The following is a 1,153,433-nucleotide window of genomic DNA, read 5'->3' on the forward strand; positions in this document are numbered from 1 at the left end:
TTATTTTCCCCTCAAGGGAAAAAAAAAAAAAAGAAATGTTCATCTGTTAATTACATTCCTCTACACAAAGCAATCTTTGTGTTTCCCTCTTAGGTTCATACCTATCTCCCAGCACCAGTGAACCCAGCCATTCACTGGGAACAAAAGCACCTGCAGTTCCAGCTTTCATTGGTGGTTTCTATTTTCACTTGGATACAAGCCAGGATTCAACTGTGTGAGCAGACACACATAAGCCACTATTTATTTCCAGCCCTCACCCTCATACAGGACACCTGATACAATTCAAGATGAAGAAAAATCCAAGGATTCAGTGTCCAAGCATGGGAACTCACAAAAACAAAAGCTGGAGAGATGGCAGAGAAGGAAGGGTGAGTGAATGTGCTGCTGTTGCTACACAGAGAGCTGGGCAGCTCAGGTGTTCTGTGCTTAAATCACATTGATTTTTAGCTACCCAGTTCCAGAAACAAGACGTTCCATCAGGAGAATTGACCACAGCTGGTGAGCAAGCATTTCTCATTCTTGACTTTCTTTTAGTACAGAAATGAGGTTTGGTTGCCAAATGCATTACAAGCCTAGTTTTATATATATATATATATATATATATATATATATATATAAAGATTAAGAAAATAAATGATAGATGCCTAGAGAAGCTAGAAACAAAAATTAATTGTTCTGACAGATTTAGGCAATCTATGTGGTGTTGGCTGTCATTTTTTCCCTTTTAATCAGTTAACTCATATTGCATCATTTAGCAGCAAAAATTCAGAATTTAAACTGCCTCCAGCTACACCTCCATAAATTATCCTTCCAAAACCTTATTGGTTTTTCAATAGGATAGCAATTAATTATTTAAGCTTCAGATAATTAATCCAGTGACTTGGAGAGGTTTGCACTTTGACTTCTTTATGAATACGCCATGAAAGAAAGAAGTGATTGATGCATTCCTCACCTGCTTTACAGGGACATTACCTGGTGAGATTTTAAAGGCATAACTACTTATGTTTAAATAGCATTTATATTTGTTAATATAAAATATTCTATTTGTTAATATAAAAGCATATTATTTGTTAATATAAAAGCTTATTATATTTGTTAGTATAAAAGCTACATTTCATCACTAAGAAGTAAAGTGATACTGAAGATAGTTCCTAACTTTCATATAGAGTTGCTGCAAATACTCATTTGTCACCAATACAGTACTGTGGTGTGATGACCTGCTTTTGCTAACTGCATTTAGTGGGCTGCACAAACATGGGGGAAATTGGAATGGAATTTTTGCTGCCAAATAGCCCTCATCCCACAGATTTAAATGAAGGTTATTGCAGCCTTTCCTTAGGAAGCACTGAAAAACTTCACATTTTGTTATTAGCTATCAAAAATCTCCAATGTGCATAATTTGTAAGCTCCAAATGAGGCTTCTTTCTAAAACCCATTCGACAATGGATAACATGAACCAGCCTAAGGAAATACATGAGTGGTGATGCCATGTGAGGGACAGGAAATCCTTGTGGCAAGGCTGAGGAGAAAAATGTTATAGAATCATAGAATCAACCAGGTTGGAAGAGACCTCCAAGATCATCCAGTCCAACCTATCACCCTGCTTATAGTTAATGTATTAATTGTTTTAGCAACCTGGGGAAATTCTTCATAAATATAAGGTGCTTACTACAAGGTTTTATTTATGTGTTCTAAAATGTTGCATGTTTTAACATGCCAAGTGTCTTCCAATCCTGGTCCAGTGTGAAGTGTCCCTGCTCATGGCAGGGGGGTTGGAGCTAGATGATCCTTGGGGACCCTTCCAGCCCTGACAATTCACTGATTCACTGATTCTATGAAAAGAATGTTTTTTTCTTGCATTGAGACTTCCAGTGCTCAGAAGTGGAGTTCACTAGAAATGGCACTGTTAGCAGTGATGTTAGCCATGTTGAGGGATTTATTAAGGTGAGGACAAAACTTGCTGCTACACTTATTAAGCCTCTCTGTCCTAAACATCCTCTTTTGCCTGTGCTCAGGGCTGTAATTCCATACCGAATGCCACTTTTAAATTCAAGTTTGTCATTTTCTTTATCAACACAGGCACAAGTGCTTTGGGGGATTTTGTTGGGGGGTTGTTTGTTTGTTTCAATAGATCCTCAAGATCTGTCTGGATGTGTTCCTGTGTGATCTGCTCTAGGTGAGCCCCTGACATTCTATGATTCTATGATTCCTGATAACACCTAAAGCTCAGCCTGTGTAAGGGGGAATCTCCAGCAAGAACTGGGCTACCTGCATTGTTTTTCTGAACTCCATGCAAACCACCAGGCATTCACCTGAACATCAGAGCTGTAATGCCTGAGGATGGTTATACTGAGCAGAAAGAAGGCTTAGCAGCTTAAGAAATTCATCTTTTAATGCTTTTCTTCAAATGTTGCTTTTGTTCTCTGATTTTTATCAAGACCAGAAGTTACTTACAACCACCTTTGTCAGGAAGAGAAGCAGATATCTTCAGAATACTGAGACAGCCAGGAGCACAGACAGATTGTTTCATTTGACAGGAGATTATCTGGAAATGAGTTTAAAATGCCATGAAGAATGGGAGAAATCTTTCAAGTGCTCATTGTGAGAAGCATCTGGAATATTCTTTGATATTTACCTCAGTTTTTAACATCCTGCTTCACAGAGAGTAGGCTTTAAAAAACATTGGGAATTTCAACGTTGTGGAGGGATTTGTCACTCTAAAATCTGTTATACCTAGAGGGAAACATTTGCCAGTTTTCTTGTTTAATTAATGAGGATAATGAGACCATTTTTGGCCAAAACAAAAATGAACCCTAACATCCAGAAAAAAGATCCCATGCTTTTACATTTCACTGGCATTAAAAGTCTAACAGAACAAACAGCCAGTAGCACTGCCTTGAAATTGGCATGATCTGGTGTTACAACACTGCACTAGTTCATAGGAACCAAATGCTGGCTGGCCAGAAATGAACTGAAATGAACTTCGTCCCCCTGATCACACTGCAGTGAGAACCGTTCCTTCAGCCCAATTTTAGCAGCTGAAAGGAGTGCTGCATGATAGAATTAAACACCTTCATTTTGCACTCTTCTCACACACACACACACAAAAGGCCATTTTTAGAAATGACCAAAACTGTCTCTGTAGCATAGATTGGTTGGGTACTACTAAGATATGAATTTAAACATTGCCAGGTGACTAATCCATGTGACTAAAGCTGCTGCTTTGTTTTCCAGATTGTCTTGCTGCACTGAAAGGGAAATAATGCTCCATTCAACACTGGCCTTGTCCCTCCTGCTAATTGCAGTCTCTTCCAACCTTGCAATGGCAATCAAGAAGGAAAAACGAGCACCCCAGACACTGTCAAGAGGTACTGTACACTTACAGCTTGTAGTTACTGCTGTGGAGGCAGGGAATCAATGTGGCTGAGTCAGGAATAGATACAAAAATGGAAATATTTTATTTTCCTGAAACCCACCCCCAAAACAGAAATTAATTTCATTTTAATTAGCAGATTCAGTTTGATTGAGAAGATCTTACAAGGATACCATAGATAAATTTGTCTGTTTTGGAAGTCAGGAGATGGAAAAGGCTAAGCTACTAAACATGGCATTCTCCACTATTAATCAGGTTGAGCCAAAAGTTTACTACTCACGGGTGAGTTAGGCTGGCTGAGAGAAAGGGCAGACCAGATGGGTGTCAGCTCTCTCTCTTTCAAAGGACATCCGAGGCTCATCAGCTTGCACAAAGGGTGCAAGCAGGGACGGTCCTGTCCCTCAGGAGCTTGTTCTTCAGAGCGCCAGGGGACTCTTTCTGCAGGAACTATTCAGGCAGATGAGAATTCTAAGGTGGGCACCCCAAGGTGGCAAGTCCCCTCTTCCTAGACAAAGAGTCGAGTTACCTTCCAGGACACTGAAGTGTGCTAAAGTGACTCTCTAAGTGGTGCATCTTCTTCTGTGTCATTTCACTCCATCAGTTTGTTCTTAAGGATATGGCCGAGGGTCTCATATAACCTAATTTATACAACTCATAGTGACCTAGTAAGAGCAAATAACCCAAACTGAGTCTCTCAAGTCAGGGCCACCATTTGAAAGATACTGTTTTATAGTAACTAACTGCTGAAAGACAGTTTCCTAACTTTGGTTGCTATGGGAACAGACCCATTTTTGTTTTCCATACAGAGCTGTTCCTTTAAGCCTCTGTGTGACGTTTTTTCCCTTTTGCTTTTCATCAGATAGTCACAGTCATGCTTTGCAGTGAATAATTCACTTCCTTGCAATGCATAATTTTCAACCTGGGTGTTAACTAAAGACTCTATTTTAAGATATTTATGTCTGCTCAATCCTTAGAAATACAAGCAGAGAAATATATTACCAAGGTCTTTCCCTCTTCGGTATCTCCCCTCTCCCTTCAGGCCTATTCACCCCAAACAATCTCCAGTTCCTGTCTTGACCTTTTCTGCAAGTAGTGCAAAGCCTGCAGACCCTACAGGTCATATCTGAAATCTTCCCACAGAAAGCACTGGCAAAGTCCTGCCTATGACCAAGTGCTTTCTGACCCTAACTGCTCAGGGAACACTTAACAAAACCATGCATGTACCAAAGAGAAATTGCAAATCATTTCTCCTAACTGGTATCCTTGGTGAAAGGTTAGAGTTAATCTTGTACCTGTTGTCTGCCTTGCCTAGATCAGGATTATTTTTCCAACTAAGCCTAAAAGCATAAAAAGATTACAAAATCCCTTCAATTCTGGAAATTTTGGGGAAAAAAATAAAAATCACAGAAAGTAAGTGTCAGTTCCCTGTTCCTGATATCAGATCTTTTGGGATGCTTTGCAGTTTAACTGTGATTTTCAGAGATCAAAGGAGTATACTTACACCTGCTGCAAAATGGCTCTTGCTGGCTCCTCTGTGCAGTTACCTACATCAGGAGTTGACTTCAATCAAGGCTGGGAACACACTGGTCAACCAAGCACAAATTTCACCAACCATACAGCTGTGTGGTTGGAAACACTCTTGTGAAAGAAGAGATGAGTTAGTAGCATCACAAGCAATTGTCCCATGAGAAAGCTAGCAGCAATAACCATCATAACCATGCTGGTCCAAGCACTGTCCAGACAGCAGAGCCTTTAACCTCGTGCAGATTCAACAGCTGTTCTACAACTCCCATAGGAGCTATCATGGAATAGAGCAATGCTACATGGAAGGCAGAGCTCTACTGCACAGGCTGGCACCTTTGGGATGTGAAGGCACCAAAGCAACTGGACAATCTGCTTTTTGAGATCAGTGTATCAGCAGCTGTGAATGAGCTACGAAGCTGATGATGCATTAGCATTTTGTTCTGGTGGAGATTTTTATTTCACAGCCATTCTTTTAGTGAGATTTTTAATTAAATGTTGTACTTGGAACTTCAGGGACTGAAATTCATTACTCAGAGTAGTTTGCAACTCAAGACTCTTCTGGCAGCATCCATATTAAAGTCAACCTTATATGAGTTGTCATATTTTCTCTTCCTCTCTTTTCTAAGCCAACTTTCTCTTTCAGCCCTAGGGTCTAAACAAAACTTGCAGCAGACAATATAAAGATACAAAGAATTTCAGTGCTCATTTAGGGACTTCTGATTATATAGAAAGATGTCTAATAGGCTTTCCAAACTATTTAAACTGGATATGCAACCAACTGAGGGGTTTTGGGGGGAGATGGTTGATTGGGGTTGTTTAATCCTGCATTGCAGCTGTTGGGACATGTAGAATTAGCACATGCACAAACTTTGAGACTAAAACCCCAGATCACATTTGTATACAATTACTGAGAAAGATAAGAAATGGTATTTGGTGTGAGTTATCTGCCTGGCCACCACTTAATCCTTTTGTTATATTTCTAGGGTGGGGAGATGAAATTACCTGGGTACAAACTTATGAAGAGGGGCTTTATCAAGCAAAAAAAAGGTGAGAGGTTAAAAATATGGTTTGGAAACTGAAGATGTTAATCAGTTATGCCTGAATAGACTATGGTGAAAGAGAATAAAGGAACACTACCACCCAGTTAAATAAACCAGATTTTGTGTCTATAAATAAAGGCTGTTGTAGGGCTCTTGCAACTCTGAAGCAACATCATGGGCTGATAGTTCAGTGCTGTCATTTCTTTATCACGATAGTCGGATTGTCATTTAGGTAAGAAACAGTAAATAGAGACTATAATTTCCAAAAACACAGCTGCTCTGGAGTTTTTTAACTATCATGGACATCTGATCCATTCCTCAATCAACAGCTGAGAATGAGTTACATTTGGTCCTGCATGATGATCTACTGTCTCTGATGTTTTCCCTGACACCTCATTAGCTGCCATATGTGCAGTTTCTTACCATCTCGGCAGAAATGAGAGTTCCAGTCTGAATCTTTTATGGGGCACAGATGAAAACGTATCTGAGAATCCATAACTTAATAAATAGTATCTTTGCCAGTTCATTTTAGATCACAGCACAAGCTGTGGTTAAATTAAAGGCAAATGATTTTTAAAACAAAAGACAATTAATTTCATATACCCCATGTGGAAGTGGCTAAGAACTGAACAAATCTTGTCACCGATAGCAGATCAAACAGTAGTAACTCATCTGCTGAAGAGTAGCTCTGAAAAAAAAAGTATAGGAGAAAGTGCACAGAATTGTGTTATGTCTTGACATCCAAAAAATACACATTTAGATACCTTGCCAAACTATTTACAAGGGGCGGGGGCGAAAGCCAACAATTTCTTGTACATCTCTTCAAGAAAGCTTAAAAACCATGAAATTTCATGAGAAGAGTGATGGAGCTGGTGAAAGGCCTGGAACACAAACCCTGTGAGGAGAGGCTGAGGGAGCTGGGGGTGTGCAGCCTGCAGAAGAGGAGGCTCAGGGCTGACCTCATTGCTGTCTACAACTACCTGAAGTGAGGTTGTAGCCAGGTGGGAGTTGGTCTCTTCTCCCAGACAACCAGCAATAGAACAAGGGGACACAGTCTTAAGTTGTGCCAGGGGGAGATCTAGGCTGGATGTTAGGAGGAAGTTGTCAGAGAGATGATTGGCATTGGAATGGGCTGCCCAGGGAGGTGGTGGAGTCGCTGTCCCTGGAGGTGTTCAAGAAAAGCCTGGATGAGGCACTTAGTGCCATGGTCTAGTTGACTGGATAGGGCTGGGTGCTAGGTTGGACTGGATGATCTTGGAGGTCTCTTCCAACCTGGTTGATTCTATGATTCTATGAAGTATGTGACAATCAACTCAATTCAATAAAAAGTCATTTAGTCAAATTAGTACATATCATTAATCACAGAAAACTTCACCTCTCAGCAATATTCAATACCCCTTCAGCTTGATTCTATACTAACAAATTTAGATATAGAAAGCCTGTTTCTCTACTTCTTTCTTCTGTGTCTTTTTCCCTGGCTAGAAAATGTCTGTGGTGCTTTCCAGAATGTCTGCGTGGTTTTCCTGTGGGTTAACATCAGATTAAATGTGATTTGTCTTTTCTAGTCCACCTGTAAAGTCACCCACTTGCATACCTGTCAAATGATCTAACTACCTGTTTTATTATTGTTAATAAAGTAACAAGCCACTGATGGTAATTCATCACTTGGAAGACTGTCAGTACTGCCAAGGTAATTCTGATATTTTGAGTGTGTGCTCTTTGGTGAGTATCGTCATAACACTCTGTACCTGTCTGTATATTTAACTTTCACTCGCTGAAAATCATTTAAAGAAACAGGTAAATGAACATACACTTGAAAAGCTACAACTTATTGCTGTTGTTTACCAAAACTCCACTATGAAACCCAAGAAAGAGCATGAAAAATACTCAGTGCTGCTGCCTTGCTGTCAGTTTGAATTAAGAGACACAGATTTGCTACTGACTCATTGCACAGATTTGATATTGTTTGGCTCTCCTCGCTGGTAACCGAAGAAGGAGGCGAGGACAGGGCTGCTGAAACTGATCTAATAAGAATTTTCTGAGCATAATGTACTTTTGTCAAGCTGAGACATGGTATCCATTGTGATGATGGGCTTCATAAATAACAGATGAGAGCTCCCACTTTCATAGCCAGGAGGTTATACTGACATGGGTCAAAAAAGCCACGAAGCAGAGATAGAGCCCTTAAGTGGTCCCCCTCAGGAATGTGAATCAGCAGAGACAGGAACAATGTGGCCAGTCTCTAGCCAATGCAGTACCCAAACTCAGAAGGGAAGGCAGTGTTCAAGAAATGCTCTCTCTTTGTTTGGTGACCTTATTGTGGCCTTTCAGTATCTGAAGGGGGCCTACAAAAAAGCAGGGGAAGGACTTTTCGGGATATCAGGGAGTGACAGGACGTGGGGGAGTGGAGTGAAGCTGGAGTTGGGTAGGTTCAGGCTGGAAGTGAGGAGGAAGTTGTTGAGCATGAGAGTGGTGAGAGGCTGGAATGGGTTGCCCAGGGAGGTGGTTGAGGCCCCACCCCTGGAGGTGTTTCAGGCTAGGTTGGATGAGGCTCTGGCCAGCCTGCTCTAGGGTAGGGTGTCCCTGCCCATGGTGGGGGGGGTTGGAACTAGATGATCCTTGTGGTCCCTTCCAACCCTGACTGATTCTGTGATTCTAAGATGGAGTTCAAAAGGCTTATGTCTTTTCTAGCACTGAAGAAAGCTTTTGCAGAAAGTGAAGAGATACAAGAAATGGCCCAAAATAACTTCGTCATGCTGAATCTCATGGTACGAAGGGTTTGGGGCAGTTTGGCTGCTATCTGTTTTTTGCCTGTATTTTCTCTTTCTTTGTCTTGCTTTTTCATGTCTTTTAAGTAAACATCTCTGGCATTTCAGTTACATGTGACTACAGGCATTTGTATGTGTGTACACACACCAATAGTAGCTTTTTTGGTGCTGGTCCTCTGGTAGAGGATTGCCCACAGGCAGTATTGCTTTAGCAGAATTTACAGCAGTATGTCAGTAACCACCTCTAATTTCTCTGCCAGCATGAAACCACAGATAAGAACTTGTCACCTGATGGACAGTATGTGCCTCGAATCATGTTCATAGGTATGTAAAACATTTATCTGTCTTCAGAGTTGTAAGAGCTGAGCATCACAGAATCACAGGACTTTAGAGGTTGGAAGGGACCTCCAGAGATCCTCGAGTCCAACCCCTCTGTGAAGGCAGGATCCCCTAGGGTAGTTCACACAGGAATACCTCCAGGTGGGTCCACAACCTCTCTGGGCAGCCTGCTCTGTCACCCTCACTGTAAAGAAGTTTCTCCCCATCTTGAGGTGAAACCTCCTGTGTTCCAGATCTGAACCTATGCCAGTGTATTCTTTTGGGAACCTCAAAATGATTCATTTTTCAAAGCAAAAAAAAAGCTCACAATTTATCACTACCATGGCATCAGTTGGAAGATTACCATGCAAGTTGGGAAATCTGAGTTCTCCCTCTGTCATAAGCCTTGATCCTCCTGCACTTCCTCAGGTTACAGATATGTTCTGCAGTGTACCTAATCGGTGCTTGGTGGCAAGAAGCTTAAGTGTCTGTTAACATCTGGGCTTGTGCTCTCTGTGCTTCATACTGTGCCTTAATAGGATTAAGTTTACTGACAACAGTTGAATATCTGACTTCATGTAGATGTCTACAGTTTGGACATTACCACAGAGCTAATCTATAGTCAGTTGCATCTAAGGAATAACTCAGCCCATTGTAAAGCTGACACCTGGAATGCATCATGCCCCAAATTGCCTGTTCCTTTTCAATGACAGTACAAGAGCCTCTGGTGGCATCCAAAGTTAGGTGGGATGAAGCCCACACTCAGAGGGAGAGCAAGGCAGTAATAGGAGTCAGTTAATTAATAAAAAGCTTGGAAGGGGAAACAGGAGAAGAGATGTCTACAACAACTTGCTGCCATGACAGAAACGTTAAGAATCACAGCATTTTCATTCTGAAGGCTCGATGTAGGTCATGCTAATATTGCCTCGGGTGCACATGACCCTCACTGTCTGCACATCCACTCTAATTGGCCACTCCTGATATAACCAGGGTATTTTTCTTTAAACGTGGTTGAAAAGCTGTGTGTAATGAATCACTTTAAAATAGCTGCTTTAGTTTCTGTTCAGGATTTCTCCAAGTAAAGGAGCAGTTAGTTAGAACAGAGCGTAACGGCCCTGTGGTTGCCTCAAGATGAAAACAGAACACCTCAGAAACAGGGCTGTCCATGTCGTGCCAGGGACATCACCCTCAGCTGCTGTGGGAACAGAAAGCAGCGTGTAACGTGATGACCTTTTCAGATCCATCTCTCACAGTAAGAGCTGATATCACAGGAAGATACTCCAACCGGCTCTACACGTATGAACCACAGGACATTCCCTTCTGTAAGTGCCCCCTTTGCTGGCTTGCTTTGCATTTCACCTTGCAGGCAGCCAGATACACTCTGTCCCCCTTGTTTGTGCTTGAGAATTCACTACAATCTGAGAGCAATGAATACAGGCTCTGTGTAAGCATTTGCAATGAATTACAGTAGTCTAACCTGTTCCAGCAAAACACTTAGGCGCACCTATTGTCCCAGTGAATTTATTGGGACTACTCAGGTAAGACAAATTCAGTGATCACGGAGGAAAACTTTCAGGTTCAAGATCTGAGCAGGTTGCTGGAGAGCGGTGAAAGTCACCGTGCTCAAAGGTATCCAGCTGCACAATGTGAACAGGCAGTGGTGGGAGGGAGCCAGTGAAGGAACGCTGGTGATTACCTGGGTACCACCTAACAGCCCTGTTTCAGACAGGAATGTGATTTTTCAGGTTGAACTCGTCGTTATTCTATACCATTTACTTGACACCGAGGCAAGCCTCGCCACAAATCTGCACGCCACATCTGATTACCAGACTCTCTGCTGGGAAATGAGGGAGCTCAAAGGAGTCCTGTCAAATCCCTTTAAGTTCAACCTTTTGATTTTGCCTGAACTATCACAACAGCAAGCTCTAAAATGTAATGCGACCATACATTAATTTCAGTGTCAACAACTTACTAATCGAGCTTGGTGGGGGGGGGTTAATTGCACAAATGCCCTTTAAGCACAGTTTTACAGCCCTCCTTTTTTTTTTTTCTTTCAGTAATAGAGAACATGAAGAAAGCACTACGCCTCATTCAGACTGAACTGTAACCCTAGCCTCTATGAGGTGAAGCTGCACTAGGAAACCCAAAACCTTCACACATTTTAGTTAACTTCTCTGTCTCTGCTGGCACTTTGAAGTTCTACCAAGCAGCTATGGCAATTCTGATTTCCTAAGAAACTTTTTGCACCATTTGAAGAACAAGCAGAGAAAGATCATAGTGTCCATTTGGGAAATAAGAGGAGAAATTTGTTAAACACTGAAATTAGTTATGGGAATAAGTAAAAGTGGTGGTTTAAGGTGCAGCAGCTTTGAGCTGCATTTCATTAATCCAGCTGTGATCCTGTTAAGCCAGGTATGGCTGCTGACTGAGAGTTATAGAGAGTATTTTTGTGAAGGTTCCTGCAGCTGTTTGTAGAATTTAATAGCTGCATCTCAGCTCCTAATTTTTTAACAAAAAAGCTTTTAAGGTGATAGTTTTGTTGTGTTGTAGTTGTAGTGTTGTAAAGCTGATATTTCTCTTAAGTGAAAACACATTTTGCTGTCAAATCTTCCTGTAGATTCAGCTATAGCTTATATAGGGAAAAAAACAAGTAAATCAGTGATCTGAGCTTAGTTTTCTTCCTCATAACTCTATTATTTTGTCATCTGAAAATAGAGCAGACATTTCTGACTGAGCATGTGGTCTCAGTGAGGCAATAATCATCAAAGAGCAGCTGCAGGTTTTGCTCTGACAAATATACAGTGAAGCAAGATGTTAAGTCCCACAACTCCACTCCTAAGGATGAGTGAGGTTTGCAAAGTCTGACACAGGAGAAAATGAGCAGGCTTGTTCCTAGCTATTTTCATGTAAATGGCACTTGATTCATGTGAGACTCACCCAAGGGCATTCTCTCATTTTCTGCAGTAACATCATCACGGTAGCAGCTTAGTGAGAGGATCTCCACATACAAAGTCTTGGCAAACTTTCCTAAGGATCATCATGTGAAAAAGCAGATATCAAATCTGAGCAAAAACCTGAAGTCACTTGAAAGCATTTGTTATCCCAGCAATCTGCTTTGTTAATTAGAGCGAGGCAGTAAGTGACTGGTTTGCAGTAAAAGCACATATCTTATGTTACGTGCAAAGCACCAATGTCACTTGTTTGTACCATTTCCATTTCCAACAATGCTGTCTGTATATAGTAGGGAAGGAAGGGCTTTTGCAACACCTCTGAATGAGTTCTATTGCACCTATTTATGTTTTCATAATCATGTAAAATTTGGATTTAAGCATATATTCCACCAGAGGAGTGACTGTGATGGTTTGGGTGTTCCCTGCATCCTCGCACTTAGGAAAATCGCCCAGACTAGACTCAGCTGCTGGAAACTTAAATGAAGCTATATTTACAGCTTGGCACAATATACAAGCAGATATTTACAGCATATATACAGCTATAGACAGAAATATACAAGTTTAAAAGTAATACAGATACACAACAGCCCTCCCAGAAACCTGAGTCCCCAGAAGGGGGTCCCAGCCTTCTCCCCACCCCTCTACCTTACCCCAGGCTTTGCCTTACTTTCAAGGTAGTTTGGAGGGTCGGTCAGGGGATAGGGAAGCAGATGGATTAGTCACACAGGCAGAAGGTTAGGTTAGAGAACAGTTCAGGCCAAAGCCCAGAGAGAAACACCCTTACCTATATTTGTGTTCTTGTCCTCATACATCTCAGCAAGGCTATGAGAGCAGCAGGCATCACCATTCTTTCCTTTCCACAGCCTATCATCTAATTCTTCTCACCAAAATATCCCAGCTAGGCTCACACTAGCACAGTGACAAATGCCCTGTACACTAATAAATAAATAAATAAATAAATAAATAAATAAATAAAAACTCCTGTATTGGTTATTAATATATTGTCTTCATTACTAGTTAATGATGTCTCTTCTAACCTGTGGGAGGGTGCTACAAACAAAATTAAACTGATAATCACATTCCTTTGGGTTGTGTTTATCACTTATGTCCATACCTATTCCAGATTTGGCAACGCTTCTCCTGCTGTGGGCAGATTCTCTTTCCAGCAAGCCCTGATTTTAATGGGGATGGCACACATACTCTCCACTCGCTCAACATCAAAATTCATTCATTCTTCACTGCTGATGAGAAATGCTAATAAGATACACACTGATACATACTGCCTGGTGCAGGTTTATATTAAAATGGGTAGTTCTGTCATGCTTCCCTTTTAGCATCTATGATGGGTATTAAGTTAAAAAACTAGATACTCAGATCAAAGATACCCTGGTCCTTACAGAAACACTGAACTCCTGCATATATCCTATGCTCTACTCAGCTGTGAGCAGATGAGTCTCTAATCTAGAACACTCTTCCACTGCACAAGTTTTGACAATGTTGACAAACCACTCACCCAGGGAGACAGCAAGCACTTTTCAGAACCACCATGGGCACATAAATTCCTCTGTGTCAGAGGAGATCTCTTTGCGTAGTGACTAAAGGGGATTTCTTCCTCTACCTTCTCACATCCCCAGAGGTACCAGGCTGAAATCTGTTCTCAGCCATAGCCTTGAGAAATAGGACTCAATGTTTCTGCTTCTCAAAGATTCAGATGCAGCCCTATTGGTGGAGCTAGATATTCAGGTAAAAACCACCCAGTATGTTGCACACACTTTCCATTCACAGTTTAGTTCAACACCCATCCTTAATTTTAGAGCTGCTGCTGTATTTCTGACTTCTCTTTGAAGATTATTTTGCCAGGTAATATCTCCCCTGATAGGAGAGAAACTCAGATCCCAGGTTAAAATGTCATTGCTCTGGGATAAGCTAATAAGCCTCTAGCTTTTGCAGTGTCAGACACAACATGACTCTTTTTCCCTATGAAATGAAAAGTATGAGACACTACTCTCTCTTTTCTTCCCTTCTCTTCTGTGTGCCATGCAACTTTATTCACAATATCTATGGGCAGATATTTATTCATCCTCTACTTCCCTCTCTTAAGAAAGAGTACAAAAATATTCCTTCTGTTCCTCAACTGGAACTAAACCAACCAGCTTTATTAGACCTCTGCTGTTTGGGTTAGAGCTGAAGGAAGAGAAAATAAGACTGAAAATGTGATCTTTTTTCAGCAGCAGTTGTTTTACACACAATAAATTCAGTACCAATATAAAGATCACTACCTGTGCAGACTATGTGCTTTTACAGAACTCATAACCTGTGTACTATATGTATGGATACTATTATTAACATGAGCATGATACAGCATCACTTGTGGAAGCTCACAAAAGGCCTCTCTGTGTTCTGCCTGTGCTATGAACATGAGACATTCTGGGAAGCAAATCTTATTGCACTTGTTCACATATCCATGCCTGTTTTACAGTCTGGACTTATCTGTTGTAATCAGACCAAGGGTAGTTAAACAAACGTGGGCTTAACGTCAGTGAGGTGAGGCACAGGAATCTGAGAAGTGACAGAACAGGATCCTCCCCTATGTATCCGTCTCAGCGCAGAAAGGTGTTGGCTTTTCCAGGCAGATGGCTGATGGATTGGTCTGCAGAGCCAGAGCATTTTCCCATGTGCAAATATTTGCTCTTGACCAGAACAAAAGGAAAGCCACCATACCTTTGTGTACCCTGGAGGTGACCGACTGTGGGACACCTCAGCACTTAAAAGGCAAAAGCAACCTTACCTTGCAGAGTATGGCTGATAGACTTTGGATTGTTTCATGTGCTACACATGCAGGCTGACACAGAGAGATTTCCAAACGCTGAGGTGTCCTCCACAGGATCGACCAAGTCACTGTTCTGCTCCCTTTCATTTCTTCCTTTGCTCAGCTGAATGCACAGATCCACAGCACGAGTCAGGTGGAAAGAAAAAGTCTCCATGGCAACTAAGAAGTGCCAGAACACAAATTAGAAAGGGAGGAATATTTATTCTTCTACCAGAAAATCCCCAGAGTTTGCAGTTCATATATTCAGACTTTTTCCTTGCTCTTTGGGGTGCTCTTCCAGGTTATCATCCTGGATTGCTACTGTGTGTTGTAAAGTTACTGAACCACTAATCACTACAAGTGGATCTATTTCAGCACACTTTTCTTTTAAGAGGTAACAGATATTTGCTTATCCCTTAAGAATAAGGCAAAACCCACCAAAAAGTACTCCTTCTTTACATAATAAGAAAGAATCCAAATAGAGTTTAGCTCACACTGCCATATCAAGCACTGCATTTCAAAAGTGCCCTGTAATTCCAACCCCAACTGTTCTTTAGATGGCCATCAAGTCACCTTTTGTACATGTGTAAGTGTGACCTGTGGGAAAGAGAAAAGATACCGTATGAAATAATGTTTCAAGGTTATAATGCCCCTGAGACAAAAGTCCTTAGTGGTTTTTTTGGTGTTTAGGCTTGGCTATTGCTTCTGGGAAAAGCCTAAAACTTCTTCAAAAAGATCTACTGTGCTTTCTGCTGCCTTTCTCTGCATGCTGAAGCTCATTCATTACTGCTTTGCACACCCTGGCTGCATGCCCCCAAGTGATTGTTTGTGAAAGGTTGGCACACCTGAACCCACCCTGCTATTTATCACTCAGCCAGCTGGGGAGAGCTGAGTTCATGGGTACATATGAACCACTGGCTTCATTGCCTACATTCACCTACACAGAAGAGGAGAATTACTACCTGGAGAAGAGCCTACACCTTAAGGTGAGGTGTGCTATACAGGACAATGAGAAAAGCCTTCATTTGGCATTTTGTGCTTCAAGCATACAAGCAAGTGAGGCAGTGATTAAATACAGGTCTTGGGCATTTGTATCAGCATTCCTGTTTGTACTCCAACAGCAGAACAAGAGCTCACATCTCCCACACCAGCACTGCTTCTCTTGGAAGACAGCTCCACTTTCAACATATGCTACTACTATCAAGTGTTTTCACATAGGCATGCCCACTGAGGAGCAAGCTCACCCTAAAGGAAGAAAATATTCCCTCATGCTCCCAGTGGCTTTACTTTTAATTAATTTTCATACTCTGAACCTTGGAAGAAAAAAAATCCCTAAATCCCATAATGAATTCCCAGAAGGGGATTTAAAGATGCAGAGCAGCAGTTAGCCTGGACCTGGAAACTCAATCTTTCCTTCCCTTTCCTTCAGGAAAAGACTGGATGAGGCACTTAGTGCCATGGTCTAGTTGATTGGCTAGGGCTGGCTGCTAGGTTGGACTGGATGCTCTTGGAGGTCTCTTCCAACCTGGTTGATTCTATGATTCTGTGATTCTGATTCCCTGGAAAAACAACCTTTCTTATTTCCTAACCAAACATTCATACCATCCAACTGGTATGAATGAAAATAAGCACAAACTAATCAGTGCTGCCTCTTTCTGTGAAATGCTTTCTATTAAGAGTTTAAGTTCTTGAAATTGGGGGGAGGGGAGGGAGAAAGGATTGTGCCAACATAAATGAAAGAGAGCACCCACTTTTTTTTAAGCAATGCATAAACCTTAAAGCACAAAGCCTTTCCTTCCTGTGCTGAAACAAAGCAAATGGTAAATGTCCCTCTAGAGAAAGGATGACCCAAGATGAAAGCTAAAGAAAATTCTTCCTGTGCTGTACAGTTTCTTAATGTGCTCTACTGAGCCATAAAAAAAACAAACCTGAACAACATCTCTGAGAAACAGTAAATTATAGAAATATTTGTGGTAACCAGACAATTGCACAGTCTTAGCTGCAGGGCAAGAAGAAGTCTTGTGTTAGATCACATGTCTCCAGGTAAAGTGAAAATTAATGGAAAGAAGAAACTGTGGTTCCAACTATACCAATAGCAAGCACTGCCAGTGCCAGTAAATACTTTGGCATTGCTCCATGTGTGTATTTCAGTCATGTAGACCAAATAAGTTTGTGGCAGTATGCTGAATACTCATGGAAGTGTTCAAGCTACAAAGTGACAAGGAGGAACTTCTTTATTGTAAGGGTAACAGAGCACTGGAGTAGACTTCCCAGAGAGGTTGTGGGGTCTCCTTTTCTGGAGCCTTTCAAGGCCTGTCTGGATGTGTTCCTCTGTGATCTGTGTTAGATAGTATTGTCCTGCTCTGGCAGGAGGTTTGGACTTGATGATCTCTTTGGGTCCCTTCCAACCCCTAATATCCTGTGACCCTGTGACTGCAGGGGCAAGTCACCAGGAAGGTGCCAGGTTGATGACCACAATTTGAAACAGAAAAGTTGAAAAACAATTAGAATCTCCCATTAAAAAAATGATTATTTTTAAAGGTAGAGTATCCACTCCAACTTGTGGCAGGCTACAGAAGGAATAAAGGAATGGCACTGCATCTACCACATATGGAGCAACTTCTATTTAGAGCTTTGCACTTCAGTGAGCAGAGAGTTACCAACCAAGTCTTGAAGTTTTGGGGGTATTTCCTCTTATGTTAGTAATGTTACTCTACAATCAGAATAGCTGCTAGGATAAAATGCCTCAGATGGAACAGCTGCATTGAGTTTGCTATTTGTGCCTGAAGGTGAATATACACAAGCATACGAGGACCTGTCACACCTGTGTGCTCCACTTACACATCAAGTACTTCAATGCAGTCTAAGTACACACTTGTAGCACGTTGTCTCTCTTAGAATGGGTGGTGGTATTTTCAATTGCTGATTTTATTGCCTATATGAGGGATATAAACGTATTGCATGAGACATCGAACACATTGTAAGTGTGTTTCCACAGTTAAATTATAGGGGTGGTTATCATCTCTTCCTATAAAAGCCTAATAGAGAAAGGTTGTGCCCTCCTGTTATACAGTAGCTTTAATCAGCTCTTTATGCACCTCTCAGGGGAATAAAACATATCTCCAATTCTCCACATCGTTACCAAGGTGATTACCATGCAACGATTACAGATCATTTTGAGACTCATCTCCTGTATAAGCTAAGCTTTGTACAACCAGAATAGAACAGCAGAGACTAGCTTGCTTAACAGAGAAAGGACAACTTGCACAGTTGAAGCCATAATGCTAGGCGAAAGTAGATACTGAATTAAACCACGAATTTTTGGTGGGGTTTTGGGGTGGATTTTTTAGGTGTAAATTGATGCAAATAAGTGGTTTCTTATAGAAGTGTAACTTATATAAGTAACTTGCATAAGTGTAGCTGCACTGCACATTAAGCAAGCTTGGAAAGTGTATTCTCTTTCTACATCTTTATTGTTTCTTTCTTTCTTTCTGTTTCATTTTGACACAGGAAAAAAAAAGGGGAAATAGAAGGAGCAGATTTGACAGAAAAACACAGCAAGTTGGAATTTGTAGAGCAGATTTTGATGATACGTGGAGATACCCGTTTAAAACAGGAAAGGTAATAGGAATTAAAGTAAACAAGATTTAGAACAGGTCTGAGATTCAGGACTAGTTACCTAAACATAACCAACCTATAAATAATTGCTTAATACCAAAGGAAGTTCTTTGCAACTTAAATTAGCAGCAGCCTGAGAAGCGGACACCTTCACGGATAAATATAGCCTGAGAAGCGGAAACCTTCACGGATAAATATAGCAGGTGTGCATCCCTGAAATGGTTCTTGAAAACACCAAGGCAGTAAGGAACTGGGAAGCAGCCATTCACAGTCTGACACGTGTTATCTCCTTCAGTAAAAGTGCTTTGAAAGGGATTTGCATGTGAGGAATTCTCAACAGCTTTGCTATCGCTCGGAAAAACATGCAGCAAGTAGAGCGACATTCGCAGCAGACATTATCTGACCTAGGTCATCTCCTGATTAAACATATATAGATTGGAAGATTAGTCATTAAACCAAGTAGAAATACAAGCCAAGCTACAGCTTACACGGAGAAACTATATCCAATTAGCTTTGCAAGTGAGCTACAAGCAGGAATTAAGAGGAAGGTGGTTCCAGGACACTTCTGCCAGCACATCCGCTTCGGGATGCCCGAACGCAGGCAACACTTCATCACATGTGTGATTTATTTCCACTTTCTGTGCCCCAGGATGAGTTTCAAGGGCTGGTAAACCTTGACATCTCCACAACTGGGAAAGGTGAAAAATGAAGGAATGAATTAAAAATTTTGGGGCAGGTAACAAAGAAGTCTCCCTGCTGTATTATTTTAAACTCAGGAGTTCTCCTCACAGATAGATTCAGGACATTCAGGGAGTGGGCTGAGATCTCGCTCTAAGCTGGTAACTCAGTTCAAAGCCAATCCTTGGAAATGAAGAGGAACCAAGACATAACTGAGCATTAATGCATAAACACAGGCATACCTCAGTGGTGCCATGTCTGGCAGAAGTAAAACTCTTCACACGGTCCTAATGAAGGAAAGGGTCTGCAGCAGTACAGCAAAGCTGACACAAGAGGAAAGGGGAAACTCTCCAGTGACTGAAAGAAAAGGACCATGTAGGAATTAAGGCACCTGGCTAAGCAGTTACATAACCACCTATGAATAAGAACCCGATGCCCTCTGACTGTCAAAATGACAGTATGATCACTGCTATTTTCCAAATAGCTGCAGTGCTTCCCAAGCTGATTTTATCCCTTCAGGACATTTCATGGCATTATATCACATAAGCCAAGATTTCACACCCAGCAGCAGATGTTCCAAATATTCAAGTAGCTATCCTGTGGCCTGCTGGCTCCTTCACTGCCCTGTGCATCTACAGCATCACTCTTCTCCACTAGCTCTGGCATAAATGACACCAGCAACCTCTCAAGCACTCTGTGCTCTCACATCTCCGTTTACATTACTTCTCTTCCTGATATTATAACAGTATGAGTTTCATAACTGAATTGATCCACAGTAATCATTTTAACTGTTTACAGTCGTTGGTTATTTGGCTTCCTGCTTGGAGCCATAAATGGTAGAGATTATAGAATCATAGAGTCAACCAGGTTGGAAGAGACCTCCAGGATCATCCAGTCCAACCTAGCACCCAGTCCTAGCCAGTCAATTACACCAAGTCTTTGCTTGAACACCTCCAGGGATGGTGACTCCACCACCTCCCTGGGTAGCCCATTCCAATGCCAATCACTCTTTCTGGCAACAACTTCCTCCTAACATCCAGCTTAGACCTCCCCTGCCACAATTTGAGACTGTGTCCCCTTCTTCTGTTGCTGGTTGCCTGGCAGAAGAGACCAACCCCACCTGGCTACAGGCTCCCTTCAGGTAGTTGTAGACAGCAATGAGGTCTGCCCTGAGCCTCCTCTTCTGCAGGCTGCACACCCCCAGCTCCCTCAGCCTCTCCTCCTAGGACTTGTGTTCCAGGCCTCAAAATAGACCTAGTTTGCAGATATTATATTGAGATACACAACAAGAACTCTAGAAAGCCCCAAATTCACATCCAAAACAAACTCCCCAGGCAAGGTAAAAACCATAGACATTGTGCAGAGTTAAACATCTAACCCACATTCAATAAAGTGTTTCTAACCAACAAACACCAGGGTAACTGAGCAGAGAGTTCTCAGTAAATTCAGTAATAGTAGGCACCAGATGCAAAACTGCGGTGTGGACTCAGGCGCTGAGTCCAAAATTGCTCCATTTTCAATGACATTCTGTCCTGCAGTTACAAGTTGGACAAACAGAACTTTAAAAACTGACTCTTTAGCTGTAGCATTCTCAAAAGGCTCACTGCCCTTGAAGAAGCACTAAAATTCTCCATTTCACCCCACAAGGCAAAATTCCACTACCTGACCTCCAGCCTGCTCTATCAACAAGGTAGACAAAGTCATTGTTTAGACCTCTCTGCAGAAGTTTAAATGGAATGAAAAATAAATGAATGAAAGTGCCCTGAATCTGACTCCACTGCCATCTGGACGTTGAACATGGTGCAGAAGCTATGAATATTCCATGGGGTGAGGAATGTCTTCAGTTAAACAAAGAAGTGATGCTATTATTGCAGTATTTCCAAAATAGCAACACTGGCACATGAAGGTAATGGGAAATAAAGGTTGTTGGATCTTGCAACAATATCCTGGTTGGGGGCAATCCCAAGCACAGACTGGGCTGTGACTGGCTTGAGAGCAGCCCTGAAGGAAAGGACTTAGGGGTACTGGCAGACAAGAAACTCAACCTGAGCAGCCTAGAAAGGCAACCATACCCTGGAGAGCATCAAGAGAAGCATGGCCAGCAGGTTGAGGGAAATGATTCTCCTGATCTACTCCACTCTGGTAAGAACCTACCCGCAGTACTGCATCCAGTTCTGGAGCTCCCACAACAGGAAAGATATGGACATGCTGGAACATGTCCAGAGAAGAGCCATGAGGATGATCAGAGGGCTGGAGCACTTCTCTTATGAGGAGAGGTCAAGAGAGCTGGGGGTGTTCAGTCTAGAGAAGAGAAGGCTCTGAGGAGACCTTATTGTGGCCTTCCAGTATCTGAAGTGGGCTACAAGAAAGGTGGGGATGGACTTTTTAGGATGTCAGGTAGTGATAGGACTATGAGGAATGGAACAAAACTAGAAGTGGGTAGATTCAGGCCGGATTGGAGATTCAGATTGGATTGGAAATTCAGATTGGAAGAAGTTCTTCTCCATGAGGGTGGTGAGACACTGGCACAGGTTTGCCCAGGGAAGTGGTGGAAGCCTCATCCCTGGAAGTTTTTAAGGCCAGGGTGGATGTGGCTTTGTGCAACCTGATCTAGTGTGAGGTGTCCCTGCCTGTGGCAGGGGGCTTGGAACTGGAGGATCTTTGAGGTCCCTTCCAACTCTGACACTTCTGTGATTCTGTGATCTTTAACACTGACTTAGCATGAATTGGAGAATAAAGCAATCATAAAAGAGGAGAATGATATAACATACACCCCAAAATCGTGGGGTGGAGCTTTTATTTGCATTTTCTTTTCTATCCAGTTCACTTCCTGTCAGTGAAATTGCAGTAGCATTCTCTGGACAACCTAGCTGCAAGCTATTGTTTAACCTGTGCGATAAACTTTCAGCCATCTCAGATTTGCTGACTGAGACCTGCATTCCTGCCCTCTCCAGTATGCTCAGAATGCATAAAACACATTATAAAGCCAGGAAAAGATAGCTTAGCTCATGGCCAGAAAGAAGGTTTTGCCATTTATCTGCCACAGCATTTAAACATTGTTACTGTGGTAAGCCACCAGTTCATCTTTTCTCTCTTTTCTTCCCCCTCCCTCCTCCTCAAATAAACCAAAAGGCAGCAAGTAGAGTATTTTGATTATTAATTAAACAAAACCACTCCCAAATTGCTATGGTACCACAGAGCAGAGAGCCAACACCCAAGGCTGTTGCTATTAGAAATTCCTGTTCACCAGCTCTCTGCAAGTTGTCCCAGGCAGCACTCACTCATCAGGCAGAATTCTTATCACTAATGACCAAGAACAGAGCTTGTCTTTAACCTATCCATTTTTAGAAGTTGTGTTAAGATAGATTTAGGAGAGTTGCATAGAGCAGTTGGAAGCTTAAGCCTCTCTGCTCAGTATGAACCGGATCACTGAATGAACTCAGAGGTGGTTTGTTTGCTCACCAAACAGGCAATAGGAAAATCCATGTCAACACGGTGTGCTCTCACGAAGGCAAAGCTGACTTTCTCAGAGTGGTCTGTGCTAACAGATTCACCCTGCTAAATATATTCACCTTGCTAATAGAATCAGATGCTGCAGAGCCAAAAGGGTCTTTCAGCAGCGTTCTGTGAGCAACAGCAGTGACAGGAAGAAAACCTCGTGAACAGGCAGTAAAAATAATACATCTGGAATAGTTTTTCTCTTCAATTGAAGTTATCTGTTAACACAAAGTGCCAGTTTTGTTTCCTTCACACTTGTGAATTAAACACTTCTTCCTCTAAATGAACATCTTTAATCTTTTAACATGAACAACTTCTAAGTATCTTCAGTTTTCCAAGACATGCCATTTACCTGGAAAAGATTTGTTAAATTAAACTCTTTTCCCCCCTGGATTAGAAGGAACAGTAAAACGCCTATGATCAGTTCAGACCTGAGCTCTGCTAGCCAAATACACACACAGCAAACGGTCCCTTTACCTTCACTGGAGCCCCTCACTATGTGTGTAGCACCACACATTTTCAAACCATAGACTCTATCAGTCCAAGCTCATACACACAGATTCAAACAATTCAGCAGCTCCCAGAATTTCTTTCAGCCTCCAAATGAAAGGCAGAATTGATTGCATCAGGAGATTTATATCCTTACATTTCCTGAAGAAGAAATGGAGTGGGTTTATTTCAAAACCAATCTGAGTGCCTCAGAGGGACAGTCAGAAAATCCATATTATTATGGTGCACTCATGCTTAAGCTTCATTGGCATAGCAGCGACGGCCACCAAAAGGCTGGTCTTGTAATTCAGGATGCAGCCTGCTACTGCTTACATCTGTTCTTAGGTTTTTATGATGACTCTGCTGTAAATAATCAGGTGTAAGAATGTTGTTTATTTGGAGGGCTGAACCAGGACAGTAGGAGCACAAAGCAGGGCTGATTCTGCATAGCACCTACAGAAGAGACAAAGACAAGCAAACTGGGTGCACAAACACCAGGAAGTTTGCAAGGAAATACATGTGTGGCAATCTGATTGGCCAGTCGGAGGAAGAAACCTGAGTTTAGTGAATGCCCTTAATAAAAGAATGACAAAGGCATCCTTGGTTGGAAACACCATCTGATACACTCATTTTCTTCTCAAATAGGAGAGAAAGATTTCACAAGAGACCATGACAGAGATGATGACTCCTAACTCCAGAGCACAGCTTCACATGTACACGAGGAGGACATTGGCAACCTCTGGGTGTCCACATCCCATTCACCTAAAACTACAGGTAATTTTTGACTCCTAACTCCAGGGCACAGCTTCACACATACACAAGCAGGATACTGGCAACCTCTGGGTGTCCACATCCCATTCATCTAAAACTACAGGGAATTTTTGACTCCTAACTGCAGGGCACAGCTTCACACATACACAAGCAGGACATTGGCAACCTCTGGGTGTCCACATCCCATTCATCTAAATCTACAGGGAATTTTTGACTCCTAACTCCAGAGCACAGCTTCACACATACACAAGCAGGACATTGGCAGCCTCCAGGTGTCCACATCCCATTCATCTAAAACTACAGGGAATTTTTGACTCCTAACTCCAGAGCACAGCTTCACACATACACAAGCAGGACATTGGCAGCCTCCAGGTGTCCACATCCCATTCATCTAAAACTACAGGGAATTTTTGACTCCTAACTCCAGAGCACAGCTTCACACATACACAAGCAGGACATTGGCAGCCTCCAGGTGTCCACATCCCATTCATCTAAAGCTGCAGGTAATTTTTCACTTTCAGAGGACATGATTCTCTATTTCTTTCAGGATTTTCAAATGGAAAGTATAAGGAGGCACTGGAGCCTACCAGCTGTTTACAGGTTAATATCTGATCATCACATGAGACAGGTGAAAGTAACCTTTATCATCTAAACTTTTAATAGTAATACTTGGAGGCTTCCATCTCTATGGTCTGTTGGCACATGGCCCCCACATATTTGTGCACTGCTGAAGAGTACAGCATAGATTATTTGCTTCTCTCCAGGCAACTGGCCTCATTTACGTGACTGCTCTTTGTTACCTTCTGTTTCTTTGCCTTTTTTTCCTTGTCAGCAAGATGTTTGACATTTAAACCTTACAGTCAGTGTAAGGAGCAGCACTGTGCATTGACTAAGCAGCTTGGGCCTCAGCACTGGTAGCCAATACACCAAAGTAGCAGGCAACACAGCTTCCCACTAACCAAGTAAAGACATTTCCCCCCATCCCTACTGTGCTGCAGGTTTATATCCCACCCCCTCCACATACACACACACTGGTGGATACCACCAGTTGGCCTCAGGTTATTTCTATCCAGCAACATCTGCAGAGTCAGCAGGCTGCTGGTCACAAGCAGTTCTCCACTCGCTGCCTAGTATCATGTAAGAGCACAGGAACTGGCGTCCCAGTATGCTGGGAGTTGTAATGACTCAGTGTACTTGCCTCTGAAAACCTGGCTAATCTCAAAGGAGGATAGCAGCAGGTCCTTGCACAGAAAATAAGACATGACAACTTATTTCACATTTTCTTTTCAGACATGTGAAAAGCATGAGTGGCTCCTAACAGACCACTGACATTGCAACTGCAGCATGCACAGTTCTACATATATACAGCTCCTCGTGAAGATTTAAGTGTTCTGCCTTCAGATCATGCTCACATCTCCATGTCTCCCATGCAATTTTATTGACACATAGGGATTAGACCACCTGGGACTTGACTATGTGGGAATTCCCTGCCTCCCAGGGAATCCCTAAGTGATACAGCTGCATATAGGGAACAGATGAATGCAAAAAGGCCACATTGCTCAAGCCTGCTTCTACTTCAGCCATTTTGAGCTGCCAGAATGATCTTAAGGGGAAGGAGGAGAAATGAGAGCTGAGTGTGCTGTCCCAGCCTCTGAGCCTTCTGAGTTACCCATAACTGAAACATGTCTCAGGCCTTGGAGCACTAGAAGAACTTAACCAAATATGAGATAGTGTTGCTTATGCCAGCTACCAAAAATATGCACTTGTAAAGGAGCTTTGTGCTTTTCAAGACCAGGAGAAAGCCAAGGCTACCATCATGCCACTGTCTGGAACTGGGCCAGCAGGAGAGCAGGAACACCCATCCTCCTATCAGCTCCCAGTGACTGATACTGCTTGTTTAGTGTCACCACCTGCGGGAGTGTGCTCACCACTTCCAGGCCATAACGTTTAAACAAGACTTTAAGTACACGTTGCCTTAAGTCACTCTGCTTGCCTTACCTACCAGCTAACTCTTCAGACAGGGGCATTACAACTACATTTGTGCATTCACTGACCTACAAGGTGGTGAAACACGAGCACCTCATGAGTAACAGTTAGGAACCATTCATTACTGTCCCAGCAACAATACCCTGATCTGTGACCATGGTATGACATCTCCCACTAATTTAACCTCTATGTGGTGACAGGTCAGCTGTAGCTGAGAGTAGGACATGTCTGGGTTCAGTTATCAGTTCACCTCTGTACCATTTAATATTTCTTTTGTATACACTACATATGCAGAAGCACAAAATGACAGAATTGCTGGACTTGGAAAGCATCTCTGAAGATTGTCTAGTTCAGTACTGCTGTTCAAAGTAGGCTCACCTACAGCAGGATCCTGTATCCAGTTGGGTTTCGAATCTGTCCAAGGATGCAGATCATACAACTTTTCCAGGCAGTCTGTTCCAGTCTTCCATAATCCTCACATCACCAAAAAAGAAAAAGTTCTATCTTCTTTTTGTACAGAATTTCCTGGTTCCTAGTTTGAGCCCACTGCCTTTGAGCCCACTTCCTTTGAGCCCAAGGAGATCATCAAGTCCAACCCCACCTGCCAGAGCAGGGGCATACAATCTAAGACAGATCACAGAGGAACACATCCAGACAGGCCTTGAAAGGCTCCAGAGAAGGAGACTCCACAACCTCTCTGGGAAGCCTGTTCCAGTTCTCTCTAACCGTTACAGTAAAGAGGTTCCCCCTTGTGTTGAGGTGGAACCTCCTGTGCTGCAACTTACACCCATTGCTCCTTGTGCTACCCCAGGGAGCAAGTGAGCAGAGCCTGTTGTGTGTCCCCCCCACCCCTGGCTGGTACTCAGATGTCTATAAACACTTATAAAAAGAGGAGGAAACAAGATTAAGTATGTAAGAATGTGAAAACTGAGGAGTTTAGCACAACTCTAAATCGGAACAGTCAGGTTTATAGTTTTGTGGCTGAGGCTCAGCTGATAGGAACAGATTGCATGTAGGGTCTGGAAAATCCACTCCAAAGATGAGATTGCAAAGTCTCAGGTTTAACCTTGTCACAGCAATTAGAACTGTTCAAGCAAAGACTCTCATCCCACTCAGACTGGTGCAGTACCAAAAATGGTACTGTCAAGTGGATGGTGGGGGCATAGTAAAATATCTAAGGCATGAAAACTGTGAGACCTTCTGCAGAAAGGCAGCTGAACCTCAAAGAAGTGCCTTGAAAACTGTGAAGTCTGTGTGATTGACTGGAACTGCACATTCTGTGACAAACACAGAAGGCAAAGAGCTGACCAGAAGGTGTCAACACCACTGGAGTCTGCACAGCTTGGGGAAAAAGACCAACACACTTCGGAACAGAGAATAACTTAGCAAAGCAAATAAGCCTCATTGCAGAGGTGATGCTGATTAGGATATTGGTCCAGAAGCAAAATCAATGTTTATTAGCCTGGGGCAAAAAAAACCCAGTGGGTTCAGCAGGAACTGAGTGGGTTCATCTTCACTGAGCAGATGGATTTACTGCCCATTGATTCAAAAATAAATAACTTAAAAATTAGAAACAAAGCAAAACAAACAAAAAACAACCAAACAAACCGAAGCACACACACACAAAACCAAGCAACAACATAAACTAAGAGAACCAAACCAAACCAAACAAACAAAAGCAAAACAAACCACAAAACCAGCAAAAAAATGCCACCAAGGTGGCATCTTTTCTGTTTGTAAACCTTCAGGTAACTTGGTAAGGATAGAGAGGATCCTGTCTCTTACTAGTTAGGGACCAATTCTGGGAGTCAGAACTGACATCTTGTCTCTAACATCTTTGTCCTATCACAGGGAGCAAGTGAGCAGAGCCTGTCATCCCCCACCCCAACCAGCACTCAGATGTTTATAAACACTTATTAAATCCCCTCTCAGTCTTCTCCAGACTAAACAGCCCCAGGTCCCTCAGCCTCTCCTCATAAGCCATGCCCTCCAGTCCCCTAATCTTCCTCGTAGCCCTCCACTGGACCCTCTCCAGCAGATCCCTGTCCCTCTTAAAATGGGGAGCCCAAAAATGAAGGCAGTATTCAAGATGAGGTCTCACCAGGGCAGAGTAGAGGGAGAGGAGAACCTCCCTTGATCTGCTGGACACAAAACAAAACACAAACCCATCAAAAAATGCCACCAGGGTGGCATCTTATCTGTTTGTAAACCTTCAAGTAACTTAGTAAGGATAGAGAGGATCCTGTCTCTTACTAGTTAGGGACCAGTTCTGGGAGTCAGAAGTGACATCTTGCCACTAACAGTCCCTAGAAGCCCAAGCCTTCTGGTCTTTGAAGTAAAGCACTACGAGAACTGAAAGGATCTGGGCTACAAATAATAAACCATACATCCAAAATAGGAACAATGACTACCAGGGGACACACAGAGAGATCACAGTGAGGTGGCAGCTCTGGGAGAGCTGCTGAATTGTGGACATTGTGGTTCAGCTGCTTGCCCATAATAGAGTTTACCATCAGGTATATCACAACTATAAATTATATTTGCTTTGCTACCAGTTTGGTTGTTGCATTAAATCTGTTTTAACTTCAACCCGTGGGTCTTCCCTCCTTTTCCTGATCTCCTCTGCTGAGGAGGAGTCATAAGGTGGCAAAAACAACTGTTATAGTTTAACCTCAGACACAAGCTACATGCAGACAAAAAGTCTTCCCACCATCCTCATATACTACAGCCCAGTGAAAATAGGACTCAGCTGGCTTACAGATTTTGAGCAATAGCAAAAACTGAACATCAGCTGCTCAGACAGAGGAGTCATTTGCTTTAATCTTGGGGTACAGGAAGGGTTTTTTGTTTTAAACACAGAAATTTGGGTTTAAACAGGGATGCTTGTTTCAATTCATTAAAATGTATTTCCTTAAGTACAAGAGTTTCAGGCACAAAGCCTTGCCAATTTTAACCAACTTGCCCAGCTGAAAAACTAAAGTGTCAGTTTTCTCCACAGGCTGTGGAGAAGCCTCAACTTCCCAATCCCTCTCACCAAAGAATCCCTCACTTAATCACTGTTTCCCTGTGGGACTGAAAGAAACATCTCCAAGTTAAATCTAAATGCTGTCAGGATCAGGCTTTGTCTTACCAAATACAAGATGAGCAATTAAATCCTACATAGGGTGAAAATCTTGAGACTCCTTAATGTAACAGGCCATGGTAGTTTCCTTACTGTTGTGGAAGGGTCACTAACCAATACAAAAGTGATAGGACAAGAGGGAAAGTTTTTAAGCTGGGAGTGAGTAGGTTTGGACAGGATCTTAGGAAGCAGTTCTTCAATACAAGGGTGATGAGACTCTGGAATAGGCTGCTGAAGGAGGTTGTAGATGCCTCCTACCTGAAGGTGCTCAAGGCCTTTGAGAAGCCAAGTCCAGCTGAGAGCCATCTCTGCCCATTGCGGGGAGGTTGGAGCAGATGATGTGATATCGGTCCCCAAAGCTGCGCTGGTGTCTGTGGAACAAAATGACCACAGGTGCCTTCAGACCAGAGAAATTAAAAGCAAAGTAAAAGCCCAGTGGCTAGTTTTGTAAAGATGTTAAACATTAACAGCAATAGCTTTAAAAAAGGGGAAATCTTCTGGAATAGCACCAGTGTGTTCCAAGCTGAGATACTGGAGTGTGTCCACAGGAGGGCGACAAAGCTGTGAGGGGCCTGGAGCACAGCCCTGTGAGGAGAGGCTGAGGGAGCTGGGGGTGTGCAGCCTGCAGAAGAGGAGGCTCAGGGCAGACCTCATTGCTGTCTACAACTACCTGAAGGGAGGCTGTAGCCAGGTGGGGGTTGAGCTCTTCTGCCAGGCAACCAGCAACAGAACAAGGGGACACAGTCTCAGGTTGTGCCAGGGCAGGTCTAGGCTGGATGTTAGGAGGAAGTTCTTGCCAGAAGAGTGATTGGTATTGGAATGGGCTGCCCAGGGAGGTGTTGAAGCAAAGCCTGGCTGAGGCACTTAGTGCCATGCTCTAGTTGATTGGCCAGGGCTGGGTGCTAGGTTGGACTGAATGATCATGAAGGTCTCTTCCAACCTGGTTGATTCTATGATTCTAAGTTATCTCGGGGCAATTCCTGCAGGATTTAGTCATGCAGAGAAAAAGGATAAATAGTCAGAAGCTAAGCCAGTGGCTGGGGACAGTCCCAGGCCCTGAGCAGGGAGATGTGGGAAAGAAGAGCTCCTCACTGTTTAAAAAAGATGAAAACCAAAACGAAATTAAGACCCAAGTGTGATCCAAAGCATTACCTTCTCCTAAGTATGTTCTGAGTAAAATAATGGGTCCTGTTAGTAGCCATCAGAGTGTCCTGTGCATTTCATTGAATTACAAAGCTTGGGAAAGACCTCTGTCCTGGAGTCCTGTACCCCTAAATTCCTCTCCAGCCCGGACTTCGGGGGGAAAGGGGGAAAGCCGCCTGGTTTCCCTCCCCCCTCGCCTGCCCTGCAGCCGTGAAGGGGGGGAGGGCTGCCCCGTGAAGGGGGGGAAGAATGCCCCGTGAAGGGGGGGAGGAATGCCCCGTGAAGGGGGGGAGGAATGCCCCGTGAAGGGGGGGTAGGGCTGCCCCGTGAAAGGGGGGAGGACTGCCCCGTGAAGGGGGGGAGGAATGCCCCGTGAAGGGGGGGTAGGGCTGCCCCGTGAAGGGGGGGAGGGCTGCCCCGTGAAGGGGGGTAGGGCTGCCCCGTGAAGGGGGGGTAGGGCTGCCCCGTGAAGGGGGGGAGGAATGCCCCGTGAAGGGGGGGAGGAATGCCCCGTGAAGGGGGGGAGGGCTGCCCCGTGAAGGGGGGGAGGAATGCCCCGTGAAGGGGGGGAGGAATGCCCCGTGAAGGGGGGGAGGACTGCCCCGTGAAGGGGGGGAGGAATGCCCCGTGAAGGGGGGGAGGAATGCCCCGTGAAGGGGGGGAGGAATGCCCCGTGAAGGGGGGGAGGGCTGCCCCGTGACGGGGGGGACTGCCCCATGAGTTCCCGCGCTGGAGCCAGGCCGGGACTGGCCGTGCGCTTTCGCGCCTGAGGTGTGGTAACTCTGCCCTTTGCCTAGCGAAGGTTATAACTATTGGGGGTCTTCCCGCCTTTGGGGTTCCCGCTTTGGAGTTTGCCTGTGCCTGGGCGTATGTGTCTGCCTGAGCTCACACACTCCCCTGTGCCTGGACTGCAGAGACCTTCAAGCATTCGCTATTGACACCTTTGTGTGCCTAACGACCCTTAACGACCCTTAACGATTCCACCTGCAGCCGCTGGAAAGGAGAGGAAGACAGAGCGCAGGAGTCAGCCTGAGGGAGTTATTTGGCTTAGCTTCATTTAGTAAGAAACCTCTATTAATGAATAGCTGAGGCCTTTTCCAGCTTCTGACTTCCAATATGGTCAGATTATTGATGGTATCCCTGTAGGTTAATTCTCAAGCAAGTGAATCTGCTTATCAAACTAAATTAATCTTTGTATCTATAGTTGTGGGGGCAGGGTTTTGGGGAAAATAAAAATAACTCTTTTTGATCAATTCCCGACTCGGCCACATATTAATTCCTGCTCTCCGCAACAACCTCTGAGATCCAACTATCCAACCATCACCCCAACATTATCATGACCACTCAACCAAAGAGGAAAATCCCTATCTGATGGATTTCATCTACCCAGCTGAGCAGTTAGGAGCTCGCTGCCCGTGAAGATGTGATTTTAATCTCACTGAAATACATGAGGCATGCAGCAAGGAGAACACACTGCAGTTTTAGCACATATTGTTGAGGACAGAATAGAGCTGACCTCTGCGGAAGGGCCATCTGCAGTTAGTGCAACACTAGGGATGGTCTTCCAGCCACTTGTGCACTGAATTATACATGCACCTGAAACATTAAGCGGTTGATTTACACTTTGTGGTTAAAAATAATTGCCTTAGACATCTAATGAAACATGGAGTTGGAATGGAAGGTTTAATTAGACCTCCACTTACAACCACCATTTATTGTTGCAGCTTCCAACAATAAGCTCTTCACAAAGTTTCTTTCGGGCTTTGTTGCAGTTTTGCTGTGTGGTGTTCCATGGTGCATGTGTCCATGTACCTGTGTAAGGTGCACAGCTGATCACCTAACATCTGAAGTTCTGACTCATCCATTTAGCTTTTCCAGAGGACACCAAGCCATACTGCTTCTCCAACCAATCAAAAAAAGACAAATCACTCTTTGGGCAAATCAGGAATCTTGACTTAGGCTTACCTGGACTTGGACCTTTGCCAACAGTTTAAAATCACCTTTTAATTAATGTCCCCAGACCCTGTGGAAACATCTCTGAACTTTAGATACAGCACCTGAGAGGAAATTGTAATGTTGTTACTTAATTACAGACTTAATCCTAAATGTTTTGGTGGGGAGAAAACTGGAAAGTTCAGTTCTTTGGAGGCAGTATTCAAATTCAGAACTTGTGGGTGGAGTTGGGTGTGTGAAGGTGCATAAATAGGGCAGAAGGAAGGGCAGCATTCACACTTCGCACCCTGGCAGGTGTCTGGGACGCTAAACAAGGTAAGGCACAGCACGGCTGGGCTCACTTGCTGCTTGGGAAAGGATCTGGGGGAGCTGCAAGCCCAGGTTAGCTGTGGCTAGGGCAGCCCATCAAAGGAAAAAGCTGCAATCATGTAGCCACAACCTGGCACAGCTTGCTAGGAAGCAAAACCAACCGTGCAGAGAAATGTTGGCTTTGCAGGTTAAAGCAACCAGAGGAGGAGGACTTTTGGGGAGGGTGAGAAACTTAACTAAAGCACACAGAGCCTTTTGGAGAAAAAGTTTGGAAAGAGCAGGTTCAGTGTCTTGGTTTTCTGCATTCCACATCAGCAACAGCATAAAATTTGCCTGGTCTTTGGCTTCTTTGTCTTTCTGCTGTTTGCTGGTTTCATTGTTTGCTTGCTTTTTTCTTCTCAGAAGCATTACTTCTGCCATACTGCTCTAGCAAAACAACTCTTGAGGCAACCCTGAAAATCCACTGGGTTTAATTTAACTTTATGCAATTTTCTTCCTTGCCAGGGAGAATTTTCTCGGAGCAGAAAAGCAGTCTGATGCAAAAATCATAGCTTTTGCCCTTGAAACTGACTCTTTGGATGTTTGAGGTCTGTTGGTAGAGATCTAGGTCTATAGTAGCTAGGAGCACTGTACTACTAAGCTTAGGTCTCCTCCTGCAGTTCCTACCCAGCAAAATGCTTCTGCTTCCCTGCAGTTTCATTTCCATTGTTAGAATGTTAAAGCTTTCAGCCTGTAGTCATCTTTGCATGACCCTTTTGAATTGTCTGTGCTGGTTTTGGAGGATGTTAAGTTTTCTTGCTGTACTCATTACATTGGTGCCCTAGTTTCTAGGAGGAAATTTAATGAGGACACATAGGGTCACTTTGCTAAAAAATCTTTTGACCCCTCCAAGAAGCATCCCAGCTGAGGAGCTTCCCATCAGACCTGTCTCATCTCCATCTACATGCTCCAGGGTTCAGCTCATGAAAAGTCTTCTGCTTTGGGGAAGGGCTTTTTACAAGAATTTGAGTGATAGGATGAGAGGCAGTGGCTTTAAGCTGGAAGAGGGGAGATTTAGACTGGATGTTAGGAAGAAATTCTTTGCAGTGAGGATGGTGAGACAATGAAACAGATTGCCCAAGGACAACGTGGTTGCCCCCTCCCTGGAAGTGTTCAAGGCCAGATTGAGCAGGGTCTTAAGCAGCCTGATCTAGTGGAAGGTGTCCCTGTCCATGGCAAGGGGTTTGGAACTAGATGATCTCTAAGACCCCTTCCAAGATAAACCATGCTATGATTCTATGAGTTGTTAAATCAGCAGAGGGCATTGCAGTTCTCACTCTTCTATACAGCAACTCCTCCCCACTCTGCTTATTATAGATTCTACTCGTTTTAAGGGTTAGATGAGAAGAGGGAAGGCAGGATTGAAAGTGTCAAGAACAGCATTAAGCTGTGCCTATGGCTCACTATAAAGCCTAGCTTAAACTTCTCATTTCTCACTTGAGCAGTGTCTGCTGTGCAATGAAGGAAGTTAATGTTTCATCACCTGCTGCTGGGTTACTGTTAACAGTGGGAGAGTGAGGTAGGAGTGTGAGCTCAATAGGACTTGCAAGTACTTTTGAAATTGCCAAAACTCAGTTGTTCTTCTGAGCAGATTCAATAAACCTGAAAAGAAGAGAGAGAAACTAACACCTAAGTGTGCATCTTGAAAGGACCACAGTCCAACGGCATGAACAGAGCAGTAGAATGCAGTCAGGTCCATTATGGCACTTTGCTAAGCAAACTTCACCCTTCCTGAACATTCCCCCAAGCCCTGGACCTGCCTAAAGCAGCTGCTTTCAGCCCTGACTCACCCTGCTGCATACTTGTGACTTGGCCCGCAGCTTTCCTTGTCCTTATCTGCTGTGTGCCTCAAGGCAAGCCGGGTGTGCGAGGCACCACAGCCTGAAGCTTCTCTCATCTGTTGCAGGAGCAGCCATGGAGAAGAGTTACATGTCTGTGTTCCTGCTGCTCATTGTGATCTCCTGTACTCTGGCAAAGGATGTGGGCAAGAAAGAGACAAAGGAAACTACAGCTAAGCCAAAACTGCCTCAGACACTCTCCAGAGGTAAGAACAAACACAACACACACACACACAATCCCACATCCCCCACCACCACCACCAAAAAAAAAAGACAACCAAAAAACCCCAGCAAATAAACAAACAAATGTTGAAGTTTTGACTCCTGTGCTGCTCTAATAAGTTAATCTTCCTGACAACTCATTTTGCCAATACATTTTCTAGCATCCCTTTCCCCTTTGCTTCAAATTTAAAGCCCTCTGGCAGCATATCTGCTCAAAGCCCTGCTGCTGGTCAGTATCCCCACTTATGCCATCTGTCCTTCCCCACAGGCTGGGGAGACCAGCTCATCTGGACACAGACCTACGAGGAAGCCCTTTTCCGTGCCAAGCACAGGTACAGCACCCTACTCTGCACCCCCAAGGTCCCCTGAGCCTCCCCAGCCCCTAACTAGGACTCTTCTTTTCCAGCAACAAACCCCTGATGATCATCCACCACTTGGAAGACTGCCCACACAGCCAAGGTAAGCCCTCTGCACTGGAAAAATGAATCATCTGGTTTCCAGTTCCCAGATAACTGCTGCTTAAAAACCAACCAGCCACTATTCTGCTTGCTGGGGCAAGCCTTAGTGAAAGCATAGAATGGGTTTGGTTGCAAGGGACCTCTAAAGGTCATCTAGTTCAGGCTTCCCTGCAAGAAGTAGGGACATCCCCAACTAGATCAGGTTGATCAGAGCCCTGTCAAAGCTTCATCTTGAATATCTACCAGCATGAGGCCTCAACCACCTCCCTGGGCAACCCATTCCAGTGTTCCACCACCCTCACAGTAAAAAATAGAATCATAGAATGGTTTAGGTTGGAAAGGTCCTTAAAGATCATCCAGTTCAAATCCCCTGCCATAGGCAGGGACACCTCCCACTAGAACAGGTTGTTCAAGGCCTCATCCAACCTGGCCTTGAACACCTCTAGGGAGGGAACATCCACAACCTCCCTGGGCAACCTGTGCCAGCGTCTCATCACTGTCATTGTAAAGAACTTGTCCTAACATCTAGTTTAAATATCCTCTCTTCCAGTTTAAATCCATTGCCCCTAGCCCAGTCATTACAAGACCCTGTCAATAGTCCCTTCCCAGAAGCATGGGGAGTCTTTTTCCTGCCCTTGTCCCTGTATGTGTTCTCCAATGTGCAGAAGTAAAATAGAAATGGTAACTAAGTATGACATGATACAGCTCAGCAAGGCTTGCCCCGTGACAAGCCTCATTTTATTTCTCATCACAATCAGCCAAAACCTATGGCAAGACTATGAGTAGTAAAAAAAACCAGTATTTTACTCAAAAAGGACACATAATGGCTGGAGTAGATGGTCTTAAAGGTCTTTTCCAACCAAAACAATTCTATGATTCAATTCAGCTCTCTGTGTCATTGATGACTGAGACTTCAGCCATAGACTCAATCCAGCTAGGATGAAACTGAGCTTTTATGGGATTTCTAGAAACTGGGACCACTCTTTTCCCAGTGTTTCTGAGTTTACCTGAAGGCCCTTCCTCCTGTAAGCCAATTCAGACAGCAAGACCTTTGTGCTCACTCATAGCTCCAGGAACTCTAAGAGAACCTTGGTACAAGCATCAAAATCCTTCAAAGCTTTCAGTGTGAAGTCCTGCTGTTGCCAACGCCTTAAGAACTGGAGCCAGAAACTGCAGCAGTGGAGTAGGAGGTTTGAAGGGTCAAATGCTCAAATTCAAGCTTGAGCAGACAAATCTGAGTGAGCTGCATTATCTGAAGGAAGGAAGAACATTTTGTACCATTAGAATCACATTTTACTGCAGAATATAAATGAGCTGATCATCTTCCAGTGGAATGAAGTCCTCATTTGCTCTAATTGTAACCCTGGGAGTCTCATTTTTGTTCAATCAGTTGGCTCAAATTACTTTTTGAAGGGCAGCATGTTTCAGGGGCATCTTTTCAATTTTCATTCCCATTTGTGTCCACTTTAGCCCTCAAGAAGGTTTTCGCTGAACATAAAGATATACAGAAACTGGCTGAAAAATTCATTCTCCTGAATCTTGTGGTGAGTTTCCCAGTTACACTTCATTAGAAGTGAAAGCAATAAAGTTCTATTTCTAATTATGCCTTCTCTAGCTATAATTAGTTAGTCAGATAGCTGGGGCTGGCTAGGAAAATGGCCTTTGCTGAAGCATCATGGATTTAGTGGTAAGACTTTTGCATCTGTAGCTATCACAAACCCAAAATATGAGGGAATTTCAAGTTTAATTACAGCAGCTGCTGTGGTCAGTTTGCAGTTCCACCTGTTAAATGATTGCATCCCAGACAGCAAACCTTTCGAACTGCAAAGTGTATTATTTGAACTGTATTTTGTAACATGAAGTAAAATAAGGTTAAAAAAAAAAAATCACATGCCCTCCTTGACCAAGAACTTTCTCTGTTTTCTTTCAGTATGAAACTACAGACAAGAATCTTGCTCCCGATGGCCAGTACGTCCCTCGTATTATGTTCATAGGTGAGTTCCTCAAGCACCAAAGCTGATCTCAGGTGGAAGTCACTGCTGTGCCATGCATCTCAAATCCTCAGGTTTATTAATAGGAATTTATTCTGTGAGAAATATGATTTCTAGTGGGTTTTGTTAGATGAAATTTCAAAGCAAGGCCAGCTGGATCAATAGCTTCACAGGTTCAGCATTCTTGTCTCATAGATTCCATGAATGTTATAACTCTTCCCATCATGTCATTGAAATAACCAATGCCAGTGTCACTGGAATAGGTAGGCACTGGCTCAGCCTTGCTCATTCTCCTCACTCCAGAAATCCTATAAACCTTTCTGGTCAGTTTGTGACAGCTTCTTGGAGACTGCAGGAACAGCAGTGAGCCTGGAGGCTCAGCATTCAGTTCTCTGCTTCACAAACCCCTCTATAGCATGTGTTTTGGAGATAGATTAGTGGCACACACATTCCCTCTCCCAAAACAGCACACTGCACACATTCATCATTAACACATGCCCTTATAAATGGCACAGTCACCATTGTCAGTGGCAGCAGCTGCTGTGTTATCTCTTCCTTTATTGTTTCTTTGTAAATAAAATGCATAGCCTGAACGCAGCCTCAGCTTGCAGAGGCAATTCAGGTGCCATGCAGTAGCACAGGGCACAAGGCTGATCTACACTGACCAGAATTAAACCCACCCCCTTCTTAATAAACCTGCAAAGACAACACTTAACATTGAAATGTCATTGAGTGTGTCTAAGAACCATCTCTTAGTTGTTAGAGGAAGCAGGAATGGCTTGCAGAAGCATGTAGGAAGCAAGGAGAAGGGCAGAAAGTTTTATTCCTTTTTGCTTGGGGTTAATGCTATTCTCTACAACTTCTTTCACCCTCTTATTCCAGATCCTTCCCTGACTGTGAGAGCAGACATTACTGGAAGATACTCAAACCGTCTGTATGCATATGAGCCCTCTGACATTTCGTTGTGTAAGTAGCACCTTCTGAAATACTCTGGAAGCACTCACACTTTTCATGCAACAAGGAGCAACGCCAGGCATTACACACTCTCACAATCAGTACTTGCTAAAAGATAGTTAACTAGGATTAAAATCTGACGGGAGGCTAGCCTTAAACTCAGCGAGGTGAAGAGAATGATGGTAGAGCCCTGGAGCCTTAAGCATCCATCTGTTTTAAAGGACAGCATACGTCAGGAGGAACTTGCATAATTCAACAGCCCTCACAGCAAGCACTGGTGAGAACAAGCCCGGCCCGGCCAGGTCAGGAAACCCTCTGGGAGCAGGGAAGAGCTGTTAGCTACAGCCACACACACTGCTGCACAGCTCCCACCTCTGCCCTCTAAAGGCCTATTTGCACTCACAGATATGTGTTCTCACCAGCCAAAATTAACCAGATGACATTCACAAGTGCTGGGAAGAGCAGAGTGCATCAGAATCCAAGTAGCAGTAGGCACGTCAGCAAAAGCTTGTTAATAATAATGACCCTTTCTCTCCAGGAGCTGCAGCTGCTGGCAGAGGAAGCTGCCACTAGGAAAAAAAATAACACATATGAATATTTCATTTCTAGTGTATTCAAATATGCAGAAAGCGCAGAAGCTCCTGAAGACTGAGCTCTAAGGGGAAGAAGGAAGCCCTCAAGTACTATGAAGTCTGATCTTCCACCTCCTCTCCACTCATTGAACCTGGTGAAGAGACTATTTAGTGATACTTAGTGATGCGTAGTGCTGGTTTATATACACAAACACTACAGTTTTACATTAGCACTTTTGTACTGGGCAGCGTTTTTAAAAGCTGGGAGCTTTTAATTTAAGGCATACAGAAGAACACTGTATGATCCCACTGTAAAAATGATTTTTTTAAAATAAATCCATTTCAAGTGTTTACATACAAATTATTGGTGTCTTTCGTTGTTGTTTTCCTTATCTACTGCTATTAGAGTGAAATTATTGTGTTAATTGACACCACAGGTTCCAATTTCATCTCCAAGCACTGCAGAAGGAACTGAGCTGTTGTGGGTTAACCCTAGCCAGCAGCTGAGCTCCACACAGCAACTGCTTGATTCCCTCAAGAGGGATGGGAGTGAAAATGGGAAGGGTAAGAAAGAGAAGGTCCATGGGTCGAGATAAAGACAGTTTAATAGATAAAGCAAGAGCTGCACAGGTGAGCTAAGTCAAGGGATCTGTTCACTACCATTGGAATGGGCTGCCCAGGGAGGTGGTGGAGACCCCATCCCTGGAGGTGTTCAAGAAAAGACTAGACAAGGCACTTAGTGCCATGGTCTAGTTGACTGGATAGGGCTGGGTGCTAGGTTGGACTCGATTATCTTGGAGATCTCTTCTAACCTGGTTGATTCTATGATACTCTTCATCAGTCATCTCCAGAAAAGCAGGGTCCCATTCCACCTAAGTTATCTGGAAGATGAAACACCATCATTCCAAACATCCATGTCCCTCCCACCTCATCCCTCTTTTCCCTCCAGCTTTAGATAGTGAGCACCATGGCATATGGTACACATTGAGTAGTCAGCTGTCCTGGCTGTGTTCCTTCCCAACTTCTTGTGCAGCCCCAGCCTAATTGCTTGTGAGGCCCTGACTCTAAGCATCAGCAAGCACTAAAACATGCTTTTGCTAAAAACAGTTAGCAACACTTTTGGGTCACAAATCCAAAGCACAGCACCATACCAAGCTACTATGAAGAAAACTAACTCTACCCAGCCAAACCCAGTACGGGAAGGCAGTATTTTATCTCCAGCTTCAGCAGCTAGCTAAGCTCTGCAGTGCTCAGCCCACTTTATCTCTGTTCGTTTTCTTGTAGCACCAGCCTATGTGAAGCTGTTATCAGCCCTTTCTTTACAGTTTGATAACAAGACATGCAAACCTTTAACAGAAAAGCTCTGGAGCCTGGAGGACAGGATTTTTTACATGCGCGTGGGGGGGTTGTTTCTTTTTCAAACTGGCTGCATTCTGAAGCAATCAAAGGATCACCTTACCTACATCTTTTTAAAGATACAGCCTGCATCCCTTGAAAGATTCCTGTTTACTTCAGATTTCAGTAAAGCCTTGTGATGATCAATAGCAGGGAGACCATATTGAGTACACAGATGGTTCCATGATTGCACTACAGCTCATGATTGCTAATTTACAAGCCCAAAAGGGATGAGCCAGAGCAAAAAGCTCTGCAGCTGAACACCATGGCAGTACACACCACCTTAATGCTTAAACCAAAATGAGACTTTCCAACCTCAAATAAAATTTCAGCAGCAGCGAGAGAAACTTTTCCCAGAGCTATACCTCTATTATCTTCTCAGCTTTTTGGTAATGTCAGCCATTACTACCACTACTAGTTGTTATGAGAACCACAAGAGAGGATTTTGAAAGTGAATACACACCTCTGATATGAATTTCAAGGGTTGTGTTGGGTATTTTTTAAATCACAGTCTTGAAGAGACAAAATATTATCAACAGGATAGAAAAACTTTAATCAAACCATATGATCCACTGATCTGTCTTTTGACCACTAAATCAAATTCACATTATGAGATATGAGTTTCTCAAGTAGTAACGTGTTCAGTATTTTCTCAGTGATGCACATTTACGCTCCAATACTACCTACAATATTTATGAAACCAGATCTACCCTGAACTAAGCACTAACAACAATTAGGGAAAAAAAAAGAATCAAAATTGAAGCAGCAATGTAATATTATTTTAACCTTCACACACTCTCTCCACAAGATCCCTCCTTTAATTTATTAGTTTACAAAATATGGAACTTGTCTAGACTAGGAAAATTGACTGTTGCTAAAGACAGCCATAAAATGACCACTGTCCTCTTGACACTGATTGACAATGGCTGGTTAGTTGCTTAAACAGGACAGCACCTGGCGGTGAGAAAGCTGCATACATTTACTTTATACTTCAGTAATGGCCTGAAGGCCCTCAAGATGTTTCAGAACACGAGTGGGCTCTTACACTGAATGTACAAGTACCTGCTTGAAGCAGACATCAATACTCCACAGAGCAGCAGCTATTCACAGAGCAAACACCAGGAGATGGCGCTGGCAGCAGATGTCGAAGATTCAGCTACACCTTGACAGAAGCTGCCCTTAAGTCTTCACGTCCCTCTGCAGTCAGGTTCAGCATTTAGCGTTTAAAACCTCGAAAGAATTCCCCCTTTAGGAGCACTGGACACATGGAATTCTGAAAGTGAATAGGTATTTCAACTTCTTTTTGCCTCCTTTGCAGGAGCAAGGAGGCATCTTCCTAGTAAAAGGAGACCGTATGGGAACCCACTTTTCTCTGTCCTCACTCAGCTGCTGCATTCCTTGGCAGAAGGCATTAATACTGGTCTTACTTTCCTCCTGCAGAGCAGGCATTCAGGCTACAGCAGCTGCCTATCAGAAGAAATCGTGCAGGGCAAGTCTGCACTGCAGTGTTACTAGAACCAAATGTAACATTATGTACCTTGGGTGGTTTAGATGTCTGCTGTTCCATTTGATGCAACACTTCTATACTACAGGCTGGAAGAGGGATCATGCTTTCCTTCAGCTCAGACAATACTTTCTACATAGATAATGCACTTTAATCCTTTCCTTTAAAAGAAGCAAACAAAGCAAAACACAATCAAACTACTGGAAACCATCACTTCCTTTTTTTCTTTTTTACAAACCATTTGATCTCTCATGAACTCAAAACTGTTAGCTGCATGGCAGAAGAATATACACTGCCAAGTTCTTACAACAATGATTTTACACCATCTGAAAAATTAGCTGTACAACAATTTCCCAGGCATCAAGTTTCTCACATTAAAGACAACAAAACACTACTGATTCTGATGTTGTGTGAAGACCAAACTTCATTCACTTGTCAAAGAAAAAAAGTTTCAAGTCAATCATCAGCAGACTACATTCTCCTGGTTTTCTTCATTCATTGTTCTCATCATGAAGATATCCATTAAGAAGCAAAGAATTATTTTTAATCTCAACAAAATTCTAAAGCTACCAGAAAGCCAAAACAAACAAAGAAGAGAAGGGGTGAAGAATATAGTAGTCACTGACATATATTTATGTGCACTTTAAGTTTTACCTTAACAGGAAAGTGGGAGCTCACCCTAAAGCCTAAGCAAATCATACATTCCAACCATCCATTGTATGTTTTCATCATTTTAATGAGAAATCTTCTGAATTTTTGTAATCAACAAATACAACAGGAAACACTTCTGGGTTGTTGTTTTGGTTGTTTGGTTTGGGCCTTTTTTCGAGAAGCCAGCAGTGCTTATGAAACTCACTGCACAGAGTTCACCACACTGATTACCAAAGTCTTAGCAGAGTTATTTAACCAGCTCAGAGGAGAAATCTGACTCTGCCCAGCTACTGAATGCACCAATGTACTTCAAGACAGAGACTCTAAGAAGAAAAAAATGGGATGTTAAATATGGAAAGTACAGATTGCTCATGGAAATTAAGTTTTCTTTTTGGGTACATTGGTATTTCTCTGTAATAGGGATTCCACAACTACAAAGAATCAATATTTTGAAGTAGAGAGTGCAGAAAGAAGATTCAGTCCTTCATAAACTCAAAGAAATGCACTGGGGTTTGCACGAGGATCCTTTTGGTTCCTGTATCTGTATGTCAGCCACACTCCCAGAATCTGAAAACAAAACCAGGAAGATATTATTAAGCAGAAAGCCCCCACCATGTCTTCCAACAGTTTTACAGTATTTGTTTTAAACATAAGATCCTTACAATGAATACCCAGTACCTGAGCTTAGGGTATTTTGCTATTGCTAAAATCCCTCAACCACAAACCAACTTTCTCAATTAGAGAATGAAACCTTCTAAAACCAGAATTCTTATCTAGCAACAGAGAGAAGGAAAAACACACAACAACAAAAGAAAACAGGGGAAAAATCCTGTCTTCAACATACTTTCATAGCCACATCTAGCACTGAATTATTCTTTGCCCTCCCCAAATGATAAATATTCAAACACCTGATTTTAGGGTGGTGATAAACCTGCCAAATTGTTTCATTGTACAGTTACCACTTAAGTAGTAGACTTTCAAATCCTGTTATTCCTTCCAACCACTTTCCTCCCTCCAGCAGATTCCATATTTTTAGTAAAGAAATTGAGGGCAGGTGTCAGAGTGATTCTGTCTGAGCTGCTGTATCCCTCCTGTTGCTGTAATACCTACAAACCTTCTGAAAAACTGCACTAAGCAGCAGGAGTATCTTCACATGCTCTGTTGTGGGGTTATGAAAGACCTGTTCTGAGGATTTTTATCCACTGATCAATAAAAGAAGTATATGTATCATCTGGATACTAAAGCACAAAGACCTTTCTAACCTCATGTTTAAATACAGTCGACTCATCATGAAACTACAGAACTTTGCACTATGGGAAGCACAACAAAAGTCCCCAAACCCCCAGACTTGGGGGGAGGAAGAATAGCTGGATTCTTGCAAAACTTAACACCACCACATTTTCATGTGGTATCTGGTTGTGGTAGTCTAAAGGACAAAGTTGCATGAACTTCCAGTGTTGAGTAAAGATTAGTTCTCCTTCTGCCAGACTTAAGCAAGCTGATAGCTTGAGAAAATTTAACCTCACTATTTGACTCCTAAGATAGTGCTGAGAGTTCTTGTAATAAATAACCTAAAATTAATAGCTTCACAAAACCAAGCCTTAGAAGAGGGGGGAAAAAAACACTCAATTCTCTAACCTATTACTCACCTCTGTGAAACTGAAGAAGAGTCCTATGCCTCCAACAAATCTCAGCACCATCCCAGAATATTCTTCTATTATTGGTGCACATGGCTGACACTGGTGACTTCTAAAACAATCCTGCAGCAGACACAGAGAAATTCACTTCATTTTCCAATGGCACTTGACTGACTTAAAGAAAAATCTAGTCAGCTCCATAAAAGACTGTTAGCTATGGAGAAAACTTTGACATCTTTAGAAGACTCCAAAAAACCAAGCATAGAAATGACAACAGAGCACAACCTTTGCAAGGTGCTGTGTGATTATGCTTCCAGTAAATTGTCTAAAGAGCTTAGTATCACTGTAACAACTACCTTACACTGCTCAAAAAAACTCTGCTTTCTGCAACTATGAAAGCAGTTCACAGAATACATCTGGTTGGAGAAGAGACCTTGGAAGTCATCCTGTCCAATGCTTGACTCGGCACTGAAGGGTCAACACTAAACCACTTCTCTAAGCACCAGGTTCACACACTGCTTGAATACCCCCAGGAACAGTGACTCCATCACTGCTCTGGGCAGACCATTCCAGTGGTTGATAACCCTTTCAGTAAATAAGTATTTCTTAATATCCAGCCTGAATCTCCTCTGCTGCAGCTTGAAACCATTTCCTCTAACTTTGTTGCTTGTCATCAAATGGAAGAGGCTGGTCCCTTCCTCATTCCAACCCCACTTTGTTGTAGATAGAGTAGTACAGATATGAACAAACCCAATGAAGCTGAAGAACTTACAGAGAAGCAGGTTTCATTTGGATTAAAAGCTCTGAACCCACAACAATTCAGGTTTCTCTCAATATCTGCTCTTGCACTGTTAGTGTTATTCCATCCAACCTCTAGAAGCTGACTCTAGAAGGAATAAGCAAATACACATTATATTAATTGAACAGTCTTGTTCCATTGGAAAACAATACACTAGGCCAAGTTGATAATTTCCCAACTAAAACCTTCAGATCCTGAAGTCTGACAGAGAAATATATTAAAGCATGACTTGAACATTTCAAACTGTGCATGTAGCTAAAGAAACCACAGCACCTACCAAAAGCACATTTGCAGTCCGAATTGATTTCCTTCCTTTCTTTTTCCTAAACCCATGAAGGCCACTAGTACATGGGACATGCAACTAGTCTAACTGGGACTGCTGACTCTTTAAATAAAGTACAGTTTCATGTAGCAGGGCAATTACTTAGTCCCTGTACCCTTGCCTGATTCTTTTGCTGTAAGAATGAGCCTCTGTATCCCATGGAAACTGATTTTACTTTCACAGTTAAGGGTCACCTCTGCTCCAAATGTAGTGACAACCTTCTGCATTATGCAAGAACAAGTCAGTGGCTTTATCACCTTTACATTATGATTACTGTAAGATTTCATCAGCTTATCTGAAATTGCTGAACACATGATATGGACAAGATAACACACTGCTGCCTTTGTGACCAGAAACCCACACAGGAAGCTTAAAAAAAACCAAAACAGACAGCTGAAAAGAATTTTAGAAGGCAGATGTATTTCTTTCTAGTTACCACAGCCAAGCACTGCCCAAGGTCTAGACCTTCTTTAAAAGGGTAATGCTGATCTTCTTCCACAAAATGGAGAGAGCATATCTTAAGACTACACAAGTGTTGTATATGTTTCACACTTAACCTTCGAACATATGAAAACATACTAATATACAATAGATCACCTGAGAAATCAGGACATTTTTCTTACCTGCTGTTCCTTGTTTAGTGCCAAACAGGCACAGGAGACAGAAAACTGGACAATAAAGACAAGCAAAAGAATAATCATGTACTACAAATGGTAGTTAAGGATATGCACCCACATTAATTATGCTTTTATACCACATATGCCTCACAGTATTCCTTATGCCACTGGGTAACCAGAGGTTCTTTAAAACTATCAAAGGAAATTCTGACTGCATATAGGGAAAATGACCTAAATAATGTCTCCAGAACTAAATCACCATATATTATCTCTTTTTGGCTACTGCTATACATAGCTGGTATTTCTGGGTTAGATGTATTTTGCATAGCAAGACAACATGAGAAAAAAAAAAAGTTGAAAGGAGTTTTGGGTGGGAAAAACCTACAGCCATTTTCTCCAGTTTTAGAGACTCATCACTCCAAGATACTGCCCTGAAATAAAGCAGTAAAAAAATTATTTTCTCAGTATAGAATCATAGAATCAACCAGGTTGGAAGAGATCTCCAAAATCATCCAGTCCAACCCTGGCCAATCAACTAGGCCATGGCACTAAGTGCCTCAGCCAGGCTTTGCTTGAACACCTCCAGGGACGGACAACAACTCCACTACCTCCCTGGGCAGCCCATTCCAATGCCAATCACTCTCTCTGTCAACAACTTCCTCCTAACATCCATCTTAGACCTCCCCTGGCACAACTTAAGGCTCTGTCCCTTTGTTCTGTTGCTGATTGCCTGGCAGTAGAGCCCAACCCCACCTGGCTACAGTCTCCCTTCAGGTCGTTGTAGACAGCAATGAGGTCTGCCCTGAGCCTCCTCTTTTGCAGGCTGCACAACCCCAGCTCCCACAGGGTTGTGTTCCAGGCCCCTCACAAGCTTTGTCACCCTTCTCTGGACACGTTGCAGTATCTCAGCATCAATCTTGAATTGAGGAGCCCAGAACTGGAGACAGTACTCAAGGTGTGACCTGACCAATGTTGAGTATAGGAGAAGAATAACCTCTCTTGTCCTGCTGGCCACACTGTTCCTAATTCAGGCCAGTATTGCATATTCTGAGTTGTGGGGTTTTTTCTGCAAAGATAGAGCCTTGTAATTAATTACAAATTATAACTTCAGCCTAGATTTTACCAAAAAAAAAAAAAAGAAAAGAAAAAGAAAAGGTGAAAGTTGCTATTGGAACACAGCCTCACACACTTTTGGGCTAATGCATCTGAAAACAGTATAAAACAAGAAGAAGAAACTTTGACACTAGAAGATAACACTTTGAAAGCTGGTCACTGACCTCACAATTCATCTGCTGTTTTCTGAAGCAGGTATTTACCTCACACAATTACACTGTTTGTGAAGTGGAGGTCACCACTTATTCAAAGACCCCAAAATGAAAAATAGGACTTTTTTATCTGATGATTCTCTTTTCTCAGATCAATTTTGTTATGTAAGACAGCACCACAGTCCTGCTCACAGTGTCAGTAAGAACAAAGGGGCAGCAGAGCACACTGAAGAGGTCTGTGCTTGCTTGTTGTCTGAGTTCCCAAGTAAAGACTAGGTTTGAAAATAAAGTGCTTCCTTACAGCCTGCATTACCCACACTGCACTCCCCTACCAGCTAGATATCCGCAAGTATCAACTTTCTCTGCTGTTAAACATTAATAGTTCACACATTCTAGCTTGGTGCAGGGTTGAACACACAGCAAGAGGCACCTGTGATACAGTGACCCACCATAAAATGCTCAAATTGCAGTATTTTGATTTTTCAAAAGAGGAGATGGGAATACTTGTGTCTTCAGGGCAAAAATGAGGGAGAAAAAAAGGAAGCTGGAATAAAGTTAAATGGGCAGGAGGTTAAATTAAGACATCACTTGACCAAAATAAGACTGGATTTCTGTTCTCTTTCTGAAGCACCTCCCACATTAGTTTCAGCTGACAGAGCAGGTTGTTTACATGGTTGGAACCAAACTGCAATCCATGTAATGCATGAGAAGGATACAAAGAACAGCAACACTTGATGATGTTTCACTGCACCAATCAATCCGACCAAGGCAATAAGGAAGAGGAAGATTCCTACTGCAATGACCACTCCAACGACTCTGAAACTAGAGATGAGACCGAAGCCGATTCCCCATGCTGCAATTCCAATTAGCAGCAGGCTGACCAGCTGGAGGGAAGAGAGAACAAAGTTAGTCAGCATATTAAAAGAGGCTAAACCCTCCCACATATACATTATTTAAAGCCATTGGAAAGGTGTGGGTTTTCTTCCCAATGCAAAGAGAAGCACAACCCTAAACAAACCAGTCCTCTACCTCATTGTAAGGGCAACTTCGTTTCCAGGTGTTTTAAGGCACACACCCTGTTAACATGAAGCTGTTACAACTGAATCTACCTACACGTCAAGCCACACTGCATTCTCTGTGACTGACCACAGATACTGAAATGTAGATTATAACAGAAGTGACCAGCTAAAAATCACTGTCCCTTCATTCCCAGAATGGAAAAGGAATGCAATGTCCAGATGTTTTATGAAACAGAGGCAATGTATTTAAAGAAAAACAGGACAAATAGCCCCACAGCTCTGAACAGGTTAAAAGGTGCCCTTTGCTAAAGACTACTGTAATGAGGAACACAGCAATTACTAAGACACTGGAGAAGCTCCCACATTACTGATGACATAGGCCAACAGTTAACAAGGTCACATCAAAATATTTTTAGATCTGTTTCTTTCATGTAGTTAAATAATAAAAAGGTGCCCTGTCTCTGCTGCATGTTTCTTCAAGAAAATAGGATTGACTTCACCACGGAGTTATTCCAATGCTCCAAACACTCTTATGCTGTTTCCTTCCTTTTAAAGATGGTATGCAGGGAAAGCAGGCAAAATCTGTCCCCGGGATTTATTGTTTACAGGGGCAGGAAGCTCCAGCCTTTCCTGTTTCCATGCCAAAAACACACACCACCAACAAAAGTTTCATCATGAAAAGCTGCAGAAAAATCTGTAATGAAGTATAGCAGACAAAGCCAACACACATGTCCAGTACACAGTACCTAGCACCCTAGTTTGAATCAGGTAGACCTACAGTGTTAGACACTGTTTAGCCACCAGACACAACTACTCTGCTGAGTTCATTCCAGCGTTTAGAAATGCAAGCATTTAGATGCAGTATTTCTAAAAACAAAGCTGCTAAGACTTCATAATAAAATGTACTTGGAATTAAATTAGTGACCCTAACTACTTTCCAATGAGTAATATGCACATTCTAAACTTCAATACTTTATTTGCTTGTAATTAAGTAATCTATTTCTGTTGTATAAAGGGGAAAGGACTTTCTACAGAGCTTCTGAACGCCACATTATGTTTAACTGAAACCACCTTTCACAGCAGCTGAACTCCCCCAGAGCAAACAGTATCATCCTTGGAAGACTTAAGTCCATGTGAAACCCCATTTTACCTACATGAGTTTACTTACATAAAGCTAGCCATGACTAGCAACACCTCAGGTATTTGCTTGACCAATCTGCCAGAAATATATGAAATCACAATCCAGTTTGTTGTGATTTAGACTGATCTAATTTCCCCACAGTAGTCTCATTAGCCAGCTGAGAAGGCATGGGTTGCAGAATTGGCCTGCCCGACTGAATGACAACAGGCTGGAGTGATGAATTTAAAGGGTACCCATCACTGGCTCACCATCCATCTGGTAGCAGGAAGGAGGATGCTAGGGGCTGATCCTGGGGCCACTATTATACAACATCTTCATCAACAAGCTGGGTGATAAGACAGGATGAATGCTCAGAAAATGTGTGGATGATACTACACAACTGACTATCCAAATAGAGAACCAACTCAGATGGGCTTTGATAAACTTGAGGAACAACAGAAACGGTGCAAAATTCTGCACCTGGGCTGCTGCAGTGGAGTCAGGGAACAGACTGGTTGAACGACAGTCTTACCAAGCTAGACCTGGGGATCACGCTGGTTGCCAAGTTGAGTAGGAGCCAAGAGTCTGCTCTCATTACAAACAGGAAAAGCCAAGTGGAAAGCAGTCAAAGGAAACTCAATGCTGGTGAGACTGTAGCTCAAGTATCACGTCCTATTACAAGTCCCCGAGGTTGAAAAGGAATTTCAGATCCCGGAAAGAGTCAAAAACATGCCTTGAGGATGGTGTCTGAGCAGCAGATGAAGGGAGGGGAGTTTGTTTTGTATAACAAAGAGGCAGCCTATGGATAATCTAACAGTAAGCAACCTGAGGGTGCCTTACAACAGTGGAGACAAACACCTCTCATTATTTACCAATCACACAAAAAGAGGCAACAACAAACAAAGGCTTGGGAGGTTCAGAGTGGACAGGACGTGAAACACTTGCAAGGTCGTTTGGTACTGTGTTCAAGAGAAGTGACAATCTTTCTTCCGAGAGGTTTTCAAGGCTCAGCAGACAAAGCCACAGGTTGCAAATACTGCTCTGAGCAGGAACCTGGACAGGTAAGCCCCTGAAATCCCTTCCACCCTCTACTCCCATACACTACAGCTAGCTCCTCCACCACAGGAATGTCACTACTCTCCACACCACAAACCATTAAGGGGCAGATTTAGCAGTTCCCAAGGACTCTTCTGTACCACTTAGCTCACTGAATCATGAGCACCACCAGCTCCTAAACCTCATATCAATTAAATACCTTCTTACAAACAACAAACAGTTTTCAGGAGCACTTGAACATCACAAAAACCCAAGTACAAGCTTTGTTCTGAGAAGTGATTTAAAAGGTCCTATTCACTTGAGGCATGTTGACACAGAAAGCCAAAAGGCATAAAGTGTAAAAGAATTTATTACAATCTCAAACTGGAGCAATCTGCCTCACAGAGAGATGCTACAAGCACACACTGTCCACAAACCAGAAAAGCAACAGAGAGAAACAGATGTGTGTGAGTGGGGGAGGACAGCCAGCACTGTCGATTTAACATCCTCACAGGTTAACTACTGCCTTCTCCATCAATTCAAACCTGAGCAACCTTAAAATGCACACATACAAACACAGACTTAGCATCATCCACTATATAAAATAATCAACTTGAAATTATGTAAATGCTTTACTGGAACAAGCCCATAGGTAGCACAGTTCCCAAGTGAAGATCAGTCATTCTCACTATGAGATCCAAGAGCCAAAAATCCCCGACAAGAAAACACCAAACACCACCAACCAACCCACCCAAATCACCTAAAAAACCCCAAACATCCCAAACAACAACAAAAAACCCAACAAAATCGAGCATACTACCAACAGACAAAATGCTATTCCCAATGGCAGCATCTCTAGAGAAAAACATTTTAGGAACTGTAAGTTCAAGATCAGTGGAACAGATCAGACTTCACTTTAAATTACTTCCATTGTGGTTTTTTTAACACACACAGACACCCCTGTAAAGCAAAATGATGTTTCACAAGTAACAGCTTCTAGACAAAGAAGAGTTTCTTTGTCACAGAGGTAAAGCCATCACAAGCTTGAGGGTATCCTGCTCTCGGTTAACTTATTAAAACGATTAAAGCTTTAGCCTTCACAGTACTTTTGAGTCCTTTACCCTTACTGCTGCATAAAACACTACTTTTCCTACAAAAGAGAATCCCACAAAAGAACCAAGTTAAAAATACTTAAGTAACAAAACCACAAAACTCAATCGACCTTGTAGTTTGCTCTATGCTTTAAATCCAAGTTCTCCTGCGCACATAGCTGCTCCTTTCCCCCGCTCCTGTACTGGAGAAGTTTGTCTTCACACTTACCCCTTGTAAACTGATCCACATGCTGCTGGTCTACATTATGAAAAGAAACCAAGGTACCAAGAAATTGTTTTTCTAGAAAGCATCACTGGCAAACAACTCAAATACCAAACCCAACTCCTCCTTCATTCAACAGCAAGCCGCAAGCACATCAGCTGTTTTGACTAACTAGCAACTTCTCAGCACTTCATTTCGCTTGGACTGCTCACTAGGAAGGAAGTCATAAGCAGAACTTAGCGTTCCCACTGTTTTCTTGAAGCTTCAGCTGAAAAAGGAGTTAGCAAAATCTGCATTTCAGAACTTAAATGTCAAGAAATACAGCCTCACCATTTCTGGGTAGAGCCTGTACAGCATTTACAGCAATATCAGCAAAGGAAATATTTACAGAATAGCTGTCAGGTTGGATATGGAACAGGAACTAAAACCAGAGAGGCTACACACAAGATGAAACACCCTCTCCATATAAATTCATACTCCACTTTAAGGGGCCTTAAAATTTTAAGCCTCAAATGGTAAATATTTTGAAGGCAGAGTTTTCCACCACCCTCCCCTTCAACTTGGCCAACCCTTTCTGCACAGCCATAAAGAATCTAGAAGACATTTATTCTGATTCCCTGCACTTCAGATGAAAATACCACCTTAAGCAATAGGTGGTACACAGAGGTGCCTCTTCAGCGAGGTAAGACTAAGCTAAATTGATTTCCATTGCATCTGTAAGCCAGCCAACCTGCAAGCAGCTTTCGTCTCCTTACAGTACTCCTTCAGCTCTACTGAAAACAAAGGTCGTTACATTAAGGACACTGTATTTACAGTAAGTAAAGCTCTAGGCATCTCCAAAGGATTTCTAATAGATACCAGAATCTTCTACCTTTAGGTGAGTTATTTAAAGAAGTGAATCATAGTCTGGTTACTGACACAGCCTTGAGACACAAGATGTGGAACTAGCAATATAAGTGAAAGGCAGCATTCCTAGCTCTTATCACGAAAGCCAGTTCTTTCAGTCTGACAGCCTAGTTCAGAGTTTGTCACATTACTAGGTTGGTTCTGACCACGTTACAAGCTGCTTTCACAGTCAAGTGGCTGTGAGATTTAACCCATTTTATCCTCCTTGATTTCTGAAATGCAAGCTTTCTGCTGTGTAGCAGGAACAACTAACTTCAGAAATGATTGCTTTTGCTTCCTTGTTTGTTCACTGTTTAAGAAGTTGTGAAACGTTTTCAAGAAGCTTGGTGATACCAGAGATCTCTCTTCCACACCTATCTCATTCAACACAACAAACAGGAGAAAAAAAAAATCACTATTAATGATTTAAGATATAAGGCTATTACAGGGCTTCTCAAATAAATGTGCTGGTTCCAAAGTGTCCACCTGCACCACTCAGATGGCTGCAAACATCAGTGGTACCAGAATACACACACTTCATGTAGCCTTCTCCTCCTGTGCTCCATCATTGTCCAGCTCTTTCACTAAACACCATCTGCTTTCTCCACTCCAAATGTCAATATGCAGTCTGCACAAAACAAGTGAAAAATCAAAACTCACTCATATCTGGTCTACAGAGCTGGCACATGTCTCACTTATAAACTACAACCACAAACTGCTGTCACTTCGCCTGCAAGCTGACACAAAGTACAGCTGAAAGCCTTTCCAAGCACTGACAAAGTCTTAAAATATTATTTTACTGTAAGTCACTCTTCTTTGTTCTCAAGTGAGCAAAGAAACCTTCCCAAAAAGCTAACGCAAACCAATACAATCACAAACTAAGACTAAACTGACATGATCAGTATTAACCTTCTTTACTACCTACCTGGGAGCTCCTGTACCGCTGATTCACATGTCAAAACTATACAGCACCACTTATACAGCCACCTTTAAAATGTCCTTTGGAATGGCATAAATGGCTCCAAGGCAACCTGCTCCATCTACTGAGCATCCATTTCAGACAATGACCTAGATGAGCACAGCACAGGCTTGTGCTGGGGCAAAATCTTGATGCTGCACTGCTAAATGCTGACTGGAGACTGTCAGACACAGCAACCAGCAGGCTATTTACTGGTCGTTTCTTACAGCTGAGAACAAGCTTATGCACACCAAAATGAAACAGAGCTCAGGGATCACGGGTTCATTTCCCACTGTGAAAGAAACTGACGTGTAAGATAAGAATTATGTTTCTCTAATACCTGTGTGCTAGCACCTGGGCTACACAGAGCCACTACAGCAGTCAGGAATGAACAGAAAATATGGAAGACAGTCACATTGCCTTTGCCTAGGAAAATCCAATGTTCATCCTTACTCAAACACCAGGTTTCCCTTATGCAGACAGGAGGTAGATTGAGCTAGCAGATCTACATGAAGATGCAATATGCTCACCCCCTGCATCGGGAAAGCTGCAACTACCACAAGCACTATTAAAAACCCTACCATGCCAAACGAGTGTCATCCAAATCTGAGAATTCCTGTACTCATTTCTGTATACTTCTGTAACACAACAAAAGCAGTTTTGAGAAAGAAAGCAGAAATGCACTGATCACACTTTCAATAAATACTGAACTCAGAGAATAACAGGCAGCAATAAAAAAAACCCAAACCTTTTCAAATGCAGCGCTTTGGAAAAGGATGCAAACACTAAGCAGTCTAGAAAACACCCTCAGAAAGCCAAGTACTCTGAAAATTAAATGATTTGGATAAAAGCACTTTCTAATGTTAAAAGGAAACATGGATGCTCTTGCAGAATGAACTCTGTGCTACTAAAAACTACACTTTTAATGGCAAAGGTCGATATTTTGTTTTAAATCAAATGGCCGCTCTGGGTGTAAGAGTAACTGAAAGCCTGCTTATCAAAACAAAGCAAAATGTTTACACACTGGCAACAAACAGATCACATCATTGCTGCAGCAATAACTGAAGAGCTGCTTGGGTGACAAAACCAGCACACACCATCCAAATAAACAAATGGGGGTTTTTTAGCTAATCTTATGGTCCAGCTACCACTTCATCCTTTCATCAGTAGCTAGGGTTTAACAATTTCCCTTTCCCTTCTGAGAATCTGATTGGAAGTACATATATCAACTGTTCACACTTCAAGACAATTACTCAAGACGTCCTTAAAAGGAACACTGACTACCTAAGGAAATCCTTGTCTGGTTAAAGAGAGCAAATATTAGTGGAGACAGCATCTAGGGTTCTCATACATGGAAGATTAGAAGTCCTGAATTGCATACACCTCCTCGAATTTGTCTGAATACTGTGGACAGGCATTTTAAACAGTTTGTATGGGCTTGCCATTTGTTGAGAAATGTAAATATGACTGAATAAAGATAAGATTGGTCAGATATCCAAACCCAGCATTTTAAAGGTCTTTGTATGCCAATAGCTCTTCCACGTAAGATTTTACTTCAGTATTGCACGTCACTATACACACACACTGAGTCAATAGCCTCACTTACTTTTCTCTACTCTTCCAATAGCCATAAGGAAGCCTACTGAAGTCAGCAACACTCAGCACAGATGCTAGAATTACTCACATAAAACAAGGCCCAAGGACATCAGCTTAGTCCAGACAAGAACCCAAAATCATCAGCAAAGTAGCACCTACTAAGAATAAGTAAGCAATTCTGGTTTCTTGTACTAAATCAGTAACTGATTTAGTACTGCCAGAAAATACATTATTCTTGGTGCACTACTGCAAAAAGTAAAACAAGACAGCATTAAACAAAACCCTCAGGCTCCAATATCCTATTCTAGAAGTGTTTTAAAGAAAAGCAGAATATGAACTCTAACCCCCAGTACACAGTTCTGAGGGTTAACTCATTCCAAGCATGTGATAAACATATCAATGCCAGCTGGAAAAGGTATTTAAGAGGCATTACTTATTTGACCTTATACTACTTCTTACACCTTTCCCATCAATTATTATTGCAAACTAACATTGTTTTAAAGGGTGATGATTAAGTTCTTGCTCTTCTGTATTTTTTTCCACCTGGGAAAAAAAAATAAGTCTGTCATGCACTGTGTTATTGCAGTCCAAGTATTGCATTGCCAGGTTTGTGTCTAATCAAGGAAGTGAGAAACCCACACATTTGGCTAGATCAGTTGATGTAATGCTAATTCTGCAACTCAGTTTAAAAGCACTAGTCCTACAACTTGCCTAGAACTAACAAGCATCACAAGCAGTAATAACTGGCTATTCCAACTAGCATAAGTCAAGGAAATCATTCCTTTTCTTCAGAAATAAGAAAATATCTATAGTCTGTATAGGTCAGATGAAATACCAAAGTGATACCCACAAAGTATATTCTACTCTAGGAGACATCAAAGGAAGGTTAAGGTCATAGGTTCACTGTACAGGTATCACAAGCAGAACTACAAAGGCTCCAAAGATCAACCCATCCTTGCTGAGGCAAAAAACTCCTAAAAGACCTACCAGACTCCTTACAGGTTGATAATATGTGACTGTAGGCACAAATGATGCCTTCAGAAGAAACACCTACTGTCCATGACATCAAAATGAGACTCACACATGCATTATGTTACATACAGATTTCTCTCTTCTTTCTATGGAGAGGTAATAGCAACAACAACAATAACAAACAGAAGTCTTGCATTAACCTGTGCTTTACTGAAAAGAGAAACAGGGATGAGACAGTTCTCCTATAGCACAATTCTGTTCAGGAACAAGGGTCAGCTCATACACCAAAGAACACAATAACAATCGACCCTGGCTTCAGCACAGGCACTTCTACAACCATTTATGTTCCATCCTGGTGATTAGCATCAGGTCCAGCAACCTCCAGCTAGAACTCTTTGTTCTGATGAACAGCATTAGACCTGCTTGCTCTCCTGTTTTGCCTTCAGTGGAGAGCAGGCAGTGCTTTCAGGACAGCAAGGATAAAACTGCCTGCAAGCACTGCCTGACCCCAATTTCAGTCTGTCCAAAAGTCAGCCCCAACCATGGTCGTTAACACAAAACACGAGAGAACACAGTACCTCTCCAGAAGTGCTGCGAGAGGAGGCCAGTAAATGTCTACTTCTTGCTATTTCTGTGCCATTTTAAAACAGGTAGCATGAAGAAAACCCCACAGCTATTCCACAGCTGGTAACTTTGCTGTTCCATGTCGGCAATAGGTCCCACAACTTGCCCAAGCGAAGGCATGCACCTGCCTGGACTCCGCAGCAAGTCGGCTGTCCCTCAGTGTGGCTCACTGTGCCGTTTTTCCCGCCTCACGCATGTTCCCACGACCCTGAAGCAGCAATACTTTGTCGCTGGTCCGTCCCAAAGAAGAGCAGGGAGGTCTGCTCGTCAGCGGGACTGCGGGGCTGTGCAGCCCATCCCCCGACTCTCCTTGTGTGCTGTGGTCTGCTAGGGTCTCCTAGGACCCAATACACCGACACGGTACTTGTCCGTTAGTGAACCGCTCTTACTCCAGAGCCGGCCCTTGGCTGACAAATAACAACCTCGTTCACGCGTGGGCCAGAGCTGCGACCTTTCCAGACACTCAGAAAGGCTACCTGCGGGCCGAGCCCAGCGCCATCACTACCCCCGCCTGGGCCCGGCGGGAGAGGGGCAGAACAGGAGCCATCCCCCCGTTCCCCGCAGACGAGCAGCGTTCGCCGTGCCACCCGCTGCCACACCGCCCTGGATTTTGATCCTGGGGAGCCACGTCGCCACGGTGACAAAGCTCAGCCTGACCGATGCCACCTTCCCCACCCAGCCGCAGGCCGTGACCGAGCGGCAGCCCCTGCTTGTAGTCCCCCGGGCCCTGAAGCACCAGCCTGCCAAGAGGAGGCTGCTGCTGGCCGGGACCAGCCCCACCACCTCCCCTCCTCGCCTGGCAGCAGAACTCGCAAACCGAGGAAGACCAAACCAGGGCAGCCCGAACTCTTCCGCCGTCGCCCCTTCAGCGCGGCGGCCACGCACCGTGTAGAGCAGGTTGAGGGCACAGAGGCAGTTCTTGGAGCAGGAGAAGCCTCCGCACACCATCGCGACGCCGTAGCTGCCGCTGCCGCCGCCACAGCCGCGAAACCGCTTAGCAGGAGGAGGCCGCCGCCGCCCCGCCCCGCCCCGCGCCGGCCGCCAGCGAGAGGGCGCGGCCGCAGCAGGTGAGCGGCGCTCGGCGCGGCCGCTGATTGGCCGCTCCGGGGCGCAAAGGTAAGACCATGCAAATGAGCAGGCGCGGGGGCGTGTGGGAAGGGCGGCTGTGGCCCTCAGTGGCGGCAAGCCTGGGTGGCTGCGCCTCGCCCCGGCGCCTCGGTAGTGCTCGGCGGAGGACAGGACTTGGCAGCCTCCTTTCGCCCAGTTTATTGTTACACAGGTCGCCGAGGCCTCACCCGTCCTGCAGGCCGCAGAACACGGCCAGCTTGGTAAACACTGCCCGTTGCTCTGTCCCAGTCCAGACCACTGGCTGTAGGGCTCCGGCTGTGGGCTCACCTGCTCCAGGGCCGCGTCCCCAGGTGCTGGAGGCGGCCGAGGGGCAGCCTTATTCTGTGTGCTCTAGCTGCGGGATAAGCTGAGGAAGGGAAGCTTGCTGGGGCCTTAGCGTAGGGGTGAGTGGCGAAGTGGAGGAGCTTTGCCATCTCCTCGGCTATCTTCTTGAAGACGTTTCTCCGAGCTGCTGCTGTGATGTCTGTGATCGGTGCCCAGATCCCCTGCGTAACCGAACGGAAACATCCAAGGTTTTACTTCTCTGAGGTGTCATTTTTTTAGAGTACTGTTAGAGTTCTACAAGCTATTCATCCATATAGTCACTTCTCAGGTTTCTTACGTTTTCACTGCGCCTTGTTACGTACTTTTATCTCCATGTTTCCTTAGCTTCGAGGTTAAGTTTTTGTATTGAGAGGTAATGAAATAAAGTCCTTCATCTCTTCATAACTTCCCACTGGCCAGTATTAAGGTTTTGTTACAGTTTTTAATTGGTTTGATCGGAGTATACTGGCTCCACAATCTTGTCTCCAGTCGCCTTGGGCTGGCCTCTGCTCTGTGATGCTTTGTAGTAAATGCAACAAATCTTAATAGTGGTCAGCATGTACATGCTGCAGGATTGGTGTCCGAGGTGCTTACCTTTTGCTGTGCTTCACTAAGAGATACGGAGACACTTGTTTGTCCTCTGGGATGTTTCTACGGGTACATAGTGCGACGTCCTTCGGCAGGGTTTGGTGTCAGAGGACGTGGTCAGTCAGCAGAGGAGGCTGTATCTACGTTCTGATGAATTCACATCAATTCTCAGTAGGATCTTGTCATCAAAACAATGTAAAAAGGCAGTTCTGAGAGCGTTTTGGTTTATGTAATTTGGCTGTCTGCCGTCTGCTACGGGAAGCCCCAGCAGGCTAATAATCCTTGCCAGCACTGAGACGGAGAGAGGCTGAACAGCAGCAGGCTTTGTCTTTCCTAGTCTGTCACTCAGATTTCTTTTATTTAACAACTATTTTTCTGTGCTCTTTGATATTTTGCCAGAGTTAAATATAATATGCTTCCTTTTTTTCGTCATGCAATAATGAAGACTCGTGACTATTTTTTACCTCTCAGCTGCTAGCCAGGCAACAAATTAAAATTCTCAAGTATTTGTGACCACAAATTAAAGCTGAATGCTCAACAGCTGCTGAAGCTTTCTCTTTGTTTCTAAACTTGACAGGCACAGGCTATCTCTGCTGATGGAGCTTTATGAAGCAACAGGATGAGTGAAAAATCTGTTGAGTGTTTTTTTTTCCCCCTTACTAATTAAACTGGTGGTGTTGTGGTTAATTTGGTATATTGGGACTGCAGATTTACTGACTGGAACTACAGCCTTTACTGGACATGCTTCTGATCTCCTGGGCAGAAGTCTGGCAGAGCATAAGCCCAGTATAAAGTCACTTTCTCCACAGTTTCACTAGCTGCATTCAATTTTGTTGTGAAGACTGATTTCAGAAACTGATGCCTGCTCAGTAGAAAGGAGTATTTTGAGCGTGTGCACTTCCCTGAACACAAGGAACCATCAGTGTATCAAATGTTTTTGTTGGATTATGTTACAAATACATCTAAAGTTACTGTGCCGTTGTTCCTTTGGTTATAGTGCTAAATTATTAATATTATCATCTGTTGCCCTTCTTCTTATAAGGTCTGCTTCTCTGTATTAATTATTAAAGGGCATGCCTCCATTTTCTTAATTAATGATGGTGTTTCTTATTAAGGGACCCAGCTCTTACAGCCTTTTGTGAGCAGGAAGTACCTGTTACAGGTTTACTTCTTTGGTTTGGCATCTAACCATGTCTAATGAAATCTGCTTTGTACCAGCCTCTGAGCATCTGAGGCACAGTTCATCTGGTATAAATAATCAAGGCCTCCAATTAAGTTGATAGTTATGATGAATGTAGCTGGGGGTCTAGTTCTCCCACTCCTGCATTCCCACACTTCTGTTGACAAGAGATAGTACAAACCTGGTATAATATGGTTTGGATTTGGAGTAATACTTTTGCTGTTACAGCATTCAGCTGCCCATACTGCTGTCATTTCTGGTAGTGGTCAGGAGTTTATCTGTGCTCCTATTCCATACTGGGTTGCAGAATTCAGTTTGTATTCTGGCTAGAACTAAACTGGTGTCATTATTATAATAATTACTTTTTTTTTTTTTTGTTATAAAAAGGCTCTCTTGCAGTTGGAGAGAAATCTTCTCTGCTGGGAAAGCACAGATAGTGTTTATTTGTTGTTTTGGGGGGTTGTTTTGGTTTGGGGTGTTTTAAGACTATTTAAATAGCTGATCCCAGTGAGGCTCGTGTTTGTCTGCTCGCTCTTTGTCTCTCTAGGGCACAAATCTTGCACTCCCACCTGTTGCACGAATCGAGAGCTGGCAGACATAAACAAGAGCAGAATACGCTTTTTACTTTTCTTCCTTCGCTTCTAAAGGTTATTCCCCGCTTCCTTGCAGAGTCTTTGTTCTCCTGCCCTTCTTTCATGCCTTTCAATGGCACTGCTGACAAGAGGAGGAGCTATGGACAGCGTGAATTAGTTGTTCTTTCATGGGAAACTGTGACAGGAGGAGAGTACACTGGGCACTTGTAATGCTGCTGACGTGCACCAACAGACAGTCCAAATGCGTGCAGGGAAACGCTCATGTAAGGAAAGGGAGGAGTGAAAACTCAAGAGTTACTGGGGCCTAACGCCGAGATGTTTCTTACTAGTTAGAAGAGCTTCCAACCGGAGCCATTTGGGAAGATTACTCTTCATTTTCCTGTTAAATTCACAGCAGCTGAGCTGTTTCGAGGAGGTTTTCTGCATGGGGCCTTTTGCTGAAACACTGAATGCAAACTCAGCTTGTCGGCAAAGATCTTCTCAATATCTCACATTATTGCTACTGGTTTACCTTGTTTATTATGTGCCAGAAATCTAAAAGTCTGCATCACTTCTAAGGCACAGCTTTGAAATCTGAAGGCTCAAGTATATCTTGAATTTCTCTTAAATACATACTACTGTATTAAAAGGCAGTGTGACCTTTTTTCCTTAACTGTCTGCTATTATAGGGTGTCTAAAACATTTTAAGTGAAACATTGTTCGAATGAATTGATTTTTATCACTTTATTTTTCCCAGGTTTACAATGAGCTGTTAACAGCAGTTTAAGTAGTTCGTTTCACTCTTTGTCTTGTAAGGTCATTTTTCTTCCCCTGTTGTTTTGGTAAAGTCTCTCATGCACATCAAATCTGGGGAGGGGAGCAACAGGGCTGAGAAAACTGCCAGGTCTTCGTGGGAGCAGGAATGCTACCTGCAATCTCTGTACTTGTAATTATTACAATTAGACTTTGATTTTACTTTCTCTTCTTAAATGTATAAGCAAAATACTTATGATAGTAGGGAAAATACACATTGTTAGTCTAAATTGTATGAACTGCACTGCAAGGCAATCAGATGTGTTAAAACCGCTGCTAACTCCATTAGGGTTTTAAAGAAACATGGAATACATCTTGCACAATTTTCTTCTTTGGTTACATTTGTCTTGGTATTTCTTTTAAAGTCTACCACCAGTCTTTTTTTCTTCCTTTAGCACACTATAGGAAAACTGCAAATTGACAGTGTTAAAATCAGTGGTTTTGTACTTATTGCTGTGATGATGCAGCATTGGGAAATTTCACATTTTCCTTTTATATATGCAGAAAGGTCCTCAAGAATTGTTTTTAAAGCTTAGTGCATCCACTCCTTAAAAAAAGCCAAGCATCTGCTGTCTGCCTCTGTTGTTTTCTGAGTATTTATTGTATGCAATAAAGAAAAATTGGTGTTTTCAGATGTTAGGATGGAGATGAATAATGTATATGCACAAAAGGACAGGGTTTCAGCTAGCTTAACTTGGAGTAAATAAAGGACTTATCCTGGCTTGGTGCTTGGACCGTAAGCCTGACTGAAGATTGATGGTGGGTGTAGGATTTGCATAACAGTCAACAAAGTCTGTGCAGTAAAAGGCCGTTTATAATATGTGTATGATCAGCTGTATCTCTCCATGGAAAGCAGGTTCCAGTGTCCAGCAGTAAAAGAGGGTGGATGAGAGGAGGGTCAGTAACATAAGTACACTTTGTTAAAATACCTTCTCCAAGCTTTAAAGAAGTTTGTGGTTCTGATGCCTGCGCCTTGGGGGAGTATCTGTATTTCCAGTGTTTTCATTTTATGGGGTGGAGTAAGAACTATTGGGAATTACAGAATATCTCTGGGTTCCTGATGTTTTAAGTGACTTCTTGTGAGAAGAGTTAGAAACAAAATCCTAGCTGAAATGTCATGTACAGCATGATTCAGACCCACCCACTGTTGCAGGACTTCGACTGGAAGGTTGTTGTTCTGCTGTAACTTTCTCATTTACGTTTGTAGAAGGCAGTGAGTCTTTCCTCTGGTTTACTTTTAGGTTCCCATGTATACTATTAAAGTTGTTCCTACTGGGCTCTTCCCTTTTTTTCTTTACCCTCTCTGCAGATTGGTATTCCCATGAAGACCACACATTTCCTCTGTGCCTTTTTCAGGTTAAAAATAACATGTTACTCTGTGCCATCAGCACCACCATGTGTTCCTCTTCAGTCACTTGTCCATGTATCAGCTTATATGTTTCAGACCTTTCTCAACCCTGTGGAAACCATATGGAGTTGAGGGTCATGAGAACCAGTTACTTTAGGACTTCTTTAGTAGATATATCTGCATCTTTGATTTAGCTATGCTGATTCTTCTTGCCTGCGTCTGCTTCTTGTATTTTATCTCTCCTACTTAAGTTTAGTAATGTATAAAGGTGAGTTTGCACACAGGTAGGGCATGAACAAGTGTCTGTTTGGGTTTTTTTAGTCCTTGAAGGGAGGATTGTGGTGTTCAAGTTTAAATAAATCATCCAGATGTGTGCCTGTATCATTGGAGCTGTGTTTTGCCCTGAGAATTCTTCAGTTAAAGGAGCACCACCAGCTTCTGTTTGAGGAAGGTTTCTTTAAAGTAATTGCAGTTGCTGTAACAGCCACTAAATTATGAGAGTAACATAAATATAACAACACAAATCAGTCAGCTATAACTAGTTGTTATAAAATGTTTAAAGCTCACCCACACAGATGAAACTAAGAAATGGTATCAAGGAAACTGAGTATGATTATGCACGAAGGGCAGCTGAAGGCTGAAATTAAAGGCAAAACTAGTGAGAAAAAGCAGTCTCTGCTCATTGGTGATAGGGACCTGGATACAACTAAGAGCAGCATGTGGGGGCAGTACATATATGCTGTCTGATGCAGAAGTGACAGTCTAGGACCTTGGGTCATGCAGTTACCCTGAATTCATTTTCTGTCCTGTTTTTTTATTCTGTACTTCTCTCAGGCCTGGGACTCCTTTGCACTGGTTCCAGGTGCTGGTGTTCCACCTGACAAGGCCTATTTGGGATCTCTGGAGACTACATCGCTATAAATCTGGACACTGTGATTGTTTTAGCACTTGATGCAGAGTCCCCTGAGGAACAGAGGAACTGTGCCAGCAGATGTGGTTCGTGTGCTCTGCTTCCCCTGAGCCCAGTGGGGAGGCTGTGCGGGCTGGAGGGGGACCAGGGTGAATCTGAAGCAATGGTCCTTGGTCCCTGCCTCAGCCCTTGGAGAAGATGCTCAGGATTCTCCTAGGCAAGTGGCTGCAGGAGGTGCTGCTGCACAGTTCCTTCTGCAGCCAGGACTGATGACTCATTGCAGCCACAGAGGCTGAGCTGAGAGTGATAAAATATCTTCCCAGTCTTTTTGGAAACTTGTGCCAAAGTGCAAGAGGAAGGTGAGATACTGCAGTAAGTGAGAGGTGATCTGTCCAGGAGCAGAAGGTGTTTCCCTGTTGGATTTATTGAACTGTATATGTTTTGTGAAGGGAGAGAGAATTCAGGATGTTCTTATCTGGGTACAGGGTGAGATACCAGTAAGCTGATTTCCAATCAGAGCCTTTCTTCTGAAACAGCTTGACAGATTCAGAGAGGGGTTTCTGGATTCACTAACAATTTAAGATCAAACGAAAATACAGAAGATATGAGTTTGATAGCAAGAAGAAATATGATGTGGTTTCTGCTAGCCCCAGAATCCTACTGTCTTGGTAAAACCACAGAAAAATGTTTTTAATTTTCAAAGGATGGGGAAAGTAGGATCTTCCAGGTCTGCTGATGCTCTCTTCTCCTGACAGGAGAAATTAAGTGCAAGTATAGTTTCATCTCCAGGCTCTTTCAAAAGATATCTTTGCATTGGCTTTATCCCAAAGGCCTGGATTGTAGGGACAGAAAGGGATAGACATGATGCAAGGATGAGCATTGATATGGGAAAAGTGGGACAGAAAGTACAGACTGTAGCAATCTAGGTAACCATTAACTGTATAAGGCATCATCAATCATGTGTATGCAAAGAAAGGTGGTTTAAGCATGAGAGGGCCCAGAACCACTCCCATGGAGAAGAAGAATACTGTATTCAAAGATGAGAACATCAGACACTTTGGCCAAGAATATGACTCGTGTCTGGTGCCAGATGGGCAAAAGGTAAGCAGGACAGACTGAGGAAGATGTTGAGCCTTCATCAAAAAGACCCAAAAGACAACCACCAGGTGGCAATGAGTGTGCATGAAGAGGCAGGGCATTATGGAAATGAATTCCAGGAACTGATTGTAATACCTCCACCCATTCCTAAAACGAATCGTACTGGCCCTACCCATGTACTGAGTATGTATGATTCTGCAGCATAAGTGCCTTACCTGAACAGGGTGCAGGTGTGCAGCGTTTGGTGGAGTGATCCCCCCCATCACCCCCTTCCCTACAGCATTCTGAGTGCTGTGAGGGATCTTCCTGTAAGTCAGCACCCAGTCATATGGCAACTACCTCTTTTTTTCCCCCAGCTACTGTAGTCCTGTCTTTGACCCTTGAGAAAGGTGGTAGAGTCTGAAGCTCCTATATTTGAACAACTTCTTTAGGTCACCAGCATAATAGCAGAGAGATTGTGGTCTCTTTTAACCTTTTCTTCTAGTGACTTGTCCTACTTATCCCACAGGCTATAAACTCCCAGCCTGCCCCCTTCCCTGTTCAGAATGTCTTTTAGTATCATGGATACCATCTATTTTCTCTTGGGTGGTCTGACTGAATCAAATCTAACTAAATTTTTAGAGTTGTTCTCAATTGGTTTTTATTTTTTCAAGGCTGCTACTTCTATTTTAGACTTGATGTACTTGAAAGCTTATTGATTTTTCCCAGCTAGACTAGTGGGTTTCTAATAACATAGGTCTGCCTACAGCCCTTGTTTTGGTCATATCCTTGAATACATCCACAGTACTCTCTTGTTATTTCTTCTGGAGTAGTGGCAAGCAAATATCCCAGCAATAACCTAGTAATGATATGCAGAGAATTAGAGAGGCCTGTCAACAATGTTTCTAAACTGCATCAAAGAAAAGTAAACAGAAAAATCTCAGGCAGCTGCTGTGCTGGAAGAGACTGCAACACAAATGCATCTTAGCATGGTGAAGTTGCCATGATACAGTCATTTATTAGTTCTAGGCCTTATCTTTCGTTTGGGTTTGTTTGCTTGCTTTTAATTAATTTTAATCATGTGCTTCCCTACATCAGAGGAATTTGGTGTTCATGGAGGTGTTTATTGCTGTTAGTGAAGTTCCAGAGCAGCTTGCAGTTTCCCTGCAGTCTTGCAGGGTGAAGGGTGCTAGACTGTATGGAAGCAGACATTTGGGTCTTGTAACACCATCAACAGAAGTGCCAGTGATGAGTGTAGGATGCAGTGGCAGTCATTAAGGCTGAACTGTTAAATGAGACACTTGCACTGCAGTAATTGAGTTTCTAGCAGCCAGCAGCCATGGGAGTGATGGATCCAAGTACTAAAACGTTACCTGTCAGTCTGCAGCTGTGTCACTTTAGCAGTTCCAGCCTCTTTCCTCATTCTGACTGGGAGAACGTGGTTGATCTTGGCATATACAGTCCAGCAGTGCCTCTGCAGTGGGTAGGGAATATGTCCTGTATGTCTGCAGAACTGAGCCATCTGTGTGGCCCTGCTCAGTGACAACAGAGACTGACAAGTGCCTTTCTCTCTAGCATCCTTTATGGGAGAGGCAGGGGGGAAAAGAGCACCTACTTTGCACATATTCTTCACTCTCCTCATCTGGATCACCTCAGACAGATACTAAGGGTGCTAGTCTCTCAGTATGGCCTCTGATACCCCAGGACAGCAGGGAGCAGTGGTGGGGTGAAGCTCCTGTGGTCTCTTAGAAGTTTGGGGCTTTTTTCTTGCAGACAACAGCACGGTTAAGGTGGAAAGGGGAGGGACAGAAGGGGCCAAGCATCTGAAAGCCCTGCTAGCGAGGGGTGATGTGAGCTTCCAGGCCTCCATGGGAGGAAACTGCAGCTACTGTCATGCTGGTAATCAGATTTCTATCAGGAAAAAATAGCAAGTGAGCAGGCCATCTGGGACACCAGGGCAGCAGCTCTGTGCCAAAGGCCAAATATAGCTTACATGCACAGCCTGGGAGTACTTGCCTACCCAAATTATGTCTTCTGCAGGTGTGGGCATAACTTTCCCTCTTGAGTTGTTTCCATTTATATGAAGCTCTAAAGGCCTGTGTGGCTGGTAAGGAGCAGGAATTAACTTTTCCCTAGCTATCATAGCACAAAACAAAAAAGCCTGATGGAGAACTGGAAGAAACCAACCCTTAAGATTTGCCTTCCCCCACACACAGTTGAAAAATATGGGGTCTGTGGGGAAAAGAGATACTTGAGTAATTCATCCTCATTTTGGTTCTTAATAACTGGCACAGTTCAGCCAGCACTGAGTGGTTAGCTGCAGTTAACTCCTGTAATATTATTTGTGGTACTTGTTGAGAAGGGGCTGGTTTGTCTTGACCCACATGCTTTATTTTAGATAATCAAACCCCCCATTTTTATGTGCAAATGTGATTATATAGGCAGTTATTCTTGTCCATGAACATGACAGGAACTTAAAGTATTTGGAAGGCCAAGTGCTATTACAATTACCAGGCATCCCAAGGAAGATGTGATCCCTTTCCTGGAGAGCACCTGCATGCTAGAAAAATGTTTTAAAGCAGTATGAATGTCTCTCTTAGTTAAAACCTCAGCATGACTTCTGAAGGGAGAGGCCAGAAGGGAAGAACCTCCTTCAAATTAAATCATTCCCATTTAAAACTGCATTCTCTTGCTATTTATTGTGGAGTAAAATAGATGTGTACACTTCTGCCATCTATATTCCAGTGATGTTTCAAAATGAAAAAACATCATTGCTTCAAAATGAAAATGAAGCAAATGTTCTGGGGATTATCTTTTTATTTAGTAGGATAACTGATTCCATGTATGATTTAGCATTGACTCCTAACTTTCACTTGTGGAGCATAGAAATACTAATTTGAGGGTTGTGTTAAAGAAATGCCTTGTTTGGGACACATTTTTAACTGAAATGCACTGTGAAGGCAGTGAAGAGTACTTTGAAGAGTCACATCAAAAGCAGGACACTGCTTCTAAACCACAGGTTGCTTGAGAAGCCTAATTATTAGAGGCATTTGTACTGGAATTCAGTCTGGTGCAAACAAGGGCTATTTGTCTTCATGCCCTTATCCAGTTCAGTTAGGAGTGGATATGTGAAATGCTAGATTGAAATACCACATGGGTGTGACAAATGCCCATCTGAAGTGATCTCAAAGATTAAGTGGGGAAAATCCCTGAAATCTGGATTCAAAGATTATTAGTGCCTATGTAAAATAACAACTCTTGTTGCTGGGGTTGGGGGAGGGCAAGCTGAGAAGGGCTCCCAGGAGCTAAACATTAGATCCAGGAAGATGCTAGGTTTTGGGAACTGTGTGACTAAAACAGGGCAACTACCACTGACCGATCCAGTGTGAAGCTTGCCCAGCTCTAAATCACAAGTCTCAGCTTAGTCAGCAGCCCTGTCCTAAACCCACCTGTTTCTCTCCAACACAGCATCTATAAATGGAGCCTGGGACAACTGCATCAGCAGCCATAGAATATCATGATGCGGAAGGGATTCCCAAGGACCATTGAGTCCAACTTGAGAGGTAGGTGGTTTGCAGGTACCTGAACTTCAGCAATGCAGATCCCACCAAGCATGGGAGTCAGCTCTGCTCCGCTGCACACCGAGGACGCTGATGCAGCAAGTACCCAAGACTTGATGCTTCCGAGTTTTCTCCAGCAGATGGCCCAGCCAGCCCGCAGCCAGCCTCTTTGTGCCGTGACTCAGTGCCACCGCAGGTACCTTTTGTGCTGTCCTCTCTGCTCTACTCTTCATCAGCACCTTTTGAAACCAGTCTGAGTTTTACATTATACAGAGAAGTAGTTTTAGCTACACCCAGATGAATATTTATTAGTACCTTAAAAAAACCCTGCAATTTTGAATTTAAACCCTTTTTAGCAATCAGAGGATCACAGGATGTTAGGGGTTGGAAGGAAGCTCCAAAGATCATCAAGTCCAGCCCCCCCCCCCCCCCCCCCCCGCCAGAGCAGGACCACAGAATCTAGTTCAGGCCGCATAGGAATGAATCCAGATGGGTCTTGAATGTCTCCAGAGAAGACTCCACAATCACCCTGGGGAGCCTGTTCCAGTGCTCTCTCTTACAGGAAAGTTTTTCCTCATGTTAAGGTGGATCTCCTGTGCTGTGGTTTACATCCATTGCCCCTTGCCTTATCACAGGGCACAAGTAACCAGAGACTGTCCCTTCCTTCTTGACTCCCAGCCCTCAGATATTGATGTACATTTATTAGATGCCCTCTCAGCCTTCTCTCCAGCCCAAAAAGCCCAAGGTCTCTCACTAATGGTTCCCTAGCAGTAACATCTCAAAAGCCACCTGACAGCCACAGTTTGTGAAGAGGTGGTCTCAGGTCACTTGTAGCTGGGAAATTTATTTGGTGTCATATCAAAGACAGTGACCGAAGGCATATAGCTAATGCATCACTTTTGCTTTCTTACTGTCTCCTCAGAGTTACTGGAGGTATCTACATGACTTATTTCCCCTTCCAAAGATCAACAGCTGTTACAAAAATAAATGCTGGCACTCAAGAGCATTTGATTGCCACTTGCTCTTTGCTGTTTGCAGTGAAGCCAGATACAGCTGGAGACAAGGCATTTGCCACTTCTGAGCTGTGGTTTATACAAAGGCTTGATTTTCCCATAGAACAATCTGTATTATTTGCTAGGTTATTGGTGCCTAGTGACAAAATAGCCAACTCCCTCAGTTAATTATGCTCTTTCAGGCTTCTCTCCCAGAAGGACATAAGCCCAGTTCTTCTAAACCTTACAAATCCCACCACTGTTTTTTTTCACATGGATTTAACTCAGGTTGAAGGGAAGGATGCAGTGCTTACAGTAACATGCTCTTAAAGAGATGGGCTGGACCTAGTCTTTCCAGGTCACCAGCATAGTCAGAGAGGTGGACAGCAAAGCTGGTGGGGAATAGGGCAGAAGATGACTACTTTCAAAGGTACTGGACTTGTGAGAAATAAAAGGCCAGCAACTTTTACCTGACCAACTGTGTGAAAAATAGTGTAAGTCAGGAGACAGTGTTGAGTTCACATCCACAAGGTACAATCTAGATTTCAGGAATTCTGATCCCAAGTGCCAGCTCAGTATTCCCAGAACTCTAGCTCTGGGCTTAAGTTTTGAGACTGATATGCATGTACAGGCCTACACTTGAGCTCTAGGTATGTAAGATCCTAGCCAGGTCTCAGGCATCAGAATTGTAAATGGCATCACATCAAGGCACATGGGGAACATTAAAGGAAGTAGGATGAGTCTTGAGAACTCTACAGATCTATGGATGTATTTCAAGTATCTAATTGAAACACACTGAGATAAACACATTTCAGATGTCAGATGTGAGGACTTCTCATCATAGGTTCCTAGAATGGGTTGGAAGGGACCTTGAAGGGAAGGAAGGGACCTTCCAACGCCCCTGCCATGGGCAAGGACAGCTTCCACTAGAGCAGGTCGCTCAAAGCCTCAGGCAGCCTAGCCTTGAACATCTCCAGGGAGGGGACATCCACAACCTCCCTGAGCAACCTGTTCCAGCATCTCACCACCCTCGTTGTAAATTTCTTCCCAGTATCTAGTCTAAATCTGCTCTCCTCAAGCTTAAAGACATTCCCTCTCATCCTATCACTACAAGCCCTTGCAAAAAGCCCCTTTTAGCTTTCTTGTAAGCCCCTTTCAGGTACTGGAAGGCTACTATAAGGTCTCTCTAGAAATTGCTTCTCAGCCTTCTCTACATTGAACAATCTCAACCTTCAGAACCTGTCCCCACAGGGGAGATGCTCCAGCCTTCTGATCAGCTTCATGGCCCTCCTCTGGACTCACTCCAGCATTTCCATGTCCCTCTTGTGCTGGGGGCACCAGAGCCAGACACAGATTGGTTCCTGTACATTTTCTTTCTTTAAGTGGATTGAATGAATCAGTATTTGCTATGGAATGTGGTTAATCTATCTAAAGTTATATGGGAATATGGCAATAAAGATTAGGCAGTGATCTCAAGTAACTGCAGATGCTCATTTAAGAAGTACAAAAAACAATCTCTTGACATCTTCACTTGGAAAACTGTAAAAATGACAAACCAAACGGGTATGTACCTGGCAGGTAGTGGTGAAGAGGGCTACTGGTGTGGCTCTTCTAAGCAGCTTTAAGCTCCCCCAGCATCAAGTTGGACTCATCTCTGGCCAAGACAGTACCTCTAGGGGAAAAAAAAACTGTTGGGTGAGTTCTGTTTTGGAAAGGGGTGGGAGGGGAGAGAAAGAAGCATACAGACCGGGCAGTGAGGGAACAGCAGCTCCATCTTGGCCTACAGTGAAGTGTTAGGCTGAGACCCTGCAGCTCACAGAGGGCAATGGTAGAGCAGATTCCTGTCTGTAGCCCATGGAGGACTCCATGCTGGAGCAGGGAACTGCTCTTGAAGAGGGATGTGACCCTTAATGAAAAGTCATGCTGAAGCAATCTGTCACTGACAGAGTTGCACCCCATTAGCAGAGGAGTTTGTGGAGGACTGTCTCCCATGGGAGGGACACCACAGTGCAGCAGAGAATGACTATGAGCTTTCCCACCCCTCCTTAGAAAGGAGCCACAGAAACAATGTGGAATGACAGACTGACCACAACTTCTATTCTCTGCCCCCTTGCACTGCTGTGAGGGAGGAATTAGAGAACTGGGAACAAGCTGAGCCCAGGAAGAAGGGAGAGTAGGGTGTGTTTTTTAAGATTCAGTAGTATTTATCACTGTCCTACTCTTACTCAGTTGGTAAATTGGTGGTGGTTTTGATTTTAAGTTGTTTCCCCAAGTTGAGTCTATCTTTTGCCCATGACCATAATTGGCAAGTGAGCCTTCTCTGTCCTTTGTCTCAACCCTCAAGCCTTTTGTTGTATTTTCTCTTCCCAATTCCACCAGAGAGAGACAGAAGTGTTGTGGGCTGGGCGGGCTTAAACCATGCCACCAGATTTAGAAAGCACCCTGACAGCATGAAACTAAGATACAAAAGCCATTTATTCAAAAAAATGTGGTGGTGTCAAATCACGTACACAAGCCAATACTGAGCTACAAACACAGACCAAACAGTTCTAGAAACAAAAATTGAAGTGTTCATATACCATAGTACCTGAAAAAAGACTGTTAATAAAAAGGAGTCCATAAGTATTTCACTTCACTTTGTTTTTGTTTTCTATATGGCTCCTTGCTGAATGTCTTTGCCTAAGTTAGTGTACAATGAGCCAGAGGTAGAGTCCCAAGTAAAGCATCTAAATGCCTCAGGGCTCCATTAAAAAACCTTTATTCTTCTAAACAAAAGGAAAGCCTAGCCTATAGTTTTCTGTATGACACTGAAGTAAAGCCTCTTTGTTTGAACAGTAGGGCATTCCCAAGCGCATTTGGCATTAACCTAGATTGAGACTGTGCTTTGTCTTCAACTGCCTCAGTTCTCCTCCCCTTCAGACTCCGACTCTAGAAGAGAAGAAAGTAAAACAGCATGTGAGTGCTGCTCAAGGACAGTGCTGTGAGTAATCCTACAGAATCAACAGGATGTCCTTCCAAAACTCACATGGAAGTCTTCATCACACTCAGTCATTCCTAGGAAAGGTTGGCAGATTAAACAGAGCAAGCCAGAAAGAAACACACAGCTTCAGAAGACCAAGATATACTCTGGTTACCCTCCGTGTTGGAGCTCTTCATTCACACATCTGTTACTAGAATAATTGTAACCAGATCATGATGAATTATTACATTGGTCCTCATCTGCAGAGCCAGGCAACGTGGGGCTGAGCTGACATAAAGGTTCGGCATTATTTCCTTACTCCTCTAATCTCCATGAGCAGGTTGTACCAGCATGGTCCAGGAAGCATCCTTTAAACTATTTGCTCTGCAAATACAAATCGTCATCATCCCCTAGCCTATGGAGAAAGGCATACCTGGTGTTACTCCACAGCAAGTATAAAATCTGTACAACTAAAATTCCCTATGGTCTGTGTAGCATCAGATAAAAGCAATTTAGAAGTGGAAGCAGGAGAAATAATTTAGAAACAGGAATACACATGGGAGGTTTTTTATCAACAAAAGCTACTTTGCATCATACTGTGTTTGTCTGTGTGCACCTGCCAGCAAAGGGCTTCCTGCCAACAAGTATTACACGTTAGATCAGATCTCCCAGAGCAAACATGGGCTGCGTGTTCTCACAGCAACATTTTCTCTCCGTTTGTACTGGACTTTGTAATTAAGGACAGCTGGCAGAGGGGGCATGCAGGAAGGGATAAAAATAAAGACCAACAGAAAAGCGTGCAAGCGGAAGACTGAAGGAAGAAAAAATGCTTAATTAGACCAAGATTACAAGTTCTAAGGCTCAAGTGTGAAAGGAGCTAGCATTTTTGTACTGCTACTTGCCCCTGTGAGCTGCTGCAAAGTCTTATCTGCCCTTCACCTTACTACATTTTCTTTCCAGATTTCAAAAATCAATTACATTAAACAGATGTAGTAGAACCTCAGTATTGCTATCCCTATCTATTACATATGGATTGAGCTTTCTAACTGACTTGTCTTTTTTGCCTTGAAAAGAAATTCCAACTTACCTATTCAGTACAAACAAAAGCAACTTCTTATACAGGACATGAGAAAAAATGTTATGGACTAAAGCAACCAGTTCCCCTCCCCAGTAACTTTGTTAGAGCAGTAAATATGGAGCATACATCTTAGCCTGATTGCTCTGCTACAAGATGGGGCAGCAGCACAGGCAGGTTTATGCTGTGTTCAGTTCCCCAGCACAGAAAAAGACACTGATACAGGAAACTGTTAGGCCACTCATGCTAACACCAAGGTACTACATGCTGTCATCACTGCAGCCTTCCTCTCTGCAAGAGCTTCAAGAATTTATCTACAAGGAAGTGGTACCTGATAGCTTAAGGACTTGATAAGGAGACACCAGAAGCATTAAAAAGCAGAAAGGCTTGTTTAGGCTCAGGCATGGCTGGAAACAATCTGGAGGAGCCATGCCTGCTGTTTTCTATTCAAGCTCTATATAGTTTACACCTGGTACAACTAAAATCTGGAAAAAAAAAGACCTTTGGTTTGCAAAGACACTACCACAGTTCCTTCAATGAACTCATACCTTCTTCAGCATTTTGCAGCCACTCCACAAATTTCTTCATCTGGTCAAGGAAAACACTTTTGCCTTTAGCAACATGCGCTTCTTTATACCACTTGAGGATAGCTTCTTCACTCAGAACATCAGCTGAAATGCAAAACCAGTTGATAAAAAAGTACATTAGCTTTTAGAGGTCAGAAGATTTGGAACACACAAAAGGGTTTTTTTTCCCTTTTTAAAGGCAGCATAAAATACCTTAATAGGATCAGAGTGGAACAAGCTTTGCATGAATTGTGTTAGGTTACAACTACAGCATATCTGGTGCACAGAAGGGATTCCAGATGTGATAAAACACATAATGTGTTAGGCTTAAAGAGCCAAACATTGTGCTTCTGGAAAGGAGAGCTCTCTCTTCTTTTTATCCCAACATCTTCCAGGATGTATTGAAAAACACAGTAAGAAATACCATGCTTTGTCTGGCTGTTGCATCACACAACCATGCATGGCTTTAGAGATCTGCAGTGAAAGACACCTCCTGATGGAACGGTTAAACGACAGCCAGTGGGGACTCTGTGCAGTCATTTTTCCCTAGAGGCTTTTTATTGTTCTTAGCTAATGAGTTTTAAGGTCACTGTTCAGACCACCCATTTAAGGGACTGGCTCAGATGCACAGCGCAGCTGACATTTTGATGTCAAGGATCAAGAATAAAACAGCTGTCAGCAAGATCCAGAATAAAGAAATCCTAGTAAACAGCAAGGACATTTATTTCTAACAGATGCAAATTTAGGTCTAGCAACAGACCTCTAGCCCCAGGAACAAAGCTTCTGCAGTCCAGCCAAGCCAAATAACTCTGTAATTGATGGCAATGGAGGCAAAATCTGGGGCCCATAAATGGCATTTTGGCCGTTACATAACGCAAGAGGCAAGAATAAGAAAAACTCCAACCCCAAAACCAGACAATCAAACAAAAAAAACCCCAAACTGTATTTGTTCTGTAAACCAACTAAAGACAGCTTTCTACATCTCATTAAAATTTCCATTCTTAATGTCTGTGAACAAACTACCCTCCCTTGCTCTGCAAAACCAACACATTTATCTTGAGCTCTTCACTGCTTCCTTGAACTCCTTGGTGCCATCCCACTCATTTCACATTCACATGCTGAAGCACTGACCCCGACTGGCACCTTCTGATTCAGCCTAAAGGTTACAGCAGATGTGGCATGGAAGAGAAGGTGGCAAATTGAAATAAATGACACCAAAACCCCAAAGCATCTGATAAAATGAGATGAAGTAGACACATTTCACATATGCTTTTGAATAACAAACAGATGGAAGGAACCACAGATACATCTGAACTTAATCAAAACTATCTGAAGACATGCAACAGTAACTGACTATGAAAGTCACCCTGCAAATTTGGAATTCAGCAAGTGCATGTAGCTGAAAACTACCTTATCTCAGACACTCTTCCAAAATAAAACCTCTTCTGCAGCTCACTGCAGCTGGCAGTAAGATAAAAATGCAGGGAAAACAAGACTCTGCTGGCTCTGGGCTTTCTTCAGTAGATATGAAAGCTGTGCTTAGTGAATGGCACCTGAAGTCCCATCTTGCTGCAATCACAGAACATCACAGCAAAGTCTTTCTCCTATGCAACCAAAATACCAGAGCTGAGGAAAAGGTTTCAAACCTGTCGCATTAAATACTTCTCAGCAGTCTCCAGCAGCAGGTCAAAGGCATTTCAACATTTAATGAATCAAGGATTTTCATTTAGCAAATGGGAAAATATTTCATGTGGACTCTGATGAAACTGCAGTTTAAGCCCTGCATGGACAAGGCTTACGTTTACCACAGAGTCCTGAAACTGACGCAACCCCACCTGCAGAATTACTCATGGAGAGACACACATTGTGATTCTTTGGCAAAGAAAAAGATTTCATGGAAAACAAACCAAAACAAGATAAACAAAAACACCTCAACAGGGCAGAGCAACCCATTCCTGAGACTCAAGTTAGCTCTTGGGCATTGTGAACATTTAAAGACACAAAGTTGCTGTATACAAGAAACTCCAGAAGACTGCTGCTGTATTACAGTCTGTATGATGATCCTAAACAAGGATGCATCTCCAACTAAGTGCATCTCAGTCCAAGAGCAACAAGATTTCTTTTTCTGGCTGAAAGCTTAATGGGTTTGTTGCTAAAGAGGAAGAGGGAACTTCTCTTTCCCTCCCCAAACCTCCGCACACAGTAACAGCAGCATGCAATCTCACCGCGTGACTTGGAGATGAAAACACCAGTCTCAAGTCAGAAGGATGAAAATTTCCCTGTATTAACTCCACAGCAATAATCCTCCTACACTAACAAAGAAGAAAATGCATTCAACGACAAAAAGGACAACTGCCAACTCCTTTCATTTCTGAGCAATATTATTTGCAATATATTCATGCCTCCAGTGCTCACAAGAAAAGATAAGTCTCTTGTCAGCACAGAGATGCTCAGCTGAACAATCATGCAGGACTGGGTGTAGTTAATTATACCTCCAGGTTGCTTTGAAGCAATGAGAACACTGTAGGGGGACAGGAGGAGGAAGAGAATGATTCATTTTGTGTATAGATAGTTATTCCTCGTTGAAGCTGATTATAGATAAGTTCTAATGGTTGAAGTTGAACGCTGCAGTCTGTGAATGTGTGCACAGCATTTTCACTGCAGTCCCAGGTGATGCCAGCCTGGAAGAGCTGGCTTTGCTGCAGGGGCAGCCAACTGCCACTCACACTGGTGATGCTAGCCTGGAAGAGCTGGCTTTGCTGCAGGGGCAGCCAACTGCCACTCACACTGGTGATGCTAGCCTGGAAGAGCTGGCTTTGCTGCAGGGGCAGCCAACTGCCACTCACACTGGTGATGCTAGCCTGGAAGAGCTGGCTTTGCTGCAGGGGCAGCCAACTACCACTCACACTGGTGATGCTAGCCTGGAAGAGCTGGCTTTGCTGCAGGGGCAGCCAACTACCACTCACACTGGTGATGCTAGCCTGGAAGAGCTGGCTTTGCTGCAGGGGCAGCCAACTACCACTCACACTGGTGATGCTAGCCTGGAAGAGCTGGCTTTGCTGCAGGGGCAGCCAACTACCACTCACGCTACCCGTGGCCAGAGGCTCCAACAAGGTCCCTTGTCAAAAAGAGAAGCTGCAGAGCAGATAAACTTTTTCTTGCAAGGCTCACTACCTACTTGAAGTTCAGGTCTGAACTTTTTACTACATCACCTGGTTCTAATGAATTCCTGCTCTCAATCAGCAGTCAAGGGAAAAGCACACCCTGTCAGCTGTCTCCGCAGCCAATCTATCAGCAAAATTCAACGCTACTGCAGCTACCTCAGTCGGCAGGACACAGCCTTCAGGCAAAGGCCCTTTCAATACAGGGAATGTCACCCACACTTGTTATGGACTTCATGGGAAAATTCTGCATCCAGTACCAAAAGAAAGCACTTGAATAATGAAGCTAGTTCAAGGTAATTGTGTTCCACTGCAAAACCAGAACCTGAGTATCAAGTGGAACTTGAAGATTCAGTTCTTCCAAGCACAGGATTCTTGCAGCACTGGAGGAGCCAGTCTGCGTGGCTCAGTTACATCTCTGCAGGGCAGAAAAGTATCTCTATGGCCAAACTGTGCAGCTGCAAAGCAGAGCACTATTTCACAGGGACTCGTGGTATTTCATTTGATTTTTTTTCCTCAACATTTTGTAACTGTCTTGAATTCTAATGCACAAGGCACACAGAGGCTTTGTGCCTGCTGTTTGAAGGGTGAAATTCCGATCCTTGTCAAAGGAATGGTTATTAATTTCAGCAGCATCAAGATACCACATTTGAAATTTCCAAGGGGGACAGCAACAAGAAGAAAGGAAATTCTGCAAATGAGTATGGTAACACATAATCCAATAACAGCAATGCTTATTTTACTCACACTTAACAGACAAAATTCAACATGGAAAATGCTGAAAACCAATACACAGTGCGAGCACAACAAGGCTGGCAAGCTTGTGAGGTGTCACCGGGAGAATTCAGTAATTCTTACTCTGGAACTAGCTTTTAAGATTATTGGTCAAAATGCAGCTCTCAGATTTACAGCTGCACTGGCTTTAAGTGACGAACAGAAAAGTAACATTGCCAAGGATCAGTACAGAGCTGCTCAGCTTCTTTTCTTCTATAGTTTATCAGGAACACAATGATAAAACATCATAGAATGGCTTAGGTTGGAAGGGATCTTAGAGATCATCTGCTCCAACCTCCCCACCATGGGCATGGATGCCTCTGAACTAGACTTAGCTGCTCAAGATCTCATCCAACCTGCCCTTGAACACCCCTAGGGAGGAGGCACCCACAACGTCTTTGGGCAACCTATTCCAGAGTCTCACCACCCTCATACTGAAGAGCTTCTTCCTAAGATCCAGTCTAAACCTACTCTCTCTCAGCTTAAAACCATCCCACTTTGTCCTGTCTCTAGACACCTTAAGAAAAGTCCCTCTCCAGCCTTCCTTTAGGATCCCTTCAGGTACTGGAAGGCAGCTAAAAGGCCCTCTCAGAACCTTCTCTTCTCTAGACTGAAGAACTCCATCTCCCTCAGCCTATCCTCATAGCAGAGGTTTTCCAGCCCTTGGATTAATTTTGTTGCCCTCCTTTGGGCTCACTCCAACAGTTCTGTACCCTTCTTACAATGGAGACACCAAAACTGGACACAGTATTCAAGGTGGGGTCTCACAAGAGCTTCTCATCAACCAATACACCCAAGTCTATTTTCAGAGCTACTCTAAACCCACTCAGCACCCAGCCTGGATTTGTGCCTGGGATCGCCCCAAATACCAACAAGCTTTAAGTGACTACAGAACTGCTTCTGCAGTTCTAGAAGCTGGTAAGAAGATGCTACCACGTAAAGGAAAACAGGGTTTGGGTTTTCACTGGGGGAAAAGTAAAGCAGGTATTCCAGAATACATAAAAATCTAACAACACAGGCTTTCGGGACAACCCAGGTGATAATGAGCCCCATCATTCCTGTTCATCCATTTAGGTATTCCCAGAAAAGTAATCCAAGGGCTACTTTATGACAGAAATATGGGGAAGGGTTTAAGTATAAGATGTTGGACATGCTGATGAGAGTAGTCACACAACTAAATCTGTCAAAGCACGAGTGACTATCATCTCTACCTTCATACCCAGGAAATACTCCCTTACAATGAGTAATAAGCAGTAAGTGTCCACATTCATGCTAATGGGTAGCTGCAGTTCTCTCTGCCCATCCATAGCTACTTCAGATGTCTTCATCTGTAACCAGAAAATGTTCATTAGGTACCCTGAAATGCCTCCAGATTCTGTGCTTCAAATGCAACCTTTACAGAAGCACAGGAGTCTACTGTTCTCTCACCACTGACAAAGCCAGTAACAGCTTCTGGGAGATGTTTTCCTTGACTATTAGGAAACAGAAAACAGTGATTTGTTTCTAGTGGGCAGATTCGAACTGCAGAGAAGGACAGGGAGAGATCTGCCAGCACTGAAACAGCAGCAGAGGCAGGCACTTCAGTTCAGTAACACGTGAGAGAAACAACAACTGGAGGACTTGCTTCCCCAGAATCTTCACACTCTTCTGTGTGGTTAAGACAGTAGCCATGTTCTCAGCTGCTGGCCACTCTAACTGCAAAGCTGCTTTAAGCAGATGGAGCTGATGACTTCCTTACTGTGACCAGTGCTCGGAAGGACTCTGTGGCTCATGGCTGTCGACTCAGGCGAGCAGCTGCTAGCAGACAGCAGTAAGTCTGCCAAACAGGGCAGACCCAGCTCCAGCCTAAGCAGGGCCAGGAAAGGCTGGCAGCTGTGCCATCAGATGGCAGAGGCGCAAGCGCTTTGGCACACCTGCCCAAGTTATTCCAGCCAGGAATATGGGCGAGGCGAGTACTGAACATGTTGGACACTGAACTCACAGCTTCCACCGACAGGCCAGGTGGTTGCTCCTAACAGTCTTCTAGATATCACACAAACCCTAAACGATACTGTGGCACCTGAAGTGCTGAGGCTGAAGTCTTCTCATGCTCCCTAACCAGTCTGCCTCAGTGCCTTTCCAGAGTCAGAACAAGAGGATATGGGGGGAGCAGAGTAGATGGGAACTGGTAAGTTGAACCTTAACATGCTCCAACAATTTAGGGATTGTTTCCTTTTTCTAAAAAATACTGATGCTGCAGGAATGAGTTTACAAAAATTCCAAAGGGAACCCTACACAAGACTACTTCTGGTTTGACCATCAGCTGTGGTCTGAGTGCACAGCAGTTATGGCACTCAATCCCCATGTCCAAAGTGAATTTTCCTTTCCAAAGAAACCCAAAGAAAGTTCTTGCTGCAGACTGCAGCTTAAAATCTGTCCTTGGTCATTAAGAGCATTTACAAATCATAGATTTTGAGGGCAGAGGGACAAAGTGTATTGCTTTTTCATTTGATCTTTGAGGCCAAGCTACACTGACACAAGGATGGAAATAAATCCATGCGATTTACTTACTTGAGCTTTCTGAAGCCATTAAATGATTTTAACAGTCTGAACTTGTTTGCCTTGAGCATTTACCATGTACCTGGGCACAACAAGGTGAACAAAGATTGATATTGGATTTCTGCTCCTGCTGATTTTTCTCCTTCAACTATTTATAGCAAGAATGCCAGAACAAACTATCTGGCACCCAACCATCAAATGCAGTGCAAGATCATTAGTCTCTATGACAACCTGATGAGAATAAACTTGTGAAGAAGTCAACTTCACAATAAAAATTAAACCTCTCAAACTATGGCACCTGCAAGAAAGTGGCAGAGAAAGAAAAAGGAAAAGATAAAATCCTTCTGGCAAGGAGGGATTAACAAAACAAAGAAAAAATCTGAACCAACAAAATTCCCAAAATCCCAACCTGCTAAGAGGGTTTCTTAAAATCAAGACCTAATCTATTTGTCAGATCTGCCAGGAATTTATATGAGTGTCTTCCCAAAAATGGCTTTCCACAAGGACTACAGTGCACTTGAACAGAGTGTGGACGGCACTTGGATCCTGTTCATGCTTCTTGACTACAGGATAAACATAACAGAGGGAGAGAAGGGCTTGTTTTGGCTCTTCCTGCTGCCACATGCTCCTTTGAACTATCAGAGCACAAACTATTTCAGTGCTCAACTGCAACAACCTTCCCGTAAGCAGTACCCAGAGAAGATGCTTCCTATTGCGTGCTAGGCGCCTGGTTGGCACAGAGAATCCACACACAGTAGACAACCACAGATAAAGCCTTTTACCTTTGTAAAAGAGTACCACTATCTTCTGAAAGGCTTTCATGAAGTGAATGTTGTCATAACAGTACTCCTGCACCTTCTGCAGAAGAATCAGCTCTGACTGGCCTTGAGTGCTGAACACAGCAAGCAGGGGGGCATATTGCTGAAAGGAAAAGAAGGCAAAAAATAAAATACATGGCAGTATACTGAAAACAGAAATAAATCACTTGGTTTAGATGTATACATCATCAATCCCAGCCTTGAAAATATTTCACTGAAGCTTAGGTTTACTTGCCAATAACATTTAACCACAAGCTTTTGTAAGAAGTGCTGTATGTTGCGAGCAAGAATTCAGCAGCACTTACAGATGCTGAATTTTGTAAGCCCCATTCATAAAGTCCACATCTTGGAGCACTGCTGCTCACACATTTCACAAGGCAGCATGCCGCTGATTCAGGAGTGATGCTTTACTGCTGTTTGTATCATAAAGCATCCAAGAAGCAAGACTATGAAAACGCAAATTTCTAATTTCAGAGAGGTTTCAGAAGTCCCAGGAAATGGACTTAAATTAATTCATGTTAACTGGTGATTGAGTTGTTACCTTTTCTCTTTATCATCATCAGAGTATCAGGACAACCTTTGCTTTGGTAACCAGCAATGTTATCAAAGCACAGCACTAACTGCCAAGGTTATTCTGACATGACAGCAGCAGTACATTCCACTCTCTTTTCATGGAGTTTATTAATATAATAAGAGATAAACCTTTTGTGTGTAATTTAATCTTTTAATTTCAGACTTTAACATTAAAAAAAATATGTTAAAGGACCATATATCTTCTTCACTCCTTCCTTAAAAGCTACAGTCTTTATCTCACTCCAGTTTCCTTGCCTCTTAGCCACTGACAAGTCCAACTAAGACTGCATTTTTAATTGTAAAGCAATATTAAGAGCATTTTTTCAGAGCTGAAAGGAAGAGAAACTACCCTTGACCCTTCAGAGACCCCAGCCAAATATATATATTAAGGTTACTAATTAAACTGTTCTTGCTCAGCCTTTCTTCATTGTTTGCAGCAGCACTCTCAGTTCGGCATTTCTCATCTGGATTTACAATGGCTTAAGAATAGAGAGTTATGGTCTGTGCAACCTGGGCTGCCAATGAATGTGGTCAGGTAAAAAAGCCACCCATCACCAGCAGCACTGATGGACATATTCATAGAATCACAGAATCAACCAGGTTGGAAGAAACCTCCAAGATCATCCAGATCAACCTAGCACCCAGCCCTAGCCAATCAACCAGACCATGGCACTAAGTGCCTCAGCCAGGCTTTGCTTGAACACCTCCAGGGATGGCGATTCTACCACCTCCCTGGGCAGCCCATTCCAATACCAATCACTCTCTGGCAAGAACTTCCTCCTAACATCCAGCCTAGATCTCCCCTGCCACAACTTCAGACTGTGTCCCCTTGTTCTGTTGCTGGTTGCCTGGCAGAAGAGACCAACCCCACCTGGCTACAGCCTCCCTTCAGGTAATTGTAGACAGCAATGAGGTCTGCCCTGAGCCTCCTCTTCTGCAGGCTGCACACGCCCAGCTTCCTCAGCCACTCCCCATAGGGCTGTGCTCCAGGCCTCTCACCAGCTTCACTGCCTTTCTCTGGACATGTTCCAAAAGTATGAATATTCCAAAGTATCTATATACTTCAGGCATTCTCCATAAGAGGCCAACACCTGAGGGGTTTTCTCAACTTCATCCATGGAAATAACATTAAAACATATTGACAAGCAACTGACATTTGAAAGGTTGGTCCATGACATCTTCTGCAAAATCATTTACAGCTATTAAAGAAAGAGAATCCAAGAAATCACACAGCAATCTTAACAAGAGCAGCCAAGCAGGCAGAATGGCTATTTTAGGAAGAAAATCCCTTACAGGCTAACTATGACAAATGGCTAGATGTAGCTAACACCAGAGGGTGAGGGTTTTCCTCCTCTGGCAGGTAAAACCATATGTTTAGAAACAACCTGCAGGCTTACAGTAGCAAGACTCCCTCCTCTTTCTCTCCTTTTAGCCCTTGAAGCATTCAGCCAGTAATCAGAAGTAAGATGTAGGGAGGCAGGGCAACAGAGCTTGCAGTTTATTTAATAGCCTCAGCAGAGCCCACGCCCACACAGTTTTGTAAGTGCTGCTGCCTGTGTGATTTCTAATAAGAATCCTCTCTTCTCAGTCCACAAGAAACCTTCATTTCTGCCACACCTGACTGAGTCCCTTCACATTCTTCTCTCTCTGCTCAACTGCTACAGACAAAATTATGTTTAACTAGTGTCTTGACTAAGGAACCATAAAATTAGCTTCCTCCCATTGCTGGCTGAGCTAAGTGGCATTATTTTCCATGTGCCTTAGGTTAGGTAGCAGCGGGTCAGCAGCTGCAGCGCCACGAAGCTCACATCACAGTCTTGCCTGCAGGGCCAGTTGTCTGGAGGATTTCCACCACCCACAGAGAATGTCTCTTCTCTGCACTGGAGGAGGCCTAGAGGCTAAGCTCCAGGGTCATAGTGAGGTTACTGGGACACTGAGGAGCTTATCCTGCAAGATTCAATGTTCAATAGCTTGCCCTATCACCCCCTGCCATACAGAGGGCACACATGACATTTACTGCACTGTCTGAGCACACTGGCTCGTGGCTGCCCATCACCTCCAGTAGGAAGCCATCCGTCCAGTAAGGTTTGTTAGGAACTGTAAACTAGGTCAGTATTCTGTGCCTTGCTACATCTTTTCAAGGGTGCCATGCACACAGCTTACTAAAAAAGAAAAAGCTAATAAATTAAAGAGACTGGTACAGAGATGTCCAAGCTTTGGGAATTGCTTTCTGAAAGTGACCTGTCAGGTACAGCCACACCAAGTCAGCCCCACCACTTGGTACGTCCCACAGGCAAGATGATTTACAGAATTCACAGAATTAACCAGGTTGCAAGAGACCTTTGAGATCAAGTCCAACCTAATGTGGCAGGGTTAGACATGCAACTGATAGCTTGTGTCAGTCAGATGATCAGGACTAAGCAGACAGTCAATAACATTTGTACAAAGCCTCTCTTCCCAACGTTCAAATATTCCACAAAGTGGTTTTTAATCTGCCCTGCAGTACTAGACAATAAATCTCAATGGACACTCTGTTACAACTCAAAGAGATAGGGCCAATTTTTACATCAAAAGAAAAGGGAAGACAATGTCCCTCCTCCTTCTGGAAACTGTCTCATCTTTCTATTGCTATTTGAGACGCCTGAGATGACTTCAAGGCATTCAATTTTACCATCAAAGACCACAAAATCCCAAGAGACTAGGATGACTGATTAGGAAACCCAGTTCAGATGACAGGACAAGCCTAGCAAAAGCTGAATCAACATGGGAACTCCAAGTATATAGAGGCATGTAATATGAAGAAGAAAGGGATTCACATCAAGCTTAAAATCCACTTTGCCATAAAGAATAAAGCACAGACTGCTTCTGTCCTAAGGCAAATCCTTGCAGCCCTGGCTATAGGGCAGTATTTGCTTGCTCATGGTTTACCAGCTTAACAGGACTAACTGCTGAAAACCCTCTCTGCCTCTGTTCTCAGTGCAAGTGTCTTGCACCACACAGTTACATCCCCATTCAGTGGGGAATGCTGCCCACAGCAATGGCTCTGATGCCTCTGCGTTGTGTTTAGGTTTTGGGTTTTTTCTCCCCCACACCACCGTTGTCAAGAGCTTTTGTACCAACGTGGCATGGTGACACTGCATTCTGTCATCATTTGGCAAACTACAGTCTGGCTTCCCATGCATTCCGTTCTCTCATCCACTAGAACAGTACCTGGATCAGAGTGATCACATGGTCTCAGAGCCAGCTTCTGGCTTGCTAGCTGACCAGTTGCTGAGTATCCATCTCTCACTCAACATCAGCAACAGCCATTTCACAGATCCTGAGCCCAGCAGTCCCGCTGGGGTCCAACCAGCTCTGTGCAAAGCCAGCACAGGTGCTGCCTCACCATGTTCTCAAAGCTCTGCTTCTGGCAAAGACATTGCAAAGGCAGTTCCTGCAGGCTTACTAGACAGGTCTAAGCAGGACTCAGTCATGGCATTTGCTTAGCATTGTCCCCAAAGTGAGAAGCCTCTCAGAATCTGGCATACTACGAAAGCACAGCGCAGAAGCACTCGGACTGTGAGCACCTCTGGTTGCCCTGGTTCTCTGCACTGTGTGCCTCAGGGCATTCCCAATCTGAACTTTCTCAGTTTTGCATTCATTTGCCTAAAGGAGAAGGGACTACACACACTGGTGTGCTCAGTGTCCTCCCTCCAAACTAAATCTCCTGGATTTGAATGTGTGACAACCAGAATATGTTCTGTTAGTTCACAGCAGTCCTTCCTCTATGCACACACCTTTAGATGTTTGAGGGCTTGCTCTGCAACCAGCTCTTCTTTTTTGTTCCATTCCACAGCATTCATGACACAGGTCCACAGCAGACCGATCACTGCCGGCTCTGGCAGCTCATTTCTTTTCATTTCCTCTTTTACATAAAGGACTACCTGGAGCAGGAAACAAACTGCTGTCTTAAGCATCATCCCCAATCAAGCAGAAACAATGCTGATTAACCAAATTGTGGTCATTTACAAATAACAACACAAATAAGAGAAGAAAATAGAACAAGAATAGCAAAATGGGAAAGCATTTAGCATGTTACTATTACTTGACTACACATTTTGCCCTTCCCCTCCAGCCTAATAGTTAAAGCAGTTAACTGCAGTACTTTCTCTTCAAGTATAACTGATCCAAAAAATCCCAAACCCCACTATCAGATGGACTTGCAAATCCAGAGAACGTTTTGTTGCTTTAGTCTTCAACACAGAGTGAACTGATGAATAAAGCAAAGCAGATTAAACCTCTGAGGTGCTCATATCTGTTCCTTTGCACCCACTGCTAATTTAAGTCTCTGAGTATTATCACATCAATAAAAATGGAAAAAAAACCCCACTCTTTACCTCTTTGATTGGGCATTCCTGAGACAGACGTTCTTGTAGCTCTTTTTGAAGCTCTTTCCGAGTCCCCAGCGACTGCTGAACCCTAAGGAAATCTGAGAGCTCTTTTAGACCTGCTTCAGTAAAATACTTGGCAAAATGGTCCACATTCTGCCGGTTGGCTGGAAACAGTTCCTGAAAAGAGAGGAATGCTCTCTGTCAAAGACACAACCAACTGTGGCTCTTCACAGAATGGAAAGAACATTCTTTTACCAAGGAACACTGGGAATCACCTGGTACTGCACTTAGAGTCAATGCTTGTCTCACCACTGCTCAAGTCAACAGTTCCTTCATATTGTTGTACTTCATTAGAGTGGAGGGGAAAGATGATGGCCAGTTATGCAAAAACCCCTAATAGCCACTCCACACAACATGTACTTAGGAACAGCCACAAGCTTCACATGTTGATCTAAACAGTCCTCAGAAACTGTACCTTTTTGAGATCCCAAGAGTTGTAAAGTCCAAAGGGGCAGATGTATAAACACATTTACCATGCCCTTCCAGCATGTCTGACCTAAGCTGCCCAGGCATCCTGGTCTGGTGTCACTACTCAGCTGAGCAACGACTACCACTTAACATTTACCATTCAACAAAAATCACAGAGTCCACTATGCACTGTTAACTCCTGCAGGCAATTCTCATTCAAAAGACATTGGCAACCTGTGATTTATTAAAGTCCAGTTACTTAGGGAAGCTAAAATTGTTCTTTTGAATTGCTGCAGCCAATGCCCCCCCTTGGCAAAGATTCCACAGCATTTGCTTCCCATCCAGCTTCTGGTGTCTACCAGTGATTTGTGGCATGAAAAGTACTTCTTTTTTCTTAACAAAGAAGTGAGAGACCCTCAGTCTGTTTGCTTAATGAAAATTATATCAAGAGGAGACCTTCATGAAGGCATCTGTGCTAGACAACATCATCTGATAGTTTATAGTTGTCTAATATAGCAGCATAATGAGAGGCAACATCGGAAAAGCTTGTAAGTTTAGAAATAGAAATAAGATGCAGTTTGCTTTTTCCCTCTCAAATAAACAGGGTAATTAGTCCATTTCCCAGCTTTATGGCAAATTATGTGTGACTTGGATTTTTAAAGCCAAATACAAATTGAAGAGGTGTGGGAGGCTGCTTTACTTTTCAAAGATTCTTGCTTAATCATAAAGAAATAGAGCTGAAATACTTCAGACCATTGCTACCAACCCAAAACACAGGTTTTGAGTCCAAAGGCTGAAAGCCTTCCTGCATTGCTCCTACTGGGTCTTGCTGTCATCACTGCAGGACCACTTATGCTACCCAGATGGTTACTGCTGCAAAACATCAGCTTACTGTGCTTTCACTATACTACTGAAACACCACTGCTTTGGAAACAAATTCTGATTAGAATCCTTTATATTTTATTTATAAAAGTAAAAAGTATTAAGAAAAATAAATTTCTCATGCACAGTTGCTGGTGGTGTGTTTTGCTAGCAGTAGTTAGGGAAAATCCCAACATGTCATTCATTCCCAAGCTCCATGTATCCAGGGCATTTAACTATAGGAAAAAGAGAGACCAAAAGTAAAAAAAAACACGTGGTATTTCATGTTCTTGAACCTGTATCAATGCTACAATCATAACAATACTGCCACAAATCAAAATATTTTAAATGCTCAGAGAGCATGAGGAGGAGTTAAGGTACTTATACCAAACCATCTGCACTTTATTTCCTTTTCTTTTCCCAAGGAGAGGTAAGGATTATTGAAAACAGATTGTACTTACTAGCAATCTCTTATCGAGGTTGGCTTTTCTTAAAGCAGAGGTAACAGAATTGGCATCTTTCTCTGCCATCCACGCTTTAAAAAGCTTTACAGCAAAAGAGGCTGCAATCCCTTTTTGAGGAAAAACACAGAACATGCTTCAGTCATCTTCAACACGAATTAGAGATGGCTCTGAGAATTATGAGGTGACAAAATGACTAGAGGAATACAGAACTCAGATACATTTCTGACAATGGGACCAACTAGGCAGAGCTGAAACGCTCTTTTGCTTTAGTGCAGCTCTAATCTTCTGAAGCGTGCTAGATTGCTTGAGAATCTTTTCATTCTGTATCACCCATCTCCATTCAATTGTTCAAAGACTTCCCTTGCAATTATGTTTTTCTTACCTCCCCAATTTGCAGATCAAGTTCAATGCAAAAAGGAAAAATTGCATGTCACATTGGTTAGGCAATGAAGGCACAATAGAATAATGGCCACTCAGGAATAAGAACTGGAAAAAGAAACACAACCCCCCAGCCAGTCTTCAAAGAGCTTTTGCAACTCCTAGAATACAGTTAAGTACCTATGCAAGATTGTACCCCACCCTCCTAGCAGAAATTTAGTAGCTAGTTGGACCAGGAACAAATACCAGCTTTAAGTGGAAACATTCCTTCCTCAAGGCACAATTTGTGTATTAAATCAAATTCTACCTTGACTAGCTGTAGATTTCCCATGGGAGCTGACACCATTAAGCCCCACACCTCCTATTTCCTTCCAAGCCTGTGTTCCTAGAGCAGCACCACCAAGGCTCTGCTCTAGCTTCTTGGCTGCAGGTGCCAAGTGAAGGAAGGTGAAAGGTCTCAGAGATGGAGACCCAGCTCATCCTTAAGGAACGTCCTCTGCAGGTCAGTTACATTGCTCCATGTGACACTCCTATCCACACTTAGACTGCTATTGAGGACCATGATAATGTCACACTGTTACAGCCAGTCATTGTAATTGTCTGTTTCACCTCCAAACAGTCCCGAAGCTCTTACAGTTAGATGGGACCTACTGGTAGGAAGTAGCTTCATCATTCTTAGCCACTTTATAATTCTAGGATGCACTGACTAAATGAGTCATCAGACCAGAACAGAAGAAATTACTCCTGGAGCAGTGTAAATTTCATTAACATTCATTACACATCTTGACTGTTACGAAAGTTTTGGCAACTCTGTTATAAAAGCTGAGTCATAAAGCATGATCCTTAAAGAAGGAACATATATGGAACCATGGATGCACAATATCACACCAAGAGAGAATTTCAAACACTACTTTAGGCTTGTTTTACACGTTGTCTAGCAGGTTCTCTGTGAAATCAGAAGCAAGCTTCAATACTGCAGGCTGTCTAGTCAAGACTGACAAAGGCTGGTCAAGAAACGGGGGACCTTCATAGCCTGGATTTATCAATGTGAAAACACAGTTCAGCACATCCAACAAGTGCTTATGTGTTCAATAGCAAAAGTGGATGGAATGATCTCTGCCACCAAGCACTGCCCTAAACCCCATGTGTCCTAAACTCCTTGGCAAGCTTCTAGAGAAGTTTTATGCCAGTCCTGGTATTAGAGGGAGGTTATTCTAAGACTTCACCACCCACATATAATTTCAAACTTATCTGTACCTCACAGCTCAAATTTTCATTGGCCAGTTCTTATTCTCTATTCATGTGCTGTCACTGTCTTTTCCCTTTAAATAGGGAGAGAAGTCTTTTTCTTATTCCCCTAGTTACAGAAACTAACTTCAATCACTCATTTTACTGATTAATCCCATAGCTGCTCTTTGCATCTGCACTGTTTTTCTTCTGCACAAGTGACAAGGGTACACTTAACCCTGACAAAGTTCCACTGTTGCACAGACTGTTCTCTCTGCTAGAAATACATCAGCCATTGCCCAAAGGTATTTTTCCATCTATATATCACAGTAAAAGTAATAACAACACTGGAAAAGGAAAACTCTAAAACGAACTAGGCAATCACCCTCGGACTTGACAGATCTGTCCACACAATCTACGCTTATCTCACTTTCAATTCTTTGCCAGGGTTGCAATTCCCATGCTGATCAATAATTCCCTCAGCTCATCTTTCCTCATGTATTTTAATCTCACCTGCCTGCAGCATTGCTTTACAAATCAAAGAAAGTATCAAGTTTCATTCTTCTGTGATCTAGCAGTTTTAAGCCTTGCTCTTTTTCCTGTTTTTCTATTATCTTCCTATCTTTAATCATCCTTCTGTTTAAATATCTGTTCCAGGAAATTGACTGAATAATCATTTCCTTATATGCTGGCAGAGGTACTTTTTTATTTCTATATAAACTCAAAATTGAAAAGTATAGTTAAGCTCCTGACAAAAGCTTAGGATTCCTAGAAATGCAGGTTCAAAGCACAACTTTAATTTGTCCTAGAACTTGTAAGTAACAATTGTATTGTCCTAGAACTTGTAAATAACAATTGTATTGCCAAAATGTTACATTTAAAAATACAAGAAAATCCTTGGAATTTCAAAACTTTGAGTTTTCAGATGCCTCTTGTCTTCCCATAACCAGGAACAGGCTTTGATGCAGGCAATCAGCCTGCATTAGTGCTTTTGTTTGAAATTTTCTCCTAGTTTAATTCTGATTCCAAAAGCTGTGGGTGATGACAGAGCAAAGCTACAGCTGGGACTTTTCTTTCTGCAGCACTTAGAGAAAAATGAGAACAAAGTTAGAACTTGTTGTTGCTGCTTTAAGGAGTGAGAAAATACATTTTAATCAGTAACAAAGAGACATCATGAAAACTGCATTTGCAGTTATTTCAGGTAGATATCAAATGGCAGAGAAAGACATTATTGAGCAAGTCTCTGGAAAACCAGGACTCCAAGCTAGATGCCTCTGAACAAATAGCTAATAAAAGCTCCCTAAATAGCCTAATCTCAGAAAGGTGTTCTACCCTTACTAATGAAACAACAGTTACTCATCATATGGTAAATACAAGCCAATGGGAAATTGTATCAATCACTGACCACCACTGATATGAAGGCAAAATGAGCACTTGGATTTATTTCTTGCCTTCTATATACCCTCCTGTTGGCCTGCCAGGAGCTCTCCGTCCTCCTTCACAATCCCATGTGAAGGATACTGGCAATGCTTGAAAACCTGTTAGTGGACTTACCTCAGGAATAGATCACACTTGTAGAGTATCACCATAACACAACTATTCTACAGGGGGTTGGGTTTTTTTTACACACATGCATAACTTCCAAAACACACAAGAGCTTTGTGTTTGCTTTTTGTTGCTTTTGCCTGGTTTTGACTGCCCTTTCATTGGATTTCACAAAGTATGGTGGCCACTGCTGTCTGGTAACTCTTCTGCTTGGAAATACTGATTTTGGTTGTACACTTACAGAGTTTCCAAAATGTGTTGTGATACAGAGAATTGTCAGGGCTGGAAGGGACCTCAATGATCATCTAGTTCCAGTCCCTCTGCCATGGGCAGGGACACCTTCCACTAGATCAGGTTGCTCAGAGCCTTAAAAACCTCCCAGGATGGGGCTTCCACACCTCCCTTGGCAACCTGTTCCAGTGTCTCACCACCTTCATGCTGAAGAACTTCTTACTAACATCCAATCTGAATGTAGCCACTGCTAGTTTTGCTCCGTTCTCCCCAGTCCTATCACTACCTGACATCCTAAAAAGTCCCTCACTAGCTTCCTCTTAGGCCCCCTTCAGATACTGGAAGGCCACAATAAGGTCTCCTTAGAGCATTCTCTTCTCCAGACTGAATAGTCCCAGCTCTCTCAGTCTGTGTCCAGAGGAAAGGAGCTCCAGCTCTCTGATCATCCTTGTAGCCCTTCTCTGGACACACTCCAGCATGTCCATATCTCTTCTCTAATAGAGACTGCAGAACTGGATGCAGTACTCCAGGTGGGGTCTCACCAGAGTGGAGCAGAGGAAGAATTATCACCTCCCTCGACCTGCTGGCCATGCTTCTCTTGATGCAACCCAGGACACAATTTGCTTTCCAGGCTGCAAGTGCACATGGATGGGTGTTGCTGAGCTTCACATCCACATCTCCTATTAAAGCTCACATAAGAAAAATACAGAATGTTACCTTCTTTGACTATGTTGTCAGTGAAGAGGCTTGTTAGAATTGTGGCAGGTAGAGTCCCATTAGCTAACAGGATGCCAGAAAGCATTGCCAGCTTTGTCTGTTCTGTCTCAGTAAAGGCTTTAAGAAACAGCAGAAGCTGTGGGTCAGACAAGGGAGAAAAAAAACAATAAACATTTCATCCATAGGCAATGATAACAGGTAGAGACAAACAGCAGCCTACAGCTAAGATTCTTATTTCTCAAGGATTCCTGCTATAATTAATAGCAAATTAGTTATGTAAAAATGTGTCCTGAAGCAAGGCAGTAACATTTCACCCATCACTTGGAATTTCAGTTTTCATAAGGCCATGAGCTCATGGATATGGCCTTGCTCAGGGTGACAAGGCCAGTTGTCTCCAAATATAAGTGTAAAAATAGAAGTGCTTGTTAAAGGCCTGAGACCCACAAAGATTACTGGATCACAGACTTGCTGATCTCGACAGGTTGACAAGAGCCTGCTCATTCACATCTTCAGACTAAGCTCCATAGAGCTGTGGTTCATTTTCTGGCTTAAAAAACTATTAGTCAAGTAAACAACAAAAGGATGAGAAAGTTTCCTGTTTTCCTTTTGGGAAGGGAACACAGCACAGTTACAACAGATTTTCTATTGGCTAAAATAAGAAATATAGTGCAAGTTCAGACATTCTTGGTAAAGCTAAGAGCAAACAGGGGGAAAAAACAGCTGCTTTAAGACCTTGCCATTTTCATTACTAATTATAAGAGGAAACAAATAGCTTGAGGGGAAGAAAAATTACAAATCCCACCATCTTAAGTGCTAGAAATTTGAATGCAGAAGCCTAAAAATGGCAATTGAAGATCTGAATACATTTACCTCTTAGAAGTCTAAAAATAACAAAGTCTATTTTTAACAACTTACTTCCACATGTTATAATTAATCACTTTAAAGCATATTGATGAAGGGTGTTACACCTCTTGGCCTTTCCATCAGGAGAAAAAGAAAAATGAGGTTTTGTCAATAGCATTACTGTTAACAATAATGTTTCCTTAACATGTGGTTAGCAATCACAATGTGGGTGGTAAGAAAAAAGGAGATTAAACAGCAAACGGCAGCTTTATTCACTGCAAAAAGTCTTCCAGCAACACAGCTTACAAATTGACCCTCATCACAAAATAAGAGGGGAATAAAACCAACCCTGCAGACATCCATTTTTAGAGCTAAGAAAGAATTCTCATTTCCTCCTTCAAATACCAGCACTTTATTCAGCTACCTTCTGCTGTCATGACACCCTTTTTCCTTCTCCAAATGAGCAACAGATGCAATCAAAGCAGAACAGTTCATCCTGATGGAAAATTCCCATCCAGTTTCCAAACTGGGGATATTTCTTAATTACCAAATCCTACCCCTACAAAGGGACTGAATATCCCACATCACTGTGCTTGTTACCACAGATGTGAGAGCTCTCCTGCAGGATATCTAAGCAGCCTGTCACTGACCAAAAGCTTTCTGAATGTAGTGACATTTGTCAGGCCAGGTAGCTAATAAAGTGATTACAAGTCAGGCAGTGTTCTAGGAAGAGCTCTGCCCTCTATCAGGGAACAGAACAGGAAAAAACTCGTTCATACAGTAGCACTTTCAGCATAACACCAGCTTTAAATTTCTGGTTACAGAGGACTGAAGGATTCAACCACAGACAAATCGTCTGGGGTTTTTCAGTGGGCTTCAGCCAAATGGTTGCAACACAGTCACAGAAAGGGAGAGGTTGGAAGGGACTTGGAATATGAACTAGTCCAACGCCTCTGCTACAGCTGGTCCACAGAGAGCAGGCGGCGCAGGCAGATTTTGAACATCTCCAGGGGGAGACTCCACAACCCCTTTGGTCAGCCTGTTCCAACAAAGTAACAAAGTATTTCTTTTAACAGTAACTTTGTTCTCAAAGTAGAAAAGCCTTTCCTCAGATGGAACTTCCTGTCTTGCAGACTGTGCCTGTTGCCCCATGTCCTACTGCTGGGCACCACTTGAAAAAAGAATGTGGCCCCATTCTCTTGAGACCCACCCTTTAGATATTGATAAGCACTGGTAAGATCCTCACTCAATCTTCTCTTCTCCATGCTAAACAGACTCAAACCTCTCAGCCTTTCCTTGTAAGAAAAAAAAATAAAGGAGCTATAAAAATCTTGAGGTGTAATTTGATTTCAACAACCTGTGACTCACAACAAAAAATGTACACACATTTGAGCTGCAGAGGAATGGAATTATTATTTCTATAGATGTGGATGACAAGCAAGTGGTGTGCTGTGCTTCTAAATGCAGCAATTAACTGGCATATATATATATAACACTGCAGGTAAAGCAACTCCAGGCTCACATTTAATGGGAAGAATGAAAATATTTTTAGAGAACTTCAATATAAGCTTAGTGTAAAACAGAGGCCTGGGGATTTAAAGCTTTCTTTATAGAAGCTTTATCTACAATGCTGCACCAAAGTGGGATCTGCAGAAGAAAAATCTCTGCATTTGAGCTTCTGCTCTTTAAGCACTGAGACGGTTAACAAAGAGGGCAGCTCTAGATTTCTGTGTGGTCCACTTAACTTCTTCTGCCATATAAACAACAGATGAGGATTTTGATTACAGAACAACACAATTGTCAGGGTTGGAAGAGACCTCAATGATCATCTAGTTCCAGTCCTCCTGCCTCCTACTAGATCAGGTTGCTCAGAGCCACATGCAGCCTGGCTTTAGAAACATCCAGGGATGGGGCTTCCATCACCTCCCTGGGCAACCTGTTCCAGTGTCTCATCTCCCTCACGGTGAAGAACTTCTTCCTAACATCCAATCTGAATCTACCCACTTTCAGTTTTGCTCCACTCCCCCTAGTCCTATCACTACCTGACATCCTAAAAAGCCCCTCACCAGCTTTCCTGTAGGCCCCCTTCAGATACTGGAAGGCCACGATAAGGTTTAAGAGTAATAAGGTTAGAAAGTGGTCACACTGCCTACTCTAACATGAAAGACCAGTTCTGACACACTTCTGAGCTGTGACCTCCACTGAGTTCTCAGTAATGTGTAGATCATAGACAACTAGTTACACCCAGTCATGTCACATTTCAGTCATGAAAGCAACAACAGCAGGAGACGCTGCTGAAAAGAGTTAGGCAGTCCAAAGTAGAGAATGATCCTCAGAGAAGGAAATCCAAATATTTATCAACCCTAGCTTTGAGCAGTCTGTATTTCTTCACATGTTTTGGAAGGTCTGAAATCATCTCTCTATCAAATTCACAGCCTCATCTTCTTCCCAGTCTTTCAAAATATGATTCTTAGACAGCTCAGCACAAATCTGAACTAGGGTGCTCTTGAACTGCAGTATGTTTTGAGCAGGAACCTTGTCTTCTACTTGTGTCCCACTAGTTAGTGCCACTAGCATAATTTTTGCTTTACTAATACTTCTGAAAAGCAGCTGAAATAAACTTACCCTTGTACAGCAGAAAATGACATGTATATTATTCTACACTCCCAAGCAGTTGTGAAACAGTTTAACTTAAGAGGAGACTGGGTGAGAGAAGAATCCAAACCTTTAATAAACCCACTTAAAAGCCATCAAAAAGAACAAAACATTCAGTTCAAAGCTGTTGTTTCAGCTTTTTATTGCTGATTACCCTAAGAACTCTTCTTTTACCATCACTATTACAAACCTCATCAGGGAAGTCACAAAATGTCCAAGTCACTTCTGAAGAGTACTAAACCACCCACAGAAAGTTCTCCAAGCTGATGCTTCCCTGCTGTCAGCCAAGCATGGCATTATTGCTTTTGTTACAGATACAGGCTGATTTCAGGCATTAAATGCACAGCTCTGGCTCACAATTTTCTATTGCTATCATAGCTAAAAGAACTCCCACCTATTTAAGTAGGAGTTCAGAATGCCTAATAAGCAGACCTAATGTGCTGTTCCATGCTATTTTTGTCTTTAAAAAGTCCTTCAGGTACAAATTCTGGGCATAAAAGATATGTGCAAGTAAAGACAGGCATACAACATTAAAAAGCATACAACCAAAAAACAAGTGCTTCTGCTCTCCTCTTGCCATTTGGCAAACTTAATAGTGAACATTAAGGACTTCTGTCCACACAAGGAGAGTGGTGTCCTTTTGTATCTTGATTATCTAAGGTGGCTTTGGTACCTGACATTTTGTCACACTGATGGGCAGCACTGAACTGTCAGCATTGGAGAAGGCAGCTAATGGAATGGGTTGGGTTGGAAAGGACCAACCTGTTCAGGTCAACTCTCCTTCCACACCTTCCACTAAGCCCTTTCCAATCCGGTCTTGAACACTTGTAGGGAGGGGGCATTTACAGCCTCTCTCTAGTGTCTCACCACCTTCACAGTAAAATATTTCTTCCTAATAGCTAATCTAAATCTACCCTCTTTAAGTCTGCAATCATTACCCAATCACTACACTCCCTGATAAAGTGTCCCTCCTCATTTTTCCTGTAGGTCCCCTTTAAGTCCTGCAAGGGTTCTTGCCAGATTTATCAAGACCAAACACCCCTAAACTCTCTTAGCCTGTTCTTAGAGGGTACAAGGTGCTTTGCCCCCAGCCATCTTCGTGGCTCTCCTTCTCTGGACCTGCTCCAACAGGGCAAGGTCTGTCTTATGCTGAAAGCCTGAGTTGAATACAGTACTCCAGACAGGGTCTAACTACAGTGGAGTAGAGATGGAAAATCATTTCCCTCAACTAACTGCAGTAGTCTTTGAACTACTAAATCTTGCAGAAACAGCTTCTGAAATGCTAACATATCTATCTTCTTGACTCTTTATGAACAGCTACTTTCATACTTGATACCAAACACAGGGATTAAAGCAATAAATAGTTTAAAACCCAGTAGCCTCAGCCGTGAGAAGATAGTCACTTGGGTGGTTCACACAAGCAGGGGGAAAGAGAAGGTAGGTAAAAGGCATCTATGAATAGTCCTCAGGGGTCTGAAAGCAATGAAAGTGCAGGTGTGGTACAGAGGCCCCAAAACCTTTCCAACACTGTCCTAGTTTCTAATTCTCAAACTGCATTAACTGAGGAAGAGAGCATGCCCAGCACCCACATCAATAGGCCAGGTCTCCAAAAGCCACATCCAGATTCACACCAGTGGCAAGGGTGACTACACAAAGGCAAACAGCAAAAGTTCCCCTCAGCCTAGCACCACTATGCAAACCTAATCTCATGATTTGTCATTTAAAATGTAATCTGGTACTGGAAACTACACAAAAAGCACTGACATAAAAGTGGTGAATAAACCCACTCTGACCCCACGCTACCAAGCCTAGAACGCTTTCAATGACCTCAACAGCGTGATTCCTGCCACACTGTACCTGAAGCTACTGCTCTCTCTCAAGCTAGCATATGGGCAAACTTGCATTACAAGCACCTGTTCCCCAGCTGAAGAGTTAAATTATGTGTTAACCACAGTCTTATCTTGGCATTAAGTGTGCAAAGTGAGTTCCAAGAAACTTAGTGGATTCAAAGCCCAGCAAGTTTCAGAGAGAGGGAGGAGGTGGCTTGAATTGACATGGCATTTGCTTAATATGCTGAACACTCTCTGAAATTTCAATGCTATGAGTCAGCGCTTCTCATGTCAATGATTATAGTAATTAACAGCAAGAACATTGGATTTGTGTGGGAACAGAGGTAAATTTAGGTCTTTAGAATGATGTATTGAGCAATCAGCAGCAGTTAATAGGCATGCTGGCCACAAGCGCAAAAATAATTTCCTATATGAGCAAGGGCGAATAAATCAGAGCCAAATTTATTCAGCCACAAGAGATGGTAGCGAGGCATCATGCTCCAGACTTACCCTCACTTGATCTTTGCAGCAATCTTTTGAATGTTTAAATAATACAGAAATACACTTTTAACACATACACAGAGTATTTCAGTTAGAGGACAGGTTTTGCCATTATCAGCATGCCTGTCAACTTACAGCACAGCAGTGTTTATTATTCAGACCACTAGAAAAAGATATTTACATCTGTTGCTAGGAACACAAAACAGACAAAAGAAATGTGTATTTTGGTTTTGAAACAATTTCTACCCAGGTTTCTCCTGTCTCCTTAGAATTCAGCATCACGAAACAAAACAGTACCCACAAACATGCACTACAGTCTAAGAGGCAAATCCTGAGTGCTCTTAGCTGTAGCCTCAAATACAAAAATCTTGTGGTGAGGATTCGTTCCACAATGCAGGAGTGTTTTAATGCTCATACACCAAGTGACATTTTACACAGCAGATTCATGCTTTTTTAAATGGAAGAAACACAGGAACTGTTGTATTAGCAGGATAGCAATACTACTTCTCATCAAGAGCTGTATCTCAAAGCACACTGAAGTTCTGCACAAGAAAAGCTCAGGGTAAGAAGGTGAGCTTGGACGAAGCAATGGAAGGAAGCATTAACTCAGAATCACTCCACATCAACTGCTGCTAGCAGTATTCCCACAGAGCCAAACTTGCTGCCACCTGCAGATGCCACCCTCTTGTCCAGTAGAGCTGAATGAAATATGTAACAGGACCATATTTGACACCAGACAAAAGAATATGAATGCTTAAAAAGGAGACTGCCACCAACATTACCTTTTTGATTTCATCTTCAAATGCTTTCTCCAGATATTTGTATCTCCTGATAAGTTTATTGAAGACCTAAAGATAAACACAGATTAACTTTAAAAAAATGTAACAATTGCAATCATTCTTCTTCATAAAAAAGGCAAACTGGACTGGTACTACTGAATCCATGAAGAGTACTTTTAACTTAATCCATTAGACAATTTTTTGTTAGAAAGAAAATGTAGGAAGCACTGCTGACTTCTCACACTCTAATATTCCATTGCACAGTTTTCCCTTATCCATTGTTTCCAGGAAATAGGCAGCCAGCAGAATGCTATTTCTACAATTATTTGTTGCACTGTGTCATAATGGATCACAAAATGGCCTTTTCTGTGAGCTTGTTCACATGTGGAAAGCACAAGTTTTGCAATTCTTCCTTCCTAGAGCAATGCTTGAATCATAGATTCTATCACAGATTCTACTGCAGTCCAAGAGTCATCTTTAATGTGTTAATCACAATTTTATTCCTACTCTACTTTTCACCCTATCCACTAATCAAAAGCAGGAAAGAAGGAGGAGAAAGAAGAGGCTAACTCTGCACCTTCCCCTGGAAATGCAGCTCTCTGGGGTAAGTTGTCAGTGTATGCTGATGGAATGAGGCAGTCAGGTAGCACTGCTGGGCATCTTAAGTAGATGCAGGATCACTGTCAAATCCACTAACGTGAACACTTAGATCAAAACACACTACTGCCAAGGAAAGAGGAAGAACACTTGAGAAAGCTTTTAGCACAAGTATGTTCTTAGAGACACTTGTCTCCAGTTTTCACCATTTGTTTCCCATTATGCAACCACAGACTATGAAAGCAGAAGCAGCACAGGTACAGGGTGCACTCAGATGGATAAAGGCAGAGATAAGAAACTAAATAAATCACTGGTCTCACTACTGAGCAAAGGGCACAAAACATGACACACTCTCATAGGTAAAAAGGTTTATATGGGGAATAAATATCTTATTTTCAGGTTGGATGGTGGGGAAGGTAGAAATCTAGTTCAGAAAGTTTCAATTCACTTTCCATAGAACACAAAATACATCCAAACATCCTCAAATGGTAGCACTTTGGCTCAGAACAAGTGAAAATCAAGTTGTGCTCACGCTGAGAGGTGAAGAGACACAGAATTCTACCAAAATAAGGTGCAAGATGAAAATGTAAGATAGCATCATGTTCACACACCCCAACAACATTCTGCAAGGTTTTTTAAGTCCTTGTACATGACAGAAGTACACCTCACAAGCAAATAATCTGCACACACACACAAAAAATCAATACCAGCTTTAGTTTGGTTTTGCAAGGTTTTTTTGGGGAGGTTGTGGTTTTTGATTGGATTTTTGGGTTTGTTATTGTTTGAGGGGTTTTGGGGGCTTTTTGTTTGTTTGCCCTTTCCCCCCACCCTCCTCAGAGTGTTCACTTTTTGCATTGTTTCCATGATTCAGACAACAGAACCCAGCCACACTACTGTTTCATTTGGGAGTCACAGTAAGAAATTATCTCAAAGATAAGGAAGCTCTACAACACTATTTTAGCCTAACTCTACTTTTCCATAATACAGCAAGAGCTCTATTGCTCATTATGCATGAAAAAAAAGGCTACATCTTCAGGTATCAGCTACCAAATATTGACTTGGGTGGCATTTGGTTTAAAATTGAGAGAATGAGGTGCCCAGGAAGGTGGCTGAGTCACCAGCCTTGCATCCTGGTTTAGGGTGAACCTTACAGAGTAGAGTTGTCAGTTGGACTTGGTGACTCTGAGGGTCTTTTCCAACCTGTAATTGTGTGAAATTCTGAGCCCTTTCTTTCTACTTTCCAACGAGCAACCTTTTACTTTAAATTTCTCCTTGTAGGGCTGGTACTACCAATTGTTTGTTTTTTTAATCAGACCACAAAAACATTAAAACTCAAGAAGACAGAATCAATGTCTATCAATAACAAAGCAGAATACATTGGTTTTAAGAGACAGTAATGCTGATATATAAGATATATTAGCTCCCTTTCCAGAAATGTGGATATGTCACTTGATTAAAAACTGTGCTTTTCAAGGAGCTTTCTGCTATTTAGCAAACTTATTAGCACTGAAGACTCTGATCCCAGCACTTTTTAAATCAACCATGTACCTCACCCACAACACTTTGGCAGGCAGAGTGGTTTTTATGCTTTCACTTACAGTCTGCAACATCCCAATTTAAAAAGATGAATATGTCAATTAAGTAACAATGGACTTTTGACAAATGGGGCTCTCAGTAGTATTGCATTTTTATGCCACACTTGTATCCAGAACTGCATGGTGGCTTTGAACTTCAAACAAAATTCTTACTGTATTTCCTTATATAATTATTATCTCCCATTAAAAAGTTACACAACATTAGCTTCTCCTCAAATCGGTTTCAGGCTTCATTGCTTTTTCTGTCTTAATTTCCATTGGGTTATTTATGCAAGCATTACTTCTATAAAAATGAATTACTTATCACACATGCAGAAAAAAAGGAATGCTCTTGGAATATATGCCAAATTTCTTACAAGTTATACAACTAAAGGTTGGAGGTGTGAACTTCGTAATTTTTGTCATTCATATACTTCACCTGTTTCATGCAAGCATTTTCAGGCTGCATACAGAAAAGGTCAACAGAAATAATAGCATAGTGTCCAAAAATACACTGAACCACCAGCAGACTGAAACAGGCAAGACTGCTTTCTGTAAAAGAAAGCCGCGTCAGTTGACTACTGATTCTATTTTCCTACATAAAAATTACACCTCAAGGCAGATTACCTGTTAAATGGATTTTCAATTAGCCTATAACTAGCCTAGTGCCCGCCTAGACAGTCTGCAGAGTTCCACTGTTATCCCTCTTGATAAACAAATGAAAAGCAACCATGTCTTCACTGACCTGAGCATAGTTTCGGATGGCATCATGATCTTCATCTGCAAAAAATACACAGTGGCTGGTCATCTTGGTCTTGTCATTGTCATCTATGCGTGTGCCTCCAGGAGCTAAAAGAAAGAGAACACGAAAAACAGTATGAAAATTTCTCCCATTAGAGAGACAATCTAATAAGTCTCATGATCTTAACACTGAGGCAAAAGGAAGGGGTAAGAGCTGGCATTAATTTTTTGTGGTATTTGCATAATGTCTCACAGAATCCAGTCCTTAGGTACCGCTACAATACAAACAATCGACAATACAGATGCAGGAAGCATCTAGATTAAGTGAAACTGCAATGCAGTTTATAATCTCTACTTTATAAAGGAACACAGCATCTCAGAAGAAGCAAGGCTAATCATGAAAGTCTTGTTTCAGGGACACCAAGTTACCTAGCATGCTGCCAGCTACCAAAATATCAAAGAGTGTGTCAGCATAGCGGCGATAATCAAGACGCGAGCCTGTTGCATCCAGAAACTTGGCTATAGCCTCCAGGTCATTCCCAGCTTCATTGAGGCCTTGGACAATTGTATCCCTGAAAACTGTGGGTTCAAATTTCTCCTTTTCATCTGCAACAGAGAAAAAGAAGAGAGGGCCAGTTTTAAAACCACTTGTCAGCCAGCAATTGAAATGATCATGGCATCTAAACATCTTCTTCCCATTCTGGTCAACACATCAAAAGTCGATTTGGCTCTTCTGGCCTCTGGAGATTTTGCAGTGTTTACCCTTGCTGTCCTCTCCTCTTCATCACACCAACACCAAAACACACACAAATGTATGGGAACAAATAAATCAAGGGGAGGAAAAGCAACTGCTGAAACTGTTCTCAGATTTCATACTCTTATTTATCTTACTGGAGATACTATCAAATGTGCCTTATCATTATGGGTTGCTAAATCAGAGAGCAGAGCAACGGGAACGTCAGTTATGTGTACATAATCTTAGTGCAGGAGTACCACTTTTCTTTTCTTGCTTTTCTTTAAAGAACCATGGTCAAACATCTACAGTGTTTTCAGAAAGACAAACCTTCAGGAAAAGAGAAGATCAAGGTATTAACAAAAACAGGTTTTGTGCAAACATTTAGGACCTGCCAAGACAGCTTAACCAAGTCACAAATGTAAGCAATCTTAGGAACACAGAAATGCAGCACTCACGTCACATTCTCTACAGCTGTCCCTGTTTTAACTCGATTAAGGCAGTCTGGCCCCCAGACAACAAACCTTTGTCAAGACCATTAGCCACAACAGACATGACTGCAACCTCCACACAAAGCTAGGTAGATTTAGCCATACCTCCTGCCGCTGCTGCTTCTTGCAAGCTGTTAACAGCTTACCCACAGATACTTGAAGCTTCTTAACAAAACAAGTCCTGGCTTTATTTAAGGGTGTTTATATAAATGCTTGTTACTGTCAAAGTAACTGAACTTCAGAAACAAAACTGCAAGCTGTTCTGTGGCACTGGCAAAGCAAAGCTCGTTTGTTAAAAGAGGCTGACACAAATGTTGATAGAAGCTCCAAAAAACCCTGCACATGTTATATCCACAGGATAAATGCAGAAACCTACCTGGACGAATGAGGAATGGTAAATTCCTTGTTTAAACACATGCCAAAGCAGATTGAAAGGCACCAGCGGCGACTCCAGTGGCCTTTTTGGGAGCAGAGGTACTGGACTTTACAATGCAGCCTCTCACTGAAGGTTTCCTTTCCCTACAACTCACAGTGCAGTTTTTTGCCTCAGTCATTAACCAAAACTGCCTGGTTTCTGGTAGCCTTTCTTCTCCCAGTCTCTTTCCTCCTGACACAGTTATGGCAATCAAATATTCCACACACAATGAGCACTCCTATTGACTTCACTATTTCTAATATAGTTTAGTTTCTCTCTCTTGTTGTTCCCAGGATGTACTTGGGGTGCACCCGTGCTGCCATTTTCAGTGCATCACCCTGCAACATTCTCTCTCTCCCAAAACATTCCCTTCTCCTGTAGCGACTCTATCTGGAAGGCACAAAACGGTCCCTTCTACTCGGTGTACTAAGCCTCTGCAAAGCTCAGGGAAGTAATCAATTGATCCTTCAAACACATCAGGCAGCACACGGCCAACAGCAGCTCCAGGGCTGTCTGTCAAGCTCTCAGAAGCACTAGAAAAATGAAATATCCCTTTATTTTCCAGAAATCCCTTACTAATCCCATCTTTTAATGGCTTGTTGACTCTATTACTCATCCCCACATCTTGTTGCTTCACTCCCCCTATCTGACCTCCTCAGACCAAAGCTGAGGATTACTCAGTTCAATGGAAACCCATATATACGCTCACGAAAGCATCTGCTCCCAAACCTAGCTCATCCTGAAGTGATGCACACAGCCATAGTGCCAATCCAGCATCTCCCCTACTGTGCTCCTTTCATTTAATAAGCTACTTAATCTGCAAGCAACTTTTTCCCAGGGTTTTACTTCAACTCAGATCTTGGAGACAGTTAGGCTTTCATCTGTGGTGAGGGTGTGGAGCCTGCTATTTAAGTAATCACCTCTTGTATCTGCAGGGCATGCTTGTGGTGGACAAATCAAGAGAAAGCTGAGCAGAGACACTGAAGACTATGCCTTTGCTCTGTTGGAAATGCCTACAGAGAAGCATACTTCTGGAATCCCACCTGAGCTACCACATCAGTTAGCAAATACTCGCAGCTGTCTTCCAACCTGAAGTACTCAACTCAAAGCAAGCAAACTCAATGAAGTCACTAGCAAAAAAGACTTTTACTGCAATAAGTGTAAGGAACTTCTGTATGTGTACTTCAGGTGGTTTTATTTACATACAAGTAACCTTGCTCCACCCATGAACAAGTATCTGAGTAAAATGATTCTATTTTGGGTCACTGAGTGCGTATGTATTATTTGGAGGGTTAAAAAAATGAACATATGTATATAACAAAATAAAAAGCTTGATAACTCATTAACCAGTAAGAAGATAGAGTTCTGTCTTAAGAGAAGAATTTAAAAAATAATCCTTTTCCAAATGCATTTTGTCTAAAAACTGGAGATGTTCTTGTCTAAACTGAAAGGTGTTATATGCTTGGTGCCATGGGTACAGAGCGCTCGGTACAAACACAAAAGCTGTGATTAATATTTCTTAGCCGTTGTAAAGAGACTCATTTCCTGCCCCAGAAGTCCTCCTCTCATCTGGAGTGCCCTCTTATTTTCTTGTCTAGCACAATCTAAAAATTTACACAGGAAGAGGAGGTGAATTCATTGCATGAGAAAAGGATTTATAATTTTATTGAAACATTCTCCTACCAAGCTAATGCACTGAAGAGGAATATGCTGATGTAGTACAACAGGGCGAGTAAGAAGCCATCAGCAAGAAGTGGTGACAGCACGTTGAGCTGTCAAGTACACAATTACTAAACAAGCAGAGTTTCAATCATGGGCCAGCAGAGGCAGGTGTAGCTTGCAGATGTGCTGCATACAATATCAGATGCAGCAGTGCTATACACAGCTATTCAATTTCATCATGTTCCCAGATCTTTATTTCCCTTCCTTTGCTTCTAAAGAAATCACACAGTACATTTATACCCCTCTTCTTAATGCAAACTCCTCAGCAGAGGGCCCACAAATGTATTTCCATGGCAGCAAAATGAAATGGCCTGTTTGGGACCATGGTGGTAGAAGGTTAATCCCACTAATTACTGGAACATTATGGCATTTAATTATGATCAATATAGTGGGTTTTTTTTATAATTAGTTTTGGCTACAGACGTTGAATGTGCATCATACATTTCCCAAGAGACTGCACCAATCAAATGACCCGAGGAAGTGATGTGTGCAAGGGAGGAAAGCTGAGGGAACGCCGGCACTGCTTTTTAATATGACTGAAAACAAATGATTTTGCAATCCTCATCCAAACTTCATGATCTTAAGACACTCATGAAGTTCCTTCCAACTCATGACAGAATTTGCAATTCCCTAAGAAAGGTTACTAATTGTTTTTAGTGTTCTCATCCACACAGAGAAAAAGCTCCTATTTTTAACAAGAGCTAGTCTTTGATCAGAAAAAGGAAAGTCGAGATGGTGAAAGTCTGTTACATGAGAGACAGGAGTCCCAGCTGTGTGCTATAATAATCTGTTATTTTAACAACCAAAAAAAGAATAAGCACAGAAACCAGACTTTTTTTTTCCCCCTGGAAACAAATGTACAAATCATTATGTATTTTTGCTCTCTGCCTCAAAGTGTTCATCTTAAGACACCTAAACCACGATGAACTGCATATAAGGAGCGAGCATGTTAGGCTGACACTCGCTGAACAGACTACCTGGATGGTCAGGATAATGAGCACCTTTTAAAACTGATGCAACAGTGTACAGAAGGGAAAACGGTGTTGGTCATGTGATCCTGATTTTCTGTAAAGAGTGAGTAAAATGGGACATGAGCAATCATAACAGGTTTATTTTTAACAACAATAAAAACAAAGCTACACTCGCACAGCAGAAATAAACACTTCTGACCTCTGTTGTCAAAGAAAGCAGGGCCAAGGAGATGAACTGACCATCTTATGGAGAATTAAGGTGAGAGAATTCTTTTTTAGATGTGAAAGGTTCACTACTGATTTGAGCCAAAGAAATAAAAGCAAAAATCAAAATTGAAAAGGCCAGGTAATTTTCTGTGGCAGTTTGAGCTGATTTTCTAGCTCAGACATAGGGGAGAGGTGAACATTCCAGGGACAGGCCACATAAGGGCAACAAAGGATAAGTTAATTAATTTCATTGGAGCATCAAGAGCTTTATGGCTAGAAGCACAGCTTGTTCTTTCCCCCTTGCTGGCTTCTGCTGCTTGAGCTGTGCCTGCCTGCTATCTTCCCCTGCTGCTGCTTTTGCTGCTTCGTCGCCACTTGACCTCTTCCCCATCTTCCTTAAGGTTATTATACTTTTTTCCTCTAGTAGTTTATTTCTCTTTATACTGTTAAACTATAAGAAATACAATTTCATCTTTCCATGACTTCCCAAAAAAAAAAAATCCATGTTGTGGTGAGTTTATTCTACTGGGGCAGGGATCCACCCTAACCTGGGACATTTCCTTTATACAGCCTTTCACCAAAAGCTCACATTTTGCTTTCTTTGCTGAAAAGGACATTTTAAGAAACAGAAATAAACGTCTAATAAGTTTTCTTTCACATAAATAAATACACCATAAGCTCCCTTGGGATCTAATTTTTCAACTGAGGCTTATACAAGACTTACCAGCTAATAAATCCAAGTTTTACAGAAAGACCTAAGATTGATCACCAAAACAATAACATTTGTAGAGCTTAGTTAAAAATAACATCTGCACTCAGAATAGCTGAGGAGAAGGGGAGAAAAAAAAACTCAATCTTGAATTTTCAGTTATTCCACCAGCCCTGTTTCTAGTCACAGGATCACAGGATTCTGTCATTTCAACAAAGAGGAAAATGAAGTTAAAAAAGGTAACATAACCTACCCCTCTTCCTAGTTTTGAACCGCTGGCCTGTTAGTACCGGCTTCTGATTCTTATTCATAAAATTTCTGGAGGAACAAAACAAAAGAAAGAGGAAAAAAATATTTTTAATATGGCATTTACAGACAACAGGTTAAGCTAAATGCAAAATAAGCATTAAGTGTCATAAAATCCCAACATGGGAAACAGAAAGAGTTCTTGATGTATATTCAAAGAGTGATTCATGCCATCTTAAAGACCAAGAGCGCTACAATCCTCAAATAGCTTGAGTGAGACATGTTTCTCTCAAAACCTCTGGGAAAAGCCCTGAAGGTTCAAATCCAACCAGGTAGGTAATGTAGCCTCTCTGCCTTTGCTGCTGGGGCAGGAGTACAGCAGCACTGCCCATGCAGTGGGGCACAACTGGGAATATTCCTCGTATGCGATACACCTCTGACCAACTCGGCTCAGCTGCCCTGGCTGCCTGGCCTGCAGCCTATGGCTGGTCTATCATTCTGTCTCAGCAAATCCAGGGCACTTGTATTTCCTCACTGTGGACTCTGCAGGTTTAGTTTATAGGTATGTACATTTGATAACACTTCCTCCTTCTACAACTGAAGGGAAAACTCAAGCTCTGTGACCAGAAAGGTGTCATCGATCACAAGTTACAATCCAAGTAATGCTCTATCTACCCTGGAAAGTTCATTTAATAACTGTGGTAACAAGCCCCCAGCTAAACAACATGCTCCCTTTCACCAGACTGCCTCTTCTAGTTCCAGCACCATTAGTTTACCCTTTTTGCAGCATTTCAAATGTTTAATTTGGCAAGTCACTGCTTGGTCTACCACTTTTCCACAGTCAAAAAACCACCCACATGCACTGGAAATAGCCAGTGAAGTCCAGAGTCAAGACTGCTTTTTCTTTCTGAGAGTCATTAAAAACACAAAGATGAAAAGCATTTAACTGAGAGGTGCACATTCATCACCGAGATTTATAGTTTTAAGAGACTAAGTAGCATTTTGAAACAACTGCAACGCTGAATAGCCTTCTGGGGGAAAAAATATTTGTGATCATCAAAGAGACTTAAATATGGCCAACCATGATGTCAGGGGATCTTTTAAAGCACTGTAGGATCCAAGCCTCCCTTCACAGCAGAGCTCAAAGGTCTCTTTCCTTCACTTAGCTGTCTGGTGGCAGAGGAACAGGAGGTGCTTTAGAAGTTAATTAGGCAGTTAATCTGGCAGTCAATAGGGATAAGCAACAGCCCAGCCTGCAGCCAGCGACCAGACAGATCTGACGTGTTTATCTGGTTTGTCATTTTGACCTCCGTTGTTTGAGCAATTTGTATTACACAATATTCACCTAGGTATTTTTGGTTGGTTTTATGCTTGACCCCAATACTTTACACCTTGCTCTGGGTCTAAAAATGTTCATTTTAATAGACTGCAGAAACAGCCCAAGAGGTATGGAAAGAAAGTGTCATGCATGCCACACAGCAGGTAAGAATTGATCCACTTGTCCTCTTTCTGAGCACAAACATGCCACTAGGCTGGGATCAGTAACAAAACATCCAGGAGCCTGAGGGGCAATGAAATTAATGACACTTGACCCTCAACCTAGCCATACTGGTATGGTTTCCCATGTGCTATAAAAGATAGAAATGTATATGGCCATTTTCTAGCACTAGACTTTTCATTTCCTTTGACGCAGTCTTTTTAAACTGCAAGGGGAGAGGTACACACCTTGAAGCTTGACTATCAGATCTTAAAACTGCTCCTTATGAACACAAAATATGTCCTTTAAGACATCTGGGAACAAGATTTTTTAATTTGTTTGTTTGTTGTTGTTTTTTTTTATTTACAGCAGTTAAAGTAGGACTCTCCACTCATAGCAGATTTAGTGACTACAGGTTCAGTGCAATAGGAGAGAATCTTGAGTAATTAGCAGCAACACAGTACCTGTCTTCTTCTATATTTAGCTTTAAATGCACTGCACTCATCTGCTGGAGTGAGAGTCAGGCTAAGACACTCCTCTCAAGCACTAGCCAAGGAGAAGCACAAACACTTTGATCAAGAAACTGTGGCATGAGCCTGCACAAAACCAGCCCAGGGATCTATAGGACAGCCCAGGATATATCTACACTACAATGACACCAGCTAGTGCAGGTGATATTTTAAAGTGCTGCTGACACAACAGGTGCAATGCAAAAACCATTTATTGTATTTTTTTTAATCAAGTATGCACCAAAACCAGCACACAGGTGATGGCTGAAAGTTGTGAATTTAGGGTGGCAGCATATAGCCTTGCACAGCACATTTGATTGCATTGCAGTGCAATCTGCCTCTTGGGTGTTACACAGCTATAAAGCCTTGAAACCATAAAAGACTTTGAACTACTATTTATAGTGTTCAATTTGAAAGCTTCTGGACATAGGTAGGTCAAAGCCAAAGGCAAACTTTGAAATGCAAGCTACAGAAGTCATAATGGTTTCAGAGGAATAAAGACCTTGAGGGTGGGCACATGTAGGAACGAAGTAACAGCTTAAACCAGCAGTCAAACTTGTAACTTGTAGCTCAACATCCTCCACAATTCATACAAATCACCACAAGGAAAGAGAGCAAGAAAGGTGGAAATGATAGCTCCTTAGCACACTCACAGATTCAACTTTACAGAATCAAAGAATTATAGAACTGATGAAGTTGGAAGAGACCTTTGAGATCATCAACTGCTACCACTTGCCTAGAGCTTGCAATCCCACCACTACTGCCAGGCCACTGCAACTAAACTATGTCCCCAAGCACCACATCCACACATCTTTTAAATACCTCCACAGGCCTCCACAGATGGTGACTACACAACTTCCCTGGGCAGCCTGCTCCAACGTTTGAGAAGATAGGACAGGCTCAGCAACAGATGCTTTACTCTTGATTCTCCCTTTAGGATCCAGAAAACATTCATGTTCAAATTCCACACCCAAGTACTTAATAATAAGCAAGTAAACAAGAAGCTGAGCTGAGCTGCCTCAAGGAGGAGATGTCAGAAAGCAGTACAGAACTAGGTACTACACTCCAGACTGGGCTCATTTTCCATACAAAGCTCAAAAAGTCTAAGCCTGCCGACACCTAACTCCCAGCTACAAAATTCATCAGAAAAAAAAAAGCTTAAAACATTTTCCCAAATTCCACTCCTATTTTTGTAAACAGGCTTCTACAAAACAGATTTGTATTTTAAAGACGTGCAAGTTTAGTTTGTACATTCTCCCAAAGCCCTTTGAAGTTCACAACTTCATCATCCTCTACAGCTGCTTCTCATTTACATGCTGAACAGGTAAAACAGAGGGACATCTACAGTTGCAGTTATCTATAGACATATATGATGATGAGTTTCTATAATTGACCAGTCCTTTTCACACAATTAATAAGAGCCATAACAGATTTAATTAATAAACCAAACATTAATTAATAATTCAACCAACAACAGATGAAGTAAAAGTTACTTCAGAGCTTCAGCAAGTCTGAACTTGCTTAACAAGTTAGAAAAATGCAGTCTTTTATCCATACCACAGGGAAATTCTCATGATGATTAACTCCTAAATTATTTAAAGCCTTAATAAGGCTGAAGTTTCTACCAAGCTAAAATACTGGTCATGTTTGTTTTTGGAAGCATACTGTTTGAACTGAAAGCAGAAAGTAAATATAAAAATACTGAAAACCTTTATCCAAACCCATACTATTTTTCTAAGCATCATTTTACATTTCTTTCAACCACAATCTCAGAATCATCTGAGATTCTTCAACATTAAGATGAATTCAAGAACAGTGTCTTCACAGCAGTGAAACTTCACTGCCCTAGTTAGGAAGAGAGGGAAATCAATGCCAGGCAACATCAAAAGAAGACCAACTGTTTAATGAAACTCCCTACCAAGATGTTATGGCTCTGCGTACACAAAGCACTGTAGCAACTGAAGAAGCCCACAGGGGCAGCTGGCAACCCTTTGGGCAGTCCACCAGTGGGCTCCAGTGGCACCGCTGGTGCTACTGAGGGGACTTGCCCCAATGGCATTTGACAAGGCGCTGAAGAGAGCTGCCAGAGCACCACCAACACAGCACCACCAGCTTTCACAGGAACAGATGCTTGGCAGGAATTATTTCCATCTCCTCCTCTTGCTCAGACATCATGCAAGACAGGAGCACTCATCACAAAGTCAAATAAAATAAAAGCACAGACGGGAAGAGTTTCTATGAAGGAAAAACTACCAAGGTCAATCTTTTTCTCCCCCCCCAAAAAGTGGAATATCCAGGACATTAAAAGTCTCTCCTGGGCCTTTTTCATCCCTTATTGTTAGCAACAATAAGCGTTTTCATCTTCTCACAGTTCCAGGCTTAGCATGAAAACCTAAAGAGAGTTTTCCTCTTCTTTCAGCAGCAAGCCAAACTGTTACGTTAAAAGCAAATTCCCATATTCCAACAGCATGGAGGAAGAGCTGCCCCTGCACTACTGCTGGAGAAGCAGCATGTCACCATGTAGCCAGCAGCTGTCTGCTCCCTGGGAAGGCACCAGGCAGCTAGATTATGAGCCCAACAGAATCTGTAGGTGGAAAACTCATAAATCATCACCAGTACAGAGAAAGAGAGCAATATAAGGGAACAACAGGACAGAGCGGATGCAATGCAATCAGCAATTGCTGGCATTTCCTCCTCGGGCTTCTCACTTCCCACCCAGACACTGAGACTTGCAAGGACTCTCGCAGCTCTTCTGTTTCCATAGGCACTTCCCAGCACCCGGGTGTGGTGAGAGGAAAGCAACCGCAACGTGCATTGGTCACGCAGCCTGAGCAGTTGCTGCAGCATTCGCTGCTGTGGCAGCTGTGAGGCATTCTCTGCTTTAACACTTTTCACACCCTCTATGGCTATGAGATCCATCTCAGCTGCTGGTGTTTCCCAGGTTGGGTCAGCCTGAAGGGAAAATGCTTTATTTGCACATCCAAGACAGAACGATGACTTAGCAACACGAAGAGCAGCAATGATGCTCACTACCTCCTGATAAAGCTTACTTTGATTCTGGTGAAAAGTAAAGAAATAAGCAGCTCTATTTGCTATTTCCCAGGGTCTCCAGTGCTGTGAATATGAGCAGAGCAGAGCTAAGAAGCCACTTTTCCTCTCTCCTTCATTCCACACCTTGGGAGCCATCAAGACCAAGCCCCTGCACTTAGTGAGACACGTTGGGTTTTCTTTCCACAGATTGACTTGTGCTGTTTCATCACCAATTTTTGGCTCTTGCCTCCCATTTGTAAAGCAGTTGTGTTTTGTAGTGAAGTGACTAATAACCTGGAGGTCTGTAACTTCAACCACAGTAAAAAACAGCAGGAAGGGCAGAACTGGCAACTAGTAGGTTTATCTTGTTCTTTTGCCCAGAGGCCACCAGCAGCACTACAATGTCTGAAACCTTTATCCCAAAGGACTCACTCATTCCAAAAAGTAAAGCCAGAGCCAGGCTGATTTTACTGCACTAACAACCTCAGTGGCACGGTGCCACAACTAAGCAGTCACTTAAGCATGTGCAGGGCAAATAAAACATGAGATTGATTGTAACATTTACATGGATAAAAGAATATTGGTAATCCACATGCTTATGGGTGAAATAATGGATTCATTTTGCTGATGACATTCCAGTACACGAAGCAACGAGATCCCAACCTTTGATTTCATACTTGGAAGCATGCCCTTAGTCATCAGTGGCTATCACATGTAGTATCTTAAGACAGTGTCATAGCAAGCTTCTGACATACTGAACACCCTGTCTTTCCTTGAAGAGCCTCCCAGAAGCTCTTAAAACACTTTAAAAAAATAGAGAGAGAATTAATCACAGAACAGTGTTTTTCCACAATAAAGAGCAAATGTCCACTCCAACAGAAGTGCTTGTCCTTTATTAGTATGCCTAGTGGGAGGGAGAAAACAAAGAGATCAAACACATGGGATTGGTTTTGCTCTGCAGTAAGTACAAACAAATACCAGCAGAAAATTAAACTTACCACACATTAATGAAAAAATAAAACCTTGTACTCAGGCGAGACTCTCCAGCCAAGAATTGTGTAACCTGTGAGCAGTTACCCAGCTGAGAAGTAAGCAAACCCAGACAAAAAACGAGGAGACAAACTCAAAATTTGTACAATAAATCTCATCACCCAACTGCTAAACCGGGATGGATAGGAAGATGTTTCCTGAAAAACAGTCATAATCTCTACTGCTACCAATTGATGTACACAGACTGTATTAGAGACCCAGCTCACCGTGTGCATTTCAGACCAGCAGGTCTTCAGGTCACTAACCACAAGTTCCTACAGAGGCAACTCAGCTGAATAAGATAAAAAGAAGACAGAAGCCTCTCACAACCAAAGCACTCCAGATGCACTTCATAAGGTCAAGAGCACTATAAAGTGAACCACTGGGGCAAGGGATTTGTGTCTGGTAATCAGCAGCCATATGGAAAATGCATGACTCATGGAGGTCAGTGGGAACAAGAAAAAACCAGGAGAAGAACATTCTTAACCACTGACAGGTGAAAACACAACTCAAGAAAATAACATCGTACACTTCAGTTGACACATATAAAAGTCATCTTTTCAAACAAGGTTTCTTTCAGCAACTAAGAGGAGGAATTAATACAATTCCTCAAGGGCAGGGTATTAGTATGAGCTTTTCTCGCTGCTGAGAGCTCTCTTAGGTTGCTGTGCTTCTAACTGGAGTGCCCGGAGATAATGGAGATGGTGTATTGCTACAGATCGGTTCATGCCCAATTAACACTCGTTTTAAGCTGATGGCTAGTCATCCAACTCCAAGCTTGCTTGCTTTGCCAGCAGGAAAACCTCTTAATGGAAGAAGAAGAAGATAAAAAGGATCAACAGAGTTCAGAGTCAGGTAAGCTTAGAAAACGAGCAGAAGGCTCTTTCAAGGACTGCAAGGCTTTTTTCTTTCATACAAGACACCAATTTCTATAGGCTGCATATATTATTACAAGACTCAACTTCAGGACACTTCTTATCCTGAAAAATAAAACCATCTCAACCACTGTAAGAGATGACACTGCTAAAGAAAAACGGTGAAACTGAAATCACAGAATCCATGTCAGGGGCTGGAAGGGACCTCAAAAGCTCATCCAATCCAACCCACCTGCCAGAGCAGGATCACCTACACCAGATCACACAGGAGCACATCCAGAGAGGAAGACTCCAGAACCCCCTTGGGCAGCCTGTTCAAGTGTTCCATCACCCTCACAATGGAAAAATCCCTCCCCATGTTTACATGAAACTTCCTATGCCTCAAATGCTGAAAAAAAAAACACCAATAAATAAATAAAGATACTACTGCAATTTAGCTCAATCCTTCATTAATGTTTGGCAGAGACAGCTGAACCAGCCACTGCTCACCGTACACTTGGAAGAAGTCATTAATGGATATACTTTGTAGTGTCCCCTGAACCAGGTCTTCAGTAAGCCAATAAATGCAAGTATATGAAAGAAAATGTGTTAAGAACCTTTACCAGCAATCCCTAGCAATGTCAAACACAACCCAAACCAGCTCAGTACTGAAGGCCAGTGTAGGAAGAGCAGCTTCATCATGTAGTGCACCATTCCTCTGTTCACAGCCTACTCTGCTTCTCTTTTTTTTAAACCTATCAGCCCACTGAAAGTTTTTACATTGTTGACCCTGCTCATACAATTCCAATACCACAACAACAAAATCCAAAGATGTCCTGCTGCCATTCTTTTTGATACCTCAAAGCCCTAAGCAGCAGCAAAAGCACAGATCACCAGCTGTCTCCAGGATATAATGATGTAGCTTTTCAAACCTCATAAACTGTCTTCAAAATTAAAAGGGCTAAGCCAAAAGATCATAATTAAAAAGAGATAATATTAAGTGGGCATTCTCCAGAAAGCAATGCCCCACAGTTGGTTACAGTTTATTATTTCATGAACTAAGAACAGTAATCTGAGGAGGGATGTATTAATAGCCAGCACTTCCTACACACTTGCAAGCAGTGAAGGCCTTGGCTATAATGGAACGACAACTGCTGTAAGCAGAAAAGCAAGTTTTAACTTAGAACTCCCATATTATTTCTTCACAGCATGTGCAAGAGAAAGGAGTTCATCAAGTTAACACATGAGAGGAAAGTGAATCAGCTTCCAGATACTTGAATTTTGATATTTCTGACTAAAAAAAAATGATGGCACAAAGAGCCAGCAGTGGAAAGGCACAAAGCTTTGCACCATGCCAGTTATTCCAAACATACCAGCTAATACTAGTTATGCTGTTAGCAGCATTCACTTGGATGGAAAGGGAGGCTATAACTAGTTTCTATCACCCTGCATCCCAAAAGTGGCCCCATGCTCCCTCGAGCTGTCTCCTCCTCCTCAGAAGAGGTTAAACATTTTGACAGAACATACCAGTTTAGGTGAACAAATTCTTGGGAGCGTGGGATAAAAGTAGCCAATGCTCAGATTGCTTCAACCTGCTAACAGCTCCTTTCTAGGCAGTGATGGATCCCAGTCCTCTCAGACCACCCTAAGGCAATTTTGTGGCAACAGTATTGATTCATATACGTGAGTTGAGTGCTGGGTTAAAAAAAACCCAACAACAAAACCCACCCAACAGTTTATGCCAGAGGGTGCCTACACAATCAGTTATTATCCTGGATGAGTCAGAAAAACAGCTATTGCAGAGCGAACATGCAGAGAAGCAGCACACACTTGCCATCCTACCAGTGCTCTCAGCCTCACTTCAGAAAGGCATCTCTTCACCTCTGTGCAGAAGCCTGAAAGCTCTTAGATGAATTCATGGAAGAGTCCATTATGGGATATTAAATACAGTGATGATATTTCAAAGCTGAAAATTGCTGTTAAGTATGACAAGAAAGAAAAGTAGCACTCCCATCTACCTACATTTTTCCAACACAGCCTTTTCCTTCCTTCTCCCTGTTGTGTCAGAGGAGGGGTGAGGGGAAGGTATTGCTTTTGCCTTTGTGGCTTTGCCTTTTTTGACACCTACACAACTCTGCAGGCTGCTTTCCTACCCCAAACTCTAGACCAAAGGCAAATTTCTCCCAGTGAGCCAAGCTTTATGGTCAGGTAACTTAGTCATCACATAACCCACACAGCTCCTTCTCACTCTCTACCTCCAGAAAGGCTGTCTCTTAAATCCACAGATGCACAAGACAAGCATTACTCACCTATGACAGCATAGTCCACTTAGGTTTACTAAGAAAACAGCACTGAGAGTTGTGTGTCAATCCTGTTCAGGCCAGGTGAGGAAGTAAACAATGATTCCAAAAGGAATGACCTGGGTCAGTGTGTTCTGTTACTAATTTTGTAGGAGTAATTTTTGCTTCTTTTAAGAAGAATGCAACACTTATCTGAAAATATAACTGCATAAAGCCAAGAATGTGCCTTTGCTGGCAATCCAGATTCAAAAGACTTTAAAGCCCATCAAATTAACCAGAAGAATTCAGTTTCATCTATAAATACAGCATGGCAAGCAACTGCTATTATGAATGCTATGAATGCAAACAGTGTTGCTCATCAGAAAGATATATTTGTAAGCAATTTCGATCAAAACTGCAATCAGATGAAAATTCAGTTCTCTAAAATATATTTATATACACAGGTGGCCAGAATCTCAGAACTAAGAAATGCTGTCATGGAAGGAACTAAGATAAAGCAGCAATATAAACCACCCAAGCTAGAATAAATTAGCCTGATGCTTCACTAATTTCTATCTATTTTCCAGTATTAGCATCATATGCTAACAGCATAGTCGCACCAAAAATTTATTGGTAGAATAAATTACCAAACTACCAAAAATGATGGTAGAATTTATTGAGGAATACACATCTGTTTCACCCAGATGCACACCAGAGCAGGTATGTAGTATTTCACCCCACTCCATCACGGAAGGAGCAAAACCCACCCAGGGACAGTTGCATTTACACACTTTCAGTGCACGGGCACAAGGCACTTCAAGAACTGCTAAAAGGGAGCTGTTGATCAGCTCAGTTGAAGGCAAACCCCCCCTCAAGTGGTGCCACTGGTTGTAAGGATCCCTACCTTATTTCAGGAGGCAATCAGCTAAGCTACAGTCAGGAAAAGTGGATAGTGGTTGAACAGCTAGCTCTTGGAATTCCAAAATGAGGTGCACTTGACCTAAGTTTAATGACAAGAGACACCTAAGCCTGACCCTGTGATCCTTCCCTCTTTTCAACATCCATGGAGAAAGGTAAGTATTTCTAGAAAGCAGTTTATCTAAAATCTTCCTCTTGCCCATCTTAGGGCGAGATCCTAAGACAGTTTCTTGTGAACAGTTTCACAGATTCAGCTTTAGGCATTTTTGACATATTTGAACTACTCCAAGCTTCCTCTATCAGTTTCTACAAAAAAAATTCACACCTACAGACTAGCACAGTCTGTTTTAAAGTCTATAGCTCAGTAACACCTAAAAAACATCTCTGCCAGAGTTGAATTACACACCCAAAACTGACGATAGGACAATTACTAGTGGTATATTATTCAGTTCTACAGTTAATTCACTAGATCTGCTTGTTTATTTTTCTGAAATGATTCACAGAATTCCCATTGTTGGCTGAGAAGTCACAAAATCCAGGACACCACAAACACGCTGAGAGAACAGGCTCGGTGCCACACCACAACCACCCACCCACACTCAACCCAGTTTCTGAAGCAAAGCATTACTGCAGGAGTTATCGATTTCAAAGCAGCAAATGTTGAGTATCTTTTTAAAAGAACAAAAAGCACCACTAGGGCAGCCAGACTGGCTTCCTCCAGCAGAAAAAGCAGGCATCTGCTTGGCAGTTGTATGGGCTGTATCAATGGCAGCTCAGCACAATGATATTTGACACTATTAATAGGGAAATCTATTTTTTGTTTTGTTTACAGCATCACTGTTCACGCACTGGAAAGACCAATACCAGCAACCTACTTCTGCAGATAACCTAATAAAGGTTCCACAGGATATCTATCTGTTGGTGTATGCACACATATATACATACAGGAGAGTGATAATGCTCATAAAAGCTACATTGGTTTTCCTCAACTCACTTCTTATGAGGATGAAAGATGTGACAAATTTAAAAGATATACTAGTGAGACAACTGAAAGAGGGTGGTTTGTATTGGGGTTTTTTTCTGGGGGGTTGGGAAACAATGAAAGGCTTGGCTGGGGACTTCATAAAGACATACCCGTATAAAGTCCCTCTGGGGACTTTATAAAGGCATACCAGCTAACCTAGAGCTCTTCATTGTGGGACCCAGAAAGAATTCTACATTAACTTTAAACAAAAAAAGAGGCATACACCTTTCAGGGTTACACCTCCTGTCCTTTTGAAAGAAAGAGAAGCTCTTCAATAGACAAAAAAGCAGTTACTGGTTTTAAACAATTTTGTTTCTTTTAAAGAAGTGAACTGATGCTAAACCCCAAAACATGAATCACTTCAGTTATGGATACATCCAAATTCTAAAGGTCAATAAGCTGACTGTTGAAACCCATGCAGAACAACACATCTGCATCTTGAACGTTCCTCTGCATGGTTTGATATGCTCTATAAAGTTGAAGAACTAAGAAATCTGGCATAGGTTCTCTGCTGATGGAAAATGTAAAGGTAGCAGAAATGCCAATCTCAACTTAAAATATACTCCATGTAACTCTCAATGAGGGGCTTTGCAACAGGTGGCATTTTTCCCTCTCTTCTTGTTGATGCTGCAAAACTAGAGCTGATATTGCCAATTAAAATATGTGGATACCAACCTTGATTAATAAATTGTTGAGAATGCTAATTAAGGTAGCTATTCAGTAATCCAACAGCCCAGTTGTTAACTGGAACTGAGTAATTTACACTGAGATTACAGAAAAAAAGAAAAGTAACAAGGATATAGAAAAGGATAAATGTGAAACACTGTAGTAAGACAGTGCCCTTTTCCCCAGTATGGACATCTTGCTCTCCCTCAGCTTCAAAAGACTTCTCTTGTCTCCTCATACCACAATAACACTGCTTTTGCAGCAGCTACCAAGTCATACTGAAAAGGTCAACAACTGTTTAAACTGACAAGAGGAAGGAACATGGGTAAAGAATCAGGCTTCCCTATAACCCAGGAAACAAACCACTCGGGGAGGGCATTATGCTGCTGAACTAATCCCAGCTTCAAACAGGCTACCCATGAGATGCTTTGACTTAAGGGAGGTGTGGACCATGTTCAAGAGTCACACAACTTCACCACAGGAAAGACCTAAAAGTCCAATGCCTTGTGATTTAACAGTGTAGGCCACTAACAACCAGTCCACTATCACAACTGAGCATTATGGCAGCACAACAGCACAGTGATAGCAGGATGCACTGGGAAGAAGGCACTTCTCAGCTTGCACCAGTAAACATTAAGAGGAATATAACATTCTTTGGCTCCTCTGAAAAAGTAAATGACATTTTCCTTTCTCTAAGTCAAGGAAAAGCCTTCTAATAATGTTCTGCAAAACACAGCCAAACTCCAAACCTGCCAAGAGACCTCATCCATGTACTTGAGCAGAGGAGAAACAGGCACATCTCTGTGCTGACTGGTGCCACTTCTTGCCACAAAACCGAGACAGAACATGGCATTCAACAGCACAACACCTAGTTTCTACAGCACTGGCTGATGATTTGGGTATCCTCAGGTCTCAGTCATACCAAATCATGCACTAACATAATATAGTCAAAGCAGACCTAAAGAGATGAAATTTCACAGCACAGGCCTCAGGACTAAACTGAGAGAAGTGCAGACACATGGGACAAATCCATCACAAGACTCTAGCCATGTTCATACCAATGTTAACATACACAGATCAGGCTGTAGATTGAGAAGAAACCCACCATCCCCTCCTCTTTCTAAGGGGTTCACTGCTTGAGCATTTAAAGCAAGTAACATGCTTGTTTTTTCCAGTTTTCTATTGCTCGAGGCATGAAATAGTTGTGAAAATAAATGCCAAGCCCTGTACCTGCTAATGCTTAGTAACACCTTCATGAGAGTCCACTTATCAGAAGAAAAACGGCTAACATGTAACTTGAACGCACTGAACCAATCATCCTTCCCCAAAACACTTCTGGAGAAGTAGAGCATTTTCCTTAGGGAAAAAAAAAAACTAAAATGCAAGCTACAAACTCTTGAATTGCTTAGATTTTTTTCTGCATGAAAACACATGTAAGGAAAACACATCAAATAGTGGTTATTACAATGAAGCACAACCCCAAAGCCACATTTAATTGTTCTGCCTTCAATAGCTGAAGGAGTTGTAGAAGGGTGTAACTCGCTAGGATTCAAGACATCACAGAAGATGCTTCCTTCCTGTGTCCCTGACCAACCTCCCTGTTCCAGACAATGTCTAGCATTTTCCTTGCCTGACCTGTCTGTACTCAGGTCTAATTCTCACCAGAGGTAATCCATCCCTCTTACAAGCTGACTAAAAGCAATAATCTTTTTCCACTACTATGAGTTTGCAATAGCTGCAAGCAATCTCCATACAAATCTTCGCCATCTGACGCAAGAATAACTCCCAATTTTGCAGAGCAACTCCTCAGACAAGACTCCAAAACATGCCTGAGTATGAAGTAGTCTACAGAAAACTCCACAGTTTCTGTGCCAGGAAAAAACACGTTTGTAATTTCAAAAGCTCTTAGATGCATAGCAACTAACAGCTCTCAAAGTCCCTACTACAGCAGGAATTACTACTGCTTTACTTCCTGTAAATATTTTTGTGTATTCTGGTTTCTCCAGAAGTCAGATCTTAGCAAAAGATTATTCAATTTGTATATGGCAAATGCGAGGATTTTTATTTACTACCTTAAAACATACTTAGTGATAAAAGCATATCTAAAGATGGAGTGGGGACAGGAGTGAACAACAAGCATTAAAAAAATAAAGCTTTCACCACGTTTATCAGCCATTACCCAGCTTTCAGCTTCTGTACTGGCTCACGACCAGCTTACCTCTTACTTTCCCTTTGCCTAGGAAGCACGCACCAGGCACATCCTAGACTTGGAATCTGATCTACACAAGCTACCACTTGTACCTACCCAACCCCACTGCAAAATTGTGATCCAAGTTGGAAGGTTTACTACCCATACACCACAAACGCATGACTTCCCTTTATTGTGCCTGCACTATACAACCACACTTCATACAACACCAAAGCTGTTAAACCCTGAAGCTCTCATGTTTCATTCTGCTCTCAGCTTTACAGCACATAAAATCTTGAGGAGCACTACAGTGCCATAAATATGGCCAGCACACCATTGTACCCATTCCTTCAGTCTCTGGACTCTTTATTTTGCTTTTTGTTTTGGAATAGCTTTTATTTTGACTTCTGCAGTCTCTTGCAAGATCTACAGCTAGATTTAAGAAGCATGTTACAAGAAGGTCACAAGGGTTTTCAGGCTTGGTTGGCATATTATTGCTTTCCACAGACTTATCTCTAGGGAGAAGCAATAGATTTTCTTCAATCTATCAGTTTTCCTTTCATACTCCAGTGTAACCTCTGAGCGCTTCTCAAGTATTTTAGTTATCTTTGAACAGAAAACTACTATATTAAATTAACAAGCACACATTGCTCTGCCTAGGAGAGAACTAATACTTAAACAAAAATGGATAACATGGAAAAAGAAACAGTATCAGAAAAAAAAAAATCCACAATCTTAGAGCAACACAGCAGTTCACAGGTGGCATTTAATACACCAGTGATACCAGAATTACTTTGTCTGTAGGCTCAGACAGCGAGACAGATAGAGGTGACAGCCCATGGCCTTATGTGCAACACTGACATAAGAATTCTTCAATTTGACAAAAAACACATTTCCCCAGAACACACTGTAGAACCATATGAAATGGCTGTTATATAGGAATCACTAAACAGACCTAAGATTTCAGCCTGGCAGAGACAGTGACAGGGGATAACACAGGACTGTAGAAGCATGAAGGCACAGTGAGGCTCTTCCTGCCTACAAAAAAAGCCACCCCATTGTCTCCTAAAACAGGAACTAGAGGCTGAGGGTGGGGAATCAAATGAAACCATGAAATAGCAGGTTCAAAAACAAATTAGCAGAGGGGGTTTGGGGCTTTTTTTTCTTTGATCAGCTGTGGAAGTTATAATTATAGGGTGCTGCAGACTCAAAGTTTACATAAATTCAAAAAACCCACTGCAGCCTATCAAATAAAAAGCTAAATACAAAGACACCACTTTTTGCTGAGGAAGTCCTTAGCTGGGAGCCAGGACAATATGTCATAGGAAAATCAATACTTCTTTTGCTTATGCCTTTTTCTCTAGCAAAAATGCAGTGGATCAGACCAAGCTTCTGATGGTGCCAAGCTTAGACACAGAAAGAGGCTATAGGATCTTTGAGCTAAGCTGCCATTAGCAGAGTACATGGCCATAGTTCAAGCAAGCCTCTGAGACATAAGTAAAGGTTACTCATTTGAAAGAAAACAGCTTGAAACCAGTTCAGCATTTCCTTTTCCTCTCTTCCATACTGAGAGTTTCATGTTGCAGTCTCTAAGGCATAAGGCACTATCTTCCCCCCTTCCCAGCTTGACCCAAGAAGCAGCTTACTTTATTTTTACACTCATCAAAAGTCAGTGTTACTCAACTGAAGAAATCCTTGTTATTTTCTTGCACACATATTGCTCTCAACAACTGGAGAAAACACCAGGTAAGTTTACGATCACCTACACATCCATTACAACAGCTATCATAAATGCCCACAAGCACACCTACTCACACTAGAACCAGCAAGCCCCAAGGGAAGAATGGTGCCTTCTGGTACCTGCTTCATGAATCAAAAGCACAAGAGACATCACCTGATGAGCAAACAGGGGGTTTTAAAACATGTAATATTTATAACTTGAGATCTAAACAATATACTGAGTCACAGCAAAGTAAACATTTCCTTCTCTCTAATGTCCCAAATGTAGATTACTAATTATCAGATAGCAATACCCACAAATTAATCACGTGAAACAGATACAGTAGATATAATGCATTAAAGGACAAGACACAAAGACACAGAACCTACATTCTCAGATTCCCTGCCCTGACACAGGCTCCCTACACTGCTTTGGAAAAATCACTTGCTGCCTCCATCCTTCAGTTCCATACATAAAATGGAGGCAACACTACTGCATTACCTCATAACAATCTCACAAGGAATAAACCAAAGACTGTGAAGCAACCACATACTAAAGGACTGAAGGTCACAGACAAGACTTTCAGAGACCAGAGTAAGAAACATTTTTAACTAGTGTTCAAGTATTTTATTACCCTTGCAGATGGAGCACTCCAGCAGCCTTAGTCACCAAGTGAGCTCCAGTGAGGCTGCCAAGGAAAAACTGTTTGGCTGTTCACTCTGTGAACTAGGATGCAGCAACAGTACTGACATTCTCACATTAAAGAAACAGGAGTGTAATATGCATACTTCTTTACACTGAATGCCTGACAGGGTTTTTTGAACATGAAAAGAAACTTGTAGCCTCTTGTTATTTAATAGTGCCACAGGGATTATCAGCATATTATAATATCAGAATATTTGTTCACAGCAGGAAAAATGCACACCCTGCAGTGAACCAACAAAAGGCCACTTAAACCCTAAATTCAGCCTTCATGGTTAAGCCAGTGACAGACTTCTGTTAGTGCTATATGGAGGCATCTTTCTGGATCAGAATATTAAACCCCACTTTTCTTGAGGGCATTTCCTACGAGACGTTTTTGGTTTCCCACCAAAAAAAAGTCAATGGAATCCGTTAACAAAGCCTGAAGTCCAAAGCAATATCTCTAGTTTACACTTGTTGACTCAAGTAAAACTATACTGCGGTGCAAACCCTGTATTTCCATGATTGTTTAAAATCAGGAAAAGACAGAGAGTTTGCTGGTTTATTAAAATAAAGTCATATCACGATTTGGGTTTGTACTCAGTAAGTTCTGCAGGTATCCTACATTCATAGAATGCAAACTTCTACTACCCAGGAAGCAAAAAAAAAAACCCAAGACTTCACCCTTCCTGGAAGTCAGTCATGAAATTGACAGTCGTGAAACTAGAGACCAAGGCTAGTATGAGAGACAGCGATTCCAATACCTGCAACTACTAAGCAAAGAAAAAGAAATCTGCTTGCTAATAAAGCTACGCCTTCAAAAGTCAATTACGGGGGAAACAGCTTCCTTTAAACAAAAAAAAGGCAGCACTGAAGAACAAGACAAAGGAAAGCAAACAGTCAGCAGCAAGTGCTACGGCTCTGCTTTTCCCTCCCGTACAAACACATGCAGAAATGAAGGACGTTAAACCTCCGTCTCCGTTCCTTGCTGCGGATCTGTGGGATCACCTCCCGTGCCTACAGAGAGCTTCAGCCGAAGGAGTGGAAAGTTGGATCCGTAACAAAGATCATTTTTCCACCGATGGTTTAATTTTAGAAAGGCGCTAACAAAAGACACGGCTCTCAATACCCTGAATGCGCTATTTCCCTTCCCAATCCATCAAAGTCTGCTTCCTTTTGGACACACAACGCCGTGACACAAACAGGGCTTTATTCGGTCCCTGTAGTCGAACAACCAGCTTTTCCTGACTACCAAAAACCCACCCCACAAACCGATGGCATAAAAAGGCAAGAAAGCAGCCCCCGCGGAAGCACGGGCCGCGGGGCACCGGGGATGGCCAGTCCCGGGTCCCAGTCCGCACCGCACAGCCGCCCGTTCCGGGAACCTCGGGGCTTCAGACGGACTCCCCTCGCCCGCAGCTGACGCAGCGGTCGGGGAGGCGAGAGTGGCCGTGGAACGCAAACCAGCGCACGGCGGCATTTCCAGGCGCTGACTCCCTCTGTGGATATCTCATGCCCAGACCTGGGATGGCTGCCGCACACAAGGCCCCGCTCCTCGCCAGCCCGAAGCTGCCCCGCAGCAGCCCACGGACGCCGCCCGCCAGGGCAGCCCCGCTGGGCCGCCGCTCCCGCCCGACAGCGGCCGCGCTCTCCGCGGGGCGAAGCGGCCCGGCCATGAGAGACGCCTGCTCGCCTGCCGCACCTGTCGGGTGGTTGCGCGGTCCGGTGAGCTGAGGACAAGCGCAGCAGCAGCGACGAAGGCAGCAGCAAACAATGGAGGAGTGAAGGACGGACACATTGACACACGGGCGCCCCTACGGCCGCCTCCTCCGCCCAGCCGCACCAATCCTAGCACCGCCCCGGGGGGGCACGGATGAGGAGCCGCAGGGAAGTCAGAAAACCGTGGGGGAAAGAAAGCAAAATCCATTGCCTCACTTCGAAGCAAAGGCAAGGGAGAAACGATCTCTTTCTCTACGGCAGCGCCGAGCTGGAAGGTCGGCGAAGCGGGACAGCCGGCACACAATTCCCCCACGCTTGGGCAGGAATGGTTTACCCTGCTCCCGGCCCCGGCAGGGCGGAGCAGAGGGAGGAAGTTGCCATGAGGAGCGGGGTGGGGGTGGGTGCTGCTGGGCTCGCCGCGGGGAGGGGGTGTCTGGGCGGCGCTCTCTGGTCTGGGCTGTCGCCGCAGCCCGGCTGAGCTTGTTTCGTCGGGAGGTACCTTCCCAAGTTCGCCTTACCGTTTAAGGGAGGCAGGGGGGCGTGATGGCTCCCCCACGGAAAGGTGACCTGAGCCCGGAGGAGAAGGATTTACTGGGAGTGATCGCCGCAGGTGAGCCCGGCCTGGCCCTCGCCCCTCGGCGGCTGTCGGCGGTAGTGCTGCTCCGGCGGGCCTGGCCCTGGCACCTTCACCTTCTTGTCGCCGGCACTGCTCTTGGCGAAGGGTGTGCAGCGCTGTGCCCTCTCCTGCCGCCGGCTGGGCCGTGTTGTGTCGGTCCAACGGGCCGGTGGCGACGTGCAGGCTGCGGCCCTACGGCGGGAGTGCTGTCGGCCGTTACTCGCCGTGCTGTCGCCTCGGCTCCGGCGGCGGACACCGTCCCGTAAAGGGAAAGTGGCTGTTGCCCTGGGAACGAGTGTGCGCTTCTCTCGTTGCGGCCCTATGTGGGCCCGGCCTGTGTCACCCGAGAGGGCTGCTTGCCAGGCGTGGAGGTGTGCGCGTTGCTGCACAGTTCGGGCTGAGGAGGCCCAACTCTGAGGGTTTAATTCTGCCAAAGAAAGCTTACATCCTTCCTATGCGTATTTATATTAGTAATGGACACTGACATTTATCTCGCTGCTTGTGTTGCTGTGCTCTGCAGAAAAGATGTTTTCTTGGGGATAATCCAGTTCTCCATAGACTTAGAGTGCTTCTGCCAGAGCAGGATGTCCTTGCAGACAGGATGCTCTTTAATGAGCAGAACTTGATCTTGTCCAGATATTGTGCACCTCTTGTCCATTCCATGGTTTTATTTTGCAGTTTAAGGTGTAGTTTCACCACGTTGTGTGGTGCATATGCTTATTGCTGAGGGGCTTTAACGCTTGTAACAATTAGGTTTCATGGTCCACCAGTGCCGATTTCGCAGCCCTGTCTAAATGGTTATACTTCAAATGGTATTTGAAAATGGTTAGTGGTGTTTGTTGGAGGTAAACTGAAAACGCCTGATGTGCTCCATGCGTTTCTACATGTAGTTTTGAAGCAGTTTGAACCCGTATAGAATTCTGTGTATAGTTTTGGGGCTTCATTCTCTATTACCTTAAAACGTTCCTGTGTGTCAAGCACAAAAGCATGGGGCAGTCAGCAGGAAATTTATTGTGGGTCAGAATCTGATTGACTCACTTCAATTAGACACCTCTATCTAACTTACCTAATGCTTCTGATTAGGGTCATGGGATAATTCAGGTTGGAAGGCACCTCAGGAGTTCTCTAGGCCAAGCTTCTGCTCAAAGGAGGTCAGCTGTGAGGTAAAAAGATTGCTCAGGGCTTTATCCTATCAGGCCTTGAAAACCTCCAAGGATGAAGGCAGCAGTGTCTCTGGGCAACCTGGTTTGCTGCCTGACTGGATGCATAGTGGAAATGTTTTTCCTTATTCAGTCTGAAGCTTCTTTTTTTTTTTCAACTTCTCCCTCTCGTCTCTTAGACTTCTACCACAGCATCATTATGCAGAGCCTGCCACCAACTTTAAGCTTTAGCCAAGTCTCACTTCCATCAGTGTAGTGTCTTATTTGGAAATCCTTCAGTGTTTTGTTGTACAGGAATTTGTAAATGCATTTTTGCTTTGCTTTACTTGTGTTAAAATTTACGCTGAAGATCACCCCTTAGAATCATAGAATCAACCAGGTTGGAAGACACCTCCAAGATCATCCAGTCCAACCTGTCACCCAGCCCTGTCCATTCAACTTTTCTGATGTTTGTTCTTTTGCTGAGATAGTCTTCAGAAAACTATTGTAGGTCCCGAGAAGCTTCTCACATGTAAAATATAGATCTGTTTGGAGCAGTAGGCTAGTTGGCAGTGTCCTAACTGTCAGTCACTGTTTTTCATTGGGGCTGTCAAGTGTGTGTGCTGATTCAAAGTGACTGGTTTTTTTTTCCCCAAATATTTTTTAAAGGGGAAAAAAACTCTGTTGTATAGTTAAGTGACACCAAAAACTTTATGAAAAAAACTATTTCTAGTATTTGTAATGGGTTTTTCTTGAAATAAAATGATCCAGAACTGCAGTTGCAAAAGGTACTTTGATGAAAAATTGCGAGAAGAACATCTCTTTGTGATTTCATGAAGGTAAACACAAAGCCTGTGTATAAAGTGAGATCTTGTGTTAAATGGAAGGATTCTTGTTGCAAATTGAAAATATAAAGTTATTTTTCCATGCCCAGATTTTTTTCTCCAAGCTTAGTCTGCTTATGCATTTGGCAATTTTTTGAAATGTCAATGATCAAGCTGCTTCAGTCCATGTCCTTTCCACCTCTATATTAGCTAAAGCATCTTCCTTCCACTTCCATGGACATGGAAGATGGAATGTTGCTTATTTTAAAGCTTAAACAGGCAAGGAGATGTGAGTAAATTATAAAGCAAGTTTATTCAGATCAGAAAAGTCTTTCAAATTGGATATTTTCCTTTTGTGAGGATTTAGATAGCTCTTGTAAACATGAGATGCTCCAAAATAGGTGAAGGTACAGAATGTGTTAAAATCATTTAATTTCTCAAAATTGTTCTGTTGCTGTTATGAGCAGACATATTAGTGTCCCATTCTTGAATGTGCTGCTTACAAGAAATTGATGTTTACTTCTAGTGCAAACTCTCAGACTGCTCTGATGTTGTGACTTCTTGGCTTTTGGCTTCTAGAACACACTACTATTCATTTCTAAGCCTCGTCACTAAGTGTGATTGATTTATTGGTGGTTATCTGCATTGCAAGTGATTAATCTACAAAGATTTTGATTCTAATTAGGAATGGAACTGGTCTTTTTTTCTTCTTAGTTCTCAATGTATTCACTTTCTCACCCAACATTTTTTCTCTTTTTGTGTCTTGTTCTGTTTTTAATTAAAGGAAACACCGAGGAGGCTGGGAGGCTACTGGGCAGCAAGAATGTCCGTGTCAATTGCTTGGATGAGGTACAGTGAAACTGTACAAGCATTATGCTGGGTTTAACAAGGAAGACACTAGGTCTGAAGGTCATCTTGTTATTAAGTTGCTACACAGACTCCTGGAATTTAGTGTTATGCTGCAGATATTTCCAGTCTGCAGCTGAATAATGAACCTTGGAACAGCTCTTAATTATTTGTTTATTTTTTAAAGGAAATGTAAAGATTAATGCTACTTAAAGTACTACACTGTTCGTGTTATCTGCCAAGTTCCAGTATGAACTTTGGTGTAAGATAAGATGAACCCTCAGCAAGACACGTGACTTCTTGTCACCTCCATCAAGCTATAATCCCTCTGCTTAAATAGCAGCAGACAGCATGGGTAAAGACTACTTGTCTCTATCTCATGCCTGCATCTCATCATCCAAAGCCTTGTCTTTGCAGAACTATAAACATACTCAGAGAGGGAGCAGCCAGGTCAGAAGCAGAAAACACACTTTGTTTTGCAGAGGCAAATGTGATGGACAAGTAGAAGATAAAATCCTTAAGTACTACCTGAAGATAGGAGGAAGATTGTGAAGGAAGGAAGCACCTTTGCAAGTGTACTTTATTATGTGGACTTGAAAAGCTTTTCTTTTAGTGTAGTTGCTGAACTAGTGAAGAAGAGAAATTGTTTTCTTCCTTGAAGTGAGAATTTGGAGAATGAGCACAGATTTAATGTAATTCTTTCTTCTTCTTGTGGAAAAGCAAACTTGCAGTCACAATTGAATCATTTCCACAAGCTGGACAATCCATAGCATCCAGAAGTAGAATTAGATTCTGCACTTGCTGATTATAAGAAATAAACACATAAGGTGTTGCTTTAATTTTCAGTTTGACCAGGTGTTCTAACTGCTTAGGTGTGTCTTTATATACCTTTACACAAGAACCAGGTCACATTTTAACAGCTTCCAAATGCATTAAGTGTCTTGCATAAAGTTGTGTTTCTTCAGCAGCTGAGCTATAATCATGTTTTTTTCCTGAATCCTTTCCAGTTGTTTCATTTGTTTTCCTTGGGGATAATGGGCATGAACTGGACACAGTGTTTCAGCATTGCTTCTGCTGTTACATGTATTCAAAAAATAAAATTAAAAGGCTCCTCTAAGTTGGTTTGCTTTTACTGCCCATGTGCCAAGACTCACTCACCCTTCACCTCTGCCTATGCAGTGCTCTACTGGGAGCAGTAGATCAGTTGAAAGCAGAATATTGAGATTAGTTTCACAGATGCCCAAGGCTGTAGATAACCAGCAGAAACAATCCTATTTCTATCCCATCATCTTTTCTCACCAAATCTGTTTTTTTTTTTTATGAGGTTTCTGTATGGATATGAGGTAGTTGAAGAAATTAAAGGTATTTTGAAGAAATTAAAGGTATTAAAGGTATTGCTGTCTTTATGAAAACAAGGAAATAGCTCTTCCACAAAACTTTAGTTTGACACTGGGAACTTGAAAAGGGATTTAAGATCAAGTGCCCCACAGTATTGTGACAAATAGATGGGCAAAAGAAATACCTGTATTTGAAAGGCACACTGCTTTGTTTTGGTTTGGGTTTTTTTGGTCATATTTTACATGGAGTGGTGACTAATTTGGAAATGTAGTATGGAAGAAGGTGCTTAAGAATTTTCTTTCCCCTGGGAAAAGAACAGTAAATGGTTTTGTGACTTCAAGTTGGCAGTTTGCTGACTTCGACTCCATTCATTTGCAGGGTGTGGCTAAGATCTTGCAGATTATTACAGAAAGGTAATCTGGAGAAAGCACATTAGTTTTTTGGCAGTGGAAGTTTCTTCCAGTCTCATTGGTAGTTAAAGAGAAGTCCTGTAGTACTACAATCCTCCATTTTCTGCAGATCAAGCAGAGGAACTTGACCTGGAAAAGTCTTCACAGTTTTTCTGTATTTAATTTTGAAGTCGTTCATAATCTCCTTATATGCAGAACCATCATTTGGCATTAGCAGCATTACTTTTATCTCTAGTTGGGTAATTCAGCTGTTCACTTCTGTAATAATATACATCTTTTAGAACCAGTCCACGTCTGTGCTAATTACAGAATGAAATACTTTGGAGGAATTACAGCAGCTGCCTGCTTATTAGTGTAGGAGATATGTGTAGCTTTACTCATACTGATTATGTTCAGTGGAGGATTCTTCAGTTAATCTGTCTTGCTATTCCAGTGTGGATTTCCTGCACTACCAGAAAATGCCCAGATCCTTGGCCTTCACTGAGGAAAAAGTTGTGCCTTTGGTGGTTTTTACATACAATTTCAAATTACACAAACCAAAGAAAATTCAACAACTATTAAGAATTATCTGGTTTCAGTTCAGGTTGCTGATTGATGTGGACTTTAACTTTTCATCACTGCAGATGAACAGAAAGATTATCAGAGGAATCTAATATGTTACATATGTGAAACCAACAGCTCAGCAGGATGACTGTAAAGGAGAGCTATGCTGTGATCAACATTCACTGAACAGTATTTCATATCCTAATTAGCTCATACTTAGCTATAGCTAAAAATATTGATGCATGTATCTGTTGACTACCTTTCAAATCATGCTTGCTGCAGGTTTAAGATGGGTAAGGGCAATGCTACTCAAAAGCTTTAAAGATTAAATTTGTAAATGTTTTCATCCAATGAAAATTGAAGTCATTGGTTTCTAGACTAATACCATTTCTGCTAAAAGTCAGAGGCATTTTTACAGTCCAATTCCAAATACCTACCTGAACCAGTTGTAATGAGTTGGTCTAAATTCAGTAGTGTTCTTTCTTTTAATTTAGGAGAGTTGATTTTGAAGCCTTAAAGGTGCCTTGTGGCACCTGCTCTTTTTGCATCACTTGTTTCTTTTTAAAATAACTTCCCAAATACTGTCACAAATAAAAGCCAAACCTTCAGTCTGTGTTTAGTTTGTAATTTTCTGGATGAATAGAACTGGTATAGTTGCCTGAATCTAAAGAACAGTATGAGGCACTCTTGCCATGTTAATGTGGGCTGGATTCCTTCTTGCAGAATGAGCTGGGAGAGGGATGTGCTTTAGCATTGTCAGCATACAAGTGTCTACAGCAGTTCAACTAGGGTTTCTACAGCCCCTCTGCTTTCCCAGTCTGTTTAGGTAGCTGCACGTGCAATGTCATGTTGTAACCCAAGGTTAAGGTTGCTGCTCCAGTGTGTTTCAGCCTGCATCTGCCACATCCTGTCCAAGTTTCCACAGCTGAGAAGATGGATGAAGTGAGCATGATAAGTGTAAAGCACTTGAGAATGTTTGGCCTGATTGGATTCCTCTTTTCTCATAACACAAGTAAACAAGAAATTGGCACCTGCTCATTTTTTTCCTAGGGCATGAGGTTAAAAGACTGGATTTTTGGTCAGAAGAAATGGCTAGAAAATGGACTCTTCACCCTGCGTTCCATACTGGAATAATGAATAATGTTTCACTTGTATGGTTAATAAACTGCTAGCTTCATCTTCTAAGTAAATTGTATTGTCAACTGCCAGAAAACAGACCATTGCTGGGCCTGGCCTTGATGTTCAGCCTAAGAAAAGTATTTACAGTCAGTTCAGCTTCTGTATAGAGACATAATACAGGATTCCAAGCTTTTCTCGGTTAGCTTTTGTCTAGCCTGTCCCTTTTCTGTTTGCTGTGAATGTGGAAGGCTGACATTAGGCCAATTTTCTAATAACTATCCTCATGTTTTCTGCTTGGTATGATTTTTTTGATGCACACTGCAGCCTGAGACTTCCAAAATTCAATCAAAGGCCTTTAAAAAGGTTTTCAAGGAGGAGGAGGAGACAATGACCAAAATACACAAATACTTTTCTTTTGTCCTATAATCTCCAGACAGATTTTTCAATTGAAACAGCTGGTATCCAAGATACTTAAAGTCATTGTTTTCTTAAAGTTCTTTCTTCAGTCATAAACCTCACTGTGTTCATACCCCTGTGCAGCAGAACTTTAATGCACTGCTAAAGGAGGCAAATCTCTGACTGATTCCAAACTGGGACTGGCCCTTACAAGTTGCTGTCAACATAAATATAACATTATACACTAGGATGCAAAGCCTTTACTTACCTTTATAGGATCACAAATAAAACCTAGCTAAAACAATCACAAATTCATTTCATGTTTTTTGAAGTGATCTCTTCAGATTTTCCTTTAGTGGCAATTTATGTTACAGTTTACACAGTGTATTTTGGGTTTCCAAAATCAGGTCACAGAGTCATTCAGGTTGAAAAAGATCACCAAGTCCAACCATTAACTCTGCTCTACAAAATTCACCCCTAAACCGTATCCCCAAACACCACATCTAAATGACCTTTAAACACATCCAAGGATGGTGACTCAAGCACATGCCTGGGCAGCCTGTTCCAGTGTCTGACTATTCTTTCTGTGATTTTTCTTTCCTGCTGTCCAGTCTAATCCTACCCTGTTGCAGTTTGAGGCCATTCTGTCTTGTTCTAGTGCTAATTACCAGTGAGAAGAGACCAGCACCAACCTCTATACAATGTCCTTTCAGGCAGTTGTAGACAGCAATGAGGTCTCCTCTTAGCCTCTTCTTCCTCAAACTGAACAGCTCCAGCTCCTTCAGTCACTCTTCATAAGATCTATTCTGCAAGTAATCATTTTTCATTATTTTCAGTTAGGCTGAGGAACAAGGAAAATATAGTAACAGTTTTGAGCATTATAATTTCAACTTTCTCACTTTTCCTTTAGTTTTTTTGAAATGATATTGATCAATTTAACTTACTTTTTTTCCTATCCAATTGAAAAGAAAAAAAAAGAGAAATGTATTAAGGCTCAAAGTGACAACCACATTATTTGAGGGTGTCACATTACCATGCAATTATAGAGCTGCAGTAGTGGTGTACAGGAGTGCTGCCTTAACCTGTAAAAAAAGAGAATGTCATTTCCTTCAGGGATAAGCTAAAGCATGCTCCCTTCTATTCAGAGCTGGAGAATGTTCTTGGGCAGTTACTGTGTTTTGGCAGATCATGTGAATCCTGCCTGGGTGTTAAGTGGAAATAAACAGCATACTGGAAAAAGTGTATCAAATTCTCAAATTAGAATGTCATGCAATTTTCTCACACACAAATGTGATTCTCCCTGCCCTTGGAGGAGGAGAGAGCCTGCACTAACAAGTTACTCTACTTCTGAAAGTTTCTGCTAGGTTTTGCCCAGGTTTGCATGTGTAATTACACCAGTACAGCTTTAATAAGAGCTCAGTGCCTCCCTTGCTGAAGCTAAACCTTTTGGTACTGGTACAGATTAGTAAAAGACAAGGTTTGAGACTGCGGTTGTTAAAGTCTCGTTAGAGCTGTGCATCTTTACAAAGGGCTTTCAGAGCTCTGTCTGAGATCACAGACTCAGTACCAGAAAGGATGGATAAGGAGGAGGATAGCACAATTACCAGTTATCATGACATACCAAGCAAGATGGGTTTCAGAAACTCCAAATCTTTGTAATGGTAAAACCAGCAAGAGCCTATTCCTGATTTTCTTGTTGCTTAGCATATAATGCAAAAGAGAAAGGAAGCAACTTAGAAACGTAGCAAATTCTCCAACCCAAGCTTTGTCCTGCATTAGTTGTCTTTACCATTAAAGACAAACGACAGATTAGTGATAAATAGTTTCCAATTATTCAGCACTGGTCTGCTTTCAAATGTATAGCACAGCACAATCAGAAAAGTGATGTGGAAATTGAAATTCTGCTGCATTTTGGTAACCATTTTGCTTCATGAAGATTTCATGAGGTATTTTGTTGTTGTTGCGTACTTAAATATTATGCAAGGTTTTGATAGTTACACTGAACATGCTATCGTTAGTATAAGGAGATATAACTGATTTTTTTTTTTTTTTGTTGATATGTTACTTCTGTCCTCTTTATTTTGTTAGCATGGCATGACCCCTCTGATGCATGCAGCCTACAAAGGGAAAGTAGACATGTGCAGGCTGCTCCTGCGACACGGAGCTGATGTCAACTGCAATGAACACGAGCACGGATATACTGCCTTGATGTTTGCTGGGCTTTCAGGTAACTGCACTAAACGTAGCTCACTGATTTTTTTCATAGCATTGGTGGGTGCAATTTGCCCTAAATCAATGATCTAGAGAAAAATACTGACATATTTTTATTGTTTGGGTTTACTGTTACTTCTCTGAACCACATGAATATGACAAGACCAGTAGAATCATGAGGACAGTGGAACTGTTGTTCAGGCTTGGGTTCCTTTTTCATATAAAAATGGATTTTTGCAGCAGCATTTTGACATATAGTCTGTCTCTACTTTGAATTCTGAGATCTCTAACAAACAGGACAGTCTCCTGTGACAGTGTTATTGTGCAGCGGAATACTTTCCATTTAATTATGCTGTGCACTGAAAAAGGTGCTGCACCAAACTGCCTGTTTTGGGACTACAAATCAGTAGCTTGTAGTAGTATTTGAGGCTTGTCAAATCAGTTTTCAGATTTTGCTTGTCTCCTGTGTTAGTTTTGCAGTTATCTTGTGGGGTTTTATCGTTTGTAGGTTTTAAAAATGTGTTTTCTGACACTGATTTTTGCCCTCCTTTTTCCTTTTTGTTTTTGGTTTGTTTTTTTTTCTCATGAGTGTGGTTTGCAGCTTTCATCTTGATATTCTTTTGCCCTGGTGAATGAAATGTTTCCTTGAGTTAGAAAAAGACACTACATATGTATTGGTCTGATTTAAGCTTCCCAGAGACTCAAATACCTAACATAATAGGATGCTCTCCCCTCTGCCCCTTTTGGAAAGAAAGGAATTAGATGTGGAGAGGAAAAAAAGGGGTAAAACACCCAAAAGATAGTCCAGCTTCGATTTGGAAGTTAAAAAACTTTAACAATAAATAAAGGTATTTAAGGTAGGGGATTTACAACAGTAAGGGAAACAAGATACAAAAATATATATACACCCAGATTGATGATGATGGATGGAGATAGATTCTGGAAGGAGTTGTCCACCACTTGGTAGGGTGGCCATGTGGCAAAACAGGAGCAGCAGGAACAAGGGTGGTGCTATCAGGCAGGCAGGGAAGGCAAAGACAGAAAGAGAAACAGGAAGTCCTCTTTCTATAGGGGGTCTAGATGGGAAGTGGGCTAACCACTACACCTGGAGTCAGGTTCAGACCACCCCCAGGGAGGAGTCAGGAGGACCTGGGGTCAGGTTCAGGTCACCCCCAGGAGGGTTAACCCTTGACAATATAAAAAAAAATTTCTTCAGGGGAAAAGATTAGGTTCCAGGTATATTAGGTTAAGTATCTTCTTTAATAGGCTGCTTGCATCTTAACAGGTAGAGTTTAAACTCTATGTTCTTTTATCATAAGTATGGAAAAAGAAAGGCATGTGTGTGCATAGGAACCTTAACTGGATCACCAGATTTTTTTTTTCTGCTAAAACTTTGGTAAAAGGATTTGAGAAATTTCACTCCTCAGTGCCACTGAGCAGATAGATGGGAACAAGCTTCTAGAGGTTGGTAAATTACTGCAGTGTTATGGAAAATGCTGGATTTTTACCATGATAGATGGGAACAAACTTCTAGAGGTTGTTAAATCACTGCAGCTTTATGGAAAATGCTGGATTTTTACCATTTTCTCACAGCTAAGCTTTTAACCTGTCATCCTGGGTGTGAGTGCTTCTGAATGTTGACTTTAAGGTCTGTTATCTGTGAGTGCAAAAGGTACACAAGCACTACTGACGCAATGCTTTTGTTTTTAAATCAGAAACAGTCATTTCCATCCACCACCTCCTTTTTTTTATATTCACTTTTCTGTACTTAGCATAGGCACAAAACCTGACAAAGTAAGAATACCTTTGAAAGCAGAACCAGCATGAGTGGTGACAAGTGTCCTTATTAGTCTCTGAAGGGCACCAATTAAATCATCTAATCTTCCCATCAAATTTTAGCTTCATTTTACTTGGTATTTAGCCCAGTCTGAACACCCAGTTCCCGCTGTGGAGAAAGGAACAATCTGTTCTCTTCACTATGCTCCTGCTTCATAATAGTACTGGGTTTGTTTTTCTTCTTAGAATAGCAAATGTTGAACTGTCAAACTAGATTAGTAGAATTTGCTTCTATACTGCTATCCAGAGGGACCAAGCCCTGGTGTAGTTACGTGCATATGACTCCCATAAGCTCTATGGGGAGAATTACAGAGAGCAGAGTTATACTCAGCCTCAATTTAGTTTTTACTTTGGTTTGACCCTCTGGCACCATAAATTAGGAGACAGCACCATGCCTTTCTGTTAATCCATTCTTAAAATAATGTCATTAAGAACATTCTTTTCCCACAGTGCTGTTCCTGGTCTTTAAGAAATTCACTCCTTGTTTCTCTGCAGCATAATGAATTAGAAGCTCTGGTTTGCTCTCTTTCATTCCTCATACTTTACCCCCAAATTCAGGAAACAAAGAAATCACCTGGATGATGTTAGAGGCTGGAGCAGAGACTGATGTTGTCAACTCTGTGGGGAGGACAGCCGCTCAGATGGCAGCTTTCGTGGGTAAGGTGGAAGTCTTATCATCTCCTGAATTCCTGAGGAAACAAAAAGTTAGATTCTGATGCTCTTTACTGGAAAAATGTTATTTAATGACCTGCTCTGAAATGATGCAGTTGTTCAGCTTTTTTCCAGATCTCATCCTGCAAGAGAGTCAATTCATACTCTGTTGCCATGCTTTGTTTCATAAGAGCACAATTGATCTTATTGGAGAGAACAGATGCTGCTCTCCTCCGAGGCCGCAGGTGTTTGCAGTGTCATCTCTTTTCAAATAGCAAGAGGAAGCTGGTAACATTCGAGGTGTCTGATGTGCAGTACGAAGTGCATGCTTGAAGCTGCCTTTGTGGGAAGCAATGAACGCTAGGAGTCAGGAGCTCTCATCTGAGTTCTCTACCAGCATACTGTGTGCTTGCAGTGAGTCACCTCCTGCCCTTCTCCTTCTGCATTTCAGAGAATAGGAGGTCTCGGAACCAGTTCTGAGGCAGGCAGTACTTACTGGCCTGAGCTTGACTAGAACACAGTAAAAGATTTTGCCATTCCAGTATGCTGGGTGATCCTGGGCAAAACATGCAACCAGGCCTGTTTCTGTTCTTAGGCTTCTTTTCTTGTCTTCTTTTTTTTTTTTCTTCTTTATCCATCTTGACACTCCTGGGAGATTCCTGGATTAATGTTCCCAAACAATGCCACTTTTTCTGTATTTCTGGCAAGGAGAAAAGTGGAGTAATTTAAATGACTCGGCTGTTGCTGTCCAGATGACCTTCCCAAAACCCAAAAATTAAGACCTGTACTTCAACACAACCATCTCATATTCTTTAATTGCATGAGAATTCCCTTGCAAGGTGTTCTGGATTCAAGAGCCTATCTTGCCATTTAAGTTTACTTCCTTGAATAGTGAGTTAGTGCAGTTTCAATTTCTATCCTATTCTGTTCTTTTTAAAGAGGAAAAGTTTGCTGTTGCTCACTTGAGCTTCAAGCAGAAAACCCTTAACTATTAGCTTAATATGTCAGAGAATTCCACTCTTAATAATCCTGCTTTGGATTTGGAGACTCTTTTCCAATGTGATGCTGAGTTATTAGTAAATGGGATATGTTGTTTCCAACATAACTTTGAAGAATTGTTTAAAATCTCGGCATGTCACCAAGGGAGAATAGATATTTTCAGGCATACCAAGATACACTGCTCTGTGAGTCTGAACACTGGAATCCATTCCTGTTCCTTTCTATGCTCTGTGCAATAAACATGCATTCATCTGTCTGTGTGGGAAGTGAGGATACTTCTTCCCCTGTCATTTGTCTTAGGCTGTGCTCTATTAGCTTGGAACAGACTCTTCTAAAACAGTGGAGAGTTTAAAAGTGCTGGATTTTGGTTGGCTGAGTCTTCTACTGATAATAGGATTGGTGCCAAGATAAATCCATCAATTTAAAGAATGTGGTCTTGAACTAGAGAAGCTAAATTTTACTTTCCCTTTAGCCAAATAATCCATCATACTGTCAGATGTAGAAAACAAGAAGGGGGTGTAACTTCTCTCATCCTGTTACTTTTACCACAGTCTTTTTTTTTTCTTTTTTTTTTTTTTGTAAATTTTAAGCATATTCTGTTCTTGTAATTTCTCCCACTTCATGTTAACACACTAGTGTCTGTTTCAGGTTTGAAAACTTGTGTCAAGGCAGACATCACTGATTTTTGAAAGTGCAAAGTGGAGAGAACTTCTCTCAAAGAAGTCTTTTACCCCAGCGTGAGACTCCTAGTGCAGTGTATCTTTGCAGATAAATACCTGCTCTCTTTGTCTTGTCTTACCAGGGAAAGAGGATATGGGAGTGGGATCAAATTCTCAAAATTAAATTCCATTAAGTCATTCCCTGCTGAGAGTATTTTAGTCATTTTTTACTGAACATTTCCAAACAAAAGACTGGCAAAAGTTGCCTGTTGCTAGTGTAAAGCATATCTGGCTAAGCTACTTTGTGGGTAATTCTCACCTATCTTGAATCATAGAATCATAGAATCAACCAGATTGGAAGAGACCTCCAAGATCACCCAGTCCAAGTTAGCACCCAGCCCTATCCAGTCAACTAGACCATGGCACCAAGTGCCTCATCGAGTCTTTTCTTGAACACCTCCTGGGATGGTGACTCCACCACCTCCCTGGGCAGCCCATTCCAATGGCAAATAACTCTCTCTGTGAAGAGAGTGTTTATATTAGATTTGCATTGGGGATTTTTGTTTGGGGGTTTGGTGGGGTTTTTTTTGTTAGTGGGGTTTGGTGTTCTTTTTATTATTATTTTGTTTCATTCTTATTTGGGTTTTCTTCCAATTCTCTCCATTCAGGTCAACATGACTGTGTGACCGTCATCAACAACTTCTTTCCACGTGAAAGGCTGGACTACTACACTAAACCACAAGGCCTAGACAAAGAACCAAAACTGCCTGTGAAATTAGCTGGGCCTCTTCATAAAATTATTACTACTACAAACATGCATCCTGTAAAGGTGGAGTAATACTTAAGTTGTGATTTTTTTTTGCATGGGAATTGTTTTGTATGTCAGAAAGCATTCACCTTTTCTGAGAGTCCATCTAAGACCAAAAGCATTATCCACTATTTCAGATGCCTTTGAAAATTAGAAAGAGTCAGGCTCAACATTTAAACGTGACTTAAAAATGAAGCTATTTCAGCATTTATATAAACCAGAATCTTGACCTAACACTTTTTAAGTGGCAAGATTCTTATTTTTAACATCAGTAACCATAAGTAACTTTCATTTTGGCTTTGTTTTTTTTCCTAACCCCATTTGAAACAGAAGCTCAAAATAATTTGTACCTTAACAAAATCTCAGTCTTCTCTTGATGCTTCTCTCGGCACGTTATCTTCTTAACCTACAGCATTGGTTCACCACAGTAACATCCATTGCTGCTGCTCTCTCTGAAAGTGTGTGAAAGAGATGTTTACTTCCTAGTATTTGCTGAAAATAATGTCTTTTATTCTCCAGTATAGTTCAGAGACATAAATACACTTAAATTCAAACACAAGTTCCTTGGGCTTGCCATTCAAAGGTAGGAGTTTGTTGAGTTGCCAACCTAGTATCTGTGGTACATAGAATCTGTAATACAGCTGATTTAGTGAGTAGTGTATAAAGTTTCCTCTTAAAATGGTCAATCCAGTGATTCAGTAGTCTGCCTGAAGTACTCCAAGATTATGTGAGGTTGATGTGTCCCTCCAAACTGCTTAAATCAGACAAGTCCAATTTATTTTAGGCATTCAAAAGGGGAGAGATTTCAGGACAGTGTATGGTGGTTTCTGTAACTGTTTCCTTTGAGATGGTTTTGCTTCTTCAGGTTCTTATTCTGAACAAAATCCTTGCTATTTTTAAAACCAGTCTTAACTGTAAATGTTTGTTTTATGGGAATTGTGAATTGCAATATACTAAATAATGACTGAAAAAAGAAGGGGAAGGCTTTGTAAGGTGGAAGGAGAGAAAATACCTTTGAAGTGTAGCTACAATGAGCTGTGTAACCTTTAATGCACAAGTTTAAAAACATCAATCTCTGATTGGGTTACATTTTCTTCAATCTTTCTCATAGATTGTGTTGCTGGTAAAAGAGAACCCTCTGTTGGCTGAAGTGGAAGCACTGCAGAAATGTTACAGGGTTCTGGATCTCATTTGTGAGAAATGTATGAAGCAGAAAGATATGAATGAAGTCCTTGCTATGAAGATGCACTACATCAGCTGCATCTTCCAGAAGTGCATTACATTCTTAAAAGAGCGAGAGGATAAACTAGATGGATTGATCAAGAGGTAAGTATTTCTACAGAGATCTGAACCATCTTACAGAGGGCAGAAGATAACAATTGTAGTTGGATTGTCTTGAATAAAAGCTATGCCAAGTAAATGTTGAAATAATCTCAGCTACAGTCACTTTAGGGTGGCACTAATGTTCTTTTTTCTGCCTGAAGTGACAATGTCCTTTCCTGGGGTACGAAGGAAGCAATCCTAGAGCTTCAGTTCCCTACTGGAACTTGTTAGAGCTTGGCAGTCCTATGTACAGCAGCAGAGAGCAACATAGGAGTAATAAACTTGGAAACAGAATTTTTCTGTGTCCAATATGGGTCGTCTGGGAACATTTCTCTTGACATTTTGCTCTCCAACAGTCAAGCACAGTGAGAGTTTTTATTCCCAAAAACACTTAGGCATCTGAGAACTGCAGATCCCACTGGCTCTGAATGAGACTTGGACTCTTCAATCTCTTAACTCTTCAGAACCCACTCAGAGTTAAAAAACTTAAACACCAAAGCGGCTTGACTTTTTGAAGGATGATTTTCCTCACAGGCAACTGTGGATTTCTATGTGATACTGAAAATAAATTCTGAAATAATCTTTCACTTACTGAAATTAGTGACCCATATTAAAAAAGTAGGAGCTAACCAGCTAGAGACATCAGGGCTGTAACATCTTATTATAAACAAGTAAAGCAGAGTTTATATTTTTAAGTATTGTGTATACTTTGGTGTTTATTTTTACAATGCTCAGTTTTATACACAAGAAAGCATTTTGCTGCTGCAGTCTGATACCTGTAGATGATTTTACAGGTCTGTCTGTATATCTACTGGTCTGTCTGTATTCTGCCAGTCTGTCTGTAGATAATTCTTTTTCTCTGTGTGGTTGAATTAGTAAATAGTGGTTTCAAAATTTAGCAATTTGGTACTTCAAAATGATTGTACAATAGAATGAAAATACCTTTCTTTGCATTTTAACACTTTTATTTATTAAGTTGCCTGATTATTTTGAATCTTAATTCTTCTCTGTAATTTGAAAGAGGACAGAGTCTTCAAAACAGAGTCCAGCATGCTGTGTATTTGTTCTTGAACACTTACTGTGTGATTTCTTATTTTGATTTTTAATATTTTAGCCTCTTAAAGGGGAGAGAGAAAGATGGTTTCCCTGTATACCAAGAGAAGCTAATTCGAGAAAGCATCCGAAAGTTCCCTTACTGTGAAGCTACATTGCTGCAGCAGCTCGTCAGAAGTATTGCCCCTGTTGAAATAGTAAGCTTTTCCTATTAACAAAATGCTTCCTAAACAACTGGCAGAGCAAAGTCACTTTAAACTAAGTCATCTTAATGTTTCTCAGCTTCTGAAGTGTGTTACAGTAGGCAAAACTGAACTCTCTGACAAACTACTGTTTTATTTTATTGCAGGAAGGTATTCTGAACTACTTCAGTAGTTTTTTTCCTGTGCCCATAATGAACCTTTAAATATCACAGTTTTTAAAGAAAATGCAAACAATTTGTTTCTGTGGCAGAGCTTTCTTTTTTTTCCCACTTTGGGATGTCTGTTCAGTTTTCCTTTGCCAATTCACTTCTACAAATTGGTGATTCAGAAACAGATGAAACTCATTTTGGACTCTTTTTTTTCACAATGCCGAAGTTCAGTTTAAGATGGAATCATTTCCTAGGCTTAATGCATTCACAATTTCTACTGCACATGAAGAGTTAGTAACCCAAATCATCACATGAGGGTAGAAAAGCAAAAAAGCATTCTGTGGATCTGCTTTAATCACAGGGAGAAGCAAGATAATGTCATGTAGAGCATTGTATATCTAAATTAGGAAATCAGAGTTACAAGCAGAAAACTAACTTCATTTTTCCTCTTGTGCCTTTGCTAACACTCTTCATGATAGTAAGATTTATGATGAGGTAATTAATAGTACCATTCTTTTTTAAGAATATTCTTCCAGGTCTCTGAGAACTGGATGTTGTATGCACTGACACAGGGGAAGTGGAACAATTTTGTGACATGTTTGGATTATGCTGAATGAGTTAAAAATAGTCTTCATTTTAAGTGGCTCCAAGTCTACTAAAAAGTCCTGAGGCTTAATGCAATCCCTACTGTTTGTCTAAGCTCAGTGTGAAAACATAAGCTGTCATGATGCATTTAAGACCTGTTTTAGAGCAAACATTTTCCTTTCTGTCCCTTTTTTTACTTAGAAGAGCTTGCAGTCTTTTCTGCCTATAAAGAAACAGTTTGTTACGTTGGATTTCTATACCTTACAAAGATCAGGAAAGGAGGAGATGCTATAAATTCTTATTTCTCTGGAAGCCTTTGACCTTTGGCATGCACAGTTGGCTTGAATTCAGTCTGGGCATCTCAATATAGTCATAGTAGTTATGAGCACACATATTCCATGGCAGTCTTAACAGTTTAAGGATTTACTTAGAACTGGAGCAACTTGGTGATTTTTCTCTCTGATATTTACATCATTGCCCAAAAGAACACTTTCAGTTTCTGGTTAACCAGTAAAATATACTAAATCTTACTGCTTGTTGTGCCTGGGAAAGGTGCTGCAAATAATATCTAAACAATTGTATACAAATAATTGTTTTGAAGATTCTGAGTTCTGTAGCATCTGAGTACACTGGGCAGAGTAATACATACATATATGTGTGTGTGTGTGTGTGTGTGTGTGATACAGTGCATACAAAACACATTAGTACAGAGACTGATCTGCAGTAACCTCCTACATATGATCTACAAGCAGGTGACAGTGTGTCAAGAACACTGAGTTCATTAATAGCATTATTAATAATCTGCAGAGTAGAAAAATGGTAATTTTTATCCTCCCTTCTACAGAATCTAAAGGACTAAGTTAATTTTATATGCAAAAGTAGATCTAACTATAATTGTTAAGTTGTACATGTTAGAATCATAGAATCACCCATGTTGGAAGGGACCTCTAAAGGTCATCTTGTCCAATCCCTGTGCAGTCAGCAGGGACATCCTCAACTAGATTAGGTCCCCCAGAGCCTCATCAAGGCTCACCTTGAATATCTCCAGGGATGGGGCCTCAACCACTTTTCTGGGCAACCTGTTCCAGTGCTCAACCACCCTTATTGTAAAGAACTTTTTTCCTAACATCCAATCTAAATCTGCTTTTCTCTAATTTCAAACAATTGATTTAGTTTTCTGTTCTCACTGTTATGACATTTGCAGTGAGACTGCATCTGGCTGGCTGGAAGCTTGCATTGCTTGTTTTGCTTTGCTCTTGCAAGTCCCTCTTCATGACAATGTTAGGTTTTAATCTCATTGCCACCTCTTGTCATACCTTGCAGGGTTCTGATCCTACAGCTTTTTCTGTACTTACACAAGCTATTACTGGCCAAGTGGGTTTTGTGGATGCTGAATTCTGTACAACCTGTGGAGGAAAAGGAGCAGGCAAAAGGTGTTCAGTATGTAAAATGGTAAGAATCCATAAATAGCTCTACTGAATCACAAAATACAATGCCACTGAGGTGCTGAAGATTTTGAATGCTTCACTGTTTGCTCTGTAGACTCAGGAGGAATGGCATGCATGCCTACACTGAAAGTGTGCAAACTGTCAGCTTCTGGGAGAGATGCCTGAAATTCAAGTAGGAGCTCTTGGATTTCTAAGTGTCTGTTTTTAAGAACGAGAGTAAGATTTCTGTATGTTCATCATTAACCAACTGGGTTTTATAGATATAAGTTAGAATCACTCTGTATGACCTTACAAATCACTTTATAATACCAGAAAATGCTTTATATAGGAAAGATTTAATTTTGCACACTAGTAAATGCAGTAGTGCTGTGTATTTACTTTAGAAGATCAATTGATAGCTCTGGTAATTTTCAGGTGATGTACTGCGACCAGAACTGCCAGAAAATACACTGGTTTACCCACAAAAAAGTCTGCAAGACCCTGAAGGAAATTCATGAGAAACAAGAACTAGAAGCTGCCAAAGAAAAAAGGAAACAAGAAAAAAGGCAAAAGAAAGGTTAGAATTTATAATTCAGTTGTAAGAGGAACAGGTTACAGCAGAGGTTGTAAAAAACCTGTTTGTAACACAGTAGCACACCTGTGTGGGTTGGAATTCTGGTCTGCCAGATTCCAAATGCTGTGTACTTTTGTCTGGGGTCTATTCCACCTTTCATCGAAGGTGTTGGGACAAGTTGGGTAATAAGCAAGCTGAAGATAAATTAATGAGAGCTTTGTCTAGGGTTAGTTTCAGAGTAATCTTACACCAACTTAGAACTCCTCTTTTGAGCCTTTTTTGCTGAAGCTTGGTTCAATTAATCATTTTTGTAACTGATTCAGTTTCCTAGTGTTTATTACTCTCAGTAGCAAAAATGTCTGCTTGCAGATGAGTTTTTACCAATGATGCAATTTCTCCTTTGTTTAGAAGAGGCACAACTAGCAGAGGGTGGTTCTACAAGGGAAGAACAGTCAGATCCTGGTCCAAATGCTACCAAAGAAGTGGACCCAAATCATGCTGCTGACCAAAAGGAAGAACCTGAATGTACCAAAGAGGTGGAAGCACTATCTGTGAACCCTGAAAGTCCCCAGGAAAGTGAGACTGGCTTAGATGACATTGCTCTTCAGAAAGCTCAAGATTCTGAGGAGTAAGAAAGAGGGTAGGAAGGGACTAAAAGCACTGGGAAGCCAACTGTCAAACTGCTTTTTTACACCATTTTAGGAAGTGTTATCTGAAGGAATTCAGTAGCAGTTAAATTTCTGAAGGGACTCATCTGAATTCTGAACTTGTCGTGACATTACTGTAAATCTTTTTGACTCATGGGTGCCCCACAATAGTGTCCATTTCGTGGCAGTTTTATTCAATGATACAGCTGTTTCAGATATCTCAGGCCAACTGTGAAATGTGTGTTTCAGCAGAATTAGGTCACTTTTGGTTTGGTCAAAAATATTCCAAGTTTGTCAAAGTGTAATGAAGGGAAGACCAATATTACTTACAGTATTTTGAGTGAGAATAGTTATTTTTCAGGTAAAGATGCAGAGCACACTGGGATTTTGCTTATGAATTATTTCATAAACCTAAAAACTGCTTAATATTGTTCATGCTGAACCTGGTCACAGTGAATTAGATGGGAAGCCTCATGTGCAAATTCATGTGAGATTTCACTTAGGCCTCCAATTAAGACCATAGTTAGAAAATAGCTTCCTTTAACTGTGCTGTTTTCACTCAGATTTGCTACTGTCTTATGAAATCAATGGGAATGACATAACCAAAAGCATCACTTGCTGCATTAGAAGGGAAAAAGTAAAAATTCTCCAGTTGTTGGATGAATACTTGGTGTTTTGAACATGCCAGTCTTCTTCAACTTAGAGGAATCAGGACCATCCTCAGAGGGAAAAATACTATTAATTTTGTACTATTTGCTAGACTGAAAGTTTTTGTTTAAAGTGATGAAAACTGTAAAGAGTGAGGATACATAAATGCACCTGTGCAGGGAATGTTGCTGTGTTTTCACTTCAAGGATTAGCAATTGGTGAAGAATAAAGGGAAGTTTTTTACAAGAAAGGAGCTGTGTGGCAATTTTGTTGACTGTACCTGTAATGCCCCTGGGGACACAGTGATGCTCTCATCTGGCATGCATGGGCCTCCCGGAGCTCAGGTGGGTAAATTCCATTTTGTGACAATTGGCAAGCAAAAGGTGCATGCCTGGAACTTGGATATGGGACTTCTTTAAGAAAGCATGTTAGCTACAGCTTGATTTGGCCTGACTTCTCTGTAGACTGAACCTGAGAGACTTCACATAATGAAAATGAGGGTCTTGGTCTACCTTTAAAGCCACAAGTATGAGGCTAATTTAAGGGCATTTACAAAGAGCACAGAATTTTAATCAGGGAAGAGAGGGAAGTTAGAATTGAAAAGGAAAGAGTCAACATAAAAAGGTGAAAGGAATTAGGAAATTTAATGAGATAAATCCCTTGTCTAGGATGGAGTAATCCCAAACAGCACTAAATACTGGGATTTGCCTGCATTGGCTGAACACCACCTGGGGGTCCTGGTGGGCAGCAAGCAGACCTGGAGCCTGCAGAATGCTCTGACAGCACTGAAGATGAATGATGTCCTGCACTGGTGAAAACAAAAGTATAGTACAGCCAGTAGATTGAAAGGGTCATTTTTCCACATGGTCAGCAGTTGCTGGGCCACACCTGGAAATACTATGTTCTATTTTGGTCCACTCAGTTCAAGGAAGACATTAAAAACAAGAGTATTCCAGCAAGGATGCCACCATGAAGGTCAAAGGGTTGGAGGAATTTAGGTTGTTCAACCCAGGAGAAAGAAGACTTGAGATCTGTTCAGTCTTGGAATACCTAGAGGTGGTTAGAATATGGGGGATGCACAGCAACAGGGCAACAGCTCAAGCTGTTGCAGGTGAAATCCCATCTGAATATAAGAAAAATGCTATGGAATCCAATTAAACACTGAAAGAAATTGCCAAGTGCTTGTACCTCCCTCACTGGAAACATTTGACTCGCCTTGATAGGGCACTGGATAGCCTAATCCCAGACTTGCATTTGATGGGAAACAGTGACTAGATAATCCCCAGAGATCACTGCCAACCTAGGCTGTCCTCAGGAGAGAAAGAAGGGACTCAGAAGATGAGCCACAAGTTGAAGAAGGGCTTTGATAACACCAGATATCATTGACTTTTAAGTCTTTCACCAAATGGAGGGAGGAGGAAATTGATTAATTTCCATCTATAGGCACATGTCCCTCTAGCTTCTTTAGTGGTAAGAGGCTTTAGAAGCTGAAAGTTCTGCAGCACTGTATGACTCATGTGGTTATAAACCAGGGTGTTAAAGGCAGTCAGCACCGTGTATGGCAAGTCCTGTCTCTCCAGAAGGACCAGTTAGCAGAGGCCTGCATACTGGGGGAGTACCAGCAGCCACAGGCAATAGCTAGGTATCAGCATACTTGAGAGTTCATGGTTCCACCGCATTGAGACCAAATGAGTATTCTCACAAAACAGGAGTTTCCAGAGTGTTCATGCAACACACAAATTAGCAGATGGAAACTTGAATCCCCCTCAGAAATAAGAAAAGCTAGTCATTGTTTTCTCATCTCTGTTTTGATGGAGGAACACAGGTCACTGCTAATTCTCCAGTAGAAACTAAGGAATGAAATCCTTTAGCCTAGGTGTTTCTAAAAATTCACTTGCAGTTTAGCATTAATCATTTCTGGTAACAGAATTCTCTTAAGAATTAGATTTCAAGCAATTTTAATTGTAGCACTGCTACTATTTCTCATTGGGTAATTACTTCTTTCCCCATATTATATATCTGATGATAAAAGGAGTGTTACACTAATGCTCATTTTGCTGGAAGTTCATTTAATGAGGTGCATGTTTTAATGCACGTGTTCTACAGAGATAATAACCTAGTTAAGAGGCTTATCTCCACTCAAGAGAGAGGATTCATTTTTTTCTTAGGGAAGAAAGCACTCATCTAAATTGGACAGTCAGCCTCTCATGGGGTTCTTCTGCTTTGCTTTCAAGACGTCGTTCTTGACAGGTGGCTACTGAGTTCCAGTCAACAGTGGAAAATTCCATTAGAGATCTTTTCATTGCCCTTGCTAAGACAGCATCTTCAAGGTTCTCAAGTGGTACTCTGCAAAGGGAACAAAGAAATGTGCATTACCTGAGTGTTTCTGAGCTACTTTAGAGCTAATTTACCACATGCACGCTGTAGAAAGTTAAATTAGAAGTCACAATCACACTAACAGCGAGGGTTTGAACAGTGTAAAATGTTGGAAGGTTTTCATCTTTTACCAAATATAACAAAGCAAAACAAACTGATAAAAGGTCAGGATTATTAAGGGGGAAAATTATTAGGGAAATATTAAGGGGGAAAATCATGCTAAAAATTATTTACAATATTTTTATGGTAGACTTAAAAATTTTGTTTTCACTGCTGTTTTTTCCCACAAAACTTATAATTGTTGTATACTTCTAATGCTTTGCTGCAATGGAAATCATAACAGTAATTTTGTGATTTCATAGTGATATGATGCCCACTCGTGTGCATGCACATTCATTTCAGCAGGCAAACAGCCCTTCTCCGAGCTCCAAATGCAGAACCTTGTGTTCATACATCCTACCCCAGCTGCAGTCTGGAGACAAAAGCGACAGACACACAACTTCAGTGCAGTGCTGACAAGAACTTCATGTTAGACAAAAACCTTTTAACCCTGCTACAGTATCATTTATTTCATAAAGATATACCTGTAGCAACAGACATCCAAGATAAACAATATGACTGTTTCCAGCAAGGACAGCTACACTTTGTCACATGCTCAGATACCTTGCAAAGCCTAAACACCTACATAAATAACATAGAGAGGAAATTGTGCTTCTACTGCATCAGTGAGGACAGCTAACCCCACTGAAAGCAGGAAAGAAGTCATTTTAAAACAAAAAATATCTTGATTGTAAGGAGCTGTGCTCACAGAATCACAGAATGATCTAGGTTGGAAGGGACTTTCAAAGGTCATCTAGTCAAGTCATCTCTGCAGTAAGCAGGGACATCCCCAACTGGATCAGGTTGCTCAGAGCCCTGTCAAGCCTCACCAGGGAAGGAGCCACAACCACCTCTCTGGGCAACCCGTTGCAGTGTTCCACTGCCTAACATCCAATCTAAGTCTGCTCTTCTCTAGTTTGAAGCCACTGCCCCTTGTCCTATCACTGCAGGCCTTTGTAAACAGTCTCCAGCCTTCTTGTAGGCCTCCTTCTGGTACTGGAAGGCTGCTGTTAGTTGTCCCTAGAGCCTTCTCTTCCCTAGGCTGAACAACCTCAGCTCCCTCCGCCTGTATTCGTAGCAGAGGTGCTCCAAGTCCCTGATCATTTTCATGGCCAAAGTGCTCCAAGTGTGTAGCTATATGAAACCACATTGTTAAAGGATATCATCCCATGTAGACTTTTATTATTTCCTTTAATAAATCTCTGAAATATTTGCAGAGGTAGAACCAGAAAGTACAAACAAGCCTGATAGCTGAAGTCTGCGAATTTACAAAGACAGCATCTAAAAATGTCATCACATTAAAAGGCAACCTTTATACTGCCTCACTCTGGACACAGATAACACAGCTAAGTTTTACATTTCTTTTCATGACTTTGAAATCAAACAGAATACAGAATACAAATCACATGAAGTTCACACTAAAAAAGTTTCATTTTAAGTCAATAATAGCTTCCAGAGAATATGTCTTTTTGAACAGCCAGTCAGGAGAAAGTCATCTGGGCCATAATACAGAACAGCTATCCTGATGCTCTGATACTTAAAGTTTAGGGCTTTTTTTCTAGTGATGAGCACTTAATCTTACAAATAAGTAGGATTTTTATATGCCTGTTTCCAAATGTGAGGAATACCTTTCGATACTACATTTCAGACAGCAGCAGGTACATTGTCTTACCAGAATGGCAGAGAGTTGAAACTATGTTAAATATAAAAGAACAGGACACTTGTCAAAAGCTCATTTTGGCTGGACATTTTCTCTGGGTAGGGTAGTTTTTAGGCTTGGGAAGAGGAAATTAAATACTTCAGAGATGCAAAAGAAAAAAAAATACCCCCATACTTACTTATTTGTCTGATTTCCAGATTTACTACCTGCAACAAAAGTTCAAATTAAGACATTTGTGGCTCTACAGCATTTTGATTAGTTGAAGATTACCATCCTGACCCAAAACTACTTGTTTAGACAAATTACCAACTAGCAGATGATTTGAAATGTTCAAGATCATCTTTTCCTACATGACTGTGCAACAAGTATCTGTCGTTGGGTTTATGTAGTGCTTGTATTTCATTTCCTGTATACTTACATTTCCATGCTTATTCCCCCCTTTCTTTCACTGAAAATTATGCCACTGCCTATACAGGTGGATGACTGCATGATACAGATCAAGGCAATTGTATGCTTAATTTGATAATAATCAGTAAAACACATAAATTATTAAACAGGATTACATTATCCTTTATTTCCCCCAATATGACTAAACTACATTTTTTCCCCAAACCTTTAGATTTATTAAATGCACTGGATTTGCTAAATGCACTGATTTCAGGTTTACTGCTGTGATATATACATTAAAAAAAAAAAAACCAACACTTATTACTGTTCCAACTTCATTTGGACTACCATTTAAAATGTTACCATTTCAGTCATCTATGCACAGTATTGATTTTTCTTATCTTTAAAATGTCAAAAAAAGCAGATGAGATCGTATGGACTGCAAAGTTTGTTCTAGATTGGCAGTGCTAGGAATCATAATGTTCCAGGTGTTATCCACCTGCTTTCTTGTGCCAGCATCCTGCTGTCTTCCAGATCTGAATCTTTAAGAACTCTAAAAATGACTTTACATGGTATTATAGGACCTCATTAAAATACCCTCAGCTTGTAAAGCATGAAAAGGAATCTGCTTACAAAACTAGGCAAGATATGTAAAGTCTGAAGCACTACTTTGTAGGCAATGCTTTCTTTTAGAGACCATATTATAAAGGCACTAGAGGGCATCAAAACTCTATGATGCTGATGACTCTCTGAGAGCCTAGAAGTCTACTGAGATGTTTTTAATTAAACTAAAACTAAAACTTAACACTCACAAGACATATATTGGAAAAAAAAACAACAGTTTGTTCAGCTATCTTGATGTTTTTAAAGACAATCCTGTAGCTATTATTTGCCACAATACTCTGAGCAGAAAGATTCATTTGTTGTGTGTTGCTGCTACTGCTACTACTAATTTATGAAGCTATTTGTTTGATTTCCTAATGTATTTATACTAATTTATGAAGCAGTTTGGTTGAGTTCCTGATGTATTTGTACTTTATTACTAACACAAGTAATTTTTTACCAGTTACCTGAGGGCATCATCAGTTTTCTGGCTGGTTGAGTGCGTTTGCTATATCCCACTGTAGTCCCCAGGGGTGTTTTTATTCTCTTTCCAAAAGCTATAGACTGCACAATCCGAGACCTTTCGAAGTTATACTCATGAAATGCTGACTCTCTTTCTCTTTGTGTAACTGCTGTGAAAAGGGATATACAACACATTTTTTCCATGCCACCTGAAAAGGCTGCTATTATCTATCTGTATGTAGAACAGGAGTCACCTTGTGTGCTGAGTTTTGTAACAATAGTGGTGTAAATCTCTGTAAATTCATAGAGTCGTAGAATTGTCAGGGCTGGAAGGGACCTCAAGAAACATCTAGTTCCAACTCCCCTGCCCTGGGCAAGGACACCTCACACTAGATCAGGGTGCCTGGCCTCAAAAACTTCCAGGGATGGGACTTCCACAGCTTCCCTGGGCAACCTGTTCCAACGTCTCACCACCCTCATGGTGAAGAACTTCTTCCTAACATCCAATCTGAATCTCCCCACTTCTAGTTTTGCTCCACTCCCCCTAGTCCTATCACTACCTGACATTCTAAACAGTCCCTCACCAGCTTTCTCATAGGCCCCCTTCAGATACTGGTAGGCCACAATAAGGTCTCCTTGATGCCTTCTCTTCTCCAGACTGAAAGTCCCAAATCTCTCAGTCTGTGTCCATAGGAGAGATGCTCCATCCTTCTGATCATCAATTCACAACTCAAAATGTGAACATAGGAATGATACTTTCTAAGGCTTTAGGGTGAAGCTCTCTCCACTAAAATATGTATTTTTATCTTGTAGGTGCAGTGGGATCAGAAGTTTTAGACCAAGAAACTATTCTTAATGCTTAAATGAGAGCTACTGCAGAAGTCAGTAACAATTTGGTTGTTCCTCTATGAAGAGCAAAACTAAGTCTTTGTTCAAGGCCAGTTCAACTCCCATTGCTCAGTTACAGAGAAAACAAAAGCTTTAGATTTTCCTGCTTTGCATTCTAATTAAAAAAAAAAAAAAGAAGAAGAAGAAGAAGAAGAAGAAAAAACAACTTTAAATTTTAAACAAAGACTTTGAGACTGTTAAATCAAATAGAGGCTGTTAACTTCAATGACATGAGCTGTATACTAATCTAGCACTTGGCTGTGGAACGAAGTGAGCAAAAGGCTTAGACCAAGTAACTCCAGCAGAAGCATTTTGAATTTAGGGCAGTTTTTAAGCCATGGTGTCTAGGGGACCAATTAGAAAGGAACTGCAGTAGTCATGCCTGGAGGTAACAGAAGTGTGAGCACATATCTTGAGTAAAGGAGACAGCCAGGGCTATGCTGTGGTAATGTTCCACAGATGGTGAAGAAGCTTTGTAATGTTAGAGAAATAGTTCAACAAATACAAAGTCCAGAGTACAGCCTGATACAAATTAATGCCTCAAGCCTTAATCCAGGACTGATTGCAGTATAACAGTATTCAGGAGATTAAGTCCAGGAAGGTTCACGGAAGTGTTTCTAGAGCTGTAAATGCAACACATATTTTCCAGCACATTAAGCTTCAGTCATCACTCCCTAGTCAAAAGAAGTCATTAGTAACAGTCTGGCAGACGTGCTAAGCACAGGTGTAACACAAGACCAAACATCCAAGAGACTGGAGGCACCAGTGAAAATGACTGTGTAGGGAAATGACCCTGCTGTCAGATCCAGCAGTTCCTCATCAACTCCTGACACACTCCACCCACCTGCTTCCCTTCACGACAGAACTATGAAGCCTGGCAGCACCTGAAGATGTCCTGTGGCTGCCTTCCTCAAATCCTGCATCCTCCTAGGGACTGGGAGCAGGTTTTCAAGAAGACATTGTTTTTCCATGTCACTTATACAGCAGAGCTGGGGCAGGAATCAACACCTTACTCAGTGCTTCCTAACAATTTCCAGTCCTCTGTCAATCACATAGCTCTCCAACACCCAGAGACAAAAACTACCAAAGCTGATATCATAGGTCCACTATGGTGGACTGATTAATCACCTGTCCATTCTTAAGACAATTTGGGGTTGTTGGCTGGGTTGGGTTTTTTTCTGTAGAATTTACACAGGACAAACTGTGAAAGATCTCATGATGATTTATGAAGATTTATATCTGAGACCTTGGTCAGAATATCTCTCACCTAGAAATGTGCATGTACATGTTTAAATTGTACAGAAAGATGTATACAGCTGAAGCTATTTTTTTGTATCTAAATAAGCATGCTCATTCAAGTGACTACATCATTTTGAATGCACAAGTGTAGGTAGACATTGCTAAGCACAGGGTTTGTACCTGTCTAACTCCAAAATACATACACCAGGATACAAGTTAGCCATACTCAACTTAGAAAGACAGAAATGAAAAGTATTTGGCAAAATAAACTCTTTATGCCATGCAAACTCTGTTTGCTTGACAAATATGGAGAAAAAAAGAGCTACCTGTTCATCACATCTTTTGCTATTCAACAAATGCATGTAAAAGAACAGGCAAGATTAATTAACTTCTATTTACAAATGGATTAAAATCAAAGGCAACTGCCCATGCTTTGTGAGAAGAGGAATCAATCCTTACACTTCCTGTCGAGGAGCTGTACTGAAGGAAGGAAGTATATCACGTGAAGCCGGTAGCCTGGGTCTTGCACCAGAGGGTTATGGAACAGGTCTGCAAAAGGTATACAACAAAATCAAACAACAGCAAAAACAAAACAAAACAAAACAAAACAAAAAAAAAAAACCAAACCACAAACCCAGCAAAAAAAACACAACTTAGCAAGGCAAGAAATTTAAAGATCTCAGGGAGCCAACGATTTTGTACAAAGTATCATCAAATTTAAATTGTTCTTATGCAGGGCAAGCAAAGCACAGTTTCTACACATGCAGCGTTACCTACACATGAACTGCAAGAACTGGTTTACTGCAGAGCACATAAAGTGCCACAGACAAGAATTGAGTCAAGCTGCCCCTGTGCACTCCAATCTTTTGAAGGTATTAGTAGTAGTAGTAGTGTTAGTATTATTTATGAGTCACTAAAGCTTGAAGAGCTTCAGAACACCTAAGCTCTTCAAGCTTTAGCAACTTTTTTCCCCTGTGTCTTAAGTTGTCACATCTAAAATACTACTCTTATTCAAAATAGAAATCGCCTAAAAATACCTAAGAAAACCAAAGACAAAATCTTAGTGACTCATAAAACTTGATGGGTTTTAGCAGTTATTTTAAGGGTGCAATAAGGCTGGAGTGGGCATTTGGTATCTTCTACACAGAAAACATTTGTTCAGGTAATCAAAGAACTTAAATTCCCTGTACTCAGAAGCAGTAAGAGGCCCACAAGGTGGCAGCAAAAGAAAGTTCCACTTTTACCAAACCAGTACACATCCATCTTTTCTAGAAAGTGTTAATCAGAAAGCATTTTAGCTCTAAATCTGATAAGTCTGTTCTTGAGTAAAAAAATAATTATGTGATAGCATTCCAGAGAGATAAAAAAGTTTCATACAGATCTCTAAAAGCAGGTACATTTAGTAGTGGAATGGAATGAAAATACAAGAGATTTTTTTTTTTTTTATCCAAGGCACAATTCAGGGTTGATACTAAGTACTTCTGAAGCTGGATGCTACTTGGAGCACATCCCTCTGCATCAACACTGATTTGTAGGTTTGGTTTAGAGTATATGAATTTTCCTGCTGCTTGTCCTTACAATAAATCCCATCACTGTACAGATCAAGATGGTCTCACTTTATGGAACACCTGAAATTATTTCTTAGTTCTGCTATCTACATTCTTGTCAAGGTTATGCAATTTTATTTTCCCAAATTAAGGATAGTGCTTTCTTCCTTCACAGCTTTGTCTGGTTTCTCTGTTTGGAGCATAGGAAAACAGTGGGCCTATCCCACCTGAGGCAGACAGTAGCTACTGTGGTATAAACACAGTGAAGAACAAAAAGAGTTTTTTGAGGTCTAGCAGCAAGATGTTATCGGCTATAGATAATAAATCACTTGAGGCAATTTACAGAGTACATAACAAAAAGCTTGGATTCCAACAGGGAGACGTAAGCACAAAGTGAGCCTATAAAGGAACCTCCTATATATGCAGTTGTGAGCAACCAGACAGTAAATCCAGAAGCTGAACGTTTTCCCTACGTGCCTGATGAAGAATGGCGTTATGCTGCAAATCCAGCGCAGGGCAGTGGCTAAAAATCGGAAGAGAGACTTAAGGAAGAGAGAAAAATGCAGCATTTTGCCAGCTGGATGCTGCTTCCGAAGAGAACAGTAACAGTGTCTTAGACCTCCCCATTTTAATGTCCTCAAAATGCTACAAAGTAATCAAATGTTACCATGCATCCGGAAACTCTGTTGAAGGCTACCAAGAAGAGTTTTTTAAACACATTGTTCCAGACCTAAAAAAAGTTCTACTGCACAACAGGAGAACGTCCCCATTCCCAAAACAGCTTCTCTTTTCTTAAGATGAGTTAGAGGCACAGCCCTTTCCTAAGCTATAGGGTTCTCTGCACCCATCTCACATTTCTTATATTATAAGGAGGCATTTAGATGATATAGTAATATGATATATAGAATATGACTTTGAAAACTTACTCTGTTCATTTTGTGCTGTAATTTACTTCAAATATGACAGCATTTTTTACTGGAGCAATAGAGAGTCCTGTTAATTTGAGAATTCATTTAAAACAAACACATTGACAATCTCTTCATGACTGAAAAGGTCCAAAAGGAATGACTGTAAACTTACAGTTAGGAAGTTTCTTCCACCCATCAGCATTTATCCTCATATCTTTGAATTAAAGAACACTTCCTTTTCTTTCTCAGGGTAGATAAGTATACTCTATATATCTTGACAGTTCTCTTAAACACTTGCATCTTGATGTTGGTGACCAGTCCAATGCACACTCAATTTTCACTATGGCTTTTGTGACTGCCACGCACAAGAACTCAGCAGCATTTTAACTACCTGCTATTTATCTTTATTTCCTTCAGATGGTTGCAACAAGTACAACAAACTCCTTATGACTGATGAAGCTCCTTATATTATTTTGTAGGACTGTAAAATCCAATTCAAGTAGCTGCACCATTCATAACACAAGATACCTGTCTGGACTTTGCCTCATCACTTCAAACAACTCCACTCTGAAATGGACCATTTTATCAATCTTGCATGTAATGAAAGAAATTACAATAATTGGCTGGCATATTGTCTTCTAAAAGACTTCATCTGGTTTTTAGTTTTGGCCCAAGGTTAAGTTCAACTAACACTGTACTTTCCAAGTCATGTTTTCCTTTCTTGCAGTCAGACATTTTGTTTTCTGAATTGATAAGGAAGGTTGACTACATTCACCTCCATTAACTGTTTTCTCAAAGTACTGTTTGGCATGACCTATCGTGGCATTCCTTCAGGAACTATGGAAAAAGACTGCTTAGATTTTTCACCTTCAAGAGGTCAGCAGCATATACTCTTATCTTCCCTGGTGGCTACTTCTTACATTGTAACTTAGTGGTGCCACTCCATTTTGTATAACTTTCTTTGAAATTTCAGAGTCCATGCTACTTCCACTTCCATGCAGCATTTTAAAAGGTATACTGCTTAGCAAGTATTGTTATAATATCTAAATTATATCTGTTCTTAGACTCTAAGTGATCCACTAGGTGCCAAAAAAAAAAAGATGGAGAAAGTAAGTTCTATGAGCAATAGAATTAACAAGGTTGAAAGGTGGGTTCTATAACCTGTAACTCCCAGTCCTAACAACAATAACACCTATTCCTCAACTCCACCTCTATGATAATCCCACTGTACTTCCATGTTGCCTTACAAGAAGGCAGCAGCAAGTTGCTTTGACTGCCTCCAAGGTACTCAACCAGAAGACTGGTTAGCCAGCAGAAAGAGTTAACTTCTGAAACCAATTGGCAGGCTTTTTTCTTAGTTGAGGTGCTATCTGAGGAATTTTCATGTCTTAGAGATCTCTTTCTTCTGTCAGATTTAGCTGAAATGGATAATTAGCTTCAAAAGCCATTGGCAGATGATGCGGAAACAGACAAGAAACATCCTGATAAGAAACATTTAAAAAACGACTGCTTGCTGTTCTGCAAAACAAAAATAAGGTATTACTTAGAGTCTGCAAACTTCTAATTCCTTTCAGTTCCTTCACTGTTCTGTCAAGTGATTTTAACTGGTTGTTGTGAAGCAACAGAATCTGTAATACACATAAGTGCTTCAGAGCACCTGAAATAAAATGAAATATAACTAATTATTCTCACCATACCTGGCTGCCTTTATTAGCTAATTATTTTGCTATGCTGCACACAGAAGTTGACATTCTAGTTATACATCTATGTCTTTTAGTAGCACGAAGTTTTCCTCCCTCCCTTTCTCCCTTCCTCCCTCCCTTTCTCCCTTCCTCCCTCCCTTCCTCCCTTCCATACTTCCTTCCTCCCTCCCTTCCTCCCTTCCATACTTCCTTCTTCCCTCCCTTCCTTCCCTCCCATGCTTTCTCCCTCACTCCCTTCCTTTCCTTACTTCCTCCCTCCTTCCCTCCATTCCTTCCAACTTTTCAACCAATAAGTTAAATACAGTTGTCCACCTTTATAAATCTGAGTGCCCATACACAGAAAACGAAGTGCAGCATCTGCTCAGCATCTAAACAGGGAAGAATGGTACCTGAGATATCTGTCAGTTCATTATTGTTGAGATAGAGTTCAGTCAAGCAGTAGTTCTTGCTCAAAAAAGTTAAATCTTGAATCTGAAATTAGAGTTGGGAAAACTTTTATAAGTGAGTCTAACTTTGGAAAAGTGTAAACACTCTTGAAAACATTAACTACAGGTAGTTTCTTATATCTAAGACTTCTGGTGTAAGGATTCTCTTGACAGCAGAACCTTCATTAGAAATACTAATTACACATCAACTACAAGCAGTACAGCCTTACCCTAATCTTTTGAAATATGAGTTTGTATTTGGAAGCAGATATCACTGAATTGTGATCTTTACATTTTTTTCTTCTATTCACATGTGAAATATTTTTAATTGTGAGGACACCCTTGCAGGATCTAATCATTCTCTGTTGATTTAAGAATATTTCTGAAATATATCCTTGGAATGAGAACAACATAGTTTTAAAAGTATTTCTTCACCAGCAGATCTAAAGAGAACATATTTACTCTAAACTTCCAAAAGTTAATCAGATTTACAGAATCAATTACTATTAGAGGAGAGGAGAGGAGAGGAGAGGAGAGGAGAGGAGAGGAGAGGAGAGGAGAGGAGAGGAGAGGAGAGGAGAGGAGAGGAGAGGAGAGGAGAGGAGAGGAGAGGAGAGGAGAGGAGAGGAGAGGAGAGGAGAGGAGAGGAGAGGAGAGGAGAGGAGAGGAGAGGAGAGGAGAGGAGAGGAGAGGAGAGGGGAGGGGAGGGGAGGAGAGGGGAGGGGAGGAGAAGAGAGGATAGGAGAGGGGAGGAGAAGAGAGGATAGGAGAGGGGAGGAGAAGAGAGGATAGGAGAGGAGAGGGGGAAAGCATATATGGTTACATTTATTTTCAATCCCTATGAAATCTCATCTCACCTGACTTCAGTGCCAGGTAATGCCTGTGTTGTGGGATACCAAAGTGAATATTACAGCAACTGCCTAAGTATTCACCCCACAGATTAAATGAAAACCCAGTTAATTGCAAACAGAATTTTATTCCTGACACTACTTCGATTTCTATGATGCAGAGTCATTTGTTAGTGGGGGAATGACTTCAGCCCCTGCATTGTGCCACCAATTTTAAAAGAGATGTGCTTTGCTCTCCGTATTTGCAATACATGATGGCTGCAAGGAGAATAAGACAGAGGTTTTTTTCCATTCTTAATGTTCTCTGAAATCCTCTGAGAAAAGAAACTTCAAAACAATACCATTCTCTGAGTCTTGCCTCACCTCAGGACAACCTGGTTCAGTGAAAACAGCAATATTCTACACATTAAACAATCCTATTCTTCACAGTCATTATTGTCTCTTGTGTAGTGTGAAGCTCACACATACTGTATATAGAGGCATTTCTCTCCACCTGATAAATTCAGAGGTTTAAGAACCATCTGAATTTTACCTTTTGTGTGTGTGTGTGTGTGTGTGATAAAATTATTGTAATGCATTTTTAAGGAAAGAAAACAAAACCTCTGACACAAGTTCAGGAAAATATGCTTCTCCTATTAGAGCATTTAGCTGATACTCCTCCTTGAGAGCCACCAAGTGGCTTCTCCACACAAGTTATATTAAAGACTTACATTTCCAAACAAGTTATGCATAACAACAGAACAGCAATTTTTGTTACTGCTTAGGTAGGCGAGTGAGATGTCTGCAAAAATCAGATTTATTTGTCTCTTATGGTTAGGAAAACCAGTTCTACTTAGTTACCAGGCCATTTTTTCTTTAGTGACCTTTAGAAACACAAGAGAAAGCCTTACAATACCTGTGATTTTAGTTGAACCTTTTAATGGAGCCATATTTTCACTCTCTTTGAAAACAGTTGGATAACCACAGGTCTTTCAGTTAAGATGCTTTATAATTGATGTTAGCCTGGGGCAGCAGATACACATGTGCTCCTAAGTGACATGGAATGTAATTTTTTTTCGTGCTGCTCACAGAGCTACTTATTTACCTGAGCAAACAATTCTGTTGCTCTAAGAACCTGGGCCCATTGTGAAAGTCATGCAAATGACTGTACAGCAAGATATTTTTAAAGCAGGTTAGAAGTGTGTAGGGTTTATTACTTTCTTGCTTTTCCATTACCAGTGAATGCTAATGGTGAAGATTTGGAGTGAATTCAGACATTTAATAATGGTTAGCTGCGTATTTGGAGATTTCTAAGTCAGACAATTATCCTGTCAAGCAGTTGATTTTGTGCAAAACCTCCTGTTTCTTAACTACACAACATTTAGAAAGGTGAAGTGAATCTAAAGAAGAATATATTCATACACTCTGTAATGCAAATCAAAATACTGTTTCTTCAAAGCTGTTATGTTTAAATCAATTAAGTTAATCTGGAAATTAGAAACTATTTATTACTTTGACAATTTTATAATACTTCATGTTAGAAAAAACATGGAATAATGATCAAGGAACATAGATGCATTGTTCTGCTCTTTAAAGGAATACCTAATTACCTTATTGTTGTTAATCCACAAGCACCTTAACCTACGAAACTGTGACAGACTTGGGATACTTCTTAGTTCTCTGGTGGAAGGGAGAAAAAAAGGAGTAACAAATATCTTAACATTAATGGTGCATAATTATATAAGCACTGAAAAGTCATATTTATGTAAAAATCACAGCAGAGAAAGATGCAGAAAACAATGAGACAGAGGCAATGTAAGCATTCTACACACCCAAAAGTGAAACAAAGCAGCAGGTGGTAAAGAAATGAGAATGAACCAAGTGGTAAATTGTTGTTTGGTTTTTTTTTTCCACAATGGCATTTCTTTTCCTAGGGAGTACAAGTCCCTTATGGATGATGCAGCTTTCAAAAATCCTGTTCAGGACACAGGAGGAGATGTTGGCATCCTGGGGACACAAACCTAAAGACAAAATGCTTTGAAGGTGCAGTTAGGATTGTCCAGGCACCATACCAGAGAAGCCAACAGAAGACAGACACTGAGCACATCAATGTGCATTTCTTATTGTTTTTCATATTAGTGCATAGTTTTATTTTTTTCCCTACTTTTTCATCCCTCTTCTCTCCTGTCCTCATACAAACTTAGTATTTACTCATATTCATTAGCAGTTTTGTTTTAAATCAAAGTGCACACCCAATAAAGCTGAAACAATCTCCTAAGTGCTGGTAGTTCTTTTGTTTAATTGTGTGTCTAGCAGCGCTTTGAGCTTTCCACTCTACTATAGACAGCAAATTACCTGCTAACCAGAGAATATCGGTGAGGTGCCAAGCAATTTTCACTAATTGTTCCTCCTTACTTTCAATTGCTTGAAATAAACATTCTTGATTTCCACTAGAATAATCACAGACAGCATCTACATGAGAAATTTTAATTGACATAATAAAACTTTCCTTGTGGATTTACACGTGTTGCAAGACTAAGGACAGTGTTTCAGACAGGACTATTGGATTGATAAAAATTAACCTCACACTATCAGCCTAAAATGGTCTGTTTGTCTTCCAGCTGTGAAGACTAATTTCCTATGACAGGCAGGTCACAAAGATACAGACAAAGAGGCAGTGGGCACGTTTTCTGATTTTGTATTTGAAGAAAAAGTTTATCAAGAGCAAACTCTACAAAGCTGAGGTGCTGTCCTTTTATTCTTTTGCACTGCTGAGAATCATGTAGATTGTCCCATGCTGCTACTTTGTTAAATTTGGTTTTTGGCTTTCTCAAACAATCCATAAAATCAATCCCTGCAAGTACATATTTTCATGTTGATAGGACACTGAGAGCTCTTACAGAGCTACTGTCCAATTCCTCTGTATTTCAGGTAGCAAAGCCAAAATTTCCCTCATGTTCTTAGGCACTGCCATTCTATACCTAGTTTACAGGTTTACATTTTAATTGGCTCTACACTCTCTGTAGTAACACCTTCATCTTGATTATCTCCAAGCCTTGATCTGTTGGTTGTTTTTTTTTTTTCTGGTATTAAAGCATTTAATTTGCCTCAGGTAGAGCTTAATTCCTCTAACATTTTGAAAGAGCTTGGCCCTGTCTGTATGCCTTCTAGACTTAGCATGTCTCTTACAAACTGATCCTCCTTGGCCTGCAGCACTCTTTTCCTACCTACTGCTAAGTTAATCAGTTTTTCTAGGATGACAGCTTTCAGTATCCAAAAGTACATTTTTTTTCATGTCCCTTCAACAGTAGTAGTCTAAAAATATAAACTCATTCCCTCTTATTTGATTTACTTTAATTTTTTCTTCATTTTCTTATTTAAACCAGGAGAAAATTATATCAAACTAACAGTTAAGGAGGCATGATCTGATACTGATACTGTCTGAGGTTAAAGGCTTATATAAACTTGTATAGAATAAAAGTAATTCACTTTTCTCCAGTCATCAAAGAAGCCAGCATGCATCATCCTTCTCAACATGATTTCATGAAAAGGCATATCACTCCTCTGTCTGCCATCTGAACATCTCTTTTTATTCCAAACCAAAAAAGAATACTTCAAAGCTAGTGAGGGCACACACCTAAGTATTTAAAATCAGAAAATGTCTCTGTTAAGGCTATATCTTAATTCTTCTACACACACACATGACAATTTTCTTGTATTGCTTAGAAAATACATTAATGCATCTCATAACTTTCTTGTTGTTTAAATTTCTCCCTGAGATTTCATGAGTGTTTTCTTGTTTTTACAATATATATTTTCAATATTTGACAGTGACTATACAGCTTGCATTGTCTTTTCACAAAGAGTTGAATGTGTTCTTGGTGTGAATTAGGAGATATGCTATGGAATTTAGGGACATGAGTGGGCACACAGATTTACAAGGCCATCTGACTTCCATTAAAACCAGGCTAGAAAACAGGGAAATCCTCTGACACCGTCTCTTCTTTTGCACCCATATGACCTAAAGACCTTGAAAACCTTGCCCCTGGAGTTATTAAGCTACACTAGCTCTTTATACATGATATCAGCTGTACAAACAGTAAATGCAGTTGTGAGGCTGCAGACAGGTATGCAACACTTGGAATTATGCCCTGGCCAGAAATTCAAAGTATGCTTTCCAAAAACTTTGAAGTATGCCCTGTCATGTACCATCTATGGTAGCCTCTCAGCATGTTCATCCTACAACATACAGCTCTATCAGCCGAGATCACCCACAGGTTCATGAAAGCTTTGCCTTCCTTCACTTAGCATGGTTTCTTCTTCTCATCTGCCCTACATCTTAAACTGTTTCATGAAGTTCTCAGAGATCGGTTTTGTGATCGGTATTGCCAGACCCGAAAAAGTGTTCTTGTACTCTCTTCATGTTGCCCTGCCCTCCCTTCAATTCTTAATAGCAGAAATGAAAGCAATTTGAAAGCTGCTACCAGTGAGTTTTACTGTTAAAAATAAGAGATTCCTTCAAGGAGGTGAGAAATTTGGCAGGTCTTAAGATTGGGCAGATCCTATGTTTTTTGATTTATCACCTTGACACTCTTTCCACCCAGCCTTACAAGTCAGATAGGCAGAGATCAGTCCATTAAGCCTCACTCCTCTGCTCTTGTGGTAGAAGTTCATGTGCAACTCCACGTTACAGATCCTGGAGCCATTCTGGATTGCTGGATTAGGACTGTGCACCTAGGGCTGATGCTGTTAACTGGGTATATCTCCACTATTCCTTCCTTGGCAACATGTTTGGACTACATATAAATATGATTTAATAATATTTCTCATAAAAACAGTGTTCAGAGAGTAGCCAATACAAAGCACTATGAAATGTTACCATTTGCTCTGTGCTCTACTTTTACTAAAAGCCAAACCAAGCAACACATTTTACTTACTGTCCAGCCAGATACAACACTAAGACATCCATGTTCCTCTTAAAGCCACAGATCTTCAGCTGTTTTTCCATTGCCTGACAGTAAACAGTACATTTGTCAGCATAATATGCTGTGTAATTATGAATTCACTACATTATAACATGTGTATATTCAGTGTCCAAATTAATATGCACAAGAAAATCTTAGCAACCTTGCAAACTGCAACACATAGCCTTAACACAGATAAAGAGATATTAAATTAGCAATCTCTAGTTTAAACTGATAAAAGTACTCCCAACAAATATGTTACATTTACACTACTTTTTCTGTGGAGAATCATAGTTCATAGGCATGAAGTGAAAAAGAGTGTTGACTGAAGAATGGGCTTCTCACCCAGGTCAGCCAGCCCAGTGCAAGGGAGTTGCAACTTAATTTCAGACAACTTTACAGATAAGTTTTAAAATTATATACCCAGATATCTCTGCTAGTATATTTAATGTTGAAAAATGTAGACATGGTTTTTCAATTTGCAGATTACACTACTGATGTGCTGCAATGGTGTACAAGAAAAGACTGGATGAGGCACTCAATGCCATGATCTAGTTAATTGGATAGGGCTGAGTGATAGCTTGGACTGGACTTTACTGTGTCTGGTTCTGGGCTCCTCAGTTCGAGAGAGATGTTGAGATACTGGAACGTGTCCACAAGAGGGCGACAAAGCTGGTGAGAGGCCTGGAGCACAGCCCTGTGAGGAGAGGCTGAGGCAGCTGGGGGTGTGCAGCCTGCAGCAGAGGAGGCTCAGGGCAGACCTCATTGCTCTCTACAGCTACCTGAAGGGAGGCTGTAGCCAGCTGGGGGTTGCGCCCTTCTCCCAGGCAACCAGAAACAGAACAAGGGGACACAGTCTCAAGTTGTGCCAGGGAAGGTCTAGGCTGGATGTTAGGAGGAAGTTGTTGCCAGACAGAGTGATTGCCATTGGAATGGTCTGCCCAGGGAGGTGGTGGACTTGCCATCCCTGGAGGTGTTCAAGCAAAGCCTGGATGAGGCACTTAGTGCCATGGTCTGGTTGATTGGATAGGGCTGGGTGCTAGGTTGGACTGGATGATTTTGGGGGTCTCTTCCAACCTGCTTGATTCTGCTCTATTCTATTCTATTCTATTCCATTTGTAAAAGCAATGAATCCTAGTAACATAAGGGCTAGAGATGTCAATTACTAGTGGTTGACAAGAAATAAAATATCTATTAAAAAATAAAAGCTTTTGCTACATGAGTTTACTGTGCCCAACATCATTAAGATCACTATTATTTAAAACATAAAAGTGATAGAACTTTACGAATACAAATTGACTTGGGAGTGCTGACAGGCAGGTCTAGCGTGGCCTGTGCTGGTTGCACAACCGCTCCAGCACACTGTAGGCATGCTCACTATATGTCAAATAACTGTGGGCACACTTGCAAACATGCTGGATCTAGGTCTCTTTCCAAATGAAAGAAGCAAGGAGCTTGTGAGACTTGCAGTGTGCAATGAGCCCCTTATTCCACACAGCTGATGCTGGAGGGGGTGGCCATCTGCTCAGAAACTTGATACAGCCAACAGCCATTTGGTCTCAGCCAAACTTGGGACAAGTGGCCGTGGTTTTCTTTCTATACAGAAAAAAATCTGCAGATGACACAAGAAGTGATATTTGGAGCAAAGCAGCTGGGCAACAACCCCAAGCGTGTTAACGTCTGTCCCTGGGACTGCAGAAGGCGTACAGTTGCCTGCCATGCCAATGGGGAATGCACATCCACTGCAGAGAACAGAGAGCCCAGATCCTGAGCTCGACAGTCGAGACAACTGTGCCCCCAAACCTGTGTTTCTCAAACGCCACGATTTGAGATCTCATCCTTCCCCCACGGCGAGAGCTTCCCTGTCAGCCCCCGCTGCTCAGGTGTGTGGGTTCTCCCAGATCCTTCCAGGAGGGAGAGGTTGTCCCGCAGGGGCTGAGGCCGGCTCCCTCCAAGGAGCAGTGGCTCTGGGCTAGACCTGAGCTGCCGGGGGGCGAGCGGGGGAGGTTAGCTCCTTCCGCCGCCGCGGGAAGCCCTCAGCACGCCTTCGCTCGGTACGCGGTAGCGAGCTTCCCTCTCTCCTCCGCACCCCCGGCCCGGCAGAGCGAGGGGGCGAGGCCGGCGCCGCCCGCCTGTGGGGCTGGGCCGGGGGCGCTGCGGGGGCGGGCGGGATGCGAGGGGCCCCGGCACAGAGCGGCGGCAGGCGCCGGCGGAGCGGTGCGGCAGCTGGCGGAGCGCCGGGGCGGGGTGAGGGGAGAGGCCGCCGCTCCGCTCACCTGTTCACCGGTGCTGGCGGCCGCCGCCATTTTAGAGTCCCGTTCCTACGTGGCCGCGGGCGAGGAACGCGAGCTGCGCGGGCGGCAGAAGGTGGCCTGGCCTGGCCTGGCCTGGCGGGGACGGCGCAGTCCCAGCGCCCCTTTAGAAACGGCCGTGCCACACAAACACCGATGTGGGAGCCCCAACCTGAGCGGCCATCAGGGCAGGGCTTCCCGTAGGGGAAGGAGGTCAAGTGAGAGGGTCGCCTCCCCGGAGAGCTGAAGCTCAGGAAGGGGTCCGAGAAAAACGTCTGAGGGAAACTGGGAGACCTGTTACTATCTTTTTGTAAAACAAAACAACCCAACATTCATATGTAGCTCTGGTTGGGGTTTAAGCACAAATCCTACGTGCATGAACGCATAGATGTCGCTTACAAAAGAAAAACACGTGTGACTTGGCTTTACAACTAATTACACCCGCATGTATTAGTCGTTTGTAACCTGCAAAACACCTTAGTGCCTGAGAAAACATCCTCCATGCCTGCTCCTGGAACAGGCACACTGCCACCGTGGGGCGTTTGATTGAGCTCGGTCATAGCAGGATGCTTATGACATCCACATGTGCAAACAACTGTTGCTGCGTTATTTTTATCGCCATTTTACTGCATAGCACAAGCTGAAAAGTACCAAAAAAGTCGTTTCCAGCATGTGTGTGTATGCATGGGCACTTATATCACAGTATCACAGTATCACCAAGGTTGGAAGAGACCTCACAGATCATCAAGTCCAACCCTTTACCACATTGCTCAAGGCCAGACCATGGCACCAAGCGCCACGTCCAATCCTGCCTTGAACAGCCCCAGGGACGGCGACTCCACCACCTCCCCAGGCAGCCCATTCCAGTGTCCAATGACTCCCTCAGTGAGGAACTTTCTCCTCACCTCCAGCCTAAATTTCCCCTGGCACAGCCTGATGCTGTGTCCTCTCGTTCTGGTGCTGGCCACCTGAGAGAAGAAAGCAACCTCCCCCTGGCCACAACCTCCCCTCAGGTAGTTGTAGACAGCAATAAGGTCTCCCCTGAGCCTCCTCTTCTCCAGGCTAAACAATAGGTGTGTGTATGTGTAGGACAATAGAAGATGTTTGATCGAGCTACCACAAAAGTACACCTGAAAACTAAGAGCTTTATTTAGAACTTGGTTTACACAGTTTAGCAGAAATAGTCACTGCAAATTATGTGCAACTGATAGACAAAGAGCAAGAGCTGTGTCTGTGAATGTATGAATAAGCTGTCCCTCATGGAATTAATTATGTGCGTGCCTTTGCTTGCTCAGACCACTGAAATTAGATGTAATGTGTGTGATGGGAGGAATGGAACTACAGTACAAGTATTACATTGCAAACATCTAATTTTCATGGGGGGAAAAATGTGTGGGTGGCTTCCATTTCAGCTAGGTAACTTTAAACAAATAGAAACCTCAAGTAAGAAAGACATGGCATCTTAAGAGTATAAAACTGGCAGCAGAAATGTCTTTAATCACTTATTTTAGGGTCTGAAATTATCTCTAGAGTATTCTGTGAGAAAAAGAGGAAATGTGCCAGAGAAGAAGCAATTGGTATGCAGAAACGCCTTTCTCACTTTACATTCGAGTTGTGTCTTTTCAATCTACACAAAGCTATCACTTCAGAGCTCTGAAAAGCAAGATGACAAAAGAGTCAACTTTAATGATAAAATTGCCTTCTCAACTAGTCCAGTTAGAATGATATGACAAGCAAATTAAGTAATCTAATGCATGGAGAAGGAACCTCCAGAAGATATGGTGTTGCATTCCAACACAGGTGTGTGACATAAAGGTGAGGAGAAAGTTCTTCACTGAGAGAGTCATTGGACACTGGAATGGGCTGCCCGGGGAGGTGGTGGAGTCACCCTCCCTTGGGCTGTTCAAGGCAAGGTTGGACGTGGCACTTGATGCCATGGTCTAGCCTTGAGCTCTGTGGTAAAGGGTTGGACTTGATGATCTGTGAGGTCTCTTCCAGCCCTGATGATACTGTGATACTGTGATAAAGTGGACTGAAGTTTGTTTTGATATGTTTGGGATTTTTTGAGGTGCTTGTCTCTATTAATAACTGGTAGCTACAAACTCAGCCTAGATGCCTAAACAGAGGTTGTTTAAAATTCAATAAAGTTAATTTCTTTTTCTTTCTGCATCAGAAAAAAGAAACTAGGGCAGAAAATGAATATTTTGGTGTTCAGACTGAGCTGTCACCATATCTTACACTGATTTGATGTTGTCCTTTTCCAAAATACATAACTTACCACCCATTTAATCCCGTTCCTGGATTGCTGTGCTTGAATGAATACATGATCACTTGTCCTTTGGGATGTTCAGAATAATTACTGGCTATACATGTTTGTTTTCTTTTAAAGTTCTCATTATACTTCTGCTCTAAAAACACTTAACTTCCTATGTACATCAATAGACAGTTGCAGCAAGACAACATCATCTTACAGGCTGTGGTAACATAAAAATAAGGGAGAGCGTAGATCTGGTTTTATGGACACAGGTGCTAGGACAAAATGCCTTGTTTAGCCCCTGTACATCATAGAATGGTGTCAGTTAGAAGGGGCCTCAGACAGCATCTACTCCAATCTCCCCTCCACAGGCAGGGATGCTTCTCAACTAGCAGCCAATGCTCAAGGTTTCACCCAGTCTGGCCTTTAATACTCCCAGGAAGGAGGCATCCACAATTTCCATGGACAGCCTATTCCAGAGTCCCACCAGCCTCAAACTGAAGAACTTCTTCCTAAGATCCAGTCTAAATCTACTCTCCCTCTGCTTAAAACCCTTCCCCCTTGTCCTATTGCTAGATGCCCTTATGAAAAGTCCCTCTCCAGCCTTCAGGTATTGGAAAGTCCTCCCAGAGTCTCCTCTTCTCTAAGCTAAACAACCCCAGCTCCTTCAGCCTATCCTCACAGCAGAATTGTTCCATCCCTTGGATAATCTTTGCAGCCCTCCTCTGGACTTGCTCCAAGAGCTGAGTGTTCTTATGATAGGGACCCCAGAACTAGACACAGTTTTTGAGGTGAGAGTCTTACAAGAGCAGAGTAGGGGGAGGAATCACTTCTTTTGACCTGCTGGCCACACGGCTTTTGGTGCAGCCTAGCATATGGATTAGAATATGGACTTGACTTGGATGTTCTGTCTCACATATTCTCCATCCTTTCTGGGGAAAATATGGTGGGAAGAGTGTCATCACAGTCTAGCAAGTGACACTTGGACAATAATTAGATGATGGGATAAATCATTCTATTTTTTTCTTCCTTTAACTTCCCAATACGATAGGGCTTTACTGAAAACCTGTTAGCACAATGGCTCTTCGTACCTTAACCCGATCAATAGCTGTGGAAGATGCAGCATGCTGAAATCAATGACTAATACACAACATTTTTAACCACTAAAACCTATTATCTTCAAAACTCAGTTCTTTGCTTATGATTTTAGAACCACATTCTTTGTCAGGTCTTATATTCAACTTCTATTTTCCAAGTCCTTTATAATGTCTGAAAATTACATCTTCGAAGGTCTCCACTTCTCTCTATATTATCATAGTAAGATTTTGTTTCATGCAATATTGTAACTATTTTCATGCACTATTGTAAGTAAAATGTATTTTCATTTTCATACAGATAATTTCAACTACTTGCATTCTAGTCTTACCTTTGTAGTTTCATTGATACTAATCTTACCTTTGTAGTTTCATTGACCTGATTTAATATTGAGTGTTTCAGTGCATTTCCCTGACAAGTGCTACATTTTTACAGCCTGCTTATTTACTGCAGACAAGAAAAATATTCAATCATGAAAACCAAAACACTAAGATAGCACTGACCACTTATATGGATATGGATGGATGCAATATGCACTGCTACAGTATGGTGCTTGCACAGTGCTTTCCTTTACTATCTCCTATAATCAAATACTTATCAAAGGTACTGTGCTTTGTGGCTTTTTCATTAAGAGTATTTTTTTTAAACCTGCATCTTCATTTTGTAGAATTAACCAATTTATGCTGGAAGGGATCTCTGGAAGTCATCTCAAGCAACCTCACCAAAGCAAGTAGATGATACTACAGGATTATTTTCCATCTGACGTGTTTGTACAGTTCTGCACACTTACAGAACATCTATCAACAATGAGAGAATTATCTGGGACAAATTTTTAATTGCCTGTGTTATTACTAACTCTACATAGAAACTAGTACAATTAACTGGCGTTTGAGGTTATAGATAAATTTCATTTGGGAAAGTGTGAAGTAAATGCAAAATGCTGTAGATAAATGCATAGTTCCTTTCTTCTTCTTGTTACCGGAAATAATTTATCAGGGTTTATCAGGTGCCTGAGGAAAGATCAGTAGGATATCCCACCTGCATTCCAGCTATTGCTCCAGCAGAGTGCAGGTCTCCCGTAGGTCCAGTAGCTGCAAGCCCTGTGCAGATGTTTCAAATACTCCACCCTGTGTAAAGCATTCAGGTATTTGAATCATTTCTCTGCTCATGCTATTAATCTTTCTCATGGCACTGACAACTTCCCAGTGACCCTAACAAGTTCAGGAGCAGGATTTTGGGAGAATGTACTAGGTTTGAAGCTAGTAATCAACTTGAATGTATAGATTTTTATAAAACATATTGTGCTTAAGACTTTCAATTCTGCTTCCTAACAAAACTGACCACCTTAGCCTTTAAGTAATAACTGCTTTGTAAAGAGAAATGTCTGCAGAGCTCTCACCATGTAGAAGTCAATACTGTTCTTACTGATGCCTGACAGCAGTGTGTCTATTAATCCAGAGGATTCTTTGTCCCTAGGCTGATTTCATAACCTCAACAAAGCATTTCAAACAGTATTTTAATTGTGACAGCTGCCAAAGTGATTTCCAGATGTAAACTTGTGCTATTCTGTCTTCAGTGAGGCTGTGTTTACATGGTGCAAGGCTGTGCCATGCAGAGATGCAGAAAAGCAGTTCTAAACTAATCATCTTAGGTATTGGAAGGTGTGCATCCATTGCTGGCTACCTGCAAAAGATTACCTGTGGAACTGTGAGGGTTCAGGGAACATTTTCAGAGAGCAAAGGTATTCTTAGTAACAACACAAAGTGTAATAACTTAATTGTTCAGTTGATACAATGTGGCAAATGCATGTCCTGTGGTGAATTCATAGTGTAATATGAAATACATGCAAATGATTATATGCAAATACAAAATAAAACTGAAGTCTGAGGAAGAGTTTGGCTATACATGTAAGAACTTGTGTGTACCTTTATTCAAGGGGAAAGTAGTGGAATCACAGTAGCACATCTGTTAAAATTACTTTCTTCATCATATGAAAAGTCTTCATGTATGTAATACTGATCATGCATCTTCATCCAAATAAGGGATGCATTTCATTCATTAGCTACCTGTCGCTGAAGTTGTTTCTTCACTCTTGCCCTGAGAAAAACCCTGACTCATCTGTCTCACTGATTTGATATTTTGGGATTCTGTACCTTCTGTTTAGTCTATGCAAGGTCTACCTGTGAGAATTAATTATTTATATGCTAATCTTATTCTCTAATTATTACCATATACTCAGTACTGTATCTAAGTTAATGATACTAAAGCTGGTAATAAAATAATGAGAAGTGAATGACACTGTAACAGTATATCAGAGGCAGTTGATGGATTAATTCTTAGTTGTGTCTCAAATGTGTACATGGCAAAAGTCACCATTACAATATTGTTCTGCACAGAAAATAGGACCTAGGCCTGAAACCTTCTAGATCTGTCTAGTATTTTTCTCTTATCTTCATATAATTACACTCATAAATCTGTATTATTGTCACTTAGCAGTGCAATGAAAATAGCATAATTATGTTTCACAGCTCTTTCTGATTCTGCTTGTTATTCATATCTGAGAGGAAGGGAGCATGTAACATTGGATGATGAAGACCTGGAGAAGGTGCTTGAAGAGCACTGCAAGAGAGAACTGCAAGATTCTCCCCAACTACATAATTGTGATTGACTTTAGAGGTCATGGCTGCTAGCCATGATGATTTCACTGTCTTGTAGGAACAGTTTAATAATTTTACACTAAAGTTTTTTTATGCTCATGATATCATTTTTAATTGTATTACCTTGCAATGATACATAGAGGCATGGTATGTACAGAGATCTGTATTGGCATTATTTATGCCCTAAACCTAGTCTTATAGCCTTCAAAGGAATTCTGATTTGAAAAGCTGTTCTGCTTTTATATAGTCTTCAGTACAAACACTGCTTTAGTCCACAATACAGCTTTCTTCTCTTCTTAATATAGTTGATTATTGCTCCAGCACCATAGTAAACTAAATTCTGATGAGTTCTAGATTTTTATTAGCAGGGAGTAGTGTACTTCATGACTGTACAAACTCTGAGCACCAGCTGTAGTATTTTCAATCTATTTACTGTATTTATATTTCCCTAGGATCCCACTATTTGATTCCTTCTTAAGCAGATGTTTCCAGTAGCTGTAGGTGTCAAAGCTACCTGACTGTTTGCCTTGAGGAAACTGGAGATTTGCTGTTGGTTGACAGCTATTCTTGTAGGGAAGCTCCCTGTTTTGTGTGTCTGCTTGTTGATGAGTTGGAGTAACTTTCCACTACAGTGCGTATGTTCAATTAATGTTCAGCAATTTGACTAATTCACAGAGATTCACAATCTCTGCTTTAGGAGGTGACATTATATGATTCTATGATTAGGCCCTAGCTTGTAACTGTAGACATCTAAATAGCTTTTAAATCTAGTCTATGGGTTCCATTTGAAAGACAGAAAAAAACCAAACACTTTCTGAAACTATATTTTATATATGTAAATGCCTTGATTAAAATATTATCTTAGAATCATTTAGGCTGGAAAAGACCTTTAAGATCACTGAGTCCAACCTAGAGCTGCCAAGCCCACCAGTAAACAGTGTCCCTAAGCAACACATCTACAGTCTTAAAATATCTCAAGGGAAGGTCACTCAACCTCTTCCCTGGGCAGCCTGTTCCATAGCTTGACAACCCTTTCTGTGAAGTTTTTCCTAATATGAAATCTAAACCTCCCCTGGGACAACTTGAGGCTGATTCTTTTTGGCCTGTAACTTGTTATTTGGGAAAAGAGCCTGACACCTTGCTTTGCTAAAACCCCCTTTCAGACAGTTGCAGAGAGCGAGAAAGTCTTTCCTCAGCCTCCTTTTCCAGGCTAAACAACCTCAGTTCCTTCAGCTGCTCCTTATAAGGTTCATGACATAGACCTCATCAGCTTTGTTGCCTTTCTTTGGACATGCTCCAATCCCTCTTGTAGTGAGTGACCCAGAACTGAACCTGGCATTTGAGGTGGAGTACAGTACTTGAGGTGAATTCTGTAGGGCCATGAATAAAATATTGCCCAGTCTGCACTGGGATGGTTTTGATCAAGATTTCCTGGGTCTGCCAGTGCATTGGTGGGAGTTTACTGCAGTTGGATGTGTATCTGCAAGCTTTTTATACAGCACCATCTTAACTCTCAGAACAGTCTAACACACCCATTATTAGAACTTTAATAGCTGCCAGTAAATCTAACGGTTTTTAATGCTAGTGCTAGGTTACTAGTAAGCAGTGCCAAGCATTTAACTTTGGGGTACACAGGATTGTAGTTAAACACTGGTTTATCCTAAAAAATCCCTAGCAAAAAACCTCAGAACACCACAAATAAGAACAAGCTAAACTGCCATTCGTTGCAACTATCTTTCTGTTTGGGTTTATTTTTGTGTATGTGTGTGTTTTTTCCACCTCTCTATTACCCTGTTAACCACAAACATAAACAGCTTTGGCATACAATGTATGCACTAAAATTAACCAGCACATCCTGAACAGTTTTCTCTGATCTTTTCCCATTCTGCCTAAAAGAACCAGAGAAGTCTTAATTAGTGTTTTAGAAGTAGCTTCAATAAAGGTGGAGAGCAGTTCTGGGAAATTCTCACAGAAATTAAAAAGTGACACAAATGAATATTTGGAACTGGCATCTGAGGTGTCCCATAGTAACATTTCAGAATGGTGCTCCATGACCTCAAAGCGTCTTCGTTCACCTCATCCAGGCAGTCACCTCCTGGCCCCGCAGAACAGCCACTGTGGACAAGTGCCTTTGCAGCCCTCCTGACAAACCACAGCTTGACACTTCTACCTAAAATGCTATAATTGCTTTCAAGACTTCACTGAGCTTCCATGTTCCAGCAATTTTGACAGAACTTTTTCCCAATTTGGACTGAAAAGTGGGATGTTTTTCAGAGACAGAACATATTCTCCCTCAGCCTGTGCTTTGTCAAAGTGAATCTCTCTTCTTGAAAGATGTCTCTGTATTTAATGCTAACTTTTGAGGTAATATTTAAATGGGAGCATTGTTTTATTCTCTCAGCTTCACAAACTAAGAATCATGAAATGGTTTAGGTTGGAAGCAACCTTAAAGATCCTCTACTATCAGACTCCCTGCCATGGGCAGGGACACCTTCCATTAGATCAGGTCAGTCAAGGCCCCATTCAGCCTGTCCTTGAGTACTTCCAGGCTTAGAGCCTCCAAAACTTCTCCAGGCAACCTGTTCCAGTGCTTCCCCACACTCACCAGTGAGCAGTTTCTTCCCAGTACCTAAATCTGTACTTTTTTGCAGAATCACAGAAACATTCAGGTTGAAAAAGACCTTCAGGATCACCCAGTCCAACTGATAACCCTACTCTGCAAGGTTCACCTCTGAACTGTATCCCCAAACACCACATCCAAACGACCTTTAAACACACCCACATGCCATTTTAAACCATTATCCCTTGTCCTATCACTACAAGAACTGCCTTTATATCTCATTTTGAGAGGGCATTTAGCTTCCTGTACAAGACATACAGACTGGAAGTCGAACTGAGTCCCAAGTCCATCCTGTGAGAATGTGTTTTCACAATTCTATGACAAAGACATAACTTACACAAATTAGCAATTTTAATTGAAAAATGCTGACAATATCCTAACTATGTGGATTGTGCAATCTGTTTTTCATTTTGGACATAAAAGAGTCTTAATTTTATAGAAAAGATGGGATGGAACTACGTTATTATTCAGAAGTCTCAATTGTCAATATAAGTGTTATGATCTTGTTCAACAGTGAGGGGATTGTATTCATTCTGGCAATATTCAAAATGCAATCAACCATATTTTATGAATGCCTTTAGACCCTGTGCAGTGGTGCATAAAACCAATCAATTATCCTTTCTGGCTGTGCTTATCTGGCACTCAGACTGGAAACCTGTTCTATTGTGAGTTCTATGCACCTCAAAAATACATAGAAACTATTTTCTTGTTTCTGTTTGCTTAATTAGTATACATGGTTGTACTAGGCCTGGGAATCCTTACCATCCAATTTTCACATATGTGTCCTACTTCTATGAAATTTATCTAGGAGTTAAACAGATTCAGTTTATCACTCTTCAGAACCTTGTTGTGTGTATCTTCTTGTCTCAGCCTGATGTGGTATCTCACCATGCTATTAATCAATGTGTGCAACTGGGAACTCTCAGTTGTGTGGGACACCATGAGATTTTTGCAGCATTTTGAAATCCATGTGGAAGTAAAGGACTAACTGTGTTTGCACTATGATTCCCTGAGTAGTTACTCAAATTATTCCACAAGTTAGGTCAGTTTGGATCTTTGCCACCCTTGCTATTTGTAGTAGACAATTGTGCCAAACTGTGCATCCTGTCTATCTACTCATGTAAAGCTCAGCAGCATCAAGGAATTTCCTTGAATGCTGTACAGTAGCCTCCCATGGAGGAACAAAGGACCCAAAGAAAGATATTATATTCTCTGGGCTTTCTACACATCACTCTGCTTTATTAAAAATGTCCAAACCCTTCTCTTCTTGGCTAAATAAGCCATTTGTTTAAGACTTGATTCCAATCAGGAGTCCAGTTCACCATTACATTAAAAATGACACATCTCATTTTATCACAACTATAAGGCATGGAAGTTTGCTTCACATTCCTTAGAACATGTTGCATTTAGAGGGTGCTCTCTTCAATCACACTATTACTGTCTTGACAGTTTAGTAATTGTTATTCAGGAGGACTTCTTGATGCTTATCTGGAAATTGTTCAAAGAAGATCACATAGCGATGACCTTGAAATGAGAATGAATGAGGCCTTTGTGTTCTATAAATCAGTAACAGTCAGCACAAAGCTTGTATTTTCCTCCTGGGAGAAAAGAAGATAGCTACCTGTGGCCTTAAGCTTCTGTACTGGTAGGTAATACTTGTTAGTAATGCAAAATGAGAACTCTAACATATGAGGTGGATAAAACATCTCTCAAATGAGAGCGAAGAGGAAGGTTTTCAAAACCAGTATTCAGCCTAAGTAGCTAAAACAGGAGAAATACTGGATGTCAGTGCAGGCAATGAATATATATGGTTGAGAGTCTTTGAGGAAAACTTTAAAGACATTCCAGAGGAACCTAACGTAATTAAAGGAGCTGTAGGTAGACAAATGCATTAAAGGAATAGCCAAATGGCACATTAGAGGAAAGTGTAAGTCTTACTGAGGCACTGCTAAATGTATTAACCTACTTCAGCAAAAATAAGGTACGCAAAAATTTGAAGTTAGTATCATCACATATCAAATAGTAGATTGGAATTAGTAAAGAAGAAAAGCAAACCATGCCCTCCAGATTTTTTAAAAATATCTTGAACTTTAGAAATAAGAAATAAGTAAGCTCCCTTAGTAGAACTATCAGCCTGAGAATATGGAAACCTTCAGTTTTCTTTTCAGCAGGATGGAAATAAGATTCTAGAATTTGCTAAGAAGTTATCAACATTTCTTTTAACATCTTGGCAGTGTTTTGGTGTGTGAAAACATATAACTCTAAAGGCAACTTAAACAAGGGATTGAACAGCTACCATACGAGGAGAGACTAAATAGGCTTTGAGTCTTCAGCAGTGAAAGGTGAAGGCTGAGAAGGAAAGTGATGAAGGGTTATGAAGTCATGAAAATAGCAGATAAGGTGAAGGCAGAACCTACTTTATCTTGAAATATGAAAAGTTAATAAAAGTAACAGAATATCAGCTTGAAAGAGATAAACCAAAGCATTTCTTTAAACATGTGTTCTGGTTTTGGCTGGGACAGTTAATTTTCTTCCTAGTAGCCAGTACAGTGCTATGTTTTGGATTTAGTGTGAGAATAATGCTAATAGCACATTATACATAACACATAGCAACTGGTGTTGCAAAGTAGTGCTTATCCTAAGTTAAGGATTTTCAGTTTTCCATGGTCTACCAGCAAGCAGGTGCACAAGAAGCTGGCAGGACACAGCTGACCTGAACTAAGCCAGAGGGAAACTCTGTACCATATGATGTCATGCTCAGGATTTAATCTGTTGGGGAGCTGGCCAGGAGCAGGACATCACTGCTGGAGCATCAGTCAGTGCATGGGGAGCAATGGCATTGTGCATCACTTCTCTTTGGGATTTTACTTCCCTTTCTTGTTTTGCTACAGTCATTTTTGCTAATATTATTAGGTGTTAAACTGTTCTTATCCCAACTGACAAGTTTCACTATTTTTTTTGTACGGTTCCCTTCCCCATCCCACTGGGGTGGAGGAGGAGTGGGTGGCTGGCTGTGTGGTGCTTGGTTGCCAGCTGGGGTTAAACCACAATAGAAGGTAGAGGGCTGCTGGCAGTTGCTACCACATGAGATTGAAAAGGCAAACTGTGTCAAGAGGCTCAAAGAGAGATTAGACAAACAGGCAATATCAGCACAAGGTAGAGATGTACCTCCACATGCCTGAGACAACAACAGTGTACCATGGGAAGTCAATGGACTCTGAACACACCTAGGCTGCTTAGTCTCTGTTAATAGCCTCTCCTGCTGCCACGACTGGAGACAGAAAGCTGGGCTGGATATAGCAGTGGTGTGACCCAGTAAAGCCTTTCTTGCAATCTTAAAATACAATCAAGAGCTCTATTTAAATGCAAGCATCTACCCAACAGGCAATACTGATACTAAAGCAAATGCAAAGCTGGAACAGCTAAATTTGTTGTTAAAACAGTTGAAGAAATCTTGACTTCATGAGAGTAAAAATTGGGTGTGCCTGGTGAAGACATTTTCATTATGGGCTGTCCCTTCTTTACAGGAATACTGATTTCCCCTGAATTGCAAGAATGTGTGGTTACTTTGTTCTAAACATAAAGTATATGCATTTTAACATTCTGTGTTGCATCATACAAGGTGCAAGTTCTGCATGGCTGTGTCTGCTTACAAATCTACAGCCAGGTTTAACCCAGAAACCAGTTTACAGCAACGTATCATACCTCATGAGAGACACGGTGATGCTGATAGTAGTTCTTAACACACTGCCTGAGTTTTACACTTAGGATGTAGGAAAAGTCCAGACTATAAACCTACTTTTGTTGCATAGAAAGGGGATGATTGTGTGACGTTTTATTGAGGATGAACTCACAAAAGGTCTATAAATTTTCTGCGCATCAGCTATAATTATACACAGATTCATTTCTCTGGTCTATTTATTTATTTATGTATTGAGAAATAGAAAAGTAGCAGACAAAATGCTTTTTTTAAAGCAAATGTGTAACACACACAAAAGACATCTAGGTTGTCTCTGCTCTACACGTAGGTTCAAGTGAGCCATATGAATGATAGCTACATTAATAAGTAGGGCAGTCAAATGGGAAAGGATTTGTGGCATGAAAGATTTAGTGCTGAGAGCCTAAGATCCACACCATACATTTCAGGAAGGTTTCCTTAGGGGCATTTCTAGCCTGGTCCTGTGGCTGGAGAGCATTAAGTGTGCATCTAGTTCTATCTTCTAGTCTGAGCTCACCCAAAAGTAACCTAGTTCCTATGCTTTGAGATTTGAATAAAAGCATCCTAAGTAGTCCAGAAGCACATGCTAAAATGCTAATGGAGAAATGCAGCCATGGGTGTTATAAGCATTCAACAGTAGTTACATTGCAGTACTTAAAGCACAAAAGTCTTTTATGGTCTGGGTTACTTGAAGGCCATGCTTGTGAAGGATTTGCATCAGAATAGTGCTGCTTCCTTTAGCACAAAACTAGATAAGGCTGGGGAAACTGTCAGATAGCTGAGCAAATATGAACTTCATAGAACAACAACAAAAAGCAACCAAACAAAAACCCCAAACTCAAACTCAACCTGTTGGCAAATATAAATATTTGCTTTAACTGTCTTTATCCACCAGATGGGGTCCCACAATGGATTTTCAAAGCTCACATTTATTTTTTTTTCCCAGTACTTAAATGTTTAAGGACAAATTTAAAATTCTACCAAAATGCCATATCTAGAAAAAAAATATGGTAAATTATGTTCTTTGTTGCCACATTACATTTTGACCATTTTTTGTCTTTCAATGAGCCACAGAGGCAGGAAGCTCTCAAGTGTCCATATTTTATTAAGAGAGTAGAAAAACTGCATAGTTTAGAGAATATTGACACTACACTAATCAATTCAAGCTGCTTTAGGAAAAGGTTGGGGTTTATATAAATAGAAAGTATTCAACAGCCTACTCAACAACAAAATTTTGACAAAGAGAGGCCACTGAAAAGTGGAAAAATAGATCCTTTTGATTAATGACTCAACAGTGGAAGAATGTTCCCCATACCCATCTGTGTCCCAGACAAAGTGAAGAAGATGGTTTATCTCCTGCCAGGACAAAAGCCGGCACAAAAGGAAGATCTTACAATGGAGAATTCTGGTGATTCTTCACTTATGGTACCCCATGGGGTCTGTAGTAGTAACAATAGGGAGAGGAAACGTGACAGACTAAAAAAAAAATACACAAACCCTCCCAGAAAGCCAGATGAGAGTTTAATTTTTGTACTGAGCAGGGCTGTAGGTGTGTGTTCGAGTGGAATCTGGTTCTGTGTTTACAAAAGTATATAACATCACTTCAAGTTCTCTACTAGCAGAACAAGAAGACATGAACAGAAAATAAAATTAGACTCTGTGGTTCCTGTAGTGTTGTTGCTCATTATGTGTCTGTTGGCTGAACTGTCATGGCAATAAGGTTATAGTACTGCCTGTACAAAAAGCTTCATAAATGCTTGATATTTAAGCCAACACTTTCAAGACTTTTTCAAAATCGGGAGTCTAAAGCTGGTTCTTCAATCACTGGTCTGATCCTCAGTTGTACAAAGTGCCCAACCATATCTGCTGAGTCAGGAGGAACTATAGTGTTTGGTGCTTTAACAGAACTTACATAGCTCTACAAACGCTTCCCCGCAGCTTTACCACTGCTCTCGCCAAGATATTTTCCCCTGCTGTTCCCTCTTTCCTCTGCAGAACTGTTACCAAGAGAGAATTTCTCTGTAGCTCCATAATCATGGCTAAAGGAAGGCTGACCTCATAGCATGTAGATCGCACACTCACAGTCGCGACTGATTCAGTTAACTTTGAAGAGTGTCGATGTTTCTTTTCCTGGTGTCCTTTCCAGCATCTCTTCTGGAGCTACCACAGCTCAGGAGGTGCCTTCACTGCTCCATGGCCTCTCTGTGCTCCTGCCCTGTCCTTCTCCCAGCAGGCATCTCCCCAGCACAGCTCTGTGCCTTTCTTTTAGGCACTTTTCAAGCAGTGCAGTTTGTGGGGAATGGTCTGGCCCAGAATGACAGAAACTAATAGCTACACAAACAGCAAATAAGACCCCAGGAACTCTGTCTTCTTTCAGATTTAAGCCACAGATTTCTATGAAGTAGTTGAGCTAAAGCTCATAATTGGATATAAAAGTGATTAATAATAATGTGCAGCTATTTGGAGCCCTGTTTAATAGTAGGGTTCATTTTTTTATTGATTATATTCTGTCACAAAATTTCTAATTAGCTTCCAGTCTTTGCATTTAGGCCTTGTTGATTAGTAAAAGTTCTTTTTTTTTTACTTCACAGTGACATCTACAGCACTTCTGAATCATAGGAAGCAACAATATGATACCCTCAGTGGTTTAAAATATCAGCATTCACTTCTGTTGTTCTTTGGTATGCACCTGGACTGTAGCACTTTGCTACAGGTGCACCAACTTCCTGATGCCTCTGGCTTTAGAATCAAATATTGCACTGCTTATTCATTACCCAGGTCATTGCAATGAAATCAGTCTAATGATTGTGGAGTTTTTACTGTAAGATGTTTCTAGAAAGAATGCATAATTCTCTGGAGAAGAGCAACTAGAGTGGTAGAGGTCCTAGAGAACAAGTCTTGTGAGGGGTGGCTGAGGAAACAGGCTGCTTAGTCTGAAGAAGAGAAGGCTGAGAGGAGACCTCATCAGTGTCTATAATCACCTAAAAGGAGGTTGTTGTGAGGTGGTTGTTGGTCCCTTTTCCCAAGTAACTAGTGATAGAACAAGAGGGAATGGCCTCAAGCTCCAGCAGGGGAGGTTTAGGCTGGACATTAGGAAATGTTTTTGCTGCAAATGTCAGGCATTAGAACAGGCTGCCAGGGCGATGGTTGTGTCACCAACCCTGGATGTGTTTAAAAGTCATTTGGATGTGGTGCTCGGGGATACGGCTTAGTGGCAGACTTGGCAGAGCGGGGCGAATGGTTGGACTTGATGATATTGAAGGTCTTTTCCAGCCTACTGATTCCATGATTCTGTGAAGTAGATCTTGTAAAAGGCAAGGGCACATGTAACTGTTTTTATTTTTTTTTTTTCACTTTGATACTGCTGAAAATGTGACAGCACCATTCTTAAATTAGATTTTTGTCATGAATGCCTTGATATTTTGTACTCTCTGGGTAGTGGGCCTCATACCATATTCTTAGAGACAAAAATAACTCCATTGTGTTCAGCTGAGTAGCTTGGTAGCTGTCTGGGAAACTGAGCAGTGATAGATGGGAGAGAAATAAAAGACAACTTAGAGATTAGTGAAACCTAGTGTTCCTGTACCTTTAAAAGGGAAAGTGTCAGGTAGTGTTACAGATAAGAAATAGTTTTGTGGCCAAAAAAATGAAAGGCCAAACCTTCAGACTACAGATAAGATATAAATTCTTAACAGCAATAATGTCTAGATTAGCAGAAGAAATGGATCCTGCATCTGCTGAGGGCTTCCTTCACATTTTCGTACCTTTCTGAAACACATTTCTTAGGTTCATAGCATACAGGTTGTAGACTTCAGTACAAAAGAACCTGGATGTATTGTATAGAATCATCTCACCACCTCCCCTGGCCTTCCAATATTAAAAAAGCTTTGAGAAATGCAGTAAAAATGAATCTCAGTTTACCCTTCCATGTGAAAAAAAGAGTAACAAACATTTAAGTATTTTACCCTTTAGAATGAATATTTTGCCTATGTTTTTTATGGTTTACATAGCCTCAGATTCAAGGGCTGCAGTGAAAAACAGTACCTTGTTTTAGTGGCTCTCTTCAGATGAATGCAGAGCTGGTAGAAACTAAACCATCCCCATGGACAAACTGAAGGGGACAGCTGGTTTTCTTTGGCTCTCTTAAGGACTTCAGCCAAAATATCTTGCAAATACAATCTCAGAAACAAGGAAAAAAAATGCATTCCATACACTTAAAAAGAAATAGACTGTTTTCCCTTCTGTTTTTCTAAACAGTTATCCCTGAAACAAAAAATACACTCCTTTACAGCCTGTGGCACAGAACAACACACAACTTGGCCAGTAGACCCTGTATGGAAAAGCAAATATACTTTTACTGAACAATAGGTTCCAAAGAATAACATCAATTGTTATCATTACTTTCTTTTAAAGAGGTCCAGTTTTAAGAGAATTCCTCCAAAAAACTTGTACAAAACTAGGAAAGTATGTAGATTATAGTTTACAATTAGAGAGGGAAAAAGAAAATGTACAATTAAAAATGGTTTCTGTACATGTATATTATCTGTACCATATGAGTTGTGCTTTGTCCCTAAGTCTTTTATTGATAATTTACTAAAAATGCCTGGATAAAGACTGGCCCTTTGGCAGGAGTTGAGGTAGCATGGAGTACATAAAACAAGAATCAGCGTAAGCTGTTTCTTCTGGTGCCTTTTAATTTTGTTGAGACCTTTGTCTCAATGGACAAAAATGCAGTTTCAATTCGATGTAGTACTTCTAATACCACTCGCTAAGTCCATTACTTTTCCAGTCTTAACTAACGGCATTTCAATGGATGCTGCAGCTACTCCTCAGCAAGCTAGATCCTGCCTCACTTACGCACAATTTCTGTTGAACTCCATGAGAGTTCTTTCTTCTGAAGAAGCAGACATTTGAGTTCCAACTTGTATTGAGCATTTTTGGATCTTTCCACATGCTGGATGTCAAAGTATAATGCTAGATGACAGTTTTGTAAGCTAACGAAATGAGCATTCACTGTATCCTCCATTTTATTTGCACTGTACCAACAAAGCTCATGATCTTAACATATACATTAACTTAATCCTACTAGTTGCATTGACTGCTTGTACACAGTACTTCTTTTCTTTCCAAATTACTGCTATGCTTAGTATTTTCTATTTTTAACAGAGCATGCCAGTCTGCAAATGATTAATAGTAACATTCAGTTCTTCACCCTCTTCTAGGAAAGTGCTTTTGCTTGTCTGCAGCCTCATTAAGGCTTTGTATCCAACAACTGCCTCATCTGCATGCAAAACACAGGGAGCTGGAATTAATATCCAGATATTAAAACTGTTAGGCAAGGAAAGCCTAACAGTTTTAAGACACCTTGACTATTATTATTCCAGTTCCAACCAAATAATTTCACTGATTCTACCTTCCTAGGTACTTACTAGATAGATAAAATGTGCAATCTACTGAGTGTTCTGAAAAATTCATATTCCTGGCTGTTTCATGTAGATAAAATAAAAACCACTCTGCTTTCAGCAGTGATAGAATTTCAAGGTAGTGTTTTTAGCCAAGACTTCCATGGTCCAAGGTACATGTTATGCCTCTCTGCATGGTTGTCGCTCCCCTGGTTGTTGCTCCCCATGCAGTTTAATCATATTTAGGTGATCTGGAGCGAATACAGTTTTCAATGACTGCTGGGAATTTTCAGGATGAAAAGTACTTTATAAATGTAAAATACTGTATTATTACAGCTGCATCCAGGAGAGGAGTTGTGTTTATCAGAACATACAGAAAGAAAACTTAAGGAAATTTATTAGAAGCTTAATTTTGCTTCCAAACCACAGCCACTAGAGGTTCAAACTATTTATCTTGAATTGTACCTGCCAAATTTTGATGAGATTAAATTCCCCCCTCCCCATCTAAAAGAGCAAGATTGACCACAGTCATACTACAGACTTTAAAGTAACCTGCATTATTAGGTTTTCTCCACATTCCAACCCATCTGCCTTAGGGCATTAAACACTACTTTCATCTCTCTGAGGTTCGGTATTTCCAAATCCAAGCCATAAGGCCACGTCTAGACTACAAACTGCTAAGTGGGTTTGACTGCACACATGCGCACCCTAAGCCACATGTCCCACAAATTTTCCATCTATAGCCCACTTGCAGCTTGGTTTTAAACAATCCATACAGTTAGAAGGAAAAACAACCTCCCAGTACTAGCTGATGAACCTCTGCTACGATTGATTTTGGCTGAGTGCAGGCCAGGCAGACTGCCTGAACAAAAGCTTGGCCCACACAAAGCCAGGGAGTATAATCAGTGTTTCTGAATACAGTAAGAGTTTTCCCACCTTCTGGCACTCATGCTAAAATAATGCCTTGGTATTGGTTTAAAAGTTTGTGGTGTGAGTTATGGGAAAGTTAAGTCTTGGGAATATTCTGAGATCCACATGTGCTTGACAGTATAGATGCAAATCCTAGAAATAAAAACCATTGTATTGGCCCCCAAATTATGAGATGAGATCAATGAGCTATTTCTAAGCACACTGCCAACTTGTGATGCTGAAGCCCAAACTAGTTTGGGTTGATACAGCCTGAACTTTTACCATGCAAAGATTATGTGTACCACAAAGCTGAAGGCTAGATTTGGAGAGCAAACTTGGTGTTTGTCTACTCAGTTGTTTTCACTGAAGGTAATATGGCAAACAATGAGAAACTTCAATCCTCTACATCATCCCTAGCCAAAAAGGACCTTAATAAGCAAGTGTAATCCTGAGGTATGATTACATTAAGCAATCTCTTTATTCCTGGGACCTTCTTCCTTCCTTTAATCTTTGTGTGTGGGATAATTAAGATATTTTTAATGTTCTTTCAGATATTGTAGTTTCACAAAATGGTGCTTAGCCTCAGATGGTGATGTAGCATCAAAATAGAGAACAGTTAGTGATACAAAGAGGACTTGAATGAGAATAGAGAATTCCCAAGCCTCCCTTTCAAGAAAGACCCCAGATTTCTTACAATGGCATTACTGCATGTGGCATGAAGTTGAAATTGGAATGCTGAGTGTCCACAGCAAGTAATGCACATAGAAGAGTGCTTGTAGGGAATGATACATTCATTAATGACCTCTAAGCAAACTCAGGAGGAATGAGAAAGAGTTCCCCTTCAGATGTTTGGAACAAGGACTTGGGAAGGACTGCCACCACATTATGTGCACAAGTGTGCTGACCTTAGAAATAAACATTAAGTAATGGAAAAATGAAGAGTGTAAACTAGTTTTAACAAGCTGGATAAATCAAATGTTTTATAACCATGCTGTTCATAAATATGATCAGTTCTTTTGAACATGGGAATGTGAATCCAATAATGCTAATTAAACAAAAGCTAATAAAAAAGACCACATTGGTTGCTGCATAAAGACAGCTACAGTTCATATTGGCCTTTAAGATCTAGGGGGTGAAATATCATTTTCCTGTGTTGGTGGTGACACCATTGGTTTATTTATGTTTTAGACTCTGAGATCTCATATGCCACCTACTGGACACATGTTTTAAGTTATTTTCATGTGCATGCTATGAACAAAGTTTATTGGAACACATCCAGCTAGGATCTTGGTGGTTGTTTTACTGCATGGAGGCTCTAAACCAAACTACCTTTAAGATTTCTGTTGACTTCAACAAGGTTTGCATTGGGCCTTTAAAGAAAGTTAACGCTGTGGCAAAATCATGCATAGTTCTTCCTTCTGACAACTGATAGATTATCTAGCTTAAACAGTTTAAATGTTTTCTTAGAACATCAAATAAAATGAAGTATTTCGTGGCCATAGATACCTCTGTCCTTAGTAACCATCACATCCATTAATTTTTGTTTATACTTGATGACTAAATGAATAGTAATAAAATAACCACTATCCTCATTTCACTTAAGAACAGAGAAGGTCATTAAAGCCTTAGCAAGTAAATTAGTTCCAGTAGGTCAGTTTTAGTGCTTTTTAAAGAGACCTTATAATGATACTGAGTGTTGAGAAGACTTACTTATTGAGTTACTCAGAACGCAATATTTTAGGTAAGATATCTTTCTTTTATGTTCTCTCTATTATTTTCTAGGAGCAGAGAATATTCTAGCACAACTTGTAACATGCTACATATGTAAATACATCACAGTTCAAGTAAGAAGCAGAGGTAAAACTGGGTGCAGGTTAAGTGGGCACAACCTACAAGTTCTGGTAGCCATTTGAGATATAACAGCATTTTCTGACATTCTCTACAACTATAAACCAGAAATTATACTATAACTTCGTGTGCATGCAGAGGCAGAAGCAATTTGGAAGCAATTTTCCTCTAAGTAGTTTCTTAAAAGGAAAAAAACCCCCACCTTTACAGATACAGCTCTTTACTACTGTAAGAAGTTCTACAGCAACAGGTACTTTCATCTGTCACAGAAACTACTAAAATTCTTTTCCACTCATTTTTTACATAAACAGATATGAAATGCACTGCCACCTACTAGTTAACAGAATCTCTTCAGAATACCTATTTCAGAAAATGTACCCTTAAATTGCCTTCTGGGCCTGCCTGATCTCCCTCTTATGCTGTGTAAGTATGCTGCCTTAATAAGTATCTCAAATGCTTTTCCTCTCTTGAAGCTTCAACTGTGCAGAAAAATCTCTGGAGGGACACCCTCCCACTCCTTTGGCTTCACTGATGGTTGCTCTTAAAGGTGCTTCTTGCACAGAGGAACCAAGTGGAGAGATACGGAAATGCCAGGCAGTTGTTTTCCCACCTCTTAGGCTTGCCAGAGTTTGCAGTGGAAAAAGCAAAAGAGGGAGTCAGTATGGGACATAAATTCCATTCAACCACACAACAGATGGATAGGAGTTAGCATCTGTCATGCAGAACTCTACAGGGAATATGGAAAGCAAGATTTCATGATGCTGCCCTCCCAAGAGGTAGCAAAAGTAGCCAGCAAAAATAAAACCAACCTTTGTGCAAAACACCATCTCTTACTGGTTGTTTATACAAAGGTGGCTTGCTACATCCAGCCTTAAAAACTACACATGCATCTCCTGGACTTAGAGGAGGTCTATCTGGTTACCATCAGGGAAGAATCATGCCAGGGATTGTCACCTGAAGGATTTTCCATTTACAGGAAAAATTGTTATGTTGTTCTAATCAGGCAGGCATGGTTGTGTGAGATGAGAGCTACGTCTTAGAGTAAAACCACCAGAAGGGAGGACACTATTCTGGTTTTCCTCAAAGTGAAAATATATTGGATATATTCCTCACAAAAAAAACCTAATTCAGATGTTAACAGTTATGAAAGCTTTATTTGTATAAAGCTTCCATGTTAGGATACATTTTAGAAAAGCAGCTCTGTGAAAAGCTTTGAAGAACTGCAGAAAGGCCAAGTGAACAAACAGAATGTTCTGACATTTCCTTTCTTGAATACTGTTTATGTGTCATCTAAACCAGTTTGTAATTCTAAGTAGACTTAAGGCTGAAGCCCTAAAATAAACATCTCTCACAACCAAGTTTTGCATTGGAAAAATAATGCCTTCATCACCTGAGTGAAGTGACAAGGTTTTGAAACACGTGTTTATTATGGAACCTCTTCAGTTTTGGGACACTTGATGTCAGGTTCAGCAGTGACAAGAATGACTGTTAGGTCACTTATGAAGAGTATGGATAAAATTTAATCTTTGGAGAAATAGGCACTTAAAATTAATCATTGCTGATTATCTCTGCTGACAGCAGACTCATCATTAAGTTGTTTTGTAACCATATTACTTTAACAACATTTTAATTCTAAATGCTAATCTGTTGTGATTATATAGATAAAGAGAGCATTAGCTAAAGACTGAAATCCTGCTGCACTTCAAACTAGAGGATGGTTTTGCTTAAATCTCTCTGATGAAGCAAGTACAGCTAATATTTGTTTATTACCATAAAGGTATACTGAGAAACTTCTAAGCTTAGATAAGATAAGATAAATAATCCTTTAAAACCTCATGTCATGCTTAAGGCAGGGATTATCCTGCTGGTACTGAACTGCCATTATTAAAAGTAAAGACTAATCAAAGGAAACCCAAAAATACTAACATCTGGTTAGACTTTCTTAATTGTCTGATATTTCTTCTGTAAGGAGAAGATGTGTGATAATGTGAAGATTTTTTTTTTCTTCTGCCTAGGATTGAAGGAAAGATTTTGAAATCTTGACAACTCTTGCTGCAAAGAATTTCCATTCTTTGTTCCTCCCTGAAAGTGTTCTGTTATTAAACTTTACATACAGTCTGGAGAATGAATGGGTGGGATGCACTGAATGGGCACTCGCAGCTCTCATCTTCATGGCAACGTCTAACCAAACGGAGTGTCTACTCATTTCTATAGGTTACTTTTGTGTACATGAGTCAACAGCAACAACAAAATGTTCTCACTGTAAAAACACTTTAAAAACTGTTAAACATTTAGCCCTACAATTTTGGAAAGATGACTCTCGGTATGCATTTTGTCACTCTGTACTGTAGTCATAGTAAGTTTTACTAAGCTTTAGTTTAGTGAACTGTAATTGTATTGTATTAAAGGAGATCCTAGAGAATTCTAAAGAGGAGCTCTTTGGTGATCAGGGGTTTATCAGCTCCTTCTGTTACATTTTCTCTTACTCTTGAATTCAAAGTAACTGAAATAGCTGGATTGAAGTCTGGAATGGGCTGCAGTGTCTGCATCGGCAGGTCATCCTTGGGTCTATGTCTTAAGTTCATTCTGCCCAACTCATTCATTAATTTTCTTGAACAGTTTGGTACTTAGAATTAGATTACTAAAACTAACTTCAGGTAGGCAGGAAATATCAGCAGCCAGGACTAAAAACCAGCACATGAAAATGTTCTTAAAGATTCTTTGAGAGACAGACAGATCTCCACATTAATTAAGGTTCCCAGTGCTTAAAACTGGTTTTAGGTTGATAATGTGGAAGCATTTGATGCATTATTGCAGATCTTACAGGTACAAATAAGAGATTTTAAGTATTAGTACAAATGTGCCATAATACTAGATAGATTAATTGCAGTACAATAAACTTTATCTATTTTATTCAATGATATTCTGGTTCATGGGCTATAAGTGAAACCCTGACACCAAGTGCATGGTAAGTCTGTGAATTCATTATGCAGGCTGAGCCATTCCTGTCTCCTGGCAGGGAAAAGATTACACAGTATTACAATTATTAAAATTCTAATTTGGGGCCAGGTTTTGCCCTCAGGTACTTCCTTAATTTCAACAGGGAGTTGTGCATGTTTATCTGATGGAAGAATTTGGACACTCACATTCTTGGTGAAGGTAACATTTTTCTTTAACATGAAGGTACAGTAGCCAAATCTAAAAGCTGAGAGTAGCAGGGACAGGTCTCTTACCAGCAGACAAATATCCATAACTGCTCTGTTTTGATAAGGTGAAGTGATTTCCTTGTAAGGGAGTGGAGGATGGTGCAGAAGGAAGGAAAGAGGAATCTTCTTCCAGATACCTCGTAGGCTTGCTTTTAAATTACGACTTTGGATCTAACAACAGGTTTGGCAAGTGTTTGCCTAGGAAATCCTGACACTATGCCAGATTTTCTTTGCTGGTTTGTTGTAGAGTGTGCATTTTTTAAATACACTGTAATCATTTCAGACCACGTAATTAGAAACACAAAGCAGTTTACTGAAACATAGTGATATATTAAGAGTTCAGTTAATTACATGTAAAGAAACAAGTCAGACTTCAAAACCTTCACTCAGTTTCTATTTTATTTGCAACTGGGGCACGTTGATGGGACTTTGCCTGCTTAGCACTGAGTAGGAGTTTCAGAATTTTAACCTGAGGGTAAAATTTTCAAAAGCATTTAAGCAACTGGCTCACTGAAAATCAATAGGACTTTCACTCCTCAGGGCAGCATTTTAGAAAGTATGTAGATACCAAAGTCCAGTGTCTGTGTATATGTATATATACACACATACGTATACATATCTTGCTTTACTGCCCTAAATCTCTAAAAGAGAAGTGTTACATTTCAAGGTTGCCTAAGAGTTTCTGAAAGTGTTGCTCCCAATAAACAAACCATCATTATATTTTTCTTTTCTAAGTTGTAAGACCTCATTTTGGTGTTCTTCTGTCTTCAACATAGATACCATAAAACCTATTTTGGATTATAAACCACATCATCTTCAATCTGGTGTTAACATCTCACTACAATTGCTCAGAAAGAGGTGGTAATTATAACTAGTGCACGCTAACAATTCTTCATTCTGCTGTAAATGTTCCTAGAATTTCAAAATAAACTTAAGCATTTTCCCCATTTCAGTCTGTTTAATGTCTTTTGTGCTAAAAGTGATAAACTGCCTCCTTTGAAGCCACAGCCTGATCTAAATTATTCTGTCTACATTATGTATAAGGGCAAGTAGAAAAAAATAACATCGTAATATGAAATCTTAGAGAGACCAAGAAGACATAAATCAGAACTAATTAGTCATTCTCATTAATGAGAATATAGGTTATGTTTGCCATTGAATCTCTCCAATGTAATTTACTGCGAAAATTAAAAAGCACCACTAAGCATAGAACAGCCTTGGTATTCAAAAAATCTTTTCTTGGAGAATTTGTATGGGGGTGTAGCTTAGGTCTTCAACATGTTTTCTGTATGAGCTTCAAAATTATGCTAACTTGTTGCACAACAGCTTACAACTTCTCAACAGTTGCATTTATTACAATTTTACCTCACTTTCAGACATGTTCTCTTATCATGCTCCAAATCACATTTTATGCTGCTTTGAAGTACATTACTAATATGCTTATTGCTTAACAGAAAATAGCCTGACAGTCATCTCTGGTTTAAGGTGCAAAGTAATAGATGTCAGTTTCTTTTTTGTAGCCATTTATCTGAGCCTATGCTTACTCTCAAAGTATCTACCTTTGGAAACAAGTCAGAAGTGCAATGCTCTGGTGGCCTTCTCTTTGGGACAACAACTAACTTTGAACCTTTCCTTCTGTGAAGCTTTTGTTCTAATTCTGGTGTGAGGGTTTTTTTCCCCTGTTATTATTAAAACTGTGCAGACCAAAGTTTTATAAGAATTTGGGAATTTCTTCTTATTTTGTGCATGTTCAGTGCTCACGTGGTTTGCAAAGACAAGGCTCTATGGCAGTCATTTGTACTTGTCAGCGCATACCCCTCTATTCCCTGTGGCTGTTTTGTGCTGCTAGACAGGTGTGTGCACTCCACACAAAACTTTGCCCTTTGGACATCATTATAGTGTCTAAGAAACATGGAGGATGGGATCCTGACAGACTTATAAATGACCACAAAGAAGGGAATTCTCTTTTGGGATCTTAACAGAACACATGCCTTGTATTACTCCACATTCATTGAGAGAAGTGGGGGAGGTTTTGTCCACAGAAAATGGAGAAAGCAAGATTTAAGGTGTGGATAACTCTCTGAAGAGTGACGGATGGCTTTACTATTATGTTTAAGGTCATTCAGAAGCAAAGCTAATAAGATAAAGTAAGCAGCTGAGCTGAATAAAATGTAGCATTTAATCTCTGGGTACATAAACAAACATATGAACGAATCCAGTTAACATCCTCCCTGTGGTCACTTTCCAAGGATCTGACTAAACAGCAACATTTTCACCATGCCAGACAGGAGAACTGAGCTCTTGTGGATCCTTAGCAGCAGTGAAATCCAGTCTCCTGGGCCATTCATGCTGAGCATTCTCCAAACACTCAGGTATAGTCAGTACTCCCTGGCTGATCTTAAGCGTCATAATGGAAGATAAAGGGAAGAGAATTTATTGCCTAGGACTCAAAGCATATAGGGTTTTATAGATCAATAAGAACATCCTGAGTTATGCCCAGAGGCAAAAAGGAAGCCAGTACAGACTTCAAAGGCCTTGTGTAATATATTCCTTATGGCAAATATTACAGATTAAGCACAGAGCAATGTTCTACACAAGCCACTGAATCTGACTAGAACAAGGACAGACTACATGCTCTAGAAGACTGTTTTGGAGGCTACAAAGGTACCTTGCAGGCTTCACCTTTAAGAGCTCAGCACGATCATCTGTCTAGCAATAGCAAAAAAATGTTCTGAGCTAAGCAGAAACATCTTATGATCGTGCAGATTGCTCAGGAAGAATAACCCAGTTTGACTGAACAGCATCCTTCCCTTTCATGCAACTTCTGACCTCTCTCAGGAAGACTCAGGAAAAGTGAAGGACTGCAGTCTCTGCGCTTGACTAAAGAAAGGATAAACCAAATTAACTAACACAGTCCTCAGAAGCCTGTTTACTTTTCAAAGCAGAGAGGCTGACAGTACTGACTAGGGAACCAAAATAGTGACATTTTCACATGGTATTTGTAACTAGTGGGAAATACAAATGAAATTAAAATCATGTCAACTTTATGCCTAATGCATAAAAAAATCAGTTAATCTATATTATCTTTCCTGTGGCAAATTCAGGGGCAAATTTCACCTCTACAAAGGCTGTAAGAAACTTGAGGCCTTCCTCCTCTTAGTGACAAGACCAAGAGAAGTATGTGACAATCTCAATGCTTTCACATAGCCTAGTTTTTAAAGGATGATTTTTAACTTTCATTGAAAGCTGAAAAGGTTGAGACTTAGCAAGTTGCAGACCCAAGCTCATAGCCACTTCAAGATCTCTTTAGTGTTTCCTGTGAGATTATGCCCTACGTCAAAGAAAAAAGTTGTCAAAGAAACTTCTGACTTCCCAAGTCTTGTGTGGGGTGAGAAAATCTTTCTGTCAGGAAGAAATTTCCTGACTGGTACCCCACTGGTTCCATGCCTTTTGTATTGGCTTAGTTCAGCACAAAGACTGCAGGGAAGGTGAGAAGTGCAAAGATCTGTATGATCTGTGAATATGAAAAGAAATTAAGTAGGACTTGAACATCGACAAAGTAAAGCTTTCATTAGCTGCTGCAGAAGAAACTAATGTTCAAATAGAAATATTCAAATAGGTCTGTAATGTACCTATCTTCCCTGATAATTTGCTACTTCTTTAAAAGGGAAGATAAAATGTTCATCTTTGCTTTAGTGATTAAATAAAACATTTCATGAGAATGGAACTTGGAGCTTTATCAGGGGTTAGCTGTGATCCCACTCCTCCATACATTACTCTGCTGAAAGATCTCACTCTGCCTTGCAACATTCTTGTTATTCCAGAACTGGGTTGGGCTAGTCATAATAGATGCAGGCAATTCAACTCAACGTCCCCACACACAGCTCTGCCAGTAAAACTGACTTCACTTCGCACCACTCCTGTTTTTCCTGTGTCTTAAGCAAAGACTATCAGTTTGGCACTTACTGTGGGTGTCTCCTTACTCCTGGTGAAACCCAGGGTAACTTTCTTAGTGATGCAAAAGGACAGGGCTGCTGATACAGACAAGCGTCTTCTTATGACAGGGATGAAACAGCGTTTTCTTCTCTGATTGACTGAGACTAGGCCCTGACAATTAGAAGCAACTGACCTGTGTTCTACTTTTGCTTTCATTGCAGCAAATAAAATCCGGGATGACTATGCATAGCAACTCAGTTACAAAGAGCATAAGTGAGATTAGAGTCTAACCTTTTAATAACGTGGCCTCCTGCATGGTTGTGCTTTTTTCCCAAGAGAAAGGTTTCCTTTAATTAGAACATCATTGTTTTCAGTGTCGGTCGGTGTTTTATTTATAATGAAAATCTACAGAGCATTCATCAGGATGTAGACAAGCATTGGCCTACTGACAGCATCTCAATTTACACTAGTTTGGAGTCGGGCCATGTAATTTAATGTAAAATCAAATAAGTGTGTGACACGGTAAAAAAAAAAAAAAAAAGAGACATAATAGGCATTATTTCCCTTTTTGTTTTCTTCATCACACAAAATAGTACACTCAACATATAAGAATGCTCTAGGCAACGTCCAAAACTTTAAAAAAGACTTGGTTTGGTGAAGGAGCATAGTGAGAGGCTGTGAATATGGATATGTTTGTACTAAGGAGCCTAGAGGAGATACTTTTTATGTGTGGTGATATAGAAAGACATACTTGTAACCCTGCACACCAGGGAGAGAATATTCCCCTAAAACCAGCAGTTGCTCTAGCAGTGCTCCTTGTTGATCAAAGCTGCATAATTTAAAGCATCCAGAGGCAGCTTTAAATTATTCACAGTATTTTTATTTAAAGTGATCTTGGTGTACTGCAGACAGTATTTGTAACTAGCAGTCTTCTGTCAGTTCGAGAAACTTTGGCGTTCTTGCGGCGCTAACCCCTTTTCTGAAGGGCACGTCGGAGAAGAGAGGACATAACTTTGCCCGACAGGAGCGAGAGGACACAGCTTTGCCTGCCCCGCGTTAGCCACATCGCACAAACACACCGGGCACGCAGGGCCATGTGGCACGGCAGGGCAGACCCGGCAGCTTCTGGTTCTCAGCCCGAATGCTGCTGTGTGGTGCCGAAGAGTTTTCTGATACCCTCAAAAGCCCCAAACAGGAATCCTGCAATTAGTGCATCTAACTCCTCCTTTACTGCAGTCTTCTCTCCTATTGGTAAAAGGTCTTCGCAGGCTCATGTAGGGATCCCACCCCTTTTGTGGGTTTTCATTCTGAAGCTATCCACAACTTTACACCTGAATGAATGCCAAGCCTCTCTGAATATATAAAGGAAACCTTCACGAGCAATCTCAGAGTTACCCAGAAGCAGCAGCAGCAGATTTCCTACAGCTCTGTCAGACAGAGACTGAACCAGCCATGCTTCTCCCTGCCATTCCCTTCTACGGCTTTCTCCTGGCTTGCATCTTCACGAGAAGCTCTTTGGCTTTCAAGAACGATGCCACAGAGATACTTTATTCACACGTTGTGAAACCTGCTGCGGCGAGCCCGAGCAGCAACAGCACGCTGAACCAAGCCCGGAACGGCGGCAGGCACTACTCCAGCGCGGGATCCGACCGTAACAGTGAGTATCCCACCGGCGGCACTTCCACCGCGGCGCGGCCCGGCCCGGCCCGGCCCAGCCCCGCGGCGCAGCCCCCAGCCGCAGCCCCCCTCCGAGCGCGGGGCCACAGCAGCGCCCGGAAGCCTGGGCGAGGGAAGATGCTGCTGCCTCCGGCTGGGCTCTGCCTCGCCGGGCGCCCCCGGGGTGCGAGTCCTGCAGGACCGGCTCTCTCGGGCAGGTTGCCTCCTGAGGGAGGTCGATGCAGGAACGCCGGGTTTGTGGGTTATCCGGCGGGGAAGCAAGATCAAGGAAAAGGAGTGAGAGGCATTTCCAAAGAGCTCGCTTCCCTAATTTACCCTCTCACTCCGGGCGGGGGAGGTGTCCGGGCTACTTTTCAAGTGCAATAAAAAACCGTGAATTTCATTCCCGCTGCTCAGTTTTACTTCCTGCTGTAGCACTTTAGCTGCTCAACACCTCCAGCAAAAGTAAACAAACCAGCTCGCGATTTACCTGTGATCTCTGCTCTAACTTGCCTTTTTATAGCTAGTCTTTTCCTGCTGAGCTGTATATATACATTGTCAGATACACGGGGCTCTGGAAACCTTCTGCTGACTCTGTTCCCTCCCCTGGCCGCCTCCTTCAAATGAAAGAAATCCAAACAGACACACGCACACACACCAACCCACCCACAACACCACGATAAAAATAGCGTCATCCCTGGAAAGCAAAGGCAAACGCGACACCGATGCTTTCAGCTAAGCCAGGTGTGTCAGCTTCTATGAATGCCGAGGGTGTAAGTGCACAGGAAACATCTCATCATGATGAGATTACTGGAGCAGGCCAGTAGGTATTCATTGTCAGCGAGCTGTCACTGCAGAAACGCTGAGCCAGGGAAGACATAAAACCAGAAGGGACAAACTCCAATCTGTGGCCAGCTGCTTCCAGGTACATTCCTGAGTGCAGCTGCAGGAAGGCAAGCTTGAATCTCTTCTGCAAGGCAGGCAGGAGAACAGCCCTGAAAACAGTCCTTTGGATCAACCTGCAGATTTACAGTCCCTTTGACTGCCCATCCTGAGACACATGGGGCGAAGTAATCTAACTTAAGTGTCTCTGTTCAGAACTTGCTTCCAAAAATCTAAGCAGAAACAGAAGCAGCCCGTAGCTGTGATATGTAGATGTACCTTCAAAGCCTTTTATGATTCACTCTGAAATGTTTCTAGTAATTACTTCTGTTTTAAAGGCGTTAGTTAATTGCATTGTGTGTAGAATCTGTGCCGTAATTGTCCTTCAGAAAGAGCGAGAGCACAGCCAGTAAAGATTGCTTATTAAAATTAAGCATGCTGTGGGCGTTTATTTCAAAGTGTAATTACTGAAATAAACAGTTGTGTTTATTGCAGGGTGCAAGGCTGCACATACAGACGGGTACAAACATGCCTGTGTGAGAAGCTCTGCCTGTTGATTCTGTGTCAGTTGCCTGAGAGAATTTGCAAGATCCTCTATGTTACATCTCATATAAAGACTGCCACAGATAGGAAGATGTTGCTACCCTGAGGGCAAAACGATCACTCTGAAATCATTGCTGCTAATCATTCAAACTTTATATGCAGAACATCATGCACTGGTAACTTCAGCTGTTATCACTTCTGCAGTATCTGTCTTCAGAGCAGCTGTGCTCATGGGAAACTCAGTCCACTGTAATCGTGGAATGAGAAGAAACACTACTTGGAATCTATTTAAAAGCACATAAACAGTTACCAAAGCAAGATTTTCCCCCTTGCTAATGATTCAACATAATCGTTGTAAACATCACAGAGCAGATTCCCTAGACAGAGAACAAGCAGGAAACATTTTTTCCCTTGAGGCATTTTTTTCCTCTTCTAAAAGGTACATCCCTGAGAAGGAGAGAGAATAAAATTCCCTTTTCTACCACAACTGATGAAGTACATATCATTATGATTTCTTTATGCTGTGGTAATACCCAGAGATACCATCTGTGCCTCAGGCCCTTGTGTTGGGGGACACAACAGTAAAAAGATGTCCTGTAAAGATTACTTTAACTTCTGCAAAAGAGCTTGTTAATGTGAAAATGTCTGGTTAAGGAAACCTCTCCATTCTCAGTCTCAGTGTTTATTATTCTGTGCCTTCTGCAGATCGTGTTCAGGTTGGCTGTCGGGAACTGAGATCCACCAAGTACATTTCAGATGGCCAGTGCACCAGCATCAATCCACTGAAGGAGCTAGTGTGTGCTGGTGAATGCCTGCCTTTGCCACTGCTCCCCAATTGGATTGGAGGAGGCTATGGAACCAAGTACTGGAGCAGGCGGAGCTCACAGGAGTGGAGATGTGTCAATGACAAAACCCGCACCCAGAGGATCCAGCTTCAGTGCCAGGATGGAAGTATAAGAACCTACAAAATCACTGTGGTCACAGCCTGCAAGTGCAAGCGATACACCAGGCAGCACAATGAGTCCAGCCACAATTTCGAGGGAACCTCTCAAGCAAAACCTATCCAGCATCACAAAGAGAGGAAAAGAGCCAGTAAATCCAGCAAACATAGTACAAGTTAGAAGTCAGACATTCTATCCTCTCTCATCTCCCTCTCCTTGTGCCAAATTTGAACTCACCTGTAACCATTTGCTTTACCATTCTGACTGCTTAAAGACAAGTCTGCCATTGCTGTCTTCTCACTTGACACTACGTGCTTATTGCTTTGACCAAAACAAAAGGGGCATTCTCAGCATATGGACCTTTTGGGTGATTTTCTGAACACTCAAGATGGGGAATAACACCAGCTTTCCAAACTCACACTACGAACTTTTACATTTTCTCCAGCCGTGGAGGCAAAGAAAATTTGCCATGAATATTCACCGAAGTCTATTTTGTACAAAGATGCATTGTTGTGTGTTTTCATGAGAAGAGTCACCACATCTATTGCCTTCTAGATCATGTTTTATGAACTTCTGACAACAGCTTAAAAAATACAACACCTAGTATCTGCTTTCAGATTCATTCTAAATAAATAATTAAATTTTAAAAAAGCCTTGCATGCTGGCCTTTCTCTTATCTCAGTATACTGAAAATTAAACATATGCATGGCAGCAAAAAACAGTAAAGCTGAACAAACTATTTATTTGTTGTTGTAATTATTTAATGAGCTTTTATGTGTGTTATTTCCCTCCAACATGTTCTTATGTTTATAGCTTTTCTCATGTATCGAAGTATTTTCCTATGATTTGTGGCTGGATTAGAACATACATTTTGTAGATAATGTAAAATAGACATTTTAGCATCCTTGATATCTATTTTTTCATTTGGAACGTTCATAGACTTAGGTGTTATTTTGAAGTAGCAACAACAACAAGAAAAAATGTTTCATTCATTCTCCACTCTGTATTATTTTCGTTTAAAAGTGTGCAATCAAAAGGCAGGTCTGATGTCTATCAAATTCATTGGTTTCTTTTTTCTTTTTACAAAAATAAACACTGCTAAAAACTGTATTGTCTGGCTCTATCTACTAAAGTGCACACATTTTCATCAGTCATGATATTTAGTCTTAAGGCAAACATGATTTGGTTCTTAAACAACAAAATCTGTCATATTTAACATTAAAACGATCTTTCTATGGGGTGTTTTTGGATGTAAGAATCTTATATGGCTGTTTAACAGGTGGTGCTTATTAGCTATCCAAGTTATTATCCAATGACTTTCAAATTGTATATTGCAAAAGAAGGGTGTATTAAGGAAGTTTTACAAGCTGGTAAGACATCACCATCCCCCCCCCCCCCCCCCCCCCCCCTTTTATTAGTGATGATCAAAGCAAAGACTAATAGTAAAAAAATAACACAGTTTCATCTTTCCCATAGAGCAAACAGGGTCCTGCATATTATCTACACATTCTTATGGAATGTAGCAGGAAATGTACAGTGAGCAATCTACCTTTCAACACATAGTCCATGAATCACCTGTGCTTAATCTTTCAAACTCCATTGAAGTCCTATGTGCAAGACTTCATCATGGGATTTTGCTGTTCTTAAATCATTAACTTTTACAACCCGCTTGCACTCAAAGAAAAGAATACACAAGAAGAGAGTAATGAAAAGTCTTGCCTGATAAGGTCTCACATAAGCTCCCTTTGACTTTCTCTTTATCTCATTCTATTTTGCATCATAAAGGTCTTGGCAAAGATTTTTCTTGGTCATTAATGTAAAATTGTTTGAAAAATCACTGCGACTGCTTGACTTTGTGAATCCTAAATCGTATTGACAAAGTGTAATGATTTTTCTTCAAGGCAACATCCAATAATTATCTCTAAAATCTGCTATATGTAGAAAAAAAGATAGATATTGCAAATATAAAGTGATCTACATGGTGGTGCAGTTAAAAAACAATGGATTCATGACCTAGTTCTCTCAAGTTTAGTTCCTCCATCATGAAAATATCAGAACAACGAGATCAGAGACCATCAAGACTTAATTTCTCTGATCCTAAAAGTGCTTCTTTCAAGATTAAGAGGACAGATGATGAATAAAGGTGTTAGTAGGGAGAGAGGTAACATGACATTGCTCCTGGGCATATCAACTCACTGGATCTACCCATATCCTACTTATTTTAACAGCTACCATAGTGTCATTCAATCTATTTTATGAGGGAATTGTTGTTCTCAAATGTCAAACATCTGTCCATTTAAAAAGTATTGTCCAGCTACTTGATTGAGATGCTAAAGCACAAAAGATTTGAGATAATGGACCAAAGTTTAACCAAAATTATTTTCAAAGCAGATAATCACTACATATCAGTAAGGTTGCTGTGCCTGTTCTGTGTTTGATTCCCAGGAATAAGAATGGTGAAAAACCCCACACATCTTGCTTACGACTCTTCTCCAGTCAGTGAAGCTTGACTGTAGAAACAATATGAATATCTACTAAGAGTTTGCATTTAGCAACAGAGATAATAACTTCTAGCTGGTCTTTTCACACAGAACTACATGAAGGGCCCTCGAAAAGCTTATTTATTCAGTTTCTAAGCAATACCAACAAATCTGTTGCTTTCTCCTTTTCAGAGGCCTTGGAATCCAAGGCACCCAATCCAAGGTCAGTCATTTGTTTGGAAATAAAGCAGACATTTGAATCACACCTTTCAAAATACCTAACAGATTTCTGCTAGTAAATCATTGTAGTCCTCCTAACCTTGACCTTTATATCCTTCTTGAAGAATAAGAGCATTCATCAAGAAAGGACTGTTCAATACATTCCACAGTGAGAGTCTTGTTGCTACAGTATTAACCTGGAGGTGTTTGGTGGAAAATTAGAAGGAGTCCTTAGTGTTGGAAGGTATCCTGTTCTCATGATGCATTTCCTTTCCCCTAGGCCAGGCAAGGGGCTTTGATTTTAAGTTCACTGACATACATATCAACATTGCTCCAGGCTAAAACTGAAAATTCTCTAGAGATTTATGAGTTAAGCAGTCATTCTGTCACTGGATTTGTTAGTTTTGCCTGAGTGTCACTCCCACAACACAAAGCATGCCCGTGGATCTTTCTGAAACACATCAAGCCTTTCAGCTCACTCAGTGTATGAGTTACATGGACTGACACTAGGGACGTGGGACTTACAAGTGTTACTGCCTACCACTGAGCTAACATTCAAACAGCTACCTTCCTCAGTACTTCCAGGACAAGAAAATAATCTTCATTCTTAATTAATGCTCATCCAACTACATGTCATGAAAATAACTCTAGTAATTGCTGAGAACAACCTCTACAAACACCGGAGTGTGACTCCATTTTAGGAGACTGTTTTTACTCCACGCACTTAGGTTTGAAAACATGATAGTGAAAGAGGCAGTGTGATGTTACCTAGATAGAGTTCAGGCCTTTTTAATCCCTCTATGCAACCACAAAGAAATGCAGAGGGCAACTGGGTGTCAGGAGGGGGGACACAGGCTCTGCTCACTTGCTCCCTGTGACAGGCCAAGGAGCAATGCATGGAAGCTGCAGCACAGGAGGTTCCACCTCAACACAAGGGGGAATTTTATTACTGTAAGGGTCACAGAGCACTGGAACAGGCTCCCCAGAGAGGTTGTGGAGTCTCCTTCTCTGGAGACTTTCAAGGCCTGTCTGGATGCATTCCTCTGTGACCTGAGCTAGATTGTGTGGTCCTGCTCTGGCAGGGGAGTTGGACTTGATGATCTCTTTGGGTCCCAACCCCTAGCATCCTGTGATCTTGTGATCTTACTATCAATAACAATCAAGACCACTGACTCTAATAGGGCTGCTTGTGGGCTATGGTACTTCATGAATGCAAGAGAAAACAAAGTAATTCATCTCCTTGGAAAAGAGGCCTAAATCAGAATATACTGCAACAACAATGCAGTTCTGTTTACTAAACAGCAAAGACAGGTGCTGTCAAAAAGTGACCTGTGTTGCTATCTACTTAAGTACAAAACACTAAATAATCTCAAGATGCTTTGTCAAACAGTTTGCCTGTTTCCTCTCCCCTGCCTTATTTAGTAGTTGAGCAACAAAGTGTTACTACCTCACTGTTTAAATCCTCAGCTGCTCTGAAGTACTTCCTACAGCACACTTCTGTTTTGATACAGAAATATTTAAATCTCTTTTAAGAATGACTGGATGTATCATTTTTTAATTTTGACTACTAAGAGGAAAAGTCATGCTTGGACCTGACCTGGAAGTTCCACACTTCACTTGTTTTGCTAGACCAGTGAGAAGGAACTTAGTGAGGAAATGGCAAAGAAACTCAGTAAAAGTATGAACCAGTCTGTGAAGTCAAATGCTTTGACAGGCTAAAGAAGAGCTAACCAGGCATACTCAGCAAACTTCTTTTTTATATGAAAGCATGGAGAGTTGAGGGAGAAAAGTCCTTGTCTAGCCCTACCACAAGAACAGCCACTGCGGACCGGCAGGACTATGCCGAGCTTTAAACCAGACACTGTAGGACAAAGACTTTGTTGTAATTGCAGCTGAAGCAAGTTTAAACATCTGTTGCTTGTTAGATTATTTTATTTATTTACTTAATTATTTTTTTCATTTATTTTTGGGATGGGCTGAAGAAAGCTCTTTTAGATTCCCTATGGTCATTTAGCTGGGATGGAGAACAGAGGTCTGGATGTTTCTAAACTGTAAAGCTGCAAAAATGTTGGTTTTAACAAGGACCACTGACATTTTTTTTCCCCACTGAAAAATGCCTACTGAAACTTTTGGGTTTGTACATCTTTATTGCAGTTTTTGGGACAACAGCCAAAACAGTTCACATCAGGGGGGTACAGATTCACTGCATTACAGAATCACAGAAACATCCAGGTTGGAAAAGACCCTCAGGATCACCAAGTCCAACCTAGAACCCTACTCTACAAGGTTCACCTTAAACTATATCCCTAAGCACCACATCCAAACCACCCTTAAACACACCCAGGGTTGGTGACTCAACCACCTCCCTGGGCAGCTCATTCCAGCACCTGACCACTCTCTCTGTGAAAAAAAAATTGTGTCTTTGGTTTGCATCTTTGGTTTTCATATATTGAAATGCCTGAATCTGGGCTTGTCAAGAAGAGGAGAAAGATGAGAAAATGGATTGGGAAAAAAGGAAGAAAATGGCATGTGGAGGACAGTGTGTGATGCATGTCATTCATTTTTCCTGATCATCACAACTTTTAGTGAGATTTCAAAAGACTTGCTCTGCCTGCAGATTGCCAAGCCAAATATTAGCTAATACATATGCACGCTCCCTTGGGAATTAACAGACTGCTAAGTCTGCCTGCATGGTAGATAACCATTTCTGACCATCTCTGTATCTTCTCCTCCCACAGGAATGCAGGAAGAATGCATGGCACAATATGTCTGTACCATCTGCCTGTTCCATACTGAACCAGTACAAGTTTGAGAGATTTGAGAGTCTAACATCTTCACAGAAACTCATGTTTCACTGCATTGGTCATATCTTGGAAGCATCTACAGCCTCCTTTTTCTGAGTTGTAAGAATGCTGCCTAAGTCTCTCAGAAAGCTACCAGTCTATCACACACCTGGACTTCCTTGTTGAACAATTTGGCTCAAAATCCTGCTTACAACCTACTTAAAATCTACCTGCAGATCCCCTCTCAGTGCTACCCTTATAAAATTACAGTCATCTGCTTTTGTGGACAAGACCATTAAGAACACAAGTAGTGAGTTATCCACAAAAGTTCTTTCAGGTGTTCTGCAACTATTGTCCCTGTATTTTCCTTTGAACATTTTGTAATCAGTTCTGAATCTTGGCACTTCTGCCAGAAGAAAATGTTTGTCACATCCTTCGACAAGAAAAAAATAAACATTAAGATGGATTTCCATTTCTATTTGCGTAATTAACTACATTTTTGCATACCTCTTCCACAAAAGCCCTCATCAGACTATTCAAACCACTGTCTGAATCTTGAGAACACAGTATTGTATGGTACACTATCTACCCAAATACTGCAGGCCCTTGCAAATCTGCCTGCATCTGCCCTCCACTTTGAAACTCCTGGGTCTGGCAAAATCTAAATGCTCTTTCTCATGGTGTCTCTTTTCTTTACAGCAGTTAGGTTACTTGTTCCATAGCTCTGTTTCAACAACAAGAGGATACATTAGTCAATTTTCTTAAGTGTTCAGTACTGAAGAAACCAGCACATGTGGAAACACAAGTGTACTGGCACAGGAAAAAAAAATTAAACTGGGATTGCATTACTCAGAAAAACAGTAACAGGATATAGAAGAGCATTTTTCATTAGGTACTTGGTTTGCATACAACTAGATTAGTATGTTGGAAAATGGTTAACCTTTGATGGTTGCTCAGTGGTATATATTAAACAGGCTGAGTCTATCTAATTGATGGACAACAGGTAGCCACATTGCTGCAGTTGGAAAAAATCTGTAACCTTGATCTTTCTTAAAACTGACCAGGGTCAAAGGACTGACCATTTCCAAGCTGACGTTTTTGCACCAAAACTGGACAAGCCAGCTAAGGATGGGACAAAGGATCAGAACAGGACTACTGTTTTTTAGGGACTAACATTCCACAGATTTTGCTCACTATAAAGCAATTGTTTGAAAGAGAAAACAGATTCAGATTTTCACAAGGCAGGCTGCATTTTGAGGCACTTCCCTAACAAAATTGCCAGAGGTTAGAACGTAACACTAAAAGCTCCTTAAAAGAAGAGAAAGACAAACTAGCCCCACATGATTGTTCTGTCTAATACAGACCATACAATTACTTCATGAAGACAAAGTTCATTTTTTGTGTTGGATGGAATCTTGTCACACCTACTGACAGTATAGCTAGGACCAGCCTTTATTTCTTAAATAAAAACTCCTCCATGAACTGAGTTTATCTGTGTTCTTCAGACATTAGAACAGTGGAGAACATTCCTGGCATCCTAAGAGTAATGATCATTATTAACATGACAAGAGATGAAGATGCAGTGCTTTCAAGGGTAGTAACAAATGTAGAGCTTGCACTCCTATTCATACCAAATCTGCTAATTTTCATTTATGTTATTTGATTCTATCCATCATTTTAAGTCTGGTGCATTGTTTTACAACAGAACTCAAGGTGTGGCCTGACGAGTGTTGAGTACAGGGGAAGAATAAGCTCCCTTGTCCTGCTGGCCTCACTGTTCCTGATCCAGGCCAGGATGCCATTGGCTCTCTTGACCACCTGAGCACACTGCTGGCTCATGTTCAGCTACTATCTAGCAGTAGCCCCAGGTCCTTTTCTTCCTAGCTGCTCTCCAGCCACTCTGTCCCATGACAGTACGTGCGTAAGAAGATTAAACAATTATTTAGAGCAGTGAAAATCCCAGCTCTATTCCAAGTCTAACTTCAGCTCTCAAGTATTCTGTAATGTTTCACTATATCATTCTGTATCATTGGCATCTCTGGCTTAAAGCCACATATTTTAATCACTTCACAGACTATCTCTGCTTTCAATCGTTTGGGGAAAAAGGAAGCTATCATTAGTCTTTCCTCCAAGATAACTGTTTCTCCAGTCATGATTGGACACCTGTCAGAAAAGATTAAACATTTCTTTTTTTAATGAGATGATAGAGCACTACCCTAATGGCTAGTGCCTGCCCTTAAGTCACAGTGACAATGGAAAAGAACCTCCAGGATTTCTATGCCTCAGCCTCCATGTCTTAACCTTTGTTAGGGTCAATTTGATAGTCAGAAACATAAATTTTATAAACCAGTACAATAAATGCTCAACAGATAGAAAGCCTCCCCAGCCTTGGCATAACTCAGCTTCTGACCAATGTACCTAGAACATACAAAGACCATCCTGGAACCAAGTGTCTAAGACTACTCAACCATTTCTAATGAAACATTAATGAGGCCTCCCCTGCATCGCCCACTTGCCACTCCCCAAGGCAGCAGAAGACCTTCATCAAATCTTTAATGTTTCTGAATTTCACAAAGACTCCTGCAGTCAGGGACTCTCATGAATTATTGGATTAGATGCTATGGGGTAATTATCTTATCTTTAAATTCTTTTACTTTGTGTACACAAAATACTCATTAGCTCTTGAGTTAACCTTCCATACCCGAGAGAAATAGCCTGAAGCATTATTGAGCAGCGAGCAGATAAATACTCCAGGGTGAATATAACATTTTAGGATGAAGCTTTAAAATGCTTGTTAAACATCAAATGTAGGAAATCTCTGTCAATTTTTATCTCTAGCACTTGCACAGAACATGAGCAAGACATTTTCTTTGTGTATCAAACATTCATAGATTCCAGAAGAAATTTATCAGCCTGCGCCATGTAAAACTCTGCCAAAGATGGACATAAACCACGTAATGCAAGTGATACCCAGCACATTTTTCAATGCTTACCTAACATGAGGTGCAAACATGAAAACCTTCCACTGTCTTTGGAGAACAAACTTCCCTTACATTTACAGCATTCATATTCTCTACTTGCACTTGAGCTATTAACAAACTAAAAATCATGGAACACTTCTACCTCATTAATTAAGGCAATGGCACTTAGAATTCCCCTTAGGCATCTGATTTATTGGTGATTCTAGGCACATTCTTTGATATTTTGATAGTTGACTATTTACATCGTTTAAGTTATGCATGTGCGTAACTCCCTTGCTGAATACACGCTGTTTTGATCTCAGCTCCACATAGCAACAGGAGCAAATCAGTAGCACAACATTTTATGTATTCCACACATCTATAGCATCTCTCATCAAAGAATCTCAGAGCAAAAAAATAACCCTTTGCAATCATATTTGTAAAAATAGAAACAGAAAAAATATGCTAACATGAAATAAGATAAGATTTCCCTGAAGGTGTTCATTATGATTTGGAGAGAAAATAGTTTTGCCCTTTTCAACATTCCACTGCCTCAAGCTATGTGTTCCTTGACATAATACTGACTTGGGAACCACTGTCACCACAGAGCAAACACTCTGAAGTGGCTGCTGTGCAACAAAGGCCAAAATAGCAAAGTCAATCCAAATGGACTATGTGGAGGGGTGATGAGGTCTCAGTTACAAGCAACATGTAAAAGATTGTGAAGACATCAATAACAGCTTTCACATGATTATTTTTATAGTGATCAACCAGAAATGAAATAAAATATCTGGAAATAAAACGTTTGCTCATACTATACTTCCTCAATTATTTAGATGTAGAAATGATGATGAAAAGCCTAAAACTTTGAGATGTCTTGCAAACTGCTATAAATAGCAACAGATAAAACCTGGGGGACCTTCTAATCTCTTTAGATGTACAAAGAACCTGTGTCTGTCACTCTAAACAGCAGCAATTAGAGACATTATTGGTGACTCAAAGCCAAGAGTGCTATGCTACCTCAACAGAAAAAACTCTCTCGAGAGAACCGATATTCCACTTGCCTGCTTATAGCTCTTGATGTTCACTTTGTAGCTTGCCACCATTGAAGTAGTATCTTATATATCTAGATAAAATTAATGAAATACAAATCCTGCAAATACAAGGTTCTGGCTAAATGAGTCACTGCTCAGAATGCTGTAGACAGATGCAAGAATGGCTCTCAGATTTTAACTAGTTTTAGCTGTATGTTGTCTTTTATGGACCTTGCACCTCCATAGCAGGAAGTATTTTTGTTATGCTGTTTGTTTGTGGGGTTTGTTTTGTTTATTTTGTTCTAACAATTCACTTTAATGTTCAAAATGTTCCTTGGTTGTATGCATGCCCCTTTAAAACACACACCAGTGAATCCTGCTGCTGGTCAAGAAAGCATAAATTCATCTTGCATGCATTAAAACCAAAATACTTTAAGAGCTTAGAAATTACTTGGAAAATGGGGCAGACAATTCCCTAGACAATTTATACCACATTTACAGAAGACTCAATTGCAATTTAAAATTAAGAAATTTTACTCTTTTACTGATTTTTCACAAACCCCTTCAGAAAGATTTCTATATATCCAATAACTTAACATCGTCTGGAAACACTGTTGTGCCTTTCAGCCTTAGAAACAGATGATTTTTTCCCCCCCAGAAGTTAAATTTTTAGGTGAATTTAACCTCTGTAACTTGATTCCAATTTGTAGGTATCTTCTTTCTTCAATAAAAAAGGAAAAAGCCCTACTCTTCAAACATATGATTGGCATATTTACTGCTTAATTGCAAACTACTACTGTGGTTTCGAATGTTATTATACCCCTGCACAGAAATGATGGATTTGGCAGCTCTTTAACTTGCTTTGAGGCAAAAATGTTGCCTCTGTCCCTCCTTATCCAATTAAAACCTGTGTAAAATTGTTCTCCCAGTATGTGTGAATTTTTATCTCACTTCAAACGTTTATCTATGAACATGTACATATATGCACAGTAACCAAACTACTAGAAAGATTCAGTAAAAATGCAAAATGGACTGGAACCAAATCCCCATTTTCCTACCTCATGCTAAGACATGGCACAAATTGAAAATGAAGTTAAATCATAGAATCATTTTGCATGTCTTAGGTTGGAAGAGACCTCAGAGATCATCAGCTCCAACCCCCTTGCTTGGTTGCCCAAGGCCTCATCCAATCTCACCTTAAGAACCTCCAGGTAGGAGGCACCCACAACCACTCTAAGCAACCTATTTCAGTCTCACCCCTATACGAAAGAACTTCTTCCTAAGAGCCAGTCTAAATCTACTCTACCTCAGTTTCAAACCATTCTCTCTCATCCTGTCACTAGACACTCATGAAATGTCCCTCTCAAGCTTTCCTGTAGGATCCTTTCAGGTATTGGAAGGCAGCTATATGGTCCCCCTGGACTCTTTTCTTCCCCAGGCTGAACAATCCCAGCTCCCTCAGCCTATCATCACAGTAGAGGTGTTCCAGGCCTTGGATCACCCTTGTGGCTCTCTTCTGGACAGTTCTATGTCCTGCATATGATGGGGACATGAGAACTGGATGCAGTATTCAAGGTGGAATTTCATGAGAGCAGCACCTCTGTTGACATGCTGGCCACATTCATCTTGATGCAGCCTAGGAGATAATTTGCCTTCTGGGCTGCATGAGCACAGTGCTGGCTCATGTTGAGCTTCCCATCAATTGATATTCCCAAGTTTTTTTCTTCAGGGCTACTCTCTACTTACTCTGCACTCAGCCTGTATTTGTGGCTGGGTTTGGCCAGACCCAGATACATGACCTTGTACTTTGACTTGTGGAACCTCATATAGTTTGCACTGGCCACTTCTCAAGCCTGTCAAGATCCTTCTGGCTGACATTCCTTCCACCAAATGAGTCAACTGCACCACACAGCTTGGTGTCATCAGCAGATTTGTTGAGGGTACACTCAAAGCCACTGTCCATATCATTGACAAAGATGTTGAAGACCACTGGACCTAGGACAGATCCCTGAGGAACTCCATCTGTCAATGGTCTCCACCTGGACATCGTGCTGTTGACCACAGCTATTTAAGTGCAACCATATAGCCAGTCCCAACACTGACTGGACAAGTCCAATATGCTCTTCCTTCTGCATCATTGTTTAAGAAAACAGAAAATGAAAAGAGAAATAGTACTAACATGCTCAGTCTAATCAAGTCCTCAAGAACCTATACTGAAGGGCCTCTTGAAGAACTAACAGGTGCTATCAAGTCAAGAGAACTTTTGACTCCAGAGAGACTGTGGAAAGCATGAGAACTTCTGAAGCATCACTTCAGTGCAGCCAAAAGCAGCTTCAGAGTGCTGTTTGGCTGGATCATCAAGTCAAGATACAGTGTATTTGATGACACTGAAGTCTGAATCCAACAAAGTTATTATCACATACAATTTCTTCTGGACAGATCAAGCCTCATCCACCTGGCATAAAAAGGAAATTTGGCTTCAGAACATGAATGGAACCAGTTTTGACATGCTATTTTTCTTGCCTTTTTATCCTTCACAGAATGAATTAATATGCACAGAAGAAATAAAGTTGGGAAATACTGGCTGGGCAAGAAAGAAGGTACTAAGCACAGGATATTGGTGGGGTAGGGGAAGAAGTGCAAAACCACAATGTCAAGATGGAAGGGGAAAACAGTTCTGAAAGCTGTGTTTGTGAATATCCTCCTTTTCTACCCCTCAGAACCAACATACAGTGAGAGAAGCCACGGAAACAAGAAAAGATTTACTTTTGCTCCTGGAAAGTCAGTTACAGGTGACTAGATGAACGTCTGTGCTCTTTATGAAACGGAAGTATAAAGACATGAGTCAGGAATTCAGAATGTCTGTAACACTAAGAAAAAAAAAAAAGGAAGGAAAAAAGTGGGAATGTTGCAGAACAACTTGTCATGAGCATGTTTGTACCGAACTGCTGCAAGAACAAGTCAGAATAAGGGAACCTATGAGATCCAAAATGAGTGTGGATGCTACAGGCACCTACCTTTAGAAGAAAATTCATTTGGGGTATCTGGTAACAAAGAAGTAATGCTGAACGGGACAGCAATCTGCACAGTAGGGAAGAGTCAGGCCAAACATAGAAGTCCTGAAAAAAAGACAACAGACAAATCTATGTCAGCAGTCAGGAATTAAGTGTGAGAAATACTACCCCAAGAAAATAAAAGACACACTGAAAAGAAACAGGTTAACCCAAAAGAAATCTCACCAGATAAAGAGTACTGAAGACAATAGGACCAACACTTGTTAGGAGAAAAGCATTTCAACTTCTAGCTCATGTTTTCAGTGGTAAAAAGGGTTTTAATTCCAGAAGTCTTTCAGCAATCTCTGTGACTCATATTCTTTCTTCCTCCCTTCACATATCTGTTTCCTTCCATGTCCACAATTGTGCTCCTTACAGAAACTTTTGGAGACATCACTATCTAGAAGGCACATGCTTGCCATCAGTCCTTCTCATATTTCATTGCATGGAGTGGGCTGATGTGACTTCTGTTCATCATATTAACTATCAAGACACCTCTGCACGTAAAGAGCCTATGTTATCCACTGTAGTGTCCCATTTTCCAGGACTTTCCTGCTATTGCAGGTATTGATGGTATCTGAATTCTTCCTTTGCTAGCAGGGATCCCTTCACTCCTATGTGTGACTCCTACTGATGATGCCTCTGTGATCCCATGTGATCATGTCACGCCACTCCACAGCTGACACTGGCAAAGCAGCACAGCTGGGACATACAACACTTCCTTCCATGCTACTTTTGCAATCCGACTTGCTCCTCAGAAAATTCTTCAGATGTGTTCTACTTAGGTTCTTCTTAACACAACTAAGAGAAACCTGAAAAGCTGTAAATACATTATCTTCTCAAAGATGTAAAGAATAGATCAAAAAGATCTTGCAGACTCCAAAGGCTCTTTTCTTTTTTAGGGCAATTTGCATATAAGATGCTGATTTTTTCCCTAAAAATAATGTCAGAGAGGACAGTGTTAGGGCCCTGAGTCTGCCCACCTTCAAGAACCTTAGGTGGCTGAGTTAAGAGGTTTAGCTTGCCGAGTCCAAAGGCAGCTCTTCCGCTAATAAGAGCTGATATAAAGCAAGCGAGAAGCAAAGGCTTCACCCTCCTTTCTTCCTTTTCTCTTGGGAGCTACTTTTATGTGGAATGTTTTAAATGCTTCCTCCCTGGGCAGCCCATTCCAATGTTTGATAACCCTGTGAAGAAATTTTTCCTAGTATCCAACCTGAACCTCCCTTGGCACAACCTGATGCTGTTTCTTCTTGTCCTGTCACTTACTGCCAGTGAGAATTAAGTTTCTCCTCAGCCTCCTTTCTTAAGACTGAGTAACTCCAGTTCCCACAGCCATTCCTAAGACTCGCCTTCGAGGTCCTTTGCCAACACAGTGGCTCTTCGTCGGACACACTCCAGGACGTCAATATCCCTGTTGTAACGAGGGGACCAAAACTGAACACAATGCTCGAGGTGTGGCCTCATCAGTACCGGACAGTGGGAGGCAATCACATCACTAAAACTGCTGGTCCCACTATTCCTGATGCAAAACAAGATGCTGTTGGCCTTTCTGGTCACCTAAGCACAGCGGGGCTCGCATGAAGACGCGGGGTTCAGGTCTGCCTCGCCACCAGGTCTTTATTTTCTCGCCGAGCCAGGGCACCACGCACAGACCAGAAGGCTGACAGGCACAGGCTCCCCGCCCGTCCCAGCGACGGCCGGGCCTCGACGCGGCGGCTACCAAACGGCTAACAAGCCCCTGACAAGCCCCGCGCCACCACCGAGCTGCGCTGGCTGGCCGCGGCGGGAACCACCCGCCCCGGCTCGCCGCGGGCAGGGCCAGCCCACCCCGCCCGCGCATGCGAGGTGAGGATCCGCCTTTAAAGGGCCAATGGCGGCGCCAGGCGTCTTGCGTTAGTGTGTGGCTGTTCTCTTGCTGCGGTAGTGCCCCGGGCGGCCGGACGTCCCCTCTGGGGCCTAGCGCTTGCTTCGAGGCTGCCCGGCCGCGCCGGGGCTTGCATGCCTCTGCGAAGCCTCGCTTAGCGCGGAGTGGGCGAGAGGCAGAGCCCCTGTTGGGGGCAGGGCAGCGGGCGGGCGCTGAATTCTTCGGATTGCGGACGTCGCGGGCAAATAAAACACGCGGGCGGGAGATTGCGCCGACCCAGCCGCGTTCCTGGTGCTGGGGGCGCGGGGAGGGCAAGGAGCGGAGCGGCAGATGGAGCCCAGCAGCCGGAGCCGGGACGCCAGCCCTGCCGGCACTCTGGTGGCGGCTGTGTTGCCGGCGGGCGGGAGCGGGGAGCGCCTGGGTGGCGCCACTCCCAAGCAGTTCTGCGCCGTGCAAGGCAGGCCGCTCGTCAGCTACACTGTGCGGGCGATGGAGAGGTAATGAGGCAGGCGCTGTTCGCTTCACGCCTGCTCCCTGCGGGCCTTCCCCTCCACCCCTGGCATTTGCTGGCCTTCGCCATGCTCCCAGTCCCTGGGAATCCTCTGGAGGCAGCTCGCCACTCGTCTGAAGCCCTGAGTCCCCTTGGTGACGTTTGGGTTTCGGTGGGGTCTCCTTCCTTCCCCGCCCAAAGTGTGACAGGGCGGCCGGGAACACGTAGCTCTGGTGCAGGCCGGCCTCAGGACCCTACGCGGCTGCATCTCTGCAATCGTGGGCAGCTCTCCTCTGTGTGTGCTGCTGCCAGTGGCTTGAAGCGATGTCGGTTTCCACTGCTGCTGTTGGAGGCCTCCAGCCGCAAAGCTTGTGGGTTTCTTTAGCAGCAGCAGCAGCGGTTGGTTTGGTGAGCGACAAGCCTACCATAGCTGTTAGAGGCTGTCATGGGGCTATGTGGAGACCTCGAGAGCACGGGCTTGGAGATGGTGTTCATCGTGTCTAGAGGCCTCGATTAAAGACCCGCGTTTAATAGCATGATAACCGTGGCCTACAGTGCAGCATTATGCATCACCATTGTGCCTCAAAGAGGAATGTTCTGTTTTAGTAGGAAGCTTGACTGGCTCCTTGTCTTTGTGTAAGGTCTGTTGATTTGACTAGAAGCTGATAGCACATAGTGTGATGCTGCATATATAACAGCTCTTTGTTGATGCTGGAGCAAAGAATTTAAGTAATGGGATATCTTAGAGGCCAGGTTTTCTGTTCTGGAAGACTGCTGAGTTCAAGGCAAGTAACTGGCAGCTAATATTGTGAAATGTTAATGTAATGTAAGTCTTGTATCTAGTGTCACTTGAAGCTGCAGATAGGAGTGGAGTGTCAGATGTGTTCTGGATGTTCTTTAGTAAATAGCAGGAAAAAACCCTACATTACAGAAAGAGTAAATGGGGTGGTATAAAGAAATGGAGTTGCCAACATCTCTCAAAGGTCTTTAGTCATGGAAACTTGTACAACATCAAAATTGGGATTTTTCCATTCCCACCCAGAGAGGCTTCCCTCAGGTCACTTGTTACTTTAAGAAAGAAATATTGCTTGTTGTCTTCAACTTTCAACAGCAGCCAGTCACAAAGCTAAACACATCAGTAAGCAAAACCTTCAATCCAGTTTGTCACAGCTGTAATTTCTGCCAAAATGTCATGGGAATCTAGAGAAAATAATATCCTCACTCAGTGTGTTGGAGACCTGGAAAAGAGACCAGAGTGAAGTTTGGGAAGCAAATTGTATTCATAGGAACATAAAACATTTTTTTTTTTCTGCCAGTAAGCTCTGAAAAGTAACAGCTCTTTGAGCAACAGTACTATATCTATGTCCTAAAGCTGCAAAATATTAGAAGGTTGAATTCTTGTACAGTCCAGCTAGGCGTGTGACCCCAGGTTAATTGTGAGAGTAACAACCTAGCTTCCTTTAGGAGTGCAGTAACTGGTGCCAGTGCTCTTAGAGACAGAGCTTTATGCCATCTCTACTGAGCCGAAATGTTGGCTGGTACATGTAAGCATGGGGAGTTGGGAACAGATTGTTCTCTAAAGCTCAGAATGGCTTTCATTTTCCTCTCAACACTTCTGACTTCAAACTGCAAAGGAGGTGCTTTGTTCTTAGTTTCTGCAAATGTAGGCACATAAAAAATGTAACATTGAGAAACTGCAGTTTGTCACCTAGTTTGTCACCTAGAAGTGGCAGATTTTCTGTGTTTAGCTTGATAATCTCTTCTGATGTCTGTTTTTTTACCTGATGTAGTTGAATGAATCGACTCATAAGCCTGTAATAACTTCTACTGAACTGATTATCTCAGGTGCTGCAGCTATATTTGAGCAGTTTTTAATCTGGAAAGAGCAGTAACAACGTATAGACAGAAATGCATGAACAAATGGAGAGTTTGCAGCTGCTCTGCATGTGCTTTAAAAGCATGAGAAAAGGATTTGTTTTACGCTATTCAGCTGCAAGTAGTGAAAAATCTTAAGTATGGATGTGAAGAAACAAACAGACAAGAGCAAACATGAATGAGAAAGCAGTGCATCCTGTTGCATAGAATGACTACATGTGGAACATTGGCCTGCCAATAATCATCAAAGATGATGCCCTTAGGAAGAGGAGGTGAAAAAAAAATAGGGTGAGGAGGGTTGTCTTTTATTGCCATTGCACAGTCTTGCTGATAGGAAGGTCATGCCTTACCTTGACAATAAAAGTGTTAGAGAAATTAAATGTCTGGCCTTACTATTAGATTTGTTTCTGCCTTTGTTGGACTATGCAAGGCTTTTGCATCAAGTTCAATAACTAGAGTGACATCCTTCCTTTTTGCTTCTGTACAAGCTAGTAGGGTTTTTTCTTGGTGGTATATTTGTTTGTCTCCCGTCTGAGACAAGGAGGAATCTCAGTTCTATGTGCACATGCACACACATTAAAGCTATAGAGAGGAAAACAGACTAAAGTCAAGGTTGATTTTGAAAATAGTTTGTGGCAAGTAAGCTGATGCTGTTCTTGCTGTACTCCTATTTCACCAGTTGTTGAAAGTGCAGTGGAAGGTTATGAAAGAGGAAAGTTTACTGGCAGATTAAGGATTTTCCATAAAGCTTTCAGATAGTATTGTATACTTGGTGTAATGTAGTCTCTCAAAACAGGTAGCCTGATGAAAACAAACCCAACAACATTACCTAAGGGAAGGTTCCAAAGAATTGCTTCCTTGGCAGTGTCTTGTGTAGTTTGCCAAGTATTTTTCCCCATTGACTGATGCATGCTTACTGGCTCCATGGGTCACACACTTAGTTTTGTTAAATGTATCTGTTGTGATAGTTCTTTTTGTCCAGTTATCATTAGCTTATTCTTAAAATGGCTTATTAGCTACAAATAATCATAGCAAGCAACTCAATTGTGTAACTTCATGCAGTTACCTTTTTGATCATTGTCTGACTAATTGGGAACAGTGTCTTTAAGGAAAAAGTGAATGACTTCAGTACATGAGATGCTCAAAAGTAATGTATCTACAAAACTTTTCAGACTTAAAAGCTCCCTGCTCCCATTTTGTAGTGTAAAAGACAGGTAGATGGGTTAACATACTTTTGCATGCCTCAAAGTAGTATCAAAGCCCTTATGGAGGAAGAGGAAATTATGTTTGCATTCTGCAAATGCATGTTGTTCCTGAGACTTCTTTTTTTCTTGTTTGGTGCATGGTTCAGCAAAAGTAATATAATGATTTTTGTCTTGTGTCTCTAAAGATTTTCTGTGGCAGTGAAAGTTGGTGTCTTAGACTGCTAACACCATCTCAGTGACAGCTGGCCTTCTTTTGCTGAGACAACTGTCATGTTTCAGTAGGTTGTATGTTAAAGATGTTGTTATGGCTCTTAGAGTTGAAAGAAACTGAGTGTGAATATTCAAGCCTTGTATCATTTCAGGCTCAACCGTGATTTGAGACTGAACTGTTAGAGGGTTAAACCTCAGTCACGTTTGTACCTGAGCACATGCCATTCAGGTGATATTCAGAGCATAACTGCTTGGTTATTTCATTTCCTCTGTAGTCTTTTGGGAAGTCATGTAATAGCTTAATCTCTTGCTGGGTTAATGAACTCCTTTACTTTGAGTTCTGGCTCAGGTAATGTAAAAGTACGTTTGTTTGAAATGGAACGGAACAATACGATTTTCTACTAGGCAGCTGCTCTCCCTGTCTGAAGGTGAGGACAAGAAACAGTTGCAGGAAACCAACATGTTCTTGTTTTGCTTCATTGTTTTCTTTCTGCCAATAATGAGGTCCTCCCAAGGCAGATGCAAAGTGATTATAACTGGGGATGTCACCTGTATTTTGTTTGATCACACCTGATTTCCACTTTAGAACCTCAGCCTATCTTCTGTGGAAGCACTGAAGTTCTGTGTTTAGTGCCTGTTGAAGCATGTGGGGGTACGGTATTCAGGTCTTCATGCCTGGTGCTGATTCTCTCTGAAGCTTGCATTATCTTGATCTAATATTGCTGTTATGAAATGGAAAGGGTGTTTACTGTTTTTTAAACTGGTTTTGAGCAGGTCATGAGCTTCTTACTATACTAGTATGAAATCATTGTGAAGAAAAGGGTGTGACAAATAGCAAAGGAACAGAAAGGATCCACTTACTGCCAGGCTGAGTGTGTACTGTTATCTTTCTACTTCATTAAAACACTTTGCAACATTTCAATAAACAGATCTTCAAAAGGGTCAGCACCTTTCATGACAATTTGCAGCACTTTTCATGCATTTTGGGACACGTTAGGTTACTAAGCATAAACTCTTCCTATACCTAAGATAGAGGATACCTTTTTACTCTTATATGATTAAACTTCTCCAAATCTCAGATCTGATTATAGAACATGAGCCCAGATTGAGTTTCAAGAGGACATACTCAAGCTGATAAATGTGTTTCTCCAGACACAGGGTGGAGCTGTGACCGCATCCTGTCACTTTGCAGTGTACTGTACCACTGGAGGCCTTGAGCCATTCCACTCACCCTGTGCAGAGATTTAGCAGCAGCTGACCAGTACTGGTCTCTTCCCTTTGTCTCGGGAGGTGCTGTGTACTACCTAGTTGCTTCATAATCTGTTATGTTTAACTTCAGAATGGGAAATGTTGGTGCTTCTCTTACACAGTCACTAGTGAGTGTGCATACTGGGCAGTTTCTGGGAACTCTAAGTAGTTTTTCTGTGAGTAGAAGTGCAGAGTTGTTAGCTTAAGTGTGAGATAGCTTTTCCTGAACTTTATTTAAATGACTGACACTCGATATTTGAAGAAAAGAGATGAATTAATTAGTTCTGAAGTGCTAAATTTTGTGGCTATGCCTGTGCCATCTGAAAGATGTGAAAAATTTATGATGAACCTGTGGAGAATGACAGGTTGAACTGAAATTGAAACCATATGACTTAACATTTGAACAACTTCAATACTTAAAAAATGCAGAGAATATGTTAGCTTGGCTGTATTTTCTGCTTCTGATCATAATAAAATTAATGCAAAGACAAGTATTTTTGAAGAATGCTAATAGCACTTCTATTCATCTTTAATACTTAACCCCCCCTAATTTTCCATGGAGTTCTATTTACAAAAACAAAGGGTGGAAGATGAATGATGTGAAACAACAGAGCAAGAAGAGTAGCTTGTACCACAAGATGACTTCACTTTTGGAGTAAGGATAGTCTGTAGGCAGTGCCTTCTTGTGTTTGCAGAAGCCAATAGTTTAAGCCTGTGTATTTCTAAACTGTCTTATGTATATCTAACTGGGAATACTTAGCACCTTAGTCTGTCTTACGTCTGCAGTATTATTTTCAGTAGCTCCACTGATTATTAGTTGAGAAAATACACCATACTTACCTCCTTTGTTGAATGTGTAGGCCATGCATGAATATTTTTATTATAGCAAATTATGAATTGTTTTTGTAATTATTGCTACTCTCACAAGTTTGCCATACTTAAAGCCCCCAAAATACAGAAAATCAGCAAGCAACTTCTGTCACCTGTGAAGCCAGAAGGAAATAAAATAAGTTAAAAAACTTTGTTCTCTACATAGCATTTAGGAAATAAGACAAATAGGTGGATTTGAATTATGGGTTTTGTCTTATTTTCAAGTACAGTATGCCACATGTAACTGTAATTTGTATTCCTAGATCGTTTGTCACAAGTAGGACTTCAGCCAAACTTCAGTTATGACTGGCTTTAATGTTCTGGGTTAATCTACCTCATATCACTCCTCAGATGTAGAGCTAGCCTGTTAAATTCAACTGCAATCTGGTTGTTGGAAGTAAAGCCCTTCCCAGAATTCCAGTTGACATCCATGTAGCAGTAGAGAACCTCTCGTGGGCTGAGATGCTAATACACACATGAAAACATGGACTTCAGTGTGTTGAGAGATGCTTTATTTAGCCAGCTTGCACTTCTTTTGATACTGACTTCTTTGTTCCATGGAGATACTTGTACTTAGTCATTCATGCCAACTTTCTCTCTTTTTTTTTCTGTTTCTTCTAGGATAAGTTGGATATCTGACATAATTGTGGTGGTCTCTCCTGAGAACATTGAAACAATGAAGTCTATCACTGAGAAATATGGCCACGAGAGAGTTACGGTGGTAAAAGGTGGGGTAACTCGTCATCGCTCAATTTTCAATGGGCTGAAAGTATTTGCAGGGAGTGAACTTGCCAACCATTTGCTCCAGAAACCTGAAGTAGTGATTATCCATGATGCTGTAAGGCCATTTGTTGAAGAAGATATTCTTGCAAAAGTGGTCATGGCTGCTAAAGAATATGGGGTAAGTACTACACAGCAATGCAACTCTGCAGTCTTCTTCATATTGTACAGTGTAAACTCATGATTAGTAAGTAAGGATTTTCCAAGCAATTGTATTAATGTATTAAGTTGATTTATTTTAAAGTAGGACAAATTCTGAATCCCCTATTAGGCAGGCAGATGAGCTGGGGAGAGAGAGAATTTAAATGCCACAGGCATTATATGCATTGGGGAATAATTATTGCCATAGAAACGCACTAAGATATTGAATTAAACAGCTATTTGCTACTTGAAAGGTAGATTGCATAATGATAGTTTACATTTTTCTGTGCAAAATTCTCCCCAATGCTAGGGTAGTTGGGTTAGTGATTACTAAGAATAGATTACTGCATTACTGACTTGCAAACTTAGTGTTCTTATCTGGAACTTTGATGCAAATTCTGAGTAAGTGGTAGCAAGAGAGCTATCACTGTATTAATGATGTTTTTTCTAGAATCCATAAGCATTGCAAACTTCTGGGAAAGAGGGAAGAGTCATCATACCTTCTTAAGCCCACCCAGTTGGCAACAAAGCACCTGGCCCATGCTTGCTCACTCATACCATTCTTAGGTGGAATGGGGAGGAGAAAATAGAACAAAAGGTTTCAGGGTCCAGAAGAAGGACAGGGAGGGCTCACTTTGTGTTTTGGTCACAAAGACAGGTTTTGGCTTGGGGAGACAATTGAATTTAAACAGAGCTGGCATCACCAGTTTACTAACTGAATCGCAGTAGGGCAGTGAGAAACTGTTCTGTGTTTAAGAACTGGACCTTAAAAGAACCACAGTTCCCTCTACCATTCACTTCTTCCTGACCTCAGCTTTTAGATTTTTCTACCTCTTTTTCACCAGTGGCAGGAGGGGGAAGGAAATGGAGGGGGAAGGAAATGAAGTTTTTGTTCAGTCTTTCCTGTGTTTCTGCTGCTGCTTCTTCCTTGGGGAAAATTCCTCACAGTCCTTGCCTGCTGCAACATGGTGTCTCACCCATGGGAGACAGTCCTCTCCTAATTTCACCAATATAGAATGGGTTGTTTCCACTGACTGCAGTCATTAATTGCTCCAGCATAGGCTTCCTTCAGTGTCACAGCCTTCTTTGGAAGCAGTCTGCTGCTCCAGCCTGGTGTCTCTGCAGGCTGCAGACAAGATTTTGCCCAACTATTGATCTCTATAAACACTGCAAGGATTCAGCCTGCCATCTCACCAGTGGTCAGAAGAAAAAGGCTACTCTATCACATCTTTGGTACTGACCTCAGTATCCACATGGTTCTTTTGTGCCTCTCTTCTCCAAACCAAAAGAACTCATGTAACGAGTTTTACCCTCTTAAATGTTATCCCCTTGGCCAGAGACAGGCCCAACTTGGGAGTGGGGGAGATTCTTGAATCTTCTGACAGAAGCCATGCCAGTAGATGCATCCTGTGCTGTCAAAACCCTGCTAGATAAATCCAACACAAGTTGGTAAAAGTTGTGTCATGCAAGTAAAATGGTAGTGTTATTAAAGGTGTAGACTAGCTGCAAGATAAGCTGGTGGACAAGCTGGTTGGCTAAAGAAGAGATGTGAGAACTCATGGCTTATACACAGGCTTGTTTATGCAATTTGTTGTCTTTTACCTTGTACTTAAATGCTCTATTAATAAGACTGTAGAATGCTTCTCTTTTTCAAGGAGATGATTTGAGGTAGAAGTCATTAGTGAGTGGGTACTAGAAAGTAAAAAAAAAAGTAGAAATGAGGTAAAATATAAGCTAGCAGACAGATAGTTCACACCTTTGACAGAGCAATAAAGAGCTCAAAGGTGTTTCCTTAGAGCTTGTGTTTCTTTAGAGCTCCTCCACAATTTTTTAAAAGCTCCTAGTGCAGAGAGGATTGTACCACTTGATAAAATATTTGTTACAGAAATACAATTGTGCTAGGTCTCTCAGAACATTGTTAGAAATCTTAATATATTGACCTTCTTACTGGTAGGCCTGCGCTTTTGTAGCGAGGTTTAATGAGAAATGGCAATGAATAGAAGCTGCTCTGTAGCTTTCAGTGATACAGAACATAAACTCCCAGTCATTAAAAATTAAATTCTGTTAGAATTCTAACAAGATTTTTGAGCAGTCACATACAAAAAAGGCGTTGTGGACTTGATTCTCTGCCAAAGACTTGAAAAATATCAGCTTTGTAAGTCTGATTTTAATGAATTTAGAGAGCAGTAGAAGAATGGGTTTGATTGTGCTGATGTTGGTTGAAATGAGAAGTAACTATTTTCTAAATTTGTTTCTATTTGGGTGTCTTTGCATGTTATGGTATGTCACATCTCATTTTTCTTTGTGGTTTAACTTGTTCACTTTTTCTTGGAAGCTGTGTGATTTTAATGTTTTTTCTTGGTTTTCTTTATAATTGGGTGTAAGATCCTTTCAATAAAGCAGTAGGGAACTGAGGCAGTCACCACTGATCTCCTCAAGGTGAAGTACTCTAGTTCATGTGAACTTCAAACTAGTAAGTTTGCTTACCTAAATCCCTGAAGTGTAATTTGATCTCAAAAAGGTGATCTTACACATTAATCTTAGTCTTCTCCGCTGTGTAATGTCTGAAATGTGTGTGGTATTTATTGGCTCAGTGTTGCTTTGGATCCACTGAATTCAGTGAGGCTAGGCTGTCAGAAAACTGGACTCCAAAAGATGTTAGCTGTGGGTGTTACCTGAAAGTATCTGAATTAAAGAGTATGAAAACGTAATTTTCTGTAACAAATTGAAACAGCTTCCTGCCAGAGAGAGGCATCTCTCTTGACAATTCTGTAGCTGTCAAATGAAGAACTAAATGACTGGAAAGCTAGGACTGTTTCTCAAAAATCACTTCCATGGTTTTGTGTATCAGAAGAAAATTGGTCAAGCTATCATCTTTAGTTTTTTCTATAGTCACATACTTTGCATATCTGAAAAGGAGTTGTTCTGTCAATCAGTACAAAAAGTAATTATTTCCTTTAGCATTATGTAGAAAGGTACAAAACCTGGCAGAAACATGATACTAAATCACTAGTGTAATAGGGCTAATGCCGTATTGTTCATCTGCATACCATATAGATAGCATAATTAGGTAAAACTTCCACGTTCTTTACCATGGCAATTGATCAAGTATGTTACTGCATGTCTAGTAGGCAATTGTTAGACAAATAAATTGTTTTATTACACTTACTAATCAGTTTGTTATTTGCCTGTAGGAATCAAAGTGTTCACCTTATCCAGAACTAATAAATTATGCCTTAAATTGCCATAGCAATCTTTTGATTATGTGAAAATATGAGTTTGTAACCAATTAAATTCCATTTATGTTTTGAGGGTAATTTTATAATTAAAATTACATGTTTCTGGAAACAAATATTTTATTGCTAGTAAAAGCTGAGAAAAGGGGAAGCTTCAGAAGGCATTAGTCCAAAGCCTCTAGCAATATCTCATTGGCAACACTGCATTTTAAACAACAGAAATAAAAAGGGAAAAAAAGTCTTGAAAGAGGAAAGAAAATCAGGAAGGCGAGGAGGAGCTTGTCAGTTCTGTTCTTGAAAGTTTGAAAATAAAGGCACATACAGTCAAAGACTTTTGGTGGTTACAATAAGCTGTACTTTGAAATCTACTTCATTGCTTTGAAAGGACTGAATCAAAATGACATTCTTAAACTGTTTTCTGGAAGCTGTCTGACATCATTACTTCTACACTTCAGTAAGGATCTGAACAAAGCACACATGCCAGTATATATGTTCAGTGCTACTCAGCCTCATTGGACTTTGTTCACATAGTAATCAGTCAAAATAATACCCTTAGACAGAAAAGACTACATACTATGTTCAGTCTGTGCCTATCTGAATTTACTCAGCCTCAGTGCTGTGGTTACCAGTCCTGCTGGAGCAGAAAACATACACCAGTGCACATGCTGTTCTTCTGCCTAGTTAGATAGCAAAATAAAGTACTTAGTGTAAGACTATTGAGTTGCATTAGCAGCTGAAGGTGGAGGAGGATTTGGGTTGATAAATAGACTGAATCTGGTGCAATATACTTGAATGGGGACACCAATGCTGGATCAATTCTGCCTGCTCTGTCCTTTATTCTTTCTTAGAAACGATTATCTTTTTATGTTATTCCTTCTGGTGTTACCATGTATGAAATGTTGTACATGTGATTTTTTTCTCTTTGTTATGCTCAGAGACTGATTTTAGCCAGCTATGAATGGCCACGTCTATAGCAGACTGCTTTTGTCTCATATATTAGGTCATCTAAAGTGATCCTGTACCTGTATTCTCTGAGGTTCTGTGTTCATTTCATACTTAACACTTCATGGTACTCTTGCTGTCCTGTCACTGATGGTTGTGCAAAAGCAGAATCAAGAACTGATGACACATTGCCATCTTGGTATTATTTTTATTCCACTAACGGAATGGGTTCTGCAGTTTAGAAGACTGACTTATGTCAACTTAAAAATACATATTAATGAAGTGTAGGGGTGGTATGTAGCAATTTTAGAAGAGAGTGTTTTAAGAGCTACAATATCATGAAGATCAGAATCTGTTCACTGGCCCTGAAACTTTTCTGAAGGTGTTAAGAAATGAAGTGTGATTTTTGTTCCTCTGCTACAGTTACATAATGCATTATCCCTTTTTCAACTCTGTAGTAGTAGATAAATATCAGAAAAATCCTGATGCTTCCATTTCTTATGGCATTATTGATCCCACAGAAAATTACAGCCTCCTCACCCAGGTCACTTTCTATGTTGAATGGAGAGCTAATGTATTGTTAGTAAATACTTGAAGCTTTGTCCCAACAAGGTATTGTTTGGTGGTGGGAAGGCACTACTAAGGGAGAAGCAACTGTCTTCCCAGTTGAAGTGATTGAGATAATTTGTAGCATTCATTAGAAAGGATGCAAGTCAACTAACAAATAAATCATAGAAACTTAAATTATAGTCTCTCTAGTTTCCTTGCAGCATATCTGTGTTGTACTCAATACAGCAATTAGCGTTTACTTCATTTAAAGAAAGGTGACAATCTTAGGTTCTCATATTGTTGTGCTTCTGGAAGCTTACAATAATTTTTACCTTAGTTGTTTGGGATAGGTTTGTTTGGGGTTTTGGGATAGGATTTCTGGAAATAAACTCTGTAGCTTTCTTCACTGAAGTGGTTGCTGAGGTAACTAATGCCTATGAACTGTACCTCTTAGATTTAAGAGAAGCTATGTGTATGACACTGCTGTTGATTTGAAGCTAATTTGTGTGCTTTGGTTGAATAAACAGTGTGACTTGGGAACACAAAGCAGCCTCTAGCAAAGATGTGTCTACTTAATCACTCAGATTTCTCCTTCCTGCAGCAGATCAAAGGAGTGAAGTCCTTAAAATACTGGAAGTCTCAGCTTGTCCATCACATGTGAGTAGCAGAATAAAGGCCACTTCTACATGGCAGGATTCTTAGCCATATGGGACTAAGTGTGCATACTCTTTCACAACTGTTTTCTCTATTTCATCAAACATTTGACTGCAGAGAAATCCATTTTCATCCCTAAATGCCCTCAGCTACATTTTGGCTGATCCAAGTGTTTGTGGCAAGGGCAGCACCAGCTCTGCTGGTTTGGTGAAGCTTCTGAAAGCCAACTTGGCCTGCATCATATGGTGTAATAGTTTGCTGAACTGGTTCTGTGTTTATCCTCCTGTTTCCAAGAAAGTAAATGGGTTGTGATGCAGATAGAACTAAAACTGCCTTGAGGAGCATGGAAGCTTGTAGGAGAGAAATCATCAGGTCCATACATACATGTGTTAGAGTCACTGTTTGAGCCATATGTGCATACTAATGTATAATGATCCATTTTTCAAGGCCCTTGATAACAGAGGTCGTAGATGAAGGTTGTGTGAAGTGACTTGAAAAGTTGCATCTATTGGGCTGTAGGAGGAAGTGCAAGGATTCCTGCAGAGACAGGACCCAAACAGTTCCAAGAGAAACAGCTGAGCGAATTCAGAGGCAGAAGGCATTTGATAAGCAGGTGCAGAGTTGCTTAGGGAATTGCATGACCACACACTATAGTCCCTGTGGCTTTTGGTTGCTCAAAACTGTGTGTGGGAAAGAGTTATTAATGAAATGCTGCAGTTTTGCATTTGGTTGATTAAATTGTGCAAGAGTCCTCCTACAACATCTCCAGATTTTTATTTTCGTTGTAATGATGCAAATCATGTTTAATGATACACAATGAATTGGTAGACTTCACATCATGATACTCTTGATTTTGCAAGGATGGAAACTACCAGGAAGTAAAGTATGACTTCTTAACTGTAGTTGTAAGTCCTGTGAGAGTAGCTTCAGCTCCTCTTACTCTAGTGTGCAAAATCCTTTGTGCCCCATGGTGCTCTTCCTGATACCTTTTTGCAATATAAATCAGTACTTAAAGTATGAAAGATGGCTTGCTGACTGTGAGATGTTGCATTACTACTTAGTGCAAGTTCATACTATGCAGTCAAAGTAAAATAAATAGTCTGCTTAATTTTTGACACGTGCATTTGCAGTATAGTGCTAGGTAGAACAAAGTTTGGTGGTTCATCTTACTGCCGTTTTATGCTGAGTGCCTAACTGTAAAGCTGTAAATACACTTCTAAAGCAGTTCTAACAGTACTGAAAACTATCGATAGCATACTGCCTACATGGTTTGCTTTGGAATGTTTAAATGGCTTAGATTGACTTTTATATGGTACCAAATCTATCATAATTGTGTTCTAACATACAACAGCTACTGCTGACAACTGAACAGATTAAATATGTCGTAAGAGTCTTTTGAAGCACTACACCAGCATGTGCTGCTTTTCAGGTGGGAGATGCTATGTGTGGTCTGGATTGTATACTATAAGTATTCTAATATGGATCTTTGATGGTATTATGCAGATTTATGTGAGCTTTGAAGTACTTAAAAAGAGTCCTATCAAGAAGAAAGCAGAACCTTAACAAATGAGAACAAGTTGTTAAACATGACCAATCATCACACTGCACAAAAATTAACAGAATATGTTAGCTAAGGCAATAAGATCTCATTTGGCTAATCATACAATAAATTATCTTTCACTGAATACACAGTGCTATTGTGTTTATGGAAAACACAACCTTCTTGCCCATTCTTTTATTTCTCTCAGGGAATGTAATGTATGCCTTCTCATAAGGAATACACTACAAGAAATGCCATATAATTTGTATGACATCATAATATATATATTGATTTAATCCTGTTAGCTCTTGTAATTATACTCTTTATTAAAAGCAGTTAACCTGGTTTACTGCAGTGATTCATGACACAACAGCAACACGAATGACATTCTTGTTTTCAGTCTGCTTTTTGAAATCCGGATTTTAATTTGCAATCCAATGTTGCATAAATAAGTTTTTTGCAGTTCCACATTTTCCTTTTTCTAAGTGCCTATTTAGAGTCTTGGTTTTGCTTTTCATTTTCTCTGTGTTCCTGAGCTTCTTTTGTCTTGTGCTGAGAAACTGCAGCCTGTGATAGGTCTAGATCTCCTGTCTTACTCCACCTCGTATGTTGTTCTGTTGCAAATAACTATTCTATCTCTTTTGAGGTGGATCTTTTTTACTTTCTTTTAGAAATGGTACATTTCACACAGAAAACCTTTTAGACTTTAGGACGTTGTTGATTAGATCAAAACAGTATTTCCTGACACTGAGAGGTACATGCCTTCAAAAGGAACAAATAGAAATTATGTGAAGTAAAAAAAGAACCTAGGAAGCCTTAATTTTTGAGCAACAGTTTCTGTTTCTTGTAATTGGTTTGTTCTAGCTGACTTTTGAGGATCTGACATGTCTCAATCTACTATCCCAAGTTACTGAGATAGTATGTTCTGATAAAGGTGACCTCATTAGAAGTGCTTTCTTTTTCTTAAACAGTGTCATAAATATACATTACATTTGTTTAAGGGATCCTGTGTCTTTGAAGTCAGTTCAATGTACAACATAGTGTCAGCTCATTAATATTGGATCAAAGTGTATGTTAAATTTCTGATTAAACATCCCCGCTTTTGCAGCTAGGAATAAACACAATTATATCTTCTTCCTTCCTGGTGTTGGTTTAAGATTAACATGTGCCCAATTTTAGTGAGTTCAGCTATTGCTCCTAGCCAGCTGGGTAAACAGACTTTAAGGAAATTGAGTGAAGTTTAGCATACAAGCCTTTTTTCATGGTGTTCAAAAGTCCTTACATCTGTTCTAATTAACCTTCTTTTTGTCTGGCTGATGATTAGGCATAATATCTGTTACACCAGGCTTGTTTAACATTTCAACCAGTGCTGTCCTTGGGCAATTAAAAGCTGCCAGTACAAATATGTCAAGATAGCTGCAATTGGAGTGGTTGGTGGAAGTGCCTACAGAGAAGAAATGTCAGTTTGTATCTCACTAATGAGAGTTAAAGGTGGTGTGCCCTTAATGGCTATAGGGTTTGATTGATTATTTTTAACCAACAAAATGAAAAAAAAAAAGAGATTTAAGAATTGTTCTTGTTTAAAACAAAGTAGATAACTGACAGGAAGAGGGTAACTTGATCTCTTATGGATGTACAGCTCAAGTTGCACTTGCTTGTCAGTAGAAGAAATAGGTAAAAGGAATTCTGTCCCCACCACAGCACTGCCACGCAAACTGTGTGTCTATGCTACATGTGTATGTGAGAGAGAGTATATGTCCTGCAGTCAAATACATGTTTGTGTGTGATAATGGGAGTACAGTGTGGTCTGCTGCTCTTTATTGGTCATCCTAGTTGTCTGTTGTAGTCCTGGCTGGTCCTTCAAGAGAGGTCTACATCTGAGGTACTGGTTTGGAAGAGTCTCTGGGTCACAACAGAGTTATAGGTGAGATAGGTTTGACTCAAACATCACTATGTAGCTAGGCTGCTGCCAGGCCTTGTTGTATAGCAAATAGGTGGGTTCTGTATGCAAAATAAGGTTATGAATTGTGTGAATTACAGGCTTGACTCATTTCAGTTTGGGAGTTTGGACATGAGCATGTGTTCACATCTAACCTCAGAAAGCTTGACACATACACAAATCGTAGTTTATCAACTCTACTTCTGTAAAGGAATGATTGTGTAGTTCATGTTGTCACTTTCTCTGTGCACTGAACTTTTCAGCCAAATAGAATTGTTTTGCCAGGGTTTCTGTATGCTGGAGGGGAAAATACTTTTTAATACTTTATATCTCTGCAGTGGAATCCTAAAACTTCTCACAGATTGTGGCTTGTCATTAGAAGAGGTAAAATGTAGGCCTGAACAACAGCTAGATGGAAAACGCAGAGGAGAAAACAAAAGAAAAGAAGATGTGGTATTTTAGTGCCATACCTTGACTGTGCATGGGAAGAAATTATCCAGTTGCTTTATTTTACAGATAGTTGTATGATTTATTTTATTGGCTATTATCCACTTCAAATTTACAATAGAAAAGATTTTAAACCAGCATCCTCTTGAATATGTGAAATATTTTAGTCTTATAATTGAGTTTTGCTTTGAAGATTATGTTAGATAAATTTGAAATAAGATATCTTTCAGTAGAGACAATCCTAACTTAAATAGTAATTACCTAGTGTAGCTGAAGCATGTTAATTACTGTAGGTACAATTAGTTTGAGTGCAGATGTCTGAATAGAAGTGCGTGTTTCTACCTGTTTCATACATCACAGCTAGTGTGTTTATTTCTCTGTCTTTGTACTGGAGTTGGCTGTGAATGCCCTTCATGGCAAGTCGTTTGGTCTGTGTAAAAGTACTTTGCCTACACTAGCATGTGAAAACAATATGATGGAATAAAATAGGAAGAAATTGATAATTATTCATAACTTCTTTCCACTGGTTCATAGCCAGACCCAATTAGGCTGAAATCCTTAGGAGATGGTAGTGTTTGGTAACATAAATAGTCTTTCACCTAATAAAAAATGTTCCAGAACATAGAATCATAGAATCAACCAGGTTGGAAGAGACCTCCAAGATCATCTGGTCCAACCTATCACCCAGCCCTATCCAGTCAACTAGACCATGGTACTAAGTGCCTCGTCCAGTCTTTTCTTGAACATCTCCAGGGATGGTGACTCCACCACCTCCCTGGGCAGCCCATTCCAATGGCAAGTCACTATCTCTGTCTCTAAGCCAACATTGATTGTTACTGTTATGTAGTTGAAAAGTGTGCTTATGCAGTCCTTTTATTAGTGAAAAAGTGAGATAAAATCTTTTGTATATTTGCCAAACTCACCTCTACAAAACTGACTTCAGTGGAGTTCCAAGATGGATGTATTTGTCCTGCTAAATATGACTAACCCCACTTTCCAGCATGTAGTTTCAAAGGAGTTAGCTGCTTTGAAGTGATGAAGATCTGTTTTGATGTATTTCTATTTCCAACATATATGTGCAAGATAAGTTTGTTTTTTCTGAAGCAGAGTGATTTGGTTCAGCACTACTTTGCTTGTTGGAGTTGACCTGGGGCTGTTTAGTTTGGAGAAGAGAAGACTGAGAGGGGATCTGATCTATCTATACAAATATATGAGGGGTGAGTGTCAAGTGGATGGAGCCAATCTCTTTTCACTGGTCAGCAGCAGTAAGACAATGAGCAAGGGCTACAAATTGGCACATGAGAGGTTTCACTCAACATGAGGAGAAACTTCTTTACAGTGAGGGTGACAGAGCACTGGAACAGGCTGCCCAGCGAGGTTGTGGAGTCTCCTTCTCTGGAGACTTTGAAACCTGCCTAGATGCATTTCTGTGCCAACTACCCTAGGGGATCCTGCCTTGGCAGGAAGGTTGGACTCGAACTCTAGAGGTCCCTTCCAACCTTTAAACTTCTGTGATTCTGATTCTGTGATTTTTCAATCTTGGAATATTGAGTGAAAACCAAACTATCCTGCATTGTGTTAGCCAGGGTGCATCAGTACAGCTTGGGATTTACTCTTGGTTATATATTGACTGAATACATGCATCTATGCATTCTGTGATTCTAAAATAGCCTTTAAATGCCCCTTGTGGATAGGGATGGGGGATAGGTTGGACTGGATGATCTTCGAGATCTCTTCCAACCTGGTTGATTCTGTGATTCTATGATCTAAACTATTTTCTGTCAGAAAAAGTGTGATCAAACAAGAGAACAACCCATACATCTTAAACAGGGCTCTTCAACCTGTGTGAGAGAACAAAATTCGCAGCTCAATTCTTAGGTTCATTCATGGTGTAAGCATAACATTTGGCATGTAAGAAGATACCCACGAGCCAATTTTGGAAGCAGAAGCATGTGTGGTGAGGTCTGTATAAGCCAACTGGGGTTTGGCAGCTGTGGTGGGGTATGCCAGCTCAAGACAATTGCCAGAAGTACAGCAAATGGAAGGTTTCTTGAGCCAGAGACTCAAGTCTTGTCCCAATTGAAAACAATGCAAGCCATACACGGGTCAGTATTTTCCTTTGTTAGATCCCAGTTTCACCCAGACTGAGAGTGGCTTTGGGAACTAATGCAGCTCTTTTGTCACAAAGGTGGTAAACTAAGCCCTGTGTTGAGTCATATCATCTGGTTGAGGAAGCCTGTGTGAGTGTGCCAAGGTCCTGCAGAAAGGTGAGCTGTTAATGAGACGAACAAAAAAATCAATTACCGTATCTTGTCTCAATGTGTTGAGCTTGTAGTGCTATGCTGCACCTTAAAAGTATGCTCTAGCTCATTGATCCATGGCTTTCAGACTACCAGCTGATCATCATATGAAAGTTTTCTGTGCAGTAGAAATTTCCAGACTTTGATTGCTAGAGTTCTACATTCTGCTTTTGAAACACTCAAGGACTGAGTCACGCTTAAACCTGCTGCTTTTAATATGTAAGCAGCAACAGGATTAGTTACAATTTTTGCCTTTCACATAGAAGTCAGGCATAATCTTACTATTTGTATTCAACTGCCTGTTTTCAGTCAGTGTCAGGTATACTTGAAGTAGAGTTGCTGCAGAAGACCTTTTATTTTGCCCAACTTGTGTTTTCTTGGAGGTCTCTTCCAACCCGGTTGATTCTATGACTCTCATTGCAATGAATGGAAGACAGATGAGAAACTCTCAGCCGCACTGAGCTCAGTTGTAGTGTAAAGCAAAAGTACAATTGTTGGGAAAATTACATTTCTTAAATTTTTAGGTGCTACAGAGCTTACAGTTACTTGAGTAGCTAATGTGTTAAAAACTGCTGCGTTGGGTTTGATTAGAAATTAGATCTTCCTGAATCTTCTGAAAGGGCAGGAGATGTGGTTCAGTATTGTCACAAGGATACAGACATTCATGAAGTTTTATTGTGCAATAAATCAGATGTCAAGAAAACAATGCGTTTCAGAGCTCTTCAGAATAGAATTTTGGGCATTTCTGTTTTGTTTAGAATTGCAGTTTGGGTTTTGTTCCTTGGAGTGCGTGTTTCACTGAGGAGATTTGGTTATGCAAGTCACATTGTATTCTCTTGGCCTGTTTTATGCTTAAAATGTAACGGGACACGATTGTTAAAAACTGTAATAAAATATTTGATCAGCCAGAAGTCCTCTTGCTAACTGGTTTTCTGGAATGGTAACTTCTGAGGTGTGTGGGGGGAATTGAAACAGACTGAACTAGTTACAGAAAAGCTGTGGCTAGCATACTGCACTGTCTCTTTTCCCATGGCCTTCTAAGTTTAGGAAATTCTCTGTGTATGTGTGTGACCAATTAAAATGTGACAGCAGAACAAACTAGCATAGCCCAAATGCCCAGCAGCTGGCATACAGAGGTAATAGTCTGTGTCTTGGAATCAGGGAGGGCACAAGTTGCAGATACTTTGTTCTCTCCAGTTACACACAGCTTTCCTTCAAAGTACATTTCTTAAATGTACTCCTGATTTAATTTAATGAAGTGTTACTATAGGCAGTGTAGTGCTTACTTTTGCCAGTATGTCCTTTCCATTGCAGAAGTGAAGTTGATCCTGCCTAGGACAGTAAGTGGGGGCAGATGATCTCTCAAGATCTTACACAGACGGTTCTGTGATTTCATGGTGCTCTCAGATCTTTCTGTACTCTGTGTTGCCTTTGAATGGTAGTGTCTTGCTCAATGTAGTGTTTTATATAGATGTCTTTTCCCATGTATTAGAAAGAAAAAGTGCTTTTCAGATTTTGAGAAAGTGGTTCAGATATTTCTCTTGTACTAATCCTCTATATCTTTTTCTTTCCCATTTCACGGCCTCAGTAGCTCATTCATATTGGAGCTCTGAGCATGAGAAACTGGTTTATGTCTCTTCTCAATATGTAAAAAAAAGTACTAAGAAGCTGTATTTTAGAGCTCATAAAGTGTTCGACATGCTGACTGTGTTCCTCTTTTGTTTTATTGTTTCGTAGTCTGAAAAGAGGAGGGAGGACAAGTAGTTCTTTCTCTTCTGGAGGCTAAAAAAAAGTCTCACTTTTTATGTCTCATTCTGCCACTGTATGATTATCTGAAGTCAGAATCTTGTAAGAAGGAACAGGACTTCTGTTTTGGGGCAGGAGCTGCCAACACAAAGTGAATGAAATGAATAACAAGTGTTCTTATGTAGTGATAAGAGACCTATTTTTTTCTGTGTCAGGGCTCACTACTAGATCTCAGAAGATGCATGGCTGGAAGTGAAGTGTCAGAATTCACAGTGGGGGCTGGTTTTCTAGGCATAGCAATTGAAGATGTTGGATCATTCCAAGTGTTTTGAAACATCATCAACTAATGTTTAATACTCTTACCAATAGATACTAGACACTGTAGTGTAAGGATGCCATTCTCCCTGGTTAGCATGCTTAGGGAGCATGCTTTTTGCCCTGTGACAATGTTCTGCCATTGCATCTGGTTCTTCATTATTGTATGGACAGCTCTTGTCCCAGTTGCATTCAGCTTCACATAAAGTTTGTGCAAACAAAGTTTAAGTGGTAGATGAAATGTAGGTAACTTTCTGGTATTAAAATTGCTAAAACCAGCTTGGACAGTCCTTTTTCAGGGGTATCATAACCTTTAATACTGTCTAAGGATGGAAAGATTAGAGAGACTTGTTTAATAGGTTTTAAACCCAAGCAAAACTGAAACATAAACATGAAAAAAACCTGTTCTGGTGTACAGTACTTCTGAATACTTCCTAATGTGTATTCTGTGGTCCAAGTGATTTCACTGGTAAGCATTGGTTGTTCAGTTTTTGCAGGGTGAATTCAACACAGGAGCAAACTCTCTTTTGCTATTTCCTGATATTTGTCTTGCTGTTATTTCGGATCAATTCAGCCAAACATAAATCTTGTGAAAGCCATAAGTGCAGTGAATTGGCAAGAACTCCCAGATGTAGTATCTGCTGCTGTTAGATATTGCAGTAGGCCTAGAACTGTCCTATCAACCCCCACCTAGCATTTATGTAGAAGAGCATCTGCATCTGCGAAGATGTATTTGATTTTTTTGTGAACTAGACTTCAGTCAGTCCTCTTTTACTTGAGTCATGTTAAAGACATCTGTCTTTATGTAGAGGCACATTCAGACTGGATGGGAGGAGGAAGCTCTTCACCATGAGGGTGGTGAGACCCTGGAATGGGGTTGCCCAGGGAGGTGGTTGAGGCCCCATCCGTGGAAGGCATTTAAGGGCAGGCTGGATGAGTCTGTGGTCAGCCTGATCTTGGGTAGGGCGTCCATGCCTGTGGCAGGGAGGTTGGAACTAGATGATTCTTGTGGTCTCTTCCAACCCTGACTGATTCTATGATTCTAATGGTCTCATATGAAATTGTTTGACTTAGGCATTTTGAGATATGTGAAAGATATGTAGAAAATGTGTCTTAAAACCCTTATTTTAAAAATGTAGATGTCTGATTAATCTGACATGAATAACATTTAGGCTTCTCTGTGTTTAATTCCCCAGGCAGCAGGAGCAATTCGTCCTCTAGTTTCTACTGTTATTGCATCTGATGCGGATGGTTGTTTAGACCACTCATTGGAACGTGCCAGATACAGAGCAAGTGAAATGCCTCAGGCTTTCTTGTTTGATGTAATCTATAAAGCCTACCAGCAGGTAAGACTTTGAGACTTTCTAAGTTTTTTCCATTTACTTAACTTTTGAAAAACAGAGATTTTATTTCTCCTTTCAAAAAGAGATGCAGCATCTCTTTCAGATCTGATCAAACTGTGTGTATTACTTCCCTAGCCTTTTGATGAAAGTGCTTGATCATTCTGCTGTATGCAAGTTTTTCAGTTATCAAACTAGCAAATACAAGAGGAGGTGAGAGGTCTAACCAATTGGAAAGATAGAATCACTTCAATATTTATTGCACTTTAAACAGATTAGTTAGATTTAGGTGGTTGAAGTTAGGTGTCTCTTGTATGTGTTGACTGAAAATATCAAAATTTTTGGGGCAGAGTGTAATAATGACAATTTTGGGACAATATCAACTTGATAATTCTAGGTAAATGTTTAGCTTTTCTCGTGTTGTGTGTTGCATATACTTTAGGTAGCTGAAAAGAATATTTACTTCAGTCTCTGCTGTAATTTTCCTTTTCTTTTTCCTGATATATTGCTTCAACTTCCTCTTTATTTAAGAAAATAAAAATTGTGAGTAGTGTATTAAGCCTTGACTTATTTGCCTTTTATCCCTCTCGAGCACTGCTTTTGTTTGCCCCACCCTACATTCACGGTTTGCTGGAAACGCTCCAGCCTTTCTTCTCAGCATTCTACTTCCTTTTCATTCATCACCTTGTGGAAATTGCCTGTCCTCCAGGTATCTTCCAGACTGACTGGAAGCAGAGCATTTCTTCATTTGTCACTTGGAAGGATTTATTTTTCAGTCCAGTAATGCTGACAGTCATGCTTCTCATCAGTCTTTCATTTCTAGAGTAAACAAGCCCAAATTACCAATATCCACCTTCAGAGAGCATGCAGCTTAGAAGTCACCGATAGCAGAACAAATGCATGGACAGGCAATGAAGAAACAACAGTTACTTAATTGTGCAGTAATTTACTTGAAAATGTTGGCACAAATTCCATGTCATACCCCTTTTATGCTTGATACTTGAATCTGTTCTTGGATGCTGAAGATAAGGGGCTGGACAAGATGAGGAGCTGCTCAAGAGACTGGACTAGCTGCAGCCTCTAATTCGAATGGGAAGTAGTGGGGATATTCCTGGTGTATATTATGACAGCTCATACTTTTAAGTGAAACTCTAGCATCAGTGTAGTGGGCATACTCATAACAAAGGCAGCATATATGTGCATAGAAGACATCTCAAGAGGTACCAGATGCTGTTGGTTATATAACTGTTTGCTTCTTGTTGATGTGTATCTCTTTTGGCAAATTGCAAACCAACCAAACCCCTCACCACCTCCAGTCCGTCACCAAACCCCTGCTATTTCTACTATTTGCTCTTATTTGCCAGCCCTACTCAGTCTGCAAACTGCAGGAGAAGTTTTTGCCCTCAATGCCTTTCTCAAAAGACCACTATATTTGTAGCCCCTATGCTCCTCTGAATAGTGTTCTCTTCTCTCAATCTCATTTTTGTATCTCTGCTTTCTCAAGAACAAGCCACCAAAGTTGTTAGCAAGCAACCAAGGCTATGGTTCCTTGTCCCCAGTTCCCTTTGCATTGGCTAAATTCTGGTCATTTAAATGCTCTGTGCCTTGGAGCTCTGGGAAGGGTAACACTTCACTAAACCTCTCAGCTCATATTGTTTGGTAATTATTTATGCTTCAATGGTGCCTTGCTGTCCAAGTCAAGGATTAAGACCCTATTGTTCTGAGAACTGAACAACAAATAAAGAGAGATAATCTTTGTCCTGAAAAACCTACGTAGTCAAGCTACTGTAGGACAGATTTTTGTAGAAAGGAGTGCAGTTTATGATGTGTTTGAAGTATTGAAGTACTCATTGTTAGTTCCCACAACAACCTGGTGCAGTGGGTATGTATCATTGTATAGATGAAGAAAAATAAAGTTACTTGTGTTGCCAGTCACTCTCAAAGCTGGGGATGCAATTCATTTTGTCTGACTGGACAGAAGATCATGATCCTGTGTATTTTATATAGTTGTACCCTTCTGCAATGACAACATAGGGGAAAAGCAGCAGTCATATGTGTACCTTAGAAACTATCCATTGAAATGATTGCTTTAATTGACATAACCTTTTCAGTTACATTGTGGTTAATATGGAATACTGCTTTGAAACTCTGAAGTGCAGCATCTAATATGAGTTGGTAGATTTACATAGTTTAGCTCCAGATGTGGTCTTTTTCAGGACTGTAGCATCTCTGAGCATCTTCATCACAAAGCTGCAACATTCAAATAAGGGTCAGTTCTCTAATCCTTACACGTTTGCCACCTATAGTCTTTTTTTGCTTTTTGGTGCCAATCTGGGTGGAACACACTAATGCCCCTTCTAGTACCATTCTGAATGTTTAGAAAATATCTTACATACTACATGTATCAAAGTACTTTTGTATGACTTTATCAAACAGTCTTGACCTTCAAAATACTTTTTATCAGTAGTTTATGACCTTGAAAAATAGTTTTTTTGACAGAACATTTTCCATTTCTTGCTTGATTAAAATATGAGAGCAATGATTTGGGGGAAAATACATGCCTTGCACATAAAATCAACTGAAGTAGATAAATGACAAAGATAGGTTTACAATATTGTCTTAAAATATTTATATACTGCAGTGAAAACTCTTTGTGCTTGGTCCCACAAATGCAGCACAGATTTAGAGGACACTGAGTCATTTTGTTTATATGGATTTCATTGTGATGCATCTCATGTGTGTGTCCTGGATCTCAATTGAATTTTAACTCTTGCCTCCTCTCTTGCCTACTGTACAGAGGTCTTCTTTTTTCAGGCATTCATTGCTTTCTGATTTATCTGTCATTAGTCAAGATCTCTGACATAATAGCTATGAACTTTTCGTCTTTATAGTAGTGCTGTTGAAGTCTTCAGTTCTACTGCTCAAAAATTGCATGCACTCCATTCATTGCCTGCAGTGACTGTGAAAGCTCTCTCCAAAATGAAGGAAAGCCTGAAGCAGAGTTGCATACAGTGGTAGGTGCCCATACCTGCCAAAATCTTGCTATACTCTCTCCTTACACATGCCTGTAAGTGTTACTGCATCACCCTATATGTGCCTTCTCACTTCATTCTTAGCAAGTACAACACTGCTTTCATGTCCTTCCATTTGTAAAGTTTGTGTAGCTTCTACATTTATGAAATGTTACAAAAGCTAGAGATTCTGTTTGCATGCTTGACAGACAGAGGGCAAGTGAGAGGTACAAACTGCAAGGAGTGAAAGAACTGTATAGTATGGGTGGTGTCTTGCAGGCAGGAGCCTTACCTTAGCCAGGGATTTTCCTTGGGACATTGAATAAAAGGGCATGTGAGTAACTATAGTGCTGCATCAGTGCTCTTGATTATTTTATGTCTGCTTTGAGTTCCTGTTGCCTGCACCCTCTAGTGAACCATACCACTAACCTTCAGTACTTATTGGGTAGTGGACAAGCTTTCTGAAACTAGAAATGCAAAATGTCTTACAAGTTTTTCACAGGATTTGCTAGTTATTAAATTGCACAACTCATTAGTACTTCAGTTCTAACCTGCCTGGGTCAAAATCAGCAGTTGGATTTTTGTTTTTGTTTAGAAGTGAGTGAGGTTAATTTTAATGATGATCTTTACTATTTTTACCAACCCTAAGGGAAATCAGACAAATTTAAATGCTAACTGAAAATCCACCCTTTCCAAAGGTAGCAAATAAAGGATAAATTCCTTTGACCAGACTTGTTCAATTTTGCTTTAGGTAGTTTCATGTTTCTGTTCAGCTTTTAAAATTGAATAGGAGCAACTGTGGACATGATCTTGTAAATATGAGAGGAGGATGGTAAGGGGAAGACTTCATTTACTAGAATTCAAATTTTCCCCTTAAGCAGTGTATTTTAAGGAATTAGTGTATCATGAAGTCAGGTAAACCACGTTTTTCCTTTAATCAGTATAAGCTGAGATTGACTTCTGTACTATCAGTTTCTGGCTTGTTGTGAGATGCACATAGACTTTCGAGATGTTTTGTCATTAACACAAAGCATATTGTTGTCATGTCCTGGTTTTGTGCTAAGTGACACAATCAAAGTATACAAAGGCTGAAGTACCCAAACTTAAGAAAGCATTGTGTATTTCATATGTATCTGCCAAGGTAAGGAGGGTAGCAGAAACAATTCAAAAGCTTTGCCTTTCCTAGAATGGCAGAGAAGCAACTGAAAGTGGAAGCAGAAGAGCAGTGGTGCATAGAAGATTCTGACCATTCTCTATGTCAGAGATGTAAGCAAAAGCCCAGTGCTGGGGATACGATGGACTTGCTGATGTTATCTAACAAGTCTGAAGCCAATGGCTGAAGGAAGAGTGGGACATATTGGAGGGCTGTTCTGCAGGAATCATTGGTGTGTGTGGTGTGGCAGTGTCTGATCACTATTTAGAGTGCTAGCTTTATAGCAGTCTTTCATTTTAAGAATTTTAATACAGTAATTTTTTTTCTGGTTATCTTTTAAACATAGTTTTCTGCTTAGGATCTGCTGTACCTGGGCAAATGTGTCACATGGAGGTGTTTGTGATGCACGTGTACCTAGTTTAATCATCTGTTGATAGCAAACCTTTTGTAGGTTATGACTGTTTATAGTTGGGTAATCAGAATGATGAAGCTGAAATGAAGCAGAGAGGGAATAGGAAGCAGTAATACTGAGTGAAGCAGGATGAACTTTAGCACGTTTAGAGATGGTTCTCTGTCTATGATCTTGCAGATATCCAAGTGGAACAGACTGACCTTCAGGATTCTGTCTAAACTGTAGAGAAACTATATAGGGATTTGTGTTTTTCTCAGGACTACTTTGAATTAATATCTGTTCATAGTCAACATTTCCCACTTTTTGGCTAACAAGAACTTGCATTTTTATTGTGGGACATTGCAGAGTCTGACTACACAGGGGAGAGTTGCTATATCTAGACATAGTAATGCCATTATACAAAATAATAGTGTCAGGGAGAATCATGCTAACACTTCAGTTAATTCTGGGAGGCAGATGTTCTTCCACTCCTTGAAAAATCAGTACAACATGTCCCCAGATGAGCTTGAGATGGGGAGAAGAAATATTCTGCAAATCATACAACCTGGTCCTCAGCAGAAGAAAAAAGAAATCCCCAAACTGTTCTTGTCTAACAAACCCTTGAGAATGGTCAGAGTAAGAAAGGAAATTGGCTATTGTTAGGCCCATTGTAGAAGTATTGGCTCGGAGTATTGTTTTTACTGAATGCAATTGATAGGGAGTTGACTCCATGTGGATTTAGTAGACTTCTGAAGTGCTTTTCGAAAGGATACAACATAGTTGGGACTCTTTCAAACCTGTGAATCATTTAAATATCCTCTCTAGTAGGGAAGTAGTCAGCTGTGGCAGTTTACTGATGGTTTTGCATAAGCCAGGCAAGGCCTTTTAGGCAAAAAGTCTAGACTCGTTTAGGAATTTTTTTCTTTGGGTTCATTCTTTGTTGAAGAAATCAGTCTCTGGTGAATTAACACTGCATGAAGCAAGAGACAACTAAATGAACAGTGTTCCACAAATTGACTAAAACCTTGGCAACTTTGGGAGCAAGAGGCAGATTCAGAGAAAGGACTTGAAGAGCCAGAATGTGAGGCAGAGTTTGGAGTTTAATGCTAAAACAAACTGCAAACAACTCCTTGCTCATCTCCCTCCTTAAACTATCTGAATCTTCAGGTACCTCAACTTTTTCAGCATTCACCAAACCACAAACTTAGTGCGTGCCAAGGCAGCTAACTTGTGGTAAGGTTGAATAACTTAATATTTACCATTTGCCTGCCATTATTTGGGGAAAAAAAAATCACCTGATGCTATTCAATCATTCATTGGTGATATGGGTCAGAGCTGTTTGAATTTGTACAATAGAACAACCTGAAAAATAAATCACTATTTCTAACATGTGACAAGAATTTGGTTGAAGACATAGATTTTTATCACAATCTGCAATAGGTTGTTTCTTGGTCTTCATCTTTTGTACAAGGCTTCAGACATCTTTTAAGTGTATTGTAAGGATAATCAGTTCAGATGTATTTTGTGGTTTCTCTGTGTGTGTAGATCAACTTCATTTTCTACCATCCCCAGCTTTGGTCACTTTACTATTGTGTTTTGTAGCTATGTGTTCAGGTATTCCAAATATCATAGAATGGCTTAGGTTGGAAGAGACCTCAGAGATCATCTACTCCAACCTCCCTGTCATGGACAGGGACACTTCTCAACTAGACTTGGCTGCTCAAGGTCTCATCCAGCCTGGCCTTGAACACCTCCATGGAGGGGACATTCATCAACCTTCCTGGGTAACTTGTTCCAGAGTTTCACCAGCCTCGTAGTAACAAACTTCTTCTTAAGATCCAGTCAAATCCTCCCTCACCATAAGACTATTTCTTCTAGTCCTATCATTAGACACCCTTATGAAAAGTCCCTCTCCAACCTCCCTGTAGGACCTCTTCAGGTATGGGAAGGAAGCTATAAGGTACCTATGGAGTTTTCTCTAGGCTGAACAACCCCAGTCTCCTTAATCTGCTCTCATGACAGAGGCGATCCAGCCCTTGGCATGGCCCTCCTCTGGACTCACTCCAGCAGCTCCATGCACCCCTTATGATGAGGACACCAGAACTGGACACAGCATTTAAGGTGGGATCTTACAGGAGCAGTGTAAAGGAGCAGAAGTGCCTTTCTTGCCCCGCTGGCCATAGTCCTTTTGATGCAGTATAGGATGCAGTTTGGCTTCTGGGCTGTATGAGCTGCTGAGCTTCTTATCAGTCAACACCCCTAAGTCTTCCTTTGCAGAGCCATTGTCCTGTATTCCCTGGTTCTGCCTTCCAGGTTGTCTCTATTGATTTTCTTCTTTCTCATCAACCATAATCTGATATACTGCATCAAGAAATGATTTGTGAGGTAGACAAGAGCTAGCTAAAAGAATAGTAATCTAGTATATGGATTATTTCTATTGTGACAGTACTGCAAACCGGTGCTCTTCTATATATGGAGTCCTACAGGTTAGTTCAAGTCAAATTAGTTGGCAGAGTAGTAAAGTAGCATAGATTATTTCAGTTTGAAATTCCTGTTCCATTTACTTGGATATAATAATACAGATGTAAATGCCTCATGATAAGGAATATCTGAGTTTTTCAATATGTAATCTAAGCATATGAACTAACCTAACAAATGAAGCCTTTCTGCCAATTTGTCCATGGATCATTAGTATTTTAGATCTGATTCTTTGCCAAAGGATCCTAGTAGCTCCTAAAGATCAAAGTGGGAACCTAGTACCTCATTTCTCCTTATATGAGAAGTTTTTAGTTCATTAACAGCACCCTTTCATTGTTTACTCCATTTCAACTTGGATTTCCTCTCTGGCTTTACTGCCATCAAAAGAATTATTCCTTTGGAAGTTGAGTAGAGCATGAGTGGGGTTCCATTTCATTCCTGATGGAAATAGGAGGTTTTTTGGTTTTCATGCAAAATAGCAATGGAGGAACAATGCAGTTTTGGACATAATTTTGATCTGCCTTTCTCCATTCATCTTCAAGCTGATGCATTGAGGCTGTTGCTTAAGTTAAAGTGTTGTCAGCTTCAACTAATGGAATATCCTGATTTCTACAGTCTTCAGGTTGCAATTGTGAGATGTTTTTCCAGACAGATTTTACAGTTATTTCATCTAGCATCTTTGCAACAGCTTTTTGCTGAGATGTCAAGGAATAATTTTAGTTTTTCCTCTTCCCTTATACTAAAAACCTACCCAAATCTTTCCAAGATAAGTATAGTATATGAATTCTGCCAGTAATGCTTTCATTTATTCAAAACCTGAAGCTGGATTGGTGGTCTGCTGAAAAACCTCTGCTAGTTTAAATAGCTCTGTACTTGATTATAGCTCTTTGGCACAATGGTAGGGCCAGGATCTTGAATGAGTCCCCACTTTGCCCTGATTAATTTCTGCCACAAGAATTTTAGCAGAAATTCTGATGCTGTGCATAAGAAAAAAAGAAAGAAAATTGTTTTTCTAATGGGATAATAACTTGCGTTTTATGACCCTTCTCATCCTGTAGGATCTCAAAGCACTTTGCAAATTCACATATCAGCTCCTGGAACAGTTTGGTGCAGTGGTGCAAAGCTCCCACACCCTGAGTGAAATCTGACATCTCTGTGGCCGTGAAGAGGCATTTTGTCTTTAGATGTCATTTGGAGGGTGTATGTTTGGGAGACACACTGAAAGTATTCAAGTTGAAAATTAGACTGGATTAGGAGAATTTTCTTGCTGATTTACAGTAAGAGTACAGTATCCACAAGGATCACCCATTTGGCACAGACTCAAAAGCTGATGACTGAGCAAGAATCACTGTACCCAGCATATGGGGGAACCACCCTTCTAAATTGTCATCTGCTGCTTGAGAGAGCAAAGAAAACAAGATAGTGATGCTAGAGCTTTTAATCTCCTAGCTGCTGACAGTACTGAAAGGCAAGGAAAAAGACCATTTATGATCTTGCATAATTTCAAAAAGTGTTTATCTTAAGTAAATTGCTCCAAGGTAGAACAATCTTCTCTGCTAAATAATAGCAAATAAAACCTGCATTTTAACTTGACTTGAGTTTGGCTCACCTCTGTTTATAAGCCTAATTAAATTATCTGCCTGGTGTTTCATTTCAGAACTTGACATATTTAGAGATCTCTTTATTGGGAGATATATTTAGAGATCTCTTTTGTGTGGCACAAAGAGGAAGACTGAGCTTTGATTTGTGCTGATCTGTCACTTTTTCACTGTATGTCTTGAACTGGGGCTATGAGAAGGGTTATCCCAGTTGCCATTCCAGCTGCTAGTGCACCTTGGGTCCATGCTGCAAATAATGTGCAAAGCACTGCTGCATCTGGATGTGTCACAGCAGTGTTAATAAGGAATTACATGAGAAGTTGTTTTGGGTACAAGCTTATCTGAACTCACATTCATCTCATTGCTTCCTCAGTCATGTTTCCTCCATCTGTTTGCTGTTTCTGTTATTTCTCATTTAGCTGTGGTGTATTGCTCTAGGCTGGGAGCTCTCTGCAAGTCCACTGCAAACTCAGCAGTAATGAAAGTGTCAGAAAAAAACCACCTATATAAAATAGACCAATCCAGGTTCAGCAAGACCTTGTCTGCTTCGTTTTCAACTTAGGAAAATGTTCTTGGTGATGAATGTTCATGGTGCACTGTGGTACTACAGCTGGAAACACTTGATTTGCAAGGATCTGGAAAGATCATAAAGCTCTACTGTCAATTAGTTGTGCATTTTCATTGCAAGTGTGCTGATATTGTTATAGAATGGGTTTACATGAGAGAGTGAAATGGAGACACTGACAATGTTAAAAGAACTAAAGATGACATAGCTAGTGGTTACAGAAGTGTTAAAGGCTGGCTATCTACAGGCTTTTCAGGTTTGCTCCTTTACAGTGGTACCTTCTAGGTTTTTTCTGTCAGTTAATACATAGAACACTGTTTTTTTCCCCCCTGTATTACAAAACTAAGGAATGGTGGAAAAATAAGAAAATTATAATGCTGTAATGAAGTTCTTTTAATTCATCTGTGTTTATTCTGAAAGGATACTGATTTTTTTTCTCTTCATTTTAGAGCTAAGGAATGATGAAAAAATAAGGGAATTACAATGTTATAATTGTTTTTTTTCTGTAATTTGTGTTTGTTCTGCTGTGTGATTACCAGTTCCCATATAGCCTGTAAAAATCTGTTATCATTTTCAAGGTAAACTAAAACAGTGCATGTTAACAGTAAATGCAATTGTTAAAGTTGCATGTTGCTTCTCTGCAGTTTTACTCGTTCAAAGTATTATATTGGAAACAATTTAATTTATGGTCTATTAGTAAGTACCAGGAAGATGCAGGCTACATGGCTGCTCTTTTTTCTAACCCCTTATTCTGTATTTACAGGTAAGCAGCAACAGCTTGCATTTTAGGAAGTAATACTATCTATCAAAGCATTTATTAACTAATCTAGAGAATAGGGGAGGAAGCATTGGTGTAAGACTAAAATCTGGATCTCACTTCACCTATAGCATTTTAGGCAAACATTCACTCTTGGAAAACAAAGGGGGGAAAAATAGGCAGCCCCCCAAACGATCTATTAGAATGCTTTTCAGTGTTCAACAGCTCAAAATACTTCCTTCTGTGTCAATGAAAGAGCTAAACTAATGTGGTGGGTTTTGGTGTGCTTTTTGTTCTGTTGGTTTTTTTTGATACATTTTTGTGTCAGTATTTCCAGCTGTTTCTGTCATTCCAGACCTGTGGTCTGCAACTTAAACCATATCTATTATTGCACAGTTGTGTGCATGTCAAGTTTGGTTAACTGTACTCTGTTAAACTTTATGTTAAAGTTGATCAAAAAGACCAGAAATTAAGAGTTCTAAACAGATTGTAATGTTCAATGGCTCTAGATGTGCCATGAAATACAAACAGAAGACTTAAGATGAGAATGTTTGCATGCCTGCATCAGTAAGAATTTTTCCTCATAGATATTGTGCAACTTTTTATTGTAGGCACTCCCTGATGTTCCTTAGTTCAAATGATTTTTTTTTTAGAGCAATATGGAAGCTTTCACAGTCTGCACCGTAGATGTAAATTTGGAGTTTCACTTCATTGTCCTGGGCTAGGGCAAATCCCTCCCCTAGTGGAGTAAACTCATTACAACACAGATTTTTGGAAAGTGAGGAAAAATAAAATGGTACTAGAAATGTAACAGCATAAGGAGAATAAACCACTACAGAAAAATATAATAACCTTAAGGAAGCTAGGGAAAGGGTTGAGTCGTGGCGAAGCAGCAAAAGCAGCACCAGCTGCAGGCACAGCAGAAACAGTGGAAGCAGCAAGGGAAAGGTACAGGCTGTGCTTCCAGGCATACAGCTCTTGATGCTCCAGTGAAATTATATTAACTTGTCCATTGTTGCCATTATATGGCCTATGCTTGAATGTTCATCTCTCCACTCAGAGCTTCCACTTCTAAGTTTCTCTGTTCCAAACTTTTTCATGTCTGAGCTAGAAATCAGCTCAAATGACCACACTTCTGGAACTGTTCAGCGTATGGATAATACATACATTAAGCAGGTCTTGACTTGATACTTCCATTCCATTGCTCTCCTTTGACATCAGTGTTGTCTAGCTTCCAGAAGAGTACAATGTGACAATATGTTTAGGTTTAAACAATTCTAGATAATTAGAGTGGTAAATGTCACGATGTACAAGTGTTAGTGAAATATGTTTTTAATTATTACTTTGCTTTATGTCATATTTCATTCCTGGAAGCCAGCAGTACCCTCAAGATACTTTAGCCAATTTATGGAACTTCTATACCCCCCATTAATTATATGTAATTAGTACCATGTTAGAAAGTTGGAATTGCTTGGTCTTGTCCTAGTAGATTTTGTTAGTCTTATGTTAAAAAAAAAAATCGCAATATATTTAATTTTAATTCAAAATAATTTTTTTCACAGGTTTTTTTTCCCCCTGAAATTTTCTCTTCCACTCTGAGACAAAAAAAAGTGTTTCCTTTTTAATCTGTGTGTTATTTGCAGTAGTAGAAAATATTTAGTTCTCTCAGGGAAGATTTTCCTTAAAAACAAAACAAATAAACAGTTTGGTAACAAACACAGAAATTTACTAGGTCATTTCTAGTTTCATTGGCAGTTTCTCTCTGGACCTTCATTTTATGTAGTTTAGGGCCGGAGTTCCCTATTCCTTTGTATTTTGTGTTGACTCCTTTTGATCTTGATTGTTTAAAGAATATAAATAATTAGTGCTTGATTTAAAACTACTCCACAGTGTCTTTTTGAAACTCCTGTTTTCTGTAGGATTCTGGAATAAGTCTTTCCAAGTTGCTCATCTTCCTGTGTCTGCTTTGTTGCTCAAAGTAGTCAAAAACTAAGATGTTATTCTTCTCTGCAGAACTTTTCTAAGTGGGCTGTATAAAAGGATCTTTCTGATTGCAGTCACGACAAACTACACTGACTAATTTAGCTAATACAGAAGTAATAACTGATTTTTGTCCGAGACATGTATATGTCTCAGTATTACAATTCAGCTGTAAAATGCTGATGAATTCCTTGAACTTCATAGGTGGATTATAAAACAAGAATAGAAAGGAAAATGTCTTTGTATTTTCAATTAAGTTGTTTGAGGAAATCACTTTAAAAAAGGATAAGAAAATTGGAATTCCTACCTTCCTTTTTCAAAGCTTCAAAAACCAAAAGCAAAAAGGCATTTGAAGAGTTGCTCTTCTACAACTTATTAACTTGTTGCCATGTTCTAAAAGTTGATCACTAGAAAGGTGATGTTTTCTTTTGTCAGGGTGTCAACTCCATGGAAAATATTTTTTTTTATACATGTCACTTGTCATTGATTAAGTTAACCACATTAAAGTGTAGCAAGATATTTGCAGCACCTAATTAGAGTCATGCTTCTGAAGTGTTTGTTTATTTCTGTACCTTGTTGCTGGGTAGGTACAGTTCGGCATAGCCTTCTTAGAAGACTTTTATTTCTGATTCTTCCTGAACCTACCTACTTAATGCAGCATGTATTATTTCAGACAGGACTGTTGAATATGAGGTTCAGATAATGAAAGAAAATCTGTTACTGCTCAGAAGTGTGATTTCTTTAAGACTAATTAAGAATATTTATTATTTTTTAATTATAACAGTGTACAGACTATGACCTGGACTATGGAACTGAATGTTTGCATCTGGCTCTGAAATACTGTGAAACAAATGCCAAACTTGTTGAAGGACCAGCTGACCTCTGGAAGGTAAAGGCAATAATAATCTGTATTTTTTATATATATTCTAAAATCAATAAAATGTACATATTACTGTAAAAATTCAGATGTGCTTTCAATTGTAATAGACTCCTTCAAATGTCAAAAGTATGGCCTTCTCTTAGAGCTTACTGTTGCAGACACTCAGGCAGGTGTTTCCTGAGATAACCAATGAAGGCAGTATTTATCTGGGTGTAGGAATGCCAAGTAAGTACCTGAATAACCTGAAATTCTGTAAAACTATAAATTCATAATCTCTAAAGAACTATTATTTTGAGTTGAGTTTTCTGCTGTTATTTCTGGTTTTTTTTGTTTATTCCCTTTTTCCCATGAGGATGTTACTTTTTCTCTGGTGCCAAGTAGATGACTAACAAGTTGGATTTTTAGAGTAATTGCACTCAGTAACACTGTAATGTTAAAACAGTTTAAAGAGGTCTTAAATTGTGGTTTTTAAAACATAGTTCACATGATCTGATAATCTGTAGGTTCCTGACAACTGGCAAAGCAGCTGTGTGTACAGATGCTGAAGGATACATCGCTGCTGCTTATAAGCATCCCATGTCACTGGTTGGGATGATAGAGCATTATTCTCAGTAACAGTTGTGTCACACAATTCTAAAATGTCTCTTTTTTCATTTATTTTATTCATTACCATACTGAAGAATCTGCAAGCAGCCTAACAAGTTGTTTTTTGACACTGCCTTGTCAGCTATCTGCTTTTTCCTATTCCTCGTTGCATTATACTAGTGTAAAACTAGAGACAGTGTTCTAATGTGTTCTTAAAAATGCTTGTATTCCCTATAATAAAGTCTGCTTCCCTAGTGATACAGCCTGGTCAGTTGGACTTTGCTGCCCTGCTCAACACTGCTGACTCATGCTCAGCTTGTCTGGGGAGTCCTTCTCTGCAAAGCTGTTTCCTATACTGTGGTGTCAATATGGACTGCTGCCCGTGTGTTTTCTGTCCCAGTGCAGGGTGATGTATATTTTTGCTGTATTTCGTACTTTCCTTCAGCCCCTTACTCTGGTTTTTCAGAATCTCTATAAATGAGTGTGGTACCTTGAGCATTTAAGAGTACTTCCTCATTTGCTATCATCTACTACTTAGCTCAAGGTGTTTCCCCTTTCCCAGGTTATTAGTAAGTATATTAGATTGCTGCCAGCCTCAGCCTCTGAGGAACAGCGTAGCAGCTAGCCTCTAGTTACTCTTCAGACTTGCCTTGGTGCACCTCTTTGTTGTAAAAGGAAATTGTTGAAGTATTAGTGCTACTCCAGCATTGCTGGTGAAATGAAATCCTGATGCTGTTAAAGTTCTAGCATGTTGGACCCATTACAGTAGCACTGGATTTTGAAGAGGCCAGTAAACATGTGGAAAATGAGAACACGTGAAAATGACCTTCTTTGTAGGTACTCAGGTGCTGGACAGGTAACTTTTTTAGCTGGTGGTAGAATGGAGAGTTTCATGGACAGGCAGTTTGAGGTAGAAAAGCTGAAAATACTGTGGAGCAGGTAAAAGAGTCTAGTTTGAGTTTGTGTGGCAAGGTCTTGGTAGCCAGAGGTCTCCAAAGGTGGCTTCTGCAAGAAGCTGCTGGGAGCTTGCCCTGTGTCACACAGAGCCAGTGCCAGCTGCCTCTGAAATGGACCTGCTTCTGGCCAAAACTGAGTCTTAACAATAGTGGTGATAGTGTCTCTGTGATGACAGATTTAGGAAAGGAAAGGGAAAAACTGAATAGCAGCAAGTTTGAGAGAGGAGTGAGAATGTGAGAGAAATGGTACTTCAAATGCCAAAATCAGTGGAAGAGGGAAAGGAGATGTGCCAGGTGCTCAGGCAGAGATTGCCCTGTGTTAGTGGTGAGGCAGGTGTTTCTTTCGCAGCCCGGGGAGGTTAACAGTGGAGCAGGTACCTACCTGTGTGGGAAGAGGACCCTGCACCAGAGCAGGTCGAGCTGCCCGAAAGAGGCTGTGAGTCTGTGGAGAGCCTGCTGTGGAGCAGGCTTGTGGTAGACTTGTGACCCTGTGGAGAAGAGCCCGCACCAGAGTGTGTTTACTGGCAGGATTTGTGACCCTGTGCTGCAGGGTCACAGGAGCAGGAAACAGAAAATCAGGCATGAAATTCAGCTCAAAAGGAAGGGCGGAATCAGTGGAGGGTGTTCTAAGATTGTTCTTTTTTCTCATTACCTTGCTGTGATTTTGGCAATAAATTAACCTGATTTCCCAAGTTGAGCCTGTTGTGCACTTAATGGTAATGGTGAATGATCTCTCTGTCCTTACCTCAACCAATAGCCATTTCATTTTATTTTCTCTGCCCTGTCCAGTTGAGGAGGGGCAGTGATAGAGTAGCTTTGGGCACCTGGCATCCATCCAAGATCAAGTCTGCAGAGGTTGTTGACAGTATTGTGCAGTGTGTGACTGCAGCACCAGTGCCTGTTTGTGTGCAGCTGCTGTGCAGAGCAGCAAGTGTATGCTGTGCATAGGGCACAGAGGTGCTGGTGCCGTGTCACTGAAGTACCTGTGCTTTCTTCTATCTTGGCTTATTTTGTAGTTAACAGTCAGGATGTCTTCTATGGCTTGTGAAGACATTCAGAGTGAACAGCATAAAGAGGATGTGGAGGTTTGGCCCTGGCTGGGGCCAAATGCCCACCAAAGCCACTCCATAAGTCACTTTCTTAGATGAACAGGGAAGGGCAAAACAGAACAAACCCCAATAATAAGGTAGAAGCAATTGTATAGTGTTAATAAGCAAGAGCGAAGAGATCTGTTACTCTCTACTTCCCGTCAGCACACAGTCCTCGGTCACTCCCAGGAAGCAGGACTCTGTGTAGCAGTTTCTCTGGAGGACAGACACCATGGACAAATACCCATCACTTGCTTCTTTCAGTTATTATTTATATCTGAGCTGATGTCATATGGCATGAAATACTCCTTTGGCCGGTTCAGGTCAGCTGGCTCAGCTGTGTCCCTCCCAAGGTCTTGGTGACAGTGGTGACAAACCACTGTAACAGGCTGCCCACAGAGAGGCTGCAGAGTCTCCTCTGGACACATTGAAAATGCACATGGATGTGTTCCTGTATGACCTGCTCTAGGTGATCCTGCTCTGGCAGAGGAATTTGACTTGATGATCTTAGAAATTCCCTTCCAACCCCTAACATTCTTTTACCTTCCATGGACCTTGAATCTTTTGGAGAGCAGATCTGATATTTGTAAGAATTCAATTTATTAGGTGTACAACCTACATAACAAATGACTGAAAGCTGAAGGGGAAAAATTACTTAGATGTATGTGTATATTGTTAAACTCTATTCTACCTGAGTGCTGCCTGCATAAAGTGCCTTAGAAAAAGTATTACATCAGTCACTTCCTGTTGGAGCAAGGAAGAGACAGTTTGTTTACCTACTGATAACAAATTGCAAACTTAAAAATCTTTCTTTGTAGTGACAACAGCCAGGCAGGAACATTCAAATAATTTCAGTGTTATAAATATTTGTAACTTCTATTATAAATATAGTTATTATACAGCTGTTGATAATTCTTTTTAAGGATCAGGCTGGCAAAAAAGGAAACAATGACACTTATCAAGAGAATGATTTCAGTTTTTGTGATTGACATCTTTGGAACTGACACCCAAATACCAGGGGAGTGTGTGCCCTCAAAGTACAGTCTCGTGTATCAGAATGTAACTTTTGGAGTCTAATATATAGATGTGTGTGTATACTGCAGATGAAAACTGCATTTTCACGTGGGAAAAAAAATCATCTAACCTGATCTGATAAATTTCTCCAAGATGATCCTGATGGTTTCTAATCCTCTGAAAACTCCAAGTGTACAATCACCTCATTGATTCCCACCGATTCATTGGACTCCAATTAACAGCAACAGTCTTGCACTACTGAAAAATGACACCTGGGATGAATAACAAAAAAACAGAGGTTTCTCCCTGGTTGTCATTTTTGTGATTACGTGTCCTACAGGAAATTAATATTTCACAAGGAAATTGGGAAGTAGAATGGATAGATCCAATACCATATTTTTATGATTCTTAAAAGGGTTCAAAATGGGCTTGAGGTGAGTTCTAAGCAGATGTAAGTGTTCCAAACCAGATTTTTCTCTGAGAGTTGTAATTTCTACAACTCCTGTTCTTGTGACTTGCCAGTGATGTTTTACCGGAATTAAGAAATTGACAATATCGTTTGTTTATGGTATCTCAAATGTAAAGAATTGCCTTGGGGGCATTGTTTTATTGGTTTTACATTCCTTCCTGCTGTGTTAAATCTAATGAGGCTTGTCTGTCCTTTAGGTGACCTACAAGCGGGATTTGTATGCAGCTGAATCGATCGTTAAGGGTATGTGCTTGTCCTTGTGGCTGTCAGTTTGCATATTTCTGAGTCTAATTAACAGTCTTGTGTGCTGTACTTTTAAATGTCTTTACAAAAAGTTTTATGGTTAGTAAAATGTGCTTGGGCAAGTTGTTTTAGCTTGTTCACTGGAATATTTATACAATGCATTATTCACATTTATTTACTTAAAACAGAGAACCTAAGAAAAAAATGTGTTATAGTCAAACTGAGATAAATTTTTAATTGCTTTGTAAGGAACAAACATATTTTCTTTCAATTGCAGTTGAGTTCTGGTTGTGTACCATCTTTCTAATCAAAGGAATAGACTGAAAAATAATTAACTCTTGAAGCCTCTTCATTCTTTTGCATACAGCAGCTTGTTAGCTAAATGTGTATAGCAATTGCATGATATTGAGGTATTCCATTAATTTATAAATACTTGGAAGTGATGTTTAATTTTTTTCCTGTACTGGTAACAGTGGTTTCTTAAAGACTACATTTAACCCTTATCTGGATTTACTCAATTGAAAACCAGTGCAGAAAGAAAGACCTCCTACCTGCTATGTAATTGTAAATGGACAGACCCTGATTCTGGGAACTCTTGCTTGACTTAATGTTGAGAATAAAGGATAGAAGCCCACAAACTGATGAAGAGAAAAGATCTTCCCTTTAGATTAAAAATATTTGTTCAGACAAAAGAGTGTGATACCTGTTCAAGAAAAGCAGCTCAAAGCCCATGTGTTACTAGGGCATGATGAGTGACTTGTTGGTTGTTCGTAGATGGCTCTGTGTTAAGAGATCCAGTGCTGGTTTAGCTTCTGGCTTAAATAAATTAGATCATGCTGTGATCAGCTCTGTCACTGAGGACATGCTAGAAAGTTAGGGCTCAGATATCACCATGGTGTTTGGCATGCTGCTTCTCTAGACCTTCTGGAATGTGTCAAATTGAAGTTTCTGGTGATGGCAGTGGGCAGATGCTGCACATGGTATGCATTAATGAAACTACCTGACCAAAATTTTCAGGCACGTAGCAGAGACATAGAGCTGGGAAACCTTGGAAGTTACGGTTTTGGCAGGGAATGGGATCTCATCTCTGTAACTGGAGGCCTGCAGTTCTTAATCTTACTTCGTTTTGGATTCTTAGAGGTTCCACACTCCTCTAGCTTTCAAGTTATTTTTCCCAGGTGTATGAAAGATAAGAAGGTGGCTGGGAGTAGTTAGCACAGAATTTGTAAAGGAGAAATTGTGTGTGACCAACCTGATAAGATTCTCTAAACAAACTAGTAGCCCAGTGATGCTCTCTCCTGTGATATTCTCATTGATAAATTGAAGTACAGGCTAAAAAATGTGGACAGTGAGGACAGGTGAAAACTGGCTGAACTGCCAGCACCTAATGGTGAACTCCAGCTATAGCCCAGTCATGAAGGGTCAATGCTGGTTGAAATGTTTACTAAAGATGGGAGTGATAGGGCAAAGCAAGAACTGGGAGTAGCTGATAGGGTTCACCAGAATGGCAGCACAACCACTTGGCCTGACAGGCTGCAGAAAAGGGTGAACAAGAGTTTAGTTTTGGCAAGGCAACATGCAAACCCCCTGCACTTAGGAAGCACTGTTAAGAGACTGGGAGCTGACCAGCTGGGTATCAGCTTTGCAGAAAAATCCTTGGGCAGTCCTGGAGGATAAAATCATAGAAGAGTTGGCAATGTGCCCTTATGTGCCCTATGGGCTATGGTAAGCAGAGTATTGCCAGCAGGTCTGTGCAGGTGATCTTTCCATCTGCTCAGCAATGGTGAGGTTGCATCTCAAGCACTGGGTCCAATTCTGGGCTCCCCTATGCAGGAGAGGTATGTCACACTGGAGACAGTCAAGCAACAGGTCATGACAGTGGTGAAGGTATCTGTTATAAAAGAAGATGCTCAGATACTGTTAGGCCTAGAGAGGAGAAGGGTTGGGGAACATTATTCATGTGTATAAATGCTAGAGGGAGGGGAGTGCAGATGATGGAGTTACACTCTTCAGTGGTTTTCAGCAAAACCAGAACAGGCAATAGACACAAAGTGAAACACAGATAATTGCATTTGGACATCTGGAAAGCCTGGAAATTCTTAGGATTCTCAGATATTTTATTACAAAGCAAGGAGATTGGAAGAGAGACTGTTCTTCATTTCCTTGGAATCATTTCTTCAGCTGAGGTTGCCAATAGGAGCATCTCTTGGCTTACTAATAATGCTTTTCATCAACTGCCATTGAGTTACTGAAAAGAATATTTAATCTCAAAAATTATTTGGGTTAATATTTTCAGAATAGTATTTCTGATTTATTCAAGCTTGTGAGAAGCTTTGAAATTTGGGCTGTCATCTGAATTATACTGGAAAAACTTTGAAAATGTGCCTTTTTTGGGATGTTTCTCCACTTACTTTTGGTAGCCATTGGAAATGGACAGACTTTATGCTGACACAATTTATTCTGTCAACTAGAGCTTTTCACTAACAGAATCTAGATGAGTTCTTGAGTTGGCCCAGTGATTGTCAAAGCATTTAATAAAAATAATCTAAAATTCTTATGCTCTGGGAAAAATATTTAAAATTATCTTTCCTTGGATAAAATAATTCAGTGTGAATATAAATTTTAAAAGCTCAAATACTATTATTGTGGTTGTCATGCAAGCAAAATTGGCTTAATAGACAACAAGTGGTTAATAGAGCAAATGCCAAAGAGGGATTTTGTGGTGTGGTGCGATGTAAAATGAAGCAATAACCATCTCCTTCATGAATAGGAATTGGAACTAGCACTTCACCTTGAATGATAGATCAGTAGGAAAAAAGAGAAGCTTAATTTTTTTGAGAGGTGCAAAAATAATGATATATAAAAAATTGCAGTTCTTTTTTTCCCAGTCTAAATATAGATCCCATTACCCCATTCCCACTGAATTCCTAATTCTGATAGAATATATACATGGTTTTACAGCACAGATTTCTTCTAAGTATTATCTGTCATTTTAAGTGTATATAGCAGAGACTGTCAAAGTCCCTCTCTGCCCTTTCTTAGTTATAAAGATGACTTCTTGTATTCTTTGAATCAGTGCCATCCTTTCTTCTTTATAGATTACTGATAAGAAAAACAGGTAGGTTGGTAATAATTGAAAATAATTCAATTAAAAAATGCTTTTATAGTGTTTAATGCTGATTTTATGTACCCCATGCATACTCTTCCAAAAAAATTATAACCTTGAAACAACAGAGCAAATAAACTTCCATGCTTCTGTGCATACAGGGGCTTCAGAAATCTCTTAAGTTATTAAAGATCAGTTATAATTTATTAAAGCTTTCTTTAAAACTGCTTGAGTGCAAAGGATACAGCTTTATTCAAATTAAAGGATTATTCACTAAGTCTAACTGTTTCTATTAATAACTGGAGCAAAAATGCTGTAAATATTCAGTCTTTCTCTTCACAGATGCATCTTTTACATGTGCTTTTGATCATGTTTCCACATTTGTGTTTTGACTAAACCCAGTGCAATCTCTTCCAAGTGTTGGCTATGATAAAAGAATTATGTAGCTTTAAGTAAAAATGAAGACTTTCACTATAGTAAATCAGGTTAAGGTCTTGATCTGCACTCACCTAATGCTCAGCAGTCTTTATGCTTAGTCAGCATTTAAAACTGTACTCATCATTTAAAACTGTACTTCAAGGTCATTGAAGTTTGTTTGCTTTTTGCTGCATTGTATGAGTTAAAGAAGAGGAAGCTGTACATGTTCTTTACTCCTTATGCAAGCTGCATAAGTCCTCCATAGCTAATCAGGACACCTTCTAACAGATTTATCTTACATAATTAATTATCTTTAATGGCGTTTTGAAGAGACACTGTTAGTGAACCAAGCCTGTAGTTTCAAAGTTGTGCCTTATCTATTCTGTGCCCTTCTGAAGACTCTAAACACCGCATCTTCAGGTTGATATAAGATGATTTGGTTTTGTAGTGAGCAGTTGATCCGTATGAATTAATATTAGGCAAGCATTTTATTTAGCTTGTGCCACGCTTAGAGGAAAGCATAGTCAAGGAAGAACTTATTTGTGTCCTGTGTTGCATCATGCAGTCTTACCATTGGTAGTTGCACAGAGGAAATCTTAATAGCTATGTTCCAGTGTGTTGTGCTTTGCCTCTGGGAGACTTTCAAGGACAGGTCACCTTCCAGAATGGCAAGCATCCTGCAAGTCAAGGTGTGCTCGTTTAGCCCCTTCCTGCTAGCTGAATAATTGGCCATATCACAGTGCCTCTCCAGAGGTCAGTATGTGGCACTACATAAAGTGGTCCTGCTTTATTATTTCTCATTTGTGCTTTCTCCCACTACTTAGGTAGCTGTCAGCTGTGTGGCGGCTACTCACTGTTGTTTATGAGCTCTTGTGTTAGGGACTAGCTACTGTCACAGAAGTGTGATGGAGACTGACAGAAGCAACTGCTACAAGAAAGCAGCATGCAGTGTTTCTTGTGGTTTCAGTAGCACTCTCCACAGAGGACTTGGTGCTGACTCTGACTGGTGCAGAAATACAGCCTCGGCTAGCAGAAGTTCCCAACACATTGATGTGCTGCTGTTTGTGGCTTGCACAAGACCTTCATGGTTACTGATTTTCAGATAGTTTCTCCTTTAGGCCATCCTCAGGGACAAGTTTTCTGTCTCTTTCCTTTTCCTTCTTAGGAATGATGAGATGCCAGTAGCTCCCCCAAAAAGCATACTTACGGCAGGAATAGCTGCCTTCGCATGTGGCATTGGCTATCTTGGCATCTCTTTCTCTTGGCACTGGCTGCTAGTGTTTCTTAACTTTGCAGAGCTTAGCTGGCAGCAATCTTTTCTACCTTGAGGGAGAAGAAAGTGCCTCTTCCTAACATAATGCTTCACTTTGTATAATAATGGTGCTGTTCATAGGATGGTGTTCTGCAGGGCTGGTTCTTTGTGTCATGTTGTTGAGGAGAACGCAGGAATGAAATGTGGTGCTACTGCACACTGGGTAGTACAGCCCTGCATCACGTATTTGGGTGGGTTTAGCCTCCACGTGCAGACCACATAGAGCACCTGAAGAGCAAAGTCCTGCATGACAGAGTAAGACTGGGCTGCAAGCCCTTGTGTGCTGTGCAGACTCCCTAGAGATTTCCCAGAAGCTAACTCTGTGGGCTAGGAAGGTGTAGGTACTAGGAGCACTGGCTTCACATGGACTCCCCACTACTGTTCTTGCCTTCACCATAGATTTCTTTATTATTAGATGATCCAATTTACTTTGGATGCAAATTTTATCCTTGGATGAATTCAGCAGTGATGAGTAACTTGTTAGTGTACACGTTTAATTTAATGACTGTGATTCCAATATCATGTCGCGTGCAATTCTATCTATTAGTGACTGAAACTTGCTTTCCTTCAGCTTCAGAGAATGAGTTAATGGAAAAAAAACCAAAACCAAAGCAATTGTTAGTTTTATTTAGAAAATCCACTTAAGCTGTACACAAAATATTTACTTTGATCATCCAATTGTTCCCATTTTGGTTTAAATGGTAACTTGTTTTCTTCAAACTCTGAACTTCAACATATCTTTAAGTACTTAGATTTTTTAATGTTAGAATACTAAGGTTACACTTATGCCTGTAGACAGTTTTGCAGAGGGATGGGTTCCTTGTGGTTCAGTTAAACCTGATAGTAGAATAACATCTATTTTTTGAGGTGCTCTTGCATTTTTGTCCATTATATAGATAATAAAATATAATTCTGTAATTAAATTTGAAAATTATTCTGGTAATATGTTTGGCAATAAAATTGTCTTAAAAAATAAGTTAGTCATGTGATAATGAGGCTGTTTCTTTTGTCAATTGTATTCCAAATGGAATTATACCTAAGTAACAAGTCTCAAATGTTTTGTAGAAGCACAGCTCAATTTCATGAGGTGTAACTACTGACAAATTTGAGCTTGCTAAACTTGAGTGGAAGTAAGAAAAAATAGACAGGCATGCATACATTTTTGTACTTCAGCTCTTTATGTATACAGAGATATGATTCATATGAATAGAAGGCAATACAAAGAAACACTTCACTAATGTGAATAGACTAATGAGTTTGTTATCTTTTGAGACTCTTTTCTTAAAACATGTCTTAATAATTTGCTGAGTTTCTCAAGTCTTCTACATCTACATTAGGAAAGTCTGAGTCCTAACATGATTTGTTTTATAAACAGTAAATTTAATGCTTTCCTTAAGCAGGTATGAACTTGTGGAGTATGCAGACAAGGTGGCACATGCCTATTTTTAATAGTCTTGAAGGAAGAAAACATTGTCTTATAATAAGGGTGACTCATCTAGAAATGTAGTTAGGATCAGGCTAATACAAAACATCCTAAAAAAATTTCCATTAGGACGACTGCCCTCAGGGTAGGTATCTTTGAACTCCAGTTCCAACATGTAAACTTTCAAATGGGGCTTCTCAGGAGAAGTTTGTAACTTAGATTCTCACTCCTCCTCCTCCTTTTTCTTGTCTTAAAGGCCATTCTGATCTCTTTCACAGGAACATGCACTTGCAGGCTGGATACTTAGCCAAATGTGAGAGCAAAATAAGTATCTGTTAATGTAGATACAAATATGTCTTGCAAGTGCCAACAAAAATATTCTCATGCATTTGAACTGTTTGATTGTTGGAAGCTGGATACTTTGTCATATGAAGAACTTGTGTGACATTTTATTGGAAAAAAAATTAAAAGCCCTTTTTTTTTCCACCTAAAGACAACTTATTGAGGTAGGCTGCATTTTCATAGGCACAGTCATTAATCAGTGGCTGATCTCTGCTGTTAGGCAAAGAAATAGACTGGCAGGTGGGGAGATATTCCTGAGAATAGTTACTGTCAAGTAAAACCAGACATCTTCCTTGTGTTCTACCACACAAGCTTCAATTCTTTTTTGTATGATAGTATTGGAAGGGGCAGTGGCAAGTTTGGCTTTTGGGTTTTGTGGCTACAAAGACTTGGGGAGTGTGTAAAGAAAAAATCATTAGCCATTTCAACTCTGTGGAGCATGGATGAACTAAATGCTTGGCAGTACTTGTTTATTTTTTTCTTCTGTGTTTGGTGATGGAAACATCTCTGTTGTGAGATCCTAAAAATGACAGATAACCATACTGAATTTCCACTGCTGTACACAAAGTGAAAATAGAATTCTGATAACTCAATTGACTAATTTCAATTCCCTGCAAACTTGACAAGTATTTTGATGAATGCTATGTGCTTCAAAAATATTAGGAGTTGCAGTGGTACACCAAGAATGGCCTGGTCTGAACATGTGTTTAGAAAAACAAGTGTATGTATAAATGTATATGTGCAATTGAGAGGAAAAAAATGTCTCTAGGCTGAAATCAATTTGCCATTCAGATGTATTTTTATCCTTACAATATTCACTCACTAGGATGTAATATTTCTGATCTTTATTCAATCAAAATTGCTGCTTGTTTGTGACATGATTTCCAGGGTAGCCTTTTAAGTAATTTGTTAGGGTACACTAAATACACTACCTAGCTAAGGCACACATTTTGGTTTAGAGTTTTGGATGAACTCCTAGACTGTACCAGGTGTTACTGAATAATCTGATCTAAAGTTTGCAGGATATCAAACAAACTGTTTAGTTGAGTCTGACCCAGACAGACTTCTGAAAACCGGGAATGAAATGGTGCATGTGGTTTGCTCCACTGGCAGTCAGAGGAACTCACAAAATCTGTGGGGGTAACAACCAGCTCTCAAGCTGCAGTCAGTGGAGTCAGTGTGGTTATGCTAAGTAACAGAGAGCTCCATCAGGTTACTAGAGGTGGGACAGAGGTAGTCTCAGGAAGGAAAATTCCCTTCAGTCTGCCTTCTCACAGTAGGGCAAAGATACAGACTATCCAAATGAACATATGGATCTTTTTGGCCACTTGAAACAGTTGGGATTTAAATGGAAATTTGGTTTAAACCTCAGCTAGAATAGAACTGTTGCTTTTATGACGGTTTCTAAGGCTTTCTTTATACACTTGATTATTTAAAAGCATGCAGTATCTTTTCAGTGTGTGTGCATTATCGTGGCGTCCACTTATTCATACTTCATTAATAGACTTCCATCCTGTAACACTACATTCCTGCTCCATTCATTTTGCTTTCTTACTGAATTGAGTGTGCATATCATAGTTACTTCTTGGGTAGTTGTGTCTCTCATTTACATTATAGGAAGATAGAGGTTTGAAGGGGCTGGGGAGCGAAGTCAGATGAGCTTTTTAGAGTTGCAGCCTCTGAGCTGTCTTATGTGAGGTTACTTTTGCCGCTTGCTGTTGATAACTGACTTCTCTTTAAAGAGAATACTCTGGATGTAAGTTATGATGCCTTTTTGGGTTCCACAGGCTTCATCCACATGTGGATTTTTGTAATGGCTCCAATCTGATGTTCTTCATTGAATTACTTAGTTCAATAGAATCTGAGTTCTTGAAATCTGATATGCCAGCCTGGTTTATTATGTACATCTATCTTCTGTCTGCGATGTATTTACATCTTGTGTACACTACTAAACTCAAGTGCCTCTTGCTCTGATTTCAATCTACCCAGCAGTATCTTTCTGCTAGTGACAAATTAATCCAGTATGGTTTCCCATTGACCCATTTTTTTAGACTGTAAAGTTACTCTGTTTTAAGTAGATACCAACTTTGATGCACGTTCAGTGTATTGTTTTGCCCAGTAAATCCAGGGGAAGATAATTTCTCTCACAGTGTTGGTAATATGGTGTCATTTCCAGCCCTGTGAGAGCTGCCTTTGGGTTTTTTAACTTCTCACTTTCATCTGGTTGTGATGGTTTATAACCAGATGTTTATTGTTCTCTCTTTCTTCTCGTCTTCCCATTCCTGCTAACTTAAGAAAAAGCCATTTGCTGTGACTGTTGTTGTCACATTCTAAATACTGGATATAACGAATGCCCAGGATTCATAAAATCATTGTAGTTATCTTTTCATTTCCTCATTGGTTAATTCACTTTTCCTGCACATAAAAATGAAAGGTTTAAATATCAGAAGTTAATTCCCAATAATGTTAATTCTGCACAAGCTTTAAGTGTCCTTTTCAAGAGTTGTTGCCTATTTTTGTAAAGGAGTCTTTGAGTGTAGAACAGAAAGTGGGATGTTTACTGAAGCAATGCACCCAGTTGAGCTTATGGTGTGGTATGTAATTATAAAACAAACCTTTCCACATGCAACAAATATGCATCTTAACATTCAGCCTTGTTTGAAGAACAGCTAGGCCATATTTTTATAATTGCTTTTATGTCTTTCACTACTAATTTATTTTGTGGTGGTGTTTGGTATACTTTTGTCCCTGAGGATTCATTGAAGTCTGCTTTAAACATAATTAGCCCTCACATTTATGGAATTTCTAACTGCTTATGGAATGTCTCCCCTAAAGACACTGAAATCTTATTGTGTTGCTCTGCTTATTAATTTAACATCTAAAGTCCTGAATTAGCAGTGAGATTTCTGGACTTAATCATTTTGTTTTCTTAAAGAAAGGAAAATGCTCACTGAATCTTGAAACTTCAAAGGGAAAATACTGCTTTTCTGGGAAATTTGCTTTATGGAGCAAATTGGGCAATAACTTGAAACTATTCCTGGGACCAACAAAATACACTTTTTTTCCCCATGAGTAAAATAAGAAATTCCCAATATCAAGATATTGGTCACTAAATCTCCAGCTTTTTTGATATTGAGGTGAACAGTTACTTCTACAGTTTCCCTGAACAGTATCTTTAATACTTTCCTGCTAGTATGTTGGAGGGGTTTGAGTTTTTTGCTTTCCTTGATATTTTTGACATTTAATGGTTGAAGTCTTCAATAAATTACATTCTTGATTACCACCTAGTGTTAGTAATGTGGACCTGAATAAATACCTTTTATAATAGCCTTTTCTTTAAACAGGCTTTGGGGACAGGCCTTATGTAATATTTTCATGTTGTACAAAATCATATACACCATGTTGTTGGATTTTATATATGAGATCTCATTTATATATATGTAGTTATATTAACTGTGCCTTCATGTCAGTCATCTCAAAATTAAATTTACAGCTGTTGAAAAGGTTCTGTCAAGAGATAGCAGTATATAATATGGTTGAATGGTAATGTTTAAGAGATGGTTAATTTGGATTGAATTACCTTTGCATGAAATGCTGCAGTGTTTTTTTTTCTTGATCACAGACAACCTATCACAACAAGTTTGTGTGATTACTGATGTGAAGGAAGCTGTTGCACAAGTTGGTTTTCTCTTCCATGAATCTTTGAAAAGGCAAATAAAAGTAAGTACAACTCTATAGTTGCAAACTGCGTGACTAATCTAAGTTTTCTAGTTGTCACAACTCAAATCATCTAAATGATGTGATTAGAGGAACTGAGATCTCCTATATCTCTGGAGTATTACAGGGGACTAGCACCAGGTGAGGAAGTTACCAAGGAGGAAGCATCTTCTGCACAACTTTCCTGTAGAGGGGGATTTTACCAATCCCCTTAAATTGTATAGATGAGATTACAGGAGAAATTAGATGCATACAACAGAGAGAAGCAATTTTCTCTAGATTTCACAATTACATTAAGTGCAAATAGTTAACAAGTATGTTACAGAGGAAATGTGTTTGCTGCTCTAAAGTCTGAACCAATTAAAGAGCAAGTTGTATCTCTGAAGAGCTGTGAGTGCAAAGTCAAATTAAGGAGCTGTTTCGGAGGGAGATTGGGGTACATTTCACTCACGATAAGTCCTCACTGCAGACTTTGCTGTAGGGTATAGATGGAATTTCTGCTATTGCTTAACTATCTTTTCCTTTTTCATTATTCCTGCTAATAGAACTATCACATTTTGTAATTTTCCCAGAGGTGATTTACTTTTAGTAATTGTTCAAATCTTGACTGCTCTTGGGCTTATTCTTAATTATATCTTGTGTGATGATATCACATCTTTCTAGTACCTAGAGAAAGAAATCGGGAATAACTGTTGGAAAATACAGGTTTCCTGATCTGCATAATGTTGCTTCTGTAATGTTCTTATTCATGTCTGTTGATCTTTGGCATGGGGTCCTTAGTTAATATTAAGATATTCTCATGTAGCTTACTGTATTGCTAATTTGTATCTGGAAATGTCATTTGGTGTTGCATTTACAGTTTTTTGTTTGGAAATAATTGTATTTAGTATGGAAAACTATGGTTTGTCTAAAAAGACTACTTTGATATGTGCAAACATTAGCAGAGTTGAGTAAGATCTCTTCTTATCTGAATAGCTGTGTAATGGAGCACCAGTATGTTTCCATTTCAGTGATGCCAGATCCATTGCTTTTTCTCTTTTCCTCTCCATTCAAATTATTTCAGTTACTGGGAAGACATCACTTACCTATATTAGGAAAAAAAGAGTACTACTGTAAGTGTTTGCATAGAACCACTTCAATCATAGCATGAGAAACACTTTCAAGCCAGTAAGTCAAATCATAATGCATTACTTGGTCAGCCAACACTGTAACGCTGAATTCAGCATCTTCTAAGACTGACACCAAAACTAGTTGAATGTTGCAGTGTTTCCAGATGTTCATTGCAAAATTGGTTAGTTGTTGGATTGGTCAGGCACCTGGACCTGTAGTACACGGAATAAGATATATCTAATGTGACCACAAATGTAAGGTAATGAGGACATAAAATGAAGGAATTCCTATTAGTATGAAACTGATGTATTATGATTCCATTATATTAGTTTATTTAGTTGTTAAATTTCTCTTCAGCACTTTGAAAATACTCCTGCAGAGTGACACCTGCCAAATAACTCCATCAGGATCTCTGTCTTGATGTTTTAAGGAATATGTTAATCGTTCCTTTTCTGAACTCTTAGATGGAAAAATCTATCAAGGCTAGTGTTTGTTTTGAGTGTCTTCAATGATAAAATCTCTTGAATTAATTTTTAGTCTTACCAATATATAGAACATCTATATTTGAAGCACCTCAGCAAGAATATATCCATATATGTTGACTTGAACATCTCTACCATGAAGAAAGATTGAGAGAACTGGGGCTGTTTAGTCTTGAGAAGGCTGAGATGGGATCTTATCAACATATATAAATATCTGAGGGGTGGTGTCAAGATGAAGGTGCTAGTCTCTTTTTGGTGGTGCCTGGAGATAGGACAAGGAACAGTGGGTGCAAGCTAAACTACAGAAGGTTCCACCTCGATGTGAGGAGACACTTTTTGACTGTGAGGTGCTGGAGCACAATGGAACAGGCTGCCCAGAGAGTCTATGAAATCTTTGAAGGCTCAAAACTCATCTATATGTGTTCCTGTGCAGCTTGCTGTAGGAGATTCTGCTTTGGCAGGAGGTTGGACTCAATGATCTCTGGAGGTCCCTTCTAACCCCTAATATTTTGTGATATCTCAAGTGAAGCACAGTAAACTGGTGAAACAGATACAACATCATAATGATTTTATGAGACTTAGCTCACTGAAATCTCAGCCTCTTTACAAAAGGGCCAATTGGATGGTCATTGATCTAAGACACTGAAGTTTAACTGTGGTCAATATTTTTACACTTAGAGGGTTTGGCATTCTAGTTCTTGGCACAGCCGTATTTGCTATTAAGGTATTTGTTGACTTGTGGATGAATCTGTAAAGGGTAATTCAAGAGAAGTTTTGTTGCTATTCTTACCTTCAGATTCATAATTTGCCATCTCTGCATCTTTACACTAGCTAAATATCAATTGCTCCAGTGACTAGAAGTGATTAAATAGGTCCACATACTGTATTTAAAGACTGAATCATTATGTGACAAAAACTTGTTACTGAAGTCATAGTTCTAGGTAACTTTTTCTCCCAAGTAGCTGGTAACATTGATTAATAATGATTTTAATTGTAAGAACACTTGTGTACAGTATACTAACATGCCAAATGGTAAGAATTAACTTTAGTTAATTGGTGTATTGAAATTTCTAGTTAGCTGTGCTTACTTTTTCAAGACAAGCATGGGTTTGGGTTTTTTCTGGTAGATAATAGGACTGTACAACAAAGGCTTGGTGTACTGCTTTATCAAATAAATCAAAACTCTGATGCACTAAGTTTTTAAATGTTTAGGAATACTTAAACATCATGTATTCTAGTGTCTCAAGGGGAAAAAAAAGATCTTCTCCCTTGAATGATGTTCTATTTACCAGCTGAGAAGACTAGCCTGTAGTATGCTTCTGGTCATCTAAATATCTGCCAAGTTGTAGAAGTACTGGAGATTTCTTATTTTCCTTCTTCAGGTGTTCAGGTCAGGAGGGTTATTGCAATTTTCAAAAGCATTTCTTGCCTTCTGTGACTTTTTTAAACACAATCTCTTAACACAGCCCAAAATAGTTGATTGGATTTTTTTAATCTTATTTCCCGCTCAAAATGTTTCTAAAATGTTTAATGCATAAATCTAAGCTTTTGAGTTTCAAACTATCTTCCTTTACAAGCAAGTTAGCTTCTCAAGTATTAAAAAAACAAATCAATCTAGCTTTAGCCCACAAGGCAAAGTTGTGGTTTTTTTCAATATTGTATATGATATTTCTGTGGTGGTGTGGATGAAATGACATTTTGAGCAGACAGAGCAGTGCATTGCTTCTCTTTGCTGTGTCTAATGTGTCTTCTGGGCAGAATAGAACTCATTTGAAGAGTGTAATAGTGAGGTTTGCTGGTTCAGTAGAACCAATAAGGAGCTGTGTTCATTTCCCCCCCCATTTGAAGCATTTTTTACATTGGCTCCAGGGTATTATCTTCTCTTTGGGAACAAATTCCTCTTCTACTTGGTTTGCTGTTTTCATTAAGGCAATCCTAAAGCTAATAATGTAGTAGAATCTATGTTTTATTTTAATTAACTTAATACAGTTTCTCAGTTGATGCCAAAGATTGCAAAATAATATGTCTGTGATGAAGACAGTATTTTGAAATACTCATTGAGGAAATAATTTTTAGGGGAAATTGTAAGTAAGTCTTGTCACACGAAGTATCCTAGAATAGTTGTGTAGCTATTCTTTCAACTGCACTTCTTCATTTACTTGATTTTTAGTTGCCTGAAGAGAAAATGTTTATGTATTTCAGTATTGCAGAGATTTTCTCAGAATTGGAGGTCTAAAATTGTTAGATCATTTTGATCTCTGTTTTCATCTCTGGGAAGAGTTGAACATCCTAACCCGGGCAGCAGCACTGGTGTCAAATACTTTCCAGGACTGTTGCTAAAATGGCTGTCTCCTGCATTATGCTTCAGAGAAAATATGCAGAAAACTGCAGGCTGTTTAACTCCATACTTCACTGTAGAGATACCTAAAAATTGAACACATTTTAATTCTCATAGTGGAAACAACAATTGCCAGTTTTAAATCATTGAAATGATCCAACTCAGCTTTAGTAGATAATGAAGACTGAAGTAAAATTTATGCCATAGTAGTTATTTTTTTCTTCTGTTGTTTTCTTGCCAGGTTGAAGCTGTATCGTTACCTCTAAGCAAAAATGATAGCCACCTACAAAACATCTTTTCAGGACAGTACTACAATTTTGTTTGTGTAAATGTAAGTAGGAGGAACACATGCTTTTAGTTTTCCACTTGTTAATGATGGTAAATAACAAAACAACATTGGAATAAGTTGTTTTTCTTCTGTGCTCTTGGTGTATCCATTCAGCTGTTTGATGTTTCTAGTGTGCACCAACCTAGACCTTGGAGGTTCTGATTCATTCTTTCTCTCCTGGTTCTGCACCTCTGTCAGTATGTTGCTAAACCAGTGTGATGGTTTGGGAGTTACCTGCCTCCCCACACTTGAGAAAATCACCCAAACTAGAGTCAGCCAGCTGGAAGTTAAATAATAAAGCTATATTTACAGCTTAGCTCAATATACAAGCATACATACAGTTACATAAAAGTAATACCGAAATGCAATACCCCTCTCAGAAACAGAGTCCCCAAGATGGCTCCTGACCCAATCCCCCTTTCCCCTTCCCTCTTTCCCTTCCTTCAGAAATAACCAGATCAACCCAGGTATGTCTCATGTGATAAGTCTGGAAATTTGAGGTGAGATGTCAAAAAAGATGACAAGGAGGTTAGCAGGAAAAAGGGTTAGGTCAGATTAGAGTTAAGGTAGAGGCAGCCACAGAGACCAGACCACCAGAAACAAAGCATAGCCAAAGGCTGGAGCTGAGCAGTGTGTGAGAAGCAACATCTTACCTGTATTTTGACTAGTTGCATTGCTCAGCGGAAGAATGGGTACATGTTGGGTTTTTTTCTTTCTTCTCACAGCTAAGGATTTAATTTATCTCAGTAAAATGTTTCAGTTAGCCTCAAACTGACACAACCAGTCATGAGTTCCTGAACAAGAGGGAGGCAACCGGAAGTAGTTCAAGATTTCACTTTGTAGACACTGAAGTAAATTGTCCCATCTATGTCTTCTGTGTAGTCACCTAACTGTACATGGTTGCTGTGGTCTAAATAAGTGTTTTCCGTTTTGGATGGATGCACAGAGGTACAGGGATCTGTATTTGGATCCCTCTGACAAGAAGAAGGTTTTAAACTGTGTCTGAGAGCAATCAAGACTCTTACGTTCATTATACATTTACTTCATAGAGGTGATATTATTAATCTCAGGGTTTGGGTTTGTGGTGGGTTGTTTTTTTTTTTTTTTTTAATGGCTATAATTTTACCCAACAAAAGCATTCTGAATGTATTAAAACCAACTAATGAACTTACCAAACAAAACCCCTCAACTCCCCCAAAGTGATGTTTTGGTTTTCTCAATAAATAAGAGATCTTTTGAATTCAGTTTCTGTGAAATCATAGTATGATTTTTTTTCAGTAATTACAAAACCTTATTTTCATTTAGGATAAAAAGTATGCCTTGGAAGAAACCCAGAAACTAGTGGATATGTTGGAAAAAAGAAATACTCCTCTCTTAGATCCAGTTGTCCTTATTTTGGTAGGTAACTTCTCTAAGTTCCTGTAGCAAGCATCCCATGAAATCTTTTTAAACGTTAGACTAGTTTTAAACTGTAAAGGTGAACTCTACATTGGCCCGGGAAAAACATCATTTGCATTTCAACAAGCATACTGCATGCTGTCAGGAAACAAACCACCACTAGCAAATGACAATTTGTTAGCTCTACATTGCCATGGAGGACTCATTGTGGCCAGTCAAACTCAACTGTTAACTCCTGCATTGCTGTTGGTGCTAACCTCTGTTGGGGATGTGGCAAATGATGTACTTTGCTTGAGTGCCCAGCTGAAACAGAATTAAGTGGCTTTATTATTTTCTGTGCTATGTGGTTTATTATAAGTTTTAAAATTATTACTTTTGTGGTCCAGGTACTAAAATTTAACTTGGAACTACTTTGCAAGATAGCTTGAATGCATACTTCAATTATTGAGGTTATTCTGATATATGACATAAGTTTTAAAGTGTATTTTTGGCTGGAATTCTCATTATTTGAATACTGCTGCCAGAACAGTTTAGCTATAGGCGGCAGCTGAAGGTGTACACAACTCAGTGAAGAAGGAGAAAATGTGAGTAGACTTGGAAGTCTCCTTGCTGTGTAACTGCATGCAATTAATTCTGTCCTTGTGTTTTCTGGTTTAATAGGTGGGGATGGGAAGTATTGGGTGGAATGTGTCAGTAATACCATAAGAAGTCTGCCTCTAGGCTACCTTTATTGTACAGCAACCTCTCAAGATATATTGTTGATTTTAAAGTAATAATTTCATATACTATACTCTTGTAAAAGGAATAAACAGTTATTTTACATGAGGCCTAAATAGTTTCTGAAGTGCATAGGCTAGTGATCTGGAGGTAAAACTAAGCACTTACCAGTTTTAAAGCTTAATCTGAGTTAGAAGTGATGACATTTCATTACCTAACAAAAAATGAGTTATTATGGAGATGGATTTCTCTCACAAATGACTAAAGTTACATCCCTTACCTATTGTGTGCTGGAATCCTAGAGTGAGCTGCTCTGATTCTGTGAACATCAATATTTAGGACTTCATTTCTAGATGGCCTTATTTTCTTGGTCCTGCTTCTGAGGAAGCTCAGGGTAGAGCTTTAATCTTGCTGGCTGTTCCAAGATAAATTACTTCTGCCTCTGAGAATCAAATCAGTGACAGACTTTAGTGTTCCCCTTTACAAGGCTTTTCTAGACTGAGAATGTTTTCAGAAGTCCTTCATCAAAAGCATAACCCTTCCCAATTTTTGTATATTCAATTCTGAGGCTATATAGATCAAGTTGGAACTGTTAACAAGATGATACTGCAGTATTAAAAGCATGCTTATTCTGTGCCTGATTTGCAGCTAGTCTTTACAGTGTGACACATGGAATGCCACAGCTTTGTTTTAATAATTATAGTTAAGACATTCTGGATTTAGTATTTTCTGAGAAATGAGTATGAATACAAATGTTTACACAAGCCCACCATGAGACTCAAATTTTGCCCCTAAGATGCCACATCTTGAAGTCATTGGAGAATTCAGCACCAGTTTAATGGAAGTGTTCTGAGTTGAGCAGCCTATAGCAAGCACAAGTTATTTAGGTGGACACTTTTTAAGATAGCCTCAGGAGAAAACGATACATTGAATCCTTTTATGCCTGATCCATCAGTTGTTCCTTAAATTAGCTGAAATTTCTCAACACTAAACAGTGGGAGAAAAGTCTCATAGCTAGGTGGAAGCAGTTGCTAACATTTAAAACACAGCTACACATACATTTGTTAAAAGCATCACTAAAAGACTAAGTACTCTTGCTTTGCAAAGGCATTTTGTGTTACACTTGTAAATGTTATGGACTTACCACACTGTTTTACAGAAATCCAAGAGGGGAAAATGAGAGGACTGAATATTTTAAATGATTGAATTAGCTAAACAAATCGTTGTCTTATATTAATCACTAGGAACTATTTCAGTCTAAAATTCTGGTCCCTAAAACTCATACAGATGCTATGACTGGGGGAATAGAAACTTCCTTCAACAGCCTTTAATTAAATTCAGTGTTGAGTATCATCTGCACTTGGGCTTGTGAGTGAGATTCTTCTCAGCTTTATTCTTCACTAGATAATTCAACATAAAACCCACATGCTTTGTTAGTGAAAAGTCCTAGAAGGCCCTTTTTGATGTAAAAGGCCACATTAATACATCACAGGCAAACATGGCTCACAATTGGAAGCAATTTATTGACTTGTAAATGCAGAGGGTTTAGGTACTAGCTTTATAGGAAACATCATTCTTTCTTCCTTGCAAAAGTGAAATTGTGCCTGTTAGTGAAGAAACAAAAAATGAGGAGAAGCAGCTAACTGCTTCCATTCTAACCTCATAATTAAGAACAGTCTGATGTAGACTTTTCCATAATTGGGAAGTTGTTTGACTATGGTTATATCTGGTTTTGTCTATGGGTATGTCTATGTCTTTGAATGCAGGACATGATAATTAAGAGATGGTCTAATTGATTGGACAGGGCTGGGTGACAGACTAGACTGAATGATCTTGGAGGTCTCTTCCAACATGGTTGATTCTGTGTTTTGTTATGTGTGGTTAACATGTAAAAATGAGATGATGAGAATTAATGGACCAAAATGGCACAGCAGGGATAAAGTGGCATTTTTCTTATTTGTTCCTTTGCAGGTACAATTGGATATTTCAGAAAAAGTTTCTTTCAGCATTGGCATGGAAGAAATAACTGGGATCAAGAAATTTGCAAGGGAAGTGAAAAAGAAAAACATTTTGGTTTATGGTCTCCTTATGCAGTATAAGGTATGTAGTTCTTTACATGGAAATTGTCTTTGGTGATTTATGTGATTAATGATAGAGTCTACATTTAAAACAAAATCAAGGTGAAATATGATACAAAAAATATTTTTTGGGGGGAAGATGCTTGCCTGTTCTTGTTCAAGATTCAGAAGAGCCTGCAGTTTTAGGCAAAAATGCAGGCATTTTGATGGAAGAGAAGCAAATGGTAAACATTTTTTTAAGAAACATGCAAAAATGGAAGGACCTCTTTTCTTTTGGCTTTTGTGCTTTGAAATTTGTTTTTTGGCAGCGTTCAGAAAGTAAAAAAATAGTGAAAGTACTTTTGATCAGTTCTGCATAATTTTGCATTCCTCATCAAAACAGTGCTTGGTGTTTAGGTGGCAGAAATAGCATATAGGTGGTGAAACATATAGTATCCACGTCAGCAACAGCAGCAGGTTACCTTAGCTGGAGGCAAAAAGGGTTATTTAGCACTCCAGCATCATTTTTACTCACAACAGCTATTTGAAAGAAACCATTTTGCCTGGGAAATAATCTTCTGCCACCTCCCTGGGCAGCCCATTCTGATAGCAAATCACACTCTCTGGCAAGAACTTCCTCCTAACATCCAGCGTATACCTCTTCCCCTGGCACAACTTGAGACTGTGCTCCCTTGTTCTGTTGCTAGTTGCCTTGCAGAAGAGACCAACCCCCACCTGGCTACAGCCTCCCTTCAGGTAGTTATAGACAGCCCTGAGCCGCCTCTTCTGCAGGCTGCACACCCCCAGCTCCCTCAGCCTCTCCCAGGGCTGTGCTCCAAGCCCCTCATCAGCTTTGTCGCCCTCCTGTGGACACGTTGCAGTATCTCAACGTCTCTTGAATTGAGGTGCTCAGAACTGGACACAGCACTCAAGGCGTGGCCTAATGAGTGCTGAGTACAGGGTAAGAATAACCTCCCTTGTCCTACTGGCCACACTGTTCCTGAGCCAGGCCACCACTGGCTCATGTTCAGCTACTATCTACCAGTACCCCCAGGTCCCTCTCTGCCAGGCTGTTCTACAGCCACCCTGTCCCCATCCTGTAGCGCTGCTTGGGGTGGTTGTGGCCAAAGTGTAGAACCCTGCACTTGGCCTTATTAAATGTCATCCCATTGGCCTCTGCCCACCCATCCAGCCTCTCAGGATCCCTCTGCAGGGCTCTCCTACCCTCCAACAGATGGACACCTGCTCCTAGCTTGGTGTCATCTGCAAACTTACTGATGATGGAGTCAATCTTCTTGTCCAGATGATCAATAAAGATATTGAACAGGACTGGGCCCAGCACTGATCCCTGGAGGGACTATGTAACTCCCATTTTCCCCAGGATGGCTTGCTTTCGTAGAAGACATTTAATTGTTGTTGAAATGGCTCAAAAACATGATGCAAGCACCTTATCATGGCAAAAAGTAGCACTGCAAATATTGTTTTACTTGAAGTGCAGGATTTTCCTGTTAGATTTCACTAGCTACTTTTTACAGGCATGTATAACAAAAATGTGAGACCACAAAAGAAATTCTTGTTCCTTAGTGGCAAGAAAATTCTGGCAGAACACTGCCTTCCTTCTTATTTTTATTTTTGATAGAAAGCTAGAATGGTTGTGCAAAACCACTGCAGGTTGAGTCACAAAATCACAGTCAATCAGGTTGGAAAAGACCTTCAAGATCATCAAGTCCAACCTACCTTAACCAACATTAATCAGCTAAACCATGGCACTAAGTGCCACATCCAGGGATAGTGACTCCACCTGATTTATCACTTGGAAAAGGTATTATATAGACTAAAACACTTTGCAAAGTAAACTACTTCTAGCTATTGCAGCTTAAAATGACTTTAAAACATATCCTGGCCATAAAGATGGGGTATAGTCCTGAGCTACTGCTTGTCGGTCTCTTGATGGCTAAGAGGTTGTGCAGATCAAGTGTATATATGTGATTATATGCATCAAGCTTTCTTGCAGCTGCAGATGTGCAAAGGACAGAATTGTTTCTGAGGACCTATGGTAAGACTTGACATGTACCTATCTAGATGTGACATAATCCAAGCTTTATTGCTGATCCCGGGCAGAGTGAGAGACTTTAAGTGAGAAGACATATTGAAACAATTTCTTTTTTCACTTGAAAAACAGCAAGACAGGATTTGACTCTCCTAGGTATTTTACCTTTAGTATAACCCATCAGCTAATAGGTGAATTCCATGCTTGAGCATGGAAAGGTGAGTTTCATACTGACAAGAAGGTAATAGAAACACAAAAAGCACCTGCTGCTGTAATGCAGGATACTCAGCCTGTTGTTGCAATAACTTCTGTCAGTGTCTGCTTCCGAGAAGTGTCTGAAAGCTGTAGTTTTATTTCAGGAAAAGTGATGACAGATTACTTCACAAAGCCTTCCTCTGGCTGACAGGTTGTATCATCACTACTAGACATGTGCAGTTGATATACTCACTTCTACTAATTTGAAAAGAGGAATAAGTTGTAAGGGACAGAAAACTTAGTGAGACGTATGGCCATGATCATGGGTGAAGTTTTTATGTTTAGAAAGGTTAGAGATTAAATGACTGTGGTGACATGTGGATATGAACAATTCTGCATTAGATATGAAGGTTTCTGCATTAGATATGTTTTTTTTTTTTCTTTGTTTGGGATATAGTACTTTGTGTTTTGGAACATAAGTTCAGAAGTTAAATGTTCTTGAAGCCTAGGAGCACATTTTTGAGGAGAGACTGAGGGAGCTGAGTCTCTTCAGTTTGGAGAGAAGGAGCCTGAGGAGTGACCTCATTCATGTTTCTAAGTATGTTAAAGGGTGAGTGCAAGGAGGATGGAGCCAGGCTCTGCTCGGTGATGCCCACTGACAGGGCAGGGGGCAATGGGTGGAAGTTGAGGCACAAGAAGTTCCATGTGAACACGAGGAACTTGTTTTTTTCACTGTGAAGGTGACAGAACCCTGGAACAGGCTGCCCAGGGGGGGTATGGAGCCTTCTCTGGAGATACACAAAACCCTCCTGGATGCATTCCTGTGTGATCTGTTTTAGATGATCCTGCTCTAGCAGGGGATTGGACTGGATGATGTTTTGAGGTCCCTTCCAGCTCTTGACATTCTGTGAATCTGTGATAAGGCAGCAAATGCCACCTGAGTGTAGCCTGCAGTCCTTTCTTAGCCCTGCTGCCCAGCCAGCTCCTCACCCAGCACACTGTGTACCTGCTCGGGCCACTGTCAGGCACCTTGTCCATAGGCTGCTGGGAGGGACAGGAGCTGTGCTCAAGGCTGCTCAGGCCACATCTCGAGTGCTGCGTTGAGTTTGGGGCACTGCAGCAGAGGAGGGAGATGGAGGCACTGGAGCGGGTACAGAGAAGGGCTGCTGAGCTGGAGAACAAGTCCTGTGAGGAGCCGCCAAGGGAGCTGCGGCTGTGTAGTCCACAGGAAAGGACGCTGTGAGGGGAGACCTCATTGCTCTCTGCAGCTACCAGAAAGGAGGCAGCAACTAAAGACAGAATGAGAGGGAATGGCCTCAAGCTGCTCCAGGGGAGGTTTAGGCTGGACACCAAGAACCTTTCTTTCACAGGAAGGGTTGTCAGGCACTGGAATGGGCTGCCCAGGAAGGCAGTAGAACCACGGTCCCTGGACGTGTTTAAGAGCCAAACAGATCTGGTGCTTGGGGACATGGGGGAGTGCCAGTGAGCTTTGCACAGTGGCAGTATCATAGCCAATGAGATTAAACCGAGGTGTGATTGTTGCTAATTCTGTTATGGATATCAGATGCCACATAAGAGATGTTTCAACCTCAAAGAGTGACCTTGAGAGGCATCCCTGCTAAAAGGATATACCACTTCTGTGCAGCCTGCTGCCATGCAGGAAAGTCCAATGGGCAGACCAAGGGAGCCTCACGGGTGCTGGCTGTGGCGCCGAGCAGGGCCGGCTACTAGGGGCTGTCTGTGGGCTGCAAGATTGGTTTCTGTCATGGCCTGAGGGAGGAGAAGCAGCACAGGGCTTGTCCCTGGGGGCTGAGTAGCAGAGAACACGGCAGGGCTGCCCAGCAGGAGGCCCAGCGAATGGCCTAGCAAGTGCAGGGACAGGCCCCCCACGTCTTCTGGCCATAGGGGATGCTTTGAAGCCTGCCCCCCGAAGGCTTCCTGGGCAGGACGCTGGGCCGGGGGCGGTGAGCGGCAGAGTGCCGGGCGGGGCCCTGTGGCCCTGATGTCACAGAGCCGGCACCTGGCAACGGCACTGCCGGCGTCGGGGAGGCTTTAAAAGGGAGCGTCCTGCGGTGCCTGCTGCCAGACCTGGCCCAGGGGCAGCCTGTGCACATCCCAGAGCAAGGCTTTGAGGAGCTGCTGCAATGCCTTGGGGAGGGCTGAGAGAGGAAGAGCAAAGCTAGAGCAGGCTGCTGCAGATGAGGACAGCCACCAGTTCCTGGAAGTGCCTGAGGCTTCTCCAGCTGCATAGCAAAGGCAAGATCCAGAGAAGATGTTCTTCAGAAAGCCTGCAGAGCTCACCATCGCCATCCCCTGCAGAGGCAGCAGCAGCAGTAGCAGTTGTAGTCGTAAGCAATGGGTTGGTAGAGATGTTGGAGGGGTCCCAGTGCTTTGGAGCACCCAAAGGTGTCCTGCCAGGCACGGGAAGGATTCCTGTCCCCAGAGCCTAGCAGGCCAGGGACATGTAGCCGCTCCGGGAAGCCCCTGAGATAATGGCTCTAGCTGGAGGGAGCAGAGGGCTTGGGCATCTCCTGGAGGCATGAGAAGCCTGTGGGAGGAGGCAGCAGGTCATGCCGCAATGCTCAGGGAGTAGCCGATCGCCAGCACTGGGGTCAGGAAGGAATTTTTTCCCCCGGGGCAGACTGGCACTGAGCCCTGGGGGTTTTTTGCCTTCCTCTGCAGCATTGAGCATGACCACTTGGTAGGGCTCCTCCGCTCCCTTCGGGCCGGGCTACTGCCTGCTGCTCATGCCCCAGGAAGAGGGAGGAAGGCTTTTTTTCCCTCACAAGGGACTCTTAAGTGTCCCCGGGGTTTTTTTGCCTTCCTGTGCAGCACTGAGCACAGCTCCTTGCCCAGGCCTCTTTTGGGCCATTCTGGCCAGGTGCCTCTGCTCATGCTGCACAAATGTGGCTCTCAGGCTGCTTAGACAGGACCAGAAATCTTTGTAGGCTCCCAGATTTGATTCTGGCTCTGTAGCATTGATCATAGCCCCTTGTCAGGGCTTCTGCAGGCTCTTTTGGCTAGGTTCTTGCTGCTGCTTTGGCACCTCTAAAGCACCATTCATGCCCTTGACTCTCTTGCCCAGTGCAATCTTGCAGCAGGTGCAAGCTCTGCTCCTGCCTTGCCTGGGCAGTGTTAGTGCTGACAGCAGCACTGAAAACTGAAACGGGTTTAAAATAACCTACTACAAAAAAAAGGCAACACACTTGCCCCACTAACCACCAGGCAGCACAGTATAACACATGTAAAAAAGCACTCACCACCATGCAACACAACATAACACACGTTAAAAAATCACTCACGAGCATGCAACATGCTCACCTCCATGCAATGCAAGATAAGACACGTAAAAAATCACCATCAGGCAACATGCTCATGTCCACACAACCAATATAACACCTATAAATGATCACCACTGTGCAACATGCTCACCACCATGCAACAAACACACCCACCATGCAACCACACAACACACTCACCTCCACACAACCAATATAACACCCATAAAAAAAATCACTCACCCATCACACATCACGCTCACCTCCATGCAGCCAAAACAACACACACAAAAAATCACCCACAACACACTCATCTCCACGCAACTAATATAACACCCATAAAAAAATCACTCACCCACCACACAACACACTCACCTCCATGCAACCAAAACAACACACACAAAAAAGTCACTCATTCACCAGACAACACGCTCACCTCCATGCAACCAATATAACACCCATAAAAAAATCACTCATTCACCACACAACACACTCACCTCCATGCAACCAAAACAACACACACAAAAAAATCACTCATTCACCACACAACACGCTCACCTCCATGCAACCAAAACAACACACACAAAAAAATCACTCATTCACCAGACAACACACTCACCTCCATGCAACCAAAACAACACACACAAAAAATCACTCATTCACCACACAACACGCTCACCTCCATGCAACCAAAACAACACACACAAAAAAATCACTCATTCACCACACAACACACTCACCTCCATGCAACCAAAACAACACACACAAAAAAATCACTCATTCACCACATAACACGCTCACCTCCACGCAATGCAATGTAACTCGCATAAAAAAATCAGCACCACACAACGTGCTCACCTCCACGCAATGCAAGGCATGCAAAAATTCACTCACCTCCACGCAATGCAAGGCATGTAAAAATTCACTCACCTCCACGCAACATGCTCACCTCCACGCAACCACATTGCACACTCACCCACCATGCAATACACTCACCACCACACAACACAGTGTAACACACAGAAAAAATCACTCACCACCACACAACACACTCACCTCCATGCAACCAAAACAACACACACAAAAAAATCACTCACCCACCACACAACACACTCGCCTCCATGCAACCAAAACAACACACACAAAAAAATCACTCATTCACCACACAACACACTCACCTCCATGCAACCAAAACAACACACACAAAAAAATCACTCATTCACCACACAACACACTCACCTCCATGCAACCAAAACAACACACACAAAAAAATCACTCATTCACCACACAACACACTCACCTCCATGCAACCAAAACAACACACACAAAAAATCACTCATTCACCACACAACACACTCACCTCCATGCAACCAAAACAACACACACAAAAAATCACTCATTCACCACACAACACGCTCACCTCCATGCAACCAAAACAACACACACAAAAAATCACTCATTCACCACACAACACGCTCACCTCCATGCAACCAAAACAACACACACAAAAAATCACTCACCCACCACACAACACGCTCACCTCCATGCAACCAAAACAACACACACAAAAAATCACTCATTCACCAGACAACACGCTCACCTCCATGCAACCAAAACAACACACACAAAAAAATCACTCATTCACCAGACAACATGCTCACCTCCATGCAACCAAAACAACACACACAAAAAAATCACTCACCCACCACACAACACACTCACCTCCATGCAACCAAAATACACACAAAAAAATCACTCATTCACCACACAACACGCTCACCTCCATGCAACCAAAACAACACACACAAAAAAATCACTCACTCACCAGACAACACACTCACCTCCATGCAACCAAAACAACACACACAAAAAAATCACTCACCCACCACATAACACACTCATCTCCACGCAACCAGTATAACACCCATAAAAAATCACTCGCCTACCACACAACAATCACCTCCACGCACTCAATACAAAACATGTAAAAAATCACTCACCACACAATACTCAGCTCCACGCACCCAATACAACACCCATAAAAAATCACTCGCCCCCTGACAACACACTCACCTCCACACAACCAATTTAACACCCATAAAAAAATCACTCACCACCACACAACACACTCGCCTCCACGCAACCAATATAATACCCATAAAAAAATCGTTCATCTCCACACAACCTATACAACACCCAGAAAAAAATCACTCACCCACCACACATCACGCTCACCTCCATGCAACCAACATAACACCCATAAGAAATCACTCACCCACCACACAAAACGCTCACCTCCACACAACCAATATAACACCCATAAAAAAATCACTCGCCCACCACACAACACACTCACCTCCATGCAACCAATATAACAACCATAAAAAATCACTCACCCACCACACAACACGCTCACCTCCACACAACCAATCTAACACCCATAAAAAAATCACTCACCACCACACAACACACTCGCCTCCACGCAACCAATATAACACCTATAAAAAATAATTTGCCCACCACACAACACTCTCACCTCCATGCAACCCATATAGCTCCCATAAAAAATCACTTGCCACATAACATGCTCACTTCCACGTGACCAACATAACACCCATAAAAAAATCACTCACACCCCACACAACATGCTCACCTCCATGCAACCAATGTAACTCCCATAAAATATAACCACACAAGACGCTCACCTCCATGCAACGCAATGTAACTCACATAAAAAAATCAGCACCACACAACGTGCTCATCTCCACGCAATGCAAGGCATGTAAAAATTCACTCACCTCCACGCAATGCAAGGCATGTAAAAATTCACTCGCCTCCACGCAATGCAAGGCATGTAAAAATTCACGCAACCACATTGCACACTCACCCACCATGCAATACACTCACCACCACACAACAGTGTAACACACAGAAAAAATCACTCACCACCACACAACACGCTCACCTCCACGCAGCTCAGTATAACACTCAGCAAAAATTTCTCACCTCCATACAATACACTCACCACGATGCTGCAGAATAGAACAGATGCAAAAAATCTGAGAAACTTAAAATACCTATATAGCCAAACACCCTAACTAACTTAAAAATCTCACCAAAAAAATAACCTAAAAAACCATTATAGACCTAAACAAATATAATCAAGAAGCCCTCACTTGGAAAATCGAAGTAACATTAAATTCTACAGAAAAACCCTCACCAAACTAAAATAATCTAACCAAACATCTAAACTCTTTAACTAAAAGAAACCCAAAACTTGTACAAATGGACCTTGAGCTTATTTGGAGATTCCAGGAGGGGAACACAGCTACCATATACCCTTTACCGATGGATGGTGCCATCTCTGTCAGGGAAGGCCGTCCTCAGCCAAGCAGGCAGCTTTGGGAGGGGAAAAAAATTACCAAAAGAAACTATTTAAGCCAAAAAGTGATGTAGAAAATATAACCACAACAAAAAAAATTAACTTAAAAACCTAACACAGAAAATCTAACCAGTGTAAAATTCTTCCAAAATCCCTATCCCATCCAAAAGAGTCTAACCAACCCTAAAAACTGTTAAGCAAAAGAAACCCCAAAAATGTAACAAAAAAATAGACCTTGAGCTTGTTTGGAGATTGTAGCAGGGGAGCACAGTTACTGTATACCTTTGACCAATACCCTTTGGGAGGGATGCACATGGAGCTGTGAGGGGTGAAGGGGACACCTGCCTAGCCAGTCAGATCAGACAAATGGGGTGACAGATGTTGCAGCCAGATTGCCCTCACATCCCAAACAAACAAATTTAACTAACATTACAGACCTAACAATCATATAAAGAAATCAAACAACCCAATAACAAAAAAACATAAAAAATCCCTAACATCAGAAATTAACCCCAAAAACCTAACAAACCTAAAATATCTGAATAATAAAACATCTAACAAAAAAATCTAACAACCCCAAAACACCCAACCAAAAGAGCCTGACAAGTCTTGAAAGTCTAACAAAAAAAACCCTGACACCAACCCATAAAAATCCAGCATACAAAATCTAGCATACTAAATAAATGGAGCATAAAATTAAGTAAAACTCTGTTTGTGCTTGTATCCTTCATCTTTTGTGTCCTCTCAAGTGTTTGGGGATCTGGAAAAGCCCTGGCATTTCGGGCCAGTAACAGACTCGGGGTTCCTCGATTCATGGTGAAGGCAGAGAACTGCAGGAGAGTGCAGTTCTGCTGTGTGATGCTGAGTTCTGCACAAGCTCTGGCATACGGTTGAGCGCTCCATCCAGGAGAGCAGCTTTCTGCAGTGCAGGTCCCAACCCCATCCAGGAGGCAGAAGGCAAAGCTGTAACATGGCTCAGGCAGGGACCAGACACCCCATGCTGAGCTGAGATGTCCCTTGGGCCCTTGGCAGCAGAAGGTGTGGATGGGGGTCCCAGAGGAGGCTGGTTCCAGCAATTCAGGCCTATGACCACCTCAGTGTGCCAGGAGGGACAGTGCCATTCTGAGGAGTATTAAAAGGAGTGTGGCTGGTATGTGTAGAGAGGTTCTTCTGCCCCTCTACTCTGCCCGGGTGAGGCTGCATCTGGAGTACTGTGTCTACTTCTGGGCCCCCCAGTTCAAGAGGGACATAGAACTGCTTGAAAGAGTCCAGGGCAGAGCCACAAAGGTGATGAAAAGAATGAAACATCTCCCTTATGAGAGGCTGAGGGAGCTGGGGCTCTCTACCTTGGAGAAGACTGAGGGGTGACCTCATTCATGTTTCTAAATATGTAGAGGATGAGTGCCAGGAGGATGGAGCCAGGCTCTGCTCGGTGATGCCCACTGACAGGACAAGGGACAATGAGTGGAAATTGAGGCACAGGAAGTTCCATGTAAACATGAGGAACTTATTTTTTCATTGTGAGGGTGACAGAGGACTGGAACAGGCTCCCCAAGAAGGGTGTGGAGTCTCCTTCTCTGGAGATATTAAAAACCCACCTCGACGTGTTCCTATGTGGTCTGGTCTCGGTGATCCTACTCCAGAAGGGGGCTTGGACTGGATGATCTTTTGAGGTCCCTTCCAGCCCCTGACATTCTGTGTGATTGTGTGATATAAGGAGGTCTCAGAAAAAGAAGGTATACTTTTCCCAGAGAATAAAACAGGGCAGTTATCCAAAATAAAGCATCTTGGATGCCACAGAAAGCTTTACAATATTAAAATAATATTAATATATCTTGGTAGTAGAACTATATTCATTTAAAGGAATCCTACTTTAGAGAAGCACTGACAGAATATTGGGTCAGAACAGCAAGTGTGTGCTAAGGTGTGCCTGGGGAAAGCTGGCCCCAAGTACTTTTGTCTTTGAAACTGCCATTTGATTAAGATAAAGAAACTATTCACTGGCAGCCATAAAAATCACAGACCATACAGGAGGAAAAAAAAAAAAGAGAAATGGTGCAATAGAATAATTGTTTTGAAGATGCTTGAAACTAAAAGGAAACTGAAGTGCAGGGTGATTTCTTAAGCAAACATACTGGACATTTATTGTAGTCTTTTAAGATGTTTTGAAGACAAAAGCTCCCCTGTGCTTGATTGCTCAAGAAATACTTCTACTAAATGTGTTTTCTGTCTGGTGGTTTGGTCAATCAAAAAGGTAAACATTGATGGTTTCTTTTCCATCAGGTCGCTTGCAAATAGTGTTATGTGCAGACATTAAGGCAGTGGCTCTTAGAACAGGAATTAGACCCTCAAAGGGGATTATCCAAGTGGCAAAGCAGTAGGTGATTTGGGGCTACTGGTGGATGGAAGCTGGGCATGTGGCAACAGTGTGCACTTGCAACCCAGAAGGCAAATTGAGTCCTGGGCTGCATTAAAGGAAGTGTGGCCAGCAAGTCAAGAGAGGTGATTCTGCCACTCCACTCTAGATACACCTCACCTGAGTACTGTGTCCAGCATCTGGGCCCCCCAGCACAAGAGAGACATAGACTTGCTGGAGTAGGTTCAGAGGAAGGCCACAAAGATGATCAGAGTGCTGGAGCACCTGTCTTCTGAAGACAGGCTGAAAAAAATGGGGCTGTTCAATCTGAAGAGAAGGCTTTGAGGAGACCTTATAGCTATGTTTCAGTATGTGAAGAGGACCTACAGGAAGACTGGGGAAAGATTGTTTAGAAAGGCTTACAGTGGTAAAACAATGGGCAGTGATTTTAAACTGAAGCAGGGTAGATCTAGGTTGGACATAAGAAGGACATTGTTCACAGTGAGAGTGGTAAAATACTGGAACTGGCTCTCCAGAGCCCCTGTCTCTGGAGACATTCAAGATCAGACTTGAGGTGGCTCTGGGGAGTCTGATCTAGTTGGAGGTGTCCCTGCTTGCTGCAAGGGAGTCAAATAAAGATGATCTTTGAGGATCCCTTCCAAAACAATGCAGTTTGTGAACCAGCGGTGAAATTATGAGACCAAAGAATAAATTAAGTAAAATCATAAACTAGAGACTTGACAACTCGTTGAAAACAAATCAACCTTACCCTATGTGACTGCTGCATGCTTCTTAATTTACTAATCACCATGGAACTGGTCAGTTGATTGCAGTCTGATTAGAATGATGGGGGTGCTGCCTGGAGCTCTCTCTTGTGTGCAGATGACACTTCAGGTGCAATGATATAAGAGGTTGTAATGAATATAGAAACCTTCATTATTCATAGAAGTACTTAAGGCCGAGTAAATCCTGTTTAGTATTTTCAAAAGCTAGAAACTGCATTTTTAAGTAGTATGAATCCTGCAGACTGTTGGGGCAAATGAGTGATGAGTCAGAATGATGGTGCTTGCACAGGATGAGACAGGGAAACCAAATCCAGTTTGAAACTTTCCAAGTAACAGCATTGAAATCAACATCTGTCAGGTTATTAATACAAAGGCCTAGCAAGTTACTCATCAGTAGAACTAGAAATTAATACTTATGGGGCTGCACACTAATCTTTAATAATCATTTGCAACTACTGTCTGTGTGCAGTCATGACTGCACATTTTCCATTAGGTAGTGGTGAAAAATACTTACAATGCTGACTTGAAATTAAAATCACACATAAAACCTGATGGGGTTTTCAGCAAATAAGATACAGAACTAGGGGCTCTGTTAACTCAAGAAAGCAAACATAAAACTATCCCCTTGGGAATGGCTCATAAAAGTATAGTGAGTTGACTCACAAAGGAAAAATATTCTGAATGGGCCATATTACATTTTAATGCTCCCAAAAGATAGTAATAGAATACAAAGTTTATAGGTGATACATTTAGCATGTATTAGTTTTCAGATCTGCAGTCATTTCAGTCATATGTAGCTTATTTTCATATCTGAATTTTCCAACGGGGTAACAATTACTTGAAGTAAATTCATTTGCTTTAGTGAAAAAACCTATACTTGCGCAGAAGAAAATCCTTGTGCTCTGTGCTGGACACCTTCTTCTTAACACATCCAGTCTTGGCCACAAGGGCACATTGCTGTCCCATGGATAACTTGTTTTCCACCGTCTCTCTTTGTCATTATCCATGGGGCTGCTCTCCAGTATATGACCTCCTAACCTGTACTGGTGCAGTTTATTATTCCTTCTCAGGTGCAGGAATCTGCACTTAACCTTGTTGAAGCTCATTAGGTTCCTCTTTGCCCAGCTCTCCAGTCTGTCCAAATCTTACTGAATGGCCACACAGCCTCCAGGTGTATCAGCAAAGCCTCCCAGTTTTGTATCATCAGCAAATCTGCCTGTCTGTCCCTGCATAGATGTCATTGATAAAGATGTTCAACAGGACTTGACCAGCATTGATCCCTGGGGATCTAGTAAATGTACATAAATATCTGAGGGCTGGGTGTCAAGAAGGAAGGGACAGCCTCTTCTCACTTGTGTCCTGTGGTAGGACAAGGGGCAATGGATGTTAACTCCAGCACAGGAAGTTCCATCTCAACATGAGAAAGAACTTTTTTACTGTAAGCGTGACAGAACACTGGAACAGGTTCCCCAAGGAGTTTAGGGAGTCTCCTTCTCTGGAGACTTTCAAGACCTGTCTGGATGCACTTCTGTGTAACCTGTGATAGGCTCTATTATCCTGCTTTGGCAAGGAGATTGGACTTGAAGATCTCCAGAGGTCCCTTCCAACCTCTAACATCCTGTGATCAGTATTTTCACACATATGAATAGTTACAGATAACTTTCTTACTAACCTTGATAGTTTTGTCTCTGTTGTGTTTATTAATCTCCATCAGCTCATCATTCATTCGTATGCTGTACTGTGTGAATGTGTGGAAGTCTTAACAGGCTTTGCTCAAAATGTTCAAAGCCATTGATCCATCTGGTTGATTTGATCACTGGAATTTTTTCATCTGTCACTCTTGCTCACATGAAATCACATTTATGGGAGCTTGTGAAAATAGCACAGGTTTTAAGTAGAGATTTAGTCATGCTGTTTATGACAATTGCCTGTTAGCACAACCTATTTCCACAGTTTTTACACATTAGTGTCAAAATTCATGGAGAATTCTCTTAGATACTTCCATGAGTGAAGGCTTCAGTTACTTAACTACAGAAAATAACTTCCAGATTTAATATATTTGAAAGACAGAATGAAAGACATGCTTCTGTGTGGGAATTTTTTTGTCTTGCTATGTAATATAGACTAAAATAATAAGCACTTAACTGGTTTTTTATTTTCAAGTTACATCTGTTTGACCAAATTAACCTTCTCCATTTTTTTTGATTGTCACTTGAAGCAAGAAATTAACAAAGGTCACTTCTGTGGAACATTACTCAGTTAAGAAATACATCAACTCCAAGTTTACTGAAATAGTGGCTAAACTGTAGGCTTAGAATCAGGAAAGGACAGAAACACTTGAGTGTTAAATCATTTCAGCCTGGAAATCTCTCAGAGCGCTATGGGAAGTGCAGCCACTTGCTTGTACCGTTGCTGACTTGAGCAGGTAACCTGAAGCCTGAATACATGCATGCATGCTTGCTCATTTTCTCTCTTTGTCTTTCCTTCTCTCTTGTTCCTTCTCCCTTGCCTTTCCTTGTGTCCCTCAAGCTTCTTTCCTAACCAAAGCAGGTAACAAGTTAATGGATGTATTACAATTGTGCAGCTTTAGTAAAGGCACTCAGGTGAAGCATTTCCACGAGCTGACTTCACAGAGCAATATCAGATTCCCTATCTGAGGAAGATGAGCTTTTCAGAAAAATAATTGTTAACCTTTTGGGGTTTCATTAAATAACCATACAGGTTTTTAGGAGGGAAAGGTTGTAAGCTGATCGATTTGTCTCTGCTATTACAGCTTCTAGGAACTTAACAAGCTGCACAGAAAATGGTGAGATTAGTGTTCCATGCCTTTTATACATGACCTTTTTAGACTTATTTCAGATATTGAACTTATAATTGGACAAATCTGAGTTCTCCCAGCACTCTGTCAGCCAAAATGATTAAGGCATGTAGACTTATCTTAAAGGTCATGTCTTCATACAGTGGCCTTTATACTTGCATTTATAGCCCAATTCTGTCATTCTGGCAATGTTAATGAAGGTTATCAGTTGGTTTTTGTTGGTGTTTTAATTGTATTAAATAAAAAACTCTAAAATATCTTAATAGCATGGAGGGAATTTTAGGGAACACACAGATTAAAAAGGTGAAATGCTGAGGACTCTAAAGGAAAATATGTAGTAACCTTATAGCAACTAAGATAAGTGCGTATGCATTAATTATGCCAGACACTTTAATGTGATAAGAAATAAACATTGAGGTGGACTGATTTGTAAAAACAAATGCTGTGAGCATCAGATCTGAGTTTCATCTTCAAATCTGTCAGTGTGAGTTATTCTGACTTTTATTTCCATCTTAGGAAAGCTTTGATGTTGACCTGCTATCTCTTAGTGGAAACAAACATTTAAGATGAAAGGATTTTCACACAAAATTTTGTTTGCAAACAAACTACTTTTAACTTTTTTTTTTCCCTATTGATAGCTTGCCTAAGAGAAACCTGTGAAGTCCATTTTATCTGTTTATGGACAGTTTGAAACTGTTAGAGCTGCAGTTTGTGACTTAAAGCAATGTTTGTACTCTTTTAATATCTAAGCTGGGCATCAAAAATGAATCTGCTCAACTTGCTTCCATGGTTATTTCTTCGAAGCAAAATACTCTCCTACAGGGAAGTGTCCATCTGTTTTGTTCTGCCTTAGCTCTGAGTATATAAAACAACAATGAAAAAGAAGCTTCTTAAAGTTATTATGTGAGCCTAAGAGGCACTTAGAAAGTATTATCAGGTTGCTGTTAGCTTCTTAATGGCCTTTTATAATTTTGGATGCACTGTTTAAGAGGGAATTATAGCTGAAGTTACTCATATAACCTCTTCCTGTGTCAATGCAAAGTTTAGTTTGAGAATTTAAGTATTAAATGATTCTGAAATTAGGATTTTATAGAGTCAGTGAGGGCTTGGCTGCTAGTGCAAATATTGATCAATATTTTACTGTGGACTTGGTTTTTTTGTTTGTTTGTTTCCTGAAAGTTTTGTCTGTTGCCTTTGGGGTTTTGTATTTAATCACATGGCAAAGCTATGTAACATTTCTGTGGAAATTAGGGTTTCTACAGACAAAGATTGGTAATTTTTGCTTCATTGTTTCAGTTGCCATTTGAAGCAAGAAACTAACGAAGTCACTTGTTTCCAATGATAAAGATACTTGTTTTGCTCTAATCCTTTTTCTTTTTAAGCCACGTAACTTTCTTCTTCAACAATGTAACTTTCTCAATATGTAGCACATTTTCATCGCCCTGACCAGGAAAACTTCAGAAGTACTTCAGCCATTTAAACACAAAAAGAGATCCCTGTCAAGCTGTACATTGCTTGTAACTGAAACCATTTAGTGGTTTTTTGCTTCGGTCTACAGGGTATGGAAGGTCCTAAAATTGTGCAGCAGAGACAGTGGCCTTCAAATCTATTGGGAGTGTCACTTTCTGCTTTCAATCTCTTGCTCTTTACAACTAAGAGTCAATTAATCCAACCCCCAGGCTGACTTCCAGGGGACTTCTTTACAAGGGTTAGGAGCTCTGCTTGAGATTTCTGTACATGTTTGAGAGACTAAGTGCTAAATCTAATCTGTTGCTTAAATGAGAGAGTTCATATGAAAGTCACCTGTTGTAAGACACACCCACTGCTGAAGTACATAAAAATAATACATGATATAGCTCTTGATGGCAGGAGCCCTGTGATGTAAAGAATAAAAAATCCCCTTTGCTCCTCAGCCTGTGCACAGCCTTACAATGAAATTAAACAATTTATTGGGAAGATAGAAATGTAGCAGACAAATTTTCCCAGCCTAACTGATAGAAATCTGGAAATTATGTACCCACTCCTGCTGCTCTAAGTCCTTTGCCACCTTGTGTTTTCTCTTATCTTCAAATGAGAATAGTCTTTTTGATTCAGTATTTCATGACTAAGATTTTTGTTTAAATGAAAGATCATACTATCATCCTTAGATAGGAGGATGAATGAGAGCTTTTCTTTTCACACATCATTACTACTGCAGCTAGTTCACAGGATCACAGGATGTCAGAGCTTAGAAGGGACCCAAAGAGATCATTGAGTCCAACCTCCCTGCCAGAGCAGGACCATACAGTTTAGCTCAGGTCACAGAGGAACACATCCAGACAGGCTTTGAAAGCCTCCAGAGAAGGAAATTCCACAACCTCTCTGGGGAGCCTGTTCTAGAGCTCTGTGACCCTTACAGAAAATAAGTTCCCTCTTGTGTTGAAGTGGAACCTCCTGTGCTGCAGCTTCCATCCATTGCTCCTTGTCCTCTCACAGGGAGCAAGTGGGCAGAGCCTGTCCCCTCCCTCCTGACACTCAGCCCTCAGATATTTATAAACATTTATCAAATCCCCTCTCAGTCCTCTCTTTTCCAGACTAAAAAGCCCTAGGTCCCTCAGCTGCTCCTCATCAGGCAGTGCACCAGTCCCTTAATCATCCTTGTAGCCCTCCACTGGACCCTCTCCAGCAGATCCCTGTCCCTCTTACACTGGGGAGCCCAAAACTGAACACAGTACTGTAGCTGAGAATACTGTTTTCAATCCAGCTAGCAACACTAACGTATCCTCGTGTTACATACACTGATGTGCTGCATGTCTTTGTCAAGCACTGTTTCTCATCTTGCCTGATGCTATCTGTTTAGTTACTGTGTTCAAAGGTGCAAATATGCTTTGGCTCCTTCAGCATTGCTTACCCATACTCACACCAGCAGCTCACAGACCTTGCTGCAAGCAGAATGTAACCCAGCCAACCACCAAGCAAGAGACAAGCAAATTAATTTACAGTCAATAAATACACGCTGTTCCTCTTCACTCAGGATAAGGTCAGAACAATCTCATGAACACATTCTGCTTCTTGCTTCTGGTTGCTGAGACCTATTTAATCTTTTTAGCATTTAGAGATAACAGGAACAAATCTTGTGGCATCTTCATCTTGGTAATGCTAAGTCTTTAAACATTTGTACTGTCTTTCATCTAAATATGTTTTGGAAGATCTGGGTATGAAGCTGTGTTCATATCTCAAGATTGTGAGATGCACAGCATTTGAAGTTAGATTAAACAGTACTGTGAAAATTCTGAGGCATGGAAATGCATGAATTTAGAATTAACAGAGGTGCAATGAGGTGTTTTTGTGTTTAATAAGCATTGTCATTTGGAGAAAAAACATGAAGATCATAGGAAACCTCCAGGAGTAACAACTTTCACCTGAATTTTGTTTTGAAGTGTTCCCTGAAAGTTGTTTTCTTACTGCATGCTTGAATTTAAAAAAAGGTGGCAAATGTCCTAGAATGGCTTAGGTTTGAAGGCACCTGAAATATCATCCACTTCCAACCCCTCGCCATAGGCAGTGACACCTCCCACTAGAACAAGTCAGCATCCAACCTGGCCTTGAACAACTCCAGGGAGGGAGCATCCACAGCCTCCCTGGGCAAGCTGTGCTAGTGGCTCATCACCCTCACTGTCAGGAGCCCCAGCTCTTGTAGTGTGTCCTCACAGCAGAGCTGCTGCAGCCCTCTGAGCATCTTTGTGGCCCTCTTCTGGACTCACTCTAACAGTTCCATGTCCTTCTTGTGTTGGGGGCTCCAGAACTGCACACAGTAATTCTATAACACCACCATTGTAGAATTCACAGTTTGAACTAATTATATTAGGTTTTAAAACACTGAGCTCTCATTTTCCTAAACCTGTTTTTATTCAACCACCTAAAGAGTATTTTCACTATATTCCAAACACTACAGTGTAATTCCCCACCAGAGCAGGAGAGTCATGCTTTCTATTCAGAGGCAGAGCCCATTACTTTGGAAAGTGCTTAAGTAAATCTTCTTGATTTACAACTGTTTTGATCTCTGAAGTTTCCACCAAGCAGAATCTTTTTAAAAATGGCATTGTTTACATTTCAGTTTGATTCAACCTGTGTGGTACTGGCAGCAGCATAAATGCTCACTTTTGGCAGAGCCTCTGTCTTCAGCTTTTTCCCTCACTGAATTTTTCCATTCTTATGCAGACGCATCCTCAAATATCTCTTGCCTTGTGTATTTAATTTTAGTGTTCTGTGCTTAAATTTATCAAACTTGGAGTTGAATTTTGCAGGCAAAGTTTTTAGCAGACCATCCAAGAGACAGAGGCAATGATCACTGCTTAAATGACAGCAGTAAAATGAAGTACACTCTGCAAGGCTGACTACAGACAAACTTTTGTGTCCACTTGCCTCCTGAGCTGTGCAATTTTAGAAGCTTTTTCCTATCTTGTGAAGTCTTTCAGTATCCAAAATTAGGTAGAATGGCTGCAGAGCTTTCCTTTGACTAGATCAGCTACCAGTTCCATAGTTCAGCTGTTGAGTTTTGTCATCAAAGTATATTCTGTTCTTGCAGTCTTCCAAGGCACAAAGATCAGCTTGTGGAATTAGGATGTGGCTATCTTTCAGCTCATGAAGTTTGTGAACCAGAATTTCTGATGTTACCAGAAAGGACAGCATATGTCTTTCCCCCTAAAGTCAAGAGCAACCTTCTTTCCTCTTTTGATTCTGCTGTTGTAAGGAGGAGGGATGGTATTAGTTCCTTCTGCACAAGGTAAATTACTTCTTTTGAGGACCACTACAGAAGCTCCATTTCTTGGGTTGGCTCCTGGTTGTGTGCGTATTTTCCGGGGCTTAGGGTAGGAAGGGGTTTTGTGATGTGTTTTTTCTCAACTACCTGTTTGCTTTGTTATGCTGTCCAGCAAATGCATTTTTAAGAGAGACATAAGGTACCAGAATGGGGCTATAATTCAACATTGTAAGAAAGTAGCTACTGAAAGTTTCTGATTATTCTAACAGATCTTTTCATACTTGTGTGTCAGACAGGTGTGCAAGTGGTAGATTTCAGCTGCAGTAATGTTTTGTTTCTGTGTCAAAGGACACAATTTGGTGTGCCAGCAGGTCCTTGTAACTCCATAGGAGTTTGAAACAAGTAGGTCTATTGCTGAAAGAAATTAATTTGAATGTTCAGTGGCTAGCAGTGCTTCGTCTTTGTACATAGGAAGTTAGAAATCAGAGACAGATCATCCAACATCCTCCACTCTACGTGAAAGTTTATTGCTTTAAGTAAATATTCCTGTCTTTGCCTGTGTTGGCTTTATTCATTTTGTATAGGTGCCTTGATATAGCTCATATGAAACCTGTTTGTTTTGTATGCTGTTTCAGCTTTTCGCTGCTTGGCAGAGAGCATTATGTAATTAACTCTGGATATTTTTCCTTTTCTAAGCCTTTCTGGTGTTAATTAGGCCAGTCTCCCCTTCTATTCTGCAAGGACATATTTTGTACTAATTAATATTTACAGCATTAAGAGAAACTGCTTGGAGGCTCACTGGCTCTGTGCCTAATTACTGCTTACATATTCCTGGTTAAGTGGGACATGAGGAATAGCTTTTCAAATGCAGACACACAAAAATGTCCAGTACTATTATTATAAATGAACCATTTTCCCCCTTCAGTTGTCCACCCAATTCCTACTAAAGTTGTTATTTCTTATCACAGTATCATCAGGGTTGGAAGAGACCTCACAGATCATCAAGTCCAACCCTTTACTCCTCTAACTTAAGATCTTTCTTCATGTTGCCTTTTGAGAATGGCGTTTGCTTTTCCCTCAGATCAAAGGCTATCACAAACTGAAGTGCAACAGCAGGGCAGACCTAAGGAAGCTTTTTCTTCACAGAGAGAAGGACATAGGAAAATACAGTTTAAGAGTTCTTACTTAAAAAAGTAGCAGCACTGGTGGAACCATCCCAGTGTGGTTTTCTTTCAGAGCTTCTCTACCAGTGTTCTAAATTTGATAGAGATACTGGAAAACATGTAAGGAGTTATCAAGATGGCTTGTAGGAGTGTTTGTCAAACTGGAGATGAGGGGTGGTTACCCACATAGGCAAGAGGTGCAACTGAGAAGTGTTTTCTCAATGTAATATAGCTATGATTAAGATAGCACTTGCCAGGATAATTAGAGATATGAAAGATCAGATTGATTTGGAGCAGAAACATTAGGCAGAATAGTTTAGCACTCAGACAGTGCTAATTTATAGCTTTATCACAGGATTCTTTGGTGTTAAATAGTCTTGGCCAGTAGTACACCTCTATCATATTGGTCCAGTGTGCAGTTTGTTCCTATGATTTTATCATGGGTAGCAGCATTGTTGTTATTTCTACAAGCCTTATTGAGTGCTATAAGCAAGCTGATATCCTTACACAACGTGTTTAGTCTGAATTTGCATTATCTCTAGGATTTGACTGTGTTTGGGAGCTAAAGCAAATAAGAGATGAATGTAAAACTCACCAAAAGCTTTCTCCCTGAAACTTAGGATGGTTTTTCTGGGTAAGATTAGGGAAAACTCTCTTGCCTAAGCAGAAAGATCATTGTCCAATTAAGAAAGGAATGTTATTATTTATATAGTTCTGTTAGCAGCGAGTAGATTTACTGTATGCACTGTGATTTGAGCTGTGTGGTTTGTTCACTTAGAAGATGTCTGTAGCCTGTCCCAACATTGTGTTTTGCAAAGAAGTGAGCAAAATCCTTTTTATGGGTGTTTGTTAGGAATGATTTTTTGTGTATCAGACTATCACCACCTCCTATGAAGTGTCCTAGATTCCTAACTTCTGTCCTATCCTGGGGATCTTTGATAGGTTGTGCCAATAGAGAGACTCCTAGTCTGGACTGTGAGCTGAGCAGGGATTGGAAGATACAGTAAAATACATTTTATTTACAGTTGTTCTTTCCCTCTTTTCTTTGATGAGGAAGATAAGCCCATCTTGATAGGGAGGTTCAGCATAATACCAGGAATGTCTTTTCCTTGTTTATGCAAGAGATGCGGCTATAAAAACATTCTGTCTCTTATGCACGCTGTTGATGCCAGTGAAAGCTGCAGCACCGAGCTTTGCAGAGATTCATCCATCAGGGTTACTAGACTCCAGCTTTCCCTATGGCTGTCACTTCCACAAAGCCTTTTAATAGATCCCACACAGGCATTTTTTTTTCCCAGGGAACACTCTGCAGCTCATTGCACCCATTTGGTGCTGCCAAATGTGTAATAGTGTATGTGCAGTAGTGGAGGTGAGGCAGAATGATTTTTGTATGCTCACAGTCCCCCTCAGCTTGGGTACCTGGTGTAAAGAAGAGAGGATAAGGGGTAAGCAGACATTTTAATTGGAGGAGGCGAAAAAAAAGTGCAAGACAGAAGTGAACACTGCAGGAAATAGAAAGGAAAAGTGCTGGGAGCAGGGCAGCAGTAATGAACTTAGCTTTTTGCAGCACAGTTGGAGTAGATTGTGAGATCCACCATCATTTTCCAAGTGCACATTGCGGGCTCATGTTGAGCTTCTCATCCAGCAGCACCCCCAAGGCCCTCTCCTCAGGGCTGCTCTCCAGCCAGTCACTGCCCAGCCTGTGTTTGTGCTTGGCATTGCATCTCTGGATTGAGACAAGGCTGTCCTACCCCCACTGGCACAATTTGGAGAGACTATCAATAAAGTACTTAATAAATACAGATGAAAACATTCCTCACATTTTTAATCTTTCTACGAGATCCAAAGCATTTCAATTTAAATTTGCAGTTCCGATGATGTATCCCCACTTGCCAACTGTAAAATAGGCCTTTTTAATATTCACTCCAGGGATATAGTGAGCAAAATAAGATTAAAGACATGATTTTAAAATAAGATAGGAGGTTTCTGAGGGTTGTGCTTTGTAGACATAGTTGGAAGTATGTGCTCTAATCTACTGAGACAAGGTTTTATTACATATGAAAGATATCTTAAAGATGTGATTTAGGACAATGAGCATGCATTTTCTATAAACATGTTTCATCCAATAAAGACAAGATACTATCTTGAGTCAATGAATTTATTATCATGACAATAATATAGGAAAGAGATAATACAGGAGCAGAAAGCCAGAAGGATTAATTACTGCAGTCCAGAGGTGAATGATTTCATATATCAATGAAGTTTTTTAATGCAGACTTGATTCTCCTAACTGGCTGAGTATAAACAAGTGTTGATTTGCAATCCCTGCAGCACAAATAGCACATTTCTTCATCAGTCAGCAATACTTTTATTACTATAATTATACTCAGAGGCAATAGGATTTTAGGCATCTGATTTTATCCAGATGATAATTATATATTTATTGCCCAAGTTCCTAATGTTTATTTTGAAACAAGACATTCCTACGCATGCTCATACGTGCAGGAATGCTCATGGCCTACCAGGAGCTACAAGTGCACACTGTATCAAAGCAGCCTGGTGTGTTAATGTTGTTTATCAAATGGATTGAGTGGATTTAAATTGAAGGACTCATTTTCTAAATTATAGCTACTTCCTAGGCAGATAAAACCTTCTGTTATTGCCAATGTTATCTGTTCATCATGGCATACTGAAGTAAAGTGGGATCAACTGCAAAACTGTTCTTTTTTTTTTTTGCTTATGCTGTCAAATACAAATGAAGTTATCACTGTTGCAGTTTATGTTCTGGTTACTCCATCTTTCCCACTCACCAGAGATGATCACCATCTTTCAGCAGAGAAGAAACTAGGATACAATATTTTTAGTATAAGCAAAGAGAGAAAAGGGCTCTAGTAAAAAATCAAGTAGCAGAAAGGAATTTTAAAGCTCAGAAAGAAAATAATATTCTCTTCAAAATTCTTCTGAAATCCTCAATTTCTAGGCTTTTCTCCACCATGCAGCTGACATCAGTATCAAGTTAGCAAATACTTAGTGGCTTCAGCTGAAGCATTTTAGCTTCTTTGAGTGCCCTGTTTGAGAACACAATGCAATGATGAATAGGAGGTTTTGCAAACCAAGTGAATGTCATTTGTAAATGTCTACACAGATACTCTCTTCAGGAAACGTGTAAGTATCCCTGGAAGAGTGGACTGCATATGGATTCATAGCTTTAGTTCACAACATCTTAGTGTGGTTCTGCATTTTTCACACGGTGTTTTAATAGCTTTTATGTTTATTGTGCATCTTGGAGTTGTTGTTCTCTTAATTCCATTAGTTTTTCTTTCCCGTTGACTGAGAAAGGTAAGAGTTTTCTGCATAGCTATGTATAGATACTATTGGAATTAGTAATGCTTTCATTCCAGGAGCACACTGTGTATGAAGTACTCCTAAGAGTGGTTTATCAACAAATTATCACTTACAGAAATGAGCATGTTTGTATTCCTTTCTCTGCATCTATGATCAATGACAGGACTGCTGATGCTATGCTCCATGCAGGGCAACACATTCTAGGGAATGCTGTGTCTGGTCAGATCTGGAGGTGCAGATTTTAGTCTGGGTTTTTTTTCAGAGGATCTGGGAGGAGTGAACACAGAGGATCAGATTTGAAAGAAAGAAAAAGAGGTGAGGAATTCTTTGTCTTAAGCTTGCAGTAGAGGAAAGGATCTACCTCATGCTGAGCTTCTAGGCTGAATAGGTAGAGGTTTTTACCTTATGTTATTTTGATTTATTCCATCCTTTTGATATTCCACAATCATAGTCTTTAATAAAACACTGTTACTTTATAATATATTCTCTTTGTGGACATGCAAATTAATTCTGCAATATTTCAGAATTTATTTTGGTACTTTGTTATGGGGTGGGGGTGTGTATACACAATGTGGTTAATTATATTCAAGAAAGCTGAATTTAAAGTAGACTGGGTAGAAACCTGGAGCCTAGGAGTCTGGTTGTGAGGAGCAGTGTTTAGGTGGTGATACAGATGGCCCCTGTTGCCCATAGTAATGTTACTTCAGGTTTTCAGCAGTTTTGTTTGTGGATAGCTCAGGACAAAGGTTTAAACTAAAGGGCTGTGGAGGTTTCCTCTAGTTTTATGTTTCTGTTGAAGAAAATTGAGTTCCCAAGAGCTTCTCAATTATGAAAATGATTGTGCCAGACTATTTCATCATATTTCACTGCATATGCATGTTAAAAAGCTTTTCTCAATGACTGATGGAGATGTGCAGTGGAGACCTAATTACATGAGATGCTGAGGGAAAATTCCAGTGTTGATTAACCAAGTTCTTCAGTGGCACTGGTATATCCTAATGGAAAATTAAAAAAAAACTAACAGTGGTGTTAGAGACTCTTAGAAGACATTCCCTTCTCTGACTAAAGTGCTTCTGGAGTCTAGGATATCCTAAGGGAATAGCTATCAAGGATAGAGAACTAGGGCTACATTTCCTTCTGTACTGGTCGCTGACAGTGGCGCATAGGTCAGAATGGGTATGAAACTCTTGATGACTTTATGGTTGTACTTTTTTGTAAGCAAGGATGGGAAGACATAGACCAGAAACAAAACTGAGGCTTCTCTCCATATATGAGGCTTACAAGGAAGATACCTGTCACTGCCCTTGCCACCTACCATTATCATGTGTGCCAGACAGAAGGGCAATGAAGTGCTTCCCAGAGTATCCAGTAATACGTGTATGTTTGGTTTGTTTGGAAACCAAGGTTTTATGTGATAGCTTTGCTTTGAACTGTTGAAGTGGGAACACTTGATCTGGGACTTGGATTTGAACTAGTCTGAAGTAAAATCCCCAAAATGTGTATTTTGTTATTGCTAAAGCCTCAGCAGCAGCTGCATCATTGTACTGATCTGCTCCTACTAAAAAGCCTGGAGATGATATCTTTTAGACCAGTGAGGCCCTAACCCGTCATTCTTTCACCCTCCATGCCTCTCACAGAAGTAGCCTGTCTCCCTCAAGCATCTGGTGCTTAAAGAGCTGTTCTGTGACTCTTCCAAGTAATTCTGTGCCAGATAGAAGGATCTGCAAATTGGGTCACTCTCTCTACTTGTTATTGGACTTCAACACAAAAATAATCTAAATGAAACCAGCATCAAACACTTTGCATAGTGTACCTTTTAGTTCATTTATTCTTTTGCTAATTGGATGAACTCTGCATCAAGATCTTTGTAATGCAAGTAATAATTGCCAGCTCTTACTTTTTATTGGTTTTTATTGCTTCAGGCAAATATTTTGATATTTAATTAATTGGCAACAGAAAGTTTCCACTTACCATAAAAATTACAACAGCAAATCATCATCAGACAATCTTCTTCTTTTCTTTTTTTTTTTTCTTTTTTTTGGTGGTTGTTGTTTAAAAAGGGAAAGAAAAAAAAAGAAATGAGGATGGAGATTGTAAAAGACCTCCATATGTTATTTTGTTCATGTCCCTTGTCAAAGGAGCAGGCTGTTCCAAACAGGTAGTGTTGCTTAAACACTGATAATTAGAAAGACTTCCTGAAGTATCCCAAACAGCAGTAAGCACTCTCCACTATTCCTGAAGTATCCTAAACAGCGGCAGGCACCCTCCACAATGTATGGTAATTTGAGCCATTCTGCTCACCCAAGAGCAGTGCAATCCAAATTGGAGCTGATGGCTCCAATTCAGGGCTGTTCACATACTTTTACAGTGAGACAAGCAGCCTACACAGACCTAAGCTGCTCAGATATCTGCTCATTTAGTTACAAGGAGGACAACTTTGCAGGGAGTAAAGGTACTGTGTGTTTAAAGTTGAGTACAAAGCAAACTGTGCTGGGGAATGATTCACAAAGCTCAGTTCTTCATTAAAAAAATGCTATCGTTAAGAATCTTCTCTTGGTAGGAGCAGACTTTGTCATCTGATTTTATCATGGAATTTTTTTGGCATCGACTAAGGATGAAAACTGTGGAAACAACAGGCGTTGGTACTGCTAAGTAGCATTTTTGCTTATTAAATAGGTAATGTTTTAACACCAGAAGTGATGGAAATGCACTTAGCAAAAAAGCATTTTATCACAGTACACACTGAAAGTTACAGGCAAAGGTATCAGCATAGCAATTTTGTACAGTTTTATGCAGTCTGTTTGTGGATTGTAACTCTCAGATGCTCAGGTTTCATAAAATGTGCTTTTCCTTTACAGCTTTTTCTTGTTTAAGTGTCTGTCTCACCACAGTGCATACAAGACAAATGATTGGTGACTTCCTGATTTGGTGATAAACCTCATCTGTGAATAATGTGTTCTATCAGGCATATGTGAAGTACCTTCTCCATAAGTGACTTTTAAACTTTATTACTGTCTATCATGTTGAAAGTTTTGTGGTAGCCTTGTGATGGTGGGAATTGCACTCCGTGGGCAAAGCAGTTACAGATGGCTGCCAATCTCTACATTAGTTTTACCATTGCAACTGAACACACACTGCTGTTGTGAGAGCACTGCCTCACCACTGTTGAGCAGTAGGGAAGGATCTCCTCCCTGGGGATGCTTTGCTGAATTCATCTGAGGGGGCTGTGCATCCTTCTTTGCTGTGAGGACATGTCATTGGCTCTCGTTCAACTTCTTGTCCACAAGGATCTGAAAGTCCTTCTCTGTAAAGCTACTTTCCAGTCAGTTCCCAGTCGGTGCTGCTGCATGGTGTTGTTTTTCCCAAGTGCAGGACTTTGCATTTCTCCTTGAAATTAACTTTGTCAAAGTCCTCTTGGGTCAGTTCTCCACCCTAATACATTCCACAATCAAAAAAGCAAAACCCCAGTAAAAACTCTTGGGGATGATAAAAGAGACATGTGCCTGTTTTTGTCCCACCTATGAACATGTTAGAGCATGCAACTTTGCAATGTGAAACAGAAAAATCAATAGATGAACTCAAGACTGTGTCCCTTTGTTCTTTTGCAGGCAACCAGCAACAGAACAAGGGGACACAGTCTCAAGTTGTGCCAGAAGAGGTATAGGCTGGATGTTGGGAAGAAGTTCTTCCCAGAGAGAGTGATTGGCATTGGAATGGTCTGCCCAGGGAGGTGGTGAAGTCACTGTTCCTGGAAGTGATCAAGAAAAGAGTGGATGAGGCACTTCGTGCCATGGATAGGGCTGGGTGCTAGGTTGGACTGGATGATCTTGAAGGTCTCTTCCAACCTGGCTGATTCTATGATTCTATGAATTCTGTCCATAAATACCACCAAGAAAGAAATGGTGATAAGACCTGTTCTCTGATAAGTGATGGCTTCTTCACACAGTCACTTGCATCTAAAAATTCATTTGTTGCTATAGTAAATATATATGAGTTGCTGAAAACCAGAGATGCTACAAAACAAAGGAGAGGATTCTATGCAGTTTTCAGTCTTATATTTAATGAGGTTTTTAGTGAAAGAGAAAATAATATCTTAGTTGAAGAAATTTGCTTAAAGTAAATGTTGCAAATGTGTTCATTTACAAAACTATGATCAAAATATTTATTACCACTATATAGGGTTTTCTGACCAAGAAATCAAGAATCTGATACTTGGCTTTTGCTCCACATTCTAGTCAGTATTCAGATGTGGCTTATTTCTGCAGTATATTTAATAGCCTCAGAAAACTTCACTGAAAAATGGTTCAAACTTTGAAGTAGAAGGAGCCAAGCTATGGCACAGGAGGAGTGAAATTTCCTTCCTCCGGCATGTATGCATGAAATTTGAAAACTTGACTTCAGTTACCTTGGAAGTGCTCTGCTGAATTCAGATTAGTAGTAGGGGTTGAGAAGATTGAACTAGAAAATATTTCTTCATTAGCAACTGTATTTGCAAAGAGAGTAAGGTATGATAGGTACAGCTCGGGAATGGACTCAGCAAGCCCATGTAGTCCCAGATAATGCAGCTGACATTTTCAGAGCTCTTGTGTTCATTTGTTAAATCTTAACTTGTAAGTGCACTGGCAGTGCCTGTGACCACATACAGCCTGTGTCACCCATCTGTTCCTTCGCTCTCTGCCCTCCAGTGGATCAGGCAACAGTATCTGGCAGACCCATTGCATTTTTCTCTGTCCTCCACTTGTTAAATCTGGGCATTTAACAAATGCAAATGAGATTAGTCTGATGTTGACTATCGCTGTAGTTTACAGAACTTCTCTTTTCATCTCAGTTCTGCTTAATTAGTTGTTAGGGCTCTTAAATATGGATGTTTAACTGGTTTACTTTATCTTGAGGGATTGGTGTAGCAAACAATGCAAACACAGACTTGTAACGTGCAGTGCTATCTCTGTTGGTGACCACAGAGATGATTGGAAAGGGAACTTGGCCTGTTCCATAGTTCTTAATTTGTGTTATCTCTATTCTGTTATTGAGGTGTTTCAAATTCTGCTGAGTTATTTTTAGATATAAGTAAGTTCTGCACTTTCAATTACCTTTTCTGCACATTAGTAGACTACAGAAGTTCTAAAAAGCAAGAGAATATATTCATAAAAATATATCATTTCCCTTAAGATTTGTCATTTTTTAATAAACTAAGACACTGTATATTTGAATTTGTCACTATCTCTTGTATGACTTTGTTTGCTACACCAAAATATCTTTGGAACCAAGTAGCCTGGCATTCAAATTTCCTTGTTTGCAGAGTATTCAAAGCTAGTAAAGAAAAAAAAATAGATTGAAGATAGATAATTCATCACAGGTCTTTAAGAAAATACTTCTTACATAACCTGTGGCAGCTTGCTGCTCCTTTGGGTCCTGCTCTACAAGTGGTTCTGCTCTGACAGGGCACTTGGACTAGATGATGTTTCAAGATGTCTTCTAAATGCTAACATTCAGTGATTCTAAACCATAATATCTCAGTAGTGTAGTGTCAGGAACATGTGAACTATTTGACTTTTGTGTATCCTTGAACCTTGAAAGTTACCCGTCTGAATTAGAGCAGCCTTTTCCTGTCGAAAATCTGCTGGAAGCCCAGAAAGCCCTTCTATGAGTCTGTGTCTATATCTGATATGCTTTGGCATCCTGTAATCTGACATAGAAGTGGTGAATTTAAGTAACTACTTTAAGTTTCTTGTGGATTGTGTCACTCTGGTACTCGTAACAGAATCACAGAAAACATCAGTTTGGAAGAGACCTCAAAGATCATCCAATCCAACCCTCAACCCAGCACTGAAGAGTCAACACTGAACCACATCCCTAAGCACCAGGGATGGTGATTCCACCAGTGCCTTGGGCAGACCATTCCAATGTTTGCCAACCCTTTCAGTGAAGAAATATTGCCTAATATTCAGCCTGAACCTCCTCTGCTGCAGATTGGAAGCATTTCCTCAAGTCTTGGTCACTAAATACCATGGAGAAAAGGCTGCCCCCTCCTCACTCCAACCTTTTTTTGGGCAGTTGTAGAGAGCAGCCCTCTTCTCCAGACTGAACAGCACCATCACAATACATGTTGAGAGCTCCTTCTGTTACATGAAAGGGTACTTGAAACCCTTTTGTTTTAAAACTTGTATGTCAGATCAAGTTCTTATATGAGTGGGGTTTGCCAGGGTTAATTGTTAAGGTCATATCAACTCAGTGTCAATCCTTTATTTGTAACTATCTGGTTCTTTGCTGTCCCTCCTAAATAATATTGCAAACCATTCTCCTCTCTGACATGGAATGAGTATTAACAAAGGAAATAATGGCAGCCTAGTTATGAAAAGTTGCCTCCCTTCAGGTAGTTGTAGACAGCAATGAGGTCTGCCCTGAGCCTCCTCTCCTCCAGGCTGCACACCCCCAGCTCTCTCAGCCTCTTCTCGTAGGGCTTGTGTTCCAGGCCCCTCCTTTCTGCTACTAAAGCAGACAGGCACAATAGAATCTAGTTGAAGAATTTCTTATGAAGAGGCTTTGAATATTTACTCACAAAATAGTGTCAGACAGTACCCAAAACACTTGGAGTTGTGTGTGTGCTTTGAAAGTCACTGCAGGCAAAGCAGAGCATAACAGAGCAGGGCAGAGCAGGCGTAGTGAAAGCAAAAGCCAAAAAGCCATGTGGCAGCAGCCAGTTTACTGATTGCCTGAATGTAATGGCCCCTTTGACCACAAAGGTTCACCAATCAGAATGGCACTTTGCCAAACCTGACCATATTAGCTAAAGTCAGGAGCTTGCTTTCCCTTCTTTGGGAAGTACAAGTCTGGGCAAGTCTTGCCTTCTCCTTGCACTCTGCTCCCCATCTCCAGCAGAGGGAAGGGGATGCCTGGGCAAGCCAGGACATTTATCTTCCACACAGCTTTAGGTATCTGATTCCTACTTTTATTTATGTAATTGGAGTACTAGTTAGGTACAGGGATTTATGGACTGGTTTTGTGGGATTTTGTTCTTTGGTTGGTTGTTTTTTGCTTTTCAATATGCATCTTGAGTTTTGAGCTTTGGGCCATGAACTGCACTGTTACATAAAGCTGAACTTTTGATGCAATGTTGCTTTCAAATTCTAAGGTAAACCAGATATTAGTGCATGATTTATAAACAGTGGCTACTGGCAGAATCTCACTCATGCAACACTTTAGCTTTAAAACTCTGTGCATAAGAAACATTTCATCTGAACTGTTTTTCTTTGCTTTGCAGGTTAGGAAATGGAAATTTAACTGATAGCAGTTGCATTATAAATAGCCATGGGATGCTTGATAATATTAATGTTCTGGAGCTGGTGTGCAGTGAGATCATTCCCAAATCAGTATGTAGCCTTATTTTGAGGTTTATTTTCTATTTAGTATCAGTAATACAATTCAGACCTCTCAGTCCAAAACAGCACTTCTTGGGTGGTAAAACTCAATAGGTATTTAGTCTCATGCCTTATAAAGCTACTAGAGGCAAGTTATAATTGTCCTGAAATACAATGCCTGTCATGACTTATTACAGCTTATGTATTATCTATTGTGTAAATACAATATTGGTTCCTTTAAACACATACTGAAGTCACAGCAGAAAGTAACATCACAGTGCCAATGCGTGATTTAGAAAATTGTAGGGTCCATGGCAGCTTTCTCAGGACATCATCAACCAAGCATATTAAAAGATTGCTTCTGCTGAGTGATTTGGCTTTAGAGCTCCTGGTATTTACTGAATGCAGAATATGAATTTGATTGCCACATCAGTGATGCCCATAGGGTTATAGCTGCCGAAACAGATTCCTTTACAGGGCTCTTTACTTCTCTAAATACATCCTCGTGATCTGGACTGAATCTAGAAATGTTTTGGGAAAGATGATTTTGGCTTAATTACATTGTAGTTTATAAAAAACTCTGCATTTTAAAAGGTGATCTTTCTGGTGTTGACTTCTGCCGTCGTGGAGTTGAATTTTAGAGGGAAAAAATGTCTTGATTAGTCATTTGAAATCTCATTTCAAAATCATTAATAATCTTCCTGACTGATATTTTTATCACCACCTTATGCAAGCCCTTTTAAATTCACAAAGGTTTTGAGACTGGTCCTAAACAAGACACCAAGAGTACTACTGACACTTCAAACTTCCAGCCTTCTAATGGAATCATATCAGTTGTGTTGGAAACATTTGAAAAAGGTGGAAATAAAAGTCAGATATTCTGGTATCAATAAGAATAAAAGAATTATAGAATGGGTTGGAAGGGACTTCTAAAGGTCATCCAGTCCAACTCTCCCTGCAGCAAGCGGAGACATCCTCAACTAGATCAGAATGCCCAGAACCATGTTGAGCCTCACTTTGAGTATCTCCAGGGATGGGGCCTCAATCACCTCCCTGGACAAACCTGTTCCAGTGCTCCACCATCCTCATGGTAAAGAACTTGTTCCTGACATTCAGTCTAAATCTGCTCTTCTCTCGTTTGAAGCCATTGCCCCTTGTCCTATCACTGCAGGCCTTTGTGAACAGTCTCTCTCCATCCTGCTTGTAGGCCCCCTTCAGGTATTGGAAGGTCATATGCTGCATATTCATTATCACTATGGAATAATTCACTGGGAGGTTTGGACCTACTAAGTGTCTGCACTAAAGCAAAGTCACTGTCTTCAAAGTGAGGCTTTTGGGTTTGGGGCAAACCTGAACTAGTTGCTTATCTTGTCCAGGATATTGGTAGAGAAAGCAAAGATTTGCAAACCATCTCAAAACCATCAGGAGAGTGGAAGGCAGGAAGCTTCTTTTTCAGATGTATATTGCTGTTAGAGTTTATGTAAAAATAATTGACACCACCAGTGCTTTAAGAAGAGTGAAGTAACTCAGGCATGAAGACAAGAGTGTTATTTCAGGTGAAGTTTAGGCTAAACAGTTCAGGAAATCCTTTCTGCTGATGTCAGAACTGGTTAAAGGGAAGGGTCTGTGGAAGGAATCAGATCAGTGGGAAATAATCAGAAACCTGTAACTGAGAGCATAAGGACTTTTAAGTCCCATCTTTGGACTGGAGCAAGTCCACAGACAGTCTTGAACACAAGACAGCCTGTGTTTTGTTATTGGACCTTGAAGGGAATGTGCATCTCTGTTTGGGAGTAGATTTGTTTGACTGGGAGAATGGAATCTCAATGTGAGCATATAAAAAAAAGGTATTCAGCAGCAAAAGTCAATGCAAAGTTTCAAGTAGATAATAGAAAGTTAATCTCACTGGTTACTGTGAGGGAAATGTTGCAACTGAGGATATCTCAGAGCGTTGAGAGACACTGCTGTAGCACGTACATACTGCTGCAGAGATGGTTCTGCTTACTGCATATACAGTAGATTTATGGAGGCAGGGAACTCAGGGTAAAAGCTGAGGCCAAGAGCAGGCACAAGGGAATAGCATTTGTTGAAGACAAAAGAGATACTGAGTCAAGAGAGGAATTAGTGGAAATGGGAGCTTGAGATTGCTTCTTTTGTCCAGAGGAAACTTTTCAAGCATGTCCATGAAAAAGCCAAACCACACATTCATCTAATCAGTACCGGCTGAGGAGATGAACAATGTGAAATCATTGCCCATGTAAAAAGATACATGCAGTTGTGAATGCAGCTGTGGACTTGGAAGCAAACACTGAAGCAGGAAGGGAAAAAAAACCAACTGAGTTAAAGTAGAGGAAGAGTGAAAGTTGTGCTTTCTAGTTGAAGTGCCAGGAGATTCACTCTTAGCTAACACCAGACTTCTTCGAGCAGCTACACTAGTTTTGAAGGCTTAAACAGACCTCAATTCCTTTTAAACCAAATCAATCTGTGACAGAACAGCTCTGCAGGCTGTAGTAGCTGGGCTCACACAGTGGGTGCTCAGATTCCTGTCTGTGCCATCCAGTGTTCTCACTTGAGTAACTGTGCATGGGAGCTACTTCCTTAGTAACCGTGGATGGCAAGACCAGAACCCGACAAAATTAAGCTACTGTTTCCCTTAAACACAAATGTTGTTATTACAGGTTGTTCAAAATCCAGGAATGACTTCTACAAATCAGTTTAAAGTTACATCCATGATCTGTAATGATTAACTGCTGTGAAAATTACTCTCAAATGGAAGAGTCCTTAGTGTTCTGCTTGCTTTTCAGTGACTTTTATTTCCAGGGAATAATCCAACCAGTTTAATGTCCTCTAAATAGTTACTGAGCTTCTTTTAAATCTTATTGCCACTTAACATGTTTTAAAATATGGAAGTGTATTTGTATTTACTTAATAGTCAGTGTAATGGTTCCTGCATCACTTCCAAACACTAATATTTAGCTAAATGTTCAGCTTTAATGGGGAAAGTTGGAAAACAAAAGCACTCCACATACAGGCAAATCTAGAAGACACTAATATCAGCTCTTTTACTGCCTTGAAAGAATGGCAAATCCCCTTTGCCATGAGAAGGACCAGTGCCTCTCACTGTGAAAGTAGCACTGGTCACTTGTTCTCAGCCCACTGATTTCAGTTAGCTTTGGATGACCCCAATTTTCAAGTGAGGAATAAGTGATGTAGTCAACTCTTAGGCATCATGTTTAGTCATGCTTTTGGGAACTGCCACAAATACTTTCTTAATCAAACATCTATTGCAAGAAGATACTAGGGAGAACTGAACTTATCTCTGCAGACAGTCCTAGACATATTTAAAGTTGCAAGTAGGCAAAAGGTGGGTTTAGGATATTTTGAAAGGCAGTTTTGGTAATGATTTAATTGAAGGTGTTAAATGTAAAACAGACTCTTTGGTTATGCAACTCAAGAGACAACATACCTGAAGAATAAGCTTAACACTGAGTGCTCATCTCACAAAAAGAGATGTGTTCACAGCTAACAAAATATTTCATCTGCTTTACTTTTAATAAACCCTCTTAGTTATGGAGTACAATTAATCCAGCTGCTAAAGCCAGGCATTCCCTTATTACTTTGTTCTTTTTTATTCTATTTCTTTTGAAAATGTTTTAAAATACTCATTTCTCTAAAAAGACAAAGCACTTTTGGGGGTTATTTTACAAGAGTTTTATCACCCAGAGATATTTTTGGTTTGAATGCCTTTGTATATAGACAGGCTATTGTGTTACATGGTTTGGGCTGATACTAACTGGCAAAAGAAAGAGAAGCCTCTTGGCAAACCCTGATTTTTATGTAAGAGAACATCTGTGAGCTCTGTCTTTGTGGTGTATCTGGACTTCCGTAGCATAAAAGAAAACTTGAACGTAAAAGCAAGCACATCTGGCACTGTGCAATTGTATTGGTTATACACTTGGAGTTTCAGGATGAGGATTTACTGGTGAACCCTGAGGAAGGGTACTAACTGCTTCCTTTTCTTGCTTTGTTTAAGCTATGAGGCCCTTCTCTGCCTTCTTATCACTGGGCTTAGACTTGAAGGGTTTCTTTTGGTTGTTTGATTGGGAGATGTTTGGTTGTTCTTTTGTTTTGTTTTTGTTGGTTTGGGTTTTTTGTGAAACTAGCTATTAGGCTGGAGGTGAGGAGAAAGTTCTTCACTGAGAGAGTCATTGGACACTGGAATGGGCTGCCCGGGGAGGTGGTGGAGTCGCCATCCCTGGAGCTGTTCAAGGCAGGATTGGACATGGCACTTGGTGCCATGGTCTAGCCTTGAGCTCTGTGGTAAAGGGTTGGACTTGATGATCTGTGAGGTCTCTTCCAACCTTGGTGGTACTGTGATACTGTGTGATACTGTGATTTGCCCCTGTGCTGTGTGATGGTTTAATCCTTAGCTAGTGGCAGAATACCCTTCATGTGATGGAAGCTATTGAAGGATGATCAGGAGAGGGCTGAGACTCGGAACAGCCATCACAGCATGTGCTATCAAGGGGCTGCAGAAAAGATCTGAGAAGTAAGTACACATGTGACAGTCCATGTGCCAACTGTGTCTTTAAAGATTGCACTTTACTCCTCAGGCCTGCCCATCCAGTACTTGCATGGGGAGGTAGGGTGTGCCCACTGCTCGCCATTCCTCTCGGCTCTACAGGGATGCCAGAGTAGTACTTTGCCACAGTGATTTCCATGTGTTTTTATGGCTCCTGTCTGCCCCATCTACTGGACTGGATATAGACTGTTTACTGCTGCTTCCTGAACCCAGCCCCTCTTTTCATACCAAATTTCCAGAGCAATATTTCCTCTAGGATTCATTTTTCAAAATTTATATGCTCCCTCCATTGCTTAGCTGAAAACTTTAATGAGGGGAAGTGCTCTGGCTGCCCTGGCTTTGGGCTATGAGCTAAGGAGGACAAAGAAATAGAGAATAGGGAAATTGACACTTTGGATCAACATTCTTAGAAATTATTTCCTCGTGTGCACTGGACAAGGATTCTTTCAGTTCCTGTCCTAGGATGCTGCTCAGATAAACTGTCCAGTTTTGAGTGTGAAAGTAAAGACTCTACAGGCAACATAGCTTAAAACCCCCCAGAACAATAGACAGAGGCAAATACATTCACAGACGTTTGCAGTGGTTTTGAGTACATTTGAGTGTGCTTATGTTTAGAGTTTCTTTGCTTGAAGACTTATTCGTGCTTGCAAGAAATTCACGTTCCTCTCCTGCTTACTGCATTCACCACATGAAAACTGCTTTGCAGTAGCAAACAAGTCCCTGTTCCATGCAAAGGGTGGTTGAGAACAATCAGATTGCCACAAAATTAGTATGTTAAAATGTCACATTGCTGTGAGAGACAAAGGGAATGAATCTTTATTAATAACTTGTGTGGTAACTTGTTTTTTCCCTTCCTGAATCCTCTCCTCTTACTCTCCAAGGAGAGATGTGACCTCGTGTCCCTGTAATTTTTTGTCTCTCCTATGGACACTTCATCAGTTTGGTATTCTTTAATTTTTTCAGGAGAGAAAGTAGACTAGCTTAGCCTTACATAAAAAGCTTGAAATTGTAAAGAATCTCTAGTTTTTGCCTTCCAGACAGAAAAATCAGTCAGAAATAGGACATAAACTATGCCTAAATGTGATGCAGATGTGGCCATAGAAGTGGAAATTGAATGATATGTAAGATATAGGACAGATATTCAATTGGAAATGTTAAGGTGTGATTCGAGGATGTTTTCAGATTTCAGTGTGTAACTTAAAATTAGATTTTATGATTTATTCTGCAGTCAGTCTCACAGAATGCTGAGATGATGCAACTAGAAAGACACTTGCAAGCAACTGGCTGTGCTCAGTTAAGAGTATAGTATAAGGGAAATCTGTGATATTAGATGCTTAATGAGCTTGTGGACAGTCATTCTTTCTCATTATGCCTCACTGTCCAGAACACTGACATCTCTGTTACTTTGAAACTGCTTTTGGGCTTTCAAGAGGGCAGTTTAAAACCAGTTAGATATTAGGTCTTCTGTAGCAGAATACAGAGTTTTAAGGTTGGATTTTGGTCTCTGCAACAGCAAAGTAACTGGGCTTATAATACTGTAGTTGCTTTGGTTTGTATTTCTCTAACCAAGATTGGAATGTGCCTTTTACCCCACTGAACTGATTTTATCATCCTAAAAGTTTGGAAGCCACAAGACTGGGATGTGAACAATAGCCCAGCACATGCGTATGCATATTTTGCCCCTCTGAATCTATTGGGTTTTGTTTCCTTCCCCAAAGGAGAAGCTTTAGATTTGTTTTTTAGTAAATTATAGAGTTTTTTTCTCTGAATCATCTCAAATAAATTATCCACAATCAAGAGGAATGTTTCCCACCAATTAGTTACTGCAGCCCTGTGCTTTCAGAGTATTCTGTCTGTAGGAGTTGTATAATAAAAGATTGTAATGATTGAACAGAATGCCTGTATTGAAGTGGATAGAAGCATGCCTATTCTTATTTTGGAGAGCTGCATGTCTATTGTACATAATTCCATGTGAGGCACCTGTAGGAGGGGAGAGGAGTGTGCTTTATCCTGAAAGAATGGGAAAAACACATTTCCTCTGCACTGATTTTCAGCAACGCCCAGGAGACTCGAATGCATCACTCATTTTTTCCAAAGACCTTCCTGCTTCATTACAGTTGCCCAGTCTTTCTATACAGCACTGATAAACACAATCACAAATTATATGGACTTGATGATCTATGAGGTCTCTTCCAACCTTGGTGATACTGTGATACTATGTGATACTGTGTGAAACAGCTCCTGTAAGCTGTGGTAGCTAAAGCATTTTGTGTCTAACCTTCTAATTCAGTCTAACTCAGTCCTACTCTTTGAAGATTTCCCCCCACTCCCTTACAGTGTATGACACAGTTTACCTGCCTGAGCTTTTGGCATTGATATAATCTCTCACAGTCTTTTTAGCAGTGACATGTCTTTTTATCTTTTGAGGAGTTAGATAGTTGTGTACTTTATCCTTCACCTCTGACATTTCTTCTTTCCCCTTTCATGGAATCATAGAATGGTCTGGGTTAGAAGGGATCTCCAAAGGTCATCTAGTCCAGGCCCCTCTGCAGTAAGGAGGGACTTCCTCCACTAGATCAGGTTGCTCAGAGCCTTATCAAGCCTCTCCTTGAATGTCTCCAGGCATGGAGCTTCAACCAACTCCCTGGGCAACCTGTTCCAGTGTTCCACTACCCTTGTGGTGAAGAACTTCTTCCTAACATCCTTGCTCCTAGTTGGTTTCCCCACCACTTCTCTACATACATGTTTGCCTTCTTACTTACTGCTGACCATGGCTACTCGTGAAGTGAAACTGAGCCTGAAGGTGCTGTGTTTCTCAGCTTGTGTCAGGAGAAACCCAGCTAAACCACGCTGAACTGCTTTTGCTGTGCAGCTAGCTCCTCGTCTCAGACACGTTTGTCTATGGTCCATGGCTGCGCCCTGCTTGCTTGGTGCCTGGTGCACGGCAGCAGTCTGTAACTGATTTGCATGATTGCAGTGTTATGTTTTGCAGGAGGCCAGCACTACATAACCCCTTTTCTTCCCTCTGTGTGTGTGGTGGGTCTGCTATGTATTCCTGGCTGCCTGCAAAACTTAACCCTGCAGCCCATCAAAGTATTTATAGACTCTCAGAGTGGAGCAGGCAGCAGAGGATCCACCAGGCATGCACATTGAGGAAAATACTATTATGTGCAGCTGCTGCATGGGAGGCTTAAATCCTCCTCCCTAGTGAATTTGTTAGTGCTATCAGATTGAGTCAGAGCTCTCTGAAACCAGAGGACAGACTGGCCATACCTTCATTTGATTCAGCTCAGTCTTAGACCAGGCTTGCAGTGCTGGTTGTCAGAGGAGAAAATTAGCCTGATGTGCCTCCGGAGCTTTTCACTTTTCCTATATTGATAGTAAGAAATATTTTTCCTTTGCCCTAAAAATCTTTGTGGCATGTTTCATAAGGTTACCAGAATGATATCTCTTAGGAGCTCACAGGAACATATATTAGCATGAACAGATCACATATTCTACTCTTACCTGGTAACTTGCTGTATGGAAAAGACCACCTCTAAGAAACCTCAGACACATGACATACTTTTGCAGGCAGCCACATCTGTTCAGTGGCTTATTTCTGCCAAAATTTTTGTACCAGTCCCATACAGGTGGCAGAATTGGCTGCTAGTAGCAGCAGTAGGTAGCTTTGTGAACAACCTGAAGGGGAAGGTGGCTGATAGGTGGTTGTGCTGTCACTGCTGGCAGACTCACTCTTGCCAAGAGGTTAGATCAGATAGTGGTAAGTGCTGAATGAAAACTCTTGCTTAAGCTGCAATGACTGAATGTGCTGAAAAGGCTCTTTATAACACACTCTTCAGACAGGAATTTTTATTGATTGTTCACTACGATCATGCAAACTATTCTTATGGAGCAGAAGAAAAAGAAAAGGGACAGAAAAGAAAGACTTGGAGAAGACAAGAACAAAGGAAGAGCCTGAGTCTGCAGGTGACAGGGGCACTGGCACCAAGCTCGTGTCTGTTCCAAACACCATTTGTCTATTTTACATCAAAAGGACAACCTTTTGGAGCAAAAGTTAAGATAGAACTTCCACTTCCTTGCCAGGCATTTGGACTTGTGTGTAGGCTGGAGTCTTGTCATCTTTCTGTTGTGACACAGTGACTGTGTGTAGAATGAGTAATCCTCCACAAGACTTTTAGCTCCAATCAAAAAAAAATGTGTGAGCAGAGGGGTGCCTTAGCCACCTCACACAAAGAGGGAAGCTGAATTCCACTGGTCACCTGCGTGCTACAGCACATCGAGGGAACGGAGCTGGTTTAAAACTGCTGATCTAGGAGAGTTCTTCCTGTTCCATTCATAGTGGAGAAAGGAGTTAATTCTGTTGGTTTTTTTTGTCTCTGCTGGCTTTGTTTTTTTTGGTTGGTTGAAGTTTTTTGTTTTGTTGTTGTTTTGGTTTGGGCTTTTCGTTGTTGTTGGGTTGTGGGGTTTTTTGTTGGTTTGGCTTGGTTTGGGTTTTAGCAAAAGAGCAATGTTTACCTTCAGTTTTAAACCTGTGCCTGCCTTTCAGATCTAAAGATTCATTCATGTTAGGGCCATAATCCTCATGGACCTCAGCAGATTTAAAACTAATTCTGTCCTCAGTGTATCCACACAGTTATTTTCAATGTTGGTGGTTCTCTATTTTCTTATGGCAGACTAAAAGAGAAATGGTTGATCAGTGGTGCAGGAGAGACACAGTTCAGTAGCATATATTTATGTACAGTCTATCTGGATTTGGGTTAATTGTAGCATGGGTATACAATTATGGGGAATAACTCATGTCTACATGAATGAAGTGATCTGCTAGGCTCCTCTAGCAGAGTGATAGATTGGTTCCTCTAGTGCCACTCATCTATTTTCTCAGTCTTCACTGCATCCCAAGTATCTGCATTTCTGGCTTGTTTCTGTCCCGAGGAGCATCCACTACTGAAGAACCGATTGCATTCTCTTCCTTGAGAAAGGAGGCAAGGCTGTGAACCTGCTGGAGTCATTCTGAGCCCAGCTACCTATCTGATCTGAAATGCTGCCTTTATTATGTATTACTTGAAAGAAAAGCTAAAAGTATTCAGAGAAATAGCTTGCTAATCTTTTAGAATGATCTGCATATCTTCTCATTGAGGTAAATTGCTGCATGGATGTTATGCATGAGATGTCACTTATCAATAGGTTATTTGGCACACAGATTAAAAAATGTGATTTGGAAGTATTTTGAGAAGAAAGGAGACTTCAGATTAATTTGTACTGTTCCAGAAATGGAGTTTGCCTTAATGTGTGGATGCATGCCACTACATATCTTGAACAGAAAAAAAAGCTTTTTCAGGAATCTACTAGAGGATTCCTCAGAGTAAGATTAAACACCGGATCATGCTACACTACTGATTTCTAGTCCCTCTTCAGGTCATCATTTTAAATTAAAAGCAGTCATTGAAGAAGAATATTTCAAGTATTGAGGTTTTCATGGCTAGTGTCTTTAGTCAGTTTCTCTGAGAGCACATAAAACACTAGGTCTGTGCCACCAGGCAAGTTTTTGAGGCACCTGGTATACCCTTAGTGTAAATTGCAGCATCCTGTGGAGTTCTAAATTAATAGCAGTTCCTCTTGTACTGCCAGTGTAGCCTTTTGCAAGATGCTTGCCAGGACACAAACTGTTTCAGCCCTTTTCTCTGCCACTCCGTGTCTTGTGGTGTGCCTGGTGTGCATCCAAGCCCACCCTGTGAAAGGGAGCTGTGGGCATTCTCCATGACAAGTCCTTAAGCTCGCTGCAGACTTTTCCTGTAAGGTGGCAGGAGTGTGCAGTAGAGCACAAGTGCTGGCATGCAGTGAGGTTCATTCCTCTCTCCTGTTTCCGTGGGAAAAGTGTCCCCGGAGCAGTAAGCCTACATGTGATGTGTGTTTCATTCAGGAGGTGGGGAGGGGATTATTTGATCGTTGCCCTGTGTATTCTTGATGCACTTGGGTAAGGAGAGAAAGGCACAGCTGTCACTTCCCAGCAATGCTTAGGCTGCAGTTGTGCTGGTAAGTAAAACAGACCAGGGATGGTTCTCTTGTCCTGGGGCTAAAAGGCACAGCATGCCTCAATGTCCATGGGGCTAAGCTCTCCTTTCCGAAGAGAGGGTGGCCTCATTCAGCCTGTCCCAGCCATTGTCTGAGAACATGTTAGCTGGCAGAAGCCAAAACTGTGCCAGGGAGCGGGCTCACAATGGAACAGCAAGGGCAGGGGCATGCCAGCGCGTGCCCTGGCCCTCTTTCCATTCCAAATTGATCTTGATGTTCCCTAAGTTTAGCAGCATCTTTAAATCATGTTTTCAGGTTGCCCCTTCAGCCACATAGTTGAGGATAACATTACACTTCTATTCATTTTAAAAAAAAATGCCTTAAACAGAAAGTCAAATTATATTACAGCAAAACAGAGAGCAAATAATGGAACACAGCTGCCTTGTTCTTTTGGAGGGATGCAGTACAAGGCAGAAGTAATACCTGCAGAAGAAAAGGAGTTTTTTGGGAGCTAGAAAGTGGTAGTGTGTGTTTTTCAGGCTGTGCTTAAACTGAACTAGTACGTATGTAAATTGAAATGCATGTATATGAAGTTCTAGCTGGGGAACAAAAATAAATCCTAACCAGACTGAAGCAAGGAAATGAATTGTTAGGGGAATGTCAGTAAATATTCAGATAGCCTCACAGTTCCTTAAATAAATGCACATTTGTGAAGTATCAGATTGCATATTCCAAACACATCTTTAGCTCTGTCCCTGTAGCCATTCCCGGTCTTATTCTGCAAACCAGAAACCCCTACAGTCAGTAACTCTACATCAAATAAATTCTGAGTGCGAGTTACAAGTATCACACAATATGGTTAGGTTAGAATATTTTTACTATTTAATAACAGACAAAGTGGATATTTTATTTTGGAATCAAAGTGCTGTTATGTGGATTTATGGTTTATAAGGTTGGCAGTGTTTCTGAGTGCTTTCTTTTCCAAAGTACATAAATATAAAGTGGTAAAAGTTTTGGTTTTAGCTTATAAATGTAGTTAATCATCTGTTCAAACAATAAAAAAATTCTATTTACTGACGGCCAAGAAATGTTAGGGGGTTTTGGATTTTCTTTTTTACAAGAGACTCATTTAAGTCAACTGGATGAAATGAACAGACAGCAAATATCACAATGGGTTAGGGGGGGATCATGGCACACCAGTTGATCATGTGGAACTTCAGTCATTAATCCATTAAAGTCCTTACTGCCTCCCAGTCTTCTTTAAAGGTCAGGGTCTTTTTTAAGAGTTTTGTGGGTGAGGAGAAGAGCTGTTGGGGTTTGATCCATCCAGCTCGTGCACTGCTGTGCACTCACTCCCCGGCTGGCATGCTGGAGTTTGTTCTCTGCTTGGAATTCGCAGCTCTGAGCAGTGGGTGGGCAGTAACGTGCAAGAGCTCTTGTGGGCTACACCAGGATTTGTATTGATTGTTCTATTCTTGCATCCTGTTTTTTATCGTGGTTACAATATACCCAAACACGTCAGGCAATTAGACATGTGAAGACCTGGTTCTGCTTGATTATTTGACTTCCTGTAACTAATAATGAGATTTTTGAAAGATTTAGTGCTCTGCTGTTGAGTATAAAAGAGGGTTGGAGGCCTGTATGTGCAGTGGAGTTAGGTGTGGTAGGTTAAATTTGTCCTGGCATCTTTATTGAAGCCTCCCTGTAGGCACAATCAGCTGTAATCAGCATGAGTGCCAGAAATAACATCACAGTGTCAAAAACATGGGTGTTTTAAGGGTATAGCCAGGGGACTTGAAGTGCTCACTTGTTTAATAAAGACCCACAAGATTAGTTTTCTTTCCTGGCTTCTTGTTGAACGGTGTCGGTTTAATTCTTTTACATACTCTCCATAAACACTGCTGGCATCCAAATTACATAGAACTACTTAGAAAGAACCCAAGTGTCATTGTGGCACATGCAAAATAACTGCTTACGTGCATAGGAATGGCCTAAAGCGAACTAAATTCCCATCAGGATCCAGAGAAGAGGAAGGAATACTTAACATATAATTTAACCATTGTGTCTGTCGCTGTCACCTAGACTTTGAACAATGAGTTCTCTTTCACTTGCTTTTTCTGTTATCTCTTTTGTGGTGGTAAAGAGTAGAAGTGATCAGCAAAAGTTGTGAGTGTGCACAGGCTACGACCATCAGATGTTACAATAATGATTCCTAGCACAAGAGTCAGTTTTGATTCTCAGAAAGATCCAGGATATACAATGATTTTGGAATTCCTGGAAGAGTCCACTTATTTGTGTTATTCACTCTTTCCAGTAAAACTGTGGCTGTGAGAATAAAGCAAGTTCAAATTGGCACATACTTGACCTCTGTGGTGCTGATTTCTCCTGCACTCAGAAGCTGGCTCGTGGGCTTAGGTGAAGGATGCTTTTCAATGAAGAGGTGACCCTTAGATCAGGCAGGGACAGTGTTACCAGGAAGGAGCAGCAGCATAAATCTAAAAATCAGTGACCCCTGTGATACATACTTGAAAAGATTGTCCTATTGAAAAGCTTCAGTATGTGCTTCTTGATATCATTTAGCCACCAGCTGTAACTGTATGAAATTAGGGACATCTTTTCTATTAAGTATGTTATTTAAGGTAATGTAAATTCACTTAAGAAGTACACTTCTGGTTATGTCCAAAAAGCAGGCTGACAGGGGGCAAGCCTCTCTGCCTGTTCTTTATTCCTGCAGCTGTATTGACTGGTTTTAAGAAACACAGGAACCAGTAAGTTTCCTGAATAGTGATAATGATAGTATTAATAATCAGATTATTAGAAGCAAAGTAATTGTAAAGCTTGCAGATGCCTTTTAATCCGTGTTGCTTGTGTTTCTCTTTCTGAACAAACCGCAGTTCCCCAGTTGTTTTCAGTGTGGTTCACAGACCACTTCTGCATGCAAGTTTCTGTGCAGAATACTGAGCCCTATTGCCTGTGTTAAAAATGCCACACAACATTTTTTGCATGTCTTTCCTTAAGAACATGGAAATTAGCACTCAAGCCTTAGGTTTAGCTTTAGAAATGTGTTTTTTTGAGTCTAAAGGAATCTTGTGGTGTCACTTTCAATCTCTCCCATGAAAGTTAAATTTATTTCTCTTGCTTCCTTTTATGTTCAAGAACCTAAATGATTTATTGCTGCAAAGGAATGTGTACTGAATCCAGTAACCAACAGAGGATGTGGAAAGATTTATTGGGAGAAACATTAAGAGCATTCCTGGCCAGGTGTACTTTATTTCTTCTTTTTTTTTTTTCTTTTTGTGAAATGGGGAAAAAAGTACAGACCTCCAGCCAACTTCAGATATGGCTGGGAGCCCGTTCAGAGAGCTGCATCTGTAGCTGCAAAGTGCTTCTTGAGACAAACCGAACAAAAAGTAGGGAGAGGCACTCGGAGGCTGACATTGCTGAATAGCAAGAAGTAGGTTGCTACATCTTGAAAGTGCCTGCAGTGTTTGCTCAGTTAGGTGGGTGTGTGCACATGACTTCCACTCTCCTTCTGCATATACCCATGGGAAATGAGGAAGTGGAAGCCCTACCGGGCTTGAGTAGCAGATTCCTCTTTGCATCCTCGGTCCGTGGCAAAAGGTATTGGAGGAGCAGGACCCAAGTACACTTCAGCACTCCTTACTGAACTGAACAGGAGGTGTCACTCAGTAAGAAACAGCTGGTCAAATGTCAGCATTTTTACTACAGCTTTCCAGAACACTAATAAATAATTTTACTGCATATTAGAGTACATGACATGAATTTGTGAGGAGTGTAAACCTTTGGGTGGTGACACATTGTAACAGCTCACTTGATGATATTTTAGGACAAAATTGTAGCCAAATACTAATATCTTTTCAACAATGACAAATTAATCAGGTATAAATGAACTATTTCTAATTCTATCCAGTCATGCCTCTGGCATGTTTCCTGTCATTTACATAAAGCACAAAATGAATAAGAGCATTAGCATAGTTCAGGTTGGAAAGGGCCTTTAAAGCTCAGCTAGTGCAACTGCCTTGCAGCAAGCAAGGACATCTTTAACTGGATGAGGTTGTTCAGAGCCCAGTCCAACCTGACCTCAAGTGCTTTCAGGGATAGGCATTCTACCACCTCTCTGGGCAACCCATACCAGTGTTTCACCACCCTCATTGTAAAGCATTTCTTCTTTATATCTAGTCTATGTCTACTTTCTTTCAGTTTAAAAAACCATCAGCCCTTATGTAATGGGTACAGGCCATGCTAAAAGGTCTGTCCTCATCTTTCTAAAGCAAGCTTCTTTTAAGTATTGAAAGGCCTCAAGAAGGTTTTTTGGAGTCTTCTCCAGACTAACCAACCTCCGCACTCTCTCAGCCTTTCCTCATAGGAGAGATGTTCCAGCCCTCTGATCATTTTAGTGGCCCTTCTCTGGATCCATATCAACATTGAAAGTGTTCCAGGGACACCTTTCCTTTTTCAGTTCAACTGCATCCAAGCCTTTTAGTTTTGAGCTCCCCTGTGTGTTAATCTGGTAGGTCCTTTCAGCAGTAACCTTATTCCTTGAAAAACAACTTTTCATGTTATACAACTTACACAAAAACATAAGTTGTTGACAGTTTACTCTTTTTCCATTACTCCAAGTTTCTTAAACATCCTCTACAATTTCTTCCTTAAAAGTATAGTTTCAGAAAGATACAAAATCAAAGTGCTCCATCCTCCTGCCCCAGGCAGGAAGCTGTACTTGCAGCCTGTATGTGGGTCTGCTGATGAGTTTCCATGAGCGGTCCAATAATCTATTCTTTTGTATATCAGTCCTTATTGTTAAAACAACTTTCATGGCTTCCTATGTCCCAGTTAAAATTCCCTTAACCCTATTGCTCCCAACGTGGGAAACAGCTCTTGCTTTCTCTTTTTAGCTCCCCTTCCCTATTTGTAACTCTTCTAGATTTTGCCTGGTGTTTTGTAGACCTTTCCTTTTCTCTGTTGCTTCACGGAAATTGAGCCATCCTGTTTCCTCTCTCAGGGATGTATCCATGCCTGGATACATCTATTGATATTTTCCCAGCGTGCAAATGAAAATGGTACTGGTAGCAAGAGGCCAACCTTTTATAGTCAATACAATTAAGAAAACTTGGCAATTAGACAAAGGACTCTTTCAGATGTGAGCTGGAGCGCTCACTTAGAAGCACGGAGTCAGCCTCATTTTATTACTTCTTCCTGTGTTAGTCTCTATAGTTGCCTATCAAAACCAGACTATTTCTTAAAGTTATTTGATACAGAGATCAGCCTACACTACTCAACTCCCAGTGCTTAAATGCCTTTGTGAGTTTACGTAGTTTGTGGACTACAGATGGGTTTCATTGGATGCTTTATGTTACAGGCCTTTAACTATGCTGCTCAATTAAACCCTCCACTTTATCCCAGTGTTTGCTGTCCCAAAAGTTTGACTACTTTGTAGATTATAAAAATCAATCTTCTGGTTTGGTGGTCTTTGGATAAATGGCATTCATTTGAAAAAACCCTGCTTTTGAAATTATCATGGAGACTGGAAAATGGATATTACTGTGAAATTGTGTTTCCTCAAAATACAAGTTTTAGGAGTTCTGGTGAGCACAAATAAATGTTGGGGGTTGGGGTGGTGATGTTCAGCAATAATACAGTAGTTTTGCATACTTGAAAATTGACTTGAAATACTTTTCCCACTTTTGTTTACATTCATTCTCTCTCTGTCTCTCCTCTTCTTCCATCTCCAGGACCATTTGCTGCTTCAGGAGACAGTAAATTCTGCTGCTGCTCTTATCATGGCACTAATAAAGGACAGAAATCCAGAGCTGATAGGCCAGCTGTTGGTAGCGTAAGACCGTAAATCATGTGTAGCCTTTGGAAATGTTTCTTTTTCATATCCCATTCACCAAAGGTCTCAAATCACTTTACCTTTTGATGAAAACTTTAGATTTATGACATTTACTATGAAAATCTTTTAACAATGTATTTTTGATACTTAAAAATGCAAGTCTGATATTGTGTAGAAAGTGTAACATGAAACACAAATCATTCTGAGATACACTGGGTGCATACTGTGAGGAGTGATGCTGGAACTTCCTTGTGAGGTTCTGATCATTAAAAGAGGTACAGAGAGGACACCAAAGCATTGTCCCTGGTCATTGCAGGCAGGTAAGACTCAATGACTTTTAAGCCTTCCAAGCCAAAATATCCTGTGGTTCTATGATTCATGCAGAATTGTCTTTAACCCACATAAATGTGTTGTACTTTAGGACTGCATGAATGAAATAGTAAGATGAAATAATTGTAAACCACAGCTTATCTTTGTATGAAAGTGTTTTAAAGTTGCTGCTGTACCTGATAGTTAATACAGAGCTCATGATATAGTGTAGCCTTCCTGACATCAACAGAAATGCACACTGCAAGGAGTGTTTGAAGGGCCAGATCTCCATTCTCCATGGAATGAAGGTAACCTCAAATCAAGGAACATAGGGACTTCACTTTTGCAGATGCAGTATGCTCTGGCTGTAGCTCTCCTTAGTGCCATCATTCACAACTAGCTCCAATGAGTGCTGTATTCCATATACTCTGTGTTTGCCTGTGCATGTACTTACCTGTGCTATAAGGAAAAAGGTTAAGAGCAAAAAAAAAATGCTTTGCAGCCGGAGTTGTAGGTAATGGAAAAGGAGGAAGATTCTGTTAACTTATCTATGAGAATACTATTTTCATCCCTCTCTGTTTAGGATATGCATGGTTTAAATAGTAGGGAAGAGAGCTGAGTGTTGTGAGTTCAAACATGTGTTATGTTGATACTCAAGTGTGCAAAGTTATGACAGGAAGGAGAAATGGTGAATGGTTGTGTGGAATATCTCCAGGTATCAACCATTAGAAGCAATGCAAGAAGAGGGCTAATCCCTCAAAACACCCATCCCTTCCTACACATCAGACCAGAAATTCCAGCTCTCCTGAAGCTTGTGAAGGGGCTAGGCTAATGTCTTACCTGTTGTGACTTGGATAAGGTCTTAGAGAAGTAGCCCCACCAGAAGTGTCCTGTCAGTGCCCCATTCAGCCACAGCAAAAGCAGACAGTTCAGCAAGTTTCCCTCTGAAGCCAGTATTCCTGTCCTTATTTGCACTATGTTCCCTCCCTCTGGTACTAAAAACTTGGGATCCATGATCCATGCTTGGTCTCCTTCCTCTTCCTCCTTCCCTTCACCTACCTATATGCTTTTTTTAAAGTCCCCTTTAGAGGCTGATGTTGATTGAACTTCCTTTCAGTGCACGATAAAGTAGCGAGTTGTTAGCTGACTGTTCTATATCCTTAGCACACACTTCCCTCCACACAAAAGTCATCCTAAGACAGCTAACAAAGTTCTCATGCATCATCTGCTGTCTTCATTGCTTCTTGCTCCTCTCTTCTTTGATGAATAATTTTTCCTTTCCTGACATCCTACAACACAAACATTCATATTAGCTCTGTGTATGGCTCTACAATGGGCATATTTTATTCATATCTGTATCCGTGCCTGTTCCTACGCAAAGCACACAACTGCATGAGGAACTAAAGAATTTATTACTGATATTCATAATTTAACAGGACAGTCTTCACAAGTAAGTTTTCTGAATTAGCTTTTACATTAATAAATTTGAGAATTTGTCTCACAGGCCTTTAAAAGACATAGTGAAAGATGTCTCTTTTGCTGTATGTTTTGATTCTTCTTCACTTGAAGACTGAAATACAATGTGATGTGTTTCCCTCAAGTAATAAGCAAGTGAATTTAGATAACCTTTTCTGTTTTCTATGGACTCTAATTCATACATTATAATGTTGCCTTACCATTGCTAACTTAACATTTGCTTCAACAGAACTTTGTACTTGGTAGGGTTCTCTTACTTACCTCACTCTCTTAAAAGGATTGAAATCCAATTTCAAATGGAACTTCAACAAACTGCTGTCATGAAAGTTTATATTACAGTTATTTATGGGCCTATTTTGAAAAGCCAACACAGAATGCATGATGAAAAGTGAGTTTCAAGTCATCAGACATAATACTAATCTTAAGTAGAAAATAATAAGCTTTATTAATGTACTGATAACAATTTCATTATGGATTTTTTTTTATCTTTAGCAATCTTTTAAAATATTCTACAAACACTGGAAAATCTCTTTTGCTGGAAGCAAATATACCAACAACAGAACTACTAAAACAGATCATGAAATACTAGAACTGCAGTGAAAAAAAAAGAAGGAAACTGGACTGTGATTAATGCTATTGTGTATCCAAACCAAACTGAATGGTCTTTTACATTATTGTTAACATTTACAATGGGAATAAAGATGTAAAATGAAATTAAGAGCCTGGTTGATTGGGTTTTTTTTGTCTGTGCATAGCTTCTCAGAAATAGCAATATACATGAGAAACTTGGCAGCCTTCGGTACACACATGCTGTTTTGAATTTAACTAGTGAATCAGTTGCCACCCATCTTGCTTTGAACGTTTGGACAGAGATAACACAGAGTAAATAAAAGCTCAGACTTTGCCAGCCTTGCTTACCTTATTCCTCAAGGACTCTAATGAGCGTTCCTTGGGTAATGTTCATCAAAAAAGAAGACAGAGAGTATGGCCCTAAAAATGCTTTTTGTAACTCTAAAGCTGAGTGGTTAGATTTGCATGTGGAAACCAACCCACCTCATGCACAATCTGAAAAGTAAGTTACTTGATTTGTCTGAGATTAGTTGATAGAAGATTTTTCTAGGTACAGTAGTATTCTTTTTTAATCTTTCTAGGCTGTCTAGCTTGAAAAGCGTGGCTTGGTGGTCCTCTAAACAAAGACTGAAAGAATGAAAACAAAACACAAAACAACCCAAAACCCACACCCAAAAGCAAAGACAAAGTGAGACCTGATCCTACCGTAATCAGTGGCACAACTCTAGCTCACTTGAAAATATCACAGAGAAGTGATGTAGGGTGTGGCACAGAAAGTGTGTCTGCACACTTGAAGCAGAGCCTCGTCATCTCTACAGTGCTGCTCTAGGTGCCATCCTAACAGGAGCTCACAAAGACACATAAAGTTCTCAATTACTGCTTAGCACTTTCTGATGATACAGAAACTTTTCCTGCCTTGTAGGTCACTCCACCAGAGAGGGGTCACATTTTGTTTGGTCTCTTCTCCCTGTTTGAAGGCTTGCTACTGGTGGCTGCTTTTTGTGCAGGTTATATTTCCAAAGAAAAGCACATTTACTTCTAGATAAGGCAAAAGCTTTTTTCATCACCTTTCTCCTTGTTTTTCAGCTGTAACTTTGAGAAGTGCTAGTTCATCTCGTCAAGCATCCACCACCATGTTCAGACAATGCATGCTTCCCTTTGTTCCTGTTAAGGAAGGCTTTGAGTTTCAGGAACAGCGTCATGTTATCACTGTTGCTGAAGGAGTCAGAATTCTGGGTGAGAGCTACCTTTGACCTGTCCCAGTGTGACTGCTCTGATGATTGGGAAGTACAAATGGCTGAGCCGGGGAATAGCTGTGTGTTATGGATGAATTTAGCCCTTTAGGGTATTAGCAGTGCCTCAACCTTAGGACTTTTAAGATTTCCAATTATTTTCTCTGGTCCACATGACATATGCACTAGTCCTGACTCAAACCAAAAAGTATTGAGTTGATAAGATTAATTCAGATGCATAGTTTGCTAGATGGTCAGTTTTCCTCTTTGTGTAGGTAGTGAAAGAATGGTATTCAGAGGATTTTCCTCTTGTTTATTTCAAAGATCACTTCTTAAATCTACAGCTAGTTCTCACTGAAACAGAGAGCTGCTGAGACTTGTAAAAATAATATCTTTAAGGACTCTCATTGGTGAAATCCATTATGAAATATTAAACCATAAATATATACCTTATCTTTATCTCATAGAAATACATAATAGTGGTAGAAACAGAGGCTCAGCTGTAACTATGCTATTTAAAGCTGATCTGGAAGAGCTGAATTCTAAGCTGCTATTACTTTTGCCCACGTCAATCAATCCCATCAAAAGACAGGTTTTGAGTAATTTGTAAGAGCACCTAGTTCAATGACTAATGCCCTGCTCTGGGTACCTACAATGAGATACTAAGGCAGAGTATTAAGGTGGATTCAAATCTTTGTGTCCTTAGTGCCTGCAATTTCAGCTTCAGAATTGAAAGTTTTTGTGCTGCCTATTTCCATCAGCCCATTCCTTAGCCCAGTTGTTTACTGCAGTTCAGTTTGTCTTGTGTTTTTGGCAGGCACCAAGAGAAAGCAGCAGTCACTGACGCTGCATTTTTCCCAGTGTAAGCTAATTTTGATTGGCAGCCTTGTAATGCACTTGTCAAATATACAATTTCCTTGGTTATTTCTTCCAGGAATACTCAAATCAATTTTGAGATCTTAAGAAAACACAATCTCAGTGCCTGAGCTGAGGAAACAGCCCCAACTGTGAAAATATGTTTGTGATGGAATACACTCATCTTGCATACACCCACCTGGGGAGCAAAGTAGCATTTCTTAATACAGTTGTTGCCAGGTTAATGTAAGTAAGTATCTCAGTCTTCAGATTGGAAAGGGTCTTGTCCTTCGTCCTGCATATATACCTGTCTCCAGAACTGACATTATAGCTCACTTCAAATGCCACAACACTGAATTATAACACAGCTACAAAGATAAATGATGGAATAAAGAATCAGTGACGTGAATTTAAATAAGATAGAGAAGCAAGGAGGCAAGAGACAATATACCAAAGCTCCTCCAGATGGCAAAACCCACGGGGGAGATCCCTTCAGTGCCATGATAAACTATGGGCTGTAAGCAAGAAATCCTTGCAGGCTCAGAAGCACTTGAGATGGCAGCTCAATAAGTGTTTCTCTGTTCAGCAGCCATTTTAGACAGTAACTCCTTTGGACAGTTATTTGGTGATACTTCTGCATCTCTTCCATTGCTCTGCCCTCGTTCTTTTGTGTCTTTAACTCAGACTGGCTCTGTCACTTCAGATTTCATGTTTCCATTTCAGCCATTCCTGTCTTCTCCTGCACTCTTCCATCCTTTCCCCTACTTCTGTTACTTGTTCTTTCTCTCCCTATTTGTCATCTCTTTCCATTCCTCCAAGCCCACCATCGTTGCAGGAGACGATCCCGCCCTCCGTTCCCCTGCAAGCCAGGCCGTGGTCTGGCATCAGAAACCCTTCCTCGCTCCTGGATCGAGAACTGAGGCGTTTGAGCTTTGGCACCTCCGCGCTGCTCACAGCTGGGACTGAGAACAGATGTCACTTCCGCTGCCAGCTGCAGGCAGATGAGCAGCAGCTGCCCGAAGGGACAGACCTCCTGCATGGCAGCTGCTGGGCTGACACTGAATGCCGCTTGTTAGCTGGAGCCAAGCTACAAGCCAAGCTGTCCCGCTGAAGGAAAAAGAATCCACTCCAAGGTCAGGCCCCCACTTCCCCGCTTCAGTAGCCGAACGTGGGTTTGTAAAGTCAGCACCTAGTCAGGGAGACAGATTTGCAAATCTATCAGAATGCCAGCAACAAAGAAAGAAAAGAGAGGAAAGAAGCCAAATCCAGGTATGGCTCGCAGTGCTGGCGACTGGAAAAAGTGTGTTTTCACTTACGAAGCCGTGGCTTTGCCAGGAGTTGCTCAGAGACAAAACCCGAGGAACCCCACGGCGCTGTGCTAAGCAGTTCCTTTCCACAGCACAGACACAGCCTCTGATTGAAGCCCCACTGAAGTCAACGGGACTGAAAGCTCCTTGCAGCGCAGCGCGCTAAAGAATGCCTGGCATCTCCTCCCTCCAGCCATTTTCAGCTAACTCACACATAACCATGCTCATTATGCTGGGATTTTATTACTATTATTATTATTATTTGTACTGTGTGTATTTATGCTATACTCAACTCCCTTGCCATTTGATGGGGCAAAATTATGGTCTTGATTAATGCCAACTATGTTTTGGAGTTTAGCTGTGACTCCAGCTTAAGTACCACAGGCCTATGGCACATAGGGCTATAGGGGCACTTCTAAAAGGCAGGTCAGTTTGAGATCTCTCTTTGAAGACTCACTCTGAATCCAGCAGCAGCACAGTAAGCCTTAAAGGGTGATTTTGTGCTTGGTTTAAACTGGACTGCAGCACTAGAAAAACTCTTGACCTCTCCTAGGCACTGTTTTGTCTGTCTTTCCTGTAGGCTAGCACTGAGGGTTGTGCTGCTGTGTGGCAAATCAGCTGAGGAAACTAATAATCTGTAACCTCAGTGTGCAAGAAGTGCTTAGCTTTCACCAGGACCAGCAGGTGGGATGACTTTGAGGGAGGTGTGTCATGATTCCTGTTGCAAAGGGACGTGCAGGAGATGCGGAGGGCACAAATTAGCCTCAGCTGCTGTTCAGTTCTACCATGGGGCACTAGTGCTTAACTCTGCAGTCTCAGGTACTGCCTGTGTCAAGGACGAGACAACTGTTTGTTATTCTAAGGCTGTCATGCCTCTTCTGCAGACAAGATTGTGTACTTAGGTGAAGCAGAGGAGGGTCAGATACAGTACATGGCTCCCTTCATGTCGTGTACAGGCTTAGTTGTGTGCCATGACACGCAAGCTTCTCTGGAAATGGAAGGGAGGGAAGGAAGGAAACGAGGTGTCTCTTACCTCTTCTGGGAGTCGCTGCTTGCAACAGGTCAAAGGATGAGTATTTGAAGCAAAGCTGTAGAATGCCTTGAGTGCACAGTTCAGAAGGCATGTTAATACTCCTGGTTGGGTTATTTTCACCCTTCTTTTTTAAAGGAACTGACTTCATTGATTTTTGTATTTACTCCTGCTTTATTTGTGAGGACAGCTTCACAGAAATGGAAGGTGTGGGATTTGTCCACAGCTTTGCTACACCACAGCAGGGTTATTGACGAGTTCTTACAGAATGAGAACGAACATTACAGCGGCAGCAATGCGCCCTCTGGTGGTGCCCATTCATACTTTACCAAACATCTCCAAGTAAAGATGAGCGCTTCTAGTGTGAGAAAGGGGCAGTGTTTTCCTCTCCATCTTTGCTCATTCCCAGCAGTGATAACCTGAGATACTCAGGTGGAATAAAAACCACGGAACACAGTGGAATCTACAGCCGTCAGCCCCAGTGACTACAAAGTGAATAACAAAGATGTGATTATTTTGAAGAGGAAGCTGGAAAGCAGCTCAGCATGTGAGTTAGTGGAAGAATGGGGATTCATGCTAATCAAGTTGTATAGGTGGAGGATGGCAAAGCATTTGTAATCAGCTGGGGCTGCTTCTGCCAGCATGTACCTGCCTCAGGCTGGATTCTTGGTAGTGGTTTCTGCAGAACTCTTTCATTCCTCTGAAAACACCCCTGAGAAAGAGTTGGTTTAGATTTCCAGAGAACCCTAAATACAACATAAATGGGCATGTTCAATGTGTTCAGATTATCAACCTTCACCTGCTCTTGTGACTGATAATTTATACTTCAGTGAAAATCTCAACTCTTCTTTTTAATTGATTTTTTAAATCTTAATCCAAATTTACTGAAATCTTTATAAGCATGAGAAAAGCTTTAGAAAACAGCTGCACTGCACTGGGATGGATGTGGTCAGTGACTCTAGTACCATTAATGAATGGCTGGGGACTTTAAAAGTGGCATTAAGTAGGAAACAGCTAAATGCAGCTCATTCTATATAAGCAGCTGAAACTATTTTGAGTATGAAGTAAAACTGGAAATAAAATGTCAGTAAGAAGTGACAGCCATTAGATTCAGTGAGGGTAACAGAATGTTTTCTAGTCCATGATTATCAGAATGAAATAGCCTCTGGAATGAGTCTGATAATTTATGTTACTTAGATTTATATTTCTCCCTAGGGAAGCAATCAGATGGATCCTCAGATGATCCTTCAGGACTAAAATGCAGTACTGTAAATGCTCAGCGTGGAAGAAATCACTTGTAGAAAATTAAGTTGCAAGTACAATGCCTTGTAAGTAAAACACTGTGCTGCTGTTCAGTAGCTCTTTCATGCCCTCTGCAGTTAAAATGCTGCCTTGTGCCTGTGCAGTCAAATTGTGGTTTTCCTGGTTATGGAATGTAATACTGAGGGTTAATGAAAAACCTTTAAAGCAGTAAGTACTGTTGGAAACATTTTTGGGGTTGCCTATAGGAAATTTTTTGGAGGTACTTGTGGTCTGAGTTGCAGCCTCCATTACTTGTATCTAGCAAGTATTTCAGTAAAGAAAATGATCCTGTGCTTTCATAGGGTACTGTTTATAGCAGGAGTTGAGAGGGTAGACGCCAACAGAAGTATGCACTTGAGTGAGGTCTTTGCTGGTGCACAGTAGGTTTCATTACATGCATGCAACTGTCTTTAGGCAGATTTGGATTTTCATGCATACTTGTCAGGTAGAAGTTATGCACAGAGGACTGTATGAACTACTTTAAAACAGCAGGGAGTTATAATTACATGTTTTTGGGTTGGGTGGTTTTTGGGGTTTGGGTTTTGGTTGTTGGGGGTTTTTTTGCATCACTTTCAGAGAGTACTTATCGCATTTATGCATAGAAACATATGAAGCAATTCACAGTATCACAGTATCACCAAGGTTGGAAGAGACCTCATAGATCATCAAGTCCAACCCTTTACCACAGAGCTCATGGCTAGACCATGGCACCAAGTGCCACATCCAATCCTGCCTTGAACAGCTCCAAGGACGGCGACTCCACCACCTCCCCGGGCAGCCCATTCCAGTATCCAATTCACTCTACTCAAAACAGATATAACAAAAAAGGTGACCAAAAGCATCTGATTTCCACTGACTGCACCTCAGTTGCATTCAACTGTTTTCAAATAGATGTCTAATTTTTGGTCACATAAAATTGTATATAGTGAGTCATGCCCCTTCTCTTTACACTTGAAGACAAATGTGCAAGAGTGCATAAAAATGGCATTGGGTGAGAAAAGAAATGGTCACTGAAATGGAAATAAGGACTATAAATAGTTCTGCTGTAGGTCCTACTCTGCAGTGCATTTTAGCATATATAGAAAAAAGCCTGCAATATTCATTATTCATGGAGATGCCTCATGTGCATGAAAATAAAAGTTCTTCCTCATTTTTATAGTGCCAAGGAAGGTCAGTCCTGAAGTACTGAAGAAAAAGATCAATCCTTTAGTATCAAAGAAAAGGACCCTTGGGAATGAAAAAAAAAAAAGTATGATCTAATTATGCCAAAGAATTAATAACAAAAGCAGACTAATAATAACTATGATAAAAATAATTAGAGAAAGCAAAAAACCTGCTGCTGTTTAAAACATTAAATGTGTCTTAGTTTTTTTCTACCAATGAGATTTTTGAAGAATGACTGCTGGTTACCATTTCTGACATGGACTTCAAGCATGGATAGAACAGGTAATTTCTTGCCTGTGCCTTCAGGCTTTCTGCATATATATGTGTGCATATATATATAGTCAAGTACATATATATATATATATATATATGTCTCTGTGTGTGTGTGTGTAGTTGAAATAATAATAACACCTTCCATAAGCTCTCTGGGCTATGACAGTCACTGTCATATATGTTCACTGGTAGAACCAACACTTGGACTCAGATGCTGGCCTGCTGAAAGTATTTCTGAAAAAACACTGTCATATCACTACAAATTCAGTGTATTACTCTGGATCTTAATTGGGACATTAATGTGCCACACAGTTCTGAAACAGTGCTCTTCTCCAAGGAACTTCACAACCTAAAGAAACAACACTAGAAGACTGGTTACAGGTGCTGGAAGGAAACTGGAGAAAGTGCAGAACTCCTTGAAGAAAGGCAAGGTCCCAGGATTGTGAGGCCAGTGTTAGAGCACAGAGACCACTCAGGCCCTCACTGCATCTCTCTGCTCTGTTTTCGCTCCATAAAAGAGCAAGGTGCATGTGGTGCACATGGTCCCAGATTTAAAGTACAGACTGAAGAGTCAGGAAAGCTGGGCACTAGCCCTGCTCAGGGAAAGATGAATGCTGGCAGGTTAGTAAACATCACTATGCTTTTAGTATCTCTTGCTGTGCAATATGAGTGATGGCTACTTCACAGCAGTATTTGTTACAGTGATTGTATTCATATTTATGAAGTCCTCTGTAAATTGAAAACCATAAGAGCTTAAAAGTGCTGTCTTGTAAAACTTATTACTGTTGAGATGACAGTTGAGTGGTGAAAACAACTCTGTGTATCAGGGAAGCCTTGATTAACCAGTTGAACCATGGAAATCTCTCCTTGCCTGCATTCATTTTTCAGTGGCTCCAGAGATAACAAATGGTATTACTCATGTACCTGAAATACAGGCAAGGACCCTGGGCTGCATTATTTAACAGTGTATTGATATTATCCAGCCATATTTCTCATTTGGCTCATTTGATTTTGCACAATCGATTTGGGGTTGCTAATCCCTGTTTATGTTTTGCACCAGGAGCGTGAATTGAGCTGAAATCCCTCTTTGTCAAACCTGGGATTGTCACTTACTCTGATGAATACACTGTTTAGAACTGTGAGGTTTTGAAAGCATTTAATAGAGGAAACTGCACTCCCACCTTGTGTGTTCAGTGCTGGGGGACAAGGCTGGTCAGGGAGTGGGAAACCTTGATAGGCCATGACTGTGACTGCCCAAATGAAGGCCTGGGCATGCTGGAGGCCAGCTGACTGCCTGCCTGAAAGCTGAGGGGTAGGCTTTCACTGTCTGGCTGGCAGCCACTTGCAGGCCAGGCCTTGATTCTCACACGCGTTGTGCTGCAGATACATCATACCCACAGCTCGATCCTGATCCTGGCTCAGCCTCTGCAGGCAGGTGCCACAGCCTGGCCTTGTGGAATGCTGGCTGACCTCAGGATCATGCTCCCCTGAGGGACCCTCAGTGGGGAACAGTTCCCTCACCCCCCTTCACTGCTGCCTGCTCTCTGTCCAGGGGTAAGGCCAACGTTCGGCAGGATGAGGAGGAGGAAACCCTTGGTAATCTTCCAGCTGAATGAAGAAAACAAATGTCCACAACGTTGAAATGATCCATGGAATCAAATATCAATATTTTGGGGTTTTTAGATGGTGAGTTTAAATCAGTTCTCCAAAGCCACTGCCTTGCATTTCTTTACTGCTAGGCTGACTTCAGATGAGAGTAGCTCAGGCCTTCACCCCTGTTCCCAGGGCTGTCCTCTGGCCAAGTGCCTGAAGGACACAGACTTCCACAACACAGTGCAGAGTTCCTTCTAAGCAAGGTGCAAGTGAAGGGTGGAAGCCTGACAGCTGGTGCCTTTGTAGAAGATGTTTGGCCAGGAAGACGACTCCATGGGCAAGACACAACATTAAGTGGCCAATTCCACAAGTCAGTAAGCTCTCACAGAGAAAGGTGGCAAAGCATCTGAAAGCAGCTGCATTTAGGTGCTGAGCTGTGCTTTATTTTGACTGAAAATGCATAGGCAGATGTTTCCAATTTTCTTCTTTTCTCTCTGTTCATACCTATGAATGCAAAGGCCACCGCTTGGCTTTGGTTTACCTCAAAGATATGAAAATGTCAGAATTCATACAGAATCACAGAACGTTAGGGAGTTGGAAGGGACCTTGAAAGGTCATTGGGTCCAACTCTCCCCGGCCAGAGCAGAAACACTTCGAGCAGGGCACACAGGAAGGCATCCATGTGGGTTTGGAACGTCTCCAGAGAAGGAGACTGCACAATCTCTCTGGGTAACCTATTCCAGCCTTCTGTCACCCTCACAGTGAAAAATGGTTTTGCTTATGTTTCCTTGGAACCTCCTTTCCTCCAGCTCGTACCGGTTGCCCCTTGTCCTGTCATTGGACATCACTGAGAAGAGTCTGGCTCTGTCCTCCCGACACTCAGAGCTCATCCACCTTCCTCAGCTTTTCCTGCAGAACAGAAGCGAGAGGGTACGATGCAGCGGTGTGCCCGGGGCAGCGGTGCAGGAGGAGGGGCCAGTACCCTAAGGAACGTCGAAAGGGAGAAACGAAGAAAACAGGACCCTCGGAAGCACCTGAGAGCCGCAGAGAAGCGGCGGGAAGCTCTGACAGGCTGAGCAACAGGAGAGAAGGTGAGCGATGGCGGGACTGAGGTTGTTCCTGCCATGAATGCACAGTGTTACTCCTTCACAGCCGTTTTAGCGGGACACTGCTGCGGTTAACATGCCCGGGCATAGCTGGGGACCGCAGGGGACGGAGAGCGGGGCGGGCGGGAAGCGGAGGGCGCCGGCGGGGCCGGGTGCCGCGGGCAGGCTCTCCCTGCAGAGGGAGTAGAACACCAGAAATGGCGGGCGGCGGCGCCGTGCGGTGTGCGAGCTCTCCGCCAGCGCTGCCGTGTGCAGCGCACACGTTCCCAGCTACTGAGCTGCTTAGCCACTTAGCTCCATTTCGGTATGATAGATGTGCTGCACATGATAAAGGTTAGTTAATGGGCTTAGCTAATGTGAAGTCGTTTACGATAGTATGAAGTGAATGCGTTGAAGGGGGAAGAAAAGGCTACCTACTAGCACGTACTAAGGTTCAGGATGTGGACTACCAGCAGAGGAATGTGAGCCCAAAATCCCTGCCTGACGTCGTCAGTCAGTCCCAGGCTCGCAGGTAGCTGTGTGAAGCTTGAAGTGCAGTGAGACAAGTGAGTGCATTGTTCAGCCAGTCCCACGAAGAAATGGGTTGTTAGTTCAGGATGATTTATTATTTTAGAAGTCATACAATTGCATATTAATGGCTAGGGATAAAGCCAACAAGGGTCACTGAGTACTAAAGTACTCATTCTCTGGTTCTTGTCTTCGTTTTTAGGATGGTGTTTGCAGGTGTGGGCACTTCCCCAGTGAGTGCAGCGTAGCCTTGTGACAGTCCAGAGCTAAGGCAGCTGCACCTGGTGCCTATTTCAGGGAAACCATTACCAGCCCCTCCACTGCTGCCAGGGCCGAGCAGATACTGCGGGAGCTGCACGCAACAGCTCCCTGTGATCTCTGGCAGACACTGCACGTATGTGCTTGTGCACAAAGGCGCATTCAGAGCTGCACCTGCACACGCATTAATCTGTAGGTCCTGTGTTTAAGATAGGGCCACTTGGCGTTATTCTCAGTTGCCACCGGCCTCTTTGTTCTTTTGCACTGTTTGTTGCATCCACTTGTTTGAAGCATGGGTAAGTGCCTCACCCCAGTTCAGAGGAGATTTGAAGCTCTTTATAAGTTGATTAAACTACTTTGCTGAATGTTAAAGTTGTCTAATGACTGCTTGCAAGGAATATCATCTAGATACCAGATTCTTTTAGATACTTTAGTTTAAAAGCTGACTGCTCTCAGTGCAACATAGCACAAAAAATGTTCTGGCTCTATTAGCTTGCTTGATCTCTCAGATTAAATACAAGTGCTGATAAATGAAAAAGACTCACTTTCTGCACCTGTTTGTGAGAACGCATCACTTCAGACAGGCTTTTTTCAGCTTTCACACGTTTTACCCAGATAGTCAGCTCTTTCCAATTATTCTGACCTTGAAACACACAGATTGGAGTTTTCTGCTGGTTACTGTTAATGTTGACTTAAGTCCATAATAAAACATTTAATTATCAGTGGCTCCCATGTAACACTTTGCATAGGAAGGTCCCCAAGTGCTTTATAAACATTTGTGAAAGGTGACAGCAAGCAAGTGCAATGTGTAATAACTAGGGAGAGCTGTTCCTGTTTTGATGAGAGATGTAATTTCTTAAGTCTGTTTACCAACAGCCTCAACAGTGAGCTAATATGATTGCACCTCTCCTGCAGGACAGAAGCACACACTCAAATTGCCACTGCCTCTGGCACCACCTTTCCGTAGACTCATTTGCTCCTGTGACACCCCCCTCCCCTCCCCCCGACATTCCCCGTGCCCCATTCCATAACAGCCCATTGGCTGTTTTCTACAGAAGACTGACAGTCCAAATGACTCAAAGGATGTGGCTAGGTGTTGCATTTAAAAAAGAAACATGACTAAGTTTTAACCCCAGGTAGTCCAACTAAAATCCATCATGCCCACGTGAAAGACCAGAAGGTTACTCCAGACAGTAGTAGTAAAGCAATGCACAAAATATCTATCTCTTTTTGCACACTATTCATAGAAAAAGAGAAAGCAGCTGCTGAGATTGTGACTTCTTCAGTCACTGACAGTCCAGTGAAGCTCCCCTGAAATTGGCAGTGTTGACCACATGTAGTCAGGTAAACAAATTGTTCACAGAGTGGGACCAGTCTCCATGCTAACATAGGGACATACTGAAATTAACTGAGACATCTCAGCTGTCTGGGTGGAAGACTGAAAAGGGTGTTGTTCAAAGTAATGGTTGCATATATGACAGAAATAATTGGAAGTAAAAAAAGAAGATGGTGCAGCCATACTATAGAAGGTGTTGGCTTGTGGAGGTTGTAAGCAATATCCCCCAAACAAATCAGCTTAACAGCTTGCATAGTATACTGGGCTTGCACTTACAAGCACTCCCTTCTGCAAATCTTGTTAGCTCACATGCAGCACAGGTCTGACATGACTGTGTTTTCTATTAGCCTGGCTTCTGTGACTTATGATCCCTCTGCAGCGTGTTCCATTGCACGGTATAGAAGGAAAAGAAGCAGAAAGTAAACAAAAAGCTGGTTGCACAACCCTAAAAAACTTGGAGAGATTCCTTGTGGGGAGGTAACTTAGAAGGACATTGGTGTGGTGAATGACTTGTTTTTCTCTTCAGGCAGGGTGTTAGGAAGAAATTCTTTGGTATGAGAGTGGTGAGACCCTGGAAGGGGTTGCCCAGGGAGGCAGTGGAAGCCTCATCCCTGGAAGTGTTTAAGGCCAGGCTGGGTGAGGCTCTGGCCAGCCTGATCTAGTATGGTGTCACTGCCCATGGCAGGGGGCTTGGAACTAGATGATCCATGTGGTCCCTTCCAGTGCTCACTGATTCTATGAAAGAAGGTAAATCAATTCCTTGTAAATGTACAAAATTATTGAGAGACTTATTAATTCCTGAACTAGTTTCTTCTCTTTGAAGTAGCCCAAATCCCTTGAATTTTAGTCAGTTTCTCAAGTGAAAAAAAATAACAAGAGCAAAAGTTTTGAGAAATAGTTCAAGAGACTTTATCAAATTTCTCCTTGAGACAAAGAGACCAAGAAGCTATATAGCTCAGTAGCAGCTAGTAAAAACATTGCCCTCTTGTCTTCTGAAGTGGAACAAGTCTGAAGTCTCATCTACAAGCTACCATTCCACACATTTCTCAGAACAGTGCAAGCCTTCTGGCAACTCCCAGTCAGCTGCTCTCCTTTCTAGGTAGTGTCTCAGCCTCAAGTTGTGTGTCCTAACTGGCCGAACTCCCTTCTGGTACACAGGCTGTAAAGTTCCTCTTTCCTTTATAGGCAACTACTGGCAGCCTCAAATCCATCCTCTCCAACCCCATACCTTGATGAGCATCATGTGTGCTTTTTCCATGACAGGACTCTCTCCTATCTCTGATTACCTTTTTCTGTTCTTTGAAATGAAAAATCTCATGGCCCACAAATCCATGGGAGACCACAAATCTCTGGAAATTCCCTCTTCTGTTTCCTTTCTGCACCCTTAATTTTTTTCCTTTCTTTCTTTATAATATCAGAGAAAACATTTTCTTCTCATTCTTATGTAGCTCTCCTTCACATAGTGTGGCTTACTTACCAATTGCATATGGAAGGGGCCCTGAATTATGTGGAGCTCTGAGCTTTTGGGCTCCTTTAATGTTGACACAATTCCATTGTGGTTCTTAAGTAAATGTACAAATATATCAATGCACTTACATACCTAGATATAAAATGTATGTTGTATGGATGCAAATAGGTGTTTTGTTAGCATTTTAGTGTCTATATTACATGCCTAGGAGAAACACATGTAAATGATACGCAGTTTGGAATAAAACCTATCAAAACTTAAGATGTTAATGCTTAAAACCAGACTGCAGGTGAGTAATAAAAGAGGCACCTTTATCAGACATGTTCACAAATGTAATGATAACCTAAGCCTGATTAAGCCAGATGTTGAACATGAAAGAGCAGGCAGAAGGGTTCAGAAGGCTGAGAACAAACATGAAGAGACCAGGATCTGAATGGCCACGATGGGTGAACTATGTTGAAAATTAGATAGTAAAACCTGACCTATGCTGAATAAGCTCCAATTTCTTACTTCAATGCTTTGTGGGTGGACCAACACAACATGTTTACTCTCTAGACTTGGTAGACTATTATCTTTCACCTTAGGACAACTTGCAGAGGTAACAAAGACCTGTATTGACAACACTGAACAGATAAAGTTGGTAAACATTTTTTCCCCAGTAGTATGTTTCTTTTCTCTCCCCAGTCCGTAGCGCTGTCATAGCATTGCTGAAATGGGAGGTGTGTGGTTTAGCACAGTACTGTGTTACTGAGTCTTAAGCTTTGTGAGATCTAGAAGGCCATATGCCAGGAAGGGTAAATGATAGCTACCATGGCTTACTGCATAGCTCTGGAAGGCTCTACCTTTGTATGACCACGTGCATTAAAACAGCCTGTTTATCATGCAGGGCTCTGTGCCCTGCACTCTGTCCTCCTCTGTATCCCTTTCCATTTATTCATCTGACCATATAAAATGGCTAGGATCTGAATTATTATATGCAATATAGCGTATGTATGGAATAGCTTGATTCTGTAAAGGTTTATTTGCTTGGCTAGGTGCTTTCTACTGTACTTATATGGGGGACCCAATCTAAAAACCCACCTGAGTTAGCAGGAAGACTTTTCAGGTCTTCAAAAGACAGCAGAAAAGTTCCCAAGGTGGGTGATATGATCAGCCTCGAATTTAGTGGGTTTGTCAGACAATCACTGGTTTTCAGTTCTCCTGTCTTACAGAGAGGAAAACAATTGTCATGCAAGACAAAGTGTCTTGCTCAGCTGATAAGAAAAAATTCAAATAAGTATTCTTTCTGTTCAGACCAACTGTATTTCTCTTGTGCACTTCCAAATCATTCTTTGCCCCCATGCTCTCCAACAAGATTGGTTTGCAAAACATGTTTCAGACTCCTTTTAGTGCAGGCTATGGGAATGTGTTTGCCCAGCTGGGCTCTGCTAAGAGCCATGCTGCTCTCACATGAGTGGTCACCAAGAAGGCAACTGCATATCAGAGAGATTTGAGCTTGTGAGGAACACAGGAGAAGGCTGAGCATTAGTGGAGACTCAGAAAGGCAGAAAGAAAACCAGAAAATACTGAAAATCTTTGAATGGACTTAACCAAACTTTAGAATGGGTTCATTTCAAATGATGGGCTCCGAGTCACCTAGTTCATCACCTAAATGACTTTACCCCATCTTTACTCTGACATCATGACTGAGATAATGACTTTTTTATCATTTGTTTTAATGTTTTATCATTTGTTTTAATGTTTCTGTCCCATTTCATTTGCCGAATCATCTTTTTGTGCACAATAATTGATTGAGATAGGATCTGCATTGGAAACAATGGGAGAACTATTTCTATAATTTAAATGGTGCTATTTTGCAACTATGATTTCCTTAGATGCATCCTGCCTTATTCTGAACTTAGTCTAAGGTCTTGCTGAAAACATTTAACTGCTCTCCTTAGCCATCTCCAACTGCCAAATTGGAAAGCCTTCACCTGGGTTTAGAGTTCAGCTTTTTTGAGTGCCTCTCATTAATTATAGTGGTTAGTTAAACATCTCCATTCGCTGCTTTCTTTTCTGTCTATGGCTTTCCCACTAATTTCTATCAGGAAGCTGTTTAATGGACAGTCTGTCAGAAACTGCTAATTGAAGAAAGGTGGTTCACTGACTCTAGAACACTGAGCACCAAACTGAGCAGTGGAAAGTCGGGGTTGAAAGCCACTGGCTTCACAGGTTTGTGTACTGGGGCTTAACTCCCAGTTGTCTGGAAGCCCTCTGAGTCCTGTTCCTTAGTCCTGCTCTTTGCGCTCAGCACCCCTGGAGGTTGTCCCTGGCACCTGGAAGCACTGGGCTCGTATCAAGCCCTCCATGGGACTGGAAGCTAGTCAGTTCAGAAATTCCTGCCAGGTTGCAGCCTCATGCAGAGAAGCCCAGAACGTACCAGTTAAACAAGAGGCTTTCCATGGAATACCTGCTCAGAGAGCCAATAAGCTAGCACAGCTGCTGATGGAAGTGATGTTTTTCTCAGTTTTGTGGTTGCTAAAACATCATCTTGAGCCAAAGCAGCAATCTATTTAAGATACATTCTCTGTCATTGTTTCTAGCTTATATTTTTGGTAACATGTGACTCGAGAGAATTCTGAAGAATAATAATTCATTTGTATCTCAGCTGAATTTGAGTTCTTGAAAAGTTCTGCAAAGGCAGAATCCTTTCCCCCCCCCTACTTTTTTACTGGGTGGTAAGTAATAATCAAATTAATGATTTCAAATTAGTTAAAAAATCATCTTGAACTGAATCCAGCACAACTGCAAGCAGATGAGTAAACAAGTACAATAGCAACTCACAATATAACCAACAGCCAGCTATTTTAAAACACCTCTGGATAAAGGCAAAACAATCCCAAGCATTTTTAGGGTGGTTTCAGTGGGGTGGTGTGACTGCATAATCTAGAGGCTGTAACACTACTGCAAGAGCTCCAACAGCTTTCAGGGCGATCACAGAAACAAAACCCTGTCAAGTGGCTGCTGAAGAGGGAAGCCCTGAAACGAACTCTAGACTTTTATAAGTTGGGCTTGTTTACAAATAAAATGATCTCCCTAGGCAGAGGAAAAAAAACCCTTTACCTCCAAAAGTGGTAGACTCTGCCCCTGTTTAAAATAAATCTCGTTGGTGAGAGTTGTCCAGGGCTATGGATGGGCAGCTGAGATGTTCCCAGAGTGTTCCCAGGAACCAAGGCCAACTAGCACAGAGCAGCCAGCTCAGCTCTAGTAAACATTTAACCTTCATAACGGGGCGGCTACTTGCAAATTGCCTATTGGGAATGGTTCTGGAAATCCCCTGTTTCTGCTTTGTGCCTGGGAGTGTTTTAAAGGGTAGTTGGCAGCAGCCTTGACTGTGCTATGGACTTGGCTAACCGTTTAACACCATAGAAGATCATAATCCAGTGCCCAGGAATGTTCCCAGGCCTTGCTCAATTCACCAGGATAGATGCAGACTGAGAAGAAATTAAAATGAAATATTGGATTTGTTCATAATGGAACTGTCATGTTTCCTGCTTTTCAGGACATCCATTACAGAGATGGATTGAACCAGTGTGATACTATGTGTTTGATTCCAGAACTAACTGCTAAACTCTCAGAGGGATCCTTTTAGCAGCACTCATAGAACCTCAAAAATTCAACTTGCATTCAGGACAGATCCAGCATTGTGCAGTCACAATCTTAATTTTGCCAGCATCAGGAAAGAACCAAATTCATCTGCACCACCTAGTGTGACCTATAGACCATATGAGTTAGGTTTCATTGGTGATAATGGCCCAAACTGGGAAGCATCTGTTAATTTGTCCTCATACCTTGTACATCTGTTATCAGTCCCTGGTGTGGTTTGATTTTTGGAAGCTGGATTTCCTTGCACACACACCATAAGGCTCGGTTCAGTCTCTTTTACACCGTTTACTACAAACCTCCTGATTAATGCGCTGTGGGCCAAATCTGAAGAGAGGCCATCAGTCCAGACTGCTTCTGGTTTAAACCAGGTACAAAGAAAGCTTTTAGAGAATAGATAGCAAGTGGAAACCTGAGACAGCTATTGTAAAGATTACCTGTCAGCTTCAGGCAGAGAAAAGACAGTCACCTCTGCAACCCTCCTGTGTAGTTTGGGCCAGGTGTGTGAAAGGCAATGAGAGTACAGTTGTTTCATCTCTTCTAATTCTTAATGATCCTGCCTTCCCCCAGCCGACCTACGCAGAGACATTTACAACCATCAAACACACAGCCTGCCAGACCTAGGTGTGCTGGGCTGTGCCTCCAGGGATCCCAACCAGATGGTATTTTAGGAGAGGACACAGTTCATTTCAGAGCAATCCGAACGAGCAGCTTTCTTTTCTTTATTACACCATTGCATTTGGCGGCAATCCACCAGAGGCAGATTCTCTGCTCTCTAAGGAATGATCTGCCCACTCTGTCCATTTAACAGGACGTTCAGCTCAGAAAATCCAGTTGCTGATCACACATGTGGAGCAGATGTGCGAGCATGCGTAGCAAAATAAAAAGTCAAAAATCCCAGCAGTGCACTGGGAGAAATGTAGCGTAACTACTGAAAAACAGTGACACAAAGGCCCCGATTCTCAGACAGTGCTTATTGTTGTTCTAAGGAGGATTTTTCTTATTACTCTTTCTTAGGGAGGGAAAAAAAAGAAAAGGCCTGTAATAAATCCTTTATTATTTTTCTCTTTGGAGGTCAGGGAGGATTATTCATGTTATACTAATGTGGCTTCTTTGTTCGTTTTCACAGACTTCTCCTTTCAAAGATACCATTCTAACTATTTTGACCAGACTGTCTTGGGGCCCTACCTCTCAGGAACTGAGTGTTGGAAAACTTCCACTGGAAAAAAAAACACACCCTTTAAAAGGAGAGGATATCAGAAGTATACATCTTTTATCCATGCCCCACACACTTGCATGTAAAGGGAGAGCACCAGCTGTTTTTCTCATGGTGAATAAGGGTTACTTAGGGAAATCTGACTTCCTGTTTTTACATGGACAGCTACATTGTTGCATAGCCAGTTAATTTTGGTTAGGTCAATAGAGCAAGTTTAATTATTGGAACTTTCCTTATTCACTCAAGCTTCATACTGCATAGAAGGAGGAGGGAGTACTAGGAAATCCAAACTGTGTACAGAAGCTGAGAAGCTCTTCTTAATTGCATGGCTGCTACTCAAACATAAAAAACATTCTGAGGGGGATGAGGTTTGCCAAATGGTGCAAATTGGACTGCAGATTAAATTTGTTTCTTAGTTCAGAATATACTGAATTAAAATCTTACAAAGATTTTTCTTTAAGATTTTTTTTTAAACCTCAAAATTACATATTTAAGGCATTGGGAACAGCTTTACTACTCCTCTGCATGCGATGGGAAAATAATCTTTTTGTCTTTTTTTTTCCACAGCAGCACAACTCAAAACATCAAAAAGCTGAGCAGGGTCAAATACAGAAAGCAATCCCATTTAGTTACAGGTGATGCTGTGAAAAGTAGACCCCTCAAGCTGTGGCTCTCACAACCAGGACAACTGGTGCTGGTGAAATGAAACACCAACTCATCCCAGGTAAAATCTGTTAAAAACCCAGGAGCATTTATTGCACTCTGTGATGTTCATTTCTCATTTACTTTAACTAGAACACTTAGATTTTATTTTGTTATTTTGTTCAGTGACTGGCTAAGCCTCTTTCTTCTCATATGGTGTTACAAGCTATGGTGGATTTCTAAATCCTGGCCTTGGTGAATGCATCAAAGGACATATGGGCTGATTTCCTTTAGTTTCTCATAATATACATGTAGCCAGCTGTATGCTATTACATAACTTTAGACTTAAAGCAATCAGATCATTTTAGATACCATGATCTATTTCTGTGTTTCTGATACAGTAATATTACAGTGGGAGAAACCAGTGCTGCCATAAGCAACGTTTGGGGTTTTTTAATTCATATCCTTGTTCTTAATAAACATCCCAAACTAAAACATTCAACAGCAGCAGGCAGTAATAAAGAGGCAGAAAATGGCAAAACCACAGTACTGAGGAAACCTATGTGAAAACATTGGTTGTGTCTTCCTGGTTACAGAAAACAAATAGAACTGTTCAAAGTGCTTGCCAATGAGGACCTGCCAAATAAAATATTGTTTTATGAAGTCAGGAAAAAACTAATTTTGAAGGTTATTGTAGGTTATTTGTGGTCACGTCTTGTGTTCATAAAATATGATGTCATCTTGAACCCTTCACTATTTTTATTTCATCCCTATAGGTCTTTGTCTGAGACACTAACTCAGTAATTGTAGAAATTTAAGAGTTTTTGGGAAATACTTGCAAGAGTCTGCCCTACAAATTGCATGGGGAGAAAATAAATTAGATACAAGCCAAGAGAATGCAAGAACCCATCAAAGCAGATATATTTTAGGGGACTTTGTTTCCCTAACCCAGTCATTTGGAATTTCAAGATCACACTAGCAGCATTAAATGTGAAATCAAGAGGTGCAAAATTGTTCTTCCTGCTTCCTTTCGTTTCAGATTTATGGTGACATCACAAAGCTGCCCATCTGATTCTCTGCTCTGTCCCTGTGACACTGGGGGAGTGACTATCATGGCCATGAAGGTAAACATTTTATTTGTCATCCTCTGCTTTTTGGGGGGAAAGAGTAAGTGAGTCATCCCACCAGCCAAAAGGAGACAGATAAGCTGCAAACTGATGGGGCGACAGATGTTAATGAGAAGCTGATAAGGAGTGAAAGACTTTCCCTGGCCTCCATTAAACTTTTGCCTCGTTTCTTTCTCTCTCATCTATCTTTCACTAGTCTGTCATTATGCCAGATGGAGTGCATGGGATATTTTTTTTTTTAAGAATCAGGGCTTTCTATAAATGGTGTCTTCCATTTGAAGCTACCTAATTAACAGCTGACTCATCCCTGAACACTTCCTTGAATACTGTGGCATTTTTGGGGATTTTTCCTTTTTAGCCACTGACAGCCTCTTCTCTGATGCTCTTACTGCTAAGGCAGTTTGTCACAACAAAAAAATGCTTATGACATCTTCCCATGTGCCCATTTAGGCTTATGTGCCTACTAATTTTTTCATAAGAAGACCATCAAAAGATGTGTTGCCAGCAGATCCAGAGAGGTGATTCTGTCACTTTGCTCTGCTCTGATAAGACCTCACCTGGAGTACTGTGTCCAACTGTGGAGCCCTCAACACAGAAAGGACATGGACCTGATGGAGCAGGTCCAGAGGAGGGCCACAAAGATGATCAGGTGACTGGAACACCTCTGCTACCAGGACAGGCTGAAGGAGCTGGGGGTGTTCAGATGAGAAGACTGAGATCTACTTGTGGCCTTCTACTACCTGAAGGGGCCTACAAGGAGGCCAGACAGAGACTGTTTCCAAAGGCCTGTAGTCATTGGGTGAAGGCTGATGGTTTGAAATTAGAGAGGGCAGATTTAGATTGGATGTTAGGAACAGGTTCTGCACTGTGAAGATGGTGGAATGCTGGAACAGCTTGCCCAGGGAGGTAGTTGAGACCCCATCCCTGGAGGTCTTCAAGGTGACACTTGACAAGGCTCTGAGTGACCTGAACTAATGGAGGATGTCCCTGCTCACTGCAGGGGATTTGGACTAGTTGGCCTTTGGAAGTCCCTTGCAACCCAAATATTTCTGTGATTCTGTGATAAGAATATCCTTTTATTTCTCCTTCTCTTTTTTCCATTTAGGCTTTGTTTTATGGTCACAGGAAGTCACTTAACATAAAGTCTTAAAATATGAGATTTTAAGGTAGGGGATAAATTGATCCTTTTCTTTCTGTGGCCTCTGAAACACGTGAGGCTGGACTGTCCCAACGATGGCTGAAGCACTCCACACGTGGAAGAAGCTGTGCCGTGAGGCCTGAGTTCCTTATGCTTGGCTTCTTATGGGGATGCAAGGAGATGTGTGGTGGGCACTACGGTGCTCCTGCAGGGTAGCAGAGCATGTATGCACATGCATTTCCCCAGGTGCACTTCTGACTTTACTATTATCACATCTTCTCTTAAAATGTGCCTGTCTTTAAATTTAAATTTAAAGGCAAAACTCTCAGTGGGTCTCAGTGTCGGTAAGAAAAGATAAGAGGTCACAGCCTGGGTCACCTGCCAAAGGGCATAGACCTCCTACCCCTATGGAAGGGAGAAGAAAAGGCAGTTTGAGCCCATTTCTGCCCCATCTCTAGTACAGGCTGCTGCAAGCATGGAGCCAGCCTTCAGATTTTTGCAGAATATGCATAGCCCTGAGGTCTTGTGTGCTCTGCTGGTGGCAGCCTTGCTCAGTGTGACTGAAACTCACACGGTTTGGCTCTGCAGCCCCCAACTCCGATGGGGGTCACTGGTGACTTTTAGAGGGACAAACAAAAGCCTTCCTTACAGTTGCCAGAGGAAATCCTCCTTTAGTTGTATCTGGGGCTTTCAGAGGCTCTTTTTGCTACTCAAGCCTTTTCCCTGCATAACAGAGCTGCAGTCACAGGACAGATCTCACCTAATATATCTCACCTGCAAATAGCATTTTTCTCCCAGATCAGTTTCCAATACCCTGCTGATGCTTGTTTTTCTGTTTTGCTGCCAGTTGGCATTGCTGATACTATTTCCTTGCATATCATACTCATGGAATGAATCTCAAGAGCACAGTTTCTGTTCATGGTTATCATTTGTATTTTCTGGGTAAGCTTTTCACTCTAGCTATAGCTGAGTCAGAGTTCTGTTCCCCCTATCAATTTCACTCCACCCAGATGTCTCCCACCACCGAGCTTATAAATATTTTTATTTATAGTAAATGCTGCGGAATTAATACTTGGGGAACCAAGAAATCTTTCAAACAACTTGGGCTGGTACTCAAAGATTCTTCTGTCCCTGTGGTTACTCAATAATATTCAAGTGCAAAAGAGGGAAACAAGATTAGGCAGTGGATGAATTTGCTGTGGGAAAAAATATTGTTCTGTGGTGGTAAAAATGCTTAATTGGCTGGTTTTCCTGTGCCTCAGCTTCCACTCATTGCCCCTTGTCCTGTCCGTGGGCATCACCGAGCAGAGCCTGGCTCCATCCTCCTGGCATTCACCCTTTACATACTTAAAACCATGAATGAGGTCACCCCTCATTCTCCTCCAGGGTAGAGAGCCCCAGCTCCCTCAGTCTCTCCTCATAAGGGAGATGTTTCATTCCCTTCATCATCTTTGTGACTCTGCGCTGGACTCTCTCAAGCAGTTCTATGTCCCTCTTAAACTGGGGGGCTCAGAAGTGGACACAGTACTCCAGAAGCCCCCACCAGGGCAGACTAGAGGGGCAAGAGAACCTCTCTCCACATACTAACCACACCCCTTTTAATACACCCCAGAATGCCACTGGCCCTTCTGGCACATTGAGGTGGTCACAGGATCTCAGGATGTTAGGGGTTGGAAAGGACCCAAGGAGATCATCGAGTCCAACCCCCCTGCTAGAGCAGAACCACACAATCTAGCTCAGATCACAGAGGAATGCATCCAGACAGGCCTTGAAAGTCTCCAGAGAAGGAGACTCCACAACCTCTTTGGGGAGCCTGTTCCAGAGGCATGATTTCATCAGAAAGGCTAAGAATACTTCAACCGCTCTGCATTTGGTATATTAGAGGCTGAAGGACAGAGAATGTCTTTACTATGGTCCTACTGCCATCACAGCAGAGAAAGAAGCAACACCTTTACAGCATAGGAATAGTCATAGTGATGGGAGAAGGATGCCCCTTTACTATGACAAGTGGCTGCTTCTATACAGCAGTGCAAACCCATGCATTTCCTGTATTGCAGAAGGAAGTTTTGTCCAAGTCTGCCATAAACAACCATTTCACAATGATATTGTGAGGGCTGATGTGTACAGGTTGCTCTGATGACAGAAATCTAATTGACAAGTGCTACTATTAATAATAAATAAATGCTTAAAACTTACTTTGAAAATTCACTTTAGAATTATTTATTATTAAATCCATCTGTGGAATATTTCACAAGCAAGCAGAATGGAACAAAAGCAGCCAAATGTCATACAGTTAATGTAGATTCAGTAGCACAAAGAGGAATTCAACTCAAGTATATATATGTTTGCGTGTGTATGTGTGCACCTGTGTGGGTGATCAGTTCAAAGAGAGTCTTAAAATATTCAGCAAAGCATGCAGTCACTTTTATTTAGCTAAATCACTTTTTTTAGATGCAGACACACACATCAGTGCATTTCTGTGTGTTTACTGTATATCGAAAATTTGGTTGGTACACACTTCTCAGGCTTCACTGGGATTTGCACATGTAACAAAAGTCATCCAAAACATATCTGTTTTGTTCCATTTATTGGGTAGCTGAATATTTAGCCAGTGGACAGGTGTTCAATTTGATGACAGCTGTGTTAGTGTAAGATGTTACTATGTCCAGCTGTTTGTTGCCAGTATGTTACTGAAAACCCTTGTCCATACAGCTCTGCAAGCCCTTACTTCTAGGTATAGCTAGCATTAGGCTAGTTCATAGAATCACAGAATCAACCAGGTTGGAAGAGACCTCCAAGATCATCCAGTCCAACCTAGCACCCAGCCCTGTCCAATCAACTAGACCATGGCACTAAGTGCCTCATCCAGTCTTTTCTTGAAGACCCCCAGGGACGGTGCCTCCACCACCTCCCTGGGCAGCCCATTCCAATGCCAATCACTCTCTCTGTGAAGAACTTCCTCCTAACATCCAGCCTATACCTACCCTGGCACAACTTGAGACTGTGTCCCCTTGTTCTATTGCTGGTTGTCTGGGAGAAGAGGCTACCCTCCACCTGGCTACAATGCCCCTTCAAACCATCAGCATCGGCCATTGATGTTAAGATGGGCTGGAGGACACTAAGTATTTCTCCTACAGTGTCTTCTGATGGAGGCCCAGCAGCTTCACACAGGTGAACATCAAGTCTTTTGAAGGCATTTTTAATTGACAGACCAAACCCTCCCCAGAAAGGCATCCATTCACAATCTCGTGCAGTTGCAGACACATTGTGGATAATCATCTCCTTCAGGGATCTTCAATAGGGATGAGACCTTGGGTATATTCAGGTAATGTCATGTCAGCTGCCTAAGCTGTTGCACTGTGATGTTTTTGACATTGAGGCTTAAACTGGCAGTAGACACCTATTTTCATGAATCAGACTTATTTTCTTCAGTGTTGAATAGCTCTGACTGACAGAAGGTAATTGTTTTGTTTGGAGAGCTACTAAAAAGTTTCATACAGCACAGCCAGCCTGAACCCAGTGAGCTACAGATTTGAAGATTAGTTTCATGATGTTTAAATAATTTGAAGTCCTGGATTCTTAGTGAGGAAGATTCTTAAGAGAGAGCATTATGAAAAGAATGTCTCTATAGACATAATAAAATATTTCATTATTCAAACTTTTCCTGGAGGAAGTAAAAACTCCCTCAGTCTTCCTTGGTTAGACTCCTGGGGATCTGTTTCTCATAATGTGATATTTAGGAGCAGCTAGGAAATGTCAGTATTAATGTTTGTATCATTGTAATTTTACAGAAAAGAAAAAAAAGAAGAATCTCAAACCAGTACAAAAGCTAGATTTTTTTTTCACAGTGTCTCTTACAGGCCTGGGGAAGTTCTGTATCTGATAACAGTGTGAGATAGAATCACTGAATCATAAAATCATAGCGTGCTCTGGGTTAGAAAGGACCTTTAAGAGTCACCTGCTCCAAATGCCCTACAGGGAGCAGGGCCATCTCTAACTAGATCAGGTGGCTTAGAATCCCTATCCAACCTGATCTCTAATGTTTCCAGGAATGGGGCTTCTACCACCTCTCTGGGCAATGTATTCTGGTGTTTCATCACCCTCAGCATAAAAGGTTGTTTCCTCCTATCTAGTCTAAATCTCCTTTCTTTTAGTTTAAAGCCATCACCTCCTGTCCTGTGGCAACAGGCCTTGCTAAAAACACCATTTCCATCTTTCTCATGGGTCCCTTTGTACGTTTAGAGGCTGCAGTAAGGTCTCTGCCAAGCCTTCTCTTCTCCAGGCTGAATTTCAGTGTTCCAGTCCTTTGATCATCTTCATGACCCTCCTCCAACAGGTCCATGTCTTTCTTGTGCTGAGGACACCAGAGCTTGACACAGTATTCCAGGCGAGGCTTCACCAGAGAGGAATAGAGCAGCAGAATCACCTTTAGGATTCAGAAAGCTGAGAGATAGTCCTTGCCATTTCAAACTAACTACTGAGTCTTCTTTGGTAAGTGATTCCACATGCTGCTTTAGAATCTTTGTTTTGACCCTTCTCTGTGTTAAACCTACAAATCATAAACATTTCTTTCTGGTTTTGACCTATCACTTTAAATTCAATGTATCTATTTTAGCTGCAATTTAAACTGAGTTGTCCCACAGTCTGATGAGGACTCTACTTTCAGTGCCAGAAAAGGGCATATGTCACAAGAAACAGTTTGCACATGTCTTTCACTGTTGCTTTTTTGACAGATGACCTTAATGTGAATCTCCACTGGGGGTTGAGGCTGCTCATGTCCATGTTTGGTTCAGGTTGCCTTGTTGCTATTTGCTTCAACTAGGGCAAAGGTACAAAGTTCTAATTTTTGTCTCAATGCTTAGTATCATCCAAAAAGAACAACTTTGTTTTTCAAGGGAGGAATCTGAGACCAGGACTCTCACTTACTGTACACTCAATTTCAATGTTTTACAAGCATTGAACATCCAGATACTTCAGGCTCTACTAAAATAGAATAAGACTCATGAGGTACAAAGAAACTGAGGAAGAAACTGCATATGCCCATTTCTGGCCATCTCTCTAAAACATCAACAAGAAAAAAGTTGAATTAAACAAGAAAAAAGTTGAATTAACAGTCCTTGAGGCACACCTTTTTCACTTCAAAGCATAACCATGAAATAATATGCTAATTAATGATAGTTATATAGTCCACTACAGAGTTTTAGACCAAGTCTTTATGGTACATGTTCCAGTGTCCCTCCTGCTTTAGGCACTACTAAAACACTAAGAGATTGAATAATTAACTTCAGCAGAACCATAGAGGAGTAAGCCTGTGCTATTAAGAGGTCACAAATTATGGCTGTGGACCAAGAAGTATATAACTGAGTTTTTGCAAATATTTCATATGAAGAGTTCTGTGTATTCTGCTTCCTTCTTCCTTTCACTCTCTGCTCCCTGCCTACAGACTGTAACACTTAAGAGTAAGTACAAAATTATTTTGGAGTGTTCATCTACAAATGAATAACTCTACAACTTAAATTTAAAATGAGTCAATAATGAAGACATTTTTTATTTGGGGGCATGAACACTGCAAATAATAGAGCAAAGCAGCTCTTAATTGGTAGTTCTGTGTCACAAATGTTGTTATGATTTTTTTACCTATGGCACCTATAAATGTAGGCATGAGGGTAACCATGTTAATGATGGTATTTTCTTCCAGTCCAGAACAGTGGGTTCACATTCTTTACAGGAAAAATATTCTATTCAATATGCTAAGATGGTAAAAAAAAAAATCTCACTGCCTCATAGTTCAAGAAGCTTGGGTTACATTACATTTTGTAAGTAACTTATTGATGATTATTGTGCTAGTTTGAAGCAAGCTGACTTCCATATTCGCTTGTTCCCAACAAGACGACAATTATTAATGATCTTGATGAAGACATAGAGTGTGTCTTCAGTAATTTTGCAGATGACACCAAGTTACTTGGGACTGTTGGTCTGCACAGGGGTGAGGAGACTCTGTAGAGGGACTTGGATAGATTGGATCCATGGGCCAGTGTTAATGGAATGAGCTTTAATAAGGACAGATGCCAGGTGCTGCACTTGGGCCACAACAACCCCGAGCAATGCTACAGGCTTGGGGAAGTGTGGCTGGAAGGCTGTCTAGCTGAAAGGTACCTCGGGATTGTAACAGACAGGCAACTCAATATGAGCAAGCAGTGTGCCCAGGTGTCCTGACTTGTATTAGAAATGTTGTGTCCAGCAGGAGCAGGTATGGAGTGAGACCACACCTCAAGTATTGTGTTCATAGAATCAACCATGTTGGAAGAGACCTCCAAGATCATCCAGTCCAACCTATCACCCAGCCCTATCCAGTCAACTAGACCACAGCACTAAGTGTCTCATCCAGTCTTTTCTTGAACACCTCCAGGGATGGTGACTCCACCACCTCCCTGGGCAGCTCATTCCAATGCCAATCACTCTCTCTGGGAAGAACTTCCTCCTAACATCCAGCCTATACTTCCCCCAGTACAACTTGAGAGTGCATCCCCTTGTTCTATTGCTGGTTGTCTGGGAGAAGAGACCAACCCCCAGCTGGCTGCAGTTTTGGGCAACTCAGTACAAGAGATGTGGAGGTGCTGAAGTGAGTGCAGAGATGGGCAACGAAGCAGGTGAAGGGCCTGGAGGATAAATCTTAGGAAGCTGGGGCTGTTTAGTTTGAAAAAGAGGAGGCTGAGGGGAGATCTCAGGGCTGTCTACAGCTACCTGAATGGATGTTGTGGAGAGGCTGCTGCTGGTCTCTTTTCACAGATAATTAGTGATAGAACAAGAGGGAATGGCCTCAAGCTGCAACTGAGTTGGTTTAGACTGGACAATAGGAAACACTTTCACAGAAAGAGTGGTCAGGCATTGGAATGGGCTGCCCAGGGAGGTGGTGGAGTCATCAACTCTGGATGCATTTAAAAGTGTTTGGGATGTGGTGCTTGGGGATATGGTTTACAGGTGAACCTTGTAGAGTTGACAGTTGGACTTGGTGATCCTGAGAGCACTACTTCTGTGATTCTGTGGTTCTGTAAATATATTTAGGATGCTTTTCTCTGATACTGTGTGTATGATGTTTCAGGCTGTGATGGCATTAGAGACGTATTTGGGGGTTGCTTAAATTTTCATGCAGACAGCAGCTGAAATTAACAGATTTCCCACTATTGTAACAGGAGTTACAGAGCAGGCATCTTAGAGGGCCACTGACTGTATTAAAATGCCTCTATAAAAATTGACCTCAAAGCAAGAATATGTGGCAGTTTCTAAAGGCTTTGTATATTGTTGCTAAGGTTTTATTATAGAGGTAGAAGTTCATGCAGTTTTCTTTGTTTCCTAGTGTTTACTCTGTTTCCATTTTGTTGCATACTTGTGTCGTGATTCAGCTCCTAGAAATAGCCATATTCTTTTGGGCTTGTAGTGCTTTAACGTCTTGGCTCTCACAGCAAACAAACTTATTTAGCACCAAGTTGCCCTGCCTTCAAAAAAACATTTCTGAAGGTTTTTTGAGTTGGAGTTGCATTAATCTGAAGGATAGAGTCCTCTCAGCCTGTTTAGCATTATACCTCATTCAATAGACAGTTTAATGGATGATCCACAGCAGCACATTACATTTTTGAGCTCTGGGAATTACTCTGCACAGCCCAAGACTGGAGACTGGATTTGGTGGCTCAAATCCAAAAGCTTTTTCCTTTTTTTAAGTACCAAATGTTGCCTCTTGCCAAGTGGGATCATTTTCCCATCTGTTGAAGGGGTTTCTGCCCTTGGTAACAATGTTCCATTTCTCTGGCTCCCTTAGGCTCACACTAGTATAAACTAGAAGTAACAGAAGCTAGCAGTGATGGCAGTAAGCAACTGAAGTCTAAGACAATAGGGAATCAGACCTCTAGGTGTGAAGGACCTCTCTGCATCTTGAGCGGCTTAATATAATCTCCATTGTCTCCTCCTCCTTTTAGTAAATGATGTCTCATTTTAAAATGATCAGGAGAACCTTTTCTGTGATGCTTTCTTGACTAATGTATCAGCAGTCTGAAAGGTTGGGAGAGAATTCTGCTCTGATGGGAGCCTTTGAGATTAGTGTTTATTTTGTATCCCGATGGACTGTTGAGTGCAAACCCCTAGTTTTCAGGCAGCGTGCCAGCCCCAGAGTCATCACTGCATCTTGATAATCCCTGACTCTCACAGAACAACAGTGTGAGCAGCAGGAGAACCAGCTGTAGATGGGCTGGGCTGGTGACAGCTGAGCTTGGCCAGGCACAGCTGGCTGCCCCAGAGGTGGATCGGGTTGGGACAGCAGGTACACCAAGCTGACCTACTGGGAACTGTTGAGCTACTGAACTGAGTACAGAACTTGCCACAGCTCGGCCCCAAGGGTACTGTTTTGTCTTAGGTCCACAGAGTTTAAATATCCACAGTGGAAGACAGAGAAGGACTAATGTCTATTAACACAGATATACCAAAATGTCAGAGATGCATGTGAGTATGTGAAATGTACAGGCTCCAAAGAAACTGCTGCAGTGGCTATTCCCCAATAACTGGAAAATGTATTAAAAAATAATCGTGCGTGGCTATTTTTGTCACAACACATTTCAGAGCAGCTGTCATAACACTGGCAATTTACTTCCAAAAACGTACTCAAAAAAATCCCCATCATCTAGCAGCAAATGACCTAAAAGCAGAGACAGAGAGTCGTATTCCAAAAGCACACAAAATAATAAACTTCTGGTTATGATTGGGTTAATCAGCAGTGTTCTGGAAAGTACCAAAAACTGCATGTAACTGTTTCAAAAATCATGGGGGTATTTTGAACATTTCCACTGGGCCGAAGCAAAAATAACTCTACATCCTTTTTAGGTGATTATATTCAAGGCATTGGTGTTGCTGGAATGATTTAACATCCATTATTACAATTATAATTTAGTGATAATTACTCTGTAGGATTCCAATGTTCTATTACCACAAGTGAGAGCCCACAGAGAAAGTCAGCATCCTGCATCTCCAGGGCCCTGGGATGAGTGGCTGTGATTTTATAATTGCCAGATTTGTTACATTTAGTTTGGGGAAGGCTACACCTGCATTGGGTAGGTTAAAGAGCCCTCTCTTTGCTGATTAAAATGAAGCACTCTCATTAACATATCAGATCCAATAGATCTAATTAACATGGAAAATAATTTTGACCTCCACTGGTTAAGACAAATAGACAAGTTATAAACACTTGCAGGCAGCACACCAAAACTTAAAAACAATTTGTATTTTATGAAAGTCTACTTGTTTCCCTTTTGAATAAAGAACAACCAACCAGACAAAAAAATCCAATACCAAACAAACAAACCCCAAAGAGAAAACAATCCCCTCATACAACACACAGCTTCAAAGTCCGAATATCAAGCCTCTGGAATCAAGTGTGTAACCAAATCCACTTTTGCAAACAGCATTCCTTCATAATGATGACTAAGATAAGGCCTACATTTCACTCTAGAAAACTGCACAACAGTGCAAAGGGCAAATGCACTTTAATTTCTGTATTTTGGTTTTCAAATGCAGCCCCATATAGAAGGTGGTATGCAAATATTAGGCACCTAGAAAATTAAGGAAATCACAACTGACAGAGAAAGGAAGTGGAGAAGAGCTGAGGCTTTTATGGGTCAATGTGAGGGCCAAAGCTCTTTGAGGTTAGTGGAAAGCTCTGAGCAGAATTCAAAGGACTGTAAATTCAGGACATCTCTACACTGCTTCACAGCTTTGTACCTTGTTTCAGTTGGGTTTAGTGGAGGAAAACAAATTGCCATCAGACCATATACAGCCAAATCCCAAAGAAATAGTGGGCCAAGACCTCATCATTGCTCTCTGGCTGTCACACAGGGAATCTTTAAAATACTTTTCCAAATCTGGTTTGAACAGGCAGGGGAGATCTCTAGATGGTATGAATGGATTAAGAAGCACAAATGAGTGATACTTCATTCCATGCAGCACTCAGCTGCTGACATAATGCTTTGAGGGTGTACCCATCAGTGCTATAGAGATCATGACCAGTGCAGGAATTCAGACAGACTTGTAGCCTGTTTTAGGACTAAGAAGACAGAAGCATGAGATAACAGAACCTTTCTATCTGTGTTTTGGTTTTTGAATATCATAAAGCCAGGAGAAGTTTTGCATTTGTCCATTAAGAAGATTCAAGACAGGCATACTGTATGGATATGGTACTTCTTTCAGATGCCTTTCTGGTTTTGACAGTAACAAGCTTTTGAACCAAGGAAAGAGACAAAACAAACTATGTAATATCTGTAGTTGCCTTCACAAGAAAATATATCAGCCAAATAGATCAGTTTTTCCACGAGGAGCTAGAACCTAGATGAACAGCTTCACTTTCCCCCTTGTGGCTCTGAGAAGGAGGTCTGGGGGGGGAGGACAGGCTTGTTAGCCTTTCCCTCTTACCTGTGGCTTGCCCACACCTGAAATGACAAAGACTGGCTGTTTCAGCTAAGTTCTAGTTCTTGCATGCACAGCTGCATCAAAGTGATATATGGGAACATCAGGATCTGTGTTAGAAAGCTTTTTGTTCAGTCTTTTCACCTTAGAGTGCTCTGGTCCTAGCCCCTACCCCTTTCTTGATGGAACTGACAACTGTGGGAAGAAGAGGAAAGAGTCTTCTCATCATGGCAGATGGGCTGGAGTAATACCATGCTGTAAATAAAAGAGGAGATCTGAAAGATAAAGAGGAAAGCTTCTATTGATAGCCACTCAGAATCTGACATTCTTTTCATTATGCCCTCCTCTGCATCATGTGGGAGGATCTGTTTTGCCTTCTTTATAAACTTTGGCCACCCTCAGTGTGATGTTGATGCTCTCATTGTGGCAAAAGTCAGTGTTGCCTGCCCTGATAGATTTAAGACAGCTCTGCAATAGACTTTGATTTCCAAAAACTATTGAGCTACAACACGTAGAGGGTCTTCAGGTTATCCAAAAATAACTAATAATTTATATTCAGAAGTTGATGTGCCTTTGTTCAGTGACAGATTTCTGGAGGCAAGTGCTACAGAATGAACTAATGAGCCATTTCTTGCAACACTTTCAGTTTGGGTTCCAAGCGGAAAGCACAGATCCAAGTTCTGCTGCCTTGGGGATTTTTTTCAATGTGAGGTTTGGATCCAGCCCACCATAAAAAGCCACTATACATGCGAAGTTTTGAGATTGCTGTAGGTTTGGACTCTATCCACTGTCAAAGTTCAGAAGGTTCTGTCTGGGTATTTTGATACAGGCCTGTCTCCATTCTAGTTTTGGAAACAAAGCAAACTAACCAACCAACCAAACCCCAAAACTCAAACCCAAATACATACACAAAAGAAAAGCCCCTTGCAAATAGGCATGTGCAGAAACAATTTCAGGACTCAGCAGTCCAGCCCTCATGCACTGACACCCATTGTTTTCAGTGGGCTCCATGTGTGAATAATTATGCACCTGGGAACAACTATTTGCAGGATCAGGCTGATGCAAAATAATATGCTGATGAAAACTTAAAAGGTAGCCATAACATTTGATTGGATTGGGCCAGACTGTTAGTAAAGAGGCTGTCTGGATGCAAGCTATGGTCACTGTCATCTTAAGAGGCATTTTTACACAGTTACGTTTCTCATTGCTCTCGCTTTCCAGGGCATCTCCCGCTCCCTCTTCTAGGAGAGGACAGCTTGCAAATGCATGTTAACAAATTCAAATGTTACAAATTAATTTTACAGTCCTCAGTGCTGGTTTTTCTCACCTCATGAATCCAGAAGTGTCTATGAATTTGAAGGATTGTTTTGGGGGGATGATCTCATCTCCCAGCTTTACATATTCTCTAGTTTCGTTTTCCTCTGCAGCTCCTTCCATGCACTCAGCTAGTGAGCCAGACTTTCCAGAAAAAGACCAACTTCTATTGCTTGTCTGTCTTCCTCTTCCTGTCTTTAAGTTTGCTGCTTGAGTTTATCATCTCTTTGTGGGACAATAGCTTTTTTTTAAAACAGGATTAGTATTTATTCCATATATTTTAAATATTTTATGTACTTTCTGGTGTTCTCAAAAGCAGAATTTTACTATTCCACAGAACAAATAAATTCCAGGCTTCTACAAGTGATACAATGGAAGCTTCAGCTTCACAAGCACAGCTGCAAATGAGGCTCTAATTGCCAGCTTAGGAAAAGGGCTGAGAATGTCTAGCCAGTGAGAGTGCAGTAAATTGGAGAGACCAGAGCAATAGAGAACATGCTTCTCTTCCACAGGGTGTAGCGTACAATTCCCAGCAAGCATCATCTATGTGATGTGCCACCAAACTTACTTAGAATCATAGAATCAGTCAGGGTTGGAAGAGACCACAAGGATCATCAACTTCCAACCACCCTGCCATGGGCAGGGACACCCTACCCTAGATCAGGCTGCCCACAGCCTCATCCAGCCTGGCCTTAAACACCTCCAGAGATGGGGCCTCAACCACCTCCCTGGGCAACCCATTCCAGGCTCTCATCACTCTCACAGTGAAGAGCTTCCTCCTCATGTCTAGTCTGAATCTCTCCACCTCCAGCTTTGCTCCACTCCCCCTAGTCCTGTCACTACCTGGTAGCCTGAAAAGTCCCTCCCCAGCTTTTTTGTAGGCCCCCTTCAGATCCTGGAAGGCCACAAGAGGGTCACCTGGGAGCATCCTCTTCTCCAGACTGCACAGCCCCAACTCTTTCAGTCTGTCCTCATAGCAGAGCTGCTGCAGCCTCTGAGCATCCTCGTGGCCCTTCTCTGGACACGCTCCAGCATCTCCACATCCCTCTTGTAATTTCCATTTTTCTTGTAGAAATAATGAAAAGCAAACCAGTAATTCTTCCTTTTCTTATTAAATCTTTTGTTGGTGAATGTTTTACTACCTTTAGACTTTTTATTTTGTACATTTTTTCATTTCCAAAAGTGAAGGGAAACATTTGTAAAACTTATTTGTGTTCTTTCAAACATTTGTTGTTGTTGTTGTTTGCGTGAAGCTCAAGAAAACTTCAGAAGTGTCGGGAAATAGTTCTGGAAGTTAAAACAGTTGCTGGATCAATTATAAAAGACCTTAATGAGAGTTGCTAAAAAAAGTCTTTGTGATTTCCCTTTAGCCCAAATTTCATATTCCTATTTCAAAGCATGAATGTCAGAGACATTCTCAAGAAGAGTGCATCAGGCCTTATTTCACAGGAATGAAACAACTTTTTTCCTCTCAAGAGCTTTTCTTGGGAAGAAACACAGTATTTTTAGTTTGAACAAACAAAAACCACCACCAACACCCCCAAACCTCAAAAACCCAGCCAAAAATAAGGCATCACAGGGAAAACAAAACCAGAACAAAGCAAAAAAAAAAAAAAAAACACAACCAAAAACCAAACAAACACACACAACAACAAGAAGAACAAAAAAAAGGAGGAAAATTAGAGTTTCAAATGGTTAAAGATTTACAAGCCTACAAGCAGCTGGCAAGAGGGTCAGATATTGGGGTATGCTATTGCAGTTTCAATAATAGGGGCTATTATTAGCTCAGCCTGTAACTGATATTCTAATGGGATGTCAAACTTGGGATATTAAGGAAATATTTAATTATATAGCAAACAGGCATCTCTGAACTAAATCTCTCAACCTTTGGCAGCTGACTCACCAATTGATTCTGAAACATTGTGTCTTTGAGACTGCCAAGAGCTGGATCAACTGGTGCCAGCTGTTAGGAGTAGTTGTGATACGCTGTATTCCCAGAGGGTATTTGCTTTATTTTGAGTTTCACTGTGCCCTAGTTACTTATTTATTCAGGTTGTCTTGTTTTGTGCACTTAAGGGCAATGCAGTTCAGGAAGGTTATGAAAAGAAGTGTCTCAAAAGTCGAGATAAATAATTGCATCAAAAAAACATTAGCAGGATTTTTTTTTTTCTCTGTGGCTTGTTACCTATATTGAATCATGAGCCAAAAAACCCAGAAAAAAGCAGAAAGTGACAGAGCCACAAACACCCAGACAACACCAAGGGAACAACACAGCACTGTAACAATAGTTTGGACAAACAAAAACCACCACCCCCAAACCTCAAAAACCCTGTATTCTATTATGTTATGAACAGCCTGAGTGCTGGTTTTCTCACTCAAAAGTGTTTAGAAAGGGATAGGGGAAAAAGAAATCACAAGGCCTGTAGCACTTCTGACTGTCCTCCTAAAATCTGTCAACGTGTAACATGAACTAAAAGGCCAAAGAAGGCAGAATAAGTGACATAAATTTTTGAATGTGTTGGACCAGTGAAAAAAGCTACACCTTCACCTCGTGGGATTTCTTGTCATAGAATGCCAAAACTTTATCCAGGTTAAAAACAGAGTAGTTAATTCAGGGAAGAAGAGTCCATCAAGGACTATGAAACATGAAGGTAAAAACTGTCCCTCAAGAACTCTACTTAAAGATATCATCTAAGAAGAATGTTGCGTGAGAAACGTCGCATACTTCTGTCCATATAGAGGAACAGGAGAAGGGAGAGTGTTCTTCCTAGTGCTGCTGGTGTGAGGTGGTGCTTAACAGCTCCGAAGGGCCAAAGAAGCAAAATTGAACACGATTGTGTTGGTGCAAAGAGGGAATTCATTGCATGTTCATCTCTCTGACTGCTAGGTCAATAATAAGGTCCTTGATGTGTTTGCTGCTTGTTCTTCCATCCCGTTTCCCTAGACAAGATGTACCAAGGTCTTTATTCTTTCTGTGGCACCAGTCCAAACAGCTAGTGATGGAAAAGATTGTGTTTATCTCCTTTCAGTTTGTACCTGTACTGTCTTTACGGTTTGTGAACTTGTTTCTGTTGGTATTTTATTGCTAGCTAGGCTTCTGCAGCAGGGGATATCCACAGACCACATCAAAGAAGAGCAAAATGTTACTTACAAGTGGGAACTACTACTCTAGCAGTAGTAACTACTTCTCTAACATCTGTTGTTCTTCAAAGCATGGTCTGCATTTTATGCACAACCTATGTATGAGAAGGGGTTGATTTTTCCTGAAAGTTCCTGCATCTCAGCAAAGCCAGCAAGGTGTCAGCTAAACCCTACAAAAGGAGGAGAGGAGACTCAAAAGTAGGCCTGTATGGGCATCTTCCAGAGAACAAAATGTGTTTTGCAGCTCATTACCAGTGCTTCTTGCTTCCTTTCTTCCCATTCCTTCCTCATGCTGTTTGCCTGACTCCCAAGCCCACGTGGGCCAAATGCACACACTCAAATAAAAATCAAGGGCACAACACTGAAGAAAAACTGCTGTTTTCTTTTGCCATCTGATCGCAGTTTAGCCATTGCTGTATACTGTTTTCTGCCAGTCATTAACAAAGGTCCAATTAACAACATTCATTCTCATGTTGCCTCATTGGTCATGTCTTTGGTGAAAATAACTGATCCTGTATTTCAGACAGAAGTTATTTTCAGCAACAATTATCATCCCATTTGTGTGGTAGATGGGGAATGGGAATCGACACGATTTGTTTCTCCAGGAAACAAATGGTGGATGATAAGTAAAGATTTGAGGATAGAATTTGAAATTTCAAATTCATTTTGCCTTTGTCTTTTCCACATCTCACTGGCTGTTATGATCCTGATGCTTAAATGTGTTTTATATAGCACCCTCCAACTCTCGAGAAGCTCTGTTGCATTTTTGTGACTGCATGGTGCCATTCGCTGCTTGAAGTAGATAACAAGAAAAGGAACATCCCCAAAGGCTTACTTCAAATTCTGGTTTGAGTTTGGAGCTAAAGCTTAAAATCTGATTATTGCATCTTCTTTTTAAACGTGCTTTTAAGTCTGTTCGCATGTGGAAAATGTTTTCAGTTACAAAAACATAGTTAATGTATTTATTCCTGCAAACTGCATATGTGACACGTGGTACAAGAAACCTTTATACGTATAAAAGCTAGCCATATGAATTTGATTGCTCCTGCTGTTCCTTATGTGGGCCTGCTGCTGATGTAGCTAAGTACAATGGTCTGGCTAAATACAGTTTGGTCCTTTGCTTTGCAATACTCAAGGCTTTATGAATGCATATCTTTTCCTATAGGCTTATGGATTTACTCATATCTCTTTCTATATGCTCATGGAACCACTTATGTTCACTTAAGGACCATGCTTCTTTGTTTTGTTATCATTATTACTTTCCTTTTCTTGGTCTTCTTAATGTCAGCTTGTTAAAGAGTCTGTTACTGTACATGGTATTACTCAAGTTCTTACCTCATCTTAGAAAGTGAAATCTTCATTTATTTCCTTGGAGCTATATAGAGCTTCTTCAAATTCATGACATGAAAAGGCAAATGAAAATCCTGCTTTCAGTGCTCATCTGTTTTGTTTAAGCTCCCTTAACTTGCAGAAGAAATCTGAAATCAACATTCAGTTAACTGAATGATGTTGAACCTTGTTAAGAAAGACTTCCCTTTCCCTTTTCTTTCCTTTTCCCTTTCCCTTTACTTTCCCCTTCCCTTTCCCTTTTCTTTCCTTTTCCCTTTCCCTTTTCTTTCCTTTTCCCTTTCCCTTTTCTTTCCCTTTCCCTTTCCCTTTCCCTTTCCCTTTCCCTTTCCCTTTCCCTTTCCCTTTCCCTTTCCTTTTCCCTTTTCTTTCCCTTTCCCTTTTCCTTTTCCTTTCCTTCTGTTATTATTGTTGTTGTTGATGACAACAATGATGTTATTATTTATTATTATTAGAGTATGTAGAGATAAGCTGAGGAGGCCATGGTCACATGCTCTTTTTGGGCCACTGACTTCAGAAAGCCTGGTAAGTGGATTAAGACAGAGTAAGAAAGGGGTGGGCTAGGACAAGGGGCATTCACGGTCAGGTCTGTTTTGATAAGTTCATCTTGATTCCTTGAGTCTTCTTCACTGTGGGTGGTAAATGAGTGACCCAAAGTGTTTACAGCTGAAGTCATCTTTAGACAGGTGGACTTTAATTCAATTTCTTTGAATTCCACCACAGCCCTGTTACTGCTTCATGTAGAAAGATACTTACCAGAAACATCCCTTTCCAGTAGCTCTTTTAAGATTTCCTACATTGGTGCTTTATATAAAAACCCCAGCAAAACAAGCAAAAAGCAACACACTCCCAAGACCTTGGGTTATTTGTCTAGTGTAGTACTCACGTCAGGAATAAAACCTCTCAAGCAAGATGATGAGTCACTGTGTAGATGGTGATTCTAGTTTGCATTGTAGGGTGCATCTTTAGCTGGATTAGGTGGAACTTCCCAACCTGTGAGCGATTTGGACCTGTGTGACCACTCCAGCATGTCTGTGATCCTTTGGTAGTGATTACTTTAAACTACTTGCAAAACATCTCCTAGTATCTTGTCTAGGTACAGTTTGGACTCTTCTGCTGCAGGAATTGGCTGAGGGGAGCTCCTTAGTGTCCAGATTCTCCACCCAGTGTGTTAATGAACTATTAAACCATACCAGTAGTTCCTATCTGTTGGTCTGGGCACAGTGGGAGATTCCTGGAGGGATCTCAGGACTCTCAAAAATTTGCCCCTGGAGTGTTCCAGGAAGTAATTTGTAAATGTCATGGAGGCAGCCATGAAAATAGACAGTGACAGCTACCCAAAATGTGAACTTTTGTAACCAAAATTGTTTGGCACACTTTCCAACAAAATTAAATGACAAGTTTGGATATTGGTTGGGAATAGATTGCTATGCAACCAACTCTTTAAGCTTTCTCAAGCTTTAAGGAACATTCTTTGTAGAAGGATGAACCAAAATGTACACACACTCACTTGTAAAGGGAAAAACCTCCCACTATGCCTTCTCTGGGATGGTTTGTGTAGACAAAGGAAATGCTGAGCAGCTCTGCAAGGGACTCTTTTGATATAGACAGGAATTTTAGCTGTCTTTGTACTAAAATTTGGAGATGGCTCATGCACATTCTTCTCACTGCCCAGAAGTTAGGCAAAGAAGAGAAAGGCAGTCAAACTTTAGAGCAGAAGAGAGACAATAAAAAAGGCAGAGGTTAGAAAATAACAGAAACACCATTTGAGAGAAAATGAAAACAGTTGCTACATAACTTGAAGGCATTTCAGCTTCTCAACTGGTTGCACGCGCAGACAGCTTTGACACAAATATTTGCATGCTTAGATTTATAACAAAATGTTAGCCACAAGGGTGCCATGCATTATTGTAGACTCAGGCACTGAGGTAACCAAGCCAACATAGCAGAAGTAGAAGGCATTTTGGGGGCACATGAGGAGCACATGTTCACAGCTGTGCTTGTCCACTTTCCCATCTGTAGGCAAGCACACCCACATGGAATTCAAGTGTATGTGCCCTAGAATTGTTCCCAAGCTCCTCACACCTTGCATGAATGTATATTTATAGGTGCTTATATGTTGGTTGGAAATGTATATTCATGTTCCCTGGCTGGTCCTGGCATACTTCCCAACATGTATTCCTCTTGGACCTTTAGCCTCTTTAACTGTGTGCCGGGGCAGCAGTGGCCACTGGTATATAGCCACATCTACCTGCATGTGATGCTGCCCTCTTTCACTGAACAGTACCCAAGAGACATCAATGATGCTACAAACAAGGGTGGCAAAACTGGTGAAGGGTCTAGAGAACAAGTCTGAGATTGTTCAGTCTGAAGAAGTAAAGGATGAGTGGAGACCTTATTGCTCTCTACAGCTCCCTGAAAGGAAGTTGTAGTGAGGTGGAGGTTGGTCTCTTCTATCTAGTGTCAGGTGATAAGACAAGAGGAGGTAGCCTGAAATTGTGCTGGGGAGGTTTAGATTTGATTTAGGAAAAAAATTCTATACTGAAAGAGTGGTCAGGCTTTGGATCAGGGTGCCCAGAGTGGTGGTGCATTCACTATCCCTGCATGCCTTCAAGAAATGTGTGGGCATGGCACTTCAGGACATGGTTTAATGGCCATGGCGATGTCAGGTCAATGGTTGGACTCCACGACCCTAGAGGTCTTTTCCATAAAAACAGTTCTATGATTTTTCTGGCTTCATATATTAACAAAACCTCTAGTTTGTGTTAAGGGTGATGTTGGCTGAGAGGTGTCAGCTGGGAAATTTGGAAGAGGATGTCTAATTTAATGAAATTTAAAATAATTCAAGCCCCCAGAGCATGTGGGATGGAAAGTGACTTTATAGCTTGGATATGGATGTGATATATGGCTTCCAACCTATAAGTGACCGTGTATCTGCAGGAAGAGCTGGTGCTGAGTTGGAGATGGGCCAGGCACCCAGTGCCCCTGCCATGATGTGGGGGAATGTTTGCATCTAGGGGCTTGGCACAGCCCCACACTGGGGGTTATGCCAGATGTGAAGCACAGCTCCAGGTTCAGCTTCCCCAGCTGCTGAGCTTTCTAAATCTGGAGTTCTGTTCCAAGGTCTCCTCCTGTAACGATAGGAAGCTTATGTATGTTTATGTGTGCATACATACTTATACATTTTTTTTCTATGAGACAAAATGGATTGGTACTTCTGCAGATTGTTTCTGTTTCTCTTTTTTGTTCTAGTCTTTTGGATTTGTCTCTTATTTTGGTCTTTTTGTTGTTGTTTAGAGGATTTTTTGGACAAGATTCTCAATTTTTTTCCCTGCTTTTCCATTTTCTCCTTTCCCTTTGCCTTTCTACTGTAAGGGTTGACATGAATGAGACTCCTAATACTTAAACCCTAAATTTGAGGTCAGTTAGTAAAATATTTACTGAGCCTCTGGGTCTGGTCTATTTAAAAATTCCTCTATCATGAGGACCTTAAAGCACAGATGTCATGATGCTGTTTATTAAAACTTGCTCTTGCAAAATTTAAATCAACATAAACACTACTCAACTACAACCTAAGCTTGATTAGTAATTTATTCCATGAAAAGTTACCTTAAAGGAAAATTGGATTGGCTTCAGCTCACCTTGCTTAAATCATCTACAGTGTAGCATTTACCTCAAGCTTAGCCTTACTAAAGCTTTACCTCACCATAGCCTCCTTACATGGTCAACAGAGTGAAAGAGGCACATTCTTTTTGAGATTTATTTGGCCAATTTTAGACTAAGAGAAATTTCACTTTAGAAGATCCAGTCTGTTGCATGACTTGCTGTGAGAGGACTCTTGCTCTTAAATATTAAAGCTGATGAAGATATCAGTAGTTTGAAATCTGATTCTTTAAAACTGGTAAAAAAATAGAACTTAAAGAGTTGTTTTGATCTGATTGCCATCATGAAGTTTGATTGTTTAACATTTTCTGACAATAATTTCTGTATTGTTTTTTTGACTCATAACATCAGCTACAGAGATGTAATTTATCTTTCACTTACCTATTTTTTTGCACTAAATGTATTTGGGTCCATTGTGCTCAGTGCAAAAAGCCTATCAAGCATTATTTTCCTGTCATCCAGATTCACCTCTTTAAAATCTTGGTGGAATAAGTCCTGCATCTAGGTTGGGGCAATCCCAAGCAGTGACTGGCTTCAGAGAAGCCCTGAGGAAAGGGACTTGGGGGTATTGGTGGATAAGCTCGTCATTAGCCACCAATGTGCACTTGCAACCCAGAGGGCCAACTGTGCCCTGGGCTGCATCAAGAGAAGTGTGGCCAGCAGGTCGAGGGAGGTGATTCTCCTCCTCTTCCCCACCTGGAGTACTGTGTCCAGTTCTGGAGCCCCTATTACAAGGAGGATATAGATGTGTTGGAGTGTGTCCAGAGAAGGGCCACGAGGATGATCAGAGAGCTGAAGCACCTCTCCCATGGACACAGACTGAGAGAGTTGGGGCTGTTCAGTCTGGAGAGAAGGCCTTGAGGAGACCTTATTGTAGTTTTCCAGTATCTGAAAGATGCCTACAATAAAGCTGATGAAGAACTTTTTAGGATGTCAAGTAGTGATAGGACCAGGGGAAATGAAGCAAAACTAGAAATGGGTTGATTCAGATTGGATGTCAGGAAGAAGTTCCTCACCATGAGGGTGGTGAGACACCATTTGATGATTTTGGTCAAACTAACAATGGAGTAAGAATATGCTGTCACATAGTGACAACCATTGCAGGACTACCAACCTGCTGTCACAAACAGCTCAGGTGAAGAGCAAGGCTGTGCTGTAGGATGCAGGCAGGGAGAGCATTTGGCTCCCAGTCTCTTTGATGGAAATTTAATGTCCTTCAGCTCCACTTTTCTGTGAGATGTTAAAGATGCCCTGATTATTGCAGCTGGTTGAAAAATTTTCCAGTGTAACACTTCTCTGTTGGAAAATGCTGATTTTACAGAATTGAAACATTTCACAGCAACATGTTGATTCCATTCAAATTTTCAATGGAAAGCAGGCAGGCAGGCTGTCCAGGAAGCCTGTGCTCCTGGTGACATGCCAGCCTGGGCTCCTCTGGCTCCCCACTCACCAGGCAACTGCTCATCCAGCTTCCTGACACCCCAACCCGTCCTTTACCTTGGGAGTAGGGTGGCTGAAGGGAGAGAAATTTGAAACTGGGGGGACACTGACCCTCAGGTAGGCTTTCTTGCAGTAGTATTTCTTTGGAAATTTCATTTTCTTTACAAAAATATGAATTCTGAGAGAACAATTACAACCACTTCTTCCCACAGGAGAGAAATTCTCTTTTCTAGGCTGATCTACCAGTGAGGTGGCAGTATTGTCACCCTCTGCTTTCTGTTGCTTGTGCATGACATAGTTATGAATGTGATCTTAGGTGGAATTTATCCAGCATAGTCAGACTGAAACAGGGATGCAGCTGTCAGTGCCTGTTTATGATGGGCACAAAAAGGGACATATTCTCTCTGCAGACTGTCATCACGATGAAATGAATTCAGAGTTTCATCTCTAGGTGAACTCAAGAGTTGTCCTAGCAGAAACATACCAAACAAGGATTATTAATTTACTCAGAAATTGCTTAGGTGAGGATTACTAACCTCATCCCCCTACTGCTCCCATCCAGGAAAATAGATTTTAAAAAATTAAGTGTTTAATCAGAAGTGTCCTTTAATAATTGTCATACACACCACATGAATTTCTAGGCTCAGCTGAAAGAACTATTTGTACATTTCAGGGAGGTGATGGAGTTGCTGTCCCTGAAGGTGTTCAAGAAAAGCCTGGATGAGGCACTTAGTGCCATGGTCTAGTTGATTGGGCAGGGCTGGGTGATAGGTTGGACTGGATGATCTTGGAGGTCTCTTCCAACCTGGTTGATTCTATGATTTTGCTTAATATGTCTGCTGGGTTGAGCTTTCTATTATGATCATAACTTGAGCTTAGAATCATGGTTTGAGGCATGTACAATGGGCACCTGTAGAAATCCATCATCCCATCACTGCTCATGTATCCCTTAAGACTGTGTCTTCGTGTTGGTGCTCTTGGCATATGGCAGTTGTCTGGCTATATGGTGAGACTGCTAACATGTAACTACTTCTTTTGTAAAATATTTTAGGTTATTTGGATTAAAAAAAAAAAAAAGAGGTGATATAAACCCACCTGTGGAGAAATACACAAGCTACAAATGTTTATGTGGCCATGCTTACAGGTTTTGTCTTGAAGTGAGGCGTCAGATCATTTCTGTGGTAGATGGCATACTTACAGCGCATCCAATCAGTCAATTGATAAAGAATGAAGCCTGCATATTAAGAGAAGTTTAACAAATAAGTGCTCATAATGAAAGTCAGTGTTGTACGGTTGGATTTTTTTCACAGTTTTGCTGGTAGTCTTGGCTTTTGATCTGGGAGCTGTTAGGAACCATTCCACCACAGATGAAAGGAGTTTAGAAAATTCCATATCATAATGCAGTTAGATCAGTAATTCATGGAGCAGGTAATTCAAAATGACTTGCCAGTCCTTTGATTACACACGGTTTATGACTATTAGCAGTTTCCCCTTTTAAATTTGTATGCTTCCATACTTCCTTTCTGACCTCTTTTTCATCATTTATAGTCCAATTTGGTAGTGAAAAACCATAACTGGTGCTCAAGTGCGTGGCTGTCATTCAAACCCCAATGCGTTACTGAGCAGTCTGACATTTGTGACTATGAAAAAAACAAAACATTAAGCAGGTGTACAGAACACTAACCAGGTCCCTCCAACAATGCTTTATGGGATTCACAACTTGCCTCCAGGCTATAAACCTGATTCAGCCTGAGTTTTCAAGGTAGATTTAATCTTGGTATTTACACTCCCAAACATATCTTGCAGTAGAACATAACTGCAATATAAATGACACAAACACGTTTCAAATGGAAGGTCACAGGAAGAGGAGTGTTACTGTAAGAGCTTTGCAAGGACATGTGTTTTTTGAGGGTTAACAATTATCTGTCCTCAGTTTGTAAAATCAAGGGCTTCATCCTCAGCTTCAGTAAACTGGTTTGCTCAGGAGGGGTTCTGGCTCTAACAGTTTCTAAGTAGAAGTGTAAGGGAGTCAGGTTCAAATTAAAAGAAACTGAAAGAAATGCTGTTTAATCGCTTTTAATGTAGTCATCTGCTGTACAGGTGTGCACGTATCACATTTTATTTCAGTTAGACTTACCAGCTTTCTGGAAACCAATGTTGCAGCTTCACAATGGTAGAGAGGTTTCTACAAGCTGGATGAATGACATCAGGAAATGTGTTAAAAGAAGTTACTGCTTTGTCTATAAAGGGCTGATAGAATGTTCAAGTTGCTGAAAAAGGATGCCTATAGAAGCATTGCAAAGGTGAAAGTATTCAAGTAGGAATAAGAACTGTGAGTCTGAGAAATAAATGATTCCTTAAGGTGCTCAGTTAAAATATTCTCTCTTTTTTTTCCCTGTTTTATAATATGTGAACATTAAATCTGTTCACAAAGTCCTTCCATGGTCTCCTAGCTTCCAGTAGTCAGTGCTAGGGACTTCCTTTGCCAGAGGTGCATCCGGATCACTGTGTTTAATAGCCATTGATAGACATATCCTTCATGAATTAGCCTAATCTCCTTTTGAATTCTGTTATAGTTTTGGCTTCTGCAGCATCCTGTGTTAATGAGTTCCATGATTTAATTGTGCATTGTAATGAAAAGTGCTTCCTTTTGTTTGCCTGAAAATTGCTGCTTAAAGACAGTGGGGACACTTGCCTGCCATATATGCTCCCTTTTGTGCATCAGACAGAGCTGGTTGCTCTGCTCATAGTCTTAACGAGGTCTTTGTTTCTTATGATGGCAAAATCCATAGGCAATAAGAGTCAGAGAATGACATGTTGAGATTGCTTCAGTACTGCTGCACTTAATGTATGAATAGCAGAAGATACAGGCAATCCAACTGCCAATGTTTTATGTTGGTATTACACCTGGGCTTGGCATGGCACTTGTGAATAAAGATGCAGTAGTTCTGTAGGACTGATACATGCTTTCAGCACATATGCACTGATGTACACATCAGACAGTTTCTAATGTCATGTGTGCTCATGCCCTTTGTGTACCCATTCTTGCAGAGATGTAGAGAGGAGATTTTTGTGGGAAAAATGTGATGAGTGCGTGGAAAGCTTGAAAAAGACCACACAGAAAAACCATTTGGCAAGTAAGCGCCGGTGGCAGCTTATGAGCAAAACCAGAGAAAAGTAAGTGGATGTTTGCCTCCTTCTCACCTTCTCTTCTGCTTTGTACAGGGTTGCTAGGTGGTGTCCATGCCCTCCATGCAGTTTCTGACATGTGGACTGTTCCACATCAGCAACAGAAAATGTGATGTAACTTACACATACTCGTGTGATGACATGAATTAATCTCTGTCTTTTTTGTTTCTTGGGAAAGATGAAAAGGTTTTGTTCAACTTTACAAGTAAAAAAGTGTATTGTTTTAGGATTCTAGGATATTTTTCTGGTTCCAGATGAAAGCTTCCCTGGGTTTGCCACTTTCTTCCTCTATTAATATGAAAAATTAAGAAGATGGAACAATAAATATACAATAGAAAAATCTTAAATTTAAAATCCAAAGAAACAGAATACATAAAAAGACTTAAATTGTCTTCTAGAGTCTGTTTAAAATGAAGCACAAGGCCTTAGTAAAATCTAAATGTTGATACTTTTTGGACAAATTATATATAGATTTTTTTCCAGATATAAAACATTTAATCACAAGAACTTTTACTGAAGATTTTAAAATTATTTTTCTCTATTGAGCTATTCCCATACCTCACTATATCTCTTTCTTTCTTTTTCTCAGTCATTTTTACTCACAGGCCTACCAAAAATTTACTCTGGAGCCTTGGTCTGTCCATGTCAAAGCCTTGCTGAATGAGCTGGATAGAGCTCTCTAGGTACAGATGAAAACAAACCCAGATTTACTCCCTCCTTGAGAGGAAAATAAATCCTGCAATTGTTTTATTCTTTCCCCCCCACCTTGTTACCTGATATCCTTTTAGGAGGGCATAAGTTCACTGATTGCTGTTATCAGAAGACCTTATCTGCTCTTAAAGTTATATTTGATTTCTTAATGTTTCTATACCTCCTACCATAGCTAAGCCCTAGTCTTTACTGCAGTTCTGCAGAAGAGTAAGAGGATGGATAATTTGAAAGTGACCTTAGTGCTTTGGACCTCACTCTACTCCTCTCAATCAGTTCTTATGGTCTGAAGGTGGTGAATCAGAACTGGAACGGCTGAGTAAGGAGTTGCACAGAAAGCTCATTAGCCCTCTGCCCTGGGCTCCTTTTCTGTCCAAATAAACAATCTTAGGGAGTGAACTGTCTGGTAAATCCCAACTGCCCAAAGGCCCTCAGGTTCCTGACACAGCAGAGTTAAAATTTGAGTCTGCATAAGAAAGAAATCATCTTCAGGACATAAACGAGTGACATTCCATTAAATCTACTTAGGATTTTAGTGGGTATTTTCCAGCAGGAATGAAAATGAAGGTTTTCAATGAATTATACTAAATTAAAATAAAAAGTATTATAGCCTCACTATCTTAAAAAAAAAGTAAATAACAAAAGGAGAGCTTCTGTCATAAAATGATAATACAATAAAATGTAATGTAATAAAATTGGAATCTAAAGAACAGGTAAGCAGTGCCCTTTTTTTCCTAGATATGAGAAACCTTTACTTGGTTTGACAGAACAATTCTATACTCTTGGGGAAAAAAAAAGCTTTTGTTCATGCCTTGTAGCCTAGCAAGCTTAAAGAAAAACATTTCCTAAGCCTAGAATCCAATTTTTATTTATTATTTTTTTAAAGATAAAAAAGAACCCAAAAACCAACCAACCACCAACCCAGAAGGAGTAGCCTTCTGCTCAGGGTATTTGTCTGCTCCTTGCAGGTGTTCAGGTTTTTAAATGTTTGGGCAGAACACCAATAATTTGGTTTACAGATTACGGTGCTGTCCAGTTTCCTGCACGTTATTGCAGTGTGGAACAATGACATTACAACAACCCCCGTCTGTTATTAACCTTTTCTTCTTGGTTTGGGTTTTTTTTTCTTTTCCTGGTCTTTTTAGACTGTGTGTCTCTTTGCAAAAGCGTTGAAATGTGTCTTGGCCAGTTACCTCAGCTGTTTACCTAAGTAGCTACAGGACATCTGTTTCAAGATAGGTTACAGGCACGTCACATTTCACCTTCCTGAAGGGGAAGAGGACAGGAAACTTAATTTTCAAGTTCAGCTTTGCCAAAGTCTTCTGATTTCCATAAAGATGCCAGAGAGTGACATCATATCTACTGTGTCCCGTTGCTTTATGGCTGGAACTCCATTGCGTGGTGGAAATGTTGCAGGCGAATGATTGATCTGGACTTTTACCAGTGCCATACTAAGCAAAAGTAACAAATGCTGTCATTGCTGAAGCTTGTGAAAAAATATTTGTAGTCATGGTTGTAGCTAGAGCCAAAGTCAGAGGCACTGAACCAGAACCTCCACAGAACCCAGACTTTTCCGAGGTCACATGTTGTTTTATTTATTTGTTTTAACTTGACTAAGTAGAGTTTTGATCATTTAGCCATGATCCATGTTCACAACAGTCCTGTGGGTTTGTAAGAAAACAATTCCTCAGTGTTTATAAATATGATTTCAATTAAATATAATTATTCAGAACAAATGTCTTCACTTACCATATCACCTAACTGCAACCTGTGCTTCTGCTTTCAAGTCTATTATGGTGAACACAGGTTAACTGACCACATGAAATAATTAGCAGAGGCTTTGTGGATAAGAAATACATTCAGAAATAAGGCTGCAAAATCCTCATCTCTACTGTACTTGCACAAATCAGCCAAATCCTGGCTTTTGGGCCATAACTGTGGCAAGTGTCTGTAGAACTGAACATAGACCCCTTGCTAGGGGACATTCTCAATGGAATGGTGAATGTTGGAAGTGATTATTAGTGATTTTAATTATATCATAGCAAGCACTGTAGCAACTAAATGCTTTACTTTTTTTTCAGTACCACTTCTGTGCCACTCAGTCTGTGTAAAGATGTGGCCATGTTCTGCTCAACACCTGACATGCTTCCCAGGAATGGCTCCATTTAAAATGTAAGTGAAGTGATCCTTGCACAGAAGGCCTGATTTACAGAACTACTGAACCTTCACATCTCTGACAGAAGTCAAGGTGAATTGTTGATTTAAATCTCCTTCTGGATGATTCTGGCTTGCATTGGTGAGTCTTTGGGTAGAAAGGGGCTACACGGTACATGTATGTTATCACATTCTTATTCTTTATGCCAAATCACAGTGAAACCTGTCATGAAAAGAGGGCTACATGGTACATCTATGTTACCACATTCTTATTCTTTATGCCAAATCACAGTGAAACCTGTCATGAAAAGAGGGCTACATGGTACATCTATGTTATCACATTCTTATTCTTTATGCCAAATCACAGTGAAACTCCTCATGAGAAAAGGGCTACATGGTACATCTATGTTACCACATTCTTATTCTTTATGCCAAATCACAGTGAAACTCCTCATGAAAAAGAGAAAAAACCCAAGGAATAGTGCAACTTTTAAAATAAAGCTTTCCCAAGTCACTGTAAGCTTTCCCAGCTCTGCAAGAGAAGCTGCCATGAGTCATGTTTTTAATAACCTTCGGAAATATGATGTTACAAATGTTGCAAACATATATAAAGGCACTCTAAATGTTATGTCAAAGTTAAGGGTTTGACTTTTTTAACCTCAAAACTAAAGATGATGTGACCAACCTGTATTCATAAAGGAAATGTTGATAGGCCCTTAACCAGTGATTACTGGCATAAAGAAAAGAAATAGCGCATTCTGAAATAAAGCTACATAGTTTATAGATTTATAAGTTTTAGATTAAACCAGGACCTTTTTCTGTGTTTATCAACAGCATTTAAAAAAAAAAGAAAAACAAAGAAAAACAAAGCAACAACAAACCTCAGCCAGTAAGCAAACCTGGAATACCACAAACCAATCAATAAAGTTTAAAAGCTTCAGTGAATCTAACCTATAACAGGTCCTTGTTTGGAGAACATGCTCAAGAAACACATGTGCCTTTAAGAGGTCTTGAAAGAATTTACACCCATGGACCATTACCATTTCCAAACACCCTGCAGCTTTACCAGCCCAACATGTGCTGACTGTATATCACCATGACCCTTTCACTAAAGCTCTTTTGACTGGAGTGCTTTTAATACCCACTTTCTCAGCTGAGCTCAGGAGTGATTTGTTTTACATGCCACATTAATCCTTTCCACATTTTCTGGATGAGGCAACCACAATTCCACTTGTGAGGTGTTTCTAAAACATAGTTATAGGAATAAAGCAGCAGGGTCCCAGACTTGACAACTTCCCTTCGGGCAGCTGACAAAGTGGGCTATCGAGGCTGGTGCTGGAGCTAGCAGTTGTGCCCGGCAGCGAGGGTGGGCTGCTCTCCGTGGTTAGTTGGAGGCCCAATTATTGTTGGCAATTCAGCCACAATTAAAACCCTGTAGGGATCTTTGTAGATTTAATGTCCAATGAATGCTGATGCAGATTAATAAAATCCAGTTCGTCTTTTATAAGCTTAAGATGAAATGCAACAGAGAGAAGCAGAACTGAAAGTATAAATCGCAGCTCCGTAAAACCCAAGAAGTTTATGCCTCACACCTACATGATTGGAGGAAAAGAGCTTTTCATAAATGGGCAATTAGTGTTCAGTGTACTGGCTTTTATTATGTGGTAATTTTACAGTTTTCACTTTAAAGACACCCCCCCACACACACCAGAAAAAAAAAAAGCCAACTAAAAAAAAATCAAAGGCCAAATGAATTTCTGTTGTATGCATTTATGAGCTTTCTGCATTTATAATGTTAGCTCAACATTACTAATGTAGGGGTTTGAAAATTTAGTGTTGTCAACAAGGCTAACAGAGTGGACCAACCAATTATAAAACTGTTTTTACATGTCAGCGCTGTGCACATTTTATTAACAAGTTAGTATTATACTCCATTTTTTATGTGTTAAATCGAACTGTACAAGTAACTGGAGGACAAAAATTATGTTTCTACCCAATTTAATTTATTGCTCTTCCCCCATAAATTTTACTTGCAAGTTCAATGGTCTGAGCTGAACTATAAATTAGAGTGAGGTGAGTCTGATATATAACTCGATTTACCCTGGTAATTTCTGAATGAAGTGTCTCAATCTGCATGCCTGTTTATGATTGTCTTTACAGCAAGCTATAGCAACAGAGCTGAAAAACAAACCAAATTAGTGGCTAATTAAGAGTTTTCTGGTGAAGGCTTTTCTGGTCATACGCCAGGCTACTCAACTTCAAACAACAAAACTAGCTTCATGAGTACTGATGTGCAACCATTCATAGCACATGGCAGGTGTCACAAGGTGGTGCCAGTTCTGTCTTCCACGCTAATTTTTTCAAGTGCTTTCTTTTATTTAAGCAAGCAGGTAAATATTAATTCATGGGAAGACACATTTTTCTTCTTAGCTTGCATCAGATGCAGTTTTGTGCGAAGGGAGCTGTGTTGTTGGAAGGCAAATCTGTTATTTGTCTTGATCTTACATTAAAAATCTGTTCTTCAGGTGGAATCTTGTTTGTGATCCAAATTTTGGTGATGAGCTGACATTCCTAAGTGAGGGAATTGCTTGCAAGCTGTTTGAGTATCTCTGTTCTAGTCTTATTTATATGTGTAAGTAAAACAATACTTAGAATATCAACAAGAGGCCACATATCTGATTTCCCTGATCTGCCAAGACATCTGCAACTGCACTGCAGGATGATAACAATGATATTTACACAACATCTCTCTCTAATTTGTAATGAGATATTTATTGATCTGACTTTTAAAATACACTAACAACCTGCAGATGGGAGCTGCAGGCACCCAGCATTTTTACAGGTCTCAGGCTGTGACTCTCACTGCTTTCCTGGGCATCAGGTAGGACTTCTCTGCTAGCTTCACCAGATTAAGCCTTTGCTGGCTGCTTTTCCTTTTTTTTTTTCTTCTCTCGTGGTGTGCTGCTGGAGACCTCAGAAGCACAGAAACATCAGCAGGTCTTCCCATTTTCTTCTTGAGACATAAGACTGTAGTTCAGTTGAGGAAGTGTTTAGAAGAAATGTCAGAAATCCTTCCTTTCACATTCAATCTATATTGAATGTGTGTATAGTGTAGTATTGTAGGTATAGAAAGTTTGTCCCTGAAGTTGCTCTTCCCACTTTGTCTGCCTAGCTGTTTCAAATACTTGTTGAAGCTTGTGGGTGAGGAGAGGTACGAGTGAGACACTATTTATTGCCAGTAGGATAATACAGAGGGCTCTGTGAAGTATCCAAGAAATACATTTTGCTGCCATTGAGGAGGTATTGCAGCTAGCAAAGAGAGAGGATACCACCTCACTTATGGCATTTCCCACCAATATTCCCTCAGCACACATACCATGTTCCGACATATTGTGTGAGCTGAGTGTGGACATTCATTCCATTAGCTGACATACCAAAAACCCAGGAGCTGAGCTCAGGCAGTGTCTGCATTTGAGGACAACTGCATGTGTAGCAGCAGTGTGCACCCCAGAAGGATAAGGCCCACCTTTCATGCAGTAACCAGACAGAGGTTACTGCCAGCCATGCGGGCAGGTACACTTCCTTTAAAGACTTGATTTTTTTCCTCTGGCAAAGAAATACTTCATTTTTTTTCTGGCAAAGATTCCTATGGGAACAAGTTAGACTGTGTGGCCCTCGGATCATCATGTTACTTACAGCTGTACATGTGTTTCACAGGACTTCCTCAGGCAGGCTCCAGGCTGGCTGGCACAACTCTGCAAGAGAGTGGCACTGGACAAATCTATTTGTGCCAACCCAGAGGAGTTCTGGCCATACAACATCACATTCACACACTACTCAGCCTTGTTCACTTACCTTTCATGGAGCACTGCAATGACACATCAATAGCCTGTCTGGTCAACATGAGCTCGACTTCTTTCAGAGCACAGGATTTTCTTTAGCCCTATGGGGTTGATATGCACTGGTTTGACCACTATACCCATTTCCACATCTGTATCTTTGGCTTTTGAGCAATAATATAATTCCCTGAATTTCCACTCTTATATTGTGAAAGTGTCTCTGCATAAAAAAGAGATTTCATATACAGAGCATAACTCTCCCCTCCAGATAAGTCAGAGAACAACAGAGTGGTGGGAGTTGGAAGAGACCTTTGGAGATGACTTAGTCCAACCCCCTTGCTAAAGCAGGTTCACCTGTAGCAGGTGGCACAGGAACTTGTCCATGTGGGTTTTCAGTGTCTCCAGAATTCACAACCTCTCTGGGCAGCCTGGTCCAGTCCTCTGTCAAGCCTGTTAAAAGTATTTGTAGCCACTTCTACCACGATAACATCACCTACTGTAGGTCACAGAAAATGAGTCACAGAAAATACTATGGGATGTAAATAGTATCCAGACAAATAGCTTTTCAAGATGATGGTCTAAATGGTATGAATCAAATAGAAACTTTCTTTTAGCAAGACAACTTCCTGAAGCTTTGAGTGTATGTGTGGATTGTTGTTTTGTGTCGAGTTGTTTGCTTGTTGTGTTGGTTTTTATTATCTACCCAAAATGGGAACATTTTAGTAAACAACTTGTTTTGTAGAGCAAACAGAAACATGCTTCCATCTACTCTTCTTTGGCAATTATTACTTAGGGGCTTGGATTGCTTTTCTTTTTACTGTTTTCAGTAGCCATTTAATAAGAGCTTTCTAACTGTACCTCAGGATACAGATTTTGGCTGTGAAGAAGACAACAGGAAAGAAACAACCCTTGAGCTTTTTAAAAGCCTCAGATAGCTTTTGATCATTTTTTAAATCCCATACTCCCAAAATTCTTTTATATGCCAGAAAAAAAAAAAGAATCAATTCAGCTGTATTTTGTGTTGGTATATGGTCTGAGCCACAAAAATTGCCTACTTCTCTTTTGCCTTTGGGCAGTTTTTCAATCTTAACTAAACCAAGTCCATAATGTATGCCTGCTGGCCAACATTCCAGGTAAATGAATAGCTTTTAAGGAAAAAAAAAAATGATGCTGTTTTTCAAAAGCTTGACATTTTTAAAATACAAGTCCAGAATTGAAACCTTCAATAATTTTTCCGTGCCTATATGTTGCAAGCAGAAAAATGTTACACAAATGAATACATCTGGGATTATTTCAAGCTGTTATTTCCCACTAGGGAAAATATTTAGAAATAAGGCCCAATTTTTTTGTGTGTGTGTGCTGAAACTACAAAGAGGCCAACCATCTTGATGCTTTTCCAGATTTTTTTAATGGTTTTCCTGATATTGTATAGTGACTTTACTGCCCTGTTTTGTATGCCCTTATATTCACCAACAGTATGCATTTATGTTGGGCTTATTCCAGTTTTTAAATCTGTTTTGTGGCATTTATGGCCTAAAGCTAATAAGGATATTCAGTATTTTCTTGTAAAATATTGAAAATACCTTTTACCATGAAAATAAAGGGGAAATGTTGTTTTTTTTTTTTTTAAATGAAGGGAAAAAATGGGATGAAAAAAAAAAGAACAACCAACAAGAAAAAAATCCCCTTATTTCAAAAGCTGGCAGGCTTTGCCACAGTGGTAAAATACTGTTTCCTAGGCATCAGGGAACTGGCAGAAAGTCATCAAGACACACACAAAAAAGCCTCCTTGCTGACTTCACTTCACTGGGCATCAGAGTAGAGTCCAGCAGAGGTTTGCCAGTACCTGGGTAGGAAGTACTACTACTGGACTAGGCTAGGTGGAAAACATTTAATGAAATGAATCTTTATAAACATGCCAATTGGTTAAAACTGAAACTTCTCCCCAGGAAAGGGTTTGGATGCATTCTTGTACATGAGAAATCTGGAAGGCTTGTTTCATTGATCAAAACTTTCCATTTTTATTCTCTTTAAAAGAATTGCATCCTGCTCTTCTGGCTTGAAGTTGCTTTGCATTGTGGAAAACAAACCAAGTGGAGCATGAAAAATGTAAATAGTTTCTCACATGAAATCTTTTAGGATGAGGTAAGTACAAAGTTGCTTAGGAGAGCACTTCTAGTTAAAGAAATATCTGGATTTCAAGTTGTTTATTTTCACATAGGATTTTTTCCCTCAGAAATGTGAATATTGTCCTGGAGCAGAAATCTGATTCCTGCCTGTGTGTGTCCAGTGCTTTCCTATCACGCGAGGGTCTTTCCTGAGGCTTCCATAAGGGCATGATCAGGATGCCCATTTTACAGCCCTGAAGCTGAGGTGTAGCGCTGCCAAGCTGCCCAGGTCAGTGGCAGAATTACTGTCCCCGAAGTCCAGTTTTAAATGCAGACATTGGCTAGCGCCGGCCAGGTGATGCGCAGGACCCATCCTGCTCGCTACCGCATGAAGGCATTGCACTCTGGCGTTGCCGCGGCAGTGCTTCCTTTGCAGCTTGTGTTTTCTCAGTGTAATAGAGGGTTAATTTGAATAAAAGCCTTATTTACATTCGCAACTGTAAAAAATTGCCTACCAAGACCCGAAGTGCCCCAGCGTGCGGCTCGGTGAAATCACGTAACATTGAAACCATTACTCTGACAGGAACCCAGCCAGCCAGACGCCTACAGAAGCGCCTTTCCTCTCCTTCGCTCTGGGAAGCACGGCCCGCAGCCCTCTCCAGAAAGCTCTCCAGCTCCATTCATTTCTTTATTTGCTGCATCGCCAGGTCACTCAGTTCTGCTTTCTGCGGCCCGGGGCGGGGGGAGCCAGCTGCCGGCGAGGCGCGGCGCGGCGGCGGGGAGGCCCTGCCAGCTGCCCGCTCCCGCACAGCCAGCGGTGGGGAGGGCGGCAGCTGCAGCTGGAGCTGAATCTTCTCCCCAGGGAGCGGGGGGCCATCGCCACACATCCGACACCACCAGGGCTTCCTGGCCAGCCACCTCGTCCCCTTGTTTACAAGGTATTGCATGTATTTGAGAGGAAAACGGGACAGCACTGGCTTGGCTCTGCGCAGGTCTGCTTCCTGCCGCTTCACGTGGGATGTGTAGGATTTGGGTAGAATTAGGGTTTTCAGAATTTTTTCACTTAAAGTGCACTGCAAACTAGGAAAAGGAAGAAGAATAAGTCCATAATGAGCATCACTCCGAGAGCCACGTAGCATTGCTAGCCAGTAGCTGTTCTTGCCCATCTCTCCTCCCACCCTTGCTTATTAGGAAAGTTTAGATATTAGTTCCCGTTTGCTGTTCAGAATAGCACAGATGGAAGGAAATGAATATGCCATTTGCTTTTTGTGACCTCAGGGGAGTGGAGCAAAAAATGGATGTGAAAACATTGCCAGAACCCTGAAAGTTATATTCTCTCATTCATTAGTTTTCCTGCTTCTCTATTCCATATGCCCTCCTTTCCTTTGGCTCCATGGAAAAGTATTGACGAGCCAAAGGAGCAATACAATTAGGGCTTATGTATGACCTGAATGGTCTGTATGGCTTGCCCAGCCTGTTAGCCAGCGTGGCTGCTGTGCTTCCAGAACTGCTGGGAATAGCACAGACTACAGGCATGAAAGTCCACAACTCTCTTACTCTCTAAAAGGTCTTTTGATGTATTATTTGTGGATTAGTGCATGTGAACGGTTCAATACAGCAAGAAGTCACAATGAATAAACAGAAGGGACCAGATTCTTCATAAGGATGTACACATGGTTCTCATTTTAAGGCCTGAACCAATCCACTTAAGTTAATGTAAATCCTTCTCTTGACTTCAATGGGAATCTAGCTTTTCTGGCTTGCTCCAGTAATGGACTTCGGCACCTAAGGCAGGATATAGGTGGAACAGTATCCAAAAGCGCTCTGCAGAAACCCGTGCTTGGCTGCTGCCTAATCCTGGAGGCGCCTAGGCTTGCAAGGCACCTCCCTTTTTGATTTTAAAGTTCTGTAGGTGACAGTAGTTGTCCAGATCATGTCCAGATCGGTTTGATCTGAGCAGCTCATCAACTAGTTCTTTCTTCAGACTGGTCTAAAGCCAGGAACTAAGCAGAAGACGCCTAAGATGTTTGAGGCCCACATCTGGTAGGCGTTTGCAGAGCATCCTAGCATACTCTGATGGATCAGATGCTCTTCACATCACTCTGCTTTAATACTAAAATGCCAAAAAGCATTTATTTCAAAACTGATTGGAGAGGAACAGAAGAAAGGCATTTTTTTTAATGCAAATGATTTATTTGATGTAGATTTGAAATATGTTTAATTAATGAAGGTATCTTCATATCCCGTTTTTTCTCTCCTAAGCACTTAGAATTCTGACTGAGGTGAAAAATAGTCACCTAATCCCTAAATAGTCTCGTGATTAGGAATGTCCATGTTCTCTCAAGGAAGCTGAATGGAATCTATGCCATATGATAAAATAGAGAGTTTTCCCCTTGCCCCCACCCAGTTCTGAGTTTGGAAGGAAAAGCTTCTGCTTCTATTGAGATGGCAAGTTTTTAACAAAAAGGAAAAGCATTTGAGACATACAGTTTTTTTTTGCACAGGTACAGCTTGGTTCCTTTGAGGCACAGAGGAATTCTGTGCATTATATGAACACTGCAAGGTGGAAGTGTTAACTCTCTGTCAGACACTTGGCAAAATAGAAATACAGCAACAGAAATAGAACATTTTCAACACATCCCGCTTTGAAAATAAAATAACTTGGCTTCTTAGTGGTATTTTTTCATTAAAACAGGGGCTTTGCCGTGGCATTTATGTGTCAGGAGGAGCCCATTAGGCCATGATAATATTCCTTTTCTGTTGACATTATCTTTTAATTATATCATTCCGAACCACATCTCTAGTGGAGGATCGATTTTTACAGCCCAGTTTACATATCGCTTCAGGATCTAATCCTGAGGAGGTGTTACACACTTTGAGGTTTCTGCTTCCCTTTTTTAAAATAATTTGGAACTCATGACTGCTTAAAAAGGCATCAACAAAGGTGCCTGTCTTGCCTTTGAAGTCATTTTTTGCGGAAATCACAGTCACTGACCAAAAGGTTTCAAAAGATTAAATTGTGCTTATTTTACGACATTTTAAAACAGCAGGGTTAAATGCTGGGCCAGCTGCCAGGCAGTCAGCAGCACCCATACTTTCATGTTCAGCAGCCAGACACATCTACAGCAGTTATTTCTGAGTAGTTATGCCTGAAATATGTCACTCAGAACAGCAGAGGGGTTTTAAGATTTGCGTTCTTTGATGACGGGCTAACGAAAATGTATTTTATGTATATGCCATGAGTGTAATGAATTTCAGAGTTAAAAAGAAATTACATATATATGTGTATATATATACACACACATAGTGAGAAAATCAGGTATTTGTAATTCTCTTTGTCAACACTGGCTTCTCTCTGTGGTTGGAATCGGTTTGGAGAGCTACAAAATCATGAGTATCAGATGATCCTGTCCCATAGTGTTTCATCCACATGCAGCAAAACACTTCCCCCTTTGCTGCTCTCTCCTCTATACAGGGAATGTAATGGACCAAGGCCCAGTTTAAACTCCCAGAACTGCTCAGGGAGACACATCATCTTTGATGAGGAACCAGAGGAGAGGGAGTACACTCACACACTGTCTCTCCTGGGCAGCAGCACTATGGGCTTAGTAGATTTTTTTGAAGTTTAGCTCTGTTGCAGACAGGAAGTGATCTGCTCCATTTTATACATTTTCATTCTGGTCTTTTCTTTCTAATCCTCCTGTGCTGCCTGTTTTCCCCTGCCTTGGTGTGTTGCTTTCTTTTTTCATCTGCCTTTTTTCCATTTTGAGGACATACTGGCCAGACTGCACTGGTTTCCGTCACTTTGTATTGTGCAGGTGTTGCAGAGCTCCGGATTAACTGGCCTCCGGGGGATGCTCCCTGTGCAGGGAGCCAGCCAGCTCAAGGCAGTATTAGCAGTGCAAATTCTTCTCCCTGTGCTGGCACAAGGAGTGACTGAGAGATGCACAGAAGCACAATAGAGTGCTCTCAGTTCTTAACAGGTACATCTTGGGGACTAAACCAAACTGGGACTGGTTAGGGTGTGCTTGAACTACATAAGCTTGTCTAAATTCTACTGTGACTCCAGGCTGACATGGGAGCTGCCACTGAGTTGAGTGACCATAACCAGCTCCTCATCTCCTGCTCTGAGTGGATCTTGGCACAAAGCAGAATATGGGCCTTTTATTCTTGTCCTGCTGGCTGGATGAAACCCCACTGTCTACAGATCAAAGGGGTTTGATGGACTGCCAAAAATAGTAAGCTATACGTAAAACATGTGCTCCATTTATAGCAATCATTTGGAAAGTTTCCTGCTACTGCAGAAATGCAGATTACATTGATTTACAGTCCAGCACTGCAAAATACTGAGAAGCTTTTCAATGCCTGCTATTGTATGCGTTTGCAGAAAGGCTGGGGAGATTTCTTCTTCCTTCCTTCCTTTCCCCATTGGTATGTAATACATAACCATGTGAAGTACATCTCTCTGAGTTTTTGCATCGCTTTAGTGAAGTGGGTTCCTATCTACTCTACACTTTGAGAGACACTGTCACCTGTGCTGATGTCTTAGCCTTTGAAAAGTGAAGTGCTGCCTCTTTTGCTGTAAAGAACATTCTCTTCGGTATTTATAGCACCATTTTACGTTACTTCTCAGCCTACAGGCTGATAGGTATGGAATATGTCCTGCATGTTCTTTTCAGGTACTTTGATGGATTTGTGGGAACACACCAGTGATTAACACAGCAATTAACCAGGAAGGTACACAAGTAAAGTCACTTTGTGTTTTGAGCACGGGTCTGAATCTGCACATGAGCCTAACTGTGCTGTAGTCAGCACACTGTTTCCCAGACCTATCCATGCTTTTTTGGACAAACCAGGCTACTTTGAGTCCTTCATAGAATGGTCTCACTATCACAGAACAGGTACAATGGTGCTGCATTTCTAGGCAGCCTGAACTCAGGTTGTTTACAAACATGAAGACATAATACACTGGGCAGTATGAGCTGATGTGGGCACCTGGAGGTAAACCAAGAATTATAATGGTGCCAAGTTCTCAGGCAGGCCAGCCTATGAAGATCTAGTCCCTTTGTTTACCAAAGAGGATTTGATCTAGTTTACTAACAAGGCGGGAAAGACAGTGGAGCATCTTATGACTCATGAGAAAGTTGTTATTCCAGGTACTCATATATATATATATATAGAGAGAGAGAGAGAGAGAGAGAGAGTGAAAAGAGTAAATTTACTGGAAGGTTCACTCATGCAAGAAGAGAATAAAATCTTCTGAAATCAGCAGTGACAGTAAGCAGTGTTGTATAACCTTTCAGCCCATTTGCAAGCAGTTATCATCTTCGGTGGATAATAAAGAAGATGAACTTGGCCTTCTTTTCATGACTCATATTAAGGAAGGATGTCATAATTTTCTCTCCAATAACTTATATACCCAGCAATATTCAGAAATGACTCTTTTCCCTTGCTGGTTGTGTTTTTCTAAATCCTTTTCCTTCAGAGCATAGCTGCTAATAGGCACCATAAGAGTAAAGGATTCTATCTCTGGATGCTATTAAATTCACCCTAATTCACTCCTCTGCTTCCCGTCTGTTAATGTCCTGCGGATCAAAGCTCAATATACTATTTTAGACAAAGAGTTCAAAATGCTACCATTCATATTATAACTTAACAGAGAAGAAGCAGTTGCTTTACCTCCTAATAAATAGTAACTTTTGGAATCATTATTTGTTTTTGTTTTGGGTTTTGGGTTTTTTTGTTGCTGCTTGTTGGTTCTCTGTTTGTGGGGTTTCTTTGGGCTTTGTTTGTTTAACTAACTGGTTTTTTTTCTATCTTATAGCCCTAGGATCCCAGTCTCCAGTACTGCATGGATCTCTTCATGCACCACTACCTGTCAGTTATTCGAGGCACAAATACGACTCACTTAAAAATACTAAGAGAAGGTTAGATACACTTCAGAAAGAAACGCGTGTTTAGAGTGGTAGGGAAAGCAGCCCTTCCTCAGTTCTTTTTCCTGTCCTTTAGCTCTCTGCTGCACTCCTCGCAAGCGCTCCTGCACCGTCTGCAGCCGAAGGCTTTGCAGGGAAGGGGCTGGTTTCATTGCGCGACCTCCTCAGCCGCGGCCCCGGTGAGGTCCCACGCCGCGCCCGGCAGTGCCGGCGGAGGGCTGGGTCCTGCCCCGCGGCCCTTACCCTCCGAGCGCCGCCGCCCGCGCACCGCCCGCGCCACAGCCGCGACCGCGCGCCCGGCCCCACGTGCCTCGCGCCGCCCGCGTGACCGCGCAGCCGCAGCCGCAGCGCCCCCTGGCGGGCGCGGGGCACGGCCTGGGCAGCGCCTGCTGCCTCGAGAGCACCTGAGGGCACTGAGGTGCCTGAGGCGCGCCCCGGCGCTCCGCCGCCGCTCGCCGCGGCTCTCCGGCCGAGAGCGGGGGCATGCGCCTGCCCTCAGCGGCGGTGAGGAAATATTGAGGGTTCGCATGATGTTGCCAGTTAAAGAAAGAAAAGAGGAGCTTTGCGCAGGTGAGCACACCACTGATTATGGGGAGGGTATCATTGCAGCAGAAAGTGAGGGTGACCGAGCCTGAAGGATGAGTTTAAGTGACGCCTTCAAAGTATTTATTTAAAGCTTTTCATCCTAAGAGCATATTACATGCCTGAGCTTTGTGATGTCATGTCTGTATTACCCCAGCCTTTGCTCCGAGGTTGTGGATGCGCCCCCAGAAGCAGGCCATAGGAGTGCAGGTGTAAGGTCAGCAGTTGCTAATTCCTCATTCGTTGGTGCAGTGTACAAAAGCCGTGTGACATACTTGGCTCTGTTGTTTACAAACAGCGATTGCTTTCGTGTCAGCTGGTACAGAATGCCCTCAGATGGAGGACTATGACTTTGCAGAAATCAGCAGGCACTGGTGTGGTGGTGCTGCTCAAGCTGTGTGGCGCGGCTGGCACCGCCTGTGCTGAAGGCCTGACAAGTGCCCCTGCATAGCTCACCGCTGGCGCCAGCCTCCCTTCCTCCGCGCCCGGTTCCACCCACAGCACCAGCCCTTTCCCCGTTTTAACTTGATGCCTAGGGCTTTTTGTTAGTTATATACCCCTGCTCAGTTGTGCAGCACGAAGAATGAATGTTTTCCCTTCTGCATAGTGTTGTCTTCATCAGTAAAATTTAGCTGGAGCTTGGTGTTCAGAGGAGCAAAGAGATGATGGGAAAGGGCAATAACCCAGGCCAGCTGTGTGTATTCTGTATGCTCCTTTAGACAAAGGCAAGGAAAGCAGTCTGGCTGCTAAAGGTAAAATATTACAGGCTATATCATAAGGTTTGGATATGGGAATACATACACAATGCTTCTTTCACAGGTTTCCTACTGTAAACTCTGTCCTTTACTGGGTGATTCAATCCTCTGTAATGAAAAAGTTGCCCCACTCTGAACTTTCCTGGCTTTTTTTTTCATTCTGAAGAATAGTAATAACAGAGACTAAAACAAAAGACAGAAGAAAATACACTCCAGCTTGTGTTAAAAGAATCCTTCTTAGAAAATGAAAAGCTGTGGTACCACTGGGATCAGCCATTCAAAGACTCTGAAACTTTGCCACAGCTTCCACAGCTGCTACAAAAATTCATTTGATACAGTGCTGCATTCCCTGTAAGGTTAATTCACACTTACCTGGTAGGTGACCTATCCAGCTTGTGGACAGTCAGGGCAGTAAGTATGAAGACATCAGAACCCAGGAGCAGTACAGCTATATTTCTGTCATCTATATGCCCGAGTTCAGAGAGATGCTATGTGAAAGCAACAGTGTTTTTTTCCCTCTCTGTCTGTGCTGGTCTTGTGGGTTGCTATATAATAAGTGGTGCACTGTTTTGGGCTGGTTGGAGTACTCCATTCATGTATGATACGGCCTTGGACAACAGAAACCTAACCAAGCCACAGATAGTATATGCATGTGGAAACACCAGGCAGTAATTCTCAATTTATTGCTGTTATGCTTCCAAATTTGTGCTGCTCTCTCTATTTATGTGTTCTGTGCAAATCTCCTTCAATAAGCACGTCTGCTTTTTTTTCTCCCTAGGCCTTTGTTTGCAAGGTATGCATGCATTAATGTGCATGTGCATGCAGATTGCTCCCTAACTTCTTAACCAGCTTAGGACACTTTGTTTGCTGATGGAATCCTGAGTATGTTAGATAGGTGCACAAACTTGCTGGTCCATGTTTTAACACTGGTTATCGTCATGCAGCTTGACAAACACCTTCTGAGTGAAATTATTATATCTTATGTACACAGATTCAGGCAACTCTAGCAAATCACTGTGCTGCTAGTGATAGAACCTCAGGAACACTACCTGAAACCCAGAGAACTTGAAAGTATTCAGTCAACATATCAATTTATTGCTAAAGGAAGATTATATTCCACTTGAAAAAGTACGAAAATTAATATACCAGTAGGCTACAGTCTTTTATTAACTACTAGGTGTTTTGAAATACAGCTGTGTGCAAGTTGGGTGCCTCTTTTCACTTTTGGAAGTTGAGTGTTCCTTGTATGTGATGGAGATTAAAAGATGCAGTCTAATAAATTCAAAACTTTATTTCACCACTACAGCAAATTCTACAAACATAAGTGATGCAAAAAGAGCCCAGAGTGTTTATTCTTCCAAGTATGGTGGTGTTTAGCTTTGTTTAACAGCTGTCATACAAAAGTACCAAACAGCACCAGTTACTTTGCAATTGCATTCTCACAGGATGTCCTTTTGTTTTTCCAAGGAATATTCCCCAGTGTTTCTCTTTTCCATCAGATTCCTCCAGCATGACCACAGGAAGACATTATTTCCCCCTTACTATACAGGAATATGTATCAACACAGGACCTGTGCCATGCTGTTAAACTAACAGTTGCTCAGTAATTCATTTCTGTCTTCAGTGGAAATACCTGATCCAAACCTGACTGAACTGACTGCAGGCATTTTTGTTGACTTTATAGACTTTGGTTCAGCCTCTGTCTGTGATACAAGAGAATCAGCCATGCAGGACAGGGGTGTAATTCCATCGAGGACTTCTGGTGACCTCATAAACCATGAGAGCTGGCATTGACTTTAATGGGTAGCACGTGGTTAAGTTCCCATGCATCATTTTGAAAGTGTAGGGCTTCATTTGATATTGCAGAGAGGAATACCAGAGCTACCATGTCAAATTGTTTCTCTTTCTTCTAAAGGAGTCACTAGCTTTATGTTACAGTTAGCCCTTTTTGGTAGCAGATGAAATATGCCATTCTGGAAAATGAGTATTTTCTCTGGCAAAATGAACTTTAAAAGTACATTTCATAGCAAAGCACATATTTGGGTTATTTTCTTTTAAATAAACTTTGTAAAAGGATGGCAATAAATTCAAGGAAAGGTGTGGTTTGTACAGCATTGGCCTTCCTCACAAATTCTCAAGTATGAGACATTGAAAAAAAAAATTGTAGATTAGTTAGAAAATATAGGAATGGATTTGTTTTGGATCAGTTGATAAACTAGACCCTGTTAAACCTGGTTTAAGTTAAACTAGGTAAATGGGCTCAAACCGCTAATGTTGCATAACCTTGATTAAAAGTTACTTTACCTAAAGCATGTTAAGTGTATTCAGAACACCTGCTTTAGGACTTTGTTGTTAGGAATTTCCAGGGGTCAGTAAGGTTGACTTGAAGTCTCAGTTTGTGAAATTTGTTCTATCACTTTCGTATGGCACTTTCTGATTTTCCTTTGCTTTTTCTCAATCTAGATTTTGCCTGTTGAAGCCAGTGTGCATATCTATAAAATGTGTACCTTTGATTCAAAGAAATGTAGTAATAGAAACATAACCTGTGTTTGTCAGCTTATCTTTTTTGTCATGTATGACATCATTAGGTATCAAGGAGATGCATTAAAAAATGGTCTTTGTGGTGGATGCATGCCACAAAAGGACCTGGTCCTTAATTCTGAGAGTGTAGATCAGTGAACTGCCTAATTTCTGTTTTGCTTTCAACATTGTAAGTAATTTTGTTGCTAGCTTGGGCCATAAATAAAATCTCTGTTTAACAGCTGGATAATGTTCCTGTATTAGATACATTCTAGGATATGTTATTTTTTTATTCAGCTTCAGGTAACAAATCACCTTGAGACTGAAGGGGGGGAAGAGGATACCTTCTAGACAGATTATTCAGAAACTACTTACTGTGGCCTTCCTGCTGCCTTAATGTGAAGTCCCTGGCGTTTGTCATTCTCTGGGATGCATCACAGCTCCCCATGCTGCATTACACTGAAAAGTACATGTTTTCCACCATGTGCGTGGCTCAGACACAGGGTATAGCATATGCAGTCTTCCCTGGAGCTATATCCTGTATCCTAGAGCTAGGTGGAATAATTGCATGTCTTTAATTTAGAAATCTTCTTAAAGAATTGCAAATGTGAATGTATGGAAGAAGCTGGTTCTCTGGTGTTGGTGTCATAACACAGTGGATGTAGATTTTATTCACCAAACTCCTTAATGACACTGAGAATTATTCCAGTTGTGATCTCATAGCTGAGACAGTTAATAAATTACAGGCTTTAATAGCCTTGGGATGCAAGTTGTATGGTAGTAGGTTAAAGAGTTTCTACAGGAAAGGGATCCCTAAGGCTTCTTGAATAAATAGATGGATCTTCTCTGTGCCCCCTGGAAAATTGTGTATGTTTTTGGTTTGTTTCTGCTACTTTCTCCACACGAAACGTGTGTTTGGTCCAACAGTTGTGTGGTTTCCTCACTTTGTGATAATAATTAACACCCTCACTGAAGTCTGAGCAGTGATGACATTTGTTCAGAGGCCTGACTCTGATTTTTGTTGCTGTTTTGCCTTATGGTACTTTCAATATGCAATTGAAACCATTTTGGGAAAATCAAAAGGTTCAGAAATTGTTGGGTTTTTGGTCTTACTGACCATATAGAAACTCTTTCATGCAACACATCTTCAGCTTTCAAGGATGTGCAATCTGTCCAGGACTGTGAGTCTGGATTGACAGTAACAAACTGAAACTGAAGCCAGCCATGCAAATGCAGCAGGCTGAGAAAGAGTTCCTGTATTTTTTTTTCCCTGAAGAAACAGATAAATAGACTTAATTAATACAAAAGGAAATCAGTCATAATGCAACTCATTTTTTTAGAAGGTAAATATGTTAGTAAAGAAAAAAAAGAAAAAAAATCTGAAACCTTAAAGTTCCTGAAGCTTCAGGGAAAATTTATTTTAGGAAATATGACAATGGTTCTCTGCTGCCCTCAATAATCTTGTAAAAAAGATTAATAGCTTTGGAGTAGATATACATATTTTGAACTTCCTTTCTGGACAGAGCACAAAGAAAACCTGGCTTGTGTGTGGTTGTAGAGGAATCCTAGGTGGCTTTTTGTAGGAAAGGCAGGTAGCTGCCAGGGACACACAAGCCTCTTTCCCTTCTCTTCCTCTCCCCCCACCAATAACTTTTACTTCAATATATTGTCATCCCCCCCCCCCATTTTTCCTAAATAAAGTGAAATGTCAAATCAGCAGAGAATTAAAATGTATTTATAAAAAAACAACTAAAAGGGCATCTGATGTTTTACAGACATTCCAACACCTTCAGGAAATTTGAACTCACACCAAAGGGTCTGATATTCATTTGAATCTCCATCTGTGCTGAAGCACATGTGTGCGCCCAACACACATTGAACCACTACAGTGGAAAAAAAAATCCCTGCTCTTAAATTATAGCAGCTCTCTACAATTCCTCTGTGACCACAAAGGCTTTGGTAGTTTTGAGACATAGCAGTGGCTTGGGGTGATCTGATCACAGAGTTCAGTTTTGTTCAAGAAATCCCTCTGCTGAAAGGTATGGAAAAGCTGTAGGAGAAACATGGGGAGCCACATGCTCACAGCATGAGGGTAGTTGGGAGTAAAGGGAAAGGGTTCAAGAAGCTGATGTGACAGCAGACACCCTACAGCCAGAGCTAATGCTGGAAACATTGCAGTTTCAGTTCCCTCACCAGAAATCCCCATGATTGCAGGAACGGATATAGTCATTAGTCCTCAATGGGAATATGACCTTTCCATTTAAGTATCTGTGTGATGCTTTTGATCCTTTTGACTCTCTCTAAGGGATAGATTAAATATGTGGCACAATGTCTACTCCTGAGTGAGGATTAAGCCTGGCTTTTGGAAGCAGAACTATATTGCCTAACCCATCATCATTTATCATGTTCTCTGGGGACTTGTTCTCCATTTTTCTTCCCCTCCCCCTATACTTTTAGAAAATCCCCTTCTCTGGGATTTAATATTGATCTCAGCTGCATTGGCCTTGGCTTCTCTCTAATAACTTCTGATGTTACACTCAAACAGGTCTTATGTCTCAGATACCTTGTTGAACCAAGTACTGTTCTGAGGCTCAGCTCTCAGAACCCACACTCCTCTTAGTGCCTTTTTTGTTGCGTGCATTTTACTAATAAATACCTTAAAGCAATTTAGAAGTCTGTATCACCCTGTATTTCAGTGGAATTCCCTGAGGATGAACCCTGCCCTATGATATTTGTATTCAGATGTAATGAAGCAGTGAAATGTGTGATTACCTTCAGGACCTGTGTAAATCCCATTAACTTCAATTAAGGCCAAGACCATGCTTTAACGCTTCACCAAACAGGGATACTCGAGGCTAACATGCACATAAATGTTTTTGCTGAATAGAGTTTTAGCATTTTATCCATTTTTGTTCCTCTTTTTCCTCTACTCTCTCTGATGATGTAATAATTTTAGTTTTGTGGTATCCTTGCACACTGCCTCCAAGTTAGAAGCTACAGTGGGACTGAAGGTCTCATTCAGAGGAGGATAAAATTAATCCATTCTGCAGCTGTGAACCGGAGAAGTCCCAGCAAGCTTCCCAGTGAAATGAAAAAGTGATGGTATGCCACGCTGGCTCATAAAAATGTAATTTAAGCACTGCCCTCTCAATAAAAATATCACATTTAGGACACAGTAATCCCCTCCTGAACCTTATCTTACTTTTCAGCAGCTCTTTGGACTCTCACAATTGATGCGCTTTGAATTTCCTGTTGGTCAGGTAGCAGGACTTTTGTACCTCCCTCACACAGACACAGCTTTGCGCTTCGTTTTAAGCAGGCAATATCCACACACAGCTGCAAAATTGAATCCATGGCCTAAAATTCAGTAAATTTGGGAGCTTTTAGGTGCTTAGCTGGCAGACTTCAGAACTACTAGTGCTCAGAGCTGTGGCCTTTGTAGATATTGAACCAAAATGAATGAAACTTAAAGAATGCTTTTCAGTTGTTTTCTCAAGAGTCCTGCCAGAAGCTGTGCCTTCTTTTCGTACTCTTTCTGTTTAATGAGCTCCTGATTTATGACTAGAAATCACCAGACACCTAGGTTCTATGGGCTTATTAAAATAGACAAATTCTTTGGTGTTAGAAAGCCCCTGTAAGAATATATGTTTTTTTCCATACTAGATTGAATCATTGTAGGCAAGTGCCCCAGTCCTCCTCCCAGCTATGGTCTGGAGGTTGTATTTCAGCACAATGGAAAAATAGCCCTTTCCAGCTCCTGGCTCAATCAAGGCCATGTTTTCACTGGGGGCAGGATGATTCCTTTCTTGTCTCTGCAGTATTTTGCGGTTTTTGTATATCAAAAGATTTGCCTGCTCTGCCTTAGCATGTACAGTGTAGTTAATCTTCCAAATAGGAGTCTTCTTCCTAGCTTCCATGTCTGAATTGTATTGGTGATTTATATGCTCACAGTCTGTTTTCACGATGTCTTTCCTGGCTGTTTTGCATCTCTCCCCTGTGGAGCACTGGGCCTTAAAAATCATTGCAGTAAGGACAGGCAATCAGTCTTCTTCAGATATGTGTTGGATTTTACTGGTGCCTGAGCCTATAGAACGTGCCAATGTCTTTTGTGGTTCTGGCAAGGAAGCCTCAGGAAAGTGTGGAGTTTTGGTTTGGATACAGAGAGCTGGTTAGAACTTTTTAAACAAAGTGTTCTTTTTTATTGTTCTTTTCATCAGATAATGCTGGGAATATATGAACAAATTTCAGAAAGAGTTTTGGAACTGCAGGGTGATGTTTTTGCTCAAAATCACAGAGCCATGTGTTAGCCTCTGATTCTTTCCCTGGAAGCAGCCTTGTTGCAAAGTGCAGTTCTGTTGCATTCAGGTGAGGGATTTAGGAATGTAAGAATGACCATGTTAGACAGACCAAAGGCCTCTCTAGCCCAGCAGCCTTTGGAACCATAATCAGTAGTACATGCTTGAGGAATTCATCAGCATATGCTGAAATTTTCTGTCCTAATGCAAATTGGAGTCAGTCACGTGCCATTTAACTCAATTACATGTAATTAAGAGTCTTTGGTAATTTTTCCATGAATATTTCTAATTGCTTTTCACACAATATAAAGTTTCAACACCTGCAATATGCACTAAAAAGGATTCATAGACCTTGTATATACCTTGCATGAAGTGTTTCGTGTGAAGAATGTACTTTTGGCTTGCCAACCACCACATCTATTTGATAACCTGTACTTCTTGTATAGGAATAATCCATGAGTCATTATTTCTGTATACCTTCTTGACATTCAGGGTTTTTTTAGACCTTTATTACTACTTCCATGATCTGTTCTTCAAGTGGAACAGTCCTGATCTGCCCAGCCTTCTTCATATAGCAACTATTCCACACCTTTCTCCTTCACTGACCTTTATCAGAAACGATTCCGGTACAGTCTCTTGTCTGCACTGTATCAAATGTGAGTGGTTTAACCTCAGGCTACTGTGGAGATTTTCTAGTGAATAAAGATGCAAATATTCACGGAAGCAAGGTTTGCTCTTTGGTTTCAGAAAAGGTGAATGCTTCAGTCACAGAACATATGAGTAGTCTCCTCTTTCCAGTGCTTCAATGAATGTTATTTAATACCCAAAGAGAAAGATGGAAGTGTCTCAGGTCACCTCTGTAGCCAGAAGCATTTGGCTCTGAAGTGGAAATATTTGGACTGTCTGGGCTGCATGTATTGCTTTTTGTCTGGAATGAGTGATGAGGCCTCCCTTTGCTTCTCTTTTTGAAAGGCCTTTACTTCATCCCACCATAGAGGGGTGAGGAGGGTTTTAATGATCTTAAGGTAGTTATTCAACCCTGCAGTAGATTCAGGAATCTCTAGGTCCATTCAACTTTACCTAGTGCTTAACCTTTCTGTTTCCTTGGGTATCTCCCTACATAAACATGTTCAAGTTCCTGAGGTGGTCATGAACCTGATCTTTTCTTACCATAGAAGGGACTTTGCTCCTCTGGTTCCCGTTTTGCAGTCCATCTGGGTGGGAGGTGTGGGAAGAGAGGTTACCAGTGAAGGCTGAGGTACCTCAGCTTTCTCCTCATCTGTAGTTACCAGGTTGCCACTCTTGCTCATCATGAGCGTACAGTTTCTTTCACCTTCCTTTTCTGGGTGACATACCTTTAGAAGCCTTTCTTGTTCTTTGCATCCATTGCCAAATTCAGCTCCGTCCATGCCTTGGCCTTCCTGGCTTCATCTCTACACAACTGGGCAATATCCACATATGCTTTGCAGAACACCTGCTGATGGTAGCATTCCATTTTCACTTCTCAATTTACTGTAATTAAAAGAAGGATTTGCTTCTCAGAGGTCTGATATCTCTCTTCTCTGCAGTGAACAGTTATTGATGTGCTACCTTTGCTGAACCAGGAACAAGAGATTTATAGAATTCCATTCATGGAGAGTGCTGAAAAGTTGTGAATCAAGTGCCAGAGCTAACTCTTTTTCATTTCACATCACAATAAACTTTGCCTAAATTCTTGCATTGAGCAGATGTGTTGAGCATGTGAATGTCTAGTCCTTGGAGAGTTAGGGACTTGGGACTCCTACCATTAATTGTCTGTAGGGACATCACACTTCTTTTTGGATCTAAATTCCATTTTAATAGGTTAATGTTACAATTAAAGTATTTTTCTTCTGTTCTGTATGAGACTGTCTAATCTGCTAAGTACCTAGGTTCCCAACACATATGTCTTCAAACCATGATCTAGAATAGCTCACTAGCTGACCAAGGAGGTGCCTAAAGTCAAGAGAAAAACAGTGAACTTCCTAGAGCAAGTGAATAGGTAGCACCCATTTCTTGAAGGCTGAGGGATGCCTTTAAACTGTTTTCAGTGATTTAAGCAGAGCTTACTTGAGTCTTTTGAACTACTCCAGAGTAAAAATACAGGATACCACTATCTGCTTCTTTAAACGTGGTTAGAACTGTACCGATACGGAACAAGCCATGTCAAATCCAAGGGAGAAGAGTTACTTCTGTGTTTCTCTTGGCCTTGCTGAAGACTGCACCTGTTACTGTATTTTTAGGGAGATGTGTCTTGCCAGTCTTTTACAGAAAGGAGCAGCTGCGTTGTGTTCCTCAGGAGATTTAGACATATCTGAGTGATACAGATGTGTGACAGAGCACAGCTAACAGAGGCAACCAGGAGGTGCAGCAGTCTGTGCTGATTTGGGCAGAAGAGTACACAGAAAAGAGTCAAACACTATTGAGGATGGTGTAAACAAGCTCAGCGCTGATGGAGACCTTTCATGGGGCAGCAACTACAGGAACTTCCTTAGGCATCATTTCAACCTGAGCTCCCAAGGAAGGATGCAGCTCTGCAGGTCTGTGGGTGCAGGGATGCCTCATTGAGTGAGACTGGAGCTGAGGGGGCCGGTGTCCTTGGCTGCAGGAGTTGTGTCCCCATAAAGGATGCATCACCAAGTAAAAGGGCTGTGGGAAGAGATTCTACAGACCACATAGCACCGGAGACAAGAAAAGGAATTTGATGAGGACTTCTCTGACACATTGTAGCTGCGGGAATCTGAACTCCAGCTGTACAAAGGCAGTGCCAAGCAGAGTCACTGGTGTCAGAGACCTTCATGATGGTGAAGGTTCCAAGCTTCTGACTTGGAAAATCAGGCAAATGGCTTCTGCTCTGCCTGCAGATCTGGAGCTGTAGAAAAATTGTAGTGTCCTGTTGCAGACAAGGGTTTTGGAGCTGTGTGTAGAGTACACCCTGAGCTTGCTAAGCCTCAGTCCCAGCAGAAAAAGGAAATCAATACACTGGAAGGGAAGAAATTCTGTTTAGACATAAGAAAGATCTCTTCCACTATCACAGCACAGAACAGGATTCCCAGAAAGTTTGTTGGGTGTCTATATTTGAAGGTTGCTCAGGATCACGTTCAGATGCATTTTGAACTATCTGCTCGAACTGACCTTGCTTTGAGCTAAGTTTCATAGCAAATGACCTTTAGAGGCCCCTTCCAACCTCAGCAATTTTGGTTTTGTTTGAGCTAGTGAAAGGTTGTGAAGACAGATCAAAGGAAGATAAATTAGTGGGGTGAAAAATTATGAGCTTCTGGTACTCAGACTAGTTCATTAAGAACTAGTTGAGGTACGTATGACCTGTCTATTGCTGTGCAGGCATATTCATACATGGAAAACATATAATTTCTGGATCTGGATGAGGCTTGAGGATTTAACTGTAAATCAGGTCCTTTTGGGATGATTTCTCTTTGCTTAGGTTCCTGAATCTTCCATGTATCTTCTGTTATTAATAATTTGCCATCTTCAGGCCTAACTAACCATGCACAACCAAGAGAGAAGTAAAAATGTTCACATCCAACTCCAAAAGGAAAAACAAAAAGAAATTTTCTTTTTAACAGTGTGTAAGTGTACATTTTTACCTTTGAGCCCATGTCGTTGCTGTTGTCTTGTACCAGCAGCCTTGCATTCTTCATTTGAATATGTATGTGAAATGGATGATACTCACCTTCCCACAGCTGTGCAACTGTTATAACCTTATAGCTTCAAATAATGGTTTGCAGCTGGGGCACAGGGCTGAAATAGTACATGTGGTACTTGCTTCTTTATATATGGCATCCTTCAGTTCCAGTATGTGTCTGCTGTTCTTCAGTAGGGCAAGTACTGACACAGAGTATTTTGCTCCCCTTTAACTCTTACATTTCCTTTTCAACCAGATGGAGAAACTCTTTCCTAAGCTATTCTGTCTCTACTGATATCTATGTTGACACCAATGGACTTGTGAGTCAGTCAGTCTGTCAGCAGTGGGTATTTTTCTCCTCTATTGTCATTGGAATAATGACATCTCTTGCTTTATATGGTTTTGTGTCCTACAACTCAGTAATCCAGTGCAGCCCTCAGTGTCTGACTGCAAGACACCAGTCTAATTCTCCAGTAAGCCTAAACAAAGGAAATCCCTTGACTTCAGGACAAGAATGTGTCCTGCATTCTTAGTATTTTGCAGACTAGAGAGCAAAATGGATGTCTTACTTTTTTTTCCCTTTGAAGTCAGCCATTCCACATACCTGTGTGACCAGATTTCTTTAAGTTGAAGCAAACAACACATTACATAATTGTTTTACAGCAGTGAGATTTTATTTGCTATTTTAAATGTTTTCCCTTTTTTTTTTTTTTCTTTTAAGAGGAGACGAATATAAACCTTCTAGAAGTGAACGTGCTGAGGATGACTTTCAGCTGCTGTGTTCTTAGCTGAAGCCAAGTGCCCTGGAAATGCAGGTATGTTTACATATGGGTTTTATTTCAGGCCCACCTTTAATAAAGATGCAACAACGATAAAGCAAAACACAACATAACATGATAATATATGGCACATAATAAAGAACTGCCCTAAGTACACAGGGGGCTCAATTTTGCTTTCACTCTATCTCTGTGAAACTCCATTGTTCAGGACTAAACCTTTACAATTGTCAGGGTTCCTTGTGGTTCAAAAGGAGACATTTTCCAGAATAATGAGGTCACTGGTTCCCATTTGCAGTTCCACAATATTCTGTTTATTCCTAGAATCCCTGTTCTTTCAGCAATAGCTGATGTTCTCTATAGCTGTTTTTCCTGGGGGAATTGAGACTTTAAACATTCATTAAAAAGTGAATTGCTATTGTTGACAAAATACAGATGGCCAAGCATGAACTACTGACACCTAGGAGTACACTTCCAGTGCAGTGCATAGTGCTATGGCCATGTGAATGTTCTGGCTGCTTTTACCAAACCAGTGTGTCCTTTGTTACCAGGCTGACCCTGCTATGTGCTCATATTCCTTTGCCTAAGTATGGCACAAGCTGTTAAAGTAATTTCTTTAAAAAACGAACTGAACTTATTTCTGTTTTTGAGAGTTAGAAAAGATTTGCTCTTTTGCAGCAAAACTATTAGTGGACAATACCCCTACGAGAATCAGCTCACAAAGTAATTACATCGAGTCAGAACTCTGCTTCAGGCTGCTGCAAATGTAACACTCGATGGCTCCCAGAGGCTCTGTCTGAACTGTGGGGTGTGCACCACAGCCATGTCCCTGATCATCCAGGGGGGACGTGGCTGGGCCGGAAACCGAGGTGTGGAGGCGGAGAGTGGAAGGGAGTTAGTGTGGAGCCAGGGTGCAGCTGGGGCACACACATGGCTGTAGGGGCTGGGAAGTATGCCTGGATTCCACAGGTTAGACAAAGTCATAGCTTTAAGTCAGCCATGGATTTAAATAGTTTATTAAGCCGCAGCCGCCAGACTTGGTCTCTGTAGACTACAGTTAGATGCTACACCAGGATGTAGCATGCAGCATTACACTTGTGTAATCACTTCTACTGCGCTCAGGTTAACATGGTTTGGAAAAAGCTGAGGGAAGGCCCCACTTCAGGAGTACTGTGTGATAAGCTAAGACTGAGATGTTAAGGTTAAACTCCTTGGGGTTTTGTGCATCTTTTAAACACTACTTAGAGATAGATATTTGGGGCAGATAAGTAGAAATTTCAGGTTTGGGCTGTTTGAGGCTTAAAGTTTTTTTCTGGTTTTACATTTTCTGTTAATTTTCAATGTATCTTTTTTCCCCTTAACCATATATATATATATGATTAATGCTTTTGAAACTGGCTTTACTACTGCTTTAAGAAGTCTTCTGTTTGGTTTTTTTTTTTTTTTCATTCCAAATTCTTTATTAAAGTGTTGTGGACCTCCTTTCTCACTCATACTCTCTGGCATTTTTTGTCATCCTTTTGGTTCATTCCCTTCGCTTTTAGATGTGGAAAATTGTGATTCGCCATTGCTTCTTTCCAAAAAGTTGTGGTATTTCCCATTCTATTGTGTGTGTGTTTGTGTATGCAAAAGAGAGAGAAGAGGAGATACTCTGAGGCTGCCAGCAAAAATCAAAATTGGAGGAGACAGGGGAGCAGAGGGAGTAAGAGACTGTCTTATTGAACTTGGAGGGGAATGAGGCCCACCTGGGGCTGAACCAGCCATTGAGAAGATTAAGGAAATAAAATAATTATGGAAAGTTAGTGCTGGAATTGTGAATGGGCCTGAGAGACCTGGCTGAGGCTCAGGAACTGGGAGTGGTGGCTGCATGAGCTGAATCAAATACTCAGTCACTCAAAACCAGAACAAATAAGGATAGAGCAGACACGCCGAGAAATTGCACTTTTGTACTTTGACTTGCATTTTTAGCCTTATTTGAAAAAAGATGATTTGGTTGTTTTTTTTTCTTTCCTGAAGAATGGAATTTGAAAGATATAAACCCAGGTCTATTTGGTGAACTTTTTAAAAAGCACTATGGTCAAATAGGCAGAAGCAAGAACACAGTTTGTAAAAAAATAAATAAATAGATCCTCAAATCTCTGACCTTTCAAACCGGAGCAAGGCTCTCAGCATCCATGCAGTGAAACACAAACGGGGTATGCACAGCTGAAACAGACATAGCTGTGAGCTTAAGGTTCCTACTTCTCCCTGGTTTTTCATAAAGAAGACTTAAGGTAATCTCTTTCTAACTGAGTGGGTATTGTCTGCTTCTGAAATGCATAATCCTGAAGCTAATGTTAAAATGTAAAGAACAGGACAGTAGCTTGAAAATTCATTTTTTGCATCGTTGTGACTCTACCATACACCAGGATGAGATTTTAATGCTCTGTCTCTTACTCTGTGGTTTGCCTGTTGCTATTTCTTTGAACTTTAAATAAAAAGTTCATGGAAAAGAAACGCACTTTAATAAATAAAAATATTTCCCGGCAAGCACCTTTCTTTAAAAACCCTTCCAAACACTGTTGAAATTATCTACTTTAGTTTCCTTAGACACTTTTTGTAATATCAAATAGATGTGTTTGGTAGGACATGTATTTTTAAGTCTTAAATGAGATGTGACTGGAACTTTAGGAAAAAATCCTCAGATAGCATAAGTTGTCACAGCCATTAACTAACTTCAAATTCTAGCTATATGAGTAATGGAAATAGGCCAGCCTGAAGTTGGTGGGTATGAAAATGAGATGAACAGTACATCTTTCATTATAGTCTGTGTGGATCATGGTATCATGACAGGTTGGGAGAAATTTCTTGCCTGCAAGGCTTCTCAGGCACTGTCCTAGCCTGCTCAGGCAGGTGGTCAAGTCCCCACCCCTGGAGGTGTTTAAAGGCTGTGGATGTGGTGCTCAGGGACATGGTTGAGGGGCAGTGGCTCAGCAGCAGTGGTGGAGTTGTGAGCTCTGGGTAAGTGGTTGGACTTTGTGATCCTAAAGGTCTCTTCCAACCCAATAGCTTCTGTGGTTCTGTAACCCTTGTTTTCCGTATTTCTTCATGGATATCCCTTATGAGCTACTAATAAGAAGTTAGCTTCTATCAGAATGAGTGGACTTATGGTCTGATGTTGTCTATATAAGCAGCTCTTTTAGTCTTACAGGATATAAAAAGTTTGTCAGTAATGGGATATTCAAAGTCTGGTGTTGTTTAATAATATGATAAACAGGAGGAAACTTTATTATGAATGGGAAGCAAGTTTAATGTGATAAGTGCAATGGAAAATCCCACTTTTCTATTCTGAGTATCAAGTACCATCAGCACTTTGTGACTGAGGGATCTGAGGAAATGTGGAGTAACAACAGGGTAGTAGGGATCTGAGTAGTTCTTTATTCTTCTGGAAAGAAAGAGGAAAAATGCATAAAAAGACAAACATCTCTTTTTATCACAGCTTGCATCTCTGATGTAGTAAACAAAGCTGACAGGAGAACACATCATTGTGAGGTGTCACAACTCATGCTACCAATTTTTGTAGGTCATACAGTCTTTACCAGACCACTGCAGAAAGCATGCTGTTTTGAAATGCTTGGAGGGGCCCACCAGATATTAACTTAAGAATTATTGGTTGTGGGTAGAAATAGGCTGAAGGCATTTCCTGCTGTGAACGACACTTGGAAGTTCTCCTTTTGCAGTAGTGTAGAAAACAACGGTAGAATTTATGCAGCGTTCAGAGACAGCAGATTTCCCCAGATGCTCCAGAAATCCTGTCAAATTAAAACTACTCTTCAGTAGGGCTTCATATTTTTGTTTTTATTGGCCATACACCAATAATTCAAGTGTGAATGTAACATGAATCTTATTTACTTGCTGGTGGAGCTGTGGATATTGTGGGATTCTGTAGTGAATTTCTTTCTGTTTTCTTTCTATTCTGGTGGAGGTTAAATAGTCTTTCTAAGTGACAGGTTCTGGAGGCATAGTCAGGAGCTATGGACATTAGCTACCCTGAGATTACAAGCAGGTCTCCATACTTCTCTGACCTGACTCATGACCAGATGCTGTTGAAACTGTATGTTCTCTTTCACTGCTGCATTTACCAAACACTTCTGTACCTAGGAGGTGCAATGCAAAAATCTGAAGATACATACATGGGAAGTGCTTTCTCTCTAGCTGAGTATGGTGATCACTCCACACCTCTGAATATGAGTCCAGATCATGTTTTTACTTACTGTGATAGCTTTGATGTAAATTGGCCTGTAGCCTCTGGAGGGAGTTTAATGCTACACTATCCTAACAGTCTTTACACTGGGATAGACACAGAGATGGAAAGTTATCGAGGCTTTCCTCACCTCTCTACAAGCCCAAGTGATAGCAGGTGAGTGAGCCCTGGGTACCTGCTTTCCTTTTTCTCTCTGTCAGCAGATGTTGGAGTGGGCTAGTAGCAATGGGAGGTGAGCAAAGATTTGAGTGGACAACCGTAATGACTCTAGATATAAATGAGCTAGCATGAAGATTGGTGTGCTGACTGCTCAATGGGGGAGCAGCTTAAGTGTTCATGGAAAAAGGCAGGAAGGCATTTCAAATCCTGCTCCCTTTTTTCAGTTGCTCTAGGGAAGAAGCTGCTACAAAGTGTCTGTCACATGTGGCCACGCTAGTGGGACAGGCTTAGCTCTCTGTGATGTTGTTCACATTTTTCTTTAAAAACACAGAAGAGGTTGCTAGAAAGCTTTTGAATGTTGGATCTGAATGTACTTAAGACTGAAAGTTGTGCTCCATACTTGTGAAAGGCTGCTGAGAAGTGCTCTTACATGTTTTATTAATTATGCTCTTCCTGAATTTAAAATAAGTGGGGTAAACTTATAAATGATTTTTCATTATCACCATAAGCTGTGAAGTTGAGTGGGTACTATATGGCTGGCTGGCTGCAGAAAAAGAGTTTGGAAGAAACCCTTAAAGATTGATTTAATGATGTAACAGTTGCTGGATGAATGAGTAATAAGTCAGTCATCTAGCTTTTTCCTTCTGTTTCAAGGCTGAGGAAAGGAGAAATTGCTTACCTTCTCTGTGTCCAAATATATCCATTACATGAAATAAGAAATTCTAACTTCTGTGTAACTGTGTATATTCTATAACTATGTATTTATATGTGACTGTAGACAACACTGAAACTTCACCTGGCTTATGTTAATGAGATTACTGTGCTGGATTTGTCAGAATTCCCATCTATCTCCATTGAAGTAAAAGACTCCACTAAAGACAGGTTCACTTTTTAACTAAACCTTAGAAATAGATGAATACTTTATTAATCTTAAAATGTTCTGTGCATGCAAGGAATCAGACAATTCAAATTGGTTATATTACTGATTTTTAGTGTGCCATTTAGCTCATTAACACAGGAAATCAAACTCATTTTCATTGATCTGTATCAGTTTGCGTCTTGTTAAACAGAACAAGAAAGTCATTGGTGTAATGTTAGTGCTACTTGTAAGGAGTTGTTAGAATTTACTTGATGTTACAGATTAGCATAGATTTACATTTGGTTGCTGTTAAAGCTGAGAATAAATGAAACTTTATTTTTTAAAGTACAGGGAGAAAAACACTTCCTAAGCTCTATCATAACCTCAAAACCAAGTATTCGTGATCAGGAAAAGCTAATGAACACCTTGTGTCAAAGCTGTATTGATTTTAACCAAACGAGGAAAAGCTTCTTTTATTAGACAGGTGAAAATGGAGTATTACATTTGCAGGAGATAGGGGAAAGAGGATGGTTGACTGACAATATGCAAATTTAGCTTCTGTCTCTGGTTATAAGTAAGACGGAATAACTCTTGAAGTTATGGAGCAACTGGAGGTTATTTCATGGGAGCTATTCCAACCAGTGAATCATAGAATCAACCTCCAAGCTCATCCACTCCAACCTATCACCCAGCCCTATCCAGTCAACTAGACCATGGCACTAAGTGCCTCATCCAGTCTTTTCTCTAACACCTTCAGGAATGGCAACTCCACCACCTCCCTGGGCAGCCCATTCCAATGGCAAAACACTTTCTCTGGGAATAACTTCCTCCTAACATCCAGCCTATACCTCCTTTGGTACAACTTGAGACTGTTCCCTTGTTCTGTTGCTGGTTGCCAGGGAGAAGAGACCAACCCCCACCTGGCTACAACCTCCTTTCAGGTAGTTGTAGACAGCAATGAGGTCACCCCTAAGCCTCCTCTTCTCCAGGCTAAACAACTCCAGCTCCCTCAGCCTCTCCTCATAGTGGCTGGAAAAGGCTGCATGGAGCCCTTGTCTGTCCCAAATCTTGAGCTGTGACCATACCTGCTCAATAACACATTCAGGCATTTTGCAACTTCTTGAAGTGCAACCCCCACTAGAAAAGTAGAGGGTTTCCACAAATTTTGGGGAGTCTTTGTATCAAGACCTTACAGTTACTCAAGTAGTACCTACTGTGTTATTTGAAAATGTAGGAAGGAATGAAGTCTGATGTGCTGGATATTTTTAAAGAGTAAATTAACTGACATATGTTTATACTTACTACTGATAATCTTTCCTTGGAAAACCCATCTAGCTTCTTAACTGTACAGAATTGGCATCCTATATAACCTAAATTGGATTTGAAAATGACATTTGGATAAAAATAAAAATGAAAAAAAAAGATCTTTCTAGCTATATATGATCACTTTATTATGTTTGATAAGAATGAAAAGCCAGAGGATTTGATGGTCCCAGAGCTTGGCATGTAAAATGAAATTCCTGAATGTAAATTAGACAGATTAAACTATCCTTTAAAAGACCCTTGGTGAAGAAAAGGATGCATTTAAAATCCAATAAACTTTAGACCTCTTTCAAATGGCTTAAAATAAAGTCCAGAACACTTACTAAATAGGAACTCTACTGGTTTTGATTTAATAAAAAAAAATCATATAGTCTAATTTGAAAAAAATCCTGTCACTGTAGTCACCTTGCTGAAATAAATATGAAACCATATGGAGAAGTATATTTCCACAAATGTACTCCAATTTGAGATGAATTAACTGTGTGCTCCATTTAGCAATCAGGCAACAGCAAATCTCTTGAAGTTCTCTACAATTATTACAGAAAATAATTTCGATTTCTGTATGAATTCTCCTAAGCAATGCACAGAAAATAATGTGCTTCTGGTAGTAACTCTAAATGGATGTCTTAATAATATGGTAGAAGGTAGAGGTGTCTTAAGTAGAGATGAGGTATTTTTATGTTACTGAGCTGCAAGTATGATTGGCTGGGCTGGTGAAAAAAGCACAAAAGAGCCTTTGTTATGCTCTCAGTAGAGCTATTTATACGTTGCGACTTACAGTGTCCAAGGACTGCTTCCTGCTTCCGTTAAAAAAGTAGTCCCTCCAAATAAAATAAAAGCCATAAAACCTGACATAACTCAATCCCTGTCTATTGAAACAACAAAAAAATATCACACGTGATTTTGTATTGCCTATACAGAATGTGCTCTCCTGGGTTTACTTAAATACAGTTCCAGATGAAGCACACTGCAAAAGTGATGCCTTCCATACTCACAGAAGCAGAAAGATATTTTATTTGCTTTAAAAATAGTGATAGTCTAAGCAAGTAGGTGCATCAGCATGGTATAGTTTGAGCTGGGCAGAACTGCAGCAGTTCTGGGTGTTGTCTAGAGCATAAGCTCTCTAGGCAGCAATTACTCTTTCTGCCTTTTGCTTGAACGGGCTGAGAGGAGACCTGATAAGGCTTCCATCTTCATAAAGAACTAATGCAATAAAGTCTAATGCAAGCCATATCTATATCTGCACATCTGTTCTTGTTCCCCGTGCCCATAGTGAACCACAGCTGCTTAAGAAAGCGGTGTAAATTAAAGCAGCCCTTACTCTCCTCTAAAATTGTGCAATTAATATTAGCTTCCCAATGCTCATTCTGTCAGCATAACAGTGACAGACCTCTTGTATCTTCTCCTTAGCGTTTTTAGTGCCTTTTTGTCTCTACTATGTGGCAGTTTCTCAGTGCGGCCAGGAAAGTACCTTGCTAATGGGCTTGTGGTAGTGAGAGGGGAAAATTGTGCCCCATGTGGGAAAATTTGTCTTAGCTGAGGCTAAATTCCTGCTAAGGATTGCCTTCTAATGAGGTTGGGATGTGGCAGGAAGCATTACCCCCTATTTCTTTCTCTTTCTACATTATGGCTGTAATGCATAGCCCTTCCTAGCAGACATATAGGACCATAGAGGAAGAAGTATTACACTGTGCTGTGAAATGTGTCCTCAGTTGCAGGGGCATGGAACAGAGAGACTGCTGCCCAAGTCCTGCTGGCTGCTCAGACTTGACAGGCTTGCTGGGTTTACTTAGCCTTGAAAATTTCTGCATCCTCTGTGTGTAGGAGCCACAGAGCTGGCTGCACCAGCTAAGCCTTACCTTTCTGGTAAGGGAGACCTACTTATGTCTTTATCAGGGTGTCATTCTGTCTGCACATCCAGGGGCCAACTACGAATCCCTCCAAGGTTAATTCTTCACCATCCTCTCTCCTTCCCCTATATTCTAGTGGGAGGTGTCCTTGCCTGTGGCAGGGGGTTGGGACTCGATGATCCTTGAGGTCCCTTCCAGCCTAAACCATTCTATGATTCTATATCTAGAAATGCTCACTAATAGGTTTCACTTTGATTTAGTGATATGTTTAAAGGTGATATGCCAGGTTTCCTACAGCCTTTATGTAGACGTAGGGAAGAAAAAACCCAAACCAAAACAAACCCCCCAAAAAACCAAACAAACCAACCAACCAACTGAAAAAAAACCAACCAAAACAAAAGAACAGAAAAGAAGAAAACAATCGAATAAGATTTCTGTTCTTCCCAGTTTTGGAAGACTCATAACTTTTTTGTGGTCTCATAGTAGCAGGCAATAACCTTACCAGACAGATAAGAGAAAAATCTCATCTCTTCATGAAGACTACTACTCAGTATAAGCACAAATAAAAATGAATTAAAAATATGAATTTTAGAAAGTGTCTGAAAACTTTCAGTATAACATAAAAACATTTAATAAAATGTCAACTTTTTTTATTAGGAAGGTAGAAATTCCACCATTCCAGAGTTCCTAGTCTTCTCCCTCATACTGGGAATTTTTAATTGTGGTATAACCAATGTATATCTCTGTATTTCACACACACACAAAAAGATATTGCTACCTCAGCTATCTGCCTGACTGGGTAATTTTTCTTCCAAAACATTCAAATGCGGCCTTTGATTTTTCTGTCTGTAATTATGCCATAGGGTGCCAAAAGGAACTGAATCACCGTTTCCTTGTCAGGAATAGTGTTTGTGGATGGCAGTATTGGTATGAATGGGAATGAAGTGAAAATTGGAACCCTGTAACTGCATCTAAACCAACCCTAGTGTACATAGAAGAACATGTACATCTCTGTCCCCAGAGCACCTTCAAATCTCTTATTTTAAATGTGTTAATAGCATATCTGGACTAATTTTGGCTTAATTAGTACTATTTTGTTTTGAAGCTAAAGCAACTCAGAATTTAGTGCAATCTCTGAAGAGCCTTGATCCCTTTCTACACATTTCTACACCAAGGAAAACAGGTTCCATTTAGTTGAAGCTTTCTGTAGTTTACATTGAAATGCCTCACTGATACTTAATGAAGAAAAGGAAAAAATGCCATTGCTTATATTTATGTGCTTTTAATGTGCCTTCTGATACTGTTCCATGCTTAAATGGCAAAACATACTTAAACTTTAATTTTCACTGCACTATTTTGGTAGCTTCAATTTGTGTTTTTACACATAAATCCTGAAACTCCTGGTTGGCTTTTTTCCTGCGTCAGGGTGAGCTCCCAATAACGTGAATGGAAGTTCAACTTTAGTAACGATAGAGTAATAAAAGCTGGATCCGGATCTCAGGATTTGGCACATGGACACTAGATCTATTAAGTCATCTTGTCCATACTCCTGCCAATGTAGAATTGTTCCCTTCAGCATAATCTCCAGTGCCTTATTCAATCCAATTTTAAATTACTTGGGTGAAGCGGTTTCCATTACTTCACTTGGTTGAAGTATTACTTATTCCACAGGCTAATATAATGCTTTTCAAGCTGCTTCATTCTCATGGATCACTTCCCAATCCCAACATTTCCTCCAGACGAATGAGTATGAGTAAGAGTAAGGAAAATGTGTGCAGAGTATAAAGGCCAAAAGGAAAAAGTGGCACAAAGTCCTTCCCCTCACTCCATTTTTTAAATGTCTTTCTCCTTGCTTCATATTTCTGAAGTCTGTCTCTTCACTCTCACCAGTGAGACTTGGACCAAATTCCCTGGGAGGCAGATCCACTGTAAATTTTTCCCCATTTTTTGGTATATGAATCATTCCAAAATATTCTGTGAGGTTCCCCACCACCACCACCACCTTGTTTATAGCCTATTATTTTTACTCTGTATTTTATTTATGTCTGGTAAGGCACTGACTTTTACTGCTTACTGAAGACGCTTCATTGTTCATTATATGTCACTAAACTAACGTATTAGCCTGATTAGAAGAATGTTTTCATTGAGGATCCATGGAATATATTTTTTGCAGGTGAATATGGGTGTGTGTAATAAAAATGACATTTTACAAATTAAGAGGAATGCTAAAAACAATTGCAATAGTACACAAAACTGATGACAAAATCACTGAGGAAGTGACCAAAGGTTTGCAAGCCCTGTTTTGTAGCGTATCACATGTAAAGAGATAGCCAAGGCTTTAAATCACTGTGCCTGCAGAATGAAGTTGAAATATTTGGTGGTGTAACTGAAATTCCATGCAAAGATCTTTGTTTCAGTTTTCAGCTATAAGCACAGTAGATGCTGTAGGAACAAAGACTGAATTTGGCACTTTATTGAGATGTAGAAATTCAACAGAAGGAAATAATCTTCCTTGAAAGAACCCCCTATTTCCGTCCTCTTTTTTTTTTCTTAATATATATATATCCTTTAGTAGCTGATCACTTAAAACAGGTGCTGTAATTCATGATTGGACATTAAACATTTACAACAGATAGTGTCTGTGTTTAGAGACAATTTTATGTGGCAGTGCTTGTAAGGCACTTCCTCTCAGGAATCGAGTAGAAATAAGATCATATTACACCCTGGCAGATTATAGATTCAAATATTACAGCTCCTTGAATTATTCATTGGAATTCAATTACTCAGTTACTTTTCAGAGATGGAATTATTTAGAAAGGAAACTTGATTACTGTAAAAATGTTCTTCATATAGAAGTATGTAATAAAAGCAATAAACAAAGGATGTCACATGGGTATGAAAATGCCTAAGTCTCATGTGCTGCCAATGGTGCCCATGTTTCTGGGCTGTGACAGCTGTAGTGGAAACATCTGGAAGAAGTTGCCAGTTGTTCAATAGGGAGAGCTTGGCAGGGAAAGTCTGGCCATGCTGGGAAGAAAGTGAGGGCAGGCCCTGAGGCAATGGTAAGAAATGGTGCCTGAGCACCAAAAAGCCTTACTGGGGCTTTATTTGACTAATTCATATTCTCAAACAGAAATGAACTGCTAATGACTCCCATCCCTGTGAGTCTGCTCCATGCAGCACAATTACTGTCACAAGTATGTATTCACCTTTATGGGTTTACAAACCATTTTCCTCCAAAAGAATCAGCATCTGTAATTTCTCCTTTGTAGAGATGAGGCTTCCCACTCAGTCCAGACCCTGCTGTACTGAGCACAGTCTGACACAGATTTAGTGACAGTGGTCATGATATTTTAGAGACATCCATCCATAATCATTGCCTGGATGGCATACACAACTGTCCCATGGTGTGTTTGCATTCATGTGGCTGTGCAACCCTTCTCTTTGCTCAGATAAAGGCTGTGTCTGCTCTGATACTTGCATAGCAGTCAAGAGATTACCTGTTTTGGGGAGCTTGTAATGTAGAGATAAGACAAGGGCTTTTCTAAGGAAAAGACACATATGAATTCTGAAAAGTGGTCTTCAGCATGTAGATTTTCCTCCATGACCTGAGAAATGTGTGTGTACCTGGGATGTATGATGCAGAGACAGAGACATGCTTTGATAGCTAGACATATTTTGACTGCTGGGCACAACCTTTGCTCTTTGTTGGGCCACTCTTAGTAACTAACTCATACCAGCTGGTACCGACCGTTCATCAGGCACAATGGACCTGTGGCACCTCTTCTGAGCACAGCAGAGCTAGGTTCAACTTTGCCCATCCAGAACATGTAGGTGAGCTTCCTGTTTTTCCTGTCCTTATTCTGGGTAGATAGAGCCTGTAGGAATATGCAATGCCTAGGATGAAGAACAAAGAAAACCTTAGGTTCAGATGCCCTGTGTGGCATATAAACAAGTATTCATGATGAACCATGCAGAGAGCTAGATATACTGAGCAAGAAAACCTCTAGTGCCAAACATCCTGGGTTTCTTTATTTTTTTTTATGAAGTTGGATATTTAAGAGACTTCTTTACATTTTAGTCTCAGATCTGTCAGATTGGGAAATTCATTCACTTGCTATTTAGTAGCACAGGAGATGGACAGAACATGCATAAACCCAGCATTTTTCCACCATGTAATATAAATGATCTGCTATTCTAGGGACAAAAAGCAATGAAACAAAAATGGGATATAACCCCAAAAAAGGTGTGAGAGGCAAATAGAACCTGGAAAATAGGGAACACAGGAAAACAAGACACAATGCAGAAGGTATGTCATATAGGAAACATTACATCCTCCTGAAGACAGATATCGTCAAACCTGCTATTATCAAAACAAAGACTTCTTTGACCATAATTGGTCATAAAGACATTGGGGCTTTTTCATGCTAGCCCTGTGTTAAGCTGACATTTGGATTGTTCTTTTCATCGAAACTGGTCTTACCAGTGGGAAGTTTGCTTAGAAAACATTCATGTATTATTGTTGTCCCCAGGCTGGTGTACTGCTGTCAGAATATGGTTTTGTTGAGCATGTCCTCAGAGCAAAATTCATACTGAAGTCTTTCAATTGTCCAGAAGATGAGCCCTGAGAAGAGGCTGTAAAGTACATTCTTTTTCACTACCAAATTACCCAGGGTATTGGGATGACGTGGTCTGATTCTAGATCATAGACCTGTAAAACCATAGAGTGATTTGTATTGGAAGAGACCTTGTAACAGTCACATAGTTCAACCCCCTTGCATTAAGCAGGGACATCTTTAACTAGATCAGGTTGCTCAGAGCCCCATCTGATCTGACCTTGAAAGTTTTCAGGGATGAGTCTACCACCTCTGTGGGCAACCTGTGCCAGTGTTTTACCACCCTCAGTGTAAAAAAAAATCGTATATCTAGTCTAAATCTCCCCTCTTTTAGTTTAAAACCTTGTCCTTTTGCCACAGACACTGCTAAAAGATTGTCCCTATCTTTCTCATAGGTCCCCTTTTATGTATGTTCAGGTTCCTCAGGTGGTCATGAACCTGATTCTTACCACGGGAGAGGTTTTTCTCCCATGGTCTCCATCTTGCAGTTTGTTCAGTTGGAAGGTGTGGGAATATCTGAGGCAAAAACACTTGAGTACTCAGCTTTTTCCTGTCTGTAGTTGCCAGCTTACCACTCTTGCTCACCACAGGAGTACACTTTCTTTAACCTTTTTTTTCTGGCTGACATACCTGTAGATTCTCTTGTTATTCTTTATGTCCCTTGCCAAGTTCAGCTCCATCTGTGTTTTGGCTTTCCTGACTCCATCCCTACACAACCAAACAGTATCCCGAGATACCTGTCCCTGCTTCCTTCTGCTACCTGTGCATTTCCTTCTTGCCCTTTAGTTTTACCAGCAAGTCTCAGCCATGCTGCTCTCTTTCCTTCCTTGCCTGATGTCTTACATTTGGAGATCAAGAGCTCTTGCACTCTGTGGGAAGTCTTTCAGATATGCTGGCTCTGTTATGCTCCCTGTCCCTGAGGAGTGTTTCCCTTGGGGTCCTTCTGACTAGCTCCTGGAACAGCTGGAAGTTTGCTTCCCTGAAATTCACAGTACAGATGTTACTTTGACCAATATCCCTCAGAACTGTGAACTCCACCAGCGCTTGATCACTGCATTCCAGGCTGCCTCCAATCTTGAGGTCACTGATAAACTCACTTGTGTTAGTCACCATCAGGTCCACTAATGCATCACCTCTAGTGGCAGTGTCAATAATGCCTGACTTAAGAATTTATCCTGCCTGCATTCCAGGAGTTTCCCAGACTGCCTGCAGCTTGCCCTGCTACCTTTACAGCAGATATTGTAAATTAAAATTTTGTCAGTAGGCTTATCTTGATTGCGTGGCCTGTAGAAGACACCAACCACGAGGTTATCTTTATTACCTCAATCTCTGATTCTTACTCATAAGCTTTTGACCTGCTCATGGCTGTTCCTCCAGAACAGCTTTCATGCTCTATGCTTTTCTGCAAGTAAAGGTCAGTGCCTCTGGCACTCCATCCTTGCTCATCCCTTTTGAACACTCTGTAGATGTGTGTTTTCTGCTTTTAGCTCCATGTGATCGAGCTTGCTAACAACTGTCCACATAAGCGGAGGCACTGACAGGTTTGCTTTGATAACTTAAAGAAAAAAACAATATGTTTTTCATCTGATTCAGTTATATGGTAGCTATTGCTTTATTTTGCTAAGTTTTCTTGCCTTTTTTCTATATACTTCTTGTGAAGAAAACATAAGCCAGGACTCTTTCAAGAATATACTTTAGAAGTCTATTAAAGAAAGCACAAATCAGCAACAACAAAAAAGTGCAAACTCTAACAACAACACCATCCCAAAATGTTTTTGTACTAGAATCAGGAGTGCTGTAAGCTCTCTATGCAGGGCTCTGGCTGGAAGCCCACTACTGAGCCATATACTGCAGAGGAGCTGCAGGATATCTTTGCTTAGTAGGTAGTAGAGTGCCGTCACAGATGTCTGAAGTACTTTGCAGAAGTCTTTGTTGTGATGCACAAACCTACAATCCAGAGTGGAAAAAAGATGACAGAATGTGGTAGCAGAGAAACAAACTCTGTCCAAGTCTGTTGTAGCTGATGAGTCTTGTCTTGGTAAGGGGAAATTAGACCTCTTTGATCAAAATCACACAAGAGATCCTTTCTTGTGTGTTCTCTAGAATCTGTAGATGTGGACTTTGGGAAGGCTTTTTAAATATCCTACTTGAGGTGATGGAGAATTTGAGTGACTACTAAAAATTGCAGAGGTGATATAATGCTTAAAATTTACTTGCCTGAAAGGAGTGATGGTTCCACTAAAGCCCAGCTATGCTACTGACAGCCACTGTGTTTTTGGCTTGCAATGGAGGATGCAGTGCTGTAAGTAGATTTAGAGGACAAACAGGAACCTTCGTTTCCTTTCATTCAGGGAAAAGAAAACAAGGTACAAGGAGGAATGCTGAAAGCTGCTTTGTTTCAGCTTCATGGTCTCTGAACTGCTTTTTTAAACATTTTATTATGTTGGAAGAAATCACTGAGCTCTAGCTGCAGTAAGCAGTTTCATTCAGAATTTGTGTTGTCTGTTGACTAGAGATAGCAGTGTAAACTCTGAGCAGCAGACACTCTTTGAAACAGGGTACTGTAACTTGATATAGTGCTTAATATTGGAATTAACTGTAACTATGATAAGGCAAATGCACGGTTGTCAAACTCTGCTTTTCACCTGTTTCATTGCATGCAGAGCAAAGACATCCTGACAGCACAGCATGCTGGCAGGATGATAATCTGTCTCATTTAACATCATGCTGCTGTTGTCAGTTGGGAGAGTTACTTAGTTTGGTGCTCTCCCCTGAATATCCAGGATCATTTGAAGTTTGTGGAAATGTGAGTGCTTTGTAGTGTCTGCTTTTTACATTGTAGCATTCTGCAACCTTAAAACCAGATGTCTGAAATAGTTTATTGTGCTTTTCCTCAAATGTCATACAGCACTGGTATGTGCAGAGCACAAAGGATTACCTCAATGGTATTGTGTAGGTCTTCATCTTTGGTTTATGATCTCTGTGATCTATTGTATGTAAACCTTTTTATGGGACTGGGAAGGGATGGTAGCCTAAGTAAAACTAAACACCCTGCTATGCAAAACTTTTAAGGCTCTCCTGTTCCATAAATGGACACCCTCAAAATAGAAAGCCTTTGGAAACAGGCATTTTCATCAAGTAATTTTGACCCAGGGAAATATTTTATGCTAGACTGCAGAAGATGTTGGCTTTGGTGCTGGCAGTAACAAGACTGATTTTTCCAAGAGATGGAGGAAGTGTTCTCTCCGTTGTCTCACAGCTTGTGATTTCAATAGGGAAAGCATAGCTATTTTTATCTTATTGTCTTCCAGTTTCTGCATCACTTTCTTCTGTGGAAGACAGTGGAAGTTAGAGTCAAGGATCAGTGTGGCTGCCATCCAAAGAGGGCAAGATACCTCTAAGAGAAATGAGTGACATATTACAATGTTTTGTTCAGGCATCTGTACCGTTGTTGAGCATAGTACGTTCTTGTCTTCATGCCTAACGAATCATGCCAGCAGTAAACCCTTATACTGAATAAAGAAACATGTTGTTTCCCTATAAGAAAATGCTAATATAATCTATCCAATTTACAGCTTGGTTTAATGGTCAGATCACCATTGAACATGTCCACAGTATAGTAATAACATGGAACTAATGAATCTACAGGCTGGGTTGTGCATGGTTACCTATAAGTACACTGAACACCAGGATGCAATGAGTTTTAAGGACAAGAGTCTCAAAGATACAAGGGAGATGGCTAAAAGGCCCCATAAAGGAGCCACACAGAGTTATTTGAAAGGCACTGAAGAGCAGAAGTCCATGAACTCATTCCCTTGGTTTGCCCTTTCTCAGGAGTTTATTGATAGCTGGGGAGTGGTGCAGCTCTTTGGTTGTCTGCTCTCATCTGATGAACCTCATGTTGATACATCTTTAAGTGAGGAGATAGGAATGTGCAGAATTTTCATAGCTTGTCACTTTCCTAAAGAATGGAATGCAGAAATTAAAGGTTGTACAGATTTGGGAAGAGTTTCCCTAAGGCATCCTGTACTTTGGGAGTAATATAAGCAATATGTAAAATTCAACCTTTCCTCTCATAATGAGGGTTTTTAAGAAGATGGCCTTGGCTGTGTGCCATATGAGGAGTTCAGTCTTGTATAGAAAGCAGTGCTGAGTTGAAGTGGCTTAGTGGAGTGGAGGTACAAACAGATCCTGGATGGAGTTTGGAAAAAAGCATAGTAAAAAATCTTAAGGAGTGTAAGATACGTCCTTGTTGAAGTTATCAGTACCTAAGCTCTTCTGAAATCCTTAAATAATGTATCATAGGCCACCTGCAGCAAAACATTAGAGAATTTCTGACGTGGGACTGAGCCACATGAAGCCTGGAGCCTGACTCTTCCTTAGTGCCATCTAGTTCTAGAATTGCCTAAGTTCAGGTGGCCTTTCACTGTGAATTTTAGTTTTTCCATGTGGCTAGAAATCTGGTTGTCTGTGTTGCTGCACCTGCCAAAGGTGGGTACTCATCGTCCTCCAAAGCTCCATCAGAACTATCATATAATACATTGCTCTCTCATCTCTTCTGAAAGGCAGGACTGCATACAGCTTCCAGTGCTATCTGTGGTGAATAGTCCCAAAGGACATAAAATGGGCTTGAGCATGTCCTGTCTTACTTACCTGCCTGTCTGCATTGCAGCCAGAGGCAGGAGAACAGGACAAAGGAACCCAGGCAGCCCAGTCCGGTTTGATCCGGTCACCTGAGAAGGGTTTCATAGGCCCAAAGGAACCCAGGCAGCCCAGTCCGGTTTGATCCGGTCACCTGAGAGGGGTTTCATAGGCCCAAAGGAACCCAGGCAGCCCAGTCCGGTTTGATCCGGTCGCCTGAGAGGGGTTTCATAGGCCCACGCCCCTGTTGTGTGCCAGGCGAATGCACCCCCGCGTTTGGAAGAGAACAGCCTGTGGGGTCTGCAGTGTTTGGGTCTACCTGGGTGATTGCCAGAGGTGATTGGGTGACTGTGGCCAGTGAGACCCTTAGCCTCGGCCATTGCCCTATAACTGGGGGTGAGCAGGTGAATAAGGAGCTTGCCTGCTCCTTTGTTCCTCGCTCACCTGCCGCTCGCCTCAGCCCCCTCTGCCACAGCCACATCAGCCAGCAGCTGATTCCACTCTGCAGCCCAGGTGGAATTCGCCACAGGACTTGTGTTGAGCATTTTCCTGCCTATGCTTTGGGCCACGGCCCATAGGACTGGTGAGTATTCTTAGCTCTTTGTTCAAGTTGCTAAAGGATTTTACCCAACTCACAAGCGGTGAATGAAGCTGCCAGAGTCTCTAGTAAAGACATTTTCTGAAACCTTTCAAAATTCCATTGCACAGAGACATTCTGTAACGTAGTGCTGCTAACTGCACCCAAGAACTTGTGTGGAGAGTTGGAAATAAGTTTGGGGGAATTATTTTGTGTATATTAATAAATGATTTAATAACTTTTAAATCAGCCTCATTATATTTTACCCCAAACTCAGATTTCAACTAGTCCCCTTCATAACACTATCCTACAGGGAAGAACCCATATACTATACTCACCTCACCTGAAGGGATTTATTGCTGCCCACCATATTGTGGAGTCATCTGGATGAGAATACTTGCCCTTGTCTTGTCTGTGCCCTTTTCTGCTAAGTGCAATGAAAGAAGTTGTAAACAGTGTTGTGAGCCTAGCATAAGGCTGCCATTTGTCACAGTTTACCTTGTTATCTCTTTTTTTTCTACCTGGAAACTTTGCAGTGGTCCAGGAATCCCAGACATGCATTTTGCTTCTGTGTGTCAAGTCTAGCCCTCGTGCACAAATCAGCTGTCCGCGACAAATACATAAAGTTCAAAGTTTCTTGGAAGCATCTGGCCTACTGTGCATGTGGCATACACGTTTCTTGCATGGAGAAGGCAAGGCAGCAGACTCATGTATATGCAATAAATGTTTGAGTGTATCCTAATACTTTCTTCTGGGTTAAACAACGTTGTGTTCCAAGCTCATGATCCCACACATGCAGAACTGTGATGCCAACCAAAGCTCCAGAGAGAGTGAAAGAGCTTTTGTCAGTGTGAACTTTTGTCAGCGTATTACTTCTTGGCTGATACTGGATTAGCTCTACACATAGGGTCTTTTCCTGACCCTTTCTAAAGAGCCCAGAGCCCACACTGGATCTAGACCTAGATGACCACCTGCACTTCCAGGTACTTTTTTTTTTATGCATAAATACCTCTGAAAAACTTGTCTTGGTCCCTTTACAAGCTCTGAAGAAATGTCAGGCTATATAAAGACCAAACCCAAAGTAGTCTGACTTGCAATTCTACTGATAATGAGAGCTGCAGTTCATTGCACAGAATCTCTAGAAGGTCATACCTGTATTGAGTGTTTTAATAGGGAATTAAGTTTCAAACTTTAGACATTGGAACTTTAATGCAGAACTCATGGGTAAAACACTGAATAGAAAGTCTTTTTTATCCCCTAGTTGTCTTAGAAATCATGTTTCATTAGAGCAGTGCAAAATGTTCACAATGAAACACCAGACCACACAAAAGTCACCTGGTGTGAAGTTTTGTTACAAACTAGTAATGCAAACCATATTTATCAAAAGGTTTGCTTAGCATTGTGGAACTCCTGAATGACCTGAACTCAATTTGAAACATATATGGTGTGTAGCTTTGGATCAGAATCATGCAGAATTCATAGCTTTGCATGGTTTTGATGTGAGGTGTGAATAAACACCAGGTGAAGTGCAGCAATTTCAATAGAGTTTCAATTTGATCAGGATCTGATCCTCACCCGGTGTTAATCGGTGTAGCTCCATTGAAGTCAGTATTTTGCTCTGTTGTGGAGCTACACCGATTTACTTTAGCTGAGGAGCTGATTGAAATTTTTGGTTTGCTCAGACCTGAAAGTCAAAGTCTAACTCAGTGGGTGTGAAACTATTTGGATCAAAATGAAAGAAAATGTTTGGACAAATGCTTGTGAAGTAAAACTCGTTCTATATTTTGCAGCTGTAAGGTCGCAGCCCTGAAATATATGTTCCTAATGATATAACCATAAGTTAAAATCCATCCTTACTTTTTCTGTTAACCAGTAAAATGACTTTTGCTGCAGCTACCTTGTGATATAAGTTTAAAAGGAAAAAACGTATTTCTACTCCAGTCTTATAATAGTCCCAAATCAAACAAGTTTTGGTGATAGCTAGGGAAAGCTCATGACCTTAAGTACAAAAGAATGCCTAAGAAACCTGTATTTTGGTTTTCTATTTATACATTTAATATAGAGAAGTTAAAGGCCTACAAGTACTACAAAGGACTACAAACACAATCCTAAAAATAACCTTTTCTAGGGCAGCCCTGGAAAGAACTGGAAAGTGACATCTTTAACTTGCATTTCAATTCTGCTTCCTTTTTTTTTTGTTTCCTTTCCAACAATTCCATCAATTCCCATGACAACTTTCCATTGATTTGCTCTTTTCCTTGAACACACCAAATAAAGAGAAAATAGATAGTAATGCAGTGAGCTGCATCTCTCAAATATTGTTAGTGGTTTTCACACAACTAGAAGAGTGACATCATGTATCAATTATTAATGATCTGTGTGGCTTCACTGGCTGCATTCATACTTAGAAGTCAAGGCAGTGTTCCTGGGTGCTGGCATTTGATCAATTGTGCTGTTAAACTGTTATAACTGCCCCAGCATGGTTTTAGACCTGGGCCACTTAGCACTGCCAGGCAATTTCTGGACACAGTTTAGAAGCTGGAATGCACCAGCAACCATATTCAGAGAATCACAGAATTATCAAGGTTAGAAGGGACCTCAAGGATCATCTAACTCCAGCCCCCCTGCCATGGGCAGGGACACTTTCCCCTAGATCAGGTTGCCCAGAGCCACATTCAGCCTGGCCTTGAAAACTTCCAGGAATGGGGCTTCCACTGCCTCCTTGGGCAACCTGCACCACTGTCTCACCACCCTTATGATGAAGAACTTCTTTGTAACATCTAATCTAGATTTATCCTCTCTGAGCTTGGATCCACACCCCCTAGTCCTATCACTACCTGACACTCTAAAAAGTCCCTCACCAGCTTTCGTATAGTTTCCCTTCAGATATTGGAAGGCCACAATAAGGTCTCCTCAGAGCCTTCTCTTCTCCAAACTGAATAACCTCAACTCTGTCAGCCTGTCCTCATAGGAGGATAAATCATGGTGCATGCAGTGCCATGTTTGCAAGGTGAGAGAATTTAGCAATATGATCCAGGATGTGCCAGTTGTTTGCAGCAGCTAGGATCATTCTGGCATGCTTGAATTAATAGTCCAAATAGTCATTGTGTCTCATTGTTGACCTGCCAGCCATCTTATGCATTTCAGCTTTTAATTTTCTCTCTTCTTTCACATTTTGATGTTTGTTGTAGTCTTGATTTACATATTTAACACCTTCTAGCCACCACATGGCATAAGCAGCATCAGTTCAGGTATGTTTGAATATATGTCTGTTGCAGGTATCACTAAGACAAATTTTAGGATGTACTTAAATCTTTTGAAATCTGTCAAAAATCTGAACCCAAACAATCCCCCTAAAAACCCTTCTCAAGAGACTAGCACTTCTTGCTTTTCATACAGACTAAAGAGATTAAATATCCAGATATAAAATATAAAAAATAGGTGGGTTTACAGTACATTATAAAAGAAAAAATGAAGATGGATTTCTAGTATGAAAAGAATCCTCTTGGAAATTGGTAAAATGAAGTAAGGATGATAAGGAAATGTATTTTTCTCAGTGGAATAAATGAAAGCTCCTTTAGGATTGACACTGGTAAAATGCTATAGCTGCTTTCTCACTTTGTCAATATTTAGTTTCCTTTTTCTTTAGGTACAGAACTGTTTAAGGTCTTATGTGCTGAATCTTTACCAATTTCTTCTGTCATTGCTTTTGATCCCTCTACAACTGGAGCAGGTCTCTTCTTCTGAATTTCTAATGATAGGACGATAGAAAATGGCCTCGAGTTGCATCAGGGCAGGTTTAGGTTGGATGTTCAGAGGAAGTTCTTTACTGAGTGGGTGGTCAGGCAGTGGAACAGGCTGCCAGGGAGGTGGTGGAGTCACCATCCCTGGAGGTGTTTAAAAAAAGAGTGGATGTGGTGCTTGAAGCTGTGGTCTAGTGATGAAGGATGCTGGGATGAAGGTTGGACTGGATGATCCTGGTGGTCCTTTCCAACCATAGCAATTTATAGTGATTGGATGTTGTGCTGAGGGATTTGGTTTAGTCAAGGATTTGTCAGTGTGAAACTAATGATTGGACTTGATGATCTTGAAGGTCTTTTCCAATCTGAGAAATTCTGTGATTATTAATAAACAGGAGGAAGTATGTATACACTTATCAAAACTTTTTGTGGGAAGTATGGAAATAAATACCAAAAACTTCCCACAAATTTTGAAATCTGACCGGTGTCTTGACTAAAGAAATGACTTGTGGAGAGCAACTGGTTTTGTTTTTATTATTTTTTCCTAAAATAAACAACTGACAGCATTTACCCAAACTGTAGTGTTTTATGGCTAATGAAAGTGTGGGGTGGGGGGCGAAGAGTGGCATTTCCCTGGAATGACTCTCCATGAATGTATTCCATTTGGTCACTTTTCAGTGGAAAAATAAGTCAACTCTTTCCAGAGTCATTTCCATTACAAAATTGAGAAGATTCTGTCCACAGACATAGGCTGTGCAGTGAGAAAAATCCTTTAAACTGAGTGCAAAATTGAGGTGATGATGATGAGCTAGTAAAGTAGCTTGGTGTCAGATCATTTCCAGGTGTAGAGCTGCTTCTATTTTGCCCCTATCTGAGAACATATTAGGAAAAAGGTAATGAGCTTCTTTTCCTCCCTTATACTGTTCATCCTGGCAACACTTATGTTACATGTCATGGTTGTTAAGTGGTACTAGGTTGGATAAATAAGTCTGAATGTTGTAAGTTTGAGAAAGAAAACTGTTGCAAGGCTGGGAAGTCTCAAACTCATCTCTTTTCCCTGGAGTGGGTGAGTGAGGGAAAGCTGGATCCTATATAGAGCAGTGGAATTAAAGAGTGAGGTTTTAAAGAGTGAGGAGAGTGTCACGAGAAATCCCCCAGGACATCCCATTAGAACAGAAACCACTGGTGTGGAGGGATGATCCAGTGGTTGACGAAAGGTCCAAGCTGAGAGCTGCGAGATCTATCGCAGCTCAAGGTAGCTCTCGAGGAGTTGGCTGCTTGCCTGTTTGGAGTGAGGTTTAAGCCCCAGACCTGTCAAATTCTGCAGGCAGCTCTGAGCTGCTTTGCGAGTTGGGACCGGGTGTTCTGACTCAGTGCCGAGGGCCTGTACGCTCTGCACCTACTGAAATATTTGGGGTCTTGTCAGACATTGTAAAACTTCTTGGGGTGTGTTCATGCAGAGCTGTGCAGAAATATCATTTTAAGAGGTGTTGTGAGAAAGATCACTGTCTGAAAAGTTAATTTCCTGCCCAAATGGATGATGCCTGCAAGGTAAAATAAATGTATTTAAAGAAATCAGCTATCTAAATCAGGCTGTTTCAAAAAGAGTTTACTTCTGTCAGTAAGTCAGAATCTTGTGAATCTGCACACTTCATAATTTGCACATAAAGTTGGCAGTTTTTCCCCACTTTTTGGCAATGATTTAATAGCAGAGAGCTGTAGCAAGGGCTCAGATTACTAGATTATATTATATTACACAATACACTGCAGCATATTTGCAGAAGAACCTTTTTCATTTGTATTAATAGGAACCCTCTCACTGTAAATTACTGGGGATTTTTGTTTGTTGGTTGGTTTGGTTTTTTAATGCCACAGAAAGAAGCATCCTGAACATAAAGCAAACTGATGTGATGGTGGAAGGTGGGGAAGGGGCCAGATGTGAAAAATTGTCCTGTTAGTTCCAGATGATGACAGTGCTATTAGATTAGCAGTCGTATTTTGCTCCTGAATCAGGAATTGATTTGCTGTGTGACTGAGTAACACTTAATCTTTCTTATTCACTTTTGTAACAGTCTGTGAAATGACAATGAGACTTTGATGCCTTTGATAGCCTTCACTTTAAGATCTTGTGTACAGTTTGTATCAGGTAGCATAATTTGCTCTTAAAAGGTGTCCAGTGTTTGCTCACAAAGCAGTTGGGTTTGAGCCACTGAAAACTCCACTGCTTTAAAATATCTTTTACGTAGAGTGTAAAGGGGATAAGAATTTGTGTCTGAAAGAATGTCTACATGGAATCTGAGACAAAATTCAAGTTGTGGAGGAAGTGGTTGTCTTTAGTTTAAACAAAGCGGTTCTTGAATCCAGAAACATTTCTGTTGATCTGGAAAGCGACTAAGAATAGAAAAGATCAGAACCTGGCCATGTATTACACTCCCTAATTCTAAAGAGGAGGTGATCTTTGGTCCATCTGAAAAGGTGTTTCTTGTTAATTCCATGATTAAAAATTTGGCTTGGCATTATCTGAGCTGGTATAGCAAACCCGACTTTGTGTTTTATAGGATTTCAAATAGGATTACTATGAAGTAGAGACCAACTAATTAAAAGATGGCAGGTTTCCAGTTTCCAGTTGATGACCTGCTGCTGTTGCTTGTTGCTGTCCCCAGAGTGGGTGGAGCAATACGATCCCCCTCTCCGAGATGTACAGAATGTTCTGTGGTGTTGGAGTCAGGCGCTATGGAAACTTAGCAGGATCTTGCATCCTCAGTGCTTTTCATGTGCTCTAGCTGGGGAAAACTGCCAGAAAGCCAAACCAAACGTTTTTATGGCTTTCCTCAGGCCCTACCTCCACATCTTGTCGAAAAATTAAAGCACACAATCATGGGTGGGTCTGTTGAAGCACCAGGCACTATTATTCCTGGTTGTCAAGGTTGTTTTTCAGTCTATGGATCCAGTCAGTTAAGGAGGAGCATGTCTAAACTCCTCTCTGCAGCTTCTTATGAAAAACCCCACACCAAGAATGCTTCCCAAATACCATTCAGCAACTCTCAGAGGCAGAGATTTTGCTAGAAGTATGAGTATCACAGAAATTAGCAGTTCAGTTGTATTCATGAAACAGATGAAAAGGTCCCCTAACACTCTCATTCCCTACTTCACTCCCACTGTCTGAATTTGTAATGCATTTATAACAATTCCTGTCAGAATTATGGCTAGGTAGGAATTTAAATCCTACAACTGAAATGTCACTTGTGGTAGCTTGGGGTTCAGTGCAGGTTAGCCACCTAAATATTTGCCCAAATTTCTAGGTTAAATTTTCAATCCCCACTTTGCTCTGCTAAGGCTCTATATTCATTGTCATCTGACCAGCTAGTTGCAGCATGTGCACACATCCTCAAACAAGCTTTAAATGGTACTTTTTGGCTGCCATGTAGACAGGTTTTTAACCCCTGCACAGCTATGCCAGACAGGAAATTTCCTTCTGATGCAATTTTGTTCCGTTCTTTCTGCACTCTTGTCTTTGATGAAGAAAGATCATTCTAGTTGGATAGGAGTTAGGAAGTTAGTCAAGCTGTGTGTTTACTTCATATTACAAAAGTTAGTGTTAAGCTTCTCAAGACGTTCATGCTTAAGAGCAATTTTCTTTCCATACCCTCTAAAAATATTAAACAGTAGATGCCAATTGTGCCAAAACGTTTTTCTAGTACAAACTCTGCAAGAGCCAAAAACTACAAGAGATCTTCAGCCAGAGGCATTGCCAAGTGCAAGCATTCAAAATAAAGCTGAAATGTGACTGTGTTGCATGGCACCACTTAATCTTAGGACAAATTTGCAGAATTTCCTGGCTAAAAGCCCATGGCTACATACTTCTGCATGACACATATCTCTGAAATTGCTCCATCGTGGCATTTCAAACCCTGTTATTTTGGGCAGTGAATAAGGAGGTGGGCTTACTTCCATTCCTTTTGTGCCTAAATACCTTTTTTCCCTACATATTACATAGCCCCACAGTCTTTACAATGAAACTTACTCTGCACTCTTACTATCTTACACTATGTTTTTCAAACACAGTTCTTTTTGGACTTGTGAGGTATGGACATCCTTAAATTATATGAATCTCAGAACTGCAATTTGGTTGCGCATATGACTTCAAGGAGGATCTCATAATGCTTAAGTATGTACAGGAGACAATGAGAAAGGGGAGCAAAGCGGGTTTGGTTTATTTCTGGATTAGTAAGAGGGAAGATGATACAATCTTACTCTGAAAGTCAGTCTCCCTAGAATATGCTTTATACTCTGACCACGTGAATGCTTTAGAGCCCTCAGTTTGCAGCTACCTAGGAGGCTTCTGGAACTGCTAAAGCCTCATTTTGTTCCTTCAAAGTGGAAAAGGGAACCTGGCCCAAATTAAGCTAGGAGTGCTGTTCCCAAGGCGTACCAAGCTTTATGGGACTTGAAGCACAGTATTTCAAACTCTTAATTCAGAAGTATAGGGGAAAGCAATCACAACTGCATTATGCTTCTTTTTCTAAACAATCCAGTATGTTTTCTTTTTGTGTAAATGTGATGCAGCTGGCTCTAGTACCATATTTACAGTAAATATCCTTTTTGGTAAACTAAGGGCTTATTGAGGTAGTGCAGAAATAATGTGTCAAAGGATTTAATCCACTTTTTGAATAGTTACTGAGCATGAGGTTTTTTTGAATGAATGAATGATCTAAGCATGTAGGACAAAATCTTAGCAATGTGAAAGATCAGAAGCAAGCCAATGTTTGTATTTTTAGACCCCTGCTTATAAAAGAATTGTGGGTTTCGAAGGAATCCTGACTTGCTTGCATTTAGTGAAGTAAGATCTAAAGGCTGTTCTGTGATGAGTTTCTTCAGGAGTTCAAATGAAAATATGGAACTTTTAGCCAGAACCTATTGCTTAAATTTCATGAATTAATTAGACACAGAAAAATGTTAATATGTCCGGAATGAGGATGACTTTCTTCTCTTCTTTAACAATGTTAAGGAATTCGACTTTTGTTATGGTTTCTATCATTGATGCAATCTGTTTTAAACATCATTTTGTCCTGGTTGCTTTTTTCTTGCATCTTTGTACATTTAATAATATTCTTCACTAGACATGACGGCTGTTAAGGTCTGTTTTCTTCAAAGATATTTCCTACATGGATCCCACCATGAAGTATCAAGTAAACTTGGAAGAAAATGCTTCTAGAGCACTTTTCAGTGACCCTCATAACTCTAGCCATATGCATTTATATGACATTTAATTACTTGGCAAAACTGTTTGTCATAAAAACCCACTACCTGTTTGCTTACAAGGACCTTTGTAAGGAGACAGTAAGTGTATAAAACAAAAAGTTGAACCCTTATTTCAACACTTTTCCAGTTACATCAGTATGACTCTTTAATGCTGAGTTTACCTTCATTTCAGACTAGTCAAACGCTATTCCTGAGAATAGTTTTGGTCCTCAGATTTGAATACCCTGCATCAGAGTTTCTTTTGTGAAGTTCAAATTACTGTGTGGCTGTTTGAGCTAGATTTCCAGATTGAACATAGACATTAGGAACAAAGAAACTTGAGTAGATGGAAAAGTACTGGAATCTCTGAGTGATGAGGTGAACATGCAAGAGATAGGCCATACAATGGCAACAATGGATAAGTTAATACAATTTTATTGGAGCATTGAAAAATTGATATCTGGAAGCACAGCCTGTATCTCCCCCTTGCTGCTTGCTTCACTGCTTTGCTTTACTCCATCCCTCCTCTAAGGGTGCCATACTCTGTAATAGTTTATTTTGTCGGTACTGTTATAATATTTAACTGTAAAAATACAATTTCATTTTATGACTTTCCAAATCTTGAGCTGTAGTGAATTTTCTTCAGGGCAGATTTACAAGAAGTTACTGGGGGAGGGATCCACTCTAACCCACAACATGCTGACAGCTAATGGACTTTTAGCTGCATCAAGTGGCAAAGCGGTGTCCTTTGCTGTGCAGATATTCATGTCTACTGCACAGAAAATGCTTACTTGTTTTATTCTTCTCCTGCCTCTAATTTACAGATGACTTCACTGAATGAAAAAGCTGTTTATGTAATACAGATTTTCTCCTCAGAGAGCTTGATAGACCTCTAGAACCAAAACTCATGTCTGCATGGGCACTTATGCTTCCAGGTGAATTTATCAGGCAGAAACACAAAAGTAGAAGTGAAGTTTTGAGTTATCATTCAAGTTCTTCAATATGTCTACCATATATTTTCGTCATTCACTTTTGTTGAAGAGCCATTATGGTTTTTGTGTCTTTACTCTGAAACAGGTCTTCCATTAGAAGGCTACTACAAATATCCAGCTATTTCAGTGAGTTAGCCATATCCTCTTCTATGTTGATGTATGCTTCTTTGCAGGGCCTGCAGACCCCATCAGTGCGCTCCCATGTGCTAGAGCCAGAGCATTAATCAAAATAGTAAACACAATCAATCCCTTCTGAAAATGTAATCCCACCTCCAGCCTGACCCTCTCTTTCAATTTTAATGTTACATACTGCTTTCTCCGTTTTTGTGCTCTTTCCATTTTTATGTGTTGAGCTTCATGCTAAGACAAGCTTTAGAAGCTGCACTCTGTTACTAAGCCTGGGAACAGAATCCGGATCTACATCTTTCTCCCTGGTAGATGTCTAGCACATAATTGAAAAATCCATTACAGACTTTTTATCTTCTAATTATGCTTAGTCTAAGTAGTGGATAAGTATTCCTGTTAGCTGGAGTAGCAGAGGTGAGGTCAGCATTCATGCTGGGCTGATTTTAGTTTTGGAATGGAGATTTCATTGGTTTTCCCATAAATAATTTGGGGTTTGTGTTTTTAAAATTACTGGTTTATTTAGCACACTAAGTGAGAAAACATTCAAGACACATCTTCTAATTAAAAATTATGCTGAGGCTTTCAGCAATATACAGATGTTCCACATTTTGATCATGTAACGTCCCAGATTTTGATGGATAGCATAACACCCGTCTAAACTGCAAGACTGAGACTATCTTGTACTGTCACAGGAGCCAAGATGAGTGCAAACTGTGTTTTCTTTACTCTGACTATAATTTTTTGTTAGTGGGTTTTGCTTGCTAACAGTGTGATTTCACAAGCTTCCATTTATTTTAAGGCAGGAGTGCACAACGATCCTTACTGAGTGGCAGTTTAATAGAAAACCTCCAGAATTTGGAATATTGGTTCTATCACACTCTTAATGAGTCTGCTTTCTTTCATGGTTCCATGTGTCAGAGTGTACCAACAGCTAACTGGCTACAACTACAGGTCACTTACTCAGAACCACACTGGGAAAAGCATCAAAATGAGATCCAGCATTTGAAACAAAAAAATTCTTCTTAGATCATTCTTCACCTCTGGAATCCACCACAGTGTCTATTGCTCTCTTTATTAGTACCTCAGGCAGCTCAAGCAATACAAACAGCACTGTTTTTGGCCTCATCTGAAAACAACCATAATATCGGGGAGAGTTTCATAGTGGAATCCTGTCTAAAACCAAGTTACACCTCATGTGGGCCAATGTTCTCAATCCTTCAGTCACAGAAACCAGCTGGTGGCTCCTCTGACTGGCACAAATAACTGACACAAATAACATTTCCCACTAGGGCGATGAGTCTTTGAGACTCATCAGTTCTTCTGCTCACAGTTCTGAATGCACATCAGCATTCGGATTGAGGCAGCTAGATCTGAGCAGGCTTCAGGGCCCATTAAACTTCATCATCTTGAAGTTCACTGGCATCACTGCTATTTAAAAAAAAAACCAAAACACCACCCCACACTTAAAATATGGACACATTCCACATGGACTAAGTATAACTTTCATCACTATGAATATTTCCATATTCAAAAAATGTAAATTTAAAGGGTTTGTGCTTTATGAAAGAAAGTATCATACAAAGTTTCCATTTTCTGTTGAGTAAGTGCTGGTCAATTTGTAAGTTCTCCCAGGATTAATTACAAAAAGAGAAGCAGTAATGACAAATAGATTTGTTATCTGGATTGGTTTAAAAATAAACAGGATCATAGGGCTGACCATTAGTCTAGAATGGTACTAGAGGACAGAAAAAGCTATTTTCTGAGTGACTGCATGGATTTGGTTAAACCCAGTGTGTCTAAGAAACTCTGGCTAAGATCAGCAAAGTTGAAGAATTAAGTAAGAGATTCAGTCTTTAGAATAACTGTGTCTTGTATACACAGGATTTGGAGCTCTTCAAAGATACTCTGCCCTTCACATAACCACTTTGGTATTTAAAACCAAGATAAGGGCATGCTTCCATCCACAAAAGTTGTAGTTTTAAACAAAAATCAAGTTTATGCTGGAAGTTACTTATTGAGTACTTAAAGAAGATTTCTGGGGTGTGATTTTCACAGATTTAGTTGCAAAACACTTAGGTATGATTTATTTTTATTGTTAGCAATAATTAAACACAATAATGCTTTTCCTCACAATTTCACATTCCACCCCCACCTGGCAAACTAAGGTTCAGTTGTGGTCACCTTCCTGTTAACCTTTTCCCTTGAAAACTGATTATTAATTCTGACTCTTTGTTTTTGGTTTCTTAGCCTGTTTCTAATTCATGGCAGTATTTTACCTCTCACCCCAATGTAGTTACCATAAGTTCTTTTATGCAACAAAGCAAATGCCATTTTAGAATAAAAAGAGATTGTGAGTGACTCTTAAAAGTGCCTTATCAAGCATTTTGTCCTCTCTCCCTTGTTCTCTCTTTCCCTCTAAAAAATATTTTATAGGAAGCTAATTAATATAAAAACATGTTTAGAGTATAAATTTGAGAAATTATGCTATAATGAAAATATTAATATTACTCTACTGTTTTGGAAATATAACTATAGTAGTTCTAAAGCAGTATATGAAAGCCTGAAGGTGAAATAGAAAATGAGTCTGACTAGCTCTGGGAGCCCAGCCAAGCACTGATTGCGAGGAGTTTAGATCTAAGGGGGAGTTAGGTGCTGAGTGGACATACTAAACATAACGATTAGAAAAGGAAAGAATTAATAAATACAGAACATTCATTAAATGAACCATCAAGGAGACAAATAGTGCAAATAAAGGAAAGTTCTTGGGCCAGCAGAATTCCTAGTCCACATTCCAATGAGTGAATCGGTATCATGTGGAAAAAAGCAACATGACTTCTAAAGCATCCTAGATATCTGCAATATTCACAAGATTCCTATTTATAAATGAGGAGGATGAAAGACATACTAGATGTAGTTTACCATCTGACCAAAGATATAGCACTTTTGCATGTCAGCTGATATTCTTGGATGCAAAGAAGAAATCTGAATTGGATTTCCTGTGGCACAGGAACTTGGAACAGCATGAAAGTCAAAGTTTTGGAACAGCAGTCAATCTAGAGATAGAAGGTGACATCAGTCAACATGAAGTGGCATAAAGAAAGCAAAAGGAAAAGCAGGAGGGAGCCATTTTATGTTCATACTGCAAACAGGTACAACTACATTGACAAGATGAAGGAGAATGAGACAAAACAGAGACCGGCTGAAGCCCTCAGCCCATGTATTGACAATGAGCCAAATCCTGAAGGTGACTCATTATGAAGACGTAAACAATCCTGGTCAGTGACTCAGTGGTAAGGAAGCTTGGCTAAGACATCTGTAGTCCATATAAAGAAAACAGGATGATGAGATTTCTCTGGGGTATGGTAAGATAAACTATGGGACAATAATACTGCACGTGCCTGTGATAGCCTGTAGAAAGTTGGGACATTCTTACCCTTTATAGCTCACGAAGGAATGTACATATCACCAACAAAGGAAGCTTTGATTGGCACTTGCCTGGGGAATCTGAGAGGAGCTCTGGAAATGGATATAGTGTGAATCTTCTGAGAGTCTGTGGAGGAAGGAAGAGGGTGGGTGATGAATATCATCATGTAGAGAGTGAATCCTGCAGTGCAGAGAATAGTACAGAATTTGGTCAGTTAATTTGCTACATCTTAACAATCACCATTTGAGTAGAAGGTCCAACTCCTTTCCTGTTCTAAAAAACGGCAGTGTGTGCTCACTGGAGGAGGATCTCAAAAAAGCAGAATGTGGAAAGAGCATAAATTTTCTTAGGAGTTATGCCTAGTAGGAGATAGAGATGATTTTAAATAAAAGGCAAAGTTTGTGCATCAGAAGGTGAAGATTATGCAGCAGTGTACTGCTTGAAGAAGTGTCCTGGACAAAAATAAAATGTTACCATTCATGAAAATTAGCTTGGGGGCCTAAAATAAGACCGGTGTACAATGATTGGAGTAACTAGCAAGCAAACAGACTGCACATGGCTTTAGTCTGCACCCAAAGAGAAAGGGGAAGGTGAGCATTTTATAACATTGCTCACAGTCTGTATGAAGTGTATGGAAGTGAAGCCCTTCTGTTTCTGCTATGATAATGAAACACTAGGGTCAGCAACAGCAGGCAAACCTGCAGACTGGCTCTTGTCACTATTTGTAGACCCAGGCTTGAAGCAAGACTGAAGGTTCACAAGTGCTGTGGGAGGACACAACAGATCAAATATCCTTCAAGCATTCTATAATTACTGGTGAATAAAACTAGATTTTAGCAGCTCTGTGAAGCCTGACAAACATACCACATCAAAGATGTTCTGTGTTAGACAGGGAACTTGGCACTCACAGAATCACAGAATGTCAGAGGTTGAAAGGGACCTACAGAGATCATCCAGTCCAACCCCCTGCCAAAGCAGGATCACTTAGGACAGGCCACACAGGAATGCATCCAGATAGGTTTTGAAAGTCTCCAGAGAAGACTTCTCAACCTCTATGGGCAGCCTGTTCCAGCACTCCATGACCCTCACCATAAAGAAGTGTCTCCTTGTGTTGTGGTGGAACCTCCTGTGTCCCAGCCTGTACCCAGTGTTCACTCAGCGACGACATACCAGTTTTTGAGTAGCTTGACAGTTGCCGGGTGACACTCTTTAGTTCTGCAGCCTTGTACTTGTTTTCTCTCACTAGTCTTCTACTGAAATACTACTCTTGTTTTTCAAAAGCTTCCTCATAGTATTGCTACTCTGCCATAAAGGCTACTTGATGTTCTGTCACAGCCATTGCTTCTGCAGGAGTGAGGATTGGCTGTTTCATCTGAATTTTGTGGCCAGTGTTGGGGGAAGTGTGTGCGTGGCTCATTCCCACACCTGTTTCCTCCCTGTGTTTTACTGCCAGGGAGGTTCTCCAGGGTCTGTCTCATGGAGGAACCTGGGTCAAATGTTTTTCTGTAAAATGTTTCTCTGTATGTCTATCTTCCTCCTTATCCACATGAGAGGAATAGAGGGAAAAGATCATTAGGAAGTCATTATTAAAGGAAAATGGAATGACAAGAGGTATTTTTCTGCTGGGAAGAGTACTAGTTACCCCTTTTCCACAACTCTTTTTTTTACTGTTCATAAAAATCAGAATATTTTACACTTTCTAAGATACTGTTAGGTAAAAAGTTATATACAGTGCTTAGAATTCCTCTCAAGAGATCAGGAAATGTTACCTTCTTGGCTACTGCAATGAAACTTGAAACTTCTGTTTTGGAGTTGTGTTTTGCAGAATCCAGCACTGTTTGATATGTGGTCAATGTGTCAGTTTGGCAACTGAGCACTGCACCTTCACAGCATTTTCTCCCAATGAATTCCCATTAAATGTAATGCAGGAGAGTAAGTTCCTGCTCATCATGAATAAGCGGCGCACAGATTGGTCCTAAATGAACTGGTAGCTACATACTTGCAATCCTTCCCAGCTGCTGACAAAGACCTGACTGAGCTCACTAAGCCAGGCAAAGAAGCGAAGAACTTAAATTCTCAAGAGCTTGAATCATGGAACATAAGTTTAAAGGAAAACATTGACTGGAGGTTTTGAGAGAAGTGGAGAGAGATTTTGACGGCTGTTGCTTAACAAGTATATTGTTGCCTGTACTCTTTCTGCCTTGTAGTCTATTTGAATTTTAAACTAGTTTAAATGAGACATCAATAAAGATCTGCCTTTAAAATTGCAATGACTGCTGCAGAGTACCGATAAAATTCTGTCTACCTTGACTGAGATATGGATTTCAAAGATGTAGGTTTTTTGTTGTCAGCTAAACTTTTGGGACAAAATTAATTGGATTAATTTGGTACAATTAAGTACTGTATATTTTAGTAGAAATCATTATGTGAAATGGGTGCTGCTCAAAGCTGCATGGAATGAAGAAAGCAAAGCATCTGACAGGGCACTAATAACTTAGGAAGGCTTTCTTCTCACATTCGTCCAGCTGGCAATCAGTATTGCACATCCCACAAAACAGAACAAAGAAATGAATGTCTCTTGTTCATTTTCTCCCAAATTAGAGTCCATCAATCTGAAAAGACAACACTCAAGTAAACTAGGATCAGTGAAATTGTGGGCTTGCATCATGATAAATGAAAAGAGATATATTAAGAGATACAGAAGAGCACTGAAGGAGAAAAAGGTGTCTCTTTAAAAATAAGTGATCTTAATTCTAGGAGATGTACCCTTCGTGGTTTGAACTTGTCCCAAATGCTGTTCCAGCTGCTTTCTTATTCATGGAAAGCAAACAGTTGCCATCTGCTGAAAGGATTTGTGCTTTTCAGTCTTATGATTAAGAACAATTAGCTTTGGAAATCCAGGTAGGGATCTCCAAATCATCTCAGTGACTTGCATTGTCATTAGATAGGCTCCTCAGGCACATTTATAAAAGTGAGAGTAATTGCCCAAGTTACTTGAGCACCCCTGAAGGTCTTACTTCAAGTGTGCATCTGCCTATCACTGAAGCTAGAGCAGTACTGTTCTCATACACAATAGCAGAACAGTCAGCACACTGGATATGGGGCTTAGTTCAGCCACCAAGACAGTTCCTCAGGAGACCCAGACCGTGAATAACCCTCAATAAGCCAAATTAGGTAGCAGTAAGGGATGACTCTGTAACCTGGTCTGTTGCTATGTTTCAAGCAACCCAGTCTGTTTCTACGCTTCAGGCGAATACTCCCTGTTAATACCCTGGGCCAGCTACATATTTCACAGTTAGCATCACGGGGGAAGCATGGTTACTAATCGGATGTTGCTTGCTCTGTCCCTCTGGGGTAGTTAGAAAGTAAGAAAAGGAATTTTTATACTGTTAATCCTTCAAAAAATAGTTTCTGCTCTTAGCAGAAATTTAGTGACAGTAGACTGAGAAGTATGAAACCATAAACCAATTATGATAAGTGACCCATCCTGGGGTTTCAGCTGACACCCCTTTACCCAGAGCATGTTGTAAAACATCACCTTCTATGCAAATTGCAGTTACAAGTTAACTTTTCTCTAGGACTGAGTCTTTGATACCTCCAATGTGTTCTCATTTGGACTAACTGGACAACTCTGTCCAGGTTTTAGGACTGTACCAGAGATTTATCAGTTTTGAGGCTTTTGTATACTTTAAATAATTTATGACAGGAAACTTAATATTCTGAGACCAAATCTCTCCCAGATCACGAAAGTTTCATCGGTTTTTATTTGATGATCCATTTTCATTGGATTTATCCATTTAAAACATTTGAAGGGCCGTATTTTAAAACACATTATTCTCATTTCTCTCTCTTTCCTGGCCCCGAATGCTGCATTTCTCAACCTCAACTTTCATTCCAATCTATTTTTGAATCTTACATAGTTCAATGATATATTGCTTATGAGATAATATGAAAATGCAGAGTTTTTAAAATATCCACTCTTGTGGGTCATAAGGAGGTTTTTGTGTTTTGTTTTTTTTTTTTGTTGGGGCATTTGAGTTGTGTGTTCTTTTAACAGCAGTTGCCTGAGTTGCTGTGCCTCTGCCACATATTGGACCTCACATCTCTAGGCTGACACCTGTTATTTTTGCAATAGGCACTTTTTAGTTTCTTTGAAGTTGTGACAGGTGTTGCAAAACACAGGGTTTTTTATATCATGTTGGCTTAGTTCTTATTAAAACCAGAAAATATCTTTTTTCAATTACTTGTTCTCCTTTAAAAGATCTCCTCTTCCCCTGGTACAAAGGAAATGGATATTTGTTTCAGGGTTCATATGTTAAAATTAAGAAGCCAGGTCTAATACAAACACAGAAGTAATGACCCCTGCCTTTCCTGTGGTTTATTTTGTAACTCAATTGTTATCACACTGGAAAGGAGAAGGGAGTTACTGCATCTTGGCTGAGAGCACTAGTAGAGAGGAGCCTTTGGGTTAGTAAATATTTTCAGGGGTTTTTGCACCGTGCATTTCCTTCAGATCCATCACAGCAAATTCTCCTTTATGAGATGGCTGAGCCTGTGAGGTTAAGCTCTGAAATCTTTCAATGTTTTTTTCCCCTTAGCTTATCCCACTTTTCTTTCATAGTCAAATTGGAAAGCAAAGGGGGATGAAGTGGGTTTGACCCTATTCCTGTTGCTTTCTGATAAATACTGATTTAAAAATATTTTACTTGCTATATATTTGATAGCTATAACAGAGTACTGGTTTATGAAGAGGACTCTTATCTCTGTGATGGAAGAGCATAAGAAAAGGTTTCTTTCTGACAGATCTGAAGCACAAGTAACCCAGAGGTTCACATCCTTGGCTATAAATCCATAGGCAGGTCCTTGGGGACGGAAAGACATATGACTTTTTTTCTTTGTGATTTCCTCAGAGTGCTACCCTTAATTCCAGTCTTCTCAGAAGCATGGCCTAAGAGCCCGTGGGTGCATTCCCTGGTGCATTTGCCTTGCTTGTAAGTTTTTGAAAAATTGTGCCAGATCATGTTGCTATAACATTTTAACCTTGCTCCACTCGGGAATCAGTATCTTGCTCCAAACGCTAGTTGACAGACACGGATCCTCTTGTTGCCTTGCCAGTATTAGGAATTATTCAGATTTCTGTGATAGATGCAGTTTATCTGAAGTGTAAAGTTCCAATTTAGCAAAGTACTTAAGCATATAATTTAATTTAAACTTTTGCTTTATTCTGCATATTCAGAAAAATGCTTAAATACCTGGTTAGGCACCTTCCTGAACTAGGACCATTGGTCAATATTTGGACTGGTGGATTCTCAGTACAAAAAAAAATGCAGTGTAGCTTGTTTTGGTACTGCAAAAGCTATCACTAAAGCTGTTAAGTGCTCACTGCTTTATTTACCTCTTTCATTTCATTTTATGGCACATAATATATGTGAGAGAGTATACCAGAATTTAAAAGAAATGCTGACCTAATCTCTTTGACAGTGAAGACTGTAAGTGCATATCAAAACAAACTCAGTCCATTTCAAAACTGTAACACAGTGCTCACTGAAAAGCTTTGACAGATTTTAAAAGCCATTTGTATTGCTTGACATGTTTTTAAAAGATGCTTGGATGAACTTTTGAATGATAACCATTACTTTCTTCAGTTGAATTTTTAAGCATCATTCTGCTTACAGAATGAAACTTCTAACTAAAAATGCCCTTCATGAGCTATTTGGTAAATTCTTAGCTAGCATTTTTGAAGGCTTGCTGTGCTCAAGCCAATACACCTGAGCCTACCTCTCAGCTAAACGTGCCTGTGTAGCCTCTGCGTTGGAGCTGGATTGCAGCCGACTGGGACCAGAGACACAGAGGAGTCAGGGGAAGTGCCTGCACCTGTCTGCACAGCCCTATCTGTTGTTTCACTGGGTATAATTCACCTCTCAGGGCTGGAAAACTGCCCACACATTTTTGAGATCCCATTGGAGCCTTACATTGAGGACTTAGATGATAGAGAGGTCTCGTGATACCTATATATTCTGTAATAAAGTTTATTCAGTTATGAATGCATCTCTATACCTGCATGTTGTTCTGAGGTGCTACCCAAGGCTACCACATTCCCCTGGTAGCTAAAGGGATTACACTATTAGCTAACAAAAAAAATATAGATGCCACTTAAGCAGATGTTGGCATTTTTAATCAGTAATGCCTGCTGTGTTTGCAAACAAGGTGTTTCTGCACCAGGTGATGCAGAGTGACCACAGATGAAACTGATACAAACATATACAAGAAACAATCTACACTGTGAGGTGAAATATTTAAAGTTCTGTAAAAATATCTGATGCGTTTCCAGAAGGGAAACATTGAACTTGGTTTAGCAGCTTTGAGGAGGTTGCTGTAGGGGACAGGAGTGAGGAAAACTAGGAAAATCTTATTGCTTTGGAATAGTCATGTTTGCCCTCTGAACTTTAAAAAGATCACATCTCTTAAGGCAGTGTTGTAGGGTGTGTTTAAATTTATTTATTTGTTTGTTTGTACAACCCCTCTGTTTCTACAGCACTTAGACTTCAGCGTTGAGAATATGTGTTACATCTACAACCTCATCTGGGGAAAACAGCATTTTGTGATGTAAAGACAGAAACAAGTTCTTGTATTCTTAATAGTGTGCAAACATTGTGGCCTCACTTGGTAGTGTTTAAGCAGACATTTAGGTTTTTTGTTTCTTGAATTAGTGTGGTTTTCGGTCCCAAAGTTTCCTTAGAATAGTAACTTAAGGTTGTGAAGGAAATGCTCTTTTTAAAGGTGTATTTTAACTCAATCCTGCGAGCTGCTGAGCACTTGTAGGACCTATTAAAATAAGAAAGATTTTCTGGGTTAGGCTGGCATTCATTATGTTGCAGTAAGGTTTTAATCAGGTATCATTTGGAAATGCATTTTCTCATGGCTCTCTGGATTTCTGCTGTACTGCACCCTGTTGTTTTGCAGTCTGGCCGGGATATGCAGTCAGCACATGGTATTTCACCTGTGCCTGCAGTCACTCTTATGTATCCTGACAGAAAACTGCCTCGGAAATGTACCTGGATGTACCTTTATCTTTGCTTGGAAAACAAACCTATTCAAGTGCAGAAGCTCTTTCATGACCTGGGGCATTTGTTATTTGTACTGGGAACTAAAAGTACATCTACTGTTTAGGTGTGTAATGACTTCCTCTGGCTTTTGCTGTCACAAGCAGTGGCCCAGCCATTAGGAACATCTGTTCCTAACTGCCATCTGTCTACTTCTCATTACTGGCAGGAGAAACAGTCTTTACTTACATCTTGTAGCCTTTCTGTGAGGAAAACTGTTAAAATAATCATGTGCCACTGGAAGCAGAGTCCTCCTTTTGGAGAGTTAAAATAAAGCAGAAACTCTTCAGTACTGTTATGTGGTGTTTGCTTCAAAGTATTCAACGAAAGTAGAATGTTCCATACCCCAAAACAGTAGCTAGAAATGAGCAGCTTCTGCTACACATATCCTGTAATGTTTGTGAAACAAAGATAGGCCTTCTATTTGGCAAACTAAGTATGAATTAGCTTTCCATTTAAAGAACAATGTTTTAATTTTTAAATGGATGCCAAAGCAATACTTGTTAACAGGAGAAAAGAAGAGGGTGTGAAGGGAGAGGGAAGTATTTTCATACTGGTTTCATTTTCTAATACAATGCCCTTGGAAAAAAATGCAGAGGATGACATCATAAATTTGGAATTCCAAGGTCACAAACAGGAATTCAGACAACAAATGGGAGGGTTTAGGAATGTACATTGTAAAAAGAAATCTATCATATTTAAAAAGAAAAAAAATAATAGTGTTGAAATGTGGTATTTACAAATAGATGCTTTTCTGGTAAATGCATCCCTTTCCCTAAAGGATTACTTGATAAATTTTCTCGTTTCTTTTGTGATATCCAATAACATAAATGCAAATATTAAGTTGGTTTTTTTTTTGGCTTTTTAACTACCAGTGCTTTCTTAGTCTTGATATTTATCACTCCACAGGACTGATTAATTCAGTTTTAGAGTTTCATATGTTACAATAGAATTTTCTGCATCTCTGTAGGTAGCAGCCAGGGAAATATATCTCAGTGATAAAAGTTTATTGAAAACTACACAACAGGAAGCTTTTTGAGATGTAATTTTGGAACTCTTTTCTGGAAGGGATATTAACACTTTCTCCCCCTCCCTCCTCTTTTGTACCTGGCGGTTTGGCACCAGGATGACCTACAGAAGAAGTAGGACTGCTGCTTCTTTAATGAGATTTTCCAGCCTTGTTGTTTTTGTATTGCATTGCCCCGACTAAAATCACAAAAATCTACTGTACCATGTAAACTATGCACTGCTGTTAAAATGTGGAGGTTTGCTTTGTAGGCTACTCTACCTATTTGTTCCTGTTTCCTTAATATTGTTTTCTCCAGATGTTGGAAGTTAAAACACCCTTGTTATTTTTTCCAGTGTCACTCTTTGTTACTTTCCATAGGCAACGTTCACCAAAGCCAGGCATCAGAGGAAATAACAGATGTGTTAGCCTCAAATTATGGGCATAAAAATAACCTTAATAAAATAGGTATTAAGTGACAGCACTTTACAAAAATCCAGGTCTAATTTACACTAGACCAGAAAGTAATAACTTAAGAGGACCTCAGACATGCATCCACTGCCTCTGTGTGGTGTAGAGAAGCGACAGTAGCTTGGATGATGACATTCCCGGCTTGCTGTCGGTGGCACATTCCAGGAGAGGATGTCAGGGTGTGTTTGTACTAGACACTTTTCTGCCTGTAGCACTGTTGTTTGCTTGTAATTAATATTTCATTATGGACCTGCTAATTCTGCCAGAGAAACACCCCTCCTCTTGCTTCTTAATAGTAATAGAAATAACAACACAACTTAGAGTAAAAAACATCAGCCACATTCTGACTTTGAATGCAGACAAAATTGTCACCCTGGGTTTACTCTCCTTTTACCAGGCCTTTGGTTCCTGCTGTTCACAGAAAGCTGCAGATGGCTGCCTCAGCAGGAAGCCCTTCCCCCTTCCTTAATGGAACTCGTGGGAATGAGGGGATCCTGGAACCGAAGCCCTTCTTCCCTTCCAAACCTCCTCTCCAAACCCCTACTGAGTAAAAGGAAAAAAATCCCCACATCCCTGGAAACATTTTTGCCAGCCTGTTTTTCAGTAAAAACTTAAATTAACCACTTCACTCCTGATTATAATAAAGATTTGTTATTGAAACAGCTTCTCTTTAATGTACTGAATCATTTCCACCCGCTTATTGAAGTCGTCCATTTGGGTTGAATTACAGCGTCCCGCTTCCATTATGTAATAATTTCAAATAAATGAAAACAGGTTTGAATTCTCCAACAATTAGCAAAGTTTTAGCACATTTCCCCTCCCCCTACTCCTGGCCAGACACCCCTCAAAAAATAAGATTCAAAAAACTCAAAACTTTGGTGAAGTTGTGTCCCAAGTTTTCATCTTCTGTTAAAAATCTTCTCCCAGATTTGCTCAAACACATCATATGGGTTAAGTTATGGCTGCCCTTTATATTTATTTTCAAGTGCAAAATAAAACCAGCTTAAGCATTGTGATTTGATATTAGGAATTAAAGAGTTAAATGTCTGAACAAAGCACGGCATTTATAATTTTTGTTAAGAGTTCCACACTGAGCATTAGAGTGAGGTGTGTCTTATAAAGAGGGTGTTTATATTGGATTTGATATAGTTAAGAGATTCAGCTTACATATAATAGTCTCCTCTAAGAAGAAGCATAAAACAGAATGAGTTCAGTGGGATTTGACGAAGTATAAAATATAGAATAAAGGTCTAATCTTATAGACTAGTGTCAAGCACAGAGGAATTCATCTCTTGCAAAACATCCACTGCAGAAAGGGAAAGAAGAAAAAGAGGGTCAAATCTGTAGCTGTTATTTTCAACAATAGCCTGAAGACCTCCAGTGTGCCCTATGTTTGCTTTTCTGATAAAATGAATTGTGTGAGTCAAGCCAGTGGGACAAGGTCCATAGTTCAAATGAAGTGGACTGTATTCTTCATTAAAAAACCTGCCCAGTATACTTGTGGTGCTTTCACTAATTCAGAGGGTTTTGGGTCAGACATGAAGAAATTGTGGAAACATTGCAGTGCAGAAAGAGAAATAATACAGATGTTAGATACCTTTGTTTGCTGTAAAGAGGATGGCTAATGTCTATGGCAGTACCTTAAGTAATTACCTTGGGTTCAGAATTTTGAAGTCAACAGTAACTGTGTTGTATAGGTAAACAATAGGTGGAAAACAAGACAGTTCTTTGGATTAAAATGGTGAGCAATCCAACTTAAAAAAAACCTGGAAATTCTATTAATAAAGGCAGGTTGTTCTGGACAGCTCAGCTAATTGGGAAGAAGATGGGCAAATGGGGAAGGGTGGGGGCCTAATTGATTAGATAGGTCTGGGTGATAGGTTTGACTGGATGATCTTGGAGGTCTCTTCCAACCGGGTTGATTCTATGATTCTGATATTGTAAGCTGAGCAAATGGGGAAGGGTGGGGGTCTAATTGATTAGACAGGTCTGGGTGATAGGTTTGACTGGATGATCTTGGAGGTCTCTTCCAACCTGGTTGATTCTGTGATCCTACAAGAACTGTTCTGTCTGACTTGAGAAGATTTGGCTTCAGTTCCCATCTTCAGTGTAATACCAAAGGTTTTAGTTTCCCTGACATGCCCAGAAAAAGCAAAACCTGTTGAGCTGAAATGTTATATATACCACAGAAGTTAAGAAATAGAAATTACACCTAAATGTTTCTTAAATAGTAAGGACTATATGAGGTACCCCAAAGGCCAGTGGGGATTAAAGCAATGGTTTCATTAGCTTCGCAGTAAGAACAGTTCGGGGAGGACTGTAGAGTGGAAAAATAAATATACATCTGCACTTAAACACTGGCCTAAAAAGAGGACCATATGTTAACCTCTGGGTGCCAGCTTTTCTTAATGAAGGTTGCAAAGCCTTTTTACATCTGATATAAAGTCTGAATGAAGACATATAAATATTACACAGCTTCTTAGAACCGATGGTATCACACACCAGAGTTGTTACTTGGAGTTCGTTTGCTGCCAATAGGGCTGTGATTCAAAATGCCATCAAAGGTTGAAAGTTTCCAAAACTGCATCTGTGTATGTAATTGTTAAGGAATCTTTAGAAGTACATATTAAGACTGAGAGCGCTTAACAGGAGGAACGGGCAACTTCTGAAAACCACAACATTCCTGCAGAGCAAGTGAGTGCTGTTTGGTGACAGATATTGGGGCATCGTTTAAAAAAAAAAAAAAAAAAAAAAAGATGACTAAAAATAGAAGCTCTGAAAGTGCAAACAGTAGATTTTTGTTTTTCCTTTGCCAAGTCTGAATGCTATAATCTCCTCAATAATAAGAAATCAGTGGCTACTGATGTCGTCATACTGTATTCTTGTCAAATGATCAGTGTTTGGGCTTCGTGGTTTTCAGAGACAGATTTATGGCCCAAGAGGAGGGGAAAGTTCTACAAAATCCTCTCCATGAAAAAAAACAACAACAAAATCTTTTGTATGATCTCATTCATTATGACTTTTACTATACAGCAGGATGAGAAGTGATCATAGTAGAGACACATGAAAGGTGAAATGTCACTTTAATGTAATAGATAAAACATGAACTGCATTTCAGGAAAGACTGGTAGTTACCTTGGAAATACTTTAAATGTTTGCATGTGTAATGGTTCTCCAAGACCCAGCATACTAATGATGGGCCACTGCACTGAGCTGAAAAGGAAATCCATTCCTGTACACTGCCCCTATCCAAGTCCATTAAGAAATAATGGTTGTAAGATGAAAGTCTTGTTAGGGTTTCAGTGAAAATGTTTGGCACACCAGGATGAAAAGTCAACAATCTGCTTTTAACGAGAGACACTGGAAAAAACTTTGGTTAACGTACCATTGAAAATATTAATTCTCCTTAATGGCAGGATGCAACACTGCTTTTTATAGTTTTTGATCCATGTCATAAATTTGGCCATGACAAAGGGATACTCCAGCTTTAGCTCACTGGCAGGAGCATTAGCTGTTTCCCAACATTAAAAGGTTAGTCCTTTGGATTCTCTGTAATGCAAATAAATGGCCTGAAATAAAATGACATAGAGAGGGAAAAAGAAGCACAGTCGTATGCAAGCCTTAGAAGATCTAATTTAGCGTATTTTTTATATCCATGGCCTTGCTAAGGAGTCTAAATACAATACAGTTAGGTGTGTTTAAATGCAGTGGCATAGTAACAGTATAAATGTAGATGTTCCAGCCATTTGCCATCTGTTTCAGGTCAATAGTGCAGTGGGAGGGTCTAGCTCTGCGGGCTCTTTCTCTGTCTAATTGTATATTGTCATATAGTAAAAGAGGGAAAGTGTTTCTTTTATCAGTTCAGTGCAATGACATTTAGAGACTCTCAGATCAAAATCTCTTCTCTCTAACATTGCTCCCTTTTTGCAGCACATGAAGTTAAGAGTGGCCTCTTTACTAAGGTGTTACAAAAACTTGATAATTTATTACTTCAATAGTGAAGGTGCCTACTAGCTAATACCACCTCTGGGCCTGGTACAATACAATCTATTTCCTTTACAATAAATAGAAGTGAACAATAGCATTTACACACCAGAAAAAAAAAGTAATTCTTGTTCAGCCAGATTGCAAATACAGCATTGTTCCATACACAATAAATTTCAAATACAAACCCCTGGCAAAATGTGAGTGATTTTTGCATAGACTTTCACCTCTGATGACTTTGTAACAGAAATACGTCACTTTTATGTAGAATATTGACTTAAAGATCTCAAAACACTTTGCAGAAATGTCCTGTCCTGAGACCTATTTTGTAGATTAAGAAGCTTGGGCAATCACACCAAGCTGTCTGGCAGATAAGTGGTGAGAATTAAACTGCAGATTCCTGGGATCCCAGCACAGCGCTGTTGTAACTTGTCCTTAGGGTAAGCATCTGCTGAAATGCCCTTTTTGATACTCTTGCTAAAGTTCCCTTTTTGGTTCTTGTTTTTCACCCATAGAATTCATTATCCTTCAATAATTTTTGATCAAAATTATCAGCCTCCAGTGACATCAGTCTGCCCTGCAATCTGGTGAAATGCAAAATAAGTGCTCCAGAAACTAAAACTAGACAGTGACTTCATTGTAGTCAGTGGCCTCTGTCTACCACAGGTCTCCAGCAGGAACATTATATGAGATTCCTGTGACTGAAGCTGTCTCTGTAAACCACAGAGACAATCCATGGAAGAGATTTTTACAACCCTAGAGTTTGCAAATCTGTGGGTAGCTGCCATGAAATCAAAGGACATGAACTGGTATACCCATTCTTTCAGATTTCTTCTAATTCTGACTTGAGATTTGGAAACACCATCTAAGTGAGACATGTGAAGGGGCTGTCATCTCCGTGCATTAAAAGTGCTGGGAAGAAAGCAGTCTATTGTTTCATGCCTGGTCCTGGAGTGTAATCTTGATTTTATACACTTGTTTTTGAAAAAAGGCTAATTAATCATACTATGCTGGGAGGCTTCTTTGTGATTCTATCCTCGGGGTCAAAGTACTCCCTTATTTCTTAAAGGAGTACTGGTTTTTAACAATTAAAAAAAGCTTTGTAACCTATGTAAGGTTGATAAGTAGGATCTTAGATCACTGAACTTATATGTCACTGTGATATTTCTTCTCCATGCTTGAACCAAGACCCAGAATTCTTTGACATTTTGGACTCATTTTAATTTCCACACCTCCCACATGTCCCACACCCCCCTTATTATTTTCCTTATGGGTTAACACAATGCTGAAAACCTGAGTGTAGAGGGGAAAAAAATCTATTAAATGAAATAAAAAGGGGGAACTTTGATACTGTTACAACAACTTAATTTCTATGAAATATTGGGATTTTCCTTTTCCTTGGAAATCCTGCTTTTTGATTCAGCTTTGAGTTTGTAAAATACCAGCTTTGCTTTGCATTGTGCTTTCTCTGTGCTCTTTCAAAAAGGAGTGCAGAGGGGAGAGAAGGAAAAAGGGAGGAAAACTTTGAAAGAGTGGAGATGAAAGATGGATCGTTAAACTATTCAGGAGCTAAGACATTTATTAATGGAAGTGTTATCCTGTGCTTTGAACAGAGTGGGGAACTTAGACTTGGCCTGTCTGGTGACCTCCTTCCTGGCTTCCAGTTGACATTTTCTGAAAGGTCTACTCTGCTGATACTAGTAAGAGGGAGGGAAGTGTTCCAAGGAGTGAGAATATCATGCAATAATTAATATAAGAGGTTGAAAGTTGAGTAGGAGCCTAAGGAGATGCCTTTTGGCATGTTCTGTTATTTATATGCATCTTTCCAGGTATCAGCGCTTCCAATCTTCTCGTTTCCTGTGACTCCCTGTGATTGCTGTCAAAAAAGTTATAAATTATGACTCCCTCTCACACTTCAATTGTGACTTTTTTTCCTTTTGCTTTTTAGACTATTAAAGAAACAAAGGAAATTAGATTTTAAAAGCCAAATTAAAATAACTTCAGTATTTCCACTGTGAAATCTGTCTCATTTTGCCAAGTAATTCACTTCATGTGGTAGAGTATTTGATTTTGCACAGAGATTACAAACCTGTATGATGCCTAACACTAGCCTGGAAAAATATTTCAGTGGGCAGAAAACAACTTAAAGATGGTTTATTTTATTTGTTAATTATTACTTTCTTTTATATGTTTTCTTTTTAACAAGTCTGACACAAAGATAGCTAGGGAAGCACAAGCATTTTTTTGCCACCTGTTCTCTCTGAGTACTATCAGTCTGTATTCTTGTGCTGGGAAGAGAAAGACACTACTGATATTTCAGGTACTGTTTGAAGGGTCCTGGAAAACTGCAGCTGTCTAAAGGGATTTGGAAATTGGCCTCAGTGGATGGGGTCTGGGTGAGACTTCTCTTGACAGCTTCAGCTCCTCAAGGCCAAAGCTAAAGCTGCATTTAACAAAGTCTTGGCTTTTAATTTTATTTTTATTTTAATCTATTTTTAAACAGCTAAATGGTCCCACTGAGGACTGTGAATGGCATGCATGCTTTGGACCTGCCTGGGCATTGTAAACTAAGACAAAGTTGGCCTAAGAAGTGACAGGCCATCACAAGTTTCACAATCAAATAGTTTAAACCCTACTGTTTCAAATTCCTTTCAATAACTCTTGAATTATTGCTGCCTGGTCAGACACAAACTGGCTGACTTGGTTTGTCCCTGCCACGTCGATTTCTGTGGCCAGTGGCAAGCAAAGTGGGGTCCACAACCTGGCTGACTTAGTGCTGACAGAGGATTGCTCAGAAGTCTTTTGGTTAGTTGTATGGAGACTCCAAGAGTGTCTTTTAGAACAAGGATGTTGCATCACCCAACCAACAGAAGAAAGTAACTGCTTTATACAACCAGAATGTTCTCTTTGGCTAGTACAGGAGAGCCTTAGTATCCTGTTTCTTTTCTTGGCTTTCCATAAACATCTGGCAGGGATGCCTGTGTTTTCAATCCTCCCACTAAGTTTCTTTTTTTCTTTACTTGATTTAGACACTGTTGCATTGCAAAGTTTGGTTGATGACTTCCCTAATCAAGCAAGTCAGTCACTAATGACTGCTAATCTGCAGCAGTTTTCTATGTACACTGTTTTGTTATGTGTCAGAATTGCCCCGAATTCAGCCCATGCTAAGAGAATCCATGGGGGAGTTGCTACAAACCCTGTTGCACTTCACTGATTTATGTGGACACAGTCTGACTAAAGTAGAGAGAAAAACTCATAGTTTAACTCAATGATTTTTTTACTCCAAACTTATCTGGTGTTGTGAGGGACACAAGAGGTGTGTGAGAAGGGGCAGGGAGCATATCAGAGTAAGGCATCCTTTGGACATGCACTGGTAGTGCTGACAGCCATGGATCTCACCCCACACCCATACAGCACTTGCACAAAATATTTTGATTCTCAGCAGCCAAGCTGTGTGAAAGAGGAGCTGCACAAACAGCAAATGACCTCAAATGATACTGAGATGATTGGATTAAAAATGCTGAAATGATCCTAGCAGGATCCATGAGCCACATAGAGGTCACTGTCAGCGTGCCACAGTAAACTACTGCTGGACCCAGGGTCAGGGCTCTGTGGGCACTGCCAGCCTTGACTGTCTCTGACCAGCCTCTCTCGGGGCTTTCCCATCCTATTTATGGCACAGGACCCCATGTCTGCACCTTGAGACCATCCATGTCTGCTGCAGTGATGTTGCAGCAGGATTAGTCTTCAGCTCCCCATGGCCCTGCTCAGCCATGGGCCCTGCTTAGCCTTACAAGCCCACCCATGTCTATTCCCCAGGGAGGTGCCTGATGCCTGGGACAGGAGATGTCCTCACTGGCTTGAGTGCCTGATCCCAGCTATGGTGGTGGAATAGACCCAGGCTGCCAGGCCAATACTTGTCCTCTGGGAGACCCTGGGGAAGCCCATGGCCCCTGGTGTGCCCTGACCCCCATATCTGTCACCAGAAAGAGGGTGTGAGATGAACCAGACAGGGACCAGAATATGGTTTTATTTCTCTCTTGTCTGAGGATCTGGTCTCTATCTGTGGTCTGTGACGTTTAGGAGAAAGGTGACCACTGGAGGTAAAAAGAGAGAAAAAGAAAGAAATAATGCTGTGTAAAGCAGACTTTTATTTAAGGAGCTGAAACATCAAAGCATGAAATGTATCCCATAGCCTTGGACATACAGTATGTATGGTTGTACCATAAATAAGGAGATGTAGGACACAGGTCCATCAGTTCAGACATGGGAAAGGGCTGGACTTCCATTTGGCCCCTCTTTTTCTCATTACCTCTTTTTCTATATCAGTATGCTTATCTGTGGAAAAAGAGGCCAAAGAAATTTGCCTTGAAGCCAAATTAGAGCAAACATTTTATTAGAATTTATTTCACCTTAGAAGTTTGATGCTGTAATCCCTGACTTTACCTGTGTTTAGTTATCTCCACCGGCAGGCTATTGTCATGGTGGTTAAGGCCTGAATTTTACTAAGTTAGTGTTCAGAAAATGAGTCTTGTGAAGTCTTCATCAAAAAGGCCGAAAAGCTTCTTGTTATTTTGTGCTTGAGCTTGTGTGAGATAAGTAGCTCTCCTTAAGCCTGGGCTGAGAAGACTTGTTTTCCAGACCTTGTATCATTTCTGTGACCCTCCTTTGAACTCCAGGATTTGGTATCCTCCCCTAAGAGCAGACGCAACTATGGTCAAGTACTTGCCTTGCGAGTGCTCTGCATAACAGCACCTGAATTACTCCCTTCTCATTGCTTTATATTCTCATTTTTTTGCCACTGCAGTGCACTGACATTAAGCTCTTCAGTATATCTTTTGTGGTAACAAAAAATCCAGACGATGTCAATATGACACAGACTTCATCCCTCGTATTTAGATGTTAGGCAAGTCTGCATTTTCCAGGTTTACAGTCAATGGCAATGTTGGAGCTTCTGTTAATAAAGCCAGTCTCATTATCTATAGTTTGAAACCTATTCAAAATGGATTAAAATGAGAAGTTTCAGAATAGCTATTCCAAAAGTTCTGAAGTTATACTCTGCTCATAGGAGTACTAGGTATTTCAATCATTGCCCTGGGGCTGGAAGGAAAGCGAGTCCTTCACATTCAGGGCTGCAGCAAAATGATAACACATTGGGTGATGTAAACTAGAAAGGTAACTTGATAAGTTTGCAGCTTCCTTGCCTTTTTTTCATTTTCTGTATTAGTTGCTTGCTTTCTTTTCTCACATTCTAAAAAGGAAGGAGGGCTGCGACTGAGCAGACGCCAGAAAAACATAAAACTGAAAGCAAGGAATATAATTGATATTAAGACTTGATAGGGCTAGTTTGGATGAGCTGCCAGTTCAACCACTGTCATGCTTATGTACAAAGGGAGGAAGCAGAAATGGGAATTGATTACAGCGTTGCCAAAACTCTCTCTGCTATAAACCTGAGGAAATAGCTGATGTGTGTTTTTGATTCAGGCAGCTGATAAATTGTTTGCTAAATACCTGGAGAACCACTGACAGAACACTCAAATTGTTTTTATGCAGTTTTTCCTACTTCATGGCTCTATGTATTTTTATGGTATCACTCCAGTTTATTGCAGAAATGAATATAATTGTAATCTGAACCTCCAGCAAGACCTAAGACCCACCAGCAATTTTGTACTTTTTTTTATAGCAAGACTCTTTCATGGCACCTATTTTGTCTTTGTATTGCTGGGGACATTTTTATTCCCCCATTATGGTTATATATGCTTAATATAGTGAGACTGAAAAGCACATTTTCAACTGGTGTGCTGTGATACATAAGCATAGAATAGTCCTATATACTCGTGTAGAACTGGGTGGGTCTGCAGCTTCAGGATTCCAAATGTCCAGGGATGAATAAAAAAATCTCAAGAAGACTATGTATTGTTTCACGTTCAGCTATAAGATCATACAAATGTCTGTACTGATACTTAGTATTTCAAGAAAGAGGTCTGGATCAGACCTTTCAGCTGTTGTAGAATGCTTCACATAATAATTTGGAGAAAAGTTCCCTTTACTTGAATTTCTTCCTACTTTACAAGACAATCCATCCTATGCATAACACATTTTGCACAACTTGCTGCAGCTAGAGTTCCCACTTCTTCCAATATGGGGCAGCAGTTGCCAAATCCTGGCAGAGGAGAGTCACTTACTTCCATCTGTGAAAATATAGTCCTCTTTCTCTGTGTAGGCAGAGAGAAGTTACTGAAAAAGCCACTGGGAATGCGGAGGAGATGGAGTTTATTTTGTTCTTTTATTTGCTGGCAGAGTAGAAGTAATGTGGCCCGGGAACATTTCGATTTCTTGCTTTCTTTATTCTGAAACTTCCACGTTAGTCTTTCATATGATGTAGTTTCTAGTCTGAACCGTGATTCATCCTTTATTTATGGGAGATGTTTGTAACTCCTCTGAGTTGTTTTTCTAGCTAATTCAGCGTTCAATACCACATTTGTGTTTCTTCCCAATGGAAGCTGATGTTTTGCACACTAGGTGCCACTGCGATATTTTAAACGGCTTCTGGAATGTAGCACTTCTCTCTTTTTTCTCTTTGTGGAACTGTGTTCCACCCTCGGATCGTATTTATCCCACACTCGGAGGTATAACAGATATATGTGAGGCTTCTGTATCCCAAAATATTTTTGTTCTTCAGTAGAGCAGTTTAGCAGCATTTGCTCATACTTACTGACAAAGTAAACCTAATAAAGCAAACAAAAACCATGATGATTTTGGACGAATCTTTCATGGTTTTGACTAGATTCTTTCACTAAGCAAATAGATTGTTAGGTCCAAATTTCTTCTGCTTCCTTCCGTCCTCTGACAGTCTTTTCACATACACCCTTATCATCTTTGATTTATACCTTCTCTGCTTTGTTTTCTACACTCAATTCTATGTTTCTACTTTGTTTAAGTCTTTACTCGGTCCTTTCAAAAGCATGGAAATGAAATTATGTGTGTCCCCTATTCTACATGCTGCTCTATTCTGCAATATCTTATCACTTGGATTTAGGTAAAGAGACTCTCTTATGCTTAATATTCACACATTTCCTATAAAGAATAAAACATTAAAAACACCATCATAATAATAACAACCCTGACTGTGTGCCTGCTTTTAAACAAAGCATTAGTTTATGGTGTTTTGGTTTTTTTTTTCTTTTCTCAAGTCTGCAAAATGCATTGCCACATTTTCCACAAGCTCATCCTCCACACCTATCAAACTGCAGCTGTTACACAATCAGTGTCCATTTGGTCAGCCAACAGTAGAAATGTTTTCATTGAGACCTACACTGAACTCAGCATAATAGCAAACAGGTGGTCAAATTAGAAGAAAAACAACTTTAAAAAAAAAAGCAACAACAAACCAGTGAGGGTAGCAAATGAATATTCAGGTTCTTAAATGCTGGTCAAAGGCTGATTAAAAATCAGCTTAGATGGACATGTGCCTTGGGAAGAGAACTATTGAAATGTTCCATGTCTTGTGGGGAGGGAATAGATGGGAATAGATAGGAAAACTCAACCGATAATTCAGTTTAATATTGTTTGGTCATTTATGTCTTCGTTATGCAAATGGAAAGGAGGTAAACTTTTGCAGATGTATAGAAGTATATTTAGCTCAATGCATCCAGGCTGCAGTGTGCTCTCAGAATTTAAACTCATGTCATGTAACAATATTGCTTATTGCTGGCTGGCATAGAGCAACAGGGTTTAGTGTCTGTATTTTGCCTGGATGAGCACTGTTGCTAAAGCAGAACGCAAGCATGAACAGCCTCACTTTTACTGGACAATTTGAAGATACACATTTTATTTGATTGAGCAAGCTTTAAAGTTTCTTTACTGCTGAATGAGTGAAAGAATCATTAGAAAATAAAACAAAGATATGTAAAATTAAGTTCCATTATTATAAATATCACCAAAATATCACAGATAAGCAGATTTATATCTGTAGCATATCCATGATGTAATAGAAAATCACTAACAGCTGAAAATGCCAGTGTACTAATAACTTGTAATGGTGGTGCCTATTATACATAAGTGGAAATAATGATCAGAGACTACACTTTGGGCATGCAAGTAAAATCCTTACTCAATAATTTTATTCATGTTAACAAAATGAGCAGTACTGCATCATCTGAAGGAGAGATCCTGAAAAAAAACTCACACTTACTTAGGTATGGCATTAAATTAAGAAGCTGCCATAAAACTGAACCTTCACAAAGCTTCACTGATGTTTGTTTACAGAAGAAACATCATGAAAAGTGCTTAAACCCAGGGCTTTGGCTGCAGCAATGAACCTACCTTGTAGCAGGGCTGCAAAACTTATTTATTAAGAGCAGTGATAAACGCAGTTAACTATTTATTTAAAAGTTAACATTAGAAGTGTTTAACAAAGGGAGAGGAACCAGGAAGCTCAGTTAAAGTTGCACATCTGTTCTGAAATCTCAGTATTGTTCCTTTTATTTTTCTCAGCAGCATGGGTTCAGGATGGAGCTGTTAGGTTTAAGTTAGAATTTCCTGGCTTTTTTTTCTTTTGGTTTGTGTTAAACCTCAGTATTTTTAAACATACTTTCACAAGGGATTCCACTGGTCAATTCTTCTCTCTTTTTCCTTTTCCCCCAAGGTTGTTTTATGCATATGTAATCGTTTTACAGATGGCCTACAACAATTTGGAACAAACTCTTTCCAGGCTATGAGTTGCAAACTGGGATAACCAAATGCAACTTAGTCTTCTCTGTATTACTGTTTCAGTGTTTTTCCTGTGTTCACATCATATTACCTTCTTGGGAAAGAAAATCTCACCAGGAGATCCAGCTCCAGGCTGTCTTATGCAGATAAGAAAATATCTGTCTTCCTCTCTCTTCTGCTATCTGCATGCTACTGCTGTATCATAATGTTCCTCACTGTAAGTGGCAGCATACAGCTGCTGCTTCTCTTTCCTCTTAGATCCACTATTATGAATGGTACTAGCTGAAAAAAGATGGAAGCGAACCCTCCTACCACAGAAGAGGCTTTATGCCTTGTTTAAAACTCATCAAGAATTTCTTGATTGTATGAGGGTGAATATGAAAAGTCAAAACCAAAATGTTAACATAGAAATGTTGACCTTGAGTCAAAATTATGCCACCCACTCAATTTATAAAGATAACTAATTTACTTCATTTAAAAAAATGTTTTATTGATTTGATTGTGTTATTTATTAATTATTCTTTTCCCACCTCACCAGGATAAACTGTAATCTCATCAGGATAAACTGTAATGAGATGGAGTTTGGAGTTCCCACACTTTCTTTGTGCCACCTCAGACCAACCGCCTGTGATATGTTGTGCTCTTTCCTTGTTGCTGAGCTGCCTTGGAGTAGTCTTGCAGTAGCTTATGAAATTAAAAGCTGAAGTACAGGAGAGTGACTCTGAAGTGAGAAATTTCAAACTTCATATTTCTTGAATGATGTTTCTGTTTTCTCTCTGATTCAGAATTGATGTCAAAATAATGGAACTTGGTTTTATGCATAGTCTCAGTGCAATGAAACGATGCTGTTCTTACACATGTATTGTACAGGCCCTACTTAAAATTCCATGCATGAAATTCATTCCATGAAGTAGGCAACAGTTGCTGCTCTCTCCATCCTGGTGAAGTTTTCCTTAGCGCTCCCTGGTGTTGTGAGGATGGTTGTCTTTCAAACACGACTTTCCAGGACAGGATGTTTTTCTGACTTTAATTTATTCTGATCACCTCTTTCAGACATCTTTCCTACACTGTACAGAAGAGTGACTTACTGGATGAGAGAAACCAGCTGTAGCTTTCAGGAAAATCATGAATATTTTTGAAGCTGTGGATAAAGTTGTAAGATTATAAAGTGACTCCATTCCCATGGTGTGGGATATGAAATCTTTTACACTGCGTGTTCAGAGTGAGAATGTTAATTATTTTCAGTGGTGAATTTAGTGATAAACTCTCAGCTTCAGTCAGTTGGTACAGATACCTTATTGCTCTATACAACTACCTGAAATGAGGTTGTGTCCAGGTGGGGGTTGGCCTCTTCTCCCAGACAACCAGTGAGAGAACAAGGGGACTGTCTTAAGCTGTGCATGGGGAGATTTATGTTGGATGTTAGGAGGAAGTTTGCAGAAAGAGTGATTTGGCATTGGAACAGAATGCCCAGGGAGGTAGTGGAGTCAGCATTCCTGGAAGTGTTTAAAAAAAGGCTGGATGTGGCACTTGGTGCCATGGTTGAGTTGATTAGATGGTGGTGGGTCGTAAGTTGGACATGATGATCTCAATGGTCTTTTCCGATCTGATCCTGTGACTCTGTATGTAGCCACTTCCTAGAAGTGGTTTTGAAAGAACTAATTTTAATTTTCTTATCACAAATAATAGGAAAAATGAAAATGGACTCAGTTCTAACTGCTTCTTGACTTAAAGTTTTTCTATTATTCCTCTTTTACTAGCATATTAACCATTAAAGCCAAAACTATGCATTGTTTAATATGCCAATACAGTGTAACTCAGTTTCAAGAGAAATTTAATGGTACATAATTTTTAAAATTAGAAGTGAGTTCACTATTTTAAGTTTCAGCAGCAGTTTTTACTTGAGAAGTGTAATCACATTCTGTGGTTACAGTTTTTTTGATAAAGGAATATACATATATATATAAAAATATTTATATAAGCAATCATTTGTAGAGTTAATTTGTGGAATTCTCTTGCTTTCTGTCATTCTGGTGTGTGTGCACACCATATGGATCTGTGCTTTGCAAAGAGAAATGACCCATCAGATAGATGGATAAGATTATCCCCAATTTCTGTTAAAGGGAGCTAAGTATGCAGATCATTTGGATGTTTTCAAATATTTCAGCCCAAGTGAGTATGTGGTCTAACATTATTACTCTGGGAAAGCCACAGGCAACATTTTCAGTTGTGTAAACTGATCCAGCAACTTCAGCTTTGCTGATTTCGGTTAACTGATGATCTGACTCAATGTTTAAAGGATATTAAATGTATCAGACATACAATAAAAGTAACTGTTGATTGACTGTTTCTTACAGAACTCAAACACAGAGAATGGGCATTTAAGCCTTTGGTAGTCATTCGGTATTTCAAATGATGGTTGAATGCAACAGAGCTATTCTCATCTATGTCAGCTAAGCATCTGACATGGTGGTTCTGAATGCTGTTGAGACCACTTGGCTGTTTCTGTTTACTGTAGTATAATACAAGAGCAATGGGACAGTTGGCTAGCTTAAATGGCCACAAGATTACTATAGATAAGAAGAAATATTTTCAGAGCACATAATTAACTGTTGGGTAGTATCCTGCCCCCTAATATTTTAAGGCAAAGAGATTAAGATTACACAAACACTTTATCCAGGATAAAAATATAAACTGGTCCTGAACTCCTCTGCTTCACTTCCTGAGCTGACTGCAAGTTTCTGAATGCTAGGTACATGCCTTCTGTTAGGCATAGTGTTGCTTTGTTTTCATTATGGATGAGCACAATGGTGGTCAGAGGAAGAAGATTCTATTTTTCTTTGAATCATTTGACACTTTTCCCTGTGAGAGGAAATGATTCTGGCTCAAAGGACTCATCAGTCTGACCAGAATTAGCAATTTCCAAACTATTAGGTCAATGAAGGGATTTGCTGGGTATCAATTCCTCAGCCTTTTAGGCAGTTTTAAAAGAACTCTGTTCTGGCATCTTTCCAAATTTTATACTGTGCCTGGAATTTCAGCCTCCAGCTTTTCACTCCAGTTCACTGGAGTTTACCCAGTGATCATTTGATGTTGATGTTTTGCTTTGACACGGTGCTAACATGATGTGCTGAGGATGGAGAAAATATCAAAGAGCACAAAAAACTCTTCTGCTGTTTAAAAATATTTGAAACTAAATCTAAACTTTGCTGATAGCTGAATCCTTTCTTTTTGTGATTTTTGGATCAGATAGACTTTTTATCCAAACTATTTATCCTAATCAGCAGTTGGAGGAGAGGAATGTTAAATAAACTATTTTATTCTGATTCTTTCTCTGGATGTTTACCAGGCTGTTGACAAAGGCCAGAGAATGTCTAATGACTTGGTGGGGAGACTTGAAACAGAAGTGGGGATCACACTGGATGCTCCTTATTTGCTTTCTTTCACAGTGCAACAAAAGGAAAATGATGACAGACCACCTCTTGATACCCAGTTTGATTAAGAAAATTTATCATGTTCCTTGTCATGAGTTCAAGTCTCCCACATCGAATAATATAAACATTCTCAAACAAAGCCAGAAATAGGCAGATAAGAGTCAGATGTCTCTCCTACAGAGTGATATTCAGTCTAGAAACGTGAACACGACCTCAAAATAACTCTCATATAGAACTGAGGAGGATTTAACAGTACTTGAAAGCCTTGTCCTTGTGTCATCAGCTCAGGTCTCCCAGTTTGGTGAAAGGAAAAGTGGTCTCCTCCATCTCTTAAGTCCATACATTCCTTGAGCTGACAATAATCAGACACATAATCAGGAACTCATTATTTCCTGGAACTTTGAATTTGTTTTCATTCTGTCAGTTCACATATAGAAAATTATCCCCCAAATTAGAACAGCATTCTGGCAGTCACATTACAGAATGTTACAAAGGAGATAAAAGTGGCATAGAGCAAAAATATATTTCAAGACTGTGTCATCAGATTTATCTCACCAAAGCAAGAAGATTACTTTTTGACATGAAGAATTACATATAAACAAAAAATGTACACGTTTGTTATTTGAAGAATTTGCTCTGGTTGTGGTTTTGTACACTTCTGAGCTTGCACTCCAGGACATAACTGAAAAAACATTTCTTTAGTGACTTACAGAAATCATACGTTTTAGTAGCGCGTTCCGGATGCACTTGTGATGAACAAAAGACACTTCTTGAGACACAAAGCTGAAAATCTGCACTTTTATTTGGCATCGAATGCTGTGTTTGTATGGATGTCTCAAGGAAGGAATGAAGAGGAAATCTGAGATCATGGGCAGTGTTGGTTTTGTGCCATAAGGACACTGCAGATGAAGATATCCTCTGTCTCAAATAATGGCAATCTCCACAAGTGTGATACATCCATTTGGTGGAATCCTTCCACCTGAAGCCAGAACTTTTTAGAGCTTTGGTACAACCAAGCTGTGCTTTGAATTTTGAATGACCAGGAAACAGATAAAGGATTACATTCAGTAAACAATGTGCAGAGGCAAATAGTTTTTCCAGCCCTAGAACCAGGGCTTAGTGGCTTAGCCCTTCATCTCTGGAGACCTGATTCTCATTCCAGGATAGGCAATAAATAACATGCTTGTTTGGTCAAGTGGTTATCTTCCGTTTGCCCACTTTCAGGATCCTCATTGTACATTGTAGACTGGCTGCTTCACAGGTTGATTATCTTCAATTTAGAGTAAACTCCCAAGCAGAATTTTCAGCACACTCTGGTAGCTGAATAGTCTTTATAGGTGGGTGGTAGAAAAATAACCTTTATTTTTGTGCAATACATATGGTAGACATGTGGCAGAAAACAGAAAATGACAGGGGATTTTAAACACCATCAGAGGAAATCAAAGGGATGAAGTCAAATGAAGCAGATGGGCTTATGATGTTAGTGAGAGTTGATCTGAATCTATAGACAGAAATTACATAATAATTTTGCTTGCTAGATCTCCTCTAGTCTAGATGTAGAATTTTTTAACAAGAAAAGATATATCTGGTCTCCAAAAATTCCCAATGCATTAAAAAAAAAAAAGTCAGGCAATGATTTTTAGATAAAAAGGCTCTGAAGAATGGATCTTACCTTAAATTTAGGGGACATGACTTGCCTGGTAAAACTTTACTTAGTGTTCATTCATGCAAAAGGATGTCAGAATATTTGAAAAGGTATTTCCACATGTAATATTGGATTGTTTTGTTTGGAATTTTTAAAATCTGTAACTATTCAGAACTTTGACCTTGGGGTGAGAGGTCAGACAATAAATATAATTAAATGGTGAGCATTTCTGGACTACAGATATTTCATCCCGAGATGCTCTTTGTATGAGCACCTTTGTACGTGTGTATTTTCAGATACAGTTCTTTTATCATATTCCCTACTTCAGTAACTGAGCACCCTCAGTAAGATACTGAGCAATAGCATGGACTATTTGTTTTTCAGATCTCATTCTTATAGGAGAAAGTATGTTTAGATTTGTTCTAGAAGAGCTTCTTTTGAGTTGTTCTTCTCTTTTTTTTTCATAGATACAATTATGGTTTTACAAGTCCATCTGAAAGAAGTGTGCTTTGACCTTGGAGTAAAAGGTGGTGAGATTTCTGAAGTGTATTACTTGGTGAGTAGCTCATTTCACAGTTTTGAAAGGTCTGGGAGAAAATTTTGTCTGTTGCCTAGATAAACACTTTAATTACTGTAGAGAGCTGCACTGTTCCAGAGGAAGACAGTTATTAAATGCAGTCTTCATCCCAGACGTGAAGCAGTTGTGTAAATGCCTTGAGACATGGATGTTAGAAGAAAGCCCTGAGATTGATGTAATGCTCTGTGGTACTGAGTTTTCTCATGATGACTTCCTATCCTTTGCCTTTAATGTGCTTTAAGTTTATGCTCCAACCAAGACAGCATTTTCACTATGTATTTAGATTGAAGGTTTGTTGGTAAAAGATTGGGATGTTGTAGGATGTAAAATAGAGTGGGACTGGGTAAGAGCATTGAAAATCCTGGTGAGGACGGCAAAGAGATTTCTTAAAGAGCTTTTCACTGTTGGCTTTTCCAGTTTATGCTGTACTCTCCCGACGTGACCTAGCTGAAATCAGCAAGGCTCATACCAGTGAATTTATCTTTCTTTAGATATTCATAAAGGTCTCCAAAATTTGTAAAACCTCTCACTTGTACAGTAGTGTTTTCTCTAAGATGATGTTTTGGTATATAAGAGAATGAATGAATTTTTGCCTTTCTTCTTGGCCTGCTTTGCTTGTTCATGTTCCATTTTTTTGTAGCCTGGGCTATTCAGGCTCATGTTGCCAAAAATACAGTGATATAGGCTACACTGAAAGTTTTATTCCTGAAGAAGGAGGTCGTTTTCTGATAACAGATGTTTCATGAGCCAGCAGTGACTTCTGCATTTCTCTCTTTCCCTGGGTAAAACAATATAGTCACATTTGGAGTTTTGCATTTGTTGACATCTCTTTGTATTTCGAACTTTAATATAAGGAAAGGAGTATGTTATCATAAAGAATTCATCTGGAAGAGTATCCATCTCACTTACTGACCATCACAGGAAGTGAAGGGCCTATATGCTGTTATTAATTGTGTGGATCCAAGGAATGAAGGTTGTGTTTTTGCAGGAAGTGGAAGTGCAGGGACATAACAGAAGTGGAAGTAACTTCCAGGTCATCAAAGCAAACTTGCATTGGATTGAAAATAGATTTGATTAATGTATTATGTATCAATACAGACATGTTTAGTCTCATGACAAGAAGAATTTAGGAAGGTTGCCCTTGAATAGCAATCAGATAAACTTTGGTAATACAAGATCAGTAAAAAGAGTTGGTCAGACTGCAATTTCCCACTAATTAGGCCAGAACTTGAGGATAATCATGCAATTATTAGCTGTATTAGCAGGTCCAAACTGATCAATGTGGTTAGATAAAGAATGGATGGATTTGTATAGGTTATATGGAAAAACTGAAACCAACCTATGTGGACTGGGCATCAGAATTAGAAGTGCAATGCAAAGGGAAACCAATAGGAAACTCATTTGTGTACAACTTTTTCAGTTTGACACTTACTCTACTGTTCCATACACTGTGCCTATAGCAGTAAATGAAAATGGGATCTTTTTCACTAGGTAGCAGTGCTGAACGAGAGCTAAATCACTTGTGCTGAGTACTACATTTAAGGTTATTTCATGTAGTTATTTCAGTGGAGGTATGACTATTTCTGACATGATAGTGTTTGGATGACAATATGATTTAAGTGTATGCTCGCAGATTCTGTTGACACGCACTTTAAAGACATAAGGCAAACATTTAAATCAGAGATGGGAGGGTGTATGGGAACAATTTCCAATTGTATAACACCTTGCAGATTTGGTAGTAATGTTCTTTATTATCTATCTCTGCATAGAGCTACAAGATCTGACGCACAACTGCTGAATCTACAGGGCATGGCACAGCCAGTTACTTTTGGAACTTAAGGGTGTTCATGCTGCCATTTTATCTTAAGTTTTAGATGAGATTAATAAACCTAGGAAACATAGAAATGGAATCAAACAAAGTGATTTTGATTGGTTCCAGGGAGTCTGCATCAATTGCTGAAAACTTGTGTGGTGGTAATCATCAGAAGGCTTTGGGGAGTGGGAAGTTGTTTGCAGCTTGCAGTAATTGTTACACTCCCACCAAAGTTAATGGGATATGAATAGACATAACTGTTCCTTTGCACCTTGGAATATCTTTTACACTGCTGTTTGTTTATGGGAATTCTTTTTTTTTTTTGTAATTATTTGTTTTCAATATAATTGGAGTGAGTAGGTTTAAAGGGCATTACAGTGATATTGGCATGGACTATAAAACTTATCAGATGTTCACTGCTCAGAAACACAATATGCTCCCTCTCTCACTCTTTGATCTTATAACTAGCAAAAAGAAAAGGGGAAATGACACTTAGAACCTTTTGTTTCAGACCTTTAATTTAGTTTTATAACGCACTCACATTGCATACTGCTGTATCTATTTAGTAGATCAAGAAACTGTGGGACACAGTGGTTAAATGACTTACCCAAGTGCAACAGGGAGTCAGTGACAGAACTAGAAATAGAAGCCAAATGTCTTATTTCTCATGTCTTTGGTCTAAGTCATCAGATTTAAGATTGAAAGTCAGATAAAACTCAGGAGCTTGGCTGCTGGGAAAACTGATAATTCAGGTGCCAAGATAATAAATGAGATATAAATTATAATGCAATTCATACTTTTGCAAGATTATTTTCATTGGAAAGCGCAGAAACCAAATCAAACTTTGCAAGGAAGTATGCTACTTTCAACGTGTTTTTTTCCTCAGGAGAAGCTTTGCAGGTTCAGGATGGAATTTCTGGTTTCTGAAACCCAACACAGAAACACTGGATGGGGCAATGACTAAATGGTTCTGGTGCTTACCCTCAGCTTGGGGGAAAAGGGCTCGGTCTGTGTTGCATTGATTTGGGATGACGATCTGAGTCTGGTTCTTTCATGTCATCCAGGGAATTTGGTGATTCTGGTGGTGCTCTTCTGCTGTTTACCCTCAAAATACTCTAAAAGATGTCTGTTTCATCTAAATACTGCACAAGAAAATCTTCAGAGCATATATTTTTTCCCCTTTTCTATGAAAATACTCTTTCTAACCCAGATTCTAATATGACTCTTTCAGTAGTCTGCTAGTAACATGTTTAAAGTTCAAAGCCAGCAGCAATCTAAATCATCATCATACAGCCTGTATAAAATATCCAAGCCATTGAGCCCAGGTGTTTACAACACAAAAATCGTTACAGTAAATGCAACACATTTCCATTAGTTTTTGACAGTTTTACTGAAGCAGCCAAAGCCTGAATGGACTTTGAGCCAGATATCCTGCTCAATTGCAGGAATTATCTTTTCTGTTCAGGCCAGAGGCAACAAAAGGCAGGGGCTAAGCACAGTTGTGATGTCGAATAGAGAAGGACTAGTGCAGCTCTGCAAACCATATGACTGTATGTGGCCCAGAGTCTCTGGTGTGCTAAGTGATGCTAACTGGAGGGGAAAAGGAAAGAGAGAGCATTGTAGCCCTCCCGAGTTTCCAGTGCAGTCTGCCCCTGGGAAGAAGCCTGCTTTGTGTGTTTAATGAGGACTTCTAGCCTCTAGTACTGTTGATTATGTTTATTTTTTAAAAACTTAAACTAATTTCCAAAAGAAACTAATTGGATACTGCATCCATGAATCCAACTTTGTAGTTAACAGATTGGGATGCTTGGACTGGAGCCAACTCTGTATTTTACTTTCTGATTTTTGGAGCATTATGTCATGATGAAACCAGAGAAAGTGTGTAATAGATCCATCCCCTTGTTATCTGTGATCTTACTAGTTCCACAGCTTGCAAATCCTCCAAATTAGGTTCACATATCAGCACTTCAGTAGTCTTCAGCAACATCATCTTGACACAACATAACAAGCTTTCTGATACTGAAATGAATGGTTGCCCTCTTAGCAGCAGTAGAAACTGGATTTCACTTTCTTTAATGGCTAAGGAACTTTTGACCAAGTATTATAGGAATTTCTTTCAAACCCTCCCCCTACTTTCCTCTGTGTGTGTGTGTTTATCTGTGAATTAAATTTTGTCAGTGAATGGTCTCTTTCTCTGCAAAAAGCTTGAGCCAGCTGAAGTCTGATACCAAGTGGAGAAGTCCTACTGGTCTGTATATAAAAGAACACTGCAAATTTACCTCTTCAAAAGTTAGAAAACCATCATTATGTTTTTATAGATAACATCAACTTGGTCTCCTCGTGCATGAGAACTGCAATTAGTATGGTTAATGGCATAATTGTAGATGTCACTTTCAGGAGGCACACTGAGCACAGGATGAACAATTCCTGCAGCCTTTTGCCTCATTTACTGGACACCTTCTAAGCCGTGCAGCAAGCGAGGCGAGGGACTGAAGGACAATGGGCTCATTCACTGCAGAACACTGATTCATTTCTGCATCACCTTTCACTCTGCACAGGGAATGAAATGGAGGGGGTGTCTGTGGAACAAATAGTATGTGGTTTGTGTAATTAAAGATTCTATCATAATGTACAAGCACAAAAGAACTGTAGTAGAGTGGAAAAGACTTGATTTGCAGATTTCTTAACTGTTGCATGTGTAACACTGAAACTGCTGGAAAGGGTGTTTGTGTTGTACACATTTAGAAGTTATTCTCTATGTTCATATAGTATCAACAATAATTTTAATGTGTAAGGTGATTAAACTTGAACAGGATATTCCTTGTCAGTAAAAGTAGCTTTATCAAAACAGACATTTTTGTAGGAAAGCATTTTTCCTTTTTTTTTTTAACTCTTCTCTGAAGAATTCACAGAAGATGGAAATATTTCAGGACTGCCAGTGTTTCATTTCTGCCTCAGCAGAAGCTTAGCAATGACATATAGAAATTGTTGCTTTGGATCTTTCATGCTTTTCTTCCCAATAGAAAAGATGCTATGCATCTGGACTATGTTTTCCATACTGTATGGCAGTCAGTCCCTGGGGATCCAAGCTAGCAGAGAGAATAGATCCTTTTATTTCAATGTAGAGTTGACAGATCAGATAAAATATGTTGATACATGAATAATGAAATAATTCAGCTAAAAACCTGAAAAAGAATAAAGAGAAAATTTAAACTTTTGTCTCAGTTAGTTATAAAAAACAAATATCAGAAAATCAGACTTGCCCTTGGGGTGGAAAGTTCAATTTTGATCAGCTGTGCCACTTACAGATTAGGCAAAGCAGATGGTTATATTGCAAATTCTGATGAAAACACACCATCTTATTTCTATCTTATTTCTTTTTAAATGATTTATATTCTATTTCAGGCTCTGTGTGTGGTCAGGACAGGGCCTCGGTAGAGCAGAGACTTCAAGACTTGTGCCAAGCTGAGCAATGTTTTGGTGGTCTGATACGGCTTACTGCTATTTTCTATTTTAATCATTGTTTTCTTTTAACATTATAAAGCTGGTAGTTAGTGTTTTTAATTTAACTGCCCATGAAGTGTAAATGATAGGTGGAGCTGGCAGAAAGCATGATCCAGAATTAATTAATAATATTAATAACAGAACTGCAGTTTATTTCCTGACAGAAAACTCCGTCTCTGGGACTAACCAGTAGACTCTGCGTTTGTGTGTTTGTGTCTCCATCAGCATCACAAGCCTTGATACTTTGTAGAGTCTGTTTTCCTTTAAATGCTCCTTCAGACTGGAGTTCACATGTCTTTCCTTAGCTCATACTGGTTTTGTAGCACAGCCAACAGCCTGACAGCACTTTTTAAAAAGAATGAATGGGGTTCAAGTACCCAAGTAGTGACACACACTGCTTTTACCGCTGGTCCCCATAGGTTTGACTGCCAAGCAGTCAGCTATTGGTCCTTCACAGAGAACTAACAATTGAAATCCAGATTGTAGGTTTCTTGTGGACTGCATCACAGTTTTCTTAGTCTAACAGCGAAATGCGTCCCTCCTCCTAATGTCACTGTCGGGAAGGTTACTCTAGTCTGTGCTATTCCATTCCTGCCTGCCCTAGGTGGATTAATTTGCAGAGGTCACACTTGTCTCAAACATATCTGTATCTGGCCTGCACTGTGGTGTGCCTACTGGCACAGCAGCTGCAGCTCCCTGGGTCAGCATGTGTGAGAAGGGACTGGGGAATCTCGTCCAGCACAGGCCAGTGGGCGCTCATTATCCATCCATCTGGACCCCAGATCATTGCAGCTATGACATGTGCAGTAAAGGCTGCCACACAAATACGTGTTATGAATTCTGCTCGTTTCATTTTGAGTTATAGAAGTTTGAATTCACTCTGTTCCTTCATCTACAATAAACAAACACGTGTGTATGTGTACACACACAACTGCCTTTATATGCTGTATTTACCTGCTCACCCACTCACACTCCGATTAGCTTCACTGAACTTGCTGCTAGGGAAGTCCATCATTCAGCTCCCACATGCTTCATCTCTGTGTGGTTGTTATTTCCACTCTTATTTCACACTGGCCCTTCTGTCTGTCTGACTGACTTCAGTGACATTTACAATGTTCCAGAAAGACGATTCCTCTCTTTATCTCTTTGTTAAATGAGTGCCAAGACTATGTGTGGGGGATGAAACCTGACAGTTCAAGAATGGGAAGCAATTAGACATCATACACCCCGTAGCTTTCATATTTATATTTTCTATTAACGATTGCTGTGAAACGTGACGGCAAGCCTTTGAACAAAGCAATACATAACAAGCTGGGACAAGTGTGGTGAGGCAAATGTCCATGTGGAACAAATATTTCTATAAACCAATTCAAGAGCACAGGAGAATTTTTGAGGGACTCATTTGCAGGACATAAATGCTGACCTTATGCAGTCTCTATGTACAGAACTCCCTTAATGTTATACCGTAAAGTACAGACTAGAGTTACACAGAGCAGTAGAGAGAGAATTGACTCACAGCTTCACAGATTGCATTGGGTTGGGAGTGACCCTTGGACTCCTGAAGCCTTGTGTGCTAGTTTGAAGCTAGCGAGAATGTTTTAGTGAGAGGAACTAGATTACAGGCTGTGAAAGGGGAAAAATGGTGATGTCTACTTCACTCATAGGCTTGCTGAGAGGTATAAGAACAAGAACACAAACATAGATAAGGGAGTTGCTCTCTGTCTGGGCTTTGAGCTGCAGTTTTCTCTCTAACCTAACCTGCCGTCTCTCTGATTAATCCACCTGCTTCCTAACTCCCCTGGCTGACCCTCCAATCTTCCTTGGGCACAAGGCAACATCTGGGGTAAGGTAGAGAGGGGTGGGAGAAGATGGAAGGGTGGTTGGGAGCCCTCCTGGGGACTCAGTTTTCTGAGAGGGATGTTGTGTTTCTGTATTACCTTTTAACTTGTATATTTCTGTCTATAGATGTATATACTGTAAATGTCTGTTTGTGTACTGTGCTAAGGTGTAAATATAAGCTTCATTCAATTTCCAGAGCCACTGAGTCTAGTCTGGGCAGGGAACACCAAAACCATCACACCTTTCTTTACCTTAGTCTCTGAAACCCTGAGATCAGGGATCCACTGTCTGACTTTGGGCACTCAACTGAAGCAACAGGTGAGGACTAACCTTTCCAGACACCTTACACCTACTCAGTGGATGCAGACTCATCTAAAGACCATTTCAGAAAAACTGCCTGACAACTGCCTGTCCATCTCTAGCCACTGTGGAAATACCAGGAGGAAGGCAGGATCCTGAGTCAGAAGGCTCAGATAGATGGTGTGAAATTCTTTTATGGTTCCACAGTAACAATTCTTTTAAGTTCCTCTTCTCTCAAGTTTAAGTCACATGCAAATGTAGCAAAGCAGTTTTCCCTCAGCTTGGAAAGCACAGGCATACATGGCATTGCATGTATTTTGGGTCAGACTCCTCTAGTGTATTTGTTGTACAGTTGTCTGAAGTGGTGAGGGAATGGAGGACTGAAGCCATGTCTTACTCAAAGCAGAACACAGTACAGGCTTGATCACCATTTGAAAAAATCCCTTCCTCTGAGGAGGCTGAGTTCGTGTAATTAGTTATTTAGAAGTTCATACATCATGGAGCTCTTTGCACCCTAAACTGCTAACCAGCTTTGTGACTAGGTCTCCATTCCCTGCCTCTTTGCTTTTACCTTAAAATAACTACCTTTGGGTTTCTTGCAACAATGCATTTTTTTCTTACTTGCAAGCTTTTTACTCATTTCTAGCCCCTATTCTTAACCTGGCTCTCCTGCTTCCTTTTAACTTCAGTGTGGTGCCTTCTCAGTTAACCATGTTTCCTCAGCATGTCTTTGGACTCCTTTCCCAGTTAAGCTGAATATAAATAGGTACAGACTGCCATTCCAGTTGTTTCTCTCTATAGACATTGCATCTGGTTTCATGTTATATTGAGGTCAGATGCTCTTTGAACTGGTATTGTCTCTTCACTTGTTAGGTATCTGGTGTGTTTTCTCACACTAGAAAAATAATAGGGTCAGTTTGCAGAAATTCAAACATTACCAAGTATTCTGTCTGGTAGGAAAGACGAACCTCTTGCTCTACATTTAAATAGTCATCTAAATCCCTTTGTCTCAGCCCTCCTGTGCATTGTTCTGGGAGTTTTCTTCCTGTGGACAGTTCAGCAGATTCATGTGGACCATCTCCAGGTCAGTCCCTGGGTCTTGCTGCTTTAAAACTCCTAGTTAAGGAAGATTATGAAAAAGGGTCATTGTTGTCTCTGTTCCCTCTTGTTCAATTTGGAGGATGTTCTGGCATGCAGTAAGCTTCAGTGAGTCCCGGTGATCTGGCACTGAGTCTGGGCTTTGCTTACTTCCTAACTTAGGCTTATAGGCCAGGAAAATGTTGTAATGTAGTTCCTTCTCTCCAGTAAGTCCTTGGAGATTCCTCCTCTTCAGATTCAACTGCAGACATTCATATATTATTTTCTCTGCTGTTTTTTAGCTCAGCAGATTTCTTGTAACTTCCTGCCTAATGGGTCCATCTCCTCCTCTTCACTCCTTATATGAGCATGAGGTCATGGTGAGGTTGTTTACTCATAAGTCTGCTTCCAGAAAGTCTTGTCCTTTCAGTTTGTAACCTTTTAAACTCTTGCAGGACTTTAAATGTTTTCAGTTCATTTAATTCTTTTCTTCCGAGTTTTCAGTTTGTGTAATTAATCTTTATTTTTCCATGTGTGTACTTGAGTGCTACACAGTTCTTATGCAAACACAAAACCCAAGAAATAAATATGTTGCACAAAAGGTAACCGGATAGAAGAAGAAAGGGTAAGTTCAGTTTTAGCCTAACAAAGGGAAAAAGGGAGATGGGATCAGGACAGGAAACCTCCAAAGAGCAGAAACTGGGCACCTGCTCTTTGAGGGTTTCAGGTTTGGGATTGATTAATTGGTTGATCCCAAAGGGCAGCATTATAAGGTTGTCCCACCAAAGTTTGACACTCCTGCTCTTTTCTTACATCTATGTATTTATGATCACAGTTGACAGTGGGTACTAAACTACAATCACATAATAATAGAGTCTGAGCTTAGAAAGTAACTTTTTGTCTCTTCTGTGTTCAAGAAGATCTGGACATGGTGATAGTAATTTAGAAAGTTTTGTGTGTTTCAATGGGAAAATGTTCCCTGATTTGAAGAATATTATCTAAAGCTTTACCAAAGATAACACAAGGAGAGACTGTCAAATTTATGCCTGTTTACCTTTTGGCATTTAAAAAGTAAGCACATGTGGATGACTGATCACTCTGGTACTGGGAGAGAGGAACCAGAACGTAGCAACCTATTCTATCAAGTTATGTTCCCAGATCAAAGGTAGCTAGCAGCTGTTGGAAAGGGAAATAGGATAAGGAAAAATGCAGATCTTTGGAATTACATGAATGAAAGCACACACACACACACAAAAGTCTTAAGGGGAATCCTGAAGCAGCTGATATTGGACTGCTAAGTATTCAGATTGTGTGAATTTAAAACCTAATTCCCCTTCAAGGTTCTACAGATAGACATTTTGGGACTTGTCTTCAGTCTGCATTTTAGGTGAGTTCCAAAAATGCTTGAAAATTAGGAGTAAATTAATCATCCTGTCTAGGACAGGATAAAGGTGATTTTGCTATTCACATAGCAGGATCACTGCAAGTGAGTTACAGAGTTTTAAATCATAGAATGGTTTGCATTGGAAGGGGACCTTAAAGATCCTTTAGTTCCAACATCCCTGCCATGGACAGGGAGACTTCCCAGTAGACCAGACAGCTCCAAGCCCCATCCAACCTGATCTTTAACACTTTCAGGGAGTGGGCACCCACAGCTTCTCTGATCTACCTGTTCTACTGCCTCACCACCCACTTTCAGTGTAAAGCCATTGCCCTTTGTCCTGTCACTACACTCCCTGTCACTAAGCTTCATACATACACCATTTAAGTACTGAAAGGCCGTTATAAAGTCTCCCCAAAGCCTTCTCCATGCTAAACAACCCTAACTCTCTCAGGCTCTTATCACAGGGGAGGTGCTCCAGCCCTCTGATCATCTTTGTGTCCCTCTTCTGGACCTGCTTGAGTGGGTCCATGTCTCTCTTGTGCTGAAGGCCCCAGAGTTGAACACAGTGCTCCAGATGAGGTCTCAGAATCAATGAGGGGCAAAATAATCTTCTTCAGTCTGCTGGCCACGCTTCTCTTGATGCAGCCCAAGCTGTGAGTAGCTTTCATGCCTGTGAGCACATGTTGGTGGCTCATACTATGTTTTTCATCTGTCAGTATCACCAAGTCCTTCTCCATAGGGCTGCTCAATCGAGTCATTGTCCAGCTTGTGTTTGTGCTTGGGATTGCCTTGACCCATATTCAGGGTCTTGCACTTGGCCTGTCCAAACTTCATGAATTCTGCATGGGCTCACTTCTCAAGCTTGCCAAGGTCCTTCTGAATGGTATCGCTTCCCTCTAGTGTGGTGACAATGCCACACAGCATGATGTCATCATCAGACTTTGAGTATGCGCTTGATCCCACTCTCCATGTTGATGACAAAGATGTTAAAGAGCATCGATCTTAATATAGACCAGAAAATGGGGGATCCATCTTCTCTCTGAAACAAAGGATCTGATATCCAGGATCATGGTTAATACAATTTATTTAGACTTCAGTGGGTCACACATGAAAAGAGGTTTGGGAGTTGCAAAATTCTTCTCTTTTACTTCTCCTGAATTAGGTTAAGAACTTAATTTTGAGCAACAAGAGAAGTAAACTCACTATCTCTACCCTTTTGCTCTGCTACAGAAGAGAATGGGACTGTAGGCTGATAATTATGTTGTTTGAAAAGCTGAAGTCTTTTTAAACTAAAATATGTATCAAATAGCATCCTACTTTCTGAAAATACTTTTCATTTTTAAAAAACATGAAACTGTTTCAGGAAATAGGTTGAACTTTATAGTTCTATCTTCCTACTGACAAACCCATGATAGAAAAAAACAAGTGATTTCTAAGTAAGCATCAGCAACTCCCACTGCTTGTAGACCCAAACAGTTTCAGTATTGTCTTGTCACTGCTGCCATGGTGTCATAAAGCGGATCTTGACTGGATCAGTTCTTCTTTTATTTTCAGACATATATTGATATGTTTAAAGATATACTCACAGAAAGGACTTTTTCTTAGTTGTATTCTTTTCATGAACAGTGCAGCAGGTAGGTGTTGTGTCCTCACCTAGCTGCTCAGAAATATAATGATGCATTTGCAGAGTGTGCGTAGCACACTCTTCCTCCACTTTATTAGATCAAGTAATAGTATTTAATCTCTTTGTACACTTTGGGTTGGGCAAAAAGATGAGAGACTGTTTTGTACATTGTCAGCACCTGGCTTTGTAGACCAGACTGCATTCTAGAAATTCAAGCCAGAGCTCCAGTGCAAGGTACCGACTCTCCAAACCACAGCCAGCACAGGACAATGCCATCCCATGTGGTGCAGTGTAAACTGAAAGAGGATTTTGGGGCATAGCAGCAATCATTCTTATGAAAAATGTGACATGTGGTACTGCAGATTTTAATAACAAGAGGACTTTGCCACTAGAGGCAGTTCTTACTGCTGAAGATAACTTCTTCTCTGCAGGAAAACCTTCAGGACATAGGGAGAGAGTGACTACGAAGAATCCCTTCACATTTTCTTAAATGAGAGTGGCCACCAGATGGGATTTCTGAAACTGGAGTGAGGAATATTTGGAAGAATTAATACAGTGGGGAGGAAAAGCCTGAATGCTTTGTCTGGAGGACTTTGTAAAACTCTAGGACTTGATATATCTACTAATAAGAAACTGAGAATTACTTGCTGATTAGAAGTATGGATGAATAGAACAGTAGTGACTTTTGACTTTTATTCTCATATACAGTCAGTCCATATGTTATCTTCTTTTTTTATTGATTTATAAACATCAATAGATTGAGTTACTTTACACTCAAACTCTATCACCTGCCTTTTGTTTCTTGAATTTTCTAAGTGATATAATTTAACACAGAACCACTCTGAAACTGCTTTTCTAATGGCAGGTAGGATTAACTGGGGCATGTCTACTATAATCCCTGCATTTACATATATTGGTCCTGTAAATGTGAATTAGCAAAATCTTACTTACAACAAAACTAAAACTAATACAAATGAGGTGACTTGAAGCATACTGATCACGTGCACAACTACTTAAAGCAGATAAAGGTCATCTCTTCCAGAGCCTTAATCATGGCTCTTTGCACAGGATTCTTCTCTTAGGAATTCTTACATCATACAAATTCCCTAATGCTTAAATTAACTGTTAGCAAACTATGGCCTAGATTACATTGAAAAATACAGAACAGGACCTTCAGTTCCCATGTTTCCAGCTCCTACTTTAACCACCATGACTTTGAGGATATTCAGGGCTTTCCAGCATCAGATATGCTATATGGCATTTACTCTTCTTTCCCACAGGACTCTGAATAAATACTAATTAAAATCAAGCTAAAATGTTCAACTTTTGGAATATGTATATCTATTTTTTTCCAAATATACTTTTCCTTTGGATAACCAATGTGAATGCAGACTTGTTTCCTGCCAAACTTACTTTCCCATGCCTGAGTGTTTTCTTCTTTTTTGTCCTTTTCTGTTTGAAGAAAAGAAATAGTTTTGTAGAAAGCTGGACCCACAAAATCCACTGGGTATTGTTCTGTGCTAGAGATTGCAAAGCATATTGTGCTAGCCATGGGACAAATACTATACTAATTTATCTGAAATTCCAGTTGGAATCTGGAAATTGTGCTCATTGAAGTAGTACAGAAGAACCTTACAGCAGAACTCCCAGAACGCTTCATGGAGTTCTTGCTATCTTGCTCAGCAAGGTTTCTTTATGCCACTGGTTTCACCTGGAAAGGTAATGTAGTAAGATCTGCTGTCTTAAATCTATACCAAAATGCTAATTCATTTGGTCTTTCTGTTAGTACCCAAAAGCTGGCCAAAGTCTAGTATTGTTATCTGGAATATGAGAAAGGAATCTTTCTGATTATGCTCCATTTTGGCTTACCCATACATTTTAAACTGATTGTTAACATGTCACAAACACACACTTTAGCCTTTCTGCTCTTCATTGTCTAACATGTATTAATTGGAATTAATGATTCCAATAAAGTGAGCTGAGAGTCAAACATGGAAATGTAAGGGGAGGATAAAGTTCAGGCCTTGTAAGAGTATTTATACAACAGTAGTGCCTACAGAGCTGATTAGCTCAGGGAATTAGGTCCTTAATGAAGGGAAAAGTTTGAACTGGATGACAGAGAAGAGAAGAATGATGTGGTATTTTAGTGTTCAGTAGGGATTAGGTCTGATTTTGAGACTGGTCTCAAACTTCTGGTTAACTGATGCTGTAAACTCACTTTTGTATAAGGCTGCAAAATGTGCTCTACGTAGCTGTGGAGATGGAGGTAACGGGGAGTACAAAAAGCACTTCAGTTTCTCACAAAACACTTTTGTCTATCTCAGCAGAACTTTTTCCTTGAAGCCCAGGCCAGAGTTCTCACATTGCAGTTTCTTGGAAAGTACTGCATGGAGTCAGATAGGGGTTATGGCATTTGTAACCTTAAATGTCATTATTAGTAACAATTTCCAGTTGCTGACAAAGGCAAAGCACCACACAGTTGCTCCATAAACAAATATTTATGTGTAATACATGGAAAGTGTAAACAGCTTTTACTGTGTTTCTTAAATAATTTCTCAATGTGATCAAGAAGTTAACCTACAAGTGTTTCTTCCTGAACAGACTCATGCAATCTGTTGTTATTACCATGTACACTCACAGGATGAAAGATTGCCTTGTAACATTGACTAATGATGTAAAGATGTAAAGAATCAGTACTGCCTTTGGATTTCAGTGCTTTAATAGATGTATATAAGGACATTTTTTTTTTCCTTGTGTAATCTTCACTTCAGAAAATATTTCAGTCTGTGTGGCCTGGAATACAGAGGTGCAACTGGAATTTTTTTTTTTGTTAAAAGCTGGCAGAAAAATTTTCAGTGCTTCTTAAGCCTTTCCAAAATGCTTCTCTTGTCAGCAAAGAAAGGTTTGGCAGAATCTTATAACTAGATGAATTCAGCCCTTTTTCACGACTTGCTTGCATCAACAAAGGAAAAGAACAAGTATTGCCAAACCTGAGCACTCAAACTTTGTGAAGTGCCCTCCAAACATTCAGCAAACTTTTAAAATTGATGAACTTTTAAAAAGAGAGCAAGCATTGAAGAGAGAGGTCTTTTCATCTGCTCTGTGATCATTGAGCATTTGAACTCATCTTTTAAAACTGTTCTCTGCAGCCCATGCAAACCTAAAGCTACTTAAAAGGGGGGAAATGCACTTAAATTCTATGTCTTTGCAAGATTTCAGAAGCTGGGCTTTTAGGAGTATTACCAAGTAACAGCAGTCTTGCAGTAAAGTGACAGTAACTGCTGATATTGAAAGTGTGCAGTCTGCAGCAACAGCATTGCAGGAGGTTGACAGTAAGATCATTCTTTCTCTGTCACGCAGTTTAGCCGAAACCCTTGAGCGCTTCCAGGAACACCTGTGCATATGACTAGAGCTTGACAGAAAGCAACAATCCCATTTCACAGAGTATTTAGATATTTCTACACTTAGTTTCATCCATGCAAAACTAAATTTAGACTTCTTTTTGAAATACTGTGCTCATCTTCAGACATCTTTTCTTGAAGTCCATGAAGTGAGGCATGGTGTCCTTCACTCCAAAGAGATTTGAGTAGAGTAGTCAAGAAAGCTTCACTGCACTGTAGTTTGCAAAGAATATGGTCTTTTGTCAAGATGGAAGTTTTTAGATATGGTTGGTTGCTTCTGGGGAGAAACAGAAGAGGAAAAAAAAGTATTTGTGGATCAAGATGGCAAAAAATAGATAGATCCCACTCACCTTTTTTTGTTGTTGTATGCAGAACTGTTCTTTATATCAGAGCAAGAATTTGAACCTCTGATGTCCCAGGGTTCTGTAAAGACAGCTGAATTCCTCCAACATAAATCTACCACACACATACAAATTTGAGAAGCTTTGTTTTCATTCCAGTATGGAAAAGACTTAAATGTGTGTCTGGGGGGGAAAAAAAAAGAGAGAGAGAAAGGGAAAAAAAAATTAAGACTAATTTGTTCTGGAGTCAGGAAAGTCTTCCCATCCTGGATCCTGTGGGACAAGGAATGTGGGAGTAAGGATCCTGCAGCTACTCCTTCTGGCTCCCAGTTTGTCTGTGGGGTGTTTATACTGGTCTGGATGTAAATACAGCTGAAAATGAAGACCAAGGTGTTGGTATAAGGCACAACATTGACATATGTGAATTATATCTCTAGAAATATACTGATACAGACTTCTCTCTTTCTCCCCCTCTTCAAATAAAATTAGATGTACTTATGCATATAAACTTCAAGAATTTAATTTTGACCAATCTCAACTGAAGAAAAAATAGCTTCTCAATTTTTGTGACTTAATCTGTTACTGACCAATCTCCTGCCTAACTTAGCTCTAAGCTTCTGAGTGTCTAAGAAATGCTAACCAGCCTTGCCTGCATTGCTAACTTATTTAGGAAAGGCTCCAAAATGTGTGTGTCTAATTAATCTACACTTTTCTAGCTGAAGCCTTCACTTCTGCTGTCTGCATCTGTGCAGTCACATGTTCAAAGAGAGCATGTTTCTTCTCTCCTTTTTTAGAAATAACAAAATGTTGACGTTTGACACAGAAGTTGTACAAATAACAAAGAAGCTGGATGTGTGTGTTTTTGAAAAGCACCAGTTTTGCTTTTCCCTCTCTCTGGGAACCTCCCTGAAAATTTGACTAAGTTCCAATTTCTTCAACAATTGGCAAAGACATAACTCCCAAATTTCCTTTTCCATCTTTCCCCATTGAATAATATCCTACTTCCCCTGACATGTCTGCTAAGTTTTCTGGGAATCTTTATACAGAACACAATAAACTCAATATTTTCAAGATGAAAATCTACAGCAGCTTTTCATCTGCCAGCCTCTGACCATCAGTTTTTTTTTTCTCTGTTTGACACCAATATTAATGTCAACCTTTCCCTTCCTTTGTCTGCAGGAGTTGTTACTTAGATGCATCCCACACATCCAGACCCTCATGTATTGTTTCCCTCTGCTCAGTCTTCGGTCTACATCCCTTTCCCTTTGTCCTCCATTGCCAAGATTCTGGTTCATTCTGTGCTTATTTCATATCCTAATTGCATTTCTTTTCCAGTTTACCCCTCCACGCAATTCCATTAAATCATTACATATAGCTGCTGAGAAATCCTTCTTGTACTTGTTCCTGACCACTCAGGAGTAGAAGCCAGCTGAAGATGTGAAATTCAAGCTCTGCTTTTCCACATTACTCTTGCTGAGTTTTCTTCTCCATTGCCGTATCCTCAAGCTTGTTCTGAGCAGTTTTACAGAGGTTACCCTTTTAGTTGTCTCGTTCCCACCTTAAAGTATTTTTCTTCACAAAATCTCTTCTGCTTATCTTACAAATTTGGCCCTGTGTGACCATTGCTGCCAAATTATGATATAGATAAGATCTTTTTATTGTATTCTAGCACAGCCAGTGACATCTATTTATACTCAAGTACTCAAGAACTAAATACTCAAGAACTAAGAACTCAAGTACTTAGCTCTTAATTACCAGACTGCATCCATCACCCACCCATCTCTGTATCCAGAGACATTCTGTAGCCAAGTCTTTTGCCAATGAGAAACAGTCATTCTCTCTTCTTTTTATGTGCTCCAAAAGGAATAAGAGATTTATCTATACCAAACACACTTTTAAAAGCTGAAATTACATTGCTCTCTAGCTAGTACACCAGCCAGTGAAATGACATATGTCATTACATCTCCCCAAAACAATAATGGTTTATGCCTGCTCAACTGTTATGCTCCGTGGCCTTAATTCCTAGGCAGAACCCCTGGAATCTCTTTTCTGAGGTTAGCAGTGCCCTCTTGCCTGATTTTAAACAGAAATAATTGGAAAGGCACATGTACCAGCTTCCAGTTTATAAGAGTTCATTATTTGAAATCCCCTGAGCTCCTCCAATTAGAAAACAACTTTTTGACTTAATATCCTTCAATTGTTAAAAACTTGCGTCACTGAGAGATCACAGTGAAACGTAAAGGTCCCAGCACATTGGCACTTGATTGTGAGGGGATGTGATTGTTCCACATTTAGACTGGAAAGGGTTAGGAACTCCGCTTCCCAATGTGCTTAATGAATGAAAGGAAAATTGGACCCTTGAGCCAGAGGCAATGACCTAACTGAGTGAAAAATGTTTGCAGGTTAACAAGGGCAACTGTTCCTTGCTATAATTCCCACTGGAGGTGAATGACAAAAAGGGCCAATAAAGCTCAGACTTTGGATTATTTATTAACCTGTTTTCTTCCTAGAAGAAAAGACCTTACTGTAGATCTTGGAAGACAGAACTGGAAAAAAAAGCATCCTTTTACAAAGGGTAAATTAATGATCATGTGCACTGCTTAAAGACAGTCAGGTGCAATGATTACTATCCTTGTTCTCTGTGATCAGATTCTTAAAAGGTAACTTTACTGTGACTGAAACATAAGGAGAGTAAAAATAAAATTGTGATTAAATGACACTAATTTAAGCCATATTAGAACAAAACGTAGCTGGAAATGACATAGCAGCATTTCTGACACTGAATCAGAGAAATGTGTTTTTTATGTCTTGTCTTTACAAGCAGCGCTTCCCAACATGCTGACACAGCAAGTCTGTCCCTTTCTTACAAGTACACAGAAACTAGGGTGTGGTGGGATAGCCAAATGTCCTAAAGCAGACCGGAGCCTCTCTAGTTGGAAGCCATGCAGTTCATTTCTTGCCCCAGAGGGCTGACTTGGTTTCCAGTCTAAACCGTTTGTCATGAAGTAATGGAAAGATTCCTGTTGTCTTCACTGAGATCAGGTCTGGAGCCTGACACAGAGGCGGTGGAAAGAAATTGCAGGGTAAGTGCAGAACAATGCAGAACAAGCTTAAGACTGGTAATAACCAGTAGAGCAGCTGTCAGACTACCTTTACCAAAAAATCCAAGTTATGCTTTTTCAGGAAGCATTGTGGACTAGTCAGAAGAGGATGGAATGGCACAATCCAAAGCTGAACTGTTTCAGGGGGCATTGTATTATATATACAAATAGCGTATTGCTTCCTGCATCTGAAGTGCCAAAAATGAGACAGTTGCAAGCATTCTGCAAACCATATGTCTGAATTGGTCTGAGACTGAAGCAAAAGGAAGGAGTATGTATTTACATAATGCAACTCTCTGCAACACAGCTGGATAGCCTTAATGTCTAGATGTATTTTCAGTAATGGGAGCTGCGTTTGGCTTTCGTGTCAAAACAATGCAACATTTTTCAAAGTGCTCTTTCCTCACCCTGTTGTGTAGCTGCAAATGAAAAGGTGAACACTGTATTTTTGTCTTGTTTTTCTCTCTGAATGACAGAACAGCTTTCCTACTGAGATCTCTACCTGAAAATGTATGATTGAATTTGCATGGTCTTGAGCTATGCGTTTGCAAGTCTCTTTGCCTTCAAAATGGCTAGACAACTTAGATTTGATTATTAATTCTTAGCTGAAGAAAAGATGAGAGAATCAGAGCTTTGCTTTCTATCCAAATGGCTTTTAAATGATGCAGGTACCTTTGTAAGAGATGTAACTTCAGCCAGAGTTGTTACCTGCTTTCTTGCATGAATAGAGAAATTATACTTTAAAGATGGATTTTTTTCCTATAAATCTGCTCTGTTCTGCAGAGATTCACCTTTAGGAAATGAGTTGCTTGCCTGAAGGTGTCATCTGTTCTGTGTTTTTCTTGCCATGGAGAAGGGAAAGCAGTAGTCCTCAGTAGTCTCAAGTTGTGCCAGGGGAAGTCTAGAGATGTTCAAGGAAAGACTGGATGAGGCACTTAGTGCCATGGTCTAGTTGACTGGGTAAGGCTGGGTGCTAGGTTGGACTGGATGAGCTTGGACGTCTCTTCCAACTAGGTTAATTCTATGATTCTAGGAATGCTGTTGTAGACCTTGAGTACTGTATAACTGTCAGGACTGTCTCTGTTGCAGGTAAGTCAGCACTTGCCTTCACAACTGAGCACAAGTTGAGGCCATTCCCTCTCATCCTATCTTGTTACTTGGGAGAAGAGACCAGTCCTCACCTTCTTTCAGGTAGCTGTAGAGGGTGATAAGGTCTCCCTCAACCTTTTCTCCTGAGAAAACAACCACAGTTTCTTCAGCTGCTTTTCACAGAACTTGTCCTCTAGACCTTTCACCATCTTTGTTGTTCGTCTTTACACATGTTAGTAATACAGGACCTACCTTCCAGAAGCCTGTGCTGACTGGGCAGGTGCTTTCAAGAAAGTATGATTGAGAATATTTGCCCAGGAGTGGCTGGCAGTGATGCTCCTGGAGATTCTTAGTTCTTAGGTACAGTCTTCAGTCATCCCTAGCACCACTGAATTAGTAGTTGTTAGAGGAGTTTCTCATAGCCTGAACCTCATTCAACTGTAGGGAAGTTGTAGGTAGTACAAAAGCTTTCTCCTGTCCTCTCTTTATACAGGGCTAGTGCTCCCAAGTTGGGTACCTAACATCCTTATCCTGTGTCTGTCTAGACAAACCAGACATGTTCCTGATCTTAAAAGGAAATTGAAAACTTGCCTGTTGTTGCCGAACGCTGGCAGCAAAGATTCATCTCTTGTTTCTTTATTGTGTATTCTAGGGAACTGTAAAAGTCTGCATAGTGGATCTTTTTATTTTAAAAGAGGGGACAATAAATCAAAATAATTAAAATAAGAAAATAACAAGGGGGGGGGGGGGGGAGAAACTGGTGAGTAATATTTAGATTGGTAGAAAAATGCTTCTTTGGGAAAGAAGCCAAATTACTAACTATATAAAAGGTAGGAAAAAAAACCCTTTTGGTACCACAAAAAAATTCATGAGTGAGTAGGAGGTCAGAACTACAGTGACTTGTAATTCAGCTCAGTTTGTATTGAACCTGGATATGAACTTCTGAACTTGATTTTCTACTGCCTTGTAGTTTGGAGTATTGGTAAGAATTTCCTAATCACAAAATATATCAGTTTCCTTCTGAGTTCTATGGGATATTGCAGAGTCAGCTGTACTGCACAGAGCTTTGAGAAGCTTGCTGCTCTCAGTTATCATTTATAGTTCTTTATTACTATATACTTCTCTTTGTAAGTTCTTCTATCTATATTGATTAGGGGGTAAAAAAAATACCATTTTCTACTTTAGCATCCTTCAAAGATGAATAGATAATTTTCTCTGTTAGATTCTAAACAGGACAAAACTTAATTCCAACAAAAAGTTAAGTTCCTTAATAAAATACAAATTCTGGGCACAGAATTTTCGTTTAATTATTCTTTAACTCAGTTTTTGTAGGCAACCATAATACCACTTGACTACCATTTCTAGGTGTTCTGCAGGAGAAAGAAAACTGGGCACTCAGTGGAGTTTCAGAACATAACCCATGTGTAGTAAATAAAGGTTTTGTAATTTTTCCAACAAAAATGAAATCTTATTTTCTTTACTGGGTACTTTTCCCAGACAAATAGTGTCTAAACCAAATAGGCCATGAAAGTTCACTTATACAGAATTCCATAAAGGTGCTACCATGACCCTAAAAGCCCACTTGCACACCAGTTGTTTCACACACTATCTGTAAATCTCACAGAAGTTGCTATACACACTTGCATTCACATCATCATTGGCTATGATCTTCTCTCATAAATTAAGAAAGGTTGAGTCTTGTCAGTTCTTGGATAGGAGGCCTCCAAGGAAAACCCAGATGGTGCAGGCATTGATAGTGATGCAGTGGGAAGACCACCTACTGTGTTAGTACTCATATTTCTTCTGGATTGAGAGTGCTATGTTTGGAAAGATGTTGCTGCTTTTTTTCCCTGAGGTTAAAAATTAAGAACCTGACCAAAATAAAGTATTTCAAAGTATCACAATAATAATCCTATCACAAAGCAGAGCAGTGGTACAAATATTGTCAGCTGACATCAGAAAACAATTACAGGTCAATGAAAATGTCTTTTCCTGCACCTATCCACCTCTGTGCAATATGCACTGGTAACTAAGAGTGCATTTAGGAACAATACTGCATTTCTACTCATGATCAAGAGCTGTGGACACAGCTGTACTCAGACATAAGACTACTTCCACTTCAGCTTTGCAAGATGCCACAGGTACCTCAAGAGCAGCATGACAAAGCAGCAACCTGAAGGAATTAAGTCTTATGGGAAAGGAAGTACTTTTGTGAAAGAATGCTCTCTTCCAGGGTCTTGCATGAGTCTTGAGTTCTTGGGCATCACTCACTTCTTCCTGACATCAGATGAATCATGGAATTGTTTAAGATCATTAAGTCCAACCACTAAACCAGCACTTAACTCTCCATAAGCACCACATCTACACAGCTTTTAAATACCTCCAAGGATGATGACTCCACCACTTCCCTGGGCAGCCCGTTCCAGTGCTTGACAGCCCTTTCCATGAAGGAATTTGTCCTGACCCTATCTAAACCTCCAGAGGCTATTTCTTCTTGTCCTATTGCTTGTTATTGGGGGGAACAGACTGAGCCCCCACCTCACTCCAATCTGCTTTCAGATAGCTGTAGAGAGAAAGCCTCCTTTTCTCCACACTAAACAAGCTCAGTTTCCTCAGCTGCTCGTCTTAAAACCTCTTCTCCAGAGTCTTCATCAAACTGTAGCACAGATCCTCTTATGGCTGTTAGCTCTTCCATTAACTCCCATTGGCTGAAGTCTGCAAATGATCTCAGTGTTCCAATCCTGCTGTTTGTCATGAAGTTGATGATAGGATATTATCAGATTTTTTTTATGATTTACTACTTTGCCTTTTTAAAGAGAAAACAACATACACACAAGCAATATGAAGTAATAATTCTGTGATTCTGAACTTTTCAAACTTTTCTGTGTACCAGAACTGAGGCTGCAGATAATTTCTAGTGATACCTGCTGATTTCAAAGATTTCCTTTGGTGGGGGGGAAGGAAAAGGTGCTTTGATGCGACTGTGAGGGTTTTGCTTCAGAATGAAATGCTTTGATATTTCTTCTCATCTTGGTTTTTATTTTGAATATAATAACAATGTGAAAAATGACAAAGTTTTAAAAACTGAAACCAAACCAAGCAGATCAGCTTCAGAGAGCTTTTTCTATAGACTTGTGGGGCATGTTCAAAGTTTCTTAATTGCAGAATTTCCTATGGAACACAAAGAGATAGCCTGAATTCTTTTGGCATTTCTAATTGTGAAGGACTTTGGTTGTGTCATTATCTACTATTTTAGCAGCACAAAGTGCCAGCAGTGTCAGCATACAGAATGAAACCATTAAGGGGTGAAGCAGAATTTTGTAGCAGTGAGAGTCATTCTTACCTGTTGCGGAGACTGGGAGGTGTGCTAAGTCAGAAGCTGCAGAAGGTAGAAAGGCTGTCTTGCACATACAGGAGCTCCATGGTATCCTCATGAGCTGGGTTCTTTTCCTACCTCACAGTATCACCAAGGTTGGAAGAGACCTCCTCTTCCTAGGAGGTGGTGCCAGGCAACCATATTAAATCTGGCTTCTCAAAGGCAGTCAGGCAGCATGTGCTGTTTGCTCTCTCAGTGTTTGATGGCAGAAGCTATGGAGGACCAAGCAGCAATCAACTGCTCAGTGCTCACAATTGTAGCTAAACTGGGTGGGGAAGCTGTAGAATACTTGCCATAAAAGGGATTTTTCATTATTATTTTTTCAAATCACTCCTACATGAGTGAAACTGATCTGCCAGCTCTAGCCATGTCTATATTTCTGTTATTTCTGAATAAGAAAGTATATGGTGATTTCCCCTGAGCTTACTGTAGTAATTAGTTATTACCCTAATTACTACACTGATTAATGCCATTGTGAAATCTGAGAGAATCAACACAGATTCTTTCTTCAGAACAAGACTGAGCTGGGTACCAGAATGTGACATGAAGTCACACCTTGAATTACATAAGTAAAATGGAATAGTCCCTAGGCACCTACTAAGAATATCCTCAGTGAAACAAAGACCCTAAGCAAACACAGTATGAGAACAGCTAGTGCTAGTCATGTATGTATTTGAGGAGACTTAATTAACACTGCTCCAACAGCAATATCAAAAGCTGTGCTTTCCTATGACACTTAAGTGTGCTTTCACTGTCAAGATGTATTTAAGTGCCTGTAAGTTATATGCTGCCTAGGACGTTTCATTAAAAGTACTTGAGGTTGGTACAAAGCTTTACTTACATTTCTTAGAAGCTGAATCTAACTGGAGTAAACTTTGTTTTCTCTCTGTTGCATCTTTTGCCTTTATCAGTGCTAACGAGTTTCCTTTTATATTCAGACTTACCATCAGACTATGAGGCCATTTAAGGGCTGGTTGAAGACAGTGTCCAAATAAAGAGTTCTGATTCCATAATGTTAGAAAATTGGGATTAATCCACTTATAACTTCAGTCTGTTTGGGCAGAATATCCAGCTGAACATGAAGCTCTTCTAGAACTTTGAGTTTTGATTCCAGATTTGTTAAGTCTTTCTACCTCGGGAAGATTGTTAAAAATTAGCCTCTGAGGGTAAAAGTAGACACAACATATATGATGATGCTCAGATTGCCTCTTTCTCCTTTTGAGTTTCTTGGTGAGATGCCTCTCTACTCTTAACAGAAATAGGTTTACATGATGGCTAGAATTTTCAAAGTTGATGAAAGCCTCAGAATATTGACAAATTTTGCATGTTACACATTAAACATTGTTAAACATTGCCTAATATTCAGAAAGCGCTCAACACCTCTTTTATGAAAACTCATTTCCTTTAAGCCAGGCCCATAAAACTATTGGTCACCTCAGAACATGTAGATCAGTCTTCTTTCCCACCAGCAGAAGAACTGCAGCTGGGCAAAACTGCTATTACTTCTATAACTTATGAAGAGCATCAGAGCTTGGCAGGATTTCACTATGTTCCCTTTCTTCCCCCAGTGATGCATAACATTTCTGTCCTCCTTTGAAATATAGATGCAGTTTCAACTGCTCAGAGGCAAGAGTTAGATGAGACTGAGTGCTACCTCCAAGCTTAGCCCCTTTTCTCAACCCCACTCTTCCCTCCTGGCATCTGTAGTTTCCTTTTCACAAAAGCACCTCTCCATATTGCAGTGGTTAGCTGCTTCTGATTTTGTGTGCAATATGATGTGAGGTAGCAGATTCCCTGGCCCACAGGTTATGTAATTTTATAACCTTAAAAGGTAAATTATTGCTATATTTCTGGTGCTCCAAAAATAAGTAAGTGGGATATTTACAGAGTAAGATCTGGATATAATCTTTGCTTGAGTTTTTATTCTGCCTGTTGCTCCCCCGTGCTTCCATGCCTCTATACTGACTCAGTTTAATATCCATCCCAGATATACTGCCCTCTCCAAGCTTCTGGCAGCCACTGTTATCTGTCACACTGATGTGCTACACAGGAAAATTGTGCTGCATTTTTTGGTGGAGAAATAAAAAGTTATTGGCATAGGTAGTCTGGAAGACAGAAGAGTTTTCTTACCCAGTGAGGTATTGCTCTGTTTCAGAAGCATCTGAGGGGAGTCAAGCCTAGTCCACACATATGTTCAATTTCACATGGTGTGTTGAGGCCAAAATTCAGGGCCAGCTGCTCCTAAGTCTTTGGCATGTGCTTTTCTTTAACCACGTTGAGCCTTGCCTGTGTGTATGTGCTTGCACGCTTGTGGCCTCAGCTTCAGAGCCATATAATATGTTTCTTAGCCTCTCAGTGCCTTTTCTTTTTCCTTTTTACATGAAAGAAAATAGGGCATTTGGAGTTAAGTCTAGAAAAGTGGTTTGCTGTCTTTTGGCTTATTAAAAAGCAGTAGTACCAGAAAATATAATGTGACAACTACTGCCTGACTTCTGCATCTATATGGGATAGAGTTTAATATTGTTTTTAAACTTAGACAATATAGGAAATGAAGCTTCAAAACTCATGTATTCTCACTGCATGTAAACTGGTACTTTTTTGTCACACATGAGGACAGACATTAAAAACAACTTTATAAAGTATTTATGAGGTTTTGATTTACCACAATTATTTTCTCTGGCTTTTAGAGTCTCTGAATAGTATCTTAATGCTAGATCATATTTTCTGACAACAGAACACCAGATACACTGTAATGATTTGGCATTCAGCCTTTTGGAATCGAGGCCAAAGCTGGCTAAATAAATCTTTTCCAATAGCAAGGAGCAGTGATTGCATTGTAAACTCTGGATAAATCTGTGATATTACAGAAAGCAACTGTTTTGCAATAAATTTGACTTGGGAAAAGAAAAACAACAAAACAAAACTCTATGGAAAAAATTTTCTCATACTGGAAAGATGCCAACATGGCATAATGCTCCCAGAGTCTTCTATACTGTTGCAACTGAACAGTGACAGAAGGGTTTTTTTTTCTTGATTATTACACTCAAGGTTGGGTGAAAATCCCAGAAGGGAATAGTATTTAATAGAAATGTTAACTTTATTAATAACATCTAAAACACATTGGGATTCTTAGTAGTCAGTTCTACACATGGTTGGAAAAAAGGCAGGTGGTCTGTGAAATACTTTGGGCTCATGCTATGTGAGGTTTCTATCATGAGAGGCAAAGCTTTGAGTCGCTTTATATTCAGCTGGAGTCAGTGGAGTAAAATCCTCACCGACTGCTAGTGGTGCATGTCTGCAGGTCTTCTTAGAGGCAATGCAAGAGATCAGGGCTGTTGTGCTAAACACTCTGCATGTGTATAGACAGACGTCATCCTCACCCAGAAGAGCTGATAATTTGAAATACAGATCCCTCAAACCTGGTGGAAAGGGAAGCAGACATTAAAGAGAAGCAACTCATGGAAGCCGCAAAACTGCCAGCGGCAGCAGTGGGCAGAGAAGCAGTCCCAGGGGCTGAGCCCCATGGTGTGAGCTGTGACTTTCAGTCTGTGGGAGGGTGAGTTGGTTTGTTTTCCCTTCAAACTTTTGCGCGTGCAAAGATGCTGTAGAAATACTGGCACCACCGTGCAGCCATACAGGTCCTTCAGCAGCTCTCTGTGTGTGTTGGACAGAAGAAACAAGAGGGCCCCATGGTGCTCCCCAGGTCAGGGCCTGGGAGCAGAGGGGTGGGTGCCCTCTGTGACCCCCTGCTGTATCTCTTCTTGAGAAACTACCTCGGCTTTGCTTTAAAAAGGGCCAGAACCAGCTGAACAAATTGATGGCTGTTTGGTGTAGCATTTCCATGCAGTTCAGGTTAATAGTTCAGTTACAGTGCAAAGACTAAATTCATTTTCTCCAGCTAGTACAACTTCTACCTCAAAACAATGATAACACCATCTCTAACAACTATACTATTATTACTATAAAAATATTTTCCAACCTTAATAATTCTATTGTTGTGCTTGTGATTGTTATTGTGCCACACTATAGTTAAAAAACCCCATACAGGCAAAGATTGCAGCCACAACTGTGTGGGAAGGACAAAGCAGGATGGAGAAGGCCATCTGAAGTGTAATCGATGGCTCATGAAGCACTGCCAGGGCAGACTTTAACTCCTCAGACTTTCTTATGACCCTTTGCAGTTCCATTTGTGGCTGCTGCTGCAGCTGCAAGTACAGTCAGACTGAAAGGACGCCTTGCCTGGGCTCACTTCATCGCACTGGCCGGGGGCTGTGGCAGCGCCGGCTGCTCAGCGCTGGGTCGGCAGTTGTTCAGCGGAGGGCAGTGCCCGTCCCCGGCCCACTGCAAGTCTCAGGTCACGGTCCCCGAGAGCAACGGGCAGCAGAGAATGTTGCAGCGGGGGGGCTCGGGAGGGCAGCAGTACTCACAGGCATGAAGGGGAGTAGCCTTGGAGCATATCCAGAGTGAAAATCTTAGAGTCTTAGCAGCTGAAAGAGGTCAAACGCTTGCCCTTAGATTGCAGTACATCTGGCACGCCACCCAGGAGTGTGTCAGGGCAAGACTGGCACTGTGGCGTGCCAGGGAGCATGAGAAAATGGTACAATTACAGCTGTTATCTTCCCGTGTTACCACCTTCGGTTTCAGCCCTCACAACCCATCTGAAACCTAGCGATGGCCCAGCATGATGCACTTAGCACATCTGATTCTTTAATTACTATCCTCCCCTTCACACATGTAGAATCACAGTTTCACCTGCTCATGTGGCACCCACATGCGCTGTCCTGAACATCAGCGCTTGAGCAGCTTGGGATCGCTGCCAGACTGGTATCTTCTTCTCCCGCTGTTGTTCGTGCTCTTCATTCAAACTGTTGCTTCTGCACGCTCCTCTAGATATCTAATTATAAATACAGTAACAAAATAATACTTGGGTCATACCAGCAGAATCATTGTTAACTGCTTCAGAAGAGAGAAGTGCCTTCTAAATACAAATAGAAAGAATCTTTTGCAATGACTAAACATTTGTCAGGGAAAGTGAATACAGTTTTGTAATTCTGTGTTTTTTTTTTTTAAGATTTATCATAACGTTCTGTGGATTTTAATTAAAATGCTATCATGATGGCTTTTCAGTGGGTGTTTGTGAAGTATTGTTCAATAAACACAAACAATACATTTTTATTCTGACTAATATCTGCTTCAAATATCATTGTTGTCACCACGCAAAAGAATGCAACCCACTTACTCATGTTATAGAATTTTAAAAAAGTTATAACCGAGTGCATTCAATTACATTTCCAGTACAAAAAGTTGATCTGAAAGAGGCTTCAGGAAAAAGGTGGAAGCAGGAAGATGTAGGATGAAAAAAGCTGTCCATAAATTTCTGTTCAGCAGGCAGCGCAGGTAGGAAGAGAAGGAGAATCACTAGTGAGAAACGCAGATAGACTTCCAGGAATCAAGTACTTGCTCTGTATATTAATTAGATTAACTTACTTCTGGTCCAGTTCAAAGTACACTGAACAGTATAGACAGAGGGATCAGTGACAGTAGGTTTTTTGTTCCTGTTAGTGTCCATTTGAATTGTCTGGGGAACTTGATGGAGTGTTTTTGTCGCAGAGGCTGGTTTCCTGCAGCGCTGCCCCTGGCAAGCTGGCAGCGTGGTGAAGCAAGGATAACAGCAGTGTTTACATTCTTGTCACAAATGCAGGATTTGTTCTCTGTGTTTGATGCTGCGGCTCTGGGTTCATGCAATAATTCAGACATTCGAGGTACCGGTGCCAGGGTCGTTAAGCTTTTTGCACAGCAGCCATTAACAGAGTTTGCAGTGCGTGCTTAAGATGCCACCTGACCAGAAGCTGAGTGATTTAATAAACTGAGAGCTGTCTTGGGACTTTGCATCCTTTCCCATCTCTGCTGTTGCTCTCCTGCTGAATGACCTTTTCAGCCCAATGCCTCAATTTCTTCAGATGTAGAATGGATGCAGTAAGCATTGCAGAAGCAATCAGAATAGTGTTTTTCTTTCTAGAGAGAAAACATGGTGTATGATAACATTAATTATTTATTTTTATCTGGGATGTTTTAGGAAAGAGGGCATGGTTTGTGTGGTCCTGTTGTCTTCTTCATTCTTGCAACAATGTGAGCATGATGATGTTCACATATTTTTTTGTAACTTCTGCTTGATTGTTTAAATGAGTTTGGAATAAATGAATGTCCATGTACCAGCTTTGAATGCTTATTCCTTCACACATATGTGTGATGTTGAACACATATGTGATATGAAGTGCCTGCCAGGGCACAGGAATCTGACAGTCAGGAGGAAATCAGTCATGTAGCATCAAAAATTAGAGGGAGAGAATAGGTGATAAAACTTTTGTAATTTTTGGATGTGCAGAAGGGAGTGTTTAAAAAGTATTCCAGACCTTATGTGTGCAGTGTTACACAATTAGTTACTTTGGAAAAATAGATCCTTAAACTTAATAAATTGCTCTCTTTTCATATCAAGAGTGTATGCAACATTTTGATGTCAAGAACAGTAGAAACATCTAGCCACTGTCTAATTGTGCTGACTAGTTATTTCTGACCTGATATTAAGCAGTGAATTAGTTAACAGTCTTGGTACTTCAGTGAGCATGTTTATGCTTCAAGGCTGACACTCCAGTAAGATGAATGGGGGAAGTTAACTTCGCTTGATGCTATTGTTTTAGCTGGTAAGGATGAGGACTCAACAAGATGAAAGTATGTTGGTTTACATTGTCAAGGCTATCTTCACAACCAGAAGTTAGAAACTTCCTTTATTATGAGAAAACAAACACATAAATTCTGGGAAATAGAATAAAACCCTCCATTAATCTGCATGAAAGCCTTAAATCTTTCAGATTCATAGATTTGCAACCTCTGGTAATTTTTTTCATCTGCATTTGGAATAAGAATTCATTGTGATCAGACAGCATCACTGGTTGCCTCCATTGATGGGGTAAGGAATGGTAGTACTAAAAACACATACAGCAGGCCTCTGTTTTCTTCAAAATGCATTTTGGAAATGGCAAAGAAACAGTAAGAAATGCTAGCAGAATGTTACCCTGTTCTATTGAAATCTAAAATAAATGAGGTTCTGTTCTTGGCTCCCTTTGTCTCACTGAACAATGTAGGATAACTTATTAGATCTAACTTTACACCAGCTTCCCAACTGTGAAACAAGACTGAATGAGTTCTGTATGCTTTCTAAAAATGTTGAGAAATGCAGATGAGAAATTATTATGTAATCCCTGAGCACCAAATTGGGTGACCTTTATTCATACTGAAATAATGGGGACTGTTTGCAAAGTAACACTGTTCACTGTAAGGATGACAGAATTCAGACGGGTTTTGGCTTGGCCCAAATAATCTTTTCAAACTGCAGCTTTCCTTAGGTTTTACAGTTCCATTTTCATAGGGGTAAGGGGACCTGAAAAAGAATAAAATTGCAGGTTAGTGAACCATGCTGTGGTTGAGAGATCCACACTCTCACTTAGTTGCTGAGTGTATCTCCAAATACCAGTATCTCATCCTTAATATTACTGCTGGGATATTCAGCAAAATAGCAGGTAATGTCAAGTCTATACTTAAACTGTAACCAACACACTCTGGGGAGCTATCAAGTTATCAGTCTTTAGTACTGAAAACATAACGCCAGTTTAAGTATAGCTACTCAAAACGAGTCAGATTACAGCTGGGTTATGTTTTAGTGAACTGAAATTAATCAGGTATTTTTCAGTCAAACAGGCAAATTCGTATGTGTAGATATTTGTAACCAAATTCCTGAGTCTGTAAGCTCGTTTTTATTCAGCCCTTTGACAATTGATTAGGTGTACATACACACATACACCACCTGTGAACACTGAAGTTGGCAGTTCTTGGTTGCACAGAACCTCAAGCTGGAATGCACTCTAAATCTGAATCAGACACCAAGGTCGAAAACGTTTGGGTTTGGAATTTGAAGTCTGGTGTGTTTAAAGGTAAGCTTTTTGTATTCTGCCCTGACTTGAAATATGTGGTGATTGGTAGGAAATAGGACAAATTCTTTCTTGCCAAAACTGAAATGCTTGCGTGTCAGCATTCCCCATAAATGTTCTCTCTTTCTGAAGGAGAAACAAACAAAGAAGAATTAGAGATCATCATGTAAAAGCTCAGTCTGATCCAATCACTTCTGAAGCAGTAGCAGAGCACATGTCCTTGGTGAGCTGGGTAAAACAGTCAGCATTTGTAATATGTACACTTTAAATGTGTAAAGACAAATTTGCTTGTCAGATCAGCAATGAAATCGAGGCAGCCAGGATTTCACATCCATGAATTCACCATTTGCCTGCAATTCTATAAAGATCATGGCTCGCTGTTTGCTCTGCAGTTCCTTTGGTGAATCTCCAAGAGACAGAATAGATTTGGACCCAGCTGATTGACACTTTTTTTTTGTCAAAGCACATATGTATCTCCAGGCCATTAATTCTAGGAGAATCTAATCCCAGTTCACTGTTGATTTTGGAAGGAATGAGTTGTGCTCTTCAGCCTGTTTAACAAGGTTGTCAAATATCTATCTATATTAACTCTAACGCATGCTTTGGTTAAATGGAAGATCCAGACTATGGACTCTAAGCTTGCTTTCTGTGGCACTAACTGGGAAGTCAAAGAATTCGCAGGTGCCTAAATGAACTATAGTGATACTAATAAGACCTAATACTAATAAAAGCCCTGTAGGATACATTATTCCACTTTTTCATAATGTTTTGAGATCTTAATGCAGGAAGAAAGGAGATTAAAAAAGCCAACACCTTAGTACTACTGGCTTTATGCATACAGCATACAGTATTTTATTTTGAAATTAAGAAGTTCAAAAGTGGAACAGAGACAAAAAGTCCTTTTCAAATTGTGCTTTCCAAAACACAGGTAGCAAAAGAACACTAAGCACAGTTTTACAGTGTTTCAGCACTTAGTCTTATGATGTATACAGATCCATTTACTGGTTTTGGTTTTTAATCAGAGATACTTAGGTCCTTATCTCAGCACTTTCCTGATGACCACTTAATTCTGTGGATAAGTGCAGAATATCTGTCAGTATTAGGAAATTGTTATTTCAGTCTTCATGATGGGAAACTGAGGCGTGGAGAGACTGAAGGACTTTTTTCCAGATCACAGAGGAAAGGCATAAAATTTAAATTCAGGTCAGTATGTCAGAGCAGGCAAAATGATCTTGTGTTTAGGCAGTAACCTTCTAAGTTACTCCATATCTTTCCTTAAGGACACATCACTGCAAGAAGCAGAATTTAACTGCTAAATGTTTGTTTGAAAAACAAATGAAACATTACTGATTTGAGTAAAAAAAAAACAACAATCAAGAATATTTTTGGTGGTCAGCAGCAATAAGACAAGGAGCAATGGTTACAAATTGGAACACAGAAGATTTCATCTCAACATGAGAAGAAACTTCTTTACAGTGTGGGTGAGAGAGCACTGGAACAGGCTGCTGAGAGAGGTTGTGGAGTCTCCTTCTCTGAAGACTTTCAAACTCAACCTGTATGTGTTCCTGTGCAAACTACCCTAGGGGATCTGGCCTTGTCAGGGAGGTTGGAGATCCCTTCCAACCTCTAAAGTTCTGTAATTCTGTGATATTTCTACAGTTAGCTTTAGTTTGTTGTGTATTCTGGGGAAGGGAAGAGTGAGATTGTTCCTTTTTTTCCCCTCAGAAATCTCTGTAGATTGCCAATATCTGCCTTGGCAATACTTTAATCACAATGTATATATTTTGCCTTGCAGAAAACTGGTTTCCCAAGGCTGAGAAAAACTGTGAGCAAAATTATGTGGCAGAAAACATTTAATAAAGAAAATATAACAATATAATTAATTCTTGATAAGTTCAGTGTCAAAAGACAGGCTATTTTTGCAATATTTTAAAGACATCTTCAGGCTAAAAATATGGTTTTGATTGAGAAGAAAATGAAGGCAGCAATAAAAATTCACAAAACTAAACCAAAGAATAATAGCAGTGAGTTTAAAACTGACTCTAGGGAAATATGGACAATTGATATAGGAAGCTGAAAGTATCTTTGAAAAACTCTGTGAGGATGGAGGAAAATAAGAGACAATACTTTAAGTATATGTAAAGGAAAAATGAGATCTCAATAATGGTTTAAATCCAGTACTCATGCAAGATAGTAAAACCGTGCAGAAGGCAGAGGTGCTTATACATGTTTTCCTAGAGAAAGGTATCAAGATCTACTTTTGTGCTGAAGCTAATGAAAAGTATTTTCTGCCCTATCAGTAGCTAGAAGCAATGATGAACAAATTCTATGATTTTTTTTTTCTTCCATAGTTGGCAGTATCAGATAATAGCTTTGATGCAGGCTAAGGTAGTTTATTTTAGTGGGTACTAATCATTTTTTCATTACTGAGTGCTGAAGAAGTTGCAGAAGACTTCATTAATGCTGAGATTTTGAATTAAAAATATATTGCAAATCGTACAGAAAAGTGACTAAAACTGAGCTAGTAAAGAAGTTAAGTGTAGATGGGGAAAACATAAAGTTTTTCTCCACTGCCATTCAATGTCTTTAGCAAAGTCTGGAAAATGTGAGATTATCAACTGCAAATCTTAGAGGTGACAAAGTCATTTGGTGAGCAGTTAATGATGATGAATAATGATGATCTTTTGAGATCCCTTCCAGCCCCTGACATGCTGTGACATTCTATGAAAGCGGAATGAGCTAATATGGAGCACTCATTACAAGAGATTCATTAAACCAAGGTAGTTTGTGTGGCTAAAGCAGAGGCCAAAGGGCAAAGACAAAGAATTTACATAACACTTATTATTGTGGAACTGAATCCTCTGGAGCATATAGTCTAGAAGAGACTTAACTAATAGTTTGAAAGTAAGCTACCAGAATGATGCTATGACTAAAATGTCAAATCCAATCCTTTCATGTCTAAGCAAGGGAACAGGTGATACTTCCTCTGTGCATGTCATTAGCGAGAGCATTCCTAGGATAGTTAGTCCAGTTGTAGCATTTACATTTTGAGAAGGACATTCCCAAACTGGAATGCACTCAGAAGAAAACTTCAAGACAGATTTGAGGTCTGGGGAATGTGCCTTATACTGAGATATTGAAGAAGCTCAGCTTACTCCAGGTATGAGACTTTATGACAGTCTGTAAGACCTTTCGTGAAAAAGACCCTGCTGGATAGTTTTATTAACTAATAAAGTCTTTAAAATTAATTGTTATTTTAAAATTATAATTGTTACTTGATTCTTATCCAATTAATAACAAAAGATGGAACTACTGGAAATGTAATTTTGACAATTCTGAGCTGGAAACAGAGCACAAATATCAAGTTATAGTAATTATCGTTTGGAACAAATTTGGACATAGCAATGTGCTGAATTTTCCATCTGTTGCAGTTCTTAAATTGAGCTGTAACATATCTCTCAGAAAGACACTCAGTCTAGAACAGATATTATGGCTGAGTTGCTGGGTCCTGTTCTCTAATTTATATAGCAGGTCAAGTTAGAAGACCAAAAAATATATCCAGACTATAAAATCAGTCAGGGAAAAAGTAATTAAGGTACACTGCGGTAAAAACGGCAGCACATAAGCACTCCAAATACCACTATCACAATAAAAAGTACAGTAGAAAGGGAGAAAATCATGTCACATTGACAGAATAAAAAATAACCTACAACTACTTCTAATGCATGGTTGACAATTAAAATACTCTATTTCCGATACACAGTCTGCCCCTACCTCCTTTGTTTTGTCCAATTGAAGTAATTTTTGCTAGGTACAGTTTTGTCTGATTTACTTTGTAAATTCTACTGATGAGTCTGAATTAAATTTAAAGCATGCAAATCAAACACAGTGGATTTGAAAGATGATTGTTGTGTGTACTTAAGAGGCACAGAGAGTTTTTCTTTAGCTGGTCTAAAAAGAGCTGGAGTGCAGATGGGTCTGCCTGGAAAAAAGTATACAAATATATCACATCTATGTTTATGGTCTTCTGTCCTTCTTAAATCAGGTTCTCCTCTGGCACTTCATTCTACTTCATTGTTAAATGGGTGCATTAATGGCTACAGTATTTTGTAAGGAAATACTAAAGGCATTAAGACTTTGGGGTTCTTTTGTTTCTCTTTTTCTTTGTTTTTATTTTCCCTGAGAGGAAGCATTAAGGTCTGTGGCGAGAAAGTGCTTTATAGTGGCAATGGCATGTGTGTTGATTTAAGAAACATTAAGTCCTTTGGTGTCATCTAGTAATCTTTGGGAAGGCCTATAGATTCAAATGTATATTTGAATGTATGTTTGGTGTTCTAAACATATGGCTCAAGTCCATGTGTAATGTATCCCACTGCAATGTCTTCATTTCGACTATAACAGGCAAAGTTCTCTTTAGTGACCAGAAACATGTACATTTTTATGCTCTGCTTCATTTTGAGAGTATGCTCCTGTTTGTATTCCAAGTTCTCTTATTAAAGCACATATATCCTTCTTGGGCTGGTTACCAAAATGACTTCTTGACAGCCTAAGTTGCAGACACTTTATAACTTCAACAAAAAAGATAGTGTTAAAACTGAAAGGTTCTTCAAATAGGGAACCACTTCACAATTCTCTAACTGCGAGCTTTTATCATTGCTTGGTCTTTTCTGTTTCCTTTCATGCTGCTTCTGCCAGTGTTTGGTATTGGTTAAACTTTCTTCTCTATTTAGAATACTTCTTGGGTTTGGAAACTTTCCAGGGAGGATAAAAAGGCTTTCCCTCAGTGTTGGTAAATTATTTTATTAACAGTGAAAATGTAATGCTTTAGGTTCTAAGTACAGGGACTATGTGATTTGGATTGTTTGTTTGTTTACTTGCTTGAGGTGATTTTGTGAGCCAGCAAATTATTCTGCACAGGTTTTATTCATTTCTGAACAGATTTGGCCTGGTATAGAAAGTCTTGAAGGATTTAATCTATATCATTAGAAAATACTCCAAGGGTGGGAACATCTGGAAATAAACTGTATGACCCACTTTAGCATACTTTGCACTGTGAAAGCTTGTATATTATTTCAGTAGCCCCTGGAGCTGCTGTTCTGGACAATTTTGTGCAGCCTGGCCCTCAAAATGATTCATCTCTTTTATCCCTTGCTCCCCCAAAATGAATTCATAATACTGGAGGGTGTGAGGGAGGATTGTGAGCTTATTCAACTTAAAGAATACTTTGCCCGGTATAGCCTGCATTCTTGCATTTCAAGGCTTCTGCCTCGCAGTGCAGCCATGAAGAAATTGCTTCCTTGTCTCACCAGGAGAGTCATGATGGCAAGTACCTTGCTTGTTACTGCTGTGCAGTGTATTAAAGGCATCTGTATTGAATCATTCATTTGTGCAGCAGTTTGTGCATAGCTTAGTGAATGAAGCAGTGAGCTAATGAATGAACATTCCAACTTAAAACAGACATATACATCTTTCAAGTTGTAGTCCTTCATCTCCATGGCATACCTCAGCCCATTGGCTCAGTCCAAAGTAAATCCATAACATGTCATAGCTGGACAGACCTCTGATGAGATTCTTTTCAACAAGTTAGCATACTGTTAAGTCATTATTTTCAAGGTCTCTAACACAGAAGTCCCTTGTTGAACAACTTTGCTTTATTTGGCCCACTGTGTGAAGGCACGTTTGAGTGAGATTTTTAATTCCCAATCCATGAATACTATTCCAACACAAATGTAAATCTTTGTGAGCATTGGGCTACTACTGTGCATTCTAACAGCACATGGAAGATAATACTGTGCCCATTCTTCATCACTTAATTAAAGTAATTGCTGGAGCAACTTTATGTAGTAACATAGGTTTGGTTTTGTTTGGGGTTTTTTGTTTGGGTGTGGTTTTTTTGGTTTGGTTTTTTTTTTTTTTTTTTTTTTTTTTTTTTTTTGTTTCTTTTATTTTTTTTCCCTAATAAATTTCTGTGGTTAGAATAAGTCATAGGGAAGGATTTTTACTGACTTGTCAATGGTGGTGAGTCTCAAAGCAATAACTTTAGTAACAAAACACTATATTCATTCCCAGTTGGACAGAGTCTTGAAGAGGACAGAGTGGAGTAGTAGTGCAAGCTGCTGGCAAGGCTTGTCTAGGGATCTTCTGGCTCCACACTGGAGAGGAAACCAAGGAGAGAGTGTTGGTCGGCTCCCTGAGTCTCCTGGTTAAATTTAACCTGTCATATTTTCAAAACACCCAAGCAACTGTGGCTGTCTTTTGGAGGAAGTAATTGCTTTTAGCATTCTTTTCCTATTACTCTCTGACCATCTCGCTACTTTCTTATGGTGTTGCCCTTTGTAGCAGGAATGTGAACTGTACGAGGACCTAAAGAAAATTAAAAGTGACTCAGAAAATGAAAATTATCTGGAAAAACCACATTCCTCAGGAATACAGTATCATGGAGACTTGATTATTTCTTCTTGTGGAAGGGGCCAAGGTGTTTTATGATACCATGCAGTTGTAGCCGAGATTGGCCTGTAGCCCAATCAACTACTCATACCTTTCTGATGTGTTTCTGTATTGGACTTACGCTGAAATGCCCACTAGAGATTTGGGTAACTCTCTACAAATGCTTTTGCAGGTAGTGAGTGTTAATATAATTTAAAAAATCTGTTGTTTTCCCACCCCTCTCCTACTCTTCACGTCTCTTTGTGAAAAAAGGTAAATCACTCAGAGGCTGCTTTCAGCAAATACCAGTTTGTTGAATTTACAGGAAGGGCTGCAGTTCCTCCATGCACATGATGCTTACTAACACATCACAGACATCTTAAATAAAAGCCATAAAAACACACATCAAAACAAACAAATTTCTTTCCTCCCAAAATATCCACACAGGAAAATGCTGTGTAGCTAAGTGTGCTGCATACAACTCTACCAGTGTCTTGTGTACAAAATTGTGCTTTCTGAATTGTGGATATCCTTTTTGAAAAATGAGGGCATAAGACTCCTTTTTTCTTCTACCAGTACAAGTTGAAAAAAACAGACATATTTAGCCATCAGCTGCCTAAGGAAATGTCACTTACCAATGTTTAGGATGATAAATTGCATCCTTTAGATGTACCATTCTCTCTCCTTCCTCTCCAAGGAGATCCATTCTCAATTTTTTACCCCTAAAACCTAAAAGAATCATAACAAAAGCTTCTCACTTAATTCATCACTTCCACTTCCTCCATTTTGTGAGCAATTACATAGCATAAAATGTGGTGCTGATGGCACTCTGCTCCTTGCCCACATGTCAGATTTGGTCAAATAAGCAGAACTGCTTTTTTAAAAGGTAAAAAGCCAGAAACCCAAACCTGCCTCAACTGCTCTTAGAACTAACTATATGAAAAGGAGTTTGTCCCTCTCTTCCATACATAAAATTGCTTCTGAATTGTTAGAACCTGTCTCAACTGCTCTTAGAACTACCAATATGAAAAGGAGTTTGTCCCTCTCTTCCATGTTTAAAGTTACTTCTGAATTGTTAGAACAGTTTTAGGATTATCAACTTTCAGAGATGAGACCAAGGAAAAAATGAGAAGTCTAAATAAACAACTCCCTATAATCTGTGATGGAAATGACTGAAATATTCAAAATTATTGACAAACCTACATAATGAGTGTTGGGAATCGTCTAACAGCCAAGATCAAGTGGACAGTCCAAGCGTACCTTCACCAGCTCCAAGCCACTGTGGTAAGACCCATGACTGAAGTGCCTCCTGTAGTGTACTGCACCACTGTCAGGGCTCATTATGCTAGGCAGCAACACCAGCCCCAGAGCATCATTTGCTGTGTGCATTGGTTTTGGAGTATTTGGAAGGTGAACCTTTCAAGACCTTCAATCTTACAGCACTGTTATCTCCACTGCAGTGCCAACTATGCACAGTGTGGGCGAGTCTCACTACATAGACATTTCTTTTTTCTGGTTTATGAGTACTCTCTGTAACAGAAATATGTCTCTCAGCCATCTGAGTTGGGTCTGAGTAGCTCTGGGGGTGCAGCATTGTGGAAATGAGCTTATGCTGATAGTGCTTCTGGATTTGAAGCATCCATACAAGTTATGCATCAGTGTTCACCTATGATATGCATGAGCAAATTATTGCTCAGGATCCAAACATGCCTGCCCTCATTTATCTGTCTATGGCAGGGACATCACCTGCAGACCTGCAGATAGTGATGGATAGTGATGTACTGGTATGGACACTTTGGACAGATATAACGAATCTACTCAGTCAGAAGTCTTCTATTTATCATCTTGTATAAGTAAGAGGAATACCAAACCCATCTTAATTCATCATTGCCTTTTTTTTTTTTAAAACCCTTGATGTTACATTTTCAGTTAAGTTTCCAACAGAGTTTGTGTTCTGCATGGAATACAGCAGTGTCAACCTGACAGAGCAAGTTAGTTACTGAGATTAAGCACTGCCCTGAGAGAAATAGCACTGGATCCTATCAGAGATTCTGCAAGTGTAGCACACTGCTGGAAATGGAGGCCAGCAGGTAGAAGTGAAGGAGAAAAGCAAATTAATAAGCACCTACTTGGTATTTCCACACAGTACTCAGTCTCTAACTATTTCTGGCTCAGGAACTTTTTAATTCACAGTTTTCTCAAATTTAATAGTCATTTGTTATTGCCATGAGTTCAGTTGGCAACCTTGGCAAACTTCTAGCATCCACAACTTCTGCTGTTCCATTTATATGAAGAGCTACTGCTCTTTGATCATTTTGGAGCTACTATGTGCTACCTTCATTTGACTCCCACTAGTTCCTAACCTGGGAGAGAAAAAGTCAGTCCTTGCTTACCCTTTTCACAGCACTCATGATTCCACAGGCATCTATCATACTGCTTTTTTGTTGTTGTTCTGAGACTTCCTTCTAATTTGAAAATTAACCATTTCATTCTGCCTTGTCCCTTTAACCAGTTATGGTCTGGAGACCTTCTCTCATCAAAAGCTTTTAGGGTTTTTTTAGACATTTTAGTGAAAGACATTGTCAAAAACCAAGTAAGCTTTATCTTTTTCCTTATATTTGTTTAAGGAATCCCCTATACAATTTCAGTTTATTCATCCACAAATGTTTCTGTTTACAATACATTTTACTGTTTTTCTACAGGATCAGTTTACTGACCTGCACTTCCAGAGACATCTTATTTCTAGGTATATGGTATCACATTAGCCACAGATTTTGTCCTTCAATACCCAGGCATTTTTAAGAGGAGACACTGAGGACCAATACAGGTTTAACTGTTAACATGATGAGAAGGGAACCAAACAAGCTTCTCACCTGTCATGAATGGTAGCCCTGATTCCATGCTAAGACTGTGGGTCCTCCTTCATGTTTGTGCATCATACCCTTAGTTTCTTCAGTTTGTTTTTTTTTGTTACATATGCATGAAAACAAACTATGCTGCATCAGTGGAATGCTGCATGCACTGTGTCACATCAGGCAGGAGAAAGGAGAAAACACAGAAAGAATACTTTGGTTTGACCAGAACCAGTTGTGGTTTCAGTTTTTTTTTTCCCTAGTTTGTCTTGAATTTAAAAATAAATAAATAACTCTCTAGTTGCACAATGTAACTACTTTCCAGGAGAGACAGATTATAACATTTGATTCTACTCTGAATGTGTACGAAGATTGGACTTTTTTCCCCCCCTTTAAACTCAATACAATGTCTCAGTTCATACATCTGTGAGATCAAAAATGCATAGTTCCAAAGCACTGGGTAGGAAATCTATTTAAAAAGCCCAGGTGTCTGAGGAACTGTTTGACAAGTGGAGAGACAAAAGGAACACAGGGAAAAGGAACAATGTCAGAGAAGTGTGAAGACAAAGGGTCTGGAGGCAAGGTTCGTGCTCGGTGTCATAGGGGGAATAGAAACTCCAGCGGTGTCAGCTTTCTCTCTGTAATGCATCTCTGTCTCAATTCATGCTAAATAGATTGGCATGTACTGCTGACAGCCTATTATTTTACAGCCCATGTGCTTTTTTATATATTTAGGTAATAGTGCAGTTCAGTCCCTTAGCTAGATTATCAATAGGATGTAATGAAAATCCACAGCTTTTATAGATCTGTTTTATGGTAGTGTAACAGTGAGACAAGTGTTGTCTTTTCTGGGGACTTTGGTGACAGCAGTATTCCTCAAATGGAGTGGAAACAACTGGCCTTTTAACTGGCCTCTCTTTTACTACCAAAGGCTGTTTGGAGATTGAGTCAGTGGAGCCTAGGGAGTGGCTTGATTTTATATAAAGTGGATACCTGCAATAGGTCAGAGGATCTGTGCCTCAAAGTGCCTATTCTTCCAACTGCAAGGCTACATATTGTCATTTAGGCTACAAGTGGCTTCAGTCGTGTAGGTGAATCTCAGTTCAGGTTGCCTAATCGTTTAGGCAATCGTTAGGTTAGTACCAGTGCTAACTAATACTGCTGCATTATTTAGCCAGCATAGAAGTACCCACTTCTACTCCCCAAAACAGAAATAATTAAGGACAAACTTAATAAAATCCCAAACAAGCTTCACTTACAGTTTGTCTAGCTTCTGTCACATTGCTTTCAAGACAGAGGAGGTTACAAATCTATCTCCCAGAACAGCAGTTATCATGAGAGGATGACAGCAAATGCCACGGCATTCAACATCATTTGCAACATGTCACTTTCAGACACTGTTTCGCACCCCACTCCTACCATATTATGGACAGCACCTCAGGAATATCCATACATGAGGGCATGGCTAGATGGCATCTGAAGCTTGTCTGAGCTGAGGGTCATCTCTTTCACTGTATGAAGGAGATAGTCCCAATAGTTTGCACGTGTGTAAATTTTCCACCAGAAAGGGCGGTTTGCCAGTCCCTAGGCTTTGCTTAATACATTATCTTTTCTGTCCTACACCACTTTTCCTTCACTGTAAATTCCTTGTACTGCTGCAAAACTGTCTCCAGGCAAGTGGCAATGACACAGATGGCAGCTGCAGACTTTTTTCTATTGAACTCACAGGTTTCAGCCCTTTTCACAGTGCCATACAAGAGCAGAGTTCCCATGGAGCTAAGAATTGGGCAAAGCAGGGTGATAGGACCTAGCCACATCAACATAAATTTCCTGGATTTTTAAACAAATCTAAATCCTGGACTATGAGGCTTGGCTACAGTTTCAGTGGCTTGCTTGACTAATCAATGGGGGCTGTACTAAATTAAATTTGGTTTTAGCAAAACTTAGTCTATTCAAAAGCCTGTTTTCTCTTTGGTTTTAAATCAGCTTAATTAAATCCGTTTATATTGGTGTAGCTATAGCTCCTGTGTTTTGTGAACAGACAGTAAGCTTCAGGTCTTAAGGTTACATCAACAACATTAAAAATACTATTTATGATGAAAGCTTTACTAATTTGTCCATATCCAGCTGTTCAAAAATGCTGAAAACTTTTCCAGTCAAGGCCTTATGGATACCTTCATTCCATGACTTCTTTTCTTGTCCATACTTTTTTTTTCCAAGATGCAGTATAACTCCACATTTTAGCCAAAAACTCCAATTTCATGCTGTATAGACTGTCAGTTGATTCTTTGTCTTCCTGCTTTTCTGCAGCGTGCCAACACTACTTCTTACTCTCTAGCTTTCTTTTGGAGAGCAATTTAATTGCATTTGAATGCCTGGTCCCTGGACTGTTCTGTGGAGCCAGGTAGCTGATGATCAAGAAGGCAGTCTTTGGAGTCCAAGACTGCAGCTGGAAGCTGCTGGAACAGGCTAACCAAATAGGAGCTGTTGAAAAATAGAGCAACAGCAGAGGCTGATAAAGATGAGCTGTAAAAGACTCTCTTCAAATTCTCCCTCCTGTGGAGAGAACTAAGTGCCAATCCTGGCTGTCTGTAAAATCTGAGACATCCCAGACCTTCAGGGATTATTATTATATTTTTAATTAAAATTAAAAAGCAGTTGCCTGTGAGAGCTGAGTGCTTCCCCTTGCAAAAGAGTATACTGGGCTTCTTTACAGTTTTCCTTCAGCTCCCACTGAAATCAGCTGGAAATCACAGTTGATCTGGGTGGAAACAGAATCTACACAAAGTTCAATTGGCTTTTCAGCGGAAAGCTCAAAAGGATTTTATCACTGGGCAAAGATTCCTTCCTGCCTTATGCAGAACTTTCTATTAACCATACAAGCTGTATTTTTCCACACTAGCATAGGTCACAGAAATATTAGAACTGCCATACCTAATCAGGCCAGTGGTCCATCTAGGACAGTATCCTTGGCTCCAGATGCCTCAGAAGAAGGTGCAAGATAATTCATAATACTGTATCCCAAAGGAAGTATCTTCCTAAACTGTGGCAGATTTTGGCTGGCTGTTGCCCCAAGCATGAGTCTTTATATTCCTTATATACTTTTATCCTATCTAAGTGTCATCTATCATGTATGTTCTATTGTTTGAACTATTCTCTACAGGTTTAGGCATAAAGGTCGCAATAGGACAGAGGTCATAAGTCACAGTAGATCAAAAGCCACAGCGTGTCAAATGTTGTAATATAATTCATGCTCATGTATACAGCACATATATAAAGTGATAGCTCATGCTAAGGCATTGCCTCACATTGCTCTTACAGCTACAGCTCCCCTAAGAGCGTTATAATATGCTATTGACTTTCTTGTGGATTCATCATGCTGTGAATTATTTCTGGCCAGTGGAATGCATGGAGTTACCTTTTGGGTATTACTTAAGCAGGCGTCTTGTGATTTTGCCAGAGATCTTTTTTGCAGGAGTCAAGGTGTGTATTGTTTTCCTAGATTTTTTTTGGCCTTTCTTTCCTTTTTCTTTTTTCCTTTTATTTTTTTTCCCCTAAAGAAAGTAGAAAAAAAAAAGGGGGGGGAGGGGGGGACGACACGGGACGACAGGGAGGGAAGAAACTGAAGATTTACACTTTGGCTTAAAGATATATTTGGTATAGGAAAACAACTCCTTTTTTCACTTTTTCCCCCTCCCATAAAAGAACTGATCCCATGGTCTCAGCAGGGATATGCACATGAAGCCATATTCAATAAACTTTAGGTGCCACAATTTTTCTCCATTTCCTCTCGACCCAAAGAATAGACAACAGCCACATAGCCTTTTGTGCCCAACATTCAATCTTTTTAATTTCCTATGTACACTTACTTCTTTTTTGCTTCTCTCTTTGTTTTGTTCCTCTTAGAGCAAAAAAAGAGATAAAGAATAAACCAAAAAAAAAAGCTGTAAAAGATCCTCTTCCTAAGGGCGCCTTACTCCTTCTAACTGTTTGACTTTTCACCCTTTGGGTGCTTAGTGGAAAATCCATTACTTGCTTGCTGAGGAAAAAGCATTTAATGAATCACAAAATCATTCAATTATTCCTAAAAACACTTCACATCACACATCTTTTTCCAAGTAAAGTGTGCATTTTTCACATTTAAATGGTGCATAACTGCCTCATACAATGTGTCCCTAGAGTTAGAGACGTTTTAACAGAAGGAGTCCAGGAGTACACAGAGCAGTTTGATATATATTAGCATTAAAACCCTTGCATTAAAGATGCAGAATTTCCTCTTCTCTCTTCACTTTCAACAATATTTATGCAAAGTTGCCTTTTTTCGTTGTTGTCAAGTGTCTAGCTTGCCACTGAGCTAAGATCTGCGTGCTTTGCTTCCTTCGGCGCGCTGCAGTACCACACAGTAAAAAATGAAGTATATGGTACAGCTATTTGCTAATACAAGGCAGAAAACCATTTAGAATGTTTTTGAAAATAAAATACACATTTACTTAGGAAGGGAAGTAAGAGATTTCCTCAGAAAAAGACATTATTTTCAGTCGTTATTGAGCCTGATGCTGATCTCTCACCACTTTTTCTCTGCTTTTATAAGAGAAGTGCTTTCTGCAGACTGCAGTAGCTGCCATTTCCTACACAACTTTTTCTTTTTAGTTTTCTTTTCCCTCTGAGGTTGTTTCTTAATGGACTTACATTGTAAAATGTTCTTTTCAGTATTTTATGAAAACGTGTGTGCTTTACCCAGCAGAATCAGGTGGCCGACTTGGTTTGTAAAACCAACTGGAAGGCTGCACTTTTGCTGGGGCGAATGGGAATCGGTCTGTTTATTTGAATGCCAGTATATGAACTGTACAAGCTAAGGAGCTGGCCTTGAATTTGTAAACTTTCCTGCACTTTTATACCCTTGCAATTTAAACAAGCAATATTTTCCAGAGGAGCATTTTATTTATTTATTTATTCTAAATTTAATAGGAAAGAGAGGTATTTATACAACAGCTTTAGGCGAACTCAGCTATCTAACTTAGGCACAGTTTTAAGAACTAAGCCTAGGTGTTTGTGCTTCTCTGCGCAGCTGGCAGAGAGACAGAGGTGCCGGGGGGCTGTAGACAAAGGGAAAAGGGGGAGGGGGGAAGCATGTGCTGGGGGGGGTTTGTTGGGGGGCAGCTGCAATTCAAAACACCTAAATCAGATGCCTGAAGTAGACACTGTGAATAACCCCCTAGATGACGGGAATTATTGGACCACATTAGAGAGAGAGAGGAAAAAAGTAAGGTTGGCATATGGTGAGTGTCCTACATATGGTATGTTGTTTATATGTGTTTTTTCCGTTAGCATTTCTCTTTCCTTTGTTGTTTCACCTCCTCCTGCAGTCTTTCCTAACGACAATGTTAATTGAGAAATTTCTGTGGTTGAAGGAAAGTTTTTGGACCGACGCTACTCTCAAGAGCACAAAAAGCGTACGAACTGCATTAGCTCCCCTCCTCTGCTCTGCCTCACTTAAACAGTGCTCCGTGCCTGTGTACCTAGTTTTCTATTTCCTTTTACTTCTCTGCAGCAGATAAGGTGTGTGTGTGTGTTTAGGGATTAAAATCACTTTGCCACAGAATTTACCACGTTTCACCGCTCAAGACAGTGGTTTATGTTTATTCAAATGCCAGCACATTTTGCAATAGTTAGAAATTATAGGCGTCAATATGACAGACAGGCACTCTTCATACTGTATTAATTCCTTTGCTCCAGACAAATCCTCATCTTATCCAATGTAGCTTCAGGGGGAAGCTCCCTTGTGCTGCAAAAAGCAGGCTTCACCTGGTTCTGATTAACTTTGCACTGGTTGGATCTGCCCAGTGATGGCGTAAGAAAATACGGAGCAGAGAAGTCTGCAATTGAAGCTGTAGATTCATGGCCTATAAAACTAAAAGGCTATTATGGTCATCTACTCAGTCTGCCCCCCCTGGATGAGGGGCACCAGAACTTTTCTGAATTACTGGGGTTTTTTTTTGTGTGTGTGTGTGATTTTAATGGAGAGAAGCATTCAATTTTGATTTAAGCCTTCCAGTATGTTTCTCCAACTACATCTTCTTACCGCTAGCTTCTGTTATCCCTTTGTCACCGGTCTGAAAACTCTAGTGTTATCAAATTTCTGTTTCTCACATAGTTTTTTATAAGATGTGATGGAGTAGCCTATTAAATGTCTCTCTGATAACCTACAGAGATAGAGCTGCTCGAGTCTTTCATTACAAGGAATGTCTTCCAATTCTTTCATCATTCTTGTTGCCTTCCTCTGAACCTTTTCCAGTTTTTCAACAATGTCTCTTGAATTGTGGACACAATATTTCCAGAACTGGTTGCTCCCGTGCCAAGGACAGAGGTAACACAACCTTGCTGTAAATTTCTCTGGTGATGTGCCCGTGGGTTGAATCAGATTCACATCTACCCTCTTGTACTCAAAGCTCTTTCCAGCTGATTCTAAAGACTTTTTCAGATTGTCTGTGGACAGGGTCCCTACGTTGTATCAGTGATTCTAGTAACAGTCTTTGTTACTAGAACAGTGCCTTAGTTTGTCTGGACTGAAATTTACAGTTTGTTTAACTGTGACCAGTTCCCTGAACAACCCGCGTTCTACAGCGACTTGGCTCGCTTTTTATTTACTAATCTTCCAATCATTTCAAATGCAAACTTTCTAAATATGTTTTCTTACCATTGATAAAAGAGTCACAGTCAGAAAAAAAAAAAGTCATAGGGCTGTGCATTCGTGCGTTTCCATTAAAATAAACACCACTGATTATTTTTCCCCACTTACTACATGCTTGAGACTGAGATTTGACTCCATTTAATAGGTAAAATATTGATTTTAATTTTTTTCTTCATCAAAATATTATGATTAACAACCAAAAGGCTTTCCAATATTCCTCTGCACATTTAATACTATTAAAATTACCTTTATTCTACCGAACACATACCCTTATTATATGATATCTAGTTAGCTTTGGCAAGATAATTTTCCATAAACTTCTGGACTCATTGCTTTGATTCAAATGAACTAACATTCCTAGAAGCCATTCCTTATTTTGCTTGAGATCAATGGGAGGTTGAAATGCCTACAGCCATTTAGGGCATCACATTTATTCTTTTGAAATAGTCACTTTTTTTTTTTTGCCTGGTTCTCTTGGATCTCCCTAGTTCTCCAAGACATACTAAAAATCCTCCCAATGCAGACAGGTTCCCTGCCAAATGTATTAAAATACCTCCATGCAAATTATTCAGGTCTACTGATTTTAAAAATGTCTAGTTTTATTAGCTGCTATTTAACGTTCTCCTGCACTACTACTGAAATACAGCTTCATCATAATCAGCTGATATGAATACATCATTTGACTTTTTTTTCCCAAAATATAGAAGAAAAGTATTTGAGAATGCCTTATTAAAAATAAACCAAAAAATGTTATTTCAGAAAGTGAGCAATTTCCATTTAACAATGGAGTCAAGCAACTGTTAGGGTTCTTTGTTCTTAATATAATTCCAAAATTTCTTCATATTATCCTTATCTCTGTTTTCTCTTTCTGACCTTCTGCTTTCTTTAAAAAGCTCTTTAATTCCCAGCTTCTGATTTACATTAATTGCCACACTTTCCCCTGCTCCTCCCTTTTGTTTTGCCTTTTTTCCACATACGATGTAATTTTATTATTTCCATCAAAAGTGTAGGAGGTTTTTTCTTGATTGTGACTTTTTTTGAGGTGTCCTTTACAGCATTCTTAGCAGACTGAAGTTGTCAATCAGTTTTTTCCTTTAATACTTTTCCCCAAACAACTGATTTGGACTTAGGGCCAGCTTTTAAAAGCTGACTGTCTCATATCTGCAAATATAAATATTGGGGTTTATTTAATTTGCCCTTAACAATTACATAAGCAATTAATTTTTAATTCTCTGATTTCTCTGTCAGACTGAATTCTAGTTAGGAAAATTGGCATTTTTCATTTGTTTTGTGTAGACAACGTTTTATTATGGACACTCTGAGGTTTCCAGCTCATGTTAATATTATTCCATACCCTGCAAGAATTTTTTCCATGTTAAGATATTTCATGACCTGTATGGAAGAAATACAGGCTTTAAAAATTATTATTTAAATGTGACAGCAGTAAGAATCTTTCAAGCGAGGCATAAAAAGTGAGATATAAAATGTCAGTCTGATACAACTACAATTTGAATTATTGCTTCGTAATAGAGTGGTGTGGCTTTAAAAATATTGACACAGTTACTGAGAGGTGTGAAAGATTTAAAGTACAGAAGCTGTTTGGTCGGGGTTTTTTTTGTAGGAGCAAAGTGTGAACCTGGATTCGCAGTCTTCTCTCCTAGCAGCTGTTTATTTACAGTACCCTATGAAGATTGCTTACTTCAGTGCTTTGACCATGAATACGTAGTGTACCAAAAATGCAGCTACAATTATAACAAATTATAACATGCTGGAAATTGGGTCTGAAATTCCTGCCTCTTTGAAGTCAATAGCACTCAAATTGTTAGACTTCCAGCAGTTTTCTTCTCAAAACGCTGTTCCATATTATCATGATTTTATTTGCCACTAGGTTCATGGTAAAGTTCACCAACTGGACCATAACTCCCAGTTACCTCACTCTGATTTAATCCAATTCTTTAAGAGTGTGAAACCTAGTAAAAATTGGTTTTAAATAAGAATGCTTTCAGGGAATGCATCTCCTAATTCTTGGTACATGATTCCTTAGAAACATTTTTAAAGAGGCATACTGCATTTCTGTTTGTTATGAGCAAATTAGTCTTCGTGACAGACCCGAACTGAATGCCTATAGTATGCCTTTCTGCTTTTAGATATCATTGCCTGATAATGATCCAGTCTTGTTTCTTTTACTTTTCATCTAGCCTGTTTAGATGCTCTCCTCTTCAGTGCACAGCACCTGACACAAAAGGGCAAAGATGTCCATAGGGATCTTATTAAAGTATTATTGATCATTAGCTGGTTACTGTCTAAAACTAATTGGTGAGGTTCTTTTCTATCATCAAGAACACAATATATTACCTGTTTTCAGCATTTTCTTTTGCCAGTACCTTATGAATGTGTAATACTGACTTATTTATATGGCAGTTCAGAAAGGAAACACCAAACATATTTGGAGAATGCAATCAGTATTAAATGGATTAACAATAGATTTAGCTTCAATACAATAAATCCAGAGAGACTCTGCAAGCACAGGAACAGGCTACATTTTCTACACAGATGTATTTCCTACTATTTAACGTACATAAAACACATGAATTAAATTTGCTATTGGTATTCTGTACCATGAGGAGACTCAGGGAAAAAAATCTGTATAACCAGGCGTGAGTGTAATGCTAAGTATGAGGAAATAGCATATTGTGCCAATCAGACAAGTATTCACAGCAGAATGGTGATTTGGGAACATTCACGTGAGCAGGAACACTTGTTTGATGCGGGGAAGGCCAAGGCTGACCAGTCCCAGTGACTGAGACACCCTATAACCAGTACAAAACATTCCTTGAGGCTATGGATCTGGGAAATTTGACTTTTCTGCTCATGCTCTTTCTGATCAGATTTGTCTTTTTCTGGCAGCTTGTGCCAGTGATCAGATTCACTGGAAACATAAAAGAGAAAATGACTGCTGAACAAGCGGAGTGTTATCTTCCTTCTTGCAGTTTGCCCATGTGCACAATGAAAGGAAGCTGGTGGAGGTCCTAGTCCAGGAAAGGAATTAGGGGCTTTATCATCAGACAATAAGTTGAGCAATTTGCAGATTACAAACTACTTCTCTTCAGGGTACTACTGAAGGACTCTTGGCTGAATTCAGTGCCTTAGCGCTACTAGCTCAGGAAGTACACGGAGATGGTAAAGATGAGCAGCCAGAAAATGAGGGATGCTTGTGCAAGGTTTACTGTCAAGTAGTGGGCAAAGAAGACAGGAAATAAGTCTAAAATTCTAGAGTCCTGAAATCCTGGTCATTTTAATTCCTTTCAAAAGACGCAATAAGCTATCACAACTTGTACACTGCAGCTTTTGGTCGCTTACATTCATCTTCCAAAGGTGAGCACATTTGATGAAAGATCACAATAATATACATGGATTAACAAATATATATATATATATCATGAAGCTGGTAACTAAGAAGAGGACTATTTATTTCATACTGGTTCTATTCAATACAAATAGAGGAAAAGGACTTCTAAAATAAGGAGTTAAAAACCAAAACTACTTCCACAACCAGTGAAATAAAATCTTTCTGCCCTCAGTTGTCTTTGCTGTCATGGAACCCTTCCTCAGTTTCTGATTGAAGGGGTACAGAGAAGAGGTTTTCATATTATATCCTGTAAAATTAAAGATCGTAAAGCAGAACATTGACATGGTGCCTGAACCTCTTTGAGCTTTCAAGCTGGTCTTTGGAAACTTGGAAAGACTCCAGATTTTTGCTAACTCTTTGTTTTCAATACAAAATGATCTGGAAATAATACCTGTAACAGGAATGATATTAATATATACCTGCAATAAAGACACAAAGTGGTGGAAATATTTCAGCTTAGTCTCTTATACTAGCAATACAAACTTTACCTTAGCGCAATCATCCTACGTAAATGCTTTCTAATGCCAAATTATTTGAGTTCCGTTTAAAGAAATTATTTATTTTTAATGGTAAATTGATGCACAGATAGAAGAGCAGAAAACAACTGAGAGGAAATCTAATCTACCAAAAGTCACCCTAATAATCCCTCAACCTATAAACACGTCAATAAGATATCTAGAGAAAACAGTTTGAAATTCTTACAGGCTCAGTACCTCTGAAGATGCTGCAAAGCTGGTCTGCTCACACTGGTTAACTGGCTACATAAGGAACCAGGGAATTTTGAGCACTGTTCAGTTTTCTGGAGTGAAAGTCTTTCTTCTTCTCCCTACTCCTAGCTTAAGGAACAAATTTTCCATACAAATTGGCACGATGTGGTAGATTTTCCCTCTGCTATTCCTTATCCCTGACATTCTCGCCGTGGGGAACTGCCACTAATGCCAAAGGGATGCTTGGCTCGTTGTGCTCTCTTGGTAGCTACTTCAGAAATGCTGTTAGATGAAATAGCGAGGGACAGCAGCGTTTTAGTCGTGATCCATCAGGCGGATCTGAGAGGAGCCGTTTGCCCTGAGAGAGGATAGACTTTCGAGACATATGGTGCTATAATGGGGGGGTGGGGATTTTTCAATTCCAATCCACCCATTCCGGATGAGAGAGACTGAGCTAATACCCTCGTGTATGGTGTATTGCATCTAGCTACGGAAGTAGCGTTAGGATGGAATTTATGGACTCTCTAAATTGTTTGCCAGGAAATGTTTACTAGCTATGCACAATAAATGACTGTGAAAGCGTATTCCTGTGTTTAATATGATATGCTTATTTCCTTATATTTGGGTCATACTATTATGATACCAATAACGGAAACTTGAAAAAGGGGGAAAGAAGGCAAGGAAAAAGAAAACAAACAAGCAATGTATGTTTGTATTTATGGAGCTTAATTTGAGAAAGTCTGGTTGACTACAAATTGGACAGGCTAAATTTACTGCATGCACCCCTGGATACAAGCCATGCCTGCCTATAAAAAAAAATTAAACGTATGACTTATTTTTAGAGCAAAATATTCTCATCACCAAGTCAAGGTATGTTTGTTTAAAAAAATCCTCATTACCACAGCTGCAGGGAGTCATACATAATGCAATTACTGGGCATGCATAAGGGACAGCTACCTACCTGCTTTCCAGAATAGGTACCCAGCTTTACAAGTTAGAAATTGCACAGGCAGTTCTGGACTGCAGGCTGAAATCTGGGAATTTCGCTCTGCGATATGACCCTTTCTTCCACACAGCTCACTGTTGTACCAGGGACTACTGTACAGTTTTATAGGGTGTGTTAGATTAGATACATTCCCAAACATTTTACTCTGCTAGGAAGAACTTTTGTCTGGTAATCTGCGCAAAGAGCTTTCTCTCCTCCTTCGTTTGCTTTAGTGCGAGGCATTCTATTTGGGTGTAACGTATCTAAGAACTCTCCCTGTTATTAAAAGAAAGCAGGCACTAACCTAATTTGTTTTAATCGTACATTCAGGATTTGAGCCTGGAGGTATGTTGGCGATTTTGCATGGTTGAACACCCTCTTTTACTGTATACATATGTGTATTTATACGTCCAGTATGCTGTTCGTGATAGGTTTTTTGAAGTTTAGCAAACAGATCTTTGTAGCAATTCAATTTCTGTGTTTCAGCTTGGGCTTTTCTGCACATAAGAATAACTATGATAGACAGGCATGCTTCGTCCCCTTCTTAATGTGAACATAACAGAGGAGATTAACTGATAAAAATGAACAGAAGAAATCTTAGGATTTTACAATAAAAAGTCCCGACTTCTGTAACAGATAATTTAATTATTTTAGTGAAACAAAAACTTGAAAATGAGTGGGTAAAATATTTTATCCAGAGGGTCTTTGTCATACATGTTTCTTTCAAAATGAAATTTTCAGTGGTTTTTTTTTTAGTCACCACAAAGGAACAGTATTTGTGTTTATCTATGCCTTTCTTAAATGGCTATTGTGGTCTAACAGTGAAGTTAATCCAGTGAGATCAATGGGGAAAAGAGACAGCACTCCTCAAGGTCAAGTCTAAAGACAGTTCACATTGTAAACCGTTTAAAGGATAAATTGTTTCTCTAAAACGTTTTTCACATTCTCTACCAAGCTGATCACAGCAATGAAAGTATATGAAGAATGCCTTGTTCATATTACTAGAGGTAGAAAGCAATGATAAGAGAGAGGCACTACAGATAGCTTGGTGACAGCAAAACTTGTTTCTACAAATGAGAATTTGTACGTTTGGATGCACTATGAGTGTGTGATTCCTAGCAGAGGATTTTCATATCAGTTTTCATTCAAACTTGATTGCTTGCAATGGAAGAGCTTTAGGTAAGTTGTTGGGGGGTTTTTGTTTGGCTTGGGGTTTTTTTGTTGGTTTTGTTTTGTTTGGGTTTTTGGTGGGGCTTTTTTTGGTGCATATTGTATTATAAATATCTATCTCAGCTAATGAGATGAAAACTCCAAAATGCTTCCAAAGCAGTTTACCTGGACAGTATCTGTTTTATTAGTTTAGCCAGAGTTGCATTGAGCATCACGAAGGAAAAGACACAGCTTCCAATGCAACATAGCCAAGAAGCTGACATATCTCGTGCCTTTCTCTTCCATTAGAGACATGCTATGCCTCCAGATGCTGCAGTCTGGATTTAGGGGCATATACCGCTCTTGCACAAATAAGAGTTGCATATGTTACGAGTTAATTCCATTTTGTTGTGTTCTCTTGCACATGGCGTTTTGAAACAGTTAGATGGAAAATATTTTTAGTTTACCATCTTGCATTGAAATGCACTTGGATTATTACATAAAATCTAAATCCCTAAGTGATATGTTCTACAGCTCAAATGCACAAATGTGTAAAGTTCACGGACAAAACGCCTGCGAGGGAGTCGCACAAATCCAGACAGTGTTCCCATGTGCTGTATTTTGCATTTGTGTCTCAGTCAGCTGAAAAGTATGCTAAATAACGCACCTTTTCTTTGCTGTGCAGCTGAGCTTCATCCAGTTCACAGTGCTATGCACTTTTCATTTCAAAAAGAAGGTGTGAGAATAAAAGAGCTTCACTCTCTTATTTAGGTTATCTAATCTAAATGAAGTGAGATAGGAATCCATGAAAAGGGTGGCTCCTGTGTCATAGTCCAACAGGTATCTTAGCTAATGTGAAGGTACTTCAAAGAAAGTCCCTTACTGGAGTAATTTATTGAACTCACTCCGAGACCTATCTGCATTGTGTCAAAGGACATGCAAGTGTGATGCCTAATAATGCTTAACAAATACAAATACTTTGGAAAGGTTCATTTCAAGAAGCAGCACAATATATTCACAGCTCATTAATAATGCTATGTTCTGGTGCGGGGAAACAAAACAAATTAGCTTATGCAAATGTGGTTTTGGAAGGTGCCAGTCTCCTTAAGGTATGACACTTGGACCTTTCTTCAAGATAATTAAGAACTTGCCTATTATTTTTTAAACATCAGTAATGTCACTGATGCCAGCAAACTTAAAATACTTTTGTGAATCAGAATCTTTAAGACAGATACGATTTTAGTTTTTGGTGATATCTCTGCAAATTAAGCTCTTCTTGGCATGTATGTTTTAGGGCAATCTAGCTAGCTTGCTGGTTTTTTTTTCTTCTTTTCTCATTCTTTCAGAAGCCATAATATCTGCATCTAAAAAAACCCCAGTTTAATCTAAACCGATCATTTCAAACAATTGTTACTCTGTATTTAATTTCTCCTATGCAGTATAGGACAGCGTCTTAGGCTTTGAGAAGCATGATGACGCATTAAAAAAGTACACACAATTTTTAGCCCTCTGCTTCCTACAGCTATTACTAATTAAGGTTCCAGTCCTGCAAATGCTTCTAGTCAGGCACATCACCATGAATGCAAATAGGACTCTAAAAACACAGAAATACTCCCACGTGAAACTGGCGAAATTATTAGAGCCTGAGCAATTCAGGGCAGTGAATCTCTTTCTCTTCCGAATACAAGCTAGTTAGGGGTTTCTGCTCCAAGCCCAGAGCTCATCACACTGTAAATCATAAGCAAACACACCTGCAAAGTAAGTGACATAATCCCAGCAGCTATTAAAACCTAGTTATTTTGTAGTTATTTATTCCTGGTGTCTTTTTCTCTCTACAGAGCAGAAAAAAATAGAAACCGCTAATTAGAAATAGCTAGGAATAAACACTGTGAGCAGTATTTTACTCATTAATGTGAAAAAGAGGTGATGAAGATTAGTGACTTATCACTCTCCTAGCATCCCTTGATGGAGGCAGAATTATGACATATGCCCCCTGCTGCTGGTCCTGAAAGAACCTGCAAATACTAGGCAGGGGACAATAAATATTTCAGGTAATGGTAGGGGGGATTCTCTGTTTCAGTGTTTGCAATGTAAGCAAGTCATAGCCTAAACCATCTGATGCACAAAGATTCAAATCAGCTGCATTTTTTTATTCTGGGTGACTAAAATTGAAGTATAATCAGCAAAATATTAATAGATACAGATGAAACCAGTAAAAATTGTATCAAATAATAATAATGATTTAAAAATACAAGCCTTTTTCCTTTGTGATTAGTAATAGGAGAAAGGACTGATTGTCATGTCTAACTGTCAAGGTCTGGAAAAAAATGAATGGAAAACATATTTTTTTTTCAGGCATCATTAATTTGCCTGCACTTTGAATACATTTCTAAATACAAATGATACATATTATTAAAGTAACCTACAAGTCTTGTCATAAGTGTTCTTTTAGTTCAGTGTTCTTAAGCAGAGATAGTACTAGAAAGAATGAAACAATTGTTAAATTGCAATATAATGTGCAGATTGGGAAACAAATACTATTGTGCAGGATGGTTCCATTTGCAAATAAATTATCTATTTAAAACAAGCACATCCTAAAGTTTTGAAGAGAACTTGGTCTGAGGCTTTTGAATAACTGATGTGGAATGGACGTTTCATATAGCTTAAACTCTAAAAGCATTCCTGGAACATCAGAGTTCAGGTGTGCCATCTCAAGTACATTAACCATCAGTTTGTTTAAATTAAATAGGAAGCATAAGAAATTTTGCTGATTAGAGTGGGCTGACAATTCAAATAACTTTTAATGATGTAATGTCAAATTGCAAATAATTTTCAATGAGGGCTTCATAGTTCAGTGCAACTTTTGGGTAATATACCAAATTGCTAGCATAGCTTTAAAATGATTAATATTTGGGGATCATGAAAATTAGAACAGAACCTGTATGTATAGGGGAGAAGTAGCTGAAAATAGAGATTCAGAGCTAAAAGGTTTTATTAGATACATTGTAGTCTTTAAAGCAAAAACCGTGTCGGGTAAGTGTTAAACCATGGCACATATAAACAGTAAAAAGAGCAAAATGGAAGTAAAACACAGAAATGCAGTGAGAGAGATATATGGGATGTGTCATGGTCTTGTAAGCTCTCACAAAAAAAAGAAAAAAGCTTTTATGGTGAAGTACAGTGAAGACATTGGTATACCATAGGTTTATGAATGGTAAATGTGCTTATTGCCATTCTTAACTAGTCATGCATTTGGTATTTTTGACAGTCAACAAATTTTTCATTTTCTGTGCAAGGTTTTTCAGTTGAGGAGTTCAAGCATCCCTGAAATGATGCATGATCCTCAGGCTTTATTGCTGCTGATATCCATAGGTTTCCACTGCAGCACAGGTATCAAGAGGAATGAATTATATTGTTTCTGTGGGAGTTAAATGGGCAAAATTTAGGGGGGGGGGGGGGGGAAGACAAAACTGAAAATAAACATACATCTGTTGTGAATCTGGATAGACTCTAAGGTTAAATAATGATGCCTGCCTTCACCAAACTGCCATGGAAAAATATGAACTGATCATAATTACAATACAATAAAACCTCGTCCTCTTCCTTTGGTAGGCTCTTGAGTACAATAAAATCTTTGGCTAAAATAAGCTGAATTCATATTTGTAAGCTTTCTCTTTGACAGTAAGGATAATATTCTTAAATGGCATAAATTGCCATCTTTTGGCTGACTTCAAAAAAGTTAGGACAATTTGTAGCCCTGGAATGGTGGTCCCCAAGTACGACTATCTGCCTGCCGTTACTGGAATAGGCATATTACAAATATGCAAGCCACACACTAGATACAACTGCTCAAGGAGCCTACTTACATGCTGATAAATATTCAGAAAGATGGTTCCTTCAGCCTCCTACCTAAAAACAAATAGGCAAGGCTACAAAAGTTCTGAAGAGGAGGAACTGTACACTGGTTCATTCAAGTCGATTTTAGATCATCTCTTTCCTCATAAATCTTAAGCTAAAAAGAACAGCAAATGCCACCTAACCCAAAAAAAAAACCCCAAAAAACAGAAAGAGAATGCAAATATTAGCCCATACATGAAAATATAAATGATGTTCCAAACTGTGTTGGCTCCAGATGTTTATAAGAGTTAAACAGTTTACTCTTTTCATATATTTGAAGCATTCTGTTTTTTCACTTGATGTTATAAGCTTTGGGCAAACTTGCTGGCATTGATTTAAGTTATGCTTTAGTACCACATGTAGATCGAGCGCATGTTCTGGAATGATACAATCTGAACAAGAATTCAGTCATTAATATTGAAAGATAATAACTGCTTACACTTTCTTCAGTAATTAGTTCACTGAGAAGCTTTGCACTGAAGCTTTAGCTGAAAAATTGTAATTCTTTAGGAAGAATGGTATCAGATAGCTGTCATTTGTTGATAACTCTGCACAGAAAGCTTTTGCATCATTTCACTGAGCATTCAGGTATTTATTTGTCTTAACATCAGTTGCCTATGTTTGCGTCCTCCTTATATAGTTTAAAAGGAAAGCATAAAGTGCTCTAGAGATTTGTATTTCCAGGTCTTGCATGTTTCAAAACTCCTACTAAAGAAGTAGTGAAAACACTTGGTGTAGGACTTGTGTACTTGTTACGGGACTCAACAGCCCAGCAAAGCACAGACCCGAGAGTTCAGATTTGATGATGAAGCTAATAACAAACACTTTGCCATGCCATTGTCACTTTGCTATTGCTTTCTTCTTCTTTTTTTTCTTTCCCCCCTCTCTTCACCTTTTGGAGCCTCTCCCACATTTCTCTAAAAAGTGCTATTTGGCTCCGTCTCTTATTTCTCTTGGAAACACAATCTTTCTCCCTCCCCCTCGCACCCTCTCACTTTCTTCATTGTGCTTCCCTTTCTTTTTGTACTGTGCGAGAAATCCTGTGCGGGCATCCCCTAGAATTAAAAAAAAGGGCATTTTTACACCGGCTTGGGTTTGGGACTTCCCCGGCCCCTTTCGCGTCTCCGGCAAGAGGAGTCCTGGCCTTGCTGCCCACCTCGGGGTCCCGGCTCGGAGTCCTAGCATTCATGACCCCTCAGTTCCCGTTTGGGGTGCTGGCATTGTTGCCCTCTCTGTCCTGGCCCCCGGATAGCACCCAGCCCCCGCGGCCGAGCTGACAGCGGCAGGTTGGAGTGCCGCGGAGAGCAGCGCGGCGGTGCGGGGCGCAGCGGCCGCCGTGGGGGGCACCGCCCCGCCGCTCCCCTCGCTCCCACCTGGGGCCGCCCCCGCAGCCGCCGGGGACGGACCAGGCCCGGCGGGGTCGCTGCGGGCGCACCGCGCCGGTAACCGTGTCACTGTTTCTAGGCGCTGCCCGTTCCGAGGGACACCGCCACCCCGGGGCTCACAGCCCGGCGAGTTGGCAAAGCCAAGAGGGGTTCGGGCCTCCAGTTTTCTTTGTACTCCTCTCTTTTAATATTAGAGCACATATTGAAACGATAAACAGAATGAAAAGCACAAAATATTTCATCAGTGTTGTAACTGTATATTTCCTTTATTCTGAAGAAATAGCAAGTTTTGAACGGTGCACAGAGGCAGCCACTGCTGCTTTGGGTGCCACGCTCCTTTTAAAGACCGCGTCGTTCACTAAATCTAAAGACAATTCTTACAAAGCATTAGATGTCAGAAAAGGGGGGAAAAGTCTTACCGTCGAAAAGACTGCTGCAGGTTCCAGCTCAGCCTGAAACTGCAGGGAAAAGTGGAGCAGCTGCTGAACAAAAGTTTTAGATTTTTTTTTTTTTTGGAAAGTCTGCAAAACTAATTTCCCACAAAATAGGACTCAATTTCCGTTTAAGAAACTAGCTCTTGCAAATCTCATACAATTTCTGATTTTTTTCCAATAGCAATTGAAATTCATTTTATCTTTCGCACATGGACCCGAGAATTTAGACTTAAACTGCTGGACCGAAATGCTTTCCCACTCTCACCCCTCCAGGCCCACCCCCCCCCCCCCCCCCCTTTTTTTTTTTTTTTTTTTTTTTTTTTGTCTTTTAAATTGTAATTGGGGGTGAGAACCAGGAAGGTACAGCGAAGAGGAAGGGCTATGAAGTGTTTGCTCAGTGGGCACCTCTTTGGTCAGTGATCAATGAAGGTGTTGTCCCAATTTAAACCAGTTAACAGCCGCCTTTGGTGGCTACTGTTAATTCCGCTCCATGTATCTTAAAGAACAGAAGTTCGGAGTCTCTGGGTTGTCCCTCCTAGCCACTAAAGACCACAACGAAGAAAATGAAGATACAGGGAGTAAACTTAGGCGAAATCTAGTTTTGAAGGCGCAGGGGGCAAGAAGTGGAACTTGTCTTTCTCCGGCCGGTGCCGAGCGCCCAGTGAGCGCCGGTGGCTGGGCGGACAGCGCGAGGTGCGCGCGGGCAGAGGGCGGTGGGTGCGGGCGGCGCGGGAGCGTGCCCCGCGCAGCGCTGAGGCGGGTCCCGACGGCCCCTCGAGCTGCGCCACCGCCTCCCACCTGGACGCGCAGGTGAGGCCCTGCCTGGCGTCCTCTAACTCCCCGGCAGGCAACGGAGGTGGCGACCCCCGCGCCCCGCCTGCCGCTCCCGAGGAAAACCCGCTGGTTCCTCTTCGCATCTCTATTGCCCTCCCCTGCCCGCTCGTCCGGCAGGCAGCGAGAGCCCGAGGCGACCTGGCGGGGCGGTGTCTGCCCTGCGGGGGCACCCCCTGCGCCGATCCGCCCCGGGGGGTGGGGGCCTTGCGGGCGGCCCGACTGGCCCCGGGGCAGCCCCGGCGGGGGCCGCGGCAGGGAGCCGGGAGGGAGGCGTGCTCCCCGCGGCCCTCCCGGGGGCAGGGAGGGGCGGGCTGCGCCCCCTCCGAGCCACCCCCCCACCCCCCCCCGCCTCTGCGGCGAGCGCCCGGGGCGCGGGCGCGTAGAGCTGCCGCCCGCTGACGGAGCGGCTGGGCGCGGGGACGGCGCTGGCGTTTCGGAGGGAGTTTGCATGTGGTCAGTGCTGTGCCGCTAAGCCAGCCCCCAGCTCACATTACACACTACTGTATTTATAACCTCTCGGAGCTGTTTCCCCCTTCAAGCAGTTCTCTGGGACCACCTTCTATTGGCTTCAACCTCTCCCGCTTTTTGACATCTGAGCAGCCCTGAGAAAAGGCTCATCTAGGTCCGAGTGTTTATGCAGCGGAGACTGGCCACTAGGGCTAAAGACCGGGATTATCTGAGCTCAGCTGCCTGCTGCAAAGTCTGTCGTTGCCGTTTTGGAAAAAAAAATCTCAGCCCCGATCTGTTTACAGTGAAAGTTGACAAAGGGTGGTGAAGTTGGATCTTTCCTAAACTCTCCTGCCTGGAACCTGAGACTTGCATGCCATGGATCACACACTCTTTGGCTGCCTGCGCAGCCCCCATGCCACGGCGCAGAGCTTGCACCCTTTCTCCCAGTCTTCTCTTGCCCTGCATGGAAGATCTGACCACATGTCCTACCCTGATCTGTCTTCTTCTTCTTCCTCTTGCATAATAGCGGGATACCCCAATGAGGAGGGCATGTTTGCCAGCCAGCATCATAGGGGGCACCACCACCATCATCATCACCACCACCACCATCACCAGCAACAGCAGCACCAGGCTTTGCAGACGAACTGGCACATTCCTCAGATGTCGTCTCCTCCCGCCGCGGCCAGGCACAGCCTCTGCCTTCAGCCCGACTCAGGAGGACCCCCGGAGCTGGGCAGCAGCCCTCCGGTCCTGTGTTCAAATTCTTCCAGCCTGGGCACTAACACCCCCACGGGAGCAGCGTGTGCGCCAGGGGACTATGGCAGGCAGGCTCTGTCCCCAGTGGAAACAGAGAAGAGGTCCGGCAAGAGGAAAAGCGACAGCTCAGGTAACGGCTCACGCTGTCCCCTGTGGGGCGGGACTCCCGGGCTGAGGGTGCTGGGGGGAGCTGCGCTGCCGGGCCCCGGGTCCCGCTACCCTACCCGGGTCGCGTCGGGTCGGCCCGGCCTGTCTCGGCTGGGCTCAGCCGGCCCCGACCCGGCCCGGCCTCTGCCGCCGCTGTGCTCTCGCCGTCCGCTGACAGCGGGCTGCTGAGTTGCTTCTTCCCTCAAACGGTCCTTCGGAATCTTCATCATTACAGCAACCTTTGCTTGGGCTACGGGGTGGGGGCAGAAAACGGAAAAAATCCAGCATGTGACAGGGCATGAAATCAAGGTGGTTGTGTGTGTGCAGGGGAGAGTTTCCTACAAGCCCGAGAGCGAAACGTGCCTAGTTTTGGTGAGCATTTCAGCATGTGGTCCCCCGTCCTCCTCCCTCCGGCCGGTACGCCACCGCTCCTTGCAATTCCGAATATAGCGCGCTTCGGCCCCTCCGCCCCTCCGCCGCCGAGTTGACTGCGGTGCCCAGGCGATTGCACAACGCCTGGAAAACTCTGCCTTGGAAGTGGGGATTCGGGAGAGGAGCTGGTGCCTTGAAGCCCTGTAGGATCTGGCTGTGCCTGCACCAGATCCTCAGCCTGGAAGGGGCAAAATCTGGACTCTGTACAGCGAATGGGAGTTCTAGAAAGCGGCTTCACTACAGTTTGCTGCTGGCAGGGGCAGAGGGAAGCAAGGAACTGACTTTTCCAATCGCTGCAATTCTTACTTAAAGACGAGTGTAAAGACATGTAGACCTGCAGTCATTTCAGGGCTATGATTCGGCATCACTGAACGTGTAAAAATAATGACACAATATCTGCTTTTTACAGTGGCAAAGCTTGTCAAAGCCCCGCTCTGACAAAAGCCACTCGGAGAAGGCAGCGCGACTGATGGCACTTCCGTTAGGGCGCACATAAACCGAGGGGTCATCACAAACAAGTCCGAGGCAGGCAGGAGACACTTGAAAAAGAGAGAGCTCAACAGTTTGAAAATCCAATAGCAGCCGTAAGTGCATTGTTTGTTATTGAAGAAGAGAAAGCGAAAGGTTTGTCCACATAGTTAGAAAGTTCAGAACTGAAATCGTGACCTCTTTCACTCAAAATGTTGTGAGCTTGGTAAAGTGCTAAGCAACAGAAACTTTTTTTATTAAAATCCCTCAAGGATAGCATATTTTTTCCACACTGTCATTTACATACATTTACAGGAATTCACAATGAGATTAACTGAATTTCATTTTACATAGGCTGGAAACTCTTCCAAGATTAAAAGCCGTATCTAGTTAGAACGCTGGTGGTGAGCTCTATTGTTGCATCTTCATTACATTTTGAGAGATAAAAAATTATTTGGTTTCATGAGGTTTATGAGTGATACTGAGTCCTTGTTACTACTAGGAAGAGAACTGGATGCCTGTTGGTGTAAGGATTTACTGTGTTTGTCAGTCTATTTAAAGCTGAAGGGAACAAGGAAATCGGTCCCTTTCACTGTCAAGGAAGTGCCTGTATCACTTTCTGTTTATTTCTTTCTGCAATCCAAACCCAAAAAACTGACAACAACTGAGTGGGGAATGTCCCAAACCTTACTCTGAAATGAGTGGAGTCTTCTGCTGGATTTAGTGGAGAAGGGTTCAAGCCTTTAGCCACTTATCTTGTGCTGTATTCCAAACCTCACTTTCTAAGACTTTCTGAAGATCAGTGCAGGTAACTATTTCCTCCTCTCTTCCGCTAAGAAAAAGAAGTATTATGGCCGTTCACTTAACTCTGAATCTCTCAAACTGAAAATCTTTTGACAACAAGTGGGTAGCTGCTGTGCCTTTGGGTTTTCTTCAGGAAAACCCTGAGTTTTGGACTGAACATTTAACCCCACCCCTTCATTAATTCAGAACCTCGGTGCTAGGTATTTAATGCTATTCTAATGTATGGCAGCCACAATTACTTTTAAGACACAGCATTTCTGTATTTCTCATCTATAATTGCCCCTTATTTGATTGAAAATCATCCCCTTTATTTCTCATTAATCTGTTTTGTTGTTTTGTTTTTTTTTTAATGAAATTACTGTACTTGAAAGAATTTCATCCACGCCTTTCCTACTTTTTGGAGACATATTCATCACACTTGGAACTACTTCAATAGGCGTTTGTATAAAATCCTAATAGTAAATAGCTAAGACATGAAGAGAGACTGTTTAAGTTTCAGTGCCAGCGTTCTGAGACAATTATTAATGCTTTTGCTTATTTACAGATGTATTTCCTCTTCCTAAGAATATCACTTAAAGCCACAGAATGTTCAGTGTTTTCTTGAGCACTGAATCTGTTCTGCATTTCAGAGCTGAATTAACCTTAGGCTACCCCTTTCTTGCATTACTCTGCTTTTATTTTGGAGTGTTTAAGATCAGGAACGTTCATTCATAAAGCTGAGTTTATAGATAGCTCAAAGAAAGTAAAAGGCGAACATTCCTTGTATCACGTCCTAAGCTAGTAACTGTTGCTCAGCCGTGAGGATACTCTGAAAGTTTACCAGCAGAGATGCCTCATTTCATTTATCTGTTATGTTGGTGGGAGTAGAATTTTTTTGCATTTATTTACAAAAATCTGGAGAATGAGCAGAATTTTGGATGATGGACTGGGTGTTTGTCCCTGTGCTTGCTTTTTTTGCCTTGGAACTCACATACTGCAGGGAAAGGGAAGGATAGAAATGTTTTGCGCTATGCTGTGTACTTTTGTTTTGGATTGAGAAAGCAAGGTGAAACGTGCTTCCCTGTTAGCATCCCTGCCTGACTTCTTTTGCCCTAACTCAGGTTTTAAGCAGTTTGGGAAGTTCCCTTCGAAGATACTGAATGGGCTGCTACAGAACAGGGTGAAACTGTCAGCTGTTCTTGCTGTAAAGCACTGGGAAATAACTGCTTTACTTAGTCATCAACCTCGCATGCTGCAGCTGTCAGTGTCTCCAGGTTTTGTAGTTGCCTCTCATTATCTTCAGAACATTCCTTTCAACCTGCGTAGGCCCAGAAGTGGGTCAGCAAAGTAGCCTGTGAGCTGAGGAGTGACACACACAAATCTCTGGAAGTTAACGTTTTGCAGTGAATAATGGTGTCTGCATCCTTGGCTTTGTAACTCAGCTCTGCCTATGTCGAGGATGCAGAAGTAAGAAGACAATGCTAAATCTGAGGATAGGTTACAAATAAAATTGCTTATTTTGAAGTGCACTAATGGTCTGAATTGTGTGCTAATGAGGTGCGGAGGAAAACCATGCTGAGTGGATAAAAAACATATTCTTGGAGTGCTTTGTTGCTCTATGGTACGAGATGTTCTATATGGAATATTTTGGATTTTTCTAATGCCTCCCTTTCTCATTACTTGCCTATGACTTCTGGGGCCATTTTATTTCTGGATTTTATAGAGTAGGTTTTGATTCTTGGAAGATGCAGGGCACATCAAATGCAAAAATTCTCAAGCAGTTGTCTAAGTTGTCTTACTGAGCTTCTAAGTACTCTTTAAACTTCGGTCAGGAGAAAATCATGTTAATATCTATGTAGAAAATGTAATTTAAATTTATTGAAAAGTATGAAAAGAAAGTGAATCTGGTAGCCCTAAGGAAGCCTAAAATGCTGTGGTGACAAAAAAAAAGTCATTTCTGTGCTGAAAAGGCCCGAGGGAAGCTGAGTAGTGTTGAAGGAGTTTTAAGCAGTGTAACTATTTAAACATTTAATTGTGATAGATAAATACATAAGTAAATTGGATTCCAGTTTAAGTCTAATGTGATTAAACACATGCCCCTAGGCATGAGAAGCTTTTATTTTTTTTCCCCAAGTTTGACATGAAAAAATGTTGTTAATATGGCACAGATTTCGAAGGAAAGGCTAGCAGGTTATAGCAACTATTCATATTTTTGACTGTACTTACAATAGTATCTTATAGAAGCACTTACAAAAAAACATTTCAGTAATCCCGTGTTTCAATAGCTTCTCTGCTGGTTGTTCATTGACAAATCACATGAAAAGAAAACAATACTTCCCCCCTGCCAGTGTTTTAATGTCTTTTATAACCTACCTATTCTCAACATGCTAGCAGGAAAAAGTTACATCTCCAGGGAATTTATTTTAAACACATGTAAATATCATAAATCATATATACTTGTTTGAAATGGTCTCTAAAAAGCAGGTCATTTTGATAAATGATTATAAATACTGCAAAATCATGGGTTTTGAGGCCTTCTGATTGGTTTCTGAAACACATCAGTAAGAAAAATGAGCTGCACACTTGTAGTCAAAAAGAACTGTGTAACTGATTCATCAATATGTCTGTGCTTTTCAGTATGGTTGTAAACGGAAGCAAGAAAAAAAATCATAATAAAGCAGAGTTTTTCTGGGAATAGTTAATTTGTTTGGTATCCAGTGTCAAAGCATCACTTACCATTAGAAAAAACAACCCAGCAACAAAAGAAAAACATCTCTGTAGCTTTTGTAAATGAAACGATTCCAAAATCTGATGAATAATGATCATAGTTTTAAGAGAAAACTTTTAAGGCTGATTGCTTAGCAAATACTGGGCTACCTAGTGGGCTATTTATTGGATTGTTTAGTAGGCGAACATTTCCAGCGTGTTCACTTCTGCTGTTAGAAAATACAATCAGGAACTTGCCTGGGACTGTAAAAATTTTAAACACTATCTTACTGATGCATTCTCAGAATTGTCTGCACAAAGCAAAGAGTAATTTTGTGTGGACAGAAAGAAGTATGGCCTCTAATTAGCTACTCCTGTCTGTTTATATGTATCATTCGGTAGGATTTGCACTTCCTCCCCCCAACCTGCCCTTTGAGAAACATCGGGGTCCTAATCCAGACATTCACTGGAGCACAAATGTTTTTTGTGAGAAGGTCTGTTGACTGTAGTGGAGCTGCTGAAGTGCTGAAGGATTTTGGATCGTTTGGATCTCAACTGTGTTACTCTGTTTCAAATCTTTGTCGCAGAAGCACAATTGCATGTTATTCTTTTGTTTAATATTAAGCACTATCGACGACCCCAGTTTTCCAAGCAAAGTCACCAAGGGATCTGGATGAGTAAGAAGTGTGGTACTAGAACCAAACACAGGAAGAGATATGGAAACACAGGGAGGGAAGATCCAAACATTCTAGCAGTATCTGGAGAAAATTCCACTAAAACTTTTCAGAACCTCGTGGTTGTGGTTACCGTTCAGGATTTTTAAACTGCCATTGCGTGGTAGAGAAAGAAAAGGGCTTTGGAATTTTTGCAAACACTTCCTGATAAAATACTAGGATAACCTTGTTGTTTGAGCACTGCCAATTCAGCATTATATATACATATATATTTGATTTTAATTTCGCTGGCTTTACCATCCTAATATAAGACCTGTCCTAACATCCTTGGCACACTGGTGTTGTTGCACAGTAAGTAATCGGATTGCGGACTTGCTGTTAGACTGGTTGCCCTTTTTAGATGTGCTACCTATTTAATAAGTGCTTTTAAACTGACGCTGTTAATCTGCGTATAGTTTGCCATTTGGTAATACTTACTTTTTAGTCATGTGATGACTTGATATGTTCTATCCTCGAGGTCCTCAAAAGCAAGATTGAGCTCTATGCCTTGAAAATCAAGGGGAGGTGGCAAGAATATCTTTGCTGCTGTCTGCTAATAATCTGATATTGCTTTCAGCAAATATGGTGTTACGCGGCAGAGTGAGTAGTCGCCCTGGCGTGTTTCTTTCAGTAGCAAAATATATTCTACCTAACAGTTTTGCTGGTCTCCACAAAGGAAGCAAAATAACTTTGGTTTCATCTGCTAGAACGAGCAACGTTTAAATCGATCAGTAAAACGTATTTACGGTGGGCTTGGGTTCAATCCCTATTTTTACTGTATTATCCCGTGTGCTTTTTCTAATACACTTAAGAATGCAACTTGAAAGGACGTGAAAGGAAAGTCATATTTTAAAAATGTAAATACTTGCATATGTTGCTAACAAGGTCCTAACGAAAATAGTGTGGTGTTAGAGAAGTTTGATAAGCAGTGCTCGAGGCTACTTCATTACATCAGTGCACAGCTGGGCACTGAACCCAGCCTTATGATCTGTCTCAAGCCTGTGCCCTATCCTTTCATGTCTGTGCAATGGCAATACCAGTGCTTGCCTTCCATTTGTAAAGTGCTGTAAGCTTATATTTAATGAAAGGCTTTGTGTGCGTGTGTGCGTGCGTGCGTGCGCTTGCGCTTTTTTTAGTAGGCTTTAAAGACTTGCAGATCTGCATCACTGTTTCTCAAAGATGGTGGCAGGGTAGGAGCCACCCGACAGAAAAAGCCCTCCTCACGTCACCCTTAAGAGCATGAGCTTCTGTGGCAGGATAGGTGTGCACAGAAAGAAGTAATTTGATTTTGGGGGTCTTTGATGACCAGAGAGCTGCTTTTCTTTTGTATTTAATCAAAGCCTGAGTTAAAGAAGGAAAAAAAAAAGAGCCTGGTGGACTTGTGTTGGATGCACATAGTCTAGTCTTGTATGTATTTTGAGTATCTGAATTACTTTAAAAAGTTATTAAAATAAATGGTCTGTAAACATACATGCTAAGGAAAGTTTCACCTGGAAGTTGTTGATGACAGAACTGCCACTGATTTTTGGTAGTGCCAGATTTGAAGACATGCATTCTTACTACAAATGTAGCTTAGCTTGGAAGGAGGTAGACCAGCTAGCTGTGCTAGTTCGTGCTTATGCTTTTTGTGGTATGCTGTTTCTCATGCTTCCATTGGCAAACACAGCAAAGAAGTGCTTGTTTAAAAACCCACTGCTGCCATCAGTCTTAGTTTTCAAGCCTTTGTTGTCCTTGTTCTTTATTAATATATATTACAAAATCTGTGTCCTTTGGTAAGTTTATCTAAGCTATGCCCACTTAATACTCTAGTAGACAAAAATGTAAATCACTCTGGGGTTATTTCAATCTCTGCTAATTTTATATACATATCTGTAATATCACTAGTGCAGCGTTGCATCACCATACCCTAGCGTTTGATGAGAGATGCAAAGTGGGGAAAAAAATAATCAATATAATGGGACCTAGTCACTGTCATACACAAAAAGTTGCTTCTGAAGTCCGCTACTAAGCATTATAAATAAACAACTGGGATTGTGAAAATTCTACCTGTTAACATCAATGATATTAAGGATATAATGTTAATTGGAGATTAGGGAGGACCTTCTTTGTTTTAAGCTCTTGGGCCTGCAGGACACAATACCGTCAGTACCATACCACCTATTTGGAACAGGAATTTATTTTCCATATGGAATTGGGAATTTCAGAAATAGTTTTTGGGGTGGGGTCCTTAACTGGAAGTTATGTGTATTACTAAGTAGGCACGCAATTATATGTCAAAAGAAAATATCAGAAGTCACGTTTGAAAATTAGCTACTAAATGTTTTGGCTTTTAATGACGAATTGAATCATTCGGTAATATGCAGTCTGAAGTCGCTGGAGCTTCTGCTTCAATACAAAGAAGAAAAAAAAAGATCAGTCTCTACTTTGTCTTAAAAAATTACCTGTGCTGCATAGCCCTCACAGCGGTGGGGAAAGAGGCCCTTACAGTACATAAGCAGAAGAAAACATACATGAAAACTTAATGGTCATTTGAAAGAGAAGTTATTTTGTGCTTGAATCCAAGTTTCCTTTTATCTTTCCTTTCAACAAATGAAACAAAATAATTGACCACACAGCAAAAGAAACAAGTCTCAAAGGAATGACTCAAATCTTTCATTTATGATGGAAGAGCATAGTTTTACTAAACCAATAAAATCCAGTGGATTATGAAACCTTAACACTGAGTCTCTTTCTTTCTTTCTTCCTTTCTTTCTTTTCTTTCTTTTCTTTCTTCCTTCCTTCCTTCCTTTCTTTCTTTCTTCCTTCCTTCCTTCCTTCCTTTCTTCCTTTCTTTCTTTCTTTCTTTCTTTCTTTCTTTCTTTCTTTCTTTCTTTCTTTCTTTCTTTCTTTCTTTCTTTCTTTCTTTCTTTCTTTCTTTCTTTCTTTCTTTCTTTCTTTCTTTCTTTCTTTCTTTCTTTCTTTCTTTCTTTCTTTCTTTCTTTCTTTCTTTCTTTCTTTCTTTCTTTCTTTCTTTCTTTCTTTCTTTCTCTTTCTTTCTTTCTTTCTTTCTTTCTTTCTTTCTTTCTTTCTTTCTTTCTTTCTTTCTTTCTTTCTCTTTCTTTCTTTCTTTCTTTCTTTCTTTCTTTCTTTCTTTCTTTCTTTCTTTCTTTCTTTCTTTCTTTCTTTCTTTCTTTCTTTCTTTCTTTCTTTCTTTCTTTCTTTCTTTCTTTCTTTCTTTCTTTCTTTCTTTCTTTCTTTCTTTCTTTCTTTCTTTCTTTCCTCTTCTTGTACTAGAGAATATTTGGATGATTGAACATTATTTTATAGCAAATAGGATATGAAAAACTAAAACAGATTACTGCAGGCTTTTAAAAGTCCTTCCTCCTGCATTCTCTCAGATCTTTTTATTTTTAGCAAGTGAGCCTGAACAAATGCTGCCTTACATAAACTTTGTTAGATGCACTTTGCTGGCCTCTGCCACCATTGTGAGTTTTAATTCTTAGACTGTGAACCTACAATGCATTTAATTTTCTGTGTTGGGAGATGGATGAAATCTAGGGTATGCTGAAGTTAAAACTAACTATTAAGTGGAGCAGGACTTCACAGCAGAAATAGTCATGTTACTCTGATATGAACCCACCTGAAGTTAAGTGTATGTTTACACACTCTGGTGGAATGGGGGCATTAGTCACATAAATGTATCAAGTGGGGAAAAAAAACATTCCCACTTTAGTCCTTCTAAAAATAGGCACTAAAAAATCTGTTGGACATATGTGGACTCACAATACAGCTATGAAGAGAGTTGAATGAACTGTGGGGTTTTCTACCTGCCAAGTCAAAAATGGTATATTCTAGAAGTAGTGGTGTATTTTGAGTGTGCGTGGGGGCATTTTTGGAAAGGAGTGTTTTAACAGGGTGAGTGTGGCTCCTCAGGCATATGGGGCTCAGTAGCTTTTGAAGGCTTTCAGCTGGTGCAGAGTAGCAGAACTCCTTAGGCTCCCAGGATGTGTGGATAAGCAAACCCCTCTTGTTACAATGTGCTTATTACTGTGAAAAGAATGGTAGGAGCAGTGACTAGATGTCTCCTAAATTCGTGGAAGTACCAGCTGGGTTAGTGAAGGAAAAAAGCACTGAAGTGATATGTGCTGGTGAACTATACGATGGTGTAGTTTGCAAGGCTTTGGCAAACTGACCTGCTAAGAATGGTGTGAATGGAAGCCCAGGCGGCAATGTCGAGTGCTTGAAGATGCCTTGTATAGCTTTGAGCTTAATATGCCAGGGCAGTGTTTTCTGCCAGAAGAAAACAGCAATCTAATGGGGGCTAAGACAGGTTCACTCCTTTTGAACTGATATTTTCTGTCAAAGCTGGTGAGTTACATTCACCTTAGACAGGGCTTGGGGAGAACAGAATGCTGCAAATCCTTTGTGCTTTTAAATTACTGATTTGACTGACTCCAAAGTGACATAGTAATATTGATTTCTTTTGGAGGGGGGTGGTGTGCCACAATGAGTACCATGCAAGACCGTTGTGTGTAAAGTCTGTGCTCCTAAGGGCATTAGAACAATGCACACTAATGATCTCACTCCCAGCTCCCTCTCTTTTATTAAACAAGTCAGATTCTGAAGGAGTATATGCCTGTATATCCTTTCAGTTCCCATTTATCCTTGCAGGATGAGTATTTTCTTTGTTCCAAAACAAATTACTGCCCTTTAATTGGACTTTCATTAGATGTCCACCTAAAATAACTTAGGAATTTCAGTGATCAGTACTGGTAGGTAAAGTTAATTTGTTAGGCAATGCAAGATGAAACAGCTACGGATCAATGGAGCAAAGTCAAATGAAATTGGAAGGCATCATTTAGGAGTTGTCCATTTCTTGAATCTGCAGCATTGTATTTTCTTGTAATATTCTGACTTTATTTTACATGTTTTTTTTAATAGATTACTGGGTGAATAAGAAGAGTGACTATTCAGTCTGTGCAATACTTTCATGAATCAATATATTGAAAGTAGTAAATAGAACAACTTAAATTTCCTTTTTTTTTTGTTTGTTTGTTTTAGTGATGTAAATATATATAGGGGAAAAAGCTGGGGACAAGGGCAGAAATGTTGCTGAACTTTGGTTTAATGTTGCATTTTAGTATTTTTTTTCTTTAAGCATTCTGACCCCTTTGATTTTTACACTTCGATACATAGCTGCAACTTTACAAGGCAGACATCTTTACTGCTCTAAGATGAGATTATGTACAGAAATCTAACAGTATTCAAACCCTGTAAAACTATCTTTACTCCACTGGTTCCAAACTGAAATTTAGACGTGCAGAAAAGGTGTCAATTGAGTCTGCTGGCACAAGATGTATCAGAAACTTCATGGTTTTGTATTTGCAGGCATATCAGGAGTGCTTTGCCAGACATGACACCCAAACAAAAAAATTTTTGATAGATATTGTGTGTTTCAAGTACAATGGATGAATATGGCCATCAGTTTTGAAGGACCTTTTATGAAATACAACTTACAGAATCACAGAATGTTAGAGGTTCAAAGTGACCTCCAGAGATCATCGAGTCCAACGTCCCTGCCAAAAGCAGGATCGCCTAGAGTAGTCCACACAGGAATGCATCCAGGTGGGTTTTGAAAGTCTTCTTCAAAGTTCTTGGGAAAACTGTTCTCTGCCCTCAACAAAAGTCCCTCAGTGCTTGCTAGCCTGTGTACTGATGGTCTAATCCTGTCAAAGCATAGGTTAGTGTGTGTAATTCACTTGGAATAACAGTGTAGTGTTGAAAAAGTTAAGCACAGGCATGTGGATTGCTGCACTGTCGTTGAGTCTTTCAGCTTGATGGTGTGCAGCTAAGAAATGTTTGTAGTTCCACAACATATGTGTAGATACCATAAAGAATATTATTTATGGAGGCTCTCTCTGCCTTGTGCCTTTCAAGCATGTTTCCACAACTAATTGACAGCCTTAATTCACACACGCACGCACTAAAAGCTGCATCCGTATTAACCTTGAAACATATGGTTGAACCGATTATCTAGAGAAGTGGAAAGATCCATGCTACCTATATAGTAGAGTCTGGCTACATGTTATTTCTGGCCTATTAATTAAAAGGGCTTTTTAAGCATGTTTTTAGACTCTGGTTACAAAAGGTGGTGGTGAGATTCATATGAAGCTAGAAATGCAAGAAGTACTGCTTTTATCTGAGATGTTCATATGAGCCTACATGAAGCCTTACTAGTTGAGAAGTTATTTGGCAGAGAGCATGTTCTCTAAATATCTCTGTAAGAGTGATTCTGCAAGTTTGGGAACTGAAGCAAGTTCAGAGAATGTGTGTAGCATGTTGCACAAGAAGCACATAAAGAAGCTCTCACATTAATCAGCCTTTGCACCTTCTCTGCAACGTTATTTAGTGTCTCTTATATCTCTTCTCTCCATAAACCCTAATAGCTGGTGTTATGCAGACAACATTTCCTTTCCTTTCAGGGCAAGAATACACAGATGTAAGAAAAAAATCCTCACAAAAGAGACCTTGGGTAAAGCACAAAGCATCTTTTTACAGGGGAAAAACAACTTTGTCCTTGGTTTCCCCTGTACAAGGTCAGGGGTTTCCACTTGTTCTGAACAGGGTGAAAACTATGGTTTAGAAGATCTACTTTGCCATGAGAGTTTGCAAGCTGCTTTTATCAGTCTCTCCAATGTGTTTTCAGACTGTTTTGCAAATGACTTTTACACCACTTAGCAGAAATCAAATCCTGTTTTCTTGCCCTGGCCCTGTCTTGGTTCCTATTTTAACCCTGCCAAACCCGAAGTTGATGAAATCACACCCTTTTGAAATTGCTTTCCTAGAATTCATCTTCTGGTTCCAGCTTATCCTTTCAGAGTTAAATTTATTTCCCTGCAAGTCATTGCTTAACTGCTGCTCAGCTAATGTTTCACTCCTGTTTCTTATCTACCTCAGTGTTTTCTCTGTGCTGTCTTAAGTGTGCTTTTCCTTTTTCCATTCAAATTCTTCTGTGTCATCAGTAGAACTTATCTACATGCAAGAAAAATCCAGAAGCAATATTCAGTGACTATCCCATTGGCTCCTGAAACATCAGTTGTTTTACTGTGAACTCACTTTTGGTAACTGTAGGTCAGCCATGGCCCTCTGTGCGCTTATGGTGCGTAAGAAAGGTGTGTAAGGTTGAAAGGAAACAGGAAAAGAAACAAAACACAAACCAAACAAAAACAAAGAGCAAAAAAGGTGTTTCTTGTGCATTCTCTTCTCTTCTTGAGACTTTAACTTCATAAGGATGTGCACCACAGAACAGATTCTGTAAACAGCTATAGTGGATATCAAGCATAACCCAGACATGACAATGCTGATGGTTGGTATCTAATACCGTTGGTGTTCGTAGTGTTGAGCAGAGACTTGTATGAAAAGGAAGTGTTTGAAACTAAGCCAAATGGGTGAAAAAAAGCCAAACCTAACTTTCTTACCAATATTTTAGGTAATAATTATTTGTGCCAGAAGAAATGTGCTTCAAAGAAAGTAGTCTCGTTTTGAAGGTGCCTCTAAACTCTTTAAATAGCCTTGGCAATTTGTCCTTTTACTCTAGTTTTCTATAAGAAGAATCTTGCAACCTATAAAATACGTTTTTGTGGTTCCATGTCATTGATATAGTAGACATGAGCAGATAGGTTTTCTGTGTGTGAGTGGTGTATGTGTGTGTGTGCGCATGTGTACATCTAAAATAAGAGCAGATAGGGACCTGGATAGTGCACTTGATTTGACTGGCCCCACACTTGGTTACCCTGTGCCATTTTATTCCTAAAGGTGTTTTAAAAACAGTTTGTGGAGGATGAGGAAGTTGGAGGCAAAGAGAGAAAAGGTACAGGAGTCTTGCTGATACAAATCCTTGGGCTTGGCAATTTTGCTGTTATTTTCAGTATCTAGAGTTTTTCAGTGTAATGTCAGCAAATAGAGGGCACAGTAAAATGACAGAAGATATTAAATCGGAACTCTGGAGACATTAATTCACATGAGGATCAGATCACAAGGTTGGCTACTTTCCAGATAGTCTCCATGGGCTTTTTTCCATATCACAAGAGTCGCCATAGAGTTTGGCACAACCTTCAGGCTCAGTGGAGAGGGTTGTGTTCCAGGACTGAAATAGCCGAAAGCAGTAGATGCCAGAACTGAGGTGCATTTGCAGTGCAGGACGGAGACAGTTTTACGGCTTTTGTCTCAACTCTTCTTTCCCCTTCCCAGAATTAAATCTCTTTGGTGTTTGGTAAGAGATCTATCAACCTTATGGAGGGAGGAAGGATGAATGAGAGTATTTGTGAGTTTATACCTAACAAAAGCCTAGAAGTGTCTTGTTACAGTAACTCACATTTCTGCAGCACACACGTTAGAACCTAGAAGACAAGATTTGAGAGTTTAAAATTTGGTAATTAGACACCATTCTGGTCAAAATTAGAAAAAAATAAACCAAGTAAGTTGCAGACTTCTGAAAGTGATGGAGTCCTGCTCCCTTCCCCCACCTCTCATCAGCAAGCTGATGTTTCCAGCAACTTCAAAAACAGAAGACTTCTCTGTAATCCTAAATGTTCATAAGGAACAGATTAAAGGCCTGATTGGTGAAAAAAATGGAGCATATGCTAAAAAATCATTGACTTCAATGAGAGTTAAACATGTCCTCATATACGCTTCTTGAACTGGAGACTAATAAGGATATTAAAAAGGATCAAGAAGCTGCCCTCCTTCAGGAAATGCCGCAAAACTGTCATAACTGAGAGATTTTTTTTGTCGTAATAATACCAGTTTTCATCACTAGCCTACTCACCTCACTTCCAGCCTTCACAATGGGTTCTTTCCATCTCTCCCAATCGTCCCCTCTATGCTACTCTATACCAGAGTAAGCTTTCCCTTGCTCCCAAAAGAACTACAAGCTTTAGAGTATCTGTTAAGGATGGCATCATTTCCAGTGTAATAAATGCAAAAGATGGTCAGGTGGTAGAGTGGATGACAGCTGAATATACTCCCTGAGAGAATTAATTACAACATAATTAATTGCACTGCTGTCTAGCTATGCAGACCTGGGAATGATTGGAAGGACATAAGTCACAGTACAGGTGAAAAGAAAAAAAAAAGGGAAGGAAAGAAAAACTTGCTCAAATGTCACACATAATTTTTCCTAGAGGAATCCTATTTACAAGGAAAAAGATACACCTCCTCCAACAGCAATCCATACTTATATGGATTTATAGACGAGTGACAGATGGAGTGAAGTAGTGATGACTAAAAGGCTTGAGTGTGGGTTGATTTCTTTCAATTCAGTGTGACAAAGCAGGTTATGTATATGGTTCACGAGTGTGGTACTAATTTATTAAATGCTCATTTGGACTTTAAAAAATAGCTTGCCTTCATTAGTAGTCTCAGGAAACAGACTCCATGGTGTAATAAATCTCACTTGCAGGAATTTTGGCCTGATACTCATCTTAAAATACTCTGAACTTTCTTTTTCTGAACCTTGTCTCTTGCTCCACTACAGTCCTTATTAATTTGTTCCTTCTCTTCATCATCCAGCTTTCGAATCCGCTTCTCATGCATCCTTATATGCTGGATTTAGTTAGTCCAAGGAGTCGTCTTTGTTCTTATCCCCAAGTCATTCATTCCAAATTTTTTTGTTTCATTTTCTTACTGAAGGTTTTTTTCTACAGCTGAAGGTCAGAGGTAACTTTGGCATAAGGGATGTTTAGTGTACTATCACTTATAGACAATAGTCTATGCAAAAGTCTTAGAGCAACAGAAACATTAAACCTGAACGTTAGTTTGGAGTAGAAAAAACGCTGAGAGGAATGCTCATTAGGTATAGCAAAGGCTGAAAATGAACTGGATGTTTCTGCCCCTCAAATTTTATTAAATTAGCTCATGTAAATTAGCAAAGATGTTTCCTGCCGACTCTGTTTATGTGCTTGTTGAAGCAGCTTTCTTTCATTCAGGTCAAAAAACCCCACAGATTTCCACCATGGTTTTGTGTTTTTGCTAATTGCTGGGTTGTTTTGTTTTGTTTTGTTGTGTTGTGTTTTTCTGCACTGTGCTATAAAACTAAAATGAAATAATCCAGTTCTGTGCTTTTGTCCATTGGAGGCTACTTATTCATGAACCTGCTTGAAAGTGTTGAATGTTTCAGTATTCACTGTGATAACCTGCCAAATGTCTGTGTTCTTAAGCAGAGGCTTTCTTAAAATGTTTGAATTGTCACATTTCTGCAGAATGGCTTTGCCTGTAGAGGGAAGAGGACTGAGAATGGACCTTTACTCTCCCAAGGCTGGTATCTGATAATGCTGCACGTTCCCTACGTCATCCGTTTTAGTTGCAGAGGTGTTGCACTATTGCATAGTTACATTTGCCTGTCTGTCTCAATAGTTGGCTTCTAAGGTTGAAATGCAGTCTTACAATGCCTTAGTACAGCTTTCAACCATCTTAGGACATACCAGGGTCCAGGCAGTATGATATATCCTTGGCTTTTGCAGAGCATTGCAGCTCCTTTATCAAGCTTCATACCAGTGTGGATGGACGTAATTTTACTGAACAGCAAAAACTACATAGCCTTCAGGTTTCCCTGAGGTGTGGCACAGCACATACTGATATCTTCTACTTCCCACATCATTATGTGATCTCCATTTTTTTTCTTATATAATTTAATTTGCAATTTTCATACTGTTTCAGCTACTGTGTTTTGGTTTATGCTGATTTTCAGTCCGTTCTGGTTTTAAATCTGTGAGTTAATCTGTGATCACTTTTGGATGGCTAAGGAAAATGGATTTATTTTTTTTTTTAAGTATTAAAGAAAAAAAAAACTTGTTCCAAAAGATACTATTTTCAAAGATATGTTTTGCAAATACTTTATACAAACTTTATGTCTGCTACTAATAAAAATGAAAATATTGCAAATAGTCCCTAACTAGGCATTTTGTTAAGTTACTGTTTTATTCATCTTATTATACTATGGAATTTAAAAGCTAGAAAAGCTGGCATTAAACTGAAAGGGCAATGGAAAGTTGGTAGCCTAAACATTTGTTTTGATTCATATGGAAGGAAAGAATTTGGACCAGATGCTTGAAAGAACTCAGAACCCAGCAGCCCCCATTGTTCTTCATTTAGGTGCCTAAATGGTAACAGTTGGGTGTGCAGCTTGCTTGAAAGCTGATCCTTTTGTGTTGAAGCAGCTTTTAGGCTTTAGCCTATCTCTTCCTGGCTGTAGAATGTCAACTGTAAACATTTTGTTCCAGAATTGTCCCTCATCTATATCCTTCAAGCATTTGCTTATAGTTAAGAGATCTATTGTTAATATTGCAGGGCTGCAACCCATTCAGTGTGTCCTGAGTTTTACAAATATGTGTGCCTCACGTTGCTTCATACTGGGAATCTACTTCTCTGCATCTAATGCTTGGGTAATACATTTGCAAGGAGTACAACCAGTCTGGGGACTCTTTTAACAATGCAATATGCTTTTGTTTGCTTCAGGCTGGCAATCCTGTAAAATATCAACATACTTTCAAGAAACCAGGACTGTTGACTTTCCCCTGTAAAGTAAGGTTCCAGTCCTCAAAAATGTCTTGAGTGAGGCTAGTGTATAGGATGGATTGCAAGCCATTGTGCTTATACTTAGGGTTCACAGTGTACAGATCATCACAATATATGTAATTACAGGATTGAGTTAAATTAAGATCCATCAAGGCAGCTAGTGTGCCTTTTTTATAGTTAAATAATAGACTGGAATGAACATTTGATTTTATACAAGTTCTTTATATGTACATGCACACATACATGCTAATAGAGTAAAAATACCATTTCAACTTTCATTGTGCTGTGAGGTATATAAGGTGTATATTTGATTCACAAGTGCATTTGGATTACAGGTATTTAGTGGCCTTAGAAGAGTAATTTTTAATAAATAAGCCATTATGCCACTCCACACCCCAAAAGCAGAGAGTATTAGTGGCTTTCAAATAAGACACTGGATAAAAGAATCGAGGGGAAAAAGTTGCATTTCCAACTGTACCATAGACTTGTTGTATGAATTTACCTACTAGAACAATGCCCAGAGGCACTCCAGCAGTTTCCAGGGCTAGAAGTTAGCATGTACAGGTCAGCATCATGATTTGCCAGACAGACTGCTCCTGATGAGAAGCAGGTACCTTGTTTTGGGCAAATAGCCCTGACTGTACTCTCCACAGGAGTCTCTGTGTAGAGCCATTAGTTTAATTTCCTTCAGAGTAATTTCAATACTCTTTACACAGTGCTGTACTTATTCCATACTTCAGATCTTCAGTCTGTAAAATGGGCAGAACCGACTTACAGTTCCTTATATATAAACAGAGTTAAACCATTCAGGATGTCAAGCTAGACTGGGGAGTAGGTGGAAACAAAATGCAATGACATTTCCAGTTCCTAAATGCTGGGCGAATTACCCATCAAGGTGTTTTTGAGCAAGTATGTGGCTCCAAAGAATAAATAACACTTTTATCATCTTAAATAGAGGCATTTTTGTCATTCTGATTATTTTTGAGCCAATTATTGACAGATGTGCTTTAGCCAACCATATGTATAGAGGTGGTGTACAGATATATTTCTCTGCTTCAACAGATATTCCAGCTTCTTTCCAAATGGGGTGTTTGTTTGGCTGATGCACAACCTCAGCCAGATATTTTTCTGAAATTGAATCCAGATCAAATGGAATGTCCTGCTGACTGGCTGGATCTCAGTACTTGCCTTGATCAGTGATCCTCACCCTTATAGAAAACAGGCAGTTGTCAGGTTATCTGGGATTTTCAACACAGTTTCTTATATGTTACACATAAATCTATTTTACCTTTATTTTGACAGATGCAAATGTTGCATTCAGTTACCATTTGAGGGCTAGGGCAACATAAATTTGGTACTATTTTGCTCTAGAGCCTTTTATTTATTTATTTTTCCACATGTGAATCTTCACGTCAGAAACCCACCACGTACTGAATACCCTGCACCTTTTCCCAGCATTGGACTGAGTTCATAGAATCAACCAGGTTGGAAGAGACCTCCAAGATCATCCAGTCCAACCTAGCACCCAGACCTGTCCAACCAACTAGACCATGGCACTAAGTGCCTCATCCAGGCTTTTCTTGAACACCTCCAGGGACAGTGACTCCACCACCTCCCTGGGCAGCCCATTCCAATGGCAAATCACTTTCTCTGGGAAGAACTTCCCCCAGAAATCCAGCCTAGACCTCCCCTGACACAACTTGGGACTGTGTCCCCTTGTTCTACTGCTGGTTGCCTGGCAGAAGAGACCATCCCCCACCTGGCTACAAGCTCCCTTCAGTTTGATCAGCTCTATTGTATGGTTTGTGTTAGATTCCAGTAAAGATTCATCTCAATTTCCGTATTCTATTGCTCCAGTGTAAAATTGCCCTCTGTCTCATTCCATAGCACTAGGAGCTGTTGCCATGCTGTGAGTTGTTTCTCTAGAATTAAGAATTTCTCTTCTGTCCTGAGACTTAATTGGAAGAGATTAGACAGCCATTTTTTTTCCCTATCTGTCACTCATTTACTTATTTCCAGGAGATATTCAACAGTCTGGCTCTTTCTGTTGCATTTTCAGGTCTGAATGTAGGCCAGCAATATACCTGGATACTTTTCAGTGCTTGTGGTTACATTTCTGTACAGAGCTCTTGGAAATTGTGTGAAGGGCACTATATAAATGCACAGATTAGAGTGGATTAAATGGGACTGGATTTCTGGAATGCACATCATCCCTTACTATGAGTTCTCATAGTGTGGTTAAAGCCAGCCTGTACTGCCTGAATTTTTTTTGTGATGTCCATTTAACCAATAAATCTGTCATCACTGACTGGTCTCCATTTCCTCTGAAATAAACAAATCACTATTAGGTTCTTTGAAGCAGCAGACTGCCAGGAAACACAAAAGTCACTTTTGCTTCATCCACGGAGATAAAGTAGTTAGTAAGTGGAAATGAGCTGCAACTGAAGGAGTCTCAGTGTTCTCACACCTGCTAGAAAGTACAGTAGGTTTCCACACAGCAGGAATTCAAACAGACCTCAGATCACTGAGTTCAGTGAAAGTGAGCTTTCCTAGCCAAGAAACGAATTGCAGGACCTTAGAAACTACTTAAAGAAAGCCAGTTTCACAGGGACAGAGGAAATTTGAAGACATCCAGGAAGTTCCTCTAGACCTATGACATCCAACAAGTCAGCTGCTCCACAACAACCCCAAGCAGCTCTGCAGGCTGGGGACAGAGTGGCTGGAGAGCAGCCAGGAAGAGAGGGTCCTGGGGGTACTGGTGGATAGTAGCTGAAGATGAGCCAGCAGTGTGCCCAGGTGGCCAAGAGAGCCAATGGCATCCTGGCCTGGATCAGGAATAGCGTGGCCAGTAGGACAAGGGAGGTTATTCTTCCCCTGTACTCAGCACTGTTCAGGCCACATCTGTGTCCAGTTCTGGGCTCCACAATGCAAGAGAGATGTTGAGGTGCTGGAATGTGTCCACAAAAGGGTGACTAAGCTGGTAGGAGGCCTGGAACACAGCCCTGTGAGGAGAGGCTGAGGGAGCTGAAGGTGTACAGCCTGGAGAAGAGGAGGCTCAGGAGTGACCTCATTGCTGTCTACAACTACCTGAAGGGAGGCTGTAGCCAGGTGGGGTTGGTCTCTTCTGCCAGGAAACCAGCAACATAACAAGTGGACACAGTCTCAAGTTGTGCTGAGGGAGGTCTAGGCTGGGTGCTAGGAGGAAGTTGTTGGCAGAGAGAGTGATTGGCATTGGAATGGGCTGCTCAGGGAGGTGGTGGAGGCACCGTCCCTGAAGGTGTTCAAGAAAAGCCAGGATGGGGCACTTGGTGCCATGGTCTGGTTGATTGGCTAGGTCTGGGTGCTAGGTTGGACTGGATGATCTTGGAGGTCTCTTCCAACCTGGTTGATTCTATGATTCTGTGATTCTTTGCCTGGTACCACACTTCTGACCACCATGCTTCCCTGGCTTCCTTTTTGAAGTACATGTTCCTCTGCTTTCTACATTTGGTGTTTCATTCTACAGGGCACCCAGTCTGTGCCTTGGCTGCCTCTAGCAACAAGTGTTTTCACGTGCAGGTTTGCATCTGCTGTTTCTTTGGAGTTTATGTCATTGCAGAATCTGTTGCCCAGTGACCTGTGACTTATATTTTATATCTTTTTCAGTGTGAAAAAAGTCTTGAAAAGCAACAAAAGTCCTTAATTCATGCTACTTGTTCCTTTGCTGAAAAAAGTTGTGGAAGTTAAGCTTATGATAGGCAAGCATAATGGTTGTGAAGGGAAAAAAACCTTGGATGTAGGTTCTGTAACTTATTTTTAGGTGCACAACTAAGAAGTTCTTTCCAGTGAGGATGGTGAGACGCTGGCACAGGTTGCCCAAGGAGGTTGTGGATGCTCCCTCCTTGGAGGTGTTCAAGGCCAGGTTGGATGAGGCCTTGAGCAACCTGTTTTAGTGGGAGGTGTCCCTGCTTATGGCAGGGAGTTGGAACTGGATGATCTTTGAGGTGCCTTCTAACCTAAACCATTCTGTGTTTCTATGAACTCATAAAAAAAAAAAAGGCAGAAAATGTTCCTGTTAAGAACCTGCACGTATGCTCAGCAAAGTAGCCTGAAGATTTCTTCCTAAGAGAAACTGATTTTGACTTCTACAAATGTCTGTAAATATGAAAAAATAATAATAAAAACCCCTTCTAATAGAAGCTGATCTCATGACAGGAACAATCAATAACAGGAAAAAAAAAGACTTAAAAAGAAAATCAAATGCATTTTCCTTAGGGCTGGACCCCTGGCCCAGCAAAAGCTAAGGAGATTTTTCAAGTGGGACAGCTTTACAACACAGTTGATAAATAGTGTTGCAAAACCTTTCATATTTCTTTATCCATTCTGATTTTTATTCTTGCTTCTAAAGAATTTGATGCTTGCTTAGACATCAGTATTTCCATTGACATATTTTCTTTGTTGGAAAACAGTGTTACACAGTGTCAGTAAAAGTTCACTCTTGGATTCAGATCCACGATTTGGAGTTTTTTTAATCTATTTTTTGCCCTTAGTCCTATAAATAGAATAATTAATTTGTTCTCATACAAATCCTTTTAAGTGACTTATTTTCAGACTCACGCAAACATTCCTCTCTGTTTTTTATTGCTAGCAAATGTAATACTTTACATTCTGAACTCATGATAAGGTAGAAACTATTGCAATTACTGCAGGCTTCAGTTATATCCTGTGCCAACTCTTGAACTCCTGCATTCAGGTTGAGCTCTGATGCTTTGTGTACAGACTGTGTTCTCGAAGGCAATAATGAGTTAATTGTAACAGAACTTACATGTGTTTACCAGTAGTCATAGGCCATTCCTGTATCTGTCCCTTTCCTGCTATGGACTGGATGTTTGCACACCCTCATCACTCTGCTGAAGTGTCACCATTTTCCCTGTACCAGAGGGTTGAAGGCCACTGGAGAGGAAGAGAGTGCTGTGCAGATCCAGGAGGATGCGCTTCACTGCTCCCTGTCCTGAGGCAGGAGCTTACCCCATCTCAGGACCTTGTGTGAGAGTGGGATGGGCTCCTTTTCTTCCTTTCTTTCTCATTCTCTGGATTTAAAATGGGCTGCACTACTGATGTGGAGATGTAAAAACAGACGCGTGGTAAAACGGTTTAAAACTAAACCAAAAGGAGTATGGCATTTGCTGTGGTGCCAGATGCTAGATCTAATTTGGAAAACTTCTGGAAATAACTTGGGGCTGCAGCTGACAATATACACTTCTTGGCTCGCATTTAATCCCATGTAAGTGGTGTTTCTGTCAATAACAGAACAAAAGCAAGGGAAAGGAAAGGCATGTGTCTGTCTGCCATGCATGCAGCATGACAGTTCAATCCTACAAAATTCACTACTTGGATAGAAAACTGGGATTAGTTCCTGAATTACATTTGCCAAAATATCCTTAAATGGGTTCGTGCACACTCTGAAACAAAGTGCTTAGAGATGATTTTTCTGATGTGATTTTGGTAGCTTCAAGTCCTGAAAAGGCACTTTTGTTGAAACTATGCAACTACTGAGATTCTGATATATCACAGACACATTTGGCAATCACTAGGAACAAATAGTGAAATAGTTGGAATTATCAGAGAGAAGAGCAGAGGTTATAAACGTTGAATTTGCTGGAAATATCATAGTCCAGGTCTAATTGGTGGGACTGTAGGAAATACGAAGTAGGAAGTACAAAGTCTGCTCAGGACTTAATCGCTTTGCTTTTTTGTTTTCATTTCCAGTTTTGTCCTCCTCTCCTTTCCTCTCCTTTCCTCTTCTCCCCTCCCTTTCCCTTTCCCTTTCCCTTTCCCTTTCCCTTTCCCTTTCCCTTTCCCTTTCCCTTTCCCTTTCCCTTTCCCTTTCCCTCTTCCCTTTCCCTCTCCCCTTTCCCCCTTCCCTTCCCTTCTCTCCCTAAGATTTCTGGCCAGTCATTAACAATGGTTGTTCAAATGAGGCCAGATCTGCACACCTGTATCTTCCTATCAGCCAGGTAGCACATAGACTTGTGCAATGGATGGGAATGCTGGTTTTAGCACTTGTAAGGTTATCTATGAAGGAAATAGAGGGGAAACCCCCATAAGATTGAATAAGTGCAGGTATACCTTAAAGGATGCATGAATAAAAATTGCATAAGGGTTCTCGAATTACATCCTTAGGTAATTTATTTATGTAACTGCTAAAGCACCTTCTTATAGGAAGAAGGAAAATTTGAGGACTACTAAACACTTAGCTCTACATTACATGAACTTCAAGGAATTTTATTTATGTGACAACTATAAAGAATGTTTTTACATTTTACTGAGCAAATACGGGATCACTTTCCCTGTTGATTCATTTAATACCTCTGAAGTTGTAAAAGAATGCAGTGAACAAAAAAGAGATTCCCCCCCTCCAGATCAAAAATAGTAGGATGAGGTAGTGTTGAAAAGGATCTTCAAGCCTTTTGAAATAATCCTGGAACTGAAAACTTTGAACCTTCTCTCTTTGGTTTGATGGCTAGTTTTGCAGCAGTTAAATGTTTGGGAGTTTCCTGTTTATTTTGTCTTCCAACAACAACAAAAAATTGACCCAAATAATAGTGTCATACAGCTTGTATAAATCCAATTGGAAAGACACTTCTTTTCTAGGAATTAACCCTTTACTTAAGGCCAAGTTTGTTATGCTTTGGCAAGCTACAGGTAAACATCAGAAAATTCCAAAGTGTTTCTAGAGCAGAAGCTACAACCAGTTTTTCCAGCCTTGTTCACTGTCTTTTACTTATGCCAGTTGAATATTGTTAGAGTGTGATGAATTGACAAAATAACCAGTTTTTAAGCTCCTTTGTGAGAACTGAAAGATGACATGTTCCTGAATTCTGCGTGTTACTATAGCAGAAAAGAATTAGCTTCTTCCTGAGTGTACTACATAGCTTTTGGTTGTGTTGTGTTTTGGTTATGTGCATAACTTGTTCAGTCAGTTAAGAGAGCTTTGGATCTGCTGCTGTGAGCCATGAATTCTGGAGTTACACTTTCCTTATGGGAATGGAGATTTTGTCTTTGGGGGGGTTGGGGGGGAGGGAGGTAGCATTTGTGAGCTTTTCACTCTCCTAAGTTTTATAATTGTTTCAGAGGAACAGTTTCCTTAGAGAAGTTGTATCTTAGAGAGACAAAGATGTGAGGTTCCTCAAACTATTTCTGTAAGCGGCTTTAAAGGACTAGAGAGAGACCTTGCTGTAGAGTTTTTTACTTGAAGGGGGAGCCAGTGCACAGAGCACGGAGGAGAAGCGGTATGTCATGTGAGTCTTCATGCTAAGCAGACTACTTGTGTGTTTATCTATCAACTCAAACTTTTTCTCAGGATGCATGACTTAATACCTGCATATGCATTACATCAGTTAGCAAATTCTGCTCATTGGGGTCTGCTTTGTTTCGGGCTAGGATGGGGCATAATCTTCATCATCTGCAGTGAGAGTTAAGCACAGTAAGACTCAATCCAGGCAAATACACAGAGGCTAGGCAGTGACAAGGGCATCTGCCTGCACTTCTTAACATCAGGAAGAGGGGGTTGAGGTGGGAGGCACTCAGAGAGAAGGAAGCATTTCAGACAAGTACTTTGGTCCTGTCTAGAGTCAGCTATGCTTTGTCCAAGTGATGATTTGTACCGGATATAACATTGCCATCTCCTACATATTTCTTCCTATTGATTTAGAGTAAATGAGGAGCTGAACATCATTTTTGGCATCTCAACATTATTGCCTTACTGGTTCTTAACGGCTTTGGTAGAAATATTGAATGCTTTGACAAAGGAATGGTATAGATATGCCTGGACATTGTAGTCATAATGATTCGCATGGGCCTGGATCTGAGAGGAAATAACCTGTTAAAAATGGGGTAGATAAATTTGGTTATCAATAGCAGCAGAAGATGTAGAGAAATCACTCATCCAGAGCAACCTTGTGGGTAGCTTGCCTTGGGAAAAATGGGTACAAAAGGCAGTCTGCTTTCTGAGCATTTTCTACTGCTTTTGTTTCACATGCACATTGCTGAGAGTTGTGAAACAATTTATTGTCTACATCCTGTACGAATGCTTCCTGGGATTGTAATTTGTAAACAGATTGGCAGAACTGGATTTGATCTAATGACTTTCATGCACTATGTGTGTTCTTTTATCAGGTTTTGGTACCCCTAAACATCTGTGTGAAGAGAGAGTTTCAAAATGGCTGTTTTCTAAATACACTGAGGAAGATGAAAGTCCAAATACTAATAAGTGATTTTAACCCTGAGCAACTTGATATATGAGTTGCCTGCAAACAAATATCTGATTTTCGTAGTTCTCTTAATGATAAATGGTTATCCTGAATTTGTAATGATGCTTCTGTAATTTCAGGAATTGCTTTCACCCTGAAAGCACCTTTTTTTTTTTTTTAGTTGATTGTGGCTTGTATTCCTACTTCCTAAATTTCTGGAGTTTTAGGTCAGCTCCTGCATGTAAGGATCTCTTAATCTGTTTAAATTATTCATATATAAAAGGAATAGATAATACACTGCATATAACAAATCCATCACATGGAAGAGAAACTGATTTGTACGCACAAAGACTGATGCTTTCAGATGTTAAAGCACCTGATTACCACGTAGCTCAGTGGATCCAAGTGTCTGATGACATAAGTCTCACAAAAGGTTTGTTCACCTTCTCAAAAAATCATACAAAGATTTGTTTTCATGTTTCTTTTATCCTCTCAGTTGTGGCTTGGACCTAAACATACTTCTTTTCCTTAGACTTTTGGTGAGCACAAGTCTGAGGACACTGGATGTTTTGACTTGTTCCTATGATTCTTTAATTTCCTGCAACCTTTGAGATAAATGCTACTTTTTTTTTGCCATAAGGGCTTCTTTAGTCTTGAGAAGGCTGAGAGGGGAGCTTAAGAATGTCTGAGGGGTATGTGTCAAGATAAAGAGTCATAGAAATAGAGTCATAGAATCAACCAGGTTGGAAGAGACCTCCAAGATCATCCAGTCCAACCTATCACCCAGACCTGTCCAACCAATTAGACCACGGCACTAAGTGCCTCAGCCAATCTCTTCTTGAATACCTCCAGGGTCAGTGACTCCACTGGGCAGAAGGTCTCTTTTTGGTGGTGCCAAGTGATAGCACAAGGAACTATGGGTCCAAGCTAGAACACAGGAGGTTCCACCTCAACACGAGGTGGAGGTTGTGGAGTCTCCTCTGCAGACTTTCAAAACACACCTGGATGCACTCCTGTGTGAACTACTCTAGGGAATCCTGCTTTGGCCCGGGGGTTGGCCCTGATGATCTCTGAAGGTCCCTTCCAACACTCTGTGATGCTGTGAGAAGGATACAGTAAGGAGTTTCAGAATTGCACCACTTAGGAAGACCATTCTGACTCAGAGAAACAGAATGTTGCCATTGCTTCAGTTGTACCACATGAGATGTGACCTTGACACCCTTGACTAGATCATACTCAGTCTGACTCCTCTTTGCCCTTATTTATCTCCATTTTGTTCTTTAAAATGTGAATTTAATGCAAAATTGTTTGTAATCATACACATTTGGACAGTTATTGCCACACCTTACTCAAATAAGGATTAGAGGAACTGGTGTTTTCAAACAGATGAGTTGGGAGACTAAGTTATAGTGTCACAACTGTGTTGCTTTCCCACAATGTTTCCTTAAAACTTACTCTGGTATAATACCCAGAATGATGCCACCTAGGATGAAGTGATGAATGTTTTCAGCTGCTTATCCCTTCTCTGAAAATTAATGACGAAGTGCCAAACTATCTGAAATAGGCTACTATTATATCTCAGTGCAAGTTAAAGCAAATCAAACAAAGCTGAATCAGAATTAGTTCTTAACTGATTAAAAGTTTGGGGTTTTTTAAATGTAATAATTGTGGGTATATTCAGTAGTTTTGGGGGCAAGTTCTGTTTACAAACAGGGTGCTATCCACAGAAATGACCCTGTTTCACTTGCATGTTACTATCTGGGTGAGTTAATGCTCACCCATTTTATGTTGAAGGAGGATGGTTAACCTGGACTTCATACCAGGTCACCATTGATGTAATCCTAGAAGGAATGCTGAGTGCTTGGCTGATGTTCTCAGCCTCGTCTTACCAAAGGCATCTCATTTTCATAGTATCTTAGAATGGTTTGGGTTGGAAGGGACCTCTAAAGGTCATGGAGTCCAACCACCCCTGCAGTAAGCAGGGACATCCTCAATTAGATAAGGTTGCCCAGAGCCCTGTTGAGCCTCACTTTGAATATCTCTCGGGATGGGGTCTTAACCACCTCTCTGGGCAGCCTGTGTTCTGCCACCTCATGGAAAAGAACTTGTTCCTAATGTCTAATGCAAGTCTGCTTTTCTCTGGTTTGAACCCATTGCCTTTTATCCTATCTTCACAGACCTGTACAAACAGTCTTTCTCCATCGTTCTTGTAGGCTGCCTTAAGGTACTGGAGGGTTGCTATTAGTTCTCCCCAGAGTCTCCTCTTCTCCAGGCTGAGCAACCCCAGCTTCCTCACCCTGTCATTGTAGCAGAGGTGCTTGTTTTTGTGGCCTTCTGGACCCACTCCATCAGGTCCATGTCCTTCCTATACTGAGGGCTCCAGAGCTGGACACAGTACTCCAGGTGAGGTCTCACCAGAGCAGAGTAAAATGGCAGAATCATCTCCCTAGATCTGCTGGCAACACATCTTTTGATGCAGCCCAGGATGCGATTTGCCTTCTGGGCTGCAAGTTCATGTCTGGCATCTCATCCATCAGCACTGCCAAGGCTTTTTCTGGAGGGCTTGTTTTCTACAGAAATAACATCATGAAAACAATTGAAGAGAGGAGGAGGTTGATATTAAGATAGAAGGGCTACAGCAGCTCAAAAGAAGTAAAATTTGTGGAACCTGGAATGGAAGCCATCATTGAAAAAATATGGTTTATGTCTACATTTTTATTGATGTGACTTAAAAGCTAAAGGAAGTAAAATGTAGGAGCCATTCACTGGGGTTCTGTGGTGGGCTAGGTAAAACACATGATACAAAAATCATTATTTTTTACTTTTTGTTTTACATTTTGAGGCATGAGGAGACACAGATTTCCTGCTTTCAAAAAGAAAGTGAAAATATATGAGAGTAGGAAGGCACCAAATTATGTTTAGAAAAAGCTTAGTGTTCAGCTAAATGCACAAATGCATAAACTAAACACTTTTTATGCCTAAACCACTGTTTATATAATAATGAGGATTTTCCATCAGTTTCTTCAGTTAAACAGTAGCTGTCTCCTTTGCTGTTTAATGGAAACAAGGCAGTCTTGCCTGAAAATATCAGATACATCAGCATGCTATGCTCTTTTATCTTTTATATGAGTTCAGCACAGTCATAACCCTAAGAGACCAAACATTTTAACCTCCTTTCCTTTGGAATTTTGTCTCAGATTTGTGGAATGAACAGAGTCCAATTTTGGATAGTAGAGAAAAGTCAATATCCAATTTGGGGGGTTGTTTTGAAAGATAGGGAAAGCTTGTTTATGACTAGGAACATCTGCCAAATGCTCTGACACCAGCATAAATTAACTATTTACTCAAACCCATGTTTACATCTGCAAAAGAAGCTATTGCTCCATGTTTGCAGTGCCCCTGAGGCGTATAAATCCCCTGGAAGACATTGCAACAGTATAAAACAACCCAGTGCAGTTATTCAATAAGTACCATTTATATGGGGCTGTGTTGTACTGGAGCATGCTCAGTCCAGCATCTATGATAACTCCGTGTCTTGGTGAGGTTGGTTCTGCTGCCTGCAGTCACTAGGGACTGCAGAAAGGAAAGGAGATACAAGTTGTGCTAGTTGGACATTTTAAATAACCAGGCAGCAAAAGGAGCTGAGCAGAAGAGAGGGTAAGGAGGGAACAAAATTGTTCCACACTGTGTGTCTGCCTCTTGATACTTTGTCATTCAACACACACTTGAGATTAGATGGCTCAGGTTTTGGTGTACACCAACAGAAATTACCAGCCCATGGTAATGGTTATGCCAAGCAAGCAGTCCCTTGTTCCTAGGCTTCCCCTTTGCCTAAAGATCGTGAGCACGGGTGTGAGAGACCACATATTCTGAGTGGCTGTTGATGAGTAAAAAGCACTGGAAATGCTCCTTTCTTGGCATTAAGGCTTTCCCAAAGCTGTGCAACTTTAAAATAAAATACCCTTGATAAAAATAGTATAATGTCCAATCATCTGATTTAATTGGGTGGAAACTCTGTGACTGAATGGTTTAAAATTCAATGGAATCAAGTTTTCTATTGAAAAGAGCTCTAAGTGTCTGAGTGCTATAACTCATTTTGTTGGAAAGCTGCAGACTTTCATTCCACTTCTTAATATACCTCTCAAATTTGTGCCATTTCACAGCTGCTACATTCTCCTTTTCAGAGCTGCCAGACAGGAGTTCAGGAGGTATTATTTTGAGATTCAGAAGCAGATTTTTCTACCTTTCTTTCCTCACCCCATTAGCACTGGCAAATACAGCGTTCATTGTTGTTGCATGAAGTCCAGCCCTGGAACTGCTGGATACTGGTACATAGGCTGGGATTTCCTTATTGCTTCATCTCTGCTTTTCAGAATACACTCCTACATCCTCTAGCTGGATAATTTTACTACTCTTTCCCCCAGCCCCGACAATCTCAAGTGTTGTGCTTACTCTTACTGTGAAGCACGCAACCTTAGATCACATTTTCATAGAAAGATGGAGTTCCTCCACACTTTCAGAGCCAGAAGGAGGGATAATTTTTTACCTTCAGCCTGCCAAGCATTACTGGAGGTGACAACTGATTGTAAGAGAGAATGTGGGGACTGATGTTGGTTGTCTTAAAGAATTAGATAACCTTTGTATTTATTTTCAGTGTTACAACTCATAGGATGGAGAATAAAGTTGTAATGAACCTTTCTTTAATTTTCTTACCCCAGCAGAGATAGGTATTTAAAATGAGCTTAGTTTAAAGAGTAAAGCCAATACTGTCTGGGATTGTAAAACATATATAAGATTTACTGTGCTTTGACATGTACTGTCAGACTGTTTCACATTCCCAGGAAGGCCCTCTTCTCTCCAGCTTTTACACAGCAAGTTGTGTGAGGGGAATGATGGAAGAGTCAGGCCATGTTATTTAACATTTGTCTGCCAAATGGCCTCTCTTACTTGGGAAGATAAAAGTTTCTACTTTTGTATTAATATAGTGATCACAGAAAGACTTTCCATTACTGAATAAGAGTTGGAAATGAAGCTGGGGACTAAGTGACCTTTTGATTTGACTAACACACTGTGGACTTGTGGTTTAATCATTGGACACTCTTGGGTTTTGGGGGATTCTTTTTGGGTTTTTTTTTCCTCTTTTTTCTAAATATATCTGTTCTCAGAGTGCTCCCATGAGACCTGAACTTTATATATACACTGACAAGTCTGCAAAACCAGGCTCTTATTACTGTACTTTTTCTTTCTAAATTAAAAATTAAGGCTAAGGCTATCAACTACCTTGGCAGTAGCAGTCTGTTTTAGACAGGTAAAGAAGGTTTAAACCTCTTAATTACTTTAACTGTAGCCTGATCATATATGTAAAAGGGGAAAGTAAAAGCGTGGCATGAAAGTTTGCCATCTGAAAAGCTATACTTGAACCTGTTGTTGCCATGACCTCTCCTCTTAGCTATATAGTAAGTATTTTCTTGCACATTAATCTTAAAGCAATAGGAAGTGCTTCAAACAATTACATTGTGGTTTTTTACTCACATCAAAGTTGATTTTTTTTTTAATTGCACTTTGCCAAAGCTTTCCATTGTGAGTCACTAACTTGAACTGTGTAAGTTTTATTGTTAGCAATTAAGTGAAATTATTTATCAAAAAGCTTTCCTAGAGTGTAAAATGTAAGAGTGAAATAGATTTAGCAGAAAACTTAAACCCTCACTCTTAGTTAGATTTTATTTCTGTTACAGATTTATTTCCTTTACCCAATACACAATTTTGAGAATGAGTTTGGGTTTCCTCTGAAATTATGTTTTTCCATCCTTTAATAATTGTACTACAGTTTGAAAAATGAAATTGTGTTAGCTTCAAAGACAGCAAATCCTTTGGGTGTTTTTAATGGATTCTGCCATCTGAGAAAACACAAAGAAAGGACAATGTGGCATGCTGCTGAGGAGGAGAACTTGTAAGTCAAAGCCAGCTGATAGTCAGGACTTCTAAACTAGTGATTAGGAGATTTTCTGTCTAGTATTAACAGATAGTAATAGTTTGAAATGAAGAATGAAACTTCCATGGTTGGTTTGAAAGCCAGTGGTATAAATAGTCTAAACATCTGAAAAATGTTATTTTATAACCCTTTTAATTTTGGTTTCCCCTGAAAGACAGGTAATTCCATTTAATTGCATGTGCAAAGTACTTTCCACTGGTTTCCCATTTTTATAGCTAGTGTAATGCTTCAACACAATGGTGTAAAGCAAACTGGGAATGAAATAGTAGAAGTCATCCAGAACAGCAACTCTGTTTGGTAGGAGAGTGTGTGTGTTGTTCTGATCTTAAAAACAGTCTGGATATCTACTAAGGTATGTTAAGAGCACATCTGGGCCTGTTGGTTTCACTTTAATGCTTTCTGAGGGATAATAAGATTTACAAAACATGTCAATAAAGCATATGCAGGCATATGCATTTGTACTGAGGTTTCTGATAGTTCTTAAAGACCCAGACAGGGATTACATTGTGCCTCACACTGAAAGCTGAGCCCTATCCAACAGGGGCAGCCACCAAGTCAGGGAATGACCACCTGAAAGTGCTTGTGAGGACCACAACACACATCAAGACAGTGGAATGGAAAGAGAGCTGTGATGCTGCAATTCTGCAAGGTGCTACACACACCAGAGAGAGCAGTTACAAGTGTTTCAGAAGGACAGATTTTAGAGAGTAAAAACATTTGAGACAGACTGTTTCTCTATTTCTCCCTCAGCAGCAAGTCACTGCAGTGTCTTTTTTCCATTCCCTAGCCTCATCTCTGGTTTTACTGGCTCTATTTTTGTCTTAAGCTAAATATTTGGTATCTTATGCCATATAAAGCAGATCAACCTGAAATATATTTTGACTGTGACAAAGACAAAAAGTTACATATACTTGTGATAAATGACCACCTCTAAAAGCTCACTGGCCAATTCAAACATCCAGAGTGCATTCTTTTGCATTTAAGTATTTTAGGTGTCTTGTGGTTTTTGTTTGTTTGTGGGTTTTTGTTTGGTTTGAGGGTTTAAATATGGTTTCTCGTTAAATCTGAATCCCAGAACACTGACTGTGCTGGCTAATCCAGTATTGTCAGCAGGACAGGAGTTTCCTTGCTTCACAAAGCTAAAATGAAACCTGCAGCCTAGCATTTTAGGGAGAAAAGACTTGTTGAGAAATGACTAGCTCTAAGTAAGTTCTGTGTGTTATATGCTCTAAGTAAGTTCTGTGTGTTATATGCTGTTTTGCCTTCTTAAGCAGCCATTTCCCTACCGTTTATAGTACTTTAAATCTTTCATATACCATCTTTGCAGGAAAAAATATTTTCCTAAGTACTTTTATGCAATAAAGTAGGGCCAAAAAGGAGTATTTTAATGCTGCTTTGGAATTCCAATACAGCTGCTGTGCAGGGAAGTGCTTTCATCAGTTCATTGATGAGGCAAGCAAAGGATAGTGTGTTCCTTCCTATTCTGCTTCCTTTGGGTAGGAAGGTCTCTCTCGGAGATGTACTGGAGGTGAGTCTCAAGAAAAGGAAGATTATGTAAGCTCCTATCTCAGCTTTATTCTGAGAAGCTTCTGCATGGAAAATGTATTGGATTAGCTTTGTAGGTTACCTCTTGCTCAAGAGGACTGCTGATACACAGGGAGGTGATGCTGGAAGCTCTCACCTTCATTTGATGAAACTCTTCTACTTGAAAGCAGACTATAAAAATGGTTTGGTAAATGAGTAGGTGGTCGTCACATGTATGTTATCTGATTTTGTATGTAAGAGACATACCTCTAGAACTTCAAATGGGAATTGCAATTCCCACTGGATAAGGCCCTATTGATATGCAGCCTTTAGGTTTCTCTAAAGGAAAACTTATGTTGACATTTTAGGCAGAATTTCAGTTGTTTCTAAAAGTAGCTTTCAAGTCTTCCCTAATGTAACCTGCAATTATGCAATTGAGGACTGTGAGTAGTGTCTCCTACACAAAGATCTACCAACTAGTGAAATTGCTCATATGAGTGAATCCATTGCATGGTTTGAAAAAGAAGTGACATGTACATGCTGTATTGTTAGACTGATAAGGTGACCTGCCAGAAACACATCTTTTCCAGCACAGCTATCTTCAAGAACCATTAGCCATCACAGGGTCATGAATCAGTGTTTCCAATACTGCAGTATAATTCCTGAACTTCTACTTTCAGGAGGCATTAACAACAAAAAAAGCTGGCAGCAATAACTAGTAGGTAATGGTTTAGGCTGGGTTATTATGTGTTTCAGAATACCCACAGGTTTTGCTGTGCCAGTTCATGGTTGTTTTTGGGAGTGGATGTAAGGCTGTTTCAAATAGTAAATTGCCACAGACTGGGTTAGAAAGCATTAACTCAATAAGCAAACAAACTTCATTTTCATTAGAATGAAAAGAAGGATTCATGGAATGTTGATGTCGTACTCGTGCTACTGTGCAGCTTTGCCTCTTTGCACGTTCACAGTTGTGAATTATGGAAGGGATGATGCAGTTTGTTCCTATTTCCTTTGTTCTCTTTTACTTCTCAGATCTGAGCTGTGGTTCTTGAGGGAGTCTGGAGGCACCAAACATGTTGGTGGACACTGATGGAAAGGGTGAAAAATAGCTGGCATGTTAGTGAGAAAAAGACTTATCAGTCATGGTTATTTTGTGCATTGAAGAGCATGTGTTCATAGGTGCTTACAGAGAAATTGTGATGAGGAACTGAGGAAGAAGGACGTGAGGAGGAAGTTCTTCAGCATGAGTGGTGAGAGCCTGGAATAGGTTGCCCAGGGAGGTGGTTGAGGCCCTATCCCTGGAGCTGTTTAGGGCCAGGCTGGATGAGGCTGTGGCCAGCCTGATCTAGGGTAAGATGCCCATGCCCATGGCAGGGGGGTTGGAACTAGATGATCCTTGTGGTCCCTTCCAACCCTGACTGATTCTATGATTCTATGAAAGGATTCTCTAAATACTTTCAGGGAATGGCAGCTGCAGAAGTAGACAGACACTCTGAATATGCTCAGTGATTTGGAACAGTACTGAGCAAAATCCTCTAAGAATATTATTTAAATTATTTTAAAAGGAAGGAAAATGATGAAACAAAAAATAATTGGTTAAGTCTGCAGCATTTGGCTGTGTAGTCTCAACTGGTGCCAACAAGAATAGGCGCAGCAAAGTAGTTTCATGGACCAGTTTCATATAGCCCTGGATTTAACTCATTTTGTTTTTTTTTCATTAAAAAGATACTCAAAAGTAGGGAGTAAGGATTTAAATTAGGATGATACAGAGCAGTGGGCAGTGTTTTGGACACAGGGTAAGTTTACATATGAATTCTGAGCAACTTTGAAATGGAAATAGATAAAAAATATCCTGGGTAAGCTGCATAGTATTCTCTATTAAATGTGAAAGAATGTTTGAGTGACTATTTCTGGGTAAATCTTGTTCTCACATGTAGTTACTGGCAAATCAATAGGAACCATATGGAGACCTTTATGCCAGCTCCTTGCTTGTGTCTCAGTAACTACTTCATTTTGTCAAAAAATATAATTAACTATAAAATATCAGAAACAATTAGGTTAGGCAGTGCAGCTGGATACCAATATGTACTTCTGACCATTGAAAAATAAAGCTGTCCTCTCCTTCATAATGTCCCTTTGCCACTTCAGTAGCACAGCATTTTCCTTATATGTGTGTTTCTGGTGAATATTTGCCTCTATTATTGCCCTGATACAAAAGTAGTTTTCATAGAATCATAGAATGGATTGAGTTGGAAGGTTTCTCCAAAGTCATCTACTTCAGCCTCCTCTGCAGTAAGCAGGGGCATCCTTTACTAGATCAGGCTGCCCAGAGCCCTGTCAAGCCTCACCTGGAATGTCTCCAAGGATGGGGCCTCAACCACCCCCCTGGGCAACCTGTTCCAGCGTTGCACTACCCTCACGTATTTTTTTAAGTTGTTATTGCTATTACTTTGAAGAGGGAAAGAAAAAAGGCATTTTGCTTTGAGTCATGTATCATTTTTATGTCTTGCTGATGTTTAGAAGCTCTATAGCTTTTGTTTACATGGTTATGTTTTAAACAAACACAGAGGAATTAAGGTTAAATGAATGTTCTTTCACACAACATTAAGCTACTAAAGTGGCAAGCTTCTTGCATTAATTACTTTGTATAGATTGCTTTTCATGTAGTAGTTCTCTTCAAACACTTGAACATCATTTATAAGCAGGTATGCAATTAAAAGCATTTGCTTTATCCTGCTTTGCTATAAACATGTAGTGAAATGAGTTTGGAAATAGATTGTTCATAGAACTCATAGAACAGTTTGAGTTGGAATAGACCTTTAAAAGTCATCTAGTCCAATGCTTTCTATGAGGAGCAGGGACATTACAATAGGGATTTTCTGAGAGTAATTGTTGAGTGCTGTGAGTCAAAGTAGAAAACCTGGATGCTGAGTAGCAGCCCTTGGGAGGAATCCCAATGGCCCTTTAGTCACAAATTATTAGTGATCATTGTCACTACTTGCTGTCAGGATCTGAAAACCACCAGAAAGCACTAACAGAGCACTGCCAATTTGACTTATTGCTAAATTTCTTTGTCTGGGATCTTATATTGCAGATGTTAACTGAAAGTTCATTTCTGTCTGAGACATGAAGGTACATCAGCTGTTGAACTAATCCAAGAAAATAATATTAGGTGCTTCTTACACATTTTGCCTGTGATTCTGACCCTACCCAGTTAGCAGCAGATCCTTGTGTCACAGATCTTCTGATCACTCTCTTTTCCTTATTCTGTGAGCAGTCATTTTTCACCCTGGGCATGCAAAAACAAAAAAGAAAAGGCAAAATTGCCAGAATGTTTTCTACACATAGGAGCTAGATTCTATTTTTTCTTGGTATGCTTCATGTCTCAACGATACAGAGGGAAGGAAACATGACCTCTGGCAGGACAGTGCAAATACGGGGATTACCAGAGACCTTTCCTTAAGGAGTCTAAACTAAAAAATGACTTTTGAGGGTGAGGAATAGTACAATTATATTTTTTTTAAGCAATGTTGTTTTTAAATTGAGCTATTAATAAACTTAGGAAAAACACATGCCTCCCAATGATCTGTGGAACAGTGATTTATAGTGTTGGATGTCTTTCCAAACGGTACCTTCTACATCAGTTAACCATTTTCTGTCCAACAGAAGACATTAAAGATGCAGCCTGGAATTTTTGAAAACTGAGAGAACTCTCAGAGTTCTGAGAGGTGTGAGCTGCAAAGCAGAATGCAGTGTTTAACTGCCTGCATTACTTAACATCCAAAGAACAAAGGAGGGACTCATAAAGTACTAATACCTGCATGTAGGCTACATCTTCTGAGAGTGTGCCAGAATTTGTCTGGGAGAAGGCAGAAGACAGACAATATAGATTGCTGTATTTTTCATCAAGTGGTTTGTACCATCTGTATGTATTTTACATGTGCCTTTTGAGAGGAGGCAAGGAGTGTAACTTAGATCCCCCTAGGCTTTGTTCTCTGCCTCTACACCTACCATTTGGCATAAGATGTAGCCAGTAGAAGAAAACTTCGGTTCTTGGGACTTTTTTCTTGTCTTAGTTGCAACAGCTGCAAACCAGATGTAGGCTGACACGAGTTCTGCCAAAAATCTCTTCCAAGTCTCCCACCCATTTTCCACCAAAGAGAAGCCAGTCAGGTGACACAAACAGGGAGCTGAAGGTCAGAAAGCGATGTGAGCTCCCGATTCTGGCTCTACAGAGCTTGCTAAAAAGAACCAGTCAGAAAATCTAGATTTACTGCTTTGGAAATTAAAACAATCAAAATTTATGCAGGTAAGGTTGCTTAAAGATTACTATTCCAAGCAGCATGATGTCAATGGGAAGCAAAAAGCAATCTGTACAGGAGCCACAGAAACACTGCCACAAAGTCAGATGACAGCAAGGACTCATAACTAGCATTCACCTAACTAGTATCCATCTAAGTATTCTTTAATATCTATTTTCAATATGTCAAATGCATTGATTCAGCAAGACACCATTGCCTTGCTAAACAGATCTTTGCTGATACAGATTTCCTAGGACTGCCCCTGTTCTGCTGTGTGAATCTCAGCACTGAGAAAGACTCAGCTTTTGGGGTACCTGTCTCAGGTTCCTGTGTACCTCTCCAATTCTTGCTTTCAGCTGTGTTGGAATATATGATGTGGGTTTGTTTGGGTTTTTTTTCGGAGTATCTGGTCTATTACAGATACATTCAATGACATTCACAACAAACAAACTGGAATCTTTTCCACTGTGTCAGTCTGCTAATGAGATCACACTGCTTACAAAACTGTGGCTGCCAGGCACTTAGAATCCAACACTGACTGAAAGGTAGTATCCAGCAATGACAGAAATGACTAAACCAGTTGTCCAAGCAGCTTTTATCTGCACAGGATCTGTGTGGGCTAACATTGCTAGCAGCATTGTATCCTCTGCTGGCAAAGATGAAGGACAAATGCTACTCATGCAGCTACATTTCCCTTTCTGCACATCAGTATCCTAGGAGCCTGGAATTTGGATGCTAACTGTGCTTGTGTATTGGGAACTCAGAACCATGAGTATTAACTCAAACGATGCCTTGGCTCCTTTATGGTTTTAGTTGCGGTACAATAATTCTGTTTTCCTCATGGAACTGTCTGCTTGCAGAAAAATCACTTCTGTTACAAATCTGAGTAATTTACAGAGATCAGCTTGCTCCTGAGAGACATTTGAATGGGTACTTCTGAATATGTTCCCTTTGAGCATTCCTGATAGCAGCAACTATCAAAGTTTTACACCCTTGACCTCACTTGCTGTTATGTTTCCAAGCCTGTGTCTTCATTTCTAGTAATTAATTTTCAATATGAGAGAAGTGTCATCTGTAGGTGCATTACTTTTACTTAAAGTCACAACCTTTACTTTGGAAATCAGAGAGCCATGGATCTTTCTTGCAGCAAGTATTGACAGGGGAAGGCTTCTTGGCTTACGGCTTCACACTCGCACAGATTTACCAAGACAGGAGGACTTCAGCAATGTCTTGCATGAAATACATTTGTGTCATACTGCAGATAAACAATATGCACACCCACCTGCTTTCAAACATGCATCAATTAGGTGTCTGGTGGTATAAAAAGGGTAAATCTGAATGCTAAGAAAAAGCTTTTAGGTCTCTTTCTTTAGTGTTTCATTGGAATGCTGATACAGGTGCTTAAGCATTTACATTCCGATCATGTACATAGTATTTGGACCTTAGAATGAGGTGGCAGATGAGGAAGTTTCAAGGAACAAAAGCAATGTACATGCTCCTTCTTTGGAAAGAAGTGGAGAGAAGTTACAGTGACAGTAGTTCTCTAACTAGGATGAAGGAAGAAATGTGAGCTTCTAGGTTTAAGGTAGTTTTGACCTGATCTGGATGTAGAGTTTGGATAACAGACTTTGCCCCCACACTGTAGCAGATGGGAGTGCCATCTGATGGAGTACTGCCTCAGAAATCTCTACTCGAGCTGTGGCTGAAGAGAAAAAGTTAAGAGTTTAGTGATTTGAGGCCTTTCTTTTTAAAACATTTTAAATTAATGACTACAGGACTGAGGCAAGCACCAGCAGTTCTCATTTCAAAGAAGAAGTTCCCTTCCAAGCAACAGAGTAACTTACAAAAAGTGAGAAGATATTTATGCCTTTATAAAATGTAGACAGTTGACTGCAGCTCTGAAACCAGACTCACTGGCCAGTTGGACAGTTTCAGGCACATTGATGATTCATCTGACACAGAGTCCAGGGAGTGATTTCTTGCGGGCCTGTTCATTTGGATGTTGATGCAGGTTTCTATTTAAATCAGCAGCTGAAGTGTGAATTTATCTCTGACATTTTTAAGATGGTTCATGGAGCCAGAATTTGACTAATGATACTCCTACTGATCTGCTAATTTTGGGTTTATAGGTGTTGTATTATACCCAAACTTATAAATGTCTGGCCCTTATTTTTTTCCCTCCACTCTCCCTGTTTTCTTTTTTTCTTCTTTTTTTTTTCCCCTTACTCTTTTTTTTCCTTTTTTTTTTTTTGTGATAATAATTTTTTTTTAATTTATTTTAATCAATGGGTTATTTAAAAATTTATTTAGTCAGTCCTCACAGACAGCAACAGAATAACTGTCACTGAGTTCGGTAGTTTGGCTCAGGGTGAAATGTACCTGTTTCTGATAGTCAAAGGAATCAGGGGGGTGGTAATGAAACTTTCAGCAAAGCTTCTCTGTTTGTTGCCAAAGTATTCCTTGGGGAGTGAGCTGTTGTTGTAGCTATACTGATAGCTGAACCACTGTTGTGGTTCCTATGCTGGTAGCAGCTGCTGCGTAACCTCCCTATCTGCACTGTGACGTGAATAAGACAAGATCTGATTATCGCATGGGATGTGCTCGCCAGGTCAGTTTTGGTGTGTGTTGAATTTCCTGTGGTTTGTCTTGTTACCTTTCCCTGAAAGTGCATTCTTTACAACAGAGCTTTGGCTTAAGGTATTAGTGAAGTGATATGAGAGAGAGATTCTTGAAGTATTACTCATTAAGACACTTATCATATGATACACATCCTGTAGTGGCTGGATATGCACTGAGAGTTTCCAGAAGTGGGAAGGAGTTGAAGCATTGCAGAAATTCTACAGAGAATTAGGAAATTAAACACTGCAAGGTTTTAAACTAAAGCTTGATGTTTATGAATGGAAGCAGCAGCTTGCATCTGCTGGAATTACTGCTACTTTCCTGGTTTACAGCAAAGAATCCATAGGCATGAAGGCAAGGATGAGTTTCTGAGAGAAGAAAGTTGCTGTTTTGGGGGTTGTTTCCTATTCAGCTGTACACTTATTGTTACATCCATTTTTAAACTTTGTTTGTTTGTTTGTTTGTTTGTTTGTTTCAGACTCCCAGGAAGGAAACTACAAGTCAGAGGTCAACAGTAAACCCAGGAAGGAAAGGACAGCTTTCACCAAGGAGCAAATCAGAGAGTTAGAAGCAGAATTTGCTCATCATAACTATTTGACCAGGCTGAGGCGATATGAGATAGCAGTAAACCTTGACCTCACTGAAAGACAGGTACTGATGACCAATAATGAACTTTAAATTCTTGCCCAATGATTAGTAGCCACTCACAGTATCATTCTTCTTTGTTACTAATAGATGTGTTGGATGTATCCAGCTGAATGCTTATATCACAATTACACACATTTATACTCTTTCCACGGTGCAACTAATTTATGTTTTATATGCACTGGCTGCAAATTAGCTTCATTCAGTAGGCAGAGATGGGAGATACAGGCATGAGTAACATATCTGTTGAACTGGTGCACATCTTTTCTAATCTGCCCACACTGATGTGGCTGAAAAAAATGGTAGGTCTCACATACTGCATGCAGAAACAGTTTGTTTGTTTGCATGCAACAAATAGGAGCATCTTGTTTCAGTCTACTAAATATATGCACTTGCCATTTGTCCAGAGAGTTTCTGAACATCCTGTTTCCAGACGGCAGCAAGAATGGGAACACAAGCAAAATTGGAGTACAGGCAGTTTTAACCGCTTTATCTTACCCTGTGCTGTGAAAGCAGAGGAGACTGTGGAATTTCTTATCTCTGCTGTTGGTTTCCTGCTCACCAAAGCTGGGTTTGGGAAACACTTCTGCACGTGCTCTACTTTCATCATGCATGTCGTCACATTAATTTCTGATGGCAATATTCATGTTAACCATATATTGAAGTGTTTTGGGATCTGGTCCAAACACACTAAACAGGTAGCCAGGTCACATTTCAAATAATAATTATTATATCAACGTATATGTTTATTTAAATGTGTTTTAGTAAAGACTTGTAGGATACTGGGCTCAAGCACACCAAATCTGATGATATATTACCTATGGGTTTATCATTAAAATTGAAGGCTTTTTGCCAACTCAAGACAGTCAAGCCTTTGTCAGGAATCAGCATGAGATTGGGGAGTTGGTTCAGAAAGTATCAGGAAGATAATGACACACTCAAGGGAAGGTATAAAATATCACTATGATTTGTGAACTCCAAATAGGAGAACTTTTGCATTGTTCTTCAGTTTCATTAACACTTACTGTAAGGAGACATCTTAGTGAAATTCCAGTGTTTTCTATACATATGAACACATATGGAAGTTTTTGAGGCCAGTAGTCTAGTGTGGGGTGTCCCTGCCCATGGCAGGGGAGGTTAGAGGTGGATGATCTTTGAGGTCCTTTCCAGCCCTGACAATTCTGTGATTTTGTGATATTTACTCATACAAGCAAGAGGAACTTTTTTTTCCCCCTTTGAATGGCTGTCTCCTCCAGCATGTTAAGAAGTCAGCTTCTCTTGTTTGACTTGACCATGTTGCCAGGTTCAGTTACTTTGTAAAGCACATAATTTTGTTTCAAACGATTGATAACATTTTGTCTTTTTGATTTCCACTGACTAATGCAAGCTTATTAGGTTAAATTCCATGCCTGGTTTTGACAGGTGAGGGGAGGAGGAATGAATTCTAGGCAGAGTCAGAGTGGAACTGAGCAATAATAAATGGATCTTAAAAAAAATCTACTGACCAATTGTATAGGAATTGGTCAGCTGAATTCAGAAAACATATCTCCATATTTAATAATGGTGAATTTGGCCTGGATTTGAACTATTCCCTCTGATAAATTCTTTAGTCATTCCTTCCAAGATCAGGTTGAGTTGTACAACTAAGTGAAAAAAGTGTCCTAAAAGTGTCCTAAAGAAAAAGGGACAGATAAAAATTGAATATTGTCTCTGGAGGAGCAAAGGCAACCTGCGCTACGCCAGTGCAGAGAATTCATCTAAGTCATGGCAACACTTGCTGTTTTCTAGCTGCCACTTAATGTTGGTTCTAAGCAGTCTGCTGTTAATTGTGATAATTTATATAGAATGATAATCAGTTTATCTAATTATGTAATCTAATTTTTCACTGCTTCCCTAGATTATCACAGAATGACAACTGAGCTGCTAGACAGAACTCCTTCCCTTCCTTCCTTCCTTCCTTCCTTCCTTCCTTCCTTCCTTCCTTCCTTCCTTCCTTCCTTCCTTCCTTCCTTCCTCCCGGCTTTCATCCTTAAAGCTACCCTTAACTTAGAAAAGGAAAGTGTTAAGATTTTTAGCTTGATAGAGTTCAATTCTCTATCTTGCCACAACAAAATGGTCTGAGAGAAGAAATAAAAAAAAAGAGAAAAAGAAAAAAGGGGAGAGAGAATAAATCAAAACCAAAAACTAAAATGAGAGGAAATTCTGGACGTATTTTTCACTTTCTGAATCACAGTAATGATGCCAAGTAATGGTGTCACTTCCAATGTTGTCAATTAGAAATGACTATTTAAAAGCAAAAAGATATTGCTTTGATGGAATAATGTTGAAAACAGGCATGGAACTGGGTACAGCCTTCCATGTTACGTGGTAGTCTTCAGGAGCTGAACGCAGTAAGTCAAAAGGCTTAACTCTTCTCACATACTTGTTTTGCATCTGTAGTCCTTCAGTGACTTGAAAAGTACTCCAGGGCGAACCTAGTGTGACACCAATACTTCTTTTGTTTTCCAATTAAGAGACTGAACTCATATTCAGGATCTGTCTTTTTATCATTAGGAGAACGAATGCTTATTCTTGAGTGGGATAAGAGCATTTATTTGTTTCTTGCTACTCATATTACTTTCTTTTACTAGCTGCCCAAACAGAGGAGATAATGTATGATAGCTATCTTAAAAAGATGCAACAAAACCAGTCCTGTCTCTAAAGTTACCATGAGTGAATTAAATTATATTGATGGAACTCCAAAAAAAAACCCTAGAAACCACTCTCCAGTGAGGTAGCATTTGTAGAAATTGACTATTTCTGGAACAATACCTGTTAGTAATTCCTTTGTTTGAAATAAGTGAACACACAAGTAGTAACTTCAATCTCATCATACTCTAGACTTACTTGTGTTGGAACCTCTCATGAAACACTGCAGTTGCAGACTGAGTATTGAAACTTGCTTCAGATAATACAGTGACAAAAACTAGCAGTGGGTACTGGGTGAACTTATGTATCTGCTCAGAAAATGGGTTTGAGAGCAGACCCAAGCCCTGATGTTCATGCTTAGCAGAATTGGTTTACTGTGCTTTTAAAAAATGACAAGCACCAAATTATTCAGAAGGCAAGAGAGCAAAAAGTAATCTGGGGAAGGTACTGTTGGGTCATCCTAAATTTACAACTGAGTTCCCAAGATGTGAGATAAATTATGGAGCCTATTATCTTAAGAAAGCTCTATCTTCCTCTTGACTGTAGTGATAATTTCAACCATACACCACTGCTTAAAGAGGCACTGACCAACTAACACTTCATAATTACCTTTCTGACATTTAAACAGGCTGTAGAAAAAAAGGATATGTCTGACTAGATTTAAAAAACTATATAAGGGCATTAAAGTTTTCTACAGTCATCATAGTAAGGATCTATCTGAGTTTTGAAACAACTTGCAAGATCAGTTCAAACATAAATGACTCAAGGAAAGCCATTTCACTGAAAGAATAATGGACACAAAGCCCTCGCAACATATCGATCAGGAGAGGGAGGTAATCCTATCACTGCCTAAAAGGGAAACCTGAGTTACAAGACAGGAGGATGAAATGAAATAAATGCCTCAATTGCCTAGATATTAAGAGTGGACTTTGAGAGCACTAAAAACACATCTGGTGGTAGGATGGCTCTATTATGGTAAGAATTCCAGCAGTACGGGTACATATAATTCCTGCTCCATCTCCTATAGAGTGCACTTACAATCCCTATTCAGCCAACAGTTAATAATTTTCAGCTGGCAGGCCTCTATTTTATTTTGAAGAGCCAGTTAAACTAAAAACTATCTCGGCTCCCTAGATATTTGTAACCTTGACAAGCACATTCTTGGCTTTTTTGTACATCCAGATAAAGCTGGAGAAGGTTCCATGCAAACTTTTAATATCTTGCTGTGGGATGAGGAGAGGAAGCAGCTGCAAGTGGGGTATCAGAGGTGTGGCAAAATTTTTATGGAGTTGGTTCTGCCAAATATAGAAGGAGTAGGAGATCTTTCCACCTCACAAGATCCTTTTGCATGGAGCTAATCAAAAGAGTAATGTTGCAGTTCTGCAGGCTAGCTAAGGTTACCGGAATAAACAGTCCGAAGACGTAATGCTTCTGTTTGCCAACATAAACAGAAAATCCCACCTAGTCAGACTGAACTCTGCTTTCATTTCCAATACCCACCCAGAAGCCACCAATCATTTCTAGAAGCCATGGATTTTGCATAGGCAAAGGAAAAAAAAATGTGTTCTAATGAAGAATGCTTATGCATCTGTGTTTGCTGCTCACCCCCTGATGGTACATGCATGGTAGCCAAAGAAAGATCTGTAATGCTTTTTTTTCTACCAGAAAGGGAAGCAAGCAGGATTTGGACAATGTTGGTATAGTACCATAGCCTACACTGTAGCACTGCATTGTTAGGACTATACAAATAATAAATAGATTTTTTTCCATTAGAGACTGGATGAGGCACTTGGTGCCATGGTTTAGTTGGCTGGATAGGGCTAGGGGATAGGTTGGACTGGATGATCTTGGAGGTCTCTTCCAACCTGGTTGATTCTATGATTTCTATGATTCTCCCAAATCCAGATACCTCAATCTTTCATTATGAGTGAATTCACTAATATCTTTTCAGATATTATGATAATATATGATAAAGTAAGAGTTACTTGCTTTAGTCACCATGCTGAGGCAGCAGGGAGTTCGATGATCCTCAGCTAAGCGTTTGTTTGGAGCCACCTCTGGAAGAGTAAATCTCTGTGCATCATGCAGCATGACTAGTTTCCTACCTTAGAAAACTAGATTTAGGAAACTACTTTGCAAAGTTTTATTTTCCTACCTTAGGAAACAAAGTTTCTTGGCTTAGGTGATGACATTATTCCCCTGTATACTTTCACACAAAATTCAAGTAATGTATTGCTAGGACAAACCTGGCCATGTCTGTCTGATTGACTGTGCTGTCACGTCTCCTCTGAAAGGCAGCTGCTCATTCCAAGCTTCCATGTGTTAAGCACTCTCTATACACACTATAATAATAAGCCCGTGTGGCTTGAAATCCTTTGGATTGTTTTATTTAAAGGAACACTCTTAATAAAATAAAACTCACTAATACTTTTATATTTGTCTTGAGGAATATAAATACCAGCAGTAAGAGTTACTGTGCTAACTCAGTTCTTTTTTTCAGGGGAAAGAATGCTCCTGGCAAACTTAATTAGAACTCATGCATAAGTTTGATGAGAGTGATGATTCTTTTTCAAGAAGTACATGGCAAAGCTTCAAACAGCATATTTACTTTTGCAGTACTGATTGAGTTTGAACAAGCAATTCCATGTGCAAAGATCCAAGTGCTTCAAGCTGTTGGTTGTGAATGGACCCTACACCTGCAAAGAAACCCCATGAGGTTCTGGGTGGGGAGAAATCTCTGTCTATGCCAAGCAGCATATGCAATATAGACAGAAATAATAGCAGGTCATACAGCTGCTTTTTACCAAGTCCCCTACCCCTGCACATTTTCTAGACCCAAGTTGAGGAAGATGAGGTTTCTTCTGTCACCTGCTTAAAAAGGTAGCATTTTTTATGGTTTGTCTTTTATGGTCATTTTAAGAGACAGAGAAGAAATCAGTGAGGAAAAATTGTGTCAGAGAGGTACAAATGAACATGTAGAACAAAGCAGATTCTTTTTATGCAGGATATTGAAAACTGTAGAATTTCTTCCTGGTTTTATTCGTTCCTCCTCCTCAATTCAAGCACTGCTGAGAACAGCTGCAGCTTCTTGAAGCTTACTGATTTTAGAACTGGATGTTGATTTCGAGGCTAGTTCGCCATTAAAAGACTCAGAACTGGCTTGTTTTGGAATTGACATAATGAACTGTGGAACTAGTTTAAGTGGACACCAATGAAGATGCTTATTTACCTGGTCAGGAAGATGGCTTCCAGAGACATAAAGCCCTGGAGGATTGTGACGGGCCTGTAGTCAGAGGCTGTTTCCTGCTAAGTCTTGCTTCTTGACATTTACCTTTCTGCCTTGTAAAGCAGTAGCAGAAAAAGCACCAACATATTCAACCAAAAGCCAGTCTCGATTGTCCATAGTCTTTTACCTTTCACACTCAGCTGATCTGTACAAAATGGATGCAGTGACATGTATTAGATTTTTTCTCATGAAATAAAATCTTAGAATCATTTTGGTTAGAAAGAAACTCAGACATCACTGAGTCCAACCACTGACCTAATACTACAATGGCCATTAACCATGTCCCCAAGTGCCATGTCTACATGTGTTTTGAACACCTCCAGAGATGGTACCTCTGCCACCTCCATGGGCAACTTACTCCAATGCCTGACCACTCTTTGAGTGACAAAATGTTTCCTAATATCCAACCTAAACCTCCCAGGCACGATTTAAAGCCATTTCCTCTTGTTCTGTCACCTGACACTAGGAAGAGACCAATCCCCACTTTGCTCCAACCTCCTTTCAGGTAGTTGTAGAGTACAGTGAGGTCTTCCCAAAGCCTCCTCTTCTCCAGACTAAAAAATCCCAGTTCCCTCAGCTGCTCCTCACCAGAATTGTTCTCTAGACCCCTCACCAGCTTTGTTACCTTTCTCTAGACATGCTTCAACACTTCAGTGTCCTTCTCATAGTGAGGAGCCCAAATCTGAACAGTATTCCTGATGTGACCTTGCCAGTGCTGAATACAGGAGCACAGTCACTTTCCTGGTGCTTCTGGGCATGCTGTTCCTGATCCAGGCCAGGACATTGTTGGCCTTCATGGTCCTGCTCTGCATGTGAGTTTTTTGTGAAGGTTAATGCCCGTATAAAGAGAAGGCAAAGTTGATCTGAAGGCATTCTTCCCCACAAATTAGTTTTCCACCATGTCTTTCTTCTGTGGGTTTCTACATGTATGCAAAGAAATTGGATGAAGGTGGACTCTAAAAAGATATGATATAGAAGAATGAGGTGGAGACAGTTCACTCAGCAGCCCCACAAATTGCCCTTCTTTGCTTCTGGAAAAAAAAAACGAATGTGCCCCATTCTGCTTAAGGGTGTTGAGACATAGTTAAGAGAGTTTTTGACTGGTTAGGGTTAGCTGTTTCATCATAAAATCTCTTTTTGAACATCACTGGTGGAGAAGGTGGACTGTCCTTGGATGGTCTTAGAAAGTCTGAAAGCCTTTTGAAACTGGAATGAAATAACTACTCTATCAGTGCTCTCCTCTGAAATATAATGTCCATTCCGTCCCTTTCTAAACGTGGGAGGTAGAGAGGAGAATGTATCACCTAAGCAGTACCCAAACCTCAACTGACTTCTCTGTAACAAAAAACCAGAACTCACTCCTACACCTTCCTGGGTGCCAAAAGCTCCAGCTGTCCTATGTGCACCTGCCAAATCCTCCCCTTTTTCTCAACAGCTGCTGCAAAGTACTTCTGCACATTCAGTGTGAAGTCCTGTAATATAACACACAGCAGATTGCTTTCAATTAGTGAGCAGGTGACTTAAGCAGTTTTACTCAGAAGGCTCTCATACTACGCAGTAATTTCCAAAGGAAAGTTAATTTTCTCCAATTGATGTATTTTGATACTATTTTATGATAACTAAGTAGACATTTAATATGAAGATTTTATCTTTTCTAAAACTAGTTTTAAGCTCAAAATATGTTTAAGATTTTAATGTGTTGTTTTTTTTAATAGAAATTGGATTTCCATCAAATTGTACCAGAAAGGAAAATTAAGTTTAAGTAAATAAAATTATCTCAACTTACCCTCCCATGCAGAATCATAGAATCAGTCAGGATTGGAAAGGACCACAAGGATCATCTAGTACCAACCCCCCTCCCACAGGCAGGGACACCCTACCCTATCCATACCTGGATATCCATGTATCCAGAATGACTGAAATCCATCTGAATTATTTAAAATCTCATGTTATCTTTAGTTACAGAACTGATAGCTCTGACTACCATTTCTGTAAATATTTTGAACTAATAGATTTAGTTACTCCAAATCTTATATTTTTTCATATAATCTTGAATTACTACATTATTATTGTATATGATACACTATACTATATTATACTATACTATACTATTATCATAGAATCATAGAATCAACCAGGTTGGAAGAGACCTCCAAGATCATCCAGTCCAACCTAGCACCTAGCCCTATCCAGTCAACTAGACCATGGCCTAAGTGCCTCATCCAGTCTTTTCTTGAACACCTCCAGGGATGGTGACTCCACCACCTCCCCAGGCAGCCTATTCCAATGCCAATCACTCTCTCTGTGAAGAACTTCCTCCTAGCATCCAGCCTATACTTCCCCCAGCACAACTTGAGACTGAGTCCCCTTGTTCTATTGCTGCTTACCTGGGAGAAGAGACCCACCCCCACCTGGCTACAACCTCCCTTCAGGTAGTTGTAGACTGCAATGAGTAGGAAAAAAAACTTTCTGTTTTTATATTCCTCTCTGCTTTTGTAAGTTTGTTGAACAAGCTATCATGCAAAATTATATATATCTATAAAGTTCAAAAGTTTGGCTCTCTTTAAAGCTTGGCAGCATAAATGCACTATCTAAAAATAATAGCAACGTTTTCAGAGCCATAGAAAGTTGAGAAGTAAATTTCCATTTTTAATGTTTTAATTAATTTTGAAAACTCAGGGTTATTTTTTGGCTATCTGTATGCTTGTCTACATTAGTGGAAGTTAAATTGGCAGATTAAGAAAGAAAGAAAGAGGAAGGAAGGAAGGAGGGAGGGAAGGAAGGAAGGAAGGAAGGAAGGAAGGAAGGAAGGAAGGAAGGAAGGAAGGAAGGAAGGAAGGAAGGAAGGAAGGAAGGAAGGAAGGAAAATGGACAATGACTAACCAAGGGCAGAATGCTTAAGAGGCTTGGTAATACGGTCTTCCTGACACATCATTTAGCTATAATAAAATGTGGAATTTAGGATACTGACTTCAAAGACTCATACTTAAAAATATGCTTCCCTTATAGCAAAATGAAAGTTTCAGCTAGCACAGATATCTTATTTCTAATTTTTAAAGTTTGCCAGATATCAGCCCTCAAATTTTAATCTTGTTTGGGACTCATGCCACTAAAACCTGGAACAGAAAATCTTATTTTAGGAAAGATCTTTCATCTCAGAAAAGAGCTTTTTATAAAAGAAATGCCTTTTCTTTTTTCTTTATAAGGACAGCAGATAATTCAGCTAAGGTAGTTTGAATTTAGTCATGCTTTAATTTTTCAGCCTAGAATGTCTTTATTAAGTAATACTCATTAATTATAGAAAGTATCTGTTTAGCTTTTCTCTGTCAGTATAAAAAGCTAAAATCCCATGTCAAAAGCAAGCATCTGCATTTTACAGAGCACAGCAGAAGTCTGAGCATTGCTGTGCCTAAAGTGCTTTGCTGAAGGAGTATGAAATCAGAATTTTAGGTGATATGCTTATTTGGAAACAGAATGATTTGTTGATGCCCAAATCATGAACTTCTGCTGAGGAGGTATGTGCAAGGCAGCACATAATGTGGCCCTGACACCTAAAAAGGACTTAGATTAAGTCTGTGATGATTGCCTTAGTTATGTAGACACAAACACTATCAACCTCCTTGTTTTGGATCTCCTCCTACGATTCCTTAAAATAAACTGATCACAGGAAAAACATTGATCTTGTAGCTCAGGAGATGTGCAACGTGAAATCATCATCAAGTAACAGTGTAGTCATCAGATGTGGAGATGCAGATGCTAAACAACTTGTTGACTAAGGGAAAAGAAACTGCTTTCGTGCCAGTAAGCACATGTGCTCAATTGAGTGGCTTATAATTGCTGATTTAGAAACAGCTGTTAATGCTACCATCATCTTTAATATAGTTTATTTCCCTCCACTTCCTTTGTTTGCCATACATGCATATGCTTGCTCTATACAGTTAAGTTGTGCTAGTCAAAGGGTGGAGAAAAAGGATAGGCAATCAAGGTCTGATTTTGGGGGTTAGTGAACACTTCTAGTTCCTACTGGAGCTAACTTATACTTGAAAAATGGAATAAAAATGTTCACTAACCTGTGGTATCAAGTTTGTCGTAGCAGATCTTTAAATCACTTTAAAAGGGTTCAATTTTTCTAAAAGTTGTAAATGGCACAAAGTAGTTCTTGCACTGGAAAGAGTTTCAAATTTTCAAGTTCAGTGAGGGTCTCTGCTTTGTACTTTAATACTTTGTTTTTCTTTCAGCCATTCTCTCTCTTTCTTTCATTCTCTCACTTTTGCTCTTTCTCTCTTCTGTTCTCTTGCTCTTTCCTGCTTTCATTCTCTCTTTCTTACTCTTGCCCTTTCTTTCTGTCTCCTCTCCCTTTCTCCACTCTTCTGGTTTCTTAGGGTGTTATGTTCTGATGTATGTTGTGTGCAGCACTTGTGAGCTTCAAACAACTTGTGTATTTGAAAAGCCTCGATTTTCATGAATCCAAGTAAGCTGACACTCTGAAGTACTTCACACAGTTTGCTTTACTTCCTTCCCATTACTAAAATATAGTTGGATCACGTATCAGTAACAACCATACCCTCCATAATTGACTCATCAGCTCCAAAGGAAGTTCAGAATTCCAATATCTGAATTTGATCTCTAGAGGAAATAACAAGTGAAGGACCTGTCTCATATTATTAGCCCACAAACAGTAAAGTCTTCATCTATGGAAAAACTCCCACTGACATTAGTGTACTTCAGATCAGGTCAAAAGTGGATTTCAGTACTTTGTAATGACAGGCATAAATATATATGTATGTATATGTAAAATACCTATTTCCTCATAGTAGAGTCCTGCTCTACATTAATGTAGCAAATGACATCAAAGTAAACTCATAATATTTTCAATTATAAACTTCACTATAAGTGATTTCTAGATTACATCTTTCACATACTGAATGAAGACAGTTCTGATTTTGTATAAGTAAATCAGATGCAGATTATTTCAAGTAATTGATTTAAAAACTGTACTAAAGAGTTTTTCCTTTTTATTAATTTATTTTTCATAGAATCAGTCAGGGTTGGAAGGGATCACAAGGATCATCTAGTTCCAACCCCCCTGCCATGGGCAGGGACACCCTACCCTAGATCAGGCTGGACACAGCCTCATCCAGCCTGGCCCTAAACAGCTCCAGGGATGAGGCCTCAACCACCTCCCTGGGCAACCCATTCCAGGCTCTCACCACTCTCATGCTGAAGAACTTCCTCCTCACGTCCAGTCTGAATCTCCCCACTTCCAGCTTTGCTCCACTCCCCCTAGTCTTGTCTTTTTTTCTCCTTTCTTTTACATTGTCTCTTTATGGGAAGCCTGTCAGTAGTGTATGTTGGTCTATGGGAGCAGCTGGGTTACTCTCTTCCTCCTACACTCTGTTAACAGAGTACATGCAAAGTAGGTGGAATGCTTTCAGCTCTGCTTTCCCTAAATGCCATGGTTCCCAGACGGTGGCTCATGTGCGGACATAGTGTTGCATGCTGGATCTGCTGAGGAATTTGTAGCTGCATCTTGCACCTATTCTTGAAATCATCATTCTTCAGTTGATTTGTATCTACTAAGATATGGACACTGGCCTAAACTCATCCCTGCTGGAGGCATTTCATGGCATGGTCAAAAGAGCTATTCTGGGGGTAGGTGATCTGAATGAAGAGGAGCTCTCCAGCCTGTCTCTGGCTACTCGTTTCCTGGAAGCTGGTGCCTATTGGTCCTCCTGGGTTTAATGCTCTAGGAGAGAAACTGCTCTTGACTGGTTTGGTGAAGTGACTTGAATTATAAAAAGCAGCCACAACAAAATACTTTAAGAAGAAGCAGAAAACAAACAAACAAAAAGTATGATTTATTAAATTGGAGTAGGAAACAGTCAAAAACTGTCAGGAGAGCAGATGTGAGAGTATGGTTCTGTCCATGAGACGAGAACAAAAAGGAACACCTACATCAGCAGCCAGGCAGCAGTCATCCTGCTCACATCTGGCCCAGCCACAACAGCTTTGAACAATGACTGCAGAAGTATTCACTTCAGTTTCTCAGGAATCCAGAAATTAAATGGATGCATCCAGAAGCTGATTTGCCTGGACCTCTCCTGTTCCAATGAGTTAAAGCATTCAGCCCAAGCATCGCAGTTTTTGCTTCAAATGCATCACTGTAATTTGTTTTTTATACCACAATCTGTATAGATTATTGGTTTGGTTTAGGCTTTCAATGCCATGACTTAATTCTGTGAGTGTTCAAGACCATAAAAATGCCAGGAGAATTGCTTAGATCTTGTAAACATCACTCCAGTCCTGTCATTCATTTCTCCTGAGTAAAAACTATCTCGTTCTTTAATTGAGGAGAGTGATAGTATTCTGTGGTGCTGGGCTATAGCCAAAGTGTCTTCTTTTCAATGTTTTGATTAAAACTTTGGTTGCATCTACTGCACTTTCTGGCACCAGCAGCGTAGTGACTTCTGCAAGAGAAACTTGTATGCCTTAAAACCCCCAAATAAACAAAATCACATCTTAACTTCCCCCAAAAGCTGCCAATGCTGTACTAATGCTGTACCCTTTTGAAGACGCTGTTTCCACAGGCACCTCCGATACGTGACCTGAGTATGATAATTCCCAGCATCATAGCAGCCTGTAATAAAAACCTTCCCCTTTACACTCACTGCACTTTACAAGCCAGATTCTTTGGCTCTGATGAGTTGACTGAAGGAAAGGATGTGCGGTGCTTTGAGGCTCTTGACTAACCCAGAATCATTTTGATGTGTTTCCAAGTGATTGGCTTTAACAGCTCGCCTTGGCTTTAACGGGAGTATGGAGTGTAGAAGAATAAATATACCTCTCCTCCTTCCCATGTACGTACATACAGATAGTGACATTAACTTCAGTTCAACTGCAGTAAAACTTCAATGTAAAATTCAAAGTGATAGTAAAGGTTAAACACTGCAATGTTTCCTGGATGTGTAAGACAGATTCAGCAAAACAGCATTTTTGTGGCTCTATTACTCATGTTGTACAATACGTCCTGCTGTGTCTGTTCCTTGCTGTTTCTTTTAAACCTCTGAAACACATTCTGCTGAACACAGCAGAGGATTCACCAACATTGAAAGCTTTCTTGCTTTCTTTCCAAGTGAAATGTTGCAGACATTGTTTATTTTTCTGTGGAACCTTCATGTGAGACACACACACATGAGATTTTTTAGCAACATTAACTCTAAATGGATCAAATCCAACAGTCTATTCATACTCTGTTCAGTAACAGTGTTTTAAGTTGATTTGAAATCAGCCTTTAATCTATTTGACTATAAATGTCTTTTTTTCTTTTTCTTTTTTTCTTTTTCAGTTTTCTTTTTCCTTTTTCTTTTCCTTTTAATTTTTTTTGCTTTCCCTTTCTCTTTTCCTTCTTTTTTTCTTTTTCTTTTCCATCTTCTTTCTCTTTGTCTTTTCTTTTTCTCTCTCTTTTCCTTTTCCTTTCTCTTTTTCTTTTTTTTTCCTTTCTCTTTTCGTTTTCCTTTTTATTTTTTTTCTTTCTCTTTTCCTTTTCCTTTTTTTTTAATTTTCCTTTATATTTTCCTTTTTCTTTTTCTTTATCTTTTCCTTTTTTTTGTTTTTGGGTTTTTTAATCTTCCTTTTTCTTTTTTCTTTTTCTTTTTTTTCTTTCTCTTTTCCATCTTCTTTTTCTTTCTCTTTTCCCTCTCCTTTTTTCTTCTTTTTTTTTTATTTTTCTTTCTATTTTCCTTTTTCTTTTTCTTTCTCTTTTCCTTTTCCTTTTTCCTTCTTTTTTCTTTTTCTTTCTATTTTCCTTTTTCTTTTTCTTTCTCTTTTCCTTTTCCTTTTTCCTTCTTTTTTTCTTTTTCTTTCTATTTTCCTTTTTCTTTTTTTTCTCTTTTTCTTTTTTTATTGTTTCTATTTTCTTTTCTTTTTTCCTTTTCCTTTTTTCCTTTCTCTTATCCTTTTTTTCTTTTTCTTTTTCTTTTCTATTTTCTTTTCATTTCCTTTTTCTTTTTTTTTTCTTTCCTATTCTTTTCTTTCAGCTATTAGACTGAAACAAAAAAGTTCCAAAACCACTGAAGCCTTGTGGTGTGCAGTGCTGGTATTTAATAACTGTGCAAATAATGTAGGTTTATTTTCCCCCACCATCTCTATACAGAGAAGGGGAGGCGTGGAAATGAGTTTCAGCTGAATCCTGGGGTTGATTGTGTCCTAAATAAGGATACATTTTTTAATCTTTCATTATTTGAATTTATTTTCCATTCTTGTCTGGAAATATTTGCTGATTTTGACTCAAATTTATAAATGCCTTTTCCCCTGGCTTTGGGGATCTTTCCTTGTCTGAAAAAATTGACTAGGATCTATGGCTAAGTGTGGTAGAATTGAAGGTCAGTCAGCCAGAATAATTCAGCTAGAATAATTTAAATACACCTGTCAAATAGGCAGGGAAGTTGGCAGTTTTGATGGCTTCAGCAAGTAAAAAGAAAAGTGGTTTTAAAATGCTCCACCTGAAACTCTCCACTAGTTACAGACACAAACAAGCAGAAAGCAATGCAAACTCTCCAGTGCAAGTTTCTTTCTAAAGTAACTACCCTCCTTTGAAGGGTGCCAGAGGGGCAGCAGTACAGATCCCTGCCATCAAACTGGGCTTTCTGTTACATGAAGGGTGGATTCTTCTGTGCAGTCCCTTGATTTGTGATTTTGCCTTTGTTTCTCTGTCTGTGAAATGCCATAAATACATTTTTCAAGACTATGTCAACTTTTTAATGTTTTCCTAAAAGGCCCTGTGGAACTGTTTGCTGCAGGTAGCCCAGGTGCCTGCTTGTGGTAACCTCTTTCCCTCCTTAGAAGTCATTATATTCATGGCCCCAGAGTTCACGTCCTATCCAAAACTGGATCACCTACTCCTCAGAGACGGCTTCACAGAATCACAGAGGTTGCAAGGGACCTCCAGAGACCATTGAATCTAACCCTTCTGCCAAAGCAGGATCCCCTAAGGAAGTCCACACAGGAATGCATCCAGGCAGGTTCTGTAAGTCTCTAGAGAAGGAGACTCCACAGTCTTTCTGAGCAGACTGTTCCAGTGCTCTGTCACCCTCAGTGTGAAGAAGCTTCTCCTCATGTTGAGGTGAATGTGTTCCAATTTGCTCCTTGTCTTATTGCTGTGGACCACCAAAAAGAGAATAGCTCCATCCACTTGACATCCACCCCTCAGACACTTATATGCATTGGTGAGATCTCCTCAGTCTTCTCCTCCAGACTAAACAGCGCCAGGTCTCTCAGTCTCTCTTCAGAGGGGAGATGCCCAGGTCCCTCAGAAGGCTGCTCCTGGCTCTCTGTGGCTTGTGCGTTTTCCTATACAGGGAGCAAGGCAGTGTGTTGCACGTAGTTAGGCGGCGGCGTTGTGCTACAGCTCGAAAGATCATTATCAGTTACCTCCGATGACACCGTCTTTATTTTCTTGTTTTGTCTTCCTCCTGTGAAGGTAAAAGTTTGGTTCCAGAACAGACGAATGAAGTGGAAGCGGGTAAAAGGGGGCCAGCAAGGGGCAGCGGCCCGGGAGAAGGAACTGGTGAATGTGAAAAAGGGCACACTGCTCCCCTCCGAGCTCTCTGGCATCGGAGCAGCTGGTCTCCAGCACACGGGGGACTCACTAGCGAACGACGACAGCCACGACAGTGATCACAGCTCTGAGCACGCACACTTATGATACACACAGAGTGTCCCAGCTCTGTTCTCAGGAAAGATGCTTTGCTGGCAAGCCTTACATCGTTTACGTATGCAAGTGACTCTGGCAGTGATTCTTAAAGTTGTCACAGAAAATTCAGGCTTATTGTGTCTGCCTTTCTTGATTTTTAGATGGTTTACAGCAAGTGCCATGTCTTAAAGGTGCCTCAAGAGTGGAGAAGTGGAAGACGAACTTACTTTGAACATTCCAGATTTGTTTGTCATGTCTATGACAGCGGGCAGGTATTTTTGCTTTAGCTTGCACTGAAAATTACATTGCTCTCAACAGACGTTATATTCTGAACACCACAGTGCCACAAAAATCACTATCTAGTGGATAAGAAATGTATTTTAACTCTGTATATATTTACCTTACAGCATTTTCCTGTCTTCACTAATTTTAGCAATGCATTCATATTAGCTGATGGCAATAGTCACTCATGACAATAAATGGCTTTTTGTCTCTCTATCTTTGTTTTGTTTCTCCAAAGACATACAATACGTGCAGATGCTTTTGTTCAAGTGTAGAACAATGCAATAGTGTCTGCTAGGACACATCCTTGTATGACAGACAAAACGAACCTTATGTTGCATTTACTATCAACTGCTGCTAATAGGGTATTATTAAACTTACCTAGCTCCTCAACTCTTCTTATCTTATAACTGCAAAAAATGATTTTAGGATCATAAGGATAATCCATTAACCTGCCAAAAATTGTTCCCAAAGGATTATTCATTTCTACTTTGACATAATTGAGTACATTGATAAATGCTGACACTCTGCAGAAATGCTGTTGCTTCATCTTCAGTTTAAAAAGAACCCAGCAGATAAGCTGAAGCTTATTACCAACTAAGTCAGTATTGTGTCCTATGTGTAAAATCAAGACACATTTTCTGTTATAAGCTTTTATGTACATACAGGCAAATACCAAACTCCCAAATTTAACACAAACCATTGATTGTACTTTGTAAAGAAATATGTTTAATAAATAATCCTTTTTAAATAATTCTGGTCTCTCTACAGTGATTTCATAAGATACTCAAAATGTCTTTTATGAAAGTCCTAAGCAGCTCTGCCTTTTTCAGGTCTCTCAGAATTTTGTCTGTGGACAGCATAGAGCTGTGTTTCCAAATTTAGGCTTTTAATCTTGAGTAAACCTTCCACCTTGATCCGTTTGGGAAATGCTTTTCTTTAGCAGGAAAAAAGGCACCTAGCAGCTAATGATGTCTTCAGCCAAAACCAACAAGACTCTGTTCAACCATTTTTCCAGATTTAGAGCAAACATAAAGAGTTATTTTGTTGGACCTTGTTGAAATGGATGAAAGTGAATAAGTATCAGGAAAGGATGAGTGCTTATATTATAATACCTTTGTTCAGTAAAGCTGTAGGAGAGGAAAAAAAATCTCCCAAAAACTTGGATCTGATTTGGTCTAGGTTGTGCAATGGAAGGAGCTGAGAGAGAGAAAGAAAGAGTGCGCCAAAAAATGTGCCTATCCTAGTAAATGCTTATCAGTGTTCACTGAAACTTTGCAACGTGGAGCAGTAGGGCATCATAAAAGTTAAATGCAGTCAAGAACTCCGTGTCTGTTTTCCAAGTCCTTTCATTGTAGGTTTGATCTTTCTTGCACATTAATTGTTGTCATGATCATTTTAGTTTAAAATATCCAAGCAATGGGTAATTAACTGCTTGAAAGACTTCAGAGCAGTTTATTGATTCCAGCAGTTAAGGGGTTTTGCTTTTGTTTCAAAGTTCTTTTTCAAATGGCTTGGTCATAAAACAACTTGCTGAGAATGGGGGTGGGATAGAGAAGTAAGCCAAGTACTTGTGAATACTTCATATTTTTGATTTCATGGTGTCATGGTAAAAGTCTTTTGTGGAGGTGGTGGGGATTATCTGAGCAGGAAAAAAAAAACAAACTAGAAATCCAGACGAAACCTTTTTCTTCTTGGGTGGATTTTTCTGTGTATTAAATATAGCTACATTTCACAATGAAAAAGAAAAGAAAAAACAAAGGCATCTTCAATTTTCAAATAACGCTTTTTAACAACATTTAGTCCAATAGAATGTCAGTTATTTTGCTAGTGAAGAGGGGGAAGGTTATCGTCTTCCAAATACTCTGCCAAAAATTGTCTTCTCAGGTTTGCAGAATTGTTTGTTGCTGTTTTAAATAAAAAGTCTAAGACTGAATCTGAGAAGGGATCAGCCAAGTTCGAGCTGACCTTGTACAAAACAAATGGACGTGCATTCTTTGCATTACCTGAAATGCACCAGCCTTGTGTTCCTATCCCAAGGCCTTTTCACTGGTGTATTATTCTGTCAGAGGCACTGTGATTTGTCTGGGTTACTCGCCATAGGAGGCAGCCAATTAGTGTGAAAATGGCAATCTGTGAGCCACAATAATCTCATCAGGACAAAGAATTTTTTCATATTGAGAAATAGTATTTTTACATTTTCCTGGTTTTGGCTGAATCTGTTGAGATTTCAAGCACAGGTTGAAAACTGAGAATTTCACAAATGGATTTATAGTGCTAGGGGAATTTTTGTTTAGATAACTGAATGAATCTTCAAACAAAGGAACAAATAATGTAACTTTTTATTACAGTGGGGGAAAACTAATAAAATTGATTTTCTTATGCTTTAAAAGCAGAACAGACTTGGAGTTTTGCTGTAAGGTGCTAACTGTGTGTAGTAACCTCTCAGATTACTTGAAGACCCCTGGTCTTTAAAACTTTAAAACCTCTCAAATTACTTAAAGACCCCTGGTGGTTTACCATTGGTAAGAGCACTATGGTGCAGAGATCCTATGTTGGCAGAAGCTGGCTGCTTCTTCCAGCTTTTGGCTAGCTCATATTCAAGCTAGGCAAAGCAGCAACAAATGTTTCACACATTAACTGTCCATTGCTCATTAGCTGATTTGCACAGGGCTCATCAATGCAGGAGATGTCTCATCTTGTTCTGAATATCTTAATTACTCAAAAACTCTTTTATGGATGCCTCTGGGATCAATCACCTGCTGCAACATGTTATAGCTTTTTATTTAGTATAGGTTTTTAGCTATGCATAAAGGCTTTTGAAATGGTTTTGGTTTATCTTCATTGGCTTCTACCTGTCTGCAGAGGATTCTTCTACTAGTCTAGCCATATGGTATAGCTAATGCTGTACCATTTCACAGATGGACAAAATCAAGCACTAAGATTGTGATTTGCCCAAAGTTGTGCAGGCACTTAGAGGTAGAATGAGACGTGATGAAGCCTAGTTTGGTTTATTTATCTTTATTAGTTCCTGCTATGGAATAGTGGCTAAGCATTTTTGATGACTTATTGTGAACAAATCCTGCTTCTCAGGACTAATGATGTATTTTTTGAGTTACAGTAATTTTGATGCTGTGTCTGTCTAAAGTCTACCTCTCTTTGATGTTCTGTTGCTAGCATATGGCTGAGCCAGACACAGAAATTTCTACTCTTAGGAAAAGGACACAGAAAACATAATTGACTATAAACTGTTTAACAGTTCAACTTTCAACATGATGATGATAAGTTGATACAAATTCTTCCTGCTGTCTCTAGGATACAAGGTTATTTGGAGGATTTCTTTCTCTTCCCTTATGGCTGCTGAGTCTTTATTTTGTGTTTTTGTTTACTACGGCTTCATTGTTTCCAGATTTATCTTGACAATAGCCGGTCAAGAGGTGTGGTTAAAATAACACCATTACAAGCTGGCTGGATTTATTAAATCACAAATTGGAAGCAGTGTGGAAATTTAATCAAATGCTTACCTCTTCTTGACTTTCTTTTCTGTTTGTCAGAATCAAGAATAGTCAAAAAAGGACCATGAGGAGAAAAGATTCCTTACCTACGTCTTTCCACCGCAGGCCAAGTTTCAAGGTAGTTTATGTGACCTGCATTCTTAAATGAAGGCTCTGACTGCTGCAATAATATTATTTTTACAAATAAAGAAAGAAACACCATTAGGATGTGCACTCTTAGTAGCTATGAGGAAACACAGTTATATAAGTTAGGGACAAAATGTCAGCTTGAGCCTTCATTTAGAATTTCCTGGCTTCAGTCAGTGTATGTCTCTTGGGTGAGCTTGTATTTAATAGAGTACATGCAGTATTTAAGATCAGCTACAAGATTCAAGAGACTGTAAAGAAAATGTTTAACCAATTATGTGCTGTCATTTAATAGCATTATGTAATGTGTGAGGGTTGAAAGGGAGAATTCTGTACCCAACCACCTGTCAATATTTCTTTTGAAAGGGCAGTGTAGTTGATAGCCACCAATAACTGGCACAGGGCTTCGGTGATGATGCACATTATTACCTCAGATAAATAAGGACTTAGTGGATCTCATTTGCTTTTATGTATTTCTGTTAATTTTAATTTGAAGCCCATAGTCTTTTGACATCATTTACAGCTGAAAGCTGCAGCGTAGGAACCCAATTTCAGTGTAACTTAAGACTCTTAGCTGTTAGTTAAGGCTTCCACATGCATAGTAAGAGATTATCAGAGAGTCATCTGTACAAATTGCACATGCATTAGAAGTTTCTAAGCCATATGTTACTTCTGTGCAAGTCATACAGGTCTGTTGGCCGTTGTCATGTTTTCTGTTGTGACTCCTACCTGCAGAAATTTGGGGAACATTTAATTCTTTTGAAAAAAAAACACCTGGGCTGCAGATTTGACTGGGATCAGTGAACAGAGAAGACCCCAGAAAATGCTGTAAATGAAGAGCATGTTGAATAATAGTTGTAGAAGGAAATAATTATAGTGCCCTTCTTTGCAGTGCTTCTCCATAGGTGGACTCCAAAGTGTTTTTAATGAAAGGTAAGTTTTGAAATAGGCTTTCTGATAGGTGAAAAACAAGAGAATCAAGGACATTTTGCTGGCCACCTGGTATCATAGGTCCAGTAAATCAGAACATGGCTCTGTTCTTGGTCTTATTTGACTCTTGAATGATACCTATGACGACATGTTCTACCCTTGGGATCCGGTCTCCTTTCCCCAACAGGGTTCACACAGACACATGCACAAAAGAGTAAATCTGAGGTTCTTCAAAGCAAGAACATAGACTTGAGAAAGGAGAAAAAGGTCTATAAGCCAGGACATTAAATAATAATCAAAATTGCATTAGTTCTTCTCAGAGGACTGACTGGAATAAATCACATTGCCACATCCCCGTTCCTTCTATATATAGTTTCCTATTTTCTATAACTATGCAATTAATTGAGATTGTTTTAAGTGTTATGTTTATATCTCTTGAGGTTATATACTTGAATTGAAATATCCAGACATCTAAGAAAGTAATATTGCTAGTCCCTAGGTAGACATCCAGAGAGAGAGAAAAATTATCTATAAGTGCTTTTCTGCTAGCCATTGGATTTTATTTGCATATTTGGAAAATTCAGCATCTATTAAGGGAAACTACATAAAATATTATTTTAAATTAGTGACCAACAAGTTTCAGATTAAACAATCCTTTAATTAAACATCACAAGACCTGATTTCTGTAGGAGCTTTCATGGAACCATCAAATGGGGAACTGAGGGCCTATTAATCTTACACCTAGTATATAACCTAAGGTTATATACCTTATAACCCTAACTCTAAGCATAAAACTAACCCCTGACCCTGACTCATAACCCTAACCCTAATCGCTAAACCAAATCACAACCCTAAACCTAACCTTAACCTTTAACCATAACCCTAATCCTAAGCTTTATCATAAATCTGGCCCTATCCATAACTCTAACCCTAACTTCTAACTCTAACCCTAGCCCTTACCCTAAGTCCTAACCCTATCCCTTAACCATAGCCCTCACCCTTAACCCTAACTCTAACCTAAAGGGAACAGAGGGCCAGGACTGGGATGTCCTGCACCATAGGCAAGGCTGTAGCCTTCCTTGAGCCTGAGTTAGGGATACCAGTAGGAAACTATTCAACCTGATATGGTTATCAGATTATTACCCACTACTGATCCTCCAGGCAGGTGGGGAGGAAGCTGCATCTCCAAGAGGAATGAAGAGAGACTTTAAGCCCTTAGGACCACTGGTGAAAGTCTGGGGGGCAAGTTATTTTCTCTTCCCTCCTTCGAGTTGCAGGTGATGACACAGGATGGAATAGGAGGATCCAGTCCATAGTTACCTGGCTCTGAGACTGGTGCTACAAGCAGGGCTTTGGCGTCTTTGATTATGGCTGGTTTTATAAGACAGCAGCCCTGATGGTAACACGTGGGAAAGGCTGATCTGGCAGGAGGGAAAGGGTCCTAGGACAGTAACGAGCAGGGCTCATTCAGAGAGCTTTAAACTAGATTGGAAGTGGCTGGGGTTGTAGCTGGGTTTACACCAGTGGGGCAGTGTTCTGACACTAATGAAGAACAGGAGGCTCAGGGTGCTCAGCTCTCTCCCTGGAATGCCTGCACACCAGTGCACACAGCATGGAGTTGGAAATCCATGTGCGCTGAAGCGGTTGTGATCTGGTAGCAGTTAGGTGGTGGGACGGCTCCCATGGCTGCAGTGTGGCGCTGGATGGCTGCGGTGGGCTCGCTCTTTACGCGAGGGAGCAACTAGAGCGCATTGAGCTCTGCCCAGGGATGGATGGCGGGCGAGTTGAGAGCTTGTGGGTGAGAACTCATGGGCAAGCCAGCATGGGTGACGCTGTCATGGGTGTCTGTTGCAGGCCACCTGGTGATCAGGATGAGGAGGCTACTGAGGCCTTCTAGAGGCAGCTGAGAGCAGCCTGGCAATCACAGGCCCTGGTGCTCATGGCAGGTTTTAACTGCCCAGATAGGTGCTGGGAGGCCTCAGCCAGCCGCAGCCCAGGTGGCTCCTGCAGCCCCTGCATGGTAACTTGCTGAGGGAAAGAAGGGAGTGCTGCTGGGCTTGGTATTCACAAGGGGGGCCTGGCTGAAGCGGTGAAGCTTGAGGACAGCCTGGGCTGCAGTGACCAGGACAGGCTGGAATTCAGGATCCGTGAGGTAGGAACAGGATACCAAACGGGATCACAACCCTGGATGTCAGCAGGGCCAACTTCGGCCTTCTTGAGCCATTGCTAGGGGAAAGCCTATGGGACAGGGAAGTAGAAGATAAAGGGGCCCAAAATAGTTGGTTAACATTCAAAGACCACTTCTTCCAAGCTTCAGAACATCCCAAAGGGCAGGAAATCAGGAAGGGTAGCCAGGAGATCCATATAGTTAAGCAGGGAACTGCTGGGCAAACTCTGGTGGAAGAAGAGTGTCTGTGGATGGCGGAATGAAGGTCTGGCCACTTGGCAGGAGTATCCTCGGACTGTTGTCAGAGGATATAGGGAGGCAGCTAGGAAAGCTTAAGCCCTCCTTGGAACTGAACCTTGCAAAAGAGCTCAAGTACAACAGAAAGGCCTTCTTTAACTACGCTGCAGACAAAACTAATGCTGAGGGCAATGTAGGCCCACTGCTGGGTGAGGTGGGTGCCCTGATGACAGACAATAACAAGGAGGCAGAGCTGCCGAATGCCTTTGTCTCTGTCTGGAGGCTGTCCTCAGGAGCCCCAGACCCCAGAGGCCCCAGAGCAAATCAGGATAAAGAAGGAACTTGCCTTGGTTGGTGAGGACTAGGTTAGGGATCGGTTAAGTAATCTGGACATGCATAAACCCATGGGCCCTGATGGCAGTAGTCATTGCTGGGCCATACTCCACCATCTTTGTTAAGCCACGAGGAACAGAAGAAGTGCTTGAAGACTACCTGAGGGGTGGTTGTGGCCAGGGGGAGGTTGCTCTCTTCTCTCAGGTGGCCAGCACCAGAACGAGAGGACACAGCCTCAGGCTGCGCCAGGGGAAATTTAGGCTTGAGGTGAGGAGAAAGTTCTTCACTGAGAGAGTCATTGGACACTGGAATGGGCTGCCCGGGGAGGTGGTGGAGTCGCCGTCCCTGGAGCTATTCAAGGCAGGATTGGACGTGGCACTTGGTGCCATGGTCTAGCCTTGAGCTCTGTGGTAAAGGGTTGGACTTGATGATCTATGAGGTCTCTTCCAACCTTGGTGATACTGTGATACTGGAGGAAAGTAAATGTCACTCCAGTCTTCAGAAAGGGCAAGAAGGAAGACTATAGACTAGTCAGCCTCACCTCCAACCCTGGAAAGGTGATGGAGCAACTTATCCTCAGTGGGTTGAGAGAGGCTCTCCCCCTCTACTCTGTTGAGGCTGCATCTGGAATATTGTGTTCTGTTCTGGGCCCCTCAGCTCAAGAAGGACCTCGGGGAACTGCTTGAGAGAGTGCAGGACAGGGCCACAAACATGATTAATGGCATGAAACATCTCAAGGAAAGGCTGAGGGAGCTGAGGCTCTTTAGCTTGGAGGAGGCTCACTTGAACTCATTCATGTTTGTAAAGATGTGGAGGATGAGTGTCAGGAGGATGAAGCCAGGCTCTGCTCAGTCATGTGCAGTGATAGGACAAGGGGCAATGCGTGCAAACTGGAGAACAGGAAGGTCCATGTGAACATAAGGAAAAAAAATTCACTGTGAGGATGACAGAACATTGGAACAGGCTGGTCAGAAAGGTTGTGGAGTCTCCTCTGGAGACATCAAAACCTACCTGGACATGTTCCTGTGTGACCTACTCTAGGTGACCCCCTCTGGCAATGGGATTGGATTTGATCTTTTGAGGTCCTTACCAGCACCTAACATTCTGTGGTTCTGTGATATCATCTTGGGTCTTAGGAGTGCTACACAACCATATAAAGCAATGACCCTTGCCAATATCTATAAACATCACTTACTATTTAGGGACAGAATCATTCTTAGTGTCACCACGAATATATAGGCACTGTATGTGTTACTTTTGTCTGCTGATGGACTGCAGGGTTTTTAGAAATATGCCTACTCTGCATGCTTACCACATTATTTGCCAAGAAAGTCACATGCACAGCTGAGAAAATACCAAAATGGGCGTTTTCCCAAATTAAAAATGTATCTTGAAAAGTTCCCTTAGAAAAAAAAATGTATGCAATCACCACAGAAATGCATTTAAGAGAGTAAAAACGACGAGGAGAGAAAGCAAGGCCTAGTTTGGAATTACAACACACTGTAAATAATTCTGTATTTCTATAATCCTCGCCTGTATACCTACTCACTGGCACTGCCAAAACTAAATGCAGGAGTGGTTAGTTGGTTGGTGATCCTGAGTGACACATGGAGCTCTCCTACTTTTCTGATTTTAACATAGCTGTGAAAGACGTTGGATTCTGCTGACAGTGTTAGGAAGAGCTTTCAGGGCTCCTTTTACACAGAGTATTTTTGCAAGAAAGAAGTACAGATTCTTTTAAGGAGGCAAAGGACCTCATCTAAAGCTTACACATGGCAATGGAAAGATGACGATTGATTTCACAGGGATTTGGATTTAGCCCAAAGTACACACCAAAGTTCATACAAATCAGTGAACAGTCCAGGATTAAGACATTAGCCAATAATTTCCAAAGTGACTGTTGACTTTGTGCCTCCGTTATGACACAGGGTATCCTGATTTCAGCAGAGCTTTGAGCACACAGTGAAAACTGGGACCACTTGATGGAAATGTGAGTTTAGGACCCCGTATTACTAGCCAGTTAAGAAAAGTTTGTTCTTGGTTCTAACAAGCGCCTTACGATATGGGATATCCATAGCTGGCAAATCATCACGTTGCGTTATTAAACCGTGGCTTTCGTAAGCAATAGAAAAGAGGCTTGCTTCACTGCTTTCCTTCTGTAATTTGTGGCATTAGTAGATAAGAAAAATAAAGCACATTTATATAGAGGGTTAGGTTTGAACAGATGTTCCCGAATGGTTGCAGGGGGGCAGGGGTGTCGAGGAAGGTAAAACTTTCCTTCCACTCAGATGTCTGTCTTGAATTTCTCACAGTTTTTGCAGACAGTTTGGCTCACTTCCAACATACATCGTTGCCTGTCTGGTATGAAAAATGCCATCTGTGGTGTATGGAAGTTCTTTCTTTAAAAGTGGCCTGCTAATTATTCTTCAGGCAGGTGTTACTAAAGTGAAGTCAGGTGTCAAGCATGGTATAACCTTCCAATTGCCTCAAATTGCCCCGTTCTTGTATGCTGTTCCTTCCCAACTGAATAGAACAGACTATTACAGGGAATTGAAATGTTGGTTGATACAGGATTGAGGTGACTCATGCAGCGGTATTTATTGTGGTGACACTCAAAAACCTGAGAGTTAAAGGATGTGGGTTGAATAAAGTGCATAAATTTTCCAAAGCAAATATCCTCCTGATTCTTATAAACTGACATTCTGTTCCTTTACATTTGCACTGACATCTTGCAAAATGTTAAATATCCTGATGATCTCAGAAGTTTCAGATGGGCTAAGAGGCAGCGGAAAGAATTTCCTCCTGTGCTTTTAACAGGCTCGGGGAGCTGTGTGTTGAAAAGATGGCTGTATTGTGTGAATGACACCTGCAAATTCTCACCTATATTCTCTTTCCGAAGCACCCATGCTTTAAAGCTTTTTGAAGATTAATGGGATGGTTAATGGGCCAGAATCAACACATGGGGCCTGCAGGCAGCCATTCAACTTCAGCGTGAGCCCCAGCTCCCAGGATAAGCACTGCTGCTGCCTCTCATTTACAATAGTTAGTCTGCTCCTCTTTTCTTTACATGACATCAGCCCTCCCAATAGAAGATGAAAACTCACCACACTGAGCCAGATGTTACACCACTTCTCTCTCCCTAGCAGATGAGTGCTGTTAGGAGGTGAGGGATTACCAGTATAAATGCAAGGCTTCCTATTTCCTATGTTGTTTTCAGAAGGTCTTTTGAATAAATAGTCCTTTTACTCTTTGCAGTCTTGGCATTCAGAATGAATGATCTTGTTAGTGGTTAAAAAAAATGAGGATGAGGAAAGTACAGGCACATTTACTCCTTTTGACAGTTAGACTTTGCGTTGCTTACTTTATCGGTGATGAAAGTAATCCAACTTTCTCCTCAGCTTTATGCAGAGCCCTTGACAAAATATTTACAAAAGGCTGATATGACACTGAGATAAAGAGCAGTCCTGTAAGCACTTTTACATTTTTGATCAAGCCCAAGGCATCTGGATGATTTTGAACTACCAGTCTTCTACTACGAAGAACAGTTTTACTTTCATAAGGACTTCCTCTTGTGTTTTCAAGATCATACACAGCCTCTGACTGACTTAGTGTGTTGTGATAATGACATGTACACAAAGCACTGGCATGCAGCATTAGTGAGATGATTTCCTTTTTGGCTCAGGCAGATTCCTGTTAAAAGTTATACAGACTCTTAAGAGACCAACAAGAGAAGAATTAGAGATCCAGCAATGGCACAGAGATAAGCCTGATGAAGCTGGAGTTAGGATCTCCTGAAATTAAAAGCAGACTTTGTATAAATACATTTATTGAAATATACCATTGACATTTCATCACAACAAAAACACAAAACCCTAAGCCCCTTTCTTGGCCTGGGTTTAACACTTATCAAAATCCCAGTTAGAATAGGTTCTTCATTAGATTTGCAGAACAGAAGTTTAGACAAACACATTTTTATTAGACCGAAAGGAAAACAAAGCTGAAGATTGCAGTGAAATTGTTTCTGTGGTGTAATGCATTAATAGCTAAAACCCATCCTGTACATGCTCATTTTATGGATTACATTAGGGTGAAGCTCTAATTTTGTGACTGAGTGCGTGGTCTTTTGAATGACTTTGTGAATAGAGCATTTGACAGTTCAAGACAGAGGTTTCATTTGATTCCAGCAGGAGACTATAGTCTCCTAACACCTTAGCAAGATAGGTGCAAACACCTTGCACTGACTCAGAATAGCCAAGCAAACACAATGGCACAAAAAAAGGCTCTTGTGCAACAGTCCTTTTGGAGTAATCTTTGATGAGTGTGGTAAAGCTCTGAGGACCAAGGAACGTATAGGGATCTTGAAAATTTTGACAGCAAAAGATTCTATTATCATTCTGGAATGTAAATTGGCATCTAAAGAATCATGCTGAAAGGTATATTAATCTTTATGCAAACCATAAGCATCTATTATCCCTATTTTTGCCTATCACTGCTGTGCAGCTCTCTTTGAGATGAAATTTCACAGCTGCATTACAACTCAGAGAATGACAACAGAAGAAGTGAATGTCAATAATGATACATCTAACTGCAGTTGCTTACTTAGCACTGCTTTGATTACTGCAATTAAAATCCAACTGGATTTTAAATAGGGACACTGCATTTCACTCCTGATTCTTCAATTTCTTTTACCTGGAAGGGAAACAATGTGCAAGTATTGTTTATTTATTTTCAAAAGTGAATCAGGAATACCAAATGTGATTGTAACAACTGCTTGTATATTACACAATTTGTAATTTTTAGTAACTGAGTTGACAGTTTTACCTCACTCATGGCAAATTCTCCAGATTAGCATTGATAAAATCATGCCTGGGCATTGTGTCTCTCAAATACGAAGAAAGAATGGCAGTGTATGAAAAAAAAATCATCAGCTTGGAGATCACTCTGATCTTCTCCAATTCAAGTACAAGCACATCCTATCCTGGCATAAAACATGAGATTTCATTTTACAAGTAATGCTGTGACGCTCAAGGCAGTAAGAATATATTAATTTTAAGGGCATTTAAGATATCCTTTTGGTGTGATTGTGATTTCTAAAATCAAGCAAAGGCTTAGCGATGTCTGAGATTAAATTAAATCATCCCTCTGAAATTAATTCAGATGATTCAGCAGAACTCTTCAGAGATTATCAGAGGGCTGCAGCAGCTCTGCTATGAGGACAGGCTACAAGAGTTGGGGGATTGCAGCCTAAAGAAGGCTAAAAGGAGACTTTGTAGTGGCCTTCCAATATCTGAAGGGGGCCTACAGGAAGGCTGAGGAGGGACTATTGACAAGGTCTTGTAATGACAGGATGAGGAGTAATGGGTTTAAACTGGCAGAGGGGAGATTTAAACTAGATGTCAGGAAGAAATTCTTTCCAGTTAGGGTGGTGAGACACTGGCACAGGTTGCTCAGGGAGGTTGTGGATGCTACTTCCCTGCAGGTGTTCAGGGCCAGGCTCGAGTGACCTGTTCTAGTGGGAAGTGTCCCTGCCTACGGTAGGGGGTTGGAACTGGATGATCTTTGAGGTCCCTTCCAACCTAAACCATTCTGTGACTCTATGATTGTATCTATGTTATGTCTATGATCACAAAATCCTCAATCTGTGAACGTTTTGGAAAGTGTGATGCTTGTTCATGGGAAAATCTGATTTTGAAATTAGTTGTCACCCTGGATCAATGTGAGAATTGAACTCACTCATAAATTTCAACAAAGAGAACATTCACAAGGTTTAAAAGTGAAACTTGTAGAGAACATCTAGATACAAAATGATCTGAGTTAGAATGCTGCTTTCACATTTAGCTTAGGAAATGGATAAAATTTTTCTTAGTGTCCATACTCTTGCTGTGATTTAAGCATCCCACATAGGTGTGAGTCAGAAAAACAAAATTAGATTATGGACTTATGTGAGGAGTGGAACAATTCAGGGAATTTCAGTTGTTCCAAACAGCCAAGAAAAATAGTGTAGAGATTATTTCCCTTCTTACTTGGACAAATAAAAATGAAAAACTTTCAGCTTCTGAAAGGCCAACTGGCATAGGGTCCAAGACATTTTAAATGAGATAATGTCAGTAAGATAAGATGTCTGTGGAGGAAGTTTCTGTAGGAATGTGCTTCACTGGAGCAGAATGACTGGACGTGGCAGATACCAACATTTGCACACTGCATACCTGGTAGTAAAGACACTGCAGTTCTCATTGCAGACTCCAATAACAGCCACAGCATTACAGCAGTAAAGCAAATACAGATCTGTATGGGATCATTACATGAAGTGTATGGAAGAGGAAAAAAAACCACCAAAAACCCCAAACCAAACCCCAAATGAACAAACATCATGGACAAAGAAAACCAAAACTAGAAAACAGGGAGAAAAAAACTAGGAAAGCTTCTCATTGACAGATTGCTTTGCTCACTACATTAAAGTCAGAGTTTGTTCTGATTGAATGGTAAAGAAGCCAAAAAAAACCCAAATCACAAAGGCAAAACAAATAGTGAGAGCTGAACTGGAGACACAGATCAGTGTGTTTCAAATTCCTTATATATTGTGACAACACCTGAACTCCAAAGGTTGTGCCACCACTCAAAGAGATGCTGAAGTTAAAATTAACTTCCTTTTCTGAATTCTGAAGATCTGGTAGAGGAAGGTCTGTGTTTATTTTTGTTTTCCCCACTTCCCACCCCATCCCTTCCTCTCACTGCAGTGCACATCCAAAGGCCTGCCTCTCTGTGGCCCAAAAGAAAGGAAGAAGAATGATGCAGAAATGGCTTAAACGCGTGAACACGTTTCACTGACTGAGAAGTGTGCTCCAAACTACGCAGCAATTTAGAAGTACCTATAGAGAGTTGTGAGCTCAATGGACTTTTTTCTATAATTTAAAGAAGTGCCAAGTGGTGTATTTTTAGTATTGCTTCAGTCAGATTGACTCCTCACACTGTGTGCTAGGTTGCGTAGTCTTGTAAGAATGAACGTGCATTCCCCAGGTAGCTCATCAGTCTCTTAAAAGCTAAAGAGATGATTCATGTCAAAATTATGGAGCTGATTCATTGCAAACCTACTCTAAGTAGACAGAACTGACCTTGATAGTTGCATCTGGTCTCTTGCAAATCTTTTTCTAATCTTCCACTATTTTGTCTCCTGGTATCTTGAAAAATTGCCACAAAAAAACCCACAGACCCCTGAGCAGCCCCCAAAACACTACAGATACAAATCTTACTGTTGTGATTGAGCTTTGGCTCAGATATTAAACCAGTAATGTCTCAGAACAGGTAAACAGCACAGCAAAGAAAACTTTGCAGACATCTTGATAGCAGCTGCTGTGTAAGTTGCTCTGTAACACTGGAAGGATTCCCCACAACTAAATAAGAGAGAATACATTCCATACTTATGACATACAAATTCGAAGCCTATTTCATTCCCTGAACATAAAAAGAGATTAGAAACATTCATGAATATATGGAAAACTGAATTTTGGAACTCAAATGAAGGAGGAAAAAAAATAGGCATTTCACAAGTGAATTTTGTAGTGGATAGTCTGTTTTTCCTCAAAGTGATGTGCATGCAGATATGACAGTTTGTTTATCTTGTAATTTATATTCATCACATAGAAAGACCTAAAAAAGTTTTCTAAAACAAGAGGTTTTTCTATGGTAAAATGTGACCTATTTGCTACTTGCAATTTGATTAATCATACTCATGTCAGTCATTTGTTGTATCACATAACTTTTAACTCTTGCTTTTCATATTGTATTAAAAAGTTTGGGGCACCACATGAACTTCAAGCTCACAAACAAAAAGCACTTGAAGACTGGAAACATTTATTCTTATGATAGTTCCAGTGCTTATGCACTGTAGTAATATTTCATTACTGTATCCCATGCTACCTTGTATCAGAACATTTAATTAGGTTTCTGCTCTAGGTTTCAAATATTCCAGAAACTTGGTGGTTTCTATGAATTTTCGCTTGCTTACTTGCCTTTAAGTTCTTTTTCTCACATAAAATTATTTGCAAATTGTATTGCATTTGTTAATAACTTTTGCTCTGAGTTCAGTTTCTCTTTAGTCTGTATTTCAGATTTTAGTTGTTTCTGAAAGCTTCTAATGCTTTCTGGACCTAACAGCTTCTGTTAACTACCTTCTGAAAGGGAGAGTGCTGATTAAAAAGGGCCTGCAACTGTGTCTATCTGATTGCTAATTAGGAAAGAACCTTTTTAGGTCAGTAGGATTTCAGCTGACAGGTATTTTGGCAATTAGAGAGCCAGAAGAAGTGTGGGGAGTATGTTGGAAGGTCTCTAAGTGGGATAGGATTGCACAGCATTGTGCAATTTGCACAGTTTGATCCTCAATGTGTAACAGAAATTATCTGGAGCACATCAAATGTACTGGAGTAACAAAGACTCCAGTCTCCAGGTAAGAGACTACTGTGGGAGGATGGAGACTACCTATGTGGAGGAAGCTGGTAGTTTGTGACTTGAGACAGCATGAGAAAGGCTCCTTCTTTGCCCTCAAATTGGAATTTGCACTATTGATGTAGTGGCTTTAAGGCAAGGAAGTGGGGAACAAACTCTATTGAGGGAAAACACAGAGGTGAGCTCTAGCTCCACAGCAGAGAGTGGTTGTAGATTCCCTTTGGGGAGAGGGTGGGGGTGTGGGTGGCAGGCTTATTGGCACGGGAGGGTTGTTGCTTGCTAGAAACCCAAGGAGCTTATTCATTAGAAGAAAACAAAGCTTTTCACCTTTCCAAAGGTGATCTGCTATCTCTGGTATTAATGAATTTTACACTTTTAATTTTGTTCAAATGTGTTAATTGCACTCAGCTCACTGTGATTTATTTAAGGGAGGCAGCCACATTTCTCCCTCATGGACTCAAAATCTGTAGGCTGGAAATAAATAGAAAGTATGTCATTTTTTTCCTAGGAAAAAGAAAATATTCCCTGTTCCTCATTGTAAGGACAAATACTTGATTGAAGGCCAGATGATGCTTAAAGGTCTCCAAAAATATTACCCAGTGATTTTTATCAAGTACATTTGCTGCTGGTACTAGAATACATTTTTAGAAAGATATTCAGTACTAATTGTCTTTCTGCTGAAGTTAAGGTATATGTGCATAGCCTTTAAATTTGCTTAGGACTCTTTATGATTAAAAATAATCAGTGTTTTGCTTAGTCTTGCCTAAAAAGTGGCACTTTATACTGGCACTCAGAAATGGCAGGAGTGATTCCTGCTTGTGCACACACAGTGAAGTGGTAGCTCATGCCAAAAGTTGTTCTGTAATTCTGGGTCTACCTAGTGTTGATATCCACGTGCTGCTAGTTAAAAAACTGGTGCTAGCAAACAGTTATAATCATAGGTTACAGCATGCCTGATCAAATGATCTCAATGAGCAAGATGTTTACCCTGAATCTGAGGTTTGCAGTTGTATAATGTAACCATGTAAGTTACAGCACACAGCAGCTTGAAACCCTTGTGTTTCTGACAAACTAAACTAAGATTTTTTTCAGCAACAAAGTACAAGAAATTGCACAGCAGAGCATGCCAAATAAAATTTGGAAATGCTCACAACAGGTGGGCAGGCTGTTCTTCTAATGATACTTGATAGGCCTTCCTTGAAGATGGAATTTATTTTTCCAGTAACTCCCATCCCATCCCCTCTTCCACCAAGAAAACAAAACACATATTTCCTCAGTAGGAACAAAAGGTTAAAGTACTTCAAGGACAGAAAATGCTGAAAAAATAGCACACAAATATCCCTTAAAAGTTTCTGCCTGGTTCTTCAGCCTGGCCAAGTACTCTGATAAGTGGTTCCTGACTTGTTATCCAGCCGCTTGTCTGCATCAAAACTAGGCATGAGAGTCAGCTAGTGTGATCATGCTTGTGGCTTAGAAGTAGCACCTTGGAACTTTTTCAGTTTGTGCAGAGATCAGCAGCCCAAGAAGCCAACTTTAGGGAGTGCCAATAACTGACCCAGTTAAGAACTCACTTCTTAAACAGGTAGATAGCCGAACACCCAATAGACAGGACACACTGCTCCTATGAGCAGCTGAGCAGCCCAGGCAATGAGGCATGCAGACAGAATGAGCAATCATTTAGTCAGACCATGTGCTTGTTAATTGACAAGTATTTCTACACAGCTCAGGCATGAGATATCAAGTCAAGCTTTCCTCGGTGGGGTAGAGTCTAGATTACCACACTGTTGTGATCATCCTTTCTGTGGTGACTGTCTGTCTTGACTTTGGTCCAGGACAACTCAAGCAAGTTGAAACATTTTGTTTTGCTGGGCTATTTTCTTCATAGATGGAGCATGTTAACATGGATCAGTGCAGTGTGTAATGACCACCAGGACTTGCACAAAAATGTAAACCTGTTTCTTTTCTGGCTTTATTTCTTATGGGAGTTTATGAGATAAATCAACTCTTGGATGAATCCTATCAGTTTCTGTGCCTGGGCAGGTAAATGGCAGAGGAAGCCTGTTAGGAGTAAGGAGGGAAATAGCAGAGTTGCCCACTCATTTTCCAGCAGAAAGTTATCATCTGGCTCACCACGTAGGGAATCAGTTTAAGGTGCAAATGATTCCCATGATCAATAGACTAGGGGACAGGAGAAGGAAGATGGGGAATTTTAAGAATAATAATTGAACATTTTGTTTCCAAAGAGAAAAGCAAAATAACCTATTATAGGATTTAAAAAGTAGATAAAGTTCTAGCATGTAGATATTTTACAGTAAGTTTTCCCAGCACACTGCCTGAAAGGTGAATTATTTTCTCTGGACATCTTGGCAATCTTTGAATTTTGCTAACAAGTTGCCCTGAGTTAAATAACTTGGAGTGATCAGTTATGAAAATTGCCCTGTAGTCAGCAGTCTCACATAGAAGAAATGGAAAATTAGCCTAAGTGGCTAAGTGCATGGCATGGTGTTGATTAATATGCAAAGCATCCCTGTCTTCAAGTTTCTGGAGTTTGTGTAATGCTGCTGTATATTAATGCAGATAGCTTATAAAGTATGAATAAATAATATATATATATTAAGGTATTGCATGCCAGTGTTCAGCACTGGCAAGAATGCATGAATTATTTTGCAATACCACTATTATAATAACACTGATGCCTTTAATGCTTCTCTAATGACACCCATTGCTGTGCATGAATGTTGGTGCTGAATACCTGGAGTAGTCATACAACATGCATCTGACATCTGCTCGTCAAAGTGTACTCATTTAGAATGCTGCTACATTCAAAGATACTGCTAGACATTAACATACTAAGCCCAGCTCAGTTCTGGATATGATTTGGTTTACTGTGAAAGATTGCCAAGGCAGACTCTATTGCCTATCCCAATTTCAACCTGCCCTAATTCCCTTTATGAGTTTATTATTTAGTGATGGTTTAGTGCTCAGAGAGACCCAAACAGGAAGCATCTGGGCGTTCTCTGTTCATGAAGTGGGTGGGATGGAGTTCTTTAGAGAAAACAAAATATGATCCACCTACAGATCATGTTAGGCCAGCTCCCCAATTTCCTCTAAGCAGAACAGAGGTTTGTGTTGCCTTAGTTACTGGAATGACCTACTAGTCAACAGCAGAATCCCAGTCTCCAGACAGCACATCCTTCTGTATGTTTGATGGCAGCATAGGCTGGGAAGTCTCTACTTCTGTTTTTCAGTTGTGAAAAGGAAAAAAAAAACCAACAAATTATTTAATTCTTTTCACAAAACAAAATATTTTTTTAAAGGCAAGTTTTGTGGGAAAAAAAGATTGCACAAGGTCACTGAATAGATAAAGCGTTGTCTGGTGGTAGAGCTAGAGCAGAACAACTAAAGCAGTGTCCACAGATGCTTTGTTTTCTATTCCTTTCTGAAAAGAGTGAGCACTGGAAAGTTTCAAGTCTGAAGTAGACAACAGCAACTATGTTTGTAGAGCCAGATTACTGAAGCTTGTCTAAAGTTTGTAGATGTTCCAGAAAGGATTTTAAATTGTTTTTCTCCTTACCAGAGGTGTAACTCTTGTAGTGCTATCATCTATTTTTCCTTGGACATAGAAGCTGGAAAACACAACCCATCTGTTTCCCTTGTGAGGCATAATCAACTTTTAATTCTTTAGCTATGAAAACATGAATTTCAGTAGGGTGATGCTTGGGTGACAATCTTCACTGAAATGGACAGCCAAAATAATTTTTAAGATGTATGGAGTCCAATAAAATTGATGGATGCTCTCCTTTCCCAAAATGAAGTGATAAAAAGTAGTGGTTCCAAGGCACCTGAAATGTATTGTACCTTGTTTGGCCATGAGCTCCTTTCCCCTGGTAATTGTTCTTATGCTAGAGTGGGTCATAGATACTGCTCACCAACAATGATTTGGGGTATTTTTTGTGAAATTGAATGTTTGAGTTGATAATGGAGTGAGATGAACACCAGCAGCAGAGCAATGAAGAACTCAGGGTGGCCTTCTGGCATGGTGTGGCTGATGTTAGGATGAGTTCAAGGAGCCTGAGTAGGAGATTTTCACCTAAATTAGCCTAAGTATTTCTATGGTGTGTAAGTGAATGTTTGCTACCATATGTAATTGCCTGCAATGAAGAGCCAGTCAGAATGCTGTTGATTTATCTGGTTTTGGAATTGTCATTTAGATGAAGTTGTTTTTTTTAGAAGCTAATAACTAGGATTCTATAGGAACCTCAGATTACCATGAATCAATGTTGAAGTTGAGATTACTGTAATTTTTGCATATAGTATAAACTGTTCATATTAAGGAAGTGCTCAAACATTTTTTACCATTAATGCCATGCTGAAGTACTTGTTCTTTGTCCAGCTTAAAACAGTTGTATTGGTACTTTCAGTCACTTTCTGACAGTCATGCAGTATTGTTACGTTCTTCAATCTGTAAAACAGCGTTTAAATCTGATGTTTAAATGGCAACAGATTTAATGCAAACATCACAAATGTGCACTGCTTCTATTGTTTTAATGTGAATTTCTACATGTGGTTCTTTCTCTTGTTCCTGGAGGTGTTCAAGAAAAGACTGGATGAGACACTTAGTGCCGTGGTCTGGTTGATTGGATAGGGCTGGACTAGATGATCTGGACTGGATAGGTTGGACTGAACGGGTAGGTTGGATGTTAGGAGGCTCTTCAAAAAAGAGCGAATGGGCTGCCCAGGGAGGTGGTGGAGTTGCCGTCCCTGGAGGTGTTCAAGCAAAGCCTGGCTGAGGCACTTAGTGCCATGCTCTGGTTGATTGACTAGGGCTGGGTGCTAGGCTGGATTGGATGATCTTGGAGAGGTGTCCTCCAACCTGGCTGATTCTGTGATTGTTTAAATGGTAACTGCAGCTGAATTTACCCATCATAATTTCTTGCCAAAACTAAGAGCTGATTCAAAGTAGAACGTTTTCCTTAATTTAGTGACTGTGAGTAGTGTGTAAGGGCGTTCTGGCTCCCAGAAGTGGGTCACGCACATGACGACATAGAATAAACCCAAACCCAACAAAAGCCTCCAGGGCAGGAGGTTCAAAGTCATCTATCCAAGAAATCAAAGCAGTAGGAGACTCGAGTCTCTCCCCCACGCCGCCTTCGTGCCCCTCCGCGCCGCGGGAAGCGCCAGCGGCTGCCGCCGGCAGCGAAGGGCCGCGCGCGGGAGCGGGCGCCGCTGCGCGCGGGGAGGGCGGGCTGGGCTCCGGCCGTCAGGAGCCCGCGGCCGTCAGCGCAGCGCAGCCATGGCAGGCCCGAGGGGCACTGCGCCGGGGCAGCAGCTCCGCGCCCTCTTCTACGTGCTGCCGCCCGGGGAGAGCTCCTTCCGCACGGTGGAGGAGGTGCCCAACTACGTGGACAAGGTGAGAGTCCCCTTCCTCGCCCTCGGCGGCATCCTTCGCCTTCTCCGGCCACCCTGCCAGCACAAGGAAGCAATGTCCGCGAAAGGACATCCGCAGTTAGGTTAAATGTCTTGTCTTTTTCCGACCGCCGTCTCTCCTGGGCTCTGCCTGCAGAGTGCCAGCTGCCTATGGAGCTGGGCACTCTGATGTATCTTATATACGGCCCAAGTGCTGCTTCTGATGGCAGCAGTGAAACTGTGAAGAGAAACACCCCAGATACCTGAGGATCGCTGCCGACTTTGTTCAGGTTACCGCTGCCGGATACCGTGACAGCAAACGGGACTGAGCAAACCGGCGAACGCGGTGTTTGGGTTTGGCTGTTGTGGTTCTTAAAGCAAGCAAAGTAAGGCCTCTTTATGCCCTTAAGGTGAGTGCTACAAGTTCAGTCCAAGAAAGAAAAATAAAAATTTCTCCTTAAAATAAAAAATAAAGATTAAGAGAAATGAAAGCAAATATTTGTACTGGGACAGGGCTGTCTACTAAAGCTCCAAGGCAAAAGTACAGAGGTCGGGGGTGAGAACTCCCTTGTCAGCAGGCAGCAGCATACCCCTCCCTCCCCTCCTGCCCTGCTGGCTTATCCACTTCCATGAAGGTACCTTTGCTCCTTTCTGTCTGCCTATTGCACATACCTCGGCACTTGGCTCCTGCTGAACATGGTAGCAATGTGAGCTTTTCACGGAGACACAAGTTAAACTATTTTGCCCTTGTCAAAGTAAATTCAGCCCTGCATCACTGAAGGGCCACCGTTTTTATAGGGGCCCTGGTAGCTCTGACTAGCTCCTCAGCCAGGTAAACCTTTGGGTGCTGTGCAGCAGCTGCTGCTGGGCTGCAGCGAAGGTCTCAGGGGTTGTGCAGAGCAGTGCCAGCACAGCTTTCTGGGAATTGTGATGTGCAGCAGTCCCTCTGTTGATGGAGTTTGTCAACAAATGTTGCCTTTGGGATAGGGTAAGCAGGCAGTTGCTGTAAACCCTCCCTCTGTGTGCAGTGTGTGGTTGATGCACTGCTTTCCTCAGAGGCATTTTGCGGTTACGCTATACTGGCATGATAGAGGAAGACTGTCTAGAGCTTGACAGTTCTGCCTAAACTAGACAGTGTCTCCCTCTATCTCTGCCTGTTTCAAGTGCTTTTACTGTCCCTACATTTCTGAGTATCATTCACTTTCTTGCCAGCAGCATGCCTTAATGTCCCTAGGTTTTCTTCTTCCACACACACCTGTGCAATATGCAGCTCAGGCCTTGGCCAAACCTGGAATTTCCTTTACTAAGGAAAGGAATATCTGTGTTCTTAAAAGTTCCTTGCATTACAAAAGTACCTGTAGACTTCTGCATTGCAGAGCACCCTTGTGATGGGTGTGTAAGGGAATATGTATCTTGAAAAAATATACACTAAGGAGTTTCATTATGGTTATACTTTAATATAATTGCTGGGTTTGGGTTAGTTGCACTAGAATCCCCCCTTTAGTGCATTTGTTGCCAGAAAAGATCTTTTGATGCTTGTTTAGGTGGGTGTGTAAAAGTCTTTTAGTGGTATGACTATGTTAATTCTATGGCTTTTGTCCTGGCCGTGTGTTTGTGGGCAGAGGGTGAATAGCTACAGTCCGTCTCCATCTGATTGTCACTTGTTTATCTGATTACTAGTCTGGCAGTTTCTCTTGAAGTGTTTAGGGAGTACCGCTGGATTCAACTGGGCTAGATTTAATTGTGGCTTGATGAACCTTTCAATTTCTTTTTATGTGGGCTTTTGTCATGTAGAATTTAAACCCCTTGGATTCTCTTTCTTTCTAGAAGAGGAGTGTGCAAGTCAATCTTCTTCCTTCAGGTTAGAATATCCTGTTGGAGGGCATCTCAAGGCACTTGGAAGAGAAGAAGGTTATCAGGAGTAGTCAGCATGGATTTACCAAGGGGAAGTCATGCTTAACTAACCTGATAGCATTTTATGATGCCATAACTGAATGGGTAGATCGAGGGAAACCAGAGGGTGTAGTCTACCTTGACCTTCCTGGCCAGGAAGGGGGAGACAGGCTCTTCTCACTTGCTCCCTGTGATAGGACAAGGAGCAATGGGTGTAAAAAGAGGTTCTGCCTCAACACAAGGGGGAACTTCTTTACTGCAAGGGTCACAGAGCACTGGAATAGGCTTCCCAGAGAGGTTGTGGAGTCTCCTTCTCTGGAGACTTTCAAGGCCTGTCTGGATGTGTTTCTCTGTGATCTGTTAGATAGTATTGTCCTGCTCTGGCAGGGGAATCAGACTCGAGGATCTCCTTGGGTCCCTTCCAACCCTTAATATCCTGTGACTCTTAAAATGTGTACTGGTGTTTACCTTGCTCTTTCATGAGCATCCTCTTTGCTATGGATACAAGATTGTTCTGCATGCTCTGTGTTTCGTGTTCTCTCCTAATCTGTAGGTAGACACACGGAGTGCTACTTTTTGAATACTTGATGCAGTTTTCTTGAACAACAACTTCACTTTGCTCCTTTCTATGCTCTGAAATTATCACTTGTACTCAATAAAGGCTTTCTTGGTGAGATTAAGGAAGAGAGTGTAGTTCCTTCTGCTGAAAAGCCCCAAATGAAAGCTTTAAATTTGATAATCACTGTTTTTCTTCTTTTATTTGTTCTGCTTTTGAAAGCCTGCAGATTAAATTCACATTCACTCTTGATTCACATTTTAGTCTTTGCTCTTAAATAATGAGGCACAGAACCTTTGTATTTAGTTTAATATGAAAGTTGAGATCTTATGTTGTAAGGATCTGGGACCTAAAGAAATCAGAAACTGTTTCAGGACTTGCAATAAACCCATGAATTTATGTTGAGTTTCAGCTTAGTATTAATATTATTTTTTTGCAACCATCTAAAGCAGAAACTGATTTTAAATGATCCTTTGCATTCTGCTAGAGCTGGTTATTTATAAGGAGCCCCTCTTACTGAGTGCTCAGAGGGAGACTTTCAAGTTATGAATCAGTTATGCAACTAAACCACAAGCTAATGCGAATGTCCATTAAGCATTTCTGGTGATGGGTGAAGAGAATGAAACTGTAAAACCAAGAGAGTGAAACATTTGTAGACCAGAATATAGCAGAAGGACCCAGATTTGGTCTCTTAATCAGTTGATGTCAACTGTGGCTGTTTCTTAAATTTGTTGCATTTTGTTTGTGGAGGTAACCCTTGAAAAAAATTTGCAGAGCTGCTTATCCTTGATGGATTCCTTAAATGTCTTCACTGTGATTTTCACTTAATAAAGAGAAGTAATGGTTAGACTGGTGAGACTATTGTCTCTCCTTTTTTCCTGAACTGTTTGTCTTATCCTTCTGCTTTCTAACATCTCATCCTTACACTGTGAAGTGTTTGGGACTGGGTATGTCTCTTTCTTCTGTTTGTAGGGCATCTTGCAAGGTATGATACTGTTCCATGACAATAGCTGTTAGGTATTATGGTCACATAAATAACATACTAATCTTGACATAGCTGATCCCTTTGATCTGCTCTGGACAAAGCTGAATGTGGGAGAGAGACAGTAATTTCTTAGACACTATGCCATAAATCTTGCCTTTTGCAAGCTCCTGGATGGGCAGAAGGTTAAAGCTGTCTGAATGTTTCTTTATCCTCCTTGCTATGATACTCCCTATTTGTGAATCAGAAAGTGCTGTCAAATGCTTGGCTGTCTTTCAGCTTCACAGCGGGAAGAAAATATTTAGGTAAGTCAATGGGCAAGAAGTTATATTAGTGTGTATTAGTATAAAGTCAAGTATTTTAACCATTTCAGAAGTTGCAAGGTAAAGCAAACTATCACACATATTATATGCATTGCTTATTTCCTATTCACTCTCTGGATTTCATGGTTAAACATCCCACTTTTTTTTGTCTTGAGCCTGTTCAATTTGCTGTGCAGCTTCTGCTGTTCTTAACTTTGAACTGCCTGTATTCTGTGATAGACTTGGCTGCTAATATTGTGGTCAAGTGTTTCTTAGATCTTAGTAAAACATTTTTTATCTCTGTCCAAGTATAGCTGTGCTCAGCCACCTTTGGTAAGTTAGGAATCTGTTAGTGTGTCAGTTCAGACTTTTAAGATACTTCTCCTATCTATTTGCAAATGAAGTAGAGCACAAAAAAAGGAGTATTTATATTTTCTAGAAAATTTCAGTGATTTTGAGTGGAAGATTGCAGGGTTTGTTTGTTATTTTTTTCTTATTACTGATTTCAAATATCCACAGATCTACCACGTGGGTTTTCTTGGGTGGTGTTTAGACTTTATCCATTGGTCTTCCTTTGCACTTAAAGTATTTTTTTATATTACAAATTAGTGTGTATTCCAAACAGGCTTTTTGAACCCTGAAAGGCTACTGAAGAGCAAGCTAGGCATCTAAATTAAGAAGTGCCTTGTTGATATTGATATCTGTTCATCTGCTATTGTAACTTAACCCTGATCTGCTGAAGTTTATGAACTTTAGGTGCTATAAATCTTTTCCTGCCTGTATGGTTTGAATCATCCAATTCTTCAGCTGAGCAATCTGGTCTATATCCATCTTAGGCTCTTTAGTGTCCCAGCCGAGTATGAATTCCTGGATTCTATCTTAGTTGGCAACAAAAGTGAGCATCCTCCAAAATGCAATGGCTTCTTCCATTAAAATGTCGTATAGGCAGGAGCAGCCTCTCTTTGACAGCAGCCCAATTAGATGGTTTCAGTCTGTGAATCTATGTATTTGCAGGCCTCTTGAAAGGAGCAGCAAAAACTACCAACAGGGCAGATTTGACTGTATGATGGCTCCTGTAATAGTACAGAATCTCTCACTGGCCTTGCTTTTCTCTTGCCCTGCAAAGTATGGTGGAAATACTATGCCTTAATACCACCAAGGTAGAGTTGTGTGAATGTCTCCAAAGTCACAAACAAGTTTTCTACAGAAACATTTGAAAAGAACATTTGTGTGCACACAGAAGTGAAAGAGCTCCTGCCCATTTTCCTTGCCACAGACCTCCTAGATTTTGGTGGCAATAGATGATATGCTTCCACTGCCTCGTCACTCCCTCTACCCATGAAGTGCAGGGACTCCAATGTCAGTAAAAATGCATGTGCTCTACCAGTTACTGTTATTCAGACCTGCATTCTTGCCTGTGAAATTTGAGAACAGCTGCAACAATCTTTCTCCAGTGATGAAAAATGGTGGTGTCACAGTATTACCAGTCCTACCACTAGTCACAGCTGTACCTTTGTCTACTGGGTACTGATGTACGTTTTCAACTCGCCAGCTGATGTGGTTTGCCTGAACTGAATCCTAGACTGAAGCAGTGAAAGAGATCTTTCAGTCTTGCTCATCATTATACTTCAGCTAGTACAACTCAAAATGAAAAAGGGAGCATTGTATCATTGCTACTTGGTTTGGAAAGAGAATATGATGTATGGCCTGGATCAAAATGGGCTGCACAGTTACTGAGGTGTTCTGCTGAAAATGCATACAGAAGAACTGTTGCTATCTGTAGCAAAAAGCATGGCAACAGAAATGCTGAGTAGCAAGAAACTCACTTAATGTCTTTCAGATAATATTGTTGGACATCAAGTTCAGTGACTGAACACATTAAGAAAACAGAAATCAAAAGCAGATTCTGTTTTACCTTGTGGTTAGAGGAGTCCACAAATGTTGCTGCTCTCAGTGATTTACTTGAATATGAAAGATAGGAGTTTGGAAAGACTTTTGTGTTTTGTTTTGATGCCATTTAACAATTTATGTGGAGAAGATACAAAAGAGAATAATGGGGAGGTTAGTACACTGGATTTATGGTGGTGTTGTGGATTAAATGATATTCTTGTTTGTTCTGATTCATAGGGTTTATGTGGAGCTTTATCATAGTATCTAGTAAGATGCCAACCAACTCAAAATATGTAGCTGCATAAAGGGGTTTTAAGAAAGGTAGGTATACTTCTGTTTGTGGTGTGACATCTTTTCTTCAAACTATTTTTCAGAGTATTCCATTCTTCGTTGCTTTTATTGTGCTGGAGTTTGCTGTCAGCTGGGTTCAGAAGCGTAAGCTGCCAGGTCGGATCAATGATGGCATAAGTTCTCTTTCTTTAGGTATCCTGTCTCGACTACCAGAGTAAGTATACATATTATAATAACTTAAGATTGTTTTTCAAACACTAAGAAGGAAGAAAAGAGAATTATGTATTGGAACAGGCTGCCCAGGGAGGTTGTGGAGCTGCCATTCGTGGAGGTATTCAAGCAAAGACTGGGTGGGACACTTAGTGCAGTGGTCTAGCTGATTGGGTAGGGCTGGGTGATAAGTTGAACTGGATGATCTTGCAGGTCTCTTCCAACCAGGTCTCTGGTTGATTCTATGAATTTGTTATTGCTAACCCAAAATGTTTAAGCAAGGCCTGCACTAGACCTCTGTGTCTCACTTTCATAGACTCATGGGATGGTTTGGGTTGGAAGGGTTCTTAAAGATCCTCTAGTTCCAACCCCCCTGTCATGGACATCAACACTTCCTAGTAGACCAGGCTGCTCAAACCTGGCTTTGCAGGCTACCAGGTTTGGAGACTCGACAACTTCTATGGGCAACCTGTTCCAGTGCCTCATCACCCTCATGGTGAGGAATTTCTTCCTAATGTGTAATTTAAATCTAGCTTCTTGCAGTTTAAAGGCATTACCCCTCAGCCCATCACTACATGCCTTAGTAAAAAGTCCCTCTTCAGCCCCCTTTCAAATGCTGCAAGACTGTAATAAAATCTTGGAGCTTTCTTTTCTCTAGGGTGAACAACCTTGCTAAGAAGTTTTGTAAAGAGTGTAAATGGCTTTCTAATCTGTAGTGCTAAATATGATACTTGAAGGATATTTTCCAGCTCCAGTTCTCTATATTTGATTTTGGATGTCACCTTTTGCTAATTCTGGGTCTTAGCTGACTTGACCATATCCTATGTTAGGCTGTATGTTAAAATCTAAGTTTCCTTTATTGAACTTCAGAAAGAGGAAAGCAAATCAACCCAAACCCAACAAATGAAGTCCATTATTTTCATTAGCTTCAAAACTAATGATGTGCAAATAATCTGATAGACCTGCGAGTTTCCATGTGATTCGAAATTCTTTGATATCAGTTATAACCTTGTTTGACTTCTCTCAGACACTAAAATCCACTGGACTCTTGCAAATGTGATCATCTAATCTGCTCTTTAAATTAGAGGCCATAAGATTTATATGAATTAGTTGATGGTGAACAGAGTTATGTAAAAAAAAAAAAAAAATCCATTGTCAATTGCTAAGTATTGTATCCAGGGATACAGGGATAACAGGGAATCCAGTAAATTCTTTATATAAATTGTTCTAAGTGTATTTCAGGAGCTCTAATTACTTCTAAGGAGTATTATGTTCTGGATCTACCTTTGCTTGCATCCAGATGAGAGATTTTATTACATCCTTTCTAATAGAATGGGATTACATTTCTATTCCCCATGTATGTATTTACGGATTACCATCAAATTGCATGTAATCTTTTCCTGACACACAGCAAAGTTTTTATTGTTTGAATTTGACTAGATGGTGTGTTTTCAAGTCTTTCAATTATTCCCACAGTCCTTTTTCTGAATCCTCTGCAGTTTTTCAGCCCTTCACAGTGTTGATGTCTCAAGTGCACTCCATATTTCAAAAAATACTACATCAGTGCCAAATAGTGAAGTCATTTGTTCTCTATTTCTACTTGTTGTTCCTCCCTTTATATATCCCAGGTCCTTTGAGCCATCCTTCATCCTCAAGTATTTTTTTAGATTCTGTGGTTTACATTCCTCATTCATAGGCAAATATGTTCTTTTATTTGGCCACACAGAAATACATGGATTGTACACTTGGTCACCCTGAAATAGTTTGGATCCATGAAATGTTGTCTTTGTTACTTAAAGATCTCTGGGTTTTGTCATTGCAGTTTTTACTGGATAGTTTCTCTTTCAATCTCAGTTCTTGACGCAATACATTGGAAGGGTACAGCAACAAAATTGTCCCCTCTGATGCGTAGCACCCATTTGGTGAAATGTGTGGATTACCCACTTTGTAGACCACTGAACATTTGACATTTACTTGATTATTTTTGAGAACAGCTTTCTAACCAAGAAAAGGTCTATGTCTGTGCCTCTGGTACAAAGACACCTTTTGATGAATTATGTTAGTTATTGGTAGTAAATAGCATGGATTATGCCTTTTAATGAGCTTGTATTTCTGCAAATAAGATGTGTGAGCTTTCAGCATGAGACATAGAGAATCACAGAACATTAGATAGATCTCCAGAGGTTGAGTCCAACCTCCCTGCCAAACCAGGATCTCCTAGGGTAGTCGATATGGGAGTGCATCCAGGTGAGTTTTGAGGAGACTCCACAGCCTCCCTGGGCAGCCTGTTCCAGTGCTCTGTCACCTTCACTGTAAAGAAGTTTCTCCTCACGTTGAGGTGAAACCTCTTATGTTTGAGTTTGTAGCCATTGCTCCTTGCCTTAATACTGTGGACCACCAAAATGAGATTGGCCCCATCCACTTGGCAGCCACCCATCAGATATTTATACACATTGATAAGAGCTTCTCTTAGCCTTCTCAAGACTAAACAGCCCCAAAGTACTCAAAGTAATGTCTTGAGTTACTGGAGAATTTTGTAAAGCTATTTTTGCAGCTAGTGTAACACCTATCCTCAAACCATTTTGCTTTTAATGTGACTTGTAGGATCTTTAAGGAGAAACATTGAATTTTCAATTGTATTTTAAGCTGTAATAAATTATCTATTTATCCACACATTAGACTCAGACTTGTGTGCACTGACACACAACTGTGATAAGGCTTATTCTAGTTTCCATGCAGGTAGTATTGAGATAGGTGTTGAAGAAGTGGACTATTTTCTAGACAGTTGTACATTTCACAGGCTTGCCATGCTAAATATTTTTTAACTCTGAAATATTCAGGACTGGTTGAGTTAAACAAGTGGACTGAGATACTTAAAGAGTATGTTTCAGTGGTTTGGTGAGGCCTTTTGTTCTCTTTTAAGAATATTCATATATTTCAGATGCACTGATTTCTGGAAGAAGTACTTGTTAAGGAAGCTAGTGTTGCATGTGGGATGCAGCTTTGCAAGGTGCTGAGTGCTTTTATTATTTTGGCACTCTGTACTCTGCTGCACAGTTTGGCTTGTGGGGCTGTGCAGTTTTCCTTCGGATAAGAATTCTTTTGCAAGGCTGTTTCAACAGAGTGAACCAAATGATCCTTAAGGACACAAAATTTGCAGAATCAGGTAAATCTGCAGGTTAGGTACAGTCCTTAGTTGCTACACCAGTGTGGCTCTCATGCCTGGAAATAAAAGAGCCTCCTTGGCACTTCTTTCCCAGAAAAGAGCACTGTAAAGCATTTAACTCTCTGGCTGAATGTGAAAGGCACAGGCAAAATACAACCTTTGCAAATTATTTATTTACATGTTAATATCACAGTTATAATGGTGACTGCTTAGTGTAGCACCTCTTTAGTAAGTAAAAAGAGTTGTGAAAAATAGACTGAGTAAAAAGGATTGAACTAAAAAAAAACAAACCCAAAACTCGAACAGAACAGTTCACCCTTCTGCTTCTATGGTGTGAGAGAATTGGGTCAGAAAAAAAAAGAGGGGGTGGGGGAAGCACATGCAAGATCTGCTGCTGAGACTTTCCCTTCAGGCTTTTCCTTTCAGGCAGAAAAAAAAAAAAAATAAGGTAGGGAAACTTGACAGAAACTGCTAAAACAATATTTCAGCAGAACCCACAGCATCAGGGGAAATAGTAGTGCAAATCATTAACAGCTGAAGGTTAGATTAACACACCATTGATTGTATCCTCTCCCAGGGACTAATTTTCATTTTCTCAACTAGCAGCAAGGGTTTGCCACTTCCTTAAAAAAATCTGTGGTTGAATCTAAAATGGTGGGCTTCAGTCTAGTAGTTAGAATGAAGCTTCAGATGCATCACTGCAAAGAGGTCTTTACATTTAATGAACAAATTAGGAGTCACAGACCGTATTCAGCCTCTAAATATGGTTTTCCATTTCACACTGTGTATAACAGAAGTATTGCATGTCTTGAGGGAAAAGAGTATTTACTCAGTGTTTCTTACTTCATTGTCGGAGAAAATGCAAATCATAAATTGTTCATATTCTTATGCCAAATATGAAAAATATAGGTGCAAAGGGAAAAGTCTGATCAGACGAGGCAATGTGTTTTGGTTTTAGGCTTATTAGGCTCAACAGCATGTAGTAAGCTGAATTGCTTTGTCTGTACATGTTGTGTCTTGCAAAACAGCCCATACATTTAAATACTAAAATTTCCACTGCCTTAATGCCTACTACACATTCCTCTGCATGTATGAATACTAAATGCTATATTCAATGAAAGTTTGGGGGAAAGGGAGAAACTTGAATTACTAAGCTTGCTGTCCCAGCATCTTCAATGTTGTTGGGTGAAAAATGTCTAAGAGCCTTTATTACAAATAAATAAATAGCTTTCTAACTAACCAGTGCCAGGAGACTTGAAATGCTGCTTTAAAAATATTCTCCCAAGAGAAAGTTTATTTTGGGTATAAATATCCACTTGACAAGTATGTACATTATTTCATTTTGGCCCATTTCTTCTTTTAAAGCAGCAGAACATAAATCAAATCAAGAAGTGTTTGGGGGATAACTGAGGTAAGTATATTTTCAAACTACCTGGGAAAGTCTCCATTCTTTATGGCTAGGCTTAGTTGTCACTTTTTAGTGTCCAGCTCTGAAATACAGTGGTACAGTGTGTGTGTATGTATGTTTGTGTATGTCTAATGGAATTTTGTCAGTCAAGTCCACACTGAACATATCGATTTCTAAAGAGAGCATTACTTTATATATATACATATGACAATATATAAATATTTGTACACATATTTGTATTGTGGATACCTGTATATATAGTTACTTTGTTTTTTAAAAGATGTTGTCAAACACCAGGAAGGAATAAGAAAATATGTTTGTGTTGTTTTTTTATTCGTTCATGTTGTTATGCATCTTAAGATACCTGCACATCAGCAATGATTTTATCAGAGTGTGAATCCTGTTTCTGCTGTAGACAATTCATGGCTTCGTATGTTATCTATGTTTTAAGCTTTTGTGTACTAGGTAGATTGAAGAGGCAGTTTCAGGTACATTTTAAACCAACACTACTGAAATATGAAGCTCTTCTGACTTACACTTCTGTTTCCTCATTCCTGCCTCTGCACCTTCTGTCGCCATTGCCAGCATCAGTGTTTGTGTTGCTCTGTGGTGAAGTGGCCAAGGAAACAGGTCCAGCAACTCACTTTTGTCAGTTCTTACTATGACTGTGCAAAATCTTTTGACAGCCTAAGAAATGTGCTTGAGAAATAGAAGTCAGGGTTGCAAGACAAGAAATACTCAATTATTTTGTAGCATTACTGATTTGCCTTCTTTAAAACATAGGTACAATTGCAACCCGAAACTGTAATTGTAATTTCATAAGAGCATCTATACAGACCTGAGTAGAATGCACTTGGATCAAACTGATGCAAGCAGTTCACAACCCTGTGTAGCTGGCAGTGTCCTGACAACACAAAATACTTGGCCTGCATGGGTTTATCCATTTAAAGCATGTCTTGGTTTCTGGAAGGATCTACTAGATACTTCATGTGTGACTATACAAAATTATAATCTCATAAATCGGTGATTGCATCTCTTAGAAGAGAATTTGATACATATGGGTTTCCATAAATTATATTTTCACTACAAGACTTATTAGGTACTTTTTTTTCTTCACATCTGTTTGACTAAGGATTTGGGCAGATGTTTATTTAGAGCATGGTCAGATGTTTGGCTTCTGATCCAGCTGCCCCTTCAGATCTGCCAACATAACAGCACATTTAATTGCTCCCTAACCTGGTCCTGACAAAGTGATCCAGCTAAAAGCAGAAACAAAAGCCCCTCAAGAACTATAAAAGAGGTGTTTAAGCTCAGCTGCATTCATTTTGACAGAGTCAGGTCAGGGAGCAGCTATGCATGCAATTATGCAGGCAGGTCCGAGGGCTGGTAACCACGATGCTTAGGCAGGGATGAGCAGATGGGTGCAAATTGGAAGGGTAATCACTTAACCTGGTTAAATGGCAAGTAAAGCTGCTGTGTCATGCCCCAAACCCACCTAATTTCTGGCTATTGCGCTTCTGTCCTTCCTACGCTTGTTTACATAGTCCTCCCTTTCTCTTGTGTTGGTCCAGAAGCTCATCAGATCCCATGTGGAGTTAGTTCAGTGGGAGCAAAAACATGACACCAAGTTAGGTGGCAGTGTTGATTTGAATGAGAGTAGAGAGATTCTTCAAAGAAACTTGGATAGGTTGGATCAATGGGCCAACATTAATGGGATAAGTTTCAACAAGGCCAAGTGCCAGGTCCTGCACTTGAGTCACAACAATGGCAAGCAACACTGAAGCCTTGGGGCAATGTGGCTGGAGAGCTGCTTGGCAGAAAGAGATCTGGGAGTTGTAATAGGCAGCTGAATATGAGGCAGCAGTGTGCCCAGGTGGTCAAGAAGACCAGTGGCATCCTGGCTCATGTTAAAAATTCTGTGGCCAGCAGGAGAATGAAGGTGATTGTCCCCCCCTGTACTCAGCTTTGATGAGACCACACCTTGCATTTTGGGTTCGATTTTGGGCACAGGAGAGATGTGGAGGTGGTGGAGTGGGTCCAGAGGAGGGCAACGAAGCTGAGGAAGGGCCTAGAGAATAAATCTTATGAAGAGCAACTGAAGGAGCTGGGAGTGGTTAGTTTAAGAGGAGGCTGAGGGGAGACCTCATTGCTGTCTACAGCTACCTAAAGGGACATTGTGGAGAGGCTGCTGCTGGTCCCTTCCCATAAGTAATTGGAGACAGGGTGAGGGGGAATGACCTCAAGCTGAGGCTGGGGAGGTTTAGATTGAACATTCAGAAGAAGTTTTTCATAGAGAGAGTGGTCAAGGACTGGAATGAGCTGCCCGGGCAGGTGGTGGAGTCACCCACCCTGGATGTGTTTAAGGGTTGTTTGGATGTGGTGCTTAGGGCTATGGTTTAAGGTGAATCTTGTAGAATAGGGTTATAGGTTGGACTTGTTGATTCTGAGAGGCTTTTCCAACCTGGATGTTTCTGAGATTCTGTGATATTTTACTTAAGGCAGAGAGGGAATCAAGTGGAAATGGGGCAGGCCAAGAGCTGTCAGGCTTGAGGCTCAGGCTTTGCTCAACACGCTGTCATGACCTTTCCTGCAGCAGCTAGATATGGTAATTTAAGATGCTACCTGTCAATAGATGTTCCTCCCAAAATGGGGCTTTAGTAGATAACAAGCCTGAAGGGACAGCATCTACTTATCTCCCCATTCCTCTCCTCCAAGAGCACCCTCCTGGCTGCACTGTCCCATATACACCACTGATTTTTCCCGTGTTTTGCCAGAGGTCACAGCCATCATAGCTCTGTTACCAGGGCAGGTTTCAAAATAGCTCACGGTAGGTGAAACAGAGTAGGTTAAACAGTTTCAATCAGGGGATAGTACTGTGCATCAAGAGCTGGTAGCATTTTCAACAGGCAAAACTGATTCTGGAAAGGGATTTTCTCAGTAACTCCACTTAAGCTTATAGCACTGTCTCCATAAACAGTCTTTGTTTTGTAGGGTTTGTCATTGAATTTAGTGTAACTCAATCAAACCTTAGGGTTACTAACCCATTCCAGAGGTAATATTTTCTCATTGCATCATTTTAACACAGTTCTATAAGTTTGATGTAAATCTTGCTGTTTTCCCAAATAAGTCCAAGTTCAGCTGTGCCCAGTAAAGATATAGGTGCTTCATGCCTGCTCTCAGGTGCTCATCACTACCTCCCCAGTCTCCAGTTATTGTCTCTGCTTCTCTCAGTTGTGAAACTTTTCCAGGCTATCAGAAACATTATCTTCAGTGGTTTAAATGCAGAGGTTTGTTTACTTGGTTCACTTTGTTTGAAGCAGGCTGGAGGGCACCCATGTGCACAGAGCTCAGGGAGTACCAATGAGTAGCTCTGGACATCTTGGTGTGCATGGTGTGCTGCTTGTTGGTGATGCTTCAGGAAAACTCCAAGTTTAAACCTCTGAGGTTACCTGTGAAATTAATTACTAAACATTAAAAAGAAGGATTTGGGAGTGTTAGAATGTTCTAAAACTAACTGAAATAACTGGTAGTTGCTACCTACCGTAGTGTTCTAGAGGTTGCTGATTTTCACAAAAGCCTGTCAAAGAGACAATTAGTCTTTTACATTGTAACCTCTTGCATGTATGCAGCTATTTGCAGCATGCATGTTTGACTACCTCCTTAGTATTTAATAATTGCCTTTTTCTATGCAAAGAAACCAGTAAAGGTTTGGTGGTTGCCTGTTTGTCAATATCAGAGACCAGCTTTGCACCTGCAGTCTTTGGAAACAAAGACAAGCTGTCAGTGTTTGCTCTCAAATATACTTGTTCTCTTCTGTGAAAGTGCAAACTGTGAACTGAGTTTACCCTTATTGAAAATATGTTAGTAATTAAGTTCAGTGGTCTCTGTAGCAGACAAAATATTGGCAATTTCTGAGCCCCGTGAAATGTGTAGCTCTTGCTTGCACGTTTCTGTGTTTTTCTACGAGATACTCTGTGTCACTTCAGAGTTTTACTTTCCAAATGCACGCTAAGGAACTGCTTCTGTGTAGGGGATTCTTCTGCCTGAACCACTTCTCTGATAGAAGATGCATTAAGCTTAAATCAAGATTCCACTAGATGGAGCACAGGGGTAGCATTTTTAGAGCTGGCTAACCTAGTTTCCTTGGTCAATACCTAGAAGCTGTGGAAACTGGGGGAAAATGTCTCAGATTCTGTAAATCAGTGTAACAGATCTGAAAAGAAAAGACTTTCATCATTGTGTATGTCATGGACATAACCAAACTGGAATGTTTAAAGTTCAGAAATATGGCCAAAGCAGTTCAACAAATATTCTCATGCAAATGTGTTTTCCTCCTTTTAATCACTTGATGTGCTATGATCTCTCTGAAGTTTTCATCAACTTTTTAAAAGGTCATTTGTTGCCCATTCTGTTGTTCTAGATAGATTCAGTTGAATAGAATTGTTTCCTTATTTCTTCTCTTTATATATGGCCTTGGAGAATATTATAGGCTTGTTTCCTGATCTAACTTAAGCCGTAGTGCGGTTTTGCTGACTTCAGTGGAACAGGCAAGTAGGGAAGATCAAAATTGGAAAAAACATCAAGCAACTATTTGTATTACACTCTTATGACACTGTTTATACATGTATTGAAAAGTCAGGTTTGTTGCTTGCAGAAGGTGATACTCTAGAATCTCATGGTGTTGCATGTCTTGAATTCACTGGGACAATTTACTGCCTAGTCTGCTGGGCCATGAGGGTTGAAATAAAAGCAAAGATTGCGTTACAGTGACAGAAGCTCAGCCATACTGAAGTTTTGAAACCAGAGTTTGCAACCTTTTAAAATGACTAAATCTACCAGAAGGCCTTGCATAAACTCAGGACAAAATATCTTACCCCTATGGATTATGTCACTAAAGGCAGTGGAACTTCTTCTGAATATATTTAGGTTGTGCTGAATTTTTAATTGATTGCATATGTATGAATGAATAAAGATCAGCACCAAGTGACTTGAAATGTATAGACAGGACTTGGACTTAATAAAACAACATAACACTGACTTCTTTTCCTTCCAAAACCTGTTGTTTCATGTTGTATTCCACTCACTGCTGTAAGTTAGTGTTACCATTTTAAATTAGAGGATAGAAAGTGGAGTGCAAGAGGAGCAGGTTTGGTGAAGAAAAGGCCAGCTTTGAGACAAAACGTTATGCAACACTGAGTACAATACAGATGGTAGGGATACCAATCTTGTCTCTATTTTACTTAATTTGATAGGCCTTTATTTCTTTCCTCCTTGAGGAAAGTGGAGGGGGGGAGGGGGTGTTGCACTCTTTGGGCAAAATGCTAGGGAAGAAAGTTGTAGAGAGGAAGAGGCTTTGATTCAACTTTTGTGTCTGGTGGGAACATTTTCTCAAAATGTAGGTGCTATTTCCTGTAATCAAGGGCTTTCCAGAGCCTGATAATCATTTCCCAGCTGTATCATTTTGGTGAATTATTTTTTAGCCTTGGGTTATTTCATGACTGGTTTTGCATATTAGGAATGGGAGAGGATCGTATTCATCTTGATGATAGAAAACAGGGAATAGAACTCCCACAGCTCCCTCTCCCTTTCCCTCCACCTTGTGGAAAGTTTGGCTTTGTGCTAAAGCATTTTTTAAAAAAAGCCTTGACTGCAGTATGTCAGGCATATTTCAGCTCGATTTGTGTCAACCCTAATAAGTCAGCTGACAAGGTAATAAATTGGGTGGCTGTTCAAGACCTGGCACCTGTACAGGAAATAAAAGGGGATTTCAGTTGCAGGAGGTTTGCTTTGTTTTGCAAATGGACCTTTTCTCAAGGCTCCTCTACCTCCTCTTGCCTACACTGAAATCATGGTGTCAAAACGTTTCTTTCAATTGTGACAGGAGCCAGTCTTTCATCTGAGGGGAAAAAAACACCCTCCAGAAGGTATCCCTGGAAATGGAAATCCTTATTCTTTCCACTGAAACAAAGGCTTACAGAGCATTTAATTGTTCATGTATCCTGCTGTTACATATATGCTCTGAATAATTTCATATCATTGAGGAGGAGCTGCCTTTGTTCAACATTTGGGAACTTTACATTCATGTAGTTTGAATCGTGCTGGAAAAAAAGAATTTATTTAACCCAGGGAAGCTGGATTAGTAATATCTCACTATTTTTAATGATAATATAACCTTGTGACCAGGGTGTCTTAACATGCTTCCCTCTCTGTGTTTGACCTCCAAGGATGCAGCTCTGTTAGACCCCTTGAGAGCCAAGTGTTTGTAGGTCCAGCTGTAGCACCGTGCTTTTAGATCAGGGGCTCCAGGTCACTTCCCACTGCGACTGGAGTTAGTGATTGCAATTGTAGTGAGAGCTGAGGCAGTTTCCTTGGGGCCCTTGCTTTTGATAGATGGATCTTTCTCCATGCTCAGAAGAGAGACAACTACTGCCTCTTACTCTTTTCCCTTTCAGTAACTCCCCTGAGCACTGTGAAAGAAAGTTTTCTAAAACTTTGATTTCAGGTTCTAAGGGTGATCTGTGAGAAGGAGGAAGCAAAACAGCATTTTGCATTCTTTAAAAGGGGCAGCTGCCTTTTCTTCCAATTGAATTTCCTCCACCTTTCCCTTCCTCCATTATCCCCTAGGGATCAGCCTAAGTAGATCTTCATTTCCACATGGAGAGTTCATCTCCCAGAATTTCCTTCTTGGACTTTCTTTAATTAAAGGATGTGATAATCTGACCCAGTGGAAAGAGAAGGGGGGGAATGCTTTATTAAAGCAAATGTTAGCACCTTTGAGTAAAGTCTGTAGGAACTTCAGAAGCCAGGAGATGAGAATTCTCTCTCTCAAAGTCAAAACAATTGCCCAAGTGCACACTTTGCACTTAATAAGAAAATTATCATCAGAAATGTTCAAACTCCAAGAAGGTAAATCTATGCTGTGTATGTAATAAAATTTTCTGTACAGTCTGTCTGTCTTAGGACTTAGTATTCTTGATGCAGTGGATTGGACTAGCACAGTGACAAAAGTCTTACCTGTCTGCTTCTGTCATATTTGTGGTTAAAACCTTAGCATTTAAATGAGGAGAAAGTTTTCATAAGTTCTCTTCTGTATTTTCAAGAAGTGAAAATGGAACTTGAGGGAGACAAAAAAAAAAGGGGGGGCAATGTAAACCTTTAGAACTCCAAGTGAACTTTCAGAATTGTAATTAAATCCAAGCTCTGGACTTTCCTATCTATCACACTGTAAATTGAAAAAAAAATTACTTAGCTAAGCAACTCTTCTTTCTCCAGCACTGCATAGTGATATGATGGATTGCTCTAAATTAGTTACAGTAATCAGCTAGTGTTGTGTGCTGGAGAGTTGTGATTCAAGAATGGAAAAAAAAAGAATGTACAGCAAGTTTATATATATAAAAAAATGAGTTGCAGGGTTAGCTCAAATTTTACACCTTGGGCTCAGCCTGTGGAAAAGAAAAGGCATTATATGGTAATAAAAGCAAAAGAATAAAGTAAGAAAACAGTGCCTAATAATAACTGATACTTGGAAGAGGTGTTTTAAATTTCCTGGTTGTTGAAAAGATGTTAAGAAATGGCCGTTTCGTTGTGATTGAATAACATCAGCTCCCTTCTGACCTGTTGTGAAAGGGACCGAGAATTTATACCGAACTTTACAGATACCTCCTGAGGTGAATTGCAAAAATCTGGTTGGACACGTATACTCTTCTTGAAAAAAGTTTATAGAACACAGCTCTTATGAAAATTAAACATGTTCCAGGTGTGTATGGTACCACTTCTGGGCATAGCTAAGGTCTTTTTGAAGTGGTAGATACACCTGTCATTGCTAGTTGAGAGAAATTCTTCATCTTCCAGATGCCAAAATGAAACTTCATGGGCATTGCTGTGCTTTGATTTTGTCCAGGAAAAAAGGTGGGATGATTGTAGTAAAGGTAGGAATGAGTTGCAGGTAAAATGTGACAGCTGCTTGTGGAAAAGATATTAGTTCTCCTCTTCCCAAAGAAGCATTACAGCTCCTAGTAATGCTTCAGCTTCTTGGGATCGAAAGGTAGATGTGATACTTTTCTGCTTGCAGGCTAATATTGGGAGCTTGGGATTTTCAGTTGCCTTTTTTTCTGTGTTAAGAACCTAGCAGCACAAAAGTGTCCTTCTAGTTGTACACAAAACCCTGTTATGGGAAGAGGTACTAATGCCAGAAGCATAAAAGCTCAGAATAAATGTCTCTGCAAGAATATGAAGGTGACTGCAGCTCGGGCATAGTATGAGAGATGGTTCACAATCTGAAGCATCCAGTTTGGCTGAGGTTCCCTCATGTTTCAGTGTGGCTGCTCTGAAGGACAGGGCATGGCCAGATGTTTCAGAGATGGTTTCCAGGTGTGGGGAACAAGGCTGTAGAAGAGGAGTATAACATGTCATATGCAGATTCAAGTAGTTTGGGTGCCATACTGTAAACTATATGAAAAATGAGAAGGAAAGAAAGGAAGATTTTGGGAATAAGTACCATTGAGAAGTGACACTGATAAGAATGAGCAGGCATAAACAAAGATTCTTTTAGCTTATTTCAGTGCAAGGTGAAGTTCCAGGTGAGCCTCAAGTGAGAGCTCTCTTGGTCTGTGACAGCTGATCAGCTGAGGTTTTGCAAGGCTGTGTCCTCTATGTGCGGTTTGTTACCACCTCTGTTCAAGTAGTGGATTAAAGGTATGCCATTTGCAGTCTGCAGTTGAAGTTCCCTATATCTGAATCCCCTGGTACTCCTTCAACCACGAGTATGATTTGAGATGTCTAAAACCTTGCACAACTGTGTGTCAAGGTGGTCTGATATTTCTCCCCTTTCCAAAACAAACCATACACCAGCAGCAAAGCATCTAAAAATCGGATTAGATTTCCCTGTGTGTAGATCGTGCTGCTAAAGCTGATGCTTTTGTTTTGAGTCTTTGGCCCTAATCTAAAGTGAATTTAATTTTCTGAAAGGGAATAGAGATCACTTTCTTACAGTTAGTATCTTTTTCGTACTTCTTCTTTCTGTCTGCTGCTTTTCTGAGGCTGCATTGGTTCTGTTCACCACAGTCCCATATTTTCAGCAACACAGAAAAGGAGGTGTGAGGAAGCTGCTGCAAATCATTCTGTTGATCACTCACTTCTCCAAAAATGTGCATCTGAATATGCATCAATCTGCAGTTGAGGCACCTTTTCACGGCTGTCTAAGCCCATTGACACCTGGCCCACTTCAGTGCCCACATTCTCTATCCCTGGTGCTGGGGCTAAAGCTTCCCAGTCTGACAAAAAATTCACTCAGCAAACCCAAAACAGTTTTCTGGGGGACAGCTCAGCCTCTGAATCAGTGAAATGAGGTGGGAGGTGAATGGGGCAAAGAAGTGAGGATGTGACTATGGCAACTCAAATTTGTATTGACCTAAACATCTGTGGGGAGTTATCTCTGGATCCAGCTGGCCCATCTGAGAGCTACCTTCTACTTCTGGTCTCAGCACTGACCCGTTAGGTCAGAGGTAGCTGCTTACTCTCTGTAGTTCAGGAACTCAGCAATAAAAGCTGCTGTCTGGTAGCTTTTCTGTCTTTACGGAGTCATAGTTTTTTTTCTTCTCCCTTTCTGGTCAGTCCTGCTATTTTGCTCTAATAATCGTCCCTTCCCTTTTCGAAGGGCTGGGCTTTGCCGCCTCCTGCTGCTTCTATCCTCTTTTAAAGTGAAGTAATATGCAAAGCAGATTGAGCATCTCACTGCTCCCAAAAGTCCTGTCTCCTTCTGTGCCCTTCTTCGCCTTGGCGATAGTCAAGGTATATCAGTGTCATAGATTAGCATTTGAGTGTAACTGCTGCTGTTCTTCAGTCACTTGTGATTTGTGAGTTAACAAGAATGGGGTTCTTCGAGATTTTGGGGAAAAAGGACCATTGCAGCACCTGCAGAGCGTAGGAGTGCTTTGGCCTTTGAGCGTGTGTAATGCTACAGTGCTGGTACTGAGCAGGTGATGGTTGGTTTTAAAAACCTTGTAGACCTTAAGTAAAGCTTCTGCTTAAAGTCAGTAGCAGTATTACTTGACAGAGCTTGCAGAACTTGGGCACAGTTTTTATGTGTTACAAAAAGGCTCTGGTCTGATAAATGGCAAATAGACAGTAAAAAGGTTCTGTATTAAAGCTGGCAAAATTACTGATAAAACTTTAAAAATTTCTCTCTTTCAGTGTTTTATTCAGAAGTGTTGAATTAATCAGTTACATCCACGTATGGAATAACTACAGGCTCTTGGAACTGCCCTGGGACTCTCAATGGACGTGGTATTTGACACTCTTGGGAGTGGACTTTGCATACTACTGCTTTCATCGTTTGAGCCATGGTAAGATTTAACTAGTTTTCAAGGTATTAAAATAGAAAATATATCAGTTATTTGTTAATAAAATGAGGTGTTTTGTTTCTACTGCCCTTCTACTCAAATTAAATATAGCTGCCCTTCTTCCTAAGGACTCACTTTTCCTTCAGTATGTAAAACAGTTTATACATACTGTTTCATATAGAATCACGGAGTGTCAGGGGCTGGAAGGGACCTCAAAAGATCATCTGGTCCAGCCCCCCTGCCAGAGCAGGATCACCTAGGGCAGATTACACTGGAATGCATCCAGATAGTTCTTGAATATCTCCAGAGAGGGAGACTCCACAACCTCCCCGGGCAGCTCTGAATTTATGAAAATATGAAGTATCATTTTGAAAGTACTATCATAGGAAAAAAAATGAAGTACTTAAATGTAGGGCTAGTGTCCTGCTATATGGCTATCTGGAAAATACAGCACGTTGCAGGTAACTATTTCAAACAAATCTTCGTCTCTCTGTGTGTATATAAAAATGTTTTTGAACATTCAATCACTGTTGAATTTGAAAACAAAACAAAAAGCCCTGTTTATAAACTTCATCTACATTTGGCCATAGATATACAAGTGTAAATGCGGTATTTCAGAAATCCTGTCTGCAATTAACATGACTACATCTAGATGTGAGGCTTGCCTTGTTCTTTTCAGAACTACACTTTCAGCTCTACTAATTTTTATACACGAAAAAGCACAATTTAGAAAGACTTTAACTTTCAGTTACTGCAGCAATGGAGCCCATTTTTAAGTCATGCCAGCCACTTTTGTATAAAGGTGTTGGAAAGATGTAATAATATTGATCCCTACATGCCCGTGTTGTTACACGTTTCTGTTCTACAATGGCAACGTGTTTCTGTTTTGGCCTTTTATTTCCTTTCGGACGATCCAGTAACGCTGCCTATCGACCTTCCTTTCGGGCCTGATCTAAAGTCCATAAAAATGAAATTAGAATAGTCTTCTTTAAGATACTTTGGACTGGGCTTCTCCAGGCACAGCGCCCACAGCTCGTGAAAGCTGTGGGATCTAGAGATGATAGTTTATGTAATACTTCTTCAGAAAGGGAAAATGACCAATAGGTCAGTGGAATGTATGGAAGTAGGTAAGAAAGGAGCCTGAGCTGCTGCGGGGAGTGGGAGAGAGGAAGGGTCCCTCCCAAGTGGAGATGTCAGGCAGGCGTGAGAACAATGCAGGGTGGGTGCAGGGGGACAACAATGGTAGGGGGACGGGGAGGGAGGTGAGGAAGCAGGGGAGCTGGAACAATGTGGGGGGGGGACGGGGGGGGGACGGACGGGGACATAGCAGGCAGGAGCTGGAAGCCCTGCGTGGGTGTATGGGAGACTGGGAATACGCTTTGCAAACAATGACATTAACAGTGCTGGCAGGGCTACAGCCTCGGGCTGAGAACTGAACCAGAGCAAGAGGCTACTCCTGCAGTTTGAAGTAAAAATCATTGCCTTCAAGTGTTAGAAAATCACTAGCCAAGCTGTGCTTTCACTGAAGTCAGTGGTAAAATTCCCACTGGCAGAGAAGGGAGTGGGGTCAACGCCGTCCTCTCTAGAGCAATTGCATGCATTTCTGTTCTGCAACAACTTTTTATTTGCTGTCATCTGGTTTGCTCTATTTTGAGGGGATTGCGCACTTTGAAAGGAACCTCGTTAGCAGTTACAGAATTAACATCCAAACCTATTTTCTCTGTATGTAGTGGAGTTGGGGAAACTGCCTAAGCAAATTCTGCTGTTGTCTTCAGGTTGGTGGTGAGCTCTTCTATAAATGTTAATTTTTTATTCTTTAGGTTACAGAAATATTGTTGAGTGTTAGGTCTGTGCTACTTATCAGGGAGATGAGCCAACGCTGCAGAAAATTACTTTAAATGGAGATTTTTAGCTTAATCAACACTATTTTCTCTGATCAAGAAGTGATGAAATTTGTAGAAAGACAACACAGCTGCAAAAATTGGCTGTTTGCAAGTTTCCAAGGACATTTAAGTGCAGGAGATAATTTTTATAAAGTAAAATGTAAATTCCTGAAAAATACCTTTGTGCTTTGAGAGCCTGGGGCTCTGAACAGTCTCTGACACAAGCAGTTAAACACATTTGCAGTAGAAAGTGACAGGGCCTGATGACTCAGGCTTGCATCCTAAAGCAAAGTTAAAAATGACTAGCGTGTGCATGTCCCAGGACATCCAAGCTGTGCGGGCTTTCGTGTGGGTACCTAAATGATAGCACTAATTATTTCAAACTGGAAAATTGAAAGTCAGATACATTTTGCAGTTGCTTCTTAATAATTGATTTAATTTTGATTTTAAAAGAAGTCATCATTCTCCTCACATAGCTTTTCCTGTCACCAAGCAATAATTTGGTAAGTCAACTTTTTTCCCTGTTGTCAGTGCAGTAACTGGACTGTCTATTCTGCTGTTTGAGTAGTCTCGACCATCACGGATTTAGAGCTGCTTCTCTAGCAGAAACTCCACAGTACTAAGTTTCTACCCAGCACTTGGGAAGCTTTTTTTTCCCCCTTTTCACTATATGTGTGTAATAGCTATTATCATAAACTGAAGTTATACGGCAACAAGAGGAAGTATTTTTAGGTGTGATCTCATTCTGCAAAGGATAGAGTTATTCTAAGTATGTGCTTGCATTTTCCATTGTTTGCAGTAGCCACTAAAAAGTTAAGAAAATAAAATGCTTCACCACTTATTCCAGCATTCTTCTGGGCCTGATCCAATAGCTGTGGCAGTCAATGGGAATACTTAGCCACTGCTTTTTCTCCTGGTGTTTTAATTAATAAATCAACATAACTTTTTCCTTTGTTTGATTGAAAACACTAATTGGGGTTGTACCACCAAGAAAAGTAAGTTGTAGAATCGCCACCTTTATAAAAAAACAATATAATCAAGGAAAGATATGTGTGGGTTTGGGGGATTTTTACCAGATATTTTTATCTATTTCATATGGATTACTCCTCAAGTTTCCTCTCCAGGTGCAGAGTCCTTGCAGAGTTATTCTTGCTAGAAAGGGGGATTCAGCGGTCCCAGAGCAGTGCTGAGCCATAGCTGTGGTGCATCACACCCCTCCCCACACCCTGGTCCTGTGGATACTCCTGTTGCAGACATATGACAACGGCAGTAAGGAATTTGGAGTCTCTGTACACTGATTTCTTCAGCAGCCACACCTTTTAATCGGGAGAGGAAATCTAGAGATTTCCAGATCCATGCAAAAACAAGAGAGATGTACTTGTGCAGAGCCCGGGTCCTGGCTGCAGGGCAGTGGGGGGGTTTTGTGGCTGGCTGTGGCTTGGGGGACTCTGCTGAGACTAGAGGTACCTCCAGTATGAGCAGCATTTGTGCACTCAGCCCTGTAAACCATCAGGGGATGGTGAAGAGCTATAAAATGTAGTCCTCTGAGGGAATATTTTTGATCTACACTTCCTGGGGGACTGTGTCTTGCAGAGCAGTGTGGTTTTCTGTTAGCCAGAGGATACTATTCCCCTCTTTCAGGCCCTGGAAGAAGCTGTCTGAGTCTGGCAGCCAGCAGGTTTAGAAAGCCTGTCTCTTCTTAACAGCAGCTTCCAGCACCTCTTCTTTTGTTCTCCTTTACTGCTGGGGAATTTCCATGACTTCAGTGTCCCTCCCTTAGAACAACCTGGGAGAAGTGAGTTTCCTTCAGCAGGGCCAACCTCTGTAGCAGCTGCATTGTTCTGCCAGGGCTGCACTGGCCTGTGTCAGCCGCTCACCCCATTGTCCGCTGGTGGCTTCCAGCCACCCCGTGGGATACGTGACACCGTCCCTGTCAGCAAAAGGCTGAGCCAATATGAGCTGATGGTTTGCATTATGTGCAGAGGTTGTAAAACAGACCTCACCTGATAAGTATATCCTCAGCAGACTCCCCAGCTGCTACGTAAAATTTTGAGTTTGGTGGTGTGTGTTCTAATAATTTGTTTATGGTGGATGAGAAATAAACCTTCTACTACACCAGGCATCTTCTGGAGCAATAGGCACCCTGGCTTCTCAGTTTCTTCCACCCCACAGGATGGATCTTTTGGCCAAAGTCAGCTTTGAAGGGTTGGAGAGCAAAGAGGAAGCTGTGAAAGTTCACTTCAAAAGGCTATGACTTTTTGACACTGTCTTAACTGAAGATGATGAGGAGGTGTTCTTTTTAAGGTGTACAGAAGTTAGAATCTTTGTGAGAGCTTTGTCTCTGGTTCTGTGCAGTTTTAAAAGGGGGTTTCTCTTAGCTGTGACTTAGATTGTTTCTACCTCTTCTCCCAGTAAGCATCCTTTGTTATAGTTTTGTAGAACCACTTCTTCAGCGGCAGAGCTGACTTCAGATGTTTCTGGTTACTCTTTCCTGCACCATGCTGTGGTTCACTGCTCAGGTCTGAAAAAGCTCTCCTGCATGGAGGCTACATGCATAAGATCACAAACTTTACCTATTACAAACCAGTGTTGTGTTGGATTTCGTCCTTAAACAATTCAAGTCTGATCAGTTCTTTCTTAAAGAATGTTTAAGTCAGCTTAGCCCTCGGGTAGGACATATAGTCCTGACCAGCGATCAAAAGCAACATAAGGCAGACTTGCACAGAATCTGTGGGTTAACTGGGAATCTCTGTTGTCTCTGAAAGGATTTTCTGGGTCAGTAGTGCACAGGCAAGTCAGCCATTCTTTTTTAAAAAAGCCAGAGTGAATCATTTGGGGCAGGTAGTGTCTCAAGAATCATGCCAACAAAATGAATTAACCAGGTTGGAAAAGACCTCCAGGACCATTGAGTCCGACCTACCATCTAACCCTTCTAATTATCTAAACCATGGCACTAAGTGCCTTGTCTGGCCTCCTTTTGAACACCTCCAGGGACAGTAACTCCACCACCTCCCTGGGCAGCCCATTCCAATGCCAATCACTCTTTCTGTGAAGAATTTCTTCCTAATGTTTAGCCTAAACCTGCTCTGGTGCAGCTTGAGGCTGTGTCCTCTTGTACTGTCACTCCTTGTCTGGGAGAAGAGGCCAATCCCTGCCTGGATATACAATCTCCTTTCAGGTAGTTGTAGACAGCAATAAGGTCTCCCCAAGCCTCTTCTTCTGCAGGTTGAATGCCCCCAGCTCCCTCAGCTGCTCCTCACAGGGCTGTGTTCCAGCCCCCTCACCAGCCTTGGTGTCCTTCCCTGGATGTGGTCAAGCACCTCAACATCTTTCTTAAATGGGGGGACCCAGAACTGGACGCAGTACTCAAGGTGTGGCCTAATAAGTGCTGACTATGGGGGCAGAATGACCTCCCCTATCCTGCTGGCCAGACTCTTCCTGATACAGACCAGGATGCCATTGGTCACCTGGGCATACTGCTGGCTCATGTCCAGTTGGTCCCTCTCTCGCTGGCTGCTCTCCAGCCACTCTGTCCCCAGCCTGTATGTCTGCATAGGATTGTTGTGGCCAAAGTGCAGAACCTGGCACCTGGCCTTGGTAAAACTCATAGCATTGGACTGTGCCCATCTATTCAGCCTGTCCAGGTCCCTCTGCAGAGTCCTCCTGCCCTCTAACAGATGGACACATGCTCCCAACTTGGTGGTGTCTGCAAGCTTACTGATGCTGAACTCAATCCCCTCATCCAGAACATCACTGGAGATATTAAACAAGACTGGTCCCAGCACTGATCCCTGGGGCACACCACTAGTGACTGGCTGCCAAGTGGATGTGGCACCATTCACCACCAGGGCTCAGCCATCCAGCCAGCTCTTAATCAAGCACAGAGTGCCCCTGTCCAAGCCAAGGGCTGCCAGCTTGGGCAGGAGTTTGCTATGGCAGACAGTGTCAAAAGCCTTGAGGAAATGAGTTTGAACTTACAAGCTTGTTAAAGCAAAAGACAACAGGGCTCAGAGTCTCTTCACCATCTAAGTTTACAGCTTTTGAATCATATGATTGTGCTGTCTTTATTTATCTGACCCATTCCTGCCTTTGAAGTGCTCCTTTCATCTGCATTTTATAATGTACTTGTCTGAAGCCAGTATATTAGAATGGGCTTGTTAAATAGAATTTATGTCAAGAACTGATAGTATGTTGAAGTAATTTTGAATTTAAAGAAGTTCAGGGTTATGGGAAATGCATTATGCTGAAATGATGCCTGACTTTTGTTATTGGGAACATGGTCAGAGACACAAGATTTTTTTTTTGGTGAAATCTTTGTTCCCCTAGAAGTACAGTAAATGACTGTGTGTTTTCACATACCAAAGGCTGCATCGGGCTTGAGGCAGGGAGGAGGCCAGGAGAAGAGAGTTGGGTGGCTGTGGGTCTGTAGGCTTGTCCTCTCATGTGGGAAAATACCTCTATTTACCTGACTAGCAATTCAGTACCATGTTGACTTTCCAGTATGAACCAAATCTAATTCCACCCCAACAAAAGACAGAAAGCTTTGGGAACTGTCAAGTGTCTGAATGAGGCACTGCTCTTTTTTTTGTCACAGCTTGTGTTGGTTGCAAAGGGAATTGATACCCAGTGATTAAGAGAAAAATATTCTCTTCTTGTGAATTTTAGAAACAACATCTTTTGCCATTCTGTCAGTTGTTTTTTTCCTCTTTTTCTAAACAGACTTGGCTGAGCAGAATTCTAATTGCTTCACAGAAATAGAAAAAGCAATAACTGCTTTTCATATTTTCTGTTCTGTCTTCTGAGTGATTCTTGTCTGATACCTGCAGACAGCACTGCATGAACTGAAAACAAGTAGAGAGTGCATGTGGTGATGATTCATTCCCTGCCTTCCAAGTCCACTGTAAATGACATCATTTGTTATTTCTATATACTTGCTTTTAAAACTCTTCAGAAGTAAGAGATACTCTTTGCCATATATAATCTAATGTTCTGAATGGACTCTGGGTTTAGGGAAGACCACAGTCAGTCTTAGAAAACCAAAAGGTTGCCATCCCTTCTGATTTTTAAATGTGCATTTTGGCTGAGAAAGTTCACCTGAAAGCTACCCCAGCTGCAATGAGGCTTCCTGACATGGAGTGGTCTAGGGCCCCATAAAATTATGGGAGCCTGCTTGTATTGTTTTCAGGTTGTTATTGTTCATAATAAGTTCCTGTTGTTTAGAAGACTGGGGTTTTTTTTGTATACTGGCAAGAGTAATGTCCTGATATGAGGTGAGGTTAACTCATTTAGTCTGTTAAATTTATTGTGGCACATGCAAATACCACAAGCCCCTTCCTGCTTTATTTTAGAGGCTGTGCAGTAATAAGTGACGTTGGGGAAAAAAATCTCCATAACCTGAAGAGCTCAGAAGATGGAAATGAGAGGAAGTCCACTAGAGAGTTTATACTTTAATTTTGACTTTTCAATGTCCAAAAGATTATCTGGACAAATGAATTTTTCTAAAAATAGTTAATGCCAGAGGTTGCTGAGAATGGTGCAGTAGAAAATTTATCAGGAGGCTGGATGATAGATGGTGATCAGTCATGGATTTTGGGCTTTTTAGACCTGCTGTAGGATTTGCTCCAGAGTAGGAGTGTGATGTAGTGGAGCATAGGTTACGGCTGATTACTATAGGTGAGGAATTCAACACTCTGGTCTGGGTTCAACATCTAGTTCAAGAAAATATAAGCAGCTTACCTTTGGATGGTGGAAGGGTATCAGGAGGAATTTTTTGTTTGATGATACGAGAGACAAATCTGTCTTGTAAATATTGTGAAATATGTGTTCTTGGAAGCATGAGCTCAACACTGTTATGACACAATTTTCACACTGAAAGCTCAGGTGATAATGTTATCTTCTCTTGGAAGTGTCTTTTTTCAAGCTCCCCTTATGAAAAGATCTAGCAAGTTTCTTAGTACAAAATGAAAATAAGCCATATTCTTCTGCTTCCCCTGTCAGCAGTGTCAGCAATGCCAGCACAAGGTTATAGGCCTCTGAATATAACTCAAATCCTGCACTGAAGATGTAGGTAATGCATTGGCATTCTCAAGGCTCTCTGTATAGGCTTGCATTAGCTAGAGGTGCCTGTAGGTCTCTGAAGCCACCTTCAGTGCCAGGGTGGCTCCTGAGTGTGCAGACTGGGGAAGAAGCTCTGGATTTACTTGCCTGAAAGCACATTTTTAACATACTAGCACAGCAAAACATTAGAAAACGTAAAATAAATAGCCTTAAAAATGCTCACTGGGGAAAAAAAAACTCTGTTCTTTTTCATCTACATTTTTCTTCTAAGTGGTAAAACCTAAAGTTTTTGAAGATTGAAATGAATTCCAAAAGTCATTTGTGCAATGACTCTATTCTTAAATCCCTATGAAATGTGTACAGTGTGTGGGTTAAATAGGTGATCGTAATGAAGGAACTAACACATGGCAGTTGCCTCTAACTAGTGAGCTGGTCTGATAGTAGTCACTGTGCATGGATGACCTCAACCAGTATTTTATAGGATGAAGTGGGAGAAGAAAGTTTGTTCTAAATTAGCAAGGCTTGACCATTGAAAAAGCTATCTTCAGAACACTTGTATTCTTGGCTGGTGCTGCCCTCTAGTCTGTGTGTGAGCATTTCAAACTGTTTAGTCAGAGTGGGGGACATGATTATGAAAGCATCTAAGTTGCAGAGTAGAGAAACAGTTTATCTGATGCACTTTTCCAAGTGTGCTGCTGAAAACCAGTGAAATGGTGCATAACACTTGTTCTTCATGAAGGTGTTACAGAACACGAGGTAAAATGTGAATTATCCAACTTTTCAAGTGAATGTTTTTGCAGTTAGTGAATGCAGGAGAGGAGAAACTTATTCGTGTGCAGCAGTTTGAAGATTTTATCTGTGAGTTTACTGCCTGGAAAAGGTTCTATTATACACTATTTGACCTAGATCTTATAGAACTATTTTCAGTCAGATGACTTCATAAGTTGAAAACGGAAAAACTAGATGTTCAGCTACTTGTTCAAGGAGAGCAGTCCACTTATGTTTCTCCTCTTCCTTTTCTGTTTCCCTCTTGAATACTGAATGTGTATCTTCTGCTAGAAACCAGTGTTTAAAGTGAAAACCCAGCTGAGAATAAATAAATAGAGGAAAAGATTGTTCATTGCTAATCACACCTTGTTTTACTGAGTGATGTGCACTCCTTGTAAAGGGTAGGTGTGTAACTCTTTGCAGACTTGAAAAGGGTATTTTTTTTACTGTAAGAAATTGAAAATTATTTTTTTCAAAGCAGACTAAAAGTGCATTCCACCCCAACCCCTAAATGGCAGGCTGTTCTTTTCAGGATATTACTCAGATTTCTAGAAGGGGGATGTCTCTAATAGGTTTTTCTTGCTTGCTAAAAGTCTAGTCAGGCCATTATAATTTAAAATATTTTATTACACATTTCATGGTTGGCAATTAACATTTAAAGTGTGTTTGGAGCAGACAAAACATTATTGTATCTGGACAATGTTCTCTGTGTGTGTGTTTCCTCCAATACATCTTTACTGCCTTAATTAAGGTATTTAAGCTGCCAGAAATACTTTTTGAGTATAGGAATGGCAATTTTTTTCCACATCATACTCTATCTAAATTGATACCATGCTGGTGGAAGACATAGGTTAATAAAAATTGCTAACTAGCTTTTTTTGCCTTCCCCCTCTCCCCCCCTCCACCTCTTCTTAATAATTGAAATTATAAGTAAATTATTTCTTCCCCCACCAAAGATATTTAAATAACATTCTGGGGTATTTCTCACTTAGTTTTCCTCAAGAATCATTGATTGTCCAACCTGAATTAAGTCAGCAAAGCTAATTTTTTTTTTTTAAGTAAAATTACTTCTCTAATCCTAGTGAAAGTATGCTCTGAATAGAATGTAAGCATCCTGTTGCAAGATGATATCTGCAGTGTTGTCATGTATAAAGTTGTACAAAAGACAGATATCTGAAATAATCATCATTCAGCTGCTATTATAATTCTCATAGTTGGATTTTGTTGGATTTGAACAGTGGATGGTGGCCTCTGGGCTAAATGGGAAGTGAAGTATCCTGATTTTTTTTTTTCCATGTTGCTTGCAGACAAAAATTGTGGCTAACAAAGTCCTTTTGGTATCCATTTGTGAGGAAATGCAGTATTCTGTAGGGTCCAGGAGGAGGCCTTTGGTTTTGTCTAGTTATTCATTTTTCCAGAAACTCTTACAGATTTTTCTTCTGGAAAAAAAACTCCACCCAACTATGCTCAGCCTCTTGTCTTTTGAGGAGACTATCAGTAAAATGGAGGTTCAGACAGTGCAGGGCAACCTAGACACATGACTTAGTAAAACACAGGTGCGATGTTTCCCTTGCTACTTTCAAATTCAATGAAATGAGGAGAATTCCTTTCCATTTAATCAACACATAGCACAAATATCACTGCTTTTCTAATGGTACCTTTTCAGTGTTGTAGTTCTAAGTTTGGCAGTGGCAAAACAATTGCTAAATATGCAAAGGGGAGTGCAGGCTTTGAGTCTGCAGCAATGCTGTGGCATGTGGCATTGTTTTCACAATGAATCATTTCAGCGGTCAGCGATACCATGTTCATGCCTTCCATCGACTGGAAATTGGTCTGTTAAGTTGGAAAAGAAAAAGATTGAGGTATGGGTGTGTTGTTCTTTTTCCTTAGAGCACAAGTGGTGTAAGGAAAGTATATGCATTATATATGCATTGTGTATTTTACATGATTTTATGCTTTAGATTCTTTCACATTTTAGTCAATATTAACACATATGGATGCTTAGATCCTGAAAAGTTTGTAGTTATAAATGTAAAATCATAGCTATGTTGCAGAAAGGTAAGATTTGCTAACTTGTGTTACAGAGATAAAAATATTCTTTGCAGTGGAAATTATCTCCAGTTTGGAAAGTGAAAGAAAAAAACCTAAAAGTTAAAACCAAAACAACAAAACCAAACCAAAAGACCTGTTAAAGCCAACTCTTGCATCTTTGTCACTTTTTGTGGCTTTGCTCTTCTGATCTCTTATGCACATAGATTTTAAATTTTACTGTAAAGGTTGTTTTGGTGCTTAGACTTTTATTTTCTTAAAATTTAATATAGAAAAAGAAACCTAAGAGGATTATTGAGAAGTGCAGAGTAGTGGTTTACTTTGGTTGTTAGGGGCTTCTCTTGTGCCACATGCTTAAAATGCATTTGAGTCATGAGTGCTTAGCAGTGTTCCTGTGGGGAAAATGGCAGTGTGCAAAGGGCCCACAATACACATATAAAATAAATGCCTACTAAATGGTAGAGTTTTAAGAAGCTGTAATATTAATTTTTTCCTCTTTTGTCTTTAAATATGGGTATGATTTTTAAATTAATCTCTTCTAAAAGCGTTTCAGCTTTACCAAGCAGAGTTAAGTTGGGAGCATGAATGTGGTTTGAGGAAATAACAAAGGAAAAGTGAATGTAACCTCAGCTAAACAGGAGACTTCAGCAAAGCTCATTGCATAGCTCTAGCTCTTTATTTCTTGCCCAAAATATTTTGCAAAGCAATTAAATAGCAGGAGAGTGACTTGGCAAATCTAGTTGGCAGTAACTTTAATGAATAATAAGGAAAGCTAAACTCCTTGTTAGGTTAGAAAGCATTTATGTTTTCCTTTGTAATAACACTTAGACTGGGGCGGGTTTGTTTGTTTTTTTCATAATTAAACTGCAAAGTATTTTGCAAAGGAGCTATGTTTCATTGTGGCCCTCTGTAAAGAGGAAGCTAAGTTCCATTATGCCCTGCTGTAAAGTAGGGCAAGGATGACAAAGGCATGTCAAGAGACATTCCTGCAACAGTGGCAAATCAAGGGACGAACTTGGGGTGAGTTCTTCAGGCTGGTACCTCCAATCCAGAGGCATTGTTTTTGTTACAATGATTCTGCAAGTTAAGTTTGTTTTTTGTTTTTTAAATTACTTTTTTAAACTCACGTGATAGTTGCATTTCCTGGGTTGTGACTACCCCAAATGTGAAGTTTAATTGCCATAAATTGTGCTGTAAAATCTATTCACAAATCAATATTCTTACCTGTGATTTGAGTGTTGTTTTTTTTTTTTCTGGATATGTTTAACACTTAAAGGCCTGTTAAAGATGTGGGGTATTTTGTATGCATTGTAGATATGACAGTGTAATAAATCCACTGGCATATATATGCTGCCTGTGGCTACAGAGGTACATATTCACAGGATAAACCAGAGTCAAAGGAATCCAGGCTGCTTATTTTTATACTTACTGATCTCCTAGGGAAAAAGGTAAAAAGCAGTTTATAAAACCTGGACAAAAGAAGGATGTAACGTTTTTTTGTACTCCCTTGGGCTGCATCTCAGCTGAAATAACTGACAGTTTTTGGACTAACCGAAGGAAATGATGAGTGAAGATAAATATCCAGATGTTCACTGGCCAGATGTGTAAGGTTACATTTTGGGAGTCATGAATGCTCTACCTGTGTCTTCTGAGAAGGAAGTTGTAAATAGTAAACATGCTAAACTTTTATTTCTGCAGTTTGAGGAGGGGAAGGGGGTTCAATATAAATGTCTTTGCTTTGACTTCAGTCTAGTGCTTTAAGAACAGATGCAGGTTGCACATGCAGTTTTGCACAGCATTCAAGCAGGACTTTTTAGTGGCCGTTACGTCTGTGGGGCTGCCTTAACACCCTTTGTGCATTGTTTTTAATTTAGGGGACAAGCAGTTTAGGGAACTGCCTTAATTTGCCAGCAGTAGGAAATAGGTGTGTCGAGTCTTTGAAAGTTTCCTATTTTCTGTTCCAATGTTTCAAGCTGTTTATTTATGACAACAAAAAAAAAAAGAAACCTTGACTCTTTCCCCTCTTTCCTCTGCCTCCGCTGTGGCTCTCCCTTTCCCACCTAACCTACAGATCTGCTTCTTCTCAAAGAAATTGTTGGAAGCGGCTGCCTGCCCCTACAGCAGCACAGCTCATCTCAGCTTGTGCTTGCTCTCAGACTTGGGAAGAGGAAAGAAAAGTCTTGTTAAAGTCAAGTAAATAACTTAGCTGCTAGGCAGTAGGAAAAATATTGGATTTGATTGTGTATTATTCCCATATGTGTGAGATATATTTAAAATGGGAAAGGAAATCAGCTGCCTTATAACTTAAAGGGACAGATTTGAAAAAATTGACAGCCAATTTTCACCTATAATTGCACTTAATGTAGAAGGGATTTTCCTCTGCTGATGAGGGATAGGAGGGTCTTGCCACCAGACAAGCAGTGAGGCAGACGAAGTCCCTTCCAGCACATAGATGTTGTTACTGGCCAGATCTTTTCCCCCTTCTGGGGGTTGTAGATCTCCGTGGCCCACAGGGCCCTGGCAAGGGCTGGATCCTGCTCCAGTGCATGGGAGGTGGTGAACTCCTTTATGTGAAATCCCTGCTCCTTTAGGAGCTCCAAAGCAAGTATGTTAAGACTGCAAAGTTGTTTTTTAAATGAGGCCATCCTTCTCCTGGACAGGCAGCATTGCAGCATGTGCCAGCACTGCAAAGTCCTTTTAGTGGCATGGTCTGTGATTTTAAATGGAAACAGCCTCGAAGAGCTCTTTGTTTGTAGTGCTTATGTAGACCCAGGTTTGTGTTCCCCTTCTGCCAATGTGTCAACATTAGAAAACACAGTAACTGTAGAATTACAGAAGTCCAGGCTTTCTCTTCAGAAAAAAACAACACTTCCAGAAATCCTTGTCTTGGACACATCCTGTGCAACTCCAAATTTCTTCAATGATTTGGTCGTTTTTTAGCCCCAGGTATGCATGAGGGCAAATAGTCTCTAGAGCATGACCCAAAGAACAGCCATTGCAAGTGTGTAGAAATAGCTTGTTTCAGTGTAATCCTCCAAACATTGCTTGGAAGTGCTATGGGCTCAGGACTAAAGATGACACTAAAAAGTGCAAATATAGCGTGAGGTTATCACCAGAAGCAATATTTGTTGTCATTGGTCTTTGCATATAGAGAGGAAAGGAGAGCATTTAAGAGACAGCAAATAAGAGGGATGAAGGGGACCACACAGAGGAAAGGATTATAGAAGTGGTGCTGAGAGCTCACCCCTGCTTCTGGGGAAGCTGCTGCTCTTCATGAGGAGAGAATCAATTGGCAGACCCTGGGAAAAAGCCCTTCAGCTAAAGGATGAGTACCAAGGTGTTGCTTGGAAGATTCTGCAGGCCATCACTGTGGTTATGGAGGGCACCCTTAACTGCTGGAGAAGGCATTGATTCTGAATCTTGACTTTCACCTGCTCTTCCCAGGCTGGTGTACAAGAGTAGAATAATAAAAGACAGCCTTGTTATCTAGTCAGTTTAGCTGGTTTTCATGCATGGTGGCTTATCTACATGTGTTGTTGATGTTGCCAGGTCTTGCAGCATTATGACCTGTTTCAAGAGTTTAACTTTCTGATTTGGGGAGGAAATTTTGAGATTTTTTTTGTCTTTGATATTTGTGCCTGTTAAACATGTTTGCTTTGGGTTTTTTCCTCCATCTTGGAGGACTTACATAGTTTTCAGATCATGGAAAGGTTGAACAGCAGCTGAAGCACTAGGAGATTTTACATATCACAAAAAGAAGTGTGTAGGAGGAGTAGACTGGGGCAGGTAAAATATGGTACATTCAGGTAGGAAGATGCTATGAATCTATCTGAGTGTGATATGGAAGCTCTGCTGGATGCAGGGGAGAGTATGGGGATAGCTGGATGGAGCAGAGGAGTGTAATAGAAAACAGTAATCATTGGGCAGCACGGAGGAATGTCTGCACAGTCAGGATGACTAGGAGCAGCATTTGAGTCTAAGGGAGGAAATATATGGTGGACAGCTTTATGGCTGGTGCATGATAATGTTGAAGGATAAAGCTCTGTCCTATAGAACTCTATGGAAATGCAGTTAAATATAAAATGAGAGTTTGTACCAAAATTGGAGTGTCCTCTTTTAATCACTAAAAGATCTTGGGGTTTTGTGTACAGCATAAACAAGATTCTGACATAAAATTTGGGTAGTTCTCTCTAGTCTGCTGAAAGTAGTTACTTGCTAATTAGTCATGCTTCAACAGCTCATGATTGGCAAGCAAATGTAATGCCTTTTCAATGCATAGTACTGGCAATAGCATGTTTAGTGGATGACTTGTGTAAAATTTAGTTTACCCTGTTATAAAGGCAGTAGCAGCTGCTCAATGACTATGTGTATTTTTGGCTTATATTTTTTCTTTCCTTAGAGATATCTAAGAGTTTTCATTTGCTTGTGTTCAATCAAAGCCTGTATTAATATTTTGTAGTTGCAGGTCTTTTGTCTATTAGTGGAGTAATACAAGCATCCCTTGAGAGAAGCACTACTGAGTGTTAATATAATTGCTGAAAAGTTTCACACATTTCTTCTTGATTTGGGAGCAATATCTAATATGTAGTATCTTTTGTGTGAGGTGATAGCACAACATTTTACACACTAATCAAAATAATTCGCAGAGCTTACTTCATCTTCCATTCTAGTAGGATATGGTTACTACACAAATAACTTTAGGACAGGAAGTAAGAATAATACTGTAATTAACTGAAATTGCAGGGGAACTTAGGTAGTCAGAATGTAATTATGCAAGGCAGAACTCAGTCAGGAAACAGGATTAACTTTCCTGTTCTTTTGAAAAATGCCAGATGATTGCTAATATTTATAAATGGGTTTTACACATCAACTAAACGATGATGCCTGTGGCAGAGGAGCTGCCTTAAAACTTATGCTAAGCGGTTGGTTCCTCTGACTCAGTGATAAAGATGCTTCCTCCAGAAGCAGCTGTTAGATTTCCTTCTTGCAAGATAGCTTTTGTTAATGGTGTCACATCCAAATGTTGTCCCAGTCTTTATTAGTTTGTTAGGGCTAATTTGATTGCGGTTTGTCCAAAGTAAAGCCTGGGTAACGCTTTTAGGACAACATCTCCAACAAAGAAAAGTGTGTTTTCTGTTCCATTGGACAGTAAAGTTCAGCATGGCAGATGCTGGCTCAGTAGTGAAATGTGGTTATCTCTGACTTTCAAGGGATTGCAAGACTCCTAACTCTAGTAGAAATTGTTTGTATAACCTGTACCATTGCTGAAATCGGCCATGTGGTTCCAGAGTGGCACAGGAGAAGTGAAGTCAGAAACTGCCGGAAGAAATAGAAAACAGGAACAGCTACTTAGTACAGTCAATTAAAATCCATGCACAGGGAATGATACCGAGTTCAAGGAGAGATTCACTGTGACTTGCTCTAAGGAGAGCTCTGGAATGCTAATCGAAATCCAAGTGTTGCAGCCCCCAAGGCTGACTGAAGTGAATGCTGGATTGGCAGTGGCTTTGAATGCTAAATACTAACAAGGTCAAATGAGCTAAAGTGTAGTCCTACTGCATGCTGTCAGCTCCCATACACAAGCCACAACAACCACAGCTGTAAAGCTGGGATTATACTCCATGCAAGTCATGAATTTCAGCTTTGATTATTGTTTACTTTCACAGTAGTGTTTGCAGTATTTTTAAGGATTTTAAAATTAACTCATTGAGAGCTAAAGTTAAGCTATGAAATGGGATATAGTTGTTGGCTGTTTGGAGATTGCTATTTATTTTTAAGTAAAAATATTTTTTTTTCCTCCTGAATTTCTTTCCTATCCATACTTGTGAATAAGCTTCTGGATCCTTTATAATCCACTGGATTGATACACGTGTATACAGTATGATGACCATTGAATATGTTATTTTGTGAGAGATTGATGTGACACTGATTACAGTTTAGTGTAAAGCACTGAAATCTGTCACTTCAAGAATGTTGTCCTCAGTGCAAACTCAAATGGTTAATTCTACATCCAATTGTAGTGCATTGACTGAATTAGTCTACAGACTAAAATCCTATTAAATCTCTTGCTCTCATAATAGTACTGAGAGGTTTGCTCTGCTTTTGACATGTTATTTATATGGAGATAAGATTTCAGTGCACAGTCTTGTGCACATCAGATGACAAATTGTCAGTCATTCTGATCAAGCAGCACTTTGAACTCGAGACTACCACAGTTCTGTGTCATCCTTTAGGAAAAGCTATCCTAAAGCTTACTTCTGTTTTGGTTTTTTTTTGGCTTCCCATAGTGGTGAACAGATCAGCAGAGATACAAAACGTTAATCCCTCATATTCACTAAAGTATGTCTGACATCATCAGCACAATTCTGTGGTATTTCTTGGAGAAAGACTTGCCAAAACCTTAAAGAAAATGTTTTTAGGGGGAGCCTTACTTTGTCCTGACATTAGCGCTGAGGACACAGTTCACCATGAACCTTTTAGTCTTCCTCTTCCTTGAGAGAATAATGAAAGGAGCCTATTCATCCTGGTCTCCTGATGTTTTTTGTGGAAAAATAATAGTTCAGCTGCACAGGCCCACTCCTCATCTGAAATATGAGTAAGCCCTGGAGCCAGAGCAATCTGTGCCCACTGCATATTTCTACCAGGACGCTGGACTGTTGCCATTGTTAATGCTGTTGAACCTAAACCCAGCATCCACAAATGAAAGATTCAGATAAAAATACTTAAAACAGATCAATGCTTATGGCATAAATATACCAAAGATCACATTAGGAAAAAATATGTTGGACAACTGCTCATTACTACATTAGATTTTAAAATATTTACACTTAGAATTGGCCTTTGCTCATTTTGTAGCTGGGACCTATTCCTCTGTGAGCAATGGCAGGATGTTTGCTGTTAACCTTTTTCTTTTTTTTTTTTTTTTTTTTCCTAAATAGAAAAGGAAAATCTTTTCTAGCCAAATTTTCCTTCCCTGTAACTGGGTAATAAACCTGTATCTAAAAAAACACTTGCTAGAAAGTGCTGTTATCTGTTTTACAACGACGGAAGCACTGCAGTTTAATGGTACAATAACTAATGCTCAATTATAGAGGAATTCCTCCGGAAGAACGAGTCATGACTGCAAGTGCCAAATAAATCTGGTGGTGTGACATGGATAGTAAAACTTCATAACAATAGTAATCTGTGGGTTAGGTTTGCAGAGCAGATTGTGGTGGCAGCACTACAGCTGACCTGGCCGGGTTCGATATGGTGTGTATGTGAGGTGTGATGTTACTGAAGGATTGAACAGTGTGACTCACTGTATGGAAAGTGAAGAGTCATGATATTATAATCTGGATTAAAGACTTCTTTTCTTTCCTTTTTTGTCTTTTTTTTTTTTTTGAGTTACTGTGGCTCTGAAGTTCTCGAAAGCCTGTGTCTTTCCTCAGATGGGTACTCCTAACAGTAATGATAATTTACAATCCAGTTACAGCTGCATTGTAATACGAATGCCAGACTATCAAAATTAAACAGAACACTTTTGTAATGCCCTAACAGGGAGAAAGAAATTGAAGGGGAGAGGGAAATAAAGAGAATCTCATTCAAAATGGCATCTATATCATGCAGAACTAGAAAATGAATCACCACGGGTAGTTAGATGCAATGGATAGGAGAGAGGTTGCAACTTTGCTGCTACTGTGAGTTGCAAGAGTGCTGCTGTGACTAACATTGGAGCTTGCAGGGGAACAGATTTTTTTTTTTCTTTAATTCAGAAATACCCTCAGCTTCCATGATGTTGTGGTATCTTGTTTATTAATATCTTTCCTTGTCCCTCCTCTTTTTTCCTTCCCCCACCCCCAGCCTTTTTCTCGTTTTTTTTTTTTTTCTCCTCTGAATTTCTTCTCCCCCCCCCCAGCAATGATTCGTAACTTTAAAGAAAGAGAATCCTAGTATTCTCAGACAAGATATCTCCATCCAATTGCTCATATTTTTCCTAATGCATTAAGGAGAACAAATTATTACTCCAATTACTCTTTTGGCGAATTGAAAATACTTCCTGTTTCTGAAAGCACTGAATACAAACCTGCAACAAAGTGTTAATGTTACTTGTTAAGATACTTGCTTTCGAGAGGTGAGAAGAATATTGTAAACCTCAGCTCTATCGTAGAAACTTCATACAGTAAAGATCCAAAGTGTTGTTACAATGTTGATTTCCAGTTAAATGAGACATAAGTTTCTTTTACAGAAGAGAGGCTTATGATAGTTTTCATTTGATAAGCAGAAATCAGAAACTTTAATTTTCTAGGTGACTGATGTGGTAAAGTTTGGTGTGAGAGTGATTTGTAGCAAAGTAATTTCCATACAGGATGCATAAAACAGGATGTTTTTTTCATCATTAAGAAGTTAAAACATGGTGGACCGGAGAATTAGTTTAACACTTCTTTAAGTGAATATAGGTGACATGAACAAAAATAAGACTAGCATCTCAGAAAACACTCATCATGTGGTGGCTGGAGACATTAATTCCAGAGTATAGTGCAGGGAGTAATTATTAGGGCAAATGGTTATTTCAAAGTGTCTTGGGTATGGTGATGGCACTGACATTTTAAAAGAGCATATCTAGAATTAAAGTTTTAACATGTAATTTATGTAATATTCAATCCCACCAGATACATAATGTAGTTTTCACAAAAGTCTGTGTTGCATTCTGTGCACCAAACTCTGGCTCTCCTGCTGAGAAATAGTGTTTTACTTTGCTTTTGGGTTGTCCTACAGGATGTTCTGAAGACTTCCAATGTAGTGGTGGTTTATTCAGGGAGCATGGAGAACTCATATGGGTAACAGAAACTTGCTCCTTTTTTTCCTTTGCCTTCAAAAACATGTTATGTAGAGGAACAATAACTTTGTTTACTGGTGGCATGGGGAGAGAAGTAGGAAAGTGGGAAAATGTATGTTTTGAGATAAAGGCAGTTTAATAGGTATTTAATAGGTAAAGCAAACCAAGCAATTCATTCACTCCTTCCCATTAGTGGGCTGACAGTCATCTCCAGGAAAGCAGGGATCTTTTCAGCTTTCTATGCTGAGCATGATGGTGTGCATATGGAATATTCAAGGCTTTGAGCAACCTGATGTAGTGGAGGATATTCCTGTGCACTGTGAGATGGTTGGACTTACATGACTTATGGAGGTCCCTTTCAACTCAAACCATTCTATATTCAGTCGTATCTTAATTTTAAAGAGTAGATAGATAATTGCTCTATGACAATATAGTAGCATTTACCAAACCAGAGAATTTAAACTTCTAGATATGAAAATTAGTTATCAAGTTATGTAAATCCATGGAAATAGAATCATCTTGAGAGGTGACTCCACACACAGATATTCTAGCTGAGTGTGTCTGTTATGTGTGTGTGTGTGTTGGTAAGGATTACAATTTGTCTAGTTGAAAGCCCAGTACTACATCAGGATTGTAGGGGAGCAGCTCCCTACTAAATCTACAGACAAAATAGAGTTTCTATTGCTCAGTGTTCCCATCCCTTCACAAGACTGAAAGTGACCTAAGGAAGAAGTGACCTTGGGATGGTGAAAGAAACAAGCGCAGCCAAGAGCAGCAGAATTTCATGAGATGATTCTAGTTTGCCTTATTTCTTTGGGCAAGAGACAGTGAACTGTTCCAAGGTAAGGACTAGAGACAGTTGCTGCTGTGGCCTTAGGAATTAGGGAGTTGCTTGGGTTAGAGCCTCCTTTACATGTGGGAAAGGTCAACGGAAATGTTAGTGGGGATGTGCTGAGGCTTTAGTGCTTCCCTGCTGGCTTAGGAGGGAGGGCCTTTCCCTTACAGCACTGTGACCTGTAATGTACTTTACATCTAACCATGGTGGAGGAAGTATGGAAAAGTCATCTTTGCAGGAAAAAAATGTTTTTGAACCTGTGCACATTTAATGGATGACTATTTTTGCATGTTCATACCATTATAAGTATATGGGGTATTTTCTATTTTTAAAATTGTTATTTGAGACAAATGAAAAACAAATGGTAGACACTGAGGGCTGAGGCCATTAGGGTAGCAAAAGTGTTGCTTCTTAAAAATATTGTTTTAAAAACTAAATCATGCAGCTGTTGAATGGCAAACAACTTCTGATAGGCAGTGTCCTGAAAACCTGACATCTTCCTCGTTATTTTCTGTGCAGTTAGTAGCCTCTCTGCTCACTAAATTATACAACTGTTGAGTTCTACATAAACAATTCCTAGAAGGTAACATCTTTCCCATAGTTTATAATGCCATATTGAGTGTATTTTAAATTGTATTTCATTAAAAATGTGATTTTTAAAAAAATGTTGTTGATATTCTAAATGTGGAGGTATCTAGACCCCAAAATCAGAATTTCCCATTTTCCAGCCCAAGGTGGGGCAATGTCAGTGACATTTTCAAGTCATATCTTGGACAGTCATGGACTTCTGAATCACTAAGCTCTACATTTTGGTGCATTAACCTGTAAGGTAGGATAGATCATTTCACCTAGTTAAGCCAATATGTGATCGATGTGATGTTCTGATTCACCAGATTGATCCCATGCTGCAAGCAGGAGTCAGTATGAAAATTAAAAGAAAATCTTCAGATTTGTGTTTGGGCTGAGCACCAGTTCATGATTTTTTTTCTAAAACATTTGGTTTTTAAGGGAAAATATTGGACTCCTGTCTCATGCCTAAGGAATACTTCTTTCTGCTAAATCACTGATGAAGTTGTGCCAGGGAAGGTATAGACTGGATGTTAGGAGGAACTTCTTCACAGAGTGATTTGCCATTGGAATAGGCTGCCCAGGGAGGTGGTGGTATTGCTGTCCCTGGAGGTGTTCAAGAAAAGACTGGATGAGGCACTTAATACCCTGTTGTAATTGATTGGCTAGGGCTGTGTTATAGGTTGGACTGGATGATCTTGCAGATCTCTTCCAACCTGGCTGATTCTGTGATTCTGTTAATGTTACCTGGATGCATTCCTGTGCAGCCTGCCCTAGCAGGTGATCCTGTTTTGGCAGGAGGGTTTGACATAATCTCTGAAGGTCCCTTTCAACCTCTAAAATCCTGTGATTCTGTAGCAATTGCTCTTGTGGGATTAACTGCTGCTTGTGGGAATGTCTTTAATCTATCTAGTTTATTTCCGGTACTTGTATAAAACTAGAGCTCATTGCAAGCTCTAAGACTATTATGACAGAGCAGGATGAGTTTGTGTTATGTTTTTCTGCCTTGATTTGCAGTGTGTAAAAGAGCTAGTTGCAAATTAGCTTGGGTAGTTCTACCCAACTTGTAGTTCACTGGGAAAGTTTTCATACATGGTGACTTTTATCTCATAGTGCTTTAAGCAGGAGTTAGTCTATCCACTATGGTTAATAGTAGAGTATATGTATCCTTTGAAAGCATATTGTGCTGACTGCTGTTCTCACTGCCTGTTGAAAAGCTTACCTGGGGATTAGGAGAACAACATCCCTTTAAGCAACTCTCAGAATGACTTTTCTGGAAGCAGTTTTAATTAGTGGTGGCAGATATGTAATTAGTAATATTGTCTTTGTAGAGGCAAACATTATTTTAAATATTATATTTTTTTATGTTTTTTTTTTCTAAATTGTGTTTGAAATAAATTAAAAGAGAGAAAGTGCATTTTTGTCCACATGAATGTTATTCTACTACTGCCATGTTATTCCTTGGTAACAACATGTGCATGTATCTGTAAATGAAAGGTTTTCTAGTTGCTTAGTGTTCAGGATGGATTTATTCTGAAATATCCAAGTGATGTTAAGGTACTCTTTGAGGAAGAAGAGAAGAGCTTTTGTTGGGTTCAGTGTTGATTCAAGTAGTTTCTTTACCCTTAGAGTTGTCCATCACATGAAGGATTTGTTTCACTGATCTACTCTCCCACTGGCCAAATTAAAAAATGGCAAATTCTAAATTAAGACAGGTTAACCTCGACTTCTGTATACAGCAAACAGACGTGGGAGAGACAAAACCTTCATTGCCTCTGTCTTAGTAGGCTGAGAGCAGTAGTCTTTAGTTCAATAAAGACTCTGTCCTCTGGCTGAATTTCTGAAGGGAAATGCTCCCACACAGAGCTAATTGAAACTAATGCTTCTTTTATGTGAACATATTACACCTATCTAGACCTTATGGCACTTGATACAATGAATGCAATCTACAAATCATCAGTATTTTGTAACAGGGTACAACTTGGTCTGTGATGTCTCAATACCCTGTCATTTTGCAAGCTTCTAGTTATCACTTCAATAATTTGTGTCGTGTAGTGCTTATGGTTTCTTTACATTGTTGATTTCTACATTCACCTTAAAAGTTGATTTAAATTCCTTATGCCTTTTGCAATACATGACCAATAAATGCTTCTTGCACATTGTTCAGTTTATAGCAGAGAATATTGCCTTTTTTTTTTTTCCATTGGTAATTGCACAGCAGATTATTATGTGGTGAAAAAAAATCCATTCTTTTCCTAAGGCATAAACCCAAGTTCCTGTCTGTTTTGCGGATGTTAAAAATCCCTTGACACTCAAAGAAGAAGAGTGGGAGTATTAACTCTCAGGAACTCTTGGCTGAGTATCCATGAAAAGAGTCTTTCTCCTCCCAGCACAGGGGACTAAGCTAGTTAGGAATGCTTACTGTGAAAGAAACACTTTATGTAATCTTAATAAATAGAATAAATTTAAGACCATTTTTTTTCAGCAGGAGAGGAGGAATGGGAACAAATTCAACTTTTTAATGCTATTAAATATATATATAGAGAGAAAGTATCATAGATTATCTGAGGATTTGTCCAGGCTTTTAAGCATGAACAGCTTTAGGGAAAATGACTGTGAAAATAATTGTCCCTACCTATTTTTAATTTTTGATAACTTAAGTGGAAAAAAAACCCAACTCTCTTCTCTCTCTTCCAAAAGATGTATGCAATAAACCCAACTCTCTTCTCTCTCTTCCAAAAGATGTATGCAATAAACCCAACTCTCTTCTCTCTCTTCCAAAAGATGTATGCAATAAACCCAACTCTCTTCTCTCTCTTCCAAAAGATGTATGCAATAAATAGCCAAACTACTTGCACAGGAAAGGTTGTGAGGGCCTTGGAAGTAACTGTTAATGTAGTAACAAAGACTGCCCTGACAATTGGGAATGACAGGAGGTTTTTAGCCAAGGTGACCACTCTGGAGGCTTCAATAATATTGGCAGCTGGCACTGTAATTTAGTCTAATCAGAGCCTTTCTAATGATTTCATTAGTTCATCTTGCAAATATTTTGCAGATTTTGCAGCTTTGCACACTCTTCCAGTGAATCTAAAGGTATAACCCCACAAGTTACAAGTCAAGACTTTAGAAACCTAGATAGCTGCTGGGAGGTGTGGATTGTCTCGACTGCCACAGGTCTGACAGATGGCTAGAGACGGGGCTACCGTGCCGAGGGGAGCTGCTGGCTGCCCTTGCCGCGGCCGAGGGCTTTGTGTGGACCGGTTGTTAAGACAAACAGGCAGAGCGAGTGCCAAGAGAGACCGCCCTGCGGAGCTGTGCAGAGATGTTATTATTTTTCAGAAGAAGCCTTCTGGTGATATAACAGGGCTGACCCTGTTAGCAGAGGCTTCATAAATCTTTCTCAAGTGAAAGTTCCTGGCCGCGCAGGTTGGAGGGCAGACAAAAGAATCAAAAGAGCCAGGATGTGAAGTCTCTGTACTGTACGTGTGAGGGCTGCCTAAGGGACTCTGCAATAATACGACAATAGCCAAGACTGCAAGGCAGAGCTTCAGTTCACTGCCTGCTTTCAACTGCTTCTAATAACAGTTTTAATTTTAGATTTCTTACTGCTTTCTGCATAAGATCTTAAAACTGTAGTGCTTTTTTTTAAAAAAGGAGGAAAAACATTAAAAAATAAATTCCAATGAAGTCTCAGCTAAGAAAACTAATTTCTTTTTTCAGCAGTGTATTAGTAATTAAAGATGCTGATTAGAATAGAAAATGTAATAAAGATGAAGTGGCTAGAATATAAATATGTTTGATCCACTTTGACTTTCCACATACTTGCCATGCTGATCTGAAAAGATCTTTATAGCTTGTACTTTCTGTCAACCTACAGGAGACCTTTTTATCTTGTTAGCATCTGCTAATCATTTGAGCTAGCTGCTTTAGAGCAGAGGACCTTCTCCAATCTTCCTGAAGAAGCCTCCTTGGAGCATATTGATGACATGCCAGTCTCACGGTCCAAAATGAAACTGAGAAACTTACTTTGTGGTTAATACTTGCACCTGTTCAAACATGATATATGTATATGGAATATACATAGCCTCTTTTACTCCACTGGAGCTGAAACCTCAGGCTTCGGTGTTTGCCAGCTGTGTACTGGTGACCCTGTAGATGAAATAGGTACTTGCTGGGTCCAAAAATCACAAGACTTCTGTCATTTGAGCTTACTGAGTTTACAGTACCAGCTAGGCTTTGTCTTCCAGCAGGTATTAGAGATGACATAATCCCTAATTCTGGACTATACCTGAAGTTTTTCTTTTATCCCTCTGTGCAGCTGTGCATAAACAGTTGAAATTTAGTTGTGTTATTCTGTAATCTGTATTTCTTATGCAAAAAGGAAGGGAAAGCCAGAGAAGGGAAAGTCTGATACTTAGATGAGTATCACAGAACCTTAGAGGTTGGAAGGGATCTCCAGAGATCATTGAATCCAACCCCCCTGTCAAGACACGATCCCCTAGGGTAGTTTGCACAGGAACACATCCATGCAGGTTTTGAAAGTCTCCAGAGAAGGAGACTCCACAATCTCTCCGAGTAGCCTGTTCCAGTGCTCTGTTACCCTCACTGTGAAGAAGTTTCTCCTCATGTCGAGATGAAACCTTCTGTGGTTCTGTTAGTAGTCGTTGCTCCTTGTTTTGTTGCTGTGAACCACCCCTCAGGTGTTTGTACACGTTGATAAGATCTCCTTCGAGTCTTGTCTTCTCCAGACTAAACAGCCCCAGGTTTATCAGTCTCTCTTCATAGCAGAGATGCTCATGTCCCCCAGTCATACTGGGAGGGCTTTAAGGCCATTTGAATTGCACAGGAAGACTCTTAGTTTTTTTCATACAGGACAGAACATATGTTGATGGAGTTTGTGCTGTAGTATTTCTAGGGCAAATTTCCCTTTCTTTCTTTGCTATTTTAACATTTCAACATACCATCATTCCCCCAGGTGGAAAATTTACATGAGGTGAAACATAACAAAAACAAACGAGCAAGTCTTGATTGGCTTTGCAATTTATGTAAAATGTTGGCAAGAGCTTTGATTAAGAGTTTATATTCACACAGGCTTAATCAAAAAGAAATTAAAATCCTATAAAAGGGCTGCTCAGGATTCCCTTACAGGAACCAGAATTGTTAGCAAAGGCTAATTTTGTCTGTTTATATGAAAAGCAGGAGAAAGGGATGGAAAATAGAGCATAATGGTCAGTTCAAATGGAATTAATGTGCGCATCAATGTCCTCTCAGAAATGTGACAGACAATACATGCTGTGGAGCTGTGAGCTTGGGGCAGTACTATCTGGTGGAAGAGGCAGCTTGATCTGCTTGACAGGGAGAGGTACCACCCTTGTGGGTGCAGCCTAGTGATATGAGCCAGGAATGAATGAGATTAACCCAAACAGCTGATAAGGAGTGGACCTAATGTTCCTCTGTGGTAACTCCGCATGAAGCTTTTCTCTGTATGTTGAAACCTATGATCTTTTATTCAGTAGTTGAGGAAATTAGATAGAATAGAATCAACCAGGCTGGAAGAGACCTTCAAGATCATCCAGTCCAACCTGTCACCCAGCTCTAGCCTATCATCTAGACCATGGTACTAAGTGCTTCATCCAGGCTATTCATAAACACCTCCAGGGATGGTGACTCCACCACCTCCCTGGGCAGCCCATTCCAATGGCAAAACACTCCCTCTGGGAAGAACTTCCTCCTAACATCCAGCTTATACTTCCTCCAGCACAACTTGAGACTGCGTCCACTTGTTGTATTACTGCTTGCCTGGGAGAAGAGACCAACTCCCACCTGGCTACAATCTCCCTTCAGGTAGTTGTAGACAGCAATGACATCACCCTTGAGCCTCCTCTTCTCCACATATGGCTTTGTTAAATCTCATCCCATTGGCCTCTGCCCACCCATCCACCCTGTCTGGGTCCCTCTGCAGGGTTCTCCTACCCTCCAATAGATCAACACCTACTCCTAGCTTGGTGTCATCTGCGAACTTACTGATCCTGGACTCAATCTCCTCCTCCAGATCATCAGTAAAGATACTGAACAGGACTGGGCCCAGGACTGGTCTTTGGGGAACACCACTAGTGACAGCTGCCAACTGGATGTGGCACAATTCTTACTGTACCTGCTGCATATTTTTAGGCAACACATTATAGCTAAACATAATTAGAATATGTTATTCTCCAAATGACTGAGTTATCATTCACATTATCCATCATCAGGAATGCAAGTTGTATGGTGCTGTGCATTTTAATTACATTCCAGGAAAGAAATGGAAAAGTAGTTTAATAATTTCAGAATGGAGGAAAAATATGTAGAAAATGGGAAAAAAATTGTACAGAGTTAATGCTGATTTGACAGAAAGATTCCCTGCATTAAAGATTTAGGCAATCACATTCTTTTACACCATCTTTTACAGCTTAGCAGAGAGGAGAAATGTGATTTTTGAAATTAAAGATAGCATATCAGGAAAAGAACTTCATTAGTTCACAAGTGAAGATAGAATTATTTATGCTACTCATTGTTGGTACTTTATTATTTGACCTCAGCCACCTATTTTATAGCAAATTTCACAAAGGTGTAGATCTGAACAGCATTTGGCCCAGCAGTTCTCATTGTAGATGCCCTGACATGCCTGTGCTTTCCAGTCTCTACCCAGTGAGAAAAATCCACTGTTTCGAGTGTGTGGATTTATGGAGGTCAGGAAGATGCAAAATTAATATAAAGGTTGAAATATACCAAATATATGGTCCCAATGGAGAGACAATAGGTTATAGCACGTGAGAGGAAATCAAGGTCCTGCATGTGTGTTGTTGCCGTATGACTACAGCCAGCTACAGCTTTTGTATTATGGGGAGAGGAATCAATGTATTGTGTGCTAGGCACAACTGTTGATGTATCACATCATATTTCTGTATTTCAATACCCAGCAAGGGTAGAGGGTCCCTGTGCTTTGCTGTATTGAACTGTACTTGTTCAGTTCTCAAAGTCAGGTTAGGAAGAGTTGTTTTCCAATTGGTAAGTGCAACAAGAAGGAAAAAAATTCTTCCTTTTGCCAAAGGGGAGCAGGGCAAGGCATGGAGCAGAAAACACTGTTTACCCAACATTCTCATTTCTCCAGTGTCTGTGGCCTCACAAAGGAAATGACAGATTGTGCATTCCTAGTAAGAATCTTTATGAGTGAGCTCCCCTGATGAGAGTCATAGTCCCTTAAAGGTGCTTCTGACAAACATTTTAGGTGGTTTGACATTGATCCTGAAATACTTTGACTGATACCTAGCATTAAAGCATTTTTATATGAAGTTATGATTTTATTTTTTTTTTTTTTCTTAAACTGGCAACTCTGAATCCCTTCTCATCCTTGCAAGCAGTAGGTACCAGACATGAATGCATACAACCCTGTAAAATAGATCAGCTCTTTCAATCCTGCAATAAATGGGCATGGTCCATCATCAGCTTGCAAGGACGCATTCACTTAGTAAGTTTTTCAGAAAATAACAGATCTCTCAAGGTTTGCTTTGGCAACAGGTTTCTTGGAGATGCTCAATACTTTGTTCATGACTGAAGTGGTAAGGTAAGGAAGCATAATAAATGCAGAATGAAATGGCTTTTAATAGACTTTCTATCAAACCTTTAGGTAGTCAGTATAAAGGGTTGAATGAAGAAAGTGACCATCTTGAATTAATCAGGGTAATTGCTGGAGATTTAAATACTGTTACACTCAAGTAATTCTTTATTAAAACTGATTGGAGAGAGTCTGCATTTAATATAAAAAGCAGGCTTTTCTGCTGGCATGGGAGTGAGAACAGCAGTGTGATCTGTGATGACAGCACGTGATATGTCCAGTGTCCTAGGATCCAGTGGTTGTTTTAGTTGGCCAGTGTCACACAGCCAATTCCCCTGGATTTTGTCCCCCATTGACTGTGCTGGTGACAAGATCTGAAGTCACTCAGCAGACAGAAAATCAACAGCTTTTCGACATATTGCTTGCATGTGCTGTACTCTGTTTTCCGTAAGGTTTATTAGCTGCTTTCATTATTTCTTGTAGTAAGCATTGCACTTTCTGATCCAGAACAAGTTTGGACAGCAATAAAAAAGTGATTTTATGCTGCTTTTTACAGTTTTAACTGTGTTTAAAAGTAGAAGCACATGACAGTTTATTGAGTTGCATTGATTTTTAATGAGTTTTCAACAGCTCATCTTGGATATTCTGTTTTAAAAAGGTTGCAATTCCAATGTGAAATTTCCTCCCTAAAGCTTCTGGGTTAGTTGTTCAGATTATGTTGTAAAAAGAGAGATTTCCTTTTTCTTTTTTAGTGGCAAAAGCTGGCACTGAGAAACTGTTTGTTTCTCAGTACTTGAAAAAAAGTATTCAAACAAATACCTGTGTTTGTTTAAAATATTTTCCAGTTGTGTATACTGAAGCTCTTGTATGCTCACCTGGGGAAAAAGGATGGTGAACTGTCATTGAATTCTTGCCCGTTAGTGAATGAAATTTCTTTTTGAGCTGGACAGTGATTCATACGTTGATATGTTTTTTTGTATGACCCTTACGACTAGAATATCTCATTATCTCACAAATGGTATTCAATATTTCCTCCCAAGGGGATATTTTATCTTCAAAGTACTTTTGCAACATCGGCATAAAAAGAAAATTATATCTAGTGTCTTTCATTTCACTCTGTTGTAGAAAAAGTTTTCATGGGCAAAACCAGTTCCATTATGTACTTTGTATTTATTAAGAAATAGTGTGGTGTTAGGAAACTGAGTACCATTTTCATGGATGACTTTGTCTTCATTGGACTGCTTGTCATTTTCATTTGTGTGTGAAAATGTGCTGTCAAGAGAGGACATATATATACCAGTTAGAAGGAAGTTGTTTGTTCAGCAAGCAGGAATTCATGAGTACCACTCAAAAATGACCAATTTGACTTTGCAATGGCAAAGAACATCAAGAGTTTGCTTACTGTGGAGGGCACAGGCATTGTTTTTTGGCTTGCACATTTTGGTGCCATGTGTGTATCAGAAGCATGTTACCATCTCCTTTATATCTTGCACAACTCTTTTCCTGAACACCCTTTTTTTTGCAGGAAAGGAAGAAGTCTTTTCTCTTATGTGTTTAGTGGCAACAATCAAGTACTGGAAGTTAATCTACCCTCCTACTCACTTCTTCCCCCAACAACAAAAAAACCCCATCCGTGTGCTTTTTTATCCTCTTTTCCACTGGTTCAACACATGAGTAATTTGTTGGAGCACTTCTAATTACTCATAGTAGACTTCTTCATAAGGAGCACTTGGGTATGAGTAAGCCCATATTACTATTCAAAGAGAGAAATGTGTATCTACATGCCGAGTTTTTAGGTGTCTAGGTTGAATGTTACCAGCCTGACACTTAGTACAGATGATAAATGAGCTGAGAGCGGTCACCAAAGGACAGACACGTGTATAAACAAATACATGCTCAAGGAGCTGGAAAAAAAATTGAAAAGCGTGCCAGAGAGCAGGGTACCTTTAATGTCTAAAGATTTCTTCATCTCAGTCAAATTGCCTGTTGTCCCATCCATCTTCCTTTTCTCTCTGTGCATGTTCTTCAGTGGCACTTCGGTGATGAGTTTGAGGAAGGGGTGTTTTTTTGTTGTTTGCCTTTTTCTTTGGTTGCAATCTTTCTACAATAACAAGAAACTAAAGCGATAGAATTGCAGACATTCTTTTGTTGGAAAAGATCTTTAAGGTCATTGAGTTTAACCATTAAATCATGAGATGCATTTTGAAGGAAGTCTGGATTTCCAGTCCTGGTGCTGTACATGCTGCAACACCTCTTGCCACTCCAGAGGAGAGCAGGTTAGTTGCCTGTATTCAACAGGGTAACTTGAGTACTTTAAACAGCAGCCTTTCAAATGAGGGATCCTGCGTTCCCAGCTTAGACACAGATCTTGGGACTGCAGGGAAGTGCTAAAACATAAAATATGAAGGGTTTGAAACCTGCTTGAAATTTATTTTCAGTCTTCAGAAAAATGTTTGTACATGTGCACACCTCTACCTGTCCCTGTACAGATGACGGGAGTTAGAAACACTCTGAACTTCGTGTCTGCCTATTTGTTTCTGTGTTCACTGTTGTTAGGCCTGTATTTTTAGAACTGGGTCTAAAAGCTATCCATATTGGGAAAAGCAAGTGTTAAAAAGAAAACATGACAGAACCAAAGATGACAGTCCCACTTCTCTTGTTTTTCGATCCTAGCCAAAAGCAAACCCAGATCTGAATTACCCTGCTGAATGTTGTCCTGAGTGCCAGAGTGAGTAGGAGTGTGTGGATATACAGGAGGGGAGAGTGGAAGAGCAGCCAAAGAGGGACATGTGGTTGCTGCTACCAGATGGGCTTTACCATGTGGTCTCACTTCTTCCTGCAGCTTCATTCCCTTTCCAACAAAAAAGCATTTCCTTTCCACGTCTCCAGATGCAAACTAAAGCAGGACTTTAAGGTCTTTCCGCTTAGGGTAAATCCAGCACAGTCAAGGTAGCACAAGGGACATAAATCTGTGTGGGACTGGGTCTGGCAGATTTTCATGCCCCTCTCTAATTTTCTGTGTTTCTGTTCTTTGTGATGGATGCACACTGTTCTCTGCTGCCACAGTCACCAGCTCTGCACAGAGAGCTCAGCTTTCCGTTGCTGCAAGGGACGAGTGCTGAACCCACGTAGCGGTGGCAGAGCTGAAACATTGCCACCTTTTCCCACGGATTTGGAGGAGGCAAGGTCAGAAAGAGATCTGCCTCAGGCATTGAGAGAGGCAAGTCTTAGCCAAACCAAAGCTGATAATTGAAAAGAAACTGCCAATCTACTGGACTGGTCAAAAGGGGTGGGTAAAAGCAGTGGCTGACAGGAGCTCTGGGAGTGTGAGTTTGCCAGGTAGCCAAATGACTTTCTAGTTTTTTCTCCTACTTCACGTTTCTTCCCAGATGCAGTTTGAGTGGTTGCTAAGCATTTTTCAAACAATTGCATTTACTTTATTTGGCTTTTTGTTGAGGAAGTAGGGGGTGGCTTGGGTGGGATTTTTTTCTGATGTTTGTTATCCATCAGAAAAGAAACTTCAGTGACTCTCCTGTTACTTCATCAAAAATGTGCCACTGGGGTTTTAATTCCCTGGCATCCTACCAGAGGAGAAGGGAGAGGAGTTCAGAATAACAGCTCTGTTGATAAATGGCAACTCTGATAGAGTGTTGCCATGTTCTCTTATCCTTAGTCTGCTGCTGCAGTGTCAGCAGTTTTGGTGGTGTTTGACTGTTACAAGTTTGTGTGAAACTTTTGGACAAGCTGGTTTTCAGTACCTCAGCTACAGAAAAGGTTTTAAATTTTGCTTTTAGCTTAAAACCACTCTGGACTATACCCATGTCATAATTTTTCAGGAGTCTATGAGGATCTGAAATGAAATAACAGGGTATGTCACCCTGGGATGACAGCTTGTTCTGCATAGCAGAGTCTATTGAAATTGGAAAGCTTTGGGGAGGGGAAGGTGAGATGTGGAGTGGGGAGCTAGGGAGCCACAGTGGTGGTTTTTGTGAGAAGCTGCTAGAAGCTTCCCCTATGTTGATAAAGCTAACGTTGGCTAATTTCAAGAGGGACCAGTTGCTGGCCAAGATCAAGCTCATCGGTGACAATGGTAGTGACTCTGTCATTGCTTGTTTAAGAAGGGGATGGAAATAGGAGTGAGGGCAAGGTTCTTTTAAGATTTGGTTTTATTTTTCTCAATATTGTGATTGGTAATAAATTTAACAGATTTGCTTAACTCAAGTCTGTTTTGCCCCTGATGATAGTTGCTGAGTTGCTCTCTTTGTCTTCACCTCCACCAATGAGCCTTTGGATATATTTTTTTTCTCCCCTGTCCAGTTTAAGAGGGGGGAGTGAAAAAGTAGCTTTGGTGGGCACCTGGCATCCAGGTAGGGTTGAATCACCACAGTTGTATTCTTTGCCCAGTGCAGGGCATGAGGAGTTTGAGGTAAACATACTAAGGGAGAAGCAGCTAATGTTTGCCTGCATTTCTGCAAAGCATTTGATGTTGTTCCCCATGACATCCTGGTCTCTAAATGGGAAAGATGTGATTTTAGTGGATGGGCTTCTCAGTGGATAAGGAATTGGCTTGATGATTGCACTTAGAGTGATGATTAATGGCTCGATTTCTGAGTGGAGAAAAGCGATGAGTGGTTTTCTTCAGGGCTACTACGGGGACCAATGCTGAATGAGATCTTTGTTGGTGATGTGGGCAGTGGGATTGAGTGCAGCTGACACCAAGCTGTGTGGTGAGGTTGACATGCCGGAGGGAAGGGATGCCATCCAGAGGGAGCCTCACCAGCTTGTGAGGGCCAGTGCCAGTATCATGAAGGTCAGTAAAGCCAAGTGCAAGGTCCTGCACCTGGGTTAGGGCAGCCTCAAGCACAAATACAGGCTGCCTGGAGAATTGATACAAAGAAATCCTAGGGATAAGTACTTGGGATGCTGGTTGATAAGAAGCTCCATGTGAGCCAGAAATGTGTGCCTGCAGCCCAGGAAGCCAAATGTATCCTTGGGGGCATTAAAAAAATAGTGGCCAGCAGGTCAAGGGAAGCGATTCTTCCCCTCTGCTCTGCTGAGACCCCACCTCAACTAGTGTGCCCAGCTCTGGGGCCCCAAACAGAGGACGGACGTGGTACTGTCAGAGTGAGTCCAGAGGAGGGCCATAGTGATGATCAAGGGCTGGAGCACTTCTTCCGCAATGGCAGGCTGAGGGAGCTGGAGTTGTTTAGTCTAGAGAAGGCTCTGCAGAGACCTTAGAGCAGCTTTCCAGCATTTGAAGGGGGCCTACAGGGTAGCTGGAGGGGGACTTGAAAAAGATATATGGTGACAGGATGAGTGGTAGTGGCTTCAAAATGGAAGCAACTAATTTTAGATGTGTATGGTGAGGCACTGGAACAGTTTCCCTGGAGAAGTTGTGGAGGATCCAGAACTGGATGTGTTCAAAAGTAGATTGGATAGGGCCTTAATCAAGTTGGTCTAGCAGGAAGTATCTCAACTCAGGGCAAAGGGGTTGGAACTAGATAATCTTTGAAGTCCCTTCCAACCCAAACTATTGTGTCACTTTGAGAGCTAACAGACAAGGCAGGAACTGAACACAGCAAAAGAGTGAAAAGTGGAATGATTGTGGGGAATTTCTGTTGTAATTGTGATGAAGAGAATGTGTTCTAACATTCTTGTTTTCCTGCTCTCAGCTTGATTTATTATGAAAATAAACTAATTTGCCCAGGTCAACTCTCTTTTGCCCATGGTTATAATCTCTCTGTCCTTCTATTATGTATTCTGTCCTGTCCAGGCAGAGTTAACAGAGTACCTTTGATGGACACTTGGTGTCCAGCCATGGTCAGTCCACCACACAAACAAATTATTTCAATTCTGTGTGAAGTGGAATATTGACTTGTTATTTCATCCAATCTAAATTGGCCAGACCTAGAATACCATCAGGAGACACTGGTATCCTGATACATTGTTATTGCTCTGTTTTCTAAACTTACAGAACAGAACCATAGAACCAACCAGATTAGAAGAGACCTGCAAGATCATCCAGTCCAACCTATCACTCAGTCCTATCCAATCAACTAAACCATGGCACTAAGTGTCCTCTCAAAGTAGCAGAAACACTTTGTTTGTTTGAATGTTTGTATTTACAATTCTTGATGTAAGGTTAAGCTTAACAGAGAGCAGAAAGTAACCTCAAATAGGAACCAGAAGATGTGCAAGTAGCTGAAATTATTTCACATCTGAAATAAACGAGTGAAGAATTAACCATAAAATAAACCTTGCTTAATTTCAGCATAATTTTTTTCAACAGAACGTGATTACAAAACCCATCACATAAGCACATAAGTGTTTAACTTCAGATTTCTAGTATGTATTGTTACTATGCTCATTCCCATAACATCTGAGAAAAGCCTCCTTGTAAACTTCATAATATTTACTTCAAGTAACCCAGCAGGATAGAGTAAATATATCTGGGGTTTGTTAGCAATGTATCTACTAGCTGCTTGGAATAAATCTTAATATAAAGATACTCAGAAGGGAAATGAATGTTTTATCTATTTGTTCCTAATTTAAAGTTGAAAAGGAAAGTGAAGCTTTTGCTGTCTGTAACAGATTCAGATTTTCTAGGACACATGGATTCTCTTGCATGTATCTTTCACTTGTCTATTCCAATTACTCTTCCAAAACTCAATATATTATAAAGTATTGTTTATGCAAAACAGAATGAAAACTGTCTTTGCAAGCAGTTATTTTTCATTTTTGAGTAGTCAATAGCCTTGAGGGAGGCTGCAGCCAGGTGGGGTTGGTCTCTTTTCCCAGGCAACCAGCAACAGAACAAGGGGACACAGTCTCAAGTTGTGCCAGGGGAGGTCTAGGCTGGATGTTAGGAGGAAGTTCTTCCCACAGAGAGTGATTGGCATTGGAATGGGCTGCCCAGGGAGGTGGTGGAGTCACTGTCCCTGGAGGTGTTCAAGAGGGTCCTGGATGAGGCACTTAGTGCCATGGTCTAGTTGGTTGGACAGGGCTGGGTGATAGGTTGGACTGGTCTCTTGGAGGTCTTTTCCAACCTGGTTGATTCTGTGAATATCCTAGGATGATAGGGTCTCTGATGCAGCCACATGTGAGACTTAAAGATCTGTTTCAAGCCTCTGCTTGCATTTAAATGATGCTACTCTCCTCTGCTAAATTCATGAACTAATGAATGTTGTTTGGTGCTAACTGGTGCATTTTGGAGACAGGCAGAATGCCAAGGTGCCCTCGAAGACTTAATTAGGGGTCACACTTGAGAAAAATCTTGCAAAAATCTGCTTGAGCCATTCAGATTTGAGAAGAAAGTTGACAACTATTTTGTTCTAACAGTCAGAAGAGCTGCCCTGTGCCATTTTCAGAACCATCTCTGTTGAGACTGTACAGAAAGTGGTGTCTGAATCCTCAGAGTAGCATGAGATTCCACTTTGTCACTGTACTGTTTGCACTCCCATTAAAATGACCCCAGTATTTAATTGCTAATGCAAACTGATTTTACTCTTCCATGATAAATACCCAAGGATATTTTACTAGCCCTCAAAGCACATTTCTTGTTCTGATGCAGGAAGTCTGTACCTCACAACCTGCTGAAGAAAAAGCTAAAAAAGTCCAGCTCCTTGCATTTTTCTGGGACTCCTTAGGATTGCACACATCCTCACAGGAGAGCTGGGCTTAACCAGAAACCCCTGGAAAGGAACAGCTTGTGAGGACAGGGAAGGTCTTCTGGGATTGGCAGTGCTGGGTCACTGTGGGCTCTCAGGACTTTTCTCACTGTCCAGGATTGCTGTTTGGAGGAGCCCATGTTTCCAGCGTGTCTTCCCAATTTACCCTGGCTATAAATTGATTTTCTCTTGCCAGCTTAGGGGAAAGTCTGCAGCAGGAGATAAATAAAAGATATTCAAGCTTCATTCTCTGTGCAGTAGATTATCTGTGGCTTTGGGGAGGATGGTGCACGCCCAGCCCTATTTCCAGGGTGTTTCCAGCCACACTAAATACTTTCTAGAAAAGCCCCTGGAGCACAATACTTCACAGGAACAGGATGTATCTATTTGCCAATGTGTTGATTTGGAGACTGATTGCATTAGGAAATACTGGGCTTGACCTTGAGTTACACATGTGTAATTTGGGTATGCATGCAGACAATCAATGTATACAGCCATGTTATCTATGTGATTTGCACGTAACTGCGGCAGGATAAGGAAGACAGTAGTGAGCCAGTGTCACCATTCTTCTTACATGAAACTTAAATAGTTGGTAGTACTGTTTGTTTGACTCCAGCTATAGCCAGTTTGGCAAATAAAGAGCAATTTGTTCAGTTGTTTAAGCAAGCTTATAGAAACAATGTTGAGAGAGGAAATTGTATCTGGCAAGTTAAAGCAGCCTGGATTGCTATTCTTTGCTTCACTACAACATACACCCACACAAACTGTGAACTCTGTTGCATCCTAAGTTCTTGCTGGCTGCATTTCCAAAGAGTCAGAATATATCTAATAAAACAAGTCATCAGCCAGCTTTGAGTTCTGAAAAAGATGGACTGACCTCTGGTTACCAGTTTCCCCAATTAATGGATGAATAATAAGAAGACAAACTTCTTTCCTGTTTCTAATTTGAAAATGTTGACCCTTGTGTTTAGGAGTCTCTTTGTTTGTTTGTTTATTTTTCTGTTGGTTGTGGGGTTTTTTTGTCATTTTTTGTTGTTGTTATTGTATTTTTTAAAATTATTACTCACAATTTTGTTATTACAAATGTGGGGAAAGAATGCTGCAGGCACACACACAGATCCCAAAGTCAACCCCCCCATTGCAATTTTCCTATTGCTTCACATCTGGAATGTGCAACTCACCAACTCAATCATAAAAAGAATGATGGTTGAGCAAGTTTTAAAAGTTTGTATTTGATGAGGAGAGGAGTAAAGCTGACCCCAATAAGGGCTTTTTACCCCCCTAATTCATATAAAACAACAGCTATTTTTGTTGAAGGAAAAGAAAGTCCTAACTTTTAGTCTAAACTCAGGAAGTTAAAACCCTGCTAATGAGAGCTCAAGCTCACACAGCTGGCATGTAATCAGAATTGACTGTAATCCACATAGCCTTGCACATATCTTCAGTTTTCTGGGTTTTCATATCCAGTTTTCTGGATTTCCTTCTTCTCTTAGGAATCATCTGTACATTTGGACCTTGTGATTATTGCAGTTCATAGTTCGTACCTCATACTTAGTAAATAGCTTAGTGAAGGGTAAGTTGAAAAGGAGGTATTGGATTGGAGGTTCCAGCTTTATCTTCCATTAGACATAATTCAGAATTTCTCTACATACTTGGATGGACTAAAGTAAGAAAGTCAAAACAATTTAATTCACCTCAAATGATTGTATATTTCAAAGTATGCTAAGGTTGACAGCATAAAAAATAACAGGTTTAATCTATCCCTGGTATGCTGAGAGTTTGTAAATGTGTTTTGTGGATTATTTTCCTCCTTTCATCATTTCTAGCCAGAATTATTATATTTTTGGAAACCTTGTAAGCCTGATATGTCTGAAATCTTGATTATAGATTTTGTGCAAATTGAAAAGATTTGGTTCAGTTCATCATAAGTGTCCAAATGTGAATTCATGAGCTGAGCTAGAATGTATAAAAAGTGTGAATCTAGATTTGGACAGTAACCTTTTTTCTTCTTTCATGGCTAAACTCTAACAGATATTATAAACATCCATTACAGGATGATCTCAGCCTGATTAAATAATCTTCCAGTCTTTGTAGGAAAAGATCAAATGGACCAAATTTTCATTTTCCATGGTAAAATGTGGGGATGGAAAAATTACACACAGAATCTGTGACTTCATAACCACAGAGTTATAGAACTACGATTTTGTTTTCAAGGCTGATACTGCCAAGAAGAGATTTGAGTCTTGCCAGAGGTGTGTTCTATTCTGCATGAGTAAAGAAGTAGGAGATCTACAAGCTAATATAAATTAAAAAAAAAAAAAGCTTGCTAAAGAATTGTAGGACAGCAGAAAATTTTCACTATCAGCCACTAACAGAAGTTTATTAGCAAGGTGCAATTGAAAAAGCCTGTGAAGACCTACTCCATTTCTAAATAGCAGGAATTGAGGAGCTATTGACTGAAATATTTGATTATGTGAATATAAGAATGATGATTATAAGCAATGAATATAGTCAAGATAAAGAAGAAGGAGAGATAGATCACTGTCAAGACACAGTGAAGACCAAGAGATACTGAGGCAAAGGTTTGAGACCTTACAAATGCTGAAGATTAATAAACTTTTGCAGATAAGATCTACAGAACCACAGACTACTCTATTAACTGATGATGAATTTACATGAATTATATAGGTAAAAAATTTTGCAGACTTCCTGACTACTGCAACTAACTGCATAATGTGTTAGGCACAGTTCTTTCAGATGTATGCAATGGAGGCATCAGTCATGGAATGGCTCCCAGGCAGGAGTATGCTATCCTGAGAGATTAAATCCTCCCACTCCCAAAGCTATGGGATCAGTACGAAGAATGACTAAACCATTTTCCCTGTCTGCTCCCATGGCCAGTCTGTAAGAGAACACTTTAAAATATGGATGGATGTAAGATTATCATATGGAACGTGCACTGTAATTTGTCTGACACCTGAAGCTGAAAGAGCTGGGTGTTCAAGATAGATGTTTCAGAGCCAGCAACTCCTTCTGATGGGACACACTATATCTCTTTGAAGATAGCTTGAGCTCGTTAGCAGCCTCCTAAAGAAATGTGATATGTATTAACCTGGCAGCCACTTCCTTTCAAAAGCATGCTTTTCCACTGTTTTTGTACTTGATGATGTAGTTTTAGTGTTACATTTTTCTAGTTTAGCAAAGTAATTTAAAGAGGACAATATTGGCTATGCACTCAAACTGGACAGAATGAAAGTTATTGCAGCCAGAGACACTTAGATGGTTGACTGCAAAGCAGGTGCATGTGAATGGTGCAAATTTCAAGCATTTTGATTTCCAAGTACTGAGTTAGACATTTGACATCTAAACAAGTCAGTTGTCATTATAAGCAAGAAGGTGAAATGAAGGCATTTTCTTTTTTCAACAAATTCCCTTTTCACTACTCTCAGGTTGCTGTCTTTTAGAAATCTAAAACCAGTTTGTGCTGACAAAGAGGTGGAAAGCTTTTAATAGTGGCTGTGCTTATCTTCCCACTGTACTGCAGAGAGCAAGTCAAACTTCTGAATCCTACAGAGGATCTGGTTTTCCCAACTGACTATGAGCATGTGATGCAGGGTTTCAGATACTATCTTTAGCATTTCGATATTCCTTGCTCTGTGTGCCCCAATAACCAGGAAGTAAAAAAATAAACAAAAACCCCCCAAGAGTTAACCCTAACAAGCAAACAAAACCCACAAAGGGATCTAAATCCTAAAAGATTTTGTGCTTTCTATATATTTGCCAGTACTTTCTAAGTGACAGAAATTATCTGCCTTGCAAAAAAACCCCAACAAACCTAACTAAAATCCCTCTTAATACTTGGCTTCTGTTTTACAGACTTAGATCTTATGGTATAATCTTACCAATATATCACATAATATGTTTGCATTATACATTTGTTGCCAAATCCAGTACTTTATAGACACAATTAGATTATGCAAGATGTTTATGTAAAGCTTAATGAGAATGTTAATTTTCTGTGCTCCATTGTCATGTTTTGCTTGGCACAGAGAAACACAAACTCCCAGTGAAACAGATTCTCTCAGAAACTGGTGAGATTACGTCCTGCACTGGTTGTGGCTATTGTGCTTCCATCAAATGGGATGTGCAAGCAGTGGTTTATTTGATTAGTTACCATAGTTCCCAAGTTGAAATACTTAGATGGTTATTTAGAATGTAGCTTTGTTATAGTTAGTTTTTTTTTATTTAACTTAAAATGATAGAATGGTCTGGGTTGGAAGGAACCTCCAAAGGTTGTCTAGTCCAACCATCCTCTGCAGTCAGCAGGGGCATCCTCAACTGGATCAGGTTACCCAGGACCCTGTCAAGCCTCACCTTGAATATCTCTGGGGATGGGTCCCCAGCCACCTTCCTGGGCAACCTGTTGTAGTGTTCCACCACCCTCACAGTGAAGGGCTTATTTATAACATCTGGTCTAAGTCTATTCTTCTCACCTTGTGCAACTTGGCTGATTGAAGGGAATATAAATTGGTTTATACTAGAATGGCTATTAAGTATGTGATCAAATCTTATAAAAATTACTTTCTTTAAAGGTTTTATTTAGTTGATTTTCAGTCAAATCAAAGCTTTGGGTGTGTTTTCTGTTAACCTTTATTAAATTTCTGTTAGATTTCAGTCCCCTGAGGTCAAATTCATGTGTGGATGTGTTAGAGATGTGCTTGGACTGATGTTTAAAAGTAACTGCTGATGTAGCAGCAGCACTGTGTTGTGACACAAAAGATAGATTCTACTTCTAAGCAGGATCTAATATTGTGCTATTAATAAATGGCATAGTTCTGCTACAGCTCACAAAGTGATTGAACTTTTACTTAAGTGTTATGCTTTAGTCCTACTGAATACTAGATAAATATCTTCAGTCTCAATAGAAATACTTAGAAACAGTAAATTTCCAGACTTTGGGATTCTGGTAAAGAAAAAGAAATCATAGCAAGTGTGACTCAAGTGCGTTATACACATTCCAAAATCAAAAGGAATGCTGTTACAGCCCCAAATTTGTTGTTGTTTTTTAATGTCTTTGATCTAGTGTAATGTGTATGGGTCTTCCTAGAACTGTGTTCTTGATTTCTTAGAGACAGTTCTTCAGGGATGTGTTAAAAGTGCATTTGTGATGAAAGACAAAAATCCAGTATGGAGGAATTCAATGTGTACAATTTACATAGTTAAAAAATAAGTATTTTAAAATAGTCACATATTAAATTTTATTATTTTCTATCTTAAAATTTATCATAGAATCATGAAATTGACCAGGTTGGAAGAGATTTCCAAGATCCTCTAGTCCAACCTATCACCCAGCACTATCCAATCAACTAGACCATGGCACTAAGTGCCTCATCCAGGTCCAGGCTTTTCTTGAACATCCCCAGGGATGGCAAATCCAGCTCCCTCAGCCTCTCTTCAAAGGCCCCTCACCAGCTTCGTTGCCCTTCTCTGGACACCTTCCAGCACCTCAACATCTCTCTTGAATTGAGGAGCCCAGGGAGCCCAGAACTGGGCTCAGTGAGCAGTGTTGACTACAGGGGAAGAATAACCTCCCTTGTCCTGCTGGCCACACTGATCCAGGCCAGGATGGCTCTCTTGGCCACCTGGGCACACTGCTGGCTCACATTCAGCTACTATCTACCAGTACCCCCAGGTCCCTTTCTGCCTGGCTGCTTTCCAACCACTCTGCCCTCAGCCTGTAGCACTGCTTGGGGTTGTGGCCAAAGTGTAGATGTGAATGCTTCTCAAAAACAAACTATCTTTTGTCCCTGATATTCTATTGATTCTTCCCATTAACTGCTTAACTAATTAATTTGTTACATGTACAGAGAAATAAAAACATGTTTGACATTTAGTAAGTAAATAGTTAAAGTGCACAGTTTACATCTACAAAGTTATAAAATTTGAGTGCTTAATATTATAACCATCCAAGTCTCCTTGGAATTTTACTATTAATGGCTTCTTTGTTCTTAAATTACACCCCTTAGCCTCTTTTCTTGGAGACTTTCCTCATGGCTCCCTCAGCAGTACTGAGGCCACATGTAGCCAATACAGAGCTGATGCTTTTTTATACAGGATGTGACCTGTCTTTTGTATTTGTTGCTTGCATCTTCTCCCTTATGACCTCAATGTTTCACTCAGTCAAGTACTGTAAAATTCTGCTGGTGTGGGGAGTACTTTTTCTGAAAGAATGTAGATGCTTGAGCGTGTCCAGAGAAGGGCGACGAGGCTGGTGAGAGGCCTTGAGCACAAGCCCTATGAGGAGAGGCTGAGGGAGCTGGGATTGTTTAGCCTGGAGAAGAGGAGGCTCAGGGGTGACCTTATTGTTGTCTACAACTACCTGAGGGGTGGTTGTGGCCAGGAGGAGGTTGCTCTCTTCTCTCAGGTGGCCAGCGCCAGAACAAGAGGACACAGCCTCAGGCTGCGCCAGGGGAGATTTAGGCTGGAGGTGAGGAGAAAGTTCTTCACTGAGAGAGTCATTGGACACTGGAATGGGCTGCCCGGGGAGGTGGTGGAGTCGCCGTCCCTGGGGCACTTTAAGGCGAGGTTGGACGTGGCACTTGGTGCCATGGTCTAGCCTTGGGCACTGTGGTAAAGGGTTGGACTCGATCTGTGAGGTCTCTTCCAACCCTGATGATACTATGATACTATACTATGATAATTTTCCTTGGTTTTGATCAGTCCTCATAATTGCTATGGTAGCGGTGGTTGTAGAGATGTATTTTGAGCTAAAGATTTTTCATGACAATTGTGTAAGGTTGCTTGAATTGCAAGAGGCTTTCTCAGCCGTCCCTTGTCTGTGGCCTGTGACATCTTCATCCCCCTACCTATAAAATAATTTCCCAATAGAACCCAGCAGATCTCATCTATGAGAACTTGTGATTCTGAAGTACAGCTGGAGATGTCATGACATCTGCAGTATGTTCTGGGGCTCACTCATTAATCCAAAATAGCAGCCACTGGCTAATCCCTGCATGCACGTTTGAAGTTTCAAAGTTCAGCTGTTCTGAAGACTGGTCCAGTAAAGTAGGCTGTGAGTAGAATTTGTGTCTGCATCAGCTGCCTTTACCAAAACAGTAATGAGTGACTACTGCAGGGAGGGGGAGGTGTTGTTAGACAACATACAGCACCATGCTTATACAGGAGTACGCAGAGGGTGGTGTGTTCACGGACACAGAATCTTACCTGTGTGTTGCTCAGCTCTCCTGATTTTACATTTTTGTGACTTCAATGAAGCAATCACAACCCCACCTAATCTCATGTGTTGCCTGTAGCCTGTCTCTCTTCTGTATTTTAAGTGACTTTATACTGCTCTCCAGGGCTGAGGAAGCATCAAATCCATCTTGACATGCAAAGTGATAGAGTTGAATAGCTGAAGGGCAGAGGAGCTCCTGTTCTTTGTCAACAGTTTTGCTAGTCAGTAGAGGATGGCCATGAGTATAAGGTGGTATTTTTTGGTCCTATTCTGACTGCCATAGACATCATAGCAACTGGTCTAATTCTAAACCAGACTTTCCCATGAGAATATTAATATGGGGTAAAGCCATAGTTGAGAATATCAGCAACAGTACATGAATTGGAGTTGGTAATTGGCTCTTGCAGGCCTTGGAACTGACCATTTCAAAGACCAAGTTGATACTCAAAGATCAAAACATTAGGCACCTTTAAAGCGTCCTTCTGATACACAGACTTTACATATGAACATGCTGCTCTTCACTGCTGTGTTAAAACAGAGGCAGATTAACAAGTCCAGAATAAATATCTTCGTTAAAATATGCAAACCCAGAAAAAAACACCTTGCCTAAGTTAACATCTGTGTATGCATTGCACTACCATAGCATTTAATCAAATGATCACACAGGGATTACAGCTATGGCTTCCAAGAGAAACCGCTCAAAACTCCCTCTCAGGATATTTTGCTGCATAAGTTCTTTCAGCTCAATTTATTGCATTAATGCCTTTTTTTGTTGTGCTGAAATAGTGAGACAGCATTAGCTGGTTTAATACATGGGTAAATACTGCATTGTTTCAGTTGCTCGGCTGTTGAGACTGTACATGGTGCAGAACAAAGTAAGCATTTTTAAACCTCTAGTCATTCTGATTGAAAAATACACTTGAGCACAGAAGTAATTACATCTCCATTTGTAGCACATCTCAAATTCATGCCACTCTTGAGATACAGCTGCTCATCTGACTTTCCTTGAAATGTGAGAGTGCTGGAATGCAGTGAAAGCTTCCTATCTTTTAATATCTGCTTTATCACAACAGCACATGCATGTGTGAACTAGAACAGCAAAACTCTGAGTACAGTTACACAAGAACTGTGACATGCATGAAGCTGGAAGAAGACAGAAAAAAATGTATTGGCTGTCTACTGTGTCATTCTAGGGAGAGGTGCAACTCCAAGAAGCTTATTGGAACACTTTGATTTGAATAACCTCCAGTCAAGGTGGGCTTAATTCCAGTCATCATCTTTATAGAATCATAGAATGGTTTATATTGGAAGGGACCTCAAAGATCATCTAGTTCCAACCCCCTGCCATAGGTGGGGTGTGCTGGATTGAGGCTAATTGGAATATTTTAATGAGGAAAAAATAAATTATAGGCTGTGGAAAGAAAAAAAAAGATGTAGTGGTTCTGTGAGCTACCTGCCCTTACACACAATGAATTCACCTAGACTAGACTCAGCCAGCTGGAGGTTAAGGAATGAAGCTTTATATTCACAGCACAATATACAAGCAGATATTTACAATATATTACAGCTATATATGGGAGTATACAACTTAAAAGTAATACAGAAACACAAAACCCCTCCCAACAATCAAGAGTGCCCAGGAGGGGCTCCCAACCACCCTTCCACCTTCTTTCACCCCTCCACCCCCTCCCTTATCCCAAAGTCTGCCTTATATGCAAGGTGAGTTGGAAGATTCAGAAAAGGGAAATTAGAAGCAAAATTATTAGTTGAGTTATGTGCAGGGTCAAGCAGAAGCAGTTAATATGTCAGAAGCCGTGGAAAGACACTGCCTGCCTTATCTGTGTTTGTGGTCTTGCTTTTATACATCTCAGCAAACCTATGATTGAATTAGACATCACCATTGTTTCCACAGCCTGTAATTTAATTTTTCTCATTAACATATTCCAAATAGCCTCAAACCAGCACACAGGGACACCTCCCACTAGAACATGTTGCTTGGCCTTGAACACCTCCAGGGAGGGAGCATCCACAACCTCCTCGGGCAACCTGTGCCAGTGTTTCATCACCTTCACTGTAAAGAAGTTCTTCCTAACATCTAGTCTAAATCTCCCCTCTTCCAGTTTAAACCCATTAATCCTCATCCTGTTGTTACAAGACCGTGCAAATAGTCCCTCCCTAGCCTTCTCGTAGGCCCCCTTCAGATTCTGCAAGGCCACTACAAGGTCTGCTTGAAGCCTTCTGTTGTTCAGGCTGAAGTGTTGGCTATACTCATTCTACCTGTCATTCCATTGCCAGTTCAGCCCAATGTGTTTAGAGAAAATTTGCTGTGTATTGTTGCTATAAATGACAAAGAACCCACTCAAAACTCTGTGCCATGTGTCAATGAAAATGCTTCTATGTCTGTAAAATCAGGATCAAGAGAATGTGTGATACATCCTGTTAAAGTTATGCCTGGAATATAGTCTGTCCTGGGAGCTAGAGCAGTAATTAGGCGGAAATAAAGCAGCAATCCATAACTGCAAATATTATCAGCTGAAGAAAGTGTCCTGTTCTATGCATGCTTTAACAAAGATACCCTAAAAATAGACATAGGTTATACATTTTTGTAGTTGCCCTTAAGGCCCTTAAGTTTCCCAAGACCCTTAAGGCTCTTGATTGATGTGAGCTAGCAGTTCTTCTGTGACCTCATATTTCTGCACCTGAAATGCTTGAAGAGCTGAATCAAAACTCTAATTGACCAGGATGACATTTAAAATGTAAATAGGCATAAATGCAGAATAATTTCTGCACTTGTATTAGGTGTATACTATGCACAGTTTATTCTGTCAAATATTCTAATGTATGATATTAAATTACAGTGGAGAGAGCTGTTTTGGAAAGTGATGTGTTGAGTGGAAGGCTCTTAGATCCAGTCATAACACAGTTAGGCTTGTCACACTGTACTGTTTGTTAACCTTTTCATTCAATGAAGAGAATCTTCACAGCATCAGAGTATATCCTACAACTGGTATTAAGTTTGCTTTCCTGACAGTAATTTAGATCTGCTGTCATGCAAAAGCCATTCTCACATTTGTTTGGATTTAAAAATAAGCTGTATCTTGTGTGTGGAAATGGCTTGTATAGTTTTGAATTCAGTCAATGCACCTGTGAAATACCTTCCTGACTTTATAGCCTCTGAACTGCGACCCGTGGTAGATGAAGGAGAAATTTGGCCATGGTTGGTGCAGTTGTAGATTAGTGTGTCATGCAATCTGTGTGACTACAAGTTAGTCATGCCCATTAGTTTTCCTTCAAAATGTCTTATTTTAATACAGGAAATATGGTTTAACTTTAGATTTTGTTTGTATCTAGTAGCACTTAATCCTTTAGATTAAGTTTTTGGTGTTTTTTGTCTTTTCCTTTTTGTATGGTTTGCTACATAATTTGTGTTGTAAAAGGCAAAACTTCTGTTACACCTTTGAGTTTCTCCTCTGGGTAGGCAGCACTGTAAATTATTAAATACAACTACAGACAGTGTCATGATAACTTTTAATGTGATAGTGAAGTGAGAGCATTGATCTTATGTAATTTGAGTCAGGAAAATGTGAACAGGTAAACTATTTGTAACTTCTTACAGCTGAATAGGAACATAAGTAATATTAGTAACAGAAAAAAGGCCATCTGGTCCAGCTTGCCTGAGCCTGTGTGATTGGTTGATGATAATCTCAACCACCTGCTTTTCCACTGAGCTCTACTTCACCAGTCCTATCCTATTCCAGAAACAAATGTATATGTCTCTTGTACACCTTTATAAATCTTTCCTTATAACTTTGGTTATTCAGACCTTATGCGATCTCCTGGCACAGGAGATCCCAAAGTCACAGAAGAGATTGGCGCTGGTAGGGTCTGGATGTTCAAACAAATGCACAGAAAGAAATGCCTCTGATCTAAGGCTTTGTAAACTAGTTTCAGGGAAAATATGTGGATTATTGGAGTAGTGGTAAGATAAAATTAAGTGAACATCTATGTGGTGATATGATTACCTTGATCAACTACAAAATGCAGAGGATTATTTAGTTTTTAGGTTTAACTGCAGGCAGTTGTAGTATCTGGCCCCTACGGACATCCTTTTAATATATTTATTATTCTTTTCTCCAATTTTTATCAAGACATTACTGTTTTTCTTGTAAACTTGAAGGGCAATAAGGAGAATAGTAACCTGAAGCACAGTTCTTTTCACTACGAGCAGATGGAAGTAAATAACAGCTCTGTGAAGAAAGATTTTTTTTCCCCTATAAACTAAGGAACTGAGGAATTGACTATTCTGCCCACATCTGTCAATTCTCAGCTATCACACAGGCTGCTTCTATGTATCAGTGGTCAAGAAAGTAGAAATCTATTTAAATGATTAAAACAATTATTTATGCAGTGGTTTGATCTGTTTCTGCAAAATAGTGCCAACCTCCCTATATTTCAAGTTCTTTATTTACTGTCCTGATGTGTCTCAACAACTGAATCTATTTTTTTTCCACTTTTATTCCTACAAATTGTCCTTTTTTATTTTTTTTTTCTTATTTTCTTTCTTATTCTCTTTTTTGCTCACTCTGGACATGAAGTTTAAAAAAAAAGGTTCCTGTACTGTAGCCATTATCCTAGATTTTGTGATAGTGGCACCAGGTGCTGTAAATGATACTTCTTTGATTGTCTGGCTTTTAATGCCCTAGAGTGTAAGATCCTAACAATTCCTCTGGGGTTTTAGTGAGGGATATTCTTTTCCTGGACTACCATAGTTGTACTGTACCTCCCTCTGGCCATCATTCTGTTTCTGCTGAGTGTCTGTTAGGTAGGCAGCTGAGAAAAAAGACTGCATCCATGACTGGGAGGCCTTCTACCAAATAATGTAAATTAGTGTTGGGGTGAATACAGGTTAGTCATTTAACTTACAAGCTTTGAGAGCTTCCGTGCTGGGTATAGGGATAATAGGTACTGGTGCACATGTGAAATATCCCGTGGAATTATACATGAATGCTTACTGCTTGATATGTCTTAACACACTGTAAAACTTTGTACTTACAAGTATGTTTTCCATAAAAATATCAACACTTTGCAGATAAAGAGGAGGATTCTCTTTTCCCTCTGCTCCTCTGCTAACTGTGGGAGGAGATTGGCTGTGGAGTAAGAGGATTTTCTTGGTAGACTAGAGTTAGGTTTGACACAATCTGCCTAAGGAGGCCAACAGTGCGCTCCCTTTTTATGTCAATTCTTTTCTGTAGCAGTGGATTGTAATCAGAAGTCTAAAAGCAGAAAACCCCTGGGTTTGTATTGCAAGTAAAATGGCCTACTGCTGCCAGATAAGAATGACACTTTAAAACAGAGGAGCCCATTTTTCTTAGGCAGGCTGAAGTAAGTCTGATGTCTACTGTCTTGCATTGCATAGCTTTAATGCTTATTTTTCTGTCTCTGGAAAGTGCAATAGATGCATCTTGCATTGAGCTTTTAATCTTGTTCTATGGCTTATGAGAAGCAGATTAATTATGACATTTTAATTTATCCTTTATCAGTTAAAAATAATTCTTTTCCATACTTTGTGTTTTCTGTCTGAAACCTTTTCCTTCTTCTGTTAGTTCTGCTACTAATTATCCAGTCACTACCAGTAGGCCTTCCAAGTCAGACAATGCAACATTATTCAGGAGACATGGGGCTGCAGAAGTGTGTAGGAGGAGCGCCTTTACAGGTCAAGTGCTATGGCTGCTCTTCGACAAATCAGTCTGAATTAGCATCACAGGAGCCCTGCTCCCCCACACCTCCAGATTCATCTGTTAGCTGCTGCTGTTGCCAACCATCATTTTATGCTCCCAGGCTTGTAATTTGTTTCAGTGTTTGCTGGCAGTGCTGGAGCAGCTTCAGCCCACAAAAATCATCACCAAAGCTTATGGGAAACACTGAAATGAACTCTGCCTGAAACTGTTCTGCATGTGGCGTCACTGCTCTTCAGCTAGTAATCATTTATTAATATTTTTGGGAAAGAGGAAATGGAATATAAAGTAACTTCTGTGACTGATGGTCAAAGTTCCAGAAATAGCTTCAGCAGCTAGGGACCCTCAAGTAAAAGACTTTCTCTAAGGCTGTTTGATCACACTGCTGTTACCTGTATGCCCATGGATGGCTCCAATGTAAAGACCTAATTTAGGCACATCTGTCTCTCCTGCTGAATGGATAGGCAAAGGACTGGTGTGGGAGAGAAGCCCCTGAAGGTAGCATTCTGGTGCTATAGGCATCCTCTAGATCAAAGAATCATAGAATAGTCCAGGCTGGAAGGAACCTTTAGAGATCATCTAGTCTGGCCCCCCTGCAGTCAGCAGAGACATCCCCACTTAGACAACTTAGGGCCCTGTCAAGCCTCACAATAGTCCTAGCTGTCACACTTAGGGGTGGTCTTTACCAGGTGGATCCCAGCTTCACAGAATCATAGAATCAGTCAGGGTTGGAAGGGACCACAAGGATCATCCAGTTCCAACCCCCCTGCCATGGGCAGGGACAGCCTACCCTGGATCAGGCTGGCCAGAGCCTCATCCAGCCTGGCCTTAAACACCTCCCGAGGCAAGCTTACGCAACCCCTTTCTTTTTCATCTTTCAGCTGAAGCTGTGTGCTCTGACAGCTTCCTGTGTTCTGGTCTCTTTATCTAATTTAGCTGTCTATATGGCTTCCATGTCCTCCTTGTTAGGAAGGAAAAAGAAATAATAATAAATCAAAAAGGTTCTTAAAGTTTCAGCATGCTTAATAGTGTTCTGAGCCAATCTGTTGCATGATAGATGCATCAGCAGGTAACTACTTGATGGGTGTTACAGGTAGCTATGTGCTTATAGGATGGGAGTATAAATACTGACCATGCTGATTCAAATGTGGTCTGTGGTGTAAATAAGCATTATAATTGCCAAATACAATGCATCTATCACTGTTAAATTAACAAACTGTTACTGTATTGGTCCTTTTTAGTTCACGGGGGGAAAAAATGACATTGTAACACAAATGTGTAAAGAAATATGGGTGACCAGTCTGACTAAATGCCTGAACTTGACTGCAAAGGGTTAACTGTCCTTTGTTTTGAATGGCATAATACATAATTAATTTGTTTCAAAGTCTGTTAAGGTTAATGAATACTTTTGAATTGAATTCAGTAAGTTTTTTGGATCAGGTCTACAGAGAGCACAAAACTCACGTGCATTGCCTAAAGAATCTGTCTGGCTTTTTCTGTGGTTTGCAAATCTGTAAGGGAGTGAGATGAAAGTTGGATGAAAATGTTTCTTTCTAGAATATTTCAGAAGTTGATTTAAAAGAGGCAGTGAGTCTCAATGTCCCTCAGGCTTTCCTGATATCTCAGTAAATTTTGATAGGTTTCTTTGCAAATCTAGTCGATGTTTCCATGTATCTATCATTCAGGAACTTGTCTTAATAAATAATCTAAAACACTCTGCAAGAGGAAGCTGTGTAGAGCTAATTCTTCTTTTACATCAGAATAACTGTAGACTTACCAAGGTTAATTCTTTACCTGGCTTGGAAACTTGAAGAACCAAAAAAATGAATGCAAGAATTCAACCTACAAGGTAAAAGTTACATGAAGGTGCTATGGATATTTCCTTTGGAAAAATATGTTTATGCCTTTCAGTTGGGGGACTTAAATTCAATCCAGTTCATTTTTTTTCTTATATATTTCCCTAGCATTCTTTGAGTTTATTGTTTTGAGTAAGATTAATGTAGCCGAGTTAGTATCAGTTATTGTTTTCTTGCTAATATCCTGCAGCTTTATGTTGCTTTAACGTATGGACATTCAGAGTTTTGAACATTGTGGGAAAAGGTTTCACTGGCATCCATTCTTGCCATTAAAGTTCTTCCCATCTGAATTTTTCCTGCCAAAGTATGTGGTATCCTGCAGAGCAAGAGGATGAGGACATAGATTGCAATGAAGCTGAACAGTTTGCACTTCCTAACGGTGACACCAGACATCAATCTTTTGTAGAGACAGCCCAGAATACAGGAGAATAAGAGCTCTCACCCCAACTCCCCCACCAAAATAACAAAAGGAGAATTATCTTCTCTTTTTACCCATTTCATTCCAGCAGTTTCCTTCGAAGATTGTCCAAGACGAATATGTTCTCAAATTGCATAAACTGACGTTTCAGTGGCTAAGACACTTCTGGGGAAAGAAAAGAACTCAAGTAAAATATATATATAAGTTATCTAAAGTAACTATTTCGTTTGTTTGGGGTTTGTTTTAAATTAAGTCCTGTTCTCTGTCATCAAGCTAAGGAACTGAGTGCTAATTTGGTAATAGTTAATGGGTTTCACACATTTATACCACAGTTTGATGTCACTATTCAAGTTCTATTAAACTTCTGCAAAGTGGCACAGGTCTATAGAAGCCACGTTGCACCAGGTTCTAAGGATCTTCTCTTTTGCACAGAAATTGGTTGCAGGTTTTTATTTTAATGTTTTTATCTTAATTTCACCAATGAATTAATTTGTAATTGTGAATTAATAAGCCAGGTGCTCCTCTTTGTAGTAAAAAAGGTGCAAAACTAGCTAAGTACTGCAAAAAATGGCTACATCAAGGAGCTGCAGAAGTTAACATATACTGTGTCACTCAAGAGAGTGTGAGGGTGGAAGGTGGATGAACCTTGCTAAAACCAGTAGGAAATCTCACTGAAGAAAGGGTAGTATAAAATTTGAGCCCAGCATTGGTGGAAAACTCTTGGGTGGGCTCAGGACTGGATTCAGAAATTGGATTCTGTGCTATTATTTAATTATCCTTGAAACTTCTGTGGCATCCATTACAGCTACCTGAAAGATGTGGAGAGCTTGCTGCTGGTCTCTTCTCACAGGTAAAGAGTGATAGAACAAGAGTGAATGGCCTCAAGCTGTGACTGGGTGAGTTTAGAGTGGACATTAGGAAACATTTCTTTCACAGCAAGAGTGGTCAGGCATTAAAATGGTCTGCCCAGGGAGGTGGTTGAGTCACCAACTCTGGATGCGTTTCAAAGTCATTTGGATATGGTTTAAGGGTGAGCTCTGTAGAGTAGGGATAACAGTTGGAGTTGATGGTCCTGAGGGTCTTTTCCACCTGGAATGTTTCTGTGATTCTCTGTGATTTTTTTTTTCTTGGTGCAAATCAGAGCTGTTTTCAGACTCTTACACCTGAAGAATCTTTGATGAGAGCTAGAACAGTGTAGCTGAATCGAGCTTTATACACTCAGGGAAGAGACAAGTGCCAGTGTGACAGCTGCTGCTGTGTTTCCTCACAACTCAAAGACTCAGATCTTTGCTGCAAAGAACATCCAGAGCATAGGCAAACAGCCCTTTAACCAGCTGCAGAGCTGGTTCAAGCAGCTAGAGAACTTGAACAATTGGCTTTAGGAAGGTATTGGAAACAGGTTGGTTGGGCAAGTTGGTATATAGCAGAATTTGTGTGGGAGACCTGCTGGATACTGGAAGACTGGCCAAATACTCCTCTGCTTCCAGAGGTTACATATATACACATTACTAAAACTTCATGCCTTCTGTGTGTTTCTTTGTCTTTTGAATATTTCCTATTTGTCTTTGTGTAAGTGTCCAAACCCAACATTTGCATGCCAAAATTGCTTTGGATCATTTATCCTCCCAGTATCTTTCCCCACAAAGGCATGTGCATTTGTTTTCTGTTAAAACTATGAGTGAAGGCAGAGATTGAGTCATTGTCAGTTAATTTCTGAAGTCTTACCTAATAACCTTTATTTCTTTGTGGTTTTCCATGGCACACTTGGAAAGAGGCTGTTAATCTCAGCAGCTGTATGAAAAAGCCATGGGTTAGGACTAGTCCTAATGTAATCAACTGAAATTCTTGCTCTTTACATTGAGGTAACTAGATTGCATCAGTTTAGCTGCTGAGAGAGCTATGCCTGCTAGAAGAGACTGTGTCTTCAGGAGCACTGCAGCTCTTTTTCTGGCTTTTCTATTGATGTCCTATGATTATGAGGGTGCCAGGAAAAAAACACAGGGCATGTCTTGCTTGAAAGGACCATTACTTTTGACCTAGCCAAGCTCTATTTTCTTAACCACATGATATCTTAAATATTTCACAGGTTCAGAAGTGTATCTGAGTATAACTCACAGTCCTCTGGATTTTTGCTAAGAGAGGATGTGATCTGGCCTGTTTGTTCTGAGTAGCATATGTAATGCTTTAGCTTGTCTTGACTCTTCCCACGTTTCCCTAGACCATTCTGTATCCTAGGTTTTGCAGATCTTATTGTGGACTTGTTTGTGTGGGAGCAGTTTTGTGTTTTCAACTGGTATGGCAACAGATCAAGCAGGAGGTTTTGGCTTGTGCACAGATTTTGGAGGCAGGTTTTATAGAAGGTTGCTCCAATTTTTTGGCTTGTAAACCATGGGAGCATATACCATGTATTACATGATTTTAACTTAGCCCACTCAGTAAATATTTTGCTGACCACATACAGTAACTAAAGAAGAGGGCTGAAAAACAGATATAATGCTGAACAAAACATAGAAAAGCACATCTCTCATCATGGAATGAGCAGATGCTGAATGCCTAGTGAAATTTCCTAGTTAAGCTGCTGGATTGTGGTTGCAGAATGTCTCATGGTAGTAATATTTACTGATACTGGCTGTGCAACATTCTGTATGATTGCCTACCCTGAAGTTATCTGAGTACCACCATATATTTCATTGCAATATGACCAAAAAAAAGAAAGAGATAGTCCTGAGGCTGAAGAGGTGCTTCTGAATTGTTCCACTTTCCTGACACACAAGCTCTGGGAGCAAAGGCTAACAGCTGTTTTTCCTATTATCCTAAGCAGTAGCAACACTGCTGCTTCCTAAATGGTGAGAACTGGTTTGTAGCAGGTATGTGCTGCATAGTTAGATACTTCTCAATAAAAATGCACAGAAGAAGAAAGTTAAGAAAAGTGTTAGAAACTCTAATTCATTGCTTGAACTTGGACCTTTTTACAATTACATTTTTTGTTTACATATATGATCATCCTGAGAATACAAACTGCAAAGACTTGCTGCAGCCAAGGCCACAGTGTAAGAAAAATGTATCTCATTTAAAAAAACCCTAAGTTTACATGTCCCTGTATATGTGCTTCTTTGTGTGTGGTATATAATACAGTCTTCCAGATAAATTCCTTGGATTTAATCCTTTTCTCATTAAACCTGCACAGCTCTATGCTTACATCAGCTTAACCAAGGAAAGAATTTGTTCCTATAAGAATTATATTTCTAATAAGAGGAAAACCAAATAAAGACTTTGGGCAAATAACCTCTTTTTCAACTCTTACTAAACAACACTAAAATGAAAAAAACATAATGTAAAGTTGGATCAGAAGAGTAACAAAAGAGGGACTGTACCACAATAGACTATCATTTGCAGATCATATCTCGGATGCAGATCATATAATAGGATCGTTTGTAGATCATATCTACTTCTGTTGTAAGGATGACAAGTAATCTGTGTAACTAGCTGCATTTCTGCTTTCGTGTGATGTGGAATTGCTTGTAGGATGATGTCTGAGTTTTAGTAAAGGCACTTAGTAAAAAAGAAAAAGAAAAACTTAATTCTCTCAGTAACAAAACTTAACTGCTGCTCTGTCTCAGTGGATGTTATCCAAGGTTAATGTAGAATCCATCATAGAGTTTGACTTGGAAAAATCCCTGCATAAGAAGAAGTTTATTCAGATAGTTCAGAAGCATCAACAGATTGATTACAACAAAGCAGGAAGGTAGTAAGTGGTCAGTTGTTGTTTTGTGACTAAGCAAAGCTAATAATTTGGTGGAGGAAGTATTTAAATACTATATATTTCACCTTCTGGGCCATTTTTCTTTCCTTACTTGAACTGGAGTTTCTACTAATTCTGACTGGAGAGTAGACCCATGAGGTGATCTTTTTTTGCTGTTGCCTGTAGGCAAATGCAGCATAGAGTACCTCCCTCAGAAGCACTGTGGGTTACAGCTGTTCTGGGAAGCAGCAATTTCCACGCTGGGGTCAGCCGGGACCATGCTTGGCTTTGCAGTATTCTTTGTCATGTGTTAATCAATGCAACAGAAACAGTAATTTTGCTATCTTAGAATCATAGAATCAACCAGGTTGGAAGATCATCCAGTCCAACCTAGCACCCAGCCCTATCCAGTCAACTACACCATGGCACTAAGTGCCTCATCCAGGCTTTTCTTGAACGTCTCCAGGGATGGCGACTGCACCACCTCCCTGGGAAGCCCATTCCAGTGCCAATCACTCTCTTGGGGAAGAACTTTCTCCTAACATCCAGCCTAGATCTGAAAACTGTGTTCCCTTGTTCTGTTGCTGGTTGCCTGGGAGAAGAGACCAACCCCACCTGGCTACAACCTCCCTTCAGGTTGTTGTAGACAGCAGTGAGATCACCCCTGAGCCTCCAAATCGTCTAAGGTTCTAGATAGGTAAATCATAGTTCAGTTCCTTACTGAAGGTATCTAATCTTGTAAGAATGGCAACACAGTCAAAATGAAGGTTTAAGTTCACATACATGCTGAGTTTTCTCCTAGCTGTAGTCAGCACTGACTGAAAGACAGTGGAAGTTTTATGTGATTCATCATATGAATGTATTTCTACATCGTCTGGATTTCTTCCACATTGCTTTAGACCCAAGTCTTGTAAATCTGTGTGCAAAGCAGTATTTTCTTTATTCACAAAAAGATTCATCAGATCTTTACCATTTTGCTGATTTTGAGGACTGTGTGATACAGTTTCATGAATGTCACTCCTTGCCGTGACTATGGAGGCTTTTTGGTGTACAAATTTTCTTCTAATCTTACTCAAAATGTGTTGGGCTGTGGAAGTCACTGAAAGCTACACAAGTTAGCAACAACAATGTCTCCTCTTAAACTCCCAATATTTTTTAAAAAGGAATCTTATGACCATTTTTACCACCACAAAAGAAATCCTTCTGAAGTAGTGAAATACAGCCCAGGCATTGGGACTATATTTGAGTCTCATAGAAAGAGATTTGGTTAATTAAAAATGATTTTGCAATAGAAGTTAAGACTAAGAAAAAACATTGTTTGCTATACCAATATTATTATGATGATCTGTGAAACATTACATTTTATACATTAATTAGATGGAGAGAGGGAGGGATGAAGTAGAAAAGAAGCATAATGTCATTAATCTTCCTTCTGTAAAACCCAGAAAATAAGACAAATTTGGGCTGGTGCAAAGAGCCTGACTCTGGGTTTTTGAGAACTGGTGCTTCACTAAGCTCCTGCAAGGCCACTTGCCTTAGCCTCTCATTTTTTTCCTTTTATCAGTAGAATTAATATATGGAACAATGCTAAAACAGGCAAATAATTTCCCTTTACAATTAGGATAAAAATATCTCAATGCTTGGAGCCCACTGGTTTTAGCAGCTTCTGGCCTGATTGTGAGATAATGGAAACTTAAAGAGCTGGAGTGAAAACTAGGGGCTGGTTGATACCTTGCCATTATCCAACAATTTCTGCATAGCATCAATTTTCTTTCCTTCCTCACCTATCTACATGGCATAGTTAATTCTCTTTTGGGATTTCATGATGAGCTTTTTATGGTTTATATGGCATTGAGGGATGAAATTATTAATTAATTCTGTGCAGTAATAATGTATTAAACAATAATTAACTGCAGTAGCAACATGCAGTTGTTTTGTTCTTCCTTAGATGCCAATAGCCTGTCAAGTCTGTACCTACTAACGAAAACATGGGGAAAGTCACATCAGGAAATGAAGCCCTGGACATGCTGGGTTATGATTTGTATAAATTTCCTCAACCCTACTTGAACAGGAAATGTTCAAGATTGTTCTTTTTAATGGCAGAAGATGCATAAACTTTCCAAGACCCAATTGGATGTGGAACTTGGGAACTTAAGTCCTGCTGTAAACAAGATGTTGGAGTACAGACCTCCTGTGGTTGTCTTGAGCCCCAAACTATCCTATAATTCTATGGTGTTCCCTCTCCTGAATAAAAAATAAGGGAGTTGTGCATGTGTGTGTTGCAGTTATGCATTATTTAAATTGTATGCCTCAATCACATCTCACTTAGATAACATCAAATCTTCCATTAGAGCATTGTCTCATCAATTTATCCAATTCCATCACCTGTTGGATTTTCTCATGGATCTACAAAATGCAGTAACCCTTCCTGTTTTCTACATGGAATTTTTAACAATAGCATATTGGAATTGGCCATATCTTGATTTTGCTCTCTCTTTTTTTTTTTGGTCGTTGTATCATCATAAATATGAGAAAGTACACATGAGAGAATCTTTTATTTCTTTCTGATCTGGTATAGGTGATCCTGCTCTGGCAGGTGGGTAGGGGGGTAGACTAGACGACCTTTTGAGTTCCCTTCCAGCTCCTGACATTCTGTGATTATTGAATCTCCATTCAAGTAACTTCCCTCATTTTACTTCAAGTGATCATTGTGAATGAAAAAAAGCTAAACCCTTCTACAAACACACAGGTTTTGATTTCTGCCACAAGTAGTTGGTGAGCAGTCAGCTGTATTCCTTGAAGAGTACTCGAACTGTGTGAGACATCTTTTAGGTGTTATGATTGCAATATTTTTAATGTACTCATGGTTCCAAACTGAGTGTTGGGGGGGTGATCTATTTCACTCTTATTCAGGATGTTGTTCTTTTTCTTCAAATAAAAAGTTATCGATGATCAGTTTCTGCAGAGAAATTTTGAAGACAAAAATGATTTCCAGTCATCAGCTATGCTTATTTAGCCAAGGAATTTAACATTGCCTGTGCCATTGATGTTGGCAAGAATAGGATTAAGGAGTAGGATTTAATTTACTTAGCTGTAACAGAAGAAGTCAGAAATAGCTTTAGCAGTTAAATTACTTGTGACAGAAATGTTTGTTTATGCCCTTAATATTCCTGTGGTATGTTTTTGAGTGAGAGAGCATTTAAGCTGACTTGCACATCTGAAAGATGAACATTTAACCAATATTCAGTTACATTCATCTATATTCTTGTTAGTGTAATAGGCACTTCAATTGAAAAATGAATGCTAATAAAATGCCTTTTTAGTAATTAATTTTGAAAACCATTTGACCTTAACTACAATGAAAGTAGACTGTAAAAATCATCATAGATTCCCTTCCTTGAACTTTTCACAATGCTGAAAAATGACTGAGGGAAAGAAGCGAGATCCAGTTACTGTACCCTGTTTGCACAGCTGTACTTCATTGAGTGGAGGCTTGTGTTACACACAGTTTGTGATAGGAAGTAAATGCTTTTAAAACAACTAAGGAGACAGGTCTTTAACCTCCACCTCTTCAGATGCTTTGTTCACTCATTTAGCTTCTGTTGAGGTCTTAGAAAACATTTCAAACACAAATTATTATTGGGTACTGAAGCTCACCTGAATAATTCATCTCCTAGTGAGATCATTAGGCAGAGATGCATTAAGGTGTTGTTGGAGAATTTTTTTTGAGAGAGGGATCTTTAGTTCTTGATGTTTTGAACACTTGTTCCTTCAGAAAGAAATACTTCTAAAGAAGGAAGAATCCTTAGATTGAATGTTGTGTTATGAGAGTTGGAATTGCAGTTTTAATTCAGCAATTGTAAGGATTTGCAAGGGCTTAGAAGACATTCAGAAATGACATTGTCATGGAAATTGTGAAATTGTTGAAATTCCTTATATTTAAAGTTCTCAGTTTCTAGCATACAAGAATGTTAGCTCTGCTTACAAGACTCTGGTATCCTGAAATGGCATTTCTGGTATTACTTTACATTGCAAGTACAGTTTATCACCAAGCCTAAACTACTTGATGTAAGCTTGGCACAAGATAATCTCAGGACTTTAGAAGACACTCTATAAGATAATTCTTTGAATGTGATTCTGTGAATCTGGCAGCCACCCAGATAACTTTTATTTCTGTACTCATCTGAGGCTTTTGTGTATATGTTATCCCTTGAAAAGCATGTGGCCTTAAACTTCAGTTTATGCTAAAGAGGCATTATTTAGACTACACTAACCACCCACTTTCTCATTTTTCTCTAACTAAGGTTATCCTCATAGCTAAGCATCTGATGGCCGTGAACGTTTCTCTCTTAACCTCCCATTTAAAACTGTCCAGATACCAATACACTATGCAGAAGGGCCACCCAGATCTGAACTTAATGAGAAAATGCCTTGAAATACAACCAGGATTTTGCAGTACTCTTCACAGCAGTGCATTAAAGGTGTTATGCCTTTGTGGGATGTGGCTGACACTGGCTTTTGCCTCTATTCCAGCAACTTTTTTTGATCTGAAACATAATAGAGCCAGTACTCCTCTTCAGCTGGATCTACAGTTCACATCAAGCAGCTTTTTTGTTTGTTTGTTTCCTTTTGTTTTGTCACTGGTGGGCAGGCAACAGCTATGGTTTGAGGTCTGTGGTACAAGTAGGCTTACAACTACCTGAGGGGAGGTTGTAGCCAGGAGGAGGTTGCTCTCTTCTCTCAGGTGGCCAGCACCAGAACAAGAGGACACAGCCTCAGGCTGTGCCAGGGGAAATTTAGGCTGGAGGTGAGGAGAAAGTTCTTCACTGAGAGAGTCATTGGACACGGGAATGGGCTGCCCGGGGAGGTGGTGGAGTCGCCGTCCCTGGGGCTATTCAAGGCAAGATTGGACGTGGCACTTGGTGCCATGGTCTAGCCTTGAGCTCTGTGGTAAAGGGTTGGACTTGATGATTTATGAGATCTCTTCCAACCTTGGTGATACTGTGATTTAGGTGTTCCAGAAAACTATAAACATAACAGCAGACATCAGTTAAATTGTTTAAAGTGTAAGATTTTTGTCTCCCCTTCTAGTCTTGAAACATAATTTCAGTGAACAAATGTTATCAGTAATCAGCTTAGACTTTCAGTTTAGCTCTCATCTCACACATCCTTCTGCTCTTCCAACAGTTTAGTTTCTGTCATGGCCTTGCCTTCCTCAGCATGAAAGTTACAATGACTTGTGTCCATTTGCTGACATCAAAGTCAGCTTACCCAAATTCTGCCTTGAGCACTAGGTTTTATTACCTGCTCTACTATGGTGAAACAGCAAAGTGCAAGTTGGGGGATTAGGTGCATTTAGCTTGAGAAAACAGGTTTTGGGAAACAAATATTCCTTTGTTCTCTTGTACATACCTCATTAGAAATTATGTGTTTTGCAGAGGTGAACATACTGTGGGCAGCACACCAAATACATCATAGTTCTGAAGATTACAACTTGTTCACAGCCTTGAGACAATCTCTACTGCAAAAATACACCTCCTGGGTAAGTTGCATGTGATTTGACACTCAATATCAGCAGGACTTCATACAAGTGAAAACTTAGTGTTTACTTCCTTTTGAAGAAAAATCACAGATTTTAAACTTGTTTGACACTAAAAGCACAGAAATTGAATCTGAAGAATCAGAATCATAAGCTTTAAAAATTCATTGATCAATGATTTTACAGCAAACTTGAGAAGAGTTACACTAGTTACGTTTAAAAAGGTCGATTATAATCCTTCCTTTATACTTTTCATAACAGTGGAATGGGACTTTTTTTTTGTGTGTGTGATTATTCATGCAGAAGTACAGGGAAAGACAAGGGTGTGCTGGAATATTTCTGTGTAACTGAAAGGAGCAAGGAAAGAAATCATTGCTGAAGATTTCTTTGGACATGCAAATACATTTATTTGTCTCTGCTCATTCATGTTATGTGTCAGTACTTCAGTAAGTAAGGGCATTATGCCTGGTATTAGTTGAGATAGATGTAGTTTTGAATGCTGATCTTTGTACACAGGCAATATAAATTGAGCACTCATTTACAGATGTAGAAATGTGTTTTCCCAAACACAATCATAAATGTAACATGTTATTCAGTGTTTAGTTTGGGGCCAAAGATAACTGCTGTTCTTTTGACTCAGATTGTAGTTTGATTTTTTTAGTTGTGTGGGTTTGTTTGTTGTTTGGGGTTTTTGTGGGTTTTTTTGGTGGTGTATTTGGTTGTCTGTTTTTTGTGTGTTGTGTGGATTTTTTTAAGGAATAACTTCAATTATTTTTTTTTTTATTCAAAGCCAATATTCAATGTATTTTTGTATATATAGATATATAGACATCCTTCCTCAGTGAGGTATAACACTGATGGTTGAGGAAACCCAGAGTCCTCTTTCAATCTCAGCTAGCCTATTAGGAAGTGACTCAAAGCCAAGAGTGTGTGCTCACCACATGCAAATGCAATGTAACCAGTAAAGCTGTTGTAGATTATGCTCAAATAACCAAGCGTGGTCTTACCCTGTTGCTCAGAACAGCCTATGGTATTAAAGAGTTAAAGTGTTAGGCTGCAAAGAAAGGCTTAGTTTTCTAGAAGTCATGAATCAGACACTATTTCTTAGATTTGTTTCTTGAAGTCATCTGTGTAAATTCTTGATGTTTTCTTGTTCAGAAAACAATCATCTGATAGTAGCAGGAGTGCCTGAGCTTTAAATGACCATAATGAACAAAAGCGGAAGGGATGCATCTCTGTCACAACTCTGCTTCCTATGTAAATACTGCCATGTTAAAGACTTAACCTTTGCACATTTACCCATTGGGACCATATGTGCAAATGCTTAAAGAAAACAATAATTTAAAAAAAAAAGAAAGAAAGACAAAAAGCCTGTGTGTACATATGGGTGTGAGCATGAGCACTTGGCCTGCCTGCATGATTTTGAGCCTAATACCTCGGAGACCATAAAATATTCAGGGAGTCAGAGATGTCTAGCTGCCTTAGATTCTGAAAACCATCCTGAGGACCACACTGGTATCACCTGGCAAATGATATATGGGAACTTAGAGTTCGTTTGCTTTGAGCCAGGGGAAATGAACCTTGGAATCTGTTGTACTTTTGTATGCAGTGAGTCTTTTTCATAAATATTTGCTATTGGGCAGGCATTTTGTTAATGAAAATAATGGTTTATGTGTGTGTCCCCCAAACTTTTGAGACATATGTCAGTTTTCTTTATCTAAAACCTTACTGTGCATGAACACAACTCATGTTATGTCTTTTAGTGTTGCTATTCTTTTAGACTTATAGGCTTGTCCAGAACCCCATGGATGCATCTGCCCCGAAACTGAAACTCAGTGAAGCTTTCAGATAATCTCTGAGAATGATCTGATGTTGCTGAGTATGTACTGTTGAATGAAATTTGACATCCAGTGTTGTGGGAGCTGTGAGAAAGTTGTGGTGGATGGTGTGGGATTGTGGGACTGTTCTGCTGCCAGCTCTGTATGTGTTTTAAGTTAAATGTTATAAGATAAATAAATCAGCATATTAATCTGTGTGGGTTGTGCTTGAGCTGATAGAAAAGATGTGTAATGAAAGAGAAGAGAAAAACATGCTTGAAGTACAATTGGTGGCGTGAGATGTACTTCTGCACTTGGAACCAAATGTGTATTACTTCATGTCGTTTATACACAGTCTTTCTGTTACTCCAGTGCAGGGGCAGATGTACGCTTAAGACTGAGAGATGGTTTTGGAATCCATTTCGTGGGAAAAAGATGTGGGGGAAAGGCTGTGTGTTATTTTTTAAGAGTAAAGCAGCAAGTTAGCGCTACATTCAGTTTTGCTTCTGATGAAAGGCTTAGGTGAAGTGCAATTCTGAAAGGAGAGATATGCACCTTGAAAAGCTATGATTCTTATTCTAGTGGTTCTCAACTTTCTTCCAAGGGTAAGATTTAATTTCAAGTATTAGATGCATAATAACTTGATAGCTTTAGACTATACATTTAGATAAAGGGTTGAATTATGCCCTTTTTTTTTGTTTAAAAGCAGTGGAAACATCTATATATAAACCTGGAAGGGGAATAATAACACTGTTCTTTTCAGCAGAGTCACAAAGTTCACTTCTTATCTACTGAGGAGTTTGCCAAGTCTGCGATCTGTAAGGGATGTGTTTTTCTTGCATCCTGAACTCCTGCAGAACCCTTACAGAAGCATAGCCCACATGAAGCAGCTGTTGGCAGCTGCCCTGCTGCACCCTGCAGCCCCTCCGCAGCTGCCGCGGCAGGTGGCCCCAGAAACCCAGCTCGGAAATGAGAGTGGGCTCAGAGCAAGAAACTCAGCCCTCCCGCTGAACCTTGAGTCTGAATTTTTCATTTGCCTTAGTGGAAACGTTTAGAAAGCTTTTACTTAAAAATGAGAGGGCGAAAGGTAGAGCATGCCCATGTCAGAGAGCATGAGGTGGACACACACCCTTCAAACGGCGCAGCGACTTAACTGTGCAGGCACATAGCTGCAGTGCGGCAGTCACAGATGTGAATTCCTCAGGCCCATTGCCCTGTGCCTTTCCCACCAGGTTGTCAGCTACGGTGGCTCTCAATCTCTGTTGCTGAATCTGCAGGAGGGAAAAGATCTGTGTGCGATACGCATTTCTATTTTGTCTTCCAATTTTGATCAGCAATTCCATCTTGGAGCCAGAAAAAGCTTTTCCTCTACAAATTGCTGAAAGCTGTTGCGTTCCCATGAAATGTTTTGATTTGGTGAACTGGCATTTCCAGTGAAAAATTACTTAATGATTAAAAAAAAATTAGTTATATCAATCTTACCCACAAGTAAGAGAAACCAAATCTCTTGTATGGGAGAGGTTTTCATTCCTCTCTATGGTTTCTGCCTCTGTAAATGATCTTTGAAATCCTTTCTGTGCTAGATAAAGCTTACACTGCAAGGAGACACAAGGCAGTTAGGAAAGCAGTCTCCTTTGTCTGTCTCAAATTTACTTGTAGATTTATATAAAATTTCCCTTATTTCACCACTTAGCAGGGAAATCCTAATCCTCATTATGACAAATAGGTTAAAAAATAAATATGAAGACGATTTTTTTTCCCCTCTGAGTCATTTATAAATGCCATCAAACTGCCTGTGATACATTTAGGGAAAAAAAGTATAGAATTTTGAACCCTGCTTTCAATCCTGCAACCACTTCCATGAGTAATCTGAAAACCATCTGTTTGCATCTTTAAAAAAAAAACAACTTCCTTTCCATTGCCTAAAAAAATGTCCTGCTCTTATCATGCCATCAGACAGGTACAATCAATAATAAAACAAAGCTCAACTACCTTTACTTGAATGTGGCTGCATCTCCTCCTTCTTCGTTAGCTTCTCTACAGGATAACCTTTAAGAAAAGAGCACAGCTGTTATTTTTTGGAGCAAATCTTTCCCAGTTTGTGTTGGTTTGGGGTTTTTTTTGTTTGTTATGTTTGTGGTTATTTGTTTGGGTTTTTGTTTGTTTGTTTTGTAGCTCACCTACTTGTAATAATGAAATACTGAGAAGTGTCCAAGCTAGAGGAAGAAGCCAAAAAGAGGTCAGAAAAGGGATTGACTCATAGAATCATAGAATCAGTCAGGGCTGGAAGGGACCACAAGGATCATCTAGTTCCAACCCCCCTGCCATGGGCAGGGGCACCCTACCCTAGATCAGGCTGGCCAGAGCCTCATCCAGCCTGGCCTTAAACACCTTTAGGGTTAGGGCCTCAACCACCTCCCTGGGCAACCCATTCCAGGCTCTCACCACTCTCATGCTGAAGAACTTCCTCCTCACATCCAGTCTGAATGTACCCATCTCCAGCTTTGTTCCATTCCCCCTAGTCCTCATCTAGACCAGTCCTCATCTATCCCCCTAGGCTCATCTGAATATAGGAATTTCAACTACATTTCTATTTCAGAGCATGGAGACTCACTCTTCTGCACAAGGCATGAGATCTGTTTTTCATTCTTCAGGCAGTCTCATACCCCACCTCCACTTCACCTAAATGCCACATATCCCCCGAGGCTTTCACTGTTGCCATCTCAGTGAGAGTTGCTGTGAATTTTTTCAAGTTTACTTACTCTCAGTGATTCTTAGAGATTGATTGTGGAAATTTCACCTTTTAGATATATTTTTGTTGTTGTTGTTTTGTTTTATGTTATGCAAACACTTTCTCCTTTGCAGATCAGACTAATTTAAACAAAATAACTGTTGGCATTATTTGCCCCAGGTTCCAGAAGCTCAGCATACTCCTTCTGCCACTTTTGAACTGCTTTTCTCCTTGGGGAAGAATTTCCAAGACATTAAATGGGAAATGCCCCAGGTGTGGTTTGTGGGGCAGCTGTGATCCATGAAGCCTTTGAAAGTAGCTTTTGAAATCACAGCTGTCCCAGCCTTACCAGGTGATACTGCAGTGGCTTAAGGGTTTCTCACTAGTGCTGCAGTTGTTATCTGGTGTTGAAGCCTGCAGACAAAGCTTGAATTGCAGAACCTTAGTTGCCTCAGTGAGATGTGGCTGTGATGATTTTCTCAAGAACATCAGTCCCATCACAGTCCCAATGTCACATCTTATTTATCAGGTAAACCCTTGGATATAAACTAAGGGAATATTGGCATTAAATGCAATGTGCAAACTTCCACTAAAGGGATGCCTGGCACAGGAGGCATGTTGTAGCTATCAGGTTGCTTTCTTTGATGTTCAAAGATTTGATTTGTTTGTTTGTTTGTTTTCTGAGGAGGACAATAGGAATTTGGAAATAGATTTTGCAATTTTTGTGGTGTTTCATAGGGAGCTGTTATCTGCTACCTGTGTTTTCCTCAGTGTCAAGGGGATGTATATAACACTTTGTTGGTTCCTGTGCTAATATTTGGCTTAGATCAAATTCTCTGTGTTTTAGGGAACTATTAGCTTCTTAATACAGCTGGTGTTACACAGTGTCAGGCAGAAAAAATATGGTGAGCCTTTTTTCTCTCAGGAAAGCAGACTGACTTAAAACATGAGGTGTTCAAAAAAAAGCCTGGATGAGACACTTAGTGCCATGGTCTGGTTGATTGGACAGGGCGAGGTGATCGTTTGGACTGGATGATCTTGGAGGTCTCTTTCAACCTGGTCGATTCTATGAAGTTCTTGGAAGTCATTTTCTGTTGCAGAGACAGTTAAGCAATTAACTGTGAAGTTGTTGGGGCATTGAGTGTATAACTGTGAAATTGCTGGGCCATTTCTCTGTGTGTAAGATATCGATGTCGTTCCCAAGTAAGCAGTTTTCTGAAACTGTTTTCATGCTAGCACATCTTTAGAGCTCAGCAATATATGGAGGCTTCAAGGGAGATGCTGTGAGGAACTAAGGGTGAGAATTTATAATTAACTTTGAAAGCCAAGAAAGCTGCCCTGACCTTATGCTTCTCATGCAGGGAGTTCAGATGGAAAAGCTATGGTATTGTAAATTCACACCTTGCTTACTCTGTGATAATTGTATCCTATAAGTGAACCCTTCGTGGCAGGGAAATATTACTGTCTGCTCTGTATAGTACACAGAGCAAACATCTAATTTCGTGTTTATTGAGCTCCTAGCTTGATTTTTCTGCTTGTTCAGTATGACATTTGGGAAGTCACTTTTGCATCAATTTATGTCTCATTTGCTTTAGCACACCTAGCAGGAACACAATAATCAGTATCTATTCTTTTTAATTCTGCATTATCATAGAATCATGGAATCAGTCAGGTTTGGAAGGGACCACAAGGATCATCTATTTCCAACCCTCCTGCCATGGGCAGGGACACCCTACCCTAGATCAGGGTGTCTGATGATGGAGGTAGTGGTCTTGTGCAGTGTTTTGAGCTCATGAAATAGTACTTTGCTAACCCATCACAAGTTTAGAGTTCCCTCTCTAATGTATATTCTCTTTCTCATTTTTCAGATTTTCAATTTGCCCATGGCTCTTTTCATTCCTCCTTCAGTGTTTGCTGTTCATCTACAGTTCAATCTGCTTTACCAGTTTTGGATTCATACAGAGGTAAACCAGACTTTTAAGCCATACCTAAAGAGTTAGCCTGCAGCAGTGTCCTGGAAATGCACTAGCAGTTGATTTATTGTGTAAGAAAAATCTTTGTCTGACTTCTTTAAGGAGAAACATCTGTTCATTTTTATCCTTTTTTTTTTCCCTGAATATATATTGCTAAATTTATAAGAAGCAATGAGGCCAGTTGGTCCCAATTAGATTAAAAAAAAAAAAGCACCAAACAACTGAAACCCCAAACTGTGAGGAATCATTTTTTTTCCTATTTTAATACTGTATTTCCCTGTCTTGCAGAATATTAAGCATTTCTGGCAGATACTGAAATTGATTTCATTTCTAAGATAAATATTTTTGGGAAGATATTCAGAACCCAGTGCTTCTTAAAGATCATATAGAATTGCAACTGAAGTCAGATATTGTTTCCTTCCTAGTGCAAGTACTTCTCAGATGAAGAATATTCTTTGATTTTCTGATGACTGTTTGTTTATGACTCTTCCAATTTATTCATGGTTTGGGAGAGCATAGGCAATATTCTTTTACCTACATATGTAGTTAATAACCCACTGTAATTAATAAGTCATTTCCCACACTTCTCAGGTAGTTGAACAGCCTTCTGCTGTCTCCCTTGCATGTGCAAGTGGTAGCAGAGGTGTTTAAAGGTATCTCATGTTGTATGTCAGTAGCGTATTTCTCAGTTCCCCACAGTGGGCTGCAGGCTAATTATCTCTACAGCACATATTCATTTGATTACTCAGGCTCTCTAGATGCCTTTTTCCCTCTGTAGTTTCATTATGTGATCCGTAGGACACTTCTTTTGGAAGCAGTTTTATTTTCCTCACCTGCTATTTTAGGTGATTGTGTTGCTGAAATGACATTTTTCATTTTCTCTCTTCTGTGTCTTTTCTTTAAAAAAAAAGGCGTTAGAAGAAAGAAAGAATGACAGAAAGAAAGAAAGAGCATCAAAACTCCTTAGAGTGACCCAAGAGCAAACTTCTGTTGTTGGAATTTTGCTTCTGCTGGGCTCATTTATAAAATCATTGATGCCTGGCACTCTGCGACACTGTGAGCAGGAAGGGCTTACAAGAAAATATCAATTACTCAGCCAGAACTGGGCTAAACTCAAGCAATATACAATGTCAAAATGTTTTGAACAAATTTGAAGGAGCACCAATCTGGTGAGGGGTTTGGAGGCCATGTCATGTGAGAAGCAGCTGAGGGAGATGGAGTTGTTTAGTCTGGAGAGGAGAAGGGTAAGGGAAGATCTTACTGCTCTCTACAACTGTCTGAAAGGCGGTCGCAGTGAAGCTAATGTTGGTCTCTTCTCCCAGGTAACTAATGATAGGATGAGAGGAAATGGGTTTAAGTTGTGCTAGGGGTGGTTTAAATGTGAGATTAGGAAAAACATCTTTACTGAAAGAGTGGTGAGGGGTTGAAACAGGCTGTCCAGGGAGGTGGTGGAGTTGCCATCTCTGGAAGTGTTAAAGAAGCATGTGGGTAGGGCACTTCAGGATGTGGTTTTGTGATCATGGTAGTTGTGTTACGGTTGTACTCAATGATCTTTTCCAACCTTAATGATTCAATACCCTAAATCATATGATAGCAAAGTTTCTTTGACCATGCCTCAGGTTCCCCAAACTGTATTTTCTGTTTTTTTTCATGCTAAGAAATATATCATGTGCTTCATCTAGATTTTCTCTATCTGAAGCCCTTTCTTCTTCAGCTGAGAGGTTTCTAATGTTCTGCTGTGTAGCAGTAACACAATGAGTCTCAGCAGTGGGCCTACAGTGTGTGTCTAAAGTTTCCAAAGTGAATTTCAGAGGCTTATGAATCACCTCTGTCCCTCTAAAGCGCTAAATCCTTCATAGGGCTTAAAGGGAATTTCCATAGCCTATGTGCAATGTGCCAAGTTTAGACACTAGTCTAAACAGGAATGAATTTCAGTCTCAATTAAAAGATAAGCACTCCTTATTATTAAATCATGGTGCTTATAGAAAAACAATGGATCTTTTGTACTGGTTCAATTGATCCAATCAGAGATCTCTGTTTACAAGGGGAGTTAATGTTGATATTATTGATTTTGTAGCACAGCTGAAATCAGTTGAAATATGTTGCAGTTGTGCCTTAAGGTCAAAAACTCTGTCAAAATAGAAATAGGGTTACATCACGTATTAGCAGATTTCCTGCTCTCATGGGCATGACAGAAGAGAGAAGGGAAATAGTAGCAGTTTTTGCAGCCACACAGCTTTATATTAGCCAGTGTTTTTGGTGAAATTGATGTCATGCTTCTCCATTATGTTGAGTTTTGTTTTGTTTTTTTTCAACAACTGTTACAGTTTAGCTGTTTAAGTCTGTGACATCTTTTTTTTTTTTTTTTTAATGTTATCCCTCTGAATTTTAACAGTGCTAATTATCTTATACCAATTACAGTAAAATGAAAATCTTTTCTGTAAGTTTCCAGCACTTTCCCAATACTGAGGTTTGGAGCTGCAGACCTTAGGCTATGTTGAAAACAGCATCCAATATTGGTGGCTGCTGCTAACCCTCTGAGGGCTGAGATCTGTCGTGATGCAACAGCTCTGCTACCCTCTGGGAGCAGAGGGTGGGTGCTGTTACAGGATGGTGGTGTGTATCATTGTAGTCTGATGGAGATATAGTTCCCTATTTCTGCCAGTGCAAGATGTAATAGTTTGCATCTAAAATGCAGGAGCATTAGATAAGGGTGGTTGTGGCCAGGGGGAGGTTGCTCTCTTCTCTCAGGTGGCCAGCACCAGAACAAGAGAACACAGCCTCAGGCTGCGCCAGGGGAAATTTAGGCTCGGGGTGAGGAGAAAGTTCTTCACTGAGAGAGTCATTGGGCACTGGAATGGGCTGCCCGGGGAGGTGGTGGAGTCATCGTCCCTGGGGCAGTTCAAGGCAAGGTTGGATGTGGCACTTGGTGCCATGGTCTAGCCTTGGGCACTGTGGTAAAGGGTTGGACTTGATGATCTGTGAGGTCTCTTCCAACCTTGGTGATACTGTGATACTGTGATACTGTGAAGTTTGTTCTTAGATTTCTGTTGCTTTTAATCATTATCAGTGGTTCCTTAGTCAAGGGTTGGCCCCATATTGATTAGTGGAATACATTTGGAAATTGTAGCTTTGCAACTTTTGGTTACGTACCTTTCTCCTTCAGAAAAAGACAGCCTACTAGGATATAAGAATAGAAAAAATCTCTTAAGAGGCATTTTTTTTTCATGGCACTGAAAGTCATAATAATGCACTATTTGTTGTTTCATAAAGGAAAAATATACATGATATTTCAGACACTTCTGTTGGAAGCGTCCAAGGGGAAGGAGTTTTGTTTTGGGAATAACTTCGACTGAATTCAGTAGTTATAAGAGAGTGATCACACTGTGCTGAAATATCTGAGGGCTGGATGTCAGCAGCAGAGGGACAGGCTCTTTTCACTTGCTCCCTGTGATAGGACAAGGAGCAATGGATGTAAGCTGCAGCACAGGAGGTTCCACCTCAACACAAGAGGGAACTTTACTGTAAGGGTCGCAGAGTACTGGAACAGGCTCCCCAGAGAGGTTGTGGAGTCTCCTTCTCTGGAGTCTTTCAAGGCCTGTCTGGATGTGTTCCTCTGTGACCTGGACTATATTGTATCATCCTGCTCAGGCAGGGGAGTTGGACTCAGTGATCTCTTTGGGTCCCTTCCCGCCCCTAACATCCTCTGATCCTGTGATGTTTTGTCACAGAGCACAAGTTTATAGCCAAAATACGATCCCCAATACTTGTACTTTAATTCTGAATGTGTCCAGTGTTGTTTCAAACAATGCTAAGAGAAGTTTCTTGTGGTATGATTTTGACCTTCTTCAATGTTTGTTACATCAGGTTTTGCCCATCTTTCCTACTAGCAGATCAGAGATGGCCTATTTTATCTTCAAGTGTGTCTCCTGTATTCCCATGAAGGCTGTATACCAAATCATAAAGATCAAAAGTAGCTGCTCATTCTATCCCAGTTAGACTTTATTTCTTCCATACTTGGCATGCATTAACTTGTGGCCTTTTATATAAAATAGTACAGCATTTTAAACACTGCAAATCCCATAAAATATTATACTGCTCAGTTCTTTTGGTGCTAAAGATATTTAATTATTGCTAAAATCAGAAGGGGCTATATTCCTATTGATACAGGAGAGGTATTTCTGTAATTAATAAAGTAAGTTTGGGTGTGCCACAGTGAAAACACAATTTTATGACTTACACATTTACATATTCTCTCATTACAATTCTTGCTGACTGAAGTCCTCCTTTTTTTCCTCCCTCTGCTTCTGTGCATTAGTGCATTGTGTATGTGCAATTCGCTACCACCCCAAGACAACTGAAGAAAATACTTTTCTGTAATGGTGCATAAAGAGAGAACCTCAATAAATCACAAGAAAACAATTTCTGGCCCTATCCACTACTATTTAGGTTAACAAAGTGCATCAGTAGGTCTGCTCTTAAATGGCCTGGGAGAAATGCTTCTATAACTGGGCTATTCTCATCTAGATCATAAGGAGAGTGAAAACAAAAATAGTTTGGTCAAAAAGCACTAGAAATCAGATTTTTCAAAAGCCACAAAATGTTTCAGGACAGTTAGTGACTGACAGAAATACTCCATTGCAGTTTATTTTCACAGGTGATTCGGAAGGCCTATGGCTTGTATTAAGCTATATCCTTCCGTTATGCATTTATTACAGCCAATAAGTTAGGTGTGTTTATAACCTGATAGACACCTGTGAAAAACAGAAATTAGTTTCTGTTGGTTTAGCTGTAATTTTTATTAGATGTCAAATTGTATTTGGAAAGGATTGGCTGAATCAATCCCTGATGGTAGTAATTGCAGCAGCAGATTATTCCTTGCCTGTTTGATCTTTGACATGCATTAGTTTGTGTTTAATTTTCTAATTTAAGGAAAGATGTAATCTGCCCTTTACTCATGCAAGTAGGATTCTTAGGGCATCTTTTTCTTCCTTTCTGAAATCTTTCTACCTCATCAAACTCTGGGAGCAAAAAAATTCATGAGCCACTGCTATTAACTGGGAGTAATAGGCAAGGAACTGCAAAAAATTTGGCAGGCTAGGAAAAGAGAAATGAAAGTGCTACAGACATAAGCCAACATGTATTTGCCTTTGTCAGAAAATGCCAATTCAGTAAAAATGAAGCTTGCTGTGGAAGTATAGGTATTTGTCAAAAATTGTTTTGCACCTTGTGTGCAGTGTACACTGTCTCAGTTTCTGTCTGTGACTTTAGCTTTTACTTCTGCTCAGTTTTTTCAGTGAATAACTTTGAAAGGGAAATTGTGGAGGCTTCACAATTTCATGAAAAGGAATTCACTTTGTGGCAGGAAGCCATGCATAGCCCATCTGGGCTCCCTGAGTAAAGGTGAGCTGGTGTGGCCCAATCCTGAAGTCCTTAGTCAGTTCTTACCTAGAAAGATGAGCAGATTCAGAAAAATTATCTTTGATGTTTATTTTTTTTCAAAATATGAGCATAAGGAATAGTAATGCAATTAAAGGAAATTGGACAACCAACTAGAATTAAGTACAATATGTCAAAATGTATGTATTTCTTTTATGCTTTCAGATATGCTTGCCATATGAATAGTGAAAGCTATATCTGAAACTCTAGAGGATATATGTGTCTTTTTTAAACAGAGGAAACACAGGTTTTTTGGATGATGGTTAAAAGAATCATAAAATCTTTAGGACAATCTGATAAATAAGTGTTAGCAGAAGGCAATAGACAAAATATGAACACAACGGTGTGTGCTTGCAGCCCAAAAGGCCAATCACATCCTGGGCTGCATCAAAAGATGCATTGCCAGCAGATCTAAAGAGGTCATTCTGCCACCTTGCTTTGGTGAGACTTCACCTGGAGTACTGTGTCCAGCTCTGGAGCCCTCTCTGTAGGAAGGATATGGACTTGATGGAGCAAGTCCAGAAGAGAGCCATGAAAATGATCAGGGGTTTGGAGCACCTCTGCTCAAGGGCAGGCTGAGGGAGCTGGGGTTGCTCAGCCTGGAAAAGAGGAGGCTCTGGGGAGGCCTAATAGCAACTCTCCAGTGCCTGAAGGGGGCCTACAAGAAAAATGGAGAGAGACTGTTTACAAAGGGCTGCAGTGATAGGGTAAGGGGCAATGGCTTCAAACTAGAGAAGAGCAGATTTGGATTGGATGTTAGGAGCAAGCTCTTTACTATGAGGGTGGTGGAACACTGGAACAGGTTGCCCAGGGAGGTGGTCGGGTCCCCATCCCTGGAGATATTCAAGGTGAGGCTTGACAGGGCAGCCTGATCTAGTTGAGGATGTCTCTGCTTATTGCAGAGATGGATGGACTAGATGATATCCCTTCCAGTCCAGACCATTCTATGATATTAAGTTATTGCTTCCTAGGCCTTTACAAGGTTGGTCCTCTGTTTCTTTGCAAATTCCATGTTCCTGTTTTCTTGGGCCTGCCTTTTCTACATGGTGTGTTTCAGTCTCATTTAAATAGCCAAGAAAGGAATGCAGGAGTTAGTGAACATAATGAGGTTTATTTAAAGTACTTCCAGTGGTTTAGTAAGTTAGAATCAGTTTAGTAATCTGTTTCTTAAAATGGAAAGGTAAATTTTATCAGGAAACGAGACCTGGAATTTATAAAGCCTTTTAGCAAAACTTATTAAATGACTGTAATGGAGTAGAGGAAATAATTGATTCTGTGGTTGCTTTGTGGCATTGGGGGAAGATTTTTGGTAATGAGCTCAAATCTTTAATAGTTTGCAAATGAAGAATGGAGATGCACTGCTGGTAGGTAAAAAAAAATCTTGTTTGCAAAGTTATGTATTTTTGCTTGATTTAATGTCCTATGAATATCCTCTAAGGTCAGTAAGTAAAGAGTCAAATCTAAGATGTGGAAGGTTTTGCAAACTGATGGTTCACAAATGGTATTGAATGGATCACAGTGGAAACAGAGCATGGGGATCTCATTTCCTGATGGAGATGAAGAAAATGTCATTTTTGGGGGTTGGATTTTTGGGTTGTGGTTTTTGTTTTGTTTCTTTCTTTGGGGTTTTTACTTGTTTGAGTTTTTTTGGTGGTTTGGTTTGCTTGGGTTTGTTTTTTGTTGTTGGCTTTGTTTTTGTGTGGGTTTTTTTTTTTTTTAATAAAGAGCAGAAGTTTAGCATCAGTAATAATCCAATATATTGAATATAACTGAAATTCTAGTCTCTCTTGAATTCAATCATGGAAACTAACTTCTAATTCAAATAGCATATACCAACTGAAGTTTTCATACTCTGTATTCTAATGTATTTTGGCTCTTTTAATGGAAGAATAAACTTATTTTCTTTAATTTCAGTCATTATAGCCAAAACCAGACATAGATCTACCCTGATGTGCCCTTTCAAATTAGAAACACACACATCTGTCCTAGTCAGATTACAAGGGGTCAAAAACTTAGCCATTCGTGAGACTTCTGCCAAAAGTCCTCAAAAAGATGACTGTAATTAGAAGTGATTACAGCCATCCTTTTAGTCTGATATTGAGGACTATGTCTGACAACTCTCACTGATGCAGATGATATAAATGGAATTCCTAGAAACAGGCCACATTTTCTGACAGCCTACTGGCTTGTAGGAGCTGGATTTTACTCACTGTTACAAAGGTCCAAAAATTATTCTAAAACAAATGGGAAGTGAATTAATTGTCCATGTGCATAAAGAACACCGTTTTGGTTTCCAAAAGAAAGTGCTGGTGCCATTCTTGATAGCTGATGCTTTTGTAATTCAGAAGTGCATTGTTCACCTGCCACAAACACTCAACTTAAGCATTTCCTGCTGAGAGAGGGAGAACAAATAAATCAATACCTAATAGGGACATAAAAATACTTACTTTAATGCAGACAGTGCCTTTCTAGGTCCGGATGAGACACATATACAATACAGACAGTACAACTCAAACACAAGTTCAAGAAACAGAGATCTCACTGCTTCGATCCAGCCCATCTGCAAGATGAAAGTTTTATCATCACACTTGCAGAGCACAGAGAAAAGCAGGATAACAGCACTATCACTAAGCACAAATATGAGTAATAGCTGCAAAATATTTTACACTTTTTCAGGTTTCACCCCCCCCCCCCCCCCCCCCCCCCCCCCCATAGGGGAAGAAAAATATTATTCTTCTACACATATAAAGCATATAACTTACTATTTTTCTACATACATAAAGTACATAACTGTTTAAGTTTGGGGGTTTTTTGCGTGTTTGGTTTATTTTTTTGTTTTGTTGTGTTTGGTTTTGTTTTTTCATTTGTTTGTTTCAAGTAAAAACAATAACAAAAGAGAGAGAAAAGAGAGCATCATGAAAGAGCATGCTGGTCCTATCCTGCTGCATGTAGACTGCACTTGAACATAGTTTAATCAGAAAAAGCATAATAGGATGAGGCTTGAAGTTCCTTCCTTGGCACGTAGGACCTCAGTGATGTGCTCAGTGAGTGCAGACTTCACATGTTAGTAGCCCCAGAGTGAGCCTCCTGTATTTAAATCGAAGTACTCCTTGGCACTTTTGGGCATCAGAGTGTATCCAGAAGTGCCTTGACAGGATGAGTTAAGTATTGTAGTCTTGTCTAGCTTCTTTTTCAAAAGAACTGCAGAATAGAGAGGGGAGCAAAACCTAAGCAATTTACATGAAATATCTGGTACCATCCAGTAGCTCTGAACTCAACATGCAGCACAGGAGCTGTGATCTTGTTCATTCAGAAAGCAGCTGCTCCATAATTGGCTTATTTGCGTTTGATGGACGACAGTTTGGCCAAGAAACTCTTCTTTTCCCCTTTTGAAACTGGGTCACTGGTGAGGCCACAAATGGAAAATTGATGGGACAAGAACATAAACAGGAACTTCACTTTTCATTCTAATAGTTAAGTCGTTAAGTTTGAATATTGGCTTCTTGTCCTTGAACCAAAGATTCTTCTTGCAAGACACAGAGAGACAGCTGTGAAATGTTTAATTCAGCAGCACTGGGCTGCAGAAACCCTAACATTAAAAAATCTGACTTGAAGAGTTTCATTTAGTTAAATGTATTTGTTTATTTATTCTTCTCTAATAGACTTGTATCTGTTATAGCTCTGTGCATTTCAATACATTCTGCATCCTGCAAAACTATCTAAACAACTCATTTGCCAAATCAAATTCATGTCAGAAAGAAAAGATGTTACTTTAATGTGAAATAAATTACAGATACTGCTCTCTGTCAAAAAAAACCCCAAACCCAAACAAACTAAGTTTTCATCTGAACACGGTACATTCAAAATTGGAGCTTTTGCTCATGGCTTGTATTCTTTGAGAATCTCTGTGAATTAGTTGTGGCAAAGAGAACAGAAAATTTGAAAGACTCTTCTTTGCTACAAGCAGTCAGTGTAAGCTGCTGACTAATTTTTGATCTATTTAGAGAGGAAGGTGAAGAGCTACATTTGGCTGTATTTCAATTTATTTCAGAATTGATTTATTGCTTTCTGGGTTGTTTTTTCCCCCTGCAATTGCCAGCATGTATTTGTCAAGCTGCTGAAAAATACTGAAATTGTGTAGCAGTTTTTCTCCTGGAGTTTGTTTAAAATGTTTAGCTTGATATATGACTGAAAGACTGACTTTTTCCAGGCTCTGCTATTTGTAATGCTGCAGTTAAAACAACCAGTTGGTGTGGGATTTCTCTCATTTTCAATGGACAAATTGATTGGAGCTTTCCTATATGTGCTCATCTTTTCCCACAAGGAAAAAACAACTGAAGTTTCACCCACTTATTGAAAGTGTTAACTGAAATGCAAAATGCCAATTTGACTCAAATCTTACCTCCTAGCTGAGGTGCAAAACAATGGGAAGTGACAGCAGCTTGCCCTCAAGATAATTTGTTATAAACACATTTCTTAAGTCTGTGTGTTTCTTATACAAATATGCCCTAAACCGGACTATCCATTAAAACTGGGCTTTCACCTCCAATTCCTACAATCCAGATTTGTCAGAAATTCACCCCCTATGAAACTCTTTATGATCCCAACAGGCTTGATTCCTCTCTCTTGTTTCATTTCTAAACTATAAATATTGTTTTTTCGCTCCTCAGTGTGGAAATTTGGCTACATCCATTTTACATGCTTACTGGAGTAGAAAACTGCCTAATCGGATAGGAAAACAGTTGGCGGTGTATAAATCAGGGTTTGCCGAGGATTTCAAAGTGTGAAACTGGCAGATGAGGACAGATCCTAGGAGTTCTGCCTTTCCCCAGCTTCCCTGCAGAGATTTCACATGGCAAACCTGATCACAAGGGCCATCTGTATAAATACACGGGTGTGTTGTCCTGAATTAACACAGCAGCTCTGCTGGGGAATGTAATTAAGGTCTTATTTTTAAATTTCCCCAGCACACTGTCTGAATATATAGATTTAGGTACCAGAAATGAAAATCTTATCTTGACTTCAATGAGGAAATCAGTAGTGAAATGTGGTTTACTACCAACAAGTCTTAACAGAATCCTGAAATTAAATTCAGAGTGCTCCTTCCTGATGCTCCAGGGATGAATTTAGCCTCTCCTGTCCTGCAGGATAACACTATTACATTGAAAGAAATGCTGTACTGAAAACAGCTTTTCTTATACTCAAAGAAACAACAACAACAAAAAAACCCCCAATGAACAGAATCCCAACAACCCAGAGGTTTTACATACAAATGGTTTTACTGTAACATTGCCTGCTCTACTCAATCAACATACCTTCCAAACCTTCATGTTGAAACTAAGTTAAGTAAAGATTCATGTTGTAGTGGTGACAGGAGGAGTTGTTACACAAGATGTAAAGTTTCCCTTGGATTTCATGTCATGATTTTTTCTCATTATTTAAACAAGAACTGCATTGAAGTGGTGCAGGTACCAGGCAATAAAGATTTCCCTTGGTGCTGACAAACTCCGAGACCGCAAGCGGAGGTGCTTACATGCCACAAGAGATATTGCATAATGTTCTTTTCCTCTAGGCTAGGGATTGCTGTCACAAAGGAAACATCTTCATGGAAGAACTACTAGTACACACAAAACCCCCATTTAGTTCCCAATACATATGACGATTTCTCTTCCTGTGTGTCAGTAATGCATGGAAAGCATTTCTAAGCATGCAGCTTTTAGCCTGCCTGATCTTGGAATTGCTTAAATTACTGCCAATAATTCTGTTTTATTCTTTAGTGGTACTTAAGTACAATGAAGGGAATATGTTGTGGTGTTTTAATTTTAAATGTTTTAAATGTTTGGTGGAGAGTTCTGACAAAGGTCATAGAATCAGTCAGGGTTGGAAGGGACCACAAGCATCATCTCGTTCCAATCCCCCTGCCATAGGCAGGGACACTCTACTCTAGATCAGGCTGGCCAGAGCCTCATCCAGCCTGCCCTTAAACACCTCTAGGGATGGGGCCTCGACCACTTCCCTGGGCAACCCATTCCAAAGTTCCCTTACAGCACACTTGAACTTCATAGGCAAAGCTTGGACTTAAAAGTTCTAAGAGCTGCAATCCAGCCTTGACCACTTCCCTGGGCAACCAGTTGCAGGCTCTCATCACTCTCATGCTAAAGAACTTCCTCCTCACATCCAGTCTGAACCTCCCCACCTCCAGCTTCACTCCATTCCCCCTACTCCTGTTACTCCCTGATAGCCTGAAAAGTCCCTCCCCAGTTTTTTTTGTAGGCCCCCTTCAGATACTGGAAGGCCAGATGTTATATGATTTTATAACTGGTATGCATAAGATGCCTGTCTGATTTGTAGGTAGCTTATTAAACGTGTTTATAAAGATGTTGGCAGGTGAAAAATTCTTTCTGTGGCTATGAGATGTTAAAAAAATACAGAAAGCAAATAGGGAAAGATTTTTTTTTTTACTGGAATGCTGCAGTTCATCTGAATCTGCAATTCATTAGCATGGGAGCTGAGGCCCACATGATGTGTTGAGAGAGAACAATTGGAGATGGGAATTGATTTAGAACAGTAAGTGTCTATCAGGGAAACAAACCCAAGCATGAACCCCTCAGCCACATTGGTGAACACACAGATAAAGCTATTATTGGAGAACTGTTGAGCATTTCACCACTTAAGGGATTGTTTTTTCTGTATTCCTAAAATCACTGCAATGTGTTGATATAAACTCAAAAATATGTTACATTCACAAGCAGAATCTTTAGCCTTCTACTAGTATGTGACAGGGTACAGTCAGTGAGAATATCAAATAATGACCTTTCCATCAGTTTGTTGGTGTTTTTTAAATTTAAAAATTACTTTCTAGTAAAAAAGGTCTGGAAAAAAAATTCCTACTGCATACAGAAATCATAGTAGCAGATTTTTATTTTAAATGAAAATCTTTTTACAAGCCACAAAACCTGAGCTGTCCTGATATTCTTACTGCATTTATTTTGTTAATTATTAAAAACTGTGGTTATTTTTTCCTGAAATATTAATATTATGAACTTATTCTAAAAAGCTATTTTGAATCCAAAGCTATTTTAAGATGGAAGTGTTTTGCTGCCTGGGAGGACAAAGACCTGGTAGTATATATGCTTTGGTTGCTAGTTGCATCTGGAACATAAGACTGGATACTGCTACCATGAATGCTTTACAAGCTCTTTGCAGTTGCCATTCTCCAAGGAAAACGTCTAGACACAATGAAAGCACGGAATGAAAGGCAGACTGACAGCTGAAAAGTGGATGGGTAGGTGGGGTTCTGCAACTGCTTTTCTACTCTCCATTGCCTGTTAAATGTTCTTTTGAACTTAGGCTGTTGTTATACCACATTCAATTTGTTGTGAGCCGGTTCCTACAATCTGAGGGAGTCAGAATCTTACCTGGTAAAAATTTTCTTGCACTGCTGGACTTGACTATTTACCGTGGTGAAAGATCTTGTGGGAGTTTTGCCCTTTGTAAGATGGCAGAATATAAAATAATATTCAATAACATTGAACAAAAGAATTCTGTTCTTTACTGTCTAATGACGCAGGAGCCATCAAAATTCCACTTTCCAGAAGTGGTATGTTTCTTTTGGTTGCAGTGCTGTATGGATATCTTTATAAAGTATAAATTTATCTATAAATTTTTTGCCATCACAAGTTTTCTACTGACAACATTTTTTTTTCTGGTTTAGAAACTTACTGGATACATAGAAAGAAACTTACTGATACCAAAGGAAGTTTCTAGAAATAACACCTTGTGCTATTTTAAATATCTGATGAAGAAGTATTCTTAATGTGTTTCAGTGTTGATTTGTGGACTGCTAATTTCAGCGTGCTGGATTTTTGCTTGGTCAGGCATGGAGTTGTGTATCACCTCTGAGTTATAAAGTCACAGGGTTATAATTGCTATCTCAGATTATATTTCCATCTGCTTGTTCCTAGTATGTCTTTGCAGTGGAAGGAACCTTGTCTGAGTAATGAACTGAAGTGGTTTCATGCATCAGTCACTAATGATGCCTCACAGAAGATGTTTCAGTAGGTTTGTAAATGTCATCACCCAGGAAAAGACTGTTTTGAAGTATGAGAGAGGTTTCATTTTCTGAGGAAAATACATTCTCTAGGATTAATTAGTCCAAGTATTTATTTAAAATTTTACGTTGAGTTCCTGAGGTCCTTATGGAGCCCCAGGACACAAAGTTCTATTTTAGCATGCTGATGTGTTATATGGACTTTCAAAAGGATGAGTTTTCATATATAATCTATAGCACTGGAAGTTCTACCTCAACGTGAGGAAGAACTTTACTGTAAGGGTAAGCACTGGTACAGGCTCCCCAGAGAGGTTGTGGAGTCTCCTTCTCTGGTGACTTTCAAGACCCATCGGGATATGTTCCTTTGCACTAGATTATGGTTGCCATCCCTGGAGGCGTTCAGTAAAAGACTGGATGAGATACTCAGTGCCATGATCTAGTTGATTGGACAGGGCTGGGTGCTAGGTTGGACTGGATGATCTTGGAGGTCTCTTCCAGCCTGGTTGATTCTATGACTTGATGGTCTATGAAGGTGCTTCCACCCCCTAACATCCTGTGATCCTAAGAATTTAGTCAGATGAGTATTAAAAACTTGAAGGCATCCATTTTGGAAACATTTTATTATGATCTGCCTGTAAGCTACAGCAGAAGACTGCAATTCCATAGAGATTCCCTTCTCTACCAGCACAGATTTGGTTTATTTTCACAAAAAAAAACCCAACCAACCAAAAAAAAAGCTAAAAATACATTAAATCCAAATGAGTCATTTAGGTGTGATCAAATCATTGCTCTCTCAGGTACTGGACTGCAGTTCAGTCTGAGAAATTTATCTTAGATTAAATTAATTTAATGGCCACCTCTCACATTGTTTAAAGCAGTGGGATTTTCTACTTGAGAAAGACAGGAAATAGAGTTAGAATGAATGATGAATTGTTTCTCAACTTTAGGTGGTCTTTTCAAGATTGAACTTACTTTGAGGGAGAACTGAGAAGTACAAATGGTCCTATTTATGTTGTGCTTGGCTTCCAAGTTAAACAAAACAAAACAAACTTCTACTATTCTGTTTTTCCAGTGAAGCGTGTGCAGAACTCTGAAACATGCTTGAAATATTGCAGTTCTCTTTATCTGAAGAATCTGTTCCTTTCTTTACTCCTTTAATTGCAAAAAGGCTCTATTTAACCTAGTAAGTAGAAGTTCTTTTAGCTTCTATTAAAGGCAAAAAAGAACAAAATCTCTTTATTGATTTTATTGTGGTAATTTCCTGATTCGTAAACATGTAAATACAGCTGAAGAATGTTGTGTGTCTGCTTCTGGTCTAGATGTGTCTTCACTTGCATAAGCATGAATTAAACAGAAATGGTATGTTTTTGGACTTTGTTCCATAAACTAACAGAAATCCCTGTTTGATTATCTGGATGGATGGGCCTGCTCTCATGAGTAATGACTGTCTACCTCTGCTTAATCTGTTGTTTGTCAATATCATCTCTGTTACATTACAAATCACCTACTCCTGCAGAGGAAGTATCATTCTGGATTTTATTTCTTAGCATTTTGGTTAGCTGCTTCAACCCTCTCTTTTTAATTGCAAGATGTTATGGCCATGATCAGAAATGGTGAATAGTTATCATTCTAGGATGTATTTTAGATTAATATTTTGAGCAGAAATGCTTTTTCTGGTCATCCAATGATTGCATCTATTTGTGACTGATGGTGTTGTGTTTGTCACTGAGCAATGGTATCCACACACTTCTGCTGCCTAAACCCAAGCACAAAATGTTAATTTAATGCAGCGTTTCCTCTGGCTCTGTATTACAGGAGCATACCTGGTTTAGCATAAACCCCACTCATACAAACTTAATTCTTCAGCATTTTATGACAAGTTTTGAATGAGTTTATGGCAGCCATTACTTTCTGTCATTTTTTGGTCTGGTACTAAAAGTCCAGAGCAGGTTTTCTGTGCTAATGAACAGTTGCCTTAGTTTGCAGCTCTGCTAGGGATTTATGCTGGTCTGCTTTCTTCTCATGCCTCTTACTCATGATGGCGAATTTGTGACCATGCATTGGGTCAGAGCCAGGAACTGATCCAGCTAAACTGATTTAGAAAAACAAAACAAAATTAGTTTTAATTCTAATTAAGTTTAATGTGTTGCTGTATTTGTGCCAGGCTAAAAGAAAGGTACAAGCAGTCAGAATCATAGAATCAGTCACGGTTGGAAGGGACCACAAGGATAATCTAGTTCCAACCCCCCTGCCATGCCCAGGGACACCCTACCCTAGATCAGGCTGACCACAGCCTCAGCCTCAGCCAGCCTGGCCTTAAACATCTCCAGGCATGGGGCCTCAAATACCTCCCTGGACCACCCATTCCAGGCTCTCACCACTCTCATGCCCAAAAACTTCCTCCTCACATCCAGTCTGAACCTCCCCACCTCCAGCTTTGCTCCATTCCCCCTAGTCCTGTCACTCCCCAATATCCTAAAAAGTCTCTCCCCAGGTTTTTTGTAGGCCCTCCTCAGATCCTGGATAGGCCACAAGAAGGTAACCTGAGAGCCTCCTGTTCTGCAGGCTGAACAGCTCCAACTCTTTCAGTCTGTCCTCATAGGAGAGCTGCTCTAGCCCTCTGATCATTCTTGTGGCCCTTCTCTGGACATGCTCCAGCATCTCCACATCCCTCTCGTAATAGGGGCTCCAGAATGGGATGCAGTACTCCAGGTGGGGTCTCAACAGAACAGAGTAGAGGGCGAGAATCACCTCTCTTGACCTGCTGGCCACACTTCTGATGCAGCCCAGGCTCTGGTTGGCCCTCTGGGCTGCAAGTGCACACTGCTGGCTCATACTGAGCTTCTTGTCCAAAAGTCAAAGATATTGAATGTGGAACTTCATTTCTGGGTCTGTGCCAGCCATTTGCTGGTGTAAAGTGATCACATAAGGATCTTAAGAGTTATGTGGAATGCCAAGCAGTGCCAATGGGTATGGGTACAGTATGTGAATGAAATTATCTATATGAGCATCAGCTGGTGACAAAAATAAGAAGAAAATGTGCTACTGGATCAGAGACATTAAATTTTTAACTTGCCTTTTAATAAATTTCACTTTTCCCATTAAAGTTCTTGTAACACTTATGAAATGGTTCAGGTAGGAAAAAAAAGGTGTTCTTGTCTTTTCGTGTCATTCTCCTTATGATAAATATCCTTTTAATGCATATCTTCATCTTCTCCCTCTTTGCTCTCCTTTTTCTAGATTTTATACAGGATTTTCAAATTCATTCAAACGTTACTTTTTTTTTTTCAAGGTTATCACCAACCTTGGGCCTCTGGAGTGGATTCTTAATACTCCCAGTCACCATAGAGTTCATCATGGTAAATTGACAGTGTAACCTCATGTTCCTCAATGTGGTTTTTTTTCTGATGGTTGCTATTTGTATAATAATAGTATTAAGAACAAAGTACTAAAATGCTACTGTAAAATTAATTTCACAGAAAATGATTTAAAAATTATACTTGTTCAGTTAGAAGTTTAACAGTTTGGGGTTTTTTTAAAGCTTTAACAACAAATTAAAAATTTAAACATTTACATTTAAGGCTGATAACTGAGCATAAATTCAGCCTGGATAATGTGAAAGAATTTGAAAACTTTGAGTGAAACCATTCCCTATTTGACAGTAGGAAGAGTGATAGACAAATCTCATCCTTCCTTGACCATTAAAACATCATCAACTTGTCAGTCACAAGCAGATGCTCTGGCAATCAAAATGAAGCACAGAAGTGTGAAAATGCATGGTTAGCTTTTAGAAGAACAGATTCATTCTGTAGTGGAATTTGTTTTCAGCTGTCTGGATTATTGAAAAATTTCACTTCACACAACTGCACAGAGATCATTCAGTATTCAGATGCATTTGGGACCATGTGACACATGTAAAGTGGATTAATAACTTCACTGCATACCAAAAACTGCCAGGAATGTATCTATGGACTAGGAGCTGACTTTGTAGATGCTCTTGGCTTATTAAATGTGCAGAGATATCGACTAAAAGTAATAGAGGAATGGAAAAACAAAATAAGTTGAAACAGACTCAAATGCAATATGTACAGAGGATGTTATTAATGTTTATTGTATCCCTATGTAAAGAGTTTAGGGCACTGTGTAGACTTTTTAAAAGACTATGGTGATATAAGTGCCTAATCCTTAAAATTTGCACAAGTACTGATAATCCTGGAGGGAGATACTCTGCTCTTATTTGTTCTGCTGTAAATCCAAACTAATCCTCTGATCACAATCGGAGAGAATCATTCTGGAGCTGATCGAGTGCTGCAGAGTTGCTCCAATATCTACAAACACAGGGATGTGTAAGCAATGTTTCTCTGCTCATACTTTTGAGTTTATGAACAGATATCCCTAGAAAACAGTTAAAGGATCAGTTTTTATCACACTGAAGTTAATATAGCATAGAAGATAGAGACAGCTGAAAGACATTAATGATATGATTGTACATAAATGTATTCAGCATATATGTTTGTTATGAAGGGGACTAGCTGAAATCTGAGTTTGGGGTAAAATGCAGTGAGGCCGACTTCAAAGTTATTAAATCATTTATTAATACACACAAAATAATTCACCCAAACTGATTTCCAACTCTCCACACAAGTTCTTGGATGCAGTTAGCAACATCCTCCAAGATCATCCAGTCCAACCTAGCACCCAGCCCCATCCAATCAACTAGACCGTGGCACCAAGTGCCCCATCCAGGCTTTTCTTGAACACCTCCAGGGATGGTGCCTCCACCACCTCCCTGGGCAGCCCATTCCAATGCCAATCACTCTCTCTGTGAAGAACTTCCTCCTAACATCCAGCCTATACCCACCGTGGCACAACTTGAGACTGTGTCCCCTTGTTCTGTTGCTGATTACCTGGGAGAAGAGGCCACCCCCACCTGGCTACAATGTCCACTATGTTACAGAATGTCTCTGTGCAATGGAATTTTGAAAGGTTTCAGAAAATGTCTTTACTAGAGACTCTGGCAGCTTCATTCACTGCTTGTGAGTTGAGTAAAATCCTTTAGCAACTTGAACAAAGAGCTAAGAATACTCACCAGTCCTAATGGCCGTGGCCCAAAGCATAGGCAGGAAAATGTTCAACACAAGTCCTGTGGCGAATTCCACCTGGGCTGCAGAGTGGAATCAGCTGCTGGCTGATGTGGCTGTGGCAGAGGGGGCTGAGGCGAGCGGCAGGCGAGCGGCAGGCGAGCGAGGGAGGAACGAGCAGGCAAGCTCATTCACCTGCTCACCCCCAGTTATAGGGCAATGGCCGAGGCTAAGGGTCTCACTGGCCACAGTCACCCAATCACCTCTGGCAATCACCCAGGTAGACCCAAACACTGCAGACCCCACAGGCTGTTCTCTTCCAAACGCGGGGGGGGGGGGGGGGGGGGGGGGCATGCGCCCTGCACGTGACAGGGGCGTGGTCCTATGAAACCACCCCTCAGGCGACCGGATCAAGCCGGACTGGGCTGCCTGGGTTCCTTTGGTCCTATGAAACCCCTCTCAGGCGACCGGATCAAGCCGGACTGGGCTGCCTGGGTTCCTTTGGTCCTATGAAACCCCTCTCAGGCGACCGGATGAAGCCGGACTGGGCTGCCTGGGTTCCTTTGGTCCTATGAAACCCCTCTCAGGCGACCGGATCAAACCGGACTGGGCTGCCTGGGTTCCTTTGGGCCTATGAAACCCCTCTCAGGCGACCGGATGAAGCCGGACTGGGCTGCCTGGGTTCCTTTGGTCCTATGAAACCCCTCTCAGGCGACCGGATCAAACCGGACTGGGCTGCCTGGGTTCCTTTGGGCCTATGAAACCCCTCTCAGGCGACCGGATGAAGCCGGACTGGGCTGCCTGGGTTCCTTTGGTCCTATGAAACCCCTCTCAGGCGACCGGATCAAACCGGACTGGGCTGCCTGGGTTCCTTTGGGCCTATGAAACCCCTCTCAGGTGACCGGATCAAACCGGACTGGGCTGCCTGGGTTCCTTTGGTCCTATGAAACCCCTCTCAGGCGACCGGATCAAACCGGACTGGGCTGCCTGGGTTCCTTTGTCCTGTTCTCCCGCCTCTGGCTGCAGTGCAGACAGGCAGGTCAGTAAGACAGGACATGCCCAAGCCCATTTTGTGCCCTTTGGGACTATTCACCCCAACGTTTACATACGAACTGGTGAAATGGTTTTTATTTGTTTGCTTTTAAACTCTTCTTTATAAATCATTTTTAAACTTGAATTGATTCTTTTGATGAATCTTATTTCACAGACATTCTGACAGAATTGTTTGGTTTATTTGTATGCTTGAGGCTGAGTGGAAAGAGTGCAATAAGCCCAGTAAGTGAGAAGATATTTTATAGACACATAAGGAGTAGTAGATTAGTTGCCTTTAAAAATTATTAGATTACAAATTGATGCTAATGAAGATTTCCCTTCACAATTCAGTTGCATCTATTCCTATAAATGCAGTTACTGACCTCATAAATGATTTTTATTATAGGTAGAAATCCTTACTGTATTGACAAAAATTATGGTGGCACACTCATCATCTGGGACAGGATATTTGGTAAGTAAAAAGAAAAGTTGCTCCATTTTATATTTAGTATGATACAAATATACTTATTAATTTAATGACCTTTTTTTTCTTTCATCTTGTCTTCTTTCATCAGGAACATTTGAGGCAGAAGATGCAAAAGTTGTATATGGCTTAACACATCCAGTAAACTCCTTTGATCCCATCATGCTCCAGGTGCTATAGTTTGTATCATCAACTCTGGTATTGTCATTATGCACTCATGTGCAAAAGAAACTCCTCTCTTAGGGGACAGTGTGGTGGTCTGGGTGTTACCCCCCCAGCTTTGAAAATCACCCAGACTAGACTCAGCTGGCTCTGGAAATTGAATGAAGCTTATATTTACAGCTTAGCTCAATATACAAGTAGATATTTACAGTATACAGTTATATACAGAAATATGTAAGGTAAAAGGTAATGCAGAAACACAGCCCTCCCAAAAACCTGAGTCCCCAGGAGGGGTCCTAACCACCCTTACACCTTCTCCCACTCCTCAACCTTACCCCAGAGTTTGCCTCGTGCCCCAAGGAAGAATGGAAGTCAGACAGAGGGGTTAGGAAGGAAAGTGGATTAATCAGAGAGATGGCAGCTGAGGTTAGAAAGACAAATGCCCAGAGTTCAGGCAGTGCCCCGAGTGTGAATACCCTATCTTTTTTTCTACTCTTGTTACACATCTCAGAAAGCCTGTGAGTGAAGTACACATCACCAATGTTTTCTCTTTCACAGCCTGTGATCTAATCCTTCTTGCCACAACATTCTAGCTAACTTCGAACTAGCACAGGCAGCTTTCCTGCAGTCAGTTATATTATCTACAGTTTATTCAGTATTTCATTACAAAACAATTATTTCTGCTCACTAAGCATATACAGAGCTTGTAGTGATCATAAAAATAAAGTACAGTGATATTAACAACTAACTACAGTGAAGAGATAGCAAGGCCTAGAACTGAATTGTCCATTTTGAGATATGCAAAGCAATATGTTGCAAAACAGAGAATATATATGTATACACACACATAAGATCTGTTGTTTGTCTTCTCTAAATATTTCTATTTCATAAATAATCTCATCATGTAATTATTGTCTTTATGTTTTTTATCTCTTCTGCATATTTGCTATTGAGGGTACTCCAGGATGATTTGTGTTGACAGTATTATATAGCAGCCTCAACAAAACCAGCAGAATGGGCTGAATATAGATAGTTTTGTTTACTTATTAAAAAAAAAAAAAAAACAAAAGACAAGAAAATGGAAAAGAAGGCAAGACTCTTATGTGCTGCTTCTATGATTTGTTGCTCCAGGCTTTGCTGAAGATAGGTAAAGATTCTCTCTGAAAACCTCAGGGACTAAGGAGCATTGAAGCCCTCATTTGCTTTTCATGAGTGGCCACAGCCTGTGCAATTATATCGATTTCAGTCAGATGCTAAGTGATTTAGTTATTGGCTATATGTCATGTCAAGATCTCAGTAACAAAATATAGTTTCAGACTGCCATGAGTGTACCTGTACAATATACCATTAAATACTCTGGATTGATTACAGGACAGCCAAATGTTCCTCTGGGCAGAAGTCTTTCTAGTCCTCACTATAAACCAAGAGTTTGATACGCCTCTTGCCTATTACAACCAGGTTTTATCAACCTCTAACTGTCTTCAAGTATTCCAAATGTATTCTCTTTACAGACTTTGAAAAATCATCGACCTGAGATCTACAAATGAATAAAATGCAGTGTTTTATTAAATGTTATTTTACTAACAATGAAAAATTACCTGCTCTCTCTTTTTTTTTTCTCTTTAAGTTACGTCCCTTGGCTCATATTTGGAATACGTTTTGGGCCACACCTGGATTCTGCAATAAGCTTTCTGTCATATTCAAAGGGCCCGGCTGGGGACCAGGCAAACCTAGACTTGGCCTTCCTGAGGAAATCCCAGTGGTAAATAGAACATGCACAGGCTTTCAGTCTTGTGTAATTTACTTGGACCTCTTAATGCTGTTGGATCAATGTTAAAAACTCTACACATGCTATTTTACATTAGCAAATTAGCAGTCATAAAGCATAGGGGAAGAGAAACTAAAGGAAATGAATGTCTTTGCTGTGCTTTTTCCCCCTTTTTATTTGAAGGGGGGAAGAAAAGGGGGTTGTTTATCTTTTCATTATTCATTTCCTAAAGAGATTTCAAAAGTTGTTCGATGGAGTACAGGAGTTTCTCTTTTACCCTTAGCTATGAACATACAGAGTTAAACTATCTCATTCTAGGTAGTACGTGAGCTTGATGGTAGATAATGCAGTTAGTAGATTGTGCTGTCACATATGTCCCTTAATATTTGTGGTGTCTTTTCAATTTTAAGGAATGCTAAAAAAGAGGCTGAAGCAGGCCACTGTTTAAAGCCATTATCTCTGTTCCTTCATACAGGTCACTGGAAAAGAAGTCCCCTTCAATCCAAGTGTAGCAGGTTATCTTAATTGCTATGCAGTGGTACATTTTGCTGTAGTATTGGATTTGTACACTGAACTTCTTGGTACAGTGACTGTAAGTAATTCCTGTTTTTATGAAATAACATCTCATGCCAGCAGTGATATAGAACCATAGAATCACAGAATGTCATATGACATGCAACATGCTTAAATTATAAAGCATAGAGTCAGCTCTACAGCCTGACTCATATCTTATTTAAACTATTACAACAATAAGAATCTGTAAAATAATTGCATGTAGAAATGTAAATCTGTAAAATTAGTTAACATAAATGGCTAAATATATATTGAATGTATCATGTGTTATATTGATTATTAAACAATATTTAATCACTATATTAATCACATATGAATATGCTTAAGTGAAGCAATTAAAGAATGCTGAATGTTCCATGGAAGACCTGTGAGACTGCTTTAGTTTTTGGGATCTCATGAGAAGAAAAACATATATTAGGCTTGAAGCTATGAAGGTTTTCATATGTCAAGGTTGATTGTATTATTAGCTGCCAATAATGCCCAAGCTTTAGAAGGAACATTGCTGAGGTCTTGCAGTACATGACGTCAGCATAAGTTGGGCTGGATGAACACAGAATCGAGTCAAATCTTCTTCCAGTTTCAAGCAGTCAACAGCATTGATAGAAATACAGGTAGGAGAGATATGTCTTTACTGCCTCATGTTTGGGGTTCCTTGTCAATGTTATGGGTATCTAGTGGTGTCTGAAGGTGAGGTAGGAGGCCATCTCTGTCTATGAGAAGCAAGACATAATTTCTTCTATGGCTTCACATCCTTCCTGCCTTCTTTTCACTCTTTCTTTCTTGAAAAAAACTTTCTGTTTTACTAAAGCTAAATTCTTGTAGTTACAAACGTGACTCACATAATATTCTCATGAATCGCTGTGCCCTGATGCTTTTGTTCATGAGCCACATAGCTGAATCCATCCCACAGGCAGATTTCTAGAAATTGCTCTCTTTTGCATATCTGCCCATGGTCATCCGTGAAGGAGTCCAGAGGACTGCAAAGCCATTTCAGAGCTCTCAGAAATCTTTTCCAAATATTGAAATTTTGGTCTTCTGAGTCAAACTTTACTTTTGTGTCCCTGGACGAGAAGGGCAGGAAAAGGGACTTTGCCTGAGATAATGTTTTGGGATACATAGCAGCAGGCTTACACAAACTCAAGTGGCTCTGTATATACTAGCTGCTAAAACCCTTTCTCCATCCCCCACCATTTTTGGTTGAATGTGTTCTGAGTAGCACATCAGACCAGTAGAATGATGCAATTTGGGGGAAAAGTTTAAAGAGTATTTTATGTAGCATTCCAGACTTATAATATCTATCTCAAGCATACTATTCTGGTTAATATTAAGTTATCCTGCACATTGTATTCACCTCTAAAATAGGGTCACTCTGCAGTTGCTAAGCTATCTGAGGCTAATTTCTGATGACAGGAAATTGTGCAAAGGTAAGGAGAAATACCTACATAGTATACCAGATCTGTGTGTTCATATACTGAGAAAAGCCTCTGCAAGATGTTTTAGTTTATTTGGGTAGGGATCAAACAGTGGAGTTTTCATTTGGTTAGAGTTGGTGGTTTTTCTTTTTTACTTTGTTCTTGTTGCTTTTAGCAGCTTGGAGTCTGCTTATTAGGGTTTTTTTTCCTGTTTTATTCTTTCTCTTTTTGCTTTTTTTCTGGTTCTGGAAGGAAAAATGCATGGTCCAGATTGTTTTCTTTGCTGATTACTGCAGCTGTTTAAGGGAAGTTGAAAAATGCACCCAAACCCCAAATGATCATTAAATTCATGCAGTTATGAAGGAAATATTCTGAAGATTCACCACTTATGAACTTATTGTTGATAAACAACTAGAAAATTCTCTGCACTAAACTGCAGGGTAATAAGGTGGTAAGGATAAGGAGGGCACAGGGGACTAGAAGCACTTCATTTCAGCACTACACCCACAAACCTGCAGTGTGGGTGTAGAAAGTGCTGGTCCCAAGGCAGAGTTCCAGCATTGCTCTGCAGTGCAGTGGAGAAGCTGTCATGAGAAGGAAGCTTGTGTATGAATAACTTTACTTGGCAAAATTCTTTCTTCAATATCAGTTTTCCACTACACTGAGTTATGAAATGTCTATGGATACAACTGGAACTTTCTGTCTGGCTATGAATTATATCATAACTGTGGCATAGCTCCATAAATGGAGAAAGCTAACTGTTTTCCTCATTTTTAGGTATAAGTTCCATTTCATAATAGCCATAAGACACAGCACACAGCTATTACATTTCTCAAGTGATTACAGTTGCTCAGTGTTTGGTCTCATGCCCTGCAGAAGTGTTAAATTTCTCTATCCATAAAGAGCAATCATATACCTTCAGTCTGAATGACCTACATTTAACTTACAAAAAAAGCAAAATATGAAAGAACAAATACATATTTTCCACAGGAGAAAGCATGAGGTGTTTATTTTCTATGCAGTGATCTGCACTACATCTAGAGAATAGAAATTGCTTCTGAGCTCTGCACATCTAGATGTGATCCAAAGCTGATTGAAGAAATGGGATTTGGATCTGTCCCAGAGAGAGTGCTAGGAGTACAAAACTGCAGTGCATTCAAAGCAAGTCTCATAGCTCCAAAACTGAATGTATCACATAAATCAAAATGAAGTGTACCTTAAACACATTTTGCAGTGTCTTTCTTTTTGTTCTTGTTGATAGATGCTTTAACATTCACTGGGCTTATAATGCTCTGAATATGCAAAAAATTTGAATTGGATGAAAAAGTAGTAGGACATAAATAGATCTCTTGAAAGCTGAGAGCCAATTAATATATCCATTCATCAGGATATCATCAGGTATTCTATATGGAATATTGCCCAGAATTTATGATACTTTTTTTCATTGTATATCAAAATAAGTTCATGCAGATAAAGACACCCAACAATACCAATTTCATAGCATTCTATTTGCATTCCTCATAATAATGTCAAAACTATCTGGAATATGATTTATGAAACGTGTTGACATCATTCCTATTTCTTTTGCAATGCTGAAAACATCAGGATGAGAAAATGCATCCAAGTTGCTCCTCACAAACAGTATTACAGTCTGAGTTCTTTGAAGTACAGAGTCAATTTGGAATACTTCAGAGTTCATAATTTGCAATAACTTATTTCCTTCATTTAAATGAATGTTTGTTGTGTTCATTCATTACTAAATCATAATTTGGCAGCATTCTGTTGATCACAAAGTAAATCTATTCCAAAATTCTATACCATTAAAATTTTTTTTTTACTCTAAGATATTCTTAAAACTTCCAATAAAATCAAAATCCAACAGAAATATTTTTTTTTTGGTCAGTTTGATTGCAGCCAATAACCACATTGCAGAGTTGTGGCCAAATTGTAATTGGGTGGCCTGCTGTGGTCCCACAGGCTTCTCTGTTATTCAAATACTCCAGTATAGAAATAGTTATTTATTTTATGTATGCATCCATGCATATTATGTTTAAGTGGAATGAGGATACTAGTGCTAACAGAGGTGTAAAACGCACATTATTTTCACAACGTGACTTGCATTGGTAGATTTAATGTATTATGTTTAGATGTGACTCACTCACTGTTCATTTAGGTAGAGTAATGCCTAGAAAATGGATGTCTAGGTTGTCAGCATCCACTTCACAGAGTAATACATGTTTGAAAGTAAATAATAGAATCAGGGCAGCATGCAACTATACCACAGGAACTGTAAGGAGAAGGAAGCAAACTACTAATGCTAAAATGTATGTTACATGTCTGGTTTTCTAAAATCTGTTATTCCTAAATGTCATCATGGTGTATTTTGCCACAAATTTCTTTGTAGTCCTTGACTGGGAGCCCAAATGAGGGAATACATATTTTACTTTATTTATTTTTTTTCTATGTGTGAATGTAGTGATTGTGTCTACAGTGAAGGGTAATTTGCACCTTCTACCTTCGTGGTTCCCAGGAAGACTTTATGCCTCACCCTTCATCACTCTAGAAAACTCAAGACTTGGGATATGAAAAGCTGAACGCTGCACTAGGGCATGACAGGGCTCTCTATGTCTGTGAATCCGATTGCCACTTTGCAGTTAACTCTGATCTGCAGGTTGCACTTCAGACTTCTCCAGTCCTTCACGTACTGGGCTGCAGATGGCATTGCACTAAAACAAGAGTTACAAACATGGTGTTGAAAATGTTGTGGTTCAAGTTGTAGAATGTCTAAAGACAAACAGAAATTGACCTGGAAAAAACAGAATCTCTAAAGTGTGGTCATACCTGGCTCGGTCAATTGTGATTCTGTAGGCTGTGTTGATTTTAGTTGTTTAAAGAGAAAAGTTTGTTTATGCTTGAGTTTAGTTTTCCTAAATTATAAGGTTGTTTCAGTTCTGCTTTACTAACATACATTAAATTGCTATGCCCATTTTTTTTTCCTGAAAATCCACGTTTATCACCAAACTGCAGTTTATTAATTTCCTTTCAAGTTCTAATCTATGGCTTCTATAGTTAAAAAAAAAAATGGAGAGTCAAATGATAACCCCAGGCTCAAGTGGTGCACATCTTAGAAAAGATGTTTGAGAGGTTTTCCAAATTCTTGTATTCAGTCTTTTGTTTGTGGAGAGAAAGCTGCAGTCTGAATTAGGTTGTTACAGTATCTCTAGTATCAAGCTTATAATTATTTCAAGGTCCATCAACGCCATTATAATAGAATAACAATAACAACAATTGTTATTGTTCCTTGAAAGTATTTCATCTTAGGGTTTTTTCCTACTCCTCTAGAAGTGGCTGGTTTTCTAAAAGCCATTACTCTGGCAATGTTAAGCAAAGGGGAAAAAAATCTAGAAGTAATGAGAAAAATCACCACTGAAATAGGACCTCAAATTACCTGCTTTGGAGAAATGTTTCCACCATCCACTCAAATCCAAGTCCTTAGCACAGGGACCAAGCTTAGCCTCTATACTTGCAGCCTAGCTAATGGCAAGAAGTAGAATCATTCAGAAAGTGCTTTATCTCCACTGAATTCAAGAAGACGCTTACATGAATAGCAGGTTTTCAGGCACTTCACTGAAGGTGCTTAAAGGGAGGTAGAATGAATCAGCACCTCAGGTTTTGGGAGCTGTAATCTCAGAGAAACCCAGATGCCTAAAACTTAGTGAATGGTTGTCTAATGCTAGCCAGCTGAGAAACACTACTAGGGCTGAAAGGTGTGAAGTCATGCAGCTCTTAAAGTGCAAATTGGACACACCCTTGTCCCTTCATGGCAGGTACTGACTGATCCTTCCTTAAGACAAAGATGAAAATTTGTTGTCTTAAACCTGGGGTGGTTTAAATTGTTTTCCATTAAGTGTGATTTTAACCATATATTGTAAAGTAGTGATTACATAACTTGAGTGGAGCTTGGATGTGGTGTTCAGTTCTTTTTCCTGCCTGGGGGGGTTACAAAAGCTTATCTTACTTTTCTCAGAATAGTGCCCTATCACTGTAGGAATATTTTTAAGGCAGTAAAATCAGACCCACATGGCCAGAAGGACTGAGTTTTCAAAAAAGATTTCATTCTCTAATTTAAAAATCAGGACAATCTCTAAGGAGAAAAGTCTTGAATTCCAGTCCTAATTCCTTGGCACACTCCTTTATGTGACAAGAAAAGATAATTGATAAACCTATTGAAGAATTTCTAAGAAATTTATGGGTAAGTTCCCTTATGGCTGTGCCAAATCATGTTCTTTACTCATTTTTTATTATTTTTTTTTGTATGACTCAGTTCCTACAGGAAACTGAAGAGGCAGTTACTGTGGCTAAATGAGTAGCTTAAGAACAACTTCTTTTATTAAAACTAAATACAGTCTGTGCCTGCCTTTATAGCAAAAAAAGTCACTTCAAACTGCTTCATGCTAACAATGGAAAATCCTAACTTAGCATAACTGTGAGCTTCTCTGATTCTAGAAACTTTCCAAAAGACCACCCTCAGTTTAATCTGTTACTGACAGATTTTAAAACATGTTTCTGGAATTTACAAATGTATTCCACCTGATACAAGCTTTGATAAAGGTTTATAAACCAGATAGAGCACTTTTTGCCTTCTTAATTTAATTGAGAGTCTCAGTACAGAATTGCTATGCTGAGTCACTCAAAGGTTTAATATGTACCTCAGTATCCCATCTCCTGATGCCTGATAACAGATGGCCACTGTAGAGAGTAGCTTGACAGTTGTCATTCGTGAGAAGTGCATTCTGCCTTGTAAACTGGTGAGGCTGCTGCTCAGCTTGCTCGTTGCTGGAATTGTGTTTTCTTTGTTCAATAACTGTTAAGGATATCTAAGTGGATGTTTGTGATTCTTTAGTAAAACAAGACAGACTTACTCAGCCTGTGTGCGTGGTTTGATGTGTTTTGCAAACATGGGCACAGTAAGATCACACAGCTGTAAAACTTGAGAGTATCCTCCTGTGGTCTTCTGAGCTCCCAGATACTTATCTTAGATCTCTTGAAGGGGTATAGGCCACCACCAAAGAAGGGTGGCCATGTCACTGGGTGAGATTTATTGAAATCAGGGCAGAAATTAATGGATTTTTTTTTCCAGTACCAGCAATCTTGGAGTGCAGGATGCTGTTCATAAACCTTACTGCAATTTAAGCCAGAAAGGTTTCCTATAATTCAGCCAGATACACTGCTTTTGTTTGGAGTTTTGTTGTGTTTTGTCTTGAATGAAAAAAACAAAGGCTTTTCAAAACTAATATTTGAAAGGATGTTAGCGAGGGAACAAGAAAAATGTTTAACTGTTTGATTTTCAAAAGGCAGTTATGTAGAATAAAAAAAATAGGTAATAAATGAAAAAAAATGCAGACTTCACAATGAAAATAATCTTTGGTTTTCTGATTTTTTAAAAAGTATCATTTCAAGGTAGATTTTAAGGACATCAATCCTTGTGCTACTAGTCATCCAAGTACTGACACACGTGTTAATGTTTAAAACCTTTTAAAGTCTACTTAGAATTCATGGGATTAAATAGGGTGTTTTTTTTTTAAGTGGGAGTGAGTTGTTGAATTGTCATGAAGAGACATCAGCTTTGTTTCTTCTTAAATATGGTCATATTGCTATATCATCTATATTCTTATCCTCACTAATGTATTGGGTTTGATATCCATCAGGATTCATAGATGACCACTGTAAAGACTTTGTAATGTAACAGGACAGGACTGCAGGCACTGTTACCTAGAACTGACTTTGTTCCCTCTTGGATAGAGGCAATAGGGAACGAAGTATGGTCATGTTGCCATATCATCTGTATTCTTGTCCTCACTAATGCATTGGGTTTGATATCCATCAGGATTCATAGATGACCACTGTAAAGACCTTGTAATGTAAAAGAAAGGACAGGACTTCAGGCACTGTTACCTAGAACGAACTTTATTCCCTTTTGGATAAAGGCAATAGGGAACAAAGTAACCTTGGGAAAAAGAGGTAGTGCAGAAGGGAGTATATGAAACGTTTTGGAAATACAGCCATGAGAAAACAACTATAAAGATGGTTACTCCAGGTAAATGTATTAACCAAAGGGCATGTGTTTGTTGTAAAATTTTAAGTAACAAAATACTTTAAAAGGAGACATTAACAACATTTACTGAGGATACTTAAGCTAGTGTTCTATTAAAACTCAATTTCTCTGCAGGAAACTACTCTAAATTAGTTATTTGTTTACTTTTTAACAGATGTTATCACAGGGAACTATTCTCCTGAGAATTGCCTTTATCATTCTGTCCCTGACCTCTTTTGGACTGCTTATGGAGAACAAGTAAGATATAAAAACCATGCTCCTCTACTGGTTTTGTTGGGGTTTTTTTTTGTCTCTCATGCACTATACAGAAGTTTTAAAGTGTGTCAGAAATTATAAGATATATAGATGCAGTCTATAGCTATGGATAGCTAGGCCCTAAACCCAGGAGTGATCCTGTAGCAACTACTGGCTATATTGTCCCTTGCAGAAAAGTTACTGGATGGGCCAAGTCACCCTCTTGTGCTCCTTGGATCCGTATATCTGAGTCTGGGACGCTGTCAGCCCAGTGAGACCTGCAGGCTGTCCCAAGATGGTTCAAGCTCCAATTGCAACCATATTCTTTCAGTCCCGTGTACCGTGCTGTAGGTGTCAGAAACAGTTATGGTATATGAAAAGCACAAAGCTGACTTAGAATCCTGTGAATGATGATGTAGACTTAGGACTAAATGTAATCAGTATGATTTCAAATCAAACTGGATCTTGAATGACCCAATGCATGAGATGTATACTGGAGAAGCAGTCTTTTACAGGTACCTTTACCCTATAGAGGAGTAAATGATAGCTGCAGTTTCTTACAAAGAAACCATTTGTCCTGCCAGAGCAGAAATGTGGTGCAGAAGCACATTTGAGATTGAAGTGCCAGTTCCACTTTGCACCTGCTATTCATTATGTTTTCAGAAAGGCATGGCTTTCATGTGTATGGACTGAGTAGTTTATTTCAAGGCAGGTAAGCATTTGTTTGGGGAGGTAATAATCTGAAACTCTAAAAACTTACAGAGAAGGGACTGATAAAAAGATCCTGAACTACTTAGGTAGTAGTTCTATGTGCAGTTACATATCTGTAAGGTCAGATACAGTTAGTGCATATTCTCACCTTCAGCAAATTCAGTGTTAGAAGCCTGTGTAAGGTGCATTCTAGAAAGACCTAACTAGAAGTTTAAAAGCAATGATCTGGTGTTAAGAGCAGGACATCACAGATTTTCTGCATTCTCTTTTTCACTGAAGTTAACTAAGCAGAAAAGACTGGATATTAATCTGGAATACCTCCCATTTCTAGGCCCAAAGCAGGAATTTTGGAGTTCATTCGCTGCTTAGTCTTTGTAGCTGGGTACAAATTTGGCTACCTAAGGAGTCAGTTTTCTTCTTTGAGCTACGCATATGAGGTAAGACTGTCATTTTGAGATGTCTGTGCTGATAACTCTATAGATTTTTTTTGTATTTTTAGAAAAAAAAAACAGAAACAATAAATACAGTTTGCTTCCTCGTTTTTATTATACTATTTGAGTGGAATATTGGTATTTTTTCTTGTTATTTCTCACCTTTCATGAGTAACTTGTAAGAAACTTATTGGAGTTTTACTACAGAGATGTCAATTTCCATTTCTTCCAAAATAATATGTTATTGGCTATATGCTTTATGGTGAATAATAGAATCATGTTGCTGAATTTGAATTTACTCATCTTTTGTTTGGACAAATACGAAATTGCTTGAAGGCTCTAAGAATATTAAGTATGAAGCATTTTGCTCTGTACTTATGCTGTATGTCAGAAACAGACCTTTAGCCACTGAGAAAGATAGGGTACTGGACTAAAGACACCTTTGATCTGATTAAGAATGGTTGGTTTTGTGTTCTTACAACTTATTTTTATCCTGTTTGTGATGTGCTTTTTAGTCTACCTTCTTCCTTCAGTGCAGTTGGTGTTTCATAATAACTCTTCCTATTACCTTGATTAACTGTCACTGAATCATGAGTATAGTTCTGATCTGAATAACATTCCCAAGCTACCTAATATTGGTTACCAGCAAGGACAGTTCTCAACAAGGTTAAGAACAGATTACTAAGACTAAAAGAGGTGTTATCAAGAAGTTATCTCTTGTCCTAAAACCAGAGAAAATGAAAGAAACCTGTTAAGGATAGAGACTGAAACCAAGACCAAAATGGTTCCTTTGACTTGAAACGTCTGCAAAATTTATTACAGGTTTCCTAATTGGAGATTTCTGGCAGTGGTGCTAATCCTTCTGCTTCTCAAATAGGAGAATGAAAATATCTTATGCTTCTGTGTGGATTTTTTTTCTCTTTTTACCTGAGATAGGAAACAATGACTACTGGACAATAGTTAAAGCTAGATAAATGTCAACAGTCAAGAAGTGGCTTGATCAATTTTTTTTTTCCTTACATTGTTAAAACTTCGGTGTGTGAATCTTTATATCCTTTCATAAGAGTCTGGCAAAATTCAGCAGATACTTAAAGGATTTTACTTGCTTAAATATAACTTGAAATATAGTTGAGTATTTACTGAGTGGCCAGTACAGCTGATAGGATTGAAGCTAAGAGTTCTAAAATTTGGCATTTAATTTTATAGCACTTGAGATTTCTCATATTTGAATCATTTGGGCATTCTAACTGAATTTGAGGGGCAATTATTTGTCAAAACATATACTAAAAGAAAAAATATTATATCAGATTGTTACTTCTATTGTTTGTAGGGATCTCTACAGCTCCTACTCGTTCATGAACAAAAAAAAAAGCCCAACAGTTTAGAATCTGTTCTTCATATATATCTTCCATCGAAATTTTAACTTTATTACCACCTTGAACTCCCCCCTATAGTACTTTCCTATTCATTCTTTTGTCTAATGTATTTCATTTTATCCTTTACATTATGCTTCTGTTATTCTTCCGTTAGTCACTTGTTTGGCATTGTCTAGGTAGTCCATTTTTAACAAGAAACAGGAGTACCTTGCTCATATATATTGTTTTTTTAATTCCTTTGGAAATAACAAAAGCTGCCTTCCAAGTTGTTTCCTCTCAGTGAGACCAGAATATATAATGCTTCTGAGTAATGCCAATGTGTCAAGACTAGAGACTTCTATTTTAACATAAATCAACAAGTTTGTGATCTTAGTAGCTCTTATTATCATAGAATAATAAAATAGTTTGGGCTGGAAAGGAACTTGAAAGGTCATCTAGTCAAACCTCCCTATAGTGAACAGGGACACCTTCAGCCTAGATCAGATTATTCACTGTCTCATCCATTCCAACCTTGAATGTTTCCAGGAGTGAGGCATCTCTCAGCTGTCTGGGCAATTTAGGCCACTGTTTAACTACCTCCATTGTAAAATATTTCTTCCTTATGTCTCATCTGAATGTTTGTGATTAACTTCAAATGGTCCCCCATTTTATAGAATCACAGAATTGCCAGGGCTGAAAGGTACCTCAAGGATCATCTAGTTTCAACCACCCTGTCACGGGCAGGGACATCTCACATTAGATCAGGTTGCTCAGAGCCACATCCAGCCTGACCAGGGTGAGGGTTAGGGGTTAGGGGTTAGGGTTGGGGTTAGGGGTGAGGGTTATGGTCAGGGTGAGCGAGTTAAGGTTAGGATTAGTTCGTTAGGGTTAGGGTCTAGTGTTAGGATTAGGGGTCAGGGTTAGGGTTGGGGTTAGGGTTTAGGGGTTGGGGTTAGGCTTAGTTGTTAGAGTTAGGGGTTGGGGTTAGGGGGTAGGATTTGGTTTAGGGGTTGGGGTTAGGTTTAGGCCTTAGGGTTAGGGTTGGGTTTAGGTTTGGGGTGAGGGTTTAGGGGTCGGGGTTAGGGGTGAGGGTTGGGGTTAGGGTTAAGGTTAGGGTAGGGGTTAGGGTTAGGGTTGGGTTTAGGGGTTAGGGTGAGGGTTAGGTCTTAAGGGTTAGGGGTTTTGGGTTAGGGGTTGGGGTTAGGGTGAGCGAGTTAGGGTTAGGATTAGTCTGTTAGCGTTTAGGGTTAGGGGTTAGGGTTAGGGTGAGCGAGTTAGGGTTAGTCTGTTAGGGTTTAGTGTTAGGGTTAGGGGTCAGGGTTAGAGTTGGGGTTAGGAGTTAGGGTTAGGGGTGAGGGGGAGGGTTAGGGTGTGCAAGTTAGGTTTAGGGTCAGTCGGTTAGGGTTTAGTGTTAGGGTTGGGGTCAGGGTTAGGGTTGGGCTTAGGGTTTAGGGGTTGGGGTTAGGGGTCAGGGTTAGGGTTGGTCTTAGGGTTTAGGGGTTAGGGGGTAGGGTTGTGTTTCGGGGTTATGGTTGGGTGTTGGGGTTAGAGGTTAGGTTTAGGCTTTAGGGTTAGGTTTGGGTTTAGGTTTGGGGTGAGGGTTTAGGGGTTAGGGTTAAGGGTTAGGATTAGGTTTGGGGTTAGGGGTGAGGGTAAGGTTTGGGGTTAGGGGTAGGGGTTAGGGTTGGGTTTAGGGGTCAGGGTGAGGGTTTGGGCTTAAGGTTTAGGGGTTTTGGGTTGGGGTTAGGGTGAGGGTTAGGGTTAGGGTGAGCGAGTTAGGGTTAGTCCATTAGGGTTAGGGTTTAGTGTTAGGGGTCAGGGTTGGGGTTAGGAATTGGGCTTGGGGTTGGTGTTAGGGTTTCACTCAGGTGAAAGAACCAGGAGGGAGCTGTGTTTTTTTTGGTTGGTTGGTTGGGTTCTTTTTTTTTTTCCTAGGAAAACAGGTGGTGATGTTTGAGGAAATTTTTAGATCCTATGACATTTTTTACTTTAATCACCTTTTGGTGATAGGGGTTGATATATATTTGACTGGTTATAGACAGTAAACTGAAGAGGTCATGTGTTTTTGTTTGAGGATCTCTGCTGCCACATCCTATAGTAGTTAGCTTTCTTTAGGCTGATTACTTCATGCCTGTGAAATGTGACGATCGCATGTATTAATAAAGCCAAATCTGTCAGACTGGGCTGGGAGTCTCCTAACCGCCTGCAGGTAGCAGAAAACATTGCTTGAGCATTCAGTTATGTGACAGTTCAGCAGGCACGATATGTAAAAATAAATCTGTGATGATGGTGCACCTCTTCAAAGAGTTTCCATCCAATTGCTCTGGTTTGGCATGGGCCAGCATATTCCATGAGCTGATTTTGGTCAAGCATTGGCTGTTATTTGAAAGTAGCACTAATGAGGAGCAAGTAGAAATGAGAGTCAGTGACATGTTATTGGAACTCTTGTCTTAAATAATTTCGCCAACTCTGATCATGGCTGCAACTCAGTACTGAGAAAGATTCTTAAAGGAAGGTGACTAGGAGTGAGCAACCTGAAGGAAGAAACACAGATGTCTATCTTGATGTGCTTTTACCTTTGCTTCAGCTAAGGCATCGTAGCTGGGAGTAAATCTGTTCACCTAGGATCCTCCTACCCTGCGGTTTCCTGGGCTGCCTGGTTGTGAAAGCATTGGCAGGCATGTATTAGTTTACCCATGGGAAGGGCAAAAATCTAGGACCACTTTACTGGAGAAAAGAAAGAAGAAGAGAGATTGTATACACATGATTCTTATGGCAGGGGGTTGGAACTAGGTGATCTCTGAGGTCCCTTTCAACCTAAATCATTCTATGATATTTTATATATTTGTAGTTTGTTTTCTGTGTGGACACATGGTGCATTAGAAATATAACCAGCTTTGGAAGATACATACAATCTTGTGGTGTAGGATATAATTCTGCCCTGAAGTGATGAGGGCAGAACTGAACTTCGTTATGGCTAAATTGTTTATTTTCTCCTCCAGAGTATCTAAACCTGGTAGATGCAGCTGTTCCAGACACTTGGAGACAGTGTTCTGTATCAAATAAACTGCTTCTCTGAGCTTTGATGCACTTCTATTTCTTACAAGTGTGCCAGCTAATTTGTCTGTATAAAATATCTCTTTATTGAAGAGCTGTATTCTGCATTCCACAGCAGTCCCTCTTAATTGCCACACTACTTATTTTTCCTTTCATCATACAAAGACTTGCTGTTACCTCACTTGTTTCTTGCTGTAATTTGCCAGCATTGGAATACTGACTTAGGAGTACTGAGTTAAAACAAGCATTTACTCATAAGAACTTATTTCCACATTGATGATAGTTTTCTGCTCTGTAGCATTTTTTCTTGGTCCTCCATTAAGATCATCTATGCCACATTTCGAAGAGGAGCGTATCTCCTGTTTGGTTTCCATTAAGGTGAAAGCTCCATGCCCTATGCTGTGATTTACAGCCTCAGCATTTATGCAGCCTCTGTGCTGTAGCTAGATTGGCTGGAGTATTTGAAATGTGTTTTAGAAATGGGCCTGAGGATGGAAGGAAACTCTACTGCCTTATGATAAAAAGCCTTGTCAACACACATGGAATTAAACAAACACCAGTTGTAATCTGTATTTTCTGTGTTACCTTCATTGAGAAAAGTCCACTGTAGCACTTGCTGTATCTTGGAGACTGGACTTTTAATATTCCTGACGACTGCCCTAAGGGGAATAATGTCCCTTAGAAAAAGTCACAGTAAAATCTGGCAGTAGATTAAGTTAGTTTCCACTTAAGTGTGACAGCAGAGTCATTACTGATTTTAGACTTAGCCAGTTTGAGAGTCGGCTTCACCACCATCAACTAAAGACTATGATGTATGGTTCCAGATGCTCTGGCCAATTGACCGTAAAATTACTCTGCATTTCTGGCAGAGCAGCCAACTGGAGCTTTTAAAATCTCCACTCACTGAGCTCAACACCCTCCCCCTTCTGCTTAAAAGCTGCTCGTTATTCTTCCTCTGCCTGCTGATCTTAGCAAAAGAAAAACCTCTGGAATCAATTAGAAGTGTCTGCACTTGATGAGATTTGCACGTGAGTTCGGAATTGCGAGGCTTTGATAGTGTCAGCCAACAGCTGCAGTTTCAGGTGGTAAAATGGGGGAAAGAATTTTCCAGGGTTTATTTACAATCATAAAATAAAACAAAAAAAAAAAATCAAGACAAGTTGGAAACCATCTAATGTGTTATTAAAACGAAGCCTGAATTAAGTTATATGTTTATTTTGTCTAAAAAAAAAAAAAGGTAAACTCATGTTTTATTATCAGGATCTTTTCAATTACCTTGCAATTATTAGGCTGTATAGGGTGGCTGTAATAAAATGCAAGCTATGGTCTGCTTGCTGTAGTTTTAACTACAAAAAGAGGCATCTGCTATTACTTTTGTCACTTTAATTGCTTGACAAGACAAGGAGGTAGTCATACTTAATAGAAATAATAGAAATCAGAAGCATGCAGTCAGAGATGAAGCAAAGATGATACCCTGAAGGTAGAAAATACATGCTCATGTGTGCTGTCTGAAATTTGTATTTTGTTCTGTCAGCACTCACGTTGACAGCTGTAGAGTTTCTTTTCTGACCCTGCCTAGCCTAAAGCAGAGATTGGCTTGTGTCTGTATGCAATGCTTGCCTTTTTGTTGAAGAGAACAGCCATGCCAACTGCAATTATTGATGTTTAGTTATACATTTGAGAGTGTCTTTGTAAAAACACTCTCACACACGTTGTTACTGATTTGCATTGCAGACCAGTTTGACTCATAAGCCAAAGCACATTTTTTTTCTAGTATCTAGTAATGCTGCATTCTTTTCTTCATCATAACACATTGGATAATAGACATCTCCATATCACTGAATTACTTTACTGATATTAATCTCTGGTGACAGCTGAGATACTCCACATGGGTAGATATTTCTCTGTGTAATTGCAGTTCCACTACCACAGTATGGACTGACTTCTTTCTTGTTAATGCACAAATGCATGTATTTGTTTCATCCCTGGATTTCTCCTGCAGATGTAGTACTGTAGGAAACCAGCAAAGTAATTATTTATTTTCTAACTTTAAAGAGCTTCAGAAGGTACATTCAGTGAAGGAGTGCTCAGAGTCTGCCTTGTTTGCAGTATTAGTCATCTGTGTAAGCACAGAGGCTCCTCTGCATCACAGCCCTGGTGTATGCTGGAGTGGGAGGCAGGCGTGCAGACAAGCCCGTGCTGCCTGGATTCTGTTGGAGAGGTGCAAAGGCACTTGGAGCAGACTTCTGTTTCCTATGCGTGACAGAGCCAGTGCTTGCTGAGCAGTTTACACTCATAAATTTTATGTTCAAAGTTGATTTAAAGGTATAGCATAAAGCACATTGCTAAGAGTCAAAGGCAAGGGTAAGATGACTGATTGCTGCACCCAGAATGAAAGACACTGTCTGGCTTTCTTGCTTGCTTGCTGAGATTTCCTACCTACATACACGGTGTGGGGTGAAGCAGAAGATACTTTCTGCATCCATCAGACTGTGTCCCCCAGCTGTGCTGAGCACTCCAGAGCAGGAAGCTTTCCAGCCTCTCTGTGGCCTGTCTTTAGCCTGTCAAGCTCACTTGCATGCCTGTTTTTTAGGACAACCTGGAATGTATACTTCTTTCCAAAATCAGACAGTCTGCCACCAAAGCTATTGCAACTGGCAGGTGGGAATTGTCCTACTCTTAAAGAGAGGGGAGGTGTAGCTGTGTTCCCAAGACAGTGAAGGCAGATGGCTTAATTTGAATTTTAGCCTCCACATGACAGGCAGAGGGATTGAATTAGCTTTTAAGAGATGACAGCTTTAATTAAGCTAGCTATTTGTGATGTGGGATAAATCTGAGTTTGGCAAACACAAGGTGACCACAAAGAACCAGCCTAGCATTGAAAGTATTTTGGTTATTTTTGTCTTGCAAGATTTAAAAAGAGAACCCCCAAATGTGAAAAAGACATGCAGCTTTGGGTTACTCAGTTTATACACCTTGCAACGGAATTGGAGATAAAAAAAGTTCTTTCTCATTGCTGTAACAGTAAGCAGGATGTGGCAACTTTGAAAACTTAGCTTTTCTGGAAGAGAAAGTCTATGTAGGACCCAGAGAACCCAGCTTTAATATAGGCCATTGGAAGGCCAAATCAATACCCACATTGAGGAAAGCAGAAATTAACTTAGAATATTCTACAGTTCATTTTATTAGAATTTCTGACTGAACAAATCCAAATTGAAATCTTCTGCTCAGTCTATTTTTTTGGGAGCTTCCCATGAGCAACAAATAAAGACAAGCACAGTAAAAGTTGAGCCTCTGTTTTCCTACTAGCAGCACCTGAAGTAACCACAGAGACTGAACCTAGTTAATGGCATCTGGGCAATTGCTTGCTAAATTCTAACCAGCCAGTGCCTCTTGTTTAAAATGGGCAACAGATCAGTAATATAAAATCAAGCCATTTTCTGTGCTGTGATGAGTTTTCTGTATTACTGCCTTGTTAAATCTTTCCTTCGCACCAGTTCTGTTTCCTATGATGTTTAGAGTCAGAGTATAGAGAAGGCACCAACGATGTATTTATTTTTCTATTTGGATATTACGCAAGGCAAAGAGAATGTTTTAAAGTTTCCTTCTCCTGCCAATGCCAAATAAAAATTGCCTGATGAAAGAAGATTAGCAACTGTTGCCTTTAACAACTGATTCCCAAACGCAGGACATGCAAAACACTTTGTGTATTTAAAAGTTGGAAATAGGTGTTATGGGAAAAAAGTCCATGTAAATCTCTAGTTATCACTTGAAACTAAGGCAAAATAATGCAGCAACCCCCTGTGGAGTCTGGGAGTGATCACATCTGTCGTGACAGAATTTGTTTGCTTTATCTTTATATGGAGCCCATGACATTTTTAGAATAGGCTGTTTATTTTGCTGATTGGAAGCTAATATGCAATTGGAAAGGCCAGGACATAGTTTGCCCATTTTAGATTTTAAGGAGAAAAGGATCCTGTATTTGGTCCTTAGCTATTACCTTTTGGCTCTTACCTGTATTATGTACATCTGCATATGACTATATGTCCCTAGATAGAATTATTTCTTATCTTGTTTGCTTCATGCAAATTGACTACAAAGAATGATCAGGTATTAGGAACCAGTTAAAAGTGATATTTAAGCAGAACATTAATCTGGCCATTAACTCCACTGTCCTGTATCTCTATGTCTCCATATATATTTCCACTTTCTTTTGTCTGCACATGCTCTAGTTACATTATGACATCTTACGGCAGATATTAGCTTTTGTGCATGCATAAAAGGGTCTGCTCCACCTCAGTGTCATCATCTTAGTTAAAGTTCTGGTCACTTAATTCCTGCCTTTCAAGTGAAGCCTGTCAAATAGTTGCCTGGTTTAGAAAACTTGATGAATTTATGTATTCATAGTTTTTTGAAGTTTTCTGTTCTCAACTGAGTACATTTCCAGAAAGAACAATTTTAACTAGTTTTAGCAATTGTGCATTTGCATCCTAAGCTAGAGTTTCTGATTAAATCTATTTGCTTTAGACAGAATTGTTCATACCATTTTGTGGCAGTGTCAATAGCTATACACTAGCAGGGATATTTTGTTCTATCATTGTGCTGAATCATATTGCAGCATCATTACATAGAATGGCTCAGGTTGGAAGTGACCTCAGAGATCATCTACTCCAACTTCCTTGCCATGAGCAGGGACACCTTTCAACTGGACTCAGCTGCCAAAGCCCTCATCCAACCTGGCCTTGAACCAGGAAAGAGGCAGCCACAACCTCCCTGGGCAGCCTGTTCCAGACTCCCATCACCCTTATACTAAAGAACTTCCTAAGATCCAGTCTAAACCTACTCTCTGTCAGTTTTAAACCATTATTACTAGTCCTGTTGCTAGACACTCTTATGAAAAGTCCCTCTCTAGCCTTCTCGTAGGATCCTCTCAGGTACTAGAAGGCAGCTATAAGCCATTCTGGAGTCCTCTCTAGGGAATACAGTAATAGAGAGATGTAGAAAAACTTCTTATTCTTTTCTCTTCACACCACCCACCCCCACCCCCCCCCCCGCGATGTGCTAACCAAATCAAAATAAAAGAAAATCTAAAAAATCATTTGAGGTTTGTGAAAGCTTTTGAAGAATGGAAGACAAATAAAGAAGTTGGAGGTTGGAGACAGATAATTGGGATTTTTCTTTCCACTTGGGCTGTTAGATTTTTATTTCACTTCATGTTTTTTTTTTTTTTAACCCACCCACTAATAGAATAAGAAGTGTCAAAGGCCTGAAACAAAAACAAGTATCTAATTCAAACTTCTTCCCTGAAAATCAGAAGTCTTCAGCCTGCTGTAAGTTCATTAACCTTGAAATCACACAATGCAAGAACTAAGTTGATAAAATTGTCCTATCTCTATTTCCAAGAGCAGAGAGAGATTAGTGGATTTCTCATGAGTGGCTGCTGCTGGAAATAAGCAGCTTTCCATTAGCAGTGGGAAACTGAATACTTAAAATAAGCAAACTATCAAGTCTTAACACAGGCCTTAGTATCTGAAGAATATTAGCCCCTGAAATTCAGATCAGTTGTTTCACACTGATAGTTTTCTGTCATTGTATATTACTCAGGGGTAGCTCACTTGAATCAGATATATAATCCCAAAGTAAGAAATCCTCATGAGGATCATAGAAAATCCTTTCATAGCTTGAAGGATACCCAGGTTTATCTATGTGGGGAAAAAAAGAAATATGCATGTTTTCCATGTGTATGTAGTGTGTAGCTATCAATAAATTCTATCAAGGAGCAAGAAAGGAATGTAACTAATAGTGTGGCATATTCTGACGTAGTTTTTCCTGCTATAATGTAATTCTGTAGTGTTACCCTCATTAAGAAGAATGATATAAAAAGTATAACTTTATACTTTGATTTTTTTAAATGCACTGAAAATACCTTAACTTGATGCTTTTGAGTATCTTGTTGGACTATTTATTGCTTTCTGAGTATTTACTGAGTTCTGGCAAGTTCTTAGAAAAGCCTCAGTTGGTTAGATGCATCAGATGTAATCCTTGCAACAATGTAAAACTGACAGTTCTGCTCCCAGCTAGTGGAGAGTTAAGAAGGAGGAAAACAGGATCTTTAGTGGATCCAGGTTTATTTTTTTTACTTTATAAACTCTGTGGCTTTCAAAACTTGTTATCATCAAATAAAAATCAAAAGCATCAGGTTGCAAAACTAACAAAAATAATAGCAGTGAAAGCAGCATGCAAGCAAAACTGGTCCATTTCCCCTGAACAATTCCCATAAAGTCTGCCCAACCAGCTACTTTACATCCTCTAATGTTTTATTTTGATCTTTGTGGAGATCAAATTATGTGGTCTTCATGATTTTATTTTGCTTTGTAATGTGCAGTAATTCATACTATTAAATTCTAGCAAAAAAAAACCCCAGCCTATATTGCAGCTGTAAAATCTCTGTGTATTAAGCTGTACCTAGCTGGGCATACATACCATTAATTTCAAAGAACCCATGATATGTTTGACAGCAGAGTTTCTCATATTTGGAATTGTTTGTGTTTGCCTCTTATGTTGTGTTGTCTTCAGAATATAAATGTTCTGTGGAATATTGTGGTTGAAAGGGTATTGTGTTCTTAGAGTAATTTCAAAGAAATGGAGGCTGTGCTTTATGCCTTGCAAATCAAATTTGTTGATTATCTGTTTGTAGAAAGTTCAGCTAAGATGTGTCATACTTTTGCCTCCAGTGCGCTTCTGTTTGGGGAAAGACTTGGAAATTGGTGATTGTCTGATGTGTTGTCAAATGCAGCATTATTCTGTGTTGGACGGTTTATGCAAATGCAAATATTACCCATGTGAAAAGCAGAGTGGAATGAAATGGTTGGGGAAAGGAAAGCAAGGCAAGACAGACACAATGCTCTCCAGCTCGTATACGGATCAGCTAGTCCAAAGGGTACCTATAATTGTCCGAGAGAGAATAGGGTAAGGGTGGAAATCAGGGAGGATCTGTACCTTCTCCCAAACTCTAGTTATTTCTGTCTTTATAAATTAACTGAATGATAAGAAGTTGCTTCTGTGAACCCACCCCTGCAATACTGTAAAATTCATGTCTTTATGTGAATGGGAAATGAGTGAAAAGCTTTGGGTTTATTCAGCATTCTCTGCATAGCTTATATTGCGTCCTTCCATCCCAGCTCTCCTGATTTCTGAAGTATTCAGTCATGTCCTTGAGATAGTTTATCTCTTTGTAATTTGGGGACATGATAATTTTATTTGCCTGGTGCTCGTGAGTTCCTGAATCAGGGATTTAAACTAAAATCCATTTCTAGGTGGTTGTTTTATCCCAAACTGCAGAGGAGCCATTTCTATTATCCATTAGCAGAGGTTTTCTCCCTTAAAGTTTGTATGAAGTCATCAAGACTACAGATTCAGCTCATGTTGTACTAGTGCCAGGCGAGACTGCTGTATGACTTTTCCCCACCATAGTTTCCCTATTATGGTTAATGCAGTCCATCTTACTGAAACCAAAAAGCTATTGCCAGTGCACCTCTTAAATTATTCTCAAGCTGCCAGCTGTGCCATTTGACTTTGATCCTTTCTTTCATAGTAATTGTCATGCTGAAATGTAAAACTAAAATATATTCTGCACCAAGTTCCACCTTTTCATACTTGGGGAGGATATTAATCTTCATAAGATTTCTGCAGATTTTACATGCTATTAATAGCCTTCTCTATGTACTATTGCTGCCATCAAGTGTAATTATATAATTATGCATGTGCAACTATTCATGTACAGTAATTTTTAAGGAATGCCAGCTCTCTGGGGCTCGTTCTCATCTAGCATTTTCATACTGCTTAGCTTAAAAATAGCACTTAGCATTACATGAAAAGCATGAAACACCTCATTGTTTTATTTTAATGGGGGCTAAAAAATTGAAAAACTCTGTTGAATATGTGCTTTGAAGTATGTTGCTGAACAGAAGAAAAGATTGCTGCCTTATTGGATGAAATTTGGTAGTTTAGTGCCTTGCTTTCCTGTTTATTTTGCATTCACTGTTAGAATAATTGAGTAAAAACTGGGTAGTTATTGACATAAGTAAATTCTCCCATTAGCACAAACAATTCTAGTCACCTTACAGGTGTTACTGTGTGCATAGAAAAGCAGCTCTAAAATCTTCTTTTGGCCAATTTGGTTTAAAAAAAAAAAGCTTTGCAAATGCAGACATTTATTATTATTTCTGATTAAAAAATTTAGAGAGGAACATAGTTTTCAACTGTTTGTTTAGTGCTTTAGGGATCTCATTGTTAACATTTGACTGGGTTTGAACTTTGTTGTAGGAAGGAGATCCTGAAGCTCCTTGCCGTCCATTCATTCTACAGTAGCAAATGAGTATTTTAAGGCATTAATGAGAGGCTGGACTGCAAGCAGCAAAATATTTAATCACTACAATCGCTGTTCACAACGTCCTGCTTAAGAGTAAATATATCTTTTATTAGCTCTGAAGTCAAATTAGTTGGCATAGAGGCATTCTAACAGTTGTTCAAGGTGCCATCAAGTCCCAGGACAAAATAATCATCCTGCTTCTGGGCACACACAGTGTAAACAAGGCAGCAGATGAATCTGGACAAGTATTCAGACGACTGAAGGAAAATCCACACAGTATCTCTATGAAAATTGAACATAATGATAATGAGAACTAAGAGAGTTAGCTCAGGGAAGAGAGATATGCTCAAGGGGTCCTTAAAACATTGAAAATTAGCTTACTTTTAAGAAGGGAGGCAAAGGAATTGTACACAGAGAGGAGGTACATAGCCAAAGAGACAATATAAGACAGCTATTATTTCAGTAGCATTTTAGGTGGAAATCAGTGAAGTGTAAAGGTTTTGGAAGTTAGTCTTGCTGTATTGAAGATATGAGAAGACAAGGGCCCATAGAAGAATCCTAGATGCTTGAAGGATTAAGACTCAGATGTGTTGCTAGGAAAGAATCTGCACATGTGGGTGTGGGGATTCTTGAGAGAGATGGGAATTGATGAGGATTTACAAACTGTGATAATGACATCTCTAATCACAGGGAAAGAAAGAGGCAAAATCAGTTGGAAATGAAGATAAATAATCTAAACTATGCTTAGCTTAAGCTGACAGGCTGGCGCACAGTAATATTGATGCAATTTAGTTGGTGAAGGCAAGGGACAACACTTGGGGAAGGAAGTGAGATCTGCAGAGACAATAGAAATGTTGTGAGGGATAATAATATCTAGAGGAATGCAAAACCAGAGCAAGGACACAATTTGCACAAAAGCTTTGTGTCTGAACTCTATGTGATGGCATAAAACCCTGGTGTATCTACTGAGCTCTGCATAATGACATAAAATGAAGTTCATTTATACAAGATCTGCACAGCAGAACTTTTGAGTAAAACAAAAAAATAGTATTTAATTTAAGGGGAAAAAGTCCAAATACAGACCAGATGAAGAGACTGATCCTTGCTGAGTTCATGTAATGATGCCTTTTCTTAATGAACACAAGAAAGTGTATTTTTCTGACCAAATGTGATCCCTGGTCATGCAGTAGTAGAGCGCTCTGGTACCACAGACTTTGGAGAGAACCAACTGAGGATTCTTATGTGATGCAGCAGTTATTCAGCCACCACTGATGTAGCAGTGAGAGTTCAGCAAACAATGCTAGTAACAAATTATAACAATAATTTGAGATCAGTGTGCTAAAAAGGGGATTGAATCTTTGCATTTTGCTCTCCTGAATGATGCACACAAGAACATACAGATGCTTGCCTTTAATCTGGGCAAGAGGTCATTGTTAGCTCTCTTCGTGTGAAAAAGTAGGCTCGTCTATACTGAGGTTTACTTTAAAACATTTCAGGAAAGCAGAAAATCTGAAATAACACATGAGCAATAATTCAAAAAAGGTTCAGGAAAGAGCTTCAAATTTATGCCCAATGATAGGACAAGGTGCAAAGGGGTGGAAGCCGAGGCATAGGGAGTCCCATGTAAACATGAGGAGGATTTTTTTCAGTGTGAGGGCAACAGAACACTCAAACAGTCCGCCCAGGGGAGTTGTGGAGTCTCCCTCTATGGAGATATTCAAAACCCACCTGGATGCATTCCTGTGTGGTCTGGTCTAGGTGATCCTGGTCTGCAGGGGATTGGACTGGATGAGCTTTAGAGGCCCCTTCCAGCTCCTAACCTTCTGTGATTCTGTGAATTGAAGAGCTAGAGTGACATGAGGATACTGAAGGACTTTGTGAGGAAGAGGTTAGGAAAAATAAAGTGATGAAGTTGGTAGAAATGTAATAGAAGGAAAAGAAGGAGAAGAGAAAGCAGCCTTATTTGTAAGGTATATGGGAAGATGTTATTAAAAAAACCCAACCAAAACATTTCTAAAGGGTGTTGCTATCACTTGTTTTCTCCACTGGGCTGTTCTCAGGTCGTTCTAATAGGTGAAGGTAGTGGTAACATTAAAGTTCAAATTAAAACTACACAACTGTTTGAGAAGTTTCAGAGCAGCAAGCCTGGTGTCATTTCAGACAAGTAAATAGCTTTCCGAGGTGAGATAATCTGGGTTGGTGGGCTTCCTCTAAGCAAGAAAGAAATGTACAGGCAAGCATGGATGGTAAAAGTGATCCACACACCCTTCCAAAATGTCTTTATTTTTTAAACGACTATAGCCCAGTGCCTGATTTGGGACTGGCTTGGAGAATCTTCCCTGCCTGAAGGAATGGCACTAAGGTTACACTGTGAGAAATATACAGATACTACTATCTTCTGGATTAATTTAATATAGCCATACCTTTTCAGAAGTAGAAGGCATTGTACACTGACTTACATTTAAACAGGTTATATAACCCAGCTGAAATGATCAACTTCTTGAAAAGCAGTGGAGCAGAAAAAAAGACTTAGATGATCATAACATCTACTGTGAAGTTTTGCATGTGATACTACTGTTTAAAATAGCCATAGTACATACTTTGTGTGTTAGTGAAAAACGTTAGCTTGGAAATGTTTGCATCTGACAGTGATCTATTTTAAGTAAAAGAAGAATATTGTTTAGGTGCTAGTGAGAAGTGTGAATATTGTGATTGGCTACTGCACAGAAACTTGCAGACAGGTAATGTGTGGAGAGCAAATGAATTGCTACTGTGTAAGCTTAAAACTGTAGATGCAAAAGCTAAAATAATATTTACCTCTGCATGGTATAATGAATCTTTATTGGCAACTGGTATTCATGGGCTATTTGAAAGGTGGTATTGGCCAGACACAAGTTCCTTGGCAAGAGCTCCTGCCCAGTGTATATTTGCAGAGCCTGTCTGCATAAGGATGCTGGCAAGTTTACCCTGATTTCTATTCCAGGTGACAAAGTTCTGTCCAAGAGTGTGAGTGATCAAATATTTTCCACTGGAATCTGGGCACTGTAAAATTTCTGAAGCTGAGTAGAAAAATTGCAGGATTTGCTTAAACTATAATAGCCTCTGCATACCAGTGTGGCAGCAAAATATTTCCACATAGACAATGTGAGGGCAAACTGCACTGAATTGAGTTAAACATTTTTCTGGCAGATTGAAGGGATTTTGTTGCCACTTGTCATTGGCATCTTCTCTTAACTCAGAAGCTGTAATCACCAGAGTCTTTGCTTAATTTCTGCATGAAAATAAAGCAACAACAGTGGAAAGTGCTGGTGTCCTAACTCTACCAGAGCAAAGAGCTCAGTCCAAACCAGATGAAAGCTATACCATAACCACGTTAGCTTATTTTTTTCCGATGCAAAGCCAATTAAGAAACAGAACAGTTTCCATTAGTTTATTTGTCTTTCCTGGAGCAATTACAATTGCTAAACTTTCCTAAACTATACGAATGTGGAGTCTCTCCTTGTGACAGGTTGTTTAAATTTATAACTAAGGCTAGCATTTCCATCTCCAATAAAAGCCAAACAGACATTTAATTATGGTGCGTGACATTTCTGACTAAAATAGAGCCAAGAGAGCCTGTCAGACAGCCCTCATTGTTCATGAATTTTGAACAAATTGGCGATCTGTGAATTTATAGCCAGGTTTTTCTCTACTATTGTTTAAAATAGCACACATGGAAAACACGCCATGGGTGTGTTGTAATTCAGCTTTAATGATGTAACACTTGGTTTCAGTCAATTGTTGGAGGATTGCAGTAACGCTGGTTTAGTGCTTCAGACGTTGCATGTTCCTTAGCAATTATAGTCCAGCTTTCAATAATGGCTGTTGGCGGCTTATCCACAAGTGAAGTCATAGCAATTTTGAAAAGGAGCTAATAAAAATACACCTGCCTTGTAGTGGAAAACGAGCCTTTAATATCTTTGCTTTGAAGTTGAGTGAAGCCCACAGCATTAACTAACAGATACCAGCGTTATGATGCAGTAATCCACTCCCCCGGGGGAACTCAGGGGTTTGAAGTATGAAAGGCTACTATTTTGTAGTCATGTATTTTTTTGCCACTATAACGTTATGAAGGAAGGACAGGAATAATGAGGTGATAATAAAAACTGGAAGGGGTGTTAGCTGTAAAGTTAAGAATATCCAAAGCCATCACAAATTGTAACTCAGTGATGCTACAACTTAAGTGATGAATCAGTTGTTAGTTTTACTGCAATTACCTATTTAAATACATCCATTCCACTTTTTGTTAGGACAGTATATGGACTACTAAAGCAGCATTTAAGCAAAAGGAATATTCCCCCCCCAACTTCTCATCTTCTCATTCTATTTCTATTCTGGACCAATTTAGCTTTTGACAGCATTTTTCACAGCCATTGAATATTTGCCATCGTTAATAATGCTTAGTTGATTTTCTTCACCAGAAGATCCAGGGTGGATTCCTTTTGTTAAATTTTCTTTTATAGTCTCTCCTGATATGCATCAAATGTTTCAAATTCTTTTTCATTTTAGGAGGCTTGTGTGGTTACATCCTGGTGGCATATACAGTCAAGGTAGGGGTCACAGAATCATAGAATCCATCAGGTTGGAAGAGACCTCCAAGATCATCCAGTCCAACCTAGCACCCAGCCCTAGCCAATTAACTAGATCATGGTACTAAGTGCCTCATCCAGTCTTTTCTTGGACACCTCCAGGGAGGGTGTCTCCACCACCTCCCCAGGCAGCCCATTCCGATGGCAAATCACTCTCTCTGTGATGTGTCTTTCTAGAGCAGTCCATAATGCAGCAGTTACGTGCAGTTATAAGCATTTGTTTAGAAGAATTGCAAGAAAATATAGTTGTGGTAAAAATGGTAGGGAAAATATATTTGCAGTAAAAATGATGGGAAAATCTAACATCTTAACTTCTAAAGTGAGAATAGGAACTTGGAAGATCCATGTCTGTCTATTGCTAACTTAGTGACTACTTAGGCAGATGGCAGAATCTTTCTTTCTGTTGATTTGAGTGTCAAATGCACCCAAGTATGCCCACATTATAATGCGCCTACTTGATATGATTACTGTGTTTGTAAAGAGCATCTAGAATTACGCCATGAAAGACCTTAGGCAACTGGAAGTTAAACAGTTGAAGGAAACACAGTGCCCTGTGTTCTTGTGCTCATTCTACACAAAACTTCATTGCACAATTCTCTCCTGGAGACAGCTGTCCTAGTGTTACCATAGAGAGTGGGCCTGAAGAAATTTTAAGCTAGGATTGCAATTTTTCAATATGATGTATTATGGAACTGTTTTGAAGTCTCTGCTCTTGCAATTAAGGCCCAAACTGGGAAAAAAATATTTGTATGGGTATATGCACAAATAGGCCTCCTATTGTTGTGGGAAGGGAATGCAGAACAAAACATTTGGTAAAAGAAGGTGAATCTGGAAATTGGCACAACGACTTCCTTATTAATCACTGGATGTGATTTATGAAAAGATAATAATATTATGTTGATCAGGAATTTGTCTGCAGTCCAAAGCACCTCAGGAACCCACAGATTGCAAATCCTGCAATTAAACCTTCAATTTCAGCTCTGTTAGAGGATCTTTTTAGAAGTAAGCAGAATTTCAACTGTATGCCTTTAGGGCTGGCTGCTGCTTCTCTCATTCCTATCCTCACCCCCACCAACATAGTAGGGTCCTCTTAAGTGGAGAGGTGAAAGATAAAGGACGTTTAACCCCATGCTGGCCTGATCAAACACCAGTCCCTGCTAACACAGGAAGAAACATTCATCAAAGGCATATCACTTGAGTATGATCCTACAAAGACATGCACACATGCTTAACTTCACGTTAATGGGACTATTTAGCTGCATGAAGTTAAGCATGTGTTTTAAATCTTTGCTGGATTGTGGTCTATATTTTCCTTTCCACTAACCTGAGCCGTTAAGCAAGGCAGTTACCTTACTGGTATGAAATGCTGAAAATTCTGTCTATGGAGAAGACTTTATATGTCTACATTCACTTTATTGATCTCCCTTTGTTGCCATGAGACCTTAATTTTATTATTTCTGTGTTTTCTATTTTTGTTTAGGGTTAGCAGCAATTTTTTTTTGCAAATTTCAAGTAATTTATATGGACCTCCTACTTTTTGTGAGCAATTATTCATATAATTCATTTTAAAATAAAGGTCCAAGTTACTCTTATTTTATATTTAAAAGCTCTATTAATAATGCCAAAGATTTCTAACATTTGTACCACTCTTAAACAAGTCTTCAACTTTCTCTCTACACAACTATAAAATAAGTAAGGTAATTATCTATTAATGATTTCTGATTTTTGCTTTCTTACTGATTTCTGCTGTATTATTTTGTGAGTGAACTTGTACCATTCAGCACTCAATTTAGTAAAAAGAATGTAGAGAAATACTGGATCAGTGCAAAATGGAAGTAGGTAGAAACGTAGTGAGCCTTTAAGCTATTGCACTGTGCAGTCCCACAGCTAAATTTAAGTGCGCTCTACACTGAGTGCTAGTCACAAAGATTTTTTGTTGTGCTGGCTAAAGCAGATAGATCAGGAAGCCAATCCGTCACACTTCTCACAAACTTCAGAGTACTGTCACTACATATTTTACTGCTGCTCTTTTCTTTGTAGAATTCAAGTGTGTAATTTGCATCATTACTCTGAAAGTAAATTGCTATTGAGTCTTGACACCTGCCAGCACTGGTATTCATTTCAAGCTAGAAAGGAATACTTTGAAATAAATATTGGGAAACTCATTAAATGTTGTCAGCTGTATCATCTGTGTTAGCAGAAAGGAATAGAGTTAAATATTCCTGGATTCTATTTTCTACTTTAAAAAAAATGAAGAAAACTCTTTGTGAACACTTTTAAAATGTACTTTAAAAGTATTTTCTAAAGCTAACTCCAGCGATTTTTATCAGTTTTATACACATGATGTTTTCCCTATATATTCTTTTATGAGAAACATACACAATTTCTCATTTTATGCTTCCAAAGTTCAACATCCAGTTAAAGTATTCAGTGGGCCAAGTCTGACAAAAACTGTGAGAGTGAAACTCTCCTAACATTTGTTATTTTCAAATTGAAATATGAACTGCACTTAACCAAATTCAGAGATTGTGTAGCGCTTAAAGTCAAGGGAACCCAGATTCTGACTGGATAACTCCCAGTCATTTCAGAGGAGTGGAGTGTGAATATCTGAGGAAATATATTTAGGAGTTGCATTAACAGTTGTGTTAATTTCTGCTTTAGTCTAACAGGGACCTTTCCTCCCTTGTGTAAGGGATTTATCTGCTTCCTCTTTAGACAGGCTGTGTCTGACTGGTTGTAGTGAATCTGGACTGCAGTGTGTCATAATGAAAATTACCCCAACAAATGCCATGTGTTAGAACAAGGATGTCTGTAATCACACACACTCAGCAGATTCTTTAAGCTGGAAAGTGAATATAAATTGGTATTAATTTCCTGTGGTGTTCATAGATATTTTTTTTTTAGAAGATTGGAGAAAGAATGTGAGAGGAAGAAGAAATACTCATTAGCTTAACTTGCCCATTATACTTGTGATCCCACAACCAGAGTTAACAGTGTAGTTAAAAATTCAGTCTGAATCTGATGGGTTTGTTTTCCCCAAAGGGAACAGTCTGCAATATAATAATGCCTGCCAGGTATCTTGTGATCATCCTACTCTTTAATTGAGCTTCCACCAACTTTAGTCCTAACAAGTTCAAACTTAGTGTCTTCAGGTATTCCTTCAGGTTCTTATTCCATTTTCTTGGCTTCATGGAATTAGTCTTCTTATTCATCAGGAAGGTCAATCTTGATCCTGTGCTTGATGGTTTGAAGTGGTCATTCTGTCTGGTTACTCCTTTCCATTGAACTGATTTCTTAAGTTACCATTTACTGCTGTCTCACTGAAATCCTCTCTCAGGATCTGCTTCTTTCAAGGCTTCTGAAAGACAAGAAACAGCGTGCTAGAAGGCTAGCCAGAAATAAGTACCTAGATGTCTGCTGGCCTTGGGCATATGCCACAAGCATACCTCACAACTGTCTCTTGTATCTGTTAACTCTTGTTTGTTGTTGCACATTATAAGCTCATGAGAAAGAGAATACAGCTTAAGACTTGTTTGCAATCCTTTATTTATTGGAACCTGGATCTTTATTCCACCCCCAGAAGCTGACTGTGTAAAATAGTAAAGTGACACAGCTATCCAAAATGATATATTGAGAATGTACACAGAGGAATCTGTGACCTCTGTGAGAGCCCTGTCCTGGGCCATGCAGCAGATGCTTTGCTGTAGCTGAGAGAAAGAAGCCGTGAAAGGCAGATACACAGTATGCTTTGTCCTGGAAATCACTGGAGGATCATTCAAATAATGTTAGAGAGTGCTGTCGTAATGAAACCCTCAAATCTCTGAATGACACTAGAAACAGAAACTGGAAGGGGAGCATATGGCTGAATTTATGTCAGGAGGACAGAAAAGAGTCAGAGATAACAGCCATGGGGCACAGACCTTTCATACTGAGAATTGTGGCCTCAAGGAGAGATGTTAAATCAGTGCTCACAGTCTGAAACATTTCACATCACCACTGAGACAAATTCAAACTTTCTGCCCTGATGAGGCCATCTGATGGAAGTTTTGAGCAGGGAGTTGGACCATCAGGATATAAATTAGATTAGATTTTGTGACGATGAAATAATTCAGGTGCATGCATTTACTGAGTCTTTTTGAAGCAAAATGTCATAATGAGGTATATGGACACTTTGCAAGTTCCTTTGAGGTATAATTTATGTAGCTACTGGACATAGTAAGGAAGGGAAATCATATATTAAAAAAAAGAAGTTTGTTAGTTAATAGCATTAACCAGACAGCCAAGTCACATTTTCTTTGTACTTTTGATAACTCACTGTGCTTGCAATTTTACATGTACATTTACCTTCAAGCACAGAATGACAGCCACTGAGCTTGAGCCTCTTAAAGTGTTGCATTTACATGGCCATGCCTAAGAAAGCCCCTGCTACTGGTGTGTCCATATCAGTTTAATGGAGGCATACATCCATGGGGAAAAAAAACTCTTGATATTGTTGCCTTTTCAGTCATAAATCAGATAGGTTTCTAATGTTTTCTGCTTTAATGTTTTACACATAGAATGATACAAATCTCAATATTGTAGCTTTTTTGGGGGTATATTTTGTGGATTACACCTGGCTGCCTGACAGAAGCTGTCAAAATAAATGACCACAATTAATTACCATTGAGCAGAGTAAAAATTAAACAGGGATGCAGAACTCACAGGAGCTCCACTGTGTAATGCACTCCTATTCAGTTCTCTGTGATATGGTTCGTTAGGTGTACAAATAACTCTTTTCAATACACTTTGACAGTAGGGAAGTAAATTGTTGTTGTAAATTAAAATCTCGTTAGTGAGCTGGGAGACACCTCAATGTCTGAAATGAACTTATTTTTGTATTGATGCTCTGTTACTGACTTAACTGTCAGGGTTCTCTAGTCACCTGAACTGGGTGACAATAGAAAACCATGTGAAGTGGTTCTATTCAGTTTAGATTTGAACTTTCTTATACCTCTTCCTAGTGCTACACACCCAAGGGAAAAGAATTCCTTTATTAAGTCTGAAGCCTAAAATTCCACTGCCTCAGCTCTTATGAGGATTTTAGAAAATGAAGAACCCCGCCTACAAGAGAGGCTGAAGAAGGAAAAATAGCCAGTTTACGGGCCTTGGGGGATTAATAACTCTTCCCATATTCCTTGGAATCCCATTGAACTAAAGTTACAGTGAGGCCATGGAGACAAAGGTCTTATGCTTTTAGCTTTCCTGATAAAAATGGAAAATGCCATTTGCTCTCCAAAAAAAGGATATTTTCCCCCACTTATCTCTAAATCTCTGTGCCACTGTTTGAGTTGCAGAGTGGAAATTCAGAACTCCAGCTTAGCAGATGAATCTAGCAAACAAGAACCCAAATGATAATGGTTTTCCCACTGTAATGGTTAGGGTATCTTACCCACTGAAAGTCTGAATCTCTGTCTTTATGTGGGAAAAAATCAGGAATAGTTCTGTAACCTAAAAATACTCTGTTTGTGTCTGCGCTGGAAAGAACGAAACATTGGTAAGCTAAAAAGGTGGAATGGAAGAATTAAAGAATTTGCCTCCACTTAGACCACTTGCATGAGAACTGAGATGAAAATGCTGCCACAATGTAGTTACTTAAAAAGAAATGACTGATAAATACAATGGAAGGGTTGGCTGAAAGCTAATAAACCTAGCTGTGAAGGTCACTGGAGAGTACATATCCAAGGGAGAAAGAAATACACCTTTGGAAAAAAACAAAGGGAGCTGGGGGTGTGCAGCCTGCAGAAGAGGAGGATCAGGGCAGACCTCATTGCTGTCTACAACTACCTGAGAGGAGGCTGTGGTCAGGGGGAGGTTGGTCTCTTCTCCCTGGCAGGTAGCAAGAGAGGGAGGGGACACAGTCTCAAGTTGTGCTAGGGGAGGTTTTGGGCTGGACATTTGAAGGAAGTTGCTGTCAGAGAGGTGATTGTCATTGGAATGGGCTGCCTGGGAAGGTGGTGGAGTCGCCATCCCTGGAGGTGTTTAGAGGGGGACTGGATGGGGCACTTAGTGCCATGGTTTATTTGATTGGAAGAGTTGGGTGATAGGTTGGACTTGATCCTAGAGGTCTTTTCCAACCTGGTTAATTGTGTGATTCTTTGGATAAATGGAGCCACTTCAGAATAGTTTTCGAGCTAGACATAATTAGGATGCAAATACAAAAGAGTGGGGAGCTGTAGAACAGGCCAGCAAATGAAACAAGAATTGAAAAAAAAAAAACCACAAAAAAAGGAAAAAAATCCAAGAGAAAGACAAACATTTATAGTCCAGCAGGAAATGAACAATAAAATCACAGTGCTTGTGAGAGGAGTTGAAAGGACAACGTAGAGAGCACAGAAGGGCAAGCTAAGATAATGCCTTCTCTTCTCACCAGCAGCGGAATGCGAAGGATGGTGAAGGAATATTCCACAATGTGAAAGGGTAGAGGGCAAAAATGTGATGTCTGTAGTTGTGTGCCCATCTTACCTTAGCAATATAGCAGCAAAAATGAGTAAGTCTGGGTGTTTCACCTGTGAAACTGCCCATGTCTCCATTAGAATAGCTTAAATGGTGCATTTGGACTCAATTGGAGATCTGTCATGGTTCCAGTGAGCTGAGAACCAAATGCAAACGTGAAAGAACATCATAGGTGCTACTTCTATGATGATGCCTGATAGTCTCTTTTTGTGAACTGTGTCTGGATATTAGGGAACAAAAATCACAGAAAGAGTGGTCAGGCATTTGAATGAGCTGCCCAGGGGAGTGGTTGAGTCACCAACCCTACATGTGTTTAGAAGTCGTTCGGATGTGGTGCTTGGGGGTGTGGTTTAGGGTGAATCTTGTAGAGTAGGAGTATCAGTTGGACTGGGTGATCCTGAAGATCTTTTCCAGCTGAATGTTTCTGTGGTTCTATGTATCCATGGTGTGGGTTGGTAGCTTTCCTATCTGTTTGCACTTAACCTACATAGACAGAACTCACTAATCAAGTTACAAAGAGAGCAGAATGCACCTGTGAAAGACTTTGTAAGAACAGGAAATTCAACAGAGAATGTAACACTCCTTATACAGGAAAGTAACATGGGTCAATTTTTACTGGTGTCTGACTGTTCTAGCAGGCCTTTTTGTGTACTTTGCATTCTGATACAGGTTTGACAGCAGTGTAAGGATTGATGATTTAATCTAGTAATACATTGCTTTCACAGAGGTCCTGTTTGCTTGCTTCTTGTTGTTGAGTTTCCATATAGAAAGAAGAGAAATTTCAAATGTACTGATGCCACAGGATGTAGCAGCAGATGTGGTTTTAGCTCAAGGTGGAAGAAAATTGCATAGACACTTTGTGAGGGATTGTTTATTACGTTTTGGTGTAGTGGCCTCTAATTTGATGCAATGAGTCTTTTATTTGACTTATGTAAGTCTATCTGTTGTCTCTCATTAATGGGTTAGTTGCAGAAGGGTGAGGGAACCAAGAGTGGATTAAAAATTAAATTAACTTTACATCTAACATAAAGAAAATGCTTCCAATTATCAGAAGTTGCTTCCACAGCATATAAAATCCTCTCTTTCCCACTCCCAAAATGTGTCTTGCAGCCACAGGCTTATGTTGTTATGGAAAGCTTGATTTTTATTTTGTAGTTTAGCACATGCAACTTTAATGACAGCTCTTTATAGAGAGATCCCTTACTCAATAAGGGTTTTCTTCTTGTTAACATTGTGGAGTTATTGGACTGTCACAATGTAATGTGAAATCTCAACATTGTCACATAACATTAAGCTATCCAAGATCAAAAGTCATTTCCAATAAAATTAATGAGCAAAATCTTTTCAGATTTTCTTCATTTCAAACTTCTTTTAAAGGGAAAATCTTAGGAGTCTTTTAATAAAATTTTATCCTAGAGGTTTGAAAGAGAATTTTTTTACAGCATTCCTAGCAATATTTTCTATCAATTCAATTCTGCATATTCAGTAGAGTTATAAAACAAACCATGAGAATATGTGGTGCTTAAAGTCTTCTTTCTACTCCTAGTTATAGTAAAAAGCATCCATCAATTCACTGACATCTTCTTCCCCTTCAGCTGAAGTGTGGTGAACCATTTGTTAAAGTGCCAGGAAACAGTTTCAAAATCAAAGGTAAAGACAAGCAGGTCATTCATGGCTATTTACTCCCTACTGAAATGAATGCCAAAGGATGTTATCTGTCATAAAATTCCACTGTTTTTGAGACAAATGGGGAAAATAGAACACAGACATAAACTTTGAAATGGAATCTGTGTGTTCCCTTACAAATAAAAATCAAATACCACTATATTTCTTGCCTGTAGTAAATTATCACACATGCACAAACATGCTGCATGTCAAAGAATATAGTATACAATATGGATTGTAAGGCATTCAAACATTAATTAGTTTTTGTTTTTATAATGGCAAGCCAGAGCATCACTCATCCTTTTCCTTGTCCCCAGACTGTCTTCCAATGTTTTTTGAGTTTGATTTTGCCTATTGAAAATAGGTAGAAATAGCAGTGGGGTCACAAACTACTAGCACTTACAGGTGCATTGATATCTGTATTTCTTGATATATATGTTTGTTGATATATTGTTTGGTACTGTAGGTTCATTTTCTGAATTTCGTGATTGAGGAAGCAAAGTCTTTGAAAAATATTAATTGAAATGCAATTTTTTTTCAAGGTCTCATGAAAGAAACATTTTGATTGTGTTAAAATAAATGCAGCAATTTTCTTACTTTTTGTTTGTTGAAGTGAACCTGAAATCACCAACTTTTCTATCCTACAATGTTGGATCTTTTTAATCTTCAAAGGAACTAAAAATGTTTGCCTATGCTATTTTATCTCATGATTGTTTGTGATTTTTCTTACTACTCCTATCTGATCCTTAATGTGCTATTCATCACTTCTAACTGGATACTCAAGAGTGCTTTCTCGTCTATCCTACAGCATTATGCTTATTTTTCTAGATATATTGGTCTTGTGGTGTTGAAGAGGGAACATTCTCAAGTATTTAATTCTTGATTTGGGCTTTTTTGATTTATACTTCTATGTTTTTCAAAGGATTGCCCTACACAAGTGTCATTTCTTTGTTTAAAAAAAAAAGAAATAAATGAATCTAAAAATAAATTCACCTCTCAGTCCTGCACAGCTGCTATGTGCTGTCAGCCACAACATGCTCAACAACAACAGTTAGTACGTGTGCTAGTTTGAAGCTAGCTAGAATGTTTTGGTGAGAAAGATTAGATCACAGGCTGTGAAAGGGAAACAGTGGTGATGTCTACTTCACTCATAGGCTTGCTGAGATGCATAAGAGCAAGAATCCAAACACAGATAAGGGAGTCGCTCTCTGCCTGAGCTCTGGGCTGCATTTTTTTCTCTAACCTCACACTCCATCTCTCTGATTAATCCACTTTGCTTCATGATTCCCCTGTCTGATCCTCCATTCTTTCTTGGGGCACAAGGCAACATCTGGGGTAAGGTTGAGGAGTAGGAGAAGGTGGAAGGGTGGTTTGGAGCCCTTCCTGGGGACTCAGGTGTTTGGGAGGGCTGTTGGGTTTCTGTATTACCTTTTAGCTTGTATATTTTTGTAGATAACTGTTTATACTGTAAATATCTGCTTGTATATTGAGCTAAGCTGTAAATATAAGCTTCATTCATATTTCCAGAACTGGATGGGTCTAATCTGGGTGATTTCCAAGGCGGGGGGAGAACACCCAAACCATCACATCTTTTATTTCAATATTTACACTAATGAATATTACAAGTTTCAGTTCACATTTTGTTCCGGCTATCTCAGATGTAGGTGATTCAAAAGCTCAGAACAGTTTGTCTCCTCACAGATGAGACGAGAACAGGGACTCCCAGGTGATGCTGGGTTCATGCTCACATACTGTAGATCCTCTCATAGACTCTTTCATTGGACGTCGATGGTACCTAGAACAGAAAACTCCTAACAGCTTGCATTATACACTCTGAATTTAAACTCCGTCCTCTAAGGTTAGATTTCTCTGTGGAATACACTGGATTTCACCATGCTCCTGCATTACCCAATAGGTATGACCAGGACCTTCAGCAGACACCACCCCTCAGATAGGTTTCCCTTCCACAGCCTGTGATCTAATCCTTCTCACCAAAACATTCAAGCTAACTTCTAACTAGCACAGTGCATTTTAGAAGTTCAATTTTTATCTTATCTGTTATGTTTGCTTCTTATCTGTTAAGGCTGGTTATTAGAAACACCCTAGTGAACAGAATATTGAATCACTGAGACCCTCTGAATGAACTCTTAATCAACTTCAACCACTTTGCTGACAGGTGCATAGACATACAGATGTACATGTGCTTGAGTTTAGTGATGGGACATAAAAACTAGAAGAAATTGGAATAAATCATCCTGAGATGGTAACAGAGAGCATATTTTTCTACCTGAAGGTGTTCTCTAGTCTTCAAGATGCAGAATCTGTGTGTTTGTTATTGTAAGTTAGAAAAGAAACATCCCTGGGGTAATATTTGATAGGAGGGTTTTTTACAGCACCAATGGAAGCTGAAGGTTGTGATGGAAATGGGACTGCAAAGCACCTATGTAAGCTGAAGGTTGTGATGGAAACAAAATCTATATGATTTTGTTTCCCATCACAACCTTCAGCTTACATAGGTGCTTTGCAGTTCTCACAAATTATACTGAATCCACAGCTGAGGAACATGTGTCAGTTCATCTGGCCCTGAGAAGTATGTGGTTATGCTGTTTGTACATGTTTGCATTCCCAAGCTCCACAATAGACCTCTGCTTCCTTATGCAGGGTGTAACACACTGGTTGCATGGGAAGACAAATGAAAAAGTATAGATTGTTTACCATCAGCTGAAGCAAATGTGTAATGTGGTGACTGCAAAACCAAAAAGGAGGGAGAAGGAAAGAAGGGAAAAGGATGTGGTTGATGACAAAACATGACTTTTGGCCTTGGAATTTCTCACAGGGTTCTGTAAAAACAGAAAGTTCACAGTTTTAAGTAGAGACTAGGAAGAGTTCCTTGGGAAGAAAAAATATCACAGAAGGTATTTGCAGAAACTGTGGCTGGTGCAGGGATTCCTTGAGGAAGGATGTGACAGTTTAAGATGTGTGGTATTAAATCTTGTACAAATTCTTCATGATATCTGATTTTTTTTAACCAACACATGACTCAGAAGGTGCTTATCTGGATTTAGAAGATTGCAGGCTTCATTTTAAGTATCAACTGCCTGTGAAACTTTTCTGGTTTGATTTTATATATTTTGCAGTCAAGAGCATTATAGTTAATTCCTATTAGATCTCTCCAGTACTTCATGTTCTGTTAAAAGTACTGGTATGCCGTACAGACCAGCCATCACTTGAAAAAAAAATGAACTGGAAAGTAATGCCAGATTAATTTTAAAAAGGGCCTGATTTCTTTAGGAAATGGGTTTGACTAATTTGTACAGCAGCACAGAACAACTGGCAAATATGAACAGATGTAGCTGTGGGAAAGTGGTACAAAATGCATCACTGGTTTTGGGTAAGGACTGTATATAATTATACCTCAAAAGCTTTTGGAAGCACACAAGAACAGTGACAAGAAGTAAGTTATTTGCAGAGAAGTATGAAAACTTGCTACTATTACTGTCTACAACAACCTGAAGGGAGGTTGTAGCCAGGTGGGGGTAGGTCTCTTCTGCCAGGCAACCAGCAATAGAACAAGGCAACACAGTCTCGAGTCTGTGATTCTATGATTCCATCTCTGCCATTTGCATCTTTTTAGAGTCTCCTTTTCAAACAGAAATATCTGCTAGCATATTCAGAGTAAAGCTTGTCATAGAATCAACCAGATTGGAAGAGACCTCCAAGATTATTCGGTCCAACCTATCACCCAGCCATAGTAGGCACACAGGTGATTATGGATATTTTAAGTCCTTCATATTTCCAATGTGTATGTTACTTGCAAGAAGCTTTCACAAGGAATTAGAAGGTTTCAGACAGAATAAGAAGCTGTGACGTTGTTCTTTGAAGGGTCTTCAGATTATTAGATCCCAAAAGTCTTTTCCTAAAGTCAACAATGACAAGCATATAAAAGAAACTTTTACGAGTTTGCACATACTTAAGTCAAGTTATAGGTACTGTAGGAGTGTTGTCAAGCTGCAAGTGGTTTAGGAAATGATGACAGTAATGATTCTGTGACTACCTTCCAAGATCTTTATGTGGCTGATTTTCTTGAGACACTTTATATGTCGCTCAGAGTAAGGAAAGACAAGGCAAGATGAAAAATTCTGCTGGCTTCCAGGACCCTGCTGCTTCAGGGCTAGACAGAATTTAGGCTGTTTAGTAGCTTTATCACAGGGGGACTTGGCAATTTCACCCTTGGCTGTCTTCCTTGGCTGAAATGCATTAAGGCCACCACTGTGCACAGCAGATGAATGGTAGGATCAGGGATATGTAAAGAACTTTTGGATTGCCCTCTAGCTTCACACTGGTTTCTTCATTAGTCAAGAAAAGAATTGCTGTTTTAGCAAACTGCACTCCTAGGGATTCTAGGATACCTAAAATGCATTGCAAATAGCAAACAAAATAAGAATCATTACAAAAATAATTGAGGTTTTTTTGGCCCTTCATTATTTGCTTTTTGCAGACCTAGAACTCTCATCTAAGTATTGTAGCTGTTCAAAACTGTTTGGCAGTCACCCATTGGGTTTTTTTTTAACTTGAAAAGCATTAAAAACAAAGCAAAACTTCAGGTGTGTGAACAACAAAATGCAAGGCTTACTGTCTTGGTAGAATGTCATGCTAGCATGGCATGGTCAGTGTTGTACTGCTTTGGTGCATTGGAGTGTTCTCCGGCAGCACATCGTCTTGCCAGGAGGATGGAGCCAGGCTCTTCTTGGTGATGCCTGATGACAGGAGTAGGGCAATGGGTGGAAGCTGAGGCATAGGAAGTTTCATTTAAACATGACAAGGATTTTTTTCACTGTGAGGGTGATAGAACACTGGAACAGGTTGCTCTGGAGATACTAAAAACCCACCTGAACACATTCCTGTGTTATCTGCTGTAGGTGATCCTGCTCAGGCAGGGGGGTCATACTGGATGAGATTTTGAGAGCCCTTCCAGCCCCTGACATTCTAAGATTCTGTGATCTTTGTCCCTGGGGTCAATCTCTTTATTCATTGTTGTCTTCTTAGAGACTGCAAACAAGCATTTCCTTAAGGGAAGGCATAATTTAAGAACCACTCACGTACTCCATAGCAGTGTGACATAGTTCTTCTAGCAGAAATCCAGCTTGTACTAAAACCTTTTGATGGGATATTTAAAAAGGAAAATTCTGTTCACAGAACATCACACACTACCCTTCCATGAGTAGTAGCACTATGTCAATAAATGCATTTCAGAACTGTTTGTGGCCTTACTGCCCTTATATGCGCTCAACACAAACTCAATTCCTGCCTTGTTTTCCCTCTCACTTGCATTTCTTTCCAGCCCCTGCCTGCAGTATCACTAGATCCTTCTCATTTCTCAAGACCAGTTTTTGGGCTTCAGCTTGGGTAAACTAGATACTGAGGAGATGGACCAGGTCCACCCTTGATGTATAACTGATAATAATAAGTGGAGAGCCACAGGTTCACGGAAACAGGATGAGTGAGGTGATGAGTTGGGCTCTGAAGGGCCATGCAAAACTGACAGAATTAATAGAAGTCGATGGTGATCTGTAGAGCTGTAAGAATCGCAGAAGCTTCCAATCCTGTCTTGCCCAGTGCAGGGTCTATAACACTTCTTAAAAAACATTCTTACAGAAGTGTTTCTAACCTATTGCAAAGACTTCTTGTGATGGTTTTCTCCCAGGCAATATATGTCAGTATTTAATTGTTCTTGCAATTAAGAAAGATTACTAAGCTTCAGTCATATACTTGTGCTGTCCAATGTGGATATAATTTTATCCAGTTGGCATTCCACATAACTGTTAGTAGTTACACCTTACATATGTGTTTGTGATTATTATTTTTATACATTGCCCTTTTGTTACAGTATGTTTCAAATATTTCCTGTGCTTTCTATCTTGTGTTGGGAATCAGGAAAAATTCATGACATAGGGCAGCTTATATCTTAATTGTCTTTCTTCATAACAAGGAGGTTTTTTTGTTTGCTCACTTGATGCATTGGTGGTTTTTAACATTTAATTCCTTAATATTTTAATATTTTGAAGGTGTTGCAAACTCTTCTTAGCTCTTTTTCATCCCAGTGAAGGTTTCTTTTAGAATTACAGCCAGTTCTATAAGCTTTTTGAAAACTGGCTTGCTGAAGTGAAGTTTGTTGTTTTTCTTTCTTAGTTCTCCTTCCTGTCCCAGTCATCGTGAGGTATGATTCCATGGTCACTGTGACCCCAGCTGTCAGATGATGTTTTGATATTCTCGTTGTGTTACCTTCATAAGAAACAAATACAGGGACTCATTCTTTGTGTTATGGTTTGGGTGTTACCTGCCCCCACACACTTTGGAAATCACCCAGACTAGACTCAGCTGGCTTTGGAAATTTGAATGAAGCTTATATTTGCAGCTTAGCAGAATATACAAGCAGATATTTACAGTATATAGTTATATACAGAAATATCCAAGGTAAAAGGTAATACAGAAACACAACAGCCCTCCCAGAAACCTGAGTCCTCAGGAGGGGCTCCCAACTGCCCTTCCACCTTCCCCCACCCCTCTGAACCTTACCCCAGTCCCAAGGAAGAATGGAGGTTCAGCCAGCATGTTAGGAAGCAAAGTGGATTAATCAGAGAGGCTAGAGAGATGCAGCTCAGAGCTCCTAAGCAGAAGAAGCAGTGCCTTATCTATGTTTGGATTCTTGTTCTTATGCATCTCAGCAAGCCTACGAGTGAAGTAGACATCACCCTGTTTTTCTTTCATAGCCTGTGATCTAATCCTTCTCACCAAAACATTCTTCAATCTGGCACACCTTGTTACTGTTCTTTCACTTCTGTATTAAGAAATCATACAGTAGTAAAAAAGCTTCAAGGACAAGCTAGGTTACTGCTTGTATTTTTTTTTCCCCAAAAATTGTCAGGATGGTTACAATTTTGCATTCATATCAAGACTCATAGATTTTTCTAGTTGCTCACAGAAAAGCTCATACTCAATAAAATAGATTATTAAGCAGCCAAGATGTTGGATATGATTTTCAGTAACATCAACTTGGTCTTGTCAAGTTTTATGAGTAGAACTGACTCAAAGTGGAAATGCAGACTTTTTGTGGATATTTGGTATCACGCTGAATATTTTTCTGGTCTCATTGAGCAAAGGCAGCAGATTTCAGTGTGTTCCAAACCTTTGCAGGTGATTTTTTTTTTCCACTTCATGCATGCATTCAATATGTAGAACAAATCAACTAAAATATTTAGACCAGCTCTATTACCATCTGATGTGGAACTTAATTTTGAATGACATGCTGCAAGCAGTAAGAACTAAATCACATGAGGAGCAATTAATAGGCATTATCAAGAAGTCTGTAAAAATAATTACTAAAGCAGAAGAAGTCTTTAAGATTCTGAAGCATTGCACTACCTGGAACACAAGCAGCAGGCAGTAGAAATTATATAAACCAGGAATTTTGCCAAACCTTCTCAGGCTGCCATCCAAGTTATATTTTTTTTTAAACCCAGGCGGATTTTCCATACTGAACCAAGGAAATTGCAGCCCAGCAGAGTCCTAGGACCCTTGCACACACTTCATTGCAGGTGAATAGCTGCCTGTCTTTCTTTTTGCCTGTGATGGTGTCTGTTTCAGATACCAACAAAGATGTGTGATGGCAGGCTGGCAGAAAATGAGATGTGAAAGTAGTGGAAGCGGTGCTTGTGTAACACAGCTTACAGTGTGATGGGTGTAATGTACAAGCTGGGCTTTTGGTGCTGCTCAAGTTTACATATTTAATTAACATTATGCATGTGAGTACTTCCTGATGGATCATATCCTACAAGCCTCACTCAAGTCCCTATTATTTGAACATGTTTATAACTGCAAGTCACAGCTTCCTTATCAGAAGGAATGAAAACACAGTGACTTCCAAAGGTCTGTAACAATAACATTGCCATTTGTTTATTGTAGTGGTTTTGTAAGCATTTGTTTTCGTAATGCCACAGAGTAGTTTCCTTGATTTGACAGTTTTGTCTCAGGACACTTACACATTGGAGCCCATGATTTAGATAGAGCTGGCACTGGTGTCCTTTTTTTCTGTAATGCTGAAATTCCAAAACAGGCACTAAATGAAAAGTTAATCATTCTTTGGGTTAGGAGACCTACAGTTGTCTCATAAAGTCATCAAAATAGGTTAAGTGGTTACAGTGATCTAGGTGAGAAAAGGGAAGCTGTGAAGGAGCAGATAAGAGAAGAAAGAAATAGGGAAAGTTATGTGCAGTGTGACCTTAGCAAGTACATCATGGTGACTGAAATGGTATCTTGAAGTGATAAATGGGCAGAGATGGACGTGTTCTGCTATAACTGATGATGGAGCCATCACTCACACAGTGATGACTGGAACAGCCCTATCCATTTATAGTGCAGGGAGTGGGGTAAATAAAGCAAGCCATTGCTAATGTGGTTGTAACCACCCTGTAAAAAAAGAGCCTAAGTAACTGCAGCTTTGATCACATATTGCAGCTGAATATTTTTGAAAGCTTTTAATATTGATTTAGATAAAATTAGGGAGTAAATGAAAACCAAACCTGATCCACCAAAAAAAAAAAAAAAAAAAAAAAGAGCCAAGCTGTTCAGTTGCATAGCTGCACTTTTGTACAGATGCTTGTTAAATAACAACCCAGAGAGAGAACAGAGATAGATTTTACTGTGGTGTATAACTGGTGAGTGATGACTTATTTCAGTGCAGATGATTTGCAGTTTTGACTATATTTCTATGCGGTCATGTATACTGGCAGCATTCACATGCCCAAGATATGCAAGTGTTTGGTGTAACCACACCTATAAACATGATTTAAATGAGAATGTTCTTACCCACGGGAGAAGGATGGGGCCCCTTGAGCCTGTGTGTGTGCTTCTGAGAGACAGAGCTGTAGGCACAGAAAAAATGTTTTTGTTAGAATAATTTGTTGTCTGCATGTTCTTAGTACAAAGTTGATTTCAAATACCTGAGTTAAGGACAAAACTTACTCAGAACTGCCTTCCAATAGGTAAAATTATTTATTTGCTTTTCTTTCAAGTGAGGGCAAGAAAGCAGCCATACAGCATGGCAGAAAGTTAAGGAGAAACACTCTCTAAGATTCCTGCTGGGGATGCTTGTGATGTGAGGAAGTCCTTCAGAAGGCATAACCTGACTCTTGTGTCTCCATCTTATAGGATCATAGAATGGTTTAGGTTGGAAGGGATCTCAAATACCACCTTGTTCCAACCCCCCACGATAGGCAGGGACACCTCCCACTAGAACAGGTCACTCAAGGCCTCATCCAACCTGGCCTTGAACACCTCCAGGGAGGGAACAGCCACAGCCTCCCCGGGCAACCTGTGCCAGTGATTCACCACCCTCACTGGAAAGAACTTCTCCCTAACATCTACTTTAAATCTCCCCTCTGCCAGTTTAAACTCATTACCTCTCATTCTGTCATTACAAGACCTTGTAAACAGTCCCTTCCCAGCCCTCCTGTAGCCCCCTTCAGATACTAGAAATCTACTACAAGGTCTCCTTGAAGCCTTTTCTTCTCCAGGCTGAAGACCCCCAACTCTTGCAGCCTGTCCTCATAGTAGAGCTTCTCCAGCCTTCTGAGCATCTTCGTGCCCTCCTTTGGACTCACTACTGAAACAAAATGCTGGGAAATGTTTTAAAGCAATCATCTTTAATGTTAGGGAAGTATTATTCCCTGATTGCTAACATACAGCCAGCAGTCCTGTCCTGTTTGGTGCAGATGTGCATGACCCATCAGGTCCTAGTGGTAGCTCTGCATATTAAAGTCAGACTTTTCTGCATAAAGTTGTTGCAGTACCTGAAATAAGCTTGGTTCCAACTGAGGAGTGATTTTCATGTAATTTGAAATAAGTGTCTTTTAAAATGTCACATCAAGGCAGTTTTGGCAAATATAGGTTATCTTTGGATAGGACAACAGTGCCTTTCTCTCTCTGAAACTGTAATTGTAGTTACAGTAATAATCATTGTCTAAAGTTTTACATGTCTAAAATTTATGTCCAAAAAAGCCAGTTTGTCCATTTTCTCTTTCCTTGGGACCTTTTTGGTGGGCTTTTGTGAGTTGCTGGAAGGCTGGGAGCATTGCTCAGCAGCAACACAAGCTGTGCTCTTCCCTTACTCAAGTCGTGACAGGTTATTGTGACTTGCCAGCAGCTCTGGAAGGTCTAATTCACAGTGAAATGTATTACTTTGAGGAATTGTCTTTCTTTTTTGGGAACACTTAAATTAAGTCAATGCATAGCCACTGGGAAATAAACTCCTATGAGTAAAGATAGAGCAGGAGCACCCCTAGGGCTTAGAAAACTCGACATATTGTTGGGACTAGAGCCCGGCAGTGTCTATGTGAAAAGCAGCAAGGATCAGATATTTTGTGACCTCCCCATCCTTAGTTTTGCAGCGTCTCAGTAGTAGGCTGCAGAAAACCTGTGCATATTGAATCTCACCTGAAGGTTTTGAGCACAGAAATTCTGATGAGGCTTGAAATCATCCTAGCAAGACTTTTATCCGTGTGATAGGCAGGTCCATCCTGTATGAAGAGCAGTTTCAGGGGTAGTCTTGGTTGTTGATATGAACACTCCCAGGGACTGCATCTGTGATATCTGTGTGCAGCTGTGAGGCTCCTTTGTCAACCTTTTAAGAGACTGTAAGTACAGAAAGAGCCCTATGGACTGGTTTAGGCAGCACTGATGTTTCATGCTTGGAGCTGGGCAGTACAGCTACTGAAACAACAGTTCTATTCACCTATTAATTTTAACTGAATGAAGATAATTTGTAAGATTTTGACTATTTAGCTGATTTATTGGCTAAAAGCTATTGCTTCTAGCAATAGACATTGTGCATAATCATCTTTCAGATGAACTTTTGCCTTCAGTTTGTGAACTGGAAGTCACTGGAGGCTGGGAGGGTATTTTTTGGGAGGGTATTCTGGGAAGGTAACAGTGCATGCTTGCACTGTGCCAGCACTCTTCCCCAGGCATTAACTTCAGGCCATTGTTGTAATTCAGCTACTGCTCAAAACATTTGTAAAAAATATTATTTTCCCAAATTCTTCCTCTTAATCATAGCCTGCAGTCTCCCTGCCCTTGTCTCCAATCCAGTGAAGCTGGAGCTGTTGGGAAGCTGTAACACTCCAGGAATGTTTGTCATTTGGGCAGTTGACCTGTTGTTTCCCAGCATGACGGTACCCCTCCCAGTGTGTGCCTACACCACCAAAGCTGTTTCTTCTCCGAACACTGATCTTGGGGAATCCTGGTATAAAAGTAGGAAGCTGTTCTTTGTAGGAAGCTCGAAACAAAATCTTTTTCTGTTTGGCTCATAACAGACCAAGTTTTATCTGGACTGATCTACCATGAGGAAAGGACTGGATGAGGCCCTTAGTGCCATGGTCTAGTTGACTGGATAGGGCTGGGGGATAGGCTGGACTGGATGATCTTGGAGGTCTCTTCCAACCTGGTTGATTCTATGATTCTAATGTTTTCTGTGAGCTTTTAAAGAGAGTTTGGCCTATAAAATTACAGGGTTTAGGTTTTTCAAATGCCACTTGTTACTGTTCTTAATACTGATCACAATAGAAACATTTTCAATTTCAACAATTCTGCATAAAAATCAGACCCTTTTCAGGTCTCAAGCAGCATGGATTGGCTTTTATCTACTTTTGCTTGTACATACAGTGTAAAATTACTATTACTGGGCGTAATAGTGGCCTGTCTCCTGTATGTTTTGTTGATAAATATGCCTTGGAAATGAGACAGTTTGTTTAAATGTTGCAGTGTAATGCCAGACACCTAGAGATTTCAACTGATTTTATAATTTATGTTTGCATTAACTAATTAATGAGCTGTCACCATATAAGCATTTTTCCCAAAAGCCAATTCTAGAGGAAAGAGTGCTGATATTTATCATTTTGAATTATAACAAATGGAAGCTTCCCTTTATCTTAATAACATAACACTGTCATGTGCCAACCTCCTTGTATGGCTTGTATAATAAAATAGCTGTCACATTTTGCATGTGGAATTTAGTATGTGGTGATTATACAGAAATGAACATTCTTCTGATTCTAAATGTGAAAAGCTGACCTTTTAAAAACACTTTAACAACTTTTAGTGTTATCATAAATCTTACCAATTCTTTTAATGTTGCAGTTTTTTGGTTGCATATATTACACTAGTTCTTCTGCGAGTCAACTTTTGTTACAGGGAAATTTGGGCCTGGGGCCAGGTAGAGCTTTGGAGAGCTTTTAAGTTTGAGAGCCTGTTTCACAGCTGGAAAGCTCCCCGAAGTGAAATGATCCCAGAAGAGTATGTTTCCCATTACTCAAATCTCTACCAAATCATGCCTTGTAGCTCTAAAATAATTAAGACTTTGGAAGCCCCAAGAGGTCCTTTTTTGATCCATGAATGAAGTTACCCCACGTTCAGATAACTAAAACCTGACTCTCTCTCATAACCAACGAAACACAAAACCCTTCCGTGTGTCAAGGTAACATAAAGAGAACGCTCCAAAATGTCTGAGCCTTTACACTTTGATGGATTCAACCTCAGGACATGTCAAGAGTTTTGACTGCGATTGTTGGAGATCAGGTTGAGGTGTCTGTGCAAGTCCCCAGGGCAGAAGAGTTAATGTTCTATAAAATAAGATCTAAAACAACCTACCTTGCATTATTTTGAAGTTTGAGTGATGATGAAATTGATAACACCAGTAGAAACCCTTCAAGTTCCTTGTGTTGCTAATAGTAATCCATTCTTTTGCAATGTAAGAACACCATGATTCATTTTAAGAGTGGGGCCATTGCTTCTGCTGTAAGAGTGAGATAGCAAACAGGTCTTTGTTGGGAAAGGTCCCGTGCCAAAGTATTAGGAAACCTTTTCTTTATTTCATATTCAACAAAATGATACAATGGCTATGGAAGATATCTTACTGAGCTAACACATAGAGCTACCAAGCAGTATTACTAAAGAAACATTTCCAGAGTCTCTAGAGAATAAATCCACACCCAAAATTGTGCTGGAAAACAAACAGGTTATAGTTAATATGAGTATCCAGACTTTGTTGCTATTCAAAGAGAGGAGAAGAAATGATGTTCACAAACTCTGCTTCCTATAAGATGAAACTCATAGGAAACATAACAGTAGCAAGGTAGCTTTATTTGCATTTCTTTCAGTATTTAATAGAAAAGTTCAACACTTTTAAAGGTTTATTAGAACCTGCTGTGAGATAATGCAATGTCAGTGTAGTTTCTAGCCTACTTCTAAAGTCTGTGACTTCAAAAAGGAGAAAAACTTGTGGGATGCTAACTTCTGAAAATTTATCCCTGTGTTGTATTACTTGAAAGAGGAAGTGGTATATGTATAGTGAGGGAACAACTAACAGCACTTGGGCATCTGGGGATTTAAATGTGCTCACAAATCAGCCATCCACATATATTTAATAATGCTCAGTTGTAGTTGCTGATGAAATTTTAATACCTTTCTTTTTGGCACCTGCAAAATTTGATAAATAAAAGTGTATTATTTTCCTTGCACTTTTTGTTTCTAAAACCAGTCTACTCATTAGAACTTCTGGTCTGTAACAGCTGATGTTAATTTGTTATGCTTCTGTACTTTAATACAGCATAAGCACCACAGTAGTTAAAGTATTCATTCAAACAGCAAGGCTGTTTCATCAAATACAAGAGGTATTTTCACACCTTCCCTTTAGCATGTGCATTTTTATGGTCATATTACCTACTGGATAATGATACTGAAATGAATGTGGCTTAAACATCACTGTTGAGTTGGCCAGTGTGCCTAATTTCTGGCCAGATGAAAATATTCTTTTAGACTAAGGAGAAAATCAAAGTCCTCTTCCTAAACAATTTATCTTGTGATTTTATAATAGATTTTTTTTTTCTTTTAATGAGAGTGGTATTATAAAAGCTTAGTACAGTCATCTCCACCTGCTCCTCTGAGTAAATTGAAGTACTTATTCTCCGGGGGGGGGGGGGGGGGGGGGGAAAGCATTGTTCTATGATTCGTAGTTGCAGTTCCCTTTTTGGTGTCCTAACCCCCTTGGTCTGCCTTATGAATGTTTATTTTCCTGTAGATATCTTAAGTGTCTATGTAGAGTGAGTGGTACCTGTATTGCTATTTTCTATCAGATGCCTGAAGTTGAGTTATCCCACTGTTGAATTTGAACCTTTGACCCAGGGGCATAAAGTTCTGTGTTGTTTTTCCTGAGTTTTGAGTCATCCAGTTCCACCAAACCTGTTCTTACTGTTGCTAAAAATGTATTGCATGTTGACTGCTGACAGGTTAGACTTTTTTTGTCCAATTGCTTCTCGTATTACCAACATTTGTACATCACACCTGACAGTGTTTTTCTATTGTGCTTGATGCTAGTCCTCTGCTTTGCATTTCAGGATTAAATTAAAGTGTTCCAGAAAAAAAAAAAAAAGAATAGCTGCAATATAAGGAGATTTATTATTGCACTCTCCAGTTTTTTCTGTTAGTCACTTTAAATATTGGAGGCCAAAATATCAACTGACGTGAATTCCTTTAATAAATTCCTTTCCTTCCAGAATTCCCTTAATAAATTATCCTTCTTCTTGAATGTGGAAAGAAGTGCATTGATTTGTGCTTTGAGATTGCACGGATTAAATATGGCCTCACTTTTTCATCTGTTGTATTAATCACATTGAACAAACGACCTCCACAGCCAATATGTTTATAAGGACTGGCTAGTAAGCATGCTGTCTGTGGTGCTGCAGATAGCAGAGATTGTCAGTAAGCAGCCAACTGTATTTTATTTTACTTCTATCCTACCAAATGAAAAGGTCAACAATTAAAATCTCTCATGTCCTCATTTTTCAGGAACAGTGTGTTTTACTTATACTAATATTAGATATATTTCTGCATCCAGCTATTGGCAAATAAGAGTTCTTGCTTTTCCTAAGGAAAGAGATGAGTGAAATGGGTGGTTTCTGGATGAGTGCAATTAATCATGCTATCCATGTGCTGAGTTAGAAGTACTTAATTTATAATTTGCAGAGTTATATAAATAATATAGAATGCTGATTACTACCATTCCCAAATTGTGTTGCATCAACATTTTGGTACCTCCATGATTATCTAGGACAATATTTGGGTTATTTGTTGCTTTAAACGCTGTAATTAGCAGCTCTAGTATGTTTTTAAGAGTAATATTTGGCTGAGGAGGTACAAAGAAGTGGCATATGCTTTGATTTGTTTCTAGGATAGAAGTGGCTTAGTTATGTGTATGTTTATTTTCATTTTCTTCTTGTGTCTCTTCGTCCTCTCTTTAGCCTTTCCTACCTGCCTGAACAAACACACTTTCACTTCCACCATCAATATTTCATTCTCCTGACATTCAGCATCATTCATATTCCTTGCATTCCTTTTCTGCAGTGCATGCTTGCTCACTCTTATAACAAAAAACACACATCGTGGTTAAGCGACAGAGGTCAGCACTAGTCTTGCGTCACAGGTCAACCAAGATCACTTACATTCTTTATCAGGGTCATTTCTACTCCCTGGGTGGGATATGAACTTTTCTTTTTCTTAGAGAGGAAACAGCACAGATGTTCACCACTCCTTGTTCCGAATTTCTTCTGCATGGTACACCATCATCTTTCATGTAAATGTCCAAAACAGCAAGGCTGAATCACCCATACCTTGCCCTAGTAGCTATGTTCAGTATTCCAACAGCAAAGCAACTGCACAGTGTATTTAGATACACTTGAGCTGTATATGAAAACTTCATTCCATGTTTTTTGTTACATTTTGAGGCATTTCCAGTATTCTTAACACATGTTTATGAATTGTTCCAAATATTTATTTCTGGACTTTCACAGAGAGATACATATTTTTCTGTTGTATGTGATTTTATACTTCCAAACATAACTTAATATCATAAGTATTGGGTCTGTTTGTTTTCTGCTAGATTTGTGTAAAATCCTATCTGGATGAAATTAGTGTAGGTTTAAATTTTTGCATCTTTTGTGAGAATTTCTCTATAGTAAAAGATTAAAAATAATCCTTTTTGTCTTTTATTTTCCCTTTGGCTTTAGGAAAGCAATGTTGATAGTATTTCATATTATTTTTGTATCTGATTGATTCTAAAGGGAACAAGGTATTAATTATGTTCTCACCACCAAGTATTTCTCTTTCATGGGCAAGTGAGGTAACATGCAAGAAGTTCTGTTACTAATCTTCCCATTCACAACTACATTTTTTGCCAGTATGTGTCAGCAGCATCCCATCTAGGCAGTTTTGTCAAAAACATTTCCTAGAAGATGTGTCATTCTCTATTCTGGTTTACTCCATGCTTACCTTTTTTATTCCCAAAAGATGGAATATGAAAGAAGGAGTAGGAAGAAAATAAAAAGGGACACCAACCTAACCCACAGCTAACATGTATTGAGAAGTTTCAACATGTCAGATGCTTTCTTCTACTTTGCAAAAAAAACCCAAAACAGTTTTGTTGGTTTTCCTGTAAAACCAGACATTCCTCACTGTTGTGCTCACTTGATTCAGGAAGCAACTTCTTCTCTTTGTTGTCAGGCACCAGCACAACTGATGAGCCCTTTGGGTTCTCTCTTGAGCACCTGCATGATGCAGCTCTGTCTGCACTAGTAAGCAGTGCAGCACAACAGGAACTGATCATAAAATGGTTTCGGTTGGAAGGAACTTCAAAGATCATCTTGTTCCAACCCCCCATGATAGGCAGGGACACCTCCCACTAGAACAGGTCACTCAAGACCTCATCCAACCTGGCCTTGAACACCTCCAGGGAGGGAGTAGGCACAACCTCCCTGAGCAACCTGTGCCAGTGATTCACCACCCTCACTGGAAATAACTTCTTCCTAACATCTAGTTCAGATCTCCCCTCTGTCAGTTTAAACCCATTACTCCTTGTTCTGTCATTACAAGACCATGTAAATAGTCCCTCCTCAGCCCTCCCGTAGGCCCCCTTCAGCCACTGGAAGGCCACTCCAAGGTCTCCTTGAAGCCTTCTCTTCTCCAGGCTGAAGAGCCCCAACTCTCATAGCCTGTCCTCATAGCAGAGCTGCTGCAGCCCTCTGAGCATCTTCTTGGCCCTCCTCTGGGCTCGCTCCGACAGTTTGATGTCCTTCTTGTGCTGGGGGCTGCAGAACTGCACACAGTACTCCAGGTGTGGTCTCAAGAAAGCAGAGCAAAGGGGCAGAAATCGCCTCCCTTGCCCTGCTGTCCACGCTGGTCTGGCTGCAGCCCAGCACACGGTTGCCATCTGGGCTGCATGTGCACACAGCTGGTTCATGTTGAGCTTTTCATCAACCCAACCCCCCCAGAGTCCTTTTTCCTTAGGGCTGCTCTCAGCCATTTGCCACCCAGCCTGGATTTGTGCTTGGAATTGCACTGTCCCAGGTGCAGGACCTTACACTTGGCCTTGCTGAATTTCTTGAGGTTGGCCTGGGCTCACCTCTGCATCCTGTCAAGGTCCCTTGGGATGGATCTCCTCCCTGATCTCTACAGCAAGCTGGTTGGCACTGAGGCTCCCAACTCATTTTGCAAAAGTTGCAGGAGTTCTAACATAACTGCTTGTCAGGGTGTTGGAATAAACTAGGTGTAAATAAGACCAGCAAGCAGAATCCTGAAGTATTTGCATGAACACGTTCTTAAAATTGCTCTCTTACTTCAAACCACCAAATAGAGTAGATTATGTCTTATGTGTTGGGAAACAGTGTAAATATTTTCATGTATGAGTGTGCGTGTGTGGGGGGTGTCTATAGATCTTTTTTAGTCTTGCTGAAGATGTCTCAATGGGGTTACCAATTCAGACATAGTTAATGGGTGCTATTGTTTAAGCTGAGTAAAACCTCCTGCCGTTGTACAGAACTGTGTAGATGCACCCTGTATGAGTTGGATGTGAGGTTTGTGTCACCACAATGTGGCACACTTGCTTCACATGTGTGCTTCTTGACGAAATTACTCCCTTTATTTCTCAGAATTTTCATCATTTGACCCAGAAAGTTAGAATGGAGAAAAACCTGCCCAGTTACTTTCTTTTAGCCTGGTATAGCACCCTAAAGCCACATGTAAGTGTGAGCCATCAACTTTGTATTTCTGCTCTAAATATTCTACTGTTCTTTAAGTCCACAAGATTTCAGGATGCATACTTGTATTATTTATCTCTGGTTTTGAAGACATAATGCTTCATAACTCATCCTTCCTGTGGTGGTTTGGGTGTTAACTGCTCCTCCACACTTTGGAAATCACCCAGACTAGACTCAGGCAGCTCTAGAAATTTGCGTGCAGCTTATATGTACAGCTTAGCTCAATACACGAGCAGATATTTACAGTATATACACTTATATACATAAATATACAAGGTAAAAGGTACTACAGAAGCACAAGCCCTCTCAGAAACCTGAGTCCTCAGGAGGGGCTCCCAACCACCCTTCCAGCTTCCCCCACCCCTCTCAACCTTACCCCAGTCCCAAAGAAGAATGGAGGTTCAACCAGGAGGTTAGGAAGCAAAGTGAATTAATCAGAGAGATGGCAGAGAGGCTAGAGAGAAGTGCACCTCTGTCAGTGCCCCAACTCCCTTATCTATGTTTGGATTCTCGTTCCTGAACATCTCAGCAAGCCTATGAGTGAAGTAGACATCAGCATTGTTCCTCTTTCACAGCCTGTGATCTAATCCTTTTCACCAGAACATTCTAGCTAGCTTCAAACTAGCACACTTCCGAATGTTTTTACTACAAAGTTTTTGTAAACCAGAATCAGCTGTGCAGATTTGTTAAATGATCATTAATGCTGGAGTAGGTTGTTTGGTCGAGTGAAAACCTAGGTGCAAGAATTTGGTGATTTCTGTAAGCAGAACGACTATGTGAGCACAGGAAAAATGAAATACAGATATCTAGAGGAACAGCAGGCTTGTCATCACTCTGCCTAACACTTGCATCACATTATAATCCTGAAAGAGCTTGCTGCCCTATTTCCATTAATTTGGGTGACTTATTTTGGCTGTTGCATAGTCCAAATCTTGCAGAGTCCTGGTGTTTAATTTAAAATTTTATGTGCTTTGAAAAATTGTATAAGGCAAGAAATATTCTTTCACTTTTAGCTCACATTTACACTTTTAGAGCTTCCATCAGCTTTGGCAAAATGGAGATTAGTTTGATCCAACTTCTGAAGCCGGGAGCTAGGCCAAGGCTCCGGTAGTCAGAGATCTGCGAAAGCGTGTTGCTGTTCTATTACCTGACACTTTTGGCCCTATTTTCAAGATTTTTTACACTCTTTATATTTTGATGTGTGTATAGGGCTCTTATTTTCTTTTTCTCTGAGCCTGGAATCTGATACAATTTTCACTTACCATCTTTTGCACATCACTAAATGTGTTACGAAGCAGTTCCTCAAGCCCACCTCTCCTACTCTGGGACTATGCCAACAAACAAGTGGTTGAACTGGCTTGACAGTGGACATTCCCATCTCCTGGGGTATTTCATCTTAATTAATAGACCAAGCCTGAACTTTGGCAAAATGCTAATACTTTAAGGGAGTGTCCTTTGTTTCACCCCATCACTTTTCTCAGCACCTGAACATTGGCTCTGAGTGGAAAAACATTTCCTATAATATGCAGATGTACACTTGAGCATTACTACTTCAGCTATAATCAGTCAAACTAGGAGGAATGGTCCAATTATTCCAGAAATTTGAATTTATTGAATCAGTATCTGTGTATTGAGTTTGTAACAATGTAACTGGCTCTGCTGAAACTATTAAGATGTTTTAAAACACGTGAAGGGGATTCACTTATCCGCCTGTTTCTATACTTCTTTTGCAAACAGTATTTGAATTAATTTATCAGAATATTCCATCTGAAATAATCTTTGCAGACATCAGTTCCTATTTGGGCAACTTTTTGTTAATTTCTTCTTAATGTTATATGCAAGGAATCATTTCAGAAGTGTCTTTGAAGGGCATAGAAAGGCAATAAGTTCATACAGAAAGCTTAACAGAAGAAGCTGTATCAGTTTATTTTCAGGTAGAGCCATTATAATAAGGGGGAGACAAAGGATCCTTTTTTTACTCTTTCAGCCATGTGTTGTTTAGTTTTTCTTTTCAATTAACTGCAACCAAAAACTGTCATATGGTTGAATTCCATCTTCAAGAAATGATGCAACCTTTGTAAGTTGAAGGTATCTAGACATTCCTGTTCTCCTGCAGAGAAAAAAAAACACAGGGAAGAAAGAAAAGGGGAAAAGTTGATAATTGGCCTTGGAACACTTGTGATAATCAGAAAAAGAACAACAAAAAATTCAAAAGATAAAGCAATTCTTTTTTTTCCAAATGATGCTACCCTAATTCTCCTATTCTAAATGAAATGGGACAAAAAAAAAAAAAAAAAAAAAAGGTGATGTTGCTAAGGATAAAGTTCATTCAGTCAATGCTGTGAAAGAATTAGTGGGAAATTAAGATGCTGTTGCTTTGTTTTCTGATCTAAGTTGATTTAGTATGATTTAGTATGCAACTTTAGCAGTATCTACCATGACAATATTATGTAGTAGTTTTGAGATTTAGCATTGTTCAGAAGAATATGCTGTTTTTCAAATGATGGAGATTGTTTTCTTTCCTTCCCTGTTTGGAATTATCAACATAGATCTGTTTTGGAGATGTTTTCTTAGTACCCAGGTACACTTTGCTACCATTAACACTCACCCCCCAACCTCCCCCGCTTTTGTTCCTCTTCCTTCACACCCCTGTCAATGATCGTTTTCAGGGAAAGAGAAAGGAAATTAGAGGTACGGTGTGTAGGGAACTCTTGACTTCCTTGGCAACCCAACAAGAAATAAATTGAACTCAAATGACTTTGTCAATTTGTTGCAAATGTTTTCAGCTAGTTCTCCAAGGCTTTTCCCTTGACATCAGCAAAACTTCTCCCCTTTTTTTGGTTCACCTTTTCACAAATGTCTTACATCACACTTGTGTGCTTCAGCTTGACAGGTCACAGAAAGTATAGACTAGCCTTTCACCTCCAGCTGCCCCTTCTCTAGACTTCCTCTAAGCAATATTGGCTTCTGCAGCTAAAAACTGCTTTTCACATATAATGAAATTCACAAGTGCATTGGAGGAAATGTGAGTTGGTTTTTTTTTTCTGCCCCCACAATTTCAATAGCAGTTTGTTCCTTTAAAAGGCAAATTGCAGAAAGGAGTAACTTTGAAAGCAAACTGAAAATATAAAGACAGGAAATGAGTCTGTGACTGTATAACTGAGTTCATAAATGGGTCCTTTTTTGGTATGAAACTGGGCTTTTAAAGTAGAAAAATCACCTACTTAACAAAACCATTCTGTTTTAGCACTGCAGGAGCATGAAATGAATCCATGTTTCTTTCTAATATATCATTCAGTCTATCAAACTATTTCCAAATGACCAGAGTTCTAGCAGTGCAGCAGAAGGTTCCATACCTCTGCTGGGATGGTGAATTTCTTCATATAATCCTTTGAATTTCCTTTTTCATTCAGGTTTACAAATATGCCTATAAATCTGAAGGTGAGACAAGCATATTCTTTCTCAAATTGTGAACTGCAGACACACTAACTTCCCTCAGAAACCCATTTCAGCTCTTCTGTGGCGAGGATTTCTGCATTTTAATGCATTCAGACATAGTTTGCCGTGCAAGTCTCAGAATGTCTGTACATGCTCGTTCCACATCAGTGGTTGTTCAGAATCACCAGGGTTGTCCCTAGGCAGTTACAGTGCTATCATGTCAAAAGGCATTGATAGAACACTTAACTCAGTTTATTAGCATGACATTCAAAACAACTTTTGCATGCATTGTTTAGGGCAGTATGCAACCATCATAAACTGTCATAGTTACTTTCTTGCTTGGCTCCATCTCCCAGGTGAAAAATAGAAGTAATCAGTTGCTTCATTGTACCTCCTCTCCCAAAATCAGTAAGCAAAAAAACATGTGCACACAAAGCATGCCTGTTGTAAAGTGGTTCTGTAGGATTGAGATTTAATTGGCCAAAAGGATTCTTCAAGATATCCTAAATTTTATGCTCTTTCAGAAGTAGTCTTGTTTTCTTTTTCTGAACTTTATGGTGAGTGGCTCCCAAGGCAGCTAAATAGGAGCCAGCAGTGTGCCCAGGCAGCCAAGAAAACGAGTGGCATCCTGGCTTGGATTAAAAATGCTGTGGCCAGTGGGAGTAGGGAGGTGATTGTCCTCTTGAATTCAGCTTTGGTGAGGCCATGCCTCGAGTATTGTATTCAGTTTTGGGCACCACAATACAAGAGAGATGTGGAGGTGCTGGAGTGGGTACAGAGGAGGGCAACAAAGCTGGAGAAGGGCCTAGAGAATAAATCTTATGAGGAGCAACTGAGGGAGCTGAGGATGGTTAGTTTGAGGAAGAGGAGGCTGTGGGGAAATCTCATTGCTGTCTACAGCTACCTGAAGGGAAATTGTGGAAAGGCTGCTGCTGAGCTCTCCTCACAAGTAACTGGAGACAGAACAAGAGAGAATGGCCTCAAGCTGAGGCTAGGGAGGTTTAGATTGGACATTAGGAAAAAGTTTTTCATAGAGAGAATGGTCAGGCACTGGTATGAGCTGCCCTGACAGGTGGTGGAGTCACCAACCATGGACGTGTTCAAGGATGGTTTGGATGTGGTACTTAGGGGTATGGTTTAAGGTGAATCTTGTAGAGTAGGGTTCTAGGTTGAACTTGGTGATCCTGAGAGGCTTTTCCAACCTGGATGTTTCTGTGATTCTGTGATCAGTTTCTTACTGTGATATGGAAACAGCTTTTCTTCCAATTCAGAGGTTTGAGCAGAAAGAAATACTGCAGTGTAAAATATTAATGGGAAATTTTATAGCTTTGGGTTACCTCAGATTGTATTGTGTGTCACAAGGTGAAAGTCCTCCATAGCAACTGTATCTTGCAAGCAAGCAAGTGGAAAATAAAGACCACAACTTTATCTGAAGCCTGTGGACCTGGCACTTAAGGACATGGTTTAGGATTAGAGTCATAGAATAGAATCATAGAATCAACCAGGCCATAAGAGACCTCCAAGATCATCCAGTCCAACCTAGCACCCAGCCCAAGACAATCAACTAGACCATGGCACTAAGTGCCTTATCCAGTCTTTTCTTGAACACCTCCAGGGACGGCAACTCCACTTAAGTCTGTAACTGATTTTTTGTTTATTTGGTTGTGGGCTTTTTGTTTTGTTTTGTTTTGTTTTGTTTTGTTTGGGTTTTGTTATTGTTTGTTTGGGGTTTTTTTTTGTTTTTTTTGGTGGGGTTTTGGTATGTTTTATTTGATTTTTGTTTGTTTTCAATCTTGTAGGGAGCTGTGGCGAAGGGAGTGACAATTAGGTTTTGCCTTTTGGCGCAGTAACAAAACAGACTGCAATCTCATGTCACAGTTAGCTTCTAAGAAAGGAAGATATAGAAGAAATAGTGTATGTGGAGAGAGAGTGGAGGAGGGTGTTAACGGCAGGTTTGCCTTGCACTTTTTTATACAGCAAAAGTGGCCCTGTGCTGAGTCATTGTACTGGGAGGCTGAAAATGGCAGATCAAAAAAGCCTGACTTGTATTTGTTTTGGCATTTAGTTATGGTCAGCAAAACCTGTGAAGCTATCATATTGCTTCTTCCTCTCAATTTTGTTTTTAAAGGTGATTTTGCCTGTCTGTCATCTTAGAATGTGGTTTTTGTTTTTTTCTTTTCCAGTCTTTTGATAGGTTATGTAGGAATGGTGTTTTCATTATTCCTGGGGATGGGAATTTGGAGTAATACTATAATTGCCTTCATTGACAGATGAATTATATATATATTTTTTTAAAGGAAAAAAGAATGGACTGGATAAAATCTTAAACCTATTGCAATATAATTCTGGTTTGTGGTGTTTTAGAGGAAAAAATGTCTTTTTGAGTAAAATAGAATAGACTGGAAACATCTTTAACTTATTTAAATATGATATTCTTTATTCTGTCTTAGAGAGGGAATTTGGTTTTTAAATTCTGACCCAAATTCCACCAGGTCGCAATTATTCAGTTTATGTTCTTTCCAATGAGACCTGGGCAGGCTGGAGAGCTGAGTGAAGGCAAATCTTAGGAAGTTCTATAAGGACAAGGGTAGGGTCCACCTCTGGGGAGGAGTAACAACAGGCACCAGTACAGGTTGGGGGCTGCCCTACTGGAAAGCAGCTATGTGGAGAAAGACCTTGGAGTCCTGGTTGAGAGCAAGTTCTGTACGGGCCAGCAATGTGCCCTTGTGGCCAAGAGAGCCAACGGCAGCCTGGGGTGCATCAGGAAGAGTGTCCAGCAGGACCAGGGAGGTCCTTCTCCCCCTCTACTCTGCCCCCGTGAGACTATGCCTGGAATACTGTGTCCAGTTTTGGGCTCCCCAGTTCAAGAGAGACAGGCACCTGCTGGAGAGCGTCCAGAGAGCCATGAGGATGACTGTGGGGACCTGAGAGCATCTGCCCTACAAAGAGAGACTGAGAAACATGTGGCTGTTTGGTCTGAGGAAGAGAATACTGATAGGGGATCTGATTAATGTATGCAAAATATCTGAGGTGGGTGTCAAGTGGATGGGGCCAATATCTTTTCACTGGTCAAAAGTGATAGGAAAAGGAGCAATGGCTACAAATTGGAACATAGAAGCTTTACTTCAGCATGAGGAGAAACTTCTTTACTGTGAGGGTGACGGAGCACTGGGACAGGCTGCCCAGAGGGGTTGTGCAGTCTCTGTCACTGGAGACTTTCAAACCCTGCCTGCATGCATTCCTGTGTGAACTACCCTAGGGGATCCTGCCTTGGCAGGGGGGTTGGGCTTGATGATTTCTGGAGGTCCCTTCCAACCTCTAAATTTCTGTGATTCTGTGAATATGAAACACAGCCTTCTCCAATAGATTTTGAAATCAAAATTAAGATACTCTGCCTACATCATAATTAGGTCTACAGAAATTACTTCAATGTAAAATTAAATAATCACTCTTTATCCAGTCTTAGACTTTTTAAAGCACAAAACCTTTGAGTGATTTGTAAAGATAAATCAACTAAAAGTTAGTTGTAGTATTTCTTTCCATAAGATGTTCAATCATTTTTACTAGGTTTGTTTTCTTTGGTTGGTTGATTGGTTTTTAAACTTCTCATGCTTAATTAAACAGAACATTCTTGGTGAGATTTTTTTCTGGACCGTTTTCTTTAGAGTATATTTGAATCATAGAATCATAGAATCAACCAGGTTGGAAGAGACCTTCAGGATCATCCAGTCCAACCTAGCACCCAGCCCTAGCCAGTCAACTAGACCATGGCACCAAGTGCCAGGCTTTTCTTGAACACCTCCAGGGATGGTGACTCCACCACCTCCCCGGGCAGCCCATTCCAATGCAAATCACTCTCTCTGTGAAGAACTTCCTCCTAACATCCAGCCTAGACCTCCCCTGGCACAACTTAAGACTGTGTCCCCTTGTTCTGTTGCTGGTTGCCTGGGAGAAGAGACCAACCCCACCTGACTACAACCTTCCTTCAGGTAGTTGTAGACAGCAATGAGGTCACGCCTGAGCTGCTGCTTCTGCATGCTGCACACCTTCAGCTCCCTCAGCCTCTCCTCACAGGGTTTGTGTCCCAGGCCTCTCATCAGCTTTGTCGCCCTCCTCTGGACACCTTTCAGTATCTCAACATCTCTCTTGAATTGAGGAGCCCAGAACTGGACACAGGACTCAAGGTGTGGCCTGACCAGTGTTGAGTACAGAGGAAGACCGTACTGGCCACACTGTTCCTGATCCAGGCCTGGATGCCATTGGCTGTATGTATCACCTTAACTTCTTCTGGCCAGGTGAGCACTCATATATAGTAAGATTTGAAAGCTGGAGTAATCTGTGTGAGCAGCAGTACTTTCTAAATGGTTCCGTTTTCCACAGAAGAGGAGTTGAATTTAGTATACATGAGTTATTTTTATCAGATGTCTAAAGGTACTTAAATGTGTTCATGTACAGAATATCACTAGAAATATTCTCAAAGCTGGGCAGGGGTACGTATCCTTGTGGTGACTTTTCATCCAACTATGTCTAATTTCTACATCATATTAAAATTCTTGCCTTACCACTCTGCCCTTCACCACACACAATGTTGCAAGGCCATCCATTCCTAAAGCCAGGGAGGAGATGTAAAAGCATTTCAGCTTATAAACACACACCAGACAAGCTCAGATACAGCTCTGCTGCTCAAACTGCAACCAGAGTCTCAGGCAAGGTTTTTCGCCCTTATTCTTCTGGGGTATACTAATTAAGCAAGGTTCAGAGCATAGTTACCTAAATAGTACATCAAGAAAAATCATGAGTGAATTGATTTACAGCTCTCCTAATTGTGTTGACATCATATCTGCCCATTTCTTATGTGTGCCGAACAAATGAGTTTAGCTCCCTCTCCACTGACTTCTGCATCACTGCAGAAACTCATGAGACAAAACGAAAGAGTAGTGGTAGTAGTGTCCTTTTTAAATCTGCCTAGGGCTTGAAAGTAAGATTCAGCTTTACCATGCTTTTTTGCTGTCTGGTTTTGCCCATGCTTTTAAAATTAGGACTGCTGCCAGTCAGTAGAGAGCCAGGGTACCTTCTGGGGTTGATTGCACCTAAGTAGTTTTTGGGTGAAGTTCTTCAATTTTGTGTCAAAATCTTCAATCTTGTGTGAAGAAATTGAACCAAAGGACTGAGGGCTAAACTGAGTGATTGAACCACTTACCTGTGCTCTGTCTCTCTGGCTCAGTAGGCATACAGAGCAAGCAGAAGGTACAACAATCTCCTGCAGTTTTTACTTGAAAATGAATAACATTTTTAGACACTCAGAGCTGAAGGTGATTAGGGTTCAGAGTTCAGGGTAGGAAAGAGTCTCCTTTGCTTCCACATCATTGAGTGGCATGTCTCTTGAGCAGCTTGGGTGAATCACTCAGCTCTTTGCCTGTATTTACCAACTGGATTTTGGCACTCTTAAAACTCTGTGTTTGTTGTGGAGCCCAGACACTTTAGACAGAGTATCTAAAGGTGTATTTGCCTTCACCTCTTCAGCTCCCAGTGCCTCTGATGGTCTGTAAGGGTTAGATCTCTGCTACCTAAAAAGTAAAAGTAATCTTTATAATTTTGTGTGTGTTTGTTTGTGCAATTTTTAAAGTTCTCTGAAACACCAAAGACATTTTTTGTCCCAGGGCTTTATGCATTATAAAAGTTCATTTCCTATCACCGAAGCATCATGTTCCTGGCAGGAATATGCTGCTAACTTCTAGCTTGATTAATAAAACTCCCCAAGCTGCCTGAGTTCAGACCTGGGTCCCTCACATAAGCCTTTTTAAGGAATATTGTTCCACACCTATTTGCCAGCTGTTTCCTTTCTGACCTTTCCTGTTGCTGAAGCCTTTATCCACCCTCAAGAAAGCTTGCAGTTCATTTTACACATCTCCCTGGACATGCATTATCTCCTACACTCCAAGCTTTGTTCCTTTCCATAACCATCCTGCTCTCTCCACCCAGCAGTGTTATGGACTCCTGAGATCAAGGCACATTCTCTTTCCATGTGTCATTGACTTGGATGCTAGGTAGGTAGTTTAGCATTTCTAGTCAATGCAATAATAATTTTTGCTTTGTTTCCCTCAAAGAAAGAATCATCATTATGCTGAACCTTGCTACTAATTAAAAAATTAGTAATTATAAGCCAGATGTTAGGAAGAAGTTCTTCCCAGAGAGAGTGATTGGCATTGGAATGGGCTGCCCAGGGAGATGGTGGAGTTGCTGTCCCTGGAGGTGTTCAAGAGAAGACTGGATGAGGTATTTAGTGCCATGGTCTAGATGACTGGATAGGGATAGGTGCTAGGTTGGACTGGATGATCTTGGAGGTCTTTTCCAACCTGGTTGATTCTATGATTCTATGAATATTGTATTGAATGACTTCAGGAAGAAAATGTCAGTGTAGAGAGAGAAAGTGTAAATGGGGAAATCAAAGCTCCTTCTCTGTAATTAGGCTTTTGTCATGGATTTCAATATAACAGGGTAGGTAACTTTAGCCTGATTTGTCAGGGGACCTTCAAACCTTGTGATTGACCAATCCAGACAAAGCATGGGTGAAAAACATTTTATTGAATCATAGAATAATATTAAGTGACTGGATGCTGTATTTAAAGCCATCAGGTTGTTAATGGAGGTATGACAATCATAAAGAAGAGAATAAGGCCAGCAAGTCTTGAGCTTTGGTGCTTTTTGATTGGTTGCCCACAAAACTTTGAGAGCAATTTATAGAATAGTGAAGTTATTGTGGGCCTGGACAGTTCATGCATTACCATTCAAGGCTGAGTGGGAAGTCCAAAGGTTAAGAGTGAGTGATTATTTCTGAAATTCTTAGGCTGCATGTAGCTATTTTTCACACTTAAGAACTTGGTTGGAGACAAGAAAAATCTCCCTAAATATCTCTTTGCCCTCATTAAAAACCAACCAACCAAATAAAAAAATGAAACAGTTCTTGTGAAGAATCAGGCTTCCTCAAGAAATAGAAATGAGGGAATATGGACTGGGAATATCCTGATAATCAGTTCAGGCAGGAATTTAATGTTTCAGATTAGGTAACTTTTCCTGCAGAGGTCACTTGCTTCAGAGTGTCTGTTACACAGATGGAAAGTTGCTGTAACTCATTTTCTCTAGAACAATTGTTTTGCAGTTTCTCCACTCTAATTGGTTACCTCAGTGCACAATAACAAGAAAATGAGAAGAGTTGTTTTGAAGCTGCAGCTTTTGGTCCCCTGTTCGCTCTTGGTCCCACATTACCGCTTTGAGTTGTCTCATTAAGGAGCATGATACTACAGACAGGAGTCAGTTCAGGATTTTGCCTGTTAGAACATGCCAATATTGAAGAGGAAGAAAGAGAATTTTCTTTAGTTTGCTGATTCTTCTGGTTCCTTCTAAATCTGTCATCTGCTTACAGTTTTGCACGTGCTTATGTGCATCTAGCTGAATCTTAAAGAACTGCAGATGGATGTGTACTTCTGAGAAAGGCATGCCTATCATTCCTCTCTGAGTTAAATCGTCTTTCAGTCATCCTTCAAATGCATATTTTTCTTCATGGAAAGAAGAGCTCATTCTGCTGCATCAGAATATTTCTTTATTCAAGTTAATTCATGATTGCAGCATTGAAAGTACTTAAATAGTCTTAGAAACTTGCTAAGAAGAGTTCTGTGTGTAGGGTATCTTGGATACCCCCTCGTGTGGAAAAGAAAATGTCTTTTGGATTTGCTTTCTTTAACATTAATTCCTTTACCTCTCGTGGTCTATCCACAGTTCTTTTGGCTTGAATCTCTAGTTTTAGGCATTGCTAGAGAGGTTCATGATTATCATTTCATTGTTCATCATTGTATGTTGATTTTTCCCCCCAAGAGTCTGTGATGGTTGATTCTTGATAATGACATCAGAAAGATGCAAAGGGGGAGACAAAATCAAAGAGTGAAACAGTGTTGAGAAGTGAAAGCTAAAGCCCTAGCATGTCACCTGCTTAGAACTAATCACATTTTAAGATGTTGTAAAGACTTCTGCGAAATTTGGTGATGGCTTTGTTTTCATATTTAGAGCTGAATGCAGTCCCAAACCCTTTTATACTTTTAACTTTGGAGGCAAAAATCCTGTACTAATATAATACCTTTAGATGTCACAGTATTTCACTCTGAATTCAGACATCATCTAAAGTTTAGGCTAGTGTTATTTTACTCAGACTCTTGAAGTAGAAGTGAGGTGAAATGAAATGAAGTTCACCATAAAGCTTTTCAGTCAGTGCAACACATGTGAAGGAAGGAAACTGAGACTTTGGTAGCAAATGTATTGCGGTTTGGGGTAGGCATCTCTGGCTTTCAGAAGGTAGCTGGCATTTTGCATATATTGCCTTTGTCCATGCAGGAATGGGCATGTGCGCCTTACCCAGGGATGGTCTCACATACCAGTTTCTTTTTGGTACTTGCACTGTTAATAGTATGATCACTCTGCTGTCTAATTCCACCACTTCCATTCCCCAGATAACATGTTCAGGAGTTTACTCACAGTTAATGCCCAGAAGGATACATTCACTGAGGCGAATTCCTCTGTGTGTTGTGACATGTAGACATCCACATAAGTCACTTCTGGTGCAGGTAATACATATTTCCATATTGTGTCAGTGCTAGCATGTGATAGTGAAAACTCAATCTTTGTGTTAATGTTTATAGTTTTTAGTGTGTTGCATGTTATTAAAATGAGAAGTGCATCCAAAATAGCTACAAATTAACTTCCAGGAAAATATTAAGCAAATGACCTTTTAGACAAAATATGGAATATCTTTCTGCAAAAGTGAAAGGTAAAGGACTGCTACTTAGAGCAGAAAATTCTTGTGTACTTCAACTGCATTCTGAAGTCCATATCCTTTGAGTCAATATCTTTTGATATCGCTCTGCTGAGTTGCTGAATCTTAGCTGTTGAATTTGAGCTTCTTTGTTTGCCAACAAGTCAACAGAACGTGAAGTTGACAGGAGAATCGTGACTCAGTGGGATAAATGTGACCTAAGTAAATTGTTAGCAAAAGCAACAACTTTCTAACAAACCTTGGGTCTGTTCCTTCAATGGAGGTTTTTTTTTTCATCACTCCAGAACATTGTATGGTGTCAGGTGGCAAATTTTATAGCATGACTGATCACGATTTGAGCTGTTCAGCAATTTCTAATTGTCAGTAAAACAAAAGTGCCAGCAGATCTTTGCACAAAAGCGTTACCAGACTTTCTGAAACAAAGGCAGCCCTTGATTTTGCTTTCAGGAAGTCCTTGTAACACACTGGGTGAGAATGTGTGCTGCATATCCTTCTAGCACATAACAGAGCTGGCAGCTGGGAATAGGGCAGCTGTAAGTCTTTGTTAGCACTGACTCTGCTCTGCTCCGGGACCATCACCAGCAGCCCTGGCATGATTTAGAAAGTCTTGAAAGGTTGGGGTTACAGAGGCCTGTCTCTAGTTACATCCACTCTGCCTGTATAGTAGTCAGTTCCTGTTTCATTATGGACAGGATCACGACCCAGCATGCCTGTGGTGCTAGCAAATTGTCCTGATAGATATATGTCAGTGGCCCAATACTATCCTGAGGTAGCTGCATGATTCCCAAGAACAAACTTAGGAGTGTGCTTCTCTGCATCTGCCCCTGGGAGAGTACTGCTGGTTGGTGCTTCATGTTCTTTTATACCTGGGATGGAGAGTGGAGGAGAGTCTGATCCTTTCCAGTATTTTAAATTTTATGTTGCTGCAGAAGCAAAATGTTTGAATGCCAAAGCAAAAAGTGCAGTCGTTCTGACAGGTCCTTAGTCTTCTGTTGAGCATGCTTATATTATTTTTACTTGCCTGAAATAAGGGAAATAAACTTGAATACTAAATGATGCTAGAGATTCTTTGGTGACTTGCTCTCTAATTGTTTAACAGTAGTTGACTAATTAAATTCTCTGTCTAGTCCACCAAAGTTGTGAGGGGCAGAAAAATAGCACTTTGAAAACAGAGTAGACAAAAAGTGCTACACCTCAGTCGTTGCTGATTTTTGTAACTAATGCTAATGGGATGGTTACCACACCAAAGCACATCACGTTGAATTTAAGCCATTTTGTAAAAGGTTATTTAAAGACAGTTGCACAAAGCTGCTGCTGGACTGAACAGCCAACCAACCATGCCAGTCACAGAATGGCAGGCCCTGGAAGTGACCCGTGGAGGTCGTCTAGTCCAACTCCCCTGCTGGAGCTGGTTCTCCTAGAGCAGGTTGCACAGGACTGCATCCAGGTGGGTTTTTAATCTCTCTGGTGCAGACCCCACATCTCTGAGCAGCCTGTTCCATCACCTTCAAAATAATGACATTGAGGGGAAACTGCTTGTTCCTTTTGTCCCTTGTCTGTTGCAGGGCACTGATGATAAGAGTTTGGCCCCATCACAGAATCACAGAAGGTTAGGGGCTGGAAGGGACCTCAAAAGATCATCTAGTCCAACCCCCTTCCAGATCAGGATCACCTATACCAGATCACACAGGCTCCATCTTCTTGGTGCCCTCCCTTTGGATATTAATAAGCATTGATTAAATGCTGCATAAATTCTGGCATTGTCAGTCATACATGTCCAAAAGTATGAGCACAAACCCCAAAGTAATTGATACCAGCAAAGGCCTTAATTCACAGAAACAGCTAATTAAATGTTCTGCTGAAAAAATATTTGGGGGACCTGATGTACAGCTCTAGAGAGGCAAACTTTGATCTGAACAGGGCTTCTAGCAGCTAGTCTGTATCAGTCAGTGGGTGAGGTCCAAGGCAGACTCCATTTCCTCTTCATTCTATAATTTATTTTTTTTTAACATGAAATACTTTTCTTACAGCAGATCCTAATCTCTTATCAATCAAAGGAATAATTTGGTTTGATTTCAGCTTCCAGAAATAAGTACTGTTATGATTTTCCTGTCAGCAAACACATTTTTAAAGGGGGAAATAATCCAAAATTAGGCAAGAGAGAAGGATGAAATCAAGAGGAAATGCATTCTTCACAGGAGATAGGCTACTTTTCCTTTTTGTTTTTAAATCCTAAGCAGTCATTAAAATCTGTTTCTGAAATCTCAACTTTATCAAGTGCAGATAAGAGGGTGGAAATATGTGTGGAGAAATTATTTCTTGAATTAGTTCCATTTTCCCATAACTCCCGTTGTGGTGCATGATAAAATTATCAATGAAACATCCTAATTTGATCCTTAACCAAAGGGATGTTGTCCTATGAATCATCTGTGTTTGTGGGAGGCAACACTGCAGCTAACAGAGCAGGAATGGGACCCAGATGTTTTCTGGGAAGCTGGTTGTGCTGTAGGCTGTGTGTATTACCCAACGTAGGCGAGCATATGGAAGAAAAGGTTGGAAACATCCCATTACAAGTCGTATATCACTGAGCTGACAGGGAGGATTTCAGCTTGTTTTTATTTAAATCATGAAAGCAGCTGCTCAGCTGTCCAGCTGTATTAAATTTAACCCTTTTACTGGCAAATGAATTTTGCTTCATGAAATGTCAGCCCAACAGTGTGCTACACTTGCAGTAAAGCCCAGGTTAGAGGGTCCTGCAATAAGCCTTGTCCTATCCAGCAGGGAAGAACTAGCCTGTCTGCCACTGGGGGCCGGTGTAGCCTCTTAATACACCTGGACTCCATGAAACACCAGCAAGGCATACACACTATATGAAGAGAGTATTTGTAGACTTACTCTTTCCTTTTAATCTACTTATTCTTCCATTGTTGCACACAGTTACAGTAAGTCTTTTTTTTTTAACCCATTTCTTATGACCTTCTATTTTTCTTTTCCACTGTTATTGATGCTTTCCTTAATTTCCCTTCCTCTTCTCCTTTTATATTTTCATGTGTCATTCATCTCACTGTCTCCTGTAGCCTCTCTTTTCAACTCTTCTCTCTGCTTTGCCTGGCTCCATCCCTTTTCTTTTCTGCTCTCCCCACTATTGTTTTCTGTCAGTCACTAATATATAATCTTTTCTGAGGAATCATCCCTTTCCTGCTTCTCTGTCATATTCTATACTCTGTTTGTGCTTTATTGTGTCATTTAAAGGATTTCCTTTCTATAGGTTTGTTGCTTATATTAAAAAAAGCACTTAGTTTGCAGAAAAGCTGTACCCATTGGTGGGAAACAGTCTTTGGCCTCCACATCAATCCTTCACCACATGTGTCTCAAGCAGCTTATTGATTTGTTATTTTTTTGCACTCTTTTGCTAAAGAAAAAGACTTTAACTGAAGCCTAACTGTTACAGTTAAGTAACAACCATACAATAAGTACAGACTTTAATTTCCTGTGTAGAAATCTGCAGAAGAAATACAAGAAGTATCCAGCATAACACTAAAACTGATTAGTAGCATGTTAGAACATGCTAAAGTAAGTTTGTCTCTTACCATTTTGGAGGCTCTTTGTGCTGTGCTATGCCTACTCTGCTTATGGCCGTGTCAGCATCCTCTATGTTTTTGTCAGAGCATGGAGATTTTCTTATCTTACAACCTTTATGTTTTATATTGTAGTCATAGCCCTTTAGGGCTACAGAACCTTTTAGAAGTTTTACATCCATCAGCATGAGGCTTTGGCATAACGAAGGAGTATGCTTACATTAGAGTTTGTATCTGATGCAAATGTTTACATGCAGATTAGTGGCTCTCTTCCTTAATCACAGTGGAGACACAAAAGGCTCAGCAGCAATCACTTCCAGGCAGTGCTTGCCCTCACTGACTGCAAGAGAACTCCTGATGTAGATGCAGTAAGCCTCCAATCCAGGCACTAAGACATAGCTGCAGTCACAGTAGCAGTCCCTAGTTTAGGGAAAGAGATAGGACCTTCCGTGCTGGTGAAGCGCAACAGGTGTCCTTACAGACCTTGCACCTGGCCACAGGAATGCTTTTCATGCCCAGATATTGTGCAAGGCAGCCAAAACACTGCCCTCTTGTAGTGCTGTAGTAATGCTGTCACTAATTTCACGTCCCTGAAGATTCAGCTTTCTTGTGTTAAAATAGCTTCAGTAGTTTCTTCTCTCTTTTCCTGTTCTTTCCCAGGGGCTATTCTTTTGTAACACCCAACTGTAGCTGGGGCATTACTTTCACACCTATAACAGGGAGGCTACTTTCTGCTGAACTCTACTGCTCTGACTTGCCAAGATTTTCCTGTTTTTTTGTTGTTTTTTTTTTTTTAATCTAGTTCACACTTACCCACTATGAGTAACATAAGGTTTAACACTCTCTTTTCCACAAGACTAAATTTTCTCTTCCAACCTGGAAGTCAGACATCTAATGCCACATTAACCCTCTGCACCTGTGTCCAACTTAGGATATTCAAAGTAGTAATCCAGTCACTAGCTGTCATTATGTCCTGGACAATCCTGATGGGGGATTTGTCACATGCTGATCCCCCTCCTGCTGATGTAGCCTTTCTCTCCTGATGCAGCAATGTCAACTCTGTGTGTCAGATAGGAACTGCTCTAATCACAGTACACCATGGCTGGGTCTGGAGCAGAGCAGACTGTGATCGGCAGTGGTTAGCACATGTCTGTTTGACCAGCTAGACTTGCAACCAAAATATGCCTGGAGTAGTGTGCTCCTCGGGGCATATATGGAAAAGCTTCCAGATTTTTCTAAAAGCTTCTACATCTTGCAAATATGAACATTTTGGTGAAAACAGTTCAGTTTGTTTCTTGTTATCACATGTTATTCTCTGACTTTCTATAGAGTAATTGCATTTGCTTTATACTAAAAACATTTTGTGAAGGGCTTGCCTTTATAATTATTCAAAATAACATCATCTTATTTTCCTTCCCAAATCTGATGCTTTATGGGCATATTCTGCAGGTTGATATTTTTCTGAAGCTTCGTTTTTCCTAGGAATGCAAAAGTCTTCAAATCTCTGCTGCTCAACCTGATAGCATGTTCCTCCTCCCCTGTTTCTTAGTTGTAATATAATCTAAAGCCTTAGAATAAGCAATAGTTTCAAAAAGGTACCATTTTTCATTATTTAATCAGTAATTATTTTTTATTTGTCTTTTTAAAAGGCACTAAGTTCTTGACTGGATTCTTTGAAGTTACTTTTCACAACATTATGTAGTCCAGCTGGAGTGGAGAACTTCACTTCTCCATTTTTTTATTTAGCAGGTTTCAAGGAGCTCTTCAGCTTCTGATATGTGGTAGCTTTCAGCTGGAGTCAGACCTTTGTGATTAAGACAACTAATTCTTAGTATGTGTGCTAGTGTAACAATTAGAATCATACAATCAGTCAGAGTTGGAAGGGACTACTTGGATCATCTGGTTCCAACACCCCTGCCATGGGCAAGGACACTTCACACTAGATCAGGCTGGCCAGAGCCTCATCCAGCCTGGCCTTAAACACCTCCAGGGATGGGGCTTCCACCACCTTCCTAGGCAACCTATTCCAGGGTCTCACCACCCTTATGGTGAAGAATTTCTTCCTAATATCCATTCTGAATCTATCCATTTCTAGCTTTGCTCCATCCCCTCTAGTCCTATCACTACCTGACATCCTAAAAAGTCCCTCCCTAGCTTTCTTGTAGGCCCCTTTGAAATACTGAAAATACATGAGAAAAATTAGTGTGGAGGGGAGAGAAAGCAAGAAAGCTTTATCTCTATCTGCTTGGATTACATATCTAGTTAGGTAGCTTAACATCTTACAGGCTGTCTCTAGACTTCTCAGGGATTGCTCTTGCAAGGGGCAGTGGGAAGCCACAGTGGATCTCTTCCTGCAGCATAAGAGGCTCCTTTAACTCATGGAGCCTTAGCACTTAATCTCATCTAAGGAATTCAACCTGATTTTGCTACGAGGTCCTCCAGGTGGCAATGCAAACTAACAGGTCAGAGTGCCAGTTTAAATATGCTGAAATGAGAACATACTCCACTGTGCTTTATCGAGGAGAGCAATCTCTTCAATGAGAATTACATTCCACATGCCGTTTGTAAACCTTTGTCAGACAGGAAAGTATTCTGGAGTCACATAAATGATAGCTGATTCCTTTGAGAATTTCTTTTCAGCCTGACCCACCATCTGTTTGAGTGACAATTCGTTTCTCACACAGAGTGACAGGTATCTCACTGGCCACTGAGATGTCTAATATCAATAACACCCACACACACACACAGAGCTTTTCCAGTTTGGAGACTTGGTTGTTGTTTGTTGTTTTTTCTGGTGAAATACAGTTTTAGGGTTTATTGATTTCCTTGAAATGTGATAAATGTTTATGCCAATTGGTTTGGTTTGATTTCACTTGTAGTTACATGTCACACTGCTACTCTATCTGCACAGGGAGCTTCTGAAAGGAAATATTCCTGACTTACATGCTTTGTTTTCTGCAATTTATTTGGGCTCTTCTTTCTTCATTCATTGCTATAATATCGACTGCTGCTTCAGCTAAGCATTCCACAAATCAATGTGTGCAATAAGTCCTTTGTGATGGGTTACCAGGCCACAGCATTACTCACAGAAACCACACAAACGCTCCAAGGAGCAGTTAATTAATTTATGTGAATTAATAAATATAAGAATGATTTGGATTACTCTATTGATATGTAATTTAGAACGTGTTCCTCCTAGAAAGTTCCAAAGCTGCATTAGGCACTTCAGATACTCTGGTGTGGAAAATACATTTCCATTCTGTAGTATGTTATTAGATTTTAGCCAGAGCATGAGAGAAAAGCTATCTTATACAGCCAGGAATTTCAGCATCTGTAATCCTATTCTGTGTGTGTGACTCAGAAGGCCACTATGGCTTTCTTTGCTCTTTTGTTGCAGATTACACTTGTAGATTTTGTGATTTTCTTGTGGCCTAAAGTTTAGCAAAGCATTTGGGGAAATATTTTTAGCTTGTGTTATGTCCTGTAGTTTTGGGTTTTTTTCTGGACAAAATATTTGTTCATGTGGTTTCTTATCACTGTGGGAACTGAACTTGATTCAGAAACTTCTTCCAGTCATGTGTTTCTAATACCCAGATCCCATGTATAATGCCTCTAGAGTTGTGTTTCATGTTGCTTCATATTGTAGAAGTGATATGTTTAATGATTTCTTTGGGTATGCATGTACGCACTTGCTTATAATCTTATCATCACTACACTACCTGAGCAATGATAACAATCCACATTCCAAATTTATCTGTCATGTCCACTTCACATAGAAATGACTTAAAATACATCCAGAGTTGTCCTTCAGTACCATAAGTCAGGAAAATTACCTGTCAGCTCCTCATTTGCACTTCCTTCTCTGTCTGTCTTTCTTTTTCTTTCAGAATGCTTGGCCCAGGAGCAGCATCTTCCTTTTCCACCCACAACATCTTCCTTTTCCACTCTTTCAAAGAGAAATATCTCTTAAGAAGCTGTTATTAATATGAGTGTAAAAATTCTTAATTCTGTTTCCATTAGCTACAATTCTTTCTGACATTTTCATCCCATGCTTTAGTCTGATGTTACTACTGCTCACATATTCATGAATAGGGTCCAAAGTGGGCTGTTCAGGATGGGAACTGGGCATGTGAAGAATGGGGAACTTGTACATGCTAAAATCATGTGTGTGCTTCCTACCACAGGTGGGAAGCCAGGCTAGACATGAGTGCCAGCAGAGACTGATGCAGTGTTGAGTGACAGGATAAAGTGATTGAAGAGACAAGAGTGTGTTTGGCTTTTCCTGCTAGTAGTGGTGAGATTCATGATGGTGAGTGTAACAGTGGGAAGGAAGGACTATGAAGTGAATTTAACTATCAGTGCATGAGGAGAGTTTTCCTCAGGAGAGCAGCAAAAATGAAGTTATGAGAGTTCTACTGCTGTTCTGTGGAAGAGGCAAACTTTTGTTGTGCTTTGTATGTCTGTGATGTGTCCTCAAAGCCTTTCTATCCATTTAAGTTCCATAAGCTTAACAAGGAATATATACCAACATGCAGATGCTGTCAACCTCTTGGCTTTTTGTTCTCTCTTGAGCATTAAGAAGACCATACTGCCTCACTGGATGAGTAAATATGTCTCCTTGTGCTTCTGCATCTGTAAAGTAAATTTTAATTGTTTCTGAATGGTGCTTCTCCCACCTTATGTTTACCCTGATAATGGCAGGTTGGAAGTCCTCTCCTTTCTCTGTAAGGCTTTCCAAAAGCCATTATCAACCAATACCCTCAGGTTGTTTTCTGCCAGGCAGCTTTCCAGCTGCTCTGCCCCTGTTGCATGGGTTGTGGTGATCCAAGTGCAGGACCTTACATTTGCCCTTATTGAACCTCATACAGCTGGCCTTGGCCCATTGATCCAGTCTGTCCAGGTCCCTCTGTAGAGCCTTTCCACCCTCCATCAGATTAACAGTCCTGCCCAACTTGAAGTAATCTTCAAATGTACTCAGGGTGCACTCTATCCTCTCATTGAGGTCACTGATAAACTTAGGAAGCAGAACTGTTCTCAGTGCTGTACTGAGTCCTGTGGAACACCACTTGTGACTGCCTGCCAACTGGATTTAACTCCATTCACCACAACTCTTTGGACTCAGCCATCCAGACATTTTTTTTGAACAGGAAAGAGTATGCCTGACTGGGCCACGAGTAGCCAGCTTCTCCCAGAGAATTCAATACTTATGCCACAAATGGTTCCAAATCAACAAAGTTGTAAATTTCTATCTGATTATTTCAACTGAAAAATCAGAGTTGTTGGATGCTGTTAAATCTGTGCATGCTTTTGCCTAGTTACCAGTAGCTATAAAAACTCTTGTGTTAGACATGATGTACCAGATAGGCTCAACTGGACTCAAGAGACAAGAGGCAGTTCTTGGAGGCTTCTCAGGGACTGCCTTTCCAAAAGCTGTCAAGCAACTTATAAGTTTGTACAGGGCAGATGTCTGGAATACAATAGGATGTCTTCATACAAGGTCAGACATATGTTTAGCATTGATAGAATAGAAAAAATGAGTTAATAATTTGATGCAGACACATCAAGCATTTGCAATAAGGCATGATTTCTAGGAAAATCAGAATCTGTAAGGAAATAGTCAAACAATTTTGATTAATAAATCTATTGTGATTTGTTCTGTTTTCATAAAATTTGTGTATAACAGAAGGGTTGAATCAATTATTCTTTTAAAAGTACATTGAAACATACCTTGAAGAACCACAGAAAACCTTTTCATGGAGCTAAGTAATTTGCAACTGCATTTTTGTACTGCTACAACCAAGAAAGAAAACTCCAGTTATACCTTTTTGAGGTGATAAGTTCTTCCTCCCTACTCCTCATCTTTATGATATGGCTCAGTCATTTCAATTCCACGCAAAAGCTTCAGTACATTTTGACAGAATGTTGTATGTGTGTTTACCTTTATTTTCTGCTGCTGGATATGCAAGTCACACAACTCATTTTATTTCATTTTTGATCAAACACACCTTTTGCACAACTTGTGTTAGGAACTGAAGGGAGGCTGTAGCCAGGTGGGGTTGGTCTTTTCTCCCAGGCAACCAGCAACAGAACAAGGGCACACAGTCTTACGTTGTGCTGGGGGAGGTCTAGGTTGGATGTTAGGAGGAAGTTCTTCCCAGAGAGAGTGATTGGCATTGGAATGGGCTGCCCAGGGAGGTGGTGGAGTCACCATCCCTGGAGGTGTGGAAGAAAAGCCTGGATGAGGCACTTAGTGCCATGGTCCAGTTGATTGGCTAGGGCTGGGTGATAGGTTGGACTGGATGATCTTGGAGGTCTCTTCCAACCTGGTTGATTCTATGTTAGGATTTTATGCAATCAGAATACGATTCTCATTTTATTTGTTTTTAATGGATATATCCCAATACAACCCTTCAGAAAGAGAACAGGTATGTGGAGATAAAATCATTAATGTTGGTCTGATTGGTTGTATTTTTTATTTTTATTTTTGTAAATTTTACTCTAAAGTTGTTTAGCTCTATTAAAGATATATAAAGGAGTATATGCTCCTTTCTCTTTAGTGTTTTCTAGGCAATTGTCTTTTCATACTGAATATAAAATTACATCGGAATCAATAGACTTTGAGTTCATAAGACTGGCAAACCACTGGGAAAAAGTATAAAAATACTAACAATGTACTTTTCGCTTTACAGTTATTAGTTGCCCTTGTTCTGGATGTGTGTGGGAGAAGGGCTTTACAATAGGTCCATTCAAGGCCTGTTTTGGAAGCTGTACCTTTGAAAATGGCCTTAACCATTGCTCTGTAGCAGCCTGTGGAAGCTGCCAGGTCCAGCTTACCCACAGTGGATGCAGATTCTTCCCCTCTGCTTTGCTCTGTTGAAACCCCACCTGCAGTACTCTATCCAGTTTTGGAGCCCCTATTACATGAGGAATGTGGACATGCTGAAGCGTATCCAGAGAAGGGTCATGAGGATGCTCAGAGGGCTGGAGCAGCTCTGCTGTGAGGACAGACTGAAAGAGTTGGAGCTGTTCAGTCTGCAGAAGAGGAGGCTGTGAGGTGACCTTCTTGTGGCCTTCCAGTATCTGAAGGGGGCCTACAAAAAAGCTGGGGGGGGACTTCTGAGGCTCTCAGGGAGTGACAGGACTGGGGGAAATGGAGCAAAGCTGGAGGTGGGGAGAGTCAAACTGGACATGAGGAGGAAGTTGTTGAGCATGAGAATGGTGAGAGCCTGGAATGGGTTGCCCAGTGAAGTGGTTGAGGCCTTGTCCGTGGAGGTATTTAAGGCCAGGCTGGATGAGGCTGTGGGCAGCCTGCTCTAGGGTAGGATGTCCCTGCCCATCACAGTGGGGTTGGAACTGGCTGATCCTTGTGGTTCCTTCCAGCCCTGACTGATTCTGTGATCCTCTGGGAGCCACCACCCATGCTGCAGTTCCCCAGTATTTTAGCATGGCTGAGAGCCTGGTGAGTGCAGCATGTTGATCCAATGCCTTTTCCATGGATTACAGTCAGCCCTGTAATAAAGTCTTACAGAAAGCTACTAGCTGCAGCCAGAAGAAACCAGTGCCTTTAAATGAAATCATTATGTGGGTTTAGTTAAGGAAGAGCTGATGTTTGTTTATTGAAAAACACAGCATCTGTGTTGAGTCTTGTTTGATTCTTGTTCATTTTTGTCCTTGTTTTCTGAAGGCATTTACATAATTCTCTACACTGTGGTGTGCTTTATTTCAGTCTGTGGATAGCTCATTGATTTCTTTTTCCCTATTCAGTGGCAGCTAGAGATGCTTTTAAGTCACTTTTGAGAGCAGCCAGCTTCTCCTTTATTCCAACAATTGGTTCTCTCTGATGGTGCTGTTACGATATCAGTAGCAAATCACTTTAGACAGAGACTAATCTTCCTGCAGTACCTAACAATGATTTCTTTAACAATCATGAGGAGACTCAATGCCATCCTCCACATTGTCTGTAATAGCCTCTCCTCAGGTTCTATTATCTGTCATCACTATAGACGTGCCTATAAGTCTTCTATAACTTTATCTTGTTGCTAAGTTATTTTACTCATCTGGACATCGTTTGTTTTATGATGCAATATTTATTCTCATAGCTGAAAAAAAATAAGTGGATTTCTTTCAGCCTTTCAGGGTTAATCCTGCATTTTTTATGTACATACACATACAGACTTTAGTAAGATCACTTTTGTGATTAAGGGTTGCAAGATTAGGTCTTATATCACATATATATGTATTTGTCAGAAGTGTGTCTGCACTTCTTTAACCCTGTCCTCTTTCACTCTCCTGTTCTAATGATTTTTATGATAACACTTACTTTCCATATTTTCTGTATGATTCAGTATTCAACTATGCAGGCTTTCAACAAAAAAGAAAAATAATGTTGTGCTTTTGTAGTACTGCTGAAAGTATGATTTGGCTGATGTATATGCAAAAAGGTTCTATTCTAGAATTGCTTGGAGGACTTATAAATAGGAGATTCATTTAATAAAAATAGAGTTACTCCTTACAAGTCACTTGGAGGGTAGAAAAATAATTAAGAGCTAAACCACCAAAATATTTCAGACAACTAAACAAACTAGAGGCAAACATGTACTATTCCCTATGCTACTAGCCATCAGCAAAATCTCTGTTATCCCTAAGGAACAATTTTAAATGATTACATTCTTATTTCAAAGGTTACAGGGGGATTTCTTATTGTCAGAAAGGGACCCTTTATCTTAGGTAGCCATCTGACATTTTGAAAGACCTCTGACACTCATTTTGGACAAAAAGAATGGAGGATTGCTCAGATTTTAGCTACTAGAGTAGTGGATTCTGCTGTAAATACTGGAACAAGAAAGCAGAAAGGTCAGACACTGATTCTTTTGGAAGTGCAATGAATGAGTTGCAAAGGAGAACCAGACAGAGAAGAACCAAGCTCTGCTGTGTAATACAGACAGCAAATATCCCATAACTCTTTTTCCCTGTTTGAACAGTTCTAGGCAAGATGTGGCTTAAATACAGCAGTTCTTTTTCTGAATTTGCAACTTCCTTACCAGCTCAGACTTGCTGACTTCTCATGGTTTGGTGAAACAAAACCACTTTTCCCCTCTTGTTCCATTCCTAAAAGGATTCTTACATGATCCATCTTGCTGGTGGTTTCTGCCTGTAAGAGAAGAGCAGCAGCCTGCATGGCTGAGCTATGAAGTCACTACTCAGAGTAGAAGTGGTACTTTGGTCTGAAGGAGCACTCAGGCACTCAATTACAGAATACCATTGTGGAAGTTGTCAAGCCAAAGCTATTGCTGTGTCTGGGGAATGTACTAGCTGGGAAATGTACTAACTTAGCTCTTATTGCAACAACATTGGTCCCATACTTCGATCAAAATGAAGTAGAAATTGGTGTCTAGGCAGTAATCAAGACAAAAACCAACAAAATTTTGGACTGAATGTAAATGAAGTCTTGATAAAAAGTGAAACAAAGAGCGAGAGCCCTGAGAAAAACTGGTCAGTAGCTGTTCAGGTGACCTGCTGCGAGTCTTCAAGCAAGCATCATTCAGATGTCTTGTGAGAGAACACCTTTTGGACTCTTTATTGAGGAGAATTACCACTTCTATGGAGCTGCTCTTGCCCAAAGCCTTTTGCAGACAACATTGATCATCTTCTTACTTCCTCTGTCTATAGCCAGATGTTTCTTTGTTTCATAGGAAGAGAAGCTGTGACAGAAGGGGCAGGCACTGATTTAGCACAGCAGGTAGAAAACAGGTACAGCCTTAAGCAATAGTGACAGAACTGTCCTTAAAATAAGCGAATGAACCAGTGAGCTGTGAAGTTAACTGGTAGTGCTTCTGTTGATTCACTGAACAAAGAACAACTGTTAAATCCAGGGGTTTTGTACTCTTGTGTTATGTGTTGGTCTGCTGTTTACTAATCAGATATATGTACTGTTCTTTTTTTCATTTGCATTAATTAATGGTTCTTCAGTTGCACTAATCAAGTCCATTTAAGAAATAGTTGTAGATCTGAAGAAAAATGTTGAGTAGTGCCAATATAAAGCCTTCAATCTGACTATGTGACCTTTCCAAAACAGAAGCATAGACTTTTGATCAAGAATACCTCTGAAAAGTTCTCTGGACATCAATATATATAGGGAAAAAAGGATACATATGAATAATTCCTAAACAGTATCATAATACATATCCTAATGTAATTCCAAGGAAATATGTGAGGTGACTAATGTTATATACAATTCTGGGCCAAACGAACATATAATACAGCTTTGAATATGTATTTTCTTTGATTTCAGAGAGTCAAGGGATAAATATGGCCCCACAACTCAAAATGAAATCCATGTTATGACACTCAGTCTGCAGTCTGATGAAATGCACAGAGTATGCATTTGCACTTGCATTTCTGTGTCCATGTGTATGTAGACACACACACTTCTGTGACTAATGTCTTTTCAATAGTGTGCAGTATCACTTTTCCCCTGAAATAGCTCTCCTTGCTTTCATAATAAAGGGCTTTATCCTGATCATTAAATTTCTGCTCAAGATGGGAAGATGGGGAGCATTAGTGCATGCTCTCACCTTTTTTTTAATAGTTTGAAGTCAAGAAAACATTCCATTCTGAAGACTCTCAGTGTACACACCGTCAGTACCTGTGCTGCCAAAGCTTATTGAAAGCAGCTGGATGCGTGCCTCTGTCCTCCCCCTTTCTCAGAACTGCCGCCAGAACAGGTAGTCAGAAACGGAAAGTAGAGAAATATTCAAGCATGTGTGCTCTCTTTCTCTCAGGAAAACAGCTGTGGCTTCCATAGGAAACACTCGTTTTTTCCCATCAGCCAAGACTCTGGATACCCTTGGGTCCAGTTTTGGCGCAGCAAGCTGACTAGGATACAGTTTATGGCATAAAACTTATGAGAGAAACCATTTGGGCAGTCCCATCCCTAGCAGAACACTGAGAGAAATTCCCCATGCTGCAAGCCACATGTGAGCTTCTGACCTTTTATTAGCACACCATGGGAGAGGTTAACAGTTGTTGAGACTCCAGCCTTCCCTTTGACATACAAATACAACAATAGCAAGTAGCTTTTCCAAGACAAGCATATTTAGGGCACAGCATCCCTTTTAATCCATTATTCAGCATAGGGGAACCCCACACACAGGCACAGACAACCCAACATCTTAAAATAAGAAAATGATGTATTGCTATAAGACTAAGAACTGCACTGGTATTATTTGCCACAAACTAATATGAAATTGTTAATAGCAAGTAATTAGTGAGTTATTTTTAAACCAATAGAATCAAAGATGGAAACAAATTTGCACAACCGTTTTCCCTCTTCATGTGGCCACTGCCATGAGTTATGGAACTAAGGTTGCTCAGTAACTGGAGCAGTAGGAAATATGCATGGAATGATCTGATTTTTAAGTAAGTCTGTTGTATTATAAATACAAGTACATGTTTGTTAAGATTTAATGTGGAAAAACAAGGAAGTATGTATTTGAAATTGTCGATATGAGGCTTTTCAGAGGAAAGAATCAGAGGAACAAATCTATGTCTTTTTGACACACCTTTGTCTTCTCAGCATTACTGCAGTGAGTTTTACTTCTTAGTAGATTAGGGATTGGAAAATAACTCCTCTTTAGGGAAACGGAATTGTTGTCTGGTTTGTAGTTAAGAAACTGTGAAAACTGTCTTGTAAGATGCTGCCTAGTCTGTGGCAAAGAATGCAGATTCAGTGTCCCAGCATCCCAGGCTTTTACCATAACTTCTTGGTTTTCTTTCAGTTTGAAAGGCAAATGATTTTGAATAAGCAGTCCCATGGTTTTAGTGTGGAGTGTGCTCAATGGAAAATAGGAGCAAGCTAGCTTGTGCTCTGGCTGTCAGTCTTTGCAGCTATTGTCTGAAAAGCCAACAAAAGCTGATCTAGAATTATAACAGTCCTCTTACTACTCTGACAGGAGGCAAGGTCAACAATGTTCAGTGCTAGAAACTTGGAGGGAGGGGGGTAAATTAAAGAATCAGCAGACCCTGCTTCTCATCCCTTTAGTAAGATGACAACTGTGTTTGAGAATGAAATAGGTAAAATCTTGCACCTTGTTGGTTATTACAAAGAAATAGTTACTAACATTAGTTAGTTGTGCTATGCAGACTCATCTTTCTTAACAGCTGTTGGCAAAGCAGATCTTAGCAAGTGTTAGTTAGAGGTGAAGAGTTCTTTTCTATTCATTGTGAATAAACAAATCCCAGGCTGGGAGGGAGCCTGCACTGAAGAAGGATCAAGTACAGCTACACCATAGATATGTCCTGGCATCCTGGCCTATTTCAGGAATAGTGTGACCAGAAGGACCAGGGAAGTCTTGTCTGGAGAGGGTCCAGCAGAGAGCTACGAGGATGATGAGAGGACTGGAGGGCATGGCTTATGAGGAGAGGCTGAGGGACCTGGGGCTTTTGAGTCTGGAGAAGAGAAGACTGAGAGGGGATTTAATAAATGTTTATAAACATCTGAGGGCTGGTCAGGAGGAGAGGGACAGGCTCTGCTCAGTTGCTTCCTGTGATAGGAAAAGGAGCAATGGGTGTAAGTTGCAGCACAGGAGGTTCCACCTCAACACAAAGGGAACATCTTTACTGTAAGGGTCACAGAGCACTGGAACAGGCTTCCTAGAGAGGTTGTGGAGTCTCCTTCTCTGGAGACTTTCAAGGCCTGTCTGGATGTGATCTGTGATCTGTGTTAGTTTGTGTGGTCCTCCTCTGGCAAGTGTTGGACTCAGTGATCTCCTTGGGTCCCTTCCAGCCCCTAATATCCTGTGATTTGAACCTGTGATCTGTGACTGAGGGAACTGGGGTTGCTTAGTGTGGGGAAAAGGAGGCTAAGGGATGACATTATCACTCTCTGAATGGAGGTTGTAGCAAGGCTGATGTTGGTATCTTCTCTCGAGTGACAAGTGACAGGAGAGAGGAAATGGCCTCAAGTTGCACCAAGGGAGCTTTAGATTCCATAGCAAAAGGAAATTCTTCACTGAAGGGGGTCTTCAAACACTGGAATATGACCCCCATGGAGGTAGCTGAATTGCCATCCCTGAAATGTTTAAGAGACCTGTAGATGTGATGCTAAGGGATGTGGTTTAGCACATTACTTGGCAGAGTTAGATGATGGTTGGACTCAATGATTTAAAAGGTCTTTTCCAACTAAAACACAGATCAGCTTTTCTCATTCTTGTTGTCTACTTCACAACTGTATCCAGCTCATCTATATTTTCCTTAAAGACTTCATCACCTTTCAGTAAGCTGGATCAATACTTATGGACTACATGAAATGCTTCTGTTAACATCTTCCACACTGATATTAGAATCTTTTTGTATCAGAACTGCGTGGTTGGGACACAGTTTTTTTCTGATGGATTCCTAATTAATCACAGCATGTTTATGTATTTGGGTTTTCTTTCATTTCTATTATTTCTATTAGTTATTAAAAAAAAAAGCCCAACAAACCTATTATGAAATCTTTCTGTTTTCCAGGAAAAGAAAGATGCTTCATAAGGGTTTTTTAAATATTTTAGACATGTTATGATATACATGCCTGCTTTTTCATCTAAAGTCAGATTTTCCTCTCATTTTGCAATATGTCTGATCCTTCCTTCTTTCTCCTTCTGCTGTCTTCTGTACACTCTGTACAGAAGTTTTGTGTAGATCCTATTCCCAAAGTTGTCCTAGTAGAGTCACTTTCCTAGTAGATCACTTCCATTAATTTAGTTCTTTTTTCCATAAGCTAATTAAATAATAAGACTATATAGGCTTGACATAATGAATATCAATAATTTATCCCATTTGAATGTATCTGTGGTTAATGAGGACAACAACAACTTTTATGTAATCAGAAGATGAATTCTGGGAATGGGAGTTCCCCTGGACAAGAATAGAAGTAACAAGCCAGAGCAGAGGAAGAATGTCTTCAGAGCAGGCAAGAAAGAGAGACACCAGTAGCCAGAAGGAGATCTACTTTTCCATGTAAAGGGATGGACTGACTGACATCAGCACATTTTTCTTCTTGGAACTTAAAAACAGTCACAGTTTACTGCTTTTGGCCTCAGAAGAGGGTTGGCGACAGGATGGGTGTGTTCTGTCTATCTTTAACTTGGACATTTGTCTTCTATGGCAAGACTTTCCCTTTACAATATCAATATTAGTATTAACCCAGGTCCTTTGTCCAGAAATTGGGGGAGATTGTTTGTTTGTTTGGGTTTTTTTTTAAGTGCTTAGTTTAAATTTATTTGGGTTTTATCTTTTCTGTTTTATTTTTCAGTGGAAGGGTTCACTTCTCTTAACAGCATGTTGGCTTTAAGAGCAATCTTGGTCTCAGATGGCTTTTAGCCTTGATCTTCCTCTGTCTTTCCTGAATACTTTTCTGGTGTTAGCCTGCTGTGCTGGAAATCCCTTCTGCTTGTCACTCAATTCTTTTGTCCCTCTCTGCACATTCTTAGTTCTTTCTTTCACGTTTGCCATTAGTCACAGTAGCCAGCTTTTTCCCATCACTTCTTTTCAACATCTGCAGCAAAGTTTTTCCTGTCAGTGATCTAATGTCTGTGGGTTGTAGTTAAAGGCTGGGGGGGAGTTGTTTTGCTTGGTTTGGTTTTTTCTTTGGTTTTTTTTCCCCACACACAATGGAAAAAAAAATACCATTTTGAAGCTTGTAGCTACTCAACTTTCTCTCCAGAGGGTATTGGTATACCAGTGAGCAGAGATCTTCCACCTTTGTCAGAGCTCTCCAGGCTGACAGAGCTTGGTTCTGTTGGCCACCCTGCCAGGGTGCTTACACACAATAGCCACACAGAAATGAAACCATCTGTGTAGAGATGTACAATATTTCATGTCTGCTAATGATGGACAGATTAGGCCCTGACTTACCTAATGTTTATCCTGCAGTGTCAGTATAGTATTATATTAGACTGACAGAAAAATTCAGTTTAGAGGCTGAATTATCTTGACAGATACTTTGGTGAAGGCTACACAGCGATGTCATTCTGAAATGTTATGTTTAGCTTTTTATTTCTTCATGGTCAAACTACAGTATCTTTTTTTTCTGTAGCTGTTGTTTTCCTGTAATTTGAAACAAGGACATGGGCATAAGGACTCCTTTAAATGATTTTCCCCAATCTTTTAAGTAAAAAACTTACATCAACACAAGATTAAGTGGCATGGTACGTACATTTTTTTTTAAACCCATGACTGTTTAGAAAGAATCACCTTTTTTATCCCATAATTATTCAAGTCCAGCCTTTCTCTCACAGAGAATTGCATTTAGAAACATTGAATTGTGTCCAGCAGATCAAGGGAGGTTCTCCTGCCCCTCTACTCTGCCCTGCTGAGAACTCATCTTGAATACTGTGTTCAGTTTTGGGGTCCTCAGTTGAAGACAGACAGGGGTCTGCTGGAGGGGGTCCAGTGGAGGGCTACAAAGATGATTAGGGGACTGGAGGGCATGGCTTATGAGGAGAGGCTGAGGGACCTGGGGCTTTTGAGTCTGGAGAAGAGAAGACTGAGAGAGGATTTAATAAATGTTTGTAAGTATCTGAAGGCTGCCAGGAGTAGGGAGGAACAGGCTCTGCTCACTTGCTCTCTGTGATAGGACAAGGAGCAAAGGGTGTAAATTGCAGCAAAAGAGGTTCTGCCTCAACACAAGGGGGAACTTCTTTACTGTAAGGGTCCCAGAGCACTGGAACAGGCTTCCCAGAGAGGTTGTGGAGTCTCCTCTGGAGACTTTCAAGGCCCATCTGGATGTGTTCCCCTGTGATCTGTGTTAGATTGTATGGTCCTGCTCTGGCAGAAGGGTTGACTCCATGATCTCCTTGGGTCATTTCCAGCCCCTAACATCCTGTGTGATCCTGTGAATTCTTTAAGCCCCAAAGAACAATTTAAATTTGGTTAAATATAAGATCTTTGCAGCAAACTGTTGGACAGTAAAACAAGCCTCATAGTTCTTGCACTTCCCATACTCTTCAGATAGTATCCTATGAAGTGAAATAGTTCTTTGCAGATGTCTGATTTACCCTTCAACTTGTGTTTGCGCTCTAAGTGATGCAGTAGGGGGGGTGTATATGTAATTATGCTACAGCTGCTGACAGGCATAAAAGTAAATGAAATGTTTCATCTCAATGGGTACGTTTCCTGTTTAAATACTTAAGAAAATAAACTCAACAGCTTTAGCCAGACTGAGACAGCACTATCTCAAATATTTCATTTCTGCAACAAACAGCTATTAATAACCCTTTCCATTTTGTTTGGCCTGTCAGCTTGCAACAGATTAAACTGGTATGTTTGTAGATTGTTTTTTAATTCATCCTAACTTTTATGAAAGCTTTAGTTTTAATTGCTCATCTAAAATGGGATAATTGAGAAAATTTCCATGCATTGTATTTCTCAAAATTGAGGGGAAAATGGATGTCGAGACATTTTAAGGATATTTAAAATTAAAAATGTGACAATCAGAATTAAGGTCTTCTAAAACTGTTGATCTTTCAGCCCTGTGCTTTCAAAAAATGAAACTAAAACGGCTGAAAGAACGATACATGGAAAAATTTATCATGTGCTAGTTTGAAGCTAGCTGGGATATTTTAGTGAGAAGAATTAGATGATATGCTGTGAAAAGGAAACAGTGGTGATGTCTGCTTCATTCACAGGCTTGCTGAGACATATAAAAACAAGAACATAAATATAGAAACAAGAAATATAGAATAATAGAATCAAGAAATATAGAATAACATAAATATAGAAACAAGAAAGAAATATAGAAAACAAGAACATAAATATATAACACAGTTGCTCTCTGGATTTGGCTGCACTTCTCTCCTTAACTTGCTGTCTAACTAATGCTTCTGCTTCCTAACCCCCCCGGCTGATTCTCCAAACTCACCTTGAATGTAAGGCAAAGTCTGGGATAAGGTAGAGGGGTGAAAGGAGGTGGAAGGGTGGTTGGGAGCCCCTCTGAGGATTGTGGTTTCTGGGAGGGCTGCTGTGTTTCCGTATTATGTTTTAACTTGTATATTTCTCTATATAGCTCTCTATATAGTAAATATAGAAGCATAGAATCAGTCAGGGTTGGAAGGAACCGTGAGGATCAGCTAGTTCCAACCCCCCTGCCATGGGCAGAGATACCCTACCCTAGATAAGGCTAGCCAGAGCCTTATCCAGCCTGGCCTTAAACACCTCCAGGGATGCGGCCTCAACTGCCTCCCTGAACGACCCATTCCAGACTCTCACCATTCTCGTGGTGAAGAACTTCCTCCTCACATCCAGCCTGAACCTACCCATCTCCAGCTTTGCTCCATTCCCCCTGGTCCTGTCACTCCCTGATATCCTGAAAAGTCCCTCCCCAGCATTTTTGTAGGCCCCCTTCAGATACTGGAAGGCCACAAGAAGGTCACCTCACAGCCTCCTCTTCTGCAGACTGAACAGCCCCAACTCTTTCAGTCTCTCCTCATAGGAGAGCTGCTCCAGCCCTCTGATCAACCCAGTGGCCCTTCTCTGGATGCACTTCAGCACATCCACATTCCTCATGTAATAGGGGCTCCAGAACTGGGTGCAGTACTGCAGGTGGGGTCTCAGCAGAGCGAAGTAGAGGGGGAGAATCTGCCTGTATATTGTGCTGAGCTGTAAATGTAAAGCTTCATTCAATTTCCAGCTCAGCTGACCCTAGTCTTGGGGGTGGGTAACACCCAAACCATCACAGTGGAAAATCTAAATTGTGCTCTAGAATGTATAACAAAGTGTACATCTTGTCTCCAGGTTTTATGATGTTTTTAAGCTAGCATGATGATTGGCAATTAATAATTACTAATATATTTTTTAAATGCATTTGCAAAACAATGAAATGGACTTGGCCTAGAAGTTATTTTTAAATGTTCATTGAACAGCTAAGAATATTTCTTTTTTGTTTTACAGCATTTTACTTTGGGAACAATTTGAAATGCTGAACATCTTAGAATGATCTAGGAATTTCTAAATGGAGCTAGGTAACAGTGTTGCACTGAAGCTCAATTAGGATAATGTTGATACCATCTCCTGCTTGCATTAGCTCATCACAAGGTGAAGATTTTATAATTGTTAACATGCTTTGGAGTTCCTGTTCACATGACTGACAGCAAAGCTTCCCAATGTATTGGATTTTTTGTCTTTTGGGGAATGAGGTAAAACCTTCCTAATCCTAGTGCTTAGGTTGTGGATTATTCAGTGATTTAGGAGAGAGGGAATTTCATAGGTAACAGTTCAATAGGATGCGTATATCTACACGAGTGATTTGAGAAGCAGTGGTCTGGTTTCTCTTGAGTGGAGATGCAAGATACTGTGCTGGATGCACGTAATCCACTTTAGATCTAAATATAACTGCAGTAGCACTGCTTGTGTAAAAATCCCCATGTATTTAGCTAAGGGATGTGACTTTCTAACTTGTGTGCAAAGCCAGGAAAGACAGAGTCAACCTGGTGCTGTGCTGAGAGAGATTTAGCAGCTTAAGTCCTTGCTAGCTCAGACATCTCTGCAGTGCACTTGATTTCATAGTGGGGATGTGCCCAGCTGTGAAAGCACTGAGAAACAGATATCCTTTCTCCAGATCTTTCTTTGTCTTTCCTGGATAGGTAATATAAGCCTTTTAAAGTACTGGGGCTCTTGCAGCCTATGTTTTCTTGAAATTATCTAGCTTTAGAGTCTTGAACCATATTTTAATAAAAGAAGGAATGTTTAAAGCATTGAACAAAATAGGTAGGAAAAGTATATGTCGCTTTGCTATTATTTTCTCATTATCTGTTAACAATGAAGTTTAAAACTAATGAAGTGTACCCTATTAGCAAGAAAACAGTGTGTGAGTGGATTATCGATATGCTTTGTGGGAGATGAAAAAAAGCTGACTTAATTCTGTGTGCTCCAGCAATCTCTTAAAACTCTCTTTGTTCCGGGTCAGGGATGTCCTAAATCTGAGATGTGCTACACCAATAGTCTGAATGTGTGTCACAAACCTTTTGTAATATGGGCAGAGGAAATGAGTGCATCCTCAGCAAGTTGGCAGATGACACCAAGCTGTGTGGTGCAGTTGACTTGTTAGAGGGTAGGGATGCCATCCAGAGGGCAACCTAAAGAGATGTGTGAGTGTGCTGATCTTCTCTGAGCCCTTACCCAGCACAAAGCTGTTCAGAGGACCGAGTATCAAAAACATGCCCATTCATGCAGTGTGGTACTCTGGATGCAGCCAATTTGCTGCACAGCTGGAGACTGTCCAAAGCTTGGCGTGAACATGTCTGGGCAGAAGACATCTTTGTCTTCTCTGAGAAACAGCAGAGCATCATTTAGTGATTTAGGTTGTAAATTATCTGCAGTGTTGTGGTCTGAGCCTCTTCCCCCTCCTTCAAGCAAGGGTATCATTGAATATTTGTCTACATTTCTAGACCAGTATCTAAAGCATTCTAATTCCATCCAAGCACGTCTAGGCTGCTCAGATAACAAAGCTGCTACAAAACCCAAAATGTGAGAAAATAACATTAGTGATCAGTAAGAAAGCTAATCATGCAGAAGTGGGTGCCTGAATGTAGCCAATGATTTTGAAGTACTTCACAGCCTGATAAACCTTGATCAATCCAGTGGGGATTTCCCATGACTTAGTCCTGCAGTGAACCCATTACTTAAGCTGCCTTTGCTCTTGTGAATGTGTTATTTACATTTCTGTAGGCTTATTCAGAGTGGGACTGTATGGAATTAGACTCTGTGGAAGGTGGTAATGTAAATATTTGGAAGAGCACAGTCATTTTTCAGCAGTCTAAGGGATAATCTATAATTAATTTGTAGTTATGTAATTAATTTGTAGTTAAACAGGTAAATGTAACAAGTGCTTATACTAAGGTGGCAAAAGTTTGCATTTTACTGTGATGAGTATATGGTTGTGAGAAATTCTGCTTTTAGGCCTGGCTATTCTCTGTAGATTACTTTTGGATCTGAAGACAGAAATTGATCTCTTTTCGTATGTAATATTGTTTGGGAGGGAACTTTGTGTGAAAAAAATAGAAAAGAAGTATACTATTCAATTCTATCTTGAGTTAGGAAACTGTTATGCATTCTGTGATAGGTGAATATTTCTGTTACAGAACAAATATTAGTTGGTTTGGACAACAGAACAATGAGAATTTCTGTGACAATCTAGAAACTGCAAAGGGAGGAAACCAAACAAAATAAAAAGGTCCAAATCAACTGGTTACAGTGTGAGAAAACTGAAGAGAAAATGCAACATACTTGCACATAAGATTCAGAAAATATGTTTTCTCAAGGGCATTAGAAAATACTGGTCACCTATAGTTCAAGTTGCCTGGTGGAAAACTCTTCTGCTTCTTCCTGCTGCCCACGCTACTGTCTGCTCAAAATTCTGGCGTGTATCCTCTCAGCTTTCCACTGCACACATCACCTGACTGCACCATTCATTCAAGAGGGTCAAGCCTTGTAACTTCAGAATATGTAGCAGCAATCAAAAGAAACTGAACTCCAACCTACGCAGCAAGTTTCTGCTTGGTAGCCCCATACAGTCGGCTGTGTTCAGGGTAGGTCAGCATTACAGCAGTAGAGCCAGCCAGAATTGCTGTCATGCAAGGGAGGATGTGGCCTCTTAATTCTTTTCCCTTCTGTTTGAGTTTTTCTCGAGTCCTGTCCCTCACAACCTTGCAGCATTATTGTTTTATGAACGCATTACTTCCGCTGAGCACTGGCAGTCCCGATGTTGATAGGCAGTGAATCAATGCCTGTGCAGAGTCATGAAGCCAAGCTAGTTCTGCAGGTCCCCAGTGTGCAGCCTGTGGGGTTTTGTCATTCTGGATGTACTAAGTGCAATTAGAAATACGCCCCCACAAATGGTGACTGCATGCTTTAAGAAACTCACAATGAAGAATTTAATTAAGAAAGACAAAATTGCATCACTCCATTTTAAAAAGAAAAATTCACCTGAGATGGTGTTGGTTTTGGGTTTTTTTTGTTTGGTTTTTTTTTTTTCATTTTCAAGCTATAATAGCAATAACCATATTTAGCTGAGGACATTTCCTGGGGCTTAATGGCCCATGGCTCTGCTTCTTCAGGTGATCATCTCCCAGCAGTCATTAATCCCCTACAAATGCCCTGCACCTCAGTCATTAAATGTGCTTAAACGTGCTTCTTGTGAAAATGGAATACTTCTATATTTAATACATCTTCCAGGAATAGGAGTGATCTTTCTGAGGTGAGGAATGAAAGGAGTTTAGCAACGTGTCAGAGAAGCACTAATTATGACAAGTGGATAAGTTCTGCTTCTGGAGATAGCACGACAAAGAATGATTCACACTTGTCCCAATTATATAACAGCTAAATCTGAAATGCAGCTAGTTGTTTGTAGTCAATTTTCTCCTATGAGGCATCTCAGCCTAGAAATAAAGCATCCCTCAAAACACAGAGTATGTGCCTGCAGCACTGCTGAAAAAGTCTTTCCATTCCATAGCTGTAAAAAAGAGCTATGCAGTTTTACAAGGTGTTTGTGATAATACAAGAGAAAAAAAGAAGTTAAGTCTTTCATACCTAAAGGTCTGAAACTCTCACAAATATGTTTTTTGGTGAGAATTTTATGAGTCTTTGGTGGAAATGGGACCACAAATACAGGATCAGCAGTGTCATCAACAACCCCAAGCAGTGCTACAGGCTGGGGACAGAGTGGCTGAAGAACAGCCAGGAAGAAAGAGACCTGGGGGTACTGGTAGATAGTAGCTGAACATGAGCCAGCAGTGTGCCCAGGTGGCCAAGAGAGCCAATGGCATCCTAGCTTGGATCAGGACCAGTGTGGCCAGTAGGACAAGGGAGGTTATTCTTCCCCTGTACTCAACACTGGTCAGGCCAGGTGGGGATTGGTCTCTTCTGCCAGGCAACCAGCAACAGAACAAGGGGACACAGTCTCAAGTTGTGCTGGGGGAGCTATAGGCTGAAATATTAGAAGGAAGTTCTTCCCAGAGAGAGTGATTGGCATTGGAATGGGCTGCCCAGGGAGGTGGTGGAGTCACTGTCCCTAGAGGTGTTCAAGCAAAGCCTGGATGAGGCACTTAATGCCATGATCTAGTTGATTGGCTAGGGCTGGGTGATAGATTGGACTGGATAATCTTGGAGGTCTCTTCCAACATGCTTGATTCTATGATCAGATGTAAACACAGTAGATAGCCTACCCTTGCTCAAGTAGAATCAAATCTTTCACTGAAAACAGCTGGAGGGATTTGTCCTGATAAAGGCTGAAGACTGAATTATTTTAAAAATTTTAATGGGAATTGTACTTACTGATATATTTTATTTTCATCTTGTGCTACTAAAATGTGTAGATTGCATAAAGCCTGCACCTGTCCCAAACAGGTTGTGAGAAAGATCAGACCTGGTTCCATCACATTTCCTTCAATGAGTACAAAATGAGTAGCTTTTAGGTGTTATGGCCAGTTATTATTTATGTTGGACATCCAGATCTCATGTATTTTGGTGAGTGACTGTGGAGATGAGGACAAAAGCAGATTTCTGGGCCATGAATTGTTAAATCTTGAATGTTAAGTGATGCAAATGTTAGAATTGGAGCTCTCCTCGTCAGCATCTTTTGATTGCAAATTAACCTGGAAAGATAATGATTCTGATACGACCCAAAAAAATTCCCTTTCTTTTCAGTTTTCTCTGTCCTCTCAGGCAAATTTAAAGTATCACTTGACCAAAATATATTTCAGTACAAATTGAATCTTTTGTTTAACTCAAAAGTGCCAAAGTTGAGCAATTTTCTGAATTGCAGAAACTTCAAAGACAATCTTTCACATATGCATGCACACATGCACACACTTTTGATCCTAATTTCTTTCTTGTTTTTTTGAACAAAGACTCTACTCTGCAAGTACTCCTGCATATGCCAAGCCAGTTTTCAGCAAATGAACTAATGAAAAAAAAATAGATCTGTCATTAAAATCCACTGACTAAAAACCCCAGGTGAACAGTCAAGGACAAGATAAGTTGTTTCCAATACAGTTTATATCTCATTTAAAATAACTAGTTGAGTGCTAACCTATTGTACTGCAGTTAGAACATCTCTTTTGCCATAGGTTCTATATAAGTCTACCTTGGGTATTTCTACGCTACCCTGCAACTTACAATGTCAGCATCCTTCAGACCATTTGCTATAAAAAAACTCCACAGTTAACATTTTTACACCTACCTTCTGTCACAGCTGGTGTTGCTATTACCCTGTCTTGTTACATATGACTTTGAGTACTTCAAAGTAAATTACAAACTAGGGAAAGTTGTGCAGCCTTTGCCATTTATCTTGCTGTGGTACCATTCAGAAAGAACAAATTCCAAGAGGAATATGCATAATGATAAGTGGTAGAAAAAGAAAGCATGCATTTGTTAGGTGAATTCATCAGTATGCCTAGAACTCTTGTATAGTTTTTTTATTCAAGAGCTCTCTGTTTTCGCTCATTCATTATGTTTACAGACAAGGATGTTAAAAAAAAACAGCTACTGATTCTGATGTAAAATTCTGTGTTTTAGGTGTTGTTTTCCTTCTGCGCTGTGTTTTGGGGAATCCAAATTATGAAGCGGATCCCTTCATCCAAAGAAAAACATCACTGAAAGAGCAAACCTAACACCACTTTCCTTGTGGAAGCAGCACTTTGGGAATAACCTTCTAAATACTTTAGAATGAATCAAGCATGAATCCAAATGAATTGCAATCATTTCACCTATGGTAGGAGAAATTAATGATTTCATATGGAGATGTGAAAGATTCATTGGATTATGTATTAATTTTTCTTTGATTTTTATTGCAGAATTATATCTAATTTCCTCCTCAATTTAAATAATATGTTTATTCACAGCATATATTCTGCATGGAAAAGACTACAAAGTCTTAGCAACCACATCTAACTAATCTCATTTTGCACTGATTTTATTAGCAATCATATGTGAGAAGTACTTTTCACAGGAGGAATGATTAAAATCGTGCATGTAACCTGGTTTGGAGTGCCTGACTGTCTTCCTGTTGAGTCTAAATGTAAACATGTGTGAATGTCAGTTTTTCCACAGTGATTGAATTACACTAGCATCTCAGTGTCATGCCCAATTCAGTGTTCATAACACACAGCTACATGAGGATGAGTAATTGAGGCAAGAAAATGATTAAAACCAGCATGATAAAATAACTCAAACTAGTATGAGTTGAAACATCTTCAGTAAAGTTGGCCGATGTACTCGTATAATGCAGGCTTGCAATTTAGCCTGGGCTGTTTGAGAAGTACACCTGCAGCTGCCAGCTTTAGGTACTGATCAAGCCATACAAGGGTGTCCCATTGAGTAATGGTACTCATGTGGCAAAGTATTTGCATGGCCGAGCCTTAATTTCTGGTGATTTCCTGGTGGCATGATCTCGAGGGGGATGCACGTCTTGTCTTTCAGGAGCTGTTGGAAAGATGGTTTGTACTAAGATAGGAAAATTAAATACAAATGGTAAAGGGAGTCTCCAAACAGCAGGACTGGCAAAAATACTGGAACTCGGTTGTTTTTCTTTCCTCACTCTCTTCCAACTTTTTAGTTGGCTCCAAGGCTTTTAGAAGTGCTTAAAGTCAAGTAGCTAAAAAATGTAGGCTGTCTTGCATGCTTCAAACTAGTAATAATACCTGGATTAAAAATTGGGCTTGTTTGGATTGCTTTTTTCTTTTTCTTATTCCATTTCCCTCTAAGATGTGAATGACATGTTAACAGACCCTCCGGTTCAGACAGATAACTTTCAGTTAACCTGTGGTTTTGGTCTCTAGCTGTCTGCCTAATTGGATGTTTCCAGTAAATTGTCAGAAACATAAGAATGTTACGTGAAGAGAATCGATCCAACGTCTGGTGATAGTATCACTTTGTCTTGTAATAATTCTTTACTTTAAAACTCAAGGCTTAAGTCACTCCCTTTGTGTATCATATGCCTTGTGTCTATCGCTTTAGGTTTTGCTCAAGGGCCTTGAAATATTTGACTGAGAAAGCAGGTGTTAGGTTGATTAAAGGTACTAAAACTTGGGATGCAAATTAAGGATAATGCCTTCTTACACTGAAGATGTGTTTAAGGAGAGGATTTATTTGTGCATCATTCTTCACTTTGCTTAATGAGATGATGAAAACAAGTGACTGACATGAAAGGAAAAAAACCTAAACAAACCCAGATTTTAAATGTTTTAAGAAGTCTAATTCAAACTTTTATTCATAAAAAGGTAGGCTTCCAAGCCTTTACAAGAAATTGATAAACACAATTATATACTTCTGAGTTTAAGAGTGAAAATAGAATCTTGTGGCTGACACTCTGATGCCACAGCCAGGAGCATTCTCTAGCACTATCAGTTCTGATCAAAACTTAGCATCTCTTTGCCTGAACTTTCCCATCTGTGGAACGGGAGTGATGGCAATACAGATGGTATCACTCACTGTAATCCAAATGTTGCATTGGGAGTGTTTTCCTAACAAAACTTTTAGAAGATATTTAAGAAATGACAGAATCTGACTCCAGAAGAACAACACAATCTACCAGGTTTTTACTTGACCCCACAAGCTGGTCTACCTACCTTTTCAAAATCTGAAACAGAGACAACAAACTCACAGCAATATTTTCAGGTCAGTTGAATATAATGCCTAAGTAACATAATGAATCATAGAATCATAGAATCGACCAGGTTGGAAGAGACCTCCAAGATCATCCAGTCAAACCTAGCACCCAGCCCTGTCCAATCAACTAGATCATGGCACTGAGTGCCTCATTCAGTCTTCTTGTAAACACCTCCAGGCACTGGCACCTCCCTGGGCAGCCCATTCCAATGACAAATCACTGTCTGTGTCAAGAGCTTCCTTCTAATATTGAAAGTAAGTTTCCTTATCAAAATAAATCCTTCAAAGAGAACAGGATAATGATTTAACATTTTCTGTATTTCAAAACCTGAAATCTTTCACAGACACTGAAAAAGCTCTGAATTAAGTTAACCTTAAAGCTGTCCTAATGAATGTCATTTATTTACATGGAGTAATGAAAAGATAATGAATGTGATTTCAAAGGTAAATTCAGATTAAGATGTAAATATGTGTTCTGTGTAAATCACATTTTCTCCTAGTTGCTATTATCTGCCTACAAATAAATTAAAAAATACTGATAAATAGCAAAGCAGCTTAACTAAGATCTTATCTGAAAGAAAACAGTCAAACTTATGTGAGGTCAATTCCAATAAATATGCAAAACCCAGGCACAGAATATAGTCCAAATATATGCCTGCTCCAGCCACAGATCCAGAATTCCACAGAAACCTTACTTTCCTACCTTAAAAGTGTCTCATTTCTCAGTTTGATGGGAATCTGGAAATGAAACATTCCTCAGTTTCAATTTGGCAGCCCCCATTTGGCCAAATGAGTGGAGACTCTAACACAGGGAACAGCTAACATGTCTAACAACTGTATCTCTTGTAGAAAGTGGCTGATGAAGGCAACCTGGCCATTAATGCAGGGGTCAGATAAATTTCCTCTTTTCTAAGGGTTTTTAAAACCAAATTTCCTACTTCCAAAGCTTTGCCATGGTGTATAGGTTGTTTGAAAGCAAAGTGCAGAAGAGCAACTTTCTTTCCATGGCATACTGAGCAATGGAGTCTGAGAATGACCCTTCCAGCTCCTGACATTCTGTGATTCTGGCTGAAGGATTGAACATACTCATCATGGGTGTCTTGTTCTTTACAGTAACCTCCACTGGATATGTTTGAGCAATCCTTTGGATACAGACTGGAAGCTAGGGTTTGCTCTTTCCAGAGAGGGCTTTCATGGACCAGCTCATACAAACAGCCTGGTCTGCATCATTCTCCCACTAACTATGTGGTAGGTAACTGGAGCTATCAACTTGCTTGTCATTACTTTTTGAAACACAAACTACATGAATACTTTAGGCACCAGACACCGCTATTGGATCCAGTTCATAATGTCTTTATAGCCACTGCAGAGAGTTGAAGCAGCCGTCCTAAAGCTCTTTATTTTGAGTGATCAGGAGACTAGAGACTGGCTAAGGAATTGAACTATGTGCAGTTAATATGTTGTGTACAGTTCAGTAAATTGCTAACTGAAAACATTGCTTGTTGCTAGGATATATTAATGAAATGATACTTTGGTAAGCCACCTTTCTCTCCTCAACATCTTAATGTTTCATGCTTATTTCTTTAGAGTGTGACTGTGTTGTGTGGATGGAACAATTGTATTGGATCAAATGAAATCAGGTGGCATATGTGAGGAAATTAGTGAACAAAATATTGATACAGAAGTAACAGATTTTGTGCAACTAACTGTTTGGGGTTTTTTTGCTTTTAAAGAGCCACTATTTCATGTCTCTGGGAAAAAAAAAACCTGCAGGCTAAAGTCCTATCCTCAGACATCCAAGTGAGAAACTTTGTAAATAGCATTTCTAATACTTACAGTATTGCTTAAGACTTTGTTTTGGGTTTGTTTGTCATTAAACTCTCAAATGGCACACCTCAGGGGAAAATATGTAGATAAGCAGAACATTTTTTTTAGCAAGAGTGCTAAAAAAGTGACTTTCCCTGCTCTTTCCAGCTGTTGTCACATCTCTACATGTGACCGTTCCTGGACCGTGTGCACAATATCAAGTTACTGAAAACCCAGAAGTAAGCAGCCAAGCCCTGCATTCACTTGACACCTGACCCTGCACCACTCATGGCACCAAAAAACTTGCTCTTGAGCTCAGGATCAGGGCAATCATTCCCTGTGTAGACACAGGAATGATGTAACTCAAGCTCTGCTATGATGCATTAATTAAAAGTCACACAGTTGCACAATTGCTTCCCCTGTGTGCTAGCATGGTGTTGTGCTGTATTAAAATCAGAGCCCTTTGATGGGTACATGATGGCAGTGAAAGCTGTAAGCTTTGATACAGACTCAGAGCCCTTTCTCTTGTCTTACCGGTCTCTAGTTTTCTCTCAAATCTGTGAGACTGGGGATTCCATTACCTAAACCATTGTTTAAGGGGAGACAGTTATTGGGCATTTTATGGCTTCCTATTCACAGACAAATTTGTACAAGCTTTCTGGATTTTGTGTCATGCAGTGAGACACTACTAGGCTGAGTTACACCAAAGGTAAGAGTGCTTCAGACTTTTCTTCTTTGCTCTTTAACCTGTGATAAAGAAAACCACAGCTCAGCAATGGAATTCATCAAGAAAGCAGCAACTCTCATAAAATGCTCAAGGCATTGCTGCATCTTGCAGTATTATGCAAACTATGTTATCCATGGCTTCTGGAATCCTGTAGAAGGCTCAAAATGCAGTAGGCAAACAGGAAGAGTTTAAGAGGTTGTATTTTCAAATATTTTCCCTTTTAAACCACCCTAGTGATTGCATGAGACTTGACTCATGATTTTTAAACTCTTGGGACTGCTAATGCTGAGTGGGGAGAAAAAAAACCCTATTCTTGGTCTGTCCTTTTTCCATAAAACCTCTGATTCCAGCACAAGCATATACAATGGCTGTGTGGGGAGTTCTGCTGTGTTTCCTGATTCCCTGCTGGTGTTTCACCTGTTTAGTTTGGAATTAAAACAAAGTGGGCCACATGTTTGCTCCGCTCAGTAGCTCTCAGCACATGCAGACCTCAGCTGCAGTACGTCATGTTACCTATGACTGCCAGCAGTTCTGGTCAAAGCAAACAAAAGATGTACTGTGGACTCTAGGATTTTCTCTCTTTACAGAGGAAACAGGTTTTAAAATACTGACTCTGAAATGCAGATAGAAACCACAAGGTAAAGCAAAAATAAGATAACTCACACACTGGAGAAGCACTTCCATATTCATGTCAGGGCCAATGGAAAGCTTGGCTCAGTCCTTTGTCATTTTTGCCCCACCTATGGAAAACAGCAGAAAAATGTGGAAAGACTGAGTAAGAATGAGCTGCTGAGTGTCCTTGTGTTTATGGTTTGGCAAAGAAAAGTGATACAAAATGAATCCTCTCTCCACTGCCCCTTGCTATATTTTTGCTTCCTGTTTTATTCTTTCTTCACATTTTCTGCCTGTCTCTCTCATGTTTATTTATCTTAAATAGATATACATAAACATCTGCTGTCTTGCTTTAGGTTTCTAATGTGTGGAGGTACATAATGGCATATTTCATATCCACAAATATTTTAATAGACAAGAGGCAAACATGCTTAGCTAAAGGTGACTACTTTCATCAGTATTTTATCAGTCACAGAATCCTCTAGTATTCAAAACACACAATATGCTGTTCTCACTTCATTAACGTTAGGTTTATTTTGTATGCATCTGCCCAATGTCCTCTAATGATTCATTTTCTATTTCCATCTCAGTAAAATAACCTTGTCCTTTTCCCAATGTCTAGTCTTTCTCCTGTTCCTTCGTTCTTTCCATCTGGTTACTTGTCCCGTCAGCACTGTGCTTCAGCTGTCACTGGCTCTCTTTCTGCCTCAGCACATACTATTGTTCAGGCCACACCTTGAGTGCTGTGTCCAGTTCTGGGCTCCTCAATTCGAGAGAGGTGTTGAGGTTCTGGAACATGTCCAGAGAAGGGCAACAAAGCTGGTGAGGGGCCTGGAGCACAGCCCTGTGAGGAGAGGCTGAGGGAGCTGGGGGTGTGCAGCCTGGAGAAGAAGCAGCTCAGGGGTGACCTCATTGCTGTCTACAACTACCTGAAGGGAGGTTGTAGCCAGGTGGGGTTGGTCTCTTCTCCCAGACAACCAGCAACAGAACAAGGGAACACAGTCTCAAGTTGTGCAGGGGGAAGTATAGGCTGAATGTTAGGAGGAAGTTCTTGCTAGAGTGAGTGATTTGCCATTGGAATGGGCTGCCCAGGGAGGTGGTGGAGTTGCCATCCCTGGAGGTGTTGAAGACAAGACTGGCTGAGGCACTTAGTGCCATGGTCTAGTTGATTGGACAGGGCTGGGTGAAAGGTTGGACAGGATGATCTTGGAGGTCTCTTCCAACCTGGTTGATTCTATGATATTCTTGACATTCTATGATATTAGCTTTTCCACATTATTTTCTAACCTGCTGATTTTAGTGCAGCAGAGGCAGGCAGCCCAGTAGTAATAAGGTTTGATTAAAAAAGAAAGATTAAATGAATAAAGTTAGCCATAGAACTTTTTTAACACTTTGGAAGTGGTGATGTTGGTGCTATATTTTTCCACCAAACTCGAATGTCACTGTTTGTCAGCACATAAATTACAATTATAAAAACATTTTCCAGGAAAGAAAAATACTGTAAGAGAATTGAACTATGATTTTTTAGATCAAAGAGGAGCCTATTATCTTACTCAGTGTGATCATGTCTTTTTCTGGTGTCTGTCTGCATTGAGGTCATAAGCCTGTTATTTGAAGATAACAGCATTGCTCTTTTGATACAAGTAGCAGGATTTGTGATTTCAGTTCTAACAGCCTTTTACCTTCTCTCCAGTCATGACTCATGGCTGACTCACTACCTTTAATCATTCTGAAAGCACAGATTTTATTTTTGCTCTTATTTTAATCACAGAGCAAGAAAAATATGCTTCTGAGTGAAGGTAAGGTGCAGTGTAGATATGCATCAACATGATTATTTTTCAGAAACTTCAAACACTCCCAGTTTGCTACCCATCACCACAAACTGGATTTCACAGTGATGTCTAACAGAGGAAAGCCTGATGATCAGGCATTGATGGGAAAAGTGAAAGGGATGTTTCTGAGCTTCTTACAGCAAGGTTTACCATTAAAGGTCAAATCACATTTTGGTTTATTTTATATATGACTTATTTCTCCTGAAATAGAGAGAGGAGTAAAGTGGCAAATAATAAAATATATATACTTGTTGGTTGCCTATCCAGAAATATTCTTCTTGTTTATGGGAAAATCTAAGTGTGCCTCATGCCTATGGCTACTTGTGCCTGATAATTGGACTGTAGTATGTGTGTGTATAGCAGAAGTAATGCTCAGTACTTTCTTCCCTGGGATTTCTCCTTGCAAGAAAGCTTCATAGTAGCACTGGAATTCAGTTAGCATAGTTCTGGGTATTATAAGACCATGGAAACTTGCTCTTTGCTACTAATAGCTTCCTCTTTGCACCTCTTTATGGAAGCTTGTAGTATTTTCCCTGAGTAATCAACTACCTCTTAAGATGTTACATGAAAAATAACTCATCTCTGAGTGTGGCTGAGACACCTGAGCATTGGCAGAAACGGATATTGTACCGTATCAATCATCTAAGCAAGGTGAGATGATCAGTCTCCCTTCCCTGGTATTTCCAGGTGGAGAAGCAAAGATGGACACTGGAAGACAAGGCTGCAGAGTGAGAGGAACACAGATACAGCAGAACCTGCTGGGACTGTGATCAGGGTGAAGCCTAGCAGATGGATGCACCAAGAGGCTGACAGTTATAATAGTCCATCAGGTACAGAAGTGAATGGCACAGGGTCCCTCTCATCCAAACCAGGAAGTTAATAGGGACACATATGACAGAGAAAATGGCCCACAAACAGTGCCTGTGGCTCACCTGTGAATGGTGGTGCTTGTGATCATTGTAGTGGTTATTACTGTTTTTATTTCTTTGGGTTTCTTGTCTTTGGGAAGTTCTCCATTACACTGTGCCTTGAGTAAGTTCAAAGTGTGTGGAAGTTCTAATATACAGCAGGGAATTTTCTCACCAATACTTAAATCAAGAGAATGGAATGGTATGCTGGTGAGTTTGAGCATTTGACCTGTACTCACAATGCACATCATTATGATCCTGTCAGCTTCTATTGCATCCATATGGAAGACAATGAGTATAGGTACAATGTAGCAGTAGCCTTTGAAGCTGGTGTAAGTAAATTCACCAAAGTGCATCATTTAATACATACAGAGTGTATACACAGCACACAATGTTTGTGAACCACCAGCAGAAGCCACTTCTGGTTGTTGCATGCAGAGATCCAGTGTTTTAAAACATCAATTTCTTCTGAATGTTCAGGATAAGGAAAGGTTCATAGATTTTCTCCAGGCAGTATTTCATAAGCAATATGATTCCAGCCAGGGTAACAAAGAGTAGGAGCTATGAAGTCAGTTTTTATCAGTGTGTTGAAGAATTTGTCAGATGTCTTGCGGTCAGACTTTTAGAAGGAACCAGCAGTAATGACCAATATTATTATGAATAAGAGTTAAAAAATATTGGCCATTGTAGTATTAGTAAAAATAACTCAACATTTCAAGTGCAGTTGCACAGTCTGAGCCCAGTCAATTTTGCCAAAAATGTGCACTGGGATGTTTTTGTTTTTTCTGGAAGATTTTCTGGAATTTATGGAAAATGTAGTTATGTAGTCTAAATATATTCTGTGGAAAATACTCAACTGTAAGACCCATTTTCCTGTTAAGGAGATCTCAGAGTAACGGAATTAATAGTGCCTGAGTCCTTGAGCTTGTCTGCTTAGCAGGTATGCATTTGGTTTCTAAGACGTGTAGACTTATGCCTGAATTCTCACAGAATAGGATGTGTAGATAGATTTTTGTGTGTCTTCTGTAAGGCATAGGCATATTTCTCAAACACTCCCTTGTATTTCTGGATAACTGCAGTTATAAGCCCTATGTTTTTCTTGACTGCATATGCAGCAGATGCTAAGGTTAAAAAGGTGCAAAACAATACTACACAGCTTAGCTCCTTACGTTTGACTCCTTTGGGGAACAGCTTCTGATGAAGGAGAAATAGAAATATGTAGAAATAGATATTTCAGGCTGGGGACAGAGTGGCTGGAGAGCAGCCAGGCAGAGTTGGACCTGGGGGTACTGGTAGATAGTAGCTGAACATGAGCCAGCAGTGTGTCCAGGTGGCCAAGAGAGCCAATGGCATACTGGCCTGTATCAGGACCAGTGTGGCCAGTAGGACAAAGGAGGTTATTCTGCCCCTGTACTTAACGTTGCTCAGGCCACACCTCGAGCTGAGGGAGCTGAAGGTGTACAGCCTGGAGAAGAGGTGGCTCAGGGGTGACCTCGTTGTTGTCTACAGCTACCTGAAGGGACATTGTAGCCAGGTGGGGGTTGGCCTCTTCTGCCAGGCAACCAGCAATAGAACAAGGGGACACAGTCTCAAGTTGTGCCAGGGGAAACATAGGCTGGATGTTAGGAGGAAGTTCTTGACAGAGAGAGTGATTTGCATTGGAATAGGCTGCCCAGGGAGGTGGTGGAGTCACCATCCCTGGAGATGCTGAAGCATGAGGCATTTAATGCCGTGGTCTAGATGACTGGATAGGGCTGGGTGCTATGTTGGACTGGATGATCTTGGAGGTCTCTTCCAACCTGGTTGATTCTATGATTCTATAATTAGTGCCATGGTCTAGTTGACTGGATAGGGCTGGGTGATAGGTTGGACTGGGTGATGGAGGTCTCTTCCAATCTTCTTGATTCTATGAATTCTTCATCTCACTTTCCCATTAATGATTTTGCTATTGGAGGCCTCTACTTTTGACTTCTCACTGCATTCTTTAAAGGGTTTCAGTGCCTTTCTTATACCTTTTCCACAGAAACTGTAAAAATGGGGAAAAGCAGCTAGGCTGAGCACTCCATATTTTTGCATCAAGAAAAGTGATGCAGTACTGTTTCAGTCTGCTTTTTGGCTGCACATTTTACAAAATCTCTGAAGATGATTCCCCAGTGAACTACAGAGATACCTGTGCTCTACTTTGCTCTGATGAGCTGATTTCAAGAGTCTTGCAGATAAGATTCCTGCTGTCAATAGCACCTCAGCAAAGATTAGCAAAAAGGGAAAGGATAACCTCTCCTCTGATGTGAAACAGAAGGTAAAAAACAAATTAAAAAGCCCCTTGCTGTGTTCTCTGAGAGCTAATTCTAGATTTTATGTGCTCAGGTGCTACAGTTTCTGTCAAGAAGAAATCCTGGGACTTGTAGTGTATGCTTGCATTTAGTGGTCCCCAACATGCACTGATGCTTGTATCTTTTGGAGATACATATCATGCCAGAGCAAATCTGGGTTTGGGAAAACAAAATAAAACCCCAAACCAACCACCATTAAAAATTAGGCAAATCATGGAATCATTGAGTGGTTTGTGTTGGAAGGCATCCTCTAGTTCCAATTCCTGCCATGTGTAGGGGCCACCTTCTACTAGGTCAGGTTGCTTAAGGCTCCATCCAATCTGACTTTGAATGCTGTCAGAACTGAGGCCTCCACAACCTCTCTGGACAACCTGCTCCAGTGCCTTACTACCCTTGTGATGAAGAATTTCAAATGAAACAGAAGCAGCAGGTTGGCCCTTTTCCTAGAGCGGTTTACTAAGGAGAGTCTAATCCTTGGCTAATGTAAATTGCGTAGCTGCGCTGACCTTTGCGTTCAGTTGTTTCTTCTTTTCTCACTCATTGAATTCCCTCACATCCTAAGCTCATGTAACCGTGGCTCAGCCAAATTCCTTGTAAGAAATGGTAAATGCAGTATCATATAGTGGGTTCTATGCCTTAGGGCAGAAGTTTTTTACAAAGATATTTGTATTATAATACAAAGGTTCTCTGGATTGGAAGCCACAGAACCATCCAAGTGGATGTCAAATTAATGCACAGGTCCTGCGTTCTGGACTTCTAATGAGAGGATTTCCTACTTGAGCAACAGGGCTCTAGGCTGGACAGGTCATTTAACTACTATTGTCTCTTTGATCCTTCATCTAGTTGCCTGTAAAAGACTAGCAATCTTTTGGATAAATAACCCCAACCTTGAATTTGGGAGCTGTTTGCATTGGACACTGACATCTTGTGGTGCGGTTTAGTTTGGGGATGGATCCTGATGGAGATTTTGCCAAACCTGCAGCTGCAAAAAATGCTCTACTAGATCAGAATGATATTCAGCATGGGGGCTTACAGAGATTTGTATAAAAAGACACTGTGTTTTCTGAAGGTAGAAGGTCTCCTATTCCCAGGTGTAGGTGTGTTTCCAAGAGTAAGGGCTCATAAACTGTTGGTGTTTTTGAAAACAGCTTGTTTTCCAAGGCAGTAGAGCTCCTACAGTCATCTCAACCTCATGTAGTAGAGCTGACACAGTAGCTACGTAGGGTTTTCCTAGTCTGTTCCAAGCAGAAGAGATTCACAGTAATGAAAGATTCAGTATTCACAGATAAATATGGCTTTATCCAGAGGTTTAATAGTTAGAGAAAAAGAACAAAGTACCAAAGCTGAAAATTTTCTGCTTTATGGGCAATATCTCTGAGATGGTTTTACCCCTAAGCTTTGCTTATCCATTTCAAGCAGCACTGTTGTGTTTTGACAGGTCATTCCAAAGCCCTAGTAAAGCTTCACAGCAAAGTTACTCCTGATGCAATCCAAAACAGGAGGGAAGAGAGCATTTGTAAAACACCATGCAGTAATATGCATAGTAGGCTCAAGAAAAGAGAGATTCATTTCTGTAGTTGAATCAGGAGAGCAAAAAGCTAACAGGAAAGTGCTTATTATCCCAGACACTCAGTAGGTTCAGGCTTGCTTTCATATTCAGTGAAACTATTAGATATTTTTGTGTCTAATAGTAAGGGCATAAAGAATGAGAAGCCATGCACCGTTGGGCTGGCAGCTGCTCACCTCATTGTCTAGCTTAATGAATTGTGCGGTCATGCTGGGACTCGAAGCAGTGCAGTGAGTAAGGCTTCCCTGCCGCTTTTCTCTGTGACTGCACTACACAGCCAGCCCTCTTTTATATTTTGATAGTGACATCTATTGGAGCTTTGAAGAATAATCTGTTGGATAAAAAAAAAATCAAAATGTATATTAGTAAGAGAATTCTCAAAGTAAGAACAGATCTACACTTCTCATCAAAACATGCAGGCGAGTGAATACACTGAGGTGAGAAAGAAAAATGTGGCAAGTGTTCCAACGGGATTCAAGAAAGAAAAATATGCATTTCTCCCTTCTGACAATGAGTGAGCTTAGAATGCCTGAATTTTGTTTAGAAAAAAATCCAGCAACCAAAGCTGCAACCTCAATGTGAAACAAATACAGGATTTGACTGAATCCCCCATAGATCTACACAAGACTTCCAAAGTATTGACAAGAACGAATCCAACAAAGCAAGTGCAGTAGCAGTTAGTCAGTGAGGGCTTGGCAAGCCTTCCTCATAAGTAAATGAAGTGTGGTTGAAGGGACACAAGTATCCAGATTAGAATAGAATTAGCTCCTGGTTTTCTTAGCAAGCCATCTTCACACCTCTAGATTGCAAATATGGCTTACATCTTTTTATGGCAAGGCTTACAGCAAGGGTCCTAGGCTCATCCAGAGATGCAAGACTGATGCACAATGAATAAGTGTGGGAAATGGATTTACAGAACAATAAATTAGCCAATGGATTTGCATTTGTAAAACGTATGTGTATGGTGAGAAGACTCCAGCAACTGTCCCTACTGTCAGCAATAGGCACTGTGCTACCTCTGAAATATCCCAAATCTGGGGATCCAGAATGTGCAAGGAGTGCACGCTGTAGCAAGCACAGGACCCAGGACAGCCTCTTTCCCTTCTGTTCAATTTTCTCTTCAGGACTCCCAAAGTCCCTTCAGGCACACTAGAGAAATGTGCTTTGCTTTCCTTAACCCACGTCTCTCATAACATCTGGCCCATGCTACATGTCCTGTTGTGAAAGTTTCATGCTTCTTTACTAGAAATTGTAATTTCAGGGCCTTTTCCCCAGAATATGACAAATAATTACCCAATACTTGAGATGATGAAAGAAGCAGGAGATTTCTCTGTTGCCTCAGTTTGTAGATTTTGGGAGGGTTTTATTTGGGGTATGATTTTTCCACCTGCAAATTGATTTCAGTCAATTACAACTTTTAATGGAAACTTATTTTTTCAACCAACCTAAGGCTTTTAGCTACGTCCTACTTCTTGATATTGTTTCATTTATGTTAAGATCTGCCTTTGCTTTTATTTATTCATAAGGATCTTCACCAGAAGCAATGCGGCTTACACTGATTCCAATATGCTAACAAAAATCAGTCTCTGTCAGGGATCGCAGGATGTAAGGGGGCGGAAGGGACCCAAAGAGATCATTGAGTCCAACTCCTCTGACAGAACAGGACCACACAATCTAGCTCAGGTCACAGAGGAACACGTCCAGACGGACCTTGAAAGTCTCCAGAGAAGGAGATTCCACAACCTCTCTGGAGAGCCTGTGCCAGTGCTCTGGGACCCTTACAGTAAAGAAGTTCCCCTTGTGCTGAGGTGGAACTTCCTGTGCTGCAGCTTCCATCCATTGCTCCTTTTTCTATCACAGGGAGCAAGTGAGCAGAGCCTGTCTCCCCCCTCCTGGCCCCCCACCCTGAGATATTTATAAACATGCATTAGATCTCCTCTCAGTCTTCTCTTCTCCAGACTAAAAAGCCCCAGATCCCTCAGCCTCTCCTCATCAGGCAGTGCTCCAGTCCCCTAATCATCCTCATAGCCCCCTGTTGGACTCTCTTGAGCAGATCCCTAAGAAAGGATCTTACTAAGAAATGAAGAAGTGAAGTATGGTCTTAGGATAGGAAACATAATTGACTCAAACAATCTGAATGCAAACATATTTGATAAAGTCTTGAATAACTTGACTGCTTTCTGAACTGTGTGTGTTACAAATCTCTGTGCATAATGCCCTTCATGTAATGTATAAGACAATTGATAATGTGTGCAATTATTCTTCTCCTATAAATATATCTGTTTCTGAGTGAGAAATGTTTGATTTTTACAGCCACCATTATGTTCTCCAATATTATTCAGCACTTACAGAGCCCAAGGGAGAAATAAAACGTTAATGATGTTGTAGAGACACTTTTTATAATGAAAATATATCCAAATTAGTCTCACATGTAATTTATTTAATAGGAATTCTGTAGTATTATTTGGTGCTTTAAAAGTGTCTGCAAAAGGATTAGAATAGGAAAGAATCAAGTAGTTTAATAAGTGTTTTGTGACTTTCCTGCACAAATATTGCTACGCAAGAATAATCCTGCATTGCTTCTGCATCCGTTTGTCTTGTGTAGGCAATTTCAGTGACATCAGTTCAAGTGAGCAAGTGCTGCAGTCACTTTTCTCCATCTATCTGTACTTTCAAGATCATTGATTACTCAAATGCATATGAGAATACTAAAAGCAACCAATGAAATCTTTTTTCTCTAGGCTTCAAGAGATGTTAAAGAAGAGGTTTAACTGAAATGAGCAAAACCCACTACTGACTGCTTAGCAAATAAGATCAGAAGAAACAAAGGGTAGGACACTGCAAAAAATCTTTTATACAGGTACCTGGTCCTAGTATGGCCAGGAACCTCTAGTATACCTGTCCATCCTCCAGCAGACTCTGAAAAGGTTGTTATCTCTCTGTGTACTTTTCTATCATCCAATTGGGTGCATTAAGCTCTGCTGTCTGCAGCCCGTATTTGCACGATGCTGTGCTAATAAGCTTCTTGGAACATTGTGTCCTGAGAGCACAGGACAGAGACATCCTGCCTGGGTCTGTCATGTCTTATTAAAATCCACCTTAATTTCAGCTGTGGCAAACCACAACTCTGTGCAAAGCCACCTGGATGTTTGCTACATCACTTTCCCCAGTATTCATGCTGGAGAGATAGTGTGTTGGTTGGGCACATCAGATGGGCAAGGCAGGAGAAAGGTACTGCATTGAAGTAATGATCTCTCCCAATGACACCTGAACAGGCTGTTCAACCAGGACTACAGAAACAAAAGAATTGTTTTTAGACTGCAGGAGGAACATAAATACTTAGGAAAAATTCTAAGCCTAACTATATGAATAGCACGTTAAAAATAGACTAGGAGTAAATCTAAAAGGAATGGAAAGAAGAACCAATCTGCAAAGAAAACTTTAAGAAGTCAGACAGTATTAAGAGCCAACTGAGAACTGCAAAATACTGAGGTCAGAAGTTGTAAAAGGAATGCGAAAATAGATTTTGAAACTATGTTTAGAAGTCTAGATGCCTTGTTTCCATTTTAAATGAAGAGGAACATATATGAAAGCACTATGAGGATGGTTGATGAGTTTGAGTTTATTAAAAAAGAAAATTACTATTGGAAACAAAACTAAGCTTAATGAGTTCAACTTTGGGCACCCATTATGCACTGCTTCAAAATAATGAAGGAATAAGGATGCTTTCGTCAGTGGAGAACAACAGAAGCTACACTTCTATTAGATAAAGAGAGAAAATTACTGAAGTAATTCAATGTTCATTAGTCTGACTTCAGCAGAATTCAGAAGTGTTTGAAAAGAAAAAAGGAAAGGAAAATTTTAAATGTGCAGGTAAATAGGAAACAGAATAAAATGAAGCAGGGGCTAACCAAAGCAAGATCATGACAGACTAAATTTCTTCATTTCTGCATGTGGTAACTGGTTTTTTGAAGACAAGAACAGTGTTTTATGTCATCTATCAATACTATATATGAAAATGCATAGGAAATTATTAGCAGAGCTGGGAGAGATTATGAGAAATGATAAATTTTAAGGTATGTAAAATAGAGAAAATGGATTACTAAATACAATAGATCTTTTCAGCTTCAAGGAGAGCCTGCTGAAAGGGAATAAAATCCCAGGTAGAAGTGGAATCAGTAGGGGATGGTTATTAACTTCCTTTAATAGTGGAAAATCTAGGGAACATCGAGTGATGTTATAGGCTGTTAGGTTCAAAAGCACCACATAATTAAGTTGTAAAGTGTATTGCTATAGAATGCTATAAATATAAAAATAATTTGTGCAGTTGAAACATATTTAGGTGGATTCATGGAATAAAAAAAAAAATCTACTGTGGGCTATTCAACACAGAAATTATGTACTTTCCCTGAGCATCAAGGTGGAGGGGAAATTTTGGTCTCACACCACTCACCTCGTCTGCTTTTCTTAGAAGAAGCTGATAAAAAGCAACCTGAGTGTTAATACTATAACTTCTTTAGACTCAGTCTTGGTGGTATTATTTAGCTTTTCACTAATTACCTTGACACAAAATATTTGATTGCAGAAATGTTTATCAGGTGGTAAAGCTGAAAGACAGGAGGACAGACAGACCTGGGTAAAGTATTTTCACTAATTACCTTGACACAAAACGATTGATTGCAGAAATCATCATCAGGTGGTAAAGCTGAAAGACATCCGGATGGACAGACCTGGGTAAAGCATAAACTTAAGGAATGAAATAACAAAAATGTAATGAGCTTTAGTAATACGAACAGCAATGTCATTTGCTGAATGATGGGCTAATGACAAAAACCTGCCCTTAACTCCAAACACAAGAGAATGGAGAAGAGCTGGCTTTACTAGTTAGGTTTAATGGTCTCTTAAGAGCTGTGGGTGAGAAAGGAGGAGGTGTTCACTGAGAAATTCCTTATAAATATGAAAAAGAAAACCACCCAAACACAAGAAAACCCTACTCTTACAAGACACTGATGAGATCCTCCCTACAATACCAAAATATTGGATGTGATTCCAGTCACCTATGCAGAGGAGACAGCTACAAGACTGAGACTGCAAAAGGACTCATCCTTTGAACAAAAATCCCAAAGCTTGGACTGTATAATTGCATTCACAGACTGTGGTTTGCATGTTAGCTGGAATTAACAGCTTGTTCAGATTGAGGACACAAGTAGTGCTGTTTTCAGCTGGACATAACTAGTTGTCTGTACCATAAGGGTGGAAGAAGATTGGAAAGCCTTGCCACGTGTTAACAGCTAATCAGAACACAGCTGCGATGCACACCAGATGCTGGGAGAATAAAAGGGCAGTTTGCAGATCACCTCTGAGTCTTCAGGGAGTAAACAGCAAAAGAGGTGAGCTGATAAGGTAAGTGGCAATGAGGCTTTAATGTACAGTGATAATAAATGTAGAATGAGAATTTCAAAGTTGATGTTTTGGAGTTGCTTGCTAATGTGCTTAGTTGCCTGTAGTATCAGAGTTTCTTGCCTTTCCTGTCTTACATCAAGTAATATGTGTGTCTTAACATTGAAAAGTTAGAGAAAGGAATTCAATAGGTACTTCTTTTATCATCTCATTTGAACAGAAAAGCAGAGTTATTCAGCTAACTGAAAGCTCGCTTGGTGTCATGAATTGCAGACACTTTGAAGGGCTTCTTCCATATTGGAGGTCAACCAAGCTGAGACAACAGAACTTTTAGTTCAATTGTGTGGGAAGCTGGCTCAGAGGAAGCTCCAGTGGGGACACTGAAGATAAAAGTAGTGAGAAATTAAAAATTCACATTTTGGGTCTTTTCCAACTTCTATAGTGGTTGGCTGTTAAGAAGTAAGCATTTCCATATAAATGTATCTGAAGCACTGCAAAGACTTACATAGGAAATAATATTGCTAAATTAGAGTTTTTAATATTGTTGCCTGAATATGGTCCTGTACAAGCTTAGATGCTGATACTTAATATCAACTGTTATCAAGGTAAATACTTTTGCAGCTGTAACTTGGTGCTTGCAGCAAGGAGATAACTACTGAAGGATAACACACTCATATTTCCTGGGCACAAGTGATTCTGTCATCCTGGTACCTAGCATGCTCTTCATTAGCAGTGCCTCTATTCTCTGCTAAGTTTATATTTCAATGAGGCTTTATTTCAACTATTAATAGTGATTTTTGTAACATTCTATTCAACTTATGTTGCCAGCTGTCATCTTTTATATCTGGGGTGTAATGACTGCAGATGCAGTATACTTTATACAACTCCTCTGACTTCACTGATACTGATACACTTACAGTAGCACATTCTTCTCATAAGCATATCAAACTGTATTTTCTAAACTGATACCAGAGGGCTTATTTACAGTATGAGTCACTGTTTTTTATCTTTTTGTCTGCAATGTAGGCTAGAGAAACTATTTCATTTTCTGGGAATCTTAAACAGTATTTCATTCTGTCCTGCAATTGGGTCTACATTTTGCTTAAGTATCTTAGGCTGCTGCTGCTTTGCTTTAGCAGAGGGGCTGGACTCAGTGGTCTCTGGAGGTCCTTTCCAGCCCCTATCATTCTGTGATTCTGTGACTTTTCTATAATCATGTAATTTGTTTAGGAAAGATGCCACCAAAATGTTCCATTAAAGAAGGAAGATAAATTAATTTCAATTCCTATTAACTGTGACAAAGCTTTGCTAGCATATTTTCCCCCTTCTGCCTGTTTACATGGCTCTAAGGTGTGTAGATTCTTGCCATTCATTCAGTATTTCATACTGTTAAGAAACAGAAGATTCCATTCTCATTCTTGCCACTGCATTTCATTTTATTTACTACTTCCTTCTCCTTCGAGGTGTTGCTTGATGCTGTGCTAATCCATTGGTGTATTGCTACTACAGTATTTCACAGCTCTCCTTTGTTGCTAAGCTCCTAGATAAATGAATCATATGACCTTGGCAGTTTCTGGCTGTTAACACTGCTGTTCTTTTTCTCTTGAAATTTTGTCCTTCAAATTGCAACAAACAATTGTTTAAGGCTCTACTGCTGGATACTTGCAGCTAATTTAGGCTGTTAATTGACTAGGTGGAGACATTTGGATAAACCAGGAACACCTGGCTGCCCTCAGTGTGAATGATTGTTCGGGGATGAACTGTGAAGCATGTTTTCTCCAGTCTTCCTCAGAGTTCTCACCAGGGTGATGAAAAGAGGCATCCCGTTCTGGAGGTAGGTGTTACAAATTGCAATTACAGAGATTTTAATTGAGAACAATTTAAGCTTTTGCAGTTGCTTTGCTATAGAAGCAACATCATTTTGGTGTCTCTAATAGTATTATTTGGGTTGTCTTTCTGTTGTTGGTTGGTTGGTTTGTTTGGGATGTTTTTGTGAACTTTGCCTTTAGCTTTAGCTTGCTTGTAGGCTGGGTTTGTTATATTTTTTATTTTGCTGTTGTGGCTTCATATTTTCACGCTTTCTTCTGCATCTTGCTACCCTTCTCCTTGCTGCTTTATTTCTCAGATGATTTTTTTTTTCCCTTTATGAAACCTTGAGAGTGGCCTGCTTTTAGAGGCTGGTTTGTCATTTGTTTCCTGGGAGGTTTTTTGCCTTGTCTTAGAAATGGGTGTTTAATTTTGTTGGTTATTAATCAGATAATTGGTGCTATAATATTGTTGTTTTCATAACCGAGGACTTCTGCTCTCAAAAACCAGGTGTGTCATTTGAAGTAGCCTCTAATCAGACATTTTCAGAGAACAGTAGCAAGTCACAGTTGGTGATGATGGTGGTCGTAGCCATTCTTCTGAGTCTTATTAATGACTGACTGGTCCAGAAGGTTGTAGCTTTCCTTTCTGGAGTGTGCTGGCAGACAGTGACAGTGTGTTATTGTGTCTGTGCTAATCTGTTATCTTTTTAGGCCAGGGGCCATGTCTTCTTATCACTTAAAACTATGAATGTGAATGGCAATGCATGTATAACTTTTAACTTTTTTCTCTTTGTTGCCTATTAATTTAGTATAATTTAAGTTGTAAGTGTCTCAGTGTGTATCCTGGGCATTATTTTTACTAAAGTGTGTCACTTTTCATTGCATGAAATGAATACTCATTTAATTTCCTATCTCACCTCTGAGCCCGTTTTGTTAATGTCAGGATTATTCGTACATCCCTTTGAGTCTTAAATACTACTCTTATTTTAGTATCATCTGCAAATTTAATGATCTGACTTATTACACTGTTATCTAGACCACTGAATAAAATATGAAAATATGCTGGTGTTAATCTACAGCCCTGTGGGACTTCACTTCTCAGCAGGTGGCTTTCCATTTTGCCTCCAAGTACTTTATTTTTCTGGGTATTGATTGCTACCTTGGTGCTGCAGGCAGCTACCATTACTTCTAGAGTCAACTGACTCTTTTTCCTATAAAAGCAGTTGTTCCACAAATCCCAGGACTAAAGTTGTAGATGGGAAAATTAGACTTTGGAATACTGTGCTTCAGATGTGAATGTTGGTTAATAAATGCTTGATGTTGGAGAAAAGCTTAAAGCCAAATTTTAATAAAGATTTACTGCTACCACAACAGAAGCTTCTTAATGCTGACAGCAATCCATCATTTTGAATTTCCTCTGAACCTTTGAAAAACCCAGCTATGTTAAACCTCTTGGTTTATCTGGGCTAATAACATTTATTACTTTTTGAAAGTAAACAGATTTCTTTGACATGATTTACTGCTTCCATGTCCACAATGGCTTGTGATTCAATTGTGCCTATAGAATTCTGTCATTTAAAATGAGCTGTAAGTGTAATGTCTCTCTCATAAATATCTTACTCTGAGGCATAAAATTTCCTTGCTTTGTCTGCACAAGTTAAAAAAGGGGCTAAGGATGTTCATTGCAGGTTAGGCAAGAGACTGACAGCTCTGGCAAATAGGTTTGAAATTTGGCACTGGAAGGGATTTCTATTATTTTCCCTTGGACTACTAGTGGGAAGAAGGACACTTGTGGACTTGAGAGCAGAAGATCTAAAGATCTAAAAGTCAGCTTGATTTGAGACTGTGCAAATAAACTGTAAAATACTTGTGCATGGAGATCAGAGACTTGTGAAAATAGGCAAACAAAGGAAAGATACCAGGCCTTGGAGATGGAGGCTGGGGATCCTGTACTGACCTCCAGCTTGGTGAGCAGGAAAAAGATGAAGTTAGGAAAGCTTCAGTGTTCAGGTAAATAAACTCTATCATCATGTCAAGAAAGAAGGAAGCTGGAAGTTTGACTGCATTTTGTGAGTCAACTAATATACTAAGAGGAGTAGGGGGATTCCTTTTTGGTTTTATTTTTCTCTTCTATGAAATGTTCAGTACCTACAAGCAAGCTGTATTGGGAAAAAAAGACGAGGAAGGGTCTAGAGAACAAATATGAGGAGAGGCTGAAGGAACTGGGGTTGTTCGGTCTGGAGGGGAGGGGGCTGAGGGGAGACCTCATTGCTCTCTTCAACTACCTGAAAGGAGGGTCTAATTGAGTGGGGGTTGGTCTCTTCTCCCTAGTATAAAGTGATAGAATGAGAGGAAATGGCCTCAGATTGTGCCAAGGTAGGTTTAGATTGTGTATTAGGAAAGTCTTCAATACTGAGAGAGTGGTCAGGCATTGGAACAGGCTGCCCAGGGAGGTGGTAGAATCTCTCTCTTATCCCAGAGTCTGCCTTATGTGCAAGGTGAGTTGGAAGGATTGGCAATGGGGGTTAGAAACAGAATGATTAGCTCGTTTAAACAGATCCAAGCAGAACAACAGAAGCTCAGGGAGAAAACACAAACACCAACACACAGATTCTCTTATCTGTGTTTCTGTCATTGCTTTTATACATCTCAGCAAGCCTATGAGTGAAGTAGACATCACCATTGTTTTCACCACCTATACTCTAATATTTCTCATTTAAAATATTCTAATTAGCCTCAAATGGGCACAAAATCTCATTCTTCCTAAGTGTTAGAACAAAAGTGCTCAAAAAGATGAGTAATTTCTGAAAGATCATGCACTCTGGTCTGGCTGTGGTGGGCCCTTTGGGGATGGTTTTTTGTTTGGTTGGTGTAGGTTTTGATACTGACCTTTTACCTTTCAGTTATGTGTGTCTGAATTATCTCGTATTACAAATAGTGTAATTCTAGAGAGATGAAGTTCTCAACCAAGAAGCTGAGGGGAAGAAGGCAACTGAGAGGGAACTAGGGAGTCGTACCATAACAACACAGGGAACATCATCAGAAGGTGGCTGCCATATTTCTCCTTTGCAGGAGGGGGTGAATAAAAAAAACAGTAACAAAACTCAGCCAGTAGGTATTAAATCATCAGCACCAGGTTCAAAACAAACTAAAGGAAATGGATTTTTAGACACATGGTTGAACTGTAGAGTGCCTTGTGAAAGAATATGTCATTAAAAACTCTGATGATTCACTAACAATAGAGATATTCGTGAGCTGTGAGTGGTTAAAATACAGGAAACAATTGCTGCTCAGGAAGGGCTTAAAAAGTAGCACTGAAGGGTTTGGAAACATGTAGAGGGCTATAAAGTGCACAGTTCTTCATCCTTTGGCACTGGCGCTTTCCCCCTCAGACACAGTAGTTGCCTTTGCATTCTGCTGAGGTGTAAAAAGCCGCAGAGTACCTGTTTCCTTGGCTGCGGGGAGAAGAGAGATCTGATCCATTCATCTTTGATCCCTTCCTCTTTCTTCTCTGCCATGATCTTCAAGATGTGCTGTTGTGACCCTGGAGCTGTAAGCATACAGCGACAGGGGTGGAAATTGCCAAAATTAGATGATTTTCCTAGCTGCAGAGTCTTCCAAATTCTGCCGTAGTGAAGTTGTTAAGGGAGTATAAAGGGAGAAGGACATTAGGCTGCACATATCTAAAATGATTGCAGCTGCTGTCCTTGCCTTCTATGTGGGCCTTTCACAGAGGCAGCTTGATATAGCAGACATACTGTGCACCAGGCAGAGGAAAGGCAGGTTATGTTGAGGCTGTTGTTAACAGTAGGTTACAGATGCTTCCCAGCCTGGTTAGGGAGTCAGTAGCTGCAGGTTAGTTATTTCTTGCAGGTGACTGTGGAAACACCACGGTAGTACCCACACCCCCCTTCTGTTATGTCCTCTGTCTGGCAGGGGGAAAGTGAAGCATTACATTCCTGGGATTGTATCTTTCACCTTGCAGCTTGGGAACTTACAGTTCTACCTGTATTTATGCCTGTCTGTGGGTGAACTCTGAGAAGGAGCTGGGGGAGAGAACAATTTTAGAAGGCTGGGAAACTGCTGTTCAATAGACTTTAGTCATCTGCAGGACCTTTTGCCAGCTGATATACCTTATTAACAGCACTGGCTAGGCATTTATGGAGCTACCACATCCAGAGTCTTTCATGGACAAGCTGTTTGTAGTCTGCAGGACCACAGCACTTGGCAAAGGAGGCTGAGCAATCTTTATTGAGAGAGCAGTGTGACCTCATACCCTGCTGGTAAGGGAGGCATAACAGCAATGGAAGATTAATTTTCCATCTCTTTCCCAGGAGTGTGAGAGTTTATCACTTTTAGGTGCAGCCTCAAGTCAAAGAATGAGATGGCAGAACATCAGCTTTGCTTTCTCTGTTCTCCATGTATTAGGTTGAGAAGCAGCTCTGTAGTTGAGGCGACGCAGCAGCAGCTCTGTAGTTGAGGCGACGCAGCAGCAGCTCTGTAGTTGAGGCGACGCAGATTTAATATTCAGTCTTACATTTTTATCAACTGTGGTAGGTTAAGGGAAATTAAGACTTATTTGGGGCAGTTTGGCCTACTGAGGCTGAGAATGAGGGGATAGGTTTTGGCTGGTTGAGCCCTGCTAAGGCTTGGTAGTCCCAGGTGGAGAACTGGGCTGAGACAGATAGATTTGTATGTGTGTAGATATTTATTTCACTTGTTTTCCTGTATGCTTTTATATTGTTTGTACTTTTACTTTTGTAAATTTAGGATTTTCCATTTAATTTCCTCCCTTCAGGTAGTTGTAGACAGCAATGAGGTCACCCCCCTGAGCCTCCTCTTCTGCAGGCTGCACACCCCCAGCTCCCTCAGCCTCTCCTCACAGGGCTGTGCTCCAGGCCCCTCATCAACTTTGTCACTGTTCTACGGACATGTTCTGGTACCTCAACATCTCTCTTGAATTGAGGGGCCCAGAACTGGATGCAGTATCTTTATATAGTCAAATTTGGTGGCAATACCTGCTGGTTAAAAAGAACATCATTTTCATGGTTGCCTTTTCCAGTCTTTTGGTAGACCATCAAGATGAAAACATGAGCTCTGAACAAAAGGACTGTAGAGTACACTTGCACCTGATTTAGCTTAGGCTTAATAAACAAACTGGTAGAGTAGTTGTAGCTAATGAAAACAGCAAGAAAAAGCACGTCAAAATGCCATGGTTTAAAAACACATCAGCACAATTTGAGTGCTGATTTCACAATAGCAAAGAGTAAGATTTGCTCTTTGAGAATTGTGTTAGTGACATGCATCAATGAGGCATTTGCTTTAGTGCTCTGAGGTCAGTCCCTGCTAGATGCTGCAGAAGCTGATACCTTACATTTCTAATTTCAGAAAAAAAAGTAATGCAGTACTTGTAGTTTAACTCATGTCAGTGAATGTGTAGTTGGGTTTGTGCTGGGGCGGGGGGAAGTGGGGGTAGAAGTACAGAAACTTCTAGACAGTGCTCTTCAATGAAGAGGAAAACAACCTGGAAAGACAGTACTGTTTAATCCTCACAGATGAGGTCCATAGAACAGAATTGTAGACCTTTGAGACAGTCACCTCATTATCCCTAACTCTGCAGGAGCAGCCTTCAGCAGTTCATGACAGTTCCAGTACATGCTTGGGGACGTTTCCAAACATCTCTGAGCAAGAACTAAAGAGAATACTCAGTCAGAAAATTAATTAATTAGGGTTTTCTACTCTACTTAGCCTTGGGAACTCCAAAATAGAAAAGGATTGTAATTCTCTGCTACCTAAATCCAAATCCAGTATTTTTTGGTGAAAGAATGTGCCAAACCTTAGAGATGGTTTTTCCTGATTTGATTCACTCCTTGTCAGACTTGCAAAATGAATAACCATTACATGATGAAGTACCTTGCCTAAATGATCTGGGAGCTAGCATCAACTGAATGTTCTCTTCAGCTGTTGGCTGAGGAAATGAGATGACATTCTTGAAGACTGGCATTAAAAATATTTTGCACCATCGGAGTCAGTTTCTGCAGTTCCTCTTCTGCTTTCTCTGGCAAAATTGCAAAACAATCTTTTTGCTCACTCGTTTGAGAACGTCATGCAGGCTTTGTGGGTTTAATTATCATTGCCATTATAACTTATTGTTTTTAAAGTACCTTCAAAAAGTGAATGTTTATATCTATCTGTACCCAGCAGCTGAAGATGGCACCCATCTCTGTTTTCTGTATGCTGCTCACAATGAGAAGTTTGTCAAGGAAATATATTCTGATATGAACTAGTTTGGAAGTAGTTATTTTAGCTGTGATGTGTGGTCTTTATGGAGCTAACTTTAGTTCTCATTGCTTGCTTCCTATTTATGTAATGAGAAAAGGTTTGAAAAGTTAGGTTAGTTTATGCCTTTACCATGACAAGTAGTTCCCAAGTGATGCGTGTTGACATCTGCTTTCTTCTGTCCAATAGAACAGAGAGCAAAATGCCTGCAAACAGAGCATTTGCTTCAATCTGAGCAAATGCATTTCTTCAGAAAACAAAACTTGCAGCCTGCTTCTGTTTGAACCAGCACATTCCCAGAGGTTTTGCTTTTTCTGTCTGAAGTTAGTCGTATCTCTATCAAAACCCAGGTGACAACTAGAAGGTAAACTTCAGCACTGCAAAAATTTCCAAATTAGAGAATTCAATTTAGTTCACAGGATGTTAGGGGTTGGAAGGGACCCAAAGAGATCAAGTCCAACCCCCCTGCCAGAGCAGGACCATACAATCTAGCTCAGGTCACAGAGGGACATGTCCACACAGACCTTGAAAGTCTCCAGAGAAGGAGACTCCACAACCTCTCTGGGGAGCCTGTGCCAGTGCTCTGTGACCCTTACAGGAAAGAAGTTCCCTCTTGTGTTGAGGTGGAACCTCCTGTGCTGCAGCTTTCATCCATTACTCCTTTTCCTATCACAGGGAGCAAGTGAGAAGAGCCTGTCCCCTCCCTCCTGACATCTCGCCCAAATCACTTAAGGGATTTGTTTGTAAGTGTGCTAATTTGTGCAGACATTGGATTTATGCAAGGAGTAATTCCATTTTACATGATGCAGATTATGTTATTGTTGTATTACCTTTTGACCAGTTTGCCTTTTCCTGTGTAGCTGTCATGAAATGCATCTTATTTTTTTGACTGAGGAAAAAAAATTCTCAAGTACTTGTAACAAGGCAAGAAAGGGCAGACAAAAACACTGTAGTCTGAGAAACAGTTGACCTGACTTCTGTACTTGTGCAACTGAAATAATGGTTTAGAGTGAAACTGATAAGAAGCTGGATAATAGGCCAGCAAGCAGGATGTCTGTAGTCCATCAAGGACTAAATGAGATCTATATATAGCACCAATGTGATTGTAGAATCAAGAGACATAGACTGGAAAAGATCCAAAGATAACATTTGAGGATATGTCATAAACAGACCATGTGGTTCTGCTAAAAGATTGGAATGGCACTGTGTGTTTAGAATATAGGTAAAGCAGATAAACCCATCCAAAAGCCTTAATAGTTGCCTGAATATACCCAGTAAAAACTGCTTCTAAGGAACTGATTGCCTGGCTATGAAATGGAGCTGTGGCTTTGGTACCATACATTCAAGCTGTAGGAGAGGCAGATCCTTGCCATGTCTGGGTCCAGTACATGGGGCTATGCTTACTGTTTGGCATGTTTTCTGAAGTAGCAGCCCACCTCATAAAAGCCAAACCTTAAGGGTAGCTGAGTGGATATCATCTCTGGTTGGTACAGAAACAGTTTCTCCTCTAATTAAATCTCTGGAGTGACTCAATAGAGGTTGGATCATTGACATGTTGGCTGCAGACACTGGAAGAGGCAGACCCAAGCAGCAGAAGTAATCAAAGCACCATTACATATTCCAAGGCACTGGCTTCATCAACAATTTTGACAGAATTATTACTATGTAACTTAGATACCAAAAACTGCAACAGAAAGGATTCAGAAGTCACTAGAGAAAATGTCACTTACTCTCTTGGAATTAATACCTGCTGGGGCTCTGGTGTCTCCAGACCACATAACTGTGTTTCCTTATGGTGTGAATTATGTCTCCAGACACAGTGGATCCTCAGCAGATGTGTCTTCTAATGCCTTGTATCTCTCAGTCTTACCAAAGTGCAATTATTACCTTCTAATCTGTTAGAATTCCAGAAAGTGTGGATTAAAGAAAAAAGAAACCAAATTCAACAAACAATAATAAATCAAAGTTCATTCATACCAGTTTCAAAAGCATGGAATTGCTCAGGATGCTTTATAGACAGTCAGAAAAGAAGTCCCAACGTCTTGCCCTGTGTTGTCCTCTGCTTTTGGCAATAATAGAAGTATCAACTTTTCAGATAAATTATGGCTGCCTAATCACCTCAGCTCCTACCTGGAGATGCAGAGAGAGGAGTAGATTCTGCCTTGTACAAACAGCACATATAGAGAAAGCAGAATGGAAAAAAATAGGTTTAGTTGAGTACTGCCTGTTCCTCAAAGACTTTGAAACAAAGAATGACCCTGTCCTTTTAGCTAACAGTGGTAACTATTGTTCTGAATGATTTGCTCTTCAATTAAAAAGACAGCAAATGATACATGAAGGTTAATTTCAAATGTTTTCTGCAGCCTGTGGGGACCACATTTTAACACCAAGACAGTGCTTTGTTAGCAGTGTCTCTGAAGGTGGTCCGTGGCTTACGCTAAGCATTCAGACTTGGACCAGAAAGAAAGAGGTAAGATGTTTTCGGGGAGGAAGAAGTTAATTGAAGCCTCAGTTTTGACTTCAAAGCATGAAAAATAGCTAAATCCAGTTTGTCAGATAGAGAAAACAATTGCAGGATTATCATTCTATCCAGGTATAAGCTTTCTTAGTGTAGCTTCACTTCTCATCTTCCCTCTAAAGAGAACAGAGGTATCTTGCATGCTAACTGCCTTGAGAAGGAATCCAAAAGAGATTAAAATTCAGAAGTATCCTTTGAATTACTATTTTTAGGTTGTGTAATCTGTATTGTGACTGCTCTAGCAAAGAGAATTTCAGAAGGTCAAGATCTATTCAGGAAGCATTAGAGCTACAATTCTCATGGGACAAAACACAGCAATTCTCCCAAAAATAAACCTAGTAACAAGAAATTACTTTTTTATTTAGGGCTTTTTACAGTGCATCTATTAAATAAAAATCTGGCATGTTCTTTATCTTTCAAAAGCTGTAAAATTGCCATGGAATGCATGGTCTCTCTAACTGGTTGAGTTCCCTTAGTTTTGTGAGATCTGTAAAGTACAATGATTTCCCATTATCTTAAGAACGTGGATATATGGAAAGTATTGTGTGAACCAGTATCCCAAAATCCCACTTAGGCAGTAGAAGAATTGTAAACATAAATCCCAGGCTGATAATTAATCCTTCCTATATTGAAATCTTTAGGCACTAGTTGGTATGAAAATACCCCAGCTATGCAAATTCAGTTATTGTTGGGTTTGTGGGGTTTTTTAAAGGCTTGATTAGGGAAACAGACTTGTACAGCCTGTTCTGATCCAAATTTAGGCAGATAGATATAGTGCAAATCTTTAAAATTCTTGGAAAAGAGACTTTTGTAGCACTTCAGTCAATCTGGAAGATCAGCATCACCTGCTGATCTAATTACTTTTCTGATGGGATCACAAAGGCTAGATCAGAGACTGCTGTTGGAAGTTTGAAGTACTTTTCTTTCCTCTACCTAATGTAAATGTTTGAAACAAGCAATTCCATATTTTTAATTTTAGACCAACTAAGAACTTGCTGCTTTTTGGGGTGAGCCCGAGAGTGGTTGTAATGCATTCAAACTGAGCCATACCAATGAGTAGCAAACTGCCTGGAGAGGATGAGTTTTGTGCCTGCCTAGGGAGAAAATTTAGTCATACAGGACTTTCTTCAAAGGTCTTCAAATTAATTTAAGTCTCTCACTGACTGCATATAAAACATTAGGTGTACTGGAGAGGCCTGCTAGCTTGATCTTAGAAGGGATTTTTGTTCTTATTCTCCTTGTAATATTCTATTTCCAGGATTGCTGGGCTTGCTGAGTGCTCTAAAAGCATCACCCATTTGCTGTTGGTAAATGTGGAATGCATTTTTGGGTAATATAAGTTTAAAAGCCCATGGGGATGGGTTGCTCTGTTTGTGGCAAAAGCTGCTCCACAGATAAAGGAGAGCACTGTGCAATTAAGATCCATGCATGACAGTCTCTAAAATACATGAAACTGATCACTATTTAAATCTAATACTAAAAATGCTTGACATGCCATCAGTTCAACTTTAGCAGCACAGAGTACAGATGCTGAACTGAATTTTATTGGCTCAAGATAAGGCTAAGAATACAAAAAACCCCAAACAAATAAACCCAGCAACAAGAAAAACAAAAATGACTTGAATCCAACATGCTGGAAGGAAAAGCATTTCAAATCTTTGAAATATTGGCAGTCAGTATGCACTTCATGCAGAAAGTTATTAATAGCTGCACAAAGGGAGTAGTTCTGAAAATATTTTCAAAATTTTCTTGGTTGAACCTAGCTTTCTATGGAAAAACAATTACAGTAGAATAATCCATAGAAAGCAAATATTCCCCCCAATACTTCTCAAAATAAGGAGGAAAGTTCTCTTTCTTTTAATTATAGTGTATCTTTCACAGTAGCTTCTATTTAGAACTGGTTTCTGACTAGAAAAGGTGCAAGAACAAAAGTTCCTTTCTTCTGCTTTTCCCCCCTTGTAATCAGAGTGAAAATATTTTCTGGAGGAGCTTCTAGAAACTATTCTAAGATAAGCAATTGTCACAAGAATGTTAAGTATATGGAGGAGTTTTAAAAAGAGGGATGGGTGAAAACTCAAAGCTTTACTTGTGGGACAAATCTGGCTGTATCAGTGTCTCTTTACGTAACTTAGCAGCATGAGCTTGTCATATAAAGTAATTACTCATCAGCCACAAAAAAGGAATGTAAGGTAGAGACTGGTGTTTTAGAAATCTCTGCTGTGTTAGCTGCTGTTCATCTAATGCTTTTCCAGGCAAAGCAGTTGTAGCAGATCCCTATTTGGTGATTTAAAGCAGAAACATTTCACAATCCTAGTGGGTCCTAGTGATGACATATTAATGTCTCCTTTCATTCCACCTTCTCTTCTGTCATGGCACTTCTTGAATTGTATGATATATTTGACACAAAAGACTCGCGCTCAGGAAAAAGCAAAGGATCCAGTAAAACACCTGGCTAAACATGGACAATGTGAATTTATTTTCTGTGGTTGACTCCCACCTATGTGAGTTAATTCATCTGTATTTTATCTTAGTTGATCAATTCTCATTCAGCTCTTGACCTAGCCATGTACTGACAACCAACCTTGTATTTAAACCAAACAATGAGCTGACTTTATAACCTTACTGGAAGTACAATAGCCTATGTCAAAAAAGACAGTAATGAAGTCTTGTAATGACTGGTGAACAAAACCAGCTAGGCCAGGTGAGAAACTAATGTTGTTCCCTAGGTTTTGAGGAGGCAGAGCGAGGGAGAGAAGAGCAGAGCCATGTGAAACTGGCTCAGCTGCCAGGGCCTGCAGCTGTATCAACACCACATTGTATCTGCCAAATGCCTATGTGACTGCAGAGAGCAGCTCTTACTCCATCTGGGAATAAGGAGCTATTTTTCACAAAACATTGCTTTCCTTTTAATAGATGAGATATGCTAGGATCTGTTTTAATGTTCTAATGGACTTAAAATTGCTCTTTGCAGCCAGATTATGATCCTGATTTTAAGCCTGCTGGGGCCAATGCAGACACATCACACACATAAATGAAATGACACTTTGGAGCAATGAAGCATCTGGAGAAGTCACCACTGTCACTGCACTCACACTGGATTCAATTTGTCTTATCTTTTCCTTGTGTTTCATGCCTTCTCTACATATCTCATGGGTATGAGATAGTTAACTAAAGCTGAATAACATGCAGCAAAGGAACTTTTATTAAACTTTTTACCAGATCACTGTCTGACCAAATTAATCATAGAATTGTAGGACAGCCCAGACTGGGAAGGACCTTGAAAGATCATCTGTTCCAGCCCTTCATAGGAAATGAGATTATTTAGTACCCTGTCCAATTGCATCTTGAAGACCTCCAGTGGCAGGGACTCTACCATGTCCCTGGGGAGCTTGTTCTAGTGATTGATCTCACTGTAACAGAATTTCTGTTATATTGAGATAGATTAGGTCGACTTTTTCAGCCCAAATCATGCAGCTGCTCTAACAGATGAATTGCAAAGGAATTACACGAAATGACCTAAAGGATGACCTGATAACCTACATCTCCTGTCCTGTAAGTTCCAATCTTGCAGTGTATAACAATAGTTGTCAGATACTTAGGGATACCAGATAGTGAGTGAACTCAGACATAACTTCACATGAGCCTTTCCTGCAAACCCTTTGTTACTTTATCAGAGACAGCAAAAATTTACCTATCAAAATGAGGCCTAGTCTCATTTGTCACCCTTCTGAGACTCTAAATGCATTAGAAGTCACCTGGTTCTGAGTTACACTTGGACCATGGGACTGGTCATTCATCTTGCTGGATAGAAACTTTTAAAGTAATCTCTTTAAAAATGAACTTTCTTCAAGTGTGTTTTTCCTTGGTGGTTTGGGTTTTCTTGTTGTTGATTGGATTTTTGGCTTGTGTGTGTTGTTGTTGTTGCTGGGGTGATTGCTTTGTGTTTATGATCTTATGTTTTCATATCAGTCTAGAATAGACAGAGTATCTAAATAGAAGACAGAAATCTAGACAGATACTTAAAATTTGATGGAAAAGTTCTTCTTTAAATTGAGAAGGAATGACTTAGAAGTAATACTAAAAATTATTCCCTCCCAAAGACTAAAACAGAAATAATTATGGGCGATACATTTTTCAAGAACAGAAAAATGAGATGGATTCAATGAAAGTTCAGACTTTTCTAAGTTTCTTGTTGCCAGTACCCAAATGTTGATACTGAAATTAAAAAAAAAGGGGGGAGGGGGAAGCATATATTTCCATTTCAAAGCAATTACTTCAATTCAGATAGCAAGCAAGTATATTGCCTCTAAATACCTAGTAAGAAGAAAATGGCTTTGAACAATGATAACTTAAAACCAAAAAACACCAAACCCAACCTCTTAAAATAATGATATTGATTTATTCCTGAATATGTAATATTCTGAAACCAGTTTATAGGGAGACATTACTAAATATTACAATATCTCAATCTGGAAGTCAGAAATTGGACTGTAACAGGGGGGTAAATCTCCTTTGTTCCATTCCGGAAAGAACTGGTGATGAAGCACAGAATGTTTCACAAATGCATACATAGTTCATAAGATTTTGTATCAGTGCATGTGGAAGAGATAAAAACATTCTGGAAGAAGTTCAAAGGAAATATCCTGGTAACTAGGGAGATAAAAACCGTTCTGCCCTGTGTTGAGGAGAAAAAAGAATAAGTTAGACTAAATTAACATTTTCCTTTTAGTACTAGTTTGGCCAAGACAAATTTGTCCTTCAGAGCTGATGAAGCTTTGAAAGAGATAATTATGAGATATCTCCATAAAACTCCAAATGTTTTTCTTATAGCCTGGGAACAGACTTGAAATGAGCACCTTACAGCATCATCCACTCACATGTGATTGAGATGAAGCTCTATTTCAGAAAACCTCTTCCTTGCATTTGGCTGAAGTTCCAGGTTTTGTGCCAAGTATGAGAATTGGCCATTTCAATTTCAGTATGGCTCAGATTCTGGACTTTCAAAAAATATATAAATAAATTCCATAATGTCAGCAAATGCAGAAATCAACTTTGACTCAACAAAGGAGAATGTGAGCTTCTATAGTTCGGTCCTTACATGAAGCTTGGGATAACATTTGATTATATTAAACGTAACCTAATCAGCCACAGAAAGATGACAATATGAGAAAATGTTATAAAAGGACTGGAGTCATACAGGGTGAAAATTGTAGATGAATTGTGGTCAATCTAATATTCTTCAGCCATTTCACCACTGTGATAGGGAGAGGCAGCAAAAGCATAGGTATTAAAATTATACAGTACGACTTTATCAGAAACATCCAGGCTGGAAAAGCCCCTCAAGATCACCAAGCCCAATCTATAACCCTACTCTAAAAGATTCACCTGGCACAACATTTTCTACAAGTAAAAGTTAACATGCAAGCTTTTGAATGTTATTCTGTTTCTAATTATTCTTCTCTGTAATTTCCTCATTTCAAGAGGTGAACTTCTGAAATGGATTATTGCATTTTTAATTAGCAAAGGATCCCCTCAGACAAAATTAAGATCACAATGCTTCTTGTGAGGATCTAAAGGCAAGTGGACTGAGGAGAGCGACACAGATTTTCGGTGTTGCTGCTATTCCTATAGAGAACGCACAGGGTGTCCAGATCTATAGCATGCCATGAACCTCTACTTCACTTTGAGTAATCTCAACTATCCAATAGCAGTGCACTGGAGCAGGCAGCAAATCGTGCTGCACCGTGAAAACACAATAAAAATACTCTGTTCTTTCTCCAGAGTTATTTCTTGCTCTATGCTTCAGTTGATTACTTCTATTTTTGCATTTAACCTTAGTGTCAGTTGTGTTATTTCTATGTGAAGAAATAGCCATGAAAAAGTAGACTTGGTCTTCCCACTTTTTAAAAGAGATCTAATAGTGTTAATTTCTTTTAAGATCTCTTCTAAGCCATAGTACATAAATTGTAGTATAGAACCAAGTGACTTAGTTGTAACTTGAAGTACTTTTGTGCATCATATTTTCTAGATGCTGGGTTTTTAAATTGCTTTTCTGGAGACTATTATTATTATACCTGGGTGATATGCAGGATGTGATTCCACCTCTTTCAGTATAACATTAGAAAACAATCTTACGGTTTCTCAGCTTTGCCAACTAGTGATATGCACTATGCTATTCCAAATGAAACTTAGTTTTATATACCACTGAGGGAATTGAATACTGATGGGAATTTAAGCATGTGGTAAGCTGTCATGATAATGAAGTAATAATATCGTATTTCTTCCTTAACCCCACTCTTTTGCCTAAAGGTTTTCCAAGTAAGTTGGGGAAGCTCATGGTTAACTTTACCAGCAGACTCAGAATCTATTGCGAGCTGTCCCATTGGAAGGGTGTGTTCATTGAAGGTTTTTGTCCTGCTGAGCTGTCCAGCAGTTGCAAATGATGAATATCTGCAAGTCTTATGGAAGAGGGAGGTGTAGTTCAAAGTGTCTTGCTAAATTGCAGAAACAATGATGTTTTGTGTTGGTTGTGACTGTTTGTGGTGTGGGTGGGTGGGTGGTTTGTTGGAGTATTTGCTTGTGTGTGTGTATTCTCAAAACTTGCAGTGGTAGCCAGGTGGGAGTTGGTCTCCTCTCCCAGGCAACCAGCAACAGAACGAAGAGACACAGTCTCAAGTTGTGCCAGGGGAGGTCTAGGCTGGATGTTAGGAGGAAGTTGTTGGCACAGAGAGTGATTGGCATTGGAATCGGCTGCCCAGGGAGGTGGTGGAGTTGCTGTCCCTGAAGGTATGCAAGCAAAGCCTGGATGAGACACTTAGTGCCATGGTCTAGTTGATTGGACAGGGATGGGTGGTTGGTTGGACTGGACGATCTTGGAGGTCTATTCCAACATGGTTGATTCTATGATTCCTGAGAAAATGATCTTGTCTGCTGTGAATAATAAACTGAATGTGAGCCAACAGATTCATATGACTGTTTAAAGAAATGCTTTAAGGATTGGATGGAGTAACAGCATTTGTAATACATTCAGTATAGCATCTCTATTTTACCTAGTACTGCAGTACTAGTAGCAGCTGGAGTGTTTTGCCCATTTTGGAGATCACATTGAAGAAATACCATTGGAAATTGTAGAGAGAAGAGCAATGAAACATACTGGAAATTCTGAAAGCATAGCCTATGAGGAAAAGCTGAAAGAAATGGTTGTTCAGTTGGGACAATAAAAACCAAAACCAAACCGTACAGGTTGACAGAGATTTCCTATTTGAGTTATCTACAAATAGGAAAGGTGCACAACATTTTCTCTGCATTGTTGTTTTGATGAGGAGTTAACAGTAGGCAGCACAATGCTACAATAATGGAGCCTTGAAGAGCTTATATAAGAAGCATCAAATAAAACAATAAGGACAATGAAGAATTTGGGGGGGGGAAGAACTCCCAGAAGTTTGACCATTAGTTTAAACCAATTGGAGAAACATACTGGGGATGATTTAGAAATAACTAATTCACCATGAAACAGCAGGTTGGACTAGACAAGCTCAGACAGTGCTTTCCATCCTTGGGTTTGGGGTGTTTTTTTCTGTTCCACTAAACCTTTGTGCAACTCTTTAGCATAATTCCTGAAGTTCCTTAGATAAGCCTGGTCAAAAGACAGTAGAAGGTAAAGCTGGGGTAGAGTACTTTTCTCTTTTTCTAAAACAACAAATACAGTTTGAGAAAAATCTGTGTATTTGAATGGTAATTAGCAAAATTGATATCATAAGGTTTAGTACCCTAGAAGGAAAAAAAATACATACATGCAAATGTTGTAGTGCAGACAGCATGTGTTTGCATTGTGTGAAAAGGCTAATTGTAATTTTTGCCTTTGGCAAAGATGCCAAGTGATTTCTTTGCAGCTTGATATTTCTAATCACAGTGTAATTGCAGCTAAATCCAACATATTGTATCACCACCTGCCAAAGTTTCACGTTTGCTGTAACACATTTTATAGCCGTTATGTTCCAGTCTAGTTCAGATCAAATATGTAACCCCTGAAGTAATTGGAATATATGGTAGATATACAGGAAATAAGACTTCAGATTTGAAGACATGGAGTAAAATGACATGGATTCTCTAGAAAAAAATATGGAATAGGAAATTCACAGTAGCAACATAATCAGTAGAGAATAGCTGTTGTGTGTTGTAGGATACCTTTTCTCACTTTTAAAACACACTGGGAGCTTGTGTACCATTACTGGTGTACCAGATCAGCAAAAATGTAAGGCTGAGTCTAATCCATATTACTGAACAGTCCTTTGCAGATTGTGGGATGTTAGGGGTTGGAAGGGACCTCCAGAGATCAAGTCCAACCACCCTGCCAGAGCAGGACAGTAAAATCTAGCTCAGGTTGCACAGGAACACTTCCACACAGGTCTTGAAAGTCTCCAGAGAAGGAGGCTGCACAACCTGCCTGGATAGTCTGTTCCAGTGCTCTGTGACCCTTATGGTAAAGTTATTCCTCATGTTGAAGTGAAGCTTCCTGTGCTGAAGTTTACATCCATTGCTTCTTGTCCTGTTACAGGGCACAAATGAGATGAGTTTGTTCCCTCCCTCTTGACCCCTAGCTCTCAGGTATTTATAAACGTCAATTAGATCCCCTATCAGTCTTCTCTTCACCAGACCAAAAAGTCTCAGGTCCCTCAGCCTCTGCTCGCAGGGCAGTGCTGCAGCCCATTCTTCCTAGCCCTCTATTGACCTCTTTCAAGTAGATTGCTGTTCCTTCTGAACTGGGGAGCCCAAAACTGAATGTAGTGTTCTGGGTGAGGTCTCGCTAGGGCAGAGTAGAGAAGGAGAACCTCTGATCTGCTGGCCATGCTCCTCTTAATGGTAAATAACTGTTCTGAAAAGAAAGTGATAATGCAAAACCAGGCACTTCTTCAGCATAATTAATAGTATCCCTCTGTTGGACTCTTTCGAGTAGATCCCTGTCCCTCCTGAACTGCAGAGCCCAAGACTGAAAAACTTTAAGCATAAAGATAAAGAAAAATGCTTAAAAGTTGGATTGCACTAGCAGAAGGGAAATGAACATAGATTACATCAAATATGACAGTGAGAAATTGCAGAAATTTGGTGGGAAGAATTATACTGAACTGCCTGTCCAAAAAGATCTATCATGTTAAGGCACTGAAAAATCCAGCCTGTGAGTACAACTAGAAGTAAAATCCGTTCTCAAATGCGTGGTATGCTCATACATTGCCGTATTTCATCCTTCTGGTGATATACTGTGTGTCATTGAGCTAATGGTGGTTTATTAGAAAGAAAAAGAGTTTCCTCTTAATAAAGCACATAAATGGAAAAAAAAATCACTTAAAAAACACACCAACCTGAAAATTATTGCAAAATCAAATAAAGGTCACAAAGAAATTATCTTCAATTATTATTCTGCCTGCACTTTGAAACGTTTGCAGAAAGGGAGCAGTTATCATATGAAGCTCAGGAGGAAGCAGGCAAGCCTGTGTGCACGCAGGCAGAATCATTGTTAATCTCCTAGTTGAGGTTTGTGACAGTTCAGGAGGAAGTCATATATCACTTCAAGCAATACTTGCAGTGAGGAAAAAGAGGGAAACAGACTAGCTTTAAACCAATTTGTTCAAGTGATTCTTTGGTTTCTCTGGGAGGCCGAAGAATGAGAGAGAGAGCCCTTTTCAGTTAATTGACAGTAGAACTCCTGAGTGGCTTTCCACCAGCACATTCCCAATTTGCTCCTTCTACAACAGCTTCACACAAGTGTCTGCCTCCAATGATGTCTCTGGAAGGGGGGAAGGAGGAAGGGAAGAAAAATGAATCATTAAGGGATAGCAGGATGATGGCCAATTTTGTTTCTGAATAAGGTCTTACTGGGTTGGTTTTGGTTATGCCATTGCAGTTTCTTTACTCTAGGGTGCCATAGAGATAGATGAAATCACCTTACGCAGGTTTACTGATTCTTTTCTAAATAAAATCAGAAGTCTTAGAGTGGGGTATTCAACTCTGTAAGGCTACCATGCACAGAAAAGTGGTGACTTTGTGATAACAACCCTCTGTGGAGCACAAAGAGAGTGTTTTGGTGGCAGTTGCACTCCTAATCATGACTGATCTGATCTGCACACTTCAGAAAGTATTTAATCCAGAAAGAATTAAAAATGGTGCTGTGAAGTGTTATTTTCAGATATAGGACTGCTGGATGTTCTCAGGCAAAATATCTCTAATTTTCCTTTTGCTTGCATTTCTGCTTTGATTTTTCAGCTAATTGAAAGTTGTATGCATTTGCCTGGTAATTGCCCTGACTGAGAAAGCCATCAATTTACACACAGTGCAGTTGAGGTATTATGTGTAAATAGGACTAAGACAGTTGAAAGGAAATGCTGTGGTTATCCAGCATTAAATAGAAGTATATTAGGGGCAAAAATAAGAAATTCTGATGCTTAAGTAGCTTCCCTAAGTGTTGCTCAGTAATGTGTTAGTAAACAAGGAGGAAAAATGCATATAGGAAGGATGAATGAAATTGTGGCATTGACATAGTAGTAATGGAGTTTCTTCTTGTTTGATGAATATGCACTGTAGGATCAAAACTACCATTTTTCACTGATGGACAAACTCAAGTCTGGGTTGTAAATCATTGGGAGTGACAGAGATAACCTCAGTGTTTATTCATAAATGTTTTAAGAGATACAGCTCAAGATTCATGAGGATTGCTGGGGAGTGCAGTTGAGCAAATAAAATGCTCTCATATTATTGAAATATTTTGTTTTCATTTTTATTTCCAAAACATTTCTGTGTTTCAAACCATATAATTGATAAATCATTATAAATAGTTGGGACTTCTGAGAAAATAGTAACTTGGATTCGGTCTTTATTGTAATAGAGATCTGTACCTCTGCCTGCAGAGTAAATAGTCAATTTTACCAGCAGGGTGAGCAATTTAACTATTTCAAGCCCTACATGCTCTAGAAATACAAACCAAGAGATAGTGACCATGTTCCATTTAAAGGCATGCAAGAACCACGAAGCTCTAAAGTACTATACAACAATTAGTATTTAAATAGCAACCCAAAGACAAACTTGATCTGTATTTTTGAAATTAAATGGAACCAATTTAACGTTCCTTGAAAGTGAAATACTGAAACCCCTAAGGATGCTTTCTGGTTCCTTTCTTTAACAGTAAAAAACATCTGGACTTGACTTGTCTGGAATATTGGAGGAAAAAATGCTGGATGAAAGAGCAAGTCAGCAACCAGAAGTTCCAGGCGTGTAGCCAATTTTGTATAATACTGAAAGATTGTGTAGCTGATTCACAGATTTGTGTGCCTCCAGGATATTTTTCCAAACAGAGACACTGGGGAAATTAGGATGAATTAGCTGAAGGTGTGAAGTTAGATTGCATTGCATTACATCTGCACTGACATGCTCTTTTGGAAGAGTGGCCTTGAGTTACTTTCTTAACTTTGGCCTTTTGTATGAAAAAAATAGCAGCACAAGAGTTGGTTGATGCAGTTCAGTACACACCTTCAGCTAATTCTTTTTAGCTTCTCTGTCCTTTTGCAGATGGATCCAAATTCTCAATCAGTGATGTCATAACATCATGCAGGACAACGAAGAGGAAAGGCAACAAATCTAGCTGAAATGCTCAAGGGTTAGTAGGGAATAACCTGAGTTGTCTCTGAAGGTGTTGAAGATTTGACAGTATAAATGGGTATCCCCACTTCATGTGTTGTAAAGAAACAAAACACAAGTCCCCCAGATCACACATAATTATTAAGTGTGGAAGAATTTACTGCTTTTCAGGGCTTTAGTGTCCTTTGCTGGAGAAAGTAAAATACAGTGTTGCAAAACACTGTATTTTACTTTCTCCAGCAAAGTCATGAACTGAGGTGTGGTGTAGTCCTGTTGTTTCTCCTCCTGCAACACTGGACTCACATCCTCTCATGTGCCTTAACAAGCACTCCCATTTCATATATTTGCAAGTGTCAGGTTATCTCAATTGTAGCTGTCAGTTCACAGAGCCTGGGTGATTGAACTCCAAAGAAGTGACTACAGTCACTCTTCTGATGAACGTTAAAGTATCAGGCTATACTTCTCTTCCTCAAGAATATATATATGCTCTCTATTGTCTAATTTCCTTCACCTCTTAGAGCCATAGAAGGCTTTGGGTGGAAGAGACCTCCAAAGGTAATCTAGTCCAAGCCCCCCTGCACTAGATCAGGATGGTTAGAGCCTTGTTAAATGTGACCTTGATTATCAAAACCACATTCCTGGGCAACCTGTTGCAGTGCTAAATAACTTGTTCCTAACATCTAATCTGAATCTGCTGTAATTTCAAGCCATTGCCACTGATCCTATCACTGCAGGCCTTTGTAAACAGTCCATCTACAGTCTTTTTGTAGGTCTCCTTCAGGTACCAGAAAGCCTCTACTAAGGCTGTCTGGAGCCTTCATCCTGTGCCGTCATCTGCACCACCCTCTTTTGAATGCAGTCCCAGCTGAGCTCTTACATATCTGGCTGAACAAGCCACACAGGTCATGCAAAGGAGGAAGAAGTCCTCTTTGCCTTTGGCCATGCTGGTGCAGCACTGCTTGAGCTCTAACCACTCACCTCTCCCTTAGCATGAAACATTCCACACCCCAGGAAATACTGTGCTTCAGTTTCTTCTGTGGGAGATGGTTCATTCATTTTCATTTCCTAATTGTTACATCGGAGATTTCTAATCTTTCCTGGTGGATTCAGCAGCAGTAGTCAGAGGAGAGCTGTTGGTGTTGGCTGTTTCCTATCCTCCTCCTGTGAAAGTGGGTGTCATCCTGCCCTGGAATTGCTTGGCAGACCTATGAGAGCAATTCCTAGAGGTGAATATAGGTTCTTGGACCAGGAGTGGAGAGTTGAGAGGCAGAGCCATGGCCTTTGCTCCTCTTCCCAAAGTACTGATAGACTGCTTCTTGCTGGGGGGCAAGAATAGAAGTAAGGAGGCCACAATGATAGAAGAAAGGCTGTTTAGTTTGAAAAAGAGGATACTGAGGGGAGACCTCATTACTGCTTACAACTACCTGAAGGGATATTGTGGAGAGGCTGCTGCTCGTCTCTTCTCCTAGGTAATTGGAGACAGAACATGGGGGAATGGCCTCAAGCCAAGGCTGGATAGGTTTAGATTGGACATTAGAAGTGAAGAAATACTCAAAACAAGTGCAACATTATGTTGTCTTTATTTTCTTCAGCTGGTTCTTGCTTCTGTGGACTTAAGGGGAAAAAAAAATTCTCAGAAAGAGTGGTCAGGCACTGGAATGAGCTGCCCAGGGAGGTGATGGTCACCAACCCTGCATGTGTTTAAGGGTCACTTGGATGTGGTGCTTGGGGATATGGTTTAAGGTGAACCTTATAGAGTAGGGTTATGGGTTGGAATTGGTGATCCCGAGAGTCTTTTCCAACCTGGATATTTCTGTGATTGTGTCATTCTTTGAGCCTGCAGAGACTGGGAACTGAACTTGTTTAAATGTTTGCTTTGAATCTGTTTGTTACTCCACTTCTCCCTTCCTCTCATTTTTTAAAGCCTTTTCTTAAGAAGCTTAAGATCACATTGTTTACATATTAATGCATTTTTATTACTCTGAATTTCGCCCTAATGTATTTTCTCCTGCAATTGGTGAACTACTCATTTTGTTCAGTGAGCCACTTGCTATACAGGTAATATAATGATGAATTTAACATTGAAAAGCAAACAAACCTAAAAATGTTTAAATAGACAATAATTTTCTAACCAGAAATACTACATGTGCTGCCATCATTGCCATGGAAAACTTACTGTTTGGGTCTCTTAGAAACAGACATTTAAAACTGCTCTTTTGAAATATCTTCTTGACTCTCATCTATATTCCATCTTTGCATTTCAAAGTTTCCCTAAAGGTACAGATAAATTTGAGCTGTTATGAAGTTGCATATAGAGGTATGTCAGCTGCTTTTGATTTTTCATAGAATCAGCCAGTTTGGAAAAGACCTCCAAGGTCATCCAGTCCAAACTATCACTCAGCCCTGTCCAATCAATTAGACTATGGCACTAAGTGCCTCATCCAGTCTTTTCTTGAACACCTCCAAGGATAGCGATTCCACTACCTCTACTCTGTAAAGAACTTCCTCTTAACATCCAGCCTAGGTCTTCCCCAGCACTACTTGAGACTGTATCCCCTTGTTCTGTTGCTGGTTGCCTGGGAAACAAGATCAACCCCACCTGGCTACAGCCTAACTTCAGGTAGTTGTAGACAGAAATGAGATCACCACCCCTGAGCCTCCTCCTCAGACTAAACACCCCCAGCTCCCTCAGCCACTCCTCACAGGGCCATGTTCCAGGCCCCTCACCATCTTTGTTGTCCTTCTCTGGATGCATTCCAGTATCTCAACATCTCTCTTGAATTGAGGAACTCAGAACTGGACACAGTACTGAAGGTGTAGCCCAATCAGTGCTTCACCATCAGACAACGACAAAGCACTCTTTTGGTTCTTATTAACCACCCTTCCAGAAATTTTACACATCACTCTCTCTAATTCTTCCATTTTATCTGAAAGGCATTGTTCCTTTCACAATACAAAATCAACTGCCTGCACTTTTTAAGCATAAGGATAAAAAGAATGAGATGGAGAAGGAGTACAACAGAGTGAACACTTGCTCTTTGTCTTCACTTGTGCTGTAATTAACTGTTCAGAAAAAATATCCAGATATGTTTCTGAGCTGGTGGACAACTCCTTGTTTGGTGTATGGCCATATCCCTCCAGTCCCTAGCCTGATATTTAGTTTACATAGTGGAGACTTTGGTAGAAGGAGAACAGTCCCTAGAGAAAGTGAAAAAGACTTACGCAAATAAGAGATGTTTTGATTCAGTGGCTGAGCCCGAAACACTGCAAGATGAAGAAAAACACTGCAGTTATATTTGAGGCTCTTATTCAGCATGAGTGGGAATATTTGCTTTTATTTGGGGAATGTTCTAACATTTGAATACTTCAGCAGCTAAAAGCAGTTTACAAACAAAAATGCACCTAAGCTGGAGTATTTGCCTTTGAAAGTGTTAAGGGAATAGATTTCATTAGTCTGAACACTCACCTCCTTTCTCTCTACCTTTTCATTTTAAAAAAAAAACAATAGCTATTATTTTGCTGAAACTATACCCAAATTCAAGAAGTTCTCTCCTTTAACTTTATACTTCCTGGAAACTTTTTTATTTCCAACTGTCTTTTTTCAGGTCTATCTAAAATTGCTTCTAGCATTAGAAGTTAGTCGGATGAGTCATCCACAGATTAAAGATCAGTGACTGTATTTTCCCCCCTTCATTACACTGTCAGAGACACTATAGCTGAATCCAGTGACATAGTACATAATGCTGCATATTACTGAAATGAGGGTCAAGAGAGAGATTCCTAAATATTTCTGACATTATCCCACTTTGCAACATGTACCTTCCCCCCGCTGCATTTCCACTATGATTCTCTGTAGTCAAGAACAATAAGTGAGTCTGTTTTTCCCAGGTTCACACTGTGATTCCTATCATCTGCTGTCTCTTACAGCTATGAAATGCCTATGAGTAAGTGCTAAATGTTCAACATTTGAGAAGGAAAATATTTTCATTGAAGCAGATGCTTCCCAGTTTCTTCAGGAGCCTAAAACATTGCTGGAAGCATTGCTGATCCCTACAGAGTAAATAAATGCTTTACAAACCAACCTTTTTTGGGGAGAAGTCTATGTGACCACTAGTAGTATTTTCTGTACAAACTAGGGAAGTAAAATTACCTTTTGGTGTGAGTGTTCAGAGGATTTCTTCTTTCCAATCAAGTATTCTGCAGCAATCATAATAAGGATTCCATTGTTTATTAGCTTATTTATTCCAATGACCGAGTAATTGCTTTCATCACACCAACATTTGTACTGTGGCTTTGATCTTGTTTTAATGAATTTGGGATTTCAGTTTCATAAATATTTGAGGAAGTACAAGAAGATGAGTCCACATCAGTACTACTTAGAAAATTTCAATGAAATGAAAATTATGAACTAATCATTCTTTGCCATGACATTAATTATACGTCACATTCTTGTGACATAGAGCTGTGATTCATCTCTGCTAAGAGTTCCAGCAACTTAGGAGTTGCAATCCATTAAAACAGCCTATGCCTCACACAATGATATGTTTAATTAACTGAATAATGAGTTTGATTTTTTTTTTTTACATCATTTTGTGATGCAAATTGAAGCTCAATTTGTGAACCTGAGAGCCAAAACACATTTTTACTTGGAAAAGCAAAAAAAAAATTCAAAAAAGCTCAGAATATGGAGACAGTATAGTATCAGAATAACAGAATGTTAGAATTTGGAAGGCACCTACAGAGGTCGTAGAGTTCAAGCCTGCTGTTGAAAACAGGAGCCCTTAGGGTAGTCTGTACAGGAATGCATCCAGGTGGGTTTTTGACATTCTCCAGAGAAGGAGACTCCACAACTTCTCTGGGGCAGTCTGTTCCAGTACTCCATCACCCTCACTGTAGAGAGATTTCTCTTCATGTTGAGGTGAAACCTTCTATGTTCAAGCTTGTATCCATTGTTCCATGTCTTATTACTGTGTACCACCAAAAAGAGATTGGCTCTCTCCTTTTGGCAATCACTCCTCCAATATTTATAGGCATGGATCAGATCTCGGTTCGGTCTCCTCTTAAGTTTTCTCACTGTTTACTTTGTGAATTCCATTGCAGCTGTCTACTGTAATGTCAGCTAATCATCCTCTGTCAGATACACAGTTACCTTTTTCAACTCCTGAAAAAACAGTTGTGGTAAACACTGAAACACCAGAAACATCTCTTATAAACTGACATGTTTACTTCAGGGGCATCACTGGAATTCAGTGATTCTATTCAGATCCATCCTTTCCTTGTAGACTTCTCTGTTTAAAAAAGAAAGACCTTTAAAGGCAACAGTCTTGAACTGTGAAGGCAGATGACTTGTATCTACTGACACTGAATTGCTAAATGCTGTGATTCTGCTATTCTTACATTTCAGCAAATACCAGCTTATAAAGAGGATTTTTAAACAGACATGTTTTCCCCTAGAAAATCCATAGGTTTCTCTCTTTTGCATCAGTTTTTTTTCCCCCCAAAGTTACCAATAAAAGATACTAAACTCTATTCTAAAGGGAAGGAGAAATTTCCTGCCTAGACTATTCTAGGGTCAGTGTAGATGCACATTAATTTTAAGTTACCAATCCTAGTTCTTAGACATCTGGAGTCCGATCCAAAGCTCACTGACGTCAATGGGAACTTTTCCACTGCCTCCATTTTGGCCCAGGTCCTAAATTTTTGTGGCAAAATACAATGCTGTAAACTAAGCTGTCACAAAAGAGTGTACTTTGACTCTTTAAATCTCAAAATAGCAGTGTCTGTGCAGAATTCACAGTAAGAATTGTATTACTGTTGCCCTGAGATGCACAGACAGAAAGAATCCTGGTACCTTTTCTTCTAGTTTGGTACATTTCCTCTGCAGAGTAAAGTATCTTCTCAGTGATGTATGTTCTATATAGGGAGACAAAATTCACTGAGCCATGGTTCTGCTCCTTAGGTTATACTGAGATTAAGTACATTGAATGGGTGGTGGAATAAATCTTGTGCTTCTCATCTGTAAATTTAGTAATAGAATTAAAGCCAAATGCTTCTCTTTTCAGTTGCCATAGTCTTTTCACAAAAGTAAACCAGGTTTTTTTTTTTCCCCTTGCTCTTTCCAAGTGAAATGATTCCTTTAGTCAGCAAATTTAAGGGTAGCAGGAATTATTAAGAGCTTAATTTTTGTTCATTGAATCTTTCTAACTACTTATCTCTATGTTCAAAGTAACGGTGCTTAGTGCATTAGCTTGACACATGTAAACCAACAGATCTCTGCTGTTGCATAAGCAAGCATTACTTAATAGGAATGGTCCTGTATTAAAAGATGAAACAAGGATGCACTGAAAGAGTCATCAAAGATAACTACACCTCAAATAATACATACATATTCATAAGTTGTTAGAGTTTTAACACAAAGCTCAGCTGACTCTAGACCTGCGTATCAGGCCTTCAGGAAAGATAGATATTAGAAGTTGGAAATTATGTATTGTGGGACGAGAAGAAATTTAGGTGAGACATTCTTGTCTGACATGATGACAGTTTTGACAGATTCATCCCAGAACCGCATTTGTTAGCGGGCATGGGTTTTGTCACGTTTCTTTTCACTTCAGAACTGCTGCCTTTTGCAGTCAGTGAGTAATTAAAATGTGATAGATGCCAAAGCTAAGAAAGTTATTACCCTCTGGTGTGGTGAAGAACCATTTTAGGAACTTCAAGCATTGCTTTTTTTTTTTCCACAGGAAGATTATTAAATGTAATTGGAGAGAGTAACACAGAGAATGGGTAATGTTACACAGTGGATTTGCAGGAAACAAGGAGTTTTCTTTAGTATTAGATGAATAAATAAATCAGCTGGGCTCTAAGAGATTTCTGCATGATTTAGGGAATCTGATCTAAAGTTCACCTTCTCTACAAATACAGAAAAGTGGAGTGCAAGAGCAAAACACTGCACATTGTAACCTGACATTTTATACCCAGGCTGTGAATCATGAAGTAATACACGAACCAGCTTTAATTAAAGTTCATTGTTCTCCACTCCTTCACAGTGTAAGAAACCTCATTGTTTCAGAGCGTGATTCACTCCCCTTCTACATGAAGATAAATCAAAAGTGCAAGGTTTGTTGAAAAAGATAAATAATAGCAAATAAGGAGGCAAAGTGCCCCTGAGAAAATAAAAATTAATCTTTCATCTATTTTTTTTTTGTGATGATTTCTCCCATTTTTTAAGATGATCTGGTTTAGGGAATCAGGTTTTCTGCAAGACTGTTCATTCACAAGCTGTGCAGGCTAAATATAGCAGCGCTTACTGCTACAATAACACCTCAGCAAGCACTTCTTTCTCTGCACATGTAAGCCTGTCTAGCCCATTTTAGACCAGAAATAGCTCTGTTGCAGCTGTTGAATGTGACCGATTCATCTCCCATGCACTCCACTCAAAGCGCAAACTCTTCTCTTTCTGGAGGATTTCTGAGATTGCAGGCATCATTGCCCTTTAAATAGGGACACAGTGTCTCAGAGAGGGATGCCACACATAAAGTGGAAAATGGATTAAGGATATGAAACTATGCTTCAGTAAAATACCACAAAATAGTAACCCATCTGTCTAACTCTTAGCGGGAACAAAGCAAACAGAAGGTTATGACTTCCAGACAAGGTCAAAAAACACTTCAGCATCTGTGTTGTTTTGAGTAGATTCACAGAATTCAGTTTTCAGAAATATCTTTCACTTGCTGTTTTCATTTTGTCAGCAAGAACTTGTAAGGGTCCAGTGTGTTCACTGCATAACACCACATCACCTGCTGCAGAGCTTCCTTACGTTAGAAGGTTGATCCTTTTGTAAAGCAATCAAGTGCTCCCACTCCCAAGCAATACAGAGGAGTAATCACAGTTTACAGGTCAAACATTTGGTTAAGCTGATTTAATCAAAAGACTATCTGATTAACTGATTATTTGTTTTCACTTGTTTCAGTTGTTAGAAAACTAAGCTCTAAAACTAAGGTTTAAAAGTATTTTTATTTTCCAAATTGAAATGAAAAAATGCTTTTAAGATTATGACTCTGTTAGTGCAGCCTTGTAGGCAATAAGGATTCCCTTTCCCCCTGGGATAATATAAACTCAACCTCATGCTGAGTTCACTCTAACCAGTAGGAGTGCTTTAGCTTCTGTTTGTTTAATCCTGATTTAGGTGGGGTTTTGCAAGATTACAGTAACATCCTTAACAAATAGAAGTGCAGGTAAATCTAAGCTTCAATTTTCAAATGTAAGCACTAACAGTTCAAAGCACAGATCCAACAACTACGGATTCTGGAGCTGTGGAGTAATGATCTGTGATTCTACAGAGAATAAAATACAACCATCCTCAACCTTTACAGTAAAATATGCAGTGTTGAAGATACAGTGTATTGATATGCGTTCCCAGGGCTCTACGACTCAAACTACAGGAAAATCATAGCTGATTGTTTGAGGGCTTTTGCTTTCAAGTAACTGCCAGCATATAAAATCAACTCTTGATTGCTCGGCTTGATATTCCACTTGTTTTTAATCTTCCAATGAGCAGCAGTATACATGCAAATTAGGTGATTTGTTCTGTGTTCTGAAATGTGAGATGGAAAAGAATTATGAAAAACACTTGCCTGTTTTGTGGGATGACAGTGATTTTGAAATCAAAAGTCTGTTGGAGAAGATGACAACAGTGTATGTGTCTGTGTTGCTTTTATTCCAAAAGAACTAAGAATAAGAATGCTTTTTGCCCTGTAATGAATTTTATTCTTAATAGGAGCTCAATTTATAAACACTAATACAAGCCTTTGCTGGATGTTCTGGCTGAGTGATATTGGCAGGACCTGGAACATTCACTCTATATGATGTGGGATGAACTGAGGCAGTAAAACTCAGGTAGATTCATTTTATAAAGGTAGATTATAAGTTGATAGTGTTGCAGGGTTTTTGAGACTGTCTAGTAGCCTGACTGAATATCAGAGTCACTGCATTGGAGAAGGGATATTGGCATTTGAATCCATAAACTCGTAGTCCAGATACGATGGCTATAAGACTGCAATGTACTGATGGCATTTTGAGTGTGATACACAAAACTTCTCTCTACACATTTAAAATAACTTTAATCCACATCCTTAACTTCTTCAAGTCTTATTTCACAGTTGAGTTACTGGTAAAGGTCTGACAGAATGGTCTTTTAAGAAACTTTTGGGATGTATTTGAAAACCATTAGGAAGGTTCAGGTTTTTGGAAAGCAAAGTAATTCTCAAATAGGTAAATTTTCTTTTATTCCATTATGGCTTTTTCTAGTAAAATCTGGACTTCACCAGGGAATGGGAACTTGAAATGAGCTGAAGATAACTAGATAGATTTTTAAAAGAACTTTAGGTGCTAGTACAAGAAGGAAAAAAGTTCTCTAATGGCAAATTATCAGCAGAAGGTAGACCTGAACCAAGTGCAGATTTTAAATACTTCTATGGTGAAAATTAAACTTTTCACATGGCATTTTAAACAGAGGAGATAGAAATGAAAGTCTCAGTATGTCCTTAGTCATCCAGCCTTCTATCAAGATCTTGAAGTGATGCAATGTGGCAGCATCTGAATCTTGGCACTATGCAGTGCTGTGTTTCAGAGGCTCCTTTGTTACTGTCCATGGTGCTGCTTGGCAGCTCCTGAAACAGGAATTTCTAGAAGAGAGGGGCTGTAGCTGTCAATGTTAAGAAGAGGCACTCTCATTTTCATTATTATGTTATGACATTGCTCTTCAAATACATAATATATTCCCATCACAATACGTCATTTTCTTTTCGTGTCAAACATGCTTCTAGACACAGCATCAGTTTCTGTATGTTCAAGACAGATTCGTTACGAATGTGTCTAAAGCATTATTCAAGGCAATATTTTCAACTCCAGTGTTTTTAAGTGGATCTATTAAAACCAAATGCATGACTCTGAGTAAGTGTTCTGATCTTTAGAAAATATAGTACATCACTCCTGAATATGAGTAAGATGCCTTAGAAGGAGAATCAAAAGGAGAGGGAGCACGGATGGTTGGAAGAGAGTTAAAAATGGAAACTGGAATTTAGCAATAAGGAATAATGGGAAAGGCACTAGAAAAGAAAATCTAGAGCTGGCAGCAGAGTAGTAAAGTGCTAGTGTAATAAAACAAAGGAAACAAGACAAGCTACTCCGGTATCCAAGGTGGACCAGATTCTGCTAGATCCATTTTTTTTTTCCTGTAACACCAATCTTATTATCTTTTCACCTCTATCACTTTACGACTCATCACCTCTCAGCACTATGTTTAACTTGATGTTTCTGTCCCTTTTAACTGTCTTCCTGACCCCTTCTACCGGCTATTGTTTTTTTTAACAGGAAAGGTCTTAATTAGTACTATTTGCCATGTGACAGAAGTGGAGGAAAGTACACTTACTTAAATACTGGACTTCAACCAAGCATGGGCATGTTGGTTGCATACACCAGTCACTGTTCTTAGGTTAAAGTAGGTGAGAGCTCACATTCAGAGAACCTCAGAGTGGAATAGGGGCTGTTGTCCAGGGGCCTGGTATGCAGTGCTCTTGGGAATGCTTTCTGGCTGCCCATTTACTTTGTTGCCAATGTGGCAATTGCAGAAATTTTCTTCTTAATAGCAAATATCCTCTGAATATCTGAATCCCTTTAAACATTGTGAGAAAGAGACCAGACCTTACAGCCGAGGGACTTTCTCCATCCCAGACACCAAAATTTGTCCAGCCTACAGACAAGTTTGGTTGTGTTTGTGACTGTTGGAGATGGCACATTTCTAAAATCTATCATTACTTCACTTTGACTTCTTAAAATGTATCCTATTGATTTGATGGCTGGAGTTCAATGTTACACCCTTTGTGATCCTCAGTCTGCTTTGTATTACTGAGCACTGTCAGTAACAGCTTATTTCTTTTTCACACTAGCTTAATTTTATGGTTTATGTCTTATAGATGCAAATCTTGTTGGCATTACCTTCTCTGTTTTTTTAGGGGCAAGCAATTCAGAATGTGAAACATTCAAAAGCTTAAGGTTAGCTACATGACACATTTGTAAGATCTAGTTTTCCTTTGAAACCGCTCAATTTTTATTAGATTTCATGAAGCACTTGAAGCCATTTGTGCCCTACGCAACACAGCTGCGTAGTATCTATAAAACAGGAAGATAAATGGAACTGATTCTAAACATTGCAAATTACATTCTGATATAAAATCGATCTCCTAAAATTCAATTATTGAAATCTTCTAACCTTTCAAGTGTCTACAAGGACACATAGAACAATAGGATGTTTGAAAGCATTAAATAACTTCAAAAAGCTATTTCTCACATTCCTTACTGGAAACCAGAGCTGAACTCATCCCTGAAAATTGATCCTAGTAGTGAATGCAGGGTTCTTTGTAAATGTTGCTGTATATAACTGCTTTGAACGCTTGTAAAATGCAAGGAGCGTGGATGTTTCCTGTCTTGGCAGGGTAGAATACCCAAGGATCTGTGGATGCTGCACTGGGCTGTGTTGTGTTGTACACTGTGGAATTGTGGCATGAAACCAGTAGTGCAGTGTGGCATTAAGAAAAATGTGTAGCCATGCTGTCCATTTTGTACTGCAGCGTTTGGTCTCAGAGGTTCTCATTACTGAAGTTCTGCATAGGCTTTCTTTTGCCTGCCAGTAAGTCTTCCAAATCTTTTCATTTTGCACAAAGCTGCTATGCAAAAGTGAGAGTCCTTAGTTAAAAAAAAAATAATTAATTTGAGGCCATGTAGCCCAGATGGAGAGTTCTGAGTTATGGCAGTTGCCTAAGTATCAAGGTCATCTGACATGTTTAGCAGCATCAAGAGAAACAGCACATGTGATGAAAAAATGTCTCTAAGAAAGCAAGGAGCCTTCATGTAGTTCACTTCCAATTCTTCACAAGGAAAGAGAATTCTTCATGTGCATTTTGTATATTAATTACATTGAAGAAGTGCCTGGTTTGGCATTATCACTTTGTTTTCAGAACAGTTATTTGTCATTAAAAGGAATCTGGCCAGCAGATCGAGAGAGGTTCTCCTCCTCCTCTACTCTGCCCTAGTGAGACCTCACCTAGAACATTGCATTCAGTTTTGGACTCCCCAGTTCAGGAGAGACAGGGATCTACTCAAAAAAGGTCAGTGGAGGGCCATGAAGATGATGAAGGGGCTGGAGCACTGCCCTGTGAGGAGAGAAAAAGGGACCTGAGGCTTTTTGGTCTGGTGAAGAGAAGACTGAGAGGGGGTCTAATGTTTATAAATATCTGAGGGCTGAGGCAGGGGGCAGGCTCTGCTCACTTGTGCCTTGTGATAGGGCAAGAGGTAATGGATATGAACTACAGCACTGGAAGTTCCACCTCAACATGAGGAAGAATTTCTTTATTGTAAGGGTCACAGAGCACTGAAACAGACTCCTCAGGGAGGTTGTGGAGTCTCCTTATCTAGAGGCTTTCAAGGTCTGCCTGAATGTGTTTCTTTGTGACCTGCACTAGATTATTGTCCTGCTCTGGCAGGGAGGTTGGACTCCCTGGAGGTACCTTCCAACCTGTAATATCCTGTGATCCTACAAAGACACACAATGTGCTCTGAGCAAAGCAGCGATATTATTAACATACAAATTGTAACATGTTTTTCTTTCTTGTTGTTATTTGTTGATTCAGTGGAAACAGTTTTCCACCTCTCTAAGGCAACTCATGTAGAAGTTATCTATAACTTGTTTAGCAAACTTTTGCCAAAAGGAGATGAGTTCAGTACTGTGTGGTGATGATCTCTCTGATGGTGAGAAGGATGGGTTAAAAAGTGGCAAACAATATGTGTAGAATAACAAAAATGTTAAAGGTATAAATATAAATGCTGTTTGAATCTGGACAAAGCAACTTGTAGTGAGGCTGGAATCATCAGATTCTTAGTTACCTTGCCTGCTGAAGCTGTCCTTTTCAACATGTATAAAGTTACTTGCAGTCTTGTATGGTATTTCAGCATGGAGAGGAACACTGCATGAAAAGTGATTCGACCAGTCCATACAAGGCTGGATACCATCACAAAAGAAAGAAAAAAAGTGGAAAGAAAAGGAAGAGGGGAAATAGTCAAAAGAAATAATACTGACTAGGAATTGATCTGGGCTATAATTTATAGTTATTCCAAGGGAACATTAGTTTTAAGAGTAACTGTCAGAATCATGTGGTGCACCACTGTAGTTCAAATCTGAAATTATAACTGAGGCTGAAAAACACTGAGTGTGGCTTGAGCACATTTTCAAGGGCAATGTTTTCTTCAATTATTTTATCATTAAGATACTGTGGCTTGCACTAAGTTAGCTCTAGCTCCCTCACATGAAATGCATGCATTATTTTTATTATTAACCAACTGAGAGCACTGATGTGAAGCATGCAAAAAGACAAAAGCATGGTTTTGTAAGTGAAACTCCTTCACGCTGAACTCAGCAGCAGTTTTGCATTCAGTTCAGTGGGGCCAGTTGTGAATTGATCTTTTCTCCTAATTTGTGCAATGGGGAGAGGAGCAAAACTAGGGTTTTGTGCATGAGAAGAGAACATCACTGGGACCTGGAACTTACACAAAGAGTTCTAGGTCCTGTGTGGTGACTAGTAGATTGAACATCACAGTTCTCTAATGTAAAGATTGGTAGAGTGCCCTTGTATGTGAAATGGTAGATGATAACCATCAAACTCTGTTAGGAGGAAGTTCTTGCCAGAGAGAGTGATTGGCATTGGAATGGGCTGCCCAGGGAGGTGGTGGAGTCACTGTCCCTGGAGGTGTTCAAGAAAAGACTGGATGAGGCACTTAGTGCCATGGTCTAGTTGATTGGACAGGGCTGGGTGCTAGGTTGTACTGGATGATCTTGGAGGTCTCTTCCAATTGGTTGATTCTACAGTTCTATGATTTTCTAACTGAAGATTTTTTTGTTCCTTTTCCATTACATTTGCCTATTCACCACTGTATCCAGAGTGAAGTTGTGCTCTGCAGTGAGTTGCCATTGCCTCCCATAACAGCTTCACAGTATCACAGTATCTGCTTATCTGCAGAGACAGCATTTCCATCAGTCATACCTTTCATTTCAGTCACAATTTGACATAATGGATTTCTGCTTTAAATATTAACCAATCCATGCTCAAAGTTGTAGGATCAAAACATTTGAATAATTTCTCCAATATCAAGTATTACAAAATAATTTCAAATGTTTAATGTTAGAGAATCTTTAATGGAGAATGACCCCTTATGCTTTAATGACAGGTTTGGTGTTGGTTTGAGGATTTCTGGGAAAGAAGGAGAATTTCACACACAGCTTAAGGTCCAAGAGGTATTATAACATCTGAATTTCAGAAAGAATGTATGATAACCATTTATTTCGTTCATCATATTCATACTATTGGACCATCTATTTGTGTTTCACAAGATAAAATATATCCCTGCTTGACAGTAATCCACAATATATGAATTTGGGTACTTTGTAGTACGTTTTTTAACTTTACAAAACCATGCACACCTTGATATTAAAATAGTCTTTTTTTATCTCTTGTTCCTTTGTTGGGAAGCAAACTGAAGATGTCTCATTATGAAAATAGAATAGTAGCATGAGCTTTAAACTTATCTCCCTACTGTGAAAGGGCTCAGAGGGTGGCTAATTTCCAAGAGACACTTAAGCTAGATGTACATGAATAAGCAATTGCTGAGCAAATAACTACTCTTGAACTGTGCTCTTCTGTGTGGCATGAGTGCCCTTTTCTACAGAAAGAGAAAAGGGGCTGCACTGCAGAAGGTCTAAAAATCATTCTGTAGCATCGTATTCATGACAAACTTTGCCATGCGTGGGAAATTGATCAGCCTAATTATGTTTCTTATATCCATCATAGAAGTCTCATTCTTTCCTTCTGTTCACCCATCTGTCTCTACCCATCTGTTTTCTCTTATGGCTGGCCTGTAAGAACTTAGGGGCAGGGAATATTTTTTTATTTCTATGTACATTATCTAATTAAGGGGATCCTGGTTTACAAATGGGAATTGCGACCAGGAGAATAAACTAAATATTTTATAATGGAGCTTGCGTATGTCAGAAACTGAGATACCAGTGAGTTATAAAGGCTTGGTGACCTCATGATGTCATATTTCAAGCAAATTAAGGCATCCTTTTTAGTACATACATAATGTCTGCTATCTGGCATAACCTGTGTGTTAATACCATATGTGTTTTTCTTTGTGTCGAGAGTGCACAATGCACTATTTATTCAATCTGTTAAGTCTGTCACAAAGTCAGTTCATCACAGAGCTGTATGATTATTGACATGAAAGCATGAAATGCACGTGGTTCTTTGGGATCTTTCTATCTAGCCTCCTGCTTTTCCCTGTTTACAGTGTGCTGGCTATGATGTGTTTCCAATCATTTGCTAGTGACTTACATTCCCCTTTTTCTTATTTGTTTGTACAGACATCTAAATTGTACTCTCTGGCTCAGCAGGATGGGATTTTGCTTTGAGTCTGGAAAGTTATGATACATATTTCTAATCTTAAAAATATAAGAGCTGTTCATTTAAGCAGCACAGAGAAACACGTATCTCCATAGTGGAGTGATGTCTTCCATGATCCATGTTGTCATCCTGATCCTCTGGCATTGAAATGTATAGATATAGCCTCTTTTATTTTCTTGCCCACTCTGACTTTTCTTTGCCTCTGCTATGATGTCAGGATGAGCGAGCTGGGGTTGTTCAGCTTGGAGAAGGGGAAACCTAATAGCATCCTTCCTGTACCTGGAGATGGCTGCAAGAAGGATGGAGAGAGACTGTTTTCAAAAGCCTGTAGTGATAGGATGAGGGGCAATGGTTTGAAATTAGATGAGACTAGATTTAGGTTGGGTGTTAAGAGGAAGGTCTTTTCCATGAGGGTCATGGAACACTGGAACAGGTTGCCCAGGGAGGTAGCTGAGGTCCCATCTTTGGCGATATTCAAGGTGAGACTCCATACAGCCTGATCCAATGGAGGATGTCCCTGGTCACTGCAGGGGAGTTGGACTGGATGACCTCTCGAGGTTCCTTCCATCCCAGACCATTCTATGATTCTTTGCACCCAGCAAACATATCAGACAGCAGGGTTTCAACTCGCCTTCCTTGGCACTTCGTATGAAATGGCATGACTTACATTTCTCACTGCTGCCTCGAAAGCCTTCAAATACCTTAGGTCATATAAAACTAAATTAAGTTCCCTAACCAAAGAAGAATACTAGCCATCTATTCTTTTCAATATGGAATATGACAGTTTTCCAAGCAGTGCCCAGAAAAAATAGAGCTAGCTTCTGAAGGAGTGAAGGAGACTGAATTATATATTTGGCTATTGTTTAAGATTGGAAGGAAAATTTAATATTGGAAGAAAATTTATTGCAACTTGAATCAAATGACAAAATGTAGTCAGGAAAAAAATGACACTTCATCCACCAAAACCAATTATTTTTAGGAATTTTTTAATCTGAAGGTATTTTAGGTCGTAGAGGAGGGTTTTACCCAGTTCCACTTCAGTATTCATGAATAATGTAAATAAGTGAAAATAAGGATACAGCAAAAGGCCATGTGTAGAAGTGACAGATGATTGTATTGATGAGAACACAGTTAAAAAAAACAAACAGGTGAAATAAATTCACAATTTATGATATATATTTTTGCCATTGCTCACAAAGTCTTATCAGGAACCATATTCATGTTATATTTAAAGCCACCCAATAACCTGAGATACTCCTTTTCCCCCCTCAGATCACACGGTTTCATGTCAGTATTTATAGTGCATATGGGATTCTATATCCTTTTTTCTTCTATATGCTTTTCCATAGGTATGTAGGAAGTAAATTATGACTGTCAGGCTCAGGAAAGAAAACCCAAAACAACAGAACACGCCCACACAGTAGAGTAGCTGTTTCAGTGTAATCAGAAAGAAACAACTCTTTATATTCCCTGAAAACACAACACGTTCCCTGGTGAGCTGTACTTTCCAGAAAGAAAAATGCAGCTATCTTTAGGCATCTGGTTTTTTTTTTTTATGTCAATCTTTGTAGAAAAAAAACCAAACATAATTGTAATCCTTTCTTAAGAAAGAGGGGAAGGCAGAAAAAGCAACTGTAATTGCCTGTGATATTATTACATTTCTGGCTTATTTTGAGTTAATAGAAAATGGTCCCTACTGTTCTCACACAGGTAAATGTTAAGTTTATAAATAGGAAAACGTGAATGATTAAAAAGAACAGTTAGAGATTTTTCTTTTTGCCTCTTGCTCTCTAGAACTCCATGATTTGTCTAGCAATGTGTTCTAGCCATGTCAATCATAGAATCAACCAGGTTGGAAGAGACCTCCAAGATCATCCAGTCCAACCTATCACCCTGCCCTATCCAATCAGCTAGACCATGGCACCAAGTGCCTCATCCAGTCTTTTCTTGAAGACCCCCAGGGATGGTGCCTCCACCACCTCCCTGGGCAGCTCATTCCAATGGGAAATCACTCTCTCTGTGAAGAACTTCTTCCTAATATCCAGCCTGTACCTACCCTGGCACAACTTGAGACTGTGTCCCCTTGTTCTATTGCTGGTTACCTGGGAGAAGAGGCAACCCCCTACCTGGCTGTGGCAGATGATATCCAGCGTGACTCAGAAGGAGTCAAACCTGTAATAGTTCAAGAGGCTGAGGCCATAAACTAACTGTGAATAATTCATTTTACTTCAGTGTAAGTTGATGAATAATCATGAACTACCTGGAATTCATTAGCTTATAAGTATTTACAAGCAACTACTTTCTCTGTATGTTTCATGATTCTATGGCTGGTTAGACTCCACCAGAAGAAAAAACCCACAGACAGATGTGCATGTGTGAAGAGGGAAGCTGAGGTACGGTGGATCATAAAGATTTCTAGTTGCTGCCAGAATGTTATTTCAGATATGACAGAAGATTAGCAGGGCAGTAGTTAATTTCTCTGAAGTGATTATATGAAAAGAAAGATAAAAAGTAGGCCATAGTAAAGCAACTGACTGACAGCTATAGAAGAACCAAGCTTGACACTCTGATGGTATTTGTACCTTTAAAAAATCCCACCGACCTCCTAAATACTGCCACTACCAAAAATAGCCCAACACCCAAACCAAAACCAACAGTGATGGAAGTGGTCAGGATACACCTTGAGTGCTGTGTCCAGTTCTGGGCTCCTCAATTCAAGAGAGATGTTGCAGTACTGGAAGGTGTCCACAGGAGGGCGACAAAGCTGTGAGGGGCCTGGAGCAGAGCCCTGTGAGGAGAGGCTGAGGGAGCTGGGGGTGTGCAGCCTGCAGCAGAGGAGGCTCAGGGCAGAGCTCATTGCTGCCTACAGCTACCTGAAGGGAGACTATAGCCAGGTGGGGGTTGGTCTCTTCTCCCAGGCAACCAGCAACAGGACAAGGGAGGACAGTCTCAAGTTGTGGCAAGGCCTGGAGTCTGGATAGGGCCCTGAGAGTCCTCAAAGTACGGCCTGCAGGCCAGATGCGGCCCCCCAGGGTCCTTAGTCTGGCCTGCCGGTATTTGCAGAGCCCCCCTGCTCCCCCTCTCTCTGGGGGTTGGCGGGAAACCAAGCAGCCCCTCGCTGCCTCCACAGCCCTCAAGCACCTGCTGGGTCTGGGCTGGAACCAAACTATAGTCCAGCCCCTGACAGTGTCTGAGGGACAGTGAACTGCCCCCAGTTTAAAACGTTTGAGGACCCCTGGTCTAGAGCACAAATGTTATTAGGCCTGCATGAGGGAATTGAAGCTGCTTAGCCTGCAGAAAGAGGCTGAGGGAGAACCACCTCACTCTCTACCACTTTCTACAACTACTTGAAAATGAGATTATAGTGTGGTGAGTGTTTGGTCTCTTCTTCCAAGTGAAAAATGATAGAATGAGAGGAAATGGCCTCAAGTTGTGCCTCGGGAGGTTTAGGTTGGTTAATAGGAAAGAAATCTTCACTGGAAGGCTTGTAATGCCCTGGAAAAGGCTGTCCAGGGCAGTGGTGGAGTCGCCATCACTGGAGGTACTTAAAAGATACAGATGTGGTGTTTAGGGACAAGGTTTATTGGTGAACTTGGCAGTGTTAGGTTTCCAGTTGGACCTGATGATCCTAAAGATCTTTTCCATTCTAAATGGTTCCAGTAGATATTTTTTTTATTAAACTTCTGTTTGTATTGCTGTAGTAGCATGTCTTGAACACATCGAATTAGCTCTTGCTGCTAGTCTCAAAGCTGTCTTCAAGACAGCTGAAACTTAGCAGCATTGTCATGTACAGGCCACAAATATTTTGCTTTAGAGTTGTTTGTTTGTTTTTTACAGGTGAAAAACGTTATCATTTTAAAGAGCGATTTCATAGAGCTAAAGAGAAGGTGAGACAGGTTTTGACCTAAGAAAATACAAACAGTAGACTCTCTGGGTGATTACTGCTGTTGAAAAGCCATCCAGTTATTTGACATGCTAAATACTGCTAGGCAACTTTGTCCACCTGAAGTTTATAAGCCTCTGATTGTGGGCCAGAGTTTAAAGGGTTAAGACTTTTGCGGCTGCAGTCAGAGGCTTAGCAGCTTCTCAGAATCAAGCTCTTACAGTTACCTGAAATCTGTAAAACCTCCAGTGGTCAGAATAAGCTGCACCAAACTGTTTGCATTGTTTAGCCAAACCCCTTGAGGAAAACCCCCTTGAAGAGAAAGCAAGGCTGCAGTAGGACTGAAAGAAGGTTCAGGGGAAGAGCTTCAAAGGAGTCTTTCTGTTCTTTTCCACTTTAAAGGTACTTTTGAAGTAATTGTGTAATGTACCAGCAGAAAAGCAAGCATATACTGTGAAAATTGCTTATTGCCCTGTTTGTACCCACCTACTATCCTTGGCACCTTACTTACACCATACTTTTGCTGACTCTCTTCACTTCTCTTATCCTGAGGTTACAAAGTCTGTTGCAGAAACATCTCTTTATAGTTGTACACTACAAATTTAATATGATTTGAGCTATACTCAAGAGGCTAATGCAGTTCGAACATATTCTTGAGCGAAGTTGTCACCTTGAGGACACAAAGTGGTTTTGTTCTCTTCCTGCAACTCAACTTTCCAGAAAATTAATTTCAGTGTCTTTGCCTTTGTACAATTTGTGGTAGAACTACTTGTGCTTTTTTTTATTGATTGTTACTTTCTAGGAATTGTGGTGGATATAAATAAGCAGTTGTGACTTTACACTACTGTTTCTGTCAGGCACGAAGAGGGAGATGGGACCCAGTGTGTACAGGTCCTAGGTGAAACTGGGGCAGTTGAGGTCCTGTTGGTGCACCTGTAGCCTTGGCTACAGATATATTTGCAATCATTATGATGAAGGAACTCTGAGGTGCTTCAAGTAGTCTGCCACAGTAATTTGCTTCATGCTCTGTTTCACAGGCTGTCCTGGTTTGTGCTAGAACAGAAATGTTCAAACCACAAAGATGATGAAGGGAATGAAACATCTTTCTTATGAGGAGAGACTGAGAGAGCTGGGGCTGCTTAGCTCTGGAGAAGAGGAGACTGGGAGGTGACCTCGTCAATGTTTATGAATATGTACAGGGTGAGTGTAGGGAGGAAGAATCCAGGCTCTGCTTGGTGATGCTCAATGACAGAACAAGGGCCAATGGGTGGAAGTTGAGGCGTACAAAGTTTCACATAAATATGAGGAGGAATTTTTTCCCTGTGAGGGTGACAGAACACCACATCAGGCTGCCCCAGGGGATTGTGGAGTCTCGCTCTCTGGAGATAGTCAGAATCTGCCTGGATGCATTCTTGTGTGATCTAGTATAGGTGATCCTGCTCTGGCAAGAGGACTGGACTGAATTACCTTTCAAGGTCCTTTCCAGCCCCTGACATTCTGTAATTCTGTGAGACTACTTTTTGCTTTAGTCTCTTCTAAGCAACTGCACTTTTTCAAAGTATTTTTGCAGACAGTTGGTCTGCTTCATGAAATGATAATGCTTAATGTTTATAGTGACTACTATGGACTGGTTTCCAGAAAGGCTCTTGCTTATATTTGCTCTGATGGAGACCAACATCACTGATAAATCTTGTGTACCATGTTGGGATGCCATACAGCAATGCGTCATAGCTGCAGGGAGAAGCAGATAGGAGAGGTGACCCATGGGGTATTCCATTCCATATATATCATATTCAGTAGAAAGATGAGAGATCACCAGGGTCAAGCTCTCTTCGTCAGTGGGTGATATTGAAGGAGGACATTTTGTCTTCAATCTCAGTCTGTCTGTTTGTGAAACAAGTTACTCTCTGCCACTGAGTTCCTGATGACAGTATTTGTGGTGATGGTGACATAACTGCCATTGAGAACTTGTATTAGAGATAGCTTTTGTGCATATTTGTGTAGATTTACTTTTCTTGTAATTTTCATCAAAGCTGTTTTAGTTTTCCAACCCAAAAGTCTCTTCCTTTTATTTGGTTTCCCTTTGGAATGGAAAATATCTGTCATTTGTTTAGTGGCCAGCCTGGTCTTAACCCTTGACACAGGGCAGTTTCCACAGTTACCAGCTTTATTGGATAAAGTTTCCCTGCTCTCTCTTGTCTGTACTAGAGGCCATAGCTCATCCATCATTCAACTGCTATAAACTCTGTCATAGTGGGGAAAACCCTGAAAAAAGACCTGGCAAAGACTTTCTTCAAGCTTTGGTTATCTCCAGTCCCTCTGGCCTCTTTAGTTTGTCTAGCTGTCCCTCTGGGACTATGAAACAAAATCAGGACAGAAGGAGATAGCTGAAATTCTCACCACCAGGATGACTTCAGTTACATCAACTATCACGGCAACTGGGAAAGAGAATTTGGGCATATGAAAATGCTTGCCTTCATGTCTTCAGAAAGCAAATGTACACACACAATAAGGAATGTGCTAACGAGTATTTCCTGAGATTTTGCAAGAGTGCTGTATTATGGCAGCCCAGGAGCCTGGGATATGCAAATGGCATGTAAAAAAATGGGTGTGGATTGTAGAAACTTCAAGGTAAAACTTTGACAGCTCTTTTTAATGAGAAAAGCATGCAATATGCAGGGAGGTACATGTGAGGAGCATATGTGCAGCATAGAGTTTTGCTCTTATATATAGTTTTCACATACAGAGTATTAACAAAGTTCTGTCTGGGTGTTTTGCCCATTTAAACTGTTTAGGACCACTGAGAAGACTCAGTCTGTGTTCTTCATGCAAAAATGGCACTCTACTCATTTCATCCTGACTTGACACCACCCTCCGCTCCCAAGAATCAATAACACCGCCCAGCAGAGCAGAGATATCAATGAATATTAGCTGTCTGGGGCTGGCACTTGTCTTTATCTTCTTCAGGTAAATTAGTAGTGAGTCTCACATTTCTTTCTGTATCCACAGCATGCAATTTCAACTCAACACAAATTTATTATCCAAGTGCTGTGTGGCTGCTGCACGTTGTGCACAGTTTCAGCCTGTAGTTGGAAATGGCCTACAGTGAAGGGAAGGAAGTGGATAAGACATTGTCTTACTGTAAGGTTTAAATCTCTGTCACTTGTCAGCAGCTGAACGTTTATGTGGAACAGGGAAGTGTATCCTTCTGTTGGTCTAAACTGGTACATCTGTCTGCCTGCTTGTTAAAAGGAATTTCATGCTGAGACTACATTATGTAAGAGCTCATAAAACTCACTGTCTTGCTGGGTAGGGTGGAGATGTTAACCTTAACCTACCTGAAATCTCCAGTACTTGGGCAGGCTAAAGTCTTAGCAGGGATAGTAAAACGTTAAGCCATGTTAAGACAATTAGTATGTTAGGTTGTCTAGCTTCACTATACATCTGTGTAACTTCAAGTCAGCAGTGCCTCATGAAGAGCTCAATAGGATGAGACCTAGAGAATGGTTTTAAGCTACCAGTTATCTTCACCATTGTGCACATAACTGTTTAGGTAGACATAATGCTGACTGAAAATAGTTTTTCTTCGGTACCTCTATTTTTGAGGAAATATTTTGCTAGTCTTTAGCAGTCTGGTTTGTGATTATTGGAAGGGAAGGTGGATTTTGATGCAAGACTAATGAAATCAGATTTGTCCTATCAAAGCATATTAAAAGGCAGAAAATTTATAATCCAACAATTTGAGACAATTAAAACCTCATCAAGACTCTTAATCGTTCTAAATGAGTGAATATCTATTGAAATTCTATAGAATGGTTAAAAACCGAAGCCTTAAATGTTGAGGTCACCATTTTCTGCAGGGGTTTCACAAAGGACTATAAATATCAAATCCATTCTACTTGTCTTACAGGATAATTGGTCACCTGCTGGTAAATACAGCTCTGCTTACTTTGTGAAGCCCTACAAAAATCCTTTATTTAGGCTGTGGTCCTGATTTGTTCTTGGGCTGATTGGAGTTTTGTTTCTTTGCTCATTTGTCCTTTATTGGTAACTCTTTTCTATTTAAATGCCCTGGAAAAAAAATGATTAAAATACAAAAAAAGTGAAATAGTAATGAAAGACAAAGAAATGATGAAATATTAGGTCAAGCAATGAATATTTTTCCAACACTTAAGACTGCAAACTGTGAAATAAGCTTTTTTTTTTTCCAACACATTAAATATATACTGAAGAATTCACAGTAGTAAGTGGCATGCTAATAATGTAAAATAAAACACCCTCTTGCACACTGGATATATATGACAAAGAAATTAACACGAAAAATAATATAAAATAAATTTAGCGGAGAGCAGAAGATATTAGGGAAGCATAAAAAATTGGCTAAACAGTGACTTATTTATCAGTTTTGTCACAGAACTTTACTATTTCCTCAGCATTTATGCAGAGTCTTCAACCATGGAGTTAATAAATAGGAAAACTACCATATCAGAGAGGCTTCACTGCAGCTATAGAGGTCGTTGCAATGGTCACACTTGTGCAATCAGAAGAGAATTTTAAGATACTGTTTGTTTGTTTCAGTGAGTATTTAGCTAAAGAGGGTGTTTGCTGGGTTTTTTAAATTATTATTATTTTTTGTTTGGAAAGAGTTTTGGGTTTTTTTCCATCCAATATTCTCCTGTCAGAAAATGCAATGCCAACAACACTAGAATCACCACCGAGCTTGATTGGAAAGGAGTAAGATATGTGGCAATAATGCCTCAAAAGAAAGCAGTAGGAGCAGCCCCCTTGGAATAAGGTATTTACCCAGGGAATTGGTGTTCAGTTATACTATCTGGACCCTAAGAAATCTTTCCCAGCTAGCTGTTACTCCTGTAAAAAGCTGCAACTGTAATTGGGCTGCCAACAAAATTTATTTATGATCCTTTGTGAAGCCCCTATGAATACATGTTCATAAAATGTAACCCTCCATAATCACCAAGGTAGAGCAAAATACCTGTAGCAAAGATTCTAAGAAGCAGTTTTTGCACTCCTTCCTCATCCTTAGTAAGACATAATTGTTCCTAAAAGGACTAACTGCAGATTCTCTGTTGTTGTTATTTTCTGCTATGGAAAAGTAATGATGTCTTTGTTCTGTATCTGCATTTTGAGGCTTAATGTAAAGTGAGATTTTCATTGGAAAATGAGGCCATACTATTGTCAAAAGCAAATCTGATTTCTTAATCTTTTGCTGCCAAAGATCTTTCTCTAGCAATGGTTCAGTTTGTTTTGTCAAGTTAGAATTGTGCCGCCTCCACAAACTCCTACTCCTTTGCCCTCACTCCTGGGGTCTAATACATTCATCAGTGTTAAAATGGAAAGTACTGGAAAATGCAGCAAAGTGACACCAATCTTGATAAGGAGAAGTCATATGGTGTGCACAGACAGTGTCTGGCCTGATGGAAAATTACACAATCATTCCTTTGGCCTCTAATTTTGAAGTTGCTGTTTTGATGTCTGTGTAGTGCCTGCTTTCTGGACAGAGAAAAGTGGAGGTTTTTCACTAATGTTCGGCTTCCCTGAGGTTTCTATTTGGGGCTATCATTCTGCAGAAAGTAAATTGTACGTGTGGCTACAGGCTGATAAAATTACTTTCATTCATTAGATTACAAATGTCTCAGAAGAAATAGCTGTGATGTCTTCCAGCAGCTACAATTTAAATAATGCTTAGCTTTTACTGGTCCGATGGTACAACTTTAGCTGGAGGCTTGATTTCTACTGGGAGTGGTGCTCTGAGGTGATTGCTACGTAGGTTCTCTTGTTTGAATAGTACTTCATCCAAGGTTTGATGATCCTATTTGTTGTGCGTGTGAAGACACTCTGCGAAGGAAAGAGCTGAATCCCATGGAAATCTCCTGTTTGAGATGTCTTCCTGGTGGTTTAAGCCAGAAATATGCAACTTAACCACAGTACTTTGTTGTGCAAACTAACTGCATGTAGTTGCCATGGAATCCTAAAGAAAAGAAACATTGCTGATGCTCTTGATCTCCTCACCTGCCTCTCTTGTTGCTTAATTTGTTTGATTCCTACCAAATCCTTAAGTGGAGGGGACTAGATGATTATTAAAATTTAATTATCTTTATGATGTTATTATCCAGCTTCGCATGCAGCGTGAGTTGATTGGATAAGCCTGGGTGCTAGGTTGGACTGGATGATTTTGGAGGTCTCTTCCAACCTGATGCATTCTATGATAAGTTCTGACCTGAATAGGAAGATGAACACACAAAGTAATTTTATTTGGTTTTGCATTAAGTTATGCTAAATAGAAGTCATCATTGGCATCACTATGGGTAAACTAATTTAAAATTAACTATCATCCATCTTTGTGAAGAAAGAATGATATTTACCAAGACAAAAATAATCAGTTTACTAATTTGTCTCTTAATTTTTGGAGCTACTAATACTCCTGCTTATACAGAGTAGAAAATTCTATTATTTGGGCCTTATGAGATGCTTAATGCAATAAGCATCTCTCACTGACCATAATAGGAAATCTACTTTTTGACTGCTATAATAGTATTTATCTTAGGCAAATGTTGGGCACTACTACTTAGACAAAATATAGCATTAGGCCACAATTATTTCTTTTTTATGGTTCAAAAGAAGCATTTATTCAAATGCACATGTAGATAAATGTAGGTTTAACAATCCTTATAACTTCAAGTTAATGGTGTCTCAAATGCTAAAGCAATAAAGAATAAAATGGCAATGACCTTTTCTTGTGGTATATCTGAAAGGTCTTGGCTTCCATAAAAATGCAAGCTGTGGTGGTTTGGGTGTTACCCCCTCACACTTAAGAAAATCACCCAGACTAGACTCAGCTGCTGGAAATTAAATAATGAAGCTTTATATTTACAGCTTAGCACAATACACAAGCAGGTATTTACAATATATACAGCTATAGATAGAAATATACAAGTTGAAAAAGTAATATGGAGACACGGCAGCCCTCCCAGAAACCACAGTCCCCAGGAGGGGCTCCCAACCACCCTTCCACCTCCTTTCCACCCCTCTACCTTATCCCAGTCTTTGCCTTATGTTCAAGGTGACTTTGGAGAATGGACCAGGGGAGTTAGGAAGCAGACAGGTCAGTCACACAGACCGCAGGTTAGAGAAGGGCATGCAGACAAAGCCAGAGAGCAACTATTATCTGTCTTTGTGCTCCTGTTTTGATACATCTCAGCAAGCCTATGAGTGAAGTAGACATCACCATTGTTTCTTTTTCACAGCCTATCATCTAATTCCTCTCTCTAAAATATCCCAGCTAGGCTTAAACTAGCACAAAAGCAAACTCTAAGATTCTTATTTTGTTTTTACTATTTCTTTTTTGGCCTTCTAAAGATTCAGGGCATAGCCTTTGTAAGCAAATCTCCATAATTAAAGTGAGATTCTGTCACCTGCCTGGAGATTAGTACATTAAGCACAAACTACAGAACAACCAGATAACTGCATTCTTGCTCTTTTGTTTTCAATAGCCTTTAAGTTCAACATACTATCTTTTAATGTATTAAGTTAAAGTTGCTAGGACAACTGATGGATGTTTCTTTACTCACAAGGAAGGAGACAAGGATTATATTTTTAGTCTTTAGTCATGGAACAATGGAATTTCATTGGTTTGGCTTGTTTTATTGGCAATACAGCTCATTTTTCGTTTAAAGTGGTTATAAGACTGCTCTTCCAGAGGCTTTCATCTCTTAATTCAATTTCCAAATTTTCTCAATAGGCTCTAAACCACCAACCAAAGCAAATTGTCTTTGCCTCTTGTAGTCAGTCCATCTTTGCTATCATTCAATTATAAATTTTTCAGCAGTATTACTGTCTAAATATTTATCTAATTCTATTCCCTCAAGGAGAGACTCACTCTAATGACTTTATGCTGCAGGGGATTTCATCCCATGAATTTACCATTTATTGTTCTGTTTAGTATAAAGATGATGCTCTTTTCAGAGACAGCAGGACTTTGTCACAAAATCTTGAAGCAAATTCAAGTTTCTCAGTTGTTTTTATTTTTAGAAGTGAAGAGCAATAGTCTGTGTACTAAAAATCTTGACACATGATTTTTGGTTAGTATTTTTTCCCAGTTTATCAATAGTGTGGGCTATCTGATGCCCAATTTAAGTGAATGATGCATTAACATGTAATTAACTGCGTTCTGAAATATTGTTTCTGGCTGTATACTTTCCTTTTCATTGAAACTGTTTCAGGATCTGACCACCTATTTATCATGTGGATGCTTCTTCTGACTAATCTCCTTCCCTGTTCCCAAACTTCAGGTTCTGTTTTCCTCTGATCTCTTCATTGATGCTCTTCTATTCCGTTACAGCACAGAACGTTTAGTTGGTGTCATTTGTTTGGTTTTGTTCTTCCGATTTGGGATTTTATTTCATTAGGCACTGCACCTCTCTAAGATTCTTCCTCTGGTCAGTGGGTTAGAGAAACAAATTCTTAATTGCATGTGGTGCTTTAGGGGTCTTAAGCATGTATTTTCTGATAAATCTTTGCTTTTTTTTTTTTTTTCCCCTGAACAATTGTAAAACTTTAGCAGGAGAATGAGAGAGGATAGCTCTTGTCATCTCCTACAAACGTTGCCTTCATGGGGTGGGCTCCATTCTCCTTGCCTGAGAAGGGCTTGGATTTCTGTGTTTTCTTTCTTAGTGGAAGTTCTAGCCTGACTGAGATCTCAGTTTTCTGTGGGTGGGGTTTCAAAAGAAGAAACCAGATAATCTTGCTTTCAGAGACCTAAATGCTCCTTTTCGAGAGTGTGGATCCTGGAAGACAAGGATATCTTTCTGCAGTCGAATAGAGCACATATGCCCCAAAGAGAGTGGAGGTTTTCATGAATAGCTTTCTTCTAATTTCTTAACGGCCATCTTTAAATCCCAATCAGAGATCACACAGTCACAGAATTATCCAGGTTAGAAAAGTCCTTCAAGATCAAGTACAACCTATCACATGTAGTATCACATAGTCTAGGTGCCCAAGGTGGAGGCTTAGGCTTCCAGTTTAGCAACTGGTGTGCTAAAAATACAAGATCTTAAATGCTAAAATGCTAGAGCAACATATTCTTCATGTGTTTATTGTTTCTGACCTCAATTTGTGTGAAGAAAGAATTTTATCACTACTTTGGGTTTGGGCTTTTTTTCCTTCCCTCAAAGGTCAGACAGTGAGTAGCATACAGACCATACTTTTTAATACAGAATCTATATTCTACTTACACATGAATATAGGCAGAAGCACCACTGTAAAGAGTGTGTGGTAAACCTTTGTCTACCTAGGACTGCAGGAAGGTCATCTAAATTGATAACAGCTTGGACTGGATGATCTTGGAGGTTCCTTCCCATGTGGTTGATTCTGTGATTCTAAGGTACAGACCTTTATCCCAGGTGTAAACTCACCCTTTCTTACATTCACCGGTTTTAATTGTAGTCTTCACTGATCTCTTCCACTGCTGAGTCTTTCTGCAGCTCTCGTGGATCTAATCTACTGGGACACCTGTGAACTGCAGTACTGGATCCATCTGGAGAGCTCAGCACAGACAATGATAATTCTGAGGGCCAGCCGCTTCTCAGCCTTCCTAAGCTTATTAGATGGTTGAGGGAAGGCATATAGAATTTGCTCTGAAAATACTGAATATTGGGAAAGCTTTCAGTCAGCTGCATGCTGGCTATTTCTTGAAATACACACAAAGAATATTAGTTCAATCAGGACAGGATTACACTATGTTCTTTGCCATTGAATCTGATTTCTGTGCTATTGCTACAGTAGTTATTCTTTTTATTCATAGGCAGCTAGTTGTATTATAGTCCTGTGTGAGGCCATTTTCAGGGAGCAAGTGAAATATAAAAACTGTCAGGCTTTGTTTGGATCTTTACCCACTGCACTGCAGTCTTTGTGTGTTTTTGTTTTGGAGCTAAGCCTATACAAAAAACGTTGCCCTAGAAAATGCTGGTGGTTTACTGCTTCAATTAAACTTACTCATGGTTTGTTCTATAATCTGCTCAAAAATGTTGCTTAATTTAAAGCAAAATAATTTTTCCTAGGAGAATCACAATGTTCAACATTTTTAATGATTAATTTTAGTATTAAATTTTAAGGCCAGAGGACCACATTCTGAGAGAGGCTAGATATTTTCATTTACTAGAGAGGGAGATCAATGATGCAGGATGATGTGGTGTGGATTAATCTCAGCCTTTTATTTTTTTGAGAACTATGAATATTCAGAGTAAGCCTAATGATAAGGAGAAAATAAAGTGTGTGGCTCAGTGCCTCTAATATGTTTTGGCACTGAAGCCTCAAATTAAAATGCGTGAAATGAGGAAAAAAAAGAACCTATTCTTTGGCAAGTTCTCCAGGTTTTCTGTCACTGTATCTTCAATAATTGTTTTAGCTATTAAATTTTTAATCTCAGCTGACTACTGATGCAATTAAGATTACCATAGGCTGAGCTGCAGTGGAAGAAGTGTACCCAGCAGGATGAGGGAAGGGATTCTCTCCCTCTGCTCTGCTCTCATGACACCCCATCTGGAGTAGTGCATCCTGTTCTGGTGCCCCCAAAACAAGAAGGACATCAAACTGCTGGAGCAGATCCAGAGGAAGGCCCTGTAGATGACAAGAGGGCTAGAGCCCCTTCCCTGTGAAAACAGTGTGAGAATTGGGGCTGTTCAGCCCAGACAAAAGAAAGCTCAGGGAGATCTTATAGCAGCCTTCCAGTACCTGAAGTGGTATCTACAAGAAAGTTACAGGATGACTTTTCACACCACTTTGTGGTGATGGGATGAGGGGGAATGGCTTTAAGCTTGAGGATAGTACATTTAGAGTGGATGTTAGGACAAAATGATCTGTAGTGAGGGTGGTGAAAACACTAGAACAGGTTGCCCATGACATCATGGATGCTCCCTCTTTGAACTGTCCAAGGCCTTTATGGGATGGATTGGACCTTGAGCAACCTGGTCTACTGGAAGTGTCCCTGCCCATGGCAGAGAAGTGGGAGCTAAATGATCTATAAAGCCTCTTCCAACTCAAACAGTTCTGTGATTCTGTGAATATCATAAATTAGCTGACTGGCAAACACTGGTGCTGCACTTCTTAACCAAGGTAAGAAAGAAGGATTTGGTTATGGATCATAACACTGAGCACACAAATGCAAGTGTGTTATTGCATGACAGGATTCAGGGTCTGGAAAAAAAATTCACAGGGCTGGATTTCTTCCTCCAAATTTGCTAGAGTAGCATCTCTCCAGAAGGTGGAATAAGTAAAATATGGAATATCATGGGAACTAAAACTTATAAATAAACAATCTGTTCTCATTTGAAACTAAAAGTGTCATCCACACAACTACATGGTTACTAACCTGAGTTAACAGCAAGAAAGTTCATGGAACAAACTTTGAGGGAAAGACAAATCCGAACACAAGATGAAACTGATGGATGCACGTTGCTTTTTGGCCAAAGCCAGGCATGTTGGCTTCATCTTGAGGCTGCCTTGATTTGACCAACCGAAATGCTGCAGATTTAACAGCAGTTGTTCTTTTAGCTGATAAAAGACTAAGCTGATTGAATTGCCCAATAGACCATGAATTTAAATGAGGAAAATAGACTGATGGTGAGGTAAAGGAGAAAGGCTTTCAGATGGCAAAAATATGTTGCTATATCATTGTTAGTTAAAGCAAACAAACAGAAAACAAATTCTGACAAATTATTTGGTGTATCCAGAAGAGAAGAGAACTGAAGCAGTGTAGTAGGTAACAGATGTTATAGAAGTGTGTCTCGGCAAGTATTTCTCAGGGCTTCCCATTGCAAGCCTCTTTCTTGTATGTTTGGGTCTGAATATGGAACTATATTCTGCTAATGCAAGAGAGGGGGGAAATATTTGGTGGGTTTTATGCAATAACCTAGATTATTATATTCGTGAAACAGTGGCTCCTGTTATAGATGTGCCTAACCTCATGGGGCATGAACTTAGAGATCCTATAGTGCAATAGTTAGCTAATCACAAGACAAGATTACATGAAGTTTTTCCTTTGCTTCTGTTGAAGCTGGGAGACAGTTCAGCAAGGCATACAAATTTATTTTCTTAGTGGGAATGCAAGCAATCTCCTCTCTCCAGTCCTCGACAATGAACAACTGTTTCAGGTCAGAGCTTCTTGTGGTCTGTGGCATTTGTAAGGAGGTTATTGATTGTTTTTTTTCCTCCTTCCTCAATCCTGATTTTTGTGCAAAAACCTTAGGCACTGCAGCAAGACTAGAAACCAAAACTGTATTAGAAACAAACTTCCTTGAAGTAAAATGCAGAGGCTAATCTTCAGTTGCAGGGAAAAAAAAAGCAGGGTGGGAGGGAGGTGGATGTTTGCTTTTTATTCAGGATATTTCAAAGTCTTGATAATGAAGTCTGGATGTGAGAAATGTTTGTTTAAAACCTGCAAGTATATCTTAGAAGTCCAAACTAGCTCTTGTGCAAGCCTTAAACCTCTAGCTTTCTGTACGCAAATACCAGGGCATGGAAAATGGACGTATGTCATAATCAAATATTTATCACCAAGTGTAGTCTGTGTCTCAGAGGGGTGAGTCATGCTTGAGATGTCTGAATGAAAAACTAAGTCAATAAGCATGATTCTTCATTGGCCTTGCCTAGTGGTGATGTACAGGGGAATTCCATGTCTAAACTTCCTTTGTGGTTTTTGTCCTAAGATGACACCAGAGATACTTCTTTTTCTCTGTGTGTATGTGTGACTTGACAGTTAAATAGAGTTTATAGTGTATGAAATTGATGAGAGTTCTTAAATTATGTTTTGATGTTAAATAACCATTCTCTTGTTTCTAAATACTTTTTATTTTGTCTTGGCTTGAGTTAGAATAGAACTAATTCTGTGCAGTGATTTTACTTTTCAGTTTGGTCTCAGTAACTTCGCTTTCTGAAATGAACTGCAAATCCTCAGAGTGTCTTCTTCTAGAGGTGGTAACACTCATGGTTTTTGTTAGTAGCAAGGTCACTGCTCTATCTTGGGTACTGCATTGGGGGTGCAGAGTAGAAGGTTGCATCTGCAGAGAGGAGTGGACAATTCAGGTGACCTTAAACTGACCAGTGAGGTATTCCAATCCATATATGTCATATTTTGCATAAAGCTGAAGGATCGTAAAGGTCAGTTTCCTCCTCTTCCTCTTCTGCAGTGGACAGCATCTGAGGACTTTGTCCATTCTACCTTCAGTCCTGATGCATGACTTGCAGAATCTTGTGTCTTTCTGCCTCCAGGTCCAGCCTGGGATTTCTGCCACAGCATCAGTGGTGACGGTGACTTGTTTCCATCAGGGAGGTTGGTTTCATGTTGCTTTTGTTTATATTTGTGGAGATTCCATTTTTTTAATTCTTATTTTTACTGCAGTAGTTTCCATTTTCTTTTCTGATTCACAGGTCTCTCTGTATTATTTTTCTCTTGCCTTTTGGGAAAGGAGAGGGGCTCATATAGAACAAGTGGCTTCTTGTATTTGTCCTTATTTTGTCCAACTTGTATGTTAATGATCCTAGGGAATAAGGTTTCACACTTCATTTTATATTTGCATACTGAATTAATTACTTAATACAGTACTTAGTCTTGTGCATATCAGATAATTTTCCTTTCTGGAGTTAGTCCCTGCACTATTCCAGTAGATCTTACTGGTGATATATTCCTGGATGCTGGTACACTGATAGAAAGAGTAGGAAGGGTGTACATCCATTTACCTTTTGCACATTGAGGTGCCAGTGGCTATTCTCCCTGTTTGACAGGCAATGTAAATCATTAGAAGTGATGTGCTTAACTTTCAGAGCTTCAACTTCACCCCTATTTCATTCAGTAGCAGGCAGTAGCACCAGCAAGGAGCCAGCATACATCAAACACTCATGTCTTGTGATGGCAAGAATGGTATTTATGCTCATCTATTAAGTGGTCTTACTGTCTATCTATATATATGTGTGTGTGCTTTTGAAGAAAAGTAAAGGTTGTTTGATTACTACTATGTGTAGTCCCTTCAAAACAAACAAAACAACCAACAATTATAGCCAAATTACCAAGAATGTTTTTTCTGTGGAACCATGATGCTGAGTATTTTGTATAGCAGATACTCCTACACCTTACTTTTCATAGATACTACATGCAACCATGCTAAGAAGCAGCTCTTCACTATCTGGTGGCAGCAACAGCCTGTTTTTGCTGTTGACAATGAGTAACTTCTCAGACAAATAATATCCAGCATGTTCTCAATAATGGGAACCTGCTTGGATAAGTGTTTGCTGTGTTGAATGAATGGTCTGTGAGCTTTGAGTTTGCAATGGAAAGCAAACAGAATTCCTCCTAAAACTGATAGTGTTGCCAAAGGATATCACGTCTCCTTTAAAATCCGAGTTTAACAGAGGCTGTTTTCACAGGGAGAAACCTTTCTTTTTCATAGGGCATTAGATATCTATTGAACAGAATAGATAGATTTATCCAGAAGATGGTCTTCATAGAAGATTCCTGTTAGAAAGTCTTTGAACTGCAGTAGCCAAAGGCATTAAAGAAGTCAATTGAATCAACAGGATCTCTTATGTGTAATAAGGCTTTTCTGTCTTGTAAACTTTAATCAGTATAATTATGTATTTAAAATCATTTTCTGGGAATATGATACTTTTTATTACATAAGCTCTTTAAATCACAATTAAACATAATTATATGGTATTGAAGCTCACAAGTATTTTTTTTTTCTTGTAATATCAGGCAGGCTGAAGAAGTTCAGTAGTGGAGTCTGCTGTATAAAATGTAAAGAAACTCAGAACACAAGTGTCAGAATTTGTTTGGAAGGCAGACAGGCAGGACACTGAAATGCATCCAATATGAAGAGTTTTGAAAAACCTACTGTCCTTGGCTACTATTTCAGATTTTGCATGGCTCTGTGTCCCTGCAGGATTTGTTTCATGTAGCTTATGTTCCTGTAACAAATGAGAATACTGGTACCACATAGACTGTTTTCCATACAGGAATTCCCCTTGATGCAAAGAGGGAGATAGGAGTTGGAATCTCTAGAGGTACATACAGAAAGCTGTATACAGAATTTGGAGAATCGCAGAATAGTCAGGGCTGGAAGGAACCTCAAGGATCAGGTTGGATATGACATGGATCAGGAAATGTTTTGTTCTGTTCTTTCTTTGATCCTAGTACTTTTGTTTCCCCTATCCATTTACCTTTTCCCTCATAGTTTTTCTTTTTAGTCATGTATAACTCATAGCCAGGGACCTTTTGTTGTTTATTGTTTTCTTCAACAGATTTCATGATCTTCATAAAAGTTTTATTTTGTGAATTGGAGGTTTTTCTCCTACTCTCTTTGTAACAATGTCCCTGGAAGGAACACTGGAGCACACTCGGCTATAAGCATTTGCTGAAGAGCATGGTCAAAATCCCTGATGAGTTCTGTGTCTCCTTTCTGTGCTAAAACAGTGCTTGAAGTTGTGTGCAGTATGCTGCCTTGGAGGTTTGCCTTTTCCAGAGCCACTTCAGCCTCTCACTGCTGCCTCTTCCTCCAGTCTGATTGTGGTAGCTTGAGGGTTCCTAAGTCTCCCTTAATAAAGCCATAGGGACAGAGACCCATCTCAGGGGGGTGGACCTGCTCCTCCTAGGATATTGTAATGTTGTTACTCTCTTCTGTCTTCTGGTATCACAGCTTAAAAGATAGTGCCTGACTGATCTCTTCCTCTTGTCTTCCCTGCCATTCTTCCCTTCGTCTGTCTCTTGGAACAGCATGCATTCTTATCTTGTCGTTCATGGGGGAGATGGCTGGCAGGGAGTTCAGCTGTGTCCCACTGAGGTCTTATAGGAGCCTGTCCTCATAGCAGTGCTGCTGCAGCCCTCTGAGCATCTTCGTGGCCCTCCTCTGGACTGGCTCTAACAGTTTCATGTCCTATTTGTGTTGGGAACTACACACAGTACAACAGGTGGGGTCTGACGAATGTACAGATATACTCAGCGTAAATAACACTAATTCCATATTGCTTTACTCATACTATAGCCACAGACTTCTCTAGTATTACAGGACTGCATGTAAGTAATTTGAATCAGTTAGATAATACCCTAAGCAGAAAATTATCCATGTAAAAGTTATGCTCCAAAGAAGCCAGTGCCATATTGTTAAAAGTCTGAAAACTCATACTGAGTTTGTACAGCAATATGTTGAGACATCTGCGCAGGCAAATGCTTCATCAACTCCAAAGTACTAAAAAAAATATAATACCATGAGTCATACCTAGTCAAATAGATAAGAAGGCTGTCTTGAAAACATGAGGAAAACAAGCCATACTCAGAAATAGAATTTCAGGGTGAAAGTTGTAGTATGTATTTGAATAAAATGAGATGGAAATTTAATCCATATTCTACTTGGAAGTGGAACATATTGATGTACATGAAGACCAAAACAGCTAAAAAATATGTTCTTTTTTTTAAAGCATCAGAAAACCTTGATGGAGGAGTATTAAGAATCAGCCTAAATGAAATAGCATTGAATTATTTTTCTAGTCCACTTGAAAATTCCTTTTGAAACAACATTTTTAGAAAATCAGAATCTGACCAAACTGTGGTAATAGTGTATTGAAAGTGTTTGAATGCATTAGACAGAGGCAATGCTTTTTTTTTAACAGTTTAGACATGTTCTTTAAATAATAGTAATTTGAAGTACATGGAAATCTTCAGATGGAAGCTGTTTGTGATGGTTTGGGTTGTAACCACCACCCCACACACACACTTAAGAAAAATCACCCAGACTAGCCTCAGCAGCTGGAAATTAAAGAATGAGGCTTTATATTTACAGCTTAGCATAATAGACAAGCAGGTATTTACAATCTGTACAGCTATAGACAGAAATATGCAAGTTAAAAGTAATATAGAAACACAACAGCCCTCCCAGAAACCAGAGTCCCCAGAAGGACTCTCACCCTCCCTTCCACTTCCTTTACACACCTTTACCTCATCCCAGACTTTGCCTTACATTCAAGGTGAGTTTGGAGAATAAGCCAGGGGGTTAGGAAGCAGATGGATTAGTTACCCAGACAGCAGATTAGACAAGTGCATGCAGCCAGAGCCAAAGAGCAACTCTGTTATCTATAATTATATTCTTGTTCTTATACATCTCGGCAAGCCTACCAGTCAAGTAGACATCACTGTTGTTTCCTTTTCACATCCTATCATCTAATTCCTCTCAGTAAAATATCCCAGCTAGGCTCAAACTAGCACACTGTTACAAAAGCAGAATGCTAGTTTGTTTATTAAAGAGCGAAGCTTAACTGAATTTCTGAACTCTTCCTGGGAGCTTATTTTGGTTCATCTTATAAGGACAGATCCAACAAATGTACAAGGAAGAACCTGTCTGCAACAAATCACAACCTTAAAGCTAAATGGAGCACTTGGTTTAATTTGTAAAACAAAAGGATTTTCACAATTATATTTTCCTTTTAAAAGCTTCAAAGGAGTCCCTAACACTTTTCTTCCCCTTACATTTTCTAGGGTGAAAACAATAATAATTCTGAACTGCATCATACTGGCTACTGGTTTCCTTTTCTTAACTCTTCTTTTTGTCTTCCTGTTTCTATTCACCAAAGTTCTTGCAGCTATTCTTACTCTGAAATTTGATTTCAAAGAAACTGAGTAAGAAAGAATGAAGTGTTTGCAATGTAAGAGGGGTATTTGTCAGCAAGCCCGAGACACACTACAGTGCCCTTCAGTGTGACAGAAGCATTTCTCAGCACTGGGTGACGCAGCACAGATCTATCAATAGGAGTTCTGCTGGCAGCAAAATGAATTAAGCACGGCTTCACAAAAACCTGCCTCCTGGTATAATTCCCTCACACTTACTATGGTGAAAACTGCCATTAAAGAAAGTCAATTCCTCCTCCTGCTCCATAGTTGGAGTTTTCAAACCTTTTCTGTCTCTCTGCTTTCTCATGGGAATTGAGCTTGGTGGGAGGCATTAGAGAGTTTTTCCTCCCACCGATCACATACGTCATAAACTTCTAAAGAAGATAATAGGGTTTGGAATTCTCTGAAAATTTGGTGCAAAACAATATATGCAGTTCAGAGTTAAGGAAAAAATACATGTATATTTATGCATTACAGTACAAACCTCACTTTCTTGGGAAACCAGGCTAACAATGATTTCTGTTAGCATGATACTGTGCTAAAAACTCATCCATTCTAGAGTTTAGGCAGCAGTGCAGTGCTGACAGTGGACTGAGCTGTTGGCAAAAGGAATGTAGTGAGTAGGGGAAACAGCTTTAGTAAAAGATCCTAAGGTACATTATTCTGCTTGCAGGCAGCTGTAACTGCTCTTCCTCTACTGACAAATTGTCTGATGCTTTTAGGATATAAACTGATTCTGCTTTTTGGTTAGTATCATACTGCTCAGGTCCAGTGCAGGGTCCAGCTCAGGGGCTCTTTCAGTTCTGTAATACCTCTCTCAATTTTATTAGTGCTTTTTTGGAATTAACTTTCTGCAAGTAAAAATATTTCACTGCTGTTGGCAGCATTGGGGGTAGGGGAAGGAAATAAAAGCATTCAGCATGCAAGCAGCATTACACTGATAGAGCACAAAGGAAGGCTTCAATCCCCTCAGCTTGGTCTCTGTAGCTGCTTTCCAGCTTGTAACACTTCAACTAGATTAACAGTGTGCAGCCTTGTTGAGTGTACGTATGGAAGCAGCTCCTTGACTAAGCCCAGTGGAGGCAGAAAGGTGGCAGAAGCTCTTTGCTCTAATTTATTTTAAGGCTTTTGGAGTGTAACTGCAGTTAAGGAATGGCTTCTCATCCTTCTAAAATAAAGCAGGAACCTTTTTCAATTTTGTACAACCAGAAACAGGATATCAATGACTTTAGGAAGCTGAGCAAGTGCCTGGCAAATCTTCAGTGGGTGGCCAGGACTTCGAACCAGTACTCTGCCAGTGCTTCAGGAATGCAGGGGAAGACATGTAATCAGTATTTTGGACACGTCTTTAATAGGCTGTTGGAGCTGGAGAAATCTAGCTACTACAGTTAGAGAAGGGCAGAGATGAAAACAGTCAATGAAAACAAAGTGCATGATGACAGTGGAGAACAGGCATAAAGGGAAAAAGCTGACAGGAAACATTTGTAAGTTGTGCTGACATGGAGGAAAAGAGGATAGGAAGGGAGTAAAAACCCAGGCCCGTTCAGTTTCCTGTATCATTTTAATAAGCTTTCAGATCCTATAGCTTGTGAATAAAAGGGCTGCAAATGAGGTTTGCTATATCATGGCGGATTTTTTTTCTTGATTGCTATAACTAGCTTGCATAATGCAGTTATCTCTTTTATTAATTGCCCAGATTCACAATGTATTTTGCAGTAGAAGTAATAATTCCTCTAGTATGGCTTTAAATACTTATGTGCTTCATATGCTAATGAAAAAGCAAGGTGATCTGATGGCAAGACTCAGTCTGAGGTGTAAAGAGCAAAGACCTTGTGTTTTATTCTCTGTGGAATGATGAGTGGTTAACAAGTCCACAAAGCAACGTGGGTGTTTAAAGCCTACAGGTGTAATAACTAATTTGACTCCAAGGGTCTTTAGACAGAGGTTGTACTGAATGTTCTAATTACAATGTATAACACACACATACATGTACATCACAATAGAAGCAAAGAAGAATCAGCAGTCATTAACAGCTACAGATTTTTGTGTACTCAAAATAGAAACCATTTAAGTTCATATCCATTGACTTTGAAAGCCTAATAGTTTGGGGGTTTTTTTAGGGTATTCATGTTTTACAGAATAATTTCTTAATCTATTCAGGTGTTTATCTAGACTTTCTGGTTTCAGTTTTTAGTTAAGAAAACCTTCAGTATGTTCAGGTTTCTATAATCTGTTTCTTGCTGTGATTTTTTGAATGGTGTAGAAAATGTTCTGACTTCAGTCTTCTGAGATACTTTTTTCCCCTGCAGAGGGGCCTTGACAGGCTGGATGGGTGGGCAGAGGCTGAGAGAGCTGGGGTGGTTTAGCCTGGAGGAGGCTCAGGGATGACCTCATTGCTGTCGACAACTACCTGAAGGGAGGCTGTAGCCAGGTAGGGGTTGGCCTCTTCTCCCAGGCAACCAGCAACAGAACAAGGGGATACAGACTCAAGTTGTGCCGGGGGAGGTCTAGGCTGGATGTCAGGAGGAAATTGTTGGCAGAGAGAGTGATTGGCATTGGAATGGGCTGCCCAGGGAGGTGGTGGAGTCACTGTCCCTGGAAGTGTTCAAGAAAAGCCTGGATGAGGCACTTAGTGCCATGGTCTGGTTGACTGGACAAGGCTAGGTGATAGTTTGGACTGGATGATCTTGGAGGTAACTTCCAACCTGGTTAGTTCTATGATTCTATCTTCCTGCTTTCTACACCCCCTCAGAGATGCCTTCTATTGTTAACACAATTATACTGCTTTGAATGTAGTATTTGTTCAACAGAACATACAGAAGGGGTAGGTTTGGAAAAAAATATATAGTGTATATTTCTGAGGCATGTCAGCATCATGCTAATTTTTGTTGACTTCAGCTTTTGGTTTCAATATGCTACCAAAAATAACCAAGGGCTCTTTTCAGCCTCTAGGTGATTCAGTTCTCATAACAGAAATATTGAGCTGGCATTCCACTGGTTTTGTTTTCTTACCTGAGAATTCCAGCATAAGAAAATTTAGTAGGGATTGCCTCATCTCATTAGGAGATCTGAGCTAAGAGATAATTAGCTAAGAGCAAAGTAAAAGTGGCTACCTAAAATGAAGATTTCAAAATTAATATGAATGCTCATTACATTAGCAGGATTACCTAGCAGCTATCTCTGGTTTCATGCTAGTACACTAAGCGTGCTGGTTCAACAGTTCAAAACACCCTTAAGCTGTGGATATGCTGGAGGAAGCCTAATAACTACAGAGGGAAAGCAAGGACAAGTATGTCCTTTGGGGACTTTATCACTTCCTGAATATATCTATTTTTTTTCCCAAACCATGTAGTTATAATTATTATCTTAGAATAAATTCTCTTTCCAATTCAGTTTCTCTCAAAGGCTGCAACAGAACACAGCTGTTGTTAAAACTTCAGAAATGCTTTCTGCTTTTAATTTTACTCACAGAATTCTAGGGGTTGGAAGTGATCTCTAGAGATCAACGAATCCAGCGCCCCCACAACAGCAAGATTGTCTAGGACGGGCTGCACAGGAGCACATCCAAGCAGGTTTTGAGTTTTCAGAGAAAGAGACTCCACAACTTCTTTGGGCAAGCCTATTCCACTGCTCTGTCACTCTCTCTGTAAAGATGTCTCCTCGTTAAGGTGGAACCTCCTGTGTTCTAGCTTGTACCCACTGTTCCTTGTCCTATCACTAGGCACCACCAAAAAGACCCTGGCACCTTCATCCTGACGCCCACCCCTCAGACACTTATAGATATTGATGAGATCCCTTCTCAGGACCAAAGAGAACTAGTTCTCTCAGTCTTCCTTCACAGGAGAGATGTTGACGTCTCAAGTTATCCTCATAGCAGTCTGTCAGGCTGTCTCCAGCAGATCCTTGTCTCTCTTGAATTAAGGAGCCCAGACCTCAACACAGTGTTCCAGTTGTGGCCTCACCAGGGCAGAGTAGAGAGGCAGAAGAACATCCAGCACTGATAAGTATAAATTTGTCAGCCTACTCCAAGAGATTTGACAAAGTCACATCTTGCAGTGGTTTGATTACAGGCTGTGACTTGGTACACTAAGACACAGAAAGAAACATGCCAAGTAGTAACAAATTCAAGCAGCATTGACATATTAACGCTCTTTCAGCAGACAAGATACAGCATTGACATACCCTTTCCAACTACAGCTGTGTAAGGCAATATATATTATAGAAATTGGCAAAGTCCCAAGGAAAAAAAAAATCCTTCCCAATTTCTGAGAGAATTGCTGTTCTGTAGCAGATCAGCCAAATAATAGTCATATAAGCTACTTCATTAGGAAGCATTTTGGTTTAACTGCTCTCTCATTTACAATTAGAGATGTTAATTCAATGGCTAAAGGTCAGGAATTACTCATTGCTATCACTGTGTCTCAGAAGCCAGACCCAGGAAATGGTCATCAGCTCAAATCAGAAGTGTTAATATGCAATTAAAGGTCACAGTAACTTCTGCTGAATGAAATTAGCTGTGCTCCAGATGAACTTTTTCTGAAGGGATGGCTGCTTAGTTAAACTGAGTGTGACTTCACAGAAACATTCCTGTTAAGTCTCTTGTTTTTAGAGCAGCCAAATACATATTTTTGTACCAACTTAGGATAAAATACCTCTCTCATTGCTTGGATAAACAGGAACATAAGGAGGAAGACAGTGAGTAAATTTTCTTCTGTGGTGCTTAACGTTGAGCAGTTGAAGGAAGGTTAACTTTATACAGATTACTGTTATAATCATAGAATCAACCAGGTTGGAAGAGACCTCCAAGATTTTCCAGTCCAACCTATCACCCAGTCAGCTAGACCATGGCACTAAGTGCCTCATCCAGTCTTCTCTTGAACACCTCCAGGGATGGTGACTCCACCATCTCTCTGGGCAGCCCATGCCAATGCCAATCACTCTCTCTGTGAAGCACTTGCTCCTAACATCCAGCCTAGACCTCCCACAGCACAACTTGAGACTGTGTCCCCTTGTTTTGTTGCTGGTTGCCTGGGAGAAGAGACCAACCCCACCTGGCTACAGCCTCCCTTCAGGTAGTTGTAGACAGCAATGAGATCACCTTTGAGCCTCCTCTAGCATCATAGAATGGTTTTGGTTGGAAAAGGCCTGTAAGATCTTGGAGTCCAACTATCATCAAACTTGAGCAAGGCCTGGTGCTAACGCACGTCCCTTAGCACATCTCTGTGTCTCTTTAAACATCTCTGGGGACAGGGATTTAACCACCTCCCTTGGCAACCTGTTCCAGTCTTTGATAACCCTTCCAGTGAATTCTCACTTACTTGCAATCTATATCTCTCCTGGTGAAGCTTGAGGGCATTTCTTCGCATCCTGTCACTTGTTAGTAATAAGAGGCTCACGTTCATCTCATTAGTGTCTCCATTCAGGTAGGTGTAGAAAGTGAGGAGGTCTCTCAGCCTTCTTTTCTCCAGACTGAACAACCCCAGCTTCTTAAAACCTACCTTAAGCTGTAGCTTGTACATCTACTTCCTGATAATTTCATACTGATGTTCTGCCAATTACTTCTCTGTTAGTTCAACTCTGTGTTTTGCCTAGGCAATACCAGCGATGTTGAAAATGTACAGAATTGTCTTATCCTTGTACTGTGTCTGGGCTGAAATATGTGCATGGAGTTGGCTTAAGCCAATTACATTCTTTCAGACAGCTTCCCTACATTTGTTGTGACTGGTTTTGGGGGGGGGATGTGTCCTTGAAGGATTGTTTGGGTTTATTTTTTTTGTTTTCTTTTGGGATTTTTAAGTCTAAATTTATTCCACATCAGGTCTTAAGCCTGTTTTAGAATAATGTTGGCTGCAAATTCAAGGAAATGGGTTTTTTCTAATCTACTGACCAAGCTATTGGGTGATGCTGAAATTTTTGTCATTGTTGAATATTGTTTGTAAAATTAATGAGCAGAATGAAAGCCAGGCCATCTCTGAAAGAATTTTGATTCAACAAAGCTTTCCAGATTCAAAATCAACCTGGTAATTACCAAGATGAGTTTCCTGACTGCAGTGTAGAAAAGGGTGTGGTGGTGTTTCTCTTGATAGATTATATTTAAAAAATGCAGAGCACAGACACCTGTATCCCTGGGACAAATAGGACATCTTAGCTCTTCTGACTGAATTTATATAAGAAAATAAGAGACACCCTGATGACTCGCTGATATTTTGACACAGCCCAGACTTCTGCCTCTGCATCAGTGAGAATACCTGTAAAGACCCCCAAAGAGGAGCCACTTTAATCAGACCACTTGTATTATGCTTCCCCAGCTTTCGAATTGTCAGAAACATTATTTTTGCCCATGCTATTAGCAGACTAGAAGAAAACAAAAGCAAACTATCCTGTGAGATTATCAGGAGAGAGAGAAATCACAACCTAAATTTCTTTTCATGTGCCCATCAACAAAACCAGCTCTGAGAAGGGGAGGCTTAGATACCATTAAAATACGAATATCAGGCTTGAGTTTGTTAAATAAAATTCTGCAAGTGTAATAAGAATAATAAATCTCTGACATAGCTGAAGACACAGAAGTTAACCACAACACTAACAGAAAGGTAGACTTTAAGTTGGGTTTCAGTTGTGTTAGTGTGTACCTTGCAGTGAGCTGGAGGTGAAGCTGTCATGTGTGACACACTGAAGTGTAACTGAAAGAATGGAGTGATAAGTTAGATTGAGTGCTTCCAGCAGGGAAAGCAATCACTGCCGTGATTTGTGCATGTGTTAACACTTCAAGCTTTAACAAAACAGTAGGGAAACACCACAGACTTTCTCAAGTGTGCTGCATGCAAGTTTTCAGTAGGAAACACACACTTGGCTGTCAGGCTGCATGCCAGCAGATCCAGCTGAACAAAAGGATCCTGGCTTTCGGTTCTCTGCATAGAAGTCGATGCTTCAGGATAATATCTTGTCTTATGCTGCCTGTCAGTCATGTTTCTTTCCAGTTTCTCAAGCTCCCTCCACACTGCTGTTTTGTCAGCATGAGCTGTTGTCAGGATGATCTTTACACTCTGAGATGCCTGCCCTAAACTCTCATTTTATCTTATATGCTAAGTTTCTGGCAGTGTGTCCATTGATCCATGAAGGGAGGCAATGAAGCTGAGTGTGTCATCACCATTAAAGAACCATTGCTAGACTCGGAAACAATCTGTACTTGAACGTTACTTACTCAGATCTTCAATCTAGAAATGGTAGGGGTAGTGAGCACTCAAGACTGTACAGCATCAAAAACAACCAAAAAATGGTGAGACTGCAAGAAAACACAGTATTTCTCACTATTTTATTGCATATCTACAACTGAAACCCAACAAGCTTAGTCATGTAACATCTGAATTATCATTTAAGTTGAAACACAACTAAAAATATGTTAAGTTAGAATAATTTACTTGCTTCAGATGTAGGCATTGAGTTAAACCCAAACATTCAAAACAGGCTGCTAATCCTGTTACTAAATGGTAATATCAGCAATAGAAACACTGAAGTGAATGCATAAGACCACTTAAAATAGTCTGCCCTAAACCTATAGTTACTGCAAGCATTTGGGGATATCTTGGTGCAAGGGTCCAATGGATTTCTCTCTTTGCCTACAAATTTTTCTATCCTGCTATTTGCATTTCATGTTGTGTAATGGTAGTTTACCATCTGACTGGAGTACTCCCTATTGCTGTGTACAAAACCAGCAAAACTGAAGAGATGTTGCATTTGAGTACAAGTTATATGGTTGGTGTCAGAGACTACTGGAAGGTAACTTAGGGAATTGAAGGCACATGTGCATCTTCATTGATTTTCTTCCTCAAGCTCAGTGGAGAGGTTTATGTGTCTGTGGGGGGAGGGGAAAGAAATATTGAAATGAAAAACATGTAAGACTGCCACATTTATCATACAGCATTGTAGTTATAAATTCACTGCAGAAAACAGTTTGAAACAGGTTCTGCACACAACATAAAAGTAGTAGGTTGTTATCTGTGAAGTTTAAAGATGCTACATTCGTCCTGTAAGCATGGTTTGTTATAGCATGACATCTTGAGCAACTGCTGAGGGACACTGTTCATCACCTTTATCATCAATATCCATATATCCAATCCTACATATGTTTAAAAATAAGCTCATTTAACATTTAAAGCAGTCACAGAATGTTTTCACATCAGTACTGAGCCTTTGTCTTGCATTGTTCTGTGAAAGAACAGTGCCTTGTGTAGAGATAGATGAAGAATTCAGTGTCAGATGATTAAGAAGAGCAGCTGGTAGATGTTTGTCTCTCTGTTGGCCTTCTGGATGAGTAATCCTCTAATGTAGATATCAGTCATGAAGAACAACATTAAAAATAACTTAGAAAGCATTCCAGTGTTTATAATACAATATTTTGCAATTTAGGCATTAAAAAGCTGTTAAATAATAATGATTTTCCTTTAGGTTTACTTTATAAACAAATCAAGTGTGCTTTCTTCATTTTGAGTTTATGTACCATAGGCTGGAGTCTTTGCTCCCAGGTTGCATGGTTCAATCAGGAAGGCTGTTTTTGTACTTAAAGTATATGCTCACACTGATATAAATGCACCTGACAGTGCTCCAAGTACCAACTCAAAGGACTTATTTTTTTTATCTATTGCTCATGCTTTTTAATGCAGTTCTGGTCAAACTTTTCAAAGCCTGTAATACAATAATTTAAGGATGGTTACAAAATGCCTGAGGCAGTCAGACCTCACATTAACTGGTGCTGATAGTGAAGAGCTGGTCTTGACTATCATGTGGTGCAGTAATTGCATTGCAAAATAAGAGAAGCCTTTATGCTTGGCATGAAGTGTAGCAACCTAAGTACCACAACGCAGATCCTTCTGTGTATCTTTATTTAGGCACTTCCTGAGGAAAAGGCTGTGGTTTGACCATCTGAGAGTAGCTATTGATAAACATTGTTCCTTTGTGAACCAGCTCATCTTCTGAGCCCCAAATCTTTCTTTGCTTGTGAAGACTTTGGTTATGGGTATTTGGCGAGTCATGGATAGACTAACAATTTCTGTTAAATTTTGTCTTATTTGTAAGCCTGATCATTTGATTGCTTGCTACCTATTGATAAATCTATATTTAGGTATAGTAGCATTTCTTCCAGCTAAACAAAGTGTCTAGTCTGGAGAATAGGGGATCCTAGTTAACATGGATAATGAAGCAGTGGAGTCAGTTGCTTTGGCAGGTTACATGCACTGGCTTCAACCATAAACTAAATGTGGCTAGTGACAGGAAAAAGCTTACTTATCAAATTTAACCAACTTCTCCATGTTTCTTCTTATGCAACTATAGCTTTTATTTCAAGTATTTCTGATTACAAATACATGGAATGTTCAGGAGATGAGAGTGTGTTGGATTTGTTCTGATAAAGTGATACTGCCTCTTATTAAGAAATTGATATGTGCACTAGGCTAATTCCCACTTAAGGTGTTGAATAAACATGGGGGGGAAAAGGAGTGGTCTGTTTAGGACTGAAGTGTCAGTCGTTTGTGAGTGCTAGAATCAGAAAACTTTTTGTTAGAAGTCACACAATTTGAGAGAAATACTTGGAGCGAATGCCAAAGTTTCTCCCCTGTAGTCTTAAGTTTACTTCTGTTATCAACAGAGAATAACACAGTTAGGTCTACTTCCTATAGAGACATTTTACAGTCAGGTTGTTTGGAGGTTTTGTTTTCATGTTATCCCAGTTTCAAATTGTTTGGGTTTTGGTGTTGTGTTGGGGAGGGTTGTGTGGTTGGGTGGGGGGGGTTGTGGGTGGGGGGTTGTGTGTTTGGAGTTCGTTTTTTTCATGGTTCATTGTTTAGTTGTTGTTTGTTTGGCTTGGTTTCTTGTTTTGTTTTTCTCCACGATGTTGCTTACAGCCAGAAGAATTAGTACCATCATATTCAAATTAAGGAATAGGGCAAACAAAATAAATAGTCTAATGAGACTTGAAAAGAAAATCAATAGCAAATAGACTCAGGAATCAATGCTGATGTTTTCTCTAGATAAATGGCTGTGTTGATTGGCATGAAGTATATTGATGTCACTGTCACTATGACAACATTGTGACAAGAACTAGTCAAGGTAGCCTAGAGGCTACTTCATGAAAGGATCTGTCATATTTATTTTAATTCTTTCTTTTTTTTTTTAAGTGATGGAAATGAGAGCCTCTCCCCTGTCACAAGGTTTCATGTAAGGTTAGCTGCTACAGGCATCAGATCAAGGGAACCTTAAACAAGGGACAAACTAGCTTTTCAAGACAGGTAAGAACAACATATTATTCAGCTACAATATGATGTTTACTTTTGAACTAGTTAATGCAAGGAGCAAACAACTGCATTCTCTGAAACACAAATATTTATATACTGAAAATGAATGTTGTGATATATTTCTCAGTAGCATGGCAGGATTTTATATTCGAGGAAGTAGGAGACTTTTGAAAGTGGGGATGGTTGTAATTCAGCTGACAAAAGGATGGGGTATTTCTCTCGGTGGTGTTTCTGCCCTTGTTGTTTGAAATAGCATCTCCATGTGGAATATATTCATGGTTCTGTTAGTTCAGTTAAGCCATAGAATCTAGCTACCACACCTTGCTAAATTTTTTTAGACCATGATTTCTAGTGTGTCAAAGCTTCCAGTGTTTATATTTTGTCATGTCAGAGGAACTACATTGATGTTGGCAGACTAACTTGTGAAATACCACAATATTAAGAAAAGCTATACTTTCTGTACATGCATATAACTTTTTCATCTCTGTTTACCAACTAGAGTACTTAATGATAATAATAGTAATAGAAGTACCAACATGGTGTCAGCATGGAAATACTCCTAAGTAAACTTTTCCTACAAAGTCTCAACCAGATTGAAAAACTCTCGTGAGGAATCCATTACATGTATGCTTTGGTGTGTTCAAACCGTGCAGGGCTAAGTGAGCAGTTCTACTAGTCTGTCTTGGTCTTCATTTCAGTTAAAATCAATTTAACTGGTCTTGATTTCTAAACATGCCCAAGCATATTTATCTTGAAATCATCATTAATTCAGATGAGAATTTTAGTCCTTTATCAAAGAGTTTTAAAACATTAACAGGAAGTATGATGACTTTATAACTCTGACATTGTTCCTTCAATGGGTTGGACTTGATGATCTTTGAGGTCTCTTCCAACCTTGGTGATACTGTGATACATTGGTCCATTCTTCAGGCTAAGAGCTGGGGTGGTTCAGTCTGGAGAAGGTTCCAAGGAGACCTTATTATGGCCTTCCAGTATCTTAAGAGGACCTACAAGAAAGCTGGTGAGGGACTTGTTAGGGTGTTGGGTAGTGATGGGACTAGAGGGAATGGATCCAAGCTAGAGGAGAGTAGACTTAGATTAGACATTAGGAAGAAGTTGGGAAGGTTTTGAAATACTGGCATTTTAATTTAAGTGAAACTTTGTGAAGCCAGTGAAGCTTTAAAAATTCAGTGTGATTCTAATATGGTAATAACAAGTTCATGACCACCAGAAAGAGAACAGAGCATGGAGCATAGAATGGCTTAGGTTGGAAGGGACATCAAAGCTCATCCAGTTCCAACCCCCCACCATAGGCAGGGACACCTCCCACTAGAACAGGTTGCTCAAGGCATCATCCAATCTGGCCTTGAACACATCCAGTGAGGGAGCATCCACAACCTTCCTGGGCAACGTGTTCCAGTAAAGAACTCACTATAAAGTTCTTCCTAACATCTAGTTTAAACCCATTAGCACTTGTCCTGTCATTACAAGAGCATGTATTTACAGTCCATCCCCAGCCTTCCTGGTAGGCTTGAGAAAGGTGACTGATCATGAAAATTTGAGCCAAGTGTTTAATACTCTGGTGTGAAAGAGAAGGTTATTATTTTGAAGAGGATGGTGCTCAAATGCTTCCTACAATATGAGGCAGAAGAATGCATTGACAGACAAAGTTAGGACCAAAAAAATGGTAGAAATGTAGATGCTTCCATCTGAAATTTTTCCTCAACAGTAAGTTGCTGTGAGACTCAACATTTTTAAAAGCTTTAGGTCTGGATTGGATGTTTTCTGAATCGTGGTGAGAGATGTAAGACACTGTGATTCTGAAATAATTGTGTAACAGTGGTACCACTTTAATAGGAGTTTGTACCTGCTGTGTGTATTCTAAGTGGTAGTTGGTGTTTCTCTCACAATAGATGACCTACTACTTTGAGGGGGTTTTGTTTCATAAAATTAATAGAAGGAATAACACTCTTGCTTGAGTTAAGTTTTATTTTGGATCCTATATTGATCAAATAACCACATGAGATGAATGAAATTAATCTCCATAAACTCCTTCAATTCATGGGGAATGAAACACATGCAACATCCTCCTTCACAGCTGGTTTTGGAATACTTTGAGGTGTTTCTGCCTGACAGCATGTATAGTTAGCATCTTGACAGCTTGAATCATGAAGCAGGAAAGAATTAAAGTAATCAAAACTTGAGTGAAGGGGGGAAAGTAGTGTTTATGATAGGCACCACTGTCGGATCCAGTTGGCTGTTTTCCCTCATAGGTTTTGCGCTGACATTCATTACATGACGGTAAAATATGTAGATTAATGTATGCAGCCTGGATTTTGCATGGTGTTCAGTGAGTAAATTTTGCTGATGCTCTAGGCTTGCTGTATAGAAGTTTAACCAGTATTTAAAGATAATGTTAAATGTCCAGAAGTACAAAAGACTTTAAAAAAAAAAAAAAACAAAGCCACAGAAAAACAAAATCTAAGGAAGAATAGGTATATTTACAGTGATATTTAGTGCATTTGGCTCTTGCAAAAGAACAGAAAATGCTCTGCCTGTCCACCTACATCTCTCATATTGCATTTTTGATCACACTGTGATCAACTTCAAACTGAGGGGAAAAGCAGAGCTTTTGCACAGAATATGGTGGTGATGACATGGTGGGCTGAGATTACCTGGAACCAGGATGGTTTTCAGAGTCAACCTTTCTTAGGTCTTCTACTTAGTAGGACACTTAGTTCTCTTACTGGTAGACTACTGTGAAAAGATTGAAGAGTTAAACTCTCATTTTCTGTTTCCTTAGTGGAGTGTTGTAAAGTTTGAAGTAACTTAACTGATGCCAGATCATGCTTGGTACATCTCTAAGGCGTTTAAGTACATAGTGTTTAGATACTAACCAGAAATGGAGGTAATGAGCTCAGAAAAGACGGTACCATGACTTGAGCTGCTAGAGGATATAACACTCCACTTCTAACAAGAACTTCAGATCTGTCACATAGATGTTGAAGTACTGGAATGTGTCCAGAGAAGGGTGATGAAGCTGGTGGGGGGCCTGGGACACAGCCCTGTGAGGAGAGGCTGAGGGAGCTAGGGGTGTGCAGCCTGGAGAAGAGGAGGCTCAGGGGTGACCTCATTGCTGTCTACAACTACCTGAAGAGAGGTTGTAGTCAGGTGAAGGTTGGTATCTTCTCCCAGGTGATCAGTGACAGAAGAGGAGGACACAGTCTCAAGTTGTGGCAGGGGAAGTATAGGCTGGATGTTAGAAGGAAGTTCTTCCCAGAGAGGGTGATTGGCATTGGAATGGGCTGTCCAGGGAGGTGGTGGAGTTGCCGTCCCTGGAGGTGTTGAAGCAAAGCCTGGATGAGGCACTTAGTGCCATGGTGTAGTTGATGGGATAGGGTTGAGTGATAGGTTGGAGTGGATGATCTTGGAAGTTTCTTACAACCTGGTTGATTCTATGAATATATTTGTTTGGAGAGAAATTCTGTAAATCTGAAAAGAAGAGGAGGTGGTGAAGGAAGAACAACTATGGAACATTAGGTACATTTAGGTATAACTGCAAAGGTTTTATCCTTCATCAAAGGCATAGAGGTAATGGTATCTTATAACAGATAATTAAAAATATTATCTAAAAAATGTTCTCAGTGTATTCTGTAAAAAAATCCAGAAACTTAGACTAAAAATTCTTCTCAAAACTAGAGAGGTTGCAGGAAAATTGTACTAGAAGAGAATCAGTTTCTAGAAATGCTGTTGTTGAAGAATTGGAACAGGTTTTATATTCTTATAGCACACAGGGACACAGCTCAGCAGTTATTGATATATTAATTTGTTGATTAATACCCCCTTAGTTTAAAAGTTGGGGTTTCTTTTCACAAACAAGGTGAAAAGAAGGAACAAATACAAAACAGTATTGTCCACTACTGGCTTCAACACGCCAATTCTTTCATTGAACCGAAAGAGCTACCAAAGACACTCTGAAATGAGATTCAACAGTCATTGTTATGTGGTACTGTTCCACATTTCTCCAAATATTGATGAGAGAAAGTTAAAGGACTCTGAGTGTAAATACTGTGTGTTAGCCACAGTCCTCTTGTTCTGCTCCTAGGCTTTATCTGGAGTATAAACTGCTAGAATAAATGAGCAGACTATTCTAGTTCCTCAAATATGACTTTAAGCTCTTGCTAGTTAGCAATTAATAGTTTGCTTTGAATGTGCCTATGACATTTATGTGTACATATTCCATATAAACAAGAATTCACTGTTTCTGGCATGCAGTAGAGCCTGGATGTGCCCAGCATTAAACAGGCATTGTAAAGTTGAAAGTGGTGTTGTCCTTTCAGCTGTAACTAGGCTGTTGGTTAGGAAAATGAAAGCTTGAGTACTCTCGTAAAAGTATAAAGAATTTAAAACATCTGATTTCAGTGTGGTGAAGCAGCTATTCCTCCAGCTGTAAATTTTGGTGTTGTGCATAATCCTCTAAACCAAAAGAAATATTCCCTGTGAAAAAATGTGAAGTATTCAAAAAATTAGCCACTGGAAGTGGGGAAAAAAAACAATTATAACCTCAGTAAATCTTGCGAGAAAGTAAATGCTCAGGTGATTCTTCTTTTTGTTGTTGGAACTCAAGTTGGTGCTTAAAATAATTTGGCAGTCTATAGCAGCTACAAGCCATTGTAAGCATGGGCAGAGTCAGACAAAGGGATTTTTTCAAAAGTCGTGGGTCAAAAATAAAATAAAAGGTACTCTGGCTCACTTTTTATGGTAACTCAGATATTTCAGATCAGGGAAGAGAGCTGCTACTCTCCGAGTCACAGCTGCTTGCTGGTCAAGTTTATTCTGTCTCTTCACAAAAGATGACCTCCACATACAGAGAGACATTTCAAAAGGTGGACTTGTACCAGGCAGCATCTGGTATTTATAGAGCAGAAAGGAGGATAAAGTTGACTCTTCCCAGAACTTTGGCAGCAGTACAGAGATCAGCACAGTGAGCACAGGCTATTTAGTTGTGCTCTGTGGTGTCAGTGCCACTGGCAGTGGTAAATTAGACTTGTGAACACTGATTGCAAGGAGGAAGCGTTGCTCATGGGGAACAGAAGTCAGGAGGTCTTCCTCCAGAGAAAAGTTGCTACTCTTACTGCATTTATGAAGAAATACTCAAAACACGTGCAGCATTATGTTTTCTTTAGTTTATTTCCTTCAACTGCCTCTTGCTTCTGTGGACATTGGGAATTTTTTGTGTTCACAGCAAGAGTGGTCAGGCATTGGAATGGGCTGCCCAGGGAAGTTGAGTCACCAACCCAGGATGTATTTAAAAGTCTTTTGGATGTGGTGCTTGGGGATATGGTTTAGTGTGAACCTTGTAGAGTAGGGATATGGGTTGGACTTCATGATCCTGAGGGTCTTTTCGAACTGGAATGTTTCTGTGACATCGAGAAGCAGTAGCTCCCCACAACACCTTGCTATATTGTACAAGAGCTTTAATCTTTCTGATGATCTATAGTATTTGTACTTGATGCTAACTTGTGTCCCTGAGAAATACTGAAGGTTAAAATAGGAGAGGCAGAAGAGATTGGAAAGCAATGAGAACAGCTCAAAGGACATGAGCAGAATATCATAGAACCTTGGGTTTAATGTTGGCTGGTGCTCTGTCTTAGGCTAGATTCTCCCAGCAAGAACTGTATATTGTTATATCAGAGGTACACTTGCCAAAGAAAAAGTTGAATCTTAGGTTCTAAATAATAAATAGAGCAAGTTACATAGTGAGCTATGATTAAAATTATCAAGACATAAAACTGCTTCAGTCAAAATGAGCAAATAAGACCTTCATACAATAGAAAAGTCAATTTATGATGGTTCCTGTCACTGGAGTTGCTTTGCAGTTGACAGGTCTGAGAGATGTCATATTCTGTCTGAAACCTTGTCAGAAAAAAACACTGAAATGAAGGAAAACATTTTCAATGGAATGCTAATGTTTTCTTGGCCTATGTGAGCCTTGCAGAATTACAGAATGTTAGGGATTGGGAGGGGCTCTGATTGCTTAAAATTCCTGAAGTAGCATGGCAATTAGTTCTTCACTTTCCAGAAGCATTCACACCTTCAACTACCTATTTCTCTCCTCTTTATCAAACTGACACATGCTTTTAAGAAGGTAGATAGGCTGTTCTCTTTAAAAGGAGATTTAAATCTGAGGTTGACATCGACCACATGAAGTTTGTGGTTGACAGCATCAGAAGCATATCCAAAGACATATTAGAAAGCTTCAAAGCTGCTTCTGCCTTTGTATCAGCTCTCTGGTTATTCTGAAAAGTATATCTTGGTTTTCTTTCTTTTTTAAAATGAACATTAAATAAATTACTCTGATAATTCAAAGAAGAATTCTTTCGGTATTTCAAAGGAATATTATTTCCTAGTTAACTGCTTTTACTCTCATAACTGTCTTTTTTTAGACCAAGAAAAAAAATAACACAGAAATGGTTGAATGCAAGCTAACAGGTTATAAACTAAATCAAAGAAACTTAATGTTCTCAGTCCGGAAGAACTTCTGTTGTGGTACTTAATTGCTCCACCTTTCAAAAGCTAAGATCTTGAGAACTAGAAATTCTCAACACATTTATTTGCCCTCATGTTAGAAAAATATTTTTCTTTTAGTATTATGCAAGCTCTTCCCCTCTGCTCTTTTCATGCTGCATCAACCATTTCCCCCTCAGCATTACAGCATATGTAGAGAAAAACAATATCAGCTAAGGAAGGAACAAAAATAAGTTACGTTCCAATATTTAACATATACTGGATATACAAATATCTGGTATATAATATCCAAATAGCCAAAATTTATTATATCAAATAACTTTGGCTGTTGCAGAAATCTGTTTAGCTTGCCACGGGAACATGGTCAAGGCCCCACGGATCCATGTGATCATGGCGATGCCACATGGACTCCAGACGATTCCATGTGAATTATATCAGAGACATTTACTGATCATTTTGGCTCTCAATATATATTCTCAGGGCACAAAGCACATGCCTACACATTAGCATAGTCAAGGACAAGCCACTCCATCAGCATAAACCACACCTTGCTTTCCTCATTAATGAGGTATCCATTATCTATCCCTTCTGATAGAAGTTAGTCAGATGCTTGTGGGACCCAAGGTCAGCATCCACCTGTTATTATCCTTCTTCACTTTGCATTCCCACATTTGGCTGCAATCATTTGGGAAATTTCTGCACTTCCAGGTTGTGACATAGCTACACAGAAATTATTATTTGTTAAATACCAGGGAGGTCAAGAACTTGACAAGGTGAAAAATGAAAGCAAATTTTGTCCTTAAGCATACAATCAGTTGTTGAGCGTAATTATAGATATCCCAGAGCAATTACAGGTATCTCATTTTTTACTCCGTGGCTACCTTGATCAGATTCCTTCCTGTCAGTAGAGAGGTTTTTAACTGAGGAGATCATGTACAATATGGCTGAGCTGTGTCAAATGAAAAGTAAACGGAATTCTCATTTCCATTTCTCAGTTCAAACTCTTGCGCTAACAAAGAATTGTCAGAGTTTGTCATTACGTGGTATAGATCTGACATGCAGATTCTATTTCAAGACAAAGTGGAGAAGGCTCCAGTGAGTTGTCTTTCATGTAGGAATTTGGGATTAATTGGTTTTCCAATCTTTATTTTGACAGTTAGTCTTACCCTGCATTACAGCAGTGCTTGCAGAAAAAGCTTGCTGTGGGTTTTGTACTTGCTGGAATGTGTGCATAAGCACTCTGGGTGTATTTTTAGATCAAAGTAAAGGATGTGTTTATAATCTAACTTTGTTGTCATTTTAATTAATGATAATGGATTATAGAAAGGGATTTTAGTGCATTTGTCCCCTCTGATATCCCTTTCTATTAGAGGAAAAAAAAAAGACAGAAGTGCCTTTAAAATAATTGCATAGTGTCTGAGTCATCAAATTAATCTTGACACATAGGTGTTTGCCACTACTGTAAAGACATTGTTTGATTACAGCTAGTCATCTCGAATTCATGGAAAAATAAACCAGTACCCTTTCTCATCTTATGTTAATAACTACTTAAGGTTCTGTCCTGGAGTCCTGTACCCCTAAATTCCTCTCCTGCCCGGACTTCGGGGGGGAAGGGGAAAAGCCGCCTGGTTTCCCCCCCCCTCGCCTGCCCTGCAGCCGAGAAGGGGGCGGGGACTGCCCCGTGAGTTCCCGCGCTGGAGCCGGGCTGGGATTGGCCGTGCGCTTTCGCGCCTAAAGTGTGGTAACTCTGCCCTTTGTCTAGCGAAGGGTATAAATATTGGGGGTCTTCCCGCCTTTGGGGTTCCCGCTTTGGATTTTGCGTGTGCCTGGACGAGTTCGCTCACTCTCCTGTGCCTGCACTGCAGAGAGACCAAAGGACTTGCCTTGGTGTTAGGCACACCTTTGTCTGCCTAACGACCCTTAACGACTCTTAACGACTCCTGTAGCCGCTGGAGGAGGAAGACCGACTGCACGAGCCAGCCTGAGTGAGTTATTTGGCTTAGCTTAATTTAGTAAGAAACCGCTATTAATTAATAGCAGACTCCTTTTCCAAAAACTGACTTCCAAATATATATAGTCAGATTATTAATGGTATCCTCGTAGAATTCTCATGCAACTGAACCTGTTTATCAAACGAAATTAATCTTTGCATATATAGTTGTGGGGGCGGGTTTTGTAAAAATAAAAAATATCTATTTTTGATAAATTCTCGACTCGGCCACGAATTATTTCTGCCCTCCGCAACATTATGGCGCAGTGTATGCTGGGTAGTTCAATCATAGAATTTCTACAAGAAAAGGGATGCCTAATCACAGGTCTTGATTTAATTTGGGCTCAGAAAAATTGTAAAAATCCGGAGAAAATCCTGGAGAAATTAGCTGAGCGCTCAGACCCTGTGATTTCTGAGTCTCCAACGGAGCATTTCTCTGTTGTTCTGGGGTCAGTCGTGACCCAGACTCTGGCCGAATTTGAAAATTATGAAAAAAGAATTCAGGCCTTGGAAAAGGATTTATTAGCCGAAAAAGCTAAATGCCAAAGTATCTGGGAAAGCATGCTGGCGCAGACAAAGAGCCTGACCGCGGCACTGACTGCCCAGATGAAAGAAAGGCTTGTAACGCCTGCAGACACCACCTCTTCGGTCTCCGTGTCTGAATTTGAATGGAGTGATTCGCGGGAATCAGGGAGAAAGGCAGAGAATGCCCCGAGGGGCTCTTTGGGGGAGAGGAGTTCCCCGAAACCAGGCACAAAAGACTCTGCCAGAGACTCAGAGAATTCCTCTGCACATGCCTCTGCGCGGCAGAAAGCCTCAAAGCCACGCAGAAAGCGCAGGTCCCGACCGGACTCCCCCGTAGACAGCGGTGAAGAGAGCTCCGGTGAGGAGGGCGCCGCGGTGCACAAGCACGTGTTGCCTGTGATCAGGACTGAGTCCGTGAAGGGCAGGAAAGGCGGTGCAGGGACCACCGTGATCAAAAAACAGTTTACAGATGCACAGCTCAGTGACTTACAAGTCAAATATGCGAGAGATCCTGGGGACTCAGTCGCTGACTATGTGTATCGAGTGTCCCGAGCCGGTGGGGACCGGGTCCTTCTAGACTCGCAGGAAGCTGCTGGAGACTGGGGGGACGATGTGTTCCTGACACGTGAACCCGAGGGGACACACAGCCTCACCGCTCGGATAGCCTACTGGGCAAGCAGTGTCCGCCCAGCCTACCGGGGGGAGCCGACGGAACTAAAGGTCACCAGCTCCTCTGAGCTCATCACTGCTCTCCGCAGACTTGCCTGTGTCCAGGCTATCTATGATAAGGGACATTATGATTGCCCATTTTATGCCCCTGTGGACCCGGAGAGACTGCACCCTATTATGAAGGGTTTGCCAGCAACTCTGCAAATCCAACTAATGAAGAATGTTGAGAAAATTGAACGTGTGCTTGGAGAAAATGCAGAGAACGATGGTGCTAAAGAGCACGTAATGACTTGGGCTGAACTGTTAACTGACTTGAATGCCCACGGGCTGCAGTTTGGGTTTGGGTCTCCTGAAGGAAAAGGGGCTGGGGAGAGACAGTCTCGTGCTTCTCCCCCAGAAAATCCCAGGACTCTGCGCAGGCAGGTCCGGCCAGTGCAGGACTGCCCCCCCAGGGGGACCGGTCCTTCAGGCTTCTCCCCGAGGGAAAGGGGCAGAGACCAACAGAGTGACTGGAGACCCAGAGAAAAGAACAGCTGGTATAGACAAGCCCTGACTTTAGGGGTACCAAAGACTGTTTTAAGGCAGCTGGCAGACTGGCAGCTGAAGGATCTAGTGCGGTGCCTTCAGAAATCGGCTGCAAAATCCAGAGGCAGCCGTGAGAAACCCAGGGCCAGCGACAGCGGCTCGCCCAGCGGTGGCTCCGGGAGCGGCACGCCCAGACGCGGCAGCCCCCCCGCGACTGTTTCAGCTGCTTCTCCGGGTAGGAAGGTTAACTCTTCCTTGCCTTCCCGGCAGGAGTCAAAAAACTAAATGAGGCGGTGACTGCGTCAGGCCTCTGTCACCGCTTTGTAAACATCTGTCAATGGTCTGACAACGATGAGCCCTTTATCCTAATCCCCACTGGACCCGGTAGAACGGCCGTAAAATTCCTAATTGACACAGGTGCTCAAATTAGTGTTTTAAACTTAGAATTGGCAAAGAGCCTGGGGATATATCCATCCCGTAAAAGGATAAGAATACAAGGTGTTACAGGGGCACCTGATAGCTGCTACCTAGCTAAAACAAGGGTGTGGCTCCCAGGGGACAAACGCAGCACCTTGGTGGAAGTTGCCTTAAGCCCCTACCCGGGGAATATATTGGGTTTTGATGTGCTGGCTGGCAAGAGGTGGCATCTTCCAAACGGCTCTCTTTGGAGCTTCGGTGCCTACGGGGTGGAGTCAAGGAAGGTGAGAACAGCCCATGTAAACACCTTGCAGTTGGCTCCAGCGTTACCTCAAGCTGGCATCACCTATGCATCTCAATATCCCTTACCTGCAACAGCCAGGCAAGGCATCTCTGAGGTGATTGCCGACTTGGAGAGGAGACAGATAATCTGTAGGACTCACTCTCCATATAATTCCCCGGTCTGGCCCGTTAAAAAACCGGATGGGCGCTGGAGACTAACAATAGATTATAGGAAGCTGAATGCTAATACTCCTCCCCTCGCAGCAGCAGTGCCTAGCCTAACCTCAGTGGTCACAGCCATTCAGGCTGCATCCCACTCGTGGATGGCTGCCCTGGACATCCGGGATATGTTTTTCATGATTCCCCTGAGAGAGGAGGATAAGCCTCAGTTTGCTTTTACCTGGCAGGGGATTCAGTACACCTTTAACCGTTTACCCCAGGGGTACAAGCACTCTCCTACCATTGCCCACAATGCACTGGCAGTGCTTCTGGACACTATCAAGGTCCCAGAAGGCATTGTCATTTATCAATATATAGATGACATATTAGTGGGTGGGGACAACAAAGACCAGGTGGGCTCCGTAGCAAAAGCCATCTGGGAACTGCTGACCCAGAATGGGTTAGACATCCCCTCTGCCAAGTGCCAAGGCCCAGGACAGGAAATCAAATTCCTTGGGGCCTGGTGGATAGCAGGAGCAGTGGCAGTGCCTGCTGACACCCTGGAGGAAATTGAAAAGGGCCAAATCCCCGGGAACAAAAAGGAACTGCAGAAGTTATTGGGAACCCTTGGATATTGGAGGAAGCATATTCCCGGCTTCTCGGTGATTGCCAGGCCACTGTATGATCTGCTGAAAAAGCACAAGGCCTGGGATTGGACAGCAAAACACGGTGAGAGCCTTAAAACCCTTAAGGACGAGTTAAAGGCCTACCAGAAACTGGGCCCACTACACCCACAGGATCCCTTAAGGGCAGAATGGGGCTTCTCTGAACACGCTTCCTATTGTGGAATCTATCAGAAGGGACCTAAAGGCCCCACTAGAGCCCTGTTGTTTTCCTCTACAGCGTTCAAGGACACTGAGAGGAGGTATTCTGAATGGGAAAAGGGGCTCCTTTCCCTTACAAGGGCTGTTAAGGAGGCAGAGAAGCTTCGCACCACACAGGATATTGTGGTGCAAGGACCTTTCCTCCTGCTTAAACCAATTCTCAAGGGATCCCCTCCACCAGAGGGGATAGCCCAAAAATCCACTGTAAGGAAGTGGTATGCCTACTTAGAGGGAATTGCCCAGCTCATGCCTCTAAGAGAGGGCCCGGCCAAGGTGTCCAAACTCCAGCAACCAGTAAATCCAGATACAACTTTACTGGGACAGCCCTATAAGCCATCTCCAATAGATGTAGCTCCAGAGATAACCACAGACTCTGACACTGAGGGAGTGTGGTTCACCGATGCCTCTTCCCAGAGAGTGGGCTCACAGTGGCACTACAAAGCAGCAGCTTTAGAAATCAGTACAGGCAGGACTGTTACTGAGGAGGGTGAAGGCAGTGCTCAAGTGGGTGAACTGCGGGCCCTCATGTTAGCTGTAGAAAATGGTGCCAAAGCCATCTACACAGACTCCTATGCCACCTTTAAGGGAGCTACGGAGTGGATTTGCCAATGGGAGGCAAATCAATGGGAGATTGGCAGCACCAAGGTCTGGAGAGCTGGAGATTGGCAGAGACTGCTGGAGATAGGCCGGTCGAGACCCATCAAGGTGGGGTGGGTCAAAGGGCACTCTAAGAAGGAAACCCCTGCTGCAAAATGGAATCAGCAGGCTGACTACCTGGCACGTATCCATGTAGTGGGCAGTGGGGAAAAGGATTGGGAGAGATTAGCTGAATGGTTGCACCTTAAAAGGGGACATTCAGGCAAAGCTGATCTCTACTATGAGTGCAGGTCTCGGGGATGGCCAGTCTCACTCTCAACATGTGAGACCATTGTTTCAGCCTGTCCACAATGCCAGATAAGGCTGAAGGCCAACCACCCAAACCTTGCACCAGCCCAGCATATCCGCCAGGACAAAAGTCTCTGGAACACCTGGCAGGTGGATTATGTGGGACCCCTCAAACCATCGCATGGAAAAAAATACATACTGGTTGGCGTAGAAGTGGTCTCTGGTCTAACCATGGCCACTGCCACCAGTGCAGCCTCGGGAGCTCAAACCGTTGAGACTCTCAAACACTGGTTCGGCATCTTGCCAATGCCTGAGTGCATCCAGAGCGACAATGGATCGCACTTCACTGCAACCTCAGTGCAAGACTGGGCACGTAGTGAAGGGGTGAAATGGGTGTTTCATACCCCATATTACCCCCAGGCAAATGGCATTGTCGAGAGGGCAAATGGCCTGATAAAAAGACATGCAAATGTGTCTAAGGGTGGCTGGGACTCGCGTTTGGCCCAAGCAGTCTTTACAGTCAATAATCGTTGGGGAAGCTATGGAAGCCCCAAGGTTAAGGCCTTCTGCCCAGCTGAGCCTGTAGTGGACAGTGACCTTGTGCCAGGGGGAATTAAGGATAAATCCTTGTCCCAGATGCAAGTGGGCCAACCTGTGCTTGTCAGGCTACCCTCTATAGGGGTGGTGCCAATGACACTGGGTAAACCCAGAGGCTTATATGCCTGGGAAGCCCTAGATGCAAATGGAAAAGGCCACCGGATCAGTGCACGGTGGATCGTCCCCAATTATTAATTGTCAAGCCTGGCCTTTATAGGCCGAGGCAGATTTTGTCTCCTTACAGGTTAAGGTCGAGGCAGAGGACCAGTTCCTGACCACCTGACCAGCACCTGGGAAAGGGAGAACCAGCTACACAAGGGATGGAGTCATATCACCGGGGTGGCCAGTGGATGATGGCATCAGGACCCACGGACTGTGACCTCCAGCCATGGACTCAGAGCATCCAAGGCTCTGCCATGAACTTGGTTGCTCTACCAGGAACAGAGCAATCTTCAAATTGACTGTGTAGCTTTATTTAATACTGTTTGGGCTATTGTTAAGCCTTGTTAAGTATTGTTAAATATTGTTGGGGCGATTAATATATTACCTATTGTTAATGTTGGAAAAGGCTAAGCCATATATATATATTAATAGGTTCCTAAATTGAAGGGGGATCACCTCTCACTCAAGTTCTAGACAAAGATGCTCATTACCACCGGGGTGGGATGTCCTGGAGTCCTGTACCCCTAAATTCCTCTCCTGCCCGGACTTCGGGGGGGAAGGGGAAAAGCCGCCTGGTTTCCCCCCCCCTCGCCTGCCCTGCAGCCGAGAAGGGGGCGGGGACTGCCCCGTGAGTTCCCGCGCTGGAGCCAGGCTGGGATTGGCCGTGCGCTTTCGCGCCTAAAGTGTGGTAACTCTGCCCTTTGTCTAGCGAAGGGTATAAATATTGGGGGTCTTCCCGCCTTTGGGGTTCCCGCTTTGGATTTTGCGTGTGCCTGGACGAGTTCGCTCACTCTCCTGTGCCTGCACTGCAGAGAGACCAAAGGACTTGCCTTGGTGTTAGGCACACCTTTGTCTGCCTAACGACCCTTAACGACTCTTAACGACTCCTGTAGCCGCTGGAGGAGGAAGACCGACTGCACGAGCCAGCCTGAGTGAGTTATTTGGCTTAGCTTAATTTAGTAAGAAACCGCTATTAATTAATAGCAGACTCCTTTTCCAAAAACTGACTTCCAAATATATATAGTCAGATTATTAATGGTATCCTCGTAGAATTCTCATGCAACTGAACCTGTTTATCAAACGAAATTAATCTTTGCATATATAGTTGTGGGGGCGGGTTTTGTAAAAATAAAAAATATCTATTTTTGATAAATTCTCGACTCGGCCACGAATTATTTCTGCCCTCCGCAACAGGTTCTCCTATTTAAAGCTGAACTACTTACAAATACCATAAAATTTCACTTGATTGCTTAAAAAATAAAGTACTGTGAAGTAATTTTCACTATTTTTACTGAGAAGCATTAAACACTATCTCAGTGTGAAGATATCTAAATAACTGAAAATGAAGGTTAAGCATTTTGGGCTGTGAGGAAAATTACAAGCAAATGAGCTTCAGATCAAGTAGACAAAGGATACAAATTCCTACTAGATTGATCTTGTGCTTATTAATGTAAAAAGGCTGCATAAACAGTGCTTAAAAATGTTACAAAGCTGCTGTTGTGAGACAGTCTTTTGCCAAAATCAAAGCCTTTTTAGCTGATTTTTAGTAACAACTGGAAGAGTTATGAAATTGCCATGGGGTCCATTGTGCAAAACTCAGTTACACTGATGAGAATTTTCTCAGATGAACTTCTTGACTGATGTCAGTGGAATTCCTCATACAAATGTTTCACCACATGAATAACTGTATAGTCCCATCTTTGAGTTCAAATATAGATTAAGTGGTTGCATAAACTGTTCACAAATTGGTGATGCCAGCATAAAAATCCTCTAGATGGGGATTTAGCTTCTTGTAATTGCCTGATTAGAACTAATGTGTTTTTCCATTTGCACACTGTTACACCACCGTCTGAATAATCCACACAAGGAATTTCCAAGGTAGTTCTGAAACAAAACCACATCAAAACTGTATTGGTAGCCCAATTGCTCCTTTCTTAATACTTGAAGATTACAAGCTTCATGGATTATTTTTGTGTGTGTGTGTGCTTGTAATATTGTTTTTCTTAAGAAACTAGCTGTAGAAACCTTGTCCAGTTTCTCATGGTCAGTCTCAAAACTAAATTTCAAAGATTTATATCTATACACATATGTATGTATGCACACATTTAGTACTGAAATGAGAACAGATGCTTGTTTTCTTTGTCACATCATAGTTTCAACTCAGCAAGACTTTTGGAAAGAAAAATATGCTATGAGTTGATAATTTTATCCAGCTAGGCCTTCTCCAACTGAAGTTGAGGGGGGCTTGGCACTATCCTCACTGATCAGTGTGATTCAGTGTATGGGGTTAGTCTTGGGCAGCCATTTACAGACATCTGTATTTGCTGTAAAAGGGGCATAGCTGTTAGCCCATTGAAGATGGTGACAATGTCAATAAACATGGTGGAATGTAGGAGTGATTGAATTTCAAACCCAGTTCTTAGTGTTTGAAATAGTGGTGAGGTATCAGTAACAGACATGTGACAATCTGCATTGAGTTTGGGGGTGGGAGAGAGATTTCAAATCTTTCCACTTAGACATTTCAGGATAGATACAATGCTAATTTAAAGAACTGTGATGGAGATTATGCTGAAGAAGAAGAGTATCATGGAGATGAACTGTGAAATTCTAGATTTTCACTTAGAGGAGATTGTTGTAGCGAGGTACAAGGTACAAGGTACCTCGCTACACACTTTGCCAGAGCAATCAAAAAAAAAAAGAAAATCTTGTAGAGTAAATTAACTTTGTGAAGCCTTGGAACGAATCCGGAACCAACATCAGATTACTTCTGCCTCACATTGTGCTGATACCCATCAATGCTACACCCAAGCATGCAAAGGTTTTGTAGAGCTTCATTTGCTTGTTGCAATTAGGTGACATAGATAACCTTGCAAAACATCTTGCCTTCCAGAGTTCTTCTGGTGCATGGCTTGGCCCTCCTTTTGCTTATGTGCAACTGGGATTTACTGTGTTCCTACACTTCATATCTTATCTGTGATTAACTTTTTTTTTTTCCTAGATAAGGCCTATGTTAGGGTATGAATTTAATATTATACTTGATTTGCTTCAGAACTGCAGAATTTACCTGTTTTCCCTCTGGACTTATTATCTGAAGTGTAGCTTGTCATTTAAACAGTTAGTGGGAAAATTCTATTGTCTATGTAGAGGCAGAAAGATAAAAAGTGCATGCAAGGCAAAGGACTTTTCAAATATATGCTTTTTTAAAAATTCTTTTTATTTTAGGAAAATATAAGTATAGTAGTTTTATTTACTCTGACAATGAAATATTGCTCATACTAATGGTGACTCAGTGCTTTGCTAAGTCTCTGTGATTAGCAAAATACAATAAGGGAAAAAAATTACGGTAATTTGGGGCTTGGATCTATGACACGACTCCACTTTTCTGTTTGCTTCTCTTTGGGGATGAAAAGGTTAGATGTCTATAAATAGGAAATGATCCAATAATCTGTAGAATTGTCTGTCCTTTGCTTTTGAGAGTCTGTGACATTTTCTTTTGATGATACCAGGCTCAATAACTTCAGAGAAGCACAATTGTGCTGGAAGGAAATAGTACTGAGAGTCATTTCAGCTCCATTCCCCTTTTTCTCTTAGTAGTTGCAATTTCTTCAGTATTACCATTTCCAAGACCAGTTGCCAGATGGCCCATTGTTTGCTGGGGTGTAGGAGGGAGCATTAAGTCTAATGTCATGGTCATACCTCATTTCCACATGCAATATATTATAATATTGCCCAAATAATACCTAAAGAACTTGTGCTTCTGAGAATGGGGTTCATACATTTATCTAATTACCTCAAGAAATCAACTTTTTTGGTTCTAAGACCTGTTTTAAGCTGGCAACTTCCACTAAAAGCAGTGCAAAGTTTAAAATAGTGTTTGTTACATAGTGTTAATTTTTAGTAGCTGTCATTTAACTAAAGTCTGGGTCTACAGAGTGTTGTTTCGTTTTGCTGGATTGTTCAGATGGTCAAGTGGCATTTTGTGTTACAGAATCACAGGCTAGAAAAGCCCCTCAGGATCTCCGAGTCCAAACGATAACTCTGCTCTATGAGGTACACCCTAAACCATATCCCCAAGTGCCACATCCAAATGACTTTTAAGCACATTCAGGGTTGGTGACTCAACCACTTTCCTGGGTAGCCTGTTACAATGCCTGATCAGTCTTGCTGGGAAAAGAAGTTTTCCTAATATCTAGTCTAAACCTACCAGTCATAGCTTGAGGCCATTCCCTCTTTTTCTGTCAATAATGAATTTTGAGAAGTGACCAGCACCAACTTCTGCACAGTGTCCTTTCAGGTAGCTGTAGACAGCAATGAGCATTCCCCTCTGCTTCCCCTCTTTCAAACTACCCATCCCCAGCTCCTTCAGTCACTTCTCATAAGATGATTTCTCCAGACCCTTCACCAGCTTTATTGCCCTCCTCTACATTCACTCCAGCACCTCCACATCTCTCCTGTAATGAGGTGCCCAGAAGTGAACACAGTAATCAAGGTGTGGCCTCACCAGAGCAGACTACAAGGGAAATTAAAGGATAATTACGTAAAGATATTTCTATAGTTCTCTCAATTTTATAGTGTTCAGTTTACAACAGGGAAGAGTAAATATTCTATTGTGAAGCCTGTTTCTGCTGCAAGCCATAGGCAGTAAAGATGCCAATAACTGACACTATAAAATGTGTTCCCAGTTGCTATGTGCGCTGGCATATCAAAGGCCAATCCATTTGGACTGATACAGACAGTTTGGCAGACAGCAAGATGCTCACACTTGGCTGTCTACAGACAAACTTCTAAATTCATCTTTAGGCATAAAAGTTCTAGTGAAATATTTTTCAGTGTTTTTGAACCTTGGCAGCTGCTTCTGACATGGGGATAATTTTTTGTTATTCAGTGTTTCTGGAATCATTAATGATGGTAAATGGCAGTGAGTGGGTAGTATCAATTCCATCTTTTCAAAAGAAAAAAAAAAAAGGAGGAAATATGAGAATTTAATCGTGACTTGGAATCATTTGTCTGTTCTAAAATTGACTATCGCCATGAAGAGATGATGCTTTTTATCACATTAACATCTGGTTAGAAAGTCATGAGGTGCATTGACTTGAGTTCATTTGCATACAGAAGAATAACTTGCATTGTAGGCACTGTGATGATGCAAGGAAGTTTGAAGCGTTGACAGGTAAAGGTGAGCTATCAGAGTAGGCTGATCCTCCATATTAGAAACAAATCATCTTCTAGGTGCTCCACTATCCTGTCTTTCAGAAACAAAGGTCTATAAAAAGTTTAGAAGACTGGCCTGGATCAAAGGCAAAGCATTATGGAACGATAGCTTCAGTTAGGTTATTTCAAAACCATTTGGTTTAAGATACAGCTCCCAAAAAATGTCAGCATTTTCCTTCTATTGTTTTTTTATTTTCGTGTAGCTTTTTCAGGCACTGGAATGAGCTGCCCAGAGAGGTGGTGGAGTCACCAACCCTGGATGTGTTTGAGGGTCATTTGGATGTGGTGCTTAGGGATATGGTTTAAGGTGAACCTTGTTGAGTAGGGTTCTAGGTTGGACTTGGTGATCCTAAGGGGCTTTTCCAACCTGGATGTTTCTGAGATTCTGTGAAGGCTCTATAATCAGCATCATCTAGAAAGTAACTGAAGGTGAGAATACCTTCTGTCCTACATCTGAGACCCTTTACAGGACTTGTACAGTTAGATTATTTTTTTTAACTAGTCTGCTTTGTAATGTGTACTTTCAAGTTCTACAGAAGAATATCAAATGTAGATAGGAAATAGTAATAAAAGTCATTAGCATCAATTTTTGGCTGTAGAAAGCAGGTTCTTCCACTCTGGTGCATAACTCCTGTGATGTATGGAAGCTCATGATGACTTCCTTCTATTTAACTGCTTCCTAGACAAGTTGACATAACCCTTAATTTCATTTATTAATAGCAATTTAAAAATACAGGTATCCGAAGTATGGTGTGAAGGCTGAAGAGAAGTTTGCTGCTAATGAGTAAAAGTGTCAAAAAGACCTGAGTTGTCCTTATCTTCTCTACTGAGCCTTTTCAGTCTGGACGTCAGTATTAGAAACAAAACTCTTTCTCAGTTGTTCTTAGGCAGAGCCTGGAGACCTATTGTGTGTGTCTTCAAATACATGATGTTAGTTCTAAAATCACTGTGTTTTGTTCAGTAGTGTCTTGGTCTGAGTTAGAGCAGACTCAGCTCTGTTCAGTGATTTCACTTATGAGCTCAGTCTTTTCTCAGTTACTGCACTTTCTAAAGTTAACAGCATATTTTCAAAGAGTGTGTCTGCTTTTAGCAGTGATGATGCTGATGTTTGTGGTTAGTAGCAAGGACTGGTGTGCAAACCAGGGTAATAGATAAATCTCGTGTACTACACAGGGGTGTAGAGTAAAAGACTACACTCGCAGGGACAGGTGACCTTAAACTGACCAAGGAGCTGTTCCATTCCACACTTGTCCTACTCTGTATAAAGCTGAGGGATCACATATGTCAGGCTGTCTCCCTTTCCCTCTTCCTCATCTCTTCTTCAGTGGCTGGCATCCAAGGAGAACTCTGTCCATTTTTGATTCCAACCCATGAGTTGTTGAATGTAGTTTCTGTCTATTGCTGAGTCCAGTCTGGGATTTCTGCTGTAGCACCTGTGGTAACAGTGACTAAATGCCATTGTGGGGGTTGGGTTGAATATTTGTTTTGTTTATATTTGTGTATATTTCATTTTCTTATTATTTTATTACAGTAGTTCTGGTTTTCTTTTCATAAGTCTCCATTATTCCCTTTCTTTTCCCTTTGGGAGGGGAGAGGGGCTGGGAGAGAGGGTCTGTCTCTTGTTCAGTGGCTATCCCACACCTTGACAAGTAGCAGGCATCAACAAACCTCATCCTGACAGCAAGGTTAGGAGATTAAAGCTTGTCTCCACAGAATGTACATCTAATTTTCTTTAGTTAATTTGATTACATGAGCGTGAATAACAGAATTTGCAACAGTGTCTCACTGTAGCAGAGATAGATGTTTATTTCTGTAAAAATGCAAATATACTCAATATGTAGTATTTTAACCAATGTGTTTAAAGGCATTTAAATAATGAAATTATATGTCCCCAATTAAGAAATGACAACAATTGCAGTGTTTTGGCAAGACTTCTATCACTTGCTGCATTTTCTACTAGGCAAGAAGCTCCCATTTCTGTGTTATTTATTCTTCCTTTTTTTTTTTTTTTTTCTGGTAAAGCACCAGAAAAAAGATGTAAGATATTCAGTTTGCTATTACTGGTGAAGTCAATAGAAGCTTTTAAAAAAATAAGTCACTTCCTTGATTTCATTTCTAATTATCATGATTACCATTAAAATGGAATTCAGATGTCTCTCTACTGAGTCCTGCTTTATTCCTGGACTCATAGAATCAACCAGGTTGGAAGAGATCTTCAAAATCATCCAGTCCAACCTATTACCCAGCCCTGTCCAATCAACTAGACCATGGCACTAAGTGCCTCATCCAGTCTTCTTTGTAACACCTCCAGGGATGACGACTCCACCACCTCCCTGGGCAGAGTGGCTCATTTCCCCCTCACCCCCACCAAAATCACTTGATCTACCTGAGAGGTACCAAGTCCTATGGTAATTTAAATAGTCCTATGAATAGTACTAATTTAAATAGTACTATGAATGCTTCCCTAGTTTCTGGTTTTAAGAGCAGCATAATATTTGCTCAAAACCTGTTTATTCTGACTTATGTCTGGAACCGCAGAGGTAGCGAGAATTAAGGGCATTCATACCTAGAGAAGCAAGGATGGTGTTATTTAGTTAAGAATGGTGACTGCAATAGTTCCAAAATGAGATGGATTAAAGGACCATCTTGATAGATTAAAGGACCACCTTCATCTGGTGTCAATGCTTATAACTACTTATTGGAACACGTATCCCGTTGATAAGATTTAGATCAGCAGTGGTGGTCAAAGGTAAGACAATATCCAGTTTTAATTTCTAGAAAGTGTTTATGCAGATCATAAATCATGAAGACTTCACTGAAATGGAAATGCAACTATTTTTAAAAAATGTTCTACAGTCTTATCTGAATATTTATTTCACAGAGATATACTAGATGTGTGCCATTTTGAATGAAAGGAGAAAGCTTGTTAGATAGCGCTCATAGAGCGTTGTTAAACCTTCCATATTTGTTCCTTAAGTAAAAAGCAGTAATGTTTATTCAGAATTAATGAGGCTGGAAAAGGCATTTGAGATGGAGTCCAACCTAACACCTTCTAATTAACCATGGCACTAAGTGCCTCATCCAGCCTCCTTTCAAACACCTCCAGGGATAGTGACTCCACCATGTCCCCAGGCAGCCCATTCCAATGCCAATCGCTCTTTTTCTGTGAAGAATTTCTTCCTAACATCCAGCCTAAACCTGCCCTGGTGCAGTTTGCTCTTGTTTGAGGCTGTGTCCTCTTGTTCTGTCACTGATGGCCTGGCAGAGGAGACCAACCCTACCTGGCTACAACCTCCTTTCTGGTAGTTGCAGAGAGCAGAAAGGTCTCCTCTAAGCCTCCTCTTCTCCAGGCTGAATATCCCTGGCTCCCTCAGCCTCTCTTCCAGGTTGTGCTTCATCCTCCTCACCAGCCTTGCTTCCCTTCTCTGGATGTGTTCAAGCACCTCAATATATTTCCTTAATTGAGGGGCCTAGAACTGGACACAGCACTGCTTAGGCCACAGGTTGAGTACTGAGTACAGGGGCAGAATGACTTCCTCGGTCCTGCTGGCCACACTATTCCTGACAGAATACAGACCAGGATGCCATTGGCCGCCTTAGCCACCTGGGCACACTGCTGGCTCATGGTCAGCTGGCTGTCAACCAATACCCTGAGGTCCCTCTCTGGTATCTGGTAATGATACTGATGGAATGAACACTCTGCTCCCTCATGTTCCACAGCACAGGCTGTTGCTGGTTGACAAGTGTGTATTATTTTGTCTAATTTAATTGTCCAGGCAAGATTAAATGGCAGTACATTGTTTAGATAGGGAGGGGTAAAGAGTAGTTTAACAATTTTTGTGACAAGGATGCAAGGATCTTTCATTCTAATGATTTTAAATGATGGATAAAAGCAACCAATCTTCTAAGCATTTTCTGAAAATGTGTTCACTTTTTTTGCCATTGAAGATAATTTCTGGTCAGTCAGATCTAAAGCTGGAGACATGGCTTTCCTATCTTGAATATATTCTATCCACTTCTGAAATCAGGCACAGTGATGGCTGTGAATCATGGTGGTGAATATTCCATGGAATAATTACTCTATATTTCCTACATTTCTGCTTACATGTGTTGCAGTACTCTGCCATTTCTCATTCATGAGCTCTTTGAAATTCATTAGCCTCTCTGGATCTCCAGTTTTGCCAGTTGTTCCTCATCTTGTGTTTTCCTCACTGAAGAATATCTGCTGAAGATGTGTTATGTAAAAGATAACAGTAAAGCAGACTATTGTGCCTATGAATCCATAAATATTTACAATGACTGGCAATAGTGTGAATGCTAATACATAAGACAGGAAAAATATGTGTTGCAGATGCAGGTGTCTGTTTGGGAGAGGACAAAATTGGAAAGTAACTTCCATTATTCAAATGGAAGTGTCCTCCATTTATTTCTGTGGTTCTTATGCTGAATCAGAAACTTATCTTTGTGCCCAGCAGGTTTTCTGTTGCACAACACCTACAATTTAATTTGTACAATATTTCTTCTACTTGAACATACAGAAGTTAGAATCATAGAGTCATAGAATTGTTAGGGCTGGAAAAGACCTCAAGGATCTAGTTCCAACCCCCTTGGCCAAGGACACCTCACAGTAGATCGGGTTGCACAGAGCCTTATCCAGCTTGGCTTTAAAAGCTCCCAGGGATGAGACTTCCACCACCTACCTGCTTAACCTGTTGCAGTGTCTCACCATCCTTATGGGGAAGAACATTTTCGTAACACCCAGTCTGAATGTACCCGCTTCTAGTTTTGCTTGATTCCCTCTAGTCCTATCACTACCTGACCTCCTAAAATATCACTTGCCAGTTTTCTTGCAGGCCTCCTCCACATATTGAAGGCCACAATAAGGTCTCCTCGGAGTCTTCTCCTCTCCAGACTCAACAGTCCCAACTCTCTGTCTCTACAGGAGAGGAGCTCCAGCTCTCTGATCAATTCTGTAACTTTTAGCTCAACTGGGCCAGAAAACTATTTCAGCAAAGGTGTCTGTAATTTCAAATTCTGCGTGCTGTGAGCAGTTGAAACAGTCAAAAAGGCAAGAAATAGAGCTTCCCCCCACCTTGTTCAAGATTTCTGATGTAGCTGAGCTTCATGCAGCATTCTGTCTAAACAGGCTGCTTTGTCCATGGCAAGTATTGAGACTAGTAGCAAATCAGATTGCTTCATGTTCCCTATATAAAATGGTCCCACATAAATAGTGCAATGTTTGTGACTCTCAGTGTCTCTGTGGTTCATTACCTCTGTAAATCTGATGAATAGTCACTTGTTCCTCCTCTTGTATTTTTCCAGCTGGGAATTATTTCTACGTGTGATACTTGGTACTTTTCTTTATTGAATTGCGTCTTTTTCTGTCGTGCTTTTTTTTTTTGGTGCAGGGTTTGTTTTTGGCTATTTTTTGGGGTGGTTTTATTTGGATCACTTTTTCAATTTGTCAAGGTTACTTTCAATTCAAATCCTATTCACTAAAGTGCTTGCAGACGCTTTCAGCTTGGTATTGTCTGCAAATTTAATAAGTCTACTCTCTATTCCATCATCTAAGCCGTTAATGAAAATATTGAATAATACTGGATCCAGGACAGGCCCTGCGAAACCCCACTCAGTATTTCCTTCCAGCTTGACAGCCAGTAACTGCTCTAAGTATAGCCTCACATTGGTTTGTGCATGCAGTTACAATGGTGTCATCTGGATTGCTTAATTGTTAGTTTGTTTATGACTGTGGTACATAAGGCTGGCAAATGTTTTGAAACAATGAATATGTGTCGTATCTACTACTTCTGCCTACCAGAAAGGGAGAATGTAGATGGGACTGATTTCCTTTTGGATTTTGGCTCTAGCTTGTCTGTAGTCTTTATTTGTGAGGGTTGTTGGATTGAGTGATTTATCATTCTCTGCATCCTCCTGTCCCATTTTTTCAAAGCTAAGCAGAGCTGTTTACCTTTCTTGACCCTATTGTCTTCCACATTTGCAGGGCAGTGATAAATGCTGAGATTATTTCACCTCGTTTTGGTATTGGTTCCAGAAGCCTGTAACTTGCTAATTACTCAGTTTAGCCATCCCTGTTGAATAAAAGAACTAAAATTAAATCTCCTGCAGTTAACTGGTAGCTTCCCTTTATTTCTAATGAGCTTTTGGACATTCCCTTACTGTATTTGTATACGTTGTATGAAGAAGCTTATTCACATGTGCATCTTGACACTTAACTGTGGGGAAAAAAACTCTTTTTTGGTAGTTTGTTCTATTATTATAGGTGTTTTTGCCATTCCTTGCAGTTTGTTTTTCACTTTGCAACCATGACTACACCATCAAATCTGTCATCTTACTGTTGAGCCTATTATGAAAACTCTCAACCACACCTCTGTGGACTTATACTGACAACTTCCACTTCTTTTTGTTTTTACTTTTTTGTTCATATTGTTCATTCCTATTTTTAAGAAACTGTGAAGACTTCTGTCCTGTCTTCTGCAAATAAAAGTTAGTGATCTGTCCACAAATGCTGAGTAGAACATTGGTTGAGGTATAAATAGAAGAAATCAGATCAATAAAATGCATTCTTTGTTTATATTAATTTTCATCTGATTGGGATATTTGAGGCCTCAGTATAGCCATGGAATATAGCTCCATGGAACCCTGTAAAACACAGGGAGAGACTTAGAGTAGTAAATTACCTGAATCTGTTCATGTTCAAGGAGACAACAAAACCTGCCAGTTTAGTGGGAGCAAAATTAAATGACTTTGAGTGCTGAAGTATGTATGAACAAATATATTTGCAAATTATATTTTGTTTTCATCATTCAGAGATCAGCAAATACAATTTAATTTAAGAGCTCTTATCTTCAGCCACTAAATGTCAGATCTTGATTAAAAGCAACTTGCAAGGAATTAGAAAACTTTATAGTCTCTAGAAAAATACAGCTAGGAGTGAGGAAAATAAAACCCTTGAAATCTCAGGCTGAGTTTAAAGCTTGTCAAAAAAAACACAGGAGCTGCATTTTCTTAGTATCAGATACTATGTTTTTTTTTCTTTGCAGATACTTTGCTTCTTAAAAGCAAAACAGTCCAAGATAACGTCAAGAGTAATTTTCTTGACAAAACCTCTTAAAGGAGAGATTTTACTGGCGTATGGTGCACCAATTTCTGGTGGAATTAAACAAAAAATCATGGTGAAAGACTCATATGATGCAATTGACTATTGATAGGCTAAGAAACATTTCAGTTTTACAGTAGCTTACTGAATCAAGTTTAACCAGAAGAGAGAAGCATCTAAATTTGTAAGTGATGTTGTCTTAAAGGCATCTTTTCATTTCGGAAGTTAGAATGAATGAAACCTAAATTTTGTAAGGCTAAATCTATGAAACAAGACTTTTGGTTGAATAAAAGGAGAGTGTTTTGAACTTGCATGACCAGCAGTGTTAATAGAGTTAGAAATTGTTTTTTCTTAGTTTTAGCCTCAGGGGAGTAACTATTATAATTTGGGTGTTTCTAGAGGCAGTGACTTATTCACAAATGGTCAGCTGCTATTTTCTTTCTTTTGCTGTCCTTTTGATTAAAATTAATCTGATTAAAACCATCAAGAAGGCACAAGATAATAATTAAATAAATTATTCAAGTCCTCTGCTTTCATCTTAGCCTTTAGATTTATAAAAATGTCCACAAATGCAACTTAAACATTTATAAAATTTATTAGAAGTGTCTTAAATCTTTCAGTTCTGTCAAATATTTGGTTTGTTATATTTGGTATTGTACAAAAACTACCCTCCCAAGTCTTTTAAGAGGTCTGAAAGAAGTTCAGAGCTTGCTAAAATGAGTAGACTCTTAACATGTGATTCAGCTAGTTAGATTTACTCCCAAAAGTGCTTGTCAGAACAAATTTCAAAGATGCACAATAAAATAATCTTGGATGCTTTCAGATGAAGTTTTAGAGAACAGGTTTGCTGCCCAGGCTTTTTGGCTAAATAATGAATTGCCCATGATAAGAAGGCTCCATTGCCTTTGGCAAATTCTCCATTTATAAATGCCTTACTGTAATGCCAAAATCTGCTCCCCTATTCTCAAGTTCAATTTTAGCTATGGCAATGATGTGGAAGGATACCTACCAAAATTCTGCTCAGCAGATCACACAGTCTGAGTGGTAATGCATGCACAGAATCTATTTTTCAACAGATAACTTAAAAATACAAAAATAGTACTTCTGTGGACAAAACTGCCTTCATTAAAGATTTTGTATTTTGCTCTTAATTTCTCTAGATACAAGATTTAAAATATATTTCACTCTCAAAATCAGTCCAAAATAATGCTATGCAGAACAATATCATGTAGGCTACCATGAGGGAAATGCAAATATGTCAGTCCATGTCAGTCTTAACCTTTTTCCATGGCAGCAGAGACTTAAAGGAACATACAGAGATTTGGTTTTCATCATTTTTATTTCTTTAGAATGGTTTGAGTTGGAAGAGGCCTTGAAGATCACCTAGTTCAAACCCCCCTGCTATGGGCAGGAACACCTTCTACTAGACTAGGTTGCCTAAGGGACCCTCCAATCTACCCTTGAACACCTCCAGGGAGGGGACATTCGCAGTGTCCCTGGGCAGCCTGTTCCAGTCTCTCACCACCCTCACTGTAAATTTCTTTCTAATATCCAATCTATATCTGCCTTTCTCAAGCTTTTCAAAGCATTTCCCCAAGTTTAGAGGCTGTTTCAAGAGGAAAACTTTGCTTTCTCCATTTCCAAATACAGCCATACTGGCCTGCCACAACAAGCTCGTGGCAAAGCTGGCAGCTTGTGGCTTGGGCAGATTCACTGGTGCCACATACAGTTGGCAACTGTCACTAGTGGTGTTTCCCTAGGATCAGTGCGGGGCCCAGTCCTATTCAATATCTTTACTGATGATCTGAACCAGGGGATTGAGTCCAGGAGCAGTAAGTTTGTAGGTGACAGTAAGCTAGGAGCAGCTGTGGGGCTGTTAAATGGTAGGAGAGCCCTGCAGAGGGACCTGGACAGGCTGGATAAGTGGGCAGAGGCCAATGGGGTGAGATTTATCAAGGCCATGTTCTATACTTGGCCACAGCAACCCTAAGCAGCACTACAGGCTGGGGACAGAATGGCTGGAGAGCAGCCAGGCAGAGAGGGACCTGGGTGTCCTGGTAGATAGTAGCTGAACATGAGCCAGCAGTGTGCCCATGTGGCCAATGGCATTCTAGCCTGTATCAGGAACAGTAGGACAAAGGAGGTTATTCTGCCCCTGTACTCAGCACTGGTCAGGCCACACCTTGAGTGCTGTGTCCAGTTCTGGGCTCATCAATTCAAGAGAGATGTTGAGATACTGGAATGTGTCCAGAGAAGGGTGACAAAGCTGGAACACAGCCCTGGGAGGAGAGGCTGAGGAAGCAGGAGGTGTTTAGCATGGAGAAGAGGAGGCTCAGGGCAGACCTCATTGCTGTCTACAACTACCTGGAGGGACTCTGTAGCCAGGTGGGGGTTGGTCTCTTCTGCCAGGCAAGCAGCAACTGAACAAGGGGACACAGTCTCAAGTTGTGCCAGGGGAGGTCTAGGCTGGATGTTAGGAGAAAGTTCTTCCCAGAGAGAGTGATTGGCATTGGAATGGGCTGCCCAGGGAGGTAGTGGAGTCACCATCCCTGGAGGTGTTCAAGAAAAGCCTGGATGAGGCACTCGGTGCCATGGTCTAGTTGACTGGATAGGGCTGGGTGCTAGGTTGGACTGGATGATCTTGGAGGTCTCTTCTAACCTGATTGATGCTATGATTCTATGATTCTATCAAACCACATAAAGAGTTGAATATAATTATCTTTCTCCCTGGTCTAAAGATTGATCTCAAGAGGTTGTTTGATTTTTCTTTGGTTACCATTTCTAGATTGCATTTTTAAAACTTTCTTGGTTGTGGTAGCATCAGCTGGGAAAGCAAATCTTTAGTGGCAAGACACTCATCTTAAACCTTATTACAGTAAGCCTGTTAGTAAAACCTTGCTTAACAAGTCTATTAAGACCAGTTTCTGGTTTTTATTTGTTAAAGTTATTTTCTGGATAGCATTTGATTATATTAATGGAAAATACAGAAGTAGACAGACTCCATGTTTATATTGAAGTAAAATTGAAGTTCTCAGACCATCTCTGAATTTATTTCTGATAATCTGCACTTCTAAATTAATCACAAGTGAAGGTGATTTAAATAGTGAAAAAAATACTTCCAGCTCTTCTCTTGGAAAATACAGTAGGTCTCTTCCACATTCCTTGACTCTGATGTCCAGAATCCAAAAATGAGCCATACAAAGACCATGTTCTGATATCCTGGAACTATTTGCTATGATTGCATGAGCTCTGCTTTTGCACACTTTGAGCATGCAGACTTTGTCTACAATGGGAAACAGAAAGTTCTTAGATTTTGCTTTTGAGGAAACCTCTTTCTTTTAGTCTTTCATCATTCTTTTCAGCACTGAATAGTCATGTGAGATTACTGATCTTAACATACTTAATGTTGTGTTACAATAGATTTGTTTTTATCAGACATGCAATGAATTCTTGCTAAATAGCAGCTGTCATAGTCATATTAGTTCTGCGCCATTAAGAATGAAACATAGCTTTTGAAGCCAATATTTATGCATGATACTGTTACCAGTATTGTGATGTTTCTCCTAAAATAGCAACCAAACAGCACCATTAAAGAGCCTGTCTAGAGACGGATCTCCCCTGTGGGCACAGGCTGAGGGAGTTGGGGCTGCTCAGCCTGGAGAGGAGAAAGCTCCAAGGGAGACCTTGCAATGGCCTTCTGGCACCTGAAGGGAGCTACAGAAAAGCTGGGGAGGGACCTTTTACAAAAGCTTCTAGTGACAGGATAAGAGGCAATGGCTTTTAGCTGGGAGAGGGGGAGTTTGACCTGAAGATTTACAAAGACATTCTTGACAGTGAGGATGGTGAGCAGGTTGTTCAGGGAAGTCATGGATGCCCCCTCCCTGGAGGTGTTTAAGGCCAGGTTGGATGGGACCTTGAGCAACCTGGTCTACTGGAACTGTCTTTGCCCATTGCAAGAGGATTGGAATTAGATGATCTCCATGGTCACTTCCAACCCAAATCATGATTCTATTATATGTTCTAAGTGTTTGTTTCTTATACTGAAAATTTTACCTTCCTCTTGCTACAAACTACATTCCCAGAGGGCTTTGAACATCTAGAAGATCTGTCCTTAAATGGCTTTTGCTGAGCTTAAGTGGGTTAGGCTAAGGAGAGATTTCTACTGCAACTATGAATCAAGACTGAGAAGACTGAAGGAGCCTCTGCTGCTTTATGCATGTGAAATATTAGTAATTTGATTTAGAATACACCATTGACATTTAAGCCAGAAGTGAGGTAGTTGTCAATTATCTATATACCCCTTTTTTCAGTTATTAGTTTATTGTATTATGCATGTACAGGCATTCAAGACAGACTCTGTGCAGATACTGCTTAAGTTTGTCAGCACTGTTCTTCCAGTTGAAATATAAAGGAGTTGGTTTCAAGGTGAAGGATGTCAGCAGGCAAGGTGAGAGGGGATATTGGAGGGAGATAAGGAGTAAGTGGAAAGAGTAGAAGGCAAACCTGCAACAGACTTGATTCTTTCATTACCTTAAGGCTCATTTATTCTCTGAAGTTCAAATTCTACAAATCTTTTCCATACTGAAATCCATAGGAGCTCATTTTAATTAAAGAGGAGAAGTAAATTCTAGAATGTTTTATTACGTGCTTGTGTCTGCTTAGCAACTGCTGGAAATTTGTTTGGGGTTTTTGGTGGGATGTTTCTTTTTCTAATTTCAAATCTGTTAATTTCTGTGAAGTATATTCATTTCATTAAAAATTATTTAAGAAACAGCTTCTGTATACCTGTGTGAAAACAGAGAGCAAAATATATGCTGAAAGCGTGATATGGCAGAAAGTGTTTTATACTGTTACACAAAGCCTTACTCACAAAAATCACTTATGTATGCTCCTTTTCAAGAAATGTATCCTGCCACCTACTGCACCATATGGAATTTTAATAGAGTGCCAAGTCATAGTGGATGTGTTTGTAAGTCTGTGAGAGCACTGAAGATGTGCCTAAGTCAGTGAAGGAGCTGAATGTGTATACTCATAGCATAGCTGGTCTGAGTACTTGTAATGGAGGGGTGATTGATGATGCAAGATGGTATTTTTTCAAAGTTAATACTGCTTGTTAGTTTTGGTGTTCAGGATTCTCTTACAACCCACCCAGTAATTTTTAATAATAATTAGGTTCTTTGCAACAGTCATGGAAACATTATAGAAAGGAATAACTAATAACTAGCAATGATACAATGTTAAACTCAATTGAACTGGGAGAGGTTCTTGTAGTTAATTATACTACTTGCCCACTAGGTGGACTCCGTTCTGCTTTAAGGCAGAAAGGATTCAGAAGGCACTTGCATTCACTTAGAGAGTTCTGCTGAAGACTTACTGAAGAGGCTTTCAGTATTTGCTCACAAAAGTTATTTCCTGACTCACAGGGCTAACTACAGTTTCTACTTGCAGGGAATGCTGTTGGTGTCTTCTTAGCCATTGTTTCTGATCTTCCCAGGCTCTTAGAGGGATGCTGGGTGAAAATACGCAATCTCTGATCTGGTCCTGGTTCCTCCTGGACAGTCTGTGTCCCTTCCAGGGCTCCTCATCTTGGCAGGTGTAGGCAGGATGTCTTGCAGATGTGCAATCTTAGCACAGTGACATTGGCTAGGCAAGCCTAGCATGTGGAGACCTTTGCTTCCTATTCCTGGCAATCTCCAAGCAGTTTCCAGGCAGATAAATCCAAAGTATCAGGGTTTGTTACTATGTAGCAGGGCTGGCTTATAGTTTAGCAGAGCACGGTAGGATGCAATGAGGCAGTAACACTGCCAGAAGCAGCGAGCACAGCAAGGCAGAACAGCAATGGCAGCAGCAGCAAGTACATTGTCTCTACCTGCTCATTTCTTTTATCAATGTAGCCTGAGTCTAATGGGCCTTTGGACACAGTTCAGCCAATCAGAATGGCAGTTAGTCAAGCTTAACCATATTAGGTGGAGTCAAGGCTTGCTTTCACCTTTTAGGGCAGAACACAAACAAAAGTATAAACATGTGTGGACCTCATAAACAAGTTTGGACAGACATGGAGGCACCAGGCCCTTTTGTCTTCTTCCCCACAGTTGCTTCTCCCATCAGCAGGACGGAGAGCACAAAAACACTTCTGGGCAAGCCAGGACATGTTCAGGCCTATTCTGGCCTGTTTAGGCCATCCACAACAGTGCTACTTTCATCTGTCATTTACTTGCTGAAGTAGAGTTTTGCACACCTTAAATGTTTTCCAATGTGTTGTCCTGATATATTTAGTTCTGAGGTTCAGCCTGAGTCTTCTTTGTTGCTGTTCCAAAATATAGCAATATAAATTTGCTATGCTAAGTGCCCTGGAAGAAAACATTTTATTCATGTCTGAGATGCTGTTACCATTCAGAGAATTGATTCTCTGGGTTAACAGGAGAGTACAGACGTAGCTGTAGTGGTAGAAATTGCTTTTATTTCACTAGAGTAAAGCTATTCCTGTTTTTGTTGAAGTATTAAAAACAAACACCCTGCAAACAAAAAAAAAGATTTATTTAAAATTGCCTCAAGTCATGTCAGGGACATCTAATGACAGACTGCATTGTCTCCAGTTCTGTAAGCAAATATCCCTCTTTGTTTAAAGCACTGGGAGAAGATGATGAAGTTTCCTTCTCTGGAGGCTTTCAAGACCTGTTCGGATGCATTCCTTTGTGACCTGCACTAGATTATGGTTCTGCTTTGGCAGGGGAGTTGAACTTGATTATCTCTGGAGGTCCATTCCAATCCCTAACATTCTTTGTCATCACAAGATCACAGGAACTGCCATTCCATGCTATAGAGCACCAATATTTGCTCGTTCTATTAAATGTGTTTAGATCCTTTTCCTGAAAATAAAATAGTATTTATTACTGACCATTACAATAGCTATTGTCAAAGGTTTATCTGCAGGGCCTAGCAAACGGGGTGTAATTTTCTCTTTTTTGCTATGAAAACCATAAAATAATTGACTACTAAAGAGCTTTTAAATGCACAAGCCTGGATTTTCTCCTCTATTCCAAAAGAGATGACTACTTTTAGACAAAATGTCACTCATGTCCTTTGCCTTTTTTATTGTCAAGCTGTCCTACTTATGTACAAATCAGTGATGTAATCCTAAAGCTGCTCCAGGTTGTACTATTATAACGGTAATGCTGACATGTAGGATATATTTTTAATGTCAGTATTTCTCATGCCATGCATGGAAGATCAATGATTTCCCATTCCACTGATAATCTTAAACACATGCAAATACTTACTATTAATAAGAAAAAGGGTGAGTTACAAATAGTTACAGAATCACAGGATATTAGAGGTTGGAAGGAACAGCCAGAGATCATTGAGTCCAACTCCTCTGCCAAAGCATGATCACCTAAGGTTAGTCTGCACAGGAATGCATCCAGGTGGGTTTTGAAAGTCTCCAGAGACTTCACAACCTCTTTGGGCAGCCTTATAAAAGTATATAATTTTTAGTTTCATCTTTAAATTGTGTTTTTAGTCTTTGTTTCAGCTGGGTGCATTTGAAAATCCATTCATGACCACAGAAATACAAAGTGAAATAGAATACAAATACAAAGTGGAATAGAATCATAGAATGGCCAGGGTTGGAAGGGACCTCCAAAGGTCATCTAGCCCAACCCCCACCCTGCAGTCAGCAGGGGCATCCTCAACTAGATCAGGCTGTGAGTCATTACAATATGTGTTTTGATAATATCAGTCAAATGGACTTCTCCTCACAGAAATATAGCTTCCCTCTGATCTTTCTGTGCATTTTATGCTTCAGTTAGCAATTTAAACCCAAGTTCACAGTCTTGTAGCAAGTTCACCTTCAGAGTGTTATAGTTTTGAGAGGTGAGAGAAACTCTTTTACACTTCCCCAAAGGAGTACAGGAAAATGCTCCACACAGGACTGGAAAGAATTGCGAGTTTAAATGAAGTACTGTTCACAACTCAGTACAACAGTACAAAGACATACAAAATGGACAAAATTCAGTTCTCTCCAACCTGGGATCTGCGAAATCTCACGAGGCCACCATCATCCAAAACCTCCCCCAGCAGGCCTCAAGGTCTGCCTTCTACCCCCAGTACTTCCCTGCCCTCCTTGCCTAGGCCTGAATTGTGCAGAAGAAATTAACTCTGCCAAGGCTGAGCCAGGCTGCAAACCTCCCCAAGAGACAAGGTCAAGCTTGAGAGCAAGGAGAGAGAGCAAAAGGGGCAGAATCACAGCGATCACAGGATATTGGGGGTGGGAAGGGACCCAAGGAGATTGAGTCCTACTGCCCTGCCAGAGCAGGACCACACAATCTAGCATAGATCACAGAGGAATGCATCCAGACAGGCCTTGAAAGTCTTTAGAGAAGAAGACTCCACAGCCTCTCTGGGGAGCCTGTGCCAGTAAGAATTCTCTCTATTCCAGAGAATATTCTGTGCCTAGTAGATCTGGTTTAGGGATTCTTTCCTGAATGAGTTCTTCCCCTTAATCTGCTCTTATTGCCAGTATGACATTATATTCATAGAATCAGTCAGGGTTGGAAAGAACCACAAGGACAATCTAGTTCCAATCCCCCCTGCCATGGGCAGGGACACCCTACCCTAGAGCAGGCTGGCCACAGCCTCATCCAGCCTTGCCTGAAACACCTCCAGGCATGGGGCCTCAACTACCTCCCTGGGCAACCCATTCCAGCCTCTCACCACTCTCATGCTGAAAAACTTCCTCCTCATGTCCACTCTGAACCTACCCATCTCCAGCTTTGCTGCATTCCCCCTAGTCCTGTCACTCCCTGGTAGCCTAAAAGGTCCCTCCCCAGCTTTTTTGTAGGCCCCCTTCAGATACTGAAAGGCCCCAATAAGGTCACCTGGGAGCCTCCTCTTCTCCAGAGCGGAGTAGAGGGGAAGAATCACCTCCCTTGACCTGCTGGCCACACTTGTCCTGACGCAGCCCAGGCTCTGGTTGGCCCTCTGGGCTGCAGAAGACACAATAGAAGAAATGCCTATTTATATCAGGGTACAGTGTGATGGGAATGAAAGAAGAGAAGATTCCATTTTCTAGTGTCCATCCTGTTGTACTCTCTGGCACTTCTTGAGGACTTTCCTCTGTGCTTAAGACATCCAATCTTAAACCCACAACACAGAGGAGACTTTCTTCCTGAGCAGTGAAACCGTGTGCATGTAGTTGAAGTGAATTTTCCAGAAACGCTTGAATGAATGGGGAGGTTCTGAGTCAGCTTCTAGCAAAAGGCTTATCTAACGCCCCATGTGAATGCTCAGTGTATTGTTTTGATTAGAGTTTGAATGGAAAACTGCTGAGCTGAGGTAGTCCCTGTTATCCAAGATGCAGACAAAGCTGTTTTCAGCTGTGTAAACTGCAAAAGTGTTGCTAGTGGTATAATAACATAAATTGTGTGCCATTCAGTGGGTGTACAATACAGATTTGGATTGCTCTCCTCTGATGATTAGGCATAACACTAAGCATATATGAATAATGTTTCCACTAAATTTATTTGCAAGTATGCCTTCTTTGCAAAGATTGAGTTTAGCAGGAATATGGAGGGATATGTGGGATAAGGAATATTAGGACAGTCATCTGCCTTTTCTGCTGTATGTTTTCACTTCCACACTCTTCCTCTGGTTTAGTTGACTGTAATATTGCAGTGATTCAGTTTCCGAAGACCCCTCAAAAATGCAGAGTTAATAAAAAGTAAAATGACTTGTTGAAGAAAATACACTGATTCAGTGATGGAAATATGGCACAGAGACTGTTATTTAGGTGCTTGAACATGTCCAGACAATGGCAGCAAAGCTGGTAAGGGGCTGGAGCACAGCCCTATGAGGAGTGACTGAGGCAGCTGGGGTTGTTCAGCCTGGAGAAGAGGAGGCTCAGGGCAGATCGCATTGCTGTCTACAACTACCTGAAGGGAGGTAAGTTGGTGTCTTCTCCCACGTAATCAGTGACAGAGCAAGAGCACACAGTCTCAAACTGAGCCAGGGCAGATTCAGGCTGGACCTGAGGAAGAAATTCTTCACAGAAAAAGTGATTGGCATTGAAATGGGCTACCTGGGGAGGTGATGGAGTCACCATCCCTGGAAGTGTTTAAACAGAGGCTGGATGAGGCACTTAGTGCCATGGTTTAGTTAATTAGAAGAGTTAGGTGATAAGCTGGACTTGATGATCCTAGTGGTCTTTTCCCACCTAGTTAATTCTGTGATACTGAAACAAAGGTGTGAGCAGATATTTCCGTGGCTTAAGATAGTACCCCAGTTTGAGGCTACAAGCTACCTGTAATTGGAGGACAGAAATGACTCTTAGCCCTCTCCAAGAGTTAAAAATGAGGATACTGATGTAGTGTTATACTTCATGTATAAATGCATTTCAGGTGTTTTAAACTGCAGGTTAAAGGAAACGGACAGTGTTCAAAACCATGTGTTGCCCAGCTCAAATCTGTCAAGTAATTAAACTGTTCTGTTCTCCTGGTGTTTCAGTTATAAATGAATGGAAGATATGCAGAGCCACAGTTGATAAACAGTAGCCTGGCCGAGTGCTCATGTCCAAATGGCCATGTTAAATCAGAACACATTGGTAAATCAAGTACTGGATAGAATAACAGAATGGATAGCTTTCTGCAGCAATGTGGTTTATTTTTAGCAACTTGGCTTCCATTTTATGGTAATATATTTTCTTTCTCATTCCTTTTTTACATAGTAACTATTAAATGTAATTACACTTTTTTCTTTTAATAATTCAAACAAACAAACCTTGTCTCCTAATTGATGCAGCTCTGGAACAATGCATTCTGTTGTTGTTACACTGAGATGTAGGAGCAAGCTCATGACAAGTCTGTAAGGATAACTTTTTACCTACCCAAAATACTTATCTTCTGGAAAATTCTTTCCATTGTCTCTGTTATGGAGACATCAGAGCAGATACCTCTCAGCCTTGTGAGTGTCTCATGGGTCAGACCACATCACATAAAATTCAAACTCATCACATCTGACCATAACACTTCATCTATGCCTGCTGCTCTTGAGGTTCACCCAAGGGAAGAGGCAGCCAGAGATGATCTTACATGGGTCCAATGGTGGTTGGCCTCAGCAGGTATTCTGAAGTCAAACAAAAAATGTATTCTTGTAAGATAAATTTCTATCTGAAAGAGCAAATCTGTAAGAGACCTAAGCCCCAGGGCCCTACTGAGATCTCTCAGGTCAGAGAATTGCAGGTGTAGCTGTGAAAACGCTTATTACTTATGAAAGCTGAACTAGCGAAGGTGCTGTTGTCCTGCTGTAGGGTTTTAAACTCAGAAGTTCTGTAATGTTAGCGATACCGCAGAGCTTGAACAGCCTCTCATTGATTTCAAAGCATCTGTCCTGATGTGCAAAAAATAAACCCATACATTTGAGGAACATTTTCTCCAGTTCTTGTGCCAGATCCAGATTTTATTGTAAGTATACAATAATTTTAGATAAATCAACATTAGAAAGAGTGAGATCTTTTTCACTAAGTTCTGATCCAGTCAGCTGATGATGCAGTTTCACTTTTTAAATGATCTTCAAGAAAGAGCATATCCATCTGGAGAAAGGTTTCTTACCAAATTCAAGAATTTCAGCTCTGCTTTTCTTCCTGAATGTTCCTTTTTTTAGGGAATAGAATCTTACATTAATTCTATATGTCTATAAATTATTTTGACTGAATAATGTCATTAGGCATTCATGACCTTTTCCTTCAACCTGGTGTGCAATAGTAATTTTAATTATTATTTTTATTTAAAAGTTTGGATGAACTTTGAAAAAGAGAAGGTTATTTTCTCAGACTTGTAAAGACAAATAGATAAGCAATTTATAACATTTTGACCTGTGAGTAGTTCTCATACAGGAGGAAGTTGTTCAGCTTGAGAGTGGTGAAAGCCTGGAATGGGTTGCCCAGGGAGGTGGTTGAGGCCCCATTCCTGGAGGTGCTTAATGCCAGACTGGATGAGGCTGTGGCCAGCCTGCTCTAGGGTTGGGTGTCCCTGCCCATGGTAGGATCATGTGATCCTTGTGGTCCCTTCCAACCCCGGCTGATTCTGATTCTATGAATTCCACAAACAACAGCAGTTTAATTGGGTGTGTTTGTATGTACATTAAATGCAAATAGTTTTTATCAGTGAAACACACAGAAGTAGAATGAAACCCATTTAAGATATGTATACAAATACTAGAAGAATCCTTCACTAAGAATCTCCCTGTTCAGAATCATTAAGAATAAGAAAAGACATGCTAACTGGTGTCAGAAGGATGTTGACTACTTGCAATGCAGAGAGTGTTACTTCAAGAGTAGGCTGTACATGTAGTGAAGTAAGAGAACTTTATATTGGTGTCTGAAAAGTGGTTGGATGTTTCTCTTGGTACTGTGTCTAATCTGCGTGCAGGCATAACAGACAGTTCTGATATAGACATTTAAAATCAGCATTTGAAGTTACTTTTATTTAAGCTGGACATGATTTCTCGTAGTTACAAACCATTTTACTGTTAATTCATGAATAATAAAAGTTAGATTTTCATTTGTTTTTCAAGGCTGAGGATTCATTTGGCAAGACAGAGATTATTTTGGCATAGCTGTCAAGAGATAACGAGACAGCAGGGAAGCTGATTATGGAATGTCCTGTGGCGTAGTCATCTAATATACAATACATGTTACTTTATGTTCACTTCCCCAAAGCTATTTTATTGCTTGAATTCTGAGCAGGTTAGCAGTCACTTCATTGCAAATAATGTATTAGAAGTCTCTAGTTGAGCCTATGTACTCTGCTTATGTCATGGGTTAACCCCCGCTGGCAACAACGCATCATGCAGCCACTCATGCACTCCTCCTGCCACCAAGGTGAGATGGGGAGAAGTGAAAACAAATAATACTCATGGGTTGGAATAAGAACAGTTTAATAATTTAAATAAAAATAAAATGTAATACTAGTAGTAGTAGTAGTAATGAAAGGTAAGAGAACAAAAAGAGAATGAAATAAAGCCCAAGAAAGACAAGTGATGTGCAGTGCAGTTGCTCACCACCTCTGCTGACTGATGCTCAGCCAGTACCCTAGCAGCAATTGACTCCAGCTCATCCACTAGGTGTGACACCATATTCCTTTGGCCAGTTTGGATCAGCTGTCCTGGCTGTGTCTTCTCTCAACTTCTTGTGTTTCTCCAGCCTTCTTGCTTGTAGGGCATGCAAAGCTGAAAAAAATATTTGACACAACTAAAAATATCAATACTGTTCTCAGACTAAATCCAAAACACAGCACTGTACCACCTCTTAGGCAGAACATTAACTCTATCCCAGCTGAAACCAGGACAGCTTAGTATTCTTGAGACTGTGTCCCTTTGTTCTGTTGCTGGTTGCCTGGGAGAAGAGGCCAACCCCCACCTGGCTACAATGTCACTTCAGGTAGTTGTAGACAGCAATGAGGTCACCCCTGAGCCTCCTCTTCTCCAGGCTAAACAACTCCAGCTCCCTCAGCCTCTCCTCGTAGGGTTTGTGTTCCAGATTGGCACATGGAGATAGACTTGTAAGATCTGCTATAAATTCAGGGAACTCTTTGCCCAGGCGTTATGTCTTTTAGAAACCATAAATTTTAGGAAGGACTTGCTATTATGTGACTTGCTTTCATCTGCTTTTCTCTTAGGTGGGTTAGTAGATAAGCCCTCAGCTATCTGATCTCACTGTTGCATGGCAAAGCTACTACTCCCCATTTCCCTTGTCTTTGCTTCTGACAATATACCAATTTAAGTGGAACCTAATTATAACTAAACAATGAAATAATTGTCTTTGTGCATTACAGTTATTAAATTCTTAGTTCTACTTGTTTTTCTGAAACAGATTCTGCCCTGTTCTTATATATTGTTTTGCCAAGACCATAGCTTTGGTTTCAATGTTATGGGCTCAATCCAGACATCAATTGAAGTGACAGAGATTCTACTTTTTCTTCAGTTAGTACTGGATTATATTTTAATAGCCCAGCAGGGAATAAGGAAAAGTAATCACTTTTGTGAAGAAGCTTAATTCAATGAAAAGACCTTTTCAAAGAACTTAATCTCAGCTGACAGTTTATTGTGCCATTAAAAAGAAATACAGGACTAGGGCATCAGCAAACTGAAGTGTTGCCTCCTTAGAAGCAATTTTACAGACAGGGCTAATGATTTAGTTGTTATTTTGTGATTTGTGCTACTTTATTTGTTATTTTTTAAATCTATATTAATTCAGCTGGGAAAATTGGAATGCCTCTAACTGCAACATCACTTACCACTGCCACTCCATCACATTGGTGATTATTCTGAATGTATTTTAGTGTGAAAATGGTTTTCAAAGTTATCTTTCTTAAAAATTCATATCAAACAGTTCTTATTCAGGTGCATAATGTGGCTGCAGGTACAATAGCTATGATTTTTTGACCCATTGCTATAATTTATAGCTTTTCAGCACTGTTTATCTCAGTGTGGGTAACATCTTACAGCCTGCTTCCTGAAGACACTCTCTGTCTTTCAGCTGCTTTTCTGCACTAGTTTGTAATGTCAGATAAAACTGTCACACAATAATAACGCCACACAAAACTCTGTTCAGTTTTGGTCACCACAGTATAGGAGGGGCATCGAGGTGCTGGAGTGGGTGCAGAGAAGGGTAATGAGGCTGGTGAGAGGTTTGGCAAACATGACCTATGAAGAGCAGCTGAGGGAACTGAGGTTGTTTAGTCTGGGGAAGAGGAGGCTGAGAGGGGACCTTATTGCCCTCTACAACTACCTAAAAGGAAGTTGTAGTGAGGCTGGAGCTGGTGTCTTCTCCCAAATTACTGATGATAGGACAAGAAGAAATGGTCTCAAGTTGCGCTAGGGGAGGTTTAGGTTGGATGTCGAGAGGAAATTCTTTCCTGGGTGGGTGGTCAGCACTGGAACAGGCTGCCAGGCAGATGGTGGAGGTGCCATCCCTGGAGGTGTTTAGAAAAAGAGTGGATGTGGCACTTGAGTGTATGGTCAAGTGATGGAGGACGTTGAGATCAAGGTTGGAATGGATGATCCTGGTGGTCCTTTCCAACCATTGTGATTCATAGTAATTAGATGTACTGAGGGACTTGGTTTAGTCAAGGACTTGTCAGTGTGAGACTAATGATTGGACTCGATGAGCTTGAAGGTCTTTTTCAATCTAAGAAATTCTGTGATATTACTAAAAGTGCATCACATCCTTGCAGGCCTTCTATTTAAGATACAGTCTATGTGAAACTCAATGTTATAGGATTTTCTAGCTGACTATTAAGAAAAAGGACTGCAGATTGATAAAACATTCATGATCGTGGAATTTCTCTGCCTTCTTTCTCTCAAAATTCTTAATTTTCTGCTCATTCAATAAACTTCCTATTTCTCTGCCATTTTCAGGATATTTAGATATTCACTCTCTCATGATTTAGTTTCTTTAAAATATGGAAAGTTAATGAGAGGCATTCATCTGGGTGCATCACTCAGCTTTTCTTCTGACCTCTTTGTCATCTTTTGTTACTCTTTGCATATAGCTCATTGGAATACTTCTTTTTCTTAAAGTAAGATTAAAGTACACTTCTATACTACTACCTAACCAAGATCTCCCTCTTTGCATATATATAGGATCCCATCTGTAGCCTCTAATGAGGAAAAAACCCAACAAACCCACCAACCTTCTTGATGAATATTCAGTAATATGGATTACTGCCTCCCAATGTATTATGAACAGTATAATTTAGTAACTTCTAATTTATTACATTTGTGACATCTACTTAAAACTTTATTGTTGAGTGAGCAATTTTAAAACTACAACTGCGACTCTTTTATTTGCTGTGGTTTTCAGTCAAATCAAAGCTCAGCACTGCTCCAAAATATGGCGCATAAGGGGAGAAGCAGATCTTAATGTTTTCCTTTCTGATAAAAGTTGCACATTTGCCTGTTAAAGGGAATATATTGATCTCCCAGGCTGAGAAAGCAGCTCAGCTATTTAAGAAGTAGCTTTGAGAAATTAATGGTTGTCTTTCCATATTAACAGTATTTTGCTGAAACTTTCTTGTTGCAATGGGAATGTGTCATTACCTGGGCAGCTTTGACACCAGTCCTTAGTGTATCTTGAAAAACCCAGGAAGGCCTTCCAGTTTCTGGAAGGGTCGCACTGTAACTGTACAATGCCTTGATGATCTTTACAGGGCTAGAGTGCTTCTGTAGCATCAGTCTCACAAATTCTTCTTTGCTTTCCATTTTCATATGCGTATCACATTATGCTGCTTAATGTTGTGTAAAAGTAGTGCTTTTCCAGAAGTGCTCTTGAGTGTTTTTTAGATCAGATTACATAATGAAAATTACAACCTACTTCCTAACCTTCCTAGGTGTTCATTTGTTTCTCTGTACCTAGAGTACTTTATTTCTGCTCATTTCTATACTTCATATTTGTATAATTACTGAATTCTAGGTTGTGTGTAAAGGTTTAGTCTGCAATGTATTATAATCCTGATAACCTAAAAAAACTTACTAGCAAGCAGATATGAGTAGTAACTACATCTATGTTATCCTGCCAATCCATTCCTGAGGACAATCTTAGTAAGGATTCATCATGGCACAACCCTGTTTGGATCAGCATTTAAATTCCTTAGATTGCATATCATCATTGTGGTAAAGGGTTGGACTTGATGATCTATGAGGTCTCTTCCAACCTTGTTGATACTGTGATTGTTGTGTTGACCATGGACAGGCTACATGCTGCCACAGCATGCCCCATCTGCAGTGCCTTTTGCACTTGATCTTCCTCCTCCCCACCTTTTATTCTGCCTTCTGCACGTCTCATAAAATCAAGTCCCTGCTACTGGCTTCCAATAGGTGGAACACAAAAGGCAGTGTAGAGTGACTGGTTATTATTAACGCCAACATTGACCTTCTGTAGACAAATTTCATTACCACATTAAGTATGAAACAAGTGAATTCTGAAGAAGCACCTAACAGAGAGACATATTCAAATATAAATCAACAGCTTCTGCAGCGTCACTAAGGAGAATGCTATAAAGAAGCATGGATGTGTTTGTTACAATACTGCAGATAAGCTTTTGCACTAAATCAAATGGGGATTAGTTGATAAGGTACTGTTATATGTCTCAGTCTTTCTAACATTAAAACCATCCTTCTGAATAATGAATTTTTCATTAAATACTCTGTGACCTTTGTTAAAAACAAGCTGAAAAACATGCTACCATGTTTTTAAAACACGGTAGCATTTCATTAAGGCTTGAGTTTGCACTCATCTCTACAAAAACTGTCCTGCAACTTTAAGGTGACCATTGTAGAACTGGAGGAAAAAACAACAAGCAAACATGAGGAGGGAATTGCACTTGTGGCAGCTGAAGGCTCTGTTTTCATTTTCCAAAGGTGATTAAAGTGAGAAGCTGGAGAGAACACTATCTATATCTTACCCCATAATCACATAAATCATTCTAGTAGTAGCACTACTTGTAGTTGTTGATCAGGATACCTTCCTTTTCTCTACACCAGGCCTACTTTCCACAGTATCGATGTCAGCTGAAGTCTCCTACAGAAGGATCAGGGACCAATTAATAAAGAGTTTTGCATAAGGTCTGAAATTCCTACTCACAAGTGCTAAAAGAGAGCACCAAGAATAACTGCGTGGAAGTGGATGATTTTTCATACATATGCAAGAAGCTAGTTTCCAGATAATAAGCCTGAATATATAACTAATAGAAATGAGGAAATCTTCAGCATCAGGAATGTTTTTCTTGTTTTAAGATGGGATGTGCATGTTTATTCATATTAGCAAGCAGGCAGTGGTAATTCCACTCAAGAGAGAGACTAATCTTGAAAACAAGGCTTCATCAAGTTGTTTGTCATACATTGAAACATACTTAGCATCACAAAAATATTAGAACTAAAGTATAATAACTGCTAAAATAATTAGAGAAAATGGAGGGAGCATTACATTGGTTGGCATACTCAAAATCTGAGTGTACAAGAACTAGTCTAAAAAGCATAATTACGATTTGCATTCAGGCAGTAGAAAATGCAGGTATTGTATTCATTGTTTGGTTACCTCTTTTTGGGTTAATTTAGCTTTTAGAAGCAAACATTTCCTTGGCTGCAGAGCCATATGGTTGGAGTTTACACAAGGAATAGATGCTGTCCCACAGACTAGTTTAACATTTAGAGACCAAGCCAGATTTGACAGTTGATTTTTCTGGCTACTGTGTGAGTATTCACATCAGAAAAAACTCATAGTCCTAGATAATTTCAGTCTATGGAAATAAAACCTAAGGCAATAGAACACTTGTGCTTAAAATGTTGCAATTCGTTAGATGATCTAGGCAAACATGTAGAATCTAATTCCAAGTATGTGGTTCTTGAATCTTGCTGCTTACTGCACAATTCAATGTCTTGCTCTATGTAAACTTCTTAGAGAGCCAGAGTTGCACATATTCACATATTCAAAATGAGGATAGGTCTTCATAGTTACATATCATGGTAGTTCATGAGGAAGCTGAACTAGAGCAAAAAGCAGATTTATACCATAGGTCTTTAAACAGCTTGATTTGATAGCCCTTTCAGAGCATATCCATCAGGTATTCACATTGTCTTCAAAAACATATAATCATAGAATGGTTTAGGTTGGAAGAGACCTCAAAGCTCATCCAGTTCCAATCTTCCTCCATAGGAAGGTTGCTCAAGGTGTCATCCAACCTGACCTTGAACTTCACAATTTCTTTTTACAACTTGTCAGAAGAATGAGCAAATGACAACAGAAAAATTACAAGAACTTGTTTCAAACCTTTTCTGAAGGGGTTCAAACCCTCTGCTTTCCCATACATCAGAATTTTAACATTCAACCTGGGCTTGATGGGATCTATCTCTGTCACTCCTCCTGAGTTGAAACCCAAAAAATGTATTGTATCAAAATGAAGTTCCAAATATGGCTTTATAGATCTCCTAGGTTGAAAATTATCCTGGATCCCAGAAGAAACAGAAAATAAAATCAAGTTCTTATCCATTCTGGAGGAATGAATACCAGTAGAACATCATTCCTGGGGTTTTGGTTTGAATCATCTTTTCTTTGTTGTTGGTAGTGAAGGTGAGGATGAGGCACTTGGTGCCATGGTCCAGTTGACTGGATAGGGCTGGGTGCTAGGTTGGACTGGATGATCTTGGAGGTCTCTGGAGGTGCTCAAAAAAAAGCCTGGATGAGGCACTTTGTACCATGGTCTAGTTGATTGTACAGGGCTGGGACTGGATGATTTTGGACAAGTTGGACTGGATGATCTTGGAGGTTTCTCCCAACCTGGTTGATTAACCAGATGACTTCTAGAGGCCCATGCCAACCTCAGCTGTTCTGAGATGCTGTTACATTTTTGGAATATTACCTTTTTGCCCTTTAGCTATGTTTCTGAGCAAAGGTAATCAATTCCCATGTGGTTTGTACGTACCTTGACTGGGTGTTTATAGTGGGAATAATTGAACTGTGGCTACTATACTTAGTTTCCCAAAGGGGCCATGAAAGAAAATATTTCACTTGAGGTCTAGGCAAAACAAACAAAAAAGAAGTTGTGGACATCTTTAAAAGTAGAACTTAAGTTACCATGGGAAAATTCTTTTTTCAGCCTGAATACTTGAGGTTTGTCATGTTAAGGGAGGATTTTAAAAACTGCTGTCTTAAATCACAGTGCTGGTTTTATCTGCATAGATCCTAGATGTCAGAGTCGAGTAATGGACCAAGAGCAGAACTGGAGTACACAACACAATTATCTAAGCATTCCACTGAGTGCCTCACTCACAGGATCCTGTTGCTCTCAAATCCCACTTCCTTTATTTTCATCCTATCTGTATGTTGTGAATCCAGAATAAACTGTGCTGGTAGCTGTGACAGTGCAAATACAACAGCATTTAGCATTTAAATAGCATGTCCTGTTGAGATACTGGAACATGTCCAGAAAAGGGCCACGAAGGTGGTGAGAGGCCTGGAACACAGCCCATAGAGAGGCTGAGAGAGCTGGGGTTGTTTAGCTTGGAGAAGAGGAGGCTCAGGGCAGATCTCATTGCTGTCTACAACTACCTGAAGAGAGGTTGTACCCAGGTGGAGTTGGTCTCTTCTCCCAGGCAACCAGCAACAGAACAAAGGGACCCAGTCTCAAGTTGTGCTGGGGGAGGTCTAGGCTGGATGTTAGGAGGAAGTTCTTCATGGAGAGAGTGATTGGCATTGGAATGGGCTGCCCAGGGAGGCGGTGGAGTCACTGTCCCTGGAGGTGTTTGGGAAAAGCCTGGCTGAGGCACATAGTGCCATGGTCTAGTTGACTGGCTAGGGCTGGGTGCTAGGTTGGACTGGCTGATCTTGTACGTTTCTTCCAACCTGGTTCATTCTATGATTCTGTGTATTGGTAAGCTGCTAATTTTTTTTTTCCCCTGGAAACCTATGTGGGAATCTGTTCCCAGAGAAGTGAGTGGAATATGTTTTTGTTAGGTACTTTCAACTGCATGTTGGAAACATGAAAAAATTGAACATTTTAATGATAGCAGAAAGTATTGAATAAAAAGTTTATTAACTTAACAAAATGATTACAAGAATGTAATTACTTGAGGCATCTGCAATGTAACACTGGTGTGTATATTGCATTTAAAGGTATCAGTGAGAAAAGACAGCAGTGAAAAGTATATCAATGAAAAAATACATGATCCTTTAGGGATTTACTCTATTTTAGATATAGCAAAACATCTTTTATTAGAGTATTGTATAATATGTTGTTCCATTTGTTTAAACAGATCCCTGATCTGTCAGCAAAACACATCTTTGTAAGGAGAGGAAAAAAATCCATAAACTTCACTAAAAATATATGTAGAATAATCTCAACTGTAAGGGCCATAAATGAAGCAGGTGCTAGCTAGCCACTATTGATTGTTTTCCTTTTTTTCTTTCTCTAATTGCCTTGAAACTAAAAGTTTCTTTCTGAAGACTGCTGGTGACTTCCTTGCCACTAACTTAAAACAAATCTCTCCTTATTTTCATTCTTGAGCCCACCTTTTCTGCTTTTCAGACCTAATTTGTGCTGATACAAACCATCTTTGGAAACATGTTCTTTTTGTCTTCCTTCCCTCAGCTCTCTGGAAAACCCGCCTTTTTAAGTAATTAAATGTAATTAGCTCTTTCTTATTCTCTACTACATTTCTTTCAATTTCCTGTTACATGTAAGTCTTCCTAACTATTTATAATTTATTTCAGCTATCCAAATTTGAACCCTCTATCTTGCTTTTAAGTCCTGTACACTTTCAGTTATAGTGACATACATATATCTCGAATATGCAGTGTAGCAGTACCCAAACCCTTGAGTCTTGGTGCTGATTGTGTCATTAATTGTTTTTTGTGCTGTCAGGTATACTGAAGTTAGTCTAGTTGACATACACCTCTGGCTTACTAACACAGTATATCTCCTTCTCTGTATTGTTTTTCCATAAAATTTCTCCCCTGAACACATTTAATTAAGATGCAAATTAAGTAGGTCTGATTATGTAGTTATAGAATCACACAAGCAAGTTCATCTAGAGTAGGTGTCGTGGGGCACTCCAAATGCCTTCTTCCCCTCATCTCCATCTCCAGAGGTTTGAATGGGGGAAGAAGGAGGTGCAAAAACCCCCACCTCCATCTCCAGAGTTTTGAATGGGGGAAGAAGGAGGTGCAAAACCCTGCTTTTCCCCCCACCTTTTGTGGATTTGAAGGGGGAACAGCAAAAGGTGTCCTTTCCACACATGTACTGGCTGATGGGAAAGCCCACACTGGAATTAGCTGGGGATTGCCTGGATTCTTTGCACCCGGTATGGATGACAAATGGACAGATTGTCTAGGAAAATCATAACTAGAGTGAGGAAAAAGCATGGGGTCACTGCCATTACAGAGCCCCGCTGCTTTTACAGAGCCCCCCACTGCTTTTAGAGAGTTCCTGTTTTTGGAGCTCCTGCTTCAGCTCCCACTCTAAGCACCATCCCTGCTTTTGGCCAGTCCCCCGCATCTGCACCATTCTGTGCAAGTCTGCAAGTTTGGCAAGTCCTTAGGTCCATTTGAGAGGAGCTGCCGGCAGCACCCGGACCTGACTTCTCTTGGACCACACTGTGTCTTGATTTCTTGCTCGCTACTTGAGCTGGGCAGCACACCAGCAGTTTGGCCTTCCCCATGGCTGCCAAGGCAGTGCTGCTCCACAAATTTTTGCCTGGTGGAAGCTGTGTCTGAGACACTTTGACTTAGCTGTGTGGATTCACAACATGGATATAACTTGCAGTTTCAGAGGCTGCCACAGAGAAATTCACCGGGGATCATCACTAAGTTCCTACCTCACCTCTGAGTAAAAAGCTGTTTCCCTGGGTTTTCTGCTCAGCCTGACTTATAAGTGGGGTGAAGCTGTGTTGTAACCTTTCCAGTTTCTGACTTTCCCTAAAATACTCAACTTGCCAGTTAGCACCCTTGTGACGATTTCCCGACCAAATGAGAACATGTGAATAGGCCTTAATTAGTTCTCTATATAGTTTGGGGGCAGGGATTTTTTGGAAAATAAAAATAATTCTATTTCTGTAATTCCTGCCTCAGCCAATTAATCCCCAACCAAATCAGCAGGTTGCAGAGGATTGCATCCAGGCAGGTTCTGAGTATTTCCAGAGAAAGGAGGCTCTGCAGTCTCTTCGGGCAGCCTGTTCCAGTGCTCTCTCACTCTCTAAGGCAAAAAGTGTTTCTCTGGGTTTAGGTAGGACTTCTTGTCTTCCACTTTGTGCATGTTACCCCTTGTCCTGTTGCTGAGCACCACTGAAAGGAATGTGGCCTCATCCTCTTGAGACCCACTCTGTAGGTTTTAGAGAAGCATTATGAACCCCTCTCATTCTTCTAAAGACCTTATCTGTTTAGCCTGGAGGTCTTTCCTCCTCAGGGAGGTTTTTCAATCCCCTCATCATCTCTGTAGATGCTGGTGGACACTCTCCAGTAGTACCTCATCTCTCTTGAACTGGGAGGCCAAGGACTGGACACAGTACTCTAGATATGGCCTCACTAGTGCATACTAGAGGGGAGGGAGAACCTCAATTTGCTGGCCACATTTTTCTCAGTGCACCCCAAGATACTATTGGCCTTCTTGGGCACAACGGTGAACTTGTCCATCAGGTTTTTTTAATGATTATCACTGACCAGAGAACATATTGCACTTTACATTGCTCTTGAACTATGTTTCAAGTCAGAGAATTACAGAACATGAGGGATTGAAAAGGATCTGAAAAGATCTAGTGCTGCCAGGGCAGGATAACATAGAGTAGGTCACACAGGAACATGTCCAGGCAGGTTTTGAATGTCTCTAGAGAAGAAGACTCCACAACCTCTCTGGGCAGCCTTTTCCAGTGTTTTGTCACCCTCCCGGTGAATAAGCTTTTCCTTATGTTCAGATGGAACCTTCTCTGCTCCAGCTAGCACCCGCTTCCCCTTGTCCTGCCCTTAGGCATTTCTGAGAAGAGCCTGGCACTCCTGACACTCAATGAAACAGAAACCCTTCCAGTTACAAATGACATGGGGTGTTGAATGCTAAGTAGTGACTCTGCAGTATGCGTGAAGATTCAACAAATGTTTGAGGACGTGTCATATCTTTTCACACAGTTGAGACAGTTCAATAAATATACAGATGGTAATTAATGTATTAAACCCATATTTCAAAATATAAAGCCCTATTTGAGCCATTTCACATGTATTTTTATGTCTGCTGGCCATATGCTTCTTTTTTGTATGCTACACATGTATAGTGAAATGTAGTGAAAAACATATGCATGTTATTGCTGTAAAACTACATCAAGAAATAGTAAATGCATTTTGCCTCTTATCTCCTGCCCCAGTGGAGTAGTAAAGAATTTGTACAGAGTTAAGGAGTCTTTATATTACAGCATTTTAGAATGAGTGAGCTATCAGGCATCTGCTTCTTAGATACTATTTAACTAAGTAGTGTCTTTTCAGACTGAACAAACATTTCTCGTTCAGTATGACTGAGGGCTCATTCCTACATCCAGATGAAACCAGTGGTACCTTTGATGTAGATTTTATTAGCTTGTCAAGCCCATTACCTGCTGGCGTTTCTGAATATCATCCCACTGAATTAAAGTGGTTTCTCTGAGGTCCATCTTTGAAATGGGGACAATAGAGGAGGAAAACTGCATAAATAGATGGAAAGTAAAGATGAGAGTGAGTCATAAAGGAAATAAATAGTTTTACATTCACTAAAAGGTACTCTACTATATTGCATTTGTCTTTGATTCTTTTATACTTACCTCTAGTGCTCTGAAGGAAAGAATGACAATATTGTAGAGCCAGATTACAGACAAATTCATTACAAATTCAAGCAATGCTACACTCATACAACAATTTATGTAATCATTGGCATACCTAGGCTTGTCCAGCCTGGCAAAGGGAAGACTTTGGGAAGATAAAGCAGTAGCCTGCCAATATCCATGAGGTGTATATCCAGGTGAAAGAGACACGCTCTTCATAGTTATGCACGGTAAGAAGACAAGAGATTATTGGCATTTAAAAAACCCTTCTTCACCATGAGGGCAGTCCAGCACTGCATTAGGCTGCCCACAGAAGTTATGCTGTCTCTGTCCTTTAAAGGGATTCCAGATTCAACTCATTAAAGCTCTTGGTATGGTCTCATATTTGATCCTTACTATGTATTTCTTGAAGAGCCTTTTCACCCTGAATTATCCTACAATTCAGTATTCAAGCTGTAATCTGTAAAATGCTGATTAGAGGAAAATAATAACACTCCTTGACTGTGTTTCTGTTCATACAGTCCAGGGTGGTGTTGGCTTGCTTTGCTGCCAGGGCTCACTGCAGGCTCATGCTTGTCTGCCAAAACTCCCAGGGCTTTTTCAACACATTTGCTCCCAAGCCTGGCAGTACCCAGTCTGGCCTCATCACTGCATGGTTTTTTTTTCTTGCCAAGTGCAGGACTTTGGGTTTGTTTTTGTCAAATTTAATAAGGTTCGTATCAACCTATTCCTTTAGCGTATCTTGGTACTTCTGGTCAGCATTTCTGTCCTTCAGCATGTCTGTTACCCCTCCCAGCTTGTGTTTCTCATCTGCAGACTTGAAGAACTTGTTAATCCTTTGTGTCCTTCAGGTCATTGACAAAGATAGGCCAGACCCTTTCACCTTAAAGATGTAAAGGTACATCCTCAGATGTCACCTGTTATCAACATCTAGATGGAGTACAACCCATTAACCAGTAGTCTTTCAGCCCAACCATCCAACTAATTACTCATCCATCTAGTTTCTACCCATCCAGTCTGCAATGCCTCATCTTGGACAGGAGAACATTGTAGGAGAAAGTGTAGAAAGCTTTGCAAAACCCAAGATAATTACCTCCACTATTCTCTTCTCATCCATATGTTCTGTCATTTCATCACAGAGGACAGTTAGATTGATCAAGCTAGATTTACCCTTAGGAAGTTCACGTTGATTGTTCCCACGCACTCTGTTCTTCAAGTGTCTTGAAATGTGCTCCAAGAGAACTCATGCTAGGGCTCTCCCAGGGCAGAAGTGAGACTGACTGATTTGTAGCTTGCTTGTAATCAAGCAAGTCGGTGTTAACCCAACAAATGTGAATTTAAATGCTTTCAGCATTATAACTTGATTGCATTAATGAAAAAAATAGCTAAAGATTGGGTTAGAATGTCTGGTATACTGGATAACAAGCTCACAAACTGCATTGCAGCTGATTAATGCAATTTCCTCTGGTTTGCCAACAGTCTTTGATTTTCCTCAAGCACAAATATTTGCTCTGTTGCATATTTTCCTGTATCAGCCACTATTTTTAATATTACTAATATTGTATTTATATACATGTCACAGCAGACCTGCAAGTGCCTCTGGGTATTTCCCTAGATTTTTTTTCTCCCCTTTAGCTGTGCTACTCTGTGAACCAAGTGTACTGTACATACTATGCAGTGTGATCTTCTTCTTATAATAATTATTGTAGTGGGATATGAGCACGATCTAGGAAAGATTTTATTTCTGACAGAAGTGATTTGACTCCTCTTTGGACCCCTGTTACTGTTTGCCTGTGAATTTGGTATTTCTTGAAGGGAGCAGCTTAGTCTTACTGTATATTGACATTTCCCAGTGAAAATACTCCAAGTACAGAACTACTGTGTGAAAGATGTTGGCTTTTTTTTTTCCACTATATTTCCTTCACAAAAGACTTGATAAAATGTAAGGATGGCCTAAGTTAGATGACTTAAGTATTCAGAGGATTCTTTTTTTTTTTCCTTTAACAAATTTGGTACATTATATTCACATCAGATACCAGACTTTCATGGCATGTAGCCTGTTATCTCAGCTAAATTCACATGGAGTTAGACTACTTTTCAGTAATTTGCAAGTCTGACTGTACAGTCATGTGGCCACTGAAGCCAGATTTGGAACACCAAACTCTGTTTCTCTTCAGACCATTAATATGCAATAAATGCAGATGACAGACATTGCTGCAACTTCTTAATAGGGAATTAAAAAAATCTTGGAGGCTGAGAACTGGTTCTGGTATTTAAGGTTCTTGGGCTTGGTGCTTGTTTTTTTTTATGAACAACATCAAAATACAGAGTTTGCAATAAAGGCTTATTAAATGAGCAACCTAAAGTTGTGCTTAGCAGCACAATTTATTTAAATATCCAAACACTGATCAAGGATATAGTATAATAAATTTAATATTTTAAATTCTGGCTGTGGATTCCAGACATCTGTTATTTGCTTTGCTGTGAGGGAGCTGTTAAGAGACAACCTTTCTGAGTATTTTAATCTGTGGTAGGAGCTTGATTAAAGGAGGAGAAAACAGGAGCACGTGCAGTTGAGGCAGCATCCTGCTTCTAGAACAGGACACAGCTTTGCACAGAAACCAGAACAAAGCTGCTTACATGAATGTGCTACTCCCAAACACTGCCACCAAGTTCTATGCTGAGGATGCAGCTCTTGGCCATCAGCTGTATTTCAGCTATCCCCCATCTTTGACCTGTGCTCAAAACTGCCTGTAGTACAACCGCACTTCTAAGGCTGGACCATGGCTGGACACATGGACAGCAGTCTCCTGTGTAAAAAAAATCTTAATGATAATGTCCCTTTAGTTTGACATCTTTGCACTGATCTTTCACAGCTCAGCTGTATTGAGTCCACTTTGGCCTCTGTAAGAGCTCCTGCTTTTTTCTAAGTCGCCCCAAATATTTAATGAAGGAGGTAATGTGTTTGCTTGTGTCCCAAGAACTCCAAATTAAACTTTAGAGTTTTAAAGCTATAAATATCACTGGAATTCTCCATTCCATGCTGCATGTGAAGTTGCTGGACCTTTTCCATTTCAATAGTTACTAGTGTTGGATACTGTTCCAATACGTAGCAGAAGAAAACAGTAAAGGCCCTTAAAACTTAAGTCAGTATATAGAAATTATTCATAGTATTTAAAAATGGGTTGCAACTGTGGACGTGATTTTACCCACCACTTTTAACTTTAATATGATGTTATGAAACTGAGAGTGCTTGAAAACGTTTTTAAGGCAATCTGGTCATTCAAACCCAGGCCCTTCTCCTGCAAGCCACAAGATCAAACATTTTATTGCAAGGCCTGTGGAATTTTTGTGCTGTACCAGAATGATTTATCACAATTAACTACTTGCTGCACTTCAGTGTTTTGATCCAAATTTAGTAACTTGAGGCTGGGACTGAATTCCTTCCCTGGGAGTAAAAGAATCTCTTGGAATCAGTGTTTTAGAGGGAAAGCAATATATTAAACATTGGAAACAGAAGCCAAGTGCTCATCATGTGCTACTATGAAGCTGTCATTTAGGAAGCTATTTATAAGGTTGATTACTGGATCTGAATTGAAAGCCTACTGTGTGTGATGCTACACCTCCTAGGACACATTTCTATTCTGAAGATAGAGATTTTTTTTTTGTTTTCTTTGTATATGATGAGAGATGAACAAATTTAATTTTTATACTGTGTTTATTAAGGATAGACAAAGTTTTGTCACACTGAAATTTTAGTTGTAGATGCCTTTTAAGTACTATGCGTAGTGTGTAACTGTGTATTTATTGTGTTACATTATGTAGAGACGCTTTTGTACTGGGAAAGATCATCTATACACTCAAACTGCTTTGTCAAACAAAACCTCTGGTATGTTAATGAGTTTTGGAAACAAGCAAATTCTAAACAGTTAAATGTCTTTCACTATGTGTTTAGAAGCCTATTTACAGACAGTAGGTACCACACAGTCTGAGAAAAACCGTGAGTACACTGAGTGAATTAAGGAATTCTTCTATAAGGAATCTTTTTTAACCAAAATTTCCTGGCAAGGGTTTACATGGTTATTAAAGTCATAGAATCAACCAGGTTGGAAGAGACCTCCAAGATCACCCAGTCCAACCTATCCCCTAGCCAGTCAACTAGACCAGTCTTTTCTTGAAAACCTCCAGGGACGGTGCCTCCACCACCTCCCTGGGCAGCCCAAATAAAGAAGATTCCAAAGATTTCTAGCATTTACGTGAGAATTAAAACCTTTTAAGGCAGACAACAGAAGAATGGGTGCAGTTACAAATCAAACCAAGAACCCGAGGTACTATATTTTGTATTTTCATACTTCTATGGATTTTCTTCTTATCTAAAATGATGAGCAGTATGCTAAGATTCATCTGCGTTGCCTTAAATACTCTTCAAAGGCCAAGCCTTTTTTCAGATCACATACCCTCGAAGTGAATTTAGATATGAATTAATGGTCATTCTAACAAATCCATCTAGCTGCTGTTCTGAGGCTAATTTGGGAATCGCACCCATGGAAGTTTGGCAGTGTTTGCACTGCTTAGAACTCTGCCAGTGTTTCAGAGGAATTTCTTTTGGACAAGACAAATTGCCGTCAAACACGCTGAGAACCTGTCAGTGGAAGCATGATCTGCTCCCGTGTCCTGTGTCTTGGTGCGTGGGAGGCACTGCCATACATGCACTAATTTTGATGCCGTTGCTAGTGATTCCTCTTTTTGTCTTTCCCGACTCGATCTGCACGTTCTCACGGGCCCTTGCTCGGTTGTTGCTACCTCCAGAGAGATTCCCACGCACGTGTGGCAGGAGAGCTGGGGGCACCGAGCGTGTTTGGAGCAGTGAGACTCGTGAAGGTCTCCCAGCAGCGACAGCGGAATGGAGGCTCCGGAGCCGGGCAGCGCTGGCAGTGGCTGAAGCGGCTCCCGGACGCGGAGCTGCTGCCCGAGCCGGCCTTGCCGGGGGCCAGAGGCAGGCGGGAGCAGCCCTCCGCGGCCCCGCGAGCCGCAGTGTCCGCGCACCTGCCCGCCGGCGGCTCGCGGCCGCCCCTCACTCGCTCTCGCGGCGCTGCCCCGGCCTGGGCGGCAGGTACCGAGCGCGAGCCGCGCAGGTGCGCAGGCAGGGCCGCGCGCGGCCGCGGCCGCTCTCACAGCCTCGCTGCTTCGTTAGCGGACGGCAGCGCGACCCGCTGAGCGGCGCGGCCACCGCCGGCGGGGGGAGCCGGGTAAACTTTGGGTAAGTGTTGCGCCGGTGCGGGGGCAGTCTCTCGGCGCTGTTGCGGGGAAAGAGGGAGTGGAGCCGTGCGGAGCGAGGCGTGGGTCTTGCCGCACCGCCGCCCCGGCGTGGAGCGGGCGTGGGGCCGCGGAGTTAGCGGGCGGCGCCCGGGGGATGCAGGCGCCGGACAACAGGTACCGCAGCTGCGCGGGGGCGGGAGGGGCTATGTGCGGGAGTGCGTGTGTGTGTCTCGCCTGTCCCCTCCCCCATGCCGCCCGGACAGAAGGGGGTGGGAGATGTGCTGGCGCACAGCCGCTTAAAACCGCGCGGCGCGGCTGTGGCAGCCCGTCCCCGGGAGGAGCGCTGGCTGGATTTGCGTTGCGGGGCGGAGGGCGGCGGCGGTGGTAGTGGTCCCGCGGGGCCGGACGCGCTGGGCTGCGGCAGCCGGCGGCCGGGCGGGGGTGGGGGCTGGCGGCGGTGGCGGCGGCGTCGCTGGCGGTCGCCCGGCTGAATGGCCGGTTCCCGCGACTGCCCAGGGCGCCGGGCTCCCTCGCATCCCAGGGCCGTGCGTCTCCTCCTTCTGCATTGCACTGCAGTAAGTTCGCGAGTCGCTGAGCGGCTGAATTGGTTACCAGCGCGGAACTGGGAGGAGGGACACTCGTGCGTGTACGGCTCTGTATAGAGGTACTGGAGGAGCTAGGCAGAAAGTTCTATCTAGCTGCGCTGTGTTAAACTGGCTTCCAGATAATGCTGATTTGCCTCGTTGACCTACATCATTTTACCGTACCCCAGGCAATGTCCTGACGCTTGCCTGGGCTTCCGCTGGTAGCTGGTCTGGGAACGGTGAGCTGCTGATGCACGCAGAGTGGTTGCGAGCACAGCGAGTGTAGGAAACAAAAGATGCAACTGCAAACTTGTGCTTTAAAGGCTGGTTTGATGAAACTTTGAGTGTTGATGTGACAGATTGTCTAAAGGTCTTTTCAGTGAGGGATTAAAAATCTTCTACTGACCGATGAAACTTGGATGTCTGAAGCCAGTTTAGATACTGTTTATTCTTGTGTGGTCCAGCCTTGTCCTCATCTATTTTGGTGACAAGAATTTTATTTGTCGGGTGTGCTTGTAATTACATTTTTCATTGTGAGCATCCTGGTTTTGAAATGGATGAAGAGTTTTCTCAGAAAATTATTGTATTATAGTTATTTTGTTTTTCCAGCTAAACCATCAGATTATAAGGTCTTGAGTTAATTGTTTTTGTCTCACTGCTTTTCTATTAATTTATTGAGAACTCCATTAAGTTTTCAGAAGCAGTTTTAACTGGTTGATGCAACTTCACAAAACAGATGGAACAAGCTTGTAAAACCCATACTGTAAAATAAAAAAAGGCAATGCAGCAGGATGGGGGAAAACTAATTAGTGAAAGAGCAAACCTTTAAAGTTTTCTTATAAACCCCCTAAACATTTTTTCTACTTCAATTTAGGTCATTTGACCTAATATAGCAATATAATAGGTTTTGTTCTTTGCAACTGAGTGGTGTGATGCTTCCACACGTATTAAAAAGTCCTTATACATTGAAAAAAAAACCCATGCCAATAACTTAATAGGAATTCCTAAAAGCCTGGACTCATGCAATGCTTTATGGATAAAATGATGGAAAAGTTCTTTTTTTTCCTCCCTGAAGTGATTATCCAGTATTGTTCAGAGCCTGACATGCTTGTTTGGTACAGACTCTGAACAAGCATCAGGAAACTTGGGGAATCGCAAAGCAGGGCTTTCCTCCAGGGGACAGCACTGTCATCCGTGGTTCATTTGTCAAGGTGGAAGGATTTTGTTGTTTATCGTGGCAGGGAAATTTTGAAACAGTTACTTAACACTCTGAAATGTGTGTATAGTGAGATATTTTTGCTATAGGTTTGAAATATTGGGAGCTTAAATGTCTTAATCTAATTTAGATACTAGCCAGCTACAGAATTTGCTGCTTTTAAGCATGTTCAGGAAAAAAAATTTAGAAATAGACATGAGCTGTTACAAACTGAAACAATCTGTTGTAAACACCTGTAGGTATCTTAAACATTCAGAGAACAGTGCTCAGAAGCAATGATTACATGAACGGTTAAGTTGTATTTGAAGAATTTGTATGTAATAACATTTGCTTTGAGGAGCACTAGCCATCACTTAATATTTAGAGGGAGATTCTGTGCCACTGCTGCTTTGTCATGCAAGTAACGCTTCATGACACAGGACTAAGAACCTCTTGTCAATGGAATGAGATCACTGGAATGAAGAGAGTAAGAGTTGTAGGAAACCTGTTAGAGCAGTGTTTTGATACATCAGAGTGTGTGTTGAGCACATCTGGGAGTAAAGGTATGTCCACACTGGAAGACTTCAAAGACATTTGCTTGGAGAGGACTTCTTTTGTTTTGTATCTGCATGACAGTAGCACTGAATTCTTGTGAATGACACATGAAGGATGAAAATACACTTTATAATTAATCAGTGTTAAAATCTACCATTTCTCCATTGGAAGGGACTCTTAGGACCATTGAATGTTAGTCATAGAACTATCTAAAATGAAACAGTGTAACAGAGAAGATGGTCCAGATGGCCCTTGAATGCTCCTTCAATATGATCTTTCGTTCTCTTTGAATTATGGTCCTTATTACATCATTGATAAGTTCAGCCTTCTGCACAGAATTTTAACATGTGTTTTTAAAGCTTTGACTATTTCTGATGTTTCCTTGGTTGAAGTTAGCTGTGTTTCAAAGAACATTCTACATGATATCTGCATTGATAATGTATCTTGTTTTTTGTCATGGTAAGACTTCGAGCCTGTTGTGAGAAGTGTGTGATGAAATGTTTCCGCCTCTATGTAGAATGATGGAAGAGTGACAAGAATCCGAAGGAAGAGCGAGCGAGTGAAAGAACAGATCTTGTCTTGCGGTTTAATGTGCAAGAGAAAAAGAATTTCAGCCAATACTTTTACCTGTAGAAAGGAGAAGGGGAAAGACTGCTATGTTTATTTTGAAGTTGTGATGTGAAACCTGGGAGATGTCAACAGAGTGTAATGCTATGGAGGAACAAGATGCTGGCCTCCTGAAAACATTAGTTTTGAATTCTACCTCTCTGCTTGTTGCTATAAAGTTTGCAGCTAGCTTCAGGTGTTGTCAGTTGAGCTTTGTGTTACTGTCTCAAGCAAAAAAAAACCAACCAACCAACAAAATCCCTCCCACAAACTCAAACCAAAGAAACAAGCAACACCCACCCCCCTCACCCCCCACCCCCCCCCCCCCCCCCCCCCCCGCACCCAAACATCAATAAAATGTACCAGGCCTTGCTCTGGATGCCATTCACATATTTTATATTTCTATATACCTTCACAGTTCTAAGTCTTACTCTATAGGGATTTCAGCTTTTTGCAGCCTGTTTAATAAATAGAAGATGGTATAGAAGATTAAAAGTTACTCTTTCTGTGAAAAGAATTCTCCGTGAATGATCTGTTGACCTTCAGCTGTGAGTTTCCTATGATGCTAACAAAATAATCAGTAACAGTAATAGTAGACTTAGGACAATTACTTGACCATAATTGTAGTCTTTCATAAGACTACATAGAATCCTAGAATTCTGTGATTCTATGATAATTGCAGTCTTTCATAACAATATTTTATTAGTAATTTTCACTTTGGGGGTCTGGCTTTATAGCTGAGCCAGGAAATTCAGAGTACTGGAGGAAAGCTTAAGAAGCAACATGCTGAGTCTCGCTGAAAAGAATGAGATTTTTTTAAGTGATTTTTGAAACCTTGTCTACAAGGGTGGAAAAAAATTACTCAAGTTGTCTTTGAAACTCATATCATCAATTTGTCAGCATGACCTGGATTTTGTTACACTAATGATGCTCTTACTGCAGACAGAAATGATGATGCGGGGAAGGTGTTTAGGAAGTTATGAGGTAAAAGTTTGTTTGTTTGAAACTTTGAATGCGTGTCCTCAAATACCCAGCAGAAGAGCTTTATACCATCTAGAAGACATTTTTCTTGTTTTTAATTGTTTCTGAGGAAAATAGAAGATTTTTTTTGTGAATAATGTTTGCAGCAGTTTAGCCCAGAGGCGATATAGGCTTGTTTAGTTGGTTTGCCACAAGTTTAAACACTTAACAAATGTAAGTCTTTGGAGGCTGTTATTTCTTGTCCAACCTCTTAATACAACTCTGACACAATTGTGCTGCCTTAAACTACTTTAAAAAAAAAAACAAAAATCAAACCCCAAACCAAAAGACATCTCTCCAAAAAATCCTGAAGCAAAGTGCCCTTGCAAACATATTTTTCAGTTCAGTGTTACTAATGTGGCTTTTAATTGCTGGGTCAGATGAACTCTTTATCTTTAGATTTTTAGTTATTGCCTGTAATAATCCATGAATGAAATGTCCTCTAGGTAGTTCTTTCCTGCTTGTTCATGATGTTAATTTTCAGGAATGAATCGGGTAGAAATTTTTAGTTAATGGAAATGCTGTGAACTATTCCCCCCTCCCCCCTTTATTGGTAATTAATTTTTTACTGTGATTTTCAGTCGAATTTTGATTACTTGGTTTGAAACCATTGTGATTGTCTTCATTGTGTTTTCCATGGTTTGTCTAGTGCCTGCTAGTAGTAATTAGTAGTCGACTTTGCAACAGTAGAAGAATCCCAACAGATACATAATGCAGTTTTCACAAAAGTCTGTGGTGCACTCTGTGCATCAAACTCTGTGGCTCTCCTGCTGGGAAATGATGCTTCCCTTTTGGGTTGACTTGTAGGATGCTATGAGGACTTGCAATGTAGTGTGGTTTATTCAGGGAACATAGGGAACTCCTATGGGTAATAGAAACTTGATTCTTTTTTCCTTGCCTTCAAAATCGTGCCATGTAAAGGAAAAACAACTCGACTACTGGTGGGATAGAGAAGTAGAGGTGGTAGGCTGATGCTCAGTCATCTCCAGGCAAGCAGGGCTCCCTTTAGTTTTACAGGATCACAGGATGTTGGGGATTGGAAAGGACCTTCAGAGATGATCCCTATCAGAGCAGGACCATAGAATCTAGTGCAGGCCTCACAGGAACGTATCCAGATGGGTCTTGGGAATCTCCATAGCAGGAGACTCCACAACCTCTCTCAAAAGTTTGTTCCAGTGCTGTGTGACTCTTAGAGCAAAGAAGTTCTTCCTCATGTTGAGGTGGAACTTCCTGTGGTGTAGTTTACATCTATTGATCCTTATCCTATCCCAGGACACAAGTGAGCAGAGGCCTTTGTATGCTGAGCTTGCAGCATGAAATATCCAAGGCTGTGAGTAACTTGATCTAGTGGGACATGTCCCTGCTTACTGCAGGGTGGTTGGACTAGATGACCTTTGGAGGCCCCCTTCAACCCAAACAATTCTATGATCCCTTTGGTCTGTTTGGGTAGATGTGTCCTCTCCCAGCTTATTGTGCACCCTCAATCTACTCTTTGTTGGAGTGTTGTGAAGAGCTGAGAAGGTCCTGACTCTGCAAGCACTGCGAGCCCTAACTAAACCACTCCTGTGTTATCAGCAGTTTCCAGCAGTTCTGAAATGTAGCTCTATACTGGCTACTATGAAGAAAATTCATCAACCAAGCTCAGCCCATTCATGCAGTTAGCTGTTTGAATGCTTATGGTGCTGGATAGTTGACAAGCTAAATTTAAGCAAAATAGAAGTATGACAAATAGTAGGGCAGCTGTGTCAGCCCAGGAGAGAATCATGAGGGATGTGAAGTCAGCAAGCTTTCCTGTCCTGTCTCCTGAAAGGAAAATAAGTGGTGTCTTGTAAATGTAGTACACAGAAGCTATGGCCCAGACATAAGTGATGGGAACTATTACATTCCAAGAGTCAATAATCTGCTGGTTTGTTTCTTCCCTCTGGAATCTTTTGCTTCTTTAATTATGGATTTTCTTAGGTTTCCTTCATTAATGCTTACATTCATCAAGTACCTTGGAGGTAATAGTAGAATAAGGCCAGAAAGATATTTTTAAGAAGAGAGGAAAGAAAAACAAACAACACCAAATAACTAGAGATAATAGCAAACCAACAGCCCAACACATCAAAAAAAACCCAAATTGAAATAGATGAAAACAGCCAAGTATGTGATTACAGAATGGAATGAATTAAGCAAGCAAACCAACATTTAATGGTTCCATTTATTTTTTTTTTTTGTTTGCTTGTTTTTTCTTCAAGGCTTTTCTTCAAAGAAAAATGTTTCTGAAATTTGGGAGAATTTAAGATAGTGAATTCTATGAAAAGCTTTTAAACTTAGAAATGTAAAACTCGTGTGAAGCAAGGATGCTGCATCCTTGTACGCCTAGAAGTTTGGGGTTTTTTTACTCAAGATTTTTACTTGGATAATTTCTTAGTATTTTGACAATGTAGTCATTTGGAGTTAAAAATGTTGGTAGTGTTCAAAATATACGTAACTGGGAATTATCTGTGCTGTATTCGGTATCTAAATACCATCTGGTTACCTTCTGTCTCCCTTGTTTTTGCTAATGGAAACATAAAAACACCCGCTGAGGGAAACTTTAATTTTAAGATGATCATCCTATATAGGTCAGTTGAAGTACATTCTGGATGTGTCCACAACTCTCAATTAATTATAAAGGGTGCCTGGCTGGGATGACTCTTTCCCAGTTTAAGGTTTAATTTTAAGGCATCCAGCTTTGGGCGAGGTAAATTTTACCGTTGGGTATTTTCTCAACTAAAAGGAAAAGTGTAAGGGAGGATTGAGCTCCTAAGAATGTATCAAATCTCCTCCATGCATTACTGAAATAAACATGAAGTGAAGTAGCCTTAAAAAAAAGTAGTTGCTTAGAATGGGCCACATACCAGAAGTTAAATATCAAAGGACCTATTTTTAAGTATATCCAAATAAACAAGTGCTTTGGAGTATTTCTGTTTTTCTTCATGTCCTCTAAAAAAACAGTCTATGATATACTTTTATTAAAAAGTCTCTCTCAATGAGTATCCCAATAACACTTTTCTAAGTGAAAATAAAATTCCCTGCCCATGGCAGGGGGATTGGAACTAGCTGATCCTTGTGGTCCCTTCCAATCCTGACATTCTGTGAGTTTTCTGCAATTCTGGATTTACTTCCAACCGTGACTGATTCTGTGATTTTCATTGCAGTAGCACCTCTATGTTCAATTACTGGTTTACTACCTGTAGTTGTTCAGGTCTTCTTTCCTTTCTACGGTCTCAGGTAGTGATAGGAGCTTGGGGAATGGAACAAAGCTAGAAATGGGTAGATTGAGACTGGATGTTAGGAAGAAGTTCTTCACCATGGTGAAGGGTAGTGAGACCCTGGAATGGGTTGCCCAGGGAGGTGGTGAAAGCCTCATCCCTGGAGGTGCTTAAGGCTGCTGGATGAGGCTCTAGACAGCCTGATGTAGTGTGAGGTGTCCCTGCCTGTGGCAGGAGGGTTGGAACTAGATGATCCTTGTGGTCCCTGCCAACTCTGACTGATTCTATGAGTTTTCTGAAACTCTGGATTTACTTGGAAACTCCAAAGGCTTGCAAGGAAATTTACTTTGTTCTACTTGTCACAGATTGGAAAAGCTACTATGGCTGCACCTGGGTTTATCTTCATATGCTGTTTTGAATTAGAAATTGTATACTACTGCATGACTTCTGCTCAGGAGCATTAGTAGATCATGTTGCATTTTTTTTCCTTTATAAGAGCTCATGAAAAGGTTTGTGTTTAAACAGCCTTGCAATTTCTATTTCAAAAATTCAATTCTTCTAAACAATGAAATCTTTTATACAACAGAGATAAAACTTTGCACTGCCCTTTGTTAGGCTTAGTGCTATTGACACAACTGTAGGTGTCGTTAATCACAGTAGATTTCTCTGATAAGAATATCCATTTACTTCCTCTTTACTTTGAAAATGCCAAGTGGTTATTTGGTGTTTCTTACATAGTAAAGTACTGTATTCAGTTATCAAATGTTCTCTTTTGCCTTTGTGCATTTGAAATAATGACTCATCAAAAAGCTTTATATTCTGTCAAAGACTGCTTCTTAAAAATAATTTAGGCAAGCAGAACTGTAAGCATAGGAACAGTTGGGCAGGTTATTTGCTCGAGCGATACTTTTCTACCCTGTACCCAGTACACCAGAATGGTGATTTTTTTCTCTCTTGGTGTTGAGAAAAATCATCGCTGTGGATGATCCAGTGCTTGCATCTATTTGTATCTGTAATGAACAAGGGGAAATTGAAGTCTCTAGTAAGGATTTCTCTGTGTTCTTATTCAAGCCTGGTGAGCCAGAGGTCAGGGTAGCTCGTCTGTCAATGACAGAGGAATCTGTAGAACCGTACAAATACCCTTTTGCAAATAACAGTAACGTTCCGTCCTGTTTCTGTGGGGTTCAGCACATAGGTAGCTCGAGAGGAAACTAATAAGAATATATGAGCTTTTTAAAAGATCTTACACTTTTTGAAGAACCTTCCTTCAGGGTATAGGCCATACTCTCTGTGACCTCAGTGCAGTTCAGAGCACATTTGTGATCAACTCTGGTTACTCAGTGAAGGTTTTTCGTCTCAGATCCTGCATTAGTGACTCACAGTTCTGTCCAGCTAAAGGAAGAGGTGACCTATTGCCCCTTCAGTATCTGAAAATGATGATGTATTAAGACACTGAATCCTGTATGATTAGTCCAGGGCCCTAATTAAAAGGATAGCCACTGCTATGAGCATGGAGTAATGCTTTAATGATCTGGAAACCTTGAAAACTTCTGTAATTTGTCCTTAATTAATTTACCATCTTAAGATAAATGTAAATACAGGCAGTTCTTGCAAAATAGAAAAATCAGCTCCTGCAAAGTCTGGAGTTATAATGACAGCAATTATAGAACTGAATGATGTTCTTGCTTTGTTTGTTTGTAGTGAAATCGTGTCTTAATCTTTTATGTATCCTGACAAGGTACAACTCCTTAGATTTGCTGTGAGGTTAGGATCTGGTCCATCTTGCATTATTTACGCTCTTGGCCAGCTTTCACTGGAGAGCATCACTAGCAGGGGACATTTGCCAATTTTGTACATATTTCTTGGCACTTCCTGCATTTTTCATTCAGATTCAAATGCTTCATCCCTTCCACTTGGAGCTTATGAATCTTTAATTTATTCAGGAAAAGTTTCAGTGCTCCCTCCATTGTCTTGTTTACTGCTCCTCTTATTTGGAAATGCAAATACGGCTTTAGCAGACCAGGTGCATTGTGTTTTAAACTATGACCAAGTTGTTAACCCATGGAGGGATAAAACCCTGTTCCTCTCCAGAAAAGTTGTGGTGTGTGTATCTCAATATGAAGATCTTCTCTACTTGCTGAAGCCTGTATTTTCATATTGATGTGCACATTGGTAACCGTACTTGACACTGAGATCTGATTATGGATCACATTTGTAGCTCATTACTGTATGTTGCTTTCAAAGTTGTTTTTTCATCCCGTTCTATGATTGAGAGATGCATTGACACAGGTATGCAGGTTCTATTTATAGAGGTATTATAGAACATAATGTCTTGAATGCTTAAAACTGGTATCTACTGGTTTAGGGTGTTTTAGGGAGATGCAAAGAGAAATTCCTTGTGAAAAGCACCAGATTTGGAGAGATTTTTAAACTGTTCAGAAATCAATCAATTGAATGCAGAACAGCTGTGGTGATGATCTTCAACCTGTGGGTGTTGTAGAAGGGAAGATACTACTTAGTCTTATCTTCATTGCTGAGTGTTGTCATTGTTTCTGCAGCTTTAACACAAATTTCACGGAGCATTTATTTTTTTTAATAACCTAATGGAATTGAAGAAGGGAAAGAAAAGCATTTCAAGTCAGCATGTCATTTCTCTCTTAATACTCTAAGTGCCCTATGATATCCTAAAATACCTTCAAGTGGATGTCAACAACATAATATGAAGACTTTAAGTATCATTGCTGTTTGATAGATAAGAATTTTATATGTAGTAGAAGTATTCTTCTGGAGAGTTGATAACATGGATTCCGTTCCTCAGTGTAGTTCTGTGGCATTCTGTAAATATTTACAAGCATAACTTGATCTCCAAGGGATACTTTTCATTAGCTACTGTCTAGTTACTTTTGAAAACTATCCATTCAACAGTAAAACTCTTCTGCATGTCCCAGAGGTTATGGTGAGCATGTATTGTACACGACTTATTCGCACCCGTGTGATTACCAGCAGGACATGTGACTGAGATCATTCTTCATCCCTCTTCATAGAAGCATAAGGATAGCTTTACTGGATCAGACTTATAAGTCTGCCTGGACTAGTATACTTTCTCCTAACAGTGATAACCAAGAGAAGAATACAAGAACAGGCTGAGCATCCTCAGAACTCCAGCACACATTTATTATTTTACAGAACTCTGCTGTATTCCACTGCTCTTTCTTGGAGCCAGAGGAATGCTAGCATCAATCTTTTGTTCCCTGTGGGCAGATTGCTGCATCTTTTTGTTCTTCTCTTTTTCCATTTTTAGTCTATAATCAAATTGAATATCCCCAAAATCTATATATGTTATTCAAAAGGTAGGTATAGTAGGGTCTGTACAATGGAATAAATTGTTTTATTCTCTGTTCCATTATGGGGGTTTTTGGGTTTTTTTGAATGCTCCTGAGCACTGTTCAGATGTTTTCTGATTGTAATTCCAAAATGTCATTACTGAGTGATAACTCATCATTGATGAGCTCACTGCTCATCACTTGAAGTGTACAGCTAGGTTTTTATGTGCATTACTTTATATTCATCAGTGCTGCAATATGTGAGACTATTCCACTGGGAAGTGGAGAGCAGTCTACAACTACCTGAAGGGAGGCTGTAGCCAGGTGGGGTTGGTCTCTTCTCCCAGGCAACCAGCAACAGAACAAGGGGACACAGTCTCAAGTCCGGGGGAGGTGTAAGGTGGATGTTAGGAGGAAGTTCTTCATGGAGAGAGTGGTTGACATTGGAATGAGCTGCCCAGGGAGGTGGTGGAGTCACTGTCCCTGGAGGTGTTCAAGAAAAGCCTGCATGAGTCAGTGCCATGGTCTAGTTGACTGGATAGGGCTGGGTGCTTGGTGGGACTGGATGATCTTGGAGGTCTCTTCCAACCTGCTTGATTCTATGATTCTTTTGGGAAAGAAGGGGGAAAAGGGAAGGACACTCTTAAAAAAAAATTATTGGTTCTATCAAATATATTTGAGTCTCTGGGAATTTAAATTGGAACCAAGACAGCTCTCTGTGAAGATATTTAAGCAAAGCAGTTTTTGTGACAAGTGTTTTTAAGATTTCCTATTTTGAGTTTAAATATTCAGGATGATGATAACAATATTACTTCTTATTCAAAAGTGTGATTATGTTCATTGGGAGTCTTTTTCCAGGAGTTATACTTCTGTGAAGCTGATCATCACACTTAATTGAAAAAAATACATTTGCCATAAATTATAAATAATGCTTGTAAATAATAGTGCTTATAAATAATACACTTTGTGGCCTTGCATTACATCATTTCTTTAATCCTTTTAGTAGGAATTGCAGTTCTGTGACATGTTATATGGATCTAAGTGACGTATTGTCCAGTATTTCATAGGCAGTCTGAGTTAATGAGATAGACTGGTGCCACCCTGTTAGGTGTGCAGCACACAATTTTGCATTACCCAGGATTTCAATTTTAGCTCAGTAATGTATGTGTTTAATAATAACCAGAGAAATGTCCCAAGCTAGTAAAATTAGGCATAGAATTGTTATGGTTGGAAAAAAACTCTAAGATCATCAAGTCCAACTGTTGACCTAACACCACTGTGGCTATTAAGCTACAGGTACTCTGCCCTGGTGAGACCCTATCTTGAGTACTGTGTTCAATTTTGGCCTCCCCAGTTTAAGAGGGACAGGGATCTGCTCAAGAGAGTCCAGCGGAGGGCTATGAGGGTGATTAGGGGACTGGAACACTGCCTGATGAGGAGAGGCTCAGGGACCTGGGGCTTTTTAGTCTGGAGAAGAGAAGACTGAGAGGGGATTTAATAAACATTTATAAATATCTGAGGGCGGGGGAACAGGCTCTGCTCACTTGCTTCCTGTGATAGGACAAGGAGCAATGGATGGAAGCTGCAACACAGGAGGTTCCACCTCAACACAAGAGGGAACTTCTTTACTGTAAGGGTCACAGAGCACTGAAACAGGCTCCCTAGAGAGGTTGTGGAGTCTCCTACTCCACAACCGATCTGGATGTGTTCCTGTGTGACCTCTGCTAGATTGTATGGTTCTGCTCTGGCAAAGGGGCTGGACTCTCAGAGAGTGATTTGCCATTGGAATGGGCTGCCCTGGGAGGTGGTGGAGTCACCATCCTTGGAAGTGTTCAAGAAAAGACTGGATGAGGCACTTAGTGCCATGGTCTAGTTGACTGGACAGGGCTGGGTGCTAGGTTGGACTGGATGATCTTGGAGGTCTCTTCCAACCTGGTTGATTCTATGATTCTATTTTGGTAAAACTTTATTTTCTGTGTATTTTTCCTGAGCTCTGTTTGGGATCTGATCATCTCAGGTGGCCAGCACCAGAACGAGAGGACACAGCCTCAAGCTACGCCAGGGGAGATTTAGGCTCGAGGTGGGGAGAAAGTTCTTCACTGAGAGAGTCATTGGACACTGGAATGGGCTGCCTGGGGAGGTGGTGGAGTCGCCGTCCCTGGGGCTGTTCAAGGCAAGATTGGACGTGGCACTTGGTGCCATGGTCTAGCCTTGAGCTCTGTGGTAAAGGGTTGGACTGGATGATCTGTGAGGTCTCTTCCAATCCTGATAATACTGTGATACTGTGATTGTGGCAGATACATAGAAAGTATATGCAGGCACCTTCTAACCTGCTGATACTATGGCCAGTTACATTAGGATTTTGACCAAGATTAATTAATACCTCTGGAACTTTCACTGGCTTTCCTTCTGCCTGTGGAGCTGCTGCTGGTGTATTTGCGTACAGATCATGGTACCTTGTCCCTTAGAGAGGCTTCAGTTAAGTAATTTGCAGTCAGTAACATGGGAATTGGTAGTGAGCTACATTTGAAATGCCAGGCTACTGTTAGAACTTCATTCATTTTGGAGAAATGGAAGGAGATGATGTGTAGATCTGATATTTAATTAGGTTATTTCCTTCATAGTGGACTTGCCCATAAACAAAGATGTGAATGCAGATGTGAATGTTATGTGATTTTCTTGTTTATTTTTAGAGCAATAGATGCTCAAGAATTTAGATGCTTGAACTTAAAATCTTTTTTTGCATTTCTATGGATCCTGCTGTATTGGAGCAATGCTTGCAACGTTGCTTTTTATGAATATGTAAAATATACATACATAATTCTTAGAAAATATACAGTTCAACTAACAGCCTCCAGATAGGGCCCTTTTGTTCTTGAGTGCTGTTGTTTCACTACTCTGCTTCACATTATTAATCAACTGTGAATTACACAATAGCTTTTCTTCTTGCATTGTGCCAAGAGTCTTGCATTTCTCTTGCATTGTGTTACAGGTATGGAAACATACTGATATAATCTAAGGAATGCTTTAGTTACAGGTTTGGGATGTTTTATGCCACGTGGAAAGGTATGTTCAGCCACAACAGTTTTGTGTAATCAAAATGTTAATCTCTGTGTGTAAGCTTCTTCCTGGTTGGTTATCTTAGAGACAGTTAAGTGTGTTCAGTGCAGTTACTCACTTTGTTATCCGTCCTTTCTTATAGCATTTGGGGGAAAATATCCTGTTGCATTTCCTAAACCGTACCAAAAGAGCAGCTGAGGAAACTTCCAATCATGTCTGTATTAATACTGCCTGTCTTACACTCTCTGACTGCTGCTGTGGCCCTAGTTTTTAAACCTCTGCAGTTGCCTCCTCACTTGCCATGTCCTTGACCTGTTTCTGTATTTTTTATTTGTTTGTTTTTCTTTTTCCATGGGAGGTTGATACTGCACTCAGGGGACTTAGGAACTGGGAATATGTGAGCTGCCTGGACTGATCTCAAAGACTGGCAGGGATTTGCCAGTTGTAAACCTAGTGGAAGTGACTGCAGCAGAGAGAAACTTGATTTCTGCTCAGCCAGTAAGCTGTTTTGGGGTATTTTTTCCTTTTTTTTTTTTTTTTCATAGGTGTTTTCCCTTCCTTTTCTTAGAGACTGGAGAGAACTTGTATGTATAGGAAATGAAGGGGTGAAAAAAGAGTGATAAAAATTCTGTCTCTTCGGGTGCTTACTGCCTTATAGTGATGGTAAGGGCTTCCTCCCCAGCCCCAGAAAATAATAATAATTGAGAATGTTACCCTGTGGCTTAAGCTCCAGGTTTACCTTAACTGTGCATCTTTTCTTTCAACTTCTGTGAACTTAATCTCTGGATTGAGCAGACACGTACTGAGGAGAGTGATTTGCTAGCATCCTGTTACTGGTGGGCAAGACTGTCATATGTGCAATCGTTGCTTTATTTGCATTGTTATTCAGAGTGGTTTAGGTGCATTTCTATTTGAAAATACTTACTTTTCTACTTGGGGTGATTGCAGCAGTTAGTGATGTGTGAAAAGTCAATCTGCACTGCTGTTTGCCAAGTAAAAGGGCTACAACTTCAGAATTGTGTAAGAGCAAGCAGGTGCTAGGCAAAGATGCTCAGCGCTGAGTGGGTCTTTGCTTTTTAAGTGAAGGGATGGACTGTATTATTTTGTGGAAATTGCTCCCTGTGAGGATTGCTTCTGGAGAAAGGCAGAGTGCTTCTGCTAAAGATGGTTTGTGAGACTAGACAACAGATTGACTGGCAGAGCAAAGTGGTAGGAAGAGCTGGTAGGATCAGCAACTTGCAATCGAAGAAAATCTGTCAGTGTGACTCTGATGCTTAGAATTGTTTTTCTGGTAGGTAAAAAGCACATAGGGAAATGGTTGTTTGGGTTTGAGAGATGCTTTGGAAATGCTGTTGTGGGGTTTTTTGGGGGGAAAAACCTGTTGACCTGAGTGGAAACGTCATAACCACATCCTGCACAAGCAGAGCAGAAAAACTACATCGGCTGCTGGATCCTCGTGCTGTGGAGGGAGGCAGAAGAATGAGACAATAGGAGGTGAAATGTTCAGGAGCCAGGACAGCTCTCTGAGCAAGGCAATGCGCTGTGGCTTTAGACGGAGTAAAGCAAAGGATTTGTTGTTTGAGGACATAAATGAAGCCCTTGATCAATTCTGGAGCATGAGAGAAACAAATGAAATGTTATGGTGTTTGAGTAGCATCCAGTTATCAAGTTATGATATGGTGTTCAGAAGAAAGAAGCACACTAGACTCAAGTTTGGAGGCAGTGAAGCCCACGAAGTGTGACTGGGGAGAGGTGTTTTCCACAGGAAAGCAAGATGTGTCTTCATGCTGATGTTGTAAATACTGCTGGTGTCTTATCAAACTGTTAGAACTTTTGTATGATGTTTTGCATGCCAGTTTTGGTTTGTTTTGTGTGGTGTTTTGGGGATGGTTTGTTGGTTGTTGTTTTTTTTATTACTAGCGTTCCTGTTTGGACCTGTTTTGACAGGGACATCATGACTAAAGCAGTTTGAAATATGACCTCACTGATATTCAGACAATCTCAAACAAGGAATACCCTTGTGAAGTGTGTGTTGTAAAACCAGTGATAACTTTGTCACTGCTTCCCACAACATCCTCTTGGAGAAGCTGGCTGCTCATGGCTTGGATGAGCTGTGTTTTGCTGGATAAAGACCTGTCTGGATAGCCAGGCCCGAGGAGTTGTGGTGAATGGAGTTAAATGCAGTTGGAGGCTGGTCACTAGTGGTTTTCTCAAAGGCTCAGTATTTTGAGGCCTGTTCTCTTCAATATTTTTATCAATGCTCTGGATAAAGGTATCAAGTGCAGTCCCTGTGACTGCAGACAACATCAGACTGGGCAGAAGTGTTGATCTGCTGGAAGGTGGAAAGGCTCTACAGAGGGACCTGGACAGACTAGATCAATGGGTTATGGGCAGCTGGATGAGATTCAAGCAGATCAAGTGCTGGAGTCCTGTGTTTAGGTTCCAAACAACCTCATACAGTGAGACTGGCTTGGGCAAGCATGGCTGGAAAGCTACTTGGTGGGAAAAAAAAAGGAGATGTTGGCCAGTAGCCATGTAAAAATGAGCCAGCAGTGTGCTCAGGTGGCCAATGGCATCCTGGCTCGTATCAGGAACAGTGTGGTCAGCAGGAATGGGGAAATTATTGTCCCCCTGTGCTGGACACTGGTGAAGCAGCATCTTAAGTATTGTTTGGTTTTGGGCCCCTCACTAGAAGACAGACAGAGATTCTGCAGTGTGTCTTAAGAAGAGCAATGAAGCTGGTGAAGTGTCTGGAGAACAGATCTTCTGTGGAGTGGCTGAGGGAATTGAGGCTGTTTAGCACAGAGAAAAGGAGACCTTAGGCTGCCCAGAGAAGCGGTGGAGTGGAAAATGAAGTGATGGTGTAGTGATGACTTGGCCAGCGGTGGGTTAACAGTTGGACCTGATGATCTTAAAGGTCTCTTCCAACCAAAATGATTCTGTGGTCCTGTGATATTTTGTTTTGTGCCATGTGTGGAGAGTGAGGACTAGACTCAGTATTTCTTTTATGTGTTTACCTGGATCTGTAAAATGGAAGCAATTTACCAAGTTGGTGAAATGAGGACTGAAGTTGTGATAATGCTATCTGGCTACATTATTGCTGTCTGCCTGGGTGATTGTGTGAAAGGATCACAGTACCTTTGAACTAGACCGTTTGATCAAAAAATGCTAATAAGCTAAGGGCATTGGTTATACCATGAAAACATTGGAATTCTTAGATAATAGCTATTTAATGAAGTTAATGGGAGCTTTTGTCCTTGTTATAAGTTAGACATGAGATAATATAAAGCTGTACTGATGCAGAAGGTTATCTTTCTTTTCAAAGGAGTTTGAGATGATTTCACCAGGGGATTTCTGGGGATGTTTCTCTCTCTATCTGCTTTAAAATAACAGCTCCAATGCAATGTAAATAAAGATAGTATAGAATCATATGGATTGGTAGGGACCTTTAAAGTTCATCTATTCCAGCCCCTTAGCAATGAACAGAGGCATCTTCCAACTAACTCAGGTTGCTCAGAGTCCTGGACTGTCCAACCTAACCTTGAAGGTTACCAGGAATGGGGCTTCTAATACACCTCTGGGCAACCTGTGCCAGTGTTTCACCACCCTCAGTGTAAAATAAAAATCTTCCTTATATGTAATTAGAATATTCCCTGTTGTGTTTAAAATCATCACTCCTTGCCCAGTCATAACAGGCCCTGACAAAAAGACTATCCCTGTCTTTCTTATAGGTCCCTTTAAAGTACTGTGTACCTCTTAACATAAAGTATTTGGTCTGAAATTAAACTAGGACTTTATGATTACTTTTGTATTTTATGGAGATGTCATTTTCAAAAGTAGGTGAACAAGGCAAGTCATGCTATTTTGCAAAGCTTAAATTTATAGTTGCATTTTGTGTCAGACAATTACTAGATGTGACCATATTTTCTTTCTGATGTTCTGTAGAACAGGTGAAGTGTATCTAAAGTATTTGTCATGATGAAATTTGTTCAGTGTTGACTGACTAAAAGAAAGGTCCTCCTCCTCCTTTCTTTGTGATCTTTTCTGTGGCTATGTCATCTGCACTGTTTGCAGTGTATCCTGTGGAAGGAGTGAGATGATGCAAGACAAATGTGAGGGTAATGTTAAACAGTCAGATCCCAAAAAGTTAGATTTGTGTCTGTCTGACCTCTCTGGGTTTATGGTCCCCCTGCCTGCTTGCTTTTGCTGGAATGGATGATGCTGTTGGCTCTTCTGTTTCTTTCATGGTATTTGTGGATAGCTGTGGCGCAGTGTGTTACTGACAGGGATGAGAGCAGAGGGAAGTGAGCCAGCAGGATTTGCTTCCTGGGAAAGCTGGCACTCTCCATACAACCTCTGTGTTACGAGAATCCTCATCTGTTTCTGCAGCCCTGCTGTTGTCCCAGATATGGTTATTGGTCCATATAACTTCTCCCTTGTTTGAGAATAGATGAGAATTACAGGCATAACTTAGCAGTAATGCTACAGCTTTCTGATTTTGTTGTGGGGGTGTTTTTTGTGTTGTGTTCTTGTTTGGTTTTGTTTTTTTTTTTTTTTTTTCCAGAGTATTTTTAATGAAAAGTTTGTAAGCTAGGTAAAAAAGTACTTTGGGACATCTTGTTTAATTTACTGTTTTTAAGGCTATTCTCCACAGAAATCGCTGGAGAGTTCTTCTTAAAACAGATGGCACAATGTGGGCCATTGTAATGCAATTCTCTTTGTAAAATGCTGTGTCCCAGGGCAAATGCACCACAAATGGAGCAATCGTGATGTCCCATAAAAGAGAAGACATGTGTTTTTGCAACATTTGATATATCTGAGAAATATGCATAACTCTGCCAACTTTTGCCAAGAGAGCAAAGCTTGCTATTTTCAGTAAAGTATTTTGGGGCTTTTGCAGTGTTTTGAAACTGCTACTACAGTAACTGCTTTTGACTATTCAGGAAAACCTTGTACATCCAAAACTTTAAACATCAATAAATGGAGGATTATCTGGCATATGTTACATCTCTCTATCACCTTGAGCATTTTGGCAGAAAAATTGCCTACTTTTTGTTTATGTAGTTTAATGGAACTTTTAAGGTTGTGTGTATAGATTTTAAAGCCATAAATTAAGGAATACTGTGTAAATAGCAAACCAGAATTACAGACTTCATCAGGTTGGAAAAGATCTTGAAGATGAAGTCCAACCTATCACCCAGCACTATCTAACCAATTAAACCATGGCACTAAGTGCCACATCAGGTTTCTTTTTAAACACTTTAAGGGACAGGGACTCCACCACCTCCCTGGGCAGCCCATTTCAATGCCAATCACTCTTCCTGTAAAGAACTGCTTCTTAACACCCAGCCTAAACCTTCCCTGGTGCAGCTTGAGACTGTCCTCGCTCATTCTGCTTGGAAGAAGAGACTAACCCCTACCTAGCTACAATATCCTTTCAGGTAGTTGTAGAGCGCAATAAGGTCCCCTCTGAGCCTCCTGTTCTGGGGCTGAATAACCCCAGAAATACTTAAGAGTCATCTTTCTGGCTCACAAACAATCAACTGGTTTTCAGCTAATCACTGTGTCTATATCATCTATCTGTCCCAGCTTAAAATAGTGTTGCTTAATTAGTAAAAGATCTGCCACCATTATTGGTGCCACCTGCTACTAAATGGCCAGATAGATTTTATGAACAATTACAGTAGAGGAGAAATATGCAAAACTATGTGGAATATTCTGCTGTATCTTTACCAAAATACATATGTACATAAATTCACCTTTCACAGAATCACAGAATGTTAGGGGTAGGAAGGGAGCTCCACACATCACTGGGTCCAATCTGTCTGCCAAAGCAGGATCACCTAGGGCAGACCACACAAGAACACGTTCAGGTCAGCTTTGAAAGTGTCCAGAGAAGACTCCACAACCTCTCTGGGCAGCCTGTTCAAGTGCTCTGTCACCCTCACAGAAAAGAAGTTTCTCCTCCTGTTGAGGTGGAACTTGCTGTGCTCTAGTTTATATCTGTTTTTCCTTCTTCTATTACCAGGTGCTTGTCCCCTTCCTCTTGACACCCACCCCTCAGATAATTATAGTTAAGTAGGTATCTAAAATACTAACAAGTTTCAATAGCAGTAATGTTTGGTATCCTGAAAAACAACTAGGAAGCCAAATGTTGTTGTATGTGTATTTACAATACAGTCAGTTTTGTAGACATACTAAATCTATGCTTTTCATTCTTTTACAATGCCAAAAGAAATAAGTTTCTTATTTTTAGTTGTACCAGTTTAAGAAATGTAAACTAAATCTAGTGATGTAGTTGCTGCCTGGGAACCGTGAGGACTGGAAACTACTAATAAATGTTAGCGATCTGTAATAATACCTTGAATAATCTTGTTTTGTGTATCTGAGCAGGCCACAGTCTGGAAAAAGCTAAATTCTCATTTGCTTCTGAACACAATCTTTGACATTTTATGGTTTTGTATTGCAAGTAGTAGCAGCTTTTCCTCTGCTTAAGGTGTATACCTTTTCTTCCCTTAAGGGGAAAGACAGCACTGTGGTTCAGATTTGAGACTAGGTGATCTGTATTTGGGTTGTACCCCAAGGCATACTGCTGAGACGCTCCATCTTCCTTTTATTTATGATAAGACAAAGAAGTGGATACATTAGGAGTGTTTTTGGCCTCTGGAGTATAGGCTTAGGTCCCAGAAGCTTCCTCCCAGCACCATTTTGGATAAGAAAAGAGCTGCTGGAACTGGATGGGAGCTGTGACATTTTCCAACTAGGTTTCCTGTGTGGATAACTGGAAAGCCCAGGCCCTGGGGGTAAACCACAGTAAATATGCTCAAATAATTTATAACAGCCAAGGATTTCCAGAATGGTGACAGTATTGGATATGTTGTAGTTAAATCTGTAAGTGATAAAGTTTCCTTAGCACTATCTACTTCATTTGAATGGCTTCTTGCTTTAATTAATAGTGTATTAACTAATCTTAGCTCTATAAGAGACAGGGGAGTTGAATTAAAATTCTGTCCTTTGGGTAACTAAATATCAGTGATAATTTTTATAATCCATAGTTTTATTCTAAGTTATTAAATACTTTAAATAGGTGTTTAGACTTCAACTTGATAGGATAGACAAAAATAAGGCTGTTAATACATTGGATCGTTTCACTGACTTCCATAAATTAGCACTGTTCATGTGTTTAAATACATTCAGTTTCAGATCTCAGTTCAGTTCCTGACTTTTCCACATGCTTCCTGTGTGATAGCAAGCAAATTATTTGAGAGCAAATAGTTCAGTGTGTCTAGTGAATTTGAAATGCAGTAATTAATGCCAGTGGAGATCTAGCCTCCTATTAAAATTCAGCACTGAAGCTGCATTCATTTTTAGGAATTTCAATTCTCCACTTTTTGTCAGATGAGATCTTTGTCATTGTCTTACATTTCAGTCATGCTTAAAAGTATGCAGGTCTGTCTCTTGCGTATGTTGTACTATCAGTGATGCACTCAATCTTGTCTCAGTTTCTACTTTTATAATGCAAGCACATAATAACATAGGAATTACTTGACATATTTAATCTGTTCCATTGGTCAAGTCAGCTTGGGAAGAGCAGAAAAATTAAATGTATTTTGGCACTGCTGGGCATCAGAGGGCAGACACTTCATTTTGGGGCAGAAAAAAAGCATTGTGCCTGGGCTGCACAGTCCCACTTGCCATTTCAGCTCAGCTCTGAAATTTCTACTTGTGCAGTTTAAGGATTTCTCATGGATGCTACTGTCCTGATATGGAGAACCTTTCTATGGTTATTTTTTTCTGCTTCTTTCCTTTTCCTACTTGTAGCTAATAGTCATTCTTAGGTAAAAAACCCACATGCTACTTGGCACTCCTGGAGTAACAAAAGAGGAGCTAAAATTCTTTGGATTCAGTGTAAATATAAGCCAAAATAAATTAACTATAGAAGGTACTGCAAAACCACTTCTGTGGATAGCCATTGAAACTTAGAAATAGGTTACTTCTAAGTGCATTCTACTAGTGGAGAGTAGGTGGTGTATGAGGCTTTAGCTGATCTTTGGTGAATGTGCTCAGAAGACAAACTTTGTTTCATGAGGAAGCATAATTCTGTAATGTAAAATACAGGCTTCAGAAAAAGAAAGTCCTTGTTGTGGAAGAGTTAGAAATAGAACAATTTTCTCTGCTTTTTCTTTTCTTCAGATGTCATAAACTAAACTGTACTGACCTTGGTAAACTGAATGACTTACAGATCACATAGCAAACGTTTTCAGATTTATTTCATTCAGTTTAGTATATGCTTTTGTTGAGCAGGTTACCTAGAGGAGTTTGGAAAATTTCTTGATTTGAAAATGTTCTTGGGTCAATTCAGGGTAGAAAACAGAGAATTCTCAAACTCAAAAAAAAAATCTGCTTGGTTTCTTTCCTTTTTTTTTTCTTCCTTTTTTAAAATTGCATTTATATTCTCTCTTGCAAGATTTCAATGACATTCAAGCTCTGTAGTATACATACTTCATATACAGTCTTCTCATAAAACATCCAGACCTTTAGTGATGACTTCATATGGGTAGGTAGGTGGAAAAAGAGCTACCGAAGTGCTTCCTGGCTAATTACAGACTGAATTATATAGAGCAATTAGTGGAATTAAAACTGTTGCAAAACTTTCACAAGGTTTTTTGTTTCTTCATAGTTTCTTTGTGGTGGGTCAGGAACTTTCTCCCCCTCTCACTCCTGAGATTTACCAGAGTAGCTTAGATGGCTTGGAAGTAAGATGAAGCTACATTTACAGCAAAGCAAAATGTCCAAGCATACATATACACAATGTATTTACAATTACATACAAATTAGAAGTAATACAGAAATCCAAGCTCCCTCCTGTGTGAGGGATATTGCCCAGAAGTAGCTCAAAGCTGTCTCCTCTTTCTCCCTCTGCTTTCCCAGACAGACAAACAAAACAAGCAGCAAAGCTTTTCCACTAATCTTGCCTGGAGGATATTAGAGCTGAGGGAGGGAGGAAGAGAATAGAAGCAGCATTGCTGAACTGAGATGGGACAAACTGTTGACATTTTTGCTTTTTATCTCTCTCAGCAATGAGACATAGACTTCATCATTATTTTCTTTTCACAACCAATGATCTAATTTCTCTCATTAAAACATCCCAGTTAGCCTCAGAGCAGCACATTTCTCTCTAGTAATAGAAAGCTGGGAAGGAACATTGCAGGTACTTTTGCAGTTTGCAGGATCGTCTGGAAGATCTGCAAGGCTAATGTTTTAAACTTCTTTAGCTACCAGTGTAAATGGAATTTGAAATATAGATGATCAGTTACTTGAACGTGTCCAGAGAAGGGCACCAAAGCTGTAAGGGGCCTGGAGCACAGCCCTGTGAGGAGCAGCTGAGGGAGCTGAGGGTGTGCAGCCTGCAGCAGAGGCGGCTGAGGGCAGAGCTCATTGCTGTCTGCAGCTACCTGAAAGGAGCTTGTAGCCAGGTGAGGTTGGTCTCTTCTGCCAGGCAATCAGTGACAGAGCAAGAGGACACAGCCTCAGACTGTGCCGGGGCAGGTTTAGACCAGTCATTAGGAAGAAATTCTTCACAGAAAGAGTGATTGGCATTGGAATGGGTTGCCCAGGGAGGTGGTGGAGTCACTGTCCCTGGAGGTGTTTAAACGGAGGCTGGATGAGGCACTCAGAGGCATGGTTTACTTAATTAGAAGGGTTAGGTGATAGGTTGGGACTTGATGGTCTTTGAGGTCTCTTCCAACCTGGCTGGCTCTGTGACACACCTTTGTTTCAGTGAGTAGATATTTCAGTGGCTTGAGATAGTGCCCCAGTTTGAGGCTATGAGCTACCTGTGACAAGGGGACAGAAGTGACTCTTACCCCTTTCCAAGAGGAAGGATGAGGATACTGCGTGCTGATTGGAATCTTAAAGATAAATTCTGCTTACAAGAGCATATATACAAAAGCCAATCAGGTAGAATAAGCACCAAAGCCGTTAGGCCCAAACGGGCCTTCTGGAGTCCTCCAGCCCTTCCACCCTCAGTCAGCCTGAGGGCAGGCCCGAGCTGCCCTCCCAGCTGGGGGCTGCAAGGCCTCCGCAGGCCGCACGCTGCAGCTCACAGTTCCCTGCGAGCCGGCAGCCAGCTCCCCATCAACCCTGAGGTGAGGAGGAACAGGTGCTGCTCCCAGGGAGAGGTGGTGAAGGGAGGAAAGGCAGGGCAGAGAAGGGAAAGCTGTCAGCCAGCTGCTGTCTTTTAAGCTGTGATACCAGAAGATGCAATAGAATAACCGTATTACAATGTCCTGGGAAGGGCAGGCCTGTCCCCCTGGGGTGCGCCTCAGTCCCTGTGGAGTTGCTAAGGGAGACCCAGGACCCCTCAAACTACCACAGATGGGTATAGATACAAGTTCGAAGTGTTAAGTTTGAGGTAAGGGAAACAATTTAAAAGGAGCTGGGCTTCTGACTTCAGATATGTCAGACACAGTGTGTGCGTCCAAGTGCTTCATCTGAGAAACTAAAGCAACGTCTGCAGGCTGAAGGAAAAAAGACACTTGTAGGTATGGAACGGTGTAATACTTGTTTGTAATTAGTGCTGCTGCTATAAAAGATAAAAATACACATTTCTGGAGGCAGTACATCTGTAATAAGAGCTGCCAGGAGTGGTAGTGTTCTTATCTGATAACAGTTCTGTGTAGGAGTGGAGTCCAGAAGATTGAATTATGTAATTATTCCACTTGCAGAAGAATAAATGTGGGGTTACCAAGCTGCCATCCATTCTAGTATTCTTTTTTACATTTGTCGTTGAAGAGAAATTATTTATGTAAGCACAGGTAAAAAAAAATGATAGTTTCTTTCTGTGCATTTGTTCAGCCTTTGCTGTATACAGCTACCTGAACCTGAAGGGAGGCTGTGGCCAGGTGGGGTTGGTCACTTCTCTCAGGTAACCAGTAACAGAACAAGGGGACCTAGTTTCAAGTTGTGCCAGGGGAGGTCTAGACTGGATGTTAGGAGGAAGTTGTTGGCAGAGAGAGTGATTGGCATTGGAATGGGCTGCCCAGGGAGGTGGTGGAGTCACTTGTCCTTGGAGGTGTTCAAGCAAAGCCTGGATGAGGCACTTAGTGCCATGGTCTGGTTGATTGGATAGGACTGGGTGCTAGGTTGGACTGGGTGATCTTGGAGATCTCTTCCAACCTGATTGATTCTATGATTCTTTCTTGCTTTATCAGTCCTATTGATTTCTGGCTTTTTATTAAGTTACTATGCTTTAATATGTACATCTTTTTTGATGGAAGTACAGTATAATCAGAATGGACTAAATTGTTTGGAGTCTTTGGATTCTTTGATTTTGTGTTTGGGGTTTTTTGTGTGGGTTTTTTTTTGTTTGTTTGTTTGAATTTTTTGGTGTGTTTTGTTTGGAGTTTTTTGCTTGTTTCCCTACTGCATTGATTAACATTTTTTTCCCCCATTTTTTGAAGGGGTACCAAAAAGAAGTGTATCAGACATTGTGTATCTTGTGCTTTGTAAAGCTACACTAAATATGAATTGCACAGAAAATGTTTAGTTGCTTACGTGACAGAGTTTATGGTTCAGAAGTATACGTGTAGATGATCTTTAGTTTATGAAGAATAGCAGTAACAAGCAAAGAATGATCTCTACAAGAAGATGTGTAGTGCTGTAAAAGGTGTTCCAAAGTGTTGAGGTGGAGAGTATCTAATGCTTGTTTGTCTCTTGGCTGGAATTTGTGAAAAACATTAGAACACCCTTGGGCAAAATCGTGCGGGTCCCCCAGTGGGATTGCAGAGGGTGAGGAAATGCAAGCGTCAACGTTCAGCAAAGCCTGGGGAAATTGTTTTCAGATTTCAAGCTCCAGTCTTGTAAAGCCACTTGGGTTTGTCTCCAACAACTGCATCCATAAGGGAAATTGCTCACTGGAGTAGCGTAAGAACTTGACACGTGTTTATCCCAGGCCTCTTCTGAGCATGTTTTGTGACTGCATTCTAAACAGGCTGTCCTTAAGTTTGTTGGTAGTATAGGCAAAAAGGTGGTAAAATGGGACATGTAGCTTCATGGGCGCATGAGAACAGGTGATGCTGTCACCCTCAAAATGTCAGGGGGGGCAAAACACCAACAGTGCCCCCCCCCAGCAGGATATTCAGCAGTTTCTAAAAAAGAAAGCATACCCAAATCCTTAAGGATATTTGTGTGCAGTCCAGACTGGGATACTAAGTACCATTTTCTAGCAACCTATATAAAATCACAGCGTAAGTTAAACTCAACATTGATCTTAACCTATACTTAGCCTGACATTTCCTGCATCTGCTCTCAGTCTTGAAGAAAGGTCTGTGTGTCTGAAAGCTTCATGCATTAGAAAATATTTCACTATTTTCTGACAGTCCCACATTTCTCCTATCTTTGGCTAATTATACTCACAATAGCAATAACATTAATGCCAAGGACAACTATGTAAAACCACAAGCTACTATCTGAGGAGAAATAATTGCAACATTTAAAGAGAAAAAATAATTAGGTAAAACTACAGAGGGAAACATGTTAGGAAAAGATAACAGAAATGCAAAGTCTGTCTCCCGAGGAAAAAAATATTTTTAAAATGCAAGCATAATATAAGCTAGCTCAGCTCAAGAATTCACAAGGGAAAAAAAAGAGACAAGATCAACTTTTTTTTCCCCTTCTCTTCTTTCCTTTAAGATGGGAAAAACCTCAGGGAAACAACTATAGTTAAGATTTTTGTACTGAAAACTGAATACCATGGAAAAGGATCAGAAATGTACTTTGCATAAAAGTGGAATTTCATACCTCTATCAATTAGAAGTGCAATTAAATACCAATTTTTAGCTGTTTTTAAAATTCCATGGGAATGTTGACATTTGTTAGCTGCAAAGTATTCTGGAGGCAGTGTTAACATGTTTTAAATGGTGGGAGTTACAATAGGGTCTATGGATGGAAGGCTTATCTGCCCTAGTGAGACTACACCGTCAATACTGTGTCCAGTTTGGGGCTCCTCAGTTCGAGGGACAGGGATCTGCTGGAATGAGTCCAGCAGAGAGCCACAAGGATGACTGAGGGACTTGAGCATCTCCTTATGGAGAGAAACTGAGAGACCTGGGGCTGTTTAGTCTTGAGAAGACTGATAGGGGATTTGATCAATGTCTACAAATATCTGAGGGGTGGATGTCAAGTGGATGGGGCCAATCTCTTTTTGGTGGTGTGCAGCAATAAGACAAAAAGCAACAGCTACAAGGTTTCACTCAACATGAGGAGAAACTTCCTTACAGTGAGGGTGACAGGGCACTGGAACAGACTGCCCAGAGAGGTTGTGGAATGTCCTTGTCTGGAGACTTTTAAAACCTGCCTCAATGCATTCCTGTTCGGACTACCCTAGGTGATCCTGTTTTGGCAGGAGGGTTTGATTCTGGGGGTTGGTCCCTTCCCACCTCTAACGCTCTGTGATTCTGCGATTTAATATCCTGAAATCAGTAGGTGGAGGACAGAAATTTCATTGTCAGCTTCTCTCATTCCTCTGAAAAAATTAACATAGCTAATTGTGAGGAGATGGTGTTCTCAGTGGCTTAATGTGTTTAAACTTTTGTCTTTATAACTGTAAGTCTGCCTGGGTGGGACAGAACAGATAGGCAAACAAGCAAAGGACCCTCAATCAGAAAAAGCACTTCCATCCCTAACCAAATCTTGAGTGTAGTTCCACAAAATGCCAGTTATCTGTTTTGGTTTAGTTAATGCCAATATCTAACCTGTAGGAAAATTGATAAAGATATGAGACACATGAGATATGTTTGTGTTTTTGAAAGTGGTGAAACCAAGCTGACTTTAAGTAGTAGTGAAACAGCTTCAGCATTGCATAAGCCTGTGTGCAGGAGTTTGGGCAGAGGTTCAGAGCCTGCCTTGGTGCTTGTGGTGCTGAGCTGAATTCAGTGCTCTGTGCTGGCTTTATTTGGGTAAAACTGCCTTACATGGGCTCCACTTGTGTGTCCATTCCTGTGGTGACAGCGTGGATGTGCCATCAGAGCAAGCACTGGGAACACATAAGTGTTGATGTTCATAGAGACTTCACAGACCTAGAAATTATGGTTGTCTTGGAGCTGAACTTGTACAGGTCAAGACTTAAGTGAACAGGCAGTAGTAGTAGTTTGAGATACTGCTGCCACCATGAAATTTCTTGTGGCTGTAGATAAGCATTCCTGTAGGCAAGGGTCCATCCTACTTCGTGCTATCTCTTTTGGTACCTCACTATTTCTGAACTCTATGGTAATCCTAATGAATAAACATTAAATAATTTGTAGATGCCTAGAAGCCTCCACACTATCCCAGTAGACTATGACATAGTGTGGGCTATTCAGATCCCAGGATTGCAGTAATTTTTATCAACTTCTGCATGTAGTTCTCTCCCCAGAGGAAAGACGAAGCAAAAATCTGCCTAGTATAAAGCAACGTAACACGGACTTCAGTTGTGATTCCTGTTAGCCTGCTTGCTAGCTTGGTCTCTGTTCTGTGTACTTCCTACTGTCGAACATTAAATCGGGTTCATAATTTCACACGTTATTTTAAAGCCCTGTTCTTAGTTTATTTTTGAAGTGCATAAAGCTTTGGAACGAGGACAGCAGTTAACAAATCTTTTCCTCGAGCGCGGTGGAACATTTTTGTCACAAGACTAAAGAACATCTCTTCAAAGGCTTATTTTGGAGCATGAAGTAGGAATTCCTGCCCCAGGAAATGAAGGATCATCTTCCCCAATTGTAAATTACACTTCTAAGCTTTGCCTTCCTCTAATGTAATCACCCCTGGAGCACCTAAATATGGAGAGATTAATTAAACTCAACGATTACACAAAAAACACCCTGTAGCTTATTACAAACAAAAGTCAATTGTTATGCAGAATTTATGGCTCATCCCGTGAGAGGGAATGGAAAGAGAAGAGGAAGAACATAGGCAGCTAAGAGCTGAAGAGGTTAACGCTCTGCTGGAACAGGCTCATGCTTTTGGTGCTGATTGTGGGGGAGATTACATAGAGCTTACACTGAGAGGTGCAATTCTGGAGCTGACTTTCTTCAAGCAGCTGGTAGATGGACACTTTGGAAGGCAAAGGTTTCCCCTAAGATGTTTATTTTCTCATATTCTATATTTCAAAGGTTTCTGGTGGATATCTAGAAATAGTAGTGGGCAGCATTGAAAAAGATGTGATTAATCCTCTCTACAGAGTTATTTGTTCAGTGGATAGCCAAATCCACAGCATTACAGAGAGCATAGTTATACCTGTCAAATCCTTCTGCCCCAGATTCCTTTGTTTCCTTTGTTCCATTTATTAAAAAAATGACAGACCTAAGCCTTAGTGATCCAGCCTTCTTTTTATGTTTTAATATACATAGTATATTAAAAATAGGATTTTTTTTCAGATTAATATTCAAATTCACCAATTTCAGCTCACTGGAAGTGTTTCTGTCCAAACAGTTTATTGTCTACTTCTTGGTGGAATATTTTTTTTTCTCTCTCAGTCTTAACTTCCACATTTGTAATCAGGCACTAAGTCAAAATACTACACAGTGTGATCATTTAGTCACAAATAAACAGTACCAAATTTTGGTGATCCTATAGACAAATTTGCTTTGTTAGTCATTGATAAGAAGGATGATTTCCTCCTCAAATTTCCTCTTTACATTTTCACTGTTTTTAAATCTGTCTTCCTAAATTTGTTATTGACACGTCTTGAACAGTGAGAAAAGTTTCATGACTCTCATGGAGAGAGGATTTCTGAACTTTGTACTGTTTCTCATAAGCATGAAATAAATTCTAGTCTGAAAAAGACGTCAGTTTATTTTTAGTTCATTCAGTTACATTGTTTAGAGCAGGAAGAAAACCTGTATAAACTTAGGATGCATCAGCATCTACACATTCTGGTATTTCATTGTCCCAGATTCTCCTTGGGTTTTATGTATTTCATTTGGTTTTTTTAGGCAAGAAAACACAGAGAAACTTGACTATAGTTCTTCTGACTTGCTAATTAGTGTAGCAACTTGGAAGTAGCCAACCTAAGAGCTAGAAAAATATAAGATTTATCGAAGTTGGTTTTAAAGCAATCATGGGGATGAAATTGAAGTAAGGTAAAAGATATGAACCAAAATGTACCCCTGTATTTTAAATGTAAGTAATGGTTGTTTTTACATGCCTCAGTCTAGTACACTTGGGGATAAAGTAGTCAGGAAGACGTGTGCTTTTGAGTTGTGCTGAAGACACTCCTTTAAAAGGAGAGATTTTCAGCTTGGTAAGCAAATATTCACTGATTTCAGTGTATCAGTGTTGAGAGTTTCTACTTCAGAATTATGTTAATTTACATCTGTAAGCATCTTTTGCTTGAGTGTGTACTACTGGAGTGATTTTATGCTGAATGCTGTGGAAAACGAGGATTTTCTGTAAAATATGCAATTTATGTGGAAAAAGAGCTGTTGTGTTTTTGTTTTAGGAGCTTTGTGGTTTGTGTTTTTTTTTTTGTTGTTGTTGTTGTTTGTTTTTTTGGGGAATGTGTTTTTTTTTTTTTTACCTTTCATCTGTGACTTTAATCCAGCAGCAATTACAAATAATCATAATACTGCTCCATTTGAGAGTAAAGAAATCATAACAATGATTAACAGATACTGTTGACCGTTGTTGTGTTGTTCCTCCCTACCCCACACTTTAAACTCCTCAGACTAAACTTTCAGCTATGCAAATTTGAAGTATTTCTGATGTTAGAGACATTGTTTTTTACAAAGTGTAAAATGCTTTGCAGGAATATGTCTAACGTACCTGTACATAATGCCTGCATTTCCACAAAATTAGACATTGTTAGCATGTTTTGGTGTTTCTTGTTGCTGTTGTTTTTATTTGATTCAGCTGTTTTGATAATAGTAGCTTTAGTGCAGAGAATATCCTGAGGGGGTTGATAGCCAGTATGATCTGTCTGTACCCTGGTAACATTATGTACTTTGATCCTAACAGCTTAATTAATAGAGAACAAATAGTGCAATATATCAATATTAGGTCTTAAAATACAAGAGAATTTATTTTATACATGAGAGCTAAGTTGTTCTTCTCCAATTGTTGATTAACTTTTCTATTGTTTGCTATACTCACAAATGACACTGAATTTTCAGAGGGAAGATTCTTTGGTCTTGTCAGTAAAAAAATATGCTTGCTTTCTGAGCGGATTGCAGGAGTTAATAACAGTAAACTGTTTGAGGTATATGTGTCAGTATGTGGGATCTTACATGTAAAACTTTTCCTTTGGAAAATCCATAATGTCACCCACACTGAAATGACAGGGTCCAGCTAACCATGGTGAAAATATTAAGGCCCAGCTGAAGGAAACACCAAGAACAGTCTGTACAGAAAAGTTATTGAAAAGCGTAATTGCTTCAGCCTCCATAGCAATTAAGGTATTAAAATATTCTCTGTTATTTATTCCTGTTGTTCAGGCAGAAATTGCTAATCAGTCATGTTGTGGAGAACTCTATTTTCCCTGGGAGGAAGCTCGTTTCCCTGGGCTCGTGTTATTTCACTTTTTCATTTTCCTTTTTTTATCTTTATCATTCTATTTTTTCCCCTCCTTTTTTGCATTTTTTTTAACCTCCTTTTTTATTTTTTCTCTTCTCTTTATTCTCTTTCCTTGCAGTGAGGACTTCCCAAAGCGTAATAAGATGATTTGAGCGTTGAGGTTGATGCGTAGGCGATGTGCCTTTATATTTGTTTTTTTCCTAAACTGTGTATTCTTTTCTCTTCCCCGCCCCTCAGCCTGGTTTCTGCAGGGCAACTGAGGATTTCAGCTGCATGGGGAATTCCTGGAAATCTAACTTTGTTAGCATTGTTGACTGAATACCAAGTAATCTGATTTGCAGAGTTTTTAACAAAGCTTTGCTTCCTAGTTTGGGTATGTGGCCTGGTAGGAATCCTGGCAGAAAAGTTCATAAATTCCCAAATCCACAAAGGAAAGCACATTATAAAAGGGAGACTAGACTTCTAAGACTTACTGTAGTCAGTGGATAAAGGAGAAAGAACTGTTGGGGTTTTTTTGTTGCTCTTTAATTTTTGGTGGTAAAATGAATAGCTTATTAATGTCAGATTTCTTACTACTTGTATTTGTAAAGCCCGCTTTGTGTCTGGTTGTGAGGGCTGTGAATTCTAATCATGTGCTATCAAAATGCGTGCACATATCTAAGTTTCCTGCAACAGGAAACTGGAACAGGTCAAGATCGTAGTGGATCAGTGGAAGAGTTCCTTTCCTGACATAATATATGTATCTTACCAGTATGCTGTAGTGTGTTCATCAAAGTGTGGTGGAGCTAAAACTACTTCCCAAAAATAACATCATGAGACTAGCTCAGAAGATTTAGAAGCAAGATAAAGCTATATTTGCAAGCCAGCTAGAATCTAAAAACATAATACAATGTGTATGTGCAACATCTAGGTTGATGAAAAACTCAACATGAGCCACAGTGTGCACTTGCAGCCCAGATGGCAACTGTGTTCTGTTCTGCAGCAAGAGAAGCCTTGCCAGCAGGACAAGAGAGGTAATTCTCCCCCTTTACTCTGTTCTTCTGAGACCCTACCTGGAGTACTGTATAAAGCTCTGGAGCCTCCAACACAAGGACATTGAACTGGGTTTAAACTGGCAGAGGGGAGATTTAAACTAGATGTTGAGAAGAAGTTCTTCCCAGTGAGGGTGGTGAGACATTGGCTCAGGTTGCCCAGGGAGGTTGTAGCTGCTTCCTTTCTGGAGGTGTTCAAGACCAGGTTAGATGAGGCCTTGAGTGACCTGTTCCAGTGGGAGGTGTCACTGCCTCTGGCAAAGAGTTGCAACTGAATGAGCTTTGAGGTCTCTTCCAACTTAAACCATTCTATGATTCATTCTAAAATATGTTCACATTTATTTACAACTATTTGCAGTTCAGAAGTAACACCAGAAAATCTCTTCCCCCTCCACCTTCGCTCCCCTGGGACAGGGAGAAATCAGGTATTCTGTTAGCTACTTGGCCAAGGTCAGTGTAGCCATGAAAGATCAGCCGGCATGGGGAATCAGAAGAGGAAGAGGAGGCAGGAAACAACAGAGTGAGGAACTGTTGGTGCAACAGCATTCCAGCAAATGAATGAAATCATGTAGATTTACTGTTGTTCTGTACCCAATACAATTCTTATTTATAATTCCAAATGAAGCTAGAGTGTTAATTCTAAAACTACCATATAGAGTAATTTTATCTCTTCTTTAGGAGGTCAAAGCACCGTTAGTGTCTGTTTAGTGCTGCTGATTTTTGCTTGCACTTCCTGCAACTACATTTGATTAGTGTTTAAGTTCAGGGTTCTTTTTTTCCTATTGTAGTATTGTGTCTACTACTGCTTTCCTTTCCCTGTACTTATGGGTAGGTTTCTTACTCCACAGCTTTTCAGGAGTACTGAAAGCACTGAAATAAAGTGCAAAGGAATGCATTTAAATTAAACAGTACTGAAATAGATACCAACTTTAATATTTGTTCTACAGAAATTAAGATACTTGTGTGAGATACAGGTGATCTTGAAGCCAATGTCACATATAATGTCACATAAATATGCATTGATAGGTTTTGTCTTCAGCATCTCTATAATATGCTTGATTTCACATAGCCACATAGGAAAGGGAAAACTTCCCTTTAAAAGCTTTGTGAAAACTAAAGGATGCAGAGATCAAGGACCTTCCTTTATTGTAGACAGCTCTGCAGCAGAACTTAATAGGAAACTAAAAAAAGGAAGCCTCTCTAAGGTGTCTGTTTGCTGAAAATTTCCTCATATTTCTGCATTACACTCTCAGAGGTGGTGTGGAGGACATGGCTGCAGTCCAGAGACCAGCTAGTCACTGTCAGAGGACTGCCTAACTCCTCATTAAGGTTCCCAGATTAAGCTTGGCAAATTAGTTTAAATAGATCTCCTGCAGTCTTCCCTTTCAAAGGAAGGAACTTGCATTTGGAGAGTTTTCTAAGATAATAATGTATCCTTAAACTTTGTTGTCCATTTCTTGACAGCTCAGCTGGGTTGCATACAGGCTATATCATCTCTCCTGTTGACTGCTGTGCCCCATACTAAATTTTTGCATTCCTGTCATCTTGTTCAGGTCATGTGCTGTTTTTCCAACGCTGTAGGAAGTAGATTCTGGATGTCAGGTAAAGGGGAAAGAATACCAGGGGTGGTCATTTAGATCTGAACTTGGGAAAGTCAGTGGGAAAAAAAAATCTGTTTTCACTGTCTATGTGCTTTGTAAACCTATTGGCAGATCATAGGTTCACAGTTTGCATTGGGTTGGAAGCAACCCTCAAAGGTTATCTGATCCAATGCTTCTGCAGCGAGTAGGAACACCTGCAACTAGATGAGGCTGCTAGGGGCCACAGGGAGTCTGATGTTAGATGTCTCTGGGGACAGGGCCTCAACCAAATCCCTGGACAAGTTGTTTCAGTATTTTACCATTCTCATAGTAAATAACTTCTTCATGTCCAAACTAAATCTGTTCTGCTCAGGTTTAAATCATTGGCCCTCATCTTATCCCTGCAAGCCCTTCCAAACGGTTCTTCCCCAGTCTTCCTGTATGTCCCCTTCAGATATTGAAATGCAGCTATAAGATCTCCCTGGAGCCTTCTCTTAAGCAAGCTGAACAAGCCCTATTCTTTCAGCCTGTCTTCATAGAGAGGTGCCCCAGCCTTCTGATCACCTCCGTGGCTCTCCTGATAGTGGTCTGCTAGAAATATTGTATGTTGAAAAAGGAAGTGTAGAATGCACAGCAATTACCACTTTGCTACTCACAGCAAATCTAATGGTGAGTTGCTCATCACAAATACTAACGTGAAATAAATGAGCCAGTATCTAACTGAACAGCATTCAGGAACTTTAGCAAGTTAGCCTTTGCAGGTAATGAAGTTCATGTAGTTAAAAATGCATGAAATTGTGGTAAAAAATGTGGATTCTCCTAAATCAATTATTGAAGTATAAGAACTTTTTCACTGAAACCTAATTACTTGTCAAGAATATGAGACATATATACCTATTTGAAGAAATAAAACTGTCTTCAATACAATCTAATCAACTGCCAGAAATGAAACATCTCTAATTTGATTAAAATGTCCCTGTTGACCAGACTTATTTTCTCTTGTCATAAATAAGAGCACTACAGTGATCACTTTTATTGCTGAACATCACTTTTAGCTATTGTAGATACTGTCCTTTTTTTTCTGGCAATGGCATTGATTCACTGACATTTGAGAGTTGACCTGCCTTGCATTTGGCCAACATTATCCACACTGATGTTGCTTTTCCAATCCCAGTCTCCATGCTTCTATTAGTTTTTGTTATTTATTCAGTTAGTGTTTCTAGATCTTACCTTCTCTGTCTCATTATTATGTTTTCATAGCATCACAGCATACAATCATTCAGGTTGGGAAGGACCATTGAGATCACTGGGTCCAACCGTTAATGCTACTCTAGCAGGTTTACCACTAAAACATATCCCCCAGCACCACATCTAAACAGCCTTTAAACAAATCCAGGCATGGCAAATCAATCACCTCCCTGGGCAGCCTGTTCCAACACCTGATCACTCTTTCTGTGAAATAAAAAATCCTGTCTAGCCTGAACCTGCAATGATTCAGCTTGAGGCCCTGCCCCCTTGTTCTATCACTAATTATCTGTGAGAAAAAAACAGCACCTATGTCTCTATATTATCTTTTCAGGTAGGGCTGTGAGGTCTCCCTTCAGCCTCCTCTTCCTCAAACTAAGCAGTCCCAGTTCTCTCAGCTGTTCTTTATAAGGCTTATCTTCTAGACCTTTCACCAGCTTAGTTGCTCTTCTTTGCATCCACTCTGGAGCTTCAATGTTTTGTTTTAACTTGAGGAGATGAAAAGCATAGGAATCTCTTCTGGCCTGAATTTTAAAAAGACAAGGCAGTATTTTAGGTAGCCGTTCTTGCTCAGGATATAAGTACATAGATCATTCACCAAGAAGAGCTTGATAGCAATGAAAGCATGCCAGGGACTGAAGTGTTTTTCTTCCTGAATTTATTTGTCCTTTTTATCTCCTCTCCCAGCTGCCAACATCTTCTTTCTAAGCACTCTTTCCATTACTGTTAATCTCTTCTAGTTTGAATTTTTCTCTTGCTCTTTTTGTAATTTGACCCTTGCAAATGACACATTGCTAGGCTTAGAAAGAGATTCCACTTGCGGTCTAAAATTAGATTTCTAGTCTAAACTTGTCATCTAGGCAACCTCTGTAATCAATAGCGAAAGATAAATACCACAAGAAGGCAATTCATCACATTTGGAGATTGTGCTGAAACTGGAGGGATTAATTGCTGTCTAGGCCACCTGTCTCTTTCTGCTGATTAAAGAGAGCACCCTAGATGACAATCTCAGATGAGGTACCTGATTCTCAGATAGCTAAAATTAGATTAAATGTATCTACCTGTTGTGCAAGGCATGGTGTTGGTAATGCATTGCCTTTGTAAGGTCTGTCACAAAGGTGGAAACTGTAAAATTGGAATGAGATGGCACCCACAGTTTGATGTTCTTATTTTTTTCCCCAGAATGGATTTGCATTGATGTATTTGATTTGCAGTGGTGTCTTCAGCATTGTTGTGACATTCTAGAAACCAAGCCCCTATTATTTTTGTTAGAATAGTTAATATTTATGTAGCCTTCATAAGAATTTCTTGCCAAACTGTAGACTCCATTTTATTTTTGATTTAGAGAGTTGGAATGGAATGGAACAGAACAGAATGGAATAGAATGGAATGGTTTAGGTTGGAAGTACCCTTAAAGATCATCTGGTTTCAACCCTCCCTCCCAGTAAGGGACACCTCCCACTAGAACGGGTCTCTCAAGTCCTTATCCAAGCTGACCTTCAACACCTCCAGGGAGGGAGCATCCACAACCTCCCTGAGCAACCTGTGCCAATGTCTCACCACCCTCACTGGAAAGAACCTAACATCTAGTTGAAACCCATCAGCCCTCATCCTGCTGCTACAAGCTCCCCAGCCCTCCTGTAGGCTTCCTTCATATACTGGAAGGCCACTAAAAAGTCTTCTTGAAGCCTTGTCTTCTCCAGGCTGCAGAGCCCCAACTCTGATAGCCTGTCCTCATAGCAGAGCTGCTGCTGCCCTCTGATCATCTTCGTGGTCTTCTCTGTACTCATTCCAGCAGTGTGATGTCCTTCCTGTGTTGGGGGCTCCAGAACTGCACACAGTATTCGAGAGGGGTCTGACGAGAGCGGAGTAAAGAAGCTTCAGAACAAGGCCACACAGCACTTTACAACAACATAACTAATAAAATCTCTGGTTTCTCTATCTGATTTGTAAATCATAGGGAACTAAGTTTACTGATTGACAGCATCTACTGTTGCAGTAGTTGTTACAAAAAGAGAAACTTCCCCGTGCCTAGTGTCAGGACACAACTTGATCAGTTAATTATGTTTTTGTTATTGGTGCTGAATGTAAGTATTTGGCATTGTAAAAAAATGGAAATACATAGAAAAGTGCTTGTAGATGAATACTGTATGAAAAGACTTTGAGCTAAACTGCATTTAAAAATAAAATTATCAATTACAATTATTCCCATAGGACAATAAATATTTATGGTTCTAATGTTTGATTTTCTTTCAACAGTGCTGTAACGTGCCACTGAACCAACCCACTGGGAACTGTTCATAGCATCAAAAACTTCATTCACATGGACTGATGCCATCTCTCCAGTGTCCAAGCACCATGAACTGATGATAGAAGTCTTTATGGAGCTTATATCACCTGGACCAAAGGGAATGGTTTTCTGATCATTAACAAGGATCCTAACTGCCAGCATGACGAGCCAGGAGAAGTGGCTTAACCTTAGTCCTGGAGAGTTTTCTCAGCTTCAGAAATATGCAGAGTGTAAGTAACTTTTAAAATATATGACTTTATGGCTGATTACAAATTAGGAATATTTTTGAATGCAAACTGTGATATTATTATTCACTGTCAAATAATTGTGGTTTACGTTGGTTTGCTTATCTGGTTGTTTTTTTGTTTGTTGGTTTGTATTTTTTTAATTCAAGAGATGTGTTCTTTGGAGGGAAAAATAACAGATCAGTTAGAATCTGGAACTTTTTTAGTGAACACCTGTTTTCCAGTATGGTACTATATAGACTTGCTATGGGTAATTGGAGTACATATTTTTATGCCTTTTCCACTCTACATCTACCATAACAATTTGTAGGCCAGTAGGGTGGGAACTGCAGTTAAAAAGGCTTGTTTAATAATGGAGGAAACAAGGAGATTTCAGTAGAACCTTATCTAGATGTTCAATATGAAGATGTTGTGAGTAATGCAAAGGAGGAGGTGTCCTGGAAAAGAGCAGGAAACAAAAAGTACCTAAGCTGAAGTTCTTTGTTGCTCATGCAAAATCTCCTTCCAAGTTGCCTGAGCAACTTAAATGGCGCAGAGTCAGATGCTTAGAAGACAGATTAGATTTAGGAGGTGGTTTGTAAAGCTTGATAAGAAATGAACTGGGGAAGGTCAAGAACATTTAGGGAGTTTTGATTTATGGTAGGTAATATAAATTTATATTTCTAAAAATGGAGCTATGATTCATATGTTTTATGAATGTTGTTGATTTATTACTAATAAATTTGCTTATAAAGTGGAAAGAAGACTACTGGCTAGAGGAGGGAGTTTTGTGCATGTGACATTACAGCATATAGTTAATTGTATTTCAGTGTAGTCATCTAACAGAATAATCATTAGATGATTATTAGAGTTAACTTTAATAGCACATTCTGCTGGCACGTGATGAAAATTCATAATATTGCCATGATCTCAAGCCATGAATAATACCTCAAATAATAATTTCTTCTGAGGAAAAAAAATCAGGTAAAAATATTTTTGTAATGCTTTGTGAAACAAATGTACTTGAGCCTCAGCTTTCTAAACAATTACTGTATAGTTTATTGTATTTATTAACACAGTCTATTTCCTCCCCGTGTCACCACCTTGTCTCCCAGGAGAAGCTATAGCTATGAAGAAAATTTGCTGTATATGCTGCTTTAAATCCTTAATGGTGTGACCAAGGAAAGAGCTGTTTTGTTTCTTCTCTCATAGTGGACTATAAGATGTTAATACCTGTCCGTGATGTACTCAGGACCTACTCCTTAAGACTTTAAAGGTTCATATGAGTCTGAGAAATGAAAATATTCTTGTGTTTTAGTAGGTGTTTCTTGGAGCCAGGTAGCAGTGAATGAGACTGTGGGACATAAGGGGAGCTTCTGGCATTTTCTCACAGAAGCCACCTCCCATTATGAAAACTTTGCCATGCAAATCCTGTACAAGAAGAGGCTGAAATACAGAAAGAACTGTTCTTTTAAGTTTGTTAGGCAAACACATATATATATATATATATGTATTTAATCTGAGTTGATTTATGCAAGTATTTGATGGTAATATAGGCATAAGACTGAAAGAAGGTAGTACAGCCCTTCAGTAAGATCTTTAGAAAGATTATGACTTGATGATCCTAGAGATCCAACCTGGTTGATTCTGTGATTAGTTTTTTTTTGGTACATAAGTATACATACATTTTGATGCATAAATAAGTAGTAATACAGAAGGGTAAAGATCTAATTAAAGCAAAACAAATCAATTCTTAAACTGTTAGAGAGGCATGTACTAGACTGACTTGAGCTCAGTAGGTAGAATTCACATTTCAACCTCTGTCTCTATTGTCATGCTCAAATGCTAAGTGTTGATGATTCACAGCATCTGCTGTCCTTGATGTAAAACAGATACTTTTAGCAGGTGAGCCCAAAGAGGGGGTGTGCAAAGGTGCTTTGTATTAACCGGTAGGAAACCTTAAGCACAGGGTGTGTTTTGATTTCTGCTTCTTTGGAGCCTGAGTGAATTAAATTTGGTTATGGAAGTTTGCTCATTTATTTTCAGGAGGGCAGTTAGTGTTCTGCGTTTCATGTGCCTATCCACCCAGAATATATTCTCTTTAAAATGCATTTGCTGGGATTTTTCACATATTTATTTGGTGGTTGGAAAAAAAAACGCCTCACGGAATTCCCTTCTCGTGCTCAATCCCCTCAGCTTAAGCTGGCCATGGAGCAAGATGGTGTTTTACTTAGGAGGCATCTCTAGCTGCTGCCCTCCACACAAGCACACACCGTTCTTCTGGTCTGATATCCTTGGCTTTGATCCAGGCACGGTAATGCATACCTTCTACTGCAGAGGAGACAGGGTACACCGGTAGGAGTGAAGCATTTGGATTTGACTCTCTCGAGGTTGAAGCTCCTGTCTTCAGTCTTTCCCCCAGGCAAGAGCAAGCCTGTCTCACTTCCACCTGCTTTATGAAAATGACTGCTGCTGCCAGATTTTGCTGAGATCAGTTACATGCACAAGTACTATGATTTCTGAGAATAGCGGAGGAATAGGGCCACCCAGATTGTAAGAGAGAAATTAAGTGCCTTGTCTTGTCTTTCAGCTGTAACAGAACTCAGGAGGCACTTAGATGAGCACTTCTTTTCTTATCAATTGACTTAAATCATGTAAAGGAGTTTTCAGGCTATATTGAGGTACTTCCAGAGTTAGGTTGCACATGCAGAACTGTAGCTGACTGAGCATGAACGTTATAGATCCAGCTGTCCTGGGCTTACAGGTCTGAATTTAGCCAAAATGCCACCTTTAGTCACCAAAGTACACGTGTAGATCTTTCATTATACAAAACTCTTGTGTGGATTCCAGGGCTTTGATAGGGGTATTTGTTTTCCACTTTCTGACTGAATGTCACTTGGCTGCAGTTTGGTGTAGTTCAATGTTTAATTAATCTTCTCTCGGCTCGGTGTCAGCCTGTCTGCTTTTGCAAGTACAGCTAAGCAAACAAGGCCTGCTCCTAGCTCTGTGTGCAGGTACAGTCCTTGGTATTCCATTGAGAAGTTCATAGCACATCTTGTCTGCCTATCTTCTTCATTCCTTATTTACAGAGCAGTTCTTAGCTGTATCCAAGTGTATTGTCTGGTGAAGACAAACCCTGAATGTAAAATTGCTTTCTGATTACATTGTGGCTTTTCTCAGTTTCTGTATATGTAACTGAACAGCAAAGGAGAATGAGTTCTCTACCACTTGTTCTTTATCAGGAAACAGTTTCCTCTAAGCAGTGCTCAGAGTTTAATAGGAAATTAATATCATCCAGTAAATGAATCCAAGGAATATCTTAATTTAATAATTTCATTTTACTGAATTATTTTTGAGCCTGATTCAAGGCAACTTTATTCTTCCAGTTTAAGACATTTTTTCATCTGATTGCCATATTTAAATGACTATTTTGGAACAGTTTAGATATTACTTTAGAAAAAAGAAAGTCTGTTTCTAGAATTCAAGGAACATATTACCTAATGCTTGGCTCTTTGCAAAAATCACACATTTGCCTATTAACTGCAATTATTTCCAAAGACAGTTCCTTTGTGTCCTTGCTGATCATATTAAAAATCTGCTCTCTTTCTGAAAAAAAAAAGAACATTGGGAAATATATTGCCTTAGGTCTTTGCTTGGTTTAAAAATGCCTCAGAAGAGCAAGTGACAATAAAGAGAAGTAGGGATAACTGATGTGTCCATTATCTAATAGTAACAACAGCTACAACAATGTAGTCCACACCAAATCTTGAAGATTCTGGGGAAATGCATACACTCCAGAGAAGAAAATGCATACATTTTTTCTCCTTTAGATTTTCATGGTCGGTGGTGACTGTGATGGGAGGAAAATGTGTAAAGAGGCAATGTATGTTTTTTTCTGCATCAGAATGTCACTGCATAGGGTAAGGTACATGCAGGTGTGAGTTGCTTCTAAACTGTTGTAGCAGTCATATGTTTAATTCTTTATTATTCCTTAACAGCAGCCTGATGTTAGAGAGAAACAGTAGATATAGCTTCATTGTGATTATTATCTGTATGGAAAGTCTGATTAGTTTGGACAGGGGATTTTGCATCTTTTTTTATTAAGTGAATGTTACAGCTCCTTTTTATAAATAAAGTTTTATGACTGTTGTAGTGCAAATTATATATTAAGGGGAGTTTAGAGGATCCCGCTCTGAAAACAGGTGAGAAAATATTGATTTGAAACAGCTGGAGCAAGGCTGTGTCATGGTTAAGCTGGATTTTAAAAGAAGATCTACCCTTCCCTTGGTAGGCAAAGAGAGGCAGAGGAAAAGGCCTCTGAGCTCTGGCAGCATGTGAGCTCTGGGGAAATAGCTGAGATTTGTGTTGTTCTTTAGAGTTTGTTAGCAAAATGTGCCCTGAGGAAAATGCCACAAAAAAGACTTTTTTTGCAAAACTTTTGGCAGCAGATTTCTTTTTTTTTTTTTTCCAAGGGTGGTGGAGGAGAATTTAGGCAGACTGTCACAGCCTGAAGATAGAAATAGATGTTGGAGTGCTACTGAAATGGCTGTGAGAACAGGAACAGCATCAGCAGCTGCAGCATCTTTTGATGTAGCATCAATAGCTACTGCAAGAACTAGGGAGTGTTAGGATTTTGTAGGGGAACAAGAAGGAGAAACTTGTGAAAAAGGTCTCTGAAGAGAAACAGGGAGGTCAGCAGAAGTTTTGGCCCAGATATAAGTTGCCAGAGACTCTTGGATGGGGTTGAATCTGGCTCTCACAGATGGAAAAGATTTGCTGTTACAGTGGGTATAAATGATAAACTGTGGGGAACTTCATGTATGTGGCAGCTGATCACTGGTACCTATGGGCTATTATGCAATCCCTCAGAGGGTCCCTGTGCTAATTCTAATGAGGAGATAGTCCTCATCAAAGAATACTGATTGCTAGAAAGAGCTATTTTTGGGGTATTTGGAAAGTGGAGAGAGAATTACTGGTAATTACTGAGTTTTACTTCGAGCATTGTATTTTAGGAGTGTGATATTTCTGCTGCTGTTAGTAAAGATGGAGGAAATGAAATTCTCATGAAGTTTTGGTGAAGCATCTTAAGCACTAAGGTGCAATCTGCTAGTGCTGCCTGTACAATATCGTATGCTTTAGGAGAACTTTATGGAGAAGGACAGTGAATCTAGTGAGAAATCCACCTCTTTGCATGCAAGGCTTGTTGGAAATGGAGTGCCTAGAAAAAGAGGACTTTGGGTTCCTGGAGTCTTAATCCCTAATTCTGAGTCTGTGACTGGGGACTAGAAGTCTGACCCATTAAAACTGGAGCCCCTCTCAAGTGTTTTGTGGGTCACTTGCTTCTGAGGGGTTCTTCTGAGTTCTGAGAGGTGAACTATGAGCTCTGCATATTGATATGACACTGTAATTTTTTTTTTTTACTTTGGGCACCAAAATGTAAGGATGTGATGGTTTGGGTGTACCCACCCACCCCTCCATGCTTTGGAAAATCACCCAGACTAGACTCAGTGGCTCTGGAAATTGAATGAAGCTTTATATTCACAGTTCAGCACAATATACAAGCAAATATTTACAATGTATATACAGAAATGTACAAGTTAAAAAGTAATGCAGAAACGCAACAGCCCTCCCAGAAACCTGAGTCCCCAGGAGGGGCTCCAGCCACCCTTTCACCTTCCTCCCACCTCTCCACCTTATCCCAGACTTGCCTTATATTCGAGGTAGTTTTGAGGGTTGGCCAGGGAGATTAGGAAGCAGATGAATTAGTCACACCGGTGGCAGTTAAGGTTGGAGAGAGAAGCTCAGTTAAGGTTGGAGAGAGAAGCTCACGCAGCCCCAGACAGAGAGCAACTCTGTTATCTATGTTTGTGTTCTTGTTCTTATACATCTCAGCAAGCCTATGAGTGAAGTAGACATCACCATTCTTTCCATTTCAGAGCCTATAATCTAATTCTCACCAAAACATTCTAGCTGGCTAGGCTCAAACTAGCACAAATGCCTGTGAGGTTATATCCCTAGTGCATATTTCTTTGTACCAATTTAGAGTGAATGGGACAGAAATACTATATCCGATAGTTTTCAGCTTTAGTCAGATTTATTCTTTTTGAGTGCTGAACTGTGCCCAAAGGAAGGTGGTTATATGCAGTCTGCAGTATTTGTGTTAGACTGAAATCCAGGACAGAATTCTTTTTCTTGTAAAGATTGTTTCATAGCTGAAGTTGTTGTGGGAGGTGGAGATCTGTGTACCAGTGTCAGCTGCAGAACTGTAAGTAAATTTCTTTCCTTCTCTGTGGCGGGGTTTGAAGAGGGTATGAGATGTGCTAAGCAGAGCATTTCTCAAGGGAAAAATCTGATAAATGAGCAGTCATGCAGTATAATCTGCATCTTTGAGGTGAGCCTTCAAATGACTTAAAATTCTTGAGGTCCTTGCTGTGATACGTGCCTATCTATGGCTAGTAGATGAGCTTTTACCCAGACACTCGCTTCTCCAGTGAAGCTGGCAAGGGTAAACAGTGTCATATTGACTGTATCCACAGCTGTGATTAAGAAGGAACCTTCCAATGATGGTCAAGTGGAATACTCATGTGTCTGCAGAACTTGTTTTCTGCTTCCACACCCATGATGAGGTCACTTCTCCAGTTAACTTGTCTAAACTAAACAGTGTCATGCTGACTGTGTCTACAACTGTAAGGAAGAACCTTCTTGTAGTAGTCAAATGGAATGCTAAGAACTTGTTTCCTGCTTCCACGCCCGTGATGAATAAAGGTATTCAACTTAAGTACAACAGCCTATATAGGGAAAGGGACAATTCAGAACAGTACTGACCTCCTCCCTTTAACTAAAAGGTCTATCAAAGGGTTCAGGAGTTACTTTATTTTGTGACAAAGGCAAATGCATTTGAACCCTTTTAGTCCCTCTCTGGCTACTACATAGTCTAATTTAAAACAGTCTTTTAGGAACTCGTGACTTTCCTAGAGCTTTGAATTGTCACAGTGAGGAATGCCTTTGAGTATCTTCTGTTTTCTGAGTGCAAAAAACTTTGTATGCTAGTTCATGGAAGTGTTTTAAGAAAGGAAATTAGTGTGTTTATATGCAGTTCATATGGCAAAATTGGGACACACTCTACCGTTTATGAAACCCCCTGTTCTTCAGCAGAGTAGTGAATGCTCTCAGAAATACTTGGCTTGTTCAGGAGTTATGAAGGAATTGTGGCCAGCAAAATGCAGGACTGCTGTTGCTGCTGCATGCTGTTGTCTGGAGACTGCTAGTCAAGGGCCTTTTCATAACAAAAAGAGATCTACTCTGTATAGTAAAAGTAGAGAAGTCAATTGGCCTTTAGAGTAAACTTGTAATTTAAAATTTGTCAAGATCTTGACAAATTGGTCCAAAGTGGGGTCAGTTCAATAAAACACGAGCTGATTCTAGCTTTAATCCCTGTCCTAAATAGCTGCTTCTGTTTCCTGAATGATTGAGTAGTGGGGTCAAAAACACAATGGCTCAAACTTGGAGCTGTCATTTAGGATTGACGAAAGTATTACGGAGCAAATAGTCTCAGTTGTGCTAGTGCTAATGCACATCATCTGTGCGCCTTAGGAAGGCTAGTGAAAGTGTCCATGTTTTTAACCTATTTAGATCTCATATGAAAGAATGTTAGAGGAATTAGAGAGGGGAAAAAATGATGCAGCTTGTTACAAGGTGCGTTGATCTCAAGCTCCAGAGACGAAATACTGTTGCAAGAGGCTGTTATTATTACAGACTCATCATTTGAGCACAGGGTAACACTGGCCATGCTTGCTGTGTAATGTATAGGACACTGTCCCATCAAGATTGCTTGATAGCCTACTACAAAATGTTTCTTTACTTTCAACAATCTTGTGCATCTGTTTCATCCTAGGGAAAAGGGGGAGAGGGGAGAGAGAAGGGGATTGCAATACGTGGGTAAGATTGGAATGTTTATTCAGTCTTACTAAGCAGTGAAACACAGTGGTTTAATACAGATATTGCACTGGTTGTGCTGAGAATGGATGATGTTTGACTTTCAGTTTTAGGATAATTGGGACACAATATGCCTTTGTGGGCATGAAAGCCAATGGCATCCTCAGGTGCATCAAGAAAAGTGTGTCCAGCAGGTCTAGGGAGATTGTTTCCCCCTCTACTCTGCCCCACTGAGACTGCACCTAGAATACTGTGTCAAATTTTGGGATCCCCAGTTCAGGAAAGACAGAGACATGCTGGAAAGAGTCCAATGGAAAGCCATGAAGATGACTGTGGGACTTGAGCATCTCCCTTACAAAGAGAGACTGAGAGACCTGGAGCAATTTAGTCTGGAGAAGAGAAGCCAGAAGAGATCTGATCAGTATCTATAAATATCTGAGGGGTGAGTGTCAAGTGGATGGGGCCAATATCTTTTCACTGGTCCACGGCAATAAGACCAATGGCTACAAACTGGAACACATAAGATTTCACCTCAACATGAGGACAAACTGCTTTTACGGTGAGGGTGGTGGAGCACTGGAACAGGCTGCCCAGAGGGATTATGGAGTCTCCTTCCCTGGAGACTTTCAAAACCTGTGTTCCCATGTGAACTACCCTAGGGGATCCTGCTATGGTAGGAGTGTTGTAATTGATGATCTCTGGATGTCCCTTCCAGCCTCTAAGGTTCTGTGATAATAGTGTTATTTTCTAACTTTGTTACTAAGTTTTTAATGTTTCCACTGAGGGCATATTGGCTGTTCAGGTATCTGGGAGAGATTAAGTTGGAGCTCTGGCACTAGCAGTAGCATTTTGTAGCATCTTAGACATGCAGGTAGCTCCATAGCTCTTAAATGATACAGTCATGCTCTCAAATGCTGAGCCTTTGTTGCAATAGAAGGGAATTATGAGTAAGCCTTCAGAGCAAGTCAATGACTCTGCATTTCCATTTCCAAGGGTGTTGTTGTGAGAAACCAATCCAAAGAATGTGTACAAAGTCCAAAATAGAAACCTTAGTTCTCAAGTCTCTGCGGATGTGGGATCCATGGTGTATGGTGGCTGGCAAAGATACATCCTGCCTTAGAATCCTGAAAGGCAAATGGTGTCATCTCACCATGGTTTATGTTTCCTCAGTCAAAAGCACCCTAGAATTGAAGCTGCACAGATCTACTTTGCTGGCCATTAAGGCCCGGTGTTGCAGCATCAGCTGTTACTGACACTAAACACATATTGTGATTATTACAAATCTGACATATGGTCATAAAAATTACAGAATGTGTATTTGTACGCTGTAAAAAGTATAAACTTTAATTATGCCTTTGTTACATTTCCTCTGTTTCTATGTATCTTCCATATTTTTTTTCCTTTATTGTTTGGTTGTTTCTATGGACATTTGCATGTAAACAGTGAGAAGCCTTTGTTTCTTAAGAGTTCATCTGTTCCTATTGCTTATTCTCTATTATAAAGATTTGGGGGATAATTCAATTGGTTGCTGTGGAAATGAGCCTGATGTCACAAACAGAACTACAGTTCACCAAGCCTTGAGGAAACAAAATGAAGGGAGAATGGACTAATTGAGGAGCCATGTGACAATGGCAGGAGCTCAGCTCTTATTAAAAGCACGTATTTTTAGTCCTTGTGTTTCTATAGAAGAGCTTGAAAGTGTAATTCAAATTATGACAATCCATGACTCATCAGTCAAACTGAAAAAAATAGCTCTGAGAAGCGTGATCCTTTCTTGCTTTCATGGGATTTGAGCGCAAAGAACCAGTAGCTCATGGTGGGTCCTCTCAGCCTGGAAAAGCTTCATGTGCAAAGAGAGAGCCACAAGGATGACTGGGGGACTTGAGCATCTCCTTTAGGAAGAGAGACTGAGAGCCCTGAGGCTGTTTAGGCTGGGGAAGAGAAGACTGAGAGGAGATCTGATCAATGTGTACAAATATCTGAAGGGTGGATGTCAAGTGGCCGGGGCCAATCTCTTTTTGGTGTTCAGCAACGTGTACGAACTGGAACCGAGAAGGTTTTGCCTCAACATGAGAAACATCTTTACATTGAGGGTGACAGAGTACTGGAACAGGCTGCTCTGAGAGGTTGTGGAATCTCCTTCTCTGGAGACTTTCAAAGCCCGCCTGGATGCATTCCTGTGTGAACTACCCTGAGTGATCCTGCTTTTGGCAGGGGTGTTGGACTTCATGATCACTGAAGGTCTCCTTCGACCTCTAGAATTTGTGATTCTGTGAAAGGGGAATCTGCTTGTCCAACTAATCTATAGGAAAAACTAGATGTCAGTATTAGCATTACCACTTAGACTGTTCTGCCTCTCCTGGGTTTCTGAAGGAATGGGAGCCAGAGCTAGCTGCCATGTTGCTCTTCAGTGCAGCAGACAGGCTGCTCTTGATGGTTCAAACAGAGAATTGGAGACCTCTGTTTACAAGATTTGGCTTAGGGCTACCTGATTGACAGAAAGCCTCTCACCCTGTGCCATTTATTAGGGTTGAAGGACCCCGTATTGCATTCCTTTCCAATTTTTGCCAGTTAAAAGAAGCCAAGAATTTAAATGTGTTTGTAATTATGTATGTTTTTATTGTTGTTGGGGCTTTTTTTTTAAGCACTAAAAATACATTGGGTTTTGTGAGGTTTTGGAAGATTTTTTTAGTGGTTGCTATAGAGTGTCAGTGCATAGCCTTGTTGGCTGCATTGCAAAATGTAATGGCTTTTTGAGGACATTACTGATTGTTAAATTTGTTTTTAGAGCTGTCGGCTCGTATGTCTTAAAATTTATGGTTTTATTAAACCCAGTATGGAATGCTGAGAAGAGAACTTGTGCTTAAATTCCAACGTAATATTTTTCTTGCGTGGCTTCTGAGAATGTATGAATTCTTGATTTTTATTCTCAGCATAAAATGTTGCAAGTGATTTGCATTATTGAAACACTCAATTAATTGTAGCAGTAATGATAGTGACTGCTTTGAAGTATTTTCCCAGAATTAACTGGCCTAGCAATAGATGTTTTAATTCGTGAAGGCACAGCAAGGATCTTTAAAATGCTTTGTTAATTGCTTATGAGGAGAGGCTGAGTGAGCTGGAGTTGTTTAGCCTGGAGAAGAGAAGACTCAGGGGTGAACTCATTGCTATCTAGAACTACCTGAAGGGAGGCTGTAGCCAGGTGGGGTTGGTCTCTTCTCCCAGGCAACCAGCAACAGAACAAGGGGACACAGTCTCAAGTTGTGCCAGGGGAGGTCTAGGCTGGATGTTAGGAGGAAGTTGATGGCAGAGAGAGTGATTGGCATTGGAATGGGCTGCCCAGGGAGGTGGTGGTGTCGCTGTCCCTGGAGGTGTTCAGGCAAAGCCTGGATGAGGCACTTAGTGCCATGATCTGGTTGTTTGGCTAGGGCTGAGTGATAGGTTGGACAGGCTGATCTTGGAGGTCTCTTCCAACATGGTTGATTCCATGATTCTATTAGTGTAGTTTTTGCTTCTTTGTTATTTGGTTGTGGTTTTTGGTGGATTTTTGTTTGTTGGGGTTTTTTTTTCTGTTTTTTGTTTATTTGTTTGTTTTTATACAGGGCCATTTCTACTTTTCTGTCATTTGTGTCTGCAATTTACTCCAGAGATAGAGCAGAATCTAGCAACCTTGTATCAGAATAGATTAATTAGACCCTGGCTGTCATTATTGATGTCACTGACCTGAAAACAAGCATAGGCTGTGTATGGTGTAAGACTCTATAAACTGTAGAGATTGAAATGAAGAGAAGGAAAATATGAAAAGTTGAGACACTTTGGAGAAGAGAATGAAGAGTCAGTTTGTCTACTAAGGATGTGCCTGAGTGCTTTGTTGAATCAGAGGCACTTCAATGATGGATGGGCTCTTAAGAATTTGAGATATTAGCAACATGGTACTAAGAACAATGAAACCAGATTGTAGAGATGGAAAGAAAAACAGAGGCAAGATCATAGAATCACAGAAACATAGATGTTGGCAGGGACCTCCAGAGATCAAGTCCAAACCCGCTAGGGTAGATCACACAGAATGGATCACCTAAGGTAAATCCCCTAGGGTAGATCAGTCAGGAATGCTTCTAGGAGGATTTTGAAAGACTTCAGAGTAGGAGACTCCACAACCTCTCTGGGCAGCCAGATCCAATGCTTTGTCACCCTCACTGTAAAGAAGTTTCTCCTCATGCTGAGTGAAACCTTCTGTGTTCCAGTTTGTATCCATTGCTCCTTGTCCTATTGCTGTGGGCCAGCAAAAAGAGATTGGCCCCATCCACTTGACACCCACCCCTCAGATGTTTATACACAGTAATGAGATCTCCTCTCAGTCTTCTCTAGACTAGACATTACTCTAGTTTTGAGCTAAGGGTCCAAATAGATGCTAACAGTATTAAGAGTTCCTGAGATGAAAAAGATGAAAGTCACAAAGAGGAAAATTAAAAATAATTGAAAGTAAAGCCACAGGGAAGCAAAACAAATGGCTTCAAATAAAGTTTGAATCTGCCAACTTTGGTAGACAAAAATTCATGGATCCATGCTATTTTTACAACTCAGAGGTAATACACTGAGTAATTTTTAAAAGAGAGATGAACAGATGTCGGAAAGAGGCAATTAGGGCAAAACCAGAGTAGGATTTTAAAGAGTAGGAACAGCAGACAGGAGGGAGAACAGAGCTCTATATCCAAAGATTGATTGATTTTTTTTTTTTTCTTTTAATATCTTATTTGACATTTCAATGATTGGTCAGAAAAAATAATTTTTAAAAAAGGAACAAACAAATGATGAGATCGAGGGAAAAATACCTCGGGCAGAAGGGAAAGAATACTTGTAGGTCTTCAGTGGCTAGCCAGATTTTGTCTTGTACCAATGATGTAAGTTAACTATTCTATAATCTTCCATAGGGACTCCTATAGAAGATTTTCTGTAAATTCTATTATTAAAACCTGTTAAAATTTGCACAAGTGTTATTATTTTAGATTCTAAAGCTTAAATGCTTACTTGGCTAATTTTAGCTGAGGGTGAATCCAAGTAGGTACTCAAACTGAAGTTTGAAATCCTTTTGGAGGGCTAATTCTCTCTAAATAAAATATTGCTATCCAGAGTCACTTCAGTAGATAAGATGGCATTTAATTATGATTTGGCTAATAGTTAAAGAATACTGACCTCTCTCACAGTCCTTTGTTTTGTTGTAAATATAGAGCTATATTTTTATGTATTGCTTCAAACACCGTAGTCTTGTCACATTGCTTGTCAAGTCCAAGCTCATTATTTGATCTGTGATCTAACATGATCCATTTTGGAGGTATTACATGGTATCTCCAGAAAGTATGTGATCCTGTGATATAACTTCAAATTATTAGTGCTTTAAGTAGATTCTGGAAGTTGAAAGGATCCACAGAAAGAATGACACAAAAAAAAAGTTGTCCCCAATGGTACAAAAACACATTCTGGAATATTTCCCAGTGTAACCATATGTTTAAATTAAAGCACACAATTAATTTTTTCCTGGATCAGGTTTCAAGAAGCAAGTGCCAGGGTAGCACTTCTTTCTGATAGTGTTTTAGAGATGTAAGAGGTGACTGTGGCCAAGAGGGCTAGTGGGATCCTGGGGTGCAATATCAGTGTGTCCAGCAGATCAAGGGAAGTTCTCTTCTGACTCTGTTCTGATCTGGTGAGATCCTATCTTGAGTACTGCTTTCAGTTTTGGGCTCCCCAGTTTAAGAGGGATAGGGATCTGCTTGACAGAGTCCAGGGGAGAGCTGTGAGGATGATTAGGGGACTGAAACACTGCCTGATGAGGAGAGGCTTGAGTGACCTGAAGCCTTCTAGTCTGGAGAGGAGAACACTGAGAGGGGATTTAACAAATGTTTATAAATTTCTGGGCTGGGTGTCAGGAGGCAGGGAACAGGCTCTGCTCACTTGCTCCCTGTGATAGGACAAGGAGCAATGGATATAAGCTGTAGCACAGGAGATTCCACCTCAACACAAGTGGGAACTTCTTTCCTGTAAGAGTCCCAGAGCACTTCATATGTACAGAAAGTTGTCCTGTCCTGTGCAGAAAGAATTTGTCATCTTGTTCAGTTTTGTCATGTAGTAACAACCAGGGATGCACAAGAGCTTTGTTCATGTGGGTTTGCCATTCGTGCTGCCAGGGACAGAGCTATGTTCACTTTCTGGTGGCAGCTACACAAATTATAATGCCAAAGACTGGTAGGAGTAATACTCTGAGGTGGTGATAAAGGCGAATTGTTAACAATTTTAGTTCTGAACAGTTGTGTATATAACAGTAGCTACATTTTCCTGTTTCTCTTGATAAGAGTGCTAATATATCACTCTGAACCTGTCTCTAATAGTATTCTACTTCTTTTAGACTGAGTTTCTTAGAGACCACATGCCTATACCTCTGCCTTTCAAAGCTGAAGAATGATAGTAAGAAAAAACATATAGCCACAGTTTTTAATTAGTTTTAACTTCCAAGAGTTGATAATTTGCATTGTTTTAGAGATTGGGAAGCATCTCTGGGGATTTGATTTCTGCATTGTTTCACTAAATGCCTGTTTAACTGCTTATCTTTTTCTAAGTGCTGTCTCAATGCACTATTCTGTTTTGAGGAGTGGATTCTGCCTCATTTTTCTTTTTCTAAAAGACATGAAAATGTTTTCCATTTTCCCCACCTGTGAAGTTATTATGAACCAATAATTATTGTGTAAAAAAATGAAGCAGATGGAAGAAGTGGGAAGCATTTTTGTCCCTTACAAAAAAGGAGAGCAAAGCCCTTTATCTTAGCTTATTTTTATTACTTTCATTATGCATTCTCTTTGTAATCAGTTTTTAGTGTTAATAGTTATACAGAGTATCAATCTTGTCCTGCTGATACATCTGAAGGCTCTGTGGGCATTCAGTGAGACTTGGACAGACTGAGAGATGGGCAAAGAGGAACCTAATGAGGCTCAACAAAGATAAGTGCAGAGTCCTGCATCTAGAAAGGAATAATAAATTGTACCAGTACAGGCTGGGAGCAGCTCTGTGGAGAAGGACCCGAGAGTTCTGATGGACAGCAAGTTATCCATGGCAGAGCAATGTGCCCTTGTGGCCAAGAAGGGATGCGTTAAGAGGAGTGTGTCCCGCAGACCAAGGAAGGTTCTCCTTTCACTCTCTTCTCTGCCCTAATGAGACCTCACCTGGAGTATTGCATCCAGTTCTGGGCTCTCCAGTCCAAGAGGGACAGGAATCTACTTGATAGAGTCCAATGGATGATTAAGGGACTGGAGTGTGTGCCTTAAGAGGAAAAGCTGAGAGACCTGGGTTCTTTTTTTCTGGAGAAGAGAGGACTGAGAGGGGATTTAATGAATGTTTATAAATATGCAAGGGCTGGAGGTCAGGAAGGAGGGGAGAACCTCTGCTCACTTGTGCCCTGTAATAGGACAAGGGGCAATGGATGTAAATTACAGCACAGGAAGTTTCACCTCAACATGATAAAGAACTTCTTTACTGTAGTGGTCACAGAGCACTGGAACAGGCTCCTCAGAGAGATTGTGGAGTCTCCTCTGGAGACTTTGAAGACCTGTCTGGATGTGTTCTTGTGCAACCTGCATTATATTCTCTGGTCCTGCTCTGGCGGGGGGTCGGACTCAAAGATCTCCTGAGGTCCCATCCGATCTCTTAACTTCCCGTGAGCCTAGTCTATCATGAAACACTTATCCAGGAGGAATTCCTCACTTTTACTGACATTGGCCTTCAATTTAGTAACAGTAAAAAGTCTTTGATACAAATATGAAAAAAAACAATTACTTCTAGAGTTTTTTTCCTTTCCTATACACAAATTTCCCTCCCTTACTATGCACATTTAGTCTTGCATAGAAGTCTCTAGCAGATTTTCCTTCATAACTTTAGTGGGTACTCCCATTACTATCAGTAGATTGCTTTGGACCTTACTACTAGAGATGAGATTTTTTTCAGACTGCTGTGTCATTTGGCATCCAGTTGCCTTTTTAAATTTTATGCATTGATGCCATTGAACTAGTAATTCTAATACCCATTTTAGGGGAATGGAGGCTCTTCTGCTCCATTTCCATTTTTAAGGATTTTTTTAACAGCCTGCATTTGGAGTTTAAAAAAAAACCAAGAAAATTAATCTGAAATATTTCTGACTCATAAAGAATACATTTTGTTTTAACAGTGTTTATTTGCAAAGGGTCACTATTCTCTATGAAATTAATTTGTCATCAGTATTTCTCCTGAGAAGATCATCCCCTTTCATTTAATCATGCTTGGTTTTTTTTTTTTTTAATCATAGACAGAGCATTGTAGATTTTAAAAGTTATGTGAATCCTTTGCCTTAAAAAATGATGCAGATCAAGTGAAAAAATTGCCTCTGGGAAAGATCAACCAGTATAGTTTGGGGGCTGATCTGTTGGAGAGCAAATCTGAGGAAAAGGACTTGGTGGTCCTGGTGCACAGCAGGATCACCCTGAGTTAGCTATGTGCCCTTGTTGCCAAGAAAGCAAATGGCATCCCAGGGTGTATTAGAAAAGGTGTGGTTAGTAGGTTGAGAGAGGTTCTTCTCCTTCTCTGCTGTGCCCCGGGGAGGCTGCATCTGGAATATTGTGTCCAGTTCTGGGTGTTTCAGCTCATGAAAGACCTTTGGGAACTGCTTGAAAGAGTCAAGCATGGAGCTGCAAAGATGGAGTGGAACAGCTGCCCTCTGAGGAAAGGCTGGATAAAATGAAAATGAAAAGGAAGGAAAGCTCAATGGGAGGCAGGGTAGCATGCATGAAATGATCAAGGGTTTACGTGAAGGTTAGAATAAAGAGAGAAGCTATAGGACCAGGAAGAGGGTAAGATCAGAATAACAAAGTATGCAGTATTCCTCTGGTAGAGGAATTGATTTATTGTGTTCTTTGAGAGGCAAGAACTAATACTTAATTAAAAAAGAGTGTTTGTTTCTCTATACCCAGGTTGTTCATTGAATCACATGCAAGATTTTTAGCATTTTGAATTACAGCTATTCTCTCTAAATTTGAATGGAAGTCAGTTATTGATCTTTGTGAAGTGCTCAGTGATTTCACAGGACACACAGCAGGCTGGATGGGAATCCTTCATTCTGATTTTCCAGCTTTTAGGTGGTTACGATTAACTCCACGTGATGCACATTGTTGTGTTTGTGATTAAAGCTTCTAGGCAATGATCTGAATTCTGACAGCAGGAAAATTGTGTATTTTTGTATGCAGCACAAGTCTAACACAGGCAGTCATGGTGCTTTGTTGAGCTTTTCGTAGAATCAAAGAATGGTAGTGGTTGGAAGGCACCTCTAGAGATTGAGTCCAGCCTCCCTGGCAAAGCAGGATCACCTAGGGCAGGCCACATAGGAATGCATCCAGGCAGGTTTTGAAAGTCTCCAGAGAAGGAGACTCCACAGTCTCTCTGGCAGCCTGTTCCAGTGCTCTGTCACCCTTACTGTAAAGAAGTTTCTCCTTATGTTGAGGTGAAATCTTTTATGTTCAAGTTTATACCCATTGTTCCTTGTCTTATTACTGTGCACCACAGAAAAGAGATTGGTCTCCTCTGCTTGACATCCGCCTCTCAGCTACGTATGGACATTGATCAGATACCCTTTCAGTCTTCCCAAGACTTTAGAGAAATTCTGTCTGCCTGTAGGTTGTCCTCTTTCCCGTTCGTGCTCTCAGCAGCAGTTTGCAACTGTCCCCCCTACTCATTTCATAAGGGTGTCCCCATTTCCACCTCTTCTCTGTCATGGGTGAAACTGAGAACCTGCGTGGAAGCAAAAGGAGCTCTGTGTGTCTACTTCATGCTGTCTTGAGTCTTACAAGAACAAGAGACTGTCATGTTTGGGAATTCCCCAGAAAAGCAACATGCTTCTGGCTGTACTTTGCACTGTAAAGATTCCTAAGCTAGAAATGAACAATAAACTGATGCAGCAGCACAGCTGGAGTCTATTTTCAGTTTATTTCAAGAGCTCTAGAATTCCGACAGAGTCTGGTGCAAGCTAATCAGAGTATCTTTTCATAACAGTGCTATTTGTAGGCACACAGAACAACAAATTGTATTGCAACAAAACATTGTGGTGTTCTTTTTGAAACATTTGGATGCTTGCAGAATTAAATATTTCAATATTTGTGTGTGTGGGAAAAGTAAAGTGTAATCTCATTATAAAAAAAAATTGACTATCATGCTTATTGGAATATGTTAAATATCCAAGCTTTGGGGTTTATTTTTAATAAGGGAAATTCCTACTGAAAATATCATCATGTTATTTTGATGGGGCAAAAGCAAATAGTTTGCATAATCTTATATTGAATGTAATATTTAAAGATACATAAAATAATTAGAGAGAGATTTCTGTTATTTCCTTAGGGTTTTTATTTGGGTGATGAGATTTCTGAAGGCAGTTTCTAAAATGTGAACCTTTACTGTGATTAAAACAAGTTTCCATCACATCCAGCCATTTTATTTATATTCATATCCATGTCTTGGGTGTTTTGCATGGTGCTTTTTTTGATCTGTAGAGCTTACTAGAAGACAGAAAAGAGTTGTAAATTGTGTATTCTTTAGTGTGACCTGTATGGGTATATTCTCTAGCTTGCTATTTGTGAATGATTAAGCTTGAGGTACTCTGATGGGGTCTGGTGCAGAGTATTGTACCTCACTACTTGCAGGAGACTGAGTATTACATGATTTATCTTGAAGGTACGATCTCATACATACTGAAAGATAACAACTCATTTGTTCTCTGTTATTTTTTAAAATGCACACTCTGGGATGCGAAGTTGCTTTTAGTAAGCACACACAATGTTAGAAGTGCTTTAGAACAAAACTAAGTCATTGCTTTTGCAAGAAACTTGAGCATAAATCACAGAATTGTCAGGGCTGGAAGGGACCTCTAAGTTCATCCAGCTCCAATTCCCCTGCCACGGTCAGGGACACCTCACACTAGATCAAGTTGCTCAGAGAGCCATCCAGTCTGGCCTTAAAAACATCCAGGGTTGAGGCTTCCATCATCTCCCTAGACAACCTGTTCCAGTATCTCACCACCCTCAGGGTGAAGAACTTCTTCCTAAAATCCATTCTGAATCCACCCACTTGAGTTCTGCTCCATTCCTCCTATTCCTATCACTACCTGCATTCTAAAAAGTTTTTCTTTTCTTTGCACTTTCTGATTGAGTGTAAGACATCAATCAATTGGCCTTTTGCTCATTTATTTTTTTCTTTAACCAAGGTAGGGCTGTGCATAATAAACTCGATCTCCACAACTGGTTGAGTCAGAAAGTTCACAGATGGTTTGGTCTTCTGTTTCCTTGGAAGGTAACTCCATTGGATTTGGAAGGTAGCTGCCTCTCCCTGCTAGGCTATTCCCAAGATTTTTAAGTGCATTTCTATTTAATTGTTCTCTTTGTTTTTTGTTTAAATCCAATCTTTTTAGTAGCCTATTATTGCCTTTAAATATTTGTAATAATCTGTCTTACAGAACATTTGGAATGTTCATCTGCAAGTTCATGATTAATATAAAACATTGGAGAAGATTCTGTTTGTGACCGATCTCTTATTTCTGAATGCTCTAGTATTAGCTTGTGATCTTGTAGAGTCTGTACTGATGTGGAGAACGTTTGATGGAGTATCTTTATTCTGGAAAGGAAGTCATCCTTTTAGGTCATGAGAAAGTTAAGGTCTCTGAAATGCTGGAAAATGATGAGCTCATACTTCTAGATTCTTTAATGTCTTTGTAAGTGATATAGCATTAGTTAAAATCTAAAAACGTCTGTCGGAGCAAAAGAAGAGAAAGGTGAAAGAAGATCAGAAGAAACTACTGTCTTTTTTTGTCTTGATGTTTATGATGTCTCCTCTTCCTCTTTATATTTTTCCTTCCTATTTTTTCTTTGTCTTTTTTTTCTTCCTTTTATCCTTTAGGTTGGTTAACTAGTCATCCATTTTCCCTTCTCAGGGTCTACTATGCTTTTTGTTACATCATCTTTGCTGATATTACCTTCACCATAGATGTTCTGGACAATATCACTGTTAATCTTCCTAACTGAACAACATGAAATTAAATAAGCACACTTGTCCTGTGTGAGCACACTGAGGTAGGAGTGGATGGATTAGGAAGAGATACAAGTATGAATCCTGGGACCTGGGAATGTTGTTAGTTCTCTACTGTTATGTTGCCTTTAGTCCATGGCAACATTAAGTTGATGAATACCAGTGTCATATTACTTGTGTTTTGCTACTAGGTTAGATAACGTAATGTTGTTATAATACCTGTACTTTAGGGCTGTATGCTCATAAAGCATCTCAATGAGCTCATTGTAAGTTTATATTAAGCTTACTGTGAAGAGACATTTATCTTTTTCTGCTAAATATACATTGAGTTGAGTCTAGGAGCTTATTGAAGCATAGGTGACAGAAAAGATTTTATTTATTTTTCAGTATATTGATATATTTAGCTTCTTCCTTGTTTTTTCCCTACTATTATGAATTGTTCGGGTAAATGATTCTTGCTCCAAGGGTTATCGATTGTGACAGGGATGATGCAAGACTGTACTAAAGAGGGGGAATTAATTTCTAATTTGGAAACAGATTTTAGAGAGAATGTTCTTGGTGAACTTGCCAGAAATTGCCCGAATATGTTCTGACTGTAGTGACAGGTAAATAACAGCATAAGTTTATTAAAATCAGGGATTTAATCAGTGTTATACACACCCATAATTAATGCTAACCTATACTGGTCTTTTTAATGGAATATGTTAGTATAAAATACTCTTTAAGGTCTTCCCATGTTTGTTGTGCCATTTTATGAGATATGGTTTAGGGATGAATGTTTCTATAGGGGAGAAAGATAGTATAAGTTTGAGATGCAGAAGTAAAATTAACTTAGATTATGCTCACTTGTAATCCAATTGTAATTATGCTTCACATAGCATAATTTCATACCTCAAGAGTAAATTTTTGACACGGAGGAAGTCAGTGTATTATTTCAAATCTTTTATCTCTTATACTCAGTCATTTAGATATGCATGAAGGAGCCACAGTTGCAAATCTTGACTTAAAAGCAGACAAAACCTTCCCTTGGTAGAGGTATTTGCAGTATATTTGGTAATGAACTGTAGCATGAAGAAAAACAGAAGTGTTTCCCAGTTCATTTAGAAAGATCTGCTTAGGCTTTACTGAGGTCAATTCAGGCCACAGCAAAAGTCTGGAAATCTCACTTTCCTCATCATAGCAACCTTTAAAACACAGGTACATGTGGACTACTAATATCTGTCATGCAAAAGAGCAAACATCTATCCTGGGGAATAAGACTGAAGGAAAGTGAACTTGTGGGGACATAAAAATGAAGAACATATTGATAGGATAAAAGCAGGAAAAGCTGATTATATGATAGCTTCAGGATTAAAGAGGAACTAGAACAAAGATGGCTGAGGATTTATTTTCTTGTCTTTTTTCTAGAAAGTGATAATGGAGAAAAATAAAGCATAAGAGAGTAAATGGGACTCTGGTTTCTATGCCTGTAAAGGGCAACTAAGCCAAGGGTATTAAACTGTTGAAATTGTACAGTTAATCCAGTACTGTTTTGAATGATTAGGGAGTTCTGTAAACTTGTTTGAGGAAAATACTTACCTGAATAATGTTACCTTGCCAGGTAAATTTCCATGAAAATGTCATCTTCTTTGGAATGTCTCTCTAAGAGGACTGTGGTTTGTTGTTGGTTGGGTTTTGTTTGTTCATTTGTTTATTTTTGTGAATTTTGGTAGGTTTGTTTGGTGTTGTGTTGTTGTTGTTGTTGTTTTTTAACATTCCACCTAAATGGAAACAGATTTAAAAAGAAAAAAAGTTGAACTCTACAACCAGAAGGTCTATGGCAGTACTTGAAACATATTTGTTTCTTAAATTGGTGAACGTAAGGCACACTTCCAAAATGGGTTTACTGTGGTAATTGTTAAGATAAGTGAGCGTATGTTAACTTTATTTAATGTGTAGAGTTGCTTTGCAGTAGTAGTGGAAACAGGAAAACTTCCAGTCTTCCTAATACGCAATTAAGACAAATTTTTAGCCTCTTATTAGGCTTTTATTTTGTTAAACTTCAAGTTCCCATGCGTTAGGAGAACAATATTATCTCAAAAGTTAGATCCTGAACTGGAAGTGAGACTTCTGATTTTTATTGTTCTCTCTGTGACCCTTTTTCTTTTCAATTATATTTTTTAATTCTATCTATTTAGCAGTGCACTTTTTTAGTTGTGTTTTAAGGTAGCTGTTATGTGAATACACAGTGGAAAAAATCTCTGCATCAAGCTGTGCCTTTGTAATTAAGCAGTTGGTTGGGAAGCTGTGAATTCTAGGCAGATGTCTATTTAGATCATATATGGGTAACATAGCTGTTGTTTTAAACTTTCTATGATGTAGTTATTTCCTTAGGCTCAGCACTATAGGTGCTCAAAGGTTGTAATCAAAATAGAATTATGGCACAATTCTTAGCAGGAAAAGTGGAAAATTAGACCTGCTGGTATATTGTCAACAGTTCCAACACACACAAACTTAACCCCTTCCAAAGGAGTTACAAATTGGAGAGGCTTTGAATAACTCATATTGATTTATTATTTGTATTAGTATTCTTTATTTTTATTTATTTTATTCTTATTGGGAGTATGGGGTCATGAACCTTCAGGCAATTTCTTATTATCTAAGTTGGAGCACAGTTTTAACAACTACTATATATCATATAATACCCCAAGTTGCAAATCTACTTGTGCTGTCCAAAGATGTATAGAATGTAGAGGAAGCTTTTTCTCAGATTGTGTATGGGCACATTAAGATAATTTTTATGGAGATTGGATGGATTAGCACAGGTAACATTTTAGTGGTTGTAAAAATTGATATGAATTAACCAAATTGAACATATTTGTGTATGTGCATGTATATAGAAACTAAAATGCAAGGGCTTGGCAACGTTCATGGCAATATTGTGTGTATATATATATATGTATTTGTACAGTGTGTATGAAACTACCTCAGGTGGAGTCACAGCATCCAAATCTAATCAGGTAACAGAGACTTTTGGGCATGACATCAGAGAATTCTGGGCATGCCAACAGTACACAATGGTGATACTGCAGTGCTTGATAGAGATTTTGATCCTTATGATGCCACTGTAAGTTGAGAATTTTCTGATAGAGTTTTTAAGGCTTCTTACTCTGAGTCCTGGGGAGAGCAGACTCTAATGAACAATTTTTCAGCAGCTTTTCACTGCTGTACCAAATGTGTGAACATAATGAACAAAAGTTTAGGAATCATATTTTGAACAGACAAAGGGCAAATCATCTTCTTACTAGTACATATCTTCAGTAAGTACATGGACCTTTATAATTTGTAGTTCGGAGTCCAAAGCACTCTGTACTTCTGCTGTTAATTATTTCAGATTCACAGCCTAGGTATTTGACTTTAAAACTTTTGATCCCTAGATAAACTGTAATAGAGAACCACGATTGCAAGATGTGCAGATTTGTTTTTTATTAATAACATTTGTTTGCAATAGTAAATATGTCTTGAAGTGGAAGATAGATGTGTCTTAATAGATCAGAAACCCAAAAGACAAATAAAACCAAATTGAGCTGGATTGTTAGGTTTAAAAATAGTCCTTTGATTCAACATTTATATTCCCTTATTCATAAGGTAATAAATTATTGTATCTTCCAAAAACCGCCTTGGGTACAAAGTCAGAAGTGTTGCCTACAACATTGAGAGCAAAAATTTTATCTCTGTAATACAGTTTCAGTACATTGAATGTCAAGAACTGTCACTGTGTAAACCTTTAAAACATCGTAAGAGGAAGAGTGAAATGAATGTGATACTTTGGAAACAGGAACTATGATAAGGCAAAATAAAATAAAGCAAAACCAACTCAAAAAACAGTCCCAGGTAACCATTAAAATCTTCCTGCTTCAGGAACAACACAAAACCATTTCAAGAGCAGTTAGTGTTGCATAGAGGAATGGAAAAAAACAAGATACAGTTTTGAAAACCTCTTGCAATTAAACAGGGACTTAAAGGCAGCCTGCCCATAAAAAACTGTGATGTCATGGTAGGTCTGATGGGCCAAAAATAGGCTTACACGTGTACTGGCTTGCCCAGGCATGTTTTTCTCCTGTGGTAAACAAGGTACACATGCTTAGCACAAGGCACAAGCTCTAGCCTCTTGCCTTGTGCAAGACTTAAGCTTTTCCCAAATCTGGGTGGAGCCTCTTTGTGATTCACCATTGCCTTCTGCCATAAGCAGAAAGGAGCTCCTTGAGTCCATCTAGTGGGCAAGCAGTACAGTGACCGCGAGCAGTATTTGACTGCAAGAATCTTCCACTTCAGTTAATGTTTATATGTTTTTGCACATTGTTTCAAGATTCTACTTATTAGCTGTATAAAGTTTCCATGACTGTGCAAAGAACCCATTATTATTAAATCAAGGGTGGTGAGAGTTATGAATATCAAAATAAATCAACAATATTTATTGTGGAAAAAATATCATCCTGCAATTAATTAACTACCCCTTCATTACACGGGAGTAGAGGGGAGACAAAGCCCCAGTCGCACAGAGCAATTTCTACCATCTCAGGAGCTTGCCCCCAGACTCTTTCAAATAAAGACAGACAATCAAAAGAAGCCAAGGTACCTTGGTAAAATATGCTGTGTACTTTTACTCACTCCCATGATGAACAAATGAAACGTGTTAACTTAAACTACTTCAGTTTCCTGTTGCTCACTTAATGTATTTCATATAATGTGTAATGAAGTGGTCATATAAATTCAAACATACAGGTTTTTAGCATAACATAATTGTATCCCTTAGTATTGCATAACCTGTTTGTATCTGGGAAGTATATGGGAGTATGAGAAATTTGCGTGCTACTTTTTAGTAAGTGTATGTTGATGGAATAGAACAGGGAGTTACTGTTTGTTGGTTGCTAAAATATTAGCTGTAAGAATAATGTGTCATGTGGAAATGAATCATTTTAGACCTATCTGTAGAGGCTTGGAAAGGTTACTTGGTAATACATTTTTAATTCTGCTTTTAGCATCTTTTGATTATTGTAATTTTGTGGACTTCTATGAACTATTAATAGAGATCTAATTCCGTGTTAGCTGGAATGCTTCAAAATATTTCTAATTTCTGACACTTGATTTTAGGCATTCTAACTTCACTTTTTTGAGCTGTGTGTTCTTATCACTGTAAAATCACTTACCTTTATTATAGGCTTGTGGTTAAGTAGATAGCTATGCCATGTGTTCATAACACCTGTTTTGAAGTCAGATTTTTTTTCTTTTTCTTTTTGACAGGTAAGTAATGAGTTCAATTAAAACTAGAAAGCAGGATTTGTGCGGAAACAAAGACAAGTGAACTATGGTGTGTTTGATTTGTAATGTAGATTTCAAAACCAGTACTTAAATTTTCAAACTTTCAAAATAATTTCTTTATTTCTACTTCATCAACAAAAATACCTGCTGAATGTAAATCCTGATTTGATTCTTTATTGTTAGGAAGTCCTTGGAGTTTAGTGTTTGGGGTGAAATGTGTTGTCAATAGCATTACTTCCTTAATTTAATAGAGAATGGTTTCATCATAATTTTGTCTGGAAAGGTTATGAGCTGGCAGCCTGTATCAGATATTGTGAGCATCTTTAAATAAGCAGGAAATGAGAAAAGGGAAAGAAGGAGCCGCAAAGTTACTTACTGGAGGTTTGTATTAGTTTTCAGGATCAAGGAGGGCGATGGGATCTGAGGGTTGGCGAGGTCTTCTGAGGTGTCTCCTCCTTCATGGTCTCAAGCCAAGCTGTTTCTGAGGTCACAGCATATTAATACTGGATTTTGAAACTGAGTATTAGAATGACTTGCAATATCATAGTTTTCTCACCACGTGCCATGCTTGCCTTCAGACCTTTAGGCTACTTCCAGGCCTGACTATCCCTTTCTGGCCTTCCTCTGGGCTCCCAGACCCTGTTTATAGCTCAGGGCACCACTGCAGGCCACCAGAGCTGGACCCACCTGTGAGCTGACCGCTTCAGGCTTGCTCCATCCCCAGGGAGGTGCCTAATGGCTGGGGCTGGGGCAGCCCCACTCTTGGCTGTAGTGATGTGATGTTTCTATGAAGCTTTGTCCTAATTGTTTGTCACAGAGTTCAGTGGGACTGTGATTTGCTGGATGATGTAGTCATTCAGACTCTCCAGTTTGAGGAGTGTTACCCAGATGCCTGGTAGCAACTTTGAGAGGAGAGATCTCCTTTAGAGCACTGGACAGTGATTGCCATCCCAGCTTGGCCATTATTTTCAATGCTTCAATAAGTTTTAAATTCTAGCTTTTGAGTTTGATCTAGGCTTTGTTGGTGTGCAGAATAGTGTGATTGAAGGCTGCACCTGATTGTGATATCAGTCATAATATGATGTCTAGAAATTTTCTCTTGAGCTTCTGTATGTAAATTCTAAACTTGCTTTTTTGGTTATATAAAGTATCTGTGTTAAGACTGTAAGTTAAGGGAATACCAGATACTTTATGCTTTTGTTATATATGCAAGTTTCTTATCTCTGGTGATGTTATTTTGTTTTGCCTTTCTTCTGAAATAATGCAATGTTAGCCTACACCTCATCTAGATATCTAATATTTTGGAATCTTTGATTTGAAGTAGGATGTCTGCAGCACGGGGTGGAACTCAGCTAGTTTTCTCCCATGTACTATTAATAGCTTTTCAGTTAGTTGTCACCCACATCATGCCCAGCCTATTTGTTCTGCCCCAAACCCAGCAGAGCATCAGGTAGGAAACCACATCTCACCTCATCCAAGAAAAGCTTGAATTCCTTGGCCACAGTTTCTCTTTTTATCCTTCCACCTGCTTGGCTAAAGGAACACTGCTACATTCTGTCCAAACTGAAACAGATGATGAATTGAATGATAAGAGTTTAAACCCGTTCAGGAAGAAGAGAGAACTGAAGATCTTCCATATTTTCAGTGAACACCCAAAGCATTGGGCTAGTGGGTAAGAAAAAGAATAAAACTATGAGAACAAAGATCAGCATGAAGCAAACGTTATATTTAAAGCTACATGAAATTCATACTGTGCCAGATACAGCTCTGCAGATAAAATGGGATTTAAGCTCTGCAGCTAAAATGGGATTTAAACACTGCAGTGATAGGCAATGTGCTATATTTACATGTATTTAGGAACGGTCTCTCCTGAGGAGGGCTTGGAGTAAGCCAACAGAGTTTAGGACTGTATTTGATTTTAGTATGAGTGGTGCTTATGAATGTACTGAGACTGCTCCCCCACAAAGTGGTAAATTGCTAGGATATGCAGAGCACCCACACTTGTAGGTAACTGTGAGAACACAGGTTCTGGTATGATGCTTGCATTTACATCTCCCTTTTCCAATGAGTGGGTAGATGTATTGGATCAAACAGAAGCCATATCATTGTCATTGTTTCTTGATTAGGAGAAAAAAAAAGTAGGAAAAAATCCTAGTTATTTGTGTGTATATTTGCTGGAAATTTTTGTTTGCTAGTGACAGAAAGCACATACTTGACTCTTTTCTTTAAGTAGAATTGAGGACACTTTATTAGAGTTTCTCATTTTTAGCAGCGCAGACATTCCCAAAACCACTCCCTTTAGATCAGCTTATTAGAGATGGAACATGTTCCTAATAGTAGTTTTCCTGTTGGAGGCTGAAGGAAGGGGAGCTATTTTTTCTGAGGAATGTCAGCACTGTTGAAGAGCACACGTACAGAAGATTGTCAGCTGGTGTTTTGACTTTAAATATCGCTGTGTCATTTTGAGCGTTTTAAAAGGTCTCTGTTCATGTTAGTTGGGTACTGTCACAGGAACTAAAAAAGTGAGGGAATGACTGAACAAAAGATTATGAAAAATGGTAAACTGTCCTGCCTTGGACATGAAATGTGTGTCATGGCACTCGTAATAAATACAGCTCCTGTCTAGAACACGGAAATCTCTTGAAGGGTTTTGCTGGGAAAAAAACAAAGCAGAGCTTACATCCACAGGCCCTTCTTTCTTGACAGCTATTTCAAGTGTGGAATTATCTATGCTTCCTTAAGAACATGCATGAAAAAGGTGAATAGTTTTGTTGTTGCCAGAATAGAGACTATGTTTTGTCTTAATGATACTTGACTAAGAAGAGTATGAACAAAATTAAAAACAGAGGTTTATTTTTTTTTTAATAAATAATATAAGGACATTTTGGTTTTGATTATAGTTGCGTGGACATAATACTTACTTAAGGATGAACAGACTTTATGTGGCCTCCAACTGTCTGGCACCTCTCCTGTTAACCAGGACTGCTGATGGATGATGGAGTGGCTTGGCAAGCACTTCTGCCAGCTCCCTCAGCACTCCCTGGTGAATCCCATCTGATCCCATAGATGTGTGAGTGTGCAGGTGGCATAATGAGTCCTTAACTGCTTCCTTCTGGATTATGAGGAGTTGGTGCTGCTCTCCATCCCTATCAGGAGGCTGAATACCCTGAGGATGACTATTAAAGACAGAGGCCAAGAAGGCATTAAGTACCTCAGCCTTTTCCTCATTCTTCCTATCAATGTTCCCCAGTGTATCCAATAAAGGGTGGGCGTTTTCCATGCCTTTCTTTTTGTCGTTAGTATAATTGTAGAAAACTTCTTTGTTATCCCTCACAGCAATGGCCAGGTTGAGTTCTGGCTGGGCTTTTGCCTTTCTCTTCTTGTCTCTGGATTACTTGACTAGTTGGCATATGGAGCCCTCTGTTCCCTTAGAAGGAAATTGCCCAGAACAATTACTTGTTTTTGTCTTAACGCAAGTAGTGCTCATGTGTGGGGCTGGCTGAGTTCAGAACAGGTTATGTGCTCATGGGAAACAAAACCCTGTTCCTGATGTATGGTATTTTGAAATGTGAGATTGAAGAACGTAAGCTCAGAATAATAAAACAGGCCTAAAGGCTGAGTTTTTGAAGGTGACAAGATAATTAAAAAATCAGTAATCTGAGGTCTTAATGTTTTGAATTTAGCCTAATTGATCATGTAGTAGTCCTGTTTTTGTGCGCTCTGCTTGTCTCAAGTTTTGTTGAAGAAATGAATATGCAGCCATTAAGTTCACCTGTTTTCTTCTGTAGTGCTCATTACTAGTTCATGATTTAATGCTGTGCACATTTCACCATTATGCTCTCAACTACCACATGTAAAAGCAAAAGCTGAGTTACAGTTATTTTTGTTGTACTGCTGAGATATTTAAGGTGGAAAAGGTGATTATGTGCTGACATATTCTAGGTGCATCTGAGGGTCTTATGTGGTGTCTATTTGTTGAGATAATCATTTTGCTATTCTGCATTAGAAAGTAGAAACAAATTGAGAGGATTAGACCTATGTGCTTCTGAACTGCACAATTCTGTTAAACAAAAGTTGTCCTAAATTTACTGCAGCTGACTGTGGTTAGAATATCTTAGAGATCTGCAAAAATTGAGGTTTTGATAGTAACATTTGTTTTCTGTGACATGACTACAGAAAAGGATTTATTCCTTTTCCTTTTTTTAAATTATTTTTTTTTCTTCAAGCCTCTCCTTAATCTTTATTTTGTCTGGCTCCTCTGACAGTTCCTCTACTCACTGGCAGCTTTGCCAGAGTAGATTTAGTAGTGCTGTTGAGAATGACTGTGTTCTGTAGATGAGTCAGGTCTCAAGGACAAGAAAAGTGACTGGAAATACTCCTTGCAAACAACTCCTTCATAAATATGCTACTTAACAATACTGAAGAGTGGGGGGAAGGAGTATTTGTATCTTAGTATTTTGTGTTTGTTTTCTGTTTTTTAGAGTATTGGGTGAGAGAGTTTAGTGTGTACTCATTTTTGTTCTGCCCACAACTCTCACGCAGCTAGAGGAGGTTACTAATGTGTGTTGTGAAGCTATTAGCAGTTCAGTTGTTTCTTTAGTTGCAGTTCTTATTATTTAAATCAGTTTTCTATATTTTCATGTTCTCTCTCTTTCTTCTTTTGTTTCCAGATTCCACAAAGAAAATTAAGGATGTCTTGGAAGAATTTCATGGCAGTGGCGTGTTAGCAAAATATAATCCTGAAGGGGTAATTCTTCTTTCTTCAGTGGTTTGGAGAAATGTTTACAACTGCTGTAGGCGATCTGAGCATTTGAAATCTATCATTATTTATAAGTCATCTTTCTGGGGTATTTGAAACTGTTTGGAAAACAGAAGTATGAATATTTTGAAGAACTAAAAGCTTCCAAAGATTCCATTAGACAGACCTACTTAATGATTTACATAAAACTACATTTTCTTGTCGAAGTTTCAAACAAACAGGCATGCTCCCCTACACCTTCCCCACTTATGTTAATGTGCTTCCCACTTCTTTTAAAAGATTTGAAATGTTAAGCACAATAGGTTATAAAAGTAAAAACTGTTCAGTTAGGATTTCTTTTAAAAATTCTTTTTCTTTTATGGTGTTTCTGGTGATGGGAGTCTCTATTATTGAAGGAAATGTTTTGTATTTATTCTGATGAAGATTTTTTTTTAGACTCTGTGTGTGTACGTTGCCATTACAGATCCACAGGTAGACAAAATATTGTTGCTTGGCTGGCAAAAATAAAACAAACCCCAGATTTTTCTTTTGTTAAAGATGAGTGCATCCTAATAGTGTGGTTCAAAACGTAGCTAAATAAAAACCTGTTTCAGTGGTGGTTTTAGCTGTGCTTGCATTGAGTGGAATTCAGGATAGAAAAATATGCTGACCATTATGGAAATTATGCAATCTTAACATTTTGTGATATAAACCGCAGAGTTATTGTCAGGTAAGGTAGTTGTAACTCATTAAGTATTGCAAAACTGTGTAGCGCTCTGAACTTTGCAAAGCATTATGTTGGCCCTGGTGGTGTCTGAGGAAAATATTCAGTAATTCAGTGAGCTGGTATATATGGAACTTGCATATTAGCATCTTGAATCTCTGTTATTTTAGTTAGATAGATTTATAGGTTATGAAAGGATAGGAGTGCTGTGATCATGGGCTGAAGGATCTGCCTTGATTGAATTTTGTTAGAATGTGGCTGCTTTTCTGTTTGATGTTTGCTTTAGAAGAGTGTGAACTGTTGCTTTACAAACTCAATGTTTGCTCTTTTTTTCCTTGGTTGGTTTTGTTGTTTTTTTTTTTTTTGTTATTTTTAATTATTTTAACTTTTGCATTTTTCTTTGTAGACTTAGTGTTTGTGATAAAGTAGGAATAATTTATTAATCATGGGCTTTTTTTCATTAAATTCTTTGGCAGTTTCCAGTTGCCATGTGGTGTTTTCAGTTTTGTGAAGTGTAACCTTTTAAAGTACAAAATAACGGTAGGCACTTGGCACAACTGCTGTGGCTGACACCAGGTGAATTGGCAGAGTTTGTGCAAAGCTGGCATTAATAGCACAGTTCGCCCTGAGCTGACTCTGTGACTGTCTGGCATTTCCCAGAGTTCTTCATTTCGCAGTGATTTGCTTGCAGAATCCACCAGTGTACCGAAACATCCAGGGATCCTAGAGCAGCAGAGCATGCAAGGCAGTGAGCAAGATGTGAGGATGGAAGGGGAGAAAGGAATGTCAGACCCCCTGTGGTGGCTTCAATGTCTTCAGCAGGGATCAAGCTTTTTGCTGCTACTGGGTCAACACTGGAGTCAAGCTAACCCTCAATGCTTTTGTTCTTTGCTGCTTAGCACTTAGACTTCAGTGAGTGTGACTGAAGGAAAATGCAGCTGGCAGTGAAGTGGAGCTATTTATTAGCTAAAGTTTCATGCCCTAAGCTGCTAAACTTGAAGCATAATGGCTGAAATTTCCTCTGCAGTTGAGGGAATATTCCAGATCAAGGGAAACCTGCCTTTATACAGGTTTATCTATATTTTCAGCGTGCATTCAGTATGTTGTGTGGATAAACTCTTTACAGAATTATTTACAAGTTGATTGTGTCTGGTTGAATGAGGACTCCGTGAGCAAGGTGAACTATTGAAGTAATTGAATATTTTCTGTAAATGAGGTGACAAAAATTGACTGATCTGTAATCAGTCATACTGCAGCTTTTTGCTTCCATGTATTATAGACAGCATTTCTATTTCAAAGTCACGTTTTGTAGGGGTGTCCCATTTTGAGGCCACGAGCTGGGGGACAGAAATGACTCTTACTCCTTTTGAAGAGTAAGAACGAAGATACTGCACACTGATAGGAAGTTTAAAGAGAGATTCTGTTTACTAGTGAATGTATGCAAAAGGCAATCAGATAGAATTAATACATCCACAAGCTAAGCCAAGTCTAACAGACTAAAACCATCTAGAATCTTCCAGCAGAGTAGAATAACAATATTACAACATCCTGGGATGGGTCTTGGTCTTTGTAGTTTTCTTAAGGGAACCTGGGACCCCCTCAAACTACCACAGGGGGAAACTTCGTGTTTCCATTTTAGTGCTTTATTTTATTGAGCATTGTCTCCTAAGCACTTCTGATAGGTTTCAAGTCTTGTCAGTGTTCTAACAAAAGGTGGTGCCAGTATTTTTACCCATAGAGTGTAGAGTTAATGACAGATTTAGCAGTGTCATATATTTATACGCTTAAGAAAAAGCCTTAAGTATTGTTTTGAGTTTTCCTGTTAAGGAATTTATTCCACTTCATTGCTTCAACATTGCAGTTTTTTATCACAAGCTGATTTAGTAGGACACAAATAGTAAAGGAAAAGCTATTGGTATTCGAAGCCTGTGCCTGAAGTCATCGGATTTGTTTTTCCATTATCTTAGGTCTTGTCAAGTGAATGATTTTTGGGCTTAGTAGAAATTATGTATCTTGATTATCAGAAGGTCACCCAGTATAGGAGTTAATTTATGAAGCTTTTACTCTCTGCTTTTGATATAAGGAAGATGACTGAAAGTTCTACAGATAGTACTGAACCTCTATCTTCCACCCTGTTCTTTAAGTCAATGTCAAATATATAATTAAGAATGGATTGTATACCTGATGTAAGCAACACCAGGTTAAGTTCAGATCAGCCTATTGGACAGCTGAGCTTTATAAATATTCTTTCCATTGTTTGAGATTTAGTTAGGCCATTTCACTGGAGGGGGGACGCTGAATTAGGAAAGCAGATGGAGGTAAAGACTGTATTGAAGTGAACAATAAGTGCCCATCATTGTGTGCTTGTAGTTTTTGTGTCAGCAACATTTCTGAGGGATCTGTTGGAGCGCATCATGATTTCTTGCTTATCTGCTTGCCTGTTTACTGCTATCTAGACCTCCTGCGCTTAACCGCTTTGTAAAGGGGTGAGTGTGGAAGGTGCATGAAAGGGTCTCAGCCAGACAAGCAGCTTGAATCTGCACACAGAGCAGGGAAATGCTATAGGAGTTTCACTGTTTAGACAGGGATAAAAAGAGTAAATGTGCATATGCAGAAAGACCAGGAAAATAAGAATTTCCAGCAAGGCTATGACAGGGAGCATATGACACAAGGCACATTCCATGGGGTGATCTGCACAGGTCCTGAAGTTTGGCAAGAAGTTTGCAGCAGAGTTGTAATGATCTACCTACTCCAAAAGATTTTTGCCTTTTTGGAAGTCGTGCAGTAGCTTTCTCCAGGGTCCTTCTGGTTTCCAGGGGTTTTAGAGTTTTTCTCATGTTGTGGACATATGAAATATATCTCTAGGGTTTTTTGCTGAACTCTAGTTTACCAAAAATCTGGCACAGTCAGTGTAAATTAGCCAGACAATACAACTGTATTTATCATGTTAAGGTAGCACTTCCCCTAGGAATTAGTGATAGCAGCTCATGATTAAGGTAGAAAGCTAGCATGGCACCTTTATTAAAAGGAAGGAAATCTATTAGAAAGTAAAGCAGCATGTAATGATGACTTCTGCAGCGGTGCTTGCAGAAGCAGTGTTTGTGGAATCGTAAAATCATTCAAGTTGGAAAAGACCTTTCAGTTAGTTGTAGAATGTCATAATGTTTCCCTTCAGTCTCCTTTCCTACAGGCTAAATGACCACAGTTTCTTCAGTTGTTCCTCATTAGACTTGTTGTCTAGTCCCTTCAGCAACTTTGTTGTTCTTTGGACCTGCTGCAGCACCTCAGTGTCTGTCTTGTAGTGAATGGGCCCAAAACTGAACAATGCAGCCTCACCACTGCCAAGTACAGGGAGGCAATCGCTTCCCTAGCCCTGCTCGCCACATTTTCTGGTTTAAACCAAAAGACTGTTGGCCTTGGCCACCTGAGCACACTGCCAGGCAGCTTTACAGCCACTTTTCCCCAAGCCAGGAGTGTTTTGTGGGGCTGCTGTGACCCATGTGCAGGACATGGTGCTTGACCTTGTTTAGTCTTATACAGCTGACCTCAGTACATCAATCCAGTTTGTCTGGATCACTCTGTAGAGCCTTCCTATCCTCCAGCAGATCAACACTGCCACCCTACATGGTGTTACCTGCAAACTTGTTGATAGTGCACTCAGTCCTCTCATCCATATCATTGATAAGGATATTAAACAGACTGACCTCAGTACTGAGTCCTGAAGAACACCACTTATGTCAGGCCACCCACTAGATTTGACTCCATTCACCATGACTCTTTGGGCCCATCCATCCAACTAGTATTACAACCAGTGAAGAGTGTTCCCATCCAAGCCATGAGCTGCCAGTTTCTCTAGAAGAATGATGTGGGAGACCGTGTTAGAGGCTTTACAAAAGTACAGGTAGACAACATTCACAGCCTTTCCTTCATTCACTGAGCAGATCACCTTGTCATGAGGAAGGAGATCAGGTTAGTAAAGCAGGACCTGTCTTTCATAAACCCAACCTGACTGGCCCGATCACCTGGTTGTGCTGTATGTGTTGTGTGAAAGCACTCAAAATTATCTGCTCCATGACCTTCCCTGGCACTGAGATCAGACTGTCAGGCCTATAGTTCTCCAGATCCTCCTTCCTGTAGATGGGCATCACATTTGTTAACCTCTGGTCAGCTGGGACTTCCATTTAGTCAGGATGGATGATAAATGACAACAGGTGGCTTCGTGAACACTTCTGCCATTTTCCTTAGTACTCTTGGGTGGATCTCATCTGCTCACATAGACATGTGTCTGAAAGTGGCATAGAAGGTTACTAACCGTTTCCCTTTGAGCTATGGGGGATTCATTCTGCTCTTCATCCCTGTCTTTCAGCTCAGCAGGTTGGGTACCCTGACAATTGTTGGGTTGATGTGACTGAGGTAAAAAAGGCATGAAATGCCTCAGACTTTTCCTTATCTTTCATCACTCTTTCTCCTAGCATCCATTAAAGGATGTAGGTTTTCCTTAGCCCTACTTCTGTTGGTTCCATGTGGAATTTATCATTGTACTCGCCTCTTACTGACTTCTAATTAAGTTGTTTTGTTAACAACTATGCTTGGTGACAAGTAATTTTTACATGCTTTGCTAAAGTACACAGGGATGAAAGACTAACTTGTTGTTGTTGTTGTTTGTGGTTTTTTTTTTCCCTTGGTTATCTGCCATTGCAAAGTTAAAAATAAATTGCTTGCATTCTCTAATCAAGGCCAGAACACTGACCTAGAACCATTTTCTTGATGCATGTGCTAATGCAAGAGCTCTAACTAATTCTAATGCCTTAAACCTGTTCATCTACATCACTGACCTTTAACAAAAGTGCTTCTATTATAAAAACCCAGCCCGAGTGTTGTGACATGCACTAATGTATGTGTGTTCTTTCTTTCCTTGCATGCGTTACAGAAACAAGATATACTTAATCAAGTAAGTAATTCTAATTTGCCTTTTTTTCCCCTTTTGTTATGCACAGGAGCAGTTTATTTTGCAGACTTCCATTCACATGTCACTTACTAATAAATTCTGCATGTGGCTATTCTGTCAGAATACATCCTTCAAAAGTTTGAAGCTGAGAGCGAAGTGTGCTCGTTCTGGTGTCAGTGTTTTTCACTAGGTGAATTTTGGTTTTATCTTTCACAATTTTACTAACATCAATTGAGCTTAATATGAAAAATGAGTTAAAAGCAAATAATTAACTTGCTGCGTACTTACTCCATATAGTACCTTTTCTTTACTCTTGAGATCTCATAGCAGTTTGTATTACTCTGAATTGACGGTGACAGGTCTCAGAACAGATAGTAAATTGCTTGTCTGTAACCATATAATACTGTTTATATGTAGCAGGCTTAAAATTGCAGGTTTTATAACTTGAATGAAGCTTATAGTGTGCTGTAAGCGATTGTGACTTCAGAGCAATTGCAAAAGAGATGATTAAAGAGCTGATCATCAACCCAAGACTCTACTCTTGAGAGGCTTCAGTAGCCTAAACTGGTATAAAAATGCAGTGAAAAAAAAAAGATAAGGAAGAAGGATGAAGCAGAGGGACTAGTTTTTTTAATGACCTAGTTATTCTTCCTTTATAGCACAAAGGTGTTAAAAAGCCCCTGCTCTGTTCTTTCTGTGAAGAAGCAGCTGGAACATGAGAACAATGAAAAAGTCAAGAGACTGAAATGATTAGTTCTGTAGGAACCCCTCATATTCTGGGGTCAAAGGGCAGTGGAGCTTTTGGAGGTGTGTTGCTGAGAGAGCCGTTCACCAAAAGGCTCCATTTTCTCCAGATGAGCAGCATTACATTTTAAGTAAGCTTAGAGTGACTACAAAGGGTCTAGAAAGAAGTGTTAAGTTAAAGCACTGTGCCTAGGACTAATCTTGAGACTAATCAATGTTTTTTTTGCTAATAACCTTGTCAAAAGGAATAGTGTCCTAGTTTGAACACTTACAAAACCAACTCACTGAACCCAAATTTGAGGATTATGTTAAAAAGAGAAAATCTAAATATTTAATTGGAAAAGCTTACTGACGTGATGGACTGTAGGAAATGGAAATGGCATGAAACACACACAGAGTACGACATGGTGTGCTCTGGGACTGGTGATGGTGCTAGATAACTTGCTGTGTATGGTAGTTGATCACAAGGTGATTGCAAAGCATTGCTTTAGCTCAGTTATTAAGAGGAGGAATATGTTACTGGGACATTGTAATGGTATTCTTGTGGCCATGGTAACTGGGAGCAAGAGCTGCAAGGAAAGATCGTGTCTTAGGCCCATTGACATAAATGTAGAATTAAAATTTCACACAGAAATATGAATTGAAAGAACATTTTTTTCTGCTTTTTCTCTCAGCTACATTCTTTGAGCTGACAGATGATACCAATTTACTATAAAGACCTTACCTTGTAATACATAAACAGTTTCTACTACAAATAGGAACGTTACTTTTCTATGAAAAGGTATGGCAAAAAAACACCTCGTTCTGCTTTTGAACAAATCATGAGACACAGAATCAGTCAGGGTTGGAAGGGATCATCTAGTTCCAACCCCCCTAGATCAGGCTGGCCAGAGCCAGACTTGAAACTGATTTACTAATTTACAGACTTGAAACTAATTTACAGACAGGTTAGTAGGATTAACTGGAATGAAGCCTGTTTCTTACATGTAAGAAACTGAGGACTAAGAAAGGATATTTTTTCTTTCTAGCCACAAAAGAGAAAAATATAACAACTTATGAGTAACAGCAACAGAAACTCCACCTTTTAGTCACTATGCACTCTATTTTCTGGCTCCCTGGGCAGAATTTCTAGGGAAACAGTTTCCTGTATACCTAGAGAGCTGGGAAGCCTGCCAGGCAAAGACGCTGGCACTCTGGCTGTGATCCTGCTTTCAGTGGCAAGTAGTGAGGATGTCAAGGTGCAAAATGTTTCACGTAGTCAATTTCTGCCGAAAAAAAAGTTCAGTTTTAAACATTACCTTCAGTGGTCTCTCTGTCGTGTTTCTTCGGTCTGTGCTAGCATCTCTCCCTTCTTGATGTCTTCCTTACTTTTTAATGCTTCCCCTCTCTTCTCTAAGGACCTGTATTTATCCCTTCTTTCTCTTGTTTTTTCACATGCTTGTAGAAAAATGAGTTTTCTTAATTTTAGCCACATTATGAAAATGTCCGTTCAGCCACATGTATCTCTTAAATGTGTCTATGTGCAACCTTCACAAGCAGATACATTGTTTGATTCTACTAGAACTTTTTATCATCATTGACTCTTTTTCATAGAATCATAGAATCAACCAGGTTGGAAGAGATCTCCACGATCATCCAGTCCAACCTAGCACCCAGCCCTAGCCAAACAACCAGACCATGGCACTAAGTGCCTCATCCAGTCTTTTCTTGAACACCTTCAGGTAACTCCACCACCTCCCTGGGCAGCCCATTCCAATGGCAAATCACTCTCTCTGTGAAGAACTTTCTTCTAACATCCAGCCTGTACTTCCCCCGGCACAACTTGAGACTGTGTCCCCTTGTTCTATTGCTGGTTACCTGAGAGAAGAGACTAACCCTCACCTGGCTACAGCCTCCCTTCAGGTAGTTGTAGACAGCAATGAGGTCACCCCATTTTTCAGGGATTCATTAATTTTTTTTCTGTTTTGGTCTAGCCTGAATCATGCTACCCATCCTATTTCCCTAACCTCTGTAGTAACTGTCATTTCCAGATGCCCATTTCTGCTGGGACAGAACATAAGCTATCTGCTCTTCACTTTGTTTAGCGTGTCCCGATTTATGGACATTTCTTTTAACATTCTTGTATGGTAATTTGTAGAATAGATCCTGGGTGAGATTCTGCTACAGGATCCTTCTGAATCTGTGTGCCTCAGCACTCTTTCATCTTTAAAGAAATAATCCTACCTTTGTATAGTAAGCATAGCATTCAGTAAATATATATATTAACTACATGTAGCTATGTGTGTGGTAGTTATGGGTATAGAAGCTTACACACATATATTCACGCACTAATGAAAACCCACTGGTAGTGAAGTTTTATGTTTTCTTACCCAGATGCAAGGAGGGAGATGAGACTGCAGTGGCTGTTTTTGCTCTGTGTTAACATAATTTTTAATAACATAAGAATGCAATGCAAAGTTATTCTTAAAAATCCAGTTACAGAATAAAACCTGACTCTTTCCATTTACATTTCAGCTAATCATGTAATTATTGCTAATTGACTAGCATTAGTGTGTGTGACTGTTGTCATGGGTTTATATCAAGGTCCTGTAACAACCACTCCTCCTGCACCAGCTCATTTTTGTCAGGTATTGGGTCAATATATATCATTTTAAAAGAATGAATTGATTAAGGGTACCTACCCACCAACAGAAATAATCCAGTGCTATTACTGCCAGTAGATTAGGGATGATTATACTCCACATTCTTGGCATCATTTGGAGATCAGGCAACATAATTTAAGAGGCAATTAATTGAAAATTACATTTCAACATAATTCGTTTTCCATTACCTCAAAAATGTTCTCTTTAATAAGTGAAAAACATATTTCATGTAAGTCTGCTGGAATGAATGACTTCTCCCCCCACTTACATTCTGGTTTTCAGGATGACAAAACCAGTGGCTTTTGTTGAAATATTTTGTACAACTTTAAAAGAAGAAAAAGACCAAAGAGAATGTGGTATTTTAAAAGAATTTATGGGTGGGGATTATTTCTAAACACTAGGTCATGTTTTGTTTCCACTTATGTGGCCACTGTGGTGAGGAGGAATAAAAGCAGTTATTCTACTCCTCCCTGCCCTGTCCCATCCACAATGGCAACTCTTTTGTCAAGAGACTATTAAAAATTGCTTTTCTGCATCTTGTGAAGAAAAAGAATGTGGAGTGCTGCAGCTTCTCTTCCTTCCTTCTACTTGAAGAACTGGTCGTTGTGTTTATACCAGTGAGGAAAGCACAGTTAAACCTCTTCTGTAACAGCATAGTGTTAATAATAGAATCATAGAAGAGTCTGGGTTGGAAAGGACCTTCGGAAATCATCTTATCCAACCTCCTCTGCAGCCATCTGGGGCATCTTCAACTCGATCAGGTTGCCCAGAGTCCTGTTGAGCCTCACTGTGAATATCTCCAGGGACACAGGCCCTCAATCACATCCCTAGGCAACCTATCCCAGTGTTCCACCACCCTCTCAGTAAAGAACTTGTTCATAACATCCAATCTAAATCTGCTCTTCTCTAATTTGAAGCCGTTGCCCCTCATCCTATCACCACAGGCCTTTGCAAAGAGTCTCTCTTCATCCTTCTTGTAGCCTACTTCAGGTACTGGAGGGTTGTTACTAGGTCTCCTTGGAACTTTCTCTTCTCCAGGCTGAACAATCCCAGCTCCCTCAACTTGTCTTCATAGCAGAGGTGTTCCAACTGCTGGATCATTTTTGTGGCCCTCCATCACATCCATGTCCTTCCTGTATTGAGTCAAAAGCTGTCGTTTTTTTTTCTGACTAAATTATTTGTTCTCCTCAAATGTCTTAGTATGGTGGGAGTTAAAGTATTACTTAAAATAAAAACAGTATAATTTTCTTTATAATATATTACAGGACACTAATTTTGCTTTACTTTTGCAGATCCTATTTTTCACTAAGAAACCATGATTTGTGTATTCTCAGTGTCATGGCATACTGAGGTATGATGTCTGTGTCCTGCAGACTTCTGTGTGTGTTGGCACAGAACACAGGAGTGCATGAATCTTCACAACATGCATACATGGCTTTTTCTTGATCTTACATTTCTGTATACCATCAGTAAAGCAGTGGATCAAACTGTAAAACTGCAGCAGGGGAAGGCAGTAAGTCAAATACTGTAGTAGTTTCCTTTTTTTTTCCTGCTAGTTCCTCACTTCTCTTCCCTGCCCCAGTGACAGTTGTGCTCTGTGAAATGGAGGAGCAAGGCGTGATTTCCTTGACTTACCTATAATCACATTGATAGTTAGGGACACTGTGGCCTGAAATGCATAATTAAGGAATATTAACTTCTCCTTACCACAAGTGGGAAAAAATGCTTAATTGCTGTGGGAGATCCACTAGCTGTTTTAATGCCTCATATCTTGTAAGAAGTAAGAGCCCAGTGAAATTTGCTGACAGTCTGTCAAACTGGTGTCTTATAGTTTCCTTTGTGCTCTTGCTTGTGATTCCTTTGGGTCTCACATGCATCATTGCTCAGATCCCTGCCATGCAGACTGTCACTACAAAACAGATAAATGGTAGGAAATTTGTGGCATCATCATCAGTTTTATGAAAGTAAAGAGCAACACTGTTGTATACAGCCTGAGATCAAATCTATTCAGTGTGTGGAACATGAGCTGAACATAGGACATGTACTCTGGCTTGGAGAAAGACAGGATTCTGTTCTCTGCAAAGACATTGAAATTCATGGTACTGAGCCTATGCCATTAGTTACCCATGATAGGTCTCTTAAGGCAGATTTTGCAACCTCCTAACCTGGTGATGCAGATGGAGTTCAGCATCTTTCTCTCTAACATACAAGGTGTTAGAAGCCATTCTGCTGTCTGGGCTGAATCAGACACTTTAAGGAACCTCTGCAGCCATAATCATAAGATCAGAGACATGATCAGGCCCTGTATTTTCACAAAATACAAATTAGAAGACACCTGAAATTCTTTTGTTATTGTGCCAAGAATAGTCATAGCTGCTACTTGGAAGCCAGTTCTTCAGTTCCTGTTTTTCCTGAGATTTAGAGACTCATCCTGTATGAACTAGCACTGAATCAGTGTAATGTAGTTTCAGTGAGTGCCTGAGAAGAAGCAGAACTCTTATAATAGTAATTAGAGATATTTAAAAAATATATTAAGCAGGAACTCGCCTCTATTTCTTTGTCCTTGGGGTCCTACATATTCTGGGAATCTGGGATTCAAATGATAGTGGAGCAGGAAATAAGAGCTCTGCTTTATGCCATTATTGTGGAATGGAAAGAGAATTGAGATAAATGCGTTCTTCAGTGGTTTTAGTAAGGTAAAAAGCTTCATGTCATGTATCTATGAGGTTCTCCTCCCACTCTACTCTGCCCTGATGAGATGATGAGACCTCACCTGAAATAGTGTTCAGTTCTGGGTTCCCCAGTTCAAGAGGGACATGGATCTACTAGAAAGAGTCCAATGGAGGGCTGTGAAGATGCAGTATTGGGCTTTTAAATGTATTATGTTAAAAAAGTAGGAAGAGGTCTTAGAACACTTTGACAAAGTCTTTAAGGAGCTTCTCAGGAGTTTTTTTCTAGGTGAAAAAGAGGGAAATAGCATGTTCTGTGGAGGGATTTTCTTTAGATCTTACCTCAGTTATTCCATTGAGAGCAGATTGTTCCTTAGAACTCAAAAAACCTTTCCTCTTTTTTGCTCCAGCACCATTTTCCTTAGTAGTGCTTGGCAGCTGCTGCAAGTAGGTTGCTTGATGTCTCTCAAAAGTCCAAATGAGCCTGTAGCTCATTTCCAGCATTCCTCCCCACCCCATATGTATTTACCCATATTGTTCTAATTAGATTGTAATTAGATACTTAATTTTGCAGTTATGAAATTGCATAAGAGGTTTCCTGGTCTGCAGATTGTTGTGAAGTAAAAGTCATGTCTTATCACAGTGTAATAAGAAAAGGGCACAGTTAAAGAAGACATAAAAGATAGTTTAGAGTGCTATTGTGTTACATAGGTGGACTTTGCTGGACATAGTTGTTTACTGTGTCACGTGCAGTGATGCAAATCCAGAGACTTCTTTCTGTGGTAGTCAATAATCTAGAACCTATTAGAAACTTTGGTCTGTTTGCTCTTTTTCAGCTGATATTTTGTGGGAGGACCTTACAAAAATGATATTTATGGATTAAGTTCGAACTGCAGTTTAGCATTGTGATCAGTTTTGAATTTGGAATTGAAAGTTATGGATTTTCCCTGACAATTTATCACATATACATATTTTTTATTTTCCTCTGCATTGAGTCATAGTGAGTCCAGTTTCATGCTTGCTTTCAGAAAATCTAAACAAATGTTTGATGCTTGACACATTTTAATTGCTAACAAGAACTTAAAGCTATGCGGTTTTGCGTATTAGAAATGATAATAAGAACTCCTAAAAATAGCAGTAAAATTAATTTTATATGGATGCTATGGTTTGAATTAGGAGACTCAGTGGTTTTTGGTTTTTTTTTTTTTTGAGTAGTACTTTGAGCTTATATCAAAATGTTTCATTACCAAATGATGTTTTATTACCCTATAACATAGAACATTATAAAATCTTATTTTGTAGAGTTTATTTTTGTAAGACATAAGAAAAAGAGCCACAGTGAAGCTGGTAAATCAGTTGTTTAACATGCAGGAAGAGGAATCTGGTTATATATGATTGATGTAAGTCAGCCTACCTTTCTGTGACCTACAGGCAAAGTGTTTGGTCCCCTTCTTATTTAAATATCAAAGCTAAAACTGCACAGATTGTTATTCTGCCATTCCTCCCCCCCTTTCTCAGAAGATTTAAGCCAAACGATTCAGAAGTTCTTTCATGTTCTTCTGAAGAACCATTGGCTGCTTCAACTATTTCCTTATATAACTCCTTGATATGTTAAAAAATTTCCTGAGATCCCCTAACTTGTGATCATAATGCCCTGATAGTCTCTTGTGAAATGGAATGAATTAATTCATGTGCCATGTTAATTGCAGTCAGTTCGGTACATCCTCTCACGCTCTCATCCCCTCACTTGGGAAACGTCATGCAAAATGCCTTCTGAAATGCTAAATCCTCCTTTCTCGGGTTCATTTGAATTCAACTGGAGCTTCTGGAAGCCAAGCAACTGTTGAAAATTAGGCAATTAGCCTGCATGCTTAAGAGAACAACATGGAGCATTATGGCTTGTTTATTATTCTGATATTACTGATCTAAACTGTTCGTTGCTTGCAGACTCATTAGCTGAGAGATCGCGAAACCATACCGACGTTTATTGAACTTTTAATCTGAAAAATTCTGCTATGACAGTGAGATTTATAAGGAAGATACTGCAGTTTACATGGCAGAGTGAGGATGATCTGCCTTAGTCTGAAAATTAATATCCTCTGCTTTCCTTTTTTTACCTTTTTGGGTCCTTTGAAAAGTACCTGGGGTTTGGGGAGAAGTGCTTAGTAGTGAGAGGGAAGGTAGTTAGTTACTGAAGCCTTTTCACATTTTAGCAGGGTAAAGCTCCATGGTGAAGAAATTGACATACTGTATAATTACAGAGTAGGAAAAAAATGCTCATAATATTGTCTGCTGTTCCCTCTTCTATCAGAGTTACTTTTAAAATAAGCAGAGTAAATGTTTTGCATCTTTTAGTGTTCTGTATTAAATAAGCCACACTCAAGACTAAAACCTCTATTTGGTGATGATAATACTCTTAACACCTAAAAGTCTTCATAGGATTTCTTTTAAGAAATTAATCCATTTTTCTGTAGTTACATAATGGCTTAGGCATATTACAGTGAGAGAGAGATGACAGAGAAAGCACTGCAAGTAATTTTAAGTAAGTCTTTTTTTGTCAGCTCACCCTTTTTTCCCTTTAGAAAGCTAGATAGATAACCTAAACTACTTCTAGATCTCTTGTAGTTTAAGTCAGCTCTGTTATTTACTGTAGATAAACTTACAGAACCAAATATCCAGCAATTACTTCATTGCTTTAGAGCTCAATTCTGTTAGGATAAGCTATACTGAGTATGTTAGATGAAATTGAAAATATTTTTCAGCTATGGAGTATTAGAATTACAGATTTTTGTGGGGGATTTTTCATTTAGTTTTTGGTTGGTTGTTTTTTTTTGTTATGTAAGTGAAAATAAACACATAGATCTCCTTTATGCAGAGGTCTTGTTGCACATTCTTTTTATACAGCATGTGGTTTTGCATCTGCATTTTGGGCTATTATAAACATTTCTAATATGAATTCAAATCACTCAGCAGCTCCTAACTAACTTTCTGCGTAATTTGAAAGCTTTCAGTTGTGCAGCATCTGAACTCTGGCTGTATGAATGTTGCTGCCTCCCTGGGGTTATAGAGGTCACACAATGTTAGAGCAGAGGATAGATAAAGCACTTCAGCTGAAGAAATGTTACTATAGAACAAGTCTCTAGAATAAGCAACCACTTCCCTTTTCCCTGTTTTGATCAACCGGATTGGTGGCAGTCAGGGTATCAAACATGATAAAGAGACGTGACAGGCTAAAGCATGTGTCACTTTGATATCTTTTGTCTTTCCTGGCCATTGAATGTAAGGCATTTTGGAACAGTTGCATTGCAGGACACTGGGGTAAATGTCAAAATGACCATCTTCAGGAAATACTGAAAAGTTTGAACAGCTTTGAGAAAGTCTTCAAGAAGGTAGAAATCCATAACTTTATTTATTGATCCCAGGCATAACTTTGAGCCTGTAAATGGAAAACATGTAGCCTTAAGGGAGTTTATTTTTTGCTATCAGCTTGGCAGACCAATGTCACTTGGGAAGCATTTCTAAAAATTGTTTTTCTGTTTTCCTTTTTAAATTGATTTTTTCCTTCTAGTAGACAATTTACTGGAGTAGCTAAAGACACATTTCATTAATAAGCAATCTAACAACTCAATCTCAACATTTTTAGTCAATTGACTTATTGATGAATGTATTTACTATGCTTGCAGATAAAAAATATATGGTGTAAACAAATGACTGATTTACTTGGATGCTGACACAAATCCTTTTGCCATTGTGGTTTCATGGTTTATGAACAGTGAATTAAATGCCAGTGGATGACTTCATAGTTGAGGAAAAACATCAAGTTTGTAGCCTGAGTGAAACAGTGTATGATTTGCCAAATCAGAAGAGAGTGGTTGAAACTCTGTAAGGAGACAAATAGAGTGAGTTCATGTCCATGCTGATTATTTCCGTGTTATGGCTTAAGCCTTGTGGAGGCAATTCTTAAATGGCTTTCTTTTTTCAGTCTCTGCTGTTATTCTGTTTAATAGGTAAGAGTGTTACTGGTTTCACTGAACTTCTTTCTTGAATGAGGTGTTCTGCATTGGAAGCTCAGCATAGATGCCCTCTTGCCAAGTTTACATTCCTAATAATAATGACTTGCACAACATCAGTTTAATTTTGCAATCTATGTTGTTGGTCCCTCGTAAGGACAATGATGCACATTTAAAGCATTACCTTGGGGCAGTTAGTACTTGGCCTTAATGGAAAAAAACTTTCTTTCATGTGGACATGAAATTTCTACATCTTGTATTCTACATATCAAAAAGACAGGGAGAGAGAAATCCTTGCTCCAAAGTGTAGAAATGATATTAAAGTAATCGTAAACATCATTTAGACTGTGAATCAGATTCCAAAGTTACTGAGGCACTTTGAAAATTTCATTTCGATTTTCTCTTTCTGGCATGGTTTCAGGCTGATTGCTTTCAAGTCTTTTCCCTCTAATGTTGTATTCACTGTGCTGAATCATAGGATTTTTTGGTGGAGAAATGGAGGCTTCCTGTCACAGGAAAACTTCTCCAAGCTGATTTCACAGCAACACTGTTTTATGGATTAACAGTCGATAATCTGTTTTAAAACCACATATCTAACTGGGTAGCATCATTGATGATTATGCAGGTGATCACAGATATTTCTGAGGTAAAAATGAATTGTGTTAATCTTTTTTTGGCATGTTTCAAGATACTTTAATGGTTCTATATTAGCAGAATAACATGGGACCATAATGCTTTACATTGCTTGGACTTCATTGCTGCCTACAATGTCCTCAGGGGTGGCCGAGAGTAGAGGAAATTGCTGATCTCTCCAGTGACCAGGAACAGGACATAAGGAAATTGAATGAAGCTGCATCAGGAGTGGTTTAGACTGGACATTAGGAAAAGGTCATGAGCACAGACTCCCCAGAATAGTGGTCAATGCATGAATCCTGCCAGAATTCAAGGAGTGTCTGGGCAAGTCTCTCAGTCATATGGTTTAGTTTTAGGTAGTCCTCTGAGAAGCAAGGGTTTGGAACGGATGATACCTTGGGTCCCTTCCAACTTGAGATATTCTGTGATTCATTTTATTACTAAAAACAGACAGTTCTTTCTTACCAGGAGAAATCAGCAGTGAAGTTTCATTAATCAATTCTTACCTTGCTGGCAAAAGCAAGACTTAAACTAAAGGATAAATGTTTCATGATTATTATATTTTCCACTGTAGGTAATGTTACATGTCTCTGCACTCTCACTTGACTATCTGAACCTATTTAAGTCATGATGATGAGTTTTTCTTTGACAAGTACCAGGAAAACACTGTTGCCACCTAGGAAAAGATAGGAGGTCTTCAATGTCCTAAATTAGGCATCCATGTCTGTCTAATTATGAGAAAAGCTAATTGTTGCTGGGTATAGCTGTGTACTGGGTTAGGGTGGATCCCTCCCCTGGTGTAATATACTCATGGATTTTGGGAAAGTTGAGGAAAATGAAATTGTATTTCTTATGGTTTAAATGTAACAGTAAAAGGAGAATAAACTACTACAGAAGTATAATAACCTTAACGAAGATGGGGAAGGGGTCAGGCGGTGGTGAGGCAGCAAAAGCAGCAACAGCCAAAACAGCGGTGGGGGGAGATAGTAGCAGGCACAGCAGAAGGAGCCAAGGGGAAGGTACAAGCTGTGCTTCCAGACGTAAAGCCCTTGATGCTTCAATGAAATGATATTAACTTATTCATTGTTGCCATTATATGGCCTATCCCTGCAATGTTCACCTCTCCACTCAGAGCTTCTACTTCTGGATATTTTTATGTCTGACCTAGAAATCTAGCTCAAACAGCCACAAGCTGGATCAGCTCTGTGGGCACCTTCGGTTGCAGTTTTGTATGTGCTACTAAGCCATATTCTGATTAAGAAACAAGGAGAGCATGGGACTTAGTTTCAAGATGTTGAGTTTTCTCTGGGCTGGCTTATAGTGTGCTCTGGGCTATTGTAGCAGTACTGTTTTCAAATTAATTTGATAGTCGCTTTCAAGAGGAGGTGTGCCAGGTTATACTCTCAGAAGGAAGTATTTTCAAAGACAGGCTGCAGTTTAACAGAATATTGTTTGGTGCATTAGTATGAACGTTTTTGCAAAATACAAAAAAAATAACATTTGTTTTCTTTCTCTCTTTTTTTTTTTCCCATTAATTTCCCCTTCCTATAGACAATTGATTTAGAGGGGTTCAGGCTGTTCATGAAGACTTTTCTGGAAGCAGACTTACCAGATGATTTCACTGAGCACCTTTTTACATCATTTAGCAACAAAATCTCTCACTGTAGCCCCTTAATAAAAAACAAACCCCAGCACGTTTCTGGAGGTAAGTAATAAAGCCACAATAGTATCAGAGCTGAAGGTTCCTTACCCCTGTTACTTGACTCCTGATAGCTATAAATATATGACATTTGAAGCTATATGTATTTCTTGGGTTGGTTCTGATATTTGCAAAACTGGAGCAACTCAGTCATGAACAAGGAACACTATGAAAAGAAATGTAAATTAAATAGGTTTATCTTTTTAATTCTGAATAATGATGCAACTGAGACACCAAGTGGACAGTCTTTGTCATGTTAATGCTGATCAGATTGTAGTGGTTGCATGATCTTGATGCCTGCTCTACTGAATAAACACTGAAGAAACCTTCACAGCTTGGTGCAGGAGGCTCTTGATGGTGCTTTACAGTTTCTGTGCCCAGTTGTTACATCTCTTAAGTGTGATACTGCTATCAGTAATCCTACATTCATATCAGCTACTGATATTTTATAATGACCTGTAAGTGTTAGTGATATTTTTCTTCCTAAGGCAAGGTTCTTGAATGCAGTTTTAAATTTTCATGCTGAATTGAGCATTTTTATTTAAAGCCATTCTGAGTTCAGAGGACATAACGTGTTCAAATACTTCCACCAAAATAGTGCTAAAAGGTGTTACGTTTTTAAGGGCAATTTGCAGAAGTACTTAAGGTTGCCTTCCTAATTTGGTTTAACAATTTAGCTGAAATGTTACAGTAAGGATTATGGAGCACTGGAACAGGCTGCCCAGAGAGCTTGTGGAGTCTCTTCCAGAGACTTTCAAAACCTGTCTGGATGCATTCCTGTGTGGACTACCCTAGCTGATCCTGCTTGTGGCATGAGGGGTGGACTGTGGAGGTCCTTTCCAACCTCTAAGATGCTGAGTTTCTGTGATTTGACATTTCTGGAAAATGGAAAGGTACATGAGAGCTAGAGAAGCCCACAAGGAAAGTAACAAGTTTCATAAATGTCTGTACTGTGTGTCCATTTTTTACTTAGTATCTCTTGATCCACTCATGTCTGTTTATAAACTGTATTTTCAGTTAAGGTGACTGAAGAGAAATGGAAGCAGGTACCAGGTAAGCAGCAGCACTCTAAATCATTTGTAAGCATATTGTAGCCACCACTTTCCCACCTCTGATTAAGAAGTAATACGTCAGCCTGCACCTTGCACCTGATGATAAGCTAAAAGATACTTTTACATTTGCATGCTTTTCATTTGGATTTCAGAACTATACAGTTTTGAGATGAGTTAGCTCAAGTTTTATAATGCTTTTTGTTCTGTGTGTAAGATTCACATAACTGGAACATGAACTATTTGTGTAAATGATGTGATTAAAGGTAACATCTTAAATGATTAACATTTTGTAATGCCATAATTTTAAGGGTGCTTGGCTGACATGTAAGTTCATTCAATAGAGTATTGCTCTGTTAAGGCTTTATTCATTAAATATTATCTATCTGTAACCATGGACATGATCCAGAGATACCATTTCTGGTGCAAATTTGCACTGAATTAGTTTAATTAGTTTGGTTTTTTTTTAACCCTTCCCTCAGTAGACCATTGAAAATGTTTTCAGATTGTAGTGATTTTTTTCAACTTAAAATTAAGGAAGGAGGGGGAAACTCCACTGGAACTCTGTTTCCATTTGCTATGGTAATTAACCTGTGCAAGACAAATGAGTGAGAGAAATTTTGTATGTAGGTTAATCTATCTAATGGTAGATTGATTAGTTGTAGAAAATATTAAGAACAGTAAATCTTCTTGTAAAGTTTCATCTTGAGCAGGACGAAAGTCAATGAGGAATGTATCAGACTTATAAAGGCAGTTTTATGACTGCTTTCTCTGTGGTCTCCTGTCCCTTTTGTCCTCTGATTATTTGTACTGCAGATTGTGGTGATATCATCAGGATTAGCCATGTTCATGTTCTCTTTAAATAGGAAGTTTGACAATACTGAAACTTGTATTCCAGTGCTGCAATATTTTTGACTACAATTGATGTAACTGTTATTTAATATTTAATTATATGTTTTTAATAGTACTCTGTTGCCAGGGCTCCCATATTTTTAAAACTACTTTGTCCTGACAAACATTTGGCTGTCTTCTTTTTTTTTGTTTTCCCCTGAGAAAGCTCACACCTGGATATCAACAGAATTCTTGTTGACACTAAAACATCTTCAATTAGTGTAGCTGGTGTAAATCAGTAAGTTAGATGAAGTTTCTATAAGCAAAAGGAAGTGTGTGCCATCTTGTGTAGGGATTGTTTTATTACTGAATGTATAGGCTTAAATTAACATAGCCTGAGAGATCTGGGGTTGTTCAGCCTGGGGAAGAGAAGACTCTGGGGAGATCTTATAGGCACCTTCTAACACCTACAGGAAAGCTGCAGCGGGACTTTCCATAAGGTTGTCTATCAACAAGACTAGGGGGGATGGTTTCAAGCTGAGGGACAGTAAATTTAGACTGGATTTTAGGAAGAAGTTCTTCAGCATGAGGGTGGTGAAACTCTGGAACCAGTTCCCCAGAGCGGTTGAGGATGCCCTCTCCCTCGAGATGTCTAAGGCCAGATTGGATGAGGCCTTGGGCAACCAAGTCTAGTTGGGAGGCATCCCTGCCCATGACTGAACTGTTGAAGTAGATGATTCCTCAGATGTTTTTCAACCTGAGCTGTGATTCTATGATATAATGTAGTAAAATAAAGACATTCACCAAATTCTTTCTCTGGTCAAAGGACATCAGAGCAACACAATTGGAAGAAAAGGTTATGCTGTTCCCATAATCATGGGAAGGAGGCTTTTGTGGGTTTTTTTTTTTTTTTTTTTTTGAGATTTTTTTGTGGGGTTTGGGTTTTTGTTTTTGTTGTGGATTGGTTTGGGTTTTTTTTTTTTGTGTGCGTGTGGTTTCATTTGCTTGCTTGTTTTTTCCCCAGTAGTTTGCCTTATCTAGGTAATATTTTAAAACCTCACTAATATTGTAATTTTGCCTTTGAGGGATAAACTGTGAACAATAATTGTTGAAAACTTGACATGAAAAGTAAGAACTCCTCTGAGATTGACATAAAACATTATATTATGTTCTAATTTTCTACTTATATGTTAAGTAACAAAGGTGATTTGTTGTTTTCAGGTCTGAGACTTAACAAAGGTACCTCTACATCCCGACCTCCTACTCCTGCCAACTTACATTTACCAGAAATGATCCAGCTGAAAGACATTGTTTGCTATTTATCATTGCTAGAAAGAGGAAGACCTGAAGACAAGCTAGAATGTATGTTCTTTTCTTTAAGTTAATCTTATGTATTTATTTCAATTACTTATCCGAAATATCTCTACATTTTCTGAGTTTAAGACTGAATTTTGAGTAGCTGCATTATAAAAATAAAGTTTTAGATAGCCCATTGTTGCAGGGATGATCTTTTATTTGATGAACCCTCCTCGAACATGGCAATATTGTTTTGTTTAACATATGGCTAGAATATGAGGATGTGTCTGTGAATATGCATGCAGAACACAAGCACAGGAAAGCTGAGATCTTAGCATTTCATTCAACTTACAATAAAATAACTTTTGTGATAGCAAGTTACTCAAACCTTATCAGAGCTCTGAAGAGCTCTATATGCAAACCATAGCATGAAATGGATGATCAGTTGCCTCCCTTGGTGTCAGGAATTGGTACAAATGTTTGTCCTGTCTTTTACACTCAGCTTTAGCCGATTTCTATTTCTGTGGGGGTTTGTTGGGTTTGGATGTTTTGGGTTTGTTGTGTGTTTTTTGTTGTTTTGTTTACAAATGTTGTTGCTAGGTTTTCTAACTGGATTTCTTTCTCTCTTTGTTTACCTTTAGTTATGTTTCGCTTATACGATACAGATGGGAATGGTTACCTGGATAGTTCGGTAATGTTATTTCTATATCTTAATGCATTGTAAACCCATGTCAAAATGGCATACCTATGCAAAACTCATTAATCCAAGCCAAGCTTTTATTTATCCTGAGTTAACAGAAAGGGTATAAACAGTAGTTGATACAATCATCCATTTTGGGATTAAATTATAGCTTTTCTTTTCTGTTAAGCTGCTTTTTCTACAGCTTTATAAATTTTCAGGTGCTGATGCTGCCATTGTGGAGTCTTAGTCTGTAGTCATCTGATTATTTTTAATATTAGTATGGTAGGAGACATGTTAATATGATTCCTCAAATTCTAGTGTGCTGCTAGGAGCTGTGTATGAAAGCACCATTTATAAAGACTTCATTAAAAGTGGAAAGTGTGAGAGTCATACACTGAATATATATAGAGATGTCAGAATGCCTGTGCTGCTGTTAAGAAAGGATGGACAATATTAAAGACTAAGTTCTGAGGAGTAGCCTGACCAAGTGTTTGAAGTCAGTCACAGGTAGAGCAATCTTTTTTTAAAGTGTAACTACTTTTTCCCCCTGTTAGTTAATAGAAATAAAGATTTTATTTGCAGCTTCATTTTCCTCTCCTCCCTCGCCCCCACCTTCTTATGAACCTCCCCAGAGTAAAACAGCATAGAGTGGGTTGGCGAAGAAGAGGAGTGACAAATAGGGGAGCTAATTTGTATAGAGGTATAAAGTAAATACTGTATTATAGCTTTAGGCAATACTAAACATGAATTTCAAACCTACTGCATAATAAATACAAATGAGAGCTCAGAATGGTTCTAGGTAAGCCCTGAAGCATGTTTAGAAGCCAAATTGTATATATGAATATGGAAGAGCACTAGTGATATGTGATCAAGGGAAATTGCAACACTATAATGGTTAAAAAAAAAATCTCTGTATTAGTTTATCCCATCCACTTCATGGCTTGTTTCCATTAGAAAGTTATGCATTCTGCAGTTGCTCTTAAAAACACAAAGTGCTCAACTTTAAAGAACCTCACATTGTTATATGACTTCAGATCACTGAACCAGTAGTTGAATGCATCAACTAGGAAGCAAAAAATCTATTTCTGCCTTTAGCTCAGATGCTATCCTTTGGTTATGAGGTTGTATTTCACCTCCCTGTGCACTATGACGTCTGCACTTCATGTTTTGCTAATGAAGCACATTCACTGAAGAGTGGACAGCTTCCAGGACAAGGGACATTTCATTAGAAACTGGTGAAAAGTGTCACTGAATTCAACATATTTGAATTATAAGTTGCTTCAAGTAGAATTTGTATTTATAAAGTTGCATTAAATATTATTCTTTTTCACTCATCTGTAGGAGCTGGAAAATATTATTGCTCAAATGATGCATGTTGCAGAATACCTTGAATGGGATGTTACTGAACTTAGTCCAGTAGGTATCATTTTTATAACAAGTTATTAATGTTGCTAGAGATGGTATTTAATCATTGGGTAATGCTTCATGTCAATATATGAGGTTATCTATTAGTAAAATAGAAATAGTAAAGTTCTGTTCTCCACTGTGATGCTCTCAGCACTTTCACAAATCTTCTGATTGATCTGTGAAATGTTCTTGCTCCTGTTTAAGTCTTTTCTTCAGTGCATACAGGAATTAACATTTATATGTTAATGGTTTGTCACTGAAAATATTTTTAAAGAAGATTTCTTATTTCTATTGTATGTAATAAGTACACAACAGGGCACAACTTGGTTTGGAAACTTTAGGTGGTTATAAGATGTAAATAGGAATATGAGACCTCATTTTCTGCACTGTCAGTACTCATTTTACTACAAATCACATAGAAGTAGTATTTTCCTCACTTTTTGCATACAGATGAGGGAATTGGAGTTCTGCACAAGTTCTGACAGGAAGCTGCTATATTACTGTATGGGATTTATGATTTTTTTTTTCGTTAAACTGTGTAGATCTTGCATGAAATGATGGAAGAAATTGACTATGATCATGATGGCACTGTTTCCTTAGAAGAGTGGATCCAGGGAGGAATGACAACCATCCCGCTTTTGGTCCTCCTTGGGTTAGAAAATGTAAGTAATTACCATAAAAGTGTCAAATTTCTTCTTGCAAGTCAGCAATGACCCTCGGCTTTGTTTCTCTGAGGCTTCTATAAGGAATGGTTTGGGTTTGGGTTTTTTTTTGGTGTTTTTTACTATGGCTGAATGACAGGCAAAGAGTAGAAGTGTGCCTTCAAAATCAGAGCTACGGCAGCATGTTTGGAGTGACACTAAATGAGCCAGCTCTGGTGCTGGAAGCTGTAAAAAGCTGATTAATTTATCCTGTTAATAGCATATTGCTACTTTTTAGCTGCACTAGTACCTGGTGAGAACTTTTTACTGCCCATATGTGTGTTACAGCTGATTGAAGCAGTGTCTAGGCTTCTTGGCATGGTGCTATGTTCTGTGGCCTAGCCATACTGAGTTACAGAACAGTCTGGATTGGAAGGAATGTTGGAGGTCATCTGGTCTAACTTCCTACTAAAAGGCAGGGCCATGAATTGAGATATCTAGAGCCCTGTGAAACCAAATCCTGAATAATTTCAGCGAGGTGGATTCCACCAGTTCTGTGGGCAGTCTCTCCAAGTTAGTTGTTCTCAAGGGAACGAGCTTCTTTTACCCTAGACACAGATGGCATTTCTTCTGCAGCAATTACTGCTTGATGACTTTTGACCTGTCACTATACACCCCTCTGAAGATAGTTCTGTCTCTATCTTAATGCTCTATACTAAATAGCGGTAGAAAGCATGTACAGAAGGACAAAGTGTTAAGAGAGAAGAGCTTACATCCGTACATTTACAGCTTCACATTAAAGATTAGACAGATGCAATAGGATCAATTTTACACGAGTTCAACACAGCTGTTTTAACATTGGCATGCTGCCAGTGCCACCTGCTGTCCTGTATTTGAACTGATTTTGAGCGCATGTATCTTAGCATATGTTTCAAATGCTTTGCTATTACTTGAGAGAAAATCCTTCTTCATTTAGTTTGTTTCTGAAAGTTGCTTTTCAGCTACAGAGGTGAAATAATACACTTTACTTTCCCTGCTTGCTAACAGCCTGAACTAAACCTAGACTGCTGTAGTTGCTCTGTGGTATTCTGTTTCACAAAGAATGCTCACACTGAGATTTTATAGAGGAAAATATGCAACAAAATAGTGTCTATAGTTCCTGCAAAATCTTATTAATCAAATTACTAGCTAAATATAGAATCATAGAATTGTTAGGGCTGGAACAGACCTCAGAGATCATCTAGTTCCAGCCCTCCTGCCATAGGCAAGGACACCTCACAATAGATCTGAAATGAAGATAACTTTGAGCACGTTTGGGTCATTGTAAGTAATAGTTCCCTGGCTCTCTATGTGTGACTCAATAACAAAAATGTTAAATTATATCTCTGTCATCAAACAACAGACCTTTGCCGGGCTGAGTTGCCTTGTGTCCATAGAATTACCCTAAAGAAATGGCAGCAAATGCTCTTAAGCAACCAATGTAGCAGATAACTGGTTGTCAGTTCAGTACAGGTATTTCTTTTGACACAGGCAGAGTTCTGGGATTATCTTTCAGTGTCTACACTTCATTCTTTCTAAATTTAAAACTCTCTAAATTCCCTGATAAATTAATGCAGACCCTTCTGCAGAGATTTATTTTCATCTGAAAGCAGAAGCTATTAAAAAGAAGCTATGTAAATTTATGTTAGCAGACAATTTCTCCTTGTGAGTATTTTTACTAGTTATTAGTACATTTAATAACTTTTACATTTAATATTTTTCCCAAGTTATTAGATAATTTATCTTGCTATGCCTAGCTTTACAATGAAAATAACAAAAACATGTAAACAGCAATCAAAATTCTCCCCTGAACTGGAGAGCCCAGAACTGGATGCAGTATTCTAGGTGAGGTCTCACTAGGGCACAGTAGAGAGGAGAACTTCCTTCAGTCTGCTGGAGACACTCCTCTTAATGCAGTCCAGGATCCCATTGGCCTTCTTGACCACAAGGGCACATTGCTGTCCCATGAATAGCTTCGTGTCCACCAGAACTCCCATGTCCTCCACAGAGCTGCTCTCCAGTAGATCACCTCCCAGTAAATTATTTCTTCCCAGATGCAGGACTCTGCACTTATCCTTGCTGAACCTCATTAGGTTCTTGTTTGCCCAGCTCTCCAGTCTGTCCAAGTCATGTTGAGTGACCACATAGCCTTCTGCTGTATCAGCCAAGCCTCCCAGCTTTGTAACTTCAGCAAACTTACTGAGAAGGGCACTGAGAAGTTAAATCAGGAAAGTAAAATCTTTAATGCCTGCTCATTGTTATTTTGTGTAAACCAATGGCATGATTTTGATGTTTTTACAGCATCTAATGTATTATCCAAGCTCTTTATTCCAGTGCATCATTCCAGTTACTGCCTTTTACATGTTGTTAGGTTTTGCAAACCGAACTTCCTGAAACTGCATTTTGGCTCTCTTCTTGTCTGCTTTTAGTTAGATGATGACAAGTAAATTAAGAGTCTTTAGGATTCAGTCATCAGATAATAAAGTGCTTATATCTTGAAGTTTTCCACAGGCTGATTATCCATGAAACCTAGTGGTTTATGCTTCTCTGACAAGTCCAGAAAGTTTTCATGTGTTGAAAATAGGCCAAAACAAAAACCCTTCAAAGCAAACCAGTGATTGCCTTGCCTTCGTTTGACTTTGGCCAAGTAAACCTCAGCTCTCTACTGAATTTTGACAATGCTGAAATCTCAGATCCCAGAGACCAGTTTCAGAGCTTGTCCAGTATGATAGTGACAAAGAACTACTGCTGTAGCTTATTTTTAAAAGTTTACAACATCAGTGAGGTCTTTAACCTGTTTTGGATTGGAGTCCATTAACTTACTGCAGTATACTTTGCTATCGCTTCTATAAGTGATGGAACTTTGTCAGTGGAATTTGTTATGCTAATTATCAGTGAAGCTATGTTAATTTATTGCAGTTGAAGATTTGTACCTTCAGAATTCAGCTACATTGTTTGTACTTAATCTTTATTTTTTTTCAAGAGCCATATACAAAGGCCAGATATCATATAAAAGTTCTAGATTACTTTTATTACATACTATGTTAGATGCTTTGTTTACAGGGATTAAAAAAACCCAAACAATTCAAAGAAACATTTAAGTGACATATGGAACTATATTATGCAAAAATAAAAGAATAAACAACTTTGTGCTTTGAAACCATGGGCTTGAGATAGTCTAATCTCTCACAGGATTGTGGTCCTTGCACAGATTTCCTCAGTAATCCCCTCCTGAAAGAGACAGGAATGTTGTGTTGCTGTTAAAATATTAGCCAGCCCACTTTTTCCAAGTATAAAGAGTAAGGAAGTATGCCTGATGTTCTTTCTGATCTGTTTCTCATCCCCCTTTACTCTTACCTTCTTTTTTAGACTGCAAGGAAACTTTTATTGCTATTGCAAGTTTGGCCAAGATTACTAAATTAATCTAAATGTTATGAGAGCAGTTTAGAGTTATGGAGAGAAAGGGGCAAAGGGCATAAATAAGTCTTCTTTTGCAGCCTAAGTGCTCAGTTTATCTTACTGGATTTTGTGTGTTCTGTTTGCTCCTAAAAACTTAAGAGTTGCTTTGAAGGTAGAACTTCGAAACATAGTTTTACCTCTGTGAATGTCCCAGGGTATTCTTATTTTGGTGCTTTTCAAGGCATAGCTGTTTGTCTAAACAAATGATTTCAGTACACGATAAGGAACTTAATTGGCCCTTATGTTATAGGGATGCTATTATATGGGTACTATCTGGAAATCTGTTTTGCAATAAAAGAACTTGGAATTGTGTACCTGTACAATCCATTTGTATTTGAATGACTGTACTTTTTCCACTTAACAGGGGCTGAATATGTTCTGTGCTGCACCTACTGGAAAATTTAAGACCCGTAATTCATATTCTGAGGCTTAGTTGTGCCAATTTTATGAGGGTTGTTCAAAGAAATTCCCTCATGAAAAATGTGAATTTCATTAAGGGAAAAATGGTAGATGACTGCCCTGGTGAGCCCACCTCTTGGAGTATTGTGTCAGACATGAACATTGTACTTTACTCTTAGCTGGGGGTTCTTCACTTGAATGGTATTACTTCATATGTTCTTATCAAGTAATAGCTTATTTGATTCTAAGGTAATTGCGTGCAGGATGTTTTGGCTTCACTTGTCTTATGAGTCATTACTACTCTCTCTCTCAGTGATGGTACAAAAGTAGGTATGAACTGTGCTAGTGCTTATAAAATATCCAAGTTTAGGAGTCCTCACTGGCCACTAGATGTCAGAGTTGCACTGGATCTGGTGCCCTACTGCTGCTGAAACAAGCTGTCCTAAAGGGCAGAGGAGGCCTGAACAACAGTAAATGCTTCGTAAAGCCATTCATGGTATAGAACCAGGCCACTGTGCCCATCTTGTAAGTCGCCAGTTGTAACTATAAACCCATTTCACCGTTTACATCAAAGTAAAAGTGGGAACACCGCTAGTGACAGCTACCAACTGGATGTGGCACCATTCACCACCACTCTCTGGGCCCAGCCCTCCAGCCGGTTCTTGACCCATGTCAGGGTGAATCTGTCCAGGCCACGAGCTGCCACCTTTGCCAGGAGCTTGTTGTGGCAGACAGTGTCAAAGGCTTTGCTGAAGTCCAGGTAAGCTACATCCACAGCCTGCCCCACATTCACCAGGCAGGCATCTTGATCGTAAAAGGAGATCAGGTTGGTCAGACAGGACCTGCCCTTCCTAAACCCATGCTGGTTGGGCCTGATCCCTTGGCCCTCCTATAGGTGCTCTTACAGTTTAATTTCTGATCCTCATGCAGCAATAGTATGCTGTTGCACTCAAGTAAATGAAAAGGGTTTTAACCTTTTTGGTTAACTGTAGATTGGAACACTCCTGTCTGAATCCACGTTTTGGAAATACTACTTCTTACATTGTATATTACAATACTGTTGGCTTCTTTTTTTGCTGAGTATCTGAAAATGAAACCAAGCTGAGCAGCTGCAAGCATCTGTAAGTCTGCTGTGGAATGTTTTGCACCTCTCCCAGGCTGAAATCTAAAATGACTGTTTAAAACCTAGGCAGTCTTGTGGAGCTGTATTCAGCGAGGAATGAGGGTGGTCCAGGCTTTTGTTGTCCCAAGTGATATAGTTATAAGTCCTGTCTGAAGTCAGGCAGGTGAGTTTTTTAAAAGGCTAAAGTGCTGATGTGCCTTATGTTATTTGCATATATACACAGGGCAGAAGAAGAAACTGTAGCTTACCCCTTTTGTGCCACCTCTTTACCAGCTGGGAAGCAAGCTCGCCTCAAGTGCTAAGCTGTTTTACCAGCATCATTTCACGGCGTTGCCAGCAGAGGGGGAAATGTTAATGCTTTGTGAGACTTCCTAACGAGCTACTACAAAAGTGCACATCTCTCTTCTTGACAGTGCTGACTACTTTTGTGCTGTACCAGCTCCTACTTCCTGCAAAGAAGTTTGCAAATGCCTTTCCTTACTACAATCCTGTTTTTCCTTTTGCCTGTAGGTTGATAAAAGCCCAGGAGAAGTAGGGAGTAACTCTAACCTGTTCTGTGTATAAGGTATAAAATAAAATGGTATTTCATGCAGGTATAGAAATTTACTATTATTTAAAAAGTAATTTCTGCAGATGGCAGGGGCAGGGAAACTTCCTAGTGTGACTAATTATGAAGCTTGTTTAAGCAAGTTAAATTCCTCTCCTGTGGTCTCTCTTGATGTTTTTTCTCATATGCATATTAATGCTTTTGCCTTTCTGGATGATCAGGGTAGTTCATTGGTCAGTGTGTGGATACGGGCTGGGGAAGTGATTGATTTTTTTTTTTTTAGCTTTGTTTTTTTCTCCTCTGTCCAGTGTGCACAAAGCATCTCAGAAGTTAGAAGTGAGAGGCCCTCTTAAATACGAGGTTGCTCCCTCTCTACTTTAACTAGAACACATTAGGAACCCTCTTGCCAAAGCAAATTGAGCAAAACAAAATTGTGGATTCTTTGCTGAGAGCCACCAAAGGAATGTAGAACTTAACTGCTTTTGCATTAAAAGGAGGTCCTGCATGGTTAAATGGGTGCTCTTTTTCTGTCTCTCTGACTGAATTATAACCAAAGATCAGTCATAATAATGTTTTCAGGTGATGTAAATAGTTATAAAAGAAATGAAAATGAAATAAGACTAGACAGTGAAAGCAGACTCCCTAACATCCTTCTCTTGGTTACTTTTTACTGACATGTCTTATAGCAAAAACAGCATGCTGCTATTGCAGATACTCTAGGTCTTGTGAGAGTGAATACTTGCTAGGGAGAAAATTTGTCAATAACTCCATTTTCAGTTAGAATTCTCAGAACCTTCTCTTCTGTGCTTGAAATCATGTTACCTCTTTAGCTGTCTTCATTGACAAATATCTAAAAAGCTGAAGCAGGTTAATATTAAACCGGGTTAGGGATGTGTGACTAAATTCTGTGACTGCGTAAACATTTCCAGTAATTTTAAGTCTGGTTCCTTCATGGTTGACTTGCTTTTTAAAGTCAGGCCCTTTTGGCAATCAAATCCATGCTAGAAGGGTCAGGACCATAAGCTAAGAGAACCGTTGTTAACAAAATATATGTTACTGTTGTCATTATGTGCTGAAGTCTGTATGTGACATATGGAGGCTTCATTTTCAGTGATGTATTGTGAAGCGAGGAAGAGATTTTTACTGTACCTGCCCTGCTTTGAGATCTTCATAATGACTCTTTGGTTTTAAATTCTTTCTCAGGATATGGAAGCCAAATGAGCAAATGTCAATAAATGCACTGATGTGTCAGGATTGTGTATTTTATTCATACTTAAAGATTTGCATTGAGGGGACTTCGTTTCACATTATGCCTTTTTTTTTCCCTTCTTTCTTGGCAGTGTTTTAAAAAGTTATGTTCACGCATAATCATATGCAGCACTTTATTGCTTATTTTTGGCAGTGCACAAGAGCAAAAATTTAATTTGCTATTTTCCAAAAGTGCATTGTGTTTATGTAATGGATTTGCATCAGTTGCAGTCTGTAACACAGTTAAGTGTTTTAATTGGCAGAACACCCACATCAAGACTTGTTTGTTTTTCTGATAAGGAAAATGCCAGCTAAGTTAGTCCATATGTTCTGTTCAAATAAGAAGCAACATATTCACATGTAATGGCCCATTCTTTGAAAGTAAAATTAAGATGAAAAAGTAACACAAAACTAATGCTGAAGATGGGCAAGTTCATGCATAATTGTGATTATTTATTTTTATTGGGTAGTTTTCAGGAACAGCAAATATTTTGCTAAGGAAAGCTGGTTAGTTGACATTTTAAGTGCTTGTGGTTTATGACTGTATCTGTTGATGACCTGAGCAATGTTAAAATGAAAGTGTACATTGTTTACTGTTTTTTCTCAGAAGGATTTACATGATCTTTGTCATCTAGTGAATAATTGTCTACGTTGAGAAGACTCAAAAACTCACTCCTGTGTGGTAGTTTAACAGTACTTTTAAAATTAGTGGAATGTGGTAGTGAGATGGAAAGAAAAATAGAGGTTGCAGAACTCCTTTTAATGAAATACGTCCTCTTCAGCTGCCAGTCATGAAGCAGCTTGACAGGCTTCTAGTGCTCCACAGCTGCAGAATCTATTTCTGCTTCTTCAGGGGAAAATTGGAAATCTTCCACACTCTTTGACAGCCCAAGAATCCCACGTTAGGCATCTGCTCGGTTCTTTCTGCAGAAAGGGGACCCTGACATTGCCCAGCTGTCAGAGATGGCACTTGAACTCCTGCTGATAATATTGGGGAAACTCCATTTGGGCTCTGATCCTGATATCTCCATAGGAAAAAACACTATTCCAGCTGATTTCAGTTGTTTTTCTTTCTAGGTAGTTTGTAGGAATTAATCAAAGTTAGCTTCTGGCTTTGAACCAAACATTCTCAATTTCTTGGAGTGCTGATTTTACTTCAGGAATACTTTTTCCCTATAAATATGAAGAAGTCTTCATCATCTTTGACTTGCTCTTAACAGCTGACTCTTAGAATACAGCAATACTGATTTTTTTTAGAGACATAACTTGTGCAGTATATACTAACAGAGAAAGAAAATGGAATTTTTATTTGCAGTTATGTCCACTGACTTTTCTCGACTGACCATCCTTATTAGTGAAAACCCTCATGTAACTGAAGCTCTGGTCAGGAGTGCTGTATATGCATGATGGCAATTATTAGTAACAGCTTCATGTCATTAGTTAGAAACTGCATGAGACCCTGTTTTGATGAGGCTTCTGAGAACCAAAGGTTCATGTAGCTTTTATTAGCTATGTAACAATTTCTTTTTGGTACTGAAATCATCAAGGACACTTTAGTGTTTCAGTGATACACAATGAAGAATCGAACTACTGCAATCCATTTTCAGCTGATAAACATTTACTGCCTTTGTTCCATTGGATGTTATATTTGGTAAAAAAACAACAAAAAAAAACCAACAAAAAAATTTAAAAAACCCTTATATTACATTAGGTTAATCTAATTTCTTTTTGACATCACAAGCTATGATGTTTGCAAAAAGGAAAAAGTCTGCTGGCCATGCTTGCCAAGAAACCTGGAATTTACAGAATTAATTCAGCATCTGTGCCAAGTGCACATCATTTAAAAAAAAAAAAAAAACAAACTTAAAATAACAGTGAAGTCTCAGAATGATTCCATTAAGAAAGAAAATGAGAATAATGCAACTGAAAACCTGCTTTCATAAACAAAAATGATTTAATACTATTTGAATTACATGCATAAGGTACTGAGTCCCTGAGCCTAAGTGCCAATCAGTTGATCAATCTGTTCATGGAAGGTTTGAGTAGAGTTGCACAGCTAACTGGAAAACATGGATTTAAATCTAATTAACTCTGGTTTTGGAGAAAATAGCCTTAAATACTTGCTTTTAGATAGCTCATCGATAGTAGATTAACATAAATTAAAGCTGACAATAGGTATTACTGGGATTGTGGTTAGATAACCCACTTTGCATAGGCCAGTACATGTCCCTCATTCCAAGAGTCATTAAGGGAATCTCTGTAGACTTCAAAAAAATTCATTTCTGTTGTTCTTTTTGAGCAGTTATACCTTCTAACTCGCAGAACTATTATTTTTAGGATTAATGTAGAGCAAATTTTAGGTAGTTGTAATTTATTATCAGCCTAGATGTATTGCTAGCATTGTGTTACAGTGGTGACAGCTGCCTGGTGGTTTTTTCTGAGTCCATGAGCTTCAGAAGATTAATTTTTTTTACATTATTTTATTATATCATTGCCTGTGTATTCAGAACGATTATACTGTGATCTGGTGCAGAGTATTAAACAAAGTAACAGCTTGTCTTTTACGTTCTTCGAGTCAATCTCCAATTTTTATTGGCTCTTATATTTTTCATTGTTTATTTTATTAAGTGAAATCTGTTTCTTTTATGTCCTCTGCAGAATGTGAAAGATGATGGGCAGCATGTATGGAGACTGAAACATTTTAACAAGCCTGCCTACTGTAATCTTTGTTTGAACATGCTAATCGGAGTAGGCAAGCAAGGTCTCTGCTGTTCTTGTGAGTATAAGCATTTCAATGTCCATTTGCTTATGTCTATTCCTGGAAATGTTGCACTTGCTACACAACAAAGAGCTAGTAGCTTCCCAGGACAAAACCAATGCTAGCACAATTGTATCTCTCCCTTTGTCTTATAATCTTGAGAGCCCAAGATTTTTAATTGTTTAGGATAGTGGGCTTTCAAAGCTGTTTTTTGGTGTTCTAATAGCTTTCAGCATTAGTTCCCTTTGGCATCTGTCTCTTTTTTTGCTTTTCTCTTACCAAGTATCATACGCTTAAGTTTCAACCTTACATTTTTGTTACTCCTCTTTTCTATTTTTAATAGCTATTATCCATGTTTATTAATGGGCATCAACTGGCATCTGAGTCTCATATTTGATTACTCAAATTTTGCACAAAATTAATCTATTAATCATGAAGGTCAAAACCTCAGTTTCCCAAGAATCAGTTTTCTGTCGCACTTAGCGCCGTGGTCTAATTGATTGCATAGGTCTGGGTGATAGGTTGCGATGGATATTCTTGGAGGTCTCTTCCAACCTGGTTGATTTTATGATTCAAAATTTTTATATGTTTGCATGGTTTGAAATCATAAATCTCAGCATTGCCATCATTTCACATGTTAATTTTTAAGACAAAGGAACACAGGAAAACAATGGAATCTAAATTTTCCTTCATTAATGTAATGGATGTAGGTGTTGCACTTCAATTCCTTGAGTTATATCTGTATGTATCTTCTAATAATCTGGGTTTGACCAGGTCAAAACCTCTCTGTTGAGAAACCAACTTTTACTGAAAGATACCTCATCTCTGTTAGAATGTTTCAAGAGATGAATGATCCACATCTTTCTTTTGTGGTGTGTGCCAATGATTAATCATCTTTTTTTTTAAGATCTATTTTCTGATTTGAATATGTCTGGTAGATGGTTCCAATGATTGGTTCTTGTTATACTCTGCTCCATTAGATTAATGACATCTTTAGTACCCACTGTATTCTTCTCATGATGGTATCATATCACCTTTCATTGTTCTTTTTGATAAATTAATCAGTTTCTTAGTGTAACTTTCTTCTTTTTTGGTATGAAAGATAGAGCATCACATCTGATCAGGATCTATCTGCCTGTAGAAGTTCTATTGATTTAATTTGAGATTAGTTTGAATAAATGACCGTTTTGGAATCAACCATTTTTCTCTCCTTTCTGACCCAGCTATAATCATATGTAATTCCTTCATGTATACATTTTTGTATCTTATAATTTTATTGACAGTACTGTAGAATGAGAGCGATTTATTACAAGTCAAATAGCAACAGCCTAACTTCAGATGTATAAATGCTGATGACAGTAAGTAGAAGATAGATCAAAAATGCTGAATTAGCTATTAGATCTTGAAACGTTATATTCTTTAATATTCTTTTATGTCAGACTCACATAAACTTAATCCTTGTGTGGATATGGAAGACCAATAAATATTTTAAAGAGAAAATTCTGTTGAGCAGATGTTGTAGATCATAGAATCGTAGAATGCTCCAGACTGGAAGGGACCTCCAGCGGTCACCTAGTCCAACACCCCCTGCAGTCAGCAGGGGCATCCTCCACTAGACCAGGTTGCCCAGAGCCCCAGCGAGTCTCACTTTCAATGTCTCCATGGATGGGGCCCCAACCACCTTCTTGGGCAACCTGTTCTACCACTGAAACGTGTAGATGAGTTATATAAAAGAAACTGCTTCCAAAAGGCCATACAAGAAGTGGAATTTTCTTTGCTGCAGGGGACCTTTTTGAAATTTAATTTACTTGGTATTTATTTGGTGAGAAAAATGGTCCCTGAGTATCTGTTGAACATTCACATGCTTCCTTTAAAATACTTTATGCAGCAAAAGGCATGAGTCTACTTACAAAGCCATTATACTATTTCCTAATCTTGCTAAGCTTCTTCTCTGCTGTATTTTCCAAGCTTTGCTATAGCTTTCAGTATTTGCATTTTAGATTGTGTGGGAGGAAAAAAAGAAGAAAAAGAAAACTGCGGGGGTCCTCACCATCCCTCCATGGTCCAATCAACAATGTTACTCCCTGCAGTTTGTCTGATTAATGGCTGCGCCTCCCACTGGGTTTGTGTAATAGGTGCAAGCAAGGTGTTTAGAAGTACTTTGTGCTTAATTGCTCTCGAGGTCAAAAGCCTGAGACATATACCACGCAGGGAGAAACTCATTCTCGGGTTTTAATAGTTGACTCTATTGAGTGCAGGTATAAACTGTATCATTATTTCCTCCTCTAGGCACAGTTGTGTAGGTGAAATCAGGAGAGGTTTGCATTGTATCCTGACATTTATACGTTTTCAGGATGCAGCTAGAATGATCTTTACAGGCATGGTCAACAATATGGTTACCTAAAAGTGGTGTAGAGGGGTTAGGGAAAGAAAGCTTCTCAGGGTTTGGTATTTGGGAAAGTAAGAGTTAAAGTTGGGATGGTTACATGAAAACAATGCTATCTGAAAATGGACTAATCAGCCATTCAAGGATTATAAATCAATGGAAGGAACAACATAAATTCATTGGGTTTTATTTTTATGCTTGCCAGCTGCTCTCATGCTTATAGTTTGTAAAGTACAGACTTCTTTTCTACTAGCAAATGACACCAAACCATTTGGCAGTCATCAATTTGTCTTTAATATTTTTATCATTTGGGAATTATTGCAAAAAAATGTAGTGAGCTCTGATTTAATTAAGCATTTCCTGTTATGCAGCGTAGTGCATTCTTGGATTTCTTACTAGCACAGTATTTCCTGTTCTAATTGGCCTTTTGTATTCCATGGAAAAAGCGGTCTAGTTTGAGTTTTCATTGACTGATTGGATTGATTATATAAAGATGGCATGCTGGTAAAGTTATTTGTTTCATGAGGATGTAATCAGAAAGACTATTGCCTCAACATCCATTAATGTCTTTCTTTTCTCAGTTTGCAAGTATACAGTCCATGAACGCTGTGTCTCAAGAGCTCCTGCATCTTGCATCAAAACATATGTGAAGTCCAAAAAGAATACTGATGTAAGTTTGGGTTAGTGTAAATTTTGCTGTTTGCCTGTTAATTTAGTAACTCTGTGTATATCCATACTTTTCTTTTGCAGGTCATGCACCATTTCTGGGTAGAAGGAAATTGTCCAACAAAATGTGATAAGTGCCACAAAACTATAAAATGTTACCAAGGCTTGACTGGACTTCACTGTGTTTGGTGTCAGATCACAGTGAGTATACTACAGTAAAACCTTTAGCACAAGTTAGAGAGACACAAATCTGCATTTGTTCAGTTTATTACCAAGTATGCACGGTATTGCCGTCTACAACTACCTGAAGGGAGGCTGTAGCCAGGTGGGGTTGGTCTCTCCTGCCAGGCAACCAGTAACAGAACAAGGGAACAGAGTCTTAAGTTGTACCGGGGAAGGTATAGGCTGGATGTTAGGAGGAAGTTCTTGCCAGAGGGAGTGATTGGCATTGGAATGGGCTGCCCAGGGAGGTGGTGGAGATCCATGTCCCTGGAGGTGTTCAAGAAAAGCCTGTATGAGGCACTTAGTGCCATGGTCTAGTTGATTGGCTAGGGCTAGATGATAGTTTGGTCTGGATGATCTTGGAGTTCTTTTCCAACCTGGTTGATTCTATGATTTAAGAAATGGTATATGCAGAATATTCATAGGAATCCTTCAATGTTGCAAGCAAGTATGCTTAAAGATGTATTCTGCTTCAAGCAGTATACAAATGGGAATAACATACATCACTCTGAAGAGTAACTGACTTTACAGAAAGGCTATAAAAGAGTTTTCAGTTTAGGAGAAAGTCAAGGGCACTGCGATGCTGAAACAAAATCCTAATGTGTGTCTACTGACAGGCAAATGAGGTTGAGGACATCTGGTAGGACACAGTGACTTCAAGTGCCTAGGAGTAGTAGGAGACATCTAAAAAATACACTAATCTGTGCACAAGTCTAATACACACAACTTGTGTGCGCTCCTTATTCAGCAGGAACCAATAACTGGAACTAATGACATTCAAGGAACACTGCACCCATAAGTGAGATCTTCATGCTAGAAGGAGCAATACCAGTATTTCTGTTTCTAGCTGTGGCAGGATTTACATCTAGATTCAGCCTTCCTTTAGGGTTTTTGCTTTTTTGCTGATATTATTATTATTATTACTGTAAGTTAGGGAACAGCAGTTGTTTGCTCAGTGTTTTAAATAATACTATGAGATTGAGGCATTTAGTGAACGTTTGTTTTCAGCATACAGGTTTGGAAGTTTTGTGACATATTTTCCTAAGTCATGAATAGAAAATATGAAACTGATGAATACAAAATATGTATTCCAGGTTGCTGTCAAAATTTGGATAATTTATGTAGAGAGTAAAGCACCCAATCCAGAATTTCCACATGCATATGATTGCATTTAGACAATGGCTATCTGTGTTTAGATAGGTAAGTTAGACTGCACTATATTTGTATGATATGTGTATATCACTCCAGAAATAAACACATATTATGTAAGACTCTTCCTTACAGTGAAAGGAAGTTGCAAATTCTGTAGCTCCTCAGAAAAAAAAAAAATCCCAGTTTTTCATATGAATAAAGGCTTTTTACTTCTGGAAGAATCACACAAAGATTTGTAGAACTTCCATTAGAACTGATGCACACTGAGGAAATACTGAGAACTAATCTGTCACTGAAATCACTCAGAATGAAGAAGCTACATTCTTCTGAAATTATCCTAGGTGTTTCTGTGCCTATTTCAATGCTTAAATATCTATCAAAATAAGAAACTACGAATGGACCTTATTATTGCCAACCTAAACTGAAAATACTGGTACTGAGGTTGACTATTTTGCAATTGGATTTCCATCAGCGAGTTAGATTTTTAGTTTCTGTAAAAGTAATGTTGTCTTTTCAAAAAGAGATTTTTTTTCCATGACTGCAGATGAAAATTAGGCAAATTAGAAAAAAAAATACTGCAAATTATTTGTTTTTCAATTTCCCATTGGATTTTCTTGCTATTCTGTGCATTGTTTATAGTCTATTGCAATAACTTGTTTTGCTTATGATAATAATGTTATTACTGAGAAAAAGTGCTTTACATTTCTAATAGATACAGGAGGTTTGATTGGATATTCTGAAGTTAGGTAATTACCATCACATCCTTCATATACTTTTGAGTCTTTGTACAATAACACATCTAGAGCTTGCTGCTGATGTCTTTTTATGTAAGAGGATATTAGTTATTGCACAACTAATTCTGAGACTCTCATTAGTTTTGAAAGTGTCTCTCACTTACAACTTAGTAAGGTCACATCTTACGTCCAATAATTGCATCAAAGTCTGAAATTTAGAGATGTTTTTCACTGAGAAGGCTTCTTGTACCAAGTTCTCAGAGAGGTCAGTGGTACCTTCTTCCATATACTCTGAACTTCACTACCCGTCTTGTAAATGTTTTTACCTCATTTTCTCTCCAGAAAATACATTTTTTTCCTACTTTACATCTGGTTGTAAGGGAGGTACTATTTCAGAGGAGCTAGTTTTAGGATAAGGAATTTTGGGGAAATGAATTTTAAACGTGATACAACTATTTTTTTTGAGAAGAGATGCATATTATTTTATTTTATGTATTTTATTTGTGGTGTTTTTGGTACAGCTACATATCTTCTGCCTTTTCTGTTGTCTACTATGTGCCAATTCTGTTGTCAAAGATCAGCGGAGACTAATAAGAAGATTAAGCTCTTTTTTATTCCCTCCCTAGATAAGTTTGCATGCCACTGAGTAGCAAAGCTGCTAATTACCACTGAATGTGCGAAGATACTTTTATTTGATGTAACATGGCCTGGTGTGCATTAATTATGGTACAAGTAGCCTTACCGCTGACGCAGAGAATTAGCATGACAAATGATTTAGATTACAGGGCTACCAAAATACCCTCACAATAAGGCTTTAATACTCAGAGCAAATCGAACCTCATTAGACTTTTATTTTCTGTTGCTAAGTAACTGCCTGAAAAGGTAACTTTACAGTATAAATGAATATGGACAAGGCTAATACTAGGTTGCATTCAGTTCAAAATTCAGAAATGTTATGTCAACATTAACTGTACCAGATAACATTATCAGTAAAGCTTATATACATCAGCAACTGGTACAATTTTATTATAATTTTAATTGAGTTCATACTAACCTAGTTAAATCACCTGAAGGAAAATTAATCACATTGGAAAAATGTGATTTACAGATGCAGAATTGAACTGCAGATGTTGTAACAGCTATTGAACCTGTTGAACTGATGCCGTATCCTATCTATCATGCTAGTTAAATCACTTGTTAAATAAGAATTTCCACTTCAAAATCTCCACTATTTATTATCCTGATTATTTTTCTTTAATGTAAGTAGACATCTTCCCTAAAAAGAAAATATTCATCTCTATGGGAAATGCATGTTACCCAAGAAACTTAATGCATAGTTTATTGAAACTATGCAGAAATAGAATCAGAAAGTCCTTTAGGTTGGAAAAGACCTTTAAAGATCATCAAGTCCAAATTTCACCAGATTTCATGACACAGAATTATATTTTATTGTGGCTATCTCTAATGATAATTGAAGTATACCAATTAAATACGAATCTGACTTACATGATCCAGGCACACAACTTTGACTTGCACTGTGCCTGGCTATGTATGTTGAAATACTCTATTTTAGAGACTTTTGTTTTGAGTCTTGAAATATTAACAAGAGCTATTGGATGCTAATGCAGAATATTTGAATAAATATATCATTATTTGTTGGCATTTTTAGTTGATGTTCTCTACACATTTTTCATTTGCACCGTTTTAACACTATAGAAGTGAGCCAACACTCTTTCAGTCAGCAGACATGTTTTCGGAGTAGGACTCTTCTCATTGCTTTTAGGAAAACTGTATGAATGTTTAGAATAAAATATAAAAAGATGAGTAATTCAGGTTCCTCAGCAATCAGAGAAAGCCTGAATATTGGACTCAATCCAGACCAAATTTTCCCCAGTATGGCTTGAACTTCTTAGATATTCCTACATTATGCTATTATTTCATATATATTGTCACAGATATTGCAGCATCTCAGTCAATCTATAGTGCCTCTATCAGCTTCAGATGGAAAGCAGAGTTACACCAATAATGTCAAAGACTGCCCTGAATTACTCCAGATTTCCCACTAGTAGTAGAAGTTCCTGGCTCAGTGCAAGAAGCTGTTTTATAAAATCATAGAATAACAGAGTCACTGAGGCTAGAAAAGACCTCCGAGATCATCAAATCCAGCCTATAAAGTGAGAGGTTTTTAATCTCTTAATTTTAAAATGACTGTTTTAATCTCCAATACTGCTATGCTGATACAGTGTTCTCATTTTGTGTGCTGCACCACATGTGCAGTTTCCAAGCTGGAAAATATTTTGATCTTTGATTCAATAAAAATTCACTGGGTTTTGTCAATCTTAAGAAGCTGCAGCATGTTTCATCTTCCTGTAGTATGCTGGTAATCATTGAATTTAAAATCACCCCATTGTAAGATGCCCATTTTCTTAGACTGTAGTAGTAAAATGTCTGAATTGAATCTCCATTTTCTGTCTCCTTGTAGTTGCATAACAAATGTGCCTCGCATCTAAAACCTGAATGTGACTGTGGACTTTTGAAGGACCATATCTTACCACCTACATCAATCTGCCCGGTAGTATTGGTGAGTTGTCCATGTGTTTATTTCGAGTGTAATCCTCTGCTGTAGGTAATTGCCAAAATGGGACTGACTGCCAGACTATTTGTAAAATTCAGAGAAGAGTGTGAATCTTAAACACAATGAGTAATTCTGGCTGATGTGTGATAGGCACAAGTGTGCCATATCCTCTGCATATTGCGTTTACCTGTGTGTGAGAATGAGCTTTCTGTAGGGCATATTATAACTGAAGCTGACTCAGGTTTTATCACTTACTGAGACTGTACTTACCAGAAACTGTATAGGCAGAACACTTCTACATTTTACATCTTTTATAGATCCAGCTTCCCAGAATAATGAAGTTATTCTTATGGACAGTTTTTGCTTGGGGTGCATATTGTGTATCTGCAATGCTGAGGTCTTTGATCTAAGCCGGAGGTTACCTAGAATGATGACACTGGTCTTGCAGTAAGCTATGCATCAACATTATGGTATATTTTATTCTGCAGTCATGGACAGTAAATTTCTCTGTCCACAAAAACAATAACTCACCTCAATGAAAATAAAAATGCATGCTGTGAGTTGTATAGAAAAGAGCTGACCAGTTTATCATGGAAAAAAAAAAAGAGCTTCTGAATTAACTTATGTATTCATATATTAAATTGGATGTTTTATGCTGATGAAAGTCTTAGCATCATCATCTTGAATAACAGAACAGATGTGTGGTCCTCTTTAAATATATTTCCTAATAAGAGAAAAGCTGGAGCTTAAGAACGGGTTACTTATTGTAGGTATATTTTCTTGGGTTTCTTCCCTGCTAATCTTAAACCTGTTTCTGAACATTAAGAATAGTATTTATGCCTATTGTAAATTGCTTGTTTTCTGATTTGTCCTTTTTTGGCTGTTTGCTTGTAAATCTGCCAAGGGATGGATACTGTACTTTGGCTCTCTAAACTGGGATTATTCCATTGCTGTCAAGGAGGGTAAAGCAATTGAAAAATTACTTCAATTTTGATGAAATATTTTTTAGTATTTTTGGGAAGTCATAAGAGTAGTTTTGTAGTTAGTCTGTAATAGAATTTTGATATTACCTGGACAAGTTCTGAATAATAATTGTGAAATATTATTTTAAGTTTGTTGGATGATTAAATTCTGGATTACATTATTTAATTTTCAGGATTTTAGGTCATGCTTAAAAGTTAACATGTAGAAATTATTATTTTGTTATTGGACTGTTATAATTTTATTGTTATTTATTGTTTGCCATTCTTATAAACTAAATAAAGCCTCAGCATGAAATTTCATCTTCAATTATATTTTTGTAACTCCATTTTCCTTTCAGGAGAGGAAGAGGGATACAGGAATTAAGATTTTCATTCCACAATTGGAGTTTAGTTAAGTTGTTTAGAGGATATATAAAACCACTTTAGAGTCAAATCACCCTTGAATAGGTTTGTTTTATCTGCAAATTTTGAAGGCAAAAGTAGAAGTAAATATGTTTTCCTGTATCAGAATCATCTTAGTATTGCATACTAATAATAAAACAGGTATTTCAGCAAAATGTATGTTGTTAGGAATGGGAAATGTATTTGTTAAACTGTTATTTAATGAAAACTTTATAATTTTGTAGTGTATTTACTCATCTAGTAGATTCTTCCAAATATGGATCCAAATCCTGAGTATACCTGCATTGCAAATAACATATCAGTGACCTAGCTAATAGGAATTCCTCCCAGAAAGGATTGATTCCAGTGTACATATTATTTATGTTAGTAATTTTTTTTATTAGTTTCTCCCATTTCCAGTTAGAAGGATTCCTTCTGAGAAGTATAATATGTGTATGTGAAACCAGGACTCTCAGTAAGGAAAATGAACACAGTGAATATAACTATGACCAAATAGTCTAAAGATACACTAGTAAGTCTGCCTGTTTCACCTAGGACAGGCATTTAGCTTCAGTGATCAGCTGAGCAATAATATTATCACAGTATCACCAAGGTTGGAAGAGACCTCACAGATCATCAAGTCCAACCCTTTACCACAGAGCTCAAGGCTAGACCATGGCACCAAGTGCCACGTCCAACCTTGCCTTGAACTGCCCCAGGGACGGCGACTCCACCACCTCCCCAGGCAGCCCATTCCAGTGTCCAATGACTCTCTCAGTGAAGAACTTTCTTGCAATGCAACATATATATGGAATGCAAAGCAGATAACCGCAATGCTTTCTGTACCAACTTTATCCTTGAGTATTTTGAGGTATTGGAGAAGAATATATTTCCTTCTCCCACAGAATAAGATGTAGTCGTGGGAAATTTCAAGTTGAAAATCCTGTATCTTCAATCTTGGAGGCCTCTTCCAATCTGGTTGATTCTATGACCTCTCAGAAGTTTCGGCCCTCTCTTCCATATGCATCATCAGAAGTCTCCCAGAAAACTCTGGGGGAGTTCATCTGGAGCGACCAAGATGCCTTCTTTTAAATTTTCCTACCAGAGTACTGGCTAAATCCCTTTTCACCTTTGCTCTTTTGTGAAACTAAAGGAGACCGATATTTTCACCTTTTTCATTCAGCATGTCTCATGTCTCCATTTCATCTGGATTCCAATCTCTACTCTTTATGAAGAGATAAAGAGAGATTTTTCACAAATTGCATTTCCCAGCACTGGTGTCTCAGCTGCATTTTGCTCTTCTAGTCCATATCCTCTCAGTTTTTAATTGGTGTCCTAAGTCATTGCTAATATAGTGAAGAATAAATAAAAAAAAACCCACCTTATCCTTCCTGGTTATAAAATATCACAAAGGGTTACATATCTCTTCCCTCCGAAACGCAGCCATCTCAGCTCAGGTGACTCTTCTGAGTTACTCATTTAGGGTTCTCCTTAAACAAAAGGAGGAGCTGGCTAAAATGAAGTGACTGACATGATCCTCTCATACTGCCCTTTTCTTAATGGCTCAAGAGAGAGCCTAAATATTTGATCATTTGAAAGTTAGATGGCTAGCCTGAGTTAGCTAAGAGGGCTTCTATCTTCAAAACTGCACAAAATGAAACTTGTCAAATGTTATGCCTAGCAACATCCTCAGCTGAAGGTGTTTAAAGCCAGGCTGGATAAGGCTCTGGCCAGCCTGATCTAGGGTAGAGTGTCCCTGCCTATGGCAGGGGGTTGGAAGTAGATGATCCTTGCGATCCCTTCCAACCCTGACTGATTCTATGATTCTGTGAAAAAGAAACCATGGGGAAGCTCATGCAGTTGATACTTTATGTGCTATGAAGGAATCACATGCCTATCTAGATTCAGTGCCATATAAAGATCTTTCCTATCTCACTGCAGTGCTTTCCAATGTTTCAGTAGGATGTGGTCTGCACACTTTAAAAATGAGTCCTTTTTACTCATCTGTTTATTGTGCATAAGGCTTGTTACACGGTGAAGATTTTTGTTCAAGTTAAATGACTTTTGTTATAAACTGTGTGTGCAGATCTCAAGTGATAGTCTTTTAATAGATGTCAGATACACTTTAATGTTACTCTCTTTTATTTCGGTAACGTTTTAATTAATTCATACTGATTGAATAAATGTACATTGAGACTTGTTTCCTAATGAGGGCACATTTAGAGGAAAGGTTTTGCATCATTCTGATATCCTGTGGGTAATTATATTCTAATTATATGGTGGGGGGAAAAAGTCTATAACTCAGTGCTGATATTGTTCATTGGACCCAATTAATTACATGCACATAATGAAAGTTCATGATAAGGTTGACTGGCAGTGAGTTTAAAAATCTTTAACTCAATTGAATCCTAGCCTACTAAGAGTACAGAATTAGATCATAACCAGGTTAAAAGCTGGATGTTGGAATGAGATGAGTGAGTAGTACAGAAAAAAAGGTTGGTCTCTTTTTATGATACAACTTCTCTCTCCACACCCTTTTGTGGGCAGAAAGGGGAAAATGCTCACATATTAGCTTCTTCATTTCATGCCTTCTTTTACTTTGCTCTATTTACTGATGAACACATAAGATGTTCTAATTTGTATTTATGTTTGTAGAAAGTTAATCTGATTTTTCTATTTCCCACCAAAATAAATGGAACCTTGAATAGTGGCAAGTCAACCAACAACAGCCTATTATTTAATAAATATCTATTTATTTTGTATGTATGATGATATTTATTTTCTCATTGCTTATGTGATGTTTACAGTTAATTATTTTTTACTTAATTTCTAACATAGGTTTTGAAAACTATAAGCTGTTATTATTGCACAAGAACTTTCTTTGACTATCAGTATTTGGATAGACTTGATGGAATAGCTAATGGCTGTGTTGTAATTGCATCATGGTTCAATATGATTCTTTTGTTTACATTGTAGTAGAGATCAGTTTTAACTCAATTGAATCCAGTCTTAACGTGGACTCAAAGTCAGTGCAGAGTCTAAAAATCTTTATGAGCAATGCAATCCTTTGAAGTTGAGTACTACCTTTACTCTGAGTCTTTGAACAAAGATACTAGCAAAAAAAGTGATTTCTGTATATATCCTTCTGAGACATGGTCAGAGGGGGGGAATTTAAATCTCTTTGTTGACTCTTAAGTAATGATATAGCAATTGAAACATTTAAAAAACAAAAGAAAACACTTTTCCTTTTCAATTATATAACACATTGCAGATTTAGTTCTCTGAGAATCTAAACCAGACTTGAAATATAATGGTGTGCTTATCTACACTAAGAGCTTTTTCATTTCTTTGAAGTCAGAAGGAAATTAATAATTGCCCTGGAGGAAAATGTATCTTCCTAACTAATTATCTGTTCAGCAAACACAGTTCAATGTTAAAATAATAAGACACTGGTAAACTGAAATGGCAGCCGTTCAGTCATTTTAAGTTATATCTAGTTGCCTGCCCACAACTCATCACTACTGTCTGCCTGTTCGTTTATTTCTTACGTCCTCTTCCACTGGAGTTTAACAAGTTTTAATTTTCCAAATTCTTTCCCAACTCTTCTGTCTTCCTTGATTGGTGTACGTAGCTGCCTGGTATAGCTCAAGTTCATTTTAGGGTGCAATTTAAATTAAAAGTCTTGGGCTGTTGTTGCGTATCGACACATATATTGAATGAATGCAAGATGTCGGGCAGGTTATCTTCAGCCAACTAAATGAACTGAGTCCAAATGCTGAATGAAAAACACTTGATTGTGATTTCTATGCGTGACTCTGTAGATATTTATTAAGACATATTAAACAAGCAACACAAAGAATACATGTGAAGTTATTGTACAGAAGTAGTCTCAAGTTTTCAGTAATCACTTGAAAAACTATGTAATGATATTAACCATTCACTTATGGTTTTGTGATCCTGTTTAAAGTAGAAATATTACTTGCGTAATATGTAAAATGTTTTAAATAATCTCAGCTGTGTAGAAAATAAAGCAGGAAGAGATGAGTTCAGAAAAGGGAAAATTCAGTGCTGCATCGGCACTGAATTCTGTGTCAGCAGTTAAAATGTAAAGAGGTAACTATTTGGTAAGCTATGAAGTTACTCTGGTTTTGTACAATAGCTATAATAGGTTATGATATTTCTAAATGTTAGTGTTTTGTGTAAAGGAAGAGACTGTATGAGTAGAAATGCCCTTTGAGGATGAATGTTGTATAGCTTGTCAATAGTCATAGAGGAAAGCTTGTTAAGTAAGATTCCTTTCATTGGATGAGGATTCAAAGGCTTGGAAGAGAAAACAAAAGGAATATTCCCCAGATACCAAGTATGCCTTTTTGCTATTTGAACATACAAAGTCCTTGGCTTTTGTAATATTTTTAGCTGTTGCTAAAATGATCCCACACACACTACCCAAAATATAAATTATATAATATGACAGCCAAAACTTGGAGGGGAGTATGGTTGTGCAAACGAGTGAGAAAGCACTGTGTATGCCTGGTGTTAAGTACAGTTGCTGCAAGGTGCTGTTCCTCATGAGTGCTCTCTCCATGCCCCTTGCAATCCCATCTGTTTGGTGTTGCAGCCTAACATTCTCTTTTTCCAACAGACACTACCCACTTTAGGAAGTTTGCTCCCAGAGGTGCGTAACAGGAGGCATCCACGTACGCACGAGTACTAACGGATCGTGATATCGTGCGTTCTGTTTGCTATAAAGTGCATTTTGAGGCTGAACTAAATACTTAGATGTGGTAGTTTCTATTAAAATATGTAAGCCCTTGTCTTACGTACAAACTCTTCTTTCCTGTTGGGAAGGGAGAGACACAATTTAACAGTTCGTAGCTGACAGTTGTCTCTCTGGAGCACTACTGAATGGTAGAAGCTCCAGTTCTTGGAAACTGAATTCCAAGTTAGAGTTCAAGGGGAGAAGAGAAGATATGAGAGGTGCAAAACTTGGTAGAAAATTACTGTGTTGTCGTAAGTATTATTTTGAGTGGCGTGTATTCTGGCAGGTACTGAGAGGACAGAAAAGCTTGATTCTTTGAGCCATCAAAATGTACAGTAGCTTTTAAAATGCTGTATTCAGTATCTCTCAACCTCATGCATGTCCACTAAACAAAATGGTTCACAGATACGTTAATCATTTTGTATGCTTCGTTTAACAAGATGTTAAATACAGCACAGCTGTTGTAGAAACTTTTCTTACTTTGAAAAGTAAATTTTTGCATTGTAAATCCGTTTCTTCAATGCATGTCAAATTTGTCTTAACGTTGCTAGAATTTGTAGGCTGTTATCCACAGATGACTTTATTAGATTGTTAGTATCTCATTGAAAAACAACATTGTTTAGTTCTGGTCTTCTTAGCTTAGTACTGTTACAGGAATATTATAGTTCCTAAAAGTTATTCAAACATTCACATGCTACTAGATTAGAAAGCAGGTTTTCTTTTTCATAAAGTATCTGCGCAGGAATATTTAAAATATTTTTTTTTTTTAGTGATTGGAGAAATATTGTTGTTTTCTGTTATTAAATCTGTTCTGTAGAATTAAGATGATATATATATATTATTATAAAATATTAAACAAATTTGAGTCCAGTCTTCAGTAACATGACACATAACCAAGAATGTATACCATGTATAACTCTAGGAAATCTAAACTCTGCTATCAGCTCGTTCAGAAATGTTTCAGGGAGCAGTATTGGTGCACGTAGTGACCTGTAGTGTAGTACCACGTGCATGTAGGATGAATGATACAAAATAGTATATGTATGTGTTCTCCAAGAGCCATCGTTGAAGGAAACATACTCTCAATAATGAGTCAGGCACCCCCCATCTGAATTTTTCAGTAATACTCCAGATAGTTCTGTTACAAATATATTTTTTCATTTATATGGTGTGAGGTGTACAGCTTAATCTTGTGAGTCACTCCTTAGGAGAAGCTCTCTTTGTAGGTGAGCTTGTTTTGCTTAAGGAGCAAGTGACATGAATTGAAGAAGGGATGCTGTTACTGCAACAGCCCTATGGCCAAGGCCAGTTGAGAGTATTTGCTGCTATCTGTATCATGCTGGAACACAACAAACAAAACCAATATCCAAAATGTTGCTTGAGGTAATTGTTACTGCATTTTGCTTCTGAGTGATTGATAACAGCAGGCTTGGTCACTGTGGTAAGCATCCTTTATGTAAAGACAGTTCTCAGCAGTATATAAATACTTTTCCTCTAAGTAATAGCATGATATGTGCAGGAAGATTTTGAGTGCCACACTTTGTAAGTAGGTCTGTTTTGAACAGTGGTTTTTTTAACCTCTCTTAACTGCACATACTCAGTGTGCTGCATTTCTGTTACCTTATTCTTTGAACTGTCTCTTAAGATTATATTTTATTAGACTTGTTAAGGTTTGCTCTCCATCTCTAATTTTTGTTAGCAATCAGGATTTTTTTACACACTGAGTGTCTGCATTTCTGACATTTGTTTTGATTTTGTTTGAGGTTGTTGCAATATCCAAAAGCCAGATTTGACCATAGTATAAAGTTCTTGTAACATGGTATGCTTCCTTATTGTAAAATGCAGTGACTTTTAATAGTAGTTGTTTTCATAGCTGTGCATTCATGTGCATTTATGTGCAAAATTGTGTATTCATGTTTTGTGTTAGTTGGCAAATTCTACTCTGGATGTCACATCCTAGTTCTAGTTTCTAAAGGAACTGTTAAATAAAAAAAGGGAGTCAGTGATTTCATAGTGATGTGGACAGTAACTGTGTTTTGGAAGTTAAGGCTGAGATAGCTCCAGTTACTTTTACTGATTTCTGTTTAAAGCAGTGAAGACTTGTACCCCATCTTGATCAAGTTTCTCAGAGTATCCAAGAGCAGAGTTAACTGCTTAGGAATCTCACTGTATACAAGAAGTAGTGTAGACTCCCCCAGTTTTTGCCTGTGGTGTAGGTTTGTCAATCCTTCCATAAGAAATGTGATGCTACAGTTCCCTAGAGCACTTGGCTCTCCGAAACAGGCTGGGGTGACATGGACCACTAGTTGCATCGGGGCTAGATGGAGGCTGTGTCAGTGTTTAAATGTAAGGAAACTAAAGATGATGTGAAAACAATGATTGTCCATATCTGTGTTAGAAGACACTCTGTTAAGTGGAAGTTATTCCCCTGTGCCAGAGAATCTTTGTGCATTTCTTACCATTTTAGACTTCACCATGAGGAGTGGCATGGGGTAATTGGTAGTGCAATACCAAGGCTTTCTCTGAAGTGCCACAGAGACCGCTTTGGCCTGCTGTGGAGCATGAATGGTGACATTTAATGAACTGCTTACTGAGTGCAGTTGTAGGGGGTGCAAGAATCCTTTGTGGTCCTTTCTGGTGCACTGGCTTTGTACCAGCCCATTCTGCTGTCTGGTTTAAAGCCTCCTTGCACTTGTGAAGTCTGGAAAGTAACTGGCGTGCAGTTGGGTTTGAGGACACTAATTCTGTTTGATAAACATCTGCTGTCTGAATTTATGGTGCTATTTTGTACATCCTTAAAGGACACATGAGGTACAGTTTATAAATAGAATAAATGAGATACAAAAAGCATTTTATTTCATTTACAGATCTACTGAAATAACCTGACAACAGCTGGAAATATGATTATAGGAATATACTTCTAAGCCTTCCTCTTTTAAATAACCATCTGATTGTGCTGTGTATTAGCATCAAAAGTTGACAACAGCATAGAACCTGATTTCTGGTTTTCTGGTTTCTCTCTGATACAAAATATATATGCTATAAAAAGCCACTCAGCCAATTAGTTACCTTTAGAATAGGTATATATTGCCAAAATGATAAAGTACTCTTGATACATCCAACTTTTGCTAGCAGCTGGGATTAAATTCTTGATAAATTACTGATCTCTTACCAATGTGATCATTAAACAATCAAGTATATGATATGATTTGCTTTCAGGTTTCACAATGCCAAGTTTTCAGAATGCCAATGTCAGATTATCTTCTCACATCATTGCATTAATGTGTTATGACTGCACACTTCTCATCTATCTATTGCCTAGTCATTATGGAATGTCCAGGCACATACATAGATGCTATGTAAAGTGGCCAGACATTATGTAATAACTTGACTGAGACCTCATTTTCATTAAAACAGAATCTGACATTGCTTTCTAGTTAAAAAATCCTTGTAGAGCCATAATCTCATTATAGTTGTATAGCACTAGAGAATATGTTAAAATGTTCCATTCTCTCCTTTTCTTTTTTTTCAAGGAAAGACAGGCAACAGTGAAAAAAGAGAAGAGTTGCCCCCAGCAAATGAACAAACTGGCAGAACGGAACAAAATGCAAAGAGCCAATTCCGTCACTGTAGATGGACAAGGTCTTCAGGTGTGATTATTGTTATTTTAAGGAGGTACTTGTAGGTATAAAGAGAATAATAGGGTGAGAAATCTTTGAAGCGAAATATTTCCTATGCTTTTACCCCTCTAATATTTCACTTTTACGTATTTAAAAATAGAGTAGGTAAATCCTGCCATTTCTGTGGGAATTCTGCAATCCAAATCTGCTTCCTGTAGGATTGGTAGGATTTGCTAACACACTGAGGAGAGAAAGCTAGCTCTTAACCGTACTGTGGAATGATGCTGAACTCAGTTGTATTAGTATTTGTCATGCAGCTTTTAAAACTGTTCACTGTTCTCATTTGGACCTCTTAATTAATGGACAATATAAACCTCAAGGATGTTATTTTTCTAGGTATTTCCAAGCAGGGTGTTTGGCACATCAAACATGAGAGTGGAGAGAAGCAAGATGGTTTCATTAACAGCAGTATCTAGAATAAAAACTGATTTTTTTCCTGTTTGGAAGAAAACTTATGCATGTGATGAGCTGATGTCGTTTTAGGGAGGGCATGAGGCATGCCAGAATTTCTACCTGAGATGCTTGACTTTTTTCCCTTGAAATAGGAGTGTATTTCAGTAAAATCTGTGTTCACATATAGGATACTGCTTCCTTATTTCCTCAGGAGTTAAATGATCATCATGATAACGATGTGGTAATCATTTAATATACATAGTTGACTTCTCTGTATCTTTTTATGTGTTGCAGTAGAGATTCACTAAGCCGTAAACCATTCCATTACCATATATCAAATGCTGTATAGCTCATATTTTTTTTTATTATATACCTTATTGTGTCAGGATAGAAAGGCTTATTTTATTGGTTACTGAAACATTTTTGTTATGGAAGCACACACACAAAAAAAAAAAAAAAAAAAAAAAAGAAGGAAGTGAGAAGAAAAAGAAGTACAAAAGAAGCAGCAAACAAACTACACCAAACATAAAACCAAACCGTAAGGCCTCTGCTGTTATTTGGTCTGGTAGGATATTATAGTGATCATTATCTATGGTTTTCAGGGCTTTCTTCTTGTACTTAACTGTCCTCACAGGCTATACTTTTACCTTGACTACATGTGACAGAGCATGAAGCAAGAAGGCTGGAGTATTCATTGACAGAAAGCTCAAATTCTGTCCAATCAGTCACAATGTGACTAACAGATGCTTAAAGAAGCACACAAGAGTTTTGTAACTTTTGGGTGATACCTGTTCAATTCTGGTGAGCCCAGCTGTATAGATAGAGGAGCATCCTTGGCATCTCCTTTCAGCAGCAGTATCATGTATCACAAATTTAGTTTTTTCTCCAAGCATTGGATTGCTTAGGCCCATAGTATATTTTAAGTCTCTATTTCCCACTCATGCAAAACAGTCCCTAGGTTCAGAATAGCACCACTGACCCCTGCACACCCAATCTTAAAATTTCTATTTTTGGGTAATTAAGACATTAGATTTTTCTGTAAGTTTCTTGGTATAATAAAAAATTTCTGTTACACCTTCTCGTTCCATGATGAATCCAAAGCCTAGGATTCATATTTATTCCTTTTTTTATTGCTTAAGAAGGGCAGAATTCTTAAAAGAGTGAGTACTAAGATTGTAGAAATTACTGAATGGATTTGAGATGTTTTCTGAAGTCTTTGCATCCCTCTGTAATCCCAGATTTATAATGCCGTGCATGATGTAATAGTGCCAATCATGGTGCTAACATCTGAAATAATTTGCAGTGATGACCCTTATTTACTCATTGTACTCTGGTGTTTGTTTTTCACTGTCTGATAAAACTGGTTTTGAGTAAAAGGAATCCATTTTATCATCCGTTCTTAAATTTTTGGTCAGGATCAGTGATAACCTGATCATCGCGAAGGATGAGTGGTTCTCAGAGGGTACTATAGTGAAAGGATGGGATCAATGAGACAGGATGGTTTTGTTACTTGCATAATTCACTTCTATAACTATTTCCACAGAGATGTAAGATTCCATAAATATAGCTGGTAATTAATGTTCATATGTAGCCCAGAGATGGTCTGGACTAAAAAAAGCCTGTATGTAGCTGATCAGTGTGTGCTAGTTCAGCTCTGCTGTATCTGGGTAAAACATGTCACTTTGATTTTAGTATCCTGATTTTGTTGGCATGGTCTCATTGTAACATGATCCTTAATGGATGAAGGGATTTTTGTGACTTCTTCTGAAACATTTTTAATTCAGAAAGCTTGATCATTATATTAATTCCCCTTATTTGTGATATCCAGCAAATCTTCATACTAGCCCTGTTAGACTCTTGTTTGCAATATTGGTTAAGCTGTATGTAATTGGTCTACAACTTTTCTCCCCCTTTGCTCCAGCTTTAAATCACTTGTCCAATATCTTTGTAGAAATTGCCTTTAAATCATGCTAGATTAAGATTTGATAGAGCTTCCCAATTTAGTCTACACCTTCAGTTGCATTATTACATGAAAATACCGATGTTATCTGGTGAGAGAATTTTGACAAACTATAAGAAATTAAAGTGAGATCTTATTTTGGAATTGAGTAGAATACAAACTGGTGGATAAATAAAAATAAATAAATAAATAGTAATTATATTTTTAAATATTCTTTGATAGTCCTAGGCTTTCTACTTGTAATAATACAATTAAGTTTTGAAAGAAATGATTTTAAATAGAAATAAATTAATTGTTTAGCTTCTGCTGAGAAAGGTTTCAAGACCAAACCTTCCTTCCATCAGACAGCAGTGAGCAGGTAACTTAGTGGCATTGGAGATCTGCACAACTTAAAGACAATTAATCATAGTTATGCACATTCATCTTACTTCTTTCTAGCTAACCAGCATAATGATCAGGATTATTATTTCTAATTAGAGGAAGCAATAGATCATGTATAACCTTAGGATGAGTCTCATTAATTAACCTGCGTCCTAAGGGATTTCAGTAGGTAGTCCATCTCTGTCACAGTGAGCACCGTTGGTTTACACTTAGTTCACAGGAACAAACATCATGGGAATTAGCTAAATAACTAAAATTGATTTTAAAAGTAGATAAAAATTAAATATGTGACAAACTTCACTACACCCTGCAAATTTGATGTATGTTTCAACATGCAGCACTCTGCTGTGCCAGAATGTGATGATTGGGTTGGTTCTATGCGAGGCTTCATTCCATGGAGTTTGTTGAAGATTTTCATGATTTGCTGCATGTGTTGGAACAGATTTGGATCCACTGCTTGTGAAGTTAGGGATGAAGTTGACACTAGTGCCTGATGCTGGTACTAGAAGAGAAATGCTTTTAGATGCTTTTAGGGTTCTAGACCTGTGTGTCTAGGAAGCCTGTAAGAATTCCTAGCCAGATTCTACCTTAAATTCCATTTTATGAAATCTTCAGCTGAAAAGATTGCTATTTTGGGAATTATGAATAAGACAGTCTAAGCTTCATCTCTGAATTTGTAAGTGCATGACTTGGAAGGTGTTGATTTTGAACTCTTAATATGCTTTTAAACATTCTAGGATTGATATGTTTCTAAAAGTGACAGTTTTAAATATGAGTAGTTTATGCTTTTATGTCTGTGGTTTTATGCTTTTAAAACCAGGTATTAGTGAGAGGTCATCTGAAGTAATTCTCTGTTCAAGTCTGAGCAAAGGCAGTGAACATGCAAATCTTGCACTACCTGAGAATGCATACTAGAATTATTACTTGGAAATAAGGTGCTAGTTGGTAAAGCTAAACATTAATGTGAACATGTAGAACTTTACATACACAAAAGAATTAAAAAACATGGAAGAAGCCAGTGTTTCTGTCACTGTATCCTCCTCTCCATTCCTTTCCTCAGGCTCACCCTTTTTCCACATGGTCCCTACTTTTTGAAGTTTTCCAGCTTTCTAAGCAGCTGAAAGAAGCTGATTGTTGTTATGGTTGTTATTTTTTAAAGTATGTGATTTCATAGCATATCAAATCTTGCAGATTTCTGTAGTTTAAAATAAAGCTTAAAAAGTTATTACATCATGTTTAAATTTTCATAGAGCTATATTTGACCTTTCTCTCTACACAATCTCCTCATAGCTTTTTCCATAGGAAATTGCCATCAGAATCAGTCATGCATTTCTTGCATTTAAAGTTTTCTTCTCTATTGGTGGATTTCACCTGTGTAGATTGACATATATATAAATATTTCGGTGGAATTATAAGTTGAAAATGGCATTGCAGCTGCAAGACAGACAACATTAAGAGAAAAAAAAATCACTTGCAATTTGTGGCAAATTAATGAAGTGAGGATTATTGCAAATTATGGAATTGCTTCCAGCTGGATTACATAGCATAACATAGAGTTTGCATTAAGCTTTTTGTTTTCTGTCTACTATAGGAAAAAATGAATGCAACACACAGCATTAATGAGTGGCTGTGTTATTCCCTTCTTTTAGATCACTCCAGTTCCAGGCACTCATCCACTTTTAGTTTTTGTCAATCCTAAAAGTGGTGGGAAACAAGGAGAAAGGTAAGGTTTATTTCCTCTTTTTTTTTTTCCTTTCCCTTTTTCTGTCTTATCTTTATGATGTATTTGAAATTGAATGTAAAAAGTTTTTGTTTGACAAGAAATCCAACATTTTATACTGTTATGCCTCATATGAACATCCTCTTGCCCTTTTTAGAAGAGATACATGCTAGTGTGTAGCTGGTCAGTTCTGCAGTGGAGAAGTAGAATGAGTTCTATACAAAAGCTTAATTTCTTGGCAGAAAAAGTAGCAATAGTGTAATTTCGTGTGATTTGCATGAAGATGTGAGTTCCTCTATTTTGTATTCCAAATTTAAAGTTAAAACAGTTCCATGTTAATCTCTGTAATAAATATGCTGGCGGCCCAATAACTTACATTTGGAACAATGTTCCATTTTCTGTCATTACTTGCTTTTCAGTGATTTAGTGAGTAGAATTCAGTCTCTCCATAGGGTTTCCTGCAAAGAAACTTTCAGATTTCATAGATATTGAAGCATTCTAACAATCCAGTTAAAGTATGAATGTCCCATGCTTGAATACATGCTGTATAACATGTAAGTACACCAGTACTTACATGTTATACAGTAAAAATGCCTGAATTCACGTTTAAGTGTATCAGAGATGTGACAAAACAGAGGTAAGAGTCATTCTCCTCCTACCCTGTCCATCCTACTCAAGCATCAATGCTGCGTTAGTCCCACCCAGAGCACATCCTTCAGGTTGTGTTTCAGAATCACACTTGTGCTAACACTGTGTGTGCTAACACTATGGCCATTGGCCATTTTTGATCATTGCATCAATTCCCAAATTTTTATGGCCTATCTTACCATTTAAGTGCTATAATTTGTCTTTCAGTTCTTGTGAAGGTTATGTTTTTTTGGCCAAGATCACACTGAAGATGACACCTGTGGATATTGGGTGATGTGGTACACAAAAAAATGAAAGGCATGAACCAGTGTGATTCTTAAACCTCAGAACTGAGCAAATAAATTGTAAGTGGGTCAGCTTTCCCTGCCTCTTCCCTACAGCCTCCATTAGATCACTTCTAAACAGTGTCCCTTAAAGTAAACTGACAAAAGAGACAAAATCCTCCAGAGTAGATGTTAGGGTAATTCTCAGAGATGAAGAACCAAAACTCTATTTGAAGACCTGTGAGAGAACAGGTTACCATATAGGAGAATTATGGAATTCCTGGGCTGGTATACCTAGATACAAGTAATGCCAACAATGCTACTTGTGTCAAAGGCAGTTAATGATCTGAAAGATTAATTCTAAACAGTTTCAAGAACGTGCCTTTGCAGTCACCACAAAACAAAATGATCAGACTTGAGCATTCACAATCCAGACACTGTAGCAGTGTGAGGTGGCCCTGGCCGTCTGTGCAGTCCAGGGCGTTGTGGAAGGCAGTATGCTAGCACATTTTATAGTAATGATCAGACATCCAGTCTGGCATGATGTAGGTAAGAGGCTTAGAGAGCTGCACTTACACAGCAGCTTGAACAATTTCATGAAAGCTTGAAACAATTTCATGAAATGCTGTTTCACAGCTTTCAGTTCCCAGCTCTTAATTGGTCTCAAGTCTTACAGTCTGAATGGGCTTAACACACAAGGGCTGTTGTTTAAGTGTTAGGTATTCTCCAGGGCAAAAGCAAGTTTAAAACCTGATCCTCTTCCCAAACTCCCATTCCTATTCATATATTGCAGTCTGATGTTTCTCAGTTTATGTTAATGCAACTGTTACTAAGGCCAAGCAGATCACTGGAATGATTTGAGTTAAAAAAATTAAATGCCTTATGCATGCTTCATTCACTAGCACCGTTACCTAGAAGTGTCATTACACAGTGAAGTACATAGCATGAGAGTATTCACCAGCAGCTGAGTATAGCAAAGTATGAGAAGCTCTTAAATTTGCTTTGATACTGCACAAAATAAAATGTTCAATTGCAGAGAAATGTTGCACTTAATATTTCTGTGTTAGGAGGAGCACATCAAAAGGTTAACTGCATATCATATAAACATATTTCAAGTCATTCACCAACCAGAGATAATATTGCATGGTTGGATCAAAAAATTAGATTCCTGAAGGTTAAAAATGTCCACATATGGACCATGTGATGAGAGGGGCTTTACGCTCTAAATTCTGCCTTTTAGATGTTAATGTTTCATATCCAGTAGCATAATAAACTATTTCAAAAGGGTGTTCAAGATCCATATTAGCTCAAAGATTTAATCTAAGAGGTTAAGATATTTTTAAAGAAAAATAATGTTTACCATTTTACTTTTCCTGGGTTTTGTTTGTTTGTTTGTTTTTAATCTGGCTTCTCTACAGTCAGTTAACATGTTGTGATAAGTAAAATCACAGGATATTTCAGGACATAACTGTGCATTTTGCAAAGTTATTTATGGTACTTCAAATGAGATTTTTCATTGTGGTGCTTTTGTAATATGGTCAGATATTGAAAGGCTAGAAGTAGAGGGTAAACTGTTAAAAATAAACAAAAAGTATTTCCACAACAGTGATTGGGGGGAAAAAAAGGGCCTCAGAACCTACTACTTTTTTTGTAGATGAGAATTTCATTATCTTGTCTCAGTCAGATTAAGGCAATCTTTTACTGAAAGCTACTCCTAGGATTTTCTGTATTTAACAGATCACAGTGAATGAAGTTATGATTTCTAATTGACTGTCATTGAACACAGAAAGGTTATTGCAGATACTGTCAAGACTCCAGTGTTCCCACAGTTCCCCGCGTGAGATTTTATACCTTGCCATATGGTAACCCAGCCCATTTCATTGCCCTTATACTTGGAGAGTGTGTTCATCCATCTGACAATCAGCTGAATAAATGCACTCCCCAATAATACTCTGTCACTTCCTTTTGTACTTTGCAACCATTTTTCAAATGGGTCAAATGCAAGGGGAAAGAACTGAAGATCACTTTAAGGTAGAAAAAGCTAGGTTGAGTATTGAGTGTTGAAACAGGAGGACAGTGGGAAACAAAAGTATATACGGAAGTGCATTCAGAACACAAAAATGCTTTTTCTACAACCATATCCAATGACTCCATCGATATGTTTAAAAACTTTGGTTCTTGTTAGAAAGACAAAGTTTTGCAAAATGTGTAATGAAAAATATCATGACCTTCTGAGTAGATTTCTATTTTGAAAACCCATGCTATGACTTTCAGATCCCATCCCTGGAGATAATTAAAGTGAGGCTCGACAGGGCTCTGGGCAACCTGGTCTAGTTGAGGATGTCCCTGCTGACTGCAGTGTGGGGCTGGACTAGATGACCTTTGGAAGTCCCTTCCAGCCTGGACCATTCTATGATATAATTGCAAAATAACTATGAAAAATAACCTATTTATACTTTGAGTGAAGAGATTAATAATTACATCACCTGAAACACAAATGCATCTAGTTATTTGGACTTAAATTATTTAGTCTAATGGATAATATTATATTTATAATAAAATAGAACAAAAATGTAATGAAATGTTTATTAAGAAGAAAGGAGTAAAATAGAATTGAAGTTGATGAGCTGATGGTTGTTTCACACACCAAAAACTGTTTTCAATTAAGCATGAGATTGGATAGGAATTCAGTGAACCCAGTCAAGTGTCTTCCTCAGGCTACATCATGCTATATAACGTGTTTTCAGTGATTGTACATTAAATGGACAGATGTGGTTCATTTAATCAGCAGAAAATTGCAGTATGTCCATTACGACCCAGGGCTAACAGTCCTGTGTCTCTGTATTTAAGATCTGACTAATCAAGACATCAACTTTAAATAATCTGCACATGTAATGTGTGCATTTAGTGAGTCATTGACAAAATAGTTTCTTTGAAGAGAAAGAATATACAAGCATGTAGCACTTCTAAAAAACTTTTGTTAAGGGTAGTGCTTCTAACATAAGAGTCCTTGTAAATCATGCTGTTGTTTTGCCATACTCATTACTTTGTTTTCCACTTCCCTATTTTCCAATTTATTTGCCTGACCAGCAGGTGAGTTTAAACAATGTTTCCTTGACAAATGTGCGGTTGGATGCACTGGAGATCAGCTTCCGTACACTGACGTTTCCTGCTGACTCCACGTTCAGTGTCTGTGCAGTTCAGGTTGATATCTTTGACCTTTGTTGTTTTCAGATAACTTTGGTTCATAGTAGCTCTTCACTCCTCCCCTCTGTTTAATCTGGTGTTCCAAGCTTTTGTGTAGCATTGAGACAAAATATGGAAGCAGTTTCAAATAATAATTTTCAAATATATTTCTGGGATAGAAAATCAGTACAATTCTTTTCATTTGGGAAAGGATTCCTTGGCTTTGTTTTTCTCTGCCATTAGGGTAAAATGAAGCCTATGCTGACTACATCTTGAATAGTCATCTCCTAGATATGTATCATGCAGTTGGCCAAAAGACATTGCTGTGGCCAGATTTTTCCCTGATGTAGTCAACTTTACTGCTAGATTTGAATTGCCCATAGGTTTCTGTCTATCTCTTTTCTCTCTTTAAGGGGATGATCTTATGACTTGAGAAGACAACTCAGCAGAGGGTGCATTCAAGTATTTTTGTTTTCAGTGGCAGAGCTGTTTAAAGGTGACCTCAGCCCTCTTGGCCACTCCTGTAATTTTCTGCCTCCTTGGTTATGCTAGTACAGCTATTTTGAGGTTCTTATGAGATCATGGATGTAATTTAAGTGAAGGGAAAAATAACAATAGAGAAACCTTTTTTTTTTTTTTTGTGAGGACATGTAATTTCAGTCTATTTAGTTTTGCAGAGCACAGAATAACTCTGCAAGTGGATAGAGAAGCACAACTGCTTGTTAATAAGATGTGTTGTGCAGTATGAGCCAGGTGGAGGTGGAGTTGTTTAAGCAGTGTGTTGACCTAGTGCTTTTGGACATGGTTTAGTGTTGAACTTTCAGTGCTGGGTCAGAGATTGACTGGATGATCTTTGAGGTCTCTTCCAACCAGATGTTTTCTGTGATGTCAAATGGTAATTTCACACACTGACTTTGTTTGTGAAATTGCACTCCATCTCAAAAAGCTCTCCTTTGGTGCATTACCCACGGCACAAATCTCCAGTCACAAGGAAACCAGGTCCGATTCCCTTCTCACGTGTGGAAGTAAGATGTCTTGAGACATGGCAGTATCAATAGGCTGTTTGGTATGAAAGGCATAAAGCTGGACTGAGTTGCTGTCCATTTCCTTATCTTGTATGTGTTTTAGATCTAGTTACACTTTGGTGTGAGAATAAACAGAATCACAGAACCATTCTGGTTGGAAAAGACCTTCAGGATCACCAAGTCCAACTAATAACCGTACTCCATAAGCCATATCCCCAAGTACCACATCCAAATGACTTCTAAACGCATCCCGGGTTCGTGACTCAACCGCCTCCCTGGGCAGCCCATTCCAATGCCTGACAACTGCTGCTGGGAAAAATGTTTCCTAATGTCCAGTCTAAACCTACCCAGTCACAGCTTGAGGCCATTGCCTCTTGTTCTATCTCTAATTACCTGTGAGCACCAACCTCTCTACAATGTCCTCTCAGATAGTTGTAGACAGCCATGAGGTCTCCCCTCAGTCTACTCTTTTTTGAACTAAACAGCCTGAGCTCCTTCAGTCGCTCCTTCATGGCATTTGTTCTCCAACATTTATAGACAGTTTCTTTCTCTTTATTTGAGTAGCAATGAATGGAAATGAAGCATAAATGCACAGTTTTCACACAGGCTAGCATACATAAATATGCTACAAAAACTTGAAGCATGATATGTTGATTGCCATGAACCATCATAGAGTGATAATCAGAGATTGATGTTTAACTGCTATCAATTAGAGATATGCAGCGAATGAAGTATGATTGCATGTAATCTTTTTATTATAGCAGATGGACTTCTGGGGTTTGCGTAGAGACACCTAGCTCCTTCTTTATTAAGAAGGCTTTTATAGCAGCTCATTGATACCTAACAATACTGTTGTTAGTGTAGTTAATGTCTAGTATGTTACATAGTATGAAATATTTAGGCAAACAACTTTTAAGCCTTTGGGACTTCATGAACATTACTGTTCATGAAATTCTTAAGATTGGCTATGCAAATTAAATCAGCACCTTTGACTAGCTTGAATTCTGAATGGCACAGAGAAGCATCTTACACTTATTAATTAAAACACTGAAAGTGGGATACTTCTATACTGGTAAGATGCTGAAAGTGAAAAGATAATAACCTGTAGTATAAATCCACTGTCAAATGTTTGATTTAGTTGTTTCTTCACAGCAGTTGACAGTGATGTGTTCATGCTTGCAAAGTGAGACCAGTCATTTCACATTGACTTTTGCTGACAGGAATGGTTTGTGTGACTGTGATTCAGTACATTGTTTTATGAAGAAAACAGATATCACTAAGTAATTAAGAAATCAAGGAAATGTTGGCAGTTTTAGACATAATTGTAAGTTTGTTTGTATTTGGTACTGTTTTACACCACTGTCTTCCACATAGCCTGATAAATTGCGAATTACTATTAGTAAGCTTAATTGCTCATTGTGCATATATGCACAGATTTGTTTCACTGAATTTGAAAACCTGGACATTTTAACTTAAAATTCAATTCTTAGTGTGCTTCTGTTTTATTTAAGGCAGTAGAAAGAAAGGAAGAGAAAAGGTATCTAATTTAAACTACGTAGATCCCAGGTATATATTTAGTCACTCTGTGCTCCAGCACTTTCATGTGCTTGCTTGTTTCTGTGTAATAAATGAAGCAGCTAGCACACCGTAATCAATGTAGGAAATTACATTTCTAATGTTTGTAATGAAGAAACAAAATGTCATATTTTTAAGACAAGTAACCTCAAATTTATAAAGGTATTTTTTTTAGTATTCTGCTATTTAAAGAAGTATTTGCAAATGGGATCTGTTGTGGGGTAGGACAATGCCTTTTGTGCCGTATCAATAAATTGCTTTCTGTTATTCAGATAATTTTAAACTATGTGTGATTTGAAGTAAAACAGTGCTTCTGAATTGTTTCTATTTCCCTCCCATTCAAATATAATCTGAAGGAGATGGAGTTTGCAATAGATTTCCTTTTTCAGAATGTTGTTTAGCCTACGGGGAAATTTTGGTAGGTAGCAAAGCCAATTTGATTTATAATTAATTATAGCAATAAATTTCAGGGACAAATCTCTCCCTTACCAGAGTTCTTTTAACAGGAACCAGTGTGCTTTTTTGACTCGCCTCTACTTGTGTCATTGTACCTCCTTATCCTAATTTTCCCCTGCCCGTATCCAACATTTGAACTGCAGATTGCTCGTAGCACTTCTGTCTGGATTTTATGCCCACAATACACTGCGTGGATGAACTATAATTGCTATGTTCAAATATTGGATTTTTTTTTTCTTGTATAAATGAGTACCTACGATTCAAATAATTACTGTGCACATTAACTTCTTTAATTATTTCATTTGGTAGGTTTAACAAAATAATTCCAAATGTGTAAGTAAATATTTTCTCCTTCTCTCTTTTACCTCTTCAGAATTTATAGAAAATTTCAGTACCTTTTAAATCCTCGTCAAGTTTATAGCCTTTCTGGAAATGGACCAATGCCAGGGTAAGTCTACAGTTAATATTATTACCAGGAACTCATTTAATAAAATGCTACATAATCAAATGAACAGGCAGAGGCACATATAGCATGCTTTGAATGCATCAACACTGCAGAGCTCTGACTGTCTGTAGAAATGTACAGGTGTTATTTGTTTACAAGTATAAATAAAACTACATGTCATTTGTTTTAGTGATAACCATGCAGTACCTGTGGGATCAATTTCTCTCTCTTCACCGCTTTTACTACTGTATCAGCAACCTGAGTTCATGTCAGGGTTACTTTGATGTTACAGATACCAAGCAGCCTGAACAGTTGAATTGCAGGACACATACATGTGCATACACCTACGTCTGTGTAATATATATATATACAATGTACAGATAGATAGTCTTGCTCATGTCAAATAGAGGATATTGTTTCCAATTACAGCTGCTGTGTATTGCTTAGCAATTCCATAATCTTTGGATTGTGGTGGGCAGAAAATGACTGGACGGGCTATATTGTGCTGGCAGTGACTTCTTACAGGGACTGAAGTGTTATCTGAACCAAACAGTGTTGTAGTCACTCACCTAATTTAGTTCTTCCATGATTCTTCCTATTCTCCATTCATGTGAAAACAGGAGAATCCAGTATATTCAATACCATCTTTTGCCACCAGAAATTGTTTCAAGCACTGTGTACTTTGGTAGGAGAAAACAAACAGACAACATATAGTCTGTGTATCATTTCGAGTACATTGGATGTTATTTCACTGGTACTTGAAACTTTACATCAGTGAGAAGAGTTGCAGAAGGATTTTAGGAGATGCACATTCACTAACATGAAGTGTGCACTGTTTGAATACTTTTTAAAATGTTATCTTAGGAGTATTTATTGGTTTATACTTTTTGTTTGTTTGTTTTTAACTTGGAAGAGAAAAAGTTGGAGGTAGAAATAGACGCAGTTTGTACCTTGCAAAGTTATATTCCATTTGTCACAGATAAGTTATTGGAAAGAATATGTTCTAGTAGTTGCTGCAGTACTTCTGGGTTTAAGGCCAAACATACAAGAAGCTCTTCTCTCTTAAAACCATTCTACATCGGCTTTCGCTTAGTGTGTTAGACTCGGGATGTGTATAGCGCAGATGGCAGTAAAAGAAGGTTGGACCAGTTCTGGGCTCCTCAGTTCAAGAGGTATGTAGAGATACTGCAACGTGTCCAGAGAAGGGCATCAAAGCTGTGAGGGGCCTGGAGCACAGCCCTGTGAGGAGATGCTGAGGGAACTGGGGGTGTGCAGCCTGGAGAAGAGGAGGCTCAGGGGTGACCTCATTCCTGTCTACAACTACCTGAAGGGAGGCTGTGGCCAGGTGGGGTGGGTCTCTTCTCCCAGGCAACCAGCAACAGAACAAGGGGACACAGTCTTAAGTTGTGCCAGGGCAGATATAGGCTGGATGTTAGGAGGAAGTTCTTGCCAGAGAGTGATTGGAATGGGCTGCCCAGGGAGGTGGTGGAGTCGCTGTTCCTGGAGGTCTTCAAGAAAGAGGCACTTAGTGCCGTGGTCTGGTTGACTGGATAGGCTTGGGTGCTAGGTTGGACTGGATGATCTTGGAGGTCTCTCCCAACCTGCTTAATTCTATGATTCTATGAACCCTTTTTGAAGTTAAGTTTCTCAGGATATCTTGCACTATAGGATGGTTAATGTGCAACTTGCAGAATGGTGCTCAAAAAAAAGAATCTAATTGCCTACCTTATTTCTTTCGTGCATATAAACTTATCCTGTACTTGAATTGAAATGCTGTTTTCCTGCTCAAATGGTACTTTTTGTTTGCATTTAGTTAAACTCCTCCTGAAACACATGGAAAAATGAGTAATTCGTAGAGGAGGTAGAGGAGAAAAATTGCAGAAATTTCGTTCTGGAATTTATAAGACATTTTAACTGAGACAAAACCTGTAACCAATATTGTTTTACTTACATTATCGTAGAAGTGCTGTAGTAGAGATTAAGTTGATGAAAACTGAGATATTCTTACTCAAAGTCATCTTATTTTACTGCAACTTTCTTTTATAAACAGAGGAAAACCAGACAAACAAACCCCCAAACTAAAATAAAATCAAGCCCCCCTTACTGACTGCATTTCTGTCTATTCTAGACTTCTAGTTTTCATGTACCTTGTAATGCAAAGGGAAATGTATTTTAAGGCAGAAGCACAAGAGGGCAGTGTTAAGTTCAAACTGAAACCCTGCACTGAAGCGATTTAAACTTGATTCTTTCCAACCGGGACAGTTTTGATGTTGGGTTTTGTTGCTTTGAGTTTTTGTTTGTTTGGTTTTTTTTTTCGTGGTTGATGTTTTTTTTTAAGACAACATTTTCTAGTTCTTTTTTTCTATAAGGAATCAAAATAGTTTTATTTCAGAGCTGCTTTGAAGAAAGGTCTGATTAATTTTCAAACATGCTGCATTTTATCAAGCTTGTTTTGAGATGTTTTAAAAAATTCATTCCACAAAAAGGAATAATCTCAAATTTTCAGTTTATCTCCTGCCATCACTTCTTGCCTCTATCATTACCATATAGGCTGTATGTAATTTGTCCCTTAAGTGAGCAGTTGAATAAACTCTGTATTTCACTTATCAGTCATAGAATCATAGAGCCAACCAGGTTGGGAGAGACCTCCAGGATCATCCAGTCCAATCCATCACCCGGCCCTATCCAATCAACTAGACCATGGCATTGTTTTGCCTTTCTGCAGGGGCTGGGTTGCCTAATAAAACCTTCCTATCCATCCATCTCCTCACTCATCCATCTCTATATGTCATTTATACTGCTTGTCAATCAAAATGTTACATTTATTTAATATTGGCATATGTGTCATTTGTACTGAAGTAGAACAGAGTGGGGAGTTGTACAGCACAGAAGAAAACAAAAGTGTATTCTTCATTAGAGTCACTGCTATGTGGTGGATAGGGATTAATGTAATGTGTATTTATTTTAAAGCATCTATGATTATTGTAATACACTTGAATTTGGTCTGGTTTGAGATATTTTTTTGTTTGAATGCCGATTTCAGACGTTTACTCAACCTATAGACAGTTTTGTATTATCAGGGTAAAATATACATGTTGTTGGTAGAGCCAGGCTGTCTGCTTTAACCTACAAGTTAATATTATTTTTTTTAATTTATGGTGGTATTCTTCTTGTGGGCTGTTCTCATCAGTGAAGAAAATAATGCTCACAAGTTTCTAATTTAAGTTCCAAACATCTGTGCCTAACATAAGTATTTACAGTTTATTTCTGTATAAAATCTACCTAGCTCCTCTTTAGGTCACAGGGATCAAAGACAAAATAGATAGGAGACCAATAAAAACCTAATTCTTAGAGGAACTGTGAAGAAGCTACAGCTCAATCACTAAGTCTTTGATTCTTCTCTAGAGTGAGATAACCACCTTCTTTCATAGAAATGTGCTGGAATACAAGCTCCATAGCAGACCTGAGCTGGAACAAGGTTAAAACAATCTTTGTTCAGATGAGGAAGGGCCACATGTTTGAATTTCTTTGAAATCTGGAAATAATACATATCATTTTCCCTTTCTGTCCTCTCCCTTAAAAAGAAACAAAGAACCCAACCCAAAAAACAACCAAAAAAGCCTCCAAAGCTACCTTCCTCCAAAACAAACATCAAAAACAACTGAAAAACACACACACATGCAAGACCAACCCAAAACAACCAACCCAGCAAACTAAAGAAACCCACAACCACCTTTCATAGTATCAGTTATTGTGCATTTTCTTAATAAATGTTCTAGTGTGTAGCAGGTCAACAGAAAAACACTTTGAACAAATTGGCAATGAGTTTTAGTATTGGTATCTGAATATGCAATTACTCAAGTGGATGTGTTGCCTACTTCCGTAATGGGTGGGATGTTACTTGGAGAACTGTAGGGACAGCAACAAAGATGATTCTTGTAGCTTCTTAGCATACCTAAGCTAAGGTATTTGAAGCTGTTTATGTCCAGACTTATGTACACAATCTGTATAGAAATAAGCACATGATGCAAACAAATGGCACTGCAGCTGGCATTCTGATATTGATTCCTTTCCAGCAACGGAAACTGACCTGCTGCGAGGTCTGAACATCAAGTTGCTCTCAGCTGAGTGGCAGCAGTACACTTTTAAACACTGGTACAATAATTAATGGTTTAGACATTCTTTATTTGGGAGTAGAGAGATATGGGTGAGCTGGAGAAATCCTGGAAGCTCTGCAGCTGAACTCAGGCATAAAAGGTACTCCACAGTTACAGGCTGCTGCGGTTAACAAAGTGACGTGAAAATTGCCAGGCTGATACATTGGGAAATTTGTGCCTAGCACCTGTGTTTCTAGCCTTGAAAAGAGTTTCCCTGTTTGGTTGTTACATCTCTATAGGAGTCTTCTACTTCTGACAACAACTGTTATTGTGGATTTAATGATCTTGAAGAATCTGAAATTCAGTTTTTGTTCACCTTACAGAGAGGTAAATAATAGCTGGATGAATAGCAGTTGAGCTACAGACCCACATGACTCTGTAGAGAGGTCACCATTTCACATAGGCTTTGTCCCTCTGAAAAGGCTCCCATTCCCTTAGCTCCATGTAATTTATGTTATTTTTATATTCTATATAGACATTATAGCCACAAAAGCTATATTTCTTTGTAACTGCCTTAAGCATTTAATTTGGAGAGTGTGTATTTTTTGAATTCTCTCTGCAAGTTTATCCCAACAGCAGCAGCCTTTTTAAATCTTAAATTCTGCCCACTTACAGCCAAACGGAATCCCTACAACTTGCTCTGCAATTTTGCTGCAAATATACAGCACCTGGCCCTTTATAACATCACAAAGCAATAGGCCTATTTGGAAAATTACACTATTTTCCCTGATTATTGGAATTGACTGCTAGAGCATTTCTTTGCTGTTGGGCATTCGGAATATCCAGAATATTCCAGGAAGACATGCACCAAGAAAAATTATAGACAATAAGAACTGCATAGTTATTTTCTCCTGAACAAAAACTTGAACCTGGTCTGTATTTCTTTGGACTAATTACATTTTTGCCAAAGGATGGCAAAAGAAAGCATGCTGGCTTCATTGTGCTTTAATTATTGAAATTACTCTTGTGCACCATGAATCAGTCATGCATAGAACTCAGTAAGTCTTCGCATGTGAAACTTAAACCTTGGGTTTAGAGATATATTTTAAACAGCTGTTTAATAATATTTTTACTTGTATGACATCTGTGGTGCTTGCTGCATACATAGCAAAGTGTTTAACTGTTGTAAATATCACCAATTTCCACTCCTGTCTCAGTCTAGACTGCCAAAGCTGTGAGCCAGATTCATTCACCTCTCTCATAACCATTCTAATTGTTCTATAGTCAGTTTGCCACATGCAGCCTCTGTCTGAAATCTGTTTTAAAAGCTCTTGCCACATCCTTTAGCCTGATTATCAATTTGCTCTTCTCCCACCCCTGAATCAGTTATTTTTATTCAATCACCCTAAACTAAGCTTTTGACTATTACAGTTAAGTTACTTCTGAATGTATGACATCTGGCATCTTCATTCCACCTGCTACCCAGATTCAGTTTTCCCACAAATGCTTCTGTATTGCTTTTTCTGACTGGCATGTATCTCTTCCAAGTCTACAGGGCTGCTACCCAGCAGGGTAATATGGAGATAATGTGAGTATTATGCAGATAAGGCAAATTTCATCCTTACAAGAATCATAGGTTTTGACTCCTTTGTATCTATATTTGGAATAGTTTGTGGCCGTCTACTGACTGTAAGTGCTCCAAGCTAAAATAGATTGATATACATCTTAAGCAGTAGTCAAAGAAGACCTCAGTTTTGTCTGGATAGAGCTTTGAAGAACTTGATCCAGTGAAAAATGTCCTTCCCCATGGCACGGGGGATGGACTAGATGACCTCTGAAGCTACCTGCCAACCCAAACCATTCTAGAACTTGTTTTTTTTAAATGCATTTTTGAAAGGAAAACTCTGGGAGCTGTCAACCTGCTAGTCTGTGCCTGAGAAGATCACAGGATATCACAGAGTAAGATCATGGAACAGATCCTCCTAGAAACTGTGCTGAGGTGTCACGGAGGGGAAATTAATCGATGCGAGATGATATTTTTCCAAAATCAATGTTGTTTATTAATTTTGCTATTCAGAACTCTCACCAACCACTGATTTTAATAATAGTTTCATTCTTACATGGTCATGGAAACATTCAATGGATAATATTTAGATCTAGCAATAACCAGCAAAGTATTTGAATAATAAATGAACTGGAAGAGGTTTCCGCAGTCAGATGCCACTTGCGGTCAATATGCCGCTTGCCCAGTAGATGGGCTCAAGGTCTTTCTGCTCGTGGCAGAAGGCAATGGAGAATTACAAAGAGGCACTTAAGCATTTATTCACAAATTATTATTTTCACCCTCGTGGGGGCTAGCCACAGTCCAGACAGTGCCCAAAGCATGTGGAAGTCTGTCCGACTGGCTGCCGAGACTTGAATCTTGCCAGCTTCTGGGGAAAGGACACAGACAATCTTGGAACTTGTCTCCTGGCTTCTTTTGGATGATCTCTGTATATGTCCAGGAATTCTAAGCAGGACTTTTAGGTGTAGAGGCAGGATGTGGTGCAGTCTCAGCACAATGTCACGCTGACCACACAGGTCGATTGTGTGCAGGCATCCAGGGTCTGCTCCTGGTAGCTTGCAGCAGTGGATTTTATTAGGCAAACAATAAGGCAGTAGGCAATTGCAGCACGGCTTGAGCACAGCGAAGAGCAGGGAAGCAAAGCAGGTTGTTCACCTGCATATCTCCCTCTATCAATGTGGGCCGAGATTAATTGCCCTTTGGACACAAGAATAGCCAACCAGGATGGCAGTTAGCCAAACCATACCATATTGGGCAAAGCCACAGGCTCACTTTTCCCTAATTTGGGAAAAGCACAGGCCTTGCACTAGGCAGGCACAAGCTAAGTGTGTGTGCCTTACACCACAGGACCCTGGGCAGGACAGATTCAGTGGCTCCAGGTTCTTTTGTGTCCATTTCCCACACTTGCCTCTCTGGTGGAGCAGAAAAACATGCCTAGGCAAGGCAAAACATGTATAAGCCTATTTTGGGCCTATCAGGCCTACCACAACATAAGGTACATAGAGCACCTGGAGGTGATTCAAGGCAGTCAGCATGGCTTTACCAAAGGCAAGTCCTCTCTGACCAAAGTAGTGGCCTTCTGTGATAGAGTGACTACATCAGTGGGCAAAGAAGAGCTATGGATGTCATCTATCTGAACTTCTGTAAGGCCTTTCACACAGTTTCCCACAACATCCAAAACTGGAGAGGTACAGATTTCATGGGTGTCCAGTTATATGGCAAGCTTGGCAGTCTAGAAGAGAAAAAACTGTGTTTAGTTCTAATTCACATTCTTAAATGACTAATCTTTGTCAGGGATGAATTTGTTTTGTTTGACAAAATGACAATATGGTCACTATAACAAAAGAGTAAACAATGCAGCTGCCTTCTCTTTCAACTTGGTGCTTCCCCATGGACAGTTTAAGGCTTAGTGGTGAAGTTGAATATTTTAGATGAAACCCAACATTGTGAATTCACAAGTGGACAAAGGCTCTAAGTTACAGGATTCATCTGGAAGTGTGAGATACTATCAGGTTGGTCCTTTGTCAGCATAAACCTATTAATAAAAGCTTAGCAGGTTCAAATTTGCTTTCAGCTGGTGATATATAGGATGAACTAAATTCAAATACAGCATCATTTGTATTCCAACATGGAAGTGTTCTGCTAGCTCACTTGTAATTATCAAAGTGATAAGTGTTACTGTGAATATAACACAACTCATAACAAATAACTCTTAATACAGCTTCTGTGTAAATTATAATGCAGAGCTTCTGAAGTCCTCTACCTTGCAGCTAATTACAATTAGATGGAAGTATTGTAATTGGCAAAATTCATGTACTGTCTGTAGCCAAATTGAGAAGCTGTGAGACAAAAGTATTTACAGGTTCTACTGAATTCAGATTATTTGGGGGTAATTGTCAGAGGGCTCAGTAAAAATAGGAATTTAAGGCACAAGAGCTGAAGTAGCTTTAATACCATTTAGAATATTCCAGAAAAAAAATCTTTAATGATGGCAGATACTGAGTTCTGTGCCTCTTTTTTCACACTTTGGTCTTCTCTGCAGTGGACAAATTGCCCAAGGGTTTTTATATCCACTGAATAATTTGCAGTATATCTTATCTTCAGCTGATAACTATGCTGAGATACCAAGATCAGTTAATTATTCTTTACTGTGGTTGTAATTTTTGCCTCCGCTGAGTGAACAAGACTGGCTGAACAGTTTCACACAGTGCTGTTCTGCTAAGAGGAGGCTCAGGAGCAATCTCATTACTGTCTACAACTACCTGAAGGGAGGCTGTAGCCAGTTGGGGGTCAGTCTCTTCTCCCAGGTGACCAGCAACAGAACAAGGGGACACAGTCTCAAGTTGTACCGGGAGAGATATAGGCTGGATGTTTGGAGGAAGTTCTTGCCAGAGAGAGTGATTGGCATTGGAGTGGGCTGCCCAGGGAGGTGGTGGTGTCACTGTCCCTGGAGGTGTTCAAGAAAATACTGGATGAGGCACTTAGTGCCATGGTCTAGTTGATTGGACAGGGCTGGGTGCTAGGTTGGAGTGGATGATCTTGGAAGTCTCTTCCATCCTTGTTGATTCTATGATTCTGCCTTATAGTGCACTGATTCTGAATTTAAGACAAATAGGTACCTAAGAGGAAAATACTGTAACATATATTTTAAAACAGTTTGAGTGGGAAAGGATTTTCTAACACATTTCTATAAGATTAAGGAGGTATGAGGGATGGGGGGTTGTGGTGGGGTGCTGCCTGTGCATAAATGCATGATACAACAGCAGACAGTTAAGTCAGTGTTTTAGTCATAAACGACTTATTTTCCTGCATGGGAATGTGATGAGATGATTAGGAGATGCTGAATTGCAGTAGGATAGGTAGTTGAAGCAGTTGTCGTCATTCCAGGTGGAAATAGCTAATCTGTCAGCAGAAATTCAGTATTTGTCTGCCTTTGTGATCCTTGTGTCTGGCAAAATAAAATAAAAAGGAGTTGGCATCAAACACCTTCAGTGATATAAATTTGCTTCTGGCAGATAAGAAACTGGATTAGTGAAGACTAGAGCAAGTTGATTTACAAGGGAACTATCAAGATGAAGGTTACTATGGATGGGTTTTCCTGTTCATTCTAGTGACTGAACCCACTTCTGTTAATTATTGACTGTTGACTGAGTGTTATGTGTGTGCTTGTTAGATCTGTTGAATGTAAAAAGTTGGAAGGTACAGTAAAAAGAAAAGGATGCTGCAGTTTAATGGTAGAATTCAACCATCAGGCAAGAATTAGATGATCTTGTCAATTTTTATAATAGAAATGCAATGAAACATAATAATCTCTTGTAATCTACATTTAATGATTGGTTGTACTGACCTTTTGGTTGTGATGTTCTTTCCTCAGTAGAAAGAAAAACGATTAATTTTGCAGGCTCATCTAACAGTTCACCTTGCAAGCATAATCTGCTGTTGTAAGGCTTTAGTATACAACCTCAGATTTTACTTTGTAGGCTGCTATAGTTGTAGCTTTTCGTCTTTTATTTGCAAATGCATCTGGATTTTGTTTTGTCCAGCGGTAGATGTTAGTAGAAGTCCTGCTGATCTTTTTGGTTTCCTTTTTGCAAGTGGCTGAAGAACAGCTGTGGTTACAGTTTGTACCAGCCTGGTGTTCTGATGTATCATGCCAGCTCCACTAGCTTATGTTAAGTGATGTAGAAAAGCTTTTTATTATAGTATCAATAAAAATCATAGCTGCATAAAAGAATATCTACCTATTCTCATATCCATAAATAAGGGTGTGGGTTTTTTTAATGGCAGTATTTTTTTCAGTAACAAAGCCCCAACAAAATAATGCTTTGTATTAAATGATTTTGTGTGAACTAGAGTACAAATTAATTTGATGCCGATAAAATCTGTGGTTTAATGTTTCTGATTTACCTGTTTCTCGTAATGCTCTTTAATTTCTGTCAGTGTTATTAATGTAGTTTCTGTAAAGGCTTTGCATTTAAAAGCCATTTGACTTTTGTACCTGATGCCATACTTGGAATCATAGAATGGTGTGGGTTGGAAGGGACCTTCAAAGGTCACAGGATCACAGAATGTCAGGGATTGGAAGTGACCCAAAGAGATCACTGAGTCCAATCCCCCTGCCAGAGCAGGACCATACTCTCTAGCTTTGGTCACAGAGGAATGCATCCAGATAGGCGTTGAAAGTCTCCAGAGGAGACTCCACAACCTCTCTGCAGAGCCTGTTCCAGTGTTCTATGATCCTTAGAGTAAAGAGGTGAGGTGAAACCTCCTGTGCTGCAACTTACTTCCATAGCTCCTTGTCCTATCATAGGGAGCAAGTGAGCAGAGCCTGTTCCCATCCTCCTGACCCCCAGCCCTCAGATATTTATAGACATTTATTACATTTCCTCTCAATCTTCTCTTCTCCATGCTAAAAATCCCCAGGTCCCTCAGCCTCTCCTCATAAGCCATGCCCTCCTGTCTCCTAATCATCCTTGTAGCCCTCTGCTGGACTCTCTTGAGCAGATCTCCTTCCCTCTTAAACTGGTGAGCACAAAACTGAATGCAGCATTCAAGATGAGGTCTCACCAGAGCAGAGTAGAGGGGAAGGAGAATCTCCCTTGATCTGCTGGACACGCTCTTCTTAATACACCCCAGGATCCCATTGGCCCGCTTGGCCACAAGAGCACGTTGCTGTCCCATGGATAACTTGTTATGCACCACAACTCCCAGGTCCCTCTCCGCAGGACTGCTCTCCAGCAGATCACCTCCCAGCCTGCAGTGGTGCAGATCATCTAGTCCAACCCTCTCTGCAATAAGCAGGGGCTTCCTCCACTAGGCCAGGTTGCCCAGAAATCTGTTGAGCCTCACTTTGAATATTTTCAGGGATGAGGCCCCAACCACCTCCCTGGGCAACCTGTTCCAGTGTTCCACTACCCTCATGGTAAAAAAAACTTGTTCCTAATATCCAATCTAAATCTGCTTTTCTCTTGTTTGAAGCCATTGCCTCTCATCCTCTCACTACAGGCTTTGTCATCTTGTGCTGTGTGAAGCATAATCACCTAAATTGTTAAACAAGGATTTTTTTTTTAAGCAGAGAGACAACCTTTGGGATTGAGACCTGCTGCAAGTTAGTTGATGTTTATTATAGATACACCTAGAATTCTTAGACAGTTTTTAAAATCCATTCAAGAAAATAGAACTCTGTTTTCTTTTCTGATCCTTTACCTTAGCCTGGCAGTGCACAGAGTCTTTATGATGGCTTCCTTTTCCCCTTTATTTCTATTCCAAACCACTTTTGCTAAGTTTTCCCCCAGCATAAACATAAAAAGGTTTTGTGGACAAGAGATAACAGATGCTATTAAAACAGTAATTGGCTAAAGCAATAATAATGACTGCTGTGTCCAGTTCTGGGCCCCTCAATTCAAGAAGGATGTTGAGGTGCTGGAACATGTCCAGAGAAGGGTAACAAAGCTGGTGAGGGGCCTGGAGCACAAATCCTATGAGGAGAGGTTGAGGGAGCTGGGCCTGTTTAGCCTGGAGAAGAGGAGGCTCAGGGGTGATCTTATTACTGTCTACAACTACCTGAAGGGGCATTGTAGCCAGGTGGGGGGTGGCCTCTTCTCCCAGGCAACCAGCAATAGAACAAGGGGACACAGTCTGAAGTTGTGCTGGGGTAGGTATAGGCTGGATATTAGGAAGAAGTTCTTCACAGAGAGAGTGATTTCCCATTGGAATGGGCTGCCCAGGGAGGTGGTGGAGGCACCATCCCTGGGGGTCTTCAAGAAAAGACTGGATGGGGCACTTAGTGCCATGGTCTAGTTGATTGGATAGGGCTGGGTGCTAGGTTGGACTGGATGATCTTGGAGGTCTCTTCCCACGTGGTTGATTCTATGATTCTATGATTCTAATAATAATATAAGCAATACTTACTCTTTACCCCAGGCTTTACTAAGAAATCTGTCAACTGATTTTCTTTTTTACAATTACAGTAATACTTCCTTTGAATAACCCCTTATAAACAATAAACCACCTTTCCTTCTCATTTCCTAACGTAGGCTGCACATTTTAATTCAACGAATGAGATTTATTTACATAGTTAATGATATAACTATATTTAATTTTATAAATTAACTTCATTTTATAAATATTTATATTTGTTCACGGTACCTTTACACACATTCTGTTTATATATGCAAATATCCAATGCACAAACTGTTAGACTGTATATAATATGTGTTTATATAATGCATATAACATTTTTATATTTACATTCATCAAAAGGAAAAGTCTTGGGAATTTAATGCCATATTATGAAATTATTTGGATATGGATACAAAAGTGCTCCAGGGAAAAGATGAATGAAGCTTTTTGCTAATTTTTTGACAATGTGTATCAACTTTATCCCCAACGTTGCACTTTTTCAGTGAAGATTAAATATGAAGTCAAAACAGAATGGATGTGTGACAACCATATTATAGAATCAGAGAATCAACCAGATTGGAAGAGATCTCCAAGCTCATCCACTCCAACCTAGCACCCAGCCCTGTCCAGTCAACCAGACCATGGCACTAAGTGCCTCATCCAGGCTTTTCTTGAACACCTCCAGGGATGGTGACTCCACCACCTCCCTGGGCAGCTCATTCCAATACCAATCACTACCTCTGGCAAGAACTTCCTCCTAACATCTAACTTAGACCTTCCCTGGCACAACTTGAGAGGCTCCCTCAGCCTCTCCTCATAGAGCTTGTGTTCCAGGCCTCTCACCAGCTTCATGGCCCTTCTCTGAACACGTTCCAGTATCACTTATTTAAAAGAAGGAAAATTAGGTTTAAGTCTATGTTCTGCCTATCTGGAATAATGCTAGGATCAACTCTGTACCTTTGATCTTGGCTTGGTTTTGCTGTTTAGTTTAGTTTTGGGGGGGGGTGTTTTCAGTTGTTTTGTTTTGGATTTTATTTTGTGTGGGGTTTTTTGTGGTTTGTTTTTTGTTTTGGTGATTTTTGTTTGGTTTTTTGGGGGGCGGTTGTTTTTTTGTTATTGTTTGCTTTTCCTAGACTTAATTTTTCATATCTGTTACATGTGCTAGAAATACTTTAAAATTTATAGAAGTTAATACCCCTGCCAACCCCTCTGATTACAGTTTGATTTTAAATTAAGCTGAAATACCCTCAGTACTGGAAGCAGTATAATTAAATCTGCTGACTTTTATGCAGACTCAATGAAGTGGGAATGCTGGTGGTGGGAGGCATTTGTCCCTTTGCCAGGTCTTGTGGAGTAACAGAGATACACACCTGTGGACCAAGGCATATCTCAGTGCCTGTTCTTACAGTGGTAGGAGGTGACTTCCAGCAGAGGGTTTTTCAGCACATATGCTTATTAGAAGATGTGTTCCCAGTCAAATCTGACACATGACATTTTGAATTGGAAGACATCCTGTAGTGCTTGTCCTGCAGACGTGTGAAGTAGGACCTAAGAGGTGAGAAGGGCAAAGGAGAGTTTAATACAGAGTGGGTAAGCATCCTTCTGACGTTCTACTTGACACCTGAAATTGTCTCAGGGCTTTTCTGAGCAGAGAAAATTAGAGGGAGTGGGACAAGAATGTTATGGTCTTAATTCTATTGAAGTGAGATGGGGATCGGGCTCTTCTCCCAGGTAACCAGTGACAGGACAAAAGGGCATGATCTGAAGCTGTGCCAGGGAAGGTTTAGGTTGGATATTAGGAAGCACTTCCTCACAGAAAGGCTGATGAGGCACTGGAATGGACTGCCCAAGGAGATGATGGAGTCACCATCCCTGGAGGTCTTTAAGCAAAGATTGGATGTGGCATGGTTTAGCTGATGTCATGGTTTCAGGTTGTAGGCTGGACCTCATCTCTGAGGTCTTTTCCAGCCTCAGTGATTCTGTGAATCTATGTATCTTTGCTACCTTGAATTTCTGGTCTAAAACTAATAGAAGAAATTGATCTGTGATCTTCTACATCTTAAATAACATTTTTGGAGCATTTTGCTTGTCATTTCCTTCTCCCGTGATGGTTTTCTTTTGTTTCTCTGAAGTTTTTTGTGTGTTCTTGATTTTATGAGGATTAAAAGTATTTAAACAGAATTCTAGGGTCAGATATACCATTCTCTGTGCAACACTGAAGTATGATATGAAGAACAGCTTGAATTAAACACTTGCAAGTTCTGGTGTGCATTTATTTAAATTTAATAGAGTGTATTGTGGCCTTCAGTATCTGAAGGGGGGCTGCGGGAAAGCTGCTGAGGGACTTCTTAGGATGTCAGGTAATGATAGGACTGGGGGGGAATGGAGCAAGACTAGAAGTGGGTAGATTCAAATTGGATGTTAGGAAGAAGTTCTACAGCATGAGGGTGGTGAGACACTGAAACAGGTTGCCTCTGGAGGTGATGGAAGCCTTATCCCTGGAAGTTTCTAAGGCCAGGCTGGATGGGGCTTTGAGCAACCTAATTTAGTGTGAGGTGTCCCTGCCCATGGCAGGGGGGTTGGAACTAGATGATGCTTGACAATTCTATGATTCTATTTACAGTTGATGTATAAGGATTAAAATTCCTATGTATCAGAAACTCTCCTGAAAAGATGCTTTTGAATTTAAAATAGTGCAACTTAAAATTGTTTTAATGTATCCTCACTTTTCAACAGTATGGAACACTCATGTTGAATGAAGTGGATAATAAGATGATAGTACTGTCCAGCACTCAGTGAATATGGAAGCAGAAATAGCCAGGCAAATACTGGAAATATTTCAGTGTGAAAATATGATTTGTGGGAGGATGGAATGGGTGCATTCAGTCTGATGCTTATTCATATTGTATTAAACCATGGTTCAAAGTCATTCTTATCAACCACAATATACTCAGCTATTATGTATTGTTGTACTGCCAGAAATATGCACTTTTCATATGCTTTTATAGCACCTCACAAGGAAGTGTTGTGGCTAATAATTTAGCCACCTTAGATTTTTCTATCTTGAGGGATTAAATATCTGTTTGCACCTAGGTAAACAGATAATGTTTTCTGGTGATAGTTTCAAACAAGATTTGAAGTGTGGCAAAGATTTGGATTAATCATCAAGTGGAGGCTGTTTCTAGTATTAGGGTACCATAAGAACTCTTGAATTGACATTTCATATTAAAGTTTTCAAATAATACCACATTCATTTTTTTTGTCTAAAAGATGAATGCATGAGCAGAAGTGAGAATGCATGAGCAGAACTGGTCCTTTCAAGTGTTCACCTGCTGTTTGCTATTAAATGTCTTAAATCATAAACTGTTTGCATAATGCACAATACATTTGTGATAATTAAGAAGATCTCTTTGTTTGCTGTTTCTAGGTTAAACTTTTTCCGAGATGTTGCTGAGTTCAGAGTACTAGCATGTGGTGGAGATGGAACAGTAGGCTGGATTTTGGATTGCATAGGTAATCAAGAGTGTTTGCATCATTTTCTTGGTCTCACATTTTTCATTTTACTACTTTCTGTCTACCAAAGAATGGAGACAGCTGTTTAAAATAAGAGCTTGTTCCTACAGCTACTTAAATTAAGAGCTTGTTCATTTAAATCTTGGAAATTTAGTCATTTGGGACATATTTACTTTGAAGAATATTGAAATTGCAAAGGATGTTAAATATCCCTAGATATGTTTAGTGTTTGTAGTCCTCTGGATTCCCAGAAAGTCAGAAATTTGAGTCATTCTGGTTTAATTTCAGTTCACAGCCTGTGCCCTAAACTAAATGGAAGTTCTTTTAAGAACATTTACCTTTGCTCATTTAGGTTTTTTTACTTGCCAAATTTTTGTCTGTCGTGTATTAGTCCATTCTCTCTGTTATGGAATAACAGACATTTGGTTTTGGAGTTCTTTCAGTCAGTTGGCCACCAAGTCCTTGATACCAATCACTAAGAAGGCTCAGTGTGGTAGTTTGGGACTTTCCCTCCCCCTACGAGATTCAGCAGACTAACTCAGCTGGCTGGGAGTGAAGGAACGAAGCTATATTTACAGCATAGCACAAATATACAAGCATATATGCACAATATATACAGATATTTACAACTATTTACAATTATACACAAGTTAAATGTAATACAGAAATACAAAACCTCTCCCAAACTGCTGAAACCACCCAGGAGGGCTCTGAGCCAACTCCCCTCCTCCTTCCTACACCTTCCTTATTTTCAGAAGGTTTATATGCGGGGGTGAGATTGCCAGATAAGGAGTTAGAAAGAAGAATGATTAGTTTGGGTTACACAGCTTCAGGCAGAGATAGTTAATGCAGCAGCAGCAGCCAGAGACTGCCTGACTTGGTTTTTTGGTTTTATACCTCTCAGCAGAACCTATGAGTGATACAGGCGTCACTATTATTTTCTTTTCACAGCCAATGATCTAATTTCTCTCATTAAAATGTTCCAATTAGCCTCAAACCAGCACACCCAGGAGTCAAGGTATTATAAACTTCAACTTCTCAAGGCCTATTAGGGAGAATGTCTTCCATGTCATTTGATTCTTTATTTGGCATTAGTGGGGCTGCAGGAAAAAAAAAAGAGGAATGCATGACAATGGAAATTAAGAAAATGAAAAGAGGTCAGCTGAAAAGTTAGATGAAGAATGTCTGGAAGTGTGTGTTTGTGGGAGGTGAGGACCAGAAAACATTATGAAGTTCAGTGAAAAGTAGAAATGGAATCATGAAGGAATGGATGATAGCAAAAGGCTGTTTCTGGTCTTGATTTAAAACAAAACAAATAAAGCTATAACTGGGTTTTTTTTTCCAAATGCAAGCTATTATTTGTAACTTTTAAATAGCTTTCAAAGAGCAGCCTGATCTAGTGGAAGGTGTCTATGCCCATGGCAGGGTGGTTGGAACTAGGTGATCCTTGAGGTCTCTTCCAACCCTGGCAATTCTGTGAAAGTTTTAAACCAGTGTACATAAATATCTAATGTATTGCCCAAACTTGAAGAGGTGAAATTTTGCAGCTGTTAGTTGTGTCATCACTTTAGAACTCACTTCATGGGGTCTAAAATGTCATGCAGTTACATTTTCTTTCAATGGCATTGTTTGAAAAGAAGGAAGGAGAAAAAAGCTGCTTTGTCTTCTGCAACAATTCTTTTTTTCTGAGTACACAACTAAGAAATTATTTAGGGGATCCAGGATCTGGTTGCTTGATAGGCACAGCAAATAGAGTTGTTTAATGCTGCGTTTTAGCAAACAAAGGCCCTTTGGTATACAAGGTTTAAGAAATCATCCATTTCATGAAACACTTTAGTAGTTTGAGCTTTTCTTTATTGATCTCCTGGTATACAAATTACCTTAGCTGAGAGCAAAGCAAAAGGAAAAGGAAAAAAAAAAAAAGAAAGAAAAAAAAAACCAAAATCCTCAAACACTCAACAATCAAAAACTAAACAAAAACTTATTTTCCCCTCAGTTTGAGACTTTTTAATGTTTGGGGTTTTTTTGTTCTCTTAAATGCTTTGACACTGAGATTGTGAACGTTAAATCTTCCTAAAGTGTTGATGTGTAAAATTGATAAATAATAAGATGTCCCTTGCCACATCCATCCCAATTAAATGGGGAATTTGGACAAATAATGTATTTGAAATATTATACCTGGGGGACACATGCCCCACTTCCAGCTTGCAGGGAAGCTGTGTTAGTTGGCAAGAGTTTTCCCATTGGATTTTGAACAGAGAGATTTTGCCTTGAAATGCTAGAAAAGTACTGGTAAAGACACTAAATTCAGATGTTTCAAAGCATTATTTATTAAATACAAAATACTGACTTAGATACTTCATCAGATAGACCAATGCTCATTTCAAATAGAAGCTTTATTTCTTGATGGGCTAACCACTCATTTTGGTCCCAAGGCATTCTTGGTAATGGTGCAGACACAAAGCTAAGTGAATATGCAGTTAAATGTGAATTTGGTTTAAGATTCATCTCCTTATTCGTGCTTTTAACTATTACTCTTTGGCATTTATAGCTGGGACTTGCAGAGCTGAAAGCTACAGTGAACACAACTTGTTCAGCCTCGAAAAGATCTTTGGTGTAACTGTTTGGGAATGTTTATCACATCTATGGGTTACAAAAGTCTTTGTGATAACTATTGAGTAAATTAGGATTAAGAATTGAATATTGACTCGAGAAGGCTCTGCATAATGGAGTGGCTTGGTGAAATGCTTGTTGCTAAACAGGCAGCATAATCTCATATACAAAATGCATATCACTGTCTTGCACTGAAATAAAACCTAACACAGTTACTGTCTCAGTACCAAACAATCAGACTTTTTTATTCATTGGTTGTGTTTTCTCCTTCTTTATTCACAGAGAAAGCAAACTTGATTAAGCATCCTCCAGTTGCTATCCTGCCTCTTGGGACTGGCAATGATTTAGCAAGGTGTCTGAGATGGGGAGGAGGTAAACAACATTCAAATACAATTCATTATGCAATTAAAGGGAAAAGAGTAGTTTTTGCATCAAATTTACTCTCAACATGTGGTTTTCTTTTTTATAGTCTATATAAAGAGCCATTATTACCTTTCCTTTTTTGGAGATTAGCTGTCAGTAAATGTTTTATATGAGTGATTTATAGATATTAAGAGTCATAATCAGTCTTCATCCCTTTTTTGTAGCTTCTGCTGACACCAAAAAGGCTCCAAGGTTCAATGAGAGTTGTATATAAGTATTTGGTTGGCTTTTTACCATCTTTATTGCAGTTACTTGGATCATTACCATATAAAGGGAGTATTCTTAAATGGGTGTTAATTGAGACTGTTCTGAAAGGGTTACTGAAAACAGCTAATAATGGGTTGGGAGTGGTTTCATTTTTTAATGGTCAGAAATATTAAGTGCTAAATGTTTCTCAGCTTCAGACTCATTCCTTGATCCACTCCCCTTTTCTTATCCTGCAGAAAATTCCAGACAGTAAGTCCTGTGGTGTCATTTTTCAGAAAATGAGAAGGCAAAGAATGATGAAAGGAGAATATATGTAATGTCAAACCTTTAATGGCCTTTGCATACTTTCCTGCATGTGTGGAGCCTTCCTATTAGCTCCTCCAATAACTTGTTTCCATTCAAGATTTGCATTACAGGATAACTTGAAGGAGACAAAAAAAGAAAGTCTCAGGCAAGTCTCAGTCTCTGAATGAAAGCTTGTCAATTTGTGGGCTTACAGCCAGATCTTGGTAGTTTCAGCCAATGTGTTGTGTATTCGGAACTTGTCAGCCTTTGTAGGTATCTCTTCCTTCTTCTGTCTCATGATAGCAAATGTTCACCGTGAGGGTGAGAGAACACTGGAACAGGCTGCTGACATCGATTGTGGAGTCTCTTTCTTTGGAGACATTCAAAACCTGCCTGGATGCTTTCCTATATGACCTAATGAAGGTGATCCTCCTCTGGCAAGGGGGCTGAACTTGATGATCTTTTGAGGCCCCTTCCAGTCCCTAACATTCTGTGATAGCAAGTTTTCTTTCTAGATGTCTGCTATGTCATCAGGTAGTCTTTTGCAAATTCTCAGTAGTTTCCATGCTGTAGAACTTTACAAACATGATGTTTTTTATCAAATCATTTCAGAACCTTTATTTTCCATCATAACTGGTGATTGTTTATTTGCATACTGTTGGAGGAGGGGACACAACACACAACCCTAAACACACCAACCAAAACCTAATGAAATCAGCCCTTCTTCACTATGTAAACATTTCATAGTGTGAATCAGGTTGGAAAGGGGAAGGATTCATAGCAAGTTGTTAATCCAAAATCCTGTTCTAAGCAGGGTCATCTATTCAATCACATTAGTCAAGATCAGTCCTTCCACTCACTTTTATTTACCTACTTACTCTTTTACATGATTCCATCTGAGCTGAAGTAGGAAAATACAGTATGAATATATTCTGCCTTTCATCATTCTTTGCCTTGTTACTTAGTGGTAAACAGTGCAGTAACAGGGATTTTCTGGAACTTGTGTAGATGGGAGTGGAGACAGGGCTTACAGAAACTGAACTGCAGATGTGTGATCTGAAGGATGCAGACAAATGGTGTTGTGCATGCTGCTGCTAAGTGGTGGTTGGCAGCAACTAGCAAAAAACCTACTATACAACTGAAGAAGAAGTGCGTTGGCAATGGCTTTTGAGCAGGGAGGCTTTGGATAGCTTTGTTTGCTAAAACTAATGACTCGGGAAGTACGTATTGCTTGTGTGTGAGAATTTGTTTCTGATGTGAGGAAGGAATGAGTGCTCAGATCTTCAGTGTTGTCGTGGGTTAAGTTCAATGTTTGCTGCTGTTATTCAAACCCATCCTGCCTCATACCAGCTTCAAAATGAAAGTGCTGACTGGGACAAGGTATTACGGGGTGTGAAGTTCAGATTGTAACATGAGAGATTTCCTGTTCCAATTGCTGTTTTTGGTTTCTGGGGTTTTGTATGTTGACTGTCTTCTGCTGACATGGCAGCAGTACAGAGAGAGATGGGTGAGAGTTTTTAGCTCACTTGCATCTGCTTACTGCTGCTTTCTACTGTGCTTGTTCTGTGAATAGGGTAATGTATTTGTGCATGGTATTACTGTTATCTCACTTATTCAGTAAACTTGTATATCAACTCTTTATCTCAACCCAGAGTGTTTTCGTCTGTTACTTTTCCCTCACTTCTGTGGTGTAGGGAAGAGGCTGTGTTTAACTAGCACAAGTATCTATCACATTTAGTTTGAATAGCATTCAGAGCTGGTAATGTCACTTAGCAAAATCCCTACACCATTTGTGTGTGCACAGGTGTACTTGAGGTTGTGTATACTCAGAAATGCCTAAACAAGTTTTTTACTGTTTAGTATGCAGTGTAGTGAACAGCTACTAGTAGTTAATTACCTAAAGATGCATGAGTGCTTCTTGGCAAGTAAAAGTAAGATCTTTACAGAGTATGATGAGCTTCATAAATACGTTGTTGAAAGAAGGAAAATGTTAGTTCTGCTGATAAGTCATCAGTTATGGATTTCAAATTTTGGATTTGTTATGCTAAACCACATTGAAACAATGAACAAAAAAAATAGTAGGCATCTTTTAACTTTTCAATCTCTTGTTGGACATTAAGCATACAGACCTCTAATGCATGACCTTTTATCATACATTTTGAAATCAAATGAATTTAAATGCTAAGATTAATTTCATAGCAATAAAATTTAGCAAAATATAATTCTAGGGGTTTTAATAACTATTGTAATGGTCTGAAAAATTCATAGGGTTGACAGTTTTTAAGATGCAGTTATTTTTTCCAATACCAATCTGATACCAGATGAAATCTGTAGACATTAAATTAGCTGAATGCAGAAATCAGCTTTGCATTTTTTACTCCTTTTAATGACACATGCTGGAAAGTTTTCAATGCTTCAGTACACAATTGTACTTTTCAGGGCTTTCATCTCTGAATTGTGAGAAAGGTAGCTTTTAAGGTCATCTAGTCTACCTTCCCCTGCAACAAGTAGGGACATCTTCAAGTAGATCAGGTTGCTTAGATCCTCATGCAACCACTCATTTAGACATATAGAAAGAAAATGGAATGAAATTTTATTATGCTTGATTAAATAACTGTTTTCATGTTTTGCTAGGTTATGAAGGTGAGAATCTGATAAAGATCTTAAAAGACATTGAGAACAGCTCAGAGATTTTGCTGGACAGGTGGAAATTTGAAGTAATACCCAACGATAAAGATGAGAAAGGAGACCCAGTGCCTTACAACATCATCAATAACTACTTTTCTATTGGTGTGGTAAGACTTATGCTTATCCTTAAGTGATTTTCTGTTTTGAATAAATATGTGCATTGCATGTCTGCAAGTGAGGAATTGTTGGCTACAGATCACTTATAATGTTATTTTGCTGGTGAAATGAATGCACAGATGACTGACAGCAATTTGCATAAATTTACTTCCACACATTAAACCAGAATTATTTTTCAGGACCTCCTACCTTCCCATCTATAAGGAAGATATTTGTGGTGTTCCTAATAGTTCATGAGCAGTCATGGCACTAAATTTATATTGTCATTTTGAAGGTCCTTAGAAACTATGAAAGAAAACTAATCACTTAGTAATCTAAGTAACCTTTCCCATTAGCATACCCATATTCTAAACTGTTTAAAAAGGGTTAGTGACATTCTTTATGTTTTCAATGCTGTTCTAAATAATAAACTAAAAAAATAATGTTAAAAAACTTCACAAATATCTTCCTGGTTCTATCTTACGAAGATATTCACAGTTAGAATGAATTATGAAGAAAAGAAGATTATGAAGCTCTTTAGGTCCTGGAAATTGCATTCCAACTTGAGCTTCTCTATGGTTTCCCATTACCCACTTTTACAAAATAGCTAATTCTGCAATCTGGTATTTCAGAATGATACAGGAAAAGGTTTTAATGGGAAGTGCTACATGCAACATTGTAAATCCAAAGAAATCAAGGATATGTGCTTATTTTATGTGGCCACTGTGCTTTAGCATGAAACCAGAACATGGCACCAGACTAGGTTTTGCCTCAATTTTAAACAGTTGATGAATTTTTTACATATGAATGATAATTGTCTAATGTTTATATAGAGCCCATCAGCAGCTTGTAGAGAAAATATATTCCTTAAATCTATTCCTGAAAAAAAAACTCTTTTGCTTACTGTGCTACATAGTTCCAAATGCTGAAAAAAAACTATCAGGTCTCCTAAAGGTTGAGTTAATTAGTAAGAAATTGGTTTTGAGGGTTTTTTCCCTTATATAGTTTGGATTTTAGTCTCTGTGATTCAAAACAAGTGCAGAGAACAATTCTGGGTGTAACAGAAATAGCAGAAATCAGTATACAAAAATACATAAATGCAAGGTAGGTGCACCAAAATTAAGTTCATAAATATGGGAGAAATTGCAAAGGATAATCTTTGGTTACCGTAAAAGATACCAAGATAACAGCAAGTACCTGGCTCAGGGGGACATTCAGTGTGTTTATCAAAGGTGATATTGAAGCTAAAGCTCACAGATGAAGAAAGAAAAAAAACTGTGGTGTACTAAGGAGGGAGGGATGAGATTTTACACCTGTACTGTGCAATTAAAGTGGTTTATAAAATGTAGAGTACTGCACATGTGAAGACAGAACACAGAAACAGGATATTGAATGCCAGGTAGGTACTGGGACATCTGTGAGTGTGCTAGGCTGCAAAGAATCTGTTAGCATTTTTCAAAGGAAGAAAACAGAATTGCACTTAAAAAGGAAAGAGTTGAACTGAAATTATACAGTGGCAGGATCATGATACTGTTAAGGAGTACTTCAGGAAACCAGCAAGTTCTGCCCTGTACATCAGCCTCCATGGACGAGCAGAACATTTTTCATTAATTTATTAATTTAATAACAGTAAACTTAAGAGTCTTCATATAATAGAAATGTGAGCACCAGAAAATTATCCTAGGAATATATTGTGTTGAGAAAAATGTATAAGATAGTAAAATCATATTTTTGAAGGAGGAAGATCTGCCAAAATTGTCGTGTATATAGCTGCTTCTCGGTTTTGTTGGTGTAAATAAGACAAAGCTAATGAAGAAACTCAGAAATTAGATTTTAGACATCCTAAAATTGTGTAATTCATATATTAGGTAGTGTTCTTCATAACTCTTGAAAAGACAGTGAAGATGTTTGTCTCTGTAAATAGACAAAGTACTCAAACTTGGTTGCTACATAAGGAAACCAAAATTTGCTGCCAGCATGTGGTGCCTAACATAGCCATGTACCACTGTTCTGCACACCAATCCATAGCTTCTATACCCAAGAATATACTTGGAGTTAACACTATAGCAAAGAAAATACTACTGCTGCTTCTAATGCTATGCTAAGAGAAAGCAAAAGGATGGATCACAGGATGTTAGGGGTTGGAAGGGACCTAAGCAGACCAACTTGGGTACAAGAATGCTGTGGTAGACAGCATACAAAACCTTGCTGAAGCTGAGCATGACATTCAGTGCTCTCTTCTCATCTACAGATCTGGTTAGCTTATCATAGGCAGCAAGCAGAAGGCAGTTTACCCACTGGTAGGGAAAATGATCCACAAAGTTGAAGGGGAATGTTTGACAGTAGCATGTGTATGTGCAAATCTGATTAGTATGTTCAAGCCAAAAAAGGCTACAGCAGTCTTAGAGCTCTGATATGTAGATAAATACATGTACTATGTTCTATATAAGCAAAGGGGGAAAAGTGAGAAACAAAGTGAGATGTAGTAGCTGAATAAGTATGTGGAGTGTTCAACCTAATGGAAGCACAAAGCATGGAAGAACCATGAAAGGCATAATCCAAGCTGTGTGTCAGTTTCAAAGCAGGAGCTAGAAAATATCTAAGAGCAATGCAGGATAAGATAAAGATTTTTCAAGTGCTCGCATCCATCATTCTGTCAAGATGGCAGGAAACCAGGAGAGAAACTCCATCTGCTTCCCAATAATACCAGAGTCACTGAAACAAGCTAAATGTCCAAGAAGAATGTGTATTAAATTAGTAAAGTCATTTTTGTTTTAAAAAACTAAAACACCTTCCTCAGAAAAACAAACAAAACCCCCTCTCCTTGAGAGTGTAGTAATGCCATCTGTGAGTTGAAGCTTAGCTTGCAGAGTCACAGGTTCAGTGATCTTGGTAAACAGAATCACAGAATGTCAGGGGCTGGAAGGGACCTTGAAAGTTCATCCAGTCCAACCCCCCTGCCAGAGCAGGATCACCTAGACCAGATCACACAGGAACACATCCAGGTGGGTTTTGAATATCGCTAGAGAGACTCCACAACCTCCCTGGGCAGCCTGTTCCTGTGTTCTATCACTCTCACAGTGAAAAAATTCCTCCTCATGTTTACATGAAACTTCGTATGCCTCAAATTCCAGCCTTGTCCCTCTTGTTCTGACATTGGACATCACTGAGCAGAGCCTGAATCCATTCTCTTGGCATTATAAACATGAATAAGGTCACCCCTCAATCTCCTTCTCTCCAAGCTAAAGAGCCTCCACTCCCTCAATCTCTCCTTGTAAGGAAGATGTTCCACTCCCCTAATCATCTTTGTGGCTCTGCACTGGACTCTCTCAAGCAGTTAACAGAACTGATAAGAGGACAGATAAGCAGACATGATAGAGGTAGAAAACATCAGGCCAAGTGTCAGAAAGAGACAAGTACAATTACTGAAGTATTTTGGAGAAAATAAGTTCTTTTCCTTGTAATCTGCAGAACCTGCTTCAATAGTCATCCATTCATGCACTGGGATGATATTATCACAGGCATCATCAATGACAGACTTCACAGCCTGTATTCTAGACAGTGGCCTTGCAATGCCTTTCTGTGCTTGCTGCAGTAATGGAGTTTCAGTCATGTCACATCATTCAGCCAGCTTGCTGAAGTTCTGACTAGCAGAGTTTACAACTCTCTCTGCTCTGTGTGTAGACAGAGTGTGCCAGCTTGTGCATAGAACTTTTGTCCTGGTTAGCCTTTTCCCCATGGATAATAACAATTTAACTTACTTCAGGCATTGCAGTGATTACCATTACTGGTGAACTGATGTGTGCATGTGGAGAGCTATGGAGATGATGAAAGGGTTGGCGCACTGCCCTGTGAGGAGAGGCTGAGGGATCTGGGGCTTTTTGGTCTGGTGAAGACTTAGAGGGCATATAATCCATGTTTAAAAATATGTGAGAGCTGGGGGTCAGGAGGGAGGGCACAGGCTCTTCTCAGTTGAACCCTGTGATAGGACAAGAGGTAATGAATATACACTACAGCACAGGAAGTTGCACCTCAACATGAGGAGGAGCTTCTTTACTGTATGGGTCACGGAGCATTGGAATAGGTTGCCAGAGAGGTTGTGGAATCTCCTTCTCTGAAGTCTTTCAAGACCTGTCTCGATGCATTCATGTGCAACCTGTGCTAAATTCTGTGATCCCACTCTGACAGGGGAGTTGGACTCAATGATCTATAGAGGTCCCTTCCAACCCCTAACATTTTGTGAGCCTGTGATCTGTGTTCCTGTGGGAGTAACTTCAAATAAGCTTGTGCACTGTAATAACCCTGTACATCTAGTTTATTTAATCCTAGCTATTTTCAATGTCTGTATTAAGAAAAGCCAAACTAAAAAAAAAAAAACAACCACAAAAAAGCACACCAAAAACCTCAAACCCTTCACTAAACAAGTTTGTGGCATGTTATCAACATAGAAATATATGTTCACAACATTTAGTAATAACCCTTCTTAAGTTCAAGCACTGAACTGAATAAGCAAAACAAAAATAAAACACCCTCCCCCCCAAAAAAAAACCACACCCAACCCCCCAAAACCCTGGGGGGAGGTATTGGCTGGATCTTAGGAGGAAGTTCTTCACAGAGAGAGTTGCCATTGGAATGGGCTGCCCAGGGAGATGGTGGAGTCACCATCCTTGGAGGTGTTCAGAAAAAGACTGGCTGAAGCACTTAGTGCCATGGTCTGGTTGATTGGACAGGGCTGGGTGCTAGGTTGGAGTGAATGAGCTTGGAGGTGTCTTCCAACCTGGTTAATTCTACTATTCTATGAACCTCCAGCACGCTCCCTGTGTACTCATGACAGTATGCCAGCATTACTTGAAGTGACAAATAAGAGAAAAAGTGTGGCACAGTGCAGCCCTTCCCTCTAATGAAACAGTAGATAGTATTCTAAAATGGAAGCAGTTCTCAGGTGTCAGTGAAAGCATTCAATGTAATGGTAAGCCAAATGATACAGTAATGGTTGGTATTTCCAGAGAGCAGCTGTGATGATTATACTAGCAACCATTGTGTTTGACTAGATATGTGCTGTAGGCATGACTGATTAGGTATCTCTCTGATTTCCATCTCAGTTTTGTTCATTTTAATCCAAATTCTGTTCAAATTTTAAACTAATTGATATCTTTAACTCAGTCGTGTGGCTGTTACGTATGTTAAAAACAAATATATTCTCCCTGTTTGCATATGGGTGGGTTGCCCAATGGTCTGGCCAGAAAGATTGCAAGGGGTGTGATGTCTCTTAGGTTAACAGGAGAGTCCCTTAGAGGCATATATTCCTTGTCTTGTTCTCCACCTAGGCAGATCAGCTGAGTGTGTGTGTTAGGTTTGAGCCTGCTTAAGATCTTTGCTACTGATGCTTTTCTGCATACAAAGGTTCAAGAGTTGTCAAGAAAATTGAACTCCTTAGGAGGCTTAAAGCTTCAGCTAGGCTTAAGGTATTTTATTTGCACAAGGTCTTAAGATGTGGAAAACATCTTCTCTGTCTACTTAAGTGAGACAGAACTTAAATAAGAATCTTCCAGTGTCCCTTCAGCTGAAACTTTGAAAACATGTACAAACACGTAGACAAGAACATATTGGAAGGAAAAAAAGGAGTGGAATACTCTAGGACAATAATTAAGACAGTAACCTGGAAAACAACTGTGATATCCAGATTCCTGTTCCATCTGTTGTTTTTGTCCATTTGATTAACTTGTACATGGCAAGTCTGAATCTTCCACTGCTATGAATGATTTCTAGCATCAATAGATACAGAATTTTAGTGCCAAACCAGAACTCAGACAAGTAGAACACCTCAGACTTTCATTCAGTCTTTACAATGTGATAATTGATTTGATAGCAATATGGTGATATTCTCACTTGGATCATCTACAACAAAAATATTTTTTCTGAGTGTGTTTAGTTAAGGCAATAAAGATATCTGAATGTACTAGAAATGTTCTCTGAGTTCTTTGAGAAAAGACTCAGTGTTGTATGGAGGTTTAATTAAAAAAAGAATAGTCTAACTTCCTTCCTTCCAAATTCCATTCTTCCTTCCAAATTCCTTTTTTCCATCCTGAATTCCTTCCTCCTACCTGAATTAATGTCTGCCTGCCTTCCCTCCCTCTCTCCTTCTTTTCCTCCCTCTCTCCTTCTTTTCCTCCCTCTCTCCTTCTTTTCCTCCCTCTCTCCTTCTTTTCCTCCCTCTCTCCTTCTTTTCTCCCTCTCTCCTTCTTTTCCTCCCTCTCTCCTTCTTTTCCTCCCTCCCTCCTTCTTTTCCTCCCTCTCTCCTTCTTTTCCTCCCTCTCTCCTTCTTTTCCTCCCTCTCTCCTTCTTTTCCTCCCTCTCTCCTTCTTTTCCTCCCTCTCTCCTTCTTTTCCTTCCTTCCTTCCTTCCTTCCTTCCTTCCTTCCTTCCTTCCTTCCTTCCTTCCTTCCTTCCTTCCTTCCTTCCTTCCTTCCTTCCTTCCTTCCTTCCTTCCTTCCTTCCTTCCTTCCTTCCTTCCTTCCTTCCTTCCTTCCTTCCTTCCTTCCTTCCTTCCTTCCTTCCTTCCTTCCTTCCTTCCTTCCTTCCTTCCTTCCTTCCTTCCTTCCTTCCCTCCCTCCCTCCCTCCCTCCCTCCCTCCCTCCCTCCCTCCCTCCTTTCCATCCTTGCTAATTCCTTTCTCCCTTCCTTCCTGCCTTCCCTCCAAATTCCTTCCTTCCAAAGTTTTTTCCAGATTCCTTCTGAATTCCTCAGTTTGTTCTCTGCAAAATTATTACTGCCAAGTAGTAAAGGTCTACGACAAAGACAAGTGTACTTTTATGACACCTAATATGTTACTATCCAAATGCACTATCAAATTGATATTTGTATGGTCAGGATTTAATATCCTTCAGCCTTAACCAGTCACTAAGAGACTCTAATTCTGTCAGTGGGGAAAAATATGGCTGCTTAATTCTCATAATCATAAATTTGAACTTCTTATGGATTTGCTTTCTCATCACTATACCCTAAGTTATCAAGTTAGGTTTTCATTAGAACTCTTTACATTCTTACATAGGAGCCGTATTTTTGGCTTTTCTCCTGAAAGAACATTTCATTAACATCAAGAGAAACTCTGCCTATCAGAATTTTTAGTCACAAATACCAAAGTCTTTAGCAGGGTTGTTCCTGTAACTGACAATGTGATTCCATCATCATGTGGCATATTTTGGGGCATGTTTCTTTATAAGAAAAAAGAATTTATTGTGCTATATTTAATTTACAAAAGGAAAATCTTATCCTGGGCTGCATCAAGTGGAGTGTGGCCAGCAGGTTAAGAGAGGTGATTCTTCCCTTTTTACTCTGTTCTTATGAGACCCTACCTTTAATACTGCATCCAGTTCTTGTGTCCTCATCATAAGAAAGACACTGAGCTGTTGGAGTGAGTCCAGAGGAGGGCCACAAAGAATGAGCTGCCCAGGGAGGTGGTTGAGTCATCAACCCTGGATGTGTTTAAAAGTCACTTGGATGTGGCGCTTGGGGGTATGGTTTAGGGTGCATCTTGTAGAGTAGGGTTGTCAGTTGGACTGGGTAATCCTGAGGGCCTTTTCCAACCTGAACATTTCTGTGATTTACCACACCTAAGGTGTGTTATGGTACTGCAGCAAGAGCGATGCACTGTGCTGCATGCAACTTGTAAGGTACACTCATGCAGGGAACTAGTTTCCTAGCTTTAAGATATAGTTTCCTGAGGTATTTTATCTAAGTATAAAGAAATTAAGATAATTTTGATTATTCCACCTGTTTGGTTATTTGTTTATTTAGATTGCAGTGTCAAAATGTGAATGCATGCCAGTCTGTGCTGGAAATTCCTGAAAGTATCAGTGTGTATCGTATACAGGAATCAAGAATCGTGTGTGCAGTTTCCCTTCTAGCACAGTGAGAATACTGAGATCTGTGCTGAATTCACTGTAGGTTTTTGTCAGGTTCAGTGAGAATGCAGTTCTGTGGGCTATATTTAAATTAGCAAGTAATTTGACTCAGTAGGAGTGTAGCAATTGATGCTGAGGCCCTTCTGTCTACAAAACATGCAGTTTGGGAATCTTAATTCAAACTGGATGTAATCTGTTCCCCTGCTATGAACTCTCCTGGCACGTGCTTGTCCTAAAATGACCTAAAAGACTGGTTTGGCCTGGGCCTCCCCGTGTTAATGGGGGAACACACCAGTCACATTAGATCTATTTCCTTCCAAAGACTGAGGTGCACCAGTCTTAAAAGAGAATCTCGGGAAGTGAGGATGATTAAGAGATTTACTTTAGCATTTCATTGCTGCTCCAACATTTTAACAGTCACATAGGAGTACAGTGTGTCTAACTTTGACCTACCTTCTACCTTTTCTGTTTTCCTAGCTGTCCATAGGTATTTTCCTTGGGATCCCAGGTACTTTATTGGCATTTTAGGTATCTGAGACTCTCATTTAACTTTTGATGATGAGGTAGGAACAATGCTGAATACCTTGAATAAAGGAAGACTCCATTGTTTTAGATTTATGAGTAGCTCATGCACTTGCTATCACTTATTGCCCGTTCCTGTCATGCAAAAGTATTCTTCTAATGTGAAATCAAAGACTAGAAAGAAACTAGTCCCTTATACTCAGTAAAAACTTGAAAAAGAAACATTGGGAGAGTTTGACAGTTCCCTAAGTCCACTTTTTTATAAGGGATTTTGAAAACAGAGCCATTGAGAGAATTGTGATGATGTATGTTAAAATATCATGCTTGAGAATGCAATGAAGCAAAACAACTTCACTAAGCAGATATTTCATTATAAAGGATAATTTGTGAGCAGAAGCATGGTAAAATGAAACCTGTGGTTCTCTGCTCTTTTGTTTACCTTAGCTAGTAGTGATTTTGAGTCTTGTGTTTTGAGGGAGTTTTCTGTGGGGCTTTATGTTGTTGTTTTGATGGGGAAGTCATTGCATTTGTTTTCATAAAGGGTCTGCAAAGCAGCCTAGGCAACAGCTACTGTCACAAGCGACAGTTATAAATTGAGAGTATATGCCTAAAGACATAATTAATCTGCAGTGAGCTCAGAACAGCTTCTTAGCTAAATGCAACTGAATCAGCTACGCAGTGTGTAATTAACTTAGAACTGTATTAGTCCTAGTACAATATTATTCATTATATATGTAAGTTATTATTTTCATAATACTACATTTGTAACATGCTAAGTAATGATTGAGTTCATTATAGCATTTCACTCATGTTATCATAGTGTAATTGTGATGTATGTTCATCTTGTTAATGCTATTATTATTAGTTGTTCTTAAATGTCAAGCATATCAGGAAAACACAAAGTGGGTTTTCTGCACACAGACTGGGGAGAATTCCTATTCAAATGAAATTGAAATGTTAGTCCTCATTTTGATTTTGTATTTCTGCTTGTCTGCAATGACAACTACCTGAAGGGAGGATGTAGACAGGTGGGGGTTGGTCTCTTCTCCCAGGCAACCAGCAGTAGAACAAGGGGACACAAGTCTGAAGTGGTGCTGGGGGAAGTATAGGCTGGATGTTAGGAGAAGTTTTTGCCAGAGAGAGTGATTGGCATTGGAGTGGGCTGCCCAGGGAGGTGGTGCAGATATCAAAGAGAGAGATCCATTTTATGTCATATTGAATTGAAATAGATTTAATTATGTGCATTTAAGAAGCAAATTCCTTAATTTCTTAGCCTTGCTTAGAAAATGAGCAGTGTGATAACCATGGGAATTTTTTTCCTCTGCCTTTTAATTCTGGTTGGTGTAAGTTTAAGAGAAGAGTTTGCCTGTTGACTACCTTCAAATTTGCTGTTAAAACTAGAAAATGTATCAGAGGTATTGATCCTTTGAGGACACGATGAAGATGATTTAATGATATTTTGTATTATGTAGTCATAGCTGTTCTCAGTGCTGTGAGGAAGAGAGATTAACTAAAAGGGGGGAAAAGAGTAAGAAAAGCATTGTGGCTACAGACACAGGGATAAAGAGGAGGAATAAACAAAAATAGAACTCTGACATTTTGAGTGGGCACCTCTGCAGATTTGAAAGAGAGCTCTGATACTCTGATGAATAAATTGAATGATAATTAGGCATAGGAAAGCTTTATTGTGGCACCTACCATGCAGTCATATGTACAATACGTATCTGTGCTGAGTTTTGAGCCTAGGTAGCAGAGAGCCTCCCCCACCAAAACCCCCAGCACATGCTATTTAGGAGGAAGTCTTTAATTCTGAGAGACTTAGATGTGCCTGAGAAGAGTTCATGTCACAAATTCCATAACAGTTGCAATGGTGTAACAGCCATTTAAATCATGTGCTCTGTTGATTTTGTGGTGTATGCTGTACAGAGAGGAAATGTTATGGGGGAAGTGTTTGAAAATCTCAGAGACCTGAGAGTTGTCTGCCACTTAGCTTATTTACATGTCTAGAGAATTGATAGCTTCATTGAGATTCCAGCGGTACAGAAATACTCTTGATATCTCCAGATCTGTGTGTTTCCTACAGTTCTGTGGCAAAGTCCCAAAAGGAACATGATCTAACTAAGCTGAAAGTGGGTGGATTTAGCCAAGAAACACTTAGTCTTGTGTTACCATCCGAACCAGGTGGAACTAGAGGCAAATGACTGAACGTGTCCGCGCTGGAACAATTTGTGCTAAAGAGCCTCTACAGATACATAGCCAATCACTATTTGTGATTTCACAGTTTCTTCCTTTAGAATGGAGTTCTGAGGAGAAAATGTAGCATATTCTTTGTTTCTGCAACAAGCTGAAGAGTACTTGGGCTTATTAACATCCCAAGGAAGGTGTCAGATTTCTTGCCCTTGTGCTGCCCTTTTGTGTAACTACTGATGGAGTCATGGAGTCTGCGTGGGATGGCCTGATAGCCTGGATTGAAAGCCATAGGACCACAAATTTTGGTCAGTGGTTTCAGTGCACACTGCTAGACAGTCTCACCACAGAGAATACCTCCCTTGAGAATGGTGTAAGCACATATTACACAGTGCAGTATGGCAGAGGGTGCAGGCACCTGCCCCTTAGGTTAGCACCACCGAGCCACATACACACTCTTCAACAGCTGTGTCATTTAGGCAGGCTACCTTTTCCATGGCAGGCTGTGATGCCATGCTGGTGATGAGGCTCCTGCCTAGAGGGCAGGGCTTATCCTTGGCAGTCAAGCATAGGGGCCATGGTTCCAAACTAGAGAAGAGTAGATTCACATTGGATGTTAGGAACAAGTTCCATGTGAGCTGGGAGCTGTCCCTCAACTAGCAGGCATCACCTCAGGCTTTTGGTGGGTTTTGCTGTTTGTGGTTTGAAACTAGAGTAGGACAGATTTAGATAGGCCATTAAGAAGAAACTCTTTAGGGTGAGAGCGGTGAGACTCAGAAACAGGTTGCCCAGAGGAGTTGTGGATACTTCTTCTGTGGCAGTGTTTGAGACCAGGATAGATGTGGCCTTGCCCAACATGGTCTAGTGGGAGGTGTCCCTGCCCATGGCAAGGGGTTTGGAATTAGATGACCTTTGTGGTTCCTCCCAACTTAAGCCATTCTATGATTCTTTACCGTGAGGGTGGTGGAACACTGGAATGGGTTGCCTAGGGAGGTGATAGATCGAGGGCCTGTCACTGGAGATATTTGAGGTGAGGCATGACAGGGTTCTGGGCAACCCAATCTAGTTGAGGATGCCTCTGCTTACTACAGAGGGGTTTGGACTAGATGATCCTTAGAGATCCCTTTCATCTCAGACCATTCTATGATTCTAAATCAGGTAATTGGAATGCTGAAGTAAATAATTGGCAGAGGTCTTGGTGATGTCTGGAGAAGCAGATACAAATTGGGGTTCTGTGGACTTGTATACAACTAGTACATTGAAATTGCAAGATGCCACAGATTTTATAGATCCAACCTTGCCAATCTTGGCCAAAGGGACAAAAAAAAATCAGTAAAAGCACACAGCCTGGGAAGTCAATTCTGACTCCTACAGAGCTTGTTTATATTCCTGCAGGGTTTTGATTCCCTTGGAGAACAGCAGAAAAAGATCTGCTGCCTGGTGTCTGTAAAATCACATAATTATTACCAAGACGACTCTTTTTGCAATTCTTCCATCTCAGACAAGCTCCATGTCAAGGGCATGGTGTCAGATGTTCATTGGCATGTTTCCCTTGTTGAAAAGGTTGTCTGTGACCTCACATGTCCAAGTGATTTATCACCAACCTGAAATTTCCAATCACATTCACTTCTGCTAGAGTTACAGGGAAGGAAGCATCCCTGCTTCCTGAAAGGCAGTGGCTGAAGAATCTTGATGGAAGTGAACAGTGAATATACCCAGTCATGAGCATTGATATCTGAGCGGAGCTTGGAGAGCATTAAAGTGCTTCTTTTTCATCTGGGTTTCTTCTTGCCTCTCTTGATTTCAGTTAGAGTTTCACTCTGGTGCTCCTGTTTCTTTTGTTCAGTCAATTTTACACTGAGTATGTTATGAAATGGGGAGGAGGAAAAGCTCTAGAAAAAAATGCTGTGTTAAGGCAAAAAGAAACATGGTGGCAGGGGGATTCTGTGATAGCTTTTCAGCTCAGGGAGATAGCTGTCACTTCAAATGCTGACTTATTTTCTGCTTTCTTTGCAAAATATCTCTGAAAAAAGTTCCACAATTTTTGAAGGAAAAAAACTCAACAAAGTGGGCAGATTGAGTTAAAAAAAAGTTCACTTTCTGTGATCATTCTTGAAGTTAACAGATTAATAAGCACAGACTTAGTTAAGTGACATTTCCCTTCTTAGAAGTGTTATTGACATTTTGATATGAGACAGAGAGACCTTTAATGAGATCTCAATCAAAGGTAATATTTATGTAATGATACATGAATCCATAAATGCTAGTCAAATAAAAATACTGTAGTCCATTTTGACCTTCACCTTACAGAAATCTGTCCAGGTCACAGGATGAAAAGGCTTGGTGAATGACAACTTATGCTCTCTCCCTTCAGTGTCTAATTATGTCTGGCTAATTGTCTCAGTTAATGTTTGAAGCTGAATCTTGCAATGTGACTTAATCCATCACCCAGACGAAACGCCTGAAAAACGATGCTGAAATTTTCTCCTTTGTTAGACATCTGATCTCCTTGTGGTAATTTCACTTCTCATGGGAGAGGGAAAAAGAAAACAAAAATGTTAACTGAAAAAGAAAAAACCAAGGGGAAAAATATGTAATTTCTGTGAGGTGTGTGTTAGCTACCGAAGAAGTGTGCAGACAAGTAGACAGTTCCATACAATTCCTGGTTTAGATCTTTGCTTTTTACTAATGCTTTTTTTTTTTTGTTAGAACATGTAGTGGAAATTGCAGTCTCTTATGTTTTGTTGTGGCTTCAGAGGGTGAAAAAAAAAACATTTCAAAGAGTGCATTCATTTCTTCACTGCTTGAAGAGAAAAGGAGAGATGTATCAACTGCTATTCCATCTCTGCTTTAACAGAGAATAAAGTTTGGTAGAATCTTTCCCTGTTATATAAACTGTTTTGGGGGAAAGACCATAGACACCAAAGTAACATCTTGAGTGAACTTACCCTATGATGATGCCTGAGTCCGGTTATAAGGATTGTGACACCAGAAGGAGAGAGGGAAGATGAGCAGGTACCTTTTCTGTTAGTTTCTACACCCTGCAGCCATTAACCCTCGCTAGTAGCACAATTCAGCAAATTCCCAATCTCAGAGCACTTGGAAAAGAGGCAGGTTTCATCATCTCTGTTTTAGTCATAGATAAAACATCTTTTCAGATGCCATTCAGAAAGCCATAACCAGAACTGGGAATAGAGTCATATCTGTTGCATTTAAGATAAGTTTTATCTTGAAGGAAACATTGCCTCCAGAGTGCTTTCATCTTGAGCCCTTAAATCTGTTCCCCATATGTGAAATAAAATTATTTTTCTGCCATAAATTTCTTTCCATGCTTTGAATTTGTGCTATTGAGTAGAGACAGAGATGTTATTCCTGTACTTTTGATCATCTGTGAGTAATCTGTGCTGTGGATTTTCCATTACATGGGTAAAGATATACATGATGCTGTCTGAGGATGAGCCCAGAATCAGAGCAGCCTTATTCATGTAATACTGTTCTGTGTGTGCATACCAGATCAAGTCAGAGATAGCTGAGAGATGCACAGTCAGCATCACTGACTTTTCTTCTTCATTACATCTTTTTTTTCCCCTCTATGTTTATAGATTAACTGATGTATGGTTTAATCCATCTCTTTTTTTAATTAAGTTATTCAGAGTCTGGACATATTAAAAAAAAAGCCTTTTATTATTTTTAACCTTTTTTTGTTGTTGTTGTTGTATAATATATGCCCATATAATCCTTCTACTCTCATTATGTTTAGCCTGCAGAGGAGGAGGCTCAGGGGGGACCTCATTGCTGTGTCTACCTGAAGGGAGGCTGTAGCCAGGTGGGGGTTGGTCTCTTCTGCCAGGCAACCAGCAACAGAACAAGGGGACACAGCCTCAAGTTGTGCAGGTGGAGGTCTAGGCTGGATGTTGTTAGGAAGTTGTTGGCAGAGAGAGTGATTGGCACTGGAATGGGCTGCCCAGGGAGGTGGTGGAGTCACCATTTCTGGAGGTGTTGAAGAAAATACTGGATGAGGCACTTAGTGCCATGGTCTGATTGATTGGACAGGCCTGGGTGATAGACTTGACTGGGTGATCTTGTATGTCTCTTCCAAACTGATTCTATGATTTCTTGATAGAATTAGAAAGAATATTGTATTTTTTGATTTTTCAAGTTTCAGACTAGGCAGCTTTTGGAGAAAAAAATGAATAGAGAATAAATGGGTAGTGGTTGTATTTTTGAACCTCTATTTTTGGACTCAGTCTAGCTTTATTTAAATAAGAGAGGCTACCAATGTCTGAAGAGGAAATTTTCCTTTTCAAGACTTCTGAAAAGCTCTAGCCCACTTCAGCCTGGTCACATTTATCTATCTAATTTTAACATTTAATTCAGAAAATTTCATCTTACCACTGCCAAAGTCTTTTTTTGTGGTGGTATGGAGTTTGGTTTGGGGTTTTTCTTTTTGGTGTGGTGTGGGTTTTTTTGTTGTTGTTTTGGGTTCTCTTTGTTAGTTGGTTGGGTTTTGTTGCTGTTTCTGTGGTTTGGTTGCTTTTTGTTTGGTTGGTTTCTTTTTGTTCAGTGCTTGGTTAATTTTTGTTAGCTGTCTGAATTTGTTTTGTTTGTTGCTTTGTTTTGAGGTTGCTTTTTGTTCATTGGTTGTTTTTTGTTAGCTTTTTAAATTTGTTTTGGTTGTTGCTTTGTTTTGAGGTTGCTTTTTGTTCATTGGTTTTTGTTAGCTGTTTTAATTAGTTTTGTTCGTTTTGAGGTTGTTTTTTTGTCCATTGGTTGTTTTTTGATAGCTGTTTTAATTTGTTAGTTTGTTTTGTTTTGAGGTTCTTTTTTGTCCATTGGTTGGTTTTTGTTGGCTGTTTTAATTTGTTTTGTGGTTTGGTTTTGAGTTGGGTTTTTTTTGTCATTGTTGGTTGGGGATTTTTTGCTGTTGATTCATTTGGGGTTTTTTTTCCTCCAGAATTTCAGAGGAGGAGAAATGTCCATGCCATACACATGACATGAACAGCAATCAGCCAAGAGGATCAGTATTTCTGAATTGTCAGTTGACATTTTAAAATGCATCTCACGGTGCAAAGCAGCAGTACTTAATCTTGCACAAAGAATGTCAGGTTTTGCCTACGTGGCATAGGTGTACAAACAAAGCATTAAAAAAACATGGGGCTAATGTGGGGTTTTGGAACTTCTGCTGCCACAGCATACCTGCATTCCATAAACAATTGTCACAAGTTTTCATAACTACCTCACTTCATTTCATTCTGTAGCCCCAGAAGTAAGTACACTTGATGTCACTTGATTCACAGCTACATCATGGTACTAGTTATCCCTTAAAAATTACTCTCATGAATAATGAAAATAAATCCCCTTTCTACTCCCAGAGCAAGAGGTTTTAAGTGCTACCACCTGGCATCTTAGTGAAAGATCATAATAAGCATGTTTTCTTACAATACTTCATTGAGATGGTACATGGCAAGAATGAACAAATTCCCCTCTTAGAACCAAATTAGAGGCTCAGTCTCTACTCGGGCAAAAATCAATAGCAGCTTTGCCAGACCGAGACATAGAAGGTTGTACTTAGAAGCATGATTTATACAGTCCTTATTTTATCTTTGCTACTTCAGTTTGTTCTGTAAGAAGTTTAAAGCCAAACTGCTCCTTTTTTTCCCCCCCTCACTGTATCTTTGGCCTTCTTTTCAATTTTATCTATATGTCTGTCTTTCTCTTCTAGCTTCATTTGTATTCAGCCTTTCACTCTCTTCCCCTATTCATGCTTCATTCATTTTTCCTGTAATGCCCATTTATTATTACCTCATCTTCACCACCTCTCTCTTTTTAACTCTTATCACTTATCTGTCACTTTTGTGTGACAGGAATTGTTCTTGCTTAACAAAATCAGTTTCTAATTCCATTTAGCTAAGTAGGTTCAACTGCTTTGTGTGGACATTGAAGCAGTTTAAAAGTGGCTAAAACAGTTTTAGCTTAACCCAATTAAACTAAATCAATTTTGACCACTCCTTAACCACTTTAAAAGCAACCACACAAATGAGTGCATCAATTTTGTCTAAATTAATTTAGATAAATCAGCACATTTCACATCTGTAAACCCTTAGCATCCCTTTTCCCATTCTTTCTCATCAGAACACAGAGTCCCACACAATTTCTTTTTGTTCCATTACTCTAATCTCTGGCCTGGGCTGATTCTGGAATACCTTTGAAAATTGTTTTGGATGAGCAGACTGCAAAATGCAAAAATTCAAAATGCAAAAAGTAGGTTTAGATTAACTCTACCTCATTGCACAGCACTCTGATTAACTCAGTATGAGGGCACAGAATGTATTCCTGGAGATTCAGTTCGCTCTCGTTAATTGGTGTACACTTCAGCCTGTCAGAAAGGTTAGCAGAGCTTCTCAGACACCAAATATTGGAGATTACAAGGGCAAATCTCAAATAATAAATTCATTAACAAGTAAGTTCTCTAGATCAAGCTCAGTCTTTCCTCTGCTTTCATTTCTTGAGTGATAATAGCTATTCTTTTTGGCTGGTATTAAGTTTCTGTTTTATCGCTGTTAGTTATCTGAAAATGAAGGGTTAGAATTACAGTTAGAAGACCTGTGTAGCTTGAAGCAGCAGCTCTGAAGCAGAAACTGGCCATGTTCAGTTATCACTTCGAATGTAAGTTGTTGCTAGAAAGGTAAATATGATCCTTTATTGGTTTTTTTTCTGAGGGAATCACTGAGTAAACTTAGCATGCTCTGGATGCTTTCTTGGTAAATTTGTCCAGCTGTGGCATCCATATTTCAAAAAGGATGTTGAAAGATTCAAAGAAGATCAGAAGAGTGTGACAAGAGTGTTTCAGAAGGTTTAAGAGCTTTATTGCAGAAGACAGTGAAGAGACAACTTGATCAGCCTAAATGTACCTTAATGGAAAGAAAATATGTGGTAGTCAGCAGTCTGTTAAGGTAGCAAAGGTCTTCTAGATACAAGCTGAAACTAGACAAATTGAGGTTGGATGTGAGTCACTGAAACTTGAAAAATGAGCAAATTAATCAGAGAGACAATCTGTTTACTTTAATCACTTCAGCTTTCACTTCTGGATGGTACCATTTCTAGGGGAAAAAAATATATATGTATATAGCTCAGGATTAATTAGTATTTATTTATTTAGGAATGACTGTGTTGAATGTTATTCCCTATTTAGGCTGGAAATCATAATGAACTCTGGGTGAATGGTGATTCCTTGGTCAGTGGGACCTTTATCATGTACTTCAGTTACACCTTTGGCATGGGAATTCCCACACCAAAGGAAGGAAGGAGGGAAAGCAGCAGCACACAGGTGGGCTGTTGCTCGAGCTAGTGTCTCCCATACACGCCTCTTGGAGATCCCCTGGCTTCTCAGTTTGTCTGCCTGCCTACAGTCGTCTGCTGCTCCAGCATCATCCTGCTGTATTGCTGCAGTGTATTGCAAAAGGCATTTAAAACGGCAGGGCAGATCTACAACTGAAAGGGAAAAAAAACAGAGTGGAAGAACATTGCACTAAGTAATACAGTAAGACTTAAGGCAGGTATCATGTTATGATGATAGAGTCACAGTGACTACAGTACTTATTAAGCAACCTTTTTTTTTTTTCATGTGCAATATTGTGAGTTTCCATCTTGTCAGCCAGTTATCAGAAGGTTATTTACATGTAAAGGAAAATATTTGGGAAGCTGAAATGCACAGCAGTTTGATGTTTTAACAAGCTGGCCTTCTCCATTTGAACCCTATTACATTTTTCTTCATGGGACGGTTCATAAAGTTCCCAAAGTATTGTCAAAGCAAATACTTCAGTTAAAAAAAAACAACATTCTATTCTTTAAATGTCCTCCTTGATCACATCCTCTCAGTTAATCTCTTCAGGCTTTTCTTCCTCTTCTGTTTGAAATCTCAAAAAGTGATTGGAGTTGATTTGTGCCGTGTTGGGGCTTTACTGATGCTATTTAAAGACTATGGAATTTAAAAGGCCCAGGTGATTCATATGACAATTTAGACATGGGGGTTAATAACAGGAATATTTTTTTTAGTTCAGATAAAAAGAATAATTGAAAATGTTCCAGAAAAAGAGCACACACATACGTGAAATTCAGTTGAAAGGCAGCACGGATCATTACAAGGTCTTCCTCACCCTTGGCTCACTGCTTAAACTGTGTGGAGCTGTGTCATTTTGTGTACCATTTCTCTTTAACTATATTTGAAGTTAAACAGCATGTATGGTGTCTTTTTCTGTCAAGAAGAGTGACAGCTTCTATAATTCCCTTGTTTCACAGAGTATAAATATTCCAATGACTGTTTTGATGGCTACAGTCACTGCATTTTAACACGTATATTTATTGATTGCCTTGTTCTGATAATTTATGGTCAGCTGCCAAGAACAACTAAGCCTTGCAGTTAAAAATGTTTTTTTAAGTTAGACTAAAAAGAAAAGAAAAATAGAGTTTGTAAATGTAAAACACGTGTAAAATAACAGATTTCTTGTATTAGGGTGATAGAAGCAGACTGAGCTATTGATAGTCCCTCAAGAGGTGGCTTTCTGGAAGGTTCTGCCTGCCATTCATTTGCATAAAATTTCAAATGCAGACTGCAGACAGTTAGGAAAGTGCTGTTGAGGAATCTCTAGCTGCAGTATATATTACATAGCTTGGCTGGTCAGGTCAAACTAGAAGATTGCATAATGGCCCCTCTAGTACATGTAGGCATTTACTCATTGTGGGTGCAATATAAAATCCCCCTGGATGGTTCTGCCTTTTCTGCTAGGTTGTGTATACACACATATACTGAACAGCTAACCAGTTAGAAAACACCAAGTGGATTTTGAATTCTTGTCTTTGGAAACATTTTATTACACTTTTTTACTCTTTTAGATCTCAGTAGTAGAAGCAAAAGTTGGTATTTAGTTGAAGTACTGTAGCAGCTCCTAGGCTCCAAGGTCAAGCTGATAGCCAGTGTCTCGAATGGATGCAAAATGCATGGTGATCTCCATGCTAAAACAAATCAAAACTAGGCTCTAGTTTTACTTGCAGTGAGACTCTTTGTAATTCATTCAGTGTGTAAAAATGTCTTATGTCAGTACAAATTTAGTGAAATGGTTAATGGGGCTACAGGCCTTTTATTCCCTCTGCTGTGCCCAGAGAAATGCATCTCTTAACCTTCCCGATATTCAACAAATTTAATATCACAAATCTTTGATTCTGAAGGCACAGTCCTCTTGGATGTAAAAGATGGTGATGAAATTGTATATTAGTTTGTTCCTAGAAAAGGGATGAAATTTTGTGTTCTCCTGCATGAATACCTAACATCATGATCACACTTGCCAAGGCACTATTATTTATGTCATCTGTAGTCTAAAGGAGGGGAATATCTTCAGTTTACGGCCGCATCAGATAGAGGAGAGTCAATGCATTCTTCTTCAGGTAGCTTTTCAGATTGCCAGTTGGATGAAACCTTATATTCTACTTGGTCCACTTTAAAGTGAGAAGCTCAAAAGCTTGCCAGAAGAAAAAAAAACAGAGTTTGCTTTCTCAAGTACTGGTCAAACTCCAACCTGTCTGGAAACTGGCCCATTTATGCCACAAAGGGTAAGATACTTTTTAATTTCATCATGGAACTTGCTCACAGTTTTGCACTGCTATCTTAGGGTGTGTAGAAGCTTGCAAACGCTTTCCTTTGAGGATCATACAGAACATACTTGGGTGTTTTAAGGAATTTGTCTCAGCAGTTCTTTATTTGAGCCAGATTGTATATATGTTTTCCTTTAATATATATATATATAAACTTAAAAAAGCATATGAGCACAGTTCTGTTTTCAGTGGTGTAGCTATATTTAGCTCTCACCAAGTCAGACAGGTGAAGTCAATGTTTCCTAGAAAAGCCAGGGGAACTTTTTTCCACCCAGACTTGCTAATGAACTGAAGGCTTGTTCTCTTACCTAGCCAAGTTCATTTTAACTGTGCTTTTAAATTTGCACTGACATAAGACCCCTTTATATACTGGCTGAAATGCAATGATCCTCGCTGTAAGTAAAACTATAGTCCACTTCTTTTTTCATATTAGCATTGTCAAGGACCTGCCAATAGTGTTCACAGCATTTACTGCCTAGCAGTCACTACCAAGTCATAAGTAGTTAGCCCTCAGCCTCAGTGTTTTTCCCAGCTACAGGTATCTGATTGTGGAGTTTTGAGGCACATGATTAAGCTCTTTCTGACTTCATAGGCATGAAAAGACCCACATGGTCCTCTAGAATCTTTAAAGAACCGTGTGTTTAAATTCCAGCTACCTTAGTCATCTGTCTAACTACTGATTAAACTCCCTCAGATAATCCTGGCTGTTGGTGCTATTTTAATATTCATTTGTGAATGGCCTATACTGCATTTGCAAAAAAAATCTGAGACTTAACTGTTCTCTTCAACAGCTTAAGTTTTAAAGGTTGAGGCCCCATCCCTGGTGTTTAAGGTCAGGCTGGATGGGGCTCTGGCCAGCCTGATTTAGGGTAGTGTGTCCCTGCCTATGACAGGGGGGTTGGAACTAGCTGATCCTCATGGTCCCTTCCAACCCTGACTGATGCTATGATTCTGTGATTCTAAATGACGTTTTTTGCAAGCATCTCAGTACAATACAACATTTAACCTGCATGGAGTACATACAAGCATCAAAGGGTACCAAACAGCACTGTCAGGATGCCATCTAAACATTAATTTCCCACATAAAGGGTTTGCTAGCACTTTGCATGTAAGTTGTATAACTTATGACCAGCTGCTTCCATGTGCAGTGTGTAAGTGATGGGAACATATGGCTTTAATTAAGTAGCCTATTCTAGCTGATTTTGGGCATCTATCCACATGGCATACAGTATTTGTTGAATCCAAATCAAGTTTCACAGCTGTCTCTCAAGATAAACTGATTGACTGACATGAGCTGCTTTTAAACACTGTCAGGTTAGTTCCCATTACCTCAGGAGGTTCAAATAATGGGAAAAAATCATCTCAGCCATATGCACTAAAGCTCATATGACTGGGTCAGATCTATAGAGGTATATATGTTCTAAAATTTCAGGTTGACCTTACAGGATTTCTGTAGCTACTGATGGTGGCAGGCAGCAGCAAAGAACCCAAGTGATGGAGAAATCTGATGTTTTTCTGATTTGATTCTGTTCTGTGCAGTGACTCAACACCAGTCCGAATTTTAACAGTAAGGACATACGTAGCAGCCGTGAGGTAGAAAAGGGTCACCATGGAAGTGCCTCACCCCTTCACAGCCGTGTAGAGCTGGCTGATGAGAGCTGTTAGGAAACCCAGTAAAAACCACCACACATCCCTTGTTTTAAATAAGAGTTGGTTTATTTGTTAAGTGCTTTGAACAGCAGCTGGGCGAATGTACCTGTCCTATACTCCAGTTGAGGGATGGCACTTGGTGCTGGAGTGGGTTCAGAGGAGGGCAATGAAGCTGATGAAGACCTAGAGAATAAATCTTACAAGGAGTAACTGAAGGTGCTGGGGATGGTTAGTGTGAAAAAGAGGAGTCTGAGGGGAGATCTCATTGCTGTCTACAGCTACCTGAAGGGACATTGTGGAGAGCCTGCTGCTGGTTTCTTCTCACAGGTGATTTGAAACAGAACAAGGGGCAATAGCCTCAGACTGAGACTGGATAGGTTTAGATTGGACATTAGGAAAAAGTTTTTCATGGAGAGAATGGTCAGGGACTGAAAGGAGCTGCCCAGGAAGGTGGTACAGTCACCTGGATGTGTTTAAGCATTGTTTGGATGTGGTGCTTAGGGCTATGATTTAAGGTGAATCCTGTAGAGTAGGGTTCTAGTTTGGACTTGCTGATCCTGAGAGGCTTTTCCAACCTGAGTGTTTCTGTGATTCTGTGATGTAAAGGGAAGAATGTAAAAATCATAGGCTCACAGGATGTTAGGGGTTGGAAAGGACCCAAGGAGATCAAGTCCAACACCCTTGCCAGAAATACACCTGATGAAAGTGTGTTTTCAGTAGTTTGGGTTTTTTTGAATGATCCATGCTGAAAGGAAAGACAGATAATCATAGCTGCTGTCACACAGCACACTGGCCATAAATTCCACTAAAGGTTTCAGGTGCAAAAATTAGAAATGTTGTACTGGCAGGGCTGGGGAACACCCTACGTAGTGGAGCTAAACCTTTAGGTTTGTTTCAAAAGGTTTTGTTGTATTACACAAGATGTGTAAAGTGAAATATGGGCGAAAAAAGATTATGAAAGTAATTTTAGAGACCATGAAATTCTTCCTGGGTAAATTAAACACTTGGAAAACTGATTGAATCTTATAATGAATTCAGATTTCTGATTTTCTATAGTATAGTGGTGATGGCAAGAGCCCAAAACTAACAAGTGCTGTGAGGGAAGGGTGAGAGCACTCTAAATGCCAAGTTTGGAGTTCTGTAATTAATAAGATGCCTATGGTCTCTGTGAAAACACAAAGATAAACTAAAGATTGTGAGCTTTAGAAGATGTATTAAGTAGTGGTAGCTTCTTGCAGTTGGTGATTTATGCATCTATGGTAGACCTGTGCTCTGTGACTTGTAAGGCTCTTGAAAATACTGCAGAGTTGGAATGTTATTTAAGCCTAGAGAAAAAGGGCTCAGTCAAAGGATGGAAGTGGAAGATACCTTTTTTGACACATCTATACTGAATAGTAATATAAGACAGATTAAGAGGAAAATGGATAAGTGACCCTTAAAGAAAGGCATAAAGAAGGTAAATGTAACCAGTAAGCCTCTCAAGGTTTTGTCATTCTTGGGAATTAGGGGAGGACTGGTTTCCTTATCTTTCCTAAGCTTTACAAGATGGTGTGGCAGTTAGGAGAGATTCTTATTACTAAGAGTAGTCTTGAACTGTGTTTTATTGTTACTTATTATGTTATATTAGAATTTAAACATGAAGAACTGGCTCCTTTTTTGCTGGAATACTCTTTTTTTTCCTTCTTCTTCCCCCTCCCCCCCCCCCTTTTTTTTTTTTCCCACATTTAAGCTTATTCAATATGAACTGCAATGTACATAAATTTCAAATGTCAGACTTAATCAGAACTAATAAATCCAAAGGAAATGGTGTTTCAGATAAAGATTTTTATGCTTTTTCCCCCGTGCTATTAATGGTTGGACTTGGAAAGAGGTCTTTTCCAACCACAGTGACTCTGTGATGCCTCCAATTCAGGACAGTCATGACAAAAAAATGACCTTTCTGTTCTCTGCTTGTATAGCTCTTTTTTTGCTCTGAGAATCATGACAATTCTTAAATACTATGTTAATGCAAGTCATGAAAGACTGGCATGACTGTGTCCTGGCACAGGGCGAAAGGAAGAACTTTTGTGGAGGCAATCACAGCATTTTTTGCTGCCAGAGGCAGTATTTTCATAGGGCATGAAACACTGCCTTAGATGAGCTCACTGAAATTTCTAACCAAATAGGAGTAATCCTTTAAAATTAATCTCTACACAGTAAGATTCAACAGTCTGGGGACTCAAAATGTCCATGTCAGACTGTTTTGCTCTGGGTTTTATGTTTGGAATAGCATATACCTATGAGCTTCATGGTTCTGTCATTAGCAGCTAAATCCTTGCCTTTTGGAAACCATGGCAGCAAGATAGGATGATGTCAAGGAGAAAATTACTGTGTGTCAAGGTGACACTAATGATGGTTAATAAACCAAAGACAGTTGTTTGTTAGAGAATTGTTTAATATTGAAACCTCATATCAGAAGTACTTCTACCCTGTGATTAGGGATTCTGAACTGTTGAATTTCACTTGTGCAATTGTGTGTTGGTAACTGAGACCTGCCCAGTTTTAAGGAGGTGAGTGTATGATAGGAATTTTACATTAATGGTTCAGGAGATCAAATTAGTCAGTATGATGATATCAAAAAGATATTTAAGAATTGATAGTTTTCTTCTAAAACTGACCAGCAATTATTCTTTCCACAATACAGTTTAGTGCAGACTTCCTCTATGGAGCACATACGAAAGGTGAATAACAGCACAAAAGTGATTCTGAACTTGCCTTTTCCTCTAAGTTCCTTTTACACTACTGGGAAACATCCCTGTGTGTTTTTACCTCTCATTATTTTGGCTGTACCTTCTCTATAGTTCCAGTTTTCCATAACTCAAGGACTAGAAATTTTGTTTTGCTGAGGAAAGTTGTGTATCACATGCCAGTGTGAGAAAAGAAAGTCTGGTCTTGGGGGTTGGTTTTTTTTCTTTTATCTAGTTAGGACATTATATATGTGTGTGTGTATAGATAGACAGATGTGTGTGTGTATATATACGTGTGTGTGTATATATTTATCTCCATGCTCACTGGACATGAGGAGGAAGTTCGAAGTTCCTCACCATGAGAGTGGTGAGACCCTGGAATAGGTTGCCCAGGGAGGTGGTTGAGGCCCCATCCCTGGAGGTGTTTAAGGCCAAGCTGAATGAGGCTCTAGACAGCCTCATCTAGGGTAGGGTAGGGTGTCCCTGCCCATGGCAGGAGGGGTGGACCTAGCTGATCCTTGTGGTCCCTTCCAACCTTGACTGATTCTATTATATATATATAATAGAATGTGTGTGTGTGTGTATGTACCTAAACCTGTGCGTTGCATCCCCCAGAGAAGAAAATACTGCCCTATAGAGTCTGCACTGTTGAACCCAAGGTACTTTTGCTTGTTCTGCTTTTGACCTTCAGCAGGTACATCTGTGTCCATAGCCCTGTCAGCACGAATGAGAGGGTCTGCTCCTCTCCTCACTAAACCATGCTGTCTGCTTCATGTGTAGGTCACTTCAGCTACATCTGTACCACTCATCAAATTTGCTGTGTATGTGATTCCCACCGTTTGATATATCTGTACCTTTCAGACCCCATTTTTGGTGGGATTACATCAGACAGCTAAGAATAAGTAGAAGCCTGAGAGAAGGAAACAGTAGGGTCAGTTGTCTGGTTACTGCACTTGTCGTTGGTAGACTGGGACTGAGCCAGCGCAAGCTGCTTTGGTGTCATGCTTATGGAGGAGGGTTCAGATTGAGTTATATTTTTTAGTACAGTAGTTGGAAATACAGCATGCTGATAAAATGCTTTACATATAGTTGTCCTAAGCTGGATGAGGGATATGGGCCGTTAGGAAGAACAGGCTGGAAGGCCAGGAGAGTGGCCAAGATGGCCAGTGGAATCCTGGGCTGCATTAAGAGGAGCGTGGATAGCAGATCAAGGAAGGTTCTCCTCCCCCTCTGCTCTGCCCTGCTGAGGCCTCATCTGGAATATTGCATCCAGTTTTGGGCTCCCCAGTTCAAGAGGCACAGGATTGCACTGGAGAGAGTCCAAAGGAGGGCTACGAAGATGATGAAGGGTCTAGAGCGCTGCCCTGTGAGGAGAGGATGAGGGATCTGGGGCTCTTTGGTCTGGTGAAGACAAAACTTAGAGGAGATCTAATCAATGTTTATAAATGTCTGAGGGCTGGGGTTCAGGAGGGAGGGGACAACCTCTTCTCGCTTGTGCTCTGTGATAAGACAAGGGGTAATGGATATAAACTACAGTACAGGAGGTTCCACCTCAACATGAGGAGGAACTTCTTTACTGTAAGGATTACAGAGCACTGGAACAGGCTGCCCAGAGAGGACCCACCTGGATGTGTTCCTTGTGTGACCTGAGCAAGTCCTGCTCCGGCAGGGAGATTAGACTCGATGATCTGCCTAACATCCTGTGATGCTGTGAAGGGTGGTTTTTTGGTTGATTGGTTTGGGTGTTGTGGTTTTTTATTAGTGTAGCTGTGTTCTCCAATGCATCAAACAAAAAAGAGACTCTGTCAGTACGTTTTTACCATCTGTTGCTGTAGGCTTTCATAACCTGAGCTGAAATGGTCTTCAGGAAAATGCACAAATTCTACACTCACTTTGGGAACATTGATATGTGTCTGGTCTGTCTCTGCAAGCATAGGTGTAAGTAGCAGTGATTTGTAACTATGTCTTTCTTTTCAAATTGGCCAGTGTGGAGTCCTCTTCTCATACAGCTAGAGAATCAGTTGGGGAGGGGAGAAATAAACACAGAGAAATGCAGCATTCTTGTAACTGAGGTAAATTTTGAAACCTCAGTCTACTGTGATTCAGTGGCTGAATTACTAGAGCAGGAAGTCTAAATTAATGTTTTTCTCTTTACCTTGCTGGCTGTTTCTTTTTTTTAGCAGGTTAATCATCCTTGTTCAATCTACCTTTTCTGTTTTACTTGGATTATTTATCCCGGTGCTTTTAAATATATATATATTTAAATTGATTAAGAGTCTAAATTGGCAATACTAATCTAGTAGGTTAGAGTGCAAACTCATATGCTGAGCCCAGAAAAGCCTTTAGTAGCTTTTAAGATTGATTAGTTAAAATAAATAACTATTCTGTATTCTCCAGTAGCCAGAGAAGGTTTTACTACACAGCATTTTACTGTGGAAATTTCATATGATTTAACATTTAATAAATTGAACTTTTAGTCATGTTTAAAAGAGAAGCAAGAGTAATTTGTATGCATTGGCTACTGATTGTAAATTATAAATCTGTGGGATTGAGTTCAAATTTCTAATTGGTGAGGGAAAAAAAATCAGTAATTAACTGGGAGGACAGAAATGATTTTCTATCAAAGCTATCTTCCACAGAGAATTCTACTAAAGCTGTTCACGATTAGGAGGGTTATGATACATGGAAACACTATAATTTGTATATAAATGTCAGTGTAGTTTAATCTGATTATAAAATGCTTTTGGAAATCAGAATCTTCTGATTGGGTAAAATAATTGAAGGCATAAAACCGTCTGCTTGGAGCTGTGTAGCTCTGTCAGCTCCACAAGATAAGAAGGCCTTGAGAAGCAAGATAGGGGTGACTTGTAGGTAGTAGGAACAAAGCAAGGAGAAAAAAAGAGTTTTGCATTTGCTGTAGTTGCCATCTGAATGCCTACAGTAGCATAAACTTCATTGGAGCTCTTGTATCCAGCAGCCTACAGTTTTGCTTTTTTTGGACAACTGTTCATATGACTATTAGATTTCCTGGGTTTTTTCAGCTGAAATTTATGGTGAATGTCTGTATAGCCATATGTTCTAAATATTCTCTGAAGCATTTAGCACCTACAAAATGTGGTTTATTTTAAAAAACAACCAAACCACCAACAACAACAACAACAAAAAAAACCAACCAAAAAGCACCAAACTACAAAACCAAGAACTTTTTTGTAATTCATAGACCTTTTCAGCACATGCCAGAGGATTTGAACCTTTACTTTCATGAGATCATCACCTGGATAGGTTTTCAGCAAATGCAAAATCACAAATGAATCCATCACTGCTTTCTTCTGTCACTCATGCCTTATTGTGGCCTTTCAGGATCTTAAGGATTCTACAAGAAAGCTGGGGAGGGACTTTTTAGACTGTCAGTCACTTTTTAGAATGTCAGGTAGTGATAGGGCTGGGGGGAATGGAACAAAGCTAGAAAAGGGTAGATTCGGGCTGGATGTTAGGAAGAACTTCACCATGAGGGTGGTGAGATCCTGGAATGGGTTGCCCAGTAAAGTGGTGGGAGCCTCATCCCTGGAATTGTTTAAGGCCAGGCTGGATGAGGCTCTAGACAGCCTGATCTAGAGTGAGGTATCCTTGCCCATGGCAGGAGAGTTGGAATTAGATGATCCTTGTGGTCCCTTCCAACCTTGACTGATTCTATGATTCATGACTGAAATAAGGCATCAATGGGCAAATAACGTGACATCTAAATTAAAGTATATGTTGTTAATATGTTATTGACATTTTAGACATATCTACCCTTATAGAGACTATTCAGAGGGCTGGTAGGAGTTTGTTCCCTGATACACTTTTTTCTCTGTCTCATTTTTTTTCTTTTCCCCAGCCAAGTAGTTAGAAAGTGGAGAGAAGGATTTCTGTTCTGGCTTAGACAGAAAGTCTACATCAGTGCTGAGTTTTGCACAGGTCCAGTAGAAGAGTTTAAGTCTGGTGAAATAGTATTGAAAGAAAAGTAATCTATTGCCCTGGAAGCTGTTGGTATTGCTTTTTAAAGTATTATTAATCATATTGATTTGAGCTTTTAAAATTTGCTTCAGATTTTAATAGAAAGGAAATATTATGGTGAAAACAGGAGTTTTATTATATTAGTGATAATAACTGTTGAGTCATCAACCCTGGATGCATCTAAAAGTCGTTTGGATGTAATGCTTGGGGATATGGTATAGGGTGCACCTTGTAGAGGAAGGTTATCGGTTGGACTTGGTGATCGTGAGGAGCTTTTCCAACTTGAATGTATCTGTGTGATCAAGTTGTTAAGAAACTGCAAATATCTAGCTTTCTTCACCTCTTTGAGGTTTATATTTGTGTCTTAACTGCTGTGAATTTTGTTAAGATAGTTATAAAAATAGAAATCAACAACTAAGTAGTTGATAGCAGTTTTACTTCAGGAGCAGTATGTAGCTAGGCAAGGTGATACTAACACAGGTGCATAATCTCTACTGGGCCATGTGAAATTAAGGCTTCTAGACCTGGCAAAAGCAACACTTGCTTAATCCATCCTCTAGAATTTTTCACTCCTCTATTTCTGCATGGCATTCCTAAAAGCAGAATTGTCTACCTTGTCTAGCAATGTGGGGAGTCTGACTGCAGGTAGAGAACTTGTGGAAACAGAAACAAGGGAGTGCATGGGACAGAGAGTACCAGAGTGGCATGAGACAGTTCATTTAAAAGTAAAGTGTATGAAAGCACAGATATAGGATGTTGCAATGCCTGGGAAAAATATCTTGCTTAAGCCTCAATGGTGACATGAGGCAAATCACAGCCACACATCACATGAAAATTTTGCTCATACCTGGCAGGGTTTCATAGCTTATTTTTTCCTTCCCTGAATCAACTGTATTCAGCTACATAGACCAGGGGACTGTACATTAGCTAAATCAGTCTTTGGACCAGTTTGAATGTCTTAAACTAATTTCTTCCTTTTTGTACATTGTGGTAGAGGAGCTAAACATATGGAGTTTTATCCCTTAGGATTACAAACACTTTATGTGCAAGAGAGTATTCACTGAATAGAAGGGTTTATGCTGTTGTTTATTTATATACTTTTACAAGGCTCTCTTTGCAGTAGAAATACTTGCAAATGAATATAATTTCACAGTGTGTTTTGAGACAGTAAAATAGTGTTCCCCTTTTACAGAACCCAGAGTCTGAGAACTAGAATTTAAAAGCACCTGAATCTCCAGTAAATCATGTGCTGTAGTGAATTTGGTTGGAAAAAGCACAGATAACATTAGATGATGGCCTAGAAAGCTTTCTTATTTTTCACTTGTTACATTGGCATTCTGTAGCAAAATGTGCTATTTAAAGTTATGTATCTAATAATGCTCTTTAGAAACTGCTGTGCTACCAGGGAGTTAAGGAGATACAGAAGGCTGATGTACTAAGCTGTGTCAGTCTTTCTATGTTCAAAGAGGAACTCGAAGTCAAATTCTTTCCTTTCTCTCTGCTCATGTTTCGTATATTTAGCAGGACTGTTGCTGTATGAATCTGGCAGGTTCATTTTAGGATGGGATTAGTGGGAGATTGTGTGACTTGATCTAAAATGTATTAAGGATGTGCCTTTTGCAGTTTTGCTACTATCCATTTTGTTGAATAGGAAATTCATGAGCAAAGCATTTACTTGGAGGAGGCTTTTTTGACTGGAGTTTTTCATGGTGTTTTGCTGTGGGTTGTTGAGTTTGGGGTTTTTTTGGTGGGTTGGGTTTGGTTTGTAGTTATACTTTCATTTTTGGGGGCTATTTTGGTTTGATTTGGTTTTGGTGTTGCAGTAGGCAGTAAAGGAGTAAAATGCATCTGCTGAGATTATTCAAAGAAGTGGAGAGCAAATTTTGCAAGACAAAAGACAATAAAGTCATTTTAGAAAGCTCATGTAAATTGGAAAGTGTATGAGTGACACACTCTTAAATCACTTGGGAGTTTTGGAAAATCTAGCTCTTTTGAGCAACTCTGTTATTTATATTAAACAATATTCAATCAATTAGTATAATATGAAAGTAATTTTACTGAAACCTTTGTACAGTTCTGTGGAAAAATCAAAAGAACTCAGAATAAAATTGTATTAATTCTGACTGTAAGCAGTCAATTAAAGAAAGAAAGCCATCGTAGGAAATCTAGGGTAATCAGAAGTAATAACTCTTACACCTGATATGAATGAGAAAAATTAACTTTTACTTTTAATTAAATATCATGCCAAAAGGTATTCAAGCCATTCTGACATATGTAGAAGATAGAATAATAAAGTACAGAGCCAGTCTTAATCACTTTGCATTATTAAACATTAATATACTGTCATTAACAGTACCTGCTATAATCTATGTCATTTTGTGCCTTGTAAGAGAGGCACTCATCTCCTTTCAAATACTAATCACAAAAGCAGATGCTTAATATACTTGGATAACCCTTTTATTGCCATGCTTTGCGTAGATGTTTTCAAAGGTAGTCTGAGCAGTGTCAGTGGTGTGTAATTTAAAAACAAATACACCAAAGTAATGCTTTGGCTGTGGTGTGGAGAACTCCTTTAATTCTGTTGTAGAATAGAATAGAATTCAAATGGTAGCTCTATGCAAACAGTAGATTCCCATTTGGGATTTTGCCCAGTATTGTCCAAGATACCTAAAATCTGATGACTTGCAGTCTGCTAAGATATCCTGTGTTTTTTCAGTTTCTCTAGTCTCTTGAGAGCTGAACTTGCAGCATACTGCCACATTTTCCATCAGTGAACTGGAGCTCATACACTGCTTTCTTGGTAGGAACAAAATTAGTAGATCTTGTACAATGCCCAGTTGATACCAGTGAAAAAGCAGCTATACAATAGAGCTGAGACAATGTCTAGCTCTTCAAACTAGATAAACTTTATCATCTGTAGGTATGGATTATAACAGAGTACTAATTTTTTCCTACTTTTCCCTCTGTGATGTTAAATCATTTAACATTAAGCCTTATTGTACCTCTGTGAGTTAATTATGTAACTGATCCCTTGTTATGAATAGATAAAGTTAGATTCCTGATAGAAGCAGTGTGCAGTTATATCCAGATCTGGGCACTTTGTGACAGTGATGTTGAAGTGGTCTCAATCATCACACCTCTACTTGTATCTCATACAGGAATTGAAGGATTGTAGAAAATAGATGGTTTATATTTCTTTTAGGTATTTATTAATTTTACTATCCTGTGTTGCTATCTTAACACACTCATAGCTAAGAATAGAAAGAACACATGTAAATACTAAAAGGAAAAGGCTTAAGAAGTTCATTCTGTTAGCAAAATGGAAAATGGAGAACATTATTTTTCATATGTCTTAATGGTAGTAGATTTATGCATACTAATACCAGATGAATCGTAATAACAGGAGCTAAGTCATTTTGAGGCAGAAGTGTATGAATTACTCTTTTTAGTTGACATTGTCCCTGCAAATGACTAGAGCAAGGTCACAAAGGCACACGAGTACTTTCTTAGTCCCAGAAGGTGTTAAATGGCCATAAAACACTTTGTGTAAGTCCATCTTGGATTTCAACTTAGAAATTTGTGATACATTTCTGGTAGAAGTGGCTGCTTTAGTTTTGAGTCCTGAGAAGAATGCATTATTGCCAAATGTCAAACTGAAATGTAGGAGTTACATAGGTTCCTTATTATTGCAGCAAGACACATAGAATCACAGAGTTCTAGAATTGTCAGGGCTGGAAGGGACCTCAAGGATCATCTACTTCCAAATTCTTGCCAGAGAGAGTGATTGACATTGGAATGGGCTGCCCGGGGAGGTGGTGGAGTTGCCGTCCCTGGAGGTGTTCAAGAAAAGTCTGGATGAGGCACTTAGTGCCATGGTCTAGTTGATTGGACAGGGCTGAGTGCTAGGTTGGAGTGGATGATCTTGGAGGTCTCTTCCAACCTGGTTGATTCTATGATTCTATCATCTGCCACTGGAAAAGGAAGAGTGCCCAACATCATTCTCTACCTTTGGATAAGATCAAGAGAGATTCCTCTGGAATTCATCTCCTTCCCTGTTTTCTGGCCTCAGCCATCTTCACAGCTTCATTGATTTTAGACATATTCCCTAATGAAGTAAAATGTAAATGACCATGTTGTATGTCTGTGTGAGCACTGAGGTGATTCCAGGGAGATGGAAGGGATATGAAGGTCTCAGTAATTTGTGACACTCAATATCTGGCGTAGGAGAGAGGCTGCTTTTCTGGAAAAAAACGCAGACAGAATTCAGTTGTCAATCTCATTTATAGCAGTAGGGCTGGAACTATTATTATTAATTGAATTTTGAAATAGCTGCAAAAGGCAGTTTCTTAGCCAGCAGTGTTGTCTTGGGAGTTAAGGTATGTAAACAATACAGAAAGCTATGTAAACATTATAGACTTGCATCAGTAAGAAACCAGATTTCATTATCTCTGCTGCTTGAAAAACAGTTCCTTTAAGTCTATTCACCTATACCATTTCTTAATCTGGTTTGCTGAATACATCATTGGCATAATAATCTCATATGAAGAGTGATTTTGATTTTAATCTTATTCTCTTCAGCCTTCCAGCTCTTTCCAGCTTTAGTGCAGCAATGGCTATTGAAGGTCTTCCTTGACATCTTCATATTTCTTGACTTTCTGCAGCACTTGGGCTACATAATGTCTGTGCTTTTGTGAATAATCCTAGCTTTTTATCTTAAACTTGGAAATCTCTTCCAGCCTGCTTGATTCTATAAGTTGAGTAGCAAAGTAATGATTGTGCTGTGTGGATGTACATTTACTTACTGTCAGGGAGCATTTTGCAGAGAAATAAAATGTGGTCATTTGCAAGTTTTCCTTTGGAACTTGAAATTACAAAACTTTATATCAAAATCCTGACTGTAAGTATTTCTGTTCATCCAAACAGAAGACAAAACCATTGTTGTTGTAACCCTTGTGTACAGTGAACAAACTGACTGAACTCTAACTATTAAACATACTTAGTTTAGTGAAAAATCTGTGTACATTTAAGGATAAGAACCATTCACTGAAAAGGCATGGCAAATAATTTGAAGTAACTAATGAGCACAAAGATATCTCAATCTGTCTTGGAGCAGTTTGTAAGCAGACAAGGAATTAGTTTTGTTGAAAACGTAGCTGGCTACCAATTATTAGCTGTGCTGAAGAATTGAAATGAAATCTGCCTAGGCAAAAACGTTGGTTTTGAACTTCATGTATAACTGAGGCATGGTGTGTAAAGATGCCAGGCAAAGCTGCATTAGAGCTAGGCCATGATTATGGGGACAGATAAGGTTTGTAAATCTCCAGATTTGAATGATTCCTGTGAATCTCCAGATTAGAAGAATGTTTTGTTCTTTCATTTCGTGGGAACAGTTGTATAAGCTGGGAACGAGAAGAAAGAGGAGGATGTTGACACAATCAATGTGCAGTGTTGCAGCACAGCATTCCCTTACCCAAAGGCTAATTCTCTGTTCTTCAAATCAAGATCTTTGGCTGCACAGTATTTCCACAGCAGCAAGCAACAAGTAAAACGGGCCTGGGAAACTGGGTTCTGTTTCCATAGCTGTGCCTTTTTTCTTTCCCTAGTTGTTAAATGAAGTAATAAAGAAACGGACACAGGAGTTTTCTTGAAACTCAACTCTCTGCCTTTTTCTGCGCCAGGAACACTTTTTATTTGAAAGATAATTTAGTATAAAGATGGATTATTGATGACAATTCTCTATAAACATGAGCTTGTAAGATCAGGATGGACAACTGTTTAGACCTTCATGGCTGGGAATCATGCCATTGCTACCCACAGCCGATGCACATACATGGCTATTTGGCTGTGTACATCATGCCATCTGTTCAGATGGCATTTTGCCTGCTCACAAATTGGTTAGACCCGTGCCAAGAGAAATTGCTCTAGATAGTTACACGGCAAAACACGGCAAGTGGCTCCTATTTTGTACAAAGTCTCTCTTTTGGACACCACTTTAACACTTTGTTATGTCCTGTGGACATACCTGTATACTGCAGTGACTGGAAAGGGAAAAGATTTTGTGCTCATCTTAATTTTGGGGTTATGTTTGGGTGGTTTTTTTTTTTTTCCTTTTTTCTGCTGAAGGTCTCTTTTCTAAATGCAAAGAGGAGAAAACAAAGTATGTGTTAGTTAGGCTGAAATTATTTCTTCTTATTTTCTACCTAAAAAAAAGCTCATTCATTTCAAGTTGGTAAGAGCTGCTTGAAAGCTCATAGAAGATAACAGGAATATTTGCACTGAGACGAGTAGATTTTGAGTTGGGGATGTAAATTAAGTGAATTGTGTGCTTAATAGTGGACAAAATCAGGTCAGCTGACAGATGCTATGTATGGTTGGTTAGTTGATTTGTTTCTGGGATGAGATTCTGAAAGCTGTAATGGATAATAGAACTTTTCGTTTTTAGATCAGTTACTTCAGCTGAGGTATACAGTAACCAAAAGTTATCACCAAGTGACATTTTTACAACCTATAGAATAATTCTGCTGAGTCTTAGCTATTGAATAGATATCCATGTCCTACAGTTGGCACATTTGTTGACAGCCTCAACTGTGAACCATGGAAGTGAACTTATGGCTTGCCAGCAGAAGTAGCTCCTGCAGGCAAAAGCCAAAGGATATTGGCAAGGAAATGTAAGCTCAAAGAATAAATATAGGACTTCATGTAGAAGGTGCTGTCATCCTGCCAGTTTTCATAGTCACTAAAATAATTTCAAACTCAAAATTAAAATAATGTTTTTGTTACTAACAGGAGCAACAGTGTAGAATTCAGTGTGTGCAAGTGCAAAGCAATTCTTGGCCTATTTCTCTTTGAGTGTAATTAACTGTAGGAGTATTGTTATTTTCCTTCTATAGACTTCTCTGTATGTATGAATGTCACTGCTCAGTTTGAGCATGCTTAGTTGGATCAGGATGATGTCATTTACGTGGGTGAGTTTCCATATATTGGTTTGTGGGAGTTATGATATTTTGCTGATTATACCTCGGAGGTGTTGCTCAAGTCCTTCGTCTGGGTTTCACATAAGCACTACTGACTAGCTTTTGTTTCATAGAGGAAACACAATGGGGAAGAGCTAGATAAGTCTCAAAAAGGAAAGAGATCAAAAGTTGGACTGTTTAGAACTCAGGATGTAATTTGTAATTTGGGAGGATGTTTTCTTTTTTGCTTAAATCACTATAAAGATAAGATGAAGATGGGATAAAATCCTATGCAGAAGGACTATAAGGTCTTTTAAAGACCAATATAAGTTTTATATTATGCTGCTCCTGTATTGTGAGGTGGTACAGGAAGCTGATGACCAAAATTCCAACTAACTGAATGTCTGCCAAAAAGAATATTCTCAGTAATTTGAAAGAGGCTCAGTTGTTCAACTGCTGTTATTTGTCACTGAAATTTGCAGTAGTAGAGCAATTGACACTTGTTTCCATGACTGAAACCATTTGGTTTCATTACTCATAGCAGCTGAATTTTTATCTAAGGATTGTATCAGTTCTGAAGAATGTTTTAGGTCTGTCACTGCACATTTGCCCTCGGCTGATAGAAACTCTGATCCCATTTTAGCATGTCAAGCAAGCACCATTGCATCTTCCATGTTCTAATAATAAGATTTAATAATTCAAATTTTGTTCAGTAAAAAAAAAAAAAAAAACTAAAAAAAAAAAAAAAAACTAAAAAAAAAAAAAAAACCAAACCAGAAAAGCTATTGAAGTGAAAAAGGTACCAGGAATGATTTTGTAAAAATGGACACATTTTGTGCTTTCCCATTTATCTCTACAGAAATCTACTCTGTTCACACCATTGTACTGTGATGGTTTGGGTGTTACCCGCCCCCTCACACTTAAGAAAATCACCCAGACTAGACTCAGCCGAGCTGGGAATTGGAATGAAGCTTTATATTTACAGCTTAGCACAATATACAAGCAGATATTTACAACATATACAGAAATAGACAAGTTAAAGAGGTAATACAGAAACACAACAGCCCCCCCAGAAACCAGAGTCCTCAGGAGGGGCTCCCAACCACCCTTCCACTTCCTTTCCACTCCTCTACCTTATCCCAGACTTTGCCTTACATTCAAGGTGAGTTTAGAGAGTTGGCCAGGGGGATTAGGAAGCAGAAGGACTAGTTACACAGACAGCAGGTTAGAGAGAGAAGTGCATGCGGCTAGATCCCAGGAGCAACAATGTTACCTAGGATTGTGTTCCTGTTTTTGTACGTCTCAGCAAGCCTATGAGTGAAGTAGCCATCACCATTGTTTCCGTTTCACAGCCTATCATCTACTTCCTCTCACTAAAACATCCCAGCTAGACTCAAACTAGCACAAATATTTTACATCTACTTGTATGTTTGTAATAGAGACCTGTCCCCTTGCGGAAATGGTGAAACTTCACCACTTTATGTAGCATAAACGTACTAGCAAAGTGATGGGCTAAGTAAAAGCTGGTCAATTCTCACAGGCCTGGTGTGCACTGCATTCTAAGCTGAGAATTGGACATAGCTGAATACTTAGTGACCCTTTAGCTGAGGCATTCTGAAGTAATCTGAATAGCAGTATTCTTCAAAAATCCCTGTAACATTGGGAACTGATTTGTTTTACTTCCATGCAAATGAATGGGAATTTTCCTTTCCCTTCACTGGGAGTGGGATTGGGCGTTTCTTGAGTTGACCAGCACAAAGTAACATTTGTAGGCAGAAAAAGGAGAGGGGTTTTTTTCAGCTCCAACAAGTTCATTTTTAAAAGGCACTTTGCTGTAACCATGTAAACCTGCATAACCCTACAGTTTGTTAACGCTGAACTTTAATGAGTTCTGATAAGAAGCCAGTCAGTGGATATCCATTTAGCTAGTGATGATCTGAACTCCAGCTGATTGTCCTAGCAGCTGTGTTACTTCATTACCATTAGAAAGGCATGCAGCCAAGCCAGCTGGAATCCAAAGAGGCTACTCAATTCACAGAGCATGTCAGTTTTTTGGTTGACGTATCAGAATTACAAAGGACTCCTATTAAACAAACACAAAAATGCAAAAAAGATTCTTCATGAAGACATAGTTTAAAGGCTAAGTTTAAAATCATTATTATAGCAAATGGAGGCTACTTTGTCATGCAGATGTTTTAGACTTTTGTGCCATGTTGTAGCTGGGTTTTATCTCTTTAGTGAAAGCGAGACAGAACATTTGCACTTTGAGTTACAAACATAGCCCTGTCCTATAATTGTTCACTTATTAAGAGAACAATATTTTGTTGGGCTTTGTGTTAATGCTTTGAGAACACACTATTAATTTCTCTTACTGTTTGTAAGGAAAAGAACTTCTACTATTTACCAAAACAGCTTTGTGAGAAACAACCTATAACCTTTGTAATTATATTCTGCTGCTAGAGACAGTATTCCTGAGGAATATTTCTACCTATCACCATGGGTATTTTTAAAGAGTAGAACAGTCATGAAGCCTCAGGGCTGGTTTGTGCATATAGCACACAATAATTTGCTTTAAAATAAAAATAAACACACACAAAAACCCCTGAGGTAAGCAAATTCCAATTTATAGGAAGGACATGAATGAAGACCCAGAAAACTACAGATCTGTTTGTAGCATTGGTGTGGACTCGCTGTGAGTACCATGTGGAATTCTGGGCCCCACAGTTTAAGAAAGATATTAAACTATTTGAATGCATGCAGAGAAGGGCAGCAAAACTGGGTGGAAGAGCTGGAAGGCTCTTCTTTTAGAAACACCTGAGGAGCCCCTGCTGGCCCATTTTTGAAAGACAAGACTGAGGAAAGACTTCATTGCTCTTTGCATCTCCCTGAGGACATTTGTAGAATGGTTTGGGTTGGAAGGGACCTTAAAGATCATCTAAATCTAACCCACTGCCATGAGCAGGGACAACATTCACTAGAACAGGTTGCCAAATGTCTTAGCCTGTCCTTAAACACCTCCAGGGAGGTGGTATTCACAACCTCCCTGGGCAGCCTCTTGCAGTCTCTCACCACCCTTACTATAATTTCTTTTTATTTTTTTTCCCAGTAACATCTATTCTGAATGAAATGACATGGGAGGGGAAATGTTGACCTTTTCTCTCTGGTATTCAGTGACAAGACACCTGGGAACAATTCAAAGCTGCATCAGGTCAGGTTTAGTATGGACATTAGGAAACATTTCTTTAATGAAGGTGATCAAAAGCTGGAACAAGCTTCCTAGAGAGGTCATCAATGCTCTATGCCTGTCAGTGTTTAAGAGGCATTTGGACAATGCCCATAATAATGTGCTTTAACTTCTGGTCAACCCCAAGGTGCTCAGGCAGTTGGACTGGATGATATGTATAGATCCCTTCCAACTGAATTATTCTATTCCGTTCCACTCTGTTCTAAATTCTGTTTAACTCTTCTCAGAAACTCTCTTCCTAAGCTTGTGTCCAACAAAAACTTTTATTGCATATAAGGACAAGCAAATAAACAGGATAAAATTATGGACTTGAAACTTAAGGAAGATATCCCTAAGGAAGTAAAATGAGTAGGCTTATCTTGTTAGTTAGTAATTATTAGTGCTACTTTATATTTAAATTCTTTTCAGTGTACTATGGAGGTAATCCACATGAAATAGACCTAAGCACTGACTGCTTCAGACTCCAGCTTATTAAATAAAAGGTTGCAGCAGTAATACTACTCTCTACTAGTGCAGCAATACTACTCCCTAGTAGTGTGCCTACTTCTTGAATTACTGTGTACAACTTTAGTCCTCTCATTTCACAAATTTGTTACCAAAATGGAGGAAGATTTAATAAGAGGCAAGAAGAATGATCAAAGATATGGAATAGCTTCCCTAAAGAGAGCAGTTACATAGGCTAAAATTCTTTGGTGATGAAAATGCAGCAATGATGATAGGGTCAATATGATCACGAGAAAGGAGGAGAAGATGGGCAGTGAATTTATATTTGCGGTTTTCTCAAGTGTAAAACTGAAAGACATCAAATGAAGCTACTAGGTTCCAGCTTCAAGACAAAAGGAAGCATTTCTCTATACAGTATATAATTAAACTGCAGAACTCCTCCAAAGATGCATGCAGTACATGGGCTCAAGAGACCAGGAAATTCATGGAAGAGATATTTGGTAAGGACTACTCACCAGAGACCTCTGTCTCTCGGAGAGTTAATTTAGATTAGACAGATCCTCTGCAAATTCTTCAACAAACCTAGACAGAACAAGTCTAACCAAACCAGTTTACTCAGGGGCTTCTCTAATTGAATCTTGAACACCTCCAAGAATGGAGATCTCATAATGTGTCTGGGGAACGTTTGACTTGGATCTTGTTGCCTTTCAGCCTATCACTCTGCACATCTGACTGGCTTTTCTGCATCCTGTGATCAGGTAGCTGTAGACAGCAATGAAATCTCCCATTAGCAGCTTTCTTTAATGCTAGACAAGCTGCTTTAGCCTTTACACAAGAAGCAAGTGCTGCAGCCTCTGAGCAGCTTGTTGGTGCTTTGCAAGAGCTCTTCTACTATGTCCATCAGAAAGCTAGATACTGTGGATTCGTTATGTAATCTGAGTCCCTCAGAGAAAACAATATTTAGACCTCTTTAAAGCAGAAATCTTAACGAGGACAGAATTTGTCGTGGATAGACATTTTAAAACTGATATCAGTTAGTAAAAGAGATGACTTTTGGCACTGAGCTGTGTCTTTGGCTTGTCTGTTTCTTCCTTTTAGATAAATTTATCTTTTGCTTTGGATTTAGAGAAACTTAAATTGTCTCAAATCGGTTTCTTTGTTATATTTTATTGTAATTTATTTTTACATTGCAGGCATAACTGTGAAATAGAAAAAAAGGATTTCTAATGCTGGGGGCAGGGGGGAAGTGTATTTTTTACCCCTCTAAAAAAAGAACCCAACCTATCAGTCATATTGAGTCACATTGTAAGCTACTCAGTAGATACTCTTCACCAAACGTTTCATAGACTGGTTTTGGTTGGAAGGGACTGTAAAGATTTTCTAGTTCAAATTCACTTCCATGGCCAGGGACACCTCCTACTAGATCAAGTTGCTCAACCTGATCAATCTTTTGCTCAATCTTTTTCTGTAATATTACAATGGAAAAAAAATCTAAAGAATGAAAATAGTTCAGCTCTGCAGTTCAGCCTACACCACATTTGTAAGAAAGTTGATTCCTAAAAGACCTTTAAACATATGCATCAGTTGCATAGTCAAAAGTGGAAGTTGGGCTGTAGTTGTGAATATATTTAAAACATTAAATTATTTCCTTGTCAGTGGTTGTGTTTGTAAATTAATAGGAATATTTTTGTCTCAAACAGAAATTTGGGAACTGGAGTCCCCCACCAGTGGTATCTGTTTTGCAGTAGCACATTGACACTCACAGGAACAAAAATATCTTTATCATTAAAAAGTTGACTTCTGGTTATGTGATTGCAACTAGAGTAGGAGGAAAATGGCACAGCCAGGAGAGTCTGAAATCACACCTTTGCACAAAACTGAGTTATTGCATAGTTGTCTGAGGTATGTAAGGTAGACATGCTGAAAAGTATCTAATAGGTCATCCATGCTAAGAGTCATTAGAAAGATTTTCATGTAAATAGTCTAAATAAACATAATTGGTTTTGCATTAGAAATTTTTGTTACTTAGCGTAGAATCTGCCAGGTTGGAAGAGATCTTCAAGCTCATCCAGTCCAACCTAGCACCCAGCCCTGTCCAATCAACTAGACCATGGCACTAAATGCCTCAGCCAGGCTTTCTTGAACACCTCCAGGGATGGTGACTCCACCACCTCCCTGGGCAGCCCATTCCAATGCCAATCCCTCTCTCTGGCAACAACTTCCTCCTAACATCCAGCCTATACCTCCCCCAGCACAACTTGAGGCTGTGTCCCCTTGTTCTGTCACTGGATGCCTGGGAGAAGAGACCAACCCCACCTGGCTACAGTCTCCCTTCAGGTAGTTGCAGACAGCAATGAGCTCTGCCCTGAGCCTCCTCTTCTCCAGGCTAAACAACTCCAGCTCCCTCAGCCTCTCCTCACAGGGCTGTGCTCCAGGCCCTTCACCAGCTTTGTCGCCCTTCTCTGGACACGCTCCAGTATCTCAACATCTCTGTGTCTCCCAAGGTGATGGATACTAGACGTTACAAATTGTTTTCTGTTGCAGTTGATGCTGGCCTGTAGTTCTTAACGGTGAAATTAGGAAAAAAATGCTGTTTCAGATGGAGGAGGGGGGAGAAAAAACAAAGGGCAAGACATTAGGTTAAATATTAATTTGAATGTCTACAATAATGGGTGCACATGCTATTTAAGGAAGTCATTATTGCACTGTGTAGTCAACAAGAGTATCGATTAGAATTAATTCACTACAAAAAGTCTCCAATCATTTTAAACATAAGTTTTTCCTCTTTAACAGTACCCTGAAGCTTGTCTTTTTCGTGGTCAATTTAGCAACAAATTTGCAATTAATCATTTGTTGATTGCAATGAATGATCTGTCGATAATATGCAGCTTACATTGCTAAAAGGGTTATACAGAGCTTTATTGTTTTCTTTTTGTCTTGGGAACACTTTGTCTAGCTGTGTTTCCTAGAATGGGTTTTGAATAGATGTTTTGAAGTAACACATGCCAGTTTTAAAGAGACACCATGGACTGCTCTGAGAGTATTAATCAAGATATGCCCTAACTTTCTTCTGGCATTACAGTATTTGGACATCTGTTCTGACTCCTTATACGTGAAATAGGACACACTGGTATAAATGAAGGGTTTCATTATCTTAAATGTCATAACATTTGTTTGAATTACTTTGTGTAGATGTTAAATGCTGAAATTGTAATCTCAGGTTTTTATAGATTTCATTGTCCTTTCAAGAGACTATAAAAATGGAAGCCTTTTCAAAATTCCATCCATAATTCAGAAAGCATCATTTACAATTTTGAAATTGCAGTAGATGATACTTAAGTAATTTTGAACAATGTAAGTATTTTTACTGAAAGAAAACTAAGAGAAAGAAATGCTTCTTAGCCCAGAAACTCTGTTTTTGTCACAGATCATCTATCACTGAAAGCCATTATGTAATGTCCCTTTGGGAAATGGAGACATGGATTTGTTTCTCTGGAAAGTAATAGCAATTTGAACTGCAGCTTCCATTTTGTCAGAAAGAAATGTCTGTCATAGAATCATATTATAGAATCAATCAGGGTGGAAGAGACCTCCAAGATTATCCCGTCCAACCTAGCACCCAGCCCTATCAAGTCAACTAGACCATGGCACTAAGTGCCTCATCCAGTCTGTTCTTGAACACTTCAGGGATGGAGACTCCACCACCTCCCTGGGCAGCCCATTCCAATGCCAATCACTCTCTCTGGCAACAACTTCCTCCTAACATCCAGCCTAGACCTTCCATAACACAACTTGAGACTGTGTCCCCTTGTTCTGTTGCTGGTTGCCTGGGAGAAGAGACCAACCCCCACAAGTTGGCCTTAAAGGAGTGTCTGAATGGTGTATTGCATAGATTTGGGTAGGAAATGGCTTTGAATGCAGTGTAAATGAAGACTGAGTTCTGGTTTCATAGTTCTCCAAAAGTTTGGGAATGTTTTATTTGCACTGTTCTTTCAGTTGTGTATTTTTATTGGAGCTTTCATTTGTACCTGAGCAAAACTAAAACTGTTGAAAGTAAGATTGAACCGATTTACATCACCCTTATTGATGCTGGTGTTACATAGAATAGTTACAACCACCAACACATTCATACTCCTAGAGAACTTCTGATGTCATAGGGATGTGATATTTATTCTTCAGTAGAAGTTAATATTGACTACATTTGCCTTAGCTATAATTAGAAGGATTACTTATTACAAACACTGGCAAGAAAAGTGTCTGCTTACTGTGCAGCAAATTTGGGAATGTGAGCTTGCCATTTAGTATTGATTGCATTATTTAAGTAGCTGAGCAAAGCGGCACTTTACAAACAGGTGCTCTTTGATTTGCAAATTCACAAACATCTAGGAGCAGCTTTCAGCCAACTGCATTGTTGGTTTTTAAGGTAGACATTTGAAGGGTGATTTCATCATGCTTTCCACATAGACCAAAGATTTATGCAGATTTTTTTTTCCCATGAAGGGCATGGAGTTACTGTTATCAAAAGATAGTGTGGTTTTCCACCTGTAAAATGTGTTTATAACGTAGCTATCTGGCTTGGAGTTCAGGTAGTTGTGTGCAATGAAATGTTACACACCTGACTTTGACCATGTTCCTTAACTATCTCCTGACTGGAACTGCAGGAACTGATATCTCCATGCCAGCAGATTCTCCAAATGATAAAGCTCTCTACTCATGAGTTGATACTGCAAAATACAGGCCAGTAAAAGTACGGCTTGCCATTTCTGGCAGCGCCTCTCTAGCATATACGTGGTTCCATTTTCCATGCCTTATTTCAAACCTAGAACATTATTTTAAGCAATACTGGCTTTTATAGAAGAAAGAAATGAAAGAATTTGTTTTCTTAGTATGCTTGTTCCTGCATTTGCATTACAGCTTGCTGCACCCTTTGGTTTGATCCTCTGGGGAGTAACTCTGTAAAGTAGATAATTAATCTGGGGAATTGTACCTCAGTATTTTGTGTAAACAACTTAGCTTTCTGGAAAATCTCATCTTTGTTGGAAATCCTGAGTAAATGGGACTTATGCAAGGAGTTTTTATGCAGATATAGAATCCTCCCAAGCAATCTGAGACTGAGAATAGGATACTGGTATAATATATTCAAAGCTGCCATGAAAACCGTAAGTTGCTAAACAACCATGACGCACTGAGCCTGTCCAGATGGTTAGGCAAAAAGCATTATGCAAGCACACACTTGGGAAAGGGAATTTTTCTTTGCTAGAAAAGTTAAGGAATTTCTTAGTTGCATTCATCATATGTTTCTCTAGACTTTTTCACTAGTCTCTGCAAACTTAGATTTACAGTATCTGAAGGGAGCCTACAGGAGGGCTGGGGAGGGACTATTTACAAGGTCTTGTAATGACAGGATGAGGAGAAATGGGCTTAAACTGGCAGAGGGGAGATTGAAACTAGATGTTAGGAAGAAGTTCTTTGCAGTGAGGGTGGTGAGACACTGGCACAGGTTGCCCAGGAAGGTTGTGGCTGCTCTCTCCCTGGAGTTATTCAAGGCCAGGTTGGATGAGGCCTTGAGTGACCTGTTCTAGTGGGAGGTGTCCCTGCCTGTGCAGAGGGTTGGAATTGGATGATCCTTGAGGTCACTTCCAGCCTAAACCATTCCATGTTTCTATGAGTATGTGAAAGGTATTTCTATTTCCTCTTTATTTCAACTTGGCATATGCGTGAAATCATAACAAAGGGCTTTAGTGCAAGTTCTAGGCTTTCTGACCACATCAACGCCAGTATCTTTATTTCATTATGAGGTTACTTAATACGCAGTAGTACTGCATAAACCAGTAGTGAAGAGTTGATAGTTTCTAAAGTTGCTGGGTGCTTTTGACTTTTCAGATGGAGCCAATTTTAGTTGCATGTCATTTTTGATAACAAATATTTGCACTTCTGAATTATTAATATCTTCAGCATAATAAGTAACATTTTTAATCGCCCCTAAGTGTAAGCAATTTGATAATAACGTGTGACTTACTCCTTTTGTACCGTGAGGGCCACAAGGATGCTCAGAGGGCTGCAGCATCTCTCCTTTGAGGACAGATTGAAAGAGTTGGGGCTGCTCAGTCTGGAGAAGAGAAGGCTTTGAGATGACCTTATTGTGGCCTTCCAGTGTCTGAAGGGGGCCTACAAAAAAGCTGGAGAGGAACTTTTTAGGATATCAGGTAGTGACAAGACTAGGGGGAATGGAGCAAAGCTGGAGATGGGGAGATTCAGAGTGCATGTGAGGAGGAAGTTCTTCATCTCGAGAGTGGTGAGAGCCTGGAATGGGTTACCCAGAGAGCTGGTTGAGGCCCCGTCCCTGGAGGTGTTTAAGACCAGGCTGTGTGAGGCTTTGGCCAGTCTGCTCTAGAGTAGGGTGTCCCTGCCTATGGCAGGGGAGCTGGAACTAGATGGTCCCTTCCATCCCTGACTGATTCTATGATTCTGTAGTAGAACCTGTCTGTGGACTAGGTAAATCTGTTTAACCTCAAAGTCCTTTAATGTCCAGAGACTACAAAAATAGGCACTGCATAACCTCTGTGTGTTGTTTTCTGGGTGCACCATCTCTGTAAAATGTTTTACATATCTAAATTATTTATTTAAAGCAGCTATAGGAAAGCTTGATTTGTTTCAGGAGGAAAATACAGGTGAATCAGATTTGTAAAATTTGACTACACATGTTCATATTTGGACATATTTTAACACTTTTCCATATATCCAAATACTAAGTTCAGAAAAGGCTTTTCATTCTGTAAGCCACAGCATGTTAATAGTGTTTGGTTTTTTAATACAGGCTGTGATTATTTGTACAGACTTTCTTTTTCAGGCTGTAGCAGCCTGTTAGGTCATTCCAGGTGTAGTTTGCAACAAGTGCTCAAATAGTAGGCTACTGAAGTAAAATATGCAGAGAGAAACTAAGCAATGAAAGCAAGGGGGAAATGAATGAAATCAACATGAAAGCAGTATTGATTGAATAGTACTTTTGGGAGAAGAGATGAAATAAATGCAAAGACCTCTAGGCCAGTGTACTGTTGATAGGTGGACTTCACATCTGAATGTCTAGCCTTATGACCCAGAAAGATTTGAGGATGGCAGAAGGAGTCAGTCTGAAGAAGATGCTTTCATATATGTAACTCCAATGCTGAAGACAACAAACAAGTATCTTAGTCATCCACAAGCGCTCTGAACTCATCATTTCTTTGTCACTGGAGGTATTCACTCACTCTCCTCAGACCCCACCTGGAGTACTGTATGCAGTTCTGGAGCCCCCAGCACAAGAAGGACATGGAACTATTAAGAGCAAGTCCAAAGGAGGCCATGAAGATGCTCAGAGGGCTGCAGCAGCTCTGCTATGAGGACAGGCTACAAGAGCTGGGGCTCTGCAGCCTGGAGAAGAGAAGGCTTCAAAGAGACCTTGGAGTGGCCTTCCAGTATCTGAAGAGGGCCTACAGGAAGGCTGGGGAGGGACTATTTGCAAGGTCTTGTAATGACAGGATAAGAAGTAATGGGTTTAAACTGGCAGAGGGGAGATTCAAACCAGATGTTAGGAAAGGATTCTTTGCAGTGAGGGTGGTGAGACACTGGCACAGGTTGCCCAGGGAGGTTGTGGATGACAGAAGCACCCAATACGATCTTTGATCGCATTGGGTGCTTCTGTCATCCACAACCTCCCTGAAGGTGTTCGAGGCCAGGCTGGATGAGGCCTTGAGCGATCTGATCTAGTGGGAGGTGTCCCTGCCTCTGGCAGGGGCTTGGAACTGGATGAGCTTTGAGGTCACTTCCGACCGGAACCATTCTATGAGGTCAGTGGTGTTGGCAAGGGCTCTCCTTCTCCTGTGGGGCAAACAAGACATGGTGAGTTTATCACCTCAGAGAGAAAAGGGGTGTTGGAGTAGGTGAAAAGAGCACTGACGCTGATCCTGGGAAACTGTGTTAGAGAGGAAGGCTTTGGAAGAAGGTTGTGGGGGTGTTGTGAGTTTGGGACTGACTGTCTTTCACCAGGGAGTACAGTCCTCCCAAGGGGCCGATGGCCCAGGAGGCGGACACTGGAACGTTGGCATCTGGTAGTTCATTCCCACCATTCCTGCATCTGCCCTGTATAAACAGACATTTCTGTCCCTTCTGCCCTCTCCTCCCCCCCCCCATTCTCTTCTCCCAGTGTGGCGAGCTGGTATCCCTCTGGGATTTAAGGGGGAGTTGAGCTTTTGTCCTCGAGCAGCCTGGATCATTTTTACTGCGTCATTTGGGCCTGCGTGGGGAGGTAATGGCGGGAGGAGGACATCGAGGCCTGGCTGGGGGAAGGGAAGGGGAGGTTTGGATGATGTTGGCCTACTGAGGCCTTGGCAAAGCCCGAGATGGAGAACTGGGCTGAGAGTGAACACGATTTTGTGTGTTTTCTGTGGTGTTGGCCTGTTTCATGTAGTTTTGAGTAGTACTTCCATTTAAATTTCCAGTTCTTTGCAATCCTGTGGGGAGTGTTTCCTTTCGCTCCCGTGGGGGTGGGTACAAAAGTTTCTGTCCACTCTAAAGCTACACCAGGGAGAAATGCCTGAAAGGGAGAGAGATAGCAATAAAGTGCTGCTTGTTAAGTAATGTGAAATGTGCAGGTTAACTATCCTTTCTTCAAGGAGAGAAAACCCCAGAAGTTTGGCTTATTAACCACAGGTCTAGGGGAGAGGATAGTGAGGCACATCAGCCATAACACAGCTAGAAGAGGAGAACATGGCAATCCTGAAACCTTAGCACAAACCACACCACAGTTTTGAATGCAAGTCTGAGTTAGGAGATGAAGAAAACCTGCATCTGGCACTTGTATGTCCACCTCTTTGGGATAAGAGAACTGAAGACAAAACCAAGAGAATAAACTAGAAGGTTTCAGAAAATATTTTGATCAATACAACAGGAGAACAAATGCAGATACTGAGCAAAAGTCAAGGGAGTTGCTTTTAGTCCTTACAGGCTATATAAGATTTCAAGGAGGGGATCTCGGATCAGTAGAGAGAGAGAGAGAACATCTGCAGAGAGAGAGAGAACATCTGCAGGTAAATAATCTAACATCTAGCCCTAATTTATGAGCAAGTTTGTATTTTTTTTAATAAATTAATATTTGTCCAATAGGGAAGATAATAAATAATATTGTAATGCAAAAATTTCCCTTTCAAATTGGAAACATAATGAACAGTGACCTTTTTCAATTAAGCAAAAAATGTTCTTTTCAGAATATAAATCAATGAGAGCTGTTTCAGTGGTTTGCATACTTATAAAAATAAATATTTACTATGGAAATAAATGAATAGCATAAATATGTATTAAAATTGTAAGTCTCTGTTGCCAAGGCTTTGACTAACAAGTATGGGAAGTTGCTAAGGAGAAGTCAGGTGAATGTTTATTATTTGATCCTTATCAAAGAAATGAGCATATAAAATGAGTGGTGATACAATAAAATACGAGTGAAGATTTCAGAAGGCTGCTGAAACTGTTGCATTGCAGGCATGGCTTCATAAAGTTAAAAGAGTTGGGTGTGCTCAGCTTCTTGTATGATTAGTAACAAAACCTTTCAAAATGACAATCCAGAGCAGAAACTTGTATTGCATACCTTCTGGAAGAAACTTTCCAAAGAGTTCTGGTGTTATTGTTGAGCTTACTGGAAGGATAAAGAGGTCATCCTGTCAGTTTAGGCACTTAAATTAAGGTCTGTCTCTTCTGCCAGGCAACCAGCAACAGAACAAGGGGACACAGTCCCAAGTTGTGCCAGGGGAGGTCTAGGCTGGATGTTAGGAGGAAGTTCTTGCCAGAGAGAGTGACTGACATTGGAATGGGCTGCCCAGGGAGGTGATGGAGTCACCATCCCTGGAGGTGTTTATGAAAAGCCTGGGTGAGGCACTTAGTGCCCTGGTCTAGTTGATTGGACAGGGCTGGGTGCTAGGTTGGGCTGGATAATCTTAGAAGTCTCTTCCAACCTGGTTAATTCTATAATTTAAATTTAGCCTCCAAGAATACTACTTTTATGCCAATTTAAAGCTCAAAATGATCATTTTATTATTTCGTTGTTGTTCAGATGTTTTGGTTGGTTTTGGTTTTTATTAGGCCAGTGTTTGAAAACTATAAATAAGTTGAGTTTAATTTTTCAAGACAGTGCACAAACAATTATTTCTTATCTAAAATATGCCCTTTCTCCATGTTAAGTTTTTAGAGTGATGGCAATAAATACTATTCACCAAAAAAAAAACAAACCCAAAAACAAAACCCAAAAATTTTAGTGATAGATTTTTCTGATGAGAATTACTTTTCGCTCCTCAGAGCTGCAAAAATGGTGAGCATGACAGACGTTAATTTCAAGCTAGACAAGCTCATGTGTAAACTTTGTTTCTGTGCTTTTTACTGAAGATATCTGTGAGCCATTGCTGTGTGTTCCTGAAGAACAGCTACAGCAACAGCCAGTTTCATTGCATTCCATTACTTATATTGACTTTCAGTCTGAGCTGTGTCCTTGATTGTGTTATGCTCGAACTCATTGTGCAGAATAATTTGGGCCAATTTCCACATAGTTCTCCATCAGCAGTCATCAGAAATGCTACTAGAGGTTTACCACAGGGATCTTCTTGATATACAAGATATTTAATACAGTCTGTATGGCTGTGTTGGCTGGTTGCCATGTGATCACTTTTCTTCTTTTCTTTTCAGTGACCACATAAACACTCAGCATAGAAGAACCCTTCTCTAGTTACAGTAAATTTAGGGTGACCAAATATAAAGAAAGGAAGATGTGCTCAGTAACACAGCGTATCTTCAGCAGAGCTCATCTTACAGGGTACATGTCCTTTGCATTGTATTGAGTCATGGGGCAGAGTTTATTTTAGTCACCTGGTCTGATACATTATCTCTCAGTCCTCTTTCATCCTCGATTTCAATTAGTGCCTTAAAAATATAGATAGGTAGAAACTTAGTGTTTTTTTCTACCAAAATGGCTTCTCAAAGAAAGTCTTTGAGATACTGGTACAAATATTTGACTTACAGCACTGGTCCCTGAGCTGGTCCCCATAGAGCTGAGATGTGATCACCCTATATGAACTGATCAGTAATACATTCTAATTTCAATTCAGTAAATTAGTAATAGTAAATCCTAATTTAGAGTCAGTTTCTGTACCTGTCCTCATATTATAATTGTATGTAGGCAGAACATAAAGATGAGTTGTGATGTTGTGTTTTTCCACAAACTTCTTCTCCTGCAAAATGCAATCCACTTTGTGTGTGTGAAATGTTTCTAGTACCAAGTCATGGATACAGTGTGAGAAACTCAACAGACATCTGACTTCAAACAAAAAGGGAGAAGAAATATGTTTACATTTCAAGGCCCTGAGTGTTTTCTTAGTTTCCCAGTGTGTTATCCTCTGGGTTTTTTTTGCCTGTGCATCCATAAGTACTGTGGTTACTGATGTTTCATCCTGAGTTTAGAGATACTGCCTATTTCAATGAGTATTTCAAATACAAACTGTCACTTAACTTAGTAATGTGTGTTCAGTTGAAACCTATTTAAATATGACCATCAGAGGCTGGCTGTCAAGACTATCATTGGCAAAACGGATAGTGTTGTCTTGACAGTTCCTTTGTTCATCTTGGAAAACCAGGAACATAGGTTTATCAGATTTTTTTTTCCTTAACAAAGTGGATTATTATCTTTTAGTAAAGCTGTATCAAAAAGAGCTTGAAAATTCTTGCTCTGCCCTTCATAAGCTCCACCTTTTCCAGACATGCTGGCTCAGAAATCGGTAGAAACTGAGACAACTATACAAGCTACAGTTTGTCCCAGGTTGAGACTGTGGGGTTAAAAAAAATTTCTGGGGACTAGAAGATTGTTATTCAGTCCCATAATTCTGCTATCTTGTTAAAAGCTCACGACAAGGTCTCCTTTCCTCCTCCTCTTGTCCTGTGTGTGTGGCGGGAGCCACTTTATCTGGAATAACATGTAAGCAATAGGCCTCTTTGGATGGCAGGGGGGAGGATTGGAGCACTAGGGAGTGCAGATCTAGTATTTTTGGGGATGGGGAAAAATTCAAGGGGGTTTGCCCTGAATGGGGTAATTGCTTTATAATGTCTAGCTCTGTATTTTCTCTCTCTAAATATAATTCTGTATTTTCTCTCCAATTTGATTTGAGAGTTTAATTTCTGTTGTCTCTCTTTAAAAAAACCATGACACAGTTTTACCAAAAACAATGTATTCATTACTTTATTTTTTGTCTCTCAGATTAACCCATGTAATTTAACCAACATTATCTGGGAGTCATAAATATGAAAAGACAGCTTGATCCAAACAAGAGAAAAAGTGAAATTTCTTAAGTACCTTTTTCTAGACCAGCTTACCATGAGCCATATTATTATTTGCTTATCTGAGACACTTGATTATTATTAGGTGGGAAATAACAAAAGGATGTGTCCCATGTTTGTTTGTTTTTTTCCCTTTTTGTGTGTAAAGTGTAATGCACAATGATAAAAGTTGTTTGTTTAGAAAATAATTTTTACTCTTAAGCCACTACAGCAAACTTCTCTTAATCTATTTTCAGTGATACTTGTTGGGCATCTGTACTATTCCACATTAGTCACTGATGTTGTTCAGGTTAGATTTGCATTCTGATCTAAAGATTACAGGTTGCTGAATTATCCTTTAAGCTTCCTAGCCTTGTGAATCCATTAAGCCTTAATTAAAGAAGCATCTTAGGAAAAAAAATAATAATCAGACCATTTATATCCCAAGAAGATGCACATTGGTCATTTGTTTGTTCACCAGCATAAAAATTATTATTTAATGGAAATTTTAATCACAGCAAGCTTATAGATGGACATATTTTAAATACATTAATCTTTCTATAAGGTTATTCACAATGTATAAGGTTACTCCTCTGAAAAGACTGCTTCAGATTGCTTTCCGGTAATGCTAATACCCATTAAAAAGATGAATATATATGTGTGTAAGTCAATCATAAGGTATTAAAGAGGTGTAGCAACTTAAGCTTCTTTTCTTCTTGGCAGGTCACTTTGAGAAATGTCCTAGTTCAATTAAAATATTTTTTCCATTTCCTAGGAGTAGATTCAGATATCCTCTGTCCTCTATCTTATCTTCACTGTCAGGATTTAAAACAAACCTGAGTGGGATGTAAGAAGGATAGTCCTGCTACTTCAGACTCTGAACAGGTTCAAGTTAAGGATGTATACGTGTCTATATATCTGCATGTTCATCATGCCTGTGTCCAGGTTGAATATTTAGGAGATGCAGACATACATTTTTATGAGTCTAATTATTGTTTTATAGAATTTAAGCTGGCATAAACTATATTTTGTGTTCTTCAAACACCCATTCCTTCCTTTCCACTTTCAAAATGCTACAGTTGGGAGTGGAAACCATCTAAACCAGAGAGAAATACAAAAGAAAACAAGGAGGGGTAGGTGGAGGCTTTTTTAGATTAGATTGGTGATACTATGAAATGAACCTTCACAGAAATTTTTGTCATCCAGGCTATTGTCACATATTGCATATGACATGTGAGTGACTAAAGGCATTACCTGAAAGAAATGAAGTATTTTAGAGCAGGGGCATGTAACTGAACTATTCATGTAATGCTATCAGGAACACAAAATTGCCTGCCTAATTAGTTATTTAGTTCTGCCTTAAACATTCTGTGTTCTGCACTGCTTTGCACCCCTGCCTTGATTTTGGTGCAAAAGTGTACCTGAAAAAAAAAATCTTTATTCTTGGATGCTTTGGTCAAAAATATTACGATGCTTTGGGTATGAAATGAGCTTTGTGACTAAGGCATGAGGGTGGGGAAAGGTACTTGTTTCATATTACAGTGATCCTGTAAGGCCTCCCTCCTCCTTTCACCTTTGCAGCAGGCCTGGCAGCATTGCATCTCCTCAGATTATTGTTAATAATACAGCTCTTGCAAGTTTTAGGCATGTTTGTGTGCACTTGTGTGTTACTTTCTAAAAGGGAAAATACTTAGATTCAGGTATAGTACTGCTGGAAAGTTGCATTTCAGGCTGGCATACATATCAATTTATTAATAAAAATCAATAAATAATGCACACACAGGTGATAGTCATTATAGATCAGTGTCTGACTGTCAAATGACCTTTCTAAAAAAAAAACACTGATTTGCTTCTTCCCTTGTAGGTAATATCATGAAGTATAGAGGTTTGCTTTACTGACTCCTGGGTTTTCTCTTTTACATCCGTTTTATTACCAGATTCAAAACCAATTTCTTGTATTTTGCTGGCCATTCACCATATCATCATCCAGTCCTATCCAGTCAAGTAGACCATGGCACTAAGTGCCTTATCCAGTCTTTCTTTGAACACCTCTAGGGACAGACCTGGACAGCCCATTCCAATGCCAATCACTCTCTCTGTCAAGAAATTCCTCTTAACATCCAGCTTATACCTCCCCTGGCACAGCTTGAGACTGTGTCCCCTTGTTCTGTTGCTGGTTGCCTGGCAGAAGAGATCAACTCCCACCTGGCTACAGCCTTCCTTCAGGTAGCTGTAGACAGCAATGAGCTCTGTCCTGAGCCGCCTCTTCTCCCTCAGCCTCTCCTCACAGATCTGTGTTCGTGGCCTCTCACCAGTTTCGCCACCCTTCTCTGGACATGTTCCTGTGTCTCAACATTTCTGTTGAATTTGACCTACCACGGATGTTAATATTGTTCTATTTCTCGGTATGGTTTACTTTAATATAGTCTGTGCCCCCCCACTAAAAAAAAAACCTCTGTTGGTCCTACAAGAGTTGTAAGCTCTCAACAGGTTATGCTAGGTGCCTCTTTTTGAAATGGCTGAATGAAAAGTGCTAGAATTAATCCTATTTCACATGTATCCAAAGTGGCTCACAGCAAAGGAACCTCATGTTTACTCATTCAGAAATTCTAAACCTCAGAATTCGGGGATGGCATCTGACAAATTTTGGAGCTCCTAGAAGGCAGAACTTGTATTCCTAGCCACTCTCAAGTTCTTGTTACTGTCAGTTCTTCCAGTTGTCTTTCTTTGCTTCCAGTTGTATATGTGCTACTGTGTTAAAAAATCAATGATTCTAGATATTGGAGAACCAGGAAACTCACTGTAGCTGTTTCTTTTTCATCTTTTCTTTTTTCCCCTAAAGCAGAGGCTTATGATCCTAGTGTACAACCAGCATAGAGTGTGTTCAGATTTTTCTGTGGCACGGAATTATGGTGGGAAGAGGTCCCTGTGCCAGGGATTCTGGTGGCTCTTTTAGAATAGATTCAATAGAGCATCCCAAAGAGCAGTTGAGCAGTAAAAATTGAAGGCGGCCTTAGCAGCTCCCCTGTTTTTAAGATTCTCTGTGTGTAGTCACTACTCTGGTTTGCAGTCAACACTTTGCCTTTCAACAGTTCTTTTTTTTGAGACTGGAATTGGTCTGATATGTCTTGCAGTGTTCCCACCAAATCTAGCTCTGTGTGTTACTTTTTCTTACCTCTCAGCTCATGAAGTTAGTTGATCTGATTGGGAGTAAGAAAATGTTCAGGCAGGGGAAAATTTTGATCGAATCAACCTCACATGGAAACAACTGCCTGTGTGCCATCTGCAGTGGGCATTGATCCCTAGCTTGTTTGTGCCTTGCATTTGTTATGCATGAGTAAGCACATTAGCCTTTTCATTTCATTCATTAGACAGTTAGTCCTTGATTAGCGTTTTCTTGTTTCTGCCATATTTGCTACTACTCCTTTATTCGTTTTGTCTTGGGTCTGTCTTTTGCTTCAGTGTGTAGAAAATTAAGTTAACTACAACAGTTGTCCTTTTGTTTTGTTTGCATATAGGACTGGCTAACAAATACACTTTTGTAATGCTGGCACATCTAGTGTGGGATAAAGTATGAATGATGGGTCTTTCTAAAGTTAACAGAGTTATTATTTCAGTTCAGCTGGCAGGCTTTGTTTAGAGATGTGGTGTCTCAGGGTTTACTGTCAGCTTTATTTCATCTGTCTCTGAGAACTGTGGGATCACCTGGATACTTCTGGATATTTGCCTTATAAAATTGCACCTAAAAATAAATTTAAAGTCATGCAGCTTGTGAACATAGCACTGAAACTTTCAGGAGACATTTTGGATACCAGGACAGAACAAAAAGGTGGTTTATGGCTAACATCAGGCCATTCACTAGGGATTATTGCTGCCATTTTCTTGTAGAACAGTAAAATGTTAAATGACAATTCCATTCTTAAAGAGAATAGAAAAAATAAATAATTAACATGCTGTGCAGAAAGCAACAAACTATGTACTTATTTAGAACATGTCTAATGCTACCCTGAAGAGAAGTATTTCAGTGGAGTTAATATCATTAATGATGCCACTAATTCACGTCGTTTGATCACAAATTTCATCTCAGAATTCTATGCCGTCTTCCATCCATATGTAGGTAGAATGTGCAAAACGTTATGACTTCTCTGTTGCTTTTTTACTAGCAGCCTTTAAAAAGTTTATTTCAATGTTGTAAATCTGTCTGGATAACTTTCTCTTCAATATGCTACCCAAGTTCTTTACGTTTAGTTTTTCGAAGTACCCACAAGTTAGTAAACCAAACGTCAAAGATTGGAGTGTACTCTGCTCAAGATTGTGTGAGTGAAAAGCGTTTTCATAGAGAGTCACAGTCATGTTTGATGTGGTGCCTATATAGCTGCACTAAGTGCTTGCTTTTTTGAGATTTCTGCTAATCTCAACTGAATGGGAAATTATTTTGAACAAAATACGTCACATTATGTTTGTGATCAGCAATTATATCAAATTTAAGTGAATATTTTGTTTTCTTCCCCAAAATGCTAATTTGCATTGTTTAAAAACCATTTTAAAACATTACTAGAGGTCCCTTCCATGGCATTCATAGAATCAACCAGGTTGGAAGAGACCTCCAAGATCATCCAGTCCAACCTATCACCCTGCCCTATCCAATCAACTAGACCATGGCACTAAGTGCCTCATCCAGTCTTTTCTTGAAGACCCCCAGGGATGAAGCCTGCATTCTGTGATTCTATGCTTTCAGACCCTGACAAACAGAAAATGAGGTATCTCTTGGTGTTTATTTCTAACTTTTACCAGATTTTAGAGAAAGCTAGAGTGGCCATATGCAAATCTAAGACTATACATATTAAATAACTTGCCTGAATCGACCACTCACCTTTACTCTGGGAATAAATGTCACAGACATTCATAGGCCAGTACTCCTGCATGAATGCTCTTGTAGTAAACCTTCACCAGATGTGGACATTCCTTGCTGTTCAGAATTTGAAGATACTTTCAGTAGGTGTATCATGTCAAATTTGTTATAAGGAATAATGCAGTCTGTAAGAGGTGTTATGAATTACAAATTTCTGATATATCCCATTCTTGGAACAGGGTACCTGTGAGCTTTTTGAGTGAGAAGAGTGGTGTTGTTGGAAATGGCAGGTCACAAAACACCTTACAAACAATATGCCTTGCTTACAGATTCTGTTTTCTGTTTTGCAATTTTCCTGTCACAGTGAATTTCCATTTTTCTTTTTCCTCTTAGGATGCTTCAATTGCCCACAGATTCCATATTATGAGAGAAAAACATCCAGAAAAGTTCAACAGTAGGTAAGAACATAAAAATCTTTGCATATTCCTTGATTCTTTTCAAGTTATTAAGGTGTGTTCCATGAGGAGTTAATTTTGCACATCCTTTAAAATATTGATTCTTGTGAAAGAGAGGAAATTGATGCATTTTATAGTAACTGTATGCTCACAGACTGCTTGTAGTGGTTTGTATCTGGTATTTCAACTGAAATGAATAGCACTCTGAGTATACTGTTCTCACTGGTGAAACGTTTGACTTGTAAGACTAGCACGGACAAGATGATGCATTGTGGTATCTGAGGATCCCTGAATTGACACTTTGCCATTAGACACTGAAGAACACTTATTAGACAGCTGCAGATGGTGATCCTTATGTTGCATTCCCCCACGCACACTGGTACATTGACAGGGGGCTCTTCCATATATGCTCTTAGTAAGGGCAAGTGAATGCCATCTTACACATAAATGCTTTTATCATTAAACAACTTTGAATATGTAAAAAAGTCAGGAACGAGGCTTTGCATCTGTTCCTTGTGTTGCATTTTGGATTTGCAATGTTAGCTCAGAGCTTTTCTGCAGATGAAAAATGTATTACAACGTGTGCTGTAAATTCACCTTCTTTCAATACCTGGTTTGTTGAGTAGATAATATTCATCATGCAGTGCTTATGTTTGTATTTTCTTCTCTAGATAATTTAGCACCTAAGTTATGATGGGTGAAAGCAACATTTCATAAGTAATTAGCATTTAAAGGTACATGGGGAGAGGAAGGTAAAATATGAAGTTATTGGGAATAAACAGGGAATATCTAGACATTATTATTAACACAAATGTTTTGTCATTGTGAACCAACCCATAGACTTCCTTTACTTTTCCATGGGGGTGACCTGGAAAGTCCTGGATGATAGAATGTATGATAGAATATGCTGGTGGAGCTATTGCCTTAGAACTGTACATACTACTGCTTGAGTACATTTGGGTATTACCTAACTTCGTGTTGTTTTCAGGTTGAAAGTAAGAATTTTGTGCTTGACAGAGATGAGGTCTTTTTGCTTAAACACTCAGTCTGCCTAGCACCTGTGCAATGACAGCTTATGAACCCAAGTGTATGTTTGGTTTTAAGTTCCATAGTAAGCATTTGTTTTCTCTGACCTCCTCTTCCTGCCTCTGATGCTTTTCATTCTGAAAGAATTATACTATGGAAAGATCTGAACTGAAGCCTGATCTGTGCCTCTCAATATACTATACTCATTCAACAGGATTGGAGCTACTAGACATTTAGCTAATGCAGATATTCTAGGCCCTGAAGATGAAGCTGGTTTATCAGTGGTCTTTCTGAATATTTTCAGCAGTTGGCAATTATAATTTATAAAAAGCTCAGCTAATAACATGAGTTTCAGATCAAATTTCATGTCACAATAAATCATATGCCATTAATAACATCTGCTAGCAGACTCACCTTGAAATTCATCTATATTTTAAGGAACCTGATGTTTCTAACATTATCTTAAGGAAATTAATTACAAAAATATATAGTCCCAGCCCCTATGTTCTGTGGTACTGTGATATTGAAAGATCTTGTAAAAAGCAGGGATTCTCTGAGTGTGGGAAGTCTATTTAGCAAGATCATGCAGAATGGAATGTTTTGAGCAAAGCACTATAGTAGGGACTGATGTTGTAAATGCTTCTTTTTCTGTGTAGTGAGGAAAAAAAGGTGGATTTCTATTTTTGTTGAACAGAATTTTTTCCAGATTGTTACTTCACTAGTTTGTTCCACTAATGGTTGTTTTCATGTGGCAATACTCCATAATATCTCACAGCAGCATTTTCCTGCAGTGTGTAAAAATAAAACCCTGCTTTAGATGTCTGCTAAACCACAAGTCTTAGTTCACCAGAGTGTGGAATGTTTTTCGTGCAGTCTAAATGATCTAGGATCAGCAAGTTCAGCTCAAGTCAGATTCATAGTGGGCTCCACTGTTAATAGCACTTCCTCATTTTGAAGATCCCGCATTGCTTCTTTGAAAAGCCTACATTTCTTGTTGAAAACCCTGTGCTGGCACATGTGAATATCTCTTATGATTAAAAAAATGAAATCTTTTGTCATTTTATGTTAGTTTTCTCTTGCCTGACTTCCCAAGGTTTTGAGCTCCCACAGCTATCATTCAGTTGTGTAGAACCAGGTCCTTGCACTGAGGTTCTGCTCAGAAAATGAACATGTAAGAGTTTCCTCCCTAAAGAGAAGCTTTAAGGTTATGCTGTGTGCAAAGATATTTTGAAATCTGAGGGTGCTGTATTTACTTCAGTGAAGTAAGGTAGGCTAAGTTTTGGGTTGGGGAATATTCTATGGTAAATCAGGGCATTCCTTGACACTCTGATTCCAAGTTTTGCGTCTATGAGCATGCCAGCAGGGATATTCCTGACATGTTGTGCTTGTGTGTGCAGCCAGACCCTTCCTGTACTTGTCTTCACAAAATGAAGATGAGAGCATGTCACAAGGCTTAGAAGGACTTTTTAATGACTACGAGCCAGTACTTTCAAAGCAGGTGACTAATGATTAGGAACTCTGACGCATCTTGAAACCTTGCAGTGTTCATAGATTTTGGACACAAAGATTTGGTATTACTCACTTACTAAAAATAGAAGGGAACAAATTAAGGTCTGGGTTTTTTAAATACCTGGGCAGTATTTAGACATTTAGGCCTTTGGAAAATTTCAGATCAAACATGTAAATACTCATGAATTAAAAATCCATATGATTTGTTGTTTCTTAAATATACAAATGATTAACAAGGTCCCTTGTGGCATTTCTTTTCAGTGAAGCACCTATTTGAGTTTCTCATTCAATTGAAAGCAAGACCTTTTATCAAAAAGATCTTCTCTGTTCAGAAGCTTACTTAAATTTCACTGAAAATCACCTAAGTGATGCCTTACCAACTTGAAAAATGGAAGCTGCAATATGGAACAGCTCCATACCTGATGTATGTGGGAATGTCCCTCTTAATGAGGGACTAGATGACTTTTCAAGGTCCCTTCCTATCACATTATCACCAAGGTTGGAAGAGACCTCATAGATCATCAAGTCCAACTCTTTACCACAGAGCTCAAGGCTAGACCATGGCACCAAGTGCCACGTCCAATCTTGCCTTGAACAGTCCCAGGGACGGCGACTCCACCACCTCCCCGGGCAGCCCATTCCAGTCTCCAGTGACTCTCTCAGTGAAGAACTTTCTCCTCACCTCGAGCCTAAATCAAATGCACTCTGTGATTCTATATTGTTTTCCAAATGAGACTCAGCATAAATGTTTGACAGTGAATTTAAGTATTCATCACTTATTCCTAAAACCCCATTTTCAGGAGAGTAATTCTTCTTTCTGTTATGGCCAAATAGAAAAGAATGGAAGTGAGAACACAGGAGCATCCCCACTCCTGCTGAAAGAAAAAACCTTAATGTGCCATTTTAATTAGTTGTATCTTAAGATCATTAGCACACGTCCTCAGAAACTAGTACTGACGTTTCATTAAGATTTAAATGTGTTCACAAAACCAAGAGTCTCAGCTGTCACATTATCCACTCTACACGTCTGAAGTGCTGAGAGCCCTATGCTTGAGAAAGCAGAGTTCACATCCCAGCATCTCCTGCCTAAGAGTAAGGTCAGATTTTCTGATTTCAATATGAAGGGTCTGGGTTAATTCCAGGGGGGAGAAAACTTGCAAAAGGCAGCATTTCAAGTAGCAGTGTCACAAAACTAGGACATACTGCTGAAATAACGATTCCATTAGACCCAAATGCCCTGCAGGGAGATCTGTGTAAACATCATAGACTCGATGCTGGGAATAACAGCTGTATGAGTTAAGTGCCTGAAAATATACACAGGGAAACAAAGAATATGTTCAACAACAAACATTCAGTGAAATTAGGCATGCTAATTCAATTCTGGCACTCCATAGCATAAAATACATTTCTTAATTTCAGTAAGCTAATGTAGGATTTAGAAACTGTATTTACAACCTTAAGTACAGCGTCTTTGAGATTTTCAAACATCTACTTTTGTCTTTGTGGTGAAGAAATCCTAAATCAGAAAAAGTTCCTATTTCTAGTAACTCAATTTGTACCATGTTCCTGGAGATGTACTTTTTAAGATTCCCTTTCAGCTTGCTTAATTATGTTTTTGTTTTGTGGCACTGTCTATGCACTTAATTTCTAAAGAAATCATATTATAGAAAAGACTGATTTACCTCCAGCGACCTCCAGGAGAATGTCTTCTGAGTGAAGGAAGTTGTGCTTTTGTTTTGACCTACATGTTGTGTGACATCAGTTTAATCTGGGGAAAAACACAGAAATAAAAAATGGAAATAGTGGCAGGTAAACCAATCATAGCAAGTTCTTCCACATGTCCTAACATGTGGGGGTGACTGGGTCCAGAGAATGGTGGTGAGTGGTGCCACATCCAGTAGGCAGCTGTCACTAGTGGAGTCCCCCAAGGATCAGTGCTGGGCCCAGTCCTGTTCAATATCTTTATTGATGATCCGGACCAGGAGATCGAGTCCATTATCAGTAAGTTTGCAGGTGATGCCAAGTTAGGACCAGGTGTTGGTCTGTTGAAGGATAGGAGAGTCCTGCAGAGGGACCTGGACAGGCTGGATGGGTGGGCAGAGGCCAATGGGATGAGATGTAACAAGGCCAAGTGCAGGGTTCTACACTTTGGTCACAACAACCCCAAGTAGCACTACAGGCTGGGGACAGAGTGGCTGAGAGCAGCCAGGACCTGTGGGGTACTGGTAGATAGTAGCTGAACATGAGCCAGCAGTGTGCCCAGGTAGCCAGGAGAGCCAATGGCATCCTGGCCTATATCAGCAGCAGTGTTGCCAGAAGGACAAGGAAAGTTATTCTTGCCCTGTACTCAGCACTGCTCAGGCCACATCTTGAGTACTGTATCTGGTTCTGGGGGGCTCCTCAATTCAAGTGAGATATTGAGATACTGGAATGTGTCCAGAGAAGGGCAACAAAGATGATGAGGGGCCTGGAACACAGCCCTGTGAGGAGAGGCTGATGGAGCTGGGGTTGTTTAGCCTGGAGAAGAGCAAGGTGGATTCTGTGATTCTATGAATTGAGTGACATGTATAGCCACCTTAAAGAATGAAAACCATTGCCTTGTCCAGGAGGAAGGATTGTTTAGTGAGGTGCTCAAACCATACAGAGAGATTGACCCAGCATGATGATTCATAACAGGTCTGTCATAGAATCAACCAGGTTGGAAGAGACCTTCAAGATCATCCACTCCAACCTGTCACCCAGCCCTGTCCAGTCAACTAGACCATGGCACTAAGTGCCTCATCCAGGCTTTTCTTGAACACTTCCAGGGATGGTGACTCCACCACCTCCCTGGGCAGCCCATTCCAATGGCAAATCTCTCTCTCTCTCGGCCTGTAGCACTCTGTCCATGTGTTATAGGCCAAGGTGAATCAATTCATGTCAGGAGATAAAGAAATTTATTGCAGGTGTTTCATTAATCACAATAGGTCATTAAACCTTTTCTATGGATGTTCTACACATTCTTTAATTCATTAAAATTACTGCCTTCAATTCCAGTATGTTAAAGGCAAACTGAACTGCATAGGAATTAAATCTCATTCTTTTCCAATGTTTAGTCACATTATTTAAAATAACAGTAACACAGTGAAAGAAAAAGGTTCCTAAGTACTTTGATTTGTAGTAAATTCACATGTGAAGGGAGTCTATAACAGGAGAAACACTGTAACAAACTACTAAACTACAGCTTCCTATTTATTGCTTTCTCCCAAAGTATTATCAAGTACTTTTGTGCAAATGAATAAAGTGATTTCCCCCCAATTTTCATGAGCACAGTACATAAAATGCATTGCAATACAACTGGGTTTTATCAAACCTTGCTTGCTTTTTTTTTATGGAAGGGGTCTTACCCTCAGAATTGGTGAATATTAGCAACATCAATTTGCAGCTGATTTTCAGATTTCATTTTGGATCAATTAATTTTCAAATCTCTGAAGCACATGGCAAATCTGTGCATGAGTTTGATGTGGATGTATTTCATTTTTACATCAGGTGCTGGGCTTCATAAAGAGCCAAGCAGCAGTTATTTCTAATATATATCACAAAACCAACATAACCTTCTTTCAAAATCTAGTCAAGGTTGCTAAGTGGCCACAGTGCACTTACATATATTATTGACAATATCCAAGCCATTAAAAGCAATTAAATGAATTGTTAAGGAATAAGTTTTACACTTCCTATTTAATAAACATAAACACATTATTCTTTAGCACAAAGAAATTAAAATTTAATCACAACATTAAAACCTTTACTCTGAACTGTGAGTGCTTCATGGAGCAGGTTTTTTTTTTTAATCTCTTAAGTTTAGTAATTAATTATCTATTTTTGGAGAATCATAGAATCATAGAATCACCCAGGTTGGAAGAGACCTCCAATATCATCCAGTCCAACCTAGCACCCAGCCCTATCCAGTCGTTTAGACCATGGCACTAAATGCCTCAGACAGGCTTTTCTTGAACACCTCCAGGGATGGCGACTCCACCACCTCCCTGGGTAGCCCATTCAAATGGCAAATCACTCTCTCTGCCAACAACTTCCTCCTAACATCCAGCCTATACTTCCCCCGGCACAACTTGTGACTGTGCCCCCTTGTTCTGTTGCTGGTTGTGTGGGAAAAGAGACCAACCCCCACCTGGCTACAGCCTCCCTTCAGGTAGTTGTAGACAGCAATGAGGTCTGCCCTGAGCCTCCTCTTCTCCAGGCTGCACACCCCCAGCTCCCTCAGCCTCTCCTCACAGGGCTGTGCTCCAGGCCTCTCACCAGCTTTGTTGCCCTTCTCTGGAAACGTTCCAGCACCTCAACATCTCTCTTGAATTGAGGAGCCCAGAACTGGACACAGTACTCAAGGTGTGGCCTGACCAGTCTTGAGTACAGGGGAAGAATAACCTCCCTCATTGTTACTCAGGCATATTCTACAGTACCCATAGATAATGAGAGCCCAAATACTCCTTAGCAGGGTATACACTGATAGGCTATGCAGTATGCGCTTTTGTTTGGCTTGTGCTTTATGTCACAAGAAATTGGGTCCTGGAATTGCTTCAGATTCAGCATCTCACAAGCAGTATAACCCGGGCTTCTAACTGCACACACTGAAAGTGCAAATTAGTTTGTGCCATATTAGACAGTTAGGTAATTAGAAAAAAATAGATTTTTTTTTTAAAATCCAATCACTCTAAACTTATTTTAATACTACTGTTCAAAATTCACTTTCAAATAGATGACCTGAAAAGTCATCCTTCCAGCCATGATGCCAGCCCCTGATTAAATAACCTGTAGTCCTTGTCTTCACTAATTATATGACTGAAGTGATTTGAAGTACTTAATATACCTAATAAAGAGCCTTTGTCACCATCTCCATCACTTCAGATAACATTTTTCATTTTCCTCTTTGTTCTGTTTGAATGTCGTTTGCCTGGCTCGTGTCTGTGTGTTTTGATGTAAACAGTCAGACTGTTTCTGATCTGCTTTCAAATCTCTTACTTTTATTGCAATGGGTTACATAGTGCTTTCTAAGACATGTGCAAAGCTGGAAGTATTTCCAACCTTATACTGCCTTGCAAAGTGTAAGTTGTGTCTCATACAGAATGAGATCAGTGCTGTGGATGTCCCTCAGGTAAAGTTCTTATGGATTTCTGGTGCATATCTTGATTTTATTAACGTAGGATATGTTCTCCCAAAGACAATATTTTGAAAACACAGTTCTTAATAACAGAGCAGTTCATGTCATGCATTTGTATGAAAATTATATGATAGATAGAGTTGTATGATAATACCTCTTGTTATAAGAGGGCCACGGAGATGCTCAGAGGGCTGGAGCAGCTCTGCTAGGAGGACAGTTTTAAACCATTACTCCTTGTGCTGTCATTACAAAACCTTGTCAATAGTCCCTCTTCAGCCTTCCTGTAGGCTCCCTTTAGATACTGGAAGGTCACTACATGGTCTCCTCAAAGCCTTCTCTTCTCCAGGCTGAAAAGCTCCAACTCTCACAGCCTGTCCTCATAGCAAAGCTGCTTCAGCCCTCTGAGCACGTTTCTGACCCTCGTCTGGACTTGCTCTAGCAGTTCAATGTCCTTCTTGTGCTGGGGGCTCTAGAACTGTACACAGTACTCAGGTGGGGTCTGACATGAGCAGAGTAAAGGGAGAGAATCACCTCCCTTGCCCTGCTGGCCACGCTTCTCTTCTAATGACATCTTTATCTCTGCTTATGATACCCTTATTAACTCAGCATCCTGTTGGCTTTCATTGCCGCAGAAGCACACTGTTTGCTTATGTTGAGACTCTCTCCAGCAATTCCCTAAGGTGCTTCATTAAGTAAGGGTCCCAGAACATGGCACGATACTCCAGATGCAGCCTCATCAAGGAAGAGCAGAGGGGCAGGAGAACCTCTCTAGATGTGCTAACCCCATATCCTTTCAAATATGGTCCAGGATGCTATTTGCCTTCTTGTCTAGTAGGGCACATTGCTGCCTCATGGTCATCCTTCTGTCCACCAGAATCTCCAGGTCTATCTCCTCTGCTCTGCTTTCCAACAGGTCAGTCCCTGACCTGTACTGGTACATGGAATTGTTCTGTCTCAGATTCAAGACTTTACATTCCAGCTCAAAAGGTCTAGGAAGATTCTCTGAGAAAACCATCCATCACAGAATTAACTGGGTTGGAGAAGGCCTTTGAGATCTTCAAGTCCAATGTATCACCTAATACCTTCTAATTAACTACACCATGGCACTAACTACCTCATCCAGTCTCCTTTTAAACATCTCCAGTGGTGGTGACTCCACCACCTCCCTCGGCAGCCCATTCCAGTGGCCAGGACTTGATGATCTGTGAGGTCTCTTCCAACCTTGGTGATACTGTGA

General features: G+C 40.1%; 11 protein-coding genes and 2 long non-coding RNA genes across 40 annotated transcripts in view; 9 read left to right on the forward strand and 4 right to left on the reverse strand.

The window, feature by feature from the left end:
* The first annotated feature begins 204 nt into the window (after positions 1-204).
* On the forward strand, positions 205-12,932 carry AGR3 (anterior gradient 3, protein disulphide isomerase family member). Of its 3 annotated transcripts, XM_064167000.1 has the most exons (9): positions 205-368; positions 448-498; positions 3,235-3,368; positions 5,881-5,944; positions 7,575-7,627; positions 8,629-8,705; positions 8,966-9,029; positions 10,262-10,345; positions 11,081-12,932. In XM_064167000.1, exons 3-9 carry the CDS (start codon positions 3,263-3,265, stop codon positions 11,128-11,130), a joined length of 498 nt encoding a protein of 165 aa, XP_064023070.1. In that variant the 5' UTR covers positions 205-368; positions 448-498; positions 3,235-3,262; the 3' UTR covers positions 11,131-12,932. The 3 variants fall into 3 exon arrangements, with proteins under 3 accessions (XP_064023070.1, XP_064023069.1, XP_064023071.1); XM_064166999.1 differs by lacking the exon at positions 448-498; XM_064167001.1 differs by lacking the exons at positions 448-498; positions 11,081-12,932 and adding an exon at positions 10,769-10,806.
* Positions 6,449-29,308, reverse strand: LOC135187932 (uncharacterized). Of its 2 annotated transcripts, none has more exons than XR_010307509.1 (3): positions 29,203-29,308; positions 14,763-14,963; positions 6,449-6,625 (listed from the first exon to the last, which is right to left on the reverse strand). It is a non-coding gene; the product is annotated as an uncharacterized LOC135187932 (long non-coding RNA). The 2 variants fall into 2 exon arrangements; XR_010307508.1 differs by lacking the exon at positions 6,449-6,625 and adding an exon at positions 11,865-12,050.
* Positions 29,309-32,303: 2,995 nt separating this feature from the next.
* AGR2 (anterior gradient 2, protein disulphide isomerase family member) lies at positions 32,304-38,784 on the forward strand. The gene is made up of 8 exons (XM_064166839.1): positions 32,304-32,355; positions 34,295-34,432; positions 34,717-34,780; positions 34,855-34,907; positions 36,377-36,450; positions 36,837-36,900; positions 37,780-37,863; positions 38,461-38,784. Exons 2-8 carry the CDS (start codon positions 34,303-34,305, stop codon positions 38,508-38,510), a joined length of 519 nt encoding a protein of 172 aa, XP_064022909.1. The 5' UTR covers positions 32,304-32,355; positions 34,295-34,302; the 3' UTR covers positions 38,511-38,784.
* Positions 38,785-40,345: 1,561 nt separating this feature from the next.
* Positions 40,346-57,171, reverse strand: TSPAN13 (tetraspanin 13). The gene is made up of 6 exons (XM_064166838.1): positions 57,022-57,171; positions 47,330-47,497; positions 45,355-45,435; positions 44,383-44,496; positions 43,623-43,733; positions 40,346-42,540 (listed from the first exon to the last, which is right to left on the reverse strand). The coding sequence occupies exons 1-6, from the start codon at positions 57,082-57,084 to the stop codon at positions 42,466-42,468; spliced, it is 612 nt and encodes a 203-aa protein (XP_064022908.1). The 5' UTR covers positions 57,085-57,171; the 3' UTR covers positions 40,346-42,465.
* A 13,893-nt stretch (positions 57,172-71,064) lies between these two features.
* On the reverse strand, positions 71,065-124,539 carry BZW2 (basic leucine zipper and W2 domains 2). The gene is made up of 12 exons (XM_064166986.1): positions 124,423-124,539; positions 106,353-106,417; positions 101,281-101,457; positions 100,856-100,959; positions 97,943-98,008; positions 91,333-91,468; positions 87,232-87,341; positions 85,448-85,618; positions 84,848-84,994; positions 80,463-80,601; positions 73,190-73,312; positions 71,065-71,535 (listed from the first exon to the last, which is right to left on the reverse strand). Exons 2-12 carry the CDS (start codon positions 106,408-106,410, stop codon positions 71,507-71,509), a joined length of 1,260 nt encoding a protein of 419 aa, XP_064023056.1. The 5' UTR covers positions 106,411-106,417; positions 124,423-124,539; the 3' UTR covers positions 71,065-71,506.
* LOC135187920 (uncharacterized) lies at positions 102,242-104,151 on the forward strand. Its single transcript, XR_010307494.1, has 2 exons — positions 102,242-102,549; positions 103,426-104,151. It is a non-coding gene; the product is annotated as an uncharacterized LOC135187920 (long non-coding RNA).
* A 345-nt stretch (positions 124,540-124,884) lies between the features above and the next one.
* ANKMY2 (ankyrin repeat and MYND domain containing 2) lies at positions 124,885-145,693 on the forward strand. The gene is made up of 10 exons (XM_064166985.1): positions 124,885-125,049; positions 127,803-127,867; positions 133,759-133,897; positions 136,276-136,374; positions 138,695-138,855; positions 139,946-140,160; positions 141,272-141,407; positions 143,471-143,599; positions 144,010-144,151; positions 144,557-145,693. The coding sequence occupies exons 1-10, from the start codon at positions 124,983-124,985 to the stop codon at positions 144,778-144,780; spliced, it is 1,377 nt and encodes a 458-aa protein (XP_064023055.1). The 5' UTR covers positions 124,885-124,982; the 3' UTR covers positions 144,781-145,693.
* Positions 145,694-147,492: 1,799 nt separating this feature from the next.
* Positions 147,493-211,951, reverse strand: LRRC72 (leucine rich repeat containing 72). 6 transcript variants are annotated; one of them, XM_064166933.1, is made up of 9 exons: positions 165,808-166,015; positions 163,505-163,578; positions 160,178-160,247; positions 157,705-157,786; positions 157,156-157,269; positions 153,617-153,706; positions 151,036-151,197; positions 149,757-149,784; positions 147,493-147,789 (listed from the first exon to the last, which is right to left on the reverse strand). In XM_064166933.1, exons 1-9 carry the CDS (start codon positions 165,835-165,837, stop codon positions 147,624-147,626), a joined length of 816 nt encoding a protein of 271 aa, XP_064023003.1. In that variant the 5' UTR covers positions 165,838-166,015; the 3' UTR covers positions 147,493-147,623. The 6 variants fall into 6 exon arrangements, with proteins under 6 accessions (XP_064023003.1, XP_064023002.1, XP_064023004.1 ...); XM_064166932.1 differs by having other exon boundaries at positions 151,036-151,200; XM_064166934.1 differs by lacking the exon at positions 165,808-166,015 and adding an exon at positions 165,335-165,699 and having other exon boundaries at positions 151,036-151,200.
* Positions 194,779-198,599, forward strand: SOSTDC1 (sclerostin domain containing 1). Its single transcript, XM_064167133.1, has 2 exons — positions 194,779-195,124; positions 197,254-198,599. Exons 1-2 carry the CDS (start codon positions 194,920-194,922, stop codon positions 197,667-197,669), a joined length of 621 nt encoding a protein of 206 aa, XP_064023203.1. The 5' UTR covers positions 194,779-194,919; the 3' UTR covers positions 197,670-198,599.
* A 3-nt stretch (positions 211,952-211,954) lies between the features above and the next one.
* On the forward strand, positions 211,955-320,049 carry CRPPA (CDP-L-ribitol pyrophosphorylase A). Of its 3 annotated transcripts, none has more exons than XM_064166929.1 (11): positions 211,955-212,379; positions 218,402-218,681; positions 233,566-233,715; positions 246,427-246,531; positions 250,832-250,877; positions 261,100-261,197; positions 265,366-265,455; positions 266,758-266,850; positions 269,539-269,667; positions 317,446-317,546; positions 319,824-320,049. In XM_064166929.1, exons 1-11 carry the CDS (start codon positions 212,213-212,215, stop codon positions 319,918-319,920), a joined length of 1,356 nt encoding a protein of 451 aa, XP_064022999.1. In that variant the 5' UTR covers positions 211,955-212,212; the 3' UTR covers positions 319,921-320,049. The 3 variants fall into 3 exon arrangements, with proteins under 3 accessions (XP_064022999.1, XP_064023000.1, XP_064023001.1); XM_064166931.1 differs by having other exon boundaries at positions 212,287-213,013; XM_064166930.1 differs by lacking the exon at positions 317,446-317,546.
* An 18,716-nt stretch (positions 320,050-338,765) lies between these two features.
* MEOX2 (mesenchyme homeobox 2) lies at positions 338,766-569,314 on the forward strand. Of its 7 annotated transcripts, XM_064167031.1 has the most exons (10): positions 338,766-338,914; positions 339,872-339,956; positions 345,434-345,588; positions 365,500-365,625; positions 368,427-368,641; positions 392,913-393,006; positions 451,581-451,669; positions 512,270-512,629; positions 552,447-552,619; positions 568,066-569,314. In XM_064167031.1, exons 8-10 carry the CDS (start codon positions 512,293-512,295, stop codon positions 568,288-568,290), a joined length of 735 nt encoding a protein of 244 aa, XP_064023101.1. In that variant the 5' UTR covers positions 338,766-338,914; positions 339,872-339,956; positions 345,434-345,588; positions 365,500-365,625; positions 368,427-368,641; positions 392,913-393,006; positions 451,581-451,669; positions 512,270-512,292; the 3' UTR covers positions 568,291-569,314. The 7 variants fall into 7 exon arrangements, 6 of the variants coding, with proteins under 6 accessions (XP_064023101.1, XP_064023102.1, XP_064023100.1 ...); XM_064167032.1 differs by lacking the exon at positions 365,500-365,625; XM_064167030.1 differs by lacking the exons at positions 338,766-338,914; positions 339,872-339,956; positions 345,434-345,588; positions 365,500-365,625; positions 368,427-368,641 and adding an exon at positions 380,744-380,949.
* A 20,274-nt stretch (positions 569,315-589,588) lies between these two features.
* AGMO (alkylglycerol monooxygenase) lies at positions 589,589-749,848 on the forward strand. The gene is made up of 13 exons (XM_064167038.1): positions 589,589-589,720; positions 595,714-595,844; positions 610,606-610,757; positions 671,416-671,519; positions 677,933-678,028; positions 694,819-694,885; positions 698,046-698,111; positions 698,215-698,294; positions 699,913-700,047; positions 700,529-700,645; positions 708,308-708,390; positions 709,430-709,535; positions 749,704-749,848. Exons 1-13 carry the CDS (start codon positions 589,604-589,606, stop codon positions 749,812-749,814), a joined length of 1,365 nt encoding a protein of 454 aa, XP_064023108.1. The 5' UTR covers positions 589,589-589,603; the 3' UTR covers positions 749,815-749,848.
* Positions 749,849-810,180: 60,332 nt separating this feature from the next.
* Positions 810,181-1,153,433, forward strand: part of DGKB (diacylglycerol kinase beta) — a 477,946-nt gene continuing 134,693 nt past the window's right edge. For 2 of the 12 annotated variants that reach the window (XM_064167184.1, XM_064167195.1), the window contains exons 1-24: positions 810,181-810,362; positions 811,597-811,737; positions 879,369-879,479; positions 972,261-972,521; positions 1,002,506-1,002,582; positions 1,008,228-1,008,248; positions 1,020,495-1,020,648; positions 1,021,660-1,021,695; positions 1,023,744-1,023,884; positions 1,024,460-1,024,509; positions 1,025,842-1,025,916; positions 1,026,450-1,026,569; positions 1,036,022-1,036,139; positions 1,039,089-1,039,177; positions 1,039,258-1,039,374; positions 1,043,764-1,043,862; positions 1,049,863-1,049,895; positions 1,053,513-1,053,629; positions 1,058,043-1,058,116; positions 1,065,640-1,065,714; positions 1,081,202-1,081,287; positions 1,084,183-1,084,272; positions 1,087,450-1,087,610; positions 1,144,445-1,144,509. In XM_064167184.1, coding sequence (XP_064023254.1) covers positions 972,452-972,521; positions 1,002,506-1,002,582; positions 1,008,228-1,008,248; positions 1,020,495-1,020,648; positions 1,021,660-1,021,695; positions 1,023,744-1,023,884; positions 1,024,460-1,024,509; positions 1,025,842-1,025,916; positions 1,026,450-1,026,569; positions 1,036,022-1,036,139; positions 1,039,089-1,039,177; positions 1,039,258-1,039,374; positions 1,043,764-1,043,862; positions 1,049,863-1,049,895; positions 1,053,513-1,053,629; positions 1,058,043-1,058,116; positions 1,065,640-1,065,714; positions 1,081,202-1,081,287; positions 1,084,183-1,084,272; positions 1,087,450-1,087,610; positions 1,144,445-1,144,509 — 1,868 coding nt within the window. In that variant the 5' untranslated portion in view covers positions 810,181-810,362; positions 811,597-811,737; positions 879,369-879,479; positions 972,261-972,451. The other 10 variants (XM_064167186.1, XM_064167194.1, XM_064167193.1 and 7 more) reach the window with 10 other exon arrangements.

This window comes from Pogoniulus pusillus, chromosome 28 (assembly GCF_015220805.1).
Source record: "Pogoniulus pusillus isolate bPogPus1 chromosome 28, bPogPus1.pri, whole genome shotgun sequence".
Classification (NCBI taxonomy): Eukaryota; Metazoa; Chordata; class Aves; order Piciformes; family Lybiidae; genus Pogoniulus; species Pogoniulus pusillus.

What these genes read in the sequence shown, in the direction of transcription:
- CRPPA (XM_064166929.1), top strand. Translation starts at nt 212,213, where the DNA reads ATGGAGCCCAGCAGCCGGAGCCGGGACGCCAGCCCTGCCGGCACTCTG. An exon ending in ATCCAGTTGTCCTTATTTTG is followed by an intron (nt 266,851 to 269,538) that starts GTAGGTAACTTC and finishes GTTCCTTTGCAG; the next exon opens with GTACAATTGGATATTTCAGA. An exon ending in ATAGGCCAGCTGTTGGTAGC is followed by an intron (nt 317,547 to 319,823) that starts GTAAGACCGTAA and finishes TTTTATCTTTAG; the next exon opens with CAATCTTTTAAAATATTCTA.
- LRRC72 (XM_064166932.1), bottom strand. Translation starts at nt 165,837, where the DNA reads ATGGCGGCGGCCGCCAGCACCGGTGAACAG. An exon ending in CCGCCAGCACCGGTGAACAG is followed by an intron (nt 163,579 to 165,807) that starts GTGAGCGGAGCG and finishes GTTTACTGTCAG; the next exon opens with GCAATGGAAAAACAGCTGAA. An exon ending in TGAACTGACAGATATCTCAG is followed by an intron (nt 157,270 to 157,704) that starts GTACCATTCTTC and finishes ATTTTATTTCAG; the next exon opens with GTGCTCTGAAGCACTTATGT.
- MEOX2 (XM_064167029.1), top strand. Translation starts at nt 512,119, where the DNA reads ATGGATCACACACTCTTTGGCTGCCTGCGCAGCCCCCATGCCACGGCG. An exon ending in GAGGAAAAGCGACAGCTCAG is followed by an intron (nt 512,630 to 552,446) that starts GTAACGGCTCAC and finishes TGTTTGTTTCAG; the next exon opens with ACTCCCAGGAAGGAAACTAC. An exon ending in TTGACCTCACTGAAAGACAG is followed by an intron (nt 552,620 to 568,065) that starts GTACTGATGACC and finishes CCTCCTGTGAAG; the next exon opens with GTAAAAGTTTGGTTCCAGAA.
- ANKMY2 (XM_064166985.1), top strand. Translation starts at nt 124,983, where the DNA reads ATGGCTCCCCCACGGAAAGGTGACCTGAGCCCGGAGGAGAAGGATTTA. An exon ending in GTGTCAATTGCTTGGATGAG is followed by an intron (nt 127,868 to 133,758) that starts GTACAGTGAAAC and finishes TTATTTTGTTAG; the next exon opens with CATGGCATGACCCCTCTGAT. An exon ending in GTATTGCCCCTGTTGAAATA is followed by an intron (nt 141,408 to 143,470) that starts GTAAGCTTTTCC and finishes CATACCTTGCAG; the next exon opens with GGTTCTGATCCTACAGCTTT.
- AGR2 (XM_064166839.1), top strand. Translation starts at nt 34,303, where the DNA reads ATGGAGAAGAGTTACATGTCTGTGTTCCTGCTGCTCATTGTGATCTCC. An exon ending in CCCTCGTATTATGTTCATAG is followed by an intron (nt 36,901 to 37,779) that starts GTGAGTTCCTCA and finishes CTCTTATTCCAG; the next exon opens with ATCCTTCCCTGACTGTGAGA. An exon ending in GCCCTCTGACATTTCGTTGT is followed by an intron (nt 37,864 to 38,460) that starts GTAAGTAGCACC and finishes TTTCATTTCTAG; the next exon opens with TGTATTCAAATATGCAGAAA.
- AGMO (XM_064167038.1), top strand. Translation starts at nt 589,604, where the DNA reads ATGGCAGGCCCGAGGGGCACTGCGCCGGGGCAGCAGCTCCGCGCCCTC. An exon ending in TGCAAAAATACACCTCCTGG is followed by an intron (nt 671,520 to 677,932) that starts GTAAGTTGCATG and finishes CTCATTTTTCAG; the next exon opens with ATTTTCAATTTGCCCATGGC. An exon ending in CATCTGGGACAGGATATTTG is followed by an intron (nt 698,112 to 698,214) that starts GTAAGTAAAAAG and finishes TTCTTTCATCAG; the next exon opens with GAACATTTGAGGCAGAAGAT.
- AGR3 (XM_064166999.1), top strand. An exon ending in TCGTCATGCTGAATCTCATG is followed by an intron (nt 8,706 to 8,965) that starts GTACGAAGGGTT and finishes TTTCTCTGCCAG; the next exon opens with CATGAAACCACAGATAAGAA. An exon ending in GCCTCGAATCATGTTCATAG is followed by an intron (nt 9,030 to 10,261) that starts GTATGTAAAACA and finishes TGACCTTTTCAG; the next exon opens with ATCCATCTCTCACAGTAAGA.
- BZW2 (XM_064166986.1), bottom strand. Translation starts at nt 106,410, where the DNA reads ATGAATAAGAATCAGAAGCCGGTACTAACAGGCCAGCGGTTCAAAACT. An exon ending in CCATCCGAAACTATGCTCAG is followed by an intron (nt 98,009 to 100,855) that starts GTCAGTGAAGAC and finishes GTTTATCTTTAG; the next exon opens with GTCTTCAATAAACTTATCAG. An exon ending in TGACAACATAGTCAAAGAAG is followed by an intron (nt 87,342 to 91,332) that starts GTAACATTCTGT and finishes TTCCTCAAAAAG; the next exon opens with GGATTGCAGCCTCTTTTGCT.
- SOSTDC1 (XM_064167133.1), top strand. Translation starts at nt 194,920, where the DNA reads ATGCTTCTCCCTGCCATTCCCTTCTACGGCTTTCTCCTGGCTTGCATC. An exon ending in CGCGGGATCCGACCGTAACA is followed by an intron (nt 195,125 to 197,253) that starts GTGAGTATCCCA and finishes TGCCTTCTGCAG; the next exon opens with ATCGTGTTCAGGTTGGCTGT.
- TSPAN13 (XM_064166838.1), bottom strand. Translation starts at nt 57,084, where the DNA reads ATGGTGTGCGGAGGCTTCTCCTGCTCCAAGAACTGCCTCTGTGCCCTC. An exon ending in CCCTCAACCTGCTCTACACG is followed by an intron (nt 47,498 to 57,021) that starts GTGCGTGGCCGC and finishes TCTTCCCTCCAG; the next exon opens with CTGGTCAGCCTGCTGCTAAT. An exon ending in CACTAAACAAGGAACAGCAG is followed by an intron (nt 44,497 to 45,354) that starts GTAAGAAAAATG and finishes TATTCCTTCTAG; the next exon opens with AGTCAGCTTCTAGAGGTTGG.